At 35.1% G+C, this 935,000-nt stretch overlaps 19 protein-coding genes, 1 long non-coding RNA gene, 1 other non-coding gene and 1 pseudogene across 31 annotated transcripts in view; 12 read left to right on the forward strand and 10 right to left on the reverse strand.

Annotated features, from left to right (window-relative positions):
- Positions 1-8,055, forward strand: part of LOC128242695 (uncharacterized) — a 14,097-nt gene extending 6,042 nt beyond the window's left edge. Inside the window, exons 3-4 of the mRNA XM_052959949.1 lie at positions 6,376-6,455; positions 6,901-8,055. Coding sequence (XP_052815909.1) covers positions 6,376-6,455; positions 6,901-7,543 — 723 coding nt within the window. The 3' untranslated portion in view covers positions 7,544-8,055. The remainder of the gene's footprint in view (positions 1-6,375; positions 6,456-6,900) is intronic.
- On the reverse strand, positions 3,566-6,131 carry LOC128242696 (uncharacterized). Its single transcript, XR_008262669.1, has 4 exons — positions 6,019-6,131; positions 5,257-5,369; positions 4,974-5,033; positions 3,566-4,611 (listed from the first exon to the last, which is right to left on the reverse strand). It is a non-coding gene; the product is annotated as an uncharacterized LOC128242696 (long non-coding RNA).
- Positions 8,056-18,453: 10,398 nt separating the features above from the next.
- LOC128243522 (hemocyte protein-glutamine gamma-glutamyltransferase-like) lies at positions 18,454-40,606 on the forward strand. Of its 2 annotated transcripts, none has more exons than XM_052961339.1 (16): positions 18,454-18,607; positions 24,929-25,120; positions 28,267-28,497; positions 29,972-30,229; positions 30,941-31,065; positions 31,994-32,101; positions 32,320-32,494; positions 32,913-33,051; positions 34,542-34,645; positions 35,020-35,182; positions 36,506-36,633; positions 36,819-36,898; positions 37,315-37,513; positions 37,806-37,966; positions 38,776-38,912; positions 39,658-40,606. In XM_052961339.1, the coding sequence occupies exons 2-16, from the start codon at positions 24,958-24,960 to the stop codon at positions 39,794-39,796; spliced, it is 2,310 nt and encodes a 769-aa protein (XP_052817299.1). In that variant the 5' UTR covers positions 18,454-18,607; positions 24,929-24,957; the 3' UTR covers positions 39,797-40,606. The 2 variants fall into 2 exon arrangements, with proteins under 2 accessions (XP_052817299.1, XP_052817300.1); XM_052961340.1 differs by lacking the exon at positions 18,454-18,607 and adding an exon at positions 22,942-23,095.
- Positions 40,607-47,586: 6,980 nt separating this feature from the next.
- LOC128243173 (hemocyte protein-glutamine gamma-glutamyltransferase-like) lies at positions 47,587-77,954 on the reverse strand. 2 transcript variants are annotated; one of them, XM_052960765.1, is made up of 16 exons: positions 77,799-77,954; positions 74,116-74,289; positions 72,699-72,926; positions 58,554-58,811; positions 57,723-57,847; positions 56,971-57,078; positions 56,289-56,463; positions 55,732-55,870; positions 54,428-54,531; positions 53,899-54,061; positions 51,876-51,985; positions 51,609-51,688; positions 51,047-51,245; positions 50,446-50,606; positions 49,523-49,659; positions 47,587-48,561 (listed from the first exon to the last, which is right to left on the reverse strand). In XM_052960765.1, exons 2-16 carry the CDS (start codon positions 74,261-74,263, stop codon positions 48,423-48,425), a joined length of 2,274 nt encoding a protein of 757 aa, XP_052816725.1. In that variant the 5' UTR covers positions 74,264-74,289; positions 77,799-77,954; the 3' UTR covers positions 47,587-48,422. The 2 variants fall into 2 exon arrangements, with proteins under 2 accessions (XP_052816725.1, XP_052816724.1); XM_052960764.1 differs by having other exon boundaries at positions 51,876-52,003.
- A 12,238-nt stretch (positions 77,955-90,192) lies between these two features.
- LOC128244628 (hepatic lectin-like) lies at positions 90,193-97,545 on the reverse strand. 2 transcript variants are annotated; one of them, XM_052962644.1, is made up of 5 exons: positions 97,461-97,545; positions 95,951-96,450; positions 93,466-93,551; positions 92,516-92,609; positions 90,193-90,747 (listed from the first exon to the last, which is right to left on the reverse strand). In XM_052962644.1, exons 2-5 carry the CDS (start codon positions 96,357-96,359, stop codon positions 90,518-90,520), a joined length of 819 nt encoding a protein of 272 aa, XP_052818604.1. In that variant the 5' UTR covers positions 96,360-96,450; positions 97,461-97,545; the 3' UTR covers positions 90,193-90,517. The 2 variants fall into 2 exon arrangements, with proteins under 2 accessions (XP_052818604.1, XP_052818603.1); XM_052962643.1 differs by having other exon boundaries at positions 95,951-96,529; positions 97,461-97,533.
- A 10,528-nt stretch (positions 97,546-108,073) lies between these two features.
- On the forward strand, positions 108,074-109,946 carry LOC128244206 (uncharacterized; annotated as a pseudogene).
- A 4,067-nt stretch (positions 109,947-114,013) lies between these two features.
- On the reverse strand, positions 114,014-187,251 carry LOC128244208 (SCO-spondin-like). Its single transcript, XM_052962223.1, has 24 exons — positions 187,104-187,251; positions 186,192-186,307; positions 181,131-181,269; positions 166,741-166,887; positions 165,863-165,993; positions 165,043-165,183; positions 164,409-164,542; positions 162,504-162,629; positions 161,648-161,879; positions 160,308-160,436; positions 159,422-159,500; positions 158,628-158,651; positions 157,725-157,775; positions 156,762-156,938; positions 156,318-156,509; positions 155,513-155,695; positions 154,390-154,566; positions 153,658-153,849; positions 151,765-151,944; positions 149,993-150,172; positions 144,086-144,318; positions 143,045-143,207; positions 114,876-114,961; positions 114,014-114,175 (listed from the first exon to the last, which is right to left on the reverse strand). Exons 1-24 carry the CDS (start codon positions 187,249-187,251, stop codon positions 114,014-114,016), a joined length of 3,522 nt encoding a protein of 1,173 aa, XP_052818183.1.
- A 1,384-nt stretch (positions 187,252-188,635) lies between these two features.
- On the forward strand, positions 188,636-188,712 carry Trnah-gug (transfer RNA histidin (anticodon GUG)). Its single transcript has one exon. It is a non-coding gene; the product is annotated as a tRNA-His (tRNA).
- Positions 188,713-198,439: 9,727 nt separating this feature from the next.
- LOC128242140 (pregnancy zone protein-like) lies at positions 198,440-562,741 on the reverse strand. 4 transcript variants are annotated; one of them, XM_052959201.1, is made up of 40 exons: positions 562,648-562,741; positions 546,830-546,890; positions 543,329-543,501; positions 542,447-542,481; positions 540,672-540,831; positions 539,318-539,388; positions 533,502-533,550; positions 529,848-529,933; positions 520,576-520,615; positions 520,069-520,159; positions 508,670-508,757; positions 493,726-493,839; positions 493,177-493,320; positions 492,381-492,542; positions 487,883-487,996; positions 260,663-260,722; positions 259,390-259,599; positions 256,984-257,139; positions 255,764-255,943; positions 255,448-255,505; positions 233,591-233,653; positions 224,145-224,253; positions 223,265-223,379; positions 222,521-222,655; positions 221,894-221,962; positions 221,355-221,492; positions 220,324-220,483; positions 219,066-219,242; positions 217,773-217,884; positions 216,271-216,442; positions 215,221-215,310; positions 214,123-214,321; positions 210,929-211,105; positions 207,721-207,893; positions 206,348-206,503; positions 204,472-204,549; positions 203,320-203,438; positions 202,048-202,198; positions 200,546-200,651; positions 198,440-199,994 (listed from the first exon to the last, which is right to left on the reverse strand). In XM_052959201.1, exons 2-40 carry the CDS (start codon positions 546,886-546,888, stop codon positions 199,840-199,842), a joined length of 4,704 nt encoding a protein of 1,567 aa, XP_052815161.1. In that variant the 5' UTR covers positions 546,889-546,890; positions 562,648-562,741; the 3' UTR covers positions 198,440-199,839. The 4 variants fall into 4 exon arrangements, with proteins under 4 accessions (XP_052815161.1, XP_052815159.1, XP_052815157.1 ...); XM_052959199.1 differs by lacking the exon at positions 233,591-233,653 and adding an exon at positions 234,864-234,932; XM_052959197.1 differs by lacking the exon at positions 233,591-233,653 and adding an exon at positions 236,420-236,491.
- On the forward strand, positions 282,974-357,403 carry LOC128242142 (FMRFamide receptor-like). 2 transcript variants are annotated; one of them, XM_052959203.1, is made up of 2 exons: positions 282,974-283,425; positions 356,275-357,403. In XM_052959203.1, exons 1-2 carry the CDS (start codon positions 283,362-283,364, stop codon positions 357,369-357,371), a joined length of 1,161 nt encoding a protein of 386 aa, XP_052815163.1. In that variant the 5' UTR covers positions 282,974-283,361; the 3' UTR covers positions 357,372-357,403. The 2 variants fall into 2 exon arrangements, with proteins under 2 accessions (XP_052815163.1, XP_052815164.1); XM_052959204.1 differs by lacking the exon at positions 282,974-283,425 and adding an exon at positions 354,095-354,602.
- Positions 457,450-460,381, forward strand: LOC128242141 (FMRFamide receptor-like). Its single transcript, XM_052959202.1, has one exon. The coding sequence runs from the start codon at positions 457,738-457,740 to the stop codon at positions 458,980-458,982; it is 1,245 nt and encodes a 414-aa protein (XP_052815162.1). The 5' UTR covers positions 457,450-457,737; the 3' UTR covers positions 458,983-460,381.
- A 22,316-nt stretch (positions 562,742-585,057) lies between the features above and the next one.
- On the reverse strand, positions 585,058-605,281 carry LOC128244956 (uncharacterized). Its single transcript, XM_052963126.1, has 7 exons — positions 605,128-605,281; positions 602,168-602,833; positions 600,681-600,926; positions 596,897-597,016; positions 594,433-594,544; positions 589,259-589,401; positions 585,058-586,648 (listed from the first exon to the last, which is right to left on the reverse strand). Exons 2-7 carry the CDS (start codon positions 602,800-602,802, stop codon positions 585,331-585,333), a joined length of 2,574 nt encoding a protein of 857 aa, XP_052819086.1. The 5' UTR covers positions 602,803-602,833; positions 605,128-605,281; the 3' UTR covers positions 585,058-585,330.
- An 83,378-nt stretch (positions 605,282-688,659) lies between these two features.
- Positions 688,660-702,922, forward strand: LOC128244209 (uncharacterized). Its single transcript, XM_052962224.1, has 7 exons — positions 688,660-688,709; positions 692,521-693,181; positions 694,509-694,754; positions 697,622-697,741; positions 697,856-697,967; positions 700,232-700,374; positions 701,734-702,922. The coding sequence occupies exons 2-7, from the start codon at positions 692,550-692,552 to the stop codon at positions 702,920-702,922; spliced, it is 2,442 nt and encodes an 813-aa protein (XP_052818184.1). The 5' UTR covers positions 688,660-688,709; positions 692,521-692,549.
- A 45,661-nt stretch (positions 702,923-748,583) lies between these two features.
- On the reverse strand, positions 748,584-761,694 carry LOC128244210 (uncharacterized). The gene is made up of 7 exons (XM_052962225.1): positions 761,613-761,694; positions 756,809-757,467; positions 755,234-755,479; positions 752,704-752,823; positions 752,479-752,590; positions 751,283-751,425; positions 748,584-749,766 (listed from the first exon to the last, which is right to left on the reverse strand). Exons 2-7 carry the CDS (start codon positions 757,438-757,440, stop codon positions 748,584-748,586), a joined length of 2,436 nt encoding a protein of 811 aa, XP_052818185.1. The 5' UTR covers positions 757,441-757,467; positions 761,613-761,694.
- Positions 761,695-790,307: 28,613 nt separating this feature from the next.
- Positions 790,308-795,353, reverse strand: LOC128244211 (uncharacterized). The gene is made up of 3 exons (XM_052962227.1): positions 794,722-795,353; positions 792,841-793,086; positions 790,308-790,431 (listed from the first exon to the last, which is right to left on the reverse strand). Exons 1-3 carry the CDS (start codon positions 795,351-795,353, stop codon positions 790,308-790,310), a joined length of 1,002 nt encoding a protein of 333 aa, XP_052818187.1.
- Positions 795,354-819,988: 24,635 nt separating this feature from the next.
- Positions 819,989-867,844, reverse strand: LOC128243270 (centrosomal protein of 89 kDa-like). 4 transcript variants are annotated; one of them, XM_052960921.1, is made up of 21 exons: positions 867,782-867,844; positions 865,097-865,317; positions 862,165-862,262; positions 859,473-859,657; positions 855,926-855,998; positions 853,279-853,422; positions 852,063-852,227; positions 851,573-851,721; positions 847,145-847,192; positions 846,413-846,448; positions 844,389-844,472; positions 843,901-844,010; positions 830,916-831,031; positions 830,308-830,488; positions 829,357-829,524; positions 828,794-828,893; positions 827,066-827,107; positions 825,857-825,946; positions 825,125-825,171; positions 824,232-824,354; positions 819,989-823,713 (listed from the first exon to the last, which is right to left on the reverse strand). In XM_052960921.1, exons 1-21 carry the CDS (start codon positions 867,815-867,817, stop codon positions 823,518-823,520), a joined length of 2,412 nt encoding a protein of 803 aa, XP_052816881.1. In that variant the 5' UTR covers positions 867,818-867,844; the 3' UTR covers positions 819,989-823,517. The 4 variants fall into 4 exon arrangements, with proteins under 4 accessions (XP_052816881.1, XP_052816880.1, XP_052816883.1 ...); XM_052960920.1 differs by lacking the exon at positions 867,782-867,844 and adding an exon at positions 867,231-867,402; XM_052960923.1 differs by lacking the exons at positions 853,279-853,422; positions 867,782-867,844 and adding an exon at positions 867,231-867,401.
- On the forward strand, positions 820,146-821,543 carry LOC128244212 (collagen alpha-2(I) chain-like). The gene has a single exon (XM_052962228.1). It carries the CDS (start codon positions 820,146-820,148, stop codon positions 821,541-821,543), a length of 1,398 nt encoding a protein of 465 aa, XP_052818188.1.
- LOC128243271 (uncharacterized) lies at positions 835,465-837,253 on the forward strand. Its single transcript, XM_052960924.1, has 2 exons — positions 835,465-836,463; positions 837,128-837,253. The coding sequence occupies exons 1-2, from the start codon at positions 835,763-835,765 to the stop codon at positions 837,165-837,167; spliced, it is 741 nt and encodes a 246-aa protein (XP_052816884.1). The 5' UTR covers positions 835,465-835,762; the 3' UTR covers positions 837,168-837,253.
- Positions 867,845-869,012: 1,168 nt separating the features above from the next.
- On the reverse strand, positions 869,013-880,267 carry LOC128243259 (deubiquitinase OTUD6B-like). The gene is made up of 10 exons (XM_052960905.1): positions 880,128-880,267; positions 877,360-877,496; positions 876,749-876,898; positions 876,058-876,195; positions 875,038-875,057; positions 873,786-873,831; positions 872,755-872,860; positions 871,939-872,000; positions 871,405-871,511; positions 869,013-870,619 (listed from the first exon to the last, which is right to left on the reverse strand). The coding sequence occupies exons 1-10, from the start codon at positions 880,207-880,209 to the stop codon at positions 870,535-870,537; spliced, it is 933 nt and encodes a 310-aa protein (XP_052816865.1). The 5' UTR covers positions 880,210-880,267; the 3' UTR covers positions 869,013-870,534.
- Positions 880,268-880,282: 15 nt separating this feature from the next.
- On the forward strand, positions 880,283-900,187 carry LOC128243258 (geranylgeranyl transferase type-2 subunit alpha-like). Its single transcript, XM_052960904.1, has 14 exons — positions 880,283-880,423; positions 881,382-881,492; positions 882,304-882,428; positions 883,500-883,687; positions 884,433-884,630; positions 886,321-886,404; positions 887,108-887,190; positions 890,726-890,830; positions 891,496-891,662; positions 892,428-892,516; positions 893,779-893,907; positions 894,608-894,773; positions 896,771-896,877; positions 897,771-900,187. The coding sequence occupies exons 1-14, from the start codon at positions 880,421-880,423 to the stop codon at positions 897,926-897,928; spliced, it is 1,713 nt and encodes a 570-aa protein (XP_052816864.1). The 5' UTR covers positions 880,283-880,420; the 3' UTR covers positions 897,929-900,187.
- A 1,701-nt stretch (positions 900,188-901,888) lies between these two features.
- Positions 901,889-925,994, forward strand: LOC128245094 (beta-1,3-glucan-binding protein-like). The gene is made up of 11 exons (XM_052963310.1): positions 901,889-902,044; positions 903,208-903,344; positions 904,963-905,040; positions 906,003-906,125; positions 906,869-906,999; positions 909,783-909,857; positions 913,108-913,168; positions 922,704-922,871; positions 923,248-923,325; positions 924,008-924,306; positions 925,045-925,994. The coding sequence occupies exons 2-11, from the start codon at positions 903,215-903,217 to the stop codon at positions 925,246-925,248; spliced, it is 1,347 nt and encodes a 448-aa protein (XP_052819270.1). The 5' UTR covers positions 901,889-902,044; positions 903,208-903,214; the 3' UTR covers positions 925,249-925,994.
- A 4,729-nt stretch (positions 925,995-930,723) lies between these two features.
- The window catches only part of LOC128243809 (beta-1,3-glucan-binding protein-like), an 11,766-nt gene continuing 7,489 nt past the window's right edge, over positions 930,724-935,000 (forward strand). Inside the window, exons 1-4 of the mRNA XM_052961766.1 lie at positions 930,724-930,861; positions 931,968-932,045; positions 932,986-933,108; positions 934,440-934,570. Of these exons, the coding sequence (XP_052817726.1) occupies positions 930,753-930,861; positions 931,968-932,045; positions 932,986-933,108; positions 934,440-934,570 (441 nt within the window). The 5' untranslated portion in view covers positions 930,724-930,752. The remainder of the gene's footprint in view (positions 930,862-931,967; positions 932,046-932,985; positions 933,109-934,439; positions 934,571-935,000) is intronic.

Below are 935,000 nucleotides of genomic sequence, written 5' to 3' on the forward strand. Positions count from 1 at the left end.
TGGACGGTTTACATACTTAAAACGTGGTACGTTTAAGTCCGCTGCAAATAGATCGCGCAGTAATCTTATTTAGTAGTTAAAATTTATGACTTAACTCTTGGGAATCGTAATTATGTTTGCAATAATACACTTCACTGGCAATCAATTTAAACTGAGAGCAATGAATACAACTCTTAAACACTACATTTAATTAATGCTTTTATTAAAAAAATACGGACTACTTCAACAGATGTACTGGCATACATCCGAGGTTGTTTTTGAAAAAATGGCCGAGCAGCTCCGAATGACCAATTAAAATGAACCATATATTCAGCCATTACCAGCGCTGTTAAAAGCCGGTATTCGGTACAGTGTGAAAATGGTATTAGATCCTTAATGATTTATAAGTTACGTTGTGTTTTGAATACATTGCTAATTGAAATAGTAAGACAATTGATGGTATACCAATGATTTTAAATGTCTTTAATGAAAACTATATCTCTCTATTAAAGGCTTTAAATTCACAGCGAGGCGGTCTGTTCATGTGCATTATTAATGTTTCAATGGTCTTTTAATTAAAATTATTTTTTCTATGGTCTTTTTTCTATGGTCTATTATTAATGTTTCTATGGTCGACAAAAATACGCCAGCTCGTTAACGTTTTCTGACAATGATCTTCAGAATTGGGTGCCTAAATGTCTTCTGACAATGATCTACTGATTGAAACCCCAAACAATTTTCAGACGATATAGTATCGGCAATGTGATGCGTAAGTATGATAAACGTTTGAAAAGCTATTTTTTGTTATAAATCTATTCAGTGCTAACATTGTTCTATGTTACAAATATTCGTTCTGCATGTTCTGTTGCAATAAGGAAAATAACACAAACCATACAACGAACTGAACATAATGGAACATAAGACAGAGTTCGCATAACACAACTAACCTCTCGATTCTTTTATCCCTAATTTTTTTGTAAGACAGTTTTTTTTTTCTTTTTTAAAGGCACTCACTCATATATTGTTTTACTGTTGAAATTTAGTCGTATTACTAACATTTATGTACAACCACCAAACAGCAACTCGCAGATACCCGTTTGAGCAAAATATTCTAAATTCAAACATAAGACAATTCAATTTTAATAGGTTTAATAAGTTTAAAATAAATATATTTTCAGAGGTTATTAACATATTTCGGTCCAACATAACTTTTTTCTGTAACGTGATTCAATTAGTATTTACAGCAGAGCACTGTTTATCACGTTTGATGCATTCGGAGCACCTCGGCCAATTTTCATCGAAAACAACCTCGGATGTATTTGGACGGTTTACGATGTCAAAAACCTTTACATTTTACTACGCTGCAAGTAGATCGCGTAGTAATTTTAATTTAGCAATTCAACTTTGTGACTTTACTCTTAGGAAACTCAATTATGTATGCAACAATACACATCACTGGCAAGCATTTCAAACTAGGATTTAAACTACTATAAATGATTAATACTATTATCTAAAAAATACTAACTACTTCTACTGATGTAACCTAGGTTGTTTTCGATGGAAAATGACCGGGGTGTTCCGAATAATGTGTTATCATTGTAACAAACGTTTTATTTACATTTTAACAAAATGATTTGTTTCGATGCCTGACTCGACGAACATAAAAGAGTTCCTTTAAACCAAAAGCTTGTCTGCCAGAACAAACAAGAAATAATGCTATTAAATGAATCATCCGATGACTTGGCTTATATTATATTACACAAAGCCAAACTAATGTGCATTTTATCAAACGAAATCTTTTTCGTCCATTGTTTTCACGTTATCACTCCTAGTCTTTTCAAGTGCTCACAAGGACAAGCAATACTGCCCTGAATTGGGATAGATTGAGGAAAAATGGAAAACCAGCACAGTGTAAGTGTTAAGTAAACAAACAAATTAGGTAAAAAAATAAGGAAAGGAGGAACGGGCGAGGCGAGCTAGTCGTACTAAGTTTCAAGATTTTACCCAACATGTTTAAAATATCTTATAGCTAAAAGGCGCGTAGCTGCCTATACGCGAGTACGCGGCTGAATACACATGATTCTGACAAAAAAAACAGCCAAAATTGCAGTATGCGTACTTGACTACATGGTTCTAAAACCGTCCATTTTCTAGTCCTAAGTAAAGCAACTCAGAACGCCCAGAATGCACAAGACTGCACCATGGTTTTCAAAATAATCCGAGGGGGCATGTCCCTGGACCCCCCCCCCCCCCCTTGCATAATTATATGAATCCACATGAATAAAGGGCTAGCTACGCCCCTGGTGTATAACCTGTTTCCTTTCTCCGCCCAGCTTGATCTTTGAGATTGTATCTTATATGTTGTAAATGTCTTAGACCCAATTTGAGAAGGCGGGGAACCAAATTAAATGTCATTTCTGTAAAATTGTTAAACTACAAATCTTAATAACGACTAGTCTTGGTACTTATCAAAGACTGAAAATGTAGGTTATAATTCAACAATAATCTCTGCTGCCTACCAAATGTTCGCATTTTAAATGATTGAAAATGTTCATGTTCATTGTACATGTATAGATTATGTTTGTATATTTTCTATATGTTCGAGAGGACCTAAATGCATTGTTAGAATAATCGGTAGTTGAGGAATGGCCACTTAAATAATTTATAATTAAAAACAATATGCAACCACAGATATGGCACTTGAGTTGCTTTTGCCAACCGAGGGAGACAAGAACTAGTCTCACCCCGCCCCCCAATTTGAATTATTACCCGTCTTTGGGAAACTTCCCCCAGGCAAATCTACCACCAATAATGACCCTCATTGCCCTCCCTCTAAGAGTGCGGACTCTGCAGACCCCATCGGCGGTGTGACTACATCATCCTCTGAATTAGGCACCTTAACCTTCATATTTGCCCCATTTTCAGTTAGAGATACCATGACAACGAATGGTTGAACCTGTACCAGGCGTGGATCAGACACAGTAACAGCCTGTTTGGCCAAACGTTACCTGGGAGAATTCTCTGAACTTTATTTTGGGCCCGGAGACTGTTCAGCCTCGGCAAAAATGAAATCTCTACTCTTGTACGACAGATAAAGCACTCATCCCTTTTCCAAAAGGACGGACCCCCGAACGTGCCCCACCCCTCTCGAAGTTACTACCAGAGGAAGCATTTCTACCTCTCTGAGCTAACCATTTGACCGACAAATTGGCATTATTTGCACAAACAAACCTAGCTACCCGCCTCTCAGACTTCAAATACTTTCCAATTAGAGGACCATCAAACTTTACCCCCACGGTTTATCTAACTTGGGCCTTCCTAACTTTCGCCCCCGGGGCTGCATGATTCAGGTTCAACCATCTTGTCATTATGAACCACGTCAAATCTCCCCCTTCGTGCGTACTCTTACGAATTCCTATTAGGGCTTGGCCACCTCCAATTCCCTTGGTCGGCCTCCTGGTGTTACCAGAAAATCCGATAAGTTCAAGTTTAACCCAGCCGGTAGAGTCGTAGGAATATAAGTAATCCCCTAACATGTGTCTTAACCACTACCTACAGGTGTGAAACTCAGATATCTCCCCTCAGATTATATAAACCCATAGAACCATGCAATCACCCACAGGGGTCATATTCCCCCGCGTATTCCGCCCCATAGCTCGCGGTCCATTGTCGGAGTCAAGGTAAAAACCCTAAGTTAACACCCGATCCTGGACGTGGCGAACCAATAGCAACATTTTAATGCCCAATTCTCTGCACTGCTGACCCGATTCCCCTGATGCGGTACATGACACATTGCCCTAACCGGTACTTGGGATCTGTATGACTGAAATAGATCCCGAGGATAATTCAGGTATTCACAAAATGACTAAAAGAAAAACAGCTATTTTACAAGCTGGTCTCATCAAAACACATTATTCAACAAAAAGTATCTTAACTGGTGCAGATTGCCAAAGTGGTTAAGTGTTCAGAGTTTCATGCAAATATTATCTATTATCTATTTCAATCATGTTATGATATACACTGGAGTATACACTTTATATAGCATTCTGTGTTTAAACATGAGCCAGTAAAAGTAAAAATAAATGTATTCAGAAATATCAAAAGATTCACATAATTTCTATAAAAGATAGTATGAAGGTTTACATGATCAACAATGGTAGTGTGTGTTTTACCATAAGTTTGAATAAATGTATCATTTCAATTTTCCTATATAATTCAAAAGTGTTTTAATCCTTAGAGGAAACATGTACAACTGGATATACATCACAGTTGAAACTGTATAAAAATACATATATTTTTGAAAAATCTAATGCTAATGGCTTTTAAATGCAAAATCAAACTTAAAAAAAGGAAAAAGAAATTTCAAATATTAAATGAAGATTACACACAAATGCCTCACTGCCTATTTAACCGTTTAAAGTATTATGTTGTATTGGGATATGCAATTAATTTCAGGTTCTGTTTAAATATATCTGTAGTTATCTGTTGGGTCTGGTATCTCCAGTGTATGTAGGTATAATGTACTGTTCTGACAAAGTCTCCTAAATCACACTGGAACCTTTAAGGTGAGTATCTTGAAGACTGACTCTGGGCATATTCTAGATGTTTGAAACATTGTGATTTCTCAGTGTCCTGAAAAAGACAAAAAGTTATAAAATATTGTTTAATACAGCACAATATAATACATTTATGAAAACGCCTTTTAATGGTTAAACTACAAGTAACACATAATTTACATTCCCATTTTTCAACTGAAATAGTATGCATATTTTATGATAATTATTGTCTTTTGAAAAAAGAAATAAGTTGGGTATTTAAGAAAACATGTAAACACCATTCTGGTCACATTTTATTTCTTGTTTAATGTTCATATAAGTTAAATAACAATTATGTTATACCAGTTAACTGCTCAAAGTAAGATGCCCAACATCATCTTATTGTATTATTCATAAAATTTGTTAATATCCTATTGCATTTTATCATTTCCTACCTACTTTTACACTGCCCTCCATTGCCATCTTGGAGCATTCCTGGTAGTTTTTTTTATCATAAGCCTGAAATAATTAACTAAAACAAATATTTAACAAGCAAAAAAACTAAATAAATGAACACATATTATATCAATAAGCATTTGTACATAGCCTGTACATTAACTGCAGATATATAATATGGTTTTGCAGTTCAGTTTCTACATTAGTCCTTATGTGTTCATATGTTAAATATACCTCTTATATTATTCATAAAACCAACATTAGAATTTTATTCCCTTTTCCATACCATTATTAAACAGAGGTCAATGAAGAGCACAGCATTTTCCACCAAGACCATGACACTTCTGCTGTCAATTTTCATTTCAGTTTTTATTGTACACTTGGCATCAAATGGTATGACTGAAAAAGACAAGATTTAACCTTTGTCAGTTGAAAACTCACATATGTATTATACTACAGAGTTCTACATAAACCATAGGATACCTTACTAAAACAAGTTTCAATTACAAGTAAAGGTGAACTAAAATGATTACGTTGTCACCTAAAAGTGTTCATGGTATTAAAGTAGTCAATAATCAACTTATTTGTTGTGACAGTGTTGTTTACATTACTGTACAGTACATTTATATATATTTAGCATCAGTTTTAGATTAGTTCTGGCTTCCATAACTTTAATGTTGATATTTATTTTTTTGATGTTTACAACACATCCAAAAAGGTAATATATAAAGTGTTCGCTGAAGTTCTTTAGCTAGTTTAAGATGTGCAAAAATAAGAAAAATAATAATGTTATATCATGACATGATAAAATGGTAACACTGTTTAATAATTCACTGACTACATGCCACAAAGACCGGTTATATTACAACAAAATATGTACAGACATTTATTTATCCGAATTAAAAATCATCCGAAATAGAAGAATTTCAAGAAAATGTTTTATATAACATATAAAACAGCAATGGAACCAAATCAAATTCTACATCATATTCAATGTTTTAGATGTACACAATATCAGCACATTTACTAAATATAACAAAAAGCTTACATCTTCTACAGTTAAAATCCTTTTTTTGACAGAACGGCGAAAATAGAACATTGTCGTACTGTTTTCAGCTATTTTTAGACATAGTTTATAAATTCCACACCAGCGAACATGCTACACGTAATATTAAACTCTCAAATGTTGGTAAGAAGTAAAAGTATACTTTGATATGGCGAAAATCTTCATCCGCCATCTTGATCGTTAAGTTAACGAGTGCCTCTTACTGGTCGTAGGTTTACGAGCAAAATTAACGATAAAGCAGGTGCACGTTGCGTCTCTGAAACGGTGCCGATCGGTAATTTTGGTCGTACTACCAAAATCAGCTAACGATCGCCTTAACGATCGTCTCTGAAACGCGCCCCTGGTCTCTTCCTTATGGCTGACCGTGCTAACAGCAGCGTCAAACTGGTTGACCTAACAATCCGCATCGTCACTTCTAGGTTCGTTATAAAAACATGCTAAGTGCCCGGTCCAGTAAACACTCTCTTTATACAAGATTGATAATGCTACGTTAGGTAAATATTTTGTTCAAATCTAAGTTATTCATGTTATAAGAAACTGTTATACTTTGCATTCAATCCAATACCTGCAATCAGAAAAACACACATTAATAGCTACGAGTTTAATATATTATCTGTTGGACTAAAATTTTGACAACTGTCGGCCTAATGAAAATATGATAATATGAACAAATACCAGTATTTAACTTCAAAGGGTCTCAGTTTTCTTAGATGAAACTTAACATATTATATTTATTGCTTAAATCGAGTGGATTTGAACTGAATTGTCAGGAAATGTATAGTTGTCACGTATGATTGCCTTTTTCTCAGTCTGATTTTGCCTTTTTTATTGAAATGTATAAGGAAATGAATTGTTACCTTTCAGCCTCCAGCTACAAGGTTGGCCCTGGGATCTGTGTGTGCTCCCTGACGACCAGGCCGCCGTAACTCTCCCTGATAAGTCCATTGTTCAGCTGCTGTCTACGAAAGGAGGGCAGTTGTCGTTGGTAAAGGAACTTAAAGTGTCTGATAGCTGTCATGTTATTGCGTTCTATAATAATCAATTATACCTTTCCTATTGCACCAACGAACCGCGCATTGAGGTAATGACAATGGATGGTGTTTCTGAAAAGGAATTTCAAAACGACCGTGGAAACCAACTTTTCCAATCTCCATATCACCTGACTATGTCAGCTTTATCACCGCCGAACTTATACGTGCCTGATTACATTACCGACACCGTCTTTGAGCTGTCCCTGGACGGGAAGGTCGTGAGGGAGTACCAGGATAAGCACCTCGTCAAACCGTTATCCGTAGTCGCCGTGAGTCCAGATCTGCTGTTAGTGTGTGGGCGGAACAGTCATAATGTGATGAAGCTGTCGGAGACGGACGGCAGCATTCAGGAATTACTTGGCGAGAAGGACGGACTGTCCCAACCATACTCCGTCGCTTTCTGTCCTCACAAACGTACCGTGATCGTAGGGATGTACCCTAACAACATATTTCACCAAACTCTTAAAGAAGTTTAGAAAAGAATGTCTTGTTGTTTTACAAATACATACATCTTTATCTTATCCAAGAAATTACACGCGATAATTTGAATAACTTAAGTAATATTTGAATATACACATTTCAATATCACGATGCTTTGTGACTAATGGGCGTGGTTCGGGTTTTCGCGGGGATGGTTGTTTTAGTGTTGAAGGTCTGCCATCCCCTATCCGCTGTATTATGGCTTGACTCATACCTGTCACCAGTGCACTTTAAAAAAAACAATTCAGAAGCCAAATGGAGATAAGAGAAGAAAAAAGGGTCAGCCGCGGTTTGCTCTCTACCCCATCCTATTCGATAATAATCGGATCCGAACGATAGCATGCAATTGTTACACCAGTGTAATTTTACCAATTTTGGCGTATGGAATTTAAAAGAAGGCAGTATATGGAGTGAATTATACAAGTCTTTTCGTTTTTATTACTTAAAAGTTATATAAAATGAATCTAACCATTTTCCAAAAAATGCTGAAATAAGATGTTTGTTTGCATGTTTCTATCTTTATCCTTGTTTGTTGAGAAAATGCATGCAATAAAATTATATTACAAGAAGTACAGCTCATCTTCCTACACTGATATAGAGCGTTTGTGTGCGCGCACGTGTGCGTGTGTGAGTTTTAGCGTGCGTGTGCGCGTTCGTTTGCGAATGTCGGTTTGAGCGTGCTTGTGGCGGGTACGTGTCCATATGTGGGCTAGAGCGTGCTCGTGCACGCACGTGTGCGTATGTGAGTTATAGCGTGCGTGTGCGCGTCCTTGTGCGTATGTCGGGTTGAGCGTGCGTGTGTCGGTACATGTCTATATATGGGCTAGAGCGTGCGTGTGCGCGTGCGTGTACGTATGTCGGGTTGAGCGTGCGTTTGTGGGTACATGTCCATGCGTGGTCTAGAACGTGCATCTGTACGCACCTGTGCGTGTGTGAGTTTGAGCGTGCGTGTGCGTATGTCGGGTTGAGCGTGCGTTTGTGGGTACATGTCTTAATGTGGGTTAGAGCGTGCGTGTGCATGCACGTGTGTGTGTGTGAGTTGGAGCGTGTGTGTGCGCGTTCGAGTGCGTATGGATAAAGCGTTCATGTTTATATGTGGGGTAGAGCGTGCGCGTGCGCACACGAGTGCGAGTGTGGTTTTGAGCGTGCATGTGCGCGTTCGTGTGCGTATGTCGGTTCCAGAGTGCGTATGACGCACGTGTGCTATGGTCAGTTTGAGCGTGCGTGTGCGCGTACGTGTGCATGTGTTGGTTTGTGCGTAAACTATTTAGTGACATTTAACCTAATAGTACTCATTTTGTCTTGATACATTTTAAGAAAAATGAATACTTCAAGGTTAAATGTCACTCAATATTGTATAGTTCATATGACACGAAAGCAGGAGTACACTCCCTTCAAGCAACTGTGGTTATTAGTGCTTACTCCCTAAAATAAATCAATTATACGTAACTTGGCACAGTTGTTTACCAAAGCAATCACATGTTTCGAAAAAAGAGTGTAAGATTTCAAGTTGAAACAGTATATGCTTTTCCTCGAAATTCAATACTTTAATAATAGTAAGTTATGTTAAGGGTGTCATCTATCTGCTTAACCAGACAGAGATAGCAAAACATTCTCGACTTTTCTTCAATCTTCAACACCCGAATAAACATATCATATTGCAAGTTTTTTATTTGTTATTTTGTCTGACTTATTGCATAAATTTATTACTGAACGTAAAGACTAGTTAGTGGTCAACATTATATTTTGTCTTCGTATCAAACCATTTATTTTTGAAAGTACATGTACATACTAACAATATTGAACCATTACTAAAAATACACTACTTGTCAATCCATGCACACATATACTGTTACCATACCTTAGAACGAAAAATGCTACAAATTTTTTTAAGTTGGCATGATTTGTAGGAAAAAATATCATTAGAAATAACATCTTTAATAAACATCGATATAACATTTTTTATTTGTTTCATATGTTTCTTCAAATCTATAATTTATTGCATGTAAAGATAGCTATGTCAATTCACTCTAATTATTTCATTTTAACTTCAATGCATTATATTTCTCACGCTTGAAATGACTTTGCCAAAGTAACTCCCTCATGTTTTTGGACAAAATAGTCTTTTTCCGGTAATGCATCTGTGATGTATCATTTATCATTATTTTTCTCTGAGATATCGAAATGGCCAAAAATATTGTTATAGTATAATAAGCACTTTAGATTTAGTGGAGTGCGAACCCACGGAGGTAAAGTCAAGAGAAAAAGAGAAAACTGACGCATAAACCACAAGCCACCGGATTGTTTAAAGTTTTAAGTTTCAAGTTTTATTTATAATAAACCAGACGGTCGTAGACCCATGAGGCATAAAGTGCACAATGGTGACAAATACAAATACTTTGCACGTGTGCGATAACAGGTAAACTTATATATTTTTATACAAAATTAGATTTAAAATATGCAAACATTTATAAATCAACTGTTCGAGTAATGTTACTCAATTTAATTTTCCGAGTTTATAAAACATCCTCCCTTTAAATTTAAGTGCAAAAAATGTAATGCCCATACAGGAGAAATGTTAAGGTAAATAATTTTGATTTGCATGGTTGTGACGTTTTATATCCGTATGTTGAAAAAGAATTGAAAACGAAAATATAATAAATACATATGTATGCATTGCAAATTCATTATGTACAATAAACAATAATCTTCCTTAGAAATCAACGTGCATAAAACCACATCAAAAGAGTTCATGGACAAACTAAAATAATGCCTATTTTACTAGGCTGTGACAAAATATCTATTTGACATAATATCGAAAGCTTTGTAAACAAATACACTTAAATTCTTCAATTAACTCTATAAATTTGTGCATACTAGGATGCCGTAAATAATAAGTAATAGGATGGCAATACAGACTTTCGAATATCATTATACAATGGACATTCAATGACATAATGGTTATCTTCTTCTAAAATATTACATTCGATTCATGTTCTCTTATGTACAGGTATTGATACAGGTCTGGCCCATCTACCAGTCTCTATACAATGTCTTTATGAGGAAAATCGTAATTTTGCTACAACTTTTCTAAATTTACTAATAATTATAACATCTAAATATGGCTGAGGCTTAAAACATATAATATATCTATGAAAATTAGCCCTGGTAGAATCCTGTAATATTCCATTCCAACCCTGAATATACTGGTCTGTTAAACCTGGTACTTCATTTGCTAGAATTTTTTTATCATTGCCAACATCTTGAAAAAGCCATTAAAACCAAGAGAATACAATAAATCTTTGAACAAGGAGCACCAAGACTTACAATGTGGATAGGATTCCAAGTGCCGTTCTAACATAGTGTAAGTGTGTGTTAGACATTTATTTTATTTGGATTGTAAAATCTTTAACCTGTTGTTAACTATGTTATAATACCTTCTAACTTGAAAGTCAGTTCGCCCCAATTTACAATATAAAAAATCATTCTGCATATTTTTGCACCAAAATTCGTTTACAAAATGAAGATGAACTCATTCTAATGCATTTCCATTTACGAAACCCCAGAGCTCACCTCCGTAGTTTAAAATGGGAGTATTAAGTTTACCAAAAACTCCATTCTATGACTAACTGATAGGTCTGTAAATTTATGTAAATACTTATTCATTGCAAAAATACCTCAAAGTGCTTGGCCAGCTATACATTTTTGTGCTTCAAAAATCATCCCGAAGTGGTAAAAACAATAACTAAATATGTAAACTTACTTACGATATCAATAATGTCAGTTTTATAATAAAACTCGGTATTTCTTAGTGAGCGACCTCCTTTCCTAAAAATCAATACCTTACTTTTTCTTACAATAACATCAATTTTCCAACGATTACAAAAAGATGCCACTGTATCTTTACTGAATTGTAATTCCTCAGTACTTTTTGCAAAAATAACCATGCTAATTGCGTATATTGCGTAACATAAGAAACATTTTAAAAAGATCAACCTCTTAACCTTCTTAACCAATTGAATTAAAAGAATCTTCATTGTTACTTAAAAATGCTAAATAAAAACATTCACCTTGACGAACCCCTAACACACACTCAATTTGATCACAATCGAACTCATTACATTGTTTCACCCTTGAGTTTATAGACGAGTACATTGATTTAACAATGTCAATTATGTTACCTCTAATTTCTAGTTGTATCAATTACATCGACAAGTTCTCTCTAACAACATAATCAAAAGCTTTAGTAAAATCAATAAGAGCAAAGTATAATTGTTTACCTTCATTCAAATATGTGTAATTAAACCATATAACACAAAAACATTATCAATTGTACTCATATTCAATAAAGTGCTTAACAATGCAAGTCCCCGATAGAGCCCTTTGTATGTAAAGGTGTTTCAAAACCCTCTGACCAAAAAAGGTAGATATTTTGACCTCTTAACAATACATTAATAACATTACGTGATAATGTTAATCAAACAATAACGCATCAACAAGCTGTAATCAATGGATTATAAGCGTTGTTAACTCTTATGAAAATTGTTGTCTTCAAAAACGATATCTTAGCAAATATCAACATTTGCTGAAGAGTTCCAGCTATCATAAATTCCTTACCAAAACCTACATATCTATATCTACTAAGTGCGATTTAAAGGGCGGATAAATATTTTGCGAATTACCGTAAACCTGATAAAGCGAAGTGTACATGTCGTCGATTATTTGAAAGCTTTTTTACCACTCCTATACTCTGCAAACATTGTACTTCAGATAATGCCCCCGTTTAATAAGCATAAATCTCAAACAAGATAAAGTGCATTGCTGTGCAAAATATGTGGGCGTCCTTGCTTCGAGCGGCGGTAAAGTGTGGGTTTTGGATTTCGATACATTTAAATTTCTTAAACTGTTTAAACTTGACAAAGCTACCCGGATCTAAAAGATCCATTAAATTATTAAGCATTGAAGCTCAGGCCTACGCGTTTTTTTGCTTTCGCTGACATGCCAAAAAATAGGAAGTGATGAAGCGGATATATACTTTTGACTTTAACCTTTTTCGCATGATGTGAGATATCAGATGTATTGGCCTTGAATTGAAACTTGTCAATAGAAATATGCATGCGCGGGGACAAAAAGGGATAAACGTTGTGGTTAGCCTCAAAACTGCCAGGGTGTATCCGGGTAGTTCAATTAATATGTTCTTTATTGGCAAAACGTTACGCTTTAAATTTAAATCAAATTTTGGCTAAAAAAACATTCGACTTTTTTAGATTATTTTTTTACTAGATGAATAAATTGATTTGGAAGTCTAGAGCAGTTTGAGACAATAACATACTTAAATTGTTGTTAGACCTTTCCAGAAAAAGCCAATGCTATCGAGCCAAAATCGGACAAAACCGCGCCTTATTAAACCAAACCGTTTAGCAAAGGATTTTTGTTTAACCCTAATAAAAGATTTATTATTAATGCAGCGAACTACTTTAACGAATGAACCGGTATACATCCGAGGCTCGTCGTATGGCGGAAATATCCGAGATGCTCCGATTGAAACTGGACATGATTAAGGTTTTCGTCTCTCAAAAAGGGATACATCAAGATAAAATATTTTTTAATCATTAACAGGAACAGAGGATTGTTATTTTTAACCAGAATTTCTTATATTGTACTTTAATTTCGATGTGTTTACCAATGATATTTTTAAGATTTTCTCAATGGGACACCTCCTACGTATTACCCATGCACGAGTCCGCAATACAAGTACAGCCTTTAGCGTCTTTGTTTTAATTTTAAAAGGCACGCGAGGCGAGCACATATACAACTACAACACTCTCCTCTCACCCTTACGAACTTTGTTCACATTGTAATCCTGGGTTTTACTTCGTAAAGTCATCTGAGAACGATTTCCAACAATATAAGAAACTGTTTTACATCCGTTACTAGGAAATAAATCGCTCCAAGAACTGTTAATGAAATGGCCTGCTGGTTTCAAGGTTAAGCCAGGAACTCCACAAATGCTTGTTTTAGAGATTATGCTTTCTGAAGCATATTCGCACGGTCATGAACTGATAACTTTTCTCTACCGTTAATAATGTGTCACGCTACCATCAGTAATGTCCTCCTACCAAGTTGCTTTTTCTGAAGCATACCCATATGGTCATGAAGCTCTAATCCTTGAAATATCATGCAACCATCACAAGGTCGTCTTTCCAAATTTGTTTTTTTATAAAACTCCAATGTTTTTTCATGAAGCTCCAATTCATATTATATCACGCTGCCTTGACACCGTCCGCTTTCCAAGTTGTTTTTTCATGAAGCTCCAATTCATATTATATCACGCTGCCTTGACACCGTCTGCTTTCCAAGTTGTTTTTTAATGAAGCTCCAATCCATATTATATCACGCTGCCTTGACACCGTCCTCTTTCCAAGTTGGTTTTTCATGAAGCTCCAATTCATATTATATCACGCTGCATTGACACCGTCCGCTTTCCAAGTTGTTTTTTTCATGAAGCTCCAATTCATATTATATCACGCTGCCTTGACACCGTCCTCTTTCCAAGTTATTTTTTCATGAAGCTCCAATTCATAATATATCACGCTGCCTTGACACTGTCCGCATTCCAAGTTGTTTTTTCATGAAGTTCCAATCCATATTATATCACGCTGCCTTGACACCGTCCTCTTTCCAAGTTATTTTTTCATGAAGCTCCAATTCATAATATATCACGCTGCCTTGACACCGTCCTCTTTCCAAGTTTTTTTCATGAAGCTACAATCCATAATATATCACTCTGCCTTGACACCGTCCTCTTTCCAAGTTTTTTTTTCATGAAGCTCCATTCCATAATATATCACGCTAACATCAAACCGTCCTCTTTCCAAGTTGCTATATCATGAACCTGAATCCATGATACAATCACGCTTCCATCACACCGTCCCCTTACCAAGTTGCTTTATCATGAAGCTCCAATCCATGATATGTCACGCTTCCGTCACACTGTCCCCTTACCAAGTTGCTTTATCATGAAGCTCCAATCCATGATATGTCACGCTTCCGTCACACTGTCCCCTTAACAAGTTGCTTTATCATGAAGCTCCAATCCATGATATGTCACGTTTCCGTCACACTGTCCCCTTAACAAGTTGCTTTATCATGAAGCTCCAATCCATGATATGTCACGCTTCCGTCACACCGTCCCCTTAACAAGTTGCTTTATCATGAAGCTCCAATCCATGATATGTCACGCTTCCGTCACAATGTCCCCTTAACAAGTTGCTTTATCATGAAGCTCCAATCCATGATATGTCACGTTTCCGTCACACTGTCCCCTTAACAAGTTGCTTTATCATGAAGCTCCAATCCATGATATGTCACGCTTCCGTCACACTGTCCCCTTAACAAGTTGCTTTATCATGAAGCTCCAATCCATGATATATCACGCTACCATCACAACGTCCTCTTAACAAATTGCTTTATCATAAAGCTCCAATCCATGATATATCACGCTTCCGTCACACTGTCCTCTTACCAAATTGCTTTATCATAAAGCTCCAATCCCTGATACATCACGCTTCCGTCACACCGTCCCCTTACCAAGTTGCTTTTCTATGAAGCTCCAATCCATGATATATCACGCAACCATCAAACCGTCCATTTACCAAGTTGCTTTATCATGAAGCTCCAATCCATGATATAGCACTCTTCCATCACACCGTCCCCTTTTTTAAGTTGCGTTTTCATGAAGCACCAATCCATGATATATCACGGTACCATTACACCGTCCCCTTACCAATTTGCGTTTCCATGAAGCTCCAATCCATGATATATCACGCTAGCATCACACCGTCCTCTTACCAAGTTGCTTTCCATGAAGCTCCGATCCCTGATATATCACGCTACCATCACACTGTCCCCTTACCAAGTTGCTTTATCATGAAGCTCCAATCCATGATATATCACGCTTTAATCACACCGTTCTCTTACCAAGTTTCTTTTTCCATGAAGCTCTAATCCATGATATATCACGCTTCCATCACACCGTCCTCTTACCAAATTGCTTTTCCATGAAGCTCCAAACCATGATATATCACGCTTCCATCACACCGTCTTCTTACCAAGTTGCTTTTCCATGAAGCTCCAATCCTTGATATATCAAGCTTCCATCACACCGTCCTCTTACCAAATTGTTTTTCCATGAAGCTCAAATCCATGATATATCACGCTTCCATCACACCGTCCTCTTACCAAGTTGCTTTTCTATGAAGCTCCAATCTATGATATATCACGCTTCCATCACACCGTCCTCTTACCAAGTTGCTTTCCTATGAAGCTCCAATCCATGATATATCACGCTTCCATCACACCGTCCTCTTACCATGTTGCTTTTCCATGAAGCTCCAATCCATGATATATCACGCTACCATCACACCGTCCTCTCACCAATTTGTTTTTCCATGAAGCTCCAATCCATGATATTTCACGCTTCCATCACACCGTCCTCTTACCAAATTGCTCTTCCATGAAGCTCAAATCCATGATATATCACGCTTCCATCACACCGTCCCCTTTCCAAGTAGCTTTTCTATGAAGCCCCAATCCATGATATTTTACGCTTTCATCAACAACGTCCTCACTAAATTACTTTTTTATAAACCTCTAATCCATGATTCATCACGCTGCCATCAGCAACGTCCTCTCGTTTTTCAAAGCATACTCGTATTGTCATGAAATATAAATTTCCCGCCATTGTTGATAATGTTTCACGCCTCTTTCACGAATATTCTATTACGCGGTATGGTCATAAACTCATAATTTCCAGCTACGCTTTTTTAAAAGCATTATCATACGGTCATGAAATGATGATTCCCGCCATCAAAAATGTGGCACGCGACCATCAATAATGTGACACGTTACCATCAACAATTTGTATTGCTACCATTAACAATGTGTCACTCTACCATCAACAATGTGTCACGCTACCATCAACAGTGTATCATGCTACCATCAACAAGTGGCACGCTACCATCAGCAGTGTATCACGCTACCATCAACAATGTGTCACGCTACACTCAACAGTGTATCACGCTACCATCAAAAATGTGGCACGCTACCATCAACAATGTGTCTCTCAACCATCAACAATGTGACACGTTACCATCAACAATGTGTATTGCTACCATCAACAATGTGTCACGTTACCATCAACAATGTGTCTCGCTACCATCAACAATGTGACACGTTACCATCACCAATATGTCACGTTACCATTTACAATGTGGCACGCTACCACCAACAGTGTATCATGCTACCATCAACAATGTGGCACGCTACCATCAGCAGTATATCACGCTACCATCAACAATGTGGCACGCTACCATCAACATTTTATCACGCTATCATCAACAAAGTGTCACACTACCATCACCAATGTGTCACGCTACCAATTATTATGTGTCATGCTACCAATAATAATGTGTCACGCTTCCATCAATAGCGTGACATGTCACGTTACCATTTACAATGTGGCACGCTACCACCAACAGTGTATCATGCTACCATCAACAATGTGGCACGCTACCATCAGCAGTGTATCACGCTACCATCAACAATGTGGCACGCTACCGTCAACATTTTATCACGCTATCATCAACTAAGTGTCACGCTACCATCAACAATGTGTCACGCTACCAATTATTATGTGTCATGCTACCAATAATAATGTGTCACGCTTCCATCAATAACGTGACACGCTACTATCAACAATGTAAAACGCTACTATCAATAATGTGTCACACTACCATCAACAATGTGAAACGCTGCTATCAATAATGTGTCACGCTATTATCAATAATGTGTCTGCTACCATCATTAATGTGTCACGCTACCATCAATAATGTGTCACGCTACCATCAACAATGTGTCTCGCTATCATTAATAATTTTTCACGCTACCATCAATAATATGTTACGCTACCATCAATAATGTGTCAATCTACCATCAACAATGTGGCACGCTACCATCAACAATGTGAAACGCTACTATCAATAATGTGTCACACTACCATCAACAATGTGAAACGCTACTATCAATTATGTGTCACGCTATTATCAATAATGTGTCTCGCTACCATCATTAATGTGTCACGCTACCATCAATAATGTGTCACGCTACCATCAACAATGTGTCACGCTACCATCAACAATGTGTTTTGCTACCATCAACAATGTTTCACGCTACCGTCAACAATGTGTCTCGCTACCATCAACAATGTGACACGTTACCATCAACAATGTGTCACGCTACCATCAACACTGTGTCACGCTACCATCAACAATGTGGCACGTTACCATCATCTGTGTATCACGCTAACATCAACAATGTTGCACGCTACCATCAACAGTGTATCACGCTTCTATCAATAATGGGACTCGCTATCATCAACAATGGATTCTTAACAGATTGCTTTTTCGAAGCAAACTCGAATGATCATGATATTTTAATTTCCCGCAACCATCAATACTGTGTCACCTTTCCGATTAATGTCGTCGAACCAATTTTGTTTTCTAAATTGAATTATTCGCGTTTATATATGGACTAATTATTTCCCGCGACCACCAAAAATAAGTCACACTACCAACAATTATGTATTAATACCAACTTGCTTTTGTGAAGCGCATTTTTCGCGTAGGGTCAGAGTTGGCCCCAGACCTGCATCGTTTGTTTATAAAATCATAATCCACCGTCAAAATGAAAACTTCAATTAGCTTCTTGGCTAGGTGCGGTAATAGATCATATGTATCTATTTATCCACCAGCGACAAGGAGTTGTCAATTAAGGTATTTAACTAAGTTAAGATTATGCCTTATGAGTTAAATATTTCTGCCATGTTTATTTTTCAAACAAGTAGGTGGATATATAAACGATCAACCACTATCTTTCTTCTCTGTAAAGTGCATGTGCGTGCGAATTTGTTAAAATTCACCGACGGACATTAAAGGTGCGGATTGTCGGTGGGTATTCATACGTGCTTAAGATTTCAGGACTACAGTTGACATCTATTTGAGGTAAGAATTCTATATTTTCTTAAATAGTTTGGAAAGAAATGGCTATAAGAATATGAAATTAAATTTGTTGCATATAATAAATTGAATTTATATATAAATTTTATGTGAACAGTTAAATTTAAAAGTATTTGATGAATTAGTTTTTGACCATTGTATGCATTTTATTGTTGCATTTTGTGAAAATTGAATACGCACCGAGGTACATAGACAAAACGTAAAAGAATTTTAAGTTGAAAGGTACATTGTTATCGTATTAAATGGAGAAAAGTTTTAACATATCAGATGACAGTTTTGAGTTTGAAATGTTTGTCTAAGATAGCTGAGATACATAAACCAGTTCACTTGACTTGGTATCCTACATTCGTTTCGGGTCTGAAAATGTTACATAAGACATTTCACACACAGATCAATTAGTTTAAGAATTTGTCGGAACACGTCAAACAGTTACGAAGTCGTTCAATTTTAGGTTGCTAAGCGTGTGAAAACCGTACATTTTAAAATGTTCAAAAATGTTGAACAGAGTGAACTGAACCTTCGCTGTCCATGCAATAATATTAGTATAACGTTCACTTATAAACGCGTTCACGTACACACACGTTTATTTCCAACTTCTTTTGTAAAAAGGAGTAAAGTTATTCCACTCTTATAGAAACCTAAAGAAACACAAGATGCTTCATGGCGTGCATGCAATTTATATATGATATATGTGAGTGATTGCGAAATACTGCGTGATGTTGCACTTGCACGTGTAGCTTTCCGTATAGGTAAAGGTCGCACGTTGAGCGTCGTTTGAGAATCTCTCTCAGAACGAGATCTTCCCGTATAAGTGAAGGTTGCATGTTGAGCGTCGTTTGTGAATCTCTCTCCGAACGTGAAGCTTCCTGTATAAGTAATGCTAGCACGTTGAGCCTCTATTGGTTTATTAATCTCTCTCTGTACGTGTAGCTTTCCGTAAAAGTAAAGGTTGCAGGTTGACCGTCGTTTGTGAATCTCTCTCCGAACGTGAAGCTTCCTGTATAAGTAATGCTAGCACGTTGAGCCTCTATTGGTTTATTAATCTCTCTCTGTACGTGTATCTTTCCGTATAAGTAAAAGTTGCACGTTGAACGTCGTTTGTGAATCACTCTCAATACGTGCAGCTTTTCGTATAAATAAGGTTTGCTCGCCGAGCATCATATCTTAATATTTCTCTGTAAGTGCAGCTTTCCGCTTAAGTTAAGGTTGTATGTTAAGCATCGTTTGTGAATTTCTCTCTGAACGAGTAGCCTCCCATAGAAGTAAAGGTTGCACGTTGAGCCTCTTTTGGGAATCACTCTCCGAACGTGTAGCTTTCCATATAAGTAAAGGTTGCACGTTGAGCCTCTTTTGGGAATCACTCTCCGAACGTGTAGCTTTCCATATAAGTAAAGGTTGCACGTTGAGCCTCTTTTGGGAATCACTCTCCGAACGTGTAGCTTTCCATATAAGTAAAGGTTGCACGTTGAGCCTCTTTTGGGAATCACTCTCCGAACGTATAGCTTTCCATATAAGTAAAGGTTGCACGTTGAGCCTCTTTTGGGAATCACTCTCCGAACGTGTAGCTTTCCATATAAGTAAAGGTTGCACGTTGAGCCTCTTTTGTGAATCAATCTCTGAACGTGTAGCTTTCCATATAAGTAAAGGTTGCACGTTGAGCCTCTTTTGTGAATCACTCTCCGAACGTGTAGCTTTCCCTAGAAGTAAAGATGCACGTTAGCGTTGTTTGTGAAACTATCTCTGATTGTAGACGGGCTATGATGAATCTCCTATATATCCCATATTGGGACTATTACTTCAAGTACCATAGTAAAGGAATTGCACAGGAGGATTGAAATAGTGTCCTCTCGACCGCTACAAAACTGGTAGTCGGAGTAATATTATATATATCATACCACATACTTACAGTAAGTAGTAAGTGAGATTATACATTCTTTCCATTACTTATATAGTCCCACTTTACAGATACCTGTATTACGTTCATGGGATTATATAAGTTATGGAAATAATATAAAGTCTCACTCACTATTAACTGTAAGTATGTGGTATGATTGTGAATCTCTCTTTGTACAGCTTCCCTTACATATCATGGTTGCACGTTGACCATCTTGTGTGAAGCCCTCTCTGTAGGTGTATCTTTCTGTTAAGTTCGAATTTAGCGTCGTTTGTGAATCTCTTTTTGTACGTGTAGCTTGCCGTCAAGTTGGACTTGAGCGTCGTTTGTGAATCTCTTTATGTACGTGTAGCTTGCCGTCAAGTTGGACTTGAGCGTCGTTTGTGAATCTCTTTATGTACGTGTAGCTTGCCGTCAAGATGGACTTGAACGTCGTTTGTGAATCTCTTTATGTACGTGTAGCTTGCCGTCAAGATGGACTTGAACGTCGTTTGTGAATCTCTTTATGTACGTGTAGCTTGCCGTCAAGTTGGACTTGAGCGTCGTTTGTGAATCTCTTTATGTACGTGTAGCTTGCCGTCAAGGTGGACTTGAACGTCGTTTGTGAATCTCTTTATGTACGTGTAGCTTGCCGTCAAGATGGACTTGAACGTCGTTTGTGAATCTCTTTATGTACGTGTAGCTTGCCGTCAAGATGGACTTGAACGTCGTTTGTGAATCTCTTTATGTACGTGTAGCTTGCCGTCAAGATGGACTTAAACGTCGTTTGTGAATCTCTTTATGTACGTGTAGCTTGCCGTCAAGTTGGACTTGAGCGTCGTTTGTGTTTGTTGCCAAAACTATCGTTGCGTTGGAAGTGGGGTTATGTACCAATTTTGTTCTATTGTAATAAGTCAGGGCTGACCTCATCGATCCAATAAACTGAATATATACGTATTTAAAAATGAAACAAAAACAAATCGAGAACATAAGTGATATATGGAAAACAAATTAGAATATTAATGGGATTTGTTTCTAGAATAACTATAACGAGTAGGATTAGGCTTAGGGTTAGTGCTTGATTTCAATCAGATCATTTAAGTAATGCAAAAAAACATTCCTGATATGACCTCTACCATTCTAGAATAGCAAATTTGGCTTTAACAAACATTAAGCAGCGTATTTTAAATAGCATGCTTTATTTTGTTGCGTGCAACTACACAACAACTTTATTTGTATTGTATGCAAGCTTGAAATATAACAATAATTAGCAGGTCAGGGTTTAACGATGTTTCAATGTTTCAAGTGAGATCAGAAATATAATATGCAACTGTTTGCGTTCTTTCAAGATAACAAGTGGCGTTGATGTCGCATGCACTTAAGCCTTCCTTAACAAACGCATTCATTAAAAAGTGTACTCAAAACCACACCACAGTTTGAAGCGTGTGACAACTTTAAGGCCTTTGCATAGGAATTCTACTAAACTGCGCTTTGACTAGATGAATGAAAGATATAAATAAAAAAAAAATTGGTGTCACCCTTCCATGTATGTCCAGTATATTGTTCTGAAACATTCTTGACGGTATGAACAATGCAGTTATATGCCGGACATGCTTTATGTCACGGTAGCACCAACACTCTTCTTTTTTTTACTGAATCGTTGGGATCAGACTAGGTTGTTTTAAAAAGAGCATTTACACGAATAAGCCTGTCAAGTTCAGTGACACAGTAACACTTATACTCTCCTAATCCATATTTAACTGAGTCATACTTTTGGGCCATGCACTGTTTGATAGCAACATAATATCAACATCACCGATGTCCTCTTACCACATTGCTTCTTTCAAAGCATACTCGTATTGTTAGAAAATACTAATTTCCCGCCACCACTTATAATGTTTAACGCCTCTTTCACGAATATTCTCTTACAGGGTATGGTCATAAACTCATAATTCCCCGCTACGTTCAATAAAGTGTTAGGCTACCAACCACAATGTCCTCTTTCCCGCTTGATTTATTTTAAAGAATGCTCATATGGTCATGAAATGATAATTCCCGCTTCCATCAACAATGTCTTCTTACCAGGTTGCTTTGAATCATACTCGGATGCCATGACATTATCATTGCACGCTAACATCAATACTGTGTCATTTTACCAGTCAATGTCCTCGCAGCAATTGTGTTTTCTAAAAAGAATTATTCGCGTGTATGCATAAACTAATTATTCTCCGCGACCACCAAAAATAAGTCACACTACCACCAATAATGTATTTATACCGAGTTTCTTTTGTGAAGCGCATTTTTCGCGTAAGGTCAGAGTTTGCCCCAGGACCTGCATCGTGTGTTTATATAATCATAGCCCTCCATCGAAAGAAATACTTTAAATATCTCCTTGTCTTGTCTGGGTGTGAAAGCACAGTCAACATGCATCTATTTATCAACCAGTAACAAAGAATTGTGCGGTTTATATTCATGAAAAAAAGAAAAGTGCACGTGAGTGCAATCTTGTGAATATCACGGATGCACAGTCAAGGTAGAGATTGTCGTTGGGTATTCATACGCGCATAAGTTTTCAGGACTGCAGTTGACATCCATTTGAGGTAAGAAATCTATATTTTCCTAAATAATTCGAAAAGAAATGACTATAAGGAATATGGAATTAAATTTGTCACATAATAAATTAACTTATTAAAAAAGTATGTGAACAGTTAAATTTAAAGCTTTTTGATGGATTAGTTTTTTACTATTGTGTATGTTTTGTTTGTTTCATATTGTGAGTATTAAATACGCACTGAGTTACGGAGACATAAATTAAAAATGCAATTTTATTAAAGGTGAAAGGTGCATTATTATCGTATTTAACGGAGAATAATTTTAACATATCAATTTTGAGTTTGAAATGTTTGTCTAAGATACTCAAATACATAAACCAGTTCACTTGATTGGTAACCTGCATTAATTTCAGATCTGAAAATGTTACATAAGGTATTTAATACACTAATCAGTTAGTTTCGGAATTGTCGGAACACGTCAAACAGTTTCGAAATCTGTTAAATTTTAAATTGCATAGCGTGCAAAAGTCATAGGTTTTAAAAGGTTCAGTAAACATCGTGAAACTTCGTAATGCATGCAATAATATAAATATACAGTTAAACTATGAACGCGTACACGTAATCACAAGTTTATCTCCAACTTTGTTTTATAAAAAAAGTAAAGTTATTTCATTCATGCTGCATGGCGTGCATGGAATGTAGACATGATTTATGTAAATGGTTGCGAAACACTGCGTGCTCATGTACTTGAACGTGCAGCGACCCGTATAAGACAAGGATGCACGATGAGCCTCGTTTGTGAATCTCTCTCCATGCGTGCAGCTTTCCGTATAAGAACAAGTTGCACGTTGGTTGATCACTCTCAGTTCAGCTTCCCGTACATGTAAAGGTTGCACGCTGAGCATTATTTGTGAAGTTCACTCTGAGTGTGTAACTTTCCATATAAGTATGCGTTGCACGTTAAGTGTCTTTTGTGAATCTCTCGCCATACGTGCAGCTTTCCTTATAAGAACAAGTTGCACGTTGAGCATTGTTTGTAAATCTCTCTCTGAACGTGTAGCTTACCGTATAGGTAAAGGTTGCACGTTAAGCGTCGTTTGTGAATGTCTCTCTGAACGTGTATCTTTCCGTTAAGTTAGACTTGAGCGTCTTTTGTGAATGTTTCTTTGCACGTTTTGTTTGCCGTTATGGTTGTACGTGAAGCTTGTCGTTCAGTTGAACTTGAGTGTCAATTGTGAATCTCACTCTATGAACGTATATCTTTCCGTTAAGTTGGACTTGGGCGTCAATTGTGAATCTCTCTCTGAACGTGTAGCTTTCCGTAAATATGGACTTGAACGTCGTTTGTGAATCTCTCCTTGTATTTGTAGCTTGACGTTCAAATGGTTTTTAGCGTTGTTTGTGAATCTCTCTTTGTATGTGTAGCTTGACGTTCAGATGGATTTTAGCGTCGTTTGTGAATCTCTCTTTATATGTGTAGCTTGACGTTCAGATGGATTTAAGCGTTGTTTGTGAATCTCTCTTTGTATGTGTATCGTTCCGTTAAGTTAGACTTGAGCGTCGTTTTTGAATCTCTCTTTGTTCTCTCTGTGTGCGTGTAGCTTGACGTTACGTTCGACTTGAGTACATTTTGTGAATTTCTCTTAATAACAAATATATACTTAAAATAAGTTATTACAGATTACTTCTCATCATACACTCAAGTATACCTTTATGCACTGTACATATGTACGGAGAGGTTAAAACGGTTTAATATGTAACGATGTTTGACCAACAGTTAATTTCAGCAATGATCAGATAAAACAGAGTCGCAAAGACATCTAACGTTCGAACATAATGTCTTTTGAGCTCTTAAATCAACTATGTTTCTGATTATTTCAGTATTTAAAACCCGGTCGGAAACACCCCGAATGTTTTCATACAGGAGAAGAAGGCGCTTCGCCCTCTCGTCGGGCCGCTCGAAACCATGGATGGAGACCCCCTCGTATTCGTCGTCAAGGTTTCGTCTGAGAACTTTGAATGGGAAGAACGTTTGGGTGTGCTCAACTCAGCAACAGCAACAGAGTAACGAAGGTAAGGCCTAGAAAAAAAATGTTTGGTTAGGGTAACATCCTTTTCAAAAATAGGTAGGGTAGGTAGGCTTTTTTGTTTTTGTTTTATTAGATTTATATAAGAAGGTCATTTTTTTATTCAAGCGGAATGGTGTTAAAGCTATCTTCTGTACAAGCATTTAAAGTTTTAAACTACATATTGAATTATTTTTTTTTATATTTTATTTTAGTTTTTCATTTTTTTTTTCAAACTGACTATAAAAACGGTAGGGTCGGCGCCTAATCCGTAGGTAGGGTCGGGTTACCCGAACCAAATGTATTTTTTATTAGGCCTAACCATGTTGAGGATATACTCATAATATACAAAACTGAGTTATGTATTTCCAACCACGGTGTAAACATATTTTAATATGTTTTTCCATTTCTTAACATATGCTCGAGTTTAATTTTAGGAAATATCCAAAAGAGAAGACACACTTAATTTAGGAGATGTAGTACAGAAATGTGTTTCTGATAATTGACCCATGTCAATCTATAAAATACATTTACATACAATACGGAACAACTCTGGACAAATTCATATTTGATCACCACAACACTCTTGTTTGATTATCAAAACAAATAGGATTGATTACGTCTAGCATTCTTATTCAGATGCAAGCTTTGAACTAGTTTTGTTTTAAAGACCCATTTATTGACACTGTTCTTAAGTGCTAACGACCAAATCATCTTACCATCTAACAAGAAGTTTAGATCGTGTCAGTTTTTACAGGAATATCTATGAAATAAAATTAAAACTAAAATATGTGTCTGATCCATAAAGTGACAACTGCCCCTTTTAAACACGCATAATACAGAAAATATGGGCATATAAAGTCATAAAGTATATATACACATAGAGACCACTCTAAAGCAGATCAGAAAAGAGAAGAAAAAAAAACATTTCAGTTCGCAAAGTAAATGTTTTTTTCAAGTCACAGGATCTTTTAAGCTCTTGTTATATGATAAGCGTAATAGATTGTAGTTTTAAAACCAAATTATTATTTGCATAAATATTAGAAATATTCTAGTCATGTACAGTACACTTATCAAATTTGATAGCTTTTATATTCTATCATTTATATCTCGTATTCGACAAAATTTAAGCATAATTACATTTCGAGCAGGATTGATAAATTTAGACAACGTTGTTTATAAAGTTTTTTGCTCTTTTCTTCCGGGCTGTTTGCTTTAATGGATAATTTGCTGTTCAATTTGTATAAGCAAGTTTAGAATGCTGACGGCAAGGCTGAATGCAGTCTTGTGCGGTTTTCACATTAGGCTAGAGTTACAAAACAAGTCGTTGTAGAAATTATTGCTGAGTTTACAATTACATTTTATCGTTCATTCAAATTTGTGTTTTGGGTGGAACACATCAAGTGGTATTTGATAACAAAATAAACATTCAAAAGTATGCACTTATTGGTTTCCTGATAAGTGTCATAAAACTCTCGTAAGCTATGCAAGGGTTTTCTTAACGTCTGCAGCTAATAATGTATGAAATTAAATACCTTTCTTTATGTCAACAACTGTTCCCTATTTGTTCGTTCCGTATGCAATAAAACAGTAATGCTTGTCTTGCAGAAATGTGTGTTATTTGAGTTGAAATTTTAATGCATAATAAAAAATAAAAAACGATTATGATCGAAAAGTTTTAATTTTCATATTCTTATTTCTTAACAATCCTTTGCACATACTTTTTCTTAACTACCCCTTTTCACATGCTTGTTTCTTACCTACCCGTTCCCATTCTTATCTCTTCAATAACCATTTCATATTTTTATTTCTTTACTTTCTTTCTTTTTGCTTTACTTCCTTTTTTCAGATTTTTATTTCAAAAGTATATTTTTTACATGCTAATTTCCTATATACATCTTCCTCATTATTTTTTCTTTACTAAACGTTTCACTTTCTATATATAGCATGTTTCTACCTTTTACATATTCTGATTGCTTTACTACATTTAACACATCATTTCATCTTAACTACCTTTTTCACACTCTGATTTCTTAACTATTACTTTCACATTCTTATTTGTTAACTTCATAAAGGATATTTTGAAGACTTCACTATCTTTTACACTTTCTAATTTCTTAAAGGGGCTGTCTCACGTATGATAAAATAGCGGAAAAAAAACAGAAAATTGTCGAAAACTGACATAAACTTGGCATCGATGTGTGCAAAGCATTGAAACTTAGTATCTGAAGTACCTCATAGTTTAAAATTTATTTAAGTTTAACAGTTATTTGGTATTTTTCTATTAAAAAAGATTACTGGGTATGTCTACCAGGTAGAATTCATTCATTATGCGTGATTGGCTAGTCGGTGTAATCACGTGATATTAACGAGGTGGGTGTGTAGCTTTATTATGTCACCCGATTAGCATAAGCCTATGTAGCTCAGTGAATAAGATGCTAGACTTCAATTTTGGCGACGACGGTTCGAACCCGGTCTCCGACACAATTTTTATTTTACTTTTTTTTTTACAATTATGATAACAAAGCATAACACATTCTTTTGCATTATTGACCTGAGATTCGTTATAGATTTTTTTTTGGTGCCAATCTCTGACACAGTCCCTTTAACGACCGATTTTCACATTTTTATTTTAACAACATTTAGTACATTCATTCATAACTCATTTTAAAACATTCTTAATTCTCGATTCCCTTTTTCACATTCTTATGTATTTCCATATTCATATTTCTTAACTACATTGAAAACAATTTTAGTCCTTAAGTACATTCTTTTATCTTTACTAGATTAAGCGCATTCCTAGGTCTTAGCTACTTTTTTTTAACACATTATTATTTCTTAACTTAATTAAGTTTATCAGTATGTCTATGTATCTCACTAATTCTGGTGTTATTTTTCTAAAAAGCAATGCGGTAATTCCTCTTATTACGCAATAGTTTTATGTAATAATCTTTCGACATTCAATGCTGCCGTTTTCATTAATACCGCTTCAGTTTTTCAGATTTTCCATCTACGATTAATCTTACACTAAAACCAAAAACATAAAGGGAACATGTAATTTTAATCGCCTTTTTACTTTCACAATGACGTTTTCCAATCAGATTGCAGGAAATTCAAGTTTTTTAGAACAAATTATTTACTTCATTTTTTCAGAGGATAAAGATTTTGCCGACCCAAACGTGCTTCAAGTGAGAGAGGTCGACCTTGACATTCGTCACAATGCGCATGTGCACCACACAAACGAGTTCGACATCACCGATTCGCGCGTATACGATACCAGGGAGGTCCTGGTCATACGGCGTGGTCAGACGTTTCTTGCCCACGTGACCTTTAGCCGCGCTTTTGATCCGACGAAAGACGACTTGAGACTAGTGTTCGAATATGGTATGCCTTTAAAGAATATACAGATATAACAATGGTCATAAACCGTTTAAAATGTACCAAGATCAAGTTAAATATCAAGTAGCAGAAATATGTAAGCATTATCCATTTGTTAAAACAGCAGAATAGTTCCGGAAAATAATAAATATCCATTCTAATGTTATTACATTTTATATTAAACATGCTAGTTTCACTATTTGAAACAGTAAAGACGGGATAGATATAGTGCGGCATTGTTCTTGTGAAAAATATCAAAGGTTCGCGATGCTCAAACCAATGGCCACTTTGGTGAGAGTCAAAATTATCAAGATATAATTTATCCACTACACCATCAATGACAACAAGATAATGCAACATAAAACCTACCCACTCAGATCTTCGTTGAGATCAATATTGAACTACACTACCAATGACATTGAAGCTATCCACTACACTGTCAATGACAAGTCTAGAACGTATCCACTACACTATCAATGACAACTCTATAACTTATCCACTACACTATCAATGACAACTCTATAACTTATCCACTACACTATCAATGACAACTCTATAACTTATCCACTACACTATCAATGACAACTCTATAACTTATCCACCATAGTGTCCATGACAAGCCTAGAGCTTATCCACTACATTATCAAAGACAAGTACAGATCTTATCCACTAAACTATCAATGGCAACTTATCCACTACAATAGCAATGACACCTCTAGAACTTATCCACTACACTATCAAGAACAAGTCTTGAACCTATCCACTACACTATCAATGACATGTTACTACACTATCAATAACAAGTCTTGAACTTATCCACTACACTATCAATAACAAGTCTAGAACCTATCCACTACACTATCAATGACAAGTCTATAACTTATCCACTACACTATCAATGACAACTCTATAACTTATCCACTACACTATCAATGACAACTCTATAACTTATCCACTACACTATCAATGACAACTCTATAACTTATCCACCATAGTGTCCATGACAAGCCTAGAGCTTATCCACTACATTATCAAAGACAAGTACAGATCTTATCCACTAAACTATCAATGGCAACTTATCCACTACAATAGCAATGACACCTCTAGAACTTATCCACTACACTATCAAGAACAAGTCTTGAACCTATCCACTACACTATCAATGACATGTTACTACACTATCAATAACAAGTCTTGAACTTATCCACTACACTATCAATAACAAGTCTAGAACCTATCCACTACACTATCAATGACAAGTCTAGAACTTATCCACCATAGTGTCCATGACAAGTCTAGAACCTATCCACTACACTATCAATGACAAGCCTAGAACTTATCCACAACACTATCATTGACAAGTTAAGAACTTATCCACTACACCATCAATCATAAGACAAGAATTTATTCTATGCACAATCAATGAAAAGTCTAGAACTTATCCACTACACTAGCAATGACAATGGCATTCTTATTCCAGGCAAAAGTCCCGTAGCATCAAAAGGGACACGAGTTGAACTCATTTTGTCGGATAAAGATGTGACGAACGAATGGGGAGCTTGGATCGAGTCCAGTAAAGACGCGTTGACATCACTTCGAATAATGACGCCGCCGAAATTGGTCATCGGAAAATGGAAACTGAAAATTGACGTAATCAAACGCGAGGACACAAAACAGACAACATATAGATACGTGCACAAGGACCCAATCTATATTCTATTCAATCCCTGGTGCAAAGGCAAGAGATCGTTAGATTTTAACATCATTATTTTAACTGATGAGTGTTTACCACACTAAGAACAACGGCTGATTTTTGCCGTGTCGGGTATAAATACGCTACCAAGCCATAATGTAACGGAAAAACTCATCCACGTTATTCATGCATTTCTTAATATTTAACACAGCCATGACCAGTTTCTTTGCTCAAACCTCGCCCGCGTTTCAAGACATTGGCTCACGTGACGAGGAACACGAGTTTGTTTAGAAAATAGTTTGGTGAGGTACAAAATATGTCTTAGTCATGATCTTGTTTTCAATGTATATACATGAGAAGTTTTTGTTTACAAACAAAGACCGATCGTTTCTAAAGGATTTAAAAGATATGATTCGAAACCAAGAAACCAGTAAAACCATAACTCGTTCCGAGGGGTTATATGTCTATTGTATGGTATTTGTTTGGCATTGATACTTTCAACATGGTCGTGGCTAACTTTCAGGCTGGTTGCTTCCATAGTTATTTTAACTTGAATGATATCTGAGGCCATAATTATGAACATTATCAATTCAGAGTCTATACTGGATATGGAAACCAGTAAAGAAATCGACCATTACATTGTCGTTCAGAGGGGTTATGTGTCTCGTTTTTTGGCATTGATCCTTTCGTCATGATCGGCTGCCAGTTTCAATGTTTTAAAATTTTACACTTCAATGATGCCCAAATATGTTGCAGACGACACGGTATACATGAGTGACGAAAGCGGTAAACTGCTTGGGGAGTACATACTGAACGAAACGGGGAAAATATACGTGGGAAACAGCAAGAAAATATCTCCAAGAATGTGGGTGTTTGGTCAGGTAAGAAAACTCTATTCGAAAAAGTGAAAGAAGTTTGATCACTGTGTAAGTATTTAACCGTATTTCAACATTAATAATCAGGCCCCAATTTCTCGAAACTTCTTAAGTCTCTTATAACAGGATTAAGCTTAAACCACTAGTTTTTGTCTTTCAATATTTTGCGTTTTATATACTCAATCAAATGTTTTAATATTTAAGAAAGGAATTATCGTTACGATTATCACAATACACCATTTCTCATTTATAAAAAATCACTTTAAGTATGTATTTTTGCTAATTGAAATAAGAGGCTTAAGCCGATTAGGCTTAAGAAGTTTCGAGAAATTGGGGCCAGATCCCCACAACTATATGTTCCAATACCGCACATAAAATTTAAGGGTTGCCTATTATAAACATATATCAGTTTTACACAGTCAAATAAGTTTTAAATCTCGTAGTGTATAACAGAATGACGCGAACATGGAACATATCTTCACTGTGAATACCAGTCCCGATTAAAATACCTACGCTTAAGAACGTTCTTGAAAAAATATCCTTCGGATACACAGAACACAAGGTTCCAACTTAGCAAAATCAGCCTCCATTGATCAAAACGTACTGGTCTTAGCTGCAACCCTATATTCGGCACGTACATGTTTTTGTAGCACCTTTCGTGTTTGGAGTTGACATTTTAATACATGTAGCGAAATAATTACCAAAATTGTTAAAAAACCCCAATGCTTGAACAAAAATCTTCTTATCGACGCATAAGAACTTTATAATAGCCTTTACATGTTTGTTAATACATTTATTTGCAATATAAAGGCAGTGTCATGTTCTTTCTTGACCAGATAAGACTCATTGACCAAGCAAAGAGCAACCAATGGTCATCAACAAAACATTATCCTCCCCGGGGAATTCCATGGTTAAATTTTTTCTACGTTACCAGTTTACAGGTGATGTGCTTGATTGTGCATTGGATCTTCTTGACCAAGCAGAAATAAAGGACCAGGCGAGGCACAACCCCGTCGTTATCGCAAGAAAACTTTCAGCTCTGGTTAGTTTAGCTTGTTTTTTTGGTATTTTGCTTTAAAACCAATCGCATTGTTGTTATTTTTCACGAAAACTTATCAATTCGATGAAAACCAATTATCAAATGGATTAACATTATCGATTATCGTCGATATGCGTTGCTGTTCGGCAATTATTCGATTATATTCGATCATCGTGCCATCATTCCGTCACATATGTACTGTATGCTTGATGTACCTGTAGGTGAATTCCTCCGACGACAACGGTGTGCTTACAGGAAACTGGAGTGGGGACTATTCGAGCGGCACCTCGCCGCTGGAGTGGACAGGAAGTACCGCCATCTTGGAACAGTACTACCGCAACAAAAAGCCCGTCCGATACGGACAGTGCTGGGTATTCTCCGGAGTCCTTACTTCCGGTAACTTGTCCTGTGATTTAGCGATGGCGGGGGCAGTACCCATTTCCTGTCTAAAACACATATTCCAACCATACAGTTATGTCGAATTTCGAAAAGAACAATGTCAATAATATACTAGAATGTCAATAATATACTAGAATGTCAATACTAGAATGTCAATAATATACTAGAATGTCAATATTATACTAGAATGCATACTTTCAGAATCATTTTCCCGAAAACATTAAAACTGGCCAAACAGTACCTTATACGGAGAAAAGATAACGCCTCGTAATGCCGTATCCTAGATTCGCTCTTGCTGACTAAAATTAACATCTAGTAATTCATACAACAAATGAAGACCTTTTTTTCTGACATTGTAAAAATTCAAATGGTCTGTGTATGTTAACGCCAATATGAACAATTTCTTTCCCTGCAGTATGCCGAGCCTTAGGCATCCCGGCGCGGAGTGTGACCAATTTTTCGTCTGCACACGACACCGACGGGAGCATCTCCATCGACAAACACTTTAACACCGACGGTGAACCACTCGAAGATTACAACAGTGACTCTGTCTGGTAGGTATAAACACGATAATGGGACACCCTAGTGTTCAACGGTAGAGATCGTGGTGTTTAAGATGAATCCAAAAGGTGTGATTTACCCATAACTTTTAGGACATAACGCGAGACTGCTTCAGATCAACGGTTTATCAGCGGTATTTACAAAGATAAGCCAATAACCTGTTTTCATATTTAAACCTGTTCCAGATTCTAAATTTGCTAAGAGAAATAACTCTCCTTTATTCCTCATTGAAAGAATTAACAGTCCTTTAGTGGTGGACCTATCAAACCTATTGTCTTCATAATAAAACAACCCAATCCTCCTTTTTGGGACAAAAACAGTCCAATCGTTCTTATGGAAACAATAGCATTCCTATCGTTCTCATTAAAACAAATAACTGTCCTATCGTTCTTAGTGATAAAATAGTAGTCAAATCGACCTCATTGAAACAAAAGGCAGTGCTATCGTTCTCATTAAAACAATCATATTGTCTTCATTGAAACAAATAACAATCCTGTCGTTCTTAAAGCTTAAAGGTTCTTTTTTATTTTTGTCTTGGAAAGAGCAATTTTTTTGCGTAAATATCTGCAAACCAATGATATTAGACTGCTGACAAAAGATCAGATCGCAGAATTTCATATTTCCGTTCGAAAATTAATGTTTTATGGCTTAAACCGTACTAACGGTTTAAGAACAAAGCATAAAACATCCAGTTTTTAACTTAGATATTTAAATCTGCGATCTATTTTTGTCAGCAGTCTTATATAACTGGTTTCAATGCATTTTCGCAAAAAATGGCTCTTTCCAAGACAAAAAATAGTTGTCAAAACGTTAAATCTGTGAGAGTGCAGCTTTAATATAGCCATAGCATTCCTTTTTACCTCTTTGGAGCAAATACCTGTCCTGTCCTTCTCATTAAAAATAGCAGTCCTAATGACCTCATGGGAAGCATTCTTATCGTCCTTGCTTGAGGAAACATCCGTAAAAAAAAGATTATAGATCATTGTATTGCACTTAGCAATATCCATTGCCTTTATAAACAAGATGTACCCTAGATGGCTTGTGACGGTATCTGTCGGTTATCGAATTCACTGACATATCTTTATGCAGGTGCTAGTACTGTTGACCTGGTTTTATTCATATTGTTCAGTAAAAAGTGTTTTTGGTTCTAATTACCATAATTAAGTAATTTGGTTAAAAAGACCTAAAACGCCTCCCAAGAGCACCATAGCAAAAAGATCCTGCATACATTTATTGGTCTAGCATCGTATAAAACACTTTATAAATTGACTTAATTTTGCTTGTTTTCCACAGTCGTCAAAATGAAAATGCAGCATTTAACGTGACTTTGTCTTCGATTTTTAAATATCGTGCGTTTTTTGAGAACACAGTTTTTAATTTTGACGAATGCTCAAATTATCGTCATTCCATTATTCTGTTTACAACAAGACGAACATACGAACGTGGCATAAGCTTATTACAATGTTGACTTTATGTGTTACAGGAACTTCCACGTGTGGAATGACGTGTGGATGGCGCGTCCGGACCTCCCTTCCGGATATGGCGGGTGGCAAGCTATCGATGCCACACCACAGGAAGCAAGCGATGGTGAGATTATCTTATTTTGGCAATCTTTTTTTATATCAGTCTATACAAAGAAAGAAAATGAATGCCATAAAATTGTGTTAACTCAGCGCGATGCCATATTGGAATTTTTGGGAGTAATTCCTGCCTTGTTGTGTTGCCTTATTTTAATATGACTGTAAACTGTAACAATTATTTCATGTAAAAGCCTTAATGTAAACAAGCTGCTTTTTATTACCACTAACGTAAGAAACCAAAGAACCTCGTGAGAGAAATCTTTCATTGTGAACAAGCTTTTGCTTTGAATCTATAGACTTTGCTTGAACATCTTTCACCCTTTCTATTAACAAGCATGTGAAAGTAATGTTCAAAGCTTACATTCGTTACTATATACTCAGGTGTATACTGTATGGGTCCGATGTCTCTGCGCGCTATTCGGGAAGGAAAAGTGAGCCTGCAGTACGACGGACCGTTTGTGTTTTCGGAGGTTAATGCGGACGAGGTCTACTGGGTAGTCGGAGAGGATGGATCCATGGAGAAACGGGGCATGAATAAAAATAAGTGAGACTGGGAAACATTGGTATATATGTTTATGCTTTTTTGAGATTGCCACAGTGACACGCGTAGAAAGGTTGCGGCACGTTACGTGTACTGGTACGGTAAGTGTGTTCTTTTTGTTCACTTCATCCCGAGCCCTTATCACTAATGTCTTGAATCTAAATTTCAGACTCTGACTCAGAAAAAGCAAGATTTTATTTTTGTTGTAAAAATGGTATTATATATAGGAGCAAAGATTCTACAAAATGCTAGTTGTCACAACAAAATATGTTTAACAGCCAGACACACATCTTTTGTCAAACTTAGTCATATTATATGTTGAAACATTAAATATATCGCTTTTCCCTGCCTGAGTCCTAAACTCAGTCTCAAGACGTTAGTGTAAACGGCGCAGCAGGTTGATATGGTCGTATACAGTCTGGTTGAACGACATCACTCAAACCGTTGTGAAGTAGTTAACAGAGTTAACAGATGCTGTTGCTGTCGGACTGACACTTTAGTCAATATCTTCGAAAGCTTCCTATGTCCAGGACACACGACACATGCCGACTAAATAAGTGTTTGTTTCCGGATTTACATTCCTGGGGATGCAATTAGATAAAACTGTGTCTTAATATCATTGTCACATCTCAAAACAGCGCCATTTGTTCTGGATGGATGTTTATCAGAGCACTCTATAGGCATTCATGCTTCTTTTCGATTCAAGAAATACCGAAAATATGTACACAGAAGGAAACAAAAACACAGTCAGAAAAACAACATGTCGGATGGCAATACATGTCTTGATTTCGTATGAAATCGTATACTTACAAAGAGTGTGAGCGACAAAGGTATTAGGAAACACCAATCTAGACATTGTGTAGTAACTCAGCCTGCATTTGTCCTTTGTTGGAACGCATAAGGGAAAGAAGACAAGCTTAAGGTTAACCATCGTGTATTGAGGCAGCGAGGATTTAATGCTGGCGTTCAGCCTCTATTGCTGGAAAGCATTAAATACAATGATTGTGAGCGGACGTTGCTCAATTGTGTAATGGTTCGGCGAGGGTATAATTATTACATACAACCTCAGTTCTAGTTTTGGTACGTTTATGAGTGCAATGTTTGTGGCCGGCCGACATGCTCGAGTAGAGGTCCGGCATTGTGTAAGGACTTTAAAAAGATAACAATTATTAAAGCTTTACTTTAGTCGTTTTTGCCTGTGTTGAAAAGCATATCAGTACAGCACAAAGAGTGAGATCGGTCCATGTAACAGACACAATCGTCTGAATGTCTAACATTGTGAAGCAATAAAGAGATGATAAAAAAGTTAATGTCATTTTTTTCTAGAGTTGGAAAGCATATCAGCACAAAGAGTGTGGCCGGTAGAAGCAACACGACACAATCGTCAAGAGATGGGAAATTGTGTAGCGATGTGGAGAGGGAAGATGTCACCGACCAGTACAAGTTTACGGAAGGTAAAATAGCTGACACAAACGATTGCTATGAACATTTGTGTCATTGAATAAGATAACAGTTTCATTTTCAATTTCCAAATATAATGAGATTGTCAGAGCTAATAGTTGCTCATGGACAGTACGACTGTGTATTGTATGATCATCAAAATTGAAAATGTTACAAAGTTGCCATTTTGCACGTGCAGGCTCGGAAGAGGAGCGTGCGGCTGTAAGGGAGGCAAACCTCCACTCCACGGTAGAGGGAATCTACCAAACCGCAGATGAGGTAAGACCGTCGCCGAAACTCGTAACTCAATCTGATATACTAAAAAGTGACGTAAAATGACGTTGGTTGGAGTCACATTTTCATTGGGTTAGTTTTCAGGACTTGACTTGATTCAAAGAAAAGTAAAAACTCAAATTATTGCCTTTACAATCCAGATATGTATATATGAAATTGTATATATCGATTACCGTCAAACGTGGCCACCTTTGGAAAAAGGTAAAAGTGGCTGCTTACTACAGGTGGCCACTAAGTCAAGGTTGGACTTTTCTGACACATTGTGAAAAAGATTTTTAATTTCATTTACATGTTAGTGTGAACTTATTTTAATCAAAGCGACACTATAAAGGTAACACAACAGTACTGTGCAGGTTATCCTAATTTATAAGTCTTCTTTCAATTCACGACTATCTATATAGGACGTGGAATTCCAAATCAACTATGACGTGGACACATTCATGGGCGAAGAAATCAAGGTGACCCTTACCGCGCGGAATAACAGCGCCGCCAATCGAACAGTGAAGGGCACCCTGGTTCTCGGCACCGCCTACTATACAGGCGTCTTCCACAAGGAGCTGCTGAAAGAGAAATTGGATGTGGTCCTGGAGCCTAACAAAGGTATTAAGGAACGTTCATGTATTTATTGATACTCTCACTAAAAGGGTCTCCAACGCGTTTCTATACTACCAATAATATTATCTACAAAAAGAAATGATTAAATAGTAAAGTGTATGAAAACCATTAAATTGACTTACTAACCCTAAAAGCAGGTGTAAATTACCACTAACAGAGATGTTAGTCATAGCAAAAATACTCATATTTCAGTGATTGTAAATGTTTTGATAATCTTCATATTAAAATAAAAGCTGTTTCGTCATTAATATAAAATATACGTTTCTTGTGTACTCAGAAAAGGAGCTAGAGTTCAAAGTCGACGCCGGAAGTTACCTTGAAAACCTCGTGGACCACTGTATGATCACCATCTCGTGTGTCTGTGTCATCCAGGAGACCAGACAACACTATATCGGCCGGGACGAGCTCAGGCTCAGGAAACCTTCGCTTACTGTAAAGGTAAAAACAAACAATTATTTTCAAAGTTTTTTTCATTTAATTTCAGGCATCCATACAGTTATTTTCTTATTTATATGCTTTACCCTTTGATCTGGCGTCATGTATATTTATTTATTAAATTAAAATTATCAACGATGATAAAGGGTATTTCATAATGCATAGTGTGTGGATTTTTTAAAGCGAATTAAACTTGGTTCTGTTCTGTTCAAAAGTATAGGATTATATATTCATGCATACCGGACGCGTTTTTTCCGGTCATGTGACCGGTGCTGGAAAAACTCGTCTTTCACTCCCCCCCCCCCATGTAAGATGAGTCACGCACAACAACGCGCTTCTTCTTATTTCTTTTATTGTATGGTTTATGAAAAGGATATTATGCAATTTCAATAAAGCGCAATCAAAAATATAAGTATACAATACTTTTAACTTAAATTGAAAAAAAAAATCATAAAAGCGCAATTTGTTTCAGGAACTATTTGACGTCGGAAACACATGAAAGATACTTATATCATGCAGGGTGTGTTTTTAGACTGCGAATCGAATAGAAATTAGTCCAAAATTTCACAAACAGTTTCGTTCATTAAAATTGTTGTTCGTCTCGATTATGGAAGTTTTTACCAAGGACGATATTTATGGGCAATTAAAGCAAACTTGACGTGGTGGAATCTGTCGCTTGCTCTAAAGGTCATGGCTTCGAACACATTAATAGTCACGTTGCCTTTTAAAACAGACACAAGCAGCAAAATGCCTTTCTATAGATAGTGATGACTGTCAATACATCATTAAAGCGTTGATTTGGTCTAACACAGGCACCAGAGTCTGCTGGCAATGGGCAAAGTTTCAAGGTAGATGTTTCGTTTGAGAACAAACTTCCAGTTCCGCTCACCAAATGCGAGCTGCGTGTGGAGGGACCTGGGCTGCAGAAACCAATCATCCACAAGCAAGCGTGAGTTGGAAATGTTTATATGGAGGTTACGCGAGACATTTTAAATAATATTATTTATTTACTTAGCCCGTCTGATGTTGTTTCTTTGGAAATATAAAAGTGGAGGTGTTATGAAAGCAATGGGCCATTATTCTCTTCTGAGCTTCAGAAATTGTTATTCAAAATGTTACGATTATTTAATCAATCTATTCAAATTCACTTACACAAAAGACTAGATAAATATTATAAAATATGTTGTTTGTTTTACAATGGCAGAATCTCACCAAAATAAGTATTCTGATAACCGTTTTATAACGAAATTAAGATTTGTAGTTTCGAGTGTTGAGTCTAAGACAAACATAACATGAAGTTAGTAAATATGTGTCCTGAGGCCACGTTCGTGTAAAAACATTCTCGAAGTCAAGTCTTGACTAAGACTAAATAAAGCAAAAGAATCATATGTATTTTAATATTCAATAGTGATAAAAATTCAGATAATTTCATCATCAAAACGGCACCAAGTAATCATGGTCATGATTATCGTCGATGACGATTTAAGATAAGTATACGCAGCAATGACCACAAGTGGCTTAAACAAATGGCAATGATCATGTGAGATAATATGAACGAGCGTTTGCATCCGAGTTTATTTTTTCGTACATTATTTTCGTGGTATGGGCTTTAGTGGTTTTCGGAGAAATATATATCAGTATTAGATAATAGGTTGGATATAAACCATTCTCTAAACCTACTTTTCTTATTCCAGTGACGTAGGTGCCAAAGGGACGTTTATCGCGTCGTTTCAAATGACGCCGGTAAAGAGTGGTAAACGTGATGTTGTCGTCTATTTCAACAGCCGTCAGATCTCTGGCGTCACCGCATGCCACTCCGTCCAAGTGAAGTAGCAGCCTTCTGAGTTTGAACATTTCAGATGTGTTCTTAAAACACCGGTGTTATCATTTGTTAATCCGCTATTGTATTATTCTCATTCACTTTTGTTACAAGTTAGTTTTTTTTAAATTTTGTAGTGTGAAACCATGAAGTAAAATTTTGTGTAAGAACTCTGCTATGAGCGATTTGTGAAATGATAACTTTCTATACCGACCATTTAAAATTAATTCTACTTTAAACGTCATCACCTTAGGAGAAATAGGTAAAAAGCCTTCTAGATGAAGGGAAACATTCACCCAAATTTAAGTAAAGTAATAAAAAAACTTTTTTACTAAGGATAATAATTATAATAACAAAATGAGTCAAGACGTAGACTTTATTCATCAAAGGGTTCAGTATCTAGTACTATGTACATTCATATAATGTAGTTGTTGGATAAATTTGTATTCACGGACAAGTAGATCTACATTTCCGTTGTTTTCAAAATAGTAGTATACACTTTTCCATGTTGTAAGTGTTATGCAAGGTTATAAAATAGGAACTGTAGGCTGCACATAAACATATTTTAACACGCCCTTACCGTGTACCAAGCTTTTGTAGTATTCTGTTTAATAACTGCTGCCTTTTTTAACTTGTAAAACATGTATAATATTGTTTGAACATTTAATATTTTAAGTGGAATTTGAAGACGTCCATATATTTTATACACATGTTCAATGTTATGGTACCTTCTCATATTTTTTTATAAAAGTTTGTGTGTTTAAGCAGTATAATCCTAACAAATATATAATTTACAAAAATATGTCTCATGTTTTCTGCTCCACGGAAATGGTCGTTATGGTATAGATCTGTATGACATGCCTTTCATAATTCAAATTGACGAGTTCTGATGCAAGACATCAGATTCGCTTCTGAACTGGTTTTAAGCTTGTTATAATATGAATGAGGGTAAACATAAGTAAAGACATTCTAATAAATGATTGAAATAAGCAGGGATGACATTCATTGATAAATAACATATTAAACCAAGAGATTGCTACATTGTCAAAAACACGTTAAATAGGAAAGAGATCAATTAAAACATATATACCCCACAATCCGAATGGCGGCAAATAAGCTATTTTGCAGTGAATGTCTGCAGGGGATTCTAGGTCCGTGATCGCCTTCTTTTAGTTCCTTTGTCCTGTAATGGCTGCCTTATTTCCTAGTGTGATTGATCGCCTGGAAAACGGCCATTTCAGTAAACCAAGCATGTGGTGAACCGGTGTTTCTGATCGTTAATAATTCCGACAGGTATGCAAAAATGTACCGACTTTTCAAGCACAGTGTTTATCCTTGACAAAGGGAAATAACCTCTGCCTCTGACATTTGTTTCTATAAACGCATGCCATATATCGATCTTCAACATTACCCCACAATCGGCACGCCTGGTTTAAAACACTTGTACACCGAGCATTCGATATAGTCAAACAATCATCACGCCTGTGTTTTCATCCTTGTATCCCGAGAACTGCGACATAATACCATGATAGTTCAATGAATATGCAAAATAAATGTTCTTAGTTTTGCTTATTGCAAAATGCATTGTTCCCAGCATAGGCAATTTTCGAGTCACTTATTCACCCATGTGCTGCAGTTGTGTGTGATGTTTCAACAAAAAATCACATACGAAATCTTAAAAGTTTGAGAAAATAAGATGCATTTTACACCATTTTATCGAGTATTTGTAATTAATATTGACCTGCAGACACAAATATTATACGATATTGGGAGTTTTGCTGGAGTTTGAATCAGTTGGGTAAACTTCTTGCCTGCAGTATTACAAGAGGCCATAATGTGTTTAGGCATTTGTGAACTTTAACCGGTTAGAAAAACCGGTTAGAAAAACATAAACTCCATGTGCGACAGATAATCTTGCTTAGTTTTTAAAAAAATATAATGTTCGTGTAAAACAAACAGCAACTAAAAATAACATGTCAACGAAGCATACATCGACAATAATTTCAGTCAGTTTTGGTAATTACTACATATGTGTGTCATAGTAAACAAATTATATTATACATTTTTAGCAGGTTTCAAGTTATAGCTAGGCAATATAAATTTCAACCAAAAACCACATGTTGTCAACCGCTGAGAGTAACCGCTAAATAACTCACTGAGAGAGTGTCCGCTACGGCTTATACGCACGATACACCAGACATGTCGGAACAAGATTAAAACTCACAGGACTTGTATTGTTGCATGGCTGTACAACGTTCACTCCATGTAATAATTATAGACATGTCTGGTGTATCGTGCGTATAAATTAGTTTTTAGTACAAATGTAATTAACTGAATCAACCACCAGTTGGTTTACAATGTATTGAATTTAAAGCATACAATCTGTAAATCTATAAATCACTTCCTTGTTGACAGTTATCTTAATATTCATAATGATCTATTTATGTGCGCGCACCTGAACATAGCCTAAAATAAGACTATTCAGCTTTAAATTCTATATTTTGGTTGATTTTCGTTGAGAAGTTGTATAATAAGTCAACCGAAATAAAGTTAATTACATTTCTAGTGTTTTTGAGGCTTGTTCATTAAGGTTTATGCATTCAAATGTTTTAAAACGAAAACGGAAAAGTAGGCAAATACATATTAAGATTATGTTAATATTCAATACCTTCTCAATATCGAATCGAATATATCTTTGTATATATCTAAACCGTGGAATAGTTAAATTGGGTTGAAGTGTAGGGTAAAGACTTCGTACCCGCCTACGTGGCATACACAAACATACAAACTACTGGTTCAACTACCATCTGTACCCCATACCTTGGGTTAACCATGTCTATCTGTTGGGCAACAACAATAACCCGAAAACAACCCTCTATTTTGCCTTCGCTCATATTTGTTCAGGTACTCCCTAATGAAGTATAAGAATTGAAATGGTTTATTCATTAACAACTCCCTTAAATCTCTCAGCAACGAATGCTTTCCTCTTCAAAAATACGCTCTAATGAAATATAAAAAGGACAGAGGAGACCTCAGAGGTATTTTTCTTTTGATTGATATTAAACGACATTCGTTATTATTTAGCTTACGTAGAGACCGAACCACTTCAGGTTTTATATTGATATTCAGTTGTGTGAGCGGGTAAAAGCCTTGTGCGCTTGTTTTAATTAAAACAACTATGAAACTCGGACAGCCCAAAAACATTTTCGTACTATAAGCAGAAATTGTATTTATTAAAAAAGTAAACATATGTTAAGAATGATCTTCGGAAGTGCTTGTCCTCCGACAAAACGCAATACATTCAAACCCAGTCAAAATAATCTTGTTTGTATATAAAGCGCCCGATGTTAGCTGGTGTTAAAGTAAACATACCTACAGTTTTGTGTGCGCTTGTACTTATGTCGATATATTTTCACTGACTGCAATTGGCAGTTTGAGTATTGAATTTATGTTTAGGTAGCCATTTTGAATTATGCATTCAGTACGCAGTTTGACATTGTCGGCAAGCACTGTACTTTCTTCCGTTACACTTCATACACACCGTTGGGCAATTGACTCACAAAATCTCGTTTTAATGAATATGCATGAGGCAGGAGAGACAACTCTTTTTCCAATGAATTCGCATGTTACACTCAAATATTGTTCAATACCTTTACAGTGTCAGTAGCCTCCGTGGACGTGTGGTCTTGACTACTGTTAAATATATTTGTAATGAGAAGGCGGACCCGGCCAGAATATATTTTAACCGAAAAGCATCTTGTACTTTGCGAAACCAACCAATGCAACTGCCTCATTAATTATTCATAATTACTAGAATTTCCTTGCCAAATTGTCCACGGTACACAACGAAGCACAGCGTAGTGTGTAACGGGGTCATCCGACGATGCCAGTTTGAATGTCATTCCATAGACGTGCAATTTATGTTTAAGTTTGCGTTCGCAGTAAGTACTGAACAATGATATAAACTATGGATTCCTGTATCAATAGTGTCGCTGAGAAAGCTCTGCTTCTTCTATGGCTCTCATGTGTGTATTTATTAGCTAATTGCTAAGAACATCGTTTTTAACATATGAGGCTCACCGGATTGTTATAACATATACGACCTTTATAGTTTTTGAAGTTGAATTGTTTGTGATTTGAAAGAAATCCCTGAACCTGCGGAACTACTTGATCCATTTGTTTCTCGGCCCCCTTTGACCGTATTAATTGTTTCTCGGCCCCCTTTGACCGTATTAATTGTTTCTCGGCCCCCTTTGACCGTATTAATTGTTTCTCGGCCCCCTTTGACCGTATTAATTGTTTGTACGTTTTTTGTACCCGGATCTGGGATACGTTGGCGAATACATCACGAAGTGGTAACATTTAACCAATTCCATGTTCCTTATAATTTGTTTCTAACTTTAACAAGTTTTTCATCAATCGGCCCAATTTTGTTCGAAATCCTTGATAATAATTGTCTTAAACTAAAATGTTTTAATATGGATGGATGTAAGAAAAAAGATGGCAAAACGTCAGACATAAAGGTAGCACACAATTTAGCAATCATCTTGGTTTAGCAGTTCATTAATATATACCTCAATTCAAGCTGTAATAATTACTTTCAATATTTTCAGTGACTGCACTAAAATGACATGAAGACGCTTTTGGTAGGCAATATTTATGCGAAAAACTACAGAAACAGGCTCAGTAGCAAAAAGTTTAAACATAAACTCGGTTTTATGGCACTGGGTAATACTCGGTCTGAACAAAACTGCAGATCTGAGGTCGTGTTCAATGTAATTCTTATCCTTATACTTGGTCACGCCTGAGTAATTCCATTCATTTTATTGGTCAATTAATTTCACTTGCCAATATGAAACTCAGAGTCTCCTCTTAAATTTAAGTTTAATCTAAAATGATAATTGAATATAGCCCCTTGAACCGAACAATTGTCAATGTTAACCGGATGCCATTTGTTTTCAACATCTTTACCGGCTCAGTGTCAGAACCATCTCTCCCAAAGTCAAATAACCTTATTTTCTGGTTGAACTGACTATTTTGGGTCGTTTTCTGTTGTAGATGACGCACATGATTAAAAGCGGTGTATCCACGATTATTATAATATGTATTCACTTGACTCCGCTAACCTTTCTAGAGATTGAAGTAGAATACCAAGAAAGTTGTCACAAGAAAAAAAATAGAAGGCTGAACGGCATCTGGACAAGTCCGACAGTGAGGCTCTTGCAGATAATTCATAACTTCGAAATTAAGAAAAATAATGAGGAGTGTCACTAAGTATCTTTTATCCTTTGTATCCACGGAAAAAATTTTGGATTTAGAATTCATTTTTTTTTTAGTTTAAATGGATAAATAAAACTTATATTAGTTGGAAAATGAGTGATTTTTAAGTTATTAATTCTTTAATACCCTATTGAGTCAATTTCAGACTGTAAACTATGTTAAAAATGGCCGACTGAAATCAACAAAGGCCGTGTTTATATCGATACAAGTATACAATTTTCAATGGACGAGTTTCTATGGATAAAACTTAGATTTTAAGAACAGGGAATACTTATCAATGACACTTTTTAAACTTCTCCTTTATCTATGTTTTAAAGGAGCCAATTTATATTTTGGATGTCGGTGAATACTTAAAAATCGAAACAAAACACACTTTTTATGAAAAAATATTAGCCAGACGGCTATAACGATAATCATTAAACCTGTTCGCTGCCTTTTAATTTATACTCGGTCGCTGGCCAGATTCAGTGTTGTTGTGTTTTTTTTCCATTTGCAAGGGAAAGCACTTAGCTTAAAAAATCGCTATATTTTGTAGGGGTCTTACCCTTGTTTCATGCTAGTAAAAGTACTTGACACAAATGTATGTGGACGCCAGCTATAACACAATATTCCGTTTCAACTTTTTCTGAGCCGTGCTAACAAGCTCAGCTTGGCTCTCAGGCGACCGACCCAACTCTGATATTAAACAGACAATTCTATAGTTCGTGCCAATTCAAGGGTCACTATGTTTTCGCTGGTGCGCACGTTCCGTAAAATACCATATTATATTTCATACCATATTATATTACATATAATATTGATCGGGTAATGGCTGTCTACGCGAGATAACACACACAAGTGACCCTACTTGCTAAATACAGTTGTCTGTTCTTGATATCTTCAATATAATTATGTATCTTCTGTAAATGCTTTAGGCCTATGTCAATTCGTTCCGTAAAATGCCATATTATATTTCAAACGATATTATATTAAATATAATAATGATTGGGTAATGGATATCTACGCGAGATAGCATAGTACACAAGTCACCCTACTTGCTAAATACAGTTGTCTGTTCTTGAAATCTTCAATATGTGTATGTTCTGTAAATGCTATAGGCCTATGTCAATTTTATAAGAATGAACGTTAAACTTTGTAAAAAATACTTATATATGTTTAATTTATACCTGGTCACATAAGTTATATGCTTACTGAATAATTATTATATCAATCAGTTCTAGAATGTTACTATCGTTATTTTTTCGTTAAAACTAAGCTTTATTACTTTTTAACGTAACGTGGTTCTGCTCTGAACGAAGGCTCAACTCAGACTGACTGCGAACAAAAATCTTGGCGGTTTTATATTCGCACAGCAACCGTAGGTTTGCGGAACGCTACTCCATTAACAATGATGGCAATGCCATCCAAAACGTCGGCAGTGCCCACCAAATGATGGCAGTGACAACAAATTGAATGGCAGTCATGAGACAGCCACGAAAAAGAACGGTCAAAGAAATTAATGGCAGCCATCAAAAATCAACTGATACAAAAAAGACTCTCAACATAGCCCTAAGTTTTGGACTGTAAACATAAACAGTCAAAATGATGAGCCACCTTATTCATGACTGATTTTGACCTTAAACAGCGGAAATTGCGCAGAATAACAAAATGGCTGACATTGAGCGAGTCCAGAAAATGTACTATCAATATTATTTTAATGAAATTAATAATGATATAACCATCGCACCTGCGGTGAGGTAAACAATGCATTTTAACATTAACATATCAAAGAACGCTATTACTGAACTCAGAGCATGCATATATTAAAAAAATACTAAATGCTTGCAATAACCTGTTTTGGTAAAGTTTATCTGAAGTGAACTTTTGAAAAATACATATCCAGAGTCAGTTCTTGATAATTAGATCAATTATAATATAATATGTTATGTTTAGGTATGTATTAAACGCTTATGAAAATAACAAGAACAATTTTAATATGAAATTAATGGCTCTTGTGACCAAAGTTCTCGGCACAACAATATTCACGCGCAAACCTGTCTGAAATGTAAACGATTAGAAACACAGGTTTTAAATCTTTGGTTTAACGCAATTCTAGGATAACTGAAATAGCCGTTTCATTTATGGCGATTACGCACATAAGGCCATAAGGCAGTCATTAGTGGGGTAATAAACCTAAAAAAAGAGGCGATCACGCACCAAGATTGTCCTGCACACATTTACTGCGAAATGGTTAATTTACCGCCATTCTGATGGTGGGGGAAACGTGTTTTTATTTCATCTTTAACTTGTGTCTGACAACATTGCGCTCTTCTGGTTTAATATGTTATGTATCAATTCATGTCATACCGTCTTATTTCAATCATTTAAACTTATATTTACCCTCATTCGAATGTTGACACAAGACTTAAAGCAATTTAGACGCGTCCATGGTGTACTGCATCAACATTCTTTTAGTAACATTATGAAATGCATTTGATACAGAATTATACCAATAAGACCCTTTTACGAAGAACATACAAATGACAAATATCTGTGTATATATTTGATATGATTATACTGCTTTAACAAACAGACTTGTATAACAAATGTGAAGCTATCATAACATTGAAAACATGTGTATATAATAGGTTGGCGTTTTAAATATTCACTCAAGTATTTAATGTTCAAGCATTATTATACATGTTTATTTTAAAGATATATATTTTTATGTAACATGGTGACAAAAGAAGTAATACAGCAGTAACTAAATATAATACTACAAAAGCTTTGTATACAGTAAGGGTGTACCAAAATAATGTTATGGGTAGCCTAAGGTTCATATTACATACTTTTGCATGACATACACATCATGGTAAGATCGAAAAATGTATATTTCAGTTTGAAAAACAACAACAGACGTGTAAATCTACAGTTGCCCGTGGTTACATATCTTACCAACGACTACACCATATGGATGTGCAGGTCCATCTTACAAGATTTTGAACCTTTGGCTGACTTAAGTTTACGCATTGACTCATTTTATTATTTATTATCATTATTATTCAGCTTTAAAAACTATCCATGTTTTTTTTAATCTTAATTATGGTTTATGTTTTCCTTCATTCTAAAGGCTGAAAACCTATCCGCCCGATGGTGATGACGTTAAACATAGAATTAATTTGGCATTTCCGAAACAAAGAGGTAAATGTTTATAATTCGCTCAAAGCATTTACAATTTCTTACATAATTTCTTACTAAAGGGTTGAACACTTTTATTTAAAATGTCAAACAAACTAATTTGTTCCAAATCGTGAGTAAGAATAACAAATTATCAGTGGTGTTTCTTGGAACACATCTGAAATGCTAATGCTCAGAAGTCAGCTACTTCACTTGGACGGAGTGGCATGCGGTGACGCCAGATATTTGACGGCTGTTGAAATAGACGACAACATCACGTTTACCACTCTTTACCGGCGTCATTTGAAACGTGGCGATAAACTTCCCTTTGGCATCCACGTCCCTGGAATAAGAAAAAAGTAGGTTTAGAGACTGTTTTGATTCTCAACTATTCTCCAATACTGACATGTTTTCTCCGGAAACCACTAAAGCCAATAACACGAAAATAGTGTAAGAAAAAAAAATCGGATGCAAACGATCATACATATTTTTTCACATGATCATTGCCATTTGTTTAAGCTACGTTTGGCCAGTGCTGCATATAATACTCTTGAATTGGCATCGATGACTATGACGAAGATACCCAAGGTCCATGATAACAAACGTTCGTCCATAATCTCACTTCATCATTGCCATTTTTTAAGTCACTTGTGGTCATTACTGCGTATAATACTCTTGAATTGTCATCGCCGATAACGACGGCCATGATTACGAACAGTCTCAGGTTTGAGTTCTCTCAGACTCAAGAGGCAAAACTGCAAATCTTTGTAAACCTTGTAACTTTGATAGTGAAAGTTGCTGAATTGTATTTCTATTCGAAAGTGTACACTTATTCGCATATTCTTTTGTAAAACTAAATGTATATATGTGCTTTTCTTAGTCTAAGTCTAGACATAAAGTTGAGACTTGTAATTAGCAGATATGGCCTCAGGACACATATTCATAAACGTCCTGTTTTGTTTGAAACTCAATACTCGAAACTGCAAATCTGTCTTTCGTTATAAATATGCTATTTGAAGACTAATTTTTGTGAGATTCTGTATTAAGAAATAACATATTTTACAATAGTACAACAAATAGTTTTTTTAGTTCATTTCTTTATATATATTGAAGATGCTTTGTGACATTTTAAAAAACCGATTTCTGAGTCTGATTCTGAATGTCTGATTTCACTATATATGGACCCAGTGCTTTAATAAAACCTGCTCTTTTATATATAGAAAATACATTAAACGGGCTGAAGAAGACTTTGTTTAGTTTTTCGAATACCTCGCGTAATCTCTATATAAGCATTTCCAACTCACGGTTGTCTATAGATGACGGGTTTCTGCAGCCCCGGTCCTTCCACGCGCAGCTCACATTTGGTGAGCGGAACTGGAAGCTTGTTCTCAAACGATACATCTACCTTGAAACTCTGTCCATGGCCGGAAGACTCGGGTGCCTGTGTAAGACCAAATTAATGCTGTACATGTATGGAAAGTTTGCACTATCTAATGAATAGACATTTACAATTCTTCAGTATACACCAATATAAATCCCGCTCGAGTTCACTTAATTCGATGCAACAAATTCCGAATTGTATTAAACTGGTTAACTCTTTAGTTTTGTCAATGTTTATTTTGCTTGATTGGCTAATATTTATCTAACTATTAACCAACGAAACACCTTGATATACAAACTTGCCAAAATATAACTCTTGGACAGCTTTTCCAGGCCTTATGCGATATACTGTTAGTGTCTGTTTTGTTAGGCCATGTCAACGTGACCATTGAGTTGACTTCTTGGGCAACCGGCGAATAAGACCACCACGTCATTTGCTTCAATTTCCCATAAATATCGCCTTTGATAAAACTTTGACATTGGAGACGAACAACATATCGCTTACATTAATTTAATGAACGAAAGTGTTCGTGCAAATTTGAACTAATCAATTTTCAAATTGTACACTTTAGAATCACCCTGCTTGATTTTTAAAACAAATCCTATACGTTTGAACAGAACAGAACAGTTTATTTCGTTTTAGTTTTCTCACTAATCATCATGAAATAAGGAAACAAATCCCTTTATCATTGACGATCGTAATTTGATAAAATAAAGGCACATGGCGCCAGATCAAAGAGTAAAGCATAAAATAGAAAACTGTATGAACGCCAGAAATAAAATAAAAACGCATTTGAAAATAACTGATTTCTTTACTTAACAGTAGCCGGCCATGGATTGTTTTTACCTTAACAGTGAGCGTAGGTTTCCTTAGTCTGAGCTCGTCCCGGTCGATTAAGTGTTGTCTGGTCTCCTGGACGACACAGACGCACGAGATGGTGATCATACAGTGGTCCACGAGGTGTTCAAGGTACTTTTCAGCGTCGACTTTGAACTCTAGCTCCTTTTCTGAGGTTACAAGTAACGTGCATTCTAAATGAAATTGCCGAAACAGCTAATTTTAATATGACGATTATCAAAAAATGCCATTCACTGAAATTGAGTATTTTTGCTACAATGAACATCTCTGTTAGTAGTAATCATGCTTTTGTATGCAGCTCAAACAAAAATTGACTTGAATAGTATATACGTATTGAAAAACATGGTCGTGTGCGCATATTCCATAGGTGATTGCCTATATTACTCCATTTCTACAAGTTATCACACCAGTGGCAAAGCCTTAATGTATGGGAACAGTGTTTTTTTTTAAAGAACCACGCTTAAAGTATATGTATTTAATGGTATTCATTCACGCAATGATTTTGTAGATAATATTATTGGTAATATAGAAACGCATTAAGGGCCCATTTTGTGAGAGTGTCAATGTATACATCAACGTTTCTTGATACCTTTGTTAGGATTCAGGACCACATCCAATTTCTCTTTCAACACCTCCTTGTGGAAGACGCCTGTATAGTAGGCCGTGCCGATAACTAGGGTGCCCTTCACGGTTCGATTGTCGGTGCTGTTATTCCGCGCGGTTAGGGTGACCTTGATTTCTTCGCCCACAAAGGTGTCCACGTCATAGTTGATTTGGAATTCCACGTCCTACATACACAGTAGTGAATTGAAACAGAATTTATCAGCTAAAATAATATGCACAGTTTTGTTTTGTTTGTCATCTAACCATTGTTGCTTTGAACGAAGTAGGTTCATACTGACATATTGATGAAATTAAACAGGCTGATCAAAATATAATTAAAACAAACGATTTCTGGCAATTTCGAGTGTATTCTTAAGACACTAATTTGAGCTTAAATAAAAATTAGAGTAAGAACCAGTTCGTGTGCTCTTAATTGAATCAAGTCAAGTCATGAAAACATGCTTCATAAAATGTGACTCTAACAAACATCATTTTACATGCCGTTTTATTAGGTTGGACCGAGTAAAGAATTATGTTGACAATCTTACCTCGTCCCCGGTCTTGTAGATGCCCTCCACGGTGGAGTGGAGGTTTGCCTCCCTTACAGCTGCACGCTCCTCTTCCGAGCCTGCACGCGAAAAACTGCAACTTTGTAGCATTCTCAATTTTGATGATCATAATTATAATACACAGGTACTGTCCATGTAAATCTTTATGCTCTGATAACCTCATTCAATTTTGAGTTTGAAATAAAAACTCTTATCTAATTCAATGACACAAAGGTACATAACAATTGTTTTAGTAAGCTATTTTACCTTCCTTAAACTTGTACTGGTCGGTGACATCTTCCCTCTCTATGTCGCTACACAATCTTTCATCTCTAGACGATTGTGTCGTGTTGCCTGCACCGGTCACACACTTTGTACTGATATGTTTTCCAATACTAATATAAAGTACAAAAAAGGCATTACAAATATTATCATCTTTTTATCGCGACACAATGTGAGACATTAAGAAGATTGTGTCTGTTTCCTGGACCAGTCTTACTCTTTGTGCTGATATGCTTTCCAAAACAGGACAAAAGTTCTTACTTGGTGTCAGACCTTTAGTCGAGCGTGTCGGTCGGTCAAAAGCAGGGTACATATAACCGTTCCAAAACTAGAACAGATATGCGGATCCGTGGTCTTGAGGTAACACACTTGACTATCAATGCAGGGGTCGCAGGTTCGATCCCCAGTCGCATTACTAAAAAAACTAATCGTCTTCCGGGAGGGACGTTAAATGGGGGTACCGTGTGACAGTGCTATACACTGGTGCACGTTAAAGAATCAGGGTAGGTCTAACCAGGGTTACATTCTGTCTGTGCACATTGCTCCAAAAACCTAAAATGACTAACACTCTTAACGGAGCCCTCGCCGAATGAGCAAGGCCCGAGTGCGAGTATAAATAAGCTTAAACACCCAAGCAACAAATATGCTTTCCAACACTAGAACAGTGTACGAATGCAAGCTGCGTCACTACACAATGTTTAGCATTAAGATTAGTGTGTCTATTTCGTTTGTCTGTCACACTCTTTGTATGTATAAACACTGGAATAAATGACAGAAATACATTATTTTATCCCTTCCTTCGTTCGGTACACAATGTTAAACGTTTAGATGAGTGAGTCTATTTCCATTTGACGGTCACAATTTGTGTATGTACATTGGATATGTTTCCTACTCTAGAACAAATTACTAAAAGGCATAATATCCTCACAACGTCGCTTCACAATGTAACATATTTTGACAAGTGTACCTTGTTGCATATGCTAGTCGCACTTTTTGTGCTGATGTACTTTCTGGTAGTCGAACACAAATTTTTATGAAAATTTAACAATATAAAAATTCACATATCCAACAAACATGTATACAGTGTGAACCGTTTTAATAGTATGCGTTATTTTTCTTCACGGCAATCTTGAGTTACTTGTGCTCAGACAGACATAACACCCCAATTTGCGACGAGCTACAAAGATGTATTTATGTACATCGTTGACTTATTTTAAGACGCTTCTTAACAATTTGTTTGTGTCCAGATAACCGACCTATACTATATATTTCCACCCAATCCTTCAAATGAATTGACATCCGACATGGGTGTTTTTCTGACTGTTACTTTGTCTACCTCTGTGTGCATGTTTCCGGTATTTCTTGACGTAGAATGAAGCCTTAATGCAATATTGTTATAGAGTGCTCTGAAAAACGTTTAGCCAGAACAAATGCTGTTTTGAGATATGACAATGATATCAAGACACAGTTCTACCCTGCCAACCAAACAACCTATTTTTAAGAGCAGTAAATTCGGACTCTGTAGAATAAGTGTCAGTCCGATAGCAACATACTCTGTAAACTCCGTTAACTACGTCACAACTGTTAGAGTGCTGTCGTTCGTTTTGACTGAGTACGGCCATATGAACCTGCTTTACCGAATTGACCAAGATATTCAGTGTTAGTTTTAGACTCAGGCTCAGAAATGCGAATTTTTTAGAAGTTTCAAAATAACTAAAATGTGACTTATTTGGGCAAGAGATGTGTGCCTCATTGTTGAACATATCTTGTTGAGACAGATACAGCATTTTTTTATCATCTTCGATCCTTTATTACTATTTTTACAACATAATTAATATCTTGCTTTTCTGAGTCTCAAATTTAGAGGCTAAGGATGGCGAAATGCACACAAAGAAGTACTCACTTACACCTACCCGTACACGCAACGTTCCGCAGCCTTTCGTGTGTGTCATTATGGCAACTCAAATAAGCAAAAACATATATACCTATAGATGGATTCAATTCCCACCTGTATTTGTTCATGCCCTGTTTCTCCGCGGAACCATCCTCTCGGACCACCCAGTAGACCTCGTCCGCATTAACCTCCGAAAACACGAACGGTCCGTCGTACTGCAGGCTCACTTTTCCTTCCCGAATAGCGCGCAGAGACATCGGACCCATACAGTAGACACCTGGGTATATGGTAACGAATTTAAGATTTAAACATTACGTTCACATGCTTGTTTATAGAAAGGATGAAAGGTGTTCAGTAAAGTCTAAAGATTCAAGGCAAACGCTTGTTCACAGTGAAAGATTACTCTCACGAGGTTCTTTGGTTTCTTACGTTAGTGGTAATAAAAAGCAGCTTGTTTACATTAAGGTTTTTACATTAAATTACTGTTACAGATTACAGTCACTAGGCAACATAACAAGGCAGGAATTACCCCCAACAAATTCCAATACGGCATCGCATCGGCATTAACACAATTTTTTGGCATTCATTTTCTTTCTTTGTATAGACTGTTATCAAACAAATTGCCAAAATAAGATAATCTCACCATCGCTTGCTTCCTGTGGTGTAGCATCGATAGCTTGCCACCCGCCATATCCGGCAGGGAGGTCCGGACGCGCCATCCACACGTCATTCCAAACGTGGAAGTTCCTGTAACAAGTGAAGTCAACATTGTAATAAGCTTATGCCAAGTTCGTATATTCGTCTTGTTTTCAACAAAATAATAGAAACAACATCTTGAGCAAACCATCATATTAAATTAAACAATCTCAAAACGCTAAAGGCGACATAATATTTACAAAGCGACGACAAAAATACAATTAATGATGCATTTTCTTTCCAACGCCTCTAGAAAACTAAGAAATGCAAGCTACATATTAAAGTGTCATGGACGAAGCTAGACCAATTTATATAAGGGCCCCTAGGAGGCATTTTAAATGTGTTGCACCTGAAAACTCAATAAGAGGAATTTGATAAAAAATGTTTAGACCTGGGCGAATTGTACTAGTACCTACATTAAGTTAGATCATGGAGTTTAGTCACTGACTGATACCTTCAGGAGTTATCTTGGGTACATGTTGTTATTTATAAAGGCTTATGGATATTGATAAGTGCAATAAAATGACCTTGAATTATTGAATTACTGATATTTCTACAAACGAGGACGATTGGGCTGATATCTTTTCCAATGAGGTCAATATGACTGCTTTGGTTTCAAAAAGAATGATAGGACTGTTATTTCTTCTAATGAGGTCAATAGGACTGATTTAATTTCAATAAATATGATAGGACAACAATATCATCCAATAAGGACAATAGGACTGATCAATTTTCAATGATAAAGAAAGCACTGCTATTTGCACCAATGAGGTCAAATATTTCAATAATAATGATAGGACTGTTATCTATTCAAAAGAGGTCAACAAAACTACAATAAAACTGCTAGTGTTTCAATTAGGACGGTAGGACTGTTTTCCGTTCCGAAGAGTATGATGGGATTTTTATTTGTTACAATGAGATCTGATATTTCAACTTGTGAAAATAATGGGACTGTTGTCTTTCTTGAACGATTTTGTATCAAAACATAGAAATATTCTATTACTCATTTTTCTTCCAATGAGGACTTAAAGACAGTTATATTACTTTGCAGAATTAGAATCTGGAACGATATTTTCTATTCTAACTTAACTTTTGCTTATCTGTGTTCCCGTCGATACCGTGGGTCTTTAGTAGTCAAGGGCAACGTTCATTTTTCGATATAAGAAAACCCAACATACACAATCCCTCCTTTTCATCACGCACACTACGATTTTTACCGATGAACACTAGGGTGTTATTTTTTATACCTACCAGACAGAGTCACAGTTGTATTCTTCGAGTGGTTCGCCGTCGGTGTTAAAGTGTTTGTCGATGGAGATGCTCCCGTCGCTGTCGTGTGATGACGAGAAGTTGGTTACAGTTCGAGCCGGGATTCCCAAGGCCCTGCATACTGCAAGAAGAGAAATAAATTGTAAATATTGACGTTTGTATGCACAGACCGTCTGGAATTTCGATTTTAGGCTTTTATTACCAGTACAAGTGACGTCCGAAAAATATCAGAAAAACAACAACATGAATTTGTACAAAAGTGTCAGAAAAGGTTCTTCAATTATTGTACAAATCACCAGATGTTAAATTAAGACAGCAGGAGCGAATTTAGGTTCAAGCAGTAGTATGTCTAATTTGTCCTTCATAAACTGAATGTGTTTGGCTTCCTTCATTGTTTTCGGAAATACAGGTCTAAAAGTATACACACTGGTATATTATTGACATTTTTATTGGTAAATTCGACATAATTTGTCTTTTTTAGAATATATGTTTAAGAAAGAAATGGGGGTCCTCCCACCTAAAATCATAGGTCGGATTACCGGTAGTAAGGACTCCGGAGAATACCCAGCACTGTCCGTATCGGACCGGCTTTTTGGTGCGGTAGTACTGCTCCAAAATTGCGGTACTTCCTGTCCATTCCAGAGGCGAAGTGCCGCCCGTATAGTTCCCACTCCAATTGCCCGTTAACACACCGTTGTCATCGGAGGAATTCACCTTCGGATACATGAAACATACGTTACATGTGGAAATACCAACTTTGTTTACCTTTAACCGTTTTTTCATCGAACTATTTATATATTTTTCTTAAAAACAATAATAAACACACGCATTCAAAAGTGTACGGTCATAACAAAAAATGTATCAAAATCGGTGCTATGTATGTACAGAAAACTACCAATTGAGTTTTTCCGCAGTCATTCAAAATGCTTAATCCTGAAATATACAAGAAATAAAACTTGTTTAAATAAATATGAATGCACCCTTGGTGCTTAATATTATTGCGAACAAATATAAGATCATTTTTTATTCGATGATCGATTATGGTTTTCAAATTTGACTCAATTATCGATTATGAAATCGGTCCGATTCTCCAACACTTGGAAAAGCTTTATATTTCTTGGAATTGCTACCTTGTTATGTGGTATTTGATACTTCCAAACTGATATAATCATTTTAAAGACTGTTTTAAAGCAGCATACTAAGAAAGCAAAGGAAACTTACCAGAGCTGACAGTTTTCTTGCCATAATGACGGGGTTGCTCCTCGTCTGGTCCTTAATTCCTGCTTGGTCTAGAAGGGACAGGACACAATCAAGCACATTACCTGTAAACTGGAAATGTAGAAAACAATATAACCATGGCGTTACCGGGGAAGATACTGTTCTGTTGATGACGATGGGTTGCTCTCTGCTTGTCGGATGCAGATGGAACATGACACAGCCTTTGTAATGAATATATATATATGTATGCATTAACAAACAGTATAGACTAGTTAAAAGTATTCTTATGCGTCGAAAACAAGACATGATATCAATCATATGATTGATTAACATGTCTTGTTATTATTCTGCTGTTAAAATGTAAATTTCAAACAAGTACTTGTACGTCCCGAACACAGGGTTGCGACTAAGACTTATGAGTTTTGGTGAAACTGAGGCTGGAATTCGCATAGTTTGAATCTTGTGTTAGGTGTATTTTTCGGATACCTCTTGAAGACATTTCTTTATATTTTTTTTAAAGTTAAGGTATTTGTCCGAGATTTTTTTTCTATAGCGAAGATGGTCGCGTCATTCTGTTATACTCTATAGCTAATAACAAATTTCTATGACTGTGTATAACTGATATTTAATTTTAAGACAACCGTGTAAATGTAATTCCGTTATAAGAACATATTTTTCGAAAAATGGATCTTGACATACGGTTAAATATTAACAAAATCATTTCTTTCAATCCCTTGAGGGGAGAGTTTTCTTACCTGACCAAACACCCACATTCTTGGACCAATTTTCCTGCTGTTTCCCACGTATATTTTCCCCGTCTCGTTCAAAATGTACTCACCAAGCAGTTTACCGCTTTCGTCATTCATGTATACGCTGTCGTCTGCAACATATCAGGTGTCATTCAAGTGTGAAATTTATTTAACCATTGAAACAAGCAGTCAATCATGATGAAAGGATCAATACCAAACAAGAGACACATTTCCCTCTGAATGCTCTAGTTATGGTCGGTGTCTTTACTGGTTTCCATATCCAGTCTAGACTCAGATATTGTTCGTTATCAAGGCCACAGGCATCATTGAATTGTGAAATCACAATAAACATGGAAACAAGCAGCCAAAAAGTTGCCCACGATCATGTTGAAAGGATTAATGCCAAGCAAATACCAACAAGAGACACATAAAACCACAAAATAACATGGTTATGGAAGATACCTTAACCGTTTCCTTAGTTTCAGATTATATATTAAATCCTTTACAAAAGATCGGTCTGCGTAAACAAAACTTTGCTTGTCTTGTATAAACATTTAAGAATGGGTCAAGACTTAGACATATTTTCTTCTTCGCCAAACCAGTTTCTAAAACATGCTCGTGTCTAGCGTCACGTGGGTCAAGCTCTTGAGACAACACTAAGCTTAGAGCAGAGACACTGACCATGGCTATATTTAGCAATTGGAAAGGCATAAAATGGTGGGTGATTTATGAAATTTCACTCTGGCATGGTAGCATGTTGAATCAAGTGTTGGCAGATATCAACCTCCATGCACTAAACAGTTAAAATAACGATGTTACCATCACACTTCCTCTCACCTTTGCACCATGGATTGAAGAGAATATAGATTGGGTCCTTGTGCACGTATCTATATGTCGTTTCCTTTGCGTCCTCGCGCTTTATGACGTCGATTTTCAACTTCCATTTTCCAATGACTAATGTTGGTGGCGTCACTATTTGAAGTGATGTCAAAGCGTCTTTACTGGACTCGATCCAGGCTCCCCATTCGTTTGCCACGTCTTTATCCGACAAAATGAGCTCAACCCGTGTCCCTTTTGATGCTAAGGGACATTTTCCTTGAAACAGAGTGTTTTAATGATGCATTTAACAATACAATCCGAAAAATACTCACAAACATGAATTATTTTTTAGACTTGTCATTGATAGTGTTGTGGAAAGGTTCTAGACTTATCAGTAATAGTTTAGTGGATAGGTTTCAGACTTGTCATTGAGAGTGTATAGGATAAGTTCTAGACTTGCCATTAATAGTGTATTAAATAAGTTCATGACTTGTCATTGATAGTGTAGTGAATAAGTTTTAGACTTGTCATTAATGGTGTAATGGATCGGTTCTAGACGTGTCATTGATAGTGTAGTGGATAGGTTCTAGACTTGTCATTGATAAAATAGTAGATACGTTTTATATTTGTCATTGATAGTGTAGTGGATACGATCTTGACCTGTCATTAATAGTGTAGTGGATAAGTTCAAGACATGTCATTGATAGTTTGGTGGATAAGTCCTAAAATTGTCATTGATAGTGTAGTGGATAAGTTCTAGACTTGTCATTGATAGTGTAGTGGATAAGTTCTAGACCTGTCATTGATAGTGTAGAAGATAAGTTCTAGAACTGTCATTGATAGTGTAGTGGATAAGTTCTAGACTTGTCATTGATAGTGTAGTGGTTAAGTTTAAGACTTGTCATTGATAGTGTAGTTGATAAGTTTTAGACTTGTCATTAATGGTGTAATGTATCGGTTCTAGACGTGTCATTGATAGTGTAGTAGATAGGTTCTAGACTTGTCATTGATTGTGTAGTAGATAGGTTCTAGGCCTGTCATTGATTGTGTAGTAGATAGGTTCTGGACCTGTCATTGATAGTGTAGTAGATAGGTTCTAGACCTGTCATTGATAGTGTAGTAGATAGGTTCTAGGCCTGTCATTGATTGTGTAGTAGATAGGTTCTAGGCCTGTCATTGATAGTGTAGTAGATAGGTTCTAGACCTGTCATTGATTGTGTAGTAGATAGGTTCTAGACCTGTCATTGATAGTGTAGTAGATAGGTTCTAGACCTGTCATTGATAGTGTAGTAGATAGGTTCTAGGCCTGTCATTGATAGTGTAGTAGATAGGTTCTAGGCCTGTCATTGATTGTGTAGTAGATAGGTTCTAGACCTGTCATTGATAGTGTAGTAGATAGGTTCTGGACCTGTCATTGATAGTGTAGTAGATAGGTTCTAGACCTGTCATTGATAGTGTAGTAGATAGGTTCTAGACCTGTCATTGATAGTGTAGTAGATAGGTTCTAGGCCTGTCATTGATTGTGTAGTGGATAGGTTCTAGACCTGTCATTGATAGTGTAGTAGATAGGTTCTAGACCTGTCATTGATAGTGTAGTGGATAGGTTCTAGACCTGTCATTGATAGTGTAGTAGATAGTTTCTAGACCTGTCATTGATTGTGTATTACATAGGTTCTAGACCTGTCATTGATTGTGTAGTAGATAGGTTCTAGGCCTGTCATTGATTGTGTAGTGGATAGGTTCTAGACCTGTCATTGATAAAGTAGTAGATAGGTTCTAGGCCTGTCATTGATAGTGTAGTAGATAGGTTCTAGGCCTGTCATTGATAGTGTAGTAGATAGGTTCTAGACCTGTCATTGATAGTGTAGTAGATAGGTTTTAGGCCTGTCATTGATAGTGTAGTAGATAGGTTCTAGGCCTGTCATTGATAGTGTAGTAGATAGGTTCTAGGCCTGTCATTGATTGTGTAGTAGATAGGTTCTAGACCTGTCATTGATAGTGTAGCAGATAGGTTCTAGGCCTGTCATTGATTGTGTAGTAGATAGGTTCTAGACCTGTCATTGATAGTAGTAGATAGGTTCTAGACCTGTCATTGATAGTGTAGTAGATAGGCTCTAGACCTGTCATTGATAGTGTAGTGGATAGGTTCTAGACTTGTCATTGAGAGTGTAGTAGATAGGTTCTAGACCTGTCATTGATAGTGTAGTAGATAGGTGCTAGACCTGTCATTGATAGTGTAGTAGATAGGTTCTAGACTTGTCATTGAGAGTGTAGTGGATAGGTTCTAGGCCTGTCATTGATAGTGTAGTAGATAGGTTCTAGACTTGTCATTGATTGTGTAGTAGATAGGTTCTAGACCTGTCATTGATAGTGTAGTAGATAGGTTCTAGACCTGTCATTGATAGTGTAGTGGATAGGTTCTAGACCTGTCATTGATAGTGTAGTAGATAGGTTCTAGACCTGTCATTGATAGTGTAGTAGATAGGTTCTAGACCTGTCATTGATTGTGTAGTAGATAGGTTCTAGACCTGTCATTGATAGTGTAGTAGATAGGTTCTAGACCTGTCATTGATAGTGTAGTAGATAGGTTCTAGACCTGTCATTGATAGTGTAGTGGATAGGTTCTAGGCCTGTCATTGATAGTGTAGTAGATAGGTTCTAGACCTGTCATTGATAGTGTAGTAGATAGGTTCTAGACCTGTCATTTATAGTGTAGTGGATAGGTTCTAGGCCTGTCATTGATAGTGTAGTAGATAAGTTCCAGACCTGTCATTGATAGTGTAGTAGATAGGTTCTATGCCTGTCATTTATAGTGTAAAAGCTAGGTACTAGACCTGTCATTGATTGTGTAGTAGATAGGTTCTAGACTTGTCATTGATTGTGTTGTAGATAGGTTCTAGACTTGTCATTGATAGTGTAGTAGATAGGTTATAGACCTGTCATTGATAGTGTAGTAGATAGGTTCTAGGCCTGTCATTGATAGTGTAGTAGATAGGTTCTAGACCTGTCATTGATTGTGTAGTAGATAGGTTCTAGGCCTGTCATTGATAGTGTAGTAGATAGGTTCTAGACCTGTCATTGATTGTGTAGTAGATAGGTTCTAGGCCTGTCATTGATAGTGTAGTGGATAGGTTCTAGACCTGTCATTGATAGTGTAGTGGATAGGTTCTAGACCTGTCATTGATAGTGTAATAGATAGGTTCTAGGCCTGTCATTGATTGTGTAGTAGATAGGTTCTAGGCCTGTCATTGATTGTGTAGTAGATAGGTTCTAGACCTGTCATTGATAGTGTAGTAGATAGGTTCTAGGCCTGTCATTGATTGTGTAGTAGAGAGGTTCTAGACCTGTCATTGATAGTGTAGTGGATAGGTTCTAGACCTGTCATTGATAGTGTAGTGGATAGGTTCTAGGCCTGTCAATGATAGTGTAGTGGATAGGTTCTAGACCTGTCATTGATAGTGTAGTGGATAGGTTCTAGGCCTGTCATTGATAGTGTAGTGGATAGGTTCTAGACCTGTCATTGATAGTGTAGTGGATAGGTTCTAGGCCTGTCATTGATAGTGTAGTAGATAGGTTCTAGACCTGTCATTGATAGTGTAGTAGATAGGTTCTAGACCTGTCATTGATTGTGTAGTAGATAGGTTCTAGACCTGTCATTGATAGTGTAGTAGATAGGTTCTAGACCTGTCATTGATAGTGTAGTAGATAGGTTCTAGACCTGTCATTGATAGTGTAGTGGATAGGTTCTAGGCCTGTCATTGATAGTGTAGTAGATAGGTTCTAGACCTGTCATTGATAGTGTAGTAGATAGGTTCTAGACCTGTCATTTATAGTGTAGTAGATAGGTTCCAGACCTGTCATTGATAGTGTAGTGGATAGGTTCTAGGCCTGTCATTGATAGTGTAGTGGATAGGTTCTAGACCTGTCATTGATAGTGTAGTAGATAGGTTCTAGACCTGTCATTGATAGTGTTGTGGATAGGTTGTAGACCTGTCATTGATAGTGTAGTGGATAGGTTCTAGGCCTGTCATTGATAGTGTAGTGGATAGGTTCTAGACCTGTCATTGATAGTGTAGTGGATAGGTTCTAGACCTGTCATTGATTGTGTAGTAGATAGGTTCTATGTCTGTCATTGATTGTGTAGTGGATAGGTTCTAGGCCTGTCATTGATTGTGTAGTAGATAGGTTCTAGGCCTGTCATTGATTGTGTAGTGGATAGGTTCTAGACCTGTCATTGATTGTGTAGTGGATAGGTTCTAGGCCTGTCATTGATTGTGTAGTGGATAGGTTCTAGACCTGTCATTGATAGTGTAGTGGATAGGTTCTAGACCTGTCATTGATAGTGTAGTGGATAGGTTCTAGGCCAGTCATTGATTGTGTAGTAGATAGGTTCTAGGCCTGTCATTGATAGTGTAGTAGATAGGTTCTAGACATGACATTGATAGTGTAGTAGATAGGTTCTAGACCTGTCATTGATAGTGTAGTGTAGTGGATAGGTTCTAGGCCTGTCATTGATAGTGTAGTGTAGTGGATAGGTTCTAGGCCTGTCATTGATTGTGTAGTAGATAGGTTCTAGACCTGTCATTGATAGTGTAGTGGATAGGTTCTAGGCCTGTCATTGATAGTGTAGTGGATAGGTTCTAGACCTGTCATTGATAGTGTAGTAGATAGGTTCTAGGCCTGTCATTGATAGTGTAGTGGATAGGTTCTAGACCTGTCATTAATAGTGTAGTAGATAGGTTCTAGACCTGTCATTGATAGTGTAGTAGATAGGTTCTAGACCTGTCATTGATAGTGTAGTAGATAGGTTCTAGGCCTGTCATTGATAGTGTAGTGGATAGGTTCTAGGCCTGTCATTGATAGTGTAGTAGATAGGTTCTAGACCTGTCATTGATAGTGTAGTAGATAGGTTCTAGACCTGTCATTGATAGTGTAGTAGATAGGTTCTAGACCTGTCATTGATAGTGTAGTAGATAGGTTCTAGGCCTGTCATTGATAGTGTAGTAGATAGGTTCTAGGCCTGGCATTGATAGTGTAGTGGATAGGTTCTAGGCCTGTCATTGATAGTGTAGTGGATAGGTTCTAGACCTGTCATTGATAGTGTAGTAGATAGGTTCTAGGCCTGTCATTGATAGTGTAGTAGATAGGTTCTAGACTTGTCATTGATAGTGTAGTAGATAGGTTCTAGGCCTGTCATTGATAGTGTAGTGGATAGGTTTTAGACCTGTCATTGATAGTGTAGTAGATAGGTTCTAGGCCTGTCATTGATAGTGTAGTAGATAGGTTCTAGGCCTGTCATTAATAGTGTAGTAGATAGGTTCTAGGCCTGTCATTGATAGTGTAGTAGATAGGTTTTAGAGTTGTCATTGATAGTGTAGTAGATAGGTTCTAGACCTGTCATTGATTGTGTAGTAGATAGGTTCTAGACCTGTCATTGATAGTGTAGTAGATAGGTTCTAGGCCTGTCATTGATAGTGTAGTAGATAGGTTCTAGGCCTGTCATTGATAGTGTAGTAGATAGGTTTTAGAGTTGTCATTGATTGTGTAGTAGATAGGTTCTAGGCCTGTCATTGATTGTGTAGTAGATAGGTTTCAGAGTTGTCATTGATAGTGTAGTAGATAGGTTCTAGACCTGTCATTGATTGTGTAGTAGATTGGTTCTAGGCCTGTCATTGATAGTGTAGTAGATAGGTTCTAGACCTGTCATTGATAGTGTAGTAGATAGGTTCTAGGCCTGTCATTGATAGTGTAGTGGATAGGTTCTAGGCCTGTCATTGATAGTGTAGTAGATAGGTTCCAGACCTGTCATTGATAGTGTAGTAGATAGGTTCTAGGCCTGTCATTGATAGTGTAGTAGATAGGTTTTAGAGTTGTCATTGATAGTGTAGTAGATAGGTTCTAGACCTGTCATTGATTGTGTAGTAGATAGGTTCTAGACCTGTCATTGATAGTGTAGTAGATAGGTTCTAGGCCTGTCATTAATAGTGTAGTAGATAGGTTCTAGGTCTGTCATTGATAGTGTAGTAGATAGGTTTTAGAGTTGTCATTGATAGTGTAGTAGATAGGTTCTAGACCTGTCATTGATTGTGTAGTAGATAGGTTCTAGACCTGTCATTGATAGTGTAGTAGATAGGTTCTAGGCCTGTCATTAATAGTGTAGTAGATAGGTTCTATGCCTGTCATTGATAGTGTAGTAGATAGGTTTTAGAGTTGTCATTGAGAGTGTAGTAGATAGGTTCTAGACCTGTCATTGATTGTGTAGTAGATAGGTTCTAGACCTGTCATTGATAGTGTAGTAGATAGGTTCTAGGCCTGTCATTAATAGTGTAGTAGATAGGTTCTAGGCCTGTCATTGATAGTGTAGTAGATAGGTTTTAGAGTTGTCATTGATTGTGTAGTAGATAGGTTCTAGGCCTGTCATTGATTGTGTAGTAGATAGGTTCTAGGCCTGTCATTAATAGTGTAGTAGATAGGTTCTAGGCCTGTCATTGATTGTGTAGTAGATAGGTTCTAGACCTGTCATTGATAGTGTAGTAGATAGGTTCTGGACCTGTCATTGATAGTGTAGTAGATAGGTTCTAGACCTGTCATTGATAGTGTAGTAGATAGGTTCTAGACCTGTCATTGATAGTGTAGTAGATAGGTTCTAGGCCTGTCATTGATTGTGTAGTGGATAGGTTCTAGACCTGTCATTGATAGTGTAGTAGATAGGTTCTAGACCTGTCATTGATAGTGTAGTGGATAGGTTCTAGACCTGTCATTGATAGTGTAGTAGATAGTTTCTAGACCTGTCATTGATTGTGTATTGCATAGGTTCTAGACCTGTCATTGATTGTGTAGTAGATAGGTTCTAGGCCTGTCATTGATTGTGTAGTGGATAGGTTCTAGACCTGTCATTGATAAAGTAGTAGATAGGTTCTAGGCCTGTCATTGATAGTGTAGTAGATAGGTTCTAGACCTGTCATTGATAGTGTAGAAGATAGGTTCTAGACCTGTCATTGATAGTGTAGTAGATAGGTTTTTGGCCTGTCATTGATAGTGTAGTAGATAGGTTCTAGGCCTGTCATTGATAGTGTAGTAGATAGGTTCTAGGCCTGTCATTGATTGTGTAGTAGATAGGTTCTAGACCTGTCATTGATAGTGTAGCAGATAGGTTCTAGGCCTGTCATTGATAGTGTAGTGGATAGGTTCTAGACCTGTCATTGATAGTAGTAGATAGGTTCTAGACCTGTCATTGATAGTGTAGTAGATAGGCTCTAGACCTGTCATTGATAGTGTAGTGGATAGGTTCTAGACTTGTCATTGAGAGTGTAGTAGATAGGTTCTAGACCTGTCATTGATAGTGTAGTAGATAGGTGCTAGACCTGTCATTGATAGTGTAGTAGATAGGTTCTAGACTTGTCATTGAGAGTGTAGTGGATAGGTTCTAGGCCTGTCATTGATAGTGTAGTGGATAGGTTCTAGACTTGTCATTGATTGTGTAGTAGATAGGTTCTAGACCTGTCATTGATAGTGTAGTAGATAGGTTCTAGACCTGTCATTGATAGTGTAGTGGATAGGTTCTAGACCTGTCATTGATAGTGTAGTAGATAGGTTCTACACCTGTCATTGATAGTGTAGTAGATAGGTTCTAGACCTGTCATTGATTGTGTAGTAGATAGGTTCTAGACCTGTCATTGATAGTGTAGTAGATAGGTTCTAGACCTGTCATTGATAGTGTAGTAGATAGGTTCTAGACCTGTCATTGATAGTGTAGTGGATAGGTTCTAGGCCTGTCATTGATAGTGTAGTAGATAGGTTCTAGACCTGTCATTGATAGTGTAGTAGATAGGTTCTAGACCTGTCATTTATAGTGTAGTGGATATGTTCTAGGCCTGTCATTGATAGTGTAGTAGATAAGTTCCAGACCTGTCATTGATAGTGTAGTAGATAGGTTCTATGCCTGTCATTTATAGTGTAGTAGCTAGGTACTAGACCTGTCATTGATTGTGTAGTAGATAGGTTCTAGACTTGTCATTGATTGTGTTGTAGATAGGTTCTAGACTTGTCATTGATAGTGTAGTAGATAGGTTATAGACCTGTCATTGATAGTGTAGTAGATAGGTTCTAGGCCTGTCATTGATAGTGTAGTAGATAGGTTCTAGACCTGTCATTGATTGTGTAGTAGATAGGTTCTAGGCCTGTCATTGATAGTGTAGTAGATAGGTTCTAGACCTGTCATTGATTGTGTAGTAGATAGGTTCTAGGCCTGTCATTGATAGTGTAGTGGATAGGTTCTAGACCTGTCATTGATAGTGTAGTGGATAGGTTCTAGACCTGTCATTGATAGTGTAATAGATAGGTTCTAGGCCTGTCATTGATTGTGTAGTAGATAGGTTCTAGGCCTGTCATTGATTGTGTAGTAGATAGGTTCTAGACCTGTCATTGATAGTGTAGTAGATAGGTTCTAGGCCTGTCATTGATTGTGTAGTAGAGAGGTTCTAGACCTGTCATTGATAGTGTAGTGGATAGGTTCTAGACCTGTCATTGATAGTGTAGTGGATAGGTTCTAGACCTGTCATTGATAGTGTAGTGGATAGGTTCTAGACCTGTCATTGATAGTGTAGTGGATAGGTTCTAGGCCTGTCATTGATAGTGTAGTGGATAGGTTCTAGACCTGTCATTGATAGTGTAGTGGATAGGTTCTAGGCCTGTCATTGATAGTGTAGTAGATAGGTTCTAGACCTGTCATTGATAGTGTAGTGGATAGGTTCTAGACCTGTCATTGATAGTGTAGTGGATAGGTTCTAGACCTGTCATTGATAGTGTAGTAGATAGGTTCTAGACCTGTCATTGATAGTGTTGTGGATAGGTTGTAGACCTGTCATTGATAGTGTAGTGGATAGGTTCTAGGCCTGTCATTGATAGTGTAGTGGATAGGTTCTAGACCTGTCATTGATTGTGTAGTAGATAGGTTCTATGTCTGTCATTGATTGTGTAGTGGATAGGTTCTAGGCCTGTCATTAATTGTGTAGTAGATAGGTTCTAGGCCTGTCATTGATTGTGTAGTGGATAGGTTCTAGACCTGTCATTGATTGTGTAGTGGATAGGTTCTAGGCCTGTCATTGATTGTGTAGTGGATAGGTTCTAGACCTGTCATTGATAGTGTAGTGGATAGGTTCTAGACCTGTCATTGATAGTGTAGTGGATAGGTTCTAGGCCTGTCATTGATTGTGTAGTAGATAGGTTCTAGGCCTGTCATTGATAGTGTAGTAGATAGGTTCTAGACATGTCATTGATAGTGTAGTAGATAGGTTCTAGACCTGTCATTGATAGTGTAGTGTAGTGGATAGGTTCTAGGCCTGTCATTGATAGTGTAGTGTAGTGGATAGGTTCTAGGCCTGTCATTGATTGTGTAGTAGATAGGTTCTAGACCTGTCATTGATAGTGTAGTGGATAGGTTCTAGGCCTGTCATTGATAGTGTAGTGGATAGGTTCTAGACCTGTCATTGATAGTGTAGTAGATAGGTTCTAGGCCTGTCATTGATAGTGTAGTGGATAGGTTCTAGACCTGTCATTGATAGTGTAGTAGATAGGTTCTAGACCTGTCATTGATAGTGTAGTAGATAGGTTCTAGACCTGTCATTGATAGTGTAGTAGATAGGTTCTAGGCCTGTCATTGATAGTGTAGTGGATAGGTTCTAGGCCTGTCATTGATAGTTTAGTAGATAGGTTCTAGACCTGTCATTGATAGTGTAGTAGATAGGTTCTAGACCTGTCATTGATAGTGTAGTAGATAGGTTCTAGACCTGTCATTGATAGTGTAGTAGATAGGTTCTAGGCCTGTCATTGATAGTGTAGTAGATAGGTTCTAGATCTGTCATTGATAGTGTAGTGGATAGGTTCTAGGCCTGTCATTGATAGTGTAGTGGATAGGTTCTAGACCTGTCATTGATAGTGTAGTAGATAGGTTCTAGGCCTGTCATTGATAGTGTAGTGGATAGGTTCTAGACCTGTCATTAATAGTGTAGTAGATAGGTTCTAGACCTGTCATTGATAGTGTAGTAGATAGGTTCTAGACCTGTCATTGATAGTGTAGTAGATAGGTTCTAGGCCTGTCATTGATAGTGTAGTGGATAGGTTCTAGGCCTGTCATTGATAGTTTAGTAGATAGGTTCTAGACCTGTCATTGATAGTGTAGTAGATAGGTTCTAGACCTGTCATTGATAGTGTAGTAGATAGGTTCTAGACCTGTCATTGATAGTGTAGTAGATAGGTTCTAGGCCTGTCATTGATAGTGTAGTAGATAGGTTCTAGATCTGTCATTGATAGTGTAGTGGATAGGTTCTAGGCCTGTCATTGATAGTGTAGTGGATAGGTTCTAGACCTGTCATTGATAGTGTAGTAGATAGGTTCTAGGCCTGTCATTGATAGTGTAGTAGATAGGTTCTAGACTTGTCATTGATAGTGTAGTAGATAGGTTCTAGGCCTGTCATTGATAGTGTAGTGGATAGGTTTTAGACCTGTCATTGATAGTGTAGTAGATAGGTTCTAGGCCTGTCATTGATAGTGTAGTAGATAGGTTCTAGGCCTGTCATTAATAGTGTAGTAGATAGGTTCTAGGCCTGTCATTGATAGTGTAGTAGATAGGTTTTAGAGTTGTCATTGATAGTGTAGTAGATAGGTTCTAGACCTGTCATTGATTGTGTAGTAGATAGGTTCTAGACCTGTCATTGATAGTGTAGTAGATAGGTTCTAGGCCTGTCATTAATAGTGTAGTAGATAGGTTCTAGGCCTGTCATTGATAGTGTAGTAGATAGGTTTTAGAGTTGTCATTGATTGTGTAGTAGATAGGTTCTAGGCCTGTCATTGATTGTGTAGTAGATAGGTTTCAGAGTTGTCATTGATAGTGTAGTAGATAGGTTCTAGACCTGTCATTGATTGTGTAGTAGATTGGTTCTAGGCCTGTCATTGATAGTGTAGTAGATAGGTTCTAGACCTGTCATTGATAGTGTAGTAGATAGGTTCTAGGCCTGTCATTGATAGTGTAGTGGATAGGTTCTAGGCCTGTCATTGATAGTGTAGTAGATAGGTTCCAGACCTGTCATTGATAGTGTAGTAGATAGGTTTTAGAGTTGTCATTGATAGTGTAGTAGATAGGTTCTAGACCTGTCATTGATTGTGTAGTAGATAGGTTCTAGACCTGTCATTGATAGTGTAGTAGATAGGTTCTAGGCCTGTCATTAATAGTGTAGTAGATAGGTTCTAGGTCTGTCATTGATAGTGTAGTAGATAGGTTTTAGAGTTGTCATTGATAGTGTAGTAGATAGGTTCTAGACCTGTCATTGATTGTGTAGTAGATAGGTTCTAGACCTGTCATTGATAGTGTAGTAGATAGGTTCTAGGCCTGTCATTAATAGTGTAGTAGATAGGTTCTATGCCTGTCATTGATAGTGTAGTAGATAGGTTTTAGAGTTGTCATTGAGAGTGTAGTAGATAGGTTCTAGACCTGTCATTGATTGTGTAGTAGATAGGTTCTAGACCTGTCATTGATAGTGTAGTAGATAGGTTCTAGGCCTGTCATTAATAGTGTAGTAGATAGGTTCTAGGCCTGTCATTGATAGTGTAGTAGATAGGTTTTAGAGTTGTCATTGATTGTGTAGTAGATAGGTTCTAGGCCTGTCATTGATTGTGTAGTAGATAGGTTTTAGAGTTGTCATTGATAGTGTAGTAGATAGGTTCTAGACCTGTCATTGATAGTGTAGTAGATAGGTTCTAGGCCTGTCATTGATAGTGTAGTAGATAGGTTCTAGACCTGTCATTGATAGTGTAGTAGATAGGTTCTAGGCCTGTCATTGATAGTGTAGTAGATAGGTTCCAGACCTGTCATTGATAGTGTAGTAGATAGGTTCTAGGCCTGTCATTGATAGTGTAGTAGATAGGTTTTAGAGTTGTCATTGATAGTGTAGTAGATAGGTTCTAGACCTGTCATTGATTGTGTAGTAGATAGGTTCTAGACCTGTCATTGATAGTGTAGTAGATAGGTTCTAGGCCTGTCATTAATAGTGTAGTAGATAGGTTCTAGGCCTGTCATTGATAGTGTAGTAGATAGGTTTTAGAGTTGTCATTGATAGTGTAGTAGATAGGTTCTAGACCTGTCATTGATTGTGTAGTAGATAGGTTCTAGACCTGTCATTGATAGTGTAGTAGATAGGTTCTAGGCCTGTCATTGATAGTGTAGTAGATAGGTTCTAGGCCTGTCATTGATAGTGTAGTAGATAGGTTTTAGAGTTGTCATTGATTGTGTAGTAGATAGGTTCTAGGCCTGTCATTGATTGTGTAGTAGATAGGTTTTAGAGTTGTCATTGATAGTGTAGTAGATAGGGTCTAGACCTGTCATTGATTGTGTAGTTGATAGGTTCTAGGCCTGTCATTGATAGTGTAGTAGATAGGTTCTAGACCTGTCATTGATAGTGTAGTAGATAGGTTCTAGGCCTGTCATTGATAGTGTAGTGGATAGGTTCTAGGCCTCTCATTGATAGTGTAGTAGATAGGTTCCAGACCTGTCATTGATAGTGTAGTAGATAGGTTCTAGGCCTGTCATTGATTGTGTAGTAGATAGGTTCTAGGCCTGTCAGTGATTGTGTAGTAGATAGGTTTTAGAGTTGTCATTGATAGTGTAGTAGATAGGTTCTAGACCTGTCATTGATTGTGTAGTAGATAGGTTCTAGGCCTGTCATTGATAGTGTAGTAGATAGGTTCTAGACCTGTCATTGATAGTGTAGTAGATAGGTTCTAGACCTGTCATTGATAGTGTAGTGGATAGGTTCTAGGCCTGTCATTGATAGTGTAGTAGATAGGTTCCAGACCTGTCATTGATAGTGTAGTAGATAGGTTCTAGGCCTGTCATTGATAGTGTAGTAGATAGGTTCTAGACCTGTCATTGATTGTGTAGTAGATAGGTTCTAGACTTGTCATTGATTGTGTAGTAGATAGGTTCTAGACTTGTCATTGATAGTGTAGTAGATAGGTTCTAGACCTGTCATTGATAGTGTAGTAGATAGGTTCTAGGCCTGTCATTGATAGTGTAGTAGATAGGTTCTAGACCTGTCATTGATTGTGTAGTAGATAGGTTCTAGGCCTGTCATTGATAGTGTAGTAGATAGGTTCTAGACCTGTCATTGATTGTGTAGTAGATAGGTTCTAGGCCTGTCATTGATAGTGTAGTAGATAGGTTTTAGAGTTGTCATTGATAGTGTAGTAGATAGGTTCTAGACCTGTCATTGATAGTGTAGTAGATAGGTTCTAGACCTGTCATTGATAGTGTAGTAGATAGGTTCTAGGCCTGTCATTGATAGTGTAGTAGATAGGTTTTAGAGTTGTCATTGATAGTGTAGTAGATAGGTTCTAGACCTGTCATTGATAGTGTGGTAGATAGGTTTTAGAGTTGTCATTGATAGTGTAGTAGATAGGTTCTAGACCTGTCATTAATAGTGTAGTAGAAAGGTTCTAGACCTGTCATTGATAGTGTAGTGGATAGGTTTTATATTTATCATTTTGTCTCTCTCCAAAACGGAAATCTGTTTGAGCATCGCAAACAATGGATATTAGTTCACACAATCCATGTCACACTATATCTAAGTTAGCGATACCAAATCATGTATCTTTTAATACCAAATTATGTATGTTTTAATACTGGGCCAAAAAGGAAACTTTGCATAATATTTACAGTGACTGATACTTCATGGTTTTGATTTTATTAAGTATTTGCGGAGGAATTCATGAGCATACATATACTATCTTAATATGCTTTTGTTTTTTTGATTTACAAATAAAATGAACTGACTGACAAAACGAAGCAGGTCGAAAGCCTTTCAACGCTTTAAGCGCTTTGATTTAAATGTGATGCATGTTATGGCCTGTTCATTGTGCATATATACAGTACAGTAAAATAAGTTTTAGTGAAATATCAGAATTGATCTAATATAATGTATTTGAATGATATATTTGTTATGATATTAATTGAGCCGGCTCTTAAATTTCTTTGCATGCTGAGTATAAACAGTTATACGTTTATCATGGACATATAATACAATTATTTTGAAAGTTTGGCCGTTTTCAAAGTCTCCATAGTTCTGCTTCTAGACATTAAACCTTTCCCTGGTATTTTTTTTAAAAACATACCATATTCGAACACTATTCTCAAGTCGTCCTTCTTTGGATCAAACGCGCGGCTAAAGGTCACATGGGCAAGAAACGTTTGACCACGCCGTATGACCAGGAACTTCCGGGAATCGTATACGCGGGAATCGGTGATGTCAAACTCGTTTGTATGGTGTTCATGCGTATTGTGACGAATATCAAGGTCGACTTCAACAACTTGAAGTACGTTTGCCTCATCAACTTCCTCATCTAGTGAAAAAAATGCAAAAGGTTATTAAGGATCAATTATGTGGAAAAGGAAAGTTAAAATTTATTCTAACGGACTTGATGTTTTCTTTTAATATTAAATTGTTAACTGAAATAACAAACTTATTTATTTGCCAAAGGTAACGGTTTTACTGCATGTAGGATTATCAAAGTGAGAACAAAAATATTACTAAGAAAATAAATATTCAGTTGACTTGTGAGATTTTTGATTTATGAGTACACTATTTTTTAGCCGCAGACATTGTGAAAACCCTTGCACGAGATTTTAATGATATTTGTCAGGACACCAATATCTTGAATGGTTATTTAGTTTTCAAGGTATCATGGCGTGTTCTACCCAAGAATCCGTTTTGAAAGAACCATAAAAGGTATTTGCAAACTCAGCAATTATGTTTGCGACGATAGGTTTCTCTTATTTCATGTGATAAAACGCACTAAAGTCCATACTGTAAGTACATACTTACAAACTTATTAGTTATTGGTGGTCTACACTATATTGTTTAAACCACCCACTAACTGGAACAGCAACTATTAATATATATCGCTTCCACCTGATGATAATCAATAACGGCGGAGTGCTTATTTTCTGATATAAATGTATTGGACATCGTGTTGAAATGTTTCGAAAGAGTTTCCTATACGTGTATCATTCGGCTAGCTTTTAATAAAACAGACGGTTGACACTTTAATGATCAGACACTTTGTGAATTTTATTTGATGATAATGCTTATACAAACTCACACAATTTTAACATCTTACGTTGTATATATGATTTTGTCCTTGATTGCCTCTTACCATAAATTTGTCCTTACAAAACCTTGTCTTGAACTTACATCGAAATTAGAATGCTAAACGCATTTGATCCTAATATTCATCAAACACGAGGGGTGAGTATGTACATAATTTAAACCTTGGCGAACTTCATAGTTACGTTTCGTTTTATACGCTCATGCATTTTATATATTGATTCAATTCAAACCTCTGATACACATATTCATTCTTGATCTCCTTAAATAAGTTAGTTTTCTCTTTTGGATATTTACTAAATTAAGCTACGCACCTATGTCAATAAATGAACAAAAACTAGAACAAATATTTGTGTTCCAATCTTCTGAGATGGAATTGCATAATTCAGTTTTGAACATAACGAGAATACCATCAAAATTCTTACCCTGTGGCTGATTGGAGAACACCCAAACGTTCCTCCCATGCAACGTTCTTAGTCGAAACCTTGACGGGGTGTACGAGGAGGTGTCTACATATCTTCTCGAGCGGCCTGACGAAAGGTCAAAGCGCCTACTACTTCTGTGTAGATACATTGGAGTTTCCGACCGGGCCTCAAATGCTAAAATAATCATAATCATAGTTGGTTTAAAGGCTAAACAGAGCTTATATCTCTGTTGGTATATGTCTTTGCTAGTCAAACCTGTCTCATCTAATCATTGTTCAAAATAGCTTTTGGTCAAACGTAGTTTCATATTCAGTTTTTAGGCTGTAGGCTTCTAGTCCTGTACACTTATATAACTGTAAATCAGAATCTATCATCGGCAGATCGACATAACGTTTAAAACGTTTGGCGAATTAATGCGCGCACGGGCGTTTCAACCCCAGCTGTTAAAACTGCGGTAGTCACCAACCTTACTTTCATTACCAATCTGCTCTAATAGCTACGGAGCAGCGTTCTGCATGACAAGTTTGCTAAAGTAGCGCTGTAATAAGTATTAGTGAAAAGTTGTTCGATTCAAATAGTGCGAATACGCAATTAAAATGAAAGTAAAAGCCATTATTTTACAATCGACGAGTCACAAAATGCAAAATACGCACAAAGTGTAAACAGTAAATAGATGTATCTGTGTTTTTTATTTTGGAATAATAGCGGCCGAGGATCTAAAACTATTGGTTAAAAAATAATCTGGGCCATCGGTCTCGGACAGGTTTTTCCCCCGGAGTTATGAAGGAAATCTCGGTAAAACATGTGAAAGAACTGGTAATTCGTATTGAAGATTCAATTGAATGCTTATTAAGCATAATATATCTAACATAATTTTTTTAAATGAAATCATAATATTTGATTTATCAGTTTATTGATGATTGTAATTTATTCATTAACATAGCTTCTATTATATGTTTAATACAGCCTTAAATCGGCTCTTACTTGACAGTTTATTTTATTAATACGGTTAGTGTGAGCCTGTGTCGCATCAAACCATTTATTTGTATTACTAAATGCATATAATACACTTTTTTCAATTAAAATCAAACCGCGTAAAGCGTTGACAGGATTTCGGTAATGTAATGCCTTCTCGAGCGGTGTGTGTGAAGATTTTCTAGTTTGTCTTAGTAATTTCAGGCTAGAGTCTTGAACATGTTGAATATGCATATTTATAAACCACTGATATTAATATGTTCATTTTGTTCACGTGTGACAATAGTTGAGGGTAATATTAAGATACATCAGTACACACAGGGAATACATAGTATGTGGGTGATTCGGTCCAGAGGAATTTTGCGCGAGCATTTTGTCATTCAAGAAAGATAATAAATAAATTTTGTCAACATGTCTAATGCATTGTGTTGGATGCATTTTGTTAGCTGGTATACCCACGTAGTAAATTTAGTACGACTCATGTTTGAAGTTTGTTTTTCAAATGCACAAATGCTTTGACCGTGGTAGTTCATTGTTTATGAAAGTTCCTTCCAAGGTTTAATATGCAATTGAGTATTATTTCATAATTGTGTAAGTATTTGGGTATTCCACATTATAAATGAGTATTTCAAGTGAATGCTACTCCATGTATTTGACTGAATTGAGTATCTGCATTAAACATCCAAAAGTATTTGCGGAGGAATTCATGAGCATGCATTTGCTATCTTTACATGTGTATTTTTTTTTACAAATATTAACATGGAATTACTGACAAAGCGTAGCAGGCCGAAAGCCTTTCAACGCTTTAAGCGCTTTGATTCAAACAAGTCGCTTGTTATAGCATGTTCATCATGAGCATATGTACATGTATAGTACAGCAAGGTTTTTTTTTAAAGTGAATTATTAGAGTTGATCTATAATAACGTATTTAAAGGATATGTGTATTATGCTATAAATCGAACCGGCTCTTAAATCAATGTTATTGAACTCAGTGGCTTCAATGATGAAACATTTGCGTAAACGTTCGTTGTAGGCATACGTTTGAAATTCTTTTAAGACCTAGGGTAGCCATGTACGTGTACAATCTGTACGTTTTGAAGGTAAATACGCCATCGAGGACAATTTCAAATTGAGTCATCTTTGTCACGTTAGTTTAAGTAGGCTTGTTCAGAGTGATAAATACAACGTCAATGAATGTTAAACTATCACGAGCCTGAGTGTCAGTGAACCGACACCTACAAAGAGAATCTCAGGGAGAGATTAGTAAACGACCCTCAAGTTCAACTATACGGAAAGCTGCACGTACAAAGAGAGAATCACAAACCCCGCTTAATTCCAACATTACGGAAAGCTACACTAACAGAGAGTGATTTGCAACGGACGCTCAAGTCCAACATTATGGGAAGCTAAACATACAGAGAGAGAGAGAGAGAGAGAGAGAGAGAGGGCGGGAGGGAGGGAGGGAGAGAGAGAGATATTCACAACCGACGCTCCAGTCCAACTTTACGGCAAGCTGAACGAACACAGAGAGAAAGAGAGAGAATCACAAACGCCGCTCAAGTCCAACTTTACAGCAAGCTGAACACACGCACACACACACACACACACACACACACACACACACACACACACACACACACACACACACACAGAGAGAGAGAGAGAGAGAGAGAGAGAGAGAGAGAGAGAGTAAGAGAGAGAGAGAGAGAGAAAGAGAATCACAAACGCCGCTCAAGTCCAACTCTACGGCAATCTGAACGAACAGAGAGAGAGAGAGAGAGAGAGAGAGTAAGAGAGAGAGAGAGAATCCAAAACGCCGCTCAAGTCCAACTCTTCGGCAAGCTGAACGAACATAGAAAGAGAGAGATTCAAAAACAAAACCCTAGTCCAACGTTATGGAGGATTACAAGTACAAACAGAGATTCATAAACGACGCTCAAGTCCAACGTTAGGAAAACGTAATACGTACAGAGAAAGATTCCTAAACAAAGTTTAACGTACAGCCATTCTATAATCGGAAAGCTTCATGTTCAAGTACATGACCACGCAGTCTGTCGCAACTCCCATTATATCAAATTACTAAATGCATGCAAGCCAAGTAGCCTCTGGTATTTCTTTCAGGTTATATAGATATAAATTAATTTTACACTTTTTTAGCAAAACATTTGAAATACAAACTTGTTCGAGCAGCACGTTACATTACAATAAACTAATTGCATGTCATTCTCCAATTTTCCATGTATTCCGAACCTTTTGTTAAACTTGAGGCTTTCCCACAAACATCAAATCGGTTAAATTTTTGTTTAAAATGCCTAATGTGACATTTTCAGAACTGCATGAATTTTCATGTGAATTGAATTTGATAATGTATTTAAGTTATCTTACATAAACATTTCATGACAAACAAGATAACTCTTCATCTTTGTTTGAAACGATATTATGCATCTTACTACTAGAATAGGAGGAATTCCATTAAGTTTACTTATATTTATTTTGATTTATTTATTCAAAACTTAAATAACATAAACAAACACAAAATGGTTTACAACCTTTATAAACAATTGCTGTAAAAATAACAATCATAAATGTTTATGAACAATATTTTATATATAAACTTATTTTAATATGAAACACATTGCAATGCAGTTTAATTTCATCTTTTATTATCATTTGTTTCTTAATCATTTAATAAAATATAACATTCTTACCTCAAACAGATGTCAACTACAGTCCTGTAAAGACGTACACGTATGGAGATCCACCGACAATCCGCATCGCGTAAAATATATTCTGACGCACAGGCACTTCACCGAGAAAAAAATCCCACATCTTGGTAGGGTTTTTACTTATTTATTTTGTGTGCTAAATAAACATGGCAAAAATACTACGCTCGTACTTTTTAAATCAAACAGCATTATCTTAACATATTGAGATATCTAAACAAATCCTTGCCGCTGGTTGATAAATAGATACATATGATCTGTGTCTATTACACTTAAACAAGAAGTTATTTTCAGTATTCGTTTCATCGTAGGACTATGATTATATAAACAAACGATGCACGTCTATGGACCAACTCTGACCCTACAGGAAAAAAAAAACTATTTTTAAAAAAGAGGACATTGTTGATTGTGGCGATTAACTAATTATTATTTCACTAGCGTTCCAGAAGAGTGTGTGTGTGGGGGGGGGGGGGAGAGAAACTGGCGCGCTTTACCCTTCAACACGTCCTAGTTTTTATTTCAATATAAGAGAAAACAATTACGCCCAAAATGCTTGATATCGAACAGGATACGCCCCTGATTTTCATAACCATACGCGAACGCTTCAAAAAAGCAACATGGTAAGACGGTATTGTTAATGGTAGCGAGACACATATTAATGGTAATGAAACACATATTGATTGTAGCGAAACACATATTAATGGTAGCGAGACACATAATTGATGGTTGCTAGACTCATAGGTTGTGGGATTTATTATTAATGGTATGGAGACACATTTTTGATGGTAGCGCGACAAATTAATAATGGTAACGTGACAGATTTCATTACCACACGCAAATGCTTTAGAAAAAGGACCAGGTAAGACAACATAGTTGATGGAAATGTGACACACTATAAAGTTTAGTGTGCCACATTATTGATGTTTGCAGGATAGTATCATTACACGACCTTAAGACTTTGCCTCAAAAAAGACAAAATAGTAAGAGGAAATTCTTAATGGTAGCATGACACATTTTAATAGTGGCGGGAAATAATTATTTCATGGCCATACGAGTATACTTTAGACAAAGCGACCTGGTAAGAGGACATTGTTGAAGATTAAACTAATTTTATAACTACCTAATTTCATAACCAAAGCGTATGACTCATTTTAAAAGGCTGAAGTGAATATTGAAGCTACCGTGACACTAAATATACCATGTATTGTTTCAAACGATCAAGAATTTTTAAGTAAACTAACTTGAACATTGTTCATGATAGCGCGATTTTGACTTCTGTTATTCATCTAGTCAAGAAGAATTTAAGTGGATTTCCTATACGTCGTTACGCGCTTCAGTTTATGGTGTATTACTGAGGACACTATTTTTTTTTTATAAATGCTATATTGTTTATTGTTAAGGAAAAGAAGAGTGCGAGCGTCATAAAAGCCACTTGCATAACTTGAAAGAACGCAGACAAGTGCATGTTTTATTTTAACCTCGACCAGCTATTTTTGAGAGACTTTAAATCTACATGCAGTACTAATGAACTTGGTTTGTCCTTGCACGCAACAAAATAAACCATTCTTTCGCATAGACATCACATTCAAAATACGTTATTGTTCATTGTTTTTTCTATGTTTCAAGCCTTGTAGATTTTTAATTCATTTTTGCATATGAATATATTCAGGTTATGGTCTCAGTACGTACTCTACAAGGACCAACCTTGACTTAATAAAATCGAACAGATTTGGTATATAACCGGATTTTCAACTGTAAGATACGTTTTGGCATAAAAAATTAAACATTTAATTACATTTATGAAAATGTTTTCGTGGACTGACTAGTTTAAACCAACGGGTTATTTCATCAAGATTGCTTGGGGCGAGTTGTTTCATTTGAAGGGTGTACAACAGAGCCATTCAGAGAAACAACCTGGTTATTGAACATTGTTGATAGTAGCTTGATACATTATGGATTTGAGCGGGAAATATTCCTTCCATTACCATATGAGTATGATTCAGGGCAATTAGAGAGCATTTTTGATGGTTGCGTGACATGTTGACAGTGGAGTAAAATTAGTAGTCCATGACCATACGCGAATGCTACAAAAATCTGTAGTTTGATGGTAGATGGAAGTAATCATATCACGACCATACGAATATGCGTAAGAAAGTGAAGAGATTTCTGCATGTTATTGCTTGCTGAATAGTATAAAAGTTGGCACTAAGGGCTGCTATTAAGTTTGAAGTAATGCTATAATTAGCAAAGTGAACGAATATGTGCCCGCCTCTCATATGTGAGGTCGCGGGCTCTACCCGAGCCTGGGTTACGGTTATCAGCTAAATTTAATTAGCAATGACCTTGCCTTACGATTCATACGAAATATATAATACTTATAATGTGAAGTTCTTAAGGCAACACGACGAATTCGTTTCATGATTTGACGTTTCAAAACGTTTGCATTGTACAGTATTCGGCAAATGTTTCCAAAAATTGCGAAGCTGTGTTTGGGACATTATTTTGGGCTGGGATGACGTCTACACGGATATTCTTTGCGTTTTTATTTGCTCACAAAATCGTCTGTCCCTGTTCGTATCCATGCATGCGTATTTATATTAGTAAATTTCGCTCAAGGCCAGTGCATCTCATAGTTCATATCGCATTACAGGTCAAGTACTGACTCAAGAGGACCACTGTAAATATTCATTGCTGTAATTTTTCTTTTGATTAAGAATAAGCGATGAATTTTGTTGAAGGTTTATACTCATTGAAATTGTAAATATTAATCTTTATAAAAAGGAATGGAATAATTTAAAAGATATTGGGTTTTTTAATTTGATAGAAGTTTTTTTTATCTGAAACTGATACTAGTCTGTTCGTATGATGGGCCCAAAGCTTCAAAGCTTGACAATTCAGTTGATCGTCTAGATTCAGGTAGATTATTCAAGATAAATCAGTGTCAGCACTTTTAAGCAATATCCGAACCTAAAACCTACTCTAACCGACGGAAAGGACTGTAAGGCAAATTCAATCATATCTTGCGAGGGACAATTATAGAATTATTTAACCGGAGCTATTTTTGAAGTGCACACTTAGCGAAGTATATTATTGTTAAAAATTCAAACTATTCACGACATGCACTACAAGTAAGTGGATCAAGTTTGCGACAATTTGCAATTTAGTTATCATGCCCTGTAAGTCGCTCTTAATAGTGTCACTTAAAAACAGGACAGATCATCCATTTATTTAAACTATACATAGTTTGTCGTCATTAGATAAATACTTATATAATTCATTCACATATTGACACATTAAGATGTCAAACATTTCATTTCAAGGGTGAGAAATAGAATGCAATGAAGTTGAATGCAATGAAGTTGAATGCAATCAATTAAAGTATTATCTTTACATATATAAGCTTATAGATTTATTGTAGTAAATGATTCAAATTAAAAGTTCAAGAAATGTTATTTACGGCGTTATCTCTAATGATATAAGCTTTTCTATATATTGTGCAAGCTCAAAAAGTTCAGAAGCATTTTGCGTTTAAAGCAATTGTGCGATTATTATACGCTTGGATCCACTTGGTAATGTCTTTACTAGTATGTTTCGTTTAACACTGAGGACGGTCTTCATTTATGCGATATGTCAGACATTGTAGCAGTTAAATTAACATGCAATTTGATAGCTGCAAAACGTATGCTACATGCGAGTACCAAAAGTTGAAAAATCAGTATAGGCATCAGTTGTTTGGTGACGTACTTAAAAAAACTATCTGAATTTCGAGAATAAATATTATTTTTTTAACAACCTCATATACTTAGAACCGTACATAACTCCAATGTCCGATACCTATGTTGAATTTATACATGGAAGTTAGCGGACAAAGCACATGTCCATGGAATAGCCGGTCACCCATAGTTTTAAACTGAACATTACACATATTCCTTTAAGGTAATGTGCTAGACAGACATTCAGTTTTTGGAGAGGTGTTGCAACTTTAAGGTTTATTAAAATAGGAATAAAATAGGATTTTGGAAGAATTATGAAACAATTATTGAGTATCTTTTAATATGTTCGTGAAGTGATAAACACTATAGCACTCTTCGATTCACAATGGCATTCGTACATCAATACGCCTACGCATTACAATATTCAACATAACATTCCATATAATAAACAACTTTTAATACAAAATTCAATATTTCATACATTATTTTACCAGTTCGTTGAATAGAAACCAAGTAAACAACATTGACATTTCCTAAGTTTTACTTCTGCATAATAAATATTATAAACGTATAATAGCCTTGCTACATATAACTGCAATTGGTACAACAGCTTAACAAACAAAAATAAAAGGATTGGCAAAATATGGCCGTGAAAACGAACGGACTCCATGATAGGTCATAGTGACACACGGCTGGAAGTCCGAGTGGAAAAGAACCACGCAAGCCGAGAGAGGCTAGGCTGCGCCGTTGTATTAAATGTATATTCAAAGTGTACTCTATTAATACTCTAGTGTCCTATGATATGCCCGTACAGGAATAGACTGTTTGGCAAAATGCGACAACCCAGCAACTACGGTCTACGTGCAAATGCTCCTTACCAAAAGCAACTGCAAAACCCGCAATATACCCGTAATCTCCTAGCAACGCAACGCAACAATGCAACCCACAATTGTCAACAGCAAATGCAACATCCGCAATATATATCCGCAATTTCATGGCAACGTAATGCAATGCAACGCAACAACGCAACCACCGGGACGCCAAGTACTAGGACGTTCCCGGCCTTGAGCAACAAACATGCAACAGACTCCTTAAGAACTTGTTATTCCAGCAACGGGATAATAAACGATATTTATATCTATATTCATCCTAATTAATTGATTTTAGTTTATAATTCTTAATTTCACATGTATAGCCCTCTTGTTGTTTCCCATACCCAGTGATAACTAGCACCGAGGTGCTCGACCAAGGTAAAAGGTCTCAACAAGCCCAAATACATCTAAATCATATATAATATATGTATGCATTTTTAAATTAAAATCGATGACAACCTAGCCAGCAATTTTTTCCCGCCACAAAATTGTTAAACAATTTCCCCCAAAAAATTATATTAATGAAATTATACGTAATGCATTATCGAATCCCTTAAAGCGTCACTATAAAATCCAATCCCAAGGCAGCCGAGATGTACTCCATCCGGGCGGAAAAACCTGATACTCGTGTGTAATATCTATGTTGAGTAACCCATAAATAAGCCCCTGTGCGGCCTGGTTATTTTGAGAGAAATTTGAAGGGGTTACATTTGCTTTCAGGTTTGGCGGGGAATGACTGCAATTAATCTCAGCATGCCTTGCACCACACCATGAACAGACATGGTTAAAGTTACACATTACCCATGAGCAATTCCCTTTATTAAAATCAATGCACAAGAAACTTGTAGACGATCGTGTTTGGCTATGGTTTACCGGGACCGTTCGAATTCCCTGGGGCGTGTCACGAACAATTATACAACCCCACCACAGATCATTATTAATTTTGGACCATGGTGACGGAGTTATGGCCTTGCGTAGCCTGAACTGCTCATTATATGAGCGCCATGCAAAGCCGCCTTGGCGTGAAGCACCCTCTCTAACATTGTACATATATTGTAACATTTCATTTGTTTTATGGGGTTGCAAAGCCAGATAGATGGACATGTAAATCAAAAATGCATCAGTCCACTTTTCGATGGATTGTACCTTTTCCTTGCACTGTTTTGTTTGGCCTCAAGGGAGCCATCTAGTGATATTGACAGTGTTGAACACATATCGTTCAATTCAATTGCCCCTTTTAACAAGATAGCCAAATTTATGTATTCTTCTATCATTATTTGTTGCTTCAATTGCGTTGGTACATGTGATCATCGTTCGCTAACCTATACATGTCCATGCTACCATCAAAATTTGCAACCATTTGAAACTCTCCACCTTGGCCAGAACCCAAGCCACACCCAAAATCTGAAGGACTTTGCCTATTAGTTTCTGTGGTTAAAAGGGGGCAAAATATGAGACCTAGCAATGATATCATGGAAGTCAATTACATTACCCTCATTGTTGTTTCCCAGCTCCGCGTCTGGCAAGGATGTCTGTGGCGCCTGTGGTTCCAAATTGACACAAGGCAGTTGCCTTAGCCACCGTGCACGTGGCTGTTACTCTTCACTTACTTCTGCTGCTTCCGCCACCTTCCTTTTCCTCCCTTTAGGGCGTCCTCTACCCGGCATTGTTGCATCAGGCGTATTAAGCCGCGAGTGTCAGATATTAAAGTACTAAACTTCTTTAATTTTCTTATTTTTTCAAGAGCTTTTTAATTTCTGTCCTCTCCGCACGAGATATCGCTAGCAAAGAAAGATTCCCGGTTCATAAACTGGTTTAATTTAATTCAAAAATGCACTTTAAACTAGTGTCGAATATCGAGAACCAGTCCGCATTGATTTGATCGATAGAGGCCGAGAGTGTTCCGATTGCTTAGCAACGGAACAACAGACCTTAAACTCAATCTCGCGAAAATAATAAAATTATTTTTAAGCAAAATAAATTAACATATTCAACATAACGTTCCATACAATATTCATCATTACTTTCCATACAATATACAACATTCCATTTAACATTCCATGCAACGTTCCATTCAATGTTCAACACAACATTCCATACAAAATACAATTTTCCATGCTAAATAAAACATTCCGTACAATATCCAACACAATATTCCATACAGCATACAATTTTATACGAATAACTAAATTTGATACAGCATTCCGTATTATATTTCACATTACATACAGCAGTTCATACAACGTTCCATACATTATTCAATACAATATTTCATATAACAAACAACATTCCATACACCATACAAATTTCTAATTTAGTGGAGATAAAAGCGACAACATGTTGATGGATTATACTCTGAAAAGCTTGTGTCGTTTAAAGTAAAATAAATATACATTTATGGCTATACATTATGCATATGCCGTTTAATATTTAATAAAGATATATTATCTAATGTTATGTTATGTTATGTTATGTTATGTTATGTTTTTTTATACATAAGTTACTATATATACTAACACATTTGTACAGGGATTTCGCGATTATTTGCATGACTCAGCGATTATTAGTTTTGCGGCCCGGGCCGATTATCGATTATTAGTTTGCGGCCCGTAGAAAGTTCGCACGTGAATTCAATTTTCGCTTTAAAGTCAATTTTGGCGACTGCAAATTAATGTTCAATAAATAATCAAAATTTATTGATCTGCTTGAACATATTTATGATTAAAATTTTAAAGGGAGGCAAACGCGAACGCAGTTTTGGAAGATATGCTAGTGTTTGATAACCAGTGTGGACCGTTAGGGCGGCGTTTTTTTTTTATCTGCGTTGACATTCAAAAAACAAAACAAAGTACGCAGCAAAATCGAATTTACTTGAAAAACAGCATCTGTTCATACATGTTAGCATCAATAAAATCGCGTATTGGTTTATTTTAGTTCAAACAGTCGTTCTACTGGCTAAAAAAGTGTTCATGTTTATTGAATTGAATTCAGTTATTCAAGACATGAACAGACAGATGTCAGTGATTCGTACAGAAAAATTCGGATAGACGTGTTGTGGAATTTTCAAGGTGATCAATTGAAATTGGAATGGGAACATAACAATGACAACAAAATGTTGTTTGCCTGTTTGGCCATCTCAAAAACTAAATAACAAAAAGTAAATTTAATTTGAGAGTGAGTTAACTCATCGTAGTCAAACCAGAACGAAATGAGAATGCACAACTTCATGCAGGTAAACTTTATAAAGCAAACTTTAAACTTGCAACATAAGAAAAACAAATATATATATTAAAGAGGTTAATACACGGCGTAACCGAGCCGTTGAGTGACTACGATTACGTCTCGGGCCATTATCAGTTACTCGGGCCAACTTCCACTCAACGGCCCGGCTACTCCGTGTATTGACCTCTAAGTTATGTCCTTAAGGACTTATCTTAACCAACACACACTAAACAACGTATATAACTATTAATACACAACGACCATATACACGAAGACATAATCGACAAAACGTATATATTGAACTCTTGTTTTCAATCCCAATTTTTTTTGGATCGCTCCAATGCACACCTTCGGGATATTAACTGTTATCAAACATCGATATATCTCCGCAGAAAGTGTCTGATGCTCTTCGTATTCCAAAATACTGGAAAGCCTCTGGACCGGACAATGTCAAGGGTAATGTTATAAAATTAAACTTTGATGAATTTTCTACGTCTTTAGCTAGTCTATTAAATTATTCCTAATAACAAAGCAGCCACCTCGTCAGTAGAAACTTGCGTCAATCAGTGCCATTTTTAAGAAAAAAATATTTTGTTTTTCCAATATACTATCATCGTGTCAACTTCGGTAAGTAAGATCGTGATGTGATGTGATGTTATGTTTATAACGATGGTTGTTAATGGAATACAGCTATTTCGTCTGGAGGTAAAATCATTTTGAAAATATTATCCAAAATTGATTTTTTTAACGAGAGTAGGTCTTTGATGATTTTAGATTTTGCCTGATTTTATATATGTATTTTGTTACTTCCCAAATGTCATTGTTCGCTCAAAAATTCGGAAAAAATGACACACTTTATATGAAGGGTAGGACTGATACACGAGCTTAAAAGCTATTGAAACGCAATGATCGCGATTGTAGAATTGCGGGGGAGTCCGTAACACATACATATTATGTACTATATAATGATACTGGCTGGAATAGTTAACGTCTGAACTTGCCAGTTATAGTGCATAATTAAAATGTTATGTTTAGCAGAGTGAATGGATGCACCTACCAAACTGTATTCTATATGCTTTTGAGGCGTTCTCAAACACCCTTCATTCACGTTAAAACACCTTTTGGTAAATTCATACTTATGTCAAGTTATGATCCGAAAGTCGTCTATTGCTTATTTTTCTTTTATACGTCCATTTGACATTATTTGTATTTGATTTTTTTTCTGAAAATTTCATTACGTGCGTAATATGTATTCTGTACATAAAAAAATATTGTTTAGCCAAAGGAATGCTGAAAATGTTCAAAAATAACCGAAATTATGAGTCTAAACTCCGGCCTTCAGGAAGACTTTCATGTGATACGGAACTAATCTATATATTGAAACACAGTCCTCAACACAAGAATTTACACAGCTAGAGCGAGAAATTAATATATGGTATGTCGGAAAAAATACTCCTGCGTGATGTCCAGCATGCACCCTTACTAGAAATGCATGCAAGTCACCTCCATATTCGCCAGAACTTGAACCCTCTTATTTCAGGGTGACTCTGGTGGCACGTTGGTGTGTTTTCTAAATGACAAGCCGGTCCAGATTGGCGTGGTCTCATGGGGCGGAGGCGACTGCGCTGAAGAAGGTTTTTGGGAGTACTCCAGGCCGCGATCCTTCAAGAATTGGATAATGAGAAAAATTGCGAACCTTTAGAAGCATATAAAACAGAGCTGAGCTGTATTTGTGGTTGGACTGAATTGAGGCGTCGACATATTATAAACCAAAGTCATACAAATATAACAATAGTTTAATGAATGTGATCTGAAGTGTATGTTCGGTACTCTTCATTAAAAGCAATAGCAATGAATTTAGTCGGTTAGTTGTATTTCCTTTATGAAATCAAAGTCTTTCGGAATACTTAGATTAAAAAAAACAATTTCTCAAATAACAGTGAAATCAGAATTTGAAAACGAATATAGACATAGTATACCACTATTAAACGGGGTTTGAATCCATTATTTGAAAATAAGGCATTACATAAAGCACTAAAATGCAAACTCGAACCATCGGAGTTTCCAGAGCGAACCCGGCGTCCTCGAGTATTTCTAGTTTAACTTAATAAAACGATCACCTATATGCTATCGAAAAAATACTCAAAAAAATTACTACAGTACTTTTGATATATTTATTTCGAATGTAACGAATTCCTTAGTCTAAAATCGTAATGAATCATTGGATATGCTATTGAATAGCCCCCGCTAGTACTTTTCTCTATTACATCACATACTTGTGACCCTCTCTTTTTAAATCAGGCCACATTGACATTGTTTTTGTTTACTATCAAAGTAAAATTAAAATTGCTGTTTAATTGAAAAATCAGACTATTGAAAACACGTGATTACGACTATTACTTATCAAACCAATATATACATATATTATACCTTACATAGATGTCCTTCTTCTTTGTGTATATAAAGTTGATCGGTCCGTAAATCATTGTATTTTAATAAAAATCCAGTTTTTATGACGTCAGCGATCCAAATCATGTTTTGGCCGGTCCGGACCTCGCCAAAAATATAATATGGACCGCTTCGTCATAAAACCGGTGAGTGCTGCTTGCAATTTTCACAACGACATTTTTTCTGCAAGTAACCATTATAAGATTTGTTCAATAAAACACATAAAAGGCGCTTTAAAATTATTGAATTGTAAAAAGGTGTTCGGTATAATATAAGAAATATAACACACCACTTCGGGCTATATGGCATTATAGGGACCGGTCAGTCAGCCCCCAAAGTGAATGGACCGAGGCGTTACACCTTCGGGGGCTGACTGGCCGGTCCTTATAATGTCATTTGTCCCTCAGTGGTGTGTAAAATTTCTTAAATAAATATACATTGTAAGACCTTACTTAATAACTCGGTTCCCGCCTAAATGATTACGTTTTAATAGTGAGATTTCTCGATATATACGTTCGATTACGGATTATGACATGATTGCCAGACGAAGAGAGGCACGTGCACCACTGAAGTAGTTTATCTTATAGAACTGATTAGTCTGTAGAATGAACAGTATTGTAAAATGTGTAACAATTGACTCATAACAATAGAGACCAAACCTTTAACCATTTACCGACTATTCTATTATGTAATGTTACCAATTAATAAAAATGGGCTGCTTAATTATCTCCATAATATTAATGGGGTCTTGAGTCTAAGTCAATTGGGAAAATGACAGATCTTTGTCAGTGTTGAATATAAACACCATTTCTCTAGATAAGGAGCCCGATTTGTGAACAAGTATTATTGTCAGGAGAACATTTTTTTATTTCACTATTATTATAAAGATTAGCCAGAATTCAAATTATTTCAAAATAACAATCATTCTTTCGACAAGTTATCATCATTATAAAATCAAAACGATTTGTAAAAAAATGGCATTGATGAGTGTGCCGTTAAACATGATCCACGTTAAATTTGAGGCCATTTCACTTGAAATATTTTGCCAGCTCACGAATGGCTTTCATTGATTGACACTGGCTAGTCTGCGACTTTTTGACCCTATTTCCTTTTCATGAAGCCTTGAATAAGCCTTTAAAGTGACCTTTTTGTCTTTTTGTTTCTTTTAAAGCCATATCAGTCCAATTTAGATGATGCAACAGCTTTCTCTTTAATCACCTTTACTATGGCAGTTTGACCTAATTTCTAAATAATCTTAACAATCTGGACAACGTTTTGAAAACATATTTCAATAATTTCCTTAAAGGATCATAATTATTGCATGTTGCAACAAGTGTTTTAGTTAAGTCTACAGTAAAGAACAGCAACGAGTTTTGGAAAGTTTTGAAACGTATTTCAATAAAAAAAGCTTTTATTCGAAATACGTATACTATGTATGTCACCAAACGTACTGATCTTTGTATAATTTGTTAGCATGTTGTGTTCTTGAACAAGATTAAATATACCGTATGCTGGTTCCGTTGTTTTCAAAACGCAACAAAACCCTTAAAATAAGTGGAGCCCATGAAGTCCAAAAAGCAGTTTTTATTCAAATATATTATTTCAATGTTAACTGATGTTTAAACAAAGTTATTATTAAGACATAAATAGCTCTTATAAAAACCAACATTCCACAGTGTGAGTCAATTTAGATATACACACCAAAGTCATGGATATTCCCTTCGGCGAGGACGTATTTATGGTTGTGCATTATATCTAAATTGATCCATCATGATAAATTTTATCCCGCATATATTGCTTTCTGGACAGTACAGCTCGGTCTTGTTTCTTGACTCTGAGCAATACTTAGACATGAGAATGACAGTGAATTGTTTGTGATTTTTGCAGGTACCTCGAGCTGTTTTTGCATTTATATTATTAAGATGAGTCTAGGACGTCGGAGAACAGCTAAGATGTTGTTAATACGTACCATTAAACGTATTTCCTGAATCAATACAAAATACGAACAAAACGTAAAATACTGGACATGAAACGATTATGTTTAATCTATATTTGATAACAAAGATTTAAAAAACTTACTCATATCTGTTTTTTCCTCTTTCATCTTTTTAAGAGATTAAGAAATGAATACGATTTATCTTTTATTGCAGCATATTTTACGGGTTCATTGCGAGCACGAAAATAATTATTAATAAACCAAGACGACATGCGACAATTCTGCTGTATGAAAAAAGAGCATGTTCTATTAAGTAAACCGTCCAATGATATTTTGTCTTATCTATTCGGTATTTCCAGCGTTACAAATATGAGATTTGTCGTAGAATTGAGTCCCAAAAACGAACTCATCGTTTCTTTTTTAAATATATGCTATTGCCGGACACATTTTCTAGGAAAAATAAAATCTTCTTTATTAAATATCAGTATAGTCCAATTACAGTTTATTGTATAATCATTTTTCACACAGAGCCTTTGTTTGAGGATAACCAGAAGAACAATAAAAGTCAATCCACTGCTGATGCGACCCTTCGGCCAAAAGTACACAACAACTGTATTGTACCGTGTCAGCCCCTTCTCCGCTCCGGAAGTTAATGTAAGGGGCCGTCTGTGTGGTGCCATACAGCTTGTATGAAAACTTCGGGCCATCACAGTCCGTTATTCCTAGATAGAACCTGTCCCCGCCTAAAATTAGAAAGGTACAAAACACCACTTTACATATTTCTTGAAGACCGACATTCTTGTTATTGTTTGCAACATCATACGAATTGTACAAAACATAATATAATTCACGAAAAATACAAACATCTTGGTATTATTTTTGAAATTAACATTTTTCAATACAAATCTTAACGTATTATCAAAATGTATTAACCAAATTCTTTATGTGCCCGTATAATTATGATATTAACTGTGAAATAAACAGGAACAAGTCTGGCTTGCATCCTTCCAATGGTCAATTTACTATGTAATTCGCAAGACAGCCATGCGCAAACGGGATTGTCTGGTTGTTTTGGTTATATTTTAAAACATAAAACAAACAAAAACCGGAGATCACCGCCTTTTTGTTAACAAACTTATGTCGTTCATCAATATATATATATTTTTATCACTTGTTTTAAGCCGAACAAAAGTCTAAATCGACAAGTACCAAAGCAAGATGTTTGGGCCTGAGCGCTCACTTTTTCTGGCCATGTGGTCTATGTTTCATTTGGGAATTGAGCGTTTGGTAGTTAACCTTTTTCTTCCCTACGACGGCCGAGCTGGCAAACAGTGTAGCTTTCATTGTGTCAAGTGTGCTTGACCCATAACGTCTGATAACGGCATAGAGAGTGGCGTTATATACACCACTCATCTTCACCCTGACAGCATCGTTCAGGAGTGCAGCTACATTGGATTGAATGAAACTGTAACTAAAACTATGAATAGTTTTGCACAACAACAAAACTGACGCATTCAAATTAATTTGTGGATTTCACACTGACACAAGAGATCTGGTCGGCCTATTTGCAGAACTTTCCACAAATCTTTTGACAAAGATCGCACTGATATTTGCGCTGGTTCTTTTTCATCTTAAAACACGGAATTCGATTAGTTTTTTTGCTTAATTTTTAACAAAAGTTTAGACTCAGCTGTCACCGATGTTCGCGCACACCGCTACAAACTTGGAAATCAACATTAATCTGCAGACACACTACAAACACAGCCAGCCATTTCTTCCTCCGCTAGTTCATACTTGGAAATCTTACACCTGCTTTGTTTGTCAGCACGGCCCAGAATGCATTTTGATGTCATAAGTACTTGCGACAAATAAAACCACTATATATATATATAGTGGTTTTATTTGTATATATATTGAACATTGTTTGGGGCATTATGGCCAAGGTTAACGATTTTGCACAACGCCGACGATGATGTAGACAAGGACACAAATGTTATGATTTACCTGGAGATAGTTCTTAAAAACATCGCATACTCCTAAAAACTAGCCTTAAATGAATATAAACGGTAATATTAAAATTAGCTCTGCACATCACTAGAATCGATAAGTCCTTCTTTCCATTGTTTTGCACAGGGTCGACTGAATAAAGGATGTGGCAAATAACAACAGATGCTTGTCTATGTATCAGGGACCAATTTTATGTGTGTCATTTTTTCTGCCCAATCATATGTATATCTTTTTAGATACTCATCGTGTAATGGTAAGTACATGCAAGAACTTATTATGGCTTAAATTATTGGATTATGTTGAAAAATATGCACCGAAGTTTTTTTATTAAATCCCTCATCTTTATTCAATAGTTTTTCAATACCAATTACTTAAAATCGCAATAAAATAAAGATGCGAAAATGTTTCAAACAAAGTTGCGTTTCTTTACTGTGCAATTAATAAGGCATGTCTTAAGATCGCGATGGTCAAAATCCGAAAAAAAAATCTGTTTTATGGCCTTACCGGAACGGGCCGCTAGTGTCAAGGTGGCAATAAACTGGTTTTCTTCCTCAGATTCCACGAACACAAGATGGGCTCCGTGTGATTTGCATACCGTCTGAAAAAAATAATTTAACAGCGTAATGCTATCAGAGACCTTTGTTTACAATTTACTTTAATCACAAATAAACACCTTAAAATCACAGTTAAGACGAGTATGTTCATCTGTGTAATAATTTAGTTGAAGAACAGAATGTTCATGCATCATCCAAAAATTGTACCAAATAAGGGCAGTTATTTGACTTCTGATTTTGCCTCACTCGCAGCTTTATTAAGAATATTTGTTCATATTTACGAATAGATACACAACATATCCATTATACTATGATAAAAATACGGTAGCATAGATGTGACACAGTGGTAGTCTTTTTATATTGTTTTAAAGTTTTAACGACTTTCGTTAATACCTAAATACTAAATCGTTTTAACCAAATGCTTAAGTCGATTTTACAAGCGACTAAGACGTTCTAACGTGATACTTAATCATTTGTGTCTCTCTTTTTATTGAGATGTACAAAAACAATTCATACAACTAAATATTTAAAACATTTGTATATAAAATTATGTCAAATATATCTTAAATTTGTATAAAATTAATTGTTTGCTAATTTTTTGTTAAAGGTATTCTATTTCCAGAAGTTAAAATAGAAAAGCCCTTTTCAATGTACATTGAGTTAATTGTTTATAATTATAGCTATTTCACGTTCCAAATTGATTCGAATATATAGAGGACATTTGTTTATTCCAGTGTAAGATCGTATTTTATTACACAAGTGTCACAGAAAAACATAATTTCACGAGTGGTGAAACTTGGAGTGAAAATATGGTTTTTCTATGATCATGAGAATATTATATAAAATCAAAACTATTTTTTAAACACGATGTATGGCATAGAAAGGCTGACGAATGCATACGTCGGCTTCGACCAAGGAGGGAGTAAGCCCGGTCATGAAGTAACAAGAGCCTTGAAACCCGGACCAATCGGCATCGCAGGCGGGAACTGCAATAAATCAAATATTGAGGTAATGGAACAGATAACAGCTTTTGGTTTGCAGAGTAAGTTACGTGTTACAATTAACACATATAAATATATCACTATAGATTTGAATGTATGATAATACGTTTGACGAATACACGTACTTTGTGAAAGATTGTGGAAGAAATTCAGCCGATCTTTTTACTATTTGCTTGATGCTCCCTTAATGTAAACCTACTTATTTAACATCGATTGTGATATAAGTAATTACAACTGTCGTTGACATGATGTTACGCGGGAGTGTGGTCTTGTGCTGCGAGCGAAACTGGAGAACCTGGAGGAAGCCCACTTTTCCGGCTCTGTGACCAAAACCATACTCACATATGCCCTGGCTGAGAATCGAGCCCGTTAAGCATAGGTTCGAATGCGTTGACCAGTGTACAGAAAATTTGTCTCTTAAATCCCTGGTGCGTCCATGTGCTCATTTGTGGCATCAAAATAAGGCTCGTTTTCAAAGAATTATTTTACACATTAAAAAAGTCATGTGTTAGAAGTATGCGTTTTTGTTTTGGCTTCAATATTTACTTGTTTTGTATAATTAAAATGTTTATGACATAATTAATTAATTTCACCGTTTATTTCTCAACGAAATATATTTCTTGTGTCGGTCACTAGTATGCTCCTATCGTATAGTATATATCAACTAATCCAGACAAACTGTAAGTTGCACATAATGGACAGACAAGTAAAGTGCGTTCGAAACGTCTCCAATTCATAATTAAAACTTTCTTTTGTAACGTTGTATTCTTTTGGGCTTGTCATTCCTATTATTCGCTATATTGTTGGAAGTTTATTACTCTTTCTCTAAAGTGTTTTTCCTGTGTTGCCAAAGTCACTTATTTTTACGACCAGTGCTAGAACCTGATATGATATAATTTGTCGAGTAATAATCGAGTTGTTTTTTTGGAATACTCGTAAGAGTGGTTTTTCATTCGCAAACTATATGATAAACCTTAAAATGGAAATCACTTTTGTAAATAACACATGGTTTTTGAAGCTGCACTCTCACAGATATACCATTTTACAACTTTTTGATTTTTTTGGAAAGAGCAAATTTTTGCGTGAATATCTGCAAACCAATGATAGATGATTGCTGACAAAAAATTAGATCGCATATGTTTATATTTCCGTTTGAAAATTAATGTTTTATGGCTAAAACCGTTACTTACGGTTTAAGAAAAATACATAAAACATCAATTTTTGAACTTGAATAGAAAAATCTGCAATCTAATGTTTTGTCAGCAGTCTTATGTAACTGGTTTGCATGGATTTTCGCAAAAATTGGTTCGTTCGAAGACAAAAAATAAAAAAGGTCAACATCTCCATCTTTTTTGCATAAGTCCTGGATGCCTAGTGGTAATGGCGTATGTTTTCGATTTTTGTTGACCTTATTTGCGTGAGTTCGCACCCAACTAAAGCCAAAATACTTTTAACACTATAATTGTTCAGTAATTTCGATTTCATGGAGTCAAACAAAACATACAATAAGTGTGTCCAGATGCAGTACCTGGAAAACTTTTTATTGGTACACAACATGAGCGAGTCCATTTAAGACATAGTTTGGCTTTTTGTGATTCCTTTATAATTTTTAAGCAAATAATGCAAACAAATATCATACTAGTGTGTAAAATTGATGCAATTTGGTTTTCAAATTTGGTATTCAGACAGACATGAAAAGAACACTAAATCTATAAAAAAAAAACACACATAATAATAGTCTAATTCAGGAGGAGTAAGCCAGTGAATTATTTAAAGACATAACCTTATATATTCCTATAATTTGTATAATTGTTCAAAGATTGGAATAATACACATTTCTTTCTAAAAATCTTGTCCCATTATGAATGACCTGAATTGGAAAAGTTACCAAAGTTTACCACTAGTGCATTAGGACCTGGATATGACTGTAAAGTATCAACACAAAAACATACTATACTTCCTTTCAAACGAAATATAGAACGAGAATTGAAACGTTATTTGTGTGATACTGATGCCTAACACTTATTGAAGGTGTACGTCGTATGTTTTGGACGAGATTGCAGAGCGAAAATACGAAAAGGAAATTGCGGATCAGGAATTTAGATTGATACTTTAATAAAAAAAGTTATAATGAATGTCTGATATAATGTTTTAAATTTAATCCAAATGATTGATAAAAAGTATACATTCGTCAATTACAGCCTAATACATCACGGGATGTTATTTATAGAAAAATGTAAAATGACATAAAACATAAAGCGTGATATTTCTGCTCAGTATTATAAATCTAGTGTATTATACTGAGTAGAAATATCACGGGTTATGTTTTATGGCAAATTTATTCCAATTTATGTTGTGCAAAATATTATGTGAAAAATTATCACCAGTCGAAGAAGTGCTTGTGACGTCCGCGACGGTCGTGGTAGGGACAGCTGCTGTTGTGCTTGGGACGGCCGCAACGGTCGTGGTAGTGACAACTGCTGTAGTTGTCATGGTAATGCTTTCTGACTTGTACAAATTCCCTTTCCGATAAACACATCCTGTGGCACTTGTTAAAGGTTGCGTGGTAACGAAACAGTTACGCGTGGCGTCATAGAAAAAGGCCAGGCACTCTGGGTCCTTCTCACACTCGGCAGCACATATCCTGTTAGTCGGTTTCTTATATTTATCAGTAAATATATTCGGGCAAAATGTGTCTTTGTAGTCGATATCTTGTGTATACATCGAATCGCAAACTACCATGTTAAAAGTTGCAATAAGTTGTAACAGCACACATTGTTTGACGTATACCATTTTCAGTGAATAATTAACACTAAATACAGTTTTCTGTTACTGATTTACATACAAAAACACATAGTTAATTTTTCTACACCAATGCTGCTCCCTTTATGATATCAGAATGCCAGTAAACCATTGAAGTAATTCATAGTTAAATGGTTGATATATTCAGTGACCAATAGATACTATAGGTAATATATATTGAACGTACATTAAATGAATTTGCATTTAAACCATTGTTCTCATACTGATACGGACAATAAAAGCCGATGGGCTTGATGGTAGAGTAAACAAATCATATTTCGGACATTTACTGCAGGAAGTGAACATGAAAAGTCGACCATTAAAAATAGAATGACCATTGTTGATAAATTTGTTTTCTCTATCGACTTGAAAGTGTTTTTTATGAATAAAACACTTCAATAAAATTGTGGGATAGTTTCACAATTGATTAAACTGAATGGAAGCCAAGCGTTTGAACGATCACTCTTTTATATTTGAAGAGTTGAGTGTTGCCGATTGGTCGAAAGCTCAATGATACAGCGTGATTTTCAGTTATGGCAAATTAGTTTAACCTAGCCATTGGCAATAATGTTAATTTCCGATGCTGAGTATTCCATTTTTTGGCTGTATCATATTATTTACAATAGTTAATATTTTGTTAATATTAACGTTTTGATGGTTACTTTATATATTACCACTCTCTTTGGAATCTGATTTTTATAGTATCATACCGAACAATATTTTTGTAAAACAATATGAATAATAAAACCAATGTCAAAATAAAATAACATTTCATTGTAACATAAAAGCTCAACACTTGTTTCCACCGGTTATGTCCGCCAAACGCTTAAAGTCTACTAACTCAGATTTCAACTATATTTTATAAGCGTCTATAGTGTGGGGTTTAGTGGGTTGGCTCAGACATCGCCATTCGTTTTTCCGGTGAACACTGTGAATGCACATTTAAATCCATTCCAAATCCCTAGAACAATGGAACACCAGACACTACAAAGTATTCCAAATGATATGATTGACAATTGACATTATTCTGAGTAAAATTAGCAAATTAGATGTCATTGAATCACAGCAGGTAGAAATTGTGAATAGACTAACCACTATCGAATCCAAAATATCCACGAATAAACAATTGATTGATGAAGCTAATTCTTAAATCCTTAGTATTGAGCTGAGCCACAACTTCTTGAGTGATAAATATGACACTGTTTACACTGCTACAAACAACCACGAGTAGTCGTTGAAAAAGCTACAGGGCGAGGTAAAATCTATCTCACAGACTAATAAACAACTAAATGACCGAAATACAAAACTTAAGGATGACGTTACAGATCTTAAATGTCGGTCTATGAGGGACAATTTAGTGTTCTTGAAGATTTCTGAGACCTCTGCACCACGCCCAGACATCCAGGTTAACCCCGTTGAACAACTAGCATCAGCTGACTCCTCACCGATGGAAACTGCAAGCGGCGATGCGCAAACGACCCCGGCGGCGTGATCGGCCCTTGGGAGGCCGGCACATGGTTCGTATGCAAGTCCTGTGAGTACCGAAAACTGTAGCCAGAAGATTCTCGATTATTGTGAATCGGTACTGAAAATCGCGGAAGCCCACAGTGTAGTACATATTGATAGGGCTCATAGGGCTCCTGGGCACCCTATTTCCGGGAAAATTTGGCCCATAATTGTAAAATTCAAAGACACTGACTCTAAACTTTTGGTAAAGAGAGCAGCCCGTGCAGTTAACCAAGGCAAAAATGTGTTTGATCAACAGCCGAAGGAGGTACAGGAGAGACGGCGTGAGTTGATCCCCATCATGGAACAGGCCAAGCGCGAGAACAAACATGCCTATATCGCCCGCGATAAGTTGTACATAAATCATAAACTTTATACCCCAACCTCGTCTAACTAGGACGGGCGAGGAGAGTATGAACTTTCAATCATTGCGTGAATGCTGAAGTTCTAAAAACGTGTTTATCTGACAATGAATTTGTAAATTTTGTCTGTAATTTTGATATTGTATTCTGTTCCGAAACATGGCAAACGAAAGATGATAAATATACACTTGATGGCTATGATTGTATTTCTGTTCCAAGAAATGAAAGTGTTTCAGTTAATAGAAAGTCGAATAGGGGCCATGGTGGGATATGTCTATTTATTCGTTCGATATTTAAAAATGGTATTACTGTTTTAAAATGTGATGAAAATGGATTTATTTGGTTAAAGATTGATAAAGAATATTTTCGCTTAGAAAACGATATTTGTATGTGCTTTGCTTATATTCCACCTGCTAATTCTGTGTATTTTAAGTCTCATAGCACTGGATATTATGAAAAGCTAGAAAAAGATATACGACTTTATAGTGAATTTAATGAAGTTTGTATTATGGGCGCTCTAAATGCCCGAACAGCAAATTTTAATGATTATGCTGATTCTGTACAATTATTCGATAAATATCTAAATACTGTAGATGGTGATGACGAAGAAATTAGCATTGTTGATAGGCATAGTGAAGATAGTATTATAATTCATCAGGTATAAAATTGCTTGGTATATGTAAAAGACCAGACCTAAGAATTGACAATGGCAGAATTGGTGATGATAAAAGTATTGGTCAATATACATTTATGTCAACGATTGGTAAAAGTGTAATTGACTATGCGGTTATATCTGCTGTGTTGTTTAGAATTATAAGTAATTTTATTGTACATGATCTTTACACTTTTTCTAGCCATGTACAAATTAATATTCGTTGTGAATAGGAAAATACAAAGAATGAAGACGCCCCTGCTACTGAAAAATTAGCTTGGAATACTATAGTATCAATATGAACAAACACGCTGTTGCAAGTGAGTTAAATAATCTTAACAATATTGTTAATAATGTATTATGTTTTAATGATACTATTGACAATGTTATAATTACTTTTGGAAACACCGTGTATAAATGTGCACATGCAGTGTTTGGTTTACAAAAACAGACATATAGTCATGATAATCGGAGAAATTGTAAAAACCCGTGGTTTAACAATGATTGCGATACAGCTCGGCGTGAATTCAATAAAGCGAATAAAAATGTATAGGTTAAATACGTTGGATTGTGATTTTAGTGAAAGTGAAGTTATAAAAGCTATAAATAGATTGAAACGTCAAAAGAGTCCTGGAGAAGATATGCTCATTCCTGAATTATTTATAGATTCATTATTTATTTGTTGAAAATAATATTTCTTTGTCCGATTTGCAATTCGGGTTTAGGAATAAACGTAGTACTGTAGACTGCATATTTGTATTACAAAATATAATTAACAAGATAATAGAACGTGACAAGGGTAAGCTTTATTGTGCATTTGTTGACTTTAAAAAAGGCTTTTGATATGGTGTATTAAAATGGTATTTGGTTCAAGCTTTTATTTCAACAAAAATTTTCGTCAAAATATGTAAATATGTTAAAATCTATGTATGAGTCCGTTAAAATTTGTGTTAGATTGAACGGAAAGTTGTCAGATTCGTTTGAAAGTTATATGGGTGTGAAACAAGGGAATCATTTTCCCCATTGCTATTTATTATGTTCATTAATGATATGGAGTCACAGTTAAAAAGTGTTAGAGATGACTTTGTAAATTTAGAAGAATTAAAGATGTTTATGCTTCTTTTTGCTGATGATACTGTTTTGTTCTCTAAATCTGTGGAAGGCCTTCAATTGTTATTAAATAAATTACATGATTATTGTTTAAAATGGAGTATGACTGTAAATACTAATAAAACTTTTGCTATGATATGCAAGAAAGGTACACGGAAAGAAAATGTCAGTCTATTTTATAACAAAGTTAAACTGGATATTGTTAATAAATTTTGCTATTTGGGAGTAATGTTATCATCCAATGGAAAATTTTCAGTGGCCCAGAAAGCTTTATCTGAACAAGCACTACGTGCAATGTTTCCGTTAATTCATTGTTTGAAAAGATACCCTTAAATGCACATGATAAACTTAAATTATTTGATTCAATGGTTTTACCAATATTAACATATGGTTGTGAAATATGGGGATTTCATTCTGCTCCCGATATAGAAAGGGTTTATTTGAATTTTTTAAAACAATTACTAAATGTTAGATGTCAAACAACTAATGCTACTGTTTATGGTGAACTTGGCAAAGTGCCATTATATGTTATACGCCAAGAGAGGATATTGCAATATTGGTATAAGCTTGTAAATTCAAATGAACTGTTGTCTAGATGTTTTAGATATTGTAGTTCACTAAATATAAGCAGCTCATGGTATTCTGATGTTAAAAATTGTTAAATGATTTAGGATTTAACTACCTATGGGATAATATGTCAGTCACTGAATACACAGTTGTCAAAAGTTATTGAAAGCTTATATGATCAGCACATGCAGAAATGGTATGCGACTTTAAATGATTCGTCCAAACCTTGTACTTATAAAGATATAAAGACAAGATTTTGTTATGAAAAATATCTCGATAGTGTCACTAATGTTAACCATAGAGTATCTCTAAGTAGAGTTCGATGTTCAGCACACAAGTTAGCTAAAGAAGAAGGCAGATATAGAAATATACCAAGACATGATAGAAAATGCATATATTGCAATATGAATATGATTGAATATGAAAAAATAAAATAAAAAAATATGTAATTTGTTAAGTTCTGAAAATGCAGCATTATTAAGGAGACTTGCTAAATTTGTTTATATTGCCACTGAAAAGCGCAAAAGTGCTTTAATTTAATTAAACTATTGCTTATTAGTATTTGAATAGCTATATTTATATTTGTTCTTGAATTTATGCTCTTCTCATACAGCATTAATGTCAATACTGTTTTATATTACCGCCGTGAATGTATATATATGCATTTGGCTACGAACATGTTAATGTTTATGCCTAATAAAAGTTCTGTTCTGTGCTAAGAAATAAAGAAATATATTTCTAGACTGCACGCTTGCGTACTATTATCATTTACCACATGTTACATTACGAAAGAACTAATGATGATAATTGGTGTTGTTGTTTTTTAAAAATCGAGTAAGGTATAATTAAAAAAGTACTACTACTAATTACTTCTTATTTGCGAAGTAAATGAAAGAACATGCTTTAGTTCCGGTTACTCCTCAGAGCATCCGACGTTATAGGCAGATTGAATTTTAGTTGATTCTAACCCAGGTCAAGTAAAGGTCACAACTTGTTCATCGCTCTTATGTTTTTCTATTTGCTAATGCTTCTTTGCCATACAATCAATTCGCCCTAATGGTCAAGCTGTCTTTCCAACAAAGACGCTGTTCAGACAAGGCGTGTTTAAGATTTAGATATAAGTTTGTACTGCCATTTAAAAAAAAAGACAACGCCCTTACCCACCCTGGCTTAAGCTTGATATATATGAACATGTTTGCTTGTTTTATAAGTAGTTGCTTAAAACATATAATGATGATGTTTGTATTGCAATGTCCCCTTCTGCTGTTTTGTTCGGATATTTTCAGTTATGCCACTCCCATTGGAACTGTCAACAACGATTGACGCAAACCGTGGTCGCTGGTAAACTATTTCAGAACATCAACGCTTAATCAAAGTCGCTAGATGCATCATCTACACATCAACCAAGAACGGCGAAGCTTCAGAACATTAAAGTACTCATTATGCTCCTGTCAATTGTAACCACGGCTTCCCCAGGTCCGGAGAATAGCGGGGACTTTGACTTTCGGTCCAGCCAAGCCCGGGTGAATTCACCGCCCTGCGGGGACGAACTGCTGGTTAAATCCCCGCCAAATGCCCCACACCCCAGGGACCATAGGTAAGGACCATTCCATGCTATTTTTGGCGCGAAGACAAAACCACCGCATTTACCCGGCACTGCGGGGCCACCTGGAAGGTAAAAACACGGCCCATTTCCCCGGCTAATCCCGGTATACCCCTGGACCTCGGGGGCCCGTGGATACAATTGACTGGTGCATTGCTGTCACGTTTAGGCTCAGACATTGTATAACAAACCGGTTTGTACAGTTTAGTGAATTAATATATACTTAGTTTGAAATCATCTCTAGCGAGTATCTCTTTCGCGCTGATATCGCATTGCCCTTTCAAATTCAAATCTTATTGTTTAATCAAATATTTTAATGATAACACATCTACGCTACTAATACAAATTGAATATTTCATTATATCAGAAATATATATTAACTCATTTTATAAGACTTTAGTGTTCAATACAATGTTCTTAAGGAGCTTAAGATGAGGCCCGACATCAAGTTGCTATTGACAATCCAGTATCTCTGGTGACAAACGGGCAGAGGTTTCTGAGTTTTCCCTAAAAAGGAGGGTTTTATCTCAGTTTTGCATCAGCAAGTCGACCACGAACGTAAAAAAATAAATAATTACTTGAGATTCTAGATCATGCTGTTGTCTGTGATGTGTGTTCTTAGATTGTAAGAAATATTGTTATCACCTAATTAAACATTGCCATTTAAAAGCCGACTGTGCTGTTTATACGCGCTTGTTTTAGTTTGGGTTTACAGGGTCAAGTACATTGAGTTCCGCGTCTACCCCTGTTGCACTAACCATATATTTAGCGAGCGTTCGGCAGCACTATTTTGTTTCAAAATGTTGAGAAAATCAAACATAAACTTATTATATGTCCTTTCCGAGCATTGATTTAAGTTGACGAATTTCTCACCATTGTTCATAAAAATGCTTTACATATGTCGATACTGACTTGCATATTTGCTGAGCTTAACGAATTTATATTGCTTAATTGCTGCAGTCATTGATATTGCCTATTGCTCAACACTTTGGGGTAGGTCGCATTGAAATACGCGCCAAATTGTGGCAGGTGACCAATTGGCCTTTAATCGGGTCAATATTTTCGGACCATTTTTTTCCAAGAATCATTTTGCACGTCTTTGGGCCAATATTGTATATCACTTTGTGATATGGCTATTGTGCCACCATATTTTATCACTCTTTGTAATAATTTGATATTTGTGCAAACTTTTGATACAAATTATTTACTGTGTCCAAATGAATGGACTTGAACTTAGAATGAAGCCTCGCCAAATATTCCAAACCATTTAAACGATATTTGACAAAATAAATATAAATGTAATATGAACTGGTTGTTTTTGGTTCATGAAAACTTTATGATAATACAGTTAAAGAACAATATAACGGAATAAGCGCATAAGAAAGAGTTACGAGTATGATTATAGAGCGAGTTATAGAATTAGAATTTAGACAACCAGTATATAAGAACGAGTCATGGCATAACGGCATTTTTGGGGGATCAAGCCATTCTTCCAATAAAACTATAGTTATTAGTTTTTTATACTCTTGTCCATATTTCAACTTAAATTGGGCATGACATTACCTGTTTCTCAATCTATCTAGTCCAAAAAAGCTTGTTTGTATTATTTTGCCATGATTAATTATATAGAGCTTTTTAGACTTCATTATTCGATTACATTTAGTTTACGTAAACGCAGCCACCAAAACTTGCAAAGCGTACATTTATGATGTCGCTGACTTTGTGGCCAGCATGGTGGTGAGTAAGCAAGTCATCTCGGATGGAGATCAGGCCCCAATATCACGAAAATACTTAAGTCAAATCTCAAACTCAAAGTTGACTTAAGTATTTTTGTGATATTCGGGCCAGGGCTCGTGGTTACGATCAGTCTCAATTCCAAGTCTAGACTCAGACTCAGAAAAGCTTTTTTTAAAGAAACAAAAAATCGTATTTAATATTTTATTCCCTTTCTTTTACCAAGATGTATGTTAATAATAGTAAAACATTCAAATATTAATATATTTCAGCAAATTTTACCATCAATACTCTGATAGAAGGAAAGTTATAATGATATGAAGTTTTGCCATACTGAGTCTTGAGTCTGAACTCAGACTTGATACTGTTCGTAATCACGGCCCCTGTCTTCTGTTATGTCCAAACGATACCACATGCCATGGATTCATCTTAATGGCTCTGTCTCAGGAATGCAGGACACACGACTTTCAGAGTGAATTCAGAGTATACAATATTGAAAAACATTCATGTTGTGTGGAAAGCGTGCTTATTGGGGAAGTTAGAGAAAAAACTCAATCTGTACACATCAAAGAAACGTTAAAACGTCAAAGAAATCATTGAAATAACTTTCAAGGAAGTCTTTAAGTTTTAAAATGCTAAGCATTTGCTTGACAAACTGCGACACGTCTTATCTTACATAGAAGTCTCGTACATCGTATCCCTCTTTTATCAATTGATCTCCCACCCCAGATAAGTAGATTCAAATATTTGTCCATGTCGTAAATCCTTATCTTGCCCACAGGGAAAATAAATTTTTACTATAATTTGTTAAGCTAAGGTAGGAAAAAAGCATCTACCATGACCACAGGGTGGTCTACGGAAATTCAGTAAATCTTATTACCGCAAAACACCTTACACGCGGGTTGGGATGAACCTATTTTACACTCCCGGCTATGGATAAGATTATTGGGTACAATGGATAGCTTTAAGATTGTTAAGAAAAGAAAATTCTAGTCAGTAACATATGTCTTTTAATTTATTGTAAAGACGCCGTTTTAATATCCGTGAATGGATAAAACACCGTTATAAAATATTGTTTGTGTTAGTCGGCTGTAATGAAAATCAACAACTATTTCGCTTCTTATTGATCGTGACTGGCTGTCGCTCAGTCGCAGTGATTATTGCGCTTTGTTAAATCGCTACTTATTCATGTGCAAACCTGTTGTAAGTTTAAACTATAGGAGCCACATGTCACAAGTATATCACTAAGCGAATGTTATAGTACAGACAACTCGGGATGCCATTCGTGTATGCATATATGTTTTACTCCTCTTGTCATATATACTGCATGTGTATGGTTAGGCGAGTACGCACCTGAAATCGACCTCACGTGCATAGGTCATTTCCCCTATTCTGCTCAATTGTCGCTTATTTCACTTACTTATTAGAACGTAAAAACACATTTTGATAACGATAAAAATATAGAAACACATTTAAACCTTAAAGTATATTCAGTGATGTCTTAGAACATGAACATTCGTCATGCCATGTGATTGTTTTATATACTTCAGTTGTTAATTGCCATTAATAAAATAAAGAACGCTTCACCTGAGGAACAGCGGACAAATGAAAGGACTTAACCATGAAAATTATAACGCCAATTTCTATGTCTTTTCAGGGTCCAATTTATTTTAGGCTGTAGACCGCTAGGCCTTCAGACTGTTATAACCGTTTATCGGAATCTACCATCGGCAGATCGACATTACATTTTTAATATTTCGCGAATGAATGCTGTAGGGGGTTAACCTTATTTACATTACCAATCTGCTTTTAAAGCTACGGCATGCGTCTGAGCATGAGTGGCTTGCTAAATGTTATATTATTATACTAAATTGTATATTCTTGAAAGAAAAACTTTACATACATGTTGACATCAAAATACAAAGTGTTTGTTTATTTTAACAGTTGTTATACATGATATGTGTTCGTGTGTATTAAATTGATTAAAGACATGATTAGACAGATGTTAGTGATTCATAATATTGAAAATTTTGGATAGACGTGTTGTGGAATTTTTAAGCTGAACAAATGAAAATGATGGGAGCATAAAATGAAAACAAAATCTTGTTTGCCTTTTTGGTTTACTCTCAAAAACTACATCAAGAGTGAGTTTACTCTTCGTCGACAAGACAGAATGATAAAAGAATGCACAACTGGATTGCAGGTAAAAGAATACTTGAAAAATTACGAAATAGGAAAAACACATATGTATAAAAGAGGATTTAAACTCGACTTTGGTACATTTTTCGAAATATTTCTAAATCTTCCTTATGTTTTTCATCAATTTCAATAACATTTGAAACATAAACTCTCAATGAGGCATATTTCAATATGTGTATAATTAAAACAAATATTTGTTAAAAATATTCGTGAAATACCACCCGCGCTCCATTTTCGGCAGACGTTACACAAAGATATAGGAGATATTGTGACAGGACGTTGTTTTGGTGACCTTATAAGGTCTTCAATATAAAACACGTATTCGGAACGAGACGTGATGCACCAGAAAATTGTCCTTTGGTAATTGTCCATGTATCTTCCTATACCTTGCTAATTATTCCTTTTTTTCCAATTCAATTTGTTTTGAATACACCGCTATCTGTCAAATTTCCATTCCATATGGAATAATTATTCCTTTTTATTTTTCCATGTTAATTTGTTTTGAATTCACCGCTATCTATTAAATTTCCATTCCATATGGAATTGCTGGCACGCATGAATATATTACGTACTTTTGTGTATTGAAGTTGAAGGAGGCTACTCCAACAGAACAAGTCAGCAGTTACAAAAGACACCTTATTACTGAGCAAAATATCAAGATTTTTTTATATCTCAGCAAAATGAATAAATTGCTTATACGAAAAAAGTTATCAAAAGTCAGATCAGAGCACAAAAAAAAATAACAAACATAAACGGTACTATTTTTAACGAGTATAAACAAATCGTATTTTCTAAAACGTAATGCGGCTATTTTTACAACAATGGATGTTCGAAGGGTTTTATGACTTTTTTAGTTTTGATTCAGTGGTCACCAAGCCGGATAAGTGTGTTTCCTCCGGATAGTCCGGATATGGTAATGTTACAAGTCATTATCTTCGAATTGGCGACCGGTTGACTAGATTATAGATCGGAAGTGTAAGATAACCTATCAGACATTTCTATTGGCTAGACTACACGCAACCTAGATATCCCTCCGCATTGTTTGTAAACAAAATGGTTTAAATGCCAACAAATACTTACCTCAATAATGAGCTGTAAGACTTCCGGGAGACAAATGGCTAACGAATCATAGTGCCAGAAAGCATCTTGTACACAAACTTTCTGATAACAATGTTCCGCCAACCAGATAATGAAGATCATTAGTCACAGAAATATCCAGTCAGTCAACATATACAGTTTGGTCGCCAGTAACGAATCTTTTCAGTAGCGAATCAAAATCGTTAAACTTACTATCTATAATTATTATTGTCAAAGAAAATGTTATTTAAACGCTGTTATTGTTTTCAGGAACCTTTAGCAGATATGAATACACTTTGTTTACCTTCGATGGTGACCTATTTATTTTCCCATGATGCTATCTGTGTTACAAGTATCCGACATGTACACAATTGTAGCCTCGTTTTGAAACATAAAATTCGGAAACGTCATACTGCGCTTATTTAATTTGATATTTCTTTTCAAAAACTTTATAGCATATTAAAGGTAAGTTTCCATAGATCAAAATAAAACAAAAAATACAAACTAATTATAATGTTAAACAACTAATTTTAGCACCAATGTAAGCCCATGTGTAGTCACCAGTAGCGGTTAACATAAAATAATACGCAATATGGCGGGTAAACCAGGCAACATCGGGGTCGTCTCAAACATGATTTTATCTGTCAAAATTCAATTTTCCATTATTTTTTTTTTTTGTTTTATATGTTTTTACTTATAAAAAAACTCATATTTACAAGCATCTGATTATTAACATTTGTTTAGTCAATACAATCTGTAGACAGTAGTAGTGTATTAAGTTCAATATTGCATGGTTTTGTATAAAAAAGTTTTTATTTGTGAACTGTAATTGTTCATGTAGGCCCTACAGTAATTTAATTTTATAAGATATAAATATTACATTTAATTTCAGATCATGGGTCCAAAACGTAAAGGGCCAGCAACTCCTACCCAGAAAAAGGCAAAGACTATTCTAAAGAAGTATGGTAGAAGAATGACCCCTGACAAGAGACAAAGACTGAGGAAGGCATTATTTAGTGTAAGTAAGGAAGGAAAATCATTGAGGAAAGCAGCAGAGGAAAACTCACTTACTTATTCCTTTCTGTATAGACGTTATTCAGGAGAAGTAGACTTGTTTAAGTGTAAAGGTCCAAATTCTGTTTTTACTGAAGCTGAGGTGGAGAAAATGGCTTAGTGAAATGGCACAGCGTGGGCTTGGTTTAGATTTTGTGCAAGATGTTGTGAAACGAGAGAAAAGAAAGACACCTTTTAATTCAGGTCGGCCTGGTGGTAAGAAATGGTATTATGCATTTCTAAACAGAAACAAACATATTATCAGCTCCCGGACAGAGACAGATTTGGAAATGAAGAGGTCAAAAGTCACCAAACAGAAAACAGATGAGTGGTATAACAGGTTTAAGGACTTCCTTCTTAGTAAAGAGTTGATAAATTTGCCTGGCAGAATCTGGAATTCAGATGAAGTGGGATTCAATATGGGAGCCAACAAAAGTAAGGTTATAGGGCCTGCACGAAGAGATTTAGCAGTACCTCACATTACAAGTGGGAAGCAGAGGCTAACTGTTATGTTTTGTGGTAATGCTGCAGGACAGATGTTACCACCCTACTTTGTCTACCCAGAGCCTAAACCTAAGGGGTACAACCCACTGAGTAGTGCATTGTAGGGAGCTGATATTGCTTACACCCAGAAGGGATGGATGAATAACATAATATTTGGAAAATTCATCGATCACTTTGACAAGTTCTCCTGACCAGAGCGGCATATCGTCTTGCTTTTTGACAGTGTGAGTAGTCACATTGACCCAGACATATTTCTAAGTGCAAAGGCAAAAGGCATCGAGTTATATAGGATTGTGCCAAATGCTACCCACTTGATGCAGCCCTTAGATAAGGGTGTTTTTGGGCCAATGAAAACAAAATGGCATGGTGTGTGTACAAAATACACCCGAGAAAATCGAGGCAAATCAAATGGAAAGGAAAATTTTGCACAGAAACTTACAGAAGCATATTTACAGTTTTACAAACATTTTACTGTAATTAATGCATTTAAGGCATCAGGCATCTACCCTGTAGATAGCACTGTGATCACCAGTGATATGTTAAAGCCGTCATTGACTTTCAGTGACAGTGCGTCTGCAGCAACACCTGAGAGTACCTCAGACAACAAGCATCTGTGACTGAAGAACAGTCAAAGGCCAGAGGTGCACTAGAAATGCTTGAAAAGAGTCTCTCAACTCCTGCTAAGGAAAGGTATGACACACGTCTGAAGGAAGGATATGACTTGGAAGGAATATCACCTTGCTTTGATGTATACAAGAAACTTCACAAGAAAACATTTCCAGCTGCAGACTTTCAGCCATATAGTGGTATTGAACTTCTTGCTGAAGCAGCCATATTTTGGAAGGACCAAGAACAGCCACGTCCTAGTTCAAGCTGTTCCATTGTATCACCAATACTGTTGGAAAGCTTGAAATTGCCGAAGGTTGTAGAGCCCCCAAAGCCTGTTAGAAGAGGGTTCAACGTCACTGTCTGCAGAGGGGAAAGTGCCTATGTCTGCCTGTGAAAAACTCCAGAAAGACGTACAAAGCCGTGATAATGAGGACGTGTGTTGTGAAGCTTGTCACATGACGTATAAGGAGGATGAGGAACTGGGTTTGGGTAGAGTGTGGGTAGAATGTGACCTTTGCCAGAAATGGATGCATACAGATTGTCTCAATTATGAAATTAATGAAAATGACCCATTCCTATGTCCTAGATGCTATAAAAACTGACACTAAGTGCTGAATATCATTATATTGAGGTAGATTAGATGAATATTGTTTTTATTTTCTGTTGAACTTTATCTCACTAACCAATCACAAAGTTCCATTCAATTTTATATCAAGAGTGATGGAAGAGTAACAAATTAACAAAGTAAAGCATATAATTATACGTTGTAAAATACTGTAATTATAATAATAATAATAATAATAATAATAATAATAATAATAATAAAAATAATAATAATGTGCATTTAATTAGTACTATCTGTTTAGTTGTATAATTTTTTCCTGGTAGCTTTAGTATTTTAATGCCTCATTAATACAATATTGTATCATTGATACAAGAACTGTATTCTTAGTTGCTTAAATATAATATATTATATTTTCAGTCTTCTGAAAATGATGGGTCCTCTACTGACAGACCTACAAGTAGCAGATGTGACCATTCACCTGATGGGAAACTGCCTTCAAACCCCACAAAATTTTTATTGAAAAACTCTGTTATCAAAGGCTATCATGTGTTTCAAATCCGTCCTCCCAAAACAAATCCACCTACACAACTAACTATTGATAGGGAGTACACAAATACCCATGATGCAAATGCTTGTCTTGTCTGGCTACCGCCTTTGGAAACATTCCCGGAACATATTCATGATCAGTTCACTGATAAAAAAAGACAATTAGTTTTAAGTGATATAGCCGGGTTACCTATTGGACATGTGCCTAAATGTCTCAGTGAGGTATTTTGTGATGTCATGGATAATGGTGGCAAGATAATTGCTGAAGTCACTGGGGACCCAGTGCCTAGTTTTCCACCATGGCCATCTTAAGACCAGGAAGGTGGTGGCATTGTTTTACCTTGCCAATACTCTTTTTTAGATATTGATATTGATGTGTGTTTTAATAAACTTAAGAAATGTTTGGATAATGTCACTGAGGGCAAGATTATGGAACTTCTGAAAGAACTATAAGCATTTTATGGCATGAACAATTTGTTATAATTACAAGCACATGTCTCATTTTATTAGCAATACTTATGGATATAGGCTAGCTTTTATTAAAGACATTAAAATACATCTCATTATCATGTCTTTTTGCAAGTTTGAATATGTAAGTTCATTTTCATAAAAATCAGTTGTTTTCTGTCAATATTGTCTGTTTTGAGAAAGTCCCTGCATTCAAATGTCACGTGATTCTTTATTGGAGATACTGATCCGCTATTGGGGAAACAGCGATGGCCAAAAAAGAAGCTGAAAGTTATTCAGAAGAAAGATTATTTTTGATAAATCTGTGTTTATTTATTACATGTACTAATAACAGTAAGAAATATGTATTGACATATTAAACATCATTCATTTACATGAAAATTTCAGTAATTGTTCCGGAAGTGATTCGTTATTGGCGACTAAACTGTACAGCCACATTAGTGACAAACACCACAAGAACATTTCAAACATTTCCATCTTGTCCAACACAAGCAATATGCAATCAATGCCATTTGCTTGCCAGTTTAATCAGCTGTCGGTTACCGAAAACACAAATACGAATTCCGCAGCACAGACATCTCCTTACACATCCCAAGGCGGCTAAACATTATGTTCTCTGGAAACATTCTTGGTGGAACTTTTTCAACATCAACATCTATGCAGTACAGAGTAAGGCTTCGCCGTAATCATCTGCATGTTGTGAACTCCATGTACACTAAGAAAACGCTGCAAAATCATCGTAGAAAGCGTCAGCGAATAACTTTTAAATCCATGCACAAAGTAAAACTTGACAGACCGATGTAGGTCACATAAACCGCGTAAATGCATGTACTCTGAGTGTGACGTCATTAAATTGTGTACTTATTGTTTTTTTGGTTAAAATCGTTCGTTATTCATGCTGTTGGATATTTTACTACACATTTTTATAGTTGTGACTTGTTAAGTGCTTTATCAGAATTAAAACTTGATAACTGCTAGTTACTTCTGTCATTTTAATTTGGAACTATTTATATGGCGCATCGTTGACATTCTACTCTGAGTACTTTGGCTGTCAAACAATCGGTTCAGAAAGTGGAACTAAATTGGTAAAAACACCGTTTTAAGCATGTGATAAAAAAGATCTGACACTCGTTGTTATTTACTACAAGAATTTTATTAAACTCGTCCATGCAAGTTATAAGTAAGCTCGCCAGAGGCTTGCTTACTAACAAATTTCATAAACTCGTTTAATAAAATCTTGTATTAAATGACAACTCGTGTCTGATCCTATATTTCTTGCTTGTTTTTCTGGCATTTACAAATACATGCTATTGTCGAAAACATTTAGTAATATGAGGTCATTTTTGGTCAATGTCGGGTGTTTTTCACTATGAATAACACAAGGTTAGAGTAAATGACAAACATTCCATCAATGCGTTTGCATTTATAATGTTTTGTACATTTCTTTTTCACACACTGCCCTCTTCGAAGAAGAGCAATAAAAATCGGTCCACTGCTGGTGTGACCTCCCGTCCAAAAGTACGCAGCAACTGCTAGGTGTCGTGTCATTTCCTTCGGTTGACATAAAGTTTATGTAAGTGGCTGATTGTGTTGTGCCATACAGCTTGTAAATAGACGGGGGTCCATCACAGTCCGTCACTCCAAGAAAGAAGCTGTCCCCGCCTGAAAATATATTTATATTGTCGTCATGTTCTGCTAGAGTTCGCTTTTTACTTGTTTCATCACTATGTCTTTTCATTTTTCAAACATTAACGATTTAATCAATAAGCGATATATGGTGGTAATTTGTAAAAAGAAACTTATAAAAGCAAGAATAATGTGGTTTTAATACATGAATAAGCGTATAATCATGCATAAGAATTTACACGTCAATTTTGTTGAATTAGCTACTGCTGTAAGGGAAAAGAACGTTAAGCCAATGGAAGTGTTTTATACCCGATTTTAAACCGATAAAAGCCTGGCATGTTTCGAATTTTAAATGTTTTGACTCAATAACAATCACATTATCACCATATTTATGTCATCATTGATTACTGTAAAATATTTTTAAGGAATTGTGTTTAAAGAGCGAAAAATGTGCATGAGAAATTTATCGCTATTTTAGTTGTTTTACCTATATTGTTGTATGCATAACTGACTACCTTTTGGAAGAAAGTTTTGCTCTTGAATAACATCAAAGGCAAAACCGAAACGGGCTGAGAGACAAAATAATTCCGTTTATTATTATATCTGATGCAGAGCAGTTCAATGGTCTCCTTATTTCAGTAAATACTTGATAATTTTCAAGAAACCGGGATACTTAGAAAGAGAAACACACTTCGTGTGCAAAGCTGCATCTCAATTGATATAGGAATAGACAAAAATGCAAAGGCAACTGTTATAATTCAAGAGCCTTTATCCCATATTTATCCTTGGCTGAGAAAGGTTTTGCACATGGTAAAATGAAGATAAGGCTTAATTTGGAAGTACCTGTCAAAAGTATCAATTAAAGGCCTAGTTTAAGAATTAAGTGACCCCACCAAAACTGTATATAGTACACAACCTCTGTTTATTGATCTTAATCTACTTGCCTTGAACCCACTTATCAGATCTTTGATCTAAGTATCCTGCTGTGCAGTTTAAAAAAGTCGTATTATTAAAACGGACCCTAAATGGCCCTGAGCCAAGAAAAACGAATACACAGGAAATTGGTCCCTACTGTGACACCAGTGCAATTAGCAGGAGATGCACAGCAGGGGATTATCATGCCAATCATTCCTTAATGGTGCATTTAATCCAGAGACCACCACCCACATTGTCCTAACCACATAAAGACAAATTGTATTTATATATACGAAGAAAGTGAATATAACTTAAAAACGTTTTCCATACTGTTTGATGCAATGTTTCCACTACACTTGTAGTATAGTGTAGCATATGTTTGTTTCCGCTTTCCGACTGACTCTACATAATGACATCCGTCCAGTTGTTTAATGCCACCGAAAAACAAGTTTGCTTACCAAAAATGATTAATTGGCGACACGATGGCGACATTTGTGCGTACATAAAATATAACAATGTCACCACACTTTTTCATATTTCATTTTATTTTCACAAATCCCGACATGACCTTATGGTTTTGGCTGTGTAGGAATACTCATTAACTATGCTGGCCTTACCAGACCGAGACGATTGTGTGAAGTCGGCAATAAACAGGTTTTCTTCCCCAGTTTCAACGAACACAACATGTGCCCCGTGCGATTTGCATACCGTCTGTAATTAGATAAAGAGCTTGACAAAATAAAGATATAGCTAAATTTGGATATCTGTTATCCTATTGATGGGTATAGGGAGACGTTTGATAGCACACGGTGCAACTCACCTCTATGTGTATTACAAAAGTTAAATAGATTCTTAGTTATTCATTGTTTTGAAACTGTAAGCATGATTTATAGCTTTTGTTAAACTATTTGATAGTAGGTACCAATTCTTTGAAATTTCATCATTGTTTATTTTTGTAAATGAAGGCTTTAGACACATGTTTAGGTGGTAATAATCTTAAAAATCTGCAGCAACACTCGCGCTAAATTGAATTATATTAACTACATAGACCTGGCATATTATATGAACTTAACGTAAGCTATATAGCAGCTATTTTCTTTCATTCGTATCGCTAAACAGTTTGTATTGCCTTTTACTTTAGACTTTATGAATCTGTATTTCTGACACAATTACTAGATAATATATCTGTTCAAAGGGATCATTAACTCTCAACACTAGACTTTATTTCTTTGGCCTTGAAGTCGCAACGACCAATCAACATAGATATTAAAAAGTTAGGCACACAACATTAATGGAGAACCATAATCAAATAGAGGTTCTATTTGTAAGATAAGACCAACCGCATCTGAGAATGTGTTCTCAGAAGTCTTTAAATGCGAGGTAAGGCATAACGAGTTGGATCAATACATACGTCCGCATCAACCAGAGAGCCAGTTTGTCCGGTCATGAAGTAACAGGAGCCTTGAAACTCCGTCCATCCGTCATCGCAGGCGTGAACTTCAATTACAAAAACAACATGAATGAGGCCAGTGAACAAGAAAACTCCTTTTTTGCAGTTGATGCCAACATTGCTAAAAAAATGCCTATTGTACAAAAAAACGTTTGACAAATACAAATATTAAAATAATTAGAGCGAATAACCACTAATTTATTCGCTGTATAATCCCTTTTGTGCATGTGTATGTGTACTTCGTAATTGCATATTTGTCTAAGATAAACATATTTATATTTGGTGTCTATTTATATAAAATTCGTCTCCACAAGTTCAAATTAAACACTGTATTGACATATTTGTTTGAAATTCTTTATCTAGCGCGCTTTAGATCGCAGGTTTTTATATTTAAGTTAAAAAGTTGATGTTAAATGCATTTTTCTTAAACCGTTAGCGGTTTAAGCCATAAAACATCAACTTTTGAACGAAAATATGAAAAACTACGATCTAATTTTTGGTCAGCAATCTTATATCATTAGTTTGAAGATGTTTACGCAAAAATCTGCTCTTTCTAAGACAAAAAAATAAATAAGTTGTAAAAAAGGTATATCTGTGAGAGTGCAGCTTTAAATAGTGGGGTTATGTGTATTATATTATATTTACACTTCAACTTTCATTCCTTAAACGAACTGCCTTTCGGCAATTGCGTTCATCAATCGATGAACGCAACATCTTCGAATATGTTCGGATCGTAATTCATTGCAGAACAATATACATGAAAGCTATTGATTTTGTAATTGGTTGTATTGTGTCTGCAGGTCCCGTAAAATATAGATCAACACTTTTAAAAGTGTTGGTTTATTATATTTTAGATATAATGGTACCAAAAGTGTTTCAATTTTACGTTTTAAAGTGATTTCAAGTGATCTTTTCCCGCGTTCTTGTGACGTCATTTGAAAAAAAAATGTTTCCGGTTATAGTCGGGTCGTTCTATTTACAGAATGGGTAAGAACGGATTACTGAAAGGTTTTCTTAAATGAAATGAAGTATTTTTTTTAACAATTCTTGAATGAAATAATGAACTATTGGTGTAAATATAAGGAATGAATTGCGGGGTTGATGTCATTATCGGGGATATGAACGCAATTGGGTTGGTCAAAGTACGCGTTATTCTTTTTGAAATAAAATCGAAATGTTTACCTTTTGCTGCATTGTTATTTGTCTTTAATTTAATCGTATCGTTTGCATTGCGGCTGCTTCAAAAAACAGCATTGTAATTAAAGCTTTAGTTCTCCCTGAGTTGCTCAATTTTTATTGATCTTGGTTGCAAAAATGCGTATTTTAATGGTTTGAAATTACAATATATGTTGTATAAAAATATGAGCAAGTATTTGTTTATGCATATAAACGAACACATTAAACCCAGAACAATAACTTTTAAATGTGTCAAAAGAGAGATGACTGCTAGTAAAACCAATTATGGTTAATTCTCAATTCTTTGATTTACTCACTGTTTGTGCATTTCACCACTCACTACTTTGTCTGTATGTTATGTATTTCTGTAGCTCAAATGCTTATTTACATTTTACAATGTACTATGCAACAAATACTGGATACACCAATTACTTTTAAAATAGTGACGATTATGCTGGTGGTCGCAGTGGAGGTTTTGCTGATACTGATGATGGAGATGAGGTTGCAGAGCTATTTTATGCAAAGTTCACGTATAGTGCAATTCATATGACAAAGAGTGAAGTGTTTCGATAAGCTTGTAATAAAGTCTATGTCACATGCTATGTTTAACCCAGTGTTACAAAGTTATGTTAAATATCCTAAGTGTTTTTTACACAATTATAATAAGTAGGAATTTGATGTGCATCCAATGGTATAAAAAAAACAAGTTTAAAATACTCATGTCATCATCTAATTAATCTATAGTCAAACGTGTCTCTACATATTTGTACAGTGCATTTAATAAAAGAAAAGTTCGACTTGAAGAATGAAATTCTATATTCATTTTCCATATAATAACCACATTTCTCTATAGCTGTTATTTCATTGATCTGTTGCACAAGATTGTAAATTAATACTGTATATCTGTAAATTGTTATGGGCCGTTGGCCTGATAGCAAATAAACGTTGTCATTGTCATTGTCGTATAAAATTCGTGAACTCTTTGGTTTAGTCAAAGCCGAAATATTTATTTTAAATTATTGGTAAATATTCATCCAATAATTATTAATAACAAATCAAATCTTTTGAATGAGCAAACTTACTAAAAGATAACCTGTGGACAACTTTTATTTATATAAATGTCTAACGAGTTATAATTTATGATTAGGCATACGACCAAACTATTTTTATAGATGATGTATTATTTTATAAAACTTAAAGGCGCACAAAGTAACTAGATGCATTTTTTTAATAATTTTAATGCATTATTATGTTTAACTCATTTGCATTTAATGATCAAATGAAAAAGAACATGATTTGTTAATATAAGAAATAGCATTTATAAATGTGTTTTCTAATATATAGCAAATTAAGAAAATATCGCTAATATTTTTTTATGATGTTTTGCATCAACGTACACTTAATTGTGCGCCTTTAATTAACTGTCGGTTCTGTTGATAAAATAACAAAATATCCAAGTTCTTTATTATTTACACTTTTTCTCCAAAATAGACAACGCAGTCTTCGTTTCATAAATTCTAAATGAAAAAAATGTCATTTGCATATTTAACAATATTTAATAAATTGTAATATTCTCAGCAGAGTAAATCTCTGTCCTACCTGTCTTCTGAAAAGATTCAATTTGCGTCGTTGTCATTCTCTGGTAAGTTCCGGGAAAATTCGAGCTCCCGAAAAAACATTCTTGAGACGAAGCCTCAAAGACAAGGCTACGGCATCCGGCATCTTTGGCGCAAGACAGAAGACAGCTCTCCACACGAGATGACTTACTACTCCTCAAAGTGTTGGCCGCAACGTCAACGCCATCATAAATATACGCTTTCGAGAACTGTGTGAATGCGTTTACGAAAGCCAAATATGTTAGAAAAAAGATTCCTAGAAAATAACATTTTTTGTAACCTCTCATTATGTTTATTCCTATAATTTGTTTTTACACTTCAAGAAACGTTGAAATGTTAATTAAATGGTTGAGTCGTGCATCTATTACGGTACTCAATATACAAGCCGTCCTATACATTTAGACTTGAACGAATCGATACTCAATCAATTTTCTATTCTTCATTTCAATTTATTTTTCCTTGGCCAATCGTTTTTCGATACGCTTCCATCAAGTTAAATGTGTTTTTATGTTCACTTTCTCATATTTAAACCAGCAGGAAATGCTTCAACTAACTCGTATTTGTACAGTATTTGTTTTCATCATGCCCCTCTGTCTGCATGCCACCCATGCCACGGTATTAGTAAAACATTGGCATTCGGAGCTTCTCGGCCATTTTTATCGAAATGAACCTCGGAATTCGGATGTATATGGTAGGTTTACATACTCATAAAGCGGTATATTTAAGTCCGCTGCAAGTAGATCGCGTAGTAATTTAATTAAGTAGTTAAACTTAATGACTAAATACTTGGAAATCTTAATTATGTTTGCAATAATACACTTCACTGCAGTCATGCGATTTAAACTTAACTCGATAAGTACAGGCTTTAACACAACATTCAATCAATGATATAATTCGAAAATTTACGAACTACTTATACTGATTTACCGGCATACATCCGAGAGTGTTTTCGTAAATGGCCAAGGAGTTCCGAATAATACATTGGGCTGATTGTTCAACACTGTCTTGAAGTACACATCGTTGAAAACGTCATCGATAATTTTATGTACAAGTCAATATTTAGCGTCTTGGTTTGTATTTTGAATACTAATGTCGAATGACATTATCGAATAAAACGCATTTTCTCTTCACTTATCAAAGAAAAGTTTTATATTTATACATTTATTTTTGTTTTTTTTCAAATTGTAATAACTTTGTAAAAATAATCTAGATCAGCATTTTAAATATAAAAAAAAACCTTTTTAAATTCTTGGACAACATTCATTATTTTAAATATATTGAAGTCGTGTACGTCTTTTGCCATTTGTAATCGGGCAAATGTTTAAATCCAACACCAAAATTGGCAAAGAAATGGCAGGAAATATGACAATGAGCTAAACAGTCGACATCCAACAAAATACCTACAACATTGCATGTACTCAGTCTTGTGTTCTGGCTTTAATATGTTGCTTATATTCATATATAAAGCGACATTTCAGCTCTTAAATACCACTACTGTTTATCATATATCCTTTTCCCGAAATGGCAGAAACATGACAATAACAAAACAGTCGTCATACAACGAAACATCACCAACATTGTATATCCCAGTATTTTAACTTGTACATTTTTCTTTTTGGCTTACTTGTACGTCTTGCTTCATAACATCATAAATTCGTTATTCGTGCAACTGCATTGCTACCTTCGTGAACTATTTTTTGTTACTCTAAGATATAATCGTGTTTTAGCTATTGTTATAATCTACCTATCTTTATAGCTAACTTTCTGGGTTTCTTAACTAATAATATATGTCACGTGTTTCCCGTCCGGATAGACAAATAAGACCAAAGGGCGCCTGTGATGCCAAGTAACGAAGTTGTCGAGTTACCGGCTACGCAGCGTGCCCGAGGGTCGGATTGTTTCTTTCCGGACTGGAATCACATGATTGATATTTTTCTAGCATACCTTAAATTACTTTTATTGAAAAACTGACATAAAAACGCTTGTTTGTACATTTCAGCAAAAAGCGCATGCGATGGTGTTACGGCGCGTAGTAATTATTTATTCACTGCATACGTCAATATGTTCAAGATAACGTTTTTAATTCTTCATGAAATCAGCTATTGAAATATCATAGGTATGCTTACAAAAAACGTATACTAAAAGAAATAAAAGCATTGCGCCACAGCGCGTGATTCATCAAGCATTGGGTGCCGGATAATCGTATAAATCATATGTTTCCGTTCCGGATAGAAATATCCGACTTGACGCCACTTGCGTTGCCAGGTAACGAGGCTCGCAACGTGCCCGAGGGTTGGATTTTTCTTTCCGACCCGGACACACATAATATACATTTTTCTAGCATACCTTAAATGACACTTTTGTGAAAAAACATACGTAGCAAAAGCGCATTTTTGTACATTCCAACACAAGGCGCGTGGAATGATGTTAAAAGACGTAATTTTATTCACTGCATACGAAGTTCCTTCAGTATCACGTCTTTTAAGAATTATTTTGGTTTGAATGTTAGGTATATTTTGTAAAGGTAATGATAATGGAACTCATCTATTGAAATCTCAAAACTATGGTTACATAAAGTGTGTAATAAAAGAAATTGAAAAAAGTATAACGTCACAGCGCGTGACTCATCTGGCCTGTGGGAGGGGGGGGGGCAAATGGAATTTTCAAGCACGGCTAAATTCACCGGAAATGCCTTTTTGGTGTGCAAGCAAAAAATCCGCTCGACTTTATTCTCCGGAAGTGCATATCCGGCGTGCTAGAATAGTTAAGTTTTCCAATACTCAGCATGAATAACATAGCATCTGCGTAAATGTCACATGGCCTTATTTAGCAAGCATGATACATAACGTCATAATCACGAGATATTGATATCATAACACCTTGTGGCGCTATGCCTTCAATGTCGGTTTTCCGTAAGTTTCTTAAAATAGGTTTCCGCTAACTCGGCCATCGTCGGCAAGTTTGGGGATATATATCTTTTGGGAAATAGGTGGGCTGTTCCGATTGTCGAATTATGTCGCTAGATTCCGTCTATTTCCGAAGGTGTAAACAAACATTTTTGAGTGTTGTTTGGTGGCTTGTTACAATTGCTTGCTTACCTCCTCTTTTTGGAATAGATAACTGATCGAACATATGTTTCGCATATTTAAACACAAACTTTTGGCATTAAGCTTAAAGCAGACTAAATTTAATATAGCATCAAATAACAAATGCGTAAAAGATCAAGATGTACAAGTCAGAATGCAAAATGTACAAGTCAAATGTACAAGTCAGAAAGCAAAATTTATTTTAGCTTCAATGCCCTTAATACCGTTGGTTATTCATGGACATTTTCAAGACATTGTACATTTGATGTGATATCTCATGGGAAAATATGACTTGAGCTTCGATCGCTCCCATACCACTATTGATCAATTTATTTGAATAATAAATCCACACTTCTCCTCTTACATAACACTACAGTTCGTCGTGTTTCCGTTTTCTAATGTTCTAATTGAATACCGTTTATCGTTTTTCCCTACAACGGATATTTGATATATCTTTGATGTGAATAACTCGATATTTTTTAATGTTTTGTATCAATTAAATAAGAGTTCCTGTTAAGTAATTGGTTTTGCTTTTTAAGGTCATTTGTCAACAACTAAAGAGAAAAATAATACCACTTTAATTTCAGTATTTCATCTTGTCAAAAACGTTTAAAATGGATTTTATTGATATAAAACGCTGTTCTAATGAGAAATTATTTAAACAACCGTTTGGTTATCACCTAAGAATGCCATTTAAAAATAATAGGCGCCTGAAAAAATTGAAGTGACTGGGTGAACGTTTTTAAATTATTACACTACCAGTTGAATTGATCGACCGAGTCACCAGAATAGCGCCCTATCATAATATCCTCTATCTATTCAAAGTTGATAAATAATGAAATACACAGACCCAAACTTTGTTTATACAAAGATACATTTTATGAAATTAGGGTGATTTTTAAAGTATACTATAGACAGGCCAACCCTTTGTTTTTATAAAGGTTAATCTTGGTGGATAAATGTGAGCTTAATATTTTACAATTGACATGCCCACTCTTATCATACAAAGGTTCACACAGTGAGATAAATTATAGTTTTAAATGACATAATAATAGGGCCATTTGTCGTTTAAACAAAGGTCCACCCAGTTAAAATAATGTGAATTTTAAATTATACACCTAGTTTAAACAAACGTTTTTCTTGTGAATTAAAATCGTTTTAAATTATAGAAAACATAGGCCAATCCTTTGTCATTACAAAAGTCCATCCTGTTTAATAAGTGTGAGGTTGTTTTTTATTATTTATAGAATAATACATGGTTGACCATGGCTTTGGGTTGATATCCTGTATAATACATATGTTTTGTCATTTGTCAATGATTTCAAATGGATTTAAAAACATAATTGTGTGGAATAATAACGGATATGTCATATAATTAGCATGTAGTCTGTAAGTCTTAAAAATGAGATATAACAATATGGTTTTGAACGGCATTAGCTGCGAACAATGACGAGAAACTGGAAATCAAAATAGCAAACATTTTCGTACGTGTTTTCAGAATAAGCCTGCAATTTTCCCATTCTTCAAATATTTACTTTTTTACATCGGCTGATCGTGATGTTCATTTCAATAGGTGAGCTCAGCTATGATCGATCAAGGCTAGGACAGGGGGTCCAACGTGTTATGTGTTTGACGAATTTTAAGTGAGGGGAATTGTGTGATGCCGAATCAAATGGCGGCGTTTGAAAGAATTTCGGTGTTTCAGGAAAGAATTATCACCTGGTAAGTACGTTTTATCACCTTTTTCGCAATATAAATACGCCTACCCGGAGACCACACGTGTAAGCGTCTCTCGGTTTTTTAACTTTTGTTTCTAGAGGCCTTAACAAAAAAGTTATTGAATGTATAAGCTGAGCGATTGATTGTTTACACATTTTCCTGCCAATAAAAAACGATCAGCCTAGATATGTCGAACTTGGTAGAGGTCCCTCAAAAATGACCAAAACTCTTATTTCTTTGTCGTCATTTAGTCAAGGTCAAGGTTGTGGTGGCCTTGATCTGAAAATCCGATTTTGTTCAATAACTGAAAAACGCTAACAACAAAGAAACTCAAACTTGATATGCTAGTGAACTGCATATGCTTTCTTTTGGTCAAGTTTCAATAACATTCACGGCTTCTTTAATACTTTGCATAGAAATTAGTCATGTTACAATTCAGACAATGAGAAATGTCTTGCAAACAGGATCTAAACTTTTCCTTAAAGGTCCTTGACGATGGTACTTTGTACTTCTGAGTTATTTTTCTAATATACAGCAATCAATGGCAACGAATTTAGCACCGAAGGTACACTATTAAAACATATTTCTGCCGTTAACATTATAAATTTTAACTCAATTTAGGTTTAAAATTCAATGGAATGGATATTCCAAACGACTAATCCATACCTGATATGATTCGTGATTCTTGTTAAAAATTATTTCCGCATTTATTCCCGGGCAAACTTGGTCTTGTTTCACTACACAGACCTTGGACATAAGGATGACAGTTGAAGGTTTGTGATTATTACAGTGACATAGAGCTGTAAGTGTATTCATATTTACACTTTGGTGAAAAGCTGAGTTGTTACAAATACCATATCCCTTATATTATATATGAAAAATATTAAAACATATATAAAAATATAATTACACAATATCAAACGATAACTTTCAAACTATATTTGAAGTACAAAAGCACACACAGAAACTTTTTTTTTCTTCTCCAAATTATATAAACGATAAAAATAAATAACTACGATTGAAAGTGTAGTGCAATTTATCCTTTCACTTGCATAGAAATCGGTCCAATAACAAGGTGCCGTGTAAATTTTAATTTATTAGGTTAGTTGACCACGTGATGTCTATCTACAGTCTGTTGGTCATCTGATCACGAAAGGGGACTATTTTCTTTTATGAAATGTCAGAGGAAATGCACAAATAGTGTTCTAGTATCTTATCAATAGTCCGCCAACAACCTACCTCAACAATCAATCGCCCATCACTCTGCATAATAATGACACAGGCAAAACAATCAATCGACCAGAAAATCTATATGTGACGTGAATATCTTACCCCACCCGCAAATGCTGGAAACTGTGCAGCATTCAACGATATTTATTCCATTTCTGTGGTGAATGACTTACAACAGAAATGAATTAGTTCTTTGCCGGTGCAGTTCTGAACATCCAACACTATCACCATAAATAAAATCCATTTAATATGTGACGATTGTTTATAAACACTCGTGATCTTGAACCGTGACCTGTGTACAGTACTCTGTGACTTGCGGAATAATTGTTACATTTTCAGATAATGTTTGGTGACTGATTCGTGTTTTTGCACTTTTAAAAGCTTCTTTATGTTTTGAATTGAATTTTTCATTTTAAAGGCAATGACTTTGACTATAAGCTAACGAAAAAAGTTTAACAATTTAAAGAACTATTTTGGGGGCGATTTAACCATTGATACCTAATATACGTCACCAGTGAAAAAACAGTTGCCCCTCTTATTTTTAAAGATACTTAATAATTTTAAAGTAATTTATAGTGTTTAAATACCAAAGTAACAGGATAAATAAAATACTAGGTTAGTGCTGTGGATTGAGAAAGATAAACTTCCTCCATCCACGGCACTAACCTAGTATTCTCTATATATTTTAAAGGTCCAGCCCGAGTTCGGGAAACAATTATCAAGGTGGCATGCGACAAATCAACAGTACGATAAAGGAGCGTGTTCTATATCGTAAATCGTCTAATGATGTTTTGTCTAATTTTCGCGGTATTTCCTTCCGTACGTACGTATACGTGTTGACGTCCAATTGACTCCGATCTTTTTTAAGAAAACATAAAATCATGTTCATTTAACAGTTTCTTTTTTTACATAAACAGAACTTCTTCAAGCTTCATCAGCCGAAATGATTTAATCAATATATTCCCATTACAGTTGATTGTACATTTCTTTTTCACACACAGCCCTCTTTGGAGCAAACAAATATAAACAATTAAAGTCATTCCACTGCGATCCTACGATCAAATATACGCAGCAACTGATTGGTGATGTGTCAGTCCCTTCCCCATTCCGAAAGTTGATGTAAGGGGCCGTCTGTGTGGTGCCATACAGCTTGTAAGAAAACTTCGGACCATCACAGTCCGTTATTCCTAGATAGATCTTGTCCCCGCCTGAAAATATAAACATACCAAACACCACTTCAAGTGTTTCTTGAAGAACCACAGTAACTTAAGGTTTGTTAGAAGTTGCCCGCGGTGATAAACGTTCTTTTTCTCCCTATGAAAAGGTGGTGTATAAAGTGGTTTAAATCTTCTTTTTAGGTCTGAAGATTGAGCAAATGGATTTAGTAGTACTTTATTTAATACTTTCAGGAGTTGTTTGTTAAAAACATAAATTTGAAATGATTATTTGACGGATATGAAATGAGGTATTATACATGTGTAATTTTTACCTTATACAACACAGCATTATAGCATATAACATTTGAACATATGAAAAAGCTTGTTCAACGCCTTTATCATCGACGCATATCACCTCAACAGTGTAACAAAAGAGACCTTTCCATCACACCTACTGATGAATTGTTGGCAGCCGAAAGCAAAATACTAGACTAACTCTTATGATTTGTCCTCTATGATTGAGAAGCCAATTGATGCCCTACCTACTAAATTACAGCTGTCAAAAATGATATGACGACTAAATCTTCCCAGTTAAAGTCTCCGTTATCCGACGAGCTTTAAATTGCCATGAACAACGCTGTAGATGCACTAATCGCGAAGGTCGTCCAAGGCAAAAACTATATGATCTTGTGGAACACTTCGAACAGTACAGTCGCCGTAACAGCCTAATAATTACTGGGATTCAAGAAAACGAAGCGGAAGATACCGATAAAAAATTTCAAACTTGTATCCGATTTTGGTGGAACTGTGTAGTAAAGCAGCATGTTGTACGTGTAAATAATAGTGCGGTCTTACAGACCCCGAATGTGGATTAGGAGGAAACGGAAAGTGATCATTGATTTTGAGAAAGCCTTCAGGGCTAGTATATTTGACCAATTAGCACTCCCCCAGAACGTTACAGTGCAGTGGGAATGGACTCTCTGCTCATATACCTCATCGGATATGTAATAAGATCTTGACTAATGAAAGCATTAATGTTCCTTCCGTCCCGCCAGCTTCATCACTGTGTGGTTGTTCCGTCCACACACTAACAGAATATCTGGATTAATGGCTAATAACGGTTTGACGAGGTGCTCGTCCTGATACTCCCTCACGACCTTCTAGTGCATGCCTTTTGGTTTATTGAGAGTTAGCGAGCTTGCGTTATCGGGTATATCACCAGACCCACTTCTCAGGAGAGATCTTGTTTTCGAATGCGACAGAGCCTTATTGGTTACGGTTAGGTCATCCAAAAACTAGGAGGACAGCAACGACTCAGGAAATCCTGATAGAAGGGGACATCAAGTAAGTCGATCATAAATTATATTTCGGTACGCCCAGGTGGTGATGGTTTGTTGTTCCTCCACCAAAACGAGCGGCCACTTAGTAGGGTTTTAATTCACAGGGATTATCACCAAAACCACCAAAGTCCATTTATCATATGTGTATTTGAATTATCATAGTTTCTGCAGTGGTCGAGCCATAATTAGCATTGGACGGTGTCTCTAATAGCGAGATACATAGTATCGGAAGGAGCACTTCCGACTCTTATAAAACATATATCTGTAACGCAGATTTACTTAATCAGCCAGTGTTTTTTCAGATTAGGATAATTGGCGAATCGCGGTTCAAATCGTGCGGTTCAAATCGACAGTGGGTCAGGCTGACACTGTCTGGATGTCGATGGCTTATGTATAAAAGGGCTAGGGTTCCCTAAGATGCGATGGAAATATGTGTTGCTGAAATGTCAATTTAGGACCATGTCAAGCAAGTCACAAAGCATCACTGCGATAAATTTAGGTGGCAATGATCTGTCAGCTATAGCTAGGTAAATTCAAGGTGCATTTCAGTTCGGGTATTAAAACATATATGTTTTCCCCAATGCAATTTTAGCTTGGTTTGATGTTAATCCAAGGTTGCATTGAAGGATAGTGGATAATGCATCTGCTAGGTCAATGGACTTTAAGAGAAAGCGTGCAAATCGTTTGCCGACAGGCTGTTTGAAGCGGTCATGGTTGTCGGATAATCGACTCTAATATTGATCGCAGAACGCCTAGAATTTTCTCTTTTAAAGATGTCTGCCTGTCCCTTGTTGGTTTTGTCTTGTACTTTGCAGGCAGCTTTAATCAAGTGTTCCTCAAAGATACTTCTGCAGTCAAATACGTTGAACTTCAGAAAAGATTTGGGGGGGGGGGGGGCAATGTACTTAGAAGTGCTTCCACAAATTTGTTGTTGGAAAATTTTAGGCGGCATGCTACTGATTCTTTTGATATTCATGTGATGGTCTTTACTATAGATGAACCAAACAATTATTCTAGTAATGTATTTAAAGGTTTTATCTCCGTTGACAAAGGAGTTAAACTTTGGCTGGGAATATGGATTTGTAGGTTTGAGCGGAATATATTTATCAAATGCTTTTGGTGACAATTGCGAAGAAAGGTAATAAATTATAGGCCAGGGTTAAACATTATGTTTCTCCCGTGTATCTTCTTAATTTTGGCTGTTAGGAAATTGCGGAATTATAAGCTAGCGGAAATGGTAAAACATAAGAATAACATTGCAATGCTACATTGTCATGACCACAGCATTAGGGTGTTTTTGGTTAACACATGTCGGTGGCATAATCTCCTATTCTCTGACTACGACATAACCTAGAAGAATGACCTTGTGATCAAACATATCCACATGTTATTCTCTATGAAATTGTATTTTGTCTCCGTTTACTGTTTTATATGGACCATGCAAATGCAATATTTCGTATTAACGTGCCATGTCAGTATTATATTCATTTCAGTTTATCGTTTTTACGGAAAACGAAAATAAATATGTATCTAGCCAATTTGTGTTATTTCTCATGTTGTGAAAAAATGACGATGAGCTCGAGGTAATGTTTTTCATAGGATTTCTTAAAAAACTTGTTTGTTTAGGCCATACCTGTACGTGCCGGTTGTGTCAAGGTGGCAATAAACTGGTTTTCTTCCTCGGATTCCACGAACACAACATGCGCTCCGTGTGATTTGCATACCGTCTGAAAAATAGTTTAACAGTATGATTTTATAAGAAAACTTTGTTTAAGCATTTACTTTTATCAGAAATAAACCGCCGTAGCACCTCAAAATCACATTTGGCTAGACGGTTATGCTCATCTGTGCAATCTCTAGTAGGAGGGTATGTTCAGCCGTCCTCCCAAGATTGGTAAACATGGTAAATAAAGGCAGTTAGTGACATAAAAAAATGATGATTATTGTTTCATTATTGACGACTTCCGATATGACCATTATGTTTAAAATGTAACGTAACACCTTTTACATAACGACGTCAGAGTGATTTTGTGGAAGTTCCATTTTCTAAGTCCAGGGATCGAATCGATCTGCCTGTCTCTTTTTCATAATTTTAGGACGATGACTTCATTAGCTTTAGTTTTCTAAGGGGATACCAACTTGACATCCACCGTTTTGGAATCTCCCAAAAGTGCAGTAATATATTAAAAAACTGTTCTTAGATCATGTATGACATAGAAAGGCTGACAGATACATACGTCTGCATAACCCAGGTAGGGAGTTCGCCTGGTCATGAAGTAACAGGAGCCTTGAAACTCCGTCCATCCGTCATCGCAGTTGTGAACTACAATTAATAAAATAACACTGAGGCCACTAAACAAGTAATTTACTTTGTTTGTACTTTCTGCAAGCATTAATGTAGTCAATACAATTCTTATGACATTTCACACAAAATACGTTCAACAAATACGAATTAAAAGTTATTAGGATAAAGTATTTTTACCATTAATCAATCAGCCCAATACTCCTTTAAACGGCAGTTACGGCAGGTGCATAAAATGCATAGTTTCTTATACAACTGACACAATTGCTGATAATTGGTGAGTATCAATATATCTCTAGTCTTAAAAAGCTCTTATTAAAACCTGTATTGACAAATTTGTTTGAAACTCATTATTTAGTGTGCTTAAATATTTACTTTTGTGTATTATTTCGCAGATGTGCTCTAAAATCGATAGAAAACTTCGTAAAAACACACAAAGAACACACTCAAACCAGAAGACGGACATTGTTGGACTGACAAATTTGCATGGACAACTGTTACAAGTTTAAATTAATCCGAAGCGTTATGCAAACATTTAAAGCATTTTTCATTATATAATTGGAATATAAAACTGGAGAAATTAAATTAATTATTAATTATATAAGGTCATGTAACCACATTGTATTACAAATCCGTGCGAAGATACCATATGTAAAGTGCAACATACAGAAAACGCATCAAAACTGGATAATGATGCTGATTATTCTGCACCATATGTTATTTTTTTTGTGCCATGTACCAAATGTAAAACGATGCTGCTCTATATGTAAGCTGTTAAAATAAATCATCGTGAATTGTATATTTTTGGTACTTTCAATACCTAATTTATACTGGTTCCACTTATCAGTTCGTCTGTTTCCGGACACCATATTTTGCGCGCTTCATCTCTAAAACCTTACGCTGGAGTTATGGCCGTTTCTAATTTCTTTTCCATATAGGTCTCATAAATATTGTGTGCGAGCTTCATCTCCGACAACTCTACTTGTCGGACTCGGATAAAAACTTCAAAGGACTACATTATAATAAGGCTTTTGATACCTGTCGTTGGCGTGATTCGCTCGGAATCTTTTCACAGATTTATGGCAATTAATTCTTTTTACCATGTAGAGTGCATGGAGATTCTTGCGCGCACGTTATCATCAAAACCCCTAAGCGTATATTGATGAAATTTATCATGTAGGCCTGCACGTGGGCATTGATAGTTCAAGGGATGTTTTAATGTCGACTGCGTGTCATGGCAACCATACAGGAATAATGTTGTCGGGCTTTCGCCTTGTAAAAGTTGTATATGTACTCCAGTCTTGACCAAATTTGGTCACAATTAAGTTTTAGCAAAATATCTCGACTCGGATAAATCAAGAGCTAGATCAAACAATTAACTTTAGAGCTTTTGTCAATGAAGTGTCAAATTTGTCCAAAATCACATTTCTTATTCAAGCTTTAACAAACATTGCTACAATGTTTCTGGGTATTCTATCTCAATTTGGTTCAATCAATAATAATATCGCGTTATTAGGTCTTGAGTCATTAACCTAGAAAAAACAAAATGACCTTCTTTATTTGTCAATTTGTAGCAATTTCACTTTGTCCATTCTCTCACTTGAGTATTTCTGATCCAAGCTTTCCACAACGTATTTACAATGGGCACACTACCTCGTCAGAGTTCGATTGCAAAATTAACTATGGAAAGTGATCATTGAAATGAAATCAAATTTCCTGTACAGTGGGCCACAATGTCACACTATTTTAAACAACCTTGAATAGCAGCCAGATCACACTATTCACTGTATCACATAAGAAAAATAGAAATGAGTTTGGTTTATGTTACATTTATGATGATAGCATCAAATGTAGAATACACAATGCGTTTAAAAAAGATCGGTATGGTGCGCAAAAACACAATGTTAGATATGTATAGAAATTAAAACACCAGTCTTGAATAAGAAAGTTAGCTTGACATGTTGTCCTAAATTTTACAATTTTTATTTATTTATTTTTTAGGCTTTGGCTGTCTGTGCACACATATATATATTTAAACCGTTAGATACGCCAGAAATAATATATACGAAAACAAAGATATTGATTATGTTGTAATTCCAATAATATTGATAATGAATTTCACTTTGTGTTTGTGTTTGTCCATTTGGTTATGATACTATTAGAAAGAAACATTAATAAATGCTATTATATAAGACCGCCTATATATTTAAATATTTACAATTGTTGCCATCAAAAATATAACCGAGCTTATTAAACTGTGAACGTTTGTTATAAATTTTCTCAAGTAAGATCCACTAATATTTAATGTAATAAAATACAATTTAAGTATAGAACAATACTTTGCTTGTAGTGGGGTGCGGACCCACGCCGGTAAAGTTAAGAAAACAATAGATAATCGACGCCCTTATAACGCCAAGGCCGCAAGAACTTATACAACAAACAGTGATATTTTGACGTTTCAGTAATACATTGATAACACAATGTGAAAATGTCAATCAACCAACCACGCAACAACGAAATCACTGAAAGCCGTTTGTAACGTCCTTTTAAAGAGTTCCAGCTGTCAGTATCTAAGTTTTAACACTCTTCATGATTTTCCACGCTTTCGTATTTAAACAGTATTTAAAAAGTGCATTGTACAAACCATGAGCAAGTCCCTTTACGCTTAATATAAAATGCGTTCATCCTCTGATCAAAATAGATTATAACAATTGCATAAGGTACCCTATTCGTGGTAAAGTTGTAACGTATTTACTTGTGTGTGTTTTGTTTGTAGATATACTGGTTTGTACTACACTGTTTGTTAATTTGCATACGCGGTGACAGTGATCATTATAAACATATGTGCTGCTGACGATGCACATTGTACAAGTCGAAATAAACTGTGTGTCTGTATGTCTGTCTTGAGATACGGAGCTGATCTTTTTAACTGACTTTGGGTAAGATCGAACGGCCCATGAAATTGTCAAAACCTTACCAGTTTCAGTAGAAACGGTATGCAATCTGGACCATGATTTGCTTACATCTCAAGACCAAACAGTGTTTGGTTCGTGCGCATTGCCTCGCATGGCATGACAACAATACTCCAATTAATTTACGTTTGACATTTTTCCATGCCCTTTATTTTAATAAAATGCGAGAAATAGACGCAGTCATTATTGTTTAAGTAATATTTTTTCTAGTTTTAACTTTTACTATAAAAAAGTTTTTTGTTATTGACTGGTGATGAAAATAGTGCTAGTAAATTTGCTTCGCCTATGATGGGCGCCCAACCCCTGCGAAAAAGGTTCATGAAGTTCATGAACTATTCCAAAAGTTCATGAACTATGCCAAAAGTTCATGAACTTCCAAATAAGTTCATGAACTTTGAAATATTTTTTGTGAAGTTCATTAACCAAGTATTGAAGTTCATGAACTATTATTGTGATAATTTATTAGTTCATGAACGTTTGACCAGTTAACTGAAAGTTTATAAACCTCATTTTAAGTTGATGAACTTTTGAATAAGTTCATGAACTTTGAAAGATTGTTTGTCAAGTTCCTGAACATTTCATTTAAGTTTAGCAGAACTGCAACGTAAGATTCAAGTTTGCATTTAAACATATCTTTTCTAGTTGTTAATGCACCAGTCAGACAATTGTAACAACGCCCCCCCCCCCCCCAGGGCCGGGGTACACCAGGGATTCGAGAGGGGAATGTGGCATGTTTTTACCTTTCTTGTTCATCTACTTCGTTTACAGATGATCTGTGATTTGTGGCTGAGGGAATATTCTTAACAAGGTGTTGAAAAACAAAAGAAGATTTTCTCATAAACCCAAACAACTGGTTCTGAAATATTTTTTGATTGGTTAAGAAATAGCTTTCTCATACAACTTCTGTTTTAGTGACCATGCTGTACATATATCATTGATAGGCATTCATAGTCGTTTATATGATTTTTAAACTTCAGAATTGACTTACGTTTTGTTTAAGCAAATGTCTTGAGTCTTTGCTTTGAGGTGACGTCAATGTGCCAAACAGTAGTTTGTAATCTCCACTATTAGACAGCGTGAAAATGTAACACATTGGCTGAAAGCTGGCAAGATAAATAATAGCTATGATTTCTATCCTTTAGAGTAATTCAAAGTCCATTAGTTGTCTTCATTGATGTTCTGACAAATTTTCAAATTTGCAAACACAGCTGAATGACAACAATAGCCGCCATTTTGAATTGAACCGGAAGTACAGTTCTGCAGACGATAATGGATGAAGCTTTCACTGTGAAGGTCATTAAAATGACCACGATGGCAAACTGGTGAGTTTTTACCTATCACTTGTAAATTATTGTTGAACTAATTTGGTTTTGACTCCTTACTTAATGTACAACGTTATTCAATGACAATATCAAGTGACTGTAAATTGTAATTTCTGGAATTGGAAAGAGCATGTCAATCGTCAATTTGATTTTTCTAATTATGAATTATATGTTTTTCTTACAAAAAATCATTGAAACTTATTGTCATTTCGCTTCATCACTTTGAAATGTGTTAACTAGTGTAATACTTTCATTTGATCGGAAAAGAGACAATTTAAAGAAGTCGCGAAAATATGTGACAGTTTAGAATTGTGATATGTGACTGCATTTATTTAATGTTCTTGTGTGATTGGGTGAAGAAAACATGTCTTACACATAATTGTTTATGATATTCACTAACTTAAATTGTCCATTTCACACTCAATGGAGACGAGTAATACACAACCAGTTATGCAGTTACATGGCTATAGATGTGGCAAAAGTGAGGATGTCAACTTTTCCTGTTACCGGTACGCCTGAACCCTGATCATGTTGCCACCATACAGAGCCCCAACCCACCAACATGTCCTCTACAATTTCTGCAGGTGCTCACGTGTTCATGACACTACTGACTAGAGTAATTGGTAACAGTTTTAGCTAAGATAATTTTAAAAGTTATGAAATTTTTCTTGTCATGAACGCGTCATAGTGGACTTCAATGGAACCAAATTTATATTTGACAGAAGTAAGTGTTAATACAAAGTTATATATTTATTGTTTTTTTCCCCGGGAGGACCCATTTCTCTCAAACATAGCAATTCTACTACGAGAGCAATGCCCCTTAACTGTCATATGACTCAAGAACTTGACAGTAGATCGCAATTGGTATCACTTTGAGGCTTAAATGTGAATCGTCCTGTACCTACAATTAATACTAGCTAATTTTGTTTCAACTGCATAGTGAAACATCAATGTGAACAGCTTAAAATCTCATCAATTCTATAATCTTCTAGAGTTAAAATAATTTAAAATTGGCCTTATTTAAAGAAACAAGTCTTTAATTATGTATTTTAAACTTGCTTCTTATCATCAAAAGCTAAATTCAATGTCATATATTTTTCAGGGAAAACAGACTTAAAATAGAGGAAGACAACTGCCGGTTGAGAAGGAAAACGAGGACATGGGCGATACATATTACTGCACTGCAGTATAGAATCAAATCATCTACCATCTCCATGTTAGGTGCTGTGGGCATCAACATTGATACAGATTTAATTTTGGAAACTGTTCAAAAATATGAGTTACACTTAAAGAAGAACTGAAAAATTGTTCCTGTATAGTGAGGGACTGCTTTACACTAACTAGATCCTGTCAGAAAAAGTTTGGCAAGTCGCCGTGATTAAATAAATTTGAAACTTACACACATTCTACCCTAAAGAAGAAGAACATCATCATCTCCAATGATTACATCATTTGGCAAGGTCTTAGGTGTATATACTCACAACAGTGTTATGTGTCATAAAAAGTGGAAGTGTTATAAATGGACGACTTCTTGACAAAACCATAGAACTGTCATATTTTATAATGATTAGTCTTGTTTCATTATAACTTCTTAAACCATTAGGAAAAACAATGAATTAGTATTATAAATTAATGTGTGTTCAATTGCATAACTATTGAAAGTAATTTCATTTTTAATAAAATATTTATGTGAAGGTCAAGTTTAATTTGCTTACAATCCACTAATAGTTTATTACAGTTGTGATCATCACATTTCTACATGTTTATTGCATAACATTTATAGTTTCCAATTATTGAGTAAATTGTTGTGATCAAAGTGAAAATTTATTGATGAATATTCATGAAATTCATAATATTAATTTGTTGCAAAAAAGTCATGAAAGAAAAATGACCACTTATGATGAACACTTAGTTCAGTTACTTTTAGTTCATAAAGTTCTTAAAATTTGGTTCATGAACTTCATGAATAAATTGGCAATTTTTCCTTCATGAACTTTTTATTAAAAAGTTCATGAACTATTTCATGAATAATTCATGAACTTCATGATCCTTTAGTTCATGAACTTCATGAATAAATTGGCCATTTTTCCTTCATGAACTTTTCATTAAAAAGTTCATGAAATTCATGAACCTTTAGTTCATGAACTTCATGAATAAATCGGCCATTTTTCCTTCATAAACTTTCATTAAAAAGTTCATGAATAATTCATGAACTTCATGAACCTTTTTCGCCGGGGAAAGCATGCAACATATTTTTAATGCAACACAGATTTGTTGGCTTTTCAAATTATTTTTTTGCAATTCCTTCTTTTTTGCTGGCTTTTCACATATTTTTTTTTTTGCAAATTCTTCTTTTTTGCTGGCTTGTCACATTCCTTTTTTGCAATTCCTTCTTCTTTATACCCCTTTTCGTCTATTTCCCTTCTGCAGCGTTATTAAGCAACTTTAAACCGCATCCGAATAAAATTTGTAAATCTTGAAATTTCGCAAACTTACTTTCATTGTTTTTTACCCAATGTAGGTGTTATTTTATTATTTTTTCCATCATTTAATTGGGTTCGATAATTCACATAAAACATATTGTTGGAACTCTGATATTTTATAGAGAAATATAATAATGCTGTATTCAAAGTCAACTTCTCCAATGGGAATTTGTTGTTTTCCAATTACCAATCAGCATAATTTTTTGTTAGAAATTCTTTCCACGTTTAACAAAAAATAAAGGAAAATTCTAAATTATTATCATCAACGGTTGTATAGTTAGCCTAAAAGAATTCGGAAGTTACTTGGAAAAGTTCAATGAAATTTGAAAATAAAATGGTAGATGAAAATGTGAAAACGTAAACACTTTGTTGCAACGTTAAGTTCCCTTGTTTTATTTTACAAAAATTATACCCAGCGCTAGTTCATTACTAAAAAGTAATTGAAAGGAATCAATGAAAGCTTTGAACATTTATAGATATGAGCAAAGTAAAATTTGGCAAAGCGCAGGGATAGTTATTTATAACTATTGCTCTTTGATGTATTCTTTCCCTTTGTTATTGGATGTCTTCAACATCGTCCAAAGCTTAACTTATAACCGTTATGAAGAGTGAAGGAAATTTAAATCTTTGTTTATTTCTGGAAAAATTAATTCCTCTCGTACTTTTATTTCAACCAAAGTTTGATTCCATGGAGAGAAACTGTACACGCTATGCTTTCGTTAAAATCAGATTCAATATATAATTTATAAATGTTTAAAATGTATTTCATGTGAATTCGATGATGATTATATTCAGACATATTGAACAAAATATGTTTAAATCAACCAAATTTTGTCTAAAACGTCACTAAAAAAATAGTGAAATTGAGTGAAAGTATCAATAAATTGGAATAGAAAATTGTAACAGTTCGCGTCTTTCCTGCAAAATAATCCCCGCTTGTGCTCTGGTTCTCGTCAAACAATGATTTCCATCACCAGAAGCTAAATTTGGTTTTGCCAATCTGAAAATCAGCCCAACTATATTTGTTGGAAATTCCTTCCACATTTAAATGTATAAATTCAAAATTATTATCATTAATGTTTGTAAAACAAACTTAGAAAAATTCGAACAGGTAATATTTTCAAAATCAGATGTAATAATGGCGTAAAATTTATTCAAATTCTGTAATGCTCGATGAGGGTTTCAGTTTTGTTGGTTAGCATTTTATGTGTACCATATCCCTTTTTATTTTTAATATCGGATAATAAAATGTCACCAAATATGTTGCACAGGAAGAACTTAAGTAAACAGGAATAAGTGTAAGATTTTTAAAATGTCTTCTATTCTATTTAAGACAAATGTTAGATAACAAGTTTGAGAGGTTGTTTAGCGAATTCGAAAAGGAATTCAGTGACACTTTTACCATTTATGGACAACAATGTTTTAATGTGAATTGTTGCAACGTAATATACCATTTTGCTTGATTTACTTGCAGCATTACTCTGAAATCATTAAGGACATAAAGCCGAAAAACTCACCCTTTTATGCATTGTCATCTCCGTTTGTATTATATTATTTCTTTGGTTTGTAGCACTTTCAAGCTGCAGTTCTTCCCTAGTTGATGAATTATTTTATTGAAATTGGACACAAAAATGATGATGATGATGATGATGATGATGATGATGACGGCGATAATAATGGTTTTGTTCATTAATTGGTGACATATGGTGACACATGGTACAACTATTTTCTACATATGATGCAGGACTCCTTATTATATAACAAATAGTACAGTTTTATATTTTGTAATAAAGCCGATATCATACGGTATCTATAACTTATGTAACAATGTCATGTTAATCTTTCCTGTCTGGTCAGTCCTTTTGATTAGTCAAAGTTTAACTGAAATGTTTATTAATATGTATATTGTAATCTGATTATTTCTTTAAATCAATCCACTCATTTAAATGAACACAATTATCAAAAGATACTCTGTGGACAAATTATCCAAGTTATAAACAAAATGGCTGCTGTAGTATTTATTTTTGATCATGCATTTTATTTATATATATTGCTTCCGAGTAATAGTTAATGTTTATGCATGTGAAAAAAACTATATTTATAGAGGGTGCCTTTTTTAATGTCTTAATACCTTTTTAATGTCTTAATACACTGTATGTCCTGATTTGTTCTTAAAATAACAAAAGTTATATTATTATGTACTCGTGTGTCCAAACTAAACACCGAATGCTTTCTTTCATAAAATCTTAATAACAACAATGGTTGTTCACAAAAAACATTGTAATTCATTGTAATTTTCAAACTTTAAAAATATTTACCAAGTCTTACCTGCTTTCTGATAAGATTCCATTTGCGTCGCTGTCATTCTCTGGTAAGTTCCGGGGAAATTCAAGCTCCCGAAAATACATTCTTGAGACGAAGCCTCAAAGACAAGGCTGCGGCATTCGGTATCTTTGGCACATGACAGAAGACAGCTCTCCACCCGGGATGACTTGCTACTCCTCAGAGTGTTGGCCGCAACGTCAACGCCATCATAAATGTACGCTTTCGAGAACTGGGTGAATGCGTTTACGACACCGAATTGTGTTAAAATAATGATGTCTAGAAAATAACACTTTCTGTGACTTGTCATTTTGGATATTCTTATAGTTCGTGTTTATGTTTCAAGAAACGTTACTTAAATGGTAGCTGCGTGATATGGTGCATCAAGTAACGATATACTACGAGCAGAATAGAAAGAATCGATCTTTAACCAATTTTGTGTTACCTTTCATTGGTCAATCGGTTTTTCAATCAGTTAAATGGCCTTTAAAACTATATTTCTACTCGTTTATTTATGAATACACTTTAAAGTCCAAAATATCCGTAACAATTCGTTACTTTTATGTTCGCCTTTTCATGTTAACATCTAGCAAGAAATGCTTGAACAGTATTTTTTTGCCATATCATAAAGCCCACCTACCTTCATATGGACAAATAGTTTGTCACGGCATAAGTCATACATTGGGCTGATTATTCAGAACTCTGTTTAAAATCAACAACGTTGCTAATGTCATAGTTGAAAACTTAATTGCTCTAGGCGATTCTGCAGTGATCCTTTCAAGACATCAGCTGCGAAATAAACAAAATTAGGATAATTGTAATATTTTTTATTTTATTTTAGATATATTAAATGTGGCATTCATAGAAGTGGTGGGCGGATCAACAGGGATAGTAAATCAATCATGTTCGTGGTATAGAAGTAAAGATCGACGTACTGAAGGGGCGAACCAGTCTTCTTTTTATGTCCGCTCAAATATTGTTGCATAGTTAAACAAGGGAAAATCACTCTTATTGACTTGTGAAAGCATGGACGCCGAAAACGCAATTGTACGCGCGGATGATGACCAAATATAATGAAGTTAAATACGACAAAAACGGAAGAAGGATAGCTCAACTATACTTAAAATATCAGATTTCTGCTAGTATTATATTTGTCAATTTGAAAGCGGTAATGGCATTTCCTTGAGATTTCCTACAGAATATGATGTTTAACTTCCATTAGTTAGTACAAGTCATATTTATTTGCTGAGGTTGTAAATACACTTATTATTTAATGAGATTGTAATCATTTTATTCAATAGAAAACTGTTTATGAATTGTAAAGAGAATATTTCTTGTTAAGATTAATACGGTACATGGCCGCCTCTGAATTATAAGATAGTACTAGTAACTAGCAATATCATAGTTTTTGTCTTGTCTATACATTTTATATAAATAACATATCGCAGCATGTGTGACCTTGATATTGTCAACCGGAGAGCAGAATGTTACCCGAGGCCTTAGCGCCGAACAACATTAAGTAAATAAAACAGTTTGAATTAAGGAATTAATTGCGGGGTTGATGTCATTATCGGGGTATGAACGCAATTGGGTTGGTCAATGTTACGGGACCTGCAGACACAATACAACCAATAACAAGATCAATAGCTTTCATGTATATTGCTATTCAATGAATTACGATCCGAACATATCCGAAGATGTTGCGTTCATCGATTGATGAACGCAATTGCCGAACGGAAATATGAAAATATGCGATCTGATCTTTTGCCAGCAGTCTTATATCACTGGTTGTTAGATGTTGACGCTAAAATGACTCATTCCAAGACCCAAAAAATATGTCAAAATGGTAAATCAGTGTAGCTTTAAAAGAAGTTGTTGTTATTTGTATGTTTTTTCTTGTTTTTTTGTTTTGTTCTTTTGTTGTTGTTTTTTTGTTGTTGTTTGTTGTTGTTGTTGTTTTTGTTTTGTTTTTGGAGGGGGGGGGGGGGTCAGCAAAACTCCACATGAAGTAATTTATTTAAAAAGAAACTATGAATATTAATAGGGTAAAAACATAAGTATGTGAGTTGCTGTTGTGGGCTCGCAGTTTCTTTATGGTAATGATTGATATTTGCGTTGTAAAGATATATTTTAGTTCACAGAATATTTATAACAACAAATTTGCCAATTTTTGCCACATCCAACATACAACCCAGCGCTTTCATCCTGGTCTTCTAGTTGAATCACCACATCAAGTGTCTAATTGGTGGACGTCGTTTTGAAACTCGCAATTCCGCTAGAAGTGTTTTAAACAAGTTTTGAATAAAATATCACCAAAAGAACAATTTGCAAAAGCATTATCTGCCTAGATTTTACGGCTTAAAGTGTGTGGAAGCCTGATGGGAATATTTTGATGTATTAAAATAGACATATCTGCCAAGAGACAAACTATAACGGTTATGCGCCGCTGTTACCTCTATTTATACAACGCTCCTTGCACAATAAAAATCCATCAATAAAAATGAAAGGAGGGAAACATACAAGACAAAAGGTGACTTTTTTATTAACTGTGATTGTATTGACAACTTTAATATTGGTTGGTCTCAAACAAATAACATAAATAACAAAAACATACTCGGAATGGTAAAATATAACTAAAATTAATACTATCTATACAACTTGCACAGAATATGTTGGTACTGAAGTTGCGATCACGAGTATTTAATTTAATCATATTTTATTGCATACTGATACATTTACACAATATATGATGAAGGAAACAACAAAGGAACAAAAACAGTGCAATATAACAAAGCTTACGTTCATATAAAAGGACATGAAACAGGAATGGGCAACGAGTTCTTCCAACATCAGTTACGCCCAAAGTATCACAAGTTTTAAGAACATAGTTGGCAGAAAAACAAAATGTTGGGGCCTCCCGCCTTGAAACCAAAAACGATGTGCACATACATGTAGCCTTTTTAAATGCGCGCATGTTCACCTGAGCGAGCTTTTGGTATGATAAAGTCTTTATTTAGTTTGGTCTCAATTTATTTATTTATAGGTTGGAAAGTGGAGTAAGTGTCGTCTCCCTTTAGATTTGTTTGTAGAATACATACATGGAAGATGTATTTTCAACCATTCTAAATACCAACGTTTAGTGGTACGACAAACTGTATCCAGTTAAATAGTACATTTCTTTACACCTATTATCACATTCGGAGCTCCTCAGCCATTTTTATCGGAAACAACCTCCGATGTTTTTCGACGGTTTACATACTCAAAAAGCGGAACGTTTAAGTCCCCTGCAAGTAGATCGCGTTGTAATTTTATTTAGCAGTTAAACTTTATGACTTAACTCTAGGGAATGTTAATTATGTTTGCAATAATACACTTCACTGGCAATCAATTTAAACTTAGATCAATAAATACAAATCTAAAACATACATACATAAGTTTTACATACATACATAACACTGCCATTAATTAATGATATAATTAAACAATGGCGAACTACTTCAACTGATGTACCGGCATACATCCGGGGTTGTTTTCGATAAAATGGCCGATGAGTTCCGAATGGTGTTATCATTGTATTATTATAATCCTGATTTCAAAATATATGGGTGAAAGTATCCCCGAAATGTTTCCGTTGTCGTCCTCAAACAAAAACCATCAGCACGGCGGCCAGCAAGAACATCCGCCACTCCATTGCTGGAAATAAAACAAAAAAGTCTTTGCAGGGAAGTGTTACGATGGCGACATATTTTGATTATAGCTATCGAATCTCGGTCGAACATTGGACTTTGCTGTACGAATACTCGTTTAAAGAGACACTGTTATTCAAAATCAATGCATACACATGTATAACAAACACCAATTTTGACATAAAAACCTTTAACTGCCTACTAAATAAGGCATTCATGCAAAATATTAAATACAAGATTGTAACCGTGTATTTAACAGCAGAAAAACGCAAACATATTAAATGATTGGTGAATGCTAAAAGATTTTCTGTGGTCTACTATAGTGTCATACGGTAGAAAAACTGTGTTTTATGATCATTTCTTTCAAATTAAACCTCGTATCATTCATAAGAGCAATTGATTTCGACTTTTCATCCCTTTTGGAATATTAAAACAATATTTGTATTTGTTGTACATCTTATCTGGGAGTAAGAGTGCAACTTTACTTAAACGTGTTTTCGCAGTTAAGTACGAATGTTTCAAAAAGTTCAAACCATAAAATAATATAAACGTTTGTTTGTATACAATATAAGTAGATAATAGATTGACCACAGCCACAATCTCGTTAAAGTCAGAACCCCCATTCTCGCTTCACGACGTACACATCGTAATGTCGGGCAAATTACACTGATTTGGAAGCATTTATTCATTGTCGCTTGTCTTCTTTCTTTTATTTAGCTAGTGACAATGAATCAAAGTAAAGACTATTGGCTACTTTCCATATTTACGAGTTTTTGAAGCTGAATGAATTGTGATTTCAAAAACAGGCTAAAAATGCTGGATCTACTGGATCTACTTTTTATAATCATTTTTACTGCATTGTTTCTTCATCTACACCGGATTTGAACACTTTATCGAATACATAGTGGTTACATTCACTAAATTCATTTTGCTTTTAAGAAACTTTTTTTAAATCATCATCATCATCATCATCATCCATCATCATCATCATCATCATCATCATCATCATCATCATCATCATCATGACATATGCAAAATATCCCTTTAAATTGACTCTCGCTTTTTATACGCTGTAAATTTGCAACTTAGCTTAAAGGGAGTGTACAACTTGGCACCAAAAACTTTTTTTTCTGCAACGAATCGCAGGACAATTATTTAATAAAATGATTTACTCTTTGATATCATAATTGTAAAAAAATACCAAATGTAATAAAAAAACGAGTCGGAAACAGGGTTCGAACCGGTGTCACCAAAATTGCAGTTCAGTGTTGTATCCACTGTGCTACGAAGGCTTACCCTAAACAGTTGGACTATTTAAGCTATATACCTAACTTGGTAATATCACGTGATAACATCGACTAGCCAATCACGCATAATGAATGAATTTTACTAGGTAGACATACCTAGTATTTTTTTAATGGAAAAATACGAAAAAAATGCGAAAAATAAATTAATTGTAATTTAAAACTATGTGGTACTTCAGTTTGTAAGTTTCAATGCATTGTACACATCAATACCAAGTTTATGTTAGTTTTCGACAATTTATTTTTCCGCTATTTCACCATACGGAGTACAGCCCCTTTAAGAAAGCTTTAATATTCATAAGCAGTGACGACACTAATGGTCGAAGAAGACGGTGTGTTGCATTATCCGATGTCTAGTCACTTTGACACTCTCATTATTTCAGTATGTATGGAGCAATTCAGTGCAAATATTTACCTGAGGCGTCATTCCTACAAATGGTCGAGCACTGACCCCAGGCGGAGGATTCGTCACTTCCGTCATCACAGTCTGGGGTGCAGTCACAAACGAAGCTCTCTTCGATACACGTGATCCGCCCGCTCTGACACGTGAAGAACCCGGAAGGACATGTCTGAGAATATAAATAAATCATTTTGTATTTATAAAATCCATTTTAAGAAGGTTGTATGGTTTTAAATAACACAAAGACGTGTATTTGGCCCTAGTGGATCGTCGTCATCGTCGGAAACCAGCTTTCTACCGAGTTATTGATGGATATTAACGGAATGGTCGGTCGTCAGCGTTGTGAAAAACCTTAAAGCTCCACTCTCACAGATAGACACTGTTGAAAACTTTTTGTTCATTTATTTTGTCATTAAGTGAGCCAACTTTTGCTTAAGTTCTGGAAGCCAGTCATATAAGAATGTTAACAAAACATCACATCGCACATTTTTCATATTTCCGTTCGAAAATTATGTTTTATGGCTAAAAGCGTTATGAAATCTTTCAGAAAATTGATTTTTTTGGTAACAATTGAGATTAGTATGAGGTAATGTTCAGGAACATGATAACAAAAGTCTCACGTCCAAATTTAGACTCGAAAACCAGTTTTCATTAAATCAGTAAAAGAATCATCTTTATTTCATTTTTTTTAAATAAATGTGAATAATTGTTCAATTTTGAATAGTTATAAAATTCATCATCAAAACTTAACATTACAATGAACTGAAGATTCGCCGTTAATTCGTAAGATTGAACTCTTGACTATAGACTGTTCATAATCATGGCCCCTGCGAACTTGGTGCATATGTTCACAATGAGAACATTCGCAAGAGGATGTCGTTAGGTAATCTAACCAACTGAGAAAAATGGACGAGCGTTGGCTACCTCTTGACACTCTCTTCTATGTTACCTTTTTGTATTTTAAGGTTACTTAAGGATCTTTGAAGTTCAATTAATAATTTGAAAACGGATCTTTTCTTTCATCTTTAAACGGATTCACAAAATTAATTTACTCACGTTCGATGAGTACCCGTTCAAGTTTCCATTTCCTCCCGATCCACCTGACTCGTCATAGCAGCTGGTCTGATTGGCGGAGCAGCTGGTCAGCTCCAGTGATTCCCCAAAACACTGGCTTCCGTCATCGCTTGGTGCGGGGTTGTCACAATATCTGAGTCGGTACTGGTACCCGTCTCCGCACGTTGCGGAACACGCTGCCCACGACTGCCAATCGCCCCACTCTCCGTCTTGTTCTAATGAGAGAAACTGGCGTCAACTAGCATTGCTACGATGTTGAACTTAAATAAACATATACAGTCGCAACTCGTTATGTCGAAGTCGTCAGGACTTGGGGGAAAAATGTTCGAGATAACGAATATTCGACACATCCGAATTACAAAAAAATAGCACCAAACCAAACACATTTGAGTCCGAGTTATGTCTAATTTCTACATCCGCTACATTATTTATTGATAAAAACGACTCCAACAAATATGGTGTTTTTTTTAAGGTATCTGCGTTAAAGATTATAAAGATTGGGCTATAGACTGATGCAATGTGATGGCGTTTTTGTTGGTATCAAAATATTTCAAGTTTTGGTTGTTTTAAGAGTTTCAGCGGTTTTGAAACATGTTTCGAGCGTTTTGCTTGAAGTAACGACTGCGATATTTTGCTTATACAGCAATCGTGAGGTTTTTGAGGTATGTGAAGTTGGCTTGTACATTGTACATCGTAGTTCAGCTTGTAATTCGTCAATTACAAGCTTGTAGTTGGGTATTCAGCTTGTAGTTCGGCTTTTATATTGTACATAGTGATTCAACTTGTAGTTCGCCAATTACAAGCTTGTAGTTGGGTATTCAACTTGTAGTTCGCCAATTACAAGCTTGTAGTTGAGTATTCAGCTTGTAGTTCGGCTCGTATATTGTACATAGTAATTCAACTTGTAGTTCGCCAATTACAAGCTTGTAGTTGGGTATTCAGCTTGTAGATCGGCTTGTACATTGTACATCGTAATTTAACTTGTAGTTCGCCAATTACAAGCTTGTATATCGGTATTCAGCTTGTAGTTCACCATTACTGCACCAGCATTTATAATATTTGAATTACAAGCTAGTCGTTGGGTATTCATCTTGTAGTTCGGACAAATACATTAGCATACATTATATTTGAATTACAAGCTAGTAGTTGGGTATTCATCATGTAGTTCGGACCAAATACATCAGCATACGTTGTATTTGAATTACAAGCTAGTAGTTGGGTATTCATCTTGTAGTTCGGACCAAATACATCAGCACACATTATATTTGAATTACAAGCTAGTAGTTGGGTATTCATCTTGTAGTTCGGACCAAATACATTAGCATACGTTGTATTTGAATTACAAGCTTATTACATAAGCCTCAAATCTTGCGGTCATAGTTGAGCGCTTTTTTGCATGTAACTCCTCAAGTATTCGGTTTAGAGCTTCGGTTCCTATCCCAATTTGTTTGAGAGGTCTTACTCCCTGAATCGGGAGAGGTCACATATTGGGCGCATCTAGTATAAATTAGAACCGAGTCTAAAGCGTTCGAATGTTATTTAAGCCAAGTCAAAAGTTTATTTTCATATCATGTTATTACAGAACATAACTTTACTCAAAATTGAACATATTGACATGGCATGAAAGTAAACATAATCAAAAGCATATAAAGAAAAGTATAAAAAACGACGATTGAAACTAATACATATAAATAAGTAAATATAATTATGTGACTAGCTTCGTCTAACCTTAGTAAACGATAAAAAACATAGCCATATCATACAAAATTGACTTTTATTATAAGCCATCGGAAAATTAAATGTTGTCAATTTGGGCCAATTAACAGAGTATCTAGGAATATATTGAGTACGTTAATCTCTATATTAAGGACATATCAAATAGTGATTGTATTATTTCAACCACATTAATGTTACATTTAGTACAAATTGTGTCTTCTCGAAATATTGGAGATGTCATCAGACGACTACACGGTATTGTGTTTAAATGCTGTGGGGAAATAGACTGGTCAGCTTTTTTAAGAACATGTAATGATCTATTTTTAGAGAAATGTTTACAAACCAGTCTTACAATTATAGCTGACTGCGCATGTGCCAAAATGTTGGCGATTATATCTGCAGACCGTCGGGACCCGGGATCCGGGACCTAAATTTCAAAATTAGTTTTGTTATGTTTTATAAGCGATGCAATGTTTTAACTGCCCTGTGAATCGTTTGAAACTGATTAGTTTTGGAAGGAATTAAATATGCTGAATGCATATGATTTAATGATCATTACATACGTATAATTATAACTTGCTGCCACTTGAGTTCTCATGTGAAAATACTCAATATTATATTTCAAAATGTGCATATTTTGGTAAAAGTTGTTGTTTGAGCAACCGTGTTAGAGGAACAATAGATGACACCACATGTTAAATCGACCATGAGTTCTTGTAGTGTCATATAAGATCGTCCAGGATGTGGTTTATCAAGTAAATAAAAAGTTTAATGGAAATGATTCTAAATTTACTCCGTACGCTTAATTTTACGGTTAGTGTTCACTGAAAGCATAAGTTGAAAACTTCAGGCCTTTGACTGTTGTCATGTGGCATCATCCTGTGGATTTAAAATAAGAACGTTTCATTATGGTCTTTGTGTCAAATTTGGCCGGGCCTGTGTGAACACATGATTTACTTGATAAACCACATCCTGGACGATCTTATATGACACTACAAGAACTCATGGTCGATTTAACATGTGGTGTCATCTATTGTTCCTCTAACACGGTCCAAATCAGTTTCAAACGATTCACAGGGCAGTTAAAACATTGCATCGCTTATAAAACATAACAAAACTAATTTTGAAATTTATGTCCCGGATCCCGGGTCCCGACGGTCTGCAGATATAATCGCCAACATTTTGGCGCATGCGCAGTCAACTATAATTGTAAGACTGGTTTGTAAACATTTCTCTAAAAATAGATCATTACATGTTCTTAAAAAAGCTGACCAGTCTATTTCCCCCACAGCATTTAAACACAATACCGTGTAGTCGTCTGATGACATCGCCAATATTTCGAGAAGACACAATTTGTACTAAATGTAACATTAATGTGGTTGAAATAATACAATCACTATTTGATATGTCCTTAATATAGAGATTAACGTACTCAATATATTCCTAGATACTCTGTTAATTGGCCCAAATTGACAACATTTAATTTTCCGATGGCTTATAATAAAAGTCAATTTTGTATGATATGGCTATGTTTTTTATCGTTTACTAAGGTTAGACGAAGCTAGTCACATAATTATATTTACTTATTTATATGTATTAGTTTCAATCGTCGTTTTTTATACTTTCTTCATATGCTTTTGATTATGTTTACTTTCATGCCATGTCAATATGTTCAATTTTGAGTAAAGTTATGTTCTGTAATAACATGATCTGAAAATAAACTTTTGACTTGGCTTAAATAACATTCGAACGCTTTAGACTCGGTTCTAATTTATACTAGATGCGCCCAATATGTGACCTCTCCCGATTCAGGGAGTAAGACCTCTCAAACAAATTGGGATAGGAACCGAAGCTCTAAACCGAATACTTGAGGAGTTACATGCAAAAAAGCGCTCAACCATGACCGCAAGATTTGAGGCTTATGTAATAAGATTGTAATTCAAATACAACGTATGCTAATGTATTTGGTCCGAACTACAAGATGAATACCCAACTACTAGCTTGTAATTCAAATATAATGTGTGCTGATGTATTTGGTCCGAACTACAAGATGAATACCCAACTACTAGCTTGTAATTCAAATACAACGTATGCTGATGTATTTGGTCCGAACTACAAGATGAATACCCAACTACTAGCTTGTAATTCAAATATAATGTATGCTAATGTATTTGTCCGAACTACAAGATGAATACCCAACTACTAGCTTGTAATTCAAATATAATGTGTGCTGATGTATTTGGTCCGAACTACAAGATGAATACCCAACAACTAGCTTGTAATTCAAATATAATGTGTGCTAATGTATTTGTCCGAACTACAAGATGAATACCCAACTACTAGCTTGTATTTTAAATATAATGTGTGCTGATGTATTTGGTCCGAACTACAAGATGAATACCCAACTACTAGCTTGTAATTCAAATACAACGTATGCTGATGTATTTGGTCCGAACTACACGATGAATACCCAACTACTAGCTTGTAATTCAAATATAATGTATGCTAATGTATTTGTCCGAACTACAAGATGAATACCCAACTACAAGCTTGTAATTGGCGAACTACAAGTTGAATTACTATGTACAATATACGAGCCGAACTACAAGTTGAATACCCAACTACAAGCTTGTAATTGGCGAACTACAAGTTGAATTACTATGTACAATATACAAGCCGATCTACAAGCTGAATACTCAACTACAAGCTTGTAATTGGCGAACTACAAGTTGAATACCCAACTACAAGCTTGTAATTGGCGAACTACAAGTTGAATTACTATGTACAATATACAAGCCGAACTACAAGTTGAATACCCAACTACAAGCTTGTAATTGGCGAACTACAAGGTGAATTACTATGTACAATATACAAGCCGAACTACACGCTGAATACCCAACTACAAGCTTGTCATTGGCGAATTACAAGCTGAACTACGATGTACAATGTACATGCCAACTTCACATACCTAGATTTTTGCCTTATAAATAATACCTGGAAATACAGAACAGAATTAGAATTACGCCGACCATTTGCTATCAAGTATTAATTTATTAGACACCAAATGAACCTTAAAGTCTGCGAAGCTGAGTGATAGTAGGTCATACTTTAAAAAGATCGAAAATGATATTAATTCAGTTTATTATTAATGTTCGTGTTATGAAATTGCTACAGTTTTTTTACAATTCGTTTGCTACTAAATTACTATTCATGAGCACCACAACCTATTCATTGGCACCACAACGTTCAGAAAATCGAACGTAGTGCAGCAAGTATAACAAGTAAAGTTCTAAAATTTGCAACGCGGCAACCTTTTGTTAATAAAAAGCCACACACATGTAAAGAAAATGCTTAAACCTAAGGTACGAGAACAATTCTCACGAAAATCCAGTTTTTTCCGTTGTCAACACTAACGTCTAGCAAGTTATGCAAGTTCTAGACGATCAGATATTAAATTTTATTCAGAACTTTTACCTTTAGAACAACTCATGGCCATTCCTATGTGGAACTACATTATCCAATTTTTTAAATTTACTCGTATAAACCTCTAAAAATGAAAATAAGAAACCATACTCATTGTTTACATCCATATTCCACTCATTGGCACCATAACGGAAGACGCGTTGGAGCATTTTCAACACATAACAAAATGTTATGGCTCCAATGATTACCCGGCGTGTTATAGCTTGAACAACATGATAAAGCTGATGCATGTAGCCGTTATTTGTAAATTTCTTCGAAACAATGAAACCGCAGATACCTATTTCAACTTAATGGTGTTTCAAGGGACACTGTCCGCCATAAAAAAAAAATTCAGAGTGAGCTAGATTTCGAATGGAACGAACCGACGAGACCGCTTCCGGAGGGGGTTTCAAAAGTTTATAAAACAGTTTCAGATTTTCGTAAAATAAACGATAAAACTGTGTGTTTTTATTATTCTATTTGAAACGTTAACAACCAATACACAGTTCGTGAAACCAATATAAAAGCAAAACTAGTTTATTACCAACAAAAACGTTTATAGCATTTAACTACTATTCCAAAAATTTACGCTTTGTCAATTCTTAAAAACATTTTTCAATACAAGTTTATAACGAAAGTTAAAGAAACTGGAAGTTCCTTGGACGCTATTACCATCAATTCAAATGTTACAAGATATGATGTGTGACTTACCCGGACACTCAGTAATCGCGCTGCAGGACTGTGTTTCCGAACTACTGCCAAGCCCATCACAGTTGGCGCCATCATGCTGTGGGGTGGGGTTTGTGCATTGCCGGGAACGCGAGGCGGTGCCACTCCCGCACGTGACCGGACAGGAGCTCCACGCGCTCCATACTGTGAACCCGCCGTCAACTGGAAGGGCACAACACCGTTTGTGAGGTTTACAGTCATTTTGTAGTATCTTTAGCATGTTTAAATATTATGTTATTGTCATAATATCGCGCTTAGCTACATAATATATTACAGCTTGGAAGTTGTCCGGTTAACGCAGTGGTTAGCACACTCGCTCCTCACCAAAGCGACCCGGGATTCGATTCCCGGCTTGGGCGCATGTGAGTTTGGTTTGTGGTCACCAAGCCGGACAAGTGGGTTTTCTCCGGGTACTCCGGTTTACCCCCCATCAGAATACTACACTCTCGCGCAACTTCGTGCCAACGAGAGTGACTTAGTATAAGCTATCATAGCTTTCTTCAGAGCCGTTGTAAAACATGTAACGTTTAAACTGGCTTGGAAGTTATTTTGCAATCAAGTTTTCTACCCCGCCTGGCGGCCAGTATTTATGCTGCAGTTTTGAATATTTTGGAATCTGACAGGACATAATGGTATTTATAAATCAATATTAAACTTATTTTCGAAGTAGATGTTAGGCTGAAAGGAATAATACTTATTAAGTGGCACTCTTAATCAAAATCGATGCATACAGATGTATAACAAAGGTCTATTATAGTCTCATAAGGTAGAAATAACGTGTTAATGTTCTTTACTTTCAAATTGAACTCGGTATCCTTCATACAAAAAACATTGTTTTCGACATTTGATCATCCTTTTTGAAATATTAAAACAATATTATTAATTGTGGTAAATATTATCTGAGAGTAATATAAAAATGCACAATATAGGTTGAAACACAATTTATATTTTATTTATTATTTATACACTATCATGTTAAACTTGTTTGACTTATATGATTAAAAAAGACACAATTATATCACTAAAGTACATATAAAACAAGATCAGCGATATTTTGGCGCTCTTTAGCGGAGGAATTTGTGGCCACGTAGCTATAAATTTTACAATAACATTTATAAAGGTGACTTTTTTATCTGTACCTAAAATCATAAATTTTTGTTTATTTCAAATTTACGAAAAATGTGCTCATTGACATAAAAAACGGAGGACATATTTTTTTTGAAAATGCAATCGTTTGAGAAAAGGAGAAGACGAATTCTGAAAAGATGTCGTTGAAGAAAACAAAAAAAAACTAAATTTATTGAGAAAAATGTGTTTCAAAACGTGTAGAATTGCCCTATCCACTAGCGGTTCCAATGGGGCAAACCCAGCGCCCCCCTACCCCCACCCACCCTAAATTTTAAAACCGCCACAAAATGCACCATTCCGTACAAAAAAGCTAAAACTATCTAGGGGGAGTACTCTAAAACACCAAATATTAAATCTAAAGTAATTTCGGTTGAGGAAGCAAATTGTTAAGCCCCTAAGTTACGCCTCACGAAAAAATTATAAAACATGTGATTTATGAATGTCGTGGTCTATCAGGGGTGGCTGGATAGTTTTAAAAATAAACATAAACAAGTGCTGAAATTGTTTTTACATACCGTAGTGTATAGGACTACCAGTTTTAAATTTGAAAAAGACTTGCCACTGACATAAAATGTAATTTAACTTTAAATTTAAAAAATACGCGCATGCACTAAGGAAGCTCTTACTTGGGCACATCGTGGCAACACTGCACGCCTTGGAGCCAGTATCGGGTCCAATTCCGGTACAGTCGGCCCCGCCATGTTGAGGGGCAGGATTGTCACAGGATCGTGTGCGCTGCTGTGTACCGCTCTCACATGTGGCCGAACATGCCGACCATGTCGTCCAATCACCGTAGTCTCCGTCAACTAGAAAATTGATATAAAAAATCAGTAAAGATAGACTCTTGGTCGCAAATAAGATTAACCACAATTAATACAATTGTTTTAATTTACCGAAAGGGATGAATATATATCGAAAACAATGGTTCTTATGAACGATACTGTGTTTAAATATAAAGCAAGTTTCACGAATCACTGTATTTCTACTTTATGAGATGACAGTTGATCACTGTAAAACGTTTAGGACCCACCAGTCATTTAATGTTTTTGCGTTTCCAGGTATTAAATACACGGTTACAATCTTGTTATCAGTTATTAATATTACCATAAATGAATTATTTAGTAAGTAGTTAAAGGTTTATCATTCAAACTTCGTGTTTGAAATACATGTGTATGTATTGATTTTAAATACGATTTTCACTTTAATTATGCACTATATGTTATTTTCTGTAAAGGCAAACCGCGAATCCCTCTGACATTTGTGGCACACTTTTATAAAACATCGGTCGAGGGTACATAGAAAATATTTCAGTGGGATTTCCATTATTCATACAAAGACATTTTATAGAAATGGGGTGGTATTCAATGTTTAACTTATTATATAAAAGTTAATCTTAGGGTCATACATCATCGACTTCATTCACTCTATTGGTCAGTTAATATTAACAAGTAATCCGATTAGCTACATCGTTCTTAGATCCAATATAGAATACCAACCCAGAACGGTATAATAGAACAAACATTTTATTCAGACTTAAACAATGTAACCAATCGTCTTCATATACATACATTTGTTCATATATTATGTCAATGTATATATACAACATGTAGTGGTATATATTTATATGATGCTATAATAAGTCATACGAGAGTATCACATAATTATAAAACAATTTACTATTTGTAACAAAAATTGGAGTCTGAACTAATGTTTAATCTTTCAAAATTCAATTAATCAAACTAAAGCTTCTTGAACATAAAGACTAATTTGATTAATTCATTCCTGTCAATACAAGTGTTTTCATAATTGTAGAAATTTAGGATGGGTGCATGTAGTAACAAGGTTTTAGATATTTCTTTCTGACATCAGAATAACATGGACATATACAACTAAAATGAAATTCACCTTTAATATCATTAGTATTGCAAGTCAAACAATATATTTCCTCGCTAGGTGTTCGATCACTGTCGTATCTACATTATCAACATTATATAAATATCGCATGGCTTCAAGTGTGACAGTTCATATTGCCAACATGAGGGAATACTGTTACCTGAGGAGAAGCCGATTAAAAATGGCAGGGTGCTGTATAAGAGCGACAGTGTGCTTAGTGTGAATATGGCACATTATATTGCCGTGTGAAGAACCTGAACGGAAAGTGTTAGGTTTTGTGCTTATTTGATGTAATACTAGGTTTAGTAGAATTTCTATGTATTGATAAGTTTTAATCAAAATAATAGAAAATTTCATGGTCTTTAACACTTTAAAATATGAAAGTAGAAGTTTGCTCATGCTGGTCTCAATGAGGCAGAAGGGTGCTACCAAAGGAAGCGCAGCGTGCAACACCTTTCCATACCTCTTAAGCGAAAAGCATTCTCTGTGGATAGCTCTTAAGTGGAAGCATAAAAAATCTCTTTGACCCAAACGCATTTTGGCCTTCGCTTATGACACGTTCCATTCACCATAAGGTTCATTGCGAACGCATAACAAAAAGAAAGCAACAAAATTTTAGAGGTTACCTGGACACGGGTCGTTTGTCTGGTCAGTACAGGCGTCATGCTCGGTGTCCAGTCCAAAGGAGCTGCAGTCGGCTCCGCCCTCCGCTGGTGCGGGGTTCGTGCACGAGCGAGTACGTGTACGGACGCCGGACAGACCACCGCATGTGGCGTTACACGATGACCATTCGCTCCATATAGAATAACCACCGTCAACTAAAATTAATGAATGGTAATTGTTTTCACTCATTTTTTTATGTCATTATTACAGGGGTTTAGCGCGACATAACTGTTGATGGGTGTAAGTTTGTGGTGCCGCTGCTAACAGTATCCGCTTATAGAAATGTAACGAAACACCGTACGCCCTTGTTTTTGACCAAGGTCAGAGAATTTCGCGTTAAAAATCTGCATGCTCCTATTGTACTCGTTCATGGAACCTTGACAATGAGTATTCTACGAGATGATGGCTTTGGCTTAAACTTAGTATCTATTTTACAATGACTGTGGAACAATTTATTACGACAGTATATTAATCACTCTTGTTGGCTCGATTTTTTTGCGATTGTGTGGTCGCGGGAGTAACCGGAGTAGACCAACTTGTCCGCCTTGGTGACCACCAACCTAACTCACATGCGACCAGGCCGGGAATCGAACCCGGTTCTCCTTGGTGTGAAGCGAGTGCGTTAACCACTGCGTAAAGACAACCAAAGGAGGGCTTTAGAGCTGTCGCGTGATGTTAACGAGACGAGGGCTTACCCACAAATGGTCCAGAGTAACACAAGAAGGTCTCCATGTCGTCTCCCGCGCATTCATTACCGTTATACTGCGGGGCCGGATTGTCACAATCTCTCAGCCTTTTTCGATAGCCGCTGTATGCGCTCTTGTAGTAGCAGGCGGAGGACCACTGGCTCCATTGACCCCAGTTTCCGTCAACTAAAATATATATCATTTGAAAACATACCAAATGTGGCATTGACCTTTGCCTGAGATGACTTGTATTTGACTTGATGCTCTTTAATGTTTAAAGGTCTAGTTAAAAGCTTCTATAAGTGACCCCCCTCCCCCCCCCCTCCCCCAAATCTGTGTACAGTACATAACCTACGTGTATTGATCTTAATATATTTGCCTTGTGCCCTCTTATCGGATCTCCGATCTGAGTATCTGCTGTGCAGTTTTTAATGTTTTATTATATAATTGGTCCCTAAATGGCCCTGAGCTAATAAACAAATACACAGGAAACTGGCCCGTACTGTGACACCAGTGCAATTAGCAGAAGATGCACAGCAGGGGATTGTAATGCTATTGTAACCCCTACTGGAGGCGGTTTCATCGGTTCGTTTCATCCGAAAACTAGTTTACTTTGAAACCAACATAGCGGAAAGTGATCAACCACGTTTGTTGAAACTCAATCCTTTTGATAACAATGCCTTACAATGGGCAAATGAGCTAAATGATAAAGGTTATATCTATAATTGGAAATAATGGCTACATGTAGTAGCTATGGCCATGTTGTTTAAACTGTACACAAAATCATGCATTTGCGAAACTATCAAAACCGAGTTCGAAACTGCTGAAACCATTGACACCAAAACTAAAACTGGTTTGATATCAACAAAAACGCCCATAGTGTAAACGAGTTAAACAGACTGATGGACGGACGTTCTCAAGTAACAACCTTTGTAAGGTCTTTTCCCATGACTCCTATTTAAGAAATATTACACACCACTGAGGGTCATATGACATTTTAAGAATCAGTCAACCCCCGATGTAGTTGTATATGAACGGAGGAGTTAGCGAATGTTTGTTCGCGTATACATAATTTACGGTCATGTTCAAGGTAATAAGTCTTTAAATTACCCAATTCCATAGTGCTGGTTACCTGGACATTCAGTATTGTTACAGGATAGTGACTCCGAAGCCGGGCCAAGAACGCTGCAGTACGCTCCGCCATGGGCCTGTGCGGGGGAATCGCAAGCACGTGTTCGTGTGCTCGTGCCAGTTGAGCACGTGGTACTACAGTCTCCCCACTCCGTCCATTGCCCGTACCCGCCGTCAACTGGGTCTGAAGGATGATAAAGAATTCGATGAGTTCATAATTGGGTTTCACTAGCCCAAAATATTTTGGTTGAGCATTTTGGCAGTGCAGTTTAAAGTCGTGCATCTGTATTTAATTAAGAAACAAATGCACAATTTAAAACTGAAAACCCAAACATGTTTTTAGACGGCAGGGGGGGGGGGGGGGGAGGGGGGATTTACGTCCTCTCTCAATCCGAATCGAATCTTGGATAATGCCTTTTGTGTACCCGGTGGTTATGCTTTTACAGATAAGCCACCGTTCCGCGAATCACTGCGGAGCTGAAATATGTGTCCTTGCGGTATTCCATTCTCAATTTACTTCACTATTTGTCATTGCTAGAAACATTTTTTCCTACATTTTATTCTATTCATTAACAGCTGTTAAACATCTATGCTGAGATGAATTTAAATGTGTGTTCTCGTATATATAATTTACGGTCATGTTCAAGGTAATGAAAAACATGCACGTTTTGTAGCTCAACTTAAGAAACCATCTAAACATTTAGGTCCCTTTTTTATGTTCAAATCGTTTTTACAGGGTATCATTTAAAAAAAATAATAATATGCTTATAGGCAAAACAAAAATGCGTAATTTCTCGTAGCTATACCTGGACAGGGGACATTGGTCTGAGCATAACATTCTATTGTCTGGTAGTCTGGTCCAAGGGAGCTGCAGTCCGCCCCGTCATTCTCTGGCGTGGGGTTCGTGCACGTGCGAGTGCGCTTGATCACACCAGCCTGACCCGCACAAGTGGCGTTACACGAGGCCCACGTGCTCCAGGAGGTGTAGCCGCCGTCCTCTGAAAGTTTATATTTAAATATCTGAACAAATCTGCAAATTGGAACACATCGGCAAATGTCCATCGAAAACGATATCAGAGGTATACGGATTGTGTAAGCAATAAATATACTTTCTGAAGCATTATTCTGGCACTAGTTGACTGCCATGACTACGAATTCATTAACTAAATAATGACATGTTTTTCATACATCAGTTCTGAATTCATATTAACTTGCAAAAGATTCAGGTAAAAATGATAAACACGAATTACTTATAAAAGGACCGGAGTAGCACAGCCACGTCTCCATAGCGTCACCATCACACTGTTGGCCGTCATACTGAGGTGCCGGACTATCACACTCGCGGACCCTCTTCCGGTAGCCGCTGTAGGCGCTCTTGTAGTAACAGGCGGAGGACCATTGATTCCAGTTTCCCCAATCTCCATCAACTTGAAATGTAAGGGTTAAAAAGGTTAAGGTGGCCAATAAATAATGATCGTATACGCCTAAGGTTATCGTTCATACATATAGGACATTATCCCCGGGCGCCTATGACTCAAGCCCGAAATTTACATACTAGTATCTAGTTTCTTTTTATAATAGTCTGAACGTTTACGTATCACACCCTATACACCTTATTTTCAGGATACTGAATACTGATTAAAAGTTCGGCTCAGGTTTCCACAAGGGCGTTTAAGTGCGTCATAAAAGTCCGTTTGTTGCGCCTATTTGTGGTAGCACTCGTTCTGATTGACCCTCAAAACAATGAAAACTCAAATGAAAGTTGTTGAGCTAAATTGTGTTCTGTCGTAAAAAGGTGTTTCCGCATGTCAAATCATTCCGCCCACAATTGTTTCCACCTGTTAAATATCTTAGAGGATGTGTCCCAGCTATTTCGCGAAAAAACTCCGCCATAAGCCTAAAAATTACGCTGCATATTATTTATATATTTAGCCTGTAGATTCCGCCTATATGGTTAGGTGCTGATTATACCAAACCTTTGAGTTTAAACGGCCGACAACATAGTAGACACCACACGCTGCAGATTAACCCATAAATAAAACTTTTACTAGTAACAGTAAATCACGGTGGTGAATCGCGATTTTCTGCTTCTACTCGTGTGAATTATTTAAGATTTGCTTGCATTTTAATGATGCAATCATTGGCCGACATATGTCTTGTGACGGGAGCATAAAAAATTATCACAACCAGTTTTCAAATAAAATCAGTCTTACTTGGAGATGGTCGGGCGCAGTCCTCGCCCGTGCTACCGTCCTCGTCGTCATCTGCATAGATAAACATAATTATTATTATTACATGATCTATGAATAAACCGTCCACGGTTTGACTAATATCAGTTTTTGAATAAAAGGCCATATTGACATGCCGACCGGAAACAGTTGATTAAATGACGTCATAATATCGCTGGAAAACATCACTTTAAAACGACATATTGATCTGTCTTAATATAGACCGGATCCTCATATGACGCATGTGGCATGATGTAATAAAACAGTAATTTACTGATCATTTGTGAAATATGCACTTCATATTGACAGCAAACTCGTTATTGACAAAGGTCAATAATTACTATTTGGTCAATGTGTTAAGATATTTAAAGATGCACTCTTACTCCCAAATAAGATTTACAACAATTAATAATTTTCTTCTAATATTCCAAAGGATGAATACGTGTCGAAAACAATGGTTCTTATGAAGGATACCGAGTTAAATTTGAAAGAAATGAGCATAAAACACGGTATTTCTACCTTATGCGAATATATTAGACCACAGTAAATCATTTAGCATTCACCAATCATTTAATATTTCTGCGTTTTCTGCTATTATTTACACGGTTATAATTTCGTTATTACTTATTAATATGTTCTATAAATGCAATATTTAGTAAGTAGTAATAGGTTTATCAGTCAAAATTAATGTTTGTTATACATGTTTATGTACTATTTTTGAATAAGAGTGTCACTTTATCAGATTTTATAAGTAAACAACTGTTTTTTTATTACATGATACAAACATACTTATTTAAGAGAGTTTTCAAAAAAAAAACACACATTTATAATGAACAGCAAAATTGCATTTTGTTTTGAAAAAAGCTTAAATTATAAAATGTATCTTACCGGTGGTTGTATCGCTGCCATCGCCTACAAGTATAAAAAGAAGAGTTATTAAGAATTTATAAAAAATAAAAAATAAAAATATGAAAAGTTATATTTCAATGACATCATTTTTAATAGTTTTAATATTTACAAATGTCATATAATTCCCGTCTAATCAACTTTTTTTTCTTGCTGCGTTCCAAGCTTATAAACTGTAAACATTTTCTTTTAAATGTTTGTAGTTGTATTATACCAGCTATTAATTATAAAATAGCTGTTGTTATCGAGAATAATCAACCCGTTTCATCACCTTTATGTTTACTTTACTTTAAGAGGTGATGTTTTAATTTGAAGGCGCAGTTGTTTTTATGAGGTAGAGTTTAACATCTTAATGTAGAGGCGAAGTTTTATTTACGAGGTATTGATAGATATTGTCTAAATATAGACCCAAAACAGCTGTATTTTTAAGGTAGAGTCATATCCGTATATTTATAGGTATACCTTTATTTTATGGTATGTAATATAGTTGCACACATATGCGTTATTGTTTACAGTCGAAACTCGTTATTTCAAACTCTTATATATCTTGATGATCCGGTTATGTCGAACTGTTTCCGAATATTTTGGATAAAGTAAGACATGTTTTGTATGTCGGTTATATCGAATGTTCGTTAACCAAAAGTATTTTCATAGGCTCAACGACTTCGACATATCGAGTTTTGACTGTATATCACACATTGTAGTTAGGGGCTTTTGACCTAGACGTCGCATATTTGAACTAGACGTCGCATCCCAGTACGGTAATCATGTCTTACCACAGTCCTCCTCATCAATCCGACCATCACAGTCGTTGTCCATGCCGTCTCCTACAACCATTGTAGATGGAACACACGGCTGAAATCACAAACACAAACATTGGTGGATCCAGTTTCAATATATGTATTTTTTAACGTTTCAAAATAGACGATTCGTCGTCTGCTCGGGTTATTTATTGTTTGGCGTAGGAATATTGGCGAAAACGCACAGGGAGTTCGCGGAGGGATATTTAAGGTAGTGGGTGGCGTGGTTTCGTTACTCGATGTTTTATTTTTATTGGCGGCGTTAACACGTCAGTGAAATATGTTTGGTCATATGTTCATCTTAAAGCTTAATACAATTGCCCTGTTCGCGAAGTGCAGTGGTTAGCACACTCGTTTATCACTTAGGCGACAAGGGCTCGATTTCCAGGTTGTGCATGTGTGAGTCTGGTTTGTGGGCACGAACCAGGACACCTCCGCGTCCTACGGTTTCCACCGCAATACAGCACTAAACTCTCGCGGTTTCCACCGCAATACAGCACTAAACTCTCGCGTCACATCGTGCCAACAAAAGTTATTAACATAATGATGTAATAACTTGTTTCACAATCGTTGTAAAATAATAAGCAAAAAAACTTAAATGTATAGCGACCGGCGAGCTCTTTTAGCTCTAGCAAAATAGCAAAATATAGTCGTAATTTGATAAAAGGGTTATTGAAGTTATATGAACCAGCTTGACTGCACCACTTGTGGAAATGATGGTTCCTGTGACCGCTTGGTAAAATTGTTATCAATCTGACAAAAACAACAAATATCAAGTTAACGTTTTTTGGCAGAAAGAGTTGTCAGTAGTTTAGCGGGAGAGTATTTTATTCAGTAATGGTAAGGGCAGTTTCACACGTACCTCGTTGATGGGGGCAAGCCGCATACCAGTAGTCATGCCGTACGATTCAGCAGGCGCCATGCCGAAAATGAAGCCTGAAAACCGCGCAATCGGGGAGGTGTGGCGGATAGTGTGAGTTCCCTGGGAAATCTAAAATAAAGATACGACAAGATGCAGAAATATACGATGAAAAACTAAGAAAAAAATGAAAAAGGTACGATAACATTAGATAAGATATTCTTGCATACCGGACGTGTGTTTCCGGTCATGTGACCGGTGCTGGAAAAACTCTTCTAGCACACCGGATAGGCATTTCCGGTGAATTTAGCCGTGCTGGAAAACTCCATCTGGCATACCCCCATGCCAGATGAGTCACGCGCTGTGACGTAATAATTTCAATTTCTTTCATAATACACTTTATGTAATCATAATTATGAGATTTAAATAGATGAGTTCCATTAACATTAACTTTACAAAAATAAACTTTAAAAGACAAAACAAAATAACCTTTAAAAGACGTGATGTCGAAGGAACTTATTGACGTATGCACTGAATACAAATTACTGCGCGTCATGACGTCAGTAAACATCATCGCACGCGCTTTTTGGTGATACGTACAAAAATGCGCTTTTTCTGTATTTTCTTCACAAAAAATGTAATTTAATGTATGCTAGAAAAAAATATCTGTCATGTGTGTCCGTTCCGGATAGAAAAATCCGACCCTCGGGCACGCTGCGTAGCCGGTACCTCGGCAAGCCTCGTTACCTGGCAACGCAGGTGCCCTCGGGTTGGATTTTTCTATCCGGAACGGGAACACATGACAGATATTATTATTCATCTTACACCTCCCATGAATGATGAGTCACGCGCAACAACGCGCCACTTCTTATTTCTTTTATTATATGGCTTATGCAATTTTAATAAATCGCAATCAAAAATATAAGCATACAATACTTTTAATTAAAATTGAAAATAAATAATCGTAAAAGAGCGTTTTTTAAAGGAACTATTTGAAGTCGATAAGGATTTAAAATTACTGCTCTTTATGACGTCAGTACAAGCGTCGCACGCGCTTTTTGGTGAAATGTACAAAAATGCGTTTTCTACGTCAATTTTTCCACAAATTCATAATTCTAGATATGCAAGAAAAAATATCAATCATGTTTTTTCCGGTCCGAATCGAAAAATCCGACCCTCGGGCACGCGGCAAGCCTCGTTACCGGCTTACGCGCGTGCCCTCGGGTCGGTTTTTTGTATCCGTACCGGAAACACATGTTAGATACTTATAACATTGGATCTAAAGTTGTTTTCGAGGTGTTCCAAAGGGATTACTAAATGATACTGATAAAAACGTTTCGTACCGACATGAATCCGCCAACATAGTCTGTGCCTGGTATGGTCGTGTATGAAGTGGACTTTGGAAAGGAGCTTCCATCGAGCAGTAAGCCGTTCTTATCCGAGGCCCGGACGATAAACATGAAATAGTTGGAATAGGAGGAGCCGGCGATGGAATATTGGGGTGTAGCGAAGGTGTAGTCCGCGGCGTACTGCTCAAACGGAGGGATCACAATAATGGACGGGTCGGCGCTCTCCCTTGAATAAAGATTGGACAATAGAAAATACATTCTTAAACTTTGTTTCCTCAGAACCATAAACATATTTTTGATTGAAAAAAAAGAATATGTCTCTGCTGTATTGATGCTTTCTTTTGGAAATATGCACAACTGTGAAAAATCGGTCCCCTTTACTATTTTGAAAAACTACTTTTCGAAGTTATATCTAATAATTTCGAAACCAAAGAAATAGTTCCGTGTATAAACACTCGAAGTTCACTAATCATGTTACTAGGTTCTTTTTAAGTTAAGGACTTACTTTTGATCTGATGATCAGATGAGTGATAACTATATATATAAAACGAAACCAACAATCTTAAAGTATAGAAACAAGTGGTTCTTTTTTAAAAAAAGAACTTATACAAACACGAACATAACATACCGGCTCAGGTTTACAGTCTGAAATAAATTCATGTAAAATGTATGAAAACTTTAAATATATGGAAATGCAAGTGACCCTTTCATGTGTAAAATAAATTCAGCAGTTTTTGATATCAATGCTGCGCTGCAGAGTTAATTGCAAAGATTCACTTTTGAGACTGACGTCTGAAATTAGGTAAATATAGGCCGTCGCCTCGATATACGTCATACAAAATGTTCTTACGAGCCCGAGAGTCCACTGAGCGTTATAACTGTCAACATGATGGGCTTATCAGCAGATACTGAGCACACGATGCTGGAAGGCGAGTGGTACTCCGCAAACTCGCCCGCGTCCTTAGTAAAAGTATGACTGAAACACAAACAGGTATATTTAGTTTTATATATGTATATTCATGATCAGAGTGTATGCAGTGCGCATGTCAAGAAACTTACAGATGATCACGACTCCCTCATGTGTTTTTTGTAAAATGTTTTTATATAAAGAAATAAAGTGTGGCAAAATATTAGGAGTGTTAAAACTAAGATACCAAAAGTTTGAACCCTTCACCAAATGTTGATATTGGCTCAGACATCGTCTTTGAAAACCACAATTTTCTTTAGCGTTTACAATGTCGACATCATTGTGTAATGATATATGCTTCTGTTGACTTTTTGAATTGCATCATCATTGAATGGTTAACTTCCATACCAATTGTTTATACATGTTCATCCAAACGTAATACGATACTTTGGGTTTGTGTTAGATGTAATCATTACCTAAAAACCTTCTAAGGAAATTCTTGCTAACAGTATCTAACGATTTGAGTAATACGTAAAGGCGTCAATAAATGTTTATGTTGAAAACTGCATAGGGCGTCATTCTTTACTGCATTTCCAAAACATGAATGTTATTTTCAGTTTTGATTGTCATATGATAATTACTCATCATATTCTTTTTTGAATGCAAACATGTTTTTTATGATACATTGTATTACTGGCTATTGGTCTGATTTTTTTTATTTTGGTTAGATCTCTTTTGATAACTTTCGACCAGAAACACACACTGACTATGCAAGGTATTGTAAGTATCCTTTAATGGTTTGGATACTAAATTATGGGACAGCAGTAATTAAAATATCAATGCATTGTAAATTGCGCTGCTACTGTTAAGAAACCACAGTTGTTTGAAGTTGTACTGCTTGAGTGAACTTGAAAGATTGTAGATATAAATTGAAACTTATTGAAATGAGAGACGTTGTTTCTCCTTGTTCCACATCGGTTAATAAGATGTCATCCTGACAGAGACTAAATAGAACCAGATGTGTTACAATAGAATAAAAACAATAATAAAAGAATAATTGGGTTCAGATACATTACTGGAAAAACTTTTTTTTTAGTAAAAAAAACAAGAGCGAGTACCTTTAAATTATTACTGAAATTGTTGCATTAGTAACTGACAGTATTCAATTGTGTATATGTAATCAAAGCTAAACAAAAATCTCTAAGTAAACACAATGCATATTCCGCTAGTAAAGCTTATAGTGAAAGTTGTTTGTGCGTTTTTTTGTCAATTTTGAAACACCGTGTAAGATGACTGTACATTTAAAGAATACAGTCGAACCCAGTTGGCTAATACTAGCTCGACTCCAATTCCTCGTCGGCTCTCACTGGATGTTATGGACCGATTTCTATTACTGAAGGTAAGCATTCCCGCTTGGCTCAAAATGTTCGAGGCTTGGTGTATTTTTGCCGGTCCCGGTGAGTTCGAGGCAACGGGGTTCGACTGTTATTACATTCTAGACACAAACATTTATCGAGGCACCACGTCTCTTCATCCCTACAGTGCTTTGATATCATTCTTACATGTGCATTAATACTCAGGGGTATTATACCATTATATTACGATAATTATCATATTTTGAAAATAGAGTTGAAATTACCAATATTTGAAACTGAAAGCAGGATTTTTTGCAGTCTAGTTTGGAAGTTGTTCAAGTTAATTTGTCCACTAATGTTCAACTAATATGCAATTTAACATGACAATTTCGCATACATATTAAAATAAATCATTTTTATTTAAGGCTTATTGAAAATGTTACAAAAAAATGCATCGTGTTTTTTTTTTAACTTTTAAGTATTTGAGTCTAACCTGAGACCGCTGCTACAGGACACCTTGATAGTTGTAGCGTCCTCCGACACCAAAATCTTTATGTCATCTCCGACCGTCCGTCCGCCTGTCGCCACGTAACCGAACTCCTTACCCCACGTCTTAACAGGCATCAGCTGTATGAAATAGAATAGATTTAAATGTGCACATAGATTTAATGTTATTTTAACTGGCTAATATCCACAAACGCCTGAGCTTAATATTGCCCCATCATTTCGAAAATATATGTACAGTCTAAACTCACTATGACGAACTCTTTTATCTCGATGTTCTGTTAATATCGAATTTTTGTTTCGATTTATTTCGGTTAAGTTATACACTTTTCGTATTTTGGTTATATCGAATGTTCGTTTACTCGAAGTATTTTCTGAGGTCACAACGACGTCGATATAGCAAGTTTTTAATGTATAAAAACAGATTCTGAGTACAATAGGTTGTTGTTGTAAGAAATTGACTTATGTCTAGTTGATAATATAATACTAGTAACTATGGTATTTCACATTTAAACCATGTCCTCCAAGTGTTCAGGAAGTTGGCAATAATTACAGGACCTATAGCTGTCTTTATGAGACATGAACGCTTAAGAATCCGTGTTCGCCAAGTCAATATCCCCTACCTGGTCAACCATGTGATCCCTGGTGCCACCCGCGCCATTAGGGTCCAGTGGGTTCACATTGGTGAGCTGGTTCCCGGAAAACATCACAACCGGTTTGTCACTCACCACGTGGGCACCCGACAAATCCCCGACCGATTGTGCCTATGTTGTATTACATTCAGTTTAGTTTTAGTCATACATTATAAAGTTAGAAAGGCTATGAATATATATCTTTTTTATAGACACCAAGTAGTGCTGTTCTAAGAAAAATTGTCTCTGGTAGGTCGCGAATCAACCTATTGGAATACCACAGCTGCATCGAAAACAACCGCGGAAGTTTGCCAGTTCATCCGTACGGTAGAAGAAGTTCATAAATTTATAATAATAATATTAATTAATTATAGTGTTTTAGCGTGTAATTTGTATTACCGGTTAAGTGTATTCTTGCATAAATAATTACTATTCCTAAGAGTAAATTACTTTGGTTTAACTGCCAAATTGAAATTAATACTTGCAGCGTAGTTAAATGTAAATAATTCTGACAATGAAAGTCGTCCGTATTCATCCAAGCTTTTTTTTCGATGGAAACTGACCGAGGAGTTCCCATTGCGAAAGGCTTGTCCATTCAAACATTCAAGTCTCACCTCATTATGTATTCCTTTGTACAAATTTTCAACAGTCAATTTTCCCGGCTTTCAATAGTGTTATACGATAGGAATAGAGGTACCGAGAATGCATACTTATAAAAGGACGTGTACCATTCAAATAAGCATAAATGTGTTAACAAAAGTAGAGCTACATTTAATGACAGGTATGTATTTTGTCCGTTTACACGCCGTACCTGGTACGTATCAAATCTGTTCAGCGTTAACGTCTGTGTGTCTCCAGCTCCGTATGTGACTTTGCCGTACGTAACACCGACGTTCGCGTTGTTTGGATACGTTATGTTCACCGTCGTGCCGTCCTCAACGCCTGGTCAGTAAATAATGTAAAAAAAAAAATGTTACAAGCAGTAAAGTGGAGATATAAATTTCATTAAGATACTTTGAAGAAAATGCAGATAATTGACATTTTACCGTACACATTCAAACTTATCAGACGTTCGGTCTATAGTCACAAAGCATAGCAAGTGGGTTTCCTCCAGGTACTCCGGTTACCCTCACAAGATAGGTTCACGCTCTCGCGAAACATGGAGCCAACGAGAGGGACTAATTTAATGCTGTTATAACTTGTTTTACAATCGTTGTAATTTCAATATGTTTGAATTATACTTACAATAAGAATAAGATCAAAAAAATGTTCAGCCTGTTTTTGAAATTACAAACCATTTAGCGTTGAAACTTATAAATATGGGAGGTAGCCAATGGTCTGAGATGGTAAAACCATGCTTTGATTCACGTTTATATGTTTATTAAAATGAATAAGGCTTAAAACAACGAGTAGGCACTTGCGAATTGGTGTAATCTGTAATATATTTCAATTAGAATGTAAGTATTTTTTGGGATAAAAATCATTGGAATTTTTGGTTGATTATGTTTCAATTAATTTTGGTCTTGAAAAAAATATGACCGATTTTTTAAGGAGGGTGTGTGGCGATAGGGTGGGTCATGTTAACGCAACTGCTGCATGTGGTCCCCATAGGGTATGTGAGGCGGATGTCGTTGGAGTTCTTTTATCTAAGAAATTTGACCTACTATAGTATATGCAATTGAAATATACCTATAACCATCATTTCACAGGGTTGCTCGCTGGGAGAATGGGTGACGGCGTAGTACTCTGACCCTAACGTGTCCACAGGGTATGCGAGGAAGGCATCGTTGGAGTTCTTCTCTTTGTTGGAGCCATACACCATAACCTCGTCCGTGGCTGAACAATTAACAACAACATATTTTACAAGTAGTATGGTAGTTTCGTGTTTCGACAAATCATGCAAAACAAATGCACGGACAAAATTTCGCTTCATTGCATAGATTTAACAAGCAATAGCATATTAGCAGTTGGCCCATACTACGAGTGAGAGTTGTCAATACAAAATGTTTCAACTGCCTTTTATTGTATCCGTTTAATAGGTGTTTTGGATGAGATATTTATGACATTGTTATGATTTTCAGTAAAAATATTCTTTTTTCACTATTTTAAAATCTAGCACTTACAAAACAAGTTTAATTTTTTAAAAAGATTAAAGAATAAGTGTTACACTTGTCATTTGACATAATGCGCCCTTTTCGGATGATATGTAACCAGACAAAGACATGGGTGACATTTTAAATAAGGATATGTATTAAAAATAGCCTAATAAAACAACTCTTCTTTGATGACATTGAGACCCACCCTTTGGATTCCATTTCAAGTAAAAACATAGCCTAACAAACCAATCCTTTAGATGACATTTAAATTAAAGACCTAACATTACAAATGTGCACTTTGAATGACATTGTAAATGAAGAGCTAGCCTAGCAAACCAATCCTTCTGATGACATTTAAAATGAAGACCTAACCTTACAAATGTGCACTTTGAATGACATTGTAAATGAAGAACTACCCTAGCAAACCAATCCTTCTGATGACAGTTAAAATGAAGACCTAAGCTTACAAATGTGCACTTTGAATGACATTGTAAATGAAGAACTAGGCTAGCAAACCAATCCTTTAGATGTCATTTAAAATGAAGACCTAACATTGCAAATGTGCACTTTTAATGACATTGTAAATGAAGAGCTAGCATAATAAAACCAATCCTTTAGATGTCATTCAAAATGAAGACCTAACATTACAAATGTACACTTTGAATGACATTGTAAATGAAGAACTAGCCTAGCAAACCAATCCTTCAGATGACATTTAAAATGAAGACCTAACCTTACAAATGTACATTTTGAATGACATTGTAAATGAAGAACTAGCCTAGCAAACCAATCCTTTAGATGTCATTTAAAATGAAGACCTAACATTGCAAATGTGCACTTTTAATGACATTGTAAATGAAGAACTAGCATAGTAAAACCAATCCTTTAGATGTCATTTATCATGAAGACCTAACATTGCATATGTACACTTTGAATGACATTGTAGATGAAGAACTAGCCTAGTAAACCAATCCTTTAGATGTCATTTAAAATGAAGACCTAACCTTACAAATGTACACTTTGAATGACATTGTAAATGAAGAACTAGCCTAGCAAACCAATCCTTTAGATGTCATTCAAAATGAAGACCTAACATTGCAAATGTGCACTTTTAATGACATTGTAAATGAAGAACTAGCATAGTAAAAGCAATCCTTTAGATGACATTTAAAATGAAGACCTAACATTGCAAATGTACACTTTGAATGGCATTGTAAATGAAGAACTAGCCTAGTAAACAAATCCTTTAGATGTCATTTAAAATGAAGACCTAACCTTACAAATGTACACTTTGAATGACATTGTAAATGAAGAACTAGCCTAGCAAACCAATCCTTTAGATGTCATTTAAAATGAAGACCTAACATTGCAAATGTGCACTTTTAATGACATTGTAAATGAAGAGCTAGCATAATAAAACCAATCCTTTAGATGTCATTTAAAATGAAGACCTAACATTACAAATGTACACTTTGAATGACATTGTAGATGAAAACCTAGTCTAACAAACCAATCCTTTAGATGTCATTTAAAATGAAGACCTAACATTACAATTGTACACTTTGAATGACATTGTAGATGAAGAACTAGCCTAGCAAACCAATCCTTTAGATTTGTGTGTCATTTAAAATGAAGACCCAACATTACAAATGTACACTTTGAATGACATTGTAGATAGAGAACTAGTCTAACAAACCAATACTTTAGATGACATTTAAAATGAAGACCTAACCTGACAAATGTACACTTTGAATGACATTGTAGATGAAGAACTAGCCTAGTAAACCAATCCTTTAGATGACATTTAAAATAAAGACCTTACCTTACAAATGTACACTTTGAATGACATTGTAAATGAAGAACTAGCCTAGTAAACCAATCCTTTAGATGACATTTAAAATGAAGACCTAACCTTACAAATGTGCACTTTGAATGACATTGTAAATGAAGAACTAGCCTAGTAAACCAATCCTTCTGATGACATTTAAAATGAAGACCTAACATTACAAATGTGCACTTTGAATGACATTGTAAATGAAGAACTAGCCTAGCAAACCAATCCTTCTGATGACATTTAAAATAAAGACCTAACATTACCAATGTACACTTTGAATGACATTGTAGATGAAGAACTAGCCTAGCAAACCAATCCTTTAGATGACATTTAAAATAAAGACCTAACCTTACAAATGTGCACTTTGAATGACATTGTAGATGAAGAACTAGCCTAGTAAACCAATCCTTTAGATGACATTTAAAATAAAGACCTAACCTTACAAATGTACACTTTGAATGACATTGTAGATGAAGAACTAGCCTAGTAAACCAATCCTTTAGATGACATTTAAAATAAAGACCTAACCTTACAAATGTGCACTTTGAATGACATTGTAAATGAAGAACTACCCTAGCAAACCAATCCTTCAGATGATATTTAAAATGAAGACCTAACATTACAAATGTACACTTTGAATTACATTGTAAATGAAGAACTAGCCTAGCAAATTAATCCTTTAGATGTCATTTAAAATGAAGACCTAACATTGCAAATGTGCACTTTTAATGACATCGTAAATGAAGAACTAGCATAGTAAAACCAATCCTTTAGATGTCATTTAAAATGAAGACCTAACATTACAAATGTACACTTTGAATGACATTGTAAATGAAGAACTAGCCTAGCAAACCAATCCTTAACATGACATTTAAAATGAAGACCTAACATTACAAATGTACACTTTGAATGACATTGTAAATGAAGAACTAGCCTAGCAAACCAATCCTTTAGATGTCATTTAAAATGAAGACCTAACATTGCAAATGTACACTTTGAATGACATTGTAGATGAAGAACTAGCCTAGCAAACCAATCCTTAACATGACATTTAAAATGAAGACCTAACATTACAAATGTACACTTTGAATGACATTGTAAATGAAGAACTAGCCTAGTAAACTAATCCTTTAGATGTCATTTAAAATGAAGACCTAACATTACAAATGTGCACTTTGAATGACATTGTAAATGAAGAACTAGCCTAGCAAACCAATCCTTTAGATGTCATTCAAAATGAAGACCTAACATTGCAAATGTGCACTTTTAATGACATTGTAAATGAAGAACTAGCATAGTAAAACCAATCCTTTAGATGACATTTAAAATGAAGACCTAACATTACAAATGTACACTTTGAATGACATTGTAGATGAAAACCTAGTGTAACAAACTAATCCGTTAGATGTCATTTAAAATGAAGACCTAACATTACAATTGTACACTTTGAATGACATTGTAGATGAAGAACTAGCCTAGCAAACCAATCCTTTAGATTTGTGTGTCATTTAAAATGAAGACCTAACATTACAAATGTACACTTTGAATGACATTGTAGATAGAGAACTAGTCTAACAAACCAATACTTTAGATGACATTTAAAATGAAGACCTAACCTGACAAATGTACACTTTGAATGACATTGTAGATGAAGAACTAGCCTAGTAAACCAATCCTTTAGATGACATTTAAAATAAAGACCTAACCTTACAAATGTACACTTTGAATGACATTGTAAATGAAGAACTAGCCTAGTAAACCAATCCTTTAGATGACATTTAAAATGAAGACCTAACCTTACAAATGTGCACTTTGAATGACATTGTAAATGAAGAACTAGCATAGTAAACCAATCCTTCTGATGACATTTAAAATGAAGACCTAACATTACAAATGTACACTTTGAATGACATTGTAAATGAAGAACTAGCCTAGCAAACCAATTCTTCTGATGACATTTAAAATAAAGACCTAACATTACCAATGTACACTTTGAATGACATTGTAGATGAAGAACTAGCCTAGCAAACCAATCCTTTAGATGACATTTAAAATAAAGACCTAACATTACAAATGTACACTTTGAATGACATTGTAGATGAAGAACTAGCCTAGTAAACCAATCCTTCTGATTACATTTAAAATGAAGACCTAACCTTACAAATGTGCACTTTGAATGACATTGTAAATGAAGAACTAGCCTAGCAAACCAATCCTTTAGATGACATTTAAAATAAAGACCTAACCTTACAAATGTACACTTTGAATGACATTGTAGATGAAGAACTAGCCTAGTAAACCAATCCTTCTGATGACATTTAAAATGAAGACCTAACATTACCAATGTACACTTTGAATGACATTGTAGATGAAGAACTAGCCTAGCAAACCAATCCTTTAGATGACATTTAAAATAAAGACCTAACCTTACAAATGTACACTTTGAATGACATTGTAGATGAAGAACTAGCCTAGTAAACCAATCCTTTAGATGACATTTAAAATGAAGACCTAACCTTACAAATGTGCACTTTGAATGACATTGTAAATGAAGAACTAGCTTAGCAAACCAATCCTTTAGATGACATTTAAAATGAAGACCTAACATTACCAATGTACACTTTGAATGACATTGTAGATGAAGAACTAGTCTAACTAACCAATCCTTTAGATGACATTTAAAATAAAGACCTAACCTTACAAAATGGACACTTTGAATGACATTGTAAATGAAGACCTAGCCTAACCAAACATCTCTTCTTAGATGACATTTAAAATGAAGACATAACCTTACAAATGTGCACTTTGAATGACATTGTAAATGAAGACCTTGCCTAACCAAACAACTCTTCTTAGATGACAATTAGAATGAACGTCTAATCTAACAAACCCATCCTTTGGTTGCAATTTCAAATGAAGACCTAGCTTAACAAACCAATCCTTTGGTTGCAATTTCAAATAAAGACCTAGCTTAACAAACCCATCCTTTGGTTGCAATTTCAAATGAAGACCTAGCTTAACAAACCCATCCTTTGGTTGCAATTTCAAATGAAGACCTAGCTTAACAAACCCACCCTTTGGTTGCAATTTCAAATGAAGACCTAGCTTAACAAACCCACCCTTTGGTTGCAATTTCAAATGAAGACCTAACTTAACAAATCCACCCTTTGGTTGCAATTTCAAATGAAGACCTAGCTTAACAAACCCACCCTTTGGTTGCAATTTCAAATGAAGACCTAGCTTAACAAATCCACCCTTTGGTTGCAATTTCAAATGAAGACCTAACTTAACAAACCCACCCTTTGGTTGCAATTTCAAATGAAGACCTAGCTTAACAAATCCGGCCTTTGGTTGGTATTTATTTTTATTATATCTCACTTCTATAGAACATATAGTAAAAACGCCAGGGCAATATTTTCGACTATCACCCCGCACTATCAACCTCTGCCGCACTGTCACCCTCTGACGTCATGAAATTGACACAAATACGCCGCCATGTTGGATTTGTATGTAAAAAATTATTTTTAATATAAAACTGGCATTGCAACCTTAAAATGCACTAATTATAAAACTTCACTTCTATAGAACATATGAAATTGGCAATACGGTACGAATACGGGATTTACTGATAGTATTTTACTTAAAGTCTGTATCACCTGAGCGCTTTGTTTATCAGCCGACAATTCTTGCCAAAATGGCAGCAAGGTTCGCAGCTGTCAGTTGAAATGGTATTTTTAATCTTTAAAATACTGCCGTTTTTGTTCGGTCGACAGTATTTACCTCAGGTTGACAATATGCACTGTCACCCTCAAGGCAGTCAATATTTATATACTATACCTTGCGATCCTTTATATAACATTTGAGTGAAGATCTTGCTTAACCAAACAACACCATATCCTTTTTGGACTACACTTTAAATGAGGATCTAGCCTTGCATACATACCCGTCTTGGATGAGCCTTTAAATAAAGATCGTGCCCAAAATACACTTTCTTCATGGATGACGCTTGAAATGTAGATCTAGCCTAATAAATCAATCCTTGTTAGAGTATTCAAAATCAAGATCTTGTCCATCTTTTGTCTTAATGCCAGTTAAAATGACGTTTTAGTCTAACAAACCATCCATCTTGGATGCCAGTTAAAATGAAGATCTAGCTTTAAAACACATCCCTCTTGGATGCCTGTTAAAATGAAGATATAGCTTTAAAGCGCATCCCTCTTGGATGCTTGTTAGAATGAAGATCTAGTTTTAAAACACATCCTTCTTTGATGTCAGTTAATATGAAGATCTAGCTTTAGAACGCATTCTTCTTGGATGCCAGTTAAAATGAAGATCTAGCTTTAAAACATATCCCTCTTGGATGCCAGTTAATACGAAGATCTAGCTTTAGAACACATCCTTCTTGGATGTCAGTTAATATGAAGATCTAGCTTTAGAACGCATCCTTCTTGGATGCCAATTAAAATGAAGATCTAGCTTTAGAACGCATCCTTCTTGGATGCCAGTTAAAATGAAGATATAGCTTTAAAACACATCCTTCTTTGATGTCAATTAATATGACGATCTAGCTTTAGAACGCATTCTTCTTGGATTCCAGTTAAAATGAAGATCTAGCTTTAGAACGCATCCTTCTTTGATGCCAGTTAAAATGAAGATATAGCTTTAGAACACATCCTTCTTGGATGTCAGTTAATATGAAGATCTAGCTTTAGAACGCATCCTTCTTGGATGCCAGTTAAAATGAAGATCTAGCTTTAGAACGCATCCTTCTTGGATGCCAGTTAAAATGAAGATCTAGCTTTAAAACGCATCCTTCTTGGATGCCAGTTAAAATGAAGATCTAACTTTAAAACATATCCCTCTTGGATGCCAGTTAATACGAAGATCTAGCTTTAGAACACATCCATCTTGGATGCCACATGGCAACAAACCCACCATTCTTGGATGATATTTTAAATGAAGATCTAGTCTAACAAACCGATCCTTATTAGATGACAAGGAAACAAACCTAACATTCATGGATGATATTTCAAATGAAGATCTAGTCTAATAAACCGATCCTTATTAGATGACAAGGCAACAAACCCACCATTCTTGGATGTTATTTCAAATAAAGACAAAGTCTAACAAACCATCCTTTTTAGATGACAAGGCAACAAACCTAACATTCTTGGGTGTTATTTCAAATGAAGACAAAGTCTAACAAACCATCCTTTTTAGATGACAAAGCAACAAACCTAACATTCTTGGGTGTTATTTCAAATGAAGACAAAGTCTAACAAACCATCCTTTTTAGATGACAAAGCAACAAACCTAACATTCTTGGGTGTTATTTCAAATGAGGACAAAGTCTAACAAACCATCCTTTTTAGATGACAAGGCAACAAACCTAACATTCTTGGGTGTTATTTCAACTGAAGACAAAGTCTAACAAACCATCCTTTTTAGATGAAAAGGCAACAAACCTAACATTCTTGGGTGTTATTTCAAATGAAGACAAAGTCTAACAAACCATCCTTTTTAGATGACAAGGCAACAAACCTAACATTCTTGGGTGTTATTTCAAATGAAGACAAAGTCTAACAAGCCATCCTATTTAGATGACAAGGCAACAAACCTAACATTCTTGGGTGTTATTTCAAATGAAGACAAAGTCTAACAAACCATCCTTTTTAGATGACAAGGCAACAAACCTAACATTCATGGATGATATTTCAAATGAAGATCTAGTCTAACAAACCATCCTTTTTAGATGACAAGGCAACAAACCTAACATTCTTGGATGATATTTCAAATGAAGATCTAGTCTAACAAACCATCCTTTTTAGATGACAAAGCAACAAACCTAACATTTATGGATGATATTTCAAATGAAGACAAAGTCTAACAAACCATCCTTTTTAGATGACAAGGCAACAAAACTAACATTCTTGGGTGTTATTTCAAATGAAGACAAAGTCTAACAAACCATCCTTTTTAGATGACAAGGCAACAAACCTAACATTCTTGGATGTTATTTCAAATGAAGACAAAGTCTAACAAACCATCCTTTTTAGATGACAAGGCAACAATCCCACCATTCTTGGATGTTATTTCAAATGAACATCTAGTCTAACAAACCATCCTTTTTAGATGACAAGGCAACAAACCCACCATTCATGGATGTTATTTCAAATGAAGACAAAGTCTAACAAACCATCCTTTTTAGATGACAAGGCAACAAACCCACCATTCATGGATGTTATTTCAAATGAAGACAAAGTCTAACAAACCATCCTTTTTAGATGACAAGGCAACAAACCCACCATTCATGGATGTTATTTCAAATGAACATCTAGTCTAACAAACCATCCTTTTTAGATGACAAGGCAACAAACCCACCATTCTTGGATGTTATTTCAAATGAAGACAAAGTCTAACAAACCATCCTTTTTAGATGACAAGGCAACAAACCCACCATTCATGGATGTTATTTCAAATGAACATCTAGTCTAACAAACCATCCTTTTTAGATGACAAGGCAACAATCCCACCATTCATGGATGTTATTTCAAATGAAGACAAAGTCTAACAAACCATCCTTTTTAGATGACAAGGCAACAAACCCACCATTCTTGGATGTTATTTCAAATGAAGACAAAGTCTAACAAACCATCCTTTTTAGATGACAAGGCAACAAACCCACCATTCATGGATGTTATTTCAAATGAAGACAAAGTCTAACAAACCATCCTTTTTAGATGACAAGGCAACAAACCCACCATTCATGGATGTTATTTCAAATGAACATCTAGTCTAACAAACCATCCTTTTTAGATGACAAGGCAACAAACCCACCATTCATGGATGTTATTTCAAATGAAGACAAAGTCTAACAAACCATCCTTTTTAGATGACAAGGCAACAAACCTAACATTCTTGGATGTTATTTCAAATGAAGACAAAGTCTAACAAACCATCCTTTTTAGATGACAAGGCAACAAACCCACCATTCATGGATGTTATTTCAAATGAAGACAAAGTCTAACAAACCATCCTTTTTAGATGACAAGGCAACAAACCCACCATTCATGGATGTTATTTCAAATGAAGACAAAGTCTAACAAACCATCCTTTTTAGATGACAAGGCAACAAACCTAACATTCTTGGATGTTATTTCAAATGAAGACAAAGTCTAACAAACCATCCTTTTTAGATGACAAGGCAACAAACCCACCATTCATGGATGTTATTTTAAATGAACATCTAGTCTAACAAACCATCCTTTTTAGATGACAAGGCAACAAACCTAACATTCTTGGATGTTATTTCAAATGAAGACAAAGTCTAACAAACCATCCTTTTTAGATGACAAGGCAACAAACCTAACATTCTTGGGTGTTATTTCAAATGAAGACAAAGTCTAACAAGCCATCCTATTTAGATGACAAGGCAACAAACCTAACATTCTTGGGTGTTATTTCAAATGAAGACAAAGTCTAACAAACCATCCTTTTTAGATGACAAGGCAACAAACCTAACATTCATGGATGATATTTCAAATGAAGATCTAGTCTAACAAACCATCCTTTTTAGATGACAAGGCAACAAACCTAACATTCTTGGATGATATTTCAAATGAAGATCTAGTCTAACAAACCATCCTTTTTAGATGACAAAGCAACAAACCTAACATTTATGGATGATATTTCAAATGAAGACAAAGTCTAACAAACCATCCTTTTTAGATGACAAGGCAACAAAACTAACATTCTTGGGTGTTATTTCAAATGAAGACAAAGTCTAACAAACCATCCTTTTTAGATGACAAGGCAACAAACCTAACATTCTTGGATGTTATTTCAAATGAAGACAAAGTCTAACAAACCATCCTTTTTAGATGACAAGGCAACAATCCCACCATTCTTGGATGTTATTTCAAATGAACATCTAGTCTAACAAACCATCCTTTTTAGATGACAAGGCAACAAACCCACCATTCATGGATGTTATTTCAAATGAAGACAAAGTCTAACAAACCATCCTTTTTAGATGACAAGGCAACAAACCCACCATTCATGGATGTTATTTCAAATGAAGACAAAGTCTAACAAACCATCCTTTTTAGATGACAAGGCAACAAACCCACCATTCATGGATGTTATTTCAAATGAACATCTAGTCTAACAAACCATCCTTTTTAGATGACAAGGCAACAAACCCACCATTCTTGGATGTTATTTCAAATGAAGACAAAGTCTAACAAACCATCCTTTTTAGATGACAAGGCAACAAACCCACCATTCATGGATGTTATTTCAAATGAACATCTAGTCTAACAAACCATCCTTTTTAGATGACAAGGCAACAATCCCACCATTCATGGATGTTATTTCAAATGAAGACAAAGTCTAACAAACCATCCTTTTTAGATGACAAGGCAACAAACCCACCATTCTTGGATGTTATTTCAAATGAAGACAAAGTCTAACAAACCATCCTTTTTAGATGACAAGGCAACAAACCCACCATTCATGGATGTTATTTCAAATGAAGACAAAGTCTAACAAACCATCCTTTTTAGATGACAAGGCAACAAACCCACCATTCATGGATGTTATTTCAAATGAACATCTAGTCTAACAAACCATCCTTTTTAGATGACAAGGCAACAAACCCACCATTCATGGATGTTATTTCAAATGAAGACAAAGTCTAACAAACCATCCTTTTTAGATGACAAGGCAACAAACCTAACATTCTTGGATGTTATTTCAAATGAAGACAAAGTCTAACAAACCATCCTTTTTAGATGACAAGGCAACAAACCCACCATTCATGGATGTTATTTCAAATGAAGACAAAGTTTAACAAACCATCCTTTTTAGATGACAAGGCAACAAACCCACCATTCATGGATGTTATTTCAAATGAAGACAAAGTCTAACAAACCATCCTTTTTAGATGACAAGGCAACAAACCTAACATTCTTGGATGTTATTTCAAATGAAGACAAAGTCTAACAAACCATCCTTTTTAGATGACAAGGCAACAAACCCACCATTCATGGATGTTATTTTAAATGAACATCTAGTCTAACAAACCATCCTTTTTAGATGACAAGGCAACAAACCTAACATTCTTGGATGTTATTTCAAATGAAGACAAAGTCTAACAAACCATCCTTTTTAGATGACAAGGCAACAATCCCACCATTCTTGGATGTTATTTCAAATGAAGACAAAGTCTAACAAACCATCCTTTTTAGATGACAAGGCAACAAACCCACCATTCATGGATGTTATTTCAAATGAACATCTAGTCTAACAAACCATCCTTTTTAGATGACAAGGCAACAAATCCACCATTCATGGATGTTATTTCAAATGAAGACAAAGTCTAACAAACCATCCTTTTTAGATGACAAGGCAACAAACCTACCATTCATGGATGTTATTTCAAATGAAGACAAAGTCTAACAAACCATCCTTTTTAGATGACAAGGCAACAAACCCACCATTCATGGATGTTATTTCAAATGAACATCTAGTCTAACAAACCATCCTTTTTAGATGACAAGGCAACAAATCCACCATTCATGGATGTTATTTCAAATGAAGACAAAGTCTAACAAACCATCCTTTTTAGATGACAAGGCAACAAACCCACCATTCATGGATGTTATTTCAAATGAAGACAAAGTCTAACAAACCATCCTTTTTAGATGACAAGGCAACAAACCCACCATTCATGGATGTTATTTTAAATGAACATCTAGTCTAACAAACCATCCTTTTTAGATGACAAGGCAACAAACCCACCATTCATGGATGTTATTTCAAATGAAGATCTAGTCTAACAAACCGAACCTTATTAGATGACAAGGCAACAAACCTAACATTCATGGATGATATTTCAAATGAAGATCTAGTCTAACAAACCGAACCTTATTAGATGACAAGGCAACAAACCCACCATTCATGGATGTTATTTCAAATGAACATCTAGTCTAACAAACCATCCTTTTTAGATGACAAGGCAACAAATCCACCATTCATGGATGTTATTTCAAATGAAGACAAAGTCTAACAAACCATCCTTTTTAGATGACAAGGCAACAAATCCACCATTCATGGATGTTATTTCATATGAAGACAAAGTCTAACAAACCATCCTTTTTAGATGACAAGGCAACAAACCCACCATTCATGAATGTTATTTCAAATGAACATCTAGTCTAACAAACCATCCTTTTTAGATGACAAGGCAACAAACCTAACATTCTTGGATGTTATTTCAAATGAAGATCTAGTCTAACAAACCATCCTTTTTAGATGACAAGGCAACAAACCCACCATTCATGGATGTTATTTCAAATGAACATCTAGTCTAACAAACCATCCTTTTTAGATGACAAGGCAACAAATCCACCATTCATGGATGTTATTTCAAATGAAGACAAAGTCTAACAAACCATCCTTTTTAGATGACAAGGCAACAAACCTAACATTCTTGGGTGTTATTTCAAATGAAGATCTAGTCTAACAAACCATCCTTTTTAGATGACAAGGCAACAAACCCACCATTCATGGATGTTATTTCAAATGAAGACAAAGTCTAACAAACCATCCTTTTTAGATGACAAGGCAACAAACCCACCATTCATGGATGTTATTTCAAATGAACATCTAGTCTAACAAACCATCCTTTATAGATGACAAGGCAACAAATCCACCATTCATGGATGTTATTTCAAATGAAGACAAAGTCTAACAAACCATCCTTTTTAGATGACAAGGCAACAAACCCACCATTCATGGATGTTATTTCAAATGAACATCTAGTCTAACAAACCATCCTTTTTAGATGACAAGGCAACAATCCCACCATTCTTGGATGTTATTTCAAATGAAGACAAAGTCTAACAAACCATCCTTTTTATATGACAAGGCAACAAACCCACCATTCATGGATGTTATTTCAAATGAACATCTAGTCTAACAAACCATCCTTTTTAGATGACAAGGCAACAAACCCACCATTCATGGATGTTATTTCAAATGAAGACAAAGTCTAACAAACCATCCTTTTTAGATGACAAGGCAACAAACCCACCATTCATGGATATTATTTTAAATGAACATCTAGTCTAACAAACCATCCTTTTTAGATGACAAGGCAACAAACCCACCATTCATGGATGTTATTTCAAATGAAGACAAAGTCTAACAAACCATCCTTTTTAGATGACAAGGCAACAAACCCACCATTCATGGATGTTATTTCAAATGAAGACAAAGTCTAACAAACCATCCTTTTTAGATGACAAGGCAACAAACCCACCATTCATGGATGTTATTTCAAATGAAGACAAAGTCTAACAAACCATCCTTTTTAGATGACAAGGCAACAAACCCACCATTCTTGGATGTTATTTCAAATGAACATCTAGTCTAACAAACCATCCTTTTTAGATGACAAGGCAACAAACCCACCATTCTTGGATGTTATTTCAAATGAAGACAAAGTCTAACAAACCATCCTTTTTAGATGACAAGGCAACAAACCCACCATTCATGGATGTTATTTCAAATGAACATCTAGTCTAACAAACCATCCTTTTTAGATGACAAGGCAACAAACCCACCATTCATGGATGTTATTTCAAATGAAGACAAAGTCTAACAAACCATCCTTTTTAGATGACAAGGCAACAAACCCACCATTCATGGATGTTATTTCAAATGAAGACGAAGTCTAACAAACTGATCCTTTTTAGATGACAAGGCAACAAACCTAACATTCATGGATGATATTTCAAATGAAGACGAAGTCTAACAAACCATCCTTTTTAGATGACAAGGCAACAAACCTAACATTCATGGATGATATTTCAAATGAAGACAAAGTCTAACAAACCATCCTTTTTAGATGACAAGGCAACAAACCTAACATTCATGAATGATATTTCAAATGAAGACGAAGTCTAACAAACTGATCCTTTTTAGATGACAAGGCAACAAACCTAACATTCATGGATGATATTTCAAATGAAGACGAAGTCTAACAAACCATCCTTTTTAGATGACACATGAAATGAAGATCTAGCATGACAAACACACCATTCGTTTGTGTCATTTGGAATGGAAACTTGGCTTGGCAAACTCACCCTTAAGGTAGACAGCCTTAGAGTTTAGCTCAGTGCCCACTCCCCGGATGTCCTGTGATATGAAGATCTGCTTGACCTCCCCCGCCACAACCTCAAACGACTCCTGCAGATTCACGCCCGGGTATTTTGGTGCCGTGACCTGGGCAGGATTTTTAGATGAATTTTAGATATGACATATAACTATGTGTTATTGTATGCACACTTTATAGACAATAAAGGCAAAAGCTTAATAGTAATTGTTCGATCCACGGATAAGATTAATACACATGTACTATTTTGATAAAGTATATTGCATAAAAGCCGAGCAAGTTTCAATTGGCTACAATAACACAAGGGGTAATCAGTTTGAAGCGGTAGAGCGCCAGTAATGTCGATGCTGTTGCTGATCAATGGAAAGATATCTAATTTTAAATATACATGCATTACCATTTACATAAAACTGTGACTCCGTCCTATGGTGTACACACAGACGGGTTACAAACATTAATGGTTGAATTGTTTTCGAGTGTATAAGGTTTGTGCGCGCAAAGTGGTTCGATCCAATCACATAACCGAGCGGTGTTCAAGGAGTGTTTAGCAGCCTAACGGTGGAATTTTCACTTTTCAGGTTTCAAGCCGAAAAATATATTGACGAGCAGAATTAGTAATTGCATAACGACGATGAATGTCTAAATCGTTACACAACAGAACTAGGGCAAAAATTGGTGCCAACCTGGAACAGATCGAGGTCAACCTGGCTCTAGGACGTTACCTTTGTGATGATGTATCGCCACAACTAATCATCCCTAAAGGGGCGGTGAGCCCTAATCTTGCATGGTATTATCTTACCAAACATAATCAAGTTAATGCTATGCACGACAGTAAAGTCCGATATTGCATAACCAAGTCATCACTCGCATTGACTATCACCTCGACGATCAACGTATCGGGGTCTTCGACGCGGCACACTTTCTTGTCATTGTAAACATGACAGTCAGGTCCAACAATGCATAATCATGTTACCACTGATCTTGAATATCGACCTTTACGACCTGCCTTTTGGGGCCTTCGAGACACTTTCTTGTCATTGTAAACATGACAGTCAAAGTGCGACAATGCATAGTCATGTAACACTATCCCAGACTATCACCTCCATGATCTACCGGTCGGGGTGTTGGACGCGACACAATGTATATTCACGATAAATATGTATGCCAAGTACCTAAGTCTGCCAAAACCAAGCCGTCCAGACAGACGTCTTCTGACTGATACCTGTGACATTGATTTTGGCGTATACACATCTATTGTGCCACATAATTGATAAATGTTTCAATCGACCTGAATTTGAATGATATACTGTTGATAACTTTTCCTTCAACATACTTGGCAACAGCGGCACTTGATCCAGCAATGACCATTTCGGGGGAACTTCTTCGATCATGAAATCATTTGAGTACGGATCCTGTATTTAGTATTTTGAAAATAAGGTGATGCCTATGCATGGTGTATGGGTTTTCTATTATACATATATGTTTTATATATATTATATCGGCGAAACTCGGTTTGTTTGAACTCTATATAAACTCATGACAGTAATCACTGAAATGATTAAAAGGGATTAACTTCATTGCACTGTTATGGTCAATACGAAGTGGCAATGAAGGTGTTTAAAACTGCTTCAGGCTGATTTGGTACAATTACTAGAGATTACCCTTGGTCTTAAATGAACGTTGGCACATATGTGTCACTCATTATTATCCAAAAGGTCTAAAAGCTTAGTACAATGCTATATCGACTAAGTACCTAGTAAGAACGACTTAGTATATCGTTAAAAAGACATAGTTTCTAGATGTAAAACAAACAAACCTCGTTATAACGACTAGGCATGTTGCTAAGCATCGCGTTATAAAGACGTCTTTTACTTGTTATAAAGACTTAGTATCTCGTTATTATAACGAACAAAACTTGTTGAAACGACTTAGAATCTCGTTCAAACGACGTAATATCTCGTTATTACAACAAACATAACTTGTTAAAACGACGTAACATTTCGTTATAACAACAAGCATAACTCGTTAATTAAAACGACTTTAACCGTCGTTATAACAATTAAGTATATTGCAATAATGGCTAACGATCGCTTTATAACGAATCACATAACTCGTTGAAAGACTCTATGTTACTTGGTTAAAACGACTTAGTTTCTAGTTATAACGACTTAGTTTCTTTCTTGTTATAACAACTTAGTTTCTTGTTATATCGACTTAGTTTCTAGTTATAACGACTTAGTTTCTAGTTATAACGACAAATATTCTTGTTATAACGACTTAGTTTCTTGTTATAACGACTTAGTTTCTAGTTATAACGACTTAGTTTCTTGTTATAACGACTTAGTTTCTTGTTATACCGACTCAGTTTCTAGTTATAACGACTTAGTTTTTAGTTATAACGACTAATATTGTTGTTCTAACGACGTAGTTTCTTGTTATAACGACTTAGTTTCTAGCTAAAACGACTTAGTTTCTTGTTATAAAGACTTAGTTTCTAATTATAACGACTAATATTCTTGTTATATCGACTTAGTTTCTTGTTATAACGACTTAGTTTCTAGTTATAACGACAAATATTCTTGTTATAACGACTTAGCTTCTTGTTATAACGTCTTAGTTTCTAGCTATAACGACTTAGTTTCTTGTTATAACGACTTAGTTTCTAATTATAACGACTAATATTCTTGTTATATCGACTTAGTTTCTTGTTATAACGACTTAGTTTCTTGTTATACCGACTCAGTTTCTAGTTATAACGACTTAGTTTTTAGTTATAACGACATAGTTTCTAGTTATAACGACTTAGTTTCTAGTTTTAACGACGTAGTTTCTTGTTTCTTGTTATAACGTCTTAGTTTCTAGTTATAACGACGTAGTTTCTTGTTTCTTGTTATAACGTCTTAGTTTCTAGTTATAACGACTTAGTTTCTAGTTATAACGACTTCGTTTCTTGTTTCTTGTTACAACGACTTTGTTTCTAGTTACAACGACTTAGTTTCTAGTTATACCGACTTAGTTTCTAGTTTTAACGACTAAGTTTCTCGTTTCTTGTTAAAACGAGTTAGTTTCTAGTAATTACGACTTAGTTTCTTGTTTCTTGTTGAAACGACTTAGTTTCTTGTTATAACGACTTAGTTTCTAGCTATAACGACTTAGTTTCTTGTTATAACGACTTAGTTTCTAATAATAACGACTAATATTCTTGTTATATCGACTTAGTTTCTTGTTATAACGACTTAGTTTCTTGTTATACCGACTCAGTTTCTAGTTATAACGACTTAGTTTTTAGTTATAACGACTTAGTTTCTAGTTATAACGACTTAGTTTCTAGTTTTAATGACGTAGTTTCTTGTTTCTTGTTATAACGTCTTAGTTTCTAGTTATAACGACGTAGTTTCTTGTTTCTTGTTATAACGTCTTAGTTTCTAGTTATAACGACTTAGTTTCTAGTTATTACGACTTCGTTTCTTGTTTCTTGTTACAACGACTTTGTTTCTAGTTACAACGACTTAGTTTCTAGTTATACCGACTTAGTTTCTAGTTTTAACGACTTAGTTTCTCGTTTCTTGTTAAAACGACTTAGTTTCTAGTAATTACGACTTAGTTTCTTGTTTCTTGTTGAAACGACTTAGTTTCTAGTTATAACGACTTAGTTTCTAGTTACAACGCAGCTTGCTTTCATCACTTAGTAAAGAAATTCCAATAACTTAAAGGTCAAATTAAGGAAAATTATCTATGTCACTTATTATCGGCCAAAAACATCGTAACTTATAATTTGTATTAGTTCCTCGTTATAACGACTCAATATCTCGTGATAATGACTTGACATATTCAAATAACGACTGAAATTGCTTAGCATCCCGTTATAACGACTTACTATCTGATAACAACGACTTAGTATCTCGTAATAACGACTATGACTCCCGCTAGAACATAGTATCTATAGCAGCAGGATTGGACAGAGATTTGTTTGTAACTGGAAATGTTTTATTGAAACTTTCTTGAAATCTTTTCGTTTGGTTCAATTACAATCCTTGGCAAAGTAACAAAACATTGGATTACTAAAAAATTGGCAGCTTTTTCAGTTTTGAATTTAAACTACTCAAGATTATTGTACTGAAAGTTGACCCGTATATTTCCTTTTATAAGGAACCATTTTTTCAGCGACATTAAAATACAAGAACTGGCCATAAACGTATAGCATTATGTGAAGATGGTGAGTAACTCGTAGCTCGTTTATCAACCAAACAAATAAAAGAAATGACGGATCTGGAACGCAGCTAGTATTTCGACCATCTAATGGGTCATATCCTGTTGCTCGACTAATTAAAACAACATGAAAATTTGGTCGAACTGGATCGTAGATCGATAATTTAATGGACAAAAAATGTTTACACTTGGTCGTTACGATCGTAGCCCGATGTCAGTAAGATGGTTTAGCTACGATATAATATCCAGGTCGACCAAATGTTCATGTTTTTTAATTGTTATGACCCTTAATATCCATGAGATAGTCGATCTACGATTCAGGTCCACCAAATGTTTGTGCTGTTTAAATTGCTCGAGCTACGATCTATGTCCCAGGTCATCCAAAGTCATAAGATGGTTGACCTACGACCTACGATTCAGATAAACCAAATGTTCTTGCTGTTTAAACTGGTTGAGCTGCGATCTATGTCCCAGGTCATCAAATTTCATAAGAAGGTCGACCTACGATTCAGATAAACCAAATGTTCTTGCTGTTTAAATTGATCAAGCTGCGATATATGTCAAAGGTCATACATTTTCATAAGAAGGTCAATCTACGAGCGAGAATAACCATTTATTTAGATGGAAATTGTGTTAAATTTCGACATACCTGTACAGTGACTGGAGGTGTTTTGTGATGGTGACAAAGAGTTTGTTGCACGTGTTGTCCATCTTGTAGTTGGCCATACAACCCACAACGACCCCAGTATGCCCGAGTAGCGGGTAGGAATATGGGCAAGGGGAGGGCGGGCGGCTGGGGGAGACGTGTTCACACTCGACTTACCTGTACAGTGACTGGTGTTGTTTTAGTGGTGGTGACGAACAGTTCGCACAGGTAATCCACATTGTAATTGGTCATGTAGCCCACAATGAACTCCGTGCCAAGATTGTCGGGTGCTCCTGTATGCCAGAAGAGGAAATATCTCAGATATAGGTGCACTGATATTACCTCGTAGGACACCGCGAATAGAGTAACCATTACTTTTATATTTTCTGCTTTGTACCCACAAGTAAGTACAGTAACAGAACACTAATAATATGAAAGTACAGTCGAAACTCGCTTTGTCGAACTCTGATATCTCGATGTCCTCGTTATGTCAAATTGTTTTCGGGGGTTTTTTTCGGTTAAATTACCCAATTTTTCATTTCGGTTATATCTAATGTTTGTCATCTCGAAGTACTCCCTGATGTTCAAACGACTTCAACATAGCGAGTTTTGACTGTAAGTCTAAAATACATCGGTTTTAGGTCTGATGTTACTTAACATAATTCCTTCTCATGGCAAGTTATTATTGCGTAAGTTGTCGATGGAGATGTCTAAGCAAGACAATAACTGAATATAAAAAGTAAGAAGGGCCGGTGGTGATATTTGAAATTCAATATTTAATGAGTTCCCCCTTCAAAACTTCTCGCCGTCGACGGATTTGAAAGACATTACTTTCACCATCGTCGATGGTCTTGAAAATTTATTGCTCGCCGTCAACGGGTTCGAAGTATTTCCAAAAACGTTTCTCGCCGTCGACGTGTTTGATTTTTTTTATCAACGTCGACGTGTTTGAATTTTTTTATCGACATCGACGTGTTTGAAAGACAACTGAAAGTCATTGAATGACATTACTTACATCACAAAATAACCAACGTCGACGGCCTAAAAAGACATTTATCATAGTTGAAGGAATTGAAAGACATTACTTACCTTCGACGGGCTTATACGCTATAAGGGCGGCAAGAACGTAGATAACGTTACACAGCATCATGACGTCACGTCTAACTGGTGTATCGTCAAACAGCAGGCGCAGACGTCGAATAAAGTCGACTGACAACCAGAAAAAAGGAAACACCATTTAGAAAAATAAATAATCATAGTTAATATATAATTAAATAATAAATAAATTAATAAATAAATATATGAATACTGCACGAAAATGAACGAACTGATCAAAAAATGTATAGATTAGTCAATGATTTATTGATTATGTGATTGATTTATTGATCATGTGATTGATTAATTGATTGATTGATTGATTGATTGTATGATTGAGTGATTGATTGATGCAATGATGCAATAATGCAAATGCAATAATGTAATGATTCAAAGAACGAACAAACAAACGATTGAACAAAAGATCGAACAAACAATCGACAGAACGAACGAAAGAAAGAACAAACGAACGAACGAAAAATCGCACGAACGAAAAATCGCACGAACGACCGAACGAACGAATGAATGAATGAATGAATAAATCAGTCAAAATAAATTTGCACATAGTGATAAAAAATATATAAATAAATAAATTTCCAAACGAAACTTCGAATGAATTCAAATAATTAGGAGTCATTATATCAAATGATATCGAAACAATACAACGAAATACCTGAGTGAATTATATCACCGTCCGACCATTATTGCACGATACTTCATATGAACAAGTTGTTATAGAATATTAGTATATCTGGGTATATTACTTTTAATATTAAATGGAATTAACGACCCATTGACCTGAGATTATGAAAATATGTTTTAATCTTTACAGGGTGTGTGAATTATATGTTTTGTAGGCTAAAGCGAATTAAGCGGACATTATGAACAAAAGGTATTCGATGTTTAGAATTAACTTGCAAAATCCACCCATTGGTGAGAATGTTAAATTTTGATGCCTGGAAGCGCATCTACTTATGGTATCATTTGAATGAGTAGAACTTAATTCCTTATATGTCGAATAAATAACCCAAAATGTATTTTAGACGAAGATGTGGCAATGAATTTTTGGCCTCGAATTAATTGAAATGTTATTGCTTGCTAATTTATAGTATGTCAAATATAAATGAATGCAAATACATAATACATAATGAAATTATAAATTTTATAATTATTTTTTTGTTCAATTGAAAAGGGACATAAACGAGATATTTTCAAGGGGAAAAAAAGACTTACATATATTATTTTCGGTATTTATCTTATATATTAATGGTTGTTGGATTCAAAATCTCTTTACAAATGATACCAAATTAAATAGTATGAGTCGGATACCTGAAGCCAAACGAGCTTACCCTTGATTGTATAAGATGTAGGTGGATTGATCTGAATTAGGAAGATTAAACTATTAATAAAATGTGTTAATCCATTTTAAATCGTTAACATTATACCACATTTTATGAGTTCACGTTACAAGTTCATGTAATAATAGCAAGCTTATATCAAGTGTCTTACGAAGTTCTGTACATGTTGGTCCGCCCGGTTAGCTCAGTCGGTAGAGCATTGGACTGTGAATCGGACAACCCGGGTTCGATTCCCGGGCGGACCAGGTCACTTCTGTTGTGATTGGTTATGAAATCCTTTCTACGACCATTTGCACTGTACCACTGCCTTGGCATGTACAGAAGTTGTCAGTTCCTTGCAGAGGTGAAGGCACCTAGTACTGGTAAACCGCCAGATGGTCTGCCCAGGAAAGGTGTGCGGTGGTTGAATTGTCACTCTGGGACCCTTAATGTGCTCACGCCGGGACCCGGAGTATAAACTACTAACACCACCACCACCTGTGTACATGTTGATGTAAGATACTAAATGTGGTCTTTCTTCGTCGGAAACACGACGGGGCGTTCGTTTGGATGAGCATACCCCGACTGTTGCCGGAGATGGCCGAGTTCAAACATATTTTAAAGGGTCTTGACACCAAATAAAATAAGTTTAACATAATAATCAATTAAAATTTAAAAAAGAAATGCATCGACCTGTTGTGTGCCCCTTTAAAGCTGCAGTCTCACAGGTTTACCATTTTTACAACTTTTTTTATTTTTTGTCTTGGAAAGAGAAACTTTTGTGTACATATCTGCAAACCAATGATATAAGATTGCTGACAAAAAATCAGATCGTAGATGTTCATATTTCCATTCGAAAATTAATGTTTAATGGCTTAAACCGTTACTAACAGTTTAAGAAAAATGCATAAAACAATAATTTTTAAACTTAAATATAAAAATCTGCGATCTGAATTTTTTTCAGCAGTCTTATATAACTGGTTTCTATGGATTTTCGCAAAAATTGGCTCGTTCCATGACAAAAAATAAAAAAAAGTTGTCAAAACGTTAAAATCTGTGAGAGTGCAGTGTAAGACCTTATTTTTCCCATATGATATTCTTCCCACCTGGGAAAAATAGGATCCTATTCTTCACGTTTGGGAAAAATAAGATCTCATTTGTCACACACTTCTAACATATATGTCACAGCTCTGTAACGCCGCAAAGCAGCATCGCCGCATAAACGTGTTTTTTTCCGTTTATGCGGTGATTTTCAGCGCATAAACATAGCGACCACGTTTATGTGGCGATGCTCAACGCGTAAAGCAGAAATTGCTTATATGGGGCGCAACTGTGCCTTTTTGCCACATAAAGAGGATTAACTAAACCATTTATTATAAAGCTAAAAAATAAAGTTCTAATATCTCAACAAAAACGATGGTGATGACGTTAATGATGATGATGATGATGATGATGATGATGATGATGATGATGATGATGAGGATGATGATGATGTCCGTCCGTCCGTCCAGAAATCTTGTGACATGGGAGTCTCCAGAGTCACTTACAGTTATTCATTGGTGTATGAATGATGATGGTGGTGGTTGTGATTGTGGAGATGATGGTGATGGTTGTGATTGTGGAGATGATGGTGATGGTTGTAATGATGTTGTTGATTATGATGATGATTAAGATTAGGGCGTAGCATATTTCTGTCATTTTGAAAAAAATACGGGAATGATGATGGTGATGATGATGATGATGATGATGATGATGATGATGATGATGATGATGATGATGATGATGATGATGATGATGATGATGATGATGATGATAATTATTATGATGATGGTTGTGGGGATGATGATGGTGGTGGTGGCGGTTGTGATTGTGGTGATGATGGTTTTGATGCTGTTGTTGATTATGATGATGATAAAGATTAGGGCGTAGCATATTATTGTCAAGAAAATACTGGAAAAGTAGGCGGGCAAATTGGTCAAATTTAAGGTAATATTTTAAAGTTGAGCCAATATTGAAAGTTGAAAATAAATTATTACTCCTCTTGGAGTGTTCCCATCTACAGTTTCTTGGTTACAAATGTTACAAAAAACACAATCAATAAAAGAAAGACGACCATGATGACTTATATCAGTCATCTGAGTCCTGTTGCTCAAGCGCCCAAAACTAATGTTGTGTTGATTTTTTTTGGAAACAATATCATTTTCAAAAGTTTTCCTTTCGTTGCCCTGCTAACCAGAAATACACGCTGATGACCTAGACGTGAATAAATTTCACAATCGCACAATTACCAGTGGTTCTTGACATTGAAATAATTATTAGCTAATCTGAGCACAAAGAACACATTTGGAGCTGTGAGGATTGTTGGATTCTGTTGTCTGTCCTTCGTTAACAATTGACTTTTCAAGAAACGTTTGAAATGATGTTGAAAGTGCGCATTGTCAAGGGTTCATGCCCGTCAGTCTGGCAAAAAGGTGAGAATATATGTTACCTCAATTTTCTGACTGTCCCAAATGACGGTGTTGTGCGTTGTCGTAACATAATTATATTCCCGCCATTAGTCGGGCCAAACGTCATTTTAAACGTTTTCGCAGAAAGATCAAATGTTTTGGTTCACATTTCACATTGACTAAATCTTTGTCAGAATTTACGTCTCAAAAGGTCTAGTTCAAAGCTTAGTTAAGTGGACACAAAAAAACTAAGTCCGATCTTGATGAAACTTTATCAACCACTATTGTACTAGTATGTGTTTTAATTGTTTTTTATGCGGCGAAAGTGTGCCTTTTGGCCACATAAGAAAGTCCTGTTTATGCGTTGAAAATCACCGCATAAACGTGGTCGATTTCGTTTATGCGGCGATGCTGTTATGCGGCGTTACACAGCTCCTGGGAAATTTGTGATTGAAGCCGGTTTTTTATGTACCATGAAATCACATTCCTCACAGGTCAAAAATTGCATCATTTTTTTAACAAAAAAAGTAAATTTTACAACTGAGTCACATTTGTCACAGATTGCCATATCCAGTATTGCAGATATATTTTGTTGATAAACATGTATGCGTATATATTCTAGTCAAAAAGAATCGTTGATTATGCTGTTGTCGTTTCTGTTGTTGTTGTTGCTGTTAGTTGGCTGTAGTTGTAGGCGCAGTGGCGGTTGTTGTAGAGATAGTTGTTTTATTATTATTATTATTATTATTTTATGTTGTTGCCGGACGGGTATTAGTGGAATAAGTAGGAATAGAATTGGTTCTTGTTGGCACCGTAATAGTTGGTGTATGCATTGTGTTTGTTGTCGTGAGTTTTGTTGGCATAGAGAGATGTACTGGAAAAAGTATTTCCAACGCTTTCAACGGCTAAATTTCGGGCAAGCAGTGAATACTGCATGTGCTAGAAGTTTAAAGATAGTTCTTTTCCGAGCTTGCCTGATATGGTCGAGCATTTACGATAGTGTAACAATTCACCGTTGGGGACACAATCTGCCCAAGATGAATATATAGAAAAAAAAAAGTTTTAACAATAGGTGGTGGTGTTGTTGTAAGACTATGTTTTATTGTTTTTGTATAAGGCGTAGTTTTAAGAATATTATTATTATTATTATTATTATTATTATTATTTTATTATTATTATTATTATTATTATTATTATTATTATTTTTTTTTTATTTTTTTTTTATTTTTACTTTATTTTATTATTTTTTATTTCTTTTTATTATTACATTTTTAATATCAAACAGTAATATCATTGACAAAATCTGTATAGAATATGATTCTCTTGCTTACCACCAGTTTGGTCAATCATATATGTCACAGTTTGAAAATGTGAAGAATAGGATCCTAATTTTCCCAGACCTGTGAAGAATATGATCTGAAAATAATAAGGTCCTACACTGCTTAGCGTATTGGTAGTTGATATGCTTATTTTAATTTGCAGGAACAGTGTGTGAATAACACGTGCCAAATTACGTCATATATGCTACGTCGGAAGGCAATATTTAAAACAAAGATATTTTTTCTTTTACTACACCATTTTAAATGAAACAAAGGGCAGTCTATCCCGCTTATAGAGCCCCGCCTTTGTTTTATTACCGAAGTTAAATAAGGTGGTTAGTTTCATCAAACACTTCGACAAGCCTGTTTCCAAATTAATGTTTTGACAGTGCTCCGTCAGACGGCCGTTTTGTGAAAAGGTTTGTCGAAGTGTTTTAAGAAATTAAACTCTCAATCAAACTCTGGTAAAAACCAAAGGCGGGACTCAGTAAGCGGCGTAGACTGAGCTTTGTTTCATTTAAAATGGTAAAGAAATAGTGAAGTTATTTTTTTAAAGTCTTCATTCGAAGCAAAAGGTTGCCTTTCGACGTAGCATTTATGAAGCAGTTCATCACGTGGTATACACACACTGAGGAAAGAAATTTTCCAAAACATATACTTCATAGGATGAAAAATGATAATAAACAATACATATTTAAAATTTGTTGTATACATGTTTATTGAACATGAAGCTCTTGATTAGAAACAAATGGAAATCTGTAATTTCATAAGTCTTTAATTCCTCTCATGTACACTACGTAAGTTCCAAACAAGGAGTTCATTAAGTGATGTTCCTTGACATGATATTTGACAATATGACCTTGGTCCTCCCCTATTAGCAATCCGAAGAAAAGTGATTTTAATCATTAAAAGTATGTATTGTATGATTGTATGTGAAGTTCAGCATTATCTCATGTGAACTGATGTTTCATTGCCAAGTCATCACTTTGGCTTTCATCAGTAACATGTGTATGAATATATGTATTGCAAAATGAGAGACAAAGTTTGGCCCATTTTCTCGAAACTACTTCAGTCTGCTGTAACATGATTAATCAAAGCTTTATATTTTTGTTCTTCTGTAATTTGTGAGATTTTTACATTTGTGGAAGTTTTTTTTTACTGTTTATCAAAGTAATATGTCTGATAACCATGAACAACTAAGTTTTATTTATCAAAATCAGGTAGAAGTAAGAAATGTTGCTAAACAAAACAAGCTACTTAAGTCTGTTAAGCTTAAGCAGTTTCGAGAAATCAGGGCAAGAAGATTAAAGAAGGATTATCACCAAAATGAAGCCGTCAATGTACTAGTAGGAATGAAAACATCTGTCTGTCGTTCGTCATATATTTTCTAAGTCATAATTATGTGTATCATAAACTCTGTCTTTCACTCGGATAGAACCAGCTACTACCGATAGTGTTTGAATAATCTCTTCTTTTTAATTGCAAGTTGTCATGTACTTCAGAATTGCATTTTGTCAACGATGCTATACCCCAGTTTATCTAAATACGCAAGTAACTACTTAATAACTAACTTAAATTATTTGACCACATTACAACCTTGCATGATTCAAAATATTCAATGTTGAATCGAATTCTCTCAATGATTTATATTTTAGGTATTTGTAGTTTTAAATCAAGCAGCGTTCTTGGGTAATTACACACATAATATTTACACCTCAACTTCCATTCCTTAAATGAACTACTGCCTTTCGGCAATTGCGTTTATCAATCGATGAACGCAACATCTTCGGATATGTTCGGATAGCAATTCATCGCATATACATGAAAATTATTGATCTGGTTATCTTTTGTATTGTGTCAGAAGGTCCCGTAAAATATAAATCAACATTTTAGAAAGTGTTAATTTATTATATTTTAAATATATTGTTGCCATAAGAGTTTCATTTTTTTACGTTTAAAAGTGATTTCAAGTGGTTGATCTTTTCCCGCGTTATTGTGACGTCATTTGAGAAAAATGTTTCCGGTTACAGTCGGGTCGTTCTATTTACAGAATGTGTAAGAAAGGATTATTGAAATGTTTTCTTAAATGAAACGAAGTATCTTTTTAACAATTATTGAATGAATTAATGAACTAATGGTGTAGATATAAGTAATGAATTGCGGGGTTGATGTCATTAATGGGGATATGAACGCAATTGTTCTGGACAAAGTACGATTGGAGTCCTTCGGACTCCACACACTTTGACCGGCCCAATTGCGTTCATACCCCGATAATGACATCAACACCGCAATTCATTCCTTAATTTCACGTTGTGCCAAACTGTTGTTTTTTTCATAATAAATGGACTTATCGAGGGTATTACTTAACAGTTCTGGTTTAAAAAAACATCAATGAATAGAAAATACATCAAAACGGGAAATAACAAGAATGCTTTTCATTGTATTAAATTATATTCAGGACTGAAAATTGTATGCCCAATTGAGTGAACACGTGAGAGTTTTTGAGAAACTGGGGATATTATATGATTAAAGCAACTGTGCACCAGATGATCAATTTGCAAGAAAAAAAGAAAATTGTCGAAAACTGTCATAAACTTGATATTAATGTGTACAATGCATAAAAACTTACTAACTGAAGTACCACATATGTCACAATTTATTTAAGTTTAGCAGTTATTTCGTATTTTTTTTCCATTAAAAAAGATTACTGGGTATGTCTACCTAGTAGAATTCATTCCTTATGCGTGATTGGCTAGTCGGTGTTATCACGTGATATTACCGAGTTAGGTGTATAGCTTAATTATGTCACCCGATTAGAGTAAGCCGTCGTAGCTCAGTGGATATGACGCTGGTATGCAATTTTGGCGATACGGGTTCGGACCCGGTCTCCGACACATTTTTTTTTACATTTTGGTACTTTTTTACAATTATGATATCAATGTGTTACACATTGTCCTGAGATTCGTTACAGAAAAAACTTTTTTTGGTGCCAATCTGGTGTACAGTCCCTTTAATATATAAGTTATGTGAGTTTGGTTGGTGGTCACCAAGCCGGACAAGTGGGTTTCCTCCGGGTACTCTGGTTTCCCCCACAACACAAGACCACACTTTCGCTGTAACATCGTGCCAACGAGATTGATAAATATAATGTGTCAAAAAAGCCCTCATAATTGTGATATAAGATAAAATAACGAGTCATACTTATATTATGTTTTATGATGATATCCGTTCTTTTGCTCTAGCTCGGAAGTGTCATTGGCTCTTTTTATACACAGCTCTTAAAAGAGCTGGAGCCACTGTTTCGCACCCGTGAACCTACTGCTGACATTTGCAGTCATGTATAACAAACATCTATATGACTGATGAATCTTTAAGTACTTACTAAATAATGCATTTATGAAAAATAATAATTACTGATCACAAGATTTTAACCGTGTTTTTAATAGCAGAAAGTGCAGAAATATTAAATGATTGGTGAATGCTAAAAGATTTACTGTGGTCTACTATAGTCTCATAAGGTTGAAAATCTGTGTTTTATACTTATTTCGTTCAAATCAAACTTGGTATCCTTCATAAGAACCATTGTTTTCGACATGTATTCTTTTTTTTTTGAATATTAAAACAATATCATTAATTGCGGTAAAACTTGTTTGGGAGTAAGAGTGCATCTTTAAAGTCATTTAAAGCTACACAATCACGTTAGACGGTTTTGACATGTTTTAAAAAATGTTGGCTTTCAAAAAGCCAATTTTTACTTAAATGTCTGAAAAACGATGACAAAAGACTGCTGACAAAATATCAGATCGCACATATCATATTTACATTTGTAACTGATGGTTTCATGAATGGCAGAATTTTGCAGCTAAAAATATAAAATATTAATCAAAACAGTCAATCTATGAGAACACAGCGTTAAACTTTTTAAGATATTTAAAGGCAATCTCAGTTAATACTGGAATTATTCACAATTTAACTACACTGAACCAGTACATTCCTGATACAAACCAGGCAGAATTATATTGGTAGACACACATTTTACAATCAGTGCTTGGCCACACAGAACTGTTTAAGTAATCAATTTGAATTAGTATTCAAAATATATATAATTTTGTAACTATTTTTTGCCAGCTCGGTTTCAACTGAACTTCCTCAATGAATCATAGATATCTTAAGATAAATATCACAGCAAATACCTGCATTCATGTGGTTCTTGTGCAATCTGTAAGCTTCAGTGGGCTCAGGTTTTTGTCATTTTGTCCATCTCAATACCTCTCTTCTAGATAGATGTATATCCACCCGATTTCTAAGTCAGGTCAGAAAGCCATTCATCAGTGTGTGTATACCACGTGATAAATTACGTCATAAATGCTATATCCGAAGGTAACATTTTGCTTAAAATGAAGACTTAAAACAAAGGCAATTTTTCCTTTACTACACCATTTTAAAAGAAACAAAGGACAGTCTATGCCGCTTAAGGAGCACCGCCTTCGTTTTATTACCGGAGTTTGATAAGATGATTAGTTTCATCAAACACTTCGACAAACCTGTTTCAAAAATAATGTTTTGACAGAGCTCCGCCAGACGGCCGTTTTGAGAAAAAGGTTTGTCGATGTGTTTTAAGAAACAAAACTCTCAATCAAACTCTGGTAAACGACCGAAGACGGGGCTATGCAAGCAGCGTAGACTGCGCTATGTTTCTTTTAAAATGGTGAAGAAATAGTGAAGTTATCTTTGTTTAAAGCCTTCATTGAAAGCAAAATATTGCCCTCCTTTAATGTAGCATTTATGACGCAATATCACGTGGTATACACACACTGATTGGTTTGATTTCATTGTATCAGATAATGTAAACAATACAAATCTTGTGTGTCTAGGCACTTCCCGATCTAAGATATTACAAAACAGCATGTCCTTTAACTTTAAAAAAAACCAGTTTGATAACTTTCAGCCCCTGAATGAAGTGTTCTTGATTAATACACCGCTCAATTGTAACCCCGACTCCAGGTCCGGGGAAGTGTGGGGACTTTGACTTTCGTTCCAGCAAATTCCAGGTAAAAAACCCGAACAATTGTTCTGTTCAAAGTACGCGTGGGCTCCACACACTTTGACCAGCCCAATTGCGTTCATACCCCGATAATGACATCAACACCCCAATTCAATCCTTAATTTCAGGTTGTGCCAAACTGTTTTTTTTATAATAAATGGAATTATCGAGATTTTACTCAATAGTTCTGGTTTAAAAAAAACATCAATGAATAGAAAATACATTAAAATGTGAAATAACAAGAATGCTTTTCATTTTATTAAATTATATTCAGGATAGAAATATGTATGCCCAATTGAGTGAATACGTGAGAGTTTTCGAGAAACTGGGGATGTTATACACCAATCAATTGTAACCACGCCCCCCCCCCCCTCCCAGGTTTGGAGGTATACTGGGGATAGCCGGGAAATTGGCCGTGTTATTGCCTTTTAGGTGGCCCTGCAGTGCCGTGTGAATGTGGTGGTTTTGTCTTCGCGCAAAATATAGCGAGGAATGGGCATTACCTAGGGTCCCTGGGGTGTGGGGGCATTTGACGGGGATTTTACTGTCAGTTCGTCCCCGCAAGGCGGAGATTTTACCCGGGGTTGGCTGGACCAAAAGTCAAAGTCCCCGCTATATCCGGACCCGGGGAGCCGTGGTTACAATTGACTGGTGCATTTAATGATTTATATATAAGTTATGTGAGTTTGGTTTACAGTCAACAAGCCGGACAAGTGGGTTTCCTCCGGGTACTCCGGTTTCCCCCACAACACAAGACCACACTTTCGCGTAACATCGTGCCAACGAGAGTGATTAATATAATGTTGTGATAAATTGTTTCACAATCGTTGTAAAATAAATTAGTTTAAACTGAACTAATATAGAAGTTATATTCTCACTGTGTTTGGCATCGTAGCTTCACGTGTACCGTTTCATCCAATGTCTTCATGGAAAACAAAAACGCATACACAATTGCTTTGACAAAGGTAACAATTTTAGGCCGCTGGGCCACCGACTTCATGCCGCTAGGCCGCTAACTTCACCCCACTATGCCGTTAACTTCACGTACATAATATGAAATGGTTTATACAAATGGATTATTTGTATTCTACTTACAAATCGCATGTTCCCTTTGCATTAATGAGTACCATCAATGTATGCAACATGCAATTAATTCCACCTATTAACGACAACACAACTAAAATATAAAAGAAAATTTTATTTCGTTCTAAATACAAACTACATCAGGCACAGAAGTGAAATTTGTTCAAGTCTTCAAACAATGATTTCTAAATATTTTACACTAACCCAAATCAATTTTAACGAATTTATACAAGGTACACTCAAATTTGAAAAATGGATACATATGCTGTGTTTCAATGATAATACCTGAATTGTTATTTCTCTACGAGTCCTTCTATATCAATATCCATAAAAATAACTTAAGAAATATTCAAAATGGTATAATTTTACAAGCAGGTTTAAAGTCAAAGAAAATATACTTATAGAATATAGATCTGAGTATTTTACGTGAATACAAGCTAAAGACGGTGCAAACGACAAAATATAATACAGTCGAGCCCCGTTATCTCGAACTAGTTTGGTTCGATTTCCACTTGGCTCGAACTCGCTTGGTTCTTTTTCCTCGTTTTCTGGAACTGGCTATAAAGATCCCATTCGTTTCTTCTGAATATATATATAGGGTCTTCCCCGAGGCTCGAGGTATTTTGCCGGTCCCTTGGAGTTCGAGCCAACGGGGTTCGACTTAAGTAAATGGATTAAAATACATACATTTTGTATATAATTATAATACAGCATTTGAAATTAACCAGGTTAATAATACATGGAGGATTTTTTAAATAATATAATGAAACTCTTAATTGAGAAACTCGAAAAAAAATCATAGTCGCGTTCCACCTTAAGCGAAATCAAAGAAGGCGAAGTCAGGAATATAAGAAATTGTTACTTCAAAAAAATTTGAATAATGGCTTACTCCAACCATAATTCTATACAAAAACTACATAACATTAAAAAGCTGAAGAAGTAACTGACCGCATACAAATGCTCCTTAACGAAAACAATTCAATGTACATTCACCCATGCGTGTCCATCAAGATATCACCAGTGCTATTTTTAGTACGCGTAAGGTATAAACAGAACCGTTGAGTACATGCAAAATCAGGCCCCTTTTTACTTCTAAAATGCGACAAGATAATAAAATCATTTAAGCCATTAGTATTGATGTTCATATGCGCAATGTCTCTGGCAAAATGTATTCCAGGTGTCAATGTAATCTTTTTTAAAGTTTGATTAATGGCCTTGAAGGTTTTTTTCTCGAGGACGGCGCCGGCGACAACGCCAGCAACAACAATAACAACGACGCCTGGGCTATTTAAATACCTCCACTGCTTACTACAAAAAAGAAACATACAAGACAAAGTACACTGTATGAGAAAAAAACGAACTACTTTGATTACTAATATTTTGAAGCTTAATACGCGTAAATCGAAATGGAATGTATTAAGCAAAGTACTATACAGGCAATAGAGTCATATACAAGCAAGGGATTTCATATTAAACAGCAAATTGTCAATATACAACACTTCAGAATATCTGCATCCTCATGGCGACAAGCGTGAGCGCAAGAAGAGCGCAGAGAAGGGAGGCGCTCATGTGGATGCCGGAAGCGCCGGTAGTAGGACAGTCGGAACACGGGATGTCCTTCTGGGAAACCGTGTAGAACACCTTTGTGTTCTGGTCTGAAATTTACGACCACCAAGAGAGTTATGAATGCCATTTATATATATTGATATCACAAATTAAGCTGCAGTTCACAGCCTAGTCGCAAACAATGTACATAGAGTCAAAACTCGCTATGTCGAAGTCGTTGTGTCCTGCGATAATACTTCGAAATAACGAACATTCGATATAACTGAAAAAACATAGTGTATAATTTAACCAAAAAAAAATCGAAAACAGTTCGACATAGCCAGAACAACGTCATAACGGAGTTCGACATAGCGAATTTCGACTGAATGCCCTTGCTTCGTGACACAGTGTCCAAAACCTGACAACCATCATTATAACTTTCAGTATAAAATTGATTTACATTATTCATTATTCATTTTCTTCTGAATGACTAAACATCGGTAATGTTAAGTTATTAAACTTCATAGAAAATGGTTTAACTCTTTTTGAGGATGAGATAACAAATTGTCAAAATGTGTTATTGAAAATACTAGACATGTTTTAGCTAATTCATATAATGTTTGTCCTATAATCATGACAAAAGTAGTGTCGTTATGTTTACCTGGCTGGTAGTAGTCAATGCCCGTAAGGGACCTGGGCTGAGGGTCCTGAACCTCGAACACCTGATTATAAAGTACCTTCGTACATCGCTCCTCCAAGGTCACGCTCTGTAATTCATGAAAACATCTAGTTTTAGTAATGGTAACATTTAGATATAGTACACCCTCGCGTAACACTCTTCAATGGTAATATTGTCGAACCCCGTTGACTCGAATCGCTTTGCTCGACTCCCTCGTTGGCTCGAACTGAATGTAAAAGACTGATTTCTTTCTAATGAAGGAAAACATTCAGATTGACTCGATTTTCCCGAGGGTATTTTCGCCGGTCCCTGGGAGTTCGAGCCAACAGAGATCGGCTGTATTTTAAAATGTTTATATTAAGACATGGTTATGGTACAAGATCGTGTGTATATTCTGAAATACATATATTTATACAGTCGAAACCATTTGGCTCGAAATCGCAGAGACCGAAAATATTTCGAGTGTCGTAAATATTGAGCCAAGCGGGAATGCTAACAAAGAGTAAAAGAAAATCGATATTTTACATCCAGTTCGAGTCAACCAGAAAATCGAGCAAAGCGATATCGAGCCAACGGGTTTCGACTGTATACGAACTCGTGCATCGCTCCTCGGTGACAACCCCCTTAAAAGAAAGTAAACACCCGATGACTGAACAGCCATCGGGGTCTTCCCTGTGTTTATACCCTGACATCCATGTAAACACCTGTTAAGAAACAACCGCGTGCATCTCTCATCAGTTAAAATTCCCTTAAGAGAATGTACACACCTAGTAATAATACACCCCCGTGCAACACTCCTCGGGGGTAATGCCCCAACGACAATATAAGCACCTGGTTATAATACACCTTCGTGCAACACTCCTCGGGGGTAATGACCTAACGACAGTGTAAACACCTGGTTATAATACACCTTCGTGCAACACTCCTCGGGGGTAATGCCCCAACGACAATATAAACACCTGGTTATAATACACCTTCGTGCAACACTCCTCGGGGGTAATGCCCCAACGACAATATAAACACCTGGTTTTAATACACCTTCGTGAAACACTCCTCGGGGGTAATGCCCCAACGACAATATAAACACCTGGTTATAATACACCTTCGTGCAACACTCCTCGGTGGTAATGCCCTAACGACAATATAAACACCTGGTTATAATACACCTTCGTGCAACACTCCTCGGGGGTAATGCCCTAACGACAATGTAAACACGTTATAATACTGTAGCAATTCCCTGCATATTATTAAACACCTGGTTATATTATACCCTCGTGCATCTCTACTCAGTGGTAATGCCCAATTTGTCACCTACATTGCTTACACCTTCGGTTTATAGAATATATCTAATATAACAGTCAAAACTGGCTATATCGATAACATGATTATCATAACAACCACATCGAGATAACGGAGTTCGGCATAGCGAGTTTCGACGGTATATGGATGTTCTTTGAACTAATGATGAAGAAGAAGAAACCAACCTCATAGTAAAAGACGACACTATCTTCTTTGATCTCGACCTTAATCGGTGAGGTCTTTGAGTCATTACCGCCATCTACGGAGCTGACTTGACTTCCGGTAGGCATCTCCACCTCTACCAGCGCCATTGTGCTTACACCGACATTCGAGTTCCTATGGGATAGATGTGGTATGCAATCAACAAATATACCTATAATTAAATCCTGATTACATTTTCATTAAGGGACACTAGTCTTCAAAATCAATGCATATACATGTAGAACAAAGAAAAAAAATCAGTGATAAACCTTAAACTACTTACTAAATATTTCATTTATGATACATATTAATCACTGATTACAATATTGTTACCGTGCATTAAATAGCTGAACATGTAAAAATAAAAAATAATTGGTGAGTGTTAAAAGATTTACTGCGATCTACTGTCGTCTCATAAGGTAGAAATATTTAAACCCGGTATCCATCGTAAGAACCATTGTTTTCGACATTTATTCATTATTTTTGTGTATATATTAAAAAATTGGAATTAATGGTGGTAAACCTTATCGAGTAAAAGTGCATCTTTCTCATACAAACAATACCGAGTGCCTGTGATCACAAATTGGCCTAATCATAAATAATAGACCAGCATCATAAATATAGAAGGTAAATGCACGTGTATATTGACTCAAAATCTGCATGATTTAAAAAAAAAGAGAAAGTTGGTAAGTTTTTTTTATCATCTACTAGAAATAACATATCTTATAATCCATAATACGAAGAAAACTACAGGGTCAAGGGTCATGACACTCAACAACAGGGGGAGGGGGGAGGGGGAGGAGTAAAAAGATTTGTGTTAATTGGACTTGAGCCAGTGTCATGATGACAAATGTAAGGAAATTTGAAACAAATCAATGAATTATCTCTATAAATGCATTTCTTGATCACCGATTTGGTTTGCTCTGGGCTTGTACAGTCGAACCTCGTTCGCTCGAACTCCCAGGGACCGGCAAAAATACCTCGAGCCTCGGAAATTTCGAGCGAAGCGGGAAAAATTATCTTCAGTATAGAAAAAATCGGTCCTTTCATCTAGTTCGAGCCAACGAGGAATTCGACCCAAACGAGTTCGAGCCAACGGGTTTCGACTGTATTCAATATTCAACTTAAGTTAATCTTATGGTTATACATCAAAGACTAAATTTACTCTTCTGTTCGATCCGATTAGATACATCCATCTAAGATCCAATTAAGACCAATATTGAATAGCAACCCTGTCTTTTTTATTTTAAACTTACGGATTGGCTGATACACAGGTATGTATGTAGGTCTCGCCGTTCACCGTTACCATGGGCCCGCCCGTGATGACAATGGCCTTGTTCGTGATGTTGCTGTTCAGGTTGTACATTGCCACCAGCTACATCAGGAGAATACAAGCCGGGTAGAAAAAACATGTACAAGATACAAAATACAAGAATCTGTGTTTAAAGTTGGGAATATGTATAAAATAATTTATATAACAAGAGGCATTAGCTCAATGAGCTATTTTCCGACATGACAATTATTTAATACATTTAATATACTTGTTCGTTGTTGTTGTTTTTTAAATTACAATACAACTTGAAATTATAGACGAGAGTTGTCACAGAGGAAGCGCGCGTATGGATTGAACAGTTTTGGCGAAACAAGCATGGCTCACTGTTAAATTAGATTTCAATGCAAAACATGATGTGCTGAGAAATTTACATAAATTTAATCTAAACATAATTGTGGTACGCAAACTTAAACGTAAATTCTAAGTCGTAAAAGGGGCATAATTTTGTCAAAATGCGTGATGGAGTTACCTCCTCCTGTGCACAGGTTGGAGGCATGATGTTGAACAAGCGTGCTAAGTTTCAATGCCAGATGGCAATGGACTTTGAAAATATTGGAGGTGGAACGCAAACTTTAACGTAAATTCTAAGTCGAAAAAGGGGCATAATTTTGTCAAAATGCTTGATAGAGTTACCTCCTCCTGTGTACAGGTTGGGGCATGATGGTTAACAAACGAGCTAAGTTTCAAAACCAGATGTCAATGGACTTTGAAAATATTTGAGGTAGTACACAAACTCTAACATAAGTGGTTACGCCGACGCCGACGCCGACACCGACGCCGACGTCGACGCCGACGCTCGGGTGACTAGGATAGCTCTCCTTATTCTTCTAATAGTCGAGCTAAAAAGCGTCGTACGCGGGGACTAACGCTCGTCCGTTTTCGTATCCAAGAGTATAACGTTTTTTCATGAAGACTTCGACGACACATTGGCTAAAACGGTACGTCGGCTTTTGAACTACATGTATATCTAAAAGACATCTAAAAATGAACATACCTCACCATTATAGATAAACAAACATGTAATGCTGCTGTATTAGTTTAAAAATTAAATATTTTAAAGCAGGATATGTCTTACATTGACGTAGGCGGTACCGGAACTGCCGCTCACTTGCGCGTCAATGGTGCTGGGAATTACACCGGCCGGAATGTCCAACTGAAACATTTTTGCAATGATTAGTTCATTAACATTATACGGGAAGTAATTATCATTTAATTTTAATACAATTTTGAGTTCTAAAACAAAAGAGATAATGTTGTTTCATCGGCAACACTTAAACAAGGGAATTATTTATTATGAAAGCAACCCGGGCAACTGCGAATTATTGTATATCCATACGCAATTATTTTCACTAAGCACAAAAGAGTTCCAGCAAAAAATACATTTTATACTTTATTTTGTTTAACTGTGGTGGGAGAAAAAGCATCTACCATAGCCGCTCGTGTAAGATAGGTTCATTCCGACACTCGCGCAGGGTGTTTTGGGGAAACGAGGTTTACCGAGGTCTACGCTCGGGTCGGAATGAACCTATCTTACACTCGCGGCCATGGAATATACTAATAATCTATTTCATAGAAAGTTTTAAATATAGAATGGTTAAACTTAAACATGCTCACTCATAAGTGAACAGGTTTTTGGAAACTATGGAAAGAAATCCACACTACGGCGAAATAAACTGTATAGTGGAGAGGAAAAAATAAGGTCGGTCGATGTCTGGTTTGTGGAAACTTTCGCCTTACAGCAAGTATTCTATGAAAAATAAAGAATGAAGTTAATTTGCCTTTCAGTTATAAAAAGCAAATTCCAACGTGATTTTCCACAGTTTATGACAACAAGAGCATTTTATTGTACAGTCGAACCCCGTTAGCTCGAACTCCTCGGGATCGGCGAAAATATCTCGAGCCTCGGGAAGTTCGAGCCAAACAGGAATGCTTTCCTTCATTCGAAAGAAATCGGTCATTTACATCCAGTTCGAGCCAATCGAGGAAATCGATCCAAGCGAGGTCGAGGCAATGGGGTTCGACTGTTACACAGTAATGTTTTTTTGTAAAATATAATAATTACGATATTTTTTGATGATATTTGAAAAGTTTGAAGAACTTTCTTAACTAAATTTAGAAATTCTCTTAAAGCTGCACTCTCACAGATTGAACGTTTTGACAACTTTTTATTATTTATTTTTTGTCTTGGAACGAGCCATTTTTTGCGAAAATGCATGGAAACCAGTTATATAAGACTGCTGACAAAAATTAGTTCGAAGATTTTTATCTTAAAGTTCAAAAATTAATGTTTTATGCAGTTTTCTTAAGCCGTTAGTAAGGTTTTAAGCCATAAAACATAAGTTTTCGAACGGAAATATGAAAATCTGCGATAGGTATATCTGTGAGAGTGTAGCTTAAAGCCAGTATAAACATGAAGTAAGCGGCCTATGATTTACAACCCGTGACGTCCATGAAGTAACTTTGTATGTTATAAAGATATGATTTAATGTATGAATACTCTTGTAAAAATAACTAGATATGTTTGTATTCCCAGTGGTGGTTTCCAATAACTTTGTAATTACCTTTTCATGGTTTTGTTCATGGCGATTTTGGCAATGCTCCGTTTTGGGAATAATAATGTTATTGATTTATGGCCATCTTGTACAATTACCTATGAAGCAAATAAATAGCCAGGCCCCAGTTTCTCGAAACTTCTTAAGTCCCTTATAACAGGATTAAGCTAATCCCACTATTTTACTTTGTCTTTAATTCGCGTAATATCAACTTCATTAAGAGTTATTAGACTTAAAATAGGAATAACTGTCACGGTTATCACAATAAACAATATTTTATTTACCAAAATCACATTTAATTTTGTGTTTTGTCTAAATAAAATAAGCGACTTAAGCCTTTTATGCTTAAGAAGTTTCAAGAAATATGGGCCAGGGGATTGTAAAATGCCTGGGACAAACCTTTTCCATTCCGTTGACGGTGTAGTTGCTGGGAGTGATGAAGATTGGAGCGGAGACGACGGTGCTGCCCTGCTTGGCCTCCACCCGGAAGTTGGCCATTCCATCCGGGAACATGTAGGCGTACGAGGACAGCGCTTCCAGGGCCACCGCGGTGTCCTGAAAGGGAATATCTATGTGATGGGGTCATGTTAACGCGGTATGAGTTTTGTTTCTTGGGGAGATGTATTTCAATTTGGAATTTGTTGTCAACAGTCCGTCTTTGGTGACTGTAAGTGACGAATATAGTGTCCCCGCTAACTAAATCACTTAATTCTTCCTAGAAAAATTTACACTACACATGCATAAATCTGATCAGAATCTATATACAGTAAAACTGCGATCGCTCGAGGACGCCGGGGTCAGAGCTGAACCCTCGAGGGAACCGATGGTTTCGAACGTATTCTATATTTGTCAGTGAAATAAATTGAATCAGTCCGATATTTTTCACTGTTTTCACACATTTTAGCCCGCTCTCAGTTCCGAATCAAAACGTCAGCGCGCAAAGGGCTGAAAGACAATTTCACGGACGTTATTTCGCTTACGATTAAGCGCGCTTTTCTTATGAGCTACAACTGAACTGCCAGTTATATCCTATTCATGCTTATAATAAAAAAAAGAAATAACTCTTTCAGTGTAACATCGCAATTTATTATATACCCATCATAAATCCACACTCAATACATGTTGCAAAATACGGTAGACCGTATTCCACTCCAGGCCACAATTTCTCGAAACTTCTTAAGTCCTTTATAACAGGATTAAGCTAAACTCACTATTTTTGTTGTTCTATAATATGCGTTATATTTACTTCTTTAAGAGTTTTTTGAAATTATATAAGAAAAATCTGTATGCTAATTAGAAGAAACCATTTTTCATTTAGCAAAATTTATAATTAGTATGTATTTTGGCTAATTGAAATAAGCGACTTAAGCCTGTAAAGCTTAAGAAGTTTCGAGAAATTGGGGCCAGTGCAATACGGCCGTATTCCACTCTTTATGACGTCACGTCATAACGAGTATCGTTGCGCGATGTTAAAATGACGTCATAAAACAAAATAGTGCGTCGTTAAAATGACATTTATTATGAAAACATGTGGCTATTAACTGGCCTAACCAGTAATGTATATAATAATAACATCAGCAAAAATCCACTCGAGTCGAATACAACCTCCCGGATCAAAAAGCATGACTAATAATACTTTTATATTTCATCTCGTTCATACCAAAAGAGACTATTTCACTCGTGGCTACGCAACTTGTGAGCTATAGCGTTTGGTGTTCACTTGGTGAAATATAAGTATCGTACACTGAAACAAATACTTATCCGCTGTATACCTGTGTCGAGTGCCAGAGGCCGTCAAAACCCATTTCCCTGCGCAGTCCATTAACCAACCCCTCGGCCATGCTCTCGTACATGTTTTTGTCCTCAGTCGAAAAGCCCGATGTCTCGTGTAGGGCCAGGTAAGCAAGCACCTGGTACCCGGCCGTCTCTGTCTTAGACGGACCCGCTGAAACAGGAAACAAATTAAAGTTAAAGGGGCACAATATACTAGTTGATGCAAAATATTATTATTTCATTCTACAGCTGCACTCTCACAGATAATATACCGTTTAAACAACTAGGTTTTTTTTGTTTTGTTTTTTTCGTCTTGGAATGAACCAATCTTTGCGTAAATAACTGGAAACCAGTGATATAAGACTGGTGACAGGATATCAGATCGCAGTTTTTTAATACTTACGTTCGAAAAGTTTTAAGATAAAAAAAGTTGTCAAAACAGCCCATCTGTGAGAGTGCAGCTTTGATGCATTATTAAGTTTAACTCATTTGTCTTCTATGATAAAAAAACAACACATGGATTATGCACGGATACTAGCTTTTATAAATGTGCTTTTTGTATAGCTACGTGGCTAGGAAATCCTCAGTTATAAAGAGCCAAAGTATTGTTAAAATTAAAATAAATATATATGTACACTTTAAATCATATTATGTTTTTTTTTTCTTTGGATCATTAAAGTCAAAAGGAGGTAAAAATTATAATGCATTAAAAATAAGTATTTATGCATAAACCTTTAGTGTGCCCCTTTACGATAAAGGCAAGTGCGTCCATCACAAAATCTTAAAGACCCTATTTTAAGCCTTCTATAGGTGACCCCCCCCCCCCCCTCCCCCAAAAACACCATGTATTTGTACACAACCTCTGTTTATTGATTTAAAACTACTTGCCTTGATCCCTCTCATCAGATCTCCGATCTGAGAATCCCAGTGTGCAGTTTTAGAAGTTGTATTATACAAATGGACCCTAAATGGCCATGAGCCAACAAACGAATACACAGGAAATTGGCCCCTACTGTGACACCAGTGCAATTAGCAGGAGTTGCACAGAAGGGGATTATCATGCCAAACATTCCTTAAACTAGGCCTTTAAGACTAGAACTGTAAGCCATAGGCTAACGAATACCCCCACCCCTCCATGTCTAGGTTGTTTGCCCTGGAGTTAGGCCGGACAAAGCTAATTTTGCCTACAAGGGGAGATAACTCCAGTCAGGGTCATGTGACCTGTACCAAATTCACAGAGGCGAAAGTTTACAACATGGCCATTAATTTCTGAAAGTTTGATAAAGATTTGTTGAATAATAACAAAGATGAATCCCGGACAGGGCTTATTTTGCCTACTTTAACACATCAAGGGGAGATAACTCCAGTCAGGGTCATGTGACCTGTACCAAATTCACAGAGGCGAAAGTTTACAACATGGCCATTAATTTCTGAAAGTTTGATAAAGATTTGTTGAATAATAACAAAGATGAATCCCGGACAGGGCTTATTTTGCCTACTTTAACACATCAAGGGGAGATAACTCTGGTCAGGGTCATGTGACCCGTACCAATTTCACAGAGGCGCAAGTTTACATCATGGCCATTAATATCTGAAAGTTTGAAAAAGATTTGTTCAATAACGACAAAGATGAATCCCGGACAAAAAAAAAACGGACTGACAGACGGACAGACGGACAGACAGACAGACAGACGGACAGACGGACAACCCGATTCCAGTATACCCCCCCCCCCCCAAACTTTGTTTTGGGGGGTATAATAAAGGCAAGTGCGTCCAATACACAAATTCTTAAGTCACGTGACAGACCAAGCACATATTCCTCAGCTGTCTGGTTGTGATAATATTATGAGTGTTCAAAGCTTATATTATATTTCAAGCAGGATTCAATTTTCTCGTCATAACATTTAAGTTAAACTAGCTTATGAATGATGATTTATCAGTTGGTGGGCCTCGTTACAGTGTAATTTCCAATTGGTGCTGTTACATAAATATTGGAAGACAAGGGTGATTATTATACGCTAACGAGAAGAAAACACACTGAAGCAGTTGCAATTACTTATATCGCTTGATTTATTTGCTATACGTCCTTTTCCATTTGTTGCCAATTGAAATATATAGTTTTGGAGTGGCTTTTTCAAAATAATCAGTTTGATTTATAACATGCACCCATCGAAGAAAGTATACGCTAATTTTCATAGCAGGTGCAGTGTGTCTCAGATAATACCGTAGAGACATTCAAACGGAATATATTTCAATTTCAAATCGTAACAATAAAAAAGCATGCTACCTTTGCGCTTTGTTAAACGAACTCTTTCTTCATCTTAAAGGGACACATTATAAGTTGATGAAAAAAAAAATGTTTTTAATTTCGATGCATGAATATGTTTAACTCATTTGCCTTTAATGGTAAAAACTAAAAGAATAAAAGTTAGTACAGTTAAAAAAGATTTGCCTTTATAATTTGGGTTTTTCAATTCTTTACTCCTTCGAAAGTTTACTGGATTCAATTATTATTTAACGCTGTAATTATAGTAATATTTAAGGCCAACTTTTAGGTGTTTTAGGCCATATTAAGTTATGTGAGCGCATCATTGAATGTTACAAGTTAACGAGTTAACAACGACGTCTTTCATCATGTTGTTAACTTTAAAGCTGCACTCTCACAGATATACCATTTTTACAACTTGTTTTATTTTTTGTCTTAGAAAGAGCAAATTTTTGCGTACATATCTGCAAAACGAGGATTTAAGATTGTTGACAAAAAATCAGATCGAAGAATTTTATATTTCCGTTCGAAAATAATGGTTTTATGGCTAACGGTTTAAGAAAAAATGCATAAAACATCAATTTTTGAACTTAAATATAAAAATCTGCGATCTAATGATTTGTCAGCAATCATATATATCTGGTTTCCATGGATTTTCGCACAAAAAACTGGCTCGTTCCAAAACAAAAAAATCAAAAAAAAATCAAAACGTTCAATCTGTTAGAGTGCAGCTTTAACAATGTTTTGAGAAATCGGCTCATAATGTTTCGGATAACTGGATATTTTGCAGGCACGTAGAGCAGAAATCAATTCACAACAATAGTAGATAAGAGGAAAACGAAAAATTGACTAAATCCTACAGCAATAATCTTATTTATCCCATACATGTATGCAACTAATACTAACACATCCAAACGGTTAATAAATCTACATGTACTTACAATCCTGGCTACCGTGTCTCGAGTACCCCCGGGACTTGCACACTTTAACATCCGAGCAAGGCATGCGACAACACTGGTCACAATTGTACGGTCGGTTTGGATCCTCCGGAACAGATGTACAAACTTCGCTTCTTTCAGGATTCTCTATCAGCTTGTCAGCCATGCATTCGCCTTCCACTGAAAGAAATCTCATTAGTTTAAATAGTATCACTCTCGTTGCCACGATGTTACGTGAGTGTGGCCTTGTGCTGTTGGGGAAACCGAAGTGCCCGGAGAAAACCCACTTGTCCGGCTCGGTGACCAAAAACCAAACTCACATGCGCCCAAGCCGGGAATCGTACCCCTGGTCGCCTCGGTGCACTAACCCCTGCGCTAAACAGACACGTCAAAGAAATCCCATACGTTACAATACAGATACTTTCTACCTCACCCTTTTAAGGTTTTAAAAGATACTTTCCAAGGGGCCGTCTCAAAGAGATCTTAGTCGATTTTAGCCGTAAAATGAAATGATCTTGTGTGGTTGAATCATTATGTTCCTACTTATTTAAAGATGCTCTCTTACTCCCAAATAAGATGTAACACATCCACAAGTAATACAGTTGTTTTGATATATCGAATAAGGATGAATAGAATGAACAAAAACACGGTATTTATACCTTATGATACGATAGTTGATTACTGTTAATCTTTTACGACCCACCATTCATTTAATATTTGTGCGTTTTCAGCTATTAAATATATGGTTACAATCTTGTTATCAGAAATAAATATTTTTCATTAATGCATAATTTAGTAAGTAATTTCAGGTTTATCAGTCAAATTTATTTTTTGTTACACATGTGTTTGTATTGATTTTAAATACGAGTGTTACTTTATGTAAACTAAACTCTTGCCAGTGTAAAAATAAACACAAAGTTGCAGAAATAAAAAAAATCAATATCGCGCCGTTTATCGGGTACATACAAGATGTAACATAGTTGAAGTTACGACTAAAATTCTTTAGTTAAAACGGGTCCCAGGTGTATTGACATTGTGTGTTTACTAGTATGAATGCATATGCGTATACTTTTAAAAACTCTTACTTATCTATATAGTTTACATCAGGTAGTTCATATGATGAAATTTACGCAAATTCTTACTAGTGGTAAATTAACCCTAGGGGACAAATGTGGCCTAAATCTAACGGAGGGGTATTTTTGCTTTCGCGGATGTTTATGTCATGAGGGGTATTTTTGCTTTCGCGGATGTTTATGTCATGAGGGGTATTTTTGCTTTCGCGGATGTTTATGTCATGAGGGGTATTTTTGCTTCCGCGGATGTTTTATGTCATGAGGGGTATTTTTGCTCTCGCGGATGTTTTATGTCATGAGGGGCATTTTTGCCCCCGCGGATGTTTTATGTCATGAGGGGTATGTTTGCTCTCGCGGATGTTTTATGTCATGAGGGGTATGTTTGCTCTCGCGGATGTTTTATGTCATGAGGGGTATTTTTGCTCTCGCGGATGTTTTATGTCATGAGGGGTATTTTTGCCCCCGAGGATGTTTTATGTCATGAGGGTTTTTTTTGCTCTCGCGGATGTTTTATGTCATGAGGGGTATTTTTGCCCCCGCGGATGTTTTATGTCATGAGGTGTATTTTTGCTCTCGCGGATGTTTTATGTCATGAGGGGTATGTTTGCTCTCGCGGATGTTTTATGTCATGAGGGTATTTTTGCTCCCGCGGATGTTTTATGTCATGAGGGGTATTTTTGCCCCCGCGGATGTTTTATGTCATGAGGGGTATTTTTGCTCTCGCGGATGTTTTATGTCATGAGGGGTATGTTTGCTCTCGCGGATGTTTTATGTCATGAGGGTATTTTTGCTCCCGCGGATGTTTTATGTCATGAGGGGTATTTTTGCTCCCGCGGATGTTTTATGTCATGAGGGATATTTTTGCTCTCGCGGATGTTTTATGTCATGAGGGGTATTTTTACTCCCGCGGATGTTTTATGTCATGAGGGGTATTTTGGCTCCCGCGGATGTTTTATGTCATGAGGGGTATTTTGGCTCTCGCGGATGTTTTATGTCATGAGGGGTATTTTTGCTCTCGCGGATGTTTTATGTCATGAGGGGTATTTTTGCTCTCGCGGATGTTTTATGTCATGAGTGGTATTTTGGCTCCCGCGGATGTTTTATGTCATGAGGGGTATTTTTGCTCTCGCGGATGTTTTATGTCATGAGGGGTATTTTTGCTCTCGCGGATGTTTTATGTCATGAGGGGAATTTTTGCTCCCGCGGATGTTTTATGTCATGAGGGGTATTTTTGCTTTCGCGGATGTTTTATGTCATGAGGGGCATTTTTGCTTTCGCGGATGTTTTATGTCATGAGGGTTATTTTTGCTTTCGCGGATGTTTTATGTCATGAGGGGTATTTTTGCTTTCGCGGATGTTTTATGTCATATAAACGCAAACTTTGGATTATCTCCCCCTCCATCTCCGGGAGTATTTTAATTTTGACAGGTTTCACAATTAAAAAAATAACAACTAAAAACTCAAAAGGAAAGAAATTGTTATTGTAACAATCTCATTTATTCAGTAAAACTTGTAGTTGAAATTTCTCGGCAAATGCATTTACAACGATTTTAAATGTATGAGAAACGATGTTTTTGTCTGATTTATCAGTTTCATTTTCAAGTTTGTTTCTATTTGAAACACCTACACATGTATGTAAGCTATCAAAATAGAGTACTTTACATTCCAAATACATTTAACAAAGCTATTGCATTCCATACTATGAAGTAATCAACTTTAATCCCATTCTTGATCTTTATTTTGTATTTAAAATGAAATCGTTCAACTTGAACTTGATAGTTTAAATGTTTTTTGACGGTCTTACAATAATTGTTTAGAACTGATAACGACGCATTTTTTTTTTAATTATTCGCCCGAACAACAACATAATATCGCTTACTATAGATAGATACTATACTTCTTTCTCCATGCCCATACAAATAGATCGCTTGGCTCGAATTGTTTTCGCGGGTGGAGTTTCATAGGAGTTCGAGCCAACGGGTTTCGACCGTTCTCGAAATCGGTCAACTTGAAAGAAATAAAAGACATTAACACGGCACCAACATACCTAGTTCCGTTTAAGAAATACTCGTTGAATGACCTTCAATGTAAATGACCCCAAACATTATCAAAAACCACACATACCTGGTGGTCCGTCCCAAGTTTTGCTGGCATCCAGGAGATGGATGGCTTCTTTGCACTTCTCATTACCGGAGGATTCGCATGCTTTGGCGAGCACGTAGGCGCTGACGGCCGCTTGTAGCTTGTTACGGGTGTCATAGATCCGCTGCTTTCGCGCTAAAATCCAGTCCGTGGCCATGGTGATCACTGCATCTACGTCATTCTATTGTTTGAATGGAGTTTGAGTTTACAAAGCACCATAACAACATTTCGAGTCGCTTAATGAATATTTAAGAAATATTACACACCATTGAGGGTCTCATGACATTATAAGGACCGGACAGTCAGCTGAGGTGCATTCACCTTCGGCGGCTGACTGGCAGGTTCTTATAATGCCATATGGCCCGAATTGGTGCGTAAATATTTCTTATACTATACCGAATATTTCATATTATATTTCAGTATTATTAAAACGCTTTAGATGTGTTTTGTTGAACAAAGCTAATTATGTTTACTTGAGACATATTTTCGCCGTTGTAAAAATAGCAAGCCGCACTTACCAGTTATATGACGTCAGTGATCCATATTACATTTTTGGCGGGGTCCGGACTGGCCAAAATATGCCATTGACCGCTGACGTCATAAAACTGGATTCTTTTTTATCAACATACAGTGATATACGGGCCGATAAACTTAATTTAATTATACAAAGAACAGACACATTTATATATATGTAATTATGCAAGGAATAATAGTATAAGTTACGGGGTTAGAAGGTGACCCGATATGGTATATACGGGGCAAAGGAAACCATATCGGATGAGAGCGAATATATCACGTCGACAACCTGTTTACATTTTTAAATGTTTCATTTATTCATCGGAATATTCATCGGGATCGGAAAATAGACGCCAATTTGGTACGATATATATTTGGTGACCCACTATGGAAAAATATGAGGTCACCGCGTGACCAGTCCTGGACCAATGGCGTTGCGTCATTTATGTTGGAGGCGTGATATATGTATATAATGTCTCATTAAAAGCCATTACATAAACAGGATTATTAAAAATTGAAAAAAGAATTAAATTAGCAATTATTTATAAATATACAGCCGCATACCCGAGTTTCACCGGCGGGAAGTGTTGCCCTGTAGTCGAGGAGAGCCATTGTGCAGAACGCTGTAAACCCGATCCTGGACTCGCTGCCTCCCTGTAAGTGGTTGGTCCGACCATTACAATATTGACAATTTTTAATGAGTTCATATCATATAATGTTTTCGTAATTTTATCAACCAATAGGGCATAAACTTATGCACCAAAAATGCACTGACATAAACAAATATTTAAACTCAAGGTAAAGGAACTAGACACTAGATGATCTATAAATCGGCAAATACATTTTTCCTTAAAAACAAGCATAAATTTGTCAAATGCGAGCTAGTAGGAGGCGGATTATTCATCAATTTACATGATTAAAAGATCAGAGGCAACAGTCATGTTGCTGTCTCATCTGAGTTTGCCAGTTTAAAAATAGCGCATAATGGTTTCCCAGTTTAAATATTATCTGTTAACTGGGATTTACGTGGAAGGCAACCCCAGTAAATTTCGAATGGGAAAAATGCTCGAAATTGCGAAGATACATGTGTCGTAAGCTATGAGATACATTAGTAAGTATTATTCAATGCGTTGTACACAACGATGTCAATTCTACAAGTTTTTGATTTGTATTTTCTTTTTTCTTGCCATTGCATGGTGTCAAGCCCCTTTAAATAGTGCAGAAATACACAGTGTGTGTTTGCGTAAGTATTGAGAACAAGCCATTCTACGCAACGGTACGTTTATTTTGATTCTCAAAATGTCAGATTAATTGGGAAAGGGACTTAAATAGTCTAGGAGACCCTACCATCATATCAATACAGTCAAACCCCGTGGGCTCGAACTCTTAGGGACAGGTCAAAATACATCGAACCTCGAAAAATTCGAGCCAACCGGGAATGCTAACTTTCAGTTTAAAGAAAGCGGTCCTTTACATCCAATTCGAGCCAATGAGGAATTCGAGCCAAGCGAACTCGAGCCAAAGGGGTTCGATTGTATTAAGAACACGGACACTGTGTGAGATTAGAAATGACAAATACTTAGTATCAATTATACAGCTGGTCTTGCTACTTACCATCATTTCTTTGTGAATGAGTTCCCCGAGCTCAACAAAGAACTGGTCGTCACAATTTTCACGAACTGTAGTCTTCATGTAGTCGAACATGTGTTTCAGTTCTTCGGGCGCCACATACGTGAATTCTTCCTTTTTCAACAGTGAGAACATCTTCAACACATCAGCCGTCAACCTGGTTAAAATATAACGTTTAAATTGATGTTCGTGAAGTTGGCAGCCCAGCACCCTGTTGAGCGAGATTATTTTAGAAAATTTAAACAAAAAGAAGTGCCGGACAGTGTGCTGTTCGTGAACTGTGCTTAGTATATGAACTTCATGAACCAAACGTTCATGAGCTCTGACTGGTTAATGAATTTAATGACAAATGTGATCATTTACTCTGACTGGTTCATGAACTATTCATTGGTTTATGAACTCTTTCATGAATAAGATAAAGTCTGGTTTTAAGGTACTGAAATTCATGGTATTCTTAACAGGGTTAATATTCTACGCAAGAGTTAGATGATATAAAGTAAAATATTAATGATTAAGAATTACGTGAGTGAGTCGTAGCGAAGGAGACCTTCTTAACCATGCATATATAACTACATGTAGAAATCTATATAAAGAAGACATAACTAAAATATAACGCGATATAAAAACAAAGAAATTCTATTTAATACCCGACACCTGTGTCACGTAATAGAGTTACGTATAGAATGTGACGTAATACGTTATATTTAAGATATAATTAAGATTTAATTAAATGGATATGTGTCTACATACTGTATGTTTAGTAATGTAGGGCACATTTGATTGTCATTTGAATATGAAAGTGGTTGACAGCCGACCTGGTACAAATGTACAAAATGGTCATGTTAATTACAAAAACGTGTATTCCTTGGGTTGTAAAGCTGTCATATTCAGACCACAAATTAGTATAAGAGAGATGATTTTGGATGTAAAACAAGAGGGGATAGGCAAGGCAAGGAGAGCGGCCTTGGGTCCTTAATGGACGGCAGTTAGGATGCGGGATTACCTTAAATGTCATGCTGTATTTAGAACTTATTATTATACTTAGAAAGAACGTGGAACAATAAAGAACTGACATTCGAACGGTTGTTGTTTAATAACTTAAAGACTTCCAACAGTTTAAGTGAACACTTAGAGAGTTCTGTGGCTGTTACGTCACACCTGACACAGTCAATACGAACTAACTGACTAGAATCATATATGCTGGATCCCATTATTGTTTGCTTCAACTATAGGAACGATGCACAAAAATGAATTCATCTCGGCCTTGCAGGTGGAACACGTGCATAGATGTGGGTCCTATATTTCGCCTTGGCATGACTTAACATACGTGTGCCTTTTTATTTGAAAATCGCACTGTGAATAACAAAAATACAGGGCGGACACAAAACATGAACGGAGTGAAGGACGGATGCACGCACAGACGCACAGATGTTGCGATATTTAAAATGTTTACCTTCGGAGGCATAAAAATTGTCAATCAAACTAACCATGTGCTGCCCTTTTTCGCTGCCCCGCCCATGCAGCCACAAAGCCCCGAGGACTCCCCAAACGCGCTGTACGAGCCGTCAGAATGTTTGTAGATCAGCTCCTTACGATAACCTGATAGATAGGGACAATATAATGCTACATATTTATTATACCCGTGGTCCAAATATCACAGAAATAATTAAGTCAAATCTCAATCTCAGACGCAACTGGTTTTACTACATAGCATAAAAAAGTGATAAAAGTGTATATATTTACACACTTTTTAAAGCTGCACTCTCACAGATTTACCGTTTTTACCACTTTTTTTGTTTTAGAAAGAGCAAATTTTTACGTAAATATCTTCGAACCAATGATATAAGACCGCTGACAAAAAAACTCAGATCGCAGAATTTCATATTTCCGTTCGAAAATTAATGTTTTATGCTTAAATCGTTACTAACGGTTAAAGAAAAATGAATAAATTATTATTTTTTGAACTTAAATATGAAATTCTCGGATCTTATTTTTTGTCAGCAGTCTTATATCACTGGCTCTCATAGATTTTTTCAAAAAATGGCTGTTTCCGGGACAAAAAATAAACAAGTTGTCAAAACGTTCAATATGTGAGAGTGCAGCTTTAAATGCACATACTTTCATAAAATATGTTGATTAAAAAGTTTGGTCAAGATTCCCCCAAAAATAATAATGTACATCATAAAATGTAATTGAGTATAATTAAAAGTTTTGTAACAATTACTCAAATATATTTTTTCAATTGGTTTAAAGTATGTTTTCTTCGAAATATTTACAAAATGTTTATCAACACATTCTATGATGAATTATGTTTCTAAATCTGTAAGGATTTCTTAAATGAAATAAAGTATTGTATTTACAATTCTTTCGGACTCCACACACTTAAACAAGCCTTACTTCCTTCATACCCCGATCACGCAATTCATTAAGCCGTCTATAAGTGACCCCTCCCCCCCCAAAAAAAAAAAAACAAAAAACAAAAAAAAAAACAACAACAACGTGTATTTGTACACAACCTTTGTTAATTAATATTAATCTTATAGCCTAATTGGCATAGCAGATCTCCAATCTGGGTATCCTGCTGTGCAGTTTTCCATGTTTTATTATAAAAATGGACCCTTAATGGCCCTGAGCCAATAAACGAATACACAGGAAATTGGCACCTACTGTGACACCAGCGCAATTAGCAGGAGATGCACAGCAGGGGAATATTATGCCAAACATTCCTTAAACTAGCACTTTAATAAAAGCACAAAAATAACCCTCCGATTTCAACTCACCGAATCCGCAAACCTTCTCAATCTTTGCTTGAGACTCTTGGTCCAATCTGTCGATGGAGTTCAGGTACCTTCCCGCGAACAGGGACGGAGTGAGCGTCTGGATGTTCTGTTCTCCGCATCCGGTCGGCATCCGGATATGGCCTTCCAGGTTCTCGATGAACGGACCCATAATGTCGCCTAGAACATTGAGCTCGGTTATTACAACATTGCACGAATGAATTACCTTACATATTAATCAAACTATTAATATCAAACAAGTATATGTATATTTTCGTAAATCAACACCAGTGTGTGTATACCACGTGATAAATTGCGTCATAAATGCTACGTCGGAAGGCAATATTTTGCTTCGATTGAAGACTTAAAACAATGATAACTTTTCATTTTCTTTCCCATTTTAAATGACACATAGCGCAGTCTATGCAGCTTACGGAGCCCCGCCTTCGGTATTTTACCAAATTTTGATTGAGAGTTTAGTTTCTTCGCTTCGACAAACCTTTTCACGATACGGCCGTCTGACGGAGCACTGTCAAAACATTGTTTGGGAAACAGGTTTGTCGAAATGTTTGATGAAACTAATCACATTATCAAACTCCGGTTATAAAACAAAGGTGGGGCTCTTTAAGCTGCATAGACTGGCATTTGTTTCATTTAAAATGGTGAAGTAAGCGAAAAGTTATCTTTGATTTAAGTCTTTATTTTAAGCAAAATATTGCCTTCCGACGTAGCATAAATGACGTAATATATCACGTGGTATACACACACTGAACACAATATCTTTCAATGGTTAAGTGGGCTTGAACCACCAAAGGGACACATTTTAAAGAACAAAACGGTGACACCGAAACAATCCTAATTAGATCAGATCGATCTGGTCGATTTCGCTTGGCTCGATTTCCTCGTTGGCTCGAAGTAGTTGGCCGGTCCTTGGGATATCGAGCCAACCGGTTTCGACAGTTAAGTATAATCAACAGAGCATATGTTAAATCTAATTCCGGGACACAAACATGCTCAAGGGGAACCGGTATATCTGTATATATTTACTGCATACGTACAATATATATATATATAAACGCAATATAGTATTTTACTAACCGAAAACTAGACTAGTGTATTTAGAAATTCATGGAATCGAATTATTAAGCCTTGTTTTTATTGAGTTTAACATGTTCGTATTTTAAATGGTTTTTGGTCATAACTTGATCTAGTGCATCCATCAACATAAAAAGAGTTTTGACAGCTAAACTTAACATTTTACCTGTTGCTTTAAGATACATTCTGAGCGAGCCTTCCACAAAGTATGCCCTGTCCTCCTGCGGAAACAGTTTGCTCATATTGAATGACGCAGTCTGCGTTTGTCCGGAAGTGATGTCACTTAACTTCAAGTTGTCCGATTTTACAACCTCACGCCCCTCGGCCTGGTGGTACAAAATGAGGTCATTAAATACGTTTGATATATTTTGGCCAAATGGTTTGATAATATTACATGATAATGATTTGAGTTCAGGGCACCGTTTTATGCCGTTTATGCTAATATTATAAAAAGTACCAGTTAAACGCACACATACAGGGAATAGTATATAACGTCAAACATGAAAGACAGAAATATTCATGAAAATAACCAACTTATCAACACATTCTTTGTGTTTATTTTACAAACAAAAGTTCGCGAAATGCGAACGAACCATAACGATATGTTTTTTTCCAACGTTACAAATCCATAGCACTAAATCAGCCAACCAGCGTAATTAGAATACTTTAAAGGCCTAGTTTAAGCCTTCAATAAGTGAAAAACACACACAACAATAAAAAAACACCTGTACACAGCACACAACCTCTGTTTATTGATCCCTCTTATCAGATCTCCGATCTGAGTATCATGCTGTGCAGTTTTTTTGCAGTGATTTTTTTTATAGAAATTGATCCTAAATGGCCCGGAGCCAATAAACGATTACACATGAAATTGTCCCCTACTGTGACACCAGTGCATTTAACAGGCGATGCACATCAGGGGAATCTCATGCCAAACATTCCTTAAACTAGGCATTTAAGTAAATATAAGCCACTTCATACAATTCAGTCGAACCTTCCTATGTTGAACTCTGATATCTTTATGTTCCGGTTCAGTCCAACTTTATTCCATATTTTTGCTAAGTTATACGCTTTTTGTATTTCGGCTAAACCGAATGCTCGTTTACTCGAAGTATTTCCCGAGATCCCGCCGACTTCGACAAAGCGAGTTTTACTTTATATCTTAATCTTCACTATGTACCAAATCGGCAATTTTACCTTTACACGGAGTTTTCTCTCCACCCTGTCAACTGTTCCGTCGATGTTGTCGGTGGCAGTGGCGAGCAGCGTCACCTCGCCAACTACTTCCGAAACAATCACATTGTACTGCGCTAACCCTGACTGGCCGCTCGGGATCTATACAGTTGATGTTTTGTGTTATAACTATCAAGTGTTAAATGTAGAAATCTTTTACATGTAAACTGACGACTTGAAACTTTGAAAAACATTGTAAGACATTTCCTAACATACTAAAATGGAAACTTGGGCCGTTCGAAATATTGGATCACTCGAGGTTTTAGCTTGGTTCCCGGCGTCCTCGAGCGATCGAAGTTTTACTGTATATGCACATTTATGTTTGAATTCTTCTCTATAGCTGTCAATGTCTACTTAATGTAGGAAAAATATACGTTTCGGTTTTAATGAAAATAATAAAGGCGATTCAACTATTGATATCAGAAGAAGTAGAAATATCTTGATAAAGAATTTAACCCAAAAGTATCCGATCTTAATTTTTACACTAAGGATAAGGAATTCACCTCAAGTTCCACTGTGTCAGGTCCGAGCACTTGATAGTCTCGGTTGTTGTTGTCCAGCCTGACCTTCGCCTACGGAATAAAAGGAGACTGTAGATGAAGTATGTGGTTAACAAGTAAAGGCAGAAATTCACATGGAAACAGCAGGTACAATGTGGATATACAGTCGACACCCGTTTGCTCGATATTCCAGAGACAGGCCAAAATACTTCGAGCCTCGCGAATATCGAGCCAAGCGGGAATGCTTTCATAAATGAAACAAATCGATCCTTAAAATCAAGCTCGAGCCACCGAGTAAATTGAGCCAAGCGATATCGAGCCAACGGGCTTCGACTCTCAAAATAATATCGTAATATTTGTTACAGAACGAAATTATTTAGACATTAAAAATGTATGCATACATTGAAGTATTTTTGGTGTGTTTTACTCTTTATTTAAGACAAAACAGCAAGTACTGGGATTTGAACTTCATCCTTAGACAATTAGAATATCGAGATATATATGCACCATTTGAATGGAAGTTAGTAAACATCTCAAGACTTCTGGACAATATCAGAACAAATTATAAAAACAATCGAATTTAGTATTTTTATACAAATCATGTTTCCAAAATTCTTGCCCGGGCCTCACCTGAAGAAGACCATTGTTGTTGTCAGACCGGGCCTCTCGGTAGTTAAAGACGAGGACCTGGAGCGTCACGTTTTCCCGCCTTACAATCGAGTAGGGCAGGTTCATGGATATGAAAAACTCCTTAAACACTGTCACCTGTGGAATGGAAAGTTAGCAGTATATCTTATTTTCTCATGTCTTGACTATCAATCGGGTTAATTATGTGCAATGTCGTATATTCAAATACAAATCACAGGTGAATATTTTTGTAAGGCTGGTAGTTCTTATAGTTCAATCAACTTGTAAAACGGAATGTATTGTTAATCTATAATCAATAGTTAATAACAGATAAGGCTCGATTGTTCAAAACTCTGTTAAAGTTAACAACGGGACTAACGACATCGTTGTTAACTTTTAATGATGAATAAATTTATGTGTTCATATATTTAAATAAAAAATAACAACTTAACAGTTGTCTCAACTTTTGTTAGGAATACTGCAGAGCACAAGTGTATCTGTGAAACTTACAGAGGAAAATTGATTTGAAAGTTAACAACGATGACGTTTACAATGTTGTTAACTTTAACAAAGTTCTGAACAATCATTAAAATATGTTTACAAAAACAAATGTATTACAAAACCATATTAAGTTGTAAAGCTGGCTTCAAACAAAAACAGCAATGCGCCTGATTGGCAGTATCTCTATTTTTGAGAAAAATACATATTTAACAGTGTAGAAAGTGTTTAATTAACTAAAATGTGTACCGTTACTGGATTGGCAACACCTATGCCCTTCTCCGCGTTAAAAGCGAACGCATTAACTGTCCAACTGGTAATAGAGTCTGGGATTTTCGAAGTTAGCATAAGCGCGCCATCAGAGCTGCAGGAAAGAAAAGAAAACGTTTTATATCTTGGGTAAACGTTTAATTACAATAATGCCCTTACCACTTTCAAATTTAATCTTATATATTATGATTGTTATATTATAATGACGGCAAATAATGCAAACTCTTTTATATCTATTCGTCATTCAGTCGGACCCTGTTGGCTCGAACTCCCAGGGAACGACGAAAATACCTCGAGCCTTGGAAAATTCGAGCATAACAGGCTTGTTAACATTTAGTATAAAGAAATCGGTCCTTTACATTTAGCTCGAGAAATTGAGGAATTCGAACCAAGCGAGTTCGAGCCAACGGGGTTCGACTGTGTGTATCAATTTAATTTTTGTAAAATATACTTTAAAAATGCTTCAGTGGTATCGAGTATGTATGTAGTCATTTTGAAAAAGCAATGAAGTAGAGAACACGAGTAATTTTCATACGACCAAAAAGCATCATTCAACATATGTATATAAGTCGAAACTCGCTTTGTCGAACTCGGTTTTCTCGATGTTCTAGTTAAATCGAACTTTTTTTCGGTTTTAGTTTCACATTTTTGTTTATTTCAGTTAATATATCGACCTCTTCGTTATCTCGAAGAATTTAACGAGGTCCAAACAACTTCGACATAACAAGGTTTGACTTTATTTGGAAAACCATTAAATGTAGACTAATGGCCAAATCGTTCACAGGTGAATAAAAGACAAGTTTATATCATTATCATTTATTTAAGCATGTGGTAGAACAATAAACAATAGTATTCATACTTGGCCCTCTCCATCTCCCAAAGCCACGTCTCTTCGAAGTTTTTTCTCGTCTGGGCAGGTTTTGGTGCTTCGATGGGGCCAGCACCTTGTTTTTCATCGGTTGCATCAACTATTTAAGGGATGAGAAAGGAGAGGTTATTTGTAAGCCAAAACAAAGTTCGATCATATTGTGATATATATCAATGGCTTACAATATCCTTCATCAATAGTTAGATCACATTATCATATTGTATTTAACGTTTACAATACCAGTCTTAATCAACAGTAAGATCAAAGTATTATATAATATTAAAAGTTATCAAAGCAGTCTTTAATTCATGAGGCTTAAAGTACTTCATTACTTAACTTGATATAAGTGTTATATATAACATATCATTAACGTCACGGTCATTAATGTATAAGATATGCTAGTAAACAAAAAAACATGATATCAAAAATATAAATTCTCTAAAAAAAATTGTAAAAAGGTTTATAAATACATTCTACATCGAAAAGGATTAAAACGTTAAGAGAGTTTTAAGGAATTAGTACGGTTTCCAGAAAAGCAGTAGCAAATACAAAGACAATAATATTAATAGTTAAAAGGGAATCAGACACGAGCTCAAAATCAATCGAAACACCTCGGTCTTTTTCGATCGAAAACAACCTTGGATGTTTGCCGGTGCATCAGAAGAAGTAGTTCGTAAAATTACAATAAATACTATTAATAAATGGTAGTGCTTTAAAATGTTATTTTTCTAATTGAGATGAAATTGATTTAAAGTGAAGGGTATGATTGCATAAATAATTAAGATTCCTAAGAGTAAAATCCTAAGGCTAAACATCTAAATGGAAAATACTACGCGATCTACTTGCAGCGTAGTTAAATGTTAAAAATTCCGTCCATATACATCCAATGTTGTTTTTTGAAGACAAATGGCCTATGTGTATTTTTTTACGAAAATAGCCGAGGGGTTCCGATTGGCTCCAAAATTAAAGACACTGAACTGTTTAATACTGACGCATTCGGAACTCCTCGGCCATTTTCTATCGAAACACCTCGGATGTATATGGACGGTTTACAATGTCAGAAATCGCTACACTTTAACTAAGCTGCAAGTAGATCGCGTAGTTATCTCAAATTTGCAGTTGAACTAAATGACTTACCTCCTGGTTATCTTTATTTTCTTTGTTTTAATACATTTCACTGGTAATCAATTTTAAACTTATCAACAAATACAAGCTGAAACACTACATTTAATTAATTATATAATTCAAAATATTGCGAACTACTTCGTCTGATGTACTGGCATACATCCGTGGTTGTTTCAATAGAAAATGGCCGAGAAGTTCCGAATGATAGTAACAGGGCTAATGATAGCGTGAAAAAGCAATAAGAAGGCAATGAAACTAAGCAGAAAATGAATAAATAAGAATAAAGCCACGAACAAATAAAACTGCTAAAAATAACGATAGGCCAAATTTAACATATTAATTAATCGAAAAGGAGTTTAATAAAATTGTGTTAGTGCATTTTAGATATCAACATCGAGATAGTTTCCGTGTTTAATATTAATTTTTGAATTATATAAAATGAGGCTACTATTTAGATCATATATATTAAAGGGAGGTGATACATAAAATAATATCATGATGATATAGCGTTTTTATTAGTTTGTTTCTTAAATAACATAATGTTTATATGATTTTTATCGGCGAATTTTTTTAAATATAAATATCATTGTATTAATTATATCTGCAGTGGATTATTTGTATTGAATTGGTCATTCGATGCACAGACGGAATAAAATAGCATAATATTCACAATTGTCAACTCTGGCTTTGAATGTCCATGGCTATATACTGAACAAGGAATTTGTGTTGCATGTATCGTGTTTGAATCCTGTTTCATTTACATTTATCTTTTCAGTTTGGTATTTTCAATTACCATGACAGTGTACCGTATTTCCCCGACTATAAGGCGATCCGCTTATAAGACGACCCCTAACGTTGCCCATGAAATCAGGTGTTTTTGTCTCGACTCGTTTATAAGACGGGGTCGATGTTTAATTAAAGCAAATCCAGCACTTGAAATTCTCCATGTCTGTGATAATGTTCAAGCTAAACAGTAAATTATCAACTAAATTTGTTCGTTTGCTTAGGATTATTGATTTTTATTTTCCGATCGTATGGTATGTTTTAACCAGCCTAGACGCAATCTTGGGAGTTAAATGGGTTTTTACGGTATGTGATGTAGAGTTGTGGGCGGATGCAGAACTGGCTTCAGACATTTAAAGATGGTATCTTACGCCTAAATAAGATTTACCACAATTAATAAAATTGTTTTGATAAACTAAAATAGAATGAACAAATATCGAAAACAGTGGTTATTATGGAGGACACTGAGTTTAATTTAAGTTTAAAGAAAGGTGCAGAAAGCATGGGTTTTCTATGTATGAGACTATAGTAAATCACTGTAAATCTTTAAGCATTCACCAATCATTAAATGTTTGTGCGTTTTGAGCTTTTAAAAACACGGTTACAATCTTGTAATCAGTTACAAAACAAATCCATAGATGCATTATATAGATAGTAGTTAAAGGTTTATCACTCAAATTTTATGTTTGCTATACATGTGTTTGCACTGATTTTGAATAAGACTGTCACTTTAATGACTGCTTATAAGCAGTGTTTTTTTCTATTTCGAAAATGTATATAAAAAGTGGAGCCAGCCTATTTTTGCTTTGTTATGTGAGTGAGATTGAACGTTTTGACAACTTGTTTATTTTTTTGTGTTGGAACAAGCCAACTTTTGCGAAAATCCATGGAAACCAATTACATAAGACTGCTGACAAAAATTAGATCGTAGATATTTGTATTTAAGTTCAGAAATTGATGTTTTATGCATTTTTTGAACTGTTAGCAACGGTTTAAGCCATAAAACATTAATTTTCAAACGAAATATGAAAATCTACGATTTGATTTTTGTCAGCAATCTTATATCATTGGTTTGCGGATATTTACGCAAAAATTTGCTCTTTCCAAGACAAAAAATAAGAAAGTTGTAAAAACGGTAAATATGTGAGAGTGTATTCCGTCTGTGGCATACCTACATATGAGTTCATTTTATGTTAGTGAGTTTGGCATGTAATGGAATGAGATAGAAATATTACCAATCTTAATATTGTGTTAATTAAAGGGACTAGACACCAGTCAATACATATACACGAAAACAGAAAATTGTCGCAAACCTACATAAAAGATATATTGTTGTGTATATCAACGACATAACATAGAATCTTACTTACTGATGTATAACATTGCATAAGACACATGTATCTTTTATGCGTAATTTCCAATCCAAACTCTTCTGGGTTTGTCTACCACGTAAACCAAGAAAATTAAAAAAATTGCGTCGGTATAAGTTTCTGGACTTATCATGTAATTTTCACATGCTATAAACTGGGAAACCTTCATGCACTTTTTTACACAAGCAAACCCAGTTGAGACAGCTACAAAATATTATTTTTTAATCATGTAAAAATGATGTTCTATTGGCCTCATACCAGCTCGTATTGACATTTCTATTTTTATTTTTAGGAAATACAGTATTTATCGATTTCGGACCATCTGGTGTCTAGTCCCTTTAAGGAAACAAGTTTTTATTAATTAAGGATGGATGTATGCAGGGGCGTACAGTTAACATGTACATTGTGCACACAAAGCAAGCAAGGCAAGCATGCAAAATTGTGCAAAGTTTACAGTACCGAAGACAAACATTTTCTTCTGAAATTTGCTTAATTAAAATAACCATTCCAAAAAAAGATGAAATAATACCGGAAAATTTTATGTCTGCGAAATTGTCAAAAAAATCTCAAAATCGGCGGGTAAAACACTGTTTAGTGCCATTTTGGGGTAGCTGTAGCGCGGGATCACACACGATACGTTGAAACAAGAGTCTGGCGTAAAGAAATAATCTTAACGCCAATATATGATCATTCGCCGGCTCATCAACACAACACCCATGACATATTGTCTTGACAACCATCCTTTATCTGTTTATCTGCCAACATTCAAAGGCTGATGGTGAAGAGGAAAAGCTTTCATTACAACAGCAAGCCCGAATACTTGAGCATGCTGTCAACATCTGAACCAATTTCTCGAAGTACGCTTTAAAAACCTAGCTTAATCCTTCTATAAATGACCCCTCCCCCACTTAAAAAAACAACAAACAACGTGTATTGTACACACTGTCTGTGTATTGGTCTTTATGTAAATGCCTAATTGTCTTATCAGATCTCCGATCCAAATATCCTGCTGTGCATTTTTGGAGGTTTTATTATAGAAATGGACCCTAAATGGATCTGAGCCAATAAACAGATAAACAGGAAATTGGCCCCTACTGTGACATCAGTGCAATTTAAAGTTGTTTTTTTTTTTTTTTTGGGGGGGGGGGGGGGGGTGTCACTTATAGAAGGATTAAACTAGGCCTTTAAGAACCGATTTAAATTTCTTATTTCATTTAGCCAAAATACTTCCTTAGATTGAGTTAAAAATAACATAATCTAGTTTGATGTATCGTGATTAGTGTTAAAATAATATTCTTTCAGCTCAAAAGAAAAACATAACATAAGTTATTCCAATATACTTATATAAGGTATGCGTTGGTTGATCCTGTAAAAATGGACCTAATTGTGTTCGAGAAATTGGGGGCCTGGCTTTGAACACGAACTATTAGCATCAGACATATGAGAAGACTTATGGTCGGTTTCGTTACTGGATTTTAGTCTCGAGTCATATATTAAAAAGTGCACTCTCACAGAGTGAACGTTTGACAACTTATTTATTTTTTGTCTTGGAACGAGCCAATTTTTGCGAAAGTGCATGGAAACCAGTTAATTAAGACTGCTGACAAAAAATTATATCGCAGATTTATATATATATAAGTTCAACAATATTGATGTTTTATGCATTTTTTTCTTAAAAAAAACCCGTTAGTAACGGTTTAAGTCATAAAACATTAATTTTCGAACGGAAATATGAAAATCTAGGATCTGATTTTTTTTTCAGCAATCTTATATCATTGGTTTGTAGATATTTACGCAAAAAAATGCTGTTTCCAAGACAAAAATAAAAAAAATGTTAAAATGGTAAATCAGTGAGATTGCAGCTTAAAGTCTCGAGTCAGAGTTAAAGGGCCTTTCACTGTGCAAGAGTGGGTGGGGAAGGCCTACACTAAAAATGTTTCAAAAGTTCATGTTTTTTTTATAGTTTTTTTTTCTCAGGATTAAAACACACCTCCTTTGCAATATGATTGGTGATAATAGAGAGTTGACCAAATTTAAGGAGAAAATGAGATCTCAAATCATCAGATTTTGGATCAGATTGTCTTTTTGTGAATTTGGGTATATCTGAAACAGGCCAAACTGACCGGTGACCAAACTCCTTTCTTAGACAAGCTCGTGTTTATTATGTTTTTAACACCAAACTTAGGACTAGGTAAAGAAACCGACCATAAATCTTATATCAGTGTTTTTTACAACCCTTGAAGGTCAGAGGTAACTTTTTATCAACTGGATCAAACAATGCCGAATCCGGAGGTGAGAAAACTTCTTTCGCTGCAATTAACCGAAATTATGGGAATAACTAGGAAATATATGGTATGTATGTTGCATCTTTTCTGAAAAACATACGAAGGACCCTGGACCGGTTCATCTTCCTGTTGATCGGCAGTTTACTGAAAAGTCATGTTATCGTTACATCATGTAAAGGTGAAAGTTATATTACAATTCTTCATGGATGGAAGTCTTTTTAAAAATGTGTTCGTTATCTCGAAGTATTTTCCGAGGTCCTTACGACTTTGACATAGCGAGTTTTGACTGTGTTTAATATTTCATCCAAAAAGTCTTTTTTTGGTCATAAAGAGCACCGCGATACGAACGGCAGCGCCCAATTGATATTTTCATTCGGACAAGGAGCGTAACTCAACAATCATTAAGACAATTAACGCTGTGCACGTACGTATATGCACTTAATGACTCGAGCAACACGTGTTGTAGTTGGAATTGGTTGTCTCTGCTACAGGGAATGGAATTCCGGGACGATTGAGCCATTTTATCAACGTTCTCATCTTACGATCGATTTTAAAAGCCAATTTTCTATATTTATTTCGAAACTAATAACTTTTCATTTGTCAGTTTAGGCAAAATTGACGTGATATTGCTTAAATAAAACTCAATTAATTTTGTGACACTCACAAAATAATTATTTACATTCGAACCCCGTTCACTCGAACTCCCAGTGACCGGCGAAAATAACTCGAGCCTCGGGGAATTCGAGCCAAGCGGATGTGCTTACTTTCAGTATAAAGAAATCGGTCCTTTAGTATTACATCCAGTTCGAGCCAACGAGGAAATCGAGCCAACGGGGTTCGACTGTAATTGAAAGTCTTAAAGTAACGATATTGTGTCCAAAGCTCGATAATATAATGACTCAATTGTGCACTTATCATTCGCAAGTGAACACGACATACTTAGGCCATACCTAATCATTTCTATGTTTAGTGTCCGCGGGCGGATATGCTTTGGGCCTCCCAATTGAAAAAAAAATAACAACAAATTTTATCTGATCATTGATCTTGCCGATTATTGCCTTTTACTATAATTACCACTACAGAATACGAGTGTTAACAACAGGCTTCATGCTTAGCACTAATATTCTTGACAATTTATATCAGATAGTGTGATTTCTATGATCAACACACTTAAATACAAGTTTTATTTGAACTCATTTGGAGTGGAAAACTATCTTACAATTGGGAATGGATTTAGGAGACTGTGATGATATTCCTGGTAGGATGTCATTCATTTAGCATTCGTTTTTTTTCAGGGGGTGCATTTTTTTGCTGTTTTTTTTTCAAGATGGCTAGATAGGTTTTCCTACTAGGGGTTGACGCTAAACATAAGGAACATTTTGGTAAGGGCTGGTATTCAATATTGGTCTTAATTGGATCTTAGAATGATGTAGCTAATCGGATTACTTGTTATTAATAACTGGCCAATAGAGTGAATGAAGTAAGTGATGTATGACCGTAAGATTAACTTAAGTTGCATATTGAATACCACCCAAGGCCTTATAGGTAATATGTGGCAGATCAGACATCAACTCGTACGATGACAAAACGTTAAAAACTTTCCAAAGCTTTGAAGCAGTTTTGGTGTAGTATAAAATACACAATGGCTTTGGAAGGTGTATATTTGACATAGAAACTGATTTTGGTATTTGCCATTTTTACATAAAGAGTTACATGTATGTTTCGGCAATATAATAATTAGTACAGCCTGATCTCATTAAACATTTGACAAGAATTCGAGTCAATGTCTAAGCTGACACAAAAGATAAAAATCAAAATCAAACGTGACAGTTATTGAAAGGTGTAGGGAGAAACTGCAACTTGGGAGTCACGTTTTTCGTTATGTTCCTTGGCTTCTGCTAGTTGAGATCGCTGTTCGACCTGTGCTATATCCGCTAAAATAAATTAGTTTATATACTGAACATAACGGACTAACAAATCATCAAATAACCGCCATATAAGGGCTGTTAACTACAAACAAAATAATGAATAAATGACACTAGCGCCGCCCCCTCAAATCATTTTGTTTCAATACAGGAGAAAAAAGTAATACAATATGCCCAAAATGCACTATTTGGGACTATAAATCATTACAATATTCTTGAGTGACTACACCAAACTGCTCTGTGAACACTTTAAACCAAATTAATTTGCGAAACCAATGAAACTGCCTCAATAATTATTCATGATTACGAGATATTCCTAGCCATATTGACCACGGTACACAACGAAGCACAGCGTAGTGTGTACCTAGCCATATTGACCACGGTACACAACGAAGCACAGCGTAGTGTGTATCCGGGATATATCCGACACAACGAAGCACAGCGTAGTGTGTATCGGGGATATTCGATACAACGAAGCACAGCGTAGTGTGTATCGGGGATATCCGACACGGCGAAGCACAGCGTAGTGTGTATCGGGGATATCCGACACAACGAAGCACAGCGTAGTGTGTATCGGGGATATATCCGACACAACGAAGCACAGCGTAGTGTGTATCGGGGATATATCCGACACAACGAAGCACAGCGTAGTGTGTATCGGGGATATTCGACACAACGAAGCACAGCGTAGTGTGTATCGGGGGTAACCGACACAACGAAGCACAGCGTAGTGTGTATCGGGGATATATGCGACACAACGAAGCACAGCGTAGTGAGTATCGGGGATATATCCGACACAACGAAGCACAGCGTAGTGTGTATCGGGGATATATCCGACACAACGAAGCACAGCGTAGTGTGTACCGGGGGTATATCCGACACAACGAAGCACAGCGTAGTGTGTATCGGGGATATATCGACACAACGAAGCACAGCGTAGTGTGTATCGGGGATATATCCGACACAACGAAGCACAGCGTAGTGTGTATCGGGGATATATCCGACACAACGAAGCACAGCGTAGTGTGTATCGGGGATATATCCGACACAACGAAGCACAGCGTAGTGTGTATCGGGGATATATCCGACACAACGAAGCACAGCGTAGTGTGTATCGGAGGTATATCCGACACAACGAAGCACAGCGTAGTGTGTATCGGGGATATCCGACACAACGAAGCACAGCGTAGTGTGTATCGGGGTTATCCTACACAACGAATCATAGCGTAGTGTGTATCGGGGATATCCGACGATGAACATATCTTAGCGATGATAAACTACAGATATTAGATACAGGAAATACGCTTTTTGATGTTAATCCGAAATTATTATTTTATTGGATATTTATACTTGTTTGAACGTGGTGCAGCAAAAATGATGAGAACTACGACTGCATTGTTTGTCTTCGTAACAAGAGCTTAACAGTGGTGTTTAAACAGGTGCATTTGATAAGTCATGTCACTGAAACGAGTTTGGTATTCTTTTTAATGGACTAGACACCAGATTAAACCATTGCAAGATGAAAAGAAAAATTGTCAAAAACTAACATAAAGTTAATATATTTGTGTACAATGCATTGAATCTTACTAACACACTACGACATATGTATCTTTCGCAGTTTTTGTGTATTTTTATTTATTTAGAATGATGCATTATGGGCATCATACTAGCTCGAACAGATAATTCTAACTTGTTTAAGAAAATACTTTACTTGCCGAATTTGGTACCATCTGGTGGCTAGTCCCTTTAACATCTGTGAAAGTTTCACTTGTTAAATGGCGTTTAGTTAGGTTTTTGAAATTGGTATCTCTCTTTATCTCTAATGACTGCGCGAAAGAAATGCATACTGCTATTTAACTGTCATCACTTTATAATCAAATACCAAAGAAATCAGTGACCGACTTATCAATTAAAACGACAATATCTGATTAGACAAAATTTTAAAATGCCTTTTTCGTTCGGCATGACCCCGGGCCGTGCAGCGGGCATCGTTACTCTATCGTCCTTGTACACTAAAGGAAATATAACAACAAAGAAAATGACAGTATACATCACAAATACAAGTGATTAAAACACAGAAATGCCTCAATAATAATTTAGAAGCAGAATACTGTAAAAATGATAAAATTTCCCGGAAAATGCATTATTTATAATACTTGTTGTTGAAACACTGCGTCGTTTCAGCTTTGGTAAAGTGAACTCCAGAAATCATACTTGTTGTTGAAAAACCCTTTCGTTTCAACTTTGGTTAATTTAATCCTGAAATCGAAGCTAAACACATAAATTAAAAAGCAACCCAATACTGTAAATGGTTTACATGTATTTATTATATACCTGCCATAAATCCCATGCAACATACATCGCAAAAAAACGATAGACCGTATTCCAATTCAGTAAATAACGGCCGTATTCCACTCTGCTGACGTCACGTCATATCATAGCGCGTTTTTAAATTGACGTCATAGAAGAAAATAGTGCGTCATAAAAATGTATTTATAATGATGGCATGTGTCTTTTAAGTGATTTAAACCAGTAATGTATATAATAAAAAGGGTCATAAGTACTGTGTTTAAATCCGGATGTCATGTTCGACTCACGTGGAATCGTGCAGATTTTGATTTTTCTCGGCTAGCGCCACGTGGAATCCTAATCTGAATACTGCATCCGCCGAATCAATGAACATATTTACCGCGCCGTTTGCGACACCGCAACATTTTGCTTCGAATGAAGTTATATTTGTCTAAAGACCTCATTCAAAGCAAAATTCTGCCTTCCGAAGTTACAGTTATTACGTAATTTATCACGTGGTATACACACAATGTCGCAAACGGCGCATTAACAACTGTCCGTGGATTCGGCGGAGGGAGTATCCGGCTTTCCGCATTCATAAATCGTTACCAAAAAGTACTAAGATAAAATGTTTGTCTCCGTTCTAATTTAAATGGCTTCTAAAGCTACGTATTGCAAACTGTAAACTTTAATGTGAAGCGGAAATGAATCATGCGCGGTTAGCAATGACAAAGGCATAGGTCAAGAAATACCATGTACATTTTGGCATATCACTTTGATCAGTAAACTATAAAGGATATGTTTAGTTTTCATGTTTAGTTTTCCTGCGATTTGTTGGAAAAGAAATGGACCTAAATCGATGCCATTGATAACCGTAGAATATGTTACAAGCTAAATAAAGAACGAAAGCATTAAACATCATGTGAAGAATACCCTCTTCATTCTCGTCCATATCCCCGCCTGCATTCGCCATGAAGAAGACCCTATAGTCGCCATAATCAGCTAACAACGAAACATTCATTATGTTATACAATATGACGTCATCAAAAATGAAAAAAATGTTACGTCATTAAAAGTTACTCTTCCGGTGTTCCTGAAAACAAAACTCGCTAAAGCTGGTTCCTGAAAACGAACAAAATGCCACGACTGACTATGCATAATAAAAAACTAGCCCATTGACCGTTATCCATACTTTGATTGTTTTGTTTTTTCAATCACAAAAACTACCAACAATCAAGAAATATCGGAGTTAAGCCAAAATAAAAAAATGAAAATAAAGCAATGTGTACCGCACTAGTACACTCCATCATGAACATTTATGCCACGTTTCATAAGAATTCTTTCATAACAGATGAAGTCGTTCCCTCCAGTACATTGTTTGCACAGACCGACCGGCCAAACTGATAAATCACGAGTATGGCGATTTCAATATACTTACATGTAACACTGCTTTCATTCGGAATCAATCGCACAGTAAAAATTATTCATACGATAAGTCGTTTCGAGTTAAGCATGAAATGATACTGACATAAAAATACGTGCTAACCACTGGCATTTTCAAACTCATTTTTTTTTAAATCTTATAATTCCACACTAAAAATGACAATGCCAGAAATGTGAGAAATTATTGAATTTTTTTTTTTATAAATATGCTCTTTGTATTGTATATTTTAATATTATATAGACAGTGCAAAGTGCATATATATATATGAAAACAGTATTTTTCAATGATGTTTCACAGTTCATTTCTGTCACTGTTATTTCAAGTTTTTATTTTTTATTTTTTTATTAAAACAATTTGAGTTTGAAAATCCGGCGCCAGTGGTGCTAACCCTCGCGCAAATCGCTACCCGGATTCGGTACAAGCAGTGTCAAACAGCAAATTACGGAAAGTAAAATGTTTGTCTTCTTCCAATGTCTATATTCTCTACTCTTTGCATACATATATAGAAAGTGAAGAAAGTATGAATTTTTAACCGTCAGTAAAGACATTGGTATTTGAAGATGTAATGTTGAATAAATAAATAAACATGAACTTTTATACATCTGAAGACTCATGCCTTTAGTAAAATGATAAAAAATGAATGTTTTGTCATTGATTGTTTAAACAGCAATGACATAACTGACCATGGGGCAGGAGTCACGAAAAACTAAGAAAATATTTTTTCTAGCCTTTGATTAAACACTTATACAGTCGAAACCTATTGGCTGGAACTCACAGGGAGCTGCGAAAATACCTCGAGCCTCAGAAAGTTCTAGGCCAAGCGGAATTGTTTACCTTTAGTATAAAAAATCGGTCCTTTACATCTAGTTCGAACCAACGAGGAATTCGAGCCAAGCGAGTTCGAGCCAACGGGGTTCGACTGTACTATCAAACCAATAAGGCTTATCATAGCTCGTCAGTTTTATTCGTGAAACCTTGTCCAGATTAAATGTTCATGCATTGATAAAAGAAGAGGACACAATCTATGGTTTTGAAAGAACTATACCCCGAGCCTTATCGAACTCCATACCGGCCTCCGGAACCATGGCAAATAGCATGTCGTCGTCGTAATAGAACGCTAACGAATGATAAACAAATTAAACATAAACAGAACAAAACTCCTTACCATAGCTAAAGAACTTCAGCTAATACGTTTTATATTACCTTTTCAGGGTGTTTAGTAAACATCAAAACAATAAATATCTACATTAAAGTTATGGAAACCTCCTATCCTCACCATTGCTTATATTTGTCCTATCTAAAACAAGCCCTCCATTGCTTATGAGTAATTACATCAGTGCGTGTACATCACGTGATGAATTACGTCATAACCGGTACGTCGCGTTTAGGCAACAATTTGATTCAAATGAAGACTTAAAACAAAGATAACTTTTCCATTTCTTCACCATTTTAAATGAAACAAACGCCGCTTAAAGAGACCCAAAGTTGCAATATCCTGATAATCTCAGGAGTCCGTTACAAGATCTCAGTCGATTTTAGTCTTAAATTAAAATTACCTTAGAATCAAAGTTTCATTTATTGCTACTTATTTGAGTGAATTGATCTTTAACCAGTATTCAAAATTAAAACAAAATTCAGACAATAAGAATCAATATGTTGCCATTTATGAAGTTTGTTGCATATTTAACATTAGTGACGTTACGACAAAAATCCGTAATTAAAACGGCCTTTGGCCACTATGACTGCATTCAATATATCGCAACTCCATTTTATAGCTAGGACTACCTTGAAGTTTGAGCAATTTCAAACTGACTGAGACACAGTGTGTGTATTCCACGTGATAATTTTGTCATAAATGCTACGCCGGAAGGCAATATTTTTCTTAAAATCAAATTTTAAATCAAAGATAACTATTCTTTAAAAACACCATTTTAAAATGTTCGTGAAGTTGGCAGCCCAGCAGCCCAGCAGCGTGAAGTCAGCAGCCCAGCAGACTGGCAGCCTAGCAGCGTGAAGTCAGCAGCCCAGCAGACTGACAGCCTAGCAGCGTGAAGTCAGCAGCCCAGCAGCCCAGCAGCGTGAAGTCAGCAGCCCAGCATACTGGCAGCCCAGCAGCGTGAAGTCAGCAGCCCAGCAGACTGACAGCCCAGCAGCGTGAAGTCAGCAGCCCAGCAGACTGGCAGCCTAGCAGCGTGAAGTCAGCAGCCCAGCAGACTGACAGCCTAGCAGCGTGAAGTCAGCAGCCCAGCAGCCCAGCAGCGTGAAGTCAGCAGCCCAGCAGACTGGCAGCCCAGCAGCGTGAAGTCAGCAGCCCAGCAGACTGACAGCCCAGCAGCGTGAAGTCAGCAGTCTGGAAGCCTGACGGCGTGAAGTCAACAGCTGAGCAGCTGAGCAGATTAGCAGCTATGCTAAGACGAACTCGTGTGAAGTTTCCAGTCGGTTGTCAGTTTTCAAAGACAAAAAAAAACATAAAAATGAAAAAAATCTTCACAATAGTTGGTTTGCAAAACAAACCTTAAAATGAAGCAAAAATACTAAATTGAATAAGTTAAAAACATTAACACTATTCCCTTTTTGTGAACTAAAGAAATCGACTTTTCGATTTCACGCTTCTGACAGCCCCGGGCAGCCCCATGTGTTTTATTGTATTTTTACGCGGGCTGTATACATGGCTTCTAGCATATGAAACGTTCGAATGATAACAAGTTTAATGACTTAACAACACGGAAAATTCATGTTTTCAAAGCCGAAAAAAAAATGAAAAAAATCATTCACAATAATTCGTTTGCAAAATACGCTTTAAATGACGCAAACTACTTAAATGAATACTTTTTCAACATTTACACTATTCTTTGAGTGTGAACTAAAAACATCATTTTACTCCACTTTTCTATTTTAGTTTTCTGGCAGCCCCCAGCAGCCCCGGGCAGCCCCAGGCAGCCCTGGGCAGTTTATGGTATTTTTACCTGGGCTGCATACATGGCTTCTAGTATATGAAACGTTCGAATGATAACAAGTTTAATGACTTAACAACACGGAAAATTCAAAATTCATGTTTTCAAAGCCGAAAAAAATGAAAAAAAATCATTCACAATAGTTCGTTTGCAAAATACTCTATAAATGACGCAAAATACTAAAATGAATACATTTTCAACATTCACACTATTCTTTTTGTGTGAACTAAAAACATCACTTAACTCCATTTTTCTATTTTAGTTTTTTTGGCAGCCCCGAGCAGACCCGGGCAGCCCCGGGCAGCCCCAGGCAGCCCTGGGCGTTTTATGGTATTTTACTCGGGCTAGATACATGGCTTCTAGTATATGAAACGTTCGAAGTTTCCCGTCGTTTTTGTAAAAAAAAGCGCGTCTTCAAATTCAAAAACCTTCATTTTGCCATTTAAGCTGTAGATTCCCCTTACCACACCGCGCATCAAAGCCTTGTATGCTGAATATTGTCTTTTCTTACAACACGGAAAATCCAGAAAATCAGGTTTTCAAAGCCGAAAAATTGAAGAAAAAAACATCCATAAACGTTCGTTTGCAAAACACCCCTTTAATTGACGCAAAAATACTCAAATGAATCATTTAAAAACAATTACACTACTCTTTTTGTGTGAACTAAAAACATCACTTTACTCCACTTTTCGACTTTAGTTTTCTGGCAGCCCCCAGCAGCCCCCAGCAGCCCCGGGCAGCCTGAAGCGTATAACGATATTTTTACACGGGCTGGATACAAGGCTCTAACTATGTGTAACGTTCGGATAATTCAAAGTTTATTGACTTTAAAGCAAAGATAAGATGTAAAATGTTACAGAACACTAATTATTTAACGTAATCTTGATAAAATTTCACTCGATTTTTATCGCTCTGCTAAGACGAAATCGTGCGAAGTTTCCCGTCGTTTTTGTAAGAAAAAAGCGCGTCTTCAAATTCAAAACACTTCATTTTGCCATTTAAGCTGTAATTTAGTTTCCCCTTACCACACTACGCATCAGAGCGTTATATGCTGAATATTGTCTTTTCCAACAACAAGGAAAATTAAGAAATTCATGTTTTCAAAGCCGAAAAAATGAAAAAAAAATCACAAAAGATCGTTTGCAAAGCACTCTTTAAATGACGCAAACATACTCAAATGAATACTTTTTCAACATTTACTCTATTTTTTGTGTGAATTAAAAACATCACTTTACTCCACTTTTCGACTTTAGTTTTCTGGCAGCCCCCAGCAGCCCCGGGCAGCCTGAAGCGTATAACGATATTTTTACACGGGCTGGATACAAGGCTTTAACGATGTGTAACGTTCGGGTGATTCCAAGTTTAATGACTTTAAAGCAAAGATAAGATGTAAAATGTTAAAGAACACTAATTATTTAACGTAATCTTGCTACATTTTCACTCGATTTTTATCGCTCTGCTAAGACGAAATCGTGCGAAGTTTCCCGTCGTTTTGGTTAAAAAAAAGCGCGTCTTCAAATTCAAAACACTTCATTTTGCCATTTAAGCTGTAATTTAGTTTCCCCTTACCACACTACGCATCAGAGCGTTATATGCTGAATATTGTCTTTTCTAACAACACGGAAAATTCAGAATTTCATGTTTTCAAAGCCGAAAAAAAACGAAAAAAAAAATCATTCACAACAGTTCGTTTGCAAAGCACTCTTTAAATGACGCAAACATACTCAAATGGATACTTTTTCAACATTTACACTATTTTTTGTGTACACTAAAAGCATCACTTTACTCCACTTTTCGACTTTAGTTTTCTAGCAGCCTGGGACAGCCCAGGGCAGCCTCAAGCGTATAACGATATTTTTACACGGGCTGGATACAAGGCTTTAACTATGTGTAACGTTCGGATGATTCCAAGTTTAATGACTTTAAAGCAAAGATAAGACGTAAAATGTTAAAGAACACTAATTATTTAACGTAATCTTGCTACAGTTTCACTCGATTTTTATCGCTCTGCTAAGACGAAATCGTGCGAAGTTTCCCGTCGTTTTGGTTAAAAAAAAGCGCGTCTTCAAATTCAAAACACTTCATTTTGCCATTTAAGCTGTAATTTAGTTTACCCTTACCACACTACGCATCAGAGCGTTATATGCTGAATATTGTCTTTTCTAACAACACGGAAAATTCAGAATTTCATGTTTTTAAAGCCGAAAAAAAATAAAAATCATTCACAACAGTTCGTTTGCAAAGCACTCTTTAAATGACGCAAACATACCCAAATGGATACTTTTTCAACATTTACACTATTTTTTTGTGTGAACTAAAATCATCACTTTACTCCACTTTTCGACTTTAGTTTTCTAGCAGCCTGGGACAGCCCAGGGCAGCCTCAAGCGTATAACGATATTATTACACGGGCTGGATACAAGGCTTTAACTATGTGTAACGTTCGGATGATTCCAAGTTTAATGACTTTAAAGCAAAGATAAGATGTAAAATGTTAAAGAACACTAATTATTTAACGTAATCTTGATAAAATTTCACTCGATTTTTATCGCTCTGCTAAGACGAAATCGTGCGAAGTTTCCCGTCGTTTTGGTAAAAAAAAGCGCATCTTCAAATTCAAAACACTTCATTTTGCCATTTAAGCTGTAATTTAGTTTCCCCTTACCACACTACGCATCAGAGCGTTATATGCTGAATATTGTCTTTTCTAACAACACGGAAAATTCAGAATTTCATGTTTTTAAAGCCGAAAAAAATCAAAAAAAAATCATTCACAACAGTTCGTTTGCAAAGCACTCTTTAAATGACGCAAACATACTCAAATGAATACTTTTTCAACATTTACACTATTTTTTTGTGTGAACTAAAATCATCACTTTACTCCACTTTTCGACTTTAGTTTTCTAGCAGCCTGGGACAGCCCAGGGCAGCCTTAAGCTATAACGATATTTTTACACGGGCTGGATACAAGGCTTTAACTATGTGTAACGTTCGGATGATTCCAAGTTTAATGACTTTAAAGCAAAGATAAGACGTAAAATGTTAAAGAACACTAATTATTTAACGTAATCTTGCTACAATTTCACTCGATTTTTATCGCTCTGCTAAGACGAAATCGTGCGAAGTTTCCCGTCGTTTTGGTTAAAAAAAGCGCGTCTTCAAATTCAAAACACTTCATTTTGCCATTTAAGCTGTAATTTAGTGTACCCTTACCACACTACGCATCAGAGCGTTATGTGCTGAATATTGTCTTTTCTAACAACACGGAAAATTCAGAATTTCATGTTTTTAAAGCCGAAAAAAAATAAAAATCATTCACAACAGTTCGTTTGCAAAGCACTCTTTAAATGACGCAAACATACTCAAATGGATACTTTTTCAACATTTACACTATTTTTTTGTGTGAACTAAAATCATCACTTTACTCCACTTTTCGACTTTAGTTTCCTAGCAGCCTGGGACAGCCCAGGGCAGCCTCAAGCGTATAACGATATTTTTACACGGGCTGGATACAAGGCTTTAACTATGTGTAACGTTCGGATGATTCCAAGTTTAATGACTTTAAAGCAAAGATAAGATGTAAAATGTTAAAGAACACTAATTATTTATCGTAATCTTGCTACAATTTCACTCGATTTTTATCGCTCTGCTAAGACGAAATCGTGCGAAGTTTCCCGTCGTTTTGGTAAAAAAAAGCGCGTCTTCAAATTCAAAACACTTCATTTTGCCATTTAAGCTGTAATTTAGTTTCCCCTTACCACACTACGCATCAGAGCGTTATATGCTGAATATTGTCTTTTCTAACAACACGGAAAATTCAGAATTTCATGATTTTAAAGCCGAAAAAAAATAAAAAAAAAAATCATTCACAACAGTTCGTTTGCAAAGCACTCTTTAAATGGCGCAAACATACTCAATTGAATACTTTTTCAACATTTACACTATTTTTTTGTGTGAACTAAAATCATCACTTTACTCCACTTTTCGACTTTAGTTTTCTAGCAGCCTGGGACAGCGCAGGGCAGCCTCAAGCGTATAACGATATTTTTACACGGGCTGGATACAAGGCTTTAACTATGTGTAACGTTCGGATGATTCCAAGTTTAATGACTTTAAAGCAAAGATAAGACGTAAAATGTTAAAGAACACTAATTATTTAACGTAATATTGCTACATTTTCACTCGATTTTTATCGCTCTGCTAAGACGAAATCGTGCGAAGTTTCCCGTCGTTTTGGTTAAAAAAAGCGCGTCTTCAAATTCAAAACACTTCATTTTGCCATTTAAGCTGTAATTTAGTGTACCCTTACCACACTACGCATCAGAGCGTTATATGCTGAATATTGTCTTTTCTAACAACACGGAAAATTCAGAATTTCATGTTTTTAAAGCCGAAAAAAAATAAAAATCATTCACAACAGTTCGTTTGCAAAGCACTCTTTAAATGACGCAAACATACTCAAATGGATACTTTTTCAACATTTACACTATTTTTTTGTGTGAACTAAAATCATCACTTTACTCCACTTTTCGACTTTAGTTTTCTAGCAGCCTGGGACAGCCCAGGGCAGCCTCAAGCGTATAACGATATTTTTACACGGGCTGGATACAAGGCTTTAACTATGTGTAACGTTCGGATGATTCCAAGTTTAATGACTTTAAAGCAAAGATAAGACGTAAAATGTTAAAGAACACTAATTATTTAACGTAATCTTGCTACATTTTCACTCGATTTTTATCGCTCTGCTAAGACGAAATCGTGCGAAGTTTCCCGTCGTTTTGGTTAAAAAAAGCGCGTCTTCAAATTCAAAACACTTCATTTTGCCATTTAAGCTGTAATTTAGTGTACCCTTACCACACTACGCATCAGAGCGTTATATGCTGAATATTGTCTTTTCTAACAACACGGAAAATTCAGAATTTCTTGTTTTTAAAGCCGAAAAAAAATAAAAATCATTCACAACAGTTCGTTTGCAAAGCACTCTTTAAATGACGCAAACATACTCAAATGGATACTTTTTCAACATTTACACTATTTTTTTGTGTGAACTAAAATCATCACTTTACTCCACTTTTCGACTTTAGTTTCCTAGCAGCCTGGGACAGCCCAGGGCAGCCTCAAGCGTATAACGATATTTTTACACGGGCTGGATACAAGGCTTTAACTATGTGTAACGTTCGGATGATTCCAAGTTTAATGACTTTAAAGCAAAGATAAGATGTAAAATGTTACAGAACACTAATTATTTAACGTAATCTTGCTACAATTTCACTCGATTTTTATCGCTCTGCTAAGACGAAATCGTGCGAAGTTTCCCGTCGTTTTGGTAAAAAAAGCGCGTCTTCAAATTCAAAACACTTCATTATGCCATTTAAGCTGTAATTTAGTTTCCCCTTACCACATTACGCATCAGAGCGTTATATGCTGAATATTGTCTTTTCTAACAGCACGGAAAATTCAGAAATTCATGTTTTCAAAGCCGAAAATAATCATACTAGTAGTTGGAGTCATAACTGAAGCTGTAAAAGTGGCAACAACAACAGTATCAACAGCAGCGTCAGTTGTTTTAGGGGATGCAAAGTCATCACAATATCGGTGGTGATGATAATTGCGGTGGTGGTGGCGTCGCTGGTGATTTTGCGATGTTGATGACAGTGGCAATAGCAGAAACAGTAGTGGTAGTATGGACAGCAAAAACTGAAGCATTACCAGCTGTATTACTAAGATTTGAAGCGCACATACCAAATGACCAAACATGCTCACCTAATATATCTATTTAAACTTCAATAGAACATAGTCGGTTCTGTTCGGGGTTATATACTTTTTTTACAGACACGATCGTGGGAAGTTATTTAGTATTTTTAGAGGTTGTGGGGAGGGGGGGGGGGGCAATATAATACACAAAACTTGTCACTCAAGGATGATGATTTTATGTCGGCCAAAATATGTTATTACACAGATCAAGGTATGAAGAAAATGCAAGATGCATCTGTTATACGAAAATGAATTCACAGTGCCCTAGAATGTGTTCATGATGATGTAAACACAATTGAAGTAGATTTGACATTCGAATTTCATTTTCACCAATATGATATATTTTCAAGTTTCGATTGTATTTTACATGGTGTTTACGTATACAGTACAACTCCGTTGGCTCTAACTCGTTTGGCCCGAATTCCTTGTTGGCCCGAAAATGTTTCATTATACTGAAAGCAACCATTCCCGCTTGGCTCGAATTTTCCGAGGCTCGAGGTATTTTTGCCGGTCCGTATGAGTTCGAGGCAATCGGGTTCGACAGTACTAACGAGTTTTATAAAAAAATACAGTGATCAGCGGCAAACCTTTAAAAAGGAATAATTAAGAGATTTCGTATCTATTATAAAATGCGAAGTCAATCAAGCTTCCTTTGTAAAATTAATATCTATACGCTAAGTAAAACCCCTAAATACATTAGATTGATAAATACAACTAGATTTATATAAGGCATTACAGGTTACATTTACATTACAAATAAAACGGTTTTCATAAGCGTACCATTTTGATTAACAGCTGCCACCTGTTTAAAACAGTTGAATGTTACTCATTAAAGCTGCACTCTCACAGAAATGGTATAACTGTGAGAGTGCAGCTGTTATTAAAGACCAACAAGATAGTTTATGTATAAGTTTATAATAATTTTAACTTGTCAATAATTACGTATAACACTTAATACTTCTTAATATCTTTCTTGGCTAATTTAAATACATTCTTCCAAATCTTGAACAAAACCGCAGCAAACCTCGGCAAAATAACCTGAGAATTTGACCTTTGATTCTCGGTCAATTAGTGGTTAATGTGTAGCTAAAGTTGACTCTCACGTAGAAATGAAAACTGGAAAAAATGGCTGGTATTTCATGGCATGATAAAGAAGTGCAGCTTTTAAGCTTTTTTTTAAAATTCTGAAATGTGTGAACGGGAATATGGGAACAGTTTCAGTATCGGTAAACTCACAAAACTAAACTGCAACAATCTATGTTTTACACATAAAAGCTTCAATCATCCTGAATATAACCCATACATAATATTTATAATAAGCCACACATGTATTACAAAACAATATGTTCTGATGTCATAGAAGAAACTTAATTTGTCCAAATTATCGCTTCAAATCAAATCTTAATCGGCAGGAATAGAATAAAATAAAACCTATCTAAAATTCTCAATATCAAATTGCGTAAATATTTTATCTCCTGCGATTGGTTTCTACCGTACATGAAGCAGATGCCAGTCAAACCAGCTGACCGATAATCGATTGCATAATCATCACCAAGATAAGGCGGGGCTTATCAGTTGCCCGGCGCTTTCCTCCATGATCTCTAACAATCTCTAACAATAATGAACTGACATGACGCAGACTGCCTGTCAGACTAGCCGCTTCAAATAAGACTGACCAATCAGCGTCCAATATGGGCGGGGCTTATAAGTAACCCGTTGTTATCAATCGATGTTACTCTAGAGTTCCGACAAAAGGAAAATAGGATGCAAAAAATTTTGACTTTTAAGGAAACGCAAAATGAATGAATCCTCCAAATATATCGATCGTTTAATGTAAATTTTAGATTTTAATAATATTCGTAAAAGTAGGAAATATCATTGTGAGTACATGGAATCTATAAGTGTATACTAGTGACGTTATTTTGCGATGTATTTATATTTTAAAATGTGTATCATTCTTGTGTATAAAATAAAGCATTTTGTTTGTTAAGATATACATTTAAGGTATTTTTTTAAAAGATTTAACAAAAAAGAATAAATAAATTATGACCTAAGATTACAATAAATATAAACATTTTTAAATGTTACAAATCACCTGATATCCAGAAAAGTGTACCTTACCGACTTCGTTTTTTGCGCAGTATCAAATAATCTAACACCTATACCTGTTTCTTATTCAATACGTATTGTATTAAAACGTTTAACATGACGTTATACGTAATATTATTATTGTTAATAAGAGCTTAGTTTTGAACAAACCACTGATCAATACTATTTACCAGCAATTGTTTATTTCTGTTTAATTCATAATTCAACATGTTTTTTTTTTCTGTTAAACTCCGAATAATAAAAATTATCAAATCATTATAGCACTGATTATAAATGAACTATAGTTAAATAGGTTATATAAGCTCATTTAGTGTGGTTATAACTCACATACAAACACACGCACATAACGCAGGTACAATAAAAGCACAAAAGAATGCGTAAAAACTCACCCCACAAACCATCCTACATTCAAGAACGCGTGCGAACGCAGGCAAGTATGCGGACACGCTCGCGCGCGCGCGCGCGCACACACGCGCATACACGCACACACGCACGCACGCACCCACCCACGCACGCACGCACGCACGCACGCACGCAACCCCCCCCCCCCACACACACACAATCGCACACACGCACCCACGCACACACGCACACACACGCGCACATTCACACACAATCACACGCACGCACCCACGCACCTTCACACACACGCCCACACTCACACACACGCCCACGCACACACACGCACACACGCACACACACACACACACACACACACACACACACACACACAATACGATAAAATATATGTTCCAAATGGCTAAAATGATGATCTTGAAGTATATTTATACCGCTTAGATGTCAACTCATTGCTTGTTTTTACCAATACCGAATTATTCTGTTTCGGCAATGCACTCAATGCCCATGATACAAAAGCCAACATAGCTACATTATCCTGCACTTTGTCATGCGTACAATGGCTGTGAACGCGTGTGTGCATAAATGACTGCATGGGATAGCGTGTATGAGTGTGAGAGCGTGTGCGTGTTCGTGTGCGTGTGTGTATGTGTGCGTGTGCGTGTGCGTGTGTGTGTGTGTGTGTGTGTGTGCGTGTGTGTGTGTGCGTGCGCGCGCGCGCGCGCGCGTGTGTGCGTGCGTGCGTGCGTGCGTACGTGCGTGTGTCCGGTATAATTCATTAGAGAGGTAATTACATAGCCGAAAACAGTTCATAGCACAAAATTAGTAGCCAACTAATTGATACTGCCTGCACTTCAATATGTTCATGTTGCGCGTTCGAATCCGTTATCAGGGTTTCATTAAAGCACAAATTGAACTGATGATAGTCCATGACTTAAATAGTATACCTTAAAGAATAGAATATGCGCACTATAAAAAAGCATTGACGTCACGTTTAGCTCATGTACGGGTTCAATAAGCTCAGTAAGCTTTAATAACAGTTAAAACAATGATACTTACACGCACAATATATATATTTGCGGGCTTCAAAGACTGTACATACTATTTTCGTTTATAAACTTTTTTTGTACCATTTAACTTCAGGATCATCATTTTTACCATTTGGAACATATATTTTATCGTATCGTGTGTGTGTGTGTGTGTGTGTGTGTGTGTGTGTGTGAGCGCGTGCGTGGGTGCGTGCGTGTGATTGTGTGTGTATGTGCGCGTGTGTGTGAGCGCGTGCGTGCGTGCGTGCGTGTGTGTTTGTATATATGCGTGTGTATGCGTATGTTCGCGCGCGCGCCCGCGTTCGTGGGTGTGTGTGTGTGCGTGCGTGCGTGCGTGTGTGCGTGCGTGTGTGTGTGTGTGAGCGCGTGCGTGATGATTTTAGTTCACACAAAAAATAGTGTAAATGTTGAAAAAGTATCCATTTGAGTATGTTTGCGTCATTTAAAGAGTGCTTTGCAAACGAACTGTTGTGAATGATTTTTATTTTTTTTCGGCTTTAAAAACATGAAATTCTGAATTTTCCGTGTTGTTAGAAAAGACAATATTCAGCATATAACGCTCTGATGCGTAGTGTGGTAAGGGTAAACTAAATTACAGCTTAAATGGCAAAATGAAGTGTTTTGAATTTGAAGATGCGCTTTTTTTTACCAAAACGACGGGAAACTTCGCACGATTTCGTCTTAGCAGAGCGATAAAAATCGAGCGAAATTGTATCAAGATTACGTTAAATAATTAGTGTTCTTTAACATTTTACATCTTATCTTTGCTTTAAAGTCATTAAACTTGGAATCATCCGAACGTTACACATAGTTAAAGCCTTGTATCCAGCCCGTGTAAAAATATCGTTATACGCTTGAGGCTGCCCTGGGCTGTCCCAGGCTGCTAGAAAACTAAAGTCGAAAAGTGGAGTAAAGTGATGATTTTAGTTCACACAAAAAAATAGTGTAAATGTTGAAAAAGTATTCATTTGAGTATGTTTGCGTCATTTAAAGAGTGCTTTGCAAACGAACTGTTGTGAATGATTTTTTTTTTTTTTTCGGCTTTAAAAACATGAAATTCTGAATTTTCCGTGTTGTTAGAAAAGACAATATTCAGCATATAACGCTCTGATGCGTAGTGTGGTAAGGGGAAACTAAATTACAGCTTAAATGGCAAAATGAAGTGTTTTGAATTTGAAGACGCGCTTTTTTTTAACCAAAACGACGGGAAACTTCGCACGATTTCGTCTTAGCAGAGCGATAAATATCGAGTGAAATTGTAGCAAGATTACGTTAAATAATTAGTGTTCTTTAACATTTTACATCTTATCTTTGCTTTAAAGTCATTAAACTTGGAATCATCTGAACGTTACACATAGTTAAAGCCTTGTATCCAGCCCGTGTAAAAATATCGTTATACGCTTGAGGCTGCCCTGGGCTGTCCCAGGCTGCTAGAAAACTAAAGTCGAAAAGTGGAGTAAAGTGATGCTTTTAATTCACACAAAAAAATAGTGTAAATGTTGAAAAAGTATTCATTTGAGTATGTTTGCGTCATTTAAAGAGTGCTTTGCAAACGAACTGTTGTGAATGATTTTTTTTTTCGGCTTTAAAAACATGAAATTCTGAATTTTCCGTGTTGTTAGAAAAGACAATATTCAGCATATAACGCTCTGATGCGTAGTGTGGTAAGGGGAAACTAAATTACAGCTTAAATGGCAAAATGAAGTGTTTTGAATTTGAAGACGCGCTTTTTTTTACCAAAACGACGGGAAACTTGGCACGATTTCGTCTTAACAGAGCGATAAAAATCGAGTGAAATTGTAGCAAGATTACGTTAAATAATTAGTGTTCTTTAACATTTTATGTCTTATCTTTGCTTTAAAGTCATTATACTTGGAATCATCCTAACGTTACACATAGTTAACGCCTTGTATCCAGCCCGTGTAAAAATATCGTTATACGCTTGAGGCTGCCCTGGGCTGTCCCAGGCTGCTAGAAAACTAAAGTCGAAAAGTGGAGTAAAGTGATGCTTTTAGTTCACACAAAAAATAGTGTAAATGTTGAAAAAGTATTCATTTGAGTATGTTTGCGTCATTTAAAGAGTGCTTTGCAAACGAACTGTTGTGAATGATTTTTTTTTTCGGCTTTAAAAACATGAAATTCTGAATTTTCCGTGTTGTTAGAAAAGACAATATTCAGCATATAACGCTCTGATGCGTAGTGTGGTAAGGGGAAACTAAATTACAGCTTAAATGGCAAAATGAAGTGTTTTGAATTTGAAGACGCGCTTTTTTTTACCAAAACGACGGGAAACTTCGCACGATTTCGTCTTAGCAGAGCGATAAAAATCGAGTGAAATTGTAGCAAGATTACGTTAAATAATTAGTGTTCTTTAACATTTTACGTCTTATCTTTGCTTTAAAGTCATTAAACTTGGAATCATCCGAACGTTACACATAGTTAAAGCCTTGTATCCAGCCCGTGTAAAAATATCGTTATACGCTTGAGGCTGCCCTGGGCTGTCCCAGGCTGCTAGAAAACTAAAGTCGAAAAGTGGAGTAAAGTGATGCTTTTAATTCACACAAAAAATAGTGTAAATGTTGAAAAAGTATTCATTTGAGTATGTTTGCGTCATTTAAAGAGTGCTTTGCAAACGAACTGTTGTGAATGATTTTTTTTTCGGCTTTAAAAACATGAAATTCTGAATTTTCCGTGTTGTTAGAAAAGACAATATTCAGCATATAACGCTCTGATGCGTAGTGTGGTAAGGGGAAACTAAATTACAGCTTAAATGGCAAAATGAAGTGTTTTGAATTTGAAGACGCGCTTTTTTTAACCAAAACGACGGGAAACTTCGCACGATTTCGTCTTAGCAGAGCGATAAAAATCGAGTGAAATTGTAGCAAGATTACGTTAAATAATTAGTGTTCTTTAACATTTTACGTCTTATCTTTGCTTTAAAGTCATTAAACTTGGAATCATCCGAACGTTACACATAGTTAAAGCCTTGTATCCAGCCCGTGTAAAAATATCGTTATACGCTTGAGGCTGCCCTGGGCTGTCCCAGGCTGCTAGAAAACTAAAGTCGAAAAGTGGAGTAAAGTGATGCTTTTAGTTCACACAAAAAAATAGTGTAAATGTTGAAAAAGTATTCATTTGAGTATGTTTGCGTCATTTAAAGAGTGCTTTGCAAACGAACTGTTGTGAATGATTTTTTTTTCGGCTTTAAAAACATGAAATTCTGAATTTTCCGTGTTGTTAGAAAAAACAATATTCAGCATATAACGCTCTGATGCGTAGTGTGGTAAGGGGACACTAAATTACAGCTTAAATGGCAAAATGAAGTGTTTTGAATTTGAAGACGCGCTTTTTTTTAACCAAAACGACGGGAAACTTCGCACGATTTCGTCTTAGCAGAGCGATAAAAATCGAGTGAAATTGTAGCAAGATTACGTTAAATAATTAGTGTTCTTTAACATTTTACGTCTTATCTTTGCTTTAAAGTCATTAAACTTGGAATCATCCGAACGTTACACATAGTTAAAGCCTTGTATCCAGCCCGTGTAAAAATATCGTTATACGCTTGAGGCTGCCCTGGGCTGTCCCAGGCTGCTAGAAAACTAAAGTCGAAAAGTGGAGTAAAGTGATGCTTTTAGTTCACACAAAAAAATAGTGTAAATGTTGAAAAAGTATTCATTTGAGTATGTTTGCGTCATTTAAAGAGTGCTTTGCAAACGAACTGTTGTGAATGATTTTTTTTTCGGCTTTAAAAACATGAAATTCTGAATTTTCCGTGTTGTTAGAAAAGACAATATTCAGCATATAACGCTCTGATGCGTAGTGTGGTAAGGGGAAACTAAATTACAGCTTAAATGGCAAAATGAAGTGTTTTGAATTTGAAGACGCGCTTTTTTTTACCAAAACGACGGGAAACTTCGCACGATTTCGTCTTAGCAGAGCGATAAAAATCGAGTGAAATTGTAGCAAGATTACGTTAAATAATTAGTGTTCTTTAACATTTTACGTCTTATCTTTGCTTTAAAGTCATTAAACTTGGAATCATCCGAACGTTACACATAGTTAAAGCCTTGTATCCAGCCCGTGTAAAAATATCGTTATACGCTTGAGGCTGCCCTGGGCTGTCCCAGGCTGCTAGAAAACTAAAGTCGAAAAGTGGAGTAAAGTGATGCTTTTAGTTCACACAAAAAAATAGTGTAAATGTTGAAAAAGTATTCATTTGAGTATGTTTGCGTCATTTAAAGAGTGCTTTGCAAACGAACTGTTGTGAATGATTTTTTTTTCGGCTTTAAAAACATGAAATTCTGAATTTTCCGTGTTGTTAGAAAAGACAATATTCAGCATATAACGCTCTGATGCGTAGTGTGGTAAGGGGAAACTAAATTACAGCTTAAATGGCAAAATGAAGTGTTTTGAATTTGAAGACGCGCTTTTTTTTACCAAAACGACGGGAAACTTCGCACGATTTCGTCTTAGCAGAGCGATAAAAATCGAGTGAAATTGTAGCAAGATTACGTTAAATAATTAGTGTTCTTTAACATTTTACATCTTATCTTTGCTTTAAAGTCATTAAACTTGGAATCATCCGAACGTTACACATAGTTAAAGCCTTGTATCCAGCCCGTGTAAAAATATCGTTATAAGCTTGAGGCTGCCCTGGGCTGTTCCAGGCTGCTAGAAAACTAAAGTCGAAAAGTGGAGTAAAGTGATGCTTTTAGTTCACACAAAAAAAATAGTGTAAATGTTGAAAAAGTATCCATTTGAGTATGTTTGCGTCATTTAAAGAGTGCTTTGCAAACGAACTGTTGTGAATGATTTTTTTTCGGCTTTAAAAACATGAAATTCTGAATTTTCCGTGTTGTTAGAAACGACAATATTCAGCATATAACGCTCTGATGCGTAGCGTGGTAAGGGGAAACTAAATTACAGCTTAAATGGCAAAATGAAGTGTTTTGAATTTGAAGACGCGCTTTTTTTTACCAAAACGACGGGAAACTTCGCACGATTTCGTCTTAGCAGAGCGATAAAAATCGAGTGAAATTGTAGCAAGATTACGTTAAATAATTAGTGTTCTTTAACATTTTACGTCTTATCTTTGCTTTAAAGTCATTAAACTTGGAATCATCCGAACGTTACACATAGTTAAAGCCTTGTATCCAGCCCGTGTAAAAATATCGTTATACGCTTGAGGCTGCCCTGGGCTGTCCCAGGCTGCTAGAAAACTAAAGTCGAAAAGTGGAGTAAAGTGATGCTTTTAATTCACACAAAAAATAGTGTAAATGTTGAAAAAGTATTCATTTGAGTATGTTTGCGTCATTTAAAGAGTGCTTTGCAAACGAACTGTTGTGAATGATTTTTATTTCGGCTTTAAAAACATGAAATTCTGAATTTTCCGTGTTGTTAGAAAAGACAATATTCAGCATATAACGCTCTGATGCGTAGTGTGGTAAGGGGAAACTAAATTACAGCTTAAATGGCAAAATGAAGTGTTTTGAATTTGAAGACGCGCTTTTTTTAACCAAAACGACGGGAAACTTCGCACGATTTCGTCTTAGCAGAGCGATAAAAATCGAGTGAAATTGTAGCAAGATTACGTTAAATAATTAGTGTTCTTTAACATTTTACGTCTTATCTTTGCTTTAAAGTCATTAAACTTGGAATCATCCGAACGTTACACATAGTTAAAGCCTTGTATCCAGCCCGTGTAAAAATATCGTTATACGCTTGAGGCTGCCCTGGGCTGTCCCAGGCTGCTAGAAAACTAAAGTCGAAAAGTGGAGTAAAGTGATGCTTTTAGTTCACACAAAAAATAGTGTAAATGTTGAAAAAGTATTCATTTGAGTATGTTTGCGTCATTTAAAGAGTGCTTTGCAAACGAACTGTTGTGAATGATTTTTTTTTTCGTTTTTTTCGGCTTTGAAAACATGAAATTCTGAATTTTCCGTGTTGTTAAGTCATTCAACTTGTAATTATTCGAACGTTTCATATACTAGAAACCATGTATCCTGCACGAGTGAAAATACCATAAAACGCCCGGGGCTGCCTGGGGCTGCTTGTGGCTGCTGGGGCTGCCAGAATGAAAACAAAAAAGAGGAGTAAAGTGATGTTTTTAGTTCACACTCAAAGAATAGTGTAAATGTGGAAAAAGTATTCATTTTAGTATTTTGTGTCATTTAAAGAGTATTTTGCAAGCGAATTATTGTGAATGATTTTTTTTCATTTTTCATATACTAGAAGCCATGTATCCAGCCCGAGTCAAAATATTATAAAACGCCTGGGGCTGCCCGGGGCTGTCAGACGCTTGAAATCAAAAAGTAGAGTAAAGTGATCTCTTTAGTTCACAAAAAAGGAATAGTGTTCATGATTTTAAATGATTCATTTTAGTATTTTTGCTTCAGTTCAAGGTGTGTTTTGTAAACCAGTGAATGATTATTTTCATTTTTTTATGTATTTCTTTTTGGCTTTGAAAACTGAAAACCGACGGAATTCTTCACATGAGTTCGTCCGTCTTAGCATAGCTGCTTATCTGCCCAGCTGCTCAGCTTTTGACTTCACGCCGTCAGGCTTCTAGACTGCTAACTCACGCTGCTATGCTGCTATGCTGCTAGTCTGCTAGACTGCTGACTTCACGCTGCTAGGATGTCGGTGTGCTTGGCTGCTGACTAAACGCTGCTAGGCTGCCAGTCTGCTGGGCTGCTGACTTCACGCTGCTGGGCTGCCAGTCTGCTGGGCTGCTGACTTCACGCTGCTGGGCTGCCAGTCTGCTGGGCTGCTGACTTCATGCTGCTGGGCTGCTGGGCTGCTGACTTCACGCTGCTAGGCTGCCAGTCTGCTGGGCTGCTGACTTCACGCTGCTAGGCTGCCAGTCTGCTGGGCTGCTGACTTCACGCTGCTGGGCTGCCAGTCTGCTGGGCTGCTGACTTCACGCTGCTGGGCTGCTGGGCTGCTGACTTCACGCTGCTAGGCTGTCAGTCTGCTGGGCTGCTGAGTTCACGCTGCTAGGCTGCCAGTCTGCTGGGCTGCTGACTTCACGCTGCTGGGCTGCTGGGCTGCCAGTCTGCCAACTTCACGAACATCATTTTAAAGGAAACAAAGGGCAGTCTAGGACGAGCCCCGCCAAAGTTTTATAACCGAAATTTGATAAGGTGATTAGTTTCATCAAACACTTCGACAAACGTATTTCCATAATAATGCTTTTATAGTGCTCCGTCAGACGGCCGTATTGTGAAAAGGTTTGTCGAAGTGTTTAAAGAAAATTCTCAATCAAACTCTGATAAAAGACTGAAGACGGGGCTCCGTAAGCGGCATAGACTGCGCTTTGTTTTACTTAAAAGGTTGAAGAAATAGGAAAGTGATATTTTTTAAAAGTCTTCATTCGAAGCAAAATGTTCCTTCAGATGAAGCATTTAGGACGTGGTATACACACACTGGAGACAGAGAACACCTCAAGAAAATAGTCGGCCGTTTTCGGTCTTAAAGTCGGTAGTTCGAACATGTACAAACTTCATTAAAAATATTCATTATATTGCTCAGTAAGTTTGCTATGTATTATGATATTTAGGTCAGCTATTTTTACATGAAATCACGGACCTATAATAGGTCCATGATGAAATATAGAAAAATGAAAAGAAATCGAGGTCAAACTAAGAATTTAAAAGTAATATATGTATATATAAACGTTTATGATCTATTAAGTATCTACATCAAACTAATAACTTATAGTTAGTTCGATAGCAATATCGTTTATAATCTATAAATATTTCGTTCAATATCTTTCATGAAAAGGTACCTTTATCATCATAAAGACAAGAAAATGATTGATTAAAAGAAAGAAAGAAAATACAACAACTTACGTGGGGTGTTTGTGCTTTCGTACATGGACAGATCGGTAACAATCAAAAGACCAGCCTCCTGAAATGATAAAGTTCGGTTTTAACCCAAATTAGTTTAACCTTCGGTAAACTTCGTTTCCGCAAAACACACTACGCTCGGGTCGGGGTGAACCTATATCTTACACTCTTGGCCATGGAAAATACTTATAATCTATCAAAGTTTTGGCGTAATTTTCCAATTCGAAATATACTGTATTTGTTGATTTTGGGACCATCTCGTGTCTAGTCCCTTTAATTAAAGTTAAAGGATTTTCTTCCATCGTGTTGACATACTAACCTTAAGCAATTTGATGGGGTCAATGGAGTTGCCGTTACCACCCCAGCAGCCCAAACAACGTTTCTTCCGGAACACTCGCTCGCCTTCCATCACGAACATTGGTCGGATCCAAGGAGGGTTTGGGAACGGGTTCTCCTTTGGGCGTGAAAACATTCGGTAGTTCTCTACCGCCTCGATCAGCTGCAAATGATCAAATTGTTCAATACACATCGGTATTGTGAACAACAGTTATAAATGATAGATTTAGTTCTTGGCCAGAGTAATAAAATGTGTAAGTGTGGCCTAATTTGGTGTTAGAAAGCAGATGAGAAAAACAACAAGAGCTGTCACAGAGACAGCGCGCTCGACTCTTTCGCCGCTTTTCGGTGTATGGATTGAAAATTTTTGGCGAAACATGCATGGATCACTGTTAGATTAGATTTCAATACAATATATAATACATATGTCAATGGACTTTGAAAATATTTGAGGTGGTACGCAAACTTTAACGAATTAAAAAAATGTCACCAAGAGCTAAAACATATATACTTTTTGCAATTTGTGAGATACATACCTAATTGTATAATGTCACAGTAATATTGTAAAATTTCAGAAAGCATTCACGAGGCTAAACATTTCGTCAAACAGATTAAAAACTGATTTCGGCAGATGGTTTTAACCAGACATTTTACCTCTTCATGAAAGAAAATGTCAAATATGTCATGTTCTTCATGAATTTCAGTTCTTGCTAGAATGTTCATTATATGGTGATTTGAGAAAAAAATGCATACGCAAATGTTTTGTTACCAATGTCTCTCACCAAATAGGATGTGGTGTTTGTATGCAATATATTATTTATGCATTTGCTATTTTATGCATATATAGTGGACCTGTGTTTCGACCTTGAATGTAGTATATCATTGTTGTATTAATGATCATTGATCATATATTTATTGATATTTTATTATTGATTATTGACCTTTTATCAAATAATTCATGGGCCTAAGGCTTTATGAATTTGTTATAGATTATTATATTTTTTTAAACATGAGATAAACTTAATGAAATATATGGGTTCTTGGCAAATAATATTCTTTCTGATAGTAATAAAGAACATAATGGGTACAATAAGAAAATCGGGAAAAATACAGGCATCAAATTGAGATTATTAAATTATATCCGGTTAAAATTGTAAAACCTTTGAAAACCTTTAATCACTTTCAGCATTATTTTCTACTAACCTTAGACATAGTGACGACATTCTTGTTCTCTGACAGCAGCTCCACCCTTTTATCCAGACCGGAAGTACAGACCCAGGACGAGGCGGCGGCCTGGACCACTAGGTTCACTTCATCCCCGGGTTCGACCGTAGAGCTTCCATCTACCTCCATTGAAACCTGAGATCGAGAAAGAGATAAATGATAATACAGTCGAACCTCGTTGGTTCGAAATCGCTTGGCTCGATTTCCTCGTTGGCTCGAACTGGATGTAAAGGACCGACATCTTCCAACTAAAGGTCAGTAATCCCGCTTGGCTCGAACTCCCCGAGGGTCGAGGTGTGTTCGCCGGTCCCTGTGAGTTCGAGCCAAGGGGGTTCGACTATAATAAAAAATGTGTACTAAATATTTTTAGGGCGTTCTAGACAGTTTCCTACAGGATCAAATTTATTGAATTAATGAAGTCACGAAGTGTTAATTGAATAGAAATCTTGCAGTTTACGTGTTTAATGCTATGCAAAAAAGGGAAACATATAAAACGTATAATGGGTAAACTGACTCTATTTAAAAAACCTTCACGCTATGTACAAAATGCCCTATGTCTTTTTTCATATAATTATGATATTCATATACTCGTATTGCAATTTCATAGATGTGTGTGTGTATGTGTGTATATCTGTGTGAAGGTAGATGTATTTATAAATATAAATGTATGTTGTGGCTGTACCTCGATCACTATGCTATTATGTGTATCACGGTAAACGCTGTATACTCATGGGCATTTTTGCCTCGATGTATTTGTGAATAAACTCAATAAAACTTTATATATTATTCGAACCACGCTTTCCAAACTGTAGGAGCCAGTTGCATGTTCTTTCTTAACCAATGTTCATCTTACACGGGCATACTTTTATCTTTTACTTAAAAATACTTTTTTTCAAATTGTACAATACATAAAAAATCACTTATGAGGTGAACGTAAGTGTTATAATAAAATAATTATGTAACGTGCACGGTATGTTCACGTTAAAAATATACAAATCGAACGACGAGGCAATAAAAGAGGTTACGGACAGAAAGTACGATATGTCTGACTTTTTAACGAAATATGGTCACATGTATAAACCATATCATAGCCACTTTATAAGCGAAATTGGAAACTTATGTAACTAGAAGGCCAAAAATAGATGAAGTCTGACAAAGATGAAAAAATGAATTCTAAACACATTTATCTATATGTACAATCTGAGGCATCGCTGTCACAAAAGGTCGCATATGATTGATGAATTTTGCCAGTATGAGAAGATAATTCCAATTTATTCAAATATTCAAGATCATTGGCCGACCTTGACTTTTGTCCACTTTTCTGAACTTCATTCATCTGCCAAGTGGAATTTGATTGGAAAATTGCGCTGGTTTATAAAAACTCTTCACAATCCAGAAAAAAAATATATAGGATCGTTCGGAAATACGTTAGCTGTAAAACAAACACTTCGTAGACACAGGTAATTAAAGTAATCATATATTTGACATAGTCTTGAAAACGTCTTCGACAAAATCTTTCCAGACGGACAAGCCACTGATTTAACTGGAAAAAAATGTCCTTACAATGATAAAAGTGGGTCAAGATTGCAATAGATCATTCGACCAATTCGGAGCTCCTCGGTCATTTTTATCAATAACAACCTCGGATGTATATCGACGGTTTACAATGGCAGAACTCGATATACCGTTTAACTACGCTGCAAGTAGATCGCGTAGTAATTCAAAAGTTTACGATCTACTTCCACTGTATACCGGCATACATCCGAGGTTGTTTTCGATAAAATGGCCGAGGAGTTCCGAATGCATTCGACCGAGGCGGGTGGCACCAACCAACAACTTCGCAGACGATGAATGAACTAGTTGATGGTACAAACACATTAGCTAGGGTCTTCGTTTTTCGGTCGGACGATAATTGAATAATACCAGAATAGTCATACAGCTTATATCAATACTTTCAGTTACAAAGATAACAACTAGGACTATACTTATATCTTTTCTGTCAAGGAAAATAGGATAATGATTCCAAATGACAAAAAAGCTCTATTACCGAAAACATGTACAGTCGCATCCCGTTGGCTCGAACTTACTTGGCTTGAACTTCTGGGTGGCTCGAACTACAGGTAAAGGACCGATTTCTTTATACTGAAGGTAGGCATTCCCGCTTGACTCGAATTTTCCAAGGCTCGAGGTATTTTCACTGGGAGTTCGAGCTAACGGGGTTCGACTGTATTTAAGTTATTCTAAACACCGTATCTTATAAGGTGTTTTGGAATGTTCTTTGTGTTTCAGAAAGCACTAAGCACGTTGTCAACCCTGATTTGTCTAAAATTGGACATAATTAAATTAATCAAATTGTTTTAATACGTTGGAAATTATCATACATACCTGGTTACTGGACGTCCAAGGGGTTTCAAAAATCACTGAGGCAGTCAACATCTCAGTTTTGGTGACGTCCTTTGTGTCCGGGTCTGGGTAGGCGACAACTTTGTACGCAACCACCATGGAGGCAGGTGCGTGGTCCTTGGTGACGGTGAAGCAGTGGCCCTCAGGCTTGGTGTACGGACGTACGCTCTCTGGGTAAAAGGCGTTGATAATCTGAAGTACAATTGGAATACGGTGATATATCCTGGAATTTCTTTTGAGACTGTGGGACAACGGTCAACATGTTAGTTAAAGCTGCTCTCTCACAGAATGACCGTTTTGACAAATATTTTTTGTCTTGAAATGACCCAACTGCAGTTTTGCGTAAATGTTTGAAATACGGTTGTATTAAACGGCTGAAGAAAGATCAGATCGCAGTTTTTAATATTTACTTAGGCAAATTGTTATGTTATGGCTAAAAGCGTTTGGTGTTCTTCATCATGGGTGGTGTTCAATAATTGGTGTTCAATAATCAACTTAATTTAATGTTTTTGTCATACATCAATGACTCGGCCATTTACTCTTTATGTCAGTTATTAATAACAAGTAATCTGATAAGCTACATCGTTGTTAGATCAAATTAAGACCAGTATTAAAAACCAGCCCATGCCATTTCAAAACTGCACTCTCACAGAAATACTATTTTTACAACTGATTTATATTTTGTTTTGGAAGGAGCAAATTTTTGCGTAAATATCTGCAAACCAATGCTAAAAGATTGCTGACAAAAGATCAGATTAAAGGTTTTCATATTTCAGTTCGAAAATTAATGTTTTATGGCTTAAACCGTTACTAACGGTTTAAGAACAATGCATAAAAAATCAAATTTTGAATCTTAATATAAAAAAATCTGCGATCTATTTTTGTCAGCAGTCTTATATAACTGATTTTCATGGATTTTCGCAAAAATTGGCTCGTTCCAAGACAAAAAATAAAAAAAAGTTGTCAAAACGTTCAATCTGTGAGTGTGCAGCTTTAAGTCAGTAGGCGTTGAGTATTTTTTTTTAAAACAACGAACAGTTAAAAGTTCGTATAAACGGGATATTTCATTACAGCATTAGTAAAACAATTCGTTCGTAGACGATTTGAAACAATGAAAACAAAATAATAAACAACCTAAAACATGTTAAGCATGCACAGCACAAAAAGAGATTCCTCGATGATATCCCAATGGAATTCAATGTTCCGTTGAACTTGGAAGGTTATTTTATTTTAAAACACCACGGCTCTCACTTACCTGATAATATACTTTATCACCCGACATATATGCAGGCCCAATTTTGAAGCATCGCTCATCCTGAAACAGAAACAAACAAAATTAAAATAAAACTAGGGGAACTACAGGTTAAGAAATTATATTTTAATATTCTTGCGATGCAGCATTTGGACCAAATAAAACGGGTGCCAATGACGATAAGCGAAATGTTTGTCTTCAGTATTTTTGGTTGCCTTTTTCTGTAAGATCAAGTCTTATTGTAAGTTTATATTTGACTGTTTCATACAATCAAAGAATCCATTTGATTAAAATAACTTGTAAAAAAGTTAGGTTTTTTTTGTGTGTGTTTGGTTTTTTTGTATTAGTTTATCAAGGTCTGCCTACGCCTAATGGCAGCGTATTGCTGGACGCCGCCGTGACGCCATCACGACTTAAATTGTGTTCAAATGCCATAAGTGACATGAGATAGAGGTGACAGCAATTCGCAGTCAAATCAAGACATAATAAAAAGACTTGGAGAAACAGAGTGAGATACAAGAGATCTGGGTGCGATAACCTAGCTCTTTGCGAATACTCTTGGTTCTTTAACGTGCTCGGTGAAAAGCCACGAATGTATGTCGATACATCAGTAGAGGTATTTCTTAAATGTTTTAATGAAGTAGTGTTTTAACGTGTATTTTGTATTACAAAGTTCAAAATGATTGCAAATGAAGTGTATTATTGCATAAATAATTAATATTGCTAAGAGAAAAGAACACTTCAACTGCTGAATTGAAATCACTACGCGATCTTCTTGCAGCGTAGTAAAATGTTAAGAATTCTGTCATTGTAAACTGTCTGTATTCATCCGCGGTTGTATTCGATTGAAAATCACCGAGGTGTACCGAATGCATTTATAAAGAGAGAGGAGATGAAAGGATTACTTCAAATTGACGGCCAAATACTAAATGAATATCCCTTAGAGGATAGTTGGTTCCGATTAAGAACTTTTATATCTTATAAATTATAATGCATGGGGGGAAAGTCACCTAAATATTTCAAATGAGATTTCCCGGTTTATGTCAACCAGTAAATAAAAAATAACTGACAACATATCATTACATAGGATTTGAATCATAGTTAAAGAGGGTCTGTTTATAAGTTTAAAGCTCAAGGAAATGGAAAAGAATAATACAATTGAAGAATAAAAATAACTGACATCTGGTTAGGGGGTCTAAAATAAGAAATCCCAGTATTTGCAGTTGTTGATGGGAAAATAATCAAGGTATATGCCAAATCGCTGATAGCATTATGTTTGATATTCACTTGTCGGATTTTGTCGGATTTAAAGTCTTGATTATTCAATACTTTACACACTTAAAATTGCTCGGTAGTAAAATGGTTTAATCACAAACTCACTCTTAAGCATTATTTGGTAAAAAAACAACTGATCTAATACGGAAACCTTCAAAAAGGTCACTCAAAAACTCAGGATCCACCTCAAATTCAAAGATGGCTGCCAAAATCTAAGATGGCCGCCTTCACCCTTAATATTATGCGGAGGAACTGTCATAGTAAATTGCTTGTGAAATGACCTCAGTAAATACATTATTTAAGTTGCTCCAAGATACATGTGCTAATTTTTAAACGAACCTTCATGTTATATCATCGTTTTAAAACTAAAACATTTCTTGACAAGAACACTGCTTATGATACATTGATATGTAAAGTTTAGTCCGTGGATGGTTCCCAATGATATTGTCAAGTTTAATTACATAAACCGCTTATACAACCAAACTGCGTACTTGCTTGCAGATAGTTGTCTATGAGGACTGCCATTTAAAAGTATGCATCTGCGTTGATAATATGTTGATTATGATTGAACGAGTTGTTCAGAGCTGGGTACAGAATTATAGTTACAAACAACAATCATATGTATACAATCATAACGAGAACAGACTTCGGCATGCCTAATTCTGACAGTTACTATCAACCCAAGGGCTGATATTGACAGAACGTTGCGTGCTTAAACTGTCTAGGAAAACAACACTATTTGCAAGTACAAGCGCGTCAAGAACACTTATGTACGTCAGCAAAAACAAAGGGTCAACTACCATTGCTGACCAAACTAAACGTCATCTTCGTTATAGTTCAGGGTCAGTATCCATAAAACTTCTGAAATATGTTCTTAGCTTAAGTCGATTTCCTGAATTTTTCATTGTCAAATTTAAAAAAAAATGTTTAAGTGTTTTAACGTAAACAGATCTATATTACATGACATTAATGGAAATATAGTATTTAAAAAAATATTATGTTATAATATCATGTGACCGGTAAGAAACTTAACTTAGGAAAATTATGTTTTATAAATACCGACCCAGTAACGTTAATGCTGATTTTAGGCTTCACCTGTAAAAGACGTATTTGCATGGCGACAAGACTGGACGCCTCAGTTGCATTTATACCTTGAATGCCTTGACTCAGACCCAGACGGCACTTCCGTTATCAACAATTCCTGAAACTATATCACCCCTAAATAGCCTCAATATTACAACATCATCATCCTCTATTATGTTAAAGATGCACTCTCACAGATTGAACGTTTTGACAACTGTTTAGTTTTTTTGTCTTGAATTTATGCGAAAATGCTTAGAGACCAGTTGACAAAAAATAGATCACAGATTGTTATATCTAAGTTCAAAAATTGATATTTTATGCATTTTTTTAAACCGTCCGCAACGCTTATAGTCATAAAACATCAATTCTAGAACAGAAATATGGAAATCTACGATCCAAGGTTTTGTCATCAGTCTCATACCACTGGTTTTCAGATGTTTTTAAATTGGCTCATTTCAAGACAAAAAATAAACGTGTTGTCAAGTCTGTAAATCTGTGAGAGTGCAGCTTTAAGGGTCAATGTGATTTACGGCCCTGTTGTACTTTTCTTCTATATTATTGACTGTTATATAATAAATGCATTTTATAGTGCACAAGTTGATAATAAACGCATCGCCTTTGTCTAAATGCCATAAAGTCTAGCATAAAACGTTGACAGTGGTCGTTTCCAATGGACTTCTTGCCGTCACTGTGAAAGGCATAAGCGATGATATATATTAATCTTTATGTTTATTGTCTCACGTGATTACCCTGAGACTTGTTTAAGGAACTAAACAGTACATTAGTATGGAATATATAAGCATGTCTGATTGGTGCATGCAGCTTTTGATCAAATCTAAGACGGAAAAGCTAACACGCATTCTCTCAGACTGATGTAATATTCATAATCCTTTCCTTAAAAGACATAGTCTGAACTCTTTGAACCACTTGCGACAATTCAGCTTTGAAGCGCTAAAATACTTTTTAGCAGTAGTGCGAACAAAAAGCGTTAGATTATACCGTACGTGGAAAACATAAAGGTTGCTTAAGGTAGCACAACCCTAGAGGGCATCAATTAAAACTCTGACTAGCTTGAAAATTTCTTAATGTGTATCAATTTCTGGTTTAAAAAGCAAAAATTAAAAGAAATTTACCGTCAAATTACAATTGTATTTAAATTTGGATTACCCTTCTCTAATTTCAGGATTTTTTTTATAAAAACGACATCACCCTAGACAAGAAAAATCCTTTATTTCATTTATTTTTACAACTTTATTACACTGTTTTGACGCATAAAAATTGGCTTGGCGGTTTAAAAGCAAAATCCACAAGTTCTAGAAAAAAAATGACCTGCTCCTTATTAATAGTTAACTTTAACCTTTATGGAACATTATGAAAGCAATCGGAATTATATATACCGTTTCGTTAAAAAACGGGTTTGAAATTCCCAACTACCTATTTCAGCCATGAATGCAAGTAAGAAAATATGCAAAGAAGCTAATAGTTAGGTGTAGCAATGAAATTAATTGCTTTTTAATGAAAATACAAACTTCTGTAAAAAATATGTTAGGTAATGAAACTTTAAAGAAAAAAATGCTTCTGGGTCGATTCGAACCGCTGCCTTGAAATCCTCAAACGATATATAGTCCTGTGCTTAACAACATAGACTTAAGCATTAAGATTAAATAGTTTTAAGAGGATGTTTTCATTAGGGGTGTGCTTTCATTATTTTCTTTGTTATACATATAAATAGCATTATAAATGCACAGCATATGACCTTATGCAATTCTTATGAAGGTAACTTAAGTCGGTACAAAATGTTCATAAATACGCATTGTGTCCCGGATTTACCCTTCTAGAACATAAAACCAAAAAAAACATAACCTTCAGATTGTATACGAATAATGTATACGAATTTATTACATATTTGTGTTTCATATATAAGTTTCGCAGTTCAACATTTTCAATTTTTCACAATCCTAAAATTATATGAACAAATACCTTTTTGGAAATTCGTAACATCAAATTGTACATTATATATTTAAGGTCACTCTTATCCGTATCAATCAATACATACACGTGCATAATAAACATACATTTTGAGTGATAAACCTTTAACTTCTTTCTAAATAATGCATTTATGTAAAATACTCATTCCTGATAACAAGATCGTAACCGTGTATTGAATAGCTGAATGCGCAAACATATTAAATGATTGGTGAGCGCTAAAAGATTAACGGAGGTTTACTATCGTCTCATAATTTGCCATAAGTGTATTATCTGCTAAATAAAGAAGCGAGACAGTTTTTTAGAGAGACAGACAGTCAACATCACAAAATAACGGAGTAAGTAAGCAATCTCTCAAAGGTCCATCAATATCCCCCTAAACGTAATTGAACACAGCCTTATATTACTGTTTATTTGAAAGTATATAGGAATTTTAACATATCTGAAGTTCCTTTTAAAACAATCACCGGTTAAATGACTTTCCATCGTTATATGCAATAGTTAGATGACATGAAGTAAATTCTTAATGATTAAGAATGGACGGAGTGTGCGTAGCGAACGAGCCCTTTTTAATCATTAAGAAATTACTTCGTCGCCTTAGTATACAACCTCATTGACCACGCAAAATCTGACGCATGGAGTATGTATCGGATTAGTGGCAGTCGTAGGACCTATCAACAACTGTGAAAGTTGACATTCACATTGACTTTAAGATAAATTATAAATAATAACAATAACAATAATAAAAAACAACACACCGAAACGTTATGTAAAAAAAACTTCCATAGCTAAACGTTGTTTATTTATCTAAGTATATCGCACACAATGAAATATGAATCTAATTATACTGCATATAGCGGGATATTTCCCACAATCACCTCTTTGAGGGAAGCCGTCAAAGAAATAATTAGACAGCTGATAACCGTATGTCTTCAGTAATGATTTTTCACAGCTATTATTGACGGTATTATTAAAGCTGTCTATCACGCGTTTTAAGCCTGACATTCCTCGCAGAGAAACTGAATAATCCGCCTTCAGAATTTCTTAAAAGTCAGTTAGAACTTAATTATGCCATCGATTCCTATTATACAATGATTTCCTATTAGGAATGGAAGAAAATGTACACTTTGTAATTTAAATGATATTGAGGACGAGTTTCATTTCGTCCTTAAAGATACACCCTTACTCCCAAATAAGATTTACCACAATTAATAATATAGTTTTAATATTCCTTACAGAACGAATTAATGTCGTAAACAATGGTTCTTATGCAGGATACAGAAATTAATTTGAAAGAAATGTGCATAAAACACGGTATTTTAACCTTAGGAGACTATGGTAGATCATAGTAAATCTTTTCTCATTGACCAATCATTTAATATTTTGGCGCTTTCTGCTGTTAAATACATGCTACAATCTTGTTTTCAATAATTAATATGTTCCATAATTGCATTATGTAGTAAGTAGGTAAAGATTTATCACTCAAAATATATGTCTGTTATGCATTCGTATGTATTGATTTTGAATAAAAGTGTCACTTTAAGCTAGCGGAAACAATTGTGACTCGGAAATAAAAGCAATTTGCAAAGAATTGCAGTATAATTTCAATAATTAAATGTAAAAGACAATTTTAAAATGTCATGTTCGACAGGTTTTTCATGATTATAAAAAATGCATATCACACAAAAAGTGTGCTCCGTCAAGGAATTCCAGGGTGATAAGATTCTGTCAAACAACATGTCGAAACTTGTAAACTTTTAATCATGACAACTTGTTAATTATTGACATTATCGTCCTGTATCTCAGCTTCCAATAGCTGAAGTTGACAAAACATTGCGTGCTGTATTCTCCTAGGAACACAGCGATTGCATGTACCGACAGGTTAAGAAAACTAATGATGTCTTTCTTGGAAAGGGGAATACACCCTTAACGGTTAAAAAAAATAAGGCGACTATACATTAATTGCTTGATTTTCATCTCCGCAGCGCGTCCCTTCTTCTACCACCGCCCCTTAAATTTCTTTGACTCTAATAATCGTGTTGAACGAAGGTCTGTATGTACGTATCAATTGGTCCGGTATTGTACGGTAACGATGTTTATTCGTACCTACGGTGTCGATGTATAACATTCACATGTAAAAACGGAGAGTTGTTACGATCGTGTTCGTGGTTTATCTAGAAACAATTGTATATGGTCACTTATGAAATAAGAAAGAACAGGAACACATATTCAACGCTGAAACAGTCATCTAAGAAAAAAATGTCGATCCCCTCCCATTACTTGGATGGAAACCTAGCAATAAACTTATATTGGCCTTACCATTACAGGCGGTACCGAAACATGTTGTTGTTTTTAAATATATATATATATATATATATATATATATATATATATATATATATATATATATATATATATATATATATATATGATGCGTGTGCAGTATGCCGTTAATTTTTCCGTCTTTTTGATACCACGTTTAATGTGCGTCCACCAAGTTGTCCAGGCCTATGTCGTTAAACATGCATACTTATGCTACTGTTTGCTTGAAATTATCTGACCCTTTTAATGGTGCAATATTAAATGAGAGTTAGTAATGGATAATATACCTTTGTTGTTGAAACATTGAACGCTACTATCATTAAAATGCCCATGCATTAAATGCATCTGTATTTATTTATTGGTTTGAATTCGTAGGATGCTTTCGTTTAAGTGACAGTCTTACAAATTCACCGTTTTGACATTTTATTTTTTTTTGTCTTGGAAAGAGACAGTGTTTTGCGTGAATATCTGCAAACCAGTGATAAAAGACGACTGACAAAATATCAGATCGCAGATTTACATATTTCCGTTCGAAAATAATGTTTTATGGCTAAAAACGTTACTAATGGTTTAAGAAAATTGCATAAAACATCATTTTTTGAACTTAAATATGAAAATCTGCGATCTGACTTTTTTGTCAGCAGTCTTATATCACTGGTGTACAAGCAATTTTGCATAAATTGGCTTTTCCAAGACAAAAAAAAGTTCAATCTGTGAAATTGCAGCTTAAAGCAGCAATCCAGACATTCGCATTATTGCAAGGCCCACTTGCACCGGATTTTCAAACTCAATCATTTTTTTAAAAAATCAAAAAAAATCTTATAATTCCTTACTAAAAATTATAATACCGAATATGTGAAAAAATATTGATTTTTTTTTAAATATGCACTTTGTACTGTATAATATACTAACTGTTAGTATATTATACAGTACAAAGTGCATATTTAAAAAAAAAAATATTTTTCAATATTTTTTTACATATTCGGTATTATAATTTTCAGTAAGGAATTATAAGATTTTTTTTGATTTTTTAAAAAAATGATTAAGTGTGAAAATCCGGTGCCAGTGAGCAAGGCCATACATTAAATGCTCAATTCTGAAATACTGCGAGACTTCCAATGGAAACGCATTATATTATAAATGCATTAAATAAGTAAGTAAATTGTTTATTATTGTGACATGTGCAATTCAAACAAAGTAGTAATAACATATATACAAACATTTGCACCCGACCCGTTGGGTCTATAGGTCACTATATTTTGGTTTGTTTGATGCAAACTTTCAATTAAGCACGCATGGGAAAGTTTAGGACAGGAACAGTTTAAAATTAGCGTCTGCGAAATTAATGCATCCTGGAGCAATTCGTGGGGGTGAATGCAAAAAGGTTCTAAGCGACATTAAATAAAGAAGAAGATAGAATTGTTTCGCTTTCGCCCCTCGAATTGCACAAGAGGTTTCGGTTTGATTATTTATTGACAGATGTTGTCTATTTATGGACGTGAAGTTCGAAAGTTCAGTTGTTTATGGTGTTTTCACACACTTCCAGTTTATATAGACAGTTTCTTTTTTTCGACAAGGCTTAAGGCGACTATAAATTAATTGATAGATTTTCATCCCCGCCCGCCACATCTTTCTTTCCGCCGCCCCTTAGATTTTATTTACTCAAATAAAAATGTTGCACTAGTGTCTGTATTTGGGTAGCGGTCCGGTATTGTCTGGGAACGGCGTTTATACATACCTACGGTATCGATGTGTTACGATCGTGTTTGTGGTACATCTAAAACACATGTATAAATAGTCCCTTAAGGCCTAAAAAAAATACATTTGGGTCGGGTTCCCCGACCCTACCTACGGAATAGGCGCCGACCCTACCGTTTTTATAGTCAGTTTGAAAAAAAAAATGGAAAACTAAAAAAAAATAAAAAAAATATATATATATTTTTTGTTATTTTTTAAATTGCTTTTCATTATGTAGTTTAAACCTTAAATGCTTATACAGAAGATAACTTTAACCCCATTCTCCAATGATGAAAATGATATTCTTATATAAAGCCTAATATTTTTTTTTATTTTTTTTTTTTAAAAGCCTACCTACCCTACCTATTTTTGAAAAGGATGTAACCCTAACCAAACAATTTTTTTTAGGCCTAAGCAATAAGAAAGAGCATGAACTCATATTCAATGGTGAGAAAGTTTTCTAAGAAAAAATAAAAAATAAAAAAGTAAAAATATGTACCCCCTCCTCCCCATTTAAGAAATGGATGAAAATCTAGCAATTAGTTTATATTGGCCAAAACGCTTGATATTTCATTTAGCTCGAAAACCGACTTATAAAGAAACACATTAACTTGTGCAATTTTGAAAAGACAAAAAACAATGATGATTTATGTAACGTTTAATGTTATCAACATGTAATTGGAGCCGTAGCGGTTTAGGAACATCAAAGATGACAACGGATGATGTACGAGGCTCGATAACTCCCACATGGCGGTCATGATAGTGGTACGGAATACATTTAGAGGAAAAGCATTTAATATTTAAGCTTCTGATATAGTATTGGTGATACACACTGCGTCTTAAATCGACTGTACCGTTTTATGTTGATTGTACAACATTTCAGCGATCTATATTTTAATATTACTTTATGATATCGAATTCGCAGAACAAAAATATAACTGAAGTATTAAAAAAATGGTTGTAGGGGTGTACGAGCCCACGCCGGTTATGTCAATAAAAATAGACAACCGACGCTATAACCACTACGCCACAAAGGCTTATTAAACAAAAAAGGATATATTGATTTACATCAAAACATTGTTACATCAAAAGATAATGTCAATCAACCGATCACACAGCAACAACAAAGTTGTTGAAAGCAAAGCTATTGAAAATTGTGGTCTTCAAAGACCAGAAGGGTTCAAGCTGTCAGTATCTTAGTTTTAACACTTCTTGTGATTTGCCGCACTTTATTTCTTAATAAAATAGTGCATTTTACAAACCATGAGTCCCTTTAAGGGTATCCCTGCGTTGTTTGATGCGTTTTTTTGCATCTGAATGGTTATTAAAGAAAGCTGCAATAACCGCTATACTGTTAATGAGATGTGGTACACATTTAGTGGCGGATTCGTGGTCTAGTGGCAACACACTTGACTGTAAATCCAGGGGTCGCAGGTTCGATTACCCGCCGCACTACTAAAACATACTAATCGTCTTCCGGGAGGGACATTAAATGTGGGTCCCATGTGACAATGCCATAAACTGGCGCACGTTAGAGAAGAGTTATTTTTAGAAGTTGGGTGGCGGATGACAACCCTTTCAAAATTTCGTACGAAACGTGGGAGGTATTAGGTAGGCTAAACATCAACCACAAACAGATAATTCCAGATGAAACAGCCATTGATTGGCTGAATGATTTATATGATGTTATGGCAAACTATATTTGAGGTTTAATAAAGAGTTCTGATTGGCTTAATGATTTATGTGATGTAATTGCAAACTATATTTGAAGTTTAATAAAGATTTCAAGTGCATGTATAAGCAGCACATGACTCCTCATTTCATTTACAAATTAACGAGCCATTTCCCAGGTATTTCAATTAGTTCTACTAATTACGTTGTAGTTTAATAAATGTTTTAAAGAAGCCACTTCGTACTTTCATATTAATTATAAAACGAAATTACAGTTATTGGAATAACCTTCAGTTTTCGAAGTTTGAGAGTTTTTCAATAAGTTTTCGTCTATGCATAAACGTCCATCCGAAAAGGAACAAGTAAACTTGGCCTGTAAACCCCGTAAATTATCAGGTTCGATATCTAATAAACTACGCTAAGCTACATGTATAAGTTACCAAACCTGATAATTTACGGGGCGGAGTAATAATTGAGATTGTTGGTGGTACAACAAAATACGATAAAATAAATTTTAAATACTTTCATTGAATAAAAACGTTAGACCCTATGATAAAAACCATTCTATTACCTGCGTGTGGAGGTTATAGAGATATTCACTAATATCGCACGCTGTTTATTGAACATTGTCTTTGACAACATGATACCAAAGAGTCCTGACAAAACACGAAGCCCGAAACCCTTCTGATTGAGATTATACACTTTTGCTGAACCGCTAGGGCATAATCTTAATAATTTGGGGTGGGAGTGCCACATTTAAGTTAAAGTTCAGCATTCAATATGAAACTCTTTTTGATAGATTTTCTAAATAATATGATGGAAGCTAACCATTGTACATTGAGATTGAACTCGCCAAACCCTAAGTGTCGAACCGTCCATAGTCAGGGTTAAGTTTTGCATATTCAAATGTTTATGTCTCGAGTTTAACAATGCATCCAAATAATGACAGTTTATGTCAAAGAATAATAATGGTTGATTAGAGCAGTCATTCCTAATATGAAACAAAATTTCCTTAAACGCCAAAAGACAATCAAGAGTTCAGTGACATTATAATTTTAGTACCGACGCCCACAGCAAAACTAGCAGGGCGGTATCCATAAAACTTGTAATTAAAAAGTAGCTTTCAAACTTGTACAATGTACAAATTTTGATAGAAGTTGTATGTTAAAGAAAAGAAAATAATTTGTCTAAATGACATTATCAAGAAATTACACTAAATAGGCTGTTAAATACTTAAATAGAGGAAAATATAAAAGTTAGCAAATGACAGATTTTTTTCTGAATATTGGCCTTGATCTTTAACAGCCTATAAATGAATATATTTCTGATTAAGAAATAACCTAGCAGAGCACCAATTTAGTAAATGTGTTCTGTAATGAAGTGGAATGGACAGAACCTGGCCTGATAAGTTCATCAATCAAGACGGTTAATGGCAATGAAATCAGATATAAACGTTTATTTGCAATTTGTATGGAAAATCAGCCATTTCGCTGATTCTTCCGACGGCAAACCACGACGAACAAATTCAAAACGTTAATGCTCTGCTGATGATCTAGCTTATTAGAGATAATATGCTGATAAAAACTGTGGCCAAGTTAAGTAAATATTGGATAACAAACTTTTTAGAGTGCGGAAGGGTGTTGCCGCGGATGCGGATAACGAAACGGAGGACTAAGACGAGGAGGCCAGGCAAAATGACCCATCTTTGTCTTTCATGCTATATGGTGAACATATATAAACATGTATACGGTACACTGCTTCACCCCGTCTACAATGTTAACGCTTTCATGAGCACGAATTGCAGCACTCCGAATGAAATCAGGCGAAGTCACGCCAACGGAGGCTTACTTCTCAACCTTTGTGGCTATGTATTGATCTCCCGGCGAGATTTCGTTTGATTATTTGATTAATTCCGTATATAATGTAACCTAACAAAGAAGTTGTCTCATCAAAAGAAGTTTGCAAATTTTACGGATAATTATTATATAGTAACCGTTGTTATGTACTGGTATAGGTGGTCATGTTTTACAATGTAATATTAAAAGTGACACTCTCATTCAAAATCAATACAAACACATGTATTACAAACAATACTTTTAAGTATTAAGACCTTAAACTACTCACTTAATAATGCATTTATGGAAAATATAAATTACTGATAACAATATTGTAACTGTGTATTTATAGCAGAAAACGCAAAAAATATTAAATGATTGCCAATTTGGTGAGTGCTAAAATATTTAATGTGACCTACTATCCTTTCATAAGGTAGAAATACCGTGTTTTTTTCTGCCCTTTTAAGCTGTAAAATATGCAGTTCATATTGACTGCAATATTGTTATCAACCTCAGCTATAATGACAGGATATTTCACGGTTCATAAGTGAATAATTGTATAATATTCAAACATTGTCAAAACTATTGAAATTGATGTTAGAGGTAATGAATTTCTCAGGTCAGACTACTTATTACAAGGGAGATAATTCCGCTCAATCATCTATTGCAGTCATTCGGAGCCCCTCGGCCATTTTTACCGAAAACAACTTAACCTCGGATGTATATGGACGGTTTACAATGTCAGAAATTGGTACACTTGAAGTCCGCTGCAAGTTACAGATCGCGTAGTAATTTAATTAAGTAGTTAAGCTTAACGATTTAAATCTTTCGAATCTTGACTATGTTTGCAATCATATACTTCTCTTGCAATTAATTGAAACTGACATTAACAAATGCAAGCTTAAACTAAAATGAATTAATTGATGATGATTCAAATTTTACGAACTACTTCTACTGATGTACCGGCAAACATCCGCGGTTAATTTCGATAAAAATGGCGAAGTAGTTCCGATATATTGGAATATAATTGCTGTACAAATGCCCACCCTAGTCTTTTTCATAAACATGAATATCAACATAGACTTCATCAAGCGAGATGAAGAGTTAACTCATACTGAGTAAGCCGTCAAAGTAATAAGAATGCTGACAACCGACTGTCGTCTGTCAAACGTTTTATAAGCCACAATTCTCTGTATTATTAAAGCTGTCTATCATTCGGATGAAGTCATATATTTCCGCTGCTGTCTGAATAATTTCTCGTTTTTCTCATTTCCCAGTTGTCATAAACCTCAGAATAGCATTCTGTCGCCGATTTCCAGATCATATCACTACCATGATCATTTTAGTTCTATGATAACTGGTTTATTTCTTGCATACCGGACGTGTGTTTCCGGTCATGTGACCAGTGCTGGAAAAAACCGTCTTACATCAACCATGTGATGAGTCACTCGCAACAACGCGCCACTTCTTATTTCTTTTTTGTATGGTTTATAAAAAGTATATTATATACCAGTCAAATAAAGCGCAATCAAATGTATAAGTATGCAAGACTTTTTATTAAAATTGAAAATAAATAATCGTAAAAACACGAGTTTTAGAGGAACTATTTGACGTCAATAGTAATTCAAAATTACTGCGCACGCGTTTTTTGACGGAATGTACAAAAGTGTGCTTTTACGTCAATTTCTCCACAAATTGATTATTTTAAATATGCTAGAAAAATAATATCAATCATGTTTTTTCCAGTCTGGATAGAAGAATCCGACCCTCGGACGCGCTGCGTGGCCGGTAACTCGCAAGTAGTATCGTAACCGGCGTACGCGCGTGCTCGCCGGTCGTTTTTTTTCTATCCGTACCGGAAACACATGACTGAAACTTATAGAATTCCGTGGCGTCTTTTGCAGTGAAACGTTCATTGTGCTTTTACTCGACGTTTCATCTGTTAAGGGAACTCGCTCATGATTTGTAAAATAATTATTTTTTAATGACGAAAAAAAGACATTGATATTAAAGTGTGGCAGATCATTAGGAGTGTTAAGACTAAGATACCGACGGCTGGAAACCTTTAAAAAAATGTTGATAAATGCTCCAATATTGTCTTTGAAGACCACGATCTTGAGTAGCGTTAGTCGGCTTTTTGAACCGAACCTGAGGCGTATGCATGAACTATTTCTTCCTGCATACCCTCAATTTAATAATATCCATTTGTGATAAAATGACGAAGGGTACTGATTCTTGTTTATTTCATCAAAAAAACGGATGCGACATTGTTTACGTCACGATGCATAGTAATCTTAGATCAATGTTAACGACAAATAGTTCCTCTAAAAATCGCGTTTTTGACGCTTATCCATTTTCATTTTTTAATAAGATGTTTTGAATAATTAAATACTTAATTGCGCTTTATTAATATAACATAATTAATCATACAGTCAGCGAAATATCAAGCGTAATGGTTTTGCCCGTAACTCATCAGGGTTCTAGACGAAGTTTTTTTCAGTACGGCTGAAATCATCGGAAATACCTTCCCCCGGTGTGCAAGACAATAATTTCCGAACCGAGATGGGCTCTGAAGGCCAATGACGGCCGTAAACTTTCTTACACAAAGGTGGACGTTTCATATCTTAGCTATCTGACCACATAGGGAGATTGTGTTCCATGTATAAGAGTGTTTTGTTTGTGTTTTTTTCTACACATGAAATTCCATATCGGGACGTAGCCACAAAGCCGTTTAATAAATAAGGTTACATACTACTAATTATTCACCTTTAACATTTCAATGTAATAAAGCAAACTTGCGACTGGACAAAACACGTCATTCCCTGCGGTTCACATACATGACAACCATACATTTACTTAGAATTTAGTTTGATATTAAGTGATTTAAGAAATAAAAAAATGCACACATTTTAGTGTTAAGCACCATTATTTTTCATGTACTCCATTTCAATTAAACCGAAAGTAATTTTAACGCAGAATATACATTAATCACTGAGATATTAATGTATTATTTGATGGTTCCAGGTGAAACGCTGATTTCAGGTTAATAACAATTAATAGTTCGCATTTCCCAGACAAAATATTAACATAATGTAACATTCTTAATCTTTTATATGAAGAGTGCATTCTGGACCACATCCGGGCACTTGGCATTTAGTTATAACGTACAATAACTACCGTGAGAATAAATTACAACGTTATTAACTGATACTTTACACTGTTTATCGACCATAACAACATAGTAAACAAGAAAAAAGTAAATCTAATGGTCATACATCATTGACTTCATTCACTCTATTGGTCAGTTTTAAATAACAAGTAATCCGATAAGCTACATCGATCTTAGATCCTTTAAAAATAACATTGAAAATCAGCCCAGGTAATACAAGAAAAAAGTTGATGCATAGCATCAAGTCGGCGCAATGAAATTAGAAGAAAAACGTGCATGCAGATAACCCAAAATGGTTATTATTTCAATGATAATATTTTGTTTTTTGTTGGGTGTACATATGCTCGAAGGACATTATGGTTAATAATATTGTTACAATAGTTTAAGCCCGGAAATATAGATATTCTGTTTTTTTCCCAAGCTAATCCTCCGTTTAAAACTAAATTATAACAAAAATATACATACGTTTCTTCGGATGAAATAGAGTCAATGGTCTAATACATAGATTTCAATAGCATGAAATTCACCTTTTATTTGTACAGAACAGAACAGATATTTTATTAGACTTATACAATTGTACATCGTCTTAATACATATAGTTATACATAAGTTCATGTCATTTCTCTAAACAAACTCTAAACAAACTAAGAGGATTTTTTAACAAATTTAAGGCATGTTGTCAAGCAAAAGTCAAGAATTGATTTCTAAGTAACTAACCTTATAGTATGTATTACTTGATAACATTGGCAGTGAGGACAATTATCTTTAGTAGTGTACTTATGTCATGTTATTAATTATTGAGTTGCGTATAACAAATGCTTGTTTCATATATTTACAGACATTCATAATTTCAGTCTTGTCATACGAAGTCAGTAATTTATGAAACTTAAAAACAGATGGATTTACATAATACAGTGGTTTTATAAAAAGTTTACGTATTTGCGAATAGCACCTACAAACACAAATGAAATGAAATTCATCTTCAATATCTAAGTCATTACAACATAGGCAATAACGTTCATTGCGAGATATATTGTTGCGTGCATATCTTCCGGTTTGTATTCTCAACGGATGTACAGAAACTCTAAGCTTGACAAAGAATAAACGTAAATTTTTAGGCGCTAAATCTAGATATTTTTCATACTCGAAAGAGGTTTTAAATAGTCTATACATGTCTAAAACAGTACTCTTACTAATATTTCCGTACCACTCTTGTTTAAAAGTATCTATCACTCTACACTTAAATTCGCATATGAATGTGTTAACACATATAGCACTTGGGTTATCAAATACATATGCAAATCCATAATCGTTTAACAATTTTTTAACATTAGAGACCCAGTTTACACACCCTTTATTACAATCATTAATAGCCTGGGTGTAAACATATTGGATAATAATATTAGTACTACGATTAAGTTTGAAAAAGTATTTTATAATTCTGACATACCTATTGATATATAAGGGATATCTCCCGAGTTCTCCATATACTGTAGCATTACATGTGTTTATTTTAACTTGCATCAATCGCTTACAGAATTTTAAATGTATACGTTCTATTTCTTTTGACTTAGTATAACCCCATATTTCACATGCATAATTCAATATCGAACCAACAAAAGCATCAAATAATTGACAAAACAGTTTAGGACTTAGGTCATATTCTTTGCATTTATATAATAATATATTCATAGCTTTAAGGGCTTTCCCAACCAAATGCTCTTGGTGAAATGTATAACTTCCAGTATAATTTATTACAGTTCCTAAATAGTTAAAGTTATCAACTACTTCGATAGTATGACCATTATATAACCAATTCTCATATTGACGTAGTCCACCGCGTTTACGAAAAACCATTATCTTAGTCTTAGATGTATTTACTTTTAGACCCCATGCATTGCAATACAAATAGAGGTTATCTAAATGGGATTGGACTTCCTGTGGAGACTTGCCTAAAATGGCCATATCATCTGCAAATAGCAACATAATCAATACAATATCATCAATATTTAAACCAGAATTATTGTTATCTTGCATGAATAGTTCTAGGTCCTCCACGAACAAAGAAAAAAGTATCGGGGACATAACCTCCCCTTGACGCAGGCCTACAGCGTAACTAAAATAATCAGAGTAAGATGCACATGATTTAACACCTGACTTAACATTTTCGTACATATCTTTAACTACTCTAAGTAGTTTACCTTTTATACCAGTATTATATAGTTTTAGCCATAATGCATTGCGATAAATACTATCAAAGCATTTAAGCAAATCAACATAAATTACATATAGTCGTTTGTTTTCATTAATATACTTTTGCACAATAGAAATAAGAATATAAATAGCATCAACAGTTGAGCAACCTTTTCGAAATACGAATTGCGCATCCGAAATAGTGGCATTAGCTTCGCAAAATGATTCGATGCGTTTGTTTAAAATTGTTGTAAATACTTTTGAAAAACAGCTTACAAGTGTAATTCCTCTATAATTGTTAACGTCATCAATAGATCCTTTTTTATGTAAAGGAATAATTACACCTTCTGTCCACTTTTCCGGATAGAAACCCGATGATAAAATGCTATTAAATATGTCACAACAGTGGCTAGATAATATATCAACACATTCAATAAAATACTCATTTAAAATACAATCGCTACCAGTCGATTTATTACGTTTCAAATGTTTAATTGCGCAATTTACTTCGTTGACTGAAATAGGTTCATCTAACTCTGGAAATGTTAAGTTACTTTCGTCAAAGTCGTGATTCGAACAAAAATGTTCAGCCTCAGCATTATTACAATCAGACGTATTGTTACTAAGATTTTCAAAAAAAATCTTGAAATCTTCCAGAGAAATATTACAATTATTTAATTTATTTTTTGATTTAAAGAATTTCCAAAATTCTTTAGGCTTACTTCTTCTTAAGTTTTCAATTTCTTTCATTTTGATTCGAAAGGCACAACTTTTCTTTTTACGAATTAAATCTTTGTAATATTTCTTTCGTGAACACAGTGCAGACCTATTTACCTCAGTCTTATTTGTATTAAAATTACATAAAGATTCTTGGTACAAATTCCTTGCATTAACACAATCATTATCAAACCAATCAGCACTTTTAATGCAACTTTCCGTTTCAAAACACTTTTGATTTTGGGGATTTTGTACCGGCATGTTATGTGAATTCTTTGCTTTATATATTGTATAAGTTTTTGTAACACATTTCACTCATATGAGTATATAGAACGAGGATAAAAATACTATACATCAAAGGGGAATTATCTGGAGTTCATTCTTTCGCATGACATTTTCAAAACAAACAATTAAGCTCAAGGTTATTTTTTTTTAAACTCGGCATTTTTGCTGTAACCAAGGGAGATTACTGCGTAGGAGGTTTACAAACAAAGGATATTTTAAGTATATTTAGTTACACACCTTCGGCGCCGACTAATAAAAACAGTTACGTTAAGTAATAACTCGGGTTGGGGGTGCCTTAACTTTCACTTAAAACATAAAAATGCTGAGTTTACGAAGCAATGCCACAATTCATTCATTTAGGGGTGCCTAAACCTTTGCTTAAACGATATAAATTCGCTGAGATTTCAAAGCAACGTCTCAATGCATCCATCAAACCGTACGAGACTATTTATCTTTCATTGCAGCTCCCATAACTCACCATGCATTGCTCCTGTTTTGGTCCAGGGGATTTTAAAGACCACTGTTATAAATCTGCTTCCAGTTAAAAGGGATAATAGGCCGTCTGGATAGTTTGGAAAATTTCGGTTCATTTCGGATTTATTGTGTCTGCGAACTATTCATGTCAGTTCCTGTTATTTATAAGGTAATAAAATCAGTTTTCAAGCTTCTGACATAATCAAGAGCTGGATCTACGTATATTTGAAACTTCTGTAAACTAGTTTTAAACATTAAAAAAACTACAAATATTGTTTTCGAAGCGCCGCCTTAGAAAACTGATGTTAAAGGAGAACCATAATGATCACCTTCAAAGAATTTTTGTGACATTAAAACAGCAATTATACTGAGAAAACTTGTATAGTCAAACAGTTTTAACCAAATTTCTGTTTTCAAAGCCTCATTTCACAACTAAGTGTTTATTATTTGCATGTAATTGAGCTAACCAATTTCTGTAAGCAGGGGCCCATTAATCACTCAGTCCTGGTCAGTCTTGGAGTCAGTACATACTGATCAGATAACAACTTCAGTATGATAGCTCCATTAATGTTCTGCCCAAGTTAAGTTAATCCTTTTAACATGATAACAATAGAAAATACAGTTTAAACAAGAGATGTTTGTTTAACATTTGCCCCCCCCACCCCTTGAGCGCCATGTTGTCAGGATTATTTGGACAATTGAATGACATATGCATGGACCTCCAAGTCAAGTTTTAGGGCCATGGGTGCAGGCAGTGTCAAGTTATCACACAGACAAGCTTTTTGCATTCAAGGTTACTGTGACCTTGACCCGATGACCCCTTGAATTAAAATGGGGTCATCTACAGGTCAGGCCCAACCACCCTAGTCAAGTTTGATGATCATAGGTTCAGGCTTTGTTGAGATATCACTGGGAGAAGCTTTGCTAACTATGTCGTGTTAAAGGTCACTGTGACCTTGACCTTTGACCCGAAGAAACCCAAAATCAAAAGGAGTCATCTACTGGTCAGGCCCAACCTTCATGTCAAGTTTGATGACCATAGGACAAGAAATTGCCGAGTGTGCCTTCAAGGTCACTGTGACCTTGACCTTTGACCTGATGACCTCCAAAATACAACTAGTCAGGCCCCACCTACAAGTCAATTTTGCGGTCCATGGGTGCAGGCATTGTCGAGTTATCACTTGGACAACTTTGTGACCTGGACCTTTGGCCCGATGAACCCCAATTTCAATTGGGGTCATCTACTGTCAGGCTGAACCTCCCAGTCGAATTTGAGGGCCATAGGTGGAGGCATTGTCAAGTTATCAATCGGACAACTTTTATCATTCAAGGTCAATGTGACCTTGACCTTTGGCCCGATGAACTCCAAAATCAATAAGGGTCATCTACTGGTCAGGCCCAACCAAGTCAAGTTTTAGGGCCATGGGTGAAGGCATTGTCAAATTACCAACCGGACAACCTTTTATCATTCAAGATCCATGTGACCTTGACCTTTGTCCGATGACCCCTAAAATCAAAAGGGGTCATCTACTGGTCAGGCCCAGCCGCCATGTCAAGTTTGATGACCAAAGGTCTAGGCATTGTTGATTCATCACTCGGACAAGCTTTAAAATCCTTATACCATTTAAGGTCACTGTGACCTTGACCTTTGACCCAATGACCCTTAAATCAATAGGGTCATCTACTGGTCAGGCCTTATCTTCATGTCAAGTTTGATGACAATGCGTCAAGGAATTGTTGTGTTATCACTTGGACAAGCTTTGGTCAACCGACCGACCGACCGACCGACATGTGCGAAGTGGGGCATAATTATTTATTTATTTAGCTTGATGCTTAGGAGCGGCATTAATTAAAGGAATGTGCATACCTGTGCATGTTTGTGCCAATGGTAGTCAAAACTAGTACCTTGGCTGCTATTAAATATTTGTCTTAATTAGATCTGAGACCGATGTAGCTAATCGGATAACTTGTTATCAATAACTGGCCAAAATAGTGAATTAAGTCAATGATGTGTGATCCTAACTTAAACTTAAGTTGAATATTGAATACTACCCCAGAATATACTTTATGAAGTTATTCCTTTCTTCTCAGCTGTAACTTTTAGCGAACGAAGACTATAGCTGAAAATGTGACACAAACGTGAAAACATGATAATAGTGGTCTATCAAATCATAGGGTTATACTGCCATGAGACATTAAATATAGAAGGCTTTGCTTCATTCTGGTAGAAGCCATACGAAATATAGCTACAGCTGTTATTGATAGCTCCTGATGCATTTAAAGTTAAGCTTCATTTATAAAATACAACTGTAGCTAACTTTTTGCGCAAAAAATATAGCTACAGCTACATATTTATATAAGACTGCTGTATTTTATAGTCATGACTGTACTTTAGGACTGTTGTTGTAAAGTATAACTTTATAGATGTAAACTATAGCTACAGCTATATGCAGCTGTACTTTTAAACACAGCTGAAGTTATGAAATACAGCTGTAGATATGAAACACAGTTGTAGCTATGAAATACAGCTGTAGCTATGAAACACAGTTGTAGCTATGATACACAGTTGTAGCTATGAAATACAGCTGTAGCTATGAAACACAGTTGTAGCTATGATACACAGTTGTAGCTATGAAATACAGCTGTAGCTATGAAACACAGTTGTAGCTATGAAATACAGCTGTAGCTATGAAACACAGTTGTAGCTATGAAATACAGCTGTAGCTTTGAAATTACACTCGTAGCTTTGAAATACAGCTGTAGCTATGAAACACAGTTGTAGCTATGAAATACAGCTGTAGCTATGAAACACAGTTGTAGCTATGAAATACAGCTGTAGCTATGAAACACAGTTGTAGCTATGAAATACAGCTGTAGCTTTGAAATTACACTCGTAGCTATGAAATACAGCTGTAGCTATACATTTACATCTGGAGCTATAGCTGTGTCTGACTGTTGTTAATAGTACACATTGTAGAGACTTGGTGCGCCCTAGGGGACAGAAATTGTAAGAAGTTTAATTGTAAGACTGAACCCTGAACGACTAAGCGTAGTTCGCATTGAATGCTGATTTGGCTAAAAATATATATTTGCTAAAAATGTAGGTAATATGTTAGGTTGAATAATTAACGTTCATGTAAACATAATCATTAACAACAATTGATAGTGGATACATTGCTTTGTAACTTAGTAAAGGTATACGGTTTATTTCTATTATACAATCTGTGAACAAGTGCCCCTTCCCTTTTTTCTCCAAGAATAACACATAACATAAAAGCAATTATATGATATAATTATATCCCGATTGCTTCGCACCGAATAAAAAATCAAAAGAAATCAATGGATTTGTATTCGCTCATGAATAAATTGCCTTCGTTGGAGTATAGGAGAGGGTGGAATGGCAGACTGTATTCCGAATGCTATAACGGCTTGAACGGGCAGTAAAGACGGATTACTATCTGCAAGAAAAAAGTCCACATACGCCGTATGATACTTTATTGCGTGTTCCATAAAACAGTTACATGGGAAAGGAGTACCATGTATGAATAGAAGATTTTTTTCCCAAAATCCTAGAAAAACAAATATCTTATTAATGATGAATTAATTATATAGAAATATATCACTCAAATCAGGATATATTGAAGAAAATAGGGAAAAGACGAAATTATTGAGAATTTCAAAGAAGTGCCTGGATTAGCATTGTAGGAAACGTTAATATTGTCAGCGACTCCTTACATTTGCGGAGAATGTAGATTTAAGTCCTGTTCAAATATCCTCCGCCTGATCGTATAGAGGCACAAGAACTCTCATCAATAGAAACGGAATACCGATACGCGAAAAACCTGCATATGCCGACATTATAAACAACATGTAATTAACTTGAAATTGTGGCCTAAGTCGGTGTTGATGGTTCGAAGATTAGTGAAGCAGAGAGTGGAGTTGAGAAAGATAGGAAATGGAAAATAGTAGCGGGGATCAACACTTTAATATTGTTAAAGGATGGAATCATACAGTCAAAGGTAGGAAATATCGTAATTAGATTTAAGCTTTTATTTTAAATTTCAGGATATTATCAAATATGTTTAGTTAGAAATTTAGTATTTTTTAAGTCATTAATCATTTCAAAACCAGCATATTGTATGTACATTGTGAAAAATGACTGGAAATGAATACGCATCATTTAAAGGCGATATGGATCAACAATTTAGATTTATGTTGTTAGAAATTTATCATTCTATAAGTAATTAATCAATTTCCAATAAACTTTTGCATGTTTATTGTGGAAAATGTCTTAAAAATGAAATCGAATTTTGCAAAGGCGGTATTGATCAATTATCTTATTATGTTTTGTTAGAATTTATTATTTTTTTCAGTTATCAATCAATTTCCAATCAGTCTTTTGCATTGTGGAAAATGACATAAAAATGGAAAGGCGATATTGATAAATTATTTTATGTTGTTGAACCCTTATTGCGCCATACGTTGGAAGTCACGAACTAGATTATAACAGGTGTCTTTAAACCTTTTTTATATTATAATGTTTGTGAAGAAGGTTGTATAAACTGATGCTTAAGTATCTGCTGTTGGCACACTATTGTGCGACAGTGTGGTCTTGTGTTGTGGGGAAAACCGGATTTCACGAAAAAAATCGATTTGTAGTCGACAGACCTTGCTCACATCCACTGAGCCGGGAATCGAACATGGAAAGCCTTTGTGAGAGGCAAGTGCGCTAACCACTACGCTTACCGGACAACCCGGAAAGCCTTTGTGAGAGGCGAGTGCGCTAACCACTACGCTTACCGGACAACCCGGAAAGCCTTTGTGAGAGGCAAGTGCGCTAACCACTACGCTTACCGGACAACCCGGAAAGCCTTTGTGAGAGGCAAGTGCGCTAACCACTACGCTTACCGGACAACCCGGAAAGCCTTTGTAAGAGGCGAGTGCGCTAACCACTACGCTTACCGGACAACCCGGAAAGCCTTTGTGAGAGGCAAGTGCGCTAACCACTACGCTTACCGGACAACCCGGAAAGCCTTTGTGAGAGGCAAGTGCGCTAACCACTACGCTTACCGGACAACCCGGAAAGCCTTTGTAAGAGGCGAGTGCGCTAACCACTACGCTTACCGGACAACCCGGAAAGCCTTTGTGAGAGGCGAGTGCGCTAACCACTACGCTTACCGGACAACCCGGAAAGCCTTTGTGAGAGGCGAGTGCGCTTACCACTACGCTTACCGGACAACCCGGAAAGCCTTTGTAAGAGGCGAGTGCGCTTACCACTACGCTTACCGGACAACCCGGAAAGCCTTTGTAAGAGGCAAGTGCGCTAACCACTACGCTAACCGGACAACCCGGAAAGCCTTTGTGAGAGGCGAGTGCGCTAACCACTACGCTTACCGGACAACCCGGAAAGCCTTTGTGAGAGGCGAGTGCGCTAACCACTACGCTTACCGGACAACCCGGAAAGCCTTTGTGAGAGGCGAGTGCGCTAACCACTACGCTTACCGGACAACCCGGAAAGCCTTTGTGAGAGGCGAGTGCGCTAACCACTACGCTTACCGGACAACCCGGAAAGCCTTTGTGAGAGGCGAGTGCGCTAACCACTACGCTTACCGGACAACCCGGAAAGCCTTTGTGAGAGGCGAGTGCGCTAACCACTACGCTTACCGGACAACCCGGAAAGCCTTTGTAAGAGGCGAGTGCGCTAACCACTACGCTTACCGGACAACCCGGAAAGCCTTTGTGAGAGGCGAGTGCGCTAACCACTACGCTTACCGGACAACCCGGAAAGCCTTTGTGAGAGGCGAGTGCGCTAACCACTACGCTTACCGGACAACCCGGAAAGCCTTTGTGAGAGGCGAGTGCGCTAACCACTACGCTTACCGGACAACCCGGAAAGCCTTTGTGAGAGGCGAGTGCGCTAACCACTACGCTTACCGGACAACCCGGAAAGCCTTTGTGAGAGGCGAGTGCGCTAACCACTACGCTTACCGGACAACCCGGAAAGCCTTTGTGAGAGGCGAGTGCGCTAACCACTACGCTTACCGGACAACCCGGAAAGCCTTTGTAAGAGGCGAGTGCGCTAACCACTACGCTTACCGGACAACCCGGAAAGCCTTTGTAAGAGGCGAGTGCGCTAACCACTACGCTTACCGGACAACCCGGAAAGCCTTTGTGAGAGGCGAGTGCGCTTACCACTACGCTTACCGGACAACCCGGAAAGCCTTTGTAAGAGGCAAGTGCGCTAACCACTACGCTAACCGGACAACCCGGAAAGCCTTTGTGAGAGGCGAGTGCGCTAACCACTACGCTTACCGGACAACCCGGAAAGCCTTTGTGAGAGGCGAGTGCGCTAACCACTACGCTTACCGGACAACCCGGAAAGCCTTTGTGAGAGGCGAGTGCGCTAACCACTACGCTTACCGGACAACCCGGAAAGCCTTTGTGAGAGGCGAGTGCGCTAACCACTACGCTTACCGGACAACCCGGAAAGCCTTTGTGAGAGGCGAGTGCGCTAACCACTACGCTTACCGGACAACCCGGAAAGCCTTTGTGAGAGGCGAGTGCGCTAACCACTACGCTTACCGGACAACCCGGAAAGCCTTTGTGAGAGGCAAGTGCGCTAACCACTACGCTTACCGGACAACCCGGAAAGCCTTTGTGAGAGGCGAGTGCGCTAACCACTACGCTTACCGGACAACCCGGAAAGCCTTTGTAAGAGGCGAGTGCGCTAACCACTACGCTTACCGGACAACCCGGAAAGCCTTTGTAAGAGGCGAGTGCGCTTACCACTACGCTTACCGGACAACCCGGAAAGCCTTTGTAAGAGGCGAGTGCGCTTACCACTACGCTTACCGGACAACCCGGAAAGCCTTTGTAAGAGGCCAGTGCGCTAACCACTACGCTAACCGGACAACCCGGAAAGCCTTTGTGAGAGGCGAGTGCGCTAACCACTACGCTTACCGGACAACCCGGAAAGCCTTTGTGAGAGGCGAGTGCGCTAACCACTACGCTTACCGGACAACCCGGAAAGCCTTTGTGAGAGGCGAGTGCGCTTACCACTACGCTTACCGGACAACCCGGAAAGCATTTGTAAGAGGCGAGTGCGCTTACCACTACGCTTACCGGACAACCCGGAAAGCCTTTGTAAGAGGCGAGTGCGCTAACCACTACGCTTACCGGACAACCCGGAAAGCCTTTGTAAGAGGCAAGTGCGCTAACCACTACGCTAACCGGACAATCCGGAACGCCTTGGTAAGAAGCGCGTGCGCTAACCACTAAGACGTTAACACTCAATTTCAAAAAAAAAATATGATTTATGAACTTTCTCAGGCAAGGCCGTACTACATTTTTGTGAGTGTCGTCCTGTCTAACCCTGTCGTGACTAAACGCAGTTTTTCAAAACACTTTTGAGGAAGATTCTTTCCAAAGTACAAACTTAATTATGGATGTCAAAATGAATGGAAAAAGGAGTTACTATTTTTTGAAGTGAGACTTGCTAAGCACGACAATGTGTCGACTCATTCTAACGTATTGTTGTTTAAACACGCAAGTTCTCCTTTCCAAACCATACAAACGTTTTATCTCTCAAAGCGTTACAACCATGGGAAACTTATGCCATGGGCCATGAACGGTTTTAGTTTACATTTATTTCTCAAAGCTCGATTTTGACGAAAGCTGACGAACGTTTAAGTTCATATTTATTCAATGAACTTTCAAGTACATTGTTTGAAATATGGATGGATCACAATGATAAAGATACCCTTTTGAAACTTGCCGTAGTTTGCAAGAAAATAATGTCATTTTTTAAATCGTTCAAGAGTATAAATAATGTGATTTTATTCAACTGATTCATTTTCTATATAATTCCTCAATGACCATTTGCGCTTTAAAGTGACTATTTCAGGGTTTTTACGGCTATTTTTATTATTACGAAATAAAGTGTGGCATATAGTTAAACTTATACTGATGGCCGATACCCGTCAACAAATATTGATATATGCCCAAATATTGCTTTGAAGTCAATGATTTTGAAAACCGTTAGTAACGCAATTCAACAAAAGGCTGTAGCGTTATTGGTTGATTGACATTATCACTTGATATTACCAATGTATTCAATAAAGGTTTAAATATCCGACAACTATGTATGAGCCCATGTTGACCAGTGGATTAGGTATCAGTTTTAGTTTTTTTCTTGACTGTACCGGCATTTGTTCGCTCCCCATCATAACCAGGATTTTTTATACTTTATTTGTATTTTCTTTCTGCAATTTCGGTATCAAAAAGTAAAATGATTTTAATATTAGTGTTTTCGATATGCATTACCGGGAAATCTCATTTTTGGTGCCAAAACATGAGAGAGTCCCTTTAAACACGTTGCTATTATATCACAGGGTTGTACCATTCAATGATATTGTAATGTTAACAGTACATCGTCTTACTTATCTTACTTTATCATGCATTCATTATTTTGTTCAGATAACCAGTTTGAGTTATTTTGTTTCCATACACTGTTTCATGTATATTTTCATATATGCCCATTTGACCATGATTTGTTCAAAAAGAACTAATCTTTAACCTACGCAGTTACCTCCCTTGACGAGCTATTATGATTTGTATACTACTAGCTATATTTCCATTAAAAAGATGAATACTGTTTGAGTTTTAAGGAAAATTTACGTCACGCTATGGTCGTGATAACTGAACGACAAGGGAAGTAACCGCTGTGTGCAGTTTGGCATGTTTCCAGTGTGCTAATTGGTGCAGGGACAGGGACATAAATAAAAGACCACATGCTACAGTCTCTTAATGTTCGGTATGAAAGGTGGTCCAATAAAAGTCCGCTTGAGCTGTGCTAATTAATAAGCTATGAACACCGTCTTATTACCGGTACGAGTTTAATTTTGGTGTTAATGACTTTAGTTTTGTTTCAAAGGATTTTGTAGCGGTATTTGGGTATTTAGAATGAAGCGTATAATAAATATTCGTTTCCACAAACCCGACCAACCCTATCATTTCTTCCCGACCCTACACTTTCTTTTGCCGTAGTGTCCTAAAACATTTGTATTTTTTGTGTGGACTGGTTAAAATTTGACCATTTATTCATTTTTTAACAAAAGTGATACACGCTGATAAAGTTCGATTTTGTACAGAATCCCGGCTCTCAAAAGATAGAAAAGAGTTTGCTTACCTAATGCACCAGTCAATTGTAACCACGCCCCCCCCCCCCCCGGTTCGGGGGTATACCGGTGATAGCCGGGTAAATAAGCCATGTTTTTACCTTCCAAGTGGCCCCGCAGTGCCGGGTGAATGCGGTGGTTTTGTCTTCGCGCCAACAAATAGCGGGGATTCCTTACCTAGGGTCTCTGGGGTGCGGGGTATTTGGCGGGAATTTTCCAGCAGTTCGTCCCCGCAGGGCGGAGATTTTACCCGGGTTTGGCTGGACCAAAAGTCAAAGTCCCCGCTATTCCCCGTACCTGATGGAGGGGGGGGCGTGGTTACAATTGTCTGGTGCATAACTAACCTATTTTTTAGAGTTGTTAGTGGAAACCAAAAACCTTTTTACTTGGCCTGATCAATCATTCAGTAGGTAAAAATAGTTTTAAAGATATTAACGAGTTATAAATGTGTTTCTTTGTGTGGAGCTACATAGAAAATTTATAGTCGTACAAAAAACAACTTAATAAGCAATTTTTTAGGCATTTGTATTTGAAATCGGTTGACCAAGTCTCTACCCCTTAGAGAATAAAACGTTTGAAAAGCGTTCATTTAGAAGCGTTCTTGAATACTTTATTTCACAAGTTTTTTGAAACACTGTAAATTGCAACATGTGTTCCTAGATATTGTTTAAGATGAAGCAGAAGAAAGCATACTAGCAAGAGAATTCGATAAGAAAATGTTCATGAATAAAACAGTTAACGATTTAATGGAAACGGTCGTAACGACAACGTGGACTATAACTGGCTCAGATTTTATCGTTAAGACTCTGAGGTCAATGGATCGTTTAATGATAATAATAATAATAATAATAATAATAATAATAATAATAATAATAATAATAATGATGCTGATGCTGCTGATGCTGCTGATGCTGATGATGATGGTGCTGATGATGATGATTATGGTGATGATGATGATGATGATGATGATGATGATGATGATGATGATGATGATGATGATGATGATGATGATGATGACGACAATGATGATGATGGTGGTGTTGGTGGTGTTGGTGGTGTTGGTGGTGGTAGTGATGATGATGATGATGATGATGATGATGATGATGATGATGATGATGATGACGAAGACGACGACGATAATATAATAATAATAATAATAATAATAATAATAATAATAATAATAATAAAAATAATAATAATAATAATAATAATAATAATAATCCACTAGATAATATGTTTGCTATTGGCATCTTAATGAATTCTTTGAACTTATAATCCACTGCAAACCATAATGAATAAATAACATCATTGCAATTCATACATAGCTCTCAGAAATGAACCAATTCATCTTCGTTACCTCAAGCTACGTTCTCACCAGAGGGAATTTGTATTGTTTCATTTGTTTGGAAGTAATTACTTCTATAAAGTGACGACTACACAGTTTACTGGTTTAATACACAGGGTGTTAAAAATAAAATATCACCACGAAGTTCATGGTCGAAAACATGATATCAAATGCGACGTATATTGTTTGCAAATTAAGCTAAACCCCCAAAAAGTAATAACAAATATAATTAAGTTTAAACCTATTACCTGGTTGTTTGAAAATGCCCTGAATATCTGACTTAAAATAGTTATTCTTTACAGTAGGGAGCAGGATCCGTATAAATACAAAGTTGACGCATTAAGTCCGTTTAGAAAGACTCACTAAAATACATTACTGAATTGAATTTTGCACCACAAAGGAGGACCACAAGCGAAACGCAACGCAAACTTGTGTTAACACGTGCTGAACTGTCCATAAAACATGTATTAAAGTTAAAATTTATTTTTATGTCACTCTTAAAGTGGCGATACACAAGTCTTCCACTTTTAAAGGGTCAACATGAAGTTCCTGTTTTTAATAGTTTGTTTTTTCTGTTTGGAAACATGGGCGTTTCATTTATACCCAGTCTGTTGTTTTGTTTTGTTGTGTGAGAACGCAGTTTTTTATACATGTAGTTTTGATACCAACTATTTATTCGGAAAAAGTGCATAGAATAACGCTTGAATGATTCGTTATGTCTTTAAACCTGTACTCTCGAAGATTTAACGTTTTGACAACTTTCTTATTTTTTGTCTTTGAACGAGGTTATTTTAACGAGCAGCTTTAAACTTTCTAGCAAATAAGAACAAACGCTACCTTCTGCAAAAATGTCCAACACGAAGAGAGAAAAAGACACAATCACAGTCTACAAACATATACTGATCGTTAAAGGGACTACACACCAGATGGTCCCAAAATCGGCAAAATCATTATTTCCACAAAACAAGCCTAGAATTGCCAGTACGAGCTTGTATAGGGCGGATAATACATCCTTTGACATGGTTATGGTATCATTTTGTCTCTGTCTCAGCTGAGTTTACCCGTTCAAAAACAGCGCATACTGGTTTCCTAGTTTATAGTGTGTATATTTATGCACCAGTCAATTGACTTTCGGTCCAGCCAAGCCCGGGCAAAATCCCCGCCCTGCGGGAACGAACTGCTGGTTAAACCCCCGAAAAATGCCCCCGCACCCCAGGGACCCTAAGTAAGGCCCATTCCCTGCTATATTTGGTGCGAAGACAAAACCACCGCATTCACCCGGCACTGCGGGGCCACCTGGAAGGATCGGGGGGGGGGGGGGCGTGGTTACAACTGACTGGTGCATTAGCATATGCAAGTCACGTGATAAGTACAGATACATGTACCGATGCTTTTAACTTGGATTTACGTAGTAGACAAACGCAGAAAATACGCCAAAAAATGCGAAAGTGTCATTTTATTTTCAACGACAAGCGCTGCGAAAGGACAGCCACTTTTGTATTGTCAACGTCTGCACAACGGAACTCTTTGTTGACGTTAATTATGATTAACAACTCTGGTGGCAGACATTTCCTTTCGCTTTAACATTGTGCAGACGACAGCTGTCTGCAAGTGTTTTTTACGAGATATTCAAACGACAATGGTAGGAGAGTTCAAACAATATTATTATGTAATTTACGATAGTTCTGTATTGGAGAATTGTGCAGAAGGCGTCTGTTAAACATCACGTAACGCATTTCAAAATTGCGGATTTAAAAGACAATAATTTGGCATATATAAATATTTGCTGAAGGGTTACAGTCGTCAGAAGCTAAGTTTTAATACTCCTAATGATTTGCCGTAGATTATTTCGTAAGAAAAAAATCCGTAATTTTGTTTTTGTTTTTGTTTACAAACAATGATCAAGTCCCTTTAACAAAGTTAATAACTTTAACAAAGCACATTGCTTTGTTCTAAGGTTAGCTCGACATGCAATTCTTGCATGTCCATTTAAAACATTTCTGCCTTAAAGTAAGGGAATGGAAATCTCGCGGTGAATAGTCTCATCAAACGTCGTTATTGAAACCCCGTTGTTGTACGGTTTCCCGGTCTTTGACTTACGGCCAGAAAATGAAGAAACAACCAGCCAAAAGCCAGTCCTATGGAATAATTGAGAATGTGATCGGTCCGATTTTTCAATATTACAAAATGGATGCCACGGACGGGAAAATGTTCGCCAGGATTATCTGTGTTCTAGAAACCATAAAACAGACGGTATTTTTATTAACATCAGGGAAATGTTGATATGTCAATTCTTAATTAAGCTGTTAACTCCTACTACAGCAACACAAATAAGATCGCAGTTCTTCAAATTAAAATACGTCCGAAGATTGATGTTTTACGGCTAAAAGCGTTACTTGCGGCATAAAACATCAATTTTCGAACGTAAGTATGACAAAATGCGATCTGATTCTTTGAAAGCAGTCTTATATCACTAGTTTCCAGACATTTACGCAAAATATGGCTTATTCAAAGACAAAAAATAAAATCAATTGTAAAAATGGACATTCTGTGAGAGTGCAGCTTAAATGCTTCATATAATGGCTAGTGTGTGTGCCTATGTACACCCCGTATCTACGCAGTAGTAGCAATATTCAAATTTTCCCCTTTTCTCAATCAGATCGACTAAATAGCATTAGACAGGGATTTAGGAGGCGAGGTTGTATGGCCGCGAGGAAACAACATTCCACTATCTGTTATTGAGAACTGCGGAATTGAATTTACATTCAATTGTAAAGGAATTTCTATTCATTCCTTCGTGTTTGCCTTAACCTTTTTGTACTAAGACGTTTTGAACGCATCGTGGAATGCACGGGTTGTAGCTGACCTTTGCAATATAATTGAAATCAATCGGATATTTTTCTTGTCTTTAAATTGGAATTAAACAAGTTTCAGATTGATTTATGTTAAATATAGATTTTTCAATTATTTGCAATATATTTTATTACAGGAACAAAACATTTAATTTACCATAAATGGATTCACAACCATTTTTAAACATATGCCATTTCAATGTGCTTTTAATACCGTTCGGTTTAGCTAAGCGGATCATGTATTGCCTTCGATGTTCACGAACAGCCCTTGTGCTTTCCCAAAGGTGTGATTAGATCGTTCAATAAGATGAGTAAATAATAGTGTGTTTCTAATGTATTGAACACAGTCATATGTATATACGACGCTTCAAAAAGACACAGACATGTTCATCCAGTTTGTATAACAAAAATAACTTCCAGTGATATATTGCTAGCTGCTGGGGCCTAGATTACGAACAGTCTCAAGTCTGAGCTTAGACCTCAAGTCGTAAAGCTACATATTTTCATTTCATTATAGCATTCTTTCTTGTCAACTACTGATGCTAAGATATGATGATTTATATTACTATTTGAAACAGTGATTTATTTTTATAAAACGAATGAAAAAAATATGAGTTTTGCTATTCAATACAAGTGTTTTTCTCAGCCTTAGTCTAGCCTCGGACTTAAGACTGCCGATAGTTTCTACCTGCTGCGGTTCAAATTATACATGTATGTTTTATCATGATACTCAATCTAAAACATTGTGGTTGCTTCCAACAAGATAGGTATGAAATGTGCTGCACATAGCTACAATCATTTGATCAAATGATATCTCAAAAGGCTATTACCATCAATCATGGAACTGTTATTTACCCTCCAAGCACCGACGGCGTATTGAAACATTGGTTTGCCCTCTTTTCATATGGGCGTTCTTGAAAATATAACTGTCCCGTTTTCATGGGTGTTGTTTAAGTTTGAATTTTGTAAATGTCCTGCATTCAAGTGATAATAATATTCTATCAAAAAACACACAAAAAACCCGCATTGAGGCATACATCTCACTCCGAGACAGAATTATATTAAGTGCTTGAGACATTTTTTTGTCATATTACAATCTCTCACAATTTTTTAAATGTTAAAATAATGTCTAAGATAATGTTAAAATCTTAATGGATTTTCAGAATGTAAAACGATCAAGTTTCCTGATTAAAACAACATTCACGAGTAAGCAACCCTTCTCAAATAGTCGAAAACTCTTAAACAAAAGTATTTTATGAAATCTGCCGATGTAGAAAGTGGAACTTTTTGCCATTTAAAACACCGTACCTAGTCGTTTGAAGACATATGTCTTTTCACATGGTCAAAATTCGTTATGTCGAAGTCGTTTGGGCCTCAATTTATAGAGATAACGAATATTCGATATAACCGACACTCAAAACATTTCTTACTAAACGTAGTTACGTAACTGCAACTAGCTTGTTAAACTTTAAATACTCTTACTGTCTACGATTTAATATCACTCAAAACGCTTTTCGCCCCCCCCCCCCCCCCCACACACACACACCCAGGACAATTGGTATAAAGGGCATAGTTACGCATAACTATTCAATACAAAAAGTTAATCATTTACACTCACTGACTATACTCTCTTGCTAACAATTACAATGTGTCTTTACAGTCGCTAACATGTAATAGGGTTATTAAATCCCCCCCCCCCCCCCCCCCACTCCCGGGATCTGCTAGTGGTAAAGGTCCATAGTTACGCATACCTATTTAATACAAGAAGTAAAAACATTCACACTCACTGACTATACTCTCTTGCTAACAATCACAATGTGCATTTAGAGTCGCTAACATGTAGTAGGGTAATCAAATCCCACCGAGGGATGTTAAACCGCTCTCTGAAGATCATATCTGAAAGGTGTTTGTACATTAGGTATAAGAACTTGATCAATTTACAGATTAAATGTTCGTTCACTTTGTAATCAATACATTTGCCGCGGTTTAAAACTAATGAACACGAAATGTGATAGAAGATAAATGCATGTATATATTTTTTTCTTGAACCTAACTTTTGAAACTGTGTCTCTTTCCAAGAAAATCTTAACATTCGACAAAATTACAACATTAAAATATTGACAACTCTACGGAAAAATATTAGGGTGTTGTAAATTATTATTAACTAAAGTAGAACATGATTTTAACTTATCGCAGATTAGGAACATTTAAAGCCTTGTGGCTTATTAATGGTTTTCCTTAATTGTATAAAGAAGGCGATATATATCAACTGTAAACCAATAAAAAGTCCAAAAAGACAAGCTCAGAGAACTAGATATAGACCAATACTAACATACATCATCGACATCTAGGTCGTTTATTTTCCTAGCTGCCAGCGACTAGCAAATTTCATCCCTAAATAGGAAGCAGTTTTGATATTACATGACCATGGGGATAAAAGCGATCATAGCCAATGACGAAATTGCCAATAGATATTTTTCTCTTTATTAGCGTACAACAAAATAAAAAAACAACAACATACCAAGCGTTATTTCATTTCGGTGCTTGAAATTTGGCATTAATTTTGGTGAATGTTAGTTCCTATACAATTATGCAAATGTCAACTTGTAAAAAACATTTATTGTTTTTATAAATAAACACAATAAAAACCCCATATCAAACCATGGGCCGGTTGTTCAGAACTTTCTTAAAGTTAATGTCGTTGTTAACGTCATCGTTGTGAACTTATAAATGGTAACTGCTCTGTGAATTTAATGGAGGTATTTGTGAACTACTGTATTTCTTACATCATATTTGAGACGACCGTTTCAGCTGAACCTGTGAACTTGCTCTTATTAAAACATATGAGCACAACGTCAACTAGTTCATGTTCATAGTTAACAAAGATATCATTAAACACGTTGTTAACTCTAGCAAATATCTGATCACCAGGCCCATTTTTCAAACTTTTTGGTTTTAAAATGACATGCGACCGTTTAAATAAGATGTTAGTCGTTATGTGAATTTTTCTTCAGGGTTATATTGTTCTTTATTTTGATATATATTTATATATATAACAGTCTAGTAGTAAATTGCAATCGACGTATTGGACATTTGAGTTTTGTGCGTATACAGTCGAACTCCGATGGCTCGAACTCCCATTGACCGGCGAAAATACCTCGAGCCACGGAAAATCGAGCCAAGCGGTAGTGCTTACATTCAGTATTAAGAAATCGATTCTTTACCTTCATTTCGAGCCAACCAATAATTCGAGCACAGCGAGTTCGAGCCAACCAATAATTCGAGCCCAGCGAGTTCGAGCCAACCAATAATTCGAGCCCAGCGAGTTCGAGCCAACCAATAATTCGAGCCCAGCGAGTTCGAACCAACGGAGTTTGGCTGTATGTATAATATGACGATCCTTGTATAATATATATTGGTCAGCCTACTAGACTTTCAAATACCAGATAAATATTCTAGAAGTAGATTGAAAATGACAACATAGACATTTTAGTTATAATAATATATATACTGGTGCTCATATGTATATTTTCATGACGATAATAGTCTACGTGACTTCTTCGGCTTCCATGATGCCAGATAATTATTCTAGAAGAGAATTGAAATAGACAAGTTGGACATCTGAGATTAAATTGTGTATTTGCACAGCATGACAGACATTATATACGAGATATTGTTCAGCCGTTAAAGGTTTGAAATACCAGACAATTGTTCTAGAAGTCAATTAAAATTGACAAATATGACATTTGAGATTAAATTATATGCGTCCCTGTGTATTTTTTATAGTTTAATGGGAATTATCTAAGAGACATTGTTAAGATTGCTAGACTTTTAAATATCAGATAATTATTCTAGAACTAAATCAAATAACATTTAGATTGGTCAGACTTCTAAGTCTTCAAATACCGAGTAATTATTCAAAGAGGAAAATTGAAATCGAAAACTTGGACATTTTAAGTTCAACAACAAGTACATAATTATATTGTTGTTTTATGTGTTTAAAATGACGATCAATAGTATAATATATATTGGTCAGACTTTTAAGTCTTCAAATAGCGAATAATTAATTATAGAGGAAAAAATTGAATTCCACAAGTTAGATATTTTATGTTTTGTAAAAAGCATTTTTTATGACGTTAATATATTATTCTTACGTCATAAAAAATTGCATTTTACAAAACATGAGCGAGTCCCTTTTATGAAGAAAAAAATAATCATTCTCCAGATGGAAATTCAATGTCAGTGAACTGAATAATATGTCGTAAAATATAATCGTCATAATCTACAAATGCGTAAAAGGGACAGATGTTCGTGTCACTCAAAGTACCAGCTTCGTAGCATTACAATAATAATTCCCTGGTCTTTGAAATTCTAATAAGATGAACAATATCTAATAGACTAGGATCGCCATACAAAACAAATAAAAAGAGATACATATATGAATGAAAATCAATTGTCAAACTTGTCAATTTCAATATACTTCTAGAATAATTTTCTGGAATTTGAAAGGGTAACAGACTGAACAATATCTAGGATTAGCAACCTCAAACTATACAGATACAAAAAGTTATTCATTAGGAGTATTAAAATCAATTTACTGACGGCTGAAACCATTCAATACATGTTGATAAAACAGAACAGAACAGAACATAATTTATTACACGTAAACTATACAGTTTTTTTTTGTGTTTCATATACATAATAAATATAATACAATTACAATTATACAGTGTAGTGTGAAATATTAAATAAATATTATAATCAACTTTTTTTTAAAGGATGAACTGGAATTGTAAATCACAAATCTATCAAACTAAAAGGTATAACGAACAGAACATATTCTATACCTCGTAAATTTAACAGTATGTGTGTTATGTTTTCATATAAACATATCAGCATTACAACTAAACTAAGCTGATAGCGATTAGTATTATTGACACACAAAGGATGAACTGAAAAAAGTGTTATTGCAATCATCAAAGTTAGTACAAGGTTTTTATTTGACATTTGTATATGTATACATGTTGGAACAATCATCTTCAATATATAATTGAATACATGACGACAATATAATTGAATATCATAACTTAAAGGTAAAACGTGATTTAAATATTCTAAATGATAATGTAAAAAATAAAAAAACCTACTTATTACCATGAACAATTAATGATATGGTTTATATATTCATTAATAAAGTATTACGAATCTTAATGCTTCCGATATATATTTACCTAACATAAATGCTTCAGATTTATTTTGTGTACTTAATAACTGAACAAGTTTAAACATACTAGGTCTAACTCTGTAATAACGTTTAATATAATTTTGTCTTAACATAAGATATAATGAACACTTAAACATAAAGTGATACTCATCTTCTAATTCATTATACTCACATAATTGACAATGAAGCAAGTTTCTTTCAAGTCTATCAATTCTACCAGTATGTATTCTTAGATTATGGGAACATATACGTAATTTTGTAATAGCAATTCTCAGTCTTTTTGCCGCGATATTTTCTAAATAATATTCAAATTCAAATGAGGTTTTTAGTTCTCTATACAAAGTTAAAATACCATTTTCGTTGAAATTTCGTTGGCATTGCTGTAAATATTCGTCTATAAGACGTTGTTTAAAAATACAAATAAAATGGTTTTCGTTTATCTGTGAATCATCACACCATACATAATAAAATCCATATCGTGTAAAAAGGTTCTTCACATTACTAAACCAGTTTGATTTATCATTATCAATATCTAACATAGCGTCTTCAATGACCGATTGAATAACTATATTATCACTTTCCTTAAGTTTAAACCAGTATTTTAAAATCCGTATATCTCTATTAATATGTAACGGGTATCTACCCAATTCACCATATATAGCAGCGTTGGATGTTGTTTGTCTAACCTCAAGTATAGTTTTGCAAAACTTCAAATGTTGATATATGCTCAAATATGGTCTTTGAAGTCCACGATTGTTGATCAGCAAAAGGCTTAAAGGTTTAATTACCCCTGAGCTGATGGAAGAGTCCTTGTGGGCAAGCGGTTTTGTTGTCAGTTTTCATTTTTTTATCGTCTGTACCGGTGTGATTTTGTTACCCATTATTTAGAATTTTAACACTTGAATTGTATTTCCCTCCTCCATTTTTTGAAACAAAGAGTAAAATAATTATCAAACAAGTGTTTTCAGATGTAGTGAAAAGAATTTGGGTCTTAAAACACGAGCTAGTCCCTTTAACACTGCTCAAAACTCGTTTTATATACTTATTCAAGTTACAATGTATGCAACAACATGAATAGGATTAATATATATATATATATATATAACGCATGCTATATCTAGGAAATAATATATTTAATATATTTAAGTCTTAAATTATATTTCAGTAATACAAAACCAGTTCGTACCGTAGTAAACATACATTCAAACGCCATCGATAAACATTTAAAGCCAAAATTATTTGTAAAAACATTTCCTTTCAGTTACAAAGGCAGAACAACTTTCCTGCTAATTGGATATACATATTTCTTTACAAATCATATATAATATTGATCGACTAATACATAAAAAGACTAATTCGCATCAGAAATAGTAAAAAAATAATAATCATCATATACAATCAATTATTATGCATGTATGATAATTATCAACGAATTGGCAGAGTTTGTCATTTGAATCACCAAGGCAAACTTTTTAATTATGAATACCGTTAAAAGAAATGGCAGCCTTTTTAAACTATGCTTTAAAAAGCATAAAGTTTGCAAAATGAATTCAATGAGGAAGTTATATTTGAATTCCTGAAGATGTGGCAGAGTTATAGTGTTGTTTTTAAACCACATCACATGAAACGGCTATTAAAGGCGGAAATGATGTCATAACCACTTTAATAAATAATATATAAACATTTTCGTAAGTAGCAAGCGTTACCATTTTCTCTTACATTTATATTTGAAGTGTTTTATGCACGTTTCAAGTGTTATTTATGTTAAGCAATGCACCCAGTATTAAATGAAACTGTTGCCTTAGTCTGCGAAAATATGTTTTCGTTTTAAGTTATTTCCTGACTTTTGAAAATTGAAGTCGGAGTCAGCAACGCCCATCTAATTAAAAGTAATTAACAACTTAAATACATTAAATTTCTAAAACTGCCTCAATAATTTGCAGTTTTGAAAAAAAGAACAGTTATAAACTAAGTGAGTTTTTTTGTGTATTTTTATATTTATATACTTTAATTACCTTTGATGCAAACTAAACAGAAATGACCTAATAACAAACTAAAAACGAACGAATACATGTTATTCCAGATTGCTATCACTGATTGTACAAATAATTTATCGGTATTGACCGAGTTGTTAGCGTTTTAAAGTTTCCCGAATTTAATAAATATAACTCATTTTAAAGCATGACAAGAACAGTTTTGATAGTAAACGTATTTCATATTATTGAGAACGAGACTAGACCGAGACAATGACAATTTAAATCATGATAGAATCACATATTACTACTTAACATGTCATAATGACACTTGTATATCAATCTACTGGAGGAGACATTTATAATAACAATTGCACATATACATCAACAAAATATTTCGGACCCTAAATCAGAGTGTCAAGGGTACTCAAAGGTCGTATTCATAAAACATATTTAAGTCAAATTTTAAACTAACTGCATTTATGCTTTGTTTTAAGTTGAATTTAAAGAAAGCTGGCAACGTTTTTACACCAAATATGAAAATATTTCACCTAATAAAGGCATATAAATATTTTCGAAAAAAAAATCGATAACATTTCAAGAAGTAGTTTTTTTTAATATAGCCCCTGGCCCCAGTGTATCGAAACTTTTTAACATTAAAAGGATGAAGTAGCTTATTGCAATAAGCCAAAAACAGAAATTGAATTTTGATAAAAATGGTTTATTGTGATTATGATAAAGGTAATTGCTATATAATGTCTAAAAACTCTTAAAGACGTAGAAATTATACAAATTGCACATGAACATGAGCCTAGCTTTATCCTGTTTTTACCGACTTAAGTAAATACGCTCGTCCCTAGAAAACTCTACAGATTTATTTTCATTGAGAAGTAAAATAAATCAAATCTATGGGGAGTCAAAGTGCAAAGCAAATGATTTGAAAATTACGAATAGAACGTATAATGACCAAATAAACATGTATTTTCTGGTGTATCATTAATGTCTTTCATCCCTAACTACAAAATACACGTTGTCAAGGAAATAAATGGCATGGCGCTTAAATGCCTGATCTAATACCAACATCATGCAAGCTAAAGTACAATTCCTTGAAGAATTTTGGCCCCAAATTATACCAATATTATTTTGATGATACCGAATTATTTTTTTTTTGTAGAATATAACTGAACATTTCCAAAAGATTAATATTGACTTGTTAACGTTACTTTAAATATCAACAAATGCGGGTAAAATGAATACCATTTTTTATTAAAATGGATTGATTATCGTCGTTTCACGGAGCATAAAAAATGCACACATTTTGCAGCATTACTTTACATGACAATGTTGTTTTCACGGAAAATTTAGGTCTTTTGCAACATAACTTTACACGATGTTGTTGTTTTCTGGGAAAATGCATACATTTTGCAACATAACTTTACATGATTATGTTGTTTTCACGGAAAATTTAGGTCTTTTGCAACATAACAATACACGATTGTGTTGTTTTCTGAGAAAACGCATACATTTTGCAACTTTAGATAACTGTGTTGTTTTCTGAGAAAATGCATACATTTTGCAACATAACTTTACATGACTGTTCTGTTTTCTCGAAAAATGCCAACAATTTGCACCATAGCTTTACATGGTTGTGTTATTGAACGTTACGTTATCTCGGAAAATGCATTTATTTTGCAACGTAGCTTTTCATAACTGTCTTGTTTTCTTACTAAGTGTATATCATTTCGTAAACTAGGGGCTGATAGCTGATATGAAAAAAACATGCTGTCAGGTTGACAGTTTCTGTGTTTTTGTCAATAAGTAATCTCCAAAGCCTGGGATTGATTTATTACCATCTGATACGACCATGAACCGGACACCCTGGCCTCTGTGTCACCTTGATGTGCCATAAGCTCCCTAGATTGCCTTTGATTGATAGATGGAGGAATTAAATATGGATATCATCTGTAAGTGATGTCTCAGAATTATAAAAATCACATCTAGTGAAAGATTGTAAAAGTAAAGCTATATATGTCTGATTCAGTGCAGTAAGAAGGTTTCCAGGACATGAAATTACCTTATTGTTGATATAATATATGTTATCCCTTATACTATTTTCTTTACGCTCGTTTGTGACAAAAGCTGACAGGCTATAGAATCACACTGGGACCGTTTTCTGGGCAAAAACCAGCACACGGGCCGTACTCAATATACAGCTCAGATTTAGCTTATGTTTAAAGGCCTAGTTTGTGGAATGTTTGGCATGACAATCCCCTGCTGTGCATATCCTGCTAATTGTACTGTTGTGACAGTAGGGGCCAATTTCCTGTGTATTTGTTAATTGGCTCAGGGCCATTTAGGGTCCATTTCTATTATACAAAACTCCAAAACTGCACAGCAGGATACCCAGATCAGAGATCTGATAAGACAATAAGGCAATTAGATTAAGATCAATACACAGAGGTTGTGTACAATACACAATTATTATTATTATTATTTATTTTATTTTTTTTATTTATTTTTTTTTGGGGGGGGGGCATATAAAAGGATTAAACTAGGCCTTTAAGATTAGAATCCAGTTGTTTTGATTGGCATGGATATTAGGCTCCAATAGGTTGAATGGAATTACTGAAACATATCTAAGGAATATTGATTACTGGCCCTGGTGTCCATTTTAAGAGGCCATGAGAAAGTGATTGAACCCACAACCTCTTTTGTAAGAGGCGGACACATATACCACTATATCACTCTCAGTATCCTTTGGATGTACGTGTTATAATGAATGCATTTCCATTTAAAAAACAACCTCGATGTATAATGGTACATCAGTAGAAGCAGTTCGTAAAAAATAGTTTTCAAATTTTAGTGTTTCAACGTGTATTTTCTATCACTTAGTTTAAATTGATTGCCAGTTAAGTAATCCATTGAATCAATAATTAAGTTTCCAAAGAATAAATTCATTAAGTGTACATGCAAAATTGAAATTACTACGCATTCTACTTGCAGCGTAGTTAAATGTTAAGATTTCTGACATTGTAAACCGTCCATTTACACGCGAGGTTGTTTTCGATGAAAATTGGCAGAGGTGTTCCAAATGTCAGAATGAAATGAATGGAAATTTTGCAAATAAACGCAAAACCGCTCAAAAAGCTCAATTTAAACTGAAATTACGATATCTGCACAATAAGTTTTTGCAATTAATCTCCTTCGTTACAAAGAATACATTGAAATTGGAGAAGATACCACCACGATAAATGTTTTAGGTGTTCTAACAAGATTGTATCTGAAATGAAACAAGTGTTTTTTGTTCAACATACCAATTAATTAAAGAAGTAAAACTAAAGTAAAACAATTAGGGTTAAAGATAACATCTTCCTAAGGATGTGTATTCAGGCAATAATTGGAAAGATAGATGTATTTTTTTAGATAGAGGGTCAGGGAAGGGTGCTGCACCTTGTCCTTTTTTAAAAGCACCCTTCTCATGGAGACCACAATGTTCACCGGCTCCTGACGTCAAATAATTAACTGCTAAAGAAAATAAAATAGTTTAAGTTAATTACTGATTAAAAGCAGAATTATGATTATAAATTCAAACAAACTTTACATATTTAGTAGTTAAAACCTAATATTTCTACAAAAAGCACAATTAATAACATTTTCTAAGAAATTCATATTTCTTAATTATTCACTGCCCGATACAATGTGCCTTTTGTCCCTCGGGCACCCTGTCCCTTTTCTGTAGCAACCAGTCCTTTTTGTTACAGATCTTCAATCTGAGTATCCTGCTGTGCAGTTTCGGGGGTATCATTATAATATTGAACCCTAAATGACCTTAAGCCAATAAACCAATATACAGGAAATTGGCCTCTACTTTGACACCAGTGCAATTAGCAGAAGATGCACAGCAGGGTATTATCATGCCAAACATTCCTTAAACTAGGCCTTTAAGATGGATATTGAATACCTGCTGGCTGGAGCACTGCAGTATGAACTTGAATAGTGAAAAGGAATGATTTACGTATCTCGCATGTCCAGTGGCAGATATTGACAGATGTCTGACCTTCAAACAACACACAGGGTCTTCCTTCCGTTGTCCTTTATCGATATCAGGAATCAAATTTCCCCAAGAAAAAAATGCTTCGACTATCAGGCTTTATTTGACAAATAATTACGTGAGAGAGAATCACCATGCTTGATATGGAGACTGATGGATGGGGCCAGAAAAAATAAATCAATCATCCTGTAATATCACAGAATGCATGTTCATCTTAAGCGACAAAATAATCCCTACGATACAAATGTTTGTTCATATAACGCGTTTGATTTCTGTTAGCCTATATTATATATTCATATTATTTATACATGATATAATTCGCATGTTTTATTTAATTATATTTTTTGTTTGATATATAGTCGTTGGGACCTCGGAAAATACTTCGAGAAAACGAAATTCGATATAACCGAAATACAAACACATCGTTCAATTTACCAAAAGCATTCGAAAACAGTTCGACATCGAGCCAGGACAACGAGATAGTAGAGTTCGACATAGCGATTTTTCCGACTCTATTTGATGTAATTGTAATTCAATATTATGTAACACTTGTTTTACGCAAACAACTTTTGTTAAAAACTTGGTGACTTTTAGGTCCATTGGGCCGGGTGCTACTATTTTTTATTTTGTGATGTAATAATATATCAGTATGATCATGTTTATATAAAGCATAGGTCTCTCGCGTAAAAATAGGGCCAACGAGAGTGATTAATATAATGTTGTAATAACTTGTTTCACCATCGTTGTAAAATAAATATTTTTAAACTAAACTGTAGGTCACGTTAATAAGTATGTACTTTTTGCACGTGAGTTGTATGACGGAGCGATAGGTGTTATAAACGGAAATGTTGAGTCCCTGCCGCGCACTCCAGAAACGTCATTTTTAGAAAATGCCAACATTGTCAACATTGTAATGATATATTTGTTTCACCCTAAGGCCTACTGTTGAACGCATAAAAGTGTCTGCTGCACGAATGACGTCATTGTCCCCCATTGAATGTCAACTGCTTTCTTTATTTAGTTCCACGTGCTGAAAAAACACACGCTCTAATCTCAGAAGTCCAAAAAGGTCGAGCGTTTTTATAGTCAGTGCTAGGAAACCTTGCCGCATACATTAGATACGATTATGCAAGACCATATAGTCTTATTAACAATAATGCGCTATAAAATATAGGACAAGATTTTGGTATTGTTAATAAGGCAGAGGTCGACGCTAAAACAACACAGACACACCGCTAACAAGGACATACGTACAGCATTTTAATATAAACTGGGGCCTATAATCCTACTCCCAGATACAACACTACATCTGTTTAAACAATATTGCGCTATAAAATATAGGGACACGATTTTGGTATTCGTTAATAAGGCAGAGGTCGACGCCAAAAACAACACAGACACACCGCTTATAAGAACATACGAATTGTATTTTAACACAACACAGTACAATCTATTTAAACAATATTGCGCTATAAAATATAGGGACACGATTTTGGTATTCGTTAATAAGGCAGAGGTCGGCGCCAAAAACAACACAGACACACCGCTTATAAGAACAAACGAATTGTATTTTAATACAACACAGTACAATCTATTTTAACAATATTGCGCTATAAAATATAGGGACACGATTTTGGTATTCGTTAATAAGGCAGAGGTCGGCGCCAAAAACAACACTGACACACCGCTTATAAGAACATACGAATTGTATTTTAATACAACACAGTACAATCTATTTTAACAATATTGCGCTATAAGATATAGGGACTATATTGTGGCATTGGTTAATAAGGCAGAGGTCGGCGCCAAAACAACAACAGATACACCGCCACACAAGGACATACGTACTCATTTTACTACAGCACAAACAGTCGCCTTATCAATAATGCAAATACATATAAAGGGACCCACCCCGCAGCTAAAGCCATAATATGGTCTTGGTTTATGACATGTGGGAGCGCGACCAAATAAAAACAGGAAAAAACACTTACTCTGACACAAATGATTTATTACATTTAATAAGTTGTTCTAGTTTAAGACGCGCAATAGAGGCTGATGCATAATCAGTTTCCTTTTAATTTAAAAGCATTGTCATCGTTACCTAATTTGACTTTAATGATAAAAAATGTTTATGATTTAGGTACATACAAAATGTATTTGTCTTTGTAAATGTTTTTTTTTTAATAAATAGGTAAGTTGCCCTGATAAAAAAGTGCCAAGACATCGAAATATATTTATCTGTACTTTAATCATATGCATTTTTGCTAAATTAATCATTTTAGTCAAATACGATAAACAGAATAATGTGGCAGCCATAGATTGGAATACGAAGACTCCGCGACATTGTACTATTGTGTTTAATTGTATTTTACTTGTATGCATATAGTAAATGTATAGCTTATTTGTATTGGGATTTACTAAAATACATATGTTTATATGTGTATATGTGTATGAAAATTCGTGATAACTATAATACGTAGAAGAAAGCAGTGATCGAGCATCGAGAATAGTGACAAACCAATAGCCAAAGTTCGTAAATAAATATCGACCTCAGGTCAAATATACGCTTATTTGGCATTTTAGTTCGACATCCTGGTCACAAATGCTTAAAGGCTGAGATTATGAAGGCATACACTTTAACTCATGTATTTTTACTAAATTGACAAACCCTTCCTACACAAAGACCAAAGGACATGCTGATGGTCATGATCATCCTAATGGTCGGTCAGAGGTCAACGCATAATGAAACAAATTAATTCAAGGAGATCCGGAAATTGGCTAGTTACTGAGATGGCATTTTTAGACTGATGTTATTTCCTTTTTATGGGTCATTACAAAGCCGAATTTATCCATCATTATGGTTCATAGTTCATTTACAGTGGCACTCTTCAAAATCAATACATACACATGTGTTAAAAACATACATTATGAGGAATATACCATTAACTACTTACTGAATAATGCTTTTGTGGAATATATTAATTACTGAAAACAAGATTGTAACCGTGTATTTAATAGCTGAAACGCAAAAAAATATTAAATGATTGGTGAGCGCTAAAAGATTTACTGTGATATACTATCGTCCAATAAAGAAGAAATATCGTATTTTCTTCACCTTTCTTTCAAATTGAACGCGATATCCTTCACAAGAACCACTGTGTTTGACATTTATTCATCATTTTTAGTATATTTGAACAATTGTGTTAATTGTGGTAAATCTTACTTGGGAGTCAGAGTTCATCTTTAAACATTAAAACTCAGTTCTTTTGTCAACAACATTAATTGACAGTGAAATATGCATTGTAATTATTATTTTCATAAATTCATTAAAAGAAAAGAAAAATTACGATACATACATTATTTTTACGGAATTATCTTTGTTGTATGAACTGAATCGACAAAACGCGGGCATTGTACAGTAAAACACAAGAATAAAACTACAAGTACTTTAAGAAGAAATCGTAGCTCAGTCAAGGTGTGCGAGTCGGTATAATTACCACAGGAGAAGTTCGCATAAACAACCCAAGCCTTAGGTTATTAAGAAAAAAACATCAATAAATGAAGACTGGGAATTTTGAGAAAGGAATGGGTTTTTTTAAGTTATGTTTTCCTAACCGGCATGTCGATCAACGCTTAGCTTTAGACAGTTTTCCAAACAATTGATATCTGTTCTATTGTGAGTAATCTCATATGACTGAAATGCAGGCATTGATATCAAAATTAGCTGATTCTGAGACAAAAAAAATAGAACAACTGTCAAAACTGCCAATATGTGAGAGGGCAACTCAACTCAACTCAGCTCAGCTCAACTCAACTCAACTCAACTCAATATTTATGCCGGATTGATGGGAGAAGTCCTATTTCATGTATTTGCAAAATAATATATGCACATATCATTCCCATTCGGAATTCCTCGGCCATTTTGCATCGAAAACAACCTCGAATGTATGAAGACGGTTTACAGTGTCCGAACGCTATATATATATAACTACACTGCAAGTAGGTCGCGTAGTAATTTCAATTTAACAGTGGAACTTTACTCTAAGGAATCTTAATTATTTATGCAATAAAGCAATTCACTGGCAATCAATTTAAACTTGGATTTACATAATATACGTTAAACTATATCATAAATTAATACAAATATTTAAAATTTTACGAATTACTTCTATACTTCTACTGAAGTACCGACATACATCCGAGGTTGTTTTCGATGGAAACTGGCCAAGGAGTTCCGAATTATATCATTAAAAATTAAAAAAATAACAAAACAGTCTATGTACTTCCGACGAATTCACTTATTTTCAGCCCACCACCATACGTCATTGGCTTATCACGTTTTTTTATAACCATTTTTCAAAGTGTTTTGTTGTGCCATGCTAACATCCAGTAAAACACAAGCTCGCAAGAAATGTGAAGCATTGCATGTCATAAATGATTATAAGTATTAGCTTCGAAGATCAAAGGGACATACTATTTCGCTATCATGATTTACAATGAACGTAAATGTGCAAGAACTCATTTGCGGTATGTTCACGTAATGGGCAGTTTGCATTAAATTAATATGTTTCTAACTCCGCTTGGAACACAGCGATATATTTCGTACGCGGAAGAAGGCGGCGAAAAATTGTTTAAAATTCTTCCAAAAGTTTATGGAAATTTTATCACCGTCGTTTATTTTGTCTGACATTATCTGTCTTTCTCAGCAGTAAATACACTAATTATCAGCATTCTGTAACTGAGATTAGTGCTATGTCTTGGAGTTGATTAAATTACGCAGTAAAAGGAAACATAAACTAAAACCATTACATTCTATTTCTAGAAAAGGAGATGTCATTGTATGTAACAGTCCATTCTATTTCTAGCAAGAAGATGTCATTATATGAAACAGCCAATTCTATTATTAGCAAGGAGATGTCATAATGATGTAACAGCCAATTCTATTATTAGCAAGGAGATGTCATAATATGTAACAGCCCATTCTATTATAAGCAAGGAGATGTCACAATATGTAACAGCCCATTCTATTATTAGCAAGGAGATGTCTTAAAATGTTACAGCCCATTATATTATTAGCAAGGAGATGTCATAATTTGCAACATCCAATTCTGTTTGTAGTTAGGAGATATCAATATATGTCACAGCCCATTTTATTTCTAGCAAAGAGATGTCATAACATGTAACCCATTCTATTTCTAGCAAAGGAGATGTCATTATTATAATGTCACAGCCCATTCTATTATTAGCAAGGAGATGTCATTATATATAAAAGCCCATTCTATTATTAGTAAGGAGGTGCCATTATATGTCACAGCCCATTCTATTTCTAGCAAGGAGATGTCATTATATGTCACAGCCCATTCTATTATTAGCAAGGAGGTGTCATTATGTCACAGCCCATTCTATTTCTAGCAAGGAGGTGTCATTATGTCACAGCCCATTCTATTTCTAGCAAGGAGATGTCATTTTATGTCACAGCCTATTATATTATTAGCAAGGAGGTGTCATTTTATGTCACAGCCTATTCTATTATTAGCAAGGAGGTGTCATTATATGTCACAGCCCATTCTATTATTAGCAAGGAGGTGTCATTATATGTCACAGCCCATTCCATTTCTAGCAAGAAGATGTCATTATGTCACAGCCCATTCTATTTCTAGCAAGGAGATGTCATTATATGTAACAGCCCATTCTATTTCTAGCAAGGATATGTCATTATATGTCACAGCCCATTCTATTTCTAGCAAGGATATGTCATTATATGTAACAGCCCATTCTATTTCTAGCAAGGAGATGTCATTATATGTAACAGCCCATTCTATTATTAGCAAGGAGATGCCATTATATGTAACAGCCCATTCTACTATTAGCAAGGAGATGTCATTATATGTAACACCCCATTCTACTATTAGCAAGGAGATGCCATTATATGTAACAGCCCATTCTACTATTAGCAAGGAGATGCCATTATATGTAAAAGCCCATTCTACTATTAGCAAGGAGATGTCATTATATGTAACAGCCCATTCTACTATTAGCAAGGAGATGTCATTATATATAACAGCCCATTCTACTATTAGCAAGGAGATGCCATTATATGTAACAGCCCATTCTACTATTAGCAAGGAGATGTCATTATATGTAACAGCCCATTCTACTATTAGCAAGGAGATGCCATTATATGTAACAGCCCATTCTACTATTAGCAAGGAGATGCCATTATATGTAAAAGCCCATTCTACTATTAGCAAGGAGATGTCATTATATGTAACAGCCCATTCTACTATTAGCAAGGAGATGTCATTATATGTAACAGCCCATTCTACTATTAGCAAGGAGATGTCATTATATGTAACAGCCCATTCTACTATTAGCAAGGAGATGCCATTATATGTAACAGCCCATTCTACTATTAGCAAGGAGATGCCATTATATGTAACAGCCCATTCTACTATTAGCAAGGAGATGTCATTATATGTAAAAGCCCATTCTACTATTAGCAAGGAGATGCCATTATATGTAACAGCCCATTCTACTATTAGCAAGGAGATGTCATTATATGTCACAGCCCATTCTACTATTAGCAAGGAGATGTCATTATATGTAAAAGCCCATTCTACTATTAGCAAGGAGATGTCATTATATGTAACAGCCCATTCTACTATTAGCAAGGAGATGCCATTATATGTAACAGCCCATTCTACTATTAGCAAGGAGATGTCATTATATGTAAAAGCCCATTCTACTATTAGCAAGGAGATGTCATTATATATAAAAGCCCATTCTACTATTAGCAAGGAGATGCCATTATATGTAACAGCCCATTCTACTATTAGCAAGGAGATGTCATTATATATAAAAGCCCATTCTACTATTAGCAAGGAGATGCCATTATATGTAACAGCCCATTCTACTATTAGCAAGGAGATGCCATTATATATAACAGCCCATTCTACTATTAGCAAGGAGATGCCATTATATGTAACAGCCCATTCTACTATTAGCAAGGAGATGTCATTATATATAAAAGCCCATTCTACTATTAGCAAGGAGATGTCATTATATGTAACAGCCCATTCTATTATTAGCAAGGAGATGCCATTATATGTAACAGCCCATTCTACTATTAGCAAGGAGATGTCATTATATATAAAAGCCCATTCTACTATTAGCAAGGAGATGTCATTATATGTAACAGCCCATTCTACTATTAGCAAGGAGATGCCATTATATGTAAAAGCCCATTCTACTATTAGCAAGGAGATGTCATTATATGTAACAGCCCATTCTACTATTAGCAAGGAGATGTCATTATATGTCACAGCCCATTCTACTATTAGCAAGGAGATGTCATTATATGTAAAAGCCCATTCTACTATTAGCAAGGAGATGTCATTATATGTAACAGCCCATTCTACTATTAGCAAGGAGATGCCATTATATGTAACAGCCCATTCTACTATTAGCAAGGAGATGCCATTATATGTAACAGCCCATTCTACTATTAGCAAGGAGATGCCATTATATGTAACAGCCCATTCTACTATTAGCAAGGAGATGTCATTATATGTAAAAGCCAATTCAATTTCTAACAAGGAGATGTCATTATATATAAAAGCCCATTCAATTTCTAGCAAGGAGATGCCATTATATGTAACAGCCCATTCTACTATTAGCAAGGAGATGTCATTAGATATAAAAGCCCATTCAATTTCTAGCAAGGAGATGTCATTATATGTAACAGCCCATTCTATTTCTAGCAAGGAGATGTCATTATATGTAACAGCCCATTCTATTTCTAGCAAGGAGATGTCATTATATGTAACAGCCCATTCTATTTCTAGCAAGGAGATGTCATTATATGTAACAGCCCATTCTATTTCTAGCAAGGAGATGTCATTATATGTAAAAGCCCATTCAATTTCTAGCAAAAAGATGTCATTATATATAAAAGCCCATTCATTTTCTAGCAAGGAGATGTCATTATATGTAACAGCCCATTCTATTTCTAGCAAGGATATGTCATTATATGTAACAGCCCATTCTATTTCTAGCAAGGAGATGTCATTATATGTAACAGCCAAACAAAAACATTTCCAAATACAAATAACATTGACATTGATGTAAATATGTTCTGTATTATGGGCCGGTGGCCGTAAATTACTTAATAAAACTTGAACTAGTAGGTTAAAAAAGCATTGCATTTTCCGAGGACCTTGCGACTTCGACAGAGCGAGTTTTGACTGTATCTCGAAAAAAAACAACACAACAATAAACAGCAGATCAGTTGACAAGATGCTCGTTTAACTGTCATTCTAGACAAAACAAAAGATGAAATAAATAAATAAATGATTCAAACATGAAAAATTTCTCGGGATGTTCATATATCTAGACATTCAAACTACTTTCTGCAACGCCATCTCTTTGAAGATAATTATTTTTAATTTCACAAAACCTATGCGATGTTCTTTCAAATAGAAAGAAAGCCTAGAAGATGTGACACAGTTATCATCTTATAAATAAATAAAATAAAATGTCTCATTGCATAAAACATATCAAATACCTTCCGTCCATAAAAGGAAATCGTAATATCATAAATTCTGAATTGTTTTGTCCGAAAATTGCATTTGCATTTTGAGTACGCAAAAATCTAGAGAATAAATCTAATATGAAGTTCATTGAACTCAAGCAAATTATATAGACAATATTGGACAGGACAGCGCCACATATGATAAATGTCGATTGAACACAGGGTAGACCAGTCAGAAGACAAATTACCAACGGTTCCTCCATCATCTTATGCCTACAGTTATTTGATTTGAATAGACCATCCTTGCAAATTAGGTTGGGATCAGTATGGGGTCCATACTCTTACCAAAACATCGTAAAACATGTTATTATAAACGCATTAGCCAATTCTTTGACGTAGGTTAAGTCTAGATGGTACTATGATATGGCGAGTTCGTATACTATAAACTCTTCATATACACACAGTGTACAGTTACAAGTGAGTTTAGCTGTAATGAAACGAATGATGAAGCAGGAAAATATTATATAAAACACTTGTGACGCACATTGTTTATACAAAGAAGTAGAAACAGTAGATCTTATAAAACTAGCATTCCAAAGCAGTTCAAATACAGATCAAAATTCCCGTATCAGTAACCGAGGGATCTTTACTGGTCATAGTCACAACCTTTTCGCCGAGGTAAGTAAAGTATTTTTTACAGACCTATACAGACCCCAAAGCAGCAAAGAAACCCATGTTGCATATTGCGCCAAAGGCAAACTTGCTTGACAATTAATATGTAAATAATTGAATGTTTTCGATATAAAAATTTGGATCACTATTTCTTATTCTTAAGAAGAATGATTAACATCTCAAAGGCCTAGTTTAAGAAATGTTTGGCATGATAATTCCCTGCTGTGCATCTCCTGCTAATTTCATTGGTGGGGGCCAATTTCCTTTGTACCTGTTCATAGGCTCAGGGCCATTTAGGGTCCATTTCTATAATAAAACCTCCAAACTGCACAGCAGAATACTCAAATCGGAGATCTGATAAGGGGACACAAGGAAACAAGAGGCTATGTACTATATACATATTTATTTATTTATTTTTTTTTTTTTTTTTTTTTTATTTATTTTTTTTTTTTTTTGGGGGGGGGGAGAGGGGTGTCATTTATAGGAGGCTTAAACTAGGCCTTGGAACCATTAAAGAGTAAGTGATGTCCGCGACATAAGCTCGTTCATGCAATAACAAATCTGTAGAATTTGGACTGGTTTCAGACTGCTCTTCAGAAATCGATATCACCCTTTTGGGGAAGAGTTTATGCATTGAATATTGAATTGCAGTTCATATCATAAATGCATGGACAACGGTCGAGATTTAATAAGTAAGACATGGGTGGTCCCCGTGGTATTCCCTAGAATGTAAGGGGTAATTGGATACATATTCATAACGATGGGGAATACAAAGGTTCCATCGGTCGAGATTCTTCATGTATTATGTAATTGACAGATGAATATATGATAATGTTTTAGACTGAATTATATAAAGTAGGTTATATAATTAAGGCAGTATGACATTCATAATTTATTATTGTACTGTATGGTAATATTAATGTCCATTCTACTTATACAATTATGAATTTGAAACTACAGGGACAATCAAGCAATCAAACTCCCCCTATGACCTCGAGGCTTAAGCAGAACAGAAATTACACACGTTTCTTTCCGCGCTTAGATGCGTGATACAATATAAATTGCAACGGTGAAGCTCTTTCGGGTACAAGTGTTCTATCCCACCTGCAATGGTATCAAATTCTATGGTCATGTATCATTGAACTCATTCACTCTATTGGTTAGTTATAAATACCTGTAACTAGAAATCCGATTAGCTACACCATTCTTAGAAAATCCAATTAAGACCGATATTGAATACCACCCATGGCGGCCGCTTTTCACACGGCAAGTAAATTTTAAACATTTGTGAAAATTTCAGGCCATTCGATCAAATCATATCATATAGCTATCTCTAATGTTTACCATCGTCACTCTGCAGTATGTTAGGATTTTCAGTCCTTTGACTATGTACATTATTTCAAATATCAATCAATATGTTTAAACGAATTCCATAAATTTTACAAAAATCAATGTTCATATTTAACCAGCATACTTTTTTATGCTACCAAACCTCTGTTTTATGCTAGTATTTGTATAAACAGAAATTCATCGCAGTAATGGTGCTAACCGTAAATAATTAGAGAGTTTATTGCTTCCCGCCTATTCCTAAACACAGGGAACTATAAACTAATGCCATTGCATAACAGTACGTCTCGTTTTATTGGGTATTGACAGCTCTTAAAACTGGCAGAGATAAACAAGCCATTGTCAGAAGCATTCAATCTCTTTCAAAACGAGGCCCGTGGGATGAAGGACCAGTCAATTGATTTTCAACCGGATAAATAAATGTTGTGCTTTCTTTGGGGTTTCGTGCACGCTGAGTGCTACACAATGTTTAATTTAATACATTTAATTTTAAAAAGACTTTGCTTATTGACTAAAGAGCCTTTCAACATGCCTATGGTAAATCTTCGGCTACCGGGCTCTTTATGACTTTTCAACAAGGTCCATGGTGAAGCTTCGGCTACACCGGGCTCTTTGTGCCCTTTAAACAAGGCCCATGGTAAATCTTTGACTACAGGACTCATTGCGTCTTGAAACAAGGCCCATGGTAAAGCTTTGACTACCGGACTCATTTCGCCCTTTAAAAAGGCCCATGGTAAAGCTTTGACTACCGGACTCATTTCGCCTTTAAACAAGGCCCATGGTAAAGCTTTGACTACCGGACTCATTGCGCCTTTAAACAAGGCCCATGGTAAAGCTTTGACTACCGGACTCATTGCGCCTTTAAACAAGGCCCATGGTAAAGCTTTGACTACCGGACTCATTTCGCCTTTAAACAAGGCCCATGGTAAAGCTTTGACTACCGGACTCATTGCGCCTTTAAACAAGGCCTATGGTAAAGCTTTGACTACCGGACTCATTTCGCCTTTAAACAAGGCCACTGGTAAAGCTTTGACTACAGACTCATTTCGCCTTTAAACAAGGCCCATGGTAAAGCTTTGACTACCGGACTCATTGCGCCTTTAAACAAGGCCCATGGTAAAGCTTTGACTACCGGACTCATTTCGCCTTTAAACTAGGCCCATGGTAAAGCTTTGACTACCGGACTCATTTCGCCTTTAAACAAGGCCCATTGTAAAGCTTTGACTACCGAACTTATTGCGCCTTTAAACAAGGCCTATGGTAAAGCTTTGACTACCGGACTCATTTCGCCTTTAAACAAGGCCCATGGTAAAGCTTTGACTACCGGACTCATTTCGCCTTTAAACAAGGCCCATGGTAAAGCTTTGACTACCGGGCCCTTTATGCCATTTAAATGCCTAGATTATGGAATGTTTCCCCTGCTGTGCATATCCTGCTTACTGCACTGATGTCACGGTAGGGGCCAGTTTCCTGTGTATTTGTTTTTTGGCTCTATAATAAACCTCCAAAACTGCACAGCGTAATATTCAGATCGGAGATCTGATAAGACAAATAGATTAATGGGGCTGCACTCCGTATGATGAAATAGCAAAAAAAAGAAGAGAAAATTGTCGAAAACTGACATAAACTTGGTATCGATGTGTACAATGCATTGAAATTTACTAACTAAAGTACCACATAGATTACAATTAATTTATTTTTCGCAGTTATTTCGTATTTTTCAATTAAAAAAAAACTAGGTATGTCTACCTAGTAGAATTAATTCCTTATGCGTGATTGGCTAGTCGATGTTGTCACGTGATATTACCAAGTTAGGTATATAGCTTAAATATTCCAACTGCTTAGTGTGAGCCTTCGTAGCACAGTGGATACAACGCAGGTCTGCAATTTGGGCGACAACGGTTCGAACCCGGTCTCCGACACGATTTATGTTTTACAATTTGTTATATTTGCAATTATGATATGAAAGAGTAAAACCTTTTATTAAATAATTGTCCTGAGATTCGTTACAAAAAAATAAATTCTTGGCGCCAGTCTAGTGTATAGTCCCTTTAAGATCAATACACAGAGTTTGTGTACAAAACACGTTGTTGTTGTGTGTGTTTTTTTTTTGTTTTTTTTTTTTCTGGGGGGGGGGGGGGGGGGTCACTTACAGAATTATTATGACTGGACCCCGAATCCAAGATTTAACAATATTTAAAGTATAAGCCTGTTTTTCGTATTTTATCAAATTCAGAAAAAATATTGTTTGTGATTAGCTTCAAATGATCAGAGTTAAAAAACTATGTTTCTACTTTGGTGACATTTAATAATAAATTGCCAATACAATTTGCAAATGGAAGTGTCAAACAAACATTTCCCAAGTTACACTAAGATACGACTTGCGTGTCTTTTTAGAGGAAATAATTAACCAAAACTTAATTTGAAGCCAAAATAAATGCATCAAAACGAGTCCAGAAGCAGATGCGACACATTTGTCATCATGGAAGAAATTAAAATGTCCTACTGCATTAAACTGAAAATGAGTTTCCGTCCAAAAAAGGAAATCGTTATATTTGGAATACGAATTTTTATATTTTCAGAAACTCCTGTTTGACCCTTCAGAACAATATTGGCATTTTTTGAATTATGTAAAACCTTGTGAATAAAGTTGAATAAACTCAAGCATATCTGTACATTTCAATACCGTTAGGCCAATATCAATAAATTGCTTGATTTCCATTCAATATTTACTTATATGGGGGCGGGGGTAACGTTTTAATATATTTTACTTTTTATTTCTCTTAGATGACTGTTTCACCGTTGAGTATGTGTTCATGCTTTTTCTTATTACATACGGGAGCATATACAATGTGTTTCTAGTCAAAACTCGCTATATCGAACTCTGATATCTCGATGTTCTGGTTATGTCGAACTTTTTCGGTCTAGTTTTACACTTTTTTTGTATTGCGGTTATATCGAAGTAATCATTGAGGTCCCAGCGACTTCGACATAGCGAAGTTTAATTGCATATTTCATGTACAAGGTTTCTATAGAAATATAGTGTCACAATCCTAACTTTCACCATATCAACCAAACAGCAGAAAACACAAAGGCAACTTATAATTACGACTCCCATGTTATCCCGATCTACATTTGTTATTTAACAAGATGTCAGAAGTTTGGAAACGCTACCTAATTGTTGTTTTCTGAAGAGAAACATAATATCAACCCTAAAAGGGAATGGAACAAAGTTGTCACCAAGGAATATCAAACGCCTTGTTCAATAGAACAGAAATTTAGTTTATATCTTTTATCAGAAACTTAAATACAATTACGCTGGAATATATTATATCTGTATTATCAACAATGAAATTCAATGAGTAAATATGCCGTTTATTATTTCATAATGGTCTGGCTTGATTCAGACTGACACAAACACAAACAGTTTTGAAACTAGGTACCGTTAATTTAACATGTAACAAATTTGTAGAATCTGCAATGTATCAAACTACTCTTTAGAAATCTATTTTACCTTTTTGGGGGAAAAGTCTTATTGAACGTTTAAATGTTAATTCTCTTAAATGTAATCCGATTTTATATCCATAACCTTTGTAGTGCAATGTATTTATATGTTTTAACGAATAAACGGGCCATTTGAAATGGTTCCAAAAAGGAAAGAAATCCAGGCTGACAGTGAAAACTTTGTTATCACACATGTCAGAGTTCTAGCTTGATATGTATCAAGGTTAGACACTACTAATTAATTTCCCTATACATTTCAAGGTAAATAGGCAAACTTCGAAATGGAAAATTTTGTTATCACACATTAGTACTTGCTTGAATATGCATCAAGGTTATATACTACTAATTATTTCCCCTATACATTTCAATGTGAAAAGGCAAACTTAAGATTGAAAAAAACATAACCAGCGCTTCACGTATATGACAATCGTACATTTCCTTAAAATTTAGTTCAAACCTAATTGATTTAAACAACAATAAATGTATTTCACTTCTCTGTCTAAGGAAATTAACCCACTTTGAAGTTAGGCACCGCTAATTTTACATGTAACACATTTGTAGAATCTGGAATGTTTCAAACTACTCTTTGGAAATCTATTTAACGTTTTTTTTGGGAGAAGTCTTTGTACAATGAATATTGAATTTACGATACATGGTATTATACGTTCGCAATGGTCGAGATCTGATAAGTACGGCGTCGTAGTCCCTTGGGCATGTCAAGGAATTTACGGGGTAATTGGATACATATTCATAACGACGAGGAATACAAAGACATAATCTTAAATTTCGACGTATTTCCATCGGTCGAGATTCTTTGTCAAATTGTATTATATGGAAGGCAAATCGACTGTATGAGACTGTCATGTCTGGTTAGGCCAAAAAAATACCTGTGTTTCCGGTAACCCGACCGACCCTATTTTTTCTTCGCCGATCCTAATCTTTTTTTAGACATAAAAGTAAAAAAAATAAATAATTCTATCTTCTTTTTTTAAATATATCGTCATTATTTTCTTTGTTTGTCTTTCTATGTCCCCAGAGAATAAAATTTCATTCCTTATTATGTATTACCGAGACGCTATGTCAACAGGAAAACAAAATGGCGGAGGGCGGCGACCCCTGTCCGATATCTTCAAATTGGCGAACGCATGTTAACGGTCCAAACACGTGGTTAATCACAAGAGACATATATATTTTGCTGTCTTTAAAATGAAAATATTTAGGATTGTAGCTCGCGGTGTTACTTATTCATGTCCAAAATAAAACTCACTTTTTTACGGTTAGGCTTTGTGTATATCATGCAGGCTTCTAACGATTATGCTTTGCGAATTCATGCAGTCTAACTGCCAGGTTCCAATACACATTTCATTAATCGTTACGTTAATTTATCCGCAATTATCAATGGTTATTTATTTCGCCTTATTTTAAAAAGTCCAATCACCTGAAATCCAAACAAAAACGTGTCGGCTGCAGATCAAACGGTACAATTGTGACGTCAGAGCACGAGCGTTGATAATATCAAAGGCTGTGGCTATGGTTTGTATTTAAATCGGTCAGTCGGATACCGTATGATCCCATTTGATTGCCAGGATTTCGCCTATGCTGGTAAGAAAATACAATACGATCGAAATAATAATAATCAATAATCGTCGTCTGGGATAACTTATAACAATGACCGAAATGTTTGAATTCACTATAAATGTGAATGAAACTTTGATTGTACGAAAATAAGATAAGTAAAAAAATCCATATCCGCGTTTACTTGTTCTATTTTTAACCTACCTCCACTTGAGCTCACAGTTGAAAAGAAAATCGGCGTTTTTTCACAAGCAAATTAACAAATTTAGTTGATAATTGACTGTTTGGGTAGAACATTATCACAAATTTGTAGAAATTGAAGTGCTGGATTTGTTCTAAAAAATGATCGCGACTTATAAACGAGTATTGTATACAAAAAACACCAGATTGCATGGGCGAAATTGGCGGTAAAATACGGTAGTAGAAGGTAAGGAAATGATTTCAGACATTAAACAATGCTGTTTTTATTTTTGTAAATTATGAAACGCTTAGATATCACATAATTGATCTGATTCAACAGAAAAGTGTATGATATGGAAACTAAAAAAATAAATAAATAAATAATAATAATAATAAAAAAAAACCGACCGACCGAGGTATTTATTTTTTGGGCCTTATAGAGAATACGTTCAAGAATAGTATTTGCTTATTATGTATCGTTAAAAGGCCGTTTGCATAAGAAATCTTAGTAAAAATATCCGACTGAGTGAAAACAATAATTATAATGCTCTAAATTGAATTAAAACTAACAATATTTTTACAACAAAAACATCAAAAAAAAAAAGAAGATAAAAAGATCCAAACAATAAAGACGTATAAATACATTTGATGAAATTTAAAATATACGTTATTAAAAAAAGCACTTTAAGTTTGTAGAATTTTTCACTAAGAAGCATTATAAATGCGGCCCCAGGTCATTGTCAACTTCATCCATACAAACATGCAATGACGACTACAGGGAAAAACCCAGTGTGATTTTGTTAAGTGAAGCAACGTTTTGGGACGATAGTATGAACATGTACTTTTTTTGTAAAAAATCAATCATAACATATGATTAAAACGAAATTCAATACAATCTTTTTTTCAAAACAAAAAAAGGTTAATTTATTTCTACTAAACTCCTGTTTTAAATAGAATTCAATTATTTTCCAAACATTAAATCATTCATGGGGGTTCTTGAGTGAACAGACATTAATTTAAGCGTCTACTCTTTCCCATGTCTCCAAGACAGGAAACTATAAATTAATTCCATTGCATTAAAATGTTTCTCATTTTATTCGGTATTGACAGCCTCTTTAAATACTGAATGAGAAAAACAACCCCCTGGCAGATGCTGTCAAATTTATTGAAATCCCCCATTCGGAACTCCTCGGCTATTTTTATCGAGAACAACATCGGTCGAATATGGACGGTTTACATACTCAGAAATCGGTATATTTTAATTACGCTGCAAGTAGATCGCGTAGTAATTTAATTTAGCAGTTAAACATAAAGACTTAACTCTTGGGAACCTTAATTATGTTTGCAATAATAAAATTCACTGGCAATCGATTTAAACTTAGATCAACAAATACAAGCTAAACCACTACATTTAATTAATGATATAATTTAAAGTTTACGAACTACTTCTGCCGATGTACCGGCATACATCCGAGGTTGTTTTCGATAAAAATAGCCGAGGAGTTCCGAAGTAAAATCCCATTCGATAAAATAGGACCACAACGCAGTACTAATAACCCCTTTATTAAATACATTACTGGTTAGATCACTTAAAAGCCACATGTTTTCATAATAAATGTCATTTTAACGACGCACTGTTTTGTTTTATTACATCATTTTAACATCGCACAACGATCTTGTTATGACGTGACGTCACAAGAGTGGAATACCGCCGTGAAATACGGACTGCCGTATTTTGCGATATGTATTGCGTGTAGATTTATGAGGGGTATATGATAAAGGACAATATCCACTGCTTTTTATCCGAGGAGGTGCTTATTTCGTGCACCGCACCTTATAAACATTCCATAGTTTTTATGTGCAATTGGGATATATTAAGTTTCTTGAGCACTGTAGTGTTTACTTACTTATTTCGCTCCAGTAAATTGTCTGTTTTTGCTAAAAACGGGTTTTGCTGCCAGACATTTTTGGGATTCAAGCTAGGCTTATAATTAATGTTTGAGCTGTATGGCTCATCCCTATAGTTTTAATCATACTATTTTATGTTCCCTCGCCTTATTCAAATTACGTAGTTTTAATGATATCGACTAGCAGTAGACGTGTTACAACATATCTTAGACTTCTAGAGACCTTTTCGATAATGATCTTAGTAGATATTAGTCGTAAATTGAAATTTTCTTCAGAAACTATTTTGCTTTGCCCATATAACAACGCACCCAACTTTAACACAGATCTTATAACCTTATTGGGATATTAAAGGGAGGTAATAATTGATTGGTAATCTCCCTTGCCTTTTCAAACCACATGTGTATCAAATTGCTGATAGATTTTAAAACATTTCTTTTGACATAAAGTATTTTCATAACTGTTAAAAATATCACGAAGGTTTTTCAGATGTTTTTGCACCTATATCTTGCAAGACAAATGTGTAAACTCATTAAATGTGGTACAGTCAACGCCCTACATCATCATCATCATCATCATCATCATCATCATCATCATCATCATCATCATCTTCGTCGCCGTCTTCATCATCATCATCATAATCTTCGTCGTCGTCGCCGTCTTCATCATCATATCATCATCATCATCATCATCATCATCATCATCAACAACCGTTTAATTATAATCAAATATCCACAAAGAGTTTACAATTGCACTTTGTAACTGTAACTATTTCATAGTGTGTTATTAATTTACTTATGTTTCCATAAACAACCAAGCTTAGCTTTATAAATGACAGGTCATGAAAACAGGTTATATATCTCCACTTAACGACCAGGGATCTTATTCAGGCATGCACTGTTTTTCCCCTGACTATTATTAGCAGAAAGGTTTCTATAAATCACTGATAAGCCAAGTCTTTCTCAACTCAGCAGTCTCATTTACACTCAAATATCAGCTCGGTTGCTGCTGGTTTAAATTATCAGTCTTTTATCTTGTTTTAGTGAGATGAACCATGCAGTTTCTGTTTGTTTCAAATTAACTTTAGCTGTCAAAGACTTTCTTAAACACATCTGTCATTGAATAATGCATTGTCGATATACTTTGTACATTGAAGGTTAATAACTGTCCCATGGGTGGTATTTAATATTCAACATAAGTAAATCTTATTGACATGCATCATTGACATCGTTCACTCTATTGCTCAATTATTAAAAACAAGTAATCCGATTAGCTACATCAACCTTATATCCATTTTAGACTAATATTGAATACCAGCCCATGCAATATTTATATACGACTGTCGTCATCTGTACAGAGGAATCAGGCGGAAATTTGAATCTCTGTGAATCAAACCTCAATTTCACGCTTCATTAAATAAAACAAAATCATTCCATTGATTCAATTACATACCGCGTCTCGTTTAATCAGTGTGCTTACATTTATAGTCGGTTTTGTGACGGTCTAATAATATGCCGAATAAAGTATCAATTCAAGAAAACGAGTTTTTCAATTACTGTTTTGGGCCAAGCCCAACCAAACAAACTCATTATAGACTCATGTTGAGTTGAACATTATGACCAAGGGTTTTAAGATGCGAATATCAATTATGATATAACCATAATTAAGCGAAATACAATGGATTTTTAAAACAACAAAAAAAACGTTCAGAACCCATCAGGTATCTTAGTGTTTCCATTTTTGTGTGTGCAAATAACAATTTACGATTATTCAAATCTTCGTTTCATTCTCATGAATGTACCAAAACAATAGTTTCATAAAATATATTTAATTCAGTCTATTTGTCCACCAATGCGTACTTGTTCAACTGGTGTCAGTAGTTAAAGGTAGCATATACTTGGTGGTTGCATTTTTGTGTGTGCCAATGACAGCTGAGGATTTTTCAAAATTTTATTCGATGGAATCTGACGAATGCACCAAAACCACCAGATAAATAATTACGGCCGAGGTACGCGCGCTCTATTTAACGTAGATCGCCAACATTGAAACGAACGTATACTTTTATTCTTCCAAACTCCTGCTTTATGCCATTCAATTATTTTCTCAAACAATAATTCATCACAGTTCTTGTATGAAGCGTCAGTAATTAAAGATCGTTCCTCAAACAGGAAACTATAAACTAATTCCAAATTGCATAACACAGTTTCTCGTTGTATTGGGTATTGACAGCTTCTTAATACTTAAAGAGATAAACAACCCACTGGCAGCTGCTTTTAATCTTGTCTCAAATGTGTCCTTCGGGATCAAGGCCCGATTTATTGATTTTCAACCGGATGAATATTATTTTTAGCTTCATTTTGGACTTCATGCATCTTTAATTCTAGGCCAAAGTTTTGTATAAAATACAGTCCAACCCCGTTGAGCTTTTAGTGACCAGTTAAAATAACTCGAGCCTCGTAAAATTTGAGCCAAGCGGGAATCCTTACATTCAGTAGAAAGAATTCGGTCCTTAACATTGATTGAGTTCGAGCCAACGAGGAAATCGAGCCAAGCGAGTTCGAGCCAATAGGGTTCGACTGAAGTGTATACCGTACATCAAATTGAATGACAATTGTGTTTATTATTGTATTGTGCGTCTCGTGTTAATTGTCTGACTATTGCAGAGATATTTTTGAAAAGCTTTAAGGTTACTAGTAGGCAAATTCCGAAATCAAAAAGGCCTGGAGTGTCGCCGAAATGTGTGAATTTTTGAACTGAAATATAACTTCGATATAGTGAACATTCGAGATAAAAAATAGACATAAGTGGAAATGGAAACAGCAGAAAAATATTTCGATCAAGTAAAAAAAAATCGACGTAACCACATATTCGAAATAACAGAGTTCGAGATAACGGCTTTCGACTGTTTATTGGTGAATGCATACTTATAACCCTTTAACAAACTTATTGTTTGAGATATTTTAATTTCCAGATTTACTTGATGGTTACTATCACGACAGCCAAGTGTCCATTCAAACGTGTCCAATTTAAATGTGTCTTAAATGTATCTTAAGACTAGTTTATGAGCGCTCTTCGGTGAACTTTGAAGATCAGGAGTCTGTCAGTCTGTTTGTCAATTAAAGAAATAGTAGTATTAACTTTAAAGAGGCCATACACCAAATGATACATTTGCAAGAAAATAAGAACATTGTCAAAACTTATATAAAATTGACATGGTTGTGTACAATGCATTGAATCTTACTTATTGATGTATCACATCGCTTACGACACATGCATCTTCCGCAGTTTTTGCGCGTTTTTCCAATTTGAAATTTACTAGGGTTGTCTATCCCAGTAAGTTAAAAAAACGTCCGTATATTGTCTGTACTCATAAACAAGTATGATTTAAACTGGGAAACCAATATGCGCTATTTTAAACGGGGAAACACAGATGAGACAGCAACATGAATGTTCGTTTATTATTTAACAATGTTGGGTTTATTTTACCATGTAATGTGATGTATTATCAACCATGGCTTGTTTTGAGGAAATGCTGTATTCCCCCCCCCCCATTTTAAACCATCTGGTGTCTAACCCCTTTAACTGTTTTACATGTTTATTGTCAGGAAAAATCCGTTAGCGCATCTCAGATATACAAACAATGGTCTTGCTTCTATTTCTTTTTTTCTTTTTGTTGTTTAAATGAATTAGCTGGCTTAACCATGTTAACATGACATTAGATAAATGTCACAACAGCTTTCTGCCGGTTTCGAATCTCATTTGAACTCGGTGAACCAAGTCTCAATTTGGAAACCTCATTAAATGAAACCAAAACACATTTAATTAAAAAACAAAATAGAATCCTGATTTAATTTTATACCTCGTCTCTTCTAATCAGAGAACTAAGAATAATTATCTGTCAAAACAGATGCCATTTTGCGACGGAGATTTCTAAATTTAATTTCGACTGCATAATTAAACCATGTCGTATTTAAATTAATTTTCAATTCAGTTGTTACCAGAAACGGTCGACGTTCCATAGGCCAACAACTTCTGGTCCGGTATTCATAATCCAACTTACGTCATTTTCTTAGATTAAGTATTCCACTAGCCATTTGATGTAATCACTTAATTATATCTGAAATACTTTATTGTCATAGGTGTGTTTAAATAAACATATTTTTCTTCTGAAATCACTTACACTTTTCGTTTAATTTGACTTTATTTTTTTTAAGAAATCAACTTAAGAAATGCCTTAAGATGTTTTATGAATATCGATCAAGGGCTCTAAAACATTACTAAATATGGCGTCTGTTCAGATATGTTTTAGGGCGGGGGAGGGGGTAGAAGAGAGGGGTAAGAAAACAATAAATAGCCTTGAATTGAAAATGAAGTCTTTCAATGATTCAGAATATACATTATGACAGAAACGCTTATATTATGTATTTAAAGGAATGCCAGTGGTATATGTGTCCTTCTCTTACCCAAGAGGTTGTGGGTCGGGGCCCCACCTGGGGTACTTTCTTATGGCCTCCGAAATAAGGACACATAACTGTTTTTCTGTCCAGGAATTGAGTGATTTATGTCACAGTGGCTTGATTTTTGGAAATTAAATGCAATTATTGACAACAAATGTGTTGTGACCATTCTCGAAGTAATTACTGATCATTTTTAGGATGTAATTATAAACAATGACTGGTTACAACACATTTGTTATCAATAATTACGTTTATTTTCCAAATAATCAAGCCACTGTGATTCCTATCAGCTTCAGCTGTTTTTACAGTCGTGTAAAAATAAATAAGTGTAAACCAAGATAGAAAACTTCTTGTACTTGTCGTATGAGTAGAAAGAGACACTGCACTCGCCAAACACACATAAATAACAAACGTATCAGACAACATTAGTTTATAGCAACCAATGTTAAAGAATAGAGCAGATGTATGTCTACAAAAATACAGCGTTAACACGCACATGCTACAAAATAAGTTTAAAGCGACTAGCTCATGTTTTTGGACATTTTTTTATCACGGAATTGCATCTAACACAATGACATTTATATTATAAAAAGTTAAATCGGTAATGCATCTGAAAACACTTATTTTTAATTAATACTTATGTGAAAAACTACTGAAACAAGCTCAGTAGCCAAAAGCTTAAAACATAAATAATTAAGTTCAATCATTCATGATTGATTACGAAATTGCAGAAAAAAACAACAATTAAAGTATTAACAACTGGTTTAGATGGGAAGCGAACCCACGCTGGTACTGTCAGGAAAACAATAGTGAACTGACAACAAAACCGCTCGCCCATGAGTACTCCTACATAAACTGCGGTATAATTTAATATTCAAGCCTTTTGTTGAAAAGCGTTGTTTTTAAAGACAACATTTGAGCATATATCAACATATGTTGAAGGGTTCCAGGAGTCAGTATCTTAGTTTCAACAATCCTTATGATTTCCCACACTTTATTTCTACATTAAAAAGAAATGCATTTTACAAAACATGATGAACTAGTCCCTTTAAAGTAACCAATGTAAACGTATAGGGAAGACTTATGTCTACAAAAACAGCGTCAACACGCACAAGCTAGCAAATTAGGTTAAAGCAAACAATGTGGAAGGGGATATGGAAGTTATACATCTACAAAAATACAACGTTCACACGCACATGGTCCGTGCGTGCATTTATCTTCTAATGAGTACAAACAAGGCCTAAAAATGATATGGCTATCTAATTAATATCCGCGGATTTTTTTCGGTAAGATAAATATCATAATACTAAAAACTGGCTTCAAAGTTTCCGGAACTGCCGCTTGTTACCTTTTTTTTAGCTGAACAACATTAACAGATTAACAAGTTATGGTTTGCGAATTCCACTTTATAAGTAACATAATACATTTGTAACTGGTTAACTAGATAAGATTCGTGTTACCACTTAGCTATAAATACATGTTTGGCTTTTAGCAGTAACTGGTTATCTAGTAATGATTTGCGAATTTCACTTAGTAAGTAACTTTAAATTTTTAACTTGATTAGATTAGATTCGTGTTACCGGTAATATCGCGAATATTAACTAGATAGCTAGATTATTATCGCAAAAAATAAGTGGTTAACACGAAACAATTCGCGAACGCTAACTGGTTATCTTACGGCAGTAATATGCCACCATAGATTACAAAAAATAAGGTAATTAGTTCGGAAAAAGTGGATTATAGCCTTTTTTCCAGGTTATGTTTATGTTATCCAAAACTATAGGATAAATGCTTTTAATAAGAACATCGATACACTCAGTATTAGCGTCGATGGTATTGAAAAAGCCCCAAAAAATATTTTTTAAAAATTAAAATCAAACAAATGAAATAAAATATTTCTACAAGCAATAAAAACGTCCAGTGTCGGGACAAAAAATAGGGTCGGTCTGGAAACCGGAAACAAATATATATTTTAAGGCCAAAGTAAGAAAGAAAGATTCCACAGGACGCAATTTGTATAACATAAGTAAACAATAAAACCCCAATTAAGATAACACATAGGAGGACGCTGATAGAAGCACGAAACGCCATAAAAGTATCACATATTTATGAGAGCTGTTTCTGGAAAACACCCAGACGAAATCACAATCTCTGTCAACTCATCAGCTTCATTATCAAACCTAAACGTTATATTACCATCACACGCCAAAACGCCTGGCGAAATTGATATTGACAGATTCCTTATAATGAAATGGATAAAACCTCGCAAGCTTGTTCGTGTTTTTTATCTCATATTGTGTCGCTATTTTTCTGCGCCAAATAAATTTGTTTTATTCCCTGTCAAATAAAATAACGACCTGTTAGAAATTCCGACAGATATGTCCATGAAGAAAAACAAGAAAATAATTATCTTAAAAAATTCATGAAGATAAGTGGACTACTCCTAACACCAAGGTCGTCCTTTTCTTATATTTGTTACTTTTGTTATTGTACCACTCAGCTGGTATCGATATACATTCAAGGAAATCATGCAAGGGTTAGAAGAAAATCAGCCAAAAAATAACCTTAATATATTAGCGTTAACAGCCTTGACATGTATATGAATAACTAAAATTTTATAGTATTTATCAGAAACATAACGTTGATAAACTACATGGGATTTATTCATAAAATATCTTATGCCATCTCCAAACTTTAGTCAATTTATTGAAGTTTTCATAGTGAAATTTAAATACATTAATTATGTTTTTTTGTTTTTGTTTTTTTTTAAATGAAAGTGCGCATTTTGAATTAAGTTTATGCAAATAGAGAAGCTTTTCAAGAAAAAATATCATATGACCAATGAGACACTTAAATTAGGAAACTGAGTTAAAGCTGCACTCTCACATTTTTATCGTTTTTACAACTTTTTTTATTTTTTGTCTTTGAATTAGCCAATATTTGCTTAAATATCTGTAAACCAGTGATAAAAGACCACTGACAACAGATCAGATCGCAGATGTTCATATTTCCGTTTCAATATTAAGGTTGTATAGCTTAAACCGTTACTTACGGTTTAGGAAAAATGCATAAAAATATTTTTTTTGAACTTCAATATAAAAAAAATGCGATCTAACTTTTTGTCAGCAGTCTTAAATGACTGGTTTACATGCATTTTCGCATAAATTGGCTTGTTCCAAGACAAAAAAAAATGTTGTCAAAACGTTCAATCTGTGAAAGTGCAGCTTTAAGATAGAAAATGACTTAAGATGTTTTATGAATACCGCCCCTGACCTCCAAAGGTCAAGGTCAGAATCTTGTCCAAGGTCATAATTTAATATTTAATCAATGGTACAGACACCTTTGTTTCAGCATGCTAACTAAACCATATAGACTTAATCGACAATCTAGTTATCGCAATGCAATACATCTTTAACGGTTTATGATCATTCGTTCTTATTCCCTCCTTTCTTGAACAGAACAAACACTTAACTGCATAAACACGTGCTAAGATAATATATCGTTCTCTATTAGCGACGAGAAACGTTATCTTCGTAATGAACCGTTTTAGCAAAAGACTGATCTACGGCAAAAAGACGCTATTATTTGACGCCAGAAATTTAATTACAGACTTTGTCAAAGACAGCTTTATTTCTTGTTATTGTTATATTGGCAATCCTTCATGTTATCCGCTTTTGTCATCAAGTACAAGGGGATAAGCATTGATTTCAACAGTAGTACTACTGAGAAATCAATTACAGGCTAAACTCGCTATATTGAAGTCGTTGAGACCTCGAGAAAATCTTCGAGATAACGAACATTCGATATAACCGAAATACAAAAAACATATCTTACAAAACCAAAACATTCAAAGAATTTCGACATAACCAGAACATCGAGATAACAAATATCGACATAGCCAGTTACGACTAAAATTAAGAAAAGGAAGCAAGACTGTTCCCGTATGTATGACTATAATCATACGAGTCATGACTTAAAATACATGTGCATATAACCTATGTTTGAAGTGACTGTACTGGATAAACTGCCGAACACCAATAATAGTTTATGATATCAAGCTTAAGATGAGGTGTCCTGATTTTTTTAAAAGGGACGTGTTGGACGGCTATTAAAACAAGAGCGCATCGGAGCGCTTGTCGGATTTGTTTTTTTTTTAGTTTAAAGTGACACTCTTATTCAAAATCAGTACATACATATGTATTACAAACATAAATTTTGAGGGATGAACCTTTAACTACTTACAAAATAATGCATCTATGGAACATATTAACTACTGATAACAAGATTGTAACCGTGTATTTAATAGCAGAAAGCGCAAAAATATTAAATGACTGGTGAATGCTATTTATCTTTCTTTTAAAGGATTTTCTGTGGTCTACTATTGCTTTATAAGGTAGAAATACCGTGTATTAAGCTCATTTCTTTCAAATTCAACTCAGTATTCTTCATAAGAACCATTGTTTTCGACATTTATTAATCCTTTTTGGAATATAGAAACAATATTACTAATTGTGGTAAATCTTATCTGGGAGTAAGAGTGCATCTTTTACAGGGGAACAACTCGACAGTACAGTGTCTATATTATGGGCCTCGCTATACATGAGCGAATTGTCTCTGAAAGCATGTGTTTCAACTTTGATTAGAATATATTCAACGGGTTTCAAGTGATGGCAAATATTACAGAAAAAGACCGCCGCCAAGGATACTCAGGTTATGATAAAACCCCGATTTCTGTTTCAGAAATTTCAGAAGTTTCATGAAAAACAGTAGAGCTGGGGGTGGGCATCATTTCTAAGAAAGAAGCAATTCTACTATATTGCACATGTGATTTTAAACATTCAAGACGTGGCAATCATCACAAATAATAAACAAAAGTGTTCGTCCGTCGGAATTGTTATTAATATGATCATTATGTTAACAGGCTAGTCTCAGACGCTTGGACTGGAACAGACAGGGACGGTGCATATTTCTTTCTAATTCTATTGTGTAAAATAAGCCGAATTTCATCAATTTGTAGGTCACAAAGGTTCCAATTTGTGTTCATTAGTGGCTAACAAGAACATAGGAAACAAATCCGAGGATGGCTAGAATATTAATGGTGAAGTACGTTCTGACCAAACACAGACATAATACAGGGCAATATATCAACTTAGCAATAGGTCAGCCATACTATAGGGAGGTTTATTACGACACAGTTCATATTCCAGGCAATGTTCGTTACATTCGGAACACCTCGGCCATTTTCCATCAAAAACAAGAATCAGCAGAAGTAGTTCGTAGAATTTTGAATAAAAGTATTAATTAGTTGTAGTGTTTTAACGTGTTTTTTTACATTTAAATTGATTGCCAGTGAAATGTAGTATTGCATAAGTATTTTAGATTTCCAAGGGTTAAGTCATAAAGATTAACTGCTAAATTGAAATTACGCGATGTCTTTGTAGCGTAATTAAATATAAAGGTTTCTGACATTGTAAACTGTCCAAATACAACCGAGGTTGTTTTCGATGGAAAATGGCCGAGGAGTTCCGAATGTATATCAACTTAGCAAAAGGTCAGCAACACTATATGGAGGTATGTAACCACACATTTCATAGTTCAGTCAATGTCGTTATTGCAAATTCCACAAATCGACACTGCGATATCAACTGCTCTAACAGAACAATCTGCGGTGCTCTTTTTAAGGGAAAATTAATGTGCAAAACAAATGCCGGCGTCATATGGACATTGTATTCATCTGTTTAATTAAAACTTCATTGAAACTTTATTAAGACTACGCCAAAGGATACGTTTTGAATACAGTTTTTACAACAAAGTGTAACGCTGTCAACGTTTGAGATGAATACCACTATCCAGACTAAAGAATCAAATAATTGGTTGTCAATGTTCCTCCCTTGAGCAAATATATCCACTAAGTAAGATAAGATTAACTGGCTTTCCTGTTAACAATGATGAATTCTTGTCCCTGCGACAGTGTCCACAGCTGATTTTCTTGTTGTTACGCCTACGTAATTGGGACGTTTAGATTGATGGGAATATGAACGCTCTTGTACTGTTCCAGTGTAATCGAATTTGTTTTACAAAGATTGTGAAACAAAGTTATTACAACATCACATTTATCACTATCATCGTTACCAACTTGTGAGGCTTGGTGTGCACAAACCAAACTGACATGCGCGCAATGAATCGAAATCTGGGGCAGTGATAACAAACAGTCTCAAGTCTGAGTTCAGACTCAAGACTCAATAAGGCAAAACTTAATTTCATTGCAACGTTCCTTCTAGCAAAGCAATGATGGTGACATCTGCTGAAATATATTACTTTATGAGTGTTGTACTTATATCGACATATATTTCTGTAAAAGAAATGGAATAAATATGATTTTTTGTTCCTTCATAAAAAAGCTTTTCTGAGCCTGAGTCTAGACTTGTACTTGAGAATGTTCGTAATCATGACCCTTGGAAGCCTTGGTAAGAAGCGAGTGCGCTATATAGCTAACCACTTCGCTAACTGGACAATATTATGTGCTCTTGTTAAATACTAGTATTGAAGTTAAACTTAAATGGACTCTGTCATATTTTTGTAAAATGCACTTGTTTCTATGACAAAATAAGGTGTTGCAAATCATAAGGAGTGTTAAAACTAAGATACTGGCGACTTGAACGCTTCAACATATGTTGGTATATGCTCAAATAGTGCCCTTGGATCCCAGGATTATGAATAGCGTTACTAACGCGATTTAACAAAATGCTTAAAGCAGGGGCGTAGCTTGACGAAAATATATGTGTAGGCCACTTTCTTGGGAGGGCGGGGGTACGAGAGCATGCAACCCCGGGATTTCGTTTTAGCTAGATGGTCGTGGATGCGTTTAAGCGTATAATTCTTTGTTGTAAAAACATTAATGAGAGTAACGATATCAATAATGTTTTACCTTAAATAAATGTTTTATGTAATGAACGGCGTCAAAGCGCAGACTACTGGCAGGGTTCGAATTTAGACTCGCATACTCGCAAAATGCGAGCGACATTTACAAATTGCGAGTGCCTTTTATTCAAGCTCGCAAAATTCTGCGAGTGGCTCTAGACCACAAAATGTTAAAAGGAAAGTAGAATAAACATGAACTTAACTCCGCTACGTAGTCGAGTGTAAACAGCCTATAAGTGGCATGTTTACACTACCAGTATAAAGAAGACAGTACGGAGTCACGCTCTAGTAAGTTTTCAAAAATAGAACAAATACGGAAAAGGCCGAGTTTTATCTCGAATCTTTCCGGAATGCTCCGAGGCGTGCATGATACAAAGTAAATGACGTAATCACCTAGCTCAATCATTGGCTAAATTTAGCGCTTTCGCGCACTATATATGTAAACCCCATCATCCTTTGAATATATCCCCCCCCCAGCTGTCAAAATGAATAGACTTCGTCGATCGATATATTTCATGGTCCAAAGTATCCACGCTACATTTACTGTTGCTTTTTTTATTTCAAATTTATAATGTTATTGATTTTAATACTTACAGACTTAATGAAATCTGTAGCGTGCTTGTCGAATGGGTATTTAAAATTACCCGATGGCGAGGGTAAATATACAAAGTAAACAATGTCAAATTATTGGACAGCTTTGTTATCAAAAAGCTGCCAGCACCAGATGAGTCTTTCCCTACCCCCCAAATAGAATAAGCCATCAACAAGTTCTAGCAGTCGAGTCACTCAAGATTGATACTTTTTAATATTCATAATATGTCTAAGGTGTAATTTCTACTTTAATTAGACAATATTATAAGGGAATAAAGCAAATAATAAAATTGCAAGTTGATTTTTCATTTTGCGAGTTGCCTCATAATGCACTCGCAAAATTTTGCGAGTGCTCCTCAAAGTTAAATTCGAACCCTGACTGGTATGCAAATTTCGACAAATAATATACGTATCATTAAGGTCATATGAATATGTATTTTAGTGAAAAGGAAAACGATATATTTGAAATACCTGGTTTCCGATATATTAATTAAGTTTTTATTGCAGATTTGGCATTTTAATTTTTCGTTTTTTTTTTCTGAAAAGTGTGTAGGCCGCGGCCTACACGGCCTATAGGAAGCTACGCCCCTGTTAAGGTTAAGTTATCAAGGATCTTATGTTTGTTTATGAGTCCTTGTGGGCATGGGTATAATTGTCGGTTTTCTATTTTCCCTTGATTGTACCGGCGTGGTTTCGCACTCCACTTAAAACATATTATACTTAAAATGTATTTGTTTGTTAGCTTTAGGTATCAAAGAGGAAACAAGTGTTTTCAAATGGATTACCGTGGAAAAGGAAATTGGTCCAAAATCATGAGCGAGTGCAAACAAAATTAATGTTAGTGTCCGATGCACATTGTTTTAATTTGTCCGATCTCATATGATACAGAAATAGTACCGTATAACGTTATTATCGGAATATTTAGTGCAAATCGGAAACACGCAAAATGGTAATTATATCTGCGAATCATTGCATGAGACAAGTAAAAAGAGCAGCTCTATTTCATCAATAACACATTACTGTACATGTTTCTGAGAAAAACAAGTATCTGACGTGACATTGTTATGACGTATGTTTGCGCAATTTATAAGATGTTTTTGAGACAAATGGATGTACATAACAATTAGTTTGAGTGGGATACAGGCAGAAGAAGTTATAAACAATGTCCATGAAGACATTAGTCCGTGTTGTCACGTAACAGAGTTACTATAGAATGTGACGTAATACGTTATATTTAAGATATAATTAAGATTTAATTAAATGAATATGTGTCTACATACTGTATGTTTAGTAATGTAGGGCATATTCGATTGTCATTTGAATATGAAGATGGTTGACAGCCGACCTGGTACAAATGTACAAAATGGTCATGTTAATTACAAAAACGTGTATTCCTGTGGTTGTAAAGCTGTCATATGTAGACAACAAATCAGTATAAAAGAGATGATTTGGGATGTGAAAACAGAGTTGGCTTAGGCCAGGCAAGCAACGCGGCCTTGGGTCCTTAATGGACGGCAGTTAGGATGTGGGATTACCTTAAATGTCATGCTGTATTATATACTGATTATTATACTTAGAAAGAACGTTGAACAATAAAGACTTAGAACACTTGAACAGTTGTTGGTTGGTTACTGAACGAACTATCACGAAAGTTAAGTGAGCGTTGGCGTTACGTGACACGTTAAAGTTTGGCGCCTGCTGACCGAAGATATTCAAGAACAGGGTTGACGTGGAACACAACGGCGAAGTACTTATGACTATTGGATCACATTTGATATGAAGATGAAAAAGGTACATGATGACAACTGCGGTTCGAGTGACTATGGACATTGCAGCGCGACCAGGCCACGGGACAAAAGTTAGTGACGTTTTATTACTTTGTATTTCTTGCCTAGATATGACATGTGTTGCTATAATTTTGGGATATTTAAAGGGGCAAAATTTTAAAGTTTTGGATCAGAGCAAAGCTGTTCTTTTGAAAGAACTCCTAAGTAATCTAATTTCTGACTTAACAAGGTTCCACATTATTTAGTACAATAAAACCATTTGATTTAAATAAGAATAAACTGAAGAATGAGTATTTAAGGTAACAAAGATAAAGATATTGAGAAATTCGATAAAAAAAAGTAAAACAGGTGTGAAAAAAACGTTGTTAAATGCAAACTAAGTCATTTAAGGACATCAATTGAATAATTAACATGAAAAGAAATGTAATTAAAAGAAGTTTGAGTAAACTTATTTAGCAGGTCTAACATTAATGAAAGTTGCATAAATACAAAAAATAATCACTTATACTCAGGGTTTAGTGCGAACACTGAAGATAATACAAAATGAGATATTTTTATGTCGAAGAAGGAGAAAAATGGCAGGTTTTATTACTTCAGTTGTCATGTAACTGTAAGTATTTGTCAAACAAATCAGATAGGTAAATGATTTCAATGTTACCTGTAATTAACTTGACATTAATGATATGAAATCATTAAAATTAAGTAAGTTTATAGTCGTGTACATAATTGTAGTATTTTGTCAATATATCATTTTATATAATATTGAGTAAATTGGTGATGGTTTTAAAGTTTTAAAAATCATATAAATAAATCATTGTTTGGATCATAGTAAGGTCTGAGAGAGAAAGCATGCAAAATAAAAAGTATTTTTTTTTAGATGTCATTAAATAAATGGTATCGCCTGAATACGGCAAGTAATTTTCAATTTCGAAATCACTAATTAAATTGTTTGTTAGGTAATAAGTAATCTAATTAAATTATTTAAGTAACTCACAGATTAGTTTGGTAAAACTAATGAATCAATTATAAAGTTGTAAGTTATCCGATGATAAGCATGATGGTAACATGTTAAGCTAGAGTTTAGCTTTCTTATAACTATGAAGATGTACAAAGTTGATAGTACAAAGTTGTACAAAGATAAACAAAGATATTGGTCAAGAAAGACCAGGTTTCTTAAAAGTGATTGGAGATGATACGTTCAAGATATTGAATTTCAACAAAATTGTTGGACTCCTGTGAAGTCACATTAGGGTGTGAGTTATTTAATAAATTAATTGAATCACTTATGTATTATTTTTCTTAAAATAATGGAATAATTATGAGATTAAAAGTTGTCAAATGATAAACATCCCGAATCTTCAATCTTGTTCGAAATATCTGTTAGATATCTGCTGATAAGCAGGACAGAACGGAAGTAATGCACATGTTGAATAAATGGGTGTTTTAGTGTGGTAAAGCTTACCTATAAGCTTTGTAAAATATTGCATAAAAATGTTCTTAATAAAATAAAATGATGTTCATAAAAATAAAACGTTCACAGAAAACTTAGGACAAACATTCATTAAATCAAACATACGAATACTTACGCACAGATACAGTAATTAATTATAAATGGGGCCACCTTCAAAATATAAGCCTGCTTGAAAATATCAACACAAAATTTCATGGTAATAGCAACACCTATGTCAATGAAAGGTAAAAGTACAGGTAATATGTCACGTGATACGAACAGTCAATATCAACATTATTCTTCAGCGGATATCGAGATAATATACCTAGTGGCGATATTGTGTAAAGTGGTCATCGGTGTTTCATAAAGGATCGAACTATATTCTGGTATTGCGTATGTGATGTGCTAACCAATCGGTTACACTTCGGAATATCCAGAGGAGCTAAGCACACATTCTCGTATGACCTGTGCTCGGCTTGACGTCACATGATCAAGTCTTTAGGACCGTGATGATTCCTGTGTGATGGACAACACCAACTTGAGATCGTTAGTATCTTCAATAACATGAACACTTGCACACATCTATCTAAGTACACTTCCGGAATTAGCAGTCGTATAATGGCAGAACATTTCGAGTCGGTGGGGACATTCTACAATCAAACAACCCCTTGGCTATAAACTCTACATCTACAACAACACGGCAGCAGCAACAACAACAACGATGATTCCCTGTCTTCAGAATGATAACATGAAAAACAGCGCTACATAAAACATTGACTAATTACCAAATTTGACAACAGTACTGTCAGTGTTAATTACTTGTACTCAATCTGCAGTGTTATTTTCTAATTGTTAACTATGTTTATTAATTACCTGAGGGCTAATTACCAATTAGTCTATATTATGTCCGACATTTTGACAAATAACGTGTCAGTTTACTTTCTATTGCTTACGAAAAGAAAATCTTGCATTAAAAAGGGACGGTATCTATACAATTTGATATCATTGTTTGGGATTTAGGCACAGATTTTCTTTTGCGTATTTTTTGTCGGAAATACAACTTGATCATCATTGTTTGAGATTTAGGCACAGATTTTCTTTTGCATATCTTTTTTTGTCGGAATTACTTTTTTTTAATTTACCTGTTTGGGGTTGAGAAACATATTTTCTTACGATTTTATTTATCTATTCAATTATAACCATTGTTTGGGGTTGACACAAAGATTTTCTTAAAAATCTTGATAAAAAATGGACGAATGTCACGTAACAGAGTTACTATAGAATGTGACGTAATACGTTATATTTAAGATATAATTAAGATTTAATTAAATGAATATGTGTCTACATACTGTATGTTTAGTAATGTAGGGCATATTCGATTGTCATTTGAATATGAAGATGGTTGACAGCCGACCTGGTACAAATGTACAAAATGGTCATGTTAATTACAAAAACGTGTATTCCTGTGGTTGTAAAGCTGTCATATGTAGACAACAAATCAGTATAAAAGAGATGATTTGGGATGTGAAAACAGAGTTGGCTTAGGCCAGGCAAGCAACGCGGCCTTGGGTCCTTAATGGACGGCAGTTAGGATGTGGGATTACCTTAAATGTCATGCTGTATTATATACTGATTATTATACTTAGAAAGAACGTTGAACAATAAAGACTTAGAACACTTGAACAGTTGTTGGTTGGTTACTGAACGAACTATCACGAAAGTTAAGTGAGCGTTGGCGTTACGTGACAGTGTTCCCAAGCTATTCAAAAACAAGCAATTACGGTAATGATTTTTTTTTGTAATTCTGGAATGATATTATATTTGCTAAATAATTTACTCCGAATTATGATGGAAGATTTGGTCCAAGTTAACATGAACTTTGAACGTTTTAAATCATATCAGGAAGTTCTAGAAAATTAAATAATTCGAAAATAATCAGTGTTCTGACATTTTTACTACCACAATACGTATTTTAATTTGCTTTTTATGTTAGTTACCAACGTGCTCCGTTTTGTTAGTGCGATACAATGATCACATATTTTATTAATTCTTAACGGTTCATTCTAATGTGAAATGTATTCGCTCGAGTTTATTAGACAAACATCAACCCATAAAATATGTAATAAGGGGTGGCATTAAGAAAACATTTGCAAAATAAACATGTAAACGACACTTTTGCATCAGGCCAAAACAAGTTTGTTTATTTTGTTTTCAGTAAAATCTTAAACAAATAGGGTAGGCTGGTAGGCAGGCATAACTTTTCTCTACCCTTTTTTAACCAGTATTCTGTATCAAATCGACTTATATCAGGGTATACCACTATTGTAAAATATTTTAAATATAGAATGGTCAAATTTTAACATGATCAGCACTCATAAAAATTCACCTTTTTTAAGAATATTATGAAAAATATATCAACACTACGGCAAGAAATAAACTTTTAAGGTCAGGAGAGAGAAATAGGGTCGATCGGATAATTTGTGAAAACAATTTTATTTGTTCCTCATCATCATGTAGTGGAGATTTATTAGCAGTTCATCTGAGACAGCCATACACAAACGATTCAAAGAAACCATTCACACACAATGACAACTATAGAGAGAATTAAGTGAGAACGTCACAAATATAGAAGACATGAACGCAGGATTCATTGTCCCATTGACAAATACTACAAAGCAAGCATTAAAACAATGCCATTGAACCCAGAAAGCCAAACACCATACAGCGGTTACTTCCCTTCGACGCATACAGTAAACACTGTCACGTGACCAACACTACGCGATGGTAGTTAAATTCGCGTTTTCTTACATTGAAACTAACGTTAGGTGATTGAAATTATTGCATAAACAAGTTTTAATGCTTTTTTCTTTAGAAAGTAACACATATATAGAGCTTAATGATGCAATCTTACTCCCAAATAAGATGTACCTCAATTAATACAATTTTAATTTACCGAAAAAAATAACATAAAAAACAATGGTTCTTATGAAAGTTATTGTGTTTAATTTGAAATAAAAGGCGCTGGTAACATGTATTTCTACCTTATGAGTTGATAGTTGATCAATGTAAATCTTTTAGCACTCATCAGCCATTTAATATTTGTGCGTTTTCAGCTATTAAATGTAATGAATATACATGTATATGCATTTGGCTACCGACAGGTTAATGTTTATGCCTTAAAAAGTTCTGTTCTGTTCAAATACACGGTTACAATCCTGTTATTAGTGATTAATATTTCCCTAAATGCATAATTTAGTAAATAAGTAGTTTAAGGTTTATCATTCAAACTCATTTTTTTACATTCGTATGTACTGATTTAAAAACAAGAGTGTCACTTTAAAGCTGCACTCTCACAGATAGAATTTTTACATCATTTTTATTTTTTGTCTTGGAAAGTGCATTTTTTTTGCGTGAATATCTGCAAACCAATGATGTAAGGTTGCTGACAAAAAATCGTTTATTTTCATATTTCCGTTCGAAAAATAGTGTTTTATGGCTTAAACCGTTACAAATGGTTTAAGAAAAATGCATAAAACATAAAATTTTGAACTTAAATATAAAAATCTTCCATCAGATATTTTGTTAGCCGTCTTATATAACCGGTTTCCATGGATTTTCGCAAAAATTGGCTCGTTCCAAGACAAAAATTAAAAAGGTGGTAAAACGTTCAATCTGTGAGAGTGCAGCTTTAAATCTAGCTATTTTCGCAAGTGGTAGCTGCGTATAAAATTAACACGAAACAAGCTGTTTGTCAAATTACTTGGATCATGACATGTTTTATGTTCTTTCATGTCCGGTGTCATTCGAAGGTCAAGATCAGGATAAATACAAGTGTATTGATTGTTAAGAAGAGCAATGAAGTTAATTCCCAGCATGAATGCTTTTCAACGGAGGGCAGTTGGTCAGAACAGATAGGCGCTCCATGTGGAATATAGAAAAAACCTTTCATGAAAATGAATGAGTAAAGAAACAGATAATTAAGGCGTGTCCCTATGCTACATGAACATACGCGATCTTTTAGATTGCATACAACATTTTGGAGGTCGTGAGCATCTGCAGTGTCTCGCAACATGGTTATCTCAAAGTTCAATTTTAACTCCTTCAACTTAAATGATTAAAAAACAATAACAAAAACGTATTTATAGATACAGATTAAAATAACAGCATTAATAAATGTTTCTTTTTATTAATATCTACAGATTAACAGATTACCCAATTAAAAAGCGCCAAAATATCGTCGATATGTTCATATTTGTAAAACAAAATCAGTTCATGTTCTTTTGTGTATTTACTATTTAGTTAAAGGCATAACATTATAACTTTAATATTAAGAAACCTTGTATTCGACTAATTGCATATAAATGTATCACTGGCATTCAGAGAAAACGAGTAGCATTGTATGCAAACGAATATTGTTGTAATATGTTTGTACTAAAAAAATCTTAATAAAACCTAAAAAATACATTTGGTTCGGGTAACCCGGCCCTACCTACGGAATAGGCGCCGACCCTACCGTTTTTATAATTAGTTTGAGAAAGAAAAATAAAAAAAAATATATGTATATATATATATATTTTAAATTGCTTTTCAATTTGCAATTTAAAACCTTAAACGCTTATACAGAAGATAACTTTAACACCATTCCGCTGTGATGAAAATGACATTCTAATATAAACCAAAAAAGAAGCCTCCCTACCCTACCAATTTTTGAAAATGATGTTACCCTAACCAAACAAATTATTTAGGCGTAAGGAGCAATGGCACATTTTCATTTATTTCATACTTGTACACAAACAACACTGCAATATTAAAAGGGTTAGGAATCACGTGACTAATAATAAGGGTTCTCACATGAGTCACCAAGGGCCACTGTGCAACCGACGCAAAATAGCATAGTCTTTTACAGGCTAAGATATATTTTCATATCTGTTCCGTCCAAAAAGTTACTAAGAAAATACCGTCACATACTTGTTTGTTTACATCGGTTGCGGCCCGTGGTGACCCATGTGAGAACCCCTTTGAAATCACGTGATTTCTCACCCTGTATAAGTCGGTATTTCGCCTTATTGTATCGATAAGGTGCATGAAATTGGCCTGTACTTAGTTCCCCATACATCAATCGTTATTGGTGATGCATTCCGCACTGTTTCTTACAGTCTTTGATTCTTGTGTTCATTAACTCCCCATGTTATTCTCCCATAAAACCTGTAAATTACTCTCATTTCCTTCCCAACGCGGGAAGTAAAGCGTCCAGTTGAATCGTTAATGTTAATTAAAAACGGTAGATGATTTGAATAATGTCACTGGCAAAGAATTCGTAAATATTCACACTGAAATTGCTTCTTGGTTGTCTCAGAACATCCTGAAATTGCTTGTTGGCATATGTGACGTATTATGGATATATGAAATTTTATTTTTTGTTGTTGACATCATTAAATGTAAATTAGAATTTTTAAAAAACATCAAGGACCATCAATCAAGAATTATGTGTGGTGGCTTGGCGCACCTCATTGGATTCGCAGACTGATAAATGGTTAGTGTCCTGCAAAGAGACTTGTTAGATTATCTTGGAGGTTATTTGCTTAGGCCAAAAAAAAATAATTGTTTGTTTAGGGTAACCTTCCCAAAATTTCTAGGTAGGGTAGGTAGGGATTTTTTTTTTCAAAATCTGTCGTAAGTTCAGAGTGTTTTCTTGCACATGGCAGTCTTTCCTACATTACTGTCATTGCCTGACTTTTTTAATCATATAAACAATAATTCTGATTAAAATATGCATTTATCCGCCATTCGTAACTCTCTATTCGCTAACGAATATTTTTTTTGCTCAGAAACGGAAAAAAATAGTTAGGGTCGGCGCATTTTTAAAGGTAGGGTCGGGTTACCCGAAACAGACATATTTTTTTTAGGCCTTATATATCATATAACTGAGTTGATAACGCTACAGATTTAGAAACGTATGATATTTAAAACTAAAAATCAGTAAGAAAATATAAATTCTTTGAAAAAGACAAAACATATAAATATATTGTTTTTCAAGAAAAATATATTCAAGATAAAAAAAATATATGAAAAAATCTTGTCTTGGAGAAAAACGTATTCCAGAAAAAAGAATCTGATCAGGAAACAAATCTGACAAGACAATGTCCCTGAGAAAAGCAACATCAGAATAACAAATCTGATAAGACAATGTCCTTGAGAAAAACATGGTCACGATAGAAAAAATCTGACAAGAAAATGTCATTGAGAAAAACATGATCAGGATAGAAAAAAATCTGATAACACAATGTCCTTGAGTAAAACATGACTAGGATAGAAAAAAAATCTGACAACACAATGTCCTTGAGTAAAACATGACTAGGATAAAAAAAAATCTGACAACACAATGTCCTTGAGTAAAACATGACTAGGAAAGAACAAATCTGACAACACAATGTCCTTGAGTAAAACATGACCAGGATAGAACCAATCTGACAATACAATGTCCTTGAGTAAAACATGACCAGGATAGAACAAATCTGACAATACAATGTCCTTGAGTAAAACATGACTAGGATAGAACAAATCTGACAATACAATGTCCTTGAGTAAAACATGACTAGGATAGAACAAATCTGACAACACACTGTCCTTGAGTAAAACATGACCAGGATAGAACAAATCTGACAATACAATGTCCTTGAGAAAAACATGACCAGGATAGAACCAATCTGACAATACAATGTCCTTGAGACAAACATGACTAGGATAGAACAAATCTGACAATACACTGTCCTTGAGTAAACATGATCAGGATAGAACAAATCTGACAAGACAATGTCCTTGAGGAAAACATGACCAGGATAGAACAAATCTGACAATACAATGTCCTTGAGTAAAACATGACTAGGATAGAACAAATCTGACAATACAATGTCCTTGTGTAAAACATGATCAGGATAGAACAAATCTGACAATACAATGTCCTTGAAAAAACATGACCAGGATAGAAAAAATCTGACAATACAATGTCCTTGAGTAAAACATGATCAGGATACAACAAATCTGACAATACAATGTCCTTGAGTAAAACATGACCAGGATAGAACAACTCTGACAATACAATGTCCTTGAGTAAAACATGACCAGGATAGAACAAATCTTACAACACAATGTCCTTGAGTAAAACAAGATCAGGATAGAACCAATCTGACAACACACTGTCCTTGAGAAAAACATGACCAGGATAGAACAAATCTGACAATACAATGTCCTTGAAAAAAACATGACTAGGATAGAACAAATCTGACAATACAATGTCCTTGAGTAAAATATGACCAGGATAGAACAAATCTGACAACACAATGTCCTTGGGTAAAACATGACCAGGATAGAACAAATCTGACAATACAATGTCCTTGAGTAAAACATGACCAGGATAGAACAAATCTGACAATACAATGTCCTTGAGTAAAACATGACTAGGATAGAACAAATCTGACAATACAATGTCCTTGAGAAAAAACATGACTAGGATAGAACAAATCTGACAATACAATGTCCTTGAGTGAAACATGACTAGGATAGAACAAATCTGACAATACGATGTCCTTGAGTAAAACATGACTAGGATAGAACAAATCTGACAATACAATGTCCTTGAGTAAAACATGACTAGGATAGAACAAATCTGACAATACGATGTCCTTGAGTAAAACATGACTAGGATAGAACCAATCTGACAATACACTGTCCTTGAGAAAAACATGACCAGGATAGAACCAATCTGACAATACGATGTCCTTGAGAAACCATGACTAGGATAGAACAAATCCGACAATACAATGTCCTTGAGTAAAACATGATCAGGATAGAACAAATCTGACAATACAATGTCCTTGAGTAAAACATGGTCAGGATAGAACAAATCTGACAATACAATGTCCTTGAGTAAAACATGACCAGGATAGAACAAATCTGACAATACAATGTCCTTGAGTAAAACATGACTAGGATAGAACAAATCTGACAATACAATGTCCTTGAGAAAAAACATGACTAGGATAGAACAAATCTGACAATACAATGTCCTTGAGTAAAACATGACTAGGATAGAACAATTCTGACAATACGATGTCCTTGAGTAAAACATGACTAGGATAGAACCAATCTGACAATACAATGTCCTTGAGAAAAACATGATCAGGATAGAACAAATCTGACAATACGATGTCCTTGAGAAACCATGACTAGGATAGAACAAATCCGACAATACAATGTCCTTGAGTAAAACATGATCAGGATAGAACAAATCTGACAATACAATGTCCTTGAGTAAAACATGACTAGGATAGAGCAAATCTGACAATATAATGTCCTTGAGAAAAACATGACTAGGATAGAACAAATCTGACAATACAATGTCCTTGAGTAAAACATGACAAGGATAGAACCAATCTGACAATACAATGTCCTTGAGAAAAACATGACCAGGATAGAACAAATCTGACAATACAATGTCCTTGAGTAAAACATGACTAGGATAGAACAAATCTGACAATACAATGTCCTTGAGTAAAACATGACTAGGAAAGAACAAATCTGACAATACAATGTCCTTGAGAAAACATGATCAGGATAGAACAAATCTGACAATACAATGTCCTTGAGTAAAACATGACCAGGATAGAACAAATCTGACGATACAATGTCCTTGGGTAAAACATAACTAGGATAGAACAAATCTGACAATACAATGTCCTTGAGAAAACATGACCAGGATAGAACAAATCTGACAATACAATGTCCTTGAGTAAAACATGACTAGGATAGAACCAATCTGACAATACAATGTCCTTGAGTAAAACATGATCAGGATAGAACAAATCTGACAACACAATGTCTTTGAGTAAAACATGACCAGGATAGAACAAATCTGACAATACACTGTCCTTGAGAAAACATGATCAGGATAGAACAAATCTGACAACACAATGTCCTTGAGAAAAACATGACCAGGACAAAACAAATCTGACAACACCATGTCCTTGAGTAAAACATGACCAGGACAGAACAAATCTGACAATACACTGTCCTTGAGTAAAACATGACCAGGATATAACCAATCTGACAATACACTGTCCTTGAGAAAAACATGACCAGGATAGAACAAATCTGACAACACACTGTCCTTGAGTAAAACATGACCAGGATAGAACAAATCTGACAATACAATGTCCTTGAGTAAAATATGACCAGGATAGAACAAATCTGACAACACAATGTCCTTGAGTAAAACATGACCAGGACAGAACAAATCTGACAACACAATGTCCTTGAGTAAAACATGACCAGGACAGAACAAATCTGACAACACAATGTCCTTGAGTAAAACATGACCAGGACAGAACAAATCTGACAACACAATGTCCTAGAGTAAAACATGACCAGGACAGAACAAATCTGACAACACAATGTCCCTGAGAAAAAACACACGATCAGGATAAACATAAATCTGACAAAAAATATACTATGTGATAACTTCTTGAATGTTGAGTATTTTCTTTCCATGGTTGCGATAACGCCGATTAGGATTGTAAGCAATGCACACTTTTAAGTACACAGTCGAAACCCGCTATGTCGAACTCTGTTATCTCGATAATCTGGTTATTTCGAACTATTTTCGAATGCGTTGTGTAAAGTTAGAGAGCCAACGGGGTTCGACTGTAAATCTTATGCGTTCCATTGATGATTCCATACTAATGGAAGATAAGCTACATGTAGTTATTGATCCGCCATGATGTTTAATTAACGAGGCAAGAATGGTGTCAGTTAAGTTGGCTCATTTTTTTTGCAAGTTTATTTTGCAATGTTTCAGTGATTGCTGACTATACAACTATTTTATTAACTACGAAACGTAATTGAGTGTTCAACATAATATTTTGTCCAAAGAGGCGACAGAATCTTCAAATTTGCTAGTACATGTATTTGCTTATACATTTAGTTAAGTTAATTAGCCGGTATTGATTTTAAGTTAGATAAAGAGGTAGTTGGTAACTAAATAAAGAAAAAAAAAGTAAAACACTAAAAAGTTAGATATTACGTAAATTTTACGTATATTACACAAATTAAATGTTTCTGTGACCTTGTCGCATCTTACCATTTATGTGTACTAAGTACATACAAACATTCTTTAACATTACCAAATCACTGTCAAAATCAACCGAGATAGAAGCAAAGCTTTTTATATTTTAAATATATATGAACATGACTGTTGAATGTTATACAACACGTTCTTGTATTGAAACCAGGTCGCAATAAAATTGTATGGCTTTCTCAATTTCATTTCCTCACGGGATTACTTTAATGACTTTAGCTAGTAAATGGCAATTTAATGGACTGTTGAAATTGGCAAATGTACTGATGTTTTTAAGAACAAAACGGTCACTCAATTTTTACGTTGTGTAAATAGATTTTGTGTAAATATATGTGTCATGATGCACAAACTTTGATCAAATTTGTAACTATTGCAATCGCTTCAATACAGTCGAACTCCGTTGGCTCGAATTCGCTTGGCTCGAGTTCCTCTTTTGTCTCTTACTGAATGTAAATGACAGATTTCTTTCTACTACTGAAGGTAAGCATTCTCGCTTGGCTCGAATTTTCCGAGGCTCGAGGTATTTTCACCGGTCACTGGGAGTTCGAGCCAACGGGGTTCGACTGTATTGACAAAGAGTGTGGACTAATTTTAAACTGGCGCTAAGCGACTTTTTAGGTGAATATTAAAAAAAGGGGCGCTTTGATGGAAACAAACATTTTTTTATTGAAAAAAGAAACAAAGTGATTCAACTCATTTAATTATGAACCAAGTTAAATGAGAGTTGACATGGAAGCATTTCGGAAATTACGTCGCTGAAATTTTGTCCTAGCTCTGATGACGCTAACCTTTGATTTTGAAGGGAGAATGTAAGCGGACAAAATTTTGAAACAACAGTGAAAACTATCAAATGTGTATTTAACTGTTTTAAACGGAGAAATGCCATTTTTATTTCCCTGATAAACTTCTATAAATCACCGACAAACTTATAATTAACTGTTATTCTAGCCTAACTAATTACCAAACAAATCATAACCAGGATGAATTAATGTGTGTAAAGAATTAAAGCAATCTAATTTAGCAAGCTTAAGAAAATCTAGAATTTCGATTATAGTTGATACTTTAGTCGCAATATTATATTTTGAGTTTTTTATCTACAGGCGAACCCTGCTCGTTCGAACCGGCGTATATATATCGAGCCTCGAACAATTCGAGCCAAGCGGGAATAATTACGTTTAAATTAAAGAAATCGGCACTTAACAATCAGTTCGAGCCAACCAGTAATTCGAGCCAAGCGAGTTCGAGCAAACGGAGTCTGACTGTATATAAAATATTTTCAAACAATAATGATATGATCAACAAAGAGAAGAGTTATCCTTTTTATGTCCGTGGGGCCTCGGGACCGATACCATGTGTATTTTTCATTATCACATCTGCATGCTTAATGCGTTTGTTCGTTTCCTAACATGTCAAAAACACTTAAACAAGTTCACTGCTCGGCCGCGTGTCAATTACATACCGAATAGAGAAACATGTCCGGCTAAGACATGCTTAGAAATTATGTTAAACTAATCAACACGAGTTAAACTTAAACATAAGTTCTTTCAAATTGGTACGTTTGGTGTGATTTTGCTGTTGTGAAAAAATAGGTGGAAGTTGTTACATAAAAATAGTTTTCAATTATTAGCTTAATTGTTTATTAGTTGTAACTGAAAAGGAGAAAGCCAAAAAAGGTACTTGGTGACTTAAAGTATTTCGTAAAAAAAAGGACTCATCTCCAAATGTAAAGGGATTAATAGCTTCTGAATTGTGATTTTATGGCTAAGAAAGTAGAAATCCTTAAAGAAAAACAAGTGTTAAATAAAAAAATGACTAGTTAATGTTCGAAAATTGAAAACAAAACAAAACAAAAACACAACAAGACATAGGTAAGTGATTTTAATATTGGTTTGAAATTACTATAATAAGTGTTTTAATAAATTAATGGTATTTCCTTAAACAGTAAGGGCGTTTCTCACTTCAGTTTTATAGAGCCCGTTTAAGCAGACATTCAATTTTTAGTAACATGAAACTTTACAAAACAATGTACAGGTCCAAAATTAAATAGCTTTTTTTCTAGCACACTTACTATTTTCTTGAATAGATAATTCTTTAATATATGGGCACTTAATTTAGACAACATTGCATTGCCCTAGACTGTATGGCATTATTTCAGACTCTATTGCAATGGTTTGGAATGTATCGCATTATTTCAGACTCTATCGCAATACTTAAGACTATATCGCATTATTTCAGACTATATCGCAATGGTTTGGAATGTATCGCATTATTTCAGACTCTATCGCAATACTTAAGACTATATCGCATTATTTCAGACTATATCGCATTGTTTTAGACTGCATCGCATAATTTCAGACTCTATCGCACTACTTAAGACTATATCGCATAATTTCAGAATCTATCTCAATACTTAAGACTATATCACATCATTTCGGACTATATCGCAAAACTTAAGACTATATCGCATTATTTCAGACTATATCGCATTGTTTTAGAGTGCATCGCATTATTTCAGACTCTATCGCAACACTTAAGACTATATCGCATTATTTCAGACTCTATCGCATTGCTTTAGACTGCGTCGCATTATTTCAGACTCTATCGCAATACTTAAGACTATATCGCATTATTTCAGACTATATCGCATTGCTTTAGACTGCGTCGAATTATTTCAGACTATATCGCACTACTTCAGACTATATCGCATTATTTCAGACTATATCGCATTGCTTTAGACTGAATCGCATAATTTCAGACTCTATCGCACTACTTAAGACTATATCGCATTATTTCAGAATCTATCGCAATACTTAAGACTATATCACATCATTTCGGACTATATCGCAAAACTTAAGACTATATCGCATTATTTCAGACTATATCGCACTACTTAAGACTTTATCACATTATTTCAGACTATATCGCACTACTTAAGACTATATCGCATTATTTCAGACTCTAACGCAAAACTTAAGACAATATCCATTATTTCAGATTCTATCGCAATACTTAAGACTATATCGCATTATTTCAGACTCTATCGCATTGCTTCAGACTGAATCGCATTATTTCAGACTATATCGCACTACTTAAGACTATATCGCATTATTTCAGACTATATTGCATTGCTTTAGACTATATCGCATTATTTCAGACTATATCGCAATACTAAAGACTATATCACATTATTTCAGACTATATCGCATTGCTTTAGACTGAATCGCATTATTTCAGACTATATCGCACTACTTAAGACTATATCGCATTATTTCAGACTATATCGCACTACTTAAGACTGAATCGCATTATTTCAGATTATATCGCATTGCTTTAGACTGAATCGCATTATTTCAGACTATATCGCACTACTTAAGACTATATCGCATTGTTTTAGACTATATCGCATTATTTCAAACTCTATCGAAATGCTTTATAGACTGTATGGCATTTTTTCAGACTATATCGCCATGCTTTAGACTGTGTCGCATTGCTTTAGACTGTGTCGCATAGTTTCAGACTGTATCGCCATGCTTTAGACTGTGTCGCATTGTTTTAGATTGTGTCGTATTATTTTAGACTCTATCGCCATGCTTTAGACTGTGTCGCATTGCTTTAGACTGTGTCGTATTATTTCAGACTGTATCGCCATGCTTTAGATTGTGTCGCATTGCTTTAGACTGTATCGCATAGTTTCAGACTGTATCGCAATGCTTTAGACTGTATCGCATTGCTTTAGACTGTGTCGTATTATTTCAGACTCTATCGCCATGCTTTAGACTGTGTCGCATTACTTTAGACTGTGTCGTATTATTTCAGACTCTATCGCCATGCTTCAGACTACGTCGCATTGCTTTAGACTGTGTCGTTTTATTTCAGACTCTATCGCCATGCTTTAGACTGTGTCACATTACTTAAGACTGATTCGCATTTCTTTAGACTGCATCACATTGTTCTCTGTATCACATTGCTTCAGACTGCGTCACAGTACCTTATTTTGGATATCACTCTGTAGACTGTATTGCATTTCTGTATACTGAATTACGTTGCTCAAGACTTTTCGCATTCCTGTAGACTGTATCTTATTGCAATGAAATACAAAGTGACAAATAAAAATGAATACTTTATTAACGAAACATATCGGTTGCAGACGGTCCATGCTTAAGGAAGCTGTTTAACCTGTTTTATTTATGGAAAACACCTTGAAAGGAATTGTTTTCACCGGTCAGTACTCCGTAAGTAAATATTATACGTCCATCATACGGCCACTGTGGTGATTAAGCAACATCAAGGTTATTTACAGATCAAGTCGTGAACAAATATTTGTAGTTTTTGCCATATGCACGCAAATTTACAATAATACCATCCTGCTTATGACTGAAAACATGATTAAGTCATTGTCTGAGACATCTGGGATATTTGCAAAGCTTTCCATTATATCTGCTTATGACAATCTGCGTGGTTAACGTGAGTTTACCTGATTGACAAATCATAAACAGTCAGTCTTTGCCATGTTCAGACTTATTTCAATATGAGGAACAACACTTGCAGCTCTAGAGGGAGCCCACCTGGCGCCCCCCCCCCCCCCTCTTCCTCCAAACCCTATTAAAATTAATAAGTTTTCATTTCAATATCGTAGAAAAAAGTAATAAAACACGCTCAAAATGCACCATTTTCTTCTAGAAATTGTTAAAGTTGTCTTTTTTTAATGTTTCATAATATATTTCTTCGTTCCAGAAACGAGGGTATGGGCATAAATATACGAAAAACAATGTACTACGTGGCAAAATGCAAACACTTCAAACATATTTCTCATATGTCTTGGCTCAGGAAAAGTTGTTAGTCTGGATAAAAGTGATTTATAAACCCCATAAGGAAAAGCCGTACGTGTATTTCATGTCGCGCAAATTTAAACAGGATTATTTTATTTACTTATTTGTATTATATTATCTTCAAAATAACATTTTCGAACATTTATTAGATCAAGGCATGCACAATCCCTTTAATGCCGATAAAGATATAAACAATCATTTCTGGAATTTTCGTGTGTTTGTCTTGATTTTTATTTAAAACAATCGGAACTGCACCTCGGCCATCTCAGCCATTTGTCGAGCCTCCGGTGAGCCGGTGCATAGTAAAAGAAGTTCGTAATTTTAAAGATGCACCATTACTCACAAATAAGATTTACTAAAATTGATACCATTGTTTTAATATACCAAAAAGAATGAATAGATGTCGAAAACAACGGTTCTTATGAAGGATAATGAGTTTAAATTGAAAGAAATTTGCAGAAAACACGACAGTCCTACCTTATAAGACGAAAGTAAATCACAGTAAATCTTTCAGCACTCACCAAACATTTAATATTTTTGCGCTTTCACCTATTTAATACAGTGTTACAATCTTGTTATCAGTAATTAATATTTTCCATAAATGCATTATTTAGTAAGTAGTTAAAGGTGGATCACTCAAAGTGTATGTTTACTAAACATGTGTATGTATTGATTTTGAATAAGAGTGTCACTTTAATAATAATGATATTAGTTATTGGTAGTGTTTTACCTTGCAATATTTATTATTAACTTTAAGTTGTTTTCAAGTGGAGTGTATTATTGTATAAATCGTAAACTATCCCCAGGGTAGAGTCATTCGGCTTATTTGCTAATTGGAATTACTACACGATCTATTTGCAGCGTAGTTAAATGTAAAGAAGTCTGACAGTGTACACCGTCCATATACATCCGAGGTTGTTTTCGGTGGAAAAAGGCCGAGGTGCTCCGAATGTACCTGTAGTTGTATAAACTCATTGTTTTGTGCAACCTGAATTGCCGTAAAAATGTTAAATATAAATATATATTTGTTTGTTTGGGAAGTGCATTTAATGAGTTCACGTGGATAGCCAACTTATCTATGAAATACGTCTTATTTTCAAAATAAAATAAAATGAAATCACTTTTTATTACCCATTCTTACAGACAAATAAATACATATTTTCTTGCGATGTTAAGCCCAAACGCGATTCGCTCATAACTTTAAGCTATTTCCATTTCTCGCTACAGCATTTCTAAGCTTTCCATAATTCCACTAAGTAGGCATAATTCACATTCAATCCGAGTTATAAAAGTTTGCAATAAATTATAATGCGGTATTTGTATACCCTAAAAAATAACAGCTAATTCAAAACACAATAACACGTTGATTTCTGATTTACTGGCAAAAAAAATACACGATGCAAAAATATTTGTGAAAATGCCTTTGAATTTAAATAGATGTAATTTATCTACCAAAACCATCTTCTATTAATTCAAGGTAACAAAAAACGTGATGTTCTTCGACCAGTGTAACTGGGATTTACGTAGTAGACAACCCCAATTTTCGAACTGGAAAAAATACGCAAAATCTTCGAAAACATATGTGTCGTAAGCGATGTCAATGATATCAATTTTTATTTTTAGACCGGTTATGCATCTGAAAACACGTTTTTCATCAATATTTTACTCTGAGATATCGAAATTGCAGAAAAAAATAGAGTATAAAAAGTGTTTTGGTTTTAGTGGGGTGCGAACCGACGCCGGTAAAGTCATGAAAAAATGCCTTATTCATTAGGCCACCAGGACTTTTACAATAGTGACGGATACTGTGACCTTTTAAAAATACATTGATAACATCACGTGATAATGTCAACCAATAAACCACGCATCAACTAATCGCTCAATACACGCTTATGAATATTTGTGGTCTTCAATGCGATATTTGAGCAAATATCCACATTTGCTGAAGGGTTCCAGCTTTTGAAATATTAGTTTCTAATGATTTGCAACACTTTATTTCGTCACACAAAAAAATGCATTTTATAAAAACAAACATGAGTGAGTCCCTTTAAATATAAATACTTTTATTAGAGGTATTCGAAGGACGGATTTCAGTTATTCGATAAAGCCAAGAACAGTAGTTCCAGTCCTTCGATAGGATGTTTGTAGAACTGTTGCTATACAGTGCGGATACCACGGAAGCTACAGCTCAAATGTATTGAAACATATGCCGTCTTAGATTCTTGATTGGCATTTGATGAAATCGTTACACCTGTATTGAAACAAATGTGTGACTATTTTATGGCGAAAGTATTTATTAGATATACATAAAAATGCGTGCTTTGAGACTTAACTTTATTGTGATGGAACCTTTGACATTTTAGCCAGCACAAATAATGCATGGATACATTTTAGCTTGGTGTAAGAGATGAATGATTACAGGGGAAACGCGGTGATTGAACTAATATTGATATTGTTTAAAACTTACTGGTATCAATATGGACCTGCATACTAATAAATGTGATTTCGAAATGGAAAATGACAAAAAAGGAATTCAGCAAAGCGCACTTGTACGAATTCTTGCAGATGGTTTGAATGGCAAACCAAAACGTTATTCAGAATAATTATTATTTAGCATAATTTGTAAAATGTGCAGGATTGATGTTGAAGACGTAATTCATTTCGTATACCGGAACTATTTAAATCGGATATAACCGTAAGTAGATTAGTTGTTAATGTGCATAATGCCGTAAACATAGATAATAAATAGACATTGACATAATTATAAAAGTAATAAACTGATCTTTTGAAGCTTACGCCTTCGTAATGTAAATTAATTAGCTTCATATTTAATAATAATAAATTGGTTATGGCAGAAAATATTTAGTTTCATCGATTCATATGGACAAAATCACAAGCAACCACAATTTGATAATATATTGAAAAGAGTAAATGAATTCAGTAATCGGATTGACATTCGTTGAGTCACGTTTACCGGAACATGTTATGTCATAGTGTTTGTAAGACACATCTTAGTGAAGTGTCTGCAGCAATTAACCAGAATGTCGGAACATTGTGAGGAAACTGTTGAATGAAAATGTGTAAAAAATATTCTGGAAATTGAATTGCTGCCTGTTTGAAAGGGACACCAGATGGTTCCCAAATAAACAAATACAGTAAATGCACTATTGGCTCAAAACAAGACTAGATTTTGGCAATTTTCTTTTTTTCTTGCAGTTGTATCATCTGGTGTCTAGTCCATTTATTATAATAGGCTTATGATGTGCATTACAGCAGAAATTCAGTCACGAACAATTTAAGTCTATGATTTTCTTTGTCACTATGAAAGGTTTTTTTTTATTTAAAACATGCATTTGCGAAGCCTTTTAATATCTTCAGAATATGATTCAATATATGTTGCTCTTCCTTGCCATGCCTATTTAATTCACATATCCGTGTAACTTGTGGCAGACTATGGTTCATGTTTATATCTTAGTAGCGAAGACTCGATTGAAAGATCAAACAAAAATACAGAAGAAGACATTAATTAATCTATTTAAGTTTCAGGCTCATCAAGTTTAAATATCCAAGGGAATTCACAAATGACGATACATTGATAGTTGTTTAATGAGGTTTTGTCTCGTAGCGTTTTGTATCTCGTTTGTTGTTTGATTTGCCTTGATTCTTGTACTTTTCAATCGGAACACCTCGGCTATTTCCATCAAAAAACAATTTCCTCGAATGTATGCCGGTACATCAGTAGAAGTAGTTCGTAAATAATTAAGTAACAGTATTTATTAATTATAGTTTTTTTTAATGTGTATTGTGTATCACTACGTTCAAATTGATTGCCAGTGAAGTGTATTTTGACATTAAAGATTCGCAAGAGTAAAGTTATAATGTTTAACTGCTTAACTGAATTCACTACGCGATTTTCTTGCAGCGAAGTTAAATGTAAAGAATTCTGAAATTGTAAAACGTCCACATTCGTCCGAGGTTGTTTTCGATGGAAAATTGCTGAGGTGTTCCGATTGTTGTACTTTGATACTGGTAAAATTTTAGGCTACAAGGCTTGTTCCTGTAGTTATGATTGTTTTAATTGACCTAGTTAACATCTGCTTAGGTTTTAGCTTATGCGATGTTGAGCAGGGGCAGGCCCAGGATTAGACGTAAGAGGGGGCGCACGTACTTAACGCCGAGGGCCCCCTTATCCTGAGACCGAAACAATTAAGCTCAGGGACTGAACATTGTCTGGGCTGTATAATGACCATGCATTACAGGCTGTTCCACTGTTCAAATGGCATGCGTCATACCAATCGACCGTATATAAGCAAATGATGTGCGACCGTCTAATGTATATTAAAACAATGACAATTGTATATTTTCAGTTTCAAATATGGACTGTATGCAGTTTGACAACGCCACCGTTCTGACCGGAAATGAACGCCTTCTAGCGGAGACCAGCCAAATCATCTATGGATACGTGCTTCCGGTCGTCTGCTGCTCCGGAATATTAGGCAATCTCATGAACTTTGCTATTTTGACGAGAAGAAAATTAACCAAGTCTTTCAAACGTTTGGAAAAGGCTGCGAACTATTGTCTCATCGCGCTGGCAATCTCAGATTTATGTTTTTGTTTGTTCGCATTTCCAAACTCGTTTTTGCCAAGTAATGATTTATTCGAGGAGAAAGGATTCTTGTTCTATTACAGGATGTATTGTTCCGGGATACTCAATATATTTATTTTAACAAGCACGTGGCTTACTGTTACCATGTCCGTGGAGCGATATCTGGCAATTTGTCATCCTTTCAAGCAGACGTTCTATCTTACCATTAAGAAAACAAAGACTGTCATAGTATGCGTGTACATATTTTGCGTGATATTCAACATTCCCGTGTTTTGGAGATATGATGTTAAGATGGTCTCCTGTAATAATGGAACGGAGCTGTTTTATCAGCCTGTCCAAGTAATGCTGGGTCACAGTGAAATGTTTGAAAACATCTACAGAATTCTATGGGCAATAATTGGCAACTTTGCGCCGCTGATTCTCCTGATCGGCTTCAACATCTGCTTATGCCGAAAGATCCACAAATCTTTCAAGTTCCGCCAAAAGTTCCGAACCGAGGAACAGCAAGGTCAGAGTGACGCAGGACAGACGCTGACCATAACTCTAGTTGTGATTGTTGTAATGTTTTTAATCCTAGTCGCGCCTTCGGAGGTAGTGATGCACGTGGGACAAATCATGCATCGGGCTGACGATGCGACTTACAAGACAATTGAAATTGTATTGAACTTCATGCAATCTATAAACTTCTCTGTAAATTTCGTTTTATATTGCATAATAAGCCCGTACTTTCGACGGACACTTAAATATATCTTGTTCTGCAAGTGGTACTTCACTCGGAGAAAGAAGTTTTATCTTGAAGTATCAATGAAGAAAGTTACCTTCTCACATTACTCTCAAAGATCCAGCTCATGTCATTGATGAATATGTTTAACAGATGCTATATCCAGCTATCGTCGTAATAAATATTTGAAATACGATGTTTTCTGTTGCCTTGACTCTTCATACGAAGTTGTCCATATGTTAATGCGAACTTTTAACCCTCTCAATACAAACAGATTGATATGGACACATCTGCTCTTTAAACCATTGGGATATGAATAATTATGCCATATACACCAGGTCTTTGGTCCAGAAGCCGGTCTTAAAGCTGCACTCTAACAGATTGAACGCTTTGACTACTTATTTATTTTTTGTCTTGGAAGGAGCCAATGTTTATGTGAATGCATGGATACCAGTGATATAAGACTGCTGACAAAAAATCAAATCGCAGATTTTTATAGTTTAGTTAAATAATTGACGTTTTATGCATGTTTCTTAAACCGCTAGTAACGCTTTTAGCCCGTTAGTAACGCTTTTAGCCATAACATATCAATTTTTGACAGAAATATGAAAATCTGCGATCTGATCTTTTGACAGCAGTCTTACAACACTAGTTTGCAGATATTTACGCAAAAAATGGCTCATTCAAAGACAAAAATAGTTGCCAAAACAGTAAGTCTGTGAGAGTGCAGCTTTAAATTCTTATAAAACAAAAAAATATTTACCATCAACGACACAAAACTACAAACTCAAGTTTATTTGGAACATTAAACGCTAAGCTCTCCAAGTATATTTGAACCGGTCTTAAATTCTTATAAAAGAAATGTATATTTGCCATTGGCGACAAAAAAACAACAAACTCAAGTTCATTAGGAACAATAAACGTAAAGCTCTCCAAGTATATACGCGGAAACATTATTAATGTGTTGTAAAAAGGCGCTTATCAATTATACAAGGGTTCTTAATGTCAAAGAGGCTTCGACCATCCATTAAACCGGAATAAAAGTAACAAATGATCCTGAAATTTCTCCTGGAAATGGCGCCATAAAAGGACAAAATCCAATTTTCCTCATTCGCGTGTAAGCTACATAAACATCTTATATCATTTTTAGGAAGCTATTTAGTCATTTGAAAACGAAACCTAGACACATCTTAAACAATAGTCCGATTGTTTAGAGTTTTGTTTAAGTAAACAACGTGACTAAAATGGTCGTTGTTAACATTTTATTGTGAATTATTTGATGAAGAACTCACAAATTTAGATATTATCAAGAAGCAGAAGTCTCAAATTTTGTTAGAAATACAGCTGATCAAAAATGTAATTATGACATTCTACAGCATTTATGATTTGAAAGTTAACAACGATGGCGTTAACAATGTTGTTAACTTTAAAAGAAGTTTTGAACACTCGGCCTGCATCTAAATCCCAGAATTAAGACTCATTGTTTAGGTTTTGGACTACGACTCCGATATGCACATCGTTATCAAAAACTCGTTTTGTTTTTCTTGAACAAATAAGCCTTAAAATATGTTGTTGTTACCATACACAGCTATGCTCATTACAGTTGCTTCATAGTAGCATCTTTATTTAAGGACTGTCGCGTTTTTCTAGCGTTTATGCTGTATGAACGCAGTAAGGCACCGAGTAAATTTTATAAAGCTCGCTAGCGCTTCTTTTGGTCATTTGCTCGCTTGCCTAACTGCGTTCATACATCATAAACGCAAGACAAATGCGATCAATACTTATATTTACATATTTATTACGATTCAAAATGCGTACTAAGCAGTATCTTCTGAAATTGAGTATGTGTTCTTAAAGAAATATAACCGACAACTTTCGTTTGGGTAAAATACAAAGCTGTAACATCTTATATCACTGGTTAAATGACGTCGCGCTAACCCAATCGGATCGCAATATTGAAATAAATAATGACGTCATAACTCCTCGCGTGTATGCAATATGAAGGTCAAGTCCTATAAACAGTAAGGACTTTGCGAATGTAAATATATACAAAAAATGTGAGTCTTGAATCGAAAACTAATCAGACTCGGAGTGTACCCTGAACCATTTGCAGTATACTTCTAGACAACGATACTATAAAATAAACTGTGTGAAAAAAGTTTCATGCTTGTGCATTGTTGCATTTTCTGGTTTCTGTTTTTATTGCCAAAATGTAAATTCATACATACAATTATGAATGGCATAATACTATATGTATATCATGTAATACAAAGTGATATACCAAATCATATTAAAAGGAACAAATTTATTTTCTAAAAGCATGATTATATGTTTTATACAATAAACTGAGTTGAATGGAGTCGCGAATGAGTTTGGTTTGTGGTCAATAAGTCGGACTAGTGGGTTTCTTGCGGGTACTACAGTTTCTCCAACCCCATCAGACCACACCTCGCCTAAAATCGGGCCAACGAGAGTAATCATTATAATGTTGTAATAACTCGTTTCACAAACGTTGTCAAATAAAATTGTTTACACTAGTAGAAATGAGTCTGACCGGTCATCATAATGGCAAATTACACCAATAATAAAGTGACTACTTAGTGTTTGATGCCTTAAAACTAGGGATGCAAACGAATATTCGATCAAATGTTTGGTATTCGAATGTCAAAATCGGTATTCGAATATTCGGAAAAAAAATCAATGAAGAGAATAAAAAACTGTTTGCCTACAACACTGTTGTTGTTTATAAAGCGTGTTTGTCTTGTTTTTACAACGATTGGCCCCTAATGCCCTAGGTGTGAATGTGATGGCAATACAGTAAACACGCGTCATATGTCATTAAGGGACATATCTTCGGGTACTATCAAACGTCCCATTATTTTACAATACCTAGTTAGGAATCGGCTTAAACACCAATTTGTTGTCTTGGCTGCAAATTAATCTGTGCAACATAGCTCAAATCGCCGTGATGATGAAAATGTCATGTGCTACAGTAATGTTTCTACATATAATGTATATGTGCTTTAAACTGTATTCCATGTTTCGATACAATGTTCGTGCTTTGAAATGTAAATGTACAGTTTAGTGTTTAAGGATATATTTCCTCTATTGTTGTACAATAGATGAGTCAAATCCACTTTCGTTTTCGTTTTATTATTTTACAAGTTCCCGAGTTGGTTTGGGTTTTCCATATTTATACTTAGTCATTTTAGAGGTCAATCTCAGAACGAGGCTGCTTTTCCAACGGAAGACCCTACCCTCTATTGGCGCAAAACACTATTTGACTAGGAATCCATATAATTTCACTTTGTTTACAAATACAAAGGCAGCGGAATTGATATTATTCGATTTTGTTGTTCTTCTGTTTATAATGTATTGCCTTTTTCTTCATGAACGTGGAGAATTTTAAAGGCTCGTTTGGGGAAATCATGGTCGGCCGCGCGTACTGGCTACAAAGTGGGGTATAAATGCCTTGCGAATAATAATAATAGTAGTGCATCTTCAAAAATATGTATTTCGGTAATCGAATATTCGAATATTCGATTTAAAGAATTACCGAATATTCGAATATCAATTTTGCCATTCGTTTGCATCCCTATTTAAAACGTTTTTAAACACTCGTCGCAATGAATAAAATCATGGTTAAACAATATAAGACCATCAGCCAATATAAGACCATACTTTTCATCTGTGCACGTTTTGAATCTGAATGGTGTGTGACTTCCAAAGAGATGATGAACATGCTGAATCTACAAAACCTACTTTCAAAAATCAACAAATATATTTAGTGGTCTATAACCTTAAGATAAATCTTGCTGAATGGATTATGATATAAATAGAAATGATGAACATGCTGAATCTGCTAGATCTACTTCTTTTTAATTCGATTTAGTGGTCTATAACCGTTAGACAAACATTGAATGAAGTATTCCGACTATAAGACAAAACTATTAGATAGATTTAGCAAACATTATCAACCGTTATAGATACATTTAGAAATCTAATTGGTACAACTTCCGCACAAATGCAGGCACTTGAGATATGTAAATTGATATCAAAACGCTCTTAGCTTAATTACGTGATAAAATAACAAAACAAGAGAGCGGCGAACCGAACGCCAAATATCTTCTGATCTTGTCAAACCATCGTCGGTATCACGGACCTATAGGTCCGAGTCGGTATCTACGGTACTTTCTTCATTTACACCTAATACACAGTGACACCGTGTAAAATTGACTGCGAAATCGATTACTAGATGAAAACCCATGAGACAGGGGAGTCAACTCCTTTCTAATAAAATCGCATGCTAAAATTGAATACTATTTGATAACCCTATATTGTAAGTTGTTGTTATTGTGTTGGCATCTTGGACGGTGTTAGAATGACGGCAAACGTTCAACGCCGTGTATAACGATGACGTCGCCGACAACGCTGTCGACAGCGATCACAACAGCACCTGCAATAGCTATGACAAAACATCGACCAATTTGAAAAAAAATAGACGAGCTTTAAAACGAATTACGAAATAATTTTCCGGATAATTCTTGCTTTATATGAGGTGATTGTCTGTTATGTTCTAATAAATATGTAATTTAGATAAATGAAACGAGGAGATTATCAAATAATAGACCACTTTCCTAGGAAAGATACACAGATATCTTACGACCGCTCTGCAAAATGCAAGAAGCGTGCACATTCAAACTAGTTATTCGTAAAACTGAAGTGGATTGTCTTTTCTGTTCTAATAAATATGTTTTAAAGATAAACGGTTTGAGAATATTATCAAATTATGTACCACTTTCAATTTACAGATAGACATCTCCGAAAAGTAATGATATAAAACAAAGGAGACGTTCTTAAAGGCTTGGCTTATAAGTATCTTCGTCGATTGTGTAAGATAAGTTCACCACAACCTGAGCGTAGGGTGTTTTGCGAAAATTTCCCAGATTATTTCGAAATGGTGGACAAAACATCCCAAAGTTAGGTAAAAATCATTTACGTTTATAAATAATTGAATAATTTGTGGGGAATACTAACATACATTTTCGGGATCTTATGCCCAGGATGATTTGTTAAAATGATCTGAGATATTTCGTCCACCTAGTCAAAAATGACATGGGATGTTTCGTCCACCTTGTCAAAATGACATGGGATGTTTAGTCCACCTTGTCAAAATGATCTGGGATGATTTTTCCACCTTGTCAAAATGATATGGGATATTTCGTGCACCATGTCAAAAATGACATGGGATGTTTCGTCCACCTTGTCAAAATGATCTGGGATGATTTTTCCACCTTGTCAAAATGATCTGGAATGTTTCGTCCACCTAGTCAAAAATGACATGGGATGTTTCGTCTACCTTTTCAAAATGACTTGGGATGTTTCGTCTACCTAGTCAAAAATAACATGGGATGTTTTGTCCATAGGATGTTGTGTCCTGCTTCCGATTTTTAAAGGTCTGATCATACATTCTAGCAAACAATGCACGCGACAACTCTGCACTAACATTATTTTGGTATTAAGTGTAATCGAATACGTGAAATATGACAGCGATACAATGATAAACAGCTTCTGACTTAAAGCTACCCTGTCACAGACTGATCGGTTGAACAACTTTTTTTTATATTTTTGTCTAGGAATGAGCCAATGTTTGCGTTAATGTCTGAAAAACAGTTATACAAGACTGTTGACAAAATATCAGATCGCAATTTTCACATTTATGATCAAAAAATGATATGTATCTCTAAAAGCGTAATGAACGCTTTAAGAAGCATTGAGTATTTCGGCAGGCTTACAAATATTTGAGATCTGTTCAATTTTGCTTCATCTTATATGACTGAATGGAAGGATTCATACTTACATCAACTGAATCTGAGACAAAAACTATAATATATATATATAAAGGGGTAAAAACTGTTAATCTGTGAGAGTGCAGCTTTAAATACCTAAATCAATACCGCCATCTAATAATCTCACGTTGACGGAAAAGTAGATCAGTTCCGACATTGGTAATATTGTAGGAGTCTCTTACGACGTGGTGTCGATGTACGCCTTATTCGTAATCCCGTGCCACAAACTATGTGATTAATATATACATCGATTTAATCCGACAAGACCTATTTTTTCAGACATCTCTGTCTGCCACTCTATTAGAGATGACAAGTTATTTATCCGAGATAATGTATTTTCCATGGATTTTTGGCCTGAATATTACGTACTAGATACAGAGAGTTTCTTTCAATGTGGCAAATATTTGTATGCAGATTATAAATCCCGCTGAGGAACAATGTTGCCAAATTCTTCAAGAGAATTTGATGTAACTAATATAATTCGTAGAATGATACACATTCGTATGCTAAGAATAATGTCTTGCACTTGTTCATAAAGCTTGAAAAGTACCTCATATAATTGCTATACAGTCATACAAAAAGAACAATTATATCATTTAAAATGTCAATAAAGTCGAACCCGGTTGGCTCGAACTCCCAGGGACCTACGATAATAACTCGAGCCTCGGGAAATTCGAGCCAAGCGGGAATGCTTATCTTTAGTTAAAAGAAATCGGTCCTTTACATCAGCTTCGAGCCAATGAAGATTTCGAGCTAAGCGTGTTCGAGCCAACATGGTTTTATATTGAAAATAATGAGCGCGTTTATTTGGTATAGATACTGAAGCACAACGACTATTTCAAAACACCCTATTTGTTGTACACTGAATAGATGATTATATAAATATTAACCTCCCTTATGAGGAACATCAAATCTTGTCAACCAAAGGCCATACTGTCGACCGAGGCTTTTTCCGAGGTACATGTTCACGACTTTACATATATTACATATATCTTATTCGGAACAAACAATTATTCTTTTTATTACAAAGTTCGACTCAACCGGAACATCGAGATATCAGAGATACACATGGACTGTTAATGCCGAAGGGCGGAATGAAAAAAGAAAAACGCGGAAACTTGTATACGCACGAAACCCCAGTTTGGAAATGACGTCATTGATAATGTGCCCAAGCCTCTGCGCGCTGATTAATGACTTTTGTGAGAAAACTGGGTCAGATTTCAAAACTTAAAAAATATGAAATTGATATTTTCACAGTTTGAAATAGTGAAATATCATTTTTATTTCACCGATAAATCTCAATAAGCCACCGAAAAGCATTTAATTGAATAGTATCAATTACTAGTATCATAATTATATTTCTTTTCGAACAATGAACTAAAATGTTTTTTATAAAAGTACACAAAATAGTGGAAGGTTGTTTTTGATAAAATCTGCAATACAATAAAAACTTCAGGGTGTTTTTCAATCAGTCCGCCTGACTTAGTTATATAAAAGTCTACCACAGGACCCCGGCTAACACGATTACAGCCAATCAGGCTATGAAACAAAACAGGGGCCAAATTTGAGAAAAGCCAGACATGAAACCAGTTGTCCTAACCGTAATCTTCTCATATAATTGCACAGTTTTCAGACAGACTAACTTGGAACTTGGCAATAAAAAGAGATCCTAGCGTTAAAATCACATTACTTGACGTTTCAATGTGTTTTTGCAAAGGACAATTTCTTTTTAAAAACAGCACATTACTAACATTACGAATAATGTGTACTTAGCATAAAAGAAGGTATCCCCTTTTTCGTTTCCTTTATAGAAGTGCGTTGATATTTGTATTTCGATACTGGTTTGTAGAATTCGTATCATAACAAGAGCCGTACGCCGCTTTGACTTGGAATACAAAAAAAATCAGAATTTAATATAAGAGCTGCCACATACTGACCTTTCTCTTACGATAGTCAGAGCAAAAGAGGCCTGAATAACCATGTGCTTTGTAGGGCGCGCGCACTGCGGCCAATCGGAACAGTGTACTAAGTTACGTCATGTATTTGCTGGCGATATGGTTGTAGAGCACTATAAATTAAAGGGATAACTTGAAATAATACCAAGTTTGGTCTCTTTATGTCAAACCTAACTAAAATTATTTGATACATAAGGTCACTTTGATGCTGCCCTCCCACCAGCCCGCCCAAACAATGACGCAAGTCATTCATATAACTTGATTTCCCATTATTGAAATGTGGTTAAGAATTATATTATAAATATGCTTTTCAAAAGAAATAAATAAATAATAAAAAAAAACAGGGCCATTATTTGTATTTAGGGTTAAAATGGAGTTACGTTTCTTGTTGTAAGATGGTGGTAAATTTTTTGAAGTGTTTTGAATGAACTGTACAGAAGTGTTTTTTTATTAAAATCCAAACTTGCCCTTTACTTTTACTTGCCTAAAACTTTAACCAAAGTCAATCAGGGGCCATGGCTTGTATTAAGGATATGGAGTTATGTAACCTCATTGTGTGATGGTCCTGAACAATTGTGTGAAGTATTAAGTCAATTGAATGAAGGGTATAGAAGTTATTAATAAATATCCCAACCTGCCCTAAAACTTTAACCTAAGTTCCATAGTCAATCAGGGGACATAATTTGTATAAAAGAAAATATGGAGTTATCTAACCTCATTATGTGATGGCTCTGAGCAACTGTGTGAAGTGTAAAGTCAATTGAAAGAATGGTATTGGAGTTTTAAGTGAAAATCCCAACTTGACCTAAAACTTTAACCCGACGCCGACGCCGACGCTGGGGCGAGTAGTATAGCCCACCTATTCTTCGAATAGTCGAGTTAAAACCATACTTTACTGTCCATGGAGTTTGAAATTTTTAACCCTCAAGGACGTTGATATTTGTTTATTCGATACCTGTTTGTAAAATGCGTGACGTCACACATAAACTATACTTTACTGTCCATGGAGTTTGAATTTTTTAACCCTTAAGGACGTTGATATTTGTTTATTCGATGCATGTTTGTAAAATGCGTGACGTCACACATAAACTATACTTTACTGTCCATGGAGTTTGAATTTTTTAACCCTCAAGGACGTTGATATTTGTTTATTCGATGCTTGTTTGTAAAATGCGTGACGTCACACATAAACTATACTTTACTGTCCATGGAGTTTGAATTTTATAACCCTCAAGGACGTTGATATTTGTTTATTCGATACCTGTTTGTAAAATGCGTGACGTCACACATGAACTATACTTTACTGTCCATGGAGTTTGAATTTTTTAACCCTCAAGGACATTGATATTTGTTTATTCGATACCTGTTTGTAAAATGCGTGACGTCACACATGAACTATACTTTATTGTCCATGGAGTTTGAAATTTTTAACCCTCAAGGACGTTGATATTTGTTTATTCGATGCTTGTTTGTAAAATGCGTGACGTCACACATAAACTATACTTTACTGTCCATGGAGTTTGAATTTTTTAACCCTTAAGGACGTTGATATTTGTTTATTCGATGCATGTTTGTAAAATGCGTGACGTCACACATAAACTATACTTTACCGTCCATGGAGTTTGAATTTTTAAACCCTCAAGGACGTTGATATTTGTTTATTCGATGCTTGTTTGTAAAATGCGTGACGTCACACATAAACTATACTTTACTGTTCATGGAGTTGGAATTTTATAACCCTCAAGGACGTTGATATTTGTTTATTCGATACCTGTTTGTAAAATGCGTGACGGCACACATGAACTATACTTTACTGTCCATGGAGTTTGAAATTTTTAACCCTCAAGGACGTTGATATTTGTTTATTCGATGCTTGTTTGTAAAATGCGTGACGTCACACATGAACTATACTTTACTGTCCATGGAGTTTGAATTTTTTAACCCTCAAGGACGTTGATATTTGTTTATTCGATGCTTGTTTGTAAAATGCGTGACGTCACACATGAACTATACTTTACTGTCCATGGAGTTTGAATTTTTTAACCCTTAAGGACGTTGATATTTGTTTATTCGGTGCTTGTTTGTAAAATGCGTGACGTCACACATAAACTATACTTTACTGTCCATGGAGTTTGAATTTTTTAACCCTCAAGGACGTTGATATTTGTTTATTCGATGCATGTTTGTAAAATGCGTGACGTCACACATAAACTATACTTTATTGTCCATGGAGTTTGAATTTTTCCACCTATAGAAGTGCGTTGATATTTGTATTTCGATGCATGTTTGTACATGGACGGTCCTTATAATGTCATATGACCCTCAGTGGTGTGTAATATTTCTTATATTATACCGAATATTTGATATTACCATTCACTATTTTTTAAAGCGCTAAAGATGTGTTTCATTGTACAAAGCTAATAATCTTTACTGGCGACAAATTTTCGCCGTTGTGAAAATAACATGTCGCACTTACCAGTTGTATGACGTCAGCGGTCCATATTCCTTTTTTGCGAGGTCCTGACCGGCCAAAAATAAGATATGGACCGGTGACGTTATAAAACTGGATTTTTATCAAAATACAGTGATATACGGACCGAGCGACTTTATATATACAAAAAGGGACACATTTATGTAAGGTATAATGATGGCTGATATTTTATCAACTGTACACAAATCATAAGCTGTTTTTGTGTTGATCATTAATTCAAATGTGAATTGAGTTTAACATCATTATGCATTCAAATTAAAAAAAAAACAGTTTTTGGAGGCGTCAATATTTATTTATGCACCTTTAAGAGATGGATCAAAAGTCTGAGCGACTGAGTCTATGATCACTGACCTTTTATTGAATTAACACCATCTATGAAACATAGGCGTGCGGAGAAAAAGGATGATGCCTTATAAATCCAGCATAACAGGCCAGTAATCTGATTCATTTGTTATGAAAGGCGTAACATCATTTCGATTAAGGTCTTTAATCCTTATACATAGTTTTTATCAAAACAAATAGGACTAGCCTCAAAGCAACTTGAAATTAAGCCGAATATAGCACACTGTACTGAATTTGTCATTGATAAATATCCATATGGTTTCATATTATGGAATGGGAGCAAAAACGTTTTATGGGGACAACACTAAAGATGACAGATAAAACCTTTTACCGGGTATCCTTTCATAATGAACAACGTCACAGAGAGTATCTTGTGTCATAATGTAATTTTGTACTTCTAAATAGAGATGGAAACACTCGCAGACTAGAACAACGTCCGCACATCAGTGGAAATCGCACTCTCGAAAGAATTCGGTCAACATCCAAGCATGAAGCTATGGTACTAAGGTATTCTTGAAGTATATAGAACTCCGCGACTCGGATGTGCCGCCTGTCGGGAGCTTCCTTAGTTACTGTCTACTTTATGTCACAATGACCTTGACCTTTAACAAATACAAATGGTGCAATCTAATTTCCAATCAATGTGCATACCAAGTTTGATACCTCTAAATCAAGTCATTTAAAATGTATTTCTCGGAAACGCACGTGCTTGTAATAATAGTATATAAGGTAACCATGACATTGACCTTTGACCTATTAACCAAACAGCAATTGATCGGAAAACGAAAGTGGGCCGCCGCCGCCACTGACGACGATGCGGCCGACGACGACGCCGTTTCGATTAGAAAATTATGGCGAAAATCTAACGCGGCTTAGATTGCTCAGATACACCAGCAGACGTCCATACGATATTTTCATTAAAAGAAAGATAACGCCCAAAAACAAAATTAAGTTATGCCGGAAAAGTACCAATCTGAAGCCTTACGATTTTTTTTTGATACAGGGCCAAGAAGTGTTAATTAAACATCGAACATACATTACTATAACATTGGATTTTGATAATAAAATGGCTTGAAATAAAACACTCATTTACACCATAGCCGGCAAGAGGGATAGAAATTAACCCAGAAAATATGCGGCCATGATGTTTTCGGCGGACTTTCTAAGAATCACATCAGACTTCTCTTACAAATCTCATTCATTACGAGAGAGTCTTTGATATGGCCTCTCCAATCAACTCAGTATGTTATTAAATCAAGGGTGTCAAAAGGTTAATTAAATGTACATTGTACTTGCATTTGATTATTCTTGTCTGTCTATAGTTTTAAATGAACTAGGAAGTAAACAAATTGAACTGTATTGAGTGGCAGTCTCCACTAGCGGATCCAGGGGGGGGGGGGGCGCACCCGGCGCACGCCCCCCCCCTAAAATTCCCGGAGCTTACATGTTCTTTGGTATGGAAACAATAAAATATACTATATTTTCCTATTTTTTCTTCGCTCGCGTATCTTTATACAACATTGCCTTTTGAGATGTACTCGTACACAACACAGAGTGCACGCAATTTAAACGTTCCCGCCTTCCCTTACTGTAATAATTCGGCACTATATAAAAGTTACGCCCCCCCCCCAACCCAAAATCCTGGATCCGCCCCTGGTCTCTCATGCGGTTATAAATATGCCTTTACGGCTTAGAGCTCAATCCAACTTGCATTCGAAACTCCTCGTTTTTTCCCGTTAAGAACAACCTCGGATGTATATGGACGGTTTACGATGTAGAAATCTTAACATTTTTTACTACGCTGCAAGTAGATCGCGTAGTAATTTCAATTTAGCAGTTAAACTAAATGACTAACACTTGGGAGTCTTGATTATGTATGCAATATTTCACTTCATTGGCAATCAGTTTAAACGTAGATATACAACAATAATTTTAATTACTAATATTATTAAAAAAATACGAACTTCTACTGATGTACCGGCATACATCCGACGGTGTTTTCGGGGGGAATGGCTGAGGAATTAAGAATGTCAAACTCGAGTAAAACTGGTCTCACTGAAAGGCAACCAAAAAAAGCTGCGACCAACTGTATAAACAACTGGTATGATTGAATTTGACAACTAGTTTTACGACTGGTAGCAGAGTGGTGTGCGACCACAGTTCGTAATATCGAAGGTTTATGACGGACGTTGGTCGAACGCTTGCGCATTTGTCAGCAACTAGTCGACGATTTATCCGCGATATGCTAGTATCTAGTATATGGGTTTACATAAAACACTCATTTGAACCACAGCCATCACGTGGGAAAGAAATAAACACAGTCATTGCTGTGGCCTCTCAAATCGAATAAAACGGTATCTAACGAAGAGAGTCCACAGGCTAATTGAGTGTACATGTCCTCGTATTTGATTATTCTTGTTTGTACAGAGTTTAAATGAAATAGGAAGTTAACAAACTGAGCTGCTTTGAGTGACATGTTCTATATAAATGCGGTTGAATATACGCCATTTCAGCGCAGAGCTCAGCAATAACAACTAGGAGCTGATGTTCGTACGGCGCACGGAAATCTATTTAATACCAACCGCCTATCTATGGTATATGCGTATGCGGGTACTGTAAGATGTTGATTTCAGAATAAATACATCAATAATAGCATGCTAATAACTCAATTTTGACGAAACAATAATAATATGGGCCCAAAATACCTTTTTACGATGCGACATAGACATTGTTAGTTTATCAAATAACTAACGGATGACACAGTTTGGACCGATTCCCTTTTCGTATAAATTTTCAATTAATAATACTTGAAGGTGCATCGAGCAGTCATCAGACACTATATCGCTATATTCATATTCAAGTGTATTATCAAAGACGTATGAAACCATCAAAGGAAACCGCTCGCATTTCATTTCTTTCGGGTCATACTATTTTCTTCTCTAACTCCAAAGACAAATACCATCAAGGGAAAGCAGTCATGTTTCATTTCTTCCAAGACATATACGTAGTATCTCTACCGTCGAAGACAAATACCATCAAGGGAAAGCAGTAACGGTTCATTTCTTCCAATAAATATACTTAGCTTCTCTACCTTCGAAGCCGAATATCATCAAGAGGGAAACACTCGCATTTCAATTGTTCAAATATATCTTCAATGTTTCTCTAAATTCGAACCCATACCATCAAGTGGAAACAGTCACATTTCAATTCTTCCAAGTCATATATTTAGTTTCTCTAAATTCGAAGCCATATACTATCAAGGGGAAACAATCACATTTCAATTCTTCCAAGTCATATATTTAGTTTCTCTATCTTCGAAGCAATTACTATCAAGGGGAAACAATCACATTTCAATTCTTCCAAGTCATATATTTAGTTTCTCTAAATTCGAAGCCATATACTATCAAGGGGAAACAATCACATTTCAATTCTTCCAAGTCATATATTTAGTTTCTATTACTTCGAAGCCAATTACTATTAAGGGCAAACGATCACATTTCAATTCTTTCAAATTATTTAGTTTCTCTATCTCCAAAGCCCATTACTATCAAGGGGAAACAATCACATTTCATTTCTTCTAAATCTCCAACTGCGTAGCCAAATACCATCCCCTTAATGATAAACAGCCGCATTTAAATTCTTCGAAGACATAAAATAAGCCTCTCTATATTAAATATAATATAAATTCAATCAAGGGGAAACACTCGCGTTTCATTTTTTCCAAGACATACGACGTAAAATGTCGTTCTCTAACGTCCATGATAAATACAATCAAGGGGAAACAACACTTGCGTTTCATTTATTCAAATTCTCTGACTTCAAGGACAAATATGATCAAGGGGAAATACTCGCATATCATTTCTTCCAATATATGTTTCTTGGTAATCGAACTTCGAAGCCAAATACCAATATTGCAAGGGGAACATATCAGAATAATGATACTGAAGACAAACGAACGCTTCGATGAATATATAAAGGATATAGGGAGCAATGGTTTAAAGTGGGGACAACGGGACTCAAATACTCATTCTGTCACCTTAGTGCAAGAACTCGATATCTGTTCCTATTTCTATATGCAGTTATTGAGTTATTGCCCTTGCGTGACGATTAAAATCTGCATTTGAGGACTTCAAGTGATTTAAAGTCAAGTGGTGTGAACTTTAAATTCCAATTTCGTACCAAAAATCCATTTAAAACATCGTTACTTACTTACCTTTCACCAAAAGCATGACATATGCACCTACCTGAAACGACACAAAATAAAACAAATGTAAAGAAATATTTAAAGTATGTTCTAAGTGATATATGTAAAGGTTTAGACAATTTAGTTGTTTCCGCTAATCGGTTTCTTCGTTGATTTTTCTCATGTGGCTTTTAAAACTAAGTATTTGTGAGAATGCACGTTTCCATGCAGAAAACTTCTGAGCTTGCACAATTCAGACATTATTTTCCAACTTTCCGTCTTTAGTGTCGTCCTAAAGATGTTCGTGTCCGTTTTATATGTACGGAAATTAACGAAGGTAAAATTGCGCTGTCAAAGTCTACTATATCAAGGTTATCATGTCCGCTCAAAATCGTCTGCACCAACAAGCTTTGATGCTTATTTCTTTCAAATCAATTGTGACGAAAGTTGAAGCTTTAAGGATCACTCTCGAGTCCGTTTCATGGGTATAAATCAGTACTGGTGTCCACTTTAAGAGGCCGTGAGAAAATACCCCTGATACCCACAACATATTGGGTAAGAGGCGGACACCTTTATCAATAACATCCAAATTGGGGAAGATTGTTTACAATGAATCCGACGCGTAATTCAATGTTGGAACAGTGCTAGCAAAGGCCTAAGGTATGGGCCACTATCTATATCTACAGGCCTTCCAGCAGCCACTAACAAAAAAGTAGGAAAAAAGTAGGAGGTTTTCTGACAGAAAAGAAGGCAATAGTAGGATTTTTTTTTACAAAAAAGTAGGAAAAGTAGAAATATTTTTGGTTAAATATGTAATTATTCATAGCTATAAACTTACTTAGAGGAGATGTTTTTAATGCAAAATCATACCATTCTATATGCCACATTGAATATTTTAGTGAATGATGCTTGGTCGGTTTCTGTTGCTGAACTGTGTGGGTGAAAAGATGATGCACGTCAAAGTGGAACATGTTGCCACACCTTTCAACAACAGAAACCAGCCAGTTTGACATCTTTTGTTCATTTTCTGCAAATAAAACTAGCACAAAGATCAAACTTTAATATTTTTGCAGTCTTTATTTTCAAAAAAGTAGGAATAGTAGGAGTTTTTTTAGAAAAAAGTAGGAAGCTGTTAAAAAAGTAGGAAAAAGTAGGAAGCTGTTAAAAAAGTAGGAAAAAGTAGGAACGCTGGAAGACATGTATCTAGGGATAGTGGCTTGCATTTCGTGTCCGTTTCATTATGCATACGTCTGCTGACGTCTTTAATGCGACAAATCTTCCTCACATGTTGACAATTAGCCGATTCTGAGTTGGAAACATGCCGTTTAACACCAAACACACGATAACTGGTCAATGGGGTTAGCCTTGAATGACCCTCGTGTTTAAATTTACATCCATTTGGTTTATATATTAAACATATCGAAACAGAAAGAACAAATCGTTCAACCTGTGATTTCGAACACACACCATTCTTATGCCCCCAAAGGTGGGTATACTAAAATCGAACCGCCCGTCCGTTCGTGCGTCCAACATTAAGTGAAAAGGACTAAAATCTGAATAATAAGTCGTGATAACAACCTCTATGATAATAGATCGGTATTTGAATTAGTTCCCTTTTACAAGACATCACCCGGCAAACTGTTAACCGCTGAAATATTCAATAATAAAATGAAATCTTAGAACGAACTTTGTGGAAATGTGCACAAAATGTTTGTTTCAAAGATAAAACAAAATCTACAAGAGCTTTATTGTGAACTCGTATTTAATAATGTGACAGCCAATATTTTAGCTAATGTACCGAAAAGCGTTAGAAATGCTAATGAAAATTTTGAGTTTGAAAGTGCAATTTCGTTCATGTGATAACAGGCCGGATACAATTGTTGTGTTATACATTGGAGTACGGATATAAATCAATACATAATTTGTCAATTTAAATGTGACATTTTATTTCCAGCTTCCTTGTAGGCAGACGACCTAAAGTGTGTACCTTTAAAGTTGCACTCTCACAGATTAAACCTTTTGACAAGTTTGTTTTTGTCTTGAATGAGCCAATTTATGCGAACATGCATGGAGACCAGTCGTATAAAACTGCTTACAAAAATAGATCGCAGAGTTTTATTTTTGAGTTTAAAAAATGACGTTTTATGCATTTTTCTTAAACCGTTAGTAACGCTTTAATCTATAAATCGAACGGAAATATGACAATCTGCGATCAGGTCTTTTCTCAGCAGTCTTATATAACTGGTTATCAGATATTTACGCAAAAATAAGCTCATTCCAAGACAAAAAACAACAACAAAAAACCAAGGAAATCTGTGAGAGTGCAGGTTTGAAGCTAGTGGCGTCAACTAAAGATATACTTGTTTCATGAACAACAGACTAAAATGCCTCAGATATGCACTAATTATTATTGTTATTGTGAATATGCGCTTTCTTAGTACTGGAACATATGTTTTTTATTTACACAGTCATAACAAACTAATATTGTTAAAGGCAAAACAATATTAATATTATTCGGTGGATTTATTTATAAGAAACTAATAGAGAACGTATTTCAAGAAGTAAAAGAATACCACAGTAATTCCTAAAAGGAAATCAAAAGTATAATAAATTAGTTACTGTTTTGAGGAAGAACATTATAGCAGAAACGAAATATTGAATGAATTATCCTCGTCACGTTCATCCCAAATTGTACCACAAAAATGAGGGTAAACTATATTGGAAATATTTAGGCATCAACAAGATAATTCCAAACATGTGTAAAAGCAGATTTTGAAGAAAGAATATACACATGTCGATTATTTACTATAATCACTTTAGCCCGCATGTTCCTGAAATTCATTAATCATGCTAACCGCAGTTTTGAATGTCAAAACAAAATAAGTATACTGACAAAACAATGGTATAGCTTTCTTTCAAAAGATGATTTCACCCGATCGAACATTACCAACCTTATCAGCCACGTTCACATAATAAACGTTTCCATTGTATCCCCTCTACCGACTACTTCCTACTGTCTAACAGATTTACCGAATGGGTCTTACAGGATGGCAGGAGCAAATAAGCTCAAAACTCCTACTATCTAACAGGTGTTCATCGAATGGGTCTCACATGATGGCGGGGGCAAACAACCTCAAAATTCCTACTATCGAACAGGTGGTCATCGAATTGGTCTCACATGATTGCGGGGGCAAACAACCTCAAAACTCCTACTATCTAACAGGTGTTCATCGAATGGGTCTCACATGATGGCGGGGGCAAACAACCTCAAAATTCCTACTATCGAACAGGTGGTCATCGAATTGGTCTCACATGATGGCGGGGGCAAACAACCTCAACCCTCCTACTATCTAACAGGTGTTCATCGAATGGGTCTCACATGATGGCGGGGGCAAACAAACTCAACACTTCTACTATCTAACAGGTGTTCATCGAATGGGTCTCACATGATGAAGGGGGCAAACAACTTCAACACTATTACTATCTAAAAGGTGTTCATCGAATGGGTCTCACACGATGAAGGGGGCAAACAAAATCAACACTACTACTATCTAACAGGTGTTCATAGAATGGGTCTCACATGATAAAGGGGGGGCAAACAAACTCAACACTACTACTATCTAACAGGTGTTCATCGAATGGGTCTCACATGATGGCGGGGGCAAATAAACTCAACACTACTACTATCTCACAGGTGTTCATCGAATGGGTCTCACATGATGGCGGGGGCAAACAACCCCAACACGACTACTATCTTACAGGTGTTCATCGAATGGGTCTCACATGATGGCGGGGGCAAACAACCTCAAAATTCCTACTATCGAACAGGTGTTCATCGAATTGGTCTCACATGATGGCGGGGGCAAACAACCTCAAAACTCCTACTATCTAACAGGTGTTCATCGAATGGGTCTCACACGATGGCGGGGGCAAACAAACTCAACACTCCTACTATCTTACAGGTGTTCATCGAATGGGTCTCACATGATGGCGGGACAAACAAACTCACCACTACTACTATCTAACAGGTGTTCATCGAATGGGTCTCACACGATGAAGGGGGCAAACACACTCAACACTACTACTATCTGACAGGTCACATGATGGCGGGGGCAAACAACCTCAAACTCCTACTATCTAACAGGCGTTCGCCGAATAGGTCTCACATGATGGCGGGGCAAACAACCTCAAAACTCCTTCTATCTTACTAGCGTTCGCCGAATGGGTCTCATATGATGGCGGGGGCAAACAAACTCAACACTCCTACTATCTAACAGGTGTTCATCGAATGGGTCTCACACGATGGCGGGGGCAAACAACCTCAACATTACTACTATCTTACAACTGTTCATCGAATGGGTCTCACATGATGGCGGGGGCAAACAAACTCAACACTACTACTATCTAACAAGTGTTCATCGAATGGGTCTCACACGATGAAGGGGGCAACCAAACTCAACACTACTACTATCTAACAGGTGTTCATCGAATGGGTCTCACATGATGGCGGGGGCAAACAACCTCAAAACTCCTACTATCTAACAGGCGTTCGCCGAATAGGTCTCACATGATGGCGGGGCAAACAACCTCAAAACTCCTACTATCTTACAGGCGTTCGCCGAATGGGTCTCACATGATGGCGGGGCCAAACAAGCGCAACACCCTTACTGTCTAGCAGGTGTTCACAGAATTGGTCTAACTCGATGGCGGGGCTAAACAAGCGCAACACCCTTACTGTCTAGCAGGTGTTCACAGAATTGGTCTATAGAAGTGGTATACACACTCTGAAGTTGAGAATAATAGCATTCGTATCATTATTGCATCTCCAGAACACAAACAAAATTTGTACCGATTTTGCAAGTCCAGAGAACAATAAAACATTTGTATCAATATTGCAAATCCAGACTACAACATTGACATGTATCAATATTGAAAGTCCAGAAAAATACGACTAATATCGAGTTTGCAAGTGCATGATGATATTTCTACAAATACTTCTATAATATTAAAAAGAAGGATGTCCGTATCTCATTTTCAGAGTCATATATACAATCTTGATCTTTCTTATAAAGTATTTAAATGTGAACTGCTTATTCTAATGGTACTCATTTATGTCGGAATACCTCTAGTAGAACGAAAACAGAGCTTAACAAGTTCTAATTTAAGTTAAAGGTCACATTGCTTTCTCAATTATAACACATTTACTGGACTTGTTATCGAGTAAAACTCCGTAGGGTCGTCTCTAACGTTCCACTCAGTCAAACAGTTTGACATTTAACCGTCCTAACCAGATGTCCTCTGTCTGCTCTCGACATTCTAATTCCTCCTTATCGCTTTTACGTCAACGAATATTATCATGACTGAATTATAGCGAAATAAAATCCTCCGAGGGGTTGTGATACTTTGTCCAGCAATAAGTGAATTTAACCTGGCACCATTCGCAAATCCGATGTATACCAACAACAGGCGAATTGACCATGCAGGATTCGCAAATCCGGTATATTAAAGCAAAAACAGGCGAATTGATCATGCAGGATTCGCAAATCCGGTGTATAGCAGCAACTGGCGAATTTAACATGGCACCATTCGCAAATCGGTTGTAAAGCAAGCATTCAATGACAATGTGATGTATTATTCACGATGGTTACGAATGCTGTAAACATTTAATGAGCATGCTAATTAATGTTATGTTATCTTATTCACATTGGGGCCGTTTGAATAAAGATTTTAGTCGATTTTAGTCGTAAACTGAAGTTATCTCGGTGCCGTAGTGTCAGTATTGTGCTCCATATTTTCGCCAACAGTCAAAATGAACATAAATTGACGAAAAAAAAATGCCATTTGTGACGTTTTTGCAGACGTTTGATAATTAAAGTTACGACATAAATTCTTTATTGAAACGCACCCTTAGGACCAACCAATCAACGAACGGGTCGTATGATTGCTTTTTTTGAATTGATATTTATTTGAAATTACATTATCTGCATCGAACATTAGAGCTTTATGGTCAGTTCAGGCAAAGTTTATTTGATTGAGCAAGTAAAAATCACAATGTAATTTAAGACCGATAGTATTTTAGTAAAATTCTTGTTCGTCTGATCGCTGATAAGATTGCTCCGTGATATGTCATTTCGGGCAAATGAAATAGAAAATCACTCATTAACATATTTCTTTCTATGAACGCCCCCCCACCCCCCACCTTGAAATCAATCTGCCACCCTAAACAATATCTAATAAGGTTAAGGTGACTTTATTGTTTGTAGTTTCAAATGTCGTTTACATATTTCCGTACAGCTTGTAAAGGTTGAAACATTCATCGATAGAACAGATAATGAATGTCCAAAACACACGATCACTAGCATAATACTGTTTAAATATTTCGTCTAGTTAAATAAGGCTAACCGGTTTAACTGATTGGTCAAGGTTTATGAAACAATTGTTTATAATCAATTAAATTGCTTTATGTGTACACTAGCCAAAACGAACTTGTGTATAGCTCGTCCAGTTCTACACAACAGCCTGCTGCTGACAAATATAGAGTGCAAATAGGACACATAAGGCATTTGCCGATATGGCTTGTTGGCGTGCAAATGTGGCGTTAACACGCCCTCACGCCATAACGGATTGGCAAAAAAATAAGCAGCATCATTTTCGAAACAGTGTGCTAAATATTACACAAGATTCAGATGGGATTCGGAAGTACATTTAGAACAACAGGAAACTATTGCTGTATTAGCAATTTGTCATACAGCTTAACAAATGGAGATGTTTTCGTGCAATGATTTTATTTATATATGTATTGGCACGTACAATACTCAGATTCATGCGATCGTCGATAACTCATTATGGCACATTGTACATTATTCCGATTGCATCCTTTAACTGAAATCGGTCATTGGTAGTTTGTTGGCTTCACATCGAACCTATTTGCACGAACACAGACGCTTGACCAAGTATTCTCCAATGCATATTAGCGTTTATTTATCATTTATTTGGTAATAAATATTCATAGCTATTCATCTTGTCTTCAGCAATAAATACTTAGTGTCTAGCGATAAACTTGGTAATTGCAGACAGGCTGTAATGCACATGACATAAAATAACAGTTAAATATGTCTGTTTACATCACATAAAAGTTTGATTTACCAAATCTCGATTCATATGATTTTGTTTCACTATACTTGTTCAATCCTTGAACACAAATAATTAATAATTCCTCTTTATTAATTCGGTGTATGCATTTTTGTAGTATTCTGTTAATTGTTTCTAAATAACAGAAAACCCGACCAAATCATTTATACTTACTGATCGATTTTGTTTTAAATTCTACGAAAAATCAATCGACTTTTACTGTTTTAAAAAATAAGATTAATCGATCGATTGAATCAGTTTTAAATGCTACGGCCAAACTTCGATTTTTACTGCATTAAATACCACGGTTTTTCAACCGATTTGAGCTGTTTTAAATGCTAATGTGAAATGATTTTTAACGGTTCTTAATACTACGGCTGATCGATTACGTTTTGGATTGCACTGCTCTCCATATACATTTCATTTGTTTAAACCTCTATACTGAAAAGGACTTCACAGTCATTAAGATTATGAGACATTGATTATTGATATATTGACTTTGAGGGAATATTTTTTTTCACTATATCAAACGTTTAAAGTTCCCCCCTTTTGTTTTCTATGACTGTATTGATATTTCTACTACCCATTTCGTTAACAAATACCATTGACACATTTAACTTTTTTCAAAATGTTTCTAATAAATGTAGGCTACCAATACTGAGTACAAAGCCATGATTTTCAAGAATGACCAAAGCATACTATTTCCTTAAAAGGGCTATGCTTCCCCTTATGACATTTAACCATCTATACAAGTAACAAAAACGACGATATTTCTCTGGCAAATGCAACAGCATTCAAACACTTCTTGAACAAAAATCTCTGCTTAATGGAACAAAATGGATATCTTACTGAAGTCGCAGACAACAATAAAACAATTATTCCAAAAGCGGCGTGTTTGGCAAAAGTGGTCGGACATTTCCTATGCAATCACTAAAAGCACCGTGATTGTGATTATTCCCACCGTGGGTGAATTGATTGGATGTTCTTGGAAAGCGGTAATGAATCTTTATTGCTAATTGGTGTTCATAAATGCCCTTTTCGTTCGTCCTGGTGTTCCTAAAAACATCAACAACTTATTGGTATCAGAGAAGACAGTTGGTCCGATATTAACACAATATGTTCATATGTTCTATGTTCATTTTCCCAATTTAAGTATCTCACTGTTTATAATTATAAATTCTTGATAAATAATGGAAGACGTTTTTTAATTATCTGATTAAAAAACTATGTTATGTTAATAAAATCATCCTTTCATCTAACAAATTTAATGCTCTTAAATGTCTTTAAGAGATTCGTTGATTTGGAAAAATAAGCTGAATAACAGTAAATCGACATTTAAACGGCTTTAATTGCTGCAAACTTCACAGGTGTATGGACTCCTCGGAACAAACTCATTGAAAGACTGGATCTATTTTTGATATCAGATAAATAATGAATAGATTACGTCTTTTGATATCCTTTAGACTAGAGGAATAGTTTTAATCCCGAGGCTTTGATTCGTTCATGCCTTCAATTAAGTTCACGTGTTTTGTAAGTTGACTAAAAGTTGGAATCCAGAGGATTTAACCTTTGAATTTTCAAACGTTTTTACGTAATTTAGCAGCTTTATTATTAGTTGTTATAGTTTTAATCTAGGGAATTTGATCCTTTTTTGCTTTCAAACAAGTTTACGTAATTTCTTAGCTTTACTGCAAGTTGCTATGGTTTTAATGCAGTGGCTTTGACCTTTGTGCCTATAAACAAGTTTACGTAATTTGTAAGCTTTATTATAAGTTGTTATAGTTTTAATCCAGAGGCTTTGACCTATGTGTCTCCAAACAAGTTTACGTAATTTGTTAATTAACTATTAGTTGTTATAGTTTGAATGCAGTGGCTTCAATCATTTTGTGCCTTCAAACAAGTTCACGTAATTTGTTAATTAACTATTAGTTATAGTTTGAATGCAGTGGCTTCAATCCTTTTGTGCCTTCAAACAAGTTCACGTAATTTGTTAATTAACTATTAGTTATAGTTTGAATGCAGTGGCTTCAATCCTTTTGTGCCTTCAAACAAGTTTACGTAATTTGTTAATTAACTATTAGTTATAGTTTGAATGCAGTGGCTTCAATCCTTTTGTGCCTTCAAACAAGTTCACGTAATTTGTTAATTAACTATTAGTTATAGTTTGAATGCAGTGGCTTCAATCCTTTTGTGCCTTCAAACAAGTTCACGTAATTTGTTAATTAACTATTAGTTATAGTTTGAATGCAGTGGCTTCAATCCTTTTGTGCCTTCAAACAAGTTCACGTAATTTGTTAATTAACTATTAGTTATAGTTTGAATGCAGTGGCTTCAATCCTTTTGTGCCTTCAAACAAGTTCACGTAATTTGCTAGTTTTACTACTACCTGATATATTAATTTAGGAATTTTACACTTGATATACATGTATTACATTCTAAATCTCGCTATGTTTGTAGTCTATCGAATACTCCAAGAGCATAAGAGTTAAGGCTTGCTTCAAATTACGTATTGTCGCTTTTACCATTCGTAATAATAAGACCAGACCGGTTTTGGAGTTACGTTTTATCACATCAACAATTTTGCCTACAACTATGGCATAATCAAAGTACCCAGACAAGCCAAAATTCAATAAACAATATCGAATGACCCCGAGGGACAGGAAACTAAATAACTAAACAAAGAATGCTTATCTAGAATTGAAAACTGATATCACAACAGCAGATTTAGGGGATAGACTCTATCGGCTACCGATCCTCTAATATCGTCCAAGTTGTTCTTGATAAAAGGTCGATATCGGAGAACATTTAAGGTTACAGTAACCACAAATAACTTGTAGTTGACGACTGGGGTACCCTCTACCCCTACCTACTTAATCGATTCATGCCCCCACCACCCATCCCCCTCCCACCCAAAAGAGAAGAAAATTATATAAAAATACGCATTCCCTAACGCCAAATTCTGCATTTGCCTCTGTATCATACCACTTGTTTTACTGAACCCATACGAGACCTGTCGTAATTGCCAAATCATGTCATATATCTGTTTGTGTCTGCAATACCTGACTGATCAAGATCAGTGGTTTTTGTTTTACATTTGTATTATAAATGTTGTACATGTACATTTTAATGGAAAGTTAACATCACAACGTGCAGATACCAATATTCATCCGGTTTGATCATTTGTTAAATTGCTTGTCTAAACATTCCATATGTGTCTTGATGTACATATGCGAAGTGTCACTGGCAGCATATATACCAAGTTTGATGTGAATATTCTGAAACCGTTTTTTTCGATTCAATATAATGGTTAAACGTTTACAGATCGGCGACGTAAACTCCCTTGGTGCCAAAACAAAGGTTCTGACAACACGTAAACCTTTTTGGACCAGCTAAATAATAGGTTTCGGACAATCTATCTACTATCTTTCTCAACTGATAGAACATTCCAATCATGACAACTGACAAACCTAAAGCATCATGTCCACGGACTCCGGCAAGAATAATGTTATTTAGCTCGAGACGATGACACTGAACCTAGTCATTAATTCACTTTATTTAGATTTACCATCTAAATCTAGATCAGTGTACATTTGAATAGAGCGTGTACAGAATTCATTTTTGTTCTAGGTTAGTGTGCTTTTCAAAGAGGCAATTACCTATGGAAACAAGTTTCTTCCGTTTAAACAACCCTTCCAATTAGTGTTGATACGATATCAAATTAAGAAAAGGTGTCGTAGAAGAAAGACAAGGTATTGCGTAAATGACATAATAATTAGTTATGTTCATATAGACAATTCCAGGGACTCGACACCAGATGAAACAAATCCAAGAAAAAAGAAAATTAACAAAACCTTACGTTAAATATACAAAGATTAAAAAAAACACAATAATATTTCTACTAAACTTTATCTATACACAATTCATATGCATTTTTATCATTGCGAGAAATCAGTTAAACATAACAATGCATTAACAAAATTAATTTGACCCTGTGCTTCGTAATATGGTACTTGTTAAAGGTTTTGCTTGTCGAGCTTCGGAGTAGTTTCCCTTTTGATTCTATCTCCTCATGTGACAACTGTCGACCAATTAAAATTGCTTTTAAAAGTGACGTTAATAATATGAGAATTTACTTAAACACCTTTAACCTTAAGTTGGTGGAGAGGTGTTACATATGTGGCTTCTGTATTAATTCCATGTAAACGTGACACAGCTTACCATTCATTATCTCCTAATGTGTTGCATTAACGTTACAAAAATAATATCACCAAGCATAAACCCAACCATTAGTACAGAAATGCTAATAGGTTTGGACAACATCATTTAACCATTAGATATCTTTTGCTAATACGCCTAGACATCATTTCAGAATTAAATTTCAATAATGATATAAAAAATTCTAAATCGAATAAACGCTGAGACAAGATAATTTCATTTACGACAGCTACAGCCAAAAAAGAGATATTATGGTTGCTGTTAAGCACTGAAGTGCACCTGTATGCTCTTAGAGCACATGTTTGCATGATGCATGCAACGGGCGTTACTCTAATTAAGAAGCAATAAGTTGTTTTACATCGTTTTAATTAGAAACAAGCTACATGGTGTGGATTTAAAACCTTTAGCTGACGAGAATAGTATGGGGTAATTTCGTCGAACCTTTGAAGTTCGCAGGCTGTCGATCAGCATAAAGTAAAACATAATAGTATCGCAGCGACTTATCGAATACATGCAACAATGATTTGCTGTTAATAGTAAGCTCAAACATAAAAAAACGTCTAAGCAATCATATTATTTGTCTGATATTTATAAATAGTTATGCAATTACATTACATTGAACGCTTGCACGTTGAACAGAACACGTTTTGGACATGGTTATGGCAACCCTTTTCTATATTTAGATTCGTAAACACGCGACTATATTTATTTAAAACATCGTCGTCGCAACTGGTAGTTCCTCAATTGATGATGTTGTTGGCCATATGTTTGTAAACAAGGGGCAGTGCGGTTGACAATGAAGTTTCTTTCAAGTGGATGTACGGTCTGTGTGAGCAGTAATCTAAATTTGCTTTTCATAACCAGTTATTGTACAGTTTGGAGCAGAACTATAGATAAACATTTTGTTCAATTCAAATATTCTAGCCAAAGATCATGAAGAAAAATTTAAATTCTACTTTGTCGTTTGTGTTCATATAACTGTGAATAGAAAATGAAATGAATTTAGATGTTGGCTAGTTCTATGAACATTTTCAAGATTTAAAGTGTTGAATTTATGACGCGGATGTTTTTTCTCTAATATTTGATTCATTCGCCTAGTTTTGACCAGAAATGACCTATTTTAATAAATGTTCAAGACAACATACGGGCAAATATTCAGACCAGACCAAGTTTCGTAACAATTGGAAAAAAACAAACTATTTCATATATGACGAGGATTCTTTTCTCTCCAAGATTGACATATTTACATAGTTTTCGACCGTAGGTCATAGTTGTTTAAGACAAATACGGAGAAGTATTCTGATCAAGTTGCATATCAATTGAATAAAACTTTTGCATTTATGACGTGAATTTTCCCCCGAAGATTTGACCTACTGACCCAGTTATTGACCTGAGGAAACCCAATATTTATAACCTTTCAGGCAAACATGCAGACAAGTGTTCTGACCAAGTATCCATACAATTAAAAACAATCTATTAAAGTAATGATATATAATTAAAACTTAAACAGGGAATTGTTTACGACATCAACCCGCCCGCCAACAGCATAACCGCCTGCCCAGTTTTGCCATTCTACAACCCGTAATTGTTCGTTGACAGATCCGGCAAAAACATACTTACGTCATTCATTCACTTTCTTCAAACCTTTACATACAATATTCGTTATTGATTCTTTGTTATTTCGTCTCTCAAAGAGGAAATCACCTACGGAAACATACAAATTGGAAAGGGTTGATAAAATGTCACTGAAACGAGAAGATGCAATGTTGGCACTTAACATATAAACGACAATGCAGAAATGCTAGGATCGCCTAATCGTTGACTTTCGTGCTGTTCAAAGTGACATGAGAAATTTACATTTATCACTTTGTAAGTGCAAAAAAACAACACATTTAACTTTGCTATTTGCATTATTTCTCCCTTTAAACCCACATCAACTTAAAGATGTATGTCACTACCACAAAGGATGTATTAATGTCGAAAACAATGGTTATTATGACGGATAACGAGTTAATTTTGAAAGAAAATGGTATTTCTACCTTATGAGACGATAGTAGATCACAGTAAACCTGTTAGCTGACTAACCAATCATTTTTATTTTTATTGCGTTTTCAGTTATTATATGCATGGTAACAATCTTGTCATCAGTTACTCATATTATCCATAAATGCAATAATTAGTATGTAGTTCAAAGTTTATCACTCAAAATTTATGTTCGTTTTAAATGTGTTTGTACTGATTTTGAATAAGATTGTCAGTTTAACTTTTTGGCACGCACTCGAAATGTTTATGAAACTACTGCCCCTACGATGTTTGGCACGCACTCGAAATGTTTATGAAACTACTGCCCCTACGATGTTTGGCACGCACTCGAAATGTTTATGAAACTACTGCCCCTACGATGTTTGGCACGCACTCGAAATGTTAATGAAACTGCTGCCCCTACGATGTTTGGCACGCACTCGAAATGTTAATGAAACTATTGCCCGTACGATGTTTGGCACGCACTCGAAATGTTAATGAAACTACTGCCCGTACGATGTTTGGCACGCACTCGAAATGTTAATGAAACTACTGCCCCTACGATGTTTGGCACGCACTCGAAATGTAAATGATGCTGCCCCTACGATGTTTGGCACGCACTCGAAATGTTAATGAAACTGCTGCCCCTACGATGCTTGGCACGCACTCGAAATGTTTATGAAACTACTGCCCCTTCGATGTTTGGCACGCACTCGAAATGTTCATGAAACTACTGCCCCTACGCTGTTTGGCACGCACTCGAAATGTTAATGAAACTACTGCCCGTAGGATGTTTGGCACGCACTCGAAATGTTAATTGTTAATGAAACTACTGCCCGTAGGATGCTTGGCACGCACTCGAAATGTTTATGAAACTACTGCCCGTACGATGCTTGGCATGCACTCGAAATGTAAATGAAACTACTGCCCGTACGATGTTTGGCACGCACTCGAAATGTTAACGATGCTGCCCCTACGATGTTTGGCACGCACTCGAAATGTTAATGAAACTGCTGCCCCTACGATGTTTGGCACGCACTCGAAATGTTAATGAAACTGCTGCCCCTACGATGTTTGGCACGCACTCGAAATGTTAATGAAACTGCTGCCCCTACGATGTTTGGCACGCACTCGAAATGTTAATGAAACTGCTGACCGTACGATGTTTGGCACGCACTCGAAATGTTAATAAAACTACTGCCCCTTCAATGTTTGGCACGCACTCGAAATGTTAATGAAACTGCTGACCGTACGATGTTTGGCACGCACTCGAAATGTTAATGAAACTACTGCCCGTAGGATGGTTGGCGAGCGCATGTGGATAAGATGGCCCGAATATTGGCCCCAGAGACTACTAATGGAACTTCCTATATATTTAATAGACTAATGTCCAATTTGCACACGAACAACACTGATTTCTAGTGCTTCACGACCCCAACATCGTATATGGGGAGAAAATTCCACATTAGTACTAAACATTAAACAACGTTAAAAAAGGCAATGTTTCTTAAAATAACATTTTGGTTGAAGGTAACCACTGTGTATTCGATCGATAAAGTGACCAAATCTGGTGTTAAAAGACAAACAATGCGAGGAAAATGTAAACAAAAAGAGCATAATGTAGATCTTGCATTATCAGCCTTTTTTGAAAGCAAAAAACAATCAGCTTTAAAATCAGTAAAGATGGAACAATAGCCAATTCTGAGATGGTTTAACCATGCTTTGATTCACTGTCATATGGAAATGTAATGACATTAGGGTATGCGTAGTCACTTCCGATTGGTGTAATTTGCCCGACAGTGGTTTGGTTGCACAGCCACAAACTGAAATGCATGCAACAATGACCTTTTGTGACAGTTAGTCAGGCATTTTTGCATAAATACTAAATATGATATGTCCTCTAAAATCTTAAGGTGTTGAACATGTGTGCATGAGACTTGATCATGGCCACGAAAGAATACACTGGGTCAAGTTAACGCCAAAGTTAAAGATTTTGAAACTAAGAGCATAATTAATTGAGTAACACAAACAATTACACGTATACTTTACTTTTAATTATAAACCAACGTTTCGGCGCCAAGATCCTTCTTCAGGGTTATAATAACAACTACAAAAGGACGTTACGTCAAGAAAGACGCAACGTCGTTTGGCGGAAAACGTATGTCATATTACTTTTAACAAAACTTTTTTAAACTAATCGCAGAAATATACAAAACTATTCTTTTACTAAGGAGTACAAAAACTAAACTTAATTGCGTTAAGATTATAATTGAATCACAGTTAGACCATGATATAGATTTTTTATATTTTGAGCATTATGTGTGAAACGAACAATAGGGAATATATTAACTTATCTAAAGTCCCTAAAATTGCAACTTTAAAGAACTTTTCAGAAATGACGTAGGTCAGAGTATCGCCAAGGGGAACACATATCTAAATGGTAGACATCAATGTAGGCGTATATATTTTTGTTAATATTTTTTCTCGCGTTTTACTTAGGATGAAGAAAATCCAAAGCGTCTTTGGAACATATAAATAGAACAATGTGAAGCTGTGAATTTTGCAAAAATTATTTCCATGGGGAACTTGAATTAAGAGTTATCTCCTTGTTTTATTATGTAATTTTTGTCCTGGCATTAACGCGAATGACAATATGCCATATTATTGTCTTCAATAAAATTCAGAAATAACGGCTACATACAAAGGTTCCACCATGTTGTTGAAACTAAGCACAGAACCATGCCTTTGTTACTGAAAGTAAAAATTCACAACAGCCGAAAACCTTGAAACAAAAACTGAAACTAGTTTGGTATCGTCGCCCTATGTTTTATGTCGGAAACAAGTTGAAATTGATCTTGAGATTTGAGGTCCTGTTGGTGCCAGATGTACATGTCCAGACCTCGAACTCCCCAGTTACCGATTTAAAGTTTGACAAGAACGTTTATGACATTTGACAGAAATCCCTTATGGAGAAGTAAAAACTTCTTATCGTGAATATATATCGCCTTTGGAAAGCCTCAGGTGACATTTCAGAGAATTAATTTACACGAAATTGAATGCTCATACTTTTTAAGGAAAACTGAAATGATTCGGATTAATCTTAACCTACTAGCATTTCAACTGACTAGTTTCAAGTGTTTCTAAATGTTAGAACAAGTGTGAATTAGCATGGGTCAGTTCGCCAGGGTTAAATTCTTCGTATTTTGGAACATTTCTAGGCCAAAGTTGTTAACACTTTGTTTTATAATCTGTTAGTTGAGCCCCTGTATAACAGTTATCTTACAACATCTGAAACCATTCCAAAAGAATATAGCTACTCAAACAAATATAGGTTAGGTTTGTTTACATTCTTGAGCTATAAATACTTAACAGGTACTGACCCTAACTGATAAGCCACCCGCTTTCCATAGCTCAATTACATCCGATAGTCTGATCGCAATATCGGTTGCTCTGGTTTTAACGAGTTAAACTAGCATTGGAGTTCCGTATCGCTGCCCGTTCGAAGGCGATGACCCAACAATTATAGATGAAGTTATGTTGATACATACGTGGATGCTTTGATGTAATATTACCCAAACAGGCTCTTTATGAATATTTCTTTTACGCTTTCCGGTGGTTTATGGAGATTTTATAAGTGAAATAAAAATGCCATTTCACTTTTTTAAACAGTGAAATAACTTAATGATAGTTTAAACTGTTTTAAAATTTTAGCACGCTTTCAATTCCAAATCAGCGCGAATAGGGCTTGGACACAATTTCAACGACGTCATTTCTGAAACGACGTTACGTTTGCATACAATTTGGCGCGCTTTTCTGAATAAATCAACAACGACGACGCATCAATATCATTTTATACATTTTTAGGAATACTAGTTTTATAAAAATAAAAAGTGTTTATCACCTCGTAAACTCCAAAGGTGAATATTTCACTCGTGGCGACGACAATCGTAGAATTAACTGTTGGTACTCACTCGATGAAATATATTGCGATCTGACACTTAAACAAGCAAGTAACCTCTATATAACCTTCAAAATAATGTGGAGACAATTTGTTATTCGTCAGTTGATCTTGGTCCAGGTCCTACCTTATCATTATGGGCAGTGTCATCATTGGCCTTTTTTTAAGAGGATCATCGAAAACATACTATATATGGAGTGGATGTTTACAAGATAGGAAGTGTTTCTATGTCATTATGTCTCTCAAAGAGGCAATCACTCACGTAAACCTACGAATTGAAATGGTTGATTAGATTGAGACGAAGTGGCACAGAAAAGGGATGAAGTAAGAATGCTGACACTTATTGTTTAAGACACGAATAATAAACGAATAGGGTTTTCTTGCATACCGGACGTGTGTTTCCGGTCATGTGACCGGTGCTGGAAAAACTAATCTTACACCCCCCATGTAAGATGAGTCACGCGCAACAACGCGCCACTTCTTATTTCTTTTATTGTATGGTTTATGAAAAGTATATTATGCAATTTCAATAAAGCGGAATCATAGATATAAGTATCCAATACTTTTAATTAAAATTGAAAATAAATATTCGTTAAAAGCGCGATTTTTAAAGGAACTATTTGACGTCGATAGTGATTTAAAATTACTGCGCTTTATGACGTCAGTACACAACGTCGCACGCGCGTTTTGGAGAACTGTACAAAAGTGCGTTTTCTACGTCAATTTTCCCACAAATTCATAATTTCAGGTATGCAATAAAAGATATCAATCATGTGTTTCCGGTACGGATAGAAAAATCCGACCCTCGGGCACGCTGCGTGACCGGTAACTCGGCAAGCTTCGTCACAGGCTTACGCGCGTGCCCTAGGGTCGGATTTTTCTTTCTAGCACACCGGATAGGCATTTCCGGTGACGTCAGCAGTGCTGGAAAATCCCATCTGGCATCCCCCCATGCCATATGAGTCACGCGCTGTGACGTAATACTTTTTATTTCTTTTATTATATACTTTAAGTAACCATAATTATGAGATTTCAATAGATGAGTTTCATAAACATTAACTTTGCAAAAATATATCTTCACAACAAAACGAAATAACCCTTCAAAGACTTGATATCGAAGGAACTTATTGACGTTGACAGTGAATAAAAATTACTGCGCGTCATGACGTCAGTAAGCATTATCCCACGCGCTTTTTGGTGAAATGTACAAATATGAGCTTTTTTATGCAGTTTCTTCGGACAAAAAAAAAATTTAAGGTATGCTAGAAAAAATATCTATCATGTGTATCCGTTCCGGATAAAAAAAATCCGACCCTCGGGCACGCTGCGTAGCCGGTAACTCGGCAAGCCTCGTTACCAGGCAACGCAGGTGCCCTCGGGTCGGATTTTTCTATCCGGAACGGAAACACATGACAGATATTATTAATCCGTACCGGAAACACATGAAATATACTTATAGCCGTAATCGAAAACAACACGAATACATGAGTTTAAAGATGCACTCTGACTCCCGAATAAGATTTACCATAATTCATTTAATTGTTTTAGTATACCAAAATGGGTGAATAAATGTTGAATTCCGAGTTAACTTTGAAAAGGTGCAGAAAACACGGTATAACTACCTTATGAGAAGGTAGTATATCACAGTAAATCTTTTAACACTAACCAATCATTTACTAATTTTGGTTTTCAGCTATCAAATTCACGGTTTCAATCTTGTTATCACTAATGAATATCTTCCATAAATGCATTATTAAGGAAGTAGTTAAAGGTTTATGATTCAAAATGTATGTTTGTTATACATGTGTATGTATTGAATTTGGTGGTGTAGGTGTCCGCATCTCACCCAAGAGGTTGCGGTTTTGATCGTCATTAAGAGTACTTTCTTATGGTTTCACAAAATAAAGAACATAACTGGTTTCTACCCAGGGAAATGAAGTGATCAGTTTTCTTAAAAATTAAAATTAGAATAAATTTAAAATATTTATAATAGAACCATTTTTATAATATTATTATGAACAGTACATAATACGCTGTTTTTAAGCATTAACGTATGGACAAGGGTAGACTATTTCTTTGGCTTCTCTTTTGCAGATGCCTCAAGTTCAATAAATGCATGAGAAATTTCCGAAAAAAAGTACAGCAATCTGGATTTCCATTAGGTTTTGACAGAGATGTCTTGGATTAGATGGAATCCAAAGTATTAGACTGAGATATTATATTTAATAGATTTGTAAAAATGAATGTTGACCTAAATAAACACGTCTGAAAAACGGTTAATAAAATGATGGTGACAGTAATTATGACGTTTATATGACACACTTATCGATTTAAAATGCTTGCATCACATTTATTTTTGAACAAGGACCTCAATTTCCTTCATGTAAAAGTTTCGTATTGCTGTAGCTATTTCTCAAGTCTAAAACGTTAAGTATACTGCTCGGGTACTGTTTGCAAAGCGCCATGCTCCGCCAACTTATTTACCTCATTAGCATATAGTGAGTCAGTGGTTGAGTTGTTAGTGATTTCCTTGATATTTCCCACTCATTTCTGTTTAACAAAGCATCATGTGAACCTCAAACATTTTCTCAGCTTTTTATCAATGAAATCAGTGTGATGCTTGGGATGTTTTCAAACGTTAGCTGATAATTTATCATAGTAATACATATTTTTTATTTTTCACTAATTATTTAATCATAAGTGGTTCGAGGCCTTTAAGTAATGAGGAATGCATAGGGTTGAAAAACTCAAGCTTATTTTGAAGTCAGAGATTAGTAATATGTGGAGCTGAATGATCCAATGGTGACTTTCAGGATTATCACAGACAAAATTGAAATCCGATGCGAGCAAATCGAAACAATGCCGAGAAAAAAGGGAACAATTAATATTCTTTATATTTTACATTTACCTTAGATAAGAGAACGACATTTGGTAAAAGAGACACAATAGAAAGATATACGTATTACCCAGACAAACAATGTATTCTATCTTCATTAATCGCGCTGAACAAGACAATGTAATTTATTCTGTGGTCGCATGACCTTAATTTTATCAGCACATAAAATACGAAGTGCGAGATAAATTGCATTAATGTTACATTACTTGGACAGTTGGTTGTTTTATTTCCCAGTCTAACAGAGACCGGGAATCAGTTATTTAAATACTCTTAGTATATTGATGGCCATTTTTAGAACAAAGATTTTAGAACATTCCTCTGTTTCTACTCGGCTTGTCACAAAATGATTAAAGCGTTATTGATATGCAATTGCCAAATAAATTAGGCGTTGCATTAAGCCATTTGATTTGATAAATCCATACTTATGACCTGTAGATATTTTCAACATGTTTTTCAACTTCAGCAGCTTTCTACACTACATTCGCAACGCAATTACATGCATTTTGTATAATAAATATGTAATTCAGTAACATGATTATCGAACTTGAATTGCACTAATATCCTTCTGTATCCTCAACTATCGTGGTCATATGGATTAGCTTCTTAAATTTTACTTTTTATCTCTCCAGCCAGATTAAAGCTGACATATTTAGTTTCTCATCTGTTAGACATATTAAATAATTCATTATTTCATTTTCTCTCACTATCGATATACAAATTTACACAGTATAAACGTGTTTTGCTGGAACTAATTAATATATTTATTGTATTATTTTACAGAAAATAGAAATGAGGTTTCATACAAGCTAATGGCTTTCTCCTCAAAACTTTATATCATATGTGTATGTTGTAAATGTTTATTTGTTATTAAAAATAAATACTGTTTAAACCAACCTGTAAACATTACACAAACAACGTCTTTTTACTGATAATCTCTCTCTGAAATTCAATACCAGGCTGTTTAAGCCATACTTTGTTTATACATTTCAAACGTTCATGTTAATAAAGTGAGAGCTACCAATTTGGAAGGCGTCGTTTGCGTTTTACATTCAGGTCTGTCACAAAAACACCGGTAATAGATGGGACAGTGAAAATCTGTGCAGTGTGTCTAAATATAGCATTGTGAATGGAAACAAATCCAATAATTTGCCATGCAACCGCTTGTGGTGCGAAATCCACCAGGGAACAATTATTGAGACAGTCCTGAATAAACGAGACACATTTACATATGTGTTAATCTTTTTTTGCTAAAGTTTGCTAATTTCAGAGTTATTACCTTACACGAATAGAAAAGCGTCCGTACCAATTAGGTAATAAGTGTGATGGGAATGAAAGACGATGCTGACGCAAGCGGCTGGTCTGAGTTGACAAGTTTATTTTTATTTCACTATAGTATGGGCATTCTTCATTCTGACATTAAATGTCGCCGGCACGCCGGCGTAGGCCGGTCACACGGCTCGTGAGATGCCAAACAAGTAAATCATGCTGCAAATAACATGTCGGAACTAATCAAATAGTTTTCCGCTTGCCGGGCAGTTTGCGTCTTTAATGCAAAAAGGGTATGCACTTAATGGCTCACCATTATTCAGACTGTAACCCAGTTTACTCATTCGGAACTCCTCAGCCATTTTCAATCGAAAACAGCCTCGGATGTATGCCAGTACATCAGTAGAAGTAGTTTGTATTTTTTTATAATAGTATTTCTTAATTGTAATGTACATTGTATTAGAAAGATAAAACTGTTTGTAAGTGATTTGCGTTGTTGCTTAAACCTTGAAGAAGGATAAAAATTTAAATAAATAAGCGTTCTACTTGGAGCATGGTTAAATGTAAAGATTTCTGACATTAAAAACCGTCCATATACAGCCGAGGTTGTTTTCGATTGAAAATGGCCGAGGAATCCGAATGACGGTGTACTTTGTTGCGAATAAAGTCATATCAGTATAACTTATTATGATTGCCTAAATGTATGTTGAAATATCTTCAATATTATAAACTGCTTGCCTAATGTATTACTTATATTATTTTATTAGTTAGAAATGTGAAAATACATGGTCAAGTTTAAAGTCGAACAACAGTTTAATATATTCAGTAAAGTCCCATTATATAAACAGCAGTTCACTGAGGATACATCACAGCACAGTTTCGTTTCCGCAACTCAAGGTTAACAATATTATGCAATAAATCGTTATTTATACATGACTATCCTAAAAGTATATCATAGAAAAGTCCTAAGTTACCTTTTACACAGCTGTTACGTAGGCCAAGAGCATTTTTAACATACAAGCCGACTACCCTAAAAAATACTGAAACCTCGATAACACTTCTTATTACGTATTCATACGTCTAACGACTCTGATGGGAAACTAGGTTTGCGTGTATGTATTGATTTTGAATAAGAGTGTCACTTTAAGGAATCAGATGCACTTGTATGTGAATTTAGGATGTCAGTAGTTTGAAAAGGTCTATGTGGAGAGATAGGGAAAGGTTCTACAATAGACTGAACACAAAGACGAAAAGCTGATTCCACGATGACGTTAGTGTAATAAACAATGATGATAAAATTGACAACACTTGTATTAACTTATTTTTAAAGTTATTGGTTAGATGGTTTCACATTGTGCCATAGATTAAATGCCATTCTTAATTCATGCGATGGTTTCGTATTGCCTTTCATTTCCTAAAGCTTATCAACTGCAGTCTTTATGGGAAGGGATGTATGCATAAACAACTCTATGAAGTCTGAGATTTAGTAATTTATTTTGCAAACTAATCGTCACACTTCTGAATGATCTAAAAGTTATATGTGATTACTAGGGATCATTAATTCACAATATTGCTGATGAAACTTTCTCAGAACCAGCATATCTTAAGGGATGCCCATGAATTATTATCAGACGAAGCTTTTTATACGCTTTTACTATACAGAATACAAATTTAAAAATAGTTTCATTTCGGCATGTTGAATCTTATTTATATTTCATTAATTAACAATGTAATGATATTTTCCTTTTTAGCTATAACTGTAAACCAACCCTAAGGAACGATCCTGAACCATAAGATTATAAAACTATGAAAAAAATATGAGCATAACATTAAAAAAAGAAAACAACATACAAAAATGTTGGATGAAAAATTATTTTCTTCGAGATTATTATGAACCACTAAAAACTTTATCATAGACATGCATTACTTAGCAAGTATACCTTACATGTTTCAGCTTAAGAAGATATACTTAAACAAGTTAAAACGATAAATTTCAAGGCAACAACAAATGAAATCATTTCAGTGTCTTCTTCTTCTTCTTCTTCTGATGTTATTTGACCGCGGTCCACAAACAGCCAAATATTTCTCCTTAACGATTACATAAAAAAGCCAAAAGGGGACTCAATGTGAACCTCTTTCATCTTTTCTAAAACACATTTTTTACCTGTAAATATATATATTTACATATATGTTTCAGTTAGTTTTGTTAATGTGTTTTCTTGATGCATGTTTGGTTGGGCGCTCTACACCCCACCATTATGTTTGTTTTCTAAGAACAAATTTTATGAAAAAGATGAAAACAATTTTTCTCCTTGATGAACGAACAACGCTTAAAAGGAGAAAGAACACCGGCTTGTTATCGATAATTGTTGGGACAAGTGCGGGAGAACCTGAGCCATCTAAGCTATTTTAAATCCCCAGTAGACTTTAGTTCCAGTGAGCTCGAGTTACACTGACCGTTCAAAGGCACTAATCTCATCATTGTTCGGTAAACCTCTGGTCCAAATATCACAAAAAAACTCAAGTCAAATCTCAATCTTAATCTCAACTCATTTTATAACATAAAAACATAATATGATTAAAAAATGCATGTTTTTATACTTTTTGAAAACGTATTTTCTAATGGAATGTACTGATAAAAGATTTTGTCAATATTTCAAAGAAACTTAAGTCCAGGGAAAAAAATAGACTTGAGTAATTGTTAAAAGAAATTGTACTCAAATACATTTCTGGCTGTAAAATATAATTCCCTTGAAATCTTGACCAAAGGCATAAACCAACATATTACATGATAAAATGCCCTTTCAAAGGTGTTAAATCGTATGCTAGTTTCAATAACTTTTCATGCTATGTGGTTAAATAAATTGAGACTGAGATTTGACTTATGTTTTTTCGTGATATTGGGGCCTGTATGTGTGTTTAGCGTGTGTGTGGTGTTCGTACGTTTGTGTCCCTCGTTCGGTGTCGTTTGGGTCCTTACCGCGGGCCTCGAAATTGTTAATATTCCATGTATTGACTACTGGCCTTGTTCGGTAGCTTTCATTGTATTATTTTGCCTAAGATTATAGAAAGGAGGCGAGATGCGTGGGCAGAAAGTACAAAATAGTTCTCACATAAACTTGAGCAAAAACAGCAACGACTTTTATCAATATATATAAATATAGACCTACATGTAGGTTGCACTCTCGTTTGCATAGAAATCGGTCGACAGCGCTTGATTAAGAACAACTTAAGCAAGTCGCCAATATGTGTGCAGCGAGTCTTGTTTGCCCTTTTCATATATTTAAAAGTTTCTAAAAGCATAATATAAAAATATCGTCAATGCTCCTTTTAACTTAAGGTAATATTATCTCATTAGAAACGAGGATGCTAGGAAAATCACAGGAGATGGAAGAGGATGTCAAAACCAGACAGTGATTAATGAATCAACGGTGTCCTGTGCTAAAAGAAGACACACATTTATCAACTGACATTTATTTCATTTTTTCGTATATTACTTGTTTGATTGTTACCTTAAATGACGCTCATATATAACGCTTCTGATTGCAACCTTAAATGGCGTTCGTACATGACTCTTTTGACTGTTTCCTTAAATGGCGTTCATATATGACTCATTTGATTTTTACCGTAAATAGCGTTCGTATATGACATTTTTGAATGTTTCCTTAAATGGCGTTCGTATATGACTCGTTTTATTGTTACCTTAAATGGCGTTCGTATATGACTCTTTTATGACTCTTTGATTGTTTCCTTAAATGGCGTTCGTATATGACTCTTTTATGAGTCTTTTGATTGTTACCTTAAATGACGCTCGTATGTGAGTTGTTTGATTGATACCTTAAATGACGCTCGTATATGACTTCTTTCATGAGTATTTTGATTGTTACCCTAAATCGCGTACGTATATGACTCTTTATGACTCTTTTGACTGTTACCTTTAATGACGCTCGTATATGACTCTTTTATGACTCTTTTGATTGTTTCCTTAAATGGCGTTCGTATATGACTCTTTTATGAGTCTTTTGATTGTTACCTTAAATGACGCTCGTATGTGAGTTGTTTGATTGATACCTTAAATGACGCTCGTATATGACTTCTTTCATGAATATTTTGATTGTTACCCTAAATCGCGTACGTATATGACTCTTTTATGACTCTTTTGGTTGTTATCTTAAATGACGCTCGTATATGACTCTTTTGACTGTTACCTTTAATTACGCTCGTATATGACTCTTTTGACTGTTACCTTTAATTACGCTCGTATATGACTCTTTTGATTGTTACCTTTAATGACGCTCGTATATGACTCTTTTGACTGTTACCTTTAATTACGCTCGTATATGACTCTTTTGATTGTTACTTTAAATGACGCTCGTATATGATCTTTTGATTGTTACCTTTAATGACGCTCGTATATGACTCTTTTGACTGTTACCTTTAATTACGCTCGTATATGACTCTTTTGATTGTTACTTTAAATGACGCTCGTATGTGACTCTTTTGACTGTTAGCTTAAATGACGCTCGTATATGACTCTTTTGATTGTTACTTTAAATGACGCTCGTATGTGACTCTTTTGACTGTTAGCTTAAATGACGCTCGTATACGACTCTTTTGACTGTTAAGCTTAAATGACGCTCGTATATGACTCTTTTGATCATTGCCTTAACCATGATGCAATACAGACGTTTCAGAATGTTACAATTAGGAAAATTCCGACAGCACGAGATATTCAGGCTAAAAATGAACAAAATCAGCCATGCGTAGCCACTTAACATTGGTTACCTATATAGTGGATATATATTCAATTGATTATAGTTAATAACGGAGAATCTATTCACATAATAATAGAGGTAAATGCATACATATAGTAAGTTTGTAGTCTGTGCCATAACTCAGTGAAGAATGACTTATTATAATGTGCATATTTTAAATGCACTATTATTAAATCGTCTATAGCAAAGAATCATTTATCATAATAGAAGATGTTACAAGTAATACATATATTCAGTTTGTCGTCTGCTGCCTAACTTAGTGTTTATTTAATTGTCTCATTGAAAGGGTATGCTTCATCATAATGTGCATATTTAACCGCACTATAATTGTCTACAACAAAGAATATATTATCATAATAATACAGGTTAATACATATAATCAGTTTGTCGTCTGCATCATAACTCAGTGTTTACTTAACTATTACATAGACTGCATGATTCATCATTATGTACATGTTTTAAACGTACTATTGTCGCCGACAACATAGAGTCTATTTACATATAAATTTAGGTAAATACATATAATCATTTTGTCGTCTGCAACATAACTAAGTGTTTACATAACTGAGTATGGTTCATCATTAACTAACAAACGTTCTATATAAAATAGAAAGTCATTGTAAATACATGTAACAATGTACCAAATTGTATGAGTTTGTTTCCCAAAAATTACAAAATACTTTTCCTACATAAGTAGAAATGCAAACCCATTGTTTAACTTTGGTCCATTTGAAGACAAAATGCCATACATGATTTAATACAACAATTTACATGATTCTGAGTTTTGTCGGATTTTGGACAAGGAACGCTGCTTTCCTGAATTAATATCATAATGGAAAGGCGCATCAAGAACTAAACATTTTGATGACATAACATAGCAAACATGGAGTTTACTAAAATCTGCACTCTTAAAGATTTGACGTTTTGACATTTTATTTGTTTTCTCTTGGAACGAGCCAATATTTGCGAAATGCATGGAGACCAGTGATATAAACTGCTGACAAAAATCAGATCGCATATTTTCATATTTAAGTTAAAAAAAATGATGATTTATGCATTTTTCTTAAACCGCTTAAAATGCTTTTAGCATTAAAACATGACTTTTTAACGGAAATATGAAAATCTGCGATTTGATCTTTTTCAGCAGTCTTTTATCACTGGTTTGCAGAATTTTACGCAAAAAATGGCTCATTCCAAGACAAAAAAAAATAAAAAAAGTTCTCAAAACAGTAAATCTGTGAGGGTGCAACTTTCAGAGTATAATTGGAACAAAAAAGGATCTCGGATTTCCTTATTACCCGTCATTTCCAATAATGCCCACTGTTCTGCATTTAAGGGAATACGTCACGCTTTAAGAGACTTCATTATATGGTCCCTTATTACCGGATAGATCAAAGCTCACTTTTTTCTTTGGTATAATTTGAGTAATATTTTCATTTTCCATAGCTTTGGGACATTCCAAGAAAACTATGTTTATGGTAACCAGGGCAATATAGTCTGCTTAATGGTGTAAAATCAAATCAGAGCAAGTAATTTGGCTAACTTAATCTTGTTTGTCTTAAATAGTTCGAGAGAATGTGGAATTGACATTTAGTTCTACAACAATACTTAAGTAAAGGCAACAGTTCAGTGTCTCGTTCACGGTTAGTAAGGCCTTAAATTATTTTTGCCTTTTAAACAGGGTCTATGTTGATAAATTATTAGCTGGGCTTGTCCCTGTATATTCCATTGTATCACTAATTATAAGACGAAATATGGCACAAACTCGATGACCTAACAATATGTGTCACATTCTTATATAACGTCATAGATAAAAGGCGCTTGGTATTACAGTCAACACACGTAAATTCTTCGAGATAACGAATATTCAATATAACCGGAAAAAGGGTAAAACAAAACCAAAAAAAATCGACATAAAAAATTCGACATTACCCGAACATCGAGATAACAGAGTTCGATACAGCGGGTTTCGACTGTAATAAATGAATATTTGAAATTACTATTGAGAATCGTCACAGCGCATCCGACACAATTTTATTATTCTGATGCTCAGAGAAGTAGATCTGAATTATGTATAAAAGCTAGCATATGAATACCAATTGGCATTTGGAAAGGGTAAACCTCATTAAGAACAACCCTCATCCAGATTAAGAACATATATTGGTAAAGGATAATTTAATTACCATTCCAGTAGTTTAGTTTTTACTAGTTCGGTTTGGCTAGATTGTGGCAAAAGCTAATATAAACTTATTAAATCACGCCCGAGTCCGATACACAATATAGGCTGGTGATTTTTTTATCATTATTCAAATGCATTATCATGCTCAACTCATTTGCCTTTAATGCTGAAGTCTCACAGCTTTACCGTTTTTATACCTTTTTTATTTTATTTTTGTCTTTGAATGAGCAAATTGTTGCGTAAACATGTGCAAACGAGTGTTAAAAAACCGCTGAAATAGATCTCAGATTTGCATATATCCGTTCGAAAATGTATCCTTTTTATGCTAAAAGCGTTAATAACCGTTTAAGAAAATTGCAAATAACATCAATTTTTGAACCTTAATATAAAAATATACGATCTACTTTTTTGTCAGCAGTATTATTTGACTGGTTTACATGTATTTTGGCATAAATGGGCTAGTTCGAAGACAAAAAAAGCTGTCAAAACGTTCAATCTGTGAGAGTGCAGCTTTTAATGATCAAAATAAAAAAGGCATATGATTTTGGTTCATATACTACAAATCCGCGTCATATGTCGTATCAACACACAGTCTTGTTGACTCTCCCCTGTTTTTTTCTAGAACTGTCACCTATGTAGTTTCTACGCATTTTTTAAAATGCCATAGTCAATCACGTGTCATATAATCCCTTAATGCATATAACAGACAGAGGATGGACGAAGGCATGACATCCAAAGAGTATGTCATCAGCAGGTGGGAATAATAATTGCTATCATGCTGGTATTATCGCGAATTAAGCTACACGTTTCCTACCAAAACAGACCAATGACATGTCAAACGGTGTAATTCCTGTTTTGTTTACCGAGTTAATGATGTTATCAACAGCTGTACGGCTTCGTCATCTCTTTCATAAACACAACATTTGGTATACTTTTATTGACAGCTTTATTCAATTTCGGACGGCTTTTTGACATTAACACATATAAATAAGTCTCATACACTCACTTTCATTTATTTTTACACTGTTTGTAAGTTTCGCTTGGAGATTTGTTTCATTGGAAATGAAAAATGGGGATATTACTTTATCCCAAAGAGCCTCCAGCGGCATTATTCATACAAGGGTTGATTACCCAATGGAAGATGTCATCAACAGCTGTACCGTTTGGTCGTTTCTTTCATAAGCACAAACTAGGGTATACATTTATTGACATCCAGTTATATTTCACATTACAATTCGTCGATCGGGAATTTAACAAGCCAATAAAGTTTGTTGTTTGCTGTTGTATTCATTTTTAGACCAGAATGTCGCAACCTTGTTGACGATGCCTTTATTGCATTCAAGTTATTCCAGTAATTTCAGAGTTTAAAACCGGGCAAAAACTGGTTGAAGAAAAAAAAGGAATTATTAAAAGTAGTCCAAGGGGAAGCAAAACAATTAAATTTATTGATTTATTTTGTATCTAATTTGGGAACAGGAAGCAGCAACCTTGTTCAATATTTATTTTCTATTACCACTGGCAACAGCATCCGGCGTTGTAATTGGATACGCCATTTAAATATCTAAATATAAATACTGCCTGATTAAAATCATAAAACATTAAACTTAATTTAATGTACATGTATTTGTATCCGCACATTTCTTGGCCAATGACAATCAAGGATTTACACGAAACCTACCTATAATACCTTGTCAACATAACTTTCGTATATATCTAATATTTGTCCGCTATAATTTGTTTTGCGTTCGTTCGAAATACGGTGTATTGGCTTAAATATATGAGTGTTTCTTTCAAGAACATTATTTAAACGACATATCTTATTATGAAAAGGGGCTTCCTTCTAGTAAGTTTGAATAATAAGGTCTGAAAGTTTTCTTTTGTGAAAAACAATATTTAATAATGGACACAGTGGTCTAGTTGATTGAACATGTGCTGAATTGTAATATTATCATATAACACTACTACTAATGCTGCTGCTGCTACTGCTACTGCTCCTCCTCCTACTACTACTACTAATAATAAATATAATAAAAATATTAATAATAATCATGATCATTGGATTTTCACAACAGACAAAGTAAGACAGAAATAGATATTTGAGGTCCTATTAACTATACAAAAATATGTTAACCTTGAGTACTGCAGCAAGAAAACATTAACTTTTTTAAAGCTTATTAGGTATGTAAATGGACGTAGCAAACATCACATCCTTAGATTGACTCATTAACGTCCATTAGGCAATCACCAAAGAGAAGAAAATAGGCTTAATAAATCAAATAAATCTTGAAAATCTAGGACGCAATGTCAATCCCTTAACAAAGAACAGAAGTGTGTGTCAGTCACCGACCTCCGTTTTGTTTTGTTTTCCGTGACTAAACTCCACGTAGCGCCAGCTAACCTTCATAGGACATTAACCAATGCTGCCATGTTAACCACGTAATGTTACTGAAGATCACGTGGTGTTAACGTAATTAGAGGCAGACTATACTGCGTAAGAGATTGTAAGATAACCACGTGATGATCCTGAAGATTTCGCAAACGACTTTTAAACTCAACTGCAAGTTACAAGTTTGTGTAAGCTAAACGTAGAAGTCTGCGTAGTGTTTCGCAGCCACCCTATAAAGAACTACTAAAACCATTCATTTCATAATAAAATTGAATACCATAAACAATAAGATACTTTTTCTTGTCAAAAATAATGAGCTAATGATAAAATAAGCAGGGTTATAAATTGAATACTATCGTGCTACCTCTTTACAATGGAAGCTACTTGACAACAAACACTTTCTATTTATCAAAGGAAAAACATTGTGTAGCATTGTGTGGCACCGTGTGTGACAATGTGTGGAATTCTTCTTTATATAACATTATGTATTGCTTAAGTTTAATTAGTTAACTACAATATTTGCTCCAACGTTGTTTAGTTTTTTCCGCTTAACACAACTTCCGCTGAATAAAAGTATTTATATGAAAAACTACAGAAACAAGCTCAGTATTCGAAAGTTTAAGCATAAAACAGTTTAATGGCACAAGGTAAACGCCAAACACATAGTACACAAAAACAAACAAGAAACATGGAGCAACAGCAGCAACTCAACAAACAACACATGTATACATGTAAACTATATAAAAAGGGGGTGTTTATCAAGGATTGCCAATGTACCGCCTTAGAACGGTCAGTAAAATGTAAATTTACTGGGGGTTTAAACCAGTTTGTGTGCATAACTTCACTCATTGTATAAGTGTATTCAAGTATTAAAGCTCAACCTATGGCACTGCCCTTGGTGTCTGTGGCAATAGTTTGTCCTGTTAGAATTTGATACATCACCGTCTGGCTTATAAACTTGTTTGATGAACTATCTACATTGTTGAGGTCGTCTGAACCAGAACTTGACAGACGGCAGAGAGCGATGGAACGTGTCGGTCGCTTAGACAACAGTAGGAGCGGCTAGCAGGAGCAACAAGCACAATCACTTTTTTCAATAGTCTATGATATTTAGATAAAATCATTCAGAATCACAGAAACAATTTATTATCATGACAACCGCAGTGTTTACTGAAACAGTTGAATCAGTTTTGCATTTTTTATGAAGACTGACTAGCTCAATTTATATATGCATGTCTCATTTAGTCTATAAGTATATACGTGCATTGACAAAGCACTCGTCTAAAATATTAAGGCGCAGGCTACATGTATATCATTTTGTTTTGTCTAAAAATCGGCAGCAGAACTACAAGCATCATCATCATCATCATCATCATCATCATCATCATCATAATCATAATCATCATCATCATCATCATCATCATCATCATCATCATCATCATCATCATCTGTTTGTCAATACGACCTCTTCGATGTCATGAAGACTTTTGCCAAAATTGAAAGCCTACCATGTGGTGCACACACTGAATGTGTTTCATTACATTGTGTTCACCTTTGTGTCCAATTGTGTGTGTTTATGTGATGTATGGATGTTGCTAAATGGAGAGCAAAACAAACATGTACAACATACGGAAAGATATTTTCTTCAATTTCGTGTCTAATTCTGCTTTCAAAGGATGTACAATCAAACCTCGTTGGCTCGTACTCCCAGGGACCGGCGAAAATACCTTGAGCTGGAATGCCTACCTTCAAGTTAAAGAAATCGGTCCTTTAAATCCAGTTTGAGCCAACTAGGAATTCGAGCCAAGAGAGTTCGAGCCAAGGGGGGTCGACTCTAGTGGCTTTGCGCAAAAAGACAAATATAACAAAGTATAAATATAACAAACTTGTTCACCGTATAAAAAAACATTTTACTACAATTTCTTCAATTTCAAGCCCAATTATATTTCATAGGATGTATGGCCTTTGCCAAAATAGAGAGTATAACAAACTTGTTCACCAAATATAAAGACATTTCACTTCATTTTCTTCAATTTCGTGTCCAGTTATATTTTTATAGGATGTATGGCCTTTGCCAAAATAGAGAGTATAACAAACTTGTTCACCAAATATAAAGACATTTCACTTCATTTTCTTCAATTTCGTGTCCAGTTATATCTTTTATAGGATGTATGGCCTTTGCCAAAATAGAGAGTATAACAAACTTGTTCACCTTATACAAAGACATATCACTACATTTTCTTCCATTTCGTGTCCAATTATATTTTATAGGATGTATAGCCTTTGTCCAAACAGAGAGTATAAAAACATGTACACCATATAGAAAGACATTTCACAACAGTTACTTCAATTTCGTCTCCAGTTGTGTGGTTATGTGATGAACGGTAAGGCCTTTACCCAAATTGCATGCGTAACAACGTCCAGGAAATCTTAGGAAAAATATCTTTTGAGACGGATAAATTGGCAATATATAGGTCTGATTGATGAAGCATACCTAAATGACGAATGCGTTCAATCACAACAACCTCGAACAAACGGAAGTCACTGACCTAAAGTGTGAACATTATTAAGTTATCCTAATATCCAGGAAAATGTATACTGATTTTCAGCTATTTGTAATCGGAAATTGTTTCGGCTTGTTAGCAGGACTTATGTTTACCCCATGGAACGGGGATGACAGACGCTCACCTACGTCCAAAATGGAAACTTCTTCTTGCAGTGTGCGTGCTTACGCACGTGCCCTCGGGTCAGATTTTTCTATCCGTACCGGAAACACATGATTGATATTTTTTCTTGCATATCTTAATTCATCAATTTGTGGAAAAATGACGTTGAAAACCAACTATTTTTACAATTACACCAAAAAGCGCGTGCGACGTTGTTTACTGACGTCATAGAGCGCAGTAGTTTTGAATAACTAAAAATAGCGTTTTTTACGATTATTTGTTTTCAATTTTAATAAAAAGTCTTGCAAACATATATATTTGATTGCACTTTATTGAAATGGCATAATATATTTTTCATAAACTATTTAATAAATGAAATAAGAAGTGGCGCGTTGTTACATGGGGTATGTAAGATGAGTTTTTCCAGCACTGGTCACATGACCGGACACATACGTCCGGTATGCAAGAATATGCTATCTGTTTTGAAGTGCATATCGTATATACCGATGATGTGATCATATTAGTGTAGACGTTTTGACTTGATTTAGTATACGTTTAAACGTAATTTGATCATTCAGGTGTTGAACTATTTTTGCAACAAAATACAAATGAATACCCTGTTAATAAGTTAACAAATGGACATATTATTTCGATCATTCTGGCATTATAACTCGTCATGTTCAAACAAAAAAAGTCCACAAGACTACATGAACACATGATCAATTTATACGATATACGTTTTAAAGTTAACTAAAATTTACTAGCTATAACTGCATGTACATGTTACTATCAATCAAATAAAAAATGAAACCGTAAGGGTCGAATAAAAAACTTCAGAGCAGATAACATTTACGTTCATCACATACATGTTTATAAGTGCACGCACAAGATAACACGAGCGATCTTTTCTCAATTGATTTATATTCGAATCTGACTGGATAACGGTCCGATATCAAAATATTAGTCCATTGGATATAGAAGTATATAACTTGACTCGCTATTACAAATATATAAGTCAGGGGCTCAGATGATAACTGTCAATACTGAAAAATAGCCAGGGGTCATTTTCGGGTATGAGAATTCCACACCAAAAGCAAGGTAAGAGGGTCTTAGACCGTTTTTGAAATCGTTTCAAAAGCCATTCATATATTTTTCAAGGTACTTCATGCTTTTCAAAAGCAAATAAAACCCCAAACAATATACATTCGAATCCTGTTGGCTCGAACTCGCTTGGCTCAAATTCCTCGTTGGCTCGAACTGTATGTAAAGGACCGATGACTTTATACTGAAGGTAAGCACTCCCGCTTGGCTCGAATTTTCCGGGCCTCGAGGTATTGTTGCCGGTCAAGGTCAACTCAAGCCAATGAGGTTCGACTGTATACACATGTAAAATAACATTAATTAATCATGAACTTAAGAACCCCATTTCTTGTCAAGCTGGTTTCCATAGCAACCTAATGCAAAATTTAAGTTTTTCATGATGGTAAAACAATAATTCCTAAAACATTAAAAGCAGTGTTCGTCGATTACATTGTTTTTTGTCTTTTGTTCTATTTCTAAATTCCCTTCGGATTATTGCCATAAATAACGTCGGAAAATATTGTCGAGACAGAGCATACTATCAATAAGTTGAATTGGTTCTTTTGTTTTGACAGGTTCTCTTCGAATTTGAAAACAGCGAACCTCGAAAAAAGCAATATGGGAGCTTCTTTAAAAACCCAAGTCGTCTTTTATAATCACATTTAGAACTTCAAACCGTTTGTGCTCTCAGTAACGAGGTTGTTCTGTTCTCAAGTTTATTTGATTGTTTGACAAAATGAAAACTATAAGAGTGATTGTGTTTTAAATAGAAATACAGTTTCAATGCCTTCAATTGAAAATGATGATACTACATTTGATAATACAGGGACAAAACTAGAGTCAAACATATCAACGATAAGCCTGTTTAAAGACATATGTTTTATCATCCGGTCACCTCTGCCGTTTTCCATCGAAAACAACCTGCAGATACATATGTAGAAGCAGTAGTGTATTTAGTATCACAAAGTTGAAATCGATTAACGGTGAAATGTAAAATAACATAAATAAATAAGATTCCCAAGAGTAAATTCATTAAGTTTAACTGCTAAATTTAAATCACTACACGATTTACTTTCAGCTTAACTAAATATAATGAGTTTTATATTGTAAACCGAGGTGGTTTTCGATGGAAAATGACCAAGGTGATCCGATTAAAAGTTTATGATCTAAAACTTGTTGAACACGTATACACCATTCTTATTCATCATAAGTTTGATTATTGCCCTGGCCCCAATATCACGAAAATACTAAAGTCAAATCTCAGACTCAATCTCAACTCATTTTACCATATAATACAAAATTTATTGGAAACAAAAATATGTTTTCACATTTCTTTTAAAACGCATTATTTCATTGAATATGTTAATCAAAACCTTTGGTCTAGATTCCAATTAAAAACTTTTGTATAGCCAAAAATGTCCTTGAGTTCAATTCATTGCCTTTTAACAATTACTTAAGTATATTTTTTGCTCTAAAATAAGATTTCTTTGAAATATTGTCAAAATCTTTCAATAACACATTCTTTGAGAAAATATGTTTACGAAAAGTATGAAAACATGCAATATTTTGAATTATACGATGTTTGTATGTGGTACAATGAGTTGAGATTGAGATTTGACTTAAGTATTTTCGTGATATTGGGGCCTGGTGTACGAAAATGGTTTACTTTTGTTATCCCTTTCCCGTCGTGTCTTGCGGACGTTCTAATTACAAATATCTACGACATGTTAGGATTTGCAATGGTTTATATCTCTTGCGCTTCAATATCAAGATAACAGAAGTAATGAGTGTGAATGCTTTTATAAGATTGCTAACATAAAAAAGTATTAGCTCGAACAGAAGCGAAACCTGGCAAAAACTTTATTTTTCTCCACTCTGTTATCATTATAATCATTCAACATATATCACACGCTGGTTCTGCCTTTTTGCAATAAAACCATATTGTACTTTCAAAATAATGCTCCATGTTGGTTTTATTATTTGTATTAAATATTTTATTATCTAAAAACAATTCACAAACATACAAACCGTCCGGGTCAAATGGTCTAATGATGTTCATTGCATTTTGACGTATCTGGTTTCCAAAAGTTTATGTTGTGTTGGAAATGACCGCAACTATTTGCGATAATTGTGTTGTAAAAACCAGATAATAGTTTTAGAAAAGTTTAAATTATTTCTTAGACCTTGACTCTAACCAAATTACTTTTACAAACAGATTTCGAAACAATATAAATGACTATCAAAATATAGTCAAAATGGCATCACATATCTCGGATTCAGGTATGCCATTGTGTTGCAAAGTACAATGTACATACCATTACAGTTAAAGACAAATGAAGCGAAGACATGGAACCATCATCTCCTTCTAGATCGAGTTCATGTTATTAGCGACGCCTGGCTCATTCAATAGAACAGCAACAAAGGCAAATAGCTTCAATTTGACAAGCGCGTCTATCTTCAACTTGGCAGACAAAACAGACCCGAGACGAAAACGACAGCCAACTTTATCAACCATTTTGAAATCACTTACTGTCCCGCTTGTCGATCACTTTGGTTAATGAGGGGTAACGCCTGCCAATATGAGAGCGGATATTGCGAGATCAAAGCAATGTCTTGGAATACAAAGCCCAAAATTAAAGAAATCGCGATGCGATCAATATTTCTGAACCTGAACTTTTGGATTTAGTTAGAGAAGCGGTTATTTTTTCTTATTCCGTATTATGCTACATCAGTACTTTACTGTTAAATGTGGTATTTTGGTTGAAAATCAAAAAAATGTGTTGTTATATAGATTACACGTTGGGCTGCACACGCATCAGCTGATAGTGTCTTATATACCACTATATGGAAGTAAGTTTTACGTTGATGGCATGGTATATTTTACACAGTAGTAAGTTATGTTTCAATATTGATAATTTACCTTATTTATATTTTCGATTAAAAGTTTCTTAGCGCTACTTCGGTATTAATGCGCCCATGTTCATATAATTTTGTTAAATTCATGTGGTTACAGGTGTATATGACAATTTATTGACGAGATTTTCAGAAACAGACAGGCCATTACGGACCAGACAAACAAATGATGATGCATGCTATACAGTCGGCGCAAACAATCGCTTGCAATCAATTTGTATGGTAAGTAGACTAATTGAAATTTAATTCTGAAGTTTCACATAACGAGTTCAGTTTTTATGATGATCAAAGTCAAGTGAATTCATTCAAAGTGTTTTAAGTTCATTTCACTGTACTTGTATTGTATAGTTTTTTTTCTGCAATTTTTAACTTTGGAAACAACATATATTAACGGAACTTAAATTTAATAGTGATGAATAGTTGTGTAAATCTTTATAGTTAAAATCAGCGCTATATAGGAGCTCTGCTGACATCCAACTATTTTTCCTACGTGTGGGCAGGGATCTTATTTATTCGTCAAGGGAGATCGGCGTAGGAATTTATGCAAATGTAGTTACATCCTTGACACTTTTAAATCTAGTCAGAGTACAAAAGAGGGCGGCTCAAATGCATCAGTAGAGGAGAATAATGCATCATTTTTAAGATATTTTTTACATATTGTGTATCACTTACATCATTTGTGCGAACAACTCTTCTAATGTCAGGTGACATAGGCTTAATGGAGGCATCTTCCTGAATGTGCTGAGACGTTCTCATAAATCAAGTGTTTGTCAAATTGCAAATGCCTAATTGGACAACATTATGAACAACATATCAGATTTCAATAAGATTAATGGATAAGACGTGTTTCACGGCATATTTTATATCTGAATTCCGTTTAACATGCAGAACTTCATGTTCATCTTGTGTTTTAAAAGCAATATGTCTACGAACGAATTTGTTGCTGTTATTGCTATGTAACAATTCAAAATATTAGGGAGTTCGTTTGGTTGAACCAGGTTAATCAGCAGTATTGATTATTACAAACATTGTCAACACCAACAGCGAATAGTTTTATATGTTAAAGTGTTTTAAGTAGTTTTTAATATCTCCTATATTATGACATGTAGCTGTGCTTGATCAGTATCATACATTGTATTGACAATCTGTAAATATATTAATCCTTCTACCGGCAACGCTTTTCTATCAGCAAATGACATTGACAAAGCCATCGAGACTACGACAATACATGTAACTTCAGTTTGAACTGAACTTGAAAATGTGTGTCCTTATTGTTATTGGATTTTACAGCATTTTCTTTTGAAGAAAGCAAATAACACCACCCTAAAATATAAGTGTTTACTCGGAAAAACGTTTCGATTTTCAAATTGCAGCAAACAAGCTAATACTCTTATGGCGAAATTTCAACAAACACATGTTCTGCTGGTATGACATTAAGATAATAATATTGTCGGCAGAAGATGAAAATACTTCGATGTTAATTAATATCAAAGTTATTAAAAGGCACCGTACGTGTAAATTATTGATTGAAGACGTAGATACTTCCAAATTGAAACTTAATTCAAAGTAAAAGATAGATTAAAGCATAAGTGACACGGATATCAATTTGTATTGCAACTATGTCAATCACTTTTGCACTTTACAGTCAATGCGTCTAGTATGGACACTAATAAGCATTCGAGATACCAAAAACTGACCTTAATCAAAACATGAGAAATTTCTGATCGTAATATCACAAAAAAACATCAATTCATTTCTTGATCTTAATCGCAACTCATTTTTCCCCATAAAAGCATGGCATGGTTCAAAATTATTTAATGTTTTGCTCTTTTGACACATCATTGGCATATATATAATAATTTATACATTTATATATATTATATTGTATAAGGAAACATACATATTTAACAAGAATTGTGTTCTCATTATAATATTACTAAATACAAACATAAATATGAATTAAAAGGTACTCGCTCATGTTTTTGACAAATTTCTATGAAAAATAGGGAGCTTTGTTACGTGGTTCGTCTTGAATAACGTGTTTATGGTCCCTTTTGTAATTAGAAAGAACATGTACACACATTCAAGGGTGAAACAGTCATCTAAGAAATATATTTATAATTAAAATGTCTGCCCCGCTCCCATTTATTTGTCAATGGAAATCTTGAAATAAATTTATAATGGCCTTATATATGTTGGTTAAATACATTCGACCTAACAAACTCATGAGCAAGTAAGGGATACTATTACGTAGCAAAGCAATTTTCTCTTATTGCCAGTGTATAATGGCTTTGCCTATTATACAACACCTTCCGATATCCATTAATAATGTTAACGTAATAATCTTGTCATTATGGGAGTTCTTAGACAGGAAGGAACATTGGTCAAATAACACAACTCCGTTAAGCATGTAATAGATCTAATGAGATTTTGTCTGCCAATTTTATAAATCACGTGACGGATCTCCCACAAGGAGAGACCGCACAGCCTGTAGGACGAAAGTGAAAAGGTTTTATATGGTTTTGTTTTTGATGTCACTTAAACCTTAAATTTCGCTATCACTAGTGGCATCGTTTCGCATACTTAAGAACATCAGTAATAACAGTCGAACCCCGTTGGCTCGAACTGGCTTGGCGGCTGGATTTCCTCGTCGGCTCAGCTGGATTTAAATGACCGAATTTTTTTATCTACTAAATGTAACAATTCCCGCTTGGCTCGATTTTCCCGAGGATCGAGGTATTTTCCCCCAGTCATAGGGGGTTCGAACCAACGGGGTTCGACTGTATATGTATTAGACTTAACGTAGAAGGAATACACCTTAAGAAAATATAGGGACACGATCTCTTTGCCTCTCTAAAGGGACAAATTAGAGTGCTAATGTCAAGAAAACGGACTTCAACGTGAATTGTATCACACTCGAGTCAACGATATAAATGAAATTAAAATACACAGCAATGGTTGTTCGTTCGTTGCAAGGTCAATCTAAAAGACAACAATAAACAATGGTAACTTTCATCAATATAAAAACTGTCCCTGCAACACAATCCAACTAAAGGCTTATTCTAAAGCAAATTGGTTTACCGTTATTCAGATAATGTAAATCGTTGATAAATTTGTCCCATCTCGAAAACAACATCTACCAGACAAAGTTGGTTTGTCAATCTTATGGTAAAACATCATTGATTTCATTCACTTTATCAACTTGTTGTCTATACCTCGCAATCCGATACGATATATCAATCTTAGATCAAATTAAGACCAATATCCAATACCACGCTGCAGACCTTAATTTAATTGAGTGTCTCCCCAAATAAGTTAAATGTCCAAAAACGACTAGTCGCCTATCTCTTACCTTTTGATGTTATGGCTTTTGAAATAAGCACCGCATTGTTGTCTATTGCCTAATGAAGCAATAAGGCAAACTCCCATTTACACGTGATATACGAAAGTGAGGAACCTATTAGTGAAAATGATATATAGAAATATATAACCCCTTCGCTGAAACTCATTTAGAATTGTCAGCAAGGTTGCCAATTAGTCGAAGAAGTGATGGAAAGAAACGCTTTCATTAACCAAGTTGTTGTAGTGGGCTTGCAGGATTTGTGAGGACTTATCTATCTAGGGTATTGCATTAAAAGAACGAGAAACGATCGATTACATTCAATCTCAACGCACAGAAGAAATGGTTTCTAATATCTACGTGTTTCAATGAGTATAACGCCATCTACAGTATATCGTCCAGCTGGGACATGTTTAGACATTTATTGTGCCAGACTTAAACGATTAATATTCATAAAGACAATTGAATATACTACAAACAGTGTTTCGATTACTGCAAAAATGCTTTTATACGTGAAAACACACGTTATAACCGACATCAAGAGTGACGTTGTGTATCTGTCATCGGTTTCCCTCATAACATTCGCTATTAAATTTTATTAAACTAATAAATTCATTCGTAACTGCTGGGCTTATCACTTCAGGTTCTATTTTATTATTCATTTAAGGTTTCCAAAATGACCTACATGATCAATTCATTAAATAACTGGTATTTGTTATATCAAAATTAACACTTTAATGTATTACGAAAAAAAATACTAGAAAAAAACTTTCTGGTTTCATGTCAATTATGTGTATATCTATCACTGTTATATTATCGTAATGCACTGCATTGTATCCGATTAATTTTCATTCCATGGAATTCGCCTATTTGTCGCTATATTTTGTGCAATAAATACTTCTTAAACAATATGTCAATGAATATTTAAGTTCTCTAAGTGGTGCGTACGAAAAGTTTAAGGGGCTGTTCAACTTATAAAACCAAATCATCATTAAATTTATAAAGTAATGAAGACACTTAACCCAAAAGCATGGTAATAGAAGTATCATAATTTTGTCATCATCCAAGAAAATAAGTAGCAATAAAAGTTCCGTCGAGATATTTATAGGACATATTTGAACCTTATTTTATATAATAAAATATAAATAGGGGAGCTATTAATAAACCGTGATTAAAACACAATATTATTAAAACCCATTGTGTCTGAACATAACATAAGAAAAAACTTGTGCGATATTTGAGAGGTTGTCCTTGTGTCGTGATATGTTCAAGACCTATTTGAACATCATTGTTTAAAATAAGAAATTAAATATGAGCGTAATTAATCTACACTGATTCTTACACAATATAATTGAATACTCTCTCGTCTGTACATGAGCTAAGAGCACACTTACATGGACTTGGACCGAAAGGCCAAAACTCTTCGATGTACATATCACACCCAACCTATCAAAACTAAATATGTTCAATCGGAGCAATATGAAGACTGTCGAACATATCATTACTGCAGCGGATCTGTGATTTGTTATTAAGTCACTTGATTTGGAAGTTTAAGGTTATGTCTACCCACTTAAACTACGCTCGTTTTGATGGTACATTAAACTGGGATCCCTCTTAACAGTACTATATACTGGTGCACGTGAGAATAGAAGAGTAGCTGTCAACAGGCCAATATTCTGTGTCTGTACTTTTGCCCGACTACCTAATAAGACTGATACTCTCACTGGGGATCGACGCCCATGGACAGGTCATTGGACTTGTAACATAAACGTAGATCATCCCCAATGATGACCAAGATCACATGCTTTAGTCGTAGATCGTCAACATTTCAACTGCGTCATCTGTGGTATGTCTACATGCTTATTAAGTATAAATCAGACACTTCTGTACAAGACTGTTAGTAACTGAAAGGTTATTTCCTAGCAAACAAATTCTTCGAGGGGGCATGTAAATGGCTTTCTGATACTCTCATCCATAATATTGGTAATAAAAAACTCACCACATGTTGTGTAAATTTGTTCGCTTACCTGAAAAAGAAACAAGAACATGTTTAGAAAAATGTCGACCGTTTCAGATTTGTATACTTGTTGAGAAGGTTGGCTTCTCATATGAATGTCTCACAACAAACACCAGTCGTGATAGACAAGTCATAATACTTTTGTTGCTTTCTTAAGTCAATAGAAAGACTCAAGGCGAAAACAACATTGATATATGATAAAATGGCTGCAAGAATGAAATGCAGTGTGTTCAAACTCTCTATTTATACACGTGTTACCTTCGAATGCATCAATCATGTTTACAATGCATGTTTAGCTAACATACTTTAGATATCCTCTCTCGCGAAGTATGTTTTTTGCATAAAATATCAACATGACCAAAACTCGGTCGCCAAATGTGATCAGTTTGGTCAGCCACTGCGAATAGCGTGAACCACATTTTATCCAGCTTAATGATCAAAGAAGAGTCTAAGAAGCTTTGACTATTATGTAGACTGTTATTTATTAATCTTAACAGCAGTTTTCATCCTTTCGTACTAGGTTTATCATCGTCGATGTCATTTTTGTTGCAATAATATTACAAGATGTACTCTCAGTGGCAATATGCCTCTGTGAAAATGATGGTATTAAATACAGTTACATATCCATCGATTATTGTTAACAACAGCTTAATCAGTGTTTTATGCAGTGTTTAACGCAACCATTGGCTTTCTATTCAAAGAATTCATTTATAGGGGCAAATTTACTCAATGGGCAAATATAGGACATATAAACACAACATACGATTTGAACTGAAATGAACTGATTTTAACGTAAATTCTAATTGATTGATTCCTTCCACGAGACCATTGGTTGTTTAAGACACGTATTGATAACAACAGACAAAATATCAGAACTGCTTTTTGTAACCAGAATAAATTCATCAAAGACAATTGTTTGCCTGTAAGCTCCATAGGCTGGTAGACCTATGTAGCAACAAAGTTCAGGTGTTTAACAAATATTCTCTATGGCAGATAAGTTATGGAACATGATAAAATTGTATTGGAAAATAACACAGAACATGCAGTATAATGATTGAATATTATTAAATTGCAAAAAAACAAAAACAACAAAGGTCCCATAATGTGACGCTTTATTACTTTAAACAAAATGAACACAACGCAATAAGAACTTCAAACTGATAACAAAAGATCAGCAGAACAAACACGATTCCATATACCAAACGTAAACTTGTTTTACCAATTTGATGTTAATACTGAAATGAAAAACAACATAAACAAAAGCATTTGTCAGCGGTGTAATCGGACTAAATCAAGGGACCGGATCTGTTTGATTTTTGCCTAGATAAGATGTTGATAAATCCATACAGAGTAACACTATAATGCATACATGGTTATTAAAAGGAAATAAATAAATAAAAGATAACAAATCATTAACGCGAACGATAGAAGTACAATTCGACACGACTGAAAAATTAATTTGAATGGCCTCCAATGACTTAATTAGCTCTCAATTGAGGAGAAAGGTCAAAAGGTTATTAGTGACATTAAAGAAACAACCAGAAATAACCCTTTTGATTTTTATATCGAAATGGTCTAAGCTTAGTAGTGGGATAAAACACTATATAATTATGGTTTAATTAGTCCTTGGACATACAGAGGTAACTTCTATTCATTGTAAGAAGCTTATGAATAAATCATGTAAGCCACGCCGTGGTCCTTTAAAAATGTATGCTTAAATACGAAAGCGGATATTGCGAGATGTTGCGAGATCAAAGGAAATGTCTTGGAATGCAAATCCAAAAATTAAAGAAGTCGCGATGCGATCAATAATTTTGAACTTGTTTCCAACTATTAGGTTAAGTTAAAAAAGCAGCTTTTCATCTAATTATGTAAAATGCTACATCAGTAATTAACTGTTGGTGTGGTATTTTGGTTGAATTTCGCAACACGTGTTGTTATACATATTACATTGTGGGCTGCACACGCATCATAATCTTGTGTTTGATCGACCACTATGGAAGTAAATTCTACGTTGATAGTTTTTTTTTGTTTTACACACTAGAAATTCATATACTACTATTTTTAATTTACCTAATTTAGCTTTTATGATTTGCGGTTTCACAGCACCATTTCAGTATAAATGTACACATGTTGATTGATAACGATTTACAACTCATGTGGTTGTGTGCATGTGTATGACAATCTAATGACGAGATTTTCAGAAACAGATGTAGACCATTTCAGACCAGACAAACAAATGATGATGCATATCATATAGTCGGCGCAAACACTCGCTTGCAATCAATTTGTATGGCAAGTAGACTAATTGGAATTTAATTCTGAAGTTTCACGTAAAAGTTTCAGTTTTTTATGATGATCATAGTCAAGTGACGTCATTTAAAGTGTTAAAAGGGTCCTTTATTGTACTTGTACTGTATAGTATTTTTCTGTATTTTTAAGCATTTTTCTGTATTTTTTAAATTTGGAAACAACATAATTTAACGGAACTTAAATTTAATGGTGATGAATGAATGAGAAAACATTTCACAGTTGAAATCAGTGTTACGTAGGAGTTCTGCTGACATGCAACTATTTATCATACGTGTGGGCAGGGATCATCTTTGTTCGTCAAGGGAGATAAGCGTAGGAGTTTACACAAATGTAGTTACATCCTTGACACTTTCAAATCTAGTCGGAGTACAAAAGAGGGCGGCTCAAATGCATCTGTAACGGGGAATAATGCATCATTTTTAAGATATTTTTTACATATTGTGTATCACTTACATCATTTGTGCGAACAACTCTTCTAATGTCAGGTGACATAGGCTTAATGGAGGACTCTTCCAGAATGTTCTGAGACGTTCTCATAAATCAAGTGTTTTTCAAATTGCAAATGCCTAATTGGACAAAATTATGAAAAACATTTCAGATTTCAATAAGATTAATGGATAAGACGTGTTTCATGGCATTTTTTATATCTCAATTCCGTTTAACTAAGAAACTTCATGTTCATCTTTTGTTTTAAAAGCAATATGTTTACAAATCATTGCTGGTTTTGTTATGTAACCATTCTGAATATCTGGGAGTTCGTTCGGTTGAACCAGTTTAATCAGCAGTATTGATTAATACTAACATTGTCAACACCACAAGCGAATGGTTTTATACTTCCAAATGCAATTAAGACGTTTTTAATATCTCTCATCTTATGAATGTAGCTGTATTTGTTCCATATCATACAATCTGTAAAAATGTTAATCTTTTTCCCAGCAACGCTTTTCTATCAGCAAACGACATTGACACAGCCATCGAAACTACGATAATACAGGTAACCTCACTTTGAACTTAACTTTGAAATGTATGTCCTTATTGTTATTGGATTTAACAGCATTTTCTTTTGAAGAAAGCAAACAACACCAACCTAAAATCTAAGTGTTTCACTCGGAACAAAAACGTAAATTCAATTGTAAATTTGCAGAAAACAAGATAAAACTAATATAAAGATATAAATATTGCCGGCAGAAGATGAAAATACTTCGAAGCAAATTAATACCAATGGCATGAATGGGGGAGACATAATTAAAAGATACTCGCTCATGTTTTGGGCGAATTTCTATGAAATACAAGGAAAACTGTTACGATGATGTTCGTGGTTTGTCTTGAAACACATGTATATGGTCCCTTATGCAATAAGAAAGAACATGGACACTTTTTTTACAATGATCAAACAGTAATCTAAGAAAAAATGATAAACAAATGTCACCCCGCCCCATTTTTTATTACTTTTATGAAAATCTAGCAATTAATTAATAATGGCCATATATGTGTAGGCTTGATACATTCGACCTTAAAAAATCATGAGCACTTAAAGGATAATATTACGTAGCAAAGCAATTTTCTCTTATTGCAAATGCATAATGACTTTGCCTATTATATAACACCTTCCGATATCCATTAATAATGTTAACGTAATAATCTTGTCAGCATGGGAGTTCTTAGGCAGGAAGGAACATTGGTCAAATAACACAACTCCGTTAAGCATGTAATAGATCTAATGAGATTTTGTCTGCCAATTTTATAAATCACGTGACGGATCTCCCGCAAAGAGAGAACGCATAGGCTGAAATCGTTGATCATTTTAACCAATATAAAAAAAAAATCTACCAAACTAAAATGGTAAGTCAATTGTATGGTCATAAATCATTGATTTCATTCACTGTATTGATTTGTTGCTTATACCTAGCAATCCGATACGCTTTATCAATCTTAGATCCTATTAAGACCAATACAGAATACCAAACTGCAGACTTTAATTTAATTGAGTGTCTCCCGAAATAAGTTAAATGTCCATAAACGCCTAGTCGCCTATCTTTTACCTTATTGATGTACTTGAGTAATGGAATTTGAAATAAGCACGGCATTGTTGTCTATTGCCTAATGAAGCAATATGGCAAACTCACATTTACACGTGATAAATGATAGCGAGAAACCAATTAGTGAAAATGATCCTTAGGAAGAGATATATAACCCCCTCGCTAAAACTCACTGAGAATTGTCAGCAAGGTTCCCAATTAGTCGAAGAAGCGATGGAAAGAAACGCTGTCATTAACCAAGTTGTTGGAGTGGGCCTGTAGGATTTGTGCCGACTAATCTATCTAGGTTTTTCATTGAAAGAACGAGAAACAATCGATTACATTCAACGCCAAAAAATGGTTTCATGTATTTACGTTTTTAATGAGTATAGCGCAATCTACAGTATATCGTCCAGCTGGGACACGACTAGACATTTACTGCGCCAAACTTCAACAATTAATATTCAAATAGACAATTGCCTATGTGCAAACAGTGTTTCGATTACTGAAAAAGTGTTCTGTACGTTGAAGCACACGTTATTACCGACATCAAGTGTAACGTTGTGTGTCTGTCAGCGGTTTCCATCATAACATGCGCCATTACACTAAATTAAACTCAAAAATTAATTCTTAACCGCTAGGCTTATCACTACAGGTTCTGTTTCATTATTCATTTAATGCTTCGAAAATGACCTACATGATAAATTCATTAAAGATTCACTCTCACTCCCAAATGAAAATTACCATAATTAAAAATATTGTTTTAATTCCAAAAAAAGATAAATAAATGTCGAAAACAATATTTCTTATGAAGGAAACCGACTTTAATTTGAAAGAAATGATCATAAAACACGTTATTTCTTCCTTGTGAGACTATAGTCGACCGCAGTCAATCTTTCAGCATTCACCAATCATTTAATATTTTGCGCTTTCTGTTATCAAATACACGGTCGCAATCTTGTCATCAGTAATTAATATTTTCCATAAATGCATAATTTAGTAATAATTTAAAGGTTTATCTGTCAAAATTGATATTTGTTATAATGTGTATGTATTTATTTTGAATAAGAGTGTCACTATAAATAACTGCTATTTGTTTTATCAAAATTAACATTTTAATGTATTTAAAAAAAAATACTAGAAAAAACAAACATTCTGGTTTCATGTCTATCCGATTTATTTTCACTCCATGTAATTTGCCTACTTGATGCTATATTTTGTGCAATAAATAATTGTTAAACGAAATGAATATAAGTGGTGCGTACGAAAAGCTTAAAGTGACACTCTTATTTAAAATCAATACATACACATGTATAACAAAATCAATTTTGAGTGATAAACCTTTAAAACTTACTAAATAATCCATTTATGGAAAATATTAATTACTAATAGCAAGGTTGTAACCGTGTATTTAATAGCAGAAGCGCAAAAAATTAAATGTAAGGTAATGGAAGTGTCATAATTTTGCCATCATCAAAGAAAATAAGAAGCAATTGAAATTTCTGTCGTGATATAAACGGGCCATTTTTGAACCTTGATTGTTTATAATTAGAAGCTAGATAGGGGAGTTATTCATCTTCCGTGATTATGACCCAATATAATTGAAAACCTTCGCGTCTGTACATGAACTAAGAGCACACCTACAAGTACGATATTGGAGAGTGTTGTCTTGGACCGAAAGGGCAAACTCTTACGCTGCTAAGACCATACGCAACATATCAAAATAAACGCATTCAATCAGAGTTATATAAAGACTTACGAACATATCATTACTTTAGTTGTTCCGTGGTATGTTATTAAGTCACTCGACTTTAAAGTTGAAGGTTCTGTCTACCCACTAAAATCATTCGTCTGAATGGGACATTAAACGGGGATCCTTCTTGACAGTTCTATATACTGGTGCACATTAGAGTGGACGAGTAGCTCTCCACAGAGCTTTATTCTGTGTCTGCACTATTCCTGACTACCTAATAAGACTGATACTCTCACTGGGGTTGACGCCCATGGACAGGTCATTGAACTTGCAACATAAACGTAGATCATCCCCAATGGTGAGCAAGACTACATGCTTTATTCGCAGACCATCAACATTTCAACTGCGTCATCTGTGGTATGTCTACATGTTTATTAAGTCTAAATCAGACACTCTTGTACAAAGCGGCTATTTAGTAACTGAAAGGTTACTTCCAAGTTAACGAATTCTAACAGGGGGCACCAAAAATGGCTTTTGGATACTATCATCCATAAAAATTGGTAATAAAAAAACTCACCATATGTCATGTAAATTTGTTCGCTTACATGAAAAAGAAACAAGAACATGTTTAGGAAAAGGTCGACCTTTTCAGATTCTTTGTTGAGACGGTTGGCTTCTCGTTGGAATGTCCCGAAACAAACACTAGTCGAGATAGACGAGTCGTATTCCTTTTACCGAGTGGTTGCTTTCATAAGTCAATAGAAAGACTGAAGCTGGACAAAACATTAATATGTGATACAATGGCTGCAAGAATGAAATACAGTGTGTTGAAACTCTCTTGTTATACACGTGTTACTTTAAATGCGTGAATCATGTTTACACTGCATGTTTAGCTAACATACTTTAAATATCCTCCCTCTCAAAGTATGTTTTTGCATAAAATATCAATATGACCAAAACTCGGTCGTCAAAAGTGATCAGTTTAGTCAGCCACAATAGCGTGAACCACAGTTTATCCAGGGAGCTTTATAATCAAAGAAGAGTCTAAAAATCTTTGACTATAATGTAGACCGTTATTTATTAATCTCAACAGCAGTTTTCATCTATTCGTACAAGGTATATCATCGTCGAGGTCAGTTGATTTTTGTTGCATTTATATGACGAGATTTACTCTGAGTGGCATTATACCTCTGTGAAAATGATGGTATTTAAACAGTTATATATATCAATTGTTGGTAACAACAGCTTAAGCATTATTTTATGTAATATTTTACGCAACCATTGGCATTCTATTCAAAGTAATTATCTATTAGGGCAACTTTACTCAATGGGCATATATAGGATATAAACGCAGCATACGATTTAAACTAAATTTAGTTCAAATTGCATAACGTAAATTCTAATTGATTTATTCCTTCCACGAGAACATTGGTTGTTTAAAACACGTTTGGATAACAACAGACAAAATATCAGAGCTGCTTTTTGTAATCAGAATAAATCGATCCAAGACAAATGTTATTATGTAAGCTCCAAAGGCAGGTAGACATGTGTAGCAACTAAGTCCATATGTTTAACAAATATTCTCTATGGCCGACAAATAAGTGATGGAGCATGACAAAATTGTATTGGAAAATAACACAGAATCTGCAATATGATAAAAAAAACAAAGGTCACACAATTTGACGCTTTGTTACTTAAAACAAAATGAACACAACGCAATAAGAACCTCAAACTGATAACAAAAGTTCAGCAGAACAAACAAGATTCCATATACCAAACGTAAAATTGTTTTACCAATCTGATATTAATACTGAAATGAAAAACAACATAAACAAAAGCGGTGTAATCGGACTAAATCAAGGTTAATGTTGATAGATCCATACAGAAACACTATAATGCATACATGGTTACAAAAAGGAAATAAATAAAAGAAAACAAATTCAACTTTGTTTTTAATGCCCGTGCCTAAATTTGGACGTAAGACTGTCTGTAGATAGTAGTCAATATGTTATCATTAACGCCAACGATACAAGTACAATTCTACACGACTGAAACATTATTGTTAGTGGCCTCCAATGACTTATATAGCTCTCAGTTGAGGAGAAAGGTCAAAAGTTTATTAGTGGCATTAAGGAAAAAAATAGAAATAACCCTTTTGATTTCTACCTCGAAATGATCTAAGTTTAGTAGTGGGATAAAACACTATATAATTATGGTTGAATTAGTTCTTGGACATATAGAGATAACTTCTATTTATTGTTAGAAGCTTATGAATAAATCATGTAAGCCACTCCGTGGTCCTTTAAAAATGTATGCTTAAATATGAGAGCGGATATTGCGAGATCAAAGCAAATGACTTGGAATGCAAATCCAAAAATTAAAGAAGCCGCGATGCGATCAATAATTTTGAACTTGTTTCCAACTATTAGGTTAAGTTAAAAAAGCGTCTTTTCATCTAATTATGTAAACTGCTACATCAGTACTTAACTGTTGGTGTGGTATTTTGGTTGAATTTCGCAACACGTGTTGTTATACATATTTCACTTTGGGCTGCATACGCAACATAAGCTGAGTTTGATCGACCACTATGGAAATAAGTTCTAGGTTGATAGCGAGTTTCTTTATGTTTTACACAGTAGTAATTGTTATTTACATAATTTAGCTCTTTGATTTGCGGTTTCATAGCACCATTTCGGTAAAAATGTGCACATGTTGATATGATACGATTTGCAACTCATGTGGTTGTGTGTATGTGTATGACAATCCATTGACGAGATTTTAAGAAACAGACATATACCATTATAGACCATTACAGACCAGACAAACAAATGATGGTGCATCTCACATAGTCGGAGCAAACAATCGCTTGCGATCAATTTGTATGGCAAGTAGATAAATTGAAATTTCATACTGAAGATTCACATAAAAAAACAGTTATATGAGCTCTGCTGACATCAAGCTATTTTTCGTACGAGTGGGCTGAGATCCTTACTGTTCTTGAGCAATGTAGTTATATCTTTGAGAATTTCCAAACTAGACGGCGTACAAAAGAAAGGCGGCTAAAATACATCAGTAATGGAGAATAATGCATAATTTTTAAGATACCTTTTACATATTGTGTACCACTTACATCATTTGTGCGAACACCTCTTCTAATGTCAGGTGACATAGGCTTAATGGAGGTTTCTTCCTGAATGTTCTTGACGTTCTCATATATCAAGTGTTTGTCAAATTGCAAATGCCTAATTGGACAGCATTATGATTTTTTTCAGATTTTCAAGAAGATTAATGGATAAGACGTGTTTCACGGCATTTGTTTTATATCTGAATTCCGTTTAACATGCATGTTACTTCATGTTCATATTGTGTTTTAAAAGCAGTATGTCTAAAGACGAGTATTTGCTGTTTTTGTTATGTAACCATTCTGAATATCAGGGAGTTCGTTTGGTTGAACCAGTTTTATCAGAATTAATTATTACAAACATTGTCAACACCAAAAGCGAATGGTTTTATACTTCCAAATGTAATTAAGACGTTTTTAATATCTCTCATCTTATGACATGTAGCTGAACTTGATCCGTATTATACAATATGTTAATATGTTAATCCGTCTACCAGCAACGCTTTTCTATCAGCAAGCGACCTTGACAAAGCCATCGAGACTACGACAATACATGTAACTTCCCTTTGAACTAATGTTGGAAATGTGTGTACTTATGGTAATTGGATTTTACAGCATTTTCTTTTGAAAGAAGCAAACAACACAAACCTAATATCGTAGTGTTTCACTCGGAACAAAAACTTAAATTCGATTGTCAAATTGCAGCAAATAAGGTATTACCTTAGGGAAACACATGTTCTGCTAGTATGGTTAAAAACTAATATAATGATAAATATTTTGCCGGCAAAAGATGAAAATACTTCGATGTCAATTAATATCAATATTAAAACGCACCGTACGTGTAAATATTTATTTGAAGACGTAGATACTTCCTAATTGAAACTCATTTGATATATCAAAGTAAAAGAAAGATTAAAGTATAAGTGATACCAATTTGCATTGCTGCGATGTCAATCAAAATTGCACTCTACAGTCAATGCGTCTTCTATGGAGACTTTAAATAATTCGAAATACCACAAACTGACCTTAAGCAAACCATGAGTAATTACCGACCATAATTTCTTGCATACCGGACGTGTGTTTCCGGTCCTGTGACCAGTGCTGGAAAAACCCATCTTACATACCCCATGTAAGATGAGTCACGCGCAACAACGCGCCACTTCTTATTTCATTTATTGTGGTTTATAAAAAATAAATAATGCCTTATCAATAAAGCGCAATCAAATATATATGTTTGTAAACTTTTAATTAAAATTAAAAATAAATAATCGTAAAAAAACCCGATAATTTTAGTTACTGCGATCTATGACGTCAGTAAACAACGTCGAACGCGCTTTTTGGTGTTCTTGTACAAAAGTTCGTTTCCAACGTAATTTTTTCCACAAATTGATAAATTAAGATATGCAAGAAAAATTATCAATCATTTTTTTTCCGGTCCGGATCGAAAAATCCGACCCTCGGGCTTACGCATGTGCCCTCGGGTTGGATTTTTCTATCCATACCCGGAACACATGATAGATACTTATAATCTAAGATAAATAATAATAAAAAATGTCATCCCGCCCCATTTTTATTACTTTTATGAAAATCTAGCAATTAATTCATACTGGCCTTAGAAGTGTAGGTTTTATGCATTCCACCTTAGAAAATCATGAGCACGCGGGATAATATTACGTAGCAAAGCAATTTTCTCTTATTGCAAGTGCATAATGACTTTGCCTATTATATAACACCTTCCGATATCCATTGATAATGTTAACGTAATAATCTGTCAGCATGGGAGTTCTTAGACAGGAAGGAACATTGGTCAAATAACACAACTCCGTTAAGCATGTAATAGATCTAATGAGATTTTGTCTGCCAATTTTATAAATCACGTGACGGATCTCCCGCAAGGAGAGACCGCACAGCCTGTGGACGAAAGTGAAAAGGTTTTATATGGTTTTGTATTTAATGTCAGTTAAAGCTATTTCGCTATAACTAGTGAAATTGTTCCTCACACATAAGACCATAAGTTATTACAGTCGAACCCCTTTGGTTCGAACTCTCTTTGCTGGATTTCCTCGCTGGGTCGAACTGAATTTAAAAGCCCAATGTATCTAATGAATGTAAGAATTCCCGCTTGGCTCTATTTCCCGAGGCTCGAGGTTTTTCGCCAGTCGCTTGGAGTTCGTACCAACGGGGTTCGACGGTGTATGTATTTGGATTGAAGTAGAAGGCATTCTTAGAATAAAACTACCTTAGTTCATATAGGGAAATGATCGCTTTGGCTATCTAAAAATGACACTTTAAGTGCTAGTGTCATGAAGACGGACTAAAAAGTTAATTATATCACACTCAAGTTAACATAAATTAAACTAAAATACACAGTTATCGTTTTATTCGCGTTTTGGTGTTTGCAGTGAGTATGATTTGATAACTTATTGAATAAATGCATCGAAGCGTCACATGTTTTAGGTGTTAAAATATCAATATCAGCATTATAATAATGGCGTTGTAATATATTATTTTATCTGGTATGTAAAGATATTAATAAATTAATGAAAACCATGGTTCAAATTATTTTAGACCAATGAGATGGTAGCTTTTTTTCATTTTTCATAAAAAACAACAACTAATAAACAATAGCTTTTACGCTGTTCGTACGTTGCAAGGTAAATCTATAAAATAGTATTAAACAATGGTAACATCAATATAAAAACTGTCCCACTAAAGGCTTATTCGAAAGTATTGGTTTACCGTTATTCAGACAATCTAAATCGTTGATCATTTTAGCCCATCTCGAAAAAAACATCTACCAGACAAGGGAGGTAATCAATGTGCAACTTAAGTCAATCTTATGGTCATACATAATTGATTATTCACTGTATTGGTTTGTTGCTTATACGTCGCAATCCGATACGCTATATCAATCTTAGATCCAATTAAGACCAATACAGAAAACCAAACTGCAGACTTTAATTTAATTGAGTGTCTCCCAAAATGACTAAAATGTCCAAAAACGCCTAGTCGCCTATCTTTTACCTTATTGATGTAATGGAGTTACGGAATTTAAAAAAGGCACGGCGTTGTTGTCTATTGCCTAATGCATCAATAAGGCAAACTCACATTTACACGTGGTTAACGATAAAGAGAAACCTATTAGTGAAGATGATGCTCAGGAAGAAATATATAAACCCCTCGCTAAAACTGACTTAGAATTGTCAGCAAGGTTGCCAATTAGTCGAAGAGGTGATGGAAAGAAACGCTGTCATTAACCAAGTTGTTGGAGTGGTTCTGTAGGATTTGTGCCGAATTATCTATCTAGGGTTTTCATTGAAAGAACGAGAAACGATCAATTACATTCAATCTCAACGCACAAAAGTAATGGTTTCTTGTATTTATATTTTTAATGAGTATAGCGCCATCTACATTATATCGTCCAGCTGGGACACGACTAGACATTAATTGCGACAGACTTAAACTACTCATATTCATAAAGACAATCGCATATACCTCAAACAGTGTTTCGATTACTGCAAAAGTGCTTTTATATGTGAAAGCACACGTTATTTGTGATTATAAATTTGACGTTGTGTGTATGTCAGAGGTTTCGATCATTGCATGCGCTATTAAATTTAATTTAGCTCATAAATTAATTGTTATCTGCTTTGCTTATCAGTTCTGCTTTAAATTCATTTAAGACTTCCAAAATGATCTAGATGATCAATTCATTAAAGAACTGCTAATTGTTATATTAAAACTAACATTTAATGTATTTCTAAAATAGTACTAGAAAAAACCTTTCTGGTTTCATGTCAATTATGTGTATTGTTATCATTGTTATATTATCGTTCTGCACTGCATTGTATCCGATTTATTTTCATTCAATGTAATTCGCCTATTTTATGCTATATTTTGTGCAATAAATACTTGTTAAACGTATAAAGTAATGCAGACACTTAACCTAATAGCAAGGTAATGGAAGTATCATAATTTTACCATCATCCAAGAAAATAAGTAGCATTTAAATTTCTGTCGTGATATAAATAGGACATATTTGAACCTTAATTGTTTATAATTAGAAACTAAATAGGGGAGTGACCCATCTACCGTGATTATGACACAATATAATTAAAAACCTTCGCGTCTGTACATGAACTAAGAGCACACCTACAAGTACGATATTGGAGTGTTGTCTTGGACCGAAAGGGCAAACTCTTTTGCTGTTAAGATCACACACAACATATCAAAATAAAACGCATTCAATCAGAGTTATATAAAGACTTACGAACATATCATTACTTTAGTTGTTCCGTGGTCTGTTATTAAGTAACTCGACTTTGCAGTTTAAGGTTATGTCTTCCCACTAAAATACATTTGTCTTAATGGTACATTAAACTTGGATCCCTCTTAACAGTTCTATATACTGGTGCACTTTAGAGTAGAAGAGTAGCTCTCAAGATGGCTATATTCTGTGTCTGCACTATTCCCGACTACATAACAAGACTGATACTCTCACTGGGGGCGACGCCCATGTAAAGGTCATTGGACTTGTAACTTAAACGTAGATCATCCGTAATGATGAGCAAGACTACATGCTTTATTCGCAGACCGTCAACATTTCAATTATGTCATCTGTGGTATGTCTACATGCTTATTAAGTGTAAATCAGACACTCCTGTACAAAACGGCTATTTAGTAACTGAGAGGTTACTTCCTAGCAAACGAATCAACAAGAACGCGCGGAAATGGTTTTTCAAATACATTACGTGTTTCTTTTTAGTAAGGGGTTTACCACAATCAGAGACAAAAGTAGCGCGTTAAGAGCAAGCACGTTAAATATTAGTTCAGAGCACAAGCAGTGGCTGCCACAAAATACACACTTTAATAAATCTTATAGTAACAAAGATCGTACCTTAATGATACCGTTTCTAAAAATATCTTAATCATATGATACGTGTGGTACAGCTGTAACAGTATATTATTTTGATGCAAACCAAATTTGTTAAGCTTTTGTGCCAGTATAACGTCGTGACTGAACAAATGTCAAATGATTGTAATGACAAAATAATGAATTAACAGAACAAATGGATATAAGATACTAATTCCGGCATGTTCAAATACTTCTATTATGGTTCTTTTATTTTTATAAATGGGTAAATAAAAACTCACCACATGACGTATAAGTTTGTTCGCTTACCTGAAAAAGAAACAAAAGCATGTTTAGAAAAAGGTCGACCTTTTCAGATTTATATACTTGTTGGGAGGGTTGGCTTCTCGTATGAATGTCTCACAACGTACACTTGTCGTGATAGACAAGTCGTATTCCTTTTACCGATTGGTTGCTTTCTTAAGTTAATAAAAAGTCTGAAGCCAAAAACAACATCAATATATGATACAATGGCTGCAAGAATGAAACTGTGTGTGTACACATGTTAAATTCAAATGTATGAATTTATGTTAACACTCCATGTTTAGTTTACATATTATTTATATCCTGCTTGGCAAAATTTTATTTATATAAAATATTAGCATGACCGTAACTCGGTCGCAAGATGTGGTCAGCAACAATAGCGTGAGCCACAGTTTATCAAGGGAGCTTTATGATCAAAGAAGAGACTAAGAAGCTTGGACTTTTATGTAGACGGTTATTTATAATCTTTATCTGCAGTTTTCGTCCTTTCGTACTAGGTTGATCATTGTGGGTTTCATTTGTTTTTTGTTGCATTTATATGACGATATTTACCCTCAGTGGCAATTTGCCTCTATGAAAAGAATGCTATCAAATACAGGTATATCGATCAATTGTTGGTAATAATAGCTAGATTAGGTTTATAAGGTGCATTGTTCAACGCTTCCATTGGCATTCCTTTTAACTTATTCATCATCTAATTGACGTCGACACGGGTGAATGATACACTAGAGCAAAATTACAAGGGCAAATATTAGGCATATAAACGAAGCATAAGATTTGTAGGCGAATGAAACAAATGTAACTAATATACCACCCATATGTATTATAACAGCAGAAATACCATAACTACATTTATATATTAGAATAAACCAATCAAAGACAAATGTTTTCCTGTAAGCCCCAAAGGCTGGTAGACCTATGTAGCAACTAAGTCCAGATGTTTAACAAATATTTTCTATGGCAGACAAATAAATGATGGAACATGATAAAATTGTATTGGAAAATAACACAGAATATGTCTGCAATATCATGATGATTGAATATTATTGAATTGAAAAAAAAACAACGAAGGTCCCACAATGTGACGGTTTATAACATAAAACAAATAAACACAACGCAATAAGAACTTCAAACTGATAACAAAATTCAACAGAACAAACACGATTCCATATACCAAACGTAAACTTGTTTTAACAATCTGATGTTAATACTAAAATAGCAAAAAAACAACATGTGTCAACGGTGTAATCGGACTAAATCGAAGAGCCTGACCTGTTTGGCTTTTGTTTATATAAGAGAATGTTGATAAATCAATACAGAGAAACACTTTAATGCATACATGGTTTTGGAAAGGAAATGAATCAAAGAAACTAACTCAACTTGTGTTTTGCATAACAAACAAACGTTAAAATATAAAATCCTTTCATAAACTATTCAATCACAAAGGAAATGTACACATTTCGTCATCCATATATGAAATTATCGTAAGTAATTATATCTTATAAACACAACTAGTTTTTGGTAATACCGTTTTTGTTCGCAGATGTTAAGAGAGAATTATAAATTCCTACGCTGTGATAAAGGTTCAATGGTCTATAAAAAGTCTAGAATAATGCGTCCAAATGTTAATAAGTAATATTAAACGCACAAGTACTACTTCAATCAGGGTTTTATCGGCAAGTGACCGTTCAAAACGGCATTTATTCCCCATATGGACAACGTGGCGTTGAAAGACATTTTCTTGAGAGCATGATTTATTATTTTAAGCGAATCCTTATAAATATTTGAAAAGCACTGACACATACTGTGGTAAGGTCGAAAAAAGTTCACGTATTTTTCGAAAAGAATACAGATATTTCCGTCATAACGAATCATTGATGGACAGAAAGAATCCTGTGTTGAGATTAAATCGGTAATTAAAGGCAGCATTTTTCCTGAGATTGTATGTTTGATCGACATTTCAAGGATAACGGTGAGTGCTAACAAATTAAATAGCTGATGAATCTTTCACATTGCTGCTAGTTATCTCGCTGATGATATTTTTTTTCCTGATTTTCAGAATTAATTATGCTATGTAAAGTAAATTGCGATTTTGTATCAATTCGATATCGTACAAGATTAAAATCAAATAATGGAATCTTAATATGTATAAAAACCTGATTATTAAATATTTGGAGCTTTAACGCAACGAAGGTTTTTTGTTTTCTATAAATCGGTGTGATTCAATCTATTTTTGACTCGTAAACGGACGCATCCACGGTACCCACGCTATGCATAAAGTAATATTTACACCTCAACATCTAATCCTTCAACGAACAGCCTTTCGGCAATTGCGAGTATTGCTAGATGAACGCAACATCTTCGGATATGTTCGGAACACATATCATCGCATATTAATACAAGTAATATTGATTATCTCGAGTCAGCAAACCACAATTTATTCGTTAAATGTAGAATTATCAAAAGCGTTTCAATTATTTGTTAAGAAGTAATTGTATACTGGGACCATATTTTTTCCCGTATCAATTCACAGTGTAAACCTGTCGGGTCGATCTATTTAGGGCAGATTTAACCAATTCGAAAGTGCCATTTCATATGCCTTATTTGGTTTAATTGACGGATGAAAATGAATAAAAGCAAGGTAATACCACCTCAGATCCTTGGCTACTTTCCATATTTATAGGTTTTGAAGCTAAGTTTTTTTTACTAAAGGTGTGTTTAGCAAACATATGGACCTTTCTCCCGATATGTGGTGTGGGGGATTGTGAAGCACTCTAAATTTATGCTGTTTTGCGTGCAAATTGATCAAATGTTTATAGAATAGGTAAGGAAATTTATTAAGTAGTCTGTGACCTTAACGGGTGAACCAAAGGTTACCCTAAACTTTCGAAATATATGTTGCTTTAACGTTTTTGCCTACCAATAATAGATGCGTGACATTTAATCCGTTTCCAGCGTTTGAATATGAAATATTGTTGATTGTGAAAATCCGGGTTAAACTATTGAGGTACAAGACATATTGACAAATCGTGTGTTTCGATTCTATATTTTCACATCAATCTTTAATAGCTGAATTCTGTTAAGAGTGACAAGTTAAAGTGATTTCGAGTGAAAATATGAAAAATAAAAAGATATTTTTCTCGCAAAAACACGATTTGACTCAGGGGATGGCTATTTCCGAGAGCCCTTTTTGTTTATTAATTGCTTAATTTAGGACATTCAGTCCTGTCGAAACATAGGATGCATTACTTGTTCCGGCGATGAATCAAAAGAAAACGTGTGTTATTTCGAACCTTTTACTGTCCATTTGTTATTCTGTAAAAATATAAACTTAATTAGTTCCAGACAAAAAGGCGCTGATAATTGTTTTTAACATGTCTGAATTTTATTTCCATTTATAAACTCTTTGTTTCTCCAGTACTTTCTTATTAATTTAGGGTGTTGTATTTAGTGCCGACACCTGCCGCCTGAATTTGTCTCGATTGTTTTTGCAAATCAATAGTTTCTTTATATTCTTGTGCACCTGAACCCTATTTTAAGAGAGGAAATTCTAATCTATTGCGTCGGTGATAACACTTACTATCTAGTATAATGAATAGAAGAAAATAACCAGTTTTCTTTTCAAATCAAACTATTTTTTAGACTAGAATTAGCATCTTTTTACTAATAATATTATTATGAAGCAAACCGGATTCAACATTAATGTATCAGGCAGATGTTGTTTATACTTATTAGATGTAGTTGTATGAAAAATGTCTAAACTAATGAGGTTTCATTAAAATTATTGAAATTTTAAATCAACTGATAAAATAAATATAATAAGGATGAACAAATTACCAGCAAAGATACTCATTAGGGCAAAGACTATGATTTCTGACGAGGCACCTGCAAGTGTTTTAATTTTAATTTTAACGAATCATTTCCAGGATTAATAAGAAAACATATGTTTCTGTACTTGCTGATTTCAATAGCATCCCAACATTCATTAGTTTAGGTTACACATCACCATTGTCATCTCCTCTATAATTCAATGTGAAATGATTATTTTTAGACAACATTTAAAGGCATTTCGAGCGAATGCAGGCTATGATAAACATATATATCCTTAAAGTACAAGCTTTAAATCACCCTTTAAGCCAATGAAAAACGGGGATCAAGTTATTCCTAAGAAAAATCTCTCCACTGGAAAAACAATCTCTAAAAATTGCACAGTCCGCCAAAACAGTTCTTCCAAAATGACCTTTCAACTATAGGGCAGCAGTTTATGCTTAAATCTCTATTCTAAATGATAAATCAAGCAATAATAGATACTCAAGGTATAAAAGTTTCAGGAATAATGATATTTTTGATTTACAGTATATTGAGCATGTGAAAACATGTCTATCAGTCATAAAAACATTATTTTTTATTGAGAATTTTCCACACAACGGAAGTACATATGACGCAATGGTGACGTCATACATATAACTAAACTCGTCGCTGCATTTTTTTATGAAAAACACTTTCGAATAGTCCTTCATACATAAATACACCCAAAACTAGCTCAATATGATAGTCAGTGTCAGGATTTCCAGTTTCAATGCCTGTCGCCCAAGTGCCTGTGCGTCTGTATTTTCTAAGGCGTTTTGGCCAAAAATGCCATTCTTTGAGGATTTTCAACTGAACCTGGACTCAAATGGCATTCTAAGCATCAAATGGAGCAGTTCTACACATCTTTGCACACATTTCAAGTTCTCAAAGTCAAATGTTTACCAAATTTGGACATTTTCAGTGCTCGCAAGATTGCAGACGACTCAATTTTTCAAAAAAATAGGCGAAAGTTGTGAAAACCTGGAAATAGAATATTTTGATCAATTGGACAAGATAAATGCATTTAATTGTGAAAAATTGCCGAAATAGTGAAATGCAATACATTTCTTACCAAAAATGACACTTTTTTAAACAAAGCAGTTTGGTCCCTTTTAGATTACACACCACCATTGTCATTTCCTCTATAATTCAATGTGAAATGATTATTTTAGACAAAATTTTAAGGCATTTCGAGCGAATGCAGACTATGATAAACATATATATTCTTAAAGTACAAGCTTTAAATAACCTTTTAAAAAAGGGGGATCAAGTTATTCCTAAGAAAAATCTCTCCACTTGAAAAACAAACTCTAAAAGTTGCTCAGTCCGCCATAACAGTTCTTCCAAAATGACCTTTCAACTATAGGGCAGCAGTTTATGCCTAAATCTCTATTCTAAATGATAAATCAAGCAATAATAGATACTCAATGTATAAAAGTTTCAGGGATAATGATATTTTTGATTTACAGTATATTGAGCATGTGAAAACATGTCTATCAGTCATAAAACATTATTTTTTTATTGAGAATTTTCCACACAACGGAAGTACATATGACGCAATGGTGAAGTCATACCCATACGAAATAATTGCAATCTGACTAAAGTACACGATTTTCCTCAAAGCTATATCTGATGGCGACCTATTCAATGTCCGCTTCTATGCTAAAAGAATTTCCATTAAAGCTCACTTTAACATAAAAAATAACAGTTCAATTTCGAATTCCTAGAATCTCTGGTCGGACTTAGATGACAGATGAGTCCTTAAACTAGGAAACAAATGCCTATTGTATTTCAAAAACTCAACAATGTTACAAGTATCAGAGACACATTTGCTTAAACATAGGACTTGACCAACGTTTATAAAAACTTTCAAAACGAAGTCTCATTTTTCCTGATGTAAAGGTCCAAAAGGATAACCCTTAATCTTGTTGTCCTCACGAGTAAAACATTTGTTTCTAGGGATAGGATTTGATAAGATTAAATGCTACTGCAAAGGAAAACGTCAACAAGATATTGCATAAACACATGACCATATGTTCTCCATGTCAATTTACGAATTCAAATCAGCCTTCTGTTTAAGAGTATTTTATTAAATTGCCCTTAAATCCCCAAAAGGCATATAATACTGAGAACTGGAACAGCATAAGTTATCAAATAATGTGTCTTTGGCAATTGTGTTCTTATTACAAATTTCTGCATATGTCGAAACACAGCGTGTTCGACAGACCAAGTCAAATTACAGCGTGTTCGACTTTTCCACGAATTCAAATCAGCCTTCTGTTTAAGAGTATTTTATTAAATTGCCCTTAAATCCCCAAAAGGCATATAATACTGAGAACTGGAACAGCATAAGTTATCAAATAATGTGTCTTTGGCAATTGTGTTCTTATTACAATTTTCTGCATATGTCGAAACACAGCGTGTTCGACAGACCAAGTCAAATTACAGCGTGTTCGACTTTTCCAAGTCAAATTACTGCCAGAGTGATGGGCTCTTCTACACAAATGTACCTATAAAATATTTCTGCGGGATTACTGATTGGTCTCACCTTAATGATGTATACAATGCTTTATCGTCGTGTACCCAAGGTATACACTATCAGGTTTTCCTACATTGAGTAACGTGGAAAAGTTCGCTGGGAAAATCACGTAATCATAAAAAGTTAATGAGAAAGTTGCATTAGTGCCAAATTAAACCTCTTGGGAATCTAAAGCCAATCAAATAACGTCGGTCGTTGTTTTCTATATTCAGTAACAAAATCCATTTACGACGTCATGGCTATTTTTTCTAGGTTGAAGAGTATTAAATTGCAACTTGTGATTTCATTGGAAAAAAGAGTTGTCTCCCCTACCTCATTAGTATAGAAAATTACGGGATGGTGTCAGTAAACCTTCTCAACGTACTGGGGTCGCCGGCGATGGTAACCTTTAATGCTTAAATCTATTTAATGAAACATTGATGTTGGAAGTGTAGTGTACTTACTAACTGTTTACAAGATCTTACTATATCATAAATATTACGATAAAAAATATCATAACGCGTTACAAGATACATTGTACTGACGTAGGCCATATGTATACTTATTGAAATTTTGTTAATCGCTTTGATTCACACAATGTTTGATGCTAAATTCCGTACCTCGTCTATTTTCCACATTTGGCGCTGGTTATGTACTTATAATATACAGACAAGCCAGATAATGCATAGCAGCCTTTGAACAACAGCTTATAAAACCTGTATGATTAGTATTATTAATTAATAGCCACCTACAGAAATAAAACATCTGTTAAGTATTTGTTTTCAGTGTATTTCTCCAATATTTCTACACCATATTGTACTGGTAAAGTATCATGTTTTGCATATGATTTTGTTTTAAAAATAGGCTGTTGTCAAAACAGATAGAATCTCAAATTAAGAAAAATAGAAAGTACAAACAACATTTCTTGTTTGTACTTGAAAGGTTCTTTTAAAAATGCTAATACTATCCAGCTATCTAACTCAATTAAACTTGTTTGAATGAGACGATTATAACCATTAATATGAAATTGTTACACAGTCCTAGGAATATGATAGTTTAAACTTTCTACCTCTGGACTCTGCCTAAATTTCCATCATTATATCAAAGTGCAAATATGTTCAAATGTAACAGTATGGAGGAAAGGCTGAACAATGGTCAGTCCTAAAATTGTTGTTCCTTTTGATTGACTCAAATCAACTTCATTGACCTAAAGAGTAATAAAGTCTTGAGGGACGATGTATAAAGCCAAAGAGAGTAAGTGTTGTATTGATACATCGATGAATGGCTTAACAAATGTTGAAGCGGAAACGTTTGACCAACTGCAGTCAAAATATCAGACGGATAAATTGGGGTAAAGAAGTTCTATCGTTCAACAAAGTATTTGTTCCAAAAATTGTTCAGAGTCCATAGTCAAGTTTGAGTCCAGGCGCAACGTGTAAATTTCAAATGATTTCTTTGCTACATTCCTTCGATCAGAACAGTGATGTTCATAATGCTACTAAGAAAACACAATAATTGAATGTACCAATGTTTTTGTGAAGAAGAAGAGATTTAAGATTAAATCTTGTATGAGCCATAATGTCGACTAAAGAGCGGTCGTAGACATTGGCCTAGATTTCATTGAGAATGCAAAGTCACCTTTTGGGTTCACAATGATGTTCTGTATATCAATTCTCTCAATCTGCATTTTACTTTTATGTTTAGTGAAAAACGTCACAACGGACATTTCTTTATTAACAATGTGAGTGGCCTAAAATAATTTAATTGTCTTTACAAGGAGAAGTGAATGACAAAACATTATAAGTGACATTAAAGAAACAAGCAGATAGAACCTTTTCACCTTCTAAATAAACGAAGCTTAATGTTGCTATCAGACAGTGATATTAAACACTATCTATGGTTTGATGAGTTCTTTTATGCCAAAGAGATAGCTAGCATTTATAATAAGAAGCTTATATAATGGATAATGTAAACTAATAATAACACTCAATAAAGAAAGTATGCTAAATAACTTAAAATAATGCCCCAAACACGATTATGATTTGTGTTTTAAATGTAATAAAACATAAACCATTCAACTATAGAGTAAGTACGCACATTTTATCAATCGGGATAAGAAATTAAAGCAGAAACTTTATGTTATTAACCAAAAAAGTCATCTCTTTTGGATAATTCATTTTCTTTTTCGCAGATATTAAGAGGGAAATATTTTATTAAAATCCCTTCGCTGTTGTAAAAGGTTCAAATGTTTGTAAAACGTCCATTATAATACTTCCTTATGCGGATAAGTAATAATATAAGTACAAGCACTCCTTCAGTCAGGGTTTAATCGGCAAGTGACCGTTCAAAACGGTATTTATTCCCCAAATGGACAACGTGGCTTTAAAAGACTTTTTCTGTGAGCATGATTTATTATTTTAAGCGTATTCTTATAAATGTTTCAAATCCATTGTCACTTATCCTGTGGTAAATTCGAACAAAGGTCAGGACTTTCAGAAAATTGAACAGATATTCCCATCATAACCAATCATTGATGGACAGAATGATTACTGTGTTAAGATTAAATCGGTTATAAAAGGCAGCATATTTCCTGACATTGCAGGTATTATTGACGTTTCATGGATAGCGGTGAGTGCTAACAAATTGAATATTCTATGAATATTTCACTGCGTTGTCTGTAATCACGCTAACAATAAATATATTTTTTTCTGCTTTTCAGATATGTTATTGCTATATTCATTATGTATTCGTTAATTCAGATAAAATGCATGAATAACATCTACTAATAGAATCTACATGTATGAATGTATATTAATACAAATGTAAAATCTTAATTACTAAATATTTGGATTCTTAGCGCTTTTTTAAAACATGAATTGACTCTAAGAAGATAGCGTGTCCTTAGTACCCATACTTTTCATAACGTATTGAAAATATTCTGTACAGTCGACATATATGATAAGGCAGATTTCGACGGTGATTCGGAAAAAGTGCCTCTCCTTTCGCAACATTTTACTGTTTACTCGCTATTTTCCGTAGGTGTATATTTAATTAGTTCCAGGAGAAATCATTGTTTTCAAAATGTCTGTATTTTAGTTTCGTGTTAAAAAACGAGTGTTTTACTGTGAAGTGTGTGTTGTATTAAGCGCGGTAGTTTGTTATTGATGTTATTATTGTAATTGCCAAATTACAGATCTTCTATGTTCTTGTGCACCTGCATTTCAATTTATAAAGGGAAATTTCTAATTAATTGATGATTTGATAATTATTTAGCATCTGTTTTAATGAATAAACACAATAACGGCTTATCCTTTCAGATCCAGCTATTTATACAATCTCTGTATCTCTACAATATTCTCTAAATGAAGCAAACCGGATTTAATATCATATCAGATACCACGCAAATATTTTATATATGTTAATCAGAAGTCGTGGAATGAACAAAATACCAAATAATGCGTTTCGTTAACGTTGTATATAATAATAGGTATCAAATAATTAATCATAGACGATAGATACGTAGATATCTAACTTGGAATACTATTAATTGCAATGCACAATTCGATACCCCATTGTGATATATTTTCAATTCGTTCAAGCACCGTAATGATTACGTGACTCAATGTACATTGTATATTGACTATACACAGAAATTCAACACTTTCTGTACGAGAATATTGCATAAATGTAATGTAGTGTTTTCTCTTCTATTGTAAAATCATTTATCCCATGTTTATTTCAAACACCTTTTATTTCTGTGTCAATGTATATATCACATTGGACACATTGTAAATTTGTTTCATATTATTTTTTTTTTTCATTTTTCTATGTGTTTTCCTCAATATTTATTTTCAAATTCACATATCTTCATTCTTGGAGGCAATAAAGTATTGAATTAAATTTAATTAAATATACTTTATGAAATTTGATCTGTTTTTGTACTAACTGATATAATTGGCACCCAGACATCCATTCATACGCGAACTATTTGCAATCTGAATTCTTCTAAAAGTAAGATCTGATGGCGACCGATTCAATTTCCGCTCCTTGGCTTTAAGGATTTCCAATGAAGCTAATTTTAACGTAAAAAAAAACAAGTTCAATTCCGAGTTCCTAGAATATGTGGTCCGATTTGATGACATATATGTCCTTTAACTAGCACTCATATGTTTATTGAATTGACATTACTAAACATGCTACCAGCATAGAACCAGATTTATTTGCTTAATATAGACCTCAAACATAGCTCTTTCAAACCTTGAAACGAAGTCTTATTTTCCTGATGAAATGGATGGTCTTATATTGGTTGTTCTCACGGGTAAAGCGTTTGTTTCTTCGGATAGGGATGTTAAAAGAAAAGTATTTACTTACATTGCACAAAATCACAAAAAGGTACAGAAACGGTATAAAAGATCAAATAAGGTTTCTTATGACCAATTTTCGTTTTGCAATTTAATAGCAAATAGCAGGTGCTAATAAAAAAAAATGCAAGTTCACACCAAATTCGTATGGTTATGGGGCTGCCTGACTGGAATTACAACTAGAGTGTCACATGATTCGTTAATATGTACGTGTTGGTATGAAAAAACTCGTCATTTTTAAAGACTGTCATGGCAACAAGGTGTTGACCTTGGCAGTGGCAACAGAGGCATGGCTTCGAAGGTGCCAAAGAAGACTTTAACATTGGTCTCAGTCTTACAATATTTACACGAAACACGGTATACGTACAATCAACAACAATGCGCATATATGAAGCATGTCAATTTGCTTGCTGTAGCTTGAATAAAAAACTCAGATACATGCTCTAACATAAAAAATGTGTTTACATCCGATTGGGATCAGCTGTTGGTTGGAATTGGCTTGCATGCACTTTAGAAAATAGATGTTGTTGACATTTTATAAAGACTTTTCCACAGACCAGACATCTCTACACACGATCGGTGTTTTAATTAAAGAGTCCAATAATGAAATGGGACTATGCATGTTTTTACGTCCACGAATACCAAATCCAATTTGTTATTTTGCTCACATTTAAACGTAATCGGTAGTTCAGTGCAATATTGATAAGCAATGGAATGGACAAAAACAACAGTATCAATGTCAATGACACGGTTTATACGTCTTTTGATCTTCAGCTCCTTAACTACTTTGAATTGCAAATGCTTTCTTGTAACAATTCTATACAGCTGTTGAAAGGCAGTTTTACGACTCTTTAAAGTAATTTTAATGATGGAATGTATTCCAATATTGCAATTAAGATGTTTGTTTGTGAGCGTTTATGAAACTCAACCCGCGCCCATTTGCTGATGCATTATTGCTTTACCCTCCGATGACTCCATCACGACTTTAATTGTATGTTAATGTCATAAGTGACGTCAGGTAGAAGTGACTTAAATTCCCAGTCGAATCCAGATACAAAAAAAATAAGGAATTAGAGTGAGAACAAATATCCTAGCTTTCTGAGAATAGAGCTCTTGGAATACAACTTCTAATTTTAATCTTATACTGAGTACACCGTTTTGCCACTACGACCCTTTTATGCCGAACAACGACAATGGAGCTATTGTTTCCATAGTTGAAACGTTTCAAGCTTTCACTCAACATAAGATAACATAACGTTTACTATGATTTAACCATATGCAGCTTATCAGCATATACATAAAGTAGTAATTGAAAATACACAAATAATGAAATAAAACTCCAGCACAATTGATAGATAGCACTTATTAGCTTCCTTAGGCGTAACTACAATAGAGAAGGAAATGCATTATAAAATATATTCTACTGTACAACATTGATAATCTTGTCTCTTTGTCTAGAAACTTTAATGATATTTAATACTAGTTAATGCAATTTGTGTTTTTTCTGGCATTGCACTGAATAAATTTGAAAAGACTAGACCTATTTATATACTAAAAAGGAATACACTCTCCCCTATTTCACGAAACTCAACGCATACACTCATAAAATGATATTCATCCTCGCCATTCGTCCTCATTTAAATTGTTAAGTTCATATTTCGTTCTTTATTTTTTTTTTTAATATTCAAAATCCATTTACGACGTCATGGTTAATTTTTCTAGGTTGAAGAGTATTAAATTGCAACATGTGATTTCATCGGAAGAAAAAATGTCCCCATTCCCTTATTAGAATACAAAATTACAGGATTGTGCCAGTAAATATTCCCAAGGTACTGGGGTTGCCGGCAATGATAACCTTAATGCTTAAATCTATTGAATGAAACATTGATGTTGGAAGTGTAGTGCAACAATCTTTGTTTACAAGACCTCACTATATCACAAGTATTTCGATACAAATTATCATAACGCTATAAACTTTTGTTATTCGCTTTGATTCACACATTCGTGTGAACACCTCTAACACTCGTCTATTTTCCACATTTGGCGCTGGTTATGTACTTCTAATATACAGACAAGCCAGATAATGCACAGCAGCCTTTGAACAACAGCTTATAAAACCTGTATGGTTAGTTTTATTAATTAATAGCCTCCTACAGAAAAACAACATCTGTAAAGTATTTGTTTTCAGCTTATTTCACTAATATGTCAACACCATATTACTTTGGTAAAGTATCATATTTTGCTGTGGATTACTTTTTACCAAAATCGGGAGTCGTCAAAACAGATAAAATCTCAAGTTTGGAAATATAGAAAGTACAAATAACCTTTCGGGTTTGTACTGTAAAGGATTCCTTTAAAATGATAATACTATCCAGCTATCTTACTCAATAAAACTGGTTCAAATGAGACTATTATAACTATATACATGTAGTTGTTACACGGTCCTAGGAATATGATAGTTTAATCGTTTTACCGCTGGAGTGGTATTCAATATTCACCTTAAGTCAATCTTTTAGTCATACATCACTGACTCCATTCACTGTACAGGTCTGGGGTGGTATTCAATATTCACCTTAGGTCAATCTTATAGTCATACATCACTGACTCCATGCACTGTACAAGTCTGGGGTGGTATTCAATATTCACCTTAAGTCAATCTTATGGTCATACATCACTGACTTCATGCACTGTATAGATCAGTTATTTATATCGAGCGATCCTTTTTATTAAATCGTTCTCAGAGTCAATTAAGACCAATATTGAATACCACCCCAGGACTCTATCTAAAATTCCATCGTTAAGTCAAAGTGCAAATAAATTCATAAGTATTAGTATGGACAAAAAACTGAACGATGATCAGCTCTAAAATTGTTGTTCATTTTGGTTAAAACAACTTCATTGACCTTAAATGTATTGAAGTGTTGAAGCATAAATGTGTGATGTATGAAGCCATAGTGAGCAAGTGTTGTTGTGTTACACCGATGAATGACTTTACAAACTTTAAAGTGGAAAAGTTGGAGCAGCCGCGGTAAGTCGAGGCGGACTAATAAAAAGAGGCCAGTAAGGTTGTGTGCATATCCGAGGGATCGGTCGAGATAAATTGATATTCGTAAGGCTGTGTGTATATGATAAGAACCAGACGATGCAATGTGGGGTCGGTAGACTGTGTGTACACCCGAGGGACTATTGGAGGTAAAAAGTGGTCGGTTAGGTTGTGTACAAACTCGAGGGACCAGCCGTGATAGCTGGAAGCGTGTTAGGTCGTTTGCACATCCTTATAGATCAGCCTAGATAAAAGGAGATCGACAGGGCTCTGTTTGCATACAAAGGACCAGAGAGATTAGAAGAAGGACGGTTAGGTTGTGTGCACACCCGCGCAACTAGCCTAGATAAAAGGAAGTGTGTAAAACTATGTGCACATCAGAGTGCAAGCGAAAAGGACAGCGGTAAGACTGTGCGTGCATCACCTTCCTTCAGCTTGTATCGTTCAACAAAGTTTGTTCAGATCATTGGGTCAAATTTGAGTCCAGCCGCAACGTCAAATTTTATAATGTTTTTTTTGTTACATTCCTTTTAGCAGAGCATTTTTGTTGATACATCCATTAAGAAAAACACAACTTTAATTAACTCATGTTTTTTGTAAAGTAAAAGAGTTTTAAGATTAAACCTTGTCTGAGCCTTACTATCGACGAGCGGTCGTAGACATTGGCCCACATTTTATCGAGAATGCAAACATCACCTTACGGAGATTACGCTTATGTTCTGTCAAATAATTATCTCAATCTGCATTGTACTTCTATGTTAAGTGAAAAACGTCACACCAGACAACCCTTTATTGGTATTAACAATGTGAGTAGCCTCCTAGAACTAGAAATAAAAGTCAAAACGTTCTAAGTGACATTCAAGAAACAAGCAGTTAAAACCTTTTTCGATTTCACCTTCGAAATAAACGAAGCTTAGAGTTGCATCAGACAAGTGAAATAAAACACTATCTTTGGTTTGTTTAGTTATTTTATGCCACAGAGATAACTGGCATTTCTAATAAGAAACTTATACAATGGATAATGTAAACACGCAATAAAGATAGTATGCTAAACAACTTAAAATAATGTTCTAAATATGATGAGATTTTTTTTAAATGTTATAAAAATAAAATAAAACAGAACTATTTTTACTAAAAAGTAATTCTATAAGTACGCCTATTTTATCACTCGAGTTAAGAAAATAAAGGAACATGCTTTTGTTATTAACTCATCTTTTTTTCGATAATTCGTTTTCTTTTTGCCGATGTTAAGAGGGAATTATTTTATTAAATCCCTTCGCAGTTGTAAAAGGTTCAATGTTTGTAAAACGTCCATTATAATATGTCCTTATGCGAATAAGTAATAATATAAGCGCAAGCACTCCTTCAGTCAGGGTTTAATCGGCAAGTGACCGTTCAAAACGGTATTTATTCCTCAGATGGACAACGTGGCGTTGAAAGACATTTTCTTGTGAGCATGATTTATTATTTTAAGCAAATCCTTATAAATATTTCAAATTCATTGTCACTTATCCTGTGGTAGGGTCGAAAAAGGGTCAGGAGGTATAGAAACGAACATATATATTTCCATCATAACGGATCATTGATGGACAGAATCCTGTATTTAGATTAAATCGGTAATTAAAGGCAGACTATTTCCCTGAGATTGCAGGTATGATGGACGTTTCATGGATAGCGGTGAGTGCTAACAAATTGAATATATTATGAATCTTTCACATCGTTGTCTGTAATCACGCTAACAATTAATATATTTTTTCTGCTTTTCAGATATGTTATTGCTATATTCATTATGTATTCTTTATTAAGATATAATGCATGAATAACATCTACTAATTGGAATCTTCATATATATATATATATATATATATATATATATATATATATATATATATATATATGTAGATATATTAATTACAAATATAAAACCTTAATGACTTAATATCTGGATTCTTAACACTTTTTTTAAACATTAATTGACTCCGAGTAGAAAGTGTCCTCAGTACCAAGACCTTTTCATACCGTATTGAACATATTCTGTACAATCGACATATATGATACAGGCAGATTTCGACGGTGATTTGAAAGAAAGTGCCTCTTATTTCGCAACATTTTACTGTTTACTCGCTATTTCCCGTAGGTGTAAACATAATTAGTTCCAGGCGAAATCATTGTTTTCAAAATATCTGTATTTTAGTTCCGTGTAAAAAACGGGTGATGTATTTAGTGCCGACACCTGACGCGGTAGTTTGTTATTGATGTAATTATTGTTATTGCCATTTCACAGATCTTCTATGTTCTTGTGCACCTGCATTTCATTTTATGAGGATAAATTTTAATTAATTGATAACACGATAATTATTTAGCATCTGGTATAATAAATAAACAGAATAACGGCTTTTCTTTTTAGATCCAGCTATTTATATAATCTCTTTACAATATTATCAGTTCGAAGCTAACTGGATTTAATATTTAAATATCACGAAGATGTATTTTTTTATAACGTTTCATTAATATTTTCGAAATTTTCAATCACAGGGTAAGATATACATAATTAATAACAAATAATTACCCATGGTAGATACGTAGATATCTAACTTCGAATACTTAAAATAGCAATGACTATCTTGATAGTGACAAGGCACCTGTTAGTGTATCCTTTCAACATGAGGCGACTATAAATAACTAAGATCAGTACTTTCCGGGAACGGCGTTTATTCATACCTACGTTGTCCATGTATAAAATTCGCATGAAAAAAGGAGAATTTTTACGACAGTGTTTATTGTTCGTCTAAAAACACATGAATGTGGACCCTTATGCAATAAAAAAAGAGCATCAACACATTTTCAACGGTAAATTTGTCATCTAAGAAAAATACCAAATAGAATGTCACCGCGCCCCTATTCAAAAAAAGATAAAAATCTAGCAGTTAATTTATATTGGCCTATTCAGAATTCAAAATCAGAAATGTGTTCTGTTTCTGTTTTAACTGATATTCCTGGCACCCAGACATTCATTCATAGCGAATATTTGCGAACTGACTTCTCCTTAAAGTAAGATTTGATGGCGACCTATCCAATTTCCGCTTCTTGGCTTTAAGGATTTCCAATAAAGCTAATATTAGCGAAAACAAACTGTAGTTCAATTCCGAACTCCTATAATATGTGGTTCGCTTTGATGGCATATCTGTCCTTAAACTAGCAAACATATTTTTATTGTATTAACATATCTGAACATGTTACCAATATAAGAGAACCCAATCTGTTTGCTTAATATATACCTCAGAGACTTTGACGACCTTGAAAAGATGTCTCATTTTTCCTGTTGAAAAGGACCACCTTATATCGGTTGTCCTCATGGGTAAAGCATGAATATGACCCCTATGCAATAAAAAAATAGCATGAACACAAATTCGACGGTGAAACTGTCATCCAAGAAAAATACCAAATAAAATGTCACCCCGCCCCTATTTAAAAAAGATGAAATTCTAGCATTTAATTTATATTGGTCTTATCAAATACTTTTTAGAATTAAAAATCAGAAATGTGTTCTGTTTCTGCACATGTTGATATAACTGGCACCCAGACATTGCACCCAGCCATTCATTCATACGCGAACTATTTGCAATCTGTCTTCTCCTAAAAGTTAGATCTGATGGCGACCTATTCAATTTCCGCTTATTGGCTTAAAGGACTTCCAACAAAACTAATTTTAACGTGAACCCCCCCCCCCCCAGTTCAATTTCGAATTCCTAGTATAGCTGGTCCGCTTCGATGACATATATGTCCTGAAACTAGCAAACATATGATTATTGTATATCTGAACATGTTACCAATATAAGAGAACCCAATCTGTTTGCTTAATATATACCTCAGAGACTTTGACGACCTTGAAAAGATGTCTCATTTTTCCTGTTGAAAAGGATCACCTTATATCGGTTGTCCTCATGGGTAAAGCATGAATATGGCCCCTTATGCAACTAGAGCTGTCACAGTAGTGACGAATACCCCCAAATGCCGCCTGGACACAGGAATGGCAAACCATTCCTTTGAAAAGAGGCCATAACTCCAAGGTTACTGCAAACTGCATCTTCTTTTATCATGCATGTACTGTTTTATTTAAATATGTTGAGTAATTTAGAACTTACACTGCTGACAAGAAAAACTAGCCTTTCATGAGTTATCGTCCGGAAACCGTTTTTCTATTTTTAGTAACAGTGACCTTGACCTTGGCCCCAGCAGCCCCGATATCAAACTTGACCTGTATCTTCTGATGTTACACCTGTGTACCAAAAATTGTTCAAATCTGTCTAGCCTTTCATGAGTTATCGTCCGGAAACCGTTTTTCTATTTTTAGTAACCGTGACCTTGACCTTGGCCCCACCAGCCCCAATATCAAACTTGACCTGTATCTTCTAATGTTACACCTGTGTACCAAAAATTGTTCAAATCTGTAAGCCTTTAATGATTTATCATCCGGAAACCGTTTTTCTATTTTTAGTAACAGTGACCTTGACTTTGGCCCCACCAGCCCCAATATCGAACTTGAGCTGTATCTTCTGATGTTACACCTGTGTACCAAAAATTGTTCAAATCTGTCAGGCCTTTCATGAGTTATCGTCCGGAAACCGTTTTTCTATTTTTAGTAACAGTGACCTTGACCTTGGCCCCACCAGCCCAAATATCGAACTTGACCTATATCTTCTGATGTTACACCTGTGTACCAAACTGTATCTTCTGATGTTACACCTGTGTACCAAAAATTGTTCAAATCTGTCTAGCCTTTCATGAGTTATTGTCCGAAAACTGTTTTTCTATTTTTAGTAACAATGACCTTGACCTTGGCCCCACCAGCCCCAATAACGAACTTGACCTGTATCTTCTGATGTTACACCTGTGTACCAAAAATTGTTCAAATCTGTCTAGCCTTTCATGAGTTATCGTCCGGAAACCGTTTTTCTATTTTTAGTAACAACTAGACAAAGCTGTATAATTTTTGCCTATTTTAACTTATTCAGGGGCCATAATTGGAGACATGATCATGTGATTCCAACCACAATCACAGGGGCAAATGTTCTCACCATGGCTAAAAGTTTGAAAAAGATTCATTCAAAAATGACGAAGGAGTAGGACGAACAAAACTAATTTTACCCAATTTAACTCATTAAGGGGCCACAACTCCACTCAGGATCATGTGACTCCCACCAAATTCATGGAGGCAAAGGTTTACATCATGGCCATTAATATTTGAAAGTTTGAAAAAGATTTGCTCAATAGTTTCAAAGGAGAATCCTGGACAAAGCTAATTTTGCCCAATTTAACTCATTAAGGGGCCACAACTCCACTCAGGATCATGCGACTCTGACCAAATCCACGGAGGCACAGGTTTACATCATGGTCATTAATATTTGAAAGTTTGAAAAAGATTTGTTCAATAACGACAAAGATGAATCCCGGACAAACTACTTTAACACATCAAGGGGAGATAACTCCAGTCAGGGTCATGTGACCTGTACCAAATTCACAGAGGCGAAAGTTTACAACATGGCCATTAATTTCTGAAAGTTTGATAAAGATTTGTTGAATAATAACAAAGATGAATCCCGGACAGGGCTTATTTTGCCTACTTTAACACATCAAGGGGAGATAACTCCAGTCAGGGTCATGTGACCTGTACCAATTTCACAGAGGCGCAAGTTTACATCATGGCCATTAATTTCTGAAAGTTTGAAAAAGATTTGTTGAATAATAACAAAGATGAATCCCGGACAGGGCTTATTTTGCCTACTTTAACACATCAAGGGGAGATAACTCTGGTCAGGGTCATGTGACCCGTACCAATTTCACAGAGGCGCAAGTTTACATCATGGCCATTAATATCTGAAAGTTTGAAAAAGATTTGTTCAATAACGACAAAGATGAATCCCGGACAAAAAAAAACGGACGGACAGACGGACAGACGGACAGACAGACAGACAGACAGACAGACAGACAGACGGACAGACGGACAACCCGATTCCAGTATACCCCCCCAAACTTTGTTTTGGGGGGTATAATAAAAAAGAGCATGAACACATATTCGACGGTGAAACTGTCATCTAAGAAAATTACCAAATAAAATGTCACCCCGCCCCTATTTAAAAAAAAAGTTGAAATTCTAGCAATTCATTTATATTGGTCTTATCAAATACTTTTCAGAATTAAAAATCAGAAATGTGTTCTGTTTCTGTACTTGTTGATATAACTGGAACCCATACATTGCACCCAGCCATTCATTCATACGCGAACTATTTGCAATCTGACTTCTCCTAAAAGTTAGATCTAATGGCGACCTATTCAATTCCGCTTATTGGCTTAACGGACTTCCAATAAAACTAATTTTGACGTGAAACCCCACAGTTAAATTCCGAATTCCTACAATAGCTGGTCCGCTTCGATGACATATATGTCCTGAAACTAGCATTCACAAAATTATTGAATCAACACAACAAAACATATTACAAACATATGAGAACCGCACCTATGTTCTTAATATAGACCTCAAACATGGTTTTCAAGACTTTGAAACGAAGCCTCATTTTTCCTGTTTAATGTCGACAATTATAACCTGATATAGATTGTCCTCCCGAATAAAGCTGTTTTGTCTTGGAATAGGAGTTCATAAGATTAAAATTCCTTGCAAAAAAACTTAAACAAGATGTTGCATATGATCATAATATGTTCTCGATTTCAAATTAGCCTTTCGTTTCAAGTTAAACATTGTTTGTTCGAAAAGTATTTCATTACATTGCACGAAATTCACAAGAAGGCACAGAAACGGTATAAATGATCAAATAAGGTTTCTAATGGAATTACCCATAGAGTGTCGCATGATTCGTTTACATGAACGTGTTGATATAAAGAACTTGTCGGTTTTTTTTCTTTAAAGATTGTCACGGCATTAAGGTGTGGTCCTCGGCTGCGGCTACCGTGGCGTTGCTGCGAAGGTGCCGAAAAAGATTTTAACGTTGGTCTCAGTCTTACACTATTTACATAAGACACGGTGTACGTTAAATCAACAACACTGAGCATATATGAATCATGTCAACTTGCTCTAGCTTCAAAACAAAACTCAGAGACATGTTCTGACAGAAAAAGCGGTGAAGTCTTTACATCCGCTTTGGGTCAGTTGTTGGTTGAAATTGGCTTACATGCACTTTAGGAAATATATGTTGTTTACATTTTTTAAAACCTTTTCCACAAACCAGACATCTCTACACACGATCGGTTTTTTTTTAATTAAAGAGTCCAATCAAATGCATGTTTTTACGTCCACGAATACCAAATCCAATTTGTCATTTTGCTCACATTTAGACGTAATCGGTAGCTCAGTTCAATATTGATGAGCGATGGAATGGACACACACAATAGTATCAATGTCAATGACACGGTTTATACGTCTTTTGATCTTCAGCTCCTTAACTACTTTGAATTGCAAATGCTTTCTTGTAGCAATTCTATACAGCTATTGAAAGGTAGTTTTACGAATCTTCAAAGTAATTTTAATAATGGAATGTATTCCAATATTGCAATTGAGAGGTTTATATGTGAGCGTTTATGAAACTCTAGCCGCGCCCATTGGCTGCTGCATTATTGCTTTACCCTTCGATGGCGCTTATATCGAGACTTGAATTGTGTTTTAATGTCATATTATAAGTTACATGACATAGAAGTCAATGTAATTCCTAGTTGAGTCCAGATAGTAAAAGACTTAATGAAACAGGGTGACAAACAAGGAGGTGACCGGACGCGAAACCTTAACCTTTTGAGAATATATCTCTTGAAATGCAATTTTCTTAAGATGAAATCAATACCGACTACACCATTTTGCAAGTACGACCCTTTTAATGCCGCACATCAGGCAATGGAGCTATTGTTACACCAGCTGAAACGTTTTTGGCTTTGGCGCGGCAGAGGTTGGAACACGCGATTCCGCAACCGAGACAAACGTTCAACTAAAGGTTTTTTGATAGTGCTATTTAGATTTCGAACGTCAATGGTTTAAGTAATTTGTTAACGATCACCCGTCAACAAATACGTTTGTATTGCGATTGGGACGATCATAGTACATCAGTTAGTAAGATTCAATGCGTTGTAAATAACGATATCAATCTTATGCTAGTTCATTTTATTGCAATGGTATCATCTGTAGTCTAGTTCCTTTATCTTTATCAAGATCTTACCAAGCTTTGACGAATATAATTTCATAAATTATAAACGTAACTAAGAATAGGACTTCTTCTTATACCTAATTAAGCATGTTAACAGTTGTTGTCATCTAAGCAATTGGAAAAATGCACACTACCTTTCACATGTAATAACAAATTCATAAATGCACATCAAAGTAAAGATAATGTCTATTGTTACAGTTAAGAAGACACTTTTATGTGTCAATAATCATATTCCTGTATTCGTTCAATAAAGATGCCATTTTTTTATTGACATTGGGGCAATTTATCTTATGAAACAACATCAATAATTTCAAATGAGAATTAAGTGAGTGTTACTATTTGAATTTCATTCTAAATTTCAACATGTTAAGTTAAAATATTTTTTTAGGTTTTCACCTAGAGCTTTTTTCTATAGGCATTATGTTATTTAACAAGGTATATATACATTGCTACATAATTATAGTAAAACTTTGTTTATTACAGCCCTTTAAAATACTATATTAGTAGCGTCATTATGGTGTTATTCAAAAATGTCACCCAAAGCTGTTAAGGTAAGTTATCCATCACTAGGATTACAGCCCTTTAAAATACTATATTAGTAGCGTCATTATGGGGTTACTCAAAAATGTAACCCAAAGCTGTAAAGGTAATTTATCCATCACTAGGATGCTTATAGGTGTCAGTGCATTTTAGATATTAACATCAATAGTCTATGTTTTATTTACTATTGATTAATCATTATATTTTTTTGGAAGGTTTACATTTTGAATACAGTCGAATCCCGTTTGATCGAACTACTTGGAAACGGCAAAAAATATTTTGAGCCTCGGAAAATTCGAGCCGAGCGAGAATGCTAACATTTAGTAAAAAGAGATCGGTCCTTTATACCCATTTCGAGCCAAAGAGGGATTCGAGCCAAGCGCGTTCGAACCAACGGGCTTCGACAGAATAAAAAAGCTCTTGGTGAAAACATATTAAAACTTATCATGTTGTAACTTTATAATGAAACTTTACCAGAAGCATTTTTCTTAAGACTTAAGGTCACTGCCTGCTTAGTTTCCTTCCCTGAAAATCGCAAATCCTGACTGAAGTTGATTCATATTCAGGTCCATATCTTCATTCTAATATGCATAGTCGCTTTCTTTTCTTTTCAAAAAAAGGTGATTCAAAGATTGCTCAATTCCCTTTGTCTGTGTTTAAGGGAAATAGAAATTGGATCTTCGGCAATATATCACTTCTGGATCACCCAATAAAAGAAATATTATTCGTTTGTCTGTTGCTATGAATGTATTATAATACATAACAGGCCCCCAACGGACGTTATATTATGTATAAGATCGAAAGCACTCTTTCTTTGAACGATAAGCAACAGTTCTTTGAAAGATGGTTCTTAAGACAATATTGACTGGTTGGATATCATATAAGCTCACTCGTAATGAAAAACATCGAGTTTTCGCCTTGATGTACGCATATTCAAAACAGTACAAAACCTTACTTAATCGCAGACAGATCCGATTGTTATCCGAAATCACTTTCACGTATTTCAAACCAATAAATACGAAACTTTTTATCATTTGATAGTTTTCTAATGACTGCAATAAATGTGTGTATAAATAGACCATATTGAAAATTGTTTCAAGACGTAATTCCAAGCCAATTATTATGAACACTTTTTTTATATTATGAACCTTGTGAAAATATTTGATTTTTTTTTCAGAATTAATTGACGATACAGAAACAATTTCAATTCAGTAACAATCGATCAATAATATTTCCAGGAGGATTATTCATAAAGTTACTTAGTGAAAATTTTCAATTTTTTAACAATGAGTATTTGAAATACCCATTGGCGACACTGAGACCATTCTAACTCAGTAAACATCGAACGATAATATTTCCCGGGCACGTGTTCAAAAAGCTTAAAATTGCAAAAAAAATCAGTGTTAGTGTTAATTTTAGTGCAACACACAGCCACTTTTCTATTTTCTTTTCTTTTTTTTTTCTTCTTTTTTTTGGGGGGGGGGGTAGTGGTAGCATTTAAAAAAATCGATATTTAGGCCTTATTTTTACTAAAGATTTATTTGTCGCGTAGCGTTTATTTAAAAAAGAAACATTTATAATAGCTAATATGTTTCATCATTAAAGTCAAATAATTACGCATTCAAATCAAATAACAACCTATATAAAATGTGTGCCTTTGAAATTTGTTAAACACGCTGGTTCACATACTGATTAACCTCATCTAATTGCTACTTTGGGCCCTGATTTTGCACTTCTAAGATTTCTTAAGTATACAGACAAGCCGTTCAATGCTGAGGAGAGAATGCAGCCTTTGAACAAGAACTTGTATAACCATAATTACTAATGGTATCAATTAATGGCCTCTTAAAAAACACAGCATCAGTTTTATGGTTTGTTTCCAGTATGTTTCTCAAATATTTGAAAACCTTATCGCATCGGTATATCATATATCTAGGATTTAATGACGTGTATATAGTAAGGTGATAAATGTTATTCCTAATAATATATCGAATTCAGCATTAAACCTAAGAACCTTTTAAAGTTGGTACTGTAAGGATTCTTAAATGACATTCTTATTCAAATTCAATACATACACATATATAACAAACATCAATTTTGAGTGATAAACTTTTAACTACTAACTTAATAATTCATTTATGGAAAATTTAAATTACTGATAACAAGATAGTAACCGTGTATTAAATAGCAGAAAGCGCAAAAATATTAAATGATTGGTGAATGCTAAAAGATTTACTGTGGTCTACTAAAGTCTCATAAGATAGCAATACTGCGTTATAATTTTCATGGTCATTTCTTTCAAATTAAACTCGGTATCCGTGATACAAACCATTGTTTTAGACATTTATTCATCCTTTTTGGAATATTAAACAGTATCATTAATTGTGGTAAATCTTTTTTGGGAGTAAGCGTGTATCTTTATGAAATGGGTAATACCATCTAACATACTAAACTTATTTGCAAAGTGAATGCTTGAACAATTTGAAATGATTTCGTTACATGCAGCACTTGAATAAGATATTTTAAAATCAAAATGTATTCGCTTTTTTAATTTGTAATACAATCTGTATAAAGGTATGATCCCGTAATGGAAATGATAAACATGGGAGCAGAAATGGGCTTATCAGTACTGCGTATAAATCTGTATAATGAAACTTTAACTCAAGCATTCTTTTATTAACGATAAATGAATTGCCTCAAAGCTGCACTCTCACAGATTTACCGTTTTGACAACTTTTTTTTTATTTTTTGGTCTTGGAATTAGCCAATTTCAATGTTAATATCTGCAAACCAGTGATATGAGACAGCTGACAAAAGATCAGATCGCAGATTTTCATATTTCCGTTCGAAAATTAATGTTTTATGGCTAAATGCGTTACTAACAGTTTAAGAAAAATGCATAAACATCAAATTTTGAACTTCAATATGAAAAACAGCGATCTGATTTTTTGTCAGCAGTCGTAAATCACAGCTTTCTATGCATTTTTGCATAAATTTCTCGTTCCAAGAAAAACAATATAAAAAGTTGTCAAAACGTTCAATCTGTTGGAGTGCAGCTATAAAAGGTCATTGCCTGCGAAGCTTCTTCCCTGAAAATTGCAAACCCTTCTTGTAGTCGTCTCATATTCAGGTTTATATCTTCTCTCTAGTATGAATAGTCGCTTTCCTTTCCTTTCAGAAAAAAATGAAATTCAAAGATTTTCCAATCCCTTTCGTCTGTCTTAAAGGGAAATAGAAATTGGATCTACAGCAATATATCACTCCCGGGTCACTCAGCTATTCGTGTGACCACGTTGTTATTCATTTAAAAAAGAAACATTTATAAAGGCTAATACATTTTATTTGTACCTAAATCATGTCGTTGTTTTTTATGTTGTTTTTCATAATCATCAAAGTCAACTAAGTTAAACATGATAATGCATTACTACTAAATATTATATTTGAATCAACATATATAGTGCGCCTTCTAACTTTGCTCAACGCGTTGGTTCACATGCTATTTAGCCTACTTGATTTGATTTGATTTGATTATGCACTTCTAAGATTTCTTAAAAATACAGACAGCCCGTTTAATGCAGAAGCGAGAATGCAGCCTTTGAACAAGAACTTGTATAACCATAATTATTACTGGTATCAATTAATGGCCTCTTAAAAATACACAGCATCAGTTTTATAGTTTGATTTTGCACTTCTAAGATTTCTTAAGTATACAGACAAGCCGTTCAATGCTGAGGAGAGAATGCAGCCTTTGAACAAGAACTTGTATAACCATAATTACTAATGGTATCAATTAATGGCCTCTTAAAAATACACAGCATCAGTTTTATAGTTTGTTTCCAGTATGTTTCTCAAATATCTGAAAACCTTATCGCATCGGTAATGTATATCATGTATTTTGTGTCTTTGATGAAATGACTTATATATAGTAAGGTGATCCATGCAACCCTTGAATGTGTTTAATATTTTCTAATTCTATTTTTATTGTACTCGTTATTTCAGTTTGTTATTCAATCTGTACTTTGTTGTTTTTTTCATCCGCCCATTATACATGTTAAGGAAACTTTTTCTGGCAAGCCAAAAATCTTAATTTTATTGCAAAGTGTTGTTTTTAGATAAATCTGATACCCAATTGCTCGTGAAAAGTCACTGACAACGTCATGCACCAAATGTATTTGAAGGAACGTCAAATTGTTGGGATTTTCAAATTTTGTATTCATATTTTTGTTGATGTACATTTCTCTGACTCTGCTCTTCTTAACCATTCTATTTCTAATTCAATATCATTATCCATCAATATATCACCACGAAATGGCACTCGATGCACATGTGTCATCATATCAAGGATGGGAATGATAAAAAATTCAAGGCCCGGTAAAATATCGGAAACGCAGGTCCGTACGTTACGCACGAAATAGTGACCTACTCGAGTAGTCGATATTTGCGGAGTCTGATTTCATGCAGCAATAACCGAATGAAAAAAAAATCTGTAAAATATGGACGAGCATCCATCGAAAGAGAACTACGCATAAAATATATTTCCATTATTATAACTCTTGTATTAAAAACAATACTTATTAAATCTCTAAAGAGATGCGTTTTAGAAAAAAAACAAACACAATTTTAAATACGTACTTGGTTTTTTTTACGTTGATCTTACGCTGACACAAACAATTATCCAATATGTATTTCATGCAGATTTATGATGTATATAAAATAAACTAAAAATCGTCACACCATCTCAGCATTTGCCCTTGAACATAATGGCAAAGGCAAAAAAAGTAAAAAAAAAAAATGTTCGAAAAGGGAATCTTTTTTAATTTGAGCAAAACGAACATCACAAGACCTTTCATATCTCGAGAACACAATATAACGTATTCGAAACAGTATTAAGTTTGGATGTGTAATTATTTCCATGCAAAACATAAAATTGCATCTTAGCTACTCCCAAGGGCAACGATATATCCAGTCTTCAGACAACCTCATAAAACGGATGGAAAGGAAAAAATTGGATTCAATGTGTCATACAAGCGTAATTCAAGGGAGGGATAATTGATTTCTTAAAACCATTTTTCTTTGCAGTCGCACTTTTGTGCTGGTATTGATAATTCAGTGTTTTATTTACATAAGTTCTTATAGTAGTTTTTAGGCCACTGGTCAGGATCAGCAGCGTTTTCCACAGCTTTAGATATGCTTAATATGTGCGCTTTTAGATGATATATAATGTAGAAATATCTAATACTTTTTCCTTTTATAGCTATTTTTACTCTTGTTGATCTCATATACACTTGTTAACGGTCGGTTAAAAAGCTCATCTGAGCTTATGTTGCATATGTTTGTGTCTTGCCGACTTGAAATAAAACTTATTGTATTGTATTGTATTGTAAGTCAAAACAATTTACCATTTGTAAAATTAAACAAATTAAAAGTTCTCGATTATTATTGTAATAAGTAAATAGCAACACTGCCATGATGAGGAGGTGTTAATGACTTGTGATTACCCAAAGGAGGTATATGAAATATTCTTCTGTTGTAATTTAATTTGTCCATGATAAAAATACATTTGGGAACTGTTTGTAATTTATGACAGTTTCAATATCACCTACTAATTTAATAAACTTTTCTAATTTTCTTTACATATGTAATTATGTTTCAGGGTATAAAAGAACAATTCCCTTGGAACCTGGAGTATTGGCTTCAAGACGTCAGCAGGAGTTGAAGTCAGTAGCGAACAGCTATTAGGAGAGCGCATCGAGAGAGCGCATTGTCCAATGGCATACAATATCGTGTATAACACTAGGCAGTATAAAACGTCAAGCACATATGAATAATGTTAGACGTTGAGCTGTGCTGGTCAGTGCTGTATGATTTACGAGAAAGACCATTAACCAGATTTGCATTTGGTCATTAAATTGGGGTAATTCATGGATGCATTTTGTGTGAACAAGTGGTATTAACTTGAATCATTTTTTGGATGTTTTAGAAAACGAAAAAAAAATAACAATGGCGAGCGCGGAACAAATAGACGATTTTCAGGACATATTTTTGGAAAATATTTCTATTCTGAAGAATTTTTCATACGATGTAAGTTTAAGTGACAGCGGTGATTTGGAAATTAATAGAAATTGTTCGGAGGAATTTCTTCTATACGCAAGGGCGATGGAAACAAGTAACCATTCTTCGCTAACTTTTGAAGAGAAGCAAAACCTTGAACAGGTTAAACATGCACTCTACTTTGTTGTCATTCCTGCCGTCTGCGTTTTCGGATTCTTTGGAAACATTTTAAATATTGTTGTATTTTCAAAGAAGAAAATGTGCAAAACCCTGGATGAAATCGAGTACTGCACAACGATATTTTTAATAGCGCTCGCTATTTCGGACATGATGTTCTGTTTCAGTACATTTCCACACGTATTTGAAACAAGAACGGACGGAATATACGGAAAAAAAGATTTCTTGCTATTCTACAAACTGTACGCGGCCTTCGCCATAAATACCTTCATCATGTCCAGTACATTGTTGACGGTAATCACGGCAATAATGCGGTATACGGCAATTTGTCACCCTTTTCATTCGAGACAATTTATCTCATTCAAGAAAACAATCGCGGCCATCGTTCTGGTATTTACGTTCAGCGCAGCTTTCAATGCTCCTCAATTGTGGCGGCACGCTATTGAGGACGTAAAATGCCAGGGTCCGGAGCAATTTGTGAGGCTTGAAAATGGGAAGCCCTTTCGAGATGAGAAGTTTGTGTACATTCAACGTCTTCTTTTGGCGATTGTTGGCAACTTTATACCACTGATATTGCTGTTGTACTGTAACATACGTCTTGTGAAAGCCCTACATGAAAGCCAACAGCTACGCCTGCTACACAGCAGAGATAACTCCGGGTGTTTGTCGGCACACAGACGGATAAACATAACACTCATAACGATTATCATATTGTTCTTTGTGCTCGTTGCCCCCTCTGAGATATCAAAGTTTATCTCCTACATCTCTCACTCGCACTCCGGCAAAGGAAGCTATACATATTACCTTGTGTCAATGATAACGAATACCCTTCAGTGTATAAACTTCTCCGTCAACTTTGTTCTATATTATGTGATCATCGCGCCCTTCAGAAGGACGATTCATGAGTTCGTGTGTGTTCTGATGTCGCGAAAGGGGACTCGAGAATCGACAAACAGTCAACAAAAACAAACATGTATTGTGCTTACTCTAAAGGAACAGAGACGGAACCTTATATAAGTAAGATACAAGGTATTCGACCCAAATAAAGCGCACATTTATGCTTGGTGGTACTATCTTATTTCCAATTCGTTTCATTTGTTTATCATAGGAAATAGAACACTTAACAAATGATTTAGCCAAATTTTTACACGTCAGCTCTTTGATCTAGTATACAGAAAATATAGAAATTTTACTTCATTTTGACTTCATATATAGAATAGAAGTAATAACTTCAAATCTGAAATCTGAATCTATCTATCTGAAATAAGTTATGGGGCATTTATTTTGAATAACTTGAATCATCAAAGAAATACATTTTAGAAGAGAGCAGTAATACATTGGGTCAACACCTATCAACATCTAACATCATGGTTATTGTAATCATCAGCTATTCAGCCTAGTTATTGGTTGAATACCTTAAAGATAATTCAATTGGCAAAGATAGTGTCAATCGAATAATTTTACGATACATTATGTTTAAGATGCAAATGTATTACAGTTTGATGATCAAACAGAAGAATAATTGCATAGAACAATGATGGATATGGAGATTATTGTGTTGAAATGACTTGCTTTTAAAAAGCAAATAGTCATAACCCGCATTCTAAATTGAACGCTTTATGTAAATAATCATACAGTAAAACACCGTTGGCTCGAACTCACAGGGACCGTCGAAAATACCTCGAGTCTCGGAAAATTCGAGCCAAGCAGGAATGCGTACCTTCAGAATATAGAAATCGGTCCTTTACATCCAGTTCAAACCAACAAGAAGTTCGAACCAAGCGAGTTCGAGCCAACGGGTTTTGACTGTAATTTCATTTAATGCTGAATGAATCATGAAAAATTATACTTCATGTCTTCACATTTCGGTTTGAATGTCTGACCCAAGATTTACATGTGAACCCAGTAACTATTAATATGTAAGTTGTTTGTTGATCAATTGGTATTTTAAAATGTTTTATTGTTGTTTGGTTAATGTTTGTTTCTTGAAATCATGTGCATTAAAAAAAAAAAACAGACAATGTCAATTACATGTATTATTGTAAGTAAGGAGTAAAAAATATCCGCATTCCCGACCTACCCTATTTTGTTTGCTCCGACCCTAAATCTTTTTATTGCCTTGTGAAATATTTTTTATCATTTTTTTTCCTATGAAAGTTAATCATTGAGTGTTTTGGCCTTAACAATACCAGTGATGCGGATACTGTTTGTTTACAAAATGTTCTTAAGCATATAAAACATTGTTTTTCGTAACCGAATGATCTCAAAAACAATTTGCCTAACGAAAAAATAAAATATTTTCCAACCTACTACTAAATTGTTTAGGGGCATGAAGCCATAAACACTTTTTCACATTAATATACTTAGGATAAACATTATGTCGTGTTCAGAGGAATGAAGGGCATACTATATGTATTTGCGCTCGCTTTGTTAATAATTTTCTTGGCTTTCGTTTTGTGAATAGTTTTCTTGGCGTTCGTTTTGTGAATAATTTTCTAGGCGTTCGTTTTGTGAATAATTTTCTTGGCGTTCGTTTCGTGAATAATTTTCTTGGCGCTTGTTTTGTTAAAATTCATCTTGGCGCTCGTTTTGTTAAAAATTGTCTTAGCACTTGTTTTGTTAATAATTATCTTGGCGCTCGTTTTCTTAATAATTGTCTTGGCGCTCGTTTTGTGGATAATAGTCTTGCCGCTCGTTTTGTTAATTATTTTCTTGATGCTCGTTTTGTTAACATTTGCCTTAAAGCAATTCCTTACTGAAGTGGGTTTCTTAAAAAATGTCGTCAAATCAAAAGAAACGTATGCGTGTTTTGGACAAAAAAGTATGGGTTTTTCAATAAGGCAAGTTTCCATTTTATATGATTAATGAGATTCTAAAATTAGGAAAGCGACTTAGTAACAAAATGACTTAAGAAATTTTATGAATACCGACCCAGATTATTTGTAGCAGGAACAACAAAGTGCCACTCGTACTCCCAAACAAGATTTACCAAAGTTAAAACAATTGTTTGAATATACCAAAATGGATGAATAAATGTCAAAATCAATGTTTTTATGAAAGATACCGAGTTTAAATTAAAGTAAGTGTGCAATATACACGGTATTTCTTTCTTAAGAGACAATAGTGAATCACAGTAAATAGTTTAGCTCTCACCAATCATTTAATATTTTTGCGTTTTCAGCTTTTAAATACACAGCTACAATTTTGCTATCAGTAATTAATATATCCCATCAATGCATTATTTAGTAAGTAATTCAAAGTTTATCACTAACAAATTATGTTTGTTAAAGATGTTTATGTATTTATTTTGAATAAGAGTGTCACTTTAAGCACCTTTGTTTCTATAATAGCTGTTCAACAAAATTAAAGTTTTGCTTACTCAGTCTGACTTTTTCAAGACGGTATTGAATACGGGATCAGACGTTATGATATTTGTTGAAAATGAAGTAGCCACTGAATATTGCAAGCAATACAATATGTCCCTACCAGTTGCCATGGTAGCAGGTTTTGTTAAAACATGTGCACAATTTACTTATTGCTCCCTAACCACTACAAAAACTGGCATGCTCCTTTGCTTGCAAACGTCTTCAGTCAAAATACTAACATTCATAACTGAAGCTCTGATATCGATTGAGAAATCCCAAGATGAAATAAAAAAGAACGTATTTTCACAATTTTCATTACCATAGTAACCACAATGTTTATGCGACAAAATAAATCAAATGCTAAGCGAAATCCCCAAACGGCTCTTTATCAACACACCAAGTTTCATTTAAATAACCTGCATTATTTTTGAGCTGTTGCATTATCCAGCCAAAAAGTGGTATTTCCGACAGACAGACAGACAGACAGACAGACTTAAACATGTTATTTCATCCATTTCCATTGCCATAACAGCCCCAATTTCTGTCCGACAACATGACAAAATGACAAGCAGAGAAAAATGTAAACATATGGTATGTTTCCATATTCGTTCATAAATGCAATTTTAATGGACGGTGCGGATTTGCCAGTTTCTCAGATGCGGTTACGCACGAAAGATGGCCATAATGTACGTGAATTTTGATCAATCGTACGTGATGATGTAAACTGAGCACGAACGCAAAGAAACTATAAATCAATCTTTAAAATAAGCGTATTACCTTTCGAAACATTTACTCTTCCACTATCAACCACGTGTTGTTTGCACATTTCGCACACCGCCGCGGTAATCTTATTTTCACTAAACGCCGCGATTTAAGCATAATGCCCACCGCGTTCGGTCCTATGATTTCCCCCGCGTTCCACCGCGTCGAGTCACCGAGATACGCGGCGTTACGAAGTGTTAATTAACGGTAATTCAGGTAGCTGTCAATTCTCTGAAGTTGTTTTCTTTGTTCTCGTCCTAAACATATAATTCTAGTCAGTTTGCTTAAACTCACACCAACGCGACCCGTAATCTACAAATCTTGGTTCGTACTCAAAGCACACTTTTATCCCTGAAAATTATGCTTAGCATCTCTGAAACAGTGTGTATATACCACGTGATAAATTACAGCAAATATGCTACTTTGGAAGGCAGCATTTGGCTTTAAATGAACACTTAATTTTTTTTCTTCTAAGGGCAGTCTTTGTCGCTTAAGGAGCCCCGCCTTCGTTTTATTACCGGAGTTTGGTTAAGTTTAATCAAACACTTCGACAAACCTGATTCCAAAACAATGTTTTGACAGCGCTCCCTCAGACGGCCGTATTGAGAAAAGGTTTGTCGAAGTGTTTTAAGAAACTAAACTCTCAATAAAACTTTGGTAAAATACCGCAGGCGAGGCTCCGTAAGCGGCGTAGACCGCGCTATGTTTCATTTAAATGGTGAAGAAATAGTGATGTTATCTTTGTTTAAAGTCAACACTCGAAGCAAGATATTACCTTCCCATGTAGCATTTATGATGCAACTTATCACGTGGTATACACACACTATGAAAGTATGAAGACGCAAAATTGATTCCATGTTCGAAAAAAAATTGCAAATGCCCTCGTTGAAGTTGTGGGATTGTAGATAAATACCATATTGAGTCATTAAACTTATTAAAAAAGCTGTGTGAAGTTAGCTAAACATACGACATTGGACATTGGTCATTCAAAATCGAATGTTGTGCTGGCACGACATTGGATATTGAACATTCAAAATCGAATGTTGTGCTGGCACGACATTGGACATTGGACATTCAAAAGTGAAAGTCGTGCTAGCACGACATTGGACATTGGACATTCAAAATCGAATGTTGTGCTGGCACGACATTGGACATTGGACATTCAAAAGTGAAAGTCGTGCTAGCACGACATTGGACATTGGACTCGTATGTTTAGCTAACTTCACACAGCTTATTAAAAATACTTTAACAAACACTCAATATTCCAGCGACACAATTATCAAGTTGGGGGATGAGATTGTTTACCCTCGCAATCGAGTGAAATTACTTCTGCGAGCACCGTATAATGTACATGTACATATACAATCATCTATTTGTAGCACCTTTACCTGTTAAAATACCTGCATATCGCGGTAAGCCGCCTTGTGGTGAAACGCCGCGTGCATGTTTCGGAAGACGTACGCCATAGCAGCAGATAAACACGGCGATGACGCGCACCACCGCGTTGGCTACCGAGGAATATATCGCCGCGATTTTCCGCGATTACGCAAACTCTCCCGCGGTAGCAACGCGTCTTTTGAAGAAAAAAACGCGTGGCAGGTAGTGTTAAGGACTCCTTCTTGACATTTTGTTTTCCATTGCGCATGTAGCGAAGTCCTCCAAAGACATAAGAAAATAAGAAGAAATCGTTCTATGCCGGAAATATATTTAAAAAAAAATGTCTTTGTCCGAAACACTCACGTTCCAACCGCAGACAAATTGCAGATGTGACATATCAGGAAAAGAAATTGAAGTGTCTCTTACATAACATACAATTCATATTGCATTTCTGAAATAAAATATTTTTTATGGAATGAATCGATTGACTATAAATACTAAATACAGAAAAATGGCCAGCTGCCATAATAAGACATCTCGATTGTGTTTTTTTTAAAATTAATTGAATCGAAAAATAATCTTAAAAAATGACGATTTTAAGAGTTCCTTACAAATTGATTTGTATTCAGATTCACGTACAGTCGAAACTCGTTATACGAACTCTGTTATTTCGATGTTCTGATTATGCTGTTCTTTTTTTCCGAGTATAATCGATTTTGTATTTCGGTTATATCGAATGTTCGCTATCTCGAAGTTTTTCCCGAGGTCTCAGTGACTTCGACATAACGAGTTTTGAATGTTCTTGATATTGACATTACAGATCTTTTTTGAAGTTATCTTCAAGATTAAGTTTCTAATTTTTTAGGAAAGCAGGGTCTGTTTCAGATATTGTTTTGTATTATTTGAGGCGGTATTTCTAATTTGACTGGCTGACGTCTTTGGAAAATTGCATCGGCGTGGTGAAGAACGACGCCTGATAACTTTAGATGTAGCAAAATGTATCCTTAATACAGTTGAATCTCGATATGTCGAACTCTGTTATCTCGGTTTTCCGAGTTTAAAAAAATATATCGAATGTTCGTTATCTCGAATATGTCTCGAGGTCCCAACGAATTCGACATAGCGAGTTTCGACTGTAATATATTAAGAATATTGGCCTTGAATTTGAATCTTTGAAGCAAACTTCGAACTTCAAATGAACGATTTAAGTTAGAAAAGGATCACAAGTTATTGAGAAATGCTTCCTTATAATAATAACTCCATGAAAAAAATGCTTTGAAGTAAAATGCCAAGATGTTCCGGCTGTCATAAATATCAATATACGCAGCTCTTTATATCAATATGCATGACAATAAATGACCAAGTATTAAAATTTATTTCTCGAAAAAGGTATCCAAAAAGATAAACGCGTTGTTTACCGGAATGATTAAAAACATCAATTCAAATCAGGTGCGGAGAAATGCTTGCTCATTTTTACAATTACCTTAGACGTTGCTATTTCTTTAAGTGTCTGAGGCAACGGAATCTTTGTAATCTAAGATTGTTATTACGAATGCATTTTACGATTTCTGTCATCGGCAGTTTTGATGAAACTTTGGTCAACTAATAGCTTTATTATAATACATTATGAGAAATACAGTCCAAATTCGCTATGACGAACTCTGTTATTTCGATGTTCTGATTATGTCGGACCTTTTTCAAGCCTTTTCGGTTAAGTTCTACATTTTTTTTGTATTTCGGTTATATCGAATGTTCGTTATCTCGAAGTATTTCCCGAGGTCAAAACGACTTCGACATAGCGAGTTTTGAATTAATAATGAACCTGATCGTTGTAAGTGTTACATTTTCAACGATTAAGGTATTAGGACCCTGACTGGTATCATTTCAAACCAAAATAATAATTTCTGAATGTGTATCATTCCCTTGACTCTAAAAAACACAATTTAAAAGACATTTACCGTCAAGTAACATTTTAACTTCAACTTGAATTACCCTTCCCCCATTTCAGAATTTTTTATTGAAACGACATCACCCCATTGACACGAAACATCAGTTTGGTAATGATTTGTATCAGAGTAACGAAGAAATATATTTGCATTCAGAAATAACGTATAATTGATCACATTATCAACAAATATGATAATCGAACTGTACTAAAGTACATTATGGTATCACGGTTTTAAAGCTGCACTCTCACAGATTGAACGTTTTGACAACTTTTTTTTATTTTTTGTCTTGGAACGAACCAATTTTTGCGAAAATGCATGTAAACGAGTTATATAAGACTGCTGACAAAAATTATATCGCAGATTTTTATGTTTAAGTTCAAAAATTGATGTATTATACATTTTTCTTAAACCGTTAGGCATAAAACAATCATTTTCGTAGAGAAATAGGAACGTCTGCGCTCTAATCTTTTGTCAACAGTCTTATATCATTGGTTTGCAGATATTTACGCAAAAATTTGCTCATTCCAAGACAAAAAAATAAAAAAGTTGTCAAAACGGTAAATCAGTAAGAGTGCAGCTTTAACGTTTTCTTTGACCTTGTAAAAATTAGAAAATCGACGTTTTAAATCAAAATCAACACGTTATGGAAATACTCATGACCTGTTCTTTATTTTGAAACATTTGGGAACATTATACTTAAAAAAATCAAAAGGTTGTACCGTATTGCTTTTAAAAAAAACGAGTTTGAAATTCCAAACCACCTATATCAGTGTGTGTATACCACGTGATAAATTGCGTCATAAGTGCTACGTCGGAAGGCAATATTTTGATTTGAAAAACAAACTTTAAACAAAGATAACTTCACTATGTCTTCACCATTTTAAATGAAACAAAGCGCAGTCTACGCCACTTACGAAGCCCCACCTTCGGTCTTTGACCAGAATTGGATGGCAAGTTTAGTTTCTTAAAACACTTCGACAAACTTTTTCACAATACGGCCGTCTGACGGAGCACTGTCAAAACATTATTTTGGAATCAGGTTTGTCGAAGTGTTTGATGACACTAATCACCTCATCAAATTTCGGAAATAAAACAACTGCGGAGCTCTTTAAGCGGCATAGACTGCCCGTTGATTCATTTAAAATGGTGTTATAAATGAAGAGTTATCTTAGATTTAAGTCTTCATTTAAAGCAAATTTTTGCCTTCCGACGTAGCATATATGACGTAATTTATCAGGTGGTATACACACTGTATATCAGTTGTGCTTGCAAGTAAAACACTCTTCAGAGAAGCTTATACTTATTTATATTATAACTCACATAAATGTGTCCCTTCTTTGTATATATAAACTCGATCGGTTTGTATATCACTGTATTTTGATGAAAATCCAGTTTAATGACGTCAGTGGTCCATATTATATTTTTGGCGAGGTCTGGACCGGCCAAAAATATGATATGGACTGCTGACGTCATTCATTTGGTAAGTGCGGTTTGCTGTTTTAACAACGTCGAAAACAGTAAACATTATTAGCTTTGTTCAATAAAACACATTTAAATCGCTTTAAAATTTTTGAATGGTAATGAAAAATGTTCGGTATAATATAAGAAATATAACACACCACTTCGGGCCACATGGCATTATAAGGACCGGTCAGTCAGCCCCCGAAGGTGAATGGACCTCGGCTTAGTATAACTCCTCGGTCCATATACACTTGAATTTAATTAAAATGTATTTTTGTCGCTGTAACTCTTTTGTGAAGAATGTTTTTCATAAGTTTAGTGTTAAGTTTCTTAAAACACTTAATCCAACATGTTTTTTCATTACAAAATTAACTGTATTTTGTTTAACTGAGTTGGGAGAAAGAACATCTACCATGGCCTATCGTGTAAAATATGTCCCTCCAAATTTTCTGCGGAAAGTCGGAAAACCTCGTTTCCGCAAAAAAACCTACGCCCGGGTTTGGATGAACCTTTTTTTACACCCTCGGCCATATCGCGAAATATTAAACATCGCAATGGATTCGAACATTTCACAATATCCTATTGGTTTTAAATTTAGGACAAAAACAGAAAGTAGAGATAATTTTCCCCAGAAACCCTTCATTTCCAGTTTAAGCAAATCTTAAGACCCTTTTACCTCTGGCATCGACAGTACTAGCTTGAAACGAAAATTTCAAGGCTGAAGAACAGGCTTAAATGAGAACCAGACTTTTAGAGGCAAAATTTTCCTTTTTGCACAATTAAATAAATAAAGGTTAACTTGCCAGACATTATAAAAGCATGCCAACAGTATACGCCAACAATACTGAATATCTTGGTGTTACTTTGTTAATGAAGACCCAAACACACATAGTCGAAATGAAAGCGCTGAAAAGGGATGTAGGCGCTACACGACTGATTTTACATTTTTGACAATTATGTTCACAGGCAATAAGAATAGAACCCGAAAGTTTTTTTATAGACCAAAATTGTTTGTTACCGATATATGCCTTTTATTATCGAAAAACATAAATGGCGAATCCAGGAACTGACGTTGGAGGGCATATCATTTTGACATTCGCCACTCCCTACATCCTTTTTTGCTAGGATATATTTACAGGTCTTTCATCTCGCAAGCTAATTGCTAGTGTAACGTTAAATAAAATAAATCCGCTATTTGCAGACGACGGTTTTATACTTTTCGCTGTAGGCAGAGTCTTTTAGTCATCCTATTTCCATTTTCTGGGTAATTATCTATAATTATCTATATCCCTCGGATCCAGGCCAAGATTAATTTAAGGTTATTCGGATTGTTTTTAAATTCACATAAACGTTGCAATCTAATGAACGTAGTTAAATAAAGTGGGGGTTTTAATTCGCAGTAGTTTAATCCGCATAAAACCATACGTCCCATTTCGTGACCCCGTCGCATCAATTCTTTTAACAGGTCATCTCAAAAAGTAGATCGGACAACTAGAGATTGCTTTTTTGAAAAAGCGCATGTCTCCCCCATTGTGTGGTCGTAGGTGAGAAATAATCAATGATGGACATGAAGATCCCAAAATCAATAGGGGCCATCAACTAGTCATGACTGACTGGCATACCAAGTATGAAGTTCCTGGGTGTAAACGTTCTTGAGTTATTGAGCAGAAACCGGTTCTTCACCTCAAGGTCAGTGACCTTGACCTTTGACCAACTGATCGCAAAATCAACTAGACATCATGACCAACCTCACTTCAAAGTTTGGTGAACCTAGATCAAAGCATTCTCCTGATATTGCACGGAAATATTTTTTTACATTAGAGGTCACAGCGACGTTGACCTTTGACCTTGTGACCCCCCAAAATATAGGAGTTTTCTAAACCTCATGATCAACCTCCCTACCAAGTTTGGTGAACCTAGGTCAAACCATTCTCAAGATATTGAGCGGAAATGTTTTTTACATTGGGGGTCGCCGCGACCTTGACCTTTGACCTAGTGACCCCAAAAACAATAGGGATCTTCTACACCTCATGACCAACCTCCCTACCAAGTTTGGTGAACCTAGGTCAAACCGTTCTCAAGATTTTGAGCAGAAATGTTTTTTATATTGGGGGTCGCCGCGACCTTGACCTTTGACCTAGTGACCCCAAAAACAATAGGGATCCTCTACACCTCACGACCAACCTCCCTACCAAGTTTGGTGAACCTAGGTCAAACCATTCTCAAGATATTGAGCGGAAATGTTTTTTACGTTGGGGGTCGCCGCGACCTTGACCTTTGACCTAGTGACCCCAAAAACAATAGGGATCCTCTACACCTCACGACCAACCTCCCTACCAAGTTTGGTGAACCTAGGTCAAACCATTCTCAAGATATTGAGCGGAAATGTTTTTTACATTGGGGGTCGCCGCGACCTTGACCTTTGACCTAGTGACCCCAAAAACAATAGGGATCCTCTACACCTCACGACCAACCTCCCTACCAAGTTTGGTGAACCTAGGTCAAACCATTCTCAAGATATTGAGCGGAAATGTTTTTTACATTGGGGGGTCGCCGCGACCTTGACCTTTGACCTAGTGACCCCAAAAACAATAGGGATCCTCTACACCTCACGACCAACCTCCCTACCAAGTTTGGTGAACCTAGGTCAAACCATTCTCAAGATATTGAGCGGAAATGTTTTTTACATTGGGGGTCGCCGCGACCTTGACCTTTGACCTAGTGACCCCAAAAACAATAGGGATCCTCTACACCTCATGACCAACCTCCCTACCAAGTTTGGTGAACCTAGGTCAAACCATTGTCCAGATATTGAGCGGAAATGTTTTTTACATTGGGGGTCGCCGCGACCTTGACCTTTGACCTAGTGACCCCAAAAACAATAGGGATCTTCTACACCTCATGACCAACCTCCCTACCAAGTTTGGTGATCCTAGGTCATGCGGCTTTCCAGTTATCGATCGGAAACGAAGTGTGACGTACGGACGGACTGACGGACTACCGGACTACCGGACTACCGGACTACCGGACTGACGGACAGGGCAAAAACAATATGTCTCCCCCAGAGAGGGGGAGACATAATAACTGATTTGGAATTGCGGTACTTAGGTCTTAAGGACGGCGTTACAATGTGTGCACACCACGTGATAAATTACGTCATAAAGGGTACGTCGGAAGGCAACGTTTTGCTTCGCATAAAGACTTAAAACAAAAACAACTTTTCATTTTCTTCACCATTTTAAATAAAACAAAAGGCACTCTTCCGCTTAAAGAGCTCCGCCTTCGTTTTATTACCGGAAATTGATTAGGTGATTAGTTCCCCCAGCACCTCGACAGACCTGTTTCTAAAATAATGTGTTGAAAGTGCTCCGTCAGGTGGCGTTTTTGTGAAAATGTTTAAGTGTTTAAAGAAAATTAATTCTAAATCAAAATCGATGAGCCAATCAGACGGTGTTAAAGTTTCAAAGTGTATTCATACACTCAATGCAAACAGAGTTTACAAACCTGAGGATATTATAAGTGCTAATCATAACGAGGCTTTCTGCAGGCACAAAGTGAATAAATATATGAAAACAAAGAATACAATGAGTTTAAAGTTGTCTGAAAGGAATGATACACTGAGTTTCTAATTACAAATAGAATTACAATTTTTAATAATCAGAATCAAAATTATGTCAAGTTTAATCATTTTAAAACAGAAAAATCAACATTATGCCAATTATCAAAATTCTCCGGAAGAGGATGTACATTTAAGGTATGTAGCATGGGAGAATTCCCCCAATTTAATACGCCAAATAAACGAGTGATATACGTTACATAATGAAGAGTTTTTAACACTTAGTGGTAAACGATTTTAAAATGTGTTTAACAAATATTGATAGTTTCCTAAAATCATTTTCATTCGTTCTTGTTAAGAGGTTCATGAATTTAACATAACTTGGTGTGACATAAAATTTAGGTTTTATTAACGTTTTTCTCAGATTTAAAAAATCAGAAAATTATATTATATAGTGGTATTTGTCGACTGTCGTTCTATTGCAACGTAAAAAGACAGCCCTACCATCATACCATGAAGTCGCACTATCTAAAACCCTGACCAATATCCTTAACAAAATGCTGTTTTACATATTATCAAAGTATAACGGATGGTTAGGACGAGAAAAACTCTATTTCTTTTCAGTTCTATATATCTTGTCACAAAAAAAGTAGTTCGCACTCGAATCCTGAGATCGTAATTTCGGAAAATATACACACGATGGAAAACTGGAGTGTGAAGTCCCACTTATTGACGAATCAAGGTTTTCGAACAAACACGATCGAGTGACCTCGACGTATTTTAAAACATTTCGATTTTCGTGAACCTCAAACGTATCTTCACGAAATTTAGCCCCATAATCAAATAAGAAATATCCATTATATATAGAAACAGTACGATGCATATTGATGGATATGTCATAAAGTACGTTTTTGGATAAACAGTCGAACCCAGTTGGCGCCAACTACAATGAACCGGCGAAAATATCTCGATCATCGGGAAGTTCGAGCCAAACGAGAATGCTTATTTACATCCAGTTCGAGACAAACGGGAATGCTTATTTACATCCAGTTCGAGACAAACGGGAATGCTTATTTACATTCAGTTCGAGACCAACGGGAATGCTTATTTACATCCAGTTCGAGACAAACGGGAATGCTTATTTACATCCAGTTCTAGCCAAACGAGAATGCTTTTTTACATCCAGTTCGAGCCAAACGAGAATGCTTATTTACATTCAGTTCGAGCCAACGCGTGTACATTGATTTATATTTTTTTACGATTAAAACGAGACGGTACGCCACTAAAAGCCCTATCATATGATAATGAGCTTTAGATCAATAAAATAAAGCTTATAAGTGCACGTTTACCAGACTGAAGATATCTTTTTCAAATACTTTTTAACAGAGATTTAACATTTAAATGATACGCCTAGAAACTGAAAGCCCTAATACGATGTGACAACCATGTCAAATTATCTCAAAATTCTGCAACGCAATAACATACGAATTCCCACAGTGACTAACTCCATTTAATGATATACCTCGTTTATATGACGAGATTTGCCCTCGGGGGCAATTTTTGCTCCCGTGATGTTGTTTTTCACATACTATTGACGCAAAACCTGTTTTAAAACCGTGGGTATTTCGATGAGTGCAATCATCCTTTTCTGTTTGAGAATTAAACAGTTAAGCAAATATGAATATCTAAAAACGTCTTACAATAACTGAAGGAAGGACACAGTACAACAGAGGGTTTTATCTACATATTCTACTACATTAACTACTAAATATGTATTATTTTGTCTTACAAAGTAACACGAAAACATTCCGTACGGTCGACGCATTTTGTTAGCATGTAAAAAAATGCATTTAATCGAAACATTTATATCGCAAGTCAAGCATAATAATAATGATTTATGTATGCTTTAAACGCAAATTATTCGTATTTTATAAAGAAATATTCATGTTTCCAATTGCCATTTACAGTGCCTGTATACCACGTGATAAAATACGTCATAAATGCTACGTCGGAAGGCACTTTTCTTCGAATAACTTAAAACAAAGATAACTTTTCATTTTCTTTACCATCTTAAATGAAACAAAGGGCAGTCTATGCCGCTTTTAGAGCCCCGCTTTCGTTGAAATACCGGAGTTTAATTAGGTGATTACTTTCCTCAAACAATTCTGTTTACAAAATAATGGTTTGACAATTTTCCATCAGGCGGTGTTTTTGTGAAAAGGTTTGTCGAAGTGTTTTTAGAAACTAAACTATAAATCAAACTCTAGTAAAAGACAGAAGGCGGGGCTGTTATGCGGCGTTACACTGCTAAATGGTTCCTATAAAATGGTGAAGAAATGGTATTATAAATAAAGTTATCTTTGTTTAAACCATTCATTCGACGAAGCATTTACGACGCAATTTATCACGTGGTATACACACACTGATATAATAACGTCCAAAATTACCTCGGGGTAAATACTCCCAGTGGGCAAATGTTGGTCATATAAACGGGGTAATATAAACCTCACCCATACAGCGAATGACGTAAATATATAATTTGTTTGATATTGCCCAGATATTGAAAATGGAATGTTGCGTGTATAAAACATAATATAGACTCGCAATCGGAAGTTTAAAAGACAGATCCATTTTGATAGAAAAGTAATAATCAGGAATGATTAATATATTGCAGAAAATGTTTAGTTCCAACCAGAGTAAGTAAATCCGTTGAAAATTGAGCTATATATAGAATATTACTTCACCAGCGCGTTATTTTAGTGTTAAACTAAGTTGCTGTTTTTTGTCGGAGTTTTCAATCCAAAATATGTATAAACAATTCCAATTGGATTTTTTTTCAGTCTCATATTTCACTGTTAAATATGAATAGAACAGAACAGAACAGAACAGAACATTTATTTACCAGGCAATAATAGACCGATGTGGCCGAATATTAAAATGGCGACATGTATATTGGTTATTACGATAAAAAAATCCCATCCAAATATAAGATTTTCCTTAGAAGTATTCAAACTTTCAATTTCAATGCTAACTGGTCGATTGTTAGGGAAGAAATTTTTTTTTTTTATAGAATTATTAATGGTGAGTAATGTTTAATATCAATACTTTGCAGACAAATGATTGTGGTATTAAGAGATGATATATTATGTGTCAGTTATACTGAAGCATCCCATTAGCTGTTACAAAAATATAGGAGACAGTGATAGAGGCGGTAATCACGTGAAACATTGTTTTGATACCAAGCATTAAAAAATGGCAGCGCCCAGTGAGACGGTATGTATTTTGTTAAGTTTCTCTCAATAATTAAACAATTAAATTTCGTAACATCGACTATGTTCCAGCGCCCAATTTTCCCCGTTATTTGGTACCTTAATTTTGTTAGACAGTTCTATAGTTTATTTGGAATATGTGTCACAAGTTTTCAATCGAGGCGAAATGTGCTTTGGAAATCTTAGAACCAAGCATGAACTGTCATTTATTTTTAAATGTTGTCCTTAATATACGCAATTTCGTTTACAGAGCTATTTAAAAACATTGCATGAACACCTATCGGTATGCCCTAAGTTTTGTTTCCACAGCAACGTACGTATGTTTCCGAAATAATGTTACAATCATTTTTAGAACCTAGCACTTAAGAAATATTGTTCGAACCAAGCACTACGTAATCTTAAACGTGTTTTGAATTTGTTTTTCAGGCTGATAAACTAGTCGTTGAACAGCTGAAAATGAATACTACTTCTGCAGCATAGTACTATACAGGTTGTATATCAATTCTAATGTCTATTCTAATATTTTTTTAGTATAAATAAGAATTCTATTGAACAGTCCGGGCATTCGTTATTTTGTATCGAAGTAAAGGTTATTTAAAAATTGTATAACCCGATTCTCCGCCCATAGTTATGATAACCATAAACAATTATAATACTTAAAAGTGTAAATATATATTTGTATACATGCAGTAGGGCATGATAGCAAGCAAAATCCCTAAATGTAAATATTGACTATTTATCACATTGCGACGAATGTTGATTAACCTTTGAAGTGGTTAAAATGGAGTTTTTGGATGGTCATTTCCTTAATTTTACGATTATATAGAAGTCAGGTAAAACGGTGAAATAGACTTGGCACCGGGCAATTAAGCGATTAAAAAATGTTGAAACTAAAGTTTCCGACAATGTATAAGTGGTATTTTACTTTTCACAATTGTAAATATAACACAAATGTCTTTTTCAGATCATGGGAAAAACGAAGTCGAAACTGAGGAAGTACGTCCGGCGAAGGAGTGCACATTTCGCCTCGATTGAAAACTTGTGACACGCATTCCAAATAAACTACAGAACTGTCTAACAAAATAAAGGTACCAAATAACGGGGAAAATTGGGTGCTGGAACATGGTCGATGTTACGAAATTTAATTGTTTAATTATTGAGAGAAACTTAACAAAAATACATACCGTCTCACTGGGCGCTGCCATTTTATAATGCTTGGTATCAAAACAATGTATCACGTGATTACCGCCTCTGAGTGAACTCCGAGAAAACACGGAAATGAGAGAATCAGATAATATTTAAGAAGGAATACCAACTTTTTGCATCTGATATGAGGTATCAATAAGACTGCATTTTCTTATTTTCGCTTGTGTTAGGAGCTTCAAGTAGCCTTCAGGAAGATAATAAATGTTATTCGCAAATCTTGCTAGCATTTTTGAAAGGTTAGATCAAAAATGCCTAAAGCATGGTTTGGATGTTTGTCTTCCGCAATTTCTTATTTGTCATCAACAGTGTTCAGCTCTAGGTTTTAAGTTCCTGGTTTACATACAGGACTGGTTGCTGCAGAAAATGGACATGTTGCTAAGGGCGAAAAGGATCGTTTCAGCGAGCTGTGATTTTTTTTAACATTTCGAATTTGAGGGGAAATGTTGCAAATTGTGTTTAATCGAAGATACTTTTGTCTACAATTTCAAATATATATAGTCCGGAATAATTACGAATTCCAGTGGGAACCTTTTCGCTGGGAAAAAAACAAGACGTCAATAGTTGACTTCGATTAGAATCTGATAATATGATAAGGCATTTAAGACTGTATTAATTAATTTCTTGGCAACAATTATGGCACAGTTCCCATCAGAATATTTTTATCAAACTTTATTCAAATTTGGTTGAAACGTATTGATTTTCAAAGACGCTAGTGTACAATAAAGACCACTCACAGTGTACGGTTAATAGATATCTCACTTTTTTGCCGTGCGGCAACTTTACTAAAACAATAAGCTGGCAGTGAATACAGACATGCACGTGTCTGTCAAACAATGAAATTACGCGTGGTCGAACATTTTTAGAGATTTTGCTTTAAGGAACATTTCCATAAAAATGAAGACTGTAATCAATTGCTTTTATGCAAGATCAGTTTTCGTTTTGTGCAAGACCCATTGAATATTTAGAATAGAACCTACATTTTAAGTCATTTTACATTCAAATCTGTCGCAGAGTGTGTGTACCGGGAGAGTGGCAGTAGGCGGATCTTAAAACACCCGCGAAATTAGAAAGTCTTAATGATAAAGTGTAGTACTTAATGATTGCCTGTCTGAAATTCCAATTGCTTAGAATGTAGGTCGTATTCTAAAATTTGCTCAAATCTCCCAATATATTAAAATGAAAAAAGGACAATCGTTGACATATTAAAAAGCTGCAACCTCAAAGATTGAACGTTTTGACAACTATTTTTTGTCTTGGAACGGGCCATTGTTTTTCGAAAATGCATGTAAACCAGTGATATAAGACTGCTGACAAAAAAAATTAAAATAGATCGCAGATTTTTTATATTTAAGCTCAAAAATTGATGTTTTATCCATTTTTCTTAAACCGTTCGCCATAAAACATTAATTTTCGAACGGAAATATGAAAATCTGCAATATGTCTAAAAGATGCACTCTTACATCCAAATAAGGTGTACCACAGTTATACAATTATTTTGTTCTAAACATTATGAAGGATAGCATGTTTAATTTGAAAAGACGGTATTTCTATCTAATGAGACGATAGTTGATCACTGTAAATATTTTAGGACCCACCAGTCATCGTTAATATTCGTGCGTTTTCTATATGCCTATTGTTCATATATTATTATTTCTTTGAACGCCACGTGTACCCCTCAAGAGTTTACGTCCAACATATTGTTGAATGTTAATCATGCAAGACAATGATCACTTCATGACGCTCGGCGGCTTAAGTATATCTTCGGAACTAAATGGTTCTTGGTTCACATCTTGTTGCATAAAATATGACAAACCATTGATCACTTCGTGTCCCTTGGCGGCTTTCTGAAAATCCGCTGGCGGCTTAAGCCGATGTTAAGGGGACGTTGAAATTGTTCCACTTCTCTTTTCGTTTATCATTAGATCCAATTAGTGTGTTCGTACTCTGATATATTTGGTGTTTAGAAAGGATTATATCTTCGGAATTTGGTTTCTTCTCTACATCGTGTTGCATAAAATATGACAAACCATTGATCACTTCATGTCCTTGGTGGCTTTCTCATGGCTGCGAAACAGTGGCTCCAGCTCTTTTAGGAGCTATGTATAAAAAAGAGCCAATGAGAGCCTGTTTCGCAGCCGTGTTTCTGTCAATCCGCTAGTTAACTGCCTTAGCCAGAGTTAGGAGGCATTGACAGTGTTGTACTTTCCTCCTTGTTATATCATTAGACTCAATCATTGTTCCGCACCCTTCTATATTTGATGTTTCAAAAGAATCCATTCGGAGCTCCTCGGTCATTTTTATCAAACACAAACCTCGGTTGTATGCCGGTTCATATGTAAAGTAAAGTAGTTCGTAAAAAAGGAATTATATCATTAATTAAATGTAGTGTTAGCTTGTATTTATTGATCTAAGTTTAAATTGATTGACAATGAAGTGTATTATTGCAAACATAATTAAGATCCGCAAGAGTTAAGTCATTTAGTTTAACTGCTAAAATGAATTACTACGCGATCTTCTTGCAGCGGACTTAAATATACCGATTTCTGAGTATGTAAACCGTCCATCTATACATCCGAGGTTGTTTTCGATAAAAATGGCCGAGGAGTTCCGAATGCAAAGAATTATTTCTTCGGAACTAGGTTCCTTACATGTAACCATCGAGAGCACTGGAAGAGCAGTTTTAAGAGCTCTACGTGCACTTTGTCAGTCAAAGCCGTTGTTGAGACAGTGTCTTATAGCCCTATACGGTATTACATCACATTTAAAGAGATAGCAGTAAAAGTCAATGGCTGTTGTATGACAAAAGTAGAAAACATAAACTATAAGTTGCGGAGTTAGTAGGTGACCCGACATGGGATATGCCGGGCAATTAAAAGTGTATACATGGTTTTCTGTATTTCGTATTTCCCATTTCGAGTCACAAACGGAAACTATAAGTTGCGGAGTTAGTAGGTGACCCGATATGGGATATGCCGGGCAATTAAAAGTGTATACATGGTTTTCTGTGTTTCGTATTTCCCATTTCGAGTCACAAACGGAAACTATAAGTTACGGGGTCAGTAGGTGACCCGAAAGGGGATATGCGGGGCAATTGATATATGATTGTCTGTGTTTCGAATTTCCCATATCGGGTCACAAACGGATACTATAAAGTACGGGGTAAGTAGGTGACCCGTTGTGGGATATGCGGGGCAATTGATATATGATTGTCTGTGTTTCGAATTTCCCATATCGGGTCACAAACGGATACTATAAAGTACGGGGTAAGTAGGTGACCCGTTGAGGGATATGTGGGGCAATTGAAACCATATAAATTTAGTGAACCAAAACGGAAAAAATCTGGTCACCGCGTGACCACTCCTGGAGCAATGGCGTTGCCTCGTTCATGTCGAAGGCGGGATATATCTTGATGCCAAAAGTATGTATTTCAACTCATTTGACTGTTACGATAAAAGCATATGATTTAGATAAAGAAGATTACTGACATTTCGACCTTTTTAACTAGGGAATTCGTGGCCACGATGCTATTAATAAAAAACAATCATTGTTTAACTGTTCATAAATCATATGTTTTTATCATAACAGTAAAGCTGATAAAAATAAAAATTATTAGAATTATAAGAATTTTGCAAATATTGTGTCTCTTTAATTACCAAGGTCATCACCTAGTAAACACCATTAACACTGGAATGGCATCTGTTCAGAAGCACAAATAAGAAAAATACAACACCAACGCCATGTGTAATTCTACGCCTTCGAGTTATTTCAGAAATTACTTCGCCATTAAAATAAAAAACAACGATGTATTTAGATCAGAAAGTATTCACTTAAACGATGTATTTAGATCAGATAGTATTCATTTAACCTAATACTTAGATTTTTTATAGTTTCATTGTTTAGTTTCGCTTTGCCGAATGAACAAACCTAGTATCAAAGCCATTTGAGGTAACTACAGAACGTGTATTGCTCTGTGTTTTATTCTTTCTTCAACTGCCATTTAACAGATCCAATACATTTATGCTTGAAGGGACTAGACACCCGATGGTCCCCAAATCGGCAAATACTTTATATCCTTAAAACAAGCCTAGAATTATCAAACCGAACTGTTATGATGCCAATAATTCTTCATTATACATGATTAAAATAAACTTTTGTCGATGTCTCAGCATAGTTTATCAGTTTAAAAATAGCGCATAATGGTTTCCCAGTTTAAAGTGTGTATTTTTAGCATGTGAAAGTCACGTGATTAGTACAGATACATTATACCGACTCTATTTTTAAATTTACTTGGATTTACGTGGTAGACAAACCCAGTAAATTTTAAATTGGAAAACTACGCAAAAACTACGAAAGACAAATTTATCGTAGGCGTTGTGATATACCTGTAAGAAAGATTATACAAAACGATATAAATTTGATATATTTTGTGACAATCATGAAATGGTATCATCTGGTGTCTAGTCCCTTTACATCGGTTCTGAAATTCGTCGTTTTAATGAGCTCATATATGTTTTTTTCAAATGCTCTTCAAATGGAATCGTGACATTGTGCGCTGAAGATGTATTTAGAATTTGCAATAAAACCGGCAAGATTATATTACATTCTTGAAGCAAGAAATTATTGATTTAAGGAACCTTGAAGATTCTGTGTCAGCAAAGGATTGTCAAAATGTTATTGTTTAAACAAACACCAAAAAGCAACGTATGACACTCATTCGAAGAGATATTCGTAAAAATCAAACCTAGCGGCGTTATTTTTTTTAAAGCTGCACTCTCACAGATTGAGCATTTTGACAACTTTTTTTGTCTTGGAACGAGCCAATTTTTGCGAAAATCCATGAAAACCAGTTATATAAGATTGCTGACAAAAAATAGATCACAGATTTTTATATTTACCTTCGAAAATTGATGTTTTATGCATTTTTCTTAAACGGTTTAAGCCATAAAACATTAATTTTCGAACGGAAATATGAAAATCAGCGATCTGATCTTTTGACAGCAGTCTATATCTAATTATTGGTTTGCAGTTATTTACGAGACAAAAAATAAAAAAAGTTGTAAAAATGGTAAATCTGTGGTATTGCAGCTTTAAAAGCGGCCCTAATGCGTTTTTTTGAGAAAAAAGTATTTTCATGTTCATGCAAAACATATCTCTTATTTGAACGTCATATAGCAATGGTTTAATAGTTAAAGCATGTTGTTTACAATTGATCAATACGTAGCGTGCTGATTAGATTTCTTTAATTTCATCAAACGTTTAATCGACAATTACGCTTAAACAGTAGCGTGTCTAAAACAATCGCATCTAAAGTTTGGCGTAAAATTACATTCATTTTGAACTTGCACTGAATGCGCTGATGTCTTTCGTATTTGAGTTGATGTCGTGTTTTGCATTGCATTAAGGGGTTGTGGCTGTTTATTTCTTCACCACTGTTTTTTCAATGCTTTATTGCGTCAACAGGTCTGGATCCATTTCCACATTCAAGACCTAAAGTGCTTGAGCAACCACAAACACATGCTAATATAATCAACAGGCACATCAATATAGTTGCCAAAGCTTTCTTTCGTGATTTTCGCATTTGCGTTGAAGTATCGCCGTTAATGTTCTGGCAATCTTGTTACAGTACTACAAACTAATTTCATGATTTGAATGACTTAGCCTAGTCGTATGCTTGTGCGCTGCGATAAAATGATCGTGTTATGTGTTTGTTCCATGCCATATGAAGCCCTTCTTATGTTTTGTGCGATGCCGTATGTAGCCTGTATATGTGTAAGTGCGATGCCGTATGTAGCCCGTGGTATGTTTAAGTGCGATGCCGTATGTAGCCTGTGTTATATCTAAGTGCGATGCCGTATGTAACCCGTGTTATGTTTAATTGCGATACCGTATGTAGTCTGTGTTATGTTTAAGTGCGATGCCGTATGTAGCCCGTGTTATGTTTAAGTGCGATGCCGTATGTAGCCTGTATATGTGTAAGTGCGATGCCGTATGTAGCCCATGTTATGTTTAAGTGCGATGCCGTATGTAACCCGTGTTATGTTTAAGTGCGATGCCGTATGTAGCCTGTGTTATATCTAAGTGCGATGCCGTATGTAACCCGTGTTATGTTTAATTGCGATACCGTATGTAGCCTGTATTATGTTTAAGTGCGATACCGTATGTAGCCTGTGTTATGTTTAAGTGCGATGTCGTATGAAGCCCGTGTTATGTTTAAGTGCGCTGCCATATATAGCCCGTGTTGTGTTTAATTGCGCTGCCACATATAGCCCGTGTTATGTTTAAGTGCGATGCCGAATGTAGCCCTAGTTATGTTTAAGTTCGATACCGTATGTAGCCTTGTTATGTTTTAGTGCGTTGCCGTATGTAGCCCTTATTATGTTTTAGTGCGATTTCATATGTAGCCCGTGTCCTGTTTAAGTGCGATACCATATGTAGCTCGTGTTCTGTTTAAGTGCGATACCATATGAAGTCATATGGCATATGTACAGCTCTTGTTATGAGTTTTGTGTTTTGTTATGTGGCTCTTCTTATGTTTAATGCTTCTTATGCCTTGTGTTACGCTATCTATATTTTTGTGTGATGCCATATATAGCTTTGTATATTTTAGAGCGTTAACATATTAAGCCCGTGTTATGTTTAAGTGCGATTTCAACTGAACATTCAACGATGACTTAATAATATTTAATACGTGTATATATTAACTGACTTCTGTTTTAGAATAAATACACAGGTACCCTCGAAGATCTACTTCTAGCAAATACCTTTTTAAGGTGAAGAATTCTAGGCGCAAATACTTAATCCTAGCCTACAAGACATTTATATAAATGTTCTGCCAATTAAGTGCTAACAAAATGGAATAACAATTCCGTGTCCAAAGACCTCCGGCAATAGGACGAAATACAAGTTGCCTTTCTTTTCCTTTTCTTCGTTTTGTATAAGACTTCTCCAATCTAAGCAACGAGATATTGTAATGCACTAGACCCCATATAACATTACGTCTTAAAATATGTTTTAAAAGGAAGATATATGTTCATGTTGAAAAAGAAATAAGTACAAGCAATTATTTTAGAATATTTCTAAGAACGAGACGATAGATAATAAGGCCCTTCCTAGATCCGTTTCCATACCGGTATGCATTTACATATTTATACATTCTCATATTACTGTCATGTGTTCTTTTGTAAAACATACATTCTAACAGTGCACGCAATGACACACGAATAATATCCGGCAATCTGAGAACATAGGGTAGAGTGACGTAATATCACGTGACAAGCAATATACGGTAAAAACTCGCTATCACGAACTCTGTTATCTCGAAGTTCATGGTAATTCACTTTATTTTGACTGTTTTCGGTTTCACACCTTTTGTTTTGTATTTCGGTTATACCACAATTAAGCAATTGCTTTAATTTACCAAAAAGGATTAATAAATGTCATAAACAATGATTCTTATGATGGATACCGAGTTTAATTTGAAAGAAAGGTGCAGAAAACACGGTATTCAAATGATTTAATATTTTTTTGCTTTTTCAGCTTTTTAATACAATCTTGTTATCAGTAATTAATATTTTCCATAAATGCATTATTTAGTAAGTAGTTAAAGGTTAATCACTCAACATTTATGTTTGTTATACATGTGTATGTATTGCTTCTGTTTACGAGTGTCACTTTAATCCAGAGAATTCCTGCTTGATATAGACACAATGCGCCTTCTATCTAATTTGAAATCAATCAATCTTAGAAGTCAAGTTTGAAAATGCCAATACAAACGGCAAGAATGAATGATTTCATTTTCAGAAAGTCTCACTTCTATTGAACGCTTTTCAAAGAAATTAAAATTCGTATTCAAATCACGATCGAATTTGAAAGAACAAGTTGAAGAAATGATTAAGAACGAATAAAGCTGTGAATGTTTAGGCAATCCTAAGATTGGGATGGAAGTTAAGGCACTGTTTAAACTAGAAATCAGCGACAAGTTGATTATTGCGGGGTTTTTTTTGTTGACAATTTCGTTTAGCACACTTTTGTCATAAAGTCATCCGTTTTTATGAAAGTGTCAAGGCCTCAAATAGAAAATATATAATTTATTTTATAAATTGACATGTGTGGTCGTACGCGATAGGCAGGATCTAAAAACAGTTTTTAGTTCGCAGACTCTCAAATTCGATTGATTCTCTTTGATACGCAAGTTCGATAACAAAATATTATTATTTATTGATTGATTTATATAATATTTTCATAGTTTTTCTTTGCAATCAGTTATACATAAATTATGGCGACAAATTTGAGGTTACGTACACATACACCACTTTAAACCCCATCAAACCCCAGTAAATCCCAGTGAACCGTCCAGAACATTGTTTGTATCCCTAACTCGACCGATCCTATCTATTCTCATGACCCTGTGTATGTGTGGGTTTTTTTAAAACGTTAACCAAATTGCTTATCTATTTCAGACAAAGATCGTTTTAAAGTTAATTTGTGTCTTAAAACTACAAGAACTACTTCTATCTAACATATTCTGAGCATAGACCTTAGTTACCATGGCAACTTGATCCTCGAAATATAATAATTTACGAAATACACGTTTTATAATCACAATAAATATCATGTTTTCTTTGTATTGTCATTTCTATTATTTTATTTGAAATCCTATTCCTTTACAAACCCAATATTGCTACATTAAATGATATCTGGAAAAAGTAGTTCTTAGAACATCAGACACAGGTTAAGACGATTTCAGTTGAACGTGATTTTCTTTCTTTTTAATATCAAAGAAAAAACGATCGAAAATAGGAATAATTTTTGATTTCAAGTCATTTTTTCGAATTTATATATCACATGGGCTGGTATAGATAAAGAATGTTAAGTCATTTCTTCTTAACTTAAAGATGCGCTTCTACCCCCAAATGAAATCACAATTAATCCAATTGTTTTAATATACCAAAAAGAATAAATAAATGTAGAAAACAATTGTTCTTATGAAGGATAAAGAGTTCAATTTGAAAGAAAGGTCCAGAAAACACGGTATTTCTACCTTATGAGAGCATGGTAGATCACAGTAAATGTTATAGCACTCACCAATCATTTATGTTTTTTGCATTTTCTGCTATCAAATACACGGTTTCAATCTTGTAATCAGTAAATTTCCATAAATGCATTATTATGTTAGTTAAAATTTATGTTTATTATACATGTGATAAGGCACATTCCTTTTTTACGTATCTAACTAAATACTTGTCCTATGATATAAATACTTATTATCTCTGATATACATCATTTTGATTGACCTTATTGTATAAAGCATACTTCAATGTTCAAAACACTTTTACATTTCTTTATTTAATACTATTTTATTTAAATTTGAATATTAACATTTTAAGAAATCTACTCAAGTTAGGTAATGACTTATAGATGCACTCTCACAGGTATAATACCATTTTTAAATTATTTTTTTATTTGTTTTGGGAAGAGCAAATTTTGCGTTAACATCTGCAACCAATGATATAAGATTGCCGACAAAAGATCAGATCGTAGATTTTCATATTTCCGTTCGCAAATTCATTTTTTATGACTAACGGTTTAAGAAAAATGCATAAAACATCAATTTTTGAACTTGAATATAAGAATCTGCGATCTTTTTTTTTGTCAGCAGTCTTATATAGTTTGTTTCCATGGATTGTTTGCAAAGATGGCTCGTTCCAAGACCAAAAATAAAAAAAAAGTTGTCAAAACCTTCAGTCTGCTAGAGTGCATCTTTAACATGCTTTTTGAATACATGCTCCAAGGATTCGATACACACAAGTTAAAAAAATGGCTTAAAGAAATAAGTTACTTATTATAAAAGCTGATTATGCGTAATAACTTTCGAGAAATGGAGTCCCGGACTCTTCCCCGTATTGAATATATGTTTACTCCCCCCGGTCTCTTCTTACCCTGTCTTCAGCATATGTTGTTTCCCGAGGGGTCATCATACCCTTCATTGAAAATATATGTATTTCTCTTCACCTCAGTTAAACAAAATAAAGTTGAAATGGATTTTTTCGATGGCACTCTTTTGTGCGTTGTAAGAATAACTCACGCATAGATATGTGATATTTCGTGGTTGTCATAGATATGCGCGCATTGATTCAAAACGTGCAAATCATCAGTAGTTAAATTATTCTTTAAATAGTTCTGGGAATTGGGTAGCATTATTTCTTGAATGCAGCGTGAACTATTTGTTGTGCCATTTTAAGCGAGAAATGATTTTTTTGGATTTAAATGTTACCACAAGACAAGGTTTCCATGGTGCTACAGAAGTCGGTCTTCAACAAGGGAGATAATTGCGTGATGACAATAAAAAGTAGTTCCATACGGGTACTTCTTATCATTGTCGGTAAACCTCGTTTCCACTACACACTCATTGCTCTGGTTGGGATGAACTATCTTATACTCTCGGTCATGGAAGATACTTATTAGAGTCTTGGATGGGCGAATACGTCATCCTATGACGGGATCAAACCCTTTCTTAAACCACTTATAAGAAAAAATGTATAGTCGGTTGATCAAACTTGTTAGATAAAAAAGTGGTCGTTCTTGCCGTCAAACACCGGAAGATATGCAAATTACAACATTTCTAGAAAAGATCGTTATTGTACTTTTTGTAATACCAATGATTTAGAAGATGAATTCATTTTATATTTACATGTCTATGGCCTTGTTATAATGATATCAGAAGGAAATACATTAAGATTTTTTTGTCGAACTAAGCATGTGTATGTTTATAGAACTGCTAGAAAGGTTAGAAAACAAACATACTGTATTTAAATAATCCACATATATAAAAAAATCTCTTATAAGTCTAGTTTAAGGAATGTTTGGCATGATAATCCCCATATGATAATGCTGTGCATCTTCTGCTAATTGCACTGGTGGCACAGTAGGGGCCAATTTCCTGTGTATTCGTTTATTGGCTCAGGGCCATTTAGGGTCCATTTCTATGATAAAACCTCCCAAACTGCACAACAAAATACTCAGATCGGAGATCTGATATAAGGGATCAAGGCAAGTAGATTTAAAATCAATACACAGAGGTTAGTTTACTGAACACAGATTGGGGGGGGGGCGATGGGGTCACTTACAGAAGGCTTAAACTAGGCCTTTAAATATACAACGTCCATTACATAAGCGATTAGTTTATATCAGCTCAGCCTCATATTTTATATTTTGCATATACTGTTTTCATGAATGTCAAATTATTCATATTAACATATCGACATTGAAGTTATCTGATATGTATTATTAACTTTATTATGAATAAAAAAGGAACATTTTTTCACCTACGCTTAGAAATAATTTTATGCACGGTGATGACATTATTTACCTTCGAGAAATAAGCAAAATGTATATAAGCTACAGTTAAGTCCCTTTGATATAAGTCCGTTACCAAAAGTATGACTTACCGGAGAAACATTAACTTATCTATTTTTTACAAATAAATTCAATATCATTTTCTATGACTATGTACTTTGTCGGTATACATTAAATAAAATAATGTTCTGTTCTGTTCTGTTCACAGCCAAAGTTTAATCACGATATCGGTCACTTTAGACTGGCGGCTTCGCTGTTTATCACTTTCTATAGTCCATAAAACAAGATTTACAACCATCATCAGACATTAACTCTATGTTTATACTGTAATTCTATCCTGTATATCAAATAGTTCATACAATGGCGAAAGTCTGCTTCGTATACTCAATCTTTTGTTGTTGAACACTCACGTATGCTTCAAATGCAATAAATACCGCCCATGCCTTATGGCGCAGCTGCAAGTTTTCTCGAGGATAATTAATTTAAGGTTCCCGGATGGGTAGGATTCCTTTTTTCTGTAATTATGTTCGTACGTATAGCACGGTGTTTTATGTCTAAATGTTGAAGGAGGCAGAAGAAAAAAATATACCGATTCCCTCAAAGGAAACGAAAAATATATTTAATATTATGATTGTGTCCAAAGAAAAAAACTTTTTATAAATAGTTGATGAAGGCGTGTGAGTGTCTAAACTTACAATTTAAACGCCTTTGATCTTTTCTAAGTCATATCACTAAAATAAAAAAGAGCCAATATGATTATTAAACACTCTGAACAAAGTAAGTGGTCAGCATTTCATTTTGTCTAATTAGAAGGAAGCATTTCTCAAATTTACCAATATATTAATTTCAGCAAATCAGCAGTCAGCTGTTATTCATTTCATTTTGTCTAATTAGAAGGAAACATTTCTCAAGTTTACCAATATATTTATTTCAGCAAATCAGCAGTCAGCTGTTATTCATTTCATTTTGTCTAATTAGAAGGAAGCATTTCTCAAGTTTACCAATATATTTATTTCAGCAAATCAGCAGTCAGCTGTTATTTATTTCAATCAGGAGAGGCGGTATATATAACTAGTGGCTGGTCAAGTTAGTGGGTAGTTTACATAATTTCTTGTAGACCCCTTAAGAACTACAAGATTTTCAGTACGTTCTTATACAAAATAAATGCATGGTAATTCGACGTGGCTACATCAAACCATTTGTTCTTGTATGTAACACTATTTAACCTTTACAGTAAATGTCGTTGTAGTTTTCTTCATTATATCACTAAAACTAAGCGAACAAGATAATAAAACACACATGAACAATGTTGATCTATTGAAAAGAAAAATAATACCGAAATAAATAAACGAATATATATATCAACATGACAATTTTGCAAATCTATTTCACTGATATCTATTTTGGTGACCATATGATTCTACTTCTGTCTCATATTTCGTTTTTCCCTTCTTTATGCATTCATTTATAGCAGAATAATACCTAAATTATGATCAACAGGGTTCTACATAACTTTTTAAGCTATAGCAAAGGTTAAAGTTTTGAACTCCGCCTTCGCCAAGACGGCTCACAATACATCGACTATTTTCTTGAGGAAGAGATAGAAAATACTCCTACCTGATTAGAAGACTCGACCATGGAAACCGAAAGGGTTGTTTTCGAGCCGCTGTAGTACTTGACTGGAACCACGTCGGCTTTGATGCTCTCCTCGCGTCCTCTGACATACCACACCTGTAATAAATTAAAAAAGATGGTGAACCTCAACGACAATGCCAGGCCAAAATCTTTACTAATAATAAGAAAAGCATAAAGATTTCGGAACGCTTTTGACTATCTTAATTGTACCTTTCTCCCATTAGTGTATACCGTATTTTTTTCTCTCCCTCTCTTCTCCCATTGGTGTGTGCCCAAACTTCTTCTCGCCTCTTCTCCTATTGTTGTGTACCATTTTTTCTACTTCTCCTTCCTTCTCCATTGATGTGTACACAAATCTCTTCTCTCACTCTATTCTCTAATTGTTGTGGTCCAAACTCTCTTTTCTTACTCTCTTCTCCCATTGTTGTGTACCCAACGTTCTTCTCTCCCCTCCTTCTCCCATTGTTGTGGTTCAAACTCTCTTCTCACATTCTCTTCTTCCATTGTTGTGTACCCAACGTTCTTCTCTCCCCTCCTTCTCCCATTGTTGTGGTTCAAACTCTCTTCTCACATTCTCTTCTTCCATTGTTGTGTACCCAACGATCTTCTCTCCCTTCCTTCTCCCATTGTTGTGGTTCAAACTCTCTTCTCTCACTCTCTTCTCCCATTGTTGTGTGCCCAACACTCTTCATTCCAATCCTTATCCCATTGTTGTGGTCCAAACTCTCTTCTCTCCTTCCCTTCTCCCATTGTTGTGTACCAAACTTTCTTCTCTCCCTCCCTTCTCCCATCGTTGTGTACCAAACTTTCTTCTCTCCCTCCCTTCTCCCATTGGTGTGTACCCAACTTTCTTCTCCCCCTTCCTTCTCCCATTGTTGTGTACCCAACTTTCTTCTCTCCCTCCCTTCTCCCATCGTTGTTTACTCAATTTTCTTCTCTCCCTTCCTTCTCCCATTGTTGTGTACGCTACTTTCTTCTCCCCAATCCTTCTCCCATTGTTGTGTACCCAACTTTCTTCTCTCTGTTCCTTCTCCAATTGTTGTGTACCCAACACTCTTCTTTCCAATTCTTCTCCCATTGTTGTGGTCCAAACTCTCTTCTCACATTCTCTTCTCCCAATGTTGTGGTCCAAACTCTCTTCTCTCACTCTCCTCTCCCATTGGTGTGGTCCAAACTCTCTTCTCTAACTCTCTTCTGCCATTGGTGTGGTCCAAACTCTCTTCTCTCACTTTTTTCTCCCATTGGTGTGTTCCAAATTCTCTTCTTTCACTCTTTTCTCCCATTGTTGTGTTCCGAACTCTCTTCTCTCACTCTCTTCTCTCACTCTCTTCTCTAATTGTTGTGTTCCGAACTCTCTTCTCTCACTCTCCTCTCCCATTGTTGTGTTCCCAACTTTCTTCTCTCTTCTCTCCCTTCCTTCTCCCATTGTTGTGTACCCAACTCTCTTCTCTCACTCTCTTCTCCCATTGTTGTGTACCCAACTTTCTTCTCTCTTCTCTCCCTTCCTTCTCCCATTGTTGTGTACCCAACTCTATTCTCTCCCTTCCTTCTCCCATTGTTGTTTCCCCAACTCTCTCGTCTCCCTTCCTTCTCCCTTTGTTGTGTTTCGAACTCTCTTCTCTCACTCTCTTCTCCCTTTGTTGTGTTTCGAACTCTCTTCTCTCACTCTCTTCTCCCATTGTTGTGTACTCAACTTTCTTCTCCCGCTTCCTTCTCCAATTGTTGTGTACCCAACTTTCTTCTCCCCCTTCCTTCTCCCATTGTTGTGTACCCAATTTTCTTGTCCCAATTCCTTCTCCCATTGTTGTGTACCGAACTTTCTTCTCTCCCTTCCTTTTTCCATTGTTGTGTACCAAATTTTCTTGTCCCAATTCCTTCTCCCATTGTTGTGTACCCACTTTCTACTCCCCCTTCCTTCTCCCATTGTTGTGTTCTCAATTTACTTCTCTCCCTTCCTTCTCCCATTGCTGTGTACCCAACTTTCTTTTCCCCCTTCCTTCTCCCATTGTTGTGTACACAATGTTCTTCTTCCCCTTCCTTCTCCCATTGTTTTGTACTCAATTTTCTTCTTTCCGTTCCTTCTCCAATTGTTGTGTAACCTACTTTGTTCTCTCCCTTCCTTCTCCCATTGTTGTGTACTCAACTTTCTTCTCTCCCTTCCTTCTCCAATTGTTGTGTACCAAACTTTCTTTTCCCCCTTTTTTCTCCCATTGTTGTGTACCCAACTTTCTTCTCCCCCCTCCTTCTCCAATTGTTGTGTTACCAACTTTCTTCTCCTCCTTCCTTCTCCCATTTTTGTGTACCCTATTTTCTTCTCTCCCTTCCTTCTCCCACTGTTGTTTACCCAACTTTCTTCTCTCCCTTCCTTCTCCCATTGGTGTGTACCCAACTTTCTTCTCCCACTTCCTTCTCCCATTGGTGTGTACCCAACTTTCTTCTCTCCCTTCCTTCTCGCATTGGTGTGTACCCAACTTTCTTCTCCCCCTTCCTTCTCCCATTGTTGTGTACCCAACTTTCTTCTCCTCCTACATTCTCCCATTGTTGTTTACTCAATTTTCTTCTCTCCCTTCATTCTCCCATTGTTGTGTTCGCTACTTTCTTCTCCCCCATCCTTCTCCCATTGTTGTGTACCCAACTTTCTTCTCTCCTTCCCTTCTCCCATTGTTGTGTACCAAACTTTCTTCTCTCCCTCCCTTCTCCCATCGTTGTGTACCAAACTTTCTTCTCTCCCTCTCTTCTCCCATTGGTGTGTACCCAACTTTCTTCTCCCCCTTCCTTCTCCCATTGTTGTGTATACAACTTTCTTCTCTCCTTCCCTTCTCCCATTGTTGTGGTTCAAACTTTCTTCTCTCCCTCCCTTCTCCCATCGTTGTGAACCAAGCTTTCTTCTCCCCCTTCCTTCTCCCATTGTTGTGTACCCAACTTTCTTCTCTCCTTCCCTTCTCCCATTGTTGTGTACCAAACTTTCTCCTCTCCCTCCCTTCTCCCATCGTTGTGTACCAAACTTTCTTCTCTCCCTCCCTTCTCCCATCGTTGTGTACCAAACTTTCTTCTCTCACTCTCTTCTCCCATCGTTGTGTACCAAACTTGTCCTTGTTAATATTACAAATAAATTAACATTCTTAAGATTATCTTTATCCTGTAAAAAAGATATGTTTTTAAATACTATTTATGCCAGTGTTCCTTGTTTCCATTTTGTAATTTTATAATCATAATATTATTCCTCCTCCACCTTTGATTTTTTGTAAAAATATTGTATATTCCACCTTACCCTTTATCATTATCATTTTGTTTAAAACATGTTGTTTTGTTCATATTGTGTATTGCATTGTTTTGTCAGATGCTCAATTTACTGAGCCTTGATTAATAAAACTAATAAAACTTTGTTTCAAAATCCAACTTATTCAATATCCTATGCAGATATCTCTCTTGGCCAGCATATCACGTACAAATTATGGATGGAATAAGCCATATACGAATCTATTTATACATACACTTCTTAAAAATGCATAACATAACAAAGGGCAGACGACATTTTCAAAACAGGATGTGTCAGATTGTCATTTCCGTTTTCGTACCGACTTACGTGGGCGTAATCCCGAAAAAGATTCAAGAACATTTAAATCGGATTATAAGGTCTCCGTTGTTCAATTAAGGGAACGTTGGGTGTCTGGTGACCACGTGTTAATTTGGTATCATTTGTAAGGAGAGAAAATAATGCATTACTTAGAAATATTACGTACAAATTGAACTTGAAAGATTGCATAGATATCATTTAACATGCACTCTTACTCCCAAATAAGATTAACCACAATTAACATTATTGTATAAATTTCCCAAAATGATGAGGAAATGTCGAAAACAATTTTTTTTTACAAAGGATACCGAGTATAATTTTAGAAAAATGTTCACAGAACACGGTATTTCTACAATATGAGACGAAAGTAAATCGCAGTATATATTTTAGCACTCACCAATCATTTAATATATCTTGCATTTTCAGCTATTAAATATACGGTTACAATCATGTTAATTAATATCGGTTTTTAATATTTTCCATTAACGCATTATTTACTAAGTAGTTAAATGTAGTTTATCACTCAAAAATTATGTTTGTTATGTATGTGTTTGTATTGATTTTGAACAAGAACACGTCATTCATCTTTTGAAGGTCTAATAACAAAATTCGTGTTAAAGACCTAGTTTAAGCCTTCTATAAAAGTCCCCCGCCAAAAAAAAAAAAAAAAAAAAAAAAAAAAAAACGTGTATTTTTACACAACCTCTGATTTTAATCATATTGCCTAACTGCCTTATCAGATCTCCAATCTGAGTATCCTGCTGTGCAGTTTTGGCTGTTTAATTATGAAAATGGACTCTAAATGGCCATGAGCCAAGAAATGAACACACAGGAAATTGGCCCAACTGTGACACCGAGAGTCAGATAAAATTACGACATATTAAAGGTACTCTCAAAATATACCTGAATGTTATTCACGTCCGCATCGTCTATGGTAATAAGCTGTCGTTGACCCGTGACCGCAACACTACTGACTGTACGTCTGTAGTTTACCGAGTACGAAATTGTATATTGTGACCAATTTGTCTCCTTCAACGCGTTTCCTCTAGGGTCGGTCAGTTCAAGCTAAAAAATAAGGAACAATTTACATGTATCAAATCTTTTTTGTTCTATAAACTTACCAATGTTAAAAATACAAAAGTGCAAAGCGTGTTCGAAATACTTAATTTTGGAGAAGCAAAGATAAAAAAATGTGATTTTTTGTTTTCATTTTCCCTGAAATTGGATGAAAGATACTTGATTTTCTTATGCATTTGTTGAATGTGAATAATTGCCGAATCAGTGAAACAAATTAAATGATCATTAGGGTGCTGGTTTTAGGGACGTGCTCTTTCATTGTGAACGTCAACACTTTGAAGAACTAATGCATAAGTCAATTGTATGCACGGCCCCAAGATCCGGGGGTATACCGGGAATGGCCGGGAAAATGGGCCGTGTTTTCACCTTCCTGTTGCCGGGTGGATGTGGTGGTTTTGTCTTCGCACCAAGTATAGCGGAGACATGGGCCTTACCTTTGGGCCCTGGGTGCGGGGGCATTTTGCGGGGATTCTACCATCAGTTCGTCTCCACAGAACTGGGATTTTACCCGGACTTGGCTGGGCCGAGTCAAAGTCCCCGCTATTCCCCGGACCTTAGTGGGGTTGGGCGTGTTTACAATTGACTGGTGCATAATCAATTTGCGAGTGAGTGATTAAAATACCTCAAATGAGTACGCCGTTGCGCCGTCAAAGAGAAGCGGTATCGGATCCACGGGGGTCGCTTTGAAGTCTTTCGCATACACTGTATACATTGCTGTCTCGTTTTGCTCCGTGTTTGTGTGGGCCTCGTACACTTTCGCAAATATCTGAAAACAAAATCAATGTTAAGTGACCAACAAATATGATTAATATGATACATGGGCGTCTTGGAAAACATCGGGTTGCTGCCTATGTTTTAATAAAGGTTTCAATATCCATCAGTCTAGTACGAGTCCCTATCAGCGAGTTGGAAAAGTATTGTTCTTCTAAAGAAAAAAACTTGACTGTACCAGCGTGGATTCGCTCCACACTACAACCATGTTTATTTTGTTTTTCATTCTTTATTTTTGTTTTGTGCAATTTAGGTATCAGAGTAAAATAAAATAAATATAAGTGTTTTCAGAACATGGATGGATCTGGTGCCAAAAAACATGAGCGTACCGAATAATTAAAAACTCCATTGATATAGTTTATTTGTTTATATGTACACAAATCTTATGCGCTTTTACTACCTGGACTTCACCAGATGGTTGGTACGGTGGAATGAACCTTGAGGCATCTCCTCCGTACTGGGGAAGGACTATGAGATCGTATAATCCGAAGTTGAAGTCGTAACTTCCAGAAAACTGAAATAAAACAAATATGCGGGTATTGTCATTTGATAAAAAATGATAAAGGTTTCGAAGTTTTAACTTTCAGTAAGCCATAAAACGTACATAGGGCATTGTCATGTTCACCGAAATGTGTGAATGCATATTTAAGATCATATTTGATGTTGAAGTCGTAACTTCTAGAGAACTGCAATATAACAAATACGGGACTATAGACATTTCATGCAATGAAAAATGAAATAGTTGCGATCGGATAACAAACATTTACCCTCAATAAAATAACAACGAAATGTCCGCCAGGTATGGTCATGTTGAATGGAAATTTGTGAAACGCATATTTGTGATCATATTTGATGGTGGTAACTTCAAAAACAATGGACAAAATTATTTCTACTGTACGACTGTATTCATTAAAATATTGTGATTAAAAGAGTTGAGAATGTAAATCCATTGTTTATTGGTGTGTGATACTATCATGTGATTACTGAGATAAAAAATAAAATAAACAGCTTTAGTGAGTTTTTACCGCTTTCCGCTACAGTTCGTGGCTTTCCGCAACAGTTCGTGGCTTTTCGTAACATTTCGTGGCTTTCCGCAACATTTCGTGGCTTTCCACAACATTTCGTGGCTTTTTGTAACATTGTGTGGCCTTTAACACTGAACTCATACCGCATTTCTATGTGAACCTTATGTTTTCTTACATTAAGAGCAGAACGATTTCATTGTCGCCAATTGTCTTATCGGGAGTGTACAAATGACGGCAATAAATTGCACATAAGTAGGCAACAGTAGCCGGTAATATTCCCTGACCGAATACAACATTTGTAACAAATTCTATCATAATCTGCATCGGGATCATGACACCCAATAGTCGCTCAATCCATTATTAGAAGTGTTTTCAAATTGGAATGTTAAAATTGCGTTCTATCCTATCGCCGCATTAACTCCAATCCACGGTGCTCCACAATCAACTCAATGCTATAGGGTTTTTTGTTAAGTAAATGAAATCGCTAAAAGCGTTGAAAGGCTGTAGGCGCGAAAAGCGTTATTTTTTAAAAGCCAACAACAATTCTGTTCACAGGCATTAAAGCTTCACTCTCATAAATTTACCATTTTAACAACATTTTTTTTTGCCTTGCAGAGAGCAAAATTTGGCGTATATATCTGCAAACCAATGATATGAGATTGCTGACAAAATATCAGATCGTAGATTTTCATATTTCCGTTCGTAAATGAATGTTTATGGCTTAAACAGTTACTAACGGTTTAAGAAAAATCCATAAAACATCAATTTTTAAACTTAGATATAAAAATCTGCGATCTATTTTTTGTAAGCAGTCTTCTTAAAGTGATTTCCATGGAATTTCGCAAAAATTGGCTCGTTCCAAGACAAAAAATAAACAAGTTGTCAAAACGTTCAATCTATGAGAGTGCAGCTTTAAATATCGAATCCAAAAATATTTGAGTCGCACCAAACTGTCATCGATAAGTGCCAGTCATAACCTAAGGGTTGGGGATACACTGTTATTTGATGATTTTAATACTAGTAGCTAGTTACATAACAATATCTGATAAACCTTTATTTACATGGATGTATGAACATTTGCAATGCTTTTCTGAACAAGTCCACCCCCTATTGCACGGAATCATAAGATTTTCTGGTCACTGGCCGCTGTACACGAAGTTAGTAAATAGATTAATAGAGACCAAGATGGTGTTGATTTTCTCTCTCCACGTAAAATATATTTCAATACGTTACAAGCGTAACAAAATTGCTTCTATCTCGCATGATTATTGCAAGTGAGAAGTTAATTAAACGAATCCCGATATTGACTGAGGACGTTTTGACTGTTTGCTGTAACTGAAATAAGGCAGAGTCTTTTAGTCAACATATTTCCATTTCTTTGCGTAATCTATGATAATCAATTCCCCTCGTTTTCTTGACAAAATGTGTTAAAAATTCTTCGGGTTGCTTTCATAATCAAATTAACGTTTCAATAGCACAATTTAATGAGTGTTTTTAAATTAAGTGGTCTTTCAATTCGAACTTTTTTAAACCGCATAATACCATTCCTCCCATTTTTAACCCCGGCGCATCGATTATTTTAACATGGCATTTCAGTGATTGTAGATCTGATGATAACTGTTTACAATTTGCAGTACTGCAGGGCTAAATCATACAAATGTTTCATCACAAGATCTTGTGTAGCCTGAAGGATGCAATCTATATATTGTCCTATTAGACCAATACATCACACGAACGTGAGTAGGCGCAAAGATCAGGAGTCTCTTCGTGCCTGCGGGGCCGTGCCTGGTCGACCCATGTTTGTATACACGCAGACGTTCGAACGAAGTTAAAATGCAAATATGCAGTTTTGACGTCTGTTTCAAATTAGCTACAGAAATTGTTTATTTTTTTGTCTTTTAAAGGATTAACTTGGCAGGTCGGGAGCAACCAGGCAACTATTTATCGTTTAAAAGACCAAACTTTACGGCTAAGATTTTTAGTGTTCAGTGCTGCGCAAATGACTTTATAATGCCAGTGCGCATGCGCTAGCTTCTAAATATCTCACTTAATAAAACAATCAATGACGAAATGTACATTTTGGCGGATGTTTACGTTACTTAATGGAAGTTTGGGGACTTGTTATCTGATTAAAGGAATGTTTGCTGGTCAAAGCTATTCTACATTAATTAATACATGTGGACCTTTTTGTCGATCCCATTGGCGGAGGCTTTGGTCTGAACACTCAATGTTTATACAGGCTACCAATGGTCTTGTCCTTGCAGGCGGAACGAAATACTACAGTGTGTGTATACTACATGGTAAATACTTCCTAAGTGTTACGTCGGAAGGCATCAATTTGCTTCGAATGAAAACTTAAAACTAAAATAACTTTTCTTTTTCTCCACCATTTTAAATGAAGCAAAGGGCAGTCTATGCCGCTTATAGAGCCTCGCCTTCGTTTTATAACCGGAGTTTGATAAGATGTTTAGTTTCCTCAACCACTTCGGCAAACCTGTTTCCAAAAAAAAGGTTTGACAGTGCCGTCAGGCGGCGGTTTTGTAAAGTGGTTTGTCGAAATGTTTAAAAAAAATCTAAACTCTCAATCAAACTCTGATAAAAGTCGAAGGCTGGGCTCTGTAAGCGGCGTAGACAGCACTACTTTTCATTGAAAATGGTGAAGAAATGAAAGTCATTTTTGTTAAAATGTCTTTATTCGAAGCAAAATATTATACTGTCCTATAGACATCAGATTGTTTTGGTATCTTTGTAACGTACAGATCATTTGTAAGATCGCCCCCCCCCCCCCCCTTCCAAAGGTACGGGGGTATAACGGGGATAGTCAGGAAAATGGGCCGTGTTTTTACTTTCCAGGTGTCCCCGCAGTGCCGGGTGACTGCGGTGGTTTCGTCTTCGCGCCAAAAATAAATAGCGGGGAATGGGCTTTACCTAGGGTCCCTGAGGGTGCGGGTGCATTTGACGGGGATTTTACCATCAGTTCATCTTCACAGGGCGGGGATTTTACCCGGACTTGGCTGAACCAACAGTCAAAGTCCCCGCTATTTCCCGGACCTGGGGGCCGTGGTTACAATTGACTGGTACAAATTGACAAAGGTATTTTCCATGTTTGCGGCACAAAATACGATCAGGATCAGATTGTGTTCAGTCTATCTGTCTCCTAACAATGGCTTTACTTCAATATTACACCTGTCTAAAAGGTTTTTAACCATTACAGTTCCGTTTCCAATTACTACTAACAAATGTGTCTGCAATGAGGCTTCTGCACAGAGTCTTATATATCGAACCTTGTGTCTCATAGCGGCGGTGTTAGATTGTAAAACACTGACAATTCGCGTGACTACCGTACAAAGAGCACCGAAGGCGAATGTCAGCACGCGTCTGTTAGTCAAAACCACAGTACTTGGTATTTGGACAGCATTTTTGGCCAGTCAAGCTAACTGATTCGAGCGATTTGGTCCCTATGGTGATCTCTTGGAATGAGAATCATAAAATAAATGTGTTCTAGTACGCTTTTTGGCTCTACGCACGGACGGGTACCAGTCACGAGGAAAACATATCCCCGGTTCCCGTTCGCGCGTAAAGTTGAAAAGCGCATGCCGGGTCCGGCCGGTGTGCATGGTCAAAATTACTGGCGAAGATTTGTGTGTCTGTAAATAAACAGTATTCTTGGCAGAGTTATCAGAGAAAATTGCGCAAACGCTACTAGTTTGTGCTTGTTGAGCGATTTCACCTTGGAGATAACTTCCTTCTGAACATGCATGCGACGTATACAGTTGTTTTATCGAAAAAATTCTTGTAGATCTTAGCTCGTTTCCATACATATGTCTCAATCCGAAATCTGCTAACCTTCATAACTTGTGAATGATAAAGATTGTATGAAATTTTACCATATTTAATATATAAAAATAAATGACCAAAGGTGGATTATTTGTTTATAATGTGTATCATAGTGTGCTAGAACAATATTTTTTTTAATGATTCTCATTCCAAGAGATCACCATAGGGACCAAATCGCTCGAATCAGGTAGCTCGACTGGCCAAAAATACCAAGTAACTGTGGTCAAAGCGGTGCTTGACTAAACAGTTAATAAACCGAAATGGGATATCAACACGCGTCTGTAAATCAAAACGGCGCATAATTCAATAGTTAATAAAATAGCTGTGTGAAGTTAGCTAAACATACGACATTGGACATTCAAAATCGAATGTTGTGCTGGCACGACATTGGACATTGGACATTCAAAATCGAATGTTGTGCTGGCACGACATTGGACATTGGACATTCAAAATTGAATGTTGTGCTGGCACGACATTGGACATTGGACATTCAAAAGTGAAAGTCGTGCTAGCACGACATTGGACATTGGACATTCAAAATCGAATGTCGTGCCAGCACAACATTCGACATTGGACATTCAAAATCGAATGTTGTGCTGGCACGACATTGGACATTCAAAATCGAATGTTGTGCTGGCACGACATTGGACATTGGACATTCAAAAGTGAAAGTCGTGCTAGCACGACATTGGACATTCAAAATCGAATGTTGTGCTGGCACGACATTGGACATCGGACATTCAAAAGTGAAAGTCGTGCTAGCACAACATTCGATTTTGAATGTCCAATGTCGTGCCAGCACAACATTCGATTTTGAATGTCCAATGTCCAATGTCGTGCTAGCACAACATTCGATTTTGAATGTCCAATGTCCAATGTCGTGCTAGCACGACTTTCACTTTTGAATGTCCAATGTCCAATGTCGTGCCAGCACAACATTCAATTTTGAATGTCCAATGTCGTGCTAGCACAACTTTCACTTTTGAATGTCCAATGTCCAATGTCGTGCCAGCACAACATTCGATTTTGAATGTCCAATGTCCAATGTCGTATGTTTAGCTAACTTCACACAGCTTAATAAAATATGAGTGCTGTACATAAGCTTACTGTCTATTAAAGCTTCCATCTAATATATTAACCGTTTTGACAATCCTTTTTATTTATTCTTTTGTCTTAGAAAGAGCCAGTTTTTGCGTTAATATCTGGCAACCAGTGATATATGACTTCTGACAAAAGATCCGATCGTAGTTTTTCATATTTAAATAAGACAATTTATGTTATTTGGCTAAAAGCCTTTAATCACGACTTAAGAAAAATACGTTTTTTGGAAGTTTTCCAATCAATTGAGATCTGTTCTTTTGTGATTTATCGTATATGAATGAATTGAAGGCATTGGCGCCAAATCGGCTGATTCTGAGACAAAAAACTAAAATAAAAATAAAAACTGTCAATATGTGAGAGTGAAGGTTCAATGGATTAATAATGTTTTCTATTGGTTTTCTAGTAATGGCCAATCTTAAATTGTGTGCAAGATGACGATGCCGACGACGCCGATAATGATGACACCAACGGCAACGACAACGATGACACCAATGGCAACGACAACGATGACACCAATGGCAATGACAACAATGACACCAATGGCAACGACAACGATGACACCAATGGCAACGACAACAATGACACCAATGGCAATGACAACAATGACACCAATGGCAACGACAACGATGACACCAATGCCAATGACAACAATGACACCAATGGCAACGACAACAATGACACCAATGGCAATGACAACGATGACACCAATGGCAATGACAACAATGACACCATTGGCAACGACCACGATGACACCAATGGCAACGACATTGATGACACCAATGGCAATGACAACAATGACACCAATGGCAACGACAACGATGACACCAATGGAAACGACAACTATGACACCAAAGGCAACGACAACTATGACACCAATGGAAACGACAACGATGACACAAATGGCAACGACAACGATGACACCAATGGCAATTACAACGATGATACCAATGGCAACGACAACGATGACACCAATGGCAACGACAACTATGACACCAATGGAAACGACAACAATGACACCAATGGCAACGGCAACTATGACACCAAAGGCAACGACAACGATGACAACAAAGGCAACGACAACGATGACACCAATGGCAACGACAACGATGACAACAATGGCAACGGCAACTATGACACCAAAGGCAACGACAACGATGACACCAAAGGCAACGACAACGATGACACCAAAGGCAACGACAACGATGACAACAAAGGCAACGGCAACTATGACACCAAAGGCAACGACAACGATGACACCAAAGGCAACGACAACGATGACACCAAAGGCAACGACAACGATGACACCAATGGCAACGACAACGACGACACCAATGGCAAGACAACAACGACACCAAAGGCAACGACAACGATGACACCAATGGCAACGACAACGATGACAACAATGGCAACGGCAACTATGACAACAAAGGCAACGACAACGATGACACCAAAGGCAACGACAACTATGACACCAAAGGCAACGACAACGATGACACCAATGGCAACGACAACGATGACACCAATGGCAACGACAACGACGACACCAATGGCAAGACAACAATGACACCAAAGGCAACGACAATTATGACACCAATGGCAACGACAACGATGACACCAATGGCAACGACAACGATGACACCAATGGCAACGACAACGACGACACCAATGGCAAGACAACGATGACACCAAAGGCAACGACAATTATGACACCAATGGCAACGACAACGATGACACCAAAGGCAACGACAACGATGACACCAAAGGGAACGGCAACGATGACAACAAAGGCAACGGCAACTATGACACCAAAGGCAACGACAACGATGACACCAAAGGCAACGACAACGATGACACCAAAGGCAACGACAACGATGACACCAATGGCAACGACAACGACGACACCAATGGCAAGACAACAACGACACCAAAGGCAACGACAACGATGACACCAATGGCAACGACAACGATGACAACAAAGGCAACGACAACGATGACACCAAAGGCAACGACAACGATGACAACAATGGCAATGAAAGCAATGCCACCAAAGGCAACGACAACGATGACACCAATGGCAACGACAACAATGACACCAATGGCAATGACAACAATGACAACAAAGGCAACGACAACGATGACAACAATGGCAACGACAACGATGACACCAAAGGCAACGACAACGATGACACCAATGGCAACGACAACGATGACACCAATGGCAAGACAACAATGACACCAAAGGCAACGACAATTATGACACCAAAGGCAACGACAACGATGACAACAAAGGCAACGACAACGATGACAACAAAGGCAACGACAACGATGACACCAATGGCAACGACAACGATGACACCAATGGCAACGACAACTATGACACAAAAGGCAACGACAACGATGACACCAATGGCAACGACAACGATGACACCAATGGCAACGACAACGATGACACCAATGGAAACGACAACGATGACACCAACGGCAACAATATCTCACATTTTACCTAAGAAAAATAAACAATCTACTAAAACAGATACTGTGGGCGTGCGTAATTACAAAATACGTCCTACTTAATAGGTTGACGAGGATTAAGATTATGCATCGTAGTTATACGCCACAAACTAAGTAATGGATGGCGTTTATATTTGGTCTGCCAAACAATTAGGGTGGCAGGATGAACGCAACTTGAGCACAGACTGAATTATTGAGAAGATAAAATAAATGAAAGCTTTCTTAATGGTGAGCGCGAAATGTCTCTACAATAGCGAGATTGTAAATAACCCACTTAATAAAACAAATTAAAATCTAAATAGAAATTTGACGGTTGTAATCTGCAAATGGTTTTTTGTTTCAAAGCTGTTCTATATTTGTATTTGTGAATCTGTCCGGCAATCCCGTTGGCGGAGGCATACGCCTGGGTCGGTAATCATAAAACATGTTAAGTCATTCCTTAACTTAAGTCATTTTCTTCAGGTAAGGATCTCATTGGTCATATGATAAAATGAATTAATAATATCTCAAACAATTCATTCGCATTTATTTAAAATGAAATACAAACTTATTTTGAGAGAAACACATGTACCTTTTTTATTTTTTTAAGAATTTGATTCAGCTAATATTACCCGCAATGAAAAAAGGCATCATAATCAGACTTTTACAAAACTGTCAGACATGGTTACATAAGCGAAACCAAGAGTGCTGTTAATTAATTATGTATGATCTCAGTTAACTTCATAAATCGCTTCAAAATAGAACCTAATTAATCTTTTTCTATATCCAGTTTCGGTATGCAAAGCTTTTCGGATGGAGGAACATCAATAAGAGCAGTAATATCTCCAACTCTGTGAGTAGATGCGTTCAATTATGTGCTGCACATCTATCAAAAGTAATTGCTTACTTCCCTTAAACAACCTTAGCATGCTTTAGCAGAAGTAATCATTTGCGATTGTCATTGCACACGCACGCACATTGTAAATAAGAATGCTGCCTCTTCTACAAGGGGCGTCCCAGAACAACGTATATCGCTATTGCTTGCAAGCGCATCCGTTGTATATAAAAAGTTGCATCTTCTACGTCCCAGAATAACGCAGACGATCGCATTTGCTTGCAAGTACATAGGTTGTATATAGAAATGCTGCATTTTCTACGAGGGGTGTCCCAAAATAATGACGATTGCTATTGCTTGTAAGCATGTAATTATCTTATTTATAACAATGCTGCCTCTTCTAGGAGGGGCGTTCCAGAATAACGCAGTCGATCGCTATTGCTTGCAAGCACATCCGTTGTTTATAACAATGCTGCATCATCTACGAGGGGCGTCCCAGAATAATGCAGACGATCGCATTTGCTTGCAAGTACATAGGTTGTTGTAGAAATGCTGCATCTTCTACGAGGGGTGTCCCAAAATAACGCAGACGATTGCTATTGCTTTTAAGCATATATGTTGTTTATAACAATGCTGCATCCTCTACGAGGGGTGTCCCAAAATAACACAGACGATTGCTATTGCTTGTAAGCATATATGTTGTTTATAACAATGCTGCATCTTCTACGAGGGTCGTCCAAGAATAAGGTAGGCGATCGCTATTGCTTGACAAGCACGTACGTTGTTTACAAGAATGCTGCATCTTCTACGAGGGTCGTCCCAGAATAACGTAGGCGATCGCCATTTCTTGACAAGCATGTTCGTTGTTTACAAGAATGCTGCATCTTCTACGAGGGTTGTCCCAGAATAACGTAGACAATCGCTATTGCTTGACAAGCACGTACGTTGTTTACAAGAATGCTGCATCTTCTACGAGGGATGTCCCATAATAACGCAGACGATCGCAAGTACTTGACAAGCACGTACGTTGTTTACAAGAATGCTGCATCTTCTACGAGGGGTGTCCCATAAATAACGAAGACGATCGCTATTGCTTGACAAGCACGTACGTTGTTAACAAGAATGCTGCATCTTCTACGAGGGGTGTCCCATAAAAAACGAAGACGATCGCTATTGCTTGCAAGCACATACTTATTCTACGAGGGGTGTTCCAGAATAACGTAGACGATCGCTATTACTTGACAAGCACGTACGTTGTAAATAAGAATGCTGCAAATTCTACGAGGGATGTTCCAGAATAACGTAGACAGTCACTATTGCTTGACAAGCACATTCAATGTATATAAAAATGCTGCATCTTCTAGGAGGGTCGTCCCAGAATAACGTAGACGATCGCTATTGCTTACAAGCACGTACGTATTCTACGAGGGGTGTTCCAGAATAACGTAGACGATCGCTTTTGCTTGGCAATAACATACGTTGTATATACGAATGCTGCATATTATACGAGGGGTGTCCCAGAATAACAAAGACGATCGCAAATGTAGACCGAATGAAGGACGGGGAGTTTCTGTACATAAATAGGAGCTCTTTAGCATGTCTTTAATTGGTGAGACTCGTACATCGGGTTGAAGTTTTTTATTTGGACCGTAAACACATCATTGATTTTTTTCTTACAAACATGAATTTTAAAATGACGAGGAAAATTGCATATAATTTATGTACATTTCACCGTATTGCGCTTGCGACCTTGTAATAAGTCGTGTTAGCTAACGTCATGATATTTCTCTAAAATCGTGTTTTTATAGATAATTTTTTCTCCCACCTCAGATAAGTAGATCCAATAATTCAACCATGCTACAAATTCTTATCTTGTCCACTGGCGAAGATAAAATGTCCGTATGGAACTCCTTTTTAATGGTCACCACATTGTAATTACCTCCCTTGTTGAAGACTGTCGTCTGTAGCATCATGGAAACCTTGTTTTGTGGCAATATTTAGAACGCTTATTAATTATTTCTCGCTTCAAATGTCACCATAAAACAGTTTTCTCACACCTTTCAAGAAATAATGCTTCACTCTCCTAGAACTATTTAAAGACCGATTTGATTATTAACATAATCTGAATCACTGCGCGTTTATCCATGCCAACCACGATTTTTCGCATATCCATACGCAATTATTTTCACTAAGCACAAAAGAGTTCCAACAAAAATACATTTTTACTTAATTTTGTTTAACTGGGGTGGGAGAAAAGGCATCTACCATAGCCGTTCGTGTAAGATAGGTTCATCCCGACCCTTGCGCAGGGTGTCTTGCGGAAACTCGGTAAACCTCGTTTCCGAAAACACCCCACGCTCTGGTCAGGATCTTACACTCTCGGCCATGGAAGATACTTATAAGTTCGTCATTTTCTCATTAAATTACTCGTAGAAATATATATATACGATCGCGATCCATTGAAATGTCAAACTTCACTTTCATAAGCCAAACATTTAATAATTATATTGACATGTTGTGTACTTCAGCTCAATAAAATATGTATAACCCTAACCATAGGGTCATGGAAATAAGAAGTCGTGCGATCTTTCGCGTGACTCATCTTGCATGCAGGGTGTTAGACGCTGTTTGTCTGCGCAGCTTAATTCGACGGAAGTGCCTGTCCGATGTGTAAGGAACGTTTGTCAAGATAAGAAGAAAAAATATAATGCAATAGCGACATGTTCATATTCGTTTTTGTTTCTTTGTCTGCGACACATAAATCCCTCTATCTTGACGACCAAATGGCTTCAGCAAATAAGAAGTGCCAATAAACGATGACCATCGCCAGCCAAACACATATTGTTCTGGTATAATTGCACTAGCGGATCCGGGAATAGAGGGGTGGGGGCGGCACCCGGCGTCGAATTTAACTTTGTTTGTGTATGTAGAAGAAAAAAAGTAATAAAATGCGCTCTAAACGCACCTTTTCGGTCTTGAACTGTTAACAAATTCTTAAAGGGGATACTCCCGGGGTGGTATTCAATATAGTTCTTATCCTTATCCTTAAACATGCCTCAGTGATTCCATTCAGTTGATTGGTCAATTTATTTTACAGTCCAATCAAAAAGCTTAGATTTCACTCTTAAATTCAAGATTGATCTAAGTTGTTTATAGAATATGGCCCCCAACCCACGTTTAGCATTCTAAACCATAAACAACCGGTTCGGAGGGAGGAATGCATGTCAAAAGTTTGCGCCCCTCAGTTACACCCCCTCTGATATCAATTTCTGGATCCGTCCCTGAATTGTGAAATTAATGATAAATTGGTATTCGCACTGTTGGCACGTAAAAGGGTGTAATTAAACGCACAGTATGCGTGACGTCACGCGCACCTGCTAACAAAGTCTAGCCATTCTAATGGAGAGCGAAAAATAAACATTTCTTGTCAACATTTAAAGCAGAAGTTGAAGTTGACTTGTCGAAACCTTTTGTTATTTGTGGACCGACCATTAGCAATGTCAAATCCATAGAAAGCTAATGAAACTGATATTTTAAAAATAAAAGCAGATTTGCAAACTTTGGACAGTATAAAGAATAATATATACAACGTGTATTTTTGAATGTGAGTTAAAAGTAATCATAATTATGATCGAATATGTGCGTAAATAAAAACATTGTTCTACATTTTTTTAACTAGAAAATATATACGACACAACAGTGAAATTTCAATAGATTCCGATAAGAAATCCGTATTTTACCATAAGCGCTTCGTATTGCTTTGATTGGAATAGAAAAATATTTACCATTGTTGTGTTATTTTTTAATTATCGTCCCGTTTTGCACGTTCTGGGAGACTTATAGTTTAGCCCTCTTATATAGAAACATGTTTTTACAAAGTGTCAAGAACTGAACTTGTTCCGAGAAGAAGAATGACCAGCAGCAATGCCACATCTGCAGTCAACAGATATCTAAATCATGCCATTAAATATGAAACAGCAAGTCCGAGAAAGTTTATGCCAATAACATTACTTAAATTATTGATATCGTGTGTGCCTTGGGCCTTTATACCAGACAGCGTGCGTGTTCGAAGCAGAAACAATCGAGAGACTAATGGTGTAGCAAAGAAAACGGTAAAAACAAGCTTCTTATAATAGGTCGGCGATCCGGGAGGGCGCTCCCTTTTTATTTATTGTCAAAAATGTAGCTTAAAAAAGGAACGGTTTATCAATTGCAGAACGCTTTTCATATTTTCCACGGTACACGATAAAGTGTGAAGTACAGTATGCTTGTATTAAATGTATTCTTTAATTAATAACTGCCAGATCGGGTAACAAGGGGAATCCACACTAGTCCGGTCGGGAAATGTGTGTGAGTTTACGGCCCGATCGGAAAACTAAAAACTAGCGGGGACTGCCCTAAAGTGTTTTTTTTCCGGTCGGGAAATGTTTGAATATTTACTGCCCGATCCGGAATCTAGCGGGGACTGCCCTAAAGTTTAGTTTTCTTTTCGGTCGGGAAATGTGTGCCTATCTACTTCTCGATCGGAAAACTGGCGGGGGCTGCACTAAAGTTTGTTTTTTCCGGTCGGGAAATGTGTGTCAGTTTACTGCCAGATCGGAAAACTAGCGGGGGCTGCACTAAAATTGTTTTTTTCGATCGGGATATGTTTGTAAATTTACTGCCCGATCGGAAAACTAGCGGAGAGTGCCTTAAAGTTGTTGTTTTTTTCGGTCGGGAAATGTGTGTCTATTTACTACCGATCCGGAAACTAGTGGGGACTGCCCTAAAGTTTTGTTGTTGTTTTTTCCGGTCGGGAAATGTGTGTCTATTTACTGCCCGATCCGGAAACTAGCGGGGACTGCCCTAAAGTTTTGTTGTTGTTTTTTTCCGGTCGGGAAATGTGTGTCTATTTACTGCCCGATCCGGAAACTAGCGAGGACTGCACTAAATTTTTGTTGTTGTTGTTTTTTTCCGGTCGGGAAATGTGTGTCTATTTACTGCCCGATCCGGAAACTAGCGAGGACTGCCCTAAAGTTTTGTTGTTGTTTTTTTTTTCCGGTCGGGAAATGTGTGTCTATTTACTGCCCGATCCGGAAACTAGCGAGGACTGCCCTAAAGTTGTGTTGTTGTTTTTTTCCGGTCGGGAAATGTGTCTATTTACTGCCCGATTCGGAAACTAGCGAGGACTGCCCTAAAATTGTGTTGCTGTTTGTTCCGGTCGGGAAATGTGTGTCTATTTACTGCCCGATTCGGAAACTAGCGGGGACTGCCCTAAAGTTGTGTTGTTGTTTATTCCGGTCGGGAAATGTGTGTCTATTTACTGCCCGATTCGGAAACTAGCGGGGACTGCCCTAAAGTTTTGTTGTTGTTTTTTTTTCGGTCGGGAAATGTGTGTCTATTTACTGCCCGATTAGGAAACTAGCGGGGACAGCCCTAAAGTTGTGTTGTTGTTTATTCCGGTAGGGAAATGTGTCTATTTACTGCCCGATTCGGAAACTATGGTATAATCATTCAGTAATTCCCGTCGGGAAATGATCGTCAATTTATTGCCTAATCGATAAACTAGTGAAGCTCCCTGCAGCGTATTCCGTTCGAAATGTTTATTAAGTTTTTGCCCGATCGGTAAATTAAAGGATTCCCCTTCAGTAATTCTCGTTTGGGATTTTTTTGATTATCGGAAAAATCCATCGATTGTTCGAATACCTTAGCTATATTGTCTTATACATATGTATAATAAGTCGACTGACACTCTCAATCATGAAATAGAAATATAAAGTTTAAAAATCCCACCGAAAGATAAATTTAAAACACTATCATCCAGAAAGGTTTTAAACGAACTCACCATTACTGAGAATCTAAGTGTCAACCATGCGCTATTTGTGTGAAATTTCACATTGCTGAATGTGTTCAAATTCAAACCAAACAAAGAAGTGAAAATGCGTTCGATGAATTTAAAGGAATACATTTTGCAAAAATAATAATATATTTAGATATGTGTTATCCTATTTAACGGAATCATGCATGGTAAAATAATTACCAGAAAAAAAAGATCAACAACTGTATTTATTTCTAACCTCTATTTTTTTCTGTACTGTTTTTTCCATACCGCCATAATAAGCCATAATTTCGAGTTGACCTTGAACCTGCTTTCCGTACGTGTACCTGTAAAAAGACAATAATATATATGGTAATTATCCTGAAAGTAAACATCGATGTTTAAGGAATGCGAGCCTGTTAGCAAACATTGGTGTTTAAGGTCTTTATCCTGTAAGTAAACATTGGCGTATAAGGTATGTCAGCCAGTAAATTAACACTGACGTATAAGGTACGTCAGCCTGTAAGTAAACACTGACGTATAAGGTACGTCAGTCTGTAAGTAAACACTGACGTATAAGGTATGTCAGTCTGTAAGTAAACACTGACGTATAAGGTATGTCAGTCTGTAAGTAAACATTGACGTATAAGGTATGTCAGCCTGTAAGTAAACATTGACGTATAAGGTATGTCAGCCTGTAGGTAAACATTGACGTGTACGGTATGTCAGCCTGTAAGTAAACATTGACGTATACGGTATGTCAGTCTGTAAGTAAACATTGACGTATACGGTATGTCAGTCTGTAAGTAAACATTGACGTATACGGTATGTCAGTCTGTAAGTAAACATTGACGTATACGGTATGTCAGTCTGTAAGTAAACATTGACGTATAAGGTATGTCAGTCTGTATGTAAACATTGACGTATAAGGTATGTCAGCCTGTATGTAAACATTGACGTATACGGTATGTCAGTCTGTATGTAAACATTGACGTATAAGGTATGTCAGCCTGTATGTAAACATTGACGTATACGGTATGTCAGTCTGTATGTAAACATTGACGTATAAGGTATGTCAGCCTGTAAGTAAACATTGACGTATACGGTATGTCAGCCTGTAAGTAAACATTGACGTATACGGTATGTCAGCCAGTAAGTAAACATTGACGTATACGGTTTGTCAGCCTGTAAGTAAACAGTAAACATTGACGTATACGGTATGTCAGCCTGTAAGTAAACATTGACGTATAAGGTATGTCAGCCAGTAAGTAAACATTGACGTATACGGTATGTCAGCCTGTAAGTAAACATTGACGTATACGGTATGTCAGCCAGTAAGTAAACATTGACGTATACGGTATGTCAGCCTGTAAGTAAACAGTAAACATTGACGTATACGGTATGTCAGCCTGTAAGTAAACATTGACGTATAAGGTATGTCAGCCAGTAAGTAAACATTGACGTATACGGTATGTCAGCCTGTAAGTAAACATTGACGTATACGGTATGTCAGCCAGTAAGTAAACATTGACGTATACGGTATGTCAGCCTGTAAGTAAACAGTAAACATTGACGTATACGGTATGTCAGCCTGTAAGTAAACATTGACGTATAAGGTATGTCAGCCAGTAAGTAAACATTGGCGTATAAGGTATGTCAGCCTGTAAGTAAACATTGACGTGTAAGGTATGTCAGCCAGTAAGTAAACATTGTCGTATACGGTATGTCAGCCTGTAAGTAAACATTGACGTGTAAGGTATGTCAGCCTGTAAGTAAACATTGACGTATAAGGTATGTCAGCCTGTATATAAACATTGACGTGTAAGGTATGTCAGCCTGTAAGTAAACATTGACGTATAAGGTATGTCAGCCTGTAAGTAAACATTGACGTGTAAGGTATGTCAGCCTGAAAGTAAACATTGACGTATAAAATATGTCAGCCTGTATGTAAACATTGACGTATAAGGCATGTCAGCCTGTAAGTAAACATTGACGTATAAGGTATGTCAGCCTGTAAGTAAACATTGACGTATAAGGTATGTCAGCCTGTAAGAAAACATTGACGTATAAGGTATGTCAGCCTGTAAGTAAACATTGACGTATAAGGTATGTCAGCCTGTAAGTAAACATTGACGTATACGGTATGTCAGCCTGTAAGTAAACATTGACGTATACGGTATGTCAGCCAGTAAGTAAACATTGACGTATACGGTATGTCAGCCTGTAAGTAAACACTGACGTATAAGGTATGTCAGCCAGTAAGTAAACACTGACGTATAAGGTATGTCAGCCTGTAAGTAAACATTGACGTATTCGGTATGTCAACCTGTAAGTAAACATTGACGTATAAGGTATGTCAGCCTGTAAGTAAACATTGACGTATAAGGTATGTCAGCCAGTAAGTAAACATTGACGTATACGGTATGTCAGCCTGTAAGTAAACATTGACGTATACGGTATGTCAGCCTGTAAGTAAACATTGACGTATAAGGTATGTCAGCCTGTAAGTAAACATTGACGTATAAGGTATGTCAGCCAGTAAGAAAACATTGACGTATAAGGTATGTCAGCCTGTAAGTAAACATTGACGTATACGGTATGTCAGCCTGTAAGTAAACATTGACGTGTAAGGTATGTCAGCCTGTAAGTAAACATTGACGTATAAAATATGTCAGCCTGTATGTAAACATTGACGTATAAGGCATGTCAGCCTGTAAGTAAACATTGACGTATAAGGTATGTCAGCATGTAAGAAAACATTGACGTATAAGGTATGTCAGCCTGTAAGTAAACATTGACGTATAAGGTATGTCAGCCTGTAAGTAAACATTGACGTATACGGTATGTCAGCCTGTAAGTAAACATTGACGTATACGGTATGTCAGCCAGTAAGTAAACATTGACGTATACGGTATGTCAGCCTGTAAGTAAACACTGACGTATAAGGTATGTCAGCCAGTAAGTAAACACTGACGTATACGGTATGTCAGCCTGTAAGTAAACATTGACGTATAAGGTATGTCAGCCTGTAAGTAAACATTGACGTATAAGGTATGTCAGCCAGTAAGTAAACATTGACGTATACGGTATGTCAGCCTGTAAGTAAACATTGACGTATACGGTATGTCAGCCTGTAAGTAAACATTGACGTATAAGGTATGTCAGCCTGTAAGTAAACATTGACGTATAAGGTATGTCAGCCAGTAAGAAAACATTGACGTATAAGGTATGTCAGCCTGTAAGTAAACATTGACGTATACGGTATGTCAGCCTGTAAGTAAACATTGACGTATACGGTATGTCAGCCAGTAAGTAAACATTGACGTATACGGTATGTCAGCCTGTATATAAACATTGACGTGTAAGGTATGTCAGCCTGTAAGTAAACATTGACGTATACGGTATGTCAGCCTGTAAGTAAACAGTAAGTAAACATTGACGTATACGGTATGTCAGCCTGTAAGTAAACATTGACGTATACGGTATGTCAGCCTGTAAGTAAATATTGACGTATACGGTATGTCAGCCAGTAAGTAAACATTGACGTATACGGTATGTCAGCCTGTAAGTAAACATTGACGTATACGGTATGTCAGCCAGTAAGTAAACATTGACGTATACGGTATGTCAGCCTGTATATAAACATTGACGTGTAAGGTATGTCAGCCAGTAAGTTAACATTGACGTATACGGTATGTCAGCCAGTAAGTAAACATTGACGTATACGGTATGTCAGCCAGTAAGTAAACATTGACGTATACGGTATGTCAGCCTGTATATAAACATTGACGTATACGGTATGTCAGCCTGTATATAAACATTGACGTGTAAGGTATGTCAGCCAGTAAGTAAACATTGACGTATACGGTATGTCAGCCAGTAAGTAAACTTTGACGTATACGGTATGTCAGCCAGTAAGTAAACATTGACGTGTAAGGTATGTCAGCCTGTAAGTAAACATTGACGTATAAGGTATGTCAGCCTGTAAGTAAACATTGACGTATACGGTATGACAGCCAGTAAGTAAACATTGACGTATACGGTATGTCAGCCAGTAAGTAAACATTGACGTATACGGTATGTAAGCCAGTAAGTAAACATTGACGTATACGGTATGTCAGCCAGTAAGTAAACATTGACGTATACGGTATGTCAGCCAGTAAGTAAACATTGACGTATACGGTATGTCAGCCTGTAAGTACACATTGACGTATACGGTATGTCAGCCAGTAAGTAAACATTGACGTATACGGTATGTCAACCAGTAAGTAAACATTGACGTATACGGTATGTCAGCCAGTAAGTAAACATTGACGTATACGGTATGTCAGCCAGTAAGTAAATATTGACGTATACGGTATGTCAGCCAGTAAGTAAACATTGACGTATACGGTATGTCAGCCAGTAAGTAAACATTGACGTATACGGTATGTCAGCCAGTAAGTAAACATTGACGTATACGGTATGTCAGCCAGTAAGTAAACATTGACGTATACGGTATGTCAGCCTGTAAGTAAACATTGACGTGTACTGTATGTCAGCCAGTAAGTAAACATTGACGTATACGGTATGTCAGCCAGTAAGTAAACATTGACGTATACGGTATGTCAGCCAGTAAGTAAACATTGACGTATACGGTATGTCAGCCAGTAAGTAAACATTGACGTGTAAGGTATGTCAGCCTGTAAGTAAACATTGACGTATAAGGTATGTCAGCCTGTAAGTAAACATTGACGTGTAAGGTATGTCAGCCTGTAAGTAAACATTGACGTGTAAGGTATGTCAGCCTGTAAGTAAACATTGACGTATACGGTATGTCAGCCAGTAAGTAAACATTGACGTATACGGTATGTCATCTAGTAAGTAAACATTGACGTGTACGGTATGTCAGCCAGTAAGTAAACATTGACGTATACGGTATGTCAGCCAGTAAGTAAACATTGACGTATACGGTATGTCAGCCAGTAAGTAAACATTGACGTATACGGTATGTCAGCCAGTAAGTAAACATTGACGTATACGGTATGTCAGCCAGTAAGTAAACATTGACGTATAAGGTATGTCAGCCTGTAAGTAAACATTGACGTATAAGGTATGTCAGCCTGTAAGTAAACATTGACGTATAAGGTATGTCAGCCAGTAAGTAAACATTGACGTATAAGGTATGTCAGCCAGTAAGTAAACATTGACGTATACGGTATGTCAGCCTGTAAGTAAACATTGACGTGTACGGTATGTCAGCCTGTAAGTAAACATTGACGTATAAGGTATGTCAGCCAGTAAGTAAACATTGACGTATAAGGTATGCCAGCCTGAAAGTAAACATTGACGTATAAGGTATGTAGCTTTTGTTTAAGACCGTAGTTGTAGTTTTAATCAGTAGTTGTATTTTAAGACTGTAGTTATAGTTTAAGACTGTAGATGTATTTTAATTGCAGATACAGCTATAAACTGCAGCTGTAGCTGTAAAAAGCAGGTACCAAAGAGGTAAAAGACGATTAAAAATGTTGTTTCATAACTCTTCCAAGTAGTAGAGCCATTAGCAGTTTATAATAAACTGCTTTAGAATACAGCATTGTTCTTGAACTTTTGAATCTCTTTTTTATCATATTCCTTAGTTTTTCTTTAAGAGAATTAAAATTAACAGGTCGCATTTCTCAGATTAACCCAAAAATGAATGTGATAGAAAAACTTATTTGTATCGGCATGAAGATATACGACGTCAAAGGGATGGTCGATCATTGTCCGAACTAAACCATTACTTGAGTGTCATAAACATTTAATGTGGCTATGTTCGTACAAATTCATCCACTTGACCATGTATGTTGATGTGTGAACGTGTTGTTAAACCGATCGTCTGGATAACAGCTGTTACTAACACCCGTGCCATCGTACCACCGTACTGTATACTTGTCCATTTACCGTTCTCAACTGTATAACTATCCTTTTGAATATGTCATGATCTTGCGGAGAGTGAAATTTGTTTAAACAGTCGAAGCCCGTTGGTTCGAAATAGTTTGGCTCGATTTCCTCGTTGGCTGGGCCTGGATTTAAAGACCGAATTTGATTTACTGTTTGTAAGCATTCCGGCTTGGCTCGATATTCGCGAGGCTCGAAGTATTTTGGTCGGTTCCGTGGAAATCGAGCCAACGAAAAAAATAAACCATTCTTCATGTTTGCCGAAGTGCCATAATAGCCTATTTTATATATGAAAATACACTTATAACATTGTGTTTGTAACGAAAACGTTCATTCCACTGCACGACGCTTTAACTGAATTGCAGAATTGAAGCGTACGGTACGGGGGCACGGGTTTTCATAAAATCCGTCAGATAAATCAAAGTAATCTGTTGGAATGTAATATATCATCAACGTTCTTGTTCTCCAAGGCAACGTCGGCCAAAATGCTGCGACAAAGACGACAAATAATAATGAAGACAATGAATGTTCCAGAACCAACCAATTTAGGGACGGAACTTAACAAGCATAGATCGTCCAAGATTTCTGAGAGATTTAGATATCACGAACCAATTTAATATGAAGGATTAGTTATGGCCAACGGCACAGCAAGGGGTGAACGACTTCGCCTGAATATATGGTTAATCGTGTCTAAAACTAATTTCGCATGGACGACACTTCTCTTAAATAAAGACATCAATTAAAAGAAGATACTGAGGAAATATGGTACACATATATTGCCTGCCAATAAAACATTGCTATTCAGAGATTTATCAACACTTTTCAACAGAAATCGAAATATTTTAAAGGCTAGTTAAAGCTTACAAGGCGTTACCTAACAATCCTTGATAAACGCCCCTTATTTTTTTTATAAAGTGTATATGTACTGTGTTGTTTGTGGAGTTTTGTGCTGTTGTTCCGTGCGTCTGGTTGGTGATTGTTTGTTTTTGTGTTTTTTGTCTCTGGCGTTGACCATATGCCATTAAACGGGGTTTATTTGTTTTTAAACTTTCGACTATTGTGTTTGTTCCTGTAATTTTTCATATAAATATTTCTATAAGTGACCGAGCGAACGGCCCATAATACATGTTACAATACAAATCAAAAATAACAAAATACATATATGTAACTAAATAAGAGATGTGTCTCTTGGTTAGCAAGGTTAAGTATTATCTATAGCTAACACGAGTTTATGAACATAAAGAGCGGTGGATTTAATATGGGTAACATTTTCCGAAACCATTACCCATAAACCTCCCAAATCGGGATATTACATTGGTTGTTAGTTGACCCTTGCTGTGATGGCACTTATCGGACGAGACTAATACCCTTCTCTAAGAACTAATACCCAAGTCTACGAGTAGGTAATTTATCGTTGCCTTCATTAGTAATTAGCAAAAAAACAATCCACAGGAAATTTGGTTGCATGCTGTGGCACTATAACTGTCGCCATGTATGGTGTTTATATTACCTGTTTTGCTTTATTAAATAGTGTGTTTGTAGAAACGGTGATTGACTTTACTTCATGACAATAAAATAAGCTCGAGGGGGGGGGGGCGATCAAAACATCCCATGCCATTTTTGACTAGGCGGACAAATATCCCAGATCATATTGACATGGTGGACAAATATCCCAGATCATATTGACATGGTTGACAAATATCCAAGATCATTTTGACATGGTGGACACATGTCCCAGATCATATTGACATGGTGGACACATATCCCTGATCATATTGACATGGTTGACAAATATCCAAGATCATTTTGACATGGTGGACACATGTCCCAGATCATATTGACCAGGTGGCAACATATCCCAGATCATATTGACATGGTTGACAGATATCCCAAATCATATTGACATGGTTGACAAATATCCCGGATCATATTGACATGGTTGACAAATATCCCGGATCATATTGACATGGTTGACAAATATCCCAGATCATATTGACATGGTGGGCACATATCCCGGATCATATTGACATGGTGGACACATATCCTAAATCATGTTGACATGGTTGACAAATATCCCAGATCATATTGACATGGTTGACAAATATCCCAGATCATATTGACATGGTTGACAAATATCCAAGATCATATTGACATGGTGGGCACATATCCCAGATCATATTGACATGGTGGACATATATCCCGGATCATATTGACATGGTTGACAAATATCCCAGATCATATTGATATGGTGGCCACATATACCAGATCATTTTGACATGGTGGACATATATACCAGATCATTTTGACATGGTGGACACATATCCCAGATCATATTAACCAGGTGGCCACATATCCCAGATCATTTTGACATGGTGGACACATATACCAGATCATTTTGACATGGTTGACAAATATCTCAGATCATATTGACATGGTTGACAAATATCCCGGATCATATTGACATGGTTGACAAATATCCCAGATCATATTGACATGGTGGGCACATATCCCAGATCATATTGACATGGTGGACAAATATCCCAGATCATATTGACATGGTGGACAAATATCCCGGATCATATTGACATGGTGGACAAATATCCCAGATCATATTGACATGGTGGACACATATCCCAGATCATATTGACATGGTGGACAAATATCCCAGATCATATTGACATGGTGGGCACATATCCCAGATCATATTGACATGGTGGACAAATATCCCAGATCATATTGACAAGGTGGACACATATCCCTGATCATATTGACATGATGGACAAATATCCCAGATCATATTGACCAGGTGGCCACATATCCCTGATCATATTGACATGGTTGACAAATATCCAAGATCATATTGACATGATGGACACATATCCCAGATCAGATTGACATGGTGGACACATATCCCAGATTATATTGACATGATGGACAAATATCCAAGATCATTTTGACATGGTTGACAAATATCCCAGATCATTTTGACATGGTGGGGACATATCCCGGATTATATTGACATGGTGGCCACATATCCCAGATCATATTGACCAGGTGGCCACATATCCCAGATCATATTGACATGGTGGCCACATATCCCAGATCATATTGACCAGGTGGCCACATATCCCAGATCATATTGACATGGTGGCCACATATCCCAGATCATTTTGACATGGTGGACATATATACCAGATCATTTTGACATGGTGGACACATATCCCAGATCATATTAACCAGGTGGCCAAATATCCCAGATCATTTTGACATGGTGGGGACTTATCCCGGATTATATTGACATGGTGGCCACATATCCCAGATCATATTGACCAGGTGGCCACATATCCCAGATCATTTTGACATGGTGGACATATATACCAGATCATTTTGACATGGTGGACACATATCCCAGATCATATTAACCAGGTGGCCACATATCCCAGATCATTTTGACATGGTGGACACATATACCAGATCATTTTGACATGGTTGACAAATATCCCAGATCATATTGACATGGTTGACAAATATCCCAGATCATATTGACATGGTTGACAAATATCCCAGATCATATTGACATGGTGGGCACATATCCCAGATCATATTGACATGGTGGGCACATATCCCAGATCATTTTGACATGGTGGACACATATACCAGATCATTTTGACATGGTTGACAAATATCTCAGATCATATTGACATGGTTGACAAATATCCCAGATCATATTGACATGGTTGACAAATATCCCAGATCATATTGACATGGTGGACAAATATCCCGGATCATATTGACATGGTGGGGACTTATCCCAGATCATATTGACATGGTGGACACATATACCAGATCATATTAACCAGGTGGCCACATATCCCAGATCATATTGACATGGTGGACACATATACCAGATCATATTGACATGGTGGACACATATACCAGATCATATTAACCAGGTGGCCACATATCCCAGATCATAATGACATGGTGGACACATATACCAGATCATATTAACCAGGTGGCCACATATCCCAGATCATATTGACATGGTGGACACATATACCAGATCATTTTGACCTGGTGGCCACATATCCCAGATCATATTGACATGGTGGACACATATCCCAGATCATATTAACCAGGTGGCCACATATCCCAGATCATATTGACATGGTGGACACATATACCAGATCATTTTGACAAGTGGGCATTCCAGAACATTTTGACATGGTGGGCATTCCAGAACATTTTGAAATGGTGGACATTCCAGAACATTTTGCGTTTTTTCAATGCCTAAAACGCTTGTTTGTAACATTTGCTCAGAACATTTTTTATGCATGTATATAACTTTCCTACACCTCAATCACCCTATAGCAGTGTGTGTATACCACGTGATAAATTGCGTCATGAATGCTTCGTCGGAATGCAATTTTTTGCTTTGAATGTCGACTTTAAACAGTCTTTCCTATTTCTTCACCATTTTAAATGAAACATAGCGCAGTCTACGCCGCTTACGGAGCCTCGCCTTCGGTCTTTTACCAGAGTTTGATTGAGAGTTAAGTTTCTTAAAGCACTTTTCACAATACGGCCGTCTGACGGAGCACTGTCAAAACATTATTTTGGAAACAGGTTTGTCGAAGTGTTTGATGAAACTAATCACCTTATCAAACTTCGGTAATACAACGAAGGCGGGGCTCTTTAAGACTGCCCTTTGTTTTATTAAAAATGGTGTAGTAAAAGAAAAGATTAAGTCAATGTTTATTTTAAGCAGAATATTGCCTTACGACGTAGCCTATATGACGTAATTTATCACGTGGTATACACACACTGTTTATTATCACACTATTATTGGTTACCGGACATACACAATCCACACTATTACATGTCTTGGACAACGTTCCTAAATTAGTGCTTGCTCGGCACTAAACAGCGGGCACTTATCAAACAAAAACTGCCCTTTAATTCATTTCTCAAACTGTTGAACTATTTTACGGTGACATGCTGGATCCTTATAAGCATGGTAAATTTTTGTGTTGTTGTTGTTGTTGTTGTTGTTGTTTGTTGCTGTTGTTGTTTTTATTGGTAAATGTATTTCATTGTCATGCCAAGATTTTCTAATAGTGCATTTCATTATTAATATCGCCAATAACTTAATTTGTTGCTGCTGCTGTTAGTGATGTTGTTGTTGCTGCTGTTGTTGGTAAATGGAAATGTTTGGTTAATGGTGAGTGGTTGACATTTGTATTAGCTGACTTCTTATCAGTAACTATAGTTCGCCAACTTCAGATTATTCACTGAGTGCCAGCAACAATTGAAAGCCAGTATCAAAATTAAATACCCGAACGGTTTGGTAATATGAGGTAATAGGAACATGCATTTTCAATAGTGTAGTAAGTTTAAAACTACGTGCTTTTATTTCCAGGTCACCAGCTCTTTGATATGTTTTGATTTATTATGTATGTTTGGTATTCATGTCGGAAAATAGCTCATTGAGCTAATGTTTCTTTTTAACATTTACCCGACTTTAAATAACGATTCTTGTATCTTGTATCTAGTAAGCATTGGATGCAACTACGTCAATCTCCGGACGACCAAATTGCATAAACAAGCATTTGCCGAAAAAGAATGTTCATGGTTTACAAAATTCAAAAAAAAACTCTCGACAACCACTTCTTTAAATAATGCTTACAATAATAGTTTGCAATAATTATGAAGTAAACGGAAGATTATATTGGTACTTACTTAGCGTCCACCGTTCCGGAAACAGTTAGATCGTTATTGTATGTTCCGTAACTCGGCTTCATGCTGACAGTGACTTCAAACTTTGGCAAAACTAAAAATCAAGTCAATCAAAATTTACTCATTTTTAAGTCGAAGGAAGGTTAAAATTGAATAATCGTATATATATAAATTTCAATTGGATGACATCGGCGGTAATAACCGCGTAGTTACCTGTTCAGGGTGGTTCGATCCCCGCTCGGAGTGCCTCGTGAATGATATTCAGAATTGGTAATAGAAATCATACTGGTTTTTAAGGCCTAGTTAAGGAATGTTACAGGCAATTCGACCTCTGCTGTGACACTATGCAATAAACAAGGGATGCACTGTACAGCATTATTTTGTATTTGTATTGTATGTATAACAATCAGCTTTACATGCTTAAGATAAATAAACTTTCTGTTTTGTTTTGTTCTGTTCTGTTCTGTTCTGTTCTGTTCTGTTCTGTTCTGTTCCGAAGTCAATACATACCATATTCTTTAACTTCGAACGTTGCCTCTGTATAGCTAGTCTGAAACAAATATTTAAAAATAGATATGCTTCATTAAAACATACGTTCTGACATATCGTGGAATTAACGTTTGTTTTCATGCGCTTAGTCCTTTGTAAAGAAAAACCGTTACCTTCATATTGTTAAAATTCGCAATGAGTTATGAAGTCATTGTTTATCTAAAATTGAGCTCCTATTGGATTAGCGCGACGTCATTTAACAAATGATGTACGACGTAACAAAAATCAATTATTCTTTAATTCAAAAGTCTGTTGCCGCTTAAATTTCTTTGCGAATAAATACTCACTTGTAGAATATACTGCTATTTCTTTAATCGTAAATATAAGATGTAAATATAAGTATTGTTTACCTTTTTTCTTGCGTTTATGCTGTATGAACGCAGTAGGGCAAGCGCGCTTTATGGAATTTGATCGCGTGCCCTACTGCGTTCATACAGCATAAACACAAGAAAAAGGCAATCAATTCTGAAATGAAGTATCCGATATGTATTGAATCGTAAAACAAGTTAATGTTATCCAAAATATTAACACAATTATCAACAAGAGATGTTTGTCAAACATTATGCCCCCCCCCCCCCCGAGCGCCATGTTGTCAGGATTATATGGACAATTGAATGAAATATGCATGAACCGAAATGACAGCTGATTTGTCGCTGACATTGTATGCCGTTGAGGCAGTTTTAAGATTATGACCATTCAAAGTTTGAGGATTGAGTGTGGTATGACCATGACCTTTGACTCTATGACCTCAAAATCCATAGTAGTCATCAGCTGGTCACCAAAAATCTAAATGTTAAGTTTGAGGGCTGCAGGCATTGACAAGTTATCACACTGACAAGCATTTTTCGTTCAAGGTCACTGTAACCTTGACCTTTGACCCAATGACCCCTTAAATCATAAGGGGTCATCTACAGGTCAGACACAACTCCAAGTCAAGTTTGAGGGCCATGGGTGCAGGCATTGTCCAATTATCACTTGAAACATTTTCACATTCAAGGTCACAGTGAACCTGACCTTTGACCCAATGACTCCTGAAATCAATAAGGGTCATCTCCTGGTCAGGCCCAACTTACATGTCAAGTTTAATGATCATAGATTCAGGCATTGTTGAGATATCACTGGGAGAAGATTTGTTAACATTTTTTCGTTAAAGGTTACAGTGACCTTGACCTTGGCCTGATGACCCCCAAAGTCAAGAGGGGTCATCTACTGGTCAGGCCCAACCTTCATGTCAAGTTTGATGACCATACGTCCAGGAATTGTCTAGTTTGCTTTCAAGATCACTGTGACCTTGACCTTTGACCCCTTAAATCAATAGGGGTCATCTACTGGTCAGGCCCAACCTCCAAGTCAAGTTTGAGGGCCATGGGCGCAGGCATTGTTGAGTTATCACTCGGGCAACCTTTTATCGTTCAAAGTCACTGTTACCTTGACCTTTGGCCCAATGACCCCTAAAATCAATAGGGGCCATCTACTGGTCAGGCCCAACCTCCAAGTCAAGTTTGAGGGCCATAGGTGGAGGCATTGTTGAGTAATCACACGGACAACCTTTTACCATTCAAGGTCACTGTGACCTTGACCTTTGGCCCGATGACCCCCAAAAACAATAGGGGTCATCTACTGGTCAGGCCCAACCTGAAAGTCAAGTTTGAGGGCCATGAGTGCAGGCATTGTTGAGTTATCACATGGACAACCTTTTACCATGCAAGGTCACTGTGACCTTGACCTTTGGCCCGATTACCCCTAAAAACAATAGGGTTCATCTACTGGTCAGGCCCAACTTCCATATCAAGTTTGATGACCATAGGTCAAGGAATTGTTGAGTTATCACTCGGACAAGCTTAAAATTTATTTTACCATTAAAGGTCACTGTGACCTTGACCTTTGACCCGATGAGCCCTATAATCAATAGGGGTCATCTACTTGTCAGGCCCAACCTTCATGTCAAGTTTGATGACCATACGTCCAGGAATTGTTGAGTTATCACTCGGACAAGCTTTGGTTTACCGACGGACCGACCGACCGACCGACCGACCGACATACCGACATGCCTGTGCAAAGCAATATACCCCTCTTCTTCGAAGGGGGGCATAAAAATAAAAGTATCATTTTTTTATTTGAAATTAATTTCATTATGGTGGATTTAACGTTATATGATTGCGTGACAATATAATTATATGTATCAAAAAACATATTACTATATTCTAAAACATTAATATGTTAAAGTTTCAAACATTTTAGTATGAATTGTATTAAAGTCAATAACCATTTGTTTTTGATGTTATAGTTTTGTTCATTATTTTCTGTATTATTTAACTACGCCTAATGGTCGTTTATCTACAATTTATTTAATTTATTTCTCTTTGAACTAATTTATTCGACGTTTTAGTAAATTATTCTAGATATTGATTGATTGCTATATGATGGATATGAAGTTTGTACTTTTTGACTGGAGACAAACAAACATTGGGGTCATCTACTGTTCATGACCAACCTGCATACCAAATATGAAGTTTCTGGGTGAAAGCGTTCTTTAGTTATTAAGCGGAAACCATTTCTTTTTACCTCACGGTTACTGCGACCTATTCGGAGACCTTTTATTTGACATTCTGAACCCAAACTGATTAGGGGTCATCAATTGGGCATGACTAACTGGCATACGAAGTATAAGTTCCTAGGTGCATATATTCTTTATCAATTCCCTGTGGAAACTGTTTTTCACCTCCATAAGGTCACCGCAATCTTGACCATTGACCCTCTGATCCCAAAATCGATAGGGGTCATCTGCTAGTCATGACCAACTGGCATACAAAGTATGAAGTTCCTAGGTTCAAGTGTTCTTTAGTCATTATTGGAAACTGTTTTCCCTTCAAGGTCACTGCGACCATGACCTTTGACCTACTGCTCTTAAAATCAATAGAAGTCATGTACTGGTCATGACCATTTTTTTAAACCTCAATGCCACCTTAACCTTGACCTTTGACCTTCTGATCTTAAAATTGATAGTGATCATTTACTGGTCATGATCAACCTGCATACCAAGTTTGAAGTTCCTGGGTCTTAGCGTTCTTAAGTGAATGAGCAGAAACGAAGTGTGACCAGCGGATTGACTGACGGACTGACAGACAGGGCAAAAACAATATGTCTCCTCCCCTCAATGCGGGGGTGACATAAATGATTTCATTGACAGTTTAGTAAATTATAATATAATTGACATAAAGCATGCTTAGCATGTAATCATGTGAACATTTACCTTCACAATAAGAACATGAAAAAGCCGAGTTAGATATCCTTACCTAACTCTTATACACTCAGGGTTTGATATTAACAAACCATTTTTATTACAACGTCCTGAAATATCATTCTGATTAATTATAAAAGCATTAAACTCGATATAAGCAGACTTTGATAGTTTATACCTTAGTAAAAGACAATTGCCTGATAGGTCATTTTGCAACCAGATCATTCCTTTCAAAATGGATATAATACCAATAATTATAGACATTGTACCAATGAAATATCATATTTTATTACACATCTTTTATAGGAATCAAATCATTCCATAATGAAATCTAAAATGTCCAAAATGTATCAATTTATGAGGGTGATTTTTTTTAATGATTTAGTCACTTAAGCAAAAATGATAATACACCCTCATCAAAGGAGGGAGGCATAACGCCGTTTATAAACTTGTTTAAAGCTGCACTCTCACAGATATATCATTTTTACAACTTTTTAATATTTTTTTTCTTGGAAAGAGAAAATTTTTGCGTAAATATCTGCAAACCAATGATAAAAGTTTGCTGACAAAAGATCAGATCGTAGATTTTCATATTTCCGTTCCATAATTAATGTTTCATGGCTTAAACCTAACGATTTAAGAAAAATGCATGACACATCAATTTTGAACTTAAATATAAAAATCCGCGATCTTATTTTTGTCAGCAGTGTTACATAACTGGTTTCCATGGATTTTCGCAAAAATTGGCTCGTTCCAAGAAAAAAAATAAAAAAGTTGTCAAAACGTTCAATCTGTGAGAGTGCAGCTTTAAATCAAGAGTTTTGTATGTGACATTCACAGCACTGCATGACACTTTAAACGTTACATAAATCAAAGACATTTGAAATGCGAGGCAACCTCCTCTTCAGTCTCCTACACTGTGATCTCCACTGACTAGATACATGCCACCATGAGTAATAGCTAGATTTCAGCTGCATTAACATTTTTTTTGAAAATAGATTTTTAAACGTTCTGTGCAATTATTTTTAAGATTCATAAAAAATAACGTAGTTTAAAAAGATAAAAATATAACCATATTTCAAATGACATTTGTTTTTATACTTCACGTGATCTTGAATTTTATCACATGACACGTATGGTGGCACTGCGTACTTTACGAAAAACAAAAGGGTAAGAACCGCTGTTTTGGAGTATGCCTCCACGTGAATAAAAGAAAGTGTCATATGGAGGGGATCGGTTCATGTAGTTGAAAAATTCACTAGACCGTCTGTATGGAAAGTGCCTACGTGGAAATGCTAAGCGCCTTCTGACAAGCTAATGTTGTATTTGTATAATTATCTTGTATGTTTCTGACACAGCAAAAAAATAGCTGTTGGAATAATATCAGTGCATAGTGTACATGTGCTACAATCATATGTGTACCTGCATTCATAGAAGAAGAAGAAGAAGAAGAAGAAGAAGAAGAAGAAGAAGAAGAAGAAGAAGAAGAAGAAGAAGAAGAAGAAGAAGAAGAAGAAGAAGAAGTCGATGAAGAAGAAGTCGATGAAGAAGAAGAAGAAGAAGAAGAAGAAGAAGAAGAAGAAGAAGAAGAAGAAGAAGAAGAAGAAGAAGAAGAAGAAGGAAGAAGAAGAAGAAGAAGAAGTTGTGTTTTTTTCACAAGAGTAATATCTCTTGTTTGCAAAGGTAACCAGTATTTTGGGTGTCCGTTTTGGTTTGAGATTTCAGTCGCAGGGTACCAGTATTGCTAGTTCCTGGTTCTCTTTTAATTTTCACTTCGTACAAGTATATTCGTTTATTTGCATGCGTCTATATGCTTATGGCAAATGCATACTGATCTTGTGTTATTATTAAGTTAGCTTCCAATGGCGAGTTAGCTTCAAATGGTCGAGTTAGCTTCAAATGGTCGAGTTAGCTTCAAATGGTCGAGTTAGCTTAGCTTCAAATGGTCGAGTTAGCTTCAAATGGTCGAGTTAGCTTCAAATGGTCGAGTTAGCTTTCAATGGTCTTTTATGTACCATATAATTAATACTGTACGTAGCTAATTTAATAACACATTTGTCAATTAAAAGTAAGCACTCAGTTTTAACATTTAATTTATATATTTTACAACGATTGTGAAGGAAGTTGTGAAAACTTATACTTAGTCACTCTCGTTGGCACGATGTTGCGCGAGAGTGTGGTCTTGTGTTGTGGGGGAAACCGGAGAACCCGGATAAAACCCGCTTGTCCGGCATGTTGACCCCAAACCAAACTCACATGCGCCCAGGCCGGGAATCAAACCGAAAGTAAGCACTTAAAATTGTCAAGTAAACATCTTGCGTCTACGTAGACACTACGTAGGCGTTGAAGCCGATTTACACTTCCCTTTTTGTTTACCATATAGACGTTGTAAATTATGTATTCATGTACAAAATGTAGTAGTTAGTTACAAATAGACAAAAAGCAATTGCATGTAGGCGGTACTATATCAGGCATAGCCCTAAAGCATTTACATGAACCAATGTCTTACATAGATGTATTTCTATAGTTTCAGGATATGTATCGCTTTAATAAGTCTCCCACAAGTCAGAGCCCTCGGGCATACACACATATTGTCCATAAATAGCGTATAACCATTAAATAAGTTGTTTTTGCAGTAAGATATAATTATAAATCTTTAAGTAAATTAACGTTATATTTGCGATCAGCGGTTACCTTTATGATAGCTTTCTACGAGTGCTGCTGCTTAAAGCTGCACTCTCACAGTTTGAACAACTTTTTTTTATTTTTTGTCCCGGAAAGTGCAATTTTTTGCGTAAATATCTGCACACCAAAGATATAAGATTTCTGACAAAAAAAATCAGACCGCAGATAATCATATTTCCGTTTAAAATATAATGTTTTATGGCTTACTAACGGTTTAAGAAAAATGCATAAAATATCTAATTGTTTGTCTTATATAACTGCTTCCCATGGATTTACCCAAACATTGGCTCGTTCTAAGACAAAAAAATAAAATAAAATGTCAAAACGTTCAAACTGTGAAAGTGCAGCATTAACTTGCATTAGGAAACGAATCAATGTATGTCAAAAAACTAAAAACATAAAGACGAAGTTTAAAGTGACATTCTTATTCAAAATCATTACAAACATATGTATAACAAACATAAATTTTGAGTAAAAATCCTTTTACTACTTATCCAATAATGCATTTATGGAAAATATTTGATACTGATAACAAGATTGTATCCGTGTATTAAATAACTGAACACGCAAAAATATTAAATGATTGGTGAGTGCCAAAAGATTTACTGTGATCTACTATCGTCTCATAAGGAAATACCTGTGTTTTCTGCACTTTTCTTTCAAATCAAAATCGGTATTCTTAATAAGAACCGTTGTTTTCGACATTTATTCATCCTTTTTGGTATATTAAAACAATTGTATGAATTATGGTAAATTTTATTTGGGAGTAAGAGTGTAGCTTTAAATATGGTCAGAATAATTTCCGTTCATCTAATTCTGTCTGAAACACCGCAACATAAAAAGTCGATGAAGAAGAAGTCGATGATGAAGAAGAAGAAGAAGAAGAAGAAGAAGAAGAAGAAGAAGAAGAAGAAGAAGAAGAAGAAGAAGAAGAAGAAGAAGAAGAAGAAGGAAGAAGAAGAAGAAGTTGTGTTTTTTTCACAAGAGTAATATCTCTTGTTTGCAAAGGTAACCAGTATTTTGGGTGTCCGTTTTGGTTTGAGATTTCAGTCGCAGGGTACCAGTATTGCTAGTTCCTGGTTCTCTTTTAATTTTCACTTCGTACAAGTATATTCGTTTATTTGCATGCGTCTATATGCTTATGGCAAATGCATACTGATCTTGTGTTATTATTAAGTTAGCTTCCAATGGCGAGTTAGCTTTCAATGGTCTTTTATGTACCATATAATTAATACTGTACGTAGCTAATTTAATAACACATTTGTCAATTAAAAGTAAGCACTCAGTTTTAACATTTAATTTATATATTTTACAACGATTGAGAAGGAAGTTGTGAAAACTTATACTTAGTCACTCTCGTTGGCACGATGTTGCGCGAGAGTGTGGTCTTGTGTTGTGGGGGAAACCGGAGAACCCGGATAAAACCCGCTTGTCCGGCATGTTGACCCCAAACCAAACTCACATGCGCCCAGGCCGGGAATCAAACCGAAAGTAAGCACTTAAAATTGTCAAGTAAACATCTTGCGTCTACGTAGACACTACGTAGGCGTTGAAGCCGATTTACACTTCCCTTTTTGTTTACCATATAGACGTTGTAAATTATGTATTCATGTACAAAATGTAGTAGTTAGTTACAAATAGACAAAAAGCAATTGCATGTAGGCGGTACTATATCAGGCATAGCCCTAAAGCATTTACATGAACCAATGTCTTACATAGATGTATTTCTATAGTTTCAGGATATGTATCGCTTTAATAAGTCTCCCACAAGTCAGAGCCCTCGGGCATACACACATATTGTCCATAAATAGCGTATAACCATTAAATAAGTTGTTTTTGCAGTAAGATATAATTATAAATCTTTAAGTAAATTAACGTTATATTTGCGATCAGCGGTTACCTTTATGATAGCTTTCTACGAGTGCTGCTGCTTAAAGCTGCACTCTCACAGTTTGAACAACTTTTTTTTTATTTTTTGTCCCGGAAAGTGCAATTTTTTGCGTAAATATCTGCACACCAAAGATATAAGATTTCTGACAAAAAAAATCAGACCGCAGATAATCATATTTCCGTTTAAAATATAATGTTTTATGGCTTACTAACGGTTTAAGAAAAATGCATAAAATATCTAATTGTTTGTCTTATATAACTGCTTCCCATGGATTTACCCAAACATTGGCTCGTTCTAAGACAAAAAAATAAAATAAAATGTCAAAACGTTCAAACTGTGAGAGTGCAGCTTTAAAAGTTGATTTTAATGGAGGTAGGTAAAGCATAATTACCATTCCACATTAAAACCAATTAAATGTCATTCGGAGCTCCTCAGCAATTTTTATCCGAAACAACCTCGGATGTTTGCCGAAACATCAGTAAAAGTAGTTCGTAAATTTTTGAATTATGTCATTAATTAAATGTAGTGTTTTAGCTTGTATTTATTGATTAAAGTTTAAATTGTTTGCCAGTGAAGTGTATTATTGCAAACATAATTAAGATTCCCAAGAGTTAAGTCATTAAGTTTAACTGCTAAATTAAATTACTTCACGATCTACTTGCAGCGGACTTAAACATACCGATTTCTGAGTATGTAAACCGGCCATATACATCCGAGCTTGTTTTCGATAAAAATGGCCGAGGAGTTCCGAATGATTAAATGTTTCTTTATCTGCGATGTCTATTCACCTTTGTATTTGGGGTCAAATTGACATCTATATATAAAAAATAAGATGACGTGCAGGGTGTAAAAACCGTGGCCATGCCTCTTAGGTCAAGGTCACAATCGGTGTTTGTTCACAATGGCATACTGCATATACATTCATGGTATAATGACATGCATGTGTTTAGGTGGTCGTATTCGGGCTGTAACGTTCTCTTGTATGAACAGACTTTCATGTTGACTTTAATTTCATTCATCAATGTATTTGCATGCGAGTTTTTTTTTCGGGGATTTATAAGTACCTTACATGGTCGCTCGTTTTAGATAGTTTAGATAGGTTCATCTCAACCTGATTCCAATCTAAAAATTACAATGTCAGATATGTAAAAAATATTGAAATATTTTTCATAAACATGCACTTTGTACTGTTTATATATACACTAACATATAGACAGTACAAAGTTTATTTTTAATAATTTTTCACATTTCTGGCATTGCAATTTTCAAAAAAGGAATTATAAGATTTTATTTTTTTTTGGATTTTTTTTAACAAAAAAAAAATGAGTTTAAAAATTCGGTGCAAGTGGTTGCGTCCCACTGTGATCTAATAAAACATTCTGTGACGACCCTCGTAGACGGGATTGTAATACTCACACTTGTGGATGCACTTATGGTGTAAACTCCCTTGATAGGATCATCTGACAGCTCGAAAGAGTCTTGTACCAAACCGTTAAAATCAGCTGAAATAATCAAACATTTTTCTGATGTGATGTACAATCAGTTCAAACTATTCTGGATCAGGTTAAACAAACACCTGTTCTTAGGCCTAAAAAAATATGTCAGTTTCGGGTAATCCGACCCTACCTTTAAAAATGCGCCGACCCTAACTATGTTTTCCCGTTTCTAAGCCAAAAAATATTCGTTAGCGAATAGAGAGTTACGAAGGGCGAATAAATGCTAATTGGACGAACAGAATTATTGTTTATATGATAAAACAAAGTCAGGCAATGACAGTAATGTACTTACGACAGATTATTAAAAAAAAATCCCTACCTACCCTACCTAAACATTTTGGGAAGGTTACCCTAAACAAACATTTTTTTTTTGCCTTAGTTATACAATGTTTAATTTGTGTTTTATTTTGTGATGGCGTTCGTGCACCTTTTTAACTCTATATGCCTAAGTAACAAATCAAATATTAACTTGAAACTTACATGACTTTTTGTACATATTTCAGTAATATCTACTACACATATTGGTTTTGAATTGATACTTATAATCAATTATTTAGCAGTCGACAGAAAGATAAACATTCAATTATTTTCACATCATATACAGTCGAACATCGTTGGCTCGAACTCGCTTGGCTCGAAATTCTCGTTGGCTCGAATTGAATGTTAAGGACCGATCTCTTTATACTGAACGTACGTTTTCCCGCTTGGCTCGAAGTTTCCGAGGTTCGAGGTATTTTCGCCGGTCCCATGGAGTTCGAGCCATCGGGGTTCGACTGTATACGATAAATATTGAGATTTGGGGCGGTATTAGTTCAGTGATGTTGCCATGGAGACTTCGAAGTCTTCAATTTATTATCAGACATATGACTATAAGTTTTGCTTCATCAATACGCTACATTCTGATACATACAGCTTAAATTTTTCAACGCATAATCAGGCGCGTAGCTGCCTTTTCGCGAGTACGCAGTTGAATCAATATGAATCAGACAAAAACACACATCCAAAGTTGCAGTATGGGTATTTGACTACACGATCCTAAAACTAGCCATTTTCCAGTACTAAATAAAGCACATCAGAATGTTCCAGATTGCATCAAATTGAACCATGTTTTCCCAAAAATTCCGAGGGGGCATGCCCCCGGACCCCTCTGGCACAATTATGAACCAACATGAATAGAGGGCTAGCTACGCCCCTGATATTTCGTTCTTTTTTATACCTTCCCGCGTATTTAAAAAAAAACGAACTAGTATTAGTGGGTTGAAAAAACAGTAAGGACGAACACAGGTGTGTCTTGAGATGATAATATATAAATATCTCCTATTGACACTAAACACAACAAATGAGGGTACTTCATGTAAAATAAAGATATAAATTAAAAAAAACTGCTGTTTAAGACCAACAAGCAGAAGAAACCCGTCCATAAACATAATGCTCCGTGCCCATGGTCATAAAATATTTAAGTCCAGGGAACGCATTAAAGCTGCACTCTCACAGATTTATCGTTTTTACAACATTTTTATTTTTTGTCTTGGAATGTGCAAATATTTGCGTAAATATCTGCAAACCAGTGATAAAAGATTGCTAACAAAAAATCAGATCGCATATTTTCGATCGAAAAGTAATGTTTTATGGCTTAAACCGTTAGTAACGGTTTAAGAAAAATGCATAAAGCATCAATTTTTTAACTTAAATATTAAGATCTGGGATCTATTTTTTGGACGCAGTCTTATAAAACTGGTTTACATGCATTTTCGCAAATATTGGCTTGTTCCAAGACAAAAAAAATAAAAAAAATGTCAAAACGTTCAATCTGTGAGAGTGCAGCATTAACTTGTATTAGGAAACGAATCAATGTATGTCAAAAACTAAAAACATAAGGACGAAGTTTAAAGTGACATTCTTATTCAAAATCATTACAAACATACGTATAACAAACATAAATTTTGAGTAAAAAATCCTTTTACTACTTACCCAATAATGCATTTATGGAAAATATTTGATACTGATAACAAGATTGTATCCGTGTATTAAATAACTGAACACACAAAAATATTAAATGATTGGTGAGTGCCAAAAGATTTACTGTGATCTACTATCGTCTCATAAGGTAGAAATACCGTGTTTTTTGCACCTTTCTTTCAAATCAAAATCGGTATTCTTAATAAGAACCATTGTTTTCGACATTTATTCATCCTTTTTGGTATATTAAAACAATTGTATGAATTGTGGTAAATTTTATTTGGGAGTAAGAGTGTAGCTTTAAATATGGTCAGAATAATTTCCGTTCATCTAATTCTGTCTGAAACACCGCAACATAAATGCGCACAGCTTTTAGACAGTAACATCATCCGGATTAAGTTTGCAAATCCGGAATTTTTGCAAACTTTATTTCTTTGTTTTTCACCCAATGTTTTTTTTGTTTTGTTTTTGTATTATTGAAACGGGTTTGGTAATACTTATAAAATATTTTTTTTATTCTTGATATTTGATTAAGAAATATGTTTTTTTGGCATTTAAAGTCAACTTTTCCAATGGGAATCCCATTGGAAAATGGCCTTCCCATTGGAAAATGGCTTTTTCAAGCTTTTCCAATTGGAAAACTGGCTCTATTTAAATTATGGGAAAATTTGGAACATAATTTTTAAAATTGAAATAACTGTTTAATTAAGAATATTTTACACTAACTACATGAAAAATAATAAATTCATTAAAAATGAAGAACCGACAGATTCATTTAAGGCATTTGCATGCGAAACCTTCCCATGAATGAGTATTATTTGGATAACAAAAGCGCACATTTTTCGTTGTAACATAAACACGTGACAAGAGACATGGGTCCATGAATGTTCCCTGTATAATCCTTACAGATTATCATATTAGTAATAGAAATTGTGTGCTATTGGCCGTAATGTATGTATCTGCATATTGGTAACCTTTTGCTGTTATTTAAAACTGCGTTAATGATGGCTTATGTTGTTAAGAAAGCCGGTTTGCCAGAATTTGATGTTTAGAGAGACATATCGAGTTCTCGTCAGGCATTCCCTACAAGTGACAAAAACAGGAAAAAACTGTCATTTTCTGCATGTGACCAAAAAGGACGGAATATGGCATTTCCTGGAAATGACAAAAACAGAAAAACGTGCTTTTTATTTCAAATAAGAAGTGACTTTTAGTAACAGTAAAAAAATTATCTTTGATATCTTCACAATATGAACGAATATTCTTCACTGATAATTATTTAATCCACCGGAAGGCATAAATTTAAAATAAAAATCCACATGTTAAAGATCCTTTGTTTCAACTTATGCAATACAGTCGAACCCCTTTGGTTCGAGCTCGGTTGGCTCGAATTCCTTGTTGGCTCGAACTAGATGTAAAAAAACGAATTATTAAACTGAATGTAAAACAATCCGCTTGGCTCGAAATTTCCGAGGTTCGAGGTATTTTCGCCGGTCCTTGTGAGTTCGAGCCAACGGGGTTCGACTGTATTCAATTTTTAAGAAGAAAGAATAATATGTACCAAAATTAATGATCTAGTCATGTTATGCTACACTCGGAATTTCTTTGTTATTACCTGCTGTGGGATCCGCGGTCTTATCCATGATTGTGTTATCTTTGGCGTCCTGGAAACAGAAATTGGAAGTTTAACTATTTGATTACTAAGACGTTTTGTCTTCGTTCGATTGTGCACTAAAACATGGCAATACTAGTGACAGTATCCAATACATCAATGCCACGGACATGTACATCAGTATACATGTATTTCAATTCTGGGGCGTTTCAAAACGATGGGCCGATTGTTGAGGTTTTTGTTTAAATTAACAACGCTGTTAACAGCATCGTTGTTAACTTTTGAGGGTGATCTATAATATGAAGTGCTTATAATTGAATACAATAAGCAAAACTAAATAAGTTTTCTCCCACCTCAGATAAGTAGATCCACTTATTTAATCATGCTAGAAATTCTTATCTTGCCCACGGGCGAAGATAAAATACTCGTATGGAACTCCTTTTTAATGGTCGCCACATTGTAAATACCTCCCTTGTTGAAGACTGTCGTCTGTAGCATCATAGAAACCTTGTCTTATGGCAATATTTAGAACGCTAATTAATTATTTCTCGCTTCAAATGTCACCATAAAACAGTTTTAACACACCTTTCAAGAAATAATGCTTCACTCTCCTAGAACTATTTAAGACCGATTTGATTATTAACATTATCTGGATCACTGCGCGCATATTCATGACAACCACGAATTATCGCATATCCATACACAATTACTTTCACTACGCAAAAATAGTTCTAGCAAAAAATAATTAATTGTATTTAACTGAGGTGGGAGAAAAAGCATCTGCCATAGCCGCTCGTATAAGATAGGTTCATCCCGACCCTCGCGCAGGGTGTTTTGCGGAAACTTGGTAAACCTCGTTTCTGCAAAACATCCTACGCTTGGGTCGGGTCTTACACTCTCGGCTATGTAGATACTCATAATCTATATTTATTATAACAAATAGATATATTGAAACTTTTAAGAATTGAGTTTTCCGATCCTGAAGGCGGTCAGACGGATATAGGAGCGCTTTGACCTTTTCCGACTGATATCATGAGCGGTCAGACCTTTTCCGACCAATATCATAAGCGGTCAGACCTTTACTGACTGATATCTTGAGCGGTCTGAACTTTTCCGACCGATACCATGAGAGATCAAACCTTTTCCGAGCGGTCTGACCTTATCCGACTGACATCATGGGCGGTGTCACCTTTTCCGACTAATATCATGAGCGGTCTGACCTTTTCCGACTGATATCATGAGCGGTCTGACATTTTCCGGCTGATATCATGAGCGGTCTGACCTTTTCCAACTGATATCATGGGCGGTCTGACAGTTTCCGCTGACCTTTTCCGACTGATATCATGAGCGGTCTGACCTTTTCCGACTGATATCATGAGCGGTCTGACTCTTTCTAACTGATATTATGAGCGCTGTGACCATTTCCGATTGATTTCATGGGCGGTCTGACCTTTGACATGTGATATCTTGGGCGGTCTGACCTTTTCCAACTGATAGCATGGGCGGTGTGACTTTTGACTTCTGATATCATGGGCGGTGTTACCTTTGATTTCTGATATCATGGGCGGTGTGACCTATGACATATGATATCATGGGCGGTCTGGCCTTTGATATCTGATATCATGGGCGGTGTGACTTTTGACATCTGATTAAATGGGCGGTGTGACCTATGACATATGATATAATGGACGGTGAGACCTTTTACAAATAATATCAAGGGCGCTGTGACCTTTGACATCTGATGTAATGGGCGGTGTGACCTTATATGATATCATGGGCGGTGTGACTTTTGACATCTGATATCATGGGCGGTGTGGCCTTTGACATAATTATGATATCATGGGCGGTGTGGCCTTTTACATATGATATCGTGGGCGGTCTGACCTTTTACATATGATATCGTGAGCGGTCTTACCTTTTACATATGATATCATTGGTGGTCTGACCTTTGATATCAGATATCATGGGCGGTCTGACCTTTGATATATAATATCATGGGCGGTCTAACATTTGGTTTCCGATATCAATGGCGGTCTGTCTTTGGCATATGTTATCATGGGCAGTGTGACCCTTGACTTCTTCTATCATGGGCGGTGTGACCTTTGACCTCTTATATGATGGACGTTTTAAAATTGAACCATATAATTGGTGGATGACGTAAAGTATCTTTCAAGTCAATGCTATTTCATATTCCGATAAAAGGGAACACATGTAATTTGTAACGATTGTAGCCATACAGAGTTGATTCCCTTTGCAGTGTTTGCTTGCATTTTTTTACATATTCCTTTATATATTCTATGATTCTCATGGCCTATCCTTTCCGATGTGTGGTATGAGGTGGGGCGATGTATTATAGCTGTGAGTCATGGCCTTCCCTTCCTGATGTGTGGTATGATGTGGGACGAGGTATGGTAGCTGTGGGTCATGGCCTATTATTCCCAATGTGTGGTATGAGGTGGGACGAGGTATGGCAGCTGTGGGTCATGGTCTACCATTCCCGATGTGTGGTATGAGGTGGGACGAGGTATGATAGCTGTGGGTCATGGCCTACCCTTCCCGATGTGTGGTATGAGGTGGGACGAGGTATGATAGCTGTGGGTCATGGCCTACCCTTCCCGATGTGTGGTATGAGGTGAGACGAGGTATGATAGCTGTGGGTCATGGCCTATCATTCCCGATGTGTGGTATGAGGAGGGGCGAGGTATGGTAGCTGTGGGTCATGGCCTACCCTTCCCAATGTGTGGTATGAGGAGGGGCGAGGTATGGTAACTGTGGGTCATGGCCTATCCTTTCCGATGTGTGGTATGAGGAGGGGCGAGGTATGGTAGCTGTGGGTCATGGTCTACCCTTCCCGATGTGTGGTATGATGTGGGACGAGGTATGATAGCTATGGGTCATGGCCTACCGTTCCCGATGTGTGGTATGAGGTGGGGCGAGGTATGGTAGCTGTGGGTCATGGTCTACCCTTCCCGATGTGTGGTATGAGGTGGGACGAGGTATAATAGCTGTGGGTCATGGCCTACCCTTCCCGATGTGTGGTATGAGGTGGGACGAGGTATGATAGCTGTGGGTCATGGTCTACCATTCCCGATGTGTGGTATGAGGTGGGGCGAGGTATGATAGCTGTGGGTCATGGCCTACCCTTCCCGATGTGTGGTATGAGGTGGGACGAGGTATGGTAGCTGTGGGTCATGGCCTACCCTTCCCGATGTGTGGTATGATGTGGGACGAGGTATGATAGCTATGGGTCATGGCCTACCCTTCCCGATGTGTGGTATGAGGTGGGACGAGGTATGATAGCTATGGGTCATGGCCTACCGTTCCCGATGTGTGGTATGATGTGGGGCGAGGTATGATAGCTGTGTGTCATGGCCTACCATTCCCGATGTGTGGTATGATGTGGGACGAGGTATAATAGTTGTGGGTCATGGCCTACCCTTCCCGATGTGTGGTATGAGGTGGGACGAGGTATGATAGCTATGGGTCATGGCCTACCGTTCCCGATGTGTGGTATGATGTGGGGCGAGGTATGATAGCTGGGGGTCATGGCCTACCCTTCCCGATGTGTGGTATGATGTGGGACGAGGTATAATAGCTGTGGGTCATGGTCTACCCTTCCCGATGTGTGGTATGAGGTGGGACGAGGTATGATAGCTATGGGTCATGGCCTACCGTTCCCGATGTGTGGTATGATGTGGGACGAGGTATAATAGCTATGGGTCATAGCCTACCGTTACCGATGTGTGGTATGAGGTGGGACGAGGTATGATAGCTGTGGGTCATGGCCTACCCTTCCCGATGTGTGGTATGAGGTGGGACGAGGTATAATAGCTGTGGGTCATGGCCTTCCCTTACAGATGTGTGCTATGAGGTGGGATGAGGCATGATAGCTGTGGGTCATGGCCTACCATTCCTGATGTGTGGTATGAGGTGGGGCGAGGTATGATAGCTGTGGGTCATGGCCTACCATTCCCGATGTGTGGCATGAGGTGGGACGAGGTATGATAGCTGTGGGTCATGGCCTACCATTCCCGATGTGTGGCATGAGGTGGGACGAGGTATGATAGCTGTGGGTCATGGCCTACCATTCCTGAAGGGTGGTATGAGGTAGGACGAGGTATGATAGCTGTGGGTCATGGCCTACCCTTCCAGATGTGTGGTATGAGGTGGGGCGAAGTATGGTAGCTGTGGGTCATTGTCTATCCTTCCTGATGTGTGGTATGAAATGGGGCGAGGTATGTTAGCCGTGGGTCATTGTCTACCCTTCCCAATGTGTGGTATGAGGTGGGATAAGGTATGATAGCTGTAGGTCATGGCCTACCCTTCCCGATGTGTGGTATGAGGTGGGGCGAGGTATGGTAGCTGTGGGTCATGGCCTACCCTTCCCGATGTGTGGTATGAAATGGGGCGAGGTATGATAGCTGTGGGTCATGGTCTACCCTTCCCGATGTGTGGTATGAGGTGGGGTGAGGTATGGTAGCTGTGGGTCCTGGCCTACCCTTCCAGATGTGTGGTATGAGGCGGGATGAGGTATGATAGCTGTGGGTCATGGTCTACCCTTCCCGATGTGTGGTATGAGGTGGGGCGAGGTAAGGTAGCTGTGGGTCATGGCCTACCCTTCCCGATGCGTGGTATGAGGTGGGGCGAGGTATGATAGCTGTGGGTCATGGTCTACCCTTCCTGATGTGTGGTATGAGGTGGGGCGAGGTATGGCAGCTGTGGGTCATGGTCTACCCTTCCCAATGTGTGGTATGAGGAGGGGCGAGGTATGGCAGCTGTGGGTCATGGCCTACCCTTCCCGATGTGTGGTATGAGGTGGGACGAGGTATAGTAGCTGTGGGTCATGGCCTACCCTTCCCGATGTGTGGTATAAGGTGGGACGAGGTATGGCAGCTGTGGGTCATGGCCTACCATTCCCAATGTGTGGTATAAGGTGGGGCGAGGTATGATAGCTGTGGGTCCTGGTCTACCCTTCCCGATGTGTGGTATGAGGTGGGGCGAGGTATGATAGCTGTGGGTCATGGTCTACCCTTCCCGATGTGTGGTATGAGGTGGGGCGAGGTATGATAGCTGTGGGTCATGGTCTACCCTTCCCGATGTGTGGTATGAGGTGGGGCGAGGTATGGTAGCTGTGGGTCATGGTCTACCCTTCCCGGTGTGAGGTATGAGGTGGAGCGAGATATAGTAGCTGTGGGTCATGGTCTACCCTTCCCGATGTGTGGTATGAGGTGGGGCGAGGTATGATAGCTGTGGGTCCTGGTCTACCCTTCCTGATGTGTGGTATGGGTTGGGGCGAGGTATGGCAGCTGTGGGTCAAGGCCTACCCTTCCCGATGTGTGGTATGAGGTGGGGCGAGGTATGATAGCTGTGGGTCATGGTCTACCCTTCCCGATGTGTGGTATAAGGTGGGACGAGGTATGGTAGCTTTGGGTCATGGCCTACCCTTCCTGATGTGTGGTATGAGTCGGGACGAGGTATGGCAGCTGTGGGTCAAGGCCTACCATTCCCAATGTGTGGTATGAGGTGGGACGAGGTATGATAGCTGTGGGTCATGGCCTACCCTTCCCGATGTGTGGTATGAGGTGGGACGAGGTATGATAGCTGTGGGTCAAGGTCTACCCTTCCCGATGTGTGTTATAAATTAAGACGAGGTATAGTAGTTGTGGGTCAAGGCCTAGCCTTTCCGATGTCTGGTATGAGGCCGGACAATGTATGATAACTGAGGATAATGGCCTACACCGACGCTCTTTGCTCATTCTTTGACAAAAAAAATAAAAAGGTTGTCAAAAAGGTGCACTGTGCCTTAACACTGAACTTACCTTGATGATGACTTGTAAAGCTTCTTGTTTTATCTTTAAATCTGGATTTGCGCTCAGAACTCTGTACCGCACTGCAATAGAACAAACAGTAAAAGCAGTTTATACCTTTTCCAGTGAATTTAACAATCAGTCGTGCTCCATATTCATAAACATCTTGAATCTGATTTTGACACTCAATGGGCCATATGGGCAGGTTAGCTAACGCCTCGGTCCATAAACAACTTCGGGGTTGAGTTGAATTAAGTTGAGTTGTTTGTTTATTTGAGTTTATCAAGGTCTGCCCGCGCCCATTGTCTGCATTATGGCTTGACCCCGCCGTGACGCCATCACGACTTAAATTGTGTTTCAATGCCAAAAGTGACATGAGATAGAAGTGACAGCAATTCGCAGGCAAATCCAGACATTGGAAGACTTGAAGAAACAGAGTGAGATACATGAGATCCGGGTGCTATACCCTAACTCTTCGCAAAGAGACCTCTTGGTTCTTTTACGTGCTTGGTGTAAAGCACCGATACACGGGATATAACTTTCCTGGGCTGAACCAGTACTGGGTACACCACTTTAACCCTTTAAATGCCTAGCGCCAGGCAAGGGAGTTACTTGTACCAACTTTTAACGTCTTTCGGTATGACCCGGCCCGGGATCGAACCCACGGCCTCCCGCTCCGTAGGCGGACGCCTTAACGAATAGGCCACGGAGACAGTACACGCACACACACAACTTCGGGGGCTGACTGGCCTGTCCTTATAATGTCATATGACCCGAAATGGTGTGTATTATTTCTTAAAGAGTACCAGTCTAAACACAACTGTTGTCTGAATTAAATATATTTGCTCGTTTTACAAAATTATAGTCTTTCCCTATAGGAAGACAATTCATACTTATGTTGGAAGCCACAGAATGCGGTATAATTTAAGATATGTGCAGATCACTTCGGAACATAATAGTGACCTCCAAGTCGGCCCGCAAACATTGAATGGACCTCACCCTTCGTCTTTGGTCCGGCTGACTGAGCGGTCACTATAAGGCAGAGTCCCTTTATGCCTGTACTATTTTTTTAAATTGTACTCCAATATATCAGCATTGTCATCAAATAAGCACTGTGTCTTCAAATAACAATGACGTCATGTTAAATTTTGGCATATTTAATTTAAGAAAATAAAGATTTACTATCACAATTCATAGCAAAAGAAATTCATTGTTTAAAAATCGTCCTCTTTTAAAATACAACATTTTATTTTCACTGAATAATTTTAAACTAGATGTTGATTATTCATATAAAACAGACATCTTACTACAAATACTTTGATTAAATTTTAAAATCATAGAACAGTGTGTGACGTTAATTACTCACCTATCTGTTTGGGCTGGTAGATGGGCTTATCGGTTTGGATAAAGATAGGAGGGATTGGGCGGACAATGTCCACATCCCGTGTCTCTATAATCTCCTTGCCAAGCCCGATCGAGCGGAGCTGGACCTTGCATTTACTGCCGGCGGGAACGGAGTAGGGTACCTGGAAAATATATGGTTGGCACATGAGCTTATGAGTTGTTGATTTTGAAATACGGCTTATTAATGGTTGGCTTGCTTTTCCTATTACCACCACCAAAACCTCCACCCACCACCACCGCAACAGACAGTACTAAAACACCCCCCAACCTCCCTCTACCCTTCCAAATGTGTGACTCCAAAACCCGTTTGATAAATTGAAAGCATTATCCATTTATTGTTTGTGAAAAAAAATGAAATCGATCCAATAAAAATCGAAGAAGCTATGTACAATTCTCAAAATCAACCCAAATCCATCATAATTTATGTGTTTACAAAAACAAAAAGGTGAGACTCGAGCATCTTTAGGATACAATGTGAAGAAGGGTATTAGATGAACAAGCTCCCCAAGTTTCAAAGTGATAGCTTTGATAGTTTCCATGTAAGTGACCTAAACGCAAAACTTAACCAACGCCGACGACGACGAAGACGACAATCAAGTGCCATTTCTTCAAAAATCAGACGATCTAATAAAATCACTAAATTTCAACAAATTAAAAACATTTGTTGCGAATATAAGATCTTTGAGAGAGTCATTTAAAGATTCTGGTATTATTATTACGAAAGTATTGTAGCACATATATTGTGCTATTTTCTGACACTACGTAACCAAGTTTAGTTTTTTATGATTTTTTTACAAAGGTAGTCGACACTAGTTTGTACGTGATCTAGAAACTAAACATGGTTATTTATAACTTATCTGGTATTTCAAATCGATTTTGTAATGTAACAATGGTTTGTTGGATCTTGAAATGACTTTCATGAGAAATTATTCTAATATAAATACTATCATGTTTCTAGAATAAATGTTTTAATGTTGAAGTTAGACTTCTTTTATATTAAAAAAATCTATAAATTGTAAGTAGTTCTTACTTTGTATGACGTCACATTTTTGGCGGTGTTTGAATAGCCTTACGTAAATAACTTATTTAGCCTCAAGTTTTTATGGAATTCGTTGGATAACATGGGCGTAGCTAGCCCTCTATTCATGTCCAATGGTGCAATCTGGTGCATTCTAACGTGCTTTATTTAGTTTTGGAAAACGGACAATTTTAGGATCATGTCAAGTACGCATACTGCAACTTTGGCTTATTCTTTTTCTGTTAGAATCTTGTGGATTCAGCCGCGTATAGGCAGCTACGCGCCTGGATATAACACGGCTACTTTTACTCAGGGATAAATGTTTGAGGCTTTGGGGAGACCAGGAATTGATGTTAGTGGGGGCGTAACAAAGGGGCACAGCCTTATGACATTCGCTCCTCCGTTAAAACTGAAATTTAAATGGCTTAAAATGGTGGTCGGGTGGGGGGGGGGCTCTCCCAAATTGTATTTTTTCAGAAAAAATAAATCCAAAATAGTGCGTTTTTTAACTTTTTCTCCGATATTCACATACTAGATTGTAAATATGAACAATTTGAGGGGATTTGGTCGGGCGAAACCACTCCTCTTTCTGGATCCGCTAGTGGGAGGCAATGCATGGTAATTGTCAAAATATAAAACTAAAAAATGAATAAGTGATCCCTGATGCGTATATTTCCTAAATAGATGTAGCAAGTACAGATAATACTAGTAATGTTTACCTTCACTGCGCCATTTCCTGTCATCTGACCACCATCTGTAATAATGAAAACAATGTGATTGTCACAGGCTACGAAAATAATGCGACCAATCCGGGGATCAAACATGAAAACCAGCCGAGCCAAGGCGTTACGCACAATATTATGTATATAGCAAAAACCGTTTGCTCTTGAATAAACGTAAATCAGTGTATGTGTATACACCACGTGATAAATTACATCATAAATACAATGCCGTAAGGCAACATTTTGCTTCGAGTGTGGTCGGAAAACAGAGATGACTTTTGTATTTTTTCACCATTTGCAATGAAACTGAGGGCAGTCTGTGCCGCTAAAAGAGTCCCACCTTCTTTTTTCAACGGGAGTTTGATTGAAGTTTGGTTTCCTCAAACAGTTCGATAAACATGATTCAAAAATAATGTTTAGACAGTGGTCAATCAGACGGCTGATTGTATAAAGTTTTGTCGTAGTGTTTTAAGAATCTCAACTCTTAATCAAACTCTGGTAAAACAATAAAGGCTGGACTCCGTAAACGGCGTAGACTGCACTTTGTTTCTTTTAAATGGTGAAGAAATAGTAAAGTTATCTTTGTTTAAAGTGTTCATTCGAAGCAAAATATTGCATTCCGACGGACACTGATAAATAATTTTAACCCTTTAAACTTGTAACCATAGTCCAGTTTCTTAAGCAATCTTAAGTTCCTTCTAATCGGATCAAGCAAAGCTTAAATATTTTAAAGTTTATCAAGATCAACTATATTTTCGTTGAATCAAATTCAAGCAAATAAGTTGGCTAAAATTAAATATGACATATGATACCTAATTCTGTTACTCTTAAGATATTTAAAAACACAAAACTTGGACCAGCAATTCATGATGCACTTACTAATGGTGATGTTAAATGCAGACGGGCTAGGGCTCGACCAGAGGGCACCTGACATGCCTGAATTCATGATGCTGACTTCGAACGTCACCATGGCATTTTGTGGCGTCAGCAAAGTGACGTCAACTCGGTAATCCATGTCATTTCGTACCTCGTTTGGCATCATAGCGAAATACCTGAAAGTATCAGAAATATTTGACCTTGTTCTTGGGTAAATTTTAAAAACAACGTTGAAATGTTTTGACGGGTGATTATTTTGTCAAAATCTCAGACGGTTTTAGAAGAGAAATTCCGAACGATCATGAAAACATGTTAGTGACTAACGCTTTAATAAGTTGTACAACAAATACATCCCGATCATATTTGAGACTAGAGTGACAATTAAATAGAACGTTCAAGTTTCTTAAACTCCATTCCCTTTAAAATGCTCACATAGTCTAGGACAATAACAAAGCAAAATTCAACATCTTAGAGTCTCGTTTTCACATTTGATATTATCTTTTATTTATTTATTATCTTCAGAAGTATCTTTTTGTCGAGTGTCATCCCCGAAACCATATGGTTTTCATGGTTTATCCCAAAGTTTTTCAAAGGGCATTAACCCATGATCTATGTTGAGTGTGCCCATTCGGAACTCCTCGGCCATTTTTATCGAAAACAACCTCGGATGTATATGGACGGTTTATATACTCGAAAATCAGTATGTTTAAGTCCGCTGCAAGTAGATCCCGTAGTATTTTTTTAGCAGTTTAACGACTTTACATCACTGGCAATCAATTTAAACTTAGATCAATACATACAAACTAAAACCCTACATTTAATACATGATAGAATTCAAAATTTTACGAACTACTTCTACTGATATACCGGCATATCTCCGAGGTTGTTTTCGATAAAAATGACAGAGGAGCTCCGAATGGAGTTTGTCAAAACTCAAAGAGCAAAAATGCTAAACATAGTCATTTTAGCCACGATTAAGGATTTCCGTGCCATACACAAGCACTCACGTTCATTTATTTTTAGTTAAGTAAAATTGGACAAGGTATGATTTCCAACTTGCTATTAACCATCATTTTAATGTGAAACTGTCTTTCATTATAATTTAACAAACTTGGTGGTGTTCAAATCGTCGGATTATTTATAGCAATCACCAACATTCTGCAATGTATATTTCTTAAAGCTGCACGCTCACAGATTGACCGTTTTGACAAGTATTCATTTTTTTGGTCTTGAAATGAGGCACTTTTTGCGTAAATGTCATGAAACCAGCGATACCTGACTGCTGACAAAAGATCATATTGAAGTGTTTCATCTTTGAGTTCAAGAATTGATATTTATTGCAAAAAGCGTTATACTGCCGTCACACCGGACTTGCGTCCTTACCGCGTCCTGAACTGTCATATTTTGGAGAACGCCGATGGTCGCATTGAGAACGCCAATGATTTTCTAAAATAAATCCAGATTTCGGTCAGCCGTCACACCGGAGTTCTGTGCTCTGCGATCTGTGTATGTACACGGCGTTCCCAACACGACCTTACCGCGTTCTTACTGCGTTCTTGGAGTTTCTATTGAGTTTACACGGCGTCACTGCGGCGTCCATACGGCGATCAGCGGCGAACCCACTGCGACCCCACTGCGTTCTTAGCGTTTCTACCACGACCTTACCGCGTGCATGGCGTTCCCACGGCGTCCTCAGTGCGAGTATAAAACTCCACTGTTCTTTCGGAAAGCTTCATTCATTATTTTACTCTCATCCGTTGAGGTCACGCATTTTAACATGTAACGGACATCACCGAGCCATGGTCTAACCCAGCATCTTCTTAACCTTGCCCTTCTTCTCCTTCGCCGTCTGATCAGTTTTACAGCTATGACATGATCAGCTGCCTGCTGCTGCTGCTGGACAATAAGTATATGTTGCAGTGCGAGCAAGTTCATCATTTATTCGGCCCTGATGATGGTGAGTACGAGAAATACACTGATAAAGATAGGATGAAATATTGGGTTTTATAGCTCTTCGAGGGCGAACAGTAGGAACGCGCTAGGAACGCAGTGCAAACTCCGTAGAAACGCAATAGTCGTAGTAGGCACTCCGCAGAAACGCCATTAACGCCGCAAAGACGCATTGAGAACGTTGTAAGGTCGCGGACAATAGCTCAAATCCCGAAATATCCGCCCTGACATCGCGGTAAGGACGCCATAGACGTGATGGGCTCGTGGTAAGAACCCCATAGACGTGGTAAGGACGCAGTAAGGTCGCCATTGGTTCCCCCGATCCTTTTCTCCGCGTTTACATGGCGACTCTACCACGTCTGTACTACGTTCCTTTGGCGTTGTTCGGGTTCCTACTGCGATGCTACGGCGACCATGGCGACCTCAGGGCGATCCCACGGCGTCCTGAGCCAGGACGCGCTCAGGACGCCGAACCTCGGCGTTTACTTTGAACATGTCCAAAGTAAACGCCGTCGCTCTGCGACCTTCGGCGTCCTTGGGGTCCCCACGGCGTCTTGATGCGTTCTCACCACGACCCTACGGCGTCCATGGCGTCCCTTCCACGTCCTGGGTCGCCGTAGGGACGCAGTAAGGACGCCAGTCCGGTGTGACGGCTGCATTACTAACGCTTTTAGTCAAATGAATATTTCGGCAGCTTTCTAAACAATTGAAACCTGTTATATCGTGTGTTGTCCTATATGACTGTTTTGAAAAAAACCAATGCCAAAATCAGCTGATTTTGAGACAAAAAAGAATGAAAAAGTTGTCAAATTGTTTAATCTGTGAGAGTGCAGCTTTAAACATAAGCAACGTAATATTGATCCTCCACAAACGAGATTGAGAGAGAGAATCAAATGTCTTGACATTATATAAATATGAGATGATTAAATATAACTTTTACCAAAATAACTTTTCTGTTATATCATAGGAGCTTTGTCTGGTTACACTGTTTCTTGTCCAGATAAAATGAAAGGGACTATCTTGCATTGACACTGTTTCATAACGAACAAAAGTTTCGTTTATGGTCACCAAGCCGGAGAAGTGGGTTTTCTCCGGGTGCTCGGTTTTTACCCACAGCACAAGACTTACACGCTCGCATAAAGTCGTGTAAACGAAAGTGATTAATACAATATTGTAATAACTTGATTCACGACCGTTGTAAAATATATATGTTTCAACAACGAACAAAACAATTATGTGTGTAATTTGAAAAGAAAGCTTGTAAGTCATAATAATTATTGGTCTCGTCATCATCGTCATCATCATCCTCATCCTCATTATCCTCATCATCATCAGCAGCAGCATCGGCAACAATAACAACAACAGCAGCAGCAGCATATTAACCTCATCATTAGTATCATCATCCTCATCCTCATCCTCATCATCATCATCATCATCATCATCATCATTATAATCATCAAATTAAAAAAATATATATTTAAACAATTTTGATTTGAAGAGTGATAGTGTCATTTGAAAATCTATGAGAGCGTTCCTTTAAGGAAAAGCACCTACCGTTGTCCATGAGCGGCCGCCAGCACGGCAGCTATATATAGCGGGCCTAGCACCCACATGTCTGGAAAATAAGAAGAAAAATACAACAGAAGTTTTAAGGCACTACTTGTACCTTTATGCACTCCGTCAGTCAGGTATTTTGTCACTCAGTAAATTGTTAAGAATGACATGCACGACAGCACGCTGAAAGCGATTTATGCGAGTACCGGCTGGGCTATAAGAGAGTGAGGGCACAATATACAGTCGAACCCCGTTGGCTCGAACTCGCTTGGCTCGAACTCATCGATGGCTCGAACTAGATTTTAAACATCGATTTCCTATAACTGAAGCTAAACATTCCCGACTGGCTCGAATTTTCTGAGGCCCGAGGTATTTTCGCCGGTCCCTTGGAGTTCGAGCCAACGAGGTTTGACGGTATTAGTAGGTCAGCACATGATAGATGCGCGAAAATGTTGTTTTTAATTTTAATGCAGAAGTATGTTTAACTCATTTTATTCAATTGATCAAAAACAGAAACTAGAAACGCCACAATGCGACGAAACCAGGTTTTGAATACGGTCAATCAGAAATTATAGCCTATTAATTTCTTGTATGAGTTAGGAAAAAGTAGCAGACTACAGTAATTGGGCGAGAACCCTTTTTCATTGTATAGTTACAGTGACATCAAAACTTTGATGTTAGCTTTAAGACAGTTATAATCAGCTCATTCAAACTTTATTGATATCGTATTAATTAATTGTTTGTATTTTTGCATATATTTAGTATAACCATTTGATGATTTATACAGATAGACCAGTGGAAAAAATAATAATATAATTCAATTTTCAAACGGTGAAATAATAATTTGATATATACACTTTTTTAGCCCGCTGTCACTTTCAAATCAACCTTAGCGCGCATGCGCACTACGTGAAATATCGTACGATTTTTTTACTGCAACAAACAATTGTACTGTAGATATGTTTTAACATATATGTTTTCTATAACCATATCATTATTAGGGTGGATCACCTGCAAAATGATAGTATAATTATAACTATCTTATATCGGTAGTAACAATGACTTGTTAGATCTGCTTCAAATAATTACAGGGCTAACTTCAGTAAAATAAAAACAGGGAAACGAAAGAAGATAATTCCACTCAACTTTCAGGAGACTTTGTATACTCTAAAGGATTTCAACCCACAGATATGCGTATGTAAGATGCCTGAAGACCCCATAATTTTGGTATCATTTAAAAGGGTTGTGGTTGCAAATTTGAAAAAAAATATTGCAAAATAAATCAAAGCATCTCGGCCATTTTTTATCGAAAGAAACCTCAGATGTTTGTAAAAAAAATAGATGTAGGGTTAACACGTGCTAATTGAAATTACTACGCGATCTACTTGCAGCGTAGTTAAATGTAAGAAAATCTGACATTGTAAACCGTCCATATACATCCGCGGTTGTTTTCAATGTAAAATGGTCGAGGTTTTTCGATTGTTGCAAAATATCTCATTAACGGCTGGCACGTTTCAACACAGGAATATAGTCGCAATTTATAACCTTACATATACATGAACGCCACAATAGGGAACACACTGAAATAAAGAAAATCAAATCAACTGTGTGTCATTTATTATACTGGCTAAAGTTCAATTCACTCAAATATGTAGCAAAATAATACAACAATGACTCTAAGATAATTTCAATTTACGACTTTAATCTGAATTGAAACGGCCACCAAGGTCGGTTTTCGTAAAAGATCTCACGTCATTAATTTGGCTAAGAACATTCTAGAATCGAGTTTAGAGTAAGAACTGACTTAAAGGGAATAAACACCAGATGATACCATTGCAAGGAAAAAAGAAAATTGTCAATATCTTACATAAAAGTGATATCTTTGTATACAACGCATTGAATTTCACTTACTGATGTATCACATCGCTGACTACACTTTTATCTTTCGCAGTCTGTGCGTGTTTTTCAAATTCAAAACACTATATGTACTTGTACTGATCACGTGACTTTAAATGCTAAATATAAACACTATAAACTTGGAAACCATAATGCTCTATTTTTGAACGGGTTAACTCAGCTTAGACATCGTCAAAATATTATTATAATCCTGTTAAGTGATGTAATATCGGCTTCATACCAGTTCGTGTTGATAATTTTATGCTTGTTTTGAAGAAATAATGTATTTGCCGATATTAGGACCATCTGGTGTCTAGTGCCTTTAAGATGATCTTTGAACACCGACCTGGATATTCACACTGTACTAACTGTATGCATGATGGACCTCCGATCATTTATTGAACATATTATAAGTCAACAGCAGGCAATAGACCTTCAAATAATACCAATCTATCATGATGTAAACCGGCATCCAAATTAAACATTACAATTAATTGGGCTGTGAGAAACCTAGTTAATGTGTACGTTGGGTAACTTAAAGGCACAAATTGTGACAATATAAGTTGATGCAATTATCATATTTAAATCATTTGACTCTTATGAACAAAACCTAAAAAAAGCATATGATTTTTGTACAGACAAAATCATATAAGCGATTTGTGACTACGTAACTGTTAAGTAATAAACATTTATAAAGCCATTAAAGGCTTATATTTTTCATTTGTACCTTTAATAATCATATGCTGTTTTTGGTTTTATTCATTTAAGTTAAATAAGTTAAACATGAAAATGCATAAAAAATGAAAAACAGGTTTTGTTGCATCAATCGATATATTGCGCCTTTAAAATCAGTAGTAAACAATGGTGTCAATTTGATAAGCCATCCTTTGGCAACCCTGGATCACATCGTAGATATGCTTAAGAAAATATAAATAAAATACATTATACTTTCAAACATCCTATACGAGTTTTTATTGAACGATTGAAAATAAAATACGAGCTAGCGTATCCCCCGTTAAGAGTTCAAAATTTAGACCACTTTTGGCGAGAATACAAAACATTCGCTATTTTAGTACATACATTTCATGGGCGAAAAAACTTAAAATGTTTACTAAAAACTCTATACAATGATTACATATTCTCTGATTTCAATCCAGCTGCAGTTTCTATTTTTTGAATAAATACGGTTTAAATATTCTTTATTTTATAGTCATATGATTACAGTATTTAATTATATGAGTAACTTCTTCTTACAAATTGTGTGCATACATGGTAAGCAAGTATTTCAGATTTTCGTCTTTTTAAGCTAGTATAAATTTTGTTGAAACCATATATTTAGAGTGCATTATATCCCTATGTTTATTTGTCTATTTCATTGTAATGCGATGATCCCTTATTATCCACTTTTTTTTAAACGTGTACTGTACAAGTACTTAAAGTTAATACAGTATTGAGACGAACCTAACATAGCATGAAAAAGCACTATTATGATGTACTTTATCAAGTAGTTTAATGATCATGGACCTGTAGCAAGCGTATAGATTTATTAACTGTCATGTTTGGTTGTGCATGCGTGTAGCTTTATCAAATACCGTGCATTGTGTTACAGGCGTGTACGTTATCAGGTCTCATGTATGGTTGTGCATGTGTGTAGCTTTATCAAATGTCGTCCATGTGTTACAGGCGTGTACGTTATCTGGTCTCATATGTGGTTCAGCATGCGTGTAGCTTTATAAAATGTCGTGCATCGTGTTACAGGCGTGTACGCTATCTGGTCTCATGTGTGGTGTAGCACGCGTGTAGCTTTATCAAATGTCGTACATTGTGTGACAGGCGTGTACGTTATCAGACTCCACGTGTGGTGTAGCAAGCGTGTAGCTTTATCAAATGTCGTGCATCGTGTTACAGGCGTGTACGCTATCTGGTCTCATGTGTGGTGTAGCACGCGTGTAGCTTTATCAAATGTAGTACATCGTGTGACAGGCGTGTACATTATCAGACTCCACATGTGGTGTAGCAAGCGTGTAGCTTTATCAAATGTCGTGCATTGAGTTGCAGGCGTGTACGTTATCAGACCTCATGTGTGGTGTAGCATGCGTGTAGCTTTATCAAATGTCGTACATTGTGCTACAGGCGTGTACGTTATCAGACCCCACGTGTGGTGTAGCACGCGTGTAGCTTTATCAAATGTCGTGCATTGGGTTGCAGGCGTGTACATTATCAGACCTCATGTGCGGTGTAGCACGCGTGTAGCTTTATCAAATGTCGTACATTGTGCTACAGGCCTGTACGTTATCAGACCCTATGTGTGGTGTAGCATGCGTGTAGCTTTATCAAATGTCGTACATTGTGTCACAGGCGTGTACGTTATCAGGACTCATGTGTGGTGCAGCATGCCTGTAGCTTTATCAAATGTCGTGCATTGTATAGAAGGCGTGTACGTTATCAGGTCTCATGCGCGGTGTAGCACGCGTGTAGCTTTATCAAATGCCGTACATTGTGTTACAGACGTGTACGTTATCAGGCCTCATGTGTGTTGTAGCAGGCGTGTGGCTTTATTAAATGTCGTACATTGTGTCACAGGCGTGTACGTTATCAGGTCTCATGTGTGGTGCAGCATGCCTGTAGCTTTATCAAATGTCGTGCATTGTGTTACAGGCGTGTACGTTATCAGGTCTTATGTGTGGTGTAGCATGCCTGTAACTTTATCAAACGTCGTACATTGTGTTACAGGCGTGTACGTTATCAGACCTCATGTGTGGTGTAGCATGCGTGTAGCTTTATCAAATGTCGTACATTGTATAACAAGCCTGTACGTTATGGTATAGCATGCATTGAAATTAAAAATAAGATTTTTGTTATCATCCTAAATTGTGACCCTTTACCAACACGCACTGTTGTATATGGAAAATCAGCTGTATTTAGCACACAATATCATGTTTGCGTGAACCAGGAGCGGAACCAGGAATTGACGTTTAAATGGGGCGTAACATAGCGGTTCAACCTTTTGACATTCGCCTCTCCAAATCGAACTTTAATTTGCTTAAAATTATGACAGAAAGGTTTAGGGGTACTCCCCCATGAACCCTTCCAGCCCGAAATGAGGCATTTTAAGCGTAGTTTATTTCGCGTTTTCTCCGTTATTGACATAAAAAGAAAACGGCTTAGACGGTTTTAGTGTGTGGGGTGGTGTTGGGGGCGACTGGTGACACCCTTCCCTTCTGAATCCGCTCATATGAACATATCAATATGGCCAGTGAAAGCAATGCCATGGAGATTGTTTAGTGTCAGAAAGGATTGAATACAGATATTATTAGTTTGCCTAGGTCAATAATGCAATAATGACTTTCTGCAGGTGAATATCATATTTCAAGTCAAAACTTTGCATAGTGCTACCTATTGAAGCTTAGACTTGCCAGATATAACACTTTATATCGCAATAGTTTTGTCGACTTGCAACTTATAGCTTAGGTGCGTCGATACGAGGGGTGAAATAACTCGCACGTCGACTTTGAACCAGACGACACCATCACCCACACAATGTAAACACTTGTCCATAGGGCCTAAAACACTTCTGTTTCCGGATACCCTACCAACGAAAAAGGCGCCGATTCTACTGTTTTTTATAATCCAGTGTGTGTACGTGTGTGTGTGCGTGTGTGTGTGTGTGTGCGTGCGTGCGTGCGTGCGTGCGCGCGCGCGCGCGCGCGTGCGTGTGTGTGTGTAACCTAACCACAAATACATTTTTGGCCTATAAACTAGCTTTATTCATATCGTATAATATAACCCGACCATATAAATGACGTATTCTCATTTTTAAAGTATTATTCATGTATCTATGAAATATGATAAGAGTTAAATAAATAATTCTAAGTGATCTTTTCATAATGGAAACCTTATATTTCGTTCTGTACATTTCGTTCTTGCTATGTCACGACGGAAAAATAAAGCTTACGAAATACGGAAATGTACTTATAATTAATCGTGTTATATGGAAAGATGTTGAAATTTGAATTTCTTTTCGAAAGTATCATTTCGTGAATACCATGACTAAGCTCCGTATCGTAAAATAAATACGGTTCATTACTCCCCTGCGCCACATATCGGTAACCTGGGGTTAAAATGTGTATATTGTGCAGTTGTTAAATTGTGATTAAAACAGAGGTCATGAAAAATAAATTAAGAAAGTAAGCTTGATTAAAATGTATCTGTAATATGTATATGTTAAGATTGAAATATACCGAATACGGTACGTCGAATTTGAGGTTTTAACAAATAAAGGAAAACATTATATTATTTTACTATATTATTAAATTATATTATTAAATAATATTATTCAAATTACTATTTAAGAGATAAAACGCACCCAACACCCTTACGCCAAATCGAAGATCAGCACACGCCCCCTGTACATATTTCAGAGTTACGTCATTTTCATAAGAATCACTTAATAAAAAAATAATGAACATATCTCAAAAGCCACAAAAAAAGACTAGATGTTTTGAATCGGACTTGCTGCCTGTCGGGAACGCCCTTATTTGTTTACAGTAAAGGTCATCATGACCTTGACCTTTGACCTATTTACCCAAGTATCAATAGAAGTAGACTACTGATCATGTGCATACCAAGTCTAAAGACTAGATTCGTAATGCTTGAAGTTGATCGGACACGCCCATAATTATTCTAGTTACAGTCATCATCATTTTGGCATTTGACCCATAAATAAAGAGGTGTTATCTAAGATCAATTTTCCATACGTATACCAAGTTTGAAGCCTCTACACCAAGTCATTCAAAAGTTATTAATCGGAAATATAAGTGTGCAAAAAAAAAACACTTCAAAATGTTAATCTTTATAAGTGTAAGAGAGATTTCTGAATATAAAATATGTTTGCAACCGGTAAACAACATTAAAACATGAAATACACATGTAATTTCAACTTACCTGAGCTGTGATTTATTTATACCTATATTTATATTCACATAAAAAGATAATTTCCGGTATAATGTTTCCTTTGCTTGAAAGTCATTAACAGTATGGTTGACAGTTTCGTATAGTCATGGTAACCACTATTGAACAAGTATAACTGGATGACTGTTTTCTTGAAATGATTCCTGTTATTCTCATCTTGAAACGTGACTGCTAATATTTGTAAAAGCTGCACTCTCACAGATTGAACGTTTTGGCAACTTGTTTTTGGCCTTGGAACGAGCCAATATATTCTGCGAATATGCATGTAAACTAGCCATTATAATACTGCTGACAAAAATAGATCGCAGATTTTTATATTTAAGTTCAAAAGTTTTATGCATTTTTCTTCAACTGTTTGTAACGCTTTTAGCCATAAGTATTTATTTTCAAACGGAAATTTGAAAATCTGCGATCTGATCTTTTGTCAGCAGTCATTTATCAACGGTTTACAGATATTTAGGCAAAATTTGCTCATTCCAAGACAAAAAATAAAACAAGTTGCAAAAACGGTAAGTCTGTGAGAGTGAAGCTTTAAGGGGCTCGTTCATGGTTTGTAAAATGCACTTTTTATTGCGAAATAAAGTGTTGCAAATCATTAGGAGAGTTAAAACTATGATACTGACAGCTGTAACCCATTAGCAAATGTTGTTAATTGCTCAAAAATCGGTTTTGAAGACCACAAATTTCAATAACATTAGTCTATTTGCAATTTGTTGTTGCGTGATTGGTCGCTTAACATCATATTGCGATGTTATCAATGTATTGTTAAAATGTCAGACACCAAACATTGATATAAAAGTCCTTGTGGCCATGTGGTTATCGCGTCGGTTTTCATATATTTTCTTGACTTGGCCGGCGTAAGTTCGCACCCTACTATAACCAAAATAGTTGTTTTTTATACTTTAAATGTACTCTTTTTTCAATTTCGATATCAAAAAGTAAAATAATGATAAAAGAAGTGTTTTCAGATGCATTTCCGGTGAAAATAATATTTGGTCCAAAAAATGAGCGAGCCCTTTAAGGAGACTGCTCTACAAATAGATGGCAGTATAAGAAATATAAGGTGGGAAAAATAAATATACAGTCAAACCCCGTTGGCTCGAACTCGCTTGGCTCGAATTCCTGGTTGGCTCGAACTGAATGTAAAGGACCGATTTCTTTAAACTGAATGTAATCATTCCCCCTTGGTTCAAATTTTCCGACGCTCGAGGTATTTACGCCGGTCCCTCGAAGTTCGAGCCATCAGGGTTCGACTGTAATACTATATAGTGTAAATAGCTAAATAAATAATAACTTTGACCATCTGGGAAGGATACTGCCACCTATGGCTAATATACTCATATATGAATAAATTTACCGCAAACGCAAACATCTACACTATTTATAAATAATCTTAAGTATGTGTTTCGAATTGTGAAAAGTTCTATGCCCCATTGCCTACAATTTAATTTTCAAACCCGACTGCATCAATAGTAATCCATTTAAATTTCGGTTCTTAAAGGAGCGGGGACTGTCAAAAGGTTTTGCCACTAATTTAGCTACGCCCTCCCTGACGTCAATTCACGGTCCTGCTCTCTGCATTTGTTTTGGTAAGTGTATATTTATAACATTTAACCATCTCTGGTATTTACATTACATATTTTTATTCTTAATTTTGATTTGAAATCGTACAATATGGTGGTGTTTAAGGCCTATTTTAATATTTTTGTTTGTATTATTTTATTTTTTCTTTGAAACGACTATCTTTAAACCAATCATAACAGAATTTAGCTAATAATATTTACGCCGGTTCCTCGAAGTTTGAGCCGAAGTTAGAACATACAAAAAAGTGCATTTTACCAAAAAAACATGAGCGAGTCCCTTTAACAGAAACTTAGAGTTAGATGTCATATTTTTTTTCAATCTTTTGAGGGTTAAACAGCTTTTTTAATTGCCTAATATATTTTTCTCAACGAACCAAACCCTTCCAAATGCAACAATCACACTGTATTACCAGTCCACATATAAATTTATCAGATACAGTAAACAAATACAGGCAGAATAAAAGCATACATAGTTCTGCAGCCCGACCGTCTCTCTATATAATATAGACGAATGACTAAGGCTTATACAATATTTATATTGACATTCTAGACAAATATGGAGTTTAATATGTCCTACTTGTCAAAGCCCGGGAGAGAATTCAATTTCAATTACGGTCGATCTGAATGAATGGGGTCATAATTCTTATTACAAATTATTTATTTACGACTAACGATTAGTGCTAACATTCTGATTCAAAATGTTCAATATTCGCGTTCAGGAAAAAAATGCCCGATAGAACCCAGTCATGTATATAGTGAAGAAATATTGACAAAACAAGAATATATTATTTGAATTTTAACAATAACATATGCAATGACTGTTATAAGGCTATTGAATGCAGTTTTGATCCATATCATTAATGTAATATGGCGTTCAGACTTGTCTCTGGTACTTTAGTGGTCAAAATTATATTTTGTCCAATAAAATGGCTGCATTTATCAAACCTGCCGTACATTCGTTTTGCTAAATTAGCTGTCCGACGTTTTAGTTATTAATCAGGTGAGACTGAATCAGTTTATTTCGGTAAACACATACTAAATACTTGTTAAAGCATGTTAGTATGTATTTATAAAATAAATGGTTTGATTCGACTCAATCACTTTACCAATTACTTTGTGTAAGTACATACTGGCACTTTTCAATGTTATTGGTCTACGCTTCATTGTTTAAACTATCTACAAAATGGGCCAGCCACTGCTTATATCTATTACTTCATCTGATTAAAATCAATAACAGCTGACTGCTCATTTATTGAAATAAATGTATTGGAAATCTTGAGAAATACTGCCTTCTCAATGGACAAAATAAAATGTTGACCACTAATATCCTTTAACATGTACTAGGTACATAAGATGTTTACATCACGTAGGCGTTTATAAATTTTGAATCATTAATTATTAACCAACTAGTGTAGAACATAGTTAGCCTCACAAGGTATAAATTTACGTTAAAAATACGGAAGTTTTTACGTGTTCTATTTAATATCGATTCTCATGACATTTTAAGTACATGTACTGGGTGGTATTCATTAAAGCAACTATATGAAATTTTCAACTTTGTGAATCTGTGCTAATGTTTGACAGTGATTTATTTTAATACCCTGTACATCCATATGTGTATACCTTTTAGACTATGTTTTTGCTTATTTTGTAATGCCGCAGTTGTTTTATTTATTGTTTTCTACGAACTAACAATCTTTAACTTTTTAGCATTTAAAAACAAAATATAAATTGGTATGTCCATTACTCTAATGCCTACTGTAATATATATATACAGTGCGTCCAACTTAATTTTACAGTATACGGATATTTCATGTAGGATATGTCTTATATTTATAAAAAATAACGTTGCATTTAAAACACAGAAATGGATATAGGTATTGCTTTTATACATGATCATATATACATACATATTATGTCAAATATGGCTTTACAATACACGGGTATTTAAGGTAGAATCCGTGTTATATTAGCAATAACATCGAGTTTAAAAACAAAACATCAATGGATTTGTGTACTGCTTTCATACATAATGAAAAGACATACATATTATGTCCAATAGATTATTTAACATATACGGGTATAACAGTAGAATAAACATGTATGTATATATGTATAGCAATAACATTGAGGTAAAAAATGTACGTGCATTTGCTAAACTATCTTACCTCTAACAAGAGTGAATTCGAAATATATCACAATAATATCCTAAAACGTATAAAACTGAACATAAACTGGTCTGTAATATGGACAGGGTACAGTGTACTATATTCAGTTAGATGTTGATTTAGAGGTTTTGTTAACAGTCAAGCTCTAGTGGCTGCACAGGGGTGAAATTAAGTTACAAGTCAACTATACTGTCACTGCGGTTTAAAAGCAACTGGCTAAAACATATTGACTGAGCAGAGCTGTTACCCATTTGCAAGAGAAATAGTTCATTCACGTGTGCGACCTTTGAAGACGGATAAAAGGCGTGTACGGTTACAAATCATATTAGCGATACTACAAATTTAACAACATTTATTTCAATATCACGATTATAGCTAATGGATGAAGCTTTGGCAAGTATTCTGCTTCTTGTGATCGATTGATGAATAATTTTCAACAAGTCCTTGTACTTCTGTGATGCAAATACACCGGCAGTTTCTTACTCGTGGTTAGGGGGTAGGGCGACGGTCATGGTAAGGGGCCAGTAGCCCTTAATTACTTTTATACTTATTTATTTAGGGAGGATGCTGGAATTCTTGATGAACGTATGTAAAATCAAGTGCTAACCAAATATGTTTTTAAAATAAAGAACGACTCTGTTTTGTAAAGCAAATATAACTCGCGTGCCTGACCCACTCTTGTTTATAATAAAGGAAAGCGGATATATACTTTACGATTGATTGGCTTTAACGCTTATTTGGCTTAAGTTTATTATCACAAACACTTCAATATACGAAATGCGGTTTTCTTTGCCAAATACACGTATTTATTTAGGCTTAATTAGTTAACGTACACTAAAGTTATAAAATCACAAATCTCGATATTTTGAAATGAACTACTTCGCTGACATGCCTGGGGGTTGTTACTTGTTGTTATGGATAGAAATGATGAATATCTATCTGTTCACTTTCGAGAGGTAAACAAAATACGAAAATATAGTATAACCAGGCCTATAAAAATACATTTGGTTCGGGTTACCCGACTCTACCTACCAAATAGTCACCGACCCTACCATTTTTATAGTGAGACGGTCAATAAAAAAATGAAATAAATAAATGCCTACCTACCATACCTGTTTTAAAAAGGATGAAACCCTTACTATACCATTGGTTTGTTTGCTCACACAAGTAAAATCTTAATATGGTCTCATTCAGATAAGACTTCAACAAGGTAAGTATACCACGTGATAAATTACGTCATATATGCTACGTCGGAAGGCAACATTTTGCATAAAATATAGACTTAAATCAAAGATAACTTTTCGTTTACTACACATAATTAAATAATCAAAGGGCAGTCTATGTCACTTAAAGAGCCCCGACATCTTTTAATTACCTTAGTTTGATTAGGTGATTAGTTTCCTCAAACACTTCAACAAACCTGTTTCAAATATGTTTTGACAGTGCTCCGTCAGACGGCCGTATTGTGAACAGGTTTTTCAAAGTGTTTCAAGAAACTAAACTCTCGATCAAACTCTGGTAAAGGGCCGAAGGCGGGGCTCCGTAAGAGGCGTAGACTGCGCTATGTTTTATCTAAAATGGTGAAAAAAGTGAAGTTATTTTTGTTTCTTCATTCGAACCAAAATATTGCCTTCCAACGTAGCATTTATGACGCAATTTATCACGTGGTATTACACACTGTTAAATAGTTTTAAGGATTAAAATTCGACTTTTTGCATTTTATTGGGGTATGGTATGCAATGGAGTTGTTCAAAATGGGTGGAGTCCGACGGTTTTGAGTTTTGACAATGATTAATAGATTGTACGTCTAGCATCATCGCTCTGTGGCCGTTTTTATAAAGCTATTTAGAGAATATTTTCAACTTAGTGAAAACTTTCGACTTTTTAACAAGGAAAACTATTGATATTCTATAAAATAACAATGACCGGAAAAATCGGTGCGATTTTATATGACAAAGGCGAGGCTTCTGTTTAAATCATCTACTTGATTTTACTAGACTTAATGGCTATATTGTCATCCCCGCCCGCCCCCTCTTTTTTTAGCCTCACCTTAAATTTTATTGACTCAAATAAAGATGTTAAGATCGAGTTTGAACTTGCGTATCGCTCCGGTATTGTCCGGGACCGTCGTTTATTCATAACTTCGGTGTTGATGTATAATATTCACATGTGAAAAAGGAGAATTGTTACAATCGTGTATGTCTAGAAACACATGTTATTGGTCCCTTGTGCATTAAGAAAAAGCATGAACACATATTCAATAGTAAAACAGTCATCTAAGAAAAATACAAAAAAATGTCCCCCCCCCCATTTGTTTTTTAGAAAATTGATGAAAAACCAGCCATTTGTTTATATTGGCCTTAGGTTAGTCAAACTGCATGACTGACAGAGGAAAGTGGATACGCTTTATTTGCATTAAGAATTGACTTGGCTCAAGTGCATAATTAAAAATGCTGTAATAAAGGAAATACCGAGCGCGTTTGTCTTTACCAAATACATGTAGTTTTTTTTGGTTTGGTTAATTTCAGTTTATTATAGGTATAAAAATAAAGTAACTTCGTTGACATGCCTTGAGGGTGGGAGTGATATATTTCGGATCGCAATTATAAACATTTGTAAACTTTTCAGTGGAAAACAAAATAAGAAAATAGTGTTAGCGTTCAAGTAAACATTTAATTAAGCGTTAAAGCTGCACACTCCCCAGATTGACAGTTTTTACTTCTATTGTATGTCTTGTCTAAGAATCATTCTGATTCAGAATGTTCAATATTCGCGTTCAGGAAAAAAAATGCCCGATAGAACCCAGTCATGTATATAGTGAAGAAATATTTACAAAACAAGAATATATTATTTGAATTTTAACAATAACATATGCAATGACTGTTATAAGACTATTGAATGCAGTTTTGATCCATATCATTAATGTAATATGGCGTAAAATCCAGTGCTAACCTAATATGTTTTTAAAATAAAAAGTACTTTTCAAAAAGAACGACTCTGTTTTGTAAAACAAATAATGCTAGCGTGCCGGACACATTCTTGTTTATAATAAAGGAAAGCGGATATACTATACGATTGATTGGCTTTAACGCTTATTTGGCACACACACTTCAATACACGAAATGCCTAGTGCGGTTTTCTTTGCCAAATACACGTATTTATATAGGCTTAATTAGTTAACGTACACTAAAGTTATAAAATCACAAATCTCGATATTTTGAAATGAGCTAATTCGCTGACATGCCTAGGGGTTGTTACTTGTTGTTATGGATAGAAATGATGAATATCTGTTCACTTTCGAGAGGTAAACAAAATACGAAAATATAGTATAACCAGGCCTATAAAAATACATTTGGTTCGGGTTACCCGACTCTACCTACCAAATAGTCACCGACCCTACCATTTTTATAGTGAGATGGTCAATAAAAAAAAATGAAATAAATAAATGCCTACCTACCATACCTGTTTTAAAAAGGATGAAACCCTTACTAGACCATTGGTTTGTTTGCTCACACAAGTAAAATCTTAATTTGGTCTCATTCAGATAAGACTTAAACCGGAATAATCGGTGCGATTATATATGACAAAGGCGAGGCTTCTGTTTAAATCATCTACTTGATTTTACTAGACTTAATGGCTATATTGTCAACCCTGCCCGCCCCCTCCTTTTTCAGCCTCACCTTAAATTGTATTGACTCAAATACAGATGTTTAGATCGAGTTTGAACTTGCGTATCGCTCCGGTATTGTCCGGGACCGTCGTTTATTCATAACATCGGTGTTGATGTATAATATTCACATGTGAAAAAGGAGAATTGTTACAATCGTGTATGTCTAGAAACACATGTTATTGGTCCCTTGTGCATTAAGAAAAAGCATGAACACATATTCAATAGTAAAACAGTCATCTAAGAAAAATACAAAAAATGTCCCCCCCCCCATTTTTTTTTTAGAAAATTGATGAAAAACAGCCATTTGTTTATATTGGCCTTAGGTTAGTCAAACTGCATGACTGACAGAGGAAAGTGGATACGCTTTATTTGCATTAAGAGTTGACTTGGCTCAAGTGCATAATTAAAAATGCTGTAATGAAGGAAATGCCGAGCGCGTTTGTCTTTACCAAATACATGTTTTTTTTTGGTTTGGTTAATTTCAGTTCATTATAGGTATTAAAATAAAGTTCGTTGACATGCCTTGAGGGTGTGAGTGATATATTTCGGATTGCAATTATAAACATTTGTAAACTTTTCATTGGAAAACAAAATAAGAAAATAGTGTTAGCGTTCAAATAAACATTTAATTAAAAGATTGACAGTTTTTACTTCTATTGTATGTCTTGTCTAAGAATCATCCGTGATTTAAGCATCATTGACTTCGATTCAGTCATATATACTCACAATAAATCAGATCCAATTGTTTAGCTAAACGCCAAATATCTCATTGTTTTAAGCGTTATTATAATAAGTTACGCGTTTACTAAATACTAAATAAAACCGATTTGATCTTTTGTCTCAAGTCTTCTATCATTGGTTTTCAGACACTTACGAATAAAAAAGTTCAATCTGTGAGACTGCAGTTTTAATCTAAAAAAATCTTTAATACGTAAAATAAAATAAATACGCGTAAATCAGGTACGCATATTAACAAACATAAGCCGGCTTAGCCGGTTTTCAAAAGTATAGTTTGTCTTCATGCAAAGCCCCGATTTAAATCAGCCGTTCAATAAGATACAAATCAATAACAATTCACTATTTAAACACCTAAACAAACAAATAGCATATTTGCATTATATACCGCGTTCCCATTGGAAAACAGTTTTGTGAGTTTATAAATAGCCTCAAACTCTAACACGCAAAAGCTTACATAATATTTTTTTGTTTTTTACGATCTCAGTCTTATATATGCAATTGCTGAAAAATGCACTAATATCTTCGTAATATTAAATTAAGACAAACGTCTGTACAGTGTTTAAAGTATTCAAGATCAACCGAGTTAAATTGACAAACTCTACATGAGATAAGCCTCTAGTTGAATTGAAAGTAGCAGTTATTGTAACGTACCCATTTATAGCTTACTTTAAAGAACATATTTACACTTAGCAGCATTCTGACAGAGTTCGCAATTAAATCAATGAACGAGTTCATGCAGCCAGGCAGAATCACATGCTAGTCTATTTCTATGTAGAAATATTGTGTACTTACTGTGATAATAAATCCGGAAATAAATTACTTTCGTTTCAGACTATGCCTGTGTTTACATTTATAAGCTGATATTAAAAGCAGTTGTGAAAGTCGTAAGGCGGTCACAATACACCTTCATTGATAAAGATATATAAATCGTTAGCCAGGGTTTTTGAGCTGTACAGCTTGATCCGATATTGTACGGACAAGATAATATTGGATGAGGTATTTTAGACATGAGCGCGTGCTGCTCAATATGACTTGTTGTTATTCCACAGGAGTTTTGCTGTTCATAAACTGCTCAATATGACTTGAAAATCCACAGGAGTTTGCTTTAGTTATGCGATTTGATGCGGTCTTTCTGGAAATAACCAATCAAGAAGAGTTTATCAAAAATGCATACAATTAACTCAAAAACCGACTAAATACGTGTTATATGCAGGTATTGAACAGTTAACAACAGTCGAACCCCGTTTGCTCGAACTTGCTTGGCTCGATTTCCTCGTTGGCTCGAAATGGATGTAAAGGACCGATTTCTTTCTATTAAAGGAAAGCATTCCCGCCTAGCTCAATTTCATGAGACTCGAGGTATGTCCCCCGGTCCCTGGGAGTTCGAGCCAACGGGGTTCGACTGTAATTAAAATATATTCTTTTTTATTAATGAAATTTCATGTTGCATTCTTAAAACTATATTTAAGAAATATTACACACCACTGAGGGTCATATGACATTATAAGGACCGGCTAGTCAGCCCCCGAAGGTGTGTATGGGCCGAGGCTAAATAGATGGATGAGGTATTTTAGACATAAAGAGCTAAATATATATAAATTAATTTATGCTTAATATCTCATATAACCATACCCATTGTGCTATATATATATATTGTGTACGCTAATGCTGTCCCTATGTGGGGACCTTATGCTTTTGTGAAATAAACGTTGAAAAAGTTGCAATTTGACAAGAAAGACCGTGATTTCTGCTCAGCTCTTTCAAATTAAACTCGGTATTCTTTGCTTTCGATATTTATGTATCCTTTTTGGAATATAAAAACAATACTGTTGTAAATCTTATTTGGGAGTAAGAGTTCATCCTTAATTATTTCAGCGAGCATATAATGTGATAATGTACTTTCCATGCATAAAATGGTCGCGTCTCATGCATAGCCTGATTGGCGCCGCACTGAAGTGCGCGCCTATTATGGAATGGGAATTTATTTTAGTTTGTGGTAGGAGCGGTTTTTAAGTTGGTTGACAGTTGTTATATATTAACATCGAAATATGAGATCACGCAAAAATGGTGGTGAAATTTAATAACACCGGCATTGACCTGCCGTGTCCGGGGTTAAACCGCGGTCAAGTGAATAAAATATTATAATTGTTGCGTTTATTTGATATTCTAAAGCGGCAATCTTACAGATTGACAGTAATGACATTTATTGTGTGTGTGTGTGTGTGTGTGTGTCTTAGAACCAAGCCTCAATTTCTCTTAAGCTTAACAGGCTTAAGTGACTTATCTAAATAAGCCAAAATATCTAATTGGATTTTGATAAAAGGAAAATGGTTTATTGTGAAAATCATAAAGATAGTTCCTATCTAAAGAATAAAAACTCTTAAACAATGAAATATTATTCAAATTATTGAAAAACAAAAATAGTGAGCTTAGCTTAATCCTGTTATAAGAAACTGAATAAGTTTCGAGAAAATGGGGCTAGCTGATTTTCGCATCATTGCCTTGCCTTCAATTCATGCAGTCATAAAAGATAATTCATGATATTCATGATAAAACGGATCGCAATTACACGAAAAACCTCCGAAAATTGCAATGTTAAGGAAAACACCACGTGAAGTGTCCCTTACTTATTCCACATTTCGTTGAACGCAGTTTAGTAATTCGAGCCCAAGCGCAATATTTTAAACAACATGGTTGTATTCTACACGTGACGTCGTCTACGAAAATTAGCCCTGTTGAGGTATTCACGTCAACAACAAAAACGATCCGGGCTCGATTTCCGGCCTGGGCACATGTGAGTTTGGTTAGTGGTCACCAAGCCGGACATGTGGGTTTTCTCCGGGTACTCTAATTTTCCCCACAAGATAAGATCACACTCTCGCGCAACATATTGCCAACGAAACTGACTATAAGTTATTACTACTTTATTTACAATTGTTGTAAAATATATAGTGTTTAAACCAATAACAAAAAGGAATAACAGTCGAACCTCGCTGGCTCGAACTCACAGGGGCCGGCAAAAAACTTCGAGCCTTAGGAAAATCGAGCAAAACCGGATGGTTTAACTTCAGTTTAGAGAAATCAGTCCTTTACATCTAGTTCGAGCCAACGATGATTTCGAGCGAACCGAGTTCGAGCCAACGGTGTTCGATTGAATAACCAATATATAGGTTAAGCAAACAAACTTATAACGATGTGTTACATGAAAAGCAAGAAGCCTTTAGAAACCATGTACATGCAATAAATATTATCTCCTGCTTCTGGGTCACAAAGTCATTTCCAAAACTGAAATCGCCGATTTTATTCTCCACAACATTTATTTTCGCCCAAAACGTCACATACTGAAAGCTATGTATTTATATTATAACATGTGATATTATGATCTTGAATCTTTTCAGGTCTTTTGATTGTCTGTTATTGGATAATCTATTATGTCGGAAAATAGATATCATCTAGTTTTATTTATATTTATCATAACCGAATTTAAATAATAAAAATCTCATCTTATCTTATTTATCTTTAAAAAAAGCAAAATGCACTTAAAAATAAATTTGGGGTGGAAGATCGCAATCGATATATGTTGTATCACGTATACAATTCTTGGACAACTTCCACGAGGTCATCCTCTGTGGATCCATTCGGAAGAGATAGGATATATATACTCATGTTACAATCATATTTAGATGATTATTTTCCTTTCATATATTGTGTGTAACGTTATACATTTCCGATTAAGCAGTGAAATCTCAAAAGGCTTTGTTATCCTATGGACATCTTTTGAGAATCAGTCAATATAGAGCATACATTGAACGGTACTTAAGGAACCAGATCAGATTCAAGCGTCTAGACGTCAATAAATCCATTTAAATCAATGTTTGCATCTGTTTCTGCCAATATCTTATTACTGTTTATAATAATTGAAGAGCATGCTCTTAACAGCTAGGGCCCGTTTCCCCCTTTTTTCTATAGCCGATATCCAGCTAGGGCCAGACCCTGTTCTTTTTTATCTCCCACAAAAGTCTCTGAAATTCTCCATTTTCAAAAGAAAATAGTAATAATATATATATATATTTTTTTAATTTTATGTAATGAAAATCTAACGATTCATTCAAACATGTTTCTGGGTGATATAGTTACTGCGTTATTGACATTTTACTCCATTTGTAAAACTTTATTGTTCAAATTATTTGAAAAAGTAATTTTACCCCAATGCTGAAAAAACGCGCCTTTCCCCCACAAACAAGGCTAGGGTGTCTTACCCATAACTAATAAAAAGCCCTGATAGCTTCCATGAAGAGGTATTGTCGAACGAAAATAAATGGCATTAAATATGATAAAAAGATCGCCCAGGAAGTTTCCAGTTGTTGTGCGTTAACAGTGTGGTAAAGGGGAATATTCGTCTAAATTGAATCTAAGAACGATGTAGCTAATCGGATTTCGTGATATAAATGACTGACTTAAACAGTGGAGTCCATAGTGTATGACCGACCACAATACGTTACAATATTTCTGAATTACGCTCCAATACCACAAAAAACATAAGTCCAATCTAAATATCAATCTAAAGTTATTCAAAACTGCTTTGACTCACTTTGAAAAGAGCATTTTCCCAAAAAATATGATGGTTAAAGACTTTGGTCAATTTTCTAAAGAAAAAATATTTTACAGCAGAAAGTGTACTTGACTTAAACTCATTGTTTAAGTCAATTACGAAGATACATTTTCTGCTCCAGAATCAGTTTTCATTGAAATATTGACAAAACGTTTTTACAGCCAATAAAATGAGAAAAACGTTTTCAAAAAAGTAAAAAGTTTTTTAAACCATTTTAACAATGCTTTAAATGTGGTAAAATGATTTGAAATTGAGTTTGAGTTTTGACATATTGATTTTCGGGATATTAGGGCCAGTTTGTTTTTAACATGAATGTCAATTAGACAAGCGAATGTACAATTGTTTAAATACCAAAAAGGATTAATACATGTCAAAACAATGCTTCTTATGAAGGATTCCGAGTTTAATTTGAAAGAAATTGCAGAAAACACGGCATTTCTACCTTATGAGACGATTGCAGATCACAGTAAATATTTTAGCACTCACCAATCATTTAAAAATCCTGCGTTTTCAGCTATTAAAAACATGGTTACAATATTGTTATTAGTAATCAATATTTTACATAAAAGCATAATCTAGTAAGTAGTTAAAGGTTTATCAATCAAAATATATGTTTGTCATACCTGTGTATTGTTACGACCTAGCCCCATGGTCCGTCGACGCTATCAACTGTCCCTTTTAGGGTGACCAAGTATTTGAAGCAATAAATGTTACGACCTAGCCAAAATGACGACGCAATGAACGTTTGACGTTTTATTTTTGGAGCAAATAAATATATGCATCAAGACATCAAACATCAGATATAAAATACAGTGGAAATCTGCGGCACCATACACAGCAAAACGCGTTGGCTTATATGAACATTGGCACAGCACGTCGAAGTAAGACAGTAAAATAATATTATCTGTATAAAATTGTTTACGAACTCAATATAAAATCGATGCCTGTTAATGTATTACTTGTAAGTGTAATTTACTTATTTAGTGTTCTATTTAAGTATTCAGGTTGATTTTAACCTTTTAAGAATAATATGCAGGCAGCTTGTTCAATGATCCATATTCGACTGTCCTGAGACTAAAAATTCACGGCCTTATATACTCCTATGGTTAAATGACCCGAAAATCTCGGTCAAATAACCTGACCCAAATTGACCCGACCGAAAATGACCCAGAATCGGGTCAAATACAACAATAAATTATCAGTGCATTTCATGTGAATAATGGATTATTAACTAAGAGACATTATCACCTTGTGGAACGACATGTTTCAAACGCTCAAGTAAGAATAACTTGTCAAGTTTTGAAATCTTGGAAGGTCACAAACTATCTCAGGATTACCCAAGATTCAAAGGTAAAATGGCGGTGTACACGCTGAATTACAAAGAAAATATGTGAACTTAGTGAAATTCTCGACAAGAGTTATTTCGTTTTGCTGTGTTAGTGCCATAAAACAACAGGTTTGAGATCAGTACATGTTATGCAAATAATGTTAAAACTGTACATCAATAATTTACTGAATAACTTGGTACTTATTAAATATTTTGCATGAACAATGGTTGAAAAAAATGGACTTTATCCAGGATAATATTACTAACAACACTTAGTGACTTTTAGTGATCTTGGCATGATGGACACAGGGCTAGCCTGTCTGTAATATCAGCATGACGCTAAGCACTGACCTAAAATGCCAAGGTTTGAAAACTAATAAAACAAAATATCTTTCCTTGAATATACAAAGGTAAGTATGAATTACATATATTTTACATTAATAAAGATAAATGCAGTATGGAGTGACGCATGCCGGGGTTTTTCAGTATGTACATGTATTGATTATATATAAGAGGGTCACTTTAAACGTGTGCCTATTCCAACGCACCTATTCTATTTTTGAAATTAATCAAAATGTGGCAAACCCTAGGAGAGGATGCATGGCAATTAACAGTATGTGTTATTAGACTTCTGGTATATAAACCGTAAGTATCGAAGACGGCTCAGCAGTACACAAGAAGCTAGCCTGGAACTGTGTCAAGGACCTGGACAAGGCACAAGTAAGATATAATTTATTAAGGCGCGTCTGTATAAGTAGATATTTAGATAAAATTTGTTTATTTCAATGTATGATCATATTTTATTTTTACGAGTGTCATAGAAAATCAAATTTTCACGAGTGTTCTGTTTTGATCAGGAAAAGAAACTACAATGGATTTTAAAAGTAGTTCTGAATGTTGATATTTTCACTCCTTATTTTGCAGTGAAAATATCAAATTAATATTTTTACTGCTGTATTTTCACTGATAAAACTCCATATTTCATCGAAAAGCATGAACGAAAATATTCTATAACTAGTACATATAGACTCATTTACTTAGCATATAATATATACTTAACGCATGTTATTGTCACAATTTACAATAGTGCTATAATAATTCTGTATTATATACATTTAACATATTTGAATATATGTACATTTGTTTTGTGTCTTTGCTATTAAAAGATTTATTATTTTTGTAAACGGCCAAAGTCAAATTATGTCGGTTGCCAATAAACTTTGAAACTGTGAAACTTTGAAACTTGTCTAAGTTATACATGTATATTTGTTGATTTTTCTAAGTATAGGTTAGAGGAGTTCTTTGAGTAATTTCTTTGTGAACCTTAGGTCGAGGAGCGCAGCAAAGCGTCCGTGGTTTCTTATTCACTAAAATATTACTTGATTAATTGTAACTGACTACGATTTAGCCCCTCCCAAATTGCAGCAGCATAAAATTAAGACATGTCAATAACAGCAATATATTGAGACATCATGATTTAAATAAGCTTTTACACTAAAATTCGGGGCGACCATAAAGCTCCAGTTAGTATCAAATTTGCAAAACTTTTATAAGGGGCGGCCATAAAGCTCTCTTAAATTCAAATTCTCTAAACTTTGAACAAGGGCGGCCATAAAGCTCCAGTAAATCTTAAAACTAACATAATGGGCGGCCATATAACACTATTTATTTTAAATTCTCTAAACTTTGAACAGGGGGCGCCACAAAGCTCCAGTAAATCTTAAAACTAACATTAAGGCGGCCATAAAGCACTCTTAATTTCAAATTCTCTAAACTTTGAACAGGGGCCGCCATAAAGCTCCAATTAAGTTCACATTTGCAAAACTTTTATCAGGGACGGCCATAAAGCTCCAGTCAATTTCAAATTGGCAAGACGTTGGTCAGGTATAGGTCCAGTTGATTTCAAACTTTTTTTCAGGGCCGGCAATAAAACTCCAGCTTATTTTAAAATTGCCAAGCTAACATAATGGGCGGCAATAAAGCTCCAGTTGAATTCAAATTTGCAAAACTTTTAACACAGGCGGCCATAAATCTCCAGTTTATTTTAAATATGCAAAACTTTAATCAGGGATGGCTATAAAGCTCTAGTTAATTTTAAATTTGCCAAGCTAACAAGATAGGTGGCAAAAAAGCTCCAGTTAACTTTCAATTTGCAAAACCTTTATCAGGGGCGGCCATAAAGCTCTAATTAATTTTAAAATTGCCAAGCTTACATAATTTGCGGCCATTGAGCTGAGAACTGAGAAAGCGTTCTCTTACATTCTACGTATATCAAGTTACAATAAGTTACGATACATGAGAACTGAGAAAGCGTTCTCTTACATTCTACGTATATCAAGTTACAATAAGTTACAATACATGAGAACTGAGAAAGCGTTCTCTTTCATTCTACGTATATCAAGTTACAATAAGTTCTCTTACATGTTATATCAAGTAACAATACGATACAATACATGAGTACTTAGAATATAAGTATCTTCCATGGCCGAGAGTGTAAGATAGGTTCATTTTGGCCCGAGCGTAGGGTGTTTTGCGGAAACGAGGTTTTCGCGAGGATCGGGATGAACCTATCTTACACGAGCGGCTATGGTAGATGCTTTTGCTACCACCTCAGTAAAACAAAATAAAGTAATAAATTTTTTGCTGGAACTCTTTTGTGCTTAGTTAAAATAATTGCGTATGTATATGCGATGGTTCAGGGTTGTCATGGATATGCGCGCAGTGATTCAGATTATGTTAATAGTCAAATCGGTTTTTAAATAGTTCTAAGGAGAATGAAACAATATTTTTGGAAAGGTGCGTTAAAACCGTTTTATGGTGACACTTGAAGCGAGAAATAATTAATTAGCGTTCTAAATATTGCCACAAGACAAGGTTTCCATGATTCTACAGACTACAGTCTTCAACAAGGAAGGTAATTACAATGTGGTGACAATTAAAAAGGAGTTCAATACGGGCATTTTATCTTCGCCCGTGGGCAAGATAAGAATTTCTAGCATGGTAAAATTATTGGATCTACTTATCTGAGGTGGGAGAAAATGAGTATATTCCATGGCCGCTCTTTTACGACACGTTCATCCAAACCCTTGTGCGGGGTTCGAAAAAGAGGTTTGGGAGGACCGAAAACTGTTTGGATTATTGAAAATATGAAAACAGTCCCTTATTGGACATTTTCTATTTTATTTGTATAACAAATTTTGGACATTAACTCAAAAAAAAATCAGGGTCGCGTTCAATCAAAGAGATTTTTATCTTTATGTTTTATTAAACGTTTAACGTCAGTATATATATATATATATATATATATATATATATATATATATATATATATATGTATATATATATATATATATATATATATATATATATATCCCCCACCCCACCCAGATAAGAAGATTAAAATATTAGCAATGCTAGAATTTCCTTTCTTGTCCACGGGCAAAGATAAAGAAAGCACTGGTACGTAACTACTTTTTAAATGTCAACACGTAATAATCTCCCTCGTTGACGACCGTAGCACCATGGAAACCGTGTCTTGTTACAAGATGTTTGTTTTTTAATCCTTATAAACTATTTCTCGTTTCAAATGTCACCAAAAAGTGTTTACGCTGCATCCAAGAAATAATGCTGGACTCTCATCGGAACTATTCAAAGAACGATTTGTCTTTTACATTATTTGAATCACTGCACGCATATCTATGACAACCACAAATTATCAGATATCATTTTAATGTTTTGCACTACGCCGAAAACAGCGAAAAAAAACAGTTTAACTTTATTTTGTTTAACTAAGGTGAGAGAAAATTCTTCTACTATGCCCGCTCGTGTAAGATGGGTTCCGCCAAACAACATACGCTAGGGTTATGGTAAACCGATCTTACACAAGCAGCCATGGAAGATACTCATAACCTCAGATGATTTTGTAACATTTTTTGCAGTCGGAAGCGACCAAAATGCAGACGAACACCACAGATGTTTTATCCGACGACCAAAAGCAAATGATTGAACGTGTGTACGGCAGCGTCATTCTGCAGTTGAACATCGTGACGGTGATATACATCATTCGAGCGATGAAAGGAAGAACAGACACCGAAGCAAGTTATTATCTGCAACTGCTGTACATTTCAATAAATGACTCCATTCTCGGAGCACTGATACTAGCAGCAAGTTTAATCACTACAACCGACGTCCTCTCAGCGTCCCCGTGTCAGGTTGTCGTTATCCTACTTGTCACTTTCAATATCACTTGTCAGGTGAATATGTTGTCTGCGTGCATACAGAGATACATGCGAGCTAAGGAAGCATTTATGCCGACACAAAGCTGGAAAACATCGTATACACACCGCTTAGCAATCAGCAATCTATTGTTTGGCCTGGCAATATTTTGCGTTTTCTTGACCTTTGCTAGCTCGCGAGACTCTGGTTATTCTAGTAAAGTTTGCGTTATCACTGACATTGTTTCGCGTTCTATTGACCAAACAATAACGCAGTTAATAGCAGGGGCGTGTTTTTTCGTTTCTCTTTTTGCATCCGATGTTCTTCTTCTTTTGACAATCAATTCCCTTAGGATGTCAAGACGCACTCTTTCGGAACAGAGCATTGCATCCTTAGCACAAAGGAAAATAACTACCACGCTGGCCACGATGGCGTTCGTCTACAATTTTTCCGTTCTCCCGCTTCTCATCAACATTCCGCTAAGAATGTTCTATGGTTTGGAAGGTTCAAACAACGGCAGATTCTTCATATCGTTGATAGTTTTTTCAAACTCCTTTTTCAGTCCACTCATTGTTATGACAAGAGCAACAAACCTCACCCAACTGGTCATCAATGACGCACGGTATGTTAGAACTAAAGTCGTAAAACTGTTCCAGTCATGTTTCCATCACAACAGAGTTGAACAAGCTGAAACATTAGAGTTATGAAATATCGGATCGGATGGACTAGCGTTATGTATGTGCCCAAAAACTTACGGAGGACATTTGTTTGAGCTACATGGAGATAGTGGCATGTTCGCATGACAAGAATGATAGAACACTATACACATGCAGAATCTTGGATAAATTTGGCACAGGTCCTCTTTTTGACAATTCGCACATTGTAAATATATGATTGGTTAAAAATAATTATTATGTAAATATTGGCCAATCGATAAACCTTTTACTAACTTTAACCAAAACACAAAGAATCTAACCACTTTTGAACAATTGACTTTTGATTGTGTTGTGGGGGAAACCGGAGTACCCGGAGAAAATTCACTTGTCCGGCTTGGTGAGCACTAACCAAACTCACATGCGCCCAGGCCGGGAATCGAACCCGGGTTGCCTAGGTAAGAAGCGAGTGCGCTAACCGGATACTTACAGTTTTACAAAAATAATTTCAAAGTAGTAATGCTGAATTTCAAAAACCTAGAAATATAATTTTTTTCAAAGTTCACAAATTTTTCACTGATCCTAGAATAATTCACAGAAAAGGATGAAATGTAATCCTCACAGAGCAGTTTAACTGGATACTAGATTTGTGTATTACCTTTTTGCTTAAAGCTGCATTCTCACAGATTGAACGTTTTATCAACGTTTTTTTTGGTCTTGCAACAAGCCAATTTATGCGAAAATGCTGGTACACCGGTAACAGAAGACTACTGACAAAAAATAAAATCGTAGATTTTTATATTTCAGTTCGAAAATGGATGTTTTTATTACATTTTTCTTAAACCGATTATAAGGCTTTTAGGCATAGAACATTAATTCTCTGATCTTTTCTCAGCAGTCTTTTGTCACTGGTTTGCAGATATTTACGCAAAATTTTGCTCATTCAAAAACAAAAAATAAAAAAAAGTTGTAAAACCGGTAAATCTGCGAGAGTGCAGCTTTAATAGATACATGTTAAGTTGTTGTTGGTTTTCATTATGTTATATAACTTAATTATAACATTATTTGGAATAAAAAATACATTTTCGGCCAATGAAATTGCAGGTAATTGCAGGTAGGTAATCTTTGAGCATTAGGCTAAATAATTCAGAATTTCAACTTTTGCGGGTGTTTAAAGGTCCGTCCATTGCATCTCAACAGATACACACTCCCTGTGTCAGATTTTTCTTTGACAATGTCTGAGCCAATCAGGTTGTATTCTAAATCAGTTAGCTGAGCTGATGTTAAATCTTACTGATTAATATTCGCTTCGCACAATCCACTTGTTCATAATCATTACGATTTTACTTTAAGTCATCTATTACCCATAACAGTTTTGAAATTTTTATTTTGTGATATAATTATGAAGTTTTCATTTTAGTTATGTCTATAATGTGATGTAATACTTGTAGAATGTATTTTAACCATGTTGTTGTATGTATTGCCGACATAAATATTACGTACCTCTGTTCTGTTTGATGGGGAAAACCAGAGGACCATGATTGGCCCTTGTACCATGTAACTGTTAGAACGTGCTTTCTGCAGGCCGGGATCGCGGCCTAATTATTATGCAATGACTGGTGTAGAATTGGAGATTATTGACACTGCCCACAACGAAATTGCCCTTCTTGTTCTAAATAAAATCACTCCAGTTCACCACTTTATTATGAATTTGCAGGATTGATTTCAGCTATGACATTATTTTCCCACAAATTATGAACTCTTTTTGTCTGTTGATTTAACACCAGAAAACCATATCAAGACAGTTTCGTTTTTCTGCTATCATCATTTCATTATAGTTCATGTGACACAGCCATGGCCGAATATCTAGGGTCATCTCTGAATCCATCCACCCAAGAAAGAGGTCCTGCAAATATCAATCAAAACCACATAATTATCTTCAAATATGATATAAACCATGTGTAAACTTGGAAATACATACAATAATACAATGTACACGTCGTCAAATGCTACCTGAATGGGAAGAACTTTTTTTAGAACTACTTGAAGGAGTTTATCAAAATAGGGTTTTAAATTTCAAAAAGGAAAGAGAAGTCATAAGAAAATACATCCACAAAACTAAGTATACATTTCTAAAAGATACGGGGACTTTAATCGTTGCTTCAACTTAAATGTTTCTCCAACGACAGACAGGCATAATCCAATACAAACTTTTGTGATGTGGGGATGGGACAGGAAAACGGATTCACATAATTATTTTCACACCTAAATTCATACAAAATGAACGTAAGACTTACCAGTATATTGCCATTTGAGCAATTTTCTTTGCCAATTACTTTGCTATAACCCATACTCCTATAATCTGAAAGAAATAAGCAGCGCTTTGTAAATAAGCATACTATTATTTTTGCTAAAAACATTTATAACAAACATGCGGAGTGAAACATTTACTGACCAAAACGGCAATAGATTAATAGAGCAATGTTATATTACACATGAGTGATAAATAATATTACGTGAAGGCAATATTTAACAGAACACAAGGTATGGCATGTGAAAAAAGGAGTGATAGCATTTTTTCCACCATCCTTGAATGAAACTGCGACGTAAGGTGGTGTTAACTATAAATATCATTGAAACACAGGATTTAACTGCGGTTTCACACGCACAGCAATACTGATCAAATATCTCAGCGAGAAATAATACCGTGTGATATATTTCTACAAAGCCATTTAGACATTTAGTTCGACTGCACCTATCAAAATTAAACACACATACACGCACACACGCACGCACGCACGCACGCACACACACACACTTACACACGCACGCACACGTACGCACGCACATGCACACGCACGCACATGCAAACGCACGCACACATACACACGCACACGCACGCACACGCACGCACACACACACGCACACGCACATAGGCGCTCACACACGTACGTACACACGTACGCACGCATGCATGCTTGCCCATTACACAAAAAATGCAAACACATTTGAAGAATATTATCGCCAAAATTTATATATTGTATGTCGTTTGATATTTATTTTAGACATGCTTGTTCGGTATAAACCGTACTCTTAAAGATAATAACACAGTATTCTATGACACATACATCTGTACTGAGATTATTTAGGGTAATAAGATGAATATCACGTTCTATGTGCACTTAAATACGAATTAAGTCTTTGTGTACTGAGGGCGCTTCAGAACCAGCTGGATCAATAATGAACCGAGGACATCTTATACAGTGTGTGTATACCACGTGTTAAATTATGTCATATATGCTACGTCGGATGGCAACACTTTGCTTAAAATGAAGACTTAAATCAAATATAACTTTTCTTTAACAACATCATTTTAAATCAAACAAAGGGCAGTCTATGCCGCTTGAAGAGCACCGCATTTGTTTTATTACCAAAATTTGATAATTCATTAGTTTCATCAAACACTTCGACAAACCTTTTTCCAAAACAATGTTTTGACAGTGGTCTGTCAGACGGCCGTATTGAGATAAAGTATGTCGAAGTGTTTTAAGAAACTAAACTCTCCGTCAAACTCTGGTAAAGGCCGAATACAGGGCTTTGTAAGCGGCGTAGACTGCGCTATGTTTCATTTAAAATGGTGAAGAAATAGTGAAGTTATCTTTGTTTAAAGTCTTTTTTCAAATCAAATTATTGCCTTCCGACGTAGCACTTATGACGCAATTGATCACGTGGTATACACACACTGCTATAGTGAGAATGTGAATGTTGATTAAGTTTAAGTTTTGATAAAAGCTATTTATGCGGGTTAAGTACCCACTTGATCTTAAATTATTTCCAACGATTGGCAGGTGTCACACTTTTGAATTATTTGAAGGGGACAGTTGTTAGATTCCAAGCGATGTCAGTGAACAACGTCGTCATTCGGAGTTCCTCGGCCATTTTTATCGAAAACAACGTCTATTTTATGCATTTACATCAGAAGAAGCAGTTTGTAAAATTTTAAATTATATCATTAATGAATTGTAGTGTTTTAGTTTGTATTTGTTGGTCTAAATTTATATTGACTGCAAGTGAAGTGCATTATTGCAAACATAATTAAGATTCCCAAGAGTAAAGTCATTAAGTTAACTGATAAATTAAATTACTACGCGATCTACCTGCAGCGGACTTAAAAAGACCCGATTTCTGACATTGTAAACCATTGATATACATCCGAGGTTGTTTTATATTAAAACAGCTGAGGAGTCCAGAATGCAGCGTAGTCATACAATAGGTATTAATTGGACATATACATGTAGTTGCACACAAAGGTTCGAAAATTATCAATCGGTTTTAAAGTGAAACCGAAAGTTGAACATATTAAAAAACGATTTTATTACTTGATTTCATTTAATTGATTAAATTCCGATTTTTTTTCACAATGCCAATATCCACAGGGAAAGACATGTCATAGTATAGTGGCGTTAGGACTGCGGCCTTAACTAACGTTCTGATGCACAAATTAACATCTTGTGACAGTGCTATACACTGGAACACGTGTAAGAACCAGGGTCGCTCATACCAGGGTTACATCCTGTCTGTGCACTACACTCAAATAAGACTTAACTGAGCACTCGCAGAATGGGCAAGGCCCGAGTGCGAGTATAAATATGCTTACACACCACCATAATTATCCATCGCGTTCGTATACGTTCGGGTGGCCTAGTGGTAAAGGCGTCTGTTTTTTTCTAGGCTTTACCGACGTTGGATTCGAACCCAACTAAAACCATAAAGTCGTTTTTATACTATAATTGTATTCTTTCTGCAGTTTCGTTATCATTGAGTAAATTAATGAAAAAATAAGCGTTTTCAGATGCATTACCGGAAAAACTAATAGTTGGTCCAAAAACATGAGAAAGTTACTTTAAAAATCATTTCATAAGCCCTGTTATGTACGAACAACCAAGAAGACTTCAGTTTATTTTTAACACACACTTGTAAACTCAACATACGATTACGGTGTAATGCAGAAAGACCTCCAGAATGCCAATTTGTTATTGTGATTGTATGCAGATAACTGTTTGGAAGCTGTGTATTACAAAAAGGTACTAAAGGGAAATAGCCCCTTGCATGTCTAGCGCAGTATATAACTGTCTTTTGCCCAGCTTCTTTTTGTCACAACATATTGATTTCACGGCGAAGCTGATTTTGGACTCTGCAGACATGGCGTGCGTGTCAACAACAGTATACGACTCCGGTGCAAACGGTGACATGGTGACCTGCGGCTGTGGTACCAGCGACTGTGGGACCTGGTTTGACGTAATCATACGGGGGTCACGATGATGGTGTGGGCAATCTAACAATGACACTGGGCACCAAACCCAAATACTGATGAGGTGAGGCGGGGGCCCGAGGGTAAGACTGAAATGTACTGAACTAAACTGAAAAAATGAAATGAAATGAACTGTGCTGTGCTGTGCTGTGCTGTGCTGTGCTGTGCTGTGCTCTACTCTACTCTACTCTACTCTACTCTACTCTACTCTACTGTTCTGTAATGTAATGTAATGTTATGTACTGTTCTGTAGTGTCTTACATAAATACAGTCTAAATAAGTTGATATTCGGTGTAGTAAGATTCTAGACTTTTCACAAAACTGCAATTGAAATGTCCATTTATAATATTTAATAAGTTGTTCTTATTTTCTCTACCTAAAGAAGTTATCGATGTATTTTTTTCCTGAGCGAAAACTATACTGTTAAATTTCTTAGCATGGTTTAAAAAAAGTTTTGTAAACATTTTACACTCAAAATAATCACTCTTTAATACACCAGCATCTTCATAAGAATTTAAAGGGATTTAAAAAGAGCACACAATTAAGTTTTTATTTGATATGACTGTCTTAAAATAATTTTAAGATATCCTTTGCCTCATTATATTTCCAAATATGTTTTGATAAAAAAAACTCTCTTATATAAACAAATTATATAAGATTGTAACAAAAAAACCCACAGTGCCAAAAATACACTTCTCGAGTTTAATACATATTTTGTGACGTACATTGTTTCAAAAAAGAAAATTACAAACACCCTTTATACTTCAAGAGCTAAAGTTTATTTGTAGATATAAACATCGGTTTTACATGTACTACCGGTATGCAAGTGCAGTTTTAAACCTTTTTTTCATTCATGGCAATTTTTTCGCACCTTTTATTGTAATGACCAAACGCGCTACAGTAAAGCATTGTTAGTATAATAGAACATTTATTTATAGAACATTTAACAATTTTAATGATAATATAAATAGACTGAAGAAAACTAAACCGGAAGACATAAAAATATTATTTAATCGCTAAAATAGGACAACTACCTCAATTTCGAAGAATTGTCGTTCCAGAATAAAGATATTAAAATGTGATATTATAACACGTAGGTTTGCTGTATACCACTGCGTGCATTTATACAAATCACTTATCCACGGAAAAGGATATACAAATCTGCAATTTAAACTTCCGCATTTTTGTCAAGACCATTATCCCAGGGTTTCCAACCTTGGACACATTTGTACGGGAACTAGCGGTGCTGGTTCTCGAGCTCGGCTCAGACAGAGCCACCGCTCGTACGTGTGGTCGTGCATGGTACGAGATCTGTCTTCTCTTCTGTCTTTCCACTGACTCTCAGAGTCATCATTGTACATGCGTATGTGGTCGCGCATGTTACGAAAACTATCCAATCGTCTTTTTTTTTATTACTGCCAGCACTAAAGGTCTTTAATATTCGTTTCATCATCTCCTCATCTGAACTTAACCTCTCTCATTTCTCATCATTTTCTCCTCATCCTTTTGGTTCTTAACTATTCTTTATCCTACATTTTTCTTGTTTTTCTCCTCCCTCTTCTGCTACCCTTTTTTCCACATAGCATCCTTCTTCTCAGCTTTTATCCTTCATTATTCCCCCTTTTCATCCTCTCTCCTCTACCACCTTTCCCCTCTACTTTCTTTCCTTCCGCTACCTCTTTTCTTTCATTATTTCCCCTTAAACTTTATCTATAACATCCCCCCTTTTCTGTAACCTTTCTCCCTCTTCTATCATCTTTCTCCTATTCCTTCTCTACTCCTATAACTTCCCCTACCCTCTTCATTCTTTCCCTCCTCCCTCTTCTTTCTTTTCCAGCTCTACCACCTACCCCTCTTCTTCTATTCCTCTACCACCTTCCCCTCTTCTTCTCATCCTCTACCACCTTTTCCCTCTTCTTTTTTCCCTCCTCCCTTTTCTTTCTTTCCCTCCTCTACCACCTTCCCCTCTTCTTCCCATCCTCTACCACCTCTCTTCTTCCCATCCTCTACCACCTTTCCCATCTTCTTTCTTCCCCTCCTCTACCACCTTTCCCTCTTCACCTCTTTTTCTATAATTCTCCCCTAAAAGAATACCATTTCCTCTATCCTCAGACTCAAAATTTCTTCCACTGTAATAGTAAAACAATACCAAAACTGAATTCAACATAGAGAGACATTCAGAGAAAAGTTTGAATACGGTGATCTACTGGAATTGCCTTCTTACAGTTTACCCCCGTTTGTTTGCCTATGAAATTGATGTATTGCGTTTGAAACTTAAAAATAAAATGTTTCTCATAAAATGCCCAGGTGCAATGATATATACAAAATAAGTAACTTCAAAAATAAAATAAATTAGCATAAAAGCGGTACATGGGAAAATACTCATGTAGATCAGTTTGTACAAATGACTTCACAAAATCATAGTCATAATATTATATAAAACATCTGTGGCGTGAAATGTAAATCAGGGTTGGTATTCAATATGCAATTTAATCCAATCTTATGTCCTTACATAAATGACTACATTCACTGTATACGCCCGTTATATATATCGAGCAATCCGATTAGCTACATCGTTCTTAGATCCAATTTAGAACAGTATTGAATACCACCCACAACTGATAAGTACATTTTAACAAGTGATAACATACAATGGAGAAATACTAAAGAAGTGGTTTCCTGCAAGAGTTGCTTCCCTTTGACCATGATTTTAACGGCATACTTCAGCTAACTGTTAAATGGTAGAAATGTAAGGCGTTGCCAAAAAATATTTCAGTATATTTAGATATAAGTTTTGTCTTCGTTTTCCTTATACCTTGGCCCAAATTCTGTATAATTCTAAGCTTACTATTTTTTCTATAATTTGCGTACTTTTAACTCTGGTAAGAGTTTTAAGAATTTAATGGAAATAATATTTAAGATAATCACAATAAACGATTTTTCATTTATCAAAATGTAACTTAAATATGCATTTGGGCTAATTGAGATATGTTTATTAAGCCAGTTAAGCTTTAGAAGTTTCGTGATATTGGGGTCAAGTCTTCTGTAAAAATTAACCCATCAACCTTCATGCCTCGTCCGTGGTGTCCTGTACAATGTTTTACTTTACGATTGGAAGGATGGTGCATTTTGAACATGATATCTCTACACATAAAAGTTTAATTTCAGAATTACACTTTGATACTCTTTATGTTTTGATACAACTAATGAACTGATTTCCTAAAGTCTGTGAAAAGTTCGGTAACAAATGTTCCTCAACAATTTGCGATAAACGACAATCACTGCCGAGTATATCTCCGAAATTAACGGAAAGTGCGACCGGTTGCCGAGGTCTGGATGACCGATATCCGACTGATGTTTGACGGCTCTTGCGAATGGTAATGATCCGCCATTTGTAAGCGATAATCAAGATCTGATCGCCTGCTAGTGACCAATATTAATTTGTAAGAGACTAGGCGAACCTTGATTTCTATTTACATATTGGGTTGCATGAAAGATTATTCAGTATTATGCAAGTTATTAGATGTAGTATAAAACAGTGAAAAGTCCTTTCATCGAGACGAAGAATGTATTTTATTGTTTGACAAGCAGGATACTACAAAGGCAATATTTGACGAGACATTGAATCTTGAAAAGCCTGATTATCAGGGATTATGAGTAAGTTCGTTATAACTGTCACACATTTTGCCTTCTTATAAATGACCGTGTATTGCCATTTAGTGAATAAGGTTATCCGACGTAAAAGATTGACATACTCAAAATTCAAATTAATTATTCATTAAAATGCAAAAGTCCATTAAAAGCAAAAACAATCATACTCACGTTTCTGAGAATATATTCTATTGTTAATAAAACACAAAGGTATGTGATTTATCATGTGTTCAAGATATGGTTAATAAATTTAGAGATATCGAATACTTCAAGTTTGGTGTAAAGTACATTTAAAGTTTAATATGTGTTTAAGATAATCTACCCGGTTAAATATTTTTTGGTTCCTTATACGTTTTGTTCACAAACAAAACATGTTAGCTTTCTTCAACCGCATGCTAAAACATAACATACATAAACGCTCCTCTCTAGAAACGCAATTGTGCCTTCCAACTTCAATACCAACGAAATGATGCCAAGAGCTTCCAAATCTTGCAAAGGTTTTACGTCGATAAAACTGACAGACAACATCATCGATGGTCTTATTTAGGGCAACACCTACAGTACAAATAAATTACACTGTAAATTACTCAAATCTCAAAAGCAATGGAACAGATTTATAGTGACCTGCCATCAAACATGCCGTTTCAACCTAGTCCCCGTTTGTTAAGACGACCAGTCAGATTAATAATGGCGTCATGCACAAAATCGGCCTTTTTGTCTCTACTCGAAAAGCATATCGAAAACTGGAACCCGCAAAGTTGCCTGACATTTTTCCTTCTTGAACTTAATGATACATTTACATACCATCCAATTGCACACTCAATGCATCTAGCGCATACATATGTTCCTGGGCACCATTACTTTGAATTAAATATGGCGCATTTAGTATTGTTTCTACATGCAAACCGATCATGTGTGTGGACCCCATTTATTTTCTAGTTCATCAAATACAATTTGCTCCTAACTGACAAATCTTCGCTATCAGTGCATCTACTTAGACAATCTCCTTGAGTATTATTTCCTCGTGGAACACATTTTGGAACAAGCGTGATATTGCGATTCCTACATACATTATCTGCATTTCGTGCGATTCAGTACGATATCTTGCATGTAAGAATTTCGGCTACCAACCTTTAAAATGCTGATGGCATTTCATTGTCTGTATTAATTGTACCTCAAGCCCTTCCAGGCAATCGACTAAGATATGGATAATCCTTTAGACGGCATACACATCTCTCCATGTGGAGATTTAACCACTTCAATTGGCAATTGTTCTCCGCAATCCAAACGCCGAATCTTTACGTACAAATGGTATCTTCATGATTTACGGCGCCTTTCAGTCCGTCATCAAGAAATTTAACATGTTTATATCCTTATCACCCTCCATTTTTGAATTAGAATTCCACGCAATTAAATAAAAGAACAAATCCAGCTGTATATATTCCAAATTCTACATCAAATTGACAACAAAATACCTTTCTCTGTTCTTTGTCTTCCTACAGCAACCTTACAGGGTTCAATGCTCAGTACAAATGGTATGCACTCCGAATATCAAATGCAAATAAATAATCTCCTTTGAAAATCTTTCGTTATACAACTGCTTTATCTTTTTTACTAAAGTTACCCTGTATTTATATGACAACAAGCATGTACCTTTTGGCTCATTCTGATTTTCCGAACGAAACTGTTAAATGATTTACCACTAAAGGGACTCTTTGACCTCGGAAATGCGTCTCTTTGTTCATAACGCTAATTGAACCTACTAACATGGGTATAAACTGGGTCAAATAATTAAAAGTTTACTGCTAAAGAAAGCCACACATCTAGTTATCTTATTCTCCTACGATGTAGCAAAACCAACATAGAGAAGCACACCTTACAATAGGCTCGCAAACGTCGTGAACACCCACACCGAGGACAGTCCCGTAAGCTTCGTCTTTACGCCACCACAGGCAAACGGAATCGATGTCGTAGCTCCCTGACGCTTGTGTTGTCTGGTGTGGGAACGGCGTACGGTGCAAAACGACGCCCCGATACTGAATCTTTTGGCAACTTTTACCTTGGCTCTGTAGATTTTCGTTTCGTTTTCCGAGTCTTCAACTAATGGGCGAGCTTCATTACCAGGGTCTATGAGAAAAAAATGGCCCGGTTATTTTCATGCGCGCATCTACAACGGGCCTCACCGAGCTGTCGGTCAAAGAACACAGCAGAAAACCTTAGTCCTCCTTTATCGGGCTTAAACCTTAATCATCGATCTCATACAGCTCTTCGATTCCCTTTATTCGGAAAGAAGGAACTCGTTGCGTGTCAAATTCTCATTGATATATGAAGCTGCGACTTGGATACATGGTACTTGTCCAAAATGCGTTTTCAAAAGAATATAATTGTCTATCAAATTATCTTCCATAAGCTAAATCGGTCGTCTTGGCTCTATCCAAACCACGTTTTCAGATGATAAATAATAACACTGAAAACAGCACGAAGAGGCTTGGAAGATTTAAAAGAATAATTCCGTAAGATCCTCAAGCTGACCATTCAATGACTGACCATTCAATATCTTACTGTTAAAACATCTCGTTTCGCGATTGATATATATTTAAGGTTATATTAACAAAACTCGTAAAATGAATATTACTAGTACAAACCGAACAATGTCCACTGCGCATCTGCTGCATAACATATATATCACATATATATAATCGTAAAAACTCACATATTTGCGGAGTTGTTTACCTTTTAGCTTATTTTTTGAAAAATGTGCTCTCTCTGCATTGATTTCATATATATATATATATATATATATATATATATATATATATATATATATATATATATATATATATATATATATATATATATATATATATATATATCATATATATATATATATATATATATATATATATATATATATATTATCGCCATACAATTAGTTTGAATTCATTGCTTTATATTTAACACGTTTGCAAAACCATGATAATACCATAAATCGCCACCAGCAGTATTGTATATAGCAACTCTGTTGCACCACGGATAACCTTTCCTTTGCATTAATATTCCAAACAATGCAGCATCTTCTAACTACCTCAGTCACTACCAATACGAGGTTGTAATTTGGGATTAATCTTTTATTGTGGTAAAATGAATATGAGGTCAAGACAATATTTAAGTCGAACTATGAATCTTTAACATCGGGAAATTTAAAATTATAACCTGAAACTTAAATCCCAGGGGAAATTTAGTTGCATTGCATACTGAAAGGCTTTCGAAGTAAGCTCATGGTGACGGACACTGACGTCAACCCTTTACACAACAAAATGTTAACAACACAACCAACTTCTATTTGTTGTATTTATAAATGATAAGTATTAAATAGGAAACACAACAAAACTTCACCTTTACGTAACGAGTAAATGCATAAAAAGGTTTAAGACGATTACATGTGCAATTTCAAATACTGAAATATCTTCAGGACAAAATGATAATTTGATAAATAAAACACACGTAGTTATTGTAATGTCAATAAACCAAATCATGTCAATTATGATATATAAATAATTGACGAACCCACATCTTGCATTCCGAACCAACAAAATTTTATTCGTATATTAGTATTGTAATTAAAATGATAACATAACGTATACGAACGATCATTTTGATTAAAATAACATTGCATAGAAACATGTGCAGAGTGGAGCAGTAACAGTTATCTGTATCTGTACGACATCCTTTCCTCAGATTTTGAGCTTTCCTTTTCATAACCCCTCTCCCTAGAGCTCCTTCTTCCTTCTCGCCTAATACTTTCCCTTGAGCCCTTTCTTTCATCGTAAGAGGACGGTCTAGGGCTGTCGTGGGGTTTGTACCGGTCCTGTGTATATTCATATTTATCTGCATTCGAATACGTGGAATCCACTGTTCTGTACCTTTCTGATCTATCCGACGAGGAAGAGTTGGCTCGTTCATTTCTTGTGACGCTATTCTTTTCAGAATATGTTTGGAATGACCTTTCAGGTGGTTGGACGTATTTTTCGGATGAAGTGTTTGGCTGTTCTACCGCTGAAGAATATTTGTCTAATGTGCCGTATGGTTTCTCTGCCTTATTGTATGGTCTGTCATTCGACCTGCTGTATTTATCAGAGGAATACGCTTCGTCTCCAATTGCATTGTATTTGTCAGATGTGTATGCTTTGTCTGCGGTCAAGTCCGATGTATACAGTTTGTCCCCCATTGAACCGTATTTGTCGACGCCGACATAATTTTTATCTCTTGACCTGTCGAACTTGTCTGCAGGGTCTCCATAGGGATCATAATACCTCTCAAATGAATCGCCATATTTGTCTGAATATGGCGTGGATTTGTCTACGACAGCGCCATACTTTGTCGAAGATAATTGTGATTTGTCTACAACAGTGGCATATTTGTCGCTCGTGGGAATTTGCTTGTCAGAGACTTGCCGTACAGATGGCGTGTTGTACTTATCAGAATTTGTGCCAGTTTTTTCTTCGAACATGACATTTTTTGAAGCTGTCATGCCGCTGTATTTATCAGGAGGTTTGTATGATGATTTTTCTGCTTGTTGAGTAATTTTTTCTGAACCTGAATCAGGTTTGTTCGTACTTGGTTGTATTTTGTCGTTTTTAAGCGCAGACTTTCCGTTTGATTTCTCTTTTAAGTATGCGTACTGTTCTGGTAAGTTGCTGTATTTAGAAGCCGGTACCTTTTCAGCTGGTGATCTTACCCTATCCGAGAAAGATGTTGATTTGGCTGAAATCACGTCAGATGGCATTGGAACATCATACTTTTTCGGATTGGTAGACTTTTCATTTAGAATGTTACGTCTGTCCCCTGATGATTTTCTCTCTTTGGAAACAGGCGATTGTTCCGATGTGGTAGACGTTTTCTCTGGAATACTTCCGGTAGAAAATCCGGAGTCCTTGTCAGATGACTTCGCAAGCGACATTTGATAGCTGTGAAGCTGCTTTTCCAACACGAGGTTCTCAGACTGAAGAGCAAGTATTTCCCTCCTGAAATATTTAAGAAAATATCAATATAGATTCATTTGTACTGCTAAATCTAAATATGTTGGCTACCGATGAAACCATACAGCCATTTTATAATTGAAACTATGGAAGAAAGCAGACTTCACTTGTTACTTGGCTGTTAACAATAATAATCATTTTGCAACAGTTGAATAGCTCGTAGAATACGTCCAGATATATGAAATAGTTAGTAGAGCATCGTTCAGTTAAAAGAATACACGTAATTTTAGTCAGTTCACAGGTTTTGTCTTATTCTTTTTGTAGAACTAAAACAGCAATCATTATTGTAATGCTCAATAAGTTACATTATATAGGTATTTTGAATTCAATACTTTAGTATTTGTTTTCATCTACACTAACTCAGATTCAATAGGAATAATATTAATTTTAACTTTGTGTGGGAGAATAAACTTCTGGGATCTAGCGGTAAATTTCAACAAGTTATAATAAATGTTTCACCGGTGCAAGCATACTTTCTAACATCTTGGACGTAATTAATTCATATTGTGAAGATAACGTGTCAAAGTCTTGTTGAAATAGTTGTGGAAGTGTTATTAGATTCAAAAAGAGCTCATAAAGTGTGTTTTATATTTCATATGGATAAAATTCCTTGAGCATTCAAATAAAACAGGACCAGCGAAAATATGTTTTGAAATTTTGTACGTTATTCTATATTCCAGGTTTATAATTTTTCATTTTTGTCAACACTATAAGTTGAAAAAGATCCTTATGGTTGAGCTTTGTTGCTGGTTTTGCGTTCTCTGATGCGTTTGACGGTCGTTATAATAAACACGTAGGCCCTGTATTTATAATACATGAAGTGAACCCTAGAGTAAAAGTTAATTCCAGTAAGGCACGGAGACTGAATACATTATTAAGTGAGAATGTTATTCTTGACTAATCTTGCATTATCTATAGTTATCGGATCGTTCATAGAGTATAGTGGACGTACAAATACAATGAAAGTAGTCCCAAGACAACGCCAAATACAGTTCAGTTCAGAATTTTGAATAAACGATCTCATATAAGAAAGGTTTCATTTGATGTTAGAGTTCTCCAAGGAGTGTCCAAATATCATCTGGCTGTTGTTATTGACTAAGTTAATGAAGGCTTGTTTGTTCTCCGTATTGATTATACATCCTTCGGGAAAATATTAATACATATTGTATAATCGAAAGCTCCTAAATTGTTTCAGCTGACTTGTCAATATCTGTTAAACTTTTTGGTGAAAGTGTAACATAAATATGTTTACTGCGACGTGCGCACTCAAACGTTCCTTAATTCCATTAAAAAAATAGCTAAATATTACCAAACAAAACGGAAAATGACGTGTTGATATTATTGCGGCATATTTATGATGAGCTATTTTCAAATATACCGATCTGAGAATGATTTATTTTTACCATGGGATACCGCTCCCTTTGTTTTGATAAGAATTCTATTGCTTTCTAATTAGGAGTATACTCCTTGTGGAGTGATGCAATCACTTGAGCTGATGATGATGATGATGATGATGATGAAGGCGGTCGGTTTTTGGTTTGTTTATTGGCTGTTTTAAGTGTTTTTGCTTTTATCCTCTTACGATCAAGATCCTAGTTTATCTGTGGATGTTTGACCCACGAACAAGATCCTAGTTAATCTGTGGATGTTTGACCCACGAACAAGATCCTAGTTTATCTGTGGATGTTTGGTCTACGAACAAGATCATAGTTTATCTGTGGATGTTTGACCCACGAACAAGATCATAGCTTATCTGTGGATGTTTGGTCCACGAACAAGATCATAGTTTATCTGTGGATGTTTGACCCACGAACAAGATCATAGCTTATCTGTGGATGTTTGGTCCACGAACAAGATCATAGCTTATCTGTGGATGTTTGACCCACGAACAAGATCATAGCTTATCTGTGGATGTTTGGTCCACGAACAAGATCATAATTTATCTGTGGAGTTCTGGCCTACGAACAAGATTAAAGTATATCTTGAAATCATTGGCTTATGAACAAGAGCATATAATTATGTGGATGCTTGGCTTACGAACAAGATCTTAATTTATCGGTGGATGCTTGGCCTACGAATAAGATCATAATTTATCTGTGCTTGGCTTACGAACAATATCATAGTATATGTTCGGACGCTTGGCTTATCATAGCTTATCTGTGGATGATGGATCTATTAACAACAAGATAGAATATCTGGAAATACTTGGCTTACGAACAAGATCATAGAATACATGAAGATGAATTACTGTGGATGCTGGTCTTATTAACAAGATTATAGTTTGTGGTTGCTGGGATTTACGAACATAAACATTGTTTATCTATGGATTCTGAATTTACGATCAGATAACGGATATCAGAGATAAATTGACTAACGAACAAATGAAAGTATATCTGTGGGTGCTGAACCTACGGACATATAAGTCTTCTATGTGCAGGGCTTACGAATAGAAGCATAGTACGTCTGTGATTGTGACTTCCCAGGGCAAGATTGTACTTATAGGACTCTCATTGAAAGTAAAAATATTAATACAGTGATGGTGGAACATCAATGTGGCCTACTGCCAGCTATATGTATTTAACAAGAAAAACCTACTTCATCTGTTGCTTCTGTAGCTTGTCCACGTCATCAAAGGCGTGGTAATTGGGCGTGGCAAGCAAGTGTGAGTCCACCCATTCCACGTGCACGGTGATTCCTTGGTCGCCTGGCTCCGTAAACAGACACCTGTCATCTTGCAACTGAAAATTAGTTTTAATCAATTAGAATGTATCACTTTATATTTTTTTAAAGACAGTTGTGATTTGTTGAATTCCTCTCATTTCAACGAACGCCGGGCTAAAGTCAGAACTGAAGTCATTTTCAAAGATCACGTGTTTATGCTTCAAACTGGAGCTCACATCCTCTTGAATGTCCAAAACATTATTTTAAAACAACTATTTGTTTTTAAAAAAAATAGAAGAATGTTCATGATTTGATTAGAAATGTTTACATGAAGGAATGTGCAAAACTGCAAATGTCGAATCGAATCGGGCAGGCGAGTTTGTGGCCACGTAGCTTAAAATTGAAAAACATATATAGGCGTATATTTTTCAACTGATAACCAAAAGTATACTAGACTAATTTTAATGCAAAGCATCATAGACGCCTCGAATGTTTGTTGAAACGTGACTAAAAGGAAACAGATGTAGTTCACTAATGAAGTTTTTAGATTGGATCGGAATTTCAGCCTACAAAGTTTGGGAACCCTGGGCCTTACGGATGGGCAGTGGTAGAGCGTTATCGAAGTTTTTGTTATTTAATTTATTTTATTGTTTAATTTTACAATAATGATGTTGGCTTGTCCATTTTGATAAAGTAATAAGCAAACAAATATATCGTTATTGTTAGAGGTGCATGATATTGGTTGATGCAAACAATAAACTAATTTTGGTTCGTGGTCACCAAGCCGGACAAGTGGGTTTTCTCCAGGTTCTCCGGTTTCCCCTACAACACAAGATCACACTCTCGCGTAAAATCGTGCCAACGAGAGTGATTAATATAATGTTGTATTGACTTGTTTCACAATCGTTGTAAAATAAATATGTTTAAACTAAACTAATTTTATTTAAATACATTGCCATGTTAAACGAATTTGTCTTTAATGATAAAAAAAAAATGACAAAAAAGTTATTGAAGGAAACTGAAGAAAATCTTTTTTACGGTACGCTACTATCTTGCAGCTCAGATTCAAAATCCTCACTTAAACCGCTACATATTTTGATTACGTGTACCCCGTGTTAAGTTTATGTTTTGAAGGAAATCTTTTCAACGTTACGCTACTATCTTGCATCTCAGATTCAAAATCCTCACTTAAACCGCTGCATATTTTGATTACGTGTACCCCGTGTTAAGTTTATGTTTTGAAGGAAATCTGTTCAACGTTACGCCGCCATATTGCAGCTCAGATTCAAAATCCTCACTTAAACCGCTGCATATTTTGAATACGTGTACCCCGTGTTAAGTTTATGTTTTGAAGGAAATCTGTTCAACGTTACGCCGCCATATTGCAGCTCAGATTCAAAATCCTCACTTAAACCGCTGCATATTTTGAATACGTGTACCCCGTGTTAAGTTTATGTTTTGAAGGAAATCTGTTCAACGTTACGCCGCCATATTGCAGCTCAGATTCAAAATCCTCACTTAAACCGCTACATATTTTGAATACGTGTACCCCGTGTTAAGTTTATGTTTTAAAGGAAATCTTTTCAACGTTACGCTACTATCTTGCAGCTCAGATTCAAAATCCTCACTTAAACCGCTGCATATTTTGAATACGTGTACCCCGTGTTAAGTTTATGTTTTAAAGGAAATCTTTTCAACGTTACGCTACTATCTTGCAGCTCAGATTCAAAATCCTCACTTAAACCGCTACATATTTTGAATACGTGTACCCCGTGTTAAGTTTATGTTTTGAAGGAAATCTGTTCAACGTTACGCCGCCATATTGCAGCTCAGATTCAAAATCCTCACTTAAACCGCTGCATATTTTGAATACGTGTACCCCGTGTTAAGTTTATGTTTTGAAGGAAATCTGTTCAACGTTACGCCGCCATATTGCAGCTCAGATTCAAAATCCTCACTTAAACAGCTACATATTTTGATTACGTGTACCCCGTGTTAAGTTTATGTTTTGAAGGAAATCTTTTCAACGTTACGCTACTACCTTGCAGCTCAGATTTAAAATCCTCACTTAAACCGCTGCATATTTTGAATACGTGTACCCCGTGTTAAGTTTATGTTTTAAAGGAAATCTTTTCAACGTTACGCTACTATCTTGCAGCTCAGATTCAAAATCCTCACTTAAACCGCTGCATATTTTGAATACGTGTACCCCGTGTTAAGTTTATGTTTTAAAGGAAATCTTTTCAACGTTACGCTACTATCTTGCAGCTCAGATTCAAAATCCTCACTTAAACCGCTACATATTTTGATTACGTGTACCCCGTGTTAAGTTTATGTTTTGATTATTAAAGTCAGATGAGTTAAACACGAAAATGCATTACAATTAAGAAAATGTTGTTTGCATCAACATATATTGTGTACCTTTAATCTAGTCGTGGGGATGGATACACACTGTTTTATAATGATTATTGACCATTATCATTTATCAATTACTCACTTTGATAACAAATGAAACGAAGATTTTGTCCTATTAAAAACAAATAACACCAATAGTATTCAGTCAAGAGCTAGGTTGAATTCAGAGTTCGTTCGAACTCCAAGGGACCGGCGAAAATAGCACTAGCCTCGGAAAATTCAATCCTAACTTTTAGTATAAAGAAATCAGTCCTTTCGGGCAATGCCAGTTGAAGCCAAATTCACTAAACTGTCCGATAGAACATTTGCATAACTTAGTTCTTATCCTGATGGACACTTATCTTGCCTCTCCGAATGAGTTTCTGAAACAACTGTTATCAGATCCAAACTTGTTGACACAAGACAACAATCAGGCCGTTATCATCTATAAAAAAGCTTTAAATTACTGGAAAGAAAATCTAAAGATGGAACGTTCATTTTAAGGATACATTACTGCATTTACCGCCCAATGCTAGCTTGAATTCATAGTCTTATTTTCTCTATGCCGATAAAATATTAATAATGAAGACGTATTGATACGGGAAATATGATAGGCGGGAAATGATCGATCATTCTGTTTACAGAGTCGTAGGCGAAATGAAACATTTACTATCCAAGAGTTTAACTCAATTATTGCAGGGTGGTACTTCTGAATTATTCTCAAATTTCAAGAACTGGTTGCGGTTATGCACTAATCAATTGTAACCACGCCCCTCCCCTTCCCCAGATTCCAGGGTATACCGGGGATAACCGGGGAAATGGGCCGTGTTTTCACCCTTCAGGTGGCGCCGTAGTGCCGGATGAATGCGACGGTTTTGTCTTCGCGCATGATATAGTGGGAAATGGACCTTTCATAGGGTCCCTGGGGTGCGGGGGCATTTGGCAGGGATTCTTCCATCATGGCGGAGATTTTACCCGGGGTCGTCTGGACCGAAAGTCTTTGCTATTCCCCGGACCCGGGGGCGCGGTAACAATTGACTGGTGCATAATGCAATTATAATATTTAAGTAAATATAAAATTATAAATCTAACCATTGGAGAATATTATTGATCGGTTCCCCATGTGTGTATTTAACGGTATTAAAAGCTTTACATGTCAGGTATATAATAATATACTAATGAATGAATTTCGTCGGACATTTATTAAAAATTTGAATATTCGATTTGTCGAAAACAACAGTTATTGTTATAACCACAAACTGTGAAAAATTTAATTTCATTCAGATAAAAAATATGTTCAGAAAAATCCCTGAAACAAATACAATCGATAAAATGAAGAAATACATACTGAGAACAGAGCTAACTTGGTTTACCTTAAGGATTGCCAATGCATATTAAATCACACAGTGTCTTAACAGACAGATGGTATAATATCATTCTCTTGGTTGAACAAAGTAAACATGATGCGATTAAGGTTAGATGAAAATCAATTTGAAGCCAGAAAGGAGAATGAATGATTATGGTACAAACAAAATGATCAACATTTGTCATAGTAAAACTTGTTATATTAGTGTAACTACGATGTGGTATTACGTGAACTTAAAAGGATATAAATTTCATAATGAATATAGGTATAGCATGATAAATATAGGAACTATTTAGATATATAATTGATATTTTTAGTATTGATATTATTTATTTTGAACCAATGAGATGGCAGTTGTGTTCAAATTATTTTAAGTTTGAATTTTTTTTATTTTTTATTCAATTTTTGGTTGAATCGGCTACATATTGATCGTTACATTATAGTTTGTCAAATAACGAATCCCACAAGATAGACCATACCAGACAGTTAAAATAAAGTGCATTATAAATGCTGTAAAAATATACGACTATTGTTAAAGAGAATAGTAGTGTTAAGGAAAAGTGTTTTAAGTCGGCAAAATACTAAATACTGGAAAACTAATAGCTGCATTCTTACTGCAACATTTGACGTTGATTACACGTTCTCATTTTCAAGGATATAGGCTTAAGAAGTCGATATAAATAAAGCAGAGCTTTCCATTGTAACCAGTTCTTACTTTATCATTTATTCAGATGGCTGTGCCAGACTTGAACGATTAATTTGCATAAACATTTCGAAATGAAATAACCTATACCTAAACTATTATGCAATTATTGACAAGTGAGCCGTTGGATACGATCTTCTACTGGTAGATAGCGTTATTGACCAAGACGCAGCCATTTTATTATATGATTTTTATGATTTATATTTTATTTACATCATCGTCTGAACCTTGACCGTAAGCAGCTATTTTATTCCAGTAATATCAATAGATTGGTCCGCCTTTAAATTTACAAACAAAAAAAGGTGGTGATGAAAAAAGCTATATACCAAACTGGCAAAAAAGCAATCGATTGGATCCCGTTTTATTCCCAAACCAATAACAATATGAAGGGAAAAATAAGAGCTAAGGCAGGCTAACATTGAATTGATTATTGTATTGATAATATATATAGAAATCGGGAATATAAGAACACCCCAGTGAATGTGATTTAAATTTGGCTGCATGAACCAATGAGATACTGTTTATTTATAGGTTATAACTAAAATAATGTTGGGACATGGCCACAAGTGCACCATCAACTATTTATAAATGCCTGGTATTAAAGCCTGAAAAAAAACACTTTATGGTTCAAGAAAAAAGACTTACTTCATTAACAGGTATTGAAGTTGTAATGAGGTGGCCTTCGTCCAAGTCTTGCTGTATATAATACCGACTAAAAGGGCCGTAGTTTGTCTTTACTTTGTGATCTGGAATGTACCTGCAAGATTGGTTATTTATCAGGATAGTTCTCACAAAACGCACAGTTTACACAAATGGATAATTATCTTGCAATATACTATACCTACTGCAGTGACATGTGCATTAAAACGTGGATATTACTAGACTACTTGCGCAAGTTGTTGACTGGTTTTCACCAAACTTGGTGAATCAAATGGTATCATATACTACTTTCTAAAAACCAAACAGGAATTGACATTTGGAATTTTCAGCTGATGTCTTGCGCCATAACACACATTTAAGTGAAGAACCTCGGGTCTTGTATGTTGCATATAACAGTGGAACCACTGAAGTGAGTCAAGTATCCCAAAATGTAGACAATAAAACCCCCCACAGATAAATGCTTAACAAACACCAAGAAAGAGCAACGCTAAATAAACATTATACACTTATCACAATACAGTCAAATCCCGTTGCCTCGCACTCGCTTGGATCGATTTCCTCGTTGGCCTGAACTGGATGTAAAGTAAACAAGTTTTTCAAATTTCCCGAGGTTTGAGGTATTATGGGAGTTCGAGTCAACAGAGTTCGACTATTCCCTTATTGGCGGTATGTATGACCTTTGCATGATCGACCTTACACAGTTATCTCCTTTGTTTGGACTAACACATTTCAGTAAACTCAGTGGCTGTATTTGCGGACGCGGTCAACCTCACACTTATATCTACCTTGTCAAGACCAACACGTTCCCGCACACATAACGCTCACACTTATATCTACCTTGTCAGGACCAACACGTTCCCGCACACATAACGCTCACGCTTATATCTACCTTGTCAGGACCAACACGTTCCCGCACACATAACGCTCACGCTTATATCTACCTTGTCAGGACCAACACGTTCCCGCACACATAACGCTCACGCTTATATCTACCTTGTCAGGACCAACACGTTCCCGCACACATAACGCTCACGCTTATATCTACCTTGTCAGGACCAACACGTTCCCGCACACATAACGCTCACGCTTATATCTACCTTGTCAGGACCAACACGTTCCCGCACACATAACGCTCACGCTTATATCTACCTTGTCAGGACCAACACGTTCCCGCACACATAACGCTCACGCTTATATCTACCTTGTCAGGACCAACACGTTCCCGCACACATAACGCTCACGCTTATATCTACCTTGTCAGGACCAACACGTTCCCGCACACATAACGCTCACGCTTATATCTACCTTGTCAGGACCAACACGTTCCCGCACACATAACGCTCACACTTATATCTACCTTGTCAGGACCAACACGTTCCCGCACACATAACGCTCACACTTATATCTACCTTGTCAGGACTAACACGTTCCCGCACACATAACGCTCACGCTTATATCTACCTTGTCAGGACTAACACGTTCCCGCACACATAACGCTCACGCTTATATCTACCTTGTCAGGACCAACACGTTCCCGCACACATAACGCTCACGCTTATATCTACCTTGTCAGGACCAACACGTTCCCGCACACATAACGCTCACGCTTATATCTACCTTGTCAGGACTAACACGTTCCCGCACACATAACGCTCACGCTTATATCTACCTTGTCAGGACTAACACGTTCCCGCACACATAACGCTCACGCTTATATCTACCTTGTCAGGACTAACACGTTCCCGCACACATAACGCTCACGCTTATATCTACCTTGTCAAGACCAACACGTTCCCGCACACATAACGCTCACACTTATATCTACCTTGTCAGGACCAACACGTTCCCGCACACATAACGCTCACACTTATATCTACCTTGTCAGGACCAACACGTTCCCGCACACATAACGCTCACACTTATATCTACCTTGTCAGGACCAACACGTTCCCGCACACATAACGCTCACACTTATATCTACCTTGTCAGGACCAACACGTTCCCGCACACATAACGCTCACACTTATATCTACCTTGTCAAGACCAACACGTTCCCGCACACATAACGCTCACACTTATATCTACCTTGTCAGGACCAACACGTTCCCGCACACATAACGCTCACGCTTATGTCTACCTTGGCAGGACCAACACGTTCCCGCAGACATAACGCTCACGCTTATATCTACCTTGTCAGGACTAACACGTTCCCGCAGACATAACGCTCACGCTTATATCTACCTTGTTAGGACCAACACGTTCCCGCACACATAACGCTCACGCTTATATCTACCTTGTCAGGACCAACACGTTCCCGCACACATAACGCTCACACTTATATCTACCTTGTCAGGACCAACACGTTCCCGCACACATAACGCTCACACTTATATCTACCTTGTCAGGACCAACACGTTCCCGCACACATAACGCTCACACTTATATCTACCTTGTTAGGACTAACACGTTCCAACAGACGTAGCGGCTGTATTTGCGAGGCACGTGGGTGATATCTGTGTAGTACAGGCGGAATGAAAGCGTCTTCCCGCTCGTGTCCGCCTCCATCAACCTAAAGCAATGAAAAATAAGGATGATGTGTGAAACTTGATTGAATCTATTTCATAAGAACCTAGATTATAATATGCAGTACAGGCAGAATGAAAGTATTCCCGCTGGTTTACTCCTCCATCAGCATAAGAATACTAATAATAGTTATGGCGCCCACAAATCGTGTTATTGCATTGATACACAAACGCTTCAGCGCGAGTGGATAATTTCGTTCACAAGGGAAAAGAGTGAATTAACTGTTCTGTATAATGTCGTCAATGATAACATTCAACACCCAGGCTGCACATCAAGGAATACCGTTGTTATTTATCAAATTAATTTTCCAGTTAAGATCAACCTACCTTTACCTTTCCGATTTAGAAGTTAATACTTCAACTGTCAGCATTCCTAACTTATTTCACTACGACACGCTTTATATATAACCCTCGTAGACGCATGTTCACCTTTTCTTGACGTGCATTGTGGATGCGTTGCTCATACACATGATAAATCTATCCCAATTTTGACAAGTTCAATATATGCTTTATCCATATTTCTCATTTTCCATGATTTGGGTATATAGATGAAACCTTTGTGTTTGCATGGGTTCAATAAAGCCAAAATGAAGTAAACTACACATTACACTTAATATTCCTTGTCACAAAAATGTTGTAAGGTATTAATGTGAAGAGTTTCAGAAATGGATTTTATGTCCCGTATCAAGTATTGTTTAAAGTGGCACTCTTATTTAAAATCAATACATACACATGTAAAACAAACATACATTTTGAGTGATAAACCCGCAACTACTTACTAAATAATGCAACTTTTGAGAATATTAATGACTATAAACAATTTTATAATCGTGTATTTAATAGCTGAAAACGCAAAAAATATTAAATGATTGGTGAATCCTGTAAGATTTACTGCGATCTACTATCATCACAGAAGGTAGCAATACCGGTTTTCTGCGCATTTCTTTTAAATTAAACTCTGTAATGTTCTATCAAGTAGTCAAGTAGTACTGGTAAATGCACCATTTCATCCAAAATAAAGTCAAAAGTTTCTTCAAACGGGAGGGGATACCCCTACCGAGCCAAATCCTAGTAAGCCCCCCCCCCCCCAATCAATCAATGACTTGTCTGGAACCGTGCCTGGGTATCCTTCATTAAGTATAATTATATTTTTTTTTGACATTTTGTCATCTTTTTTGGTATATTAAATCAATTGTATTAAATGTCTTAAAACTTCTTTGGGAGTAATAGTGCATTTTTAAACCGCGCCATTTCATCTGAAAGTATACCCATTGATTTATCAAGTTTGACAAACTTTAGGATATGTTACAGAATAGTTTGATAACTACAGACTAAGCCTCAAATATTCTGGCTACAAATCAGCATTTCATTCTACAAATTCTTTCTGATACTACCAAAAAGTGTTCTTCGTTTCAGACTGACAAAAGTGGCATGTGTCGTACTTATGGAAGGCCTTAAGGAATTACAGGATAACGCTGATCAATCACGATTTCTTGTGTGTTGTACATTTGTAATGAGTTTCATGTTAAAATCTAATACTGTTGTCTCTTTCACTACCCGAGGGATTACGAAAGTGGTTATACTAGGGAATGTTTCTCCGACAATATTTACGAGAAAAGTGATCTGTTTAAAGTCTGTATTATCGTAAAGTCTCTTCTCCTATCGGCCTATCGAATACAAAATTATGTTCTCGTTTACTTCTCCTCTTTCCAAAAACACACTTAAATATAGTTGTCTGTAGTAATTTCCGCGAAAGGAATCAAATGTGCCCAGTGAAAAAAAAATGTTTTTTGCATACCGGACGTGTGTTTCCGGTCATGTGACCAGTGCTGGAAAACCCCATCTTACATACCCCATGTAAGATGAGTCACGCGCAACAACGCGCCACTTCTTATTTCATTAATTGTATGGTTTATGAAAAATATACGATGACATTTCAATAAAGCACAATCAAATATATACGTTTGCAAAACCTTTAATTAAAATTGAAAAAAAAAAATATTCGTAAAAAACGCTATTTAGTTATTTAAAATTACTGCACTCTATGACGTCATTAAACAACGTCGCACGCGCTTTTTGGTGTAATTGTACAAAAGTTCGTTTTTCTACGTCATTTTTCCACAAATTGATAAATTTAGATAGGCAAGAAAAATATCAATCATGATTTTCCGGTCCGGATCGATAAATCCGACCCTCGGGCACGCTGCGTGGCCGGTAACTCGGCAAGCCTCGTTACCGGCTTACGCACGTGCCCTCGGGTCGGATTTTTCTATCCGTATCGGAAACACATGATAGATAGATTTTCCGGTCCGAATCGATAAATCCGAGCCTCGGGCACGCTGCGTGGCCGGTAACTCGGCAAGCCTCGTTACCGGCTTACGCACGTACCCTCGGGTCGGATTTTTCTATCCGTACCGGAAACACATGATAGATACTTAAAGTATCCTTAAGAGGTTTTAGACTGCACAGTGCTATCTCCGGACGCAGTCCTTTAAACTACAAAAAATAAAATGATAAAAGAATAAGACGTAAGGATGATGGCCTTGAATTCTTTTTTCAGAATGATCGAGTTGGCCTTTACTTTTTTATTGCAACTGACATTTGCACAATTACTGACAAATCAGTTATATTCGACGTGTACATGGAATCCGTACATGAAAGATGAATAACGCTAATAAATTCAGAATGCTTGTCTGTTGCACAATATAAATGATGTTCATGTCAAAATATGATAAGTCGTTGTTTCTTATAATCTTGGAGAGATTAACAAACTATTTCTTCTGAGAAAAAAACTTCTGATGATAATTTTAACAGTTTTATTTTTCAGAAAGGCAGAAAGGACTCAATTGGTTAAGTATGAGTTAACGTGTGTGATATGATGTGATAACTTAGCATTTACCCGGTACGTTCGACAAAAAGTGGTTAAATAATTGAATTAACCTTTTTCATACAGACAAAAAGCCATAGACATAGCAGACGTAAAATTGGTAGTTTGTTTCATTCCGCCATAAAACTATTGTTGCAATGCGGCAAACCTTACATCTCGCCATCTTACACTGACAAAATAGTTGTAATTTACGTCACCATGAAAGCCCTCAAAATGTCATATGAACAAGTTATGAGGTTGTCATTTAACATCGCTATATAATGAAATAATTCTAACTTAAGAAAGTAAATTATTGATCCGCTTGTTTGTTGGAGAAGAGCTTAACATATCAATGGGATTATTGTGAATTCTTTCAAAAATGCATGCTTGTTCTGCATAAACATAAATGTTTCGAGGGTATTGACTTTCCGTGCTGCAGTAATATTTGTCTAAATGTGGTTTTCCTCTCGGGATATCTTAAGACAGACATGTCCTACTTCGCTATGGTCGTTGCGGAAAAATTATTTCTCAAATGCACAAAGTTACGGGAATGGCGTTTAATTGCGCATTTATGTACAAATAATATTCGTTATAATTAAAAGACAAAAACGGACCGATAAACGTACAATTATTGACATAAAACATTGAAAAACATTCCATAAACGACTCACAAACACATAACTGACGAGGAACGGGAAAATATTAAAGTTTAGCTTAGGTTCAACACAAATTTAACACCCAGAAGAAAGGTTAAACAACGAAACACAGCAAAACTCATTACATACCAAGCCTGTTTATCTTTGTCGTACAAATGAGCTCGAGTCTTCCCCTTAGTGGACACATTTAAGGTCACTTCGCTGATTGAAACAACGGAGACCATGTTGACCTTGACCTTGAGAGATGACCGTCCCTTGGCAAGCTGCTGGAGTGACCCGTTCACGACGTAGAGGTCACCATTTCCTGTAAGGTCAACAAGCTGGTCAAGCTCTTCGGACTGGAATCCGTCACTCTCGCCGATACTGATATAATACCTGCGTGTACAAATATATTTGTGTAAGGAGATATATTTTTCAAGCAACTTTGTTTATTTTTCGCTATGAGATGCACTTTGTATAAAATAATGTAAACAATAGTATACATGTATATACAGTATGTGAATTGAGTCTATAGACCGAATGGAATGTATAACGCTTTTACATACGCGTACTTTGTCAAAAATATTTGATCGATCCATTTCGATAAATTCCATACAATTATAGATAAATTTTGTGAAACGAAATTGGTCACGCGTGGGTATGCCACAAGAAAATAAAAAAAAATAATGTTAACAACAACTTTAAGCATGCAATTCTGTCTATTAAACAAAACCATTGATCTTTGAAATTAGCCTTGTGGTGAATATTTCATGTAATAAATGACAAAGTGTAGCCAGAACAGATTAAATTTTGACATCTTATACGAGGCGGGCTGAAATGAATAATACAATTTTAATAGCTTGAACATCATTTTTGAAACCCTATTTGTATCTTTGTAAGGGACATCGATATCACTGTACAATCGTTAAAAATGCATGATATCTTTAGTGCTTCCATAAGCGCATCGTTAGGGCCATATTATGTTTCTATGATTAATTAATGAGTCTGTTATAGAAATTAGATACCGGAAAATCGACTATACCTTAGAATCAATGATCTGCAATTGGATATTTTATTAGCCTATCTATTTCTGATGATTCTGAGTTGTTTGTAGAAATACATTGTTGCGAAGAGAAAAGTACATTATACCACAATATAGTTATTGTGTTTTACGCCCTGCTGTCGAACGAATGCTTTTGGTCTCGCCAGAGGCTATAGCAGTGATCAAAACAGAATTTGTCCGGCCATCCAGGATCAATTACTCGTATAGAACATAAATGAAAGCCTATCGAGCTATAAAGTTGTATAAATACCTATAAACTACCATGCATGTTAAAAGCTAAGGTTTTACTGAGAATCCATTTTTGGTATCATTTGAAACGATGTTCTTGAATGATTAAAAGTACGTAAACTACATGACAAACGTGAAATGATATTGATCCTGTCTTTAAAACTCAAAAACCATGTTTGTTTAATTGTTATGGTATTTGGATAAATATCAGTTTCTTAATCCTAATTCATCAAAATATTAAATACTAAATGGTCACTAGGCATCCAAAGTTCACGTAATTGCAAATCGAATACATTAACTCCAATTAGAAAAGCAACATCATTGGTACATGACGTAAGAGACATACCTGACATTGCATACGTGGTCAAAACTAGTATGTCGATGCAGTTGTAAAGTTAAAGTTTCATCCTGTTGCATAGTGGACTCGATTTGGGATAGGGAAATGCTCCAGTCAAAAAGGCCATACGTGAAATACGATGATTCAAGCTTCGTGTCGTACGTCTGTAAGCGATTGTGTTGCTGCTCCTTTGGAAGCCGTATGAAACACTCGAAGATGCAATTTATTTTTCTCATTTCTAACTCTATGAGATAATCTCCGGCTACTTGAGCAAACTCTCTTTCCAATAAGTCATTCAACGCAATAAAGGCTTTACGTCCATGTTGATTAGATTCCGGTGTAAATATGCACGCCTTTTCTATAAACGTTTCGTTTCTCGTGAAGTGTTCTCGGTTCAGTAATGTAAACGAGAAGTCGATCTGGCACTTCATACCATTTCCGGCCGTCTGAAGTTTGAGAAAGCATCCTAAATGCGCGTCCGTTCGAGTGATACTGACGGTCCACTTATGGTAGCCGTAAACGACGTCTTTCGTGTATGCATCGGGATTGTCGTCCGTTACAAGCTTTGCCGGCAGAACAAAGGTGAACACTTGGGAATCAAATCGATCGTTGAGCTTCAGGAATCGATGTAATTTCGCCGCCATTGTCAGTGTTATAAAAACGCTTTTATCTTATCTGTAAATATATGTAAAACCTTTGTATAAACAATGTATGCTAGTTTGAATCACATGAAATTATCAATCTACACAAAAATGTAAGGGTCCTTTTTGCTTAAAATACTCTATCTCAAAGTACATAGAGTATTTCAATAGGAATTTTGTACATAAGTATTAAATAGAAATGATATGATCATATAAAATATTGAGGGATATATCGCACGTATGCCACTTTTCCTGTAAGTGGCGTTTGAACTTCACCGTTATGACTTATTCGACATACACAACATTTGTAAAAGGTAAACATAATATGTAAGCTGTTTATATTTCGAATTGAAGTATAAACTAAGTAAACATATTAAATGAAAGTGTAAACGAAAGCTACTTCACAAATAATAATATTTATGCGAAAAACTACAGAAACAAGCTCAGTAGCAAAAAGTTTAAACATAAACCCGGTTTAATGGCACTGGGTTAACGCCAAAAAAGCCATAGTTTCTGCTATTTTGCACATGTTAATTGGCAATGTTATAACTGAATTCTAAAATCAACATTTTCTTAGGTTTAGTTCTGAAATCGGGAACTTATTTTATAATTTGACATTGTTGATATGGTACTTGAACTCTGTGGATACTGACATTTGTTTTGGACAACTGGACTTGCTATATTTTTAAAATTTAAGAGAGCAGTTTCAGGTTACGTTTTATATCTAGAAAGACAACAATTTTTCTTTTCATCGACATCATTGTATTGAAATTGAGTACACCATTAAAACAATGGTGCTTTAATTCCCTCGACAAATATTGCCTCTTATTTCATTGAAATGTGATGTAATTTACACACTGATTGTATTGGCGAACTTAATCATATTGTCAATTGGGACATTCTATTATATTACGTGCTTTTTACACAATCTCTGTAATATAAACCGTGAAAGCGGAGACTGATAACAGTTAGCTGTTACGGAATGATCAATTTCCCTGTTAACATTAAATATTTCTATAACAATGATCAGGAAAATTCTGTATGGATTCAAAAGCCATTAATCTTCATTTAATGGCCTAATATAATAGGTGACCTTAAAAGACAGAAAAGGTTTTTGTCCTTGCCTATATTTGAAGGTAAACGGGTCTACAAAATCAATTCGTTTCTATCTTTATCATTAAATCTCGTACAAAACCAGTCAAACCTATGCAATTAGTTTGCATTGTACAACTATAATGCTTTATTTTTATATATGGTTTACATATTAATCATAAGTATTGCCATTCTCTTATTATTGGTATTATGTTACTACTAAAATATAACAACTCCTACAAATGGGGATATATTTACTTCAAAGGACATTCTAGAACATTAATGCTACTATAGAATTACAATAGTTACCAGAAAGACAAACCCTAATAGTAAAGAGTTATTGTTTTGTAAATGGCGACGGATTAACAAACATCATAATCAACAAAGGCGCACACAACTGAAATATACGGAACAGCTTATACACAGCCGATCTCGTTTCTTTTACTAAGTAAACTAATGTTTTGGGTTCCAAATCCCAGTTCAAATATAAGTTTAGACCGCTTAGACTATCAATACAATAATTTCAAAGAAATATTCCTTTTAGAATATCAAGTCAGAAGTTTAATACATCTGATGCCTTCGTGATTGCGCTTATTTTGAGAACTCTAGGTATCAGTGGCTTAAGATCATACCTTTAAAATACTCGAGCAGTTTAAATTTATCGAAGGACTAGCTGTTTTTGTCTTTGCTATTAACAGTCTACTAATCAATAAGAATATTCATCACGTTCCTCAAAGCAGATGGAGAGTTAAATAGGAGATCATAGAAAAGCTCATTTTACAGGCAACGAGGCTGTCCTGGTTATGTTTATTCCTTGTTGCACGTGACGGTTTATCCTTCAAATCAGCGACCTTGTGTTCAAACATTTCTGATATAATATTTGTTTTGAACACACAAATAGCATATTACTGATAACATAATTGTTATTAGTTGACAAGCACACCGCAAAAACATTTTAATGGTATTTCGTTTCGACCGAAGCTGTATTCTCCGAATAAAGCAGTAAATTTACCGACACTTTAAAACAAAAGGTGTACGGTAAATAAATATGACTTCGCTCAAAATGTAAACGTATGAACCATCCATAAATTATTCCTAAATGAAGACTTGGAAATAATTAGTGAATGTTCTGAATTGTTTGAGTCATATACAATTAAAAATTGTCTATTTCTGAGAAAACAATCAATAGACATTTTGAATATAAGTACTATGTTTTGATATGAATAAAACACTTACTTCATTGCTTGTATTTCCAGACATGAGTATCCACTCAATTAAATGTCTAACAATTTCTGTAACACTTTCCTTAAATATGAAGCTCTGTGTGAATCATGTAGATTTACTCCAAATTCGCTCTTTCAATATAATCATATACAACCAGATAACTTATCCAGATCATTTCAATGCTACAATGTGGCTGAACGTCCTGTTAGGGAATGGAATCGATACGCTCTGGCTTGGTAATGGACGCATCGAAGACTGTAAAATGCCTTATTGCGTGTTTCGTAGTGTTTGTATAGCTCCATAGCTTATACCAAATACTCGTGCCATTGGATGCTGACATGCTTAAAATAACCGATATCGTTTGCCAAACCGTTTTTCTGCTGATGAAATAATGCAAGACACCTTTATAAGGTTCGTATTCATGTTTTCTTAAATATAAAATGCCCTTTTTTAAACACCCAGTTGCTCTTTGTTTGAACTTTAGACTTATTGTTCGTTTACTGCAATATAAAAAAAAACCCCAAACACTTGTATTGTCAGTTAAATATTGACACAGTAATAAAGTACTGGCAGTAGTTATTTTTCGAAAGCATATTTCATTTTAGATATAGTTATGTAGTTAGTATTGCATGCTTTGACTGTTTCAGCACTTCTTTTAATATTTAATGGCATTCTTACATGTTCTATGCTTTATGTTTTAGAGTAATAATACTAGTGCTCTAGGCACAGACAGCATGTTATGTTTGTGTACGTTCAAAGATTTCATATTCATAATCGAAACTGTCGTTAGTTTATCAAAATAGAAAATATATATCACGAGCCAGCTTGCCATACAGAGAAATGTGATTGTGCTTAAGCGATTAGGCACATTGAAATATTACTATGATCTTTTTGTTGCACGGGCGTTTGTTACAATATGAACATTGACGGTGTATCAAGTGTTTGTCTACGAAGCATCTTTTTTTATAGGCCATAAGGTATAGATAGCTAGTGTTATTGTCATACAAGTTCATAGTCGCTCCAAACATCAACGCGAGGCATCATCTACTTGACGCCGAGTTATATGAGGACCTACGACGCAATATTAGGGAATGCGGTCAATTCACAAGCCGAGTGCGGTAAGTGTGGCTTGTGATCTGTTGCAGTCGATTAGTGGTTGCTATGGCGAAACATAAGATATTTAAGACTTCAGGATATTTTCGGCTCGTATGTACATAGCTGTACATATTGCTTTAACCATAATGATTTGTATAAACCAACGGTATTAAAGTCACCGACACTTATCGACTGACCCGTTTAAAACCAAGAGCACACGGCTCGGAAAACTCATGGCATAGGCCAAGTCACCAACTTACTCTTGACAATTTGTATAAAAATACTGTTTCAACACTTGCAAACTATCAGGTCGCTGTTTGATGACTGTTTATTGTTCAAAACATTTGTTTACCTTGTTCGACCAACTGTACATTTCAAGATAGTCGTTCTATGATATTTCAAGCAACTCTGATGTTCGCTGAAATCGTGCTGTTAAAAACCATTATAAAACACACGAGTTAGTAGTTTTCTGACATTCTGTTGTTGAAAACAGTACGATGAAGTTTTATTGTTAATAGCTTTTGGTTAACTTTTAGGACAAATATAAACTTGAAGCAGTTTCGTTAACGTTTTGTTATTTGGACCCGTTGTCAACACAAAGACTTTAATATGTGACCTTTTTGTTTTTCCTAAGTATTAAGGGTTATTTTAAGTGTAAAAGCATTTTGAGCATTGCTTGTTTTGTAACATAATATAAACATGACAACTATAGATAAACAAACAACACTAACAACAATGTACTTTTGCATAGACGATAAAAGTATCGCATTAGCAATGGCTTCAACATAAATAATACCTTAAGGGTATCAAAACAAGCATACACAGATGCAACTTAAATAAACTAATAAAGTCCCGACGGGAACAGTGTGAATTTCAGTGTAAATTTCTTTAATTAAAGTTAAATAGAATTATTTATCAGTATTAAATTAAGGATGCCATTCAGGGGTAACGTTTTACATATAATGAAAATAAAACAGTACCATATGTGAGTTATTATCAAGTCGTTTAGTATTTGATATATATAAAGAATTTTAAGTTACACTTTATAACAATAAACGGCATTATGTAGCAATGTTTACAATTCGACATGGTTATTTTAAATAAACAAAACAAAAACACACATGATAATTATTCTTGAAACAAATCAACTTAAAAACTGCATACAGAAGAACGAATATATGTAATTGTTTGGCCTCAATGTTTTGTAAAATGTGAATCGTAACACGGTAAGCACGAGGACCACGGGGTACTTTTACTAGTTTATAGATGAAATTTATGAATGGTACACTGTGACTTGACAAATTAAGATTGTGTTAAATTTAATCTTTATGCAAGGCCACCAAATGTTTAGAATGAAAAATCAAAAATAAAAGCAATAAATAGAAACATGTTTGTGGAAGTATACACATCCACGACGTCTGGTTGAGTTTGATGAATCGTTTAGTTTTTTCATGGACAAATGAATAAGCAGATATTTGTGTTGTGATATGATCGTGATATTGTTTTCAATGCATGGAATATCTACAAGAAATTACGGATATACTGATAGGTAAGTACAATTTGAAATTTTATTGAAATGCTGAACTCTGACCATGTTTAAATAAATTGACCTAGGAAAGCTCGTTAAACAACCTTGCTCCCGTTCTTGTAACTTATAGCGTGTTGGTTGTCATACAGATATGAGTTTTCGAAGCTGTTAAGTATGTACATTATTGTATTTAAACATTTCAATTGGATCGGAGAGTGGAGAATTGCATTATATATAAAGGAAGAGTACTTACTATTATTACTATGTACGCAGATGTCGATTTTCTTGATTTGGTGATTCTACGCGAAATGATAAAAGGATTCAGTGGCCAAACAGCTTAAGATGAATATCAAGTTAAATCAACGTTATTTCTTCGTTTACACAGATGATGCATTGCTTTATTGGCTTGTTCTGCAAAGTTTTGTAAATTTAGCTTCCTGGTGGAGTAAAATTTACACCTTAGATATATATAATTGTCCACAATTTCTAAGCTTTTATTGTTAGATCATGATATGACCTGTAATAATATAAACATTCGTAACATGACCGATGATTTAATTTAAAATCGTGTCATGGCCAATGTTTAGATGAATAATCGTAACATGACCACTGCTTAAATAAACTAACGTTAAATGGCCGATGCTTAAATAAACAATCGTTAAATGACCGATGCTTAAATAAACAATCGTTAAATGACCGAAGCTTAAACAACAATCGTTAACATGACCGATTTTAAATAAAAAATCGTTACATGACCGATGCTTAAATAAACAATCGTTGAATGACCGATGCTTAAACAACAATCGTTAACATGACCGATATTAAATAAAAAAAATCGTTACATGACCGAAGCTTAAACAACAATCGTTAACATGACCGATATTAAATAAAAGAAATCGTTACATGACCGATGCTTAAATAAACAATCGTTAAATGACCGATGCTTAAACAACAATCGTTAATATGACCTATATTAAATAAAAAAATCGTTAACATGACCGATATTAAATAAAAAAATCTTTACATGACCGATGCTTATTTTCCAGACATTAAAAGTGCCTTTGTCAAACCAAATTTTACTTATTTTATTTAAGACGTTCTGTCAGCATTGGTGCAATTGTTTTAAAGTCCTATAGTATGTGAACAAGTTGACATTACAAGATATTTTGTGTGTACTTTTCAAGAGTATTTCATACGTGTTAACGTTGTCAATATCTCATTCTATACGTTTCTATTAAAGGTGAAAGACTTATGTATTGCCTATTATGCTAAAGAAAATAAAACCTGTGGATGTAATTTAAAGTCCCTGTGCCTCTTAGATTTAAATAATAAGAAAAATGACTATATAACTTTGGTAGAGTCTCATATAATATCCGATAAAATCCCGAGGTCCACACGATGCTTTACTATATATAAATGTATAGGAAATACCAAAGAAATCTCAAACGTGACAACTGACTCCCTAGAAGTTAATTAGGTAGATAAGATGACGGAGCATAGCGCGTTGTAAACACTACCTTAGGCTTAGCAGTCTTACCGAGATATTACTAGAGAAATACTGTACATTTTCAAATAAAATTTCACATTAAGAAAATTAAGCTTCTGTTCCTAAAATAATTGTAATGCAAATGTTTTCGTATGAAAAGTTATCAATGTTGTTCAGTGCAAATTCACCTTTTTTGTAAAATGCACTTCTTGGTTTATGAGTAATTAAGTGTGGCAAATCTATGGAGAGTTTAAACTAAGGTACCAAAAGCTGGCACTCTTCATCAAATGTTGATATTTGTTAAAAAAAACGTCTTTAGAGAAAACAATTTACATTAGCGTTATAAACGCTAATAATCATCTAAGTACAATTTGTTGTTGCGTAATTGATTGATTGACATTATCACGTAGATATATTGTGAACTGGTTAAAATATCTAATGGTGTTGTAAAAATCCCGTTGGCATTGTGGTTTAGGTATTGATTTTCAATTGTTTACTTGTGTTTTACGGCTGGGCAATTTTGTTATAATATAGTAAAAGGTTACGGTGTAAGAATTACTATTTTGCTGGGCCTGTAATTCTATAGCGTCATTCTTCGAACAATGATATATAGATATTCTTGCACGAGTAAACACCACAGTTGAGAGAAATATTTTGCTTGCAATTATACCAACAAATTCCTCTTTCTTTTTTTCTTTGTTGCCTTTTGCAAGATAAAGTAGTTCTTATCTTTTCATGTCATTTGTTTGTCCTTAAAAATAAGTCTGTCTTCGATATTTTCTGAACACATCATAACTCTCTCATCAATGATCGTATCGTACCATCACTCCTTCTAACGGGTTAATCATGTATACTGTTTATTTCAGAACAATTGTTTCATTGGTCAAGTATGCCGCCGTAACTTCGAACTTCGAACAAAAACACTATCAGTTTCAAAAGATATGTAGGCAAACTTCCACTAAGCGTTTAAATATAACGATATTTTGTTAGTCTCTCGTTGATGAGATGGTCGCATTATATTTTTATTATTTTTGCGTAGACTTATAGTAAAGTATGAAATCGTCTTGGACAAGCTCATCAGTGAAACGTTTCAAAACATTATGATGATTTAAAGAACTACCGGACTCAGTCGCTGTCACACTGGGGACTAAAACAATATCGAAAGTGAGTGAATACAGGGCGACATATTGCCTGAACACGCCATCGACAGAACTGTTTTGAACATAAGTAATACAATATTAAACATGGAATAGTCCAGCAGGAAAAATATAATTACTTAATTAAAGGAAGCGGTAAACTAAAACAAGTGGTTTAGTTGTGTTCCATTTCAAACGCGCCCCCATCACAGTAACTAGCACTAGCATTACATTGACAAACCGACTATTGCATTGTAAGCTAGTGTAAGTGGGTCACATAGTATGGATGTGTTGTTGATGGATGACTGTTTCCATTTATGCATAAGATGAATGCAATATGCTTCATCTGTTGGGCATGTTTGACAGTATCAGTACAGATGGTAAAACTCTTTTTTATCTAATTTTATTCATAATAGTATTTATTGCTACATAAAAAAACTATAAGCGGTACTGCAATGTAGTGTTGGATGTTGAAGTCAACGTAATAAGCTTATATTCCCGGTAATATGTTTTCGTCACTGACCAATATTGTGATATTTATATAATTTGTATATATGCTGTTTGCGTTTTGTGCCTTGTTTAATTCTGAAATGCGTTTATCCTTATTCCATGAAATAAGCTTAGTGTTACATATTGTACTGCTAGGCTCACCCTAATGATTTCTATTATGTATTATCGATGCCGAAAAATTAAAGACGGCTTAATAATTCATATATTGTTGGTTTAGCTCATTCAAAAACACATAACTTTAGTTTTTACACTCCTGTTTAGGCATGTCATGTTATCGGGTTACAGAAGCTACGAACAACTTCTTGTTTTAATGTTTCAGTTTCTGCGAACTTAATTTATAACAAAATAAAGACAGATACATAACTAAGCTAAATCGGCTGTTTCATAATTTATTTAAATTGTGACACTTACAACAATTGCAGAAGGCCCATCCTGCAATTCTCTGCATTCCCGATCAATATTTGGCGAAATGACTTTAGAGTAGACATCAAAGCATTAAGAGCGGGTAATGTCTAATGTTAAACGCATCAATCTTGTAGAGAATAACAGGCTTCTCAGTTTGTATAATTCTAGACACTCCTCTACAATCCGCGAGCTATTCATATAAAACCATAAAGGATGTGGTTGATTGATAATACAATGACAACTACAAGGATGAAACTATGGAAAGAGGCACAAGGTAATGCTCCCAATGTCACTGACAGGAGAGGCAAAAAAAAAGAACAAAAAACTCAGTCAGATAACACTTGCATAGACATAGCTATATTAATAAATATTAATAAATATTGAGGTTACCACATTGGTCAGTAAGGATACTGACATTAAAGAAGTTATTACCTTCAGTAATTTTTCATATTTTTAAAAGATGAAAACCATTGTCAGTCGGAATACGTGCTGTATTTGCCATGAATTGAAAAAGTTGAATAATTATCATTGGTGAAGGAGGAACGATATTACTGGAAAGCTATGTTTATCTATCAAACTTTATCAAGAAAAGCACGCGATCGAACTGTAACGGTCCGCTGTAGGCGGCGGATGTGTGTTCATGGTATAACATACCGTTATAGACGGAGGTACGTTCATAGTACGTATGTTTACTTGGTTGGTAATATGCAAATTAGCGAAGCCCGGGCTCCGTGTGGATTGAGAATTTACTGTATATAAAGACCAGTGGACCCCTTCTGGGTCGAGCATGCTTTTCTCCGAAGTGATTTGTTGGGCTTGTTTGACGTCGCACGTTACAGAACTTTGTCACAATCTTTCTAGATACAAATAATTAAGTAAATGAGGACAAAACATAATCTGTTATCCGATGTAAAACAGGCATAACAACGCCACTTCGCATATAATCCTCGGCATCAAACTTAAACAGGAAATTATGCACAGTATATAGTTTTCATCATATTTCGAATTCATTGGATGATAAATAAAATTTAATATAATTCCTACAAGAAATAACAATCTACCAGTACATTGTAATGTTATGTGATGTAAGGGCATTTAGGACTCGCAACTATCAAAATATGAGCTGATTGACCCAAACACATTATGTAGAAATTTTGTATATATTATTCTAAATTCAAAACGTTCGCAAGCATAAAGCATTTTATGCATTTTACACAAATAACCATGCTTTAAGAGTTTTTCATTTTCTGATTGTTTTCTAAGTTATAGAACAAAAATATACTGAAGTGCATTTTTGCTCCTGAATAAAAAAAATCTCTTTTGAGATTATCGTTCTTTTTCTGGGTTAGCTATGTATTACTTTGAATGTTAGTTTAAACACATTAACAGACAAAAATATCTAACAAATTACAAAAGTTAGGATCCGAAAATTAGTACTTAGGATGGTATATTTAAATAAAAAGGCACCGTAAATAAAGAAATCACACTTATCAAGTGGCATGCATGCACACACAGTTTTAAGAGTTTTTAAGAGTTTAAATGCAGTGTAAAACTATGACGAGAACTAAATTACAAAATGGGACTGCCACAAATGTCATTAAAATTTAAAAGATAAGTACTATTATAGCGAAGTATTTTTCATAATATCTATTAATACGGAAATGAAATACAGTTCACTAACAGAGGTCTTACTGGTGTCAGCTATTGTCTTGGAATTACAAAATCGTTGATTAAATAAGTGTTTAATAAATTGCACATTAATTTATCTTAATTTAGTATGTTGAACCAAGTACGGTATAATTTCAAGATCGGTTATTCCGACAGTAACATTTGAATAAAACATATATATTTCATTACAGAAGCTAAAGCATTCTCAGAGGTTGTCAAGTTAAGACACTCAGACGAATTTAAAGATACAGTTGTACCACCATGGCGTGTTCCACAAAATTGAATAATTCTTAATAATATGAAGACAAAAATAGATTAATGGCTATATGAAGATATAGTTATTCCACCATGACATGTTCCACAAACATTAAATAACACTTTATTAGATATTTAATTACTGCTGTCTGTAAACAACTGAAAAGAATCCAATTATTCCATAGAAATCGATAATGAGCACACGAAAGAGAAAGAATCGTTCTTAATTGCAGTACATTTATAAATGGCGTATCATCAGATCGTCTTTGCATATGATTGGGATATTTGGCTGTGCTAAAATGAAGATTTGATAAATCATTAGGATCAATATTTTATGTGACGCTATCTGATAGTTTCTGCAAATTATGTTTTATCTGAAGTTTTTTATTAAAGCGAATATCGATATTTACTGATGAAGCGAACATGTATACTTGTCGACTTGTTCTGTACAAAGTTTAGAAGTTAAAAAATAACCTTTTGTCAAACCTGTGTTTACTCATTCAATGTTTTTCTGAGATGATGTCGAAGAACTAAATGAACATACTTTTTCCAGTCGAATGTATATATTATTTAACTTTATTATTCGACAAAATATGACATCCCTAGGACGTAAATAAACAAGTCGACATCATGGTTTGGGATAACATTTTAATTTAAGTTTCTAAATGTCGTAAATTATGTGAGGGTTATATGAAGAGATTTTTAAGTATATGAAAGTTAAGAGTGTTCCCTCCATTACAAAAAAATATATTGATGGTGCGGAAGTAAAGCATTTTAAAATCCTTTTATTATAATATTTCAATTGTCTTTTTGGACATTCATTTGGAATCTGGAAAGATTGTTCATCGCTGTATACATGGAAACAGACATCTTAAAAACTTATTCCGTCCTTTTTTATTGGTGCCTGCCAAAATACATAGTACAAAATACAAGACAAGTCCTTGAGGTCGGATGATTTTATAAACGGTTGTATTTGTTTATATATCAAAACTCCTATATATAATTTATTAATGGCCGTATACACTTTCACTTAATGATAACGATTTGTTGCTGAAAAATGACTTATAAGTAAGAACTTTGATGAAATAACCTTAAATACAAATTACAGGCTATCTTATGTTCATTACATATTGAATAACCCTCGAAGTATAGTCAGGTTAGCGGTGACTGAGGTCATCATTTCTACTTTCATGACTTATTGTCGGTGCATAACGAACTTGTATTCTTTATAGTTTTGATTATACGTAACAAAAAACCCTGCACATTTCGTGGTATAACGTATTGATGAACAGCGCACTTAGGGTTGAACCATTTTTGATATCAGTTTTTAATATTGAAATATCCTCTGAATATGAATATAATTGTATGGTTTGTACTGATGGATGGTAAAACAAATATTTAATTATTTCAAAACAGATTAACATCAATGAAAAGGCAAGAAAAGCATATTATTCGACATTTCTTACAACAAATAAGTCCATCCAAACAAATTGTATACAGTATTTAAGTACTAAAATGATATTTAGCTAGTAACTCGTTACTCGACTGTATTTATTCTATAAATATTATCATTTGTTATGCTTAAATGACTTTGCGGCCACAATAGAGGTATAAACATCAACGACCGACATTGTTGCTACTGTAAAAAATAATGGTCCCGGTTAATTGGTTTCACCAAAAGCTTCAAATTAAGCTTTTCGTCGCTATACTATTAACAAGTTACACCAGAGTGTGCTTTTTATTATATAAACTTCACATATATTAATATCCTAGAGATAAAGTTAAAAAATGTTATTCAAATGAAATCTCTACATTGTATATGAATGTTGTTATGCCCCCGAAGGTGGGCATATTAAAATCGCACCGTCCGTCCGTCCGTCCGTCCGTCCGTCCGGCTCTGTAACTTTCCCTTGTATGGACAGATTTTAAAATAACTTGCCACATGTGTTCCACATACCAAGACGACGTGTGGCGTGCAAGACGTGCAAGACCCGTGTCCCTACCACAAAGGTCAAGGTCACACTGAGTGTTTATTTACAATGGAGTGCTGCATATAAGGACATAGAGTAAAGGTTGTCGTGTCCGGGCTGTAACTTTCCCTTGTATGGGCAGATTTTAAAATAACTTGCCACATGTGTTCCACATACCAAGACGACGTGTCGCGTGCAAGACCCGTGTCCCTACCTCAAAGGTCAAGGTCACACTTAGTGTTTATTCACAATGGAGTGCTGCATACAAGGACATAGGGTATAGGTTGTCGTGTCCGGGCTGTAACTTTCCCTTGTATGGACAGATTTTAAAATAACTTGCCACATGTGTTCCACATACCAAGACGACATGTCGCGTGCAAGACCCGTGTCCCTACCTCAAAGGTCAAGGTCACACTTGAGTGTTTATTCACAATGGAGTGCTGCATATAAGGACATAGAGTATAGGTTGTCGTGTCCGGGCTGTAACTTTCTCTTGTATGGACAGATTTTAAAATAACTTGCCACATGTGTTCCACATACCAAGACGACGTGTCGCGTGCAAGACCCGTGTCCCTGCCTCAAAGGTCAAGGTCACACATAGTGTTTATTCACAATGGAGTGCTGCATATAAGGACATAGAGTATAGGTTGTCGTGTCCGGGCTGTAACTTTCTCTTGTATGGACAGATTTTAAAATAACTTGCCACATGTGTTCCACATACCAAGACGACGTGTCGCGTGCAAGACCCGTGTCCCTGCCTCAAAGGTCAAGGTCACACATAGTGTTTATTCACAATGGAGTGCTGCATATAAGGACATAGAGTATAGGTTGTCGTGTCAGGGCTGTAACTTTCCCTTGTATGGACAGATTTTAAAATAACTTGCCACATGTGTTCCACATACCAAGACGACGTGTCGCGTGCAAGACCCGTGTCCCTACCTCAAAGGTCAAGGTCACACTTAGTGTTTATTCACAATGGAGTGCTGCATACAAGGACATAGGGTATAGGTTGTCGTGTCAGGGTATAGGTTGTCGTGTCCGGGCTGTAATTTTCTCTTGTATGGACAGATTTTAAAATAACTTGCTACATGTGTTCCACATACGAAGACGAAGTGTCGTGTGCAAGACCCATGTCCCTACCTCTAAGGTGAAAGATACACTAAGTGTTTATTCACAAGGGAATTCTGAATATAAGGACATAACAGTGTAGGTTGTCAAGTATGGGTGGTATTTTTTTATGTTCAGAGGCAATTTAAAATAACTTGCCATATGTATTTGACACGTAAAAGCAAGATCAACTTTTTATGTACTGACCTTGTTCGTAGGTCAATGTCACATTCGGGGGCATTTGTCACATACTGTGACAGCTCTTGTTTTATTTTAAGTTTTGGCAAAAGAATGCACGGCTTTTAAGGACAGTGAAGACGGGGTTGTAACTTGACCATACATGTTATCCCCATATCACGAATGTTCGCAAAGTCACAATGTGCACTAAGTACACAATTTATGTCAATCGATCACAAAGTAAAAGATATTTTTAAAATTAGAATCACCGTCCTTAGCCAACACCAGTATATACTTGAACTTTCAACTGAAGTATTTAACTGCAGGTATGTAAAAAGCTAGGGGCATTTGGTGATTTGGTCGAGTTTTGAAGGAGTTAAAAGGTGAGTTACCCTTTTAGATAATTTCAGAAAGAAAGAGTAATTGATATCATCATTTATTTCGGTATAATATGCGTTTATTATATGTAGGTCACACACAACTTGTGAGTTGTTGAGTTATGACAAGTAAATGATGCAGCGATACAAAAGATTACGATGAGCCTTAACCATAAATATAACAAGCTCAAATAATTGTATTTTTAACAGACTCTACAGTACGTTATTCATATGTTTGATCAAAAAAATATAGTTTGTATTCCTTATTCTGTGTAAAACTAGAACACCGAACACAAAGAAACTGTAGCAATGTGAATTAACATTCGGCGTAAATACGAAGACATTGTATTGATAAGACATAGCATTCATAAAACACTGGAACAGAATACATTTTAGGAGAGAATGTTATTCTACAGAAGTCTTGCAATACTTACGAAATGGTTGCCAGATCTTCCATAGAGAACCCTCGACGTTAAATTACAATAAAAGAGGCACCAAGACAGCGCAATATATATTGCAGATCAGATATCTGAATAAACGATCTCACATAAAGGCTTTTATTGCCCTGAGAGTATTCAAAGGGGTTGCCAAATCTCATCTGGCTCTTATTATTAAGTATGTAAATGATGGCGTGTGTTTCTCAATATTGATTATTGTTCCCTAGGAAGAAGATTGACCTGGTCCATTATTAATAAATATTCTATAATCTAAGATAAGTAGTTCATGATGACTTGGCAGTTTCTTTACATCTGTTTGGTAAAAACACAATACTCACATAAATTCTTCCAATCTTCGAATCTTTAAACAGCCCGTTTTCTGCAGTATTTCGATTCACAACTTGTAAACATGCCACTACCCCCACTCCCCGAAATTGGCAATTTTGGTATTGATCAAGTATCAAGTTGAAATGTATTCATCTAACGAAATAGTGCTAATCGTTTCAAAAGGGAATACCACATTACGTTTTATTAAGTATCATATTGTTAGTAATGCAAGTTATATGTTTCATGTTTGTCTGTTTTAGCCTATTTTAGTATATACGTGTTATGTTTATCTCTGTGCTTTCGTCGCTAATAGTTGTAAACATAGCCATATACAATGATGTCCAAGCGGTCAAATGAATGATAAGTAGGCGTGGTTCCCAGCAGCAAGTCCACTCCTTGGAAACACAGGGTGATTCCGTAAATGAACATTGAATGGTCGGATGTCTATTTACCGACAGCTCTTAAAACTGATTGTAAGGGCGGAAAAATGTGGTTTTCTTTTTCAAACAAATGAAGTTGGTCATAACAACAAACTAATTGATAAAACATATTAATTTTGTTTAGGTTGTACGCCATAGTCTAATCCTGGTGAACACTTTTTACTATCAATATTAAGTCGTTCTGAAACAATTGTCGGAGACATTCAAACATGTTTAGGTCATTCAAAAGAAAGTGATCATGCCGCGGGTGTATATAAAGTGGGCGTTCAATAGCGAGAAATTTATCCTAAAGGGTTATCAGGGACCATCCAATTTAGAAAATTCTAAATACTGCTCTTCAAACATAAGACTAAACTACTGTTGAATAGTACTTCTAAATTTATCTGGAAATCCCCCTAAAAGCTTTTATAATTATATGGTGTTTTCGTTCTTGTTTGATAAATTGCAACACGTTGCAGGTTAAAAGTAAAAATAAAAACCTCTGAGGTCTAAATACTAAATTCTCGGTGTTCAAATGAATAGTTGTGATACGTTTAAATCACTTCGGGAATTAAAAGTTTATCTAAGCAATTATCTTGACTGAAATGTTTTAAGATATTACGATTATTTTTTAAAAATAAGTCAATGTTAATATCGATGACTGCTACTGTTACAAACAAGGATAATCAATTATTGTCAGGTTTGTTGCAGAAACTAGTAATCGTACCGTTTGAGCATTACGTGGATTCATGGAAAAAATATCTATTTTAATCAAACAGAATATTTCAACTTTGTTTTCACACTACTGTTTTGAGCCATGGCATCCAGTTAGGTTATTCCCTCATAGTTCTTTTCAAAGACATCCGCATACGCGATCTCTTTAAGCCGCCGAAGGTCATTGTCTTAAAATTAAGTGAGCAAAACCGACGTTGTGTAACAAGTGTCAGTTTCTGTTTTGAGGTCAACAAATGCGTTATTCATCATGCACAAACCTTGCGTATGTTAATGTTCTCTTGAAATATCAAGTGCATCCTTACGAACTTATATTTGACATGTTCCCTATCTCTCTCAATGTCAGACGGGCAAATTGGTCTACTTTTGTTTTAAAAGCATCACTATATTGTTTTCTGAGTTCGCAGAAAAGCCCGGGTCGTTGCTCATTTTTGACGCTCTACCTTCCTTTCTTAAATAATGAGTCCTATAGTTCAACAGTAGGTTACCGAAGAGCCATTTCCACGTGCTCGCCTTACAGTAGAAGAATGTATCACTATCTTCTAACCTAGTGCAATAAACAACAAAGACGAAATTGAATAAAATAATCCTTGAACTTTTAAAATGACCACACTGGCTTTTACATAAGAAATATATATACCTTATCTGCCGTCAGATCCAAAGTTTATTTTCTTGCCATTTGCTTTAACAGATATATGATAACTATTATTGCAGTGCAGCAGACATTTGTTATTTTGAAGTCAAATTAGTTTTACTAGCCGTTTTCATGAACTATAGGATTACCCTTATCTATAGCGCTTCCTTGCCTGTTGCACATTCTAAATGAGTTTCATGATAAAATGTAATATGTATGTCTCTTATAATTCTCGAGGGATTAAGACAGTTGTTTTATCGAAATGCTGTGTTCGCTTAAAGTTAGAGAATATTCGATTGTTAAGACTTCATGTTAACTTAGAATTACACAGTGCGAATGTTTTAAAATTTAAGCTGATCATCAACATCCCAAGGAAAGTCTAACTTTGACCGAATCTACCTTTTTGTCTAAAACAAATAGTCAAAGATATATTTACACAATGTAATCTGACACAAACTTGCCATATACATTGATGTCCAAGCGGTCAAAAGAATGATAAGTAGGCGTGTTTGTTTCATTTCGCACCTTATCAAAGTGCAGAAGCACTGGATGCGGCGGAGCTTTTAAATTGTAACAGTTGATATGACAGTTGATATGACAGCAAACATACCGAAATGACCAGCACAAAAACTTATTTAATCTTAAAAAGCAACACTCTTATTCAAAATCAATACATAAACATGTTTAACAAACATAAATTTGAGTGATACACCTTAAACTTCTTGCTAAATAATGCATTTATGAAAAATATGAATTACTGATAACAAGTTTATAATCCTGTATTTAATAGCTGAAAACGCAAAAATATTGTTGATTTGTGAATGCTAAAAGATTTACTGTGATCTACTATTGTCTCATAAGGTAGAAATACCGTGTTTTCTGCACCTTTCTTTCAAATTAAACACAGTATCCTTCGTAAGAACCATTGTTTTCGACATTTATTAATCCTTTTTGGTTAATTTAAACAATTGTATTAAATATGGTAAATCTTATTTGGGTGTAATAGTGCATCTTTTAATATAAACATGAAGCTCGGCAGACCTAACACCACTCAACAACTTAGCCTCCACGCTGACAAGTGAGTTGTAATCGCAGTTTATTTGAAAGATTTGAACAATATATAGTATTACGCTGCTCAATCAGTCCTTTGCACATTTAAAGTGATTTTCATTTTAAAATATTGATTTTCATAATCATCAAAAAAATCAGATAATAGTTTTTCTTATAAATTCAATGTTTATTTCTTCCTTGTTTCATGGAGGATAGCTTATATGCCAATGGGGCTATTTTCATAACATAAATTAAATTGTCCTGCAGTAACAAAAATATTTCGAGGTAGATATAGCTTTGCGTTCTGAAGATGTTTGTCTAAATGAGAATTTTGTGACGACATTTGCCTAAACATGATTTTTACATCGCGATGTCTATCTATAGACACATATGTCACAATTGTTTGCTGACAATTATTTCTCAGACGCACTAAAGGTTGATTATCAAAAATCATTGATTGATTTAGTAAAAACGGTTCTTAAAAAAATAGTTGTCATGCAGTTTTAAGGCATATTATGCGATTTTCTGAACCATCCTAATCTTACTGCTACAATGATCATTTTGGTCACTTATTTGTTTTCAGTAATTAATTGAAGAATAAAAAAAATAGATATCGGAGAATTGACTATATTTGTTGGAAATTATTATATAAAATTTGAACAATACATCGTTGTAAATAATTCTGAATAACTATGACTGTACTTTGACTTGAAGACTTGTACCTTTTGCATAGAGCATTTCATACCACATAGAGCTCTTAGTGCAAGGATGAAAGGAATGCATTTAAATCCTATTCATGTGCCAGAGAGATATTCGCGTTGCGAAACAGCAAACATGTTCCATTAATAACTTTACCGAATTATTAGCTATAAATAGTGGAAATATCGATATTCTTCTTTTTTCAGCAAAGGTTACATGGAAAAGATACTAATGGTAGACATTGATAGACCGTAGCAAACTTGGATAGTTGCAAATCTCATACCTATTTTTGTAGTTCCCTGTAAAGGTCTATATTGATGTACTTACTTATATAAACATTTATTTGTGATTTTTAAAATTAACATGTCTCAAAATATGCAAGAAATCACGATGGTGTAGAAGTACCTGACATTGCAAACATGGTCAAAACTAGTATGTCGATGTCGACTAGTTGCTGGTATACTTTCGTCCTGATGCTTAGCGGCTGGTTTGGGGATAGCGAAGAATTCCAATTTAATATGTTTACGTGAAATATGATAATTCCGTCATCATGGCATACGTTTACAGGTTGTCTAATAAAACACAAATGCAATTTGTTTTCCTCATTTCCAACTCTGTGAGATAATCGCCAGATACATGAGCAAACTTTCAAAACATCAGCCCAATAAAGGTATTCCATCTTATATATTGATTGAATTATCGAATTACGCGCATTTTCTATAAATGATTATATTCTCTTGAAGTGTTATCGGTAATGAAAGGTAAACGAGAAGTCGATCTGGCACTCTTTATTTTCAGCTGTCAGAAGACTGAAAAACATATCCCAAATGTACTTCTGTCCGAATAAAACTGAAGGTCTACTAATGGTAGCTGTAAACGACGCCATTCGTGTACGCTTCGAGGTTGTCATCCGTTTGCAAGGTTTGCCGGAAGAACAAAAGTGAACGCTTGATAATCAAATCGATTATCGAGCTTAAGGAAGGAATATATATAACTTCGCCATTGTTATCATTGATTTCAAGAAAAAAATCAACTCATCTGCAAATTTATAAAAAATAAACCTTTGCATAAACAATAACTGCTGGTTTAAACCATACGAAAATGGTAATCAACACAATAACAGTACAGGACCAATTCGTCGATTGGGTCAGGATACATATGATATTTAAGAAGAAGTTTTAGACACAGATATGAAACATAAATGATACAATTATACAAAACCTAGAGAAATATTACGAAAATGTAACATTTTTTGTTCATGTCAAATCGCCTTTGAACGTCACCATTCTGACTAATTCGACATACTCGTCCAGCGTTTGCTAACAGTAAATAAAATATGTAATTCATTCATATTTCAAGAACTAAAACTCCTATACTACTTTTTTCCGAAAGATAATTGGATATTAATATTGGCTATACCAGGATTGCACTTTGTTTCAAATACATTGACTGTTTTGGTTAATTCAATAATGTAATCAACAGGGAATTTCTATTAAATTATAGGCTTTTAAAATAAGAACAAGCTCGGTATCGTAATCCGTTGAAATAAGACAGTAACAACAATAAGATGACATGGAATAATATATTTCTCCCTTGACATAAACTATTCCAGGAGATGATTAGAAAAATACCGTATTGAGGCAAAGGCTATTATTCGTTACATTTATAAACCTTTTATATTCGATGACCTAAATAAAAAACACATTTTCATGCCTATGTTTGAAAGGTTATTATATCTGTAAAACATTTACGTTTTTCCTTTCTGTCTCAATAAGCTTAACATTGAGTTTGCATTGCACGAATACACACTTATAATGCTTGATTGCCATAGTAGAGCACCTTTAATTCTTTAAGTATTGCCTTAACTTGTAAGAGATTCTAGGTTACTGGTAGTATTTAACGAACAAGGAAAAAGGAAAATGTGTTAATTTCATGGAGACGTTTGAACATGTTTTACTTATTTGTATCATGAGATTCCTCCCCATCACACACTGCAATTTCTGAATACTACTACTTCAGTGATACAATGGAATCTACGGACAGGCATTGCAGCTCAAGCCTTAGTGTATTTTTATTCAATGATACAATAATAAATCAGATTTTATGATGCACAGAAGACACGCAAGACTGAAATATACGGGACGGCTTGTGCACAGTTAATCACATTACTTACTGAAGAGAAATAATGCTATGGGGTGCAGAAAATCAACTCTAATTTGAATTGCATTGACGGGAATCTGGTGATTGCGCTTATTTAGATTTAGAGGAACGATGGGAAAGTTTCAAAAGAGACTCGAGAAGTGCAAGTTAAATAAGGCTACAGCGTTTTTATCAATAGTTCGTTTTTATTTAAGTGAATTAAGGTGATTGCTTGATATATATCCTAAAATGAATACTCATCAACTCAGGATGTTTCACACGTTTCTGAAAACAAACGAACTACAAAGCTAAACTCAACATAATTCTTTTTACAGTTTAAAACTTAAGAAAAGCATAGCCGACAAGGTTAATATTTTTCTTTGTTACATTTGGTATCTTACCCTCCACCCAGATCATCTAAGGTGACTTAATGTGTTTGTAAGTCATGTTGTAGAATGGAATCGATGCGATTTGGTTATAATAATGACTATTATTATTTTTCTTCTTTTTTTTTCTTCTTCTTCTTCTTCTTCTTCTTCTTCTTCTTCTTCTTCTTCTTCTTCTTCTTCTTCTTTCTTTCTTTTCTCTTTCTCTTCTTCTTCTTCTTGGTTGTGTTTTTACTATTGTTTAGGCATGTCAAAACCTTATGTTCAAAGAACCTACGAGCTACATGTAATGCATGATAATTTTCTATGAGTTAATTAGTGAAAACTTAATAACCACATTGATCTAAATTGGTTATTTTAATGTTTAATGAATTTGTGACACGTCCACGCTGCGATTCACAGCGTTTCCAATCATTATGCAGCGACAACCGAGCTCCAGCAGTGGTAAAAGATTTATTGCGCCACATAATAAATCAAATAAGACCTTCATTTTTCATACACTTCTAGACATTTTTTTTAAAAGTCGAAATTTTTGTTTCGTAACAATATAAGGGAAACTTTAACAACAAGGAGACACAAGGCTTGAGCTCAAAAGACAAAAATACAGTGAGCGATATACGCAAAACGTTCAAGAATTACAGATCGACAAATCATGCATCAACATAGCTAGACCAACACATGTTTGGTTTAAGGCCATGGAACGGTAAGTGAAAGGAAAGCTCATTTGGGCGTTCAAACAACTTATACTTACTGTCGGAATACGGGCCGTATTTGCCATTAAAAACAATGGTAAAATTATACCATTAGTGAACGAAAAATTATTCTTTTACTATTTAGTAAGAACAAGTCATCTTACCGTCAAGTACTGTTGCAATATTTCAAGATTTGATTTACCGAGCCATTGTTTGACAATGTAAAGGGGAATGATCTTTATGCAATTTTGTCGATTTATATAACATCAAACTGTTTTTCAATGTTAAACTTTAACTTTACCTTGCCAATTATCTCACCTTGAAAACGTTTCTTCTAATGTAAATGGATCATACTCTTAACTTTACTAAACCAAGTTTTCTCATTATTACAAAGTTTTTCCAACGTGTAAGGGGCATAACTTTTAACGACACTCTGCCGACTTATCTCAACAAAAAACAAAATTAGAACCACAACATGCAGATAATATTATTATCATTCATTGTTCCCCTGCACTGGATATTTTTTATGATAAAGTTTGCCTTTCGATCCATATCTTATCACTATGACACGTATATTTACAAGTCGCCTTTTCGCAGCTTTTAATTATTTATTGGCACTTTCCTAATTGGTAGACGTTTGAAGCGTTTTCTCTGAATGGACATACATCAAAGTCATCCAAAGAATTTTCGCTTTTTTGTTATTTTATGCTTATTTTGTTCTAAAAGTTTTGCTGCTGACAGCTCTAAATTGCTGCTAGATTAATGACGCTTTACAGAGGTGGTTTCATGGTTTTTCGTTGCCTTTTGAAGGACTTTATGCCATTATTGAGGCTTTAAAGATAGTTATTTTACGTTAATAATGTCAGTTCATTGTTCACATACATATGCGAATATAAATACATACTTGCAACTGATATATGTTATGTGATGAGCTAATATGCGGCATGACTACTACTTTCATTAAAGGTTTAGAACGTTTTAAAACAGTTCATACTCTTAGTTCTATTTTTTCCAGAAAATACAACCCGGATTTGTTTTTGTTTTTTTACTACAACACATTTATTAAACATATATTTTCTTTGGATAACATGTAAATTGTGCTTGGTAAATCGTTCTAATGAAGATGACAAATTTTGTTCCCTGTAAAACTTTATCTACTTTTGAGGTCGTTTTTTTATCCGGGTTATAAAAGCACATTCCACTTTGTAAGACATACTTTGTTCTCGGTAAAATATATTTAACTTGAATATCATCTAGATCATGAGACAGAACGTAACACTAATGAATCACTCATATCACATGTGAAGAAAGTACGTCGCCGCCAACATTAATTTAACGCCATTATTGTGACGTTATTTTGTCACCGTTTACATGTATGTAATACATTGTCAGAAACACTTTTAACATGGATGTCGGCAAAAGCTTACAGGTGGTATGTTCAAATAAAAGCATTTATTTAAATAGTAAATTAAATAAACCTTTACTATTACACGATATCAGTTAAGATTAAAATAGTTGTATTAATAATAATGATAAAATAAAGACTTTTTACATTGATGTTCGTGAGTGTCAAAATTCATCTGAATGATTGTTGTATTTTTTGTTATGCATTGAACTATCTATTCTGTGTTAGAATATCGTTGTTTACGTTTTGAAAGTCATGAATAAATGAGAGAAAAGATCAGATGCTTACTCAACTCATCCTTTAGTCCAGACGCTTGTAAAACTATGACTAATGATAATAAAATGGAGAGGAACTACAACATGACGTCATTGTGAAAAGAATAAAATTATAGTGAAACCTTATTAAGGAATTCATTGATAAAAAAATATTTTTGCAAAAAGAAGGCTTACAAGTGATATGTTTCGGTTTGGAATGAGAAAGTCGATGACAGATTAGATCTTTTTGTGATAATGATAAGTGGAATGCACTTATGATTCGCTAACGTGGACCTGCTTCTGACAATCCTATTGGTCATTTTTCCAAAAGCAATGGAAACGATAAATAAAGGACAAATTCTGGATATGTGGAGATGTGAAAAATGAAGACAAATTAAAATGTTAATCAAAAACTTTTTATTTCAATTGAATTAATATGAAACTTTGTCAAGGGTGGGCATTGTCAACAAAAACTTAATGTAATGAGCAGCTGAATTGTATACATAGTAGTTTTAACCCTGAGATGTTTCGATACAACTTTAATTCTTTATTGAATTACTGTTTTCCAGATAAAATGGTCATCGTAATCAATGTTGAACACGCAAAGGAAAAAGAGTTATTCTTAATTTCAGTAAAGATAAAATGGCGTAATGCCATCTTTGAGATAAATATTTTATTTAGGATAAAGATAGTGAATTCAAGCGTATACTGCATTTATTGACTTGTAATCATGTAGGCTTGTCATTTTGTTCTAAGCCGATATGATGAGTTATGATTGTTTACTAATGGGGAAAGGTTTTTTTACCGGAAACTTTCATCCATTGCAATAAGCGGATGGTGCCGTTGATTTGAAATCGATATTGCTGCAGCCAAGTAGTGATTTCAGAATATATTCTTTCAAAAGAAAGTTCAACGACAGAATAAGTAACGAATGAGCTGTCAGACTTAGGTGGTTCGCTAAATAAATGTTGAAAGCACCCACTTTCTTGAACAATTTAAGTACTTTGTAACAGGATCAAATTCGGGCTACAAGGTTACTTTCGATGTAGATTATAACCTTTTTTTTACAGACAATTAAATCGTTTATTGGCCTCCAATAATATACTTCGCGTAATCATGAGGAAATTGAATAATTTGGTTCTCCATGGTCTGAAAACACGCTTTTATATCAGTGAGAACAGTTAGAACACCGAGTTGTCAATTTAATTGACGATGCTGGGCTCGCTCGCTACGCTCGCTCTTCCAAATCATTCTTATAGACTTCACTTGAACTATAACGTAATTGTTTAATTTCTTTCTTTTAATGAACTTTCATTATTTTAAATCATTATTAATACACGTTGTTACGCTTGGTATATTAATTTTTTTAAGCAATCGGAATAGTATAGGCTCGTCTTGTTGTGATTCGATGTGCCTTTTCCGACATATCAAGGAGGCCTTCAACAGAAACATTAAACATTGGTCTGTAAAAACTATGTGTGAAACTATGATAAGTGTCCTTTACACACATGTGCGTACAGGCATTTATCATCATTTTTCACTTTTACGACTTCTTGAAAGCAATGACACCTGAATTTTACATTTGCTAAATATCATATGCTATTATCATACCAGATACCGTTAAGATAGAAAACAACGCGGGTTATGTCAGACTCCTAGGTAAAAGATCACCACTTCATATTTTTGATAAATAAATCATATAAGTGGCATTATATTATTTTAATTATAGCTCATCGTAAACAGAGGAGTAGGGTTAATTATTTTACAATGTAATAAAGTATCCTATTAAGTTAATCGGTATCAGTCAGATATGGTGACAAAATCACAAACCAACACTCCATAAACAGACTTAGTAGCCAAACACTAAAGTACCTATATTGACTAATAATACCTGACTCTGTTTTTGCATTTAATTAAAATAATAATTATTCCAGATTAAATAATGCACTAGAAACTCCAGGGACAAATCGAAGAACCAAATATAAATACTAGTAGATAACAAAGACCTTGTTCAAAGGCACATCTCTAAAGCTATATCCTTTAATACCTAAAACAAGACAAACCCTAGCTATTCAAAGCCCGGTTTGACTTCATTTGATCTTCATCAGATGAAAGTTACTTAGAAAAATGAAATAAAAAAGTCATATAATTTTCAAAAGGCAACACATTTGAAATATAACGATGATCATTATATCGAAATCATGTTGTAATGTAATCATACGGAGCATACATGAGGCATTTTCACCGAGAATATTACCTTTTGAACTGGAATCTAAAATTATTACCTGGGTCATGACTTGATATATAATGATGTAGCTCCATCATAAAGTTGATACATCGCATTGGAACAGAACGTTAACATATGAAAGCGTTTCAAGAGAGTGTGTTAAATCCTTGGGAAACAGTAATCTTTTAAAGTAAATGATCAATATAAAGTGACAGTCGATGCATGTCTTCCAAAAAATACGTCTCCATAGTTTCATGACAATCAAACGTCGAAACATGATTTTAGTCGCCGTTTCCCCGGCTAGGAATAGCTTCAACCCATATAAAGAGTACCTTAATTCGCCCTGATGATTCAAATATGCGTTACTTGCATTATCGGTATTCTCGACAAGAACGATTGAAAACAAAAACAATTTCCAATTCTGATTGCGAAGAGAAGCGAACAAGTTATCACCAATTAAATCGTAAATCAAGACTGTTTAACATTTCAAAAGCAGTTGATTTGAACCAAGAAGTGGTTTTTACACTTTTTGAAAACATAAAGCTAATTATTCCATAGTCATAGGGGTATCGCCATATATTTTGTGAAGTTGATGATGGTGGTATATTGCTGTTCTAAAATGCAGATTTAATAAATCATAGGGGTCAAATAAATCTTTAGAAAACGTGACTTTATCACATGCTTAGGCCTTTTTCCGGATTAATATAACATTCACGTTTTTACTATTACACATGTGTTATAAAACAGAACCACTCCGCATTTTTTAAACAATATATTTGAAATAACAGTTTCTTAATTTGAAATATACCAGCTATTTATACGTTTATTTAGAATTTTGTTTCTTTTGTAAAAAAAAAATATTTGATTACAAAAGCTCATATTCCACATACGTTTTAAGATTATATCATGCTATTTCCTCCAGATATTCTTCAGATTTCCTCTAGATTGTATGAGAAACATTGGTAACTTTCGGTATTCAAACAAGAAATGGCGCCATGGCCATAAACAACATTATATTTTGCTGTGACGTCAATATTTAATACAAAACAAAAATGTTTTGTGATTCATAATGCATATAATCTAATTATCAATTCTGCTTATAAAGGGAATTTAACCGATAACGTATATATTTTGTTTTTAAATTCTGCCGGGTATTACTTTTCTGCAATTCATGTGGAGCGGGAAAAAGCGTTGCTGTGTCAGTTTTCGGTTTTCGGCCCAACTCTAGCAAGAAGGTATTTTTGTTATTATTTTACCTGACAGAAGCATGTTATAGAAATTATCTGGCACTCTCCATTATAAAGTACACAACTCGTTGATTTCTGTATTATATGAGGACCTGTGATATATACTATATTTTATTAAAATAATGAGTCTGGTAACGTGCATCGTTCACACTGATGGTATAATGTAGTCTGGTCGACTTGTGTCATGCCGAACTTACAAGTTATGCTACGACAAGTTGGTACATTAACTTTGACCTAGATATGTTTTTTTTTTAAAAGAAGGCTCAAACTAAATTGTCTATATGAGGTAAATCCATATAGTCACTTTGGCAAATTCAGACAATATTGGTTTATACCCAGATATGACAGAAAAGGTTATTTCGTGAACCGATCCTAAAGAAATACCAAATGTTTCAGTGTATCAGGACAATCTACGACAAGCAACTTCTGAATCGGAGCTTTGATCAACCGAGCATATGACCCTTTACTATACGCGTATCCTACCGTCAGAATCAACGAAAATCCGTTTGTTGTTTTGGAAAAGTTAAAAGAAATATTTCAGCGTAGTCAAATAAGATACTTAACAAGTCAGAGTAAGATGATTTGTGCCATTAAAACCGAATTGCATTAATTCGACGAGCTATATCTTGGGAGATCGGGTTAAAAGAGCGGATTATGAATATTTGACGTAACGGTGAGCTGCGTTATTAGATTAATAGTATGAAATATTTCAAAATCAAATATCCGTTTATTTTTAGAAATGTGCACTTTGTAAATAATCTACAGATGTATGGTACAGCCATTTGATCAAATCATTTCAAATCGGATTTACATCGACGAAAGTGCACTTTCGCCACTTTGTATAACACATACAAATACCATCCCAACAACCAAACAAACTGTACATATTTATTACAATTACATATTATTGTATGGCTTATCAGATAATGTTGATTAAACCATATTGTTTAGAAGAGGGGCAGGGTAGCTTTGTCTATGTGGGTTATTTGTACCGGTACGACATCTCCACTTCCGAATGGGTACTGTCCCTCTCATTGCCTCTCTCTCTGGAACTCTTTCTTTCGTTCCGCTTAATACTTTTCCTTGAGCCCTTTCTTTCGCCGTGTGAGGGCGGTCTGGGGCTGTCATGGGCTTTGTACCGGTCACGCTTATGTTCATATATATTTGCATTCGAATAAGTGGAATCCAATGTTTTTTATCTTTCTGATATATTTGCTCGTTCATTTATTGTTGCATTATATTTTTCAGAAGATGATCGGTAAGACTTTCCAGGAGGTGAGACGTATTTCTCGGATGACGGGTATGGCTTATCAACCGCTGTGGAATATTTGTCATCAATTTCATAAGGTATTTCTGCGGTATTGAATGCTCTGTCATTCGAGCTGTTAAATTTCTCCGATGAATACATTTTGTCTTTAATCGAATCATATTTGTCAACGTCGGTATGTTTGTAATCCTCTGAAATGCTGTGTTTGTTTGCAGGGTCACCATAGGGATCAACATACTTATCAAATGCATAGCCATATTTGTCTAAATATGAATGTGGTTTCACTACAGCAATGGGATATCTATCGGTTTGGGAATTTTGTTTGTCAAAGACGTTTTGTTTAGACAAAGAGTTGTACATTTCAAAACGTAAGTGAGTTCTTTCTATGGAAACGCCATATTTTTCAGCCGCCATGCCGCCGTATTTATAAGCGGGTTTGTAGGGTTTTTCTGCTTGCTGGTCATATTTTTCGAACACTGAATTAAGTTTGTCCCCAGACGGTTGTATTCTGTCAATTGCAAGCATAGACTTTCGGTTGGATTTCTTTCTTAAGTATGCGTATTGTTCTGGTAAGTTGCTGTATTTAGAAGCGGGTACCTTTTCAGCAGGAGATTTTACCCTATCCAGGGGAGAGGAATATTTGTCCGAAAAGACGTCAGGAGACATGGGTACATGATACTTTCTCGGATTGGTAGACTTCTCATTTACACTGTTTCGTCTGTCCCCTGATGGTCTTTTCTCTGCAAAAACAGGCGGCCGTTTCAATATGGTGGACGCTTTCTCGTGAATACTTCCGATCGAAATTCCAGAGTCCTTGTCAGATAACTTTGCCAGCGACATTTGATAGCTGTGAAGCTGCTTCTCCAACACGAGATTCTCAGACTGAAGAGCAAGTATTTCTCTCCTGAAATGTATAAGACAATATTAATATAGATTGTAATTATATATATACACGTACATATTTATTTCAATAATAGCAAACATTATATAACACAGCAAAATAAAGCCATATGTAGACATATCAGTTTTGCAGTCTAAAGAAGGTATTTATTTGGCGTTGACCCCGTACCATTGAACGGGATTTATGTTTAAACTTTCGAACACGTGGCTTGTTTTTGTATTTTTTCAGATACACATTTATGGATTTGATGTAGTTGTTTAGCAGATGCCATATGTATAATGGAAGTTCATTATTTTGTAGATCCGTTTCGCGCTTTATTTTTACATATTTCAAAAAGGATGTTATTGGCCGGTATAGTGTTTCTGTTTTTCATGCTTAATATAAAAATAATATTTATATATAAAATAAAGCAGTCTTAATAGTTTATTATTGATTTATGTTGTGATTGCTAGGATAGACCAATATGTATGTGAAAAACTACAGAAACAAGCTCAGTAGCAAAGAGTTTTAACATAAACCCCGTTTAATGACACAGGGTAAACGGCAAAGACATATAACACAAAAACAAAAACAAAATCACAAAAAAGAAACATGGGTTTTTAAAATTAATATAATCGAATTAGAAATATTATCAAAGTTTCTTTCGAATTGAGACCACATATTTTAGGCAATTCTACATTACCAGAATATATGTTCCTGTGTTTCGACATGTTCTTCGCAGAAATCACAAAAGAGATTGAGAGTTTACACTTGTATTAATATAAAGATATAATTATGTCGATACTTATATATATGAATTGAAATCTTTTGTAGTTTTCTTTTATGATGTGCTACATCTCAGCATTTTGGTTACTAATAAAACAATGCAAGCATTTATATTTGAAACTATGGATGCAAGGGATATTTACTTGTAAACCGGCCATATTTGATTATGTGTCCATATACTTTACTATGTATTAAGCTTACAAAAGTACATTACATGAACAGAGAAAACATCAATTGACTAGCTCGTCGACATTTTACGACAACACACATTCAACAAACAATACAGTAAGTTATGCATCGATTAGTTTGAAGAATATATATATACTTTTAGTTTTAAATTAGATCGCATATGTTTTACTTATTGTATGTAGAAGTAGAACACTAATCAGTTATGCTATGCGCATTGTTATATATATATACGTCAAAATTCAGTACTTCGTTGTCTATGTTTAACTTTGTCATACTTTAGCCTGTGCAAGTCAAGATTTGCTTAGAATGTTCCTGAATTTCCTCTAACATATTTGCATTAAATACGACAGGGTAAACTTCTTTGAACTGGGCATTTGTGGAAAAGGTAATGTTCATTTATAAGTCTTTATAAAAGTTTCGCCAGTTTTAGCAATTTTTCTAAACCTTTGGATAAAACGATTTCCTTCTGTGAGGATTATATCAAAACCATTGTTGGAATACTTCTTAAAATCTTATTTGATTTAAAAAAGTGCTCATATTTTGTAAAAAATATTACATGTGGATCAAGCTCAGTCGGCATTCAAAGGAGCAGTGCAGAATTTTGAGATATTATTTACAAGTATTAATGTATTTCTTTTGTAAACACTTTTAGTAAATACAGTATACCACTGTTTAAAGTATGTTGCTGGTTTTCTTTCTCATCTTGGCATATTTACATCAGCATAAGGAGTTTATGTATTTATAATACATGAAATGAGCCCTAGAGTAATAGTTAATTTCTTTAAAAGCATGGAGTCTGAATATATTATTAGGTGAGAATGTCATTCTTAATCAATATTGCATTACTATGGTTATCAGATCGTTCATGGAGAACCCTTGACGTAAAGACACAATAAAAGAGGTCCCAAGACAACGCCATATACAGTTCAGGTCACAAGCTTGAATAAACACTCTTATTTAAGGCCACACCAAATAATTGTTTCGTTCTTCGGATTTTTTGCCAAATAAAAATGGTGCGAGCGAGCGAAAAACAAATAAAAATACAAATTTGTCAGTTTTCATAAAACCAAAAGCGAACGAAGAGCGAAAAATATTTTTTCTTATAATCAATATAAATAAAAATGAAAAATTGCCCTTAAACCCATTTGAATGCAGTCTTAAACTGAAACTCTAAAGGACACTGGGAAATGTCCGAATACATACAATTTATTCATCCGTTTTAGTACACACATTATATGGACAAACCAAATTTTAAATTTAATTAAAACATGTTTTAAAAATGACGTTTATCATTAATAATAACGCTGCTTTAAGGAAAAAATTTGAAACGACTAATATTAATTTACCTGAATCACTTTTAGATCATTTGCAACTGTATTAAGACATTCATTAGGATTGATTTCGGATGTTTTACACTGGTTTCATCAAATATCATGTTCCATATACATTTAAATTTCTTGACTTTATATTGTTGTAATTATCACAGTAAATGCTATGGCATGTTCTTATCAAAATGTACATGGGTAAGTAAGAGTCCTTTATGGTCAGTGAGATGTTTTATAATCCTGGAATCCTGATTATACTGTAAAAGATAATAGAAATTAAGGGGATAAACCTAGGTTAGGCTTACCTATTTTCTTGTCTATCCGGACCAGTGTTGATATGCTATTCGTGAAAAGATATTTGTATAAAAGTGTTGTTTAGTCAGAATTTGGTCAAAAATGACTTTGATACATCAATTTAGACCAAACAATGAACCATGTTTCTTTTATTAAAGGGAAGATGTCTTCTTCTGCATAGGTGTTATAAGGTAAAATTATGGTCACTTGTATTATGACCTGAATCAAATAATAGTTAATTGAATCATTGTTCATCATTCCGATTTCGAACCGAAAAGAATCACTTAAAACGCAATATTAAAGCCAACAGTAACAGAAACACATGTTTTTGAACATATGAATTTGGTGTGGCCTAAGGAAGATCTCTATTTTGGTAAGAATACACTAAGGAGTGTCTAAATATCATCTGGCTTTTATTATTGACTGAGTAAATGATGGCTTGTTTATTCTCAATATTTATTATTCTTCTCTGCGGAAAAAGATAATCCGGTCGATTATTTTTAATATCACTTTCATATAAGACTTCTTAATAGTGTCCGATGACTTCACAACTTCTGCTTTACTATATGTCGATTGCATCATACACACACATACCTAATGTGAATTGTACACTAAATTGTTTCTTATTTCTATTTGCAACTAACAAAACATGCAATAAGGCAACTGAAAATGGCGTTTTGCGACACTTGCGGCATATTCAAGATGAAATTTGTTCAAATGTATCGATTTTAAGAGCGATTATAGATGTGACTGTGTTGATCGTTTCAAATCGATATCCCACACTTTATTATGATAAGCATTTTATTGATCATTATAAAGGTTGTCTCTTTTATGTTTGTCTATTGTCTGTGCTTTCCAATGGCCCTATAAATTTGAATAAGATCATAGTTGCTGGGCTTTCGAACAAGACAAAAGAATATATGTGATTGGTGGACTTATGCACACGATCATAGAACTTCTTGGGAGTGCTTGGTTTATTCCTACTCTCTCTTTGGCAAAATTGTATTCACAACGATATGATTGAAAGTAATAATCAACATGACCTATTACCATCAATAACTTTAGTAGGACCTACTTCATCTGTTGCTTCTGTAGCTTGTCCGCGTCATCAAAGGCGTGATAAGTGGGCGTGGCTAGCAGATGTGAGTCAACCCATTCAACATGCACAGTTATTGCTTGGTCGCCAGGCTCTGTAAACAGACACTTGTCGTCCTGCAACTGAAAATGTTCTTTTTAAATTAGCCTATATTAGTTCATTTTAGCTTGGTTGTGAAGACAGATGTAAGTTGAGTTACGTCACTCTAACGTCAGTTTCTTTGGAATAAAAAGTGCTGAAATCGTTTTTAAAGATCAAGTGCATATGGTTTTGCTCGATCTCACAACCTCTTGAATGACAGACGGACACAGCTAGACGCCTCAAAACCCTTTATAATGTCAGAAACATTCAATCGTAAAGAAGCGAGTCTTTTTTCAAAAAAGTGAAGAAATTCAGCGTACATGGTTTGATCAAGCCTGTTTAAAGGTTGTGATGTACACAACTGTCAATGACTACTCGAATCGGCTAATCAATTGTAACGAAGGCCAGGAAGATTAGGGACTGCTCTAAAGATCTCTGATACACAGCTAAAAACATAATTATGGACGCCTAGAGCCATAGGAATTAAATGCTGATCAGTGTTCCACATGCTATATTTCGGTTAGTTTAAAATGTCATACATAATTTTGTTTGATAAATGCTGACCAACCAATAAACGTTTCGTTCAACTTTGCAATTGCTAGAATGCAAAGAAGAGTGCCGTCTCTGTATTCGTTCGAAAGAGCTGTTATTGGACAATTTTGATCAAACAAACCTATGTGTTTCACAACATTAAACTGCCTGATAGAAAAATTGCATTATTTGAGTTTTATCCTGATGGACACTTTTATTTTCTCTCCGAATTAACTTCTGAAACAACTGTCAGCAGATCCAAACCTGCTGACACAAGACACCGTCAAGAGTCAGGCCATTATCATCTATCAAGTGGGCTTGAAATAGCTGGGAAGTAGAACTAAAGATGGAACGTTCATTTTAAGAAAACATAAATGCATTTACCGCCCTGTGCTAGATTGAATTCATAGACTTATTTTCTCTTTGCCAGGAAAACATGAATAATGAAGATGTATTGATATGGAAAAGGTGATAGGTGGGTAATTGCTGAAACGGGAACTCATCGATTATACTCTATACAGAGTCGAAGGCGTAAGAAAAAAAACCTTAAACTAAATTATAGCTGGATGGTACTTCTGATTTAGAATTGAATTTCCAAAAAGGGTTGCGGTAATGCAATAATATTTCAGTAAATATTTATATTAAATCAATCCCTGGAATAAATATTAAATGCACATTTCTCCATGTGTGAATTTAAAACTTCTACAAGTTATGATTGTTAGAGATATATTATTTCACCGATGAATGAACTGAGTTGGACATATATTGACGGTTTTAAAATGAAAAGTTTTTGTAGTTACCAGACATTGTGAAAAGGATAATTTAATTCAAGATGCAACTATATTCAGAACAAACAAATAAGAAATGAATACTGAGAACAGTGATAACATTAGGGCCAATACATATCAAATCGCATAGTTACTTAACACACATATGGATTAAAAATTAATAAAAATATATGTATAACTTACAAATATATTAAGTAATGATTTAGATATACAATTCAAATTTATAGTGTTTATATAATTATATTTTGAACAAATGAGGTGGCAGTATATGTTTCGAATTATTGGGCGCTTAATTGTGATAATGGTTGTTCTTGTGCACTTTTTGGTAGAATCAAAGGCATGAATACGTATTGGCCGTACATATCAAAGTTGTCACGTTATAGTTTGTCAAATAACGGATCTAACTATAAGGATCATTCTACACAGTCCTAATAAAGTGTTAAGTGCTGTAGGAAATACACGAAAATTGTAAAAAAAGATGATAGTGGTGTAAAACATAAGTTTATTAAGTCGGCAAAATACTTAATACTAGACTATTGATACCTGCATTCTTACCGTCTCATTTGACGTTCTCATTTGCAAGAGTAGGGGCTAAAGAAGTCACTATCAATAAAGTGCAGTTCTTACTTTATCATTTATTTAAAGGACTGTGACAGACGTGAACGATTAAATTGCATAAACACTTCTAAAAAAAGAATAACCTATACCTCAAATATTATGCAAATATTGACCATTGGGCCATTGAAAATGATCTGATAGGAAGGAATATTGAACAAGGCGCAGCCGTTTTATTATATGACAATATTTTTAAACTTCATTTTATTGTATATTGTCTGAACTTTGACAGCAAGCAGCCTTTTTCCAGGAATTGTCAATAGATCGGTTTCTGTTAAATTCGCGAACAAACAAGTGGTGATGAAAAAACTATGAACCAGACCGGCAAAAACATGAAATGGATTGGTTTCCGTTTTGTTCGCAATATAAGTACGAAGAGAAAACTAAGAACCAAAGCGGACACACATTGAATTGCTTAATATAATGATAATCTATATGACGATCGTAATTATAAAAAGAACCCAATGGATATGATGTTAATTTTGATTCGTCGTTGGCTGTTTTGACTAATAAGAGACTGTCTATTTATAGATCATGTAATAAACAATAATAATGATGAATCATAGCCATTCATGCACAATCATTTATAAAAGCGTGGTATAAAAGTCTTAAAATAACATTGTGGTACAACGAAATAACCTTACATCATCAATGGGTATTGAAGTTGTAATGTGGTGGCCTTCGTCCAAGTCCTGCTGTATATAGTACCGACTAAACGGGCCGTAGTTTGTCTTTACTTTGTGATCTGGAATGTACCTGGAAGATTGGTTATTTAAATTATTAGTGTTAGTTCTCTCAAAATGCAAAACACATATTTATAATTGTCTTTCTGTTTTAAATACTAACTTCATTGATATATGCATTAAGATGTGAATATTAATAAACACTTTGCGCACGTCATTTTACTGGTTTTCACCAAACTTGGTGATTAAGATGGAATCTAATACCTCTTTCTAGTCACCAAACAGGACTCTATACTCGCCCTTGACATATGTAATTTTTAACTGATTCCTTCCTTGCGGCATAACACATGGACTGTGGCATAGATCAGTGGAAACCACAGAGGTAAGCCAAGCATCCCAAAATGTAACAAACAAAATGCATCCGGATCAATGCTTAACAAACACCGAAAATGAGACACAGCATTGCCAACCTTACTCATATCTACCTTGTTAGGACCAACACGTTTCCGCAGACACAACGCTTCCTTGTCAGAACAAAACGTTCCAGCAGACATAGAGGTGACACTTTTATCTACATTTTCAGAACAATACGTCCCCGCAGACGTAGCGGTGACACTTATATCTACTTTTTCAGGACCAACACGTTTCCGCAGACATAACGGTCGCACTTATATCTACATTGTCAGAACAGTACGTCCAACAAACGTATCCGTTACACTTAAATATACCTTGTCAGGACCAACAGGTTCCAGCAGACGTATCGGCTGTTTTTGCGAGGCACATGGGTTATATCTGTGTAGTACAGGCGGAATGATATCGTATTGCCGCTTGTGTCTGCCTCCATCAACCTTTAAGGAGAAAACGTACACATAAGGATGCTGTGTTTAACTGGATTAAATCTACTTTATACGGATTATACTGTTATATGCAGAAAAGGTAGAAAGAAAGTCTTTTCGCTGGTGTACCCCTCTTTCAGCATATTAATAGTAGTGTTAGTAACGGCACCATCAACTTCTTTTATTGTATTCATAAAGAAGCGCTTAAGGGCGATGGATGATTTTGTTCACAAGGAAAGAGGTGAATTAACTGTTATACAAATTGTTGTCATGGATACCATTCAATAACCAACATCGAGGAATAACGTTCTTATTGGGCATATCAAATTAATTATCCAACTAAAGTAAACCTACCTTTTACCTTTCCGATTTAGGAGTTAATATTTCCATATCTTATTTAACTATGACATGCTAAATATATAACCCTCGTATTTTCATTTTTCCTTGACGTGCATTGTGGGTGCAAATACATTATGAATTTGTCCCAATTTTGACAGATTCAAAATATTTTCTCACCCATATTTATCCTGTTTTACATAAATATTTGGATAAATAGATGACATATTTATGTTTGCATGCATTCAATACATCCAATTTGAAGTTTACTACACATCAATGGTCATCATTAATGTCACAAAAATGTTGACAGGTAGTATTGTGAAGATTTTAAGAAATTCAGTTGATGCCCCGTAGCATGTATTAAATAGACCGCGCCATTTCCTCCGCAAGTATAGCCGTTTGTATTTGGTCAACATTTGACCAAAATGAGGCTGTGTTACAGAACTAACTATAGTCTTAACCACTATTATTATCGCTACAATTCGCCATTTCACTCCACAAATTCTTTCTGATACTACAGAACTGTTCTTCGTTGCAAACTGACAAATAGTGGAAATTGCCGTATATATGGGACCCCTTAAGGAAATACAGGAGTACGCTGATAAATCACGATTTCGTGTGTGATGCACATTCGATATGAATTTAATGTTAAAATCTAATACTTTTGTCTCTTTCAATACCCGAGTGATTAGGAAGGTGGTACTAGGGGACACTTCTCCGGCAATATTACGAGGAGATTGAACTGTTTAAAGTATGTATAACCGTAAAGACTATTCTACTTCTATCGACCAATCGAATTAAAAACTGTGTTTTCTTTTCTCTCTCCTCTGTCCAAAGAACACACACACTAAAATATAGTTGGCTCTTATAATTCCCACACAATGAAATGAACACAAATATGCTTTTATGTTTTGGACTTCACTGTGTTATGTTCACATGCAGCTCTATTAACTACAAGAAAGAAAAGAAGAAGAAGAAGACAATGAAGAATTAAGACATAAGGGTGTCGCCCTAAAATATTTTTCATATTGATCGAGCTAGCCTAACTTTTTTCATTGCAACAGACATTTTCACATTTACTGCCGATATAGTTATACTCGCCGTTTTCATGGAATCTCCCAACAAAATATGGATAACGCTTGTAAATTCAGAATACTTGTCTGTTGCACAGTATAAATGAGTTTCATGTTGCAATATAATTAGGTGTTATTTCTTATAATCCTGGAGAGATTATCACAGTATTTGTTTCTGAATTTACTCAGTACGTTCGACAAAAATGGTTAAAGAATTGTGAGCTGTTCACGTCTGTCCGAAGAAAAATTAACAAATACTTTGACCAAATTGACCTTGTTCATTTAGACAAATAGTCATAGACATAGCAGACGTTAAATCGGTAGTTTGTTTCATTTCGCCATAAAACTATTTTTGCAGTGCTGCAGGCATTTTGCGATTTTGCACTGACCAAATAGACGTAATTGACGTCATAATGAAAACCCTCAAACTGTCATGAGATTACGCTGATGAAGAGCGATGGTTTTGACATGTGCATCTTTAAATAACGTTCGTTAAGAACATTTCGTGAGGTTATCACTTAAAGATGCACTCTTATTCTCATGTAAGATTTTCCACAATTAAAAAAACGTTTTAATATTCAAAAATGGACTAATAAATGTCGAACAATGGTTCTCATGAAGGATACCGAGTTGAATTTGAAAGAAATGAGCATAAAACACGGTATTTCTATCTTATAAAACTATAGTAAACCGCAGTCAATCTTTAGCATTCACAAATCATTATTTAATATTTTTTCGCTTTCTGCTATTAAATACACGGTAACAATCTTTTTATCAGTAATTAATATTTACCATAAATGCATTATTAAGTAAGTAGTTTTAGGTGTATCAGTCACAATTTATGTTTGTTTTACATCTATTATGTGTTGATTTTGAATTGGAGTATCATTTTTATATTGACGAGGGATTAAGAAATATTTTTTATTTAAGAAAGTAAGATTTTTCTTCGATGTTTGGTTGGAGAAGAGCTAAGCATAGCATTGGGGTTTCTTTAAAAAAATATTCTGCATTAACATAAATGTTTCGTGGGCAATATCTTTCCGTGCTGCAGTAATATTTGTCCAAATATGGTTTTCTCTCCGGATATCTTAAGACAAACATGTCCTACTTGGGTTTGGTCGATACGGAAAACTAATTTCTGAAGTGCAAAAAGTTACGGGAATGGCGTTTAATTGCGCCAATTCTTACACATGCACATTTATGTACTAGTATATAATTAAGTTACCAAAACCGATCAATAAACAAATATTGACATACAACATACAAGAACATTTAACACGAGATTCAACGAAGAAAAGAAAAACAACAAAACACAGCAAAAAAGCATTCCATACCAAGCCTGTTTATCCTTGTCGTACAAATGAGCTCGAGTCTTCCCTTTGGTGGACACATTTAAAGTCACTTCGCTGATTGAAACAACGGAGACCATCCTGACCTTGACCTTGAGCGATGACCTTCTTTTGGCAAGCTGCTGAAGTGACCCATTCACGACGTAGAGGTCTCCATTCCCTTTGATGTCAACAAGCTGGTCAAGCTCTTCGGACTGGAATCCGTCACTCTCGCCGATACTGATATAATACCTGCGTGTACAAATATATGTGTTAGAAGATATATATATATTTCAAGCAACTTTGATTCTTTTTCACTATTAAGATGACATTCTAAGCTGATACTCTTTGTAAAAAACAATGTAAACGAAAGTATATATTTTTTATACAATATGAACATAACAACTAAGTCTATAGACCGAATGGGATGTGTAATGCTTTCAATTAACATGCGCATACGTTGTCGGAAATCTTAGGTCGATCCATTTGGATAGATTCCATACATTTATAGATGTAATGTGTATAATGAAATTGATCACGAGTGGGTATGCCACAAAGATAAAAGAAGTAATGGTAACAACTATTTAAAACATGCAATTCTGTCTATTAAACAAAACCTGCAACATTCATCTTAGAAATCTTTATCTATCGTGTCAGCCTTGTGTGAAAGATTCCATGTAAAAATGACAAAGTGGCGAGAACTGCTTAAATGATTTGAACATATCATACGACAAGGGCTGAAATGAATAATGCGATTTGTTTTAGCTTGAACATTTTAAAAACACGATAATTTGTACCTTTGTCAAGGACATCACTATACATGTATATTCGCAAATAGGACATGCTATATCTGCTGCTTCCAAAATCGCATCGTTAAGGTCATATAAAGTGTCTTTGATTAATAAAGAGTCTTAAATAGAAATTAGCTACCGGGAAATTGACTATGCCTTAGAATCAAAGATTTGCAATTGGATATTTCATTAGACTAATTATTTCCCACGTTTCTGCGTTGTTCTAGAAAGGCAATGTTGACAAGAGGAAGGAAACACTTCATACCACATAATAGTAATTATGTCTTATGCCCAGCTGACGAAAGCTTGCTTTTGGTCTCGTCAGAGGTGTAGCGGAGACTCAAGCGTTTACTCGCAAAGAACATATACGACAGACAAGCTAGCTATTCAATTGTTTAAATACCTTAAATCGACCATGCATTTAAAAAGCTAAACTGATGAAAAGAACATAAAATGAATGACGAAACGTAATTACAGAAAGTGATGTTGAAGGAAATCGGACGTGAAATGAACTTGATCCTTATTTCAGACTCAAAAAACCTTGTTGGTTATATTGTTATGGTATTTTGTTTAATTATTCTTTATCTGTTCCTAAATCCTCATTTATCAATTAATAAATAATAGATGGTCGACATGCATCCAAAACTTACGTTATCGCAAACCGGATACCTTAACTCCAAGTATACAAGCCACCGCGTCGATGAATGTAGTAAAAGACATACCTTACATTGCATACGTGGTCAAAACTAGTATGCCGATGAAGTTGCAAAGTTATACATTCGTCCTGTTGCATAGTGGCTTCGTTTTGGGATAGGGAAAGGCTCCAGTCAAAAAGGCCATACGTGAAATACGATGATTCAAGCTTCGTGTCGTACGTCTGTAAGCGATTGTGATGCTGCTTCTTTGGAAGCCGTATGCTACACTCGAAGTTACAATTTATTTTTCTTATTTCTAACTCTATGAGATAATTGCCAGTTACTTGAGCGAACTCTCTATCTAATAAGTCATTCAAACATATAAATGTTTTTCGTCCATGTTGATTGGATTCCGGTGTAAATATGCACGACTTTTCTATAAAAGTTTCGTTTCTCGTGAAGTGTTCTCGGTTCAGTAATGTAAACGAGAAGTCTATCTGGCACTTCATACCATTTCCGGCTGTCTGAAGTTTGAGAAAGCATCCTAAATGTACGTTCGTTCGAATGAAACTGACGGTCCACTTATGGTAGCCGTAAACGACGTCTTTTGTGTACGCGTCAGGGTTGTCGTATGTTGCAACCTTTGCCGGAAGAACAAATGTGAATACTTGAGAATCAAAACGATCGTTGAGCTTCAGGAATCGTTGTAATTTCGCCATTGTTTGTATTAGTTTTACAAAAACGCCATCATCTGATCTGTAAATATTTGTGAAACGTTTGTATAACCAATACATACTCTTGAAATAGTATTGCACAAGGAGTTTAGTACATACATATTAAGTAGAAATGATATGATTATATGAAATATACAGACTTTCTATACTCATTTTTCACTTTTTCTGTTAGTAATGTTTGATCGTCACCAATCTAATTCAATCGACATACACTTTCTGTATATGTAAACGGTAAACAATATATGAGAGCAGTTCATGTTTCGAGTTAAGGTAAAAACTAAGAAAACGGATTAATTGTAAGAGATAACGAAAGATGATAACTTATTGACAAAGGCTATGCCAAAGTTTCAGCTTTTGGACATGCTCATTAGCATTGTTATATCTTAATTTCAAACGCAACATTTTCTTTAGTTAAGATCTGAAATTCTGACCTTTTGAATATTTTTCATCGTTGATATGTCGCTTAAGCTCTGGAGATGCTGACATTTGCAATCGACAAAATACCTTGCTCTATTTGAAAAAAGAGCAGTAACATGTTGTGTTTTACTCATGACATAAAGTATCAAGAATGACAACAATTGTGATCTTTATCGACTTCATTGTACTCGCATTGAGTACACAATTAAAAACAAGCGTGTTATAGCTCCCGCGACAAATAATGAGCTATTTCAATTTACACGCTGATTGTATTGGTGAACTTGATCATTGGTAAATGTTTTGTTATAGGAGATCTTAATAGTAGAACTTCTAGCGCTACGGATTTTTTTTTCTTTTGACAGGTATATTGATAACAATCAGCTGTCAGATGATAATTATATTTCACCACGTGTTTCTAGAGATCACGTGCTCGATACATATGGTAAACACCTGATTGAACTCTGCCAATCGACGTCTTATATTATTGGTAATTGTCGACTGCACGGCGATAAAGGTGTGGGAGATTATACATTTCATTCAATGAAAGGATCGAGCGTAGTAGATTATTTATTATTGAAACCACAGGATATCAGTCATATTTCGAACTTTCAAATTCTAGAACCAAATGAGCTATCAGATCATTCAGGAATATTTTTTACTTTTGATAAAAAAGTGATACCAGACAATATAAAACATACAGTTGATAAAACTTGTAACGATAATATAAAACAAAAATATATTAAATCGGATCCATTGAAAATTGAGGAACTAAAAAACTCGATATCTCTACAAAGTTAACACTTATTAATGCTTACAGAACAAATAAATTCTAACAATGACATTGATGATATTACAAATTCATTTATACAGATAATTAAGGACGCAGCTTCGTGTATGTCTGTTGAAAAAAACAGTTAAAACTGGCAAGATTTTACACCCTAATAAAAAGCCGTGGTTTAATGCAGAATGCTATCATGCAAGATCCAATTTCATGAAGGCTAGAAATAAATTTGTACGTAATAAAACTTGCGCAATTCTACGTTGTGATTATATTGCAGCAAAAACAAACTACAATAAGATAAAACGTATAAATAAAAACAAATATAATACGAAAGAAAAAGAAGTTTTAGCAAACCTCAGCAAATCAAAACCAAAAGAGTTTTGGATAAAAGTAAAGAATCAGTATAAAAAACCTCTTCGAACTGCTGTAAATTTAGAAGTTCAAGAATTATATGAAACTTTCAAAACCTTGTACAGTTTCACTAATGATGATGATAATCCTAACCTCATGAGAAATATTAATGATGATTACCTTGACAAAGAAATAGCAATAATAGAGTTAAAAGGAGCAGTCTTCTCACAGAATAATAATAAAAGTAGCGGTCTAGATAATATAATCGCAGAAATTTATAAAAATATATTCACCCACATAGCACCGTTTCTTTCGAAACTATATAATTATATCTTTATAACGGGAGAGTATCCAAAATCTGTTGGAGAAGGAATTATCGTCCCTGTTTTAAAGGCGGAAACGTTGAAGACCCCAAAATTATAGAGGAATTACACTTATTAACATCCTCTCAAAAATATCCTCACAAATTTTACTTAATAGGCTTACAAACTGCAGCAGTAGTAATGAAAAGCTCATAGAAAATCAGTTTGGCTTTCAAAAAGGAAAGTCGACGACCGATTATATATATTATTCTACACTCAGTTATTGCCAAAACTCTCGCTTCGAAAATGAAATTATATTGTTGTTTTATCGATTTTGAAAAATGTTTCGATAAAATCACTAGATCACATCTATTTCACAAACTTATAACTGAAAATATAAGCACACGGTTTGTAAAGGCCATTCAAGCAATGTATAGTTCTGTCAAAGCATGTGTACGATATAAAACAAACCTGTCTCCATTCTTTACGTCAAACATCGGTGTGAAACAGGGGGACCCCAGTTCCAGTCTGATGTTTTTATTTTTCGTGAATGATATATTATCAAACATTAATCATAATATAGATGATATTTGTAGTATAAATAATATAAAATTATTCTTACTTTTATTTGCTGACGACGCAGTCATTTTTGCCCAATAACCACTAGCCTTACAAAATAGGCTTAATGATCTACACGTATACTGTCGCCTATGAGATTTAAAAGTTAACACAGCAAAAACTAAAATAATGATATTTGAGAGAGGTAGAAAAACAAAATATAACTTCACCTTTAATGATACAAATCTAGAAATAACTGAAACCTTCAAATATCTAGGTATTACTTTATTTAAGAATGGCAACTGGAATAAAACACAGAAACATGTAGCAGAACACTCCATGTGTGCCTTACATAATTTGTTTATTGTTTTTAATCGATTAAACCTTTACATAAATGATAAATGTAAACTTTTTGGCAGTCTTATTGGCTCCATCCTAAACTATGGTGCAGAAATCTTCGGATACCACCCGTCAAAAGACATTGAATTAATTCATTGTAAATTTATGAGGAAAATTCTTAATGTCAGAAAAAGCACCAATTTATCTGCATTATATGGAAAATTAGGTAGTAGAGCGGAAAATAAGAATTATTAAGTACTGGATAAGAATATTGAATTTTAAAAATACTTATACAATGTTAAAGAACGATTTAGATAACAACAATAACTATAACGGATTAAATTGGGCTTACCATGTAAAAACTATATTAGATGAAATTGGAATGTCTGATCAATAGTACTCTCAAGATATACAAATAATCCCCATTCAATTAATAAACTTAAGCAGAGAATTATTGATATATTTAAACAATCGTGGAATATATTAGAAACATACTGTTGGTATAAAATGAACTTAAACAAGAAAATTATCTAGATGCAATACAAACGAACAAATTTAGAATAGCACTTACAAAATTTCGAGTTTCCTCCCACGATTTATTGATTGAAACGGGTAGACATCATAATATACCGAGTGCAGATAAATTTGTACTTATTGCAACATAAATGTCATTGAAAACGAATATCATTTCCTTCAAGTTTGTCCATATTATAATAATCTTAGGAGAGAATACGTTAAACCTTAGTTTTGCCATTGGCCTACAAAACAAAAATTTACCACTTTGATGTCATCAGATTCAAGAAAAACATTACGAAATATTAGTATTTTTTTTGTACTTTGCATTTATATTAAGATCACGAAATAAACATGATGTGATAACTAAAACCATTGTTACGAATATGTAAGAAATTATATAACATCTCTTTATTTACCATGTCTTTGCTTTTTACGACAAAGTAATATAATTTGGCTATGTTGGCTATGAATGTGTAAACGTTTAATGCTGAATAAATGTTATGTTATGTTATGTTATGGTATATTCTTAGTTTGGAAAATATATTAAATTACGTGTTTTTTTCCACGGAGCACTCTGTGTAATCTAAACATTTATAAGCGGAGACTAATAGCAGTTAGTTGTTACGGAATGATTTCTCCGTTCAAAATAAATATTTCTATAGGAGATGATTAGGAAAATACAGTATGGAATCAAAAGCTATTAATCTGTATCATTTAATGACGTCATAATTGAGTTGACCTAAAAAGATTGAGAACTGTTGTACTTGCCGATGATTAAGGGTGAGCGTGTCTAAAAACCAATTCGTTTGTATTTGAGTGTTTTTTGTCTTTGGCGTTGACCCTGTGTCAGTAAACGGTATTTATGTTTAAACGTTTGACGACTGTGCTTCTTTCTATTGGTTTTCATATAAATATATGGGTTTTTTTTTCATTAAATCCTGTTCAAAACTAGTCCAAGCTATGAAATTAGTTTGCTTTGTACGTGTAAACAGCTATAATGCTTTGTTGTCATATGAGGTTAACATACAAATAATAAGTATTGTCATTGTTTATTGATGGAGAAGGTTAAGGGTAAAATATTACAAATATAGATATATAAACTTGAAGGAGACATGCTCTACTAAGTTTTTTCACCATCACACAATTCTAGAACATAAATCCTACTTTAAAGTAACAATAATAACTACAACGACGTACTTTGCAAACTAAACCTAACAGTAAAAGGTAATTGCAGTCAATGACACATAATTTAAGAAACATTATAGTCTGCAAAAGACGCACAAAACTGATATATATGGAACAACTTACACACAGTGGTCTTTTTACTTTTACTAGGTAAACTAATTTTCTGATCTGCAAATCCAATTTCAAATATTATTTTTGACATTATAAAACGTCCATATACACCTGAGGTTGTTTTCGATAGAAAATGACCTAGGTCTGTGATAAAACAGTTCTGATAGAATATTTGTTTTGAAAAATTAAATAGCAAGTTATTATTACAATAATGATTATTTGTTGACAAACACACCACAAAAATAATTTAATGTCGCATTGACTGAAGCTGCCCTCTCCGAATGAAGCAGTTAATAAACCGACACATTAAAACAGAATAGGTACTGTTAATAAATATGACTGCGATCAAAAGTAAATGTATACACAAATTATGTTCTTCCAAAATGAAGCGGAAAACCGAACAATTAGGTAGTGAATGTTCTGTAGTTTTTTAGTTAGATACTAATACAATAGTATACTTTTAAGAAAACAATCAATTCACAATTTGAATACAAAGAATATATTTTGATATGATAAACAAAACACTTACTTCATTGCTTGTATATCACAAACATTGTTAAGTCCGCCACACACTTAAGTGTCTGACAATTCCTGTTTCACTTTCCTTAAATAAAAAACTCTGTAGCTTTCGTCCCAATTCGCTCTCTTAATATAATTATTTACAACCAGATTACTTATCCAGAACATTTAAAGGCTACAATGCGGTTGTACGTCCTGTTCGGAAATAGCATGGATACGCTCTGGCCTTATTGGGTGTTTCGTAGTGTTTGTATTTCCCAATAGCTTATCCCAATTAATCGCGCATTTGGATGCTGAAGTGCTTAAAATTGCCGATATTATTTGTCAACCCGTTTTTCTGCTGAAGAAATGATGCGAGACACCTTTATAATTTTGATTAATTGTGACAAAAAATGACGGATTTTTAACTTAAGGCCAATTGTTTTTTTTTTAAATATATCACTGCCCTTTTTAAAACTCCAGCTACCCTTTATTAAAAATTCAAACTTATTATTTATCGACTGCTATTTAAATTGTACTGTCAGGAAGATGTAGGCATATCATTAACGTTCCGGCAGCAGTTATTTTATGAAAAGCAATTCTTCATCTGAGTTACAAATACAGAGTAAATATTGGATGATTCGACTGTTTTAATACTTCATTTACTTTTTAATGATTCTATTCAATGTTCTATACTTTATGTGTTATGGTAATAAAAGTGCTATTAGGTACAGACAACATGTTCTGCTTGTATACGTTTATTTATTCAATAATCTTTATTGTCGTCAATAATTTATACATAAGTGAATATACTAGAAAAAAGTATATGTATCACGACCATTATCTAATAAAATGACAGAGCTTATCAGCTTGTCAAACAGAGAAATGTAACTGTGCTTAAGCGATTAAGCACTTTAAGCTATTGCTACGATCTATGTGTTGCACGGGCACTTGAATCAATAATAACATTGACAATGTAGCAAGTGTTGGTCTACGAAGCATGTATGTTCATAGTCGTTCCGAACATTAACGGGCTGCATCATTAACTGGACGCCGAATTTTATAGGGCCCAAGACGTGCCTTGAATTAGCATCGACAGATATATTAGGGATTGGAATTGGTACACATGCTGAGGACAGTAGGTGTAGCTTGAGCTCTTTTGCAGGCGTTCAAGTATTGTTGAGTCGAAAATAAAGATATTAACGACAGCATAATGTTTATGGCTCGTATGTACATAGTTGTACATATTGCTACAAACACAATCAATTATGTAAAATACCGAAATTACAGTCACAGACAGATATCGACCAACCCATTCGGCAGCTTCAGGTTTTGGGTCTAGTCACAGACAATTTGTATAAACTGAAAATCTGTTGTTTAAAACCATTATTAGCTACAAGAGTTAGTAAACCAGTTTACTATTTTTCTATCGTTGTGCTGTAAACACAAAGATCTTGATACGTGAATTTCAGTTAACATTGTTGTATTATTGTGTTTAAGTGACTCTCTTTTTCGATACAAAATCAATACATACACATCAAATTAAAAAAAAAAAACTACTACGATCTACTATCGTCTCATAATTTTGAAATAGCGTGTGATCTGTACCTTTTCTCCAAATTAATCTCGGTATCCTTCATAAATATTGTTTTCGACATTTATTCATCCCTTGGTATATCAAAACAATAATATTGATTATGTTAAATCATATTTGGGAGTAAGAGTGCCTCTTTAAGGGTTATTTTTCGCTCATTGAGTATTGTTCCAGCGTACTTTTTCAATGGGACATTTTATGTTATTGGATTTTAGGAAAAGGATATGGCTTGTCTTGAGGTAATGAATTTCAAAAAGGCTCGAACTGTATATGCTCCTTGATGACACGATAATATCCCCCTTTATTTCAAATGTACATGCGTTTACACAATGTTTATATAAATTGTTCTAATAATGCTCGTTTAAAAAACTTGAAATAATATGTTCTTAATACTTAAAGCGTGCTGGCATTCATTCAGAAATGAGTTTCCTGAGCTATAAGGTACATATTTGATTGTATTTAACCATTTTAATTGGATCGGGGAGTGGAGCGTTGCTTTTTTTTTACAAAGGAAGCGTTGTTACTGTTCATCTAAAATTAATGTATTCCAATAATAAATCATTCTAGCACGAATTGCGATTATCATGGGGTATCGGTTGATTTCCCTATACAACATGTACACAGGTGAAGAATTTCTGACTTAAGTTTGGTGATTCTACGAAAAAATGATAAATGGATGCTCTCCATACAATCTTAAATATGGTAAATAAGGTAAATCAAAGTTATGTATTCTTAAATATATAAGATGCATTGGCATGTTCAGTGAGATTTGTTTCAAGCTTTCTGATGGAGTAAATTATACATCAGTATATTCATAATGTAACTTTTCTAAGACTGTATTGTTCAATCACTTGACCTATATAAACATAACATTTCGTAACATGACATATGATTGAATAAACAATCGTAACATGACCTGTGTTTAGATAAACGATCGTCACGTGACCGATGTTTCAAAAAACGATCTTTACGTGATCGATGTTTATTTTCCAGACATGAGTAGAGCCTTTGTCAAACCAAATTTAATTTATTTTATTGAAGACGTTCTATCCGCATTGGTGCAATTGTTTCTCAGTCTTGAACAAGTTAACAATCCACGTTGTCTTGGTTGTATTTGTCGAGAGTATTTCATATTTGTCACCTTTGCAAATACCTTTTATATGCGTTTTTGTTTATGGTGAATTGTTTATGTATTACCGATTGCGCTAAGCAAAAATAATTACGTAATATAAAGTCCCAGTGCCTCTAAGGATCGAATAAGTAGAAGAAATAAAAGTGAGTTAAGTACTCTGATAGAGTCTTATCTGATGTCTGATAAATTCTAGAGGTCCACATGATGCTTTATTAAACACAAATGTATGAGAAATACCAACGAATATTCCAAACTTGACCACCAACTCACTGTATGCTAATGAGGAAGAAATGAGGACGGAGCATATCGTCTGAGCATTGTTATCGGACTAGACTGGAAATATTATTAGAGAAATGCTGGACAAATTTGAGCTCCTGTTTCTAAAATTAATGTTTTGCAAATATTTCCTAATGAAATATAATCAATGTTGTTATGTAAAAAAATCGCAGACCGATATGAAGGATGATCAATAATTACGTAGATTGCCACTATATCATTAATAGTATAACACATGCATTAATAAAAAATATATCAACAAAAACGTCGTTCTATCCTCAACTGCGGATGTAAATATCATCAAACTATGGCGACTTGAAGACGTACACTATCGTGCCGTCGGCCCACATTGTGATCGGTTCGACGACGTCAAACACGTCGCATATCCTGTTGGTGCTCGAGATATGTCTGGTGAGATCTCACTTCTTCTCAAAGTAGGCACCGGACCATTGTAAACAGCGTTCGTGTCTCTTTGGCCATTTGTTGAAGATACTATCCCGATAGTACTATGCCGGGACTGGTGCATCAATGCGTTTGCAGCCGTCTGTAGCTCACGTAAACTTTCAAATCGGCGACCTTTTAGGTGGGACTTCAACTCCGGGAAAATAGCAAAGTCGAACGGGGCCCGGCAAGGTGAATACGACGACTGTGGAAGAACTTCCAGTCCTAGGACGCTAATCTCAAGCTGAGTGGTCGCCGCAGTATGAGGTGGGGCATTATCCTGATGGAGGATAAAATGATTAACCGGGATGTCACCTCTCTTCTTCCTTAGCGCCCGGATGAAATCACGGCCGAGTACCTGTTCACAATGTTAAAAACGTTTTATGAGTCATACTGTCACATTATAGTTAGAAGTGTGATAATTACTTTGCGTTTATATTCATGACAGGTCTTTGGCAACTACAAGATCACTATGATTATCTCTTTTATGATTTAATTATTTGCGAAAAATGGATTTACCCCAATTGTTGATATATTGAATATGTTATACAATATGTAGTATGCAAAGTAAAATTAATTGAACTTGCTCTGAATGTATATTATTGGTATTTACTTTAAATGAATATTACCTTTGAATAACACTCCGCGTTTACCGTCCTCCCAACAGGCACCGCTTGACACAGGATCATTCCCCGACAATCCGCAAACATCATGTATATCTGTTTACCGGCGGTACGTGAAACTCGGGTTTTCTCAGGTGGCGGTGACCCAGCTCTTTTCCATACAGCCGACTTACCTCGGTTTCTCAGATATAGCCAGGTCTCATCAGTCGTGATGACGTAGTTCAGAAAGTGATTTATTTGATTTGCGGAATTTATTTCAATTGCGTTAGACCCATGCTGCAATTCTCTGCGTTTCCGATCAATATTAGGCACAATGAATTAAGAATAGACAACAAAGCTCCAAGATCAGTAGAGGTCTTATATTATTCGCATCAATCTTGTACAAAAAATTCATCTAGATATTCCTCTACAATCCGTGAGTTGTTCACTAGAAAACGACACAAAATATGAGTTGTCTTAATAATACAATGACAACTGCAAGCACGAAATTCTATAAAGAGGCTAAATGTTATGGCCCAAACGCCAATGATACCAGAGAAACAAAATTTACAAGTAACACAGTCAGACAACGATGCATAAACATAGCTTTATTAATGCATGTTGGGGTAACCTTGGAACGGCCAGTGAAATAAGTTAAAATTTCATACAAATTGTTTACAACAATACAACAAGCAAATATCGGAACACTCGTACTTTGGTAGATATTATATTTAGGTCATAAGAAAGGCGTTGAAATAAAGAAATTACACCTTTCAAATGGCATTCATTTGCACAACGTTAAAAAGTAGACGAGAACTAATTCCCAAAGCAGGGAAAATGTTTACATATTATCTGTTACTTTGAAAATCATATATTTCTGACTCAAAGAAGACTGACTCGTTTCAGCTATTGTTTTCAAATGATAAAGTCGTTGCCAGAAGAGTGTTCAATAAATTGTACTTTAATCTATCGAAATAAGATATGTTGACCGAAATACACTATATATTCGGGATCGGTAGATTCTAAGGAAACATTTGTATACAAAATAATACAATTCTGATGGACTGAACAAGTCAACAAAAAAAAACCAAATACAAACTGTCAAAATAGTATTTCAACCGCTTTTTTCCCTGCTTTGAATTGCTTCTTTTAAACGTATTATTCATTTGTCCTGACCCAAATACGCTATATAAATCGGTAGATCTGATTTGGTAAACAAATAAAGTGAAACCAAAAGGTTTTATTTAAATGCAAAACAATATGAAGCTTTCTCAGATGTTGTCAAACAAAATACACTTTAGTATTCAGACCAATCGAAGTTATGATGGTTACGTTTACGACAATGATGTGTTTCACAAACATTTATTAAAACTTGTATTCGCTATTTAATTACTGTTATCTTTAACTATTTGGTTCTAATGGATAATGAAAAGAAACCCAAGTAGTCTAGCGTAATCGATATAGAGCACAAAATAAGGGAGATATTCGCTCTTAATTGCATTACAATTGGCGAATTACCAGATTGTCTTTGCAGTTGATTGGGATATATGGCTATACTTAAATGAAGATTTAATAAATATAATCAAAATTTTATGTGGAATTTGAGACAGTGTCTGATTACTTTTGCAAATTGCATTTGGGTATTCAGTATAAGGTGTCACGTATTTTTCGGATGAAGGGTAAGTCTTATCAGCCTTTGTGGTATACTTGTCTACAATCTAGTAGAGTTTTCTGTGGCTTTGTATGCTCTGTTCTTCGAACTATAGTCGTTTTTAGTGGTTAACGTTTTGTCTCTATTCGAACCTAATATAACGACGTCGGTATGATTTGAATCATCAGATTTTATGTACTTGTCTGCTGAGCCTCTGTTAGGATCTACGTGCCTATCAAAAGTATCGCCATATTTGTCTGAAGATTATTCTGATTTGTCATAGCAGTAGTATATTTCCCGATCTGGTTAATTTGTTTATCTGAAAATTGTCCAAATGACATTTTGTACTGTTGTCAAACGCGGGCGCGATGTTCTATGTACACGTCATTTTTAACAACCTGGCATCGATTGCAAGCAACGATTTCCCGTTGGATATCTGGTTAAGGTGTGCGTTCTGTGGTGGACGCCTTCTCAGTAATACTGAATGTCGATAATACGGAGTCATTGTCAGATGCCTTTGCTAGGAACATTTGATTGATGGGAAGAGATCAAACTTAGGAGCAAGTATTTGTCGTCGGAAAAATACTATACAAAATTAACCCGTGTTTGAGATTATGTTCTACTTCTATTACTTGTTACCCGACTGTTTTATTGCTTTTCTATAAAGAGTATATTTTGTCAATATGCTATTCGATCACAATAGAAGAAAACACAATGAACGACAAACATCTTGTCAGATAATTGACGGACACAATTTTTAATCTACTGTTGATGGCCCCGGTCATATGGTTTGACGAACGGCTTCAAATAAGTTTTTTCTCTACGCTAAACAATATACGCTGTAGGAATCAAACTGTTCATGTCACACCAAAGTAGGCTTTACAATATCAACTTCACACATCACTATATCTTGGCAGTTAAGTTATAAAATGACACACATATACATCCTCTACAAATATTGAAAATGTCTTTAAATTATGTAAATGAATGTTAATTAATTTTAAATGTGTCCGCAGAAGAATGCTCGGCTTTTAAAGACAGGGTCGTAGCTTGACCACGAATATCATCCCTATCACGAATGTTCGCAAAGTACCAATGGTCACTTAGTACGCAATCGATCAGAAAATCATAAATATTTTCAAATTTAGAATCACCATCCGCAGCCGACTTAGTATATACATGGACATTCACCTTAAGGTACTTAACTGCAGGAAGGTAAAACGCTATGGGCATTGGGCGAGTGGATCGATTTTGGAAGGAGAAAGGAAGGAGTTTCACTTTGAGAGAAATTCAGTAAGAAAAAGGAATTAATTTCATCATTTCTTTCGGTATAATATTCGTATAGTATGCGAAGGTCACATACAACTTGTCAGTTGTGTAGGTGTTACAAGTAAAATATACAGCCATAGAACGATGAGCCGTACGCCTAAATATAACTAGGTCGACAAATTATAGTTTCATAACGTACACTACAGCACGTAATATTTGTTTCGTTAAGAAATAAAGAAAAATATAGTTTGCAAATTGTATTCTTATTCTGTGAAATCTATAACACCGAACACAAATATACACTTAATAACATTCGGACTAAATACGAAGGCACTTTTTTATAAGACGAAGTATTTATCAGACAAAATGAGCTCTAATTTTGTTTCCATAAGCACTGGAACAAAATACAATAAGATGAGAAAGTTATTCTACAGCAGTCTTTACTTACGAAATGGTTGTAAGATCTTCCATGAAGAACCCTTGACGTAGAATTACAATAAAAGAGGCCGCAGACAGTGCCATATACATTGCAGATCAGATATCTGAATAAACGATCTCACACAAAAGCTTTTATTGCTTTGACAGTATTCAAAGGGGTTGCCAAATATCATCTGGCTTTTATTATTAACTATGTAAATGATGCCGAGTGTTTCACAATATTGATTTGTACTCCCTAGGAATAAGAATGACCTGGTCCGTGATTAATAAAAAATGTATAATCTAAGACTCATAAATAGTTCATGCTGACTTGGCATTTTTACAACTGTTTGGTTAATGTACAATACACACATAAATTGAATTCGGACCACTATATAGCTAGTTCTCTTCTGTTTTTCGATGCAAAACTTTCAAAACATGCCAAAAAGGAACCGAAATTGGCATCATTTTAATACTTGATCAAGTATCAAGTTTATATGTATCCATCTAACGAAAAAATATTAATGGTTTCAATATTATATGCCACAGTTTGATTTATGAAATATTCTATTGAAAGCTATGTTAGTTATATAGTTCATGTTTGTCAGTTTGGCTGTTTCAGCCGTTGATCCGTTTGTTTTTGAAACCCTTTTTTATAAATGTGGCTGTTCGGTTTTTCTCTAATTGTTTTGATACAGCAAATGCATTGTAAATACATGCAAAACAAATACAAAGATGTCCATGTATTTCAGGCTCCCAGCTGCAAATCCACTTATTGGATACACACGGTGATACACCGGTTTTCATTCTCCGTAAATAAACATTCGTCGTCCTCAATAGAACATATTTAGGCATGTAAAACACCGCAGATGTCCACCCAACTTCGCTAATTGGTATTATATTATTTTTTTTATTTAAACTTCAGTGAAAATATTTTCAATGGTCTTGGATGATCAAATACCAAACAACTACAGTCCGGACGAATGATCAGACGACTTTTCACAGACAGTACGCTTAATTGATTGTAAGAGCTGGAACAAGTGTTTTTTAAACAAATGTAGTTGGTCCTTACAACACACTAAACGATAGAAAATGCATTTTTATATGTTTGTACGCCATAGTCCGGTAGAAAAATAATTCTTCCAATCAGATGTTTCTATGAAACAATTGTCAGAGACCATCAAACATGTCGAGGCCATTCAAAAGGAAGGGATTGTGCCTCGGATGTATATAAAGTGAGCGTTCAATTTTGTATAATAGCCAGGGACCATCCATTCATATCGCTGATTTAAAGGCGACGAGAGAGATAATAAGTTGGTTGTTGTTGAATCGGGAAGTAAACAGTTATACAGATTATAGGTAAAAGGCAAAATCAAACCGAAGACTTGAAAAATCAACGTACATCACATAGTCCCTTTGTATTTTCAAGTCCTAAAAGAGAAGAGAAGTATTTGTTTTGTTAGCTCATTAAGAATTAACTAAGTTACCGCTTTTGACTTAAAACTTAATTATTGTAGGATAGTACTTCTGAATTATTCTGAAATTTCCAAAAAAGGTTTTGTAAATAGAAAAGATTCCATTTTAGGACGATTAATTGCAACTGGTTGCAGTAGTTTAAAAGTAATTAATTAAAACCGTAGAGGTTTTAAATGCTTAATAAATAATCAATTCGGAAGTTTTAAGTTTAACAAAGCAAAGCAATTCTCTTCACTGAAATCTTTTAAGATTTTACGATTGATTTTTTGGCTTAAGTGAATTTTAGGATCGATGACTGCAACTGTTACACACAAAATGATTAATAGTTGTCATGTTTGTTGGAGACACTTGTAATTGTTCCGTTAAAGGATGCAAGAAATTAATATTTGAACCAATTAATGTATTCCCCATTAACAAAGCTTACATCATAATCCAGTTAGAAAATAATATTATAACACATATCAAACGTGACTGAGGGCCTTAAAATGACATCCATGTAGACATGAAGTGTTGGGGGTTTCAACGTTGAGATACATTGACAGTATGTTGGATGTTGCAAAACTTGGAAATTGTGCTGTTTCAAAATGCATGTAAGCCATGGAGAGGGATTTGCACCCTGGTACGTAAGCGCTCGGTTTGATAAGAGCAAAACAACATGGCATAATCAATATAGAATATACCTGTGATACTAATGTGCCCATTTACAGAGACTAGGACTACAAACCCGGCGAAAAATAAAGCGTACACTACCCGCCTGACACTCCCGCTGCAAAGAACGCTCATGTAACTTTGCGCCTACTTCATTTTAAAGAATGATTGGGTGTAGACAAAAGTTGGTAAGTTCGATATGTTTATTCCTGCATAATTGCACACACAATTATCAACTCGAATAAAGCTGTACGATGGTAAAGGAGGATGAAAGATGACACGTCCTACAATAAACAAATAATAATGTCTCAGAATATGATATACATTATCGAATCACATATTATCTCACATAATGTATTGTAAACAATGACGACAACATTAAAACTATCATAGAGTAAAATATACATTTAAATAATGAATATGCTCAGGGTGAGTGACTGCATTGCCTATATTCTAAATAATAGAATAAACAAAATAATAAACAATAATAATGCAATACTTACAAAGTATTCGGTACTCTAGACTTCACCGTCCAACACACTCGCTACACCTCTCTCCGTGTCCTCTGTGAAATGTTAAACTGTAGCTGTAAAGAACCATGCATTTGTTAAAGTGACAATAGAGATGATGTGAAACTGTCAAGAATGAAATGTTAATGATAATGTTCAAACGATATTCAAACAGCCCGCAAAAATGTCAAAGACGCAACCCAAATTATTAATCACAAACAAAGACAGAAATACAACAACACACAAACGCTACATACTACCTACATATCTCTACATCCAGATAAATGTCTTAGCAATCTATTGCAATATTAATCTATGATGCAAAAGCTTTTAAAGAGTTGATATTGCTCGATACTTTCGACTACTGTACATAATAATCTGTACTTTCTAAAATGAAACCGGAAAACAGCTGTTATTATTATGAACCCAAAGTAAAACAAACTAAGGTTACATTATACTGTAACATATCACCCTGTCACACTCATGAGTTCACCCTTCCACATTTCGTTATTTTCTCTGCTGTCGTGTTCATGTTACATTAACCATGACGATGTATTTAAATTGCCAAATGTCGTGTCTTTGAATAAAGTGATCAAAAGCGACGCTTTTTAAAACATGTTAGCTTCTGTTCTGGTCTCAACAAGTGCGTCATCCTAACAGTAAAATCCTAGCGCATTTTAATGTTCTTCTTATACTTTATATGTTCGCTATATCTTTCACTGCTTATTGTTCTTCATTTAACAGTATCAATACCTTCTTTCGAGGAAAAGCTGGGCTGAGTCGGTGCTAATCTTTTACCCATTTTCCTTCCGTCCTTAAGTAATGATTTCCATCTTACAATAGCACGTAAGCGAAAAGCTATACTTACAATAGCACGTAAGCGAAAAGTCATTCGTCCGTACTCGCCTTACAGTAGAAATACGTATTACTATCTTTCGGCCATAACCCTGTGATATGAACAACAAATACAAACATGAAGAAAGTTATCTGTTGAACTTTCAAAATTACAAAATTTGCCTTTACATTAAAAATATATAGAAGTTATCTGCCACCAGACCACATGTTTACCGCCATTTGCGTTAATTGACATTTGAATATAATGACTTATGCAGTGAAGCAGACATTGCTATTTGACAAATTAGTTATATTCGACGTTCTAATGAAAATTCTCAAGAATATAAAAACATATGATGTTCCGCAGATCAATAGCGATTCCTTGCCTCTTGCATATTCTAAATAAATTTCATGTTAAAAGTTTTGTTTCTTATAATACTCGAGAGATTAAGACAGTTGCTATATCAAAATGCTGTGTTCGCTTACATTACAGAACACTCGAATTTTTAGGAATTGACGTCAGCTTAGCTTTACCAATGTTATAAATTGGGCTATTGTGAATTCATTAGTTTAAATAAAAATACAGTTTAACACTTATGTCTTACTTGTTTTAATGTCTACTGAAAAATAGTTCTCAAACGCATAAATGGTTGATTTTGTAAAATCCTGGGATTTGAGAAAAAACTACTTAAAGTCATATTTATATGGTAGTACAATTTTCTCTATTTTATAGAAGATAATATCATGACTTTAAATGGCACGATAATCACAATCTCAAGTTGAATAACCGACCATTTAGAAATATGTAAATTATCAGTAATAATACAAGGAAGACTTGATTCAATTTTAGCTGGACACGGATAACATGAATACTAGAATGTTATCAATCAATACATTTTTATTATTCTGCATTGAACATTAATAAAAGGTGTATACGAAAATAAATACATTCGTATCTGTGAATTAAAACTGCATTTTCAGGCCGCTCCGAATGTGTTATGGCTTAACACAAGCATTATCGACAAAATAATTTTAAATCTTCATTAAGATACTCTTTAAAAAGATGAACGTAACGGGAGAATAAAAGCAATTTTTATAATAAACAAACCCTAAAACAGGTGTCTTTGACGTGTTTTAATTTGCTATTTATTGCCACATAGTTGTCTAATTATACGTGTAGTAAAAAGCATATATCATGAGTTTGCAAAAGTTCTGAGAAGTATTCACAAGAATGTGGCATTTACTAGGAGGACAACGGAATCGATCAAATCAAGTTTTTTTCGTTTTAAAAACACTCAATAACTTTGATTATTCTCAGAAAAAAATAATATCAATGTTCGATCGTAGAAACTAGCTTACCTTTAATGCTTCAATAATCATATTATTAAGCTCAATATTTCATTTTGTGTTACTTTGTTTCGTTGAGTTTTTATATCAATTATTCATCGTGGATTCTTCTATATTTCTCTTAGAAATGATGATATAAAATTCGATAGATTATTAGCCTCATTAATTCCAACATTACTGCTTTGTTTGTAAAATACAACGTTGCTAGTACTATTAAATCAGTATATTGTGATTCGACGGATTTTACCTTTCGCATAGAACATAGTTACACCACAAAGAGGTCCTGACTCAAAAATATTTCCTTTGGAAAAAAAAAATAGTGATCTTTTCCCTGTGCGGAAAAGCTCTATGAGTTGAGTCCTGTCCTATGGACAGTGGCAGCCCAACGCGTAAGGCGTCATTCCACAGCAAATAGAGCGCTATGAGTCGGGAGTTCAATGTTCAAACATACGTGTTTCAATTAATAACAAGACCAATTAATTACCTAACGAAGTTTGTATTTATTGATAGTCTAGCATGAAGTAGACAATAACAGTCCATAGCAAACTGGATATTGGATCATTAATTGAATTATATTATACTTGCAGGTTCTTGTTATGGTCAATATACACTAAATTATAACAAAGCACACCTTTATTTGTAAACTTAACTGCAATTATGCGGATAATAACGGTCACAATTGGCTCTGTAAATACTGTCGTAAGTTTTGATCAAAAGAACAAGCTAAGCTACCGAGAACAATTTCATGTAATATTTCATTGGTGAATCTTCATTATGAAATTAATTGGTGTCTTGTGTACGTCAAAATTGGATATTTTGTGCGTAATCAAACACATACCAGTTTCATGTTCGATGATTTAGCTGCATGTTCATAGTAATAAGTGTATTGGTTAATTTAATCATGTAATCAGCTGGGGATTTCTATTAAATTATGTTCTTTTTACATTAGTATAATTACAGAAATGTGATCCACTGACAACACACACTTATAACAACTAGATGGTCTGGAGTGATCAATTTCTCCTTTTACCTAGACTATTCTATAGGCGAGTATAGGGATTTATTGTATGGAATAAAAGGCTATTATTTCGTAGCATGAATTGATCTAATATGTTCGATGACCTTAAGTACAACAAACGCCTTTCACTACCGATTTCTTTTAACTGTAAGTCAAATTACTTTATTAAAATTGAGAAGGCAAAATAATTTCTAATCTTGCCATTTCTTTTTACAGACATTGTGATAACTGGATTGCTGTGATAAAATGCAGATATCGAAATAGTTTTCAGTAAGGTTAAAGTAGTTCGCATAGAGTTTTGTTTCCGCAAGTAGTATGCATAACCAACATAATGTTCAATGAATGATAAATATAGAAACTGTTGTATTCATTCCAAAAGCGTTCACTTTTTATATTACTTCAAGCGCAAAACATACTCGATAGCGCCACCACTAGGGCAACAGCGCCACCACTTTAATAAATATGTGCTTTTTTCCTTTTTAAGAAGTGCTTATCATTTTTATTGTGTTCCGGCATAGGTACTATACATAACAGTTATGTTTGCATGCGTGAGAATGTTCTTGCAGGTGTGTAAGCACCGAAATGTACTTGCTATGCAATCAGATCTCAAAATATGCACAAGTCCGATTCGGGAGAAAAGCTCCTGACACCACAGTTTGCACAATATTAAACTGAAATAGTAACCAGCCTACAGTAGAAGTGTTCTTACACGGTACCACATTCTCCGATTTTCGAAATGTGTCCGTTAAATGAAATTATGAAATAAAATATAAATCATAATCACGTTTGTTCATGTAAACATAGGGCACAGCTCCACCACGGAACTGTCGACAGCTCTTTTTCTTTGCACCACCGTAAAGTGGTGGAGCTGGCGTTTAGAGGCCGTGAAATCCCATCCAAACAACTGTATAGATATATTACAAGTGTATATTATTATGTGGCTTAAAAAACATATTTGATTAAAACCTAATAGCATAAAAGGCGGGCATGGATGCGCAGTGGAGCTTTGTCTGTTTCTGTTATCTTTATCCGTATGACATCCTAGTCCTAGAATTTGAGCTTTCCTTAACATAAACTCTCTCCCTAGAGCCTCTTTTTCCCTCCCCGCTTAATACTTTCGTTTGAGCCCTTTCGTTCGCCAAAGGATGGCGGTTTTGGAAAGTCGTGAGGTTTAGACCGGTTCTGCGTATTTTCAAGTATATACTTATATCTGTATTCGAATACGTTAAATCCACAGTTCCGTATCTTTTTTATCTATCGGATGAAGATAGCTCGTTCATTCGTTGTTACGCGACACTTTTCGGAAGAAGGTGGGTTCGACATTTCAATGGGTCAGAAGAATTTCTCGGATGAAAAGTACGTGTTATCAACCGCTTAAGAATATTTTACTGTGTGCCGTATGTTTTTTTTCTGCGGTATTGTATACTATGTCAATGAAGCTGTTGTGTCTATCAGTGGTATACGCTTTGTCTCAAAATAGATTGTATTTATCAGATGTGTATGCTCTGTCTGCAATCGAGACAAAATTATTAGACGTGTACGATTTGTCCCCCGTCGAACCATATTTGTCCAGGCCTACATAAATATTATCATTCGACGTGTCGTACTTGTCTACATAGCATTAATAACGATCACACATTTATCAAATATATCGCCATAAGTGTCTGAAAATGATTTCGATTGGTTTACGACATCGCCATATCTACTTGAGTTGGCGTTATTCTCCGAAAATGATTGTGATTTGTCTTCAGCAGGGGTATATCTGTTGCTCTGGGGAGTTGGTTTGTCTGAGGCTTTCGTCCATATGACTTGTTGTACTTATCAGAACGTTGGCGTTTTTTTCGATTATCACGCAATTTTTTAGCTGTCATGCCACTGTATTTATCAAAGGCTTTGTATGGATTGTCTACCTGTGAAGTATAGTTTGCTGTGCCTGATTCAATATTTTCCGTACTAAGTTGTATCTTTTCGTTTGTAAGCGTTGCCGTCCGACTCGTTGACTTTCCGCTGGATTTCTCTCTGTATGCGTACTGTTCTGGTAAGTTGCTGTATTTAGACGTGGGAACCGTTTCAGCAGGAGAATTTAATGAATCCGGAACAGGGGTATATTTGTCTGACATCACGTCAGTTGGCATGGGTATATCATACTTTATCGGAGTGGTAGACTTCACAAATAGACTGTTACGTCTGTCCCCTGATGGTATTTACTCTAAAAAATCAGCCTCCTGTTTTGATGTGGTGGACTCTTTATCGGAAAGACTTCCGGTCGAATATCCGGAGTCATTGTCTGATTACTTAGCTAGCAGCATTTTGGTAGCTGTGAACATGCTTTTCCAACTCGAGGTTCTCAAACTGAAGAGACAGTATTTCCCTCTTGAAAACATTACAATAAGTTATGTATCTTTTAGTTAAAATAATATACACAATTTCAGTTTTAAATGGCATCTGATTGTTTTAGAACTAGAACTCCAATCTTTTTTGTAATGTACATTTTATTGCATATATAAGTACATCAAAAGTTATTTCCTCGTTGTCGCTCTGTTCCACTGTTAAATATTTAGCATGCGTTTGTCAATATTTGACAGGATAAACTTCTTTTATCTGGAGATTCGTGGTAAAGTTAAAATTGGACTGATCCCATATTCTTTATAAACGTTTCTCAAGAATTCGCGGTTTTGTTAAATCGTGGATTATATGGATTTAGTCTGTGAGAAAAACATTAACCATTTGTTGGAATAATTCTTAAAGTGTAATTTGATTTATAAAGTTCTCATATAGTGTGTTCAATATTTTATGTAGAGCGAAATAATGAGGCATTCAACAACACCAGAATCAGTGCAGAGTTTTGGACGTTATTCTTTATTCCATGTATTTAAGTTTTTCCTTTTGTAAACTCCGCCTGTTAATAAATGATACTTTTGTTTAAAGTGTGTTACTGTTTTCTCCTTGTCTGTTGCGTTTGGTTGTCGTTATAACTTCAGGATAAATACAGAGGCTCTGTTATTATTATACATGAAGTGGGCCCTAGAGTAGTAACAATTCTTATAAAAAACATGAAAACTGAATACATTGTTAGATGAGAATGTTATTCTTAAGCAATCCTGCATTACATTACCTATGTCTACCTGATCGTTCATGAAGAACACTTGAAGTGAAAATACAATTATAAAGATCCCAAATCAACGTCATATCCTGTTCATTTAAGATATTTTTAATGAACGATCTCACATAAAAAACGATTTCTTTTGATGAAAAGAACTCCAAGGAGTGCCCAAACATTATCTGGCTTTAATTATTGACTTAGTAAATCAAAACTTGTTTATTCTCAATATTGAGTATTCTACCTTACGGGAAAAGATAACCCGGTCCATTACTTAATAGCACTGTGATTTAAGACTTATAAACATCGTCAGCAAACTTCGCAATTTCTGCATGAGTCCATGTTGAATGTAGCAAACAAACATTTACTCAATGCGAACTTGTTTATCATTTCAATTTGAGACAAGCTGAACTTGCCAAAAAGAAACTGAAAATGACGTTTTGCATTACTTGCGGCAAAATCAAGATGAGTTCCGTAACAATGTATCGATCGTAAAAATAATAATTATACTAATCACTCCATCACCATATCCCACACTTTAATTTTATAAGCATTTTATCAATTATTATATACTTTTAGGTAGTCTGTTTCATTTCTGTCTTTTGGCTGTGTCTGCCTATGATCCTAGGCCTTTGAAAATGATCATATTATTTCTATGGTTGCTTGGCAAATGTATATCTGTGGTTTCTGGGCGTATGCATTTGTATGCAAGTTCATTTGTTGCTTCTCAGTTTTTCCACGTCATCAAAGTCGTGATAAGTGACCCCACCCATTCCATGTACACGATGATTCCTTGGTCGCCAGGTTCTGTAAACAGTCATCCTGCAACTAAAATATAGTGTCTTCAATAAATCCCTTTCGTTGAAATGAAACAGTGCCGAGATCCTTTTTTTATAGACCATGTGCATATGATTTGACACGATCTGAAAAGCTCTTGAATGATAGAGGACATCACTAGACCATTCCAATCCCTTAATAATGTCAAAAACATTCATTTAAAAAGAAGTGAACCCTTTTTCAAAAAAGGCTGGAATTTGCAAATCAGCCATCACAATTCGACTCGGCTAAGCAAAATTGTGTATGATTAAAATGTAATTTATTTAATTGAATCAGAGGCTCGGACAATGGGAATGCACGCAGGTCTAAATAGTATCTAAAATGGGTTGCTGTAATGCCATTATACTTGAGTAAAAATAAAAATAAATTCTATGTAACATTAGATGTTCCAGTCTTCGTGTTTTGTTAAAAAGAGTCAAAAGATATGCGGCAGCTATTTCACAGTTTAATATACCGATTAATGAATTTCGTCGGACGTTTAATAAACGTTGAATTAGGCAATTGTTAAAGTCTTTTTTGTTTAATTTTATTATCATAGAATGTGAAAGGATCACTTCATTTAAATATAAAAGAGGGGCTATTAATTCCAATAATAATATACGTTATCATTATTTCGAGGTGTAGATGAAAATAAAATTGTTCGTCTGGCTGTGCCAGACTCGAACTGTTAATAACCATATATGTAAATAATGGTACAGCATACACATAAATGCATCATAATATATTTAAGAAGGCCTGGTATATTTCTTAAGATAAATATTGCGGTACAAGGATATAACCTTCATAATTATCAACGCGTATTGAAGTTGTAATGAGGTGACCTTCGTCCAAGTCTTGCTGTATATAATATCGACTAAACGGCCCTTAGTTGGTCCTCACTTTGTGATCTGGAATGTACCTGAAAGAATTCCATTTATTGAGGAAGTTATCATCGCAAAACCCTAAATTTACACATATTTAAACTGGTTCCCTTGTAAATTAAAATGTCTACACGTATATACTCTTTGCACATTCAAAGTATTTTAGCGGTTTTTACCAAATTTGGGGCAACTGGAGAGTTAGATCATATCGAAGACCACTTGAACAACAAAATCTACACAATTATTAAAATGCCATCATTGACGTTTAGCCTTACCACGGTCAACCTCACACTGATATCTACCAACACTTTCCAGCAGACGTAGTGGCTGTAATTGTGAGGCACGTGTGTTATATTTGTGTAGTACAGACGGAATGAAATCATCTTCTCACTAGCGCCAACCTCCATTAACCTAAAGAGGGAAAGAACGTAAAAAATGAAGATGATGCATAAATCTTGTGTTTGTTTTTAGCTCAGCTATTTGAAGAATAGGTGGGCTATACTACTCGCCCCAGCGTCGGCGTCGACGACCTGTTTAAGTTTTACGGCAAGTTGGGATTTTCACTTATAAATCCAATACCTTTCATTCAATTAAGTTAATACTTCACACAGTTATTCAGGGCCATCACATGACGAGGTTAGATAACTCTATATTATTCTTTACACAGATTATGGCCCCTGATTGACTATGAAACTTAGGTTAAAGTTTTAGGGCAGGTTGGGATATTTATAAATAACGTCTATACCCTTTGTTAAATTGACTTAATACTTCACACAGTTTTTCAGGACCATCACTAAATGGGGTTACATAACTCCATATTATCCTTAATACAAGTTAGGGCCCCTGATTGACTTAGGTTAATGTTTTAGGGCAGGTTAAAGTTTTACGGCAAGTAGGGATTTTCACTTAAAACTCCAATACCATTCATTCAATTGACTTAATACTTCACACAGTTGTTCAGAGCCATCACATAATGAAGTTAGATAACTCGATATTATCTTTTATGCAAATTATGGCCCCTGATTGACTATGAAACTTAGGTTAAAGTTTAAGGACAGGTTGAAATATTTATTAATAACTTATTTATTATTTACGACAATCTTACAACAAGAAACATAACTCCATTTAAACCTAAATACAAATTATGTCCCTTGAATATATATATATATATATATATATATATTTTTAAATTCACAGTCACAGGCACATTTTTACATTCTTAACCAGTTTTTTACCAAGGGAAAACAAGGAGGGCTAAACTATATGGCCTTGAATTTTCTTTGTTAGGTTTGACATAAATAGACCAAACTTGGTAATATTACATTGTTATTGTATTCACTTCTAAGACAAAGCGGCGAAGTCAAGCGCGCTGTCTTACGACAGCTCTTGTTTTTATTATTCATAAGAAACCAAGACGGTATTGTGTAGCACAGCAGAACGAAAGTCTTCCCTCCATCAGCTTAGGAATATCTAATATAATGTATACATAGTACTGTACAACCAACCCGTGATATTGAAATTATAAACAATCGTTTCTTTTTTAAGATTTATTCACGAGGGAAGTGGTTGTAGTGACTGTATTATGTTGTTAAACAAAACGTTCAACGACTAGGGTGCATATCAATGAACGATGTTGGTATTCATCATATAATAGTATTGCAAGGTTTCTTTACTTGTGACCATTTTTATGTAGAAGAGAATGTTTTCATAATCGGCAATCAACATATTTGTTTTACTATGACATACTATATAACCCTCCAAAACGTATGTTCGTCTTTTCTTCACATGCATTGCTCAAACGTTGCTTATATAGATTATAAAGTTGTCAAAATAGGAAAAAGCGAGTTTCCACATATTTTACTGATATTTGTTTTTTTTAAATATATGTTATGGCGACTTGATAGATTCTTTGTGTTAACATGATTTTAATGGATACACGATGATGTAAACTGGACATTAATGTTAAAATGTTTGTCAAGAAAATGTTGTCAGGTAATTTATTCCGTCATGAGCATATTATCTCCAGTATTAAGTTATTGGAATGATGTCCAACCAAGTTTCTTTTTAAAGTAAGTATCGTTCATACCGCACCATTTCATCTGAACCATCGACATGTCAAAAATTGACCTACATGAGGTTTTGTTTCAGAAACAGCATTCGGAATAACCACAAATTTTCTGGCAACAGATCATCATTTCATTCCGAAAATGCGTAATGACACTGATAAACTGTTCTTCGTCAAATAAGTTGTAATTGCCGTCTTTATGGAAGCCCTACAGGAATACGGGATTACGCTGATAAATCGCGATTTCTTGTCTGTTGCATATTTGAAATGAGTTTCATGCTAAATTATATTGCAAATTGCAAATACTTTTCAATACCAGAGGGAATAAGAGAAAGTGGCTCTACTCAGGAAAGGAAGTTTTTCCCCGACAATACTACTAGAGTGGTTGAATTGTTGTAGTGGTTACCGATATCGTTACGTCAAGTCCACACCTATCTGGCAGTTGAATACAATTATGTTTTCACTTCTTCCTCCCTTCCCTCAAAAACACTTCTTAGGTGAAGAATAAATGTGTACAATAAGAGGTTGAGTTTCCTATATTCAGTCCCATAAACTACAAAGAGGAAAATGAAGAAATTAAGACGATAGGATGTGTCCCTTGAAATTTTTGAATGGCCAAATTGGCTTTTACTTTTCTGTTTGTAGTACAACAGACCTTCGCATTTTCACTAGCAAATTTATTTTTCTCACCGTTTTTAATGAAGCCCTCTAGGAAACATGCGATTACAATGATCAATTCAGATTATATGTCCGTTGCACATTTCAAATAAGTTTAATGTTAAAAAGTAATGTTTTTGCTGGTTTTGCTAACAGTCAGAGTATATTCTATTGGTTTAGTATGTTATGAATTAGCATTTGCCCAGTCCGTTCAAAATATTTGTTAAGCAATTGAAGGTGTTCACATATGGACCAAAATAGAATGTCTTTATGACCAAATTGGCCTTATGCATTTTAGTCAAAAACATAAGTGACATAAAATGGATAGTTTGTTTCATACCACAGTAAAAATATTGTCGGATTGCAGCAGACTTTTCACCTCGCGCTCTTACTTTAACAAAATAGTTGTAATCCACGTTTACATCAAACCCCGATAAATAATGGGAATAAGCTTATCAATCATGATTGTTCTGTTATTTTCGTCTTCGCGTGATAAGGAGATTAAGATAGCAGTTTTACTGAACACTTTGTTTTCGCTATTGGCTGAAGAAGAGCTAAACATAGCAATTTGGTTATTGTAGTTTCTTTCAAATAACGCTTGTTTCGCATGAACATAAGTGTTTCGATAGTAAAAGCTTTCCGTGCCGCAGTTAAATTTGTCTAAATGTGGTTTTCCTCTTTGATATCGTATGACAAACATGCCCTATTTGTTTCTGGTCGTTGCGAAATCAGGTTTTACCAATGCACAAAGTTAAAGGCCACAAATGACACACAAACAAATAACGAGTAGCTGCAGAAATCAATGTTGGAGTGTAAGTTAAGTACAATTGAGAACAATATTCTGAAGAAAAGATAAGTAAAACATTAACAGAACAAAAAATCATTATATACCATGCCTGTTTATCCTTGTCGTACAAAGGAGCTAGAATCTTCCCTTTGGTGTCCACTTTTAAGGTCACTTCGATGATTGAACTGTGCTGACCTTGACCAATGGTCTTTCCTGCTGGAGTGACCCGTTCACGATGTAGAGGTCACCATTTCCTGTAAGGTCAACAAGCTGGTCAAGTTCTTCGGACTGAAATCCGTCACTATCACCAATACTTAAATAATTCCTGGGTGTACAAATACAACTGTGTATGGGTTATGTATTTCAAGCTTATTTGATTCCTTTTTACTAGTTAGGCTCCCGTCTAGTTAAAAAATGATGATTTCTGAAACAATTACATTCGTGGCACAATTCTGGCCAGTCTGGTAATAGCATATATCTCATCAGAAACATAATTACTGGAAAGGTGAATACATAGAAATGTTATGCAAAATCCTTCAAATTCAAAACATGTCCTATCAAATCACACACTGCAGTTAATTCAACGGCTTTCATAATAGTCCTGTATGAAGGATTGTTTATATGAGATGACGTCAAGATTAAAAAAATTAAGATCAGTCAGCATAAAAAACTAATATAGTCATGAGAGTAATAACTACTGAATAGGTGTTATAGTACCGACAATACCGAAAACACATTTTTAATAAAACAATGGAAAACAGAGGGATGGGCTCAGCAGAAAATAGTTTTATTATGACTGTTAATAAATCAATAAATGATGGAGTCAACGCCTTGAAAAGGGATTTGAGAAATACTGTTCGTCTGCATTGAAAATTAATTACCGTTTAGGCAAAGTATGAAAACGATAGTATATAATTTCTTTATATGAATGAAACCGAAGTTCAAAACCGTTCCGAATGCGCAATGCTTTAACATAATTGTCCACGGCTGATTCATTTCGATACTCTTCAGACGTTTGTTGATGGATAGTTCACGTGTGTGTATGAAACGAAGATAAACAATAAATATTATCAAATATTTAGTACCTTGCACTCTGCCTTTTTCACAAAATCTACAACATCTGTCTAAAACCCTTTTAAGCTTCTATATTTATAGTCACACAGTTGTCTAATGATTCGTGTGGTAAAATACCAATGACATAAATGTTCAAAGGTAAAATGAAGAGCTTAAATTCTTATTGATGAATAAAACTAATGCAGTTATATTAATATGCACATCATTTTAAAAACGATAATAATTAGCTATCTAAAGGATATCAATAACGTTGTTCGATCGTAAATAGTGTTATCATTACCGCTTCCGTAATCGCATCGTCAATAAAAAAATATGATTAATTAATGAGTCTGTTATAGAAATAAGATACCGGGGAATCGACTTTATTTGTTAGAAACAAGGATTTCGAATTAGATATAATACTAGCCTCATTATTCCTGACGTTTCTGCTTTAAACTAAATAATAGTTATTAATTTCTTCATGCCCGGCTTTCGAACGTATTGTCAAGTAAAACTATTAATTCCACACACACTTTCAGCATTTGTAAAAGGTAAATATTATTTGTGAACAGTTCATATTTCAAATTGAAAACATTCAAACGCTCGTACACTAAAAGTGCAAACGTAAGATAATAATATATTCATGCCATAATGGTTAAGTCTTTGCAAGTTTACATTAGCAATGTTATATATTAATTTCGAATCTTTTTTTCCGGTATTGTTCGGAAATTTGGACGTTATGTTGTAAACGGCCACGCTGATATTTTGCTCAAGCTCTTTGGATGCTGACATTTTCTCTGGACAAACGAACTTGCTTTAATGGAATATCCAGAATGAAAACAATTATTTTGTTTTCGTCAATGTTTTCATATTGAGCAATTGTTTGTTCACTTCTTCTCCTACTCAGAATAGTTAAGGTTTTTATTAAATTGTTTCTGTTGAAACAATTGATGTTAAAGAGAGATGTTTTGAGGCAACGGGGTATTTGAATGTACAAGTAAATTATAATTAGGAGTTTCTGTTCTGTTAGGTGTTATTTTTTACTCAGCGCAAGTTAAGGTTAGTCGTACTTGCTATATAAGTATTGATACCATTGACACTCATTTTAAAATCATCGATTTTCATTAAAAACTCTAGCTGCCATTGGTAAGATTATTTACGACATATCTGCTTGATTGTTATACTAAAGGATTCTTTTAAACATATTTTATTATAGTTTTATTCTTTCTAGTACGGCGTTGTTAGTTTTCGTCTTTTAAATTTGTGCACTCTAACTTTACGCACAAATTCTACGTAATTGGATTGTTTCATTTGAAACACTGCCTTTCTCATGACTCTAATGACCACTTTAGAAAATCATAGTTACACGGAACCCAATTTGACCTCAAAATAGATCTTTTTTCACCCAAACTTGAAGCTGCTCTTATACAAATATTTTTATCACCCAAAACAAAGGATAAACCTCGAAGATTATTATTTTACCAAAAAACGTTAATGCCTCCAAATCATTTTTTACCCAGGACATACAAATACTTTCGAAGTAAAGAACAAAAGACGACATCGAAAATATATAGTTATTTTCCAACTAGAATATGAACATCGTATCTTATTACCCGGTACAATATACGCCGTATAGGTAAAAAAACGTTTTACACGGAACGAAATATGACATCCAAAGTAAACTCTTAATACCAAACACAATTAGGATGTCACACATATAAATAACCAATCACAAAATCTTCGGGGTTTTTCTTCATATTAAGAAAAAATGAGGAATTGCATCATGCTATCTTCCAAAACGCTCTTAACATTTTACAATTCTAGTTTTCGAAATTGGTCGTTAAAAATATATATTTTATTTCACCTTCTTGGTGAAAATTGTATACATTGCCCATCTGTCTTAGCTTATCACATAAAGGATACATTGCATGTATGTAGTGACATGTATAAGTCTTTAAACGATTAACTTACACATATTGCATAAAAGAACATATTGATGACATGATGTCGAATGGATTTAAAAAAAGCTTAAAAAGTGCATAACGATGTTTTCTTTGAAAAGTTTTTGCATTAGGTGCTCTGAATTGTATTCCTCCGTCTGCTGATAGAGTTGGGATCATAGCGTTTACCCAGTGCCATTAAACCGGGTTTATGTTTAAACTTTTTACTACTGAGCTTGTTTCTGTAGCATTTTGCATAGATATGTATATTGAAAAAATATGGTTGTTATATTATGTCAAAGGCTCTTTTTTTCTCAGCTGACAACGTGTGATAGGTACAATTTAGTGTTGACATTATCGTGTCAGCAGCGGCGACGCCAGCCTAATATTTTACAGATAAATTCATTACAAAGCATTCTTAAGCTAATTGATAAGACTTGCCCTAATACATCATGATCATGATTTCCAGACCAAGTTGCAAACGTGTTTAGCTCACCTTATTTCATTTAACTAAGAGCATAGGTTGGATAAGCCAAACAATTGAAACGTTTCAAAACTTCGTTTAACAGTTTTGAGGTATCCTTTTGTCAAGGTTAAAATATATATTATTTGTTTTGTAAAGGTATTGATTCAATTTAACAAAGAAATATTTTATCAGAGATTTGTTCACATCGGATGATGTCAATCATTTTGGCACCGTATCATATTGCTTTTATTATAGCACATAAATAATTAAAAGCAAATGCTTTTTGACCGAAGTTCTATTAAAAATTTCTTTCGTAAATTTTGCGAAACACACGGTAATGTTTGTTACAATTCAAAACATGGTGTAATGTGCATGCTTAAGTTTGGAGTTTTAAAAATATACCAAAAATTCACTTCTTTAACAATATGTGTGTGTGTGCGTGTGCGTGTGCGTGTGTGTGTGTATGTGTGTAAAGATCACTCAAGCCCGCTGTACATGTTGCGAGTCCTAATTTCCTTTATATTATATAACAATAAACGTTTTTGGTTTTATTTTTTGCATGCTTTATCTTATTGTGTTATATTTCGAATGAAGTAGATATATGATGACAACTACATACTGTGTATATAATATTTTCTGTTTTAGTTTGATGCAGAGTAGAATCGGCAAAGTGACAATAAAGTTATGCCCCTTTTACATTCTGTTTGTTCTTTCTAAACAATAGCTCGATAGTTTTCATATAGAAATATATGACAATGCTTCATTGATTGTTGTTTTGTTCGAGTTGAATAGTAAAACATAGCGCTCCAGTAATATTACTCCTTTTTCACCAATGGAATTTATTTTAATTGCCGTGACAAATACGGCACGTATCTGACCGACATTTGCTTCAATTGCTAAAAAATATGAACAGTACCTTCTGCCATAAAATAGTTTAAACCGGAAGTGTCCTCACCTCGATAGCCCTTCAACTTCAGTAACTCCAACAATCATTAAGAACGCTTTGTTAATGCTAGTGTTGTCTGACTGTTGTATATATGATTTGTTTCTTTCCATTCAGTGAGTTGTGGACCTTAGCCTTGAGCTTCGAGACAGAATGTTGTCTTTGTTGTTTCCTTTCCTTTATCAGGGAACCACAACGTGTGCGTCAGTATCTATTATATAAATGTCTAATTGTAGAGGAATGTCTAGATGTACTGAGAAGCCTCATATTATGGACAAGATGGATGCGTATAACATGATACCGCTAATGCACTTGTTATCAACTCTTGATTCATTGTGACTGGAAACGCACACGATTGGAGCGTCGGCCTTCCGCAATTTAAATAAATTCCGCAATTTAATTAAATCATGCAACAGCCAAATAAACGTAATGCTGATTTTAATGTTTAATGAACTAGCTTCAAAGAAACTGAAAGATTAAAACAAGTAGTAGCATAACATGATATGCAAAACAAGTAGTTTAAATAATAAAATTTGTATCAAAATGAACATCAGAGACAATATACTTATAATTCAGCACAATTTGTACAATCGAACTACAGGGACGAAAGCAGCATACACAACAGTAACAATGAGCTTCTTTTACATACAATTAGTTTGGTTTATAACAGTTTGACTTAGTAACAAGGACATGTCAGGTATCAAGACATGCGATTGTTTTACAAAAAAGATTCATTCAAAGTTTTTTAATAACGATAAATGATAAAACAACTTGGATAGCTTTAGAGCATTGCGCTGAAATTGTATTAAACAAAACCCACACAGTAAACCTTTCATATTATGAGTCAGTTATTTATATAACAGGCATTTATTGAAACAATTTTTCAAAGAAAGTTTAACGTTATCATTTATTTCACCAGCAGACGAACAGCGGAGTAAAACGTATTGGTAAATTTGCATCGTGTCAGCATACTTGCACGCGTTGGCTTGAGTATTTCTAAACAAACAGTCTAACAAAGCCAAGTTGTATAAATTCCCGAAAAGGACGAACAACCACATAAGGGCTTTTCGCTGATATGGATCAGCAATGTTGTTAAAACACTAAATAATAAAATTAAATGAGAGAATTTTAGGAAAGTTTTTTAAGAAATGAAACAGAAACTATCAGAGGCTCAATTGTAAGGCGAAATTGAAAATATTTGGAAAAGCAAGCAAGAAAGTAAGTTTGTTTTAAAAATATTGTTTTTGTTCAAATTATATTCATAGATACCTTCAGCAAAGCAATGGTGATCTGTCTGATACTGCTACTGATTTACTGATCTTTAATTAAACGTTGATTGTATTTCTTAGAAGACTCAATTGAACTCGTTTATTTATAACGATATGTGAAAAAGACACAAACAAATTTGAAATAGTCCTTATCATTTCTTAAGATATTTATATATTTACCTTTATAATTATGTATCAGCGACATTTAGTTTTCAATTGTCATAATATGCACAATAAAGTTCGAGAACTCGAATTTAGATAATGCAATATATAACTTTATTTGCAAAAAATCATTTGTTAACGATTATACATAATATTATTTACAGATAATATCATTAAGTATTCATATTTCCCAAATTATTATTCTGCTCATTAACAACACCCCTTCATCAAAATTTCGCAACGCTTTTGTTCGACAGAACACTGTTTCAGAATTGTATAAACACAACCCCATCTACTGGCGGGAAGGCTTTCAATTGTTACAACCAGCCATTAGCTTTTCTTCTGAGCAGTAAAGGGAACTAGTCTGTATTATCTTTTATAAACCGTCTGTCTTCAGAAGAGTGTAGAATATCCTTGATGAATTAGTCCAATTTGTAGGATTGATATTGTTCAGTAAATTCAATTCAATACAATCTTAAAAAAGTACTTAATTCAATACAATCTTAAAAAAGTACTTAAACTTACATGAATGTACAGTGCTCGGGGTATTGACTCAAACGTTATACAAACGTTCTTCTAAATAAATAACAATCACTCAAACTCGTTAGATGTAATTAGCTTTCTTTGAGTAATATGTCTGTACAACTATTTTATTTAGGATCTTAGCTGGCTGATCCATAATTTGTTTTGTGATCAGACAAAATATGTAAAGAGATCAAACATTGTCAATTCATTAAAGTGGTAGTATCAATCATTCACGGATGGTAAACAAACGTTGTCTTTATATAGCTGTACAAGGGTTATCTTCTTTGTCGAACAAACTACAAAATCTCTATATTTTAATTTATCAACCAAGACATTTGTATCCTACAATTTAATTGATGAACAATAAAATTACCAGAAACACGCTTCAGCATAATTCGTAGACATGGGAATTATTGAATTTTAGTTTTAAAGAGAAGGTTTGTAACTGGAATTATTTGTCATAATCAAATTCTACTTTAAACGAAATGGGCTACTTTGACATAGCCTGATATAGACACGATATTTTCTCTAGAAACTTAATGTTATGATGATAACGCACGCGGCTTAGAAAATGTACACATAAGGTGTCATTTTGTTTCTTGATGCCAGGAAAGAATCAAAACAGAATTTCTGATCTATGTCTGTATATAATAAATGTGACATTATAGCAGATTTTCCCCAGACTTTTGAATAGTGTTTTCATTTCAACTATAAGAACACATTTATTTACATAAACGACAGACGCACTGCTTCTTTTGAATAAAGCAACTGCATACAAGAGATAGTAACACTAGCGCAAGTTCTTTTGGAAATTTTAAGCCCGAGTCTGCTTAGATATTTCTGAATATGTTCATAAAATTGAAGCAAAACGAACCTGCTCTAATATCTCAACCTATAGTAACAGTATTTTGTTTAAGATGGATCTTACTTCATTTATCTGAGACAATTGATTTTACTTGATTTAACAAAGAACGGCAATCCTGTTTATTTAATTAAAATGTGCTGGAACTCCTGAAAAGGGGACCTTTACACAATAAGTCGATTACTCAGAACTTGGTTTAAGTAAACAACATGATTTACGAAATTCGTTGTTAATGTTTACACGTACTATACTAGAAAACGTGGCCATATATTGAAATATAAACAATTGCAGCTGAACGATTGTCTAAAGCTTGTTTCAAATACATACGAGCACAAGCGTACCCAATATATTTCCAGAACAGAACAATTTGGAGAGAAAAGAACGTTGATTTTAACATCATGGACAACTCTAACGCATTTTTTGGATATTCGGCAAAATATATAACAATATAAAAAATAGCAGGCTTCACTTGATCCTGTTACAGTGGAGTTGAAATGATGGCTATTCATTTTTATCTATCGTGCATCATTAGTCTTACATATCATTGGTTTTCTATGATGTCGCTGAACTTTCTCCAAATCATTTAATTGCATCAAATATAATTGATGAGATCATCTTCGCGATTTAGCGGATTCACATAAAAGACGACATTCTACAATGACTACTTAGCCTGTCTCTCTCTGCATTTTTAAAAACAGGGTATTTGTTTTGGAGTTGGGCCAACTTTTGTTTACAACCTTGGCCCCCTTATCTTGAACATACCCTTGTCAAAGTGGAGCTACTTCAATTTTCTAGGTGAGTATTCATGGATAATTTTTAGTTTGGACTTATTCTTATATCAAGTTAAAAATAAGATAGATACTGATTATTAGACTTTGACAAGCTTAATCATGGTCATAGATAAACGTAAGCGTGTACCGATTTTGTTGACTTGTTTTAGGTTGACCGAACAAGTTATAACACGACATGTTGTCAAATAGTTTATTTGCTTTCTAGATATTGACTTATTTCGCCTACAATAAACAAGTAATGTTTACCACATTTTTGTCAATCCGACAAAGTATTTTAAACTAATGTTTTAACAAACATGTCGATTTATCCTGTGAATATGCGAACAAATAAACATTAGTTTGAACATGTGTCGTATTATTATTTGTTTAGTTGGCATAACACAAGTCTTACTATATGGACACATCATCAGTATGTACAATATACGCAAAACTTACTCCTTAGAATAAAATATGAGATACATATTTATCGTATGCTATCGTAATCCAAACAAACTCTATATTTAATTATTTATCGAATCGCCCTTTTATCACATCTATACATCACCATAAACTGTAGAGAAGATATGGTGATACGTCATTTGTAAATTAGCTGCAATTAAGAACTTTTCTCTCTCCTTTGTGCTCTTTAGTGATGAAGATATAATTATTTGCTTTAGGTTTCTAGTAGAACCATTTATTGCAAAACAACAGTAATTAAATAGCGAAGTGAAGTTTAATTGAATATTTGTGAAAAAACGTCATTGTCATATCTTCAATTCAGCTGATCAATTAGGTGTATTTTTTAATAAAAACCTCCGAGAAAGCTTTTGTTTGCATTGAGAAAATAATATTCAAGCATTGTTAGTCATTTAAAAAGCATTTGTTTTATTCTCAATCAATCCGAATAATATTTGGAGTGTATAAAAGATTGAATTCAATCGTTTATGTCGATATTTTCGAACTTGCACGTATAGTGAATTTTTGTCAACACTACCATTTTTTAATAAATAAAAGTACAATGTATTAAAACTTATTTTGATGTCGACTTTCTCATTCAAAAACAATTTTTGAGTCCAATAAGCCGTCTTTATGTCCAATATATTTGATTTCCATAGATATAAATAATATGTATAAATATTTCGCTGTAATAATATTTTTATTTTCACTATGAATGTATTCGTGTTTTCTGATATTTAAAATTCGTATTTAAAACTATGTTAACTTCTATGCCACATAAGTGGTGTGATGTCTTTATTTACACTACCATTCTTATGACTTTAAACTAAGCTTTAAAGTTCAATATAGCTTAGAAAACATACTATGACCGCCCAGAAATATCCGGAAGAAAAGATAACCTCAAAAGTTCTTTCTGCTGATCAGAAGTTGACGTCTATGATGCAAAATTCAAAAGAGGAACTTCAAAGATTGATTATTGTTTTGCCCCAAAACATAATGACCTTCAATAAAAAAATAAAAAAAAAATAATTTAATTTTAGTAAAACACAGGACAACAGATGAGATCCAAAGCTTATTTATTTTGTGTACCCATAACTTAAGATAACTTTCATGGAAACTATTTAAGTTTTTGTTAAAAGTTCGTGTAGTTGAAAAGAAAGTGTCCGGGATGTTATACAAATAATTTGTATTAGGAAAATGTCTATCGATGATGAGAAGTGACATTGGCCACTTGGTGGCTCTTGTGAATTAATTATGTCCAAGATGGCCGCCAAAGTTTCTAACAAGCGAAATTATAGTAATGGGCTGAAACGATATGTTAAAGTTATTATTAAACCCAAAACACCTTTAACTATATATTAATACTCAACAGTGTTCGGATTCAAGTTCATATAATTTTTTACATCTTTAAAGGCAATGACATTTTAGAGGTCAAAAGGTTTATTTGAGAAAATACACTACTTAACTGGTTTCCTTCTCTAATTTAAAAACGAATAAAATTTGTATCAAGCTTTTATATATTTCAAAATGAATTGCTATGTATGAGCTTTCAATATTTTATTTTTAATGCACCGTATATGCTGAAACCATTCAAACCTACAGTCTATATTCAAAATAAGTTTACAATGATAATAACAGATGGCTGCCATCAATTGCATTTTCAGTAAAAAGATATTGTTTGTATATAAGGGTGAATAATATAACCATAACCACTTCATTTCAAGGTCAAGTTCATTTCAAGGTGAAGTAATGAAATTTAGGTGAAAAAATATTCTCATTGTTAAACTGTTCTTTTTCACAAACATTTATGTAAAGTTTGTGTCAAAAACTGGTTACAGAATGGGAAATTGTATGTTCCTTCATTTTAAACAATATTTTACTGGTTAAGTATTCTCAATGTTGATTTAATAATTGAAGTATTAGTAACAATATAGTTTAATGCATGGCATGTATCTTTTTCATAATGTGTTTTATGTTTACATGCATGATTTTATCTCTTAAATGTCCAGGTTAATTTTGTTTTTAAGTTAAAAATAGAAAAACCAATATGCAACTTTGGATAAACCTTGTCTATTTTTACTCATTTTTAAGTCAACTATGTCATGTTAATTTTTCACGTTAATGCAAGGCTATTTTTCAGCAACTTTTTTGTTTCAATATGAGGTCAGTTTTCAAAGAAAAGCGTCAGAGTTTCTTTAATCGATTAGGGGCCAAACCAGTACACGTTGCATAATTAAAGCGGGTCTAATAATTGAACCATACTACTAATGGTAATTGTTTTATCATTTCGATTTAAGCTCAATACGCATATGTTTCAACAGACAATTGTTTACATTGATGCGTGAGTGGTCTAACTGTGTTGTTTGGCCGTTTTGTATCTCTCGTTGAATGTCCTCTGTGCTATAAGCGTGTGCATTTAACTAAAAAAAAATTATTAAATGTGTAACTACTAGGCTTGGCCATGTACCTTACTTTGTATTATTAAACAACCATATCTTGGAGCCTTGTTTCATTGTCCAGTAAATAGATGGGTGATTGTTAAAGGATATCTAGGAGTTTATGAACCTGCAAGACATGGTCTATTGATACTTGAAAGAGAACTGCACGTTACATGCTCTACTCGGAACATGGTAGATACCCTCTTAACATCATAGATAAAACCAGAATGATAAGTTACTGGAGTAAACTCGTTTCATCCAATGACTCGAAAATAAGTCTTTTGGTATATAAAGACATTTTACATAGTAATAATTCAGTTTGGACCAGTTACATTAAGTCAATAATTGATTCAACGGATTTCATACGTTTGGCATAATCAAACAAGAGTACCTGCAAAACATGTAAACTAGTGAAATCTAATATTGTAGACCAATTTCAACAAACTCGTTCTAAACTATTTAATATTTCGTCTAAGGGTAAAGTGTAGTCTCTGCTTAAGTCCGATATTAAATTTTAAGAGTATCTTAATATCTTACCCAAATCTCTACGTTTTTCAATTTTGCATTTCCGCACTAGCAACCATAAATTTCCTATATAGATAGATAGATGGAGACAGAATGCTAAACCACATGTCAATAGAAAATGTACGTTTTATAATCTAAACGATATCGGTGACGACCTGCAATATTTGCTGACATGTCCATTTTTAATTATATCAGAAGAAAATACATACATTGTCGTTTTTACTCAAGACCTAATGCCTTGAATTTTAGTGAATGTTTAAATTGTAAGAAACCGGATACCTTCTGGAAAACAGCAGTTAAAACTTAGTTAATTACGTTAAACGAATCTAATCATGTGTTCAATAGTGTTTCATTAGTTATCTCATAACTGTATTGAGTATATTGTATCTTAATTCAAATAAGTGAATTCGTTTTGTTATAAAAATAATACTATTCGCACTAAACACATTCCCCTTACTAATTATATGTGTTTGTATAATGAAGAACTCCAAACCTGTTGTGAAGCCGCCATTAACCCACCGTTATATATATATATATATATATATATATATATATATATATATATATATATATATATATATATATATATATATATATATATAATGAGTTTTCATATGCTTTTACTTAAATGTAAACTGTGATATAATAAAAGAATATAGAGTTGAGTTGAGTTGAGATAGATGCATTTACAAAAGTATTTTAACACTCTGATAGCTTTGTTGTATATTCTTGATTCTGTGCGCTTTATTTTGATTGGAAACGCTGATAATCACAGAGTAGGCATTTCGTAATTTAAATAAACGATGAAACAGCCAATTTGGATCGATGCGGTTGTTAATTTTCCATTAATTATCTCTACCGAAACTGAACATGTATAATAATTAGTTGTTCGTAGCTTATGTGGACCATGGCATGCCTTAATAGAATTTAAACTTAATGCATGTGTATCTTAAACTGAATTTACTGAACTTTAAAGACAAGGCCCAAATCAATTTTTTATCTCAAATTTAATTTAACGACATCAAGTTTAAAAGAAACAAGATTTGTATGAATCATATCCCATTTACATCAAGCAGTAATACAATCTTCTTGTCGTCAATTTAACAAACACAATTATAGAAAACACACGAGCAACAACCAACAATGCAGTAGTCAATATAATGCTCAAGCTAGAGCAAGCTATTATGCTTAGGGCGTGTGCAAAAATAAACTAATAAACCGCTCGATCGAGCACTCGATGCCATAAACATTTGATGCAAAACATGAAGCAAAATAGAACAGAACAGAACAGAACAGAGAATAGCATAATATTTATCGACTTAAGTATAAAAATTTCATCGTCACACGATTAGTATAGTAACACAACATGGCTTGTGACAATCACAACTATAAGTATTTATAATATATAATTATACATATTACATAAAATATATGAGAATGTGTATTAAAATAATAAGAATATTGTTAACATTAAGGTATAATATGAAAAGGTATTTAGTAATGATTTTGGTCAATATAAATCCTTTGCTATTAAACTGAATTACGGTTAATGAGTACATCCACAAGGTTTATGTGGAGTATAATATACAATTCAGTGGCTGTATAAGTGTAGAATTGTTTCTTTAAAGTTGCACTCTCACAGATATACCATTTGTACAACTTTTTTATAATTTTTTGTCTTGGAAAGAACAAATCTTTGCGTAAATATCTGCAAACCAAAGATTGCTGACAAAAATCAGATCGTAGATTTTCCTATTTTCGTTCAAAAATCAATCTTTTATGAGTTAAACCATTAGTTTGTATTCTACAGTTGTTATTTCAAAACAGAATCAGCAAAAATAAGTTAAAAAACATATTACAATGAAAACTACAGGGACAAGCCAAGGAGACAAATATTAAAATATACACCCTGTTAAGGGACACTAGAAAAGGGCTTAAACGACAATGATCTAGATAAACAAACGTATGTACACCGTATAAACAAATACAAAGACCCCAATAAATGGTGGAATATCCGAATCAGAACAGTCATTAAAACAATAGTTTACTGGAACTGTAGTCTAATGGAAAAATATAAATCAATGCAAACTTATCCTGAAGTTTGGAATTGTTTTCGGACAGTTATTACAGATAAAAATCTTAAGGAAAGTATATGGTTATCACCCTATTTCACCAGCATATAAACGATGGAGTCAGCCATATTGGCAATGTGGCACCATGTCATCTTCAATTACATTTGTTAGCATTTGAAAATGCTATAAAAGAGGCATACAAACAAAACGAAATATTCAGTTCGACATTACAGTTGTTCGGGCTCCAATGCCCAACCTTGATGGTATCGATTCCATTCTTGAACAGGACGTTCCACATTAGGACTTTTCGCTGATCAGGAAAAGTAATCTGGTTGTAACAATAAATAATAAAAAGATCAATTTTAGAGGAAATTTTCATGATTCACACAAAGTTAAGGTCTTATTGGCAAGTGAATCGGGAATTATAAGAAGCTGAATTGTACGGTGAAATTCAAAATGTCTCGAAAAACAAGCATGGAGGTAAGTGTTCAAGAGCTTATTCAAAATTAGTCATTATAATTATACAAATCGTATGCATAATAACCTGTATACGGCAGTGATAGTGATAATTATCTATACTTTGAAATAACTGTATACTAAATTATAAGTTGTCTAAAACGATATAAATTCTCTGTCTGATACTGCTATCTATCGATGTACTATAATTTGAATCGTAAATTTATAAAAAAAAATTAATGCTATTTGAATCATATTTTAAGAACATATATGCTTTTACAATGTTTCATTCAGTGACATTTTGTTTTTAATATAATACAAATTTCTAAACGTCGAGACTCCTTGATTGTTTGCTCTTATTTATCAGATAGATTCAATCAATTAATTTCAACTTCATGCTGACAAAGGACTAAAATTAATGCACACTTCTCAAGTCATTTGAAGGTATTCACTTACGTCACTTATGCACTCGTTCCTCTTACTAAGCGCAATCTCGCTGTCTCGTCCTATTGAAATAACGTTTGACTTGATATTCTAAAGGTAGTATTCCTGTGCAACAATTTATAAGGAGTCTTAGTAGTCTGATAGGGATTTCAGACCAGAAAATTAGATTTCTCCGCAAGTAATGAGAGTGAGCATTGCCAAATGAATGGATCAATCTGAGATGGTGAACACACTTCTTTAGTTCAATGTTTTTCTTTGGTTGTTTTGTACAGCTTGTTAGTAATGAGTTGTTCATGTATAAAATGTAAGAAATATATGACATTGTATTATATTTATTTTATCATTTAAGTACAGTTCATTCAGGTTAATGCTATGGGTGGAAGAACCAGTCATGGATTGTGATTATTTTACACCACCTCCGGCTGGTACTGCAATTTGTGCTAGCTTTATGCATCAGCCGCTTTATATTTCTTTATAAGATTGTTAGCGGACTTTTATTTTTATTTTTAACTGTTGCAAAGATTCTAGTACTACGATGCCACATTTATGTTTATATGTTCAGAAACACTTTAATGGGGCATTTGACCTAACCTGACATAGCCACGGTATGTCCCCTAAAAGCATTTAATTGTATGATAAATACGCTGTCTATAGGTGCCATTATGTTTCAGGAATTAAGGTAACTGTCCGGCCAAATTGCTGCTCAATGTTTGTATTAAATAGAGTGAAAATATACAGACTTTTGTCATTTATAAACGCTGGTAAAGCTTCATGTGGTCATTGTCAACCTGAGTCAGCTTAGATATACTATAGGAATCAGACGAAGAATGGCCTGTCACATTTGCTCAAACTGTCACAAGTTTTTCTTGCTTTACTGCAAGTAAGAACAACAACTCTCTCCCTCTCTCTTACATTGAATACGACGTATGATCGGTATTTAGGTATTCAGCATAACCATTTGATAGAACAAATGAATTAAATAACAAAGTAAAGTTGAATCAAATGGCGTAACAATCAAAACTTTAATCTAATTAGTATACAGGTGGCTTTGACAACCTCTTAGAACAATTATTTTGTTTGCATTTAAATAACACTTTTTTTGATCGGCATTTATATTTGTCTTTTAACAGGACGACATCTTGAATAAAAGATTTTTTAACTCAGAACCATGTATAGAACAACACAGTGCGTTATACTGTAAAATGCGCTATGACTTAACTTGTCACAATTCGAAAATCTGTGTCTGTAGATACTTACCGCATAATTGAAAACCCATTGAAGGCCTCATTAATGTCATAGAGTAGTCAACTAGCAATTAAGAACCATAAGTGTAATCGCGTCTAGAACAAAATCATCCTTGTCATGGAAAAATTCTATATATTTACCTGCAGAGGAAACACGACGGACCGTGGTCGATTTAAGACGTGCAAAAATGCTTAAAATCCGCGATTAGGCGAAATGTGTTGAACTGTTGTGGCAGTGCTTGCATGGATGCGTGTAGTCTTGTTCTGATCTAAAAGTATCATTTACCAATAATGGTAATTGTTTTACAATTTGCATATAGTCAAATACCGCACGTGTACCATAGCGACTAAACAGGGTTTGGCATTAAATGTTTAACAACTGGGGCTGTCCCTGTACATTTCATTGTATTATTTAGCATCCACACCTACGTCTTGTGTTCCATTGTCTACTAAATAACAGGCATATAGTAAGGAATATCTGGAAAGTTATAAACCTGAAAGCCCTTATATTTTCTATTTGATAGATTTACAATGGTATTTTTACCACTCTAATAGCTGTGCTGTCTTTCCGTGATTCAGTGCGCTTTATATTGATTGGAAACGTCGAGGATCGCAGCGTTGGCTTTTCACAATTTAAATAAACAATGAAACAGCCAATTTAGATCAATGTTGTTGTTAATTTTTCATTATTTAACTTCAAGGAACTTGAATATGTAGACCAGAAAGTTGCTACGATTTTCTGTGAACCCATGTCATGACATGCAACAGAGATTATACAATATGAATGTGTATTTCGAAGCGGAATGATACGGATCTTTAAAGACAAGCCAAACAGCAAATCCAGTCCTTATTAAACGAAACCAAGATAATACATAAAATAATAGGATCACGACCTGTATGATATAATCCCCAATCACATTAATTATTCATAAAATGTTCATCCCATCACTTAAACACAATCATTCAACGTGGCATACATTATACATTTTCCGATGCAATAACTCATTCGTGAACATAATGGTACGATTAGGACGTGTGCAATTAGTCTCTTTTAAATCGGTCGTTCGGTTGCTCGACGCCATATACATTAGATGCAAAATATGAGCACACGGGTATTCTGAAAACAACGACCCAGTTCTCATCGCTAAGGTTGGGATTCCAACGACAAATAATTGTCAATTTCTTTATATTGTATCATGTCACAAATAATTTTATAAACAGCAGTAAAAACACTAATAGTTGAATCATTGCAAGTGATTATATTGAAAGAACTTAGAATTTAGTCACGAAAAGGTTTGCAAAAAAAAAATGAAATCTCAATATTCAAATTATTATGCAATTTTATTGTTCAAAGAAAAATACAATATCATTGTTTTAAGAATAATGCAATATCATTATTCGAAGAATATCACTATGAAACTTCTCGGACAAGCCCAGCAGCCAATCACTTACTTGCTTCATGAACTCGTTAAAAGATACAAAAGTCACAAGTCAAAGATTAGTATACAATAAGTGTTGTTCGGGTCGACTTCAAAACAAGAACTTCTTAGGTATATATCGCTGGTCATTTTATTATTCTTTCACGAAACAACCAATGGTCAAAATGTTTTAATAACGCTAAACAACTTAACAAATTAGGTAGGAAGAGCTTTGCTTTAACAAATGTTTGAGGCAATAGAAATGTGAAGTTAAGTTTTTACAGTTATTCTGAAGTCAAAATGTTTTACAGTCAATTATTGTTACAGTTTTTGAAAGAAATGTTCAACGCTCTCACGTTATAGTATCAGCCGAAACGGTGAAGTAAACTGTATGTGGAACTTTGCATCTTGGCACAATCCATTTCTGAAGTTGACATGCGTATTTGTTTTAAATTAAGATTAACAATCACTTCGAACCATTCAATCAGGCATTCCAAAGCTACGTGGCGTTTATTACCCAGCCTTATCGTATCGATTCAATTCCCGAACAGGACGTACGATCACATAAGGCCTTTTCGATGATCTGGATAGGTAATCTGGTTATTACAATAGATAATTGAATCAAACGAGAGAATTGGGAGGGAAGCCCTATGATTCACTCACAGTTTCGGACTTCCATAAAAGTGATACGGGAAATGTCAGACTGACTTTTAAGGCGCAATTCAAAACGTCTGGTAAAGCAAGCAAGGTAAAATGAGTTCTAATTCCTTTCCAAATATATTGATTTTACTTTATACATAAAGAAAATATAATGTTGATAACGTTAACGGACTTTTTTGTACTTAGTCATTGTTTTAAACAATGAAAACAAAAACAAAAGACTAGCATGAAGTTTAAACTACTGTGTACAGTCAATTATTCAACAATTTATTAACTTGATCACGTTATATTATCAGCTGAAAGACGGAAAAGTAAACTGTATTGGAAATTTTGCATCATATCACCATCCATTGCAGAAGTTTTCATGTGTATTTGGTTTAACTGAAGCTATATAAACACTACGAAATACTTAATAAGGCATTTCAAGCCTTTCAGGCGTTTATTACCCAGCCAGTTCGTATCGATTCCATTCCAGAACAGGACGTGTTTCGACATAAGGACTTTTCGATGATCTGGATAAGTTATCTGGTTATTACAATAAATAATTGAATTAAAAGAGAGAATTGGGAGGAAAATTATATGATTTTTATAGAGTTTCAATCTTCGAGAAAAGTGAAACTGGATATGTATGACACTTAATTGTAAGACGCAAATCAGAATAAGTGGAATAGAAGCACGAAAGTAAGTGTTTATTAGTATTCAAATATATTCATTATAATTCAAATGCATGCGTAGGTACCTGTATCAATCAGCAATGATTGGAAAAAAATATGTTGATTTAACAATATACATAAAAGTTTCATTTTGTCTTTATTGATGTAAAAACAACAACACAATCTCTGTCTTAATTCTACACTCTCACAGATTGAACGCTTTGGCAACTTTTTTTATTTTTTGTCTTGGAACAAGCCAATTTTTGCGAAAATCTATTGAAACCAGTTATATATAAGACTACTGACAAAAATAAATCGCAGATTTTTATATTTAAGTTCAGAAATTGATGTTGTGTGCATTTTTCTTAAACCGTTAGTAAATATGTATTTAAGAATATCAATCACATGTTTAATTGATACTGCCACCGGTGGAAAAGACTAATAAAACCATTCCTTATAATATCGTGTTGTGTGTCTCTTGTTGATACTGTCAGCTGTGTATTTGACTGAATATTAGCTATTCCGTATAATCATGATAGTGCTACGTGTCTCTTGTTGATCATTATGACTATTTGGTCCTGGTTCCGTTGAATAAAAATACACTTAGGTTTTGGCTACAAGGCCTATCCCTGTGATTACTAAAGTAGTGGTGATGTTCTGGATTAACGTGATTATGATGACACTTAGAAGAAGCTGTCCACACGTTATATTTATAATTCATATAACATTTTGATATATAGGTCTAGTGGTAAATTTGTATCAGATGCGAAAGCAATATTCAGTTACTATCACTGGCATTGTACAACGTTGTACTTATAATTATTATGGCATTATAATACATTGATATAGTGTCACACATGTATACAAAGCAAAACATAATGAGTAATTCTTACTTTATTTGTATAAGGTTATACTTGTACTTAATATGGCATTATAAAACATTGATAAAGCATGACACTTTTATACAATGCAATAGAAATGGTTTGCTCTCACTGGATTTGTATATGATTTACTCATTATTAATATCACATAAGATCACATTTATGTAGTGTAACGTTTGTTTACAATGGAAAAGCAGTGTGCTTCTTTCATTGGATATATATGAGAGTATATCATAAAGAACAAGAAGTATCTTTAAAAAAATAAACGGCGATCAATTTGTAAACAAGGTTTATAAAAGGTTTGTTAGAAAGCAGTTTGAACACGATAATTATGTTCGTATAGAGGATAATTGTTTGTTTAAGTGTAAGATTGAAATACATTTGACCAAATGAGCACAAAATAAATATTGTACGAGTGGCGTAGTCACTGGAAAAAACAACAGTTTTGGTGTTCATATAACATAGATTACTATCTTATACTGAAACAACATTTTTATTTTGTTATCTGCCTAAAATTGAAATAAAAATTTTTTTTACTACACTTTTTTAGAAAAACGTGCCAATTTGTATGCACCACACTTAACGTCGTTGAAAATGTGTCCCTGCCCTGTGTGTGCTGATGTTTGTCGGCTTTCAGGTTTTACAGAAAATTTACGCTTTTGTAGACAGGAAACCAGTTCTTTTTTAGGGTTATACAACATAAAATGATACAGAACAAAAACGTTTGAATCTATGAAATATTTCCAAGATCATCCCCTATATAAATATTTAATGTAAACGAGCAAATGGCTTTCGAGGTAACAACAAATTGTAATTAGTCTTTTGCTTTCAACAGTTTATTTAACAAGGTTTGCTCTGTGTACTCAAAGCGCGTATACTCTGAATTACATTCTTTGGGCAAGTTTGTGAGCGTTGTGAAATTTTTGGTCAAAGGATGATAATATCAATGTCTGTATAAATTAATTAACTGATGTGTGACCAAGAGCGCTAAGGCACATATCAATATCTATTTTATGGCGTCTGGTGTCATTTCGTCGATGTAAAAGTCACTTATATCGCCGTAATCCCCTCATCCCCAAGTATTTAAAATTACAATTATAACCCCTTTCAATCGTTAAGAAAGCTTTTCGGTGCTTTGATTAGATATCATACAGTAGAAAAGAATAACACATCATACATACAATATTTCCTTTATATAAACCTTAGCTATTTCGTTTGAAGCAAATCATTTAATAGTATTTCACTAGCAACTACAGCACTTCTTTATTTCAAATTGCACAGCTTATCAGTTCTTTTTTTTCCGCGGTGAAGACAAATATGTGGTCAGTTAATATATGTAGAAAACTGTATTTTAGTTATTTTCTTTTCCAGTTGTATTGATAAATTGTTCAAATTAAATGTACGTCTTTTCGAAGAAATTGGGCAGAAATCAATGATTCGCACACCTTGCACGTGAAACAAGTTTTATCGGAACTACTTTGTTCGATCAAACGTATGCATAACTAACTGCCATATCCTACATGGCAGGGTTGAACGCCGAATGACAAAAACTAGGCCAAGAATACACCAGCATGAAGCTGTTTTTGTAAAACATAAAATAATCTTATTTTAAAAATATATGCATGAAAGGCAGTACATGTTTAAATCATAAAATGAATAGATTCGTTTTTGTTGTTAAAATTCATAGTATCTTAATACTACCAGTTTGACATTTGTTTCTTACCTCATCAAAGTAATATAAAAAAAAGCATCATAACGAATTTTGGGCTTAAGGGTCCATGACAGACCATGCAGAGCTAACTTTTAGGAGATAGGACACTTGCGTTCGCTAGTCATTTCTGGAAATTCTTGGGATAAACTCTGTCATTATATTATCTTTCTTCCAGAACCTCCGTTATTATGACCAACATTTATCAGTTAAATATGGGGATCTCAAAACAGTTATATTCTGCTCAAAGTAGAGCGTGGAAATATCCAAATTAGGAATTAAAAATACTCGGGCCGCAATACAACAAAACTATTTTTATGGTTTAAACGTCATTTAGCAAAAAATAGAGCGCATTGCGACAAAAAATGGGTAAAAGCGGACAGAGAAGTAATAATACGGAGTTTGCGCTCTTAAGACTACCTACGCGCATACTTAACTTAGTGATTAAAATCTATTTATTACATAATTAAATTAACCAAAACACTCAGCCTTTATGAAATTAAGGGCAATTTTGTCGAGTGAGCTTAACCAAGTTAAAAATAAACGCTCCCGTGTACAATTAGGTACTGAATGTGCAATTTTGCCGTAGAGATTAATAACCAATTTTTTTAAATTTGATTTCAGGATATTGATGGAGATTTCTCAGTGATGTAGAACTCTGTTACTATGACGTTTGAGTTCGTTATTTTGTTAAATGCATCCTTTTTTTTAAAAAGTGAATATTGGATACCTGGCGAGCCCACAATAACTTGGTATTTTCTACGTGTAGAAAACGAATATAGAAATAAATATACAATCAATATTGAAACACTTGTTCTTGGTCTAGAAGGTAGATTGCTAAGTAGGTTAGAAATCTTTTTTTGTATAAACATAGGCAAAACATTATAGTAATTGCGTTAACACTGTAAGTGATCTACATGGTATTACGTCTAATTATTATACGAAGTTACTCTGCGTTCGGGCAACATAATTCACGTATGGTCAATATGATGTTGATGTAAGAATCAAGGGTCACATGTACGCCAATTACGGGAACAACTATTTTTGCTTCTGTAAGCTCAATGTATGATCACCTCTACGTAGAATGTATTATTATCTTCCAAATACAAAATGCTAAGAATCTCGAGCAGCAAATAAATCGTTTCACTTACATAATTATATTATCCTTTATTCGCAATATGTTTAATAGTGTTTGATCTGGTTTAAACCAGCAAGTTTTGTTAATACAAAGGTTTATCATATATTTCCAGAGAAGTTGATAATAATATTTCTTGACATCATGGCAAAATTACAACGATTCCTGAAGCTCAGCGATCGATTTGATTCTCAAGTGTTCACGTTTGTTCTTCCGGCAAAGCTTGCAACGGACGGCACTCCTGATTTGTACACAAAAGACGTCGTTTACGGCTACCACAAGTGGACCGTCAGTTTCATTCGTACAGACTTACATTTAGGTTGCTTTCTTAAACTACAGACGGCCGGAAATGATATGAAGTGCCAGATCGACTTCTCTTTTACATTACTGAACCGAGAACACTTCACGAGAAACGAAACATTTATAGAAAAGGCGTGTATATTTACACAGGAATCCAATCAACATGGACGAAAAACTTTTATAGGGTTGAATGACTTATTAGAAAGAGAGTTCTCTCAAGTAACTGGCGATTACCTCATAGAGTTAGAAATGAGAAAAATAAATTGCATCTTCGAGTGTTTTATACGACTTCCAAAGGAACAGCAACACAATCGCTTACAGAAGTACGCCACGAAGCTTGAATCATCGTATTTCACGTATGGCCTTTTTGACTGGAGCCTTTCCCTATTTGAAAACGAAGCCACTATGCAACAAGACGAATGTATAACTTTGCAACTTCATCGACATACTAGTTTTGACCACGTATGCAATGTCAGGTACGTCTTTTAATACATGTATTAATGCGGTGGCTTGCATATTTGGGGAGTTACGTAGTCGTTCAAATTGTTACAAATAAATGTATTTTAGTAGACACACCTTTAAAGGACTCGCTCATGTGTTTTGGATCAAATTTTGTTTTAATGGTTTGCATCTAAAACATTTATTAACACAATTGTTCAACCCTTTGATATCAAATTTATCTGGATTGAGTGGGGTGGGTCGAACTCACGCCGCTACAGTTAACAACAAAAAATCAGAAACTGACAACAAAACCGCTCGCCCTAAAGGCCTCTTTCATATATAAAGGCAAAATTCAAATATTCAGTGTTGTTGAATAGCGTCACGAACGCTTTTTAAAAGTCGTAGACTTCAAAGACAATATCATCTTTTGTTAAATGTGTTCCGACTATCATAACACTCATAATGATTTACCATTGTTTTGTTTTTTACAAAAAAATGAGCGAGTCCCTTAACAAGAACCTGCAAACATATATACTCGATATTTTTGCGAACATTACATTTTGTTTAGGAATGTCAAAGTCTACCTTTTGTATACTTTCAGTGTTTTGTTAAACACATGTTAGACTATAGATGTTTACTTCTTTAACTGGCCAGTCTGTCTTTTTAATTGACACATACTAGTATATGTTTTAAGCGTCTTACTGTTAACGCACATGCCACCGAAAGGGATCGCTGGACATATTCTGATTTAATCATTTACACACCATATTCATAAAGTTATCAAATGGGTTTGTTCAGTAGGTTATTAAACAGATCGTGCATGCGCGCTGGCTGGTAAAGTTGCTCGTTCCTATCCGCAACAAAAAAAAACAAGCATTAACGCCGGAAAGATTTAGGCTCATAATATATCCAACTTTATAATATATATTCCAATATATGTTGTCTAATCCCGATATTTTTTCTATAAAAAGACTCGTTCATCAATCATAGAAACAAATCGTTGACACTGACGATACGCATATTGAAGTAAAGCCAATTGTAAAGCTACTTTATTGTTAACGATCAAACATTGAAATTGATTTTCCATATATAGCTCGGTATTGTATAAAAATGATGCTTAAGAAATACAATAAAATTTATCATTCAGTCATCCTCTCATTAACAACTACAAACATCTAATAATTCCAGTAATGTGTTTTAAACGAGAAATGCTGTATACTTATAAATATTCATCTTGGGTAGAATAGAGCCAAAATTGTGTTGAGTTTTAAAGAGCTCCAATCTTCGAATCGACGGGAGAATTCTGATAAAAAAAGACAAAGAAGCTTTGACAATATAACATGTTTATATTTGTACACGCAGGTATTATATCAGTATCGGCGAGAATGACGAATTCCAGTCCGAAGAGCTTGACCAGCTTGTTGACCTCACAGGAAATGGTGACCTCTACGTCGTGAACGGGTCACTCCAGCAGCTTGCCAAGGGAAGGTCATCGCTCAAGATCAAAGTCAGCATGGTATCCGTTGTTTCAATAAGCGAAGTGATCTTGAATGTGGCTACCGTAGGGAAGACCCGAGCTCACTTATACGACAAGGATAAACAGGCTTGGTATGGATTGGTCTTGGTTTTACTTATTTCGTATTGTTTTATCTTTTAATCTTGATGATTCACTTTCGATGAACCTAAGTAACATTGTAAAAGAAAATCGATGTGTCCCGCTACTCGAAGCTAAGCTCATTTTATGAATTGTTTGTGTCGTTTGAAGATTGTTTTCAAATGTGTTATGAATGATTCGTTCCAATCATTCTTGTATTTCAGTTTGCACACGTGACATTTTAAGGATTTGTAATAATCAAGGGCGATTTCGCTATTTGTTTTGAGTTTTTTAGAGTATCTGAGCAAACAAAATTAAAAGTTTGACATGTCCGTCTAAATACATCTAAAGAGGACAACCTCCTTTAGAACGTCATAATAGCCCCGTTTACATGTTTAGCTGATGAGAAGAAAAGGCTGTGGAAATGTTTAAGTAATACGTCTGTCTTCATATCTCGTTGATTATAAGAGACAACTTAACAATTATGTATTTCGAGTATTTAAAAGACAAAACAATCGCGGACCTAACTAAAGAGGCCAATTACAACTTATTGGCAGTATGAGAGCTAAATTGTAAGGTCTGTTTAGCAATAGTTATAAACAATGAAGAAAACTGGTGATTTAATATCAGTTTCGTTTGTCTACGACTCACTTTCTTAGTGCACAGGTCAATTGGGTTAAAGGTGGTCTATGATTAAAACCTAAATTAACGGCTTAAATTCAATAATATATAAATCGCGAATGCGCTTGGCATAGGTTTCACCACATTACTTATACTTAACTATTCGAGACTTCTCTAAGTATGAGGGGTTTTCCACTGCAGAAAAAAACACCGCATATTTATCGCGAGGATTAAAAAGACAAAACTGTTTTACATTTTAACATTAAACCGATTTAGATAGTGTACATGAATAGTAATTGCAATTGATCAAAATAATCCCATTTTCTTGGACGACTTCCTTGAACACGGTGAGTAAATCTTATATATCAACGACAGTGCAAATGTCTGCTGCACTGCGAGAAGCAGTTATAAAATGTCATATAACGCCACTTTTAAAGAGGTGGTATTCTGATATCTTGCGGAAATGCAACTTTTGTCATTTTTTAAGGTTCAAAGGACATATCCTTATGTCTTCAACATTTTTTGTTCCTTCTTCGTATTTCATAGGACGCAGGCGACCAAATTGTTTTTTATTTAGGATATTTTTTATGGGGAATGCAATTGCTCTGGTACTTTTTCGCTCTCTAACATTAAATTGAACATTCAATATTTTTATTTTATATCATGGGTATGGTTTTTCAAACTTCGCTAGTAACATTCTGACCGCGCGATTTCATCTGGAAGTATACCCAATGAACAATAATGACGAATACATTTTATCGCTATCTTTATCGTCTATAGACGTCCATGCCCTCTGTCTACCATGAACATTCAATCTTCAACATTTAGTCTGGGGAATGGTTTTCAGACGTTTCGTCACTTGTATCATTTAGTCCGCGCCATTGAACTGTCAATATTTGACCAAATTGATATACAACAATATAACCAAATGTCTTCTGACAGACCAACATTATATTTAAAAAATACTGACTGATAAATAACAACTCGTCTTCGCTGTAGACTGACAAATTAGTTTCAATTGCTGTATTCATAGATGACATCAAAAGGAAATGTTGGTCTACGTTGATCAATCGCGCTTTCTTGTCTGTTGCACACTCGAAAATAATTTCATCAAATCTAATATTGAATTCACTTTCAATACCTAGAGGATTAAGAAAGTGGTTTCACGGTGGAAAGCTGTTACAGACTGCATGTTAATATCTAATATTGTTGTCTCTTTTTTATACCTCAGAGACTAAGAAAGTGGTTTTACTAAATTGAAAGATATTTTTCCTTGGAGGTTTGTTTTCTTGCTTCACGCGTTACCGTAACTTATAGTCCTCTTCTACCGGACTATCGAATATAATAATGATTTTATCGCAACACAAAAATGAATTTAAAAACTGCAACAGTAGATGCTAGGTAGTGATTAACAATCCAGCCATTCCTGAAACTATTTATATGAAGATCTACTTGTTTAAAATAGGTAAATAGAAATGAATTTGAGACATACAATATACTATGGAAACACCCTTGCGTTTTATCTTATAATATATATATATATACAAGACAAAATACATTTCGCAAAAATTATTATATTTCGAAGACTTGATATAGTATAGATTGAAGCATGCCAACACCAAGTTTGAATCTGGAGAAAGAACATCAATACTAATTATGTTGAACTTAGTGTGTCAAATATTTGAGGCAAATTCACAATTTATTAAGCAGTGCATCCACAATGCACACCGGATAAGAACGAAAATAATTTTATTTGGGGAAATCGCTTTTAAGAAATTTTGAATTGTGATAACAATTATGGACGTTGAAGTCAAATATTTTAGCCGTACTTTTTCTAGCGGAACAGTCGATGGAGAAAAACGTTGTATGACCAAAAATACATTTAATACAATAATATATGTTTAAGATTGCAAATAATACTACACCATAATGACAAATATAGCACACGGATGCTCAAAGGAGATGTGTAAGGCCGTTTGCATCAATTTGCATTTTATAAGCTACGTGTGGAAACTGCACACTTTCATTTTTCACAATGTTAACTGAAAATGCTCTTAATATTTAAATGCGACTTCAGGTTTGCTTCAAAAAGGTAAAATAACAAAAACATTAACTTTGGATCTTTGTATTCCGAATCGCTGTGGACTTAAGGGGGTGGGGAGGTTCAGTCTATCTGTACAACACAGAGCCGTGTCGGTCTGTATAAAGATCAACTCAAGATTGACGTACTATTTTCGATTGAACGGTTTTCTCTATTCAGGATGATGGAGGCTGACACGAGCGGGAAGACGCTTTCATTCCGTCTATACTATACAGATATCACCCACGTGCCTCGCAAATACAGCCGCTACGTCTGTTGGAACGTGTTAGTCCTGACAAGGTAGATTTGTCAGTTTCTTTACTTTCTTTCTTTATTAAGTACAGCGCACCATGTACAATACGTGTACATTATAATTTTGTATTTATAAATAAGTATTTATTGCCATACTTGCAGGTACATTCCAGAACACAATATGAGGACCAACTACGGGCCTTTTAGTCGGTACTATATACAGCAAGACTTGGACGAAGGCCACCTAATTACAACTTCCATTCCAGTTGATGATGTAAGGTTATTTACTTGTACCTCAATGTTGATTTACGTCATCAAATATAACTCCCGGCTAGCATAGATATATTACAATGCCTCACTATTTTAGTAAGTTTAAAGTATCCGTTATTGTTTATTTGGGGGTATATATGCAAATAGTTGGTTGAGCGTCTTGTCATGTAATATGGTATTCAAAACTAAACAATTTTTGACGTTACAACTATAATATGAACAACCATTGTGAAGCACATTCAACCAGAAGGTGTGGCAAAAAAGTGAGAATAGAAATCGATCAACATAAAAAAGAAAAGGTCGAATAATTTTAGCAATCCTGTATTCTCATTGGCTAATAATATCAACAATAAAATATCCATTTATGTAAATTAAACAGCAATATATTTGTTTTCAAATATTCTTGATAAATTATTTAGGCTGGTAAACAACCAGTCCTGGTACATCCTACGATATAAATGCAATAACCTAATGAAATAAACTACATGTATGAGTTGCCAAATGTGTTCTGTAACAGTGGCAGCCAGCGATCTTTACTTTCAAACTACAAAGTGATAAGAATCCAAACATCAATCTTACGAAGTGAAAATAAAATAATCAAGAGACGTCTACCTTCTGTCTGATTTGATATGTCATAGCAGTCCCTGGCCCGTTATAACTCAAAAACTTAAATAAACTACATTAACGTAAATCTTGAACATTAATTAACGAAAATTGAACACATTATTACATTAACGTAATTTCCGTACTCTGGAAATCCTAGATTCATTAGAGAGGGACTTTTAAACCACAATTAAGTTTAAAATAGATTATTTCTAAATAAACTTACAAAACACGCAGTTGACTTGTAGGAATTTCAAAATAGCATCAGAAAAGCTAAAATGTAGTTACTTAGTTGATAATTTCAAGTATTCGTTTTCCCTTCTATATCGCAAACAATATCACCGATCATTTCAGCAAAAATAAAAACCTTGCACCTTTGGATGGACTTTTCAACTACTGAAAGATCGCTATACATAGACGTCAGTGTTATGATCCTTGTCATGATCTTTGTATTGGGTCAACACGTTTGAATGTTTCTGACAGATTGTTCAGATAGACGTTCGGAGAGAAAAAGTGTTCATCAGAATAAAAATACTGCGTATGGCAATCGATATTGGACTAAAGCGTATGACCAAAACAAATGCAAATGGTCAACACACATTTTATTGTTGTGACCAACATACATGTGTTTGAATTATAGTGTCAAGTGACAGTTCCCTCGAAAAAGCCATGTTTAGAAACGCTGAACTTCTCCTTCGTGTACGTACACACGCATAAATCGATAGTATATCACTTAGTGCATAGTGTTGACTTTGAAATTTGAAGATCCAGTGATTGTTGGATGGAGTTTATATTCTGTTTCCTGTATAAAGTTCGAAATAAATACTATCATATTTAGTGGATTGAAGTATATATGGGCAACTGAGAATCCAGTTTCATTTCAATGTTTGTGTCGCTGAACGTTTCTGGGCAAATGAAATCTGCAGCTGTCAAGAGTAGAATATGTTTTAATCGATAGCGCAGTCGGTAACGCACGATAAAGAACGTTTTGTAGAAGGATCGACTTTCACTACACCATAATACTTTCCATCACGTTCACTTAAAAAACATATATTCAAAAACTTCTAAAATAATTGTTATACGTATTACCATATATCGTATTGCCTCTTCTATGGATTAAACATGTGTTAAATACTGATTATTGTCCACAAATAAATGTATACACACTATTCTATTAGTGATTTTATGTTTACCTTTGGGAAACCGCTATTTCCAGCAGAGTGAGTGAATGATGAATGTACATTTAGCTGTATAGATTTTTTTTTAAATCTTTCGAACACACGAGTTTTGGTCCTCCGACACCATTTCATATATTTACATTGAACTTTTGACCATATAATTACAATACGTTGATTTGGGTGAACAATGTAATTATTTCTAACTCGTGCCTTCAAACAGTATCAATCAACCCGTGATTTCTGTTTTCATAATTTGTGAAATGGGCCTATGGTTATGAATGAATCCTATGGCAGTATATAAGCAGGGTTTGAGTCGTAGTGGTATAGGTGTTTGTGTTTCATTCAAGAGAGGAGGGATTTCATGTGTGGAAAGGAAACTGGTTTGTTTCCAAAGATATATATATATGAGAGTTATTCAAACCACCTTAAGATTTCTTCAACAATTGGTATAAGTAATACAAACTCATTCAAATAACACTATTTCCAGCTGCAGGACGACAAGTGTCTATTTACGGAGCCTGGCGACCAAGCAATCACCGTGCACGTAGAATGGGTTGACTCACACTTGCTAGCCACGCCCACTTATCACGCCTTTGATGACGTAGACAAGCTTCAGAAGCAACAGATGAAGTAGGTCTTACTAATCAAATAAATGACACATGGTCATGTTGAAGAAGCGCAAACACTTATTTGTATTGATTAACAGTATCAGTTTTAATTAAAAAAATCAGTAAGATTGCTGTATTTCAAAGAATGATATATAAAGCACAGGAATAAATCAAGCAGTAGTAGATATGTAAGGATATTTTTACAAGAGAATAGGTCATGGGCAAAAACAGCCAAACAGACAAACATGAAAACACCGCGTATATCATTATCAATATAATACTAAAAGCAAGTGTGAGATATTGCACTGGAACGATCCGTTCAATAACAAATATAAACTTAAAAACATGAATCTACTGTGATATATGATATTTGGTTACTTCTCTGAGGAGCGATATTATCTTTCCTATATGAGCGTAACTGTATAGTGCGGTATTGGACCACTTTTTTAGTATTTTAGAAGAATCTGTTAAATGCTGAAAACTGTTCGTTTTCTTAACATCGATATGTATGACAAAGTTGTTTTATTCTTGAATATTCTATTAACGATGTCCTAAGTCCTTAATGCGATCAAAGTATACTGGCTAGTCAATCTGTATTATTTAATATCATTGATTTATACTTAAAGTTTATTGATTCCATATTATGTAAAACACATCTATGAATACTTTAGAGAAAGCCATTTTATATTTACAACAAGGAAGCCATTGTTGTTTTATCGTAGATCAAGCAATAGCTAACCGAGAGAGAGAGAGAGCCGTAGTTTTATAACGTAGAGAACGACATATTTTTCTATGCTCCAGAACGCCGCATTTTTGTAAAATAGTGAACACTATACTTTTGCAACATATAGAATCCTTATTGTTTGAATCCTATGAAAAGCCTTTGTTGTAGCCTAGGGAAAGCGTAGCTTTTTCATAGTGATTGCCATGGGTTTGTAATATTAAAACACATCATATTTTTGTTACCTTTAGAATACCATTTTTGTAGCCAGGAGAAAGCCATATTTTTTTGTATCCTCACCTATGATACATCATCAGAAGTTGAAAGTGGTTTAGTTTCTACGATATCTTTTTTCTCAAACTGACATCAATCAATACGACAGCATATTAGGGTCTAGAAGATAGAAACATCATATTATTTGTTAAGCCTTTTGAGACCCAGATGTAACATACATATACTCATTTTATGATTTGTTCTTGATGTGCATTTAAATGTTATGTAAATTAATTTTTCTTGTGATCTCCATTGCATGATTTATTGCTTTATGTCTTGTTCAATGGCCATTGTTTAAACAGAAACGAAAATTTTTTTACTAACCTTTATATCAGTGATAAAACGTGTTTATTGTTATAAATTTAAAAATGATAATTTTCATTTCAGGAGGGAAATTCTTGCTCTTCAGTCCGAGAATCTAGTGCTTGAGAAGCAGCTTCACAGCTATCAAATGTCACTGGCAAAGTCATCTGACAAGGACTTTGGAGTTTCGACCAGAAGTTTTTCCGACAAAACGTCCACAACGTCGGAACGGCCGCCTGTCTCTAAAGAGAGAAGACCATCAGGGGACAGACGTAACAGTTTAAATGAGAAGTCTACCAATCCAAGAAAGTATGATATACCAATGCCAACTGACGTTATTTCAGACAAATATTCTCCTGCTCCTGATAGGATAAAATCACCTGTTGAAAAGGTACCCGCTTATAAATACAGCAACTTACCAGAACAATACGCATACTTAAGAGAAAAATCCAGCGGAATGTCTATGCTTGCAAACGACAAAATACAATCCAGTGTGGGCAAACTGGATTCAGGGTCAGATAAATCTACTCTTCTAGCAGAGAATCCTTACAAGCCTGCTGATAAATACAGCGGCATGACGGCCGAAAAATATGGCGTTTCAATAGAAAAAACGCACTCACGCTCCGATAAATCTAGTCCGATGTCTGATCGAGACGTCTTAGACAAACAAATTCCCCTAAGCGACAGATATTCAATTGCTGTAGACAAATCACAATCAGTTTTAGACAAATATGGCGATGCATACGATAAGTGCGTTGATCCCTACGCCGACAAGTACAGCAAGTCAGATGGTACGAAACATACCGGCGTCGTCAAATACGTTTCAATTGGAGACAAACCATATACCTTTGATAAATATAACAGCTCGAACGACAGGGCATACAATACCGCAGAAAAACCATATGGCACTTTAGACAAATATTCCACTCCGGTTAATAAGACGTACTCTTCAACTGAGAAAATCATCTCACCCACTGAAAGGATACCTTCTGCCGGAAGGTATAACTCGACAATAAATGAACGAGCCAACTCCTCTTCATCGGATAGATCAGAAAGATACGGAACAGGGGATTCGACGTATTCGAATGCAGATATATATGAATATGCGCAGGACCAGTACAAACCTTACGACAGCCCCAGATCATCCTCCTACGATGAAAGAAAGGGCTCAAGGGAAAGTATTAAGCGGGAAGGAAGAAGACGTTCCAGGGAGAGAGGGCATGATAAGAAAAGCTCAAATTCTGAGGAAAGGATGTCGTACCGATACAAATAATCGATAAAGGCAAAGATACGCTGTGCATATTTGCCCCCCATTTTAAGCAATTTGGTTCGAATAAAAATTGTCTAATAAGCCATACAATATCATCTAATTGCAATTCATATATATAGTTTAATATGGGTGGAATTTGAATGTGCTGTAAAAATGGCGCATTAAGTGGGTTACGTCGATGTGAGTCAGATTTGTATGCCATTTACAAAGCATACAGTCCTAAATAGTACACGATGGATAGTTGTGAAATATTAAACGTATATGCATTAACCTAAAACACAGCTTTTTATTTGGTTAAAATGACGCTATTTGTAGTCGGCGGTTTTTACCCGAGTCGTCTTCAAGAAAAGAATCATCGAATCAAAAGAAGTGGCTCCCAAAGTATCTCAAGTCTAAAGTTTAAAGTATCTTATTTCATTTAGCCAAACTATTAACTTCAATTGAATTCACCAAAAAACAACAACAAGTTTTTCGTTAATTCTGTTACAACTTTGTAAGGAATCTCCAAGAAATAGCGGCAATTCAGTTAAAATTGTTAAACAGATACATGCCAAAGTGTCATTATGGAACTACAATAAGTGTATATCAAAATAAAAAACACACACAGTGTCACTTTATTTCTCAATTATAACATTTGACAAGAAAACTCATGGCCATATATGTGTAAGCGTTTATCGTGTTTATTGATGATGTCGTCGTGTAATCTTTCTATATTTTAAATGTCGACTTGTCGACTTTTAACAAGAAACACTATTCACGTGTTGACTTAATTACTGTATGTGGGGACTGAATTTGCAAAGATAAACTGGTTACACACGTCATGTTGACAACTTTATGTTCAGTCGACATGTGTGTTCCATTAGTTGTGTAGACAAATATGACGGCATATTCAGTGCATACGCTATCAAACCATCAAAGTTTTGTCAACTTGTCGTAATACATTTAACTATAAATGTCGGCTTAAAAAAATGACACGTCTTGCAATTGACACATTTCTTTAAATAACGAAATCACAACCAATAATGATGTTGTACATGTTCATGGCGCCATTTCCTGTTTGAATAAAGGAAGTGACCAAATTTTGTAATCAATCTAAAGGAAATTTGGAAATTGAATCGTGAAAAGTTAAATGTATCATCTGTGTGATAACATTATTTTATACGATTGTTAAATAATTATTCCCATATCTGTCTATGCAAATCTCTAACGAAATTTACTTTAATGACAGATGCATGTTTTTTATGATTATAAATAAAAATGGTGTTCTTTGTCCACGAAGCCAGACATTACAACTTGTTGTTCTATTGAAACGAAACACAGAATTATAATAGCACAAGGATTAGCAAATGTACAATTAAAGTGACATTCTTCTCTGCGAGTCAGAAAAAATTCAAAACAAGATTGCTGCAAATAGCCGGATATAGTGGATTATTGTCATATAGTTTACGGTCTACTGTAATGTTTCCGGTCAAATAATTAAAAAAAAACATGGCAGTCCAAAGGACGGCTATATCCCACGCCACTGTTTTAAGAACATTTTATTTTTCCCTTTACCTGACTGGTACGTTAAATTTGAGCAAAATTGAACCCTTCCACTGGTCATGAGTGGTAAAATTGGATATACAAGTTGTTTGGTCGGTAACCTTAAAATTCTCGGATATATGATTATGCTTTAAAAGGATATTTCTTAAAGATATTCAAATTGAGTGTGGTGTAATTAAGATCAATGTCAAGGTTACTTTCAAATTTGCTAAAAATAGGAAGGAAAATGAGTGCTTGATTTATAACATCGATGAAATAGCAAGCCTTAAGTATTTTCGATGAAGTGACATATATATTGGGGTTACGTCATAACATTGTTTTACTGCTTTTGAAGAGAAAACACACATATATATATATATGGTATCACATTTCTGTCCATTGTTTATTAAAATATATAATTTGTTGCACATAATGATAATGCTGAGCAGAGTGCGTAAAGTATCAATTTGTGCAACAGTTTCAATTAACAAACACTTTATTTGTGAACTCTGACCTTAGAATGCCTCTTGTAGCGTTGACCTTTGAGGTATTTACCAGTATTAAGGTCACTGTACATCGTCTGAACGAGGACAACATGTGTACAAAGTTATACGGCTGACACGAGCTTATTTCCTCTGACCTTTAAATGTCCTTGACATTTGAGGTATGGACCCGCCTCAAGGTCACTGCAAATAGCGCGGACATAAGCATGTGTACTCAGACCTTTAATTGTCTCGTGAGTCCATGACCTTTGAGGTATGAACGCGGGTCAAGGTCACTGCACTTGGCCTCATTGAGTACATATTATGTACCATGTTGTATGGTAAACCATCAATTCATAAGTAAGTTATAGCGCTCACAAGCTTTATTACTCTGACCTTTTCATGTCTCGCGTGATCTTGACCTTTGAGGTATGGACTTGCGTCAAAATAACTGCACATCGACAAATTTAGGACAACATATGTATGAAGTTATATGGTAATCAATCAATGCATAAGTATACAAAAGCACTGACAAACGCATGTGTTTTCTGACCTATACATTTATCGTGTGACCTTGACCTTTGAGGAATGGACCCGCGTAAAGGTCGCTGCACAGCGACACATTAAGGCCAATATATGTATGTAGTTATATGGTTATTCATATATGCATAAGAAAGCAATAGCGCTGACAAACGCATGTGTTTTCTAACCTTTAAATGTCTCTTATGTCCCTGACCTTTGAGGAATGGACGCGGGTCAAGGTCACTGCACATAGTCTCAATGAGGAAACATTTTGTATGAAGTATAATGGAAATCCATAAAGGCATAAGTAATTTATAACGCAGACATGAGCTCGTGTACTCTGACATTTGAATGTCTTGTGTGACCTTGACCTTTGACGTATGGAGCCTGGTCAAGATCAAATTTTTACCCACACAAATTTCAAGGACCGGTAAAAACTCGGAATCGCATGGCGTGTATTCAAAGAATTGATCTCAGTTATGGCGAAACGCCATTTGTAAATTTACTGCAATGGAGAACAATAATCTCGTATGTGCTTCATATTGATTACATTGAAATAATTGGTTTCAAGTTTCCAGCAGAACCATTTGTAACAAGAACAACAGTAATTAAATCACGAAGTTGTATCGAATGATCATGAAAAACAGTATGGTTGTAACAACTTTGTCGTCAAATAGACTGATCATTTTATTATGGTGGCCTTTGCAATGGCAACCTCAGAAGAAGTTTTATATAAGTTCCATTTAAACAAAAATTCCTGAATCAAGGAATAGTTGGTCTTAATTTTTATCTTCCCCACTTACAGAAAATAGAGAGTTTGTACTTTATTTATTCTCTAAATTGCTTAATTGTCCAATGGAGAATAGGTTTGCAAAAGCAGGTCCAATATAGTGTAACAGCGATGCGAATACTATCCAGCAGTTTATATTGGGATTCGTTTGAATTATTTCCTCTTTGCCAGTCTGGCAAATTAATGGGTGTCGTTAATGCTATAGTAAAATTAATGCCAGTAATTCACAATATATATAAAAAAGATTACCATTCCGACATCGGCGGTACAGAATAAAATAAAATAATATTTCACACAGAGCAAAAGACGACGGCTAAAAATATTTGTCTACTTAAAACAAAAGATGATCTATAAAATGTGCTTTTACACGGATCAAAATGTGACATCAAAAAGAATTGTACAAGATACAAGATACAAGAATCTTTATTTAAAGTCGAGTATGTGTTAACAAGAAACATTAGCTCAATGAGCTATTCTCTGACATGAATAACACACATACATAACATAAAAAATAACCATTGTGCTATTACCTGGATCAAAAGATGTCCTCAATAGTAAATAATGTTTTACCGGGAACAAAATGTGATTGTTTATGTTTCAATAGAACAATAGACATGACAGTATTAAATGTTGTAAGGTGTTCTTAAGGAATTGCGAACGAAATAGGCATCATAAATCAGCCTGTAACATGACGCATCTTATGCATATATGACGTTAGATTCGCAAATGTTTATAAACGATGAATTGAGATCAACATCGTTTACTAAGAGAACCATAAATAAAGCCTCATTTACAGAATAAAATCTTCCAACAGCAACGTAAAGCTATGAAATCTCCCTCTGTTAAACCTCAATAATTTCATAAGGTATTCCAAAGGAAACGTACAGCTGCGAAAACCGCTCCATATAGGGTCAATAATAGCATAACGCATTCATAAGGCAACGTAGAGCTGTAAAGCGTCATTGATGACATAAAGTGTTTCAATTGTCTCGTTTATGACAAAACGACGTCCAAAGGTCACGTAGAGCTGTGAAACCCCCTTTATTAAGCTTCACTGTTGTTATAAAGCAACTTCATGCTGTCAGCATCACAGCTACATGACAATGATCGTTGATTTGCAGGAATGGCAATTTTTTTTAATGCTTAAGAAGTGATTGCATACAGAGAACAACCTCAGACCTTGAACAAGTGCGAATAACATATTAAAAACTGCGTTTAGGGGACACGTTAATGAAATAAGTATTCTTCATACAAGAAGTCTTTGTCACGAATATAGTTTGCATCAATGTGTCATATTTATAAAATATGGTTTTGATGATATGTCAAAGGGTTTGTCTGTTTCGACTGAAAACGTGACACGTATATTTGTCCTTAGACGTTGTCGGTGTCGGCGGCGGGTCTAGTTTAATATTGTGCAGACAATTACGATCATGTTTAATCTAAGTATGATAAGACATAATGTTCATGATCGTCATTTTCAGATCAAGAAGTACACTAATTCAGATCACCCTGAATCGTCAAAATTAAGGCATTCCATAATACAGCTTGGGTAGTGAAAGTCGACAATCATACCGCTTAGTCTGTGAAGACTGTTATCAGAATATATGTATTTAAATTAGAAGTTGTTAGGTGCACACATACAGAGTTTAAAAAAACGAATTTGCCCGCAAAGTAAAATATTTGAAGGTTTGATGAAATGCAACCTATAACAAATAACATACCACATTACTTTTTACCAAGTAAGTTCTTTAACAAAATATTTTGTCAAGCTTGCAAAGGCCTTAAACACCCGAACGTTTACATTGTTTGCAAACTTTTGTTTTTCGACTTTTGTAAGGAATGTCTAGAAATTTACGAAATGGAAGGTCTGATATAATATATTTGTTAGATGCGTTTGCAACTAGTTTTTTTATCTCTCATTGAGATCTCTTGTCTATTCTTAATTCATGCCGCTACATATTGATTGGAACGCTGAGAATTGCAGCTTCGGTTTTCCGCTATTTAATAAACAATGAATCAGCCAATGTAGATCAATGTGGTAGTTCATTTTCATTAATTAACTCTACAAAACCAGAACACGAAAACAAGTATTTGATAGCAGTTTCTGTGAACCATAGACATTACATGACTAAATAAATAAATATATAAATAAATAAATATTTAAATAAATATTTAAATAAATAAATAAATAAATAAATAAATAAATAAATAAATAAATAAATAAATTAATTAATTAATTAATTAATTAATTAATTAATTAATTAATTAATTAATTAATTAATAAATAAATAAATATATAAATAAATAAATAAATAAATAAAGGATGCATGATGGATGGATGGATGGATGGATGGATTGACGGACGGACGGACGGACAGTCAGACAGACAGTCAGACAGACAGTCAGTCACATAGACAGACAAACAGACACAGAAATCTAAAATAAATAAATAAATAAATAAATAAATTCATAAATAAATAAATAAATAAATAAATAAATAAATAAATAAATAAATAAATAAATAAATAAATAAATAAATAAATAAATAAATAAATAAATAAATAAAGGATGCATGATGGATGGATGGATGGATGGATGGATGGATGGATGGATTGACGGACGGACAGTCAGACAGACAGTCAGTCACATAGACAGACAGACAGACACACAAATAAATAAATAAATAAATACAATATTAAATAAATAAATTAATAAATAAATACATAATTTAATTAACTAATAATAGAAATAATAGTGTGATCAGAATTTAAATATGCTAATTAATAATTCAGAAACAAATTTTCTACGAACAACTAATGGGGTTTAGAATTTTTTAAGCAACAACAACATAGCGTTAATCTAGACTAATATTTACAAGTTTAAGAAGCAATAAAAAGTCAGCGAACAACTAGCTTGAATGCGGTTGATTTAAACCACACATAATAAGCCAACATCAATTCGACCATATTGTTTATAAGCAGAAATGACACAACCATACAATCTCGTACTTTGTTGTTTACAACTTTTAAGAATTGCTTTACAATTAAGTATTCATTTCTTCTTATGCAAGCCTTAATATTTAATTTTGTTTTAAATAACATAGACAACAGCTAAAAAAGGTTTTAAGTTCTCTCTTTATTTCATCAGCAGAATAAAAAAGATAGGATATCAGTTTATGAATTTTTGCATCAAGTCACCATCCGATGCACACGTGTTTATGTACATTTATTATCCATTAACTCAATCAAATACTGCGAAATATTTAATAAGGCTTCCATTACCAAGCAAGATCATATCGATTCCATTTCAAAACAGGGCGTGCGACCATTTTGATGACATTTCGCTATAATAGATAAATTATATAGATGGAGGCTTATGTTTCAAATGTTACGAAACAATAAAAACTTGGCCGGCTCTGCTTTACTAAACTTCTCAATCGTAAAATGAACTATTCCACTTTATGCTTTTTAGTCCGTCTGTTTTAAGGAACGTGTATACTGTCATTGAATGCTAAGTCTTATTTATAAAATTAATATAAACCAATCAATTCAATTTAATTTGATAAAATGAATGCCTGATTAAAAGGGCTTTAACTTCAATGAATATCCATTTTTCGAGTTTCTTCAAATTTATTTAGACAAACGTTTCTTTAAATAAGCGTGAACTCACATTTCTCTCGGATGCAATTAACGTTTGAACTGATTTATTAGAACAATATCTGTACAAAAAAAATTGTGGTATATTCCAGTGTGTTTATATTTTCTGAGGCTACCCCTGTGTCGGGGTATATTGGTGTTCAGAAATACATTTTTAAGTTGGTCAAAACGGACTATGCAAACATGCAATTCATTTTTATATTCAAATTTTGACATGATAAAACGTGTTCTGGTTATGTTGGTATGTTTTGTGTCATATCATATGTTTAAGTTTAAACACCCTACCACCCTCAGTGCTCCAGGGCATTCATTACATGTGGAAGTAAACAAAGTTGCGATATCCTAAGTAAATATATCTATAAGTTAAAAATAACGAGGTCAATTTTGTAAATTTGTCTTGGAAACTAGTGAACAGTTTAAATTTTAAACGTACGTACATGGAAAAAAACTATGTTTACACAAATGACTTTCTATTGGAGTCCCCTCTTTTGGCGGAAACATCATAATACATTTTCTTCGGTCTAATCGCCCGAGCGATAAGAGACAAAAAATGACAATTTCGCATGAAACTTAAACCAGCGTAAACCGAAATTGACCTCAGGGGTTTTCATGAAAACGGCGAGTATAAAATTGTAAGTAAAAGGGCAAATGTCTGCTGAAAAACTAACATATTTCACTGTCAATACATGTCAATCACATGGAGATAAACTGGTGATCTGGTGTAAATTTAAGGCCGATTAAAATAAGATACTCTTGAAATCTGGTGCAAGTTATGTCTATAATATATTTCTTACGTAAAGGCCAGTTTGGTCATTTGAAAGGTTAATGGGATGAATGTGTTGTGCACCCTATTGTTGAAAGAGTATTATCAATATTTAAGGAAGGAGTTGTAATATCCGCTCTACTTCTTGACAGCGACCTTTGAGTCCAGAACATGAGCACAGTTTTGTCGCAGACATATTTTATAGGGATCAGGCTCTGCGACTAAAATCTCAGCTTTTTAATCTTTGAGAATAAATATTTGGAAATATTTATGATTCTCAGATTACACAATTTTTGTAAAAAATAAACGGAACAGGTCAATTTTCTTCACAAGGAAGAAGGATCAATATAGAGAATAACATGCTTTCATTTTCGTAGTAAATAATACAAACCAGTTAATATATCAACACCCTTCGTGTACTCTCACAGCTATAAAAAGCCTTTTATGCGAGATAGTGTTCTGAAATATATATGGCGCTGTCTGGAGATCTCTTTTATTGTACTTTATTGTCAAGGTTTCTCCTGATACCATTTTGGTAGCAATGCATACCTGCTGAAGAATGACGTTCTTACCTAATTATGTATTCAGCTCCAGTGCTTTATTTGGGACAAAAAGTGTACTATTGGGCTTATTTAACGTATAATGAATGAAAAGCTGTCGTATATAAACAATTTTACAGTGTACTTGTGGTCTGTGTGCTAGCTTTAAGCACAAACAAACAATCTGCGATCTATATTTTTCAAACTAACATATGACTTATGTAATACATTGTTTGTTAAAAAAGAACTTAATCCAAAGCAATGTCTATGAGCTAATTATATTGCTGTTTTTCTCCTTTTTTATCATTTATTTTTTCAAGCATAATAATTGATAAACTTCATAGACAGACATTAAAAAACAGCCAGTAAGAAGTAAAAGAACAAAGCGTGAACAAAGAAGTGCCCAATAATGTGGTTTTATTGCTTTGTCGTCTACATAAATCAGATCTGAAATGATTTTATCACACATCTTTACGAAGCATACAATCGTATAAATGTACTGAATATATTTCAATATTTGAAACTAATATACTTCAAATCTTGTTTCGCAGCTCATAATTACGTTTACACGACGATATGTGCAGTTTGATATTTTGCCACGTTTTATTAATTTATTAATGAAAAAAACGAGTGTGTCAGCAGGTAAAATGATTCACAGTCTCGGCTAAACTATTTGTACAACGAGGGTCATTTAGAATGTCATGCAACTTAAGTTTGCCTGTGATTTGTATTTGATGTTATTTCTTCAAGGATCTGAATCCTTTTCTTTACCACAGCAATTTGTTATCAGAAAGTGAAAGGATATACATCCATCTAGCATAAGAAATCGAAATAGGGGGTATTAATGTACAAAAAAATTCAACCATTTATCATCAACTTCCAGTGCAAGAAGTATTTTGGCACTTGCCATTTGTACCATATTTGACTATATTACCAAACACGCTCTTCAACAGGATATCATACAAATAGCAAATGGTATATTTCCAGTTTGACGATATGGTATGAAACTAGAATAAATTTTCTGCATTAAAAAGACCCGTTATTTATATTATTCAAAGTATGTTTCTCGTACGTTTCTTTCATTTTCTCTGAATTGATTGCACTGTTATATATACATAAGTATCCAGTAAAACCATTTGTTTCAACGACAGCAATAATAAAAAAGTAAAGTTTAACATTCGCGAAACACGTCATGGTAGTAACAACTATACCTTCAATTCAGATGATCAATAAAGTAAAGTTTGTATTATCTTGCTCTAAGAAAGCTTAAATTATTTGCAGTGAGAAAAAACTTTATTTATTCCCGTTTTAGACTCTCTTCCTTTTTTTTACTTTTCCACTTAATTAGAACTACAGATCTTAAAAAATATATAGTATTTAAGTCAGGAAAGATAACAATTTACTCCGAGAAGTTATTCCATGCTAAGGAAACAGCGATTTAAATAATATTTTGACATTATGTTGTGTTTGATTTTTTGTTTACGTCTTCTCTTAATCAGAATAATAAAAGTGTTTTATTAAATTGTTTCAGTCAAAACTAATGATCTTATAGAGATATATTTTGAGGCAAAAGGGTGATTGAATGTACAAATAAATGATAATAAGGAGTTTCTGTTCTGTTTGGTGTAATTTGTTGTACTCACCGCAAGTTAGGGTTAGTCGTACATGTAGTAGGGGTAGTATTTATACCATCCTATATCTCTTCCGATACCACGTTCACACTTATTTTAACATCATCAACTTTTTCATTCCAAACTCAAGCTGCCATTGGTTACCTTTTTACGCCATATCTACTTGATAGGTATGCTTATAGATTATTTTGAACATATTGTACTTTAGTAATAAAAAACTATGACTCTTTTTGATATGACGATGTTAGTTTTCGTCTAGATTTTAAATTTGCGTTACTTTACGCACTAGTTATACGTGACAGGGTTATTTCATTTGAAACACCGCCTTTTCCATGATTCTAATGACCACCAATATAAAATATAGTTACACAAATCTGGCCTCTAAAGAGATATATTTTCATTCTTAACTGAAGTTGCTCTACAATAAAAAAAATTCACCCAAAATAAAGCAAAAAGCTCGAAGATTTCATTTTATCCCAAAAAATTAATGTCTCCAAATCATTTTTACCCAGAACATACAACAACTAGAACAGAAGACGACATTGAAAATATATAGTTGTTTTCCAACTTGAATATAAAACATTATCTTTTTACCCGGAACAATAAGGTCTTAAAGGTAAAATACGTTTTACACGAAACAAAATATGATATCCAAAGTAAACTCTTTATACCAAACAAAATTAGGATGTCACACATGAAAATAACCAATCACGGAATCTTCGGAGTTTTTCTTCATAAAAAAAGAGAAATTGCATCATGTTATTTTCCAAACGCTCAAAACATTTTACAATTCCAATTTTCGAAAATGTTTGTTAAAAATCATATATTATTTTAACTTCTTGGTGAAAATTGTATGTATTCCCCATCTGTCTTAGCTTATCACGTAAAGGATACAATGCATGTGTGTAGTGACATGCGTAAGTCTATAAACGATGAACTTACATTTACCGCGCAAAAACAATGTAAAGCCTCTGTGATTATATGAAGACATCTGGCAGCAAAAAGAGCTGTCAGCTACAAAGCTTTTAGTACAAAATGACCTGAAATCGTACAAATGCCAAATTTCTTGGATGAGTTGGATTTATTCCCATTCAAAGATAATACCACGGACCTCTACCCCGTGCCAAGAAATTCTTAATAACTGCGATAAGGCGACATGCATATCAGCAAATAACATAATATTTCAGCTTCATTATTGTATGTAAAAGTATTTGTATATGTCTATAAAATATGAATTATACAAATTGCACCCGGCGAAGGCATAAAGACTTCTAGCAGCAATAAAAGCTCCCTAGAGCCTCATTCATAGCATAAAGTCTTTTAGCAGCTGTGTGGACACCCCCTTTATTGTCACATCCGTGTTAAAATGTATTCTAGCAGCTATTTATAGCTTTCAAGTGCACAATTTCTAGAAGAAAATGATAATTTAGTTGTACAAGTGCCAAAATGTCGTGGATGAATTTGATGTATTTCCATGAAGGGAAAATATAACAGACATTTAGAAATCTAAACGGTAAAATGAAATACTTAAAAAAATGTAAAACAGAACTATTAAAGTATTAAATTCCAAATGATACCGAATGGATAAAAAACAACTTTAAAAAAATGCATAACTATATTATATTGATAAAATATGGTTGTTTCATTATGTCATAGGCTCCTTTTTCTCAGCTTACAACGTGTGACAGGTTCATTTCAGTGTTGTCATCATCGTGTCGGCGGCGGCGACGCCTGGTTAATATTTTGCAGATGAAAAATAAATTCATTACAAAGCATTCTTAAGCTAAGTGATAAGACTTGGCCTAACCCGCCATGATTATGATTTACAGAACAAGTTGCCAACGTGTTTAGCTCAGACACCTTGTTTCATTTAACTAAGGGCATGGGTTGGATAAGGCAAACAATTGAAACGTTTCACTTCGTTTAACAGTTTTGAGGTATCCTTTTGTCATGGTTAAAATATATAGTATTTGTTTGGTAAAGGTATTGATTCAATTGTACAAAGGAAATTTTATCAGAGATTTGTTTAAATCGGATAATGTCAAACATTTTGGCACCTTATCATATTCCTTTTAGTATAGCACATAAATAATTAAAAGCAAAAGCTTTTTGACCGCTTTATGTTTCTAACAATTGAAGACATGATGTAATGTGCATGCTTTAGTTTGGAGTTTTAAAAATATATCCAAAGGTTACTTCTTTAATAGTGTGTGTGTGCGTGTGCGTGCGTGTGTGCGTGCGTGCGTGCGTGCGTGTGTGTGTGTTTTGATCATTCAAGCCTGCTGTTGCTTGTCCTAATTTCATTTTCATTATATAACAATTAACTTGACGTTTTTGGTTTAAATTTTTACATGATTTAACCTATTGTTTTACAATTCTAATCAAATAGATATACGAAGACAATTACATACTGTGTCTTTTTTTCATTTTAAGTTTGATGCAGAGTAGAACCGGCAAAGTGACATTTGGGTTATGCCCCTTTTTACATTCTGTTTGTTGCAACTTGATAGTTTTCATCTAGAAATATTATGACAATGCTTGATTATTTGTTTAAGTTGAATAGTAAAACATAGCGCTCAAGTAATATTACTCCTATTTCACCAATGGGACTTATTTCAACTGCCGTGACAAATACGATACGTATCTGACCGACATTTGTTTAAATTGCTAAAAAATATGAACAGTACTATCTGCCATAAAATAGTTTAAAACGGAAGTGTCCTAACTTCAATAGCCCTTCCAATTCAGTAACTCCAACAATTATTAGGAAAGCTATGTTAATGCAAATGTTGTCTGGCTGTGTTATTTGTATGTTTTTTTCCCTCTCCATTCAGTGAGCTTTGGGCCCTATCATTGAGCCTCGAGACAGAATGTTGTCTGTGTTGTTTCCTTTCCTTTATCAGGAAACCACAACGTGTGTGTCATCATCTATTACATATCTGCCTGATTGTAGAGGACTGTCTAGATTTACTGAGAAGCCTCATATTATGTTCAAGATGGATGCGCATAACATTAGTCCTCTATTGCTCTTGGAGCTTTGTAGTCCAAAGTGGTCGGAAACGCAAACGATTGCAGCGTCGACCTTCCGCAATTGAAAAACAAAATCCGCAATTTAAATAAATCATGAGACAGTCAATTTAGCTAAATGCTGCTTAACGTTTTATAGATTAACTTCAAAGACACTGAAAGATTAAAACAAGTAGTAGCATGAAATGACATGCAAAACAAGTAGTTCAAATAATGGAATTGGTATTTGAATAAATATCAGAGACAACAGACTAATTATTCAGCCAGATCCAATTTTACAGTGTCGATTGTAAAATCAGACTGCAAGGACACGCTCAGCATAAACATATGTAACAATAAGCTTCTTTTAAGGATCATAGATCAACATATATATGATTCTTAACGCCAAATAAACTGCATATAAATATTATATAATGTAAAACTATTGGTATCAATAATTATTTGGGCTACAGTCATGAAACGGTCAGTGATCGAAACAGATATATGAAGATACACCATTATGAATAAAATAATAGGACTGCTAGCTTGATGAAGTCAATTATTTGAACAATAAACAGTCAACCAACATCTACCATAGACTATGACCGTGCTTAAACAATAGTTATGGTTCTAAAAAATGTCAGGAGTTTGTGGTGGATTGGCCTTTGCCACGAAACTGATGAGCCCTTTGCTCTTAACCTGAATTTCAGTAGTTCACACAATCAATTCAGATTACAGCAATATTCCCAGCTATGTTGACACGAGCCCAAATAGGTATTTGTAACTCTCTGGAGTTTTGTCTCAATAACCCCGTGTTGACTGCAACAGATCTCAAGCCAAATCTAACCTCCCCAGCTTTGAGTCCAGCTGCAAACCCTGAACTTTCAGTCGATGTCAATGCCCGAAGCGTCATTGGGCTTTTATGGTCCAACATCAAGTAAAGGATGCCTCCCGTTCATTTTCAGAGCGACTCTGAACCTAGATGACGTGTAAACTAGCTAACTATACCTATTGACCTTACAAAACGCTTGTTATACCAGCACATGCTACATCGTTGCTAAAATATTTTTTTTCGAATGATCGCAAGGCTCTATTGGTGTAAACTGCATATGCATCGGTCAGACCGTAGCAACAGATGTAAGTGTTTATTCGGTCATGCACATTCATATGCCTGACTAGCTAATAACATACACATTTTACTATATATCATAATACAAAATAAGTGCACAACAAGCGTGAGGATAAAATTAAAAAAGGAATATAAATGTATGTAGCCTTATTATCAAACATGAAGAAAAAATCATTAAAAATGATAGTAGTGCTAAATAGTCAAAGTATTTCTACTGCTTATCTAGCACAAAAAAACAAATACTACAGGCAGGATAATTATATGTAAATATTTCTATATACGCCCTTTTTCCTGTATAAATATTCTTAATAGCTCAAAGTTATCCCAAAATAAGCCCTTTGATACAAAGGGCAGCTGGATATTCCAGATAAAGGCACTGATAGAAATAAAAATAAAAAAGGACAATAAGTCAGAAGTAAACAATATACCAAAAAAGTTATTGTCAAATTTAAATACAATGCTTAACGTTTCTTGTATTATTTCATCAGTAGCAAAACGGGTTGGAAAAAAGGCAAATTTGAGCATGTCAGCTTCCGTTGGCATAAGTGTTAGTTATAAATGAAGATATACAATTACTACGAACCATTCAATAAAGCGTATTACAGTCCTCCTGGTGTCCACTACCAATCATCGATCGGTTCTATTTCCAAACAGGACATAAAGCAATAATATAAATAAGTAATCTGGCTGTGACAATAAATAATTTAATTTAAAGAGAGAATTTGGAGAAAAGCGTCATGATTCACACGGAGTTTCGTATTCAAGGAAAGTGAAACCTGACGCGTCAGATACATAGTTGTGTGGCGCACTAAGTAATATCTGCTAAAACAAGCAAGGAAGTAAGTGTATTAATTCATATTAAGATGTGATTCTTATATTCAAATGAGCCATTGATTGTTTTTTTGCAAATAGACTTTTTTTCTCGTATATTACTTAAGAACTACATAACATTCACTAACGAATTGTAAGTCTTCCGCTTCATTTTTTTTCAAAAAACTTTACTCAATTAAATTATGAGGTTAGTCATTTATTTCACCATTCCACTTTGGTTAAGTGTCGATATATAGACTACTTTATTCGGAGAATGCAGCTTCAGTCAATACGATATACCATTATATTGCTTTCACGGTGTGCTTGTCAACAAAGCATCATGCATTCATTAATAGATTGCTTTGTTATTGCTGGAAAAAGTAAAAGACTATGAATAAACAAAACGCAGGTAGGTAAGATGTTAAATGAAACGAACATAACCTGGGCAGCTTTGCTAAAACAAACGTTTAACTGGTGAAATAAACTATTCTCTTTTCTGCTTTGTAGTCCGTCTGTTTTCCCAAACGTACAAACATTGAGATAAGTAGTCATTTTCATAGCATATATATCAGTAAATCAATTCGATTAAATAAAAAGAAATGATATTTTGTCAAAAGTGCATGAAGTTAAACGAATGTAATCATTATTCCATATACTTATCGGATGTAATTAACTTCTGTCTTGATGTTCAGAGAGCAATAATTATGTGAGACTACCTAATTAGTCTTAGCGGTCTGATCTTATATTTTAAATGGGATTTGCTGACCGAAAGAATTAATCTCTCTAGCAAATGTAATACATCGACAGTATATAAGCTGTTCAGAATAATTCAGTCTTATGTGTGTCTTTTTGATTATAATGTTTGGTTGATTCTTGTGTAATTGACTACAGGTTCTGGCTGCAAGTTCTACCCCTGCAATTACTATTGTATTTATTACAAATAAGTATTGATGTTCTAGAATAGTGTGGTGGTGATGAAACTTAGTAGAATTTGTCTCCTTGAAATTCACATCTCATCATTGATCATGTCTGTTATATTTCACCAGTAACCTATATGTATAAGCTAGTACCTACTTTACATAAAGGCAATACTTATGATTAAATTTTACTCTTATATGAATAAAGCCGTACAATTGGGTAATCGTCCAATGCAAACTCAGCGCATTGCGTTTACAGTTGACTGGTTTTGTATGGGAATTTATGAGAAAAGGAGGAAATAAAATGGTTTTGGAGACACGTTTCCCTTTAATCATCGACAAGGACAAAAGTTCTCCGTGTTTTTAGATTACCTCACATATGAGGTCATTAAATAATTTCGAATCCATATAATACTTTGCTTATGAAACCCTGTACAATTTTTTACTGTTAGCGGGGGAATGGATTCTTCCGTAACAACTTGTTGTTATTAGTGTCTGCTATCAATGGTTTTTATTACGTCGAATCCACAGTATGAAAATAAAACATGTAGTTTTATTGAAATCCCTATTCTTACTCGGAATAGTTTCCCCCATATACCCAATAAAAACACGAGGAAATCATGTTACTAGTGTCCCGCCAAACTAATCCACCTGAATACTGAAGTACCACGGGTACTTGAACCAATCTCCTGAAATCAATAATGTATATATTTTTCAAAACGTGAATAATTGTGTTTATTCTGGATATTCCATTATAGCAAGTTCGTTTGTCCAAAGAAAATGTCAGCATCCAAAGCTTGAGCAAAATATCAGCGATGTCGATTTACAAAATAACGTCCAAATTTCAGAACACGATCGAAAAAAGATTTGAAATTAATATATAACATTGCTAATGAAAACTTGCAAAAGCTTTACCATTGTTACATGAAGATATTATTATGTGGAGTTAATAAATTTGGCGACGATATTAAACGTCATGGACACGAACGTGTAACATTGCTTTTTATGTAAGTTTTAGATATTTACATGACTTTTTCTTAATATGAGTGTACTAAATTCTCTCTTAAATACTCCATGTATTTTGAGCAAAAAGCCCTTTTATCATTTAGTATACTTCTTTCGTTCGGTTCAATTCAGCATGTAATTTTTATACAAGGGTTTAAACTATTTTTACAAATCAGGTGACGGCATATTCTTAAAACCAATCCTAACAATGTCGAAATTACATCGATTCCTGAAGCTCAACGATCGATTAAATTCCCAAGTATTTACGTTTGCACCTCCGGCAAAGCTTACTACGGACGACAACGCTGATACACGAAAGACTTCGTTTACGGCTACCATTAGTGGACCGTCAGTGTTACACTGACGGGCGTACATTTAAAATGCTTTTTCAAGCTTCAGACAGCCAGCAAAGATATGATAAGCTAGATCGACTTCTCTTACACCGTTCTTAACCGAAAACAATTAACGAGAAAAGAAAGTTATATAGAAAAGGCTTGTATTTTCACACCGGACTCGAATAAATATGGACCAAAACCTTTATTGGGTTGAATGACTTATTTGAAAAAGAGTGCGCTCAAGTAATTGTCGAGTATCTCATTGCGTTAGAAATGAGGAAAATCAATTGCATCTTCGAGTGTTTTTTACGGCTTTCAAATGAGCAGCAACAAAATCGCGTACAGAAGTACAAAACGAAGCTTGAATCATCGTATTTCACGTATGGCCTATTTGACTAGAGCATTTCCCTATTCCCAATACGAAGCCACTATGCAACAGGACGAATGTATAACTTTGCAACTTCATCGACAAACTAGTTTTGACCACGTATGCCAGGTCAGGTACATCTCTTACTTCATTTACCATCGTTGTGACGTGTATACTTGGAGTTAAGGTATCCGATTTGCCATAAAATGAACATTGGATTCATGATGACCCCATAGTATGTTAACATCGTTTAAAGGGGGTTTAGAAACAAATATATTAATATGTAATTAAACATAATACAATAACAATATAACAAACAAGCTTTTGGGGTCTTAAAGATTGGAAAAAGGTCATTTCACTGTTAAAATAAAGAATAAAAACAAAAAACTTCAATACCTGTATCTCCGTCAATGTTTAGATCATGAATTGTACAGATTATTCATTAGTTAGGAATACCCTTTCAAATGCTTCCCAAACTTTATTTTGTCAACTCAACCGACATCATTTAACATCACTATAAATGAAATGGCTTATTTGTATGCCGAATCCTTTGATAAATACTTTTAAATATTACAAACAAATGAAGTATAAGTATATTAACGGTTACATACCTTAACAGTCGCTTGCACAAATAAATGTATTTCATTAGTTTACAGGTACCATAGTCTGAATGCCAATTCTACCTATGTAGGTTCTCAGTGAAGAATTCGCTTTTATAAAGCATGGTAGACTATATTCATACATATCGAAAGTTAGTCAGTCCGTCGTTTTAATAGACCATGTATGTTCTTGGCGACCATAGAGTATACGCTCAGGTCTACGCTTATGGGATCGCCAGACATATGTGGTTTTAGTCATCACGAAAGCGTCTGACGAGAACAGAATCAAAATTTCCATTTCGTTTCTAATTGGTTTTATTAAGAGGGTTATTAAGCAATTCGCACATGTGCGCTGGGTAATTGAGAGACATCCGCACAATTAATTGGTTAAGATATTATTTGTTATTGCTTTACTTGACATTTCGTTCGTAAGCCGGGCATCAACAAATTAATAACCATTATTTAGTTTAAAGCAGAAACGTCAGGAATAATGAGGCTAGTATTATATTTAATTGCAGATCCTTGTTTCTAACAGATGAAGACGAGTTCCCGGTATTTTATTTCTATCAAAGACTTATTAATTAATCATAGAAACAAAATATTGACGATGCGATTACGGAAGCTGTAATGATAACACTATTTACGATCGAACAATGTTATTGATATCCTTTAGATAGCTAATTTTTATCGTTTTGAAAATGATGTACATGTTAATTTAACTACATTAATTTTATTCAACAATAAGCATTCAATTACCTCATTTTACCTATTTAAACACACGAATCCTTAAACAACTGTGTGACTATAAATATAGAAGCTTAAAAGGGTCTTAGACAGATGTTGTAGATTTTGTGAAATAGGCAGAGTGCTAGATTTAAATTATTGATATCATTTATTGTTTATCTTCACTGCATACACACGCATTACCAGTCCATCTAAACATTTCTGAAGAGTACCGAAATTGATCAACCGTGAATAGCTGTGTTAAAGCATTGGGCATTCGAAACATTTTAAACGAAACGATTCTTTGTGGAGTTTTGTACTGTTGTTCAATGTTTCTGGTTTGTGATTGTTTGTATTTGTGTTCTATGTCTTTGGCGTTTACCCTGTGCCATTAAACAGGGTTTATATTTAAACAATCGACTTCTGAGCTTGTTTCTGTAGTTGTTCATATAAAAATTAAGACTCTGGTTTTATTCACACATAGTAGTTATTTACTAACCTTTTCATACTTTGCCTTAACGCTAATTAATTGTTGATGCAGAAGATCAATATTTCCACTCCCCTTTTCAAGAAGTCAACTCCATCAGTTAATGATAACGATATCTTAAAAGACATAATAAAACTATTAACTGCTGAGCCGTTCTCTCTGTTTTCCATTGTTTTATTCATAATGTAGTTTCCTTGTTGTTGGTACTATAACTAGGTCAACTTGGTCTCCGTTGTTTCAATCAGCAAAGTTACCTTAAATATGGACACCAAGAGGAAGACTCAAGCTACATCAGACTTTTGCATTTTCACTGGCAAATGTGTTATTCTCATCGGTTTTAATGAAGCCCTCTAGAAAATATGGGATAACAAGGATCAATTCAGATTACTTGTCCGTTGCACATTTCAATTAAGTTTAATGTTAAGAAATTCTGTTTCTGCTGGTTCTGCTAATAGTCAGGAAATATTCGATTGCTTCATTATTTGTTAACGTGATGATAAATTAGCGTTCGACAAATGATAATTAAACAATTGAAGCTGTTCACATATGTACCAAGAATAGAATGTTGTTTTTATTCAAAGCCATAAGTGATAACAAATGGATAGTTTGTTTAATATCACAGTAAAATTATTGTCGGATTGCAGCAGACATTTCACTTTTCCAAAAAAGATGAAATCTACGTTTTCATCAAACCCCAATAAAATAATAGGAAAACGCTGATCAATCGTGATTGTTTTGTCTTGTTCACCTTCGAACTAAGTTGCATGATAAGGAGATTTCTTTCAAATAACGCTTGTTTCGCTTGAACATAAATGTTTCGATGGCAATAACTTTCCGTGTCGCAGTGAAATTTGTCTAAATGAGTTTTTTTCTCTATGTATATCGTATGACAAACAATCCCTACTTGTTTCTGGTCGTTTGGATAAAAAATGATTTCCCAATACACAAAGTTACAGAAATGGCATTGAATTGTGTCATTTTTAATTGGTTCCTAAACACAATGTTTTCTAGTACAAACATTTAATTAGTTTACATTCAATTACCAAAATGGACGTACCAATACACAACGAACAACATGAATATAAGAACATTCTACAAACGACACTCAAACAAATAACTTACGAGTAGCGGGAGAAGTCAATGTTGGAGTGTAAGTTATGTACAATTAAAAAAATACATTCTGAAGAAAAGATAAATAAACATTAACGCAACAATCATTCCATACCAAGTCTGATGATCCTTGTCGAACACTTGAGATGGAGTCTTCCTCTTGGTGTCCATATTTAAAGGGGCTGTACTCCGTATGATAAAATAGCGAAAAAAAAAGAAAATTGCCGAAAACTGACATAAACTTGGCATCGATGTGTACAATGCATTGAATTTTACTAGCTGAAGTACCACATAGTTTACAATTTAGTCAAGTTTAGCATTTATTTCGTATTTTTCCATTAAAAAAGATTACTGGGTATGTCTACCAGGTAGAATTCATTCCTTATGCGTGATTGGCTAGTCAGTGTTATCACATATAGCTTAATTATGTCACCTTGTTATAGTAAACCTTCATATCTCAGTGGATACGACGCTGGACTGCAATTTTGGCGACACGGGTTCGAGCCCGGTCTTCGACACAATTTTTTTTTTACATTTTGGTACTTTTACAATTATGATATCAAAGCGTAACACATTCTATTAGATAATTGCCCTGAGATTCGTTACTGAAAAAACCTTTTTAGGTGCCAATCTGGTGTACAGTCCCTTTAAGGTAACTTTGCTGATAGAAACAACGACGCCCAAGTTGACCTTGACCTTGAGCGATGATCTTCCCTGTGCAAACTGCTGGAGTGACCTGAATATGACGTAGAGGCACCATTTCCTGTAAGGTCAACAAGCTGGTCAAGCTCTACGGACCCTGAACCCATCACTCTCACCGATACTTATATAATTCTGGGCGTGTACAAACACAACTGTGTTAGGTGTTATGTATTTTAAGCTTATTTGATACGTATTCACGATTTAGCCTCCAGTCGAGTTCAAGAAGTATGCTTTCTGAAACTCATAACATTCGTGGCACAATTCTGGCCAGTCTGGAAATAGAGCATATTTCTTATCAGAATCATAATTACTGGAAATGTGAATATATAAGCATGTAATACAAAATCTTTTTGATCAAAGCAAATTCAACAGATGTCCTACAATAGTTTTCACACACCGCAATTCATTCAAGGGCCTTTATAATAGTCCTGTGTAAAGTTTTTTTATATGAGATGACGTCATGATTAAAAACTACGATCAGTCAGCGTACAAAACAAAACTTATATAGTCATGATAGCAATAATAAGGTGTTATAGTACCAACAATAACGAAAATACATTTTTAATAAAACAATGGTAAAGAGAGAGATGGGATCAGCAGTAAATAGTTTAAATATGACTCTTAAAATATCGTTATCTATACATGATGGAGTCAACGCCTTGGGAAGGGAAGTGAAAATACTGTTCTTCTGCATTGAAATTTAATTACCGTTTAGGCAAAGTATGAAAACGACAGTATATAATTTCTTTATATGAATGAAACCGGAGTCTAAAACCGTTCCGAATGTGCAATGCTTTAACATAATTATTCATGGTTGATCCATTTCGATACTCTTCTGAATTTTGTAGATGGATATATCATGTGCGTGTTTGCAACGAGGATATATAATAAATGTTATCAAATATTTAGAACCTTGCACTCTGCCTATTTCACAAAATCTACAACATCTGTCTAAAACCCTTTTAAGCTTCTATATGTATAGTCACACAGTTGTTTAATGATTCGTGTGGTAAAATATCAATGCCATAAATGTTCAAAGGTAAAATGAAGTGCTTAAATGCTTATTGAATAAAATTAATTCAGTTATATTAACATGCACATCATTTTCAAAACGATAATAATTAGCTTTCTAAAAGATATCAATAACATTGTTCGATCGTAAATCGTATCTCATATAAACAAATCCTGAAAGTTTCAACAATATACTACGAAGTGAACGTATACAACAAACATTACAAAAAGTACAGGTTACAAGCCACGGAGCACTTCGTTGTCCCATTGCGTCACGTCATTTACAGTTTTTCAAAATACGCTCCTTCTGCACGTACACACTTACGGTGAAAATCAACTCATTGCTTGAATATCTGTCCGTACCACCCTTTTATGATATTATGAACAACTGTCTTCTTGTAACATGTCCTGCACTGAATTTACGTCAATTTCACTCACGACTGACGGTCTGCCGCTCCGCTTCTAATCGCACACATTTCCATGCTCGTCACTGAAACGTCCATACCAGCGAAATACCAAAGCCCTTGAACATGCTGGCTTTGATTTATCCCGTGTTAGAAACGTATAGGTATTTGTAGGAGTTATTCCGCTGCGAACACAGTGTTTGATCATAGCGCGCTGCTCCGTGCGTGACGTTAACGTTGGTTTTTTTCCGACAGCTTCGAAATACCTCTCTACTCCCGCTGATCGTTACAACCATGTCTACTGTTAGATTGCGTCAATAATTTGCTGAGTGATGCAGCCAACGTCATACTGTCGTCATATGTTTTGACGTGACGTTTTGGCGTCTATTATTCAGACGGAGTAGTATATATGAATTGTGAACAATTTTCAGAAAACGTCAATTTCAAAGTGCTCCGTGAAGCGCTAGATGGGTTGTCTTGACAACCATTTCCTTCCTTAATTTGATATTATTTATTTTTATTTTTCAAAAGGAAACTCGTGAATAGTCTATATACACAGCTGTTTATTGTTTGTTGATTTATATTAAAAACATTTTGAAATATAGACACAGTCTCAAAACTTTCCGGACAACCCTCGTAGTGTTATCATTACTGCTTCCGTAATCGCATCGTCAATATTTTATTTCTATGATTAATTAATGAGTCTTTTATAGAAGTATGATATCGGGAAATCGACTTCATCTGTTAGAAACAAGGAACTGCAATTGGATATAATACTAGCCTCATTATTACTGACGTTTCTACTTTAAACTAAATAATAGTTATTAATTTGTTGATGCCCGGCTTTTGAACGTATTGTCAAGTAAAGCAGAATTAAATAATACCTTAGCCTAGTAATGGCGCGGATGCCTCATAATGACCCAGTGCACATGTGCGAATCGCTTAATAACACTCTTTATAAGACCAATTGATAACAAAATGGAAAATTTGATTCTATTTTCGTCAGAAGCTCTCGTCATGACTTAATCCGAATATGTCTGGCGATCCCATTAGCTAGACCTGAGCGTATACTCTTTGGTCGCAAAGAACATACACGGCCTATCAAAACGACAGACTGACTAACTTAAGATATGTATAAGATCTATAATTAACCATGCTTTAAAAAGCGTATATTACACTGAGAATCTACATAATGTAGCTTTGTGGCCGTTGGTTTACTTAATCCACTTTCTTGTAAAATGTTACATGATGTGCGTTGGCGAAATTCAGTTTGGATATCATAAGAAAGGGTATTCCAAACTGATGAATAATCTCTACAATTCATGATATAACATATACTGAGATACAGGTATTGAAGTATTTTTTCATTTATTATTTCAACAGTGAAATGACCTTTTCGCAATCTTTAAGACCCCAAAAACGTGTTTGTTATATTGGTATGGTATTATGTTTAATTACATGTTATTATATTTGTTCCTAAAACCCTTTTAAATGATGTTAACATACTTTGGGGTCATCATGCATCCAATGTTTATTTTATTGCAAATAGAATACCTTATTTCCAAGTGTACAAGCCACAACGCTGGTACATGAAGTAAGAGACGTACCTGACATGACATACGTGGTCAAAACTAGTATGTCGATGAAGTTGCAAAGTTATACATTCGTCCTGTTGCATAGTGGCTTCGTATTGGGAATAGGGAAATGCTCCAGTCAAATAGGCCATACGTGAAATACGATGATTCAAGCTTCGTTTCGTACTTCTGTACACGATTGTGTTGTTGTTCTTTAGGAAGCCGTATAAAACACTCGAAGATGCAATTGATTTTCCTCATATCTAACGCACTGAGATAATCGACATATAAGTTTTGCTTCTCGGTTAGGAACTGTGTAAGAGAAGTCGATCTGGCTTATCATATCTTTACCGGCCGTCTGAAGCTTGAAAAAGCATTTTAAATGTACGCCCGTCAGTGTAACACTGACGGTCCACTTTTAGTAGCCGTAAAAGACGTCTTCCGTGTACGCATCAGCGTTGTCGTCCGTAGTAAGCTTCACTGGAAGTGCATACGTAAATACTTTGGAATTTAATCGATCATTGAGCTTCAGGAAGCGATGTAATTTCGACATTGTTAGGATTGGTTTTAAAAATACGCCATCATCTGATTTGTAAAAATAGTTTAAACCTTTGTATAAAAAATACATGCTGAATTGATTCGAATGAAAGACCATATTAAATGATAAAAGGGCTTTTTGCTCAAAATACATGGAGTATTTTAGAGGGAATTTAGTACACTTATATAAAGAAAAAAATCATGCAAATATCTAAAACTTACATAAAAAGCAATGTTATATGTTTCCTATCCATGACGTTTAATATCGTCGCCAAATTTATTAATTCCACATAATAATATCTTCATGTCTCAATAGCAAAGCTTTAGCAAGTTTTCATTAGCAATGTTATATATTAATTTCAAACCTTTTTTCGGTCGTGTTCTGAAATTTGGACGTTATTTTGTAAACGGCCACGCTGATATTTTGCTCAAGCTCTTTGGATGCTGACATTTTCTTTAGACGAGCGAACTTGCTATAATGGAATATCCAGAATAAAAACAATTCTTATGTTTTTTCACAATTTGAGTGCACAAATAAAAACAGGCACTATAAATATGTTTATCGTTTGGTTTAACTCCCTCGACAAAGATTGTCCTTTATTTCATAGAAATGATTCTAAAGATACACACTGATTGTATTTGTAAACTCAGCCATGTAATCAAATAGGGATTTCAATTAAACTACATGATTTTCATACTGTGGTTTCGCAGTATTATCAAACATTGATAGCAGACACTATTGACAACTAGTTGTAACGGATGGATCCATTTCCCCGATAACAGTAAATAATTGTACAGTGTTTCATAAGCAAAGTTCTATATGGATTCAAAATTATTTAATGACCTAATATGTTAAATAATATAAAAAGACGGAAAACTTTTGTCATTGTCGATGATTGGAGGGAAACGTGTCTACAAAACCATTTTATTTTCTCCTTTTTTCATAAATTCTCGTACAAAATCAGTTAAACTGTAAAGGCGATGCGCTGAGTTTGCATTGGACGATTACCCAATTATAAGGCTTTATTTTCATATAAGAGTAAAATGTAAATCAAGTATTGCCTAAAGTAGGTACTAGCTTACATATATAGGTTACTAGTGGAATAAAACAGACCTGATCAATGATGCGATGTGAATTTCAAGGAGACATATTCTACTAAGTTTCATCACCACCACACAATTCTAGAACATCAATACTAATTAAGAAGTACAATAGACATTACAGGGACAGAACTTTCAGCCAAAACCTGTAGTCAATCACACAAGGATCAATCAAACATTATAATCCCAACGACACACATAAGACTGAATTATTCTGAACAGCTTATATACTGTCGATCCTATTACTTTTGCTAGAGAGATAAATCGTTCGGTCAGCAAATCCCATTTAAAATATAAGATCAGACGGCTAAGACTAATTAAGTAGTCTCACAGAATTTTTGCTCGCACAACATCAAGACAGAAGTACATTTGACATGTATATGGAATAAAGTTTACATTTGTTTAACTTCAAGCACTTTTGACAAAATATCATTTCTTTCTATTTAATCGAATTGATTTACTGATATATATGTTATGAATATGATGACTACTTAATCACAAATGTCTACATGATCAGGAAAACAGACGGACTACAAAGCAGAAAATAGAACAGCTTATTTCACAAGTTAAACGTTTGTTTTAGCAAAGCTGCCCAGGTTGTGTTTGTTACATTTTACAGCTGACCATCCTGCATTGTGTTTATATACTGTACCTCTTACGTTTTACAACAATAACATAGCAAACTATTAATGCATGCATGTTGCTTTGTTGACACGCACAACGCGAAAGCAATATAATGGAATATCGTTTTGACTGAAGCTGCATTTTCCGAATACACTAGTCTATATATCCACGGTGGAGAAGCCACGTGACTTATTGTTCAAGTGCACGGCATCAGATGTCAACAAGTCTCGATTCAGGTAAGTTCTTTTAAGATAACTTTCTTAATACTGGGAGATTTTTTGTGAAATAAAGACCATAAACCCCGCAAATAAGAGCACTTTCCACTTGTCCTGAAAATCTTGTCCAACTGATTTCTCGGAGCTGAAAATTTAGGCAAAGTACACGGCTCTTGACAAATTTAGCATTAAACTTGTTGTAATTTGTAAATAATGATATTATAATCTTATTTTAAGCAAATTGTATGCATTTTATAAGTTTCAGTGCATATCGTTCTATTTCTTATAGATATTTTACAGGTGAAATGAACAAATTGATAAAGTACACGGGCATTTCAGAATTGATTAAGTACACGTCGTTTATTATAAATACATGAATTATTACTATGCTTTACATTCATTATTGAGCGTTGTTCCTTGTTTGAAAAAGGCGCATTGTAATGGAGTGGCAATGAAAGAATAAACGCGTTTTATCAGTCAGACCGACGGAATCACGGAAACTGATGGTCTCTTTTTCATGAATCATGGAAACATGTGTCATTACAATAAAATTCAGTCGTGTATTTTAACAATTCAATCGCAATTAATATATAAACGGCTTGTAATTTGCTGGTAAGTGTGTTCCACTTGCTTTTCGTTTCGTATATGTCATACATGTTCGTATGCATTATATGTGGTATACAGTAACACACAACTGCTTAATAACTCTTCATTTCGTCAAGTTTCGGAAGGGAAAGTGTTATTGTACTTTTTAATGTCTTCGTAGTTAGAGCTTGACAGCTGATTGGATAGAATTATAATTTTGTGATATTTTTTTAATTTCCGGATATTGAGACTCCGAATGTATGCAAAGAATGCGGAATGGCATTTTAAAACAAAAAAGACAATCGCCATATCGCTGTTGTGTGAATGGTTTTACTTCTCACGTGCACATTTAACAAGACACAGGTTAGTTTTTAGATATTTGTTTTCGCAGAGTAATAAGAAAATACTGACAAAAACTGAAATACTGTTATTATGACTCCTCTCGTGTAGAGGTTAAGATTTGTCTTCGTCTGGCTGTGTGTTCAACGTTTGGTGGTGATGGTGGGGTGGGTTGGTGTAGGGGGGGGGGGGTGCGTTTGCAACATTATAATCTGGTCCGTGTTTAAGTGGACAAGGTCATTAAGTTTAATAATGCTGATGTGGTACACGATCAGACACTTTGCATGGCAGTAATGTAAATTAAGTGTCATTTCTCACTAACTTGTGACATGACATTTCTTTTTTACAGGTGCAGCAAAGATAACAAAGGTCTAGTTAGATGTGCATTCCAGTATTTGTGCATTGACGAGTTAAAATTGCTGTGTAAAATTAGTATGAAAACGGATTGAGAATAAAACATAATCATAACGTTTATAGATGCATTGTTGTCATTTTACCATTGATGGCCTATAAACTCAAAACTGCATGTATCCAATATGATTAAGCAAGCTATGAAACACAACTATTTAATATCGTAATCACATTTGAGCCTTTAGTCTAGAACAATATAATGTTCGTTGCAGGGTTCTAATCTAGATGTTCAAGTCCTAGTCCTAGCCTGTAGGTTGTTATTACATTAGTTTGCTCTCATTCCTCCTTGCTGTTTCCCATCTAACTCCGAGGCTTCCTCTTTGCAATGAGTTCCTGACTGCATTTACGCGTTCGAGTTTTTTTTTTGCTTTAAGTCTTTCTCTACCAGGATCATCAAATGGGTGTTCACTGTATAAATAAAATATAAAAAAACCTATATTTCCGGATACCATATATGAAGATCAGTCTATATTTGTGCAGACTGAAGCAAAATAAAAGGTTCAATGTCTGTTGGCCTTCAAGGATATATGATATAGACTGCAATTGTTACATTTCAGCATGCTCAGAGAAACATTTAACGTCAACTGAAAGAAGGAGATTCATACCAATGAAGTTACGTTCATGGGCAATGTACTTAAAAATATTAACAGGTAACCTTGTGGATAACTGTTAAATAACGAAACAAATGGGCTACCAACATAAGTTACATCCCGCCAGTAAAACTCATTTTAGCTGTTTCTTACAGATTACAGGTCATTCGTATTTTCAACAATATTATTTATCAGATAAAAGAACTTGCCATAGTATGTTTTGCTCATAAGTTTCACCGAAGGTCTCCGATGATATTCCTCTTCATCGACTTCGGTCGATCGACCTACCAGCTTTTCCGGCGGTCCGGTAGGAAAATTACCTGAAACGTGTGAACAATATGCTTATAACGTGGAAATAAATATAAACTAATTGTGATATGCCTATTTCATTGTTTTATATCACATTAAAATTTGAATATTCATAAACTTTATAATCGCCACAAACGGCCGGGCTGCTAACTAGAGATGTTTTATTCGCCACCAGTCCTGATAATATGCACAAGTTAAACTTTGATCTGATCTTTAAATAATTTTAGGTTTACATTAATTACGAAACAACATATTCAAAAGTAAACTTATTATGGCACACTTTCTTTTGAATAATCCCATAGACTTTCTTTAATTCCTCATGAAATATAATCGTTAAATATTCAGTTATTTAGGTGTGCGTTATAATGCAACATTTATTGATACAACATAAGCAAAAACTAAACACTATACCTTCTAACTTCACGAGTAAAAATGATTATATAACTATCAGTTTGTAAACCGCACTCTACTTTCAAACATTTACTAAAACGACCATGTACTTTGTCAAATCTAAAATGTCCGTGTACTTTATCAATTTGTTTTTTGTTCATTTTTACCTTTGAAATATCAATAAGAAATAAAACAATAGACGCTGAAACCTATAAAATGCATACCATTTGCTTAAAATAAGATTATTGTGTGATTTATTTCCGGCTTACACCAAGTTTAGCGGTAGATTTGTTAAAAGCCATGTACTTTGCCTAAATTTTCAACTCCGACAAATCAGTTGGTCAAGATTTTCAGGAAAACTTTAGAATGTTAGAGAAAGTTCTTTATAACCGTGCAAAGAGCTCCTAATTGCAGGGTTTATGGTCTTTATTTCACAAAGATTCTCCCAGTATTAAGAAAGTTATCTTTAAAAACCTTACCTGAATCGAGACTTGTTGACATTTTTTGCCGTGCACTTAACCAATAAGTCACGTGGGTTCTCCACCGTGATATCGACACTTAACCAAAGTGGAATGGTGAAATAAGTATGACCAGCCTCATAATTTAAATCAGTAAAGTTTCTTGAAAAATGAAGCGAAAGACATACAATTCGTTAGTGAATGTTCTGTAGTTCTTGAGTAGTTACGAGAAAAATAGTTTATTCGGAGGAAAAAAATAAAGGACTTATTTGAATTTAAGAGACATATCTTAATATGTATTAATACACTAACTCCCTTGATTATTTTACCATATATTGCTTAGTGCACCACACAATTATGTGTCAGATACGTCAGGTTTCACTAAGATTGAGTACGAAACTCCGTGTGAATCATGGCGCTTTCCTCCAAATTTCACTCTTTTAGTTTATTCATTGTAACAGCCAGATTTCTTATTCAGATTATCGAAAAGTCCTAATGTCGTTGTCCTGTTCGAGTAAAGAATCGGTCGATGGCTTGGTAGTGGACTCCCGGAAGACTTTATTGAATGTTCCGTAATATTTGTATAGCTTCAATTATAACAAATAATTATGCTAACGGAAGCTGAAATGCTCAATTTTGCCAATTGTTTACCGACCCGTTCTGCTACTGATGAAATAGTGCAAGAAGCGTTATGCATTGTTTTTTTTATTTGATAATAACTTATTGTAAATTGTTATCTTCTGACTTATTGTTCGTTTATTAAATACATTTATACCTTTTTTGGAAATATCAAGCTGCCTTTTTTCAAAGGCTTATTGTTGGTTAATTGGTTGATATTAAGAATTTTCATGTATGAAAAATAGGGTTTATAAAAAATATTTAAATATAAATATCCTGCCTGCAGTATATGTTTTAAAAAAAAGCAATGTTTTTATGCTGGTGGCTATTTAGCACTTCTAATATTTTTAATGATTCTACTTCATTATCGATAATAAAATTGCCATGAGGCTACAGGCAGTACTTTTATTAATATTCCTTTTTTGATTTTATAATCATACTTGTTGTGTATTTATTTTGCATTTTGATAATTTGTATTCGAGCGTGTATGTTACAAGTTGGTCAGGCATATGAATGTGCATGACACTTATATTTGTTGCTAAGGTCTAACTGCTGCATATGCAGTTTACACCAATAGAGTTTTGCAATCATTCGAAAAAAAATCTCCTAGCAACGATGTAGCATGTGCTGGTTTACGAAGCATAGCGTTTTGTAAGGTCATTTGGTAAAGATAGCTAGTTCACACGTGATCTAGGTTCAGAGTCGCTCTACAAAAAGCAAACGGTTGGCATCCTCTACTGGAAGTTGGACCATAAAGGCCCATTGACCCTCCGGGCATTGACATCGACTAAAAGTTCGGTGTTTGCAGCTGGACTAAAAGCTGAAGACAGAAGATTTGGCTTGAGACCTGTTGCAGTCAATAAGGGGTTATTGAGACAAAACTCCAGAGAGTAACAACTACCAAATAATTTGGCTCGTGTAAACATAGCTGTAAATACTGCTTTAATCTGAATGGACTGTGTGAACCACTGAAATTTAGGTTAAGAGCACAGGGCTATCTTCATTGATCTGCTTCGGTCACTTATTGTTTCAAGACTGTAGCCCTTATATTTATTGGTAACAATATTTTTTACATATATATAATATTTATGTCCTGTGTATTTGGCGTTATACGTTGATCTGTGTTCCGTGTTCCTTAAATGAAGCTCATTGTTACATATGTTAATGCTGCCCTCATAATTTGAATGTACAATCGTGACCGTAAAATTGGATCTGGCTGAATAATTAGACTGTTGTCTCTGATATTCTTTCAAATACCAATTACATTATTTAAACTACTTGTTACGCATGCAATTTCATACTACTGCTTTTTTTAATGTTTTAGTTTCTTTGAAGTTAATCCATAAAACATTAAAAGCAGCATTTAGCTAAATTGGCTGTTTCATAATTTATTTAAATTGCGGATTTTTTTGATGCAATTGCGGAAGGCCGACGCTGCAATCGTTTGCTTTTCCTATCACTATGAACTACAAAGCTCCAAGAGCAATAGAGGACTAATGTTATATGCATCCATCTTAAACATAATGTGAGGCTTCTCAGTAAATCTAGACACTCCTCTACAACCCGGCAGATATTTAATAGATAATGACACACACGTTGTGGTTTTCTAATAAAGGAAAGGAAACAACATAGACAACATTCTGTCTCGGGGCACGATAGGGCCCAAAGCTCACTGAATGGAGAGAAAAAAACGTACAAATAACACAGCCAGACAACATTTGCATTAACATAGCTTTCTTAATAATTGTTGGAGTTACTGAATTGGAAGAGCTATTGAAGTGAGGACAAGGTACTGTTCATATGTTTTAGCAATTTAAACAAATGTCGGTCAGATAGGTGTCGTATTTGTCACGGCAGTTGAAATAAGTCCCATTGGTGAAATAGGAGTAATATAACTTGAGCGCTATGTTTTACTATTCAACTTAAACAAATTAACATTCAATCAAGCATTGTCATAATAGTTCTAGATGAAAACTATCAAGTGATGGTTTATGAACAACAAACAAAATGTAAAAGGGGCATCACCTAAATGTCACTTTGCCGATTCTACCCTGCATCAAACTTAAACAGAAAAAACACAGTATGTAATTGTCATCATATATCTATTTGATTGGAATTGTAAAACAATAAGTTAAAGCATGCAAAAATTAAAACCAAAAACGTCAAGTTAATTGTTATATAATGTAAAGGAAATTAGGACTCGCAACAGCGGGCTTGAATGATCAAAACAAACACACACATACACTAACACAGGCACACACACTGTTAAAGAAGTAACTGTTTGGTATATTTTTAAAACTCCAAATCAAAGCATGCACATTACATCATGTCTTGAATTGTAACAAACATAACCGTGTGTTTCGCAAAATTTACGAAATATTTTTTAAGGGAACTTCGGTCAAAAAGCTTTTGCTTTTAACTGTTTATAATATTTTATAATAAAAGAAATATGATAAGGTGCTAAATGTTTGACATTATCCTATTTGAACAAATATCGGATAAAAAATTTCCTTTGTTAAATTGAATCAATACCTTTACAAAACAAAGAATATATATGTTAAACCTTGGATCCAAAAGGATACCTCAAAACTGTTAAACGAAGTTTTGAAACGTTTCAATTGTTTGGCTTATCCAACCCATGCCCTTAGTTAAATGAAATAAGGTGAGCTAAACACGTTTGCAACTTGGTCTGAAAATCATGATCAATATGTTTTAGGCCAATATATATGCAAAAAGCTACAGAAACATGCTCAGTAGCAAAGAGTTTAAACATAAACCCGGTTTAGTGGCAATGGGCAACGCCAAAGACATAGAACACAAATTCACAAACAAGAAACATAGAACAGCACACAACTCTACAAACAGCACAGTGCATAAATACTATATATATATATATATATATATATATATATATATATATATATAATTGGTATGTTTATCAAGAATTGTTAGGTACCGCCTTGGAACGGTCTTATCAATTAGCTTAAGAATGCTTTGTAATGAATTTATTTTTCATCTGCAAAATATTAAGCTGGCGTCGCTGCCGCCGACACGATGATATCAACCCTAAAATGTACATGTCACACGTTGTCAGTTGTGAAAAATGGGTCCTATGACATAAAATTACAACCATAATTTATCAATAAAAGATCGTTATGCATTTTTCTTCAATGGGTTATTTTAATCCATTCGATATGATGTGGAATTTAATACTTAAATAGTTAGGTTTTACATTTTATCAAGTATTTCTTTGGATCGTTTAGCTTTATAAATATCTGTGATATTTTCCCTTCATGGAAATACATTAAACTCATCCACGACATTTTGGCACTTGTGCAACTAAATTATCATTTTCTTCTCGAAACTGTGCACTTGAAAGCTATAAAAAGCTGCTAGATTACATTTGTACACGAAAGGGACTATAAAGAGGGGGTCCACACAGCTGCTGAAAGACTTTATGCAATGAATGAGGCTTTAGAGAGCTTTAATTTGCAACTTGAAGTATTTATGCCTTCACCGGGTGCGATTAATGATAATTCATATTTTATAGACATATACAAATACTGCTACCTACAATGATGCAGCTGAATTATGTTACTAGCTGATATGCATGTCGCCTTATCACGGTTGATAAGTATTTCTTGGCATGGGGTAAATTTGTAAAGATTAGTGGTATTATATTTGTATGGAGATATATCAAACTAATCCGATTTCGGAGTCATTTTGTTCTAGAAGATGTGCAGCTGACAGCTCTTTTTGCTGCCAGAAGACTTCAAGAGGTTTTACATGTTATTTTGCGCGGTAAATGTAAGTTTATCGTTTATAGACTTACGCATGTCACTACACACATGCATTGTATCCTTTACGTGGTAAGCTAAGACAGATGGGCAATACATACAATTTTCACCAAGAAGTTGAAATAATATATGATTTTTTAACAACCAATTTTGAAAACTAAAATCTTACAAGGTTTTTAGCGTATACAAAATAACTTGATGCAAATTCTCTTATGAAGAATAACCCCGAAGATTCCGTGACTGGTTATTTCTATGTGTGACATCCTAATTGCGTTTGGTATAAAGAGATATCATATGTGTAAACCGTACTTCACCTCCTTTAAGGTCGTAAATTGTTCCGGGTAAAAGGATAATGCTTTTTTATTCAAGCTGGAAAACAACTATATATTTTCGTTGTCGTCTTTTGTTCTTTACTTCGGAAATAATTGTATGGTCTTGGTAAAAATGATTTGGAGGCAATGTCTTTTTTGGTAAAATAAACATCTTTGAGGTTTATCCTTTGTTTTGGGTGATAAAAATCTTCAACTTCAAGTCTGGGTAAAAGTAGATCTATTTTGAGGTCAGATTGGTGCTGTGTAACTATAATTTACTTTGGTGGTCATTAGAGTCATGAGAAAGGCAGTGTTTTAAATGAAACAATCCTATCACGTAGAGTTAGTGCGTAAAGTTGAAGTGCGCAAATTTAAAAGACGAAAACTAACAACGTCGTAGTGAAAAGAATAATTCTATAATAAAATATGTTGAAAAAATCCAGTATAACAATCAATTAGATATGTCGTAAAGAATCTTACCAATGGCAGCTTGAGTTTTTAATGAAAATCGATGATTTTAAAATGAGTGTCAATTGTATCAATATTTATATAGCATGTACGACTAACCTCAACTTGCGGTGAGAAAAAAAAAAAAACACCTAACAGGACAGAAACTCCTAATTATAATTTACTTGTACATTCAATTACCCTGTTGCCTCAAAACATATCTCTTCAAGATTAATAGTTTCAACAGAAACAATTTAATAAAAACCTTAACTATTCTGATTAGGAGAAGAAGTGAACAATATTTCAAAAACAACATAAATGTCAAAATATTATTTAAATCACTGTTTCCCTAGCTTGTAATGGCTTCTTCCGAATTTATTGTTAATTTTCCTGACTTAAATGATATGTTTTACTATAAGATCGGTAGTTCTGATTCAGTGCAGAAGCAACAAAGTTTTATTTCAATGCAAGCAATCTAAAGCTTTCTCAGAGCGTGTTTATACAAAACACACTTTATTGATCATTTGAATTGAAGATTTAGTTGTTACGACCATGCCGTGTTTCACGAACGTTTAATCAAACTTTCATTTTTTAATTATTGTTATCGTTGAAACAAATGGTTCAGCTTGATACTTAAAAGTATATTATAACAGTGTAATCAAATTAATGAATCTAAAAGAAAGTCAAGAATTGAGACGACCGAACTAAGGAGAAACATACTTAGAATGATAAATGTAGCGGGTTTTTTTAATACAGAAAATTTATTCTAGTCTCATACCATATCGTCAAACTGGAAATATACCATTTGCTATTTGTATGATATCCTGTTGAAGAGCGTGTTTGGTAATATAGTCAAATATGGTACAAATGGCATCTGCCAAAATATTTCTTGCATATGAAGTTGATGATAAACGGTTGAATTCTTTTGTACATTAATACCCCATATTTCGCTTTATGTATATTAATTCACTTTCTTATAACGATAGTTGTGGTAAAGAAAAGAATTCAGATCTTTGAAGAAATAACATCAAATACAAATCACAGGCAAATTTTGTTGCATGACATTCTAAATGACCCTCGTTGTACAAATGGTTTAACGAAGACTGAGTTCATCATTTTTATCAGCTGATGAAGTGCTTGTTGTATGAAAAACTCATCATTTGTATTTATTAATGAAACCTAGCAAATAAGAAACTGCACATATTGTCATGTAAACGTAATTTTGAACTGCGAAACATGGTTGAAACATATAAGTTCAAGTATTGAAATATATTCAGTATATTTATACCAATTGTATGCTTTGTACGGATGTATTGTGAAATCACTCCGGATCTGAATTACATAGACGAAACAACAATAAAGCCACATTATTCGGCACTTCTTCCAACACATCTTAAGCCTTTCCAAACTATATAATTTGAAAAATCATATACGTTTACATGGCTTATCGATTTTTGGAATAAAACCAAAGACCAGGGTATTGTGTCTATACAAGTAATAAATATTGCTATAATTACATTTCCTACAAATTTGAGATTTGCGTTGAATAGCATCTTAACTCTGAACTTCTTCTTCTGTCCGTCTGTTTTGTTTTATGTTTATTGTTAAAAGTCAGTATTTGGGGTACCGAGAAAAAAACATGAATATAGGATGATAATAAAGATTATTATACTATACAGTTTCTTTTTTCATATCCAACAGTGTTTATACAGCACACCTTATTGTAAAGACTGTAGCAGCATACCGTCGTTGTCTGATTCCGTACCATGCTAGTACGTTGTGTAGTCTATGAACTGCTTTCGCGTCACTTAAAATATTCTGGCAAAATAGCTGGCAAAACCTGTCAAATTATTATATAATACATAACATTACTTAGTTGTACTCGCCACCAGTAGCATGAAAATATTCATGAGCATGCTATTCAAAGACACATTAAGATAAGAACGAAGCAGATAAAACTTGTTTTAAAACAACTTGTAGTTGTTTGCCAATTCGCAGATTATAAATTGCAACTTCATAGACATGAGCAGCTCGCAAATACAAAAAAGAAGGCAAATGCATCGATAGTAATAGCGAATGACTGAATGTCTGTCTACAAAGTTTATCCTTTATTATGCTTGAAAAAATAAACGACAAAATGAGAAGAAAAACAACTACATAGCTAGCTTATAGACATTGCTTTGGATGTTTTTTTTAAACAAACAATATATTACGTAATTTATATGTTGGTTTAAAGAAAAATTATAGATCGGAGATTGTTTATATGCGTTTAAAGCTAGAACACAGAACACAAGTACACTGTAGAATTGTAGAATTGCTTATATACATTCGGCATACATACGAAGGCTTTGTATTCATTATACATTATATTAGTCCAATAGTAAACGTTTGTTCCCCAAAAAAGCACTGGAGCTGAATACATAATCAGGTGAGAATTCTTCAGCAGTTATGCATTACTACCGAAATGGTCATCAGGAGAAACCTTGACGATAAAGTACAATAAAAGAGATCTTCAGACAGCGCCATATATATTGCAGAACACAATCTTGCATAAAGGATTTTATTGTTGCGAAAGTACTCGAAGGGTGTTCATATATTATCTCGGTTTTATTATTTACTACGAAAATGATAGCATGTTATTCCCTAAATTGATTTTTCTTCCTTAGGAAGAAAATTGACCTGGTCCGTTTTTTACAAAAAAAAATATAATGTGGAATCATAAATATTTCCAGATATTTATTCTCAAAGGTAATCTTTGACCGTCTATTTATATGTTTTTTTAAAAAGTTAAAAGGCTAACATCTTAGTCTCAGTGAGAACACGATCCTTATAAAATATGTCTGCGACACAACTGTGCCCATGTTCTGGAGACAAAGGTCGCTGTCAAGAAATAGAGCGGATATTGCAACTCCTTCCTTAAATATGGATCAAAATCTTTCAAGAGTAGGGTGCGTAACACATTTATCCCCTTAACTTTCCAAATAACCAAATTGGCCTTCACGTAAGAAATATATTATAAACATTACTTGCACCAGATCCCAAGTGTATCTTATTTTAATTGGCTTTTAATTTACACTAGATAACCAGTTTATGTCTATGCGACTGACATGTTTCGACAGTTGAAATATGTTTGTTTTTCAGTGTAGCAGTCCTTTGCCCTTTTACAGACAATTTTATACTCGCCGTGTTCATGATAACTCTCGAGGTCCATTTCTGTCTACGCTGGTCAATAGCGTTTACTTTTCTATTGCTTATTCTCAATAAGTACCATGCTAAATCGTAATTGTTTTGTCTCTTATCTCTCAAGAGATAACGAAAGTAGTTACACCGAAGAAAATTTATTATGCTGTTTTCGCCAAATGAGTGGACTCCAATGTATTGTCATTTATGTAAACTTAGCCCTTTCCCAGTGCGTATGTTTTAAAATTAAAGCCGTTCACTAGTTTCCAAGAACATTCTTCAACTTTGACCAAATTAACCTCGTTATTTTTAACAAATAGACATATTTATTTAGGAATTTGCAAGTTTGTTTCCTTCCGCACTTTAATCAAAACGCTGATGCACTGAGGGAGGGCGGGTGTTCAAACTTGAAAAGTCGATATGACACAAAACATACCAACATAACCAAAACACGTGTTATCATGTCAGCATTTGGATATAAACATGAATAGCAGGACATGTGTGCACTGTCCGTTTTGACAAACTTAATAAATGTATTTCTGAACACCATTATGCCCTAACACAGGGACATCATCAGCAAATATAAACAAAAAGGAATATACCACAAAGATTTTGTACAAATTTTAGTCTAATACATGTATATCGATTCATACGTTAATTGCACCTGACATGAATGCTAGCTTAAGCTTATTTAGGGAAACGTTTGTAGAACTAATTTATGAATTTGAAGAGACTCGAAAAGTGGATATTTATTTCAGTTTAAGCCCTTTCATCACGTATTCATTTTATCAAATTATATTGAACTGATTGGTTTATATCTATCTTATAAATAAGACTTAGCATTCAATGATAGTATGCACGTTCCTAAAAACAGACGGACTTAAAAGCAGAATGGGGAAAAGTTCATTTTACGGTTTAAAAATTTAGTAAAGCAGAGCCGAACCGGTTTTTATTGTTTTGTTACATTTGAAATGTAAGCCTTTATCTATATTACTTATCCAGAATAGCGAAAAGTCATAAAATGGTTGTACGCCGTTTTGGAATGGAATCGATACGATCTTGCTTGGTAATGGAAGCCTTATTAAATAGTTCGCAGTATTTGATTAAGTTAAACGTGTGCAGTAGATGGTGACATGATACAAAAATGCAAATGCATATATCCTATCGTTTTTTTATTCTGCTGATGAAATAAAAAGAGAAATTAAAACATTGTTGGCTGTTGTCTTTGTTATTTTAAACAAAATTAAATATTAAGGCTTTCATAAGAAAAAATCAATACTTTTTTGTAAAGAAATTCTTAACAGTTGTAAACAACAAAGAACGGGAGTGTATGGTTGTGTCATTTCTACTTATATCAATATGATCGAATTGTTGTTGACTTATTATGTGTGGTATAAAACATCAAAATTGAAGCAAGAAGTTCGCTGACTTTTTATTGCTTCTTAAACTTGTAATTATTAGTCTATATTGTTGTTGCTTAAAACAATTCTAAACCTCATGATAGTTGTTCGATGAAAATTTGTTTCTGAATTATTAATTTGCATATTTAAGTTCTTATCACATTATTATTGTTATTATTATTATTATTATTATTATTATTATTATTATTATCCATTATTATTATCCATTATTATATCAATTTATTTATTTATTTATTTATTTATTTATTTATTTATTTATTTATTTATTTATTTATTTATTTATTTATTTATTTATTTATTTATTTATTTATTTTTTCATTTATCTATTTATTTATTATCTAGTTTTATTTTTGGTTTATATATTATTTTTTTTATTAATATATTTATTTATTTAGTTATTCATTTATTTTGTAATGTGCATGTTTATTTATTTATTTATTTGATTATGTATTTATTTATTTATTTATTTATTTATTTATTTATTTATTTATTTATTAAATTAATATTTAATTTATGTATTTATTTCTTTATTTATTCATTTATTTATTTTTTATTATATATTTATTTATTTATTTATTTATTTATTTATTTATTTATTTATTTATTTATTTATTTATTTATTTATTTATTTATTTATGTATTTATTTATTTGTTTTTTATTTATTGATTTATTTATTTATTTGTCTTATATTTATTTATTTATTTATTTATTTATTTATTTATTTATCTTATATATATTGTTTTTCTTCTTGTTTTTTTTACAATAATGTATTTATTCATGTATTTGCTTTTGTTTGCACCCTTATTCATTTCCATGCAAGATTGTTTTTTTTTAACTACTGTTTAGTCATGTAATGTCTATGGTTCACAGAAACTGCTATCAAATACTTGTTTTCATGTTCTGTTTTTGTAGAGTTAATTTATGAAAAATAACTGCCACATTGATCTTAATTGGCTGATTCATTATTTATTTAATAGCGGAAAGCCAAAGCTGCGATTCTCAGATTCTATCAAATATACTATATCGGACCTTCCATTCCGTAAATTTCTGGACATTCCTTTCAACAGTCGAAAAAAAACAAAAGTTTGCAAATAATGTAAACGTTCGGGTGTTTAAGGGCTTTTGCAAGCATGACAAAAGATTTTGTTAAAGAACTTAGGTAAAAAGCATTTCTTTTCAAATGGATAGCTGCTAAACGAACAAGAATATATTTAATTGCCAAACAGGATTTGTTTTATTTTATATTCCTTCGTAAAATTGAATTAACTCATTAACACACCAAAAATGTTACAAAAAAATCTTTGTAAATTTAAATAGAAAGATTCCGTTGTACTATTTCCTGTATTAAACATATCTTTAATTTTAAATATATTTGTACGAGTACGGTACGATTGTGGTATGTAATTTGTTTTAGGTTGCATTTTATCCAACCATCAATGTTTTTTACTTTGCGGATAAATTTGCTTATTTAAACTGTGCACCTTCACAACTTCTTCATACACATATTCTGAAAGTAATCTCCACTGACTTAAACTAATTCTGAAAATGTGTTGATTATTACACTTAAGTTAGGTTAGGTTTTAATTCAAAATTATCATGCTTCTTTTAAAAATCTAAGCTAGATTGATGATCTACTTTCCATTTTTTTGAACACAAAATACTCTTAAATTTATATATAAAAAGTTCCAGGACACTTGAATAATCAAATACTTCTTTTGAGAATCTGATAAAGTTAAATATGCTTTTACTCTTAAACACGAGTGTACCTAAAAAAATAGAAAAGCAAATTTCAAGCGTCATGTTTGTCGACTTTCCCTACCCAAGCTGCATTATGGAAGGCCCTAATTTTGACCTTCAGGGTGATCTGAATCAGCCTACTTCTTAGTCTGAAAATTATAAACATTATGTCTACGTCTTATCATTCTTAGATTAAACATGTTCGTAAGTGTCTGCACAATATTAAACTGGGCTCGCCGCCGACACCGACAACTTCTAAGGACAAATAAACGTGTCACGTTTTCAGTCGAAACAGACAAACCCTTTGACATATCATCAAAACCATATTTTATAAATATGACACATTGATGCAAACTATATTCATGACAAAGACTTCTTGTATAATGAATACTTATTTCATCAGCGTGTCCCCTAAACGCTGTTTTTATATGTTATTCGCACTTGCTAAAGGTCTCAGGTTGTTCTCTGTATGGAATCACATCTTAAGCATTCAAAAACATTTGCCATGCTTACAGCATGAAGTTGCTTTATAACAACAATGAAGCTTAATAAAGAGGGTTTCACAGCTGTACGTGACCTTTGGACGTGTTTTTGCCATAAACGAGACTTGCATTTGAAACACTTTATGTCATCAATGAGGCTTCACAGCTCTACGTTGGCTTATGAATGCTTTGTGCCATAAGTGACGTTATAGAGAGTGTTTTTCACAGCTATAGGTTTCCTTTGGAATACTTTATGAAATCATTGAGGCGTCACAGAGGGGGATTTCACAGTTTTACGTTGCTGTTGAAAGGTTTTATTCTGTAAATGAGGCTTTATTTATGGTGCTCATAGTCAACGATATTGATGTCAATTCATCGTTTGTATACATTTGCGAATACAACTTCATACATGCATAAGATGCGTCATGTGATAGGCTGTTGTAGTATACATATTACGTTCGCAATTCGTTAAGAACACTTTACAACATTTAATACTGTCATGTCTATTGTTTTATGGATATATAAACAACAACATTTTGTTCCCGGTAAACAGTATTTACTATTGAGGTCATCTTTTGATCCAGGTAATAGCACATTTCTTTTTGATGTCACATTTTGTTCCGTGAAAAAGCACATTTTATCTCCACATTTTATCATCTTCTGTTTTAAGCAGACAAATATTTTTTTCCGTCGTCTTTCGCTCTAGGTAAAAAAAAAATATTTTGTAGATACACATTTGCAATGTGGAAACACACATTTTTCCATTGGAGGTCATCATTTGTTACGGGTGAAAAGAATCCTTGGCGGTCAACGTATGATTTTTGTAAAATATATATAGGAGCTTACAGCAATGCTAAGATAAACAAATACTTCTTAAAATATATTATTTGACAATCAATTAGATTTGCCAAAAAGAGGGCTTACCAGTGGTATATTTTGTTGAGGAACGAAAACGTCGATGTCAGAATGGCAGTATGTTGTTGTTTTTTAAATTTGTTAATTAATGATATTAGTTTTACTATAGCATTAACATAAGTTTGCGAGACTTGCGAAGAGTAAATAATTTAAACGAACAACATAATAAACTGCTGAAAAGTATTTGCATCCCTGTTACCCTTTACTGGACCTATTTTTGCAATCCTATTTTTCATTGGCCAAAAAGCAATTTAGATAATAAATAAAGTAAAAACTCTCTATTTTGTGTAAGTGGAGAAGATAAAAATTAAGACAAGCTATTTCTTGATTCAAGGAAATTTTGTTTCAATGAAACAAATATAAAGCTTTCACAGAGGTTGCCATTGCAAAAGCCACCATTATAAAATGATCAGTCTTTTTGACGACAAAGTTGTTACAACCGTGGTGTGTTTCACGATCATTCGTTACAACTTCGTGACTTAATTACTGTTGTTCTTGTTACAAATGGTTCTACTGGAAACTTGAAACCAATTATTTTATTGTAATCAATATAGAGCACTATTGTTCTCTATTGCAGTAAATTTACAAATGGCGTTTCGCCATTAATTCGATCAATTTCTTAAATAAATGACATGCGATTCGCAGTTTTTACAGGTCCTTGGAATTTCTGTCTTGCAGACACTGTGTACAACGTCTCACTTGCATTTACACTCTATTTCAGAATAATATTTCAACAGATAAAATACTAAAAAAATCGATTAAAAAGGGCTGAGTCAGAACAATGCACATCAACGGAAATGGTTATACAATATTAAGTGAAAACCTCAAAACATCGCCCTCAATCGGGAACTATTTGACTTTCACTTCAAATCATTACATGTAATGACATTGGCGTATATTGGCATCTTTGCATCAGCAATTTGATGAAATTTCTGATACTAATACTGTCAAAATTGGGCTTAAATTTATTTTTTGTTGTATTTGATTAAGATAAATAATTCAGGTTTCAATAATACATTGCATAATAAAATAAAAACGTTAAACTTACGCAAGGCGACATATTTGAAATATAACAAAGAACATTGTATCGAACTCATGCTGTAATGTTTATCATACACTTTAACCAAGACTATAAGCCTTTTAATTTCAATCTCAAGTTAGGACTTGAGGCACAACATACAGTCGAAACATTGCGGGGAAACAGAACATTAAAGTATACAATTGATTCAAAGAATGTGTAAATGTTGTATGTAGAATCTTGTCAAAATCTTATTTTTAAGTAAATTATTACTACTGAGTGACAGTCGATGCACGTTTCCCAAAAATCACGTTTACATAGTTTCATGACAATTAAACGTGGGAAATATTAAATGTTTCCTTGGTTGGGATTTCCTATAGCAATTGAATAGCGCCTTAATTAGCCCTGTTGATCCAGGATTTTTTGCATAATAGGAACAATTTTAACCCAAAACACCATAATGTTCTGATTGCATGGGGAATTATTCAATTCAACAACAATTAAATCGTGAATCAAGACAGATTTATTAAATGGAAACAGTATAAAATTTCCATTACATTATGTTCATTTGAAGATATTGTTGTTGCAACCATGACATGTTCACGATTTGTCTTTGGAATTTAAAAAACAATTATTCCATCATTATCAATCTTAACACCTTAAGAAAATGTCCAATCGTTGTATTGCCATAGCTTTGGTATAATTGATGGTGATACTTATATTGCTGTGATAGAATTCAGATTGCGTAAATCATAAGGATCAGATATTTTTTTCGAAATCGAGATTTTATAACAGTTTGAGGCTTGTTTCAGGATTTATATAAATATAAATCTAAATATACCACCATTAAATAACTTTTTTCCACACATTTGTAATTTAACAGTATCACTTAACAGACACTTTGTTTGTAAACAATTGAAGTGAAAACTACAGTTTCTTAATTTTCAGTAGTCAAGCAGTTTATATGTTTGTTTCTCATCTTGTTTTTATGATAGAGATTTGTTTGAATTATAAAGTTCATTTTGCACTTTAGTCGGCAGATGAAATCATGCTATATCCTCCAGATTTTCTGTAGGTTAATTAGAAACTTTGGTCAATCTCTGAGTTAAAACAGAAAATGACGACTTTAACATGTGCATCATTATAACTGGTTGTGATGTCACTATTTTAAACAAATGTCAATTGCAAAACGTGTCGACTTACTTTATGCCGACATTGAAAGTTAATAAGTAACAACAAATTGTCAAGATTTTGCTGACTTGATAACCTATGCACATTTGTCTTTATCGACTTAACATAGTTGACAACATGACGTGTGTAACCTTTTTATTCGATACAAATTAAGCCCACATATACAGTTAATATGTCAACAAATGGATAGTGTTTTTGTTAAGAATCGACAAATCGACATTTAATATGTCGATAAGATTACACAAAAACAGCATCATAAAACACGATAAACGCTTACACACAAATGGCCATGAGTTTACTTGTCACATGTTATAATTAAGAAATAATGTGTGTCCTTTTAAATATACACTTATTCAATTAGTTCCATATAAGCACTTTGGCATGTATCTGTTCATCACTTTAAATTGAATTGCCGCTATTTCATGAATATTTTTAACAACGTTAAAACAGAATCAACGGAATACTAGCTGTTCTTGGTGAATTCAAGTTAATATTTTGGAATAAAATACTTTAAAACATTAGGCTTGAGGTTTTTGCTTTGATTTGATAAATTATTTTTCTTGAATACCTTAGACGACTCGGCAAACACAACCGACTACACAAACCATCATTTAAACCAAATGATAATCCGCGTTTTAGGTTAAAGCATATAAGTTTAAAATATCACAACTATCTTTCTTATAACATATAGGATTGTATGTTTGTATGACATACTCATCTGACACACATCGACGTGAAGACACTTAATGCGCCAGTTTTACAACATATTCAAATTCCACCCATGTTAAAATGTACACATGTATTACAATAAGATGGTATTGTACGGCTTATCTGACAATTTTTATTCAAACCTAATTCCATAAAAGAAAGGCAAAGATGTGCAGCGTAGCTTTGCTTTTATCGATTATCTGTATCGGTACGAGATCCTTTCCCCAGAATTTGAGCTTTTCTTATCATGCCCTCTCTCCCTGGAACGTCTTCTTCCTTCCCGCTTAATACTTTCCTTTGAGCCCTTTCTTTCATCGTAGGAGGACGTTTTGGGGCTGTCGTGAGGTTTGGCCTGGTCCTGCGTATATTCATATATATCTACATTCGAATATGTCAAATCCACTGTTCCGTATCTTTCTGATCTATCCGACGAAGAGGAGTTGGCTCTTTCATTTATTGTCACGCTATACTTTCCAGCAGATGGTAACCTTTCAGGCGGTGAGACGTTTTTCTCAGTTGAAGAATACGTCTTATCCTCCGGTGTGGAATATTTGTCTAAAGTGCCATATGGTTTTTCTGCTGTATTGAATGTCCTGTCGTTCGAGCTGTTGTATTTATCAAAGGTATACGTTTTGTCTCTAATTGGACCGTACTTGACGACGCCAGTATGATTTGTACCATTTGACCTTTTGTCAGCGTAGGGATCAACACACTTATCATATGCATCGTCATATTTGTCTAAAACTGATTGTGATTTGTCTACAGCAATTGAATATCTGTCGCTCAGGGGACTTTGTTTGTCTAAGACGTCTCGATCAGACAACGGATTAGATTTATCGAAGCGTGAGTGCGTTTTTTCTATTAAAACGCCATATTTTTCGGCCGTCATGCCGCTGTATTTATCAGCGGGCTTGTTAGGTTTCTCTGCTAGAGGAGTATATTTATCTGACCCTGAATCCAGTTTGCCCACACTGGATTGTATTTTGTCGTTTGCAAGCATAGACATTCCGCTGGATTTTTCTCTTAAGTATGCGTATTGTTCTGGTAAGTTACTGTATTTAAAAGCGGGTACCTTTTCAGCAGGAGATTTTACCCTATCAGGACCAGGAGAATATTTGTCAGAAATAACGTCAGTTGGCATTGGTATATCATACTTTCTTGGATTAGTAGACTTGTCATTTAAACTGTTACGTCTGTCCCCTGATGGCCTTCTCTCTTTGGAGACAGGCGCCCGTTCCGACGTTGTGGATGCTTTGTCGGAAACACTTCCGGTCGAAAATACAAAGTCCTTGTCAGAAGATTTTGACAGCGACATTTGATAGCTGTGAAGCTGCTTCTCCAACACGAGATTCTCGGACTGAAGAGCAAGAATTTCTCTCCTAAAATGGAAATTACCATAATTAAATATATTACAATAAACACATCTATATCGGAGAAAAACAGGTTAGTAATTGTATGTTCGTTTCCTTTATACATTGGCCATTTAACAAGACAAAACGAATAAATAATGCAATGTAGATAACAAAAAAATAATGACACTATATTTTAATGCACATCAAAAACAAATCATAAATAGAGTAGATGCATGTTACATAAGAGTCTCAAAAGGCTAATCAAATAATATGATGCTTTTATATTCAAAAACCCAATATGCTGTTTTGATGATTGATGTCACTGTGGGAAAAGTCTCAGAAACAAGATGCTGATTCATACCAAAATGCATGGCTGAAACGTTTAGAAACAAAAATACTTTCCTTGTGACAATTTAGTTTTTTATACCACACGGAGAAGGTGTAAAACTTACAAAACTATAAAACTATGAATTGTAGTACATAATAAAGAAACAACATTATATAAGATATCGTAGACAATAAACACCGTTCAATTTCCGACGATGTGTCAAAGGTTGGGATACAAAAACTTTGGCTTTATCCTGGCTTCAAAAATAGTATTTTTAGGGTAACCAGACATGGTGTGTTTTATATTACAAACCTTTGGCATTCACTATGAAAAAGCTATAGATTTGCCTTGGCTACAACAAAAGCTTTTCTTAGGATTCAAACAATAATCGCTCTATAGGTTGCAAAAGTATAGTGCTCGCTATTTTACAAATATGCGGCGTTTTGAAGCATATTAAAATATATAAATAAAAAAGCTATTGCTTTATCAACGATAAAAAAGAACAACAATGGCTTTCTTTAGAGTATACAGCTCTTGTGTTTTTTCTTTTATCAAAGACTTTAGATATAAAATGGCTTTCTCTAGATTATTCATAAATGTGTTTTACATTATATGGTATCAAAGAAGTATAAATCAATTATTTTGAAAAAAATGGACAAGTACAGATTGACTAGCCAGTAGACTTATATCGCATTTAGGACTTAGGACATCGATATTAGAATATTCAAGAATATAACAACTTTGTCATACATATCGTTGTTATAAAAACGAACAGTATTCAAAATTCAACAGATTCTTCTAAAAAAAACTAAAAAAAGTGGTCCATCGACAGCGCAATATACCGTTGCACTCATAAATGAAAGGATAATAACGCTCATCAAAGAAGCAACCAAATATCACATATCACTCTAAATTTACGTTTTTAAGTTTATATTTGTTATTGTACGGATCGTTCCAGTGCAATATCTCACGCTTGGTTTTAGTATTATATTGATAATGATGTTAACGGTGTTTTTATTGTTTGTTTGTTTTTGTACTTGACCTGTTTGCTTGTAAACAATCCTTACATATCTACTATTGCTTGGTTTATTCCCGTGGTTTATATAGCATTTTTTGAAATACAGCAATCTTACAGATATTGTAATTAAATACAAATAAAGTGTTTGCGCCTCTTCAATGTGACCGCGTGTCATCTATATGATCAATAATACCTACTTCATCTGTTGCTTCTGAAGCTTGTCTACGTCATCAAATGCGTGATAAGTGGGCGTTGCTAGCAAGTGTGAGTCAACCCATTCTACGTGCACGGTGATTGCTTGGTCGCCATGCTCCGTAAACAGACACTTGTCGTCCTGCAGCTGAGAATAGTGTTATTTCAATAAGTTTATATTACTGTTAGCAATTGTTGAAGAACTCTTAATGTGGTTTGAACAAATATGTTTCTTTTAAACAAACCAGTGTCCTTTCCAATCTCATTGAGAACCCTCCTCTCATGATTGAAACACGAACACCTATTCCACTACGACTCAGACCCTGAATATATACTGTCATACGGTTCATTTATAACCACAGGCCCATTTCACAAATAATGATTACAGAAATCACGTGTTTATTGATACTGTTTGAAGACACGACTTAAAAATAATTACAATGTTCACCCAAATCAACCTATTATAATTATATGTTCAAAAGTTCAATGAAATTGGCCGGAGGACCAAAACGCGTTTGGCCGAAAGATTTAACGATTTTTTTCAATATAGCTAAATATACTTTACTCATTCACTCATTCTTTGCTGGAAATAGAGGTTTTCCAAAGGTATACATAAACTCACCAATAGAATAAAGTGTATACATTTATTTGTTGACATAGGTAGACATTAATCATTATTCTACACTATGTTCAATCCATAGAAGATGCAATACGATATATGGTATTACGTATTGGAGATACAACTTCAAATCCGTGATACTTTTATATTCATATGTGTATTTCTCTTGCATATTTCTGTTTCCACAAAGGTTATTTGATTGTGACATTATTATACAGTGTATGGTGTTGACGAGAATACCCTTTAAATAATGATTTCGTTACCGATGAATGTGCTAAGCCAAAAGGGTTGGCACATAATAGTTTTAATAAACATAACGTGCTATGTATTATTTTATATACGTTTTTTCAATATTTTCAAAACTAGAATACAGATACCTGAATTATTACTGCCTAATTTGTCATTTCTACAGCAACGCAGAGACCAGACGAACCACCAACTATTTACATTAATACCCCAAAATAAACAATAACAATACTTCAAACGTACTAAAATAATGATGCATCGTAATATATTTATGATAGCCGGTTATTATATTTGACAATGTAAAAAAAGCATTGAGGTACATGGAAATAAGCTTACATCATCAACGGGAATGGAAGTTGCAATAAGGTGGCCTTCGTCCAAGTCTTGCTGTATATAATACCGGCTAAAAGGTCCGTAGTTGGTCCTCATATTGTGTTCTGGAATGTACCTGCAAATATGGCAATGTATTGTTGCAGTTCTTGCAAAATTCTAATTTACAACTATGGCTCATTGTGCGCTGTACTTAATAAAGAAAGAAAGTAGAACAACTGACAAATCTACCTTGTCAGGACTAACACGTTCCAACAGACGTAGCGGCTGTACTTGCGAGGCACGTGGGTGATATCTGTATAGTATAGACGGAATGAAAGCGTCTTCCCGCTCGTGTCAGCCTCCATCATCCTGAATAGAGAAAACCGTTCAATCGAAGATAGTACGTCAATCTGAGTGTATCTCCGTACAGACCAACACGGCTCTGTGTAGTACAGACCGAATGAACGCCCCCATAAGTCCAAAACGATTTGAATTCAAATATTCGAACTTAATGTTATTGTTAATATGTAATTGAGCAAAACGGAAGCCACATTTTAACATTTACAGTATTATTAAGTAAGCATTTTGAAAAATGAACATGTGCAATTTTCACCGGTAGCTTTTAAAAAGGTTAACCGTTATACGCATCTCTTTTGAACATCCGTGTGCTGTTTTTTTGTCATTATAATTGAGTCTTATTCACAATTTAAACATGTATTTTTTTTATAAATTTAATGTATGATCATGAAACGATTTCCTCCATCTACTGCAAAAAAAATGGCTGAAATATTTGATTTTCAACGTCCTTAATTTTTATCACAATTCCAAATTTCTTAAAATCGACTATTTCTCCAGTTAAATTAGTTTCGTTTTTACTCTGTGTGCACTGTTGATGCACTGCTTAATAAATTGTGAATTTGCCTCCAATATTTGACACACTGAGTTCAACATAATTTATATTGATGTTCTTCCTCCATATTAAAACATGGTGTTGGCATGCTTCAATTAATATTATATTAAGTAAACTACACATTCATGGAAATATAATAATTTTCAAGAAATGTTTGTTTTTTATCTTGTATATATATTATAACAATAAAACGCAAGGTTTTTCCCATAGTATATCGTATGTCTCAAATTCATTCAGTCTAGTTTGTTATTCTAAATTGTAGATTTTTATATGAATAGTTTCACGAATGGCTGGATTGGTAATCTTTACCTATCAATCTCTTTTCTATTGCATTTTTTATATTTATTTTTGAGGGGATGTTGGGATAAAATCATTAGTACATTCGATTGTCCGATAGGAGGTGACATTAAGTTACAGTAACTCGTCAAAAAGAAGAAGTCTCCTCCACGGAAAAACTCTCCTTAGCAAAATCACTTTCTTAATCTCTGAGGTATAGGGAAATGATAACAATATTAGATTTTAACATGCAGTCTAGAACAGTTTTCCACCGTAAAACCACTTTCTTTATCCCTTAGGTATTAAAAGGGAATTCTATGAACTTATTTTCGAGTGTGCAACGGACAAGAAAGCGCGATCAACGTAGACCAATATTTCCTTTGATGTCATCCATGAATACAGCAATTTAAACTGTCAGTCTACAGCGAAGACCAGTTGTTATTTATCAGTCAGTATTTTTGAAATATAATGTTGGCCTGTCAGAAGACATTTGGTTATATTGTTATATATCAATTTGGTCAAAAATTGACAGTTCAATGGCGCGGAATAAATGATACAAGTGACAAACTATTATATTTGGTCGAAAAATCATTCTCCAGACTAAATGTTGAAGATTGAAAGTTCATGGTAGACAGCGGGCATTGACGTCTATAGACGACAAAGATAACGATCATTATGCATATACGATGTATACATCATTATTGTTCATTGGGTATACTTTTAGATGAAATCGCGCGGTCAGAATAAATATACAGTGTTTTTTTTTTGAAAACCCTTCATACTTCTCGAATAGTTAAATATAAGTAACGCGGTGATACCTATGCCAAGCGCATTCGCCTAGCGATATATTTATTATTGAATTTAAGCCGTTTATATAGGTCCTAATCATAGGCCACCTTTAACCCAATTGACCTGTGTATTTAGAAAGTTAGTCGTAGACAAATTACAAACGAAACTGATTTTAAATCACCAGTTTCCTTCATTTGTTATAACTATTGTTAAACAGACCTTACAATTTAGCTCTCATATTGCCAATAAGTTGTAATTGGCCTCATTATATAATTCCGCGATTGTTTTGTCTTCAAAATACTCGAAATACATAATAGTTAAGTTGTCTCTTATAATCAACGAGATATGAAGACAGATATTACTTAAACATTTCCTCAGCCTTTTCTTCTCATCAGCTAAACATGTAAACGGGGCTATTATGACGGTAGCATTGTCTTGCGATCACATGAATGGTTCGAGGGCAAAAGCTTCCTTTGTCTAAATGAGGTTTTCCTCTTGATATGTATTTAGAGAGACGTGTCAAACTTTCGCTGAAAAATTCTCAAACGAAAAACAATATACCCTTGATTATGACAATCCCTTGAAATGTCACATGTTCAAACTGAAGTACAAGAAGGACCGAAGGGGATCAATCATTACACGTTTGAAAACAATCAACAAACGACACAAACAGCTCATAAAAAGCCCAGTTTCGAGTAGCGGGACACGTCAATGTTACAATGTTACTTATGTTTAATGAAAGTGAAACATCAAGAACAATAGATAAAAAAACACTAAATAATTATAAGCAAGTCCAGTCCATACCAAGCCTGTTTATCCTTGTCGTATAAGTGAGATCGGGTCTTCCCTGCGACAGACACATTTAAGATCACTTCGCTTATTGAAACAACGGAGACCATGCTGACTTTGATCTTGAGCGATGACCTTCCCTTGGCAAGCTGCTGGAGTGACCCGTTCACAACGTAGAGGTCACCATTCCCTGTAAGGTCAACAAGCTGGTCAAGCTCTTCGGACTGGAATTCGTCATTCTCGCCGATACTGATATAATACCTGCGTGTACAAATATAAACATGTTATATTGTCAAAGCTACTTTGTCTTTTTTTGCTCAGAATTATTCCGTCAAGTCGAAGATTGGAGCTCATTAAAACTCAACAATTTTGGCTCTATTCTACCTTAGATGTATATTTAAGCATACAGCATTTCTCGTTTAAAACACATTACTGGATTTATTGGATGTTTGTAGTTTTTAATGAGAGGATGACTGAAATGATAAATTTTAATTTATTTCTTAAGCACCATTTTTATACAATACTGAGCTTTATATGGAAAATCAATTTCAATGTTTGATCGTAAACAATATTGTAGCTTTGCAACTTCAATACGCATATCGACAGTGTTAATGATTTGTTTCTATGATTGATGAAAGAGTCTTTTATAGAAAAAATATTGGGATTCGACAACATATGTAAGTTGGATATATTATTAGCCTCAATCTTTCCGGCGTTATTGCTTGCTTTTTGTTGCGGATAGGAACGAACAACTGTGTGCTTAGTTATTTTTGTTGTTACTATGATAAACAATTAATTCGGCGATAACCTTGCACAGACCGGCTGCCGAATAAAGTGTTCAGAATAAATAATAACTACGTAAGTGTTCGTGCGAATGCCTCTTTACCAGCCGGCGCTCATCCACGATCTGTTTAATAAACTACTGAACAAAACCATTTGATAACTTTCGGTGAAATATGAGCGTTAACAGAAAGACGCATAAAACATATATGTTTCCATTAAAAAGACAGACAGGCCAGCTAAAGAAGTAAATATCGATAGTCTAACATGTGTTTAACAAAACACAGAAAGTATACTAAAGGCAGACTTTGACAGTTCTGAACAAAATGTAATGTTCGCAACAAATATCGAGTATATATGTTTGCAGGTTCTTGTATAGGGACTCGCTTATTTTTTGTAAAAAGCAAAAGAATGATAAATCATTATGAGTGTTATGACAGTCGGAACCCGTTAAAAAAAGATTTTATTGTCTTTGAAGTCCACGATCTTAAATAGAGTTCGTGCCGCTTTTCAACAAAACACCTAATAGCTGAAATTTACCTTTATATATGAAATAGGTCTTAAGGGCGAGCGGTTTCGTTGTCAATTTCTGATTTTTGTTGTTGACTGTAGCGGCGTGAGTTCGTCCCACCCCCCTCAAACCAGATAAGTTTCGATATCAAAGGGTTGAACAATTGTGTTAATAAGTGTTTTAGATGCAAACCCTTAAAAACAAAGTTTGATCCAAAACACATGAGCGAGTCCATTAAAGGTGTGTCTACTGAAATACGTTTATTTGTAACATTTAGAACGATTATTTAAAAGACATACCTGACATTGCATACGTGGTCAAAACTAGTATGTCGATGAAGTCGCAAAGTTATACATTCGTCTTGTTGCATAGTCGCTTCGTTTTCGAATAGGGAAAGGCTCCAGTCAAAAAGGCCATACGTGAAATACGATGATTCAAGCCTCGTTTCGTACGTCTGTAAGCGATTGTGTTGCTGCTCCTTTGGAAGCCGTATGAAACACTCGAAGATGCAATTTATTTTTCTCATTTCTAATTCTATGAGATAATCGCCAGTTACTTGAGCGAACTCTCTTTCCAATAAATCATTCAACCCAATAAAGGTCTTTCGCCCATGTTGATTGGACTCCTGTGTAAATATACACGCCTTTTCTATAAATGTTTCGTTTCTCGTGAAGTGTTCTCGGTTCAGTAATGTAAACGAGAAGTCGATCTTGCACTTCATGCCATTCCCAGCCGTCTGAAGTTTGAGAAAGCATCCTAAATGTACGTCTGTGCGAATGAAACTGACGGTCCACTTATGGTAGCCGTAAACGACGTCTTTTGTGTACAAATCAGGATTATCGTCCGTTGCAAGCTTTGCCGGAAGAACAAACGTGAACACTTGAGAATCAAATCGATCGTTGAGCTTCAGGAATCTTTGTAATTTTGCCATGATGTCAAGAAATACACATCAACTTATCTGAAAATATATGATAAACCTTTGTATTAACAATACTTGCTGGTTTAAACCAGATCAAACACTATTAAGCATATTGTATAAATATATATAAAGGATAATATAATTATGTAAGTGAAACGATCTATTTGCTGCTCGAGATTCGTAGTATTTTGTATTTGGAAGGAAATAATACATTCTACGTAGAGGTGATCATACATTGAGCTTACAGAAGCTAAAATAATTGTTCCCGTAATTGGCGTACATGTGACCCGTGATTCTTACATCAACATCATATTGACCATGCGTGAATTATTTTGCCCAAACGCGGATAAACGTATAATAATAAGACGTAATACCATGTAGATCACTTACAGTGTTAACGCAATTACTATAATGTTTTGCATATGTTTATACAAAAAAGGATTTCCAACCTACTTAGCAATCTACTTTCTAGGCCAAGAACAAGTGTTTCAGTATTGTTTGTATATTTATTTCTATAATCGTTCTCTACACGTAGAAAATACCAAGTTATTGTGGGCTCGCCAGGTATCCAAAATTCACATTTTTTTTGTAAAAAGGATACATTTAACAAAATAATGGACTCAAACGTCATAGTAATACATCACTGAGAAATCTCCATCAATATACTGAAATCAAATTTAAAAAAAAAAAATGGTTATTAATCTTTATGGCAAAATTGCACATTCAATACCTAATTATACACTGGAGCGTTTTTAACTTGGTTAAGCTCTCTCGACAAACGTGCCCTTAATTTTATAAGGGCTGAGTGTGTTGGTCAATTTAATTATGTAATCAATAGAAAATTTTGATTAAATTACGTAAGCGCGCAGGTAGTTTTAAGAGCGCAAACTCCGTATTATTACTTTTCTGTCCGCTTTAACCCATTTTTGTCGCATGCGCTCTATTTTTGCAAAATGACGTTAAAGCAATAGAAAAAGAATAAAAAATAGAAGAATCTCCTAATTGATAGCTCTGCATGGTCTGTTTTCATATCAAGGCTTGACCCTTAAGCCCCAAATTCTTTATGATGCTTTTTTATATTACTTTTATGAGGTAAGAAACAAATGCAAAACTGGTTGTATTAAAATACTATAACTTTCCTCCTATACAACAAAAAATCTAATTATTTTTTTATTTAAACATGTACTGCCTTTCAGGCATATATTTTTCTAATAAGATTATTTGATTTTTTACAAAAAAGCTTTATGCTGGTGTATTTTTGTCCTAGTTTTGTCAATCGGCGTTCAACCCTGCCCTGTTGGATAGGGCAGTAAGTTATGCATACGTTTGATCGAACAACGTAGTTCCAATAAAACTTATTTCATATGCAAGGAGTGCGAATCATTGAATACTGCCCAATTTCTTCTAAAATACGTACAATTAACTTGAATAATTTATCAATACAACTGGAAAAGCAAATAACCGAAATACAATTAACTGAACACGTATTTGTGCTCACCGCGGGAAAAATGATCATTTGATAAGCTGTGCAATTTGAAATAAATAAGTGTTGTAGTTGCTAGTAAAATAATATTAAATGATTTGCTTTAAACGAAACATGCTTAGGTTTATATAAAGGAAATAATTTTTATATGATGTATTATTCTTTCCTTCTGTGTGATATCTAATCATAAGAAAACCTTTCTTAATCGAATGAAAGGGGCTATAATTGTAATTGTAATAACTTTGGGATGGAGGGATTACGGCGATAAAAGGGACTTTTACATCGACGAAATGACACCAGACGCCATAAAATAGATATAGATATGTGCCTTAGAGCTCTTGGACGTCGTCCACACATCAGTTACTTTTATAGTTTTGTACAGATATCGATTTTACCCTCCTGTGACCTTCACCCATCCCGGTGGTCGAATAAAATTCACAACGCTCACAAACTTGCCCGCAGAGTATAATTCAGAGTATTCGCGCTTTTATTAAACAGAGCATTCATAGTAATATAAACCGTTGAAAGCTAAAATTAATTACGATTTGTTGTTACCTCGTAAGCCATTTGCCCGTTTACATTGAATATTAATATAGGGGATGATCTGGGAAATATTTCATTAATTCAAAGGCTTTTATTCTGTATCATTTTATGTTGGATGACCTAAAAAATAACTGGTTTCCTGTCGACAAAAGCTTAACATTTTTGTAATACCTGAAAACCGAACAAATATTCTATCAGATGCATTACGGTGGTTTACAGAGATTTATCAATGAAATATAATTGAAATATCATTCTTTGAAACAGTTAAAATAATACATCGATATTTTTTAATGTTGGCCTGCTCTGAGTTCCAAATCAAACGTCAGCACACACAGGGCAGGGACACATTTTCAACGACGTCATTTCAGAAATCACGTTAAGTGCGCATACAAATTGCCACGTTTTTTCTAAAAAAGTGTAGTTGAATTACATTTAATTCAATTCTAGGCATATAAAAAAGAAAAACAAATGTAGTATATATAAGATGGAGTAATATATTTGACCTCATGAACACCAAATCTGTTTTTTTCCACTCGTACAATATATTTTTTGTGCTCATTCGGTAAAATGTATTACAATCTTACACTAATACAAAAAATTATCCTCTATATGAACATATTGAGTTCAAACTGCTTTCTAACAAACCTTTACCACCTTGTTTACAAATTGATTGCCGTTTATCTTTTTTTAAAAGATACTTCTTGATTTACTCTTATATATATCCAATGAAAGCAGCACACTGCTGTTCCATTGTATTCAAATGTTACACTATATAAATGTATTATAATGCCATATTAATGATGAGTAAACCATATATAAATCCAGTGAGAGCAACTTCTTGCTTTTGCATTGTATACAAGTGTTACGCTTTATCAATGTATTATAATGCCATATTGAGTATAATTTTAACCTTATGCAAATAAAGTGAGAATTTCTCATTGCGTTTTTGCTTTGTATACAAGTGTTACATATATCAATGTATTATAATGTCATACTATAAGTACAACGTTGTACAATGCCAGTGATAATAACTTAATATTGCTTTCGCATCTTATACGAATTAACCACTTGACCTATGACTTTGTATCAAAATGTTATATGAATTATAAGTATAACCTTTTAGATAGTTGGTACTAAATGAACGTGATATTAATTAATTTCAACGAGACGTATGGATATGGTCTACTAAGTTCCATCACAATAACGCTTTGCCAGAACATCATGTCTACTTTTGTAATTACAGGGATAGGCCTTGTAGCCCAAACATAAGTGTATTTTTATTCAATGGATCAGGATCAAACAGTCATGATGACCAACAGGAGACACACAGCACTTTCATATACAATAAATTATTATACGGAATAGTTTTATTAGACAAATCCACAGATGGCAGTATCAACAAGAGTCACACAATAAATTATTATACGGAATAGTTTTATTAGTCAAATCCACAGGTGGCAGTATCAATCATACATGTTTTTGATATTTTTAAATACATATAAAGTGTATAGTGGCAAAAAAAATGTTGGTAAACATGAAATAAGATAATACCTATAAGCAAATCGAGCAATGTACATTCGATGATTTTTTTTCGAGATTGATTTTTTTAAGAATTGATTTAAATTTATTTAATAAGATAGGAGGCGTTGTTCTTATACCGTTCTGAAAGAGTTTTCTTTTGTAGAACAAAATCATTGCCGGATATTGCTGACGGTGAATTATTGATGGGCACAACACTATTACAATACAATAACATATCGTATTATTTACTCAATTCGGATTCTCGATATTTATTATTTTAAAATGACAATTGAGAAAAAATGTCATAGAAACCTAAACATTACCATCCTTGTAATGTAAATATTCAAATGTTCTAAAGATATAGGCAGATTATTTTTAAAAAATTGCATGTTTCTTTTTCATAAATTGTAATAAATGCATGTATACGATTGAAATTGTGTCTTTCTGAAACAATTATCAACATGCAATTAAATAGCAGTATCAGACAGAGACATGTTTTTATATCAATAAGAAATAATGAATTATGGGTTAATGAGTTATAGTCAACCTATTTGTTTTCTACCATTGCTGATTGATACCGGTACGTTTTATACAATTTAAATATATCAAATATAGTTGAATACTAATAAACACTTACTTTCTTTCTTTTATTCCACTTATTCAGAACTACGCATTTCAATTGAGTGTCTTAAATATCCAGTTTCATTTTTCTCGAAAACCGGCACACGGTGTGGATCATAAATCTTTTTCTCTCAAATCTTTCTTTTAATCAAATTATGTATTGGTATAACCAAGCTACTAATCCAGATCATCGGAAAGTCGCAATGTCGAAGCACGTCATGTTCGGGAATGGCATCGATACGAAATGGCTGGGTAATGAACACATGCGAGGCTTGAAATGCCTTATTGAGTATTTCGTAGTGTCTTTGTGGCTTCATTTATAACAAATACACATGCCAACGTCTGCAATGAATGGTGATATGATGCGACAAATTTCCAATACAGTTTACTTCACCGTTTTATTGCTGATAATATAACGTGATGATAATGTTGATAAATTCTTCGATAAAATGTTGAATAATTGACTGTAGAGAGTTGTATAAAATTCAAGCTAGATGTTGACAGGTATTTTTTTGTTATAAAAGTTTTTGTTTTTACTTTCATTGTTTAAAACAATTGAAAAGTACAAACAAGGTCGTTATCGTTATAACACAATATTTCCTTTATGTATTAAGTTTAATCAATATATTTGAAACCGAATAAGAACACTTTCTTTCTTGCTAGCCTATCCAGAGTTTTAAAATTTTCGCCATACATATCAGCGTCTGACATTTCCTGTTTAACTTTCCTCGAAGAATGAAACTCTGTGTGAATCATATTACTTTTCCCAATTCTCTGTTTAAATTCAATAATTTAATGTAATAGCCAGATTACTTATCCAGACCATTGAATAGTCCTTAGGTGACTGTAATCAATACCGGCTGGCTGGGTAATGAACGCCTGAAAGACTAGGAATGCCTTATTGCATATTCCGAAATGTTTGTTTAGCTTCATTTATAACAAATACACATGCCAACATCGGAAATGGATTGTGCCAAGATGCAAATTTTCAAATACAGTTTACTTCGCCGTTTTTCGGCTGATCATATAACGTGATAGCGTTAAACAGTTCGTTCTAAAATTGTTAAAATAATTGAATGTAAACCATTTCTAGCTCCAGAAGAATTATATAAACTAAAATATACATTTTATAGTTTAAAACAATTATAAAAACAACGCCCTTCTTCCTAAGTTGTCAAGGTCGTTAACGTTATAAACACAATATTTCTTTTATGTATTAAGTTTAATCAATATATTTGAAACCGAATAAGAACTCTTTCTTGCTAGCCTATCCAGAGTTTTGAAATTTTCGCCATACAAGTCAGCGTCTGACATATCCTGTTTAATTTTCCTCGAAGACTGAAACTCTGTGTGAATCATATAACTTTCCCCAATTCTCTCTTTAAATTCAATAATTTAATGTAATAGCCAGATTACTTATCCAGACCATTGAATAGTCCTTTAAGTTATTGTAATCAATACCGGCTGGCTGGGTAATGAACGCCTGAAAGACTAGGAATGCCTTATTGCATATTTCGAAATGTTTGTTTAGCTTCATTTATAACAAATACACATGCCAACTTCGGAAATGGATTGTGCCAAGATGCAAAATTTCGAATACAGTTTACCGTTTTTCGGCTGATTATATAACGTGATAGCGTTGAACAAAATTATACAAACTTAAGTATACATTTTATTGCTTAAAACAATTGTAAAAGCAACGCCCTTCTTCCTAAGTTGTCAAGTTATTTTTTGTTGTCAAAGCATTCTGAACATTGCTTTCTTTGTAAAACAGTCATAACATGATCAATGACCAATGACATATACTAAAGTTTTCCTTGATTTCGAAGTCAAGCTTAGCCACACTTTTTGTATGCAATCTATTAAAACAAATAGTTGAAATGTTAATGCGAAAGTGTCTCCTGTCGTTCCTCTTGTTGCTTGCCTGTTAAGCTTTGAATTGTAACTCTTGAGCCTTTTAACGTGTTAATGAAGCAAGTAAGTGTTTGGCTGCTGGGCTTGTCTGAGTAGTTTCATAGTGTTATTCTTCGGACAATGAGATTGCATTATTTTTTAAACAATGAGATTGATTATTCCTTAAAAAGTGAGATTGTATTATTCTTTGAACAATGACATTACGTAATAATTCAACACTGAGATTGCATGCTTTCTTTAACAAAGATATGCAAAGGTAACCTTTTTTGGACTAAATTCTAAGTTCTGTAGAAATAAGAACTAGCAATGAATCAGCTTTTTAAAAATAGTTTTGACTTGATGAAATATATAGAAATTGTCAATTATTTGTGATTGAAATTGCTACGTTAGAGATGATAACTGCGCCGTTGTTTTCAGAAAACATGTCTGTTCATATATTGCATTTAATGTATACGACGTCTTACAACCGAACGGTTTCGTGACCGGTTTGATTTGAGACTAATTGCACACTTCCTTATCTTAGCATAATGTTGACGAATGAGTTATTGCATCGGAGGTTATTGCTCGTATGCCACGTTGAATTATTGTATTTATTTAGTTGATGTGATAAATATTATATGAATAGATACTGTGATTGGAGATTCTTTCATATAGGTCGTGTTTCTATTGTCTCTGGGTATTATTTTAAAACTGGTTAAATCATTTGCTTTTTGGCTTGTTTTTGAAGATCAGTATCATTCCGGTTTGAAATACACATTCATATTGGATAATCTCTGTTGCATGTCACGGCTTGGGTTACAATAAACTCGTAGCATCTATCTGGTCTACCTACTCAGTTTCCGTAATATTAAATAATTAAATATTAACAACCACATTGATCTAAATTGGATGTTTCATTGTTTATTTAAATTGCGGAAAGCCAACGCTGCGATTCTTGGCGTTTCCAATCAATATAAAGCGCACTGAATCATGTTAAATGCATCTTTCAAATAGAACATGTCAGGGCTTTCAGGTTCATAACTTTCCAGATAGTTCTTGATATATGTCAGTTATTTAGTAATTTGTCCATGGCATTTTGCAGTTGTGCAATTCAATAATAAGTTTGTTTATTAAGACGCGATTGAACTTAATTGTCTCTTAATGGCTGGAAGACTACTACATGACATCAATGAGGCATTTAATGGGTTTTCAATTATGCGGTTAATATCTACAAACATTTGCGAATACAGGTACATACATGCAAGGGCTATTCAATTTGATAAGCTGCGATATAAGTATTAACTGAGCACATTACTTTTACCAAGGAAGTTTAAATACTATGTTGAAGAGTTTGCAGAAAAGTGATGAAAGGTAATTATTTTCGAAAAGTTGACAAGTAAAGTCATAGAGCGTCTTTCAGCGTAACGCACATTTTAATTCTATACATGGGTATGAGCTAAAAACTCAATATTTTGGAGATAGTCCTTTTTCTGGTTAAGATGAATTTAAATTTGAAATTTATTGTGTGTTTTGGGTAAAAAACTAGATTAAATTGGTGGTTATTTTGGCTCTGCGTAAAAATGTTCCGTTCAGGTCATCTTTAGTGTATGTACAAAAAAAAGTTGGATCTCATTATTTGTTCTGTAAAAAATGTTTACTTGGAGAACCTGTTATTCTTGGAAAAACAAAAAATGTTTATCATTCAATTCGTGTATAGATTCATTTCATTGAGGTCCTGTTCTGAAAAAAAATCGTTTGAGATCATCTTTTCTCCTCGACAACAATATTTCTTTTGCAGGCTATTGTTCTTTTCTTGGTATGTAAATTTAGAGGTTGTATTTATGTCATGAGCATTACAGTACATGTCAAATAAGAAATCCCACATTTTAATTGGCATACACGTATACATAGTTTTTAAGCGTAGACGAGAACTAGATGTGAGGAAACTTCAAGTACTAGTAAAATTATAACTTATTAGCAAAGACTTTAACATAGCATCTTTTACTCTTGAAATAAAATAAATTTGCCAAAAGAGGGTTTTCGGCTCATTGTAATTGTTTTGAAACGAGACTATCTATTTCAAAATAAGTGTTTGTTTTGTGATATTAGACGTGAAATTGGAGGACATAAAATAGTCAATATCATTTACGACACACAGTATCATGCTACACTAGAGGAAAGTAGAAAAAAAATTCTAAATACTGTTTACACTTCTGTTTCTATAGCTTATACATTAATTTACTCAATCGGTAGAATTTGACAGAAACAATGGAAACAAATAATAGTTCTTATAACGTAAAAAAGTAAACAAATTTATTTCAATGCAAAAAAATGTTCTAAGGGGTTGTCATTACAAAAGTGACCTGTATCCTATGTTAGATTTAAGCTTTAATTGTTACGAACATGATGTGTTTCACAAACCTTTGATTTAACTTTACTTTGCTATTTAAATAACTTGTTCTTTCGAATAAATTATTCTACTGGATACTTAAAAACCGTTTTCTCCAACAAAATCAATGTAAGTGAGGGAATTGTTCTTAGCTGACTCTGGTTAACAGTGCCCACAAGAAGCTGCACCAGCCTCTATAAATCATTGTATGCGTTATTAAAAACACCTCAACGGAAAGGAAAAATTATACAGAAATCTATGAGTCTGCTATATAGCCACATCTATCAAATAAAAATATAGAGCAGCAATTTACCCTGTCTCTTTCCTGACGTCCAGAAACATAGTAACATCTTAATTGAGCATCCCTTAGCCGCCAGCATAATTATCATAGCATTAAATGTTGTTAAAGGAAACAACGAGTCTCTGTCAGGTTGATCAAAGTTCCCCATTTTAATACTCCTGAAGATAAGACATAAATGTGAATCATAGAACTAGAATCTTTGCAACAGTATTGTGTAAAAAAATAGTTTGCTTACAATTCATTTAAGAGGTTTAAAATGGCTGGTGGATAAAGCTATCACAAGTTGCAGTATTAGTCATACTTAATATAATTTTGAATAATATAAGTTGTCCCTGTAGTAGTATGTACAATATATGGGATATATATAAGATATAAGAGATACAGATAATAAACAATATTGAAGTAACAGATAAAGCAAGTTTCCATATACCCATGCGTACATATCGTTTCACTACGTTACATAGTCATGTTGCCTATTATATCTGAGTATTCATCAGTGTGCACTGTCATATCATGAGTCGTCTCTCTTTAAATTTGACGTATGTTAAGATTTCACTGAAATATCCAATACTTGTCAATGCAATTATATATACGATATATACGGTAACTGAATTTATTTTATATATCCGATGTGTATTAATATGTATTTTGCTCTCTGTTAACATTGTCTTCCTTTGCTGTTTTTGTTTATCCACGTGTTTTGTTTAAATACCAGAAAGTAAACAATATCATGTGACCAAAAGAAAACGTAATCAAACGAAGCATAAGGTCAACATCCACTATTATTAATTTTTGTTATATTTTTACTAGTAACTTAGTTATTACACATTTGTTAGGCAATTAAACCATAATGTGCCACTAGTCAAATAACCATTTTGTAAATGCAATGTACATGTATGTGTCTGTTCGTCTTTGTGTTATTTGCATAGTATTTTGTTGAAATGTTTGATCAGGGGTCAAATTGACCTATTTCAAACACATCATCTGTATATACTTTTTCCATGAATAAACGTTCTTCTTCTTCTTCTTCTATCCTAAATAGCTCTGAAAGATGTTTTAATGTATCCATCATTAACAAGATAATTGATGTATTAATAAATATAATCCAATGTGATATATTAATTACTTCAACATGAACAGCTCAAAAATACCAAGCCAATAATACCAAAGAAAAACATTGGCTAGGTTCATTATCTAAGATTTATCTAATCTTTTGGCAATGCCCATTCTCATTCCTTGCGGAGGAATCTAATTTTCTGGTCTTTAAATTCCATATAAGACCACTAAGTTGTTGCATAGGAATATTGCTCTCAGAATATCAAATCATAAGTTACTTGGATAGGACGAGACTGCAAGATTGCGCTTATTTAGAGGAACGAGTACATAAGTGACATAAGTTAATACCTTAAAAAGGACTTGAGAAGTGTGCATTCCTTTAAGTTTTTAACCCTTTGTCAGCACGAAATAAAATGAATTGATTAAATCTATCTGATAAATAAGCGCAATCAATCAATGATTCTCGAAGTTTAGTAATTCATATTATGACAATTGAAAACAAAATGTCACTAAACCTAAGAGTTTAAATCGTTTTAAACACAATAGTACTAAAGTATAGTGTAATATTAACGTATTGATTTTTATCACTAACGTTGCAGTATAGAGGTTACTATGCAAACGATTTGTACATGATAAATATATATGAATACGCACTAGAACACCACCTTCCATGCTTGTTTTTCGAGAATAATTGAATGATTACAATTAAAGCTTCTAATATTTCCTTTTTCACTTTCCAGAAAGACCGGGACCCTGTGATAACCATGATACTTTCCTCCAAATTTTCTCTTTTAATTATTTATTGTTACAGCCAGATTACTTTTCCTGATCAGCGAGAAGTGCTAAGGTCGAATGTCCTGTTCAAGAATGGAATCGATACCATCAAGGTTGGTAATTAGAGCCCGAAAGACTGTAAAATGTCTTACTGAATATTTCGTAATGTTTTCAAGCCTCTTTTATAGCATATTCAAATGCTAACAAATTTAATTGATGGTGACATGGTGCCATATTGCCAATACGGTTGACTCCACTGTTTATGTGCTCATGAAATAAGCTGATAACCTTATTATTTGCTTAAGATTTTTTTATAATAACTGTCCCAAAACAATTCCCATCTCCAGGATAAGTTTGCATTGATTTATATTTTTCTAGTAGACTACGGTTCCAGTGAACTATTGTTTAAATGACTGTTTCAACGCGGAAATCCCACCATGTATCCGTTAAGCAATTTTGATTAGTGTGTAGTCTGTTTGAGGTCTTTGTATTTGTTTATATGGTTTTAATACGTTTTTTCTCTAGATCAATGTCATTAACGCCCAGGGCTTATATTTTAATATTTGTCGCCTTGGCTTGTCACTGAAGTTCCATTGTTTCAAACGAACTTTTGCTAATTCTTGTTGAATAAACAATTGTAAAATATATGGTAGTGTGCTCTTCGCTGACGGTTATCTTGTTTAATACTTAAGTGAAAAACTTAAGAAACAAGCTCAGTACCAAACAGTATAAGTATAAACCCGGTTTAATTGAACTGGATTGTTTGAAACAAATTAACTTTATGATTACTAGTAGTTTGCTGACATTTTCTTGTTAATAAAGATAGCTGTTTGGTGATTTGTCATTGTTTAAATCATTTATAAAGTGAAAACACAATAGAGCAATGTATCTGCTTCTTTATTTAATTTGACCTTGAACCGTTTTGCATTAATCCCTCGAATTGTATACACAGCCCACTTAAAAAAAAGTTTAAGTTTACATTGTGTTGCTGAAAGCGTTTGTAAATAAATACGGAGGCTATTTGTTTATTCAGTAACTTAAAAAAGATATACTACTCTTATACAGTTAGCCACTGAATTGTATATAATACTCAACATTAACCATGTGGTGGTAGTTTTTAACCGTAATTCAATTTAATTACTAAGGATTTATATTGACCAATATCATTACTAAATACCGTTTCATATAATACCTTAATGTTGACAATATTCCGATTATTTACATACACATTCTCATATAATTTATGTAATATGTATAATTATATATTATAAATACTTGCAATTTTATTTGTCACAAGCCATGTTTTGTTACTATTCTAATCATGTGATGATGAGCTTTTTATACTAAAATCGATGATGTTATGCTATTTTCTGTTCTGTTCTGCTCTGTTCTGTTTTGGTTCATGTTTTGCATCGAATGTTTACGGCGTCGAGTGCTCGATCGAGAGATTTATTAGTTTATTTTTACACAAGCCCTAAGCATAATAGCTTACTCTAGCTTGAGCATAATATTGAATATAGCTTTGTAAGTTGTTACTCGTGTTTTTTAACATTATATAATTGTGTTTGTTAAATTGATGAGATGAAGATTGTATTACTGTTTGATGTTAATGGGATATAGTTCATATAAGTCTTGTTTCTTGTAAACGTGATGTCGTTAAATTAAATTTGAGATCATAATTTACTTTGGGTCTTATCTTTAGTTTCAGTTTAAGTAAGGTTTTAACAACACATTTATAAAGTCTAAATTCTGTTAAGGCATGTCATGGCATTGGTCCACATTAGCTACTAACAACTAATTACTCAACACGTTCAGTTTCTGTAGAGTTAATTAATGGAAAATTAACAACCCCATCGAGATTCGATGAGAGACACAAAGCGAACAAACAACACAGATAGACCACACACTAATCGATATTTATGATTGTCAGTCGGAATATGTGTGCCGTATTGGGCTTGAATGGAAATGATGAGACAATTCGCATTAGTGATATGTTTTACTATTCGACCAGATCAATACGACGTACTTTCATGCCAGCACTGTCACTATAATTCAATATCAATCGAGTTACGTTTCATCTAATCACGGATATTAGGCATTTCTTGGAACGATTGAAAAATGTCTGTTGTATTTTCTATGTATGGACCTATATCGAACTCATCCTAGACATTTAGCAGGTGTGCAATCTATTTGTTTAAGACTCGGTGTTCGAGAAAATGGTTTTAATGGGGGTCATCTTCCACGCTGTTAATATCAGTTCAGCAATTACCGACATTAGCGAATGTAATTACACACATACAAAGCTGAGACATATAGGGCGAGCGCACTGTTTTACCAAAGAAGTTCAAATACTATTTCAGAGTGTTAACAAGAACGTGAGTTGTGACTTTTTTCGAATATTTCCCAAGTAGAGTTAAAGAGCGTTTTACAGAATAACGTCATTACTATTTTTTCTAAAAACCCGTGATTATTTGTTTACCATGACCAATTTAGTAAAAATATTGTTTTACTTGATCTTAATTGTACATGGTTAAAACCATTTTACTTTGAATCATAACTTTGAGGTTATAATAAAAGAAATTGTTCTTGTGAAACAAATCTTTTATTTTGTATGTCGTCTTTTGTTCTGGTTAATATATGTACGACTTTTTGAGTCAATTGTTTGATCTTGGTAAAAACATCTTTTACATTAAAGGTTATTTATTGTCCTGCGTAAAAGCTGTGCAAGTGTTACACTGACAAGTTTATCTAAATGCATGGCATGTATCTATTGACACAAATTCGATCTACGTACAAGATCGAAAGTTCCGGCAGAAACAAATAAATAAAAACTTCTAAACAATACAAGAATATTATTCTGACTAAGTTGAGAATTAAACAAATTTATTTTAAAAGACAAACTATGACTGGAATATTTTTTCAATGCACACAATATAAAGCTTTCTCGGGGGTTTTCATTACAAAACACTCTTTATTTATCAGCTGAATTGAAAATATGACAATGACGTTTTTCACAAGCATTTGATAAAATTTCACTTCTCTTTTTTATAACTGTTGTTTTGGCAAGAAATTGTTTTGCTGGATACTTAACAAAAAACATTATATCGTAATCAATAAAGAGCACAAAGGAGAGAAACCTTCTTATTTGTAGTAAATTTACAAATGACGTATCACCATATCTTCTCGACAATCGATGGTGATGTATGGATTTGCTTAAAGGGCGATTCGATAAATTATTGATTAAAAAGTTTGTTAAGATGATATCTGCATCTTATATTTTATTCTTAGGTGTATGTATTGAAACGTGTATTGAACATACTAATAATGTGATCATATAGTATGACTTGTGTTAAGCCGACTTTACGAATAATAATACGACACTGTTTCAAATTAATGTTTATTTGCTCACAAAATCACAGGATAAATCGATATGGTTGTCGAAAATATAAGTTAAACACACTTTGACGACTTGACAAAAATAAAGAAGCCATAATTAACTTGTTTATTGTCGGCGAAATAAATCAATATCTAGATAATAAATGAACAAGTCTTCAACATGTCGTATTATAACTTGTTAATTCAGCATTAAACAAGTCAACAAGATTAATATACACTTACATACGTATGGCCATGAGATAGCTTGTCAAAGTCTTATAATCAGTAGATATATTAGTTTAATCTTGATATAGGAATACGCTCAAACTAAGTATTCCACATTAACATACACCTAGAAAATTGAAGTAGCTCCTTATAAGCACTTTGACAAGGGTATTTTTATCCTTACATAAGGGGGCCAAGGTTGTCAACAAAAGCATACAACCGGCCCAACTCCAAAGAAATACCCTTTTTTGAAAATCAAAAAAAAGTCAGGCTAGGCATATCTTTAGCAACTTGTGGTTTGGAAAACATGTTACATCTTACATAAACCGAATAAATAAATGATTCCTAAAAGCGAATCCTGCAGTTAAACAGGAATCGATGTTTCAGCTGCCAAGTAGTCATGATTGTAGAATGTTGTATTTTATTTGAATCACCTGAATGGATAAACAATCTTATTTATTTTATTTGATGCAATGAAATGAGTTGGAGAAAGTTCAAGTTCAACTTTGTTAACTCGTAAATTGTTCTGCTCTGGAAATTTAATGGTTACATTTCTTTTTGCATGTGATTGTTACAAGATATAGACAACCGATCAACCGATGGCTTTAAAGTTTAATATATGGCCACATTATTAGAGAATAGTTCCCATTACTGTTAAGAAGTTTGATCAAGCAAAGATAGCCAGATTTTAAGGGTTCGCTGTAACAAATGAGAGACTACATTCCAGGCAGGAGGAGTTGTTTTTACACAATTCTAAAACAGGTTTTTAATCGGACAAACGCATTGCGAAGTATTGATAAAGGGGTATTGTTAATAAGCAGAAAGACAATATATTTATGTATCGTTTCGACTCAATTCGGATTCTCGAATATTTTCTCTCAAACAAAATTTTACTATACTTAAACTGTTAATTTATAAAAGTGAGGCGGAATATTGAACATTAGTTTGTACTTTTGCGGATAAAGGCCCCTATGCTTACAATTTGAATAAAAAAATAATTTTGAAAACAAACTAGAATACTTACTTTCTTGCTTGCTTTTCCAAACATTTTAATTTCGCCTTACAGTTGAGGGTCTGATAGTTCCTGTTTCATTTTCCTTGAAGACCGAATCTCTGTTTGAATCAAGAAACTATCCTACTTAATCCCTCATTTAATTTTATCATTTAGTGTTGCAACCAAATAGCTGATCAATATCACCGAAACTCCTAATAGTGTTTTACGTCCTGTTCGAGAACAGAACCTATACGAACTGTCTGGGTTAGACTGTTTGTTTAGCTTTATTTATAAGAAATACTCCAGCCAACGCGTGCAAGGGAAGCTGACATGATGCAAAATTACCAATACGGTTCACTCTGCTGTTCGTCTGCTGATGAACGTGATAAAGTTAAACTTTTCTTAAAAACTGGTTACAATAAATGAATGTTATATAAATTGACACATAATATAAATGGTTTTCTGTACGTGTTTTGCTTAAAACCATTTTAAAAGCAAAGCTCTTGCAATTCAATTTAAATTGTTAGGGCCGTTATCTTTATTAAAGCGCTTTACACTTATTTTTTTATGCAAGACAATCGCATGTCTAGATACCTGACATGACCTTGTTACTAAGTCAAACTCTTATAAACCAAACTTATTGTATGAAATTAATTGATATATACAGTTTTAATGTTAACGAGAACGTGTTACCTGTTGTGTCTCTTGTTGATAGTATGTTTAGCTTTGATATGTGTCCCCTGTGTCTCTTTACAAGTTCATGACGCAAGTACGTGTTTGACTAGTGGACATGTAGTTTTACATTCATTGCATACAACTTTAAACAATGTGGTATTATTATTTGAACAATGAGATTGCATTTAAGAGGTTATTCCTGGAGGTTAAATTTTCTCCTGGATAAAAATATTTTTATTTGAAAGTCATCGTTTTATTCTGGGTAAACTATATTTCACTTGAGAGGTAATATAAGTATTATAAGAAAGGCCGTGTTTATCAAAAGAAATCACACATATCAAGTGGCATACACTTACACACAGTTTTAAAACTAAGACGAAAACTAAATTGGAAGTAACTACAACACAGACGTCATGGTAAAAACAGTTACTGTAATATAATAGCGAAATCTTTAACATTGCATCTATTACTATTGAAATGAAGCGAATTAGACATAAAAAAGGTTTACTGTTCACAGCTTTTGTTTTGGAATAAGAATGTCGAATGTTTGTTTTATGATAGTGGACGAGGAATGGGATGACATCACAAAATCAATAGCATTTACGTCACACATTAATATGGTATACTAACAGAGAGTACACAAATAAATCCAAACGCAAAGATTAAACTTCAAACTATTGTTCATACGACTGTTTCCATAGCTTGTACATTGATTTACCCCTTTCGTTATTGACCAAATACGCTATATTTTCTAAATCGTTAGTTTCGACAGAAACAGCTGAATAAAACAACTTTATTCGGATTAAGTCGAGACGTAAACAAATAAAGACACCAATCAAGAAAGTTTGATTTAAATACAAACAAAATAATTATTATCAGAGGTCGTCATTTAAAAAGCTACCTCCATACTAAATTGAATTGAAGCTTTGGTTGTTACGACCTTGACGTTTTTCAAAAACATTCAATAAACTTTATGTCGATTTTTAATTACTGTTGTCTTTCGCACAAATGGTTCTGCTGGATTCTTCAAACCGATGATTCCATCGTAATCAATGTAGAGAACGTAAGAGAGAGAGAGACTCATTTTTGTTGCAGTAAACCAACAAATGGTGTATCGCTTTCTATCTTTTGAATGGTAAATGGTGATATAAAGCTGTACTCTAATTGATATTTGATAAATCATTGGAATCAATATTTTGTCAATGAATACGAGAGCATATGGTTATATCTGCAGTTTATTTTTCATTTGAATGAGTATGAATGGAAGCGTTTATTGCATATACTGATGTTGCGATCATTTAGTCTTGGCGATCTGTATTATGCCGATTCGACGAAAACATTTACGACAAATTGTCAAAATAACGTTGTTCCAATATTTACTGAATACTATGGCCTATTTGTCTAATATTGAAGATGAACACTCTTTGTAGACTGGACAAAAAGCATGTGGACACAATGTGTTTATTGTTGGCAAGATTAGATGAATGTTATCATAGTGCTAAAAATAAATTAGTCGACGGAAAACTTATCAACAATGTTGATATATCCTTACATGAGATTGGCCATGAATCGGGTTGTCAAAGTATGAAACATATCTGTTTTTTTGGTTTTGATTTACAGATAAAAAATATGCATTTTCGATATAAGCAAACACCCATCGCAGAAGCTTCATTCAGACACTTTATCATATGTATGCTCATTTTCAGAAATTGATTGTTTAGACTAACATATCGTAAATAGGTTGCCCAAAAAGCATACATCTCGGCCAACCCAAGAGAAATGCTCTGTTTATGGACACGGTCCTAAGCAACTTGTGGCTTGGAACATATTTTTATTGTATTGTACATACGTCTGTGACAGCAAAGTACTCTCTTTCCACATTCATTACACACAAACAAAGCAGCACCGCTGTCCTGACATTTCCCTGACTTCTAGAAATATAATGACACCTAAATTGAACATCTTCTAAGAAGCCAGCTTTAAAATCATATGATTTACTGTTTCTAGGAGAAACCACGTGGCTATGTCAGGCTATATCAAAGTGCCCATTGTTTGTTTTGTTTTTTATGACAAAAGCATAAATGAGGCATCATAGCTTGATGTTTGCTAAAGGGTTTTGTCTATTGTATATCTTGTCTGTTATAATATAACAAAGCAGTATGCGAACGGCTGATGGATCGAGCTACCATAAAATGGGAGGTTAAAAATGAATCACAATCCATGACTGACTCTTCAACCTACAGAATCTGCCTATTTAGTAAATAAACTTTTCACTTATAATGTTGAAAAAACTGCCTCTGAGGTAGACATCGATTATGGCAAATAATTCCGTTTCACCCCATATCTTTAAAACTGAAATATAACAATTCCCATGTCTACGAAATATGCTGAAACGTGTCTGGTAATTTAATTGTTCATTTTTCACCAATTAAATTGTTGTATATAAATGTCTTGGTTGATGAATTAAAAAGAGATGTTGTAGTTTCAAGACAAAGTCGGTAGACCGCGGTGGAACAAAACAAAAACAAGTGATTTAAGAGAAAGCGTTGGAAGTGACTGTTGGTTCTCAGACATGCATGTTAATGCTGCAGAGGTCAACCCCTTTAAAAGTACAATATTGAGATAACTGTTGAAGCAAATTTTACGAACCTCATGTATATACTTGTTTAATAAGTTCACCGCATTTCAAAGATGCATTTTTCTAAGGTCAGAAAAAGGCATTCAAAATGTATTTATTTATTTACCATTAATTAAGACAATTTATGGCAAAACAAATATTATCATGATATACTTCCTAATTGAACTTGAGTAACTTATGAATACCAAGAGTCATGAACAGGCTGTCAAAGGCAAGCAAAAGCAGCATTTATTATAAAGACAGTTTGTTCAATATTTTCAGGAATATCATCCTGAAACACTGCCAAGGCTCTTTGCACTGATCAATTCGGCATATACCATGATCGGACTGGTGGCATGTACGTCCATTACTCACTTGTGTGTTCGATGAAAAATGTAGAAATTATACAACTGAGAGGAATTGGAGGTTTGCAATGGATGCGTCATAAATTGTCCTTAAATGGGAATCGGCAGGATAATGTCTAATCCAGCGAAGATGAGTCTTAAGAGAAATTGCCAGCTTTTGCCAGTTGTTTTGTTTTTATTCACGTATAGAAACGTACGAATTGTTAACATTTTTACGACGTGCTAAAGCAAAGAATTTGTACTACTGGTGGTGGTTTGGCAGTATTTCACAGGGAAAAAAACCAAGCTCTTCTACAAACTCATAGATAATAATGTTCATATGGCATTTAAAGATTGCTTATGTGATAATAATCCAATGTTATTTTTTGGCAGAACTAATACAGATGAACAATTGGCTTTAGTTATAAAAGTTTGTAATTATATTTCTCTGATAACTCTTAACGCAAATGCCTGTTAAGAACTTATCTTTGTTTTGATTAAATATAAATATGACTTAATATTCCCAAAACCTAAAGGTTATAATCATATATTAACTTATATTAATAACTTTTAATCTCGAAATACTTAAACATTATAATCATATATTTATCGAAATAAATGGTTTGATGTAAGGCAGTCGCATAAACATAATCGGGTAAATACATATTGTGTTAGTGTATGAGATTATATTTTCTATGGAACCAGTCTTTTGTAGGATTTACCTGACTTAAATCCATAACAGCTGAATGCTTATTTATCAAAATAACTTTACGAAAACTACTGTCTGCCACTGCAGAAAAGTATCATTTCAAACTTTTAATGGATTTCTAGCCTTAAAATCTGACAGAGTTAATGAGATTGTGCCGAAATCTATTGTTTAATGAGGAGGTCTAAAATTGTGCAAAGAACGATTCCAGTAATAATCTCTCTAATTAAGTTGTCTCTTTGGGCGCAAGTGCGGTGTAAAATAAACTAGAAAAAAAACTTGAATGCTTTGTATATTCTTTTCTTAACATATAAGTATAATCTTCTATTGTTTAAATAATCGTCCAAATATTTATGATCTAGCTTCGTCTCTGTAAACATAATACTTCATGACCTAGGAAATTGTTATTTATATAATATTTTATTCTTAAAAATACAATACCTAAAATATGTTTTTATGTTAAATGGAATGATATCCATCTGTATGTATTTGCGAACTTGTGCATGTAATTCTTTACAATGGTTCTTCCTCCCTAGGAAAGAGGATTGGCCTGGTCGTTATTAACACAATTTGTGTTTTCTAAGACTCATAAATATTGCCTGCCATTTATTCTCAAAAGTTATCTGTGACCATCCGCTCATATGGCCGTTCTAAATGAAAAGGTAAATCATCTTAGTCTCATTTTCTCTATGCCAAAGAAAATGTGATGAAGATGTATTGGCACGTGTAACATGATAAGTGGGTAGTTGCTGAAGCGGGAAATCATCGGTTATCCTGTTTTCAATGTCGGAGGCAAAACCAGAAGATCAACATGAACCCAATCCCAACACGATTTATACTACAGTGAAAATGATATATTTGTTCAAAACGATAGGAAATATCGTTTAAGATTTTTAAAATGAATAACATAAATTCGTTGTACAGAGTTATCTTGAATCATTTCGTGAAATAATTTTACTTCCGGGGCTTCTTTTAGATATAAAATAACACAGTTACGAATCAGACCGAGATCCAGATAAAACGGTGTTAATGGATTATCTTGATTGAAAAGCTTATCATGATACCGTTGACTTTAAGACTGAAATAAATTTAATGACCAATAACTGTTACTGCTACAAACAAGATTATTAATATTACATTTTTTATGGAAACTTGTAATAATATCGTAGGGTGAGTAGTACGAGCATATTTATAATTATAGAATAAAGAATATATGAAAAATACAATATATTGGACTTGATTTGTATACATTACTATAATATAAAACATAATAAAATGATATAAGAACGTTGAAATTAATGCGTCTGAATATATTAATGTAGTCTGGTTTTTCTATTATAGAACCTTGTGTCATAATAAATATGGCCTACATCAGCAACGGTAATGGAAGCTGTATTGATGAGACATTTGTCCATGTCTTGCCGTATATAATACCGAATAAAGAACCCTTATTTTGTCTTCACTGTGTGCTTTGGAATGTGCCTGAAAATGTATCAAAAAGGTATTTTGGCAATACTGGCAAACACTTTAAAACATGGTTCTGCTGTATATTTGAAATATTTTATAAGTTACCATAATGGCTTGATTCTTGGCAAAAGCTGTCTGTTTTAGTCGCACTAGTTTTTTATCGTCCAACTTTTTCAGCCGTGAAATCAGTAAGAAAAAGCATTTCAAAGTTCATGTGAATAGTATGCTTGTACACTAGTATAAGGCAGTTCCAACGGCACTGCGCGTGTCAAAACGACATCAGCGTAGACACGACCTGATATGAGGATTCCACCAAAAGTCATAAGGATAGATGTCTTGGCTGTATGGTTGATGTTATAGTGTTGTGGCAAATATTCTGTAACTAGTGCAGAGAGATGCGTGGATGCATTTTCGTGCAAGAACTTAACACCACGAACCCCGTTACGTATGTGCTCGAAATTATAATGGCCAATAACAGCAGAGAAAACATATATATATATATATATATATAAACATGTAAGCGACTCAACCGAACTCATAGAGCGTATATTGCAAGCCATATTCCTTCCATAATTATGGATAATAAGTTTTAACAGTACGGAACGCAAGAGCCATTTCTCCGTGCTCGTCTTAAGATGGAAGTATATAATTATCACTATCTTCTTACCCAGTCTCATAAATTTCGAACAAAAATGAAGACATTAATGCCTTTTAGTTCCAAAATGACTAAATTGGCCTTTAAGTAAGAAATATAAATGCGTTATCTGGCACCTGAATTTGCAATCAATTTTCACTTAATAACCAGTTTATGCCCATGCTGTTGAAGTTTATTGACATTTGAAAGCTGTTTGGTTTGCAGTGCTGCAGACATTTGCACTTTTACCATCAATTTTATACTCGCCGTTTTCATGAAAACCGTTGAGAACAATTTATTAAACGCGGGTTAACATCTTGTCTATTGCATATTCTCAATGAGTTTCATGTTAAATTGTTATAATTTTGTCTCTTATCTCTCTCGAGAGATTACGAAAGTAGTTAACACAAAAGAAAACTTATCATGCTATTTCGCCAAAAACGAATACACGAATGAATAGTAACTTATGCAAACTAAGCATTATCTCTGTGCGTAAGTTTTAAAATTTAAGCCTTAAACTAGTATCCAGAATAATTTTTCTAACTTCGACCAAATTTACCATGGTATTTATAGCAAAAAGACATATTAAAACACGAACTCGCCAGTTTGAATTATCCGCTTTTAATCAAAGCGCTGAAACACTGAGGGTGGACAAGGTTCAAACTGTTAAGGGTGCTATGACACAAAACTTACAAAAATAACCAGAACACGTTTTATCATGTTAACCATTGATAATAAATAATAAAAGGTATGTGTACATAGTCTGTCTTGCCCATTTTTTAATTAGTTTCATCCTCATATTGTTTGTTCTGCTCTGATTCGATAACCGTAAAAGCTATTTTTTCAACATCATAAGGCCCCAACACAGGGGCAACATCAGCAAAAATTCACAAACAGGATCAGACCACAAAAAATCGTACATATATTAGTTTCAGAATATCAATTCATAATAGCATTTGTCTAGAAATTCAATACGTGTTTACCGGTTTTAATAGAAACGTAGATATAAATAATTTATGAATTTGAACAGACTAAAATTAAATATGCACTTCAGGCCTTTTTTCAAGAGTTCTTTTTATCAAATGTAATTGAATTGATAGATCTTTATTTATCTTAAAAATAACAATAATTTTCAACGATATTATACACGTTTTTAAAAAAGGTGCTACAAAGCAGAAAACTATTTCGTAAAATCATTTGTGCAAACTTTTTTATTCATTACAAAGAGGTTCTTGTATCAATAATAATAATTTCGTTAACATGTCCCCTTACCATAGCTTGTCAGTACTTCTTGGCACTATTTCATTGGCGATATTATCCCCCGGTCCCGGTCTCTGTTTTCAAATTTTACAGTAGCTTTCGGCCGTATTGGAGAGGGTGTGTATCATCGGGGATAATAGGATTACAATTGATTAAAGTTGTAAAGAAAACAAAACAACATATTTAATATCAAAAATACAAATAATGATTCAACAAATAATGATAAAAGATTTTATATAAAACAAATATGTTTTTTTTTTGAAGATAAACAAAGATTTTAAGTATACGCATGTAAATGATACGCATGTATTAAAATAATTGTCATGAACTACATACAGTGTATATACAAGTATTATATTGTTATCTTACATACTCATTGGTTCATTTCCTGTTCTATAGCGTTTTGAGGTACATCATTTTCTTAGGTTTTGAAATTAAATGAGTTGTGAAGGTGGTATTACAGTTACTCATTTGTGTAGTCGATGTTTATGTATATGGTCTTCCCTTTCTAAACACAACAGTATTTTTACTATGTGGGCATGGAAGGTTTGGGTTCCATTCTACATTGATGCAGTTATATAAAAACAGTAAAAAAGCGTTTAAAAATGAGTGATCATAAAGGTTCATAATGCAAGTTTCTTTGTACTAGCTTGGGGATTAAGCAAAGAAAACATTATCAAAAATAAAGTTTTTTAAAAATGATAAGCTTTCGTAACCTATTGTAAAAATGTGAAGTGATACGCCGAAACATTTCAAGACCAAACGGCTGAAAATAACGGTTTTAAAAATAACACAAATCTGCAAATGACCATTAAAATCAACTGAATACAACTTAAAACTTAGTTATGTAAAGATGATGTTGATGTCAATTCATCGTTTATATACATTTGCGAATATAACTTCATACATGCGTCATGTAACAGGCAGATGTATTATGCATATTACATTCGCAGTAGGTTAGGAGCACTTTACAAAACTTGTACTGTCATTTCTATTTTGTTCTGGAAATACAAACAATCACCTTTTCTTCCCGGTTAAAACATTATTTATATTGAGATCATCTTTTGATCCAGGTAATAGCACATTTCTTTTTTGATATCATATTTGTTTCGTGTAAAAGCACATTTTATAGTGGAGATCATCTTCTGTGTTTAGTAGACAAATATTTTAAGCCGTCGTCTTTTGGTCTGTGTAGAATATATATATATATATATATATATATATATATATATATATATATATATATATATATATATATATATATATATTATCCTGTAGATACTCATTTCACTGAGTAAACACATATTTTACATTATTTGGAAAACATCATTTGTTACGGATAAAAAGAATCCTTGGCGGTCAACGTATGTTCTTTGTAAAATATATATAGGAGCTTACAGTAATGCTAGGATAAATAAATACTTCTTAGAATCTATAATTTGACAATCAATTAGGCTTGCCAGAAAGAGGGCTTACCAGTGATAAATTTTATTGAGGAACGAAAACGTCGATGTCAGAATGGAAGTATGTTGTTGTTTTTTTAATTTGTTAATTAATGACATTAGTTTTACTATAGCATTAACATTAGTTTGCCAGACTAGCGAAGAGTAAATAATTTAAACGAACCACAACATAAACTGCTAAAAAGTATTTGAATCACTGTTACCCTTTACTGGACCTATTTTTACAATCCTATTTTTCATTTGCCAAAAAGCAATTAAGATAATAAATAAAGTAAAAACTCTCTATTTTGTGTAGGTGGAGAAGATAAAAATAAAGACAAACTATTTCTTGATTCAAGGAAATTTTGTTTCAATGAAACAAATATAAAGCTTTCACAGAGGTTGCCATTGCAAAAGCCACCATTATAAAATGATCAGTCTATTTGACGACAAAGTTGTTACAACCATGGTGTGTTTCACGATCATTCGTTGCAACTTCGCGATTTAATTACTGTTGTTCTTGTTACAAATGGTTCTACTGGAAATTTGAAACCAATAATTATATTGTAATCAATATAGAGCACTATTGTTCTCTATTGCAGTAAATTTACAAATGGCATTTCGCCATTAATTCGATCAATTTCTTGAATAAACGACATGCGATTCGGAGTTTTCACCGGTGCTTGGAATTTCTGTCTTGCACACACTGTGTAAGACGACTCACGTGCATCTACACTGAATTTCAGAATGATATTTCAATGGATAATAATACTAAAAAATCTATATCGAATAAGAAGAGCTGAGTCAGAACAATGTACATCAACGAAAATGGTGATTACAATATTAAGTGAAAACCTCAAATCATCGACCTAAATCGGGAACTATTTGACTTTCACTCCAAATCACTGCACGTAATGACGTTGGCTTGTATTGACATCTTTGCATCAGCAATTTGGTGGAATTTCTGATAATCACACTGTCAGAATTGGGCTTAAATTTATTTTTTTGTTGAATTTGATTAAAATCAAAATTTCAGTTTTCAATAATTCATTGCATAATGAAATAAAAACCACATTTAATTTACGCAAGGCGACATATTTGAAATATAACATTGTATTGAACTCATGCTGTCATGTTATCATACCCTTTAACAAAGACTATTAGCCTTTTAATTTCAATCTCAAGTTAAGACTTGAGGCACACCCTAAATTCTAAATACTGCGGGGAAACAGAACTTTAAAGTATAAAATTTATTCAAGAGAAATCAATGTGTAAGTGTTGCGTGTAGAATCTTGTCAAAATGTTAGTTTTCTAAGTAAATTATTACTTCAGAGTGACAGTCGATACACGTTTCCTAAAAATTACGTTTACATAGTTTCATGACAATCAAATGTGTGAAATATTATTTGCAACGTTGTTTCCTGGTTGGGAAATCCTATAGCAATTAGCAATCCTATAGCGCCTTAATTAGCCCTGTTGATCCAGTTTTGTTTGCATGATAGGAACAATTTAAACCAAAAACACCATTCTGTTCTGATTGCTTGGGGAATAATTTAAATCAACAACAATTAAATCGTGAATCAAGAATCGTTATTCCATCGTTATCAATCTTCACAACTTTAGAAAATTTCTAATCTTGGTATTGACATACCTTTGGTATAGTTGATGGTGATACTTATATTGCTGTGATAGAATTCAGATTTCGTAAATCATTAGGAACAAATAATTGTTTCGAAATCGATACTTTATAACAGTTTGAACCTTGTTTTAGGATTTATATAAATATTAATCTAAATATACCACCATTTAAGTACTTTTCATTTTTACACATTTGTATTTTAACAGTATCACTTAGCAAACATTTTGTTTGTTAACAATTGATGTGAAAACTACAGTTTCTTAATTTTCAGTATTCAAGCAGTTTATATGTTTGTTTCTCATCTTGTTTTTATGATAGAGATTTGTTTGAATTGTAATGTTCGTTTTGTACTTTAGTCGGCAAATGAAATCATGATATATCCTTCAGATTTTCTTTTGGTTAATAAGAAACTTTAGTCAATTTCGGAGTTAAAACAGGAAATAACGCCTTTAGCATGTGCACCATTATAACTGGTTGTGATGTCACTATTTTAAACAAATGTCAATTGCAAAACGTGTCGACTTTTTTATGCCGACACTAAAAGTTAATAAGTAACAACAAATTGTCAAGATTCTGCTGACTTGATAACTTGATGAAAATTTGTCTACAAAACAAATTGAAAACACTTTATCGACTTAACATAAAGTTTACAACATGACGTGTGTAACCTTTTTTTCGATACAAATTATAGTCCACATATACAGTTAATACATCAACAGATGGATAGTTTTCTTGTTAAGAATCGACAAATCGACATTTAGTATGTCGATAAGATTACACGACAACATCATCATTATACACGATAATTGCTTACACAAAAATGGCCATTAGTTTACTTGTCAAATGTTGTTCTTAAGAAGTAATGTGTGTCCTTATTTTAATATACACTTATTGAAGTATTTTCATATAAGCACTTCGGCATGTATCTGTTCATCACTTTAAATTGAATACCCGCAATTTCATAAATATTTTAACAGAATCAACGAAATACTAGTTGTTCTTGGTGAAATCAAGAAAAGTTAATATTTTGGAATAAAATACTTTAAAACGTTAGGCTTTGGATATTTTGCTTTGATTCGATCAATTATTTTTCTTGAATACCTTAGACGACTCGGGCAAACACAACTGACTGCACCTACAATCATTTAAACCAAATGATAATCCGCGTTTTAGGTTAAAGCATATAAGTTAAAAATATCACAACTATCTTTCTTATAACATATAGGATTGTATGTTTGTATGACATACTCATCTGACACACATCGACGTCAAGACACTTAATGCGCCAGTTTTACAACCCATTCAAATTCCACCCATGTTAAAATGTACACATGTATTACAATGAGATGGTATTGTACGGCTTATCAGACAATTTTTATTCAAACCTAATTCCGTAAAAGAAAGGCAAAGATGTGCAGCGTAGCTTTGCCTTTATCGATTATCTGTATCGGTACGAGATCCTTTCCCCAGAATTTGAGCTTTTCTTATCATGCCCTCTCTCCCTGGAACGTCTTCTTCCTTCCCGCTTAACACTTTCCCTTGAGCCCTTTCTTTCATCGTAGGAGGACGTTTTGGGGCTGTCGTAAGGTTTGTACTGGTCCTGCGTATACTCATATATATCTACATTCGAATACGTCGAATCCACTGTTCCATATCTTTCTGATCTATCCGACGACGAGGAGTTGGCTCTTTCATTTATTGTCGCGCTATACTTTCCGGCAGATGGTAACCTTTCAGGCGGTGAGACGTTTTTCTCAGTTGAAGAATACGTCTTATCATCCGGTGTGGAATATTTGTCTAAAGTGCCATATGGTTTTTCTGCGGTATTGAATGTCCTGTCGTTCGAGCTGTTGTATTTATCAAAGGTATACGTTTTGTCTTCAATTGGACCGTATTTGACGACGCCGGTGTGATTCGTACCATTTGACCTTTTGTACTTGTCAGCGTAGGGATCAACACACTTATCATATGCATCGTCATATTTGTCTAAAACTGATTGTGATTTGTCTACAGCAATTGGATATCTGTCACTCATGGGACTTTGTTTGTTTAAGACGTCTCGATCAGACATCGGATTAGATTTATCGGAGCGTGAGTGCGTTTTTTCTATTAAAACGCCATATTTTTCGGCCGTCATACCGCTGTATTTATCAGCAGGCTTGTAAGGTTTCTCTGCTGGAGGAGTATATTTATCTGACCCTGAATCCAGTCTGCCCACACTTGATTGTATTTTGTCGTTTGCAAGCATAGATATTCCGCTGGATTTTTCTCTTAGGTATGCGTATTGTTCTGGTAAGTTGCTGTATTTAAAAGCGGGTATCTTTTCAGCAGGAGATTGTACCCTATCAGGAGCAGGAGAATATTTGTCAGAAATAACGTCAGTTGGCATTGGTATATCATACTTTCTTGGATTAGTAGACTTCTCATTCAAACTGTTACGTCTGTCCCCTGATGGTCTTCTCTCTTTGGAGACAGGCGCCCGTTCCGACGTTGTGGATGCTTTGTCGGAAAAACTTCCGGTCGAAAATACAAAGTCCTTGTCAGAAGATTTTGACAGCGACATTTGATAGCTGTGAAGCTGCTTCTCCAACACGAGATTCTCGGACTGAAGAGCAAGAATTTCTCTCCTAAAATGGAAATTACCATATATTACAATAAACACATCTATATCGGAGGAAAACATGTTAGTAATTGTATGTTCGTTTCCATTATACACTGGCCATTTAACAGGACAAAACGAATAAATAATACAATGTAGATCGCAAGAAAAATAATGACAATTCATTTTAATGCACATCAAAATAGAGTCGATGCATATGACATAAGAGTCTCAAAAGGCTAATCAAATAATATGATACTTCTATATTCAAAACCCCAGTATGCTGTCTTATTGATTGATGTCAGTGTGAGAAATGTCTCAGCAACAAGATGCTGATGTATACCAACATACATGCCTGAAACTTCTCGAAAAAACTTTTGTTTTCCTTGTGACACTAGGTTTTGATACCATACGGAGAAGGCATATAACAACCTATAAAACTACGGAGTGTAGTCCATAATAAACAAACAACATTATATCAGATATGGTAGACACTAAACCCCGTTTGATGTATCAAAGGTTGGGATACAAAAACTATGGCTTTCTACTGGCTTCAAAAATGGTATTCTTGAGGTAATAAAATTATGGTGTGTTTTTATATAACAAACCTATGACAATTACTATGAAAAAGCTATAGCTCTGCCTAGGCTACAACAAAGGCTTTTCTTACGATATAAACAATAAAAGTTATATAAGGTTCAAAAGTACACTGCTCACTATTTTACAAATATGTGGCGTTCTGACGATAGAATATATATCGTTTTCTACATTATAAAACTATCGTTCTCTCTATCTCGGTTAAAAAAGCTATTCCTTTATCTACGATAAAAAACAGTATACAGATTTGGTGTTTTCTGGGTTACAATACTTTCATATGCTGTAAATAAAAAATGGCTTTTTCTAGGCTGTTTTGCATAATATGGAATCAATAAAGTATCTGATTGCATTCAATTATATTGAAACCAGGACAACTACAGATTGATTAGTCAGTAGACTTTCATCGTTTTAAGGACTTAGGACACCTTTATTAGAATATTCAAGAATAAGACAACACTGTCATTCATATCGTAGTTAAGAAAACGAACAGTATTCAACATTTAACAGATTCTTCTAAAATACTAAATAAGTGTTCCATCGACAGCGCAATATACAGTTACGCTCATATAAAAACAGATAATTTCGCTCCTCAAAGAAGTAACCAAATATCATATATTACAGTAAATTTATGTTTTTAAGTTAATATATGTTATTGTACGGATCGTTCTAGTGCAATATCTCACACTTGGTTTTAGTATTATATTGAAAATGATGTAAGCGGTGTTTTTATTGTTTGTCTGTTTTTGCCCTTGACCTGTATGCTTTTAAAAAGATCCAAATATATTTACTAATGCTTGGTTTATTAGCACTCTGCTTTATTTAGCATTATTTGAAATACAGCAATCTTACGGTAACTGTTAATAATTACAAATAAATGTGTTTTCGCCCCTTCAACATCACCTATTTTCAGGAATAGGGTTAGTAAGACCTACTTCATCTGTTGCTTCTGTAGCTTGTCCACGTCATCAAAGGCGTGATAAGTGGGCGTGGCAAGCAGGTGCGAGTCCACCCATTCTACGTGCACGGTGATTGCTTGGTCGCCAGGCTCCGTAAACAGACACTTGTCGTCCTGCAGCTGAAAATAGAGTAATTTTAATGAGTTTATATTACTTATACCAATTGTTGAAGAAATCGAAAGGGGCTTTGAATCACTCCCAAAATTATGTCTTTAGAAACAAGTGTCCTTTATATAAGAATAACACAAAAAAATTCAAAAGAAGAAACTCATGTCTTTCAAGGATAAGTGTATTAAATCGGCCAATCATTTAATACTAGTATAAATATATCAATCATAAATGACTCAATTGTAGAAACCGTTAATAAGGTGGACGAAACTCAACATATAACTACGAAACAAAATTATGTATATTGTGTAGAAAAATATACATATTTAATTCCTTGAAACGTTTATGTTAATATGTGTGTTTCTATATCATATTTCCTTTTCTAGCAACGCCATTTGCTCGTGCCATTATTAAGCAGTGTATGATGTTGACGTCAATTCCTTTTAAATGATAATTTTCTTAAGCGGAGAAGGTGTTATGCCGAAAGATATGGCACATAATAGTTTTAATAAACATAACGTGTTTTGTATTTTTTTTTGTATGTTTTGTTGATAGTTTATACTAGAAATTAAATACCTAAACACCTGATTTGTCGTGTCTACATCAACGCAAAGGCCAGACGAACAATCATTACTACATTTTCCCCAAAATAAACAATAACCGAACTTTAAACGTAATCAAATAATGATTCATCAAAATATATTTATGACAACCGTGTATTATCTTTGATAACGTAAAAACAACATTGTGGTTCTAGGCAATAAACTTACATCATCAACTGGAATGGAAGTTGTAATGAGGTGGCCTTCGTCCAAGTCCTGCTGTATATAATACCGACTAAAAGGTCCGTAGTTGGTCCTCATATTGTGTTCTGGAATGTACCTGCAAGTATGGCAATGCATTGGTGCAGTTCTTACAAAATTACAATTTACACGTATTGTACGTGGTGTGCTGTACTTAATAACGAAAATAAGTTCCGTAGTTTATCTTCAGTTTGTGCTCCGGGATATACCTGAAATTATTGCTAAATATTTACATTAACACTTTATTCCTTAACGATGGTTAATGTTTATCAATTTCACATTATTTCTGTATAAAGTGCAATGGCATTTCCAATCGAAGATTTGTTCGATACTTCTATCCTGTCATTGGGCGAAATAATACTAATGGGCGGGGCATATTTACTACGGAACTATTTTTTTCCAATGAAATCGTAGTAAAATCATTGGCATCCTACAAAATTAAAATCTGCAGTTAAGCAGTTAAAACAAAATGAGCAACGATAATTATATTGATTTTAATTTGGATTTTGATTTCATGATGGATGAAACAATTGAAGAAATATTAAATGACAATGATGACGACTTATTTCGGAATTTGGAATTGACATTTGGTAAAAATAAAGCATCTGACAAAACATGAAGTCGAGGAAATGAAACAATAACATATTATAGAGCACCCATCAACGTCCAGAAGAAAGAGCTCAGTTCAGCACTACGTCTTCTCGCGTCCTCTGACTTTCCGTCCGCGAAAGTTCCCATTGCTCAACACGTTACCCCACCCACCGCCACTGTCGTCTCATCTGATGTTAACTTTCAAGGAATTGACAGTACACTTTGTCCAACATGGTATTCAAACATGGTTTACACCCCAACTGATCCTTCAACATAACGCTAGACAAGTAAATTGACTGGAATTTCTCTCCATTTTGAAATCTCGTGAACAAACGCTGTTATCGCGTATTTTCGCGACATATAATGAGAACTTTGTAGGTGGCGATATTTTTGTTTTTTTCTTGTTATTGGTATTTTTTTATAACTCCAGTTGTATTGTTCTAGCTGTAATACAGTTATAATACGTTGTTAAAATATACTTTTCCTTGAAAGTATAATAATTAAACCCATGAATAAGGAACTATTTTTTTTCTGCGCATTCATTGTTTTATAGATTTAGGTTACTGTATCTGTTCAAATTTACCCACCGTTGAGAGCAACGAGAGAAAGGAAAAAGAGAAAATACTCTTGAATAATCTATTTCTTTTAGCAGAAATGTACATTTCAATAAATGTATATATATAAGTATGTAAAATGTTGAATTTTAATCCTTAAATATAGTGAATTTTGCAATAAAAAAGTGATTCACAGCAGGGAACTAACAGGAAAAAACATTTCTTAAACTAGGCTTTCAACTGGACACGAACAACGTCACTTTACATCAAAAACAGAAATCATATGCATTGAAATATCTTTATAGATAAAATATTGATTGGCGGTAGTCAATTCCTGGTTTTCACAAACCGTTTTCTTTATACAACATTTAAGTTGTTCATGTGTATAAGATGGTATCAAGTACATTTTTGTGAACAAAACAGATTTTAAAGGCGCACAATATAGGTTAATGATTTTTTTACTATTATTTTAATGCATTATCGTGTTTAATTCATTTGACATTAATGGTAAAAACAAAAACAGTTCGCATGATTAAGGTACAAATAATATAATTTTAGTCTTAATAAATGTTTTGTTTTATTTAATAGATTCGTGGCCATATATTATTTAATTAAAAAAGCATCAACATATAAAGTTCAAGTTACTTGGGTACAAAGTTTGAATCAATAATCTAGAATATTAAACTAGGGTGGAGTAAAGAAACTGACAAATCTACCTTGTCAGGACTAACACGTTCCAACAGACGTAGCGGCTGTATTTGCGAGGCACGTGGGCGATATCTGTGTAGTATAGACGGAATGAAAGCGTCTTCCCGCTCGTGTCAGCCTCCATCAACCTAAATAGAGAAAACCGTACAATCGAAGATAGTACGTCAATCTTGAGTGCAGATCAACACAGCTTTGTGATATACAGACAGAATGAAAGCCCCCCCATAAGTCCACAGCGATTTGGAATACAAAGATTCAAAGTTAATGTTAATGTTAATATGTAACCTCTCACGAAATGTATTTTATTTTGTATATATATTGAAAAAATAAAACGCAAGGTTTTTTCCCATAATATATCGTATGTTTCAAATTCATTCAGTCTGTTTTGCTATTCTAAGAATATAGATATTTTTTATAAATAGTTATGAAATGGCTGGATTGTTAATCCCAACCTATCCATCTCCTGTTAACTGCATTTTTTATATTTATTTTCTGCGGGATTGTTCAGATAAAATCGGATAAAATCATTATTTTTTCGATTGTCCGATAAAACTGACTTTAAGTTACAGTAACGTGTGAAACAGATAAACTCTCCTCCTAGAAAAAACTTTCCTTTGTAAAACCACTTTCTTAATCTCTGAGGTATCAAAATGAGACAACAATATTAGATTTTAACATGCAATCTGGATCAGCTTTTCCGTAAAAACCACTTTCTAAATCCCTTAGGTTTTAAAAGAGAATACAAGATGTTATGAAATTATTTTCGAGTGTTCAACAGACAAGAAATCGCGATTGATCAACGCAATCCTATATTTCCTTTGACGTCATCCGTTTATACGGCGATTGAATCTAATTTGTCAGTCTACAGCGAAGACCAGTTGTAGTATATCAGTAAATATTTTTAAATGTTGGTCTGCCAGAAATCATTTGGTTAATATATAGTTGTATATCCATTTGGTCTAACTTTGAATGTATAATGGCTAAACTTCAGAGGAAATGGCCCGGACAAACTGATATAAGTGACGAAATATTATACTAAAATCATTCCCCAGACTAAATATTGAAGATTGAATGTTGATGTTAGACAGAGGTCATGGACGTCTTTAGACAATAAAGATTACGATATAATGTATACGTCATTACTGTCCATTTGGGTATACTTTCAGACGAAATCGCGCGGTCATAATGTTTCTAGCGAAGTTTGGAAAACCATACCCATGTTATAAAATAAAAATATTGAATGTTTAATTTAATGTCAGGAGCGAAAACGTTTCCCATAAAAAATAATTTAAATTAAAAACAATTGGGTCGCATGCGTCCTAAGAAATACGAAAAAGGAACAGAAATATTTAAGATATAAGGACATGTCCCTTCAACTTTCAAATTGGCAATTTCTTGACGCAATATATTAGAAGACCAGCTTACAAGTTTATCTCTTTTACATTGGCGTTTAATGACATATTAAAACTGCTTCTCGCAGTGCAGCAGACATTTGCACTGTCGTTGACATATTAGATTTACTCATCCGGTTCAAGGAAGTTGTCCAAGAAAAAAGGAATTATTTTGATTAATTGCTATTACTAGTCATGTACACATTCTAAATGGATTTTATGCTAAAATGTAATACGGTTTTGTCTTTTTAATCCTCGCGATAAATGTATGAGTTTTATTCTGTAAAGGTAAATCTCTCGTGCTTAGAGAGGTCTCGAATGGTTAAGTATAAGTAACGCGGTGATACCTTTGTCAAGCGCATTCGCCTAGCGATAGATTTATTATTGAATTTAAGCCGCTATTATATGTCCTAAGCATTGTCCACCTTTGACCCAATTGACTTGTGTATTAAGAAAGATAGACATAGACAAATTACGAACGAAACTGACAGGAAATCGCCAGTTTCATTGGATATAACTATTGCTGAACAGACCTTACAACTTAGTTCTCATACTGACAATAATTTGTAATTGACCTCTTTATTAAAGCCCTTAATACAATATTGAATTAAGATGATCAGTTGCGATTGTTTTATCTGTTAAATACTCGAAAAAAAATAAAAGTTAAGTCGTCTCTTATAACCCTAGAGATATAAAGACAAATATTACTTAACCATTTCCTCAGCCTTTTATTCTCATCAGCTAAACATCAATGCGGCTATTATGACGGTAGCATTGCCTTTTGATCACATTTATGGTTCGATGGCAATAGCTTTCCTTTGTCGAAATAAGGTTAGACAGACGTGTCAAACTTTTAAGCTGTTTTGCTGAGAAATTCTCAAAAGCAAAACAATACCGAAATCGCCTTTGATTATGACATTTCCTTGAAATGGCACAATTTCAAACTGAAGTACAAGAAGGACAGAAACGAATCAATCATTACACTATTGAAAACAATAAACATACGACACAAACAGCTCATAAAAAGCTCAGTTTCCAGTAGCGGGACACGTCGTGGTTACAATGTTACTTATGTTCACCGAAAGTGAAACAACAAGATCAATAGATAAAAAACACTAAATGATTAAAAGCAAGACCAGTCCATACCAAGCTTGTTTGTCCTTGTCGTATAAGTGAGCTCGAGTCTTCCCTTGGGTAGCCACATTCAAGATCACTTCGCTTATTGAAACGACGGAGACCATGCTGACCTTGACCTTGAGCGATGACCTTCCCTTGGCAAGCTGCTGGAATGACCCATTCACGACGTAGAGGTCACCATTTCCTGTGAGGTCAACAAGCTGGTCAAGCTCTTCGGACTGGAATTCGTCATTCTCGCCGATACTGATATAATACCTGCGTGTACAAATATAAACATGTTATATAGCCCTAGCTTCTTTTCTTTTTTTGCTCAGAATTCTCCCGTCGAAGATTAGAGCTCTTTAAAATGCAACACATTTTTGTTTCTATTGTAACGAAGATGGATATTTAATTAAACAGTATTTTTTCCATTACTGGAATTATTACATGCTTTTAATTTTTAATGAGAGGATGGCTGAAATCATAAATTTAAATTTATTTCTTGAACATTATTTTTAAACAATTTTGAGCTTTATATGGAAAATCAATTTCAATGTTTGATCGTAAACAATATAGTAGCTTTACAACTTCAATACGCGTATCGTCAGTGTCAATGATTTGTTTCTATGATTTTTGAAAGAGTCTTGTTATAGAAAAAATATCGGGATTCGACAACATATGTTGAGAGATATATTATAAAGTTGGATATATTATGAGCCTCAATCATTCCGGCGTTAATGCTTGCTTTTTGTTGCGGATAGGAACGAACAGCTGTGTGCTTAGTTTTTTATGTTGTTTCTATGATAAACACTTTATTAAATGTCTATAGTCTAACATGTGTTTAACAAAACACTGAAAGTATTCAAAAGGTAGACTTAACAGTTCTTAACAAAATGTTTGCAACAAATATCGAGTATATATGTTTGCAGGTTCTTGTTAAGGGACTCGCTCATTTTATGTAAAAAGCAAAATAATGGCAAATCATTATGAGTGTTATGACAGTCGGAACCCTTCAACAAAAGAATGGTAAATCATTATGAGTGTTATGACAGTCGGAACCCATCAACAAAAGAATGGTAAATCATTATGAGTGTTATGACAGTCGGAACCCTTCAACAAAAGAATGGCAAATCATTATGAGTGTTATGACAGTCGGAACCCTTCAACAAAAGAATGGCAAATCATTATGAGTGTTATGACAGTCGGAACCCTTCAACAAAAGAATGGCAAATCATTATGAGTGTTATGACAGTCGGAACCCTTCAACAAAAGAATGGTAAATCATTATGAGTGTTATGACAGTCGGAACCCTTCAACAAAGGAATGGCAAATCATTATGAGTGTTATGACAGTCGGAACCCTTCAACAAAAGAATGGTAAATCATTATGAGTGTTATGACAGTCGGAACCCTTCAACAAAAGAATGGTAAATCATTATGAGTGTTATGACAGTCGGAACCCTTCAACAAAAGAATGGTAACTCATTATGAGTGTTATGACAGTCGGAACCCTTCAATATAAGATGATATTGTCTTTGAATTCCACGAATTTAAATAGCGTTTGTGACGCTTTTCAACAAAACACTTAATAGTTGATTTTTATCTTTATACATGAAAGAGACCTTTAGGGCGAGCGGTTTCGTTGTCAAGTTCTGATTTTGATGTTACTGTAGCGGCGTGAGGTCGTCCCACCCAACTCAAACCAGATAAGTTTCGATATCAAAGGGTTAAACAATTGTGTTAATAAGTGTTTTCGATGCAAACCCTTAAAAACCAAATTTGATCCAAAACGCATAAGCGAGTCCTATAAAGGTGTGTCTACTGATATACGTTTATTTGTAACATTTAAAACGACTACTTAGCTCCCCGAATATACAAGCCACCTCATTAAAAAATGTATTAAAAGACGTACCTGACATTGCATACGTGGTCAAAACTAGTATGTCGATGAAGTTGCAAAGTTATACATTCGTCCTGTTGCATAGTGGCTTCGTTTTGGGATAGTGAAATGCTCCAGTCAAAAAGGCCATACGTAAAATACGATGATTCAAGCCTCGTTTCGTACGTCAGTAAACGATTGTGTTGCTGCTCCTTTGGAAGCCGTATAAAACACTCGAAAATGCAATTTATTTTTCTCATTTCTAATTCTATGAGGTAATCGCCAGTTACTTGAGAGAACTCTCTTTCTAATAAGTCATTCAACCCTATAAAAGTTTTTCGTCCATGTTGATTAGATTCCGGTGTTAATATACACGCCTTTTCTATAAATGTTTCGTTTCTCGTGAAGTGTTCTCGGTTCAGTAATGTAAAAGAGAAGTCGATCTGACACTTCATACCATTTCCGGCTGTCTGAAGTTTGAGAAAGCAACCTAAATGTACGTCTGTGCGAATGAAACTGACGGTCCACTTATGGTATCCGTAAACGACGTCTTTTGTGTACAAATCAGGATTATCGTCCGTTGCAAGCTTTGCCGGAAGAACAAACGTGAACACTTGAGAATCAAATCGATCGTTGAGCTTCAGGAATCGTTGTAATTTTGCCATGATGTCAAGAAATACACATCAACTTCTCTGAAAATATATGTAAAACTTTTGTATTAACAATACTTGCTGGTTTAAACCAGATCAAACACTATTAAGCATAGCATATTGTGGACAAAGGATAATATAATTACGTAAGTGAAACGATCTATTTGGTGCTTGAGTTTCGTAGTATTTTGTATTTGGAAGGAAATAATACATTCTACGTACAGGTGATCATACATTGAGCTTTCAGAAGCAAAAATAATTATTCCCGTAATTGGCGTACATGTGACCCTTAATTGTAACATCAACATCATATTGGCCATACGTGAATTATGTTGCCCGAACGCGGATGAACTTCGTATAATAACAAGACGTAATACCATGTAGATCACTTACAGTGTTTACATTTACTATAATGTTTTGCCTATGTTTATACAAAAAAAGGATTTCTAACATACTTAGCACTCTACTTTCTAGGCCCAAAACAAGTGTTTCAATATTGTTTGTATATTTATTTCTATTTTGTTCCCTACCCGTAGAAAATACCGAGTTATTGTGGGCTCGCCAGGTATCCAAAATTCACATTGTTTTGTAAAAAGGATACATTTAACAAAATAATGGACTCAAACGCCATAGTAAGATAGGTATACATCACTGAGAAATCTACATCAATATCCTGAAATCATATATCTTCCTAATTTGGATATTTCCACGCTGTACTTTGAGCAGAATATAACTATTTTGAGATCCTCATATTTAACTGATTAATATGGGTCATAATAACGGAGGTTCTGGAAGAAAGATAATATAATGACAGAGTTTATCCCACAGAAATGACAAGCGAGCGCAAGTGTCCCTCCCACCTCCTTATTGATAGCTCTGCATGGTCTGTTTTCATATCCAGGCGTGACCCTTAAGCCCCATAATTCTTTATGATGCTTATTTTTATATTACATTGATGAGGTAAGAAACAAATGTCACCTGGTTGTATTAAAATGCTATGATATTCCGCCAATACAACAATAGAGTATCTGTTCATTTTATGATTTAAACATGTACTTCCTTTCAGGCATATATATTTTTATAAGATTATTTTATTTTTTACAAAAATATCTTCATGCTGGTGTATTTTAGACATGGTTTTGTCATTCGGCATTCAACGCTGCCCTGTAGGATATGGCAGTTAGTTATGCATACGTTTGATCGAACAACGTAGTTTCGATAAAACTTGTTTCACATGCAAGGTGTGCAAATCATTGATTTCTGCCCAATTTCTTCGAAAAGACGTACATTTAACTTGAATAATTTATCAATACAACTGGTAAAGAAAATAACCAAAATACAGTTTTTATACATATATTAACTGACCACATATTTGTCTCCACCGCGGGAAAAAATGATCTGATAAGCTGTGCAATTTGAAATAAAGAAGTGCTGCAGTTGCTCGTAAAATGATATTAAATGATTTGCTTAAAACGAAACATGCTTCGGTTTATATAAATAATGTTTATATGATGTATTTTCTTTCCTTCTGTGTGAAATCTAATCAAAGCACCGAAAAACTTTCTTAATCGACTGAAAGGGGCTATAATTGTAATTTGAATTACTTTGGGATGGAGTAATTACGGCGATATAAGTGACTTTTACATCGACGAAATGACACCAGATGCCATAAAATAGATATAGATATGTGCCTTAGCGCGCTTGGCCGTCGGCCATACATCAGTTTCATTTGTAGATTTATACAGATATTGATTTTTTCCCTCCTGTGACCTTCACCGATTCCCAGTGGTCGAATAAAATTCACAACGCTCACATACATGCCCGCAGAGTGTAATTCAGGGCATTCGCGCATCAATTAAACAGAGCAATCATAGTTAAATAAACCATTGAAAGCAAAAACTAATTACAATTCGTTGTTATCTCGTAAGCCATTTCCCCGTTTACATTAAATATTTATAAAGGGGATGATGAGGGAAATATTCATTGGATTTAAAGGCTTTAATTCTGTATCATTTTATGTTGGATAACCTAAATTTTATGTTGGATAACCTAAAAAAGAACTGGTATCCTGTCGACAAAAGCTTTTCGGTAATACCTACAAGCCGAACAAATATTTTATATATGCATTTCGGTACTTTTGAGTCATTTTTCAATGAAATATAATTAAAATATCACTCTTTGAAATAGTAAGTAATAAAATTAAAAATTGATATTTCTTTAAATGTTGGCCTGCTCTCAGTTCCTAATCAAACGTCCACACACACACACACAAGTCAAGGACACATTTTCAACGACGTCATTTTAAAAATGACGTTTAGTGCGCATTCAAATTGGCACGTTTTTCTAAAAAAGTGTAGTTAAAGTACTTTTAATTTCAATTTTAGGCATATAACAAAAAGAAAAAAATGTTGTTTCAGTATAAGATAGTAATATATTTCACCTCATGAACACCAATACTGTTTTTTTTACAGTGGCTACGCCACTCGTACAATATATTTTTGTGCTCGTTTGGTCAAAAGTATTACAATCTTACACTTAAACAAAGAATTATCCTTTAAATGAATATATTGAGTTCAAACTGCTTTCTTACAAACCTTTTATCACCTTGTTTACAAAATGATTGCCGTTTATCTTTTTTAAAAGCTATTTCTTGTTCTTTATGATATACTCTTATATATATCCAATGAAAATAGCACATTGTTGTTCCATTGTATTCAAATATTACACTATATAAATGTATTATAATGCCATATTAGTAATGAGTAAACCATATACAAATCCAGCGAGAGCAACTCCTTACTTTACATTGTTTACAAGTGTAACACTTTATTAATGTATTATAACAACATATTAAGTATGCGTATAACATATATAATATACAAATAAAGTGAGAATTACTCATTGTCTTTTGCTTTTTATACAAGTGTTACACTATATTAATGTATTATTATGTCATACTAATTATATGTACAACGTTGTACAATGCCAGTGATAATTACTTAATATTGCTTTCGCATCGTATACAAATATACCACTTGACCTAAAAATGCTATATGAATCATAAGTAAAATCTTTTAGATAATTGGTACTAAATGAACGTGATATTTATTAATTTCAACGAGAAGTATACTGGCAGTATCAACAAGAGACGCACAGCACAATCATCTACGGAACAGCTAATATTTAGTCAAATACATAGCTGGCAGTATCAACATGAGACACACAGCACTGTGGAATGGTTTTTAATAGTCAAATCCACAGGTGGCAGTATCAATTAAACATATTTTTGATATTCTACAAAACATATTAATTGTAGGTGATATCAAAATATGTGACAAAATAAATGTTGGTATAAATGAAATATGTTATTACTTTTAAACAATTCGAGCATTGTACATTTGATGAAATTTTAGCCCCTTTTTCAAAGATTGCATATACAAGAATTGATTTGATTTTATTGAAAATGATAGGAGGTATTGCGTTTATACACTTTTGAAAGAGTATATTTTGTAGAACAAAATCATTGCAAGATATTGATGACGGTGCATTATTGATGGGCACAACGCTATTACAATAAACTGACATATCGTATTTACTCAATTCTCGATATTTACTATTATAAAATGACAATTGAAAAAAATCACTGAAACTTAAACATTACCATCCTTTTAATGTGAATATACAAATGTTCTTAAAATATGAGCCAGATTATTTAAAACTTCTATGTTTCTTTTTCACAGATTGTAATTTATACATGTATACGATTAAAAGTGTGTCAATTTAATATCAGTATCAGAGAGAGATATTGATCATTTTTTATATCAATAAAGACAACATTTTTGTTGTTCCACCATTGCTGATCGATACAGGTACCTCTGCATGCAATTTAAATATAATAAATGTATTTGAATACTAATAAACACTTACTTTCTTTTAGTCCACTTGTTCTGAATTTCGCGTTTCAATTAAGTGTCCAAAGTATCCAGTTTCACTTTTCTCGAACACCGACACACCATGTGAATCATAAAACTTTCTCTCAAATATCTCAAATCTTTCTTTCAATTCTGTTTTGTATTGTTAAAACCAGATTACTTATCCAGATCATTGAGAAGTCCCAGTGTCGATGAATGTCCTGTTCGGGAATGGAAGCGATGTTATCAGGCTTGGTAATGAACGCCTGCGAGGCTTGAAATGCCTTATTGAGTATTTCGAAGTGTCTTTGTGGCTTCATTTATTACACATGCCAACTACTGCAATGAATGGTGATCTGATGCGACACGTTTCCAATACGGTTTACTTAACCGCTTTTCTTGCTGATAATATAACGTGGTAATGTTGATAATGCTTCGATAAATAGTTGAATAATTGACTGTACACAGTTTAATAAAATTCAAGCTAGTGGTTGACCGGTATTTATTGTTATAAAAGATTTTCATTATTTAAAACAATTAAAAAATACAAACAAGTTCGTTAACGTTATAATTACAATATTTCCTTTATGTATAAAGTTAAATCAATATATTTGCAAAAAGAATTAGAACACTTTTTTGTTGCTTGCCTATCCAGAGGATTGAAATTTCGCCACACAAGTCATCGTCTGACATTTCCTGTTTAACTTTCCTCGAGGACCGAAACTCTGTTTGAATCATAAAAACTTTCCTACGAATTCTCTCTTTTAATTCAATAATTTATTGTAATAGCCAGGTTACTTCTCCAGACCATCGAATAACCCTTAAGTGACTGTACCTCCTGTTCGGGATTGAAATCAATACGATCTGGCTGGGTAATAGACGCCGAGAAGACTTAAAAGGCTTTATTTAATATTTGTAGTGGTTCATTAGCTTTATTTATTACAAATTCACATGCAATGGATGGTGACAAGATGCAAAGTTTCCAATACAGTTTTCTTCGGACAATGAGAATGCATTATTCTTAAAACAAATAAATTGCATTATTCTTTAAACAATGAGATTGATTATTCTTTGAACAATGAAATTGCGTAATTATTTCAACACTGAGATTGCATGTTTTCTTTAAAAAATGTCATGCAAACCTTTTTATGACTAAATTCTAAGTTCTGAAGAAATTAGCACTTACAACGAATCAAATTTTTAAAATAAAACTGACATGATACAATGTATAGAAATTGTCATTGTTTTGTGATTGCAATTGCTACGTTAGAGATGAGAACTGCGCCGTTGTTTTCAGAAAACATGTGTGTTCATATTTTTCATTTAATGTATACGACGTCTTACAACCGAACGACCGGTCTAATTGAGTCTAATTGCACGCTTCCTAATCTTAGCATAATGTTGACAAATGAGTTATTGCATCGGAGGTTGTTGCTCGTATGCCACGTTGCATTACTGTGTTTGTTTGGTTGATGTGATAAATATTATATGAATAGATAATGTGATTGTAGAGTCTGTCATATAGGTCGTGTGTTTATTGTTTGTGTGTATTATCTTAAAACTGGGTTAATCATTTGCTTTTTGGCTTATCTTTGAAGATCAGCTTCATTCCGGTTTGAAATACACATTCATATTGCATGATCTCTGTTGAATGTCATGGCATGGGTTCACAGAAACTCATAGCAACTATTTGGTCTACATATTCAGTATCTGTGAAGTTAAATAATGACAAATTAACAGCACCATTGATCTAAATTGGATGTTCCATTGTTTATATAAATTGCGGCAAACCTACGCTGCGATCCTCGGCGTTTCCAATCAATATGAAGTGCACTGAATCACGGAAAGACAGCAAAGCTATAAGAGTGTTAAAAGACTAATGTAAATGAATCTATCAAATAAAACATGACAGGGCTTTCATGACTTTACAGATACGCCTTACTATATATCAGTTATTTAGTAGACAAGGGAACAAAAGACGTAGTTGCGGTTGCTCAATAAATAATGAAAAGTACAGGGACAAACCCAGTTTTAAAACATTTAATCCTAAACCCTGTTTAGTCGCCATGGTACAAATGACATCGAATGAGAGAAACAAAAGGGACAAACAACACTGACAGACAACAAACACATCGATGTTAATGACTGTCAGTCGGAAACGTACCGCATTGGGTTAAATTGAAATAGTGGAACAATTACCATAATTGATAAGTTGTAACAAGATGACCCGCTTCCATGCAATCACTGCCACAAAAGTTCAACACATTTCGCCTAATCGCGGATTTTAAGCATTTTTGCACGTTTTAAATTGACCATGGTCCGTCGTGTTTCCTCTGCAGGTAAATATATCGAATTTGTCCAATACATTTTGCAGTTGTGCAATTCAAGGATGATTTTGTTCTAGACGCGATTGAACGTATGATTTTTTAAATTGTTAGTTGACTACTCTATAACATTAATTAGGCGTTCAACGGGGTTTTCAATTATGCAGTAATATATCTACAAACATAGATATTTGAATAGTTGACAAGTAAAGTCGTGTTATTTTATACATGGTTCTGAGTAAAAAGGATATTCAGGATGTCGCCCTTGTTCTTGTTAAGATATACTTGTCTTCATGGTGTGATCTGGGTAAAAACTATTTTTCATTGGAGGTCAGTTTTTGCTCTGCGTAAAATGTGGAGGTCATCTTTAGTTCTGTTAAAAAACGTCTCATTTTGTGTTCTTTAAAAAAAATAAAAAAAGGTCCTTGGAGGACCTGTTATTCTTGGTAAAACTAAAATACTGAAGTTGATATTTCGTTTCGTGTAACGAATTATTTTCATTGAGGTCAACTCCTGTTCTACAAAAAAAATGAATTTTTTTTATATCCTTAGAGGTCATCTTTTCGTCTTGGCAAAAATATTTAATTTGAAGGTCATTGTTTTTTAGGGTTAACTATATTTTATTATGGAGGTTACATTTATACCATGAGAAATACAGTACGTGTTAAATGAGAAATCACACCTATTGGCATACAGGAACTCACAGTTAAAAAGAGCTAAGACGAGAACTAAATGGAAGAAATTGACGTCATGGTGACAAGAATAATATTATAGCAAAGTCTTTTTCATAGTATATGTTACTCTTGAAATTAAATGAATTTGTCATAAAGATGGTTTTTTGGTCACAGTAACTATTTTGGAACGAGATTGTCGGTTTGTTTCGTGATATTGCACGTGACATTATAAGACATCAAATAGTCAACAGCACTTACGACACACAGTAGCATCCTTCATTGGAGAAAAGCCAAAATAAACTTCTCAATATTGTTCAAACGACTGCTTCTATAGCTCGCACATAAATTTACTCAAATAGCCTTTTTGACTAAAAACACTATATAACTTTACTTTGTTATTTAATTAATTTGTTCGTTCCAACAAATGGTTATGCTGGATACTTAAAGACCAATTCTTACATCGTAATCAAGTAAGAGAGAGGATTGTTTTTAGTTGCAGTAAATCAATAAAAGCTTTCGACAGTTTGAGCAATTGTGACAGGCCCGTATTCTTCTGATTCTATAGGCCTTTTCTTATTAATATTAGCTGACTCGAGTTGACAGTGCCCACATCAAGCCCACTCAGACCACTAAGGCTCCTTATATATAGAGGAACGATTGTATAAGTTCCATGAATAATACCTTAACCAGACTTGAAAAGAGGGCTTTCATTTAAGTTCTAACACCTTTGTCAAGATGAATTTGAAATGGATAGATTGAATCTGTCTTATAAATATAATATATAAAGCGCAATCTTTTTCGAAGTTTTGTTATTCATATTATGACAATTGAAAACAAAATGAAACTTTCAATGTAAAAATATATATGTTCTTAAAATATAAGATAGGCTATTTAAAATTAGAGTAAAATAATCGTACATTGATAGATAGCAGTATCGGACAAAGACAGCGAATTTATATCGTTATAGACACACACAGCGTCTTATATTTCTCATTTCATTTTGCAGAAAGACCGGAACTCATGTGAATCATAAAACCTTCCTCCTAAATTTGTTTTTTTTAATTATTCATTGTTACAACGAGATAACATTTCATGATCAACGAAAAGTCCTAATGTGAAACGTCCTGTTCAAGAATGGAAATGATCTGGTGGGTAATGTGTGCCCGAAAGACTGTAAAAATGCCTAACTGAATACTTCGTAATATTTGTATGCCTCTTTTATAGCATATTCAAATGTTAACAAACACAATTAATGGTGACATGGTGTCATATTTGCCAATACGGTTGACTCCACCGTTTATATGCTGATAAAATAAGGTGATAACTTTATTTTCTTCTTGATACTTTTTTTTAACAATAACTGCCTGTTTACAATTGCAAACTTCAGGATAATTGTTCATTGATTTCTTTTTTCCAATAGACAACGGTTCCAGTGAACTATTGTTTTAATGACTGTTCCAAGGCACCATATATAGGTTAAGCAATTTTGATTAGTGTATAGTCTGTTTGTGGTATTTTTGTTTGTTTATATGGTATTAATGTGTTTGTTTTTCTAGTTCATTGTCGTTTAGGCCCTTTTCCAGAGCCCCTTATTTATTTTTTTCATTATTTGTCCCTGTAATTTTCATTGTAATATTGTTTAAAACATATTGTTGCTGATTCTTCTCGAAAACAAATGTTAAATACAAGGTAGTAAGTTGTTCGCTGACGTTTTCTTGTTTAAAACAACTGTAAACTATAAGATAACTGATCGTTGAATATTTTTTTGTTTAAGAGTACTTTAGTAAATCCTAAGCTTGTAGCTTATTGACCTTCAATTGTATGGAACAATTTTGTAAAATTCTAGATAGTAGTATGCTGACATTTTGTTGCTAAAAATGAAGTTGGTAATTGTTTAACACAATCATAAAGTGAAAACACATTCGTTGACGATATGTTATTTTTTTCAAAAGAGCAATTATAAACACAACTCACTTAATATATAAGTCGACGTTTACATTTTGTTGCTGAAAGCGTTTGGTGTTTTCAGATACATATAGAAACTATTTGTTTATTCAGTAGCTTTAAAATCAATACTACTCTTATACAGTTAGCCATTGAATTGTATATAATTCTCAAAATAAACCTTGTGGTTGTACTTATTAACCGTAAATCAGTATAATTACTAGGTATTTATATTGACCAACATCATTGCTAAATACCGTTTCATATTATACCTTAACATTGACAACATCCTTGATATTTTCATACTCATTATCATATAATTCATGTACCATGTATATATAAGCTATAATACATACTTGTGATTGTCACATGCCATGTTTTGTTTTTATACTAATCGTGTGACGATGAGCTTTTTATGCTTAAGTCGATAAATGTTATGTTCTTTTCTATTCTGTTCTGTTAATGTTTTGCAACGAATGTTTACGGCGTCGAGTGCTCGACCAAGCGGTTTACTAGTTTCTTTTTGCACACGCCCTAACCACAATAGCTTGCTCTAGCTTAAGCATTATATTAACTACTGCATTGTAAGTTCTTGCTCGTGTTTCACATTATATAATCGCATTTGTTAAATTGATAGGATGAAGATTGTTTCATTGCTTGATGTCTATAAAATGTAAATTTACTGGGGGTTTAATCTTGTTTTTGAGCACAACCTAACTCTTATTCAAACAATCCCAATGAAGTACTTATTAACTTAAGGACCTTAAATAATATAACAAATAATAATAAACTAATAGGTGAACCCAATGTACTTCTATGATAAGTGGTCCAGACTTGATCAGTGGAATTCAGAGCACCTAATGCAAAACAAAAATCAAAGATAAAATGCAGTTATTGTTTGAAATTATAAAAATCCCACACAGTCTGCCTTAGCAAATAAAAGGTTTAAAACTGTGTGATCATAGAGTTTTAGAACGAAAAGCATCATTAAACAAGTAAACAAGATTGATGTACAATTACATACTTATTGCCATGTTTGTGCTTATCAAGGTCTTTAAATCAGTAGATGTGTTGTTGTTTTTTTTATCTTGATATAAGAAGATGTGTGTATGTGAATACACACCTAGAAAATTTAAGTAGCTCTATATAGGCACTTTGACAAGAGTAGGTTCATCTTTAGATAAGGAGGCCAAGGGTGTCAACAAAAGCATACAATTGGCCCAACTTCAAAGAAATATCCTGTTTTCAGAAAGAGGCTAAGTCTTTAGCAACTTGTGGTTTCGAACACACGTTATATCTCACATAAACAGAATAAACAAATCATTCCAAAAAGTGTATCCTGCCGTCGGACAGGAATCAATGTTTCAGCTGCCAAGTAGTAATTATAGATTGTCGTATTTTATGTGAATCCGCTAAATGGCAAAAATGATCTTATAAATTTGAGTTGGTGCAATGAAATGTCATGGAGAAAGGTCAACGACATCATAGGCATCCATTCAGATGTTAGACTAAGGATGCACGATATATAAAAATGAATAGCCACAATTTCAACTCCACTGTAACAGGATAAAGTGAAGCCTACTATGTTTTATGTTATATATTTTGCCGATTATTAAAAAAGCGTTAAAGTTATCAATGTTGTTAAAATCAACGTTGTTTACTCTCCAAATTGTTCAGTTCTCGAAATTTAATAAGTACACTTATGTTCTTATTTATTTGAAACAAGGTTTAGACAGCTGCAATTGTTTATATTTCAATATTTTGCCACATTTTCTAATATTGTGCGTGTAAGGATTAACAACGAATGTCGTAAATCATGTTGTTTACTTTAACCAAGTTCTGAGTAATCGACTTATTGTGTAAATGTCCCCTTTTGAGGAGTTCCAGAATATTGTAATAAAATAAACAGGATTGTTTTTATTTGTTAAATCAGGTTAAATAAATTGTCTCGGCTAAATGAAATAAGATCCATCTTGAATACGTTACTCTTGCTCGAGTGTGATCAATTCGAGCAGGTCCGTTTTGTTTTAATTCTATGAGCTTATTCGGACATATCTAAGCAGACTCGGGCTTAAAATTTCCAAATGAAGTTGCACTAGTGTTACTATCTCTTGTATGCATTTGCTTTATTCAAAAGAAGCAGTGCGTCGTACGTTCATGTAATATGTTCTTATAGTTGAAAAGAAAACATTATTCAAAAGTTTGGGGAAAATCTGCTATACTGCCACATTTATTCTATACAGACATAGATCAGAAATTCTGTTTTGATTCTTTCCTGGCTTCAAGAAACAAAATGGCACCTTATGTGTACAATTTCTAAGCCGCATGCGTTATTATCATAACATCGTGTCTATATCAGGCTTAAAGTAGAATAAAGCTATTTTTTATGATAAATAATTCCAATTACAAACCTTCTCTTTAAAACTTAAATGAACAATTCCCATTTTATCGAATTATGCTCAAACGTGTTTCTGGTAATTTAATTGTTCATTGTTCACCAATTAAATTGTAGCCTGTAACTGTCTTGGTTGATGAATTAAATAAAGAGAGTTTATAGTTTATAAGACCAAGTCGACAACCCTTTAACAGTTATATAAAGACAACGTTTGTTTACCATCCGTGATTGATTGATACAACCACTTAAATCATTTGAAAATCTCTTTACAGATTTTGTCTGATCGGCAAATCACAAAACAAATATAGAATCAGGCAGCTAAGACTCTTAATAAAATACTTGTACAGACATATTACTCAAAGCTAATCACATCTGACGAGCATGCGTGTTTGAGATTTATTTAAAAGAACGTTCGCACAAATTACATTAGTCAATATCCCGAGCACTGTACATTCATATAAGTTTTAGCACTTTTTTAAGATTGTGTTGAATTGAATTAATTGAACAATTTCAATCCTATTAATAGGACTAATTCATCAAGGATATTCTACACTCTTCTGAAGATAGACGGTTTATAAAAGAGAATATAAAATAGTCCCCTTTACTACACAGAAGAAAAGCTAATTCAATTTGTTCATTGTAACAATTCAAAGCTTACCCTCCAGTAGGTGGGGTTATGATTATACAATTATGAAACAGTGCTGTGTCGAACAAAAGCATTCCGAAATATTGATGAAGGGGTGTTGTTAATGAGCAGAATACTAATTTGGGAAATATAAATACTTATGATATTATCAGTAACTAATGTTATGCATAATTGTTTACAAATTATTTTTGCAAATATAGTTATACATTGTATTATCTAAATTGGGGTTCTCGAACTTTATAAGTGTATATTATGACAATTTAAAACTGAAACGCTGATACATAGCTATCAATGTAAATATATACATGTTCTTAAATATGAGACGGATTATTTCAAGTGAGTTTGTGTCCTTTTCACGTTTTAGATAACCGAGTACAATTGAGTTTTCTAAGAAAAACAATCAACGTTCAATTATTGACTAGTAAATCAGACGCAGTATCAGACAGATCACTATTGCTTTGCTGAAGGTTTCTATGAATACAATTCGAACAAAAGAAAAATTTGAAAACGAACTAGAATACTTACTTTCTTGCATGCTTTTCCAAAAATTTCCAAGTTCGCTTTTAATTGAGCGTCTGATAGTTCCTGTGTCACTTTCTTGGAAATCTTTCCTACCGATTCTCTCATTTAATTTAATTATTTATTTTTACAACAAAATTGCTGATCCATATCACCGAAAAGCCCTTATGTGCGTGTACGTCCTGTTCGGGAATTGAATATATACAACTTGGCTTTGTTATACAGTTTGTTTAGAAATACTCCAGCCAACGCGTACAAGAAATGCTGACACGAAGTTAAATTACCAATACGGTTTTTTACTCTGCTGTTCGTCTGTTTCTGTTACTCTGCAATTCGTCTGCTGATGAATAAACGTGATAACGCTAAACTTTTCTTTGAAATATGATTGCTAAAACTGACTGTTATATATATAACTGAAACATAATATGAAAGGTTTGTTGTGTTGGTTTTGTTTAAAACAATTTCAGCACAAAGCTCTAGAGCTATCGAAGTCGTTTGGTCATTTATCATTATTAAAGCACTTTGAACCTTGTTTGTAAGCCAATCGCAGGTCTTGATACCTGACATGATCTTGTTACCAAGTCAAACTGTTATAAACCAAACTAATTGTATGTAATTTATTAATATATACAGTTTTAAATGTTAATGATAATGTATTACATGGCGTGTCGCTTCTTGATAATTTGTTTAAGGAATGATTTGCGGGATATCAGGGTATGAACGCAGTTGGGGTGGTCAAAGTGTGTGGGGTCCGAATGACTGCCCTGCGTACTTTGACCAGCCCATTTGCATTTATATCCCCGATAATGACATCAATCCTGCAATTTATTACCTATAGTTATACCAATAGTTCATTATCTCATTAAAAAACTGTTAAATATACTTCAATTTATTTAAGAAAACCTAACAGTTATCCTTCCTCGCCCATTTTGTGAATTGAACGACCCAATTAAAACCGGAATCATTTTTCAAATAACGTTACAATAACGCGGGAAAATATCAACCAATAGAAATCACTTTTAAACGTAAAATGGAAACACTTATGACAACAATAGATTTAACATATCATCATAACACTTTCTCAAATGTTGATTTATGTTTTACGAACTCTGCTGAAACAATACAAAAATAACATGATAAACACTGTTAATGAATATTGTCAACCGATTTGAACATCTCCGAAGATGTTACGTTCATCAGATGATAACCGCAATTGCCGAAAGGCAGTTCATTAAAGGAATGGAAGTTGAGGTATAAATATGTAGCTTTGATATGTGTTCTATGTGTCTGTTAACAAGTTCATAACGCAAGTATGTGTTTGACTAGTGGGCTTGTCCTTGTAGTTTCATTGCATAAAACTTTACTGAGAATGCTTATTCTTTAAACAATGAGATTGTTTAATTCCTAAAACAATGAGATAGCATTATAACTTGGAGATTATCCTTGGAGGTTATCTTTTCTCCTTGATAAAATATATTCCATTGAAGGTCATCGTTCTATTCTGGGTAAATTATATTTCACTTTGGGGGTTATATTAACATCATGAAGACGGCAGTGTTAATCAAAAGAAATCACACCTATCAAGTGGCATACACTTACATACATTTTAAAATCTAAGACTATAACTAAAAGGGAAAAAACTTTAACACAGAAATCATAAAAACAGTAATATTATAGGGAAATCTTTAACATCGCATCTATTACTATTGAAATCAAATAATAATAAAGCATGCTTCATGGTCACAGCTATTGTTTATGAAAAAAATGTCGATTTCAAAATATTCGTTTTGTGATATTTATAAAATTGGATGTCATCAAATAATTAAAAATATTTGCGACACACAGTAACATGCTACACTCTAGTAATGTTCACAAATACAACAAGCAAAAATAAACTTCACACTACTTTTTCCCTAGCTTAATCAGTAATTTACCAAAATTGATTAGACGACCAATTACGCTATCTTTTCGAGATCAATAGTTATGTCCTAAACAATTAAAAAAACTTTATTATTCTTTTTTATTCGAGAAGTAACAGATAAAGACAATTTTAAACGACAATCAAGAAGGTTTATTTGAATGCAAACAAAATTGATGTTATTAGAGGTTGTCATTAAAATGCGACCTGTATACTGAACTGAATTGAAGCTTTGGTTGTTACGACCGTGGCGTGTTTCAAAAACATTCGATAAACTTTATGTCTTTTTATTTACTATTGTGGTTCACGGAAATGGTTCTGCTGGATACCTAAAACCGATAGTTTTACCTTCGGTACCAATGAACGTAAGGGAAAGACTAATTGTTTGCTTGCTGTTAAACCAACAGTTGGCGTATCGTCATGTATATGTTTGTTTTGAATGGTTAATAATGATATAGCTTGACCAGACATTATTGAGATTTATGTTTTTATACATAAAACTAGAACAAAACATAGCATCAATTATTTGTTTATATCATTATATTGAACATATATTAACAATATAAAATCACCAGCTTTCAATATTTTGTAAGTCCTCCTTCCTGAGTAATACATGCTTCAATCCTTCTGGGCATACTCCCTATCAAAGAGGTTATTAAATCAGGGCCCATAGTGTCCCAGAAACTGACTACCTCCTGCTTCATAGCATCCATGGTGGTTAGTATTTTTCTGGTTGATATTGTTCTTCATTACCCCCCACATGTTCTCAATAGGGTTAAGGTCAGGATTGTAGCTTGGCCACTCCACTCACTTTTTCCGCTAAATACCAGGATTTCGCATGTTTGGCAGCATGTTTTGGATCATTATCATGTTGCAAAATCCATTTATTTCCATACAAAACTTGGGCTGTTGGAAGCAAATGTCTATGAATAATGTCTGTACACCGCTCACTGGTAAGATTATCCTCGGAGACAGACAGTGGCATCACTCCAAAGAGACTTACGCCACCTACACATGGAACTTGGGACTGTGTTTTGGTCGCTGGTAAAGTGGAGATTTGTTGTCTTTGGTCCACATGTTCATATCATATTGAGTAAAACCAGCTTTTATTAGAGAATTTTACATTATCCCAGTTATAGTCTCTGTGGCGCAAACACCAATCCAACTTCTGTTTTTGCTCTGGCTTCATGAGTTGGGATAGCGTTGCCTTCTTTTTTCCCAGCGTATGGAATGAAGCTCTTTCCTCATGGTCTCTTCGGATACCGGCACAGCCCCGCTGTTAATATCTGATATACTCCATCTCCTGTTTTGGGATGTGACTAAACCAAACCTCCCCCGATCAGCAACTGTCAAACTTCGAGGCCTACCTGCTCCCTTCTTATGCTCTATTCCCTGTCCATTCTTAATATTTCTCAGAACCCTGTATACAGTAGTTTGAGGAATGTCTGCAGTTTCTTAAATGGTGCTTGTTGTTGTAATCCCATCACTATAAATCTCTTAAACAATCTTTCTTTTCTCAGTTGCACTCATTTCAACACTTAACGGTCTTCTGTAAACAAAGGGAGATCACTCTAACAGACTACTGGAAAATTTAAGGGAAGAGTTATTTCCATTATATTATAAGAAGTTCCTTGATGTTGAACACAAAACAAATATGTTGTCACATCAAATTTGTTTATAAAATTCTCAATATTTTCTGGTCAAACTATATTGCTGTGCTATAATGGAGAGTTGATAAAATATTGAAATAAATATTTTGTCAGTGAATACGAGAGCATATGGTTATATCTTCAGTTTATTTTTTATTTAAATGAGTATGAATGGAAGCGTTTATTGCATATACTGATGATGCAATCATTGACGAAAACCTTTACGATATAATGTCAAAATAATTATGTTCGAATATTTACTGAATACTTCGGCCTTTTTGTGCAATATATTAGTTGAAAACACTTTGTAGACTGGAAAAAAATCATGTGGACATAATGTGTTTATTGTTGGAAAAATTAAGTCAATGTAATTATACAGTAAAGAAATAAACTACTCGACAACATGTCATGTTATAACTTTTTAAGTCGATTGAAAACAAGTCAACAAGTTTGATATACCCGAACGTAAGAATGGCCATAAATTTGGTTGTCAAAGTCTACAAAATTAATTAGTAAATATCTGCTTTTTGTTTTGATAAACGAATGTGAAATATACATTTCCGATATGAACCCATCGCAGGAGCTCCATTCAGGCACTTTATCACGGGTATGCTCATTTTCAGAAATTGATTGTTAAGACTAACATATGGCAACTAGGTTGCCTACAAAAGTATACACACCGACAGACCCAAAAGAAATACCCTGTTTATGGTCTTAAGCAACTTGAAGCTTGGAACACATGTGATATTGCTCAAAAACCGAATATTATACTCATTTGAATAAGCGTAACCTGTTTTCGGACAGGAATCGATTTTTCAGCTGCCAGGTAGTTATTGCAAAATGTCGCCTTTTATGTGTAGCATCCCCATGCCAATATGATCTTATACATTTAATTTAATGCCATAAAATGTCTTAGAGATATTTATCATATGCAACCAACAAGTGTGGTAGACTAAGCACGTTCGCTAGCTAAACGTTAATTGCCTGAATTTCTATGAAAACCTGAAGTCCATTGTGTAAGTATAAAATTATGATAAATGTATTTACATTTGTATATATTGTATATTTTTTCTCTTTTTTTGTAGTTTGTTTTACCTTGAAAGGTTATAATTTCAAAGCTTATCAGGAAAAGTAGGTTTTATTGCAGAGACAAGTTTAACTGTCTTAGTTCATTGAAGCAAGGTGTGTTTTATATATGTTAAGCTTGTGTTAGTTTGAGTAATAGGAACAGGTGTTACTGTGTTGATTTGTTTATCTTTTTCTGGCACATTTAAGCCATACTCGTGTAAACAATGCAAAAATCAAGCTGCATCGGTAAAATGCTTTATATTTTTAAGTGGAAAACGTTTAACATAAGTCTGTGACAACAATCTGCTATTTAACCACATTCATCACAAACAAACATAGTGCAGCAATGCTGCCCTGACACTTTCCTGACTTCCAGACACATTATGACACCTAAATTGAATATTTTCTAAGCCGCCAGCGTTATTGCCATCATTTTCTGTTTCTTTGGATAACACCGTGGCTATGTCAGGCAAACTCAAAGTGCCTATATTTTGTTTGTTGATAAAAACATAAATGTGGCATCACAGTTATCTTTTCCTACAGGAGTTGTCATCTGAATATTGAAAATGTTTCGGTTAAAATATAACAAAGCATTATACGAACGGTTGATGCATAGAGGTACCACAATATGGGTTTTTAAAAATATTCACAATCCATGACTGACTCTTCCTTTATATAATCTACCTGAATGGGCCTTGTAGCCAAACGATTCACTAATCCTGTTCAATACCATAAGCTGTCCCTGAAACAGCATGTGGTTCAGATGAAATATACCAGTTTCCAAGCATATCGTTAACACTGAAATAACCATTTATTATTGACTAAAAAGAGAGTTCATATAATAAATACTCAGAACAAAATTAAATAGGCATTTTCGTTTAGAGTTATCAGACAAATGCTATTATACGATTTCATTGTTAATGCAAATTGTTTATCTGTATTTGTTCTGCCAGGAAATAATAGTTATAAATGTCATTTAAACAGAATTATCTATTTAAGGGGACAGTCTGATTTTGTCAGAAAAAAGATAGGTGGTTTTACTGTATAATATACCGCCAAAACATCACCAGCAGTACTGCGTCTTTGCTTGAACATCTTGTGAATGATTAATACGCTTTCTATTCATAAGTATAAACAAATAAACTAGCCAAAGCTTACAATGTCTATAAAGCCTCATCTCCGCTGGTATAGGCATTCCGTCTGCAAATTCCTATCTCAGGAAAATATGATGACGCATCAACTGCAAAACCTTCAATCCCTCTTGTATAATTTCTACATTTTTCATCGGACAGACACTTAACATTCGTTATGGGCTTGCTGGCTACCAATTTGAGCAGGATATACGCCGAATCAGTCGATGAAAAGAGCCTTGCTAGTGTTTCAGGATTTTTTGGAATTATGGAAAACACTGCCTTAAAGGTGCACTCTCACAGATTGAACGATTTGACATTTTTTTTTTTTTTTTTTTTTTTTTTGTCTAGGAACAATTTTTGCGAAAATCCATAGAAACCAGGTATATCAGACTGCTGACAAAAAATCAGATCGCAGAGTTTTATATTTAAGTACAAAAATGATGTCTTATGCATTTTTCTTAAACCGTTAGTAACGGTTTAAGCCATAAAACAATAACTATTCAAACGGAAATATGAAAATCTACGATCTGATTTTTTGTCAGCAGTCTAATATCATTGGTTTGCTGATACCTACGCAATTATTTGCCCTTTCTAACACAAAAAAAAAATAAAAAAAAGTTATAAAAATGGTAAATCTGTGAGAGTGCAGCTTTAAGGACAAATGTTCTTCTTCGATTGCTTTAAACAACCAGTTAATTATTTATATCATACTATCTTTGTTATACATCAATTTGTATAAATCAATGGTCGATACATTATAAGTATCTTCCATGGCCGACAGTGTCAGATAGGTTCATCCCGACCCGAGCGTAGAGTGTTTTGCGGAAACGAGGTTTACCGAGTTTCCGCAAAACACCCTGCGCGAGGGTTTGGATGAACCTATCTTACACGGGCGGGTGGGAAGATTCTTTTTCTCCCACCTTAATTTACTCTTTTGTGCATAGTGAAAATAAAAGCGTATCTATATGTGATAATTGGTGGTTGTCATGGATATGCGCGGAGTAATTCAGATTATGTTAATAGTCAAGTCGGTCTTTAAATATCTTTGCCCGTGGGCAAGATAAGAATTTCTAGCATGGTTAAATTTTTGGATCTACTTATCTGAGGTGGGAGATTAAAACATCTTTCATGCCTTTTTCTGACATAACAAGCAGTAGAGTAATGCATGATTGTGCTGCAGTGAACTTACAAATGTAATTGCATACATGAGTTTCAGAAAAATTGTTTCAACAATTAATTCACTCGTGCTATGGAGATTTAAAGGGGTTCGCCTTCGCAGCGTTCACATTTTAATCAGAGAACAAACATTCAATAGCTACGCCTTCTCTTAACCCGCATTTACATTTTCACTTTAATGCTTTGGTACTCTTCGTTTTATCGACTTTGTCTTGAAACTACAGCATCCTTTTTTAATCAAGACATAAACTACTATTTAATTTGCACACACTTCACACAATACGTTTCGCGAATCTTCATCCTTTCCAGATAAAAGCCAGCCTCGTTTTAATTCGTTGTGCCTTTTCCGACTCGGGCCTACAGTGTCTATATGGAAACCTGACATAGAGTAAAATGTATCTCAAAGATTAAGATGCATTATTCAAAACAAGCAGACATGATTCATCGGTCGATCTTAACATAAAAATATACAGTTGCCTGTACACAATAAAATATGACGAACAGTCTTGTGTAACGTCACAGTTATTGCATGCAGACCTCGAACAGCAATTTGATCCAGAATTGGTCCTGACTTCCAGAAACTAAATAACACCTTAAGTGTGATTTTGCCAAACCAACTACCATATTTTGTTTATCGCGATGGTGAAAAATATAGAATCCATGACTGATTCAGCAACAAGATACATCCGTATATGAGGTTTGAAGTCAATACATCAAAAAATGTTTTAGTTATTCTCTAGACAAAAATAAGTATAACAATACGGTAATAGGAAACAATTCACAATACAGTAGATATGGAGGGTAAAATTAAAGTTGTTCTTCCCTCAAGTTTCATTTAAATTCCTTCCGAACTTTTAAGTATTGTCCGGACGAGCAGCCCTCTTTAATGCATGTTTTAATAAAAGGGGGAGATTAAGAAATATCTAAAGGTGGAATACTGTTTTGATTTTTTGTTGTTTTGGCATACGGAGGTCTGTCTATGTGTCAGGTTTTATTCATACTTCAATAGTCGTTATAAGTTATTCTTCGAAAAAGGGTGTGACTGACAGATTAACTGGCCGACATTCAAAGTATACTTAAGAACTACCTAAAAGCGGCGTCTAAATGCATTCCCTATCGGGAAGCATACCAATAAGACAGAAAAAAACTTCTGTTTTCCAAACAACGTTACTATCGCTTAAAAAAGTGATTTGTTTTATTTATTTACAAATATGTTCAAACGTGTACCAATGTGTCAGATGCTTTCCAGGGTTTGTTCATAAAAGTAAGTAAGTAACTCAATTTAACAAATCGAATATATCGTTGACAACATAAATATCTGTGAACGAGTCCTTTCAGTACCGGCTTAAGTTCAGTTGATGTTGTTTTCGAAAAAAATATTAAAGTAACGAAGATATGACGCTACGTTTGTTTCAATTAACTTTATAGATCTTGATTGCAACAGGCGTGTGTGTCGTAGTTTATAGTACAGGCATAAACAGCAATTCACCCCATGTAAAAATTAATATTTTGATTTAGTCTCAAAATGTCTTGGGTGATTTGATTAAAGATAGCTCCAAGATAAAATCGATAAAACGTGAAAGAAAAACGCCAAATTAAAACGTGATTTTAGAAGAGATGTAGGCGCAGATTGCTCAATGTTCTTGACGCTTTGAAAGCACATCACCTTATCACATGAGAATTGTAATAACAATCGGTGCACGTTTTCCGAAAATTACGTGTACAGAATGTTATTGAATTATAGAACTGTGTTACCATCAATCAGTTTACTGACCTTTTAATAAGGAATAACGTTGGCATAAACGCCAATGTGTATACCGTCGGTTCGATCATAGACAAAGACAATTGATTTAAAAAGAACGAAAAAAAAACACATTTGTTTACTGTAACTGTTCACCAAATGCCAAAACGTATTATCTATAAGTCCTATCAGCAGAAAGGACAACCTGAAATTGCTACCAATGCACTTTGCACCGGCCTTTAATGCTTACCTTTTCGTACACTTTCAGCCATACAGTTCAGAACGAACGGTTAGGTTTAGTCTGAACGTTATTTGTTTCCCGTTAATTGTAAAGAAAGTTCTATTTACTTATATTTAGTCGCTATCTTTGGCACCATGTTGCGCGCAAGTGTAGTCTGCGATATGCAAACGAGTGTAAGCAAAAATATCCTGAAAGAAAACCCTATGGCCCAGAGTAGCGACAACCAACATTATGTGTTCACCACTGCGTTAACGTTTAATATTTTTCGAGCAATTGGAAAAGACAAAATTGAACGAGAGAGTTTCAAGGTTCGCAATGATAGTGTCATTATTTTTTCTGGAGTCGGTACTGGCATGAGGTTTTTCTTCACCAGTGGATTGCGCCAGTAGTGGGACATTCACAATTTTAGTCAGCTAATTAGGCAGGAGTTATACTTTCACCAGTGGGCTGCGGCAGTAGAGGGACATATACAGCTTTAGTCGGTTCATTTGGCAGGAGGTTTGTCTTCACCAGTGGAATGCGGCAGTAGAGGGACATTCACAGCTTTAGTCCGTTCATTTGGCAGGAGGTGTGTCTTCAACAGTGGGCTGCGGCATTCGAGGGACATTCACAGCTTTAGTCAGTTCATTTCACCAGTGTTCTGCGGCAGTAGAGGGATATTCACAGCTTTAGTCAGCTCATTTGCCATGTGTGTCTGCACCAGTGGGCTGCGGCAGTCGAGAGAAACTCACAGCTTTAGTCAGTTTATTTGGCAGGAGGCGTGTCTTCACCAGTGGGCTGCGACCTTCGTGTGACATTCACAGCTTTAGTCAGTTCATTTGGCAGGCGGACAGCTTGAGTCAGTACATTTGGCGGGATTTAAACGTTAACCAGTAGGTTGCGGCAGTAGAGGGACATTCACATCTTTAGTCCGTACATTTGGCAGGAGTTAAATGTTCACCAGTGGGCTGCGGCAGTAGAGGGACATTCACAGCTTTAGTCCGTTCATTTGGCAGGAGGTTTGTCTTCACCAGTGGAATGCGGCAGTAGAGGGACATTCACAGCTTTAGTCCGTTCATTTGGCAGGAGTTAAATGTTCACCAGTGGACTGCGGCAGTAGAGGGACATTCACAGCTTTAGTCCGTTCATTTGGCAGGAGTTATACGTTCACCATTGGGTTGCGGCAGTAAAAGGACATTCACAGCTTTAGTCCGTTCATTTGGCAGGAGTTATACGTTCACCAGTGGGCTGCGACAGAAGAGGGACATTCACAGCTTTTGTCCGTTCATTTGGCAGGCGTTATACGTTCACCAGTGGGCTGCGGCATTTGAGGGACATTCACAGCTTTAGTCCGTTCATTTGGCAGGCGTTATACGTTCACCAGTGGGCTGCGGCATTCGAGGGACATTCACAGCTTTAGTCAGCTCATTTGCAGGTGTGGCTTTACCAGTGGGCTGCGGCATTCGAGGGACATTCAAAGCTTTAGTCAGCTCATTTACAGGTGTGGCTTTACCAGTGGGCTGCGGCATTCAAGGGACATTCACAGCTTTAATCAGTTCATTTGGCAGGAGGTGTGTCTTCACCAGTGGGCTGCGGCATTCGAGGGACATTCACAGCCTTAGGCAGCTTATTTGGCAGGTGTGTCTTCACTTTTGGGCTGCGACATTCGAGGGACATTCACAGCTTCAGTCAGTTCATTTGTTGTTTTTTTACATGATTTAAGCAATCATACTAAGGCGACTATAAATTAATAGCATGATAGATTTACATACCCGCCTGCTCCCTCTTTTGCCCGCCGTCCCTATTTCTTTGACTCAAATAAAAATATGAATCCGTCCGGTACTGTCAAGGAATGGCGTTTATTCCTGCATACGGTGTCGATGCATGACTTTTATATTTAAAATTGGAGAATTGTTGTGATGGTGTTCGTGGATCGTCTAGAAACACATGTATATATTTTCTTATGCATAAAGAAAGAGCATGAGCCCATATTCAACGGTAAAACAGTCACCGTAGAAAAAAGTCACCCCCGCCCCCATTTAAAAAGAAATTTGAATGAAAATCTACCAATCAATTTATATAACCCATATGGTTAACAGAGCAAATAGCATTACTATTGGTAATGATTTGTCCGTGTTTCATTATTATAATAACAAAGAAAGCACTGTTTCTGATCAATGCATAATCTTCTAAAGGAATAGACAATAGTGTGTATTGGGCATTAGCAAACTAGTTAAGTTAACTGGATATAAATGTTTTGCAATATTTTGGAGAACAAATAAAGACAATCGATTTGTAAATGTTATAAAAAAATATTATTATTTATATTTTTTTATAATCTACATATGTTTCAAAGCGATGTCGGACCACTTTTAGTCTCTGACTTTAACAGTTTTATTTCAACGAGAAAGATAAGTACAACATATAATTGTATGTCTTTAATTTACAATATATCATCAATAAATTTACATAATATGCGAAATAAATATTTAGATTATTATGTAAAAAGCAAGATCTATTAAAACAGAGTGAAAGAACAAGCATATACATAAAAAAGAAAACTGAGCAAAAAAAGCATTTGCATTAGATGTTACCAAAGTTTATTATATTACCTGGACCCATGATCATAAGGTCTGGGGCGATGGTTACGCAGTCTCAAGTCTTATTCAGATTCAAGTAGTTAAATCGTTTCGAGTTGAGTAATGAAAAAGAAATTTGCAGAATTTTATTACTATTCAAAATCGTACAATTATTTACATATATCTTTTGTAAAAACGAAGACAATAATTGAAATAATTTTCTAACTCTGAGGTTAGACTTGTACAAAGTAACTTGGTATTGTTCATAGTCATGGCCCCAGGCCCAAATACCACAAAAAAACTTAAGTCAAATCGAAATCTCTGACTCAAAACATTTCAACACTTGACATCAAAAGGTATTAAAAATTCTATGTTTTTACACCTTTTAAAATCCCATTCTCTCATAGATTTTTTTTATTAAAAGCTTTAGTTAAGATTACAAAGAACAATTATTTTACAGCATAAAATATAATTGATTACAACTCACTATTTGAACAATTACTCAAGTTCATTTTTGCTTCAGAATAAGTTTTCTTTGAAAAATTGATAAAAGGCTTTTATCATCACATTCTATGCAAAAATATGGCTTTAAAATTTAAATGCAAGTTTTTTATTGGTACTGTGCTTTTATGTGGTAAAATGAGTTTAGACGAAGAAAGAGATTTTACTTGAGTATTCCTGTGATAATTGGGTCAGGAATCTGAGTTTGAGATTCAAGACTTAAATTGCAAATTGAGATTCACTTGCAACAATAATTAGCAAAATGCTGCTGATGCAAACAACTGAATGTATAACATATGACTTACTTTACTTCAATTGGTTAAACTTTAGCCAAATTATTATTATAAATGACTTGTTGTTCATTTCAATAATTCCATTTTTGAGTCTGAGTTTCAAACTTAGACTCGATATGTTAGCGTATATAGGCCCAGTTGGATGGCTCAATACGTTAGCGAATATAGGCCCAGTTGGATGGCTCAAGACGTTAGCGAATATAGGCCAAGTTGGATGGCTCAATACGTTAGCGTATATAGGCCCAGTTGGATGGCTCAATACGTTAGCGAATATAGGCCCAGTTGGATGGCTCAAGACGTTAGCGAATATAGGCCCAGTTGGATGGCTCAATACGTTAGCGAATAAAGGCCCAGTTGGATGGCTCAATACGTTAGCGTATATAAGCCCAGTTGGATGGCTCAATACGTTAGCGTATATAGGCCCAGTTGGATGGCTCCAGACGTTAGCGTATATAGGCCCAGTTGGATGGCTCCAGACGTTAGCGTATATAGGCCCAGTTGGAAGGCTCCAGACGTTAGCGTATATAGGCCCAGTTGGATGGCTCAAGACGTTAGCGAGTATAGGCCCAGTCGGATGGCTCCAGACGTTATCGTATATAGGCCCAGTCGGATGGCTCCAGACGTTATCGTATATAGGCCCAGTCGGATGGCTCCAGATGTTATCGAATATAGGCCCAGTCGGATGGCTCCAGACGTTAGCGAATATAGGCCCAGTCGGATGGCTCCAGACGTTAGCGTATATAGGCCCAGTCGGATGGCTCAAGACGTTAGCGTATATAGGCCCAGTCGGATGGCTCAAGACGTTAGCGTATATAGGCCCAGTTGGATGGCTCAAGACGTTAGCGTATATAGGCCCAGTTGGATGGCTCAAGACGTTAGCGTATATAGGCCCAGTTGGATGGCTCAAGACGTTAGCGTATATAGGCCCAGTTGGATGGCTCAAGACGTTAGCGTATATAGGCCCAGTTGGATGGCTCAAGACGCTAGCGTATATAGGCCCAGTTGGATGGCTCAAGACGCTAGCGAATATAGGCCCAGTTGGATGGCTCAAGACGCTAGCGTATATAGGCCCAGTTGGATGGCTCAAGACGCTAGCGAATATAGGCCCAGTTGGATGGCTCAAGACGTTAGCGTATATAGGACCAGTTGGATGGCTCAAGACGTTAGTGAATATAGGACCAGTTGGATGGCTCAAGACGTTAGCGAATATAGGACCAGTTGGATGGCTCAAGACGTTAGCGAATATAGGACCAGTTGGATGGCTCAAGACGTTAGCGAATATAGGACCAGTTGGATGGCTCAAGACGTTAGCGAATATAGGACCAGTTGGATGGCTCAAGACGTTAGCGAATATAGGCCAAGTTGGATGGCTCAAGACGTTAGCGTATATAGGCCCAGTTGGATGGCTCAAGACGTTAGCGTATATAGGCCCAGTTGGATGGCTCAGGACGTTAGCGAATATAGGCCCAGTTGGATGGCTCAGGACGTTAGCTAATATAGGCCCAGTTGGATGACTCAAGACGTTAGCGAATATAGGGCCAGTTGGATGGCTCAATTCATTGGAACTCTAGCCACTGGATTGGCTTAAATTTTGGGGCAACACTAAAATTGGTTAGAACATATACATTATAAAAGAAGCTGTGTGTTCTGAACCGTATGTGAAATGCAATCACCAATAAATTGTTATTGAACAAAATGTATCAAATGCAAATTGGTGGCAGTGAAAATATTATAAAATACTCCAAATAAAAATCACAGTTAAAACAATGTAATGTATTCTCTGTCACAATATAATCTTCGTTTTGAAGGAATTTTCATGCTGGTATTCATAAAACATCTTGAGTAATTTCTTAACTAAAGAAGTCGATATTCTATCATTTTCATAGACAAATTTATTTTAGATAGTATTAAGTCATTATAACATATGACCAGTCAGATATATACATAAGGGAAATAACTTTGTCAGAAAATGACTTAAGATGTTTTATGAATACAGGCCCATGTATTAATTACACTACTTGTTTTAAGTTATCATTTATAAATAAAATAAGTTATCTCTTATAAATTAACTATTGCGATAAAGTTCCCTCCAAAATAATAATTTTCAGAACGTATCACAGAATATTTGTAATGTGAATAACAGAATTAGGCAATAACATGTTTTAGTTAACAGATTCTGTATTAAAAAGGCTAAAACATATAAGTTTAAAAAAAGCTGTAACATCTGTAATATATGTGTATTGATATAAAAGAGAGGAGATGGGGGTGCTATTGTTTTCCTTACGAAAATATATCAACAGATAACAGATAAAAACATTTTAGTTACAATAAAAGTTTGGTTACAATAAAATCGAAAGCTGCCTATTAAAAGTAAGAATGACTTTGAGACTGGCTTAACTACTAAACTACTAACAGTAGTATCCATATATTCGAATGAGTATGTGAAATTATCCTAATATCAATAATATAGAAACAACTAACAATTCTGCGTAATTCATTTGTCAACGACATAACAAACCTATTTGCAATCATTTTCTATACTTCGGAACTACTACAATAAACAGGTCGACAAAATGATTCTAATTTTAACTAACTACATTATTATTGTTATCACGTCTACAAATTAACATCTCGTTGTATTGTACAGTAAAGCTTAGAATCCTGTCTTCTAAGAAAGTTAAGAGCCCTTTCTTATAAAACAGTTGAAAAATTTTCTTCTAAGAAAGATTAGAACCATGTATTTTAACAAAGTTTAAAACCTGTCTTTTAACAAAGATTAGAAATATGTCTTTTAACAAAGTTTAAAACCAGTCTTTTAACAAAGATTAGAACCCTGTCTCCTAATAAAAGTTTGAAGAATGTCTTCTAGCCTTCTAACAAAGTTTAGAACATTGTCTTCTTACAATGTATATTCTCCACTTTCATTAAGTTACATACATTTTATATTGATTATCCATCAATTATACAATACAAATATATGATTAGACTAGATTTTTTGTCTTGAAACATTTCTGTACACTTAAATCCATTCTCTTGGCTACTTAGAATGTCCAGCATTGCTTTTTCAGTGTTTCCTTTTCAAGGCTAAAATCGAAACAAAAAGGTTACACTGAACCTATTTTATAATTATACCAGTAAACAAGAGAACTAAAATTGACAAAAGACTGCTTCGTTTCCCCAATAGGAAAACGATTCTCATTTATATAATGTTTGACTTTTTTTGTGTATGTATGACTATCAGAAAAAAAACACATTTTTTAATATATTTTTCTCTTGTAAGTGTTACCATGCATTTGCACCTAAGTATATTCTATATACATTAAACTTAAGAGCAGATATATCCGCTAGCAAGGTCACACTCATGGTATTAGGTGGTATAATATTATAGCAACTTCTGACAAGCAATATGGATAAGCACCTTTATAAAAATAGTACATCAACCTGAAACATACAGAGTACAAAAGATCCCAGCCAATATGCAAGATCATTCACGAAAAATCATGTTTCTCTCCTTCATCGTCAGATGACACATGTAAAGTATCGAGTTTATCATGCGCGTCTAACGCATCAGATAGTCCCGTGTGTTTTCGTAGCTGATGAACACTCTTGTGGACTTCCTCGCGTATTCTTACGTTCTCCGAGTTGGCAGATTGCCAAACGGCTTCCATTTGTTCTTCCAGATCCCTTAAATAACAAAATGCACAGTAATTGTATTTCAGTGAAGTGAATATAAGCGGTAATCTTATTGGGCAATACGTAGATTTTATCCACCTCCGCCCAATTGTATAAAAGCAGTTATATTTTTTATTTAGATAAAGTTAGTCAAAACCTGATTGGTCAATATTTATCCAAACATAACTATCGACCAGTTAAACTGAATGAGTGTTCAAACTTACCAAATAACCTGCTGATAGGCTATCCAGTTCTTTTTTCAATTGGCCTCTCATGTTTTATTTTCTCATGTTACTCATTGTTCATTAACTAATACACTAACATTTGCTTTCAAAACAAAAGGACATCACAAAGGTTGCAAATAAATGTACACTAACTTATTAATGCCACAGATAAAATCCAGTAAGTATTAAAATGTAAGTGTAATCACAACCAAGCAAAGACAAGTATTAAATAAACACTTTGTATTGATTATAATGGTGAACTTCATCCTCCAAAATTTCTTCCAGCAAACTCTATATTTAGCTCACCTTTTGTGTACAGCACCCTCCTGAATCATGTCCTCTTTTTCACGTACAAGGTTCCGCAAATGATTTATCTCCCTTTCATACTCGCGCTTCTGCGAGTTAAATAGCTCTTCCTGCTCCTTTAATCTATAGGGTAAGATAAGATATAGTTTATGTCACATGAATAAAATGTGATGACAGCTCTAAAGATCTCTACTAATGTATAATTATATAATAATTATACAGTTATAAAAGCATATTTTTTCAAGAAAATAAGAAAATTCACCAGTCGTAGATGATAACCAGAGGGTAGGTTTTAACGATCTTATTCCATATAAGTCATCAATCTTAATTATCTAAGTGTCATATTTTTGTTATTTTGCTACTTATTTGTGTGAATAGAACTAAAACCAGTATCAAAAAAACACAAAGTTGAGGGAATTAAAAAATGCAATGTGTTGCCATTTGCGACATTATTATTTTACATTTGTGACATTTATACAGAAGATTGATAAAGTTATAACTAAGATCTTTGAATAAGATGGGGCCATAGAATCTGATACATTAACCATATAATCTTTTATTCCAGGTTCCGTGTTTGCTTACCACTTTAATACTGTTTTACATAAAGTGTGTAAATAATTGCTAAACAAGGTACTTGCAACATATACCGGTATGGCCAGACTTACCAATATTGTCTTTCACATAACATTTGTACAATAAAATGAATATTTCCAGTTTTGAGTTTCAAAATAGGTCTCAAGACGTTAGTGACACAGGCCCTGCCTCTTTGTATATATCCAAAGAATGCAATACTTAAATTATTTAAGACATAATATTAAACACAATATACACGAATGCTTGTTTGTGTGCAAAGTACTGTCAATTATGATAATAAGAAACAATTATCAACTTACCTCTCTGCCACTGTCCCAATTCTGGCTGCAGCTTTCATCTTGTACAACTGAAAAAGAAAAACAGCATCAAACAAATATTTGTGGAAGTATTACACAAAAAGAGCTGTTGGGATTTTCTTCAGAGGTTTTAGCTACCAGCTCAGATTGATGAACATAAGTAGAACTCAACGTATTGAATGTGTCGCCTTTCAGAAGCACCTGTCATTTTTTCTAGTAAAGTCAATAAGACATTCAACTTTTACATTTTGATAACAAAACAACCAAACAAAGGGACCAAATAATGTCCATGACCAATGTGCATACCAGGTTTGAAGACTTAGAAACCATACAATGTCAATGACCAAAGTGCATACCAGGTTTGAAGACTTAGAAACCATACAATGTCCATGGCCAATGTGCATACCTAGTTTGAAGGGCCACATTATGTCCATGACTAATATGAATACCGATTTTGAAGTTTTAGGGACAACATAATCTCCATGGCCAATGTGCATACCGAGTTTGAAGACTTAGGGACCATATAATGTCCATGACCAATATGCGTACTAAGTTTTGAAGACTCTAAACCAAGTTATTCAAAAGGTATTGATTGGAACATTGAAAATTTGTCTAAGTCGTTAACAATTCCACGACTACTTTCTTTCAGTTCACATACTTGTCAGCTGGAAACAAACAGAAATGAAATAAACGAGTTGCTAGTGGATCCTTACAGTGGATAATAGTATTAGTTACCTTAAGTTTTTCCTCCATTTTGCCAACAGTGAGGTTTCCCTGCATTAGTTTCTTCATGGCCTTCTTCGTTTCCAACTCATGCTCCTTTGCCTTAAACAGACATGTTATCATGATAGTAACCCTACTTTGAAAAAGAATCCGCGTACAGAGCTTGAGCCCATATCAATTGTACACCAAATTGTCATATTACCAATACAGATATCGTGTAGTCAGTTTTTGAAAACAGGACTTCTGATTTGTTGTTATATCTCTTCAGAATTAAGAGCTTTATATGTCAGTTTCAGCAAGTTTGTTAGATTTTATAGGTTCAACCTTCAATTGTATGTATGCCACTCATTAAAAAAAATGACTGGATTTCTTGATCTTATGGCATTTTGCTGTAGGCTTTGGTCAAATCACAATAACAAGATATGAAATGAAACATTTATTTTCAAATTTATTGATCACATCAAATCAAAATGCTTACATCTTGATAGTTTCTTCTGTTTAATGATTAGGGACAATTCGAAGAAAAGTATTATCACTTTGAGTATGTGTTATAGCTTTTCTCATACCTATATTAATGGTTAATTTTATTATGCTATTTGTTGAATTATACAGATGTATCAGTGCAATTAGCAAGTTAAACATTGAAATATTTTTTTTATTTTTTTTTACTGTTTTGAGCCCATTCGCACTACCAAATCAAATGTAAGAGCGCACAGGGCACTGACTCTATTTCAACAACGTCATTTCCAAAATGACGTTGCATTCGAATACAATTCTACATGTTTTTTTAGTATGGATACCAAAAGAAAAATAAGATCTTGTGGTTATGACACTGGTGGAATAAAGCCCTTGGTGCTTAGTTGCTAAAATATATTTTGATTTTACACTGAAATAAGCATTCTTCGCACACCCTACATAAGATGACTCAAACATTTGACCATGTTGAAAATCCTTATCTTGATCACGTCAAAGATGTAAAAAAAAACGTATGTAAAAATGAATTAAAATACATATTTACTATAGTTTGTTTAACTGATGTGGGAGAAAAAGCAATTACAATGGTCACTCTTGTGAGATCCCATCCTTCATGCAGGTTGTTCTCCATTAACTTGGTAAACCTTTTCTCCGCAAAAGAAACTCTGCTTGTGTTGGAATCAGCCTACATTCTCAGCAATGGAAGATTCCAAGTCTTATAACCTTCTTTATCTTTACAGTACTTACCACTTTCTCATAAGTGTCTCTCTCAAATGCACTTTTCTCTGCCTGAAATACAGAAATATACAAGCAAGAATGATTTGGCTTTCTTATCATCAATGTACAAATGTATTTAATATCATAAATTACGTTGCCGTAATGAAATAACATAATGAATTTTTATCATATATACTTTTGGTATATAACTTATGTTATACCTTTCAAAATACCATGACAATAGATACATGGAGAAGTGTTGCATCTGAGATATCTTTAGGTATAATAACACACAGCGACTCTAGGGCAATACATGGAGCAGTGTTGTATCGGAGATATCTTTAGGTATATTAACACACAGCGACTCTATGAACAATACATGGAGCAGTGTTGCATCTGAGATATCTTTAGGTATAATAACACACAGCGACTCTAGGGCAATACATGGAGCAGTGTTGTATCGGAGATATCTTTAGGTATATTAACACACAGCGACTCTATGACAATACATGGAGCAGTGTTGTATCTGAGATATCTTTAGGTATATTAACACACAGCGACTCTATGACAATACATGGAGCAGTGTTGTATCTGAGATATCTTTAGGTATATTAACACACAGCCAATCTATGACAATACATGGAGCAGTGTTGTATCTGAGATATCTTTAGGTATATTAACACACAGCCAATCTATGACAATACATGGAGCAGTGTTGTATCTGAGATATCATTAGGTATATTAACACACAGCTAATCTATGACAATACATGGAGCAGTGTTGTATCTGAGATATCTTTAGGTATATTAACACACAGCTAATCTATGACAATACATGGAGCAGTGTTGTATCTGAGATATCTTTAGGTATATTAACACACAGCTAATCTATGACAATACATGGAGCAGTGTTGTATCTGAGATATCTTTAGGTATAATAACACACAGCGACTCTAGGGCAATACATGGAGCAGTGTTGCATCTGAGATATCTTTAGGTATATTAACACACAGCGACTCTATGACAATACATGGAGCAGTGTTGTATCTGAGATATCTTTAGGTATATTAACACACAGCCAATCTATGACAATACATGGAGCAGTGTTGTATCTGAGATATCTTTAGGTATATTAACACACAGCCAATCTATTACAATACATGGAGCAGTGTTGTATCTGAGATATCTTTAGGTATAATAACACACAGCGACTCTAGGACAATACATGGAGCAGTGTTGTATCTGAGATATCTTTAGGTATATTACCACACAGCGACTCTATGACAATACATGGAGCAGTGTTGCATCTTTAAGGGCTATTCCAGTAAAACATATAACCCACGGGGGGAAGGCAATTATTTAAAAATATATGGGTGGGTGTCTTTTTTTGACCCTGAAAGAGTAAATTTGCTTCTGTAGGGGGGTGGTGTATTTTAAAAGTGCCTTCTCCTGGGGGTTATATGTTTAAATGTAATAGCCCTTATAATAACACACAACAATTTTATGAAAAGACATTGAGCAGTGTTCAATCAGAGATGTCTTTCACATATTTTTGATATCAGTTATAGAATGGATGAAAGCGAAGATGTTCACATTTTTTATTTACATCACGTGGGACCTTTTTGCTTTGATATTTGTACTCAAGATAACACACGACTGTCAAACAATTCTGATACCTGCCTGAATGGTATTTAGTATTTGCCTTTGACCAAAAATATAACAACACTGCAATCAAGGACAGATGATATGTATAGCTTACCACTTTAATGAGTGATCCCATGTAATCCTGCACCGACATCTCCTTGTTTTCTGACTGTTCTATTGCACGCTGAAGAAACATCATCTTTTGTTGGGCTCGTCTGGATGGGGAAAAAGAACAGTTTAAAAACAATGGCTTTTCTATACTAATACCAATTGTTTTCAAAGAACACTAATTTTATAAAAATGAAATATTCAATAATTTTTAACAAACTTTGCACAAGAAGAGAGAAACCGTTAAAATTATCTTCTTTACTTCTCACTTAATCAAAGGGCAAGGTCAATGCAACTTACTAGCTAGAGTAATGAGACTTGCTATCGCCGATACCAACACTGAAGCCACAGCGATATGTTACGAAAACCAAGACAAGCTGAAAGCCTCCCATCTATAATTTTTCGTAAAGTTATTACAAGCTGCAACAATAAAAGTAGCTGACAGATTTATGGATAAGGCTCTCTGTGAGATGTGGCTTGTTCTCTGAAGTAAGCTTTATGACCTTTTAGGGGAGGCCCTTCCAAAGCATCCTTATAAATACAAAATAAAATAAAGAGCTGTCACACTACCTGACAGATTTATGCATGAGCCTGGCCTCAACACTGTGTCTTTTGTTCTCGGCTGTAAGCTCTATGACTTGTGAGGCCAGGCCCTTCCTTTCGGCCTGGGATGCATGCAGCTTCCCATTGACAGCCTCTAGCTCCTGTCTGTGGGCCTCATCGGCGTCCGATAACTTCCTTAAATAGATTATCAAAGGTATGACATTATGAACTCCCTTTTAGTTACCTACAGTTTGAAATAAGCCAAGAATAAAATTTCACCTAGATGTCCTGTCTGTGGGCCACAATGTGTAAGATAACTTTCTTAAGGAAAAATTCTTGAGGCAAAAATAATGTTGTTACCTCCCTTTGATATAAGAACATTCGAATGGGTTTGTATAATTCACAACCCTGTACCTTGCCATTTTCTATTCAAGTTCCTGTCTGTAGGCTACATTGCGTCAGATAAATTCCTTTAAGGGAAATCTTTGTTATCTCCCTTTCAAATAAGATATTTCAAGGGTGATTATAAGATTCACAAGCCTGCAGCTTGCCATTTACATATTCAAGCTTCTGTCTCTAGGCCACAGTGTGTCAGATAACTTCCTTACAGGGTACTCTTTAGGCAAAAATACATAACCATGTTATCTCTCTTTGATATAATCACATTTAAGGGAGTAATTAGTATTTAAAATCCTACATATTGCCATTTACACCCTCTAGCTCTTATCTATTGGCCAAGTTACTATATAAAATAAAGCTGACGCATATTCAAGATACTTTTTCAATTTATAACATAATATCACATACTAACTATCTGATACAAAATCATACTTTATAGAAACCTAAAACCCTATCACACAAAGCTGGTACATATTAAAATTTTAAAATAAAGGACTTCTTACTTTTTTTAATTATTCGGCGGAAATTCAAGAAATATATCATGATCACCAGAAAATATCAATTCCCTCCACAACTCACTTTTTCATGTCTGCAATTTCCCTGATGTGCTGCTCATGTGGTATGGCACCATGTGACTGGGAGAGTAGTGCGTCATGCCGCTGTTTAATTTCCCGCTGGGCTGTGCGAGCAGATTCCAACTCTTTTTCAACTTCTCCCTTCTCTTCTTTTAATATTACGACCTGCTTTGACAGCTTACCAACTAAAATGATGGTTAGAATAAGTTGTAACTACTTTTTTTACAAGGAGTATATACCAATGACATGATATTAGTATATTATTCAAAATTTAATAATAGTTGTATAAATTCCGAATTTTTGATATTTTTCTGACTGAAAACAAACACGTTAAGGTATAAAACAACTTTTATGAAGTTTTGGTCTTAATAATAGAATCAAAATCACAAGGTCCTTTGTTAAGACTAAGTATGCAAATTTAGATAGTCACAACACAATGATAATTTGAATTGCTTCCACATTTCATGGTATGGTTTTCACAATATATAGCAAACTAAAGAATGTATGTCGTGATGTTATCGTGACTTCTATATATAACAAAATAATAATGCGATATAAAATGATTTTTTTAGGAGATGAAATCAATCGACAATATTTTCTAATGCATTTCACCTTCTCGTAAATGCGCCTGGTGTAGATCGTGCGTTTTCTCGTCCTTAACGCTGATCTGTTCCAGTAGATTCTGGTTTTCCTCGAGCACCAGACGAGCATTCTCTTTCATCTGTTCCCTACAAACCAACAGAGCTTTTAAAGGGCTACAAAATAAGTATACACTTGATAGATGATTTTCTAAATATATTTACACATTATTATGTTTAATACATTTGACATTAATAATCCAAATTAAAAATATATTCGATTTGTGTACAGTTAAACAAAATGTAAGCCTTTATAAATGGGCTTTTCAATTAATAGCTACGTGGCACATATTCACTGGTTAAAAGAGTGTCAAATTATTTCCTGCATCTATGAGTGAATTCTATATTGTGCCCCTTTAAGATTAAAATGTTAATTTATATGAATTCATTTTGACTTCATGTAAAAAAAGCTGAATAGGTTATAGATTTACTTTCAAGATATAGCTGTTTCCTTGGTAGAAGCTCAAACTCATGTCAATTTTAAGACCACCTGAGAAAGCATTTCTTATTGAAAATAGAACCCAAAACCTCTTGACTAAGAGGCAGACAACTATGACCAAAAGATTAATATCATTGTCTATTACAATTTTGAATCTATATAAAAACAAGAGATGTTTGTCAAACATTATGCCCCCCTGAGCGCCATGTTGTCAGGATTATTTGGGCAATTGAATGAAATATGCATGGACCTTTAGGGCCATGGGTTAAGGCAGTGTCAAGTTATCACACAGACAAGCTTTTTTTCCGTTCAAGGTCACTGTGACCTTGACCTTTGATCTGATGACTCCTAAACTCAATAGGGGTCATCTACCGGTCAGGCCCAGCCTCCATGTTGAGTTTGATGATAATAGGTCCAGGCATTGTTGAGATTTCACTGGGAGAAGCTTGGCTAACTTTTCACAATTAAGGTCACCGTGACCTTGAACTCTGGATCTATGACCCCAAAAATGAAAAGGGGGTCATTTACTAATCAGGGCAAACCTTCATGTCAAGTTTGATGATCATAGGTCAATGAATTGTTAAGTTTGCCTTAATGGTCACTGATGTTGACCTTTGATCCGATGACCCCTAAAATCAATAGGGGTCATCTACTGGTCAGGCACAACCTCCAAGTCAAGTTTGAGGGCCATGGGTGCAGGCATTGTCGAGTTATCACTCAGACACCCTTTAACCAATCAAGGTCACTGTGACTTTGACCTTTGGCCCGATGACCCCCCAAAACAATAGGGGTCATCTACTGGTCAGACCCACCTTCCATATCAAGTTTGATGACCATAGGTCTAGGCATTGTTGAGTTATCACTCGGACAAGCTGTACAATTATTTAATCATTAAAGGTCAGTGTGACCATGACCTTTGACCCGATGAGCCCTAAAATCATTAGGGGTCATTTACTGGTCAGACATAACCTCCAAGTCAAGTTTGAGGGCCATGGGTGCAGGCATTGTCGAGTTATCACTCGAACAACCCTTTATCATTCAAGGTCACTGTGACCTTGACTTTTTGCCCGATGACCCCCAAAATCAATAGGGGTCATCTACTGGTCAGACCCAACCTCAAAGTCAGGTTTGAGGGCCATGGGTGCAGGCATTGTAGTTATCAATCGGACAACCTTTTATCATTAAAGGTCACTTTGACCTTGACCTTTGACCCGATGAGCCCTAAAATCACTGGGAGTCATCTACAGGTCAGGCCCAACCTCCAAGTCAAGTTTGAGGGCCATGGGTGCAGGCATTGTCGAGTTATCACTCAGACACCCTTTAACCAATCAAGGTCACTGTGACTTTGACCTTTGGCCTTATGACAACCCCAAAACAATAGGGGTCATCTACTGGTCAGGCCCAACTTCCATATCAAGTTTGATGACCATAGGTCTAGGCATTGTTGAGTTTTATCACTCGGACATGCTTTAAAATTATTTAATCATTAAAGATCACAGTGGCCTTGACCTTTGACCCGATGAGCCCTAAAATCAATAGGGGTCATTTACTGGTCAGGCCCAACCTTCATGTCAAGTTTGATGACCATACCTCCAGGAATTGTTGAGTTATCACTCAGACAAGCTTTGGTCTACCGACGGACCAACCGACCAACCGACCTACCGACCAACATGTGCAAAGCAATATACCCTTCTTCTTCGAAGGGGGGCATAAAAATCCCTAAATTCCTACTTTTGTTAATGTACGAAAGCAATAAGGCAGTATTCATAAAGTATTCATTTCCTAACTTAAGTTACTTTCCTAATTAAAGTTTCTCTTACTTTGTTCTGTTTACTTTATAGAAAAAAAACAAATTAATTTTAGGTGAAAAACACAATTTTTTTCTTTAAATGGACAAGGAACATTTTACAAAAAAACACAACTTCAATGAGTTAATGACTAAAGAAGTTATAAATTCCGTCCCAGCTATGCTAAATTTAGAACTAGCTCAGCCAGCACTTAACCATGACAGGTGTGCTTGTTTTGAATTTGATACTGTAAATATGTACATGTAACTATGTGAGGTAAATAATATTCTATAAACAAAGCATTATATCATTCTGTTTTTTCCTATTATCTACACTACACTGTTGAACTCAGCTGCCAAAATATAATTGTTGGTCTTAAACTAGTCAAATTATGGTTCAATGATATCGACTCCATTCAAATAGCTGATTTGAATTTAAAAAGACATTTTGAAAGTATTAATTATAGTTTAAACTTGTTTACTTTACAGCAATTGTTCAACAAGTCATTATATCATAATATTACGTTAATCACTCCCGTTGGCACGATTTAATACGTGTTGCCTCGTTTTGTGGGGAAACTGGAGTACCCAGAAGAAACCCACATGTCCGGCTTGATAAGCTCAAACCAAACTTAATTCCAACCCAGGCGGAAAATCAAACCCGGGACGCCTAAATGAAAAGCGAATGCGCTAACCACTGCACTAAAGGGACAAACTCTTGAATATTAAAGGAATAGGGGTCACCTGTATTTGAATGGATTTGTTAAGTTTAAAAAAGAATCATGAATTCTTTGAAAAGGACCATGCGCTGACCTAATGTTATAAAACCCCAACCTTAAAACATTTAGGGGCCATCTTATTGATGAACGTAAAGCACTATATCGCAAGATCAAGATCCTTAATTGAAGACCAAGTGAGTGTCAGAAATGAAACTAAAGCTGTCACAGAATGTGATTAATACTCTACCACGACAAAGTGTCAGAATGCCAAATAAATTCAAAATTTGACCGTATATGACAAAGATAAGGACCTGACACAATCATCACTAATGCTTATTCAGGCAAACAGACTAAGTGTGCTGTGACCTTGATCTCAATGGAAGGGACGCGTGTCTTGTGTGTGACACATGCTCATACTTTATAATAATGGAGGTTACTTGCGCAGAATATTTTTAAAATCCGACAGTGTATGACAAAGATACGGACTGGACACAACATATTATCAGGCTTATACAGCAAAACTTTCAAATAATAAAAATATAAGTCTTTGTAAAAGGATTTTATGGCAACATGGCCCCAATTTCCACACATACATCAATAAATTGCTTAAATTGCTTTATTTATTTTTAATATTAAAATTTAATCAGTAGATGACCATTATGCATTAAATTGAAACAAAAAAATGCATCAATCTATATTGTGCCTCTTTAAAAAATCAACCAATGCTGGGTTTAAAGTGGTAAAACCAGTAGAGTAAATTAATTCATTAATTTAACCAAAGCATTGTTTTAGAAACATTTAGAAGGCATTTAAGTAAGCCTCGATTATTCATTAAAATTAAAAACAAAAATTGCATCAACCTATATTGAGGCCCTTTAAAGGAATTCAACCCATGTAAGGTGGTAAAGGGGTAAACAAGATGAGTAAGTTAATGAGTAATTAGTAATGACCAAAGCACTTTTTTTCGAAACCGGGCTTGAATAAAGGCAGGGCCCAATATCACTTACATCTTGAGTCTGAGTTTAGGCTCAGAAAAACAGAATTCTTAAATGTCTCAAAATGAACTTAATATAATTAATTCTGACAAAAGTTGTGTGCCTGATTGTAGAACTGGTCGGGGTTGGGTTTTTTACCAATTTTGATCATTTAACAAAATTTTGAATGCACAAACAATGCACTTCTAAGTCTGAGTCTCAAGCTTAGACACATGCCACATGTGAATACTATAAGACCAATATTCAATAACATATGTTAATATTTAAATGCCATAAATCATCCATATGTAATGTAATTATTTGTTCACAGCAAATGTGTAAATAACTTTTAATTAATGTATGTTCTACATATATGGCCAGTTTTATGCTGATTGTTCTTTAAATAAAGATTAGACAACAAAATGAAAGCATGTAGTTTTGTGTCAAAAGTCTAAAATTCAGACTTAGGTTAAGATTTCAAGTTCAAATAGCGGTAGATATTTATATAAAAAACTTTATTAGGGAATTCCCGTTAAAAACCATTTCATAACAAAACCATTAAGTTTCAAGTAATTTGAGTAGAAGATTTGAGACATTTTCTTTTTGAACATTTATCTTTTGGCAATCTTTATACAAGCAGCTTTATTCACTAGTAGTACATTATCTTGCTATATGTATCGACTGTCATGATGCAGACAACTTTGTGATTATCTGTCTACTATCAAAATGAATACTGGTTAAACCAACAAAAGCAGCTCATGAATCAGAAAGGAAGTTAAATCAATGCTTGGAATACAAAAGTGAAAAATCATTGAATAAAGTTACATTATTGCAATGTACATACTAAGGATAAGTACCACAAATAACTTGATTTCATTAAAACTTATTTTGAAAAACTGAACTATGGATAGTGATAGGGAGAGTGAAAGACTGTTTTCCCTGAGGCTGTCCCGTGTGATGGGGGATATCGGCGTCAACAGCTGGGTGATTGCCAGGAGAAGGAGAACACACCTACAGATTGAGACTATAAGGAATGTTTATAAGGTGTTGAAAGATGTGAATGATACTGATTACATATTTGGAAGTCAGAGTGAGGCAACAACCACTCCTGGGATGGACTCAGATACTGACTATTTGTTTAGTGATAACAGAGAACATGTGGCTCTTTCATGGAGGGACTGGCAATATGGAAAGCCAAATCTTCTGGTGTTAAAGGATGAGCACACTCCTCCCCAAGTCTGCTACTTACAAAGACTGAGAAGTGACTGCCCACTATCAGTACTACACCCAAAAGGTCCTGATGATGTGTTGGATGAAGATGGGAGAGTTTTATTGACTAATACAATGGTACAATTACAGGACTTTGTGCAGAGCTTAAGTGAGTCTGGTGAAATATTTCGACATGGCCCATCAATGACACATGATAAAAATCATGACACTGTCCACGCATACCATTGTGGACAGCTGCCAGACGAATGCCTGTTCATGTTCCACAGACCACGCCCCGGACACTGGCCTAGACCTGACACACTAGCCCGGGCCAGGGAGACTGGTGTATTCCTGGTGCCACAGGGCTACACTGAGAGTCCAACTAAAAAATCTAGGTGTAGTTCTACAACATTCATGGTTCCTTTCAAGTTAACCAGTTACCCTTATTCAAAATGGCAATGGAGATTTTCAACTTCTTTGATGGAACGATTTCTAATATTTGATTTTAGCACTGTTCAAGTGAAAACATATACAATTACCAAAATAATTAGAAAAACTTTATTCAAGCCTTCGTTTCAAGACAGATTTAGCACTTTTCACATTAAAACTGCAATGATGTTTACAATAGAAAACTATCCAGCTGAGATATGGAGGGAAGACAATATTGTGAGTTGTGTGTGTCTAGTTTTGAAAACTTTAAAACGATGGGTAAAACAGAAACACTGTCCCCACTTCACAATCTCTGGAGTTAATCTGTTTGTGGGAAAGTTAAACTCTTGGGAGCTGCCTAAACTATGCAGCATCATTTCCAATATAATCGACACAAAACTGCTGTGTTTGTTCAGTATTCGCATGGACAATGTTGGATTGAGATTGCTACAGTGCTCAGATCATGAAAATGTTTCATGCCAGAATGTGAGCACAAGAACCCAGACCTGTACTGATATTCTGTACCTGATACTGTTTCTACAGAAAACATCGAATATTATATTAATTTTTGATCTATTGATAACTAATAATTCAGTTGATGAAATTGCAAACCACTTGTTTATTCTTCAGAGCATGTCAAATAACCAAAGTGACCTACAACAGGAAGTAGTTTCTGTGCTGACCCCATTCCTATGCAGCACCCTTGCCTCCATCCAGGCTTCAAGGTGCATCTACCTGGGACAACCAGTCACACTGGATATCTTAATCTGGTACCAGCTGTCACTGGACTCTGACCTTATGTCCAGTAGGTTAAAGTTTGCCTCCATATTGTACTGCAGCGGGCAGTATGAGATAGCTGCAGAAGTACTGACTAACTGTGAAGGACTGTTGGGGCCAGAAGTGTGTCAGTATTGTAACCATTATGGAAGAAAATCATTGTTACCAAGCACTGAGTATCAGAACAAGCTGACCATTTTGTCAACCACTGAAGTACTAAAGAAACATACAATGGTGTGCATAACTTTCACAAAAAATGAAATACACTGCATTCCGCAACATCTTCAATTTGAAATGAGAAGATGTATTGGAGTTGACTACGCATCAAATAAACACTGTTGGAAAATAAATGTTGTCACTGACTGTATCCCATTTCTGTACTACCTACAACATCTCACCTTCAGGGAGCTACATCAACCTATGAGAGCACTAACAGCACGACATAACCTACAAGAGTACACAATGGAGACTGAACATGGCCATATTGACACAGCCTTTAACATGCTGGGCCACTGCTATGAACTACAGAATATGCAGGACCTTGCTTGGATTTGCTACAACAAATCATTGGAAATCTATGACAGAGACAATGCTGCCACCTGGCATGCAGCCAGGATACTACATCAGTTTTTGAATAGCTGATATATATGTTGATACAGTCTTCAACAAGCTGGGCCACTGTTTTGATTTCAGAACAGGCTGGACCTGGCCTGGATGTGCTACAGTGTATCATTGGAAATCTATGACACAGGGAATGCTGCCACCTGGCACGCAGCCAGGATACTACATCAGTTTTTACATAGCTCATATCCACGATGATACAGTCTTCAATATGCTGGGCCACTGTTTTGAACTTCAGAACAGGCTGGACCTGGCCTGAATGTGCTACAGTGTATCATTGGAAATATAGGACTGAGACAATGATTCCACCTGGCAAGCCATTAGGATACTTATACAGTTTTTCCATTAAGCCACAAAATCCCACACTGTTACTTTTAAAACACTTCTATAAGATATTTTTAACCACTTGACTTATATATATAAATGTGAAACATATGTAAGTGTGTTTTCATTTAATATCAAATAAAATATTGATAAAAATATTTTAACATTAGAAAAAAAGGTTTGCGAAAAAAAATAATGGACCAGACAATTGAAACCACGCCTCCCCCCCAGGTCCGGGGTATAGCGGGGACTTTGACTTTCGGTCCAGCCATTTCCCGGCTATCCCTGGTATACCCCCTGACCGGGGGGCCTTGAAACAACTGACTAGTGCTTAAGTATTTAAACAAAAATTGAGTGGGTCTTTCATTCATGTGGACATGTACAGTATATCATTGGAAATCCATGACAGTTACCACCTAGCAAGCGGCCAGGGTACTCCAACAGCTTTTACATTATGCCACAATGTTACTTATGAAACAAGGATTGCCATGATTTGTATAAGATATTATGTTACCACTTATGACGAAGTTATGTATAGAAATGTGAAATATGTGTATGTGGGTTTTCATGTGTAATTAAATAAAATATTGATAAAGAAAAAGATGGTTTCAAGTGTTGCAACATAATTAAGTATTGTACAGAGCAATTAAAGAAATCAAGTGTAATTTGTTCTACTGAAGGTCAATGTGGAGACTATTTCACATAAGGAAGATAAAAAAATACTGGTACCATTGTTTAACCATATAAAGCACAAAACATTGAGAAAAGGCTATGGACAGCAATCTTATGCACGACACCTGCTCAAATGATGATCATTTCTGTCAAACAATTTTAAACCCAAACCTTGATCGACAAATTAATTAATTGACCGGACACAAACTATCGTCAGTAAAGCTTCCGTTCGAAAACATACTCAGTTCAGAAGGTTGCTATGACATTGACCTTAAGGTAGGGATGCTGTTTTACAGGAAACACATCCTCATACTATGGGGATCACGTTTATCATAAAGAAGATATGGACCGGAGTTTTAAGTTTTATCAGTAAGGCTTATATTGAAAAAACATAAAAGCAAGTAAAGAAGCTTTGCTTTGCTATGCCAAATCAGTTTAAAATCCTACCATGAATGAGAAAGATATGGACCGAAAAATAATGGGATGGACCAAAAAACACATACATTAAAGGCCATCAATGAGACCCAGTGAGTGTCAGAAATAAAACTCGAGCTTTCACAGAATGTGATCATTAACCCCATACGCCAAAGTGATGGAATGTCAAAAAATCAAAATATGACCTTATATGACAAAAAAAACAAGAGAAGTTTGTCAAACATTATGCCCCCCTGAGCATGTTGTCAGGATTAAATGGACAATTGAATGAAATATGCATGGACCGAAATGACAGCTGATTTGTTGCTGTTTTAAGATTATGATCATTAAAGTGTGAGGATAAAGTGTGTTATGACCGTCATGACCTTTGACTCTATGAACTCAAAATCCAGAGTCATCAGCTGGTCACCAGAAACCTAAATGTCAAGTTTGAGGGCCATGGGTGCAGGCATTGTCAAGTTATCACAAGACAAGTTTTTTTCGTTCAAGGTCACTGTGACCTTGACCTTTGACCTGATGACCCCTTAAATCATAAGGGGTCATCTACAAGTCAGATGCAACTCCAAGTCAAGTTTGAAGGCCATGGGTTCAGGCATTGTTGAGTTATCACTCTGACAACCTTTTACCATTCAAAATCACTGTGACCTTGACCTATGGCTCTATGAATCCTAAAATCAATAAGGGTGATCTACTGGTCAGGCTTAACATCCATGTCAAGTTTAATGATCATAGGTTCAGGCATTGTTGAGAAATCAGTGGGGGAAGATTTGTTAACTTTTTTGCGTTAAAGGTTACTGTGACATTGACCTTGGCCTGATGACCCCCAAAGTGGATAGGGGTCATCTACTGGGCAGGCCCAACCTTCATGTCAAGTTTGATGACCATAGGTCCAAGAATTGTCGAGTTTGCTTTCAAGGTCACTGTGACCTTGACCTTGGACCCCTTAAATCAATAGGGGTCATCTACTGGTCAGGCCCAACCTCCATGTCAAGTTTGAGGGCCATGGGTGCAGGCATTGTTGAGTTATCACTTGGACAACCTTTTATCATTCAAGGTCACTGTGACCTTGACCTTTGGCCCAATGACCCCTAAAATTAATAGGGACAATCTTCTGGCCAGGCTCAATCTCAAAATCAAGTTTGAGGGCCATGGGTGCAGGCATTGTTGAGTTATCACTCGGGCAACCTTTTACCATTCCAGGTCACTGTGACCTTGACCTTTGGCTAGATGACCCCCAAAAACCATAGGGGTCATCTCCTGGTCAGGCCAATTCTCCAAGTCAAATTTGAGGGCCATGGGTGCAGGCATTGTTGAGTTATCAATCGGACAACCTTTTACCATTCAAGGTCACTGTGACCTTGACCTTTGGCCCAATGACCCCCAAAACAATAGGGTCATCTACTGGTCAGGCCCAACCTCCAAGTCAAGTTTGAGGGCCATGGGTGCAGGCATTGTTGAGTTATCACATGAACAACCTTTTACCATTAAAGGTCACTGTGACCTTGACCTTTGACCCATTGAGCCCAAAAAACAATAGGGGTCAGCTACTGGTTAGGCCCAACCTCCAAGTCAAGTTTGTCACGTTATCACTCGGACAACCTTTTACCATTCAAGGTCACTGTGACCTTGACCTTTGGCCTGATGACCCCCAAAAACAATAGGGGTCAACTACTGGTCAGGCCCAACCTCCATGTCAAGTTTGAGGGCCATGGGTGCAGGCATTGTCACGTTATCACTCGGACAACCTTTACCATTCAAGGTCACTGTGACCTTGACCTTTGGCCTGATGACCCCAAAAACAAGAGGCACATCAGTGCCTGTGCTCCACTGGCCAAAAGGTTCAAGCAAAGACCACCTAACGAACATTTTCGTCAAGTTTCATAGAAATACAATCATCAATTTTTGAGGAGAAGTTATTTAAAAAAAAAAATTACTTTAATAGCTCTGGCTGCCATGTTGTGCAGTGGACCGAAATGATTTGGGCAATTTGAGTAAAGGAGCACCAAACAAACATTTCTGTCAAGTTTTATCGAAAAAAGGTCATCGGTTTCGACGACAAGTCGTATAAAGTTTTTTTTATTTTTTAGCTCTGGCAGCCATGGTGTGCAGTGGACTGGAACCATTTAACAAATTTTGGTTAATGACCACCCAAGGAACATTTCTGTCAAGTTTCCTCAAAATCTGATCATCGGTTAACATTTAATCTGAATAGATTATGAAGCAAATATCTAACCTGAACAAGAACTGACGAGATAGAATCGACTTGGTGTTTCACTTACACTTTTCGGCCATTTAAGCTACTAAAAATAGCTGTTTCATAAACTTTCAGAATGTCACTTAAACGAAAATTAATGTTCAGTCTATATATACTTTCCTATGTATAAATGTAAGGTTTTTAAATTGATCTTTTTGTGAGAACTTTATGCTTATATGTTTACTCATAAATTATTATTGTTTAAAAATTATTTAAAGATGCTATACGTGAAAAATTAAGACATTATTTTTTTTTCTATTAAAGGGAGGTAATTCAGTAGTAAAATGTAATCAAAGCTATTAAAGCATGGCATTTCTTTTCTAACCATGTTGATATTATTACAGTCTATTCAAGCAAGATGCCTTTTGTTTTTACATAGTACCCATAGGTTCTGAAAAACAAGGAGCACTATTCCCAACAGAAGGATGTCACTCCCTATCACTGCATGAGCATCATAATAAAGAAATGTTTACTCAAACTGCAAGCTGCTCAATTGAAATAGGTATTTACCTCAAGCATACAGTTTTATAATGTGGCAAAATAGTCGGACTACTAGATTGTCATTCGGACTTGTAAAATATGCCATTATGCTAGTCCAACTGGCTAGTAGGTTAAAATGTTTTTCGTGAAGACTGCGGACGAGAAGTCCTTAAAGGTTTTTCTATTTTTAACTCTCGCAGCCATGTTGTGCAGCGGACCGGAACCATTTGGGCAATTTTGGTTAAAGGGCATCCCGATGAACATTTATGTAAAGTTTCATCAAAATCTGATAATCGGTTTCTGAGAAGATGTAGTTTAACGTTTTTTTCTATTCTTAGCTCTGGTGCCCATGTTGTGCAGCAGACCAGAACTGTTTGGGCTATTTTGGTTAAGGACTACCCAAGTAACATTTCTGTCAAGTTTCATTGCAATACGATCATCGGTTTCTGAGGAGAAGTCGTTTAAAGGTTTTTCTATCTTTACCTCTGGGGGCCATCTTGTGCAGTGGACCGAAACCATTGAAGCAAATTTGATAAAGGACCATCCAAGGAACATTTCTGTTAAGTTTCATCAAAATCTGATCATCGGTTTCTGAGAAGATGTTCTTTAAAGGTTTTTCTATTTTTTTGCCCTGGCAGCCATGTTGTGCAGCGGACCGGAACCATTTGAGCAATTTTGGTTAAGGACCACCCAAGGAACAATTCTGTCAAGTTTCATCAAAATCTGCCTATCCGTTTCAGAGGAGATGTCGTTTAAAGATTTTGCTATTTTTAGCTGTGGCGGCCATATTGTGCAATGGACCAGAACCATTTGAGCAATTTTAGTAAAGGACCACCCAAGGAACATAACTGTCAAGTTTCATCAAAATCTGCCGAACCGTTTCAGAGGAGATGTCGTTTAAAGATTTTGCTATTTTTAGCTCTGGCGGCCATATTGTGCAATGGACCGGAACCATTTGAGCAATTTTGGTAAAGGACCACCAAAGGAACATTCCTGTGAAGTTTTGTCAAAATCCGCTTATCAGTTTCAGAGGAGATGTCGTTTAAAGTAAAAGTTTTTGCACGCACGCACGCACGCACGCACGCCAGTGGAGCTAACAATAGGGGTCAACTACTGGTCAGGCCCAACCTCCATGTCAAGTTTGAGGGCCATGGGTGCAGGCATTGTTGAGTTATCACTCAGACAAGCTTTAAAATTATTTTACCATTAAAGGTCACTGTGACCTTGACCTTTGACCCGATGACCCCCAAAATCAATAGGGGTCATCTACTGGTCAGCCCCAACCTTCATGTGAAGTTTGATGACCATACGTCCAGGGATTGTTGAGTTATCACTCGGACAAGCTTTGGTCTACCGACGGACCGACCGACCGACCGACCGACCGACATGCCTGTGCAAAGCAATATACCCCTCTTCTTCGAAGGGGGGCATAATGACCAAACACATACTATGAACAGTAAGGTTTACATTGCAAATCATACAAAGTTCAGAAGGTTGCTGTGACCTTGACCTTGAAGGAAAGGACACAGCCTTTGAGCACGACACATTCTCAAGCTATGGAGGTCACTTCTGTTAAATTATTTTAAAATTTGACCATGAAAACAGGACAGATGGCAGACGGACGGACAGCCCTGATGACCCACATGATTCCTAGTACCTAGTTTCAACTTTACATTTTAAAGCAGGGTATCAATAAAAAAGCAACAGAGTAATATTTACTTCCAGGATATTTGTTTCCAAAAACGTATCGCTTTGAGTAAGAATGAAGGATTTGAAAGATAAAATTATACGCTACAATTATTGATAAATGACCCTTTATACTTAAATAGTTGACACCCACCACTCAGTGCTGTCTATTGGCCCAAGGGCAGTGTTCTCCAGCCGGGAATGTAGCTTCTCATTTTCCTTCACCACCGTTTCTGTGCGAGACCGCAATAAATCCAGCTCAGCCTTGAATATATAACACAATGATACATTGTTAAGAGAGTTTTGGGTTCCAAACATTTAGAATTATCCCTCCATGACCTGCTGAGGCAATTATGTTTATGAAGATAATTATTTTCATGGCAATATCAGATTTAAAAAAAAAAAAGCCATCTGTCCCAACAGCCAAGTATGGTAAAATTTGGGTTTGTCTCATTTTTTTTTTTGCTGACACAGAACAAAACATATAGAAAATGAGATTTTGGTCTTGTAAAAGCTGCAAGTCTTTCACTTTGCCTGCCAAATTTAATTTGATACATTCATCATAAAAAATATAATTAATTTCAAAACAAAAGCCTTCAATTGAATTGTTTCACTACAATTACGACAGACATAATGTCTCACCTGGCACTGTTTAATAGTTTCCTCTCGTTCACGTATTCTGTCATCATACGCCAGGAACAAAGGATTCAAGTACCGAATGTTGAACTGAAATTAATAAAAACATTTGTCCAGTAAAATATATTATTAAAAATAATTGGCTGTAATATTTATATTCTTATGATGTAATGTACCTTATACTAGTATTGAATTTCAATATTTGATCATATTCATGTCTTGCTATAGTAAATTTAGATGTACATATAATTTGTGGGCATTCCAATATATAAATGAATACAAAAAAAGTTAAAATACTATATAGGTAAAATCATAACAAAATAAGCGAAAAGTATCTTCAATGGATTAAAAACAATCAAAATAAAACATATAATAATGATCATACCTTTCAAAAACAATGATCATAATATTCAAACATACATGGTTGTCAAATTAACAAATTGCTGAAGTTTCTGACATAATCTGTTAATATAAGATCAGTTAAAACCACACAGTAAAGATGAAAAAGCACATCTACCAGATACAACCATTAAAAGTGTTACATAATCATGCACCACTACACAGTTTTCAATCTAGATTTAGAGGCCAAGCTACTATGGTATACAAAGGGAACCACAAGTAAACAGATATTTGCTCAGTGGTCAGAGCGTTTGCTTCTGGTGCGGAAGGTCGCAGGTTCAAACATTGGCCGTGTCAAACTGCAAGATGAGTTAATGTGGTACCAGTAGTTCCCTTGCATGGCACTTTGCATTTGGCATTAAAAGGGTAGTATTGCAAAAATACTCAGTACTGGTCAAACTCAGGAAAGTTGTATCCCGTGTATGGGTGCGTAACACCAAAGATATTAAAGAACCAAGATGTCTCATAACAAAGAACTAGAATATCGCACCCAAATTGCTTATATTTCACTCTGTGTCTTCAAGTAGGGTTTAAGTTAGAGGGTTATAGAGGGGTGCTCCACCCTGTCCTCTTTTGCTTTTTTAGAAGCACCCTTGGGTTAGGATCGCATTATATTTCATTCGTGAAATATTCCTTTTGGTGGTCACTCGGTGAAACATATAACGATCTTACATTATACTAAACAATTATCCACTACATAATTAAAAAAGATTTAATGAGAAAAAAATAAATATGTTAAAATTATACAATTTATTTTTAATTTTTTTACCATGAAAGTTGCAGAATATGCATTCTCCTGTTCTATTTCTGTATATGAGATTATAGTGAAAAAGAAATTGGGACAAAAGACATTGAAATTTAACATTTACATCCAATTGCTCAATAAAATGACAACCTTATTTGTACAGACGGTATATACGGTACTTACATGTAAAAACAAAACATTAAGCTGAATATAAATTGCACAAACACATAAATAAAATTGTTTTTTTAAGGTATTATTTAAAAGTGAAAAGACAACTAAACAAGAGAGAAAAAAGTGTGTTTCCCGATGATTATGAATGTATTTCAAATCCCCACCTCATAAAATTATTCAAATTTAGTGTCAATATGATAGCTGTGAACAGCCAAAATCACTGTGCAGCACTTTTGTGATTACGTCTTTTTAAACGTATTTCTTTTTTTGCTTTGCAGAACCATTTAACCAGCATTAAGTGGACGATTTTTTTTATACTAGCCAGTCTACATACGCAAACCACTGACTAACTTAATTAAAAACCAACTAAAAACTAAATGAAAATTTGGGTTTAATCCTTAAAATTTCAGTGATAGAATTTAAGTAGAAATATGCCAAATTCAAACTACCTTTATGCCATAATTTGTCAAATCGCTAGCCATTCTCCATGCAATAAAATAAACATCTGTGAAATTGTCAACAATTAACCTACTAAAAATGTTGGTATTTTTTTTAAAAACAAATATCTTTATTGAAAACAATGTTATAAGATTTGAAGGTGAAAAAAATAATGAACTAAAGACTTTTGTTACATAACAATTTCACAGAAACAAATGCACTTGTCAATCCATCCTAGTTTGATTAAGAAATTTCAGCCAAGCCACCCAATACTTACTTCACCAATAATGGGATGGTCTAAATGGGGGTCCTGCTACATATTGTAAAATATGTATTAATATTTGGAGCTGGTGTTAACACTCATAATTAAGTATATACACTGATTTTCCAGTGATGAAAATGAACGCATAATTATTAAAATTCAATAAAGTATACATTTAAGTCTACATACCAAAGGCTTGTTACCGAGGATAAAGTTAACATGTTTCTTTAAACTTAAATCACTTATCAATAAGTCCTCTGTAAGTTTAGGTCCAATATTTGGGTTTCAAAGTTTGGAGAACAAAGCATTAAAGGGACTAAACACCAGATGGTCCAAAATGGGCATACTCAGTATTTCCTTAAAACAAGCGTAAAATTATCAATATGAACTAGTATGAGACTGATAATACATCAAATATCATGATAAAAATAATATTTTGTTGCTGTCTCAGCTGATCTTACCTGTTAAAAAATAGCGAATTAAGGTATTCCAGTTCAGAGTGTGTATATTTAACATGTGAAAGTCATGTGACTAGTACTGATACATGTAGCGACGCTTTTTTTTATAAATTAAATGGTAAGAAAACCCATTAAATTTCAAATTGGAAAATGCGAAAAATTACAAAAGTTGTAAGCAATGTGATACATCAGTACACAACAATATCAATTTTATGTTAGTTAATGACAATTTTCTTTTTATCATCTGGTGTCAAGTCCCTTTAAGGCCATGTACATCCCTTCAACCTACCAGCCATGAAGGTGGGGGTCCATCAGAGGGTAGGCCTTTCACGTCACCCTGTTTAAAAAGAGAGAGTATTATAAATCGTGAATTAGAGCAGTCAAAACCATGGGATTAAACAACCCTCAAGACTCATTTTTAATTCAAATTTTACACAGGGATTGCCTAGCTATGACTCATCTTTAGCCATGCTTTATCTAAAACAAGAGGGCCATGATGGCCCTAAATCGCTCACCTGAGTAAAAGAGTTTAACCTTTTTTATTAATATAGCTTGTTTCTCAAAGAATATTGAACAAGAGCTGTCAAAGTATGTGACAAATGCCCCCCAATGTGACATTGATCTATGAACAAGTACATAAAAAGTTGATCTTGCCAAGTTATGTGTCAAATACATATTGCAAGTTATATTAAATTGCCTCTGAGCATAGAAAAAAAAAACAATCATACTAAATGACAGCCAACACTCTTTATGTCCTCATATTCAGCATTCCATTGTGAATAAACACTTAGTGTATCTTTCACCTTAGAGGTAGGGACATGGGTCTTGCACAAGACACGTTGTCTTGGTATGTCGAAAACATATGGCAAGTCATTTTAAAATCTGTCCATATAAGAGAAAGTCACAGCGCGGACACGACAGCCTATATTTTCCTTCAGGTTGCCATGGCAACCAGAGTTCTGCATGGAATTAATTTTTTTGAACAATTTTGAAAAAGCACCAACCAAGGATCATTCCTATGAAGTTTCATCAAAATTGTCCAAGCGGTTTAGGAGAAGAAGATGATTGTAACCAATTGTTGACACTTTTCCTTTAGGTTGCCATGTCAACCAGAGTTTTACATGGAATTAATTTCTTTGAACAATTTTGAAAAAGCACCAACCAAGGATCATTCCTATGAAGTTTCATCAAAATTGTCAAAGCGGTTTAGGAGAAGAAGATGATTATAACCAATTGTTGACATTTTCCTTTAGGTTGCCATGGCAACCGGGCCAAACAAAATTATGTGAACAAATTTAAGAGAGGTCCATGCAAGGACACTTCAAACCAAATTTGCTGAAGATCTATCAAGGGGTTCATGCGAAGAAAATGTTAAGTTTTTTTTACTAATTTTAGCTCTGGTGGCCCTTAAAAGGGGCCAAACAAAATTATTTGAAAAGACCTGACAGAGGCCCATGCTAGGATGCTTCAGACTTGAAGATCTATCAAGCAGTTAATAATATCAAGTTGTTTAAAGGTTTTTCTATTTTTTGCTCTGGTGACCCCTAAAAGGGGCCAAACAAAACCATTTGAACAAAGTTGAGAGAGGACCATGTAAGGATGCTACATATCAAGTATGGAGTCATTCTGACCTTTACTTTCAGAGGAAAAGACGTTTAAATGACAAGACAATGTAAAAACAAATGACCCCTGAGCAAGGCCAATTTGACCCCAGGACAATAATTTGAATACCTTTGGTGTAGGTCCACTAGGTAACACTATATACCAAATATGAAAGCTCTAGGTCTAATATTTTGGAGAAGAGGATTTTTAAAGTTTTATTATATAAGACTATATAAAAATATTGAAAACCTAAGCCTATGAACACGGGGTGTGGCCAATTTTGACCCCAGGGCTAAAGTTTGAACAATCTTAATAGTGGTCCGATAAACAATGCTTCACACCAAATATCTAAGGCCTTCGCCTTTTGGTTTCGGAGAAGAAGATTTTATAAGTTTTCATCATATACATATATAAGGAAACCCATGACCGATCGGGTGGGGCCATTTTTTGACCCCAGGGCCAAAGATTGAACAATATTGGTACAAGTCAACTAGATGATATATCATGCCAAATATCTAAGCTCTTGTCACTACTTGATTTTACGTGTGTATCTATATATGTATATTTGTTATTAATTGTTGTATGTGGCCTATATTGAAAATTGGTATGTGTACTAAATATGTTATCCAGTTTAAATTAAGACGTTACTTGTCTTTGTGAGTTCGGAGAAGATTTTTAAAGTTTTCACTATAACACATATAGAGAAAACCCATCAGCCTCAGGGTGTGGACAATTTTGACCCCAGGGCCATAATAGAGAAAACCCATGACCCCCCCGGGCGGGGCCAATTTTGACCCCCAAGGCCATAATTTGAACAATCTTTGTAGAGGTCAACTAGACGATGAATCATGCCAAATATCTAAGCTCTAGTCCAAGTAAGTTAAGAGGAGAAGATTTCTGAAGTTTTAACTATAAACATATCAAGTATACCCATGACCCCCGGGGTGGGGCCAATTTTGACCGCAAGGCCATGATTTGAACAATCTTTGTAGAGGTCCACTAGACGATGAATCATGCCAAATATCTAAGCTCTAGTCCAAGTAAGTTCAAAGGAGAAGATTTTTGAACAATTCACTACAAACATATAGAGAAAACCCATGACCCCCCGGGGCGGGGCCAATTTTGACCCCAAGGCCATAATTTGAACAATCTTTGTAAAGGTTCACAAGACGATGAATCATGCCAAATATCTAAGCTCTAGTCCAAGTAAGTTCAGAGGAGAAGATTTTTGAAGTTTTAACTATAAACATATAGAGCATACCCATGATCCCCCGGGGCGGGGCCAATTTTGACCCCAGGGCCATAATTTGAACAATCTTTGTAGAGGTCTACTAGACGATGAATCATGCCAAATATCTAAGCTCTAAGCCATGTAAGTTCAGAGGAGAAGATTTTTGAAGTTTTCACTATAAACATATAGAGAAAACCCATGACCCCCCAAGGGGGCGGGGCCAATTTTGACCCCAAGGGCCATAATTTGAACAATCTTTGTAGAGGTCCACTAGACGATGAATCATGCCAAATATCTAAGCTCTAGTCCAAGTAAGTTCAGAGGAGAAGATTTTTGAAGTTTTAACTATAAACATATAGAGAATACCCTAACCCCCCGGGGTGGGGCCAATTTTGACCCCAAGGCCATAATTTGAACAATCTTTGTAGAGGTCCACTAGACGATGAATCATGCCAAATATCTAAGGCCCCGGGGTGTGGCCAATTTTGACCCCAGGGCCATAATTTGAACAAACTTTGTAGAGGTCCACTAGACGATGAATCATGCCAAATATCTAAGCTCTAAGCCACGTAAGTTCAGAGGAGAAGATTTTTGAAGTTTTCACTATAAACATATAGAGAAAACCCATGACCCCCCAAGGGGGCGGGGCAAATTTTGACCCCAAGGCCTTAATTTGAACAATCTTTGTAGAGGTCCACTAGACGATGAATCATGCCAAATATCTAAGCTCTAGTCCAAGGAAGTTCAAAGGAGAAGATTTTTGAAGTTTTCACTACAAACATATAGAGAAAACCCATGACCCCCCCGGGCGGGGCCAATTTTGACCCCAAGGCCATAATTTGAACAATCTTTGTAAAGGTCCACTAGACGATGAATCATGCCAAATATCTAAGCTCTAGTCCAAGTAAGTTCAGAGGAGAAGATTTTTGAAGTTTTAACTATAAACATATCAAGTATACCCATGACCCCCGGGGTGGGGCCAATTTTGACCGCAAGGCCATGATTTGAACAATCTTTGTAGAGGTCCACTAGACGATGAATCATGCCAAATATCTAAGCTCTAGTCCAAGTAAGTTCAAAGGAGAAGATTTTTGAAGAATTCACTACAAACATATAGAGAAAACCCATGACCCCCCGGGGCGGGGCCAATTTTGACCCCAAGGCCATAATTTGAACAATCTTTGTAAAGGTTCACAAGACGATGAATCATGCCAAATATCTAAGCTCTAGTCCAAGTAAGTTCAGAGGAGAAGATTTTTGAAGTTTTAACTATAAACATATAGAGCATACCCATGATCCCCCGGGGCGGGGCCAATTTTGACCCAAGGGCCATAATTTGAACAATCTTGGTAGAGGACCATTTGGTGATCCTACCTACCATATATCAGCAGCCTAAGCCTTGTGGTTTGGGAGAAGAAGATTTTTAAAGTTTTTCCTTTCCATTGCCAAGGCAACCAGAGTTCTGCATGGATTTCAATTCTTTGAACAATTTTCAAAGGGGACCACCCAAGGAACATTCCTGTGAAGTTTGGATGAAATTGGCTAAGCGGTTTATGAGGAGATGTCGTTTAAAGTAAAAGTTTACGGACGGACGGACGGACGGACGGACGCCGGACGGACGCCGGACAAATTGTGATCACAAAAGCTCACCTTGTCACTATGTGACAGGTGAGCTAAAAACAAGCAGTGACCTGAGGGTTTCTAAACAACAACAATTTGCATGTCCCCTGGACCAATTTTGACAACAGAAAAATGTAAAGAAATTGGCCCAGAAATTGTTGTTTTTTTCAATCTTGATCCTGGAATGAGCAAAGAGGTATAGAGGTTAAAATTGTTGCTAACTTTAACAAAGTTCTGAACAAAAATTGACTCCATGTAACCTACCGTTTTCCCGCCATTAACAGGTCGGTACTTCGCCTGGTAAGCTGACAGTTCAACATTGAGGCGTTTTATAGAATTCTTCAAGGACTCATTCTCTTCTTTCAAGTCACTGATCTGTTTCTTTGTTAAGAGGGATTGGGCAGTGGCACTGTCTGAAAAATGTATAGGAAAGATAAAACCTCATCTGTCTGATAAGAATTCATTCTTATGTCTTGAAAGGTCTGGTGAAACATAAAAATTAAAATTGAATCGAAACAAACTACAATTATGCTGTTAATAAAATATTGATGACATATTGTTGTTGGTAAGACCAATGCTGAATGATCTCTATCCCAACACCCTCTATAAATACAAAAAATAGAGACACGCTGCATCAACAAGTTATTGCACACTGCATAAAATTTAATACATCAACAGTCATACATTAGCAGGCATAAATTCCATTTTAAAGGCTATGATGATTATGCTTTTTGGCATACTCAGGAGTGCTTACCTCCACTTTCGTACGTAGAGACAACCTCCCTGTATGTCTGAACCTCATGCTCCAGCTGGTGGGTAAGTGTAGACAGATGCTGACGCTCTGCCTCCAGTGAGCGTAGACGATCCTCACTTATGCTACGTGACGAAAGAGCAGACTTTGAACGTACACTCACAGGCTCTGAAAATAGGTTATCTTTAGATGAGAAATTTTTAGGGTTTTAGTATGGTATTGGTAATTTCCAAACAGAACAAAACCGACCCATAGTAATTTCCATTATTATAATAAAAGCAATTATGTTCTTTCAAAGTGTTCTCAGTTTATAAAGGTCTTTATTACTGAACTAAAAATATATGTATAAACTTCACACAATTTAAGGTACTTATACACAATTTTATCATCATATATGCTATATATAATAATATTATTATAAGCACTATGACAGTTGAAACATTTATTTATTTATGATTATTTTATTTTAAGATGATAATATTAACAAATTTGACACGATACACATTCACAACTAGACACCATTTATGGGCACATGCAGGAGAACAAGAGATGTTAGTGAAACATTTATGCCCCCTTGGGAGCCAAATTGTTAGTAGGATTTGGACACTTAAATAAAATATGGACAATCAGAAAACCTTTTTTCAGCTTACAGTCACACTGACCTTGACCTTTGACCCACTGACCTCAAAATCAATAGGGTTCATCTGCTGGTCATGACCAATAAGCCTACCTAGTATGAGGTCCCTGGGTCAAAGCGTTCTCAAGTTATTGATCGGAAACCGTTTTTCATGTTAAGGTCACACTGACCTTGACCTTTGACCCACTGACCTCAAAATCAATAGGGTTCATCTGCTGGTCATGACCAATACACCTACCAAGTATGAGGTTCCTGGGTCAAAGCGTTCTCAAGTTATTGATCGGAAACCGTTTTTCATGTAAAGGTCACACTGACCTTGACCTTTGACCCACTGACCTCAAAATCATTAGGGTTCATCTGCTGGTGATGACCAATACACATACCAAGTATGAGGTCCCTCGGTCAAAGCGTTCTCAAGTTATTGATCGGAAACCATTTGGTATTCCGACCGACCGACAGACAGACCGACCGACCGACCGACCGACCGACCGACCGACATGTGCAAAACAATATACCCCACTTTTTTCAAAAGGGGGCATAAAAATTGAGCTAATTCAGTAAACCATCAAACTTTAATTTTACCATGTGGACTGGCTGACAACAAATTGTCTCTGTTCATGTGGAAGGGCTCAATAGTTTCTTGAACCAGTCTGTCCTCCACAATAATTGGTTGGCGGGATTTGGGGGTTGCAATAGGAGTGCTTGCAGATGATCGAATAGCTTTCTCTGTGAAGTGCAAACTCACAACTCAAAAACCACACAGTGAGGGTAGAAATATACAAAAACAAGACCACTGCAAATAATATTATGCTCATCTGTTTTTCTCAGTCTAACAAGAGGCAAAACTGAATAACTATAACAGTCAAAGATATTTTCAATGCTACACGTAGTTGATAATTTGTATTGTTCTAATAGTAAGTGCTTTACAAATTTTCACCGTCGATGCCAAGACATTCACGCGAAAAAAAAGAATCCCGTGGAATTCACTGTCAATGTCGCAACATTAACTATTCCAGGGCAGTTACACCTACAGTTGCGTGAAACAAGAATCCAGCGGAGTTAAAGCTATCTGGCTAATACAGTAAACTATTTGTGACATATCCTGTCTTTATGTTGACTGCTTGTGTCATTTGACCATTCCTAGGTGGTGTTAAAATTATTTCTCACAGAATTAAGCTATCTGGCTGGTACAGTAAACTATTGTGACATATCCTGTCTTTATGTTGACTGCTTGTGTCATTTGACCATTCCTAGGTGGTGTTAAAATTATTTCTCACGGAATTAAGCTATCTGGCTGGTACAGTAAACTATTGTGACATATCCTGTCTTTATGTTGACTGCTTGTGTCATTTGAACATTCCAAGGTTGTTCTAAAATTGATTCTCATGGAATTAAGCTATGATCAGGCTGGTACAGTAAACTATTTGTGACATATCCTGTCTTTGTGTAATGACTGTGTCATTTGACTATTCATGGGTGGTTACTCCTCCAGTTGCATGAAATAAGATCCAGTGTTAAGGCTGATACAGTTTACTATTTGTGACAACTCCCGTCTTTGTTAAATGACTAAAAGTGTCATTTGACCGTGCCTGGGTGGTTACTCCTACAGTAACTTGCGTGAAATAAGATCCAGTGTAAAGGCTATCAGTCTGATACAGTTTACTATTTGTGACAACTCCCTTCTTTGTGTAAGGACTAAAAGTGTCATTTGACCGTGCCTGGGTGGTTACTCCTACAGTAACTTGTGTGAAATAAGATCCAGTGTTAAGGCTATCAGTCTGATACAGTTAACTATTTGTGACAACTCCTGTTTGTGTCATTAGAAACAAGGCTGCCAAGGCTGCAGCCCCCAACATTCACCAATGACAATATTTTGGTAGTTATGTTACACAACAATGTTTGCTGTCATGCAGCATCAATGTCCTTGTTTTGTGTTGGCCTTTTTTGGCCTTCAATTTTAAGGCATCCTGGCTTGTCCCTTTGTTTCCAATGTTTGATTCTATAATATTTACACCTCATCTTTCATTCTTTAAATGAATGGCCTAAAATAATACCTGCAACTGTGAATATTTTCCGATGAATGCAACATCTTTGCATATATTTAGATCTTGAATCATTGCTTTTTGATATAAATTGTAAATTGTTTATCTTGTTATTGTTTGTGTCAGCAGGCCACAAAAAAACATTAATTAACATGTTGAAAAGTGTTAATTTATGAATTATTAAACATTATAATTGTTGTCTAAGCGTTTCAAACGTTTCAAATTAACGTTAAAAGTGTTTTGTTGTGATTATTATAAGTTACTGCTTTATTGTGATGTTATATGATAAACTGTTTTCAGTTACAGTCTGGTCGTTCTATTTACAGAATGGGTAAGAAAGTATAACTGTCAGGTTTTCTTAGATGATATTAAGTATTTTTTATTAATTCTGGAAAGAAATAGTGAACTACTGGTGTAAATATAAGTAATAAAGTACATGATTGGTGTCATTATCGGGGATATGAACACAGTTAGGCTGGTTAAAGTAAGTGTTGAGTTCTTCAGACACCAGACACTTTAATCAGCCCAACTGCGTTCATACTGTAATCATGACATCAATCACGTAATTCATTTCTCAAGGAATCTCTTGAAAGGCTTTTGAGAAAAATTTAAGGTTAAAGTTTTTGCTCGAGAACTATGACACAGACACTGTATCACAATGATGACAACACCATAGCTATAACAATAACACATTTTTTTACAGGTTATAAGGGCTGATATGAGAGAGAAACATAAAAATGTACAAAAAGCATAAAACTGAAAAGCTATTAATAGGAGTCATGTTAGACACAGCTGGTTCTGAGACAAAACTAAAATAAAATCTGTGTGAGTGCAGCTGTTAAACAAAAACTCTAATATATCGAGGCACACATCATAATTATATAAAACAGCATCTGCAATCAATTATTTTCTATGGGTTTAATATAATGCTTCTGTTTTTGAAACTGCATGAAGAGTTGTTTTCTTTACCATACTTATATATACTTTAATGCAAAACTTGTTATATTTTTGTAACTTCAATCACATCTTCTTCAAATTTGAAGCAAATATTACTTCTACTAAATCTGACAAACAGAAATTTAGAAATATGCTAATTGTGTACCACGACAAAGCTTTGAAGAAAGTGGGATAAATACAATACATGTGATAGGTAAACACACCTCAAATCTTGATGTGAAAGCACTAACCTTTTATCGCTGTCTCGTGTTCAACTGGAAAGTGAAGGCTCCGGGCACTTGGCTGTTTTCGGGTTGGCCGGGCCTGCATAAGATTGGATAAAGAAAACTTGTTTGTTAACAACTCACTGTAACTGTTCTTTAAAGCTTTTTCCTTATGACAAACAAATAAGGCCAAAAAATTGCTAAATTTTCATCAAATTTTTTATTTTAATTTGGGCAGGTACTAGACTATTTTTTTATTGTTCTTAGATGACTGCCATGCTCTTTCTCATTGCAAAAGGAACCATATTCATGTGTTTCTAGATGAACCATGAACACGATCGTAACATTTCTCCTTAAATGTTACATGTGAATGTTATGCATCAACATACTAGATATGAATAATTGTTGTTCCCGGCCAGAACCAATACACAATTACAGATCCTTTAAATTCAACATTTTTATTTGAGTCCATAGAATTAAAACTGTTTAGCAATTAATACTGCGAATAGCAACACATTTAAACTTTATATAATTTGCAGCTGAAACCTAAAATTACTTGATTTAAACACACATTTCAACGCCAGCATTCTGTGTCAAAACTACAAAATCTTATTTCTATATAACCCGATACAATTTGCACTTTTCTCCTTTTTTGCCCTGTCTCTTTATGAAGCACTCTGCCCTTTTTCAAATCTGGCTAAAATCTTTCATAGTAAAACCATATGCCAAAAACAGTATCATTTCGCCATAAAAAAACCTTATGATCCTGATAAAAGCCAAATGTATTCAAACCATGCAGATTCCAATTATACAAAGTGACTGTCATCACCAGAAAAATGTGTTTTCCCTACATTCCCATAGATTTAAAGTTTCACAACAAAAGAATAGAATTTAGTGTTATCAGTATCTGACTCTGATTTTAACTGTTAGTAGCTGTTTATTCAACTCATCGAGATAATCATATTATGGTTGGATTTCAGGTGCTGCAAGTGAATTTATCCCAATTTCACCAACAATCTTAAGCAAAACTTGCATAAGTAACTTATTTCATTTGGATGAATAATACTAACTTAGACTTGATTTTACAAAACAAAAAATATCAGAAAAAAAAAATGTTAAAAATTCTCTCAAATGGAAAATTACACAATTTAAGAAAATTATAAGCATCAATACTGTGCTCACATAGCTTGATTCTGTTTTAAGAGATTTACAGGGACTCACTCATGATTTCCCCCCCCCCCCACCCATGTATAGTGCATCTGAAAACAATTATATTATTACTTTTTACTATTTGATACTAAAAGGTGTGCAAGAAAATCAGCGGCAATGACATGCATAACATTGTGTTAATAAAAAACATAATAACAAAAAATGATTAAACAATAATTCAGCATACAGTCGAAACCTGTTGGCTCGGTATAGTATGGCTCCATATCCTCGTTGGCTCGTACTGGATTAAAAGGACTCATCTTTTTTTTACTATATGTTCATGTAAAATTCGATAGGAGGACTCGATAAATTGAGGGTTGATATTTTTCTATGCTTGGTGTAATTTTGGTGGTCCCTAAGTAAGAATTTTAAACTTTATTTTGTTTGCTTGGCTCCATGTCATTTTCGCAGGAGCAGGTATGAGTCCTACAACTTGATTTGTTTGCTCGGCTTCATTTAGCACAAGGCGCTAAACTATTAGATTTGCTTGATTAGTATCATAACGGTTTAACAGTTTGAGCAAACATGCCATCACTTAAACTGATAGTTTTATTCCTTTTTTAAATCATCTTACAACACATTAAAGAAAAAAAACATGGTTTTCAACCCAATTTGAACTATTAATCCAAGCTATAGGATTTATTTAGTTTTATCTAATAGCGTCTGCATCAATACAACAGAGAAGACTGCTACCACAGGCAAGGCATCTATTGCATCCTGCAACACATTACAAAACTCAGGGGTCCGACGCCTTTGGATTAACTGTGTTTAAGTGTTTTCATTTGCATTTTCAACTAAAACTAATTTTTGGTGCCAAAACATGAGCAAGTCCCTTTCAGATTGTGCATGCAATTGGTGTCTGATCCTGGTGCATTTTAACTGCGTTTTTTGGGAAAGAATACGCACTTCTTGACAGTGCGTTTTTAGTGCGCTTTTTGGAGTGGACGCACTCAACTGTGTTTTAAGTGCCCATTTGGGGTTAAAAACGCAGTTAAACGCACTTTTGTGAAGTGCGTTTTTTTCTGCACTTTTAAGTGCGTTTTTGCACAGAAGTGCGTTTTGAGTGCATTTTTTACCCCCCAAAAAACGCGGTTTATACACACTTAGTGCAGTTTTTTGTTTAGGTTTGTTTTAAGCGTATTTAAACTTAAAATACACTCAAGTGAGTTTTTAATGCGTTTCTTGTAAAAAAACGCGCTATTAGCGCAGAAAAAATATATGCTTAAGTGCGCTTTTCTGTTCAATTCCATTCACTTTTTACGCACTCGGTAAGAAAAATATGATTAAAACACGGTGCCAATACCGCTGCGTTTAACGCGCGCTAAATGCGCGTTTTCTGCACTTTTTTGAGAAGGGAATTACAACTATAACTAATTTTTGGTGCCAAAACATGAGCAAGTGCCTTTCAGATTGTGCATGCAATTGGTGTCTGATCCCAAACGAAACCTTTGGTCTATGATACAATACATTGTACCTGACCAACATGTAAAATGCATTATTACTGAGTTGAAGTTTTACTCATTCATTTTAGTTTGATTGTGTAGAAAGCTGACAGCTTACAGAATCACAATAGAGTCCAGTTCCTGGACAGAAACAAGAACTAGTGTCCATTTTTAAAAGCCATGAGAAGTTACCCCTGTAAGGGATCGAGCCCACAACCTCTTGGGTGAGAGAAGGACATCTATACCAGTTGACCACTTCAACCTTGAGTTTATTCTGCTAATATCAATTTTGTGATGCAATTCCACTCTGCAGCAAACATGAATTCATTTACCCTTTTTCTTGCTGATCTTCTCTATGTGCAAAATATTTAGGTTTACACTAGTTTAATTTGACAAAATATCTGTTCTTGCATGTTCTTCCATGCATGACAAAGCAGTATTTTTTTCAAAAAATATTTTACAGATTATGTAACAAAGTTCAAACTTTTTGATTTTTTTAATCAATAATTGACAATGGTGAACCAATTTATGTATTGCGCCTGTAAAAGTAGGTACTAGCCATGAAAAGTTTAAACTAGAATCGGAAATGCGAATAATAAACCCTAGTGAGTGGAAAGGCCATCTATTCAATGTCAAAACTATATCTTTAACATTCTCGTTACAAACCATTCACAACCAGTATATTATGGGCATCCCATAACAGCCATTAGTTTAACAACATGACCCTTATGTAAACACAAATTACATTTAATTTTAAAGGTAAATGGCATATCAGTCCAAGTCTTTGCATAAACCTGATATTTTTGTTCAATAAGCAAACACATTTTGGACAACAACAACAGCAGCAGCAACAACAGCAAATACCCTGCCTAAAAGACAACATCAAGGCTATGCTAGAGCAGAAAAAATATTAAAATCATTACCCTATCAGCTGGTGAGTCCTCATCACTGGAAAGCTCATGGACCCGCTGCATAGCATTATGGACTTCTGCAGTGGTCCGTAGGGACTGGGTGGAGGGCTGGCGCTGGCCTCGCTTCATCGGGGTTGCGTAAAGGGCCTCGGGGTTCTGAAGAGCATTTGGGGACCCTATGGCCTCAGCAAACTGGGCTGGAAAAGTAATTATTTAAAAATGAAACGATAAGGCTTCAGATTCACAGAATAACTGAATACCAGTGTTTAAGTGACAACAAATTTATAAATGAGTTACAAATAACAACATAAGTCATATGACCTTCCAGCAAAGGTTTGAACCACTCTTATATCTGTTTATAATTTCTTCTATTTTTTCTGAGTGTTTTCCCTTTATTTCCTTTTCACCTCATGATGGTTTCTAGTAATGTCCCCTCTTACATAAAATGTCTGTGACCATGGTAAGTTACTTATGATAGTGACTAGTGACTAAGTGATAATATAAAAACAATAAATGGAATACAAGCATTAGCCAAGATGACAAAAAAAAACTAGAACCGCCGCAATGCGACGAAACCAGGTTTTTGTTATGGGTAATCAGAAATTATAGCCAATTAATTTGTTGTATGAGCAAGTTCAATCTGCAGCTTCATATAAGCTATGTTCACACTAAGATTCATCACTATCCATCAATTCTAACTAAGTTGTTGGGCAGAAAAACATTTTTCTATTTTTAGGAACAGAGACCTTGACCCCACCTCCCAAGCAAGCTCTTCACATAAGCTACCTTCGCTCTAAGTTTCATCAATATCTATCAATGCTAACTAAAAACTAATTTTTAGTAACAGTGACCTTGACCCCACCCCCCTCAAAAGAAATTCCAAGCTTGCTCTTCACATAAACTACTAGTACCTACACACAAAATTTCGTCAATATCTATCAATCCTAACTAAAGTTATTGGGCAGAAACCATTTTTCTATTTTTAGTAACAGTGACCTTGACCTTAGCTCCATCCCCCTCAAAAGCAATCCCAAGCTAGTTCTGTATATAAGCTACCTACATACCAAGTTTTGTCAATATCTATCAGTCCTAACTAAAGTTATTGGACGGCCACCATTTTTAAATTTTTAGTAACAGTGACCTTGACCTTAGCCCAACCCACCTCAAAAGCAATCCCAAGCTAGCTCTTTACATAAGCTACCCACACACCAAATTTAATCAATATCTATCAATGCTATCAAAAGCTATTTGGCAAAAAACATTTTTCTATTTCAAGTAACAGTGACATTGACCGTAGCCCCTCCCCACTCAGAAGCAATCCCAAGCTAGTTCTTCACATGCTACCTACACACCAAGCTTCATCAATATCGGTCAATCCTAACTAAAGATATTGGGCGGAAACCATTTTTCTATTTTCAGTAATAGTGACCTTGACCTTAGCCCCTCCCCACTCAAAAGCAATTCCAAGCTAGCTCTTCACATAAGCTACCTACACACTAAGTTTCATCAATATCTATCAATGCTAATTTATGTTATTGGGCAGAAACCATTTTTCTATTTTTAGTAACAGGCGACCTTGACCTTAGCCCTACCCCCTCAAAAGCAATCCCAAGCTAGCTCTGTACATAAGCTACCTACACACTAAGTTTCATCAATATCGGTCAATGCTAACTTAAGTTATTGGGCAGAAACCATTTTTCTATTTTAAGTAACAGTGACCTTGACCATTTTTCTATTTTAAGTAATAGTGACCTTGACCTTAGCCCCTCCCCACTCAAAAGCAATCCCAAGCTAGCTTTTCACATAAGCAACTTACACACCAAGTTTCATCAATATCGGTCAATGCTAACTAAAGTTATTGGGCAGAAACCATTTTTCTATTTTAAGTAACAGTGACCTTGACCTTAGCCCCTCCCCCCTCAATAGCAATCCCAAGCTAGCTCTTCACATAAGCTACCTACACACCAACTTTTGTCAATATCTATCAATCCTAACTAAAGTTATTGGGCAGAAACCATTTTTCTATTTTTAGTAACAGGCAACCTTGACCTTAGCCCCACCTCCCTCAAAAGCAATCCCAAGCTAGTTCTTCACATAAGCTACCTACACACCAAGTTTCATCAATATCTATCAATGCTAACTAAAGTTATTGGGCAGAAACCATTTTTCTATTTTTAGTAACACTGACCTTGACCTTAGCCCCACCCCCCTCAAAAGCAATCCCAAGCTAGCTCTTCCCATAAGCTACCTACACACCAAGTTTCATCAATATCTATCAATGCTAACTAAAGTTATTGAACAGAAACCAATGTTTGACCCCCGCCCGCACGTCCGCCCAACGACAACCTCATTCTAATAACCCGGTTTTCGTTGAAAACCTGGTTAAAAATCAATTTAGAAAACAACCAACACATAAAATTATATTTTGACCTGTATAAAAAGACGCCAGGAGTCAAAATACACTCATTTATATACAGGAAAAAAACCTTATGGCCAAGTGATAAAAAAGTTTTCTTGATGCCCATCATTGCAATGGTCGAAATTTGAACAAGTCACAAGCCATGCACTGGTAAAATTCTCTCAGGGCTTGCTCAAATTCCCAATATATAGCAGGGACCTTGTTGATTTGTTAAAGTCAAGCACTAGTATAAAGATTTTGGGTCATCCAAAATATTAACTTGGATGATTATCAAATCAATCTTACCATGCTGGTGTTCATCAATGTCATGCTCAAGGCCATGTAGCTGCCCCTCACGGCCGCGACGTTTACGGGACACCGACAACATCTCCACGGAAGAGTACCTGCGACACCCACAACAAGGCATGATCTCACTTGTTGTCACATGGATTAATACTAATGAGGTGTAATTTGCAGTACAAAATGCCAGAAGAAACAATCTTCCTCAATCTTATTCACAATATCCTACATTCTTTTTCTTTACAAGTTTATGACACAATTCTACCATCCTCGTTACCCAGACTATTTATTCAACGCCTTAACTCCATTAAACTGAGGCTTATCCATTATAAATATTATACTGTAGAGTTCATCAGAATGATTATTGGTAACTTTTTGGAATCTGCCGATGTATTCAACAACTTTTCAATACGACTTTTATTTGCACTACATGTATATATTTTTGCCAAATAAAATATAATTTCTCATACTATAATCACATCAGCCAATTCACAATGTATCTTTATAGATATTTTTCATTGCAAAAGAAAAGAAAGCAAAAATAAGTTTAATCCAAATATTAGTTCCTGCCTAAAAATTATATTAATGCAATTGGTGGATTATCACTAATCCATGATTAACCTGTTATTTTAAGGCCATATATTTTCTATATGTATATAAAGAAGATAAGGATATACACAAAATTAATACTAGTTTACCTAAATATGACCTGATTGTTGGCTTTTTTTTTTAAACAGATCCACATTTTCCTGCTTACCTTATATACTTGAAGCATGTATACGTAATGCAGAAAAACTTTAAAGGGACTGGATACCAGATAATTCAATTGCAAGAAAAAAGGAAAATTGTCAAAAATTTACATCAAATTGATATTGTTTCATACAACACATTGAATCTTTCTAACTGATGTATCGCATCTCTTATGACACATGTACCTTTCGCAGTTTTTGCATATTTTACCAATTTGAAATTTACTGTCTACCACGTAAATCCCAGTTCATTCAAAAATAGCGTCCATATAATTATGAATCTGTATTAAATCAGTAAATATTGTATCTGTACTAATCACGTGACTTTCACATGCTAAAAATACATACTGTAAACTAGGAAACTGTTATGTGCTGTTTTTAAACGGCAACAAAATATTTATTATAATCATTTTAAATGATGTCATAAATATGTCAGCCTCATACTAGCTGGTATTGACGAATCAAGGCTTGTCTTGTGAAATTCATGTTTTTGCAATTTTGGGACCATATGATCTGATGAATAGCCCCTTTAAAACAAATGTCCTTGTACCACCTTCATAGAAGATTCCACCTAAGAAATTCATACAAGAAGCACCATAAAGCATTAATTTAGCAGGTCCATAAACCTAGAACATTTTCCTCATCTATGATCTATTTTTCTGCTAAAATCATTGATATTTTAATTGATAAGTTTTAAAAAATTAACTCTAATTAATTAACTCTAATTACTTACCTTTGCTCGATTTTAATAAATGTTGTGTTTTAATTAAATTCTGAAGGCCTACTCAGGTGATGATGCTTAACATTAGAATAAATCTGACATACCCTCATTGCATGTAATAGTTGGAAGATATTAAGTAGTTCTTAATAAATAAGAATGGGCGGAGTGAGCGTAGCAAAGAAGTTACTTCAGGTCATCTAACGACCTTATTAGCTGATACATGGACAACGCAGTGAGTGTGTATTGGCTGAGAGGCAGTTGGCAGACCCCGTGAAAAGTGGAATTCTTAATGATTAAGTCTAGTTCTTAATTATTGCCTATCTGCAATTTCATTGGCTTAAAATGTAGATCGTATTCTACATTTATGAATGAAAACATAGTGTTTCATCCAGGTTTTAAAATGGACAGGGTGCTGTAGAATAGGAACAGATTGCTTTCGGAGAAAAGGGCACATGGTACAGTACTGTTAAGATTTTGCACAATTTAACAAAAAAAGTTATGAATTGTATTTAACTGTAGTAATTTTAGAATTCAACTGCCAAAGTTTGTATGTTTTTAAAATCATTTTTAAGTTTGAATCAAAACCAAAGAAACATTTGACAGTCTTAAGCATTAAATAGTTATTTAATTCTATGAGAGCAGAAGGGTGCCCATGAAGGCACAAAGGTGTTATCAAAAAAGGACAGGGTGAAACACCCTTCCATAACTCTTCAGCTAATGAGCAATGGAAAGGTGTTGCACCCTGTCCTTTTTAAGTAGCACCCTTCTGCTTTCATGGAGATCAGCATTGGCACCCTTCTGCCTTCATGGGGACCAGCATTGGCACCCTTCTGCCTTATTTCATTTATTTTGCTTTAAAACTTATACCGGTACTATGATTATAAATACATACAAATATTTAGTTATTGGCATTTGAAATCTATCATTACCGGTATTAGTGATGAAACGATTATCGAGTACAATCGATAAATCGTCGCTGACAATGCTATGTCGGCAACAATTGATAGTGGTTGTCCAAAATCGATGTCGCTAATGTTACTTCCGGAAACTACGTATTGTTTTTTGCTTTGTGATAAAAGTCGAGTAAATGTCAATTTTCTTTCCGGTAAATTCTCATTGAATTCATTTGAAGTTTAAAACTTAAGTTAAGTTATTAAAGACGGAAATTTACATACTGTTGCAAAAAGCATGACTATAGCATCACACGTACTGATTCCAGGTTTAACCATTTCAATGATCACGATTCGATTCGATTATCGATAGCAAATGGAGTCCGATTTTCAAACACTAACCGGTATTTTAACTAAACACAATTTCTTCCATTTTCTGCAATGTTCATCATGTTCATGTTCTACATAGCCTAATTTAATGTGCCCTTTTTACCCATAGCACAGTGTCGCTTTTCTGCAGCACCCTCTCCTTTAAAGAGCCTGGCTAGAACCCTATAATAAAACCCAACAACACCTACCCGGCTTCCTCCATGTTCTGGTAGTCATAGAGACTGCTCTCTGGGTCACTGAACAACTCATCATCTGGTCCGGGCTCAGGGGGTGGCTGTCTCCCTATCAACGAGGCATTGACCACCTCCGAGGATCCTCCAAGGCCTGCAGCGGGGACAGGGACCGGGGCTTGGGTGCGGGGAACCACAGTGAAAGCTGCGCTGGGCACCAGAGCTGGATTGATAGCAGCCTGGAAAGAAGTCTTTCTTCTGAGGTTTGGGGGGAAATTCTCAGAGTACTTTCTCAAACATTTCGGGATTAAAAAAAATGAAAATGGGGAATCTCAGAGGCTATTTTGGAGATTAAAACAGGGTCAGGCCCAAATGGGGAAGTAGCTGTGTAATTGGCAACGGCAAATAAGTGTTAATTGATCCGTTATTATTAGGGATGGCAACGAGTACTCGAGTACTCGATCGAACGTCCGAGTACTCGAGTACCAAATCACTACTCGAGTACTCGGAAAAAAAATCTATAAAAATCACCAAATACACAGATTTACAGACAAAATATCAGATCTGGTTAGTTGCCAAGAGGACAATTTACGGTCCCTCTAATCCCCGCTGTGTACACAATTGACCTCAATCAATTAGTTGACAGTTGTTATGATAGTTGCAAACTGTCAACAAAGGACCCCTATTTCAAATTAAAACTGATGTCAATTAGCGAAGTTTTGATAGAGGAACTTTCACCTGCACAATTCTATTGTATACCAATTAGAGACCTTTCACCAAACAATGGACGCTAACGAGCGAAAGAGTATCGAATGTTACGAGAATTGATTTCTTAATGGGCGTATTTTAATTATTTTTGCAATGATTATCACAATTGATTGGTTGATATTTTAAATCAAGAATTATGAATATTAATGAGGTAAACAACAATTACACAGTACAAAAAGTTATCATTTAAAAAAAAATGTAGAGTGAACAACTAAACAACTGAACTTCGTGTTGAATTTCGTTCACTATTTTTATGTATGCTATTAATTTTCGTTCATTGTAATTCTGATTGTTGTTCATTTCTGCGGTGCATACTTGTATAAAATGAAACGAATAAGACAAATTAAAAGCCTGAAACAACATTTGTTTTCTTTTTATATCATTTTTTGTTAAAATACGTAATGAAAAATTACTTTAAAGGTGAAAATGACCAATAATACGACCAACGCGCAATATACGTCATTAACGATACATGTATACACAATCTTGTCTTTGCGAACACATATTCAATTTTTCCGAGTAATCGAGTACCCGAGTACTCGATCGAACGATCCGTCCGAGTACTCGAGTATTAATTTTACTACTTGTTGCCATCCCTAGTTATTATTGAATATCAGCAAGACTGAGTATGAGTACCAAGCATGTGTTTCCTGTCATGTGTTAGAAAAATCATTCTTACACATGCTATGTATGATGAATCTGGCAATGAAGAATTCTAAAAAAAAAATAGTGTAAAATTGCATGCAATTAAAATTATGAGATTTCAAAACAGAAAAGTCATATCAACAATTCTCTGGAAAAAAAAATACAAAATTATTTAAACTCTTAAAATGTACTGTTCTTTAAGGAACTCTTTGACAGTGATTTCAAATTATTTACATAAAGTCAGTAAACAATGAAGCATTGACCATGAGAGTAAAAAACTGAACACCGAACAACCTGCAGTCGACCTTATCTATAAAAGACAATCACATTCTGGTTAAATTTTACATCTCCATGGATTTATGTCCTTGTATCAGAGCTTATAGGTGCATAGATAGTAATGTAAACCTGGGAGGAATAGTGTGCCCAGTGTGGGGCTTGAAACCCACGACGACCGGAACACTAGCATTTCGCTCTTTACCAACTGAGCTTACAGCGCAACTGGTTCTAACCCAAACACTCTACACTATCCACCCCATTAACTTTCTAGGCCAATTAAGACATTCCTACTGTTAACTGCTGTCACTATTTAAGTTTAAATGGGAGGAAAATTTTACCTGGAGTGGAGCCCACAAAACCCACAACCGTACAGTAGCACAGCCCTGTTACGATCTGATCTAACTGGGCTACTGGGTCTTACCCACACACACTTTAATAGGAACTCAATAAGCGTAAATCTTACCCTAGGGGATTCTTTTGGTTTACGTCGAAAACATAACATTATAAAATTATCTTTATTACATGTACAAAATAATCCATATTCAATAGTTTAAATAAAGGTTTTAACACTGCATCCATTCATTCATATAAGCTTTCTCAAATGAGAACAGCAATCTCATAAAAAAGTGATTTATAATAATCAAGTCATCCTCAGTTGTGATTCGATTCACTCATTCACTGCACTGGATGCATGCTAAATTTTGCTATTCCACTCAGTACACAAACCTATTGAGAAGAGAAGCATATGCAACCTCATTAATTTTGCAAACGTTCAAAACAAAAAGACCGTCTTTAGATTGCGATAGATCAATAATAACAATCTGTTTCTTTTTGACTCATTCAAAAAAGGCAGGAAATTACTTGAACGTGCCAGAGCATGATGCCTTGAAATGATGTCAATGTTTTCGTTTGTGTTGTCTAAATGCATCGTTTGCCAAATATTTTTTGGGAAATAAATCATTCAATTAAGCCTTTGTTTTGCAATTAAGGATGAAATTAATCTGAGAAACGTACGCTATCAGCTTTATTCTTCCCCTTCTTCCGGGCCATTTCGAAAAGATGCAACCACTGTAAACAATAAACTGCGCATGCGTATGTCAAATTATGGTTAAAGTATACTATAAAACTATATCCATCTAAATTCCTAAACTCTCAGCGATTACCTCCCTTAGTTGTGCAGTTATACTATCACTGCTTACCAAAGGAGGTAACTACGTAGGAGATTGTAAAACTCTCAAGCAAGATAACCTACCTTTACCAATACTTGCCTCAATGCTGTATAATAGGCCAGTTCTAAAGGCTAATACATTTTTTGAAGAATGAGCGCAGATTTGTTTTGATTTTACTAAACTTATAACAATATTTTTTCTTTTTCTTGCCCAAGCTGGTCAAAAATTAATAAAACAATATTTAAGAATTTTAAAGCCTATGCAATTGTATACACAACCATGGATCAATAACAAAGTTAATCCTAACTCCCAACAGGACTAAATAAAAAATATCAAACATGATCAAACATTGTCGTAAAATAATTATCCTCCAGTCAACTGCAGGGAAATTTAGAGTCTTGTTACAATGAAGCGTGTTACTGACAAAACACATTATGGTGGGGCCTGAGAAACTATAATAATTAGTTTGGCCTTATTGTGAGTAATCCTGTAGGAGCTGGGGCTGCAGGGACGGCGGCCTAGACTACACAGAGTCTGTTGAAGAGCATATTATGTTCTGTACAAAATACTTTATTGATCAGTATATCGGTTCATCAATAAGTGACTGTATTTTAAATTAAGTCATACCAAATTTAATCTTCATTTAAGCCTTACTAGGCTTTCATAACAGTTTTTCTTACAATTCAGATCTGTTCTATTGCGAGTTATCTTATATGAATGAATTAAACGCATCGATGCCTGAATCAGCTTACTCTTAAACCAAAGTATTAAAAAAATGTCAAAACTGTCAATCTGTGACAGTGCAGCTTTAAAGAATAAAAAGGTCAATTTTTGATCAAATATGGCACCAAAATGGACCAGTATCAAACGGGCAGGGTTTGAAAATGAATGTATATGTATCTGTGTTTGCTATAACACTTGTCGTGGCTTCAATTCCCTAGCCATTATCACAATTTCAATGAAATTTCACCGGACCACAAAGGTTGCCAGCCTTGTCTCGGAAATTACTGAATGTATTTTATACAAGTGTGGACTAAGATTGTGTTGGTTGCATTTAAATGAAACTAAAGGACGAATAACGGGGTTCTGATTTATTGTAATATTCACAATCAAATTGAAAACAGTACTGTTCATATACAATACAAAATACAACAAAGTGTTAATATTTCTAAAAATAATTGATGGTAAATAAAACAAGTTAAGAAAGAAACATAACATTATCTCATGTACATACACTTATTAAATGCAGTCTTAAAATATGCATGTAAATTACTAATTATATTCCAATAAATTATTAAATTAAAGCATACAATTATACTTTTTAAACCCCATATATATTTGTAAAAAAATAAAATGCAGTGAATAAAGAATCAACATGCAGCCTACTTATTATTCTTAACCTTACTGCTTAAACACTGAGCCTATTTCCCCACCAGTACTAAAAGCTACAATCTCACAAATTGACCATTTTAGCAACTTGTTTATCTTGGAATGAGTTAATTCATGGGTAAACATCTGGAAAACAGTGATACAAGACCAATAAAAACAGAAACCAGACAAGACTGCTGACTTAAGATCAGATCACAGTTTTTCATATTTACATTCGAAAATTGAGGTTACTAATACTTTAACAAGAATGCAGTTTTCCGCAGGTTTCCAACAAAATGAGGTATGTTTCTATTGTGAGGTATCTTGTATGACTAAATTGAAGGCATTGATGCCAAATAATCTGATTCTGAAACAAAAACTAAAAAAAATGTCATAACTGTCAATCTGTGGGAGTGCAGTTTTAAAGATGCACTCTTATTCCCAGATAAGATTTACCACAATTAATAATATTGTTATAATATTCCAAAAAGGATGAATAAATGTCGAAAATAATGGTTCTTATGAAGGATACTAGTTTAATTTGGAAGAAATGGGCATAAAACACGGTATTTCGACCTTATGAGACTATAGTAGACCACAGAAAACGGTTAAAACCTTTTAGCACTCACCAATCATTTAATATTTTTGCCCTTTCTGCTGATAAATACATGGTTCCAATTTTGTTATCAGTAATTAATATTTTCCTCAAATGCATTATTTTAATTGTAAGTAGTTAAAGGTTTGTCAGTCAAAATTTATTTTTGTTATACATGTACATGTTTTTGCATTGATTTTGAATAAGATTGCAGCTTTAATTGATATAAACAAACAATAACTAATTGGTCTAATCAGGGATTGACCTGGCAGCTGAATGGCTGAATACATTTTGGCAGTAGGTTTTGGGGGGTGTTTTAAGGCCCCAATTTGGGAACAGGGGGATGAACCACCCTGTCACAGAAGCAAAACTTGCTTATCAGAAGCCCTTGTGACGGCTCTCTTGACTTCAAATTTTGAAGCAAACTGGAGTTTCAATACAAACAACAAATGAAGCAACAACCCAAAGCATCCAACTAACATTTTTTAATTAGTTAAAATGAACAAAAAATCTTGTCTTTAGAGCCTTTAGATCTGCGGAAATCTGCGGACAATTATGTCCCTAAAATAGTCCACAGAGTGTAGATTCATTGTTCACTTAGATAAACAAGCATTAACTAATTAGCGAGGTTGACATCAAGTAAAATCATCAGTGGTATCTTCCTGTTTCTCCTCCACCGAATGGTAATGTTCTCCTAACCCATAGGCATGTCGGAGATACCTGTAATGAAATTTTAACAGCATTAAACCAAAGAAAGATCCATGCAGCTATATTAAACCCTCATTTGTTGTTGTTATTTTTTTGCCAAACAAGGGACACTACTGGTACTTAAGTGTTAAACCCAGAGTAATTAGCCTTGCTACACATGTGTGCATTGCTTCCTCTAAGAAATACAGATCTAACATCGTTTAGAATACTAGAAGTACCCAGACGTTTCTTTGGAGTAAATTAAGTACCATATTTTTTTGCTTATAAGGCAATCTGCTTAAAAGACGACCCCTTTTATTGCGCCTAAAATCTTGTGTGTTTTATAAGATAGGGTCCATTCTCAAAGCGAATCCAGCATTTCTTACAGTCTTTGATAATGTTTTGGCTAAGTCGGTCGCTCAAGTCTGTGGCCTATCAGTCGTTCCAATCTGTCTATGTTGTGCGGAGTGAATCTATACCGTTTACGTACTTCCTCGTCGTTGTCTTCGTCTGTTTGTCTACCTATCCTGCGAAATTGTTGAGGTCACCTAGCGTTCACTATGTCAAGGTCGGCCACCTTTTTTTGTGTTAAATCAGCTAACCAAACTCTTCGAGTCCGGTTAAATTTTGTCCAAATTAGCCGAATCACGCGCTGGTTAGGATAACTTAATTTTTATACACTCGGTTTTCGGACAACTTGACCCAACCAGGGCGATAACCAAAAGATAACCGCTGGTTAGAAGTTATCCACGTTTATACAGTTGGCTGCAGCTAAATTTGTCAATTTGCTTGATGAAAATCGCTTGATTACTACTTACGTCAAGATAACAGGCGGGTCCTGGAACTGTTCCCCGGTGACAAGTGGCGGCCCCTCGGATTGTACAACCTCTATAGGGACCTTTAACACCTCACACAGTGCCTGGATCTGACATATATAAACAGATATAATTGAATAAGAGAGTTAAATAGATGTTTATTAGACACAATGAACATTAAACATTCAGTTATATAGAGATTAAAGCTGTACAGTGCTATTCATTGATAAAAGCTTCAACCGGCCAATCATGGTGGCTGGTGTCAATATAATATACATATTTTACACATTATAACTAAAAGAGCAATAAGTCTTGGCCAATTGACACAGGCGCTCATCAAAAATAAGTTGCAAGAGAGCAAGTGTTACTGGGATACTTATTCCAAAAATACAAATGGAGCGAAAGACGACATTCATCTAGGTTTTTTTCAGTCCAACAAAGGACATAACAAGACAATTATACAAGCCAGAGTTTGATGCCTTTCTATACATGTGAATATTGTCTTGAGAAAAAAACCAAACTGTTTAGACCACTCACCTCCAGCTGACCGCCCCAGGCTGGTGTAGTCTCCAGCTCAACACAGTACTTCTCAAAGTCATCTGAATAAAATATATATTTAAAGTCATCTTAATGGAAAAAATCAATATCTGCTTCAATTTCTATTTAATTATATATGCAGTAATATTACACATACTGACACATATATTACATATATTGACACATATACATATATTAAATATATTGACACATAAACATATATTACATATATTGACACATAAAAATATATGTAATATATTGACACATAACATATATTAAATATATTGACACATATATTAAATATATTGACAAATATACATATATTACATATATTGACACATATACATATATTATATATACCTACACATAAACATATATCTCATATATTGACACATATACATATATTACATATATTGAAACATACACATATTATATATATATTGACAAATATACATATATTGACATTGGATTCTCAATGAGTTCTCAGACTGTCCTAAATACATATTAGAGTATAGACCGGCAAGGAGTTCAAGAAAGGTTTCAGGGCAATCTGTTCTTATTGAGAACCCTGTTAGACATGTATATACATTTTATTTATCTCATTTTATTTTTTTTTAAAATAAAATTCACTCTAACTTATACTTATCAAAGGCAAATAAACTCTTTAATTAACTAAAGAAAGAAAAATTAACACAAAACACACATTTAACATAATTCAGCAAAATAGTCAGGTGCTTGACTATGAATATAACAATATTTAATGATATCTAAAGATAAAACAGGCCTTGATGCAATTGTAAACTTATTCTACTATACCATCGGTGAAGCAGTCACCACTGTCAGTGGTAAGGAAAGGCATGAAGTCAGCCGCATGTTCCCGCATGTACGCCGCTACCTTGCTTCTGAGACTGTCCACTGAATGCTGTATAATATAGCATTACACATCATTGCGTTAATACAAATAAATCAATTAAGTATTAATTCATGACAAAATCAAAAAGATATGACTCATTTACTTCGCCTTAAAAAAACAAAAGCACACCAAGGGATGCCAACAATTACTGGTATTAATAGTTGTTTTGTTTTTTTAGTTGACCAACAGGCATCTTAAATCAAATTTTACTCCTAAGTTAGAATTGCAGGACTTGCAACATAAATTTGTACATATATGTGCATATTGCCATAGTGAACATCTGTACCAAGTTTCATGTTACCCTAAAATCAGCCAATCACAATGATACCATGACCATGACAATTCATATATCATCTTTTTGGACAATGCAGATATCATCTTTACAGGCAATACGGTATCACCTTTTTGGACAATACAGATATCATCTTTTCTGACAATACGGTATCATCTTTTCGGACAATACAGTATCATCTTTTTGGACGGTACAGATATCATCTTTTCTGATAATACAGATATCATCTTTTCGGACAATAAGGATATCATCTTTTCCAACAAAACAGATATCATCTTTTCTGACAATACGGATATCATCTTTTCCAACAAAACAGAAACAACTTTTCTGCCTTTCAGATGTGTCGCCCATAACTGTTCTTATCAATACCATGACCATGACCTTTTATTTGTGCTCAACTGTGGAGACAGCAATATAGTGTGCTATAAATTTGAATCGCTCTAAAGTCTGTTTCCTGGGTAGCAACTAGTACTGTTGCACTTTTTCAGGGGCCATTAGAAGATATCCCTGGTGGGGATTTCAACCCACAACTTTTTGGTTGCGAGGCAGACACCATAACAACTCCACTACTCCCATCCATAGAGACATGCAACAATAAGATTTAAAAAATATATATAAATACCCTCTTACACAAATACTTACTGTTAACTTTCTTGATTTCATCTGATGGCAAATGGCTGCATACAAACTGAAAAGAATACATTCCTCGTTGAAGATGTTTACACAAAGATAGCTTTTTTCAAAATATTGCAATTTTTGTACATGTTTTAGATTGCAATTTTGACCAAATTTGCTGTTAATTGGAAAAATAGATTCCAAAAATATTGATGAGATGAGACCAACTTTAGGTAAATTCTATAATTAAAGGGTGATTTCTCTTGAATGACTCAATCAATATGGCTTGTTATCAAATTTGTCCGAGATATAATGTTCATTCACATTCTGACCAAATTTGGTAATGATTAGACAAGTACGATTTGAGGTCATTTATATAATTAAAGTGCGATAACTGTCAAGTGACCCAAGCAATATGGTTGGTTATGGATCTTGTATATTATGCCAAAACAAATTCTGACCAAATTTGGTGATGATTAGACAAAGGCGTCTAAAGTTATTGAGTGGACAATAATAATTTTAGGTAATTTCTTAAATAAAAGGGAAATAACTCTTGAGTGACTAGAGCGATAGGGCTGGTTATCAAAATTGTCTAAGATATTATGCCCATACACATTCTGACCCAATTTGTTGATGATTGAACAAAGGCTTTTAGAGTTATTGAGCAGACAACACAATGAACGCTGGTGGCCGGCCAGAAGTTCGCCCAACCGTATGCTGCAGGTATAACTATAATATGTCCTGTTCAATAAGCATCTTAGTAATAATTTTCAACGAAGTGAAAAATTGCCATTTTTCTAATTTGAATTTTTAGAAAATGAACAATGTTTGTTACACCAAAAATATGAAAATAAGCAAGAAAATGGTCTAAACAATATATGCATATGAATAAATCTGATGAGAAGTAGCGGGTACTAAAAATAATCGTTGTCAAAAATTACAAAATTCTCACTAAGTTGAAAATATTCACTAAGATGCTTATTGAATATGGCCCCTGATTTATAAATGCTGTTATTAAAAAGTTTTCAGTATTTCAGCATTTTTTTTAACCAACTGACTATCAAATTGATAGGGTCAGCACCTATTTCGTAATTCGGATCAGGTAACTGAAAACAAAAGTTGTTTTTTATGCCTAATCACAGATAGGTAATATATTCTCCATGCTTTATGATATGAAGATATTAAAAAATGCATACTAGTAATATGTTTAAAACCTACAGCTAATTTATTTAATTATTACTAACAGATAGTTCAGTGTTGAAAAACATTAATTACTTACCAATTACCATCAGAAGGAATCTGAAACAGACAATATTCAATACAGTTTTAAATCCTTTAACAAGTTATGAAACCTTTGGGTGCTAAATGGTAAACAATACTCTATAAAACATTGGTTTCAAGATTGATGTCTTATCTGATCAACAAAATTTGAAGAAATAAAGTACTGGAGAAGGACGTGAATGGTTACTACAGATTAAATTAACCATTGACTGAATTAGTGCCAGTGTAAGAAGTTGAAGCATCCTTTTGTTTTTTATTTTGAAAATGAAACATGACAAACAGCATTATTCCTATTCCATTGTTTTGCATGGTGTGGAAGGGTTTTAGCCAGGTTTTAAAAAAGGACAGGGTGCTGCAGAAAAGGGACAGGGTGCTAGGGGAAAAGGGTGCACTGAATCGGTATGAATATAATTTTGAACATTATGAACATGAGAGAAAATGTTAGGAAGTGTGTTTAATTGAAGAATAAATATAAGGTTTCAACTGTCATATATGTAAAGTTATTACGTATTTATGATATGATTAATATCATAAATTTAAATATAAACAAAAGAAATATTGAATAATCTAAGCATTCAATTCTATGCAGGCAGAAGAGTGCTCATGCTGGTCTCTATTAGGCCATGATGTGCTACCAAAAACTGACAGGGCGAAGCACCCGTCCATAATTCCTAAGCTAAAACCCTTATGTGATTGTGGTATGTTTTGTATGACTTTTGATGCTTCTTAGATGATATTGACCTTTCGTTTCTCTAAAACACATTTGAAATGATGCCAAAAACTGCACATTTCAAAATGAACTATAATACCCATGTCATATCCAACCTCATCAGCATATACCCATGATTGACTCATTCCTTTACCCCCCCCCCCCCCCTTCACAAATGAATGGATCTTACCCTCCCTTCAGCACTAAATAGATCCTACCCTCCCTTTATAACAAAATGGATCAGTAATGGCTAATTTGACAGTGATCAAACCTGCACAAACCAATGATTTCTCATTACATCCCACAAACCTCATGTATCTGGAGTCCCCTTGTGGAGAGCAGTCCAGTGATCCGTACAGCCTCCATGTTTCTGGAGGAGGTCAGGTTTTCTATTTCCTGCTCATGTATTCTATCTTCACGTTCCTGGTCGGCGGCAGCCTTTTTGGCCTGCAGTATTGGTGTTCAATTAATGGCATAAACTTTTTTATTTCAGTTGTATTCCACAGCAGTTTGGCAAAAGTATAATAAATAATAAAAGAAGAAAATATTCAATCAATTTCTAAAATAGACAACATTTTGACAAAATTATGTATTACCGGTAATTTTTTTTAACCGTTATCTAACAGTTTCTAAAATAGACAAAAAAAAATCAAATGTATTCCACAACATTTTTGCAAAATTTTATTAAATATTTTTTACCATTATTTATCAATAGTTATCTAGACAAACAATTGTTGTTGTTTTTTCCACAAGAAGTACCTCATTATAATACTTCCCAACATATTGTTAAAACTGGAACACCTTAAGTTTATAAAAGTGTTACCTTTTCTTCTGATATCTTACACCTGAACAATGAAAATGTAAAATATGGACTCTCTAAGAAACATATTTAGATTGAAAGAAGTTGCAGTAGAATTTTTTTAATAAAAAACAGAAGCATCAGTAACACTAAAACCAACTTTAAAATCTTCTATACTGGGATAACCTACTGTCACAGTACCCTTCTTTTTTGTGCCTTGCTTGGTTTCTTGGATGTCTGCATATCCTCAATAACACTGCTTTTTCCCCCATGTTCAGACATGGCCAGACCAGCCACACCCTGCTGTGCCTCCACAACATCTGGGTCACATGGTGACACCCCCTGATTGACCTGGAAAACATACCAGCAAATAAAGCCATAGAATTGCATACTGTCATCTCCCCCTGCTCAGATGTGGACAAGCAAGTCATATGCTCTGCTCTGCCTCAACATCTCTTGGTCAGATTGTGGCACCATCTGATCAACCTGAATACACAATTAAGCCATAAAATTGTATATTATTATCTCCCCTGGTCAAATGTGGACAAGAAAGCCATACGCTTTTTTTTCTGCCTTAAAAACTTTCACACAGAATGTGACCTTAAATAAATGCATAACTCCCTTTTTCAGATGTAGACAGCAAGCCATGTACCTCACTCTGCTTTCACAATCTCTTGGTCACATGATGGTATCCCCTAAATAACATAAAAAACACATGCAACCTTTAAGAAATGAATAATGTTATCTCCCTTTGTCAGATACGCCATAACCAGTTTTTAGCCTCACTAAATACTATCCCATCATTTATATACCTGTTCCTGCAATTCCTTCAGTTCTTTATCATGTCTCTCACTAAGCTCAGCCTCGAGCAAAGCAATTTTCTCTGACACTTCCTTCTTTTTCTTCTTGTCACCTTTTGATATGCCTGATTTCAGTTTCTGAATATCACCTGGAAAGATCAGTTCATTGATTTATTTCATGAATCACAAATCTATAATCACACAGTTTTCCTAGTCCTGCCTTGCTAAAATGCCTTCTGCACTTCTGGACTGTATGTAGCATGTTAGCAAAGTATTTCATTTCCAGAATTTAATAAATTAGGCTTGTTTGACAAAAAGTGTAAAACAAGATACAAAATACAAGAATCTTTATATAAAATCGGGTATGTGTTATCAAGAAACATTAGCTCAATGAGCTATTTTTCAGAAATAAAAGCATAAAACTGAATGCGAGAAACAATTTCACTGAATGCGAGAAACAATTTCATAAATAATAGTTAACATTAACAACAGGGATGATAACAGAGCCAAGTTGCCAATCCTGAAAATGTCTGCGTGGGGTTCAGGGGGCCGCTCAAGGCCCCGATGGGTCCAGGCCAAAGCCCTGGTGGGGGGACAAGGGGGGGCGAAGCCCCCCGAAGCTTTCCGTATTTCAGGGATTCTAATACCCTTTTTTGCCTTAGAATAGTGTTCAAGGAGTACATCTTTCGGTTTGGTAGATAAAATTATGTTCAACACGAGAAATCCACAATCAGAACAATTATCAGGAATCTTAGCAGTGAAGTTTAACACAGTTGTCTTTAAACAAAGTTAAATTTACTCTTTTTTAACCTGAAGTCACAGGCATTAGACATGTACCTGACATTTTGGTTCAGTTGTCCACTTCCCATAAAACTCAACTGGCTATTATCAAATGCCTGTGTATGAACAGTCTACACTGTGGGATGTTTGATTTATAATAATGAACAACATATCAATTATCATGCTTGCAAATGTTTATTGTAAAAGTGTTATTTATTCAATTTTTATGTATCATAAGTGTATTTATTCCATTTTCTGCACATTTGATGAGAATTTAATGTTATTAATTATGATATATATTATTACAAGTAATATCCAAACGGGACTTAAATGCTTTGGCAGCGTAGCCGTTGTGGACATGGTGGACTTTGACGTATTCTGGTCCCCAAGCCAGTTTTTTTCCCCTCATGGTGTTACATGAGTCCAGTAGCACACAAACTAGATTGTCCCACAGCAGTTCAAGTCTCTCAAACAGCCTTTCAAATTCTATGAAAATTGATTCAGAATCAGCCCTTATGATTTTTAAGGAGGCCAAATGTCTCAACACTATTTCTTTCTCTATGCCAGAAAAATTGCTGCAACAGTTTTCTCATTGTTTGTGTTTGTTGACTTGTCTTAGTTGAAACAAAACCGAGATCCATTAACTCCTCCACATGTTCATCATTGAAATGGCTAGCCACTCCGTAAGTCATCTTGTATGATGCTGTACACCTTTGAATTTTAATTCGCTGAGAGCTTTTGTATCTTTGGCAAGTGTCTTAAGTAAGACACACTACTGTGGTGCCAGGGAGCATGTTCAGCCATAAATCCAAGTATCATGACCTCTCGATTGAATTGTCAGTCATTGACAGGAACAACTGGATGCACTGGCTGAGGTGTCTGTTCATCCCTGACTTTTGTAACCATACAGGTAAACATACCTGGAAATACAAATTACAACAATAGAATTTAAATCTCACTCAAACTGGGTCCTCAAGAAGTTTTGTTGAACTGTCTCAAATAGAAAATAAAATGACTGCCTCTGCGTAATATATATTACTACTACAAAATATTTATTCATTTTTTTTAAATTTGAACCAAACCAATTTTCATTTGAACCTCCCATTACGGTCAACAATGCTTCAAACATTATGAGAATAATAAAGAAACGGTTTACAGCGTAAACTTCAATCGGCCAAATAAAATTTGTAAAATAAAAACCGATTATTATGACACAATCCGAATCAGGATGTCCGATATAATGCTACATGCGCAAAATTCATTCTCAGTTTGATCAATTTCTATTAAATTAAAAAGAAACGTTTCGGGAATTTCTCTTAAAAATAAATAGCAAATATACCCTTAAAATCGACGAATCGATGTTTTTAGAAGTTGGTGGTGGTCGTTGTTTTTTTTCCAATTTTCCAATACCCATTTATTCGTCTTCGTCGTCTGTCATATCCGGATACGACCATCCGGATACTGTCTTCTAGTCCCATCGGTAATTTCCGTAATCACCGGATGCTATCTTAACCAATCATATAGCTCGATTGCCAAGGCGTAATTAGGTTCGTTAATTTCCGGCTTTACACTTCCGGAAAACTTACCTTTCGTACCCATATTGTTCGAACTGAGCTCGAATCGCTCCCTTTAGCCCTCCCCCCTATAAAAAAAACTCAACGGATTTACATTAATCTCAAAATCGATCCGTGAGGCCTTAAATCCGGAATTCCGGATTAATCCGGAATTTTATCATCCCTGTTAACAATGAAGTTAAACTACTGAAAACTAAAAAGAAACTGATCATAACTGATCATGTAGAATAAAATCTTATTGAATTCCTGCGCTTGACAATGACCTGATGACTTTTTAATAATTCTGGTCTTAGAAAACATTGCCCCACCCACTAAATTTGTATTGGGTTAGCTACAATTCATAAAATAATTTTAAAAAATGGCATTAGTTTATTCGATTCTGCACATGCACTGAAATAAATAACAATATTTCAGTTAAATGAGTACCTTGGAGATCTTTCTTTTCCTTTCTCTGTCGACGAATCAACAAAGTTTCAGCATCACATTTTTCATCATCAGCGTCAGCCATTTTGACCGCTTACGTCACTAAATTTCAAAACATTTCACTTAATCAAAAACAATCATTGATCATCTATGAATGTAGTTTAAGTGTGTGTTTTTCATAAGTTTTTAATCAATTAATTAGTAGGTTAAAGTTAAAACAGTTTTTAAATTGTCAGTGATGTTAGCGGCCTAAATAAACACGGAAGTGGATCAGAAAATATCAAAAATTGAACAAAATGGTAAATTCACTTCTAATTTGTAATCGTTTTTCTATTCATGCTTGGTACTTGGGAGATGGACGATTGACTTAGCGAATTGATTTCATTGTAGGCGCTTTTTAGTGTCGTTAAGGAAGTAAATAGGTGATCATGTAAAGTAGTGTTTTCCGGATGGTCTGATTTCGGATATAATAATTTGTTAAGTCACCATTTCTCACAGTGATTCTTTAAACATTATCGCCAATAAATTAAGTAGTATATTACAAACAGCAGACATGTGAACTCTTCCATTCTGAACTTAACCATTAAGTTGGCAGCAGGGCTGTATTGCTGATATAAATTTATAGTAGCTACAATAATGAGCGATCAGTGTCATTTTTATTATTTTTACATTTCTTATGTATCGCTGTAATGCTACAACTCTCTACCATTCAACACCAGGCGAAAGAATTTAGTATTTTTATGCATCGATTTTAAATAATAATGACAAAGTTGTTCAATATATACCTGACAGTGATTTCAACTGGATTTAATTTGTCATTAGAGACGTTATTTTAATTTTTCATTAGAGACGTTATTTTCACATAAATATGTTCTGGGTCATTAATACCTGCCTACGTGTAAACAACCTGTCAGATTTGTCCCAGATTTACAGATATCGGCATACTTGATAAACAATCGACACATGTAAGTGTTTTATGATATCTGAACATGTTATTATGGCATAATGACATAAATAAATATGTGTTTAATAGTAGGCAATAATATTTAGTAGAAATTTGAATTTATAACAGAGATAATTTTAAAATTGTGGCCGAGAGGATTCTCTGCGCAAGGACCGTTCGCTATTTCTTGTTGGGATGGTGGACGTCACGAGTCTGCCATAGTAAAAAAAATCGTCAAAAGACTAGTTGACGGCCATTTAGGTGGACTAATATTTATAGTAACTTAAGTCAATACTCTCTTTCTTTGTGAACAGCATGGAAGAATTAAGGTGAAAACAACTGCTGAGCAGCAAGAAGCAAAAAAATTGGAACGAGAGAAGAAACTCAAACTCTATACTGCAGCAACAAACAGGATCTTCGAAAAGGTTTTTTGATTTTTTGTTTTGAACAGTCGAACCTCATTGGCTAAAACTCCAAGAGACCAGTGAAAATACCTTGATCCTCGAAAAATTTGAGCCAAGCGGGAATGCTTAGCTTTAGTATATAGAAATCGGTCCTAAACATCCCATTCGAGCCAACAAGGAATTCGAACTAAGCGAGTTTGAGCCAACAGGGTTAGACTGTAATTATCTTAAACATTAGGCCACAGTAAAAACATAGGTTGTTTGGTGTTACTATAACAACGTTTGGAGGACTGCTGTTTGTTTTGTGTTGTTGTTAATTCCCCTTAATTCTGTAAAGAAAAGTGAGAAGAAGAAAATAAGACTGCGACAGAGGCTAGAAAAAGATCAGGTGGCGGTTATTTATGTGAGTCAGTTGCATAACTACACATATTTTTTTGTGTTATCAGTTGTCGCATTCTTGTTGTTTTAAAGACGAAATTGATGAAAGTGTTTTTAATGCTGTTGTGATAATAATTGCTAGTCATTTAATCAACTGTGTAGTGTTAGCTGAAGGCTATTATTAAGGTTGTATGTAAAGAGAAAGGAGTGCTGAAAGGAGTGCTGTACCCTGTCCCCTTTTTTCCTCATGGAGACCAGCATGTGCCCCCATTTCATACAGTGATGATATTAAAGATAGCCCCTTGTATTGTGAAATAATTCTGATATTAAAGATAGCCCCTTGCTTTGTGAAATAATTCTGATATTAAAGATAGCCCCTTGCATTGTGAAATAATGAAATAATTCTAATGGCTTTAAGAAATGTTTTTAAAGCCCCAAACTTGTATACTTTCAGAGGAAGAATGGAGAATATGATGAAGAGGGTTTGAAGTTAACCGGTGATATCCTGGCGATGAACTCGGACTTCTCCACTCTTTGGAACTACAGGAAGGAGATTTTTCTGCACATGAAGGACAACAGGTAAATACATGTACATGTCATTTAGCTCCAACCCAGGCATGGCGGCGAACCACCCTGATATAAATATTTACTAATGTTAAGATAATGGAGAGATTTACTTACTAGTCACATGATTACCCTGGACAGTGGACAAGGATTCAATGTATTCTTTTGTTAAACAAGGTCATGTTTAATTGTGTTAAATTGATAAAAGCTTTAATGATAGTTTATTATTTATATATACAAAGCTTTAAACGATCAGAAAGATGTACCTGCCATTCAAGACTGTATTTCTAGTTTGTCATTCAAGACTGTTTTTCTAGGTTGACATTCAAGACTGTTTTCTAGGTTGACATTCAAGACTGTTTCTAGGTTGACATACAAGACTGTTTCTAGGTTGACAGTCTTTGTTTCTAGATTGACATTCAAGACTGTTTTTAGGTTGACATTCAAGAATGTTTTCAAGGTTGACTTGAATATTCAAGACTGTTTTCAAGGTTGACATTCAAGACTGTTTCTAGGTTGACATTCAAGACTGTTTTCAAAGTTGACATTCAAGACTGTTTCTAGGTTGACATTCAAGAATGTTTTCAAGGTTGAAACCACTATCGATGTCAATTTGAGAAAAAAACTACCTGGCTAAAGATAATCAATTTTATGACAGGACTTTAGCCTAAAGGGGCTAGACACCAGATGGTCCCAAAATCGCCAAATACAAAGTCATGTGATTAGTACAGATACATTCACCAATGCTATTTTTAAATCAACTGGGATTTACGTGGTAGAAAAAAAACAGTAAATTTCGAATTGAAAAAAATGCTTAAAAACTACCAAAGATACATGTATGGTAAGGGATGTGATTCATCAGTAAGTAAGATTCAATGCATTGTACACATATCAATTTTTTGTAAGTTTATGACAATTTTATTTTTTTCTTGCACTTGTTTCATCATTCATTAAAAACTTTGTGCTATTATTGCTATGGCAGAAAAAAAACAACTATCGTTTGACTGTTTGGTTGTTTTTAAGTTTGTTTCTTGAAATTGAAATATGTATTTATACAATAAACATGTCATTAATTTAACTTACCAGATCAGCAGAGGAGGTTTGTGAGCTCTTCAAGACAGAGTTACAGTTCTTGGAGTCATGTCTCCGTGGCAACCCTAAGTCATACGGTGTGTGGAACCACCGTTGTTTTGTCATGGATACCATGGCAGAGCCAGACTGGAAGAAAGAGTTACAGCTGTGTAATCTCTTCCTGGAGTATGATGAACGAAATTGTAAGATTTATGTATGTTTTCTATGTAGGCTTAAATTTTTTTACATTGGTGCCAACCCTACCATTTTTAAAGTCAGTTTGAACAAAAAAATGAAAAACTAAAAAAAAAAAATGTGTTTCAATATGAAGTTTAAAACCTTGAATGCTTTATAAAGAAAATAGCTTTAACACCATTCTCCAATGATGAAAATAACATTCTTATATAAAGCCCAGTAAAAAAAAAAAAAAAAAAAAAACAACCTACCCTACCTATTTTTAAAACAAATGTAACCCTAACCAAACCATTTTTCTTTAGGTCTTATTTTCAAGCATGTCGGTTTTTGCGAAGAAAATAATCATCTGCTATAAAAACTTATGTTTAAAAATCACAAATGTATTAAAGGAAAATATTTATAACTGATAACAAGTTTGTAACTGTATTTAATAGCTGAAAAATACAAATATATTTAATGATTGGTGAATGCTAAAAGATTTACTCTGATTTACTATAGTCTCATAAGGTAGAAATACTGTGTTTTTTTATGCACATTTCTTTCAAAATAAAATCGATATCCTTCATAATGACCATTTCGACATTTATTCATCCCTTTTGGTATATTTAAACAAAAGTATTAATTGTGGTTAATCTTATGTGGGTGTAAGAGTGCATCTTTAGTTTCTTGCATTATCCACATATCAGGTATGTGCCTGATGTTTATTGTATGCACATGCATGTAGATCCGCTGATGCTATTCATTGCTCTCCAGTCCACTGCTGGGATTACAGACGTTTTGTTGTGGAGCGTTCCAATGTTCCCCCCAAGGCTGAGCTGGAGTTTACACAGAGCAAGATATGTAACAACTTCTCAAACTTCTCCTCCTGGCACTACCGCAGCAAACTGTTGCCGCTTATCTACCCAGATGATAGTACCGCAGTTGGGGTTGAGGAAAATGTTCTCATTAAAGGTAAGCTTATAATCACATTTTATCGCAATCTTTTCCTGGCACTACCGCAGCAAGCTCTTGCCGTCTTACTACCCAGATGATAGTACTGCAGCGGGGGTGGAGGAAAATGTTTTCATTAAAGGTAAGCTTATAATCACATTTTATCGCAATCTTTTCCTGGCACTACCGCAGCAAGCTCTTGCCGTCTTACTACCTAGATGATAGTACTGCAGCTGGGATGGAGGAAAATGTTTTCATAACCGGTTTGGTTTAGACTTAATACTAAAGGTTTAGTGTCCGCCCGTCTGTTCGTCTGTCCACAAAAATCTTGGTCCTGTGATAACTCAAAAAGTATCAAAGCAAGGTTAATGAAACTTAGTATATGGAAAGAGGGCAATATGAGCAAAAGAAGACATGGGTGATCTTGTAGGTTTTATAGCTAAAATGTTGCATTTTGATGGATAAAGTTTACTGTAAATGCCATTAGTTCACTATCACATGGGCTGGGGTGACTTAAACAACTTTGATTTTTTGGTAGGATTTGTTAAAGTTTTCATAGAGATTCTCTTGAGAGACGCTCATCCTTTTCACAAGGCTTTAAGGTGACACTTGGCGCCCACATGCGCGGCACTCTTTGTTATTTCAAATCTCTCCTCCTGGTACTTCAGAATTAGTTACAAATTAGTTAAGTTTGAACACATTTATTTTACAACGATGAAACAAGTTATAACAACATTTAATTTAAGATACATTCAATTAAAGATGCACTTTTACTCCCAAATCAGATTTACCATATTTTATACAAATGTTTTAAATTACCAAAAGAGGATTAATAAATGTCGAAAACTTTGGTTCTTATGAAGGATACTGTGTTTAATTTGAAAGAAAGGTGCAGAAGACAAGGCATTTCTACCTTATGAGGCAAAAGTAGATCACAGTAAATCTTTTAGCATTCACCAATCATTTAATATTTTTGCGTTTTCAGCTATTAGATACACGGTTTTAAACTTGTTATCAGTAATTAATAAACTTGTTATCAGTAATTAATATTTTCCATAAATGCATTATTGTAAGTAGTTGAAGGTTAATATCACTCAAAATTTATGTATGTGTATGTATTGATTTTGAATAAGAGTGGCACTTTAACCACTCTCATTGGCACAATGTCACTTATGAATGTGGTCATGTTTGTGCGCCCAGGCCGGGAAATGAACCCAGGTTTGCCTAGGTGGAAAATCAGTGTGCTAACCACTGCAGTAACCGGACAACCTTTGTTCACAAACTGTTATTAGGGTTCTGGATGAAACAGCTCCCTGTTGAATAAAGGGGGAAAAAATATGATCGTAATCTAATATCATTGGATTATTATAAAATTAATATGATTCAATATTCTCTGCTTCTTTCATCCACAAAATAGAAATGAAAGGTTATATGTTTGGGGAAAAATCAGCCCCCATGATTATTAGCTTAATAAATGGATACTTGTTTGGTGTGAATGAGCTAATTTTTTCTGATTTCTATCTAAACATGTACATGTTAAACTTATTATAACGCTCAAGTTATATCATCTTTCTATCGGATTAAAAAATTTCTAAACACCCAAATTACAGATTTTTTAGTAAATTCTTCACATGTATTAAACATCTAATCCCTTATTATGAAACGTACCTAGATGTACTGATGTTTATCAAAGTGACTGTTTTACTTGCAGAGTATGAGGCAGTGCAGAATGCATTCTTCACGGACCCGGATGACCAGAGTGCTTGGTTCTACCATAGATGGCTGTTGGGAAGAGGTAGGCACTGCATAGTTCACCTTTAAAGGGACTAGACACCAGATGGTCCCAAAATTGGCAAATACATTGTGTCCACAAAACAATTCTAGGATTTTCAATACGAGCTTGTATGAGATAATTCATGATATAAAAATATTTTTGTTGCTGTTTCAGTTGAGTTTACCCGTATAAAAATTGTGGTTTCCTAGCTTAAAGTGTGTAAATTAAGCATGTGAAAGTCACAAGATTAGCACAGATGCACATAAGTACGCTATTTTTAAATTAACTGGGATTTACATGGTAGACAAAACTGCAAAAGATACATGTGTCATAATAGATGTCATACATCTTTAAGTATCAGAGCAGACCATATTTTTTTACTTCATTGAAAGAAAATGAATCATGTGCCACGGGCTTCTGACCACAATGCAAGATGATTTTGAAGCGCTCGGGCAATACAGATTCTGAAAATCAGATGCCCCATAGCAGGGGCGCTAAAATGGCCTGGAGAAGGCCCTGGCATTTTTCTTCCAGGCTCACAATACCTGAGACTCAGGTGTTTAAACCTCTTTTTGGTCTTTTTTTATTTTGGAAGTTTTATTATTGACATAAAGGGTTGGGAAATACAGAAAAATAACTATCCACACCACGAAAGGTCTGTCCGGACCGCTAAACAAAACTATTTCTTAATTGTTACCACATTAACATATTTGTTCATCCCAAGGTAAGAAGAAGCCTGGCGTTAGCTGCATGTTTGTATCCAGAGATCACCAATCCCTCATGATCAACACAACACAGCCAGTCCTGGTAGGTTTACTCTTGTGCATGTTTATGTCCAGAGATCACCAATCCCTCATGATCAACACAACACAGCCAGTCCTGGTAGGTTTACTCTTGTGCATGTTTGTATCCAGAGATCACCAATCACTCACGATAAACACCACACAGCCAGTGCTGGTAGGTCACCAGTCCCTCATGATGAACACAACACAGCCAGTGCTGGTAGGTCACCAGTCCCTCATGATCAACACTACACAGCCAGTGCTGGTAGGTATACTCTTGTGCATGTTTGTCTCCAGAGATCACTAGTCCCTCATGATCAACACCACACAGCCTGTCCTGGTAGGTCATAACTCAATAACTGTTGAATATAATGAAATGAAACTTAAAACATGTATGGCCAGAGACAATATGCCTTTTCACAGCTAGGCCTATAGTTTTGGCTTATTTATTGATTTTTTCCATTGCTTTTGGACATGAGCATTGGTGGTTGCAATATTTTATATAATTTATTTATGTACATGTATGTTTCTGAGAGTGCAATTCTATCTCGGTCTTTCTTTAATACGGCCTGCTTGTACACATACTGAATAGGAGGGAGAATATGTATATTATTCAAACTTAATAAGTTGCTCTCATCTTTTATGTGTCCGTTATTAACATTTTATTTTTGTGTGTAGACCTAAGTAGAGTTTTAGCCAGGTTTTAAAAAGGACAGGGTGCTCCTTTTCTGCTGAAAAGGGACAGGGTAGGGAGAAAAGGGCATAATAGTATCAGACTTTGAAGAATGAATTTTTTACAAAAACATGTAATGAATTGTGTTTAATTGAAGTAATATTAGCTTTCATTTTCCAAATATGTCACCAGTCCCTCATTAAATGATTGGTGAATGCTAAAAGATTTACTGCAATTTACTATTGTCCCATAATGTAGAAATACCGTGTTTTATGCAAATTTCTTTCAAATTAAACATGGTATCCTTTATAAAAAACGTTGTTTTCGACATTTATTCATTCTTTTTGGTATATTAAAGCAATTGTATTAATTGTGGTAAATTTATTTGGGAGTAAGAGTGCATCTTTAATCTTATTCTAAGTTTTATTCATAACATAAAAAATATTTTATCAACTTGAGCATTTAATTCTAAAAAGGTATGAGGGTGCACATACCCCATGAGGGCAGAAGCGTGCTACCAAAAATGGACAACGGTGCAACACCCTTCCATAACTCTTTAGCTAAAACCCTTTCTATGAGTAAAAAGTACTTGTACCAATGGTTATTATGTTATTGGTAGTTTAAATAAGTGATATTTTCATCATGTTTGAAAATGTGACTCAAAATCTTTAATTTTTGAAAACCATTAGTAATGCAATAAGCTTGTATTTACAAATATCTTTCAGCTGCTTTTTGGTATGTTTTTTTAGCTCACCTGTCACTTTGTGACATGGTGAGCTTTTGTGATCGCCTTTTGTCCGGCGTGCGTTGTGCGTCGTCCGTCAACAATTTACTTAAAAGACATCTCCTCCTTAACCGCTGGGCCAATATTAATAAAACTTCATAGGGATGTTCCTTGGGTTGTCTTCTATCAAAGTTGTTCAAAGAATTCAATTCCATGCAAGAACTCTGGTTGCCATGGCAACCAAGAGGGAAAACTTTAAAAATCTTCTTCTCCCGAACCACAAGGCTTAGGCCATTGATATATGGTAGGTAGGATCACCAAATGGTCCTCTACCAAGATTGTTCAAATTATGGCCCTGGGGTCAAAATTGGCCCCGCCCCGGGGGTCATGGGTTTTCTCTATATGTTTATAGTGAAAACTTAAAAAATCTTCTCCTCTGAACTTACTTGGCCTAGAGCTTAGATATTTGGCATGATTCATCGTCTAGTGGACCTCTACAAAGTTTGTTCAAATTATGGCCCTGGGGTCAAAATTGGCCCCGCTCTGGGGGGTCATGGGTTTTCTCTATATGTTTATAGTGAAAACTTAAAAAATATTCTCCTCTGAACTTACTTGGCCTAGAGCTTAGATATTTGGCATGATTCATCGTCTAGTGGACCTCTACAAAGTTTGGTCAAATTATGGCCCTGGGGTCAAAATTGGCTCTGCCCCGGGGGTCATGGGTTTTCTTTATATGTTTATAGTGAAAACCTTAAAAAATCTTCTCCTCTGAACTTACTTGGCCTAGAGCTTAGATATTTGGCATGATTCATCGTCTAGTGGACCTCTACAAAGTTTGTACAAATTATAGCCCTGGGGTCAAAATTGGCCCCGCCCCGGGGGGTCATGGGTTTTCTCTATATGTTTATAGTGAAAACTTAAAAAATATTCTCCTCTGAACTTACTTGGCCTAGAGCTTAGATATTTGGCATGATTCATCATCTAGTGGACCTCTACAAAGTTTGTGCAAATTATGGCCCTGGGGTCAAAATTGGCCCCGCCCCGGGGGGTCATGGGTATTCTCTATATGTTTATAGTGAAAACCTTAAAAAATCTTCTCCTCTGAACTTACTTGGACTAGAGCTTAGATATTTGGCATGGTTCATCGTCTAGTGGACCTCTACAAAGATTGTTCAAGTTATGGCCTTGGGGTCAAAATTGGCCCCGCCCCCTTGGGGGGTCATGGGTTTTCTCTATATGTTTACAGTGAAAACTTCAAAAATCATCTCCTCTGAACTTACGTTGCTTAGAGCTTAGATATTAGCCATGATTCATCGTCTAGTGGACCTCTACAAAGATTGTTCAAATTATGGCCCTGGGGTCAAAATTGGCCACACCCCGGGGCTGATGGGTTTTCTCTATATGTGTTATAGTGAAAACTTAAAAAATCTTCTCCGAACTCACAAAGACAAGTAACGTCTTAATTTAAACTGGATAACATATTTAGTACACATACCAATTTTCAATATGGGCCACATACAACAATTAATAACAAATATACATATATAGATACACACGTAAAATCAAGTAGTGACAAGAGCTTAGATATTTGGCATGATATATCATCTAGTTGACTTGTACCAATATTGTTCAATCTTTGGCTCTGGGGTCAAAAAATGGCCCCACCCGGGCGGTCATGGGTTTCCTTATATATGTATATGATGAAAACTTAAAAAATCTTCTTCTCCGAAACCAAAAGGCGAAGGCCTTAGATATTTGGTATGAAGCATCGTTTATCGGACCACTATTAATATTGTTCAAACTTTAGCCCTGGGGTCAAAATTGGCCACGCCCCGTGTGCATGGGCTTAGGTTTTCAATATTTGTATATAATGGAAGAATGTGCAATATATGACAGGTGAGCGATTCAGGGCCATTTAGCCCTCTTGTTAATCTTTCTTGGCAGCATATAATTTGTAAGGGCTATTCCATTGAAACATAGAACCTACAGGGGGAAGGCACTTCTAAATTACACAGAAGCAAATTTACCCTTTTGGAGCCAAATTAGTGTTAAAGACACCCCACCATAAATTCAATAACTGCCTCCCCCAGTGGGTTATATATTTTACTGGAAGAGCCCTTAATGAGTCGCCATTAAGTGACAATTTATTTGTACTTCTTTCAGATAACCGCGCAGTCGTGTGAGGTTGAAGTACTAGTCAATGGGGAACATCAGCCAGGCCGCTGGTGCACCCATAAACACCAGGACAACGCCTACTCCAATATATGGATATCCTTTGTGTTGTGGAATAATTTTATTTTGAAATCCTTGGGCCCTATTTAATAACCAACTTAGACTTGGCTTTAATTTAAGAGTAGTATCAGAGTGTTTTTTAGCCATATTCAATATTGTTCTTATTCTTGTCCTTAGACATGCCTTATGCTGCTCTCTGACTCACAGTCCTGAATGTCATTGAGATTATGAAAATATTGTTTTCGGCAAAAAAAGGATGAACAGAAAAAATAATAAAAATATGAAGCCTTATGATTCTTTGCAATTTGCGAGTGCATGCGAATTTTAGTCGATCATTGCGAGTGCATGCAAATCCTTTTTCATGAATTTATCTCACATTTTTTACGAATGATACGAGTTGCTGTTATCAAGCATTGTTCCGCATCTTCCTGTTCCGCAGCATCAAACTTTCATATCAGCTTTCTAACTTAAACACTTGTTCTCCAAAATTTACAAAACTTGGCAGAAATATTTATTGCATAATAATATATTCCATATTTCATTATGTTATAGTTAACCAGTTAACTGCTGTAGGCTTTCTAGAGTTATAGCCCTTGAATTGACAATTCCTAATGATGGACCCGCCACACAGTCAACAAATAGTTTTATCACAGTTATTATCTTATTATCAAGCCCATGTACTTCTCCTTAACATACCACACATATTCACTTCCAAGGATGGTTCTCCATGGCTACCAGGGAAAGACGAAGTGGAGGTGCAGGTTGCTGCAGATGCGGAGGACTGGGGGTCCTCGGACTCAGTCCAACTCCAAGCTGGTCAGCCTGAGAGCTGGACTCTCACACAGGATGACCAGGGACTTAGGTTCAGGTAAGTTTGTGGCCTTCATGACTCTTTTAGAGTCTTTATAGACTTAGATATAGTTGAACTTATTGTCAGAGAGCTTTTTTTGCCTTTCAACTGTCATTGCAATTTTTACAACTTGTGAAAATTTTAATACCTAGCAATTGTTTGTTTATTTTGGAACACGCGTTCGGGAAAAAGTGTGAAATTATGACCTCGAGGGAGCCACAAGGTTTTGTGAATGATTTGTGTACTTGGGACCGAGAATATTGCTCGACTCCTCGACATAATTAAGTTTCGATACAGTGTGGGTATATTTTATATTAAAATAGAAGGAAAAAAGTTTGGGACCAAGCTCCGACCTTGAGGGAACGCCGGTTCTCGAACGACTGCTTGTTCGAACGACCGCAGTTTTACTGTAGTCATAACTATATATCTTTAAAGTTACTTATTTTGTCATTGATTTTCTACATATTTTTGTGAACCTTACTCTGTCTATCCAGTTGAAAACAAAGTTGAAGATATGGAAAATCTATTTTTTTCATCTGTGATAGTCCAACGGATTTAAGATTTTTGATTTTGAATGTGTTTGCAAAGTGGAAAAATAGACAAGCCTCTGTGCATTTGATTGATTCAGAAAACATTTAATCAATCTTTCCTATTTAAATTTATTTTAATTCTTAAAAACATCATGACAATATAAAACTTGATTGAAGATAGAAGTTAAAATCCTGACTTCATTGAGTGTACGGTATATATATTTTATTTTTTTTAACTTTACTTAATTACCAGGCATGAGTTGAGTGCCGCCACCACAGATACATTACAAAGAGAGCTGCAGTCAATACAGGAACTTTACGACCTGGAACCAGAAAACAAATGTAAGCCCAGAATAATGGAATAAGAATACATTTTCCCTGAAAGTTTTGGAGGTATGAAATAGTATAAGATCAGTGGAATATTTTATAAATAATAGATGGCTGATGGGGTGATAGTAAAACGTTCTACTTGAGGAAATACTGTTGACAAAGGCAAAGTTACCTTATCATTATCTTGTTATAAAACAAGGTAAGGGGATCAATAGTTTAATTTTTTGTTAAAGTAAAAGACTTTAAGGAAGACTTTCATGTATCATCCTTTTACATAGGAAATTTCTATGAAAATATCAATTAATTCTCCAATGGTATCACCTCGTCCAATCTCCGGCAACCTTCGGAAATGACATATCTGTTGGATAATGGCCGAGATGTTCCAATTGTGAATGCGCATGGGTGGGGTCATCTATAGTGTCACATATTTCATTACCGGATGACCATATTTATAATATCTCCCTCTTGGTGACAGCAAATTGTGACAATACTGATATCTACCGAACATAATCTTTGCATTGAGAATGTAATTGAGTCATAAATATTACAAATACACATATCACATGGAAATATGGTGGAATTTGATTTAGAAATTTTACAACTTTATTAAGGCGTAAAAAAATAATATGTTTGTTTCTGGTTTCATACCCCCAAAAAATAGGTTTCGGTCAGAATTTTATTTATAATGAGGCCAATTTTTTCTGTACATTTTTCTGTTTCCAAAAACTATATATTATTGGTTTAAGAACATGTATATAATCAGTTTTAGCATATCATGTATTGTTAAGGCCAAACAAAGTTTTGGGAAAGGTAATTTTGCGAATGATTTGCAGCATTATGGATGACATTTTTGTTAAGGGTGAGGTTTTTAAAGATGCACTCAAGAGATGAATAAATGTCGAAAACAATGGTTCTTATGATTGATATCGTGTTTAATGTGCAAGAAAATAGCCCAAAACACGATAGTTCAACCTTATGCGACGATCATAGTAGATCATAGTAAGTCTTTTAGCATTCACCAATCATTTAATATTTGTGCGTTTTCAGCTATTTAATACATGGTTACAATCTTGTTATCAATAATTAATATTTTCCATAAATGCAATATTTAGTAAGAAGTTGAAGGTTCTTCGCCCAAAATTTATGTTTGTTATACTGGTGTATGTATTGATTTTGAATAAGAGTCCCACTAAAAAGATTGAGTTGTCAGAGCCATTTATTAAAAATCAAATCAATCAAATGTTATCCATCATTTTGTTCTTCCTACATTTCAGGGGTACTGTTGACAATTGTGTCCCTGATGAAAGCCCTGGACCCCCTGAAATACTCAGAGCAGATAGAAACATTCATTTCACAGCTGAAAACTATCGACTCTACTAGACTTCATTACTATGAAGACCTAAGTAAGCAGAACTTATACAAATGACCTTTTCTGATATAAAACAACAACAAAAAACAACACTACTTTTAGGTCACCTTTAGATTTATTTGTGACCATGGTGAGCTGTGGTAATCAGTTAATGTTTGTCATGAGTTGTGTGGTATCAGCATTTTTTATACACCCGTCCATAGTCTTTTGACCAATCATCACTATATTTTGTCAGAATGTGGGTTGGCTTAATAATATTTTCATGGACAGTTTAGATAACCAGCCACATGGCTAGAATCATTGGAGAGTTATTGTTCTTTAATTATAGGAATTACCTAAATTTGGTTTTGTCCAATCTAAAACTTAAGAAGCATTTTCCAATCATCACCAAATTTGGTCTGAATGTGAATGTGCAACATATCAGCCCTGTCTTTTCAGTCACTCTGGAGTTATGACCCTTGAATTGTTAAAAAACTGTATTTACACTGCCCACCCTCTAAATTTGGCTTTAAAAAGCCTGAAAAAGGAGGGGCATATTTTGCGACAGTTTTTCCTATTTCGAAATAGGTCACAGTTGGGTGAAAAAAGCTACATATTAAAAAGAAGTATCTTAAAGGAAATGTTTACATGTTTGTGAATTTTTGAATAAAAGTAGGTTATTAGGTCAACTATGAGAAATTTTCAAACTCTACTAAACATAAATAATTACTATTATGCGTATAATCACTTTTCAGGAAGTCGGTATATCCTAGAAAACTATCTGGAGGAGTTTGACTTTGATCAAAGAGTTGTGTCCCTTGCGAGCCGCAGTTTGACGTGTGTATACCACGCGGATCTTCTCTCCATGGTTGTGAAAGTTGACCTCTCACACAACTGTCTCACTAGTGTGAAAGGCTTCAGGTTAGATTCTACACATATTTATTTAAAGGGACTAGAAGCCAGATGGTTCATTATCTGCATATACAGTTTTTTCATCAAATAAAGCTTAGAATTATCAATATGAGCAAGTATGAGGCCGATAATACATCATTTTACATGATTTAAAGCATATTTTGTCACTTTCTCAGCTGACCTTACCCATGTAGAAATAGCGCATTTTGGTTTTCCAGTAAATAGTGTGTATATTTAGCATGTGATTATTCCGTGTTTAGTACAGACACATATACCGACACTATTTTGAAATTTTCTGGGATTAACATGGTAGACAAAATGGTAGATTCAGTGTGTTGTTCTCAAAAATGTCAATTTTATGTAATTGTTTGACAATTTTCTTTTTTTCATTTGCAATGATATCTGGTGTCTAGTCTCTTTAAATAATACTTGTTTTGTAAGATTTAAAATTTGCAATACAGAACAAATGCGATCGCTCGAGGACGCCGGGGTCCGAGCTGAAACCCTGAGGGAACCGATGTTTCAAACAACCGAGTTTCAATTTTCCAGTCTGTTAAGAAATATCTTTCTGTGTATTTTTAAGTTTAAATCGTCAAACCTACGGTTTACTATGACACCGATTATGTGCGGTTTCTTGTGGAAATCCCTCATGTGTTCAAAGGCTGTCATATACGAAATGTAAAAGAAAAAAACACAATTATAAATGAATAAATAGTTAAGTTTATTTTTACAAAAAGTACATTTTCTAAACTAGCAACATTTAAATATGATAGTACATATCGTTACCCTATTGCAATAACTCAATAACTGCATATAGAAATAGAAGCAGATATTGTGTTTTTGCACTAAGGTGACAATATTCTGGCATAAGTAAGATTTAAGTATGGCAAAATCAAGGATTAATGGTTGGCGCATCTTGTCTGTCTTGCGAAACTGTTCAAACTCATTATTATCTTCTCAAATGCCCTTATCAACTATCATCGGTCATGCATAAATCATGATAAACGGTTTTTCACACCTTATCAAATTTCCTATTAACTATCATTGCAATTTTTACAACTTGCGAAAACACATAGGAATTGTTTGTATATTTTGGAACACGAGATCGAGATAAAGTGTGAAATTATGAACTCTAGAGAGCCATAAGCATGATGATAAGGTTTTGTGCATGATTTGTGTATTTGGGACTGGCTTAAGTGCTCGATGAATCGTCAGTATATTATATATGAAAATAGAAAGAAAAAGGTTCAGGACCAAGCTCCGACCTGGAGGCACTGCCAGTTCTCCAACGACCGCCTGTTTGAACGACCGCAGTTTTACTGTATTATTATTGTATGATTGGCAATCATGAAATAAATTAATTTTTTTCTATCAGATTTAAAATTGCCAAGATTAAACCCTTACCAAATTGAAAGAATGAATATATTGATAAAGTATCCATTTAATATACCTAGATGCACTCTCTGTTATAAAAACCAATGGGTTGATAGAATGTGTCTGAGAGTGCCAGTTTGATGGGTATGGTATAAGCAATATGCGTTTCAAATATTTTAAGGTCAAGGTGAATTTTGGCATCAGTTTGAAAATAGACATGAATTTGAAGCAATTAATGTTGATGGTGTATTTTTTTTTTAAGAAAATAGGTATGCATTTTAAAGCTCAGGGTGTGTTTTGGCTCTCTTATGAATGAAAAAGTACATGCTTTTTAAAATGTTTAAAGCTCATGGTTTATTATAGGGACCAGTATGATTTATGTGTAAAGATTTGACAGGGCTGCAATAACCCAAAATAGGTCAATATTGATATATTTTATGATCAAATTTAAAATCATGTATTATTTTCTTAGCAGAAGGAATTTTTTTACCTTCTTAAAATTAAGAAAACACATTGAACTTTCTTTCCTTTTATTAATACTTGAAGAAAAATTATGACAAAAAGGAATCGGTTTTATTGTATGAAATATTTTTGATTTACTAAAATGTAATTCATCAATGTTTAATCTTCAGCTGTCTGCAGTGTGCAAGGGAGGTAATTCTTGATGATAACAAGATCGAGGAGGTGGAAGAGTTACGTTACCTGAAGGATTTGTCCCAGCTGTCTTTGAAAAATAATTGTATCCTTTTTTGAAGTGTCAATCTGAGTAAGGCTTAAAAAAACATTTTCAGGTTCCAGATCAATCTTTTTTTTTTTCCCCAACCCTAGAGGTTTTTGGAATCAGAAATATTTCAAGAAACAACTGCATATTAATATAGGTAAAAAAGAATTTCTGACCTGTCTTCCATTTTTTTTGGACCATGAAACCTGAAACAAACATTATCTTAGTATACCTTAGTATTCCTAAATCATCTTGTAGTTCATTTCTTTTCTACAGCATTCACTGGAACCCTTGTTCTCATGAGTCAGGGTTTTTTGGCGGTTTAACCCTTGTCCCCATTAGTCAGGGTTTTTTGGGGGTTATCCTGGTACAATTATACTTCCCTGTACCCTTTCAATATAGCAATTTATGCTACAATAGTTGAATACATCATTGGTAAAAGATATTTATTAACTGAGTCAGCATTTCATCTTTTCATTTGACAAGCAATAAAAAACTTCCAAACAGTATATTTCTGTTTCAGACGACATGGTTATTTTTTTGGGGAAAAATACTATTTACTATTAGTGTATTTATTATTATTTGTTATGTTTATTATTCTACGGTGTGACATGTATATATATATATATGAGTATCCATCGAAAATTGATGATCGGTCGGAAATATCAACCCGCCCATGCCCTGCAATATGAATGTAAAAATATGAAAGAAAATGTTCTAAATAATTAATAAATTGGAAAAAAAATCTTGACAAAAAGGGATTTGAAATGATCTTTGTTCAAAATTGGGATTTTTTACTCATTTTCCCAACTAAGTTACATGTTGAAAATGGCCTTAAATAGGAAAAATATTCACTGACTAAACACCAACTATACCAATCAGCAGTGTTATCCTCCTTGACCATTGTCCAGCCATTCCGTCCATTGATGTTCTAGATCCGCTGGTGAACTGTCACCACCTGATCAAGCTGCATGTGTCCGGTAACCCGATGAGTGAACTATCCTCGCACACGGACGTCAAACATCTACTGCCTTCCCTCCATAATGTTGATGGACATATATTTGGATGAGATTAGTTACCAGCATCTTTATGATTTTTTTCTAAGAATTCTTTTACTATAATTATGTACACTGAAAATGTAACTTTTTTTTTTATTTTCTTATTTTCCTAAGTATTTATTATTTTTTTGTAAATCATGTAGGGTAATAAATAAATGCATTCCTGCACACCAGAGCTATGCTTCTATGCATACAACAGATTTATCATCGTCAAACCTTTGATGAATGAAAACGGTTAAATGATTTATGTTACATTCCTTTTAAACCATCTCTTGTTCATAGCAGCATATGTGACAAATCGGTGTTGGGGAGCATTTATCAATTCCACTGATAGCCTTGAGATTTACTTATTAATGTATTTCTCCCTCTGTTTTTGATTTTCAAACTGCTCAGTATCCTCAACATATACTGATTTTGCTCATCATTTTTAAAAACTGTTGTTGTAGTGTATGCTGTTGCTGTTGATGATGTATTATCTTGATGTCAATCAAGTTTTTTACAATTGCTGATTTTTGTGTGAAAATTTTGTATAGAATAATTATGATAATAACAAATTAAATGCATGGCCAACAATTGAAGTTAACAGTTGCTTGAAGGGAATGAACTCCTGCCTTGGTTTCGTATGACCTGTAAAATATTTAGTGACATTTAACCTTAAAGTATTTTTTTCTTTAGATTTATCAAAAGGGTAAAATCCTACTAACGATCTAGCAAAAGATCACTTTGGAATACTGCAGTTTATGGAGTGACCCCATATAAATCTGAATATTTTTAGGTTCAATGTCACTCAATATTTTACAGGTCATTTGACACCAAAGCAGGAGTTAATTCCCTTAAAGCAACTGTGAGCTATATACTGGCATTTTGTTAATGCAAGCTTAAGGGAATGCAAAACATTTTTTGTTTTTCTGACAAAACGCATCGTCGGCAACCATGGTACTTAAATCTGTTATACATCATAAATACCGTCGGATAATTGACTGACAAAATCTCGTTTTAATGAATATGCATGAGGCAGGGAAGAGAACTCTTCTTTCAATGAATTCGGATTTTACAATTAAATATTCTTAAATAACTTAAACTCCCTGGGCGAGTGGTCTTGAATGCAGTCAAAATTTATGTTCTGAAAAGGCGGACCCGGTTTAATAACTGGCTTTCGTATTTTCTTATTTTTCTAAGGGAAACCATTTGGTATCTTAAGAAACAAAGAGAATGCCTCATTAATTGTACATGATTACGATATTTCTTATCTAAATCGCCCACGGTACACGACGAAGCATAGCATAGTAGTATCCGGGGGATCCGACGATGGACAATGCGATGCAAATACAGATACACGTAGTTGTTATTGTTTCTATGACATTGTCATCACGCTAAATGTTTACTTCCCGGAACACCTTATTTGTAGTAACAATTTCTCGGAATCGTATTAACGCATTTTTGTATTTTTTTCTAAAAATAGATTTTACTCTATAACCTTGTTAAATGGCACAAAAGAATCGGTAGAGAAAAGACACACAAAACGCACACATGGGGGTTTTCGTTGGATAGGTGAGAGAATAAGGGCCATTAATGGTTTTCTTGCAATGAGCCTAAACTTATATAAAGTAACACTCTTATTCGAAATCAATACATACACATGTCTGACAAACATAAATTTTGTGTGGTCAACCTTGAACTACTTACTGAATAATGCATCTATGGAAAATATTAAATACTGATAACAAGATTGTAACCGTGTATTTAATAGCTGAATACGCTAAAATATTAAATGATTGGTGAGTGCTAAAATATTTACTGTGATCTACTATAGTCTCATAAGGTAGAAATACCGTGTTTTATGCACATTTCTTTCAAATTAAACTCGGTATCCTTCATAAGAACAATTGTTTTCGTCATTTATTCATCCTTTTTGGAATATAAAAACATGTTATTAATTGTGGTAAATCTGATAGGAATAACAGTGCATCTTTAATAATATAGCGTGACAAATAAAATATCATTTGCAAACACAAAACTGTCTGAAAATCGTAATCAATAAAAAAAACTTCCTCATTTCCACAGTACCATTATCAATTATGTGAGTTAATGCATTGATCGCATAGTAAACCTGTTTTCTTTGAATCACATTAAGCTATATATATATATTATATAGTATTACTATTTTATCATTGGTGCTTATACATCAAGTGAACGCTGCTAATATGTAACTTATTGTTTGTGTATGAGTTATTACATATGTGCAATAAACATCATAACTAATGCGTTAATCGTATGTTTATGCACTGAATGGGTTAGCAGATCATGTTCATGTAAGATTGCTACTTAGCTCGTCCGTCTGTGTAGATATAGCGCGGTTCCATAACAATGTAATGCGCCAACTTTATATTTGATGATGCATGTATTTAAAGGCTATTAATCAAGGTTATTAACCAAATGGGAAACAAGTCATGTACATATTAGATTGCTGCTTTGCTCGTCCGTCTGTGCGGATATTGCGCGGTTCAATAACAGTGTAATGCGCAACTTTATACTTGATGATATTTAAAAACTAAGTCAAGTTGAGGCATTACCCAGGATATCAGGTCATAAGTTTATACAGGACATAAATATACATACATGTAGCTCATATTATGATATCTCCCAGATCTGTAAGAATGTTGAAATACGTTCAAATTATCGTCGGTCAAGGTCACATTTGGATATCAACTATCGGCAAGCCATATCTCTGTCCGCTCACTGCTTTAATGACAATTGTCTCAACATCGAAGAAGGGTTTCAAAATAATTGCATGAAAATTATGTGATCACGTGGTTTCACTCGGATGCCATGGGCGTAGTTAGAGTTGCTAAGCGGGGTCTGAGCGTGCACCCTGAAACATTTTGCATGAAAGAACGTTAAAGCATTTTAAAGACTATTTTGAAAATGATGTACATGTGGGCCTGCATTGGCGATGAGGATTAAGGACAGCGGGTTATGTACATATTCAGGGATGTGATTTGTCGGTGGATTCGCCAATCTAATAGCTCCTGCCCCCTCCCACCCCAAAAACAAACAAACAACAAACAAACACAAAAAACAACAGCATTTTTAAGCTGATTGAAAATGTTATTGGTGGCTTTTGGTTGTTAGAAGTGACTCTCTAGTTTGCTTCAAATCTGATTTCCGGAGAGCCATCAAAAGAGCTTCTACAAAGCCGGTTTTGATTATGCGGCAGGGTGCTTTTTGCCCCCAAAGCGCCCGGAGCTCAACGCCAAAACAGTCTCAGCCCTTCAGTCAATCACATCACTGTCTATTGTATACACATCATCAATGTCTAAAGATAGAAGCTTGCAGAAAGCACTGAAAATGCATTCTTATTACATTACTTATTCTTTCACTTTTGTAATAAAGAATGGAAAACAGTCGTGTATCCAGCATTAGGTCTTTTATAAGTGTTTCCTTAACTTACATTCAATTGTCAATTATAAGACATTCCTAAGCTTGCATATCCTTGCCAATTATAGGATTTTCTTTTACTTACATACACTTGTCAATTATAAGATTTTCCTTAACTTAAATACACTTGTCAATGATAAGACTTTCCTTAACTTAAATACACTTGTCAATGATAAGACTTTCCTTAACTTACATACACTTGTGAATTATAAGATTTTCCTTAACTTACAAACACTTGTGATTTTTCTTAACTTGCATGCACTCGTCAATTAAAAGATTTTCCTTAACTTGCATACACTTGTCAATTATAATACATTCCTTAACTTACATGCACTTGTCAATTATAAGGTTTTTCTTAACTTACATACACTTGTTAATTATAAGATTTTTCTTAACTTGTCTAAGAAGACTATGCATGACACTCATTCAGGACAATTTCTGGATATTACCAGTTCAATTTAATATTACAAAGCCTACTTTAAAGACACGGATATTTTAAAAGGACTTAAAGTGCTTTCAACCATAGTTTAATTAAAAACGGATATTTTCTAAGTGGGAACCATTTACCAATATACGTACATTTGATGTCACTGACCTCCTATATAAATAATATATTTTACTCATCTGGTATTATGTTTCTGGAAATAAGCGAGCGTTAGTTAAGTTTGAGAGCTAATTATCACAAAACAGTAAGTTAATTTAGTAAAAATATGTTGGAAAGCACAGGTGACATTTTAGTCATGCATAAGCATATAAGCGTAATATACTTATTTAAAAAAAAACAATTGAAATTGATAACATATTGAATGTTTTCGCGTTTGAAGGCACACAAGATAGGTTTTTTGAAAGAAAAAGAAAGTGTTTTTGTTTTTCTTTCGAATTTTAATGCTTTATGTTTAACTCGACTGAATTAATGTCCAAAACAAACACAAAACACATTATTTGTGTACATGTAGAACAAAATATTAGCGATTATTTGACGTTTTTGTTTACTGGGGATTTCCTGGCCACGTAGCTATTAATTGAAAAATAAGCATATTTAAAGACTTTTTTTTCTTTTTAACTCTACTGGCCAAAAGCCAGAAGAGCTTATGCGATGGTAATGTGTAGTTAGTATCTGCGTCCGTGCGTCTGTAAACAATTGTTTGTTAACACGATACAGCCTTCAGTTTTGAAACTTGTACAGTATCTACATATCCATTAGAGCTTGGTTCCTGTCGAAAACCAGCCAGATCCGCCCATGCATGCCTAGATTATGGACCTTGATAGTATAAAAAATCAGTGCGCCTGTAAACAATTCCTTTTTAACATGATATCTTGACCGTATAAAAATGCTATTGTGTAAACAATTGCTTGTTAACACGATACAGTCTTCAGTTTTGATTGTACCTCGATGAAACTTGTTCAGTATTTGGATAGCCATTAAAGCTCAGTTCCTTTCGAAAACCAGCTAGATCTGCCCATGCATGTCTAGATTATGGGCCTTGAAATGATTAGATTATGGGCCTTGATAGTTTAAAAAAAATGTTATTGTGTAAAAAAAATGCTTGCGAACATGATACAGTCTTCAGTTTTGATTGTATCTCGATGAAACTTGTACAGTATTCAGATCTCCATAAGAGGTTGTTTCTTTTCGAAAACAGTGATGTTGACCACGCAAACCCAGCCAGTAGAGCATAGGCCCTTTTGGGCCTGTTGTTTTATCATTACATTCAAATGAGTTAAACATACTTTTTTCTATTTTGCATCACAATAGTGCGCCTCTAAAGGAAATCTCAAGTAGATTTATATCCTCTTCTGTACATTTGTCATTGTTTTTATCCAGTCATTGATTTAATTGTTTTAAATCCAGCATCACAATGCTTCACGTGATATCCGTGATGCTTCACGTGATGCCGTTCTTAATTGCTTCGTCGTTGGCCGCAAGTTTCCCTGAACCCAGGATCAAACATCTTAAATCTCACGACGTCATAGAGATCGCAGTTGAAGGTAAGATGTCCTTGATGTTTCTCAGCATAATGGCAATGCTCGCACATAGTTCCATAATTTATTTTAAATGCATAAATGCCATAGTCACATGAGCATACAGGAATTATGCATTTATACACATATCATGACAATTCATAGATCAGTGGTCAAATACAATTTCATAGATACAATTTTTTACAATAACTAACACTATTTTATTATATAATTCCAACTATAATATATATAATACTATATTATTATCACAGTGAGGAGACAGTGGTTGCTATTTAAGGAATGAATTGCGGGGTTGATGTCATTATCGGGGTATGAACGCAGTTGGGTTGGTCAATGTGTGTGGAGTCCGAAGGATACTGATGTATTGTTTTTTAAAACATAGAAAATACTTGTTTGATACTACATGTATGATAATAGTATTAGCAAAGATAAATATGAACCACGCATTTGCATCCGCCAACAGGCCAGAACAAGATTGCAGAAAACATCTACCATATCATACGAATACAATAACAGGATAATAATAATATTTGAATATTTAAAATAGTTATCTGCTGTCTTTTTGTTAATGATGGGGAAGGTTTTTCCGAGGGCTCTGGAGGAAGCTTAGAAGTCAGTGTGTGTATACCACGTGCTAAATTGCGTCTGAAGACAATATTTTGCTTCGAATGAATACTTTAAACAAAGATAACACCTAATAAATGAAACACTTCGACAAACCTTTTCACAAAACCGCCGCCTGATCGAGCACTGTCAAAACATTAGTTTCGAGAAGTATTTGAGGAAACTCACCACCTACTCAAATTTCGGTCAAAAAACTAAAACGAAGGCGGGGCTTTTTAGTGGCATAGACTGCCCTTTGTTTCATTGAAATGGTGAAGAAAAACAAAAGTTATCTTTAAAGTCTACATTTGAAGCAAAATAATACCTTTCGACGTAGCGTTTATGACGTAATTTATCACGTGGTATACAGGCACTGGTGGTAGATAATTTAGTAGATAATTTGTATAAGTATATAGGCAGAGGAAATGGAAAATGGAAATTTCTCATTCAGATTCTTTCTTTTATCATTCGGAACAACTCGGTCATTGTCCATCGAAGACAACCCCGGATGTAAACATCGTCGGCAACCACTGGTACTTTATTCTGTTATACTTCATAAATAGCGTAGTCGTGTATCCGGGGTGTCCGAAGATGGGATGTATATGGACGGTTTACAATGTCAGAAATCCTTACATTTAACTACGCTGCAAGTAGATCGCGTAGTAATTTAAATTTAGCAGCTAAACTTTATGACTTTACTCGTACGGAATCTTAATTATTTATGCAATAAAACAATTCAATTGCAATCAATTTAAACTTCGTAACATATTACATATTGGAAGACTACAAATAATTGATACTCGTAATATATTACATTATTGTTTACGAACTTCTTCTTCTAATGTACCAGCATTCATCCGAGGTTGTTTTTGATTGGAAATGACCGAGATCTTCCGAATCATCTTTAATTTGACAGTCCCCATGAAATAGACACTTCTGTAACATGGGAATCGAATATCTGATTTGACAGCGATCGGGGGCAACATATTAACACTATTTTAATTTTTTTTATTTTCTCCAGATGTACCGGGAATGGAATGGAAAAACGTGCAGTATGTCATAGACGAAACTCCCATGGCCGGAGTTTTCTTCAAATCAGGTACATTTAATATCTTCTTGGAATTCCTTCAAAGATTTGTGCAAACCATTTGGTTATTTTAAAAATGTGATGAAAAACTCGAATATCTGAGGTACCTACCACCATCACTATAATTTAGTGTTTGCCCTACAGTCTCAGCCAATCAGGAGTGCCAGATTTTTAAAATGTTTAGTTTCTAATTTGCAAAGAATCGTTACTTATTGCTGAAGACGACCCTTCATTATTAAATAAATTGCTTTAACTGCGCATGCGCATATAGCCACGCCTTCTGTTAGCATATGCAAAGGCGCAATTTCAGTGTCAACGCTACCGCATTGCAATGATTGGCTGGTCTTTTAACAAGCGCACGGATACATTTAACCTGATGCATTTCTGGAAGAGCTAATCCATGGTCTAGTGGTAACACAATTGACTATCAATCCAGGGGTCGCAGGTTCGATTCCCCGTCGCATCTCTAAAAAATACTAATCGTCTTCCGGGAGGGACGTTAAACGAGAGTCCCGTGTGACAGTGCTTTACACTGGTGCACGTTAAAGAACCAGGGTATCTCTAACCAGGATTACATTCTGTTACAATCTGTCTGTGCACTATGCACCAAAAACCGAAAATGACTAACAATCTTAAAGAAGCACTCGCCGAATGGGCAAGGCCCGAGTGCGAGCATAAATAAGCTTACATACACACACAGAAGGGCAAAGTCGGCTGGAATTTATTAAGTTATTCCTTCATGAATAAGAAACCATGGTCGATTTGCTGCGCTCCGTTCCCTAAAGGTTACTTATTGCGAAGAAATTACTTAATAAACTCTAGCATAAACATATGATGAATTGTTATGTACATGTACCATCGAATAAAGTCATCAATATCCCGTTCGCATAGAACATTGGTATCAACATTACGGATCGCGTTGAATGCAAGTAAAATACTTAAAAACAACTGAGTGTTTTTTATTTGCCTCTCAGCGGAGGGCATCTGGAAGCACCACAAAGCCTACCAGGGTTCGCTCCAAAGACAGACAATCCACTACCAGATGGTCGGAGAGCAGAATGGGGACCCAGTTGTAGCCGCCGGGACCATAGAAACAGGTATTAAACTTATCAATTAAAACAGCCAAACTGCTTTATTGCTGTATCCAATTGTTTAAAATCGGTTAATTTTTCGTTTTGGTCAGTTATCAAAAATGTTTATTGATTGGTCAATATCTTACTAATAATAACCACTAGCCAATCAAATCGGTGTTAAGACTCAAGTAGCCAAAATATAACATACGGGTCAATTGTATAAAACTGGATAACTTAACTGCAGGTCATATTTGGTAAGTTTGCACATGCAAGCAATTTAATTGGTCAACAGTATATTTTTTTTATAAATATTAACCAATCAACGAACATTTTGACTAATTTTAATAACCAGAAAAAAATAACCGGTTTAATACTATTGTCTGCCTTACAAGGACCTTAATACTACACGTGGTGTAAGTATGATGCAAGACGATCGAAAAAACGTCTCGTTTCCCGTTTGCATGTATGTTTTTGACGCAGAAGCAACTGACTAATCACAAGCAAACCATACATTTTAAAGTTGTAAATATTGTTAAGACAACGTTGTCATAACGTTGTGGCAATGTTATAAATACAACGTAACGGCAACGTTAATGATAACGTTGTCCAAACGTTGTCACAACGTTCTGTGTTAACTTGGTGAGATAAATACTTAGTTTGGAGTGCCTAAATTGGACGATCCTGATACCCAAAACCATTCAAGTGTTTTATTGGTGATTGGTTCGAGGACCACTCGTTTCCCATAGTTATATTCTCAATATTTTTAGAGGAGGAGCGTGGACTGGCGCTTGTTCCCTTGGCCCAGCCCCGGCGTACAAAGCATCTCGTGTTATGGGACGATTTCAACTTCCTGAACCGCAATAACTGGGACTACGAGGTCTCCATGTATGGCGGATATGTGAGAACCATTTTGAAATTCCTATCTCACGCTTATCTTCATTCGGCCCTTAAAATATATACACCATAAGGTTGGAGAAATCGTTAATGTTGACGGTTGTTTCTGATAGAAAATCTTAATGTACTGATCAGGATGTTTCGGTCAAGCAAGAGTGTCGGCACGGATTCTATATGAAACTGTATTGTTTGCCTATACAGGGCTCCGTTTCAATAAGCTGCACTCTCATAGATTGATAGTTTTGAATTTATTTATTTGTAATTTTTGTCTCAGAATTATCTGAATTTGGTATCTATGCATTCAATTCAGTTATATAAGATACAACACAATAAATAAGACGGAACGTAAATACAAAAATCTGAGATCTGACCTTTTGTCAGCAGCCTTGTACCACTGGTTCTCAGACATTTAACCAAGACAAATTAAAAAAATAAAATTTGTCATAACGGACAATCTTTGAGAGTGCAGCTTTAAACCTTACTCTTTAGAGTGCTCGAATTTAACCGTAAAGTATCGGGCAGTATCTATGGTCCGTTATTTAGAAGGGCTTTATACGATATTTATTTTTTGATTTTGAGCTTACGCCCAAAACGGAGTTACGGCTAGAAATTTATGACATTAAAATAAGCCTCAAGATATTTATTCAAACGGGGCCCTGGGTGACATTAATCTTTAGTTCATTGTTGAAAATAATAACTATTTGAACAAATAGTTAATAGGTATTGCTAAATCAGCTTTAGGGAGGTTTGTGATGGCTTGAAGGCTTTGCACTAGCGGATTTAGAGGGGGCGCAGCAGGCGTGTTTAAAGTTTAAAGAGAAAATGGTTATAAACTTGCTCAAAACGCACCTTTTTTACTTCAAATTGTTACAATGGTCTTGAAGCAGTAACCCAAAGCAAAAATGCAAATAGTTTATGCAATATATTTCCGGTTCTTAGGAATGTCAAAAGTTTCACCCCCTCTTACGTCGACTCCTTGATTCGCTCTAGCTTTGATATGTTGAGTAGAAGAAACACTTAATTATCTGGAACACAGTCAGTATTCCAGTAAGCTTGTTCCCGTTTCAATAACGGTCTCACCGCTTGCCCGGTTAGCGCAGGGGTTAGTGCATTCGCTTCTCACATAGGCCTGGGCGCATGTGAGTTTGGTTTGCGGTCACCAAGTCTGACAATTGGGTTTTGTCCGAGTACTCCGGTTTCCCCCACAACACAAGACCACACTCTCGCGCAACATCGTGCCAACGAGAGTGATTAATATAAGTTGAGAAACCTGTTTCACAGTCGTTGTAAAATTGAAAATTTTAAACTAATAAAGATCTAACACACTAACGATCACCATGTACATCGCCGGAACTAAACCGGAACACACAACTAACAATGGCGAGAGAATCGGCCGGACGGCTCCATAGAGAAAGCGCTTGAAAACTCACAATTTGCCGTAGCAATACTGATGTAGTTTCAGTGGTCGCGAAGCCACACTTGTAACAACTCGGCCATCTCCGGCCAGTTTCGAGTCAATTTTACAACGGCCGAGGTTTTCCGATTGGTGTAGCCGCAGTAGTGCATCGGCAGCACGTTCATACAATATACCAATGCTGTATACACTGTGGCCACCGAACAACCGCCGCTCCATTACGGGGGCGCTATCGGTGCTCTTCCGACATTTACAAAGTACTTCCGCTGTAGTTCCGTTGCTCGCTCCGGCAGTGCGACGGCAATCTTTTTTAGCATGTTCAAAAATAAATACCATCGCCTGCCGTTGCTTATTTTTCGCCAATGTTCTGGCAATGTCCTGACCATTTACTACCATTCTTAGCGATGTGATACCATTGTGCTGCCTTACTGGTACCGACCCCCCCCCCCCCCCCCCCCGAAAAAAAAACCAAAAAACCCGCCAAATTTGTGCTCTGGTATTGCTCCGGCGAGCAAAATCGGGGAGGTGTGATAGGTCCTCAAGATCGTAAATTCCAGGCGTTGTGACTTTCTCATGGCCTATTTAAAAGGACACAGTAGGGAACGAACTCGAGAGTAAAACTCCCCCCTTTGGCCTCAGAATTACGTTTAAGTCACACATGGAGATGTGACGGAATCAAGTCACAATGCAGCCACTATAGGGTGCGGGCAGACCTTTATAATCTCAACAACAACAACAACAACAACAACGAACTCGACAGTGATTTTATAAGCTACCAGCTTTTCTCACATTCGAGCTGAAATGAATTATTATAAATAAAGCAGATACGCCTTTTTAGTGTTCCAAACCGACCTAAAGGCTAAGGCACCAAGTTGTGCTTTCTACTTCAAGTTTTTACCATCTAAAACCCCATTATTTCCATTAAAGTGACACTCTTATTCAAAATCAATACATACGCATGTATAAAAACATCAATGTTGACTAATACCTAAATAATGCATTTATGGAAATTTGTAATAACTAATACATGTAACAAGTTTGTAACCATTTTTTTAATAGCAGAAAGCGAAAAATATTATTGGTGAATGCTAAAATATTTACTGTGCTCTACTATAGTCTCATAAGGTAGAAATACCGTGTTTTTTGCACCTTTTTCAAATTTGACACGGTATCCTTCATATGAACCATTGTTTTCGACATGTATTCATCCTATTTTGAATATTAAATCAATATTACTAATTGTGGTAACGCTTATTTGGTAGTAAGAGTGCATCTTTAAACAATTTGATACCAAATTGTTGTCCTTGTTTTTAACTAGTTGTAGTCAATTCGACGCCCGCACGACTCATTGCTATTTCTACCGTTCGTTTCAGAACTGGGAGGTTCAGGTTTACACAAACGATCCAAGGAACGTCTTCACGAGGAATGGACACCTTTTTCTGAAGCCTGTGAGTGTTCTGCATGTCTGTATTGTGCATGACTATGGTTTAGGCCGTTTTTGATGGTAGTGAACTAGTTTGTTTTTATAATTGTTTCGCGATCAGTGTATATGTTATGGCAGTCTCAAATAAAACGAAACCCGGTTTTATCGTTTGTTTTACGAGAAACCGAAACTGGTTTTTGAAATTACCGAAATTCCTTTCGGAAGCAGTTTCGTCGGTTCGTACTATCCGAAATCTAGCTCACTTTAAAAACCAACAACATGGCGGACAGTGACCCAACACGTGTGGTAAAACACCATTTAGTTAAAACAGGCGAACGACCATCTGGCGTATCATTGTTTGAAGGTATTTAGAAATAATGACTAGATGCAGATCCTCGACCATGTTGTTGAAGCTGTGCACAAAACCATGCATTTGTTACTTCAAGCAAAACTTTAGAAACAACCAACATCCAAACCGCCGAAACCCTTGAAAACAACACTGAAACTGGTTTGGTATCAACAAAAACACCCTTTAAATGAATGTAAGTGCAGTTAATCGATTAAAAAGATACTTGTAAGTTTTAAATTGGAGGGGGCATGTGTGTAGTAGACAGCGGATTATTCCTAGAGTCTTAGAATGTTAATGTTAATAGGGCCATGAATACACACAGTCTCAAATCCAAGTTCAGAGGCCCAAGTGGCAAAACTGTAAATCTTCATTTCGTTGTAACTTTCTAGTCGATTTTTGATAATGAAATTTGCTAAATTATATTACTATTTGAAATTGTACATGTGTTCACATTTATTTTGTGAAACGGGCGGAATAAAGATAAAAGTGTTTTTCTTAGTCTGATACTTAGTCTTGACTTGGTCACGAGAATGTTTGTAATTATGGTCCCGTGGATCTCGAGACGATTGCTCCAGCGATTTTAAGAATTAAATATAATCAACTTCATGGACAAGTTAGGCAGTCATAATTGAACAATGAGCTTGCTTTGAACAATGAGCTTGCTTTAGGTCGAACTACAGGGATACGTCTGGCAGTCATAATTGAACAATGAGCTTGCTTTAAAGTCCAACTACAGAAAAAATCCAGGCAGTCATAACTGAACAATGAGCTTGCTTTGAACAATAAGGCTTGCTTTAAGGTCGAACTTCAGGGATAAATCTGGCAGTCATAATTGAACAATGAGCTTGCTTTAAGGTCGAACTACAGGGATAAGTCTGGCAGTCATAATTGAACAATGAGCTTGCTTTGAACAATGAGCTTGCTTAAAGGTCGAACTTCAGGGATAGGTCTGGCAGTCTCAATTTAACAATGAGCTTGCTTTAACGTCAAACGACAGGAAATAGTCTGGCAGTCATAATTGAACAATGAGCTTGCTTTAAAGTCCAACTACAGAAAAAATCCAGGCAGTCATAATTGAACAATGAGCTTGCTTTGAACAATAAGGCTTGCTTTAAGGTCGAACTTCAGGGATAAATCTGGCAGTCATAATTGAACAATGAGCTTGCTTTAAGGTCGAACTACAGGGATAAGTCTGGCAGTCATAATTGAACAATGAGCTTGCTTTAAGGTCGAACTTCAGGGATAAGTCTGGCATTCATAAATTAGCAATGAGCTTCAAGGAATCATAATGATATTCATTAAGACTTTCCTGATTCGAATTTAAATCTGGTGTGATATTTTTATAAGATAAGTTTATGATTGACCTAAATCTCTAAGATGTTTTTGACCCACAATTTGTGAAATTTAAATTCCCGGTGACCCAATGTTATTTTGCTATAATTGGAATGGGTATATGAGAAGAAAAAGAAAATGTTAAGATAAGACAGAAAATATATAAGAAACAAGCTATTTTGGGCCATGATATATTGCAAATAGGTCCATTCACATTCGAATTTGTTTAAAGGAGAAACAAAACTAAAAGTTACAATAACTTTGTCTAATTAAAGTTAACATTACAGTCTAATCTCGCTATGTCGAATCGTTGGGACCTCGGAAAATACTTCAAGACTACGAAAATAACCAGAACATCGAGATAGCCGAGTTCGACATAGCGTGTTTCGACTGTATAATTTATAAGCAGGCAATACCCTTTCAAAGGATACCAAAAATAAAGGGGTCATCGGGCAACATAATTTAACATTATGGTCAATGGAGCTATCAGAGTGCTAGCTCATTTTTGGGTCAGATACCTTAAGGTATATCTTTGGACCCCAAATCATGTCGTATCATCTTAAAGCTGCACTCACACAGATTAACCGTTTTCGCAACTTTTTTTTATTTTTTTGTTTTGTAATGATTAAAGACTGCTAACAAAAAATCAGATCGCAGATTTTCATATTTCCGTTCCAAAATCGATGTTTTATGCGTTTTTCTTAAACCGTTAGTAAGCCATATGAAGTCTTTAATCACTGGTTTGCAGATATGTACGCAAAATTTGGTTCATTCCAAGACAAAAAATAAAATAGTTGGAAAAACGGTTAATCTTGAGAGTACAGCTTTAAGCTCTTTGTGCCCCCCCCCCCCCCAAAAAAAAAATAAATAAAAAAATACCTGTGTTTCCGGTAACACGACCGACCCTATTTTTTCCTCGCCGACCCTAATCTTTTTTTAGACATAAAAGTAAAAAAAAAACATTTAATTATATCGTTATGAACTCATATTCCTTTCAAGCCAGTAGGTACCTACAGTACCTTCTTACAAATTTTCTTTGTAATTTTACTGCTAAAGGATTGGTTTTCAACTTCTAATGTTTGTGGTTTAAAAGTGTTTTTAAAATATGTAACCGTTTACTTCTTACCATGTAAGAATTTAGTTTTCTCAGTTTTCTGAAAGAAACTGTTCTTGTAAAACATATAGAATATTCAACTGCTTGTTATACTTGTTACTGACTGATTATTAAAAAGAAATTGATATATTTCTTTGTTTTTATTTCACACATGTATACAATACTTAATATAAGACAAAAATTGGAGCCTTAGTCTCATGTTCTGTAATAGTAACTTGTTGACACTAAAAGATAGTCGCGTTCTAAATAAATAATGTAATTTAAGAAAAGAAATCTACCAACAATACTGTAAGGGAACCTTGGTACTTAAAACTGGTGCATGTACTGTATTACTGTATCTGTATGCCTTAAATATGATGACCAAAGATAATTAAATAATGATTAAATAGATTAATAATCGATCATTGATTTGTTTCATAAACCGATTATCAATAGTATTTTTTCTGTCCGAATCCCATCAATAGTATGCATACATTTCAGACCCTGACCAGCGACAAGTTTGGCGAAAATTTTCTACATACTGGAACCATGGACGTAAAAAGTAAATACTCCTTTCAAATACATATATATTTCTACGTTGTTGAATTGCATATGAGTCAAACCCTTTAGCTCGAACTCATAGGGACGGCGAAAAAAACTCGAGCCTCGGAAAATTCGAGCCAAGCGGGAATGCTTACATTCAGTATCAAGAAATCGATCCTTTACATCCAGTTCGAGCCATCGAGTAATTCGAGCCAAACGAGTTCGAACCAACGGGGTCCGACTGCAGTATTAAAGTATTAGAAGAAGTTAAACGTATATTTACTTTAGATGAGAAAAGAACTAATATGCACATATGTTAAACCAAATTTTCTCCTTGTGTTTGGTTTGTGATATAGACCAGTAAAATGATACGACCGTCTTTCGCGGATAGGTTCACGGGGTTGTCATTGTTTTTTTAGCAATGAAACAATTTTAACAACCCTTATAGTTAAAGTGATACTCGTATTCAAAATCAATACACAGGAGCGGATCCAGGAATTGACTGAGGGGCGCAACCTTTATCCCGCTAGTGAATACATACACATGTATAACAAACATACATTTTGAGTGATAAACTTTTAACTACTTGCTTAATAGTGCATTAATGGATTTTTGTTATTGCTGATAACAAGATTGTAACCGTGTATCTAATAGCTTAAAACGCTCAAATATTAAATGACTGGTAGTTCCTAAAAGATTTACATTGACCAACTATCGTCTCATTAGGAAGTAATTTCGTATTTACTGCACCTTTCTTTCAAATAAAACACGGCCTCCTTCATAAGAACCATCGATATTTATTCATACTGTTTGGTAAATTTGACCAATTTTATTAAATGTAGAAGTGCTTATTTGGGCGTAAGAGTGCATCTTTAAGAACAAATTGTGGTACTGCTTATTTGGGAGTAAGAGTGCATCTTTAAGAACAAATTGTGGTACTGCGTATTTGGGAGTAAGAGTGCATCTTTAAGAACAAATTGTGGTACTGCTTATTTGGGCGTAAGAGTGCATCTTTAAGAACAAATCGTGGTACTGCGTATTTGGGAGTAAGAGTGCATCTTTAAGAACAAATTGTGGTACTGCGTATTTGGGAGTAAGAGTGCATCTTTAAGAACAAATTGTGGTACTGCTTATTTGGGAGTAAGAGTGCATCTTTAAGAACAAATTGTGGTACTGCTTATTTGGGCGTAAGAGTGCATCTTTAAGAACAAATTGTGGTACTGCGTATTTGGGAGTAAGAGTGCATCTTTAAGAACAAATTGTGGTACTGCTTATTTGGGAGTAAGAGTGCATCTTTAAGAACAAATTGTGGTACTGCTTATTTGGGAGTAAGAGTGCATCTTCAAGAACAAATTGTGGTACTGCTTATTTGGGAGTAAGAGTGCATCTTTAAGAACAAATTGTGGTACTGCTTATTTGGGAGTAAGAGTGCATCTTTAAGAACAAATTGTGGTACTGCTTATTTGGGCGTAAGAGTGCATCTTTAAGAACAAATCGTGGTACTGCTTATTTGGGCGTAAGAGTGCATCTTTAAGAACAAATCGTGGTACTGCTTATTTGGGCGTAAGAGTGCATCTTTAAGAACAAATTGTGGTACTGCTTATTTGGGCGTAAGAGTGCATCTTTAAGAACAAATTGTGGTACTGCTTATTTGGGCGTAAGAGTGCATCTTTAAGAACAAATCGTGGTACTGCTTATTTGGGCGTAAGAGTGCATCTTTAAGAACAAATCGTGGTACTGCGTATTTGGGAGTAAGAGTGCATCTTTAAGAACAAATCGTGGTACTGCTTATTTGGGCGTAAGAGTGCATCTTTAAGAACAAATCGTGGTACTGCTTATTTGGGCGTAAGAGTGCATCTTTAAGAACAAATCGTGGTACTGCTTATTTGGGCGTAAGAGTGCATCTTTAAGAACAAATCGTGGTACTGCGTATTTGGGAGTAAGAGTGCATCTTTAAGAACAAATTGTGGTACTGCTTATTTGGGCGTAAGAGTGCATCTTTAAGAACAAATCGTGGTACTGCTTATTTGGGCGTAAGAGTGCATCTTTAAGAACAAATCGTGGTACTGCTTATTTGGGAGTAAGAGTGCATCTTCAAGAACAAATTGTGGTACTGCGTATTTGGGAGTAAGAGTGCATCTTCAAGAACAAATTGTGGTACTGCGTATTTGGGCGTAAGAGTGCATCTTCAAGAACAAATCGTGGTACTGCTTATTTGGGAGTAAGAGTGCATCTTTAAGAACAAATCGTGGTACTGCGTATTTGTTCTTGACTTCAAGAACAAATTGTGGTACTGCTTATTTGGGAGTAAGAGTGCATCTTCAAGAACAAATCGTGGTACTGCTTATTTGGGAGTAAGAGTGCATCTTTAAGAACAAATTGTGGTACTGCGTATTTGGGAGTAAGAGTGCATCTTTAAGAACAAATTGTGGTACTGCGTATTTGGGCGTAAGAGTGCATCTTTAAGAACAAATTGTGGTACTGCGTATTTGGGCGTAAGAGTGCATCTTTAAGAACAAATTGTGGTACTGCTTATTTGGGCGTAAGAGTGCATCTTCAAGAACAAATTGTGGTACTGCGTATTTGGGCGTAAGAGTGCATCTTCAAGAACAAATTGTGGTACTGCGTATTTGGGCGTAAGAGTGCATCTTTAAGAACAAATTGTGGTACTGCGTATTTGGGAGTAAGAGTGCATCTTTAAGAACAAATTGTGGTACTGCGTATTTGGGCGTAAGAGTGCATCTTTAAGAACAAATTGTGGTACTGCGTATTTGGGAGTAAGAGTGCATCTTTAAGAACAAATTGTGGTACTGCTTATTTGGGCGTAAGAGTGCTTCTTCAAGAACAAATTGTGGTACTGCGTATTTGGGAGTAAGAGTGCATCTTTAAGAACAAATTGTGGTACTGCGTATTTGGGAGTAAGAGTGCATCTTTAAGAACAAATTGTGGTACTGCTTATTTGGGCGTAAGAGTGCATCTTTAAGAACAAATTGTGGTACTGCTTATTTGGGCGTAAGAGTGCATCTTTAAGAACAAATTGTGGTACTGCTTATTTGGGCGTAAGAGTGCATCTTTAAGAACAAATTGTGGTACTGCGTATTTGGGAGTAAGAGTGCATCTTTAAGAACAAATTGTGGTACTGCGTATTTGGGCGTAAGAGTGCATCTTTAAGAACAAATTGTGGTACTGCGTATTTGGGAGTAAGAGTGCATCTTCAAGAACAAATTGTGGTACTGCGTATTTGGGAGTAAGAGTGCATCTTCAAGAACAAATTGTGGTACTGCGTATTTGGGAGTAAGAGTGCATCTTTAAGAACAAATTGTGGTACTGCGTATTTGGGAGTAAGAGTGCATCTTTAAGAACAAATTGTGGTACTGCGTATTTGGGCGTAAGAGTGCATCTTCAAGAACAAATTGTGGTACTGCGTATTTGGGCGTAAGAGTGCATCTTTAAGAACAAATTGTGGTACTGCGTATTTGGGCGTAAGAGTGCATCTTTAAGAACAAATCGTGGTACTGCTTATTTGCGCGTAAGAGTGCATCTTTAAGAACAAATTGTGGTACTGCTTATTTGGGCGTAAGAGTGCATCTTCAAGAACAAATTGTGGTACTGCGTATTTGGGCGTAAGAGTGCATCTTTAAGAACAAATTGTGGTACTGCGTATTTGGGAGTAAGAGTGCATCTTTAAGAACAAATTGTGGTACTGCTTATTTGCGCGTAAGAGTGCATCTTTAAGAACAAATTGTGGTACTGCGTATTTGGGCGTAAGAGTGCATCTTTAAGAACAAATTGTGGTACTGCTTATTTGGGCGTAAGAGTGCATCTTTAAGAACAAATTGTGGTACTGCGTATTTGGGCGTAAGAGTGCATCTTTAAGAACAAATTGTGGTACTGCTTATTTGGGCGTAAGAGTGCATCTTTAAGAACAAATCGTGGTACTGCTTATTTGGGCGTAAGAGTGCATCTTTAAGAACAAATTGTGGTACTGCTTATTTGCGCGTAAGAGTGCATCTTTAAGAACAAATTGTGGTACTGCGTATTTGGGCGTAAGAGTGCATCTTTAAGAACAAATTGTGGTACTGCTTATTTGGGCGTAAGAGTGCATCTTTAAGAACAAATTGTGGTACTGCGTATTTGGGAGTAAGAGTGCATCTTTAAGAACAAATTGTGGTACTGCTTATTTGGGCGTAAGAGTGCATCTTTAAGAACAAATTGTGGTACTGCTTATTTGGGCGTAAGAGTGCATCTTCAAGAACAAATTGTGGTACTGCTTATTTGGGCGTAAGAGTGCATCTTTAAGAACAAATTGTGGTACTGCTTATTTGGGAGTAAGAGTGCATCTTCAAGAACAAATTGTGGTACTGCTTATTTGGGCGTAAGAGTGCATCTTCAAGAACAAATTGTGGTACTGCTTATTTGGGAGTAAGAGTGCATCTTTAAGAACAAATTGTGGTACTGCTTATTTGGGAGTAAGAGTGCATCTTTAAGAACAAATTGTGGTACTGCTTATTTGGGCGTAAGAGTGCATCTTTAAGAACAAATTGTGGTACTGCTTATTTGGGCGTAAGAGTGCATCTTTAAGAACAAATTGTGGTACTGCTTATTTGGGAGTAAGAGTGCATCTTTAAGAACAAATTGTGGTACTGCGTATTTGGGCGTAAGAGTGCATCTTTAAGAACAAATCGTGGTACTGCGTATTTGGGAGTAAGAGTGCTTTTTAAGAACAAATTGTGGTACTGCTTATTTGGGAGTAAGAGTGCATCTTTAAGAACAAATTGTGGTACTGCTTATTTGGGCGTAAGAGTGCATCTTCAAGAACAAATTGTGGTACTGCTTATTTGGGAGTAAGAGTGCATCTTCAAGAACAAATTGTGGTACTGCGTATTTGGGAGTAAGAGTGCATCTTCAAGAACAAATTGTGGTACTGCGTATTTGGGAGTAAGAGTGCATCTTCAAGAACAAATTGTGGTACTGCGTATTTGGGAGTAAGAGTGCATCTTTAAGAACAAATTGTGGTACTGCTTATTTGGGAGTAAGAGTGCATCTTCAAGAACAAATTGTGGTACTGCGTATTTGGGAGTAAGAGTGCATCTTTAAGAACAAATTGTGGTACTGCGTATTTGGGAGTAAGAGTGCATCTTCAAGAACAAATTGTGGTACTGCGTATTTGGGAGTAAGAGTGCATCTTCAAGAACAAATTGTGGTACTGCGTATTTGGGAGTAAGAGTGCATCTTTAAGAACAAATTGTGGTACTGCGTATTTGGGAGTAAGAGTGCATCTTTAAGAACAAATTGTGGTACTGCTTATTTGGGAGTAAGAGTGCATCTTTAAGAACAAATTGTGGTACTGCTTATTTGGGTGTAAGAGTGCATCTTTAAGAACAAATTGTGGTACTGCGTATTTGGGAGTAAGAGTGCATCTTTAAGAACAAATTGTGGTACTGCTTATTTGGGAGTAAGAGTGCATCTTTAAGAACAAATTGTGGTACTGCTTATTTGGGAGTAAGAGTGCATCTTTAAGAACAAATTGTGGTACTGCTTATTTGGGAGTAAGAGTGCATCTTTAAGAACAAATTGTGGTACTGCTTATTTGGGAGTAAGAGTGCATCTTTAAGAACAAATTGTGGTACTGCGTATTTGGGCGTAAGAGTGCATCTTTAAGAACAAATTGTGGTACTGCGTATTTGGGAGTAAGAGTGCATCTTTAAGAACAAATTGTGGTACTGCGTATTTGGGCGTAAGAGTGCATCTTTAAGAACAAATTGTGGTACTGCGTATTTGGGAGTAAGAGTGCATCTTCAAGAACAAATTGTGGTACTGCTTATTTGCGCGTAAGAGTGCATCTTTAAGAACAAATTGTGGTACTGCTTATTTGGGAGTAAGAGTGCATCTTTAAGAACAAATTGTGGTACTGCGTATTTGGGTGTAAGAGTGCATCTTTAAGAACAAATTGTGGTACTGCTTATTTGGGAGTAAGAGTGCATCTTCAAGAACAAATTGTGGTACTGCGTATTTGGGTGTAAGAGTGCATCTTTAAGAACAAATCGTGGTACTGCGTATTTGGGAGTAAGAGTGCATCTTCAAGAACAAATTGTGGTACTGCGTATTTGGGCGTAAGAGTGCATCTTCAAGAACAAATTGTGGTACTGCGTATTTGGGAGTAAGAGTGCATCTTCAAGAACAAATTGTGGTACTGCGTATTTGGGAGTAAGAGTGCATCTTCAAGAACAAATTGTGGTACTGCTTATTTGGGAGTAAGAGTGCATCTTTAAGAACAAATTGTGGTACTGCTTATTTGCGCGTAAGAGTGCATCTTCAAGAACAAATTGTGGTACTGCTTATTTGCGCGTAAGAGTGCATCTTTAAGAACAAATTGTGGTACTGCTTATTTGGGAGTAAGAGTGCATCTTTAAGAACAAATTGTGGTACTGCTTATTTGGGTGTAAGAGTGCATCTTTAAGAACAAATTGTGGTACTGCTTATTTGGGCGTAAGAGTGCATCTTCAAGAACAAATTGTGGTACTGCGTATTTGGGAGTAAGAGTGCATCTTCAAGAACAAATTGTGGTACTGCGTATTTGGGAGTAAGAGTGCATCTTCAAGAACAAATTGTGGTACTGCTTATTTGGGAGTAAGAGTGCATCTTCAAGAACAAATTGTGGTACTGCGTATTTGGGAGTAAGAGTGCATCTTCAAGAACAAATTGTGGTACTGCGTATTTGGGAGTAAGAGTGCATCTTCAAGAACAAATTGTGGTACTGCGTATTTGGGAGTAAGAGTGCATCTTTAAGAACAAATTGTGGTACTGCGTATTTGGGAGTAAGAGTGCATCTTCAAGAACAAATTGTGGTACTGCGTATTTGGGAGTAAGAGTGCATCTTCAAGAACAAATTGTGGTACTGCGTATTTGGGAGTAAGAGTGCATCTTTAAGAACAAATTGTGGTACTGCGTATTTGGGAGTAAGAGTGCATCTTCAAGAACAAATTGTGGTACTGCGTATTTGGGCGTAAGAGTGCATCTATAAGAACAAATTGTGGTACTGCTTATTTGGGAGTAAGAGTGCATCTTTAAGAACAAATTGTGGTACTGCGTATTTGGGAGTAAGAGTGCATCTTCAAGAACAAATTGTGGTACTGCTTATTTGGGAGTAAGAGTGCATCTTCAAGAACAAATTGTGGTACTGCGTATTTGGGCGTAAGAGTGCATCTATAAGAACAAATTGTGGTACTGCTTATTTGGGAGTAAGAGTGCATCTTTAAGAACAAATTGTGGTACTGCGTATTTGGGCGTAAGAGTGCATCTTCAAGAACAAATTGTGGTACTGCTTATTTTTGCGTAAGAGTGCATCTTCAAGAACAAATTGTGGTACTGCTTATTTTTGCGTAAGAGTGCATCTTCAAGAACAAATTGTGGTACTGCTTATTTTTGCGTAAGAGTGCATCTTCAAGAACAAATTGTGGTACTGCGTATTTGGGCGTAAGAGTGCATCTTTAAGAACAAATTGTGGTACTGCTTATTTAGGAGTAAGAGTGCATCTTCAAGAACAAATTGTGGTACTGCGTATTTGGGATTAAGAGTGCATCTTCAAGAACAAATTGTGGTACTGCTTATTTAGGAGTAAGAGTGCATCTTCAAGAACAAATTGTGGTACTGCGTATTTGGGAGTAAGAGTGCATCTTCAAGAACAAATTGTGGTACTGCGTATTTGGGAGTAAGAGTGCATCTTCAAGAACAAATTGTGGTACTGCGTATTTGGGAGTAGTGGTACTGCGTATTTGGGAGTAAGAGTGCATCTTTAAGAACAAATTGTGGTACTGCTTATTTGGGAGTAAGAGTGCATCTTTAAGAACAAATTGTGGTACTGCTTATTTGGGCGTAAGAGTGCATCTTCAAGAACAAATTGTGGTACTGCTTATTTGGGAGTAAGAGTGCATCTTTAAGAACAAATTGTGGTACTGCTTATTTGCGCGTAAGAGTGCATCTTTAAGAACAAATTGTGGTACTGCTTATTTGGGCGTAAGAGTGCATCTTTAAGAACAAATCGTGGTACTGCTTATTTGCGCGTAAGAGTGCATCTTTAAGAACAAATTGTGGTACTGCTTATTTGGGAGTAAGAGTGCATCTTTAAGAACAAATTGTGGTACTGCTTATTTGGGAGTAAGAGTGCATCTTTAAGAACAAATTGTGGTACTGCTTATTTTGGCGTAAGAGTGCATCTTCAAGAACAAATTGTGGTACTGCGTATTTGGGAGTAAGAGTGCATCTTCAAGAACAAATTGTGGTACTGCTTATTTGGGAGTAAGAGTGCATCTTTAAGAACAAATTGTGGTACTGCTTATTTGGGAGTAAGAGTGCATCTTTAAGAACAAATCGTGGTACTGCTTATTTGGGCGTAAGAGTGCATCTTTAAGAACAAATTGTGGTACTGCTTATTTGCGCGTAAGAGTGCATCTTTAAGAACAAATCGTGGTACTGCTTATTTGGGAGTAAGAGTGCATCTTTAAGAACAAATTGTGGTACTGCTTATTTGGGAGTAAGAGTGCATCTTTAAGAACAAATTGTGGTACTGCTTATTTGGGCGTAAGAGTGCATCTTTAAGAACAAATCGTGGTACTGCTTATTTGGGAGTAAGAGTGCATCTTTAAGAACAAATTGTGGTACTGCTTATTTGGGCGTAAGAGTGCATCTTTAAGAACAAATCGTGGTACTGCTTATTTGCGCGTAAGAGTGCATCTTTAAGAACAAATTGTGGTACTGCTTATTTGGGAGTAAGAGTGCATCTTTAAGAACAAATTGTGGTACTGCTTATTTGGGAGTAAGAGTGCATCTTTAAGAACAAATTGTGGTACTGCTTATTTGGGCGTAAGAGTGCATCTTTAAGAACAAATTGTGGTACTGCGTATTTGGGCGTAAGAGTGCATCTTCAAGAACAAATTGTGGTACTGCGTATTTGGGCGTAAGAGTGCTTCTTCAAGAACAAATTGTGGTACTGCGTATTTGGGAGTAAGAGTGCATCTTCAAGAACAAATTGTGGTACTGCGTATTTTGGCGTAAGAGTGCATCTTTAAGAACAAATCGTGGTACTGCTTATTTGGGAGTAAGAGTGCATCTTCAAGAACAAATTGTGGTACTGCGTATTTTGGCGTAAGAGTGCATCTTTAAGAACAAATCGTGGTACTGCTTATTTGGGCGTAAGAGTGCATCTTTAAGAACAAATCGTGGTACTGCTTATTTGGGAGTAAGAGTGCATCTTTAAGAACAAATTGTGGTACTGCTTATTTGGGCGTAAGAGTGCATCTTTAAGAACAAATCGTGGTACTGCTTATTTGGGCGTAAGAGTGCATCTTTAAGAACAAATCGTGGTACTGCTTATTTGGGCGTAAGAGTGCATCTTTAAGAACAAATCGTGGTACTGCTTATTTGGGAGTAAGAGTGCATCTTTAAGAACAAATTGTGGTACTGCGTATTTGGGAGTAGAAGTGCATTTTTAAGAACAAATTGGGGCTAAGTATTACATCAAAACACTTTTTATTTAGTTGCGCATTATGTTTTAGAGATCTGGGGTTATTGCACAAACGCAGATCGCTGGGGATGTATTCGACACGGGAAGGACGGTCTCCTACCCCCAGTCATGTCGGGAAAGCTAAAGAGCAAAAAGACGGTCACTTTTGGGGAGGTGTGCGTTCGTGCTCGTATACCACAGGGAGACTGGATATGGCCTGGTTTGAACTGAGGATTTTTTATTTGTTTTAATTAAGCGTTCAAATAATTTAATACCAACATCACTTTTTTAAATTCATGCCTTGACCGTTTGTATATAAATCTAGCACATGCATTCTGTTTATTACGTTTGAATTGATCATATTAACAGATGATTTATTAGAATGGTATCATCCAACCTATGCGCTCTCGTGTGTAAGCTGTTTGAAGTATGTGTTGGTATTCAATATTAAACTTAAGTAAATCATAATGGTTATACATACCTGACTTCATTCACTTTATTGGTCATGTATTAATAACCAGTAATCCGATTAGCTACATCGTTCTTATATCTAATTAAGACCAATATTGAATACAGGTTGATCTCTGTTTATTTAGCCATCTGGATGTTGCCTCGGTACAGCAAGTACGGTGGATGGCCCAGATCCGGTGAAATTGATCTGATGGAGAGCAGAGGTAACTCCATTACCGTCCTAGCTTTCGATTGCAAAAACGGAAAATGGAACATATGATTTGTCATTTGCACTCAACGCTTATCTATGTTTCGCATTGGAATTAGAACATTAACTGTTACAGAACTTCGTGCACTATCTTTATGGAACTGTCTATTTTTCAGTGCACAATATTAAGATAAAATGCGTCATTAGCTCAGCTTACCTGTTATGTATGTTCCGGCTTTAAATGCGTGCATTTTTAGTGTTCTTCAAGAACAACCTTATTTTTTTAACCTTTTATCTTATATCACCACACTGTTGCATATTGCATGTAACTTAAACAGTTTTAGATGAAATAGCTTTTTGATTAATTTAACATTGCTTAGCCATTCTTAGGTTTATACCATAGATCATGATAAATCGTGATAAATTGAAAAGTTTTGCCCTTAATTGGTCAAAAATACAACCAAAAGTCCTAAAACTATACACCATTTTACATGTATAACAGTGGTCAGACATGTTAATCCTATCGAGCTTAGAAGTATGTATTGGTTTTCATTGCTTTGATATTTGTATTATACCGTATCAAATCTGCTTTTATTTTCATTTACTTTGTTATTGGATTTTTGTAACTGAGTAGAGATATACATGACCATAGAAAAACGTTATTTAAAGAAAAAACAACACTTTTTCACTTTCACTAGGTAACAGCAAAGCCAGCGACGGCGGTCACGACCACGGACGGAACCAAATCGGCTCCACAATGCATTGGGGCACTGATCCAGGACATAACAGGTTCATGCTGACCCATGGGGATAGGGACGACCACACCTTCTCGTCCCAAATGCACACATACTGCGTGGACTGGACGCATGAATATATCGCCATCTCCGTGGACAACCACCAGGTCATGAGGACGGGCGGGAACTTCTGGCAAAAGGGCGGTTTTAGGGGCCACAATATCTGGGCCAATGGCGGATATATGGCCCCATTCGACCAGCCGGTGAGATATCTAAAACGAATTATTTCTGTGTCCATTCGGAAACTTCTCGGCCCTTTTCCATCGAAAACAACCTCGGATGTATGCCGTTACATCAGTTAAAATAGTTCGTTAAATTTTAAATAATAGTATTGATTGATTGTAGTGTTTTAACTGTATTTTGTGTATTTAAGTTTAAAGTGAGTGCCAGTAAACTGTATTATTGCATAAGTAATAAAGATTTCCAAGAGTAAAGTCATTAAGTTTAACTGCTAAATTGAAATTATTACGCGATCCACTTATAGTGTAGTTAAATGTTAAGATTTTTGACATTGTAAACCGTCCATTTACATCCGAGTTAGTTTGGTTGAGATGATCTGAATGTTCTGTGTCTAGATTAGTTGAGTTAGGTGGATGAATAAGGCTGTTACGCACTTATATTCGTTGAACGGAATCCGTTGAATTAATCCAGGCCCCAATAAACAAATGACAACATTTTTAGTAACCATCCATGAATATAGTTTTTTGCTATATAAGTTATTTTCTGAAAAAATAATAAACATTGGTGCTTATCAATCTAAAAAATAAAAGAATGTCCTTTTCAAAAATGTAGTAAAATATATATAAATTTCAATCATGTCATGATGATTTGTTGAAAAAAAAGACTTGATAAAGTATTTTCGTTATATTTAGGCCTTGTATATTACCGACTTAATCTGAACAATGCCTCTGAAAAGCCTAGTTTAATTGCACCTTTTTCAGTTCTACCTCATACTGAATGTGGCCATCGCTGGCACGAACGGGTTCTTCCCCGACAACTGGACGTATAACTCTCGGAAACCTTGGGGGAACAACTCCCCGACGGAGTATGCAGATTTCTGGAGAGGGCGAAAGGATTGGCTGCGGTCTTGGGAGGGCGATAAAGTTGCCATGGAAATAGATTGGGTGAAGATGTATCAATACTAATGGGGTTTGGGTGAAGATGTATCAATACTAATGGGGATTGGGTGAAAATTATCAATAATAATGGGGATTGGGTGAAAATGTATCAATACTAATGGGGATTGCGTGAAAATGTATCAATACTAATGGGGATTGGGTGAAAATGTATCAATACTAATGGGGATTGGGTGAAAATGTATCAATACTAATGGGGATTGCGTGATAATGTATCAATACTAATGGGGATTGGGTGAAAATGTATCAATACTAATGGGGATTGCGTGAAAATGTATCAATACTAATGGGGATTGGGTGAAAATGTATCAATAATAATGGGGATTGCGTGAAAATGTATCAATACTAATGGGGGTTGGGTGAAAATGTATCAATAATAATGGGGATTGGGTGAAAATGTATCAATACTAATGGGGATTGGGTGAAAATGTTCAATACTAATGGGGATTGGGTAAGGATGTATCAATACTTAGTAATAGCTATAATTAATAGCTGGTTTTTGACACCATTAAACTGACAGTTTGCCGATTTAGTTGTTAAGATAACAAAAATAAACAGCATCGTACTTAGTGTCAGCGCGAAATGCTATTATACAGGCCAACGCACATGCGTAATCTTTATAAAAAAAAATTAAAAAAATGACTAAGTAGTGACCCTATGTTAATGTCTTATCATTACAAAGCGTAGTCCCTACTTATTGAATGTTGTAGACTAATTTACAAACAATGCATTACGCAGTAAAATGTTGCAGTTCGTATTTTGTTCTTTATTTCACCCTTTCACCCCACCCCCAGACCCTTTGAAATTTTACCGACATATATGGCATCACCAGGAATGAAAACTTAATTGCAATACTTAACTTGAAACCTGTAAAAACGTCGCTTGCAATGCCAGTGTTATCACGTGACTAGTAAATATCTACAGAGGTTGAATAGTTAAGGCAGGTTTGGCGTCTTGGGAATTTGTTTTTATTATCGCTGTTTGACGAGACATATTATACACAAATTATGTGCATGAACAGTTACGGGATTTTTGGCCCAACTCCACCTTTTTGATGGAAATGAGATATGAGTATTTACTGACATTCCTATTCTTTAGAAATCAAGAGAAAACTTTTTAAAATCCTATTCTAAGCGAAATTATGGCACAACCCAGAAGGGCGTATGTTTAAGACACACGTGGAAATATAGTGTAGTTCAACAATTTATGAATTCTGTTTATTCAAAGATGCAATAAATATGTATTACTATTGAATATTCATAATTATTGCATTTGTATAAGAACACATTGTTAGAACCATTCTGCATCATTATACAGAGAAAATTAATGAAAAATATTTGGTAACCATAGCAACCATTATTGAAAATGGCGTTTTGGGGTTAATTTTTCATCCGGATACACCATTATTGGTTTCTTAAAGTTTTAATAATGAAATTGAATGTATTGCTTTTCTGAAACCCTACTGTACCCGGTGTATGTGCTTAAAGTCTGTGTTCATTCACTTAATGTACACGTATATCAAATGTATATTTGCTAATCTGGCCCCAGTTTCTCGAAACTTCTTAAACTTAACAGGCTTAAGTAGCTTATTTCAATAAGACAAAATACATATTTAAAATCGATTTTGATAAATGAAAAATAGTTATTGTGATTATTCTACCGGTAACATCTTAATAACATCTAAAAGCTCTTAAAAAGGTCAATATAACGCAAATGATAGAAAATCATGATTGTTATAAGGGACTTAAGAAGTTTTGAAAAATTTGGGGCAAGAGAAATAAATTCATCAACAATAAAAAGTACAATAACGGTGTGTTTAGCTATTCTTTCATGTATTCGATTGTTGCCACATATATGTGTGAATTGATCTTTTACCATTTTTAAAGTCGGAAAAAAATTAAAGAAATCAACTTCCGACAATCTGTGACGTCCCTAAAGATCTTGTAAGCTACGATTTAGATACTTTATTGAAACTTGGCCCGTGAGTGTGGCGATATCCCCATTACATACAACACAAGGCCACGGTCGAAAATGTACTTTCTGTATTTCGGTTATATTGAAGGTTCGTTGTCTCGAAGTATTTCCAGAGGACACAACAAATTCGCGAAAGCAAGTTTTGATTGTATATCCAAACATTATTTGTTAATCTCACTGTGTTACTATTTTGTTTAGAACTGCTCACTGTATGGGCGTATATCTATTAAAACTTGCCCTCTGTTCAATAGAAGGTCAGTGAATATAAATTTGACGCACGTAAGGTATTGAAAATAAAAGCACTTCGATGAAATTGACAGGAACAAGCCCAGAAGTAAAATAATATCAAGGCACAAGGCCCATAATACACTAAACGGGAGACAAACAACGCCCAAACCATTCGGAACTCCTCGGCCATTTTTTCAAAAACAACCTCGGATGTATGCCGGTACATCTGTTGAAGTAGTCCGTATTTTTTTGAATAAAATCATTAATTAAATGTAGTGTTTAAGAGTTGTATTCATTGCTCTCAGTTTAAATTGATTGCCAGTGAAGTGTATTATTGCAAACATAATTACGATTCCCAAGAGTTAAGTCATAAATTTTAACTACTAAATAAGATTACTACGCGATCTATTTGCAGCGGACTTAAACGTACCCCTTTTCAAGTATGTAAACCGTCCATATACATCCGAGGTTGTTTTTGAAAAAAATGGCCGAGGAGCTCCGAATGCGCCCAAACACATCACAGCACAGGCTACGCATGCGTCAAAAATACACTATCGGAACACTTCGGTCATCTCCGCTATACGACGAGCCATGTGCATCAGTAAAATGTAGTTCGTCAAGTTATCAAGAAGAAGAAGAAGAAGAAGAAGAAGAAGAAGAAGAAGAAGATTATAAATGTTGTTAAAGAATATCGATACATGGGAAATAAAATCAGAATTTGAAATATACAATTGATTTTCTTCCAAATTTTCATTATACAGTAGATGTTAAATCATGAATTAAGTCGGTTAAGTTAGTATAGTTGTCCGGAAAACAGTGGTTAGCGCACTCGCTTTTCACCACGGCGATTCGGGTTCGATGTGAGTTTGGTTTTTGGTCACCAAGCCTATATCTGTTTAAACTAAGTTAGTCGTGTCAAATCTGTCGGTGATACTGGGGCAAGGTGATCAAACAAAATTAAACTAAAATAAATAAAAAAAGGAGATAAATATGATGCTGAACATTCTTCTAGCTGTCCTGGCTAAATATTGAAATGTAATGATATGTTGTATCCATGACAAAAAAAAACATATTTCACTATAATTAACATATATGTTGTCAGAAATAACATTATACTTTATAATATTTATATTTTAACATTTAAGACTTTGCCTTTCTGAGTCCGCCACTAAAACTTGGACATTACTGACACTAGCTCACGATTGGTATTCATAAAACACATGTTGTCAATTTCTTAGTCAGTTTCCTAGCTTAAGGTGACACTCTTATTTAAAATCAATGCATACACATGTATAACAAACTTAAATTTTGAGTGATTAACCTTTAACTACTTACTAAATAATGCATTTATGAAAAATATTAATAACCGGTAACACGACTGTAACCGTGTATTGAATAGCTGAAAACGCAAAATTATTAAACGATTGGTGAGTGCTAAATTTCAAAAGATTTACTGTGATCTACTATTGTCTCATAAGGTAGAAATACCGTTGCACATTCCTTTCAGATTAAATACAATATCCTTCATAAGAACCATTGTTTTCGTCCTTTTTGAGATATTAAAACAATTGTATTAATTGTGGTAAATCTTATTTGGGAGAAAGAGTTCATCTTTAAGCATCTCGCGTCAGAAAATAAACGTGCTTGATGATTTCTCAAATACTTTTATGAGTAAACATTATTTATTGTTCACCACTTCGTGTTAAACGACACAAATAAATTTAGGCCTAAAAAAATACATTTGGTTCGGGTTACCCGACCCTACCTACGGAATAGGCGCCGAGCCTACCGTTTTTATAGTCATTTCGAAAAAAAATGCTTGTCACTTTGTAGTTGAAAACCTTAAATGCTTGTACCGAAGATAACTTAAACACCATTATCCAATGATGAAAATGACATTCTTATATAAAGCCTAATAAAAAAAGCCTACCTACATTACCCATTTTTGAGGATGTAACCCTAACCAAACAATTTTTTTAGGCCTTAACAATAAAATTCTAGTCGCTATTTGCATAGTTTAGTTGTAATGTTGATATATTTATATGAAAACTTAACACAAAAAACTTTAAAATTAACGTGTAATAAAATATGTTCTGTTCTGTATACTATTATAGTTTGATAGATTTGTGATTTACAATTCCAGTTCATCCTTAAACATAGATTGATTATAATATTTTTTGATATTTCACACAGCATTGTATAATTGTAATTGTAATATATTTAATATGTATAGGAAACACAAAAAAACTGTATAGTTAAAGTGTATAAATTCTGTTCTGTTCTGTTCTGTTCAAATAAAAACATAGACAATTGACTTCAATAGGAAACAACTTCAGATATATATGCATACCTTTCTAGTACGAAAGGCTGTTACAATAGCAATAACAGCAGTGGAACAAAAGCAACAGCAACAACGCATCAGCACCATGACACATTGACATACCCAAATCAACATTAAGACATATTTAAAATCAGCAAAACAACACCATAACTCGAGCCCCGCCTACATCGACATAAATGGTTTTAAAAATAATTCCTAGTGAAGATTTGCTTTTGAAGTAATATTAAGTAATCAAAATGCAGCAATTGCATTGGTGATTGTTTTAACAGCGTCAACCAGTCTGTATTTTCTCTTGCGAACGCTACAACACTTGTTATGCATGTAATTTAAAGCAGAATATTGTCAAATGAGGCTGGCCTTTATATTCGAATATTTTATCGAAAGTTACAAAATTTAAATTTGCTTATTATTTTGTAGACATTTTGCTAACGAAATGAATACTACAATTGGTAAAAACTTACACACACTTGTAAGCATTATCTTATCATATGTCAACCAAATGCTGGTGTTCACACGCTTATTCGCATTTATGCACACTAACGGACCCATGGGAGAGGGGCGAACCCGACGCGCGCCCCCTCCACAAAATAGTTTAAGTTCACTTTTTATTTCAATTTAGGTGAAAAAGTAATAAAATACGCCCAAAATGCACCATTTCTGACTAGAAATCAATAATTATTTTTTTGGAAGATAACCCCGTAACCTCCATCCCAACATTTTAATCGAAATTAAGGTTCGATTCTGCGGGAGAGCCGCACATCAAAAGGTTACGCTCTTATGATACGCACCCACTATGTCAAATTCTGGATCATTTTCTATTACATACATATATAACGTTCTGGCTAGTATGTGCTATTGTCTTATTTATTGTCACAAGCCATAATCTGTGACACTAAATGACCTTAGATAGCGACATGGCAGGAGAACTTAAATATAAAGCCAGAGACAATTTGGTCTTCACCAAGTCACGATGCTTAAAGTGTTACCATTCCTCGTTGCGACGGCTCTAGCCGCGAGTTTTCCAGAACCAAGGATCAAACATCTTAAATCTGACGATGTCCTAGAGATTTCAGTTGAAGGTAAGACTTAAAGTGACACTCTTATTCAAAATCAATACATACACATGTATAACAAACATCAATTTTTAGTGATAAAATACTTACTAAATAATGCATTTATGGAAAATATTAATTACAACATTTTGTATTAACAATATTATAGCCGTGTATTTAATAGCTGAAAACGCAAAAATATTAAATGATTGGTGAATGCTAAAAGATTTACTGCGATCTACTATTGTCTCATAAGGTAGCAATACCGTGTTTTCTGCACATTTCTTTCAAATTAAACTCGGTATCCTTCATAAGCACCATTTATTTTCGACATTTGTTCATCCTTTTTGGTATATTCAAACAATTGTATTAAATTTATTAAATCTTATTTGGGAGTAATAGTGCATCTTTAAGGTTGTATAAGTGTTTGTCAAATAACATTTTTTATGCATTGTAAAGAGACTACAACCTCCCAGATTAAAAAGCAGTAGTGATGAATCTATTTAACCAATTTTTGTACTTAAAACGTAATCATGGACTCGTTTTTACCTTTTGTTAAAGATTCACTCTTTCTCCCAAATAAGATTAACCAAAATTAATATAATTGTTTAAATATACCAAAAAGAATTAATAAATGTCGAAAACAATGTTTTTCTATAGAGGACACCGAGTTTAATTTGAAAGAAAGGTGCAGAAAACACGGTATTTCTACCTTTTGAGACGAATGTAGATCGAAGTAAATCTTTTAGCATTCACCAATCATTTAAAAAAATCGTATTCAGCTATTAAATACACCGTTACAATCTTGTTATCAGTAATTATATTTTCCATAAATGCATTATTTACAATGTTGTTTAAGGTTTATCATTCAAAGTTCATGTTTGTTTAATACATGTGTATGTATTATTTTGAATAAGAGTGTCACTTTAAAATATGAAATGAACACTCATATGTAAATACATGGTGCTTTTTGCGTAGAGTTTTAATGTTATAAACGAGTGCTGATTATCGATTTGAAATATTCTTTTGTTCAACATGCATACTACCGCATGCAAGAAAAATATATAATCGTTCAAGTTTCTTTTATTATATTACACTGAATACATTTATACATAAAGTGTAATTCTATTCAGATGTCCCAGGATTGAAATGGAAACACGTGCAATATGTCGTTGACGAAACTCCCGTGGCCGGGGATTTGTTTAAATCAGGTATTTATGTTACTCTTGAACTTTCTTATGATTACAATAATAAACTGAACCGCCTGTATGGTTTGAATTGATGGTTAATGTTGTCTAAAACGAGGCATTACGATTCAATATATATGGAAGATAAAAATTTATCGTTCAATGCTGCTAAAATGTTTAAGGTCCACAAAAACCATCAAATACGCGTTGGTTTGTAAGTTCAGCTTGGTTTTATTGAATCAAGTATTGCTCGTAGAGTACCGTCGCGTCTATAGTAACTTCATCTGGCTGTACTAACATTTTACGACATATTCTTTTCATTGTGTACCATTTCTTTCCAATATAAGATTATAACCTACATTTAAGGCAAATGAGACCGCAAATCGGCCTGCGATAAGAACCAAGCATAGGCGTTACAATATTTAAAGCTATAATTTTATTGGCCAATTTTGTGCCCTGTCTCCATTCGAAACTCCTAGGCCTTTTTTTATCGAAAACAAGCTCGGATGTATATGAATGGTTTACAATGTCAGAAATCTATAAACTTTAACTGCAAGTAGTTCGCGTAGTAATTCCAATTTAACAATTAAACTCAAAATAAAATGACTTAATTCTTAGGATTCGTAATTTTGTTTGCAATAATACACTTCCCTGTCAATAGTTTTTAACTTATATGTACATATTCACGTTAAAACACAATATTTAATTAATAACATAATTCAGAATTTTACGAACTACTTCTACTTATGTACCGGTAAACATCCGAAGTTGTTTCCAATAGAAAATGGCCGTGAAGTACCGAATTCCCTGTCTCATTACACTTTTACAACATAACAGACATTACGTGGTAATTTGGATCCCCGTCTGCTGTAAACGGGTTTTAATCTGAGCCAAAATATGCACCCGCTCCGCCCTTCTATTTTCATAACGATTTAACCCATTATGTTCTCACAATTACTTGTAGCCGAGGGCAACTGGAAGCACATTAAAACCCATCGTGGTTCCCTGCGAGGACAGAAGGTCCACTACAAGATGGTCGGTGAGAAGAAAGGGGAACCAGTTGTTGCCGCCGGTACCATTGAGACTGGTATGTTATTTATCGTTGGAATTGTCCAAATGCTAGAAAACACTGGTAGGGGTGTGGTTTGGCTAAATGGTCTATAGTCGAGCCCCATTGGCTCGTTATCCCAGGGACCGACCAAAACACTTGCGGAGCCTCGAGAATATCGAGCCAATAGTGGGAATGCTTACATGTATACAGCTAAAAAAAATCTCAGTCCTATACATCAAATTCGAGCCATTGAGGAAATCGAGCCAAGCGATATCGAGCCAACGGGTTTCGACTGTACAAGTAAACCGAATTCGTTACATTTTACGTAAGATCCTAAAATCAAATTGAAATGTACAGAAAGAAAGTGTTGGCAGTTGCCTAGATGGCCTTTTTGGAAGCTACACCCCTGTCGGGTCATATGGCGCAGACAGACTTCTGCAAACCTTAAACTGATAAGAAAGCAAAAACGGCTATACTTGGTTTATGTCCAGTAAGTGTGACCTTTGAGAGGCATACGTCGTCTCTGCAAACAGCCATATTGACATATAATACAAACACCTTATCGTCTTTGAATTTAAACCTTTAAATGTCCTTTTATTAAGATATACATAAAAGTACTAGGCATTTCAACTTAGCTTTATTCAGTACACAAAGGCCTCTGGCCAAAAAATACATACTTTTATATATACATCATTAAATACAATACAGTGGTATCATTACTGAATACATTTTTTTTTTAATTTTAATATTAATCTGCCATTTTTAACAAGTTAAAAATAAATATCACAACTTGTCTAATAACAAAACCATTATCTGACAGTAGGAGTCTGTAAAAGGTATGTAGCTCAAGTAGTGATTTGGTACTCGGGTACTCGGATGATTGATCGAGTACTCGAGTACTCGGGTACTCGTTGCTATCCCTAATAAAAAAAATATTTCTTACAGTAGAGACCCTCAGGCATATGAAAACGCATTAAATTCGTCTTCTAACAAAAGCTTGTACTCGTTGATTAAGCAGTACCCACATATTCTATCATTTATTTCTATTTTCATAAACATATTTTGACTTTAGTCCTACAATCAGCTAATAATCAATTCAAGTGTCGACACTGGTGATAAGTTCGACACCAGTACAAATGCCGCCCCCCCCCCTCACCCCTCACCCCTCAAACCCTCCCCCTCACCCACCACCCATCCCCCCTCACCCCTCACCCCTCACCCCTCCCTCACCCCTCACCCCTCACCCCTCCCCATTTAGTCGAGATAACAAGATTGGCAAGTGTTCGTGATAGTGTCCTACATACGTTATGTTTATATCCAGCAAATGTTTTATCCCCTCAGAGTTATTGTAATACCTTTGAATTCAGAGGATGAACGTGGCTTGGCGCTAGCTCCCCAAGACCGGCCCAGGCGCGCAAAGCATCTTGTGCTCAGGGACGACTTCAACACCTTGGACCGAAACAATTGGGACTTTGAGGTCTCCATGTATGGTGGATATGTGAGTACACTCTTTTAAAAGGAAACCTTATTGCGTCTTAACTACATCTGATTTTGGCATTGACAACTATATTCCATACCGCTATTTTTAAAGCTGCACTCTCACAGATATACCATTTTTACAACTTTTTATATTTTCTATTTTGGAAAGTGCAAATTTTTGCGTATATATTTGCAAACCAAGAATAAAAGATTGCTGACAAACGATCAGATCGTAGATTTTCATATTTCCGTTCGAAAATTAATGTTTTACGGCGATACTTACGGTTTAAGAAAAATGCATAAAACATCAATTTTTGACTTTAAATATAAAAATCTGCGAGCTAATTTTTGTCAGAAGTGTAATAATACTAGTTTCTATGCATTTTCGCAAAAAAAAAAATGGCTCGTTCCAAGACAAAAAATAAAAAAGTTGTGAAGACCTTCATTTT

The sequence above is a fragment of the Mya arenaria genome, chromosome 8 (assembly GCF_026914265.1).
Source record: "Mya arenaria isolate MELC-2E11 chromosome 8, ASM2691426v1".
NCBI classification, from domain to species: Eukaryota; Metazoa; Mollusca; class Bivalvia; order Myida; family Myidae; genus Mya; species Mya arenaria.

Bases quoted from the DNA above. Each gene is read 5' to 3' on its own strand.
- LOC128243259 (XM_052960905.1), bottom strand. From the start codon at position 880,209: ATGGCTGACGCTGATGATGAAAAATGTGATGCTGAAACTTTGTTGATT. The intron at 876,899-877,359 runs GTATATAAATGA...TATGTTTTCCAG, and splicing joins TGAAGGAATTGCAGGAACAG to GTCAATCAGGGGGTGTCACC. The intron at 876,196-876,748 runs GTACTGTGACAG...CCAATACTGCAG, and splicing joins GCAAGGCACAAAAAAGAAGG to GCCAAAAAGGCTGCCGCCGA.
- LOC128244208 (XM_052962223.1), bottom strand. From the start codon at position 187,251: ATGGTGTTTCCTTTTTTCTGGTTGTCAGTCGACTTTATTCGACGTCTG. The intron at 181,270-186,191 runs GTAAGTCGAGTG...AATCCTGCCCAG, and splicing joins CAACACCAGTCACTGTACAG to GTCACGGCACCAAAATACCC. The intron at 165,994-166,740 runs GTATATTTCAAT...TTTACTGACCAG, and splicing joins CTGTGAAATGATGGTTATAG to GCGTTGAGGACGGCACGACG.
- LOC128243270 (XM_052960920.1), bottom strand. From the start codon at position 867,269: ATGTTATGTTTTCGACGTAAACCAAAAGAATCCCCTAGG. The intron at 830,489-830,915 runs GTGAAATGCATT...CCATCATTTTAG, and splicing joins CCAGGCGCATTTACGAGAAG to TTGGTAAGCTGTCAAAGCAG. The intron at 823,714-824,231 runs GTGAGCTAAATA...TTGTTATTTAAG, and splicing joins GAGGGTGCTGTACACAAAAG to GGATCTGGAAGAACAAATGG.
- LOC128243522 (XM_052961339.1), top strand. From the start codon at position 24,958: ATGTTTTCATACAGGAGAAGAAGGCGCTTCGCCCTCTCGTCGGGCCGC. The intron at 33,052-34,541 runs GTAGGTATAAAC...TATGTGTTACAG, and splicing joins TACAACAGTGACTCTGTCTG to GAACTTCCACGTGTGGAATG. The intron at 35,183-36,505 runs GTGAGACTGGGA...ATTTTTTTCTAG, and splicing joins CGGGGCATGAATAAAAATAA to AGTTGGAAAGCATATCAGCA.
- LOC128242140 (XM_052959197.1), bottom strand. From the start codon at position 546,888: ATGTGGGTGCTAGGCCCGCTATATATAGCTGCCGTGCTGGCGGCCGCT. The intron at 529,934-533,501 runs GTAATAACAAAG...TGATTATTTCAG, and splicing joins GACCGCGGATCCCACAGCAG to CTGATTTTAACGGTTTGGTA. The intron at 221,963-222,520 runs GTGAGGCCCGGG...TTTATTCCGTAG, and splicing joins ACAACAATGGTCTTCTTCAG to GCGAAGGTCAGGCTGGACAA.
- LOC128244628 (XM_052962644.1), bottom strand. From the start codon at position 96,359: ATGGTATACGTCAAACAATGTGTGCTGTTACAACTTATTGCAACTTTT. The intron at 93,552-95,950 runs GTGATAATTTTT...GATTTATTGCAG, and splicing joins CACAAGCACTTCTTCGACTG to TTCCCGCCTGCGATGCCGAT. The intron at 92,610-93,465 runs GTATGCATTCGT...TATTTTTTTCAG, and splicing joins CCTCCTTGGTCGAAGCCGAC to ACGGTATGCAAATCACACGG.
- LOC128244212 (XM_052962228.1), top strand. From the start codon at position 820,146: ATGTTAGCGTATATAGGCCCAGTTGGATGGCTCAATACGTTAGCGAAT.
- LOC128244209 (XM_052962224.1), top strand. From the start codon at position 692,550: ATGGCAAAATTACAACGATTCCTGAAGCTCAGCGATCGATTTGATTCT. The intron at 697,742-697,855 runs GTAGATTTGTCA...CCATACTTGCAG, and splicing joins AACGTGTTAGTCCTGACAAG to GTACATTCCAGAACACAATA. The intron at 700,375-701,733 runs GTAGGTCTTACT...TTTTCATTTCAG, and splicing joins CTTCAGAAGCAACAGATGAA to GAGGGAAATTCTTGCTCTTC.
- LOC128243173 (XM_052960764.1), bottom strand. From the start codon at position 74,263: ATGTATCTACACAGAAGTAGTAGGCGCTTTGACCTTTCGTCAGGCCGC. The intron at 55,871-56,288 runs GTAATCCGACCT...CTCTTCTTGCAG, and splicing joins CTCCGGAGTCCTTACTACCG to TATGCAGGGCCTTGGGAATC. The intron at 48,562-49,522 runs GTGAGTTGGAAA...TTCTTATTCCAG, and splicing joins CCCGTCATCTATAGACAACC to GGACGTGGATGCCAAAGGGA.
- LOC128245094 (XM_052963310.1), top strand. From the start codon at position 903,215: ATGCTTCACGTGATATCCGTGATGCTTCACGTGATGCCGTTCTTAATT. The intron at 905,041-906,002 runs GTACATTTAATA...TTTGCCTCTCAG, and splicing joins CGGAGTTTTCTTCAAATCAG to CGGAGGGCATCTGGAAGCAC. The intron at 923,326-924,007 runs GTAACTCCATTA...CACTTTCACTAG, and splicing joins TGATCTGATGGAGAGCAGAG to GTAACAGCAAAGCCAGCGAC.
- LOC128244210 (XM_052962225.1), bottom strand. From the start codon at position 757,440: ATGGCAAAATTACAAAGATTCCTGAAGCTCAACGATCGATTTGATTCT. The intron at 755,480-756,808 runs GTATGTCTTTTA...TTGTACACGCAG, and splicing joins GACCACGTATGCAATGTCAG to GTATTATATCAGTATCGGCG. The intron at 752,824-755,233 runs GTATGGACTGGA...TTCTCTATTCAG, and splicing joins GACAAGGATAAACAGGCTTG to GATGATGGAGGCTGACACGA.
- LOC128243271 (XM_052960924.1), top strand. From the start codon at position 835,763: ATGGATAGTGATAGGGAGAGTGAAAGACTGTTTTCCCTGAGGCTGTCC. The intron at 836,464-837,127 runs GTGTAGTTCTAC...TTTATTCTTCAG, and splicing joins AGTCCAACTAAAAAATCTAG to AGCATGTCAAATAACCAAAG.
- LOC128242141 (XM_052959202.1), top strand. From the start codon at position 457,738: ATGGCGAGCGCGGAACAAATAGACGATTTTCAGGACATATTTTTGGAA.
- LOC128244956 (XM_052963126.1), bottom strand. From the start codon at position 602,802: ATGGCGGCGAAATTACATCGATTCCTGAAGCTCAACGATCGATTTGAT. The intron at 589,402-594,432 runs GTAAGTCTTTTT...ACTAATTTTCAG, and splicing joins CTTCAATACCTGTTAATGAA to TTGCAAGATGACAGGTGTCT. The intron at 586,649-589,258 runs GTAGGTTTTTCT...TAAATATTTCAG, and splicing joins CTACAGAAGCAACAGATGAA to GAGGGAAATACTTGCTCTTC.
- LOC128243258 (XM_052960904.1), top strand. The intron at 881,493-882,303 runs GTTTTTTGATTT...GTATACTTTCAG, and splicing joins CAAACAGGATCTTCGAAAAG to AGGAAGAATGGAGAATATGA. The intron at 890,831-891,495 runs ATATCCTTTGTG...AACATACCACAC, and splicing joins ACGCCTACTCCAATATATGG to ATATTCACTTCCAAGGATGG.
- LOC128242142 (XM_052959203.1), top strand. From the start codon at position 283,362: ATGGAAAATAGTAGCGGGGATCAACACTTTAATATTGTTAAAGGATGG. The intron at 283,426-356,274 runs GTAGGAAATATC...GTATATTTTCAG, and splicing joins ATGGAATCATACAGTCAAAG to TTTCAAATATGGACTGTATG.
- LOC128244211 (XM_052962227.1), bottom strand. From the start codon at position 795,353: ATGGCAAAATTACAACGATTCCTGAAGCTCAACGATCGATTTGATTCT. The intron at 793,087-794,721 runs GTACGTCTTTTA...TTGTACACGCAG, and splicing joins GACCACGTATGCAATGTCAG to GTATTATATCAGTATCGGCG. The intron at 790,432-792,840 runs GTATGGACTGGT...TTCTCTATTTAG, and splicing joins GACAAGGACAAACAAGCTTG to GTTGATGGAGGCTGACACGA.